We start from the raw sequence: 1153433 nt of genomic DNA, 5'->3' as shown, positions 1-1153433 counted from the left end.
CGTTGCGCAGCGAAAGCAGCAACCCCTCTTGCTGTTCTGGCTTCTGGGATAGCTGCACAGCCTGCATTCGCTCCATAAGATGCACACACATTTCCCCTTACTTTTTAGGAGGGAAAAAGTGAGTCTTATAGAGCAAAAAATACGGTACATTGCAGATGTGTTCTCCAATACTAAACTGGGGTGGTGGAGGCCATTCGCACTCATCAATTGCCATGGAATTTGTTTAGTTTATATTAACTACTGATTGGATCCTCTTTCGTAATGGAGAATTAAATGCAGAGGCTTCTAACCGTGGCTAGAAATATGAGTCTGGACTCCTGGGGCCATATCATCAGATGTCTTAAGTTAAGAAATCTCTATTGGAAGTTAATGGCATTATACTGATACAGGCTGGCTCCTGGATTCTGTTTCTAGGTCAATTTGCTTTCTGACCTCTGGCAAGCCTTTCAGCAAATTAAAATGCACATGTAGTTTAAGTACTGCAATTTGCCTCAATCTACCTGGAAAGGACTGTATTTATTTTATAGGGGTCTTTTTTGAAGTTTAATTAACTAATGCTTTCAGAGTAATCCGAGACTTTCAGATGAACAATAAAAATGTTTTTCTTTTCGCTCCACAGTAGGTTCCCTTATTTACTTTATGAATTTGTGAAGCAACATGTCTCCAGCACCCAGTCAGAAAATCTGTAATTTCTCAAAGAACCAATCGTCCACACATATATTTTTCAAAGCCTTCTGTTTCTAGAATTCAATTTTTTAAGAGAAAGATTTACTTTGGCTAGAAACTAGGCAGGAAATCAGCTGGTGCTAGCTCCTTGCAGGGTACAACAGTGACTCATTTCCACAGATCTCCTGTAGTCTGGAAACAGTGTATGATGCTGGGAAATGGGTAGATCACCTGCAAACCCCCCCCCCCCCGATTAATTTAACAAGGTCCTTCCCCACATTTCAATTGGGTGGCAAAAGGGCTTGTGATTTCACCTACCTTTATTATTACTATTTCTGGCCTCACCTAACTCCAGCACTTCTCCTCTGCCAGATTTTCCTTGAGAGAATGCAGCCCTGGACAAGGGGATGGGGGATGGGTCGGAGATTGCTTTCCTCTGCTTTAGATGCGCTGCTAAATGAAGGTGCAGAATTTGGAGATGAGAACCAACCACCCCATGCTTGGTGCTGGGAAACAGGGGGAAAAAAGAGGTCCGTTGGGCAAGGAAGGGTCAACTGGGATCAAGATGACAGGCAGAAGAGGCAGGGAACCAGGTCCAGTTCAGAATATTGTGCTACCAGAAATCTGTAGCAGCTCTGCCACCTCCCTGCCCTTTCTAAAAAATTAAAAAATTATTTGCTTCTGCGTTGGTGGTGGCAGCGCTGTAGCTTCACCTCCTCCTCCTCTCTGCCTTGCACTGTGAAAGAGCCCTAGTAGTCCTGTAGATCTAGGCATTCTGGACAAATGGCCAGTACGAGTGCCTGGAGGCGGTTGGAGGATGGATGGTGGCTAATGTACAATTCTGTATCCAGGGCAGATGTCTAGCAGCTCCATCTGGTACACAGGCTGAGACCCTACATGCCCGCAGACTGTCTCGCCAGAGTGGTGCATGCTCTAGTTATCTCCCGCTTGGACTACTGCAATGTGCTCTATGTGGGGCTACCTTTGAAGCTGACTCGGAAACTACAACTAATCCAGAATGCGGCAGCTAGACTGGTGGCTGGGGGCAGCCGCTGAGACCACATAACACCTGTCTTGAAAGACCTACATTGGCTCCCAGTACATTTCCGAACACAATTCAAAGTGTTGGTGTTGACCTTTAAAGCCCTAAACGGCCTCGGCCCAAAATACCTGAAGGAGCGTCTCCACCCCTGTCATTCTGCCTGGACGCTGAGGTCCAGTGCCGAGGGCCTTCTGGTGGTTCCCTCACTGCAAGATGCAAAGCTACAGGGAACCAAGCAGAGGGCCTTCTCAGTAGTGGCACCTGCCCTGTGGAACACCCTCCCATCAGATGTCAAAGAGATAAACAACTACAGTGGTACCCCGCAAGACGAACGCCTCGCAAGACGGAAAACCCGCTAGACGAAAGGGTTTTCCGTTTTGCAGGCGCTTCGCAAAACGAATTTCCCTATGGGCTTGCTTCGCAAGACGACAGCCCATAGGGAAATCTCCGGGACAGCGGGGAAGCGCAGCACGTCTTCCCCACTGTCCTCGGACCTCCTCCCGCCGCCCGGCTTCGGAACGAATCTCCGATGCCGGGCGGGGGGGGGGAAACGCCTCCTCCCGCCGCCCGGCATCGGAACGAAGCTCCGATGCTGGGCGGCAGGGCGGGAATGCCTCCTCCCGCCGCCCGGCATCGGAACGAAGCTCCGATGCCGGGCGGGGGGGGGAAACGCCTCCTCCCGCCGCCCGGCATCGGAACGAAGCTCCGATGCCGGGCGGGGGGGGAGGCGGGGACACCTTCTCCCACCGCCCAGCTTCGGATGGCTTTCCTGAAGACTTGGGGTGGGAGGAGGGTTTTCCTTTCCACTGCCAACATTCAGAATGCTGTTCTGAATGTTGGCGGTGGGGAGGAAAAACCCTCCTCCCACGCAAGCCCCGGGAACAGAGGGAAAGCGCTGCGCCCCTTCCCCTCTGTTCCCGTACCTGTCCTGAAGGCTTGCGGTGGGGAGAAAAGCCCTTCTCTGCACCGCCAGCCTGGCAAGCGGTTTCCCTAGGAACGCATTAATTGATTTTCAATGCATTCCTATGGGAAACCGTGCTTCGCAAGACGAAAAACTCGCAAGAAGAAAAAACTTGCGGAACGAATTAATTTCGTCTTGCGAGGCACCACTGTACCTGACATTTAGAAAACATCTGAAGTTCAGGGAAGTTTTTAATGTGTGACATTTTGATGTATTTTTAATCTTTGTTGGAAGCCACCCAGAGTGGTTGGGGAAACCCAGCCAGATGGGCGGGGTACAAATAAATTATTATTATTATTATTATTATTATTATTATTATTATTATTATTATCCCTCTCCTACTGTCCTATCTTGCTGCGGCAGGTAGAAAGGCTTTTGGAAATCAGATTTTTTTAAAAATCTAAGTTTTAAAAACCTTTCCAGCAACTTGTAGTTGCTCTTTAGGCATTATCCTGGGGAACAGCTCTGGCTCTGTTGTAGAGCATGTGATTTTCATGCAGAAAGTCTTGGGTTCAGTCCCCGACATCTTCTTAGTAGGGATGGGAGAGACTCCTGTCTACAATCTTGGAGAGTCTCTGCCTCTTAGTGTAGCCGATAGGGAGCTAGATGGACTCAATATGTGGAAGCATCCAATGTTGTACCTTGGTCCAGAAGAAGGACCTGGTCCAGAAGAAGGACCTCTTCAGGCCTTCCTCAGAGTGAGGCAAAATGAAGCAGGGTGGCGTTTACTCTTCCCAGCCTTTTTCTCCCTTCTCCACATCACAGCATCGAAAGAGACTTCAAAACAGTGCTAGTGTTACATGCCTCCTAACACTGAAGAAAACAGAGCTATTTATTTCCTCACACCGTAATAAACAGTCTTGGTTCAAAAATTCACATAAGTCATTCTTCTAAAAAACAAAAACAAATTCTCAATTTTTTCTTTTTGCTCACCCTGCTACAAAATGAGTGAACTTATTCATTGCATTGAGGTTGTACCCCATGTGTGGACATAGTTCCACTCGTGCAATAAGACTTCCCCTTCCTCAGCTTTCTTCACATGCCCCCCGAATGTGCTCTGGAGGGTCCCTACACAGGGAAGAGAAGAAGAGGGAGAAGTTTCATTGTGCAACTGAGAGTCTGTTGTGGAAGCAGGACGATGGCACTGGATGCAACCCTTTGTATTCTGCTCTTCATCACAAGGCCACAGGGCAGCTTATAACACAATACAAACTACACAATGCCAAAATAAATCTTTGTATAAGCAACACTTCACCCATTTCAAAATATCTCACATATCTGAAAGTAAACAACCTCTTGCTCCATCTAAAGGCCTGCTGGAACCTACTCGGAGTAGGAGCTTGCCAGATCAAAAGGTGGGGGGGGGGGAGTTCCCAAAAGGTGGGATGTCCCTACTAAGAAGGACCTCTTCCAAGTCAACCATAATTCCACCACCAAAGGCACAAATAATAAGTCATCTTCTTTTCTTTTCTTTAGTAGTAGCCACACAAGGAAGACACTAGTTCCACATCCATGTGGAATTTCTGCTCCCCACAAAGAAGCTGGTGAAGGTAGAGAGGCCATTTGCCCACAGCTCCAGACTGATGGTAGTCACTGTGCCCAGCCCTGCTGCTAATTTTGCTCAGTTTTCCTCTTTGTACTTTGTCCTTGCACTGGCCTGTTAAAATTGACAATTACATTTTCTTCCTTTAAGCATTTTTTACTGCAATGTTCAAACACACATTGGTTGTGGTTGCCCTTATTGCAGAAAATCAGCAAATTGTATATATTCTGAGCCAGATTTTGTGGAAAGGCAATTAGGTATACGAACAACATTTTTAAAAAGTCATTCACCAAATCTCCAAGAGAGACAAAAGACTGACAAAGCTGAAGCAGTAATTTATTAGGACTAGGTACCACAATATAGGAACTGTTTCTGCTATACTGAGACAGAAAGTATGGTGCAGTTTGGGGGCTAGGACACAGTTTTTTGAAATAATATGGAGTATATTTCAGGTATAAAGCTCTTCTGACAGGGAGAAAGACTACAAGAGGCATCACTGTGTGAAAGAATGAGAGGAGCATTCTCTGTCTGAGGTTCGATATAGCATTTACTGTAACTTGCTCTACTGCTCAACTGTGTGAATGGGAATATTGCAGCAGCATACACAGGAAAGCAGAGCTCCATAATAAGAGATACCTTGAGAGTGTGGAGACACTTGCCAAAAAATAAAATAAAAATTGCTCTCAGCAATCAAATTCTAAACCTTCCTCAGAACTACTGTACCCAAACACCATTTTATCAGTTCTTGTACCCAGCAGAAATCAATGATACCTCAGTTCACAAGATGACATCCCTTCCCTACTCTTGAAATGTTTCAGTGGGTCTCAAAAACCCACCACGGACTGTGGTTTCTCTTCAGAACATATAAATCTTTCACCTTTTTACCTAAGATTTAGATCCTAAGAGTTAAGGAGCATAGACTGGGAGCTCAAGCTGGGAGAACTTGCCAATTCTTTAAAAATAGACCTCAAGAGTTGCCATCTAACTGTATTCCAGTACAGTGGTACCTCGGGTTAAGAACTTAATTCATTCCGGAGGTCCGTTCTTAACCTGAAACTGTTCTTAACCTGAGGTACCACTTTAGCTAATGGGGCTTCCCGCTGCCACCACTGCATGATTTCTGTTCTCATCCTGAAGTTCTTAACCTGAGGTACTACTTCCGGGTTAGCGGAGTCTGTAACCTGAAGTGCCTGTAACCCGAAGCGTTTGTAACCCAAGGTACCACTGTATAGGAATTTTGTTTGCTTTCCAGAGGCAACATTTGGGGGTGTCTCTTACAGAGATACACTGCTTGATAGATGAACCGCCAGGAAGTAACTCAGCACAACACCAAAGTGTGAGAAAAAATAAGCAGATAGATATCTCCATTTATATGCAAGCTTCTGGGGTTTGTCTGCTGTTGGGGGGGGGGGCAGAAGCACAAATGGGCAGGGCAACAGATGTGGGACTTACATCTGTATACATGCACAGGAGGATACATTTGAAACAGGTAAAAACCAGAGCTTTCTGCACCCTCACCACACATCTCTCCATCCCTCATCCAGGCAAGCAAGTCAACATCACAGTTGAAGGATACATAGAACCAGAGAAGTGTTGATTTGGAAGGGAGCACAAGGGTCATTTAGCCCAACCCCCTGCAATGCAGGAATCCTTGGCTCAACCCAGGGCTTGAATCCATGACCCTGAGATCAAGAGTCTCCTGCTCTACCAACTGAGCTATTCCAGCACTCCAGGCAGAAGCGCTCAAGAAGGCTGCACAGAGTGGGGTTGGTGAGGAGGCCTGAAGATGGAGGACTTGGTCTGGGAAGAGCCTTGAGGGCCAGATTGGGTGGTCTGGAGGGGAACATTCAGCCCTTGGGACTGAGATCCTCCTCTCCTCACATGGCAAAAAGCTAGAAGTCAGGAACAAGATTAATTCTCAGTGACTCAGTGGTACACTTTTGCAGGGAGGAAATCCAGATTGCGCATATGCACATATGTTCAATGCAAATGAGGACCAAACTAGGTACGATGTTAAATAACAGTGTAAATGTAATTAACATGCAAGTTTGTTTAAAAATAATAACGGTAGCTGTGAAAAAGGGCTGAACAGCCGCAGAATTTAAGATTATTGAAGAGTTTAACCCTTTTCACCGCCCCTGCAGCTGCTGTTTATTTTCCTCTGCATTCACACACTTAACATCATGTCTACTTTCACTGTGATGCCCTTGGAAATGCGATGGGGCTGTTATAGGATTCCTTGTGGACCCCAGAAAATGCAAAGAACAGATCCAGATAGGGTATGGTTTTACTAAAACATGTTTGGTATCAACAAGTACTTAGAGTGAGGTTGCCAGAATATTTCATAGATGTCTGACCTGGTCTCATTTGTCCACAGAGAGAAAGCGAGTCCTAAGTAAAGCCTCAGTTAGAGCTGCTCCAGGTTCTGGTATGTTAAAACTGCTAGAACAACATGGGTGGACTTCTGTACATTACAGTTGTGTGGGGTGCCATTGAGTGTGACACTGGTCATTGCTGCACATAATCATTACATTTGTAGGCAGATTTCAATGTCTGAATAAAGCTCAAGTGAATTTATTTGAATTAATACGTCTGAAATAGGTGGGAGGTGTGGGGTCATAACTTCAAGTGATAGGCAGGAGCTAAATGTCTTGTGGATTTTCAGAAGCTGGCAACTATTAGGTACAATGACCCAAGGCCCACAAAATCCCTGGGGAGAAATCTACCTAGCAGGCCCTTTCTGGCACGTATTCCTACCAGCGTCTAAAGATCTAGGATACTTTATGCGGCCTTGCAGTGATTACTATATTATTTAAATAATAAACCATCAAAGCCTTTTCCAATTAGCATTTTATAGTGAGCCTTTTTTTCCCTGGCAGTGAATCCATAAAGGATCATTAGCGTACAGCTGCTGTCCCACTACTGCCATAACTAGCTAGATGAAAATTTCCAGCCTGTTTTTGTGTGCGTGGTCACTGCACCAAGACTGTGCTAAATAGGGCTTGTAATGAGTTATTCCTCCTTGCTGCCTTTGGTTCTCCGATGGTTTAAAGTTTACTTGATCTATTTGCACTATTTGAGTCTATTGATCCTAAGTACTTCTTTACTGTCTGCAAGAGCATATTGTCTCTTCTCTCCCCCCCCCCTCCACTTACTGAACTTAGCCTGCTGTTCTTGCTATTTCCTCCTGCCTTTTTCACTCTTGCCATCCTCAGTATTATCTTCTAACCTGTTATCCATTTTGTAATTCTACAGGGTTTCAAACTTTAAACTGCAATTTTAAAAAAATATCTCTATATGCCTGTCCAAATGTTAAAGCAAGGAAAGTCTGGTCATGGGACCTCATTCTTCGGGTGGAAGACACAGGTGGCAGTGGTTGACTCCAGTCTAGAGAAACACAGCATCTTCATGGATTTGCCAACACATTTCTTCAAATTTCGGCTCTGTGCAATTTGTGATACACACAGTGCAGTGCAACGCATCAGCCATATATTGTAGCTCGCCAGCTAGAAGCAACCTACAGTTCCAAAAGCAGACAGCAAAAACAGGAGATTCATAGACACTTAGAGTTGGAAGGGAGCCCAAGACTCATCTATTCCAACCCCATGCAATGCAGGAATCTCAGTTAAAACATCCATGACAGATGGCCATCCAACCTCTGCTTAAAAATCTCCAAGGAAGGAGAGTCCCAAGGGAGACTGCTCCATTGCCAAACAGCTCTTTCTGTCAGAAATGTTTTCCAAATGTTTAGTTGGAATCTTCTTTCTTGTAACTTGAAACCATTGGTTCGAGTCCTGCCCTCCAGAGCAGGAGAAAACAAGAATTCTCATTGCAAAGCATTGGAAGACACAAGACTTATCCACCCTGGAAGAATGGCAGATGCAACTAATAGACTATATGGAGATGGCGGAAATGACTGGCAGAATCCGAGACCAGGGAGAAGAGTCGGTGGAAGAAGATTGGAGGAAATTTAAAACTTATTTACAGAAATATTGTAAAATTTTTGAATGCTGATGACATTGAAATGAATTGAAGGGGTTCTAGCAACAAGGTAAAATGTAAGATGGGATTGATAATAGATAAACTAATAGGATATGAATTTGCTGAACCAATTCTTAAAAGGGATACAAAAAAGGGAGGCGTGAAGAAGTCAGGAAAATAAGTTAACTAAAGATAAGAAATCAAAAAAGAGGGAGTTTTGTTTTCTTTTATATGTGTTTTTTCTTCTTCCTTTTTGTGTTTAATGTTTGTATTTTTGTATTTTGTAGTTTTGTATTTTTGTGTTTTTGTATTTTTCTGAACTTTTCTATTGATAAAACTTAATAAAATATTAATGAGGAAAAAAAACAGAGCAGGAGAAAACAAGCATGCTCCCTCTTCCATGTGACAGCCCTTAAGATATTTGAAGATCCATTGGCAAACTGTGCACCCCATGTTTAGGGATCCATTCTGGCCTGGTGGTACATACTCTTTACAGCCCTTGCATGTCATACATGATTCCAAATGAGAACCAAGCTCAGCTTTCCTCCACGCATTTGAATGCTTCCGGACTGAGAATTTTCATGCAATAGCCACCCACTGTAAGCTATAACACTACAACAGTTGCACCCCTTATCATTGCTTCATCAGTCTTCAGACACCTTTTTTTACAGGACAAAGTGGAAACATAGTGTGAAAGTCCTTGTTGTTGTTTAAAAGTGGTCAGAAACTACAGCCCAATCAGTGGTCTTCCCAAAACAGGAATGCTGTGGGTTGCATCCAGTACTGTCACAAGAGACCAGGGCCCTGCGGGATTTGACATCTTTCCACAGGGCCTGCAAGACGGAGATGTTCCGCCAGGCCTTTGGTCGGGGTTCAATCTGACTTCCCTTTCCCCCATAAGAACTTGCATGAAAGTGGTCTCCCAGCTTGTTCTCACAGGCTCATATAAAATCAGCATAAACAGCTGGGCCTGGTGAGCATTTAAGGTCCCCAACACTAATCTGCGGGTTGCCATCTGATTAGATTTTACTCTTATTATTATTATTATTATTATTATTATTATTATTATTATACCCCGCCCATCGGGCTGGGTTCCCCCAGCCACTATGGGCGGCTTCCAACAAAATATTAAAATACAGTAGTCCATCAAACATAAAAAGCTTCCCTAAACAGGGCTGCCTTCAGATGTCTTCTAAAAGTCTGGTAGTTGTTGTTCTTTTTGACATCTGGTGGGAGGGCGTTCCACAGGGCAGGTGCCACTTGTTGTTGTTTAGTCATTTAGTCGTGTCTGACTCTTCGTGACCCCATGGACCAGAGCACGCCAGGCACTGCTGTCTTCCACTGCCTCCTGCAGTTTGGTCAAACTCATGCTGGTAGCTTCGAGAACACTGTCCAACCATCTCGTCATCTGTCATCCCCTTCTCCTTGGAGTCTTCTCTTCTCATGAGGTGGCCAAAGTATTGGAGCCTCAGCTTCAGGATCTGTCCTTCCAGTGAGCACTCAGGGCTGATTTCCTTCAGAATGGATAGGTTTGATATTATTGCAGTCCATGGGACTCTCAAGAGTCTCCTCCAGCACCATAATTCAAAAGCATCAATCCTTCGGTGATCAGCCTTCTTTATGGTCCAGCTTTCACTTCCATACATCACTACTGGGAAAACCATAGCTTTAACTATGCGGACCTTTGTCGGCAAGGTGATGTCTCTGCTTTTAAAGATGCTGTCTAGGTTTGTCATTGGTTTTCTCTCAAGAAGCAGGCATCTTTTAATTTCGTGACTGCTGTCACCATCTGCAGTGATCCTGGAGCCCAAGAAAGTAAAATCTCTCACTGCCTCCATTTCTTCCCCTTCTATTTGCCAGGATGTGATGGGACCAGTGGCCATGATCTTAGTTTTTTTGATGTTGAGCTTCAGACCATATTTTGCGTTCTCATATTTTGCGCAGGTGCCACTAGTATGTATTTTAATTGATTGCTTGATTTTATCTTGATGTGCTATATGATTGTTTTTTTATATAATTGATGTTAGCCGCTCTGAGCCCAGTTTTCTGGGGAGGGTGGGGTATAAATAAAAGTTGTTGTTGTTGTTGTTGTTTTTGTTGTTATTACTACTACTACTACTACTATTACTACTACTACTGTTCTGCTCACACAACAGTCTTCCACTCAGTCTACAGAACTTCCATTTTCCCTCTCCCTGACAACTTCCAACACACCCTCAAAATCTGCCCCAGAGGGTTGAGGGATTCTCCAGAGAGCAGATTGGGGTGGCAAGGGTGGGGGAAAACACTATATTATATACAGCTCCCTGAAAGTCACCTTCCCTAGCCCTGCAGTAGGGCTTCTCCTAGTCTTAAAGGAAGAGGAAGGAGATAATTTTGGATTGTCCTTAAAGGAAAACTGCACAGTTATTTCACTGCACCCCTAAATGAAACATACTGATTTCTAATGAAAAGTAGTGCAGACTAGTATAGGGTTTTTGTGTGTTTGTGGCAGTGCCTACTAGTATAGATGATCAGCACCTATTTTTTGTGCTGACACCCGTGGTACTTTATATATGACTTCGGGCACCTCAACCTCCCCCCCCAAAAAAAAATGACTAGGTATTAACTTTTACCCAATGCAAGATTTTTAAACTCTAATTAAGACTTCAACTTAACAAAACTTTCAGTATTTTCTTGAATCTAAACAAAAGTTTTTGCAGACCCATGTGGAATGTACCAGTTTAAATGCAATGCCCCCCCCCCGCCACAATTTGGGGAATTGTAGTTTGGAGAGGGTGTTGAAAATTATTTGTTGTATTGCCCCTAAGCCAGCACCATAGAAGTGCATGTTCCTTGCTGGGAACAATAATTGTTAATTCCGTTTAACTCTGCGCTGTAGTCTGTGTGTCTGTTTCATCATACTTAGCAAAAAACAGATACCATCAAGAAGCAATGAACTGTTCTCTGGTAGACCGTGGCAATCACAATATCCTATTACACTTCAGAGTTATATTGTGATTACATTTGTTTGTTTTAGATTATCCATCCTTTTTATAGCTCTTCGCTGCTTTCCAGGTTTTTATTTATTTATTTAACAGTTTATTTCCTCAGGATTGGCTGATACCTCGGGGGAGAAAAGTCTGAGAAAAACACAATCTCGTTATTGGGGTTTTTACATTAGCAAGACAAAGACACAGGATATACTATTTCATTAAATTACAACAGCCTGTGGAAATCTGCTAAAGCAGTGAAGAAATGTGGCAAGAAAATGACCCTCCCTGACAAACGATGCCCTTCCTGGCACGAATAGCTTTGAAGTGTTGAGAGCCATTAAGGAACACATACTGAGAACACACAGCAGACATTTGGTGTAAGCTCTTAAGTGCGCACCTTAGGAAGAGATTTTCCCCCTGTCCTTTCTCTAAGGAAGGAGGTGCTCTGCAGGTGACCTGTTACAGAATGAAATGTCCGATCAAATGTACTGTTGAAAATCAGTGGGAGCAAGTGTCTGAGGGATGCCGCAGAGCGTTTAAGGCTATCAGCTGATGAAAGGGCAAAGGAAACGACTTTTAAAACGTTGCGGGATTCCTAAGTTTGCTCAGATGTCTTCTACCGTAGCTCACTGTGTAAGAGAAAGCATGCTTGAGGACGGCCAGTTCTGGGGCATGTTACAAAGGACTGGATCCATTTCAAGTGAGCTTTCTTTCCGTATTGAAAGCTGGACATTTACTGACTTTACCAACCAAATAGTTACCCCTGAAAATTCCCAGAAAATCACTGAGAAATTTTTGAAAGGTGGTCGAAGGAAATGTGGTCCTCTTTCCTCCCACATTAAAAATAAATGAATAAATAGAAAATTATTTCCATGAAGAAAATGAATATGCTAACATCACAAAAAAATCTCCAGTAATAAAATAAGGCAGAAATAAAGAAAAGATCTCATGAGAAATGATGTTTAGGGAAGCTTTTAATGTTTGATGCATTACTGTATTTTAATATTTTGTTGGAAGCCGCCCAGAGTGGCTGGGGAGGTCTGGCCAGATGGGTGGGGTATAAGTAATAAATAACAATAATAATAAACTAATAATTATAAATATCGGGGGGAGGGGGAGGGAATCAAATTTACTTTTTTGTGTATGATGCCTCTTAGACACTTTGTGTTACACTCCATAGACAAGCTACAATGGCACATGGAATATCAATGTGCGTCTCAATCCACTGTATTGGGATGAAGGATGTGATATACTATGGTGTAAGGAAATTTCCCACAAACAGAAATCCTAATTCAAGTTTTCTACACAAGAAATAGACAGAAAAGGTGAGGCAGCCCACTCTCCTCTCCTGTACCTCTTAATCCAATTTCTTACCTAAGCAGGTATCCTCTGCCAAAACTTGGTCCATCTGCAAATGAGAGAAGCCCTTTCATTGACAGAGGCACAGCACCAATCTTTCCTTTTTAGGTGGGGCGGGGGGGGGAGGAGAATACAGTGACCTCCCCGCTCACTCTTCCATTCATCGAGTGTGCTAACTTACAGGTTGTGTAAAGGTCAAGTGAACAGAAAAATTAATAAGAACACCAGGAACTAAGTGAGTGAAAAATGGGATTTTTTCCCATAAGGGAAAAAATAGTATTAAGGATACAGTGAACCAGGGAATACGAAAAGATTTAAAGCAAACAAGATAGTTTATGCTGTAACGAAGAAATTAAAATTTGAGATTCTTTTCTCAAAAATTCCATTTTACTCTTGTATTGCGACAACAATAGAAAAAAACAAAACAAAAACAGGTTTAGAAACAGTGTCAAAGCACATTACAGTACAGAAACAGTCAAGCATTTCAGGAGCAGAGAAAAACAACTATCTTGTTGAAATCAATGAAATTGTGTCATTAAATTTGTGAAACATTTACTGCACAATAGACTTTTCTTAAACTTATGAAATGTTTGATAAACATACAAGAAAGCGTTCTGACTGGTAGGCTCACAAAATACCTTTTCAACAATAAGCACCCAGTCCTGCTCTACTAATTGTAATGACTGCAGGATAAACAAACTCTTACCTCTTACAGCAGAGCAAACAAATAGGCTTATTTATTGTTGGCTGTGTAGAGAACACAACAGACACAAAAATGAAGAGCCAAGGAAATGCCAAGAGATGGAGACTGAGGGCTCACCTACACATCCCGCCACTTTCCCCTGGGAAAACCCACAGTTTAGCACTGAATTGGAAGAAGGAGCAAACAGGTTTTCCATGGATACAAAGTTCTAATAGTTAACTCTTCAAGAGTCATGCTGCTAAGCAAGTGATTCTTTTCAGGGCCACTTATATAACTATAGGGTGTTTGTGATCATGAAAACCAACCCTTGGTCAGGAAAGTCTTCAGTAAGCAGACTTCATGGGAATTCTACCAGATGAGACTTTTGCCTTTTTTCGCTCAATTTTTTTTGGAGGCACTTAAGAATACAAGTTGTTCCTGTTATGAAAACAAGCTGTCATTCTTGAAATGGAAGTTGTGATTGCTGGTCATGTCACAATTTATGCTCAATTTTTCCAAAATTTCCAGAAGGGGCGAGGAATCCCATGGGGGAGGGCAACAGCTGTGGAGGCGAAGTACACGTTTGTGCCACAGCCTGGCTATGGGGCTGTTAGGAGCCAAGCCATTGTGTTGACATGAATTAAAATTACATGTTTGATTAAAAATTAATGAATTCAATATATTGAATTTACAGTGCAATCCTATGCTTACTTACTCAGAAATAAATTCCACCTGTTCAGTGGGGCTTGTTAAAGTGCATTTAAGGTAGTAGCCTTAAATATGGGTGCTTTAGTTGGGAATCCTGTAGGGCAGTTTCTGGGGCTTGATGACCCTTCCAACTTCCACAAGTCTATGATATTTGTTTACCCAGTTGTTTCATATTAACTTATATCACATACGCCTGCTTTAGTTATTATATAGCTACCCCACCAGTAAATACTGCATGGATAAGTCAACACCTTCCACATGCGCTGCATTAGGAGGATTTTGGGTATCAAATGGTACGACAGAATTCCAAACAAAATTGTGCTTTCCCAAGCCCACCTTTCCACTCCTGTCTTAGTGATGTCTATGCTAGCTTGAACATGTCCACCGAATGGAAGATGGCAGGATCCCAAGGACATATACTCCAGGGGGAGCTGGCTTCAGGCACCATTGGCAAATGAACTCTGTGTTACAAAGATGTCTGCAAACATGCCTTGAAGGCTGGCAATATCAAGCCCACCATGAGGAAATCCCTTGCAAGCAACCTCAGTGCCTGGAGAAATGTGGGAAAGTCTCGACAGAGAAAACTGTCAGGTTGTAGGTGAAATGACCGCTGGGAAGGCCACAGAGAGAAGAAAAGTCATGGTGCATCTGTCGCAGCACAACCAGACACCTTCATCTGCCCTAGCTGCAACAAACCATGTCTCTCCTGTATCAGTCTCTCCTGTACCTTCCAATATCTTGACCTCACTCCCAAGGCACACTCCTCCATTGTCTCCATAGACAGAGTGATACCAACAAAACTGGCCATTCCACTAAAATACTTCCCACTATGTCATTCCTCTCTTACCCACTTTTGAGTTAGACTACATCCATATATTAAGTTCGTTTATAGCGTGATTCAAGCCTTCCTTCCATAATAAAGGCCTTTCCCACCCTTTTCCTACCCTGAACTGAGCCCTGCACAACTTTTGATGCACCAAATGGGTTGCAGCTTAATAGAGATCTACAGTGGCCCACCATGGATTCCGCTGTCCTCCTGTTTTTGCTGCCTGTCTAGAATGCAAAAACATTGAGGCTGTGAGATGCCTGGCTGGCCACATATGTTTTTTTCTTGGTGGGCCACAAGTTTTGCTGGCCTGCTATAGATCATCAAACTTTTACTGAAGAGCTTAGTATTTTGCTGCTCTTCATCATTATGCATTTTCCATTCAGCCATCCATACTTTTATTTGCCTGCCATAAATATTTCAGAAGATACTCCCCCTTTGCTATAATAATGAATGAATTTGAAAAATCATGCCATTTATATACAGGCATAAATTAAAGTTTGATCCATAAGCTGATACACAATTCTTTTACTTCCCTCCTCCGGTTCAGCTCCAGCTCACTTTTTGTTCCTTTGCCCAAATTCCTCTCTGCTCCCTTCCAAGCATATTAAAGAACGCCAGAGGAGTCGCCCAGATCAGCGCAAGGCTTCCTCACCTTTGACTATGCATTAGCAAATTCTGACAAAACTTCTATTTACCTGATTAAAGAGAACTTCTTTTCCTCTCAATTAAGATTCGCTTAATAAAGATTCATCAACTTGCTTGCTTATTGAGCCAAATCCAATTTTTGGCTGAAGCTGTCCGTCTTATGTCAAAGCCCTTCTTAGGCAGGCCCTGGAAATAGTTATTCATATGTGTTAAATGTTTCAAGAAGACGGGATAATTTCTATTATTAGCTGGCTCCTTGCCCAACAGGGTTTTTCATAAGCTCCAGCTGGTAGGAAATTCTGCTGCCAGCTTGCTCCTGAAAAGTGGAGGGTTCAACAATTTTTACCCTATTGAAAACTTTGCACAGATGGCTGGTTAACCAATGCATTGATTGCTATACGAACTTCTTTAGTGATAGGGTACTTAATATTACATTGATCCACTGCATCAGTATTTCCTTTTAACAGCCGCTAGTCATTCTGCTAAATTCCACTTGACATTGCCCTAACATTGATTTGCTGGTTTTACTGTGACAATGATTTAGAAAGTATTTTTCAGCTGAAAAGTATCAGTGTATGAATGTGAGTCTCTCAGGCCGCAGCTGTGAGTCATGAGCTGAATACACACATGTGGTGTCTTGGAACTGGCCACAAGATCAATGCTCGAATGGGCATTTTGAAAAATTTCTATGGAGTGACATGTTGTCAGGGTTCTTTCATGCGCCCAGAGATTGGGCTGATTTTATTTCCTATGCATATATAACAAACAGATGTTGATATGAGGATCAGGTGTTGGACAGGCTGATAGTTCTGCAACTTGCTGCAGAAATTACCCTCACCCATTCATCATCTTGACAAGTTTGCCCTTTTGACAGTAAATGCACGATGCAGAAATAACTTCCAGAGAAGCTCCATCACCTGATTTTGGCTATTTGGAAATACCTTTATGGTAACTGATGATAATAATTCACATAGAATATGAAGTTCTTTTCAGTCATAAGTCTTAATGACCATTCCATTTATCTTAACATGCAAGTCCCTAAATGATTTGGGACCCAGACACCTGCATTAAGAGATGTACGAGAGTCTGCCCTGATAATCCCACCACTGAGTAATGATTCATGCATAATTATTCAGGAATGGCCCTTTTTGTTACTGATGCCTTGGTTATGCAATGCCTTCCCCACTGATGGCTTGTACCATCCCTGTTTTTCTATGCCATCTGAAACCCCATCTATAGGTTCAGGTTTTTGTGATATCTTTGACATGGCTATATGGCTGTACTGCTGTTGTCTGTTTTAGATATGTTTTCTTATATTTAAATTGTTTTTAGCTGATTTTATTGCTTCTAGGGAAACTTGCCATGGGATTATTGTATGATGAAAAATGCGATATAAATTATCTTAGAAAATGAATTGCATCAGAGTTTTCCATTCTGCATTTATCTCAGGTTTTTTTCCCCTTTGGTCAATTTATCTGTTTTAGGGGGCAAATTGTCAGAATCACTATTTTCTGGAAATTGATATATTCCGCACTTCAGTGTCATGTTTGTCTCTCCGTGCAAGAACCAGGACCTAAGGATGAAATTCTAAATTCATTTGCCCGGGAACTGAAACCCACTGAAATACTTACTGGTGAGCAAACAAGTACAGGCCTTGAAAGGTTTTCCTCTTTCTGCGAGCAAAGATTATCTTATATTGTGATGGGTGACATTGCCTGCCACAAAGAAAAGCAAATTTCAGATGCAACGCTTAGGGACTGTGGTCACTCCCCATACTAGAAAATTGCGATTCAAAAATGTGTAATGCAGATTGTGGTGATGACATCATTGGGCAACTTTAGGAAAGAAAAATCTCCTGTGGAAAGTAAAACTGCCCCAGAGTATTACCAAACTAATATACAGTAATTGAGGCATCTATGAGCAGCATATGGTAAATATGTAAAGAGTTCCTAATCCTTTTAACGTTGCGCTGTACCTCATTTCATATAGTAAAGAACATTTGGTGAAGAAAAACTGTTCCTTAATTTCCTTTTCAGTAAGAAAAGTACAAAAAAACCCACATGTTTGCGTGAAAGAATGGGAGAGTGAGGGCAAGAAAGTAATAAGGGGAAATTTACTTTCAATCCAAATGAAAAATTGCAGTGCTCAATTTGTGGAAGTATAAATGAATTACTAGAGATTATGAATAGTGAATGTGTATGAGCAACAAAACTCTGGCTGCTTAAATAGGTATATGAAAATATTCATTGTTTCTTTCAGTAACAAGGTTAGTTTTTGATAGGAAAGTTCACAGCCATGGATTAATATATGATTAAGATATAGATCTCCAGACTGACCAAGGAGCACAACTGTACCTTATAATTACTCCCAGACATGATTTAGATGAAATGCACAATGAGAATTAGCCTCACAAAGACTTGAATGTATACCACTAGGGTATACATATACATAGGTTCAGGAACATCCCAGAACCTGAGATTTCAGGCCCTAACCTTAGACCAAGGGGCAATGCCATTAAGCACGATGCATTAAGCATTGACCACAGTCACTGAGAGCATGTCAGTCTAATAAAAAACACAAAGTCTAACAAATGAGCAAAATGTGACACTGGTTGGAAATTAAAATATAAACCTTACCTAAAGGAGGTGTTCCTAAGCTTGTTGTGAGCTACTCTTGGGAACAGCTGGTGTTAATGATGCAACTGCTAATCAGTATTGTATGCATTTAATGTGCTTCTGATCTCTACACCCCAGCATCAGCACCAGTGCTTTTGCCATTATACAATTTGTTAGTCTTTAAGGTTTCACAAGACTTTCTTGTTCGTTCAGAAAAAATAAAGACAAAAGACATTTAAGTTCATAGGAACACATAACATCACATACAAGGCCATCTATGGAAGTCTACCTGTTTGACATATGAGGCAACCTGGCAGTCTGAGCAGCACAAAGCAGATGAACTTTCCCAGCTTCTGCTTTAAACAGAAACTTGTAAAATGTTTGCTTTGCTTTTAAAATTGTGAGAAATTAGGAACAGTCCCAGTGATCTTGTCACCTTGATTCAGAGATGCAGTATAAATAGTACATGGGGCAGTTTCTCGATATTTCTCTGTTAAGTGAATGCTAAAACATAACTCAGACCCTCTAAGTGTCCCTATTTTCCAGGGACAGTACCTGATTTGGAGAAGCTGTACCAGTTTCTGATTTGATCCCGGAATGTCCCATTTTTCCTAAGGATGTCCCTATTTTCATTGGAGGGTATGGAGTTATCTGACCCCCGAGCCATCTGAAGTCAATCCTGTATCTGGAAGTGGTTTTTTTATGTTTAATGTTTTATTGTGCTTTGATATACAGTATACAGGAAGCTGCCCAGAGTGGCTGAGGAAACCCAATAAGATGTGTGAGGTATAAATAGTAAAATTATAATTATGTAACGGGATATCCCTATTTTCATCGGAGAAATGTTGGAGGGTATGCAATACCTATATCAGATCATATCCTTATCTCCACAAGCCCTGTGGGCCAGATTTGACAGGTGGACATCCTGACATCAGGTGACAGCAATGTATTTGGAGTAAGTATCCAAATAGTTCAGATAAAAAATGCTTGGAAATGCCATTCAGAGTGCAGTCTCTCAGTAACCACTAGGGAATATTGACTTTAGAGTGCATTTCCAAGCAGTTTCTACTGAATGAGCTTCAAAACACATTTCACTGTGAAGGTCATATTTTTACCTGCCTCCGAATTGAAGTCACATATGACATGGGTGGTTCTGGTTTGGAGAAAGTGTCCTCACGGGCCAAATTAGGACCACTGCCTGGGCTAATTAGGTCCACTAGCACAAGCTTCTCCAACCCCTGAAACAGAGGATGTGTTCAAATAGAGCACAGGACTACACTTATTGGAATGGAATAAAATGGAGAGTCTTGGGAGTTAATATGAAGTCTCATTGATATGAATGTTTCTATGCATGACTAAGTTTAGATCTAATCCAGATTTAGGACAGACATCAAAATTTGCAAAGTCGTGTGTGTGTATTTATCTCTCCCTAAATGAACATGCCTTTCAACAGCCGATCTTCAATATGGCTTGCAACCATACCACTAAGAAAAACAATTTTCAATAAATTTTCATTTTGTTAAATCCAACAGATTAGAATCAGGAGTCAATTTGTGATTTAAAATCCATTAATTTAAAGATTCAGTAAAATAAAAATGTCTGAAAGGCTTCCCTCAATTCACCAAATAGGTCAAGAGTACAGCACCCCCAAACTGTCTTTCAATTGTCGCTTCATCATATGACAAACTTTACTTACACTGCTGGAATATAAAATAATCCAAAGAACATGATAATTGGTTATCTATGCATCATAAATTCATCTTTATTACTGAGGACTTTTATTTTATTTTTTAAATAGAAAAATGTCTTTTGTCTGAAGCTACTGCACTTCAGCAATACGTAATCTGTCAATGTTTTTGCACCCTGCTGTTAACAAAGATGAGTTTTTTCTTTTTGCTTCTTTTCATAAGAGCATTTCACTTTCCATGATTCTCCGCCCAAAGCTTTCACTTTGTAGCTGAAAACCCCCCAGTAAAAAATCATTTTATTTTTGTGTAAACACAATCTTAAAAACTATTCCTAAATCATATTGACCAAGGCAGCAACAAAAGGATTGTAAGGAAATACTTTCATTACTTTGAGGAAAGGCTGCAACATATGATTTAAATGCCCTGTTGTTCAGAGTTTTGTTCAAAATGCATTATTTGCTAGGCAGCATCTTTTAATGGTAGCCTTTCACCTATAAAAGCAGCCATTAGTCTAATTTTAGTGATAATACCATAGAAAAATATGATCAATTTTACGCTCAGGTTTGGGAAGAAACAGGCTTTTACCAAGCACATGACTCTTGCTTCGAATGAATATCCAAAACCGAAATTCTGAAATAAATGAATAGTTTATCGCTCAGCAGAAGCATTAGCAGAATTCTGAGGGAAGCAAAGAAAAAAAGTTGCAGTATGATTTGCAAAATCTCTCAAGTTTCTAATCATCTGGGACCCTAAAAAACATTAATTCAGATTGTGAGTTGTGTTGAGCTGGGTGGAAAGAAATGTGTGTGCATGCGCCATTTGCCTCTCACCAGCATTGCATGTCCAGGATAGATAAAGGAACTCTCCACACAACGGGGAGCTGATAATATTTGGAATAAGAGTTGCCAGTACAGTGGTGCCTCCGGTTATGAACTTAATTCGTTCCGGAGGTCCGTTCTTAACCTGAAACCATTCATAACATGAGGCGTACTTTCACTAATGGAGCCTCCCGCTGCTGCTGCTGCCGCACCGCCGCCTCATGACGTCTGCTCACATCCCAGGGCAAGATTCGCTACCAGGAGCATCTATTAACAAGTGGTTATTCTGAAGTGAAGTTGGAGATAGATGTCATGGACTGGTTAGACACAGAGGAACCAGCTGGGGAACCACCAAGGGAAGAAGGCTCAAAGCCTGGGGAGTGGTGGTGGTGGGACGACAATGAGTGATCACAGGACAAAGAAGGTAAAGTGGGTAGAGGAGATGATGGAAGCTAGAGGTGTAACAGGGCGTAGTGAGCTGGGAGAGTCTGTGGCAGAGAGTCCAGAATCAGAGGCAGAAGCTGAAACAGCTGAGTGGGGGAAAAGGAGGTCCAGAGGCAGAGCTGAGTCAGGCTGGTCACGGGTGTCTTTCTCCCCTGCTGCCCCCCCCCCGACTCCCAGAGCCAGGAGAGGTGTGAAAGGGGAGCAGCAAAGACAGGTTACATGCAGACGCACCCTCTGATTGTTTACAAGAAACCCTGGAGTGGAGGAGACATAGATGGCGATGGGGAAGTGGGGACTTTTAGTCTTGACAACTGATTTGGTGGAGTAGAACCCACAGGACCTAAGCTGCTGTGCTCATTAGGTCTGAAACACAGCCAAGTCTGTGAAGATTGTGTTTCGCTAATAAAGAGTTAACTCCAGATTTGAACTGTGCGATATGCTGACCGGCTTACTATATTGACTGGCAATATCAGCCAAAAATAAAGATAAAATCAATTCAAAGAGGAAGAAAACAAGGAGTTTTGAATGAGCATTGGGGCATCTACCCATCCTTCATATGCACCCAAGAAGAATGTGCGTTACCATCTTTGGCTTTGGGAAGGGGAACATATAGGGAACTAGCCTCGTCCCCCTGGTCCACGGACATGCATGCATAATGGCTGCCTCAAATCCAGTCACACCTCTTGTTGCGTTTGCTTCACATTGCAGCTTTTTGGGTTGCAAACGCGGCAAACCCAGAAGTGTATACTTCCGGGTTTCGCCACACACGCAGAAGCATTCTGCATGCTTCGCACATGTGCAGAAGTGCTCTATCGTGCTCCATGCTTGCACAGAAGTGCCGCTCTAGTTGCAGACTTTTCTGTATCTGTGCCTCAGCTTAACTGAAAAATGAATGTGTCTTAGGTTTTATTTTTGGACTGAAGCTGGTTTGAAGGGAAACACACCAGACAGCAGCATTTCTCAAGGAACTACAAGCTAGCTCTACATCATGGGTAACATTGTGTGTACAGGAATCTAAAAACCAGTGGTGGGAAAGCATAGGAGCCAGAAGAAACGGTAATGTGTACGCAGCCAAAGACTCTGTATTTTCTGACACTGGAAGGCTGCAAACATCGTTCTTTTTGAGGGCTGAAGGGAAACAATGTTTTCTGACACTAGTGAGATGTGCGCTGTGTGCTGGCAAAATGAAATTCTTTCACATGTTCACCAGACAATGGCAAGGAAAGACAAATTGCTGTCTCCTTTTAACTGAAGACATAAAACATCCATAAACTCCACAATGGCACTTTGATGTTTATTATTATACCATCTTCTCCACTTTATACAACATTTCATAATTATGACATCAATTCATATCAAGTGCCAAATCATTCAGGGAACAACATTATGAAAATCAATAGCTTCAGTTCATAACTCTTTTTGTCTAGAAGTATAAACCTTCAAAACCCCATGTTTCAAAAATCACACCATAATTACTGTGCAGTGTGGTATGAGAATAACCACTGAACAGATATTAAATTACAGCTTGCTGCCTCAAAACCCTAATAAAGAGTCTGTAGATCAATAAATGAACTACAGTGCAGATAAGAAAGAAAACATGCTTATTTCCTATTTTGAAAAGAAGGAAATGCTTCCACAACACCATAAATAGTAAATCATAATGTTTAAGTTGGTGTTTGAACTTCAGATAGAGAATTATGTTATAAACATACAATTTTAAGTTGCACTTTGATTTCTCCGTGTTCAAGGGAGAAATTGAACTGTATTGATGGAAACATCCTAAGGATACATTTCTATGATGATTGGTGCATTGATATTAACCCCCCCCCCAAAAAATATTTTACATTTTTCCTGGTCATGTTGCAATGTGTCTTGATGTTTTGCATTACTTCTCTCTCCATCTTGAAAAAAGGTGAGGGGTGGCTTTTCTTTTTCTCCCCCCTCCCTTTTTGGGGGAAAGGGTATAGTAGTGCAAACCCCAAAGGGTTTGGCGTGCTCAGTATAAGTTTGTAAAACTTGGTTTCTGTAATTAGCTTTTTCTTCTTTCCAGTCTGCATTTGAAAGTTCTCTTGTTTTTATCAATGGTTGTGGGATGCAGCATGGCAGATAATTTTGAGACATATACACCCAAACCTCTCTAGTTATGAGGAACTAGTTGCACAGGTTTTTGGGGGAACCTAGCTACTATTTCTATTCTACACCTGGCTCCCAATTACTTTCTGAGCCCCATTCAAAGTGCTGGTTTTGACATATAAAACCTTACATGGCTCAAAGCTGCAATACCTTAAGGACCACCTCTTCCCATATGAACCTAACTGGACCCTGTGTGCCTCCTCCACAAGAGGTCCAGACAGTGGTGGCTCCCCGTTTGTGGAACGCTATCCTCAGGGAGGCTTGCGTGGTGCCTTCATTACATATCTTTAGGTACCAGGCAAAAATGTTTATAACAAGGCCTTTTACTGTAAATGTGTTTGTGGGAGAGGTTATTGGTTTGTTTTTGTTTTATTATGTATTTTGTGTTCTCATTTTGTATATTTATATTGTAAACCACACTGTGATCTCTTTGGACAAAGGATGGTATATTTAATAATAATAATAATAATAATAATAATAACAACTACTACTACTACTACTACTACTACTACTACTACTACTACTACTACTACTACTTCTGCGTAGCTGTGTGGATCACTGTATTGTAGTTAACTAAACAGTGTTTCGTACGTCAGTTACAAAGTGAAAGCAAATAGTGCTGATAACATGGGTCGGCAAACTAAGGCCCGCAGATGGTCCGGGAATCGTCGCGTGGATCAGCGTGGGGATTCTGATCATTCGGGCTGCGCCATTCCTCCCCCCCCCCCAACACACACTGTAGTGGTGCCTCCTCCCTCCCTCCTCCTGGCTTTCCCCCGCTCTGCCTAGAGGAGGAAGGGGGCTGGGCTTTGTTGAGCCATGGTTGGCTGAGCACCATTTTAATCAGCCCCTTTCCGGAGCCAGCCCTTTTGTGCCTCTCATCGTCCCTCCGCCGCAGCCGCCAGCCCCTGCCACTTGCAAGGCACAGGTAAGCAGCCACCAGGGCTCGCCCAGTGCTGTGGAGAAGGGAAAGGAGGGGGGGGGTTTCCTCTCCAAAATATAGTCAACATAGAACAACAGGAAAGAGAAATGCACATAAGGGGAAGGGGAAACAGCAGATCTTTAGCACCCCAGGAATTCTTATAGCCTGGTGTTGGAATTATTTACTCATTTATCACAGTTCTGACCTCCCTCACTGGCTAAAATCCCCTGAAAGGCAGAAGAAAGAAAGAAAGAAAGAAAGAAAGAAAGAAAGAAAGAAAGAAAGAAAGAAAGAAAGAAAAGTTTGGGGCCTGTTGTAGGCATTAGCTTTGGTGCAAATATAAATCCAGACATTAACCATGGTTTTGCCAACCATCATTTGCAAGCACCCTTGAAAAGTGGTTATCTCAAATCCCTTTGGAAGAAACGTTTTGGCCAGTTGTAGACTGCAAATATGTAGCATATAAATCATGGGGATACTAATTTAAGGAATCGGTTTTTCTGTATCCCCCACCAACGAGAGGTTCAAACATTTTCTTCTTTTTGTAAATGGGTTACTGAAGTGCAGGGGGATTTTTAAAAATGTTCAGCTGGACGCTGCATTATTGACTGTTTCTCAACGTGCAATTAAATAATGTATAGGAATATGTCTGAAGTGAAACCAGGTGGTTGTCACCTTGCACTCGACAACCTAATTCCGTATTTGCCTTTAATTGCTCTCTGAAAGCTATTATTTTCAGCGATCTAAACCAGGTCTTTTCTGCCCAAGGTAGCTAATTAAAGAGTATCTAGATACTTGCATGCACACATAGGAGCACTGAATAATACATGAAGATTGACTGAAGTCAATTTCTTTACATTTTTATCTTTTATTCATTAGGGTTTTGAAAAGAAATAAAAGAAAAAGAAACCCATAGTTATTGTTTTCTTTGTTTTTGTTTCTTAAAGGCAAAATAAAGGACCATCATATTTCAAAGTCCTTTGCATCATGCTTTGCATTATGGTGGAGTATTTGGAGCTGCAAGAAATTAAGCCATAAGAAGAGTTGAGTCCAGTATACAAATGAGCAGCACTCTGGGCCTTAGTCGGCTCGCCCTATCACTACACGCTGCAATTTGAGACATTCACAATGTGAATCTCTTGTCAACAAAATTAAATTATAGAGGATACAATGTTGCTGACTTCAGCTACATTTGGAGTGGAGGGGGGGAATGTAGACGGAAGATAACTATCTTGGCTACAGCTATTTTATCTGATTAAGTAGCTCACAAGGAATTTTGCAGCATCAACGGTCCTAAGGCAAAGAGGACTTTCAAGAGGACAATCATGACAGGCAGCTGGAAGTGAAGGCCAAGCTTAATGTATCAGAGGATATGGGCTTTCAGTCAGGCTAAAGCCTTAGCATTGCTATTTTTAAAAAATTAAAGCTCTGTCTCTTGATCTAGTTCACCGGGGCCCATGCTCTGCCCATTCTAGGTATCTTCCAACTATGTGAATCAGGATGCCAATTCAAATCAGTAACTTCATAAAACTTCACCCTACCTAAAGCCTTAATTAGATTTGTCACTGAAAGTTCTTCTAAAGTGGAATTTGAAGTGCATTTGGGAGATCTTCATTCAAAATGCCCAAGAGAAACCTGTTAGTTGTACAAAACCTGATCAGAGTGGCAGCTGAATCTTACTTCAATAGGACACTAAGATAGTATTCTGCACAATGAAGTGAAGGTCATGAGGCAGGAGTTGATAATGCAGGTGAGCTGTGCACAAGCAAGCCGCCAGCTAGCTCTGTTGAGGCTCCTTTTATTGACACAATATGCAAATATCTGTGAGGAGGAGTGTGCTCCGCACCCCAAGGTCACGCATGCAGGCAGATGAGGCTGCCCGCGGGTGGGAAGTGTGCCCCTCAACCCAGCAATCATTCCTACACACTGCACCTGAGAGTAGGAGATTATCTTAGGAGGCACAGAGCAAGTTTCATGTCATTCACAGTTCTGCCTGCTTCCATCCACCCCAGGCCAGTACGGCCACACCAAGGAGGAATTTATTCAGAAGACTGAAAGACCCACAGAGCATGGGAAACAATTCTCAACCTTGAACTTCTGAGCATCTACAGCATGCATTTAATTCAGGGATAGCAGCTCAAGCAAACCCGTAATAATGGGCAAGGGCTAATTATCTGTGCATCTAGGTCTAAAGCCACATGTGCTCAGTAACATTCAAGGCTTCTAAAAGGGATGACCCAATAATTTAGATGAAGGATGATCCAGATTTTGCAGCACGGGGCTCTATTGACTTTCTCAACTGCTTAAAAAAGCTACTTCAGCTTTTCTAGAAAGCATGGCAGTGACAATCTTTTAGCCTGAAGAAGGAAAAGGGTGAAGTTCTATAAACCCCTAGTTCAGCTGTTTATTGTTTTACATGTATTAATGATTGCAGATGACTTTTGGGAGTAATTATTAAACGTGTTGGCATGGCCTTTGTGAAGCTGATGGTTGAAACATGAAAGATAAATAATCATTCAGTTAACTAAAATTCACAGAACGTTGCTGGCCAGATTAATTTACCTATCAGAGCCTAGTCTGAGTGGCAATGGTTTTCAGAGTTTAAATGAAATAAAAACATATTTCCACAGATTATTTATGAGTTCAGTGGGCTTTACCCTTAGGTAGTGGGCACAGGATTGCAGTCTTAGCTACTTCACAACAGTAAAAAGCATATTAATTATTATTGATTTGGAGATCTTCCAATAAAATCTCCATGGAATTTTGAGGCTATCCCAAAGAATATGATTCATGAAATTTATATGTGGTGTGTGTGTACATAATGAGGTTTCCTAAAGCAACATTTGATGCTTCCTCAGAGGAAAAAAATCTGACATTTTTTGGGGTTTTGCACATGCCTAACAATAAAACTTATTTTTCTCCTATCCTATTTTATAACTTGGCAGTGAGATATTGGACCACAAGAAGCAACACGGTTTTTCATTATTGTAAACCACTGTATGTTTTTCTCAGACTCACCCTTTCATGACTTTGATATCATTTGTCCAATCTTAATGAAATCATTACATTCCCATTTCTATCAAATGGTATTTAACATTTTTGTCTAAAGTACATTAAAATTAGCAGAGAGCACTGTGCTGACAGAGGTTAACACTTTTTTTGAAAAAAGAAATACATTTCTATTGTTGGTTTTCCCTGGCTGCTTCAAGTTTGCCTGCAAAGCTGTATTAGCATTTAGCTACAAAGAACTTCCTCCAGTGTTAAGAGAAAAGGTTATTTGGAGGTTCTCAAAACTATTTTCATAACATTGCTGATGCTATAAAAGGAAACAGTCTATTTAGAACCTACCAGCCAACCTGCTGGTTATAAACTATTGTTCCCAACAGCACAATCTCATGATATTTTCCTATATATAGAAGAATCAAAGGACAAGACCTCCATCACATTATTTAGCAATGACATATTTTGTACGATTATTAGAACATGGATGTAAATAGCTGGTCCTATAGGATGATAAATTAAGAAGTGAGTTCACAGGGGCACGCTTGGGTTAAAGATGATTCCCAGATGTGTAAAGGCTGAATATATGTATAATGCTTCTTGTGCCTTTTAACATTTTCCTTAAATGTAGTTCAGAGCATCTGAGGTGAGTTTACAAATTTCTACCTTAGCCAAATATCTGTGAACATTAGAAAGAAATCAGAAGGGCTTTGGTAAACTAGCAATATCTCTCAGTAAGGTTCTCCAAACAATGAGAATAATATTTAAAACATGTTAGTCTTGTGATGTTGGAAGAACCATTTCATGTCCTGAACAGGTAGGATAAAAATCTCATTGATAAATAAATATTTGAGATTTGTTGTTAAATGGCCATAATCCAACACAAAATTAAGCATGCATGGATTTATGCTTTACTCTCTCTTGGACTTGTTTGTGTAAGAAAGGGGAGATATATTCCAGCTAGGACATAGATTGTTTTCAGTGAAGGGCTAGCCATTCAGCATTGTCCCTGGACCTAATTTTGACTATGAATCAGAGTCTCATTATTGGTCAGCTAAACAAATAACCTGCATATTTTCTCTCAAGCAAATAGTCTCTCATTATCTAATGGCACTCCTGGAGTCTGGCCCAAAAGCTGATTTCCGCCCACACGCCTGGATTGGCAAACGAACCATTTCAGTCATCAGTGAAATAGTCCAAAGTCCCTGCCTCCCTCAGACTTTTCAACAAATCTGTGACTGACCATTGACACACACATGCCAATATAATTCTCAGATGAGCTGATATTTATCAGTACATTTACAGAGTACATATTTTTGTGAAAAGGCAGGAGCCAACAGAGATCTCTCAGTGGAAGAGTCAAAGAATGAATTTGATTGTCACCTGCATTCTGACAGCAGGACATGGTGCATCTGCACCAGCAAAACCAGACACCCTCATGTGCCTCAGCTATAAAAATATGGGTCTCTACCAAATCGGCCTCTAGAGCCACAGGAGATGATGTAAACCTAACCCAAACACTAAAGATAAACCCAAACACTAAACCCTAACCCTAAACCCTAATCCTAAACCCTGACCCTAAACCATAAACCCTAACCCTAAACCTTTTTTAAAAAAATAATTTTTATTAACAGACCAATCATATCAAATCAAATCAAATCACATAAATTCTGAATTACAGAGCCTAATTTTAAATTTTGTTGGGGGTACCCATATTTCAAGTTCCGAAAAGGGTCCAAACCTCTCATTGCTACTGCTTTAAAAGTGCACAAATCTGTCCAAATAATGTACAAAATTCTGTCCAATCCTTTCTTGCTGTTTTCCACATCTCTTCTAGTTGTTTTCATATATTTTTCCTCTCTCTTTGTCTTTGTGGCCTCTGATTGTCTCCATAAACAGGTTCAAACAAATTTGTATTCCTGTGTGGGTTTTTCCGTTCGTCCAAGAGTCGTATTTCAGACAGCCGCATTCTTGCTGTCTACTTATTCACTTTTTGCAGGTCTGTCCCTCTTTCCCAGTCCTCGAGGAGGTTCTACCAGGTTCTACCAGGAATCCAGTATGAAAACAAAGCTTCCTCCTCCCAATAAATCTTTCAACAAGACCCGTCAAAATGGCGACTCCCTTTTTGTTGCTGCGCCATCAAAAGCCCTTGTTCATTTTTCCCGATCTCACATGTCAAGCTTTTGGTAGTACATTATTTCCACACAGTTTATAATCATCCTGCTTAGGTCGATTATGCAGTGGTTCTTTTTGAGAAGGGGTTATTCATTAATCACATAGAAGAAAATAAAAAAGTCCCCCCCCATCCAGTCCCGCTCCAGCATACTGAACCTGATGTAATTTCTTCATGTTGCATTCCGTTAAATCCAAACCCATTGCTCTCGTTTCACAGAGGTCACTTCAGTTAGCAGTTTTCACTCCCGTTCTTCACTTGAAATATGTGCATTTGCTTCATTTCCAATTAAATATCTCGAGCTTATGCAAACCAGTGTGCGATCAGAGACAGCATCCGGGAGAGCCGGACTCGACCCGAGGGCTTTATGCCTAGTGCCCTCACCCCCTTCTTTCGAATCTGGGGGTGAATTATGGGCACAGCAGGCAAGGCAGTCCCCCCATTCCCTTGGGGGGGGGGCAAGGGAGGCTGCATACTCCCATCACAGCCTCTTAATTACCTCGTGTGAGTTGGAGAGATGTTATTGTCGGCCATCTTCCAATGCGCCCCTGGTGGCCCCCAACCCCAACCCTAAACCTAAACACTTGACCCTAAACCTAAGCCAAAACCCAAAACCCAAAAGCCTAAAACCTAAACCCAATCCTGAACCCTAACCCTAAGATTGACTCAAACCCTATCCCTAACCCTAAACCTAAACCCTAATCCTAAAACCTTGACCCTAACCCTAACCCTAAACAATAAACCCTAACGCTAACCCTAAACCCTAAGCCTAAACCCTTGACCCTGACCCTATCCCTAAACCTAAACCCTAACCCTAAACCCTAACCCTAAACCATAAATCCTAACCCTAAACCTAACCCTAAACCATAAGCCATAACCCTAACCCCTTGACCCTAAGCCAAAACCCTAAAACCTAAAACCTAAACCCAACCCAGAACACTGAACCCTAACCCTAAGATTGGCCCAAACCCAAACCCTAACACTAACCCAAAACGATAAACCTAAAGCCTAAACCCAACCCTGAACCCTGAACCCTAACCCCTAACCCTGAACCCTGAACCCTGAACCCTAAACCTAACCCTAACACTAAACCCTAACCCTAAACCCTAAAACCCTAATCCTAAACCCTTATCCTAAACCCTAAACCCTAAACCCTTGACCCTAACCCTAATCCTAACCCTAAACAAAACCCTAAAACCTAAAACCTAAACCCTAACCCTAAGGTTGACCCAAACCCAGATCCAAACCCTAAACCCAACCCCAACCCCTAAACTCTAATCCTAAATCATAAATCATAAACCCTAATCCTAACCCTAACCGTAACCCCTAATCCTAACCCTACCCCTACCCCTAACCCTAAACCTAAACCCAAACCCTAACCCTAACCCTAAACCTAAACCCTAACCCTAAACCATAAACCATAACCCTAAAACCCTAAAACCCTAAAAGCCTAAACCCTAATCCTAAACCCTAACCCTAAACCATAAACCATAAACCCTAACCGTAAACACCAAACACTAAACCCTAAACCCTAACCCTAACTCTAACTCTAACCCTAAACCTAAACCTAAACCTAAACCTAACCCTAAAACCTAAAACCTAAAACCTAAACCCAACCCTAAACCCTAAGTTTGACCCAAACCCTAAACCCCAAACCCAAACCCAAACCCTAACTCTAAAACCTAAACCTGAACGCTAAAGCCAAACCCTAAACCCAAACCCGAACATTAACCCTAACCCTAACCACTATACCCTAAACCCTAAACCCTAACAGCTAACCTTAAACTCATACCCTAACCCCAACCCGTACCCTAAATCCTAACACTAAACCCATACTCTAACCCTAGCCTTAAAAAGGTAAAGGGACCCCTGACCGTTAGGTCCAGTTGCGGACGACTCTGGGGTTGCAGCACTCATCTTGCTGTACTGGCCAAGGGAGCTAGCGTACAGCTTCCAGGTCATGTGGCCAGCATGACTAAGCCACTACTGGCAAAACCAGAGCAGCGCACAGAAACGCCATTTACCTTCCCGCTTGCACTTTGATGTGCTTTCGAACTGCTAGGTTGGCAGGAGCAGGGACTGAGCAACGGGAGCTCACCCCGTGGCGGGGATTCAAACTGCCAAACTTCTGATCGGCAAGCCCTAGGCTCCCCAGTAACTTTCATGTGATTGGTTAACTCTGGTCATATAGGATGTATCTTATTACATTCTCCATTTTGTTTTGTGTGAGTGACTTGAGTGTAATGGCTGTATCTCCATGAGCACTGAAGAAGAGACAGTGTTGGATAACTCTCTAAATGCAATAGAGGAGGGGACTGTTGAAGTTGTGGTAGGAATGCATGTGACAGAAAGAAGTACAGAAGTTGATGTTCTCCCAAAGAAGCAGTCAGGAGAAGTCTGCTGGAAGGAGAAAGTGGAAACTTCTCAGAAGGAACTGCATGGCCAAGCTGGGTCATGTGCAGAAGCCTGAGTGCAAGTACTGGAAAGAGAGAAGGACTCAGTTTGTATGAATGTTCCAGGAAGAAGCTGTGATCTTCAACTAAGAAAAACAAAGCCCATGCTTGGAGAAGCATGGAAACGCTTTGCATACATTCTTCTTTAGCTATATGTTCTGCAAGTAAAAGCTTTTTGAATATTTCAACAAGTGTTTGGACTTTGTTCTAATTTCAAGAAAAGAGTCAGTATTGCACATGATGTTGACTTCCTAACTGCGCTTTAGCTACTCTGCTAACAGTCAGGGACTGGCTGTAGTCCAGAGGAAGGCAGTGGTTTGTGGGGACCTGTACCAGGCAGGAGGCAAGAATCAGAAGCAAGGGATGCTTCAGAGCTGGAGGCATAGCTGTCAACTTACAGATTTGAAAATAAGGGACCAGCAGCCTCGAAAATAAGGGATTTTGCTTAGCTTATACAGAAATCTGACACTCATGGAGCCACGCTGCTTTTGCTGCGACTGACTGTGTTTTGCAGGGGACTAGATGATCCTAAGGGTCTACAACTCCAACCAAAGAAGAGTGGCAGACAAAACTGATGAACGACATCGAGATGGCAAAGCTTACAGGCAGAATTAGAAAGCAGGAAGAGGACCTCTTTAATAAAGAATGGGAACCGTTTATAATTTAGTTGAAAAGCTATTGTAAAGAGTTACATACATTGGTAGGATTGACAGAAAACTTGTAGTAAAAATTTGAACTATGGATGGACAAATGATTTATAAAAATAGAGTTATGAAAGGGATGCAGAGGGAGAAATCACTACATTAAGATGCTGCATTGGTCGGAAGGGATGCTAAGCAGCACGTTGGGGCTGCTGTCGTCCTGGCGCGAGCAGTTCCATTGGCCCTTCCCCGCCCGAGATAGAGGGAGGGAGGGAGAGAGACTCTCACCCACGCCATCCACGAGCCCGGCATGAGGCGGTTGCGGCGCCACGACAGCCACTGAAGCGCCGCCCTTCTGTGTCCCTCCCCATCCCTTCCTCTTCCTCCTCCCTCAGGCCGTCTCCTCAGCCACGCGGCAGAAGTCTCGCAAGAGAGGGGCTGCCTGCCTGCCCATCACCACCAGTCTCCTCATGACGTGCCCCTGAGGGGGAAAAGGGAGAGACAGAGACGCGGCAGCTCATGCGCGCGCTCTCTCTCAAGGCGGAGGACCCCGAGCCGCTGCTTCCCTCCCGAGCTGGGCGAGCATGAAACCCGGGAAATTTAAGGGACATCATCAATAAGGGACAGCAGTGGGACACGGCGCTGGGATAAGGGAGTTTTCCGCCAAATAAGGGACAGTTGACAGCTATGGCTGGAGGGTGGAGAGCAGGATAGGGAGGAAGAAGGGGAAGGTCAGGCCAGTGAAGAGCCGCGTGCTTCCCTACCCTCTCCTCCACCTGTGTCTCTCAGAACCAGGAGGGCACTGGAAAGGGATGAACAGAGAAAGTTTATGTGCAGCCCATCAGGTGAAAGGGAGAGTGGTCCCTTGTTGCTACAACTGCTCCATAGAGTGTGGAGCTGCAAATAGCTGCCTAGCTGTTAGATTGGTGTGCACAGATATCCAGAGTTGTAGAAGTGACTCTGTTATCTTTGACAATAAATACTTAACTAGTATTGCGGTTGGGAAAGATTGAGGGCACAAGGAGAAGGGGACTACAGAGGACGCTCAATCCTGCAGCGGTCTGTTTTGCCAGCACTGAAAAGTATGTCTATGAAGCTTTCTGTTGCAGGTGCTAATTTAAGTCTTATTATCAGTTCTGCATCTTTCCCCACTTAGTAGGATGTTAAAAACCCTGGAGGGAAATCCACACAGTTAGGAGAACAGGGGCAAAATGCTGCTAGGTGTTAATATAAGTGCTTATCAGAGATAATGGTATGTTATAACACAGTATGAGAATTATGTAAAATAGTGTTAACAGCTGCAATCTCAGAACAATGGGTTTATGCACCAGTTCAGGGAAAATGATCCTTGCACTATTTGGCTTCATTGATAGATTTTCCCCCTTTCCCCCTCTTTCTAAAATAATATAATTTTCCACTGTAGATAGCTAAATCTACTCAGGTTCTTTTAAATTGTGAACCAGAGGAATTGGCCCCCAAATCCTCTTTCTGTCATATCCTTGTCATCACTTTTTACCTCCTTTCACTATAAAGGCAATATGATTTTTGCTGTTATATATATATATATATATATATATATATATATATATATATATATATATATCTTCTCTAGTTTAAACTAAACAAGAGAGACTCTCAGAACTGGATGGGTAAAGGAATCATAAAATCTCCTGCATCATGAGTAATTCTTGCCATTTTGTTCCCTATTGTATCATTTAACATTCTTATTTGTAAAAAATGTTATGAGAGATTCCATGCATACAACAGAGATTATGCAACATGCAGACTTAGAAAAAGGTTAATAAATTTATGTATTGCCTGTAAATATCTAGTTGATGTGAGGGTTTGATTAGCTGCTTGTGCGTGAAAACGTGCTCCCTCAGAGTTTGTGCGACCCCACAAACCTCCGTGTGTGACGGAGCTCCTCAGACATGTCTGCTCTAGTCACTAGTAGAGTCCGACAGTGGCTGTCTGCGGAAGCGTTTCCAGCAAAGAAGTTCCTTAACGGAAACGCGTCTCCTGGACTCACGGCGTGACAGTTTCCTGCGAGGTGTGGGTCTCCCTATGGGAGACTCCGATACCTCCCCACTGTTCTCGCTGGAAGCCTCCCTGAGCCCTCCCTCCTGCTCGCATTCCCTCAGAGACCCACTCCTCCCCCTGCTGGTCCCTGCTTCAGCAGTTGAGTCTCTTTCATCCTGCCTGAGTCCCTCCACCACCTGATGCTCTGATGGCAGTTCCCTGACATCCACCTCCCCTCCAGGGCCCCCCTCACCCCCTCCCAATTCCTCCCCCCTGGGAGGTGAAGGGCTAAAACCCCGAAACGAATCTTCCTCATCTTCTGACGTCTCGAACAATTCTCTCCATCGATCGTCGTCCTGGCCAGCTGAATCCTCCTCCTCTTCAGAATCTGGGAACCCCTCCAACTCCTCTTCCTCGTCGGTGGTGGCAAAGTATTCCCTTCGGAACCTCGCTACAGGCTGAGGTTTACGTGGGAACCTCTGATGAAAAGTCTCTATTAAAACCTCGTCATTGACATCCTCTGCCCTAACCCAGGTGTTTTCCGACTCCGGTTCCCCTTCCCACATTACCAAATACTCTACTTGATCTCCCTTCCACCTGGAATCGAGGATCTCCGCTACATGGTAGCTGTGTTCCTTCTCCTCCATTGCTGGTCCCCTAGTGACCCTCCCCTCACTGTCTCCTCTATACGGTGACAGCAACGACCTGTGAAAAACTGGGTGCAGCTTCATGTGGTTCGGTAACCGGAGCCTGAAAGCCACTGGATTGACCTGCTGTATGACTTCAAACGGACCCAGCCTTTTGGGTCTTAATTTCTTACAACCTCCTTTGAATGGCAACCCTTGGGTTGACAGCCACACCTGGTCCCCCACCCTGATGCTTTCACCTTCCCTTCTGTTTTTGTCTGCCTGCCTCTTATATTCCTCCTTAGCCCTGTTTAAGTTGAGTTGGAGCTGGCGATGGATCGCTTCCATTTCTTCCACGAACTGTTCTGCAGCTGGAACGCTCCAGTTCTCCCCCTCCCCCCCTGGGAAGGCTCTGGGATGGCACCCGTGATTAGCCAAAAAGGGGCTCATCCCCGTGGACACGTTCTCTGCATTGTTGTAGGCAAATTCTGCCAACGCCAGCTTCTCCACCCAATCATTCTCTCTGTCATTAACATAACACCTCAAATATTGTTGAAGAACCCCATTTGCTCTTTCCGCCTGCCCGTTGGTTTCAGGATGACGGGCCGTCGAGAAATTAACCTCTACATGCAGTAAGCTCATGAGCTTCCTCCAGAACCTGGAAGTAAATTGTTTCCCTCGGTCTGAAACCACCCTCAAGGGGGCGCCATGCAACCTAAACACATTCTCTACAAACAATTTGGCGGTTTCTTCTGCTGTAACCGCATGTGAGCAGGCTATGAAGTGGGCCATTTTGGTTAACAGGTCTACTACAACCATGATGGCTGTTTTCCCTCTAGACCTTGGCAGATCAGTCATGAAATCTATTGCCACTGCTTCCCACGGTCTCTCAGGTGTGGGCAGTGGTTCTAATAAACCAGCCGGCGCCTGCCTCTCCCCCTTGGCTCTTTGGCATTGTTCACACCCTCTCACATACTCCCGCACATCTTCCCTGACCTTGGGCCACCAAAATTCCCTGGTAACCAGCCACATGGTTTTGTGTTGCCCAAAGTGCCCTGCTGTGGGGCTATCGTGCAGCTGCTTGAGTACCTTCTCCCTCAATTCCCCTTCAGGTATATATAACGCTCCCTTATAATACAATGCCCCATTTCTCTCCTCAAAACCACCGGATTTGTCTTCCTCCCCTCTGAGATCCCTGAGTTTCCCCTGGGCGTATGCATCCTGCACCGTACCCTCTACCAATTCCCTATGCCCCACCAAAGTCGCCCCACACACCCAGCGGTCCTCTGGAATGATATGGGTTTCTTCGGGTGCTCCCTCCCCCTCCAAATATTCAGGTTTGCGTGAGAGAGCGTCCGCCCTAACATTCTCTGGGCCTGGCACATAACAAATCTCAAAGTTAAATTTGGAGAACTCTTGGGCCCATCTCAACTGCCTTTGGTTGAGCACTCGCGCCGTTCTCCAGTACTCTAGATTTTTATGGTCCGTGCACACTTGCACTTTATGTTGTGCACCAACTAGCAGATGCCTCCATCTCCGGAACGCCTCATGAATAGCAAGCAGTTCTCGGTCGTACACCGTGTAGTTCCTCTCGGATTTGTTCAGCTTCCGCGAGAAGAAGGCACACGGACGCCACTCTGACTCCTCCTTCCCCGGCTGCAGAAGAAGCACCGCCCCTATGGCTCTGTCAGATGCGTCTGTTTCAACCCTTAGCTTCTTTCGTAAATCCACATGCAGAAGTTGTTCTTCAGAGGCGAAGGCCCTTTTCAGTTCCTCAAACGCTCGCTCCGCCTCCGCCGTCCATACAAACTTCTTTTTACTGCTGAGACAGTCAGTGATGGGCGCCGTCAGATGGGCGAAGTTGCGGATGAACTTACGATAAAAGTTTCCAAACCCTAGGAACCTCTGCACATCCTTCTTGGTTTTGGGTGTTTTCCATTCCAGCACTGCCTGTACCTTGCCGGGATCCATGGCCAATCCCTTGTCTGACAGGCGGTACCCCAGGAATTCCACCTCCTTGGTATGGAACCGACACTTCTCCAGTTTGACCCACAGCCTGTTGGCTTGCAGTCTGCTCAACACTTCTCTGACATCTCTCACATGTTGCTCCTCATTCTCAGAATACACCAACACATCATCTAGAAAGGCAACGCAATTCTTGTAGAGCAAAGGGCCCAGCACGTGGTTCATAAAAGATTGAAAACACGCGGAGCCTGCTTGTAATCCAAATGGCATAACGAGGTATTCAAACGCCCCCAAAGGGGTAAACATGGTGGTTTTCCATTCATCCCCTTTCCTTATGCGTATCAGGTTGTACGCCCCCCTTAGATCCAGCTTTGTGAAAATCTTTCCCTTCCTCACCCTGGTCAAAATATCATCAATTCTGGGCATAGGGAACGCCACCGGTTCAGTCACTGCATTCAGCCGCCTAAAATCACATACAAGTCTCGGCTTGTCCGCATTTTTTTTGTCCACAAAGAACACTGGGCTCCCCCCTGCTGCTTTGGACTCTCTGATGAAGCCTCTCTTCAGGTTCTTGTCAATGAACCCTCGCAACTCCTGCATTTCCCTGTCTGACATGGCATACAACTTGCCCACGGGAAGCTGTGCTCCAGGGAGTAAATTGATCTGACAATCAAAGGGTCTATGAGGTGGTAGTTGGTCAGCTTCCTTCTCGCTGAACACGTCGCTGAGATCTGCATACTGTGGTGGTACCTTCACCTTCCCCATTACTTCAGTCCCTGCTAGGGTGGCTTGGGCCCCTGCTGAACCCTTCTCCCCTTTGCAGTGTTCTAGGCAATGTGCTGAACCAAAGGACACCACTCTTTGATGCCAGCCAACCAGCGGATCATGTAGAGCTAGCCAGCTCATTCCCAAAATAATGGGAGCGCCTCCCAGGGTGGCCACATTAAACGCTATCAGTTCTGTGTGCCTTGCCACCCTCATTATCATTGGGACAGTCTGCAAGCGGACTCCTCCTCCCAACAACTCCCTGCCATCAATCGTGGTCACCTGCAGGGGGTTGCTTAAAGGGATGGTCTGTATCTGGTGTTCAGCAGCAAACTCCTTGCTCATAAAATTGCAGGAGCTGCCTGAGTCCAATAGCGCCTTTATTTTTAGGGGGTGCCCATTCTGCAGCTCTAGCGACACTTCAATCACTAGAGCAGGTCGAGGAGCTTCTGGCACGGGCACTTTCACTGCTCTTTGGCCTGGCTGCAGTGCCCCAATTGTGGCAACCAGGCGTTGGCTTTTACCTGCTCCGCTCCCCCTTCTTCTCCCCCCTCAACAGCTCCCACCATCCCTTGCCATTCCTTCCTCTGGGGGCAGACTCTGGCAAAGTGGCCTGGCTGTTGGCAGAGATAGCATTTCCGGGGGCCCTTTCCCTCCTTCTTAGCTCCCTCGCTGGTTTTTGAAAATGCGCGCGCGCGCGCTGTTCCGATTTCCATCGGCTCTGCCGGCGGGAAAGCTGGCTCAGGAATGTCTGGAATGCGGAACTCCTTCCAACGTTCCCCTCTCCCTTCCCGCCTCTCCAAGGCTCTTGCCTCCTGCCGCGCTCCTATGGTCAGCGCAGATTTGGTCAGCTGATCCATAGACTCCGCCCTGGGGCTCCGTGCCAGCTCGTCTTTCACCCCCGAAGAAAGACCTTCTTCAAATAGCATTTGAACGGGTGCCGCCGATAAATCCCAACTCAGTCTGTGAATCAGCATGGTAAACTCAGTCCAATATTCACGGACAGATCGACTTCCCTGCTTACAAGCCATTAGCTGTCTGCGCACCACCCCTTCCTCAATATCGCTGGAAAACATGATATCCATTGCACGAAAGAACTTCATTGTGTCCTTTAGTATGTCATTGTGCGTTGCCATTAGGGGTCGAACCCAGTCTCTAGCCCCTTTCTCAAGATGCCCAATTACAAAAGCAACTCGCGATTCCTCATCAGGGAACTCATCGAACTGCACATTAAGGGCATATTGCATCTCTGTCCTAAAAGCATGGTAGTCCTTGGGGTCCCCCCCAAATTTCTGCACCAATCCTGGTACCTTTCTGGGGAATTGAGTGGCTCTCCCCTTCTTGTCTGCATCCTGAGCCCTTCTCTCCTCCAGCCTCGCCGTCTGCAGGGCCAGTTGAACCTCCAACGCTCGGTATCTATCTTCCAAGCTTGGACCAGCTCCAGCCCCTGCTCCTCCGGTTCCGGTTGGTTCGCTCATGATGCCTTCTCTTGCACAGGCAGCGTACAAACACTGTCGGACTGCTGTGAGGGTTTGATTAGCTGCTTGTGCGTGAAAACGTGCTCCCTCAGAGTTTGTGCGACCCCACAAACCTCCGTGTGTGACGGAGCTCCTCAGACATGTCTGCTCTAGTCACTAGTAGAGTCCGACAGTGGCTGTCTGCGGAAGCGTTTCCAGCAAAGAAGTTCCTTAACGGAAACGCGTCTCCTGGACTCACGGCGTGACAGTTTCCTGCGAGGTGTGGGTCTCCCTATGGGAGACTCCGATACCTCCCCACTGTTCTCGCTGGAAGCCTCCCTGAGCCCTCCCTCCTGCTCGCATTCCCTCAGAGACCCACTCCTCCCCCTGCTGGTCCCTGCTTCAGCAGTTGAGTCTCTTTCATCCTGCCTGAGTCCCTCCACCACCTGATGCTCTGATGGCAGTTCCCTGACAGTTGATATTGACTGATGAAATTCCAGATGAAAATACGTCTCATCGTTGATTTGGATTTTATGTTTTTGCAACCAATTTAGTAATCAGACACAAATATTTCCAGCTTTCATGGTGTTGCTCTTTGGGAAATTCTGTGGGATGTTTATTGTGGAAAAGCAAAAGTGGAACACGTACTTTAAAAGAAGCCCACACAATGTGTGACTCAGTAAACTGCAAACTGTATGGAGTCTATTGAAAACATTTTGTGGCCTGACATGTCTTTGACAACCCCTTGTTTTGCAATACCAGATAGGGAGCATAAATAGGGATTCAACACCCCTCTAGTGGGCTGTCACACATGATAACTGTTGGGTTTTATTCAACTTGATGGGTCACAACATTTGAAAAAAAACAAAAGAAAAGCAAAATCTCATCCCCCCCCCCTCACAGTTTTTAAAAGGGGCTGCAGTCCTTCCAGCAGCTTCAGCCTCCATAGTCCCTTGGTTGGAGTGGATTGTTCAATTCTGTGCAGGATAAGAAGTAATGTTATGAGAGAGGTAAGGTCTATCTATATGATCTGTGCTGTATTTGTGATGTTTTATTATGTTCTATCATGTTATTGTTAATACAATAATAATAAAACATCACAAAGCTGCCTTGGGATTCGTTTGAATGAAAAGTGGCCTAGAAATATAATAAATATAATCAAATCTATCATGCACATAATTTTGTTGGGCTGAGGGCTTCTTTATTTGTGCCTAAATCTAATCTCATAGTGACAATCTACAGCATGTCTGTTGGGGGGGAAATGTGGTAGCAATATCAGACAAATGAGATATGAGAGTTATTCAGATTTGTAACCTAATGGATCCCTCAAGACTGTCAGTCAAAGCTAGTAACACATTTGTGCTGGATTCATTAGCATTCAAGAGGCCCAGTTAGAAACCCATAATGGAGAAGACTTATCTGTGGCAACCAGTGTTGAGGACATCCTCAGTTTCCCATCTGCTGAGGGCCCTTTCTCATATTTTGTGCAATGTGTGTCTTTGCTCTTTCCTCCACTGCAAAATGTAATGTCAGAACGTTTTCACAACATCAGAAACCTAAGTGTGTGGAGCTGTCCCTGCTCTCAACCTTCATGTCATTTCAGGTTTTCTGCATGCAGTTTTTCCCCAGGATTCTCAGTTATGTGGAGAGAGTTTACATATATTCAAGTTGAACAGGCTGCATGAGCACATAATCCCCTGAAAATGCAAAAGTTAGGAGTGGAACAGCGAGAGTGATCGTCCTTCTATTTTGCCTACATGGTTTTTAAATCTACATCTTCTACACAAATATGAACACACACACACACTTTGACCTGAAGTACTCATTTGAAGATGCTGCTTCATATAGGAATTTTGGTTTTATTCAAAGGCTATTTAAATTCCCAGAAATATTCAAGGTTTGTTGTTTATTGTTTTGCAAAGATTTCTAAAGCCTTCTTAAAATATTACATAAGATCTTGAATGCAGGGGAAATCTTGATCAGATACATGCTTCCAAGTTATGTCATTAAAAAGATAATAAGCCTTCTGAAAAAAGACTTGGAAGGAAAATTAGATTTCAGCATCTGATTCCTCCCCATCTAATGCAAGGTTGTGGTGCCATTTTACCGTGGAGTACATTTCATTGTAGACAATGGTACTCTGTGTACAATGTCAACCACACATTTTTCTTAATATAGTCCATGAAAATTCGCTTATCAGAGAAGGTAAAACAGTTAACAGCAGTCATGCTTTGCAATGTTATTAAATATATAAACACAATTACACGGTAGTCAGAACCGGATTCTAGGCCAAGAATGTTTATGCCACAATAAATATGGAAGCCCTTGCATGGGCTTCTGTCAATGGGGTTTGTTCGGTGAATCCTGCCACAAGATTAACTGTCCACAGTATTTGTGTAAGGGAGGAGGATGGGGAGAAAACCAGAACACATTGACCACAGTTCTGTGACCTCCTAGCATCCCCACCAGGTCTAGTGACCACCAGCCACCACTGTTTTAAGCTTAGTACTGTGGGAAGATAAATCTCTGCCTGCTGCCTCTGAAACACCCTGCCAGCTCAGAATTTACCTAAACCTGCTGCACACCCTAACAGAAAAGCACACCTGGCTAGTGCAATTTTAATAGCAAACAACTAGCATAAACATATCGCTCCTACTACCCAAAACTGGAGTTTTAAAACTTGGAATGTTGGGAAGTTATCAATGCTCGCATTGCTCATGAGAGTAAGAACACATAGAACAAACACAGAAATTGCAAAGAGGCTTGGTGCCCTTAACTTGACTTCTGAAGCTATAAATACATTATTGACATACATTTGCATAAAACACATTTCCATTTTGTAAACAGAACTTTTCTGTGTTTATCTGTTGATGTTGAATTGGTAGTTATTGGAAACATATTTTATGACTCAAATGAGTTTAATTAAATGTATATTTGTAACTGAAAATTTATTTTGGAATGGTTCTTTAACAAGTTATGAACTGTAAAAGAAACACAAATAAAAAGGGGTTTAAATAAGAATCTTCTTGAGAACTGCACGTCCACATAGCACCAGAATTTCAGTGTTTCGGTCAATTTATCCCATAAACCACTGTAGGAATCAATGAAAAGCTATACTGAATGCTATTTGGCTACTTTCCAATATCTAGTAAAAAGAAGGTGTTTGTGAAGAACTGTCTAGTATCACTTGTAACTGATCAGCAATGTTATTATCCAAGTAGTGGAGCATTTGCCAGCATCAACTCCTGTCTTTTATAAGAAGTTTAATGATCAATGTGGTATCTGAAAAAGAACAAAAAACATTCTATTGCCATCCTTAGCATCATCAATCAATACATGAGAAACCCAGACTTGACGGTTCTGTCGAGAGCAGAGAATGCTAACTCACAGCCCACAGACTGCATCCAGAACCTGAGGCAATTTAGTCTGACTCTTGATACCCCCTAAGCAAACTTTGATCAAGAGGGTATGGTAAAACGATTGCCTGTTGTTGCACTTGTGAGGGGAAGTGGGGCGGGGATGTTCTCCAGCTGTAAGAAAGAAAACGTTACCCCACTCTCTTTTGCTACATACAAAATCAAAAGGAAGATGTGTGGTGTGTGAAAAGCATTAAACATCTTCATGTAGTTCTTGTGCTTTGCTGGAGTAGCTGTGCTCCAGAGCTTTTTTGGAATGGAGCCTGTTCTGTCACAAGGGATTCAGTGTGTATGGCAAAACACACATCAAGCACCTGGACTATTTTTTGGAAGGATAGACTGAAAACATCTACCCTTGAGTCTCAGGGCCAAACTGCATGTTAATTTTATTGTGTGGTTAGCAAATGAGTCTGGGATTTTTACAAAATATAATACTAGGCATGGGAAGTGGGACTCCAAGAATGTGACAGAAGGAAAAGTTAAACATCCCTTCCCAGGCACGGTGGTCTCAATGAAAATTTGGAGGGGGAGAGAAGCTGCAACTTCTACATTTTTTCTTTATATAAACCGCACAATAAAAGTAACATCTAACTTGGCCCTCAGTGAGACATTTGTGACCAAGAAATAGAACCCAGGATGGGGCTACATGCAGATAAAAAGGCAGGGCTGTGGTGGGGTTTTGCTTTGTGGCATCCACTGCTACTTTCTTCTGTATAAGTGAACGGTGTCATTCAATCTCATGAGAAGCGACAATAGGGATATATTTGATCTGAGGGCAAAACCTTCCCTCCAATGTTTCTCTAAGCTCCAGACAGCTTTGAAAAAGCAAATCCTCTATGCATATGCACACACACCATGCATCATAAGGACACATCTAGCCATATAAACGCCAGCTGCCAGGCTCATCTCATAGGCTAGCACAAAAGAAAAACAACAACAGTTGGGGCTGCACCTACAGAGCTGGCGTGGAAGATCTCTGGTACTTGCTTGCATTCCTGACACTGACAGTCCAGCCAAGAGAGGGAACAATGGACTAGATTTGTTGTTGTTGTTGTTAGTCGTTTAGTCGTGTCCGACTCTTCGTGACCCCCTGGACCAGAGCACGCCAGGCACTCCTGTCCTCCACTGCCTCCCGCAGCTTGGCCAAACTCATGCTGGTAGCTTCGAGAACACTGTCCCACCATCTCGTCCTCTGTCGTCCCCTTCTCCTTGTGCCCTCCATCTTTCCCAACATCAGGGTCTTTTCCAGGGAGTCTTCTCTTCTCATGAGGTGGCCAAAGTATTGGAGCCTCAGCTTCACGATCTGTCCTTCCAGTGAGCACTCAGGGTTGATTTCCTTAAGAATGGATAGGTTTGATCTTCTTGCAGTCCATGGGACTCTCAAGAGTCTCCTCCAGCACCATAATTCAAAAGCATCAATTCTTCGGCGATCAGCCTTCTTTATGGACTAGATACAAGGAAAGAATTCACCCATTAGCACTGTTCTGAAAAGTGTGCAGAAGCCACTAAGAATCTGGAGCTGTGCATAACAACAGGTCCATACACACAGTTCTGGCAGCTTCCCATTAAAAAGCAAGCCATAGTTGCTGGAGTGCAGATAGTTCACCATTGAAAGGAAGACTTGCTTTAGAATTCAGAGTATAGGATTTGCAGCTGCTGCAAATGCTTTCCAAATAGGAACTACCGGGTACATGTTTTGTGCACTTGGAAGTGATTTAAACTGTAAGTAATTGAAGACATGGACTCCATATGCCCTGTTTTTAAGTTGGAGGCATCCAATCAATCAATCAATCAATCAGTCTCCTTTATTGACATGCAGAGGATACAAAAGTATACATAAGTCAAAGCATAAAACTGGAGTCTGTTTATAAAAGGAAGTGCTTTCACATAAAACTAATACAAACACAGTTGGGTTAAAAAGTGCCTCTCAAGGCTTACAGTGATGTAGTTTCATGACATCTCTGAGAAATTTTGCTACATTCTCCTTGCTATCCTGCCTATGACTGTTCAGTAGAAAGAAAACCCTGGAGCAGTCAGAACAATTTAACCTTTCTTTCAGCATAGGGTTTAAATATTTGTCGCAAATTATTGCATAAAATGGGCAGGGAAATAAAACATGTGTGATGGCTTTGACCTGTTTTATACCACAAGGACAATGCCTTTTCAAATATGGATTTTTTGAGAATCTTCCTTGCAGGATCACAGATGGCATGACATTAAATCTTGCAAGGGAAAATACTCTACATTGGTGGGAATCAAATAGGTGATGTAAATATGGCATGGCCTGGCCAAACAAAAGTAGGATCCTTAACCCCAAACCCCAACGGAGAGCAAAATTTATTGGCAGCACTAAAGAGAGTTTGGAATTGGAGGCATCCTTTTCATTTGTTGAAGGTCACTTTGAATTCAAACCAATGTGTCTTGAGCTGCAGAGTAACCATAAGTGCATTGTGCATTTATATATACCGTATTTTTTGCTCTATAAGACTCACTTTTAGTGAGGGGGAATGCGTGTGCGTCTTATGGAGCGAATGCAGGTTGCGCAGCTATCACAGAAGCCAGAACAGCAAGAGGGATTGCTGCTTTCACTGCGCAGCGATCCCTCTTGCTGTTCTGGCTTCTGAGATTCAGATTTTTTTTTCTTATTTTCCTCCTCCAAAAATTAGGTACGTCTTGTGGTCTGGTGCGTTTTGTAGAGCAAAAAATATGGTAAATATATTAGCCCTCTCTGCACCTCCATGTGTCAGAACTGGTACATTGCAAATTAGGGTTCAGTTGTATCAGCATGCTGCGTAGCAATAGTATGAGAATACATCAAGTTTCTGAAAGCCATCTTTCCTTCAGCAGCTCTCTTACTGAGGGCTACCCAATGGTAAGCATAGAAGAGTCAGATCACAAAAAAGATGTCATGCACAAAGCAACATTCTATGTGGTAATGGCAATGAAAATCAAATTTAAGCTGCTACAGATTGATGTTCTGTCTTGCTCTGGAGATTATTTATCTTAAGTTGATGCTGAAATCATTGGATGATAGAATTATTTGATGCCTGATTATTTTGACATCGTGGTGACCATTGCTTCTTGGCAAATAAATTGGACTGAGTTTTTTTTAAAAAAAGATTTGATTCAAAGAATTGCAGTACAGAACTGCTGGAGATTCAGTAAGCTCTACGGGGAATTATAATGGAACCCATCAGAGTAATATTTAGGCCCACTTTTATTGAAAAAGGCACTTTTAGATTGCAGACGGACCTCTAACTCTGTACTTAGTCTACTGACCAAGAAAGCCATGTTCAGAGAAGCAGAGACTTTTTATATTTCTAAAATAAGTAAATAAACCCTAGCCTGCCAAGTACCTGCTGGATTCAATTCTTATTCAAAATGGAGAACTACACAGAAGCAATCAGAATGCAATAAACTTTGCTGAAGATAGGAGAAATGAACCTAAGAAGAAATATTCTGCAGTATTTCATCAATATATTAAGCCAACATTTTATCCCCACCCTCAAAGATTGCTTTCTCACTGCAATGGCAGCTCAAGGAAACCCGCTTGGCCTGACAGATCAGCCGGGAATGTAGGAGGTAGGAAAATCACTTGTCTTTGGTATTTGGAACTTGACATAAAGAAAAAGTAATTGACCAGTGGAGACTTTTGGAATCCAATTAGTGGCTAGCAGTAGTGCCGTCTCAAATAGAATGAATTCCAATGTGTTAATTATAATACGGAAACTATGTAAGTACAAGTAATTAAAAATTTTGTTGGCACAATGCATTTCAAAGCATTTATTTAGTCATTTGATTTAATCTTCCACAGAAGATCATAGTACTGAAGAAAACCAACAAAGGAAAGGAAAGGATTAATTTTTTGTTGTTGTTGTCAAAAATGGCTGAAGAGCTTTTTTTGTAAATGATGCAGAAGGGAAATTTACGAGCCTCCTGTGTGGAGGAAGCTGGTATAAATATATATATGTATATGTCAGGTGGGCAGGTCTAAAGTTTTGCGCTTACCTTGGCAGACAGACTATGCTGTTCTAATCACATGGAGGAGCCTAAGGGGCAATGAGGCAAAGTGGGTCACAGCACCACGGAGAGCCCCTAGAGAACAACTTTTTCTGAAAGGATTTGAAAGTGAGCTTCTGCCTCCTTTCCACCTCTCTTAGAATCTGCCTCCTGCTGGAGAAGTAGAGTCTCCCATCAGGACTTTCCACTTTCAATGACTTCCTGCCTGGTGCACTCCCTTAGCTTGGGGAATTGAGGGGGGTAGATCCTGGCTTTATGACCCTGGCCCTGTGGCCTATGGTTCAGTGGGCTCATGCCTTCCAGCCTTGATCTCAGGGTCTTCTGATCAGGTTCAGAGCCAGGAGTCCATTGTTGACCCTTAACCAATGACACCGCAGCATCTGACTCAGGGTCACTACTAGACTTGGTGAGAAAGCAGCAGATCTAAGAATCTTTGTATCAGAGAGTGGCACTGGATTGATCCTATTGTGTCAACCCAAGCCAGGATGAGTATGTGCTGTTGTGTGACTGCCGATAGTTCTCCCTTCTGACCAGCACTCCTATTAGTGCAGGCAGCCAATGTCTGATACATGGGGTCCCTCATTTCTAGGAGACTTATAGATTTGTTAGGATACTTTCCCCAGAACAGCTAGTGGTCTTTTGAAACCACTGAAGTTACGTGCTTCTCAGTCTGTCTAGAAGTGTGTGTGTGAGAGAGAGAGGATTGCATATATGTGTCTGCTTAAGCACAGGTTTAATGGGCTGATGTCAGTCTTTCACAGTCTACTCCAGAAGAACCTGTGGCCTGCCAGATGTTGGTGGACTCCCATGATGTTTGGCAATGCTAGGTGGGTTTGATAGGGGCTGGAGTCCTCCAAGTAATTTGGAGGGTTACAGGTTTTCTCCCTCCAGTCTACTCTTTACCTAGAATCTCCATTGTCCATAAAGCAAAGGTGCACACCTGGAACCCAATCTGAACAGTGGTCTACTAACAATCCACATTCTGTTCTCACACTCACAAATGCACATGGCTTGAAATGCCAATGGACTTTCCCCCTTCAAACAGATTTCAGTTGCAGCTGTTGTTTAATAAGTGCAATGAGCTCTATTATGAGCTTAAACATTTTATTAATCATTTTCAAGGGTTTAAAGGTACCCCTGACCATTAGGTCCAGTCGTGGATGACTCTGGGGTTACACGCTCATCTCGCTCTATAGGCTGAGAGAGCTGGCGTTTGTCTGCAGACAGCTTCTGGGTCATGTGGCCAGCATGACTAAGCCACTTCTGGCGAACCAGAGCAGCGTATGGAAATGCCGTTTACCTTCCCGCCGGAGCAGTACCTATTTATCTACTTGCACTTTGACGTGCTTTTGAACTGCTAGGTGGGCAGGAGCTGGGACCGAAGAACGGGAGCTCACCCTGTTGCAGGGATTCGAACTGCCGACCTTCTGTCCGGCAAACCCTAGGCTCTGTGGTTTAGACCACAGCGCCACCCACGTCCCATATTTTTAATGGTTTACTGTTGTTGAATAAGCTGTTGTGGTCAGTTTGCTCACATGCTCCACTTCAGAAATCAGATCAGAATAGACTATGACAGAATAAAGTAACAGAAGACAGAATTGTCACCAACATTTAACAGTGTGTGTGTTTCTGATGTGTGTGCCAGATCCATCGTTTAAGAATAGGAGTGTTGCAAGAGCACAAACATTTCCCCATTTTCATTTGTGAAATGTTGAAGAATATGACGTCTCTCTTAAATTAGATTCATTAAGTAACATCTAATTTCACCAACTGGTACAGTAAGCTATTTTGCAGAGGGAAATCATAGGTTAGCAGAACACTTTTGGTAGACTGCCAAATCTTGTTGGGGGTAGAGAGTATTAGACATGAAAGACATATCCACAAAAAAGGAAGCAATGTACAAACACATTTAGATATTACCAGCATTTCATAACAGAAGCAGCAGTTAATGAATGTCACTGTAGTCAATAAAGAAACATTAAGGTCTATATCTGCTAGAAAATCATTGTAACTTAAAACACATAGCAAGTTTATTGAAATGGGGGTGAGGTAATAATATCACTCAATCTGCATGAAGGAAAACTGAGTGGGAGTCAAGTGATGTGGACCTGTTAAAATCTTAACGGGGGGACGGACGGACCTTAAAACCTTTGAAGAGAGGATGGTTGCCACAGTAATTCTTCTCATTCCCTAACAATTAGCACAAGATGTGAAGTCTGCCCCCACCTTCATAATGCATTCTGAGTGGGAAAGTTTATTTATTAACAACATTTTGTATCCTTCACCAAAAACGAATATACTGTGAGGGGTGAACAACACACACACACATTCACCATCCTCATCACGATTAAAATTATTTTAAGACTAATTTTAAAGCAGGGAAAAATAGAGATAAAACCACCACCAGCAATTTAAAAGTGTGAAAAGAGCTTATGATTTTTTTAAAAAAATAAAAGGTTGATTTGAGAGGTTATGATAAGTAAGACTCACAGGTTTAACTGTTTTATGGGCTGTAATGGTTCTAGGGGTTGCGTAAATCGGCGCCACACCTGGCTGGGTTGCCTGAGTGAACCCTTTCTGTCTGGACAGCCACTCGCCCGTGGCTGTCTCAATCGCTGGCAGAATCCGTTAGTGGGCGTTTCTTGAACTTCTTCCAGCAAAGAAGCTCTTTGACGCCTAGTCTCCGCCTAGTCTCCCTGCGCGGAAGCCTTCTGCGCAGTGAGGGTGTGGGCAGCGGAGGACCCGTGCTCTCCCCGCTGGTCCCCGGCGAGGAGTCATGGAGCCACCTTGCCGATTCCCCCATCTGCCCCCCTTCTCCACTGGTGCTACGCTGATTTCCCTCCCCAGAAGATGTGCTTCTTCTCTTCCTCCTGGGACGCTCTCCAGAACCCCTCTGGAGCCCTCCCTCTCCCTCTGGCTCCGATGGCAGTTCCCTGACATGGGCTGTCCATGTGAAAGATTATTTAGAAGTACATAAATATGTACAGGCAGACTTATTCCTCACTGTTCATAGTATTTCTACCCAAGTTATATTTGGTGGGTGGGAGTGAAGAGTTCCTAAAATTTCATAATGTGTGGCTTGGTTTTGGTTAGCTGTTTGCTTTGCAGGTGCTATTCTGAAATCTGTCTGCTTTATTTGTGACACATTCTGCATCTGGTCAATTGATGAGTGTCTGTTTCTCTGAGACATTTGGTTTTTTGCAGTCTTATTACTGTGACTCTGATTCTTTCAATTGCCACATCCCTTAATTGCACTGCCATAAAATAGACCATTTTTTTTTAAAAAAGCATAGCATATGTCTTGGGCCCGGTCTTATTCAACATCTTTATCAATGACTTGGATGATGGACTCAAGGGCATCCTGATCAAATTTGCAGATGACACCAAACTGGGAGGGGTGGCTAACACCCCAGAGGACAGGATCACACTTCAAAACGACCTTGACAGATTAGAGAACTGGGCAAAAACAAACAAGATGAATTTTAACAGGGAGAAATGTAAAGTATTGCACTTGGGCAAAAAAATTGAGAGGCACAAATACAAGATGGGTGACACCTGGCTTGAGAGCAGTACATGTGAAAAGGATCTAGGAGTCTTGGTTGACCACAAACTTGACATGAGCCAACAGTGTGACGCGGCAGCTAAAAAAGCCAATGCAATTCTGGGCCTCATCAATAGGAGTATAGCATCTAGATCAAGGGAAGTAATAGTGTCACTGTATTCTACTCTGGTCAGACCTCACCTGGAGTACTGTGTCCAGTTCTGGGCACCACAGTTCAAGAAGGACACTGACAAACTGGAACGTGTCCAGAGGAGGGCAACCAAAATGGTCAAAGGCCTGGAAACGATGCCTTATGAGGAACGGCTAAGGGAGCTGGGCATGTTTAGCCTGGAGAAGAGGAGGTTAAGGGGTGATATGATAGCCATGTTCAAATATATAAAAGGATGTCATATAGAGGAGGGAGAAAGGTTGTTTTCTGCTGCTCCAGAGAAGCGGACACGGAGCAATGGATCCAAACTACAAGAAAGAAGATTCCACCTAAACATGAGGAAGAACTTCCTGACAGTAAGAGCTGTTTGACAGTGGAATTTTCTGTCAAGGAGTGTGGTGGAGTCTCCTACTTTGGAGGTCTTTAAGCAGAGGCTTGACAACCATATGTCAGGAGTGCTCTGATGGTGTTTCCTGCTTGGCAGGGGGTTGGACTCGATGGCCCTTGTGGTCTCTTCCAACTCTATGATTCTATGATTCTATATCACAGTCCTTATTTGAACCATGATATTAATGGAATGAGCAAATGACAAAGGTAAACCAAGTCATAGAAAAGGAAAACTCACCTTCAAGTTGTTATAGCTGCTCTTGGCTATACAACACCAAATTGGCCGTCCTTCTGAAACTTCAAAGTAGGACCTTTATAAGTCTATATAGGAATATGAACTTGTCTAACTAAAAAAAAAAAGGTTGCTTCCTATTTGATTGCAAAAATCACTTTTCTTCTGAAAACCCTGCAGGTTATCAAGGAGTGCTGTTATAGGCTTAGTTTATAAGGATCTGAAAGATGGTAGTATCACAACTCAACAAGCCATTCTTCTATGAAATTCTTACCCAGCTACCAGCTTTCTCCCCATTAAAAAAATAAATAAAAAATCACAGCAGGGTTGGACGATAAAAAGCATGCAAGTCCTTTCCTCAGTGCTTTTGTGTACTTGATTTTCTTGATACAGGTTCAGTGCCTGAAATTTAATTTGATTATTCTGTATTGGTTGGTTAAGGTGATTCACCTGTTTGTACTCATCTTGTTTATTTTGTGTCTTGATTTCTGTGTTTGCCTGCATATCTGTCTGTTTTTATCAGCAAGCTGTTTCCTCCTGGAACAAAACTCAGCCCTGATCCATAAAAATGTGCTGTCAATATCAGCAGTGCAATTTAGGACTTCGGTGCATCTTCACTGCCTCTTTGGGAGAAGCCTGTGTAAGGTAGAAGCTGATGTTACTTAGGAGGAAAAAGCCAGGAGTCAGGGATGAATAACAGGATAACTACTCTTTGCAGGTGTAGCTTAAATGTCTCCCCTACATCCCCAACCATTCTCACTTCAATCACCACCTTTGGAAGCAGTTGTTGTTGTTGTTGTTGTTGTTGTTGTTGTTGTTGACAACATACTGAGGCTCTTAGCACCTTCATTTGTGTGTAATGTGTGGTGAGCACCTCAGGCACAAACCGGAGAACAAGATGAATGCAGATAGAAACAGCAAAGCGAACAGAAAACAATAATACATTATACATACTAGCTTCTTCTACATTTACTCTCTAGATGGTTCACGAGTGCTAGCCTTTCCTGGACTGGGATAGTTTGGCTAGAGTTTTCTACACTATGGTAACATCCTGATTTGACCATTGTAATATCCTCTACATAGAGTTGTTCTTGAAGACAGTTCAGAAACTGCAGCTGCTGCACAATGCTGCTGACGGGCAATTTGATGCACTGTCACATAAGACCTGTTTTGTGGGCTCTGCACTGACTGCCTATATTTTATTGGGCCCTATATAAGAGCCCTTATGTATGGATAGAGCACTGAATAACGTGGGATGGATGTATCTGAAACAGCAATGCCAACATCACCATGCCCCAAGATGGAGGAAGCCTTGCTTGTTTTCTCCCCAGCAAGTGTTGCTCATTATATGGGAACATGAGATTGGGCTTTCTTGATAGTGGTGCCATGGCTATTGGACTCCGTTCCCCTAGTGGCACAGGCAGATACATCATTGATGATCTTCTATTGCAAATAGGGATGTAAGTAGGCATCAATTGCCGTTTCAACCCATGCTCATTGAATGCAACACCATTTCCATTCTGCTGCAGTTCAGCTTCTGAAAGGAACTATGTTTTTTGTCTTGTGATCTGCTGTAGCAGAATTTTACATAGTTATGTTATCAGAATACTCCACACCATACATTTCAATGAAAAAGCTGTTCATTTCAATGAAGAAGAAATGCAACACAAATGGTGGGAAGTATACAAACACGTCTCAATTGTGGGCTAAAAACAATAATCACAGCTAATACGGATTGTATTCATTGTTTTGATTTCCATTCCAGACATATTGGCAACTTCTGCTTCCATTTCCATTTCTGCCTGAATTCTCCTATCCTCTTTCCCTAATTGCCAAATCAATACATCTTTATTATCACAGACCTATGTTGGACTTCTGAGTAATTGTGTGCTTTAACATTTTAGGATGTTTTGCTCAGGTTTATGATCATATTTTATTTTTAGTTTTGACTGCTTAATTGTGTTCCTTATATTAGAATGTTAGATTTGTTAATGGATCTGTCAAACCACTTTGCAGTCTTTTCTCAGCGAAAAGCGGTATACCTAAATAAATAAGTGAAAAATAAAGAAATTTCAAAACAACTTCAAAGATGACGAAGTGTGTTGGCTGAGGTAAGGCCAGTGTGGTGGTGTGGTGGCTAATGTCTCAGGCTGCGATGTGGGGAACCAGGATTCAAATCCCCAGTCAACCATGAAGCTCAATGGGTGACCTTGGGCCTGTCTCTGTCACCCAGCCTATGCTACCTCAAAGAGTTTTTGTGAAGATAAAGTGGTGAGGGGGGAAACTATATACTCCACCTTGAGCTCCTTGGAGGAAAGATGAGATATAACAACAACAACAACAACAACAACAACAACAACAACAACAACAACATATTATATCAGCCTGCTTGTCAGTTATGGTCAGATAAGCAGAGCTCCGCTTACTCTCTGCTTCAGAACAGAGCAACGCCAGTGAGAAGCAGGATTTATAGTACTATAGCAACTGAGCTATGGAGTGCATTGTCTGATGAGAAGAAGTTCTTGCCTTCTAACTGGCTTTTAGCTGACTTAGTGACTAATTAGGTTCTGTGTTTGCCTGTTTGTTTGGGCTGGCAGGAGTTGTAGTCCAAAACCTCAGGGGGCTGCAGGGTGGCAAAAACTGGTTTATTCTCCAACTGGGAAGTGACAAAAGCTTCCGCTTAGGTTCTTCAACATTCAGTTTTAATCTTTTGTTGTTGAACCAATATAGAAATTAGACATGAGCAGCAATTAAAGATATATCAATTTCACCATCAAAAACTTATTTTGTTCTAAATTTGTTAGCATGGCATTGTTTCATCACAATTTCACACATTTTTGTCATTCCCAGGTTGCTTTCCTGCTGCCTGAAACTTCAGTGGTTTCTATCCAATTGGCACAAACTTTTTAGGCATCCTTCTAACCCAGGGGTCTGCAACCTTTAAGACAAAAAGAGCCACTTGGACCCGTTTTCGAAGAAAAAAAAAACTGGGAGCCGCAAAACCATTGCGACTTTTAAAACAAATATATCTCTGGAGCCGCGATCTGACAGCGGGCGGGAAGGTGACGTCGGGACGGTGTGTGACTAACGCACGCACCGCCCCATGCGACATCACAGCCAGTACAGCGCCCGCCACAGTGGGGAGTGTCGGGGCGTACAATGCGCCTCCTCCCCTCGCTAGTATCCGCCCCGGAGCCGCGGCAAAGGTGTAAAAGAGCCACATGCGGCTCCGGAGCCGCGGGTTGCAGACCCCTTTCACCCTTCTCTAAGGTAACACATCTGATGTATTTCAGACAAATAGAAATGGGGGAGGGGGTTAAAAGCAATTTTAAAAGGCACACCAGACACAGAGGAAAACTCCTACCTAAGCAAAATGATTCAAGTAGTTCAGTAGAAAGTCTGTGGGGTGGGGGACTGGCATCAAGGGAAGACTGCCTTAGGGGCCTCGCAGGGATATAAAATGGGGTATAGGTATTCTTAATAAATGAATAAAATTAAACCATCACCTTGGGTAAAGCCAGTTTCATTGGTACGAAAAAATGAAATAAACAACAGGTTTTTTTAAAAAAAACCACCAAAAAACATAGATGCTGTTCTAAAGGGGGGGAAACCACATGAAATCTGATAGATTCTATGTCTAGTGTTTTATAATCCCATCTCCTATTCATTGTAGGGGCAAACTGAAAACAATTTCTCACTGCTGAAGCTATGACAGGCACTGTTCTGTGTTCATTTGTAAACTCATACCACATAGAAATGAAGGCAGCAGGCAAACTCGGGCTCATCTTTGCCCATATTATTGAAGGATATGGCCTTTTTGTTTTCATCTCAGCATTGCTTTGCTTTTAAAGACTGTGGGCTAATAGTGACCATGGGGACCTAGGAGAGAAACAGCAGATGTGCGCTTGAACTAGTATTTCCAACTCTCTGTGTCCATGGCTGTTACTGCCAACAGCCGCCTCCAAGAAGAATACTGGCAGCTGCTTATAGCTGCAGAATAGCATTTGCTGGTTGGTTTCACATCAACATTACACAAACATTTAAAAACTGTGATTTTTAAACCATCACAGTGAAAAGAGAATGAGAATGGGAGAAAGACATGGGAAGCTTCCATATACTGAATTCAGATCCTTGGTGCCTCTGGCTCTGTATCATCTACAACAGGCACGTCCAACTCCTAAGAGACTGTGATCTACTCCCACTATAAAAAAAATAGCTGGCAGTGATCTACCCATTGGATCGACCAAAGTTGTTGAGCTTTTTCAGGGGAGGTGTCAGCAAAGTTGTTGAGCTTTTTTTGGGGGGGGGCGATCAATCAGGATCACGCGATCAACCAGTTGGACATGCCTGATCTACAACAGAATTGTTAGACCCTAATAATTTGTCAAGAATGTATAACTTGCTGTTGAAATGGAATACTCAGGATGAAACGGTGAAATCTGCTATGATTAAATGGACACAAGATGTTGGACATAACATTATGATGGCTGACTGGGAACAGTTACGGACCACAGGTATGAAGTTTACGGCATGTAATGCCTTAAAAGAGAATTTAATGAAAATGATTTACAGGTGGTACATAACACCAGTCAAGCTTGCAAAAATTTATCATTTGCCCGATAATAAATGTTGGAAATGTAATGAAACTGAAGGTACATTCTTTCACCTTTGGTGGACGTGCCCAAGGATTAAGGCATTCTGGGAGACGATATATAATGAAATGAAAAAGGTATTTAAATATACCTTTCTAAAGAAACCAGAGGCCTTTCTCCTGGGCATGGTTGGCCAATTGGTGTTAAAGAAGGATAGAACTTTCTTTATGTATGCTACAACAGCAGCAAGAATACTTCTCGCAAAGCACTGGAAGACACAAGATCTACCTACCAGGGAAGAATGGCAGATGAAGCTGATGGATTATATGGAATTGGCGGAAATGACTGGCAGAATCCGAGACCAGGGAGAAGAGTCGGTCGAAGAAGATTGGAAGAAATTTAAAGACTATTTACAGAAATATTGCAAAATTAATGAATGTTAGAAGGATGCTGGAAAGAAGTTATATGACTTTAGTAGAAATATTATAAAGAATTAAGTATGAATAGATTGACATTGGGTAAAGGTGTAAATTTAAGGCTAAATTGCGTTAAGATAAATTATGGAACTAAATTTGAGAAAGAGGGAAAGGACTTGCTGGAACAATTAATTGAACTAGAATACAAAAAAGGAGGTGTGAGGAAGTCGAGGAAATAAGCAAATGAAAGAGATGGATATGAAAATACGGGGTTTCTTTTTTGCTTTTTTCTTATCTTCCCCCCCCCCTTAATGTTTTGATGTTGATGTTTTGTTTTATTGTATTTTCCTTTGTCTTTGAGGCTTTGTAGCTGTTCATTGTACATATTTCTTTTTTTCTCTTCTTTTTGTAATACTTAAACTCTAATAAATATGTGTGTTGTTGTTTTTTTATAAAAAAGAAGATCTACAACTGTCTGAAATCCTGGTAGAGTATCTCCAGGATTTCAGGCAGGGTTTTCTCCTCATCCTACCTGTAGATGGAACTTTGGATCTTCTCCATGCAAAGCAAATGTCCCATGACAGGTCAAAGATAGTGAATCCTGGCACAATCCCTGATGCCTCCATTGCAGTCCTTCCAGTTCCAGTTCAAGTCAATCCAACATCTTTCTTTCGGCTTCTTGGGCTATCATGAATGACAAAGAACCCATGAAGATGACCAAAGTCCTCCAGGATAAGGCACCTGAATCATCCTACCAAGTGGAAGAGAGAATGCTATGGCATATTGAATCCAAAAGTGTGGTAAAATGTGGTACAATTTGTATGATCTGTATGGGCTCAGTGTCACCAGGGGAGGTAGGCAGAGGCAGGCCTCTGACAATCCATCTTGCTGAAGTCACAGGGTCAACGTTGCACAATGAGACTTTCCCTTCCTCCTCCCTCTTTCTGCATCTAATAACAGGGGGTCCCCCAACCAGTGCTAAATGCTTAGCCAGTGCTAAGTGCCCCCAGTCCCTTTAAAGAAGCTGACCCACTGTTTGGCAAGGGTGGGGTGGATCTAGTTATGTGCTCCTTCTTCTGAATGAGACGATAGCTTCTTAGACAGGGTGTCTTGTGTGCAGACCTTGCTGTTGGAATAGAGAGGGAAACTGTATGTGCAACACCCAGATCAGTTTCAGCCTCAGCATAAATTAGGTCAAAGCCTAGGATAAATTAGCCATACGTCACTGGACAATGTGGCACCAGGGATCCTGAAGTAATCAATGGAATGATATGATCTACAACATCCTAAAAAGGAAATCGTATAGCATAGCACTAGATGCTGAAGGGAGAAGGAAGAAAATGTATCATTGTAATATATCCAAATAACTGAGAAACGAAAACAATTTGAGAATCTTGGGAGGCATCCATATATGTCTGGCGGTGTGATAGTTACATGGCCCAGGTTAAATGCTTGTGGCAGACAATTACTTCCCCCCGCCCCCCGCCAAGATAGATTTCCAAAAATAATTGTTCAAAACTCAAGGAAGGCTTTCTTGCTGGTAAGCTCATTGTGCACGTACATGTGTTTTAAATTAAATGCAAGACTCAAAATAATGACTTGTATTGTGCTTATTGGAAAAGCTGTTTGGTGAACAGGATATTAATTACTTCATTCTGAATGTATTCAAACATTTCAGAGATGATATTATGCTTCTGTTTCTTAACATTACGCATGCTGACAGAATAGGCACTTTCAGGGCCTGACTGTAGTTTTCTGTCTTTTCCATTAAATGTTCATTATGTTAGTCGCCAAGTTCATTCTTCTCCAGCAGATTCTGTAATAAATTGCTATTGAAACCATATCTGTTTCAGTATTTGTTAACAGAGACTAATTGTTACGACCCTTTACGGCTCATGATGTTCTCGGTGGAATGGAGCATGTTTTCAGCCTAATGTGCAATTAATTCCTCCTTCCAGTTTACATTTCTCATCCAAGCCAGTCGTTTTAAGGTTTATTGCTATGTCTGAAACAAATAAGTATTTGTTTAGTCCCCTAATGTTAGGGATTACGCTGGCAGTAGGGCAACAGACTGCACAGGGCCTCCCAGAATTGTTTACAAATTACTTTTTACCTACTGCTGTGGTGTCTGTAGTTCAAATCCAATAACTATTATAATATTCCTAATACTAATCTATGGCATGCTTTGTCCTAGAATTTGGAGGCATTTCAGCTGATATGATTATTCCTGTTATGTTGATGTCGTCACCTTTTGTTTCCCATTAAGGATAGAAGGTTTTTCGCCCTCCTCCAAAAGTCCTTATGGCATATAGCAGGGATGGCCAGCATGGTCTCCCCGGATGTCATCAGCAGGGCCATAGCTAGGGGGTGGTGAGGTGGGCCCCCACCATGGGTGCAGGTGAGAGGGGACGCAAAATCAGCTAAAAATATGTCCATAAATATGTCTATAAATAAAAATGTCGATTATTGCCTCATAAGAAAAGGTTTGTAATAGAGAGTGAATTGAATGGGGGGGGGGGTTGGAGAGGTGGAAAGAAGAGCTAATTTGTCCATCTGCAATCTGGATGGGTCTGTCAGGGGTGCAAGATCACCTAGCTACGGTTCTGGTCATCAGCTCCCAACAACACGTCTACCTCTGCTTTGAACTGCTTTATTTAACCCACACTCCTACCCTTGTATCTCAGGTACTTGTCCACTCCCCTCCCCCACTTCTTCTCTTACAGATTTTCTTCATTTCGCCTTCTGAACATTTGACAAACCTCTTCCTCTTCCCTATCTCCCCCCTTCCATCTGTACTAGAAGTCCCTGGAAGTCCACCATAACCTCACCCTTCTGCTTCCCCTCGCTCCTTGCTGTAAACTAAAAACCCCTGTGCAGAATTTTCCTGAGAAATAAGTGAGGTGATTATGAATGCAGTGGATTCCTAAAATATGTAGGGCTCATCCCTTCTTATTCTCAAGTATTACTTCAAATCACAAAGGGATAGGTTTGAACAGCTCTCTCAAATGTAAAAGGTCACAGGTTCATACATTTAAGACTATGGCTTGACTGCCACTTTTCAAATTGAGCGTTCTCCCTAAATGTGACATTCCATGCCTAATTTGGGCTCTTTCTTAATATTTTGCAGCATAGTTATTGGTTTCCAAGTTGTTTCGGAAAGATTAAACAGTCGCTTTTTAAGGAAAACATCACTTTCCTACTGAAGACTGGCTGTTCTCATGGCTCATATTGTTCAGTAGTTTTTGCTAGGGCAAGGATACGATTGGGAGCCCAGGTAGCAAATTAGATTGATGTGTTGTCCTCGATATACTGGCATTTTCATTTCTGGGGCCTACCAAGTCCAAAACAAAACCATTCTTTATAGTTCTACAGAATCCTGAGAGAAATGAGTTCAGGTGGTCTTAGCCCAGCTTCTTGTATACAAGAGGACACATCAAAAAAGCTGTCCTGAGTTGATAGTAATTCATCACTTTCCATTTTGAAAAGCCACCAGATTATAAGCATAGTGGAGGTCGGTGCAGGGGAGGCAGAGGAACACTGCTAACAACATTCCCCCCCCCCAGCTCAATCTCTGTAACATAAGTTACATTTATATATGAGCAGGCATGTCCAAAGAGAAAATGTAGACTGAAGCTGTGCACACATTACCAGCTTAAGACATAGCTAGGTCATTCTTTTTCTCAATTTGGATCGAAGCCGGTGTGAGGGAAAATGCACCAAAATGCAGTACTTCCCTAGAAATGACAGGATAGAAACAGGATAGATGTGTGCTGTTGTGTACAGCGCTTCCCAAATCGGTGGTGGGTGTGCATGGGTGCAAAGTAAAGTGGAATGTTTTCAGAGCCCAAGACCATCAGGCACTGCTTGCAACTGACCTTCCATTCTTTATTCCCTCCATTGTACAGGGCTTTTATAAGAAAGAGAAGTCGTTTGTCCTGCAAGATCAGACTCAATTTGGACCATAGCTGGGATCTGGGGATGGAGTCAAATGCTGATTTCAGGTCCATAAAGGCCACGAAGAGTTTACCCTGTAGGTGTCTGGTATACTTCTCAGCTAGGAAGGACAGCATTAGACAGTGGTCTGATGTTGAATGATTCTCACGGAAAGCTGCCTGGGCTTCAGATAGTATATTATGTTCATTTAGAAAAGTTGTCAATTTGCTACTGAACTTTGGCAGTGGCAAAGTTTTTATCGGTGGTTGAAAGAACAAATGAGCCCTATATTCCAAACAAAGTGCTTGATTAACCTGGGGGTAGGCTGTATGAATTCTGTATTGATTTGTAATGTTTTGTTGGTCTCTGGACCGTAATAAAGATTGTTTGTTTGTTATTCCCTCCAATGACAGATCCTATATATGAGACTGTATAACAGACAAAGCACCGAAACAGGGAAAGAAGGAATACTGTACAAACAAAGCAAACAACAATTGCCAAAAGAGCAGCTATCGGAAATAAATAATAATTTAATCCACTAAAACAATACCCACAGGATGTTCAGACCTAGATGTAAGGCATCCTATATATCACTCAATTTTTGCTTTCAGTCTCCTGAAATGACCTCAGTTAAAAAAAAAAAGTAGGACTCTCAAAAATGTTGAATCCTGAATAAACCAGCTCTCTCCCCCTCTCTCTTTTTCTTCTAAGTAGGAAGGCAGAAAAGAGATTACTGATTTAATTAAATTCACATTAAAAAGATTTCTCAAAGGAACCGCTATATTAAGAAATATGTTCAGGTTTTAACAAAGGTGGAGAGACACTTCAGGAGGCACAATGATGTATGCAATGATGTACAGAAAAACTGTTCATTGCTAACAAATGCCCAACTTCAGAAACGTTCATCCTCAATACAATGGCCCTATGAAGTAAGTCGCCAAGACATTATGAGCCAAAGCTGGGTGTGGGCTCATACTCTGTGCCCATATGTTATGGATTGAGTTTTGGCATTGATGGTTAGTGATACTTCTTTAATAGGGGGGGGGGGTGTTAGTCAATTAAGTTTCCCCCGAAGGATTTGTTGGCAATTCTGAGAATGCTAGCTAGCGTCTCTACAGAAATCCCAACAATTGTGCCCTCTTAGTCTGTTTTCAGGATTCACATGTAGTTGGCCACTTTGGGACACAGTATGCTAGACTAGATAGGCTTCTGTTCTGATCTAGAAGGCTCTTCTTTTGTGCTTATGATGAATTGTAAGAAGAAGAGAGAAAAGAGTTTGGCATAATTAGCAACATTTCTCAGGGGATTTCTGCACACCCTTGGCTGTCATTGGATTTCGCCTGCAACATACTTCAAAGGGCAAGGCAAATCTGAAGGGTCTTCCTCAGGCTGAAAAAGTTGAGGAATTCTGAGAGAACCCAGAAGTCTAGTGAAGGGAACTTCATCAAGGCATTTGCTACGCATAAAAACAAAAATATCTTAAAATGTGTCAAATAGGCAAAACTAGTGAGATTTCTTTGGGGAGCACTGAATATCCCTAGATTGATGTATTTACTGATTTAGGTTGACATTGGATGTTGCTTAAAGTGAATTTCATAGTGAATTTAGAGTCTCTTCCTCAAGCTAAATGCCCAAGGAATTCTGAGGGAAGCCCAGATAATTTTCATAAGACCACTGCATTCCCCCCCCAAGAAGTTCTGTGTGGTGTGGACAGCTGCAGTAAAGGAGGAAATTACTTTCATCCCTCTAAGTAGAAAGAAGTTTGATTCTTTTAACAACAACAACAACATAGGTACATTTATTGGAATTTTTCAGCACAGAAAAAGAGAACATAGATGACAACAGGTCAGCAAAGGTAAAGGGCTATGGGTTACATAAAATATATATGGCACACATAGAAAAGTATTGTGTGTGTGTGTGTAAAACAAAAGAAATACACACACACACACACACACACACACACACACACGGAGCTTTACATACACTTGTAAATACAATAATGCCAAACTGATCATTTGTTTTAGAAAAAAATTAAAAAGAGCATTTTAAAAACTATTTCCATACATTATTATGGATAAACAGGACATGTCACAAACACAGGTACACAGTACAATAAATGCTGTCCACTGCCAGGTCCCTTGGTGTGGCCATGGCCTGGCCGCAACACTGCCCCTCATTGAAGGTGAGTAGACATACCAACTTCAAATATGATTCAGGGATCTCATTCAGCCAGCCCACATTTACAACATATTTAAGCATATGTGTGTAGTCTCTTACAGTTCAAGGATTAAAATATCCTCAGTCAAAACACTTTGAATTAGGACAAGACAAGAAGGGGTTGAGGGAACCAATGTTGCCTTGAGTAGCTCTTCAATTTACCTTCCCGAAGACAGATAATCCAGCTACTTGGCTTAACTACATCATTCATTTGATCAAACTACTATCAGCTTTAAGCATATACATAATAAATTTATAGATGCACATTTTCTCAGTTCAATGAATTTAGAGCTTGCCTTTCAGAACCAATTTTTCATTTCAGATTAGGCACCATGTCAGGATTATTTTTGCATTCTTTTCTCTTTTTTTAAGAAGTTCTAACAGGGCCAGACAAGGTCTGAATTTTTGATTATTGGAATCCAGTTGCACAATGGAGTAGTGAAATCGGATCACATGCAGATAACACTCAGGGGGTTATATTTATTTAACCCACTCTATGCATGTCAAAAGCATTTAATTAATCAGAGAAAGGGATAAAATAGACCATAATTTATAGTTTACAGAAAACAAGAAGATCAGACTATCCATACCATACTCAGGCCTTTGTTGGTCACTGATACCACATCAATGGGAACTGTATGGCTATTGTATTGTTTACTGCATTTGTTGTCTTTCAGTTGATCTTGTTTGTTGTAGACTGCCTTGGACTTTTTAATGAAGGGGGGGTATAAATATGTTCCAAATAAACACATCAGTCAGGAGACTTTTCAAAAATGAAAATAGGGGCATGCTTGGAACATTCCTGTTCCCAAATAGTCAGCCTTGTTGGCCCATTGTGCAAGTCCATCCCACATCACAGTTACATATTGCTAAACCCTCTCTACTGCTTTGTTAATATATTGTTTTGATATATTTATCTGATATATTTTGTACCCCACCATCTCAAGCTCTCAGAGCTGCTTGCATTAAAACAACTGGGAAGATAAAACTCCCTGGCTGAGACAGGTTCCCTCACCCTGGCACCTGGTTCCCAACAGCAAGATGCAGGAGTTACTGTAGGGGAGGGGGAGGGGGAGGGGAAAGTTTAGAAGTCCCCAGGGGTGGGGAACCTTTTCCAGCTGGATTATTGGATCCCGGGTTCCTCCGCCCCCTAGTGGACCACTTTGAAGGAGGGGGAGGGGCCACGAACCTGACCAACATGATATCAGACAAACCCCTTTTTTAAAATTTTGTAGCGCTGCTTGAGTTCACTGTAAAAGATCCAAGCCAATCCACATGGGGCTTGATGTCCCGACCAATCAGCTGATCAGCGCTCACGTCAAGTCCTGCTTTCTGCAGGGAGTGCCTGATCCCAAAAAGCTTGGTTGCCATTTGGCTGTTCGGCACTAACTAAAAGTTCTGTGTTATACCACAAGGGGGGTTCGGTTGTGTCCTCAGAGGACACAACACTAGCTCTGAAATTGCTGCAGGCAATTGTTGCAGTCCCTCACAAGGTGAGACTTCCTGACATGCTACAGTTTGGCAGGGAATGGGTGTCAGATATGTTCATTCATATACGCACACAGGAGGGATTTATGGGGGCCACATTGTCCAGCCCTATCCCTTCTCACTGGTCCAGCTACTGATCATCTCTCCTGCACCAGCCAAGTGTTGGGCAACCGCATGAAGAGGCACTTTGCACGTGCTGACGTATGCCTGTAGAGCACTTCCTTTATGCAAGGGGCAGTGGTGGGTCAAGCACGCACATTGGGGTAGGGGCTAGCCATGGGTCCCAACAAGGCCTTATTCCACGTGTGAGTGACACACACAAATAGTGACCCTGCAGCTACAGTGGTACCTTGAGTTACATATGCTTCGGGTTACAGACTCCGCTAACCCAGAAATAGAACAGAAATCGTGCTCCGGTGGCGTGGCAGCAGCAGGCCCCATTAGCTAAAGTGGTACCTCAGGTTAAGAACAGTTTCAGGTTAAGAACGGACCTCCGGAACGAATTAAGTACTTAACTGGAGGTACCATTGTATTTGAACATCTAGGAAACCTCGGGAAGGAACAGATTCCTGGGAAATGACAGCTGTAACAATATACAGAGAAATTTTAACAAGTTACCCCCTCCACCCCCCAAGGAAAAGCAAATACTTATTTATCAGGGACACTTTGAGCACATGCTTTTGACTACCTCCTTCTGCAAGCACCATCCTTTTCATAACTCAAAGGTGCATGTTGACCTATCTCTTTCAAGGAGTTCTTTGTTGCTTGAAAATATTCAACCGCGGTTGAATTTCTCCCTTTTATTTTGCAATGCGAGCTTGTTTGTTAGCTTATTTAGGTCATCAGAGCTAAATTTTCCATACAATTCCTTTGTGCTCCTGTCTTTGGATGGCATCCAAAGTCTTTTATCTGGTACTAATTCAAGCATCCAGTGCGTTAAGTAATCTCCGCTTCAGAGACTGGCTACATAATTACCTGCAGCACTTTCATTCCAAATGCAGAGATTCACTCTGGATTTCTTCTTCTGGGGGTTACCTTTAGGGTATTAAATATTTGGATGGCTCTTTTAATTATAAAAGTGCAGCAATCTTATATTTACATTGTGAACTACCTGAACAACTTCCCTCATTTTATTTCTTTCTCTCTTCACATCCCCCCCGACAAGCTATGTATGGCGTATACTTCATCAGCAAACAACATGGTGACAAGGGAGTGCACTGGGGACTTAGAAATCCAAAGTAGATGGAAGAGAGAGGGAAATTAGATTTTTAATTTATACCCTTTCCATGTGAATAGCCTTGTAAGATAATAAATAAAAGTTACCCTCCTACACTTCAGATTGTTAAAAAATATGTTATACCCTCCTCACACACCCGCAAGCCTGTGCCATGTTATGCATTCTCTTATAATAAAAGGTTTCATTGTTCTGTAACGTTCAATGCCTCCTCCTCCTCTTCTGCTGTTATTGTTATATAGAGAGAGGGGGGATTTCATTAAAAGGACATGAGTATTGGTACCCAATTAGAGTGAATTGGGTACCAAGAAGTAGAGGGCCTTCTTGGTAGATGTGCCCTCCCTGTGAAATGCCCTCCCATCAGATGTCAAGGAAATAAACAACCATTTGACTTTTAGAAGACATCTGAAGGCTGCCATGTATAGGGAAGTTTTTAATATCTGATGTTTTCTGTGCTTAGTGTGTGCAGAGTGGCTTGGGCAACCCAGTCAGATGAGCGGCATTTATTCTTATTTTTATTCTTAGTAATTGGAACTCTGCCCTGCCAAGTTTTTGGGGTGTCTGTGTGTGTGAATGACCTTAACATACTGAAGAATCTACAAAGGCCCTATTTGTACATGTAGCATTTGCTGGATTGGGAATGGCAAACCTAAACTGCATAACTCATTCAGATGTGCATCCAAACAGGGATACAACCCAAACTGCATTGCTGTGAACCAGATATCCTAGGGATGGAGAACCTGTAAGCTAGGGGTTCCCCATTCCTGGGATATGTATGCCCATTCTCATGCAGTTTGCTCATGCATGGCTGTTAATATTAAGTGGTGGTTTGTTAGTTTTTTTGGAGAGGTTGGATTCCGAATTGGGAGAAGATACAGCTATTTTAGAAATAACAGCAACAAGAACTCACCCACTCTATCCATGGGTTTATTTCGAAATACGTTTTAAACTTGAAAGATCAGACTACCATCCAATATAGATTTCAATCAATTGATTTCAACTGGATAAAGTACACTCAACTCTGTATTGGCTGGTTGGGATTAAACAGTCCAAAACAGTCATATCAAAGGGTAGTGCACTGTGATTTGTCAAGCGCCACAGACATCACATCTGAAATAACGTAACAATAGGACCAATCTCTATAGTGTATCATAACTATAGAGAAGTGCTGGCAGCTGTGATCTAGACAGCTCAGTCATTTCCCCTCCATATCAGAATTTTAAGAAGGCTAGAGATATGGAAAATTTTGCCATATGGGAAAACATGGATTTTGCGGGATTTCAAAGAAATATAGTTTCATTTTATGATGACATTGTAGACAAGATGGAGATTGAATGGCCAATATACTATCATTTCTGACATCTTATTCTTTCTCTGCAGGAAAAGTCTATATTAAGACCCTTAATGGCATTTGAACAGCTTCTCCAAAAAACATTAGCACAAATTTGCTTTCAAGGCCATACACTGTTCTTAAAGACTTATAGCGCAATCCTAGATAGGCCTACTCAGATGTTCATTGGAGCTTATTTCCAAGTTTTTATTATTATTATTGTAGCCTTGATATTCTTAGAATAGAGATGCAATAAATAAATAATTTGGGAACTTGACTTAAATCTCTTCTGTGGTTATCATTTGATTTATCTATACCAGAGGGTCCTCAGAGAGAGGTTCTACAAAATCTTCCCCACCCTCAACCCCTGGGTGTTCCATACTAGTACAATTGAAGATGGTATTCTCCCCCCCCCCCATACCTGTAGATGATGTAGGGAGATTGTTTGTAGGTTATGGGGACATTTTAAAATTCAGAATTTAGAAAGAAACAGTGGTTACCAATAAATAATAATAATAATAATAATAATAATAATAATAATAATAATAATAATAATAAAATAATAATATAGTTATCTTTCTCCAAAGCTCCCAGGGCAGTATACGACATTAAGAACATAGCTAATGCAGCATAATACTAAAAACTACAGCATAATAAAATAATAACAATAATAATAACAGTCCCCCCACATTTTAATTGGCTAGTGTTTCCCAAACTATTAATACCTAGGAAACAGGTGGTTCATTTCCCCCTGTCTCAATTAAATCTGGATGCAGAGTTCAGCCTCACACTGAAAAAGGTTCATGTAAATATTGATCAACTTTCAGAGAATGGGCAGAGAATATTGTTTGCAACTGACAAATAGCTCATTTAACATTTCTCACCAACATGCAACGTTCCTCCCTCCTGTTGACCCAGTCAGAGATGGGGCCTGCTTTATGGTCAATAGTGATGCACCTGGGATTTTCTGCAGCTTTTCATTGCCTGTACCCTTATTACCAAGATGATGTCCTTGTCTTTAAGTACTGCCTGAAGGAGTGTGATCTTTTCTAACTAGAACCTCCACCAGTTTGAAGGATGAAAAGTGTATTGATATGTTTTGATTTTTCTTTTCTTTAATATTAAATCAAATTTAAGTGTTACATTTAGTTCTCCCCTTCATTGTACATCAGTTTCATAGCACACTGAACCGAGATGTAACATAGGGGTGTGCATACCCCCCCAATGTCCCCAAATTTGGCATATTGGAATGGCTGTGACCCAGGAGGATCCAGACTTGGCTCAACCTGACCTCACAGTCCATGGTGAGTGGCAGGGCAGGGGGAAATATTCAGAAATCCTATGGATGAGCACTGGGAAATTAAAAAACAACAACCCATAAGTTGTTGTTTCATGTAGGTGCATGAAATCTGGAGCCATGCTTCCATAAGCCTCTTAAGGAATGTGACTTGCAAAAATGTTATTTAAGTCAAAGTAATTAGTATAAACTAATTCAGATGCTATCCGTATTTTTGGCTGTTGTAAATGAAGTAATATGTAATCTTTGCTTCATGTTATATATATATATATATATATATATATATATATATATATATATATATATATATATATTTGCTTTCGTAGATTTTCACGGGTACAGGAATGCAGGTTTTGGTGTCTTCGGGTGTCTTCCCGTGTAAGAGTTGGGGTGTCTAGGCGACGTTTCGACGAGGTCTCACTCGTCATCTTCAGGCTGGTGCTTTCGGCTTCTTGTTACTGGAACAGAGCAGGATCTCAGTGTTTGAGTTCCTATAAATACTGTTGAGGGGGTGTGGTGTATAGCCTCCAACGTTCTGGGCAGAGAGGAAGTTCCCAGGTTAGTGTGCCTTTTCTTCTTTTGTTTCTTAATTACTTGAGGGATATCTTGAGTGATTTCTTGAGTGATATTCTGAGTACCACTTAGGTGGGTCATTAAGTGTGGATTAGTTGCTAAAGCTTTCGTGTCTTGACCTCTTGAGCTTGTGAAGAGTTTTTCTGAGAAGATGGCTGTACTGCACTTAGTTGTGCTCTGGCTTGGCTTCGTGTATAGGGGCGAGCTGTGGTTTTGTGCCCTGTGCCAGCCAGATCTGTGTAGGGATTGCAGGGGGGTGCAGCATCCGGAGGTGCCACTATGGTTTGGCTACTGGATGGTGTCTGTAATTTATCTGTGGAGAGGGTCTGGGTTTGGGTCTGGTGTGGTTGATTGGTGATGGCGTTCTGTGTGCCTCTGGTTCTGGTGTCGGTTTTTGTGGGGAGGGCTAATTTCCAGATGTCTGGCAGGCGGGACGTGTCGTCACGCTTGTTCATGTTGTGAGGGTGTTTCTCTATCTCGATGGCTTCCATGATTATTCTCTTGTGGTGATGTTCCATGTTAAAGAGCAATTTGGAATCTGCAAAATTAATTTCGTGTCCTGTTTCTTTCATGTGTTGGAAAAGAGAGGAAGTTTTTTCTTCTTTTTTGACGGCATTCTTGTGTTCTGCGATACGTGCATTTATTCGTCTGTTTGTTTGTCCAATGTACGTGGCTGGGCAGACTTTGCAGGGTATTTCATAGACCCCTTGGTTTTCCAACTGGATTTTATCTTTGGGGTTTCTGAGGATATTGGCTATTTTTTGGTTGGTGCAAAAGGCTGTTTTGATATTGTGTTTATGGAGGATTTTGCTAATTTTATCTGTAGTGCCCTTGATATAAGGAAGGAGGGCCATGCCATTGTTTTCTTCTGTGTCTTGGTTTTTGGGGGGTGTTTCTTTTTGGATTAGCTTCGTAACCCTGTTTTGCTGGTATCCATTGGCGATTAACACATGAAATACCCTGCAAAGTCTGCCCAGCCACGTACATTGGACAAACAAACAGACGAATAAATGCACGTATCGCAGAACACAAGAATGCCGTCAAAAAAGAAGAAAAAACTTCCTCTCTTTTCCAACACATGAAAGAAACAGGACACGAAATTAATTTTGCAGATTCCAAATTGCTCTTTAACATGGAACATCACCACAAGAGAATAATCATGGAAGCCATCGAGATAGAGAAACACCCTCACAACATGAACAAGCGTGACGACACGTCCCGCCTGCCAGACATCTGGAAATTAGCCCTCCCCACAAAAACCGACACCAGAACCAGAGGCACACAGAACGCCATCACCAATCAACCACACCAGACCCAAACCCAGACCCTCTCCACAGATAAATTACAGACACCATCCAGTAGCCAAACCATAGTGGCACCTCCGGATGCTGCACCCCCCTGCAATCCCTACACAGATCTGGCTGGCACAGGGCACAAAACCACAGCTCGCCCCTATACACGAAGCCAAGCCAGAGCACAACTAAGTGCAGTACAGCCATCTTCTCAGAAAAACTCTTCACAAGCTCAAGAGGTCAAGACACGAAAGCTTTAGCAACTAATCCACACTTAATGACCCTCCTAAGTGGTACTCAGAATATCACTCAAGAAATCACTCAAGATATCCCTCAAGTAATTAAGGAACAAAAGAAGAAAAGGCACACTAACCTGGGAACTTCCTCTCTGCCCAGAACGTCGGAGGCTATACACCACACCCCTCAACAGTATTTATAGGAACTCAAACACTGAGATCCTGCTCTGTTCCAGTAACAAGAAGCCGAAAGCACCAGCCTGAAGATGACGAGTGAGACCTCGTCGAAACGTCGCCTAGACACCCCAACTCTTACACGGGAAGACACCCGAAGACACCAAAACCTATATATATATATATATATATATATATATATATATATATATATATATATATATTCCTCTTCAGGTACAGCAAAGAAGAATGGAGACGTGGGATGTCTATGTATGTATGTTCTCAAAAATGTAAACTGAGGGATTGGAATTGGTTCTTTACTCTAGAAAGAACTGGCACATACAAATTTCTGAAGGGATTTGGTTTTCTCTCGCTTTGTTCACTTGCTGTTAATAGCAAAGCCATAAAGAGAACTTTCCTCATCACTGTCCTGGAAGAATGCCCCCCATAGCCATGGGAACGTTATTTTCTTTTTCTACTTCAGGTCCTATGAATAATGGCTAGTGGCTTCAGCCCAGCAGCCTTGTCTTTGCTTTGTCTTTTAAAAGCTCCGTGTTTTTCACCCCCTTAACTTGAAGAGACTCCCTGTGACAACTTTTAAAAACACTTGATCCATTACATTTTATATAGAGACCTTTTCAGTGCACTCAAGAAGTGTAAGCTTCTCTTCATCTTGTTAAGGAAAATGGGGACTAAAGCAGATTTGAATAGCAATACACATGCCTTGCTTTTAAATCCTTAATTGCTCCTAAATCAGAAATTCCCAAACTGTCTGCTAGGGATGCTAGTGCGCTGCAAGGGAACATATGTGCGTTTCACAAGAAATGAATGAAGAGATAAAGTCTCCTTCCATGGCATATGACTATTGTAACTAAAATGTGTTGTAGCTGCCTGGTCAGAGAGACTTCCGTAGGGGGTCTAAAAAGTTAAAGAAAAAGATGAGATCATTATGTTGAATAGAGCTGGCTTTCCCCTCAACATGATCTTATCAAGTCTGGGAGCAATGGGGCTACCTGAAAGCATCAAATCAAGTTCTAGCTGAACAGGACCTTAAGAAGAAAAAGCTACCTTGGCAAGCAATGTTTTTTACCCACACACAAGTGAGCAGTCTTCCAGGGGGAGTATGTCATTGGTGGGTGTGTTGTTGTTTAGTCATTTAGTCGTGTCTGACTATTCGTGACCCCATGGACCAGAGCACGCCAAGCACTCCTGTCTTTCACTGCCTCCCGCAGTTTGGTCAAACTCATGCTGGTAGCTTCAAGAACACTATCGAACCATCTCGTCCTCTGTTGTCCCCTTCTCCTTGTGCCCTCCATCTTTCCCAACATTAGGGTCTTTTCCAGGGAGTCTTCTTTTCTCATGAGGTGGCCAAAGTATTGGAGCCTCAGCTTCAGGATCTGTCCTTCCAGTGAGCACTCAGGGCTGATTTCCTTAAGAATGGATAGGTTTGATCTTCTTGCAGACCATGGAACTCTCAAGAGTCTCCTCCAGCACCATAGTTCAAAAGCATCAATTCTTCGGCGATCAGCCTTCTTTATGGTCCAGCTTTCACTTCCATACATCACTACTGGGAAAACCATAGCTTTTACTATACGGACCTTTGTTGGCAAGGTGATTACGTTTTAAGATGCTGTCTAGGTTTGTCATTGCTTTTCTCCCAAGAAGCAGGCGTCTTTTAATTTCGTGGCTGCTGTCACCATCTGCAGTGATCATAGAGCCCAAGAAAGTAAAATCTCTCACTGCCTCCATTTCTTCCCCTTCTATTTGCCAGGAGGTGATGGGCCCAGTGGCCATGATCTTCGTTTTTTTGATGTTGAGCTTCAGACCATATTTTGCGCTCTCCTCTTTCACCCTCAATAAAAGGTTCTTTAATTCCTCCTCACTTTCTGCCATCAAGGTTGTGTCATCTGGTGGGTGTAGCCAGAAGCAAAAGTGGATGGAGCAAGGAATGTGACTCTTAGCTTTGTACAAGCAGCTACATTCCAGCCTTGCAAAAGCAAGAGATACACACACACACACACACACACACACCTCCATACTTCACCCAGACAATCAATTGACATTGGGAGAGTTGGAGGGTCATTTTCCAAGTATAAACACTTGATGGCACAGAGACGGAGTGGCGGAGGATGTGGCTTGGGGAGGGGACATGGCTAGCGTAGAGTCCCAAGATCTGAAAGGAGAGGCTCTGAGGGCTGCATTTAGCCCCAGGGCTTAATGTCCACCACCCCTGAATTACAGCTCCACACACCCCCATTATCCAAAACCTTCGAAACCATCTGCAAATGTTAGCCTGAGATGAAGCCACCAGATGGGCAGTAGAACAAGACTAGAGTGACTAGAGTACACATACGATTGACACACTGCTCTGTAAGCAAGCTTTTAAATGTGCAGGAATGAAAGATTCAGCCAATGTTAATTGGGGAAGGGGAGGGCCTCAGCTACCAGAAATTTGAGGAGCATTGCTCTCTATTATTACAAAACATTATTCCACAGCATTTAACATTTTTTTTTTAAGGAGGAAGGAAACATTTTTTTAAAAAAAATACACATGAACAATTATCCTGAGAACAATGGAGCTGTTTTTTCAAAAATGTTTTTTTAGTAAAACACATTGCAGTAAGGGGAGAAATTGGGCGGGATGGTAGTAGGGGAAACAACAAATACATATCTATCCTACACAAATGATAAGATACAAGAAGAACAGTAGGGCAGGAGAGTAAACAACATTTTAACTGATATCCAGCTGCAGTGGCTTTGAAACATATCATTAGTACTCTCTGAGATAAGACTCTTAAAAGTGTGAGAACCATAGTAAAATCTTTTCCAGTCCAGCCAGGCTATGCACACACATAATTCTTTTGTTGCTTTCACCTAGTCACCATTTTTTGTTACATGAATTCTCAGCTTTTATTTGCTAATGCTGGTTTGTCATATTCTGCAGACCTGCTCTCTGTATTTCACAGAACATTTGGCACATGGAGGGATTCTTAGGGCACAGTCAAAATATGTTGATGTATGACATACAGTTATGTTGATATATTACTAGCTTCCCGAAGGTCATTAAAGAGAGACTGAGCCACAGAAAAAGGTATTCTCCCTGGTCCCAACACACAGGCTCATATAGGAGCAGATGGTACTTCAGACCTCTTGCTCCTAAACTATTTAGGGATTTAAAGGTCATTAGCAGTGCAACTGTTTGGACAATGAAGTTACATCCTTCCGATGTGCTGCCCTTGTTACCAATCTGGCTGCCACGTACTAGACTAACTGGTTTCTGAGTACTTTCAAAGGCAGCCTTATGTAGAGCTTATTGCAACAATATAGATGTGATCTAATAAAGGCATGCATCTGCTTTCTCAGGGAAGAGGTGCAATTGGAATCGAGGATCAAGGGCGTTCCAGAACAACCTCCAAATTACGTTTACCCATACCCAGTTCATTGCATTGGTTTAGGAGCTCCACAGCCTTTTTGGAATGAAATGGAAAGCAGAGATAGGGTTGGGCATTGTCTATATGTTGATGGGACTGAACTCAAAATGCTCTGATATGTTGCCCAGCAATTTCATGTTGATACTAAGCAGCCAGGGTGACAAAATAGGTCACTGCAGGATCCTACAGGCGAAAGACTTAGGTGTCAAGCAGGGACTCCCTAGCACCATCACCTACAGGAAGAAATAGAGCCACCATAACACCACCCCTAAGCTGCTGATGGACTTGTTCTCAATCAATCTCTCTCTCTCTATATATATGTGTGTGTGTGTGTGTGTATTTGTGTGTGTCATTTTTTTTTACATGTGATTACTGCTGTTAGTAGTAGTATTTGTAATATATATAAAAATAGCTCTTGTTCGTAATTTCTATGCTGCTCTCATGCTCAAAGAGATGAATAATTTTCCCTGTGGCAGCTGTGGAGGCAAAACAAAGGCCTTGCCCGATAATGAGAAATGCTTCCTTCTGCTGCTATCCTCTTCCTCACAGTTGTGAGGTTTGGGGAAGAAGGCAGGGAGGCAAGCCATTGCAGGGCATTTTGAGGATTGGCTCAGATGTCTTTGGGTCATCTTACAATGTCTCCATTTTTTGGAGCAAGGGCTGCATATACTATTCAAGCTCCTTTGTCTGTTGGGAATTCATATGCCCAGCTCCACATGTTGAAATGTATTCCAGAGGGGAGTCATACCTGGCTGCTGATGCGCTACACATACATCCTGCCAGCTGTGCATTGGGTCAGCATGTGAAGGAGACCCATGTGTGGACCAATGTGCTTAACCAAATGAAAGAGGAGCCCTGATTGGACCAGGAACTCTCTCTCTCCGCTTGGAGTTCTTCATATGATCATTGGTACGTGTGTAGAGCCCCTTTGCACAGAAACCTGAACCTCCACCTATTTGTGTGGAACACACACAAAAGCCAAGCCCCACTTTTAAGGCAACTAGTGAATTCACTTGGTTTTCCCCAAAGGCCTAGCAAAGGATCCATTGTCTCAGCCGTGCCCTGAAATCCCAAAGCTTGCCCTTCCATCTACTTCTGCAGATGGAACAGGCAACAGCTTTGGAATGCTATTTGTGAGAAGGAGCTGTCTGCAAGTAGGTTCTAGCTGACATGTCGCATAGGCTTGACAATGGCAAGGAAACAAGGATTCCTTATAAATGCAGGGAGAAAACAACAATGAATCCCAGAGCCGTCCCTCGTAGCCAATGCTATTTTCCTGTGTCCATAATCTTCAACCCACTTATTCCAGACAGTCCCATTTGACTTTAATAGGTCTGTTATGAAGTAAATGAACTGCAGACAATATCCTATATATTACAGGATCATATTGCCAAGTCTCTGGGCTTTGGGACTTGTTGCACTTCACTATATTGTGAATTAATAATGATAGCTCTGTATGCCTAATTTCCATATAACCTGTGTTTGGGGAAGTTAAGAGGGGAATTGAGCAGTGTGTAATATTCAGATTATCATATTAACTAGAATTTGAAGTGCAAAGCTGCATATTTTTGGCTGCAAACATCTTCCAAGACACAGTGGCAAACCTGGATTGATTACTGTTTATAATAGCAATAATCCCCCCAAAATCAGTCATTAGCGCAGCTAACAACTAATTTGTCAGAATTTCAACTGCCCTTGGCTTTGCCTCAAGCTGTTTTCAAGCTCGTCATTAAGTGCTGGTTACAATTGATTTCTTGGGGGGCTATTTAACAGAAATTTGATTTCAGCTCAGCACCTACTGAGCCTAATCACCATTCGGTAAACAAAAATCTCTCTTATCCTAGGTCATATATCTATTATTCTTATTCTCTTTTGGCACATCATTCCATTGTACTGGAACAAGAAAAGGCTCCCTCATCCCTCTGGCTAGACTCTTTATAAGCAGTGAAAGGTCCTGCAAATACTTGTGTGAGCAAATTATTGCCACATGCTGCTTCCCTTACTCCTGCTATGATCATTAAGCATTTGAATGGAGGATAAGGTGCCTCAGCAGACTCAAAATGATAATCCTTCCCCATGCATAGAAAGGGCCTGAAAAATAGCAGGGTGGAGGAAGCCGATCATATGGCACAACTGGAGAAGAGGTGGCCCTCCAGATGTTGCTGGACTCCAACTGCCCTTAGCACCAGACAGCATAAGGATGATACAAGTCAGAGTCTAGCAACATCTGGAGGGAAGCAAGTTCCCTCGACCTGGCATATGGGGAAGAAGTGAGCAAAGGAGTGTACTTTCTTCAAGCTACTGTTGCCAAGTGACATGAAAATACCAGACTGATCTGCTCCTGTGACTTTAACAGCAGTTTGGTCTATAGGTAGATTTTTCAGAGCCGCAAGATAAACATTATCAGCTGCTGCTGCTGCTGCTGCTGCCTTCAGATTAAGCTGCTGCTAATGACACAGGCATGAAGGTTGATAAAAACATTGGTAACTTGAAAATGAAGGCTGGGTGGAGTGAGTTTGATGTCAAGGGGGAGAGAATTATATTGTTAGGAATTTGTGGGTGCCAGACACACATAGTTCCTGGATTTAGTAAGTGTTGGACTTCAATTAATAATTGGTGAGTTAAATAGGAAGTCAGACTCTTAATAGATGGACTCAGCTTCTCGTGTTCAGGAGATCACCTAAGAGATGGGACATTAACAGAGAACAAGGACAGGGAGATAGGTGATCAGCAAACCAAAGACTCTGTGCCAGCTGGCAAATGGGTAGAGCCCCCTCCATGAGCTCTGAGATGGTCAACAGAGACAAAGCAAGAGTGGAGAGTTTTGCAGCCGGGGATGATGTGGGCTGGAGGAAAATAGTGGCAGGTTGTAAAATGCGGCAAGCTGGAGAGAGGCTGAGCAATGGCTGGTGTCTTTTTGAATCCTAGGCTGCTGTGGCTATGAGAGAAGCAAGAACCTCTTGGGGCATTAATCCTGTGTGCCCCTCCATCGTAGGCTCCCGTTGTATAGATGTGTAAATAAACCATATATTATAAAGACACCACAGTCTCTGCTGTGTCTCATTTCCAAAGGAAGCACAAACCCTGAGTAATTGCCTGGACTCCATAGAATCCAGCATCACTCGGAGAGTGGGGTGGCATGTAGCAATATTTTCTCTTCCTAAGGAAGATACAGGGAGAAATCAGAGAGCAGAAATGCCATGCTGCACCTGTAGCAGCAAAACCAGACACCTTCATCTGCCCCACCTGAAATAAAACATCTCTCTCCTGTATCATTCTCTACAGACACAGCAGGCAATCAAACTCTCCAACAGTTTAACTTCACTCCTGAAGGCGCACTCTTCCATTGTCTCCCAAGACAGGTGGATGTCAACAACAACGAAGGTTGAAATGCAGTGTTTAGTGGCAGAATTGGTAACATAAAGAGATTCGGGAGTCAGAGAAAGCAGACATAAAGAGAAGTGGAAGACAACAGGGGAATAGAGATAAAGATAAGTAGGAGAATCTCTAAATAAATTTGATACGTTGGAAGCCTGAGGAAGAAGCAGTTCAGAGGAATGAAGTAATCAAAGTGACACTTATCAGTATCACATAAAGAAAATGTACAAACTTTTTGCAGACTCAGAGTACGCTATTGCCCTGGTGTTTTGACAAAGATTACTTGGATGTTGATATTTACAGGACTTGGAGTGAATACAGACGATCATTCATTAAGTGATAATTTATCGCAATGTGCATGTAATCCCCTAGTATTCAAGTTGTCAGGGTCAATTCACACTTGCCTACAGTAACATAAATTGTTTGGGGTTGGTGCTGTGCTAAGCCCCTCTGGAAACCAAAGTATGAAAGAAGCATCCACAGAACCTAGCATCTTTTTTTAGATGCTTTTTACCTGTGCATCTGCTCCAGTGCATGAACTATTAGTATGCTTGCAAGCTACAGTTGAGGGGGAGAAAAAACCCCCACAGTGTTAGTCTATGCAAAGCAGCTGCCACACTGATAAAAGCTTTTAAATGAAATCCTGGGCCAATGGGAACCTTGCTGCACACTTTGTGTTGTTCTTGTGTTAATAACTTGCAGAATCCAGGATGCCCATAAAGGCAAGATTCACTGTATTTACTATTTACAGAATGAGGAGTTTCTGTTAAAGGAAGCCATAGCTTCTCTATTTCTGAACCATTCCACTGTCTGTCTCATTTAATTTTCTTAAGCACAACCCACTTAAAGTTATAGTGGTTCAAGAAAGGAGATCACGGACTCAGCTACATTTGTAAAGATAAAGTGCTTTATATGCGTTATAACACTATGATGAAAGACAGCAATGCGGAGTCCCGTTTTCTGCCAACAGAACTTCCCTGTAGGAAGTTTACAACGCATTTAACTGAATCGCTTCTTCGATGCAGCTAGATCCAGCCTCCGGCTAAACATCAGAAATAACTTTCTGACGGTAAGAGCAGTTTCACAGTGGAACAAACACCCTCAGGAGGTGGTGGACTCTCCTTCACTGGAGATTCTGAAGCAGAGGTTGGATGGTCATCTGTCCTGGGTGCCTTAGTTGAGATTCCTGCACTGCAGGGGGTTGGACTAGATGACCTTTGAGGTCCCTTGTCACTCTACAATTCTGTGATTCTATTATCTCTCAGACTCCTGATCACATACACTAGGATAGTGAAATTCTCCTCACCATTTTGCAGGATTATATAGACCTCCAGCCCTTAAGTAGCTACCCACTTACGACTGAGTTCATGCATCTTCCTTTAACCCTTGTCAAGTGTAATTTTAGTTAGTTTAATTATAACTATTCTCATACTTTTTATTTTTTTAAAAAAAGGTTGCCCTAAGTTCCTTCCTGGAGTGGGTTGCACAACTGTGAACTTCATTTTACAGGCAAGAGTTTTGCCCTAATAACTACCCACAAGTTGATTTATATGGCTGCTTCAGTTTGGTTGCATTTTGGCTCTTTCGAAATTAATGCAGTTAAATATGCCGGTACCATCCAAAATTTCCCATGTGAAAATAGATATTTGTGTAACTTAGCAACCCTATATTCACACCAAGTTCATGCACCCATTATGCACATTTCTTCCCCACCATTGTCTTCATAGTCATTGGTCTAATCTGGATGCATGCATCTCCCATCGATAACCCATAGTTTACTGGACCAAAAGCACACATTGTGCCTGTTCTCCCCTCCATCTTTCTCTTGTGAATTTTTTTTGGTCCATTAATGCACTTTTGCATCCAAGTGCAACCCCCCCTCATGCATGGTCTACATCTATATGGGACAGCAGAGGATCTGTTACTGGTAGTCCTATGTAGTAGTAGTAGTAGTAGTAGTAGTAGTAGTAGTAAACGTTGGCTGCAGGGACCCCCAATTGAGATTAAATTAATGTAAGATTTATTTTTTTAATCTATAAATGTAAACATACTTGAAGGAATTGGTTTGGCTTACTATATTCAACTCAGCCATCTTTGTTGCCTTCTTGGAACATACAAGCATATTGTGGTTTCCCAGGCCTCTGCTTCATAAAGGGGAACTGCCTTTCTTTTCGTCATAAATGTTACAAAGCTGCAAAGAAGTGCAGATACTTCAGAAGATGAATTTGCATAGCCTTAAGAGATACCCATTCTCCTTGATTTAGGCACTAGCTGCAGCTTAATCATTTCCATGCTCATAAGAGCTAAAAAGTCTCTGTCTTTCTTCCCCATCATCCCTTGGCAGAGGAAAAAAAATATTCATCTCTGGGTTATTGTGTTGGAAGATTAAAGCTTAGATCTCAACAGCGGAGTGAAACACTTCACTTCCCATATCAGAGGCCAGTGGAAAGGTAGCAAGAGTTAGGAGTTCCCTATCAAGCATCAAGAAAGCAATAGTCAGATGTCAGACATCAAGAGCCAGCCAGGAAATAAAGCTCTCAAAACTGAAGACAGTTCCATATGGGGAAAAACTGTTCATTTGACAAAATCCTCATAAAACAAGAGTCTAATGTCACCTTAAAGACTAAGAGATTTTTAAGTGGCATAAGCTTTGATGAAGCATGATGAAGTGGTCACCTAAACAGGTAAGTATATAAATCCCAATCACAGAAGCAGATAAACGGATCACCAGTGATGGATAGACAGGCGTGGTCACTTGCACTGTGAGTGGGTCCAGCCAATTCATACAGATTGGACCCTGCATAATTTGGGAAGGGTGTGCGATCCTGGGTTCAACTTCAGGCATTTGAAAAGTTGAAAGAATCTCTCTTTTCAGGGTAGGGAATGACTTCTTTACTTGAGATTATAGTCATTTACTAATCTAGAACTGAATAATAGAATTGAAAGGGATACCAAGGGTCATCTAGTCCAACCCCCTGCAATCCAGGATTCTCAACTAAAGCATCCATGACAGATGGCCACCCAGCCTCTGCTTAAAAACCTCCAGTGAAGGAGAGTCTACCACCTTCCAAGGAAGTACATTCCGCTGTTGAACAGATCAGAAATTTATTCTTGATGTTATTCAAAATCTAATTTATTGTGAATTGAAGTCATTGGTTTGGGTCCTACCCTCCAGAGCAGGAGAAAACAAGCGTGCTCCATTCTCCATTTGACAGCCCATCTGAAGATGGCTATCACATCTCCTCTCAGCCTCCTCTTTTCCAGGCTAAACAGACTTAACTCCCTCAACCATTCCGCATAAGGCTTGGTTTCTAGACCCTTTATCATCTTTGTCACCCTCCTCTGCGCATGTTCCAGCTTGTACTAATGGCAAGCAGGTTTCCCCCAGTTGGTTATTCCTGCTTAAGTGTAGAAGCTTACATTTGTCCCTACTTAAATTAATTTGTTAGCTTGGTCCCAGTTCTCCAATCTGTTAAGGTCGTCTTGAATCCTGATTCTGTCTTCTGTGACATTAACTACTCCTCTTAGCTTGCTATCATCTGCAAATTTGTTGAGCATTCCCTCAATTCCTTCATCCAAGTTGTTAATAAAGACATTGAACAGCAACGAGCCGAGGACAGAACTCTGTGTCACCCCACTTGTCACTTTCCCCCCAGAATGATGAGGAAGCATTAATGAGCATTCTTTGGGTTTGGTCAGTCAACCAGCTACAAATCCACCTATCGGTTACCTTGTCCAGCCCAGATTTTACCACATTGGGGGCTGTCAAAAGCCTTGCCGAAATGAAGCTACACTATGCTCACAATATTCCCCTGATGCACCTAGCTTGTAATTTTCTCATTCTCTCCTCTCCCCACACCCCCTCTCTCTATATGATATTTGTCTGGCAAGACTTGTTCTTCAGAAACCTGTGTGAAGTGAAGTTACAGGGAACCAGGCAGAGGGCCTTCTCAGCAGTGGCACCTCCCTGTGGAACGCCCACCGATCATATGTCAAGGAGATAAATAACTATACAACTTTTAGAAGACATCCAAAGGCAGCCCTATATAGAGAAGTTTTTAATGTTTGATGTTTTATTATGCTTTTATATTTGTTGGAAGCCACCCAGAGTGGCTGGGGCAACCCAGTCAAATGGGCAGGGTTCAAATAATAAAATTACTACTACTGCTGCTGCTACTACTACTACTATTTGCAGTCTTCGTAATCACAGCATATTTTTTCTAAGTGCTCACAGACTGACCATTTAATTATCTGCTCTATGTCCATTCCTGGTATTGATGGTATTGTATTCCTGGGTGTTCTCCCCACCCCCTTTCTTTGAAGATGGGGACAACATTTGTCCACCTCCAGTCTCAGGGACCTCACCTGTTCTCCATGAATTCTCAAAGATTATAGACAGAGGCTCTGAGATTACATCTGCAAGCTCCTTTAGTACCCTTGGATGCAGCTCATCAGGCCCTGGAGATCTGAATTCCTTTGAAGTAGCTAGGTCTTCCCTTCCACCTCTTCCTATATTGGGCTGCAGCTCCCTCTTTCCATCATTTATTCTGTTATATTGCTGAACTGGAGCAGAAGGTTACAGAACAGCAGGCAGTAAGTTCTACTTTGTCAATTGAGCAAGGACAGAAGGCCAGGCTCCTAGAATTATGGCAGGCCAATCTGGGGGCCTCATACTGTCTGTCAATCAGAATGACTGATATTGTAAATGAAGATTCCTTTGTGTGTCTAAAAGGAACCTGTAGCACATGCACACGGTGCGAGAGAGCGTGCATGACCTGCGTAGTTCAGTTGGCTTGTTCCGAGCTATGATCTTCCTGGCTCAAGCAACAGCTTCCTTATCACACACTTAAGATTGCAAGCACAGTCTAAAGACGTTGGAAGTAAGTCCCAGGAACTTTAGCAGAAGTTAGCCTTAGTAAAAAAGAAAAAAATATCTTATTAAGGATGAGACAGACAATGCAGTATGTTATTGCATTAATGTTTAGAGAATAGATGCTATGGTGCATTGCAAAACAGACTGAAGTAGATGAGCACTGAATTGTTGAAAGCCCATCCTCGGTGTGTACTAATAGTGCCCCAAAGTGCTGGATGAGCAGGCTGGATGCTGGTCACGAGGAAGAGCTTGATTGCTCAGCCATATCTTTGTGTCTCTTGCTGAACCAGGTAGAGGTGAAAGGCACGTATCAGAAAGTCAGGAAGACTGATAGCACAAACTCCCTTCTATCTGCATGCAAAACACTTGACACCTAAACTGATAGAAAACAAAGACTGTTTGCCCAGACTGAGTGCTCCAGCAGGTTTCATTTCCATAGCCCATTCAGACAGCAGAAGTGAGATCTAATAGCTCCCAGAGAAATCTGTCCAGGCCATGATAAGAATTCACAGGCACAAACCCAAATAAAAGAAGATTATTAGGTACATTGCAGCAGGCAAACAGCAACGTCTTGGTGTAATCGATACTTGACAAGAGATATGTGACAAATCTCATGTATTGGTCAGACACAGTCCAGGGGTTGTGGGTTCTTCTGGGAGGGGGGATTATTTGTGGGGGTAAAATTGACTGGCTCCTAGACAAGGCACATAAAATGTCACTTTTTATCTTTCTGTTGATATTTTTCTCCAGGAGGGAACAAAACCCTTGCTAGTTGCTTGCCCGAGAGATTTGATCGAAAAGATAGTCACTCCTGATATAAGGTTGAAGGGGGAAAACTGCAATCAAGTGGAAATTTTTGTCAGCGCCTTAATCTCTGATTTGTAGAAGGTTGTGCTTTGGGATATTTGGTATGTCTGAGGATTGCCACCAAAGAGCCCTTCTGTTCTTTAATGGCTGCACTAAATCTTAACAAACGTGAGCATGAAAACTATTGTGCGGCACTTCTGAAGCATATATCAAAGTTATATTTTTCCAAGCTTGGGAAAGCAGTTGAATCATGCATGTTCTTTATGGAGCTCTGATCAGGCTGATAAAGGCAGTTCAGCTTCAATAAATGCTTTTTTAAGTGAATGTTTTGGAAAGCGAAGAGGAAATTCAAAGCTCAGGCTGTTGCCAAACGGCTCCCCTAGCACTTTGATCACCCTGCTACTGACATTTTGTTGAAAATGTCTTGTTTTTATTAAAATGTTGGCATCTCGGGGACAGGGGAAAGTTAACGGGAGTTGCCGAGAATATAATCTATAGTAAAAACTCTGAGTGACACAACTTATTAAGTACTTTGTACACATTTCTTCAAAAGGAAAACTTTTCCCTGTAGGGTCAAACACAGATTTGCACTTCTCTGAAAAAAAGTATATATTGTTAAAAGCAAGACAAGCATAGAAGATAAATCAAACTCAGAGCTCTTTGCCTAGGGCAAAGAAGCCCTGAAGTTGGAAGACTTTGTTACCGACAAAGGGAAGAAAAGGAACCTGCTAATTTAAAAATTAATCAGAATGGAAACCAATCATGTACTGAATAGAGAATGTATATTGCAGCTCTGCATTTCTTAAAAAATACCTTTCCATTCCTATTGAAGGACATGAGGAACATGCTGCTAAAGGAAGCCACTTTTCTTTTCCACAGAGCACGAACAAATTCTATCGCATGAGCCTCCTCCTTCCTGGGTTATCACAGCTTGTTTAACTTTGCAGGCAATTGCCAATTTAGTGTCTGAGCCTGACCTCAGCTGCACAGGCCTAGCCATGTATGTACAAGCACAGCAGGGGAAATTTTTTTTGATAAGGCAAGTGGCAAAGCAGCATCCATGGCTCCAAAGCAATGTCAAACTTCTCTGTATTAAGCTCTCTTAAAATCCTACATTTTACAAAGATCCCAGCATGAAGTGGGTCAGTTCCAAGAAGAAAAAGGGCAGAGTAGGAAAGTATTTGAAATCAGACAAAGAAATCCAGTTGGAAGTTATTTTCCTCTATTAGGGGTGAATTAGTAGCCCTATGGAGTCCTTGGTCTGCCTGACACTGATACCTTGCTCATGTTTTTTATGGGGGGTAGGTGCCTTCCTTTATCCATGTTGAATCAACATTATGCCACATCTGATTGCCACGCTGGCAGAGTCTCACTTCTGGGGAACCCATGAACAGAACTCAAAAGTCAGCTTGGGTTGGAGATACTGGGCAGTAGACAACAAAGTAGTTCCATTGGCACAAGGATTTCCATTTGCACTATAGAACCTCCCCACATGCTCCTCTCCCCTTATGTTCCCCAGATCTGCTCTCGAGGGTTGGACAGATTTGGAAAGGAGAGGGAGGTAAAGTCCTTGTGCTAAGGGAATTACAGTGGTGCCTCACAAGATGAAATTAATTCGTTTCGCAAGTTTTTTCTTCTTGCGAGTTTTTCGTCTTGCGAAGCACGGTTTCCCATAGGAATGCATTGAAAATCAATTAATGCGTTCCTAGGGAAACCGCTTGCCAGGCTGGCGGTGCGGAGAAGGGCTTTTCTCCCCACCGCAAGCCTTCAGGACAGGTACGGGAACAGAGGGGAAGGGGCGCAGCGCTTTCCCTCTGTTCCCGGGGCTTGCGTGGGAGGAGGGTTTTTCCTCCCCACCGCCAACATTCAGAACAGCATTCTGAATGTTGGCGGTGGGAAGGAAAACCCTCCTCCCACCCCAAGTCTTCAGGAAAGCCATCCGAAGCTGGGCGGCGGGAGAAGGTGTCCCCGCCCCCCCCACCCGGCATCGGAACGAAGCTCCGATGCCGGGCGGCGGGAGGAGGCGTTCCCCCCCGCCGCCCGGCATCGGAGATTCGTTCCGATGCCGGGCGGCGGGAGGAGGCGTTTCCCCCCCCCCCGCCCGGCATCGGAGCTTCGTTCCGATGCCGGGCGGCGGGAGGAGGCGTTCCCCCCCCCGCCCGGCATCGGAGATTCGTTCCGATGCCGGGCGGCGGGAGGAGGCGTTCCCCCCCCCCCGCCCGGCATCGGAGATTCGTTCCGAAGCCGGGCGGCGGGAGGAGGTCCGAGGACAGTGGGGAAGACGCGCTGCGCTTCCCCGCTGTCCCGGAGATTTCCCTATGGGCTGTCGTCTTGCGAAGCAAGCCCATAGGGAAATTCGTTTTGCGAAGTGCCTCCAAAATGGAAAACCCTTTCGTCTAGCGGGTTTTCCGTCTTGCGAGGCGTTCGTCTTGCGGGGTACCACTGTACAGTACTTCACTGAATACTACCCACAGATTTGTAAGCAGTTGAGATGCTGCAACCAAACAGTGACATGCTAAATGTACACAATGTTCCTTAACATTCTAATCAAACAGGGCAAAACTGGAATGGCATGTGTTTAATCTTTTGATCTTCCCAATTCATAATTTGTCCATGCAACTTTAAAAAGACTACGCATGTGCCATTATAATGGCTCTGGCTTAATTTCATACATTCCTGGAGAACCATGAGAGGAACATCTCTGAGGCCCAGTCCCACACCCCTCCAATATTGTGTGCAGGGAGGTGTCAGATGAATCTCATCTGTTCTCTGGCTTTCCTCCAAAGAGTGCATGAGGTAAAATCACAAGAGGTAATTGTACTGGGTCAACCACCACTTTGGTGACTTGAACCTCTCAGTGTGTGAACTAGCGCTACTGAAAAGCTTTGTGTTGTAAGATAATTAAACTAATTCTATGATTTGAAACATCTGCCTTTTGAACTAGGCCAATTTGATTCACTCACACATGCAAATTATGGTGGCATGCTGGAGTGAAGGACATAAAGTGATGGTCACAAGTTCACCCAGGAGCCTTCATGGCAGAGAGTTGAAATACCTTCTCCCCAGTTCAAGTCCAACATTTGCAACTAAACAACACTTGGCTGTGAAAGAACCCCAAATGGAATTAATTGTGTGTGTGTGTGTGTGTGTGTGTGTGTGAGAGAGAGAGAGAGAGAGAGAGAGAGAGAGAATTTGCTTAATCCTCTGTATACAGGAAAATGTATTCTATTAAGCAAAACAAGTAATTGTCAATTCCTGTGTTACTTTTTCAGCTAGCAGTTTGCTTCCCGAACATAATTCATGGGTCACTGAAGTATAGAAATATAAAAAGGCAGTGGAGTGAACACATCCTTATTAAGAAGATAACTTTTCTATGCCACTGCTGGGCTTTTCTTCTTCCTTTAGGAGCCTTATCATGACCATCTATTTTCTCCTTTCAGCGCCTCAGTTGAACAGTCTCTTAATCCTTGTTCACACTTTGTTTTACAGCAGCCCCCCAGAGTGTCTGCAAAAATTAATGTAAGCTCTTTCTGCTGAATTCAAGAAGTTAAATAGAAAAGCAGAAGGCTTTTCGAAAAAATAAAACCAATGAAAAACAAAAAAACCCACAACCCTCTTTTTTCTGGTAATTTAATTAGAGATATTATTTAAACGGGAAATGGGGCACACGCACAATATTCACTTATGACTTTCAAACAAGCAAGAAGTCTCTGTATGGAGCAAGTCAAGACTTGGCCCAGGTGGTGACCACAGTATAAAATGAAGGGGCTGATCTTTTGGCCTGGCTCACACTATAAAACCAGTTTCTGCATAGGCATCTCCGAGGGTAGTTGCTAATTTGGCAAGTTAGATGGCACTGTGGGGTTACATATCAAAGGGCAGAATCTCACTGTAAGGGCCAATGCTGCAAAATCCTATTTCACATTTTGTTCTGAAAGGCACTGTCATTCCCCCTCCCCGCTGCTCTGAGGGAGCTTACTGAATAATAGGCGAAATGTCAAGAATAATTAAGAAAAACAGTGGTGTTATACCACAGCACACACAAAAAATACATCTTCTTAGCTGTGATGCTTCCTGCACATGCCTTCTCCTCTACTTTTGAACATATTCCCTGTTCTTGCACTATTTTGGACAACTGCTGAAAAAGGGAAGGATGATTTTAATTTTATATCAAGTCCTCACTTAATTTTGCACTAGAATCTGTGGGAGAGGTGCAAATGTTAATTAAGGCCCTTTCTCCTGGAGATGCAGCTGTCCTTTTTTAAGGTAAGCTTGTCACACAAGCAGTTCCATCACTGCTTTCCCTGGGAAAACCCACTTTTCACTTCTGAATCAGAGTAAAGGTCAATCAGGTTTTCTGTAGATTGATGTTTGCTCTGATTCAGCAGTAAAGAGAGGGTTTTCTGGGGTGGGGGTGGGGAATTGTGGGGCAAATGCAAAACTGCTCAGACCTGTGCCTAGGAAGCACAGGACAAGCCAAAAACATTTTGAACCCATGCTTTCTAGGCACGGGGAAAGCAGAAATGTGGACCAGCCCTGAATGGCTGCCGCATCAAATGATAACTTACAAGTGTACAGTGACATACGCAGGAACTGGCACTAAAGGGAGCTCTTAAATATGTGTGGGGCACAGTATAATGTGGGAAAGTAGCATGCACACCTCTGCAAGTCTTTTATTTCACATGCATATTACATGCCTCTACAGAAGAACTGACATTGCACATATATGTATATTATATGATAATGTAGTGTACCTATAGGTACATCACATAATAATAATAATAATAATAATAATAATAATAATAATAATAATACCTTTATTGTCAATGCACAACCTGTGTACAATGAAAATAACCGAGCCTCCCTTACCCCCCCCCCCACAAACACTCAATCTCATTGCATTCTGTGTGCTTGTTGCACAACACACCAACCCAGAAAGTCAGTTGCACTATGCTATTTTCCATTCAGCAGCCTAACAGCCCATGGATAGAAACTGTTTTTTAGCCTGTTGCTACGACTGATTATATTTCTATATCTATATTTCCTGCCCGAGGGTAGAAGATTAAAGAGGTGCTGGCCGAGATGTGAATCGTCCCTGAGAATTTTTCTCGCTCTCCTAAGGCAACGATCCCTTGCAATGTCATCTAATGGGCTCAGGGGACATTCCATGATATCATGTGCTGTTTCTGTCTGTGGCTGTCAAGCCAACGTACCACACTGTGATACAATATGAGAGGACACTTTCTATTGTGGACTGGTAGAAGGAGGTCATCAATTGTTGTTTAACATTGTTCTTTCGCAAGACCCTGAGGAAATGGAGTCTCTGTTGGGCCTTCCTAAACACCTGAGTTATATTGTTTTTCCAAGTGAGGTCACTAAGGTAAACTCCCAGGAATTTAAAGGAAGAGACTCTCTCCACACACACACACACCCATATAGAACGGGGCTAGTTCCCCTCTCTTCCTCTGAAAGCCCAACACCATCTCCTTTGTCTTGCTAATATTTAGGTGCAAGTTATTCTCTAAACACCATGTAGATACTTTTTGAACCTCCCCCCTGTAAGCTGATTCATCTCCACCTGTAACTAGACCCATTATGGTAGTATCATCTGCAAACTTAATAATTACAGTGGATGGACCAGATGAAATATAGTCATATGTATTTCCCCACAGATGCATTGCCTAAATAAAATCCTCTTACATTAACTCTCAATCCACTCATTTCCTCTATGCCAGTAAGTCTCTCTCTCAAGTTCATGCCATGCACATACGCACATTGCCTTCCCAGATCAGCACCTAAACACACACACACAAAGCTACTCCAATAGCTGGAATAAAGCGTCAGCATATGAGACACATGATGTGGGCATGTCCTGCAAGATCTTCTTTCTGGTCTGAAATTATTGTTTTGTCTTAAATTTGTTCAGAAAGCTATCATTGATATTTGCAGGTGTTCATGCATTTGCTAGAACAACTGGAATCTCTAAAAGACATTGCAAAATGCAGCCTCTGGAATAACCTAATTCTCGGAACTCACTTTCAGAGACAGGTAAAGGATTTAATAAAACAGCATTCGTCAAGTGTACAATGGCAGTATATCCTCACATTATGTTCAACTGTGCCACTCTAGATTCACACCTGTGTAACTGTGAACCAATCTGTCACTGTGCATTTTCCTCTCACTTAACAACTTCATTATCTCACATACAATGTTATTATCCTGCTCCTCATGACTGAAGGGGGTGGGTAGGCGGGAACCAGAAGGCCACATTTGTGCAAACTGCTGGCATCTGGAAACACAGTTGGTGACAAAGAGTACATTGTAAATCACATTAATATTAGAGAAACAGAGAAATGCAATGCCTCACAATTAGCATTAAAAATGAGGGTCATTCAATTTTCTCCGTGTGTGTATGTTTTTTTTTTAAAAAAAATCCTCAAGGAATATATGTGAGATTCCTTGTCAGCAGCATAATGCACAGTCAAACCTTCAAGGAATGGCTAACAGCATTCTGTGATAAGAGGGGACAAAAATGCTTCTGTATAAACTCTCTCCTCCATGAGCATAAACCCTGCCGGATTAGACCAAAGGCCCATCGAGCCTAGAATCCTGTTTCCCACAAGAGGCCAGTCAAATGACTCCAGTGCATAGGAATGGGCAAATGAGTCTATTTCCAATCTGTAATTGCTCTAGTATGCATTCACCTGTAAGTCCATATTGTGCTCCTTCTGCTTTCAATTGCATTTTTGCTGATTTTTTAAAAAAGGACCAAAAAAAAAAATCAATCACATTTAAATACTTAACTTTGTATTTTTAAAATGAATTTTCTTTCAAAACACACATTTCCAAGCGTGCACACCCTCCAACATTTATCTGATGCAAACAGGGACATTCTAAAGAAAAGCGGGACATTCTGGGATCAAATCAGAAACCAGGTTGACTTCTCTAAATCAGGGACATCCCTGGAAAAGAAGGACACTTGGAGGGTCTGGTGTGTGTGTGTAAGCCTCTGCATTAGGCTGAGAGACTGCAGCCACATTCAAACTGTACAGTTAAAGTGCTATGATACCACTTTTAAAGAGTCACAGCTGTGGGTAACTAAGTTCCTATCTGCATTTTAGTTTGGGAGCTGTGGACCAGGTCACTGCTTGTTGGAATTCACCAAGATCACCTTCTTCAAGGACCCACACCAGTGACTGAAACCTGCCAGGCCATTCTGGGCGATAGGATGAAATTATTCTGTTTTACCATCCAGTTCAGAGCTAAAATGTTTTTGCTTTCCCGGAAATTGTCCTCTGCAAATATAGACATGAAATATTCTGCAGATAATCTCAGTGCTTGAATATTTTATATATGTATTTGATATCCAATGACACCTGATATTTGACAGCAGCTGATAGCTGACACGTTGCGAGATTTTGTTTTTGTCGGTATCTGACAGCTGACACGGAATTTCTTATCTGACAGTGTTTTGCTAGTGTGCTTGCTGCAGTATTTACTTTCTGAAAGGGAAAGAGCAGTGTTCTGCTTAGGTCAGAAACACTGCAAGGACAAGGCAGGACCTGTCACTTTTGGGCAGATTTCCAGCCCTGTTTCAGAAATAGGCTGAGAGGTTGCCATAGCCTATGGTGTATGGCACAGGTAGAGTCCTAGAGCCATCACCATGTTGCAGGCTTGTGGACATACAAGGGAAGGACTAGCCGTTCCTGTGTATTAGCATAGTCCTCATGCAGCCACTGCTTCTCCTGAAGACCCTCAGGAACCTGAGGATGTCCCCAAGCCCTGCTCAGCCCTTGCTAGGAGACCTCCTCTGTGGTGACGAGAGAACAATGATGTCACCATCCCACTTATGACAGTAGAGGCCTCAGAACAGGAACATGCTACACTCCTGAAGTATGAAGCAGATAGTAGTGTTCTACCAAAACGGAAAATGTGGGATGAATTTGGAGGTTACAGTTCAGTGTAAAATATGTGAGGGATGGTTGCAAAAGGCCAGCAAGGTCTCCCAGGTTTGAACATCCGTCTTATAACATTGTACAGGCTAGAGGCAAAATATTTCTCAATGGGTTTGAAATGATAACTGCCCATTGTGAGCAGATGAAGCACTGATTCTTATCTATCTGAAACTTCCCCTACCCCAAGGTCTAGCAATCTAATCATAATGTTACTTCCCTCTTTCCGCTCTGTACCATGACTAATGAGCCAGAATCACTTCTTCCTTTTCACAGCTGTTTTGGGGGGGAAATGCCCCTGAAAAGTAACTGTGCCATGATACCAGTCAGGCATTTGTGTCTTTCATTGCTCCTCAGCAAGCACATCAAATAGTCTGGGGATAAATTATTGCTCTTGTGTAGCACATTCCTGTAGTTCGGAGATCTCTAGCAATTCCTCCTGCCGCCTGTTTTTCTCTAGCAGACTGGTGTGAAATCCATGTCTTCAGTCATTTCTCAACAGAAGAGTTTATACAAGGCTTTGAATATTTCACACTCAAGAATCTAAGCAAGAGAAATGGCTGAATAGCAGGGGGCATAAACCAAATTTCTGAGGAGGAACTTAGAAATGTAGCCAATCACACAGCTTGCAGTAGAAATAATAACTACTGCAATATAGACATTGAAATCACACTAGGTAAGTCAGAGAACCCATTTTATCTGGTGACCCCTAACTCCTCCAGGAGAGAAAACAGGGATTTTTCCTTCTGACTAGTTGCTGAGGGTCAAACCAGAGTCAGCTTCTAAACAAAGAAAATGAAAAAGTACTGGTAAAGCCGAAGGGAGAGTTGAAAAGTGCACAAAATTTGCAGGTCTTTAAACACAATTACTAATGCTAAAAATAAGCTATAGACTTGGAATACAACAATATGTGTTCAGTGGCATGAGATTTTCTTTGATTTTGATCTAGTTCAGAACTGTAGTTTGCAATGTATTTTCCAATTACATTTATCTCATGTTTAGAGATGCTGGGATTTGAGAAGAATTTTTAAAAGAAAAGAAATAGAGTCCAGATGGGTGAAGCTTCTGAGTTCTGCTCCTAAAAAGTCTTGGTGGGTCTGGCTTTAGGTAATTTTCATAGAAGCATAGATAGGATGAATTTGGTAGAGAGGAAATGCATATATCAGCTTCCGGGACCATTTGATAATCATTCTGTTAAATCTGAGTGACCTCTGTCATTATTATAATTCGCTGGTTCTGCTGTCAGCTGACATAGATCCTTACTTAATGCAAAACTGAGTTGATGAATAAAGGCTGTATCCAATTGCTGTGTGAGCAAAAGACAGCTTGCACAACTGATCTTTCTCTTCCCATCCTCATTGCCCTGAAATCAGGCGGAGGAACCTTGCAAGAGGGGAACTTCCCTCGTTTCCTTTGCCCAGTTTCAAGTGATTCCTAATCTCACAGCAGTCCCACACAACAGCAAAACACACTGTTTGTGATCCTGCCCCCAAATCCCTGGTGTGACTTTTTGGTGGAATTCAGGAGTGGCAGAAGTTGGAGGAGGGGAGCAGGAAGACTGCTGGTGCAAGTTGCTTTCCTCTTATTATTTCTTTATTTATTAGTGTCATATCCCACCCTAGAAGTCCACATGGATTTCTAGTTACAACTAGGAAAACCCACAAGCTGTTCACCTACCCCTTCAGGGTGAGGGCTGTCCCATCTAGAGCACATCTCCTTCCTAATTTCTGGACCTATGACACCAGTCGCCAGAACCACCGTCTTGCTGGGATTCAGATCAATGGCCCTCATCTAGCCCATTGCTGCTTTGTCCTAGCAACGGTCCAGCACCTCCACAACCTCCCCTGTTTAAGGCAGAATGGAGAGACAAAACTGGGTGGCATCTGTATATGGATTACACTGTCAGAAAACTTTGGATGTCCCTTCCCTGCAGATCATAGAGATGCTGGATAGCATGGGAACACAATGGAACCCTCTGGAACCTCACAACATGGATGCCATGGGCCAAGTAGTTTTCCCATCACGCTCTCTGTGACCTTTGGATACCTAGAAGCCAACCTGGGCTGGGTGAACTGGGACGGTGTGGAGACTTAGAAGACAGAACCTGACAGTTGAACTGTCAGCTAGGGCTGGGTGGTTAAGGATTTGCAAGGCAGGGCAACCTGGATTATTTCCCTGAAGTGAAGGAAAATATCCCAGAAGTGGGTAGGAGTGTTTTACTGCCTTAGTAGGACAAATAGCCTTTCTAGGAGGAATCAGAGAACCACAGACTTGTAGAGTTTGAAAGGACCACAAGGCTCACCTAGTGCAATGTCCTGCTATGCCAGATTCTTTTGTGCAACGTGGGGCTCAGAGTCCCACAACCCTAAGATTAAGAGTCTCATGCTGTACCAACTGAGCTATCTAATCAGTTTAATTAGAAATAGGTTTAAAGTAGAAGTTTTAAGAAAACTTCTTAATTGTTTCTCTAAAGGCATTCTGACTGAAACAAAGTGTTGTGCCTTATCAGAGTAACCATTCAGCTTTAACCCTCATGAAGTGTGTTTAAATAAAATTCCAGTTTTGTTTCTAATGTGTCTCTTCCTTACTTTGGTCGAATAATATGTAGCACCTGTAACGGAGCCAGCCCCACCGTTAATTGTGTCGAGCCATGAATGAATCCAGGAAGGTCAGGATTTCAAACATATTACTGAATAACACTACTGTTTTTTCAAGCTTTGCAAATACAAAACCTAACCTCAGCATATGACAGATAAGGTTAAGCAAAGGATGAATATACATGAATATACAGTAGTAGTGTTATTTTCCCAAGCTTTCATATAAAATGGGAGTAGTTATGACAAGCAAACGTGAGATCATCATGGCAGAGGTAAAACATAAGGTAAATTTAAAGGACCACTGGATGTTTAAGTCTACAAAAGCACCTTCGGCTCAGTGACACATGCTTCCGTTTCGAGGCTGTATGGAAAAGGTTCATTTTCAGGAAAGATATGGCGCTGCAATGGTGATGCTCTGCCAACATATTGTTGGCATAGTTTATGTTTAAAATATTTGACTTTTCCAAATCACCTTCTGAGCTATTAGTGAAGAGATGGAAGAAACATTTTCAATAAATACCTAAGTTTTAAAGAAGTATTGGATATCCTATCAAGCTGCTTTGTGAGCAAGGGGCAAAACCTTAGCCTCACACTCCAACTGCTTCTCAAACTGACCACCTAGCAAAATGGACAAATTCCCTGTTCATTTTCCTCCATGATCCCCTACCGACCCTTCAACTATTATTTTTGAGGTTGTAAAATGGAAAACACTGATTGCACGTAGTATTCTACACTTGGCCTATATTCAGTCAATCAAACTAGATCATCACACCTTTCTTTTCAACCCCCCTAAAAAAATCCATATGAATCATTTTTTTGTCCTCGCACAAACTATCCCTATTTATAAAGCTACCAATATAGCAACCACATTTTTATAACAGCATCATGCTGTGATGCCTGCTTTCCTGTTAACCATCTTGTGTGTTCCTGCTCTCGAACCAGCATTAGCCAATTTTGTACTCCAGCTCAGTATCATATTTCCCTAAGTGTATTATTACCTTGTATTTATCTAAATTAATTTTGGTGCTCTCAGGGCCCTTTCCGTGAAAGGGTGTAATCAATCAATCAAGTGCCAGCTGTAGTTATCCCACACGTCAAGTCAGATTTCTTTCTGCATTTCAGTGTCCACACTGTGAGGGAGTGCATGTGGATTTCTCTCCCCCCCCCCACTCCGGCACCAGAGTGCCAATTTAACACTTGTTAGTCTCAATGCACAGTGACTGAAAATCAAATTCAACATTTTTCTCTCTCCATTGGATAGAGAAAGTGGAGTGAACAGATAAACAACACAGCAACAACAAAAGGAAGGTTTTCAAAAGGCGAAGATATATATTTTAAAAATGAATACCCTGCTTAAACTAGCCCATTGGGCTCTCAAATGGGCTTTACACAACATAAATTCACTTACACAATAAAAACCGCTTGAAAACAATTTCTAAAACTATCTAACACAAAGACCTTAAAACAACTTCCCAAGCCAGCAGCAATTGGTTGATATCAGCTTTATCACTCCCCCTGAGGGGCCAATAGACATTTTCCATATTTCTGGTTTCAGGCCCTAAGGAACTGTGGAGTCTTTGAGCCAGCTAATCCACAAGGAATTTCCTGCACCTTCCATGAGACTACTCTATATGGCCAGATTCCTGGGAGCTCTTATATAATGTCCAAACTTAGCCAAAGGCAGAGGGAGATTTAAGAGAGCGCGACCTGTTTGCCTGCACTGAGCATCCAGTCAAGAGGACGCCACCAAGAGGCACTGCAGCAATGATGAATAACAAAAGGCGAGAGGCAGGGAGCTGTTGAACTTTGGTGTCACACAGGGCGCCACTGAAAGTTTAAAGCCCAATGTCTGCCACTGCCAAAGGGCTTTGGATGAGTTCTCTGAACCTGCTCTGAGCCCACCTTCCTGTGGATGGGGCAGTTTACCTATGGAACCTCAGGGGATCAAGAATCAGTGTGGTGTAGTGGTTAGAGTGCTGGACGAGGAAACTGTCCCCACAGAAAGTGTGTTCTCCCTCATGGAGAGCACAGGTTGTGGGCGGTGCTGACAAGACACCTCACTGTTACTAGGCAAATGGTTTGGCCATCCTTTAAGCAGGGGCGGGCTGTTAATGGGGAAATCTAGATGTTGCCATTTGTTGATTGACAGCCCTATTTGTTAAATACAATGCTTGCAGCAAGGAACTTCCTCTTTTGGCTGTGTGCTTCGGATCAACGCCCTCCCTTCCCTAATTTTAGGCTGTTTGCTTGACCTTGCTATGCCTGTCATGGGGTCATCTGCTTTGGGGCAGGGGCCCGGTAGGAATTTTGTCCATTTGGCTGATTAGTGTGTGCCACTTGGTTTTTGCCTACTGCGTAGCAAATCGTCACAACTTGTAAGGTTTGCGGTTAGGCATTGATCTTGGAATTGGTTGGTGGAGGGGTATGGATTTGGCTGTGCCTGCCCCTCCAAAATGCTCCTGCTGCTGCTTCAAGGGTTTTCCGTTAAAGGAACCCAGGGGCTCCCCATGCTTTTGTCCGAAACCCCCTGGCAAGGGGCTAGGGCCACGCAAGCCCCTGGGAACATGCTGGGGAGAGGTGAGGCATGGTTCCCAGTCCCGTCTCTCTCCCCAGGTGACTTACCCTTGCTGACTTCGCGGGGGGTGTGAATGTCAGAGCTGTCCCCATGCGGGGTCAGTTAGTGCTACCAATGCCTAAGCAACCACTCACATTGCTGTAATTTGAATAAAGTTGTGGCCAAAATTATGCCAAAAAAATTAAACAAAAATTAAGTGTCAATTGTGTTTTTCTTTGGGGGGGTGTCTTGGGGACCTCGACGTGCAATTGCTACTCTTTACAAGGATTTCCTGGTCTGATCGGTGTGCAGGAGCTCAACAGTTTATTCAAAGACAATTGGGCAACAGTGCAGGTGGATGGGCTCAAAATTAATCTCATTAGCACCTGGTTAACCAGAGTTCCAGCTCCTTGAGAGTTACCATGGCTTCTTTAAAGCTCTACGGCAAAAGTACCGTCTCACCTACCCCCTCTGTTATTCTCATTGCTCCTATTATAATTGCAGCACATTAACTTTATAGTATTACTAGTAAAGGATAATTTTTGGGCAAAATCCTAGCATGTGGGAGCTTGATACAACAGCAGATTACAATACCTATCTTTAGAATTTAGGCAGCAATCGTGTGTGTGTATTAAAAGGCACCCAGAATTTCTAAACAGGGGCTGTATGTGTTTAGTGAAAAGCAAGCCCTATTGAGTGCTATAGGAATTATTGTCTAGTAAAGGTGTATAGAACTGAAGCTGTATTTTATTGATTAGATCATGAGGTGCAGAACCACCTTATGAATAACTTCATGAGATGAATTATAAATGAGGAACTTTTAAAATGCTGTGCCTCTCCTCATGACGTGGATAAGGAAGGGCCAGCCAAATCCCCAAATGGGAGGAAGTTAGCAAAATTAAAGGGGCAGTTTGAAGTTTCTTCTCTCCTGTTTTCTTTTTTGCTGCTGCCGCCAACCAAGAAATGAGAGACAGCGTTGATGCAAGAGATAAGTTATTTGGGAGACACATTGGTGATTCTTAGCCCCCAGACCAGGAGTCTGCAACCTTTAAGACAAAAAGAGCCACTTGGACCCGTTTCCGAAGAAAAACAACAACTGGGAGCTGCAAAACCATTGCGACATTTAAAGCATGTGCGCCGCTGCCCTCCGATCTGACAGTGGGTGGGAAGGTGACGTTGGGACGGTGCGTGACTAACACACGCACCGCCCCCATGCAACGTCACAGCCAGTACAGCGCCCGCCACAGTGGGGAGTGTCGGGACGCACAATGCGCCTCCTCCCCTCGCTAGTATCTGCCCTGGAGCCGCAGCAAAGGTGTAAAAGAGCCGCATGTGGCTCCGGAGCCGCGGGTTGCAGACCCCTGCCCCAGACCCACAACTGACTTCAACTCTTTGTGTTGTCCTCTGCTCTGCTAGAGAAATAATAATAATTTAATGGACTTTGCTGATTTCCTGTAGAAAGTATTAACTTTGCAGGACTGCAGGCAGCAGTAGAAATGGAATAGAAACTTTAACAGGAACATAGAAACTACCTGGGGGGGTGGGGCTATGTGTTTTGAGAAGAAATGTGCTAATGTGGAATTTTAATGGCTGCTTTGATGGTAAAACAAGTTGCTAGATAGCCAAATAAAATGTGCCGAAATTAGGGGATGCGTGGATTTAGGTTGTTTGTGCTTTATGGTTGCATATAGCAGCTCAGATTCTAAACCCATAATGTAATATATTTCCCCCATTAGATTCTTTCTTTGATACTCAGACACTTAAGCACTTTGCGAATCTCTTCCACAATGTGAAGTATTAAGCGAGTTAAAGTGACATTAACGGTTCCTGCTCTACCAGGTTCATAATTGCATTAAGAAAGTGATGTAGGTCTCCGTGACACAACTTGTTGTTCAAAAAGTAATAGTCATCAAGTTATTCTCTTCAGAGTGTTTCCTAATTAAGTCAACTGCCTGGTTTGTTTATCTGAGAAAATAGCACAGGAGCTGAAATCTCCTGGAGAAATTAACATCTAGGTTTTCTGCTGTTTTTAAAGACCCTTCAGCAATTCTGCAGCTTACCTTCCTATACTGTGTGGGTTGTGAGTTTATTTTTTTATCCTTGGATTTATTCTATTTTATTTATTGGCTATATTTATTGGCCCTTCACCACAAGGTGAGTTGCAATAAAACCAAACTACAAAACAAGAATGCAGATTACTGTATTAAATCAATACGCCAATTAAAAATTGCAGTGTATCAGTCACTATATGTCAACACAATAATACTTGTTCCTCAAAGGTTTGAAGAAAAAGGAATATTTTTACCTGACATAGGAATCCACCCAGCATCGAAACCTGCCTAATCTCAAGGGGGAGTGTTCCAGAGCTGAGGGGCCACTACCAATAAGACCCCTTTTTTTGATTCCACGCACTCAAACCTCTATTAGTAGTTGCACTTTCAACAGAGTCAGTCTAACACATGGGCAAGACAATATATGGATTGTAGCACAGTCACAAGTTGTTCAGGGCTTTATATGCCAAAGTCAAAACCTTGAATTGGGCTCAGTGATATATAGGCATCTAGTACAGATGCTTCCAAATGGATGTTATATGTTCATGGGTTGCCAATTACCTTGGAACTTTTTCAGTTGCAATCTGCACTAGCTGCAGTTTTTGGACCATCTTTGAGGATAGTCTCATGTAACGTGTGGTACAGTAGTCAATTTATTGGGATGAATATTATTGTGGTAGGACCAGTGTGTGTTTTTTTCTAGAAAAGGAGGTGCTGGAGCTCACCATTAATTTCTCCTTTGTTCTCTTATAATGGCAATGGCGGCCACCTGAGAGGTGCCGGAACTGAGTTCTGGTGAGTTCTGGCTGACAAAAGCCCTGGGTATAATGTGAGTTGGTTCCAGCAATATTTTAGAAGTCTATATTAGCAAAATACAAACCCATACTATATACCTTGCGAGCAGTGGAATGAGCCTACAGCTCATCTTCCATGAACTAGGAAACAACATAGAAATAGGGACCTTGTCGCAGAGTTAGAAATTAAAAAGAGTTAAACTGTGAATAATTTGTGCATCTGTATTTGACTATTTGTTATCCAGACACCCAACCTTCCTACTTTCCTAAGGAGGGGGGGAAATGTATTCTATTGATATCATTGCTTAGGCTTTGCTTCACCCGACCCTCACCAATGCCCAGTATCCTACAGCAGGTCAACATCAATCTCACAGGAAAATTGCCACAGATATGAAATCAAATAATTTGTTAAGCATTTATTTTTAGAGTTGCAAGAAAGTGCCTTTCCTGGTTCCATGCTACATCTTCTACCAAAAGGTAAGAGAAAATTACTCTGCAGATCTCATTCAGTGGAAAAGCTGGGGCAGTGAGGCGCCCATATTATTTGGCTTACCAACCGACCCATTGGGATCCCAGGTGAAGAAGAGGAACCTCAGTGATCTGTAGCCTGCAACAGATTATAGGCATTGCCGTATGTAATCACCTGCTTGGGGTCTGGAGGGTGGTAGAAACCATCCCTTCCTGAACAGATGCTTGACTCAGCAAAATCTGGCAGCCATAAGCCTTTGGTGGGTGCTGGCAGATGGATTGGCCGGGCCGGATACTCCTGAATAGCACTGCAAGGGCAGTCTGCGGCTTTGAATGCCTATCACTGTATCAGATACAAAGATCATTGGATCATAGAATCATAGAATTGTAGAGATGGAAGGGACCATGAGAGTCATTTCGTCTAACCTCCTGCAGTGCAGGAATTTTTTTGCCCAAGCTGCGCTTCAAACCCACAATTAAGAGTCTCATGGATGTAGAATGAAGATTCAGAATACACATCTTCCAGGCTGAACAATATCTTCTACTATTTTAATGTGTTACAGGAAGTATCATTTAAAAAAGTGCTAGGTTCCAGTGAGCAGCCTTTCTGTTTTAGCTTCTTCCCACACAAAAAACTATGTTTAAACACATCCAAAAAATTATTTTAGAATCTTTCAGAGGCAAAACACCAAATAAATATATATCTGTTAGCTATCTGGAGATGTCTTTAATTATTCCACTATTTCTAATTCCAGCCTCTCACTAGACATTTATTTGATGTTCAAGGGTAACCTGTCATTTGAAATATTCATGAATTAGATATTGTGGAGTCTGCATCAGAGATAATGCAGAATACCTTTTTGGTAGGGGCGGGGAGAGAAGAAGGAAGATTCTCTGGGTAAATATTCTGCTACTGATGTGAATAGTGCAAATCAATTTAATGAGGGGGGAATTAAGAAAACACAAGAGCAAGAGCATCACACCTTGGAAACTTCAATGTACTGTCAACATCGTAGGAACAAGAAATTACCTCAGACTGTTTCCACAAGTTCTCATCATTTGGCATGAAAAGCGGCTTTTATTTGCATGCCTTTTTCATGCAGAATCTTTGTGGCTGAAGAAGTGAAAAAAAGATAGCATTTCTGCGGCTTACAGTGGCCACATAACATCTTAAGAATATAAAAATTGCCTTGCTGGATCAGACAAAAGACCCTAAGGATGGGCAAGTCAGCCTATTTGAATGTCACTTTTGCACATCAATCTGCAATTTAAAAGAAGCCTTGACTTTTCTGCATTTAAATACATAGTTTAAATGCATTTTATTTTAAAATATGAATTTCTAACATTGAGCCAAAACCTGCACGGGAACATCTGGAAAGTGCCATAGCTGGTGGACAACTAATGGGAGAATCCAAACTCTGTCAATGCAGTAACATTGCATGGCAGAGCTTCAAAGCCATAGCACCATAGAATTGTAGACTTGGAAAGGTTCCTGGGGTCATCTAGTCCAACCCTCTAAAAGGTAAAGGTACTCCTGACCGCCAGGTCCAGTCACGGACGACTCTGGGGGTTGCACGCTCATCTCTATAGGCCGGGGGAGCCAGCGTTTGTCCGCAGACAGCTTCCAGGTCATGTGGCCAGCATGACTAAGCTGCTTCTGGCGAACCAGAGCAGCACACAGAAATGCTGTTTACCCTCCCGCCGGAGTGGTACCTATTTATCTACTTGCACTTTGACGTGCTTTCGAACTGCTAGGTGGGCAGGAGCAGGGACCGAGCAACGGGAGCTCACCCTGTCACGGGGATTCGAACTGCCGACCTTCTGATCGGCAACTCCTAGGCTCAGTGGTTTAGAACACAGTACCACCTGTGTCCAACCATCTATGAATCACAGCTAAAGCATCCCTGACAGATGGCCATCCAACCTCTGCTTCAAAACCTCTCCGAGGAAGGAGAGTACACCGCTTTCCATCACCGCATTCACACCAGGACACCAACCGGGGCAGAAAGGGAAGCAGACAATGTTCCTAAATGCCAATCTGTATCTTACTCTCAAGGTACAAATCGTGTCACTTCATACTGGAATTTGCAACCATCAGATTCCTCCAGCATCCCTAATCTAGGTCAGTGTTCTGTTTCCAATAGTGGATTGCCAGTTGCTATAGTTAATTAACTGCTTCTTATTTCAATAGAAATCTCAAAGCATGTTACACCTCCAAACAAAAAGGAATCAATGGGAGAAATACAACCTGAATTCCACGTTCAAAACCAAATAATACTAATGTGCTATTGGTGCTGCTAATACTAATATTAATAAGAAGGGGGGAACCACATTTTAAGTAATGTAATTAAACAATATTGTTAATAATTGCACAAGTAAGAATCACAAAAGAAAGTCAGATGCAAAGCAAACACTTCAAGATACGACATCAGAATGAAAAATAATGGTAGTATATATCATGAAAAGCTCATGTTACAAAAGGAAACACATATAATGCAGTCATCAAAATCAATCACACTACACAACCCCCACAGTCACTATCACTCAACAATCACACTCTCCTGAAATCCATCACTCCATCCACTCAATTCTCACTTCAATAAAACACTCCAGTGTTCAGCTGGGAAGCTCATGGGCAGAGCTATGCCCTGTTTCCGCATCCAGCAATCAGAGGTACACTCCCTATAATCACAGAAGCTCCATCTGGCTTGTTACAGCTATCCACTGATAGACCAATCTTGCATGACTCTATCAAATCATTTAAGAAACTTTATAAAGTGGCAATCACCGTATCTTTCATTATGCCTTATGTGAACAGATACTTCCTTTTGTCTATTTTGAATATACACCTAATCAACTTCATTGTGAGAAACAGCCCCACAATGAATTACTGGCTAAAAATTGCAGTGGCCATTATTGTCTTTACAGTGGAAATGGGGGGGGGGGAGAGATCATGTATGGAAAAATCTTACGGCAGTGATCCAAAGAATTTCACCAGATGTACAGAAGAACATACGTATGTGTGCACTAGGATTTAACCTCCCCATTCCCCTTTCAGGCAGCATCTGCTAAGAATCAGCTGGAGATTATGCAATGTTTCAGGAGTGTTGTGCTTGTTCATGAGGGTAGTTTAGGGACAAAAGGGAAATACAAAATCCCATTGTGTGCATGAAGGTTGCACTGGATTTCCTATTGGAGCCTAAGGATTCAATCCAATACTCTCCAGGCAGTATTTCCCAATGGACACGTAGATATGTGTAGCCAATCTCCCATTTATGCATGTTCAACATGTGCCTGACAGCACAAAGGTGCATCATGCCAAACCCAGAAGTGACAAAAAGGGGCAGAGTGGGGTGTGGCATGGCAGAATGTGGCGGGTTGTAGTGGAACGGGGCGTTTGCAGGCTTTTTCCAATAGTGTTTCAAATATATGCAATTTCATTGAAGGGCCTTGGAACAGAACCCCCGCATAAATGGGGGGGTTGCCTGTATAGGTTTGTGCTGAAATTCATATCTGATCATCTACACACATTTCCCAAAGAAAATCTGGAGCTCATCATTAGAACCCTATGATGTCCTGCTTGTGGACCTTCCTGGAAAATCCACATGGATGGCCAACATCAACAGATCTTGTACACTTACAGTCCAGTGGTGATGATCTCAAAATGCATTCTTGGTTACGTTGACATCATTGGATGTTTTGAGTCATGAAATCATAGAATCATATAATTTTGGAGCTGGAAGGAACTCCAACGGTCTTCTAGCTCAACCCCTTGCAATGTAGGAATCACAGCTAGAAAATCCCTGACAGGTGGCCATCCAGTGTCTGCTTAAAAACCTCCAGTGAAGGAGGTTTATATGAACTACTGAAATAGTGGTTTCCTATGTCAGATCGATTCAAGGGGCACACGACTCCTGTAATGCAGAGCAGGTGCGATGCTAAAGGATCATCACTTTCGGGTCTGTTTTAGGGAACAGCATGGGAATGCAAGGGCATCATTTATCAGAAAAGGGGAGTTTTCCCCAGCCTGTACACATGTGATTATTATTTTCTGGTTAATAATTTATGAAGAAGTTACAATAATTTTTGCCTTTAAAAAACCCCAACACAAAACAAAAAAACATTTTAAACTCAAAGATCTCCAAGAAGATACCTTTCCTTGCTGTAAATATTTTCCTGGCCTTTTCATGAAACCTACAATGGTACCCTGGGCAGTTGGCAGTCTGTATCCCTGCCTCCCAGTCTGATCACTGCAGCTATACTTGGGGATCATGGAAGCTGCAATGAAAGACAAGTCAAAATGTTCTCTTTGAAATAGATTGCTGATCAGTCAGATGCAATCCCTCGAACTCTGTTCTTACTGTGCCCGAAATCATGAATACTGTTGATGAGACGATCAAATTTTAGGAGCAGGAGATTTGTGAATATGAAATACTTTGCAATGAATACTTTGCACTTGAAGAGACTCTTCCTACACACCCATTCAAATCTCTCACTTCTTCAAAATACTAATTAGTTATGTTGATTCTATAAAAGTTGGAAGGATTTCAAGGTCAATGTGCCTTTTGAAGAAACTCAAATATCTCTTGCTTTTTTGTTGCCATCCACTTTAATGAATCTGAAAGCGTCGGTTTGATTGAAGTTTGTTTATTCAAAAATGTTGAATGCAACACAATTCTCAAGCATAATTTAGATTCTTGGGGTGAAGTAATTAATATCTTATTGTTGTGTTTGTTGGAGTGGATTTCTTGATGTTCCGGTGCCACCTATCCAACTGAAAAGTATTCCCAAATTGTGCAGTGACCAGAGATGCTAGCTTATTGAATTTATAGATATTCTCAGATGTTCTAGTCTATAAAGCAGTTTGCAGCAACATAATTATGGCAATATCCTTATGAGGCAGTTGTACAAAGTTCATTCAACCCGTTCAGCATTTGTAAGAGCTCAGACTTTTAATGTGGCAGCGTCTACACTTTGGAACTCCCTGCCTATCGATATATGGCATGCGCTTTTCATGGTACTCTTTTTGGTACCTGCTAAATCCATTTTTCTTTAGACAAGCCTGTTATGAAATAATTGTGTGTCGAAACCCCAAAGCCACCCCCTCGTTGATGAATAAGACACAAGGACACGGATATTAGGTGTCAGGGGCTCAGGGACAGAGGCACAGGGGAGAGAGGAGATGGAGAGCGAAGGGGAAGGATCTGAGGGCAGCATAGGGGAGTATGACAGTGACCCGAGAGATTCCATGAGCTTCTCCAGCGAATCAGAAGATTCCCAGAAGGAGGTGCCGATGGTCAGGGCAAGGGGGGCCAGCGGGGACTCCCAAAGCAGCAGCTGGAGATCAGGGCCAGCTTCCCCACCAGAGCGTAGTGGGGGGGAGGAGTCCCAAGTGTCAGGTCCAACGGCTACTCCAGCAGGGAGAGAAGATGAGTCGAGACTGACCATGCCTCTATCGGAGAGTGGGGGAAGCAGTGACAGGAGCAGTGTAACGGTCAGAAGGAAGGTTACCGGCTGGGCGTGCGCGCCAAGTTCAAATGTACAGGTGCGCAGGACAGCAGAAAGCCCGGATCGGGAACCAGGTCCTAAAGCCCGCCGGAAGCAGGGAGAAGACTCAGGGGACTCAGCGTCAGAAGAGTCTAGGAAGGGCGAGACCCCAGCTGACAGGCGGACCCAGAAGAGGAAAGAGCAGAGGAAGAGGTGGAGCAAGGCTAGGGTCTTAAACTGGTGTCTGGGGGGAGGAGACTCAGACGGAGCTTCGGCGGTCTAGAGTTTCAGACGTAGAGCTGCACACTGCGGCTGTGAAAACAAAAATGAACTTCAATAAAGACTTTTGTATATAACAACGGAGTGGCGTTGGTCCTTTGTGAGCTGGGACCTAGGGCAGCTCTGACATTAGGTTAATGGTTATTGGGCAAATTTAGGCCACAACTTTCTTGGTTACAGAATGTGAGCGGTATTGGCGTAGGCATTGGAATTGACCTGACTATATCTGACTCCTGCCCATCATGCAGGGAGTCCTGTAAGGGTCAACCACCGGTAGGGGGAGCCCCGTCGATGCAAACCAACTCCAGCTCCCCCTGGGTTCCCGATGGGGTTGTGGTATGGCCCTAGCCCTGCCCCGAGTTTCAGACAAGATCCACACCCCCGGATTCCTTTAATGGAATACCCTTAAGCTTGGAGGAACAGGTGATGGCTACACCTCACCTCCCCCATCATAAGTTCAGCCAATGCCTAACTGCCAAACCTTACAAAGTTGTGACAATTGCTACGAGGTAGGTGAAAACCAAATGGCCCATTTGCCAAGTGGAAGAATTCCTACCAGGCCCCTCAACGGCAACCAACCAAGGTCCATAGCAAGGCCAATGTTGAAACTTGAAAATAGGGAAGGAGGGTGGTGTTGGCATGCAGAGGGCCGCGAGGCCAGCTGGCTAGCCCCAGCCTAGCCATTCCCTTCCAGTTTTTCTGCTGCGAAGACCATCGGCCTCTGCCTGATGTAAATCAGTGACCCAGGCGTCAAAGCCAGGGCACACTATCAGCAGATTGAACTGCACACACAGAATAGGTGTGAGGCTTGTAGAAGCATACTACATCTACAGATTTATTAATAATAAATCAGGACAAAGAAACATGTCGTCTCTCTCTCATGTCGTCGTCTCAGAGAGAACAGGAAAAGCAAAAGCTATACACAACAGATGTTCCCAGCAAGCTGTGCTGGAATGTAAACAGACATGTGACACGCAAAAATTCCACACGTCTCCTCCTTAAAGTGGAATAGAAATGTCAACAGGTGGGAGATTGAGGAAGCAAGCCAAGAGGAAACTCTCCAGCTCGCGCCTCAGTTTAAATGGGTCCCAGCCACACACCCCCAGCCAGCAGATTGGCTGGCTGGACAGTGATGTGGCCTGGAACCTCCGGGTGATGCGGGACTTCATCCCCCGCCCCCGGAGGGGAGTGGGTGGCCACGCGGTCCACCGCAACTCCTCCCCACTGGGAAGTGGAGCAGATATAAAATAGAATAGAATAGAATCTGTTATATTGCCTGCCCATTGTAACAAGATACAACATATTCTGTCTTGGGCCCGGTCTTATTCAACATCTTTATCAACGACTTGGATGATGGACTCAAGGGCATCCTGATCAAATTTGCAGATGACACCAAACTGGGAGGGGTGGCTAACACCCCAGAGGACAGGATCACACTTCAAAATGACCTTGACAGATTAGAGAACTGGGCCAAAACAAACAAGATGAACTTTAACAGGGAGAAATGTAAAGTATTGCACTTGGGCAAAAAAAATATGAGAGGCACAAATACAAGATGGGGGACACCTGGCTTGAGAGCAGTACATGTGAAAAGGATCTAGGAGTCTTGGTTGACCACAAACTTGACATGAGCCAACAGTGTGACGCGGCAGCTAAAAAAGCTAATGCAATTCTGGGCTGCATCAATAGGAGTATAGCATCTAGATCAAGGGAAGTAATAGTGCCACTGTATTCTGCTCTGGTCAGACCTCACCTGGAGTACTGTGTCCAGTTCTGGGCACCACAGTTCAAGAAGGACACTGACAAACTGGAACGTGTCCAGAGGAGGGCAACCAAAATGGTCAAAGGCCTGGAAACGATGCCTTATGAGGAACGGCTAAGGGAGCTGGGCATGTTTAGCCTGGAGAAGAGGAGGTTAAGGGGTGATATGATAGCCATGTTCAAATATATAAAAGGATGTCATATAGAGGAGGGAGAAAGGTTGTTTTCTGCTGCTCCAGAGAAGCGGACACGGAGCAATGGATCCAAACTACAAGAAAGAAGATTCCACCTAAACATTAGGAAGAACTTCCTGACAGTAAGAGCTGTTCGACAGTGGAATTTGCTGCCAAGGAGTGTGGTGGAGTCTCCTTCTTTGGAGGTCTTTAAGCAGAGGCTTGACAACCATATGTCAGGAGTGCTCTGATGGTGTTTCCTGCTTGGCAGAGGGTTGGACTCGATGGCCCTTGTGGTCTCTTCCAACTCTATGATTCTATGATTCTATATCAACTTTTAATGTTATTCATTACATTCAAATATGGTAAGTCACTTTTCTTTCATGTTGAAACTCAAGGTAAAGTATGCGGGGTTCCCAGGCAGCCTCCCCTGGACCTAGAGCTTCTTGAAGCAACCCAGTGCTCCTGCCAGTGCACTTGCAACTCTCCAAACATGCCCCTCCGTCATCTCACCCCTCCATACCAACCCCAACTGCCTGGCAGCATTCCTAACAGATGGCCAGGGAAGTATATTCCCCCTTTGGGAAGTATTGTGCCATTTAATGAATAGAAATAGTCGAATACCATCACCACTTCCAATATTCAAACTGTAGAAACTTCAACACTTTATTCATGGCACAGAATGCTTAAAATAGCCATGGAGGGAGGCAGCCAAGATAAATTCATATTCTTCTGTTTTTATTAGCAGTGTTTAAACTTCCAGTTCTTTTGCCACTGGGAGGAAGACCAGAGGCACAACTGTCTTTGTCAAAGCCTTACCTAATATTACCACCGAGTGTGTGTTCTTAACGTATCATGGATAGTCGTTTAAGAGGCACCTGCATCAATCAGTAGGCCTGGACCTAGTTTCCAAAAAGCGTGACCTCAAACTCCCTGAACATCCCTTCTCCTTTCCTCTGCTCTCCAATTGCTTAGTTAAATTGTAAAGGTTTGGGGAATTAAAAATAAAAAGGGAGAAAATAATACATTTGGGTCATGAAGCTTTCTTTGTACCTCACTTCACCCCATATATAGCATTTTCTACTCAAAGAAGAATTTTCCACTTGCTTACCAGCTCCTAGGCAGGAAAAGTGAAGCCCCTCTGAATAAGTCTCCCATAGCAGCAAGTTCTCTTCCTTTTCTAATGTAGTTGCTGTTCTTTTGCAGGTGGCTGTGAATGTGCCAGTTCCTTCTCTGGAGTTTCAGCAGGATGCAAATACTCATCTAGCTAAACAAGAGAGTTGGGCTTCACATCCTAGTAGTAGAAATCCACTGATTTCACTTCAAGGCAGCTGTGGCAGGTAGGAAAGACCTGTGTGGCAAACTGTTCTTTCACTTGCAAGTTCCTTTTTTATTACTTTTAAATAAAAGGCTTGCCAGATGGCTAATTAACAATGTAGGTGCATATTTATAAAAACAGCAAACTCCAAGATTGAAAGTTGAATTATTATTATTTAGTGCAACAACATCTGGATGGTCACAGGTTGCCATGCATATTATAAGGTGGGGTAGCCAACTTGGTGCCTTGCAGAGGAAGTTGGACCGGTGGTGGACTTGGGTACTGTGGTGCCCTGTGTGAGGCCAAAATTTGCCCCTCTATCCTCACACTGCCTTCTAAAAGGTGGGTAAGGAGGCGCCCAACTTTGGGAAGGAGTTGCAGGGCTCTGGCAGGGTCCTAGAGCCCTTTCACTGCCTTCCTAAAGCTGATAACAGCACTAACTAGGCTTTGGAAAGGAGGAATGAGGACTCTAGGACCCAGTCAGAGCCTCACACTTCCTTCTGAAAGTCCAGCACCTCCCTTACTGGGCTCAGCGCCTAGTGCATGAACACCACTCACAAAGCCCTAAATCTGCCCCTGGCTGGACTTCATCTCCAGCCAGCATGGGAGCTGGAATCTAGTAACATGTTGAAGACATCACATTGACTAACTCTGTTGGAAGGGTATTTATGAATCCCAAGTGCAATGAAATGTTGCCCATAATAGACAGTTCAGAGGAATTGGGAGAACTACGTTTTTACAGTACATTTTTTCTGCATCTCCATGTATCAATCTGAAGAACGAGCACAATAAAACTAGCAAATGCTGGAACCTGATCACAAGTAGATTTTTTCTTAATGTGTATGCATATTGTTGTTCTTAAAAAAAATCTAAAAATGATTAATGTTAGGGGTGCAGGAATCAGAATACATCATCCCCATATTTGGTGGGGATACCTGTATTTCAAAGACTTTTGGTCTAATATTAGGAATCTAGGCAGAGACATAATTGATATGATATGCAATTCTGTTTGATGCTATAGCTGCCCTTTTCATGGCAATTTAAGAAGGCACCTTTTTAAAAGCTTCATTAAATTGATAGTTATATAGAATAGGTAGCTAATATGTTTGTTTCTGTAAAAATTCTAATTGCCAGCAGTAGGACAAGCAATGTGGTTTCTTTATTTAACAAACTACTGACTCTGGCATGATCCATTCCTTACCAACAGCAAGAGGTGAGCTATTTCCTCTTGGCTTCCACCCATTCTCCTCCAAGTCAGTGCCCAGAGCCTGCATCAGCACCCAGTATCCTTGGACGGTAGTGGGTGAGCCCACTATGGGTGCCTGCCCTAGCCCCCTTTAAGTCTAGCTACCATGTATATTTTTCCCATAATGCCCTCAGCATAGCTTTGCTCTGGGGCATTGTAGAAATGGAAATAACATATTGACCCAACCACTCGACAACTCCTGTGCTGCTGCTGCTGCTGCTGCTGGCAAACATATTATTTCTCTTACATTTTTGTGGGCCTTTAAAATGTGTCCATGATATTTACATCCCACCCTTCATCGCAAGGGCAGTACAAAACAGAAACACACTTCATCTGCTTCACATGATGTGCGTACAGCATGGTACCAAAAATAATAATATAATTTTTCAACTTTGTTAGAGACAACAGGCAGCAGACAGATGTTGGCAGCTGATTTTTCAGAAGCATATTAAAAATCGCACCATGCTCTGAGGTTATTTCTTTATTTAATATACTGGAAGTATTTTTTTTAATCCTGCTGTTCCTTACCTTCAGGCAGCTCAAGGCAATAAAACCAACAAGAATAAATAGTACAATCTCATGTGTGCTTGCTCAGAAGTAAATGCCATTCAAGAAAGCTTTCTCCAGAAAAGCATGCAAAGGATTGCAGCCTAAACCACATGATTGTAAACCCAACATATTCATAATAAAATAAGAAAACACAGAAAAAGAAAAAGAAAACATCACACGCTTAGGAAGTTTACTTTTTATTAGAGAAACAGGGTCTGCACAGGGATGCCAGGCCTAATGAGCACAGCAAGTCTTCTTTGGTAGGTGTGTCCCTATGAGGCAGTTGCAGAGACTGAAGGTCTCCACTACCCCACAGCTGCCTAAATCCCCTCCACTTCAGGGTTTCCCCCAAGCAATCAATGACTGCATCTGCTCCCAAGCAATCTCCCCTCTGCCCTTTACATGCCTCTTCTGGTTCTGGGAGACTAAGGGGGAGGGGAACTTTATTGCTGAAGGAGGGGTAGACACCTGTGACTCTTCAACAGCCTGACTCTTGGCCTCCCTCTTCCCACCCTCCTGCTTCAGTATCTGCCTCAGATTTCAGACTTCTCTCGGCCACAGACTCTCCCAACTCACTACGCCCTGTTACCCCTTCCGACATCTCCTCTTCCCAGTCTTTCCCCTCTTCTCCCTGTGACCACTCATTGTCACCACCATTCCCTGGGCTCTGAGCCTTCTTCCCCTGGGGGCTCCCCACCCTTCCTCTGCATCCAACCAGTCCCTGATACTTTATATGTATATGTGATTATGCCTTCAAAGAGTCTTGAAGTTTAGCTTTATAAATTAGACTCCTATCCCTCATATCAATAGCAGTATTTAAACAAGTGTAAACATTATATGAGAAAGAATACTGGTGAAGTGATGACTGGCTGTGAAAGATTTGCCTTTCCTTGGGCTGAATCCTTGTAACGGTGTAAAATGGCTGTGCTTAAATCAGCCGCCCCAATCAGGACCAGGCACTTAAAGCCTTATAACGCACAGTTCCCCTTTGTACAGTGTTTGAGTATCACAGTGTGATTTAGAGCTACCTGAGGAACACACTGTTTTCCCTTCATCAATAATCTAGCCTCCTTGAAGATGCAAGGATCCAGACAATGTATGCTAATCCAAAGAGGGAAAGTTGTTATTGCTGAGCTAAATGAAGCGTCTCCTCCTATTACCTATTAATATAATACCGGCATAGCCAGAGGTTTATTTTGTCTCTTCCCTCACCCTCCAAATCAATTGCACCATCTCTAAAGGCTAAACATAAAATGAATTTCCATCTGCTTCCTTTATCTACAGCTTTGACCATTGCTGACATGCTGATATCAATTGTCCTCAGACCTCAGTACATTGGTTAAAAGACAGAAAACATATTTCATGTTCATTTAAGTAGTTCTTGGAGTCTTTGGGGGGTTAAAATGATGATGAGACAGTGAAGTGGAAAGGGGGAATAATAGATCTCTGTGGGAAGAAGGTGTGATTATGTTATCACAATCTTTTATTCATCAGAGCATACATTTATTGAAAATTAGAATAAAAGTAGGAAAGGGATTGGTGCAGTGAATTGGTGCACATAAAATAGAAAGGACAGAATGTGCTGCTTTCATTAAAACAGAAGTCTAACTGCAATTATATGCCTTCTCATCTCTCCAGAATCTTGAAATCTATGTCCTTACATTGTGCCTGTCTGGCTTTGGTGGACAATTAGATGTAGGTGAGCTGAATGAAGCTGGATCCATAAAGGTTCGTGAGATACTTCTTGAAATTGTTGACAGTGAGAGAACTGAGGCATATGTGCCACTCACCCCACATCAGTTCATGACATTTTCAAGATAGAAATACATGCTTGCGGACATGCATATTTTATTTTTTGAAAAAGCAAATCTTAAAGATGGCCAGCATAAAAACCCTGGACCTAACTGTCTGCAATTTGGCAGGGTTAATATCCTCTTTTTGGACTACCATGGCTCCAAATACGTGAATTTACATGTAAAAACAACAAAGGTTATGGCCATTTTAGTTTCCCAATGTAAGTCAATGCAGGGAGAACACAGCTTTAATTATTGCTATCATTCTTATATGTTGTTATAATCAGTGCTTTTTCTCTGGGAGGACGCAGGGGTACGCATACCCCTAAACATTTTGTGAATCTAAGTTTGGCCTCATTAAAGAGCAGTATTTCAATATGAGTAGGAAAATGAGAATACCCCTAAACATATATTTTTCCCCAGGAAAAAAGCACTGGTTATAATAATTTTCAATTCCCAAAGCACTTCAGATACATGCCCTTGTAATTCTTACAGCAAACTCGTTCAGTAGGTCAGTATTATATTGCCTGTATAATATATGCAGGACTGAGAACTGAGAAGCAGTAACTGGATACAGACTGTCTGTTGGGTTCCAACTTGAAGCATAGTTATTTCAGCACTTTACAGCTCTACTAACATATGATCATCACTCAGACTAATCATCTCCAGAAGCTCCTCTCCTGAACCTCTCTCTCTCTCTCTCTCTCTCTCACACACACACACACACACGAGTTCTCTGGGGCTGAATATCTCTATCTGGCTTTGGCAGAATGCCAGTAGTACTATATGATCAGCAAGATGCTATCTTCCTGCACGTGCAGGAAATTATAAAAGAGGCTTAATGTATAGTTTTCCCAGGAATGTGTAAACAAGCAACATACAAGCTTTTCTCTAGAAAAATTGTTATGTTGAAAGTTGCTTTTTTTCTACAAACAATTGCTGAGGGTGGGGTAGGGGAAATAGAGAACTGTTTCTAACTAACCGTCAAAAATGGTAAGATTTATGGTAATGTGTAATCATTGATTCTTCCCAATTAATCCGCTCACATCGTCAGAATCAAGTATTCACCAAGAATTCTGCAGATCGATCCGTCCCTCTCTTGCCATCTTGTCTGTCAGAACACAGGTGCATCTGTCAGATTCCACCACCAGACCTTTTCAAGTGCTCCGTACCAGAAGTCCCCCAGGATTATTTACATAGCAACTTAAGGGAGAAATTCTGCTAAGTGCTACGGATATCAAGCATATCCCCCCCCCCCACGGAGCCATGGGGAATGCAGGGGTGTCCAGTGGGAGGTGAGGTGGTGAAAAGCCCCACTGTGGAGGTGGGAGACCTTCTACTGGCTTCTAGCAGTGGGACTCATTAGTTGACTCAGTCCCTAAATTCCCAAAGTACGGTACCTTAAATCAGTATTGGGTTTTTCCTCATAATCAATCTATGAAGTAGGTTACATTTAACAGTTTTAAAAGTATGTCTGAAAGCTTTTTGGTTTGTTTTTTTAAAAAAAATGGAGATGGGAAGAATCCTGATTTAGCTGGAATTTGCGAGAGTGTCCTAAGATGGGGTCGATCGTGGCAGGGAGTGAGAGTGACCTACCACCATGACCTGCTGCTATATCCATTGGTTCACCATACCCATCTAGGAAAAGTGAAGCCTGCTCATACATGCTGGGGCACACAAATATTGCTGCATAGGCTTCCACATGATCAGGAACCCTGATCACACATAGCCAGTCCCAAAGATGACCATACAGATCTGATCTGATTTGATCTTGACAGTGTTAGGGAGTTGCTGGGTTGACTCAGCATCTGGGACATAAGGCCTTCTAGTCATCAACTAACTTTGAAGAAAGCCAGCCAGAAGAAGAACTTTGCACAAGGAATTGTGAATATTCTTCCCATGCTTACAGTTCATAAAAGGCTCACAAAATGGCAGGATGGTGCTCACCTGCTCCCAAGCACGCAGGATCCACCCTGCCCCTCGGAAAGCCTCAGGACGCTGTCAGCAGCAGAAATCTATACTGGACTTTTATGGGACAGGGACTTTTTATGGGACTTACCAACCAGGAATGAAACTGCAAACACAAGGTGCCTGGACGTAAATCAGCTCCTGCCAGATCGACATGTGAGCTCCTTCAACAATTCTGACAGCTCTGGTTTCAGTATGAATCACCAAACTGTGGGGGACAAATTTGATGCTGCCACTGCTAATGAGATGATTCTTTGGTCCATGGACCCAGCTCTTTATGGTGACGTTTTCAATGACCCTGCGCAAGATCAACACCCACAGGCTACAACTATGCCAGCTGGAGGCAAAGAGGCCTTCCACAGCGAACAGTTGAGAGTGGGGCCCTGTAACTGTGGAAGGCTCTACAGAATCATTGTTTTCTATCTTGACACATGCTTGAAGGAATCTTTGGAAGTGTGGCCCTGCTCTGTAAGCAGGTAACAGGCCCCAAGGCCACTACTGAGACCCTAGCGGGGCTTGTTGAAAACGGCATTTTGATTGTCGCTGACCTTCCCAGTCATGAGAACACAGACTCAGGACCTTTAGGTAATATGTTACATAATATCCAGTTGTGGATGAGCACGCGCTGATAGAGGCATTTGATAACACAGGGCTGCAGAGAACCAAGGACCCAAGAGAAGCCAGGTTCCTTGGAACCAGTAACATCATTGCTTGGAATATTGCCCTGGATGACTCATTTAATACCCTGGACTCATTCAGTGTCTTGGACCCCTCTAACCCTGGGCTGATGCTAGTATATGTTAGGAAACATCTTGACAGTATGAGCTGTTGGGCAATGGAACAGACTCCATGACCTCTAGGATTATTTCCAACTCTGACTCGAAAATTCTGTTTTTTTATTATCTGTGGGTAGATACACACCATTTGCCAGACACAGCACACTATGCCATGCAAAGATTTTTCAATCAGGCCACACTTGCTGAACAATTTCATAAAGACATTCTTTCATAACCTGTAGGTGAATGCCATCTGGTCATGGTGTTTGCTCATTTTTATTCCTATTAATCTCTTGACAAGCCATGTCACGTAGACATTAATGACTTTATAATGTCATTCAAGCCTAAACAGTGCTGGGTAGAATTTTGACATGCCTGTTCATTTGACTGGCTTATAGGCAGGTTATTTGCTATCAGCAAATATAGCAGAATGCGATGACTCAAAGAAAGGCAAACTTAAATGAATTGCAGACGACAGAAACTATAACCATGCCATTATTGAAGGAATCATAAAAATACATTATACTACTGCAGGTCACTCCTGTGCTAATATATACTGCCTTAACTATTTATGAGACTCCTTCGGAAACAGTTGGACTGAGCATCTTAAAGATGAAACACGCTGTAGGTCAACTAGGTATGGATGGATCCGTCCACTTCCAGTCTGTGTCAGTTTCATATGTGTTCATTCATCTGTCTCTTCCATCCCATTTCTGCATTTCTCTGATTTCCTTTTTTTTAAAAAAATCTGATACATTAGATTATTCTGTTCTCACAGTAGCCAACCAGATGTTTATGGGAAGACCACAAACAGGACACGAGTGCATAGCTCACAAGAGTAGACATTTCTAAATTATTTTATCAAAAAATACACATTTGAGTGAGTTTAAGTTTTCTTTAGGGGTTTTTTATTTAAGCTAAGCTCTGCATTGCAAAATTTGTGGAAGCACAAAATCAGAAGGATAATTAGGTTCAAATCCTCCCACTAGTTTGGGTAGTGTACAGTAGATCAGGTAACCTTATTTGATTTTATTTAAATATTTAAGGACTGCACTTTCAAAAAAAACACAGCAAGGTGAAATCTGACACACAAAAACAACATAACAATAACATCAATAAATACTGGTTGGTAAAAACAAAGGCCTTTCTGAATAGCACCAATTTCAGATGACATCTAAATGTAGGTAGGGATGATTCCTGCCAATCCCCTACTAGCCAGCAGCTCCATCGGATTGGCTCTGCCACAATAAAGGCTGACAAAGCCACCAAAACTGCTCCATCAGAAGATCTGATGCTACTTGCTTCCTGATAGTGGATTTCCAAAACAGCTCCACACACAAACGTATACTAAGTGTTTAAAGCTGATGGATTTGAGCAGGGATGGAAGGCTCTGTCAATTTCAGCTTGCTAAGTTTCTCACCCCCCCCCATCTTAAATTCAGTCCTCTACATTTCTGCAGCAATTTGTGATTTTTTTAATTTTTAACTTTACATCCTCATGAAAATTCTTTAGCATTTTAGTGGTTGTTGCCCCTAATAAACATATTCTTGTATTCAGTTCTGACTAATGTTCAAATTTTTGCAAGCTATTTCTACTTACTATAATGCACTCCTGCATATTTTCACCAATATATTGATTTTTATGCACACTTCTCTCTGACATATGCAGTTTTGTAAACATTGGGTGGAGCACTGCATCACAAAATTCAGACAAGTGTGAATGTCAACAGATGGCTGGTTTTTATTTTTTTGGTTCACATGTTGTTTCAGAAGGTGCAGGTTTCAGCTTAAAATGCAATCAGAATTCTGAATCAATTTTATCCTCCATCTCTAGATGTGAGGAATCTTCTTTTTAAGCTTTCACTTCAACCTGGTTCAAAGGCAATACTTTGCTACATAGCAGCAGTTTCTGGAGAAGAATCAAAATGGAAACATTATGGTAGTGAAAATAACATACATAAATGTATTATGCTAGGGAAATGTGCTTTGCAAAAAAATGTGTCTATATTGCATAAAACTGTGTCTTTTGTATGTAGAAGGTTCGAGGGTCAGTCTCTGTCATCTTCAGGTAGGGCTGGGAGGGACTGCGTCTGAAACCCTCGAGACCTGCTACCAGTCAATTTAGCCGATACTGAGCTAGATGGTGGCAAATCTTCTGACATAATGTATTCACGAATATTTCTGCACTTCTAAAATCACATGGTAAGAGTCCCACAAACCATCCTAATGGGGCAGGTAGTTATGGCTGCAGTCTTGACACACACCAAGGAAGTAGGTCCCATTGAGCTCAATGGGGCTTGCTTCTGCGCAGACATGCATAGGTTTGCACTGCACATTGTAGTTATTGTTATGCAAGGTGCAATCAGGGGTCCCACAAATGTGCCTTATTTTATAAATAAAACAACGGTGATGACTTGCTCAGATTTTGGTCTGTTTTCAGCTATCCCGATCTAGGCAAATTCAGCAAGGGATTGAGGGAAGGCAGTTTCTATTGCATTTTGCATGGCAGTCATGTTTTATTAAGAATACGAGAAACAATTTAACTAGCACAAAGCTATGCATCATATGTCACTGGTGTGTGATGGGCATGTTTTGATAACTGTATAGAATTGGTAATGAAGAGGCTTAACCCAAGTGGTTAACCTTAGCAGAAGCTTGCAAAGCCCAAAGCAGTACCAATTAACGGGGCTTAAAAAACATGTTTCAGACATAAAGAGCAAAATAGAGGTTCTTCCATACTTTCCCTGTCATCCTGCTTTTCTGCATTTACATACACAGAGAATCAATCCCACCAGTGGATTTATATTAAGGGAAATGCGCTAATTTAACATTCTGGACTAACTCTAAGATATTGATTTAAGCAAAGCAGTTAGGGCTTCCTTTACGTTGTCTGACTTTATATGAGGTGACTAAGTTAACTGCTTACTGAATTTAATGTTACTCTACCCAATTTATAGAGCTAGTGCAACTATTTAGAGAAATAAATGATCTTAACTTCCTTGGTTTCTTTCTAAAGTTTTGCTTTGAAAGAGTTGTAAATGTCTTTTTCTTTTATAACATATTAAATGATAATTTTCATTTTAATTTACAAAATATTCCAATCGCCATTAGCCAAAAGAGGACAAACATAATACATTTTTTCATCCCCACCTGCAGTAACATATCAGAACCAAAACTGCTCATAACTTATGCTCAATGGCTGTGTTGTTTTTAAAGATGGAGCTCCCAGTGGGTTGCTTTATTGTTCTTTATTGTGAAGCTGATATAGTAGTATAATGAGTAGCGTGTTTTACCGTGCAATCCTAACCATGTCTACTCAGAAGGAAATCCAATGTAGTTAAACTGGGCTTTATCCCAGGTAAGTAGGATTAGAACTGTAGCCTTGGTATTTGTTGTGAACCACTTTGGATGCCATGCCAACAGCAGAGAAAGCAATATATATTGCAAGTGATATATGGCAGCACTGACGGTTGTTAATAAATACTGTGATGGTGCAGGCAAAACAAGCAAAGGACAGGATCCCAGAAAAACAGGAAACATGTCCCCAGCAGTTAAAGCATGGGTGAAGAATTGTGGTTCTCCATATGTTGCTGATGTACAACTTCCAGCATCCCTGACCACCGACTATGCTGGCTGGGGTTGATGGGGGTTCTAGTTCAACAACCTATGGAGAACCACAGGTAGGGATGGACAGACTGGTCTTTTTCTGGTCTGTGTCCATTTTCCATGTGTTCCCATTCTGTACTCTGTTCTGTCCCAACTGCTACATTAACTTGTAACTTTAAAAACAAAAAAGGATTCTTTTTGAAACGTATCTTTTTGCAAAATAAACATTTTTATGCACTTTACTCAAATACAAATTGCATGCATTTTATCCTGATGCATACAGTTTCATGCACATTTTAAAGTAAAACACACATTTTATACTGATTTTGGTATGTTTCTTTAGCTAAGAACTGTATTGCAAAGTTCAGAGAAATGCAAAAACCAAGGCATAGCTGAGTCCCAATCCACATATTAGTACAGGAAATGTGAATCAGGGCAGTTTGCTTTAAAATGTGGACCAAATAAAATCCAAATTAAAGCATAACTAGCCACAGGCTGCTTATCCCCTGTGTTAAACATTATTAAACTACAAGTTAAACAGATGGATAAAAATTGCAGTGCTCAAATATAATTCTGACATCCCCTGTAACATGTTTGCATCTTAAAGCAACAAAAAAGCCATATAAGTTTGCTTTCAAACACATAGTCACACCAAGTTAAGACAAGCCAAAATCGGAAAGGATTCCTCCCTGAACGAGAACGACTTTGCTCTGTCCTCTTCTCCAGGTGCCCACTGAGTAAATAACAATGGTTGAAGATGAATTTTCTACCCATACAGAAACATCAAATAGCCTGCCCATTCATCATCCAAATGAAATGTATTCAAAGACAAAGACAGCACCCCAGATGCCACCCTGCTCTCCTTTACCCCTTTCCTCGTCTACATTATCCATGGTATATGAAACAGCAACATGATAACTCTCTTTGCTAACTGTTTCTGTGGGCTGTGATCAATTTTAATCTGGCTCCAGTTCTGTCCTAGGGTGAGATCTACCAAGGTACTTTCAGGGGCAAAGCACACTCTCTTTGACTGTGCAGGTAAGAGTGCTCCAATGTTTCGTTTTTGAATTGAAAACATTCTCAGCGCAGGAGCAGCAAGAGGGAAGCGGGTGCTTAATGATTTCCTTGTCTCTCCCCCCCAAGTTGTTTCCCCTGCCCCACAAAATATTCAAGACACATATGTGGCAAAAACAAAATTGGTCCTTGGTACTGGTAAAACATGTCTTCCCTTTTCCTGTTCCTTAAGTTAATTTCAGCCTCACAAGCCTATTTTTCTGTGTGTCAAACTAACAACATTGTAATTTCACCCACTCATTTGTGGGATATGCATTTGGGTTCTGAGTACAGATGTGTACTCTTACAAATTTTAAACATTGAACTCTGTCCCCTTTTCAAAATCCCAGTCATTGACTGTTTGCCTTTCTCCATTTACCTGTCTGCAGCCTCCACACACTGTTAAATCAAATATCCATTCATTGGATTAATATTTCTTCTGCATAATGGTGTGAATCCATAGGACTTTTGCCATTTAAAATGAGCCGCTCTCCCTCCTTCCCCTCCCGATATTTGTCCAGCCATCAGAAGTGCATGTCTTTCTTTTCTCTTTCCCAGCGACTTAGCTATTTATCTTTCAATATAGTTGGCACATGGCAGGAAGGATTTTTCTTCTTCTTCTTGGAATGGGGCAATTAATTGAGCTGCTGCTCAGGAGTTCCTGGAACTAAGGTGTTCTGCCCCACTTTATTTCTGTAATTATCATTATTAACCTTTCGGCAACCATTATCTCTAACTTTATGTGATTTTTTAGACATTATACATGTTAAACCAAGCAGTAACACGCACTGCATTGTAAAGTATAATGAACTGCTAATTCTATTCCTTTTACTTGTAAGGAATTCTGTTATTGCCATTGGACATATGGATCAACAGCTAATCATTTGTTGTGGAGAAATTTTTCACAGTGTGGGACTAGGATTAGAGAGACCTGCGTTCAAATTTCAACTCAGCCAGGATGATGCTCATTGGGTTGTTGGTCACACTCTCTCAGCCTAGGTTGCCTCAAAGGGTTTTTTAAATTATTATTTAACAGGGGGAAAGAATCACATGGAGAAAAGATAGGATTTTAAGGACTGATAATATCCCATGAGTTAAAACCAGGGCTATGTGCATGCCCCAATTCTGCATAAGTGAAGGCTAATAACACATAAATCCATACCCTTAGGCCACTGAATTCTGCATCTAATACATATTTTTTTCCTTTTTATTAAGTACTTATGGAAATAGCAAAAAAAGCAGCACAGAAATGCTCATCTCTCCCTCCATGTTACACTCACATGCACATTTAGGCCACTTTTATCAGAGTGATGAAATACACACATTTTTAAAATAAATCTTACGCATCCTTATGAAGAATAAAGTATGATTTGTTTAATATTTCATACCCTTTCGCCTCCTTTCCCCAATTACGCTCACCTCTTCCTTAGCTTTCATATGACAGCTGCTATTTTCCCGGTAATAAATTTGCCTCTTTCCCCACTCTCTCCCTTCCATTGAGCCTAAGGAGTCCTTTATCTGCCTTTTCAGACAGCCATCTTTCTACATCAACTGCAGATATGAATGTTAATCTCATCTTAACGCTAAGACAGATGGCTTCAGATAAGAGGGCATCCCTATCTCCAAACTGGTGAAGACACATCATATTCAAACTTATATCCATATTTTTATGTGTAGGTAGATACCCAGACATGCAACACAAATTAAGGCAACTTCCCTGATAGAGGTGGTGGAGCAGCTTGTCTTCCTCAAAGGAAAGCAGGCTTCTTGATAACCTTGAAAAAGATGCTTCATTTAAAGTATTGTAGAAAGACGTTCTCTTTGACCGAGCTTTTCAGGTTGACACATACTGAATAGTTCACATAAATGATGCTAAAAGAAAATAAATTCCTGTGACAGCTGATTTTACTGGAGATATACTCTAGCTCACAAACTAGTGAAAAGACTAATCACCCATTCAGAGGAAAGAGAAATCGGTCACAAATGTTTGTCATAATAATTGTTGGCGATTATTGTAATAGGTAATAAGTGTTTTCACTTTGTTTGATGAAAAGCTCTTGCGCGTGACATTAGTGAAGAAGAGTATTGTTTTGCTTTTTTCAAGTGGCTGGCTACTTAGACTCTGTTCACACATGAATCTGCATCACCTGACTTCCTTATGAACCACACAGGGCTGCACTATACCATTAACCCCTCCAGTTCTTCATTATTTGCCTCAGTGGCTGTCAAACCTTTTCTCTCACAGGCCACCTGAAAATTGCTGAGGCCCTTGGCACACCACTTAGTGTTTTTTTCTGCCTGTGGTGGCAGTTGCATTTATGTTGCTTCTCGTATTTCTTATATATATATACCATGGAATTCAAATGGTAATACAATGAAATGCAGTATCAGAATAGAAGAAGCAATAAAAATACATTCAAAAATCAATATGCATACAATGGATGTGCATAACCTCCAACACCCCACTGATTAAAATTGGGGCGCTAGTTTTTGGTCCCTAGTTCTTGCGGGAGCCAGCCAATGAGCACAAGACCAAAAAACCCAGCATATTATGGTTGGACCTGCTATTGGTCGTGTCCACTCTATCTGCTGGAGCCTGTCTTCATATGTAGGGGAAGTCCCTAACTCACAGGGTTCGAGACCCATCTGCTACCCTCACCTAGTTTAACCAGCTAGTTGAAGCTGTTCCTGGGGTGTGGCTGCTGCCGCATGCTGACAGCATCTAGGAGCCACAGGCGAGGGCTGAGTGCAGGGTGAGCACCAAAGGTGGACAAATTACTCCTCCACTAACACCCCACCACCACCCCTTAAGCATTCAAGTGAGAGGGAAATGGCATAGCTGGCAGCAGCAATGGCCCAGGTCAGGAGCTGGCCATGGGTCCAGGACCTCAGGACTGCTGCATCTCAGGACAGACATTACTGCACCACCACCACCTGGATGTGCAAAAGGGTGGGGCCACTGAGAGATGAGCCAGCCCAAAAGGTTCAAGGATGCCCTTTTGTGGTGCTCTAGTTGCTGGGAAAAGACAGAAGGAACAAGGCACTATATCCTTTCCCCTCTGGCCACATTATGCTTGCCTGGGGCTCTCTTGCTCCACCTGGGAGAAGCTGCTTCCTATAATAATTAGCTGCAAAGCTGTCAGCACAGGATACAGGGCACAAGGTCACGCCAAGATGTAGGCACACATGTGGCACAGAGGCAGTCAGATGCAAGAAGCAAAAGCAGCAGCTGCAAGAAGGAAACCAGCATTCAGCTGCTTGACATTTGGGGCCAAGTTAGTTCCTACATGCAGGTTCATTCCTAGATGACTGCAGCATGAAGCAATGACTTGCTTAGGTGAATGAGCCATCATGAATGGAACAGCACAGATAGAACATTCAATTCACTTCAAACACCAGTTCTTGCATGCATCTGCCCACTGATGATCAAGTATAACCAGCAAGAGCATAGTCTTGTTGGGGTCTTGTCATCTGGGCAGCCCAGGACCTCCATACACACTGCCAAGGCCTGTGCCCCAGGGAGGTCACTTCGGTGCTGCTGATGCAGAAATGTGACTTCACCCCTGGAGTAGCACTCCATTGTCCCTTGAGCTAGATGGATGCCAACAAAATGTTCCAAAAGGATCTGAGTTTCCACCCAACAAGGAGTTCCAGCCCATCTCTCTGTGGTTGTACTTACACACTGACCTTGCATTTTCATGTATACACTAAAAGGTAAAGGTACCCCTGCCCGTACGGGCCAGTCGTGTCCGACTCTAGGGTTGTGCGCCCATCTCACTTAAGAGGCCGGGGGCCAGCGCTGTCCGGAGACACTTCCGGGTCACGTGGCCAGCGTGACGAAGCTGCAGCTGGCGAGCCAGCACCAGCGCAGCACACGGAAACACCGTTTACCTTCCCACTATAAAGCGGTACCTATTTATCTACTTGCACTTAGGAGTGCTTTCGAACTGCTAGGTGGGCAGGAGCTGGGACCGAAAGATGGGAGCTCACTCCGCCGCGGGGATTCAAACCGCCGACCATACGATCGGCAAATCCTAGGCACTGCGGTTTTACCCACAGCGCCACCCGTATCCCTTATGTATACACTAAAACATCTTAAATGCACACCTGAAACTGTAGTGACTTATGTGGTACACATAGGTGACCCAAAGACAATGTCAAAAAAAATAATATTTTGGTGTACAAATAGGTAAATTGCACAGTAACTGCATAGCTTATCTTACAGGTAAATTGGGATATTACATACACATTCAGACTAATTACACATGATTACACCAGTATTCCTATTATTCATCTAGGCATGACTTAATTGCCTCTGTACAATTTCTATAGACTTTCATTGCTCCTGCCCCAAACATTCACAATAAGCCTGTCATTCGGAGGATTTATCTAAATCCATGCCACATATTTAATGAGCCTTGCAGTTTCTTTTGTTATTCGTTGAAACCTTCTGATTATCATAGATTGTGTGGCTGTGGCAAGTGGGAGCTAGAAGTATTTTTAAAGGGAGATTAATTAAAATAAGCAACTGCTTGGACACTTGTTCACACAAACATCTATGAGCACTGTTGCTGTTTCATTGCGGTACAATCCAGTACTGCTACAGCAGTGTGAATACCAGAACCACTGGGGCAGGGCCAGTAATATAGGTCTTTCCTCTACATATTATTTCCTGTGTCAGCACTCAAGCCCATGTGTAGACTTTAACTGGTAACTTGTAGGGAGGGATTGAGTCTGCACATCAACACTCAATGGACAGAAGTGCAACAAAAGCAGCCATGGCAACGAATAAGTTGCCCTCCGGTAATAGCCAAGAGTTTCCTGAGAAGAGAGTTTGATTGTTAAACCACTCTGGGAATTATTGCTCTCTGAAGGGAACAGGGTCTCCTCAGGACTTTCAACACTCTTAAACTCCAGTTCTCAGGATTCTTTGGGGGAAACCATGGCTGTTTAAAAAAGTGATATGATGCTGCTTTAAATGGACAGTGCAGTGGGGGCAGAGATACAATCACACAACATACACATACTCTCACACAGTGCACACATGCACACAATTGACACAGACAAAATGTACCCCATAGCTGTCAACGTTTCCCCTTTTTTAAGGGAAATTCCCTTATTCCGAATAGGATTCCTCACAAGAAAAGGGAAAAGTTGACAGCTATGATGTACACACACATACTCGTTAGCCCCATTTTAGGGGGCACAGGTGGCACTGTGGTCTAAACCACTGAGCCTCTTGAGCTTGTCGATCGTAAGGTCAGCAGTTCGAGTTCACGCGACGGGGTGAGCTCCCGTTGCTCTGTCCCAGCTCCTGCCAACCTAGCAGTTCGAAAGCTTACCAGTGCAAGTAGATAAATAGGTACCACTGCAGCTGGAAGCTAAACGTGTTTCCATGTGCTCTGGCACTCGTCGTGGTGTTATGTGAACCAGAAGCGGTTTAGTGAGCATGACTAATATCCACCAACAGGCCCACCTTCCACGAATGGGTCTAATCCAGCACACCAGGGGCCTTCTAGATGTTCTAGGCTACAATTCCTATCATCCTTGAACTGTGGGTGGTCTAAAGAATCTGGAAGATGTCAGGTTGGGGAAAGCTGGTCTAACATTTAGACTCTAATCTTATGCTTCTCAGGCAGCAGCACTCAGGCCACCTGCCACCTGATTCTGTAAAGTACCAGAGGTTGAAAAAACATTAAGCCTCTGTAACTATCACTACATCTTGTAATAACAAACTCTCCTTGTATGAAGAAGTGAGTGCTTGCTTTTGAGTCTCTACCTACGACCAGTTTCATTGAGTGACCTACAAATAAGATTATTTGGAAAAGAGAGTCCAAGTACTAAACTGCTTTCTTACCAAATCTCCCGGAAGCCGAAAGCCAGCTATAGTGTCAAAAGCATCCTGCAAAATCTTGATTGAAACAAATCCATTTTCCTCCTCCTGCATAGTATTTGCTGTGAATAAATGCAGCCCACAGTGAGGACACTAATAAAACTCAAGGCGAGGGGAAAATTCAATCCCAGGGTGAGACCAAGGTCAAAAACATGGCTCAGCGTCCTTCCATTTATTTAGGGAGAGATGATTCAAAGTAGACAGGCTTTTAAAAAAAACAACACAAAAAACCAAACACATTGAAAACCTGGGAGATTTTATACCTACCTTCCTATCTATTACTTCCAGGCATTTTCTTAAGAATTTGCACACACACACACACACACACACACACACACACACACCACTGAATGTTCACTACTTTTTAAATCTCATATGATGTTCTACAACACTATATTAAATAAAAAAGAAGCCCTGTGTTGTTACATAACAATGCTTTGCATTGTTTAGTTGTGTTTTTCATAAAAACAAAAAAATGTTCCACGTTACTGCAGTCAGCATACGAAAGCCTTGTAAAACATTTCAATAGCATTACATCCAGTAATACCTCCGCCAGTGATTACATCCATGCTGTGCACTGCAGGAAAGAGATTGCCTTGCTAAAGAAAGTTACAGCACAATCCTAAGTATGTCTACTCAAAAGGACACTCCCTGCCAACTTCATTCCTTACTGCCCAAGGTGCATTGCTCTCACCCAAAAAGGAGATGCATCACAAAAAAAGATTATACAGATGTGCATAATATTTGCATGTGATAATTTATTTCTACAGATTTAATTTATAAATAATTGTAACAATTAAAATTGGGGGGGGGGAACCAATATATTTCACCATAGTGGGAATCAGGCATGACCAGGTGACCTATGTCCCTGCTGCATCTACTGTCCTACTCAGGATTGATGGGCAAATTCAAGGTCTCTGATGCCCCTTCTTCTAATTCTTTAAGTTTAGGCTGGACTTAAGGCTAGGTAGCCCTTCCAATAGCAGATGCCCTCAAATATTTTATTCTTCAAAGAGGGGATTCACCTCTGAAAAGTAACAAACATGGCCACCCCACCTACAGGGGAAACAATGTTCCCCATCTTAAATTTGTGCAGCTGGTTATTCTTGCCTAAGTGTAGAACCTTGCGTTTGCCCATATTGAAATTCATTTTCTTGGTTTGGGCCCAGTTCTCCCAATTATCTGTTAAGGTAGATTTGAATCACCATCTTGTGGTGGAGGAGTCTCCTGAAAACCCCCCAAAACTGAACTGAAATACCTCAAGTTACTTAGTCTTCATAATTGAGGGTGATTTGTACATCTGAAAAGGATGTGTGATTAAATGTGAATTCAACCTTTATTCAGGTACACAGCACCCTGAACCCAAACCTCATGTTATGGTGCACATGTGCAGGCTCCCAGACCTCACAGTCACTTTGTTGCTTCCCAGTTCTTTTTCCTGCAGTGACCTGCTAAACTAAGCCAAGATTTGGCTTATCTTGTCATCTGAGCCAAGACTTGTGGTCAAGCTCTTCTCACTGACCATGAGCTAGAACTAAGATTACAGTATGACTGGACAAGAATTCAGAAGCCATTATGCTTACCTAACTATTGAGGCAACTATTAAGAGACTCCCAAAGCTTGTATTTCTGAGCCTGGAAGTAAAAGCTTGATAAACAATACTTAAGAGGTATAACATCTGGAATGAGTAGTAGCCACCTCATAATGTTTTATTCTAACCCATTCTACTGGTTGGAGAAAAGAGACAACCTGGAATTCATATGGCTTAAGATACAAATACTGTTAGGAAAGATATTAAAAAGGGAAATGAAAAGTAAGAGAATAAATAAATGCCTATTGAATTCTACCCCCTTCATGGATCACTGCCTTGCCGTGGCGAAGGGGCTTGAATAACTCAGAGAAGCTATGAACTATGCCGAGGAGGGCACCCAAGATGAACAGGTCATAGTGGAGAGTTTTGACCAAACGTGATCCACCTGAAGGAGGAACTGGCAAGCCACTCCAGTATCCCTGCCAAGAAAACTCCATGGACAAAGACAACAGGCATATAAAAGTTATGACGCTGGAAGATGAGCCCCTCAGGTTGGAAGGCGTCCAACATGCTACTGAGGAAGAGCGGAGGACAAGTACAAGTAGATTCAGAGCTGATGAAGCGGCTGGACGCTCAGTTGCAGATACGCCTGGAAACGAAAGGAAAGTCCAATGCTGCAAAGAAAAATATTGCATAGGAACCTGGAATGTAAGAACCATGAACCTGGGTAAGTTGGATGTGGTCAAAAATGAGATGGCAAGAATAAATATTGACATCCTGCACATCAGTGAACTAAAATGGACGGGAATGGGCGAATTCAGTTCGGATGAGTATCATATCTACTACTGTGGGCAAGAAACCTGTAAAAGAAATGGAGTGGCCCTCATAGTCAACAAAAGAGTGGCAAAAGCTGTACTGGGATGCAATCTCAAAAATGATAGAATGATCTCGATACGAATCCAAGGCAGACCTTTTAACATCACAGTAATCCAAGTTTATGCACCAACTACTGGTGCTGAAGAAACTGAAATTGACCAATTCTATGAAGACTTACAAGACCTTATAGAAGTGACACCAAAGAAGGATGTTCTTCTCATTATAGGGGATTGGAATGCTAAAGTAGGGAATCAAGAGATAAAAGGAACAACTGGCAAGTTTGGCCTTGGAGATCAAAACGAAGCAGGGCAAAGGCTAATAGAGTTCTGTCAAGAGAACAAGCTGGTCATCACAAACACGCTTTTCCAACAACACAAGAGACGACTCTACACATGGACATCACCAGATGGGCAACATCGAAATCAGATTGATTATATTCTCTGCAGCCAAAGATGGAGAAGCTCTATACAGTCAGCAAAAACAAGACCTGGAGCCGACTGTGGCTCAGATCATCAGCTTCTTATAGCAAAATTCAAGCTTAAACTGAAGAAAGTAGGAAAAAGCACTGGGCCGGTAAGATACAATCTAAACCAAATCCCTTATGAATACACAGTGGAAGTGAGGAACAGGTTTAAGGATTTAGATTTGCTGGACAGAGTGCCTGAAGAACTATGGGTGGAGGCTCGCAACATTATACAGGAGGCAGCAACTAAAACCATCCCAATGAAAAAGAAATGCAAGAAAGCAAAGTGGCTGTCCAACGAGGCCTTACAAATAGCGGGGGAGAGAAGGCAAGCAAAATGTGAGGAAGATAGTGAAAGATACAGGATATTGAATGCAGATTTCCAAAGAATAGCAAGGAGAGATAAGAAGGCCTTCTTAAACGAGCAATGCAGAGAAATAGAGGAAAACAACAGAATGGGAAGAACCAGAGATCTGTTCAAGAAAATCGGAAATATGAAAGGAACATTTCGTACAAAGATTACCATAATAAAGGACAAAAGTGGTAAGGACCTAACAGAAGCAGAAGGCATCAAGAAGAGGTGGCAAGAATACACAGAGGAATTATACCAGAAAGATATGGATGTCTCGTACACCCCAGGTAGTGTGGTTGCTGACCTTGAGCAAGACATCCTGGAGAGTGAAGTCAAATAGGCCTTAGAAAGCACTGCAAATAACAAGGCCAGTGGAAGTGATGGTATTCCAGCTGAACTATTTAAAATTTTAAAAGATGATGCCGTTAAGGTGCTACACTCAATATGCCAGCAAGTTTGGAAAACTTAGCAGTGGCCAGAGGATTGGAGAAGATCAGTCTACATCCCAATCCCAAAGAAGGGCAGTGCCAAAGAATGCTCCAACTACCGCACAATTGCACTCATTTCACACGCTAGCAAGGTTATGCTTAAATTTCTACAAGGCACACTTAAGCAGTATATGGACCGAGAACTCCCAGAAGTGCAAGCTGGATTTCGAAGGGGCAGAGGAACCAGAGACCAAATTGCAAACATGCGCTGGATTATGGAGAAAGCTAGAGAGTTCCAGAAAGACATCTACTTCTGCTTCATTGACTATGCAAAAGCCTTTGACTGTGTCGACCACAGCAAACTATGGCAAGTTCTTAAAGAAATGGGAGTGCCTGATCACCTCATCTGTCTCCTGAGAAATCTCTATGTGGGACAAGAAGCTACAGTTAGAACTGGATATGGAAGAACTGATTGGTTCAAAATTGGGAAAGGATTATGGCAAGGCTGTATATTGTCTCCCTGCTTATTTAACTTATATGCAGAATTCATCATGCGAAAGGCTGGGCTGGATGAATCCCAAGCCGGAATTAAGATTGCCGGAAGAAATATCAACAACCTCAGATATGCAGATGACACAACCTTGATGGCAGAAAGTGAGGAGGAATTAAAGAACCTTTTATTGAGGGTGAAAAAGGAGAGCGCAAAATATGGTCTGAAGCTCAACATCAAAAAACGAAGATCATGGCCACTGGGCCCATCACCTTCTGGCAAATAGAAGGGGAAGAAATGGAGGCAGTAAGAGATTTTACTTTCTTGGGCTCCATGATCACTGCAGATGGTGACAGCAGTCACGAAATTAAAAGACGCCTGCTTCTTGGGAGAAAAGCAATGACAAACCTAGACAGCATCTTAAAAAGTAGAGACATCACCTTGCCAACAAAGGTCCGTATAGTAAAAGCTCTGGTTTTCCCAGTAGTGATGTATGGAAGTGAGAGCTGGACCATAAAGAAGGCTGATCACTGAAGAATTGATGCTTTTGAATTATGGTGCTGGAGGAGACTCTTGGGAGTCCCATGGACTGCAAGAAGATCAAACGTATCCATTCTTAAGGAAATCAGCCCTGAGTGCTCACTGGAAGGGCTGATCATGAAGCTGAGGCTCCAATACTTTGGCCACCTCATGAGAAGAGAAGACTCCCTGGAAAAGACCCTGATGTTGGGAAAGATGGAGGGCACAAGGAGAAGGGGACGACAGAGGATGAGATGGTTGGATAGTGTTCTTGAAGCTACCAGCATGAGTTTGATCAAACTGCGGGAGGCAGTGGAGGACAGAAGTGCCTGGCGTGCTCTGCTCCATGGGGTCACGAAGAGTCAGACACGACTAAACAACAAATTGAATTCTACTAACAATACATAAAGAAAATAGTTTAGATATGCCCCAAAACATCCAATTAAGGTGTATTTTGCACTCAATGCAAACATTGCTAAACAGAAGTCTTCAAAATTGGTGGCACCAAAATCGAAGGTATAACAGATTTTTTTATATATATCTTTACTAGATACATCTGATCCCCTCTCATATTTTCCAGTTGAGGAATCACCGTGGCTATTTTCATCATAAGAGTCAGTGCTTTGTAAATTGATGTTTTCAGAATTTTGAAGAAAGAATAAAAAGGAAGCCACACCAGAAGAACACCAGAAAAAAGGGAGGGTAAGTAAGTAAAGAATTGGCAAGAAATTAACCCAAGCCAGCTATGCTGCTTCCCTCCAAACAAGAAATAGCTTTTGGCTGAAAATAATATTCACAGGGATGCTTGTATTTGTCAAATTTAGATGGTTTGGTTGATTTAAAGTTGTCTGCAAAGTCTTTCTACTTGTCTAGGAAGTTCACAACACAGGAAAGAACTTGAAAAAACTGACTTAAATGATCAGTAAGGCACCTCCATGTTCAGAGGAGATATACTGATGATGATAAGTACCAAATGCTGGAGACAAACAGTAGAGGATGGAGCTCACTCTTGTGAAGTCCCCACAGGCATCCAGCTGGCTACTATTGGAACTAGGAGGCTGGGCTAGATGGACCTTCATCTTCTCCATCAATATGCTTCTGATTTGCCTGAAGCAAAATTTGAAGCAGGTTTCAAGTTCTCATATAAAATATCTGAGGGAAGAGGCAGTAGGAGAGCCACTCTCCTGCGGTCAGGTCAATATTATCTACACTGTCTGGCAAGGACTCTGTGGGGACTCAGATTGGGTCTTGGACTCAGCTATGCATGGAGGATTCTGGGGTTGAACTTCAAACCACTTTGGGAAGTACACCTTTGTGCAAATTAATTGAAACAAACAATTTAGTTTATTGTACCAAACTCACATATACGTGTACAAAACTCAAATATACATACATTAGTAACGGATATGACCTCGGCTATTTTTAAGCAGCATTTGCACACAGTTTGGCATGGAGTCTACTAGTTTCGAACAGTCACTGTTGATTTTTGGACCCCTGTACCACACTTGAATCAGCGCCTGAATGAGCTTCTCCATAGTCATACAGTCTATAGAACGGAGGCGACTTTTGCATATAGCCCACAAATTCTCAATGGGGTTTACATCCAGGGAATTCCCTGGCCAATCAAGTACCTGTATTTGCTGCTCTGTCATGAATTTCTTCACCACCTTCGATGTGTGACAAGGGGCTAGGTCCTGCTGCAATATCCCAGTACCATCAGGATACCTCTTTTCCAGCTCTGGAATAACTCTGTTTCATAGTACTTCGACATATTGTGGTGAGCACATCATTCCTTCTATTGGCTGCAGGCTTCCGACACCATAATCATCAACTGACTTTTTGTGTTTGTTTTGAGTACAGGATTACGAGTAAGATAGAAAACATGCTTTGTTTCAATCAATTTGCAAAAGGGTGTAGGATGCTTCTTAATATCAGTTGCTGGAAACCACAGGAGGAGACTGCTATTTTTTTATTTTATTTTATTTATACCCCGCCCTTCCCGGTTTAAAAACTGGGCTCAGAGCAGCTAACAGCAAATATAATTGCTTTTGTTGTTTAGTCATTTAGTCGTGTCCAACTCTTCGTGACCCCCTGGACCAGAGCACGCCAGGCACTCCTGTCCTCCACTGCCTCTCGCAGTTTGGCCAAACTCATGCTGGTAGCTTCAAGAACACTGTCCAACCATCTCATCCTCTGTCGTCCCCTTCTCCTTGTGCCCTCCATCTTTCCCAGCATCAGGGTCTTTTCCAGGGAGTCTTCTCTTCGCATCAGGTGGCCAAAGTATTGGAGCCTCAGCTTCACGATCTGTCCTTCCAGTGAGCACTCAGGGCTGATTTCCTTCAGAATGAAGAGGTTTGATCTTCTTGCAGTCCATGGGACTCTCAAGAGTCTCCTCCAGCACCATAATTCAAAAGCATCAATTCTTCGGCAATCAGCCTTCTTTATGGAGCAAATATAATACATTGATTAAAATGTGACTTAAAAACAGCATAAAATACAACATAAAATGCAGCATCAAGATCAATAAAATTCAAAAATTCAGGGGTCATTTTGGGAAAGGAAAAAAAAACCAGTCAGTAGACATCAAATGATCACCAGGGCTAACCGGCCAAGTTAGCTACCAGGGCCAGCAAGGAGACCAGGAAAGAATTTAAATGTGGGGTCCCAGAAAGGGTTTCTTCATAGAAGAGGAAAAGGAGAAGGGAACAGAGGATCAGGCTAATTCAAATTGAAGGCAAGGCGGAATAGCTCTGTCTTACAGGTTCCATGGAAGGAGATCAAGTCCTGCAGGGCCCTCGTCTCGTGGGAAAGAGCATTCCACCAGGTTGGAGCCATCACTGAAAAAGCCCTGGCCCTGGTGGAAGATAGTCTGGCTTCCTTAGGGCCCGGGACCTTTAAGCTATTATTATTCATGGACCTTAGGGTGCTCTGCGGGGCATACCAGATAGGCATCTGGTTGACTACTGTGAGAACAGGAGACTAGACTAGATGGGTCACTGTCCTGTTTGAGGAAGCTCTTCCCATTTTCTTATGCATGTCACTGCCCTTCCCTTGAAACATTGAAGTCTTCTCTCATCCCTATGGGCAGGAGCTCCAAAGGGATTCGAACTAGCAAGCACAAGATTAAGAACACAAAGCAGCTGACCACACGCCACCAAGGAAGCTAAATTAAATGCCATTTAAAATCAATGATGAACATACACAGTTGAATTGGCTATCTGTAAAATTAAAAGAGAAATAGAGAAACCTCTTCTCTCCCTCACTCCCAGTTCCTCATATTTTCCTTCAAAATGAGGGGTGTGAGTAGGAGTTCTTGGATCACAATATATCCACAGAATCTCAAGGGACATAGTCCTACTCCTAAAGTTATTATTATCAACAAAGCTTTGTACAGTCAGCAACTGTTAAAATGTATATTTCCATGTTGCTGTTATGACTTATGTTAAATAATATATGCATAAAAACTGACGGAATCTAATTATCTATCCATGTACTAAACATGCATAAAGGAACGTGCTTCTTCACCCCCCAATGAATTATGTATAACTTTTTTCCTTTAAATATACTGGAAAAACAAGCTAGATGTGTTGAATTCTAGTGTATATAGGTTGATCCTGTCCAATACAAATCAGTTTTCAGAAATAACACACTATCTATAAAAATAACCAGTCAGCAGCCCCTTGCTGTGAAAGTTATAGGTGATGCATTGTTAAAAGATAACCTATCAAGAAGAGACCGTATCCTATTATTCCAACATACACAAGGTTTAGTATTACTATTGCGGTTTGCAGGTATGGGGGGAGGGGTAGATACAAGGAAAATAATTGCAAATTACATTATTTCACTAGCAAAATAAGGAATGGATGAAAAGACACTGCAAACATAAAAATGTAACATAACACCCAATTGTGTGTGCTTTGCAGTGTTAATTTCTCCCCCCTCCCCATATTGAATATAGTCACAACATTACAGACATTATCCTGTTTTCACTCTCAAAATGTATGAAATGTCTTTATCCCTAAGACAGGCTCACCAACCAACCAACAACCATGGATACCGATGCTTCAGCTACTGCTGGTTCAAAACAATTATTGTAAGGTTCAAAGGAGTGGGATAAAAATTACCCATGAATACTGGAGGGTGGTCTTCAAGATGAGGTGGCTGAGAACCTACGCCCCCTCACCCCCATTCTGCCAATAAAAGCAGAGCCTTGCTAGTCCACAGCAACATGGCTGCCTTTCTGGAACAAGCATTGCAAATACTTTGGGGGCAAGGGAGATGAATGTCCTCTTGACAGCAAGGGGTTTTTTTTGGTTTGTATGTAAAGAAGCCTCATTCCGTGCCCAATAATGAGGTGATGCTGGCCCCAATGCCATGCCAACCCATGCCCTGCCTGCTGCAGTCAAGAAATATTCAGCCTGATTTTATCCCATCAGCATTGTACAGTCTGGTTATTTGCTACTTTCATGGGTCACATAATGTGCCTGCCTGGGCAAAGAAAGAACCATTGGCTACCCCATCCCAAATCTTAGTCTTTGTTTGCTCCCCAGTTTGCTGGATATACGCCTGACGTACCAGGTCACTGCTTGCACAGGCCTGCTTACACTGAATACAAATCTCTCTGCCCTTCACAACCTATTCACTTGGGCCTAGCTCTCGCAAAAAGCAGGTGAAGAGGTAAACCTCTTTCTGGACTTTAGAACTTCAGGCTGCAAGGAGGTGAGGGGCTAGGATCCTCTTCCACATGCAAAACCCCACACAAATGAGAAAACAAGCATATGAGGTACCCTCTTCTGGTATTACCATCAAGCGTGAGGGAAACGAGATGTGGGTGGCACTATGGTGTAAACCACTGAGCCTAGGGCTTGCCGATCTGAAGGTCGGCGGTTCAAATCCCTGCGATGGGGTGAGCTCCCATTGCTCGGTCCCAGCTCCTGCCAACCTAGCAGTTGAAAAGCACATCAAAGTGCAAGTAGATAAATAGGTACCACTCTGGCGGGAAGGTAAACAGCATTTCCATGCACAGCTCTGGCTTTGCCAGAAGCGGCTTAGTCATGCTGGCCACATGACCCTGAAAAACTGTCTGTGGACAAATGTCGGCTCCCTCGGCCAGTAAAGCGAGATGAGCACCACAGAGTCTTTCGCAACTGGACTTAACTGTCAGGGGTCCTTTGCCTTTTTACCTTTACCTGTGAGGGAAATACATGAGGAGAGGAAGCAGGAGTGAGCATGCTAGCACCATCTCCTTTGTCTTGTTTTCTATGATTCACAACTCACTAAGGGCAACTGTGTAAAGCTGGGAGCTTTCACAGATCCCAAATGTTCACCCACCTCACACAATTTTGCTCCATGAGTTAAGGGTGATGGGAATGATGGTGGAAGGCAGCAGAGATAATAGGGTGCTCATCCTCGCCCCCCACCATATTTCCCTTACACTTGATGCTAATGGCTGGATAGGGCGGGGTGGGGGGAAGCCAAGCTAGAACCCTCCTCCATGACATGCCGGTTTTCTTTGTGCAAAGATTTATTTAAAGAGAAACGTTCAGCCATATGAGCTTCCATCTGAATCTGGAGCACTAACGTTCAGGAACAGTTGTTTTTGTGTGTCAGAGAGAAAGGGAGAACTTGGCTTTTAACATAAATCTGAAAATAGGGGGTTTTGAAAGCTACAAGTTAGCATTCAGGGTTTCAAGTTTGCTCCCGTAGTATCTAATTAAATATTTGTACTTTTTCCTCAACCAAAATTAGTTTGTTATGTGGGCACACACATCTTATCCCCTCCCTTTCTTATTCTTCTAATTCTGTAATTAGTTATAATCCTCTTTGCCCACCTAATTTGTCCAAATTTTACTTTCAGGCTGCCTGTAGAGAAGTTACATTTGTATCTAATTGTCATTTGAAGGGCAATACTAACTCCCACACATTCTCTTTCCAGCCTTTTAAGAGGAGGCAAATAATTAGTGGAGGATCACTCCAGGAGGAGGTGGGAAATATCAAATAATGGAGAAAACCAAAAGCAGGGCCAGCCAATGTGCTGCTCTCCAGATGCTATTGGATTTCACCAGGCAGCATGGCCAATGGTCAGGAATGATGGGACTTGTTCACAACAACTGTAGGGAAACTGATAAAAGTGATAAAGCCCCTTCAAGGTCAGAATGGCTACAGAAACTAGTTGAATATTCAGAATTAGCCAAGTTAACTGAAAGAATGGAAGATAAGTTCAAACAAGTATTTATTACAAAATGGGAACCTCTTAAAGCATATCTTAAAAACAACTGTGGAAGTCTAAACTCGGTTGCTGCTCTTGAATAACCTCTGTAGTTAAGAAATAAAGATACAGGAGAAATGATATTTTACTGTAAAATGAATAGATAGGTTTATGCAAAAAGTTAGTAAACTAGAAATGAAGATGGAGAAGACGGGAAGTCAATGAATTACAAGAAGATTTACTGTCAATTATATAAATTTATCTTTTTTGGTTAATGGTGTAATTTGTAACAAATGACGTAAATACTTTCTTTTTTTGCATTTTGTTGGTGCGTAAGCCCAAATAAAGCAAACAACAACAACTGTAGGGAAGCAACTTGTCTATCCCAAGAAACTGCATTTCTACAACCTCTGCAAATGGAGGGCATGTAGTGAGAAAGCAAAGTGCCAAGCCTTGGATTTTGAGTGTTCTTGGCTAGCTTTCTAGCTTTAGAGATGTGTAAATCCTGCCCCTTCATATATATATAGCTATAGATATAAATATAAATATTTACACCTTTCAACATGGGGACATTGTACCCTTTGGATAGCTGCCTAGAAAAAAAATGGTTATGAAATTTTCAGAAAGTGGACCTGAGTCATGCACATCACATGCGTAATCTTCCAAACTCCATGTTGTACTTTCTATTCAAAAGCATATTTAGTCTTTACATGTCATAGAATCATAGAATCATAGAGTTGGAAGAGACCACAAGGGCCATCGAGTCCAACCCCCTGCCAAGCAGGAAACACCATCAGAGCACTCCTGACATATGGTTGCCAAGCCTCTGCTTAAAGACCTCCAAAGTAGGAGACTCCCCCACACTCCTTGGCAGCAAATTCCACTGTCGAACAGCTCTTACTGTCAGGAAGTTCTTCCTAATGTTTAGGTGGAATCTTCTTTCTTGTAATTTGGATCCATTGCTCCGTGTCCGCTTCTCTGGAGCAGCAGAAAACAACCTTTCTCCCTCCTCTATGTGACATCCTTTTATATATTTGAACATGGCTATTATATCACCCCTTAACCTCCTCTTCTCCAGGCTAAACATGCCCAGCTCCCTTAGCCGTTCCTCATAAGGCATCGTTTCCAGGCCTTTGACCATTTTGGTTGCCCTCCTCTGGACACGTTCCAGTTTGTCAGTGTCCTTCTTGAACTGTGGTGCCCAGAACTGGACCCAGTACTCCAGGTGAGGTCTGACCAGAGCAGAATACAGTGGCACTAATACAGAGCAGAATACAGTGGCACTATTACTTCCCTTGATCTAGATGCTATACTCCTATTGATGCAGCCCAGAATTGCAGAATTGCAGCCCAGAATTGCACAAGATGTCACTGCATCTTGGTTGTATTGGTGGCTAGGAAAAATAGGTATATAATAGGAGATTTCCTGGATGCCAAGATCCAGGTTTGGTGAGAGAATTCCAGCAGAGATTTAAAATCACAAAATATGCAGCAAAGTAAAGCATGGAAATATAGGCTCTTAGACTTTTAGAATGAGCCCTTCTAAGTTCCTTCCAAAATTCCCCACTTCCTGCAGCATAGAAAAAGACCACATCTTTGGTAAATTGATTTACTTATAGAATATCCAAAGGTCAGATTCATGCGCTTTCCCATACAGCAGTCAGGGAAGGTTGCACAAGCATTAAAACTTGGCTTAGTTACAATGGTGAAATTTCCTCAATTATTATTATGGGAACATAGCAATGGCTTGTAAGAGCCATTCAATCTGAACTTGGAGCAACCAGCTCAGACCTCTTTACACGCTAAACTTCTCAGATAGAACAAAAGGCTTGACTACCTTCTTCCCAGGGTGACTACCTAGCTGAGCCTGACAGGTCAGCTTACTCTATAGCAATAACCCCTCCATGCACTAATTAGACTTCAGCATATTGAGGCTGATTCTCCCGCAGGTTGCAAAATCATTGGTTTCAATTGTGCATCACAGCCCTCATGCTAAAAGGTGGAGAGAAGTGTAAATTAACTTACATCTGAATCAATATTGCACATCAGATATTGGACAATTGGCTTCATTCTGTACTGTTTGTACACTGAACCTGCAAACCCAGGAAGGTGTTCCAGGAAGTTTCATATCACTCCACCCACCTTGCTCCTGAGTGTGGAGAGAAAAATCTGACCTTGGATGAGGAGATCTGACCTCTGCAGCTTTTGCCCACTGATGTCAGAGCTTATATCAATTACGGCACAAAAGAGGCATGTTGGGCGGCAATTCTCTAACATTCATGCCTAGAATTGGGGAAAACGGACCACAGCCCTGGAGCTGATATATGTGATTTTCCTGCCATCAGAAACAGCAAGAGGGAAAGGAAACATTTTCCTTTTTAAAAAACAAAACAAAATGAAAACCTGAGCAGCTCCTTTATTCTCACTGATCAGACAATAGCACCTACAAGCTTGCTGCCTGTGCAGGACACACACCTGTTCAGTTTTAAAAGTGGGCATTGAAAGTTATGGCTATCTGTGAGACTGCTACCTTACCTATACAACTATCTATCTCCCTTTTTAATTGTAGCTACTTGCCATTAAAGCTGCCTTAACTTTATGATGTCCCACCAAAGGCAAAACATCCAAGGTATTTCAAGGAAAGCCTAACCATTTTTTTCTATAGTACTAGTTGTCACTGTATTTAATTGAAAGCAAAATGAGGTGTACATTTAGGGGGTCCCTTCCTAGGTGAAACATGTAAGGAAATTCTGAACGAAGCACAAAGAGTTTTAATTAGAGATGCTGCGATAATCTAACATGTTTGATTTCCAAAGCAAATATTAGAAGTCCACTGGTGGGACAATTATCCCAACCCCACATTCTATTTGAATTTCTGTGTAAATGTAAATATGCACTAATTGCAATCTTGTTTAATCTTCCCAGTTTCTGCTGCATTTGAGATTTGTTTCATTCCTGCTTCTAATTCAGAGGCAGAGATTCTGAGCTGTTCCAGAAGTCATGTTTTATAATCCTTCCAATCTTTCTAGAGAAGGGGGGGGATTCTGTCGTGCTGTTATGTATTTATTCATAATATTATTTATCTCCAAATGTCTTGGACTACTTTGTCACTTTATAAAGTAACAACATGAGTCTGGAAATGATACCAAGGAATGACATTAATGGAATAATACTGAGAATTAGACAGACGGTAAATAATAGAGTCTTTATCTTTACACACACACACACACACACACACACACACACACACTGACTGATTGCTTCAGATTGGAAAGCAAAGCAGAAGTATTTGAATTTCTCACCCTGACAGAAGCTGCAGCAGGCAGAATTAACATTTTACACTGTTCCCACCCCTCAAAAAAATAGATAGTACAGTTAAGAAGAACAACACAATGTGTTATGAAGCCCTGGAACATCTTACATGCAGTTTGAACACAAAATATTCTTACATCATTTAAAGTTTGATTACACTCTAAGTGCTGACAAGGTACTGCATTTATGAATAATGCAAAGGAGCTGAAAGAATGCGCTTTTTATATTCCATTCTAGCCTCTGGTTTTTTTTCTCCCAAGCCAAAATGATTTAACAATCTAAAATGCATGTCATTGATGGAATATGATTAGAAATACATTGTGCTCTTGACAGATAACAATTATTCCTGGGTGAATATGGAGCTGAAGTCACTGCAGCTACAAAAGCTAAATGTCAGGTAGCTCAGAAGATGAAGACGGTAATCGTTTTAGTAATATATGTAATCACAGCTCTTGGAGAACAATGTTTTGCTATTAATACAAATAATTAGACAGGGACATTAAAATATAGCACTGTAACATTTCTGTTGATCAGTTTAGTAAGCATTAGTAGGAAAGAAGGATCTACTTTATATATTTAAGGGGAAATGGGGAAAAGAAAGATGCATGAAGTTAAATTAATTCAGAAGGCAATGTTTCTAGAACATTTGAACCTTCTCCCCCAATCACAAAAGCTCTGGATTAAAGCTTCGTGACAACTCTGATATTTGTCTGAAATCCTTTCAACGGTGAATCTTGATTTACGAAGAGCCTAACATCTAACCCTTGGGTTGAAAATCTTTTAATCATTTTAAATCATTTGAAAGTCTGCATTGTGGGCAGTTACTTTAGAATTATGGGGCTGAGCTCCAGAGAATACACAAATCTCATACTGACAAGTTACCACATGTTGGGTTCATTGCAAACAATTAAGCCTTTTCATTGCAAAATATTTATGTGCTAAGGGATTATTTGTTTCAAGTAACTTCAACAGTTCCATTAGCTCAGTGTATAACACCACTTTGCTTTTTAAGTGTTTGAAAATCAAATGGTGTTTAAACCTAAGTACTGTGAGGCTACTAAAATACTACTTTTTGAAGTCAACAGAATTTTGAAGAGCCTAAGGGCTGGTGGAGACATCCATGTGCCTCTCTAGTTGTCTACAGTGGTGACTTGCTGTGCAAATCCCACCAGATTTCTAACATGCAGCAAACATTCCATATTGTCACGAGCCCTGTGGAGATGTTATGGAGGGAATGGTCAGATCCTGAGGAGAATTGGGAGGAGTTCAATGAGCTGGATGACCCTGGAGAAAGTCTTAGCAGGTTGGGGAAAGTGTCTGCAGAACCCCAAGAAGTGTCTGGGCCTGGGAAAGGGAGCAGTAACCTGAGTAATGAAGTGCTGGAACTTTATTGAGGGACCCAGCAGAGTGGCCAGATGGGCGGGATATATATCCTTCAAACAGAAAGGACAAGGGGTATGTCGTTTCTTGTGCCTAGCCATGTACCTAATCCTCTTGCACACCTGTTGTGTGCTGCAACCTGTGCCTTGCCTATGTGCCTCTCTGCTTTACACATGAAAGACTTTAGCCCAAACTGAGCTGTTTTGACATATCTCTTAATGTCAATATAAATACAATGTCTGTGGGGTCAAGTCAGTTCCACATTTAACATGCAGTTGCCAAAACTCAACCGATGTTGTTGTTGTTTAGTCAATTAGTCGTGTCTGACTCTTTGTGACCCCATGGACCAGAGCACGCCAGGCACTCCAGCCTTCCACTACTTCCTGGAATTTCATCAAATTCATGTTGGTCGCTTCTATAACACTGTCCAATCATCTCGTCCTCTGTTGTCCCTTCTCCTTGTGCCCTCAATCTTACCCAACATCAGAGTTTTTTTTCCAGGGAGTCTTCTCTTCTCATGAGGTGGCCAAAGTACTGGAGCCTCAGCTTCACAATCTGTCCTTCCAGTGAGCACTCAGGGCTGATTTCCTTCAGAATGGATAGGTTTGATCTTCTTGCAGTCCATGGGACTCTCAAGAGTCTCCTCCAGCACCATAATTCAAAAGCATCAATTCTTCGGCGATCAGCCTTCTTTATGGTCCAGCTCTCACTTCCATACCGATGCGCTTGTACAAACAAGCATCTACATATGAATGGTGTGTATACAGTATTTATGGTGTATATACCTGTTGCAGGTGGGCCTTAAACGCTCAGAGAGTTAGGGACTTCACCTGCATGCAAAGACAGGCTCCAGTGGATTGAGTGTTTCTGCACATGCTGTAAAGGGAACTGGGGAGCACATGAGGCTTGTCAACCTGGGAAGGTAGCCCATCTAGGAGCAGCAGTACCCCTAGAGGCATACTCCATTGTCTCTTGAGAAAGACAGGTGCCAACAATGCAGCACCTGCTACTTGCATGACCATGATGACCATTTTAGTCCTATGGATTGCTTCTCGTGAAAAGAAGCATAATGATACATCTGAGCACTTTTTTTAATATGGATCAGAAGAAGAAGAAGCCAACAGGTCTCTTTAAAACAAAAATGTCATGCAGCCATTACATTACAAGCCATCCGGACTTTTTAGGTAAATTCTAAAGAAACCTTGGACTATGAAATTATTGCTTGTTGTGTGAACATGGAAAATCCATCCGTACTGTAATTTTTATGTAAATGACAATGATAATGTATCATTTCGCCCTCTCTAAGCCTATTCATTGTCCTTGCTTGATTACCTTTGCAAGATTGTTCTCTTTTTTGAATAAAACTGAAGTGCCAGGAGCCCTGAATTCATCGCTTTGTCATCAACATTTTATTAATGATTGTTTTATTAATTTATATTCAGATACTCCCACATATATCACTCCAGAGACAATAAGATTATCAGATTTACCCATGGAAGGAAAAAGTAAAGAGACCACAGAAGTGTCTGTAGATGGAGGAAGTGTGCATTCTACTAAGAACATACAAACAGGGGCAAGTGGAAGAAGAGATGGATGATGTTGCTGGCCTTCTACTTAGAAACATGTTGTTGTTGTTTAGTCGTTTAGTCGTGTCCGACTCTTCGTGACCCCATGGACCAGAGCACGCCAGGCACTTCTGTCCTCCACTGCCTCCCGCAGTTTGATCAAACTCATGCTGGTAGCTTCAAGAACACCATCCAACCATCTCATTCTCTGTCGTCCCCTTCTCCTTGTGCCCTCCATCTTTCCCAACATCAGGGTCTTTTCCAGGGAGTCTTCTCTTCTCATGAGGTGGCCAAAGTATTGGAGCCTCAGCTTCACGATCTGTCCTTCCAGTGAGCGCTCAGGGCTGATTTTTTCCTGAATGGAGAGGTTTGATCTTCTTGCAGTCCATGGGACTCTCAAGAGTCTCCTTCAGCACCATAATTCAAAAGCATCAATTCTTCGGCGATCAGCCTTCTTTATGGTCCAGCTCTCACTTCCATACATCACTACTGGGAAAACCATGGCTTTTACTATACGGACCTTTGTTGGCAACTTAGAAACATACTATTCTGTAAATTACAGGTGGCCACCATTTCATGGGGGGGTTCTGTTCCCGGACCCCATGTGTGTCAGTACAGCATGTTTAAGCATCCCCCTCCCCTCTATGTCCCTCCACCCTCTTCCAGGTCCAAAAGGACCCATGAGTCTGTGGGCCTGGACAGTCTTGTTTTTTAATTATTATTTTATTAGTAGTAGTATATTATGGAGTGCTTAGAAAATTGTAGGTGCTTTATAGGCAGCAGTCGTAGTAAATACCACCACTGCAGAGTGCGAACACACAGCTGCAACTGCATGAAGGACGTGTATATTTGCACACTTCCTTCCATCAAGCAAGTCATGGCTCACAGTGGAAAACAAACCAATGTTATGACCTGTTAGTCAGTCACTGACAAGGCTTGTCATAATAAATAAAAGTTTACAAAAGCAGCAGTCTAAATTTGATACAAGAAGGAAGAGACAGTGGCATTATATCAAGCCAAACTTTTTTTAAAAAAAAATCATTGTAGGAGTCAACTCTATGTGAATAAACAAATGATTAACTTTCCACATTGTAATGTTTTCCACCATTTGGATGCTTCATCATTTGCATTACCAGAAACATGTAATTTTTTCCTGTTTTTTCTTCGCATATGTGAAGCTCAGGTTTCCGGTAGAGTTCCAGGACCTAGGAGAATTGATTAGCCCAGGTGCATTAGAAGCAGGCATGCGATCTGAAACAGATGGAGGCTGAAGCCCATAGCAGAAGGGTCAGAGGCAGGTGCAGATTCAAAACCAGGCAGAGATCAAGGGCCTCTCCACCCTTACCTTCTATGGTGGTATAGTTGCTGCTTGATCTGATGTCTTCAAGAGTGAATTTGTAGCTGCTTGTCTGCATCTTTTCTCACATGTTGTGAGAGCCAGTGTGGTGTAGTGGTTAAGAGCGGTAGTCTTGTAATCTGGGGAACCGTGTTTGCGTCTCCGCTCCTCCACATGCAGCTGCTGGGTGACCTTGGGCCAGTCACACTTCTCTGAAGTCTCTCAGCCCCACTCACCTCACAGAGTGTTTGTTGTGGGGAAGAAGGGAAAGGAGAATGTTAGCCGCTTTGAGACTCCTTAAAAAGGGAGTGAAAGGCGGGATATCAAATCCAAACTCTTCTTATTAGAGAGTGTGTGTAGGGTTTTCCTATCCCCACTAATAGTGAGTTGTGTCCAAACTGAGAAAAGTTGCATGGCTGTAGTCATACCTCTAATGTACCCTGGTGTTTCTCCAGCCAGGAAACATTGCAGTTATGAGCATTCACACAAGGATCGTCCTCTTGATTCTTTTTAGTTATTTATTTAATGTCTAGTATTGTGGAATAATGATCTTGTGCAAGCATAGGAGATTAGAAGATGAATTACATGTTGGCCCGATATATGGTGCACCTGGTTACTGTGATGAAATTTTGTCTGCAGTTAATGATGTTGGAGAGAAAGGTTTGGAAGAGAGATATTTACTCTCTCGTAGCAGAGTTAAGCACAATGGAGATTGCTCAAAGTGCATTAAATCATGGTTAGATTTACATCTGCCCTCATCTACCTTTAAACAAACGTTCTCCACAAAAATACTTAGGTTAGAATAAATCACAGATACTTAGTTTTGTAAATAAGAGAATGTATTACTCATAGTTTCCAGAAGTTAAAGCAAACAAGTATTCATCTGCTGGCAGTAAAACAAAGATGAAAAAAGGTTCCAAATGACTTAAAAAGAAAAGTACTTTGTTTCCTCACAAAAAGGATTGTGAAATATTTAGGTAAGCAAATATGCAAGCTTTCCTTTTGGAGAGATTCAGATCACTTTGTTTTTCTTGCAGCTGAGAGATTGGTCCACATCTGAGCTGGCAAACTGACAGCTCACACTGGCCCCATCTCCAATCTGGAAGCCGCTTTCTGCAGCTTATTCACTAAGTGACACTGAGCATATACCAGGGTCAACACCTGGATTTTGCTCAAGACAAACATGGCCTGCAATTCAAGAACGTTTGTTCACTTTTGCAAAACTTCACTTTTATTGGACAAATCCCTCCACCAGAAAAATCCTATGACACTGCAGAATATCTAATTAAATATTTGATTATAAAACTTTGACTGAAGCTCATTCTTCTCTTTAAAAATAATTACCTCCCTCTGAGTAATGCATTATCGCCTCAGGCCACTGCTCTGATGAAATTAATCAGATAAGCCACCTGTGTGACACTGAAATTGACACTGGGGTGATTCATCATTACTGGTCATCATTAAGCTTGATGCTCTTTTCATAGATTGCTCCAAAAATGACAGAATTCAGAAATAACGAAGCATCTTCTTAAGGGACAGGAATGTGCAACAAAAGCCCATAGTATCTAGATCAGAGGCAACTTCACAGGAAAGGCAATCTGTGACTATGACCGTACTATTCACACACTTTGAGCAATGTATCATGAGTCACTGTCCATTCTGAAACAGTTTCATCTCACCTTTCTTTCCATTGACTCCTGTTTTTGTCCTCTGTTCATTCATACTGATCTCCATCTCCTTAGCTGTGTTGTTCAGGCATTTGCCGCAACATGCAAAAGGTTAAACTGGAGTGGGATAACATCCCCGATGTGCTCTTCAGAACTTTGCATGATTAGCATGAAGGTCTAAAATGTGGGGGGTCAATGCATTCAACTAAACATGCTTAGAAAACTTGTCAGAAGCAAGAATTCTAGTTTATCAGGATATCCAATGGCAGGGAAATTGCTTAAAAACACTCTTCTGATGTGAGCAGAAGTGATGGGGCTTGTGTGCACACCCTTGTTCCCAGTTTAACCTTCCGTGTGTTCAGGCAAACTCCTGAAGACAACTCTTGTCTCTTGCACCTCTTCCCTTCATTCCTATTCTGCTGTATCTGATTCCTAGGCCAGTGGTATTTAGTGGAAATGCAGTGGTTCTGTGACATCAGTCACTTTTATTAATCCCACCATTGGCTCAGTATTTTTGTACATGGAAATACATCAAACATAGGTGTTTGGTCTATTGGCTGCTGCTGTTGCATGCTTCTTATTGGACAGGGCATTTGGAGGGTGTGTCTCCCAGGTGAAAGGTTCCAGGTTCAACTCATAGCTGTAATTGGTTTATTTATATACCACATTTTCCATAGAGACATTTGTGCTCAAAACAGTTAACCCAGTCGTTCTCAAAGGCTGTAGCCCGCCATCCTGGTGTGGAAGGAGAGGATGACAACTGTGGTGGGAAAATTTAAGGGCAATCAAAGAAGCATTTAAACATTTCAGTGTAGTATAGTATAGTACTATTTTTATTTTTATTTTTGAGCTAGAGCATTGGCTGATCTTCTAGTTAGCCCCGACATATTGTTGCGAACAGGGATTTTCAACTTTGACAAATATGGAAGATCAGAAAAGAGAGAGGCTTCTTTGTGTTGATGAGGGGATGAGAGTTTGTTTGTCTCAAATTAGACCCAGTATAAATGAAATTACATAGCAAATGTAAGCTCACGCCTCTCATTGAATGTGTGTACATATTTAAGGTACATACGTAAGAGGCTTATTATAATTATATTTTGGGAATGATTCATGTTCTTAGTTAGCTGCATTATTGTGTAGTTTCTGGATGTCTCATGACCATATTATAAAGTAGTTGTGTTCTATGTTATAAATCAAGCAGTGCTAGTTGTTGTTGTTGTTGTTGTTGTTGTTTTGCTTTCCAGTGTATTTCTTATCAACAAAAAAGTCAGTATGGCACAAGCAAATTTTTGTTCTGAGAGTGGGACTCAGAGAAAAAAGTTTGAGAACCACTGAGTTAACCGAAAATAAACAGAATAGTTCAATAACCATAATACGTAATAAAAATTATCACTATGATGTAGTCCTAACAATTCAATAATTAACTATTCATTTAAAGTTCATCAAAGGAAGATTAAGTGAGCATAAAGCACATCAACAGGTCTTTTAGCAATATCCCTAAGCAGCCCTTCTATACCCAGACTCAAAAGGCTAAAACCCCTTTAAAACTGCCATGTCAGCAGTTGCCTCATGGTGGCTCATTGGGGAGGAAGGCGGGCCATGATAGGTGGGAGGAGCCATCCCCAAATTTCAAGCATAATCTCTCTCTCTTTCTCTCTTCCCTTAGTAGATCACTTCTTCCCCCTCTCCAGTTTTCTAGCAGAACCTCTCCTCCTTACCCAACCTTGCACAGGTAAAGCAGATCAGGAAGAGTGGGATGGGAAGGTAGATAGCCGGCAGGCAGGTGGAACTGTGTGCAAACAGCTAGAACATTATTATAAAAGTTGAATCACACTGTGATGCCTAGTGCCTTGCATTTTAACCCTGTAGTGCCGATTTATTGTTTTGTGCTGTCTGTTATTGCATTTCATGCCACAAAAGAGATGACCTTCAATAGTCCTATGGCAAATCAATCTTCCTGGTTCACTTCCAGAGTGATTCATTATATAGATTCCAGTGTGAAGTAGCAGTGCGGGACTTACGAAGCATTAGTCTTAAAAATAAATAAATATGCGATGATGGGCATATACAGTGAAATAAGTAGATAAGAAATCAATACGCTTGTGTTCTACATACACATCACAGTTTAAGGTGGTGTAATAATTATTCCCCCTCCCAGGGGAACTCTAGAAACTCCAGACTTCTGTGAGGAGTTCAAGAGATGTGCAACTGAAAGTTCTTCGTATTCTCATCATGGGAGATGAGGAAGTGTAGCCATGCAAGATGAATCAAACGTTTAGTGAAGTTTGTGGACTTGATATGCCCCAAGGGCAAGGCTGTGGGGCCTGCATAAATCACATGAATTGAATAGATTGCATAATTTGTACTGTTGTAAATAATTTATTCAAAAGTTTTTACTATTTTTCATATTTGATTCTGAGTTAATCATAGAGCAGCTCAAGGAGTGAAGCAAAGTTATTGCAGTTTCACTTGCTGAAAATGGCTTCTAAGATTTCATTGCATGAGTACTTTCAATCACAAGCATTAAAAACCTTTTTTAAAACAAAAAAACCCAAAAAAACTGAGATGCATAAGACGTTTAATCCTGCGCTCAATGTTATTCTAAATGTTCCCTTGCCTTTACTTCTGCAGAACTGCAACAGTCCTGACTTTAGGGCAGTCTACGCTTTTCAAAAGAAACTTTGAGGGCAAATTTATGGTCAAGAAGATAAAAAGTTTATGTATTTCACTTCCGTTGTCCTAACCACTATCTCATGCCAATAATTAAACATGGTATCTCATTTGAATATACTGTTATCTACTTTCTCATAATGCTAACTTGGGCACACTATGATTCTTTCTCCTCTTTAAGTCACAGCCACATTTCATATTCTCTTATGGTATGAATCATTTGGCTATTATCCGACTTACAGGGCTGCATGTGGCTCTGTAAACAATGTTTATTGGACTCTTTGGGTGAAGAAAAGCCTCCAGTAGCACTAGTATAAAATAATAAGTAATCAAATGGGATGCCTGAGTCATAAGTCATACTGTATCATCTCTTAAAATAACTGTGTGGTAAAAGATAATTGCTAAGGTGTTCTGGAGCTACTGAGCTCAACTCTGACATATGGATAGGGTCATGTTGGCAGCAGGAACACCTTTAGATACAGCAGTTACAGAGTGCATAATTATTTCTGATTTCCATTGCTTGTTAACTGCACTTTTCTCTCTATGGCACTCCTTTTAAAATTAGCAATACAGAGAAGAAGCGGAGAGACATTGTATTATGTAATAAACCCAGAGGACTAAAGATGATCCTAAAAGCCAACTCTGCAAATATTCTTTAAAATACCCAGGAGTCAAAGCTCTGTAGGAGGGTTTTCTCCCCTCTAATATTTCCCTATTTTTAAAAAAAAGATCATAAAAGGTCATGTGCAAAGTATTTGGGAGCAGTACGGCAGAGTAATAATAAGCCTAATAAATGCAGTGTGTAAAAGAAGAAGAAGAAAACAGGCTTTTGTTTGAATAGGGGAAGAAGTTTACGATCAAGTTAAAAATTATTCTCTCTTGCAGGAATATTTGGCATTGTCAAAAAATACCCTCTTTATTATTTTTCAGTGATATTTGCAACAACAATAAAAAGTGCATTCATTTACATTAACTCCCTTGCTCTTAATTTCACTTGGCATCCTTTGCCCCAAGTGGCATTCTTTATTCAAAATCAGATGGGCCATTTAATATAGTAGTGTCATCCTCCTTACTGCGTGATCCATGGTAGGCAGGATCTGACCCAGGAAGAATAAAGAAGCAGTAACCAGAAGCACCAAGCAGGGTTAAAATAAGTTGAATGTTCTTGGAAGCACAAGAGTTGTTGTTGTTTAGTCGTTTAGTTGTGTCCGACTCTTCGTGACCCCATGGACCAGAGCACGCCAGGCACTCCTGTCTTCCACTGCCTCCCGCAGTTTGGTCAAACTCATGCTGGTAGCTTCGAGAACACTGTCCAACCATCTCGTCCTCTGTCGTCCCCGTTCTCTTTCCCAACATCAGGGTCTTTTCCAGGGAGTCTTCTCTTCTCATGAGGTGGCCAAAGTATTGGAGCCTCAACTTTACGATCTGTCCTTCCAATGAGCACTCAGGGCTGATTTCCTTAAGAATGGATAGGTTTGATCTTCTTGCAGTCCATGGGACTCTCAAGAGTCTCCTCCAGCACCATAATTCAAAAGCATCAATTCTTCGGCGATCAGCCTTCTTGATGGTCCAGCTCTCACTTCCATACATCACTACTGGGAAAACCATGGCTTTAACTATATGGACCTTTGTTGGCAAGGTGATGCCTCTGCTTTTTAAGATGGTGTCTAGGTTTGCCATCGCCTTTCTCCCAAGGAGCAGGCGTCTTTTAATTTTGTGACTGCTGTCACCATCTGCAGTGATCATGGAGCCCAAAAAAGTAAAAGTAAAATCTCTCACTGCCTCCATTTCTTCCCCTTCTATTTGCCAGGAAGTGATGGGACCAGTGGCCATGATCTTCGGGTTTTTTTGATGTTAAGCTTCAGACCATATTTTGCGCTCTCCTCTTTCACCCTCAATAAAAGGTTCTTTAATTCCTCCTCACTTTCTGACATCAAGGTTGTGTCATCTGCATATCTGAGGTTGTTGATATTTCTTCTGGCAATCTTAATTCTGGCTTCGGATTCATCCAGCCCAGCCTTTTGCATGATGAATTCTGCATATAAGTTAAATAAGCAGGGAGACAATATACAGCCTTGCCATACTCCTTTCCCAATTTTGAACCAATCAGTTGTTCCATATCCAGTTCTAACTGTAGCTTCTTGTCCCACATAGAGATTTCTCAGGAGACTGATGAGGTGATCAGGCACTCCCATTTCTTTAAGAACTTGCCATAGTTTGCTGTGGTCGACACAGTCAAAGGCTTTTGCATAGTCAATGAAGCAGAAGTAGATGTCTTTCTGGAACTCTCTAGCTTTCTCCATAATCCAGTGCATGTTTGCAATTTGGTCTCTGGTTCCTCTGCCCCTTCGAAATCCAGCTTGCACTTCTGGGAGTTCTCGGTCCACATACTGCTTAAGCCTGCCTTGTAGAAATTTAAGCATAACCTTGCTAGCGTGTGAAATGAGTGCAATTGTGCTGTAGTTGGAGCATTCTTTGGCACTGCCCTTCTTTGGGATTGGGATGTAGACCGATCTTCTCCAATCCTCTGGCCACTGCTGGGTTTTCCAAATTTGCTGGCATATTGAGTGTAGCACCTTGACAGCATCATTGTTTAAAATTTTAAATAGTTCAGCTGGAATACCATCAGTTCCACTGGCCTTGTTATTAGCAGAGCTTTCTAAGCCCCATTTGACTTCACACTCCAGGATGTCTGGCTCAAGGTCAGCAACCACACTACCTGGGGTATACGAGACATCCATTTCTTTCTGGTATAGTTTCTCTGTGTATTCTTGCCACCTCTTCTTGATGTCTTCTGCTTCTGTTAGGACCTTTCCACTTTTGTCTTTTATTATGGTAATCTTTGTACGAAATGTTCCTTTCATATCTCCAATTTTCTTGAACAGATCTCTGGTTTTTCCCATTCTATTGTTTTCATCTATTTCTTTGCATTGCTCGTTTAAGAAGGCCTTCTTGTCTCTCCTTGCTATTTTTTGGAAATCTGCATTCAATTTCCTGTATCTTTCACTATCTCCCTCGCATTTTGCTTGCCTTCTCTCCCCCGCTATTTGTAAGGCCTCGTTGGACAGCCACTTTGCTTTCTTGCATTTCCTTTTCATTGGGATGGTTTTAGTTGCTGCCTCCTGTATAATGTTACGAGCCTCCATCCATAGTTCTTCAGACACTCTGTCTACCAAATCTAAATCCTTAAACCTGTTCCTCACTTCCACTGTGTATTCATAAGGGATTTGACTTATATTGTATCTTACCGGCCCAGTGGTTTTTCCTACTTTCTTCAGTTTAAGCTTGAATTTTGCTATAAGAAGCTGATGATCTGAGCCACAGTCGGCTCCAGGTCTTGTTTTTGCTGACTGTATAGAGCTTCTCCATCTTTGGCTGCAGAGAATATAATCAATATGATTTCAATGCTGCTCATCTGGGGATGTCCATGTGTAGAGTCGTCTCTTGTGTTGTTGGAAAAGCGTGTTTGTGATGACCAGCTTGTTCTCTTGGCAGAACTCTATTAGCCTTTGCCCTGCTTCATTTTGATCTCCAAGGCCAAACTTGCCAGTTGTTCCTTTTATCTCTTGACTCCCTACTTTAGCATTCCAATCCCCTATAATGAGAAGAACATCCTTCTTTGGTGTCATTTCTATAAGGTGTTGTAAGTCTTCATAGAATTGGTCAGTTTCAGTTTCTTCAGCACCAGTGGTTGGTGCATAAACTTGGATTACTGTGATGTTAAGAGGTCTGCCTTGGATTCGTATCGAGATCATTCTATCATTTTTGAGATTGCATCCCAGTACAGCTTTTGCCACTCTTTTGTTGACTATGAGGGCCACTCCATTTCTTTTATGGGATTCTTGCCCACAGTAGTAGATGTGATGGTCATCCGAACTGAATTCGCCCATTCCCGTCCATTTTAGTTCACTGATGCCCAGGATGTCAATATTTATTCTTGCCATCTCATTTTTGACCACATCCAACTTACCCAGGTTCATGGTTCTTACATTCCAGGTTCCTATGCAATATTTTTCTTTACAGCATTGGACTTTCCTTTCGCTTCCAGGCATATCCACAACTGAACATCCTTTCAGCTTTGGCCCAGCCGCTTCATCAGCTCTGAATCTACTTGTACTTGTCCTCCGCTCTTCTTCAGTAGCATGTTGGACGCCTTCCGACCTGAGGGGCTCATCTTCCAGCGTCATAACTTTTATATGCCTGTTGCCTTTGTCCATGGAGTTTTCTTGGCAGGGATACTGGAGTGGCTTGCCAGTTCCTCCTCCAGGTGGATCACGTTTGGTCAAAACTCTCCACTATGACCTGTCCATCTTGGGTGGCCCTGCACGGCATAGCTCATAGCTTCTCTGAGTTATTCAAGCCCCTTCCCCACAGCAAGGCAGTGATCCATAAAGGGGAGCACAAGAGTTAGGGGAAAATATTTGTTTCCCCGAAACAAATTTTTCACACCAAAGTATAAAATATGCAGTGCAGACCTAAAATACAGTGTTCTAAACCTAAATTGAATCATTTTGTTATCTTCTCCAGGTTATATCCCATTGTGTTTTATGTTGAACCTTGAGAATAACCATGATGATAGTCTATTACAGTGAAGTTGAAGGAGCTCCACTGGTTCCAATAAGAAAAGCCTTGCTGGATGAGACCAAGGTCTGATGGGTGGGGTGTAAATAATAAATAATAAACTCCTCCTCCTCCTCATCTAGCACAGCATTCTGTTTCTGACACTGGTCAAGCAGATATCTGCAAATGCTCACAAGCAGCCACAAGGCAACAACCCTGTTGAATTTGCCCTCTGTGGACTTGCATTTTGCAAAAAGAAAAAATAAGAAGAAACTAGTATTGGTAAGGAAATTCAAGAATAAGTTTGGAAAAATGTCAGGTTTAGATATTTTGAACAGCTGTGACACTTGACATAGAATATGGGACCAGAGTGCGGAAGAGTACACAGAGCATGACTTCAGCAAAACTGGAAGGGTAGAATCTTTCTTGTGGCAGAGGACGTAGCAAACTGCAGTAAAGCCCGAGTGCTGAAGATTTACCTAAATCTTACCTAAATTTACCTGTCCATGTTTATCTGTAAGATCATTCTTTCTTGCCTCATGCCCTTGTGGGTAAAATTTTGGGGGCTGTGGGGTCAGAGGTGGCCAGAGGGCAAATGGATGTGGGCAGAGTCAAAAGTGGGCAGAGTGACAGACTTAACAGTAGTCTACAACCAGTCATGCAAAAATCACACATTACTGTACAGCCATGCTCATCTCTCCTAACTATATCAAGGCAAGCAAGAGACGTGATCACAATTCAAAGGCAGTTCGAAAGCACATCAAAGTGCAAGTAGATAAATAGGTACCGCTCCAGCGGGAAGGTAAACGGCGTTTCCATGCGCTGCTCTGGTTCGCCAGAAGAGGCTTAGTCATGCTGGCCACATGACCCGGAAGCTGTCTGCAGACAAACACCGACACCCTCGGCCTATAGAGTGAGATGAGCGCACAACCCCAGAGTCGTCGGCGACTGGACCTCACGGTCAGGGGTATCTTTCCCTTACAGATACTTCAGACCCACAAGCTTGTGCTTTACCCCAGTGTGATTTTCAGCTTAAAAAACAACAACCAAACTTATAAACAGACCACTCAATCACATAATGAATAAATTTTACTGCTCCCTTCATTTTCAAATGTCTTTTTTCTGTGCACCCTGTGAAGAGCGCTATCCTTCTCAAAAGCTACGTACATCCTGGGTGCATGGAATGATTTGGACACTTCTGTAGACATTGGTCTCATTACCAGAAAATAAATAATATGCCTGCAAGTCTCCTTTGAAAAGACCAATTTACTGTTCAGTCCTAGAATAGCTTTGCTCTTCCAATATGCCATTTTGCTCATTAAATGTGTTATCATTCATACAATATTTCTTTTACTACCCTGATTAAAAGCACAGTCATTTCTCATGTATGTCACCATAAATTTCTCCCCCTACTATTTGGTGGGATTTTGGATTTTCCCATGTTCCCTTTACATGGTTTTTTTTTTAAGAAAAGAATGCAGACTAGTTAATTTATCCCCTCCCCTGTTCTTTTTATTCTCCTGCCTTCCATTTTTATTCATTTTGACCAGTCTCCCTCCAGAAACAGGTTCCAGTTTTACATTTTTATTACTGGATTAAAAAAATTCTTAAGCACTCATCCCCTTTCATTCATGTGCGTTGCTTCTGCAGTACAACCCTCCTTGCTAAAAGCACAGGGCCAGAAGATGATCAGCTCAACCTTAATTGAATAACTGAAGAGTGAAATTCACCGCAAACTTTCCTAGACCTTTTTGAAGTTTTGGGATTGCATTCAGAGATGCCCCTCTCCACTCACTCTCAGACTCATGCTGTCTAGGCACAAGACATGTGGAAGTGTGGATGAGGCCTCATTTCATAAGGACAAGGTCACTTAAAAAAAGAACTAGAGCACAATCCAGACAAAGTAAAGATTCTAACAATACAACCCTATATACCGGTATGTTTGCCCACTGGGCAGCAATAATCAGCAGAAAGGAAAGGCTCTGAGCGTGCAAGCCACGTTGGATTTTCAAGTTATCCGGCAATGTTGGCCGGCAGTTTCTTTAGTTTTGTCTGAAATATTGCTGAGAAGAGCTCAGCAGGTTTATTGGAATACCAGGGGGATATAAATAGGGCAAGGAAAAGTGTCAACTGGGAAGTTTGGCTTGCAGTTCAGAGCAAGTGAGCTCAAATAATCTGCCATATTGGTGGATGGGATTGAATGGTATACACCAGATGGAATCCATGTGATGAATGCCAGCAACGACATCTTCCTCCCGACCTGCAGAGGGGGCTGCAAGAGTACCTTGTGGGGATGGGGGGGAAAACCTAAACAGAGATTTGCCCCCTTTCAGTGGCAGTTTAGGTGCAGGAAAAGAAATAGTTTGGTTTAGCTTGGTGATGCCCTTTAGGCACCTTTCAGGAGATGGGTCAGTCCTGAGGCTCACATCTCAGACTCTGTGGTTCAGGGGTGAGATAGGGGTCTTCTTCGAGGCCAAACTCCCTCTTCCACCTGAGGTTCTGCGGTCCTGGAGGGTAGTGAAGAGGCAATGCCTCCCTTCTCACCTTCACGGTGTGGTCCAGGAATTGGGGCAGGCTAGGGAGCCATGCTGCAATTCCTTAGGCAAGGGCAGGTCGCCAAGTGGCTACAGTTATCCAGTTAAGTTAGTTCCTGCCCCATAGTCATCCCCCTCTGCTGGTTTTATGGTGGGGTCTAAATAAAAGTGGCCCAGTTCAGCCCCAGTGTATGTGCCTGCCTCTTTATTTGCCTATCAGGGTGCAACAGGATGAAAATAACTTATTTTATATCTCTATTTTAGTTTCTAAAAGTTAATAAAAGGGGATCAAGACCTTTCAAAGCATACACTATGTTACTTACCTTCTCTCATTTGTGTGTGCTATTTTTAAAGTAAACACCATTTTTAGAAGTTGTACTGTATCTCTTTTTAATTCCAATCTTATTGAGTGAAAAACAATTCACCACAACAAACAGAAGCATGCTAAAGAAGAAATCTGACCTAGTTGATCTGGAACAAACAGTATAAATATTAAATGTCTACTAAAATCAGATTTTGGAATTGTATAAGGATGTCTCATGTTAGCCAGCTTCCTGTAGAATAATGCAAAATGATGAGTCATTGCATTTAAGTTCATTTAATTATTTGCATTTTTAAAACATGTAGAGAAATATCCAAAGATATCTTTTATAATTAAAAGTACAGCAGTACATGAGTTGCACAGGGCCCTTCCTCCATTTTCTGCTCACTTTTATGAACACACAAAAGAAATCCTGGCTTCATCCCTTCATGTCAGTTCCAGTGGGATTTAATTTAGCTAATTATAACCAACTGCTGACAACTATATACTTAGAGTTGCCACTAAAATTTCTCCTAAACCAAACTGGATATTCCTTATTCCTGTGGTGAAACACCTGAGAAACATTAAGGGAATCCAAAATTATATTTTTGTTAAACATTTAAAATAATGTACAGTGGTACCTCGGGTTAAGTACTTAATTCGTTCCAAAATGCTTGTTTACAAAGCCATTGTACTACCAACCTTACTGTATGCTTGTGAAAGATGGACCACTTATAAATGCCATCTCCAGCTCCTCGGAACATTCCATCAACAGTGTCTCCCAAAATTTTTGCACATCACTTGGGAAGACAGGCGAACTAATACCAGTGTACTGGAAGACGCAAAGATCACCAGTGCTGAAGCAATGATTCTTCAAAATCAGCTTCGTTGGACTGGTCATGTTGTGCGGATGCCAGATGATCGTCTTCCAAAGCAACTACTCTATTCCCAACTTAAAAATGGAAATGCTGGTGGTCAACAAAAGAGGTTTAAAGACTGTCTCAAGGCAAATCTAAAAAAAATGTTGTATAAACACTGGCCTGTGAGCGCTCCAGTTGGACAACAGCCTTTACCAAAGGTGTCATGGGCTTTGAAGACACTTGAACTCAGGACACAAGGGAGAAACGTGTGAAGAGGAAGCCATGCTTGACAAATCCGCACCATGATCAACTCCCACCGGGAACCAATGTCCCCACTGTGGAAGGACATGTGGGTCCAGAATTGGCCTCCTCAGTCAGTTACGGGCTCATTGTTAAAACCATGTTTATGGAAGACAATCTTACTCGGCTACAAGTGATCACAAAAGAAGAAGAAGAAGAAGAATCCAAAGACTTTTTCTTATTATGCAATGCCTCATTACAATGGACCCATTTAATGGAGAAGTTACGAAGGCAGGCAGGCAGGCAGGCACTTTCAACTGGGAAGCTACTCTTTAATGGGGAGTTTTTCCCCCAGTAGCAACAAATGCAGCATCTCTGAACTCTTAATCTCTCACGTTCATTCAGTGGCTTTTAATGGTTGTTTGGGATTTTCATTCTGACTGCCTTGATGGTACATAATGCTAGCAAATTACAGCCAACACTAAAAATTCCGGACGGCGGACAAGTCATTTGAATCTTTCTTTACAATCAAGAAGGTGAGAAGAATTCAACACCAGAAATGGGGGGATAAAACAAAATGTCATTTTACAATTATCATATAGAACAAGTGTATATTCAGGAGTATTTGTAGATTTAGAAAAAATAGTTAACTTTTTTTCTCTCATGTTTGTTAAAAAGAGATTTTTTTTCTCTCTGTCCTACTCACGTGCCATCTGGATTGGCCCCACAATAAGACATTGGGCTTCTTGTACCATGTGGCAGACTGGGAAGAGTGACAAAATGAGTGCCATAGAATCATAGAATTGTAGAGATGGAAGGGATCTTGAGGGTCATCTAGTCCAACCCCCTGCAAGGCAGGAATCTCAAAAAGATAAAGAGACCAAAAGTTATATGAAAAACCATGTAAATAATGCATGTATACACACAAAACTGCAGGTTGTGTGCTGTTGTTCTGTAAATTACACATAGATTTCCATGGGGATAATGCAAGGCATTAGGCTGTTTGTGTCATCAACTAAGTTTGGTATAATAATAATACATATAGTCTATTAAACATTAAAAGCTTCCCTAAACAGGGCTGCCTTCAGATGTCTTCTAAAAGTCTGGTGGTAGTTTTCCTCTTTGACATCTGGTGAGAGGGCGTTCCACAGAGTGGGTGCCACTACTGAGAAAGCCCTCTGCCTGGTTCCCTGTAACTTTGCTTCTCGCAATGAGGGAACCGCCAGAAGGCGCTCAGTGCTGGACCTCAGTGTCCGGGCAGAACGATGGGGGTGGAGACGCTCCTTCAGGTATACAGGACTGAAGCCATTTGGGGCTTTAAAGGTCAGCACCAACACATTGAATTGTGCTCGGAAACATACTGGAAGCCAGTGTAAGTCTTTCAAGACCAGTGTTATGTGGTCTCAGCGGCCACTCTCAGTCACCAGTCTAGCTGCCACATTCTGGATTAGTTGTAGTTTCTGGGTCACCTTCAAAGGTAGCCCCACATAGAGCGCATTGCAAGTGAGAGATAACTAGAGCATGCACCACTCTGGCGAGACAGTCTGTGGGCAGGTAGGGTTTCAGCCTGCGTACCAGATGGAGCTGATAAACAGCTGCCCTGGACACAGAATCGACCTGCGCCTCCATGGACTGCTGTGAGTCCAAAATGACTCCCAGACTGTGCACCTGGTCTTTCAGGGGCACAGTTACCCCATTCAAGACCAGGGAGTCCTCCATACCTGCCCACCTCCTGTCCCCCAGAAACAGTACTTCTGTCTTGTCAGGATTCAATCTCAATCTGTTTGCCGCCATCCATCCTCCAACCGCCTCCAGGCACTCACACGGGACCTTCACTGCCTTCACTGGTTCTGATTTGAAAGAGAGGTAGAGCTGGGTATCATCCGCATACTGATGAACACTCAGCCCAAACCCCCTGATTATCTCTCCCAGCGGCTGCATTGGTAATGCAATGAATGCAGAAACAGGGGGTTTCTGAAATGGTCACATCAGTTTCACAGAGAAGTAAATAAACAAAGATGCCCCCCCCATACCAAGCATTATTTTGCATAACTACAGAGTCGAGCCATGGAGGTGTCTGGGTAGATGTAGTTCCAGACTGCAACTCGAGAGTTCCTTGAAGCTGCCTACATGTTGCTCCTAGAACAGGCAGAAATTCTGAACAATCAAATGAGTGAAGACATATTTCTCCATAATAACTCGATGACAATGTTAACAGCATACTGATAAAAGAAGTCACTAGGTAGTTTTTGACAAGTCCCCCCCCAAAAAAAGTACCCTAGACCTCAAAGACATGCTAATTTGGAAATCAAAGAGATAAGTGAATAGCTTTAGTAAGAGGCCAGAATTTAATGGGAACTGGTGCACAACAGGTGAAAATCATGAATTCAATTACTTTGATGGAGAGGCTGCTTTCTTCAATGGGTCCTGCTTTATTCGTAACAGCCTGGTGCTGCCCTGTTAACACGACAGATAAAGAAGCCAGCTTTCCTGATATATTACCCTTCCAGAGGTTCATATCGAAATGGGTTGTTAAAAGGTACTTGAATATCATTAAATCGACATCACTTTGGCAAAATATTGTCTTGCTGCCCTATACCAAAACAACTCTTCTGTATCAAAACGTTCCTTTCTAATGAAAAGTGTGGCTGTTTCCCCACATTTTTATGGCCACTGGATCATAACTTGGTATAATCCGTCTTGGTGTAAATCCACTCTGCCTCTCAAATAAGAGTGTTACACTGAATAAAAAATTGCATTGGGTCAGGTTTTCCCATGAAGAGTTTTAAAAACGATGCTAAAAAAAAATTATACAGAACTCTGCTGTTTAGGCAGTCCTTTAATGAACCCAGATGATTGATAGGGTTTTCTATAAGCAAACAGCTATACAGAAACAGTAAAACGGAAAAGAGGATTCATAGAATAACATTATGCTAATCCCAGGAAACTAATTCTGGTGATGTACTACTGCTACTACCTACATTCTATTCAGCCCCCGAAACAAGAAAATGCACTGCAGAGACAATTCAAAAATTTACTGTCACCTCGTCCAAGTTTACAGTGAATCAATGCTGGATGAGTTACTTGGCGCACCCTCAAAGTTCATGAGTTTCAAAAATTGTGGGGTTGGGGAGGAGAACACGGTCATTTTATTGCCTTTTAATGCAATCTTGTGCATGTTTGTTCAGGGGCGCATTCCTCTGTATTCAATGGCTTTACTGACTGCATAGGATTTCAACCTAATGGCGCAGTCCCATACATGTCTACTTAGAAATAATTGAATGCAGTGGGGCCAAGTTTGATGGAAATGTGGAGGCGGAGCTTTAAGTTGGTACTCAAGAACAGTAATAATATTATTACATATAATTTGTTCAATATGTTTCCGACAGGTATCTTCCTCAAGGTCCATATGAGTTCAGGAGGCAGGTATATTCATGTGCTAGCTTCCTTGGAGCATACTCTCAATTTCATGCTCTCTGTCTGCAAGCTGCTATAAGAGACTTCCTCACACCTCAGAGACCATCTGCAGAATATTTATAGACATATAGAAACCTAATCTCAATGACCCCTTCATTGTGGTCTATGAAGTAGATGTGCATTGCTGTCCACACTTGCAACTAGCCTCCGGGGCCTTGAACCAGGCTGTGATGCAGTTAGGAGAAGACCTTGTGTTCCTTTGCTGTTTAGTCGTTTAGTCGTGTCCGACTCTTCATGACCCCATGGACCAGAGCACACCAGTCACTCCTGTCTTCCACCGCCTCCCGCAGTTTGGTCAGGCTCATGTTTGTAGCTTCGAGAACACTGTCCAACCATCTCGTCCTTTGTCGTCCCCTTCTCCTTGTGCCCTCCATCTTTCCCAACATCAGGGTCTTTTCCAGGGAGTCTTCTCTTCTCATGAGGTGGCCAAAGTATTGGAGTCTCAACTTCACGATCTGTCCTTCCAGTGAGCACTCAGGGCTGATTTCCTTAAGAATGGATACGTTTGATCTTGTGTTCCTAGGGAGGGTTATATCTAGTCACGTGAGCTGCAGGTGGTAGACACTGTTCATGGTTGAATCAAGCCTGTGGCCTTTAGAGAGAACGTACTGGAAGAAGCCATGCCTGGTGGCTTTCCAAAGCTCTTACCCAAGCGGAACTGAGGCCAGGTGTGCTGAGACCACCTGGGGTAATGTGGCCAGATTATGCCAATCCAACCAGTTTCTTTCCTCACCCCCTTTCCCATTACCAGTCCTGATTTCTTTTGCACAGGAGACTCAATATCGCAGCAGAGACACTGGGATGTCTCCTGCTACTTCATTTTATGGCATGGAGGGTGAGCTCTTATGCAAGTCGGTCCCTGAACAGAAGGGAAGGCTTTTTCCTAGTCTTGGTGTTCGTGTCTGTACAAGTGGTTTACTGTTGCTCTCCGGGAGCTCTGAGTGAAATATTTTCCCAGCACCTTGACCCACATTGAGCAGGGCAGATGTGAACGCAACTTTACAGCTACAACATCTGCCTCCACTAATGGGTGCTAACAACAGCATTTGAATTTCAAATGCAGCCTTACTCTATATGTGAGAGATATTTCAAATCAGCCCATCTGGGTTGAAGTGTAACCTGCCATTCTTCTGCGGAATAAAGCCTCCTGTTTTACACTGAACTTTTAAACTGCTCTTCTGCTTGGTGTCCCCCGCCCCGTTTCAGTTCTTGCTGCACGGCAGAGCCTTGTGATTGATGCAAGCAGTAGTGACATATCACAACAGAATGTGTTCGCTCCAAGGGAAACAGAAACAAAAGCTGCCTGTCAGAAGCACATGATCAAAGTACCCAGTGCTTCCTAGAGGTTTGTTCCATGAAAATAAATAGGGGGGAAATATAGACTCAGGAGCCTCCATTTACATAAGCTAGCAGAGGAAAACGCTCCTCCATTTGAACGGTGCCTGTTCTCTATAGCCTTGAGTCACAGAAAAGGAATTGCACATGCGGTACTTTGCTGTACATCATATGGGACATACAAAGCACTAAGTAGTTAATTATGAATGATTCATGTTCTTTCCTGTCTGTATGTGATGCCTGCTGCTGCTTTTTGTTGGCTTAGAAGCTAAGTAAAGAAAACCCAAAAGCACCACTCTTTAAGTGAAAATGTCAAGGACAATATGCTAGAAATTATAGGAAGAACAAGCAACTTCTATTTTTAATGGAACGGAGAAGTCAGTGCCATGTCTGGAAAGTTTGGGCTGCTTTTACATTATCAGAATGGCATGGCTGCCGCTTCCTCAGAGTTGTTCCAGTAACTGGCCCAGTGGCAAAAGGGGCTTTATTTTGACTGGCCTATTGGGCAATATGTGTTTCCTTCCATGTAATGTGTTGCTTTACGTCAACATTGAGATAATGAAATATAATCTGGTACATATGTTTAATACACAATTCTAGGACTCTCACATCCAGATCCTTCTTTCCATAGAATCGTATAATTGTAGAGATGGAAGGTACCCTGAGCATCATCTAGTTCAACCCTCTGCAATTCAGGGATCTCAGCTAGATCATACATGATAGAAGGCCTTCCAACCTCTGCTTACAAACCTCCAGAGGAGGAGAGTCCACAGCCTCCCAAGGGAGTCCATTCCACTGTCAAGCAGAAAGTTCATCCTGATGTTTAGTTGGAATCTCTTTTCTTGTAACTGGAAGCCGTTGGTTCAGTTCCTACCCTCCAGAGTAGGAGAAAACAAGCTTGTTCCATCTTCCATCTGACAGCCCTTGAGATATTTGTAGGTGGCTATCATATCTCCTCTCTATCTCCTCTTTAGCAGACTAAACATACCACATTCATTCCACTGTTTTTCATAAGGCTTGGTGACCAGACCCCTGATCATCTTGGTTGCCCTTCTCTGCACATGTTCCAGCTTGTCAACATCCTTCTTAAATTGTGGTACCCAGAACTGGACACATTACTCCAGGTGTAGGTTGGCCAGGGTAGGGGAGAGCATTTTGTGCTTCACTTCAGGTACCAAAATGTCTTCAGCTGACCCTGCCACCAACCAACATGACAATGACAACAAAGTTTGTAGTAGTTTGTTGTGTGAGCCGCCCTGAGACCTCTGGGTATAAGGTGCTATGTAAATTCAATTAAAAAATAAATAAATACAATAATAGTAGTACGTTTTGTTCTCTTGAAAGGGCCTCCTCCTATAGCAAAACCATCCAGGCATCTTCCATGACTCTGCATTCACACTGTCTCTGCTAACTGAATCCAGAATGGCCGACTTCTGGTTTTCAGCCCATGTCCTCATGTTCTGCTGGTGGCAGAAGTGGTGGCAGCGGCTGGCCAGGCATTGCTGCCACGGCAACGGTAAGCAGGCCTCAGAAGCCTCTCGACAGCCTTGGAGAAGGAGGTGGAGAGAGCCGGCAAAGGTAAGGCGGCGGTCAGCAGGAGGAGCGGCATTGGGGGGGGGAGCTTTGTCCCAGATTGTGGGTAGAAAAAGTTGGAGTATATGGCATTGTGTTGTGATATCTAATGTGAGATCTTTCAAGTGCTGTGGTTTGTTTGTGCAGGAGTCATTTACGTGTGGAGTGTGGAGCAATTGTGTAGCTAGAAAAACACCAGTGATCTTCGTACTCTAGCCTCAAAGAGCGTTTCGTGTTTAACACCTTCCTGGTTCCTTCCTGTGCTATATACAGTACACTCATACCTTATTGGGGCATCATGGGACAAACCACAGGAAAAAGCCCATCATTGCCTTCCCATAGCATAAGGACTGACTCTGCATCATTAAAAACGTCCCAGGGGGAAGACGTTCTGCAGAGTACTGCTGCCTGCCACCCTGCTCTATGCCCCCGTTCTCAGGTTTGCTTTTGTGAATAGACAGAACTGTTCTCCGGTGCAGTGGGAGAGGTTGACAGGTAGCTAATCCAAAATATTTTGCTTCCTGCCCTGCTGCATTGTGTTAAAGTGTTGATAAAGCTAATAATGTGTGATTTAATACCTTGCCAGTAATGGGGTCAGTCGGAGTGCTTCTTATTCTGTTTGCCCACAGGTGAATTTGGGGAGATATAAAAAAGGTGAGTGGCTGGCCTGGAAGAAATTAGATAGAAGCGAATGTAGTTTACCTTGTAGGGCTATGTATATCAAAAGCCTTTGGATGAAGTTTAACCCTTTTCTCCTAGTCACAGTCACTTCCTGTTTTGCAAATGAACACTGATAACCAGCCCTCACCTGGGGGCAGTCAGAAACAGGGCTGATGTCACAACACCACCAGAATCTCATAACCCCAAAGGACTGTGTCTCTTAACACCACTAACCCTCCCTCCTTTTGCTTCCCTGATGGGTCCTGGCAGAAATATGCTTGGTTTATTTATTTATAATCCCACTGCTACCATACAACTTTCTAAAAAGACCTTAGGGCAGCTTACAACAAAATCAGTAAAATGTACAATTACACAATAACATTCTACTATTTTTTAAAAATTGGGGCATCTTGTTGTTGTTTTGCAATCACTAAGCAATTAGTCCCACACTTAATCCTCCCGTGGGGCAAACTTTGTGGCCCTAGGAAGTCCATGAGCCTTAGAAGACCATAATTGCCAGCCATCTCCTTTTGCCATGTCCAGGCATGTGAAAGTTTCCATATACCTCCAGCTCTCATTAAGTATGATGGGGATATATCAATTATCCAGGGACAGTCCCAGAATTACAGAAGCCATCCCGGTTTCTAATTTGATCCCAGTATGTCCCAGGCTGGATCTACACATAGGAAAAAAAACCCTGCTAGAAATACGTCAGAAATGAAATCATTATAACAAAAATCCAAAAACAAAAACAACTCTGTATAAAATCTCATAGACAAAGTTTTGGGCTCTATAGAAGCATCTGGTGTCGCATGTTTATAACAGTTATAGCATTGTATCATGAGTAATGTAGCTGAGTTCCTGGTTCTCCTTTATTCTCCTCTTAGAAAAGAATTAAGAATCTTAGAAAAGAATTAAAAGTGATGTGTGTGAACACGTGTGTGGAGGTGCAAAACCGGAGTCCTGTTTATACTCGAAATAATATTCCTGCACCAAATTAAGGAAATGATGAAGCTGGCATACAAAGCCCTTCCTATAAGGAAAAGGTCACCAATCTGCATTAAATTCTTTCATTGCAACGCTTCAGCAGCCAGCCATTTCTTAGGAAACACGTGGAGTGTTGATTCCCTTCTTGTAAATGGAACTTGAGCCATCTACTGAGAAGTAAATCCCACTGTATTCAATGGAGCTTACTCCCAGGTAACTGGGTACAGACTGGGCAGCCTTTCACTGCAATCCTAAGCATTTTTGCTCAGAACTAAGTCCCACTGAGTTCAATAGGATTTACTCTCTTGTATGTTCCTGATTAGGGATACGGGTGGTGCTGTGGTCCAAACCACAGAGCCTAGGGCTTGCCAATCAGAAGGTCAGCAGTTCGAATCCCCGCGACGGGGTGAACTCCTGTTGCTCATCCCCTGCTCCTGCCAACCTAGCAGTTCGAAAGCACATCAAAGTGCAAGTTGATAAATAGGTACTGCTCCGGCGGGAAGGTAAACGGCATTTCCGTGTGCTGCTCTTAGTCATGCTGGCCACATGACCCGGAAGCTGTCTACGGACAAACACCAGCTCCCTCGGCCTACAGAGCGAGATGAATGCCGCAACCCCAGAGTCATCCGCAACTGGACCTAATGGTCAGGGGTACCTTTACCTTTATGTTCCTAATTATTCTCACTGTTTCCATTATTATTAACTACTACTACTACTATATCCTGCCTCTTTCCCTGACAGGGACTCAATGAAGCTTACCGTGGACATTTTATTTCTTTCCATTTATCTGCGGAAGGTGTTCTCTCATACATTTTCCCCCCTTTACAACACTTCTGCAATGGAGGTTCAGTGGAGAGGTTGTAATTGGCTCAAGGTAATTGATGTAGATGTGCATATGATGCAAATACTTATGACAAGATGAAACACAGGAAAAGCTTTCTGTTGTAGAATAGGAAGTCCCTATTTTCATCTGAGAAATGTTGGATAGTATGCATATATACTGTCTCTGGTATTGGAATACCAGTTTCTCAAGCATATACTTGGGAAGAATGCGGTTCTGCTAAGACCCTGCTTGTGGTCTCCCTATAGTCTGGTTGGCTACTGTGAGAAAAAAATGGCTGCACTAAATGGACCTTTTATATAATCCAGGAGGAATTGTCTTTTGTTCTTACAAGTGTGGTGATGGCAGGGGGCACAGTAACATGGTTTTCCCCACCCTGGTCCAGCCCCCAAGCACATATTAAGTTAATCTATAAATCAGGCACGGAAGGCAGTGAAAGACAGGAGTGCCTGGTGTGCTATGGTCCATGGGGTCACGAAGAGTCGGACACAACTAAACGACTAAACAAATAAATTGGGCATTCGAAAGTTATCAGCATATAGATACAGCAAAAAGATTAGAGTCATAAATATATTAATGACATTAGACAAGTAAATGTCTAATGATAAATATATCAAAAACATCAGACAAATAAATGTCTAACGGAAAGAAATAAACTGAATATCACTTGCGGCCATGAAAGTAATTGCTGTACCTGCAGCTGACAGCATTCACCTGGTAAGAGAGATGTAATGTTTGTTCACACCATGAGCCAAATTATGCAAAATAAAATAAAATAAAAAATATTATGGTAAACCATGAATGTGAAGGAAGCACAGGTAGGGAAACATAATGCATTTTGGTGCTAATGCAAATAATGCTTGAAAGTGTGTCATTAGCCAGCAGATCTGAATAACGTTGTACACTTCTGCTGTCTTCTGTAGCTAATTTAGCAAAGGGGAGAATTTCTAAAGCTACAGTCCCTAATTGGCATCTCTTGCACACAAATCAGATATGCAGCATTGGACACAGTTTGCATGCTGTTGTTGTGTGGAGCTTTTGAAAATTTGAATTAGAGTGTGAGGCAGGGGGCCTGGCCCAGGCAGCCAGTTGCGTCTGAGTTTGGATTAGACAGAGAGAAATCCACGGTGTAATTGTTTTGAATTTACCTACTAGTAGGAATAAGAGAGGCACGTTTATGAAGTGTGCTGCCGAAATCATTCACCTCTCAGCATTCAGACCATGTGAAGCCCAGTCCCCAGTCTAGCTTTCTATCCAATTCTGCATTCGGATCATGTTACGGTAACTCTCCTTTCTGGGGATGGAAGGCTCTGTCCGTTTTGGTTCTCTCAGTTTCTCCTTTTTCCAGTAAATTCAGTTCTCCACATTTCTGCAGCTATTTTCAATTTTAAAAAATCCTCATGAAAATTCCATTGAACCTATAAAGCTTTCCTACCTCTGGTTCCCCATCATAGTCTTTTACCCGCATGTTTCTAGACAACAAGAAATGCCGCGTTGTAAGAGAGTGACTAAGGCCCAAGAAACTTTGGCATCCAACTCTACATTCAGACTCCCAAGAAAGAGTTTCTTCCCTTTCTGAAACTGGCTAATTAGCAGTTATGTTTGAATGTTGGTTAATGTAGCAAAAAAAAATATCAAATATCAAAATTTCAAGTTATAGGGAGGAGTTAGAGGGAAAAAAGGCAAATTCTATTTTTTGATGTTGAAAATGATGATGATTCAAATAAATGCTTACTGGTCATCTTTGATGGTTTTCACCAAAACACTCTATGGAACAACCTATGCTAAGGGCTCACTAACCCATGTAAGACCATGATAAATCACCACAGCATCAAATTATGATTTTCAGGTGTGAGTATGCAATTGGTCCAAGAAGAATTTTCATGTCTCCTCCATCACCACCAGTGCAAGGATTTGCAGAGGAATCCATTTACACACATTCAACTGGTAGCCATTTGAGCTTGGATATGCTTCTCTTTCTCTTTCTCACAAATATGTATGAAACAACCCCCAGTGTAGAGAATTCAGGTGGTGCATGCATTGTTATTACATTTATGTCACATCTTTCTTCAAAGGAGCTCAAGACAGTGTATGTAGTTCTCCTCCCCATTTTATCCTCACAACTGTGTGAAGTATGCTAGACTGTGGGACGGTGCCTAGTCCACGTTCACTCAGGGAACTACATAGGGGATTTGAACACTGGTATTCAAACTACTGCAAGACCTAATGCCAGTGAATCCCTGGCACACTGGCTGCATTCCTGCTCTGTGCAGCAGTGTTGCACGGCTCAACAGATCTCAAGTGAGCATATCCAACACTACCAACAATGGGAGTATTTCACTACTGCAATTCTGTTATGCTAATTGCTAGTCTAAACTTTATGCCACCATTACATGCAGATAAATTATTTAAAGCAAATAACTCAGATCCATGTGAGCTGACACTTCAGATTGCTCCAGGAAAGATATTTACTAAAATTAATTTATACTTTCAGAATCAGACGAACCAATCAGAAAGTATCTTTGTACAAAGCTGTTTTAAAATATTCATATTTATTTTGCGCAAAGTCTACAGTTCAGGCTTTGTGTGACTTTTTTCTGCTTGGATAAAAAGTCTCCAAATGGTACGATCAAAGGAGAAAGATAATTAAAAAAGACAATGCTGATGTTTTATTTAAGCACTTTTCTCTGCTCTTTTCACATCATACAAACCAGCTTAACTGTTTGGATGCCAGAGTGCATTTTCTCTTTTGTCTAAGGCTATTAGATGCCTTAGAAGTTCATCACTGTGTGCATTGGCTTGGACATACTATCCAAAGCAATAATTTAAAACACAAATACAAACAGAGTGAATAATTAAAATAGTCAGCATGTATATTATCAACAACAATGAAAACAAGCAAAGATACATCCATCCCTACAGCTTCAGAATGGAAAAAGTTATGAATATTCACAATCCTCTACGCCCTTTTTTCTAGATCCATTTCAATTGGGGTTTAGGCCTGCTTTTGACACAGAAACTGCTATGGTCACCCTGTATTATGACCTCTGTTGGGAGAGCAGGGAAATGTTAATTCTCCTCAACCTCTCAGTGCTTTCAGTACCATCAACCATGGTATCCTCCTGGGGAGGCTGTCCGAGTTACAAGTGGGTGGTTTTGGTCCTTCTTGGATGGTTGTTTCCAGAGGGTGATGCTTCAGGAGTGCTCTTCAGCTCCCTGGAGCCTTCAAAGTGGGTTTCCTGGCCCAACTACACTGGCTACCAATTAATTTCCTGGCCCAATTCAAAAAGTCTTAAGTGGCTCAGGATCGCAGTACCTCAAGGACCACCTCTCCCTATATGAACCAACCTGGACCCTGCAAACATCATCTGAGCCCCTTCTTCATGAGCCTCCTCCATGAGAGGACTGGAGGGTGGCCACATGAGAACAGGCCTTTTCTGCTGTAGCTCCCCATCTGTGGAATGCTGTCCCCAGGGAGGCTCACCTGGTACCCTCATTACGTATCTTCAGATGCCAAGAAAAACATTCACAGGCATTTGGCTGATTAAACAATCTATGGCCTTTTAAACTAGTGGGGGGGGGGAGTTATTGTTTTTGTTTGTTACTATGATATGCATGTTTGCACTTTTATATTGTAAACCACCCTGTGATCCTCAAATGAAGGGCAGTATAGAAATTTAATAATAATATTTTATATGGAACAAGCTCCATTGAATTCATTATGACTTACATTTGAGTAGACATGAATGGCCCAGTCTACACATTTACTTTGGCTCCCTGGAGACTACATGAAATCATTCAAGTGCAGCAGCAGTTCCTTGCCACAATTGTACGAAGAAAGTCTCAACCACTGGATTGTCCTTATTGTGAACATTTTCATATCCCCGTCAGATGGTGTTGTTTGCACAGTTCATCAGCTGAAAGGTTCTGCATTTGTATTGGCTTTTATTTTAATATTTATTTATTTATTTATTTATTTATTTATTTATTTATTTATTTTTATAACTCATCGTTTGGCACCCTGAGCTCCTTGGGGAGGAAGGGGTGGTGGTGGAATAAAAACTAGATGACTAACTAAACTCCGCAAACTCTCCCCAGACATAGCTCCCCTATGGGCACCCGCGGAAGAGTGGAAATTCATTTGCCACCAAAGCAGAAACATCAAAAAGCATATGGACATCGAAGAGCAGCGTGGTGGCATATTTTACATACATACAAAGCATATGTGGTGCCAGAAGTATAGCCAGATCTTGTTAGGTACAGATTACATTGGCAGCAGCAAAAACATCTGAACAGTTTGTGGCTGTTTGCTAAAGGCTGTTGACAACCTAGACCACAATGAAGTGCTGGGAGTGCATCTGTGCTTTAGAACGAATGACTGTGGCAGCTTTCATATTCATTCCATTGCATTTCTACAGTCGCACCAAGAGAGACCAAATGCAGGCATATTCTCGCCCTCCGCTTGGTCCTAGCCATCAGCCAGAGGGTCAACAGCTGGTGGAAGGCGCAGGGAGAAATCTGCCTCAACTGTCAGCTGTCCTGTCGAGATGCAAGGGAAAGCGCAATCTGCCCCCAAGCACCACCTCTGTACCCTAGCAAAAACACCAGCAGGCAAGCAGATCAACCCCAGGCGAGCTGTTTTGTTTTATTCATTTATTCTTTGTATTTGGTCGTGTTCGGATGTTTTAATATGGCTTATTGCAGGTTGCCCTGGGCCTACTGCAGGAGGAAATTGGCAAATATAATAAAGAAAATAAATGCCCATTTAGTGGGGCGAACCACATATCCTTACTCGGACATTTACAAACCGTTCTCCATTCTCTGCCTTTCTCCCTGTACTCCCCTTTTTGTGCATGTCTTTTAGACAGCAGGGCTTTGGGCTGTGGAATTGTGGCTTTATTTACAGTAATGTACTGCAGCCAGTTACTCTAGAAATAATAACAACAGACAATAGTTTTTAGGAGAGACAAAAGTGATATGACAGAGGCACAGTTACCTTTGATCGCCTCTGGTCAAACAGGTTTTCCAGGCTTCTGAAGCTGTACAAAAATCTGCAAATTGTGTTTCTCAGAGACAATAGTAATTCAACTATCTATACCACAGCATGGGTGTCTCTTGCCTTCCACTTTCTGAAATAAATGTTTTCTGTCTCCAGTCTTAGCTGTCTTTAGCCTATAAAGATCAGACATATTTGATTCAACTTTATTGAGGATTTAGGCTAAAAGTAGCGGGGGACGGGGGGAGAGTGGTAAGTCTGAAATTGAAGGCTTCCAAGAACAAGTCTCACTGGCCGAGTTCATACAAATAATTACATTTCATACTGAAGACTTTAGGTGTGGTAACATGTTTGTTTTAAATTATAGCCACAAGTGAAAAGGGATAACTAATTCACATGTGATAGACAGATCAATTCCTAGCTTACCTTCCATCTTTGGATAACTGCCCAATATTTCAAGAATCAATAAACCAGATGACTAATCGTGTGTGTCATAAAGTAGTTTCAAACATTCCGCTAATTATGCTTTAACTATTGCACTGCACTTCCTTCAAAGCTTCCAGTTTCTCATCTTTGCATAGTCATCTGTTCCACTGTACAGTGGTACCTCGGGTTAAGAACTTAATTTGTTCCGGAGGTCTGTTCTTAACCTGAAACTGTTCTTAACCTGAAGCACCACTTTAGCTAATGGGGCCTCCTGCTACTGCCGCGCCGCCGGAGCACGATTTCTATTCTCATCCTGAAGCAAAGTTCTTAACCTGAAGCACTATTTCTGCGTTAGCAGAGTCTGTAACCTGAACTGTATGTAACCCGAGGTACCACTGTATTGGGCTGCTCTGCTCACCTTTGTTGCTTGGCACGAATGACTTTGTCTTCCTCAATGTGTTCATTTTTAAAATGTCTGCCTTTACTGGGAGGAATGAAGAGGCAGACACCAGCAATTGGGATTATAGACACCACAATTTTTGTGAAGGAACATGGGGTGACATGATTGCATTAAGTAAGACCAGTGTGAAAGGGGTGGTTATAAGCCCTTCTATACAGATGCCCAGGGAGACTTCCCAGTGGCATGGGGACCCAGCCACACAGTGATTCCTCCAGGTTTGAATCAGACTGGGACTGGAAATTAAAGGTGAACATAGGCAAAGTTTGAAAAAATAGCCCCTTTTCCAGAGAGTTCTATACTGAGGAGCTCATTTGTGAGCACCCTTTCCAGATCCCTTACCTGACAGCAGGTAAGCTTGGAACTCCCAGACCCCTAACCTGAAGCAGGTGTTGCTCCAGCAGTCAATCTCTCTCTCTCTCTTTCTCTCTCTCTCTCTCTCTCTCTCTCTCTCCACCCTTTTCCTCCACACTGATAGCAACAGATTATAGCAGCAGCAGCCTCTTCTTCCTGCCTACTGCTTGCAACACAATTACCATCTGTGCATCTGCAACACAACCATCTATGCATCTGCATCCCCGTGGGCCCTAACGCTCATAGTTTGACCCTAATTTCTGAGATCCACACATGGAATAGGACTTCCCCTTCCATTCCTCTCCCCACAGGCCCCCAAAACCTGCCCCAGAGAACCTTGCAACACTCTGGAGAAGGTTTTGAGGGTATGCAGGGGAGAGGAGAGGAGGGAGAATTTCCATTATTCTGGTGAAAGTCTGATACAGCAGTGGGTCAGCAATGTTGGATGGAACCCTGACTGAGAGGCCCCTTGGTATTCTGGGGAGCTGTGGGCTGTGAAATAAGTCAGACAAAGTAGCACAAGTCTCACCCTGAAGCTGACCAAACACTTACTAGGGCACATAATTATGCCTACCATGTGGCATTGTGGGCTACAAAAAAGGCTTCTTTTGTACCTTGCTTTGCATCTTCTAGTAGGTGGCCACTGGAGTTATTTTGGTTGGTCCGAATGTTACTCACTGCCACTGGGGGTGGTGGGGACCTCTGGAGCTGCTATCACCAGCTAACTAGCTACACACTTTGAGGATAAAGTCACTCATCTTTGGAGTGATCTTGACTCTGCACTTGTTGCAGCCCTAGCGTAAGTACTCAGTGCCAGAATTGAGGACGTGTTGTGGGATCTGTTTCTGCTTTGAAGTCAGTTGATGTGTCCAAGGTGCTGGTGTCCATACATACTCTCTTGACTGTCCTTCTTGGCTTACCTAATCTATCAGAGGGGGTCTGAGCAGCTGGGTCCAGAGCTTGGTGAAGGATTCACAGTATGAGGGGAGGGTGCCTGCTGCCTTAAAAGGGAAAATAGTATGACAGCTCCTAGAGAAACAGACCCTGGACTCCTTAAGTTGGAACAACTATTGACCAGTTTCTTGGAGAAATACCTGCTTCTTGGAGAAGGTGGTGGAGAGGGTTGTGGTGAGGCAGCTGCAAGCATTCTTGGAGCACAAGGTTATTTAGATACATTCCAATCTGGGTTCAGTCCTGGTGGGGCAGGGGGAGTGTGATTTTGCTCCTGCTTCTTGATCTGTCTCTGGCTTTTGATACGATTGGCCATGGTATCCCTCTGGGTCTGCTCCAGGGAACACAGATTGGGGGGACATTGTGTTACAGTTGTTCTAATCCTACCTTCAGTTCTGAATCCAGAGAGTAGCATTTGGAGAGTGTTGGTTGCACACTTGTGGCAGTGTTCAAAACTTTTCCGTGTCTGCTATATTGCTGATTTTAATTATTCTTTGCCTGTTTCAAAGAGTTGTTTTTACTGGTTTTATTGCTGTATTATTTTTTGTAAACTGCTTTGAGGTTGTTGTTGTTTTTTACAATCAAGCAGTATATACATTATATGAAATAAACACACATTCATAAAATATTGGGACCAACATTTATGATTATTGTATGTTCCTGTCATTTTTAATTATGACTTTGTTCTTGGTATAATCTCCTTTTTTGTAGAGGTTATATTTTAAAATAGTGACTCATGTGCATACATCTAAAAATACAGTGTTTTTAGAGTAATTTTCAAATGTTCTACAGTTGAAACATATATTTCAGCTGATTGGTCACATGTAGTTGCTTGACATTAAAATGATGCCTTCACAAAAGAAAGCCCATGTATTCTTGCTAATTTACTTGACAGATAAAAATTGCCTTCATACTAGAAATAATCTGGATATTTCTTTAAGAATGAGCAGTAGAATAAGTACAGTAATTTTCCCCTAATCCACATTAGAAAAGAACATCATGTAATGTATAACAGGAAAAATAATCAACACCTGTTATGCAGTAGAATCACCATTATGCAACCTGTACATGTCTTAAGTTATCACATATTTCCCCCTAAGTTTGGAGCGAGTTTACAGGATTCTGTTCTAGAAAAATGTGTGAACCTGGAAAAGCTGGAGCCTGAACCTGAGACCTAAATGCTTTAAAAATGAGCTGTGGCCCTTCTGCGTACACATTAATTGTAAGCAGTGAGCTCCACACAATTTACAAGAAGTAGGACATGCTGCAAGTTCCACAAATACACCCTGCCATGTTTGGCAGCTTCTCTGTCCGCCACTTCTCTGACATTCATGCACTGAGCATGAATGCCCACTACATGCATTGGCATCCATGAAAAATGGAACACTTACAAGTGAAACAATCCAGACTGATACACGGATTGGAACAGCCATTGGATTTTCCATATCTCCAAATTTCACAATGCAGTTCTTGCCTCAAGAAATGCATTAAAATGCATATTTTAAGATAAGATGCATTTACAAATGCATAAAGGTAAAGCTAAGTCCTGACAGTTAAGTCCAGTCGCGGACGCATCTAGGGTTGTGGCACTCATCTCGCTTTACTGGCCGAGGGAGCCGATGTTCGTCTGCAGACAGTTTTTCTGGGTCATGTGGCCATCATGACTAAGCCGCTTTTGGCGAAACCAGAGCAGCACACAGAAACGCTGTTTTATCTTCCCGCCGGAGCGGTACCTATTTATCTACTTGCACTTCATGCAGGTTGGCAGGAGCAGAGACCAAGTAACGGGAGCTCACCCTGTTGCGGGGATTCGAACCGCCGACCTTCTGATCGGCAAGCCCTAGGCTCTGTGGTTTAGACCACAGTGCCACCCATGTCCCCTAATGCATACATTGGGATTAAAATTATTTAAACAGTATTTTGTGATTATCGAAAATACTATCTAAATATGGATTTTCATGCAGAATTTTTTTTAAGAAAGAAAAACACACACCATAGAATCCGTGTGAATATGGGACTGAACATAAGTAACATGGTCCAGAAATAGTCTGATGCTGGTCTATGACTGTAATAAAGATTTGTTGTTATCCCTCTACTCCTAGCTTCCAGCTCACATCAGAAGACTATGCAAGCAGAGCTCTATCCACAAAGGCTTCTTCTTTTTGGACTCCGCGTGGGTAGCAAGTGTGTGAAAACAACACATCAGCCCTGCTTCCCTTTACACGCACAGTACCTCTTTAAATGGTTAACATATGAAGAGGGCTAGAATCAGTGAGACTAATGGCACATGGTCCTGGCACTGAAAAATCATTGGAAATAACATCCCCATTTTGCCTCCCATAAATGGGACAGTGAAATATGTGGGGTGGAGATTTTGGCTCTACTTTAGTAAGAAGCAAAATCCTCTGAACAGTGAGTGCATAGACACTGGGATAAATGACAAACAACAGGCACTTATTTTTTAATTGTTATAGAATGATTTTCTGTTAATGATCACACAAGTAAATAAGCTACTAGGCTGTCCTGATTTATCCCTTTTGCCCACCATGTATCTCAGCACACCATTTCTGACTACAAGTCTGTCGCTTCATTATGAATGTGGCCTTGTGTGCTACTTTTAATGTGTTACACTGGCACATCAGAAGCAACATCAAGGTACTGCCAATACAGCATCAGAATAGTAAGGAGAATTAATTCTTTATACAATCTCTATGGAAACAACATTAGAGCAAAAGCATTTTGTCCCCCATTTTAGCTAGTGCACTTATTTTGGAATTCCTTTTCTGACATCCTTTTAAATCCATACGATGCTTTCAACAGCAATGTGCCCATTGCTATTAGAGTTATTTGTTCAGTCTGCAGCTATCTAAGCAGATCTTGAATTATCTCACATGAACTATACCATCAAGGACATAGCATGGGTTTTATCCCCAGGTGCTACCCCTGTTCAAAAGACATCATTTGGTGTTTCCCCAGCTCATTTCTGTGACAGTTACCCTTGTTTAACTTGTGTAAAACACTACCAAAAGCACAGGTTTAGTTTGTCCTATGATCAGTTCTCTAGTTTTGCCTGAATGTAAAGAATTATAGAGTTTAAGTTATAAAGAGCCACGTGGCATTGCCAGGTCATCCTCCTCCAGAAACGTGTGCCGTACTGTATTGGCCTGAATATAAGCTGCACCTTTCAAATTTGGGGGGGGGGTGAAAAAAAGAAAAAATACCCAAATATAAGCCACTCCATTCCTCGCTGCTCCTGGATGAATACTGGGGGGGGGGCGCACCACGCTGCATTGCCGCTGGCCTTTCCCCTTCCTCGCTCTCTCCCTTCCCGGCCTTGGAGGAGAGGACGGGGGATTACGCATGGGACGGGCGCCACTTTGCCGCACTCCTGCCACTGTTTCCCCATGCTCCTGGCTGCATACCGTAAGGTCTCGAGTATAAGCCACACTTTAACTTTTCATGGTCAGAATTGGGGGGGGGGGGAGTGCGCCTTATATTCAGGCCAATATGGTAATTCTATTTTCCCTTTTTCTTTTTTACCCAACGTTATGTTATACCCTCTCCCAATCTACATTTTTTCCTCTCTGTGCCTCTGTCTCTTTCTGTCTCTCTCACTTAATGCCTATGTACTGTCTTTCCCAATAATGCTTAGAGCTAATGGTCCACACAGATGTCTGAAACCCTCCGAAGGTACTTCATTCATGCTACTGAAATTCAAATTTCCTACATGCCTTCCTCAAGCGACACATTCCAAATGACCTTGAATTCTTCCATGGCAAAATCTGGTGACAGCTCTAGAGGAACTACACTGCCATAAGTGGTTACAACCGGCAACCATAACTGGTGTAATAACTCATAAATTGTTCCAAAGCAACATACATCCTGATGCAATAGCATCTTTGATGCTACTGAGCCAGCCACAGACTGATGACTTTAGACTTTTGAAGAGTGCAGATGTTCTGCACTGAGACAATAGCTGAATTGCTCTCAGAATAAATTAAACTGATCTGGTAGTGTTTACTGTTGCTGGTTAATAGTTTAACTGATGAATGTGGAAGAGAGATGGGTACAGGACAAGGAGAGGCTAGCCTTAGCCTAGGGCCAGACTAGGAGGCCCTTGGCATGGTGCCAATGACACCCCCCATCTGGGGAGAATCTAGCCCTCCTTGTGTAAGGTTACCAGACGTCCCTGTTTCCCAAGGGCCGGTCCCTGGATTTACAAGCCAGTCCCCATACAAAATCCATTGAAGTTGAAAAGTGTCCCCGGATTCATTGAAAAAAATCTGTTAACCTTATCCTTGTGGCCACAACAATCTACAGCCACCACTTGTTTTCTCTTAAGACCAGCACTGCTTTGACAGCCGTACTACTTACTGCCTTCACCAAGAACCCAGACATGCTTCTGTGGTGGACAGTAGTGGAATTTTTGAATGGAAGGTAAGCTGACTTCCATTTGTGGTGATCACCCAGTTACTCAATATGCAATGCATTGGCATACAGATTTTGAAACTGATAGAGTTCATAGTTCTATAGTCAACAAGTTTCATAGATCTATGGGCCACACCATTACATGTTGGCAAACTTAAAATGGCAGACAGCCAAGGTGGATGGAGGCTGAGCTCGGCTCCTGTTCAAAAGCTGCATTATCACCTACTGTAGAAAAGCAGCCTGAATGGAGTTTGGAATAGGGGTAAATTACACCAGCATAAATTACCCTACCATAAATCACGTTGGCTTCCGATAGTTTGGATGGCTTTGCCCATGTATGTTATATATCACAACTATTATGCAGGACAAAGGAAGCTTGTTTCAGCCAGAACAGGCCTATTAATCTGAGCTGCACAAAGGCTGGAAAATACAGATGCAATAAAGAAAACATGTTTATAATATTTGTGATGTAATATAAACAATAAAACAAACCTGGACAATGAAATAGGGGAGGGGGATTGTTGTTGTCTACTGCTATTCACTTCCTTTGCTGCTCTTTGAATCTACTTGCCCTAGATCTCCTGGCCATGACATTTCAAGCCTGTTACATGTATGCTAGGGATAGTGTGGATGGCTTTTGTATCTGGACACTCTAAGAAATCACAAGCCAAATGGGATTTCTAACTACAGTTTACAAGCCAGAGGAGGGATGAAGGAAACTAAGGAGCACCACTAGAGCCACAATAGCAAGGGACACACTCTTACACAACCTCAGGCGCGTGTTTGAGAGCCTCACTGAATCATAGTCCCCAATGGGATTTTTGGAAGACATCATGTCATTTTCTACCCCACTTCAAATCATGCTCTGTTGAACCAGATCTTTGGATCTAGTTCTGGTTTACATCCAAATTACTGTCACATCAGTAACGCACTGGGTATCTCAGATATTCTGTCTAACATTGTGGGGCCAAGGCTGGCAAATCAAGTAAGCATTAGCATATAGACCTTCTGGCAGGGAAGCTTTCCACTTAGCACTGGGCATTCTGATGGATTTCTCAACTCTGAGCTGCCATCCGACTCATTATCCCATTTGTCTTCGTTAGGCTAAATTGGCAGTTATGTCTTCATGGCAAATGTTTGTTTTTTGCAAATGAGCAGTGAGCAAAGAGCAAGAGACCTAAGAGGAGCCATTTCTCCCCCCTACAATTTAATCTGAGGACAGGAGAGCAAGTGGTCAATACAGCTGAGCAGAACACAGGTGCTCCATGTATCCCAACCTTCTTTCCTTTCAACCAGTTACTATGCTGCTACCAGAAGACATCTGAAGGCAGCCCTGTTCAAGGAAGTTTTTAATATGTGACATTTTAGTGTATTTTTCATCTTTGTTGGAAGCCGCCCAGAGTGGCTGGGGAAACCCAGCCAGATGGGCGGGGTACAAATAATAAATTATTATTATTATTATTATTATTATTATTATTATTATTATTAGCCTATTAGAAACTTCTGCAGGACATAGATTGCTGCTACTAGAGGATTTACAGTTATCTGATTGTGTAATCTTTTTTTTAAAAGGACTTTTGGCTTTTTTGGTGAATATGGGTAATAATCAAATTTGGGGGTGCCTCCTTAAACAACAAATCTGAGGATTTGCAAGGAAAGACAGATAACTTGGGGTAAAATTTAGTAATATTTCTTTTGGATGGATGCATCAGATTTTGCCTAAAATGAAATTCAAAGTGAATTTGGACAGTTAGTAAGAAATCTAGCTGAATTTCTCACAGAGCTTCCACACATCCTTTGTGTTACTTCTGGAATTCCACATAAGGAAGAATCAAATCAAGATAAGCACTGTACTGATGGAACTTCTAAGTACTTGGTAAACTGAAGCGAGTGTAACACTGTTTTTGTCTTGCGGTAAAAGTATTTTGGAGTGCCTATTTCCTTTGACCTGATCCAGTTGCATAGTCATCATGATCTGTATGTACCCCCTCCATGCAACAGTAGCAACAAGAACAAGCAGGCAAGAAGGTTATCCGTCTTATTAAATAGCATCATAGATGTTGCACTCTGGGCCACAAAGTGACAATGACAGAATCGTTCAGTTAATCAGTGTGGAAGGTCATTGCACAAAAGAGAGCTATAAATGCAACACAATATGCTATTCTGCTTTGTGTAGTTTGCACTGCAATTTCTCTTCCATTCAGTGACACTTCTAAGAACCATTTTAACTCCTAAGAGCTATTGCCAGGTATCAGTAATGCTCTTCCCTACTGACTCATTTCTTCCAAATGGTCACATTTCAGCTTAGGCTCGGGATAATTAGGGATGAGCAAACAGCCACCTTCTTTCTCAGAGTGATCCCTCTAAGAGCCCCCAAGACCCTTCACCAAAAACTTAAATTTGGCCATAGCTGGAAACAATCTCTCCCATGACTCTCTTTGTGAGTTTCAAAATGTAGGACTAAAATGTTAAAGGAAGGAATTAAATCTAACATTTCAAGGTTGTGAGCCCAGTTGTTCAGCATAAGCTGACTTGATTTTACAAAAGTCCATATTTAAGTTGCACATACGTTGTACATACTTTTTACATAAAATATGTACCTGTTAATGCTTATCAATGCATTTTATAAACATACGTTACATAAAATGTATTTTTGTGCTCCAAAATGTGTTGCTGGTGCTGCTCTTAATCTGAAAACTCGTCTAAATTCTTTGAGCAGCCTTGCCTGGATATACTCCATTCATTTTTGGCTGTGGTGTTGTCTTTTGATACTCCCCAATCCTTTGTATTTTGGGTGATTACTGAGTCTTCCAAGTCTGCCCTAGATGAAGGAACTGTTGAAAAGTTGCTTCCGTTGTGCTATCTCCTTGACTCTTATCTACAAACTGTGAGCCAAATATATTGGTAAAGGGCAGGAGGAAACAATGGAGCATGCCCTTCTTCACTGCCAGTATTTGAGCCAGGTTTATCCAGCCCGTCCTATATAAGTTCCTGGGAGTTCAGCACAACACAACATCTCCCTATTACTACAGGACGAAAGCCCAGAAGGCACATATTCAGTCGTCAGATTTTGTGCTGCCATGATAGATATTCGTCAAAGGATGGTCAAAGGATGGTCTATGCTACAAATCAGTCCTGAATTGAAGGCCCATTTTGTTAGAGCCGCACTTCTTAAGCCCCACCCCACATAGCTGGTTTTTTTTAGCTGGTCTTTTTTATTTTTTCCTTATCATTTTTTACTCATCCATTATTTATGCTTAATCAAGTATTCTATGTATATGTTTTAATTTACATTTGGTTCCTGCTCCCATTTATTTAACTATTATCTGCTTAGATTCATAGGGACCCCTGACCATTAGGTCCAGTCATGGCCAACTCTGGGGTTGCGGCGCTCATCTCGCTTTACTGGCCAAGGGAGCCGGTGTACAGCTTCCGGGTCATGTGGCCAGCATGACTAAGCCACTTCTGGCAAACCAAAGCAGCACACGGAAACGGCTTTTACCTTCCCGCCAGAGCGGTACCTATTTATCTACTTGCACTTTGACGTGCTTTCGAACTGCTAGGTTGGCAGGAGCAGGGACTGAGCAACAGGAGCTTACCCCATCACAGGGATTCGAACCGCCAACCTTCTGATCGGCAAGCCCTAGGCTCTGTGGTTTAACCCACAGCGCCACCCGCATTATGCTATTTATTGAGATATTTTGCTTATGCTGGCCTGTGACCGTAATAAAGTAAATTCAATTCAATTCAATTCAATATTGGTAAAGAGAAATTAACAGATGTTGGGCTACAAGAGTGCTATGGGGTGGCACCTGTATCTCCTCACCACCTCAGCCAGGTTGCTGGGGCTGCCACGTCTTAATTCTGATAATGGGAATATAACAACAGGAGGTCACTTTCAGTGAAAGATCAGCAGATGGGGTGGCCTATGTGGTGGCCCTCAGCCAAGTGAAGCTCATATTCCTACAAGTGCTAGAAAGTATGGGCCTAACTGCTTACTTCGCTTGGGATGCCTGAAATAACTATCCTCTGTCAATGACCTCCAGCTGCTGAACTCCATGACATAAAAATGAACTACTCAAAAATATCCAGAGGCATACAATCCTTTCAGCTTTACTCACCCACCCTTCCCCACAAGTACATTCAGAATATTAAGGTCAAATTGTTGTTTTAGCACCAGCATTTTAAAAAGTAGATTTTGGCTCTTGACGTGACATGAAATGCTAGGCGTGTTTAATATGGAGGGAATTAGAACCTCTGGCCCCAAATATTTCTCCTGGAGGTTACGGGCACACAAGCCATATTTATCAAAACTCTATCCTTATGTTTGTCCTCTTCTCTCTGGATTGTATAAAACACACATATTTTCCCCACTTTCTTTCATGTGTTCATCTTTTTCCCCTTTTCCTTTTTAAGGAGAGCTTAGAAATACTACAAGGCTGGTACTTTCCCAGTGGCCTTTTGAAGCACTTAATCACTATACAAATCTTTTTTCTCATCATTCAAGTGTTAAGTTGTTGTTGTTTTGGATGTCACTCAGCATTTGAAAAGTAGTTTGTCTAATTGTGCTCCTCCGTACCCCGTCGCCAGTCACTGGCGCAGTTACGACATCCCAAGCCACCCTCCCCATCCGCCTTATTAAAGAAATGTGTGGAAGAGTGGAGCCAGCGCTGCTTCATTCCTCCACCCGACCCCTCTCTTTTATTATAAGGATTTACATTACCACAGAACATGGCAATGCTGTTATAAATAAACCAACGTTGTGTGTGACTCATGCTGAAGGACAATAAAACATCTGCATCAGACTCTGAAAGTCACCTTCCCCAAGCATTAAGTTACCATTTCAATTCTCATTTTATTTTGGGTGGATTGTTACAGCCAAAGACTTTGTTATTCTATATCCCTTTCATCCTTTCCCTTCCTTTCACTATGAACTCCCAGTGCACTGGCAGCAATCAGAGGGAGCTCAGATGGAGACTAATGATTCCTCAAGTACGATTGCCCTGATGAAGTCCCAGACATTTTCAATGACTTCCACGCCTGCCGAGGCCAGCTGACTCCGAGGTTGTGACTGTTCCTGCCATTCCTGCGGCTCTGACATGGCAGGCAATGGAAGGAACAATTACAAGGTACTTATTACAGCCCAGTCCTGAGCAAGGTATTTACTTACTGCATAGTAAATGCAGGACTGAGGCCCCATTAAACATTTCCTGACCTCCAACCTGGGTAATTTCCTGGTGAATGTCAATTTTACAGGCAAACTGTACGACCTGAAACTTGAACAACAAATGTGCAATGAACATCTTTCAACTGTAAAATAAATAAATAAGTCCCTAGATTTCACAACCCCACATGTGCCAAATGTTTCCCATTTGCACTAGTATGTTTAATAATGGAAAAGGTCCAAGAGAAAAGGTGCAAAGAAAAAAAAGGTGCAATTTAATAGACAGCTGTAAGCGTTGCAAAATGTCCATATAATTTTATTGCATATAGCAGCTGATCCTCAGATATTTATACACAGATTTAAATTCAGACAAGGGATAGGAAGAAGCCCCCTGAGTATTTTTGGTAATCTTACACAAGCTCTTTATTCTTTCTCCCAGAAGTCCTTCGACATTTTGCCTGAGCAGGAACGTGCAAATTGCCCTTGAAATTCTGTCCTAAGTGGAACCTCGCAGCAACTCACCACCCACCGCCTCTCTTGAAGCCACTCAGATGTTTTGCACAATCAAGAAGTTCCACATCATCTTTATGATTTCACTTCAGGCAAAATCTGGCCCATAAACAAGAATGTGGGGACCTGCCTTATACCAGTCCTGTCCACTTGTCTATTGATCTCAGTTTTGTCTACACTGAAAGGCAGCAGGAGGTCTCCAGGGTTTCAGGCAAGAGAGTCTGTGAGGGCAATGATGAGACCGATGCAATAACTGGATGAAAGTAGGCTACAGATTTCTTCTTAAAACTATTACTATATCAAAACTTGTCTATAAATTTCAAAAGAACTGCAACAACATTTCAGGCCAACAGTGCTGTCCTTATGCCTCTGGGACTGGGCTAGCCTTTCCACCAATTGACTCCAGGGGACACCTCACAGCACTGAGCCAAACCCACCTCCTTCTCATACTGCCCCCCAGCCCTAGGATCTGGAAGCAATGGTAGCTCAGCTAGCTGCCCTAAGCAATCCTACCTGTTCTCAGGTCACACATCCCTTCTGTCTGAACTCTGCCAGGCACTTCCTCTGCTAATGATCCACCTGCCGAGTTGTGAAGAAAGAAATAATAAATAGCCAAATTCAATCAAAGGTTGATCCACCAGTGCTGGATTTATGTATAAGCTTAACAAACTATAGCTAAGGGCCCCACTCTCTTGGGGCCCCCAAAAAAATTAAAGGGAAAAAACTGGATGTTCATTTCCAAAATATCAGATAAAAAACAAATAAAATAAACCTACGTACAGCAACAGTGTTTTGTGTTGTGTAGGCTCCTATGATGTAAGTAATGGGTCTATAAATTACCATATAGCATACATTCAACACAAAAACAGCAACAATTTGTTGTTGACAAAGGACAGCTGGACATATAAAGGGTCCCATCACCTTCAGTAGCTTAGGGCCTCATCAAACCTAAATCCAGCCCTAGTGTGCACCCCTAGCCACAGGAAGGCATAGACAGTGCACCTTACACTGACCAGATACAATTTCCCCCAGCCCCAAATGGTGACTAGCTGTCACTCAGGCAAGAGATCCAATCACAGTGTGTGGCTGTGTGGCTTAAGGAACCTAGCTTCCGTAAGGGACACAGACTCTGGATAGAGCCAGGTTGAAATATCCCAGCTTCTTGTCCTTTCTCTACCAGTCAGGTCAAGGTTCTTTCCACTCTACTGACAAAGCCTCTTCCTATGTTCTAGCCTCAGGTCCAAGCCAGGAGCCTATGCTGCACAAGCAAAAAAGACCCTTCCAGCCTTAGCCAAAGATGCCAGGGCTTGAACCTGAGAACTCTTGCATACACCTTTTCCCAAAGGAGGCTCCTGCAAGTCAGACTAAGTTCAGCATCCCATGCTGATGGAGGTGAATCCCTCTACAGAATGTGTAAAGGTAAAGGTAAAGGGACCCCTGACCATTTGGTCCAGTCGTGGCTGACTCTGGGATTGTGGCGCTCATCTCGCTTTACTGGCCGAGGGAGCCGGCGTACAGCTTCCGGGTCATGTGGCCAGCAGGACTAAGTCGCTTCTGGCGAACCAGAGCAGTGCACGGAAATATCATTTACCTTCCCGCCAGAGCAATACCTATTTATCTACTTGCACTTTGACTTGCTTTTGAACTGCTAGGTTGCCAGGAGCAGGGACCGAGCAGGGACCGAGCAACGGGAGCTCACCCCGTCGAGGGGATTCGAACCGCCAACCTTCTGATCGGCAAGTCCTAGGCTCTGTGGTTTAACCCACAGTGCCACCCGTGTCCCGTACAGAATGTGTACCTCCCCATGAAAGCTTTGCAAGGCTTGTTAAAGTTTTCTTTTGGACTTCTCTTCATGGCATGATCAAGGTGGAATTTCAGTGCAGGCCTTATAACAGAGTCATTTTGCTTCTCAGACCAAGAGCACAACTGACCAGAAGGGAATGTGTGCCAACACCATTAAAATTAAGGGAAAGGTATTGATATGGATCAGGCCTTTTGCTTGGGGATAATCAATGAGCCAGCACACACCAAACAGGTTGCCATTCAAGATGAATGAATGTTAGCATCAGTGGGCAAAACATATTTCTAGTGGCATCAATTTGTTCTACACCCTCCTCAAAGACTTCCAAGTCATGCAGATTTCAAAATGTAAATGGATCAAAAGAGATGGAAGTTCAAATGAATGCAGCTCTAAGATTTTTTTTACAAGTCTTGACAAGTAAGAAAACAAGTGCTTTATGCATATTAAAATGAGGGGATCTCCCCCCCCACCCCGATTGAATATAAGATGCTTTCTAAATTAACCATCTGTGACTTTGATCCACAAAGCCTAAGGCCGTACTGAATAGAAGTATCCTCATCCTTAAACTTGATTGGATGTGTTATATTTTTGAGCACATTTTGATATGATCATTAGTATTTATATAAGCTGTTTGACAAACTGAACATAAAAGACAAAAAGTTTTAATACGGCAGCTAAATACTACAAATACATGGGTAAAACTTTTGAAAAATGTAATAGAATCAGCGACAGCTTATGAGCTTGGACAGGTGAGTGGTCTCTTCATTCGCCAGCAGATTCTCTCAGCCATCTAAAGGAACACTAAGCACTGAGTAAGGGGACAGAAGAGTGCAATAGACGCTGTCCTCACAGTGCACTTGCTCAAGTCAGTTATGCAGCCGTCAAGAGAGGTCCTTAGAACGACTGCCATTGCTGGTTTCCCCAGCACTCAGGTTACTGTGCTGTAGCCATTGTCAAACCGGCCCAGGCCTGCATAGCGTGCAAACTACCCAGCTAAATGAAGCACACTTTCCACACATGGCAAGTCACCAGGACCAGGGCAAATCTGGTTTTGCTGCTTGCTTGGCGCAACAGTCCAGAACCAGATGCTTCTGAGAATCTCATAAGAAAAAGACGGAGACAATAGCCCTCTCCCTGCTGTTGCTCCCTAACAACTGATATTTAGAGGTATGCTAGCAACTGCCATTCAGAAGTTGTCGAATACCTGGCAGAGAGACTTTCTGCCCTTCATCAGGCTTTTCCCACCTGCCTTGCCCCACCCTCCAACCCTGGGAGCCTTTCTCAGTCCATGACTTTGAGAACAGCAGAATCAGCTAGGAAGAGAAGAGTTCGGTGATATATATATATATTTAAAAAGTTGTGTGTCTTTGTTTCTCAATTTGATTCTTTTAGGTGACCCGGAAACTACAACTAATCCAGAATGCGGCAGCTAGACTGGTGACTGGGAGCGGCCGCCGAGACCATATAACACCGGTCTTGAAAGACCTACACTGGCTCCCAGTATGTTTCCGAGCACAATTCAAAGTGTTGGCGCTGACCTTTAAAGCCCTAAATGGCCTCGGTCCAGTATACCTGAAGGAGCGTCTCCACCTCCATTGTTCTGCCCGGACACTGAGGTCCAGCACCAAGGGCCTTCTCTGCGAGAAGCCAAGTTACAGGGAACCAGGCAGAGGGCCTTCTCGGTAGTAGCGCCCGCCCTGTGGAACGCCCTCCCACCAGATGTCAAAGAGAAAAATAACTACCAAACTTTTTACCAAACTGAAGGTAGCCCTGCTTAGGGAAGCTTTTAATGTTTAATAGGTTATTGTATTTTAGTGTTCTGTTGGAAGCCGCCCAGAGTGGCTTGGGAAACCCAGCCAGATGGGTGGGGTATAAATAATAAATTATTATTATTATTATAGAGACAATACTTAAGCAGGATAAAGGATAAAGGATGGTATGCACTTATCATTTAGACTGCTGTGTTCCAGCTTATTTTTAATTTTGTCAAAGTTTGTAATATGCATGTTGCAACTTTATAATTCTTTCTCAAGTGATAGACTTTTGGCTTATACATTTTGACTGGTGAGTGATGTATTTTGGCAAGTTATTAAGAATGACTAAGCTTAAGTGCATGTAACTGAAATTAATCCTGCTGGCACCCCCTCCTTCACTTTTACGTTTCTTCTGCTATTATCCCTGTGTCAAATTTTAGATTGTAAAATTCTTGAGGTGAGGACCTTGGACTCTGTAAATGGCGGGTTGGGGAATAAAACCTAGGCGAAAATGCCATTGTTGAACTCTTCCCATTAATCTAATTTGGTGGAGGAATCGTTCACAAATAAGAAAAAGCCAACTTTTCAGCATTTATTTTATAATACCCTGTACAATTACTAGTGCTGTAATGGATATTGCAAATCTGGATAAACAGACATCAACAGTAGTTATCAGAGATGCTTTCATCATCCTGCCTTCTTCAAAAGTAAGGCAGCCCATACTGTCTGTGGCATTTTATTGTATTGTAAATTAATGCAATTCAGTTTCTGGTTTGTTTCCCCCCTAAATTGCACCATGCTTTGACTTGTATGCAGTTACAACTGACTAACTCCTTGCTATATTTTAATAATATTCCAAGTGCATTTTGAGGATGTGAAACCGACAAAGGAATCAATCCCAGCAATTTAATTAAGCAACATGTAATACAAAGATGCCTTCTCTCTCTTGAACTCCGACTTAAGGCTGAAAGGTTTCGTGCCATGACATCACCTTTCCCTTTCTCAATAACCTAGCTACACGGTGAATCCATCATCAGTGCAATATGGACAATTTTACCATTTTCTCACATTGGTAAGGGCAGTTTTTAAAGTGCCTCCTCTACACTGCCATTACGACTGCACAGCAGATTAAGGTCAGTTTCAACTACTCATCACAGAACTACTTAATCTGAATGTGACCATATATACCAATTGTTCCTAGTAAATCGGGTCCTCCTCACAGAGGGCCCGTGTTGTGGTGAGATCATCAGGACTGTCCTTGTTGTTGTGTGGGTGGGAGCGATTGGATAGCCACAACAACCCGATTGGAGGGCCCTCGGTTGCTGGACAATGGGGGACTTTTGTGATTAACCAAGGGACCTTTATATACCGCTGCACGTTGTGCCAAGCTTCCTCTTAACACCTCGTGCATCAGATCACCCGCCCACCCTCCCTATATTTAGGGTCTTGCTATGACCTTGGTATGCCATCATGGGTTGTCTGCTGTTGGGGGCCCGGTAGGAATTTTCCCATTTGGCTGATTGGCTGGTGCCACTTGGGTTTCACCTGCCGCATAGCAAATTGTATCAACTTTGTAAGGTTTGGCTGTTAGGCATTGGTTAAAGGTGGTCTGGAGGGGAGGTCAGAGAACCTGGCCCCTCCAATGCAAAAGGTATTCCGTTGAAGGAATCCAGGGACTCGCCATGCTTTTGTCGACACCTTTCGAGGGGTAGGGTCTCGCAAGAGTCCCTGGGAGCATGTTGGGGTGAGCTTGAGTCATGTGACCATACCAGTGCTCCCCCACATTGTTTACCTGTACTGACAATATGGTGGGGCCCAGTCGTCAGTGCTGCCCTGCTGAGGTCAGACGCAGCTAATTGTGTGAGAAATCTGGAGCACTGTTGGCGCATGTGCAGGGGTGGTGCTAGCCATGCATTCTCACAGTCATGTTCTGCAGTAATTATTGGGTCCTAGAGTGGACTGCACCACTTCAGGCAGCAAGTGCAGTTGCCATTTTAGAAAGTATGGGAACATTCAAAATGCATTCCTCCTCTTGCACTCTGAAGTGGTACGGTCTATTTGACCACTTCAGAACTCTCCTACCTCATTCGACTGCATGTTTGTATACCCAGCCTGACTCATTTTCAGAAACCACTCCTGCAACTAACGTAGCGCACAAATTCTGAGAATCTTTTTCACCCTGTGAAGAAGTAGAATGGGCCAAATATTTCAATCCTGTCCAACCAATGCATCCTGAATCCTCACTCTTAGTACATAGAAAGATTCATTTAATCCTCTCAGTGCTGGCTTCACCACAGAGGTTTTTCCCCTGCATATATTTAGTATAGCTACCAAGCACAAGAGAGATAGCAAGTACACATACCGAAGAGGAATTGGATTAAAATGTCCTGCTTTAAAACGAAAGGCAGCCCAGTGTTAAGCTAGGATGCAGACTCCAGTAAGTTGAGATGCAACATGCATGTAGAAGTAAAGGCTGGGATGGAGCTTGTGGCCCAAGCAGGGGGACAAAGCCTTATATCTGCACATTTAACACACATTTAAAATACATGGCTTCTCCCAAAGGATTCTAAAAGACTCTAATTTGTTAAGGGAGCTGGGAATTGTAGTTCTGTGAGGGGCAAGTTGCAGTTCCCAGGATTCATTTAAAGCCATGTGTTTCAAATGTGTGTCTAATGTGCTTTAAATGTTTGGCATGGCTGTGGCTGTGGAGGTATCCTGGGACTGACTCCAAGAACATAGGAAGCAGCTTTATAAGCAGACAGATTATTTGTCCATGTAGCCCAGTATTATCAAATCTGACTGAGAGCAGCTCTCCTGGGCATCAGGCAAAGGCCTGCTTTTTCCTTTTGACTACAGCTGCTGGCAAAGGAGCCTGGAACTTTCTGAATGCAAAGCATGTGCTCTGCTTCTGGGAATCCCTCCAGAATCCCCTGAGGCTCAGAATCAAGAAGATTCTGGATGACGGCATTGTTGCCTGCTTTCAAATACTTGCAACTCACTCTGTCTAGCAGAAGTCAAGGGAGATGGGGACTTGGAACCTGGTGCTGAGGAGGACTCCCAGTTCCAGTCCAGTGTCACCAAAAACAAACCTAGCGATAGCACAAACCTGCAAGAAAAGATCACCTTTTGGCAAGGTAGTGATCTGAATCCTGAAAACATAATATCTCTTGATGAATGATGTCATATACTAAAGGTTGCCATATTTCAAAAAGTGAAATATGCTCAAGGTTTTCGAGCTGTTGCTTTTTCCAAAATCTCAAAAAAGAAGAAGTTTTGAGCTTTAAAAAAGATATTCGCCAAAATCTACACTGCCAACATGGGTTGCCATACGTCCGGGTTTTCCCAGACGTTACAGCAATTTCTGCCAAACACTGTTTCTGACAGCTGAATCCCAGCTATGTCCGGGGAATTCCAGACGTATGGCAACCCTACCATATACAACAAACTTTTCATGGTATAACAATATAAAATGCTTGCTGTGATTCCTCGTTTGGGGTTCCCCAAAGCTGCCTTACATAAAGCCAGATCTAGGCTGGGTTCGTATGTAACAGTGGCTACTCAGCCCATATCCTGGATGGGCAATGGTTGCTGCCTTCCCCTCGCTCCTAGCCACCATTGGTTAGAGATCATGTCACTGGCTGTCTATCTGGGAATTCCTGCCTGCTTTCAAGCCTGGCCAGCCAACGGTGCTTTTAAGCCAGCCGTGTTGAATGCCCTCAGCGTGGTTGGGAAAAGAACAGGAAGAATGCAGAAGAAGCAAAAAAAAAAAAAAAAAACACAAAAAAACCGAAGGGGGCGGGTGGCACTGTGACTGGGACCGCAATAAGCCAAACCACAGCTTAGCACAAATATACTGGCTTCCAGGGAGAAGATTGTAGGTATTTTGCTCCTCCCTGGTTAAAACTAGGATTCATTGCTGTTTACCCACGTGCCGCAGTTTTGCACTCAGTTAAAACTACAGTTGTTGACCAACGTAGTTTCAATTCAACAACAATTGTTGCTCGATACAGAAATTCAATTTGTGGTGACTTCACACTGTCAGACTTTGCATGTCTCTGCACCATCTACTGCTGCATGGTTTGCAATTGATATAGACTGCTATGTCCAGGCTGCAGTCTTGCACACTTCCTGGGAATATGACCCATCAAACTCATGAGAAGACACGCGTAGGATTGTGCTGCATTTGGTTCTGTGGCTGTGACTAGGCCCTAAACACAGGAGAAAAGGCTATGATTACGTTGAACCAGGGCAGTGGCTTTCACAAAGTTAGTACGACTTCTTAAAAAAATAAGAACCACATTTTATTATAATTAATCCTAGAAATTTTTATGTCTAGCACAATCCTACAAAAGCTTTGGCCTAATTACTTTAAATAGCTTCCTCATAGCAATGTAAGGATTTCAATTTTACACCTACTGGATTATAAAGTAACCAGAGCAGACTGTGTGGGTGTGATTACATTCTCCACCTGGGTATTAAACCATTTTAATACCGGCTTAATCACTTCTTTAAACATATTAGATACACCTTCAAGCCACTCCGATGACTCCACCCATTTTGCTATGATAAAATTTGAGGTTCAAAATTAAAAATCGCTTAGGGGAGAATGGCATAAAAGCGACATGAAGCAGTAACACAATGCTTTCACCTCCAAAGAAGAAGATATAGGGCCTATAGGTACTTTAGGCTCATATCCAGATGGCTTTAAATGAGTTGGAGGGTAAAGTGGGGTTAAAAGGCACTCACACCTGGATTGTGCTTTTGACTGCTAAGGAGCACATTGACCCTGCCATAATTCAGAATTTGCTCACTGTATTACGAATCCAATGGTATAAACGCCGGTGTGTGTGTGTGTGGATTCAGTTCTTATGAGACTTCAAAGAATTGTTGCTTGCCACCCCAATCTCCTGGCAGTGCAAGATTCCAAGGGTTCCAGGCGCTTACCCAGGGTTTGGCTTCCCTAAAATGAGTGACAACGGAGACGGTGGTGTCTTTATGATACTTCTACATATACAAAATGAGCCTACGAGGGAGGAGCTCAGGGCATCAATGCCATCTCGTGCACTGACTCTGACAGTTGGTGTTGTCCATTCAGCAGGCTCCCATTGCAGATCTAGTCACCCTTTTTTGGTACCACCCTCTTTCAGCACTTGATGCAAACAAAGAAGTCTCAAGGGAGAGAGGTTGCAGCCCCTTCTGCACACCTCCTCTTTACTGGAGGAGCTCAGGGCACTAATGCCACCCATCTTGCCGCCTCCGGGCAAAACGGCACTGCAGCTGTGCCTATTTCCTGTGAGATGCTATGAGATCTTGGCAGAATCTTGTGAGATCTTGCCATAAATCAGCACTGATGGTGACACCACTGTTAGGATTCTTTTCCTGGGCTTGCAGTCATGAGATTGTTTTTCCTCACATGATGGTGTATGTTTTCATTCCACGTAGTGGGAAGTGACGGAGACAGGATGTTTGTATTACTGTCTTCCGCGATGTGGGACTACTGTCCTTTGTTCTCTCTCTTTGCTGTCTAATGCTGAAGAGGAAGGAGCTGAGTTAAAATGCTCCGAGTGTATTATATGTAAATAAAGTAGTTTAGCCAAAATGCTGCGCTGCTGAGTCTGTCACGCGAACTGCCAATACTCTGCAGGATTCCTAAGTGTGCTGATGCCTCTTGGTATCAGTCGCTGTGATGTTTGGGCCGGAGAAAGCTTTAGAAGCTCCTGAACGACCGAGCAGGAGGGAGAGAACATGCCAGTCGGGTATGTGTCTCTGTCGGGTTCCTACTCGTGAGTAGGATGCTCCTGACAATCGCTTCCCCAGCAACAGAGGCAGAGGCTCATCTTATGTCACCCCTGTCTTCGAGAAATAGCAAACCTTTTGGCTTGTGGCTTACTCCCTATTCAGCACTTATGCACGGACTCTGACATTTGGTGTTGCCCATTCAGCAGGCTCCCATTGCAAATCTATTCACCTTTTCCCCCCTTACCACCCGCTTTCAGCACTTAATGCAAACAAAGAAGTCTCAAGGGAGGGAAGTTGGAGCCCCTTCTGCACACCTCTTCTCTACTTCTTGAAGAAGCCAGATGCTGTCAAAGAGAAGGAGTAGTGGACTTGGCTGTGACAGCACTACTGAGAGGGTAGGCAGAGGACTTGCTATCGCAGTCATCACAGCTGGCAGAAGCTCACAAGTAGGTCATCAAACTATCAAATCTACTCCAAGACCCTACCTACCAACCTATAAAAACAGATCCCACCACCTATCTGGAAAAAACCACCAAATCCAAAATAAAAGCCTCTCCTATCAGTGAAGAAATCCAGCTAAGAATCATCCCCAGAGAAAAATCATCCAGATGCCCCAAACTCTACGGTCTCCCCAAGATACACAAAGAAGGAACACCACTCAGACCAATAGTCAGCTCCATAGGCTCACCTCTACAAAATCTCGCTAAATTTCTCGCTAAGCAACTTCAGCCCTATGCAGAATCTATCGCTTCACACGTTACAAACTCCTTCCAGTTCATAGAAACAATAAAGAAGCAAAACCTACATCCCGATGACCTACTTGTGAGCTTCGATGTTGTATCTCTCTTCACACAAGTGCCCATTAATGAAGCCTTGACAGCCATTCAAAACAAATACAATCCCCCCGAATACATCCTGGACCTGACCAACCACTGCCTAACCAACACGTACTTCATCCACAATGGACAAAGATACAAACAGATAGAAGGAGCACCTATGGGATCACCCCTCTCACCGGTCATCGCAAATCTGTACATGGAACACTTTGAAACCAATGCTTTAGACAAGTCAGAACACAAACCCAAACTTTGGCTCAGATATGTTGACGACACCTTTGTAATTTGGCCACACGGGAAGGAAAAACTAGATAGCTTCCTCACACATCTCAACAGCCTACACCCCAAAATACAATTCACTATGGAAATAGAAGCCAACAACCAACTTCCCTTCCTTGACGTCCTAATCTACAAAAAACCTGATGGCTCCCTAGGACACACTATCTACCGGAAAAAAACACACACCAACCGCTACTTACATGCACAATCACACCACCACCCTGCACAAATAAACTCCGTAGCCAAGACTCTCATCTCCAGAACCAAACGCCTGGCTGACAAAGACCACTTGACAACTGAGTTACAGAATCTCTCAAATGTGTTAATCGCCAACGGATAACAGCAAAACAGGGTTACGAAGCTAATCCAAAAAGAAACACCCCCCAAAAACCAAGACACAGAAGAAAACAATGGCATGGCCCTCCTTCCTTATATCAAGGGCACTACAGATAAAATTAGCAAAATCCTCCATAAACACAATATCAAAACAGCCTTTTGCACCAACCAAAAAATAGCCAATATCCTCAGAAACCCCAAAGATAAAATCCAGTTAGAAAACCAAGGGGTCTATGAAATACCCTGCAAAGTCTGCCCAGCCACGTACATTGGACAAACAAACAGACGAATAAATGCACGTATCGCAGAACACAAGAATGCCGTCAAAAAAGAAGAAAAAACTTCCTCTCTTTTCCAACACATGAAAGAAACAGGACACGAAATTAATTTTGCAGATTCCAAATTGCTCTTTAACATGGAACATCACCACAAGAGAATAATCATGGAAGCCATCGAGATAGAGAAACACCCTCACAACATGAACAAGCGTGACGACACGTCCCGCCTGCCAGACATCTGGAAATTAGCCCTCCCCACAAAAACCGACACCAGAACCAGAGGCACACAGAACGCCATCTCCAATCAACCACACCAGACCCAAACCCAGACCCTCTCCACAGATAAATTACAGACACCATCCAGTAACCAAACCATAGTGGCACCTCCGGATGCTGCACCCCCCTGCAATCCCTACACAGATCTGGCTGGCACAGGGCACAAAACCACAGCTCGCCCCTATACACGAAGCCAAGCCAGAGCACAACTAAGTGCAGTACAGCCATCTTCTCAGAAAAACTCTTCACAAGCTCAAGAGGTCAAGACACGAAAGCTTTAGCAACTAATCCACACCTAATGACCCTCCTAAGTGGTACTCAGAATATCACTCAAGAAATCACTCAAGATATCCCTCAAGTAATTAATGAACAAAAGAAGAAAAGGCACACTAACCTGGGAACTTCCTCTCTGCCCAGAACGTTGGAGGCTATACACCACACCCCCTCAACAGTATTTATAGGAACTCAAACACTGAGATCCTGCTCTGTTCCAGTAACAAGAAGCCGAAAGCACCAGCCTGAAGATGACGAGTGAGACCTCGTCGAAACGTCGCCTAGACACCCCAACTCTTACACGGGAAGACACCCGAAGACACCAAAACCTGCATTCCTGTACCCGTGAAAATCTACGAAAGCATATATATATATATATATATATATATATATATATATATATATATTCACAATACAAACACATAGCTGGTAGGGCGTTTCGGAGTAGTATTTTCACAAGACCAGTTTTCTTGCGAGAAGAAACCACAAAACCTCCACAGGTTTTCAGAACGACAGAGTTTACAATGGTTAGTATGAGGTAGGTCACAGGGATGGTTGCCTTGGGCACAAAATTGTTAGGGGACGCAAAATTTCAACACCCGGTGCTGCCTCAGTACAGTTGCATGCTTATGTTGCTGGGCTCTGCTGAAAACGGCTTTTGCATGCAAACCAGGAAGTGACAACAGAATGACTCTTATTTTCTTATCTCTACGGCTGCAATCTCCTGAGTGACATGGACACTGTTAGGCAGTTGAATGCATACTCTGTCCATTTCCCTCCCTCCCATGCAGCCCCGGGCTCTGGTAACCCTTGCTACGCCACTGCCTATTTACAAAAACATACGGTGAACAGTGAAAAGCAGGCAGGCATCCAAACAAGCTGTGCAAACAGGACTGATCCCCCCATAAGCAACATTTTTGCAGCTCCCAATGGCTGCTTTTTGACAGCAGCTTTAAAAAAGATGCAATGTTTTCACTGGCCACATTCAAAACGATTTCCTTCACCAGTACAAGCAGGTGGGGTGTGGCACAAATTCCATTGTTGATTGGGGAAGCTATTAACAGCAGTTCAGGAACCACTTATTGATCAAACTGCACAAAGGAAATATGGCTCTCGTTTCCCCTTCCATAGCAGAACAGAAGGGTTACGATACCAAAGCTTAATTTTCTGGTCTAAAATGTCCCAACACATAGCCAAATGTGCACTGCCTGAAATAACATATTTCATTTGGGATAATAAACCAGCTACAACTAATTTAGATATTGCACAAAATCTAACAGGAGAAGGAGGGCTCCCTGTTCCAAACATGAAGCTGAATTACTATGTGAGTGTAACAGGCTGGCTAATAGACTAGGTTAACCACTCAAATCCTCCAATTTGGAGGAAAATACAATATTATAGCAATGTTGCATTCCAAGTTGTGCTTTAGGTATTTTTTTTAAAGGCTGCTTAGTTAATATTGGGAATATTCTGAATAATTTTATCATCATCAGCTGTCTACTGTATGCTTGGGATTACATATTTATGCCTGATAAATATCCTGCAGCTTTAGTGATATTAACCCTGACTGCAATTTAAATTTAAAAGAAATGACTTAAAGCTGGAATTTCTAAACATGCTTACCAGGAAGTAATCTCCACGGAACATAATGGGGCTTATTTCAGAATAAACACACATAGGATTCTGCTGTAACACTAACACAGAACCTCAGCTCCAAGATTACCAGTTGTAGAGAATTATTATCTACTGTGTGAAGTCATTAGGACTTACATTTTCAAAGTGGAAGGCGGACAGCTTGGAGCTGCCCCAAGACATGTTACTGCCTAAGGCAAAGAAGCAAATGGCTTCCCCTCCAAATCAGTGGAGGAAGAGACTCAATGTTGGCCTGGAGGTAATGGCTTTTCCCACCTGCCCAGCCCTTAAAGCCTTGAGAAGGGAGCTGCTGCCACGGGCGTTATGTGCATGGGTACTTTAAAGAGCTAAATAGAATTAAAGATTATGGGTCATGGAGGTGGGGAGAGTACGTGTATGAACTTAACTGTGCTTAGTTTAGTTTTTGGCTGCCACTTTGCTTATGTTGCTAAAGCGTGTTCTCCTTCATGGAGAGCACGTGTTGCGGTGGGGTCTGCTGAGCCACCCCTCTGTTACCAGGCAGGGTCTCTAAAGATGGCCTGGGGCAGTGATTGGTTCACTGGGTTGCTGGGGTAAAAGTTATGTTGCAATTTTGGTGGGAGGGGTAAAATGTTTAAATACTCTGCACACAGCCTGGAGCTTTCTCTTTGCTGTGTGCAATGGATCACGCGCCCACCCGCCCTAGAGTAAGGGGTTGTTGCATTGACCTTGCTATGCCTGTCATGGGGTCGTCCGCCTTGGAGCGGGGGCCTGGTAGGAATTTGTCCATCTGGCAGATTGGCTGGGCCATTTGGTTTTTGCCTACTGCGTAGCAAATCGTCACAACTTGTAAGGTTGCGGTTAGGCATTGGTTATAAATTGGTGGAGGAGGGGTTAGGATAGGCTGGGCCTGCCGCTCCATGGTTGCTGCGGAAAGGGAATTCCGTTAAAGGAATCCTGGGGCTTGCCATCTTTTCGTCCAATCCCTGGAATGGGACTAGGGCCGGCAAGCCTTCGAGGAGCATGTGGATGAGAAGTGAGGGTCTGTGACTCAGCTCCATTTCTCCCCGAATTGCTTTCCCCCGCACTGTCTTTCGGTGGTGCCCGGAAGTCAGTTCTGTCCCCAGGCGGGGGGGACAGATAGTCTTAACCAATGCCTAAACAACCACTCACGGTTTTGTATTTAAATAAAGTTGTGGCCAAAATTATGCCAAAAACCTTAAACAAAAATTAAGTGTGCATTGTGAGTTATTTGGGGGGTGGCTTGGGGACCTCGACACGCAATATTATTTTATAAATTATAAATGCTATACAGTGGACCTTCTGGATACAAACTTAATTCATTCCTGGGGTCCGTGCACACCCTGAAAAATCCATATCCGGAGGCGCTGCTTTTACGCACGCGCACGGGGCAATAGAGCGCTTCTGAGCATGCGCGAGCGGCGAAACCCAGAAAAATACTTCCGGGTTTGCCGCTTTCGCAACCTGAAGTTTACATTACTCGAGAGTAACATAACCTGAGGGTCTACTGTATTAATTTGTTATGGGCTAGTTAGTAGCGAGTGCTTGTCCCCACCCCATGTCCCAAACCTGAGTTCTTGTATCCTCTGGAAGAATGCAAGACTTGGGGAGTCACCTACAGCATCTTCAGCGGCCTCAAGTGAATGAAGGCTTGCTGGCAGAATGTAGGGTTGAGCAAAACTGAATCCAGTAAAAGGCACACCTTTCCTTTTGACTACAACAGGGTGTTTAAAGAGGAGAAGCCCAGCAATCTGTCTGTAGGTTGGACCGAGGAGAGTTGGCGACTTTGACTCAGAGCCTTTGGAAAAGCAAATGCTTTGGTGCATCCAAGGTCCCCTCCCACCTGGGCTGCAAGAAAGTGTGAAGGTGGCGGCAGCAACCACCAGAGAGTAAGAATCCTTGGCAACACTGCAGGATTGTTGTGTTGGAGTCAGACAATGAAAGGGGTATAGGAGACTCTCCCTTGCGAATACTCCTCCTTCATCACAAGGGATGGCTAACCTGTGTCTAAATGTTGCTGGACTCCCAGCCCCCGTATCCTCTCTCCCCACTGGCTATGCTGGCTGATAGTGTCTGGTAACATCGGGGGAGCACAGGTTAGCTACCTCTGTCCGAGATGAAACTGATGGCCACTTTAAAGAGGCTCCTAGCTGCAGCACAAACAAATCAGAGATTAGCAAGGAGGTTCAAAGAGCAGCAGTGAACCATCAACCCAATACGCCCCACTTTAAATGTAATACAACTATAAAGACAGAAGGAGAATCCATAGATGAGATAATCTTCAGAGAGGTATGTGTGTTACTTTGTTGCAGTAAAAAACAACAATGAGTTTTGTGGCACCATAAAGACAAAAAAGAAATTATTTATAGCATAAGCATTCAAGGACTAGAGTTTCCCCTCATCAGATGCAAGCTATATAGTTTTGCACAAACTTAAGAAAATCGTAATCCAGTTTGCCAGGGACCAGAGGCAAATATTTCCTAAGTCACAGATGTGGCACACAGATGGTATTGCTTTACTCACAAGCAATTATATCAGAGACACAAGATGAGCTGGCTGTAGGCTGGCTGATCTAATAAAATCAAAGGCATTTCTACCTATCAAAAACACATTGGTGCCAAATGTTACTATTTTAAAGTAGTCAATATTATTGGCAAAAAGGCAGGTGAAAAACTGTCTTCACTCATGAGTAACAACCCATTCTCTTTTGATAACCAGTTTATCTCTGAATAATATGGGATGGGGGACTACCTTCATGCTATTTTATGAGGTTCCCATGGTGTCTTGCACTATTTTAAGTTGTATGTGGCTTTTTCAAAGTTAAAAAAGAGCAGGGGGGGAATGCTTGGACAATTTGTAAGCAGCAAACCCTCCTAAATCTCAGATCACATATGTTTGGAGAGAAATAAGTAAGTAAATAATAATATATCCCACCCCCTCCATCACTCACACAGTGATTTTTATTTTATTCTATCAACATCCTGCACAATCTCTCTAGAATCATAATGGATCAGGAAGGCATTGTGCAACCTCCAAAACAGTAAGAATCCGCCCAGGGATTCTAATGGGCTCTTTCACAAGTGGGTCGGCTTATGAGGCCTCAAGCCCTGGTGCTTATCGTGGCAGACTGGGCATCTGCCCTGTGAGCAGATTTATTTGCAAGAAAGCTACCAAGCCAGGGTTGAGCATGTGCAGAACAATAAGAACATAGGAGGAGCCTGCAGGATCAGGCCAATCATCCTGTACTCACAGTGACCTACCAGATGCCTGTGGGAAACCATGAACCCCAAAACCTGCAAACTTCATATGAGGTCCTTCTTCGCATACCTCTTCCCTGAGAGGTCTGGAGAGTGAAAACACAAGAGTGGGCCTTTTCTGTGGTGGCTCCCCACTTGTGGGACGCTTTCCCCAGAGAGACTCACCGCTCACCTTTGTTACATATCTTTAGGTGCAATCTATGGCTTTTTAAACTGGGAGGTAGAGTATTGATTTGTTTGCCATTATGTTGTGTGCTTTTTTGGTTTTGTTTTACTATACACCGCCCTGTGATCCTCAGATGAAGGGTGGGATGTAAACTAAATAAATAAATAAAGCAGGACATAGGCACAAGCACACCGTTCCCTGCAGTTTCATGGGAGTGCAAAAAATATATGCTGATGAGTAAAGAAATAAATGTTCATTTCTTTAACAAACAAAATGTATGTTTCAAATCCTTATGGCTATGAAGACATTAGCCCTATTCAGACTGTCACACGGTTGAGGGTGGGTGGTGCTAGCACACTAACACAATGAAAAGGAATATGTTTGAATGTGTGGGGCCAATATCCGCTGAAAGCCCAGTAGCCAGAGGGGGTGGCAGAGTTAAGTTTCTGGTACTAGAGCTCGGAAGTTTGAGGGCCTGGCACCACTCCTTGCACTTCCACATGACTAGCAAGACTGAAATGAACCGTGCAAAACAGCTTTGAAAATGCAACGGAAACGGTTTTTAAAAGAGACTGTATGCAAATTTATTCAATCTACATAATGTATGCAGGTTGCAGAATCCAGCTTTCCCTGCCCCAGGATTTCTGAGAGGGTTATGCTTTGAGTAGACACAGCCCCGCAAAGTACATGAGAGAGTAAATGCATTTGAACTCAAGAGTACTTAACATGCATAGAGTTGCCCTGTTAACGCAGCAATGTTTTTTGCTTCCTCGTGAGCTGAAAAACACCAGATGCAAACATAGGCATAATTTTAGGAAGGCAGGGAGCGAGCATCCCCATATCTCAGACTCCATGTGCTTCTTTCTCCAGAACACTTGTATCCATTGGCTCAATGCACCATGTGAATATTATTGTAATAAATCATTGAATGGGCCAGGTTTAACTGCTAAAAGGCTCAATATTTTGCTTTCCACCCACCAAAAAACCCAATATTTTACCTTCCCACTGAAATAATCCCTCTTAATATATAGGGTGGGTTATATTGGGATCACAATTTGGTCTGTATCCAAAGCTCCTTGTATAGCCCTATTATAAATTACAAGTCAATAAAATATGCAGGCTAACCATGGACACCTTGTTCATATTTTGCAAGCTTTAATATCCTGAAGACATCCCCTTCCCCTCCAACACATGGACATTTTGAGTATTAGCCTCTTATTTAGATTCCGAATTGCTCCCCTCTAGGGGATTCTTTTGACAGACAATAAAGAGAGAGAAGCTAAGGCAGCGTATTAACTGAAACTCTTATTTGCCTAAGGCTGATTTCAGTTTGTTGTTCCACTCAGTTTGTTTCAGTGAAACAGTTCTAACGTGTAAAATTGTTGTTTTGCGGAAGCTCCAGATTTTGACCTCAGAAAACATAAAGTACTGTCTGTCAATTTGTTTTGCTGCTTCTGGATTTGAAAATATAGCTCATGAATAGTAAAGAGACTCTGCGGGGACATGCCTGTGTGTGTGTGTGTGTGTGTGTGTGTGAAAATGAAGAGCGAAAACGAAGAGCGAAAAAGAGTTGGGGGGGATTAAAGCAGTTGTCCTAGGTTTCTTGATGCTTTGCTAGGGTAAATGACAAATTGACTTTGGTTGGGACATGTTTTCTTTAATATTTTACATTGCTGCACAAGTTATAAAAGAAAAAAGCATGTTTTCCAGAGGGATTCCATTTTCTCTTCCTATGAATGTAATGCTGCTTTCTTTGCAAAAATGAGTATCCAACAATGAAGGATTCATTGCAGTACTTTCAGGGGCAATCTGCTACTCTAGGCCCTCACTGCCCCTTCTGTTTTCAGCCTAACATGCCTTGATCATTGGTGTTGCCCAATTGCTTATTTGGAATCACTGCCTCAAAACCTCAACACTCTCCAGCCTTCTTCAGGTGTTGGAACTCCAGGAAAGTCAACATGTGAGTGGCAAGAATTGGGCAGTGAGGACAAGCGTGCCATCTCCACAGACACCCTCCACCACCATTTTTATCACCTTCCAACTTGCAAAAGGTGACTGCTGTGCTTCCCCGTGCATTCTGGAACCTTTCCTTAGATACACAATGCACCCTTGGCAGACGGTTGCCTTCCAACTTGCTGAGGGCAATGGACTGGAGAGGCAGAACCATGGTGCTCATCTGTCACAGACGGGCTGGATGCCAAAGAGTCGTGGGAGGCACCAACTGGGGAACCCCCAAAGGAGCCCCCTGGGGAAGGAGGCTCACCAGGAGACTGGTGGTGGGACAACAATGTGTTGCCAGAGAGAGGAGAAAGGGTAGACTGGGAGGAGGAGGGGCACAAAGCGGAGAGGCAGCAAGGTTGAGTGAGCAAGAAGCTGGGGCAGAGAGCAGTCTAGCAGAGGACACACATTTAACATTTTCTGGTCAAGCATGAACCAGTAACTTCCTAGTTTGCATTCCTAGGCATTACAGTGGTACCTCAGGTTACATACGCTTCAGGTTACAGACTCCGCTAACCCAGAAATAGTGCTTCAGGTTAAGAACTTTGCTTCAGGGTGAGAACAGAAATCGTGCTCCGGCAGCACGGCGGCAGCAGGAGGCTCCATTAGCTAAAGTGGTGCTTCAGGTTAAGAACAGTTTCAGGTTAAGTACGGAGCTCCGGAATGAATTAAGTACTTAACCTGAGGTACCACTGTATATTGGAACAACTCTTCAGGGTAAAACTCCTTAAGTGTTATCAGGGAACTGAACCCAGGACCTCTCACAATCTACAAGACATCGTTGGACCAGCAAGTCAGAAAACGAACTTAGGTTTGCAATCCTGTGCTTACTTGGGAGTAAGTCCAGCTGAGCACCATGAGACTTACTTCTGAATAGACGTGCATAGGATTGTGAATCTGTGAGCTGTACTTCTGTGAATGGCCTCTTGACAGAGGGGGAGGCAGGGGGTTGGGGGGAGAAGAAACATATGTTGTCTGCTTGCTTAAATTCCTCCCACTACTTTGGTGAAGCATGAGAAAAAAGCTTGTGCTTTGAAGACATTTTTTGTGGATTTTCATACTCTTTTACTCCCTAATCACACTTCTAATTTATTTTGTAAATTTTCTAGTTATGCAGAGAATATTTCACAAGGCAAAACCCCAGAAACTTTCTAATTAAAGTAGCTTTGCACGACAGAGTTCAATCTTTTTCAAGTGAGATTGCTGTTTTCATTGCCCTCACTTTGATCAACTTGACAACATGATGCGAATTTGGGGGGTAAAATCAATGTTTCTCTTGAAATAAAGAAAAACATTGTATTATTCTGTGCCTTAAAAAAACACAGAGAAAATTCCAACTGCCTCTATGAGGCTGGGAGGGGTGTTAAACTTGAATTTATTCAGTAACAGCCAACTTCTCCCCCCCCCCAAAAAAAAGGTTTTAAAAGAACGTAATTCCTCTAAGCTTTAAATGCTGCACATCTACAGTAGTTAATTAGATCCCAATCATCATTTGTTATTGCTGGAATTTTCCTGCCCCCAATTCCAGCACCCACTTTGTGGAACTCCCTCCCTATGGCATTACATCATACAAATATAAAATAAACACAATGGTCAGAATCCTAAGGCAATTAATTTTCAAGGAAGGAAAATTTTCCGTCTCCTCCTGCCACCAGCTGCCCCCTAAAAGCTCCTGTGTTCAGGAGGGCCCTCTGATTCTTCAGTGTGAGATGGGATGGGGGACACTGCCAGGAAAGGGGGCAATTTCTGAATGGAAGTGGGGCAGGAGTTCCAGAAAGGCAAAGTGTGCTTTTCAGCCCCTGCCCTGTGCATGGAAGGGCTCCATGGACTGGTAGCTTTCTGATCCAGCCTCAAGGATACTGGAAAAGAGTCCATGCAATCCTATCCACATTTACTCAGAAGTAGATTCCACTAGACTCAAATGGGCCTTACTCTCTAGGGTAATAGTGTATTTAGGATTATAACATTGGTATTGATTCTTTGTAGACATCTGGAGACCCTAAGAATTATGATAAGATTGTATCTAGTCACTGCAATCCTGAAATGACTTATTCAACAGGAGTTCTGCTGAAAGGCAATATATCAAAGGTGTTTAACATTTTGCCATCCTACCCATATTACGCCTGCTGTTAAAAGCCCCGAGATTAAATGAATGGGCTCATAATAGAAGGAAGTGTGGCACAGTCAAGCCTTTATCCTTGAAGATACTTCCTTAAATATTTTTTAAAACACCATTTAACACACTGTTATCAATCTTAAATATTGCTAATAGCATTTTTGCCTTTTCCGATTAAAAAAAAGTAAATTATGGAAGCTTTTGAATCATCCACTCAGCATGCTCAATTATTTTGTAAATAAAAATTTCATTTTAGCATGCAGACATTAAAGCTAGAATTTAATCTCAGATGGATATGCAACTTGATCACGGCTCAGAAGAAAAAATAAATGCTATTGCACATGTTTGATATTAATCTATTTTCCAGCATGTTGCTAGAGTTTATCAAGTCAAAAAAGCCAGTTTGTCAGATTGCTAAATGACATTGTCCAGTGGGTTGTAAGAGCTCCAATTCTGTGTTGAATAAAATTTAACTCTTAAAGCTCGGAGGAATTTTTTTATCTTATTTTACTGCTTAACAGCTCAGATGTATTTTCTGGCATAATTCACACCAGTTTCTATTGCCTAAGGCCTGTAAGAAAATGATGCAACCAGACTGACGTCTACCTATATTGATAATGAATACAAATGAGCTTTCACCATGTGGCATCCTACAATAATTTGCATGCAGCCATTTGGTAAGCTAGTCGTATGTATCTTCCTGCCAACTGGTGAGGGGAATCTTACCATCCTGCCACACATAATCATCAACCCTAGCCCACTGCTAGCAGCACCAGAGACAATGCAGCTTGTAACGTGACCATGTGGGCAGGGCCTTTCTCATCCAACCAGCAGCAGCCCTCCTAGCAACTACGTGGAGAAAAGACACCCTATTTGCCTTACGCACAAATCCTCATTTATTCACACATGTAGCCCTGCAACATGGGATGCTAGCATGTAGAAGCAACATCCATGAAGGCAACCTGAAGATTATCCCCATTGCTTTGCAAGACAGTGCCAAAAACTCATGCAGACAACCAACAGTTCAGTCCTAAACATGTGTGCTCAGGAATCCCATTAGGTTCAGTGGGCCTTACTCCCCAGTAAATGCACAGAGGATGGCAGCCAAAGCTACTCTGAGATGGAAAAAATGCACCCCAGGTACCTTGGTTCGTTTGTTTGAAAAACCCGAGTGGCACTGTGGACTTTTGTGAGGTAAATGATGAGGCAGATAGAAATCTGTAGGGGAGTGTCCATTATTTTTAAGTGGCAAACCACACTTGAAGCTCCTTATCCATTTTTAATTTGATTAAAGAATTGATTCTAAGTTTTGTCTTGAAATGAAAAAAAGAAAAAGAAGAAGATGCTTGGCTTGCAAGAAAATGGTGCTACCATCTAGAATCATAGCATGACAATGTAGCTCTTGTACTCAGGTCCTTAACCTTTCCGTAACGGCTCTACAGGGTCCTCTTCTAATAATAGTGGAATCTTTTAAGTACTTCAAGTACTAATCGAACTTTAGCTCTTAGAGTCAAGGTCCACAGAGGCATGGTGTGTTATAAAACAAATGTCAGGTTCTAAGAGATATTTTTTAATGGAAGGAAGATATGTTTCAACTAATTCACAAAATACGACAAGGAAACCACTGCTCGGTGCAGTCAAAGCTCAAATTTGAAATTGCTGGGAAGGGGAACAACAGGAATTACAGACTCTGCAAAGTAGACTGGTTGAATTTTCAAGAGTATCCATGACATGTTTGGTCTTGCAACTAGGCGGTTTATCCTTAGCTCTTCTAAGGCTTCATTCTCACATATATGGAACCCATAGTTTTACCCAACGCCACTGACAGGCCAAGTGAACAAGTCATTTCTACCCATTTGTTGCCCTCTCCTATCTACAATGGTAAGGACTCCAGGGAGCAGGACTGCACAACTTATGAACCACCAAAGCTGAACACAGTTCCACCCACTGAGGCCCAAGAAACCTCCCTTTACTGTCTGCCTGTTGGTGATCATTTAGGAGCTCACATTTTGCATTCAGCTCAGCAGGTCACAAGCTGCATCAGCAATGCTATATGAAGATAGCACTGGACTGGAAGATGACAACTTACTCCTCAAGCCAATGCTGTTCCTTTTGCCCATATGCTTCTTCTATACAGTCCCATTTGATTTATGCATAAAGACATTACTGATGGGTAACTCAGGTTGATCCTGTAGTGTGCACACCACATTGCAATGGTAATGTATGATTTGGCCCTAAAACAAAGTGAGCTAAAATGATGACATAGTCCAATTGTTGATAGATAGTAGCAAGATTTAAGGTATGATTATATTTTCCATTTGATATTATTATTATTATATTATTATTATTAAACAAGGTATTCCCATTTATTCAGTTCACCTAATTGTTGGTGGCAATCATAAATGCACTTAAGGTAAAGGTACCCCTGACCTTAGGTCCAGTCACAGACGATTCTGGGCTTGCGGCGCTCATCTCGCTCTATAGGCCGAGGGAGCCGGCGTTTGTCTGCAGACAGCTTCCGGGTCATGTGGCCAGCAGAGCAGCGCACGGAAACGCCGTTTACCTTCCCACCAGACCGGTACCTATTTATAAATGAACTTACTTAGAACCTAATGTGGGACCTTGCTTCCATTTTGACGTGTTTCAAAGTCTTGCTCCTGCTGCTGAGCAGTCCCATCCACTTTTCCAGTCTAAATTCTCTCATCTGAAGATGCTACTCATTTTATAAATTGGTCTCCAAGCGGAACTGAACGCATTTGTGTGTAATATGAGGTGAATCTCTCCCATCAATATTCCTGATTATGAAAACCCAGGTGCAAGTATTTTGCTCTGTGGATTGCACCAAGACTTGGCTACTTTTAGTGTTTTGTTTTCCAATATGGTTGTTCTGTTTACATAAAATACCCAAAGGAAAACAAGATAGGTGGGTTTGGAAGGCCAGATATGCTGCTGAATCTAATCATAAGACTTAGCTGTAAAACAGTTCTTTTCATCTTGAAAGTGCTCTACAAGCATGAGTTAATTAATATATGTATGCAGATGACATGTAGGTGTGATGCCCCTTTGAAAATTACTTTTTCTTCACAAGGTTTGATCATCATGAAAAGAAATTATTATGCACGCATTTGAAATCATTTCCCTTACAGCTGTTGCTTGACTACTATCATTGAGAGCCAGGTACTTATGAAGCTCCCGACATTGCAATATCAATTTATACAAGCACAGGAAGATATTCATCTGCCCACTCATGCTGTTTGTAGATGTATTGTAAATTTTGGTTTTGATCAAGTGGAATTTAACACAATGGGTTATTTTAATGAGAATATTTATCCTTTTATTTTTAACGGCACCAGCCCTCCGAGGCAGGCCTGAACACACAGGGAGAACCTAATTTCTATGTCACTCAACCATTTCATTTTGTAGGAAAATTATTTCTTGATGCAAAGAAGCAGAACGGGCAAATGAGTTCAAACAGATAAAATGAAAGCCAAACCGGAGCTTTGCTCATCCTTTACAATTTAACTGAACATAAGAAGAGGTTCTAAGATGTTCACTAAACTTGATGTACACTGGCGTCATACACACACGCGCGCACACATCATAATTGGGATTGCAGCGTTCATGGTGCACACCATTTTATAAGGCAGCAAGATCGCTTGGTTCTTTTAGAAAAGTTCTCAAAGTTGAAAAACTCTTTTCATCCTCATAAGATGGACTGTAGGTGTTCAAGGTTGTCCTCTGTCCTGGCATCTTTTCCCTGGCACACTGCAAGTGCACCTCAATTCACAGACTTCAGAGCCCAGTTCTCACCAGGGTATTTGGGAGGAGCTGGAGCAGCCACAACAGCTCCAAGTCAGTGCAGCAAGAGGAATGTCTGGCTCCTCACCAGAGAAAGGGGCAGCTGCTCCCATCAGTCACAGACTCATCACTCTTTGTTGCATGGAAACTGGTATTTGAACAGGGGCACTTTCCAAGGCTGAAAAGGCTACTGGGGCATCGGCAAAGCACACACTGCCCTAGCAATTGGCATTTCTCACCTATCATATTTGGATTCTGCCCTTCCTCTGAGAAGCTTGGGCATCCATGGGGCAGGCTCCCAACCCCCATTTTTATCTCCACAATAATCCTGTAAGGTAGGTTAAGTGGATAAACAATAACCAGCCTCAGTGAATGGGGATTTTAACCTGGGTTCTCCCCATAGACCAGCTACCTTCCTGGCACATCATGTTGGCTCTTCAGTATATCATACCTTCTACTGGTACACCCTACCCACAGATAATGCATAAGAATAGACTCTTGCACCTCCTTTTGTAACCTGCTTTCTGCTGCCTTTCCCTCCACCATTGATAAAATTTAGACTGTAGGATTCTTGGGCCAGGAACCAGTCTTTTGCTATTCTGGGAAATGCCATGTGTATTGACTGTATCGCACAAAATAACAATAGTAATAATAATCCAAATCTATGCCTTCAATTAAGGAAGAACAACATAATAGTAACAAGAGAACAGGGTGGGATCAGTTTCTTGGTAAGACCCAGTGCTTTTTCTGGGGGGCACGCAGGGGTTTGCATACCCCTAAACATTTTGTGAATCTTTGTACTTTTGTCCATTTACTGTATCTATTTCCCCCGATTTGAACTATAAAATGGTGATTTTCTTGAGTCAAAATGAGAGTACCCCTAAACATTTTTTTTAGAAAAAAAATCACTGGTAAGATTTAACAATGAACTAATTGATCTGCATGGAATGAAAATGGGAGGTGAAAACCTGGTACCTCTCTGCCCTTCCAGTGGAGAATCAGCATAAAACAAACAGATCAGGGCATCCTACTGTTTCTGCAGCATGGGATTCTAAACAGCAACAAAGAGACTTCTAAAAAAGACATTAGTGAGACTTATTATACGGAGCACTACTGACAATGGTGGCAAAACTGCAGAACTGCAAAGGTAGACAGCTTGTCGTTGTTTTGGTTCTTCTTCAAAAACAAAGCTGCTCTGTAATGTATTTAAAAATAGCCTTTGCAGAGGTGAGCGACTGAATGACTCTGAATAAATGTAGGTTACAAACGGGAAGCTGATAAACACCTTGAGAAATTCTATTAAAAATAGTAAGAAACCTGAATCCAGAGGCACAGTGTCTAGTAATCTATCCAAGGACACTAGGTAGAACTAAGTAGAGCTGGCATGTTCTACTTATGACTTGTTCTAAGTATTCTGGCCGCTATTAATTTAGTGTCATGTCCCCAGCTGTGAGTAACACCAGACTCAAACTCCAGGGAGAGTCAGGAATATCAATAAGACAGTGGTTCTCACGAAGGAGAAGCAGACCACACATTCCCAGGTAGATGATATCTGCAGTCAGATCCTGACTTGCTCAGTGAGCAACCCAAGCAGCAAATCCCCAGGACTCCCTGCCCAGAGACTAAGCAGCACCTTTGGCTCCAGGCCAGAGCATGGCCTGTTTAAACTTTGTCCACTCTCCACTTGGGATTCTGTTGAAGTTCTCTCAAAGCCTGGCTCAGAAATAAGCTTTTGGGGTTCTTAAAAGTCAGCTTGAAAGGAGAGGCAAGTTGTTAACCCACCTATCCAGAACTCTTTCACGATTCAGAGCAAATTCCAGGCTGGAGGAGGAGTCCCAGCTTGCTTCTCAACAACCATGTCAACCCTCTTCACCAGCTCTCTACTGCCCAAACCACCTCCACCACTTTCACCTTAGTTACTGAGAGGTCAGCAATGGTGTCAGAGATTGCCCTGTAGCCAGCCTTCCTTGTTATATGGAGCAGCCACAATTCTAGGTGAGGCACTGAAGGTACATAGTGCCATCCACAATCCTCTTTCACCTGTGGTCTGACTCTCAATGAATTAGCTCTTAGATAGCAGATCTCTGTGGATGATGCCATATGATGTCAGGTGACTAACAGGTAAAGTTAAAGGGAACCCTGACCATTAGGTCCAGTTGTGACCGACTCTGGGGTTGCGGCGCTCATCTTGCCTTATTGGCCAAGGGAGCTGGCGAACAGCTTCCGGGTCATGTGGCCAGCATGACTAAGCCGCTTCTGGCGAACCAGAGCAGCGCACGGAAATGCCATTTACCTTCCCGCCGGAGCGGTACCTATTTATCTACTTGCACTTTGACGTGCTTTCGAACTGCTAGGCAGGAGCAGGAGCTGGGGCCGAACCACAGGAGCTCACCCCGTCCCGGGGATTTGAACCACCAACCTTCCAATCAGCAAGCCCTAGGCCCTGTGGTTTAGACCACAGCGCCACCCGTGACTAACAGGTAGATGTGGCCAAATTCAGAGGCTTGGCAGGTCTAAGATCTGGCAGTTCCCCACCACTGATATTATAGACAAAATGGTGACCTGAGAAACAAGTTGAACATGTGAGGACAGCATATAGGTGGGATGCTGTTGCCTTGTAACAAAGACCATGGTAAACTAAAAAGGTCTTGGTCTAGTATATAAATGATAAGGAAATCTGCTTTGAGAAGGTATTCCAGTGACAGAGTGCCAACACTATGAAGGCCCTGTCTCTGGTAGCATCTTGCAGGACTAAAAAGGAGAACGATCTGATAGAAAGGAACCTTCCTCTTGCCCCATCCTTCTGGTTCATGTATTCCTACACTAATACAGCAGGATGTGAAATAGTCCTGGGGAAGCGGAGCTCATTCCACACTGTTAGCTGTAACGTAAAGAGGGTAAGAAATAGAATTGCCTTGATGGAGTAAAGCAAAGCTCTATGTAGTCCAGTGTCTTGTTTCTAAGACGAACCAGCCTAATGCCTCTTGAAGCATAGAAGCAGAATGCAAAATGATGGCTTTCCCTTCTGTTGTTCCCTAGCATCTGGTGTGATTTAAGTATACTGCCTCCAGACATGAAGACACTATAATGTTATCATGTTTAGAAACGTTACAGAGATATATTCTCTATCCATTTGTGTAGTCCTTAAAAAAAAAAAAAATAGTAATCCAAATCCTTTTAAACTAGTAGCCATCACCACCTCTTATAACAGTGAATTCCATAAAATAATTACACATTGTAAAAAGAAAAAGCTCCTTTTGCCTCTCCTAAGACTTCTGCCAAACTAAGCAGCCCAAGTGGCATATTCAATGGGCCATTTTCTCTGTTTGTTCTCATGCCATATTCTGTAGCCATCGTGTGCCATAATGAGATCCTCATTCCCACTCTTGTTTACCATGGAAAATGAAATGCTTAGTCCAGTGTGCAGACTCCCTAGAAGGTGATCATGACAGAATGTGGACACTTCATAACACGTATTTATAAGAGCCCATTCACTGGGCAATAGAAGCCATTATGGGGCAGGAAGGATGTGTCAGCTTTAAAGTATTACGAAAGGCTTCAGTGTTTGAATTCTCTCCAAATTACCATTATCTATTGTGTGTCAGAATCTATTTTGGTAGCTTTGAGCATCTCAAAGTGTTATTCATTATTTTAGAAAGTGCACTTTGTTTTTTTTAAAAAAGAAAACCTCCTAAATTGTATCTTATTTAACAGGCAGCCTTTGCATGATAGTTTGGGATTTTGCTTTCCATTATTGTGATATTCATAAAGGCTACTTATCCCAGCCATCAGTAAAAGAGTTACAAATCATAAAGATGTTTAAAAGAAAGTAGAATGTGTATCTATGTTCCTTGGCAAAATGATTATCCAGGCACCGTAAAAATATTAGGTACAGACAATGCGAATGCATTTTCTTATTTCAGAATGTTGTCGGATGAAATGTACTATTCACAGACAAGGAAAACATAACTTTGACAACCAGGTTACCTGATATTTGTGTAGTCTACTAACTTCAAATAAAAAAAATTTAAAAAATAGCATTTTGACAATCTATATTATGTGTCCAGAATCCCACAATCATTATCAATTATGCAAATTCAAACTATTTGCATTACTATTTTTATTTTACATATTGTTATTCTATATTTGCTAGTCATAGAACAGGCTAGGAGCTATGCAGGACACTTAGGCCCTACCTTTCACCTGCTGGAAATCTTATTCAGTCATCTTTTGGGCTGAGTGAGGCTTAAGCAACCATTGCCCACATCCATTTCAAGCATGTCTTTGCAGTCAAAAGAGCTAGAAACTTGTTGCTTGCTCTAAAATGAAAGTGAAATGCACATTACTAATGGACAATGACCTCTAGGTTAAACACCTCTAAAAGGGAAATAGACACAGAAGATTGAGGCTGTTAATAGCTGCTAGTCCTGGTGGCTATGTGGAGACAACATAATCATAGCTAGCCTTCCTTTGAATACCAGGCTCTAGAACAATGGGAGAGGGAAGGAAATTTGGTCTGATGCAGGGGGACTTTTCTTATCCTCTTATAGTTAACACCACATTTTGTACTTTGATCTTTGGATTAGACCAAAGGCCCATCTCGTCCACCAGTCTGTTCTCACAGTGGCCAACCAGATGCCTGTGCGTAGTCCACAAATGGGACATGAGTGAAACCGCTCTCTCTGCTTATGATTCTAAGCAACCGGTATTAAGAAGCATACTGCTTTTTGGAAAGAAGAAGAAGTCCCAGCAAAAGAGGAATGAATACCTAAACTTATGGAATATGCAGAAATAGTGAAACTTACCAGAATAATAAGAAATCAAGATAACAAGCTTTTTATAAAAGAATGGAAATGTTTTACTGAATATTTACAAACAAACTGTAAACAGATAAGAACATTGGCAGGATTATTGTAATAACCTGCAGTTTTATAAGAGTATATCTTTAAAGTAGATGAATAAATGAGCAAATTAAGTTAATTTGGATATGTAGAAAATATTAAAAATAAATTTAAGGAACTGCAGAAAGAGGGGGAAGGATGTCAAGTTCTGAAATGTTAAAATGATTGTGAAACTATTGAAACATATAAAACTGAAAATCATTATATGTATAGGCATATAGGCATACTGCTTTTCACAGTGGAAATAATATACAGCCATCATGACAAGCAACTCTTGATAGATAGCTGGTGAAACACTTGGAGAAGTTGAACTCTTGAGAGTTTTCTTCAATCATATTTTTATGTATATTAAAAGGTGCCCCCCCCTTCAGATATACACACGCAAATTACCCTTTTCATTTCTTATTTCTTTTTGCAGCACACCGGAACAAAACTACTCAGGGCATCAAGGGTTTTCAGTGTGACAGTTTAACAATGCTAGAGCACAGCACTACCTCACAAAGCATGGCGCCAAGTAGTATTAGTATCAATGTTAGGACATTCTGCTTGTGGCTGATGGATTCTAAGTGCTGTAAGTTGCTTTAACCTTTTGGAAGGGAGGGATAAATAGCAAAGAGTGTGAAAATGGCTCCCCCCCCCCAAGATACTTGCAAATTACTCCATACTCTAACAGTGCAATTCTATGCAAGTCTAATGGAACCAAAGCCCTGCTGAGTTCAGTGGGGCTTCCTCCCAGGTAAGTGTGTACAGGATTGCAGCCTCAATCTGCTTCCTCCTCCCAACTCTGACTTTATGACCTTTACTAAAATAAGCAGCTATTTGCAGAGTTGGTAATGACCATTGTTCACTCTGCTTATCAGATATGGGGGGAAAGGAAACATTTGCTCACTATGGGTTTGTTCAGCTCTGGCAAAGCACCTTTAAAAGAGAAAATGTCAATGTGAAATGTCTCCAGGTAGCTCTTCTGCAGTTTCTTCTTACAAGAGCCATTCTGAACCCACAGAAATATTAAAGGCAAAGGTCTCACAGTCAAGAGCTTTTAATTTTTTTATATACCTGAATTAAATCAAAGTGAAATAAACAAAAACTCAGGACCAGATATGAATTAGACATGTTCAGGAATGAATAAACTATAAAATCCAACCAATCAAAGAAGTCAAACAAATGCATTTATGAAACAGCAAAATGTAGCCATCTAAAACCACCAAAAGAAATAGAACGGTGTGAACACTCAGTCAGGCCTCAGCCCATTTAGCAGAATCACAGTCCACCAGTTGGAGGCTAATGGGGCAGTCGTCTTTTAGGTGTGCAGAGGAGTGATGCTCAGAACAAAGACTCCTGCAGAAGCACTGGCGGTGTGTAGCTACACTCCTTCACACCCCAAAATAAATCAGGTGTGAAGCATGTCTCCAATTTAAAATCAGAAAAAGTGAGTCTTAGCTATCAAACACTTGTGAAATATAGATCTACAGTAGCTACACCATTAACCATTGTTTAACCTGTTTTTGGCATTGTGTTTTAATTTATTGTGACCCAACCTGGGACCTTAGGGTGAAAGATAGGTGGTAAAATGTAACACCAGCAAGGTTTCTGGAATAAAGAGAAAGATGTATATCCATTAATCTACATGCACATCTTCATTGGTAAATTAGTTACTAGACCAGATGTCCAAATACATATTTTTTAGATACAATAAGATGTCTGTTAAGGTTTATGGGTAGCTGGATAGCAGTACATTTATTTTTAAAAAAATATACTCAGGAATGAATGACTCAGTTCTCATACAAAGAAAGAAAACATAAGTAAATCAAAGGTTTCTTGTAAATCTTCCCCACTTACGTTATATGAAATATTTTAAGCATTCTTAAAAGGTGACTTAGGGAGCAATTCTATAGCAAAATCCACCAATATTACCAGGGTAGGGATCCAGTGGGTCTCTGCCTGCACTAGGAACTTCCTTGCCCAGTTGGGCTGTGCCAGTTTCATTCCCTCATCCTTGACTCAGCTGAAGATAAACCTGTGCAAACCCTGAAAAGGGGTCTTCGGGGGGGGCAGGGTAGGGGCAGGACAAGAGAGGGAGGACATAGGCTGGATCCTAAGCCCATTCAGTTTGGTCACATCACCTGGCAGCCAGGTGTAATTTAAACCAGCAAAAAGGATAGTGTAACTCAAACACTGTTTTAAAGTAAAAAAATTCCTTCCAATAGCACCTTAAAGACCAACTAAGTTAGTTCTTGGTATGAGCTTTCGTGTGCATGCACACTTCTTCAGATACACTGAAACAGAAGTTGCCAGATCCTTCTATATAGTGAGAAGGTGGGGAGGGGTGTTACTCAGAAGGGTGGTGGGAATGGGAGATAGGCAGATAGCTGGGAGAGCCTGTTGACGACTCTTAACGACTGTAATAGGTCTTACAGGAAAAGGCAAGGGGTGAGAAGGTGAGAAATGGTATAGTCATGTATAGTGAGATAAGAATCCAATGTCTTTGTTCAACCCAGGTTTTTCCATTGTTTTGAGTTTGGTAATGAGTTGTAATTCAGCAGCTTCTCTTTCCAGTCTGTTTCTGAAATTCCTTTGTAGTAAAACAGCTACTTTGAGATCTTGTATAGAATGTCCTGGGAGATTGAAGTGTTCTCCTACTGGTTTCTCTGTTTTGTGATTCTTGATGTCAGATTTATGTCCGTTTATTCTTTGGCGTAAGGTTTGGCCTGTTTGTCCAATATAGAGAGCTGAAGGACACTGTTGGCATTTGATGGCATACACAATGTTAGACGATGAGCCAACCCATAAACCCAGATGCCAACTTTGCTGCCACATACACCCGGACAACACCATTACTGGCCCCAACAACATCACACATACCATCTCGGGACTATTTAATTGCTCATCGTCTAACATTGTGTATGCCATCAAATGCCAACAGTGTCCTTCAGCTCTCTATATTGGACAAACAGGCCAAACCTTACGCCAAAGAATAAACGGACATCAAGAATCACAAAACAGAGAAACCAGTAGGAGAACACTTCAATCTCCCAGGACATTCTATACAAGATCTCAAAGTAGCTGTTTTACTACAAAGGAATTTCAGAAACAGACTGGAAAGAGAAGCTGCTGAATTACAACTCATTACCAAACTCAAAACAATGGAAAAACCTGGGTTGAACAAAGACATTGGATTCTTATCTCACTATACATGACTATACCATTTCTCACCTTCTCACCCCTTGCCTTTTCCTGTAAGACCTATTACAGTCGTTAAGAGTCGTCAACAGGCTCTCCCAGCTATCTGCCTATCTCCCATTCCCACCACCCTTCTGAGTAACACCCCTCCCCACCTTCTCACTATATAGAAGGATCTGGCAACTTCTGTTTCAGTGTATCTGAAGAAGTGTGCATGCACACGAAAGCTCATACCAAGAACTAACTTAGTTGGTCTTTAAGGTGCTATTGGAAGGAATTTTTTTATTTTGACTATGGCAGACCAACACGGCTACCTATCTACTACTGTTTTAAAGGTTTGTTTTCCTTCCAAAGGCTTAGGCTGACACAACCAGCAGTAGTCCCATTCCTCAACAGAATTCAGATCCGGTATACTTTACATTGGCTTAACTTGCACTGGGTATGTTTCATATCAGCCTCTTGTGTTCCCTTAACCACAGTTTCAAATGTTCAGGAAAGCAATAACACAATTGCATTTCAACCGGATTAAAACCACCATAATTTTGAGTCAATGAAACAGAATACCCATTGTTAAGAACATAAGAAGTGCCCTGCTGAATCCGACCAAAGGTCAGCCCAACATTTGTCTCCACAGTGGCTAACCAGATGACAAGTAGGACATGAGCAAGATTACAGTCTCCCTCTCATGTTTCCAAGCTAATAATATGCAAGAGCATTTCAAAGAACAGAGTGTCCACATTGGAATGGACAAAACAGAAGATTTAACACATTGTACAAGGAAATGACCCTTAGATAAAATGGTTAAAAGTTGTTGAAATGCATGCAAATTTGAGAGGGGACAAATTAACAGTTGGCCAATGAATGTTTATTAGGTTCAGCTCATATGTTTGCACTTGACCTAGATCAAAAACTTGCAGCTCCTCAAGCCAGATGTCGTCCACCAGCCATGAATTGTGGCCTGGCAAGTGCTTGACAACCCCAGGGTTTTTCTAGTCTCAAGGAAGAAGCAAAACTCCCAGTGGGTTATAAGAATAAGAATTTTTTTATGCCCCGCCCATCTGGTTGCTCCAGCTCCTTCATGGTTGATGGCTGTGTTTCACATTGTAAGCCACAAATTGTGGAGGTCTTGCATTCTGCATGTGCACAGGACAACTCTATAGCTCACCTAGGTATGGTTTTAGCAAATTATTGCATCTTGTAAGTCATGCTATGCAAATGGGTTATGAGCAAATACACATGTAGGCCTGGTACTGTTATTTGTCTGTATGTGCATATCCTCAGGCTCACATTGGATGAAAGCTGTAAATAAAGTGAAAGTCGCATTCAATATTAAGGGCCATGTTCTGTGCCATGTTTCTAAAAATGCACATTTATCTTGCTGCTTATATTACCAGAGATGATGGCATTATAAGGTTGATTTCTATTCTGAGCTCTCAAAATTGCTGATAAATTGCCAAGTTACTTATTACCTGTCATTTCCCTTTTCATCAAAGTGCTATGCCCAGTTCAGAACTTGACAGATAAGAGATCATGCTGACATCTTGCATATATGCACTGTCCTATTTTATTATTTCAGCTGCCAACCAAGGCAACCCTGCATTGGCTTAAGAAATGCAACCCATCTGTGTTCTTTTATTTTAGCGCTTAGCCAAACATAGCAAACTTCACACCAATCAAATGAAGCTTGTAATTCAAACAACCCACATTTGAAAGAAATTTCCTGAATGATTGAAAGATTAACATGGACACTTAAAAAAAAACAACTACTACAACAACAACAACGAAGAACAAACAAAACTGCATTGGCTGGTATTATTGCATGAGCAGAATATATTGCAGTAACAAAATAAATGTATCAGTGAGCATATATTCCTCATCTGCACTAAAAGCAAACTCTTTAAGCGAGAAACCCATCTGCAAAAAAAAGAGAGAAGCAATAGCAGGCTCATGCTGAGGTTTGCAGAAGTGCAAAAAGTTAAGGGGGAGTGGGGAAGCAACTCGAGGAAAACTGAGCATGCTCAGTGGCCACAGAATGCTGGCAGACTGAGAGGGTGGTGGTGATGGTGGAAGAAAACCAAAGGGAGAAAGAGGAATGTAATGGAGTCTCCTGGAAAAGGGAATTAGAGTAATGTTATACAACAAAAATGGATCAAACATAAGTCTCATTCCACAGTGTCCCATGCGAAGCTAGTGCACAGGAGCCATGTTCAATAGACTGCACATTTTTATTTAAATGTGTGCATGTACATGTAGCGCACACTAGACTACTTCCACCCCCCCCCCCCTTTCAGATAATGGACTCCTAGAAAGCTGAAACTTATTACCTTAAATGGCAGCTACACACATAACTTACCAGTGCTTGCTTGTGTGTAGAGACTCGTTAGCGTATCCTCTCTCCAAGAAACACCCAGTGTAGCTGTCCAGAAGGCTGCCCATGTAGTGCTGAAGAGCTTTGAGGGAATTGTTCCTCCCTTAAGCGGAAAAGCAGATTATTTTTTAAAAAGTAAAATGAAACTTTTAACTTTAAAAATCTCTGCAGGCAGCCTCAGTGACAGCCACACATCTTGTGAAGCCCATGAACTTAGAGGAGAATAGAGACATGGAAATATTATTATTATTATTATTATTATTATTAATCAGCTTATCTCTGTTTCTATGGAATGTAAACATGAAGTTAACAAGACTTACTGACTAATAGCATAATATTTACCATGTCTGCTCACTTCTATTGTATTAAATGGGGCTTACTCCCAGGTAAGTGAGGTTAGGATTGGAAGAAAGCCAGTAAAATGAAATAATTTCCATTAAGTTTTGTGTGAACAGTCTATGGAAGAGAAAACTAGCCCACTCCATCAACAAAGAGATTTATGTCTTTTAAAAATATGCACACACAAAAATATCTCTTTGATATGTTTAAGCAGGAGGATGTCTTAGATGTGAGCAGGCTTTAAAAGAGACTAATCAGCTGCATTTCGGATTATTCGTACTGCTTTATAAAGCTTTCTTCAAAACACTTGGGACAAAAGCAAAGCATCATGTAGGTGTGTGAACATTGACTCCATTTTATAATGGCAAATTTTACTTTGAAGTATCTAATTCCCACATCTTCCATGGAATGAGGGACACTACATACATGGGCAGGAAGAGAGAAGCTCCCCTGAATTTATCACAGCTGACTCTGATCCTTCTCTGATTCACTGTCTGCTGTTCACTTGATAACTGGCTGGAAAATGTATAATCTAACATCATTTAAAAGTACTGTCTTTGAGGTCATACAAGGTGTTACGGCTAAAATCTGGGTGCGGGGTTACTCTGCCACCCAGCTCATCGGACTAAGTCCGTGGGTCCCTGCGGAAGAAAATGAGCTCAGCCGGACACAGGAGCAAACTGCAGAAGGTCCAAGTTTATTGCGCAACAGGTTCAAGGCGAGATTGAACCCAGAGAAAGGGGTGACATGAACTTTTGAAATTTCCCTCCATATCCCAGAATACAGTGCAAAACACATCCCAGTTACATCATGAATACATTAAGAAGAGGTTGGGTTACACAGATTAACATATGGAGGAGGGAGGGGTGAATATGCAGAGAGCTGGAGATATGCGCAGATAAGCACATCCTGAGAAGGCAATGGTCCATGTTTGCATAGTCTGTCACCTGGCATCGCCTGGAGGAAGGGTTTGGCAGAGTGATTTTGACTGGATTACTTGAGAGATTATGGAGGACAGGGGAGGGGTGATGGAGTCCTAGAGAAATTGAGCAAATATATTGTAGTGGAGCAAATATATTGTAGTGAAGAAGACATGCCCCCCCCCTTCCGTAACAGTCCCCCATTCGGAGATAGATTTGCATTAAAGTTCTGTAAGAACTTGCAAATCTTTTCTCCGCACCCTAAATCTCGGTGAATGTAGGTTTTCCCTGTGAGTGGGAATACGCTCTAATGGAAAGGAGGTGGGTTGAGCAGGGCAGCAAAAGAGGGAGCAACACGGACGAATACAATGTACACGCGTGTTATATATATGCGCTAAATAATAACTTGGTATCTACCGTACCAGATGTGTGGGTTTATGCAAACCTGAAAGGGACTTGCAAGCCATGCCTCTTACGGTCATTTGCAAGTATAGCAGTGCAGATAGCTGGATATAGGGTATTATATAAAAGAACATCTGTTGTATTTTGTTACTAAATTACTTGTGGCACCCTAGCTCTTGGGAGAAACATTTTCAATAGTGGTTTATGCTTTACATTTAGCAGGAAGGTCTACTACTGACTGAAAAAAAATGCAGTTTGCTTTCCCCCCCGCCATTTTTGTGTTCTCAGGTGTCAAGGTAGCTCTTCTGTGGTCTCACACTGACATAGTGCTACAGCAACACATCCTGTCTGTTGAATCCCCTCAGGGCTTTCATTTAACCATGTTGCCTAGCATTCACCATAGCTGGCACAGGTTTGGGCATCTCGTGAGGGAGAGGTCTTCGCCTTGGCCTTTAGCTATGGGATTTTATTATAGGCTGTGGTCATGAGAAGTTGCTCACTTGCACTTAAAGGACCAAAAGGCTAATTGCAGCCTGGATACACTTGCCCAATTCAAACTGAGTCCAATTTGAATTTATCTTGCCCCATGGTTCTCAACTCTTCAAACCAATCTGTTAAAAGAAAACCATTCTTAACAAGGGCAGTTGTCCAAATAAGTCAATTTAACTCTATAAGGGATCATTCCTGCTAAACCAAAGCATATCCACCTTCATGTACCTGGTGTTTTATGGATCCAGAAGTTTGTCCTTGGCAAAGCGAGGTTTAACACATTTTAAAATGGATAGGGAAGATTGGCATAGTGCCAGGTGGGACAATGTGGTTATAAATTGATCTAAACATTGGACTACACAATAGTGTGAGCTAGTAGAAAGTATAAAATGCATGAGAATTCTCCATTGGTGTGTAAGCAATAAGACATTAAACATAAAAACAGTTACACACAATAAAATTGCCCCCCTTTGTGGAAATCACACTGTCAGACACATTTCAACATTCTTACATAATAACACATAATACAAAACAAAATAATTAAATATCTGTTGCATATCTTGACACAATTGTGATCTTTTACGTATGTATCTTTTGAATCCTGGAGCAGAGGCTTGAGGTTCAAGTGAAAAAATGTCCTTGCAATTCAACTCCTCCCCCCTTTGTCAGCCCCCCCCCCCCCGTCAGTCTATAGCCTTTGAAAGAGATAACTGTGGGCACTTTGAAAACTCTGGTGTTGCAGGTCTTGTGAGTTGAGGGGTTGTTGCTGCTTTTCATCATTGCACATCTGTAGAAGTGATATCCTGTAAGGGGGCAGGGTTTTGGGGAGACTTAAACACACAGTTAGAAGGGGAAGGAAGAGGCAAAAGGCAAAAAGGATGTCCTCCAGTTTCCATGGGAAGCTGCAAATAATAACAATCTTAGTGGATTAAACATTTTATTCATTATCATTATTGGACTATTTTGATTGTTGTTAGCCGCCCTGAGCCCAGCTTCGGCTGGGGAGGGCAGGATAGAAATAAAATTTATTATTTAGTATTATTTATTATCACATTTCCATATAATTACTGTTATTATCTGCTAAGTTTGTTTGCTTTCCTTCACTTAGTTTTTGTTGTTGTTGTTCTTTTCATATTATAAAATAAAATTACTCCACATGTATAGAAAGAGAACTGTAAAAAATACAAAGGTTAAAAAATACAAAAGAAAGCAAAAAATTAGATTACCAGTCAGATGAAAACAAACTTGACACAAGGACATCAGATTTAGAAAAGAATTATTATTAAATATATTATCAAAACCACGTATATTACTACTAGACTGAAAAAAATGGGAAAACAATGGGGAAAAACTTAAAATTCACCATGTGCTATCTGATAAAAGAACTTCATGAAACTGACTTTCAACATGTGATGAACATGTCCCCAAAGTAAAACACAAACACACAAAATGAGCTATGAGGAACCAAAAATAAATAAATGCTAAGACACACAATTAATAAGTAACCTGAAGTAATCTGTTTTGGCATTCTAACATCCCAAATGAAAATAAAAGTGTTTCTTGATGTGACATCAGCTGTAATGTTAATAGTGGAATACTGGGAAATGAGTTAATACCAAGAAAATGAATGGCAATTTAAAGTTGTGCAAGTACCTTGCACTAGCCAAAATGACAGAATTAAGAAATGCTCAGGCAAAAAGGTAAACAAATACCATTCCACAAACAATGTTTGGTTGTGCTTCGATTAATTTCATATATATAATGGAAGAACTGATAAAACGAACTTAATAAAGGAAAACAGATTATTTGTAACCTAAAAAAAATAATGTCAAAGCCACAAAGAGATAGAAGGAAATCAACTAATATAGCAGGGATTCAGACTTGTTTTGCTGAACAGAAAGAAAGTGACTGTTTGGCTTTAAGGAAAGAAAGACAAAAGGAAAACAAATGCAATTACTTTTTATAGAGTATTTAAATCACTGTTTGCATCCCCTCAGAAAGGACACTCTGTAAAAAGGGAAAATTATTTCATGTGAGAGGTCTGTCAGGAAATGCTGTTCCTAAAATGCATAGGCATATACACATACACACACACACAAGAAAACTGTTATAAAATTTAAATCCCATGGGGGGGGGAACTACTCAAGAGAGGAACTCACAGTGGGAGTGCTTTGATATTTACCTGTGAAAAGAATTTGCCATGTCCAGTACTTAACTCTATTGTCTTAAGTAGCCCTGGAGCAAAACACATTAAGGATGATTTCGCTCAATGGTTCCAAGTTTTACATAAGGAAATTTGTATAGGTTTCACCCTCTCCAAACCTTCTCTCTCCCCCCTCCTTTCTCTCGCTCTCTCTCTTTTTTTTTTTTAGCTGATCTAGCCTCTGTGCATGTGCAGAGTTCATGTCTCAGCAAACCTTTTATACCATTGAAAATGTTGCATCTTTTGGCTCAATTAGAATAAGGAAGGGAAAGGTAAGGAGTAGATTTTAAAAATAGGGTTAGATTTTAAAACAACAAAAAAGAGAAACTCAGCAATTTAAGTATTCACCAAAGCTAGCAATTTCAGCCCAAGCAACAGGAGTGCTTCCTTTATGTACAGGAAAGGGCTATCATTATTGGTCATTTTATCTGGTCATTCGCGGAACAATCAGCCGCTCTCTTATTTATGAGTAAAATGGCCAGAGAGTTAGAATTCATAGGATTTTATTTTATTTTATTTTATTTTATTTTATTTTAACATTCTCAGCCTTACCATCTGCAGACAAATTTTACTGCCCTTTATTTACAGGATGGATGGTCAAGGCTAATTCTACTTGATTATATGAATTTTTATGTGCTTAAACTTTTAATGGACTTTTAAGTTTGTTTTTTTTTAAAATAATAGACAAAATGATGAACACTGTAATCACTTAAATGCTTGATATTACCAGCTGGGCTTCACCTCTCACCTTTTAAAACTAAAGAGCAAAGCTAGGTTGAATTTCAACTCCATCACGTCACCAGAATTTAAGAAGTACCCTCCAATGCTTGCAGACACATGTCCTTCCACACAGCCACAAATCGGGAGAGTTGAAAGGGGACCCTGGGGTCATCTAGTCCAACCCTCCAAAATATAGGCTTCACAGCAAGATTTTGCAGCAAGATTTGTACTACCAAAGAGGCATACACATTTAAGTACAGATTTACAGCTGGGAAAGGAAACATCTATGCTCCTATCATGTACTAAGGAAGAGGAAAATAAAAGTACATAACTTTACACAGAACCCTTTTTGCAGATCTTGAGATAGTTTGAGTGAGTTTGAAATGATATTTAAGGAAGATTGAAGTGAACAGTTTTCGTAAGATAGGGAGAGGATCTCTTATAAAGCACAGTTAAAGCAGCCCTAGATTTGATTTTTTTAAAGGGAATACACAAGTGTTGCCCCCCTCCCCTCTTTGCAGTTTCCTTTAAAGGAAGCTTACTCGGGAGTAAATTTACCTGGCACAGAAGTAAGAAGGGAGAAAACAACTGAAAGAGGCAGAGTGAAACAAGGGGGAGGGGGGGCATTTTCTAACAAAAGAGGCCATGAAGTCTTATAGAGACTGATATCAGGAGCCTTACAATAACTCTTCTGTCCAACCAAATCAAAGTTAAAACTGGATTCAAATATTTTTCTTAGAATGAACACCATACTTTTATAGGCATATGCTTAATGAAGTACATACACTGCATTTTAGCTTGAGAGAGCAGTTGGCTCAACTAGGCTTTTGCAGCAGAAACATTAGGTTATCAGCACCTTCCAAAATAAGACTGTAGACTCACAATCTCAAAAGTTGGGGCAAAGCAAGAGGTGGGGTAAACATTTGCACACTTCATTCTCAATTTTTGTCTTATTTAGGACTGCTAAGATCCAGCATGGCTTCCTTAGATTTAAATTTTGAAGCAAGCTTGCAGTTTAAACTATGCACACTTAAGAAAGGCAGTCTGCCAGAGACAGAAGGAACAGACAACACACATAACAGACAACATGTAAACATACATATTCTCATATATGTATTAACAGACAACACACATAACAGACGACATGTAAACATATATATTCTCATCCTTTAGTTGGTTATTGCAAGGAGTTGGGCCACTACCTTTGGCTTCATTAAGTGAAATTAGTAGGAAGGTCCCACATGGTTTTATGAGCCTCCTTGCCTCTTCAAACACACCACCAGTTAATCAAACTGGTAGGGCTCACAACGCTTGGTTGACTGGGTACCCCTTTATAGATGCATGCGTTGCTGTTGTTGCTTTTTTTTGCTTTTTCCTTTTTGGGGGGGGTGTCTGGGATAGAGAAGGGGGAAAGAGAGGGGCTGATTAGGATTGGTATGTCTAGGGGTTTGGTATGCTTAGTACAGGGACGTATAGTAAAGAGGAGAAGGGGCTTCTAGTTGCCTGGCAACTTCCTTAGTGGGTTTTAGAGAGCTCTAGCTATCCGGTTCCTTGCGTTCCCTTTCCTATTTCCTTATTTCCTATTTCCTTATTTCCTATTTCCTTATTTCCTTATTTCCTATAACCTGGGGTCTCTTTCCACTCTGCCGGTCCTGCCCAATTCCTCATGGGCTATCCCTCCTGGCAACCTCCTACCTATCGTCACATCTCAGGAAAAGGGGCCCTACTGGACGCCCACGCCATGCGGTGCCAGCTCGGGTGATCCCTTGATAGAATTTCGAACTGAAAATCCCCCTTGCTTTTGGAAGCGGGCTCACGCACGATACACGTGTTACGTGGCACCGACCAGTGCGGCTGGGATTGGGATAGAAAGCAAGACCACTTCCTGCCCCCTAGCAAGGACGCTCGGGAAGTTCGGAAGAAGAACTCCAGCCCCTTGCTTTCAACTAAGATGCCCGTTGCGGAGAGTCGGCTGTCTTTCCAAGCCGGGTCTCTCCGTCTTACTTTCGGGCTCCCAATTGGTGCGGCTGGCTGGAGATTTTAAGGAAAAGAGATAGAGCTCAGAACCCCCATTTTGGGTTGAGCAGCGGTCCACGGTCTCTCTCACTAACCGGACCAAGAGAAAGGCAAGAAGGAGCGATAGAGAGGAGGGCAGAGAATTCAGTTGCCAGGAGATTCCACCCCCTTCCCACCGGTGCACTGGATTTCTTTTCCTATACTCACGCGTCTTCAATGTTGATCCCGGGATCGATGAATAAGCCGGCTGGATCCCTCTTTTGCTCCCCGGCTGAACTCCTAGGGCTTTCGATTACCGCCCGGAAGATGGCTGGGGGTCCAAAAGGATCTTCCCAGGCAAAATGGCCCGGAGCCGGCTGAAGATTTCGGGGCCCCCAGTCAGCAGCTCGGGAGAACCGCAAGCCCCACGTTGGGCGCCAACTGTTACGGCTAAAATCTGGGTGCGGGGTTACTCTGCCACCCAGCTCATCGGACTAAGTCCGTGGGTCCCTGCGGAAGAAAATGAGCTCAGCCGGACACAGGAGCAAACTGCAGAAGGTCCAAGTTTATTGCGCAACAGGTTCAAGGCGAGATTGAACCCAGAGAAAGGGGTGACATGAACTTTTGAAATTTCCCTCCATATCCCAGAATACAGTGCAAAACACATCCCAGTTACATCATGAATACATTAAGAAGAGGTTGGGTTACACAGATTAACATATGGAGGAGGGAGGGGTGAATATGCAGAGAGCTGGAGATATGCGCAGATAAGCACATCCTGAGAAGGCAATGGTCCATGTTTGCATAGTCTGTCACCTGGCATCGCCTGGAGGAAGGGTTTGGCAGAGTGATTTTGACTGGATTACTTGAGAGATTATGGAGGACAGGGGAGGGGTGATGGAGTCCTAGAGAAATTGAGCAAATATATTGTAGTGGAGCAAATATATTGTAGTGAAGAAGACATGCCCCCCCCTTCCGTAACAAAGGGTATATGAAAGTACTGATTAAGCCTTGTTATTAGCAGTCATGGTATACGAGGGCAGGACCTCTCATAGATTAGTGACAGGAAGCAGAGAGTTGGAATAAACGTACAGTCTCCCAATGCAGAGATGTAAGAAACGGGGTCACCTGTGCATTTTAACTTGTTTGTAAATGACCTGGAGTTAGGGGTGAGCAGCAAAGTGGCCACGTTTGCTGCTGAGATCGTGCTGTGGATGACACCATGTGGGATGTCTTGAAAGATCTGGCTCAGCCCAAAGAGGGCTTGTAGGCTACTTTGTTCAGGGCTTCACAAGACGCAATGAAAAGTCAGTAGCTGGGTCTTGGGGAGCTCTATACATGGGGCTTGACAAGACCCAACTATTAAGCCATGGTGTGGTCCTGCTCAACACTTTGCACAGCACTTTGTGTGCTCTACCACATGATCTTCAGGTCTTCCAAAGTCCCACTCTGCAAGACCAAGCCATCAGGGCTTTGCGAGCTGTGTCTTTGCCCATACAGTGGTACCTCGGGTTAAGTTCTTAATTCATTCCGGAGGTCCGTTCTTAACCTGAAACTGTACTTAGCACTACTTTAGCTAATGGGGCCTCCTGCTGCTGCTGCTGCTGCTGCTGCTGCTGCTGCGCCGCCGGAGCACGATTTCTGTTCTCATCCTGAACCAAAGTTATTAACCCGAGGTACTATTTCTGGGTTAGTGGAGTCTGTAACCTGAAGCGTATGTAACCTGAAGGGTATGTAACCCGAGGTACCACTGTATGGACAAAAATGGCAAAACTGCTATGCTACTAGCATTAAGAAAAACATAGTGGCAGGGAGCAGCATAAAAGCAACAATAAGATTGCCTCCATAAGACAAACCCAAAATATATACCACATCAGGAGATCAAACTAATACATTAACACAGTTGGATCACCCCTCAGGGAAAGCCTGGGTGCGAGCAGGTGAGTTTGAAGCAGACATCTAAATATCAGTACTCTCGGTGCTTGTTTGATATTCACTGGAAGAGCAGCTACCAATAGTAAAGGTCCAGGTCTTAGAGACAGGGCCAGCCCAAGGCATTTTGGCACCTGAGGTAAACCACAAAATGAGACCTCCCTCACCGCCAGGGAAGAAGGGATGAGTGAAGATCTACATTGGGATCTAACCCGGGATCTGCTGCCCCTGTAGATCCTGTAGATCCTGAGAAGTCACCTCACCTTTGCCACTATATTTATGAGTGCACAGGACCTCTTAATCTTAGGATTGTCAGTTTAAGCCCCACCTTGGGCAACAGATTCCTGAATTACAGGGGGTTGGACTAGATGACCCACAGGATCAACTCTACAATTCTATGAATCTATGAGTATTTATAAACCGGCTATCCATTAAAATTATATCATGGTGGTGCACAATAAAATCATTAAAGCATATTGGTTCTTGGTGAGCAACATAGCAACATGCCAGGTGCCAGAAGCAGGGAGGGACCTCACTGCCCTCCTTTCCACTGCCACCAGCCATCAGAAATCTCCCCTGATCTCTATATTACTGGAACACACATGCACACTGATAACAGCAGTGCAAAAAACGTAATCTTGATGTCCCAGGGTAAAGGAGAAGACCTAACTCTCTCCCTTCCTGCTTTCCACCATCCTTACTGAGGAAGCGCTGAGTAGGAAGGAAGAAGGAGGTATTTTTGAGGATCACTGGTGGGTGGGTGGAGGCTTTATGGTCTGCTGGATGAGAAGGGGGAAGGCGTGTAGTCCTGAACAAGTTCTGAACCACTGCTTCCCTGAACCACCACCGACTCATTTCCAAGAGTGTCAGGCAGGCAATAAGAACAGATGCAGAGAGGTCTTAGAGCTCCACCACGCACACTTAGCTGGAGGGCAGCCCGGTGGGTCACAACTGCTGGAGGCCTAGCATAGCTCAATTGCGACATTAACCAACCCCCAAAGCCACATTCCCAAATAATATGAATTATACTAAGTCTTCCTGAAGAACTCTCAGATGTTTGATTAATTTCAGTGCCCTGCAAGAGTTCCTCTCATTAAATCACATTCTTCATCCTCTCATTAAATTATATTCTTCACATTCAAATTACACCCCATTTCTCCAAACATCACTAAAGCTCTGTGATCTAGTGGGAATCTAACTGTCACTGCTGAGAGAAGGGACAGACAATGTCTTGCAACAGATAACTTTGAGGAGAAAATTAAAGCAAAATAACACGGAGAATTAAGACTGCCGAGGGAAACTATGTTTATCTCAGGATGTTGATAAATTCAATTTGCTGCTATCTGATTGATAAAAAAATAAAATAATACCCAGCGTATTGTAAGTAATAAAGTCACAAAAACACAACTTCCAGATCAAAAGAGACATTTTATATCTAATGAAGATCTTCCCTTTTATTTTATCTGTTTTAGAAGCTTAAGGACAGACATGCCTGAATTTCAGGATTAAATTTATATATGAAACTGTATCAAAGCTTCATCAAATTGCAGTCACAATGTAGATGGGTGACAATATTTCTAACCTGTGCATCTGCGCAGAAGTCAAGGGACACAGAAGGTCACATTTGAAAATCTGCCTTGATTTCGTACATAGATAGCTGCTGTGGTCTTAACAGGTAGTAGAGAACATAGCATACAAGACACTGGGGGGATCTTTTTATTTAATTTACTATAATTTCAGCCTCTGAAGGCCACATCAGATGTTGTATCTGTTTTGATCCAGTCCATCACATCCAGCCCTCCATACTTATCTTTCGTTCACTCCCTGCCCTCACCATCTCTGCTACGAATAGAGGAGCAATCCATTTTACATATTGATAAATGACATTTGGTGGTTCCAACCTAATTAAGCTTTGCCTGTATCTGATCCCCTCTTGCCCTGTATGTCTGCTTAGGTCTAAGGTGCTCACGTTGCATAAGGTTAAGTAAAGTATGTGGCAGGCCCTTTGCTCAAAATTCTGGAGAAATTTCTTTTGCCCCATGCTATTTCGGAAAGATTTGTTTCACTCAGTTTTGACATACCTTGAATCTGAGTGCATCCTTACTGCATACAGTCCAATGTATCTGGTTGGAGACTGCAGAGTTACCTGTTTTGAACCCACATAGGCTTACCCAGAAATCATTCCCTAGAAACATTCCCTCATTACTGAACACCTTCCTGGTAACTAAACATGCCTCGCAATCTTCCTTTTATGAGTTAACATTTCATTTTCTAACAGTGCCTCAGCATGCTCAAATGGCAAATATTCTAAGACTTGATGGAACTAATACTTTTGCATTTCCGCTCTGGAGGCAGCTGAGGATATTGTCTGTAGCATTTTGTACCCCTCATTAAAAAAAAGCAGAAAGAGCTTTCTTTCAGGCATTACAGTGGGCATACTGAAATGTCCTGTTTTTGTAAGATATGTTACCTCCTGCCAGACCAAGATAAATATGTAACATACAGGACAGCACTTTCACAGTAGCTGCTTAAAACAACAAACATAAATATGTCCCCAGAATTGTTCCATCAGTGTAAGGTGACTCTTGGTTATAACTGATTCTCATAGAACTGTGAGACAAATTGGACTGTGGGAATCACTTGCAGTAAACAACTACAAACATTAAGGCCTCTGGATTGCAGAGTTTAAGCAATCCGCTGAACATATTATGTTTATGAAATGCAACACATTTTGAAATATTTCTTTTGCAATGACTTTCGGTTTTAAATAAGCATAACTGAGCTGGCAAAACAACAAGAACAACAGAAAAGCCGTTCTTAATATATGCCTCTTCCATACTCTTCTGTGCTCATCCATCATTTCCATTTACTACAGCAATTTGAAAAATGTGCCATAAGAACCAGAGGTTAAACTTTGTGGTCTGCTTAAACTTGGGTTCACGGAATTTAATCTATATCTAAAAAATAAGAATCCCTTTAATATGAGTAGGTATCTATCTGTCTTTGTTTCCTCTGAACTTTAAAGCCACACCAAGGAGCTAGGTAGCATTTCAATAATGACTCACAGCGCTTTGACCTTGCTTTGCTTCCCTGGATCAGGTTAGGCATGTTGATACTAATGGCACTGATATCTTCAGCCCTAGCCATCCTCTAGAGACTAATCAAAGCATCCTGAGATGATCTCAGGGCATTCAGCCTAGAGGTTTGAATGGCTTGCAGCTTGTATGTAGGATTTTGCCAACAGCTCTTATGCTAGAAATGAAATTGAAAAACAGAAAACAGTCTCCAGAAATTTAAAAATTAGAAGACACTCAATGTGCTTAAAATTATATTAATTGATTAGCAAAGGAATGATGCTTACATGGGTGCACAAAAATACTTCAGGTTCAATGTGCTCCCAGGGCAACTCAGCCTTAAATCACACACATTAGATTAAAAGTCTGAAACCCAGCAGTGGCACCCTAATAGACTGCCTCATATGAAACATTTGTTCCTATCAGTCCCAGCAAGTAGTGTCCCCTGGTTTAAAAGAAAGTGGTAAGTGCATGCTTTTGTTTTAAAAGTTGGATGTTTGTTCTACTTCTCACCCTATACCAGTGAATAAGCTTCTCTGTTCTGGCTAGGGTTAACAAACTGAAGGACATCGTCCTCTTTCTATGCTCCTCCCGATGGAAACATGCAGATGGGGACAGATATAGCCCTGCTTTAAGTTGTTTGCATACTGTCTTCTCTTGTATATTATTTTCTACAAACCTTGGTGACTAAGCTCTTTGGTGACAAAATGTCAGATTACTGGAATGACGTCCGAGCGCTGAACCATTGGTATATCACAAGCGGACTCTTTATTTACTGCGTTTGCTATTGTTTAAGATAAAACCTATTTGGGAAAGAAACTACTTTTGCCATTTTTATGGCCATTTAGTTTGTTTACAGATGGTTGCCTTGGTGATATTATCTTGTGTCAATTGCAGTAGTAATTTTATCACCACCCTGTTCCTTGTTTTATGGCTAGGTTGTGGCAGCTTTGCATGTGAATATTAATCCAGAGAACAAACGTCACATGTTGATTTGTGGCACCACTGACAACATGGTTCGGGGAAGTGATCCCACCCACCGTCACGCTGCCGGGGCTGCTGCTTTGCAGGTAAGGCAGAGTAAGATCCACCCACCCAACACTTCAGTTCAACATCCAGTGTTCTCCTTACCGCTCCTTCCAACATCGAGCCTCCCAAGTGCTCTCCATACTGGGAAAGAGTTCAAGGAGTGTATAGTGCTTTGGCAATAGCAGTTTCTTACCTGTTTTGAATTGCTTCTGGAGGTTTGGGGGCTGAGGAGAGTTTGCATGAAGGGTGGATTTTGTAGCACACTTAAAAGCGTCACTTCTTTGCTATGACACTAGATCAGGCTCATAAACTGTTCAACACTCTGTTGAAAGGAGATGGGAGTACAGTGAAGTAGAGAGATAAATCTTCACCGCTGAGGCATTGGGTGGTGGCAGGACCTGAAATATGCAGGATGGTACAGAAATTTGAAGATGGCAGCAGCAGCAGCAAGAAATTCAGAAAATACTTTGAGAGTCTTTTTCACACACAGCCTCAGTCCTAGTCACTGTCATAAATGACATGGAGAATTTTTTTCAGGGAGGAAAGCACCATGGGCACCTGAGGGATTTGCTTGGGGGGGGGGATAATTACTATGAACAAACAAACAAACAAAAACTAGTGCCAGAGAACAAGTCTATCGTTTCTATGGGAGCAGACTAAAGGTAAAGGAGTCCCTGACCATTAGGTCCAATCGTGGACGACTCTAGGGTTGCAGCACTCATCTCACTCTATAGGCTGAGGGAGCCGGCGTTTGTCCGCAGACAGCTTCCGGGTCATGTGGCCAGCATGACTAAGCCGCTTCTGGCGAACCAGAGCAGCACACGGAAACGCCGTTTACCTTCCTGCCAGAGCTGTACCTATTTATCTACTTGAACTTCGTGCTTTCAAACTGCTAGGTTGGCAGGGGCTGGGACCGAACAATGGGAGCTCACTCTGTCATGGGGATTTGAACCGTCGACCTTCCGATCACCAAGCCCTAGTCTCTGTGGTTTAACCCATAGACTACTTTCTCACAAAACAAGTGAGGAGAATAGCACCTGCACATTTTACCTCTTATCTCAGGTTCTCCAAAAGCTAAAAACTTTTTCTAAAGAAGGAATCAGGTTTAAGGTCCATTAGGGTGGGGGTAGGGCTGCCCCCTTGTCCCCCATAGATGCCAATGGACAGTGGTGACTTCCTGACCTTGGATAGCAAGGGCATAATGGGCTACAGTGAAGTGAGCACTGTCAAAAGGTGTGTGCAGATTAGGTCAGGAACAATATCATCTCTTTGCTAAAGAGAGTTTTGTGGAGTGATCCAAACCAGTTACAGAACAAATGGATAAGCACAGGTTGCCACTGCTCTCCAGAAAGAGGGCACCTCAAAGCAGAAGCCCATATGGCAATAATGAAAATGACTCTGTTTTAGACTCTGGATTGTACAACTTCTTGCTGACAACCATGAGTATTAAAATAAGTGGATTCTTAAATAACATAAAATGAAAATGAAAATAAATCAAACACTGGGAGTCACAGGGTGCTTTTAAACACAGCACAACAGCTGATCCAAGAGAAACCCCATCTATTTTAATCTTATCAGACAAAATAAACATATATGTTCATTGTAGTTTTTCCATCCTTTTGCAGACACCTTCCTGAATAAGGGTGGCGAGTGATGTGAAATATGAACAAAGCAACCTACAGCTCTCACTTTAAAATGTTTCCTGTCCTTACATGTACAAAAGGGGGTGGGGTGGGGCTCAGAAGCATGCACAGTGCCTAATGCAGACTCAGGGCCCAGGACAAGAATTTCACTAGAGGAATTCCTCTCCCTGAGCTCCCAGCCTTCATGCTGATTCTTGTTCTCCTGCAGTATTCCAGCTCTTGCAAACACATTTCAAATCATTTGAAAACTCAAGTGTGGAAATCAGAACTATGAAAATATAAAATGTATGCAAATCTATCTAATTTATATCATTCCCTGCTGCTTTTTCAGAGGGATGGGGGATGGGGCCTATACATACATAATGTTGTTATTAAAAATGTAAGAGTTGTAAATGTGATTATGGGATTTTCAGATACAGAGGAAGAAATGATGTCATTATATCATTTTCTCATGGAAAACTGTCTCATACTGAGTCTACTGCCTGGTCCATCTAGCTAAGCATCGACCACACTGGCTGGCCCCCCTTTTCTCCAGTTGCAGACATAAGTCTTCCAAGCCATACATGGAGACAGTAGGGGTTTAACCTAGGAGCTTTTGCATGCAATGCGAAAGATTGAGGGCACAAGGAGAAGGGGACGACAGAGGACGAGATGATTGGACAGTGTTCTCAAAGCTACCAGCATGAGTTTGACCAAATTGCGGGAGGCAGTGGAAAACAGGAGTGCCTGACGTGCTCTGGTCCATGGGGTCATGAAGAGTCGGACACGACTAATTGACTAAACAACAACATACTATCTAGAAAGCTGTAGTTTACCAAGACAAAGCCAAGATACACCAATTAGAAAAGGAAAATATTAATACAAGTAACTGTCAAACTGATAAATGTCATAATGTTTACCTCCAGACTAGATGGAAACCCTATCATTTGTTGTTTGACTGTGGTCAAATAGTGCATAAAGTCAATAACAGCACTGTGTAGATGGCAACTACTTTAAAAAACGAAAACAAAACAAAAAAATTATGGTGTCCTTTGTTGACAAAGGCAAGAGGAGCCAGGCCTGCTTGCCTTGCAGAAATCTAGGACAAATCTTGCAGCACAGGAAGGCTTCTTCTACTGGCTAGCTCATATATAACTACAGGCACCTCCAAAAAGGTACAGCAACACAAGCAAGCATTCACACTGCAACTGGAAAACCTATGACTGTCCATGGCTCCATACTGGTACTTCGGGAACCAGGAAGTACATATGCTCCAACTTTTCTCCAATGAAAATAGGGACGTCCCATTCCATAATGATAATTTTATTATTTATACCCCACACATCTTACTGGGTTTCCCCAGCCACTCTGGGCAGCTTCCAGCATACATAAAAACATAATAAAACATTCAGCATTATAAAAACTTCCCTATACAGGATTGCCTTCGGACGGCTCAGGAGTTGGATAACTCCATACCCTCCAACATTTTCCCAATGAAAATAGGGACATCCTAAGGACACGTGGACATTCCAGGATCAAATCAGAAACTGGGATGGCCTCTCTAAATCAGGGATGTCCCTGGAAAATAGGGACACTTAGAGGGTCTGGAAGTACCCCATCTGTTTGACCTAGTTGTCCACTCTGTAATGTTCCTGTGGGGAATTAAGACTGTCAAAAGTGGTCATCTTTCGTGGCTATATTAACTCTAGTCTACCAGTTGATGGAGATCACAAGAAGTAGAGTGCTATTGTGCTCCTTTTATGCTTGTGGTCTCCCCATAGCTTGACCAGTGTGGGAACAGAATGCTGGACTAAAGAGGCCCTTGGCTTGATCCAGCAGGGCTTTTCTTATGTTCTTGACAGCCCTTTTGCTGGTTGGAACAAAATACATGAGAAACTGCTGCAAATGAGACATTTAATTATGGTGCTTCACAGAAAGCCCATTTTTTCTTGTTAGTCTAATGAAGTGAATACTTTTAACAATGCTTGACCATTACATGAGACTATTCGACAAAATATTTTTGATCTGTCAAATGCCCAGCCCTACTCAGAACAGGGAACAACACTCCCACACAAACGAAGCAAAAACCTAAAGATGGCATGGCATTCTGAGCATTCCATTGCCCCTCCACACATTTGAATCAGCAAGGTATGGAGGTTCTAGTAGCAGCCAGGAATGCGGCAGCTTGCAAATTAACCACTATTGGGGCTCACCGGGACATCTTTATTCCCAGCCGCCATATCTGTGTCCCCTTGACAGCACTTGTTTGTGAGTCAAGAGTGACTAAGTGATTTAATTGCTCTGTTTACATTTTTGATAGGCAGAATTAGTGGAGACCTGCAAACGGCATGCAGTAATCACGGAGCGTTCTCTTCTCACAATGAAATTTCAATATTATTGATTAGGATAACAAGTGAATAAACTGGAGGGGGGGTCTGGGAAGGGGAGACACACAGCCTTATGGGAGACTTCTGCTGGTATGGTAACCCTTCCCCAACAACCACAATATGAGTAATTTGGTTTCTCAGAAACGCAGAATACATGAAAACCTTTCACAGGCTTTTAAAGGCATGGTATTTTAAATTTTTTTCCAGGAAAGCTATTTAGCTTCCCACACACATGTACAACAGGCCGAGGGTTGTTTTGCACTGGGCAGCATCAAAATATAATTGTGCAGTCTGGTAAATATCTGCTGGGGACACATCAGCTCCTGTTCACACACCAATACATCTTTGCTGACTGTCAGTTAAGGTACTACAATTCCACTGGCCTTGGCACATGCTATCATCTATCTATCATCTATCTCCAGCTCACTTTGACTTCTACAGCAAGATGGATCTGACATCCATGTTCAGCTGTTGTTGTTTAGTCATTTAGTTGTGTCCGACTCTTCGTGACCACATGGGACCAGAGCATGCCAGGCACTCCCGTCTTCCACTGCCTCCCGCAGTTTGGTCAAACTCGTGTTTGTAGCTTCAAGAACACTGTCCAACCATCTCGTCCTCTGTTGTCCCCTTCTCCTTGTGCCCTCAATCTTTCCCAACATCAGGGTCTTTTCCAGGGAGTCTTCTCTTCTCATGAGGTGGCCAAAGTATTGGAGCCTCAGCTTCATGATCTGTGCTTCCAGTGACCACTCAGGGCTGATTTACTTCAGAATGGATAGGTTTGATCTTCTTGCAGTCCAGGGGACTCTCAAGAGTCTCCTCCAGCACCATAATTCACACATTTTACTTGTACTGCTTTTCCCCTCTCTGCCCAATTTATGTTCACCTTATGTTCACCTAAGTGTTACATCTTGAGCCTCTGTGCTGGGAAACCAAAAGACATGCCCCAAAGTTCTGATTCAAAGAATAGCCAGGTGTGGTTGGCTGGTGCCAAGTAATTTAAAGTGGTGAGCATCATTTATAACTCTTCCACTGGGTTTTTTAAAAAACCCTTTCTTGTGAGAAAACAGGAAACAACATGGGCCCAGTAACTTTACTGTCCAATTTTCTGCCACGTTCCCAGAGTCAAAAATCAAATCCTTTGCAGCCTCCACATAATCCATTCTAGAGGTGGAAATAAGCCAAAAGAATCCTTAAACACACAGTGAGAAGCAGAGGGAGACTTAGCTTTGGAAGCAAAGGCTGCTGCTCCAGGAAACGTTTCGCTCATTCTCTTAGAGCCATTGGCAAGAGCTCCACCCAACCCAGAAGAGCCTGCTGGCTGGCGAGCTCTAATGGCTAGCCTGGAGCATCAATCAGCCAGCTTTGAAGAGCGGACTCAACTTCTGAGGTGCCTAGCAAGCCAGGCTACACGAGACAAGCAAGTGAGTGCACAATTATTATTTTTTATGACTTCAAAAACAGGACAAAGGGTATCCCAAACAGGACAGGGACTCTGTGCCCCCCCCAAACGGAACAAATCCATATTTTAAAGGATGGGTGGCAACGCTATTCTGACACCATGTCGGAATGGATGCTTTGCCTGGGCAAGAAGAAGCAGACACATAATCTGGGATTGCTGAGCAATAAAGAACACTTTATTACATTTCATGTTGCTCCAGTATCACTAGCGCAAACTAATGGCAGTAACTGTAACTGCACTTACTGTACGATGACCGGAGCCCTTCAGGGGTCAGCAAACTTTTTCAGCAGGGGGCCAATCCACTGTCCCTCAGACTTTGTGGGGGGCCAGACTATTTTTTTGGGGGGGGAATGAACAAATTCCTATGCCCCAAAAATAACCCAGAGATGCATTTTAAATAAAAGGACACATTCTACTCATGTAAAAACACACTGATTCCCAGACCATCCGTGGCCCTGATTGAGAAGGCAATTGGGCCGGCTCCAGCTCCCAGGCCTTAATTTGCCTACCCATGCCTTATATTACAACTTGCTCCCATATGCTTATCTAGACACTGCAGCGCTTAACATTTGTGGCAATATGTTTGAAGCTGGTGCAGTGCCATTTGGGGAGGCTAAGTGCAAGGAACTCCTTCCTCTTCCTCTTCCTCTTCCTCTTCCTCTTCCTCTTCCTCTTCCTATTCCTCCTTCTTAGCACATAGAAGTCGCCCACCAAACTGAACTCCGTGGGCCATCTTTGTGATCACCACTTTTATGTAGTTGCCAGGCAGGCAGCAAAAGCATAAGGCTTACTAAATATACACAGTGACTGCCATATGTGGCTGGTGGGCTCCATATAGCCGAATAAGTCGCATGTGTAGGCTTATTTCCTCTTATTTTCCCCTCCCATCTTTTTCTGGACTCCTCCCTACAGCCTTTTAACTGCCGGTCCTCCACTATACAGTAGCAAGTATGACACACAGCGGCTGAGCAGCATCTAAGTTCATGGCACCTTCCTATCTCTGCCCTGAACTCAATGAGTGACCTTTAGGTGAGCCACACTCTATTTCAGCCTCTCTCATGCACTCCTCCCTCCCTCTGAGTATTACTATGGGTACAATAACATAATGGCCTTTCTTACGACATTGTTGTAGGGATTTCAACAAAATATTGCATAAAAATGCTTGGACACTCCATATACAGTGGTACCTTGGTAGTCAAATGGCTTGGCTCCTGAACAAATCAGCTCCCAAACTCTGCAAACCCAAAAGTGTTCTGGTTTGCAAACATTTTTCGGAAGCTGGACGTCCGCCGTGGCTACCAAGGCTTCCAACTGAGTGCAAGAAGCTCCTGCAGCTAATTGGAAGCCGTGCCTTGGTTTTCGAACCGTTTCGGGAGTCAAATGGACTCCCAGAATGGATTCAGTTCAAGAACCAAGGTACCACTATAAGTCCTATTTATTCCAACTTTCCTCCATCCATTCTTGAAAAACATGCATGCACTAAGATGGTCAGCACTTTCTGTTTGCTTGTATGTCGGCATGTCTTGCTGTAATGCATTCACCTTCTGAAACATTAGGTAGAGTGGGAATCTGTGAATGGTGACCTGGGGGTCAAATGCGGCCCCCCTAAGGAATACCATCTGGCTCCTCAGTTGTTGACCTAGAGACAAGGTGGGTGTTTACAGGAGCAGCAGCTATATATGACAACCCAAGGCATTTTGCTGCCTGAGGCAAGAGCTTACATCAACATTATTATTGTTATTGTTGTTAATAATAATAATATTTTGTATACTGCCCTTTATCTGAAGATCACAGTGCGGTTCACAACATAAAAATACAAACTGAGAACACAAAATACATAATAAAATAAAAACAAGCCAATAACCTCCCTCCCACAAACACATTTAAAAGGTCGCTGGCAACAGAATAGCGTCCTCCAATGCCTGCGAGGGTGACCAGCTAACATAGGAGGATATATGACAGGCTTGGGGCAAACACAGCTCTTATCTCTAATGGAGGGGAATGTCTTTTTCCCTGATCTCCAACATCTGAGCTGACTGCCTCACTCTGCCTAACAGTAGGGCTGTCAATGTGACTTGCCCAGTTTGGGAAACAGAACATACAGGCCAATGTCTCGTTCTCAAAGTGATGTAGGGGTGCTATAGGACTTAAAATTATGTGCCAAGACTAGCCAATCTGGCCTCAGATCAGACTTTTATTGTCCACAAGCATTCACAGTGCAGTTCTTATCTCTTTAAGCAGATAATAATACAAGGTCTCAGTCATAGAAAATGTAAAAAATAAAATAAAATAAAATTGCTGCTGTATCCATCTCTTTTATGTATGAAGCTATACCTTTTTAGATGTAAGGATGTGCTTAACAAAGCAACACATTTTATTATCATTGCAACTGACCAAATCCTCCCCCAAAAGGCAATAATCTTGCGTTGAAGTGCTGGGACTTAAAGCAATATGGCCTTTCAAATGCAAAATGATGTTTCTTTGAGGAGACAAAAAGTGACAAGAAGAAAAAGGTACTGTGGTAGTAGGTAGAAAGTACAGCGCTAGCAGTACATTCAGAGATGAAGAGGACATGGAGCCCAGCAGGGAAGAGGCAAGCAATTACACTCTTGATACCATGAGGTAAACTTCTATGCGATGCTTAAGAAGATTAAGACGGCAAGGAAAATGGAACAGGGTAGTCAATCACACATGAAAATGAAACTAAAAATGCAACAGTCTCCAGACCTCCTGTGAACAAAATACATATTTTGGTGAACTTGGAACTACTTAGGGATTCACAGCAGCAGACCACAGACGAGACTCAGGTGTAAACAAGTGTAAAAAAACACACAACTAAAACCAAAGAAGATGCTTTGGTCATCCCTAAGTCAGACTGGGCAAAATTATCTTGCACAGAATCCAAGAAGCCTTTCAGGCATTCTCCCCTCACAAAATTGGTGTGAAGAAGAGTAGAGCCTCATCCTCACATGTTGGGGCTGTGTCTGGTTAGATGCAGGGAGTCTTCTGTACGCACAACTACACAGCCCATTGGGGCATTTGCTACCTCAGCAAATACTATGCCTTCTGCCTGGTTGCTAAACAACCCATCCCAATCTTGGCTAGCAGACCTAGACACAAACAGGATTAACTCTTAATTTTCAAAATGAATGATCCCCGCTGTTGCACTTCCAACAATAGCAGGTTAGAAAAGTGTTTTTTTATTTTGATGCAGCTTCCTATTTTCTCTTATCTTGAAGCTTAAATAAATATACTTGGATTAAAACTCTGTAGTTTCAATCTTCCACATTTGCTGAAACCAGCCTTTAGCAACCTGGTTCATCTCAGAAGTTTTGTGCTACAACCAGGGCTTTTTTTAACAGCTGGAACTCACCAGAACTCAGTTCCGGCACCTCTCAGGTGGGCACCAATGCCATTGTCAGAGATCATGGGAGAAGTTCATGATGAGCTCCGGAACCTCTTTTTCTAGAGAAATAGCACTGGCTCTACAGCTCCCATCACCCTGAATTAACACTGCTGAGCCATAAGCCATGAGTGAGGAATCTGGGTCCCTCCAGAATTTATTGGACTCCCAATTCCCATAACTCCCTTCAGTACCAGCCAGCATGGCTAGTGGTCAGGGATGATGCAAGATGTGTGCTTCCAGGAGTTGCGAGTTGCTGGACTATAAGTTCCCATCCATGCTGTAATTTTTTAAGTAGAGGTAAATGGAGAAATATGAGTTTCTAACCACAACAGTATTTTCCTACTCTCCCAGTTCATCCTGTAGCTTTGAACCACCTCCAGCTCCAACGGCAAGAAGTATATGGTGGCGGTGGTTGCGAATGGCTGCATATCAGATTCATTATTATTATTACTATTAACATCAATAACATCAATAACTTAACATCAATAACTTGATTTATTATCCACCCTTCACCAGGGAGGGTCAGAACAATATAACATTCTATATTACAAACAGTATAGAACAAATTGCAGATGAGAGTGCTTACTGGTGTGCTACAACCCCAACTTGCATGTGTGTTTGTGTGTGTGTGTGTCTAAATACACACAAAGACACACATTGTAGCATGGCATCTGCTCTACAGAATTATCAGGGATACTTTCCATTTTCTGCACCATCTTTTTGGAACAATATGAAGCATCATTAGCACATTTCAGGCCCCAGCATTATTGTCTCATGTTGTTTTATTGCCATAATAAACTTGTGAATCACAGTAACTAACTTGGCAGGGGGTCCGGGAGTGAATTCATTTTCATAACCTCTTTTTGTTATCATAAATACAATAGCAAAAATGGTGAAGTCAGCAGTTCCGCACAGCCTACTAATAAGGGCACAGTTCAGCCTCAACAGCTGTAACACAGTGAAACACTCACGTTGTAATTACAGTTATGGAAAGCTCTAATAATAATTAGTTCTGTGCTGGAAATTTCTCCTCCATTCCCCGCCACCCCCATTGGCTATTCTCCATCAACTGATAAGAATTTGTGTTCAAAAATAATCAAAGAGAGAAATTTCCAAGAAATTCTCATGGGTAGGCTGAAGGATTTGTTGTTGCATTTAGCTAACTTTCTAGCTAGACAAGCAGTGCTTTTGAGTGTCCATTTTTAAGAGTCTACAAATGTTCTGCACTTTGCAGTCTTCCCAGGTGCCCACACTTAATTACCTTAATTACCCCATGATGTCAGCAGCTGGGCTTTCCTGTAAATGCAAAAGACAGGGATGCTCCCTACATCATGCCTGACCACTGTCATTATATGAATAATAATATAAAATGAATAACAATTGCAACAACAACAGCAATAATAATACCAAGGGAGCGGGTGGCGCTGTGGTCTAAACCACTGAGCCTCTTGGGCTTGCCGATCAGAAGGTCAGCGGTTCAAATCCCCATAATGGAGTGAGCTCCCATTGCTTTGTCCCAGCTCCTGCCAACCTAGCAGTTTGAAAGCATACCAGTGCAAGTAGATAAATAGGTACCACTGTGGTGGGAAGGTAAATGGTGTTTCCTTGCGCTCTGGCACTTGTCACAGTCCCCCATACACTAGAAGCGGTTTAGTCATGCTGGCCACATGACCCAGAAAGCTGTCTGCAGACAGGCCTGAAGCTAGATGAATATCACATCCCATAGTCACCTTTGACTGGACTTAACCATCCAGTGTCTGCAGACAGCTTTCTCCACCTTACCTAATAATAATACCCTTTTACTTTACAAATATCAGTGCAGAAAGTCCCCCCCCCCAAAAAAAGCAAAGGATTTCCCTTAAAAACAAAATCAGTGACAGCACCAACCCTTGGTTTCAATTAATATTGAAAGGAAGACATCATGAAGTAATTCCTCCCATAGACTTTTTGAGATCAGGAAGCACAGACAGCTGGGGAGGCTGCAGTGGACCTGAGAAATTTTGCAGTGCAGGGTGGTGAAGGAAAAAATCTCCAAAATTTTCTCAGAAAAATGTCTATGTGTTCTGACCATTTTTTGCCAGTTCTACAGTAGATACTGTGCTTTTCTTGGAATGCTGTTTGTTTTACAACTGAAGGATTCTATTTCCAAATGAAATTAATCCCAGGGCAAATTAAAGACAAATTGGTAGATGACTTATGAGAACAAACGACTAGTGATGCTTCCAGGAAGGATGGGTTCCTCACATCTCCATCATTCATACACCCTGAACAGGTACAAACTTCCATGGCAGTTGTCTAAAACTGTCGGTGTTAGACCTCCTTAAATCTCCTGCATGCTACAAGGCATGATAGTTAAAGATCAGGGCTCAAATATGTTCCAAAAAGGCATCAAAGTGGAAATATGTTAAAGGTCGCAGTTCTGGAGAGAAAGGGATCTGATCACAGATCAACCAAAGTCATGTCTTAATTGAACAATAAACTGCGTTTGAGGAAAATTGCTTTTTAGGTAGAACCATTTGTGTGTGAAGACCTCCAAAACCACCCCCAAATGAAGACACAATAGACACAGATTTTAGTTTAAGGTTTTTTGGCGTTAAATTTTGGCCACAACTTTATTGATTACAGCATGTGAGCAGTTGCTTAGGCATTTGTTCCAGACTACCTGAACCTGCACGGTGGCAGGAACAGGACTGATACTGGGCACCACCATATGTCAGTAAGGGAGAGCATTCTGGGGGAGCGAGAACTCCTTCAATCTCACAGCTCACCCCAGATGCTCCCAGGGGCTCTGGAATGGCCCTAGCCCCTTGAGAGGGTTCGGACAAAAGCAAGGCAAGCCCCTAGATTCCTTTAACAGAATTTCCTAGCAGCAGCAATGGAGGGGCAGGCACAGCCAACCACGTCCCCTCCCCAAAACATTGAACCAAATGCCTAACCGCTGACCTTACAAAGTTGTGACGATTTGCTACACGGTAGGCAAAAAACACGTGGCACCAGCCAATCAGCCAAATGGCAAAATTCCTACCGGGCTCCTGCTCCATAAGAGACGACCCCTAGACAGGCACAGCAAGGCCATAAGAACAACCCTAAATATAGGGAGAGGAGGGCAGGTGATCCGCTGCACGTTGCAAGAAAGTGAAACTCTCCAGCGATGTGCAGCAGCTATAAGTAGCTCCTCAGCAGCCAATAGCCAACCCAACTGACCAAATTTCTGCCCCAGCAACAGAGGGGCAACCAATGGGGTGTTGTGGCCATCAAAACAGTCCTGCCCCACAACAAGGAGGCAGTTTCTGGTGATCTTACTGCAACATGTGACCTCTATGATGGAGGACCTGACTTACAAGGACAAAGAAGGTAATTGGTTTCCAACAGCATATGATGACTGATGAATTACTTACATGAAATAACTTTAGTGACTCACATACACACATGCTATTCCCCAAGCCATGGCTTCCCTAGCCAGGAGCACAAGAAACTTTGCAAAATATAGGAGCCAACAGGGGAGGCAGACTAGAGGAAGGGAGATCTGAGCATAAGAGAATGAATTCTGCACATATTGGTGCCCTCATCTTGTTTCCCTCTCAGCCCCACCCCAGACACATACTACTGCTTCCTATCGCCTGGCTGAGACTCAAGCCTGCTTGGACATCTAGCCTCTGACCTGCAATGTGCAACTGGTAGCTGCTATTTTTCAGTGGAAAAGCAATCTACATATGCTCCCAGACACTTTTCTTGTCATCTGTTTCTTTTGGTGCTGCGCTCTTGGAAACTCTGGCTCAAATTAAATCCCACTTCTACAGAAGGCTGTGAGAAAAGAGTCAACCAAGTCTAACTGAGCTGCAAAAGAAGAAAATAAGAGGCCAAAGGAGTGCATTGGGCAGTTCCTAAAGACATTAGAGGTTTCTTCCTACTCTGTAGGAAGAGCATAAGAGGTTTCTTCCTACTCTGTAGCCAATACAGAGGGCCATTTTTTTTAGCTGCCCCAGCTATAGAGTTCTTATATGTCTATACCCCTACCCATAGGAAACATCCAATTTTTGGTGTCGTCAAGCACCCCCCCCCCCACCAGACAACCCAAGGGCTATACATAGCCCCTTTCCTGACCAAAATCAATCAACACCCATTTTATATCTGTTCGGACTCAAGATTCATCACCATGAACAATCTGCTCCATTATTCCTACTTCTTCATTTCAATATATAATGGTGTGTGGAATATAAAATATGCTTTTCTCCTCCCTTCACTTGGTAAAATTAAAGTGTCTCAAGGCTACGTAATTAATTCAATCTATTTAAATAAATGTCTTCTGAAAGTAGGAACATCCTATTATTCTAACCTAGCACTGAAGAGGGCTTTCTTGCAAAAGTCTCTGCAAAATAGAGACGAGAATGTAACATATGCTGCATTTAGTCAATGGCTCATCTAGTTAAGTATGGTTTGCATCAGAACAGAGGCATTTATTTCAAAATTGGGGAAAATTTGTTGTTGTTTTTTTAAAAAAACCAACAACAACAACTTGGGCTCCTTAAATTATCATATTCATATACAGTCCTGCTTTATTATCATTTTTCTGTACCTTTCCAGAACATGCTTTGATACCTGTGGGATTCCAAATGTTGTTTTCCCAACAGCTCGAGTGATAATGACCAGGGAAGATGGGAGCTGGAAGACCAAAGGTTCTCCATCCTTTCTCTTCGCTAACTGGAAGAAACTCTCCAGGATCTTAGGGAGATATATTTCCTTAACCTACCTGACAAAGCCAATGAGTGCACCTGGGTCCTTCTGTTTGCAAACCACTTTATCTGTCACTCAGCTATGACCCCCTCCTATGGGAAGGGGAGAGTGGAACAAAGACCATCGCTTGTCATAGCTTGCATACTCTCAGAGTACACAACCCCAGGAGCATCTTGCTGTGTGTCTTCCACTAAGAACATGTTCAGAATAGGCATGTTTATTCCTACTTTAGCATTCAACCTCAGGCTCAGGAAGAAACAAAAAAGCAGTCACCTGAAGCTGTCAGACAAGAGTAGAGTGAAATCGGGTGGGGAGACGGTGCTTAACACATTTGACATATCTCTAGACCAAGCATACCTTTCCCTCCTAACTTTTCCCCCCCATTCAGAATAATCCTACGAATGTATAGCATGGCCCATAAGTCCTATAAGAATATAAGAACTACTGGTTCAGGCCAATGAGCCATCTAGACCAGCATCCTGTTCAGACAGTTGTCAACCAGAAGGCTATGAGAAGTCCTCAAGCAGAACCTGCTACAGTGCCCTTCCAACAGGCAATTCCCAGCAACTGGTGTTCAAGGGCATCTCACATCCAACAGTGAAGACATAAAATAAACATTGTGGCTAGCAGCCATCAATAGCCTGCAGCTGCCTGCACGGGGCCTATACTTCAATACCAAATTGTTCAGGGTGATTAAAGCAAAATGAGAATGTGAAGAGCTCCAAAAGGATCTCTCCAAACTGAATGGCTGAACAGTAAAATGGCATGTGCAGTTCAGTGTAAATAAGTGTAAAGTGATTCATATAGGGGGGTTTCCAATTTCACATATATGCTCATAGGGTCTGAACCAGCTGTGACCCAACATAGTGGATAGCTCAATGAAAATGTTGACATAGTGTGGGGGGAAAAGAATGAGAATCTCATGTTGGGCCTCTGAATGCCACTTGCTGGAAATTACAAGTGAGGAGAGTCATGTTGTGTGTGAAGACCCCCAAAACCACGCCAAAATAAATACACAATGGCACAGAAATTTGGATTAAGGTTTTTGGCAATGATTTTGGCCACAGTTTTATTGATTACAGCATGTGAGCGGTTGCTTAGGCATTGGTTCCCAACTACCTGAACCTGCACTGTGGAAGGAACAGGACTGACAACTGGTCACCACCAGAAGTCAGTAAGGGAAAGCATTCGGGGGGGAGGGCACAAAGCTGGGTTCAGTCTCACAGTTCACCCCAGATGCTCCCAGGGGCTCTGGCATGGCCCTAGCCCCCTGACAGGGTTCAGACAAAAGCAAGGCGAGACCCTGGATTCCTTTAATGGAATTCCCTAGCAGCAGCAATGGAGGGGCAGGCACAGCCAACCACTTCCCCTCCGCAAAATATTGAACCAATGCCTAACCGCCAACCTTACAAAGTTGTGACGATTTGCTACATGGTAGGCAGAAACCAAGTGGCACCAGCCTATCAGCCAAATGGCAAAATTCCTACCAGCCCCCTGTTCCAAAGCAGACAACCCCTAGACAGGCATAGCAAGGCCAAATAACAGCCCTAAATATAGGGTGGGAGGGCGGGTGATCCAATGCATCTCGCAGGAAACAGAAAGCTTCCAGAGACGTGCAGCAGCTTAAATAGCCCCTCCGTAGCCAATAGATGACCCAACAGGCCAAATTTCTGCCCCGGCAACCGAGAGGCAACCAATGGAGTGTTGTAGCTATCCAAACGGTCCCGCCCACAACAAGGAGGCAATTTAGGTGATCTCACCACCATACCATGATGGAGGACACGATTTGCATTCAGGTCCTACTTATGGAATCTCCACAGGAATCTCGTTGACCACTATGAGAATAGGAAGCTGAACCACATGAGTCATTGCACTGATCCATCAGGGTTTTTCTTATGTTCTTATGGGCTCCTGGCTGTGGAAATATTCTATTCAGCTAAATCTGTGAAGATTTCTCCTTCAGATTTTCCTGCTCAGTGCAAGGAGGCTGGGTGATGGAGCCAAGTGGGGACTTGGGAGGCTCAGCGGGAACAGGCTTCTCTTGCCACTCCACCAGTTTATTCCACTAATGTTTTGTGAATTCTTTAATAAAGCTACAAAAGCTTTTATAATTTCAGCTACATACTCCTCTTACGGTTTTAAAACTGAATTTTAAGAAGAAGAACAAAACCTGCTTCATAAGACTAATGACTTGCTTGATCAACTGCAGGGTGTTATGAAAGTTTTATATTATTAATCAGGCCAGTCAGTTTAGGGCTTACAAACTTAGATTTTAACCATATTCCAATTTTAAAGCAATTCCAAATCTAATTCCCATTATGTTCATCCCATGTAATTCCTCCAAAGGCTCTAGTCAGAAAGGGGCAGGGTGGGATTACAGATGGTCATACAAGTCACTTTGAAATGGGGGGAATGACTAAATATAGCAAAATATGCTTGAAATTTTTTAAATCTCAGCCTTTTTGAGCCTTCTCATTGAGCAGCTGGGTAGAAAACTAAATATTTCATATCCTCCAAATAAGGACATTTTGGGGATATACTTTTTCCTCAACCTACCCCCACATTAACAAAAAAGGCAATCACTTTAAATGATCTCATGACATATGCAGTTGTACTTCTTATAGAATTCTGTAGTTACACTTAAAACATAGAGCAACATTTAAAATCTAGCTTGGAAGGTGGTAGTGGAAGGGAACACTAAGTGCAAAACTGGGACAGTAATTCAGTAGAAACAAGTAGCAGAAGAGAGGAAAGTTGCTGGTAAACAGGGGCAGTTGGAGCAAATGTTATCCCCACCCTCTTATTTCTTAGCAAGGCTAAGAAACTACTTTTTTAAAAAAGAAGTATGAAACTTAAAATGTCAAGGAAGAGGCATGGTTACATAGCCCTCCCTATGGCTACAAAAAAACAAATTCAATTCTGTTTTAATGACATTTCTAAATAAATGTGTTTAGGATCAAGGTGGTAGCATTACAAGAACCAGACAAAATTTGTATGTATTTTTTTTAAGTTGAAAGTGTGTATAAAACATTCTATGAATTCTGCCAGTTTATCAATGAGCATTCAAAACTACAAGAGAGGGGATGTTTGTAGTTCATTCTTCTTCTAAAATGCAACCGTAAATCATACATACCCATAATTCTTGCTGTTATGTATTGAAAAGGTTATGTTTATACTATGGGTTATGAATGAGATTAATGAGTAGTCTCAGTGCAGTAAACCTCCTTCACAGAAAGAGGAGCTAAATTGTAATAAATCACAGATTTATGTTCACATATTTATGGGACAGTAAGATTTAGTGGTCCTCTATAGAGAGATGCTATCCCAACACAAGAGGGAAAATTACAGCTTTCAGTGGTGAAACGGTGGGATAAACAGGGGCAAGAAAGCACAAATGGTATACATTTATTCCACTTTCACAATACCAATAATTTCTAAAACAAATTCTTTCAGCAAAGCTCTATACCAATATGTCAGTTGAGTTGATAATGCATTTATTGTTTATAAATACACCAATACACCTGCCACTTTGCAAAGGACTATAAGCCAAGAAATACAGGCCCCTGTCTGAAGGAGCTTACAGTTGTGTTTCTGAAGTGTGAGAGGAAAAGAGGGAGGGCAGGAAGGGAAGGGAGAGGCAAAGGTAAGAAGGGATGAAATACAAGCAGCATCTGATACAGGAGCTCAAGCTCCATTTCAGGTGGAGTGAAGACAAGGAAACAAAAGACCCAATGGGAAAAGTCAAGGTTGCTGGTTGTTTTAAGAGGAAGAGGTATACTACATAGGTATACCAGGACTGTAGGCCTGGGAGGTTGGAAGAGAGAGAATCAAGCTACATCTGTGCTATATATTTAAAGTACTTGTACAAACCAACAGTCAAAGCTTCCCCCAAAGAATCTTCGGGACTATAGTTTGTAAAGGACACTGAATAGGGTTGCCCTACTGAAATGTTGCAATTTAAGATTTTGGTGAATTTCCCCAAAAAGAGCTGCTGCTTCGTTTGAAGATTTTGCAAAGAAAGCTCAACAACTCTGCTCAACTTTTGCGTGTGAATTTTCACTTTTTGAAATAAGGCAACCCTAGCACTGAGAGTTGTTAGTTGTTGTGACCTCCCTTCCCATCACAACTACTATTGCAACTCTACAATTCTATAATCTATTATTCTAATTCCCAGAGTTCCCTCAGAAGAGGAATTGATTGTGAACTCTGTGAGGAGAAATAGAGGTCACCTAATAACTGTCAGCATACCCTCCAACATTTCTCAGATGAAAAGAGGGATGTCCCATTCCATAATAATAATAATTTTACTATTTATCTCTCACACATCTTACTGGGTTGCCCCAGCCACTCTGAGCAGCTTCCAACATATATAAGAAACACAATAAAACATTAAACATTAAAGAAACTTCCCTATACTTGATTGCCTTCAGATGGCTTGGGGATCAGACAACTCCATGCCCTCCAACATTTCTCCAATGAAAATAGGGACATCCTTAAGAAAAGTGGGACATTCTGGGATCAAATCAGAAACCGGGATGGCTTCTCTAAATCATGGACGTCAATGGAAAATAGGGACACTTGGAGGGTCTGTGTCAGCAACCTACAGTTCCTAGGATTATTTTGGGGAAGTCAGGACTGTTTAAAGTGGCAAAGTAGTGTTTTGAATGTAGGGTGCTGGTGCGGCCTGAGCTGTTAAGGGAGGGAGAAGAAACATTTTCAGCATAAAGTCAGATAGAGGGTCCATACAGTTTAATAGTTAAAGGCAAACTTTGAATCAGGAATTCCCCATTCAAATTTTATCTCTGCTATGAACTCATTGGGTGGCCTTAGGCAAGCCACTCAGTTAGCCTCAGCTCTTCCTCTCCACAATGTACAATACTGAGAATAAAGATACTGACTTACCTTCCAAGCTTGTTGTAAAGGATTACAAACCCTTAAAAATGCATATGAAGGGCTCTGAATACTTGAAAAGCAATACCCGGACATTGTGCATATAAAGCTGCCCTGGGATCTTTGGATAAAAGGTGGTACATAAATTGAAATAGCAATAATAATAATATCAAATCAGGCTAGTGATCCATCTGGCGCAGTATTGTTTCTCCACACCAACAGGCAAGTGGCAACAGTTTTTCCAAGGTGTTCATGTGATTTTATGTGATTCTCCTTGCAGACCGAGACAATCTGGTGACAATAAAGTACACAAAATCTTTAGTGGCTGCTATTAAAATAAGGGCCACCGTGGTATTTGGAGTCTTAATTTGTATCCCTTTTAATTTGCAGTTTTTAAAAATGTTTTATGTACACTGTATACAAATTGCAATGGTTCATGGCTGACACAAGTAAGCTTCCATCTCCAGGGTTTCCATCAGGTGTTTTTCCAAACCTACCTGGTGATGTGAGAATTGAGCCAGCACCTTTTTGTATGTGCTATCCCATTGAGTCAGGTACTCAGGTCTCTCCCCAGGCCCCACCTCTCCTACACCCTGCTCTATGCCCTGGCCAAGTGTTTCTGCCCGGCTGGAATGTGCCCTTGAACTCTGATATTGCCTCTGACTTGCCTGGATGGCGAGTGGAGAGACGCGTGTATATAGAAATATCTGGCTCTGATTTGGCTGGGATGAAATCTACCAAGTGTACAAAGGTAAGTGTTGCATCTGTTGCTCACTCCAGTGTTGCTTTTGTTTCCACCTGTCCCTGACATGTGAACCCTAGAATGATGTGTAGCTGTGATTGTGAGCAATGGGTTAAATTACAGAGTACTTGGTCTCATGCCTGGAGTTAACACTTCCCCCATGTCTGGATGTTCCGAGATAAGGGTGTCAGGTGCACTGGGTTACCATAGCAAGACCAGTGAGGTTGAGTGTATGACTTGCTGAGTCGTCATCTTCATCATACTTTATATGCAACCCATCTGACTGGGGTTTTCCGGCCACTGTAGGCAGCTTCCAGTAAATTATAAAACCAAAGTAAAACATCATAAAAAACTTCCCTATATGGGACTGCCTTCAGATGTCTTCTAAAAGTCAGACAGTTGTTTATTTCCTTGATATCTGGTGGGAGGGTGTTCCACAGGGAGGGTGCCACTGCCAAGAAGACCTTCTGCCTGGTTCTCTGTAACTTCACTTCTTGCAATGAGGAAAACACCAGAAGACCCTCGGACCAAAAGGAGAACAAGGTGGCTGCCTGCAGAGGTGTGGAACCTGTGACCTGTTTAATTGTTTGAAACCATGGGTTTTTAAAAAAACAAACAAACCCAAATGTAAATTTGTACCCTATATCCTGCAACAAGAGTTTTATGGTAAATTTCCAGAGATTCCTTCCTACTATAAGACTACTATAAGACTACTTGATGTGAAAATCCTTTCCTACACACACAAAATTTGAAAACACCCTAGATCTTTGCATGTGTAATATATTTGCCTATGGCAACATAAACAGATTCACTGCAGCACATGAAGAGAAACATCAAGCTCCAATTATTTTAACACAATTAAACATCAGATTTGTAAATTCTAGTGATTGTAACAGCCAGGAGCCTCGGAATAAATTCTCTCAAGTGGAATTCCAACCCATTGCTCAGATTCCAGGCTGTTCGTCTTTGGAACATAATGAAAAACTTCCCACACACCGAATTGATTTGGGGGATGAATAGAATTCAATCTAAATTTCAAGAAAGGCTGGCAACTTAATCATACATGGGTCGTTTGCTTCTTCCTGGTAGCCACCAATCTCAGTCAGTTTCACTACCTCAGCAGAAACCTGCAACATGATCTACAGTCTTTCTTGGTATGACTAAGCGCATGCTTAAAGTTCAACACATGAGCAGTCATAAAAGAAGATTGTGATGAGTTCTTTCTAGGATGAAAGCCTCAGCAATCCCCAAGTCATCACAATCTTGTTAGTTTAAGTGTCACATCAGGGCTGACAAAGCCAGCGCTCTTTCCATGGGAACAGCTAAAAGAGCGGACTTTCACAATATAACTTCCAAATGTCAGTATTACCCAGTCATCCTAAAAAGGAGAGATGTTATTAACCCCAAGCTAAGCAGACAAACAATTCTAGAGACAGCAACTCTTTAGAGAAATGGCAGGTGATGCAGTTTTGTAAATATTCAAGCCTTTGCAAGAGTGGAGCAGCCAAGGTGTAGCACTGTTCGGACTGCATGGCATTACTTCGGGCCATCCCCACTATTTCCTAAGCACATTTCTGTGGGAAACTGCAGTCTCATATAACTAAAACATGTGTAATGCTACTTAAGGGGTTAAGACCACAGAACTGTATTGCTAGACTCAGGTCACACCTCCCTCACCTCTGGGGAAGAAGGAAGTGAAGCTTCTTTCATCACTCTCTTTCACCATGTGAACTCACAGAGATAGGACATGCCTGAGCCTGCTCGCTACAAGCTCAGACTGTGTGCTTAGAGCTTTTTCACTGAATTTTGTAAACCCAATAATTTTTGCCTGTGTTTTTAATGTCTGATGTCTTATTCTGCTTTTAATTCTGTTGGAAACTGTCCAGAGTGGCTGGGGAAACCCAGCCAGATGGGTGTGGTATAAATAATAAATAATTACTACTACTACTACTACTACTACTACTACTACTACTACTTGCTGCTGCATGGATAAATGCATGAACCTGACTTTTGGAACTTTGTAAGTAAAGAGATTTGTTCAATGCCATGAGGGGTAGAAAAAGTTTTAGCAGGTTATTATTCCCACACTATACTGATGCTTACTTTTGTAGCTCCTAGATGCTGGAATCCAGCCAATTCTTTTATTAATTACCGTATTTTTTGCTCTATAAGACTCACTTTTTCCCTCCTAAAAAGTAAGGGGAAATGTGTGTGCGTCTTATGGAGCGAATGCAGGCTGTACAGCTATCCCAGAAGCTAGAACAGCAAGAGGGATTGCTGCTTTCCCTGCACAGCGATCCCTCTTGCTGTTCTGGCTTCTGAGATTCAGAATATTTTTTTTCTTGTTTTCCTCCTCCAAAAACTAGGTGCGTCTTGTGGTCTGGTGCGTCTTATAGAGCGAAAAATACGGTACCCCTGTATCTATTACCCCTCACACTTTCCTCCACACATACTTCATCATATGTAGAAATGCAATGCCTGAAACAGAAATAAACTCATTCATGTCAACACAGTAGCTCAATTCAGGCATGAAGCCACCTTCCTTGCACATATGTTTTCCATGACAGAGGCAGAAATCATAGCCAGTTAGGGTTCTTGTCTCTACAACAACATGTGTGATTAAGATGCCACCCCCCCTTCAGCTTCAGCCAATGAAATGTCACCTGAGAGTGTTATTGATGTCTGCATCATTGTGGGAATGAAGTTAACCCCCTATGTGTGTTTAGAACACTTATTTACACTGAACTGCACATGCCATTTTACTGTTCAGCCATTCAGTTTGGAGAGATCCTTTTGGAGCTCTTCACATTCTCATTTTGACCACTTGATTTGTCCTTGGGGAAAATAGGAGAGTTTGATCAAATGTATGGGGTGATCCCACCTTTGAACAAACATAGGATGTTTATAGCCATTATAGCCTTTATAGCCATTATGAGGAGAGATGGGAAGGAATTTGAGAACCCAGAATCTGCTCCCAATCTCACCAAATGAAAATTGGACGAGGACGACCCTTTTCAATTAGTTCCTTCATCTCACGATGGTATGCAACACTTATAGCATGCCAATCCACGAATAGTACACCACCAAGAATGCATGTTGTGACCAAGAGATGCTTTAATACTCCTGTTTTGGCAGCCATGGGGAGGTAGCAAAATTAAGATGCAACACAATCCTAACCATGACTGCTCAGAAATAAGTTCTGCTGAATTCAGTGGAACACTACAGCAAAGTAAGTGGGGTTAGGATTGCAACCTTACTGAGCCCCCGATGTGACCAGTGGATGATGTATTCATCTTGGCATATACAAACCTGGTTATACAGATATTAACTATTACAGGTGAAGAGTTAACAATCTAGAGCCTTTGGTTAATAATTAACTAGCTCATACGCTGAAGAAAATAACTTTGATCAGGATGAACTAATAAAGAGCATCCAAAAAAAAAAAAGAGCAACACGTGATAACTAAATTATTAAAGAAAACTGAAATGAGAGAACAATTTATTGTACTAATTATATCCACTTAATTGGCCTAATTGGTTTATTGCAATTAATTAGAGCAATACTGTTGACCTAACTTGAGGTTTTCTAATGTAAAATAAACTCTAAATAACTTCCTGAAATTGCTAAAAAGGTTTTAGAAGCTAAGAGGGGAACTAAAACTTAGGCAAGCAAACAGAGATCCTCCTAGCGGTGAAGCAATAAAACTGCTAGTACATTTGCAAAGCTAAGCAGGTTCCAATATGGTTTCAAATTGGATGGGACACCATGTGTTGAGATAGGGGGTTGGATTTGGTGGCACTTGGAGTACCTTCCAATTCTATGAACATTTCTTGTGTATAATACATATCAGCACAAAGAAGAAAAGGTATTTAGCACCTTCAGATTATATAACTTTTCACATACAATGGTTTGGATCCAAATGTCGTACTGGCCGAAGATTCATTTAGTCAGAAGAAGGGAGCTTTTGGATCCCACCCTGTATTTTGTATTTGCAATAATTATTCTACATATTTGGCAAACATGGAGCTGAGAATGCCAGAAAGTGGCTTGCCTCTTGGCAGATGCAAGATTCATACAGAGGACCTTCTCAATTGGTCACACACAGTCTCCATCCTCTATACTACACCGTCTCAATGCACATTGCATCCCATAATCACCATGAAAACATGCTGCATGGCAAGTGAAGGGAATAACTGCACAGCAGAGATCTGAGATCTCCCACAAGGGCACTGCCGCATTATCGTATAATTGACCTCTATCTGGGAATTAATCCAATAGTATGAAAAAAAATCAAATTCCCTTTAAAAAAAGTGTATATGCGCCAATTCGCGCTTGCCAGTTTGTAAGATAGTTTGATACCTTTAATATTTGAAAAGCTTATGAACCTTTGTATTGGATGCCTACCAAAATCTGAACATGTACGGGGAAGCCAAGTCTTTTAAAAAACAACACTCAAATTTGGAAGATAAAATTCTATGCTCAACATGTGGATGCAAAGCTAATAAAAATATTGCTGGAGCTCAAGCATTTATAAGATGCCAGCCTTAATAATGCAGTCTGAAGCTACTATACCAAGATAATGGGGGTGGGAGGCGGACTGAAAAAATGGTAGCTTACCTAAGGCAACCCAATGGGTATGTAGCTTAAATCACATTTGAACCAGAAACTTCCCAGAATATTCTTTTAGTAGCACAAACCTATACATGTTTACTCAAAAGGAAATCACACTGATATCAATGGGACAATGCTTACTAAACCAGGCCTGGGGAACTTGTGGCTTTCCAGACTTTGCTGGGCTACAGATCTCATAAGCCCAGGTCCCCATTAAATAATATTTTCTCTTACAGAAACCATTTCTAACAGAGCAACCATGTCTTGGTCCAATTTCCAGGCAAATGCCTCTGAAGAGTTGCAATTCCTACAGCAGTCACAGGGGTTAAGTGTGGCAATCACTTATACACTGTGCAAATTCTGACCCGTGGACCTCTATAATTTTGAGTATTGCCACACCTCTATTATCTGTTGTTGTTGTTGTTGTTGGGCTTTTTTTTAAAAAAAAATCCTTCTGAAATTTGATCCTGCCCCTCATTCCTGACTTTGAAAGCCACTTTGCTTCCAATGAAAATAACTGTTAGCTCCTTTCCTTACTATCATAATAGCTTCTATTAAGGGATGGCAAATATTTTTCTCATTACACCATCTTAATTAATTCTACTTTTTACCATGCCCTGTAGCAGTCAGAAGTTATTGCTAATAATTAGGATACCAATTAATTTATGTTCTAAGAAATTAAAATAATTTTACAAAAATGTGCTATGAAAATCCCCCAGTAGACCTGAACAACCTAGTCTCAGGGTATAGTATTTCAAGGAAACTAATGTTGGCAATTTTTTTTTTAAAAAGTATTTGTTTTAGGCTCTGTAGTTGCACATTACTAACTCTCATAGTGCTAAAAGGAAGAATGAGGAAAAATGTTTCAGACTTCACTTTGGGTGAGCTAAGTAGATTGCATGAGCATGGCCTTAGCTTTATTCATGATTATATTTAAAAAATCCCATTTCCTGAAGAATTGTAAACAGTTCCAAACCATATTTCCATTATTGATTATAATCCTTCAACTAGTAACTCATTCAATTCTTACTGGAACTTAATAGTGCAATCCTGTAAATGTTTATTCTGATTAAACAGATTTTATATATCGCCATAGTTTTAATTCTATTAAAGTTTGTAATGATATTTTTTCTATGCTTTTAGTGACTCTTGTTTTTATCCATAAGCTGCCTTGAGTCCTGTCAGGCAGAAAAGAGGGCTATATTAAATATATTATAATAATATTCAGAAAGTCAGATCCACACAATTCATTTAAAGTACCTTTAATGCACATTGAAAGCACACAACTTCCCTCAAAGAATCCTGGGAACTGTAGTTTCCCCTCACAGAGCTACAATTCCCAGTTCCCAGGATTCTTTGGGGGACGTTGTGTGCTTTAAATGTTAATTGGGTGTGTTTTAAATCTATGACATGGATCTGCACATGGTGTCTTATACCCTAGTGGATAAGATTGCAGCCTAAGTGGCTTTCAGATATTTCACTGGGCACAAGAATTCAGTCATTGCTCAATAGTGCTATCACGATCCAGGTTGTGTTTAAGGAGCTATAAAGCTTAGTTAATGTGGTCCACTGAGGAACCACACACTGGGGAAATTTAGTGTGGTGCTAGTGAAACCTCTTCCCTTGGGGCTGCCAGGCTCCATTCCTGAGAGAAGATGGGCTTTGGTTATTCCTGTAGAGATGAAATGAAACCTTGCATAATTAGCAACAGCTCCATGTTTCAGACCATGCTGAATCAGACCAAAGGTCCATCTATTCCAGCTTCCTAGTCTCACAGTGACTGCCCACCAGAAAAGGGCCAAGATTTGAGACTTGTCCAGAAAGGGGCTTTGTTGGAAGGAAAGACCCAAAAGCTCCTCACTAGCTCTATCAAACAAACAACACCATTCGGTTCAAATTCCTTTCAGGCTATCCTTGACTCTTCAGTTCTTCTTAACCTCTTGGTGTTCCTGCTTTCTGGCTCAGAAAGGCTTTTTTCTTCCTCTGGCTGAGCTCATTTAATGTCATTCACCTGGCCTCTTTAATTAGCTGAGGCAAATTTTGCACCAACAGAGATAAAGCCAAAGATCATCTCTATGGTAAATAAGGGTCATGTCTGCACAGCAGGTTAATTGGCTTCTTTTGAGGCTGCCCCGGCTCAGATCACATTTAAAGCCGCTTGCCTGCTCTTTCCAGTGATCCCACATTATACATCCATCTTCCTGGGTTGTTCTCAAGCAACTAAGTTGCCCTTAGGGATTCACACGCCTGATTTATTTTTCAGACATGACCCTAAGTCCTATGTCTGTTGTTTTTCCTTGTGAAAAAGAATACTGAGGCCGATCAGATGCAAAGGAAGACTGAGCATTGTATTTATATGAAAGAATATAATCTTCCATCTGCATAATAAGGTGCCCCTGACCCCCTTTCCCCTTCTGAGCAACTTGAAAAGATGAAGGAACCCTGTTTATAAAGGGTCTAAAAACATTTATTGAGCTAAAACGTATCAAGAGAGAAAGACCCGCAACCATTAACTAATGAAGAGGGGGTCAGTGGTTGAGCATTTGCTCTGCATGCAGAATCTCTGGTATCTCCAGGTAGAATTGGACAACATTCCCTGCCTGAAACCTTAGAGAGCCATTGCCCATCAGTGAGAGACCATATTGAGCAAGCTAGACCAATGGTCTGACTCACTGTAAGGCAACTTCCTATGTTCCTACTCAAACTAACTTGTTCAAGTTACAGATAGGTAGCCGTGTTGGTCTGCCATAGTCAAAATAAAAAAATTCCTTCCAGTAGCACCTTAAAGACCAACTAAGTTAGTTCTTGGTATGAGCTTTCGTGAGCATGCACACTTCTTCAGACTTGTTCAAGTCTCATACAGTACTAGTGTATTTCAGCATTCCAGGTAATTGTGTTGTGGTCCACTTTGCACATTTCTTACCATGATATCCAAATCATAACAATTCAGAAATGAGATGGCCCCCTGAGGTCAATGGCTTAAATTTAATAGGTCAACACAGTAGTAAGGGTTGCTTAGTACAGCAGACATCTATGCTTTCTGAACCTACAGATAAGAATGCCCTAATCACCACACCTTTTAAAATCCCTTGAAAGAATAGCACAATTGCTTTTTTATGGGAACCAATTACGCCTCCTTTTTAAAATAAGTTTTCTATTGTGAAAGCAATTTGAGCTCCATTGATACTATTGAGACAGAGCACATAATGAAAGGACGGAAACCAAACACACCTCAGTTGGGATCTGGAGAAAATGAAAAAGGAAATAGGCAAGATGTCAAATTAAAATACGCCTGGTTCTAGAGAACAGAACTCTGTGATGGCTAAATGTGCCTCTTTGAAACAAGCATGTTACCCAGACCTGCCACTCCCTGTTTCCATATGTTTCTTTTCTGGATGATGCAGAGATAGAACCATCAGACACCAATCTAGAGAACAACTTCCCCACCCATTGCCTGTAGTAGCGATCAGCTTTGTCCTACTGCAACAGGGCAGGGGAGGCGGGAGGACAGAATGATTGGAAGAGGAAAAGTGAGAAGAGTTAACGTATCTGTGAATTCAAAGGTAATGTGCTTTCCAGTTTGCAACTTAGAATCCCATATGTATGCAAGCATGGAGATAGCAGGTGAGAAATATTGCCACGTATCTTAAATTGACACTGATCAAGAATCTAGTTGTGCCCTTGCAATGAATGCTTCTTAATCCTCTGGTGCATATAAAGTAAATGATCCAATTGTCCATGGTCATACAATATTTATCCATATATATATATATATATAGAGAGAGAGAGAGAGAGAGAGGGAGGCAAATGGGGCTTCTCAACCTGGGAAGGTAGCTAATCTAGGAGAAAGGAAACTGATCCTAAACCTCCACTGCCTTGGGTCAACTGTCTTCATGCTGGGTGACCACATTCCAGTTACAGATAGGTAGCCGTGTTGGTCTGCCATAGTCAAAATAAAAAAATTTCTTCCAGTAGCACCTTAAAAACCAACTGAGTTAGTTCTTGGTATGAGCTTTCGTGTGCATTCCAAGAAGTGTGCATGCACACGAAAGCTCATACCAAGAACTAACTCAGTTGGTTTTTAAGGTGCTACTGGAAGGATTTTTTTTATTTTGGGTGACCACAGTAACACATTATCTTGAGACTGAACTGCTCTATAGTGTTTTACATATGTCTCTGAAATGGACCCAGAAACTTCAGCTAATGCAGAATGTGGCAGCAATGCTGCTGAGAGGGGCTAGTTCTTTGGACCCTATGACTAATTTATTGCTCCAGTTGCGCTGCTAACTAAATGACCTGAGAACAGACTAGACAAAGAATAGTCCTCCTTGCCTGGCTAGAATTTGAAGGTCCTTTTCCAGAGGTCCTTCTGCACATCCCTCCTTTATCTCAGGTACGTCTGGTAGGCATTTCAGAAAAGGCCCTTTGTTCTCCTGGTACCCAGACCCTGGAACTCACTGACCAGGGAGACTTGTCAAGCATCATTATGATTTTAAATTTCTCAGAGAAATACAGTGGTACCTCTGGTTACGAACTTAATTCGTTCCAGAGATCCATTCTTAAGCTGAGGTACCACTTTAGCTAATGCAGCCTCCTGCTGCCGCTGCGCCACCGCTGTGCGATTTCTGTTCTCATCCTGAGGTAAAGTTCTTAACTCGAGGTACTATTTTTGGGTTAGCGGAGTCTGTAACCCAAAGTGTTTGTAACCTGAGGGACCACTGTATAGCAACTACAGATGAAAGGGAGTAGAAAGATTCTTCCTAGAGTATATTTAGGATGCTTACAGAAAAAACTACACTTCTCAGGATTCTTTGGCTGAGATGCTTGAGAATAAAATAGATGTCAACAGTTTAAACGGGTAGTATAGATCTACATAAGGAAAATATAGTTACTATACTTAAAAACAAACACCAGTAGATCCAGAGATGGGGAGGGGAGGGGATGGGGAAACTGGAATAATCTTATTTTTACTCTTTGTGGTGATATATAGAAGACAAGACTTTTTTTTCTATTCTGGAGACATATGTATGTATGTTTATATATATATATATGCATACATACACATCTCTCTGCATCTCTCTCTTTCTTCTAGCTTCTGCTCTTTTATTTCTCCCCTTCGAATGTTGCTTTTAGAGGCAACATTCTGTAAGCTCAAAATGGGGAAAAAATGATTATGTATCTTTAAGTCATTACCACTGACACCTATGCAAGCTGCTAACTAGTGTTCTCTATCCCCTTGATGGTGCTTATGGCCTCTCCTTGACAAGCAGCACCAAATCCACTGGGGAAGAGTCGAACGCAGCCCGAAGTGGGTCTCCGGGCTTATTAAACATTTATATAATAAGGATCCATCAAAGAGTGGACTGAGCCTAATGTGGGGCCGCTGCAGGCAAATTCTGTTTTACAGGTTAGCTTCGAAAGTGTTTTGCTATGAAAATTACATGGGACAAGAGACAGGGAAAGGAAGAAAAATGATTCTATTGCTAGCATTTAAATATAGAGTTATCTAAGAATAGCTGACTTATTGACTTTTACATTTATTATTACAGGCCCTGAGGAGCTAGGAACTTGGAATGCAGACACAGTTATTCACACTTATCTTTGTGTAGGTGTCTGTGAGTTGAATAACTTAAGACACGGTTGGTGCAGCTTCAGCTGAAATTTCATCTCTTTTTTCTACCGAGGCCATTAACAATTTAGATAGGATTATACCAAAGGAGTTTTGATGCTGTTGATTTGCACATAATCTTTCTCTGCTCTTTAATACAGTTCTGTCATTGTATCGGTGATGAAGACAGTTTCCATTCCTGAATGCAAATATGGGAGCAAACTCTAGCCTTGTTCCAAAGGATTAGGCACAAGGCTCTCTGTCTGCATCCCATAAACTGTTATATGTTTGATAAATTAACCTGATAGTCTTTTAAGATGAGGGCTCTTTAGACCCTGAACAAAGACTTGAAATGTTTCCATACATGATGATTCTTTCCTGAAGTGTGAAAAGACCAATTCTGTACATCTTGATGAAAATATTCCTTGAGGACAAATATTTTCTATGCCTTTTTCTTAAAAAGGAACCTCTTTCTTGTGATCTTTCTCTAGAACAGGCCTGCATAAATTGCTGTGTGCCAAGTTGAACACAGGCCTGCAGCCATTTGTTTTGAAAGTTACCATACCTGTTGAAGGTTTTTTCATCCCAATTGGATATGGAATTGTAATTGCTATCAATTTTCTATAACAAACACTCGTGATTGAAGTATATCCTGAAAAAAGACCATCAGGCCTGCTACCTATCAAGGAGTGTGTTTCTGCATGTTGAATTTCAATCAGAAAATTACCAGATGCTTATCTTTCATCCTCTCTGTTAATCAGATTGTTACAACTACCTTGTAATGATAATTTGCCTTTAATGTATGATATACTCGACATCACCATGCAGTATATAGTAACCGTCAAGTGTTTTGGCCTTTTTTCAAGAGACAATCGGGGTCATACTATTAGACCGAGGACCTGCATGGGATAAGGGCAGGATCTAGACACATCAAAGAAGTGTTTCAGTTTAAAGCATTATGATTCTATGATTCTATGAAATGTAAACAGAGAAAACTGGTAGAGGAAAAATGGAACTCCACATCACCATCTGGTGGCACAATGTTATATCGCATAGGTAAAGGTAAAGGTACCCCTGACTGTTAGGTCCAGTCGCAGATGACTCTGGGGTCGCGGCGCTCATCTCGCTTTATTGGCCGAGGGAGTCGGCATACAGCTTCCGGGTCATGTGGCCAGAATGACTAAGCTGCTTCTGGTGAACCAGTGCAGCACACGGAAACACCGTTTACCTTCCTGCCAGAGAGGTACCTATTTATCTACTTGGACTTTGACATGCTTTCGAACTGCTAGGATGGGATATGGGACCGAACAACGGGAGCTCACCCCGTTGCGGGGATTCGAACCGCCTACCTTCCGATCAGCGAGCCCCAGGCTCTGTGGTTTAGACCACAACACCATACAATGCATATAAATCACTTTTTCTCTACCAGTCTAGCTGAGTCCAAGGACAGCATGTCACCTTCCCAATGTGATAAGTTGCAAGATTGTGAAAAGTTATGCTGTCTCCATTAGCAACCAATTAACTGTATTTTGAATAGCTGCCTTCTTTACAAATGGTAGCAATGAAAAATGAAGCAGAAATGGACTGAAGTACAGTATAAGTTTAAATGACCAGTTTAAATTGCCCGAAGGCTATGACTAGACTATACATTGGCACCCCTGTTATTCAACAGCTATATAAACAGAATGGTTCCAAATATGAAACACTGGTTGTTATCCATCATCTTCTGAAGTATAGAAAAATGATGCTATTATATGAAGATGGCACAATAGCGCTGTCTCGTAGTCAAGTTGGTCTTATGATCTCTCTTCCAACAGTGCCGCAGCAGTGAGTGCGCTGCCACAATTGTGGCAACCTCAAAAGTGGCAGGTTATATGGGAAGAGTTAGCAATCCTACTATATCCCACACCAGTGCTGTACCCTCCAAAGTAGCTGTGGAAACACTGACATGGGATGAGACATGACCAACTTTGCTATGGATTTGAGTTGGGGCTTTCAGTGTTAACCAAAGCAGGAAGCAGAGACACCACAGAAGTCAAAAGGGTGTAGCCTTGCATGAACAATTGAGGATGTCATGTGTCATGTGAGGAAGCACCCATCTATGAATTATTGCCTTTGTGTCTTTCTGTGACCAAGTCATTCAGGTTTTGTGCCTCTTGTTTTGCGTTTCAATTCAGTTGATAACAGGACTGATCAGTTTGTAATCAACGGGAGAGTCTTATAAATATAAACACGTTTTTGTCAGAAGATCAGTAACTTCACATCTGAGGTTTTTTAAAGAAGGCTCATACCTTTTAAGCATGGTGATTTATTATTAAGGCAATAAGGGGAGGATTAAAAGGTGTGCTCTTCTGAAGTCAGTTGTGCCTGTATTGGACTTCCTTAGAAATAACCCAGTTACACAAAAAATGAATTTGATGGCACTGTGGTCACTATTTTGCAACTGGTTCAGTGGCACACCTCACTCCAGGTCTTGTACCACAGGGCTTTGTTCCCTCATGATGGGCACACATACCGGTACTTAACCATTGTGTGCAATTGTGTGCAATTTAAATTGACTGTAATTGTTCAAAACCTCTCAGACGGCTGGTGCAGACATTCATTCTGGTGTTTAGCTAGCATTTGGTAATGGGAAATGTGCCCAGACCTCAAGCACTGTTGTCATGTATCTCTTGTTCAGCAAAATTAGCCATGTTTTAAAAGATGCTTCATGTGCTCTTTTTAAAAACCAATCTTGGCTATGTCTTCTTGCCCCCACCCCCAATAATGTTTAATATGTGTTTAATTTGCCAGAGGGTAATTGCTTTGATATGATGCCATTACAATAGTATGGATCAATTATTTATAATACAGTAACTATTGTTATTATTATATATTTCTTTATTTATATCCCACCTTTTTCCCTGGCAGGGTCTCAGGGTGGCTTACAAATAAAATAGGAACAACTAAAAACATGGGGAAGGGGACAATAATTAAAAACCAGTTATAGATTAAGCGAATTAAAACTATATCTATTAAAAACTTGTAGATAATTACAATAGAAACAGCACAGCACCAGCCCTTTCATTAAATCTGTCAGTTCCCAAAAGCCTGTTGGAATAAGAAGGTCTTCACCTGTCAGCAGGAACCATGTAACTTATGAAACCCTTCACAAGTGCCACTGAGGCAACAAAGGGGAAAATTCACAAAGAGCCAAATTGCCTTTTAATTGTGTGCACTATAGGAGCTAACTCTTAGGGGCCAAAGTCCCTTTGCCACCCCCTCAAATTAATGGACATTGCCATTCAAATTGTGTGCATGTGCCATGCCTTGTGATCAATTATGCAGGGAGGGGCTTACCTGCCCCCCCCCCCATATTTTATTCAAGTTGGCACCCTTGGTGTACATACTCCCAGTACATAGCTTACCCTGAATCCAGTTTGCTCTCACCACTGGTTATGGAAGAGGTTAGCCACAACCCATATCCATCCTGTCATTTCCTATGAAAAGCTGCATCCTGGTGAATTTTCCCTCAAACCAGCTTTGATTCTAATGGGAAATAAAAAGAATGACCTAGCTAAGTTTTAAGTCAGTAATGTGAGCACAGCCTTTCTTTTAATGGTGCTTGTGTGGGATGGGAATATTATAAATTGTGCTGAAAGTCCCCTTTCCTTAAAGGATGTTTAAAGCAGGCTCTTAATTCTGTAGATTTGTTACCTTCACAGCTTTTAAATCTTATTGGAACAGTTAAATGGCCTGGAAGGCAGAGGAGTAAATAGGGTTTTGAAAGCAATTACATATATGCTTGTGGTTTTCTTTTCAGCTGGAAAAAACAGCTGCATTTGACTAAATTAGGAAGTCCCAGATTCAAATCTTGCCTCTGCTATGAACTCATTATTTGGCCATTATATCTGAGCCTCAACATTCCCATCTCCTTTTATCTGCAACACGGGGACAATAATACTAGCTTGCTTTCGAGGTTTACGAAGACTTCTTACTTAGGAGCAAGTCCCATTGAATTTGGTTGGGATTACCCCTGAGTAGACTTGAAAAGGGTTGTACTGTGAAATAATGTATGCAAAGGGCTTTGAACATTATGAACCGCTATATGAATACTAAGCATTATTAATAGAAAGGTAAGTGCTCCTCATTTAAATAGCACTGCATTTCATAATTAGTAGAAAGGTTGATCTTTTTATGCACTCTGTGTCATAGTGCTGCGTGGCATATTATTTTCTTTCTTTTTAAAGTATATTGCTTTAAAGTGAATAATGAGCTGTACATAGGTTTGCATTTTAATATTTAATTCAGGGTTCACATTATGGCTGGCCTTTGTGTGGGAGCAACTGGCAATTTTGGTACTTGGGGTCACTGACAATAGTAGTATATGACCCCTTGTGTCTGGGTTCATTAACCGTGAGTCCCCTTAGATATTGTCTTTATAATGTGCAAACAGTGCTGTATTTCTTTGCCTGCCATTACCAGTGATGAGTGCTTAGCTTAACTGCAGCGCAGCGCCTCATCCTAAGCATCACTATCTTGATTTATCATCAGTGAACCACAAATCAGTTTCCACAACTAAGCCACATATAAGCTTGTGCACAGAATGACTTTCTTTGCCAGGAGTAATAATCGTTAAGTTTATTTATTCTTTCAACAAGCAGTCTTATCAGACTAATTATTTCTTCACTCGGCTGCAATATAGATACCAAACTCCAACATAAACAACCCAAGAAACTTTACTTTCCACATTTAAATAACATTTTCCTGCCTCTTTAGGCCTTGTCCAAAAGGAAGCGAGATTGTAGGAGAGAGACAGTTCGCAGTGCCTGTGCTGTGGTTAACAGGAACTGGAAACAAACATTACTTTGGCCTTGGCCTAGATGAACCACAGTTAATTGAAAATGAGAATAGGTAATTAACAGCTTTTCCTTTCTTAGGGGATTACAGGATGCTTTTTGTTCCTGGAGTGGTAAATATAAGCTGACTTAGACAAAACAGAGCATAAAAGCCAGAGTAACTCAGGAGGAGAACAATTGAAAATGCAGCTCTTTCTGCTTAGGCTCACTCTTTGGGAAATAAGAATGCAAGCTAAGGTTTCCAAAGACTGTGTGGGTTCTGTCCTGCAGGGAAGAGGGCTCTGGGAGATTATTACTGATCCGACTGCAAAAAAATAAATAAATAAGGCTTTATTGTAAGGATGCAGAGTGTCTACAAATCTGAGCAAAGCACTGTTGTTGTTGTTGTTTAGTCGTGTCCGGCTCTTTGTGACCCCCTGGACCAGAGCACACCAGGCACTTCTGTCTTCCACTGCCTCCCGCAGTTTGGTCAGACTCATGCTGGTAGCTTCGAGAACACTGTCCAACCATCTCATCCTCTGTTGTCCCCTTCTCCTTGTGCCCTCCATCTTTCCCAACATCAGGGTCTTTTCCAGGGAGTCTTCTCTTCTCATGAGGTGGCCAAAGTAATGGAGCCTCAGCTTCAGGATCTGTCCTTCCAGTGAGCACTCAGGGCTGATTTCCTTCAGAATGGATAGGTTTGATCTTCTTGCATTCCATGGGACTCTCAAGAGTCTCCTCCAGCACCATAATTCAAAAGCATCAATTCTTCGGCGATCAGCCTTCTTTATGGTCCAGCTTTCACTTCCTTACATCACTAGTGGGAAAACCATAGCTTTTAACTATACAGACCTTTGTCGGCAAGGTGATGTCTCTGCTTTTAAAGATGCTGTCTAGGTTTGTCATTGCTTTTCTCCCAAGAAGCAGGCGTCTTTTAATTTTGTGGCTGCTGTCACCATCTGCAGTGATCATGGAACGCAAGAAAGTAAAATCTCTCACTGCCTCCATTTCTTCCCCTTCTATTTGCCAGGAGGTGATCGCACCAGTGGCCATGATCTTAGTTTTAAGTCTTAGAGACTTAACAAATCTCACAGATTCCTAAATGCGCTGCAAGATTTTCCAATGTTAGAACGTGTGATTCTGCTGAGGTCTCACTTTGGAAGAGCAAGACACCCTCAGCAAGATCACTGTGAAGTGCGCACTCTGGCATTAAGATAGGGGAAGCATGGCCCTGCCGAGTCTCCTGATCTTTCCACAGTGCCTGATCCCATTAATGATGGCATTCTAGTGCTTTGGCTCTGAGAGTTGGGAGTGGTGGTATTGGGTTACAGTGATTCTGCTAATTCCAGAGAATAGCCCTGGGTGATTGCTTTTCTGTAAAGTGCCAGAGGGGGCTATTTTGCCCCCAACGCTATCCAACTTCTCTATGAGGCCACTGGGAATGAGAGATTTGGAACACAGTGCCATGCTTATAATGATAACATCTGAATCAGGAGGTGCTCACCAGTGCCTGGACTCTGTAAAGACTGGGGCCCTATGGCTCTTGCGTTGGGAAAATTGGAAAGTTCCTTTTTCTGGATCAGGTGGCATTCCCTATGGAAGAAATCAGGCTCATCGCTTGAGGGTATTCCTTCACCCAGTGTTGTCACCAGAAGCTCAGGTGTCCCTTTGTCATCTTCAACGGATACACCAGGTACAACAATTCCTGGCAGGGGTGCTAGCTCCAGGGGTCGAGCCCTTTTGCCCACCCCATATTTTGGGGGGTAGGAGCCACCCCTCCAAATGTCCAGAAAGCTTGGAAGCAAAGCGTAGAGCTGAGCACAGCATGGTCCCAGTGGCTGGCTCCTCCTCCTGCCATGGAAGGGAAGGAAGGTCAAAGCAGCCAATGGCAGCACCAAAAGGAGGTGTGGTAGTGGTGGAGCCGGCCATTGAAGCCACGCAGCCGCCGAGCTCAGCTGTGCCCGATATCCTGGTATCCTGATATCATGTGCGCATCGTTGCCCCCCCCCCCCCATCACCCTTACAAGCTTGCGCCTCTGATTCCTGGACAGTGATGCTTGGCAACAGTGGTCCTCTAGACTCGATTATGCAATGAACTTTTTATGGAGCTGCCTTCCATTTGGTCCAGAAGTTACTAGTGCAAAACTAAGGCTACTTAGTAAATTCTGTGCTGGCATTTCAAATGGAGACTTCACATATCACATCCCTGTGATAATAATTTCTTTCCACCCGTTGTGTGTTTTTCTTGTATTTCTAGGAAATGGTTATTCTCAAATTTTCAACGTCTAGGTACTGTATTTGGAGTCTGACCATGAGAGCTTTCACATAGCAAGGTATTTTAAATAGGGTAAGAACAGAAATCTGCAGCTCCTTAATGCATCATACCATATGAAGTCTTTACTAATTACTGAGTTTGGGTAACAGGCATGGTCGAAAGTTGTACCGCATCTCTAGATTGGGTCAAAGATTTTAGTTTAGTTTTCTAGTGATGATAACAAGCAGATTTCATTCATGGTCTGAGTCATCTTCGTGTAACTGTATATAAATCACATTTTTGTTACTCATCCTCTACAGCCTCAGGAGCATGAATGGTGAATTATGGGAATAAGAAAATTATAGGCAATTTATGTTGGTTGTAGTCTTGTTTCTATGGTTGTGGGGAGGAAAAGATGGCTATAATTTGTAGCCTTGGAAACTAGGACTCTGAGGGCCAGCCCCACAAAATGCTCAGATTTCAGGGAGAGAGAGAAAAAACACAGAACGTTATATTCCCATCTTATTTGGTAGAGCAGCTCCCCCCCCCCCCCAGTAACAACACCTGCCTATTTGGTCAGTTTATTCACTGTTATTGACTGATAATTGTTGCTGCTGGATTTATTTTTGACAATTTTTCCTACAAGACAAGAATAGGAATATCGTTTTTTAAAGTGGCACCCTACAGTTCAAGTTTAAGCAGTTAAAGATTTGATTGAAGGGAATAAGTGCTATTCAGGTGTTGTTTTCTCCGTGCCATTAGGATTGTGTGATGGGGGGGGGGGAACTCTCTGCATTGCCCCCATCTTCATCACTGTCTGTCCCACATTGTTGGGGGCAGGCCCATCTTAAGCATATTCAGCGCAGTGGTGCAAAGATCCCTCCAGCACCTCCCCCAGCAACTCCAAAACAAGGGAGGGGGCGGTGGAAAATGTCCACCTGCCTCCCCCACCACCCCGATCCCTGGTGTGGTGGCAGCGATCAAGCAGGAAAACGTGCTGGCAGATAAGCTGTCCAGCGTTGGGGCGCCTGGGAAGGCTGCTCACCACCTTTCGCCAGGAAGCAGGAGGAGGACAACAACAACAACAACTGGGAGCAGGGCCGTCATTAGCAGATGCAGAGGCTTGGGAGGGAAGCTGCGTGCAGCCCTAAGCCTCTGTGGGGACTGCTGTCCTCCTGCGGAGGCTTGGGAAGGAAGCTGCATGCCCACCAGCCATATAGTTGTAGGGGCGCAGCTGGTGGGCATGCAGGGAAATGGGAGGCTGCCAGCAAAGCCGCGCAGCTCCCCCACTCGCTATAGGGCACCCCTGAGAGGCCAGTGTCCTGGTTCAATGAACCACTAAGCCCTATGGGAAAGATGGCTCTGGCTGGGGGCTTGTAGAAGGGAAGCCTGCTGAACGTGCATAGACTCTCCTTGTGATAAACACAAAAAGAACCTGGGTGTGTTCAGCAGGCCTCCCCCCGACAGTCAAGCTCCCAACATGGGGACAAAATGGATAGGGCGGCAGGAGGCAATGCAATGGTGGCATGGGGTGAGCACATATGGCTCTGCTCTTTCCCACACATACTTCAGTGCATGGAGAGAATAATGCCAGACATTGACCAGTAGGACTAGACCAGGCATGGGGTGTTACGATATAGAAGCAATGCGGCCGCGAGCTGGTAGCTTGAAAGCAAAACATCAATGGGAATGTTGGGACTGTTCCGTGGGAAACAAAGGGACAGTCTATTCACAGTGTGAAGCACCGGAATTAGCTCAGAGTGTAATATGAGCTGTACAGGAAGTACAGGAGGAGCTTGTCTCTCTGCTGTTGGAGTTTGAAGAGAGCAGACGTGTTTTCTGTAACACTGCAAAAGACAGAAATAAAGACATGTAAATACGTTTTTGTCTATCTCTGTCCCCTCCCTGGGGGGGGGGGGGCAGGAAAGAGTGGTGTGTTCTTCTCACGTTGAGGAGGATCGCCGATCGTGACCTTGCCTGGATCCTGCCGGGAAATGCAGACAGGGAGGTCAACCAGAGATTCAAGCCGGGTGCCTGGAGAGTGGCCAGTTTCTCCTGATAATGGCTTGAATCCCAACATGGGGAACCCCTGACCCGTGCACCGTCAGGCACCCATTTCGATCTGTGAGGCCATTTTAGCCAAAGCATGGGCACCTGCCCTAAACCTAGGCTGCATCGAGACACATCAAAGAACCAGTTCATTTTAACGCATTGCAAACTTCATACAGAGAAATACCGTTGGCGAAAAACCAGACTCCACAGCGCCGTCTAGTATCACGGTGTTATAACGCATATAAAGCACATTATCTTTACAAATGTAGCCGAGTCCCTGATGTCATATAAGAGATCACGTGTGGACTAAGTAAAGACCTGGCTCAGGGGACTATCAGTTGAAAACTCGGTCTGGGGCTTTGCAAAAAGCTATGCAAGTGTGGCGTGCTTTGAAAGGCGCTTTGCACATTTGACCACATAATTTAATTTCAAACCATGCAGTCAAAAAAGAGAGGTTGCCTAATGCCACTGCTGCGTCAGGTGATTAAGAAGTTGGGAGCCCAACCCACCTGTCAAATCTGGCCTGTTCTATAGCATTTATTTATTTTATTGTGTACTTTCTGTTTCTTTCTGTATTTTATGCTGTGATCTTGGATGAACGGAATCTGGGATCTTTGGATGAACGGCAGCGGTATACAAATTTAATATAAAACACTAACCATTTCAGAGAAGGTTTTAAGCATTTGGTGGGCTTTATTTTACCATATGAACCAACCAGGACCCTGCAACCCCATCATTTCGTAGAATCATAGATAGATCCAGAGGGTGGCAACATGAGAACTGGCCTTTTTTGTGGTGGCTTCCTATTTGTGGAATGCTTTTGCCAGAAAGGTTTGCCTGATGCCATCATAATATATCTTTAGGCACCAGGCAAAAACTTCCCTTTATAACCCTTTTAATATAGCCTTGGCCTTTAACTCTCTGTGGCCAGTGGGTGGAATGTTTTTTAATGCATTTATCTTTTCTTTTGCTTTTAATGTGCCTATGTGGGGTTTATCATCTGCTGCTTAGTTGTAAGTTGCAACTGATAATTTTATTAAATAAAATAATAATAATGTCAATGGTGTGTGCTTCGTTGTGAGATGGCCAGGATGGTGTGCATGTTCTTTCAAATAAACATATTTCTCTACCAGTCTGCAGACAACCTGTCTGCCCCCATTTCCCGACTAGGAAAAACCCATGAGAACTCTCCACTGGGATTTAATGGAGAAACAGGCACCTGGGAAAGTTGCAGAGTGCAGACCACCAATGTGAAGATTTGAAGAATTCAAGGAAACCCTGAAACACCATTTTGCCACCTCAAGACTAAGGTAATTTCCAACAAAACCGCTGTACCCAACCAATGATAATTTCACAGAAATTTTCTCTCCCCTTTTGATAATTTCCATGTGCAATTTCTTTTCTCATCAACTGATGGCTAATGGTCAGAAAAAACAAAAGGGAAAGTTTGGGCCCAGCACTAGTAGAATCTGAATAGTGCTGAGCACAACCTATTGCATAAGGTATTCCTCTGGTGAGCTATGTTTCTAGAACCCTGTTCTCTGACACATAAACCAACCTTTTCCTATGAGGAGAATTCATATGAAAATACTATACGAATAAAGTTCGCAATTTTTCCTCACTTTTTTGTGGCCAGAACTGCTCGCAAAGCCCTTTTCTGTCTCTTAAAGCAACAACTACAACATAGTATAGTCTAAAATACCTCAAAGTTCTGGGCTGTACCTATTGGATATGGGGAACAAAGTATTGTGATCTCTGAAATGTGGTGATCACTCAAGTCCTGTACCTTTTACAAACTTCATTGATTTGCTGCAATTGATCTATGGTTTGTTCGAAGCTCCCTCTCTTCATTACCTGCAATTCATTAAAATCTTTGGATTCTTTTTCATATTCTAGTAAGCACCTCTTTGGCCTAGGATGCTTCTGCACAGGAAAATATTACTTCTATGTCTGAATCTATATAATCATATTCCCTCTAGTTCAGTGATGAATTTACAATAGGTCTCCAAAGCCAGTGTCACATTGTGATGCATTATACATCTTTCCTGGACGTCTTAACATGGATGCAGAGTTTGATCTGCAGGTCAAACATGAAATAATATGAACAACAACATCATCTACCCAATATGACTAAACGCAAATGCAGGTGGGCCCTAAAATCGGAAGTGTACACTCTCACTTTCACAATGAAGCACAGTGAAGATGCTAAAAGCACAAGGGGGGACACACACACACAATAATAATGAAAGAAAGGGGAAAACACACAAGCTGCCAAGGAAACAATGCTGTATGGATGTTAAGTAAGTTAAACTTTTTATCTGCTATATTACTATAATATTGGATCTGCTGTTTTTAGTGGGGTGGGGGTTTAGTGTGCTGTATGTTAACTTTGTGCAGGATCTTCCTTGTTGCTGCAAACTGTCCTGCAATTAATTGGGTTGAATGGTGATATGAATACGTTGAACATAAGCAATCCTGCATCCTATGCTTGCTTACTTTTGAATAAGCCCCACTGACTTTAGTTGGATTTACATCTGAGGGAACAAGCACAGGATTTGACTGCCTATCCCAAACTGTGGAAACATGCAGGAAGCCCCAGACCATGTGAACTGGCCCTGAGAACAGAAAGAAAAGAAAATTGGATCAAAGACAGGGGATAAGAGGCACCTAATTGAGCTTATGAAACTCTTGAGTCCAGGTGCCCTTTAATAGCTCCCAGACACTCAAAGAGCCCTTGCTTGGCTCCCAAGGAAGGATAAATTTGTCTATTACCACTGTTCTTAAGGAAAATATATCCTGTTACCTAAGCAACTGTCAATAGAAGGGAAACCCAGCCAGGTGCCAGTTAACCTTTGTACCTACTCCTCCAGGAAAGAAAATGTATGTACCTGTCTATTAATACACAGACATTTCAGAGGCAATTCTCAGGGGTTTCTGGTATACTCGTTTGAGTCCACATTCTCTCCTTCCTGTGGGTATTTGTGAACCAGCATATTAAAATAAGTAGGCAAACTTAAGAGGAAATAGTAAAGTTATGGGTACTTCTTGACGGTGATTACTTAAGTCATCTTATTATTCACACTATTTTCCAGTCTTCCTTGATACCACATCCGTTCACTGCAGTATTCAACAAAATTTAAGTAGAAGCACATCCATTTGAATGGAGCTTGCTTCTAAGTAAGTGTTCACCAGATTTTACCCCGAGCCAGAAGTCATTAATACTTCCTGTTCAAAAATAAAGAAGTAGGAGTGCAACGCAGGTCCACCAAACCCATGGCAATCCCTCTGTGGAATGGGGATTTCATCCTAATATCTCTTTGCTAAATACTAACAATAGACCAAAGAGCCTCCACCCACAAGAGCCTCCTCTCAGGGGTGATCCAGCCTGTTCTGCGCCACACACACACACACACAGAGAGAGAGAGAGAGAGAGAGAGAGAGAGAGAGAGAGAGAGAGAGCACACCATGCTGAAGCCTTGCTTACTGGGGCTACACGACTGCATCGGCGGCTGGGCAATATATATTTTTTATATATAAAAATGTTATTGATTCTTTTCACATATCAAATTATTCCAACAATTATATTTTCCCCCAATTCCCCCCCTCCCATCTCCCCCTCATGCCCCTCCCTCCCCTCTACAACTTCCCTCAGTTCCTCTTTCTGATTTATTAACAAATATTGTTCACTGCATATTATAAAAATGTAAAAATCTCTAAGTTGGCCTTCTATTATATTAACAAATAAATTTGTGTATGTTTATTCAAAACCTGCCAAGGAGTCCAGTTCGTTTTGTTGTTTCTTTAAGTATTTTGTAAAAAGTTCCCATTCTTCTTTATAATCACAGTTGTCCCTCTCACGCAATTTGTACGTTAATTTAGCCAGTTCCGCATAGTCCATCAACTTCTCTTGCCACTGTTCTTTTGTCAGGATTTCTTCATTCTTCCATCCTTGTGCTATTAAGACTCTTGCCGCTGTTGTTGTATACATAAATACGTTCTTCACTTTCCTTGGCAGGTCTTTTCCTACAATCCCTAACAAAAATGCTTCTGGCTTTTTTACAAATGTTAATTTAAACATTTTCTTCAACTCATTATATATAATTTCAAAAAAATATATTATTTCTCTGCAATCCCACCACATATAATAAAAAGTCCCTTCTTTTTCCTTACATTTCCAACATATATTTGAGCCAGTTTTATACATTCTTGCTATCTGTACTGGTGTTATGTACCATCTATACATCATTTTCATGTAATTTTCTTTCAGTAAGGAGCAGTCTGTAAATTTTAAGTCAGTTTTCCACAGTCTTTCCCAATCTTCAAACAATATATTATGACCTATATTAATATTGCTGGGCAGTATTTACCGGTAGCTAATGCAATGATGACAGTGATGTTACATTTCTTTGCTACTCCCATTACTGTGGAGTAGGCTCTGAAATGAGCTCCAAATCATGTTTGGTTAGACTTATCCTGAGTCTTCCTCCACTGTCAGTGTTAGTCTTCATAGATATTTCTTTGCCTTCCACTACTTGGAAAATTAGGAAGCCTTTCCAGACCATCCTAATTGTTCCACTATCCCTGTAGGAATTCCAATAAGGAATTCCAGTAAGCCTGAACCCTCGCAGGAAACGATCCCTCCTCCGGATCACCAACAACCACAACAAAACAGAACAAGAGCATCTTCTGAAACCTAGGTGGGAGCAAAGGTTTAATGGAGGCAGGCCAATGGCTGTGCTGCAGGCCATGACATTCTGAGCCAGAGCAGCCAAGGGGACTTTGGCACAGTTGTTGAAGTCTGCCAGAGGAAGCAAGCTGGGGGCCACCAGCATTACTGTTGGGACCATCTGCCCTAGACCAGCCAAGGAGAATGCTGGGCAGCAGGGTGAATGGTACAAAATCCCAGTCTTCTTTTTTTTTTTTAAATGATATTTATTGAGGTTTTACAAACAATAAAAGGTTACAGAATTTAAACATAAAGAATAAGAACAAAAAATAACCATAATAAAAAATAGATACAAAGATACAAGAACAAAATACATAAACAGCAATAAGTAAAGAATAAAAAGCAGTTAAAAAAGAAAAAAAAGATCAATATTTTCATCTTATATTCCATTTACTTGTTCCCTGCCCTCCTCTCACCTCCCTTTTTTGTATTCCAGTTCACATAGTTAATTCAGCAAATCCTTACCCTCTATCATTTATCTTTACTCAATATCTTAACCTGTTATAAATATGTATTTTCAACCATTATCAATCTGTAATTACATGTTCTTATTAATCTTTTTACCAATACCGCTTATTTTCTATCCAACATCCCTTTAACATTCATTAATTTTACAGTATTTCTGCAGGTAGTCTTTAAAATTTTTCCAGTCTTCTTCCACCACCTCTTCTCCCTGATCTCGGATTCTGCCAGTCATTTCTGCCAATTCCATGTAGTCCATCACCGGTACAAAATCCCAGTCTTGTCTCACTGGGCCACCACCAAATGAACATACTCAAAACTGGGAAACCCCTGAACAGATCACCTTGATAAGGGGGATGGAACCAACCACTGCCATTCTGCTTTCTTGCTTTCCAAACCTCACCTGTTACTACAGCTAGAAACATGATAGCCAGAACTGTGCAAGATACCTCCCAGCCAGGTTTCTGTCACAGAAGTGGTAGTTTAGCTTTCCGTGATTGCAAAGAGGCATTAAAAATGGAATCCCCTCCACCTGCAGTATGAAGCGATACCGTCCCTGCCTCCTTAATTCTGCTGCATATGCAGACTCGATTTATTCATGCTCTCCTGGAGTTATGCTGATATGAACCCTGCTCTCATTGGTCCAAATCCAACTCTCTTTGTTTTGAATCTCCTTGGCTCCACAAAGAATTTCCAATATCATTGACCATGCAGAGTGGGGAAGTCTAATTATTGTGATTGGAGTGGAGTCCTGGCAGAATCCCACTTGATCCACTCAGTGATAAGAATGGATAACTTTAAAAAAGCAGAGTTTAAATCGGCTACATTCTGTTCATTTTGGCAGACCCCACATTCCCGGGCTACAGCTGATTCAGCACTCAATCACATAATGAATTTAGTGCATCACATATTGATTTCTGCACTTTCCCCCCTCTCATTAGGAAGCCATGTGTCACAGCCTGGTAAACCTAGTACAATGTAAAGCATACTTTAAAGATTTCGAATCTTAACAGGCTATGTAGCCAATAGAGCCTGCAGAAGCATGAACGCCAGTCACATATTTTGATTCAGCAACTTTAGGGGGCAGTCCAAGCCCCTGACTAGCATCAGCAGGACTTAATAAAGCAGTGCACCCATTGTTGCATCCACAGCCCTGCTGCTCATGCCACTTTGCTACACCAGCTTCCAGGTGGATCCAGCACCAAGTCCCATATTGGGCCCATTGCCATTGGGTGATGGCAGCAGAGTTAGCTCAGGACCCAGCAGATCCTGGGGCAGCCCAGCCTTACCCCTTCTCAGCTTCTGAAGTCCTTCCACCCAGTCCTGTCTCCCATTGCTCATCTAGTCTGGCCCCAATGGCAAAGAAGACTTCCCAAAAGAGTGCACGAGAGCACAACCCTAGCTGTTCTAGCACACTTTATGCCTGCTGTAGAGTTTATAGCTGCAGCATCTTTTTGCAATATTGGTCTCCATGACTTGTCTAAGGAGAAACTTTCTAGAACCAGTGGGAATGTTACAGTTGGTGTATACCGGTTTTCTATTTCAACAACAGAAGTGTCCTGCAGTCTTTGTTCTGAGCTCTATAGAATGTAAGAAACTGCTAAATGAAAGATACTAAAAACCATATGATAGTAAACTTGCTGGAAAGGATCTAGAGTAGTGGGGACCCATTGCGTGTTCAGACCCAGAGACCTCCCCCCTAAATAAAGACACATTTGACTCAAATTTTAGTTTTGGTTTTTGGTAGAATTTAGGCCACAACTTTATTGATTACAGAAAAGTGAGAAGTTGCAAAGGCTCTGGTTTGACTAATTCCCTACACCCTTGCAGGTAGCGCTGACCCAGAGCTCTATCATAGGTCAGCCAAGGGTGAACACCTGAGGCAGGTGAAAAGCTTGGGAACAGACTCTGTTCACTTCCCAGATGATCCCCTGAACTCAGGCACAGGGATAACCCACTTTCAGGGGTTGACCAAACCAAGTTGAGTCCCGGGATTGCTTTAACGGAATACCCTTCACATAGGGATGGTGAGACCATTCTCCCATCCCTATCACATGAACCAGTGCCTATCCACAACCTTACAAGTTGTGATGATTTGCTATGTGGCAGGTGAAACCCAAATGGCACCAGCCAATCAGCCAAGTGGGGAAAATTCCTGCCGTGCCCCTGTCCTAACAACAGATGACATATGATGGCATAGCAAGGTCAATCGCAATATGCCCCAAAAGTAGGGAGAGGTAGGCAGGTGTTCCGATGCACAAGCTGAAAGAGGAAGCTCTGGGACACATGCATGGGGTTATATAGGTCCCTTGATCCATTTAGACTGTGCCCCATTGGCCAGATTACACCCAGCAACGAAGGACCTACCAATCGGGTGTTGTGACTATCCAATAGACCCACCCACAACCAGGAGGTCAGTCTCCAGGTCTCACTACAACACGCACCCTCTTTGAGGCAGGACACAATTTATCACCTTCCTCAGGAATGAACAATAATGTTGTGCTTCTGGGAGATCGTGGTAGCATGTATTGGAAGGATTGTGGATGCAGATCACTTTGAAGATCCACTTTTCTGTTTTGTAGATGAAACGTGACAATATACTTCATAGAAAGAGTTGGCTTATTTGGGGGGTGAGGGTGGGATGGGAAGCTGCAAGGATGGATGCAACAAGGTTAAGGAATAAATGCAGTGCCTTCCATTGTATTCTAACAGTTCTCTAGCATCTGGTATGTTCTTGCCATGGGGGAAAATACACATCAGATCAGGTTGGAAATCCTGCAGATTTCTTTGACATCTGGTTTCTCAAGTTCCAGAGAACCAGGACATATCTCTGCAGCCTTCATCTAAATATAGCCTAAATCTCAGTAGCATTTCCAACAATGAATATGTATTATTAGATTAATTTTGCCTATATGACTTGTAGCATAACCGTATTTGACAAACCTTTTTATAAGATTTTTTTATGATGTTTGATTCTTATAATTTAAATAAATAGAAACATATATATATACTGCCTTTCACGCAAACATAAAAAGGCAGCGTGGGCAAATGCATTAAAATTATACTGGTTTCAGAATGAGTAAAATAGCAGCCAACACTAGGCCTCAAAACACACAGTAAGTTTCCACAGTCAGCTGGAAACTGTGCAGCAAAAGCCTAAGGGAATGCTTTTGTTTTTAGCAGATGCTGAAGTGCCATCAATGCTGGCACCTTCCTTAATTCAGAAGAGAGGAGAGTCTAAAGGAATGGTGCCACTAGCAAAAAGCTCCTCCATGCTCACTGTCAAACAGACCTTTACTGGTGACGGGGCAGATAGGACAATCTTAGAGGTCAGGCAGGCCAGCAGGGAGAAAGACTTGGCTCCAAGCTGTTTGTGTATTGTTGTTGTTTATTGTGTTATTCCTGTTAAATTAAATTGGTTCATTTAAAAAATAATAATCTTGACAATCTTGAAGTTTTGCCTGCAACATCTCAGAGAATATGTGAAGCCAAAAAACTTTGTGCTTTGGCTCCCTTATCAGTGAGATGGAGTCACAGGATGTTAAACTCTGCCAGGCCATTAAGAGGTATAATTTGCCATAGCTTCATTGCAATCAATGACAGTTGAAATGAGTTTGGGATAACAGCCACATGACCACGTTGATGGGTGGCCTGATATTCTGGCATTTGTGCACAGTGCTCTGTCTTGCGTTTGCCAGATTTAATCCTAGAAAATACTGCTGAATTCTGTGTGTTCTTTTAGTTAATTTTTAAAAAAACAAACCCAAGCAGCAAACTGCTAACTCTCTTCTATACACGCTAGTTTGAAAGGGGCAGTTTTCTCCCTGATGGGCAGGATGAACGGTTTTCAACAGACTGAATGTATCATTTAAAAGATGAGCCTCTTGACTGATATGACTAAAAGCGGAGAAATGGAGAGAGAAATTCAAATAACATGAACAAAAACAACCAGTAATCAGTGGTAAGCACAATTACCAGCACAATGGTCAGCTGTCCCAACCGAATTTGTGGCCAAAACAAGTGAATGGAGCCAAGACTGATGTTCCCCCTATGCTTTGCAAGGCAGACGTGAACATAAACAGTAGGAGAGGAGCATATCTCCAAGTCCACACCTGACACTCTTCACTTTGAACATAAAGGGCTGCCTTTTTCCGTGTCGCTGTTCTTTTCTGCAGTGCTTTTAGGCATCTGTTTTGCTAAGCAACTAATGCACACAGGTTTTAAACCACCCTATTTATGACCTCCTCCCATCATCTTATGATGCTGCTTCTTTGTGTAAAGGCTAGGCTGAAACCACCCAGTAAGCTCAAGTATATATTTAACAGGACAGGGGAGAAAAATGCCTCAGTTTCTTATCAATTTGCTTTTCCTTCCCTGGGCTGAGCAAATTATAAAGGAACAGACCTGAGGAAACTGCCCATCCTGAAACCTGTGCCATCCTGAATGAGCTCTCAAATGAGACTCTCAGATAGTTGTCCCATTTTGGAACAAAGGCCTTGTTCTCACTGAAATGCAGTGCTTTTTTCTGGGGTGGGTACCCCTAAATATTTTGTGAATCTAAGTTTGGCCACATTGAGGGGCAGTATTTCAATATCAGTAGGAAAATAAGAGTACGTATCCCTAAACATTTTTTTTTAATAGAAAAAAGCACTGCTGAAATGTAAACCTGTATCTGGAGCAATGCATACGGCAGGAAATAGTTCAGATGATCAGATGCTCCACTCCAGTTTCCTGTGTGAGATTCCAGGGGTCTTGGCACTTAAGCAGGGTTTGTGTTTCATTTGGAAAATTAAGGCACAATGAAGGCTATAGTGCAGGTATGTCCAAAGTCTGTTCCGGGGGCCTAATTCAGCCCGCCAACTGATTTAACCCGGACCCCTTGGTAGTATAGGTCCTGGGGTAAAATCCTAGAAAAAGCAACTTTGGGGTAAAACTGTAAAAGAAGCTCAATAATCCTTAAAAAAAGGTGAACAACTTGGATCGGCCCTCACGCATGTTCACTTCATCAAATCTGGCCCTCTTTGAAAGATGTTTGGGCACCCCTGCTATAGTGCCTTTATTGCCTTTTGCTAACTGGATGAGAGACACCACTTCTTTTCTCATGTTGAATATCCCACCTTTTGTCATGGTAATGACTCTGCCATCACCTGTTTGGTCCTTTGATGTTACTTCTCTCTGCCAATCTCCTGAGGAAGCTGGCTTGCCTTGGTTTATTCCCACCCCTGCAATAAATTTTAGGGGATCCTTTACAAACCCATAACAGAAAACATTTACAGCGCACAGAAAATTAAGATGTCAGTGGAAAGCGCAGCCTTTTCCCCAATCAGCTATTTTTTCGGTGTCAACGGATTGGTTTCTTTGTTTGTATTGAAGAGCATTCAATCATGCCATGCCCTCACCAGCAATATGAGGCAGCTTGACTCGGAATGAGGCCAAAGGCTTTTGGTGAAGACTCATAATCTGAAGGCCAGGAAGCTTGGGCTTGTCATCAAGATTTCGCATTGTGAAGGCACAAAATGAAGGCACAAACCAAAAACAGCCTTAAAATATCAGTTTTCCTCACCCTTTGATTTGATGAAAGGTTCTATGACCCAAAAAAGGGAATGCTTCAATGAAAAAACAAAACATGCACAAGCATTTGTGTGATACCTATAAATAGCATCATGTTGATTCTATGGCTCGGGTGGGGGGCTGCTATCATATCAAGGGATATATCCTGCCACCAGCAGCATAGCATCAGATGCTGGCCCCACTTGCCTGCATTTTAGCTGGGTCTTGAAAAAAGCATTGATCCTGTAGCAGAATGTTCTGCAGCAGGGAAATTTTCAGGAAATGTGCCAAACTGTTTGATGGACACACCCACCAAAAATGCAATGTATAATAGCAGAGAGACATATCCCCTTCTGGGATAGCCATGGCAAACCCAGCACCTGATCTTGGGGCTTATCCACACTTACCTTTCCTCCATGCTTTTCAGGCAAAGGCCCACAATCACTTTTTTCCCTTTTGGAGCTTTCCCCATGAAAACCTGTTCATTAAAGTTCAATCAGAGCAAACATCAATCCATGGAAACCCAAATGGACATTTGCTCCAGGCTCTTCCACACTTCTGCTTGTCCTGTGCCTAGAAATCATGGGTCCAATGGGTCTTCTGCTTGTCCCATGCTTTCTAGGCACGGGTCCTAATTGCCTTTGCCTCAATGTTTTCAGCCAGAAAGCCTGCTCTTTAGCACTAAATCAGAACAAACAGCAGTCTGCAGAAAACCCAACTGCTGTTTGTTCCAATTAAGAGCTAAACCATGGGTTTTCCCAGGGGAAAGCAGCAGGGCAAATGGAAGTGTGGATGACTGACCCCTCCAATTCAGATTTAAAGAGTTGTTTTTTGCAGACAAAGCTTGGGGGAGAGCACACTCAGACACAGAGCGTTAAAGTGCAGACCTCTGCTTGAAAACAGCGGAACAAAAAGTAAGCGTGGATAAGTCTCTGCAACTTTCTTTCAGATGGAAAACCGCAATATTGGATATAAAACAAAGAAACATAAGAGCCCTGCTGCATCAGACCAAAGAACATATCTCCCCTGCTTGGCAGGGGGTTGGACTTGATGGCCCTTGTGGTCTATTCCAACTCTATGATTCTATGATTCTAACAACTCTTTCCTCAGATGCCTTTCGGAAAGGTCAACATATATATATTTTAAATCAAACAATTATAAATTGGATCCCACCAGCTAAAATTAGCCTCCACTGACTAATCAACTTAGGTTCCATTTCATTAATCTATTGATTAAAGGTTACAAGTCTAGTTACAGCTTATGATAACACAGACCTTGTTATCCAGGATTATCATATGAAAATATGAATTACGGTGTGCTAGGAAGGATGAGCACTGTAGGGAGATGTGTTGGTAAGCATAAAGTGATTTTCTTTGAAATCTGGAACTAGCTCTATACAGCAGTCATCTGAGAATAGTGTGGTTTTTTAGTGGCCACCAAACATGGTTAGGATTTCACTTCTGTGACTCAATGTTTTGCTTATTTTTGTGGGTATCTGATAGCATATTCTATGCCAAGCAACTTGAAATTCTGTCGTATTAAAAATTAATGGAAGCAAATCAGATCAACAAAATCACTTAAGGTTCTTCTGGGAAATGTGTATTGTTCATAAAACATGACAATATAAATTACTTTAACTGAGGACAGAAATGCAGAATTAAGAACAGGGCACATTTGTTGTTTTGAGCAAGTAGCTCTCCATTATATAAAGTCAGCTACAGCTGCATTGTCAAAAAACATTGCTATACCATCCTTAATCTCCATAAGAGGCAGCACAGGAAGGTGTGAACACAGTCTCAAGGGTGACCTGCCTTTTGCAGGGAAATGGGACACAGGATTTGACATCAGCTCCATGTCCCTGTGGTACATTCACACAAACTGGCAGTAGCCAGGGGTGGGCTTTGGTAATATGGCACCCTGAGTGAGGACAAAATTTGCCCCCAAAATTCTTTTTTTCACAATAATTCCTTTTGAAATTATTTATTTGTATAAATATAGGTGGTGGTGGTGGTTTTACTGCTGTAGCCCAGGTCGAACTGTTCAGAGTTACCAAAAACTGATGTGGAAGTCATAATAATAAATTTGCTCATTAGCAAGGCTGTGAAAGCTATCTGTAAATAGAGAGCAATTTCCTCCTCCGTCTCAGCACTGGGAAAGTCACCTCTTCTCCCTCTTGCATGCCATTGTTGCTAGCATGTCAGAGTGCTCCAGAAAGAGGACGACTTGTGAACAATGGTGGTACGTATGCAATGGGGTGTCATAGTCCCATGCTGCCCAGCCACGACAGAGCTCAGTCCTTGCCTGGAGGCAGAGTCCATATGCAAGGTTCAGTCCAGCCTAAGGTCAGGAGTATCTCCGTTCATGTAGTCAGATGGTCCCAAGGTCACGAGAAGCAAGAAGCAGCAAGGTCTGGCCAGGAACAGCAAATGTTGTTTTCAGCAACTGACTGAGGCTAAAAACCCAGCTTAAGAAAGGTGGAGCCAGCAGGTTCATATCAGGAGCAAGAAGGCTGATCAGCAGCAGATAGAGTCACTCTGCCTTCTGCTCCTTCAGGCTCCTGCTCAGCAGGTAAAGCCAATTCCTAGCCCATGACACTGGGAGGAGAGGTGCCTTTCCAAGGCTAGCACAGAAAAAATTGTTTGTGACCACTAAAAACAGCTGAGCAGGCCAGATCCAACAACAGGCCTCAGCTCCAGCACCCCAGCTGGTCCTAGATCATCACCAAATTTCGCATTACAGAAGTTAATAAATGTTGACCAAATGGCCGACAACAAATTCATTTTCATACGTACATTTTCACAACCCCAAATGTGGCCCTCTATTCTCCCTCTCAGGCTGCAGCAATGCTACCCAGGTCATGCCTCCTCCCCAAGCCACCCTCCTCCCTGGTCTCACTAAATGCCAAGAGTGTGTCCTCAGACCGTGATGATGGCTCTTCCTTGCCTGGATAAAGGATGGAGAGATGTGGAGGTGGAATCTAAAATTTTCTGGCTTCTGTGTGGCTGCGATGTAGCCTACCATTCAAAGGAGTGAGTGGCATCCCTCACTCCATCCGTTTTTCTCTCTGGCCACATTCGTCGTTGCCATCAGGGCTCCCCACCCCTTTGCTACACAATGTCTAAGTAATGACCTCCATACAGAATCCCTGCTGCTTCTGGAGAGACATTATTTCTATAATCAGAATTTAACCAGGGAGTTGTTCATTTTCATAAATTTCTTCCTGGGGAGTGTAATTGTAGTCGGGTGATGGGGAATCTGTCAGTCATAGGACTGAGTGCTTTTGATATGCATTGCAGCAGAGTATTGAGGGTAGGGTGTGTGTTTTTTTCTCCTCTCCCCTTCTTCTATTTTTAAAGCTTTCCCAGAGCAGGGAAGAAAAACAGAGACAGTGTCACCGCTTTACTAAGCAACTGATGATTAAAGCAAGGCAAGGAGTCAAAAGGGAGCACTTAATAATTGATTTGCATTGGTGCAACAACTTGGTGTCACTATTAAATGTGTCCAGTTGCTCCGCAGTCTTGCCCCTGGGCTCAAGGGCTATGTACGTTCTTGTCATGCTTATGACCCCCTTTGCCTCCACCCACCCGGAGAAGAGATTGCATTTCTTGTTCAATTTACAGTATATAGCTTTTCCCTAAGATATAAGCTATATAACTGCCTCAAGCCCTGCATAATCATACATTTGTGTTATGAATTTATATGCCTTTTAGGAAGGATATTACTGAAAAACAAAACCACTATTCATGCCATTTTGATGCAGAAAGCAAGACAAGGGCATTGCATCCATCAGTGTTACGTTCACTTTTCTTCTCCTCTTTACCCTCCCCTCCCACTTTGAACTCGTTTTCTATCACTGGATCACAGATTCTAAATGAGAGCATTTGTTTGGAGCTCCCCCCCCCTTTTTACTATATGTTCTGCAGCCCCTTATACAATTGCAGCAGTTTAAATATGCAGCCGCCCGTCCTTTTCTCAATGGAAAGATTTGTAAATATATTCCAGGAGAAAATTTCCTAAGCTGCAAAACCAAAAGGAGCTAGGAAAATAAATGACCTACAAGCACCATCACCGGGGTCAGTTATCAAATCTATAACATTGTGTCTGGAAAGGAAATCATGGGAATGCATACTAAATGCATGACATTATTTTCTCTTTACTCCCAAAGAGGGTATGACTTTCCTGTATTTTATTTTTTTAAAAGAACACCCAACACGTTCACACTGCAGTTTGTGTCCTGGGCTCTCAGCCTTTCCAAATGGCTTGAGACTTTAAAATTTAATCAAGGGATTTCTTAATGGAGGCTAAGGAAGAGCAACATCAGAAATACACTTGACAAAAGGGTAACAAATTTCTACTTAATTATTTACAATGGCCCTCTGCTGCTACTTAGAGACAGACTTGCAAGCATCAAAACTGAGCAGCCTGGAAGGACAAGGGCATCAATTTGTCCTCACACCAAGCAAACAGCTTTCAAGATTGCATCTTGTTGATCTTGATGAAATTACAAGTCTAGGATCTGATGCACTGTGCCAGTAATTTACGATCACAGGTCACTGTCAGTTGAATGTTTTCCATGCACCCTGAGCTTACTTGTCATTTGCATGCAATTCATTTTATCATCTAAATGATATTTTTCCATCAAGCCTCCAGGCAGGCAGCCACAACCTGAAAAGGTCTGTATTTTATAAAACCGACCTTTTTCATACATCACAAAATTGCAGTGTTAAAGCAATTAACCTGTTAACTCCGGAACAGGGATTCTTTTGTTGTTTTACCATTTCTGGCTTGACAGACTATGTCACTCAGTTATGAACCTCAATACTTATGGACATTTGGTCTTTCCAAAACGTTGTTTATATTTACTTTGTTGATAGGAAATATCTTTCTTTCAGGCAACCACAGACTTTTATGTTTTGAAATTTCCAACTGCATTTTCTTTTCGTGGGACGCTGCTTTAAAAAAGAACTATGAGTGTGCAGTTTGGGAAACTGTGAGGGGGATATACACTTTCCTGTCACTTTCCAGGACAACTAACATAATGTCCAAGGGTTTTTCTAGCTGCTAAATCCCAGAAACTTCTGGAGTTCCCAGCAGTAGTCAGAACTGGGAAGAGCACACACTTTTGGCCAGTATAAATAGGATGTTTGTGATAGACCCTTAACCCAACAACTCAAGGCAGCAGGGGGCAGGGAGAGATTTGCCAAGATTATTTACTGACAGGGTGACCAGAATGACATTTGTATTCCAAGCAAGGATGAACCACAGATGTATTTAATGGCATTATAATACTTGCTGCCTTATTTTCAGTTTCTTTCTCAATCATTCCACACACAGAACTAGACTCCCCGCAACGCCCCATGCTGCAGCAGACTGTGATACTGTTTTTAGCCAGTTTCCTATTAAGAAGATTAGAAGCAGATTATGGGCCACAAATTGAGATTTGCTGATGCTAAAAAACCACCCCTGGCAGCAAATAAACCTCTCAAGTGAGACCTTTGCCTTCAGGTTGCAAGACTTCCCTGCTCATTGGCTTCAGTGTTGAGAAGGATGGGTTTGGCATCAATGAAAGAACCCATAGCTGAGTGAAAGAACAACACAGTACAGCACAGACACCTTAGACAGCAAGTTGCGAGTGTCAGCCCCCATGGCTGTTTCCATCCTCCCAAGCTGGTAGGGATACTTGTTTCTTGCTGGTCTTGGATGGATGGCAGGCAGCCCCACCTAGTTGCCTTCTCCCAATGTGTGTGTGAACTTAACTGTTTTTAGTTTACTTTTCTGTTGCTATTTTGTTAATGTTGTTTTATAGATCATACATTTCTCAGCTATTAAACCTTGCTTTGCATGTCTGAAAGCCTCCCATATAGCAATCGTGAAGGCCTTTGGAAAAGCAAAGCAATGACTCAAAGACACTTCTCTTTACAGCACTGGCTGGCTGCACTGTTAAGTAAAATTGCTTAATTGACACTGAAATGGAAAATGTCTGTATGTATGTTGCTAACATTAAGAAATCTCACTGGAGTATACTAAGCTAGAAACAGCCCTCTCTGAGCTCTAGCTGAGTTGATAATTAACTGTTGTTGTTCTCTGTTAGTCCTCATGTGAGTGTTTAACCTTAGATCACGTGAGGGTATTCCATTGCAAATCTCCATCTTGAACGGAGTTGCTTTTCTGGTCTTTCTCAAGAAGCCACAGTGAGAACAAAGGATGTTGCAAATGAGCCTTAGGCTGGAATGTAGGGGTAGTCCTGTCATACCTGGTTACAGCCCTGCTGAGCATGGCAAGTTCAAATAAAATTTATTCTAGTCAGAGCCTTAGGTTCTTGCTCTGATTCTCACTGGCAAAACTCCACCTTACCCCACAAAGAGATGAGAACTTAAGTGATGTGCATGCATGTGCAAATTAGCTCATGCATGCAGCTTCAGAAACCAATGGTAAATTAGCCCATAAGATGCTGAGACGAGTTCAAAAGGTATTATCATAAAGGCACATGTAAATCGCTGGCTTTCCTGCTATGATTTATTATTCAGACAATCCACTTTCTATGAGTGCTTCCTAAATATGTGCTTTACCAGTTATAATTACTTTGACAATGTTTCAAGATGCTGATAGACTCATTTAATTAGCAACAGGAAAGTCAGATGAGTGATTGCATCTGACCCCTGCAGTTCACAATGGCACGAGTTCTGCCACAGCTCTTAGGCAAGCGCCTGGCCACTGGCTGCTTTCTTATCAACTCCTAATTAGAGGGGCTTAAGTACCTGCCTTTTAAAATACAAACTTTCTGTCTGTTATGCTGCAGTGTGCACAATCCTCTTGGGGTAGCTGTGAAATAAAGCAGACCTTATTGACTCAGAAATGAAACAAGTAGAAAACTGCCCCCCCACCCTCCAGCTCATGGCCTCCCAATCCCTGTGTCCTTGGCATATTATTATTATTATTATTATTATTATTATTATTATTATTATTATCATTATTATTATTATTATTTTCTACCCTGCCCACAAGGTTTCATAGAGCTTTCAGGTTCACAATGTATCAAAAATTAGTAAAAAAATTGTACTTAAAGGACAAACTAGGCATATGCAATTGTCACATCATTTGGTGTTATATAGCTGTTTTCATTCTCTGTTTCTTCATTTGTTTTGAAAGTAGCCAGCAAAGGGCAGTGGAGTTGGGAAAGCCAGATTGGGTATGTCATGCAAGGAAAGTTGCGTGTTCAGACCCAGAGACCTCCCCCCTAAATAAAGACACATTTGACTCAAATTTTAGTTTTGGTTTTTGGCAGAATTTAGGCCACAACTTTATTGATTACAGAAAAGTGAGCAGTTGCATAGGCTCTGGTTCGACTAGCTCCCTACACCCTTGCAGGTAGCGCTGACCCAGACCTTTATCATAGGTCAGCCAAGGGTGAACACCTGAGGCGGGTGAAAAGCCTGGGAACAGACCCTGTTCACTCCCCAGATGCTCCCCTGGACTCAGGCACAGGCACAAACCCCTCTCGGGGGTTGACCAAACCAAGTTGAGTCCCTGGATTCCTTTAACGGAATGCCCTTCACATAGGGATGGCGAGACCATTCTCCCATCCCTATCACCTGAACCAGTGCCTATCCGCAACCTTACAAGTTGTGACAAATTGCTACATGGCAGGTGAAACCCAAATGGCAACAGCCAAGTGGGGAAAATTCCTGCCGTGCCCCTGTCCCAATGACAAACAACACATGACGGCATAGCAAGGTCAATCACAAAATGCCCTAAAATTAGGGAGAGGTGGGCAGGTGTTCCGATGCACGAGCCGAAAGAGGAAGCTCTGGGACATGTGCATGGGTTTATATTGGTTCCTCGATCTGTTTAGACTGCACCCCATTGGCCAGATTAAACCCCAAAATGAGGGACCTACCAATCGGGTGTTGTGGCTATCCAATAGACCCACCCACAACCAGGAGGTCAGTCTTCAGGTCTCACCACAACATGTGCCCTCTTTTAGGGAGGACACGATGAGCTTTAATCCAGTAACTGGGAGCCTCTGTCTGTCTGTCTGTCTGTCTGTCTGATATCCACCCACCTACACCACTGATGTTGCTAGCCAACAATCTCATCCTCTTTGAGCATTGGCTGTGTTGACTGGCGCTCAGGATCTTCATCCCTACTTTAACCCTTTGTCCTCTCTGCAGTACCATTTGGAATCTGCTGCCCCATTCCTGCTATTTGAAATAGGTGGATAGCTCCCATTTAGGTCAGTTTCATTTGGTGTGGTGGGGTCACAACTTTTCTAAATGTTGACTTCTCTTGGTGCTGGACTAACACTCACTTCTACCTCAGAGTTCTGGATCCGTCTCACTTTGTTCAGGCTTGCTTTTCCTGAATCAGGTAATCCATCTTCACAATAGTATTGAGCTGAAGGTGTTGGTTTTCTTTTTGAAGCTTTGTGTGTTCTCCGAAAATAAGACTGAACTCTAATACCAGGGAGATTTCATTGGAGAAAGGAGTAAGCTTATGAAGAATGTATTAAGAACTGCCATGGGTTTCGTATTATTTGTTGCACATTTATTAAAACTTCTAATAAAAGCTTTATAGAAACGTTGCCTTTGTAACTGATTTCCCCTCACCTTTGTGGTTCAAAAGAAAATAAAAGACAAGTTTCATTATTAGTAGCCCCATGTGATAGGCTACACTGCTGTATCCTGGAGAGCAAATATTTGAATTGTCATACTAAACAAGCATATGAGAGAGAAGATTCTAACCTGACATTCTAGTTTTGAATATGCAAAAAGATGCAGTTGTTGCATACAAGGCTGATCCTTCAAACATTGTCTTGGTCCATACATAACAATAAACATATAGGCACAAGTCTTCTCAGCATGTGGAGATTGGAAACTTTTGCTTCTGAGTTCAGATAACCATTGTTTAGCAATACACCTGAACCTGACTGTAGTTAATCGTAACTATGAGTTAATTGAAACAAACCAGAGCCACAATCCATGGCTTATCGTTGTTTGTTTGGTTGGTTGGTTGGTTGTTTCAACTAAACATGGCTGGCTGAATGCTAAGCTGTGGTTTATTGTATCTGGAAGTGATTTTTTAAAATCTTTTCCTCACATGGAGAAGGGGGTGCAATGTGGAATTCTGGATTAGAGGGGTAAGATTAGGGTTGTTCTAATAATGATAAACCATTATGTATTGTTAAGTCAAAATGCAGCCCTTGTTTGTTAGTGCAAGCCTATGCATGATTACTCAGAAGTAAGTCCTTCTTTTTCTTACTCGCTAGTAACTGAACTTATGACTGCAGTCTAAGGTTGCAATCCTATATCCACCTACCCTGGGAGTAAGCCTAATTGATATAAGGATAAACTATACAGCCTTCATCTCTAACAAAGTCCTGGAGGCCACTGTGAGGTTGCTATGCAATTCCTAGGCAAGCCTTTGGGCATGGAGTGCAGAGAGTTCTGTCATTTCAGCTTTCAGCTTTTGAACTCTATGCACATGATGTGTTGAGAGCTCTGTTGCTTGCTTTCAATGAAGATGCTAAATTGAGACATCACTGAATCCTTCAAACATAAAGTAAAGCATTTATATATGTGGATTTATTTTTAACCCTCTGCCTATGTCCATTCATTGACTGTAATGGAACAGCAGTAGATGCTTTTCACATGTTTTGCTGTAAAAGGGGGGAAAGGGAGCAAATAAAGGGATAAAGATGACAGGAGAATGAGGTAAGAAAATGGGAGCCTAAGAATGACAATAAAAAACCCTCTCATCCCTAGCACACCACTTTTTCTTTCTTCTCTTATTTTTGGAAACTCAGTAATGATCTAGCTAAAATGACATTCATTTTACAATGTTTTCATTAATTCTTAAATGATTTAACAACAGAAGTGTGGAATGAATAAATTATACATTAAGCATTAGAACATCAATTACAACTTATTTTTACTGTATTACTACAAGGGATGAGAAACTGTCTTCTGATTCTTGAGACAGCTGCAAAATAAACTAGCATCTCTATTGACGGTACACAGATTTATAAAGGATAACTTCAGATTCCTCTCATAGTCAAGTACCATGTTCAAAGCTTATCTGAATCACTTTTCCATATGCACTATGGGTGCTTTCTTCTTCAAGTTCCCATTTTTAAGGGATAAGATGCCGGCAGCCTTATCTTTGCATAAGCCTGTTCCTCCAAAGAAAGAGTACAGGAAGGTCTGAATAGAGAAGGTAGATTTTTACAGTTAGGTTTCTCTACATTGGTGTATTTTTATCTTATCTTATTTTATTACTTTCTTGATCACATCTGTACAAGTCAAGAAAGTTGGTGTGCTGAATAGAGAACTGAGCTTAGACTGCACAAACTGGGTTTCAGATCCTTGCGCAGCCCTTCTGACCACACAAGGTTGTTGTGAAGATTAAACGGGGGGAGGAATGCAGGAAGGTTGTTATAAAAATATAAATCATTTCATTTATACTGGCTGTATTATACCAGCTTCTCAGTCACTCTTAGAAAGGTTGAATGTAGGGCAGTTCTCTAGACCCATAAACAGTGCTCTTCTTCTAGATAAAAAGGTGCCAGTAGTGTGTATCCTTGAGTAACCCCCCCACCCAAAAAAAAAATCTCTGCCCATAAATACAAGACCAAGGTCTTTGGGTTTATATCTGCATTGTGTTTCCTACCATGCTAACTAGCACAGCTTTGTAACATCAGTGTATTGCTATTATTCCATACATGAACCCAAGGCTTTCCATCGATCACTGCAGCCATTATGCCACACTGGTAAAAGTCCTCTGTAAAATAGAGCACAGTGACCAGCCTATCATTGGTTATTTTCCTCTTAGCTTCTCTGCTCCAGCCCTCCTTTCCTAAAACTGTCTGCTCCAACCCACTTCTTCTGACCCTTTTACTCATTCTGTCCTCGGCTTCTGGGACCCCCTCTCACCCCTCTGTCTCCCCTGTTCTCACCAGGATCTAGCAGCCCACTCAGTGGCAACCTCTCCAAGCAGCAACAGTTGTCTTCCTGAGCTGCTTGCATGATTCTCTCAGACTTCTGGTTGGCCACTGTAGGAAACAGGATGCTAGAAAAGATGGAGCATTTCCCTGACCTAGCTAGGCTCTTCTTATTTTCACATGCTCCTCCCCTCTTGGCAACATGATGAGAATCCAGCCAGTCACTACCAAAGCCTTCCTCACTGCCACTTCCAATACACAAAATCTCCTTCTACACTACACTCCATGCATTACTTTAATCAAGGTGCATTGACTTTTATTTACAGTTTTTGGGTTCTCTGCAAATTGTAACTCATACCGTTCTCATCATAGCACCATTTCAATAATAATAATAATAATAATAATAATAATAATAATAATAATAGATGCCCTTTTTACAATCCTGGTTATATACATATTTCAGCAAATATAATGTGTTGCATGATATATGGGAGAAAATTGTTTTAAAATGTTTTTTTAAAAGTGACTTTGAATGGGTTAAATATGTTGCTAAATCAATACAGCATACCTCATTCCAGAGTAACACTTATCTCTCTTCAAACATTCTAATTACCATCTCACATCAAAACATTGACAAAGAAAACTCATTTCAGATCAATTTCTTATGATAGATCCCTTTTAATGATTGCTATCCATGGAGTGCAAGTTTTAATTTGTTAAGCTGACATAAAAATTAGCTCGGGTTTCCACTTACGGTTCTCTCTTCGGCGCATGGAACCAGATGGCAGTGAAAAATCAGATAAGGGAGAAATAAAGTTAGTGGGAGAAATTGGAATTGCTTAAAACTGCACATCATTTGAAAAATATGTTTTAAAAATTGAATCCCTTTCTTTAAGCTGTTCAGCAATAGCCACCAAATATACTTGGGTATTTAATTTACTTTTTGCTCTTCATTAAATTAAGATGAAGAAGCACCCATTTCTGACAATAGGTCAGATAAGCTCCAGTTTTTCTCTTTTCCTGCACACCTTGGATGCGTTAAAGACTTTCCTCTGAAGGGGAGCTCCACTTCCTGTCCTAGGAGAATACCTTTCTTGCCCAGCCTATATAAGCCACTTTAAGGTACCTGTGTAAACAGAGAAGATTGTGGCATTACACTGTGATGCAAATGGAAGTCATGTTGATGGAAAGATACCACCACATGTCAAAACAAAACAAAAAAATCATGTGGGCTCTTTCCCCATAGCTGGCATTTTATGTTCTTCAACAGCTTTAAAGATCCCTAGAATTCAACCTATCCTAGATCACAACTATTAAGATCTCCTGAAGTGTCAAAGATCCTTCTGTTACCTGGATTCAAAATTTAGTGGATTCCATGTTCTATCACAAGCTCTATGACTCATCAGTTTGAATAGAATTAAGAAACAAAATTCCTTAATTCCTTATTACTGGTTTAATAAATCATGTATGGTCTGAAACGGGGAGGATTGGGCGGCTGACTGGCTCTTGAAGAAACTCTGTGCCAAATCCTTGTTTTTGAAATATAAACTGTTGCCTCCTGGGAATAATTGTAGCTCATATTCTTAAGAAGGAAATAATGGAGAGAACCTTAATTGTCTCCTTTGCTTCAAAGTGTGTTTGCTTTTTTTTTATTTCTGTTAAATGTAATTAAGGAGAAACCCAGTTGCCTAGCAAAATGGGAAATGGAGTCATTGTGGACGTACATTTCCTAAGGCCCAAGCAACAGAGCTAATAAATTTGCCTGGGCTGCCCCACTATTTCTAGACAGGCACACACACCAACTGGAGCATTTGTAGGAAAAGGTGAATTCAAAAAGCACTAAATTCAAGTCGGAAAGGAATTCACACTGTGGCTGCAAAAGAAGCAAGGAAGACTAGGGAGTACATTAACACTTAAGAGTGCCAATCTTCCCCCCCCCCCATTCTTCCTTTGCAGCTGTGTCATATAATGTCAGGTGATCAACAGGTGTGCAACCTCAATCCAGCTCCCCATCATTGCCCTAGGCACTCAAAAGTCATCCTTTGGGAGATGGTGCATAGATCCACGATTAAGGTTCAGCATTTAGAAAAATAAATAAACTAAAAGCAGATCCCTTTTGTGCAAGTGCTTAGCCATTCAACAAAAAGGTTCTCCCTCACTGAGCAGCCTTTTGGACATGTACTTGTAAAGCAGATGGATCAGTTTTAAAGTTAACTGCACATGGATAGAAACTCATTTTACATTATTACCAAAAATCTTTCATTTGCCTCAAAGCTCCTCTGATGTTTTCCCTAATCTAACCCACACATTTGCTTATGACCTCTCATCATGCAAAATCTGGTGATGAGTGATGGGTATGCAAAATTACAGTAGTACCTCGGGTTAAGTACTTAATTCGTTCCGGAGGTCTATTCTTAACCTGAAACTGTTCTTAACCTGAAGCACCACTTTAGCTAATGGGGCCTCCAGCTGCTGCCGCCGAGTGATTTCTGTTCTCATACTGAAGCAAAGTTATTAACCTGAAGCACTATTTCTGGGTTAGCAGAGTCTGTAACCTGAAGTGTGTGTAACCTGAAGCGTATGTAACCCGAGGTACCACTGTACATGGAAGTGTTGACAGTCTTTCTGAATTTTCCTCTCGCTGCCTTTAGAATTCTTCAGATGACTGAGCTCAAGGACCTTGCCCACCCAAAACTTGGTGACAACTGTATTTTCAGTTCGGAGTATGTTTATTTTTCTAGGAAGCAGGTGTCACGCAGGTCCCACACATACAAGACAGAGCCTAGGGCTTGCTGATCAGAAGGTCGCGATTCAAATCCCCGCGGCGGGATGAGCTCCTGTTGTTCAGTCCCAGCTCCTGCCAACCTAGCAGTTTGAAAGCACGTCAAAGTGCAAGTAGATAAATAGGTACCGCTCTGGCAGGAAGGTAAACGGCGTTTCCGTTCGCTGCTCTAGTTTGCCAGAAGTGGCTTAGTCATTCTGGCCACATGACCTGGAAGCTGTCTGTGGACAAACACCGGCTCCCTCGGCCAGTAAAGTGAGATGAGTGCCGCAACTCCAGAGTCGTCCACGACTGGACCTAACGGTCAGGGGTCCCTTTACCTTTAACATGTATAAAATAAGAATTCCACCCATCAGCCAATGCTGCTTGAGGAAATTCCACTACAAGCTAACATGAACTGCACCTCCCAGACTGGTACGCAGACCAGGATGTGATCAACCCCTGGATTTCACACTTCTCTGAATTTTGCAATGCTAAACAAAATAAATACCAGAATGCAGCAGAAATGCATATTTTATAATGAAAGGTTTTTAGAAATGCATATTTTGTGAGAAAATGCATGTCTTTAAAAACATAATCACTAATTAGTATGGGCTAGTAATAGACTGATCTGTCCCTAGAGTTGCGGCAAGACAGTAGGCTACTAGATCCAGAAAGCAGTAACACAAATTACTTCATAACATACATCGCAGTTTTTAATGCTCTCAGCACTAATATCAAGCCTGCTCTGCCCCTTTTCTGGCCACTTCCAGGTGACCACAATGTGTGCGTGTGCAGCAATGTACGTATCAAACAGGCATAAATCAATTGTTGCCTATATTCAAACCTGTGAAAAATATTGTACTAGATTTCATCTGGAAGATGAACATATCAGTTAGATCATGTGGATCTCCAAAAAAAAGGGGGGAAGCCACTGTGTCCCATTATATTTAGGGGACCTAGGGCCTTCCAAATGTTGCTGCATTGCAGTGTTATTGGACCTTTTGCCACGCTGGCTTGCCTGATGGAGAGTTGTAGCCCAGCAAGATCTGGAGGTCCACAAGATTCCCCACACCTGCTTTATATAGTTAGTTTTCATGATAGGGAATTAAGAGAGATTAAAAGAAGAAATTGTCTTCACTTCTTTAAGTGAGTAGCTGTTATTAGTATTGCTCTCACTCCCAATCCAGTTTTATCTCTCCTGTGTCTGAAGATGTCCCACATTCTCTTTCAAAAAGAGAGCTCTGATATGCACTCAGCATAGTAACTTTATCTGTGAGAATCTGTCTATGTTGTTCTTAGAGGTCACCCTCACCCTTGGAACAAGCCTGGGCTGAGGTCTTGAAACACTGACTGGAAAGTGTGATTATTTGTGCACACTCCCTCCCTCTCTCTCTCCTGTAATAAAAATAAAAAGTGTCTGCTTCTTGTCAGAGCTTAGTAAACAGCTTACAAAATGAACAGCAAAAATATCAGCAACACCTCTGAGTGCAAGCGCATGTGTCAGTGCCTATGACATTTTCTTTGTGCAGTGGACAATTCATCAGGAATGATCGAAGCCAGGATTAACACTGTTTAACAGCGCTTGTGGCCTTCCGTGAGACCTAGGCCTGCTGACTGAGGTTTATGTCTTCAGTCAAATGCTGAATGCATAAATATCCCTGTGCTTTTCTTCTTAATCACGCTGTTCATCTGCAGCAAGTTGAATTCACTGAAGTGACATTCAGGCCTAGTTCAATTCACACAAACAGTAGGCGAGAGAGTAAAACTCTTCCCAAGCTGTACCCAATTCTGACTGCAACCGTGGCCTCATCTGGCCGAATCCTTCCCCATGAAAGTAATTCCCTGCATACACAAAACTTACATATCTTAGGAAATGGCTAGACTATAACTCTTTGTCCTCATATCTAGCTTTCTAGCTGTGGGGAAGCTTTTGTGTGTGTGTGTGTGTGTGTGTGTGTGTGTGAGAGAGAGAGAGAGAGAGAGAGAGAGAGACATATAGATAGACAGGCAGAGACAGAGAGACACAGAGAGAATATTTTCTTCCCCACCTGCTGCCCAAAGTGGTACAGTCTAGAGACAGTTGTCCCCCGGCAATTAAGCGATATATAAATTAATAAAATCATAGTCATCTATGGTTTGCATAAACTACACCAGGTAGTTGCTGGTAACATAAGAACTGGCACACAGTCAGCCACTCCTTGAAACAGCTGGACTGCATGAAGGAGTTATATGTAGTCATACAGCACCTCCCTGTCTCAGCAGTTTGTGGTGGAGTTCATCCAGGACTAGTCCTCTGCTGCCCCTGCACTTTCAGAGGAACAAAGTTCTTACTCAGCCCCCTCAAAGAAGGCAACTAGTAGAGCCCACACTGCAAAAGGATGGGAGGCTGGGTGTCTCAAGAAAAAGAGGGGAGAGTGTGGGGTGAAGCAGACCTAAAGAGCCTCATCCCCACATCTCCTCTGCAGGGCAAAGCATCCCCATGGGGCTGCCCATATTACTCCTGTGGGAGAGGATGCTGTGGCAAATATGCCCCTCCCATACAGGAAAGGAAGAGAATTGCAAAACTTACTCTCAGTTGTCACCTCTGGTGTTGGCAGCTTTTGGCAACTGAGGGGTTAAGAGAATAAAAGAGTAGTTGGGCAACTGGCACCTTTGCCTTCTAAAAGCATAGTTAATGAATTTGTTCACTTGGGGCAAACTTTTCATCAAAATATTCAGACACAGAGGGAAAGGGAGGTCAAATCTAGACAGATTTACAAAAGAGTTGATCTTCCATTTATCTGACCCATCTAATACATTGGAGGAACCAAGCCAGAGGTGAGACATTGAGTACATCAGAGAACCCATCAATCTGTCACTTAACTTTGAATTTCTTGCCTGTGTGGAAGTCAGATATCTTTGGAAAAATCTGGCCTCTGATGTGCACAAATGTGTGTTCTTGAAATGAATGTGGATTGTCCACCATGCATATATTTTGTAAGGGGGGGAAGCTTTGATGCATTATGCTTTAAAATATTTCTTTTTCCTATGTAATCAGTATGGCACATCTTTTTCAAACCATTTCTATTAATATCAATGTTATCATTATGTATTTCAAATCCCAGTGAAAAGCAGCAGCATTATAGGTACATGCAGACTCTTAATTTCGGTTTACACATCCTGCATTTTAAAGAGCACTCGCTTTAAAACATAATGAATTCCTTTGAAAGATAGACGGTTTGGGGCAAAAGGAAGCATAATGCACAAGGAAACTGTGAATGCCGGAGGTGCCTCTTTCCTTCTTCTAAGCATGAAGAGGGCATTGTGCATTGTCCAAGAAACAGAATTTTGAGCTGCGAGACTTGGGGTCAACTGATGACTTCAGTGTTTGATGACTGGCATTTGGGAAATCAATTTCTGTACAAAAACACCATCTGCAATTTGGAAATAACTATAATCTCATTCAGTTCCTTTTCAGCCTTTTCCCCATGAGTGTGTGATTTCTGTCCCAGTACTGGATGAGAAATTTTGTACTCCCTTTCCTGAGACGACACAACTACATCTGCCCAGCGGCAAAGACTGATCCCAGCCGCCATTACTATCAATGGCTATTCAGTGTTGCTAAATGAAGTCCACACACCCAGGGCGATAGATGCTTAGTGCTGGACTTAGGCAGGGAGAACCGAGTTCAAATCTCTACCTAGCCATGAAGCTCATTCTCTTTGTTGCTGCCATCCTCCAGCACAAGGAGCCTTCATAAAGAAACTCCTGCCAGAACTCTCATGGGTCTTTCTGGCCAGTTGGATCTAGATATAAAAATGAGGATTCCCCCCCACACACTGGGGAGCGGGGAAGTTTGCTAAGCATTAATGCCATCCGTTTGGGGCTACTTTGAGATATGAAGGTGTTGGATATAATGAAGTAAACTTTTGTGCATCTTAAATTTTGCCCACTTTATGCCCACTTTAAATTTTAATATATTATAAATGAATAGTTAATTGTTAGCACTATAATGTAGTGATATTAAAATGTTTATCATGTATTGTGGTTGCTGTACTTATTGGAGGCTGGTGGGGCCTCTCCCTACTGGCAGGTCCAGACAGATGACATGGGAATGTCAGTGGCATCAAGTGATAACAACTGGCTGCTTGGGATGCTCTCTGATGGAGTATGTAAAGGGGGAAGATGTGGGGTAGGGAGAGAGCATGTCATGACCCTAGAGGCCCACAGCAGCAGAGGCTGCATCCAGACAGCACTTTATGCCATTTCATTGATGTTTATTACCTGATAATTTATGTGCTTTATGTCATCTTTCACAATGCAAAAGCTATTTCTGGGAATCTACTGGAATCGAGTGGATGTTTAGCACTCATCTCCATGTTAATTGCTCGCAGGCAAAAATAATAGTAATAATTTGCAACCCTGTTAACCTGGAAAATCACAAGAGTTTTGTGCTGTAATTTACCTGAATCACAAGCACACAGTGAAATTGGGGGTGATGTTACAATATACAGTGCTTTCCCACCATTCTCATGGGTGAATCATGAGGAAACAGCCCCATGAAACAGCCCTCATTTATGCATGAGCATACATGGTAGTGACTACAGTGGTGCCTCGGAAGACGAAAAGAATCCGTTCTGTTATTCTCTTTGTCTAGCGGTTTTTTCGTCTTGCGAAGCAAGCCCATTGACGGATTAGCGGATTAGCGCTATTAGCGCTATTAGCGGCTTTTAGCGGCTTATCTGCTGATCGGATCAGCTGATAAGCGGCTTAGCGGCTTAGAAAAAGGGGGGGAGGGGGAAAAACCAGCAGGAACTCGCAAGACATTGTCGTCTTGCGAAGCAAGCCCATAGGGAAATTCATCTTGCGAAGCACCTCCAAAACGGAAAACTCTTTCGTCTAGCGAGTTTTCCGTCTTGCGAGGCATTCGTCTTGCGGGGCACCACTGTACATTATAACCTCCTGTATCTGTAGAGCCAGAGGCTGGGCCCTCGCAGGCACCTTCCCTTGAGCTTGAGAAGCCAGATGCCTTCCTGAGGACCTCACCTGTCCAGCACCACAGGGTCACACCAGCAGGGAGGCAGGGGAATGGAAGAGGAGGACCCATCTTCAGGCCAGGGAGTTGGTCCTTTAAGGACTGAGAGATGGGTCACAAGGGAGAAAGGCAGTTTGAGAGCAGGAGCTTTGAAAGTCCACTCTCGCTGTTTCTTGAAGTACTGACTCGGAGCTATCCATGGCCCTGCAACGGCTGCTTTACCTCCCCTGTGGGATTGGGCACTCACCAGCAGCAGCACAGCAGGGGGTTGAGATTCTTCTGGCCTCTGCCCGAAGACAGTTCTTGCTATATCTGGAACACTATATTGCATAGGGCTAATGGGAGTTGTGGTACAAAACAAGTGGAGGGCACCAGGTTGAGGAAAGCAGTGTCATGCAAATATGTCAATAAATATATAGGAGCTGGTCTCATGGTTACCTAATGCAGAGCTGATAGGCGACATCATGAGTGGGCTGGGCAGCAGAGGGTAGACCTTGCATGCTCACCCTCTACCCTAAAGGCTAAGGAAGATGGCACTTTGAAGATACACTGAGAGTAAAGTATTCATCTCAATCATTTGAAGACATGTATGTTTGGGGCAATTTTCATCAAATGCACTACATAATTTAAGATATTCATTCAAATGTTTACTACATTCCCACTTTAGATTCATAAATGGAGACCTAAAATACCATGGTGAAGCCCCCCCCCCCCCCGATATGAGGTACTCCAGTCACAGGCCATAGTTTTCTTTGGTTTTGGATCAGATGCAAATTGCATATCCGTTGAATATTTATTAAAATGCATTACTCTGATCTAGGAAGGATTGCATGTAGGTCAAGTGTGGATGGGATTCAAATCTGCATTTGGCTTCCTCTCTCTTTTTCTCATTCCAAAACTGTTTGGAAGGACCAGGCAAAACTCAAGAGAGAAGTGCTCACAATCAGGGGCCAAAAACACAGCTCTGTTACCCCAATGAGAAAACCAATCAGATAACATGCATTTGTGTGCTACAAGATCTGGTATGTTACGAGGACCCTGTATGCAACAAAGATAATTTGGGAAACAGAGTAGCACAAATTGCAAGCGCATTACTCGCAAATTTAATAAAATACAGCAGGAAAATATGGCAGTTGTAGTGCCAAGGTCCACTAATAGCAGCAGGATGATCCAACTATTAGCTGATTTCATAACATCTCAATAATGAGCTAACATGATTAAGAGAGCCAATGGGTGACAAGCATCATCCTGTAGGTCTCCAGCTTACTCAACTACGTTAGAAGACTGGAAAACCTTGAACTTTTTCCAGCACCTGAAATGATTACACTGCTCAAACCAACAACTCAACTTCGAAGTCACCCTCTTCATTAGCCAGTAATGACTGCAGGATTTGCTCAACTGTTGTACCTTGTGTCCATGTAGTTGCTAGGAAATTGGCTTGTTGACCAACCTCCCACTGAGCAATATAATATACCAACTGGATCATCATTCTGTTGTCTGTGGATTGTACAGTTAGAAATGACATATTTACTTGCTGTATTTTATTAGTGTGTAGGTGCTGTCCTTTCAATTTGTGATAATTATTTATAAAGATATTTATAAACTGTCCAATCATATAAAATATCAAATCCATGTACAATGAAATATAAAGGTGCATAAGATGCCATAAAAACAATATGATAATAATTGTCAAAATGATTGTTTCATCTTGGAAAAAATAATAATCTGGATAGAGCCATGAGCATCCTGCCTGATGAATCTCTGCTGGAAAAGTATTCCACAGCATGGAATGGGTAGCACTAAATGCCCTCCTTGCATCTGGAGTCAACATTAGCTTTCTTATATTGTTATACTAGAGTTGGAACAACCACAGTAGTAACAACAAAGAAAACAGGCCTAGGAAGTGGATTTCAAAATTTTGTTTCATTTATATAAGAATGTATACACTGATTATATACCAAAATGCCTTCTTTACCTCAGAGCCCTCATAAATCACCATTGTCTTATCCTGCTCATTTTCACTTATCGTTAACTACTTTAGAAACCAATTGTCAGATGGAAGGGTAGGATATAAATATTTTAAATAAATATTGGGTTGGAGCCATATTTCACTTGAGTGGGCCTATCCCAAGCATGGCTAAGTCTAGATCCAACTCAAAACATTTGACACTGAGTTTGCTTTTAATATACCTGATCTAGTAATCCAACGATATATCCAATTGCTTAACTTTCCATGTTTTCATGTTTAGAGAGTTGCGTTTTTAGTACATTGAGGACTGACCAAAGATAGCACTGCTACACTAAACACAGGCTTAACATATGGAATTCATTACCAGCCAAGGTGGTGGTGGTGACCTTTACTTTACAATGCTTAAAAAAAAAAGGAGTAGCATACCCAGACACAAAAGAGGCAATCTCAAAAGAAACAAGATATGGAAACATTGAACTATTGGGATTAACAAGTCGGCAATGAAAATATACAGCATCATGCTGTAGTTATATATCATTGAATTAAAATAGGCAAAATATACTGGATGAAATACTGTTCTAATTCTGCAGAGCCTTGTGGTGCCTTAAAGTCTTAATACATTATTATGGAATAAAGCTTTTTGTGCACAACAGTCCACATTATTAGAGTTTATCAAGAGGTTCACTGCTATCACTTATGGACTGAATTACCACAGTGGATTTTTACCACACTACTTGTATTTATTTGCTTACCAATGCCAGGATTTACAACGCATTTTCTGCAAGAGGCTAACAAGGATGCCTCGCTAGAAATTGTCCTAATTCTATTACCACTACAGGCAAAGGTTTAGATTGTGAAGAATTCTGAAAGCCCTCATGTGTCAATATACACATGGAAAAACTACATGGACTGAGGGGGTAGCTGGTAATTTAACCTATTTCAAGAAATCTTTATCAAGGACAACTGCCCATGCAGAACTTCAGCAATCCATATAACATACATCATAGATCAATATATGCTGGAACAATAACGGCAATAAAAGTCATGCTGGCAAAAAAGAACAACTTCTCAGAAGCACTGGCAAAAATGAACCACTTCTCAGAAATTCTCACAAAGCACATTCTGTGGTTAAAAGCTTTTTAAATCCTGAGAGCTACAATGCAAACATCTTCACAGGTCTCTCTCCCTGATTTCACCTGAGTGGCCACTGCTGGAGACTGAGTGCTGGGTAGGATGGGCTCTTTGGATAGACATCAGTATTGCAGTGTAGCTATCAGGGACTGGGCAGAGGAGGAATAATGGAGATCACCTCCCCATCCTGACCCTTCCAGGGAGGAGGAAGAGAAAGACAGTATAGATTTACAACAGGGGTTTGAGGGAGGTTGCAGCTCAGAGGCAGATGTGGGGAAAAGTTGGGAAATCATGGGAGAGCCAGAACAACACCCAGCTGACACGTTGTTATTAGAAAGCATTCCAGACCCTCCATCTCCCAGAAACCAGTGAGCCTTAAAAGTAGGAGAGCAAAGAACTCAAGGACAGAGGGCACATAGCACCCGTAGAAGAGACGATGAGAATGACGAAGGAGGAAGTGGGAGAGACATTGGGTGGAGATTCACTTAGGACAACACCATTATCCAAGAGGCTGGGTTCCATAGCCTCTCTCTGTAAATATTGAAATAAAAAAGGACCGTAAGAGACTTTTCCTTGTCTTTATACTTTCCTGGGGCAACCAGATGGGAGCCATTAACAGCATCCTGACAGTAGGTGGGAAAGTGCTTCCCCATCTCCTGTTTCATATCCAGTCCAGAAGTTTTGGACTACAACTCCAACCAGCACTCATCAACTGCAACCAGCAAGGTCACTTTGGTGTTGCTAACAGAGTGGTTTGGTTTCACCCCCTGAGGCACACTCCATTGTCTCTTGAGACAGACGAATGCCAACAAGAACAGGGGACTGCTGTGGACACAGTATTATATTGATTTCAGCACAGCTTTCAGCAAAATCTCCCACGGTATTATTGTTGGCAAGCTGGTAAAAGTGTGCTAGACAATGCTACTGTTAATTGGATTTGTAGCTGGCTAATAGACCATACCCAAAGAGAACTCATCAATGGCTCTTCATGACATTGGAGAAAAATGACAAGTGGAATACTGCAGAGTTCTGTCCTGGGCTCGATGTCTATATAAATGACTTAGACAAAGGAGTGGAAGGAATTATTGTCAAATTTGCAGATGATACCAGAGAACAAAAGAGAATTCTTGACAGAACCTGGGCCAAAACAAAATGAATTTCAACAGAGGTAAATTCAAAATTCTTCTTTATACTGGCTTGGGGCTTGGCTTGGTAGTACATTGGAAAAGAGGGGGGAAGGGTCAGAGCAGCCTCCCACCAATGGCGGTGCCAAGAGGAGATAGAGGAGGAGCCACCGGCCACTGAAGCTGTGTGGCCGCTGTGTTTGGCTTTGCTCCCGGCTCCTCTAATCCTCTTTTAAAGCCATCAAAGATGGTGAATGCCTCCTGTGAGAATGAGTAGCATACTTTAACTATGTCAGCAGTGTGATGTGGCAGCTTAAAAGTCTAATGCAATTCTAGGTTTCATCAACAGAAGTTCAGCTCATAGTAAGTAATGGGACCACTCTATTTTACTGAGGTCAGATCTTCTCACCTGACCAATGTCAGTTCTGGGCAGCATAGAAGGATATTGACAAGCTGGAACATGAAGATGAAGATAAATTTATTGTCATTGTCCGTATATACACAGTATACACAACAACGAAAATCAAACACCCACCCAAAGACCGGGTTCACATATACATTTGCACGTATCTCCGACACTCTCATCCTATTTAGACATAATCTATAAAACATAACATAATCCAGAATATAGCATGACCTATTAAAGGCATAACATAACCTAAAACCTATCCCATTCCTTCCTACTCCCTGCTTACTAAACCTTGCAACTGGCCCTGAGATCATTATTTAGTGCAATCAGAGCTCTTGGATAGAAACTATTTAGAAGGCGTGTGGTTCGTGTTTTCATTGTCCTATATCTTCTGCCCGAAGGCAATAGTTCAAAGAAGTTGTGAGCAGGGTGGGTGGGATCTCTCAGAATATTATGTGACTTCTTCAAGATGCGAGACGTGAAGATCTCATCCAGGGTTGGTAGTCGGAGCCCAATAACATTCTGGGCAATTTTAATTGTTCTCTGTAAAACTTTTTTATCCGTTTCAGAGCTGCTCCCATACCACGATAATATACTATAGGTTAAGACACTCTCGATGGTACTATGATAATAGGACAGAAGTAGGTGCTGGGATAGATTCAGTCCCCTGAGCATTCTCAGGAAATACAACCTCCCCTGCACCTTCCTCACAACCATATTAATATTTGCAGTCCATGAGAGGTCCTCCGAGATATAAATGCCCAGGTATTTAAAACTACCAACCCTCTCCACTTCCTCGCCATTTATGTGCAATGGTAAAAATACACTTTTCTTTCTCCTAAAGTCAATTATGAGTTCTTTGGTTTTTTTGGTGTTAAGCATAAGATTATTTTCTTTACACCATTGAATTAACCCCTGTACTTCTTTCCTATAAGCAGTCTCATCGTTCTCACTGATGAGCCCCACCACTGTTGTATCATCCGCAAATTTGATGATTGTGTTGGACTTATACAGTGGGGTGCAATCAAATGTGTACAGGGAATAGAGAAAGGGACTTAGCACACATCCCTGAGGGGCTCCTGTGCTTAATACTAGAGTAGAAGAATAGTAAGGTCCCATTCTCACTGTCTGCGGCCTATCAGTCAGGAAATTCCTTACCCACAGACAGATCTTCTGATGTATACCCAAATTGGTCATTTTAAGAAATAACCTGTCTGGCAGAATTGTATTGAAGGCAGAACTGTAGTCCACAAACAGCAGCCTTGCGTAGGTTCCCTGTCGTTCTAGATGACTCAATACAGTATGGACGGCAATGGAAATAGCATCATCAGTAGATCTGTTTCTTCTGTATGCAAACTGGAACGGGTCTAAAGTTGATGGAAGACTAGCCTTAATATAATCTAGTACCAATCTCTCAAAACATTTCATAACGACAGATGTTAAGGCTATTGGTCTATAGTCATGTTCATCACTAAAGATGAGGAAGAGTCTGGACAAGTCCTGGAGATAAAGTTTGGAGATATTTGGTGCATTTTAGCCCGGATAAGAGACAATTGCATTTGGGAACTCTCCAAAACCTTTATATCTTTGAAAGGCTCTGACATATTTTATTGAGCAGATTTGTTTTCTGTTGGGCCAGAGGATAGGATCCAAGGATCTAAGACCAAGGACTCTAAACTAAACATTGAAAAGAATTTCCTGATGGTACAATTTGCCTGAATGTGGAACTGAAAGTGGTGGACTTCATAAGAGATTTTTAGCAGAATTTGGATGGCCACCTAGTTCATCAGGGAGCTGTTGCGGTGGATTTTCTCCATTGGCCTAGGAGCTGGACTTGATTACTTTTTAGGTCTCTTTCTAACACTATGATTTTAACTAAGATTATGCATGTCAAAGACTCACATGTTTTTGTTTAAAATTAATGCCTGCCTGGCCTAAGTTGATTAACATTTCTATAACCATTGGGACAGGTTAATTTGTTCTGAAAATCTGCTCCTCTTCAAATCTCTCTGCCCTTCTTTACAGAAATCTGAAATGATGTCCCTGAACTCTGTTTTGAGCCCTGAGACCATGTTTGTACATCTCCATAGGCACCTAACGCTGTATCATTAAGAAGCACAATGTACGCATTACTTTGATTACCACTGTACAGTCAGGGGGCCTCTTTTCTGTTTGAAATGGATACTCTGAACTCAGTTTGGCTGACATCCTCCCTCAGCGATAGCAGCCCTTTAATAGTAAGGTCTTGATCCCCCTCAGCTTGTGCCAGCTGTAACTGGCACAGCCCCTCAGCACTTGCCTTGATTATCACCCTTTCCAGACAGACACAAAAAGAAGACTCTATGGAGCACAAGGTAAGGTCGCAGTTCCTAATGCCAGCAGGAAATAATAGGCTTGCAAGTACCAATAATAGCTAGTGATAATGTATGTTGCTGATAGAATGGCTTTGATACACGTATACAGTGTATGTGAGTGTGCGTACATGCATTATATATATAATAATCTGCTCTATTTCCTTTCAATCCCTATGCAAACTTCAAAGCACATCAGAAGAGTAGCTCTCTCTTCACCCTTTTCAAGTTTACTCACCCTAAACACAGGCAAACAAAACAAAACTGTAAATTAAAAAAAAGATTTATAAAAAAACCTAGGGACTTCCACCCAATTCACACTGTTTGCCAACGCCCCTTGTCAACCCCCCATACCCTCCCAGCTCCATCCTCCACAGCTCCTTCAAGCCCATCTGCTCTCTGCTACTTTACCCAGCCCCCAGCCCCACCTACCCTGCCCCACATTGTCAATCCCCTTCTGCCTACTTCATCCAAAAGTCCCCACTCCCCCAGCCATGTGCCCCAAACTCCACAACTGCAAGCCCATAACTGCTCCCTTCTCCTCCTCTGATTGTCCAAAACACCTCCTCTTCCTCAGCAGCTTGCCCCGGTCCCAACATCCTCCAGACATTGTTACTTACAGGGGTGATTCTATGCCCTGCGCTCCTGCCACCAACAGAAGAAGAGTGCATATCGAAATACTGAAGGGGTAGAAAGACTTCAACCCATGACAATGAACAACAATGATGATGACTGTGTGAAGGTCTCTCTGGGCCACCTGCCCCCTTGCTCAGACCCCAGGCTTGGCTTGCCGTGTTGTGTGTGCATGGGAGTGAGCAAGGAAGGGGGCAGGTGGTTGGTGGCAGCAGCAGTGACAACAGGAGGAACATGGGAAGGCCTGGGCCACCCACCCACCTGCCCACCTACTTGATTTGCCAACCTGCTCACTTGTGCCTCTGCCTGCTTTTGCAATGCTGCAGCTTGACTGGCCATCAGTAGATATCCATGCAAACCTTTTTGTTGCAAAAATATTATATAGCAAGATAAGGTAAAGGTAAAGTGACCCCTGACCGTAAGGTCCAGTCGTGGACGACTCTGGGGTTGCAGTGCTCATCTCGCTTTATTGGCCAAGGGAGCCGGCGTATAGTTTCCGGGTCATGTGGTCAGCATGACTAAGCCACTTCTGGCAAACCAGAGCAGTGCACGGAAACACTGTTTACCTTCCCGCCGGGCAGTACCTATTTATCTACATTCGTGCTTTCGAACTGCTAGGTTCTGCTAGGAGCTGGGACACAGCAACGGAAGCTCACCCTGCCGCAGGGATTTGAACCGCCGACCTTCTGATCGGCAAGCCCTAGGCTCTGTGGTTTAACCCACAGCGCCACCCGCATCCCCATAGCAAGATACGACGCATACCTAAATGTAAAGAAAAATAGAAATTTAAAGAAAAATACTTTGTATGAAGCAAACATATAATTTGGGCCTCAGGCATCAATGAAAAGCACTGCTGGATGTTATGCCATTGAAATTGCCAGAATTGCCAAATTATTTAATTTTTAGGAAATTGCATTTTGGCTGGGCTTGAGGCAGAGCCAGAAATAAGGCTCAGCTGGGGGGTGGGGGTGGGGATAGACAACATGGTCCTTCTAGACATTTTGGACATTCCTGGTTGGGCTTCATGGAATTATAGTCCACAACATCTGCCTGGAGGGCACCACACATTGGCTACCTAAATTGTACTACTTCTCAGCTGAAAACTGTCCTAAAAGCAAAATAAAATGTAACATTTTAAAAATGCCAAGCTATTGGGGGAAGTAAGTGAGTTGACAGTATTGTTTGCAGACAATATTTCAAGAAGTCTCCACATGATGGACCAACCTTTTGATAAACTTTTATGTAAAAGAAGATACATGTACCGGTAATTCCACACGAAGTGCCGACTTCTTTTGAAAAGGCTTTCTTGTTTATTGCTTCATTGTTGCAGCGGAGGGGGAATCAAAGCACTTTTGCTTTAAGGAAAAGAAAAACTGTTGAGCATTATAGATTGGCTACAAAACTATCCATTAATAAAGTTAACCTTCAGCTGTGGACTAATTAATTTGAAAATAATGAACACCCACACATTTTTAAGAAAGGAAAAGGGGGAAAGGGAAAAGAAACCTTGGTTTTAACATGAGTCAGTCACTTAAAACTAAAGAGCAATTTAAGGCTGTGTAAAGCATTCATTAATTCCCAATCAAAGAAAAGGCTAGATATTTCAAACTCCACAGTTCAAATGAAAGCAAGGAGATTAAACCAAATGAAGCAACGTAAATCATTTTAAAGGTTTGAAAATATGATGCAGAAGGAAAAAGCTTTCTGCACTTAAGTGTGAGAATGTGTGCAGAGGGTAATGTTTCTCGGATCCATGAATGCAGACAACAAGGAATGAGAACTGCGATTTTAAAAGCACGACTTTAATCTTAGAGAGTGACTAACCATCTGGTACAAAGCTTTCTCTAATCTGACAGGCCCCAGTGAATTTTGAGTATGTTATCAAATGACTATTGCCTTAATACTCTTCACACATGTCGCATGTAAGGGAATGTTTCCAAATTATGAATTCTCTCTCCCCAGAGAGTGCAAGATTTAAAACACAGACATATCAGGGCATGGGGCACATCCAAGGGATAGAACTAGATATTTAGGAGCAAAAGGATTCTGCTAAACATCAAAAAAGTGGAGAGCGGAGGGTACTTATCCTTTTCCCTACCTGCCAATTCTCTGTGCTTTCCCCATCCTCAAGTGTTTGTTTTTAGCTGAAGTTCCCAATTATAGTTTCTGTTGCTGGGAAAGAAGAAAGGAGATGGTGGAGAGGTCAGCACGGTGTGCTGGGTGGAGCTAATCCAGTGTTTCTGCCAGTGTGTTCGCACTGCGCCAACATCCTTGCTGACTCCCCCCCCCCTGCTTCCTTTTAAACAGTGGCAACTCAGCTGTCCGGAGGTCATCTGAGTGTTGCTATTACGAAACACCAGCATATTTACAGTGACATGAATTTTAGGATCCAGATCTGCCATCAAATGTCCAATCAATAAAATGTAGACTTATGGTTGCAGGATAGCCATGTAAATTAAATCCTACATTTGAGAGCAGCAGTGGAAAGTACTGACAAATGTTTTAGTTAGAACACCCATTAACTGAAAAGGTCGTTTATTCAGGTAGAAGGACAACTCCTCAGAAAGTAACTTTGCTAATTAAACATAAAGCCTTTGCAGGAAAAAACAAAAACTACTAAGCGGTGGAGGCTGGCAGTGCACTGTTATTGAAAGGAACTCAGGAGGCATCACGTTGGAAGAGCCTAATTTGCTCATCTGGTGGTGCGCCAACATATGCTTCATTTTAACTGTTTTAATATGTTAACTAACAAACGGTTTGGGACCATTGTGTCTCCTCCTGCCACCCTCTGTAAGTAGGAAAAATAAGGACTTGTTTCACCCTGAGTACACAGGGCACTGGGAGCACAGAACAGAGACTAAGACTAGAAGCCACTCTCTTCCTGTGTGAACTGAAGATTTAAGAGACAGTTGGTTGCAGGAAGACCCAGGACTCAGCCACACTTATCTTTGTTCTGCATTTCTAGGCACAGATCCATGTCTGAGCATTTCCCACTCCACCCCCCCCCAAGCTTCCCCCAGGAAAACCCTCTATTTACTGCTGAATCCAAGCAAACAACATCCTGTGAAACCCCCAAATTGCTGTTTGCTCCAATCAGGTTTCCTGGGGAAAGCGGGGGGGGGGGCACTTATGGACCAGGAAAGTGCAGACCTGGCGTCTAGAAAGTGTGGGGTGAAAGGTAAGTGTGGGTGAGCTCTCCATTGCAACTAGTTCCATAAGAGCTTGACTGCTGCTATGCTGAATCTTGAAGTGGTGGTTTGCTAGCCTTTGCTGGAGTTCACCAGAGGCACTTTCTTTAGGGCTTCTTTAAACCTGGAGCCAGACCTGGCTTTACAACTTGGTTGTTCAAATGTATGTTACCTATCTTGTTTGGCCAGCTGGAATGAGATTTGTAATTTGTGATAGAAGGTAATAATAAAAAGAAAAAGATAAATACAACACAGTTTTCGAAAGAGAGGTTTGCAGTTGGCTGCAGCAGCACCAGAAGCCTGTTTTGGCATGCACTGCAAGCTGTGGAGGGCTCCCAGTTGCATACTGGGAGAGAATACAAAAAGAATCCTTGGAGCTAGGCTGAAGAGAAGAAAATTGTCTTCTTCCAACAGTTAAGAAATAGTTCCCATTTAGCATCAAACATATTTACCCATGACTGACCATTTTGAATTCAGAACAGATTGGTTAACATCTTCATCTCTTTAAAGTCTCAAATCTTCCACAGAAGGTCTATTTCCACAGGAGTTTTGGTTAATTTCCAGCTATATGCAACTTTAATCTTAATAGTATATTAAAAACAAATTCCAAATCAACTTCCAACACCACATCTTTTAAACAGCCCAATAATAGGATCAAAGGATCCATAGACAAATCACTTCCAGTTATATTTATTAGATGTCTTGACAATTTCCCAAATTCATTGTTTCAGGTCTCTTGGCCCACAGCTCAAACCAGTTGCATCACCTCCACCTACCCTGCAGGTGAATGTTTTGCTGAACATCCAAAATTGCCTAGGTGAGCTACCTCGCCGATGACACTTGAATTAGTATTTATTGTTAGTGAGTGAAGAGCCTGTGCCAATGTTAAAGAGAGGCTCAAAACAGGACAGGACAGCATGGCTCAAAACAGTATGTTCCTGAGGGTTCAAAAACATGTACTGCTGGTAATTCTAAACTTTGAGAGTAATAACCTTGGAAACAGTTGCCAGCCCAGCCGAAGCAATTGGATGCTGTTAAACTACATTTGCTTTTGTGTCCTTGGGTAAGCGATGCCCTTGTAAAATTGCAAAGCAAAAATGAGCCAGTTTCTCTCTAACAAAACAGACATAGTCCTGTGATGTGAAATTACTGGAAAGATGTGATTTGGGGAAATTACAGTTCCTTGTTTAGTATATGCTATGCATGCCCTCCAGCCTTCCCTAACCAGTATCTCCCCATTTCATTTAAATTGTAATGATTTCCTTTAAGGACAATTACGTTGCCCAAAAGCAATGTATGCATAATCATACCACTTTGCCATGGTTGGGAGTAGAAGCAGAGTAAAGCTATTTATTAATGTGATAATTAACTGTTAATGCTGAGCAACCTAATTATATCAGTTTAAAAACAGCTTCCATGTTCGAGGCAGGTTGCTCCAAAAGATTTCTATTCAAGATAATAAAACGCTATGAATATCACAGCAAACCCACAATTACACATTAAAGGACTGTGATCCACCTATTTTTCCAACAAACAAATTCCAACTTCATTAGCATATTTAGAGCCACACTTCCCTCGCTGTAATTATCTGCAGTGTAAGTTAGAAATTTTTGTTTTTCCAAGGGACAGCCATTACAAGCAGGGCCATAATGTATATGGCACCAAAACAGAAAGCAATCCTTTTGAGAGAGTGTGGTTTACTTGCAGTAATTGCAACTGCTGGTTCTGCTGACTTTTAGGGTCAAACTTTTCATGAGGTGCTCCTCTCTTGGGATCCATAAAAGTGCAACCGTTTATGCCAGGCTTAAGCATTGCTTTGAACATATTGAGCTGTTTTCTGCAGAGTTAAGACCACCTCTGTTCTGGTAGCAGCAGTCAGTGATGTGCAAATTCCACTCATTCAGTTAGGGATGGGCTCAGCTGAAACACGCTTTTGGGGTCCCATTTTACTCCCAGTGACACTATCAGAAATGTGATGAGACCCAGATTCCCTGTGATTTAGCCCCTGAGCCCTAACCCACTACCTTCCCTACTCCCCAAATTAGCTGGGTGACTGTGGCATTAGTGACATCCCACAAACCGTGAGCGCTGATTTATATGTCATACTATGACAGCACTATGGTTTGTTTTTCTCCCCCCCCCCAAGGTTGGTATAGGGAAGAGTAGGGCAAGTATAACTTGAGCACAGTTAGCTAGTTCACTGCTTGTTCAAATTAAGCCTTACAGTGGTACCTCAGGTTAAATACACTTCAGGTTACAGATGCTTCAGGTTACAGACTCCGCTTACCCCGAAATAGTGCTTCAGGCTAAGAACTTTGCTTCAGGGTGAGAACAGAAATTGTGCTCCGGCGGCGCAGCAGCAGTAGGAGGCCCCATTAGCTAAAGTGGTGCTTCAGGTTAAGAACAGTTTCAGGTTAAGAACGGACCTCCGGAATAAATTAAGTACTTAACCCGAGGTACCACTGTACTTCATTTTAGACTGGGACTTGCTGGGACATGCAAAGCAGGGCAATTTGTACTTTGAAGGATTTTGCCTTTACTTTGTCCCATATTCCCTTGCAGGAAACATGGGATATGGGTGAATGGTGCATTTGATAAGAATATCCTAAATAAAAATGTTGAGAACAGCAGAAATAGTTGCTGTGAATTCAAGAGATATTTGCACTATCTTCTTCTTCTTCTTCTTCTTCTTCTTCATCGTCCTACCATTCACCGTAAGGTCTCAAGAGGGGTTGCAACAATTAAAACACAATGTTAAAAACAGTTTTAAAAACTTTTAATGCTGGTTTCTCATGGATGCTTGTAACTAGTTGTAAATCACTTTCAACATAAAAATATAATACCTCCAGCCAAGAGTGATCCCCTCTCCGGAAAACCAAAACAGGATTCTGGGCACATTTGCCTTTATACTTCCAGCAGTAATCAGTGGTGAGGTGTAATACTGTACAGTGGTACCTCAGGTTAAGTACTTAATTCGTTCTGGAGGTCCGTTCTTAACCTGAAACTGTTCTTAACCTGAAGCACTACTTAAGCTAATGGGGCCTTCTGCTGCCGCCGCACCGCCAGAGCACAATTTCTGTTCTCATCCTGAAGCAAAGTTCTTAACCCGAGGTACTATTTCTGGGTTAGCGGAGTCTGTAACCTGAAGCGTATGTAACCCGAGGTACCACTCTATTCAGAATTGCTCTCTGTAGCATTTTGGTAATCTAATCTTTGTCTTTATTCCTGATTTTAGAAAATAGGAGCAGGCATACATGGGGCACCAACATGGCTCAGAGCTTTGACAAAACAGCTGAGTCATCGTCGCTGGAAGCCAAAAAATATTTCGCAGGAGTAGCCAAAACAACCACCACCACCTGGGGGTTGGGATGGGTTGTATATTTCTACCTTCTTAGAAGAAGTGCAGGGGAATCTTTTGTCAAGAATCATCTACAAGGTTTGAATTGCAGACAAGAAAAGTGGTGTGAAAAATGCTTCCCCCAAAGCCCAGTCTTACAGCCCCCTGGTAACACCTGACCGGGATGCCCAAATGTTGAGGATTTCTCCCACATTCTGGTGGTCAGTAACGTTGACGTGGGAATGAGACACATCATTCACTTTACTGGTGCATGGTTACTCTATAGAGATATTATTACAGCTGCTCTTGTTATGCCCTTGTAAAGAGAACTAGTAATCAATATAAGAAAGGCTTTGGAGAATCAACCCATCGTCATATTCCTAGAAGTACAGAACATGGCAAGAAAATCCTCATTTTTGCATCATTTTTGCAATTAAATCAAATTGGAGGGGGGAGGAGTGTATAAAATATTACTTTTTACTACCCTGAAAAAACTCACTGCCTCTCAGGGAAAATGTATATTAGTGATAGATTAAAATGGTTAAATGTGGATATCTTGTTTGGGGTGATTCATTTCTTTCACCAAGAATTATTAGCACAAAATTTAAGACCCCTGACTTTCTACTTTTTCCTTATTTTAGAAATAAGAAATTTTGCAGCAGTTGAAGTCAATTAAATCCTAGATTATTGCAGAGCTGATAAAATTCCATTTTATTTCCCCATAACTCCTTCATAGGCCTTGTAGGAAGATTTTATATGGCTCTAGGGAATTAGGCTTCAAGCTGAAAAGGGAGGCCTTCTATCACAATGTCCAAGGCAGGGTACCCAAGGCAGGTGAAAATATATATACATAGAGAATCATAATATGTCTTCCTGAATCCTTCCCGCCTAATTTGTTTCCTCTATACTGAAGTAGAACATAGAACTGTATCATGGGAACAAATATTGTTTATCACGGTCTAAAACAGGGGTGGGAAGCCTTTTTCAGGCTAAAGCCAGATCTAGATCCATGACCATTTTTAGTTGGTGAGCATATGTCATTCACCCGCCACCACAGCAGCAAAGACTTAGATGTTTGAAGCACTTAAACCAGAGTTAAGCCTCTGTTGGCTGCCTTTTAAAGAGCAAGCAGGAGTTTTTCTTTGCTCTTAGCACTGTGGTACTTAGCACTAAGATAAGAGATAAGAGCTTTCTTATCTCCAACCTTAATGCTTAGGTTAATGCATATGACTGGTGGGTGGGTGTGGTTTTTCCAAAATGGCACCATAGGTTAAATTCAGAGGCCTGGGGGAACTAATTAGGCTATGGGTCAGAGATTCCCCCTCCTCTGTCTATATGAAAATAAAACAACAACAACAACAACAACAATTACCTGTGTTTCACAAGCAGATCCCAGGTTGGGTTACAACAATTTAAAACTCAGTATTTAAAACATTTAAAGCAAATTACATTGACAGGAATGGGGTGGATCCTGAAAACACACATTTCACGTGTCAAAAGGCCAGGGTAATGAAGTGCATCTTCAGGATTCATTGAAAGCTGTACAGTGAAATGCCTCCTCTGTTCATGAGGAGGGATTTCCACAACTTAAGGGCTGCCATAGAGAATGTCCTCTTCTAGGCCATCAACTCTTGAGTTCACTGGAACTACCAATAGGGCCCCCTTTGCTTATCATAGCACGCAAGAGGGTTTGTAGGAAAGGAGGCTATCTCTTAGATATTTGGGGCTTAGGACATTTAGGGCTTTAAACATTAGCATAAGCACCTTGAGTTGGGCCCAGAAAGAAACTGACAACCAGAGTGCAGGCATATAGCCTCTATGATATGGGGAATAAGACATGAACACTCAGCTTCTAAAGGATGGCTCATATATGTACATCACAGCATTGCTTGGTGACTGTAACAAGAAGCAATAGTGTGAGTGGAGCATCACTAATATATAACACCACCAATAAAAGGTTTTCTTTCACCCTCAAACACAATGCCTTTCCATGGCAACAGATTTTCAGTCATGTTCAGCATATACACAGCAAAAATTTCATGAGGATGAGGTGGTAGAGCCCTGAGGCACTTGACTGGCTTTTGGTGATTCTCTGACTGAGGGTGCTGGGGTAGGCACATTCTTGTGAAAAACACAAAAATAAAAAATGCCTGCAACAAACTAACTCACTTAGCCAAGAACAGGCTAGTCCTAGACCCTGCTGTGCTGGTTTTCTCCTCGTAAGACAACTTTTTATATGCATAAACACTCAAAGCTGATATCCCCCCACCTGTAGTCTGAAATGGTCAAATCGACTCCGCTATCTCAGCAATACCACTTCACTCTGCCACATATATAGACTAGCACTAGTCTACCAGTCACCAAGTGTAGAATGGCATGTATAGATAAGCCTGAATTTGCTAGTAAAAAAGAAATAAACACTGACAATTTTTAAATTATAGGCTTGATGTGTAAAGTCTGGGGTTGGATGAACCACTTTACATATGTTTGTGTGTGTGCGATAGCTATAGTCGTCATGAGGAAAACAAACTGTGGAAACAAATAAACAGGGAGGACATTATGGGTGGTGGCACCCTGTGTTTTAAGCTTGTGATTTTATTATCTTTAGTTGTTTTTTTTGCTTGGCTATAGTAATGTTTTTCTGCCAATAATTTTATTTGTCTTAGATGTATATAGTGGTTGGTGCTTTATTTTTTAAAATCTTACTGTGAACATTCGACTGGGTGGTGTACAAATATTGTAAGCAAGCAAATAAATAAATTCTCCTCTCTACTGCTACTTCAACACCATCCCTCCTCCCTGGATTAGAAGTTTTTTTCTCCTTCCTAAAGCGATGCTGGCCAATCAGGAATCAAGGACTGGACATGATACTTACATAATATTTACTTAGCCAATGAGATCTGGATATGTTATGGTGCCACTGATGGCAAGCAAAGCCAATTGCAACGGATGCCAATGCTGTCTTGCATCAATCCCCTGAATGATCACTTTGCATGAATGAACACTTTTTTGCTCCTTTTTGGTGTAAACCTAAACATCACCCTAAAGTACCGGGGGTACTTTTTTGATGCTGCCAAAAATATTCACAGAACACACACCCTTTCTGCCACAGTCCCAGAAGTCATGCTGCTTTCTCAGTTAATTAAAAATGGATAAAATTACCATGGCAAGAAATAAACATCTTTTGAAGTGCACTTTAGAGTTTAATGGCATTGTCATTTGTGAATGGTTGGCAAGAGTTCCATAGGTGTTTTGCTGTTTCCTAATTTTTCACACATTTCAAGAGGCCATATCACACATTAGCAGATGCAATGGATGAAAGGTTTTGTGACAAAAACATTAGTTAAATGGTGGCTACTTTCCATCAGGGAGGTCTGTGGCTTGGAAACAATGAGAGGCCATGGTCATTTATATGTCAATCTCATTAAGAAAATGTCGGCCATTTTAATATAAGAAGTAAGCAGCTGCAATGGCTTCATTCCAGTTGCGTGGGGGTAATGTGGCCTGTTATGTCAAGTCAAATTGTGACTCCATCAAGATAAAAAACCAGAATTTTCAACATTATAGCTGCTCTATTACACTCTCTTTACATTTAACAATAATTTACTGTGAGTGTAGGGGAGAGAACCATCTAGCCATTTGTTAGCAACAAGGCTTGGAAAAACCCTTTCCTTGCAGATAAAAGGGAAGCCCTACTGGGCATTCATTTGGTCACAATAAAAACTTTCTGTGAGAATGCATTTACTATATCTCCTATGGGCATCTAGTGAGCAGAGTAGGGACTATGTTCCTCAGTGATCGTTGTTCCCATATGAGGTTCAGAGAACTGTCCTCTTACCTTAGTCTGCACCAATAGGTGGGAGGCAGCTTCCATGCAGCAGTTCCAAAGGGTATTTGGTGACCATTGGTTATCTTCTTTTATTATTTCACTTTCCTATGTTTGGTTTGACATTATCTGGGTTATTAATAGGTTCGTTTACACTAATGTTTGCCTGGTTTTACTTATTTATTAAGTTTGGTGGTGGCTGAGTGGGAATTTGAACCCAGGCCCTAGTCCAACACTCAACCCTCTGCACTGTGCTAGTTCACAATTGTCCATTTGTAGCTATTGCACCCCATGAAAAAACAGGGAAGCCATATTTAGGGTAACAGACAACAAAAAACAGCTTTACCCATACCACCAATGAATGCCAAAGTCAACTAAGAAACATTCCAGTGTGCTTTGTTTTTTGAGGCACACATTTCTCCTTCACATTGTGTGTTCTTTGTGACATAAAGTGTGAGCCAGCCTTTATCAAACTAGACAAATACACACACACACACACACACACACACACACACACACGGACAAACTCATGCATTTTGTCACTGGAGGCAACATGACCCAGACTTCTTAGTCCAAGAGCTCTGTTCAGCAGAGCAATCTGCAGTTGTTAAGCTGCATGAACATGTGAAGGTCACAGATTTGAACTCCACACCTGGCTGAGTTTTTTGTAAAGATGCAGCTGGGCTGTGGAAACCAATTTTGTACAATTCTGAAGGTGCCTCCAGCACGACGCTGCCAGGGACAAGTGATTTCATATGGACCTGTTTCTTATTCCAGCCATTTGACTCCCCCTGATTCAGGAGACCAGCGAAGCAGCAGCAGTAACAACAGCAATGAAAATATAATCTGGTGTTCTGGATTTAATGTCCCTCAAACTTAAATAGCTAGCTGAATACCCTCAACCGCTACCCAGCTTAAATGAATATGGCCTAATTGGCGGAGGGCTCTATATTACCTTAGCAAGGACATGATGACCACAATCAACATTTTATAAATGCCAGACATTAATCTTCCTCTTTGTGCCTGCTGCACTTTAGCTGCCAACCTGTTCCAAGTAGCCCTCTGCCTTCGTGCAAACATTACTCATGCTGTCACTGTTATTTGGGGATGACTCTCCAAAGATGAGAAGTGTAGTGGCTCACGCTAAGTGGATTAATATGCAGATGTAACATCAGTTCATTACCAGTTTCAGCAGCCGATAAAGTAATAAACATATGTGGGAAAGAGCTGGATAAATGCATACACTGTGCAATCCTGTGCAGGCCTACTCAAAGGCAAGTCCCATTGACCTCCATGGGCAGACTCTCAGGTAACTGGGAGCACCACTAAAGCCCCACTGATTTCAGCAAGAAAGCGAGTTCAATATATGCTGAACTCAATGGGACTTAAATATCTATTTAATTCTGGCTGGGTCACGCTTTGTGTGTTTTTACACAAGGTCCTGTGACATTATCTGTGGCTAAAAGAAAAGTCTCCATGCTCTGAGGAGCTTAACAATTAAAAGATAGTTGGAAATAACTTTTCTTTTCTCTCCAGTTATCTAGAATTAATTGTTATGGGCATTGGGACAGTTATTTATTTGTTTGCTTGTTTGCTTCTTCCATTTACAGACTGTTTAATTGCCACACACATATGCATACGTGGAAGACACCTACAAACACCCAATCCACAAAGAAAAGTAACATTACGTAAAACAGTATGTCTATAGTCAAACACTACAGGGGACAGACCATTTTGCAAAAAAATTTGCAAGCAGGACAATGATTAACATTTAAAGGGTTTCTAACTAGCAGTTCTTTGGGTGATACAGCTGCAAAATGAAACAAGCAGTCTGCTGCTATAATTCTATGGGCAACTGGCAGCATTTGGGACAACCCCAGGGGGCGGGGGGGGGGAATAATGGCCACTTACTCGATTCCAGGGTGAGCAGCTGTTGCGACCCACTGCTGCGCCTCCTGAGCCCCACGTAGCCTTGCCCTTTGGTATTCAGTCGTTGCTGCATCCTCCTGGCTGACACAGAGCATCGTGGGCAACTGACAGGCCCACTGTTCAAATTCAGCCTATTCACGGCAGCCTTGAGCACGGAGCTTGGGGAGCTGACCTGAAGGCTGCAGTCTTCACTCAGGTCCACTCCCCACTCATAAAAGGAAGCCAGCGCTGCTCCTAGCACTCCTCCTTGGTTTTTCCATCAAGATTGGGTCAGCTTGGATCGTTCTTTGCAGAGCACGTGGTTTGCCAGGGCCATTTTCACACGCACCATCCCTCCTTGGATTTTCGCAGTGACTCCTCTTCACTTTAGATGGCGGCCACCAGCAATCATCTGCTGAGGCTCCCACTAGGTCCGGACTGTCGTGCCAGCAACACCTCTCAAGCAGTTCTGAGCAAACAATGGCCATGCCTGGGTATATAGCAAGGAGCCTGTCAAAGTCCTCTATGGTGGCCCAAGTCAGGTTGATGCCTTTTTTGTAAGCCTAGGTCTTTCCCTCCCAGTTGAAAGACTGTGGCATCAGGAGGGCCGACTTTGAGGATTCCATGATGGGTACAAATTCTTGACATTTCATGCCCCTCCACACCAAACATGAACTCTGGACATCTGCTGGAAAGCCAAGTTTGTTACATCTTCTGCTGGCCTGGGCTGAGTGGACAATACTGTGCCCATAACTCCAAACCTTCATCACCGTCATACCTGAAACTAAGGATTTAACAAGAATGGGTAAGTTCCTGGAGGCTGCGATGAACATATTTGTATGTAAGCTTTAGATATCCATTGCCCAATAGCTTATATTCTGCCCATGGGCAGACCCCAATATGCTGCCATTGTGGCTGCCCCTGTTCTGAAAGAGTGTGCAGCAAACCCGGATGCCGACAGACTGAATGCCTCCATCGCCTTGCACAGCAGCTGGTAAACGGATGCCTGGCAAGGCACAAATGATCTGCATGAATGAGAAGAGTGTCTGGCCCAGGAGGGTCTAAAATCTAGTTGTCTCCTTAAGTCCGTTACTGGTCATGGGCCTTTATGGTTTGATGTTGCCAATCTAACTAGTGTGCCTTTACCCAAGTCAGTGATTTTGGAGGAGCGGATCCAGATCACCAGTTCCAAGCAAATTAATGTTAAGTCCTGAAGTAATAGCCCTCTCACCACTGCCCTCGTTTACACACTTTGGGGACTCAGAGGACCCAAAGAAGGCCATGGCATACCCTGAGCTAAATGGTCTGCTTTCCTACTTTGACCAGCATCCATTTCTCAGTGCCCTGTGTATACTACAGAGCAGGCCAAATGTCACTGGATTCCGTCCATCCCATAGCCTGCACCAGCCTCCAAGGGACCAAAAATGTCACACAGGGGTGAAATGAATGAATCGGTCCAGAAATAAAGCCAACTGTGGTGTGAGTCATAAGGTGCAGTGTGTGAATGGCAGGTAATTTGGCCCCTCTGCATTAAATTTGACTAGGAGGCCTTCTGTCATAACAGTGGGGCGCACTAGTCTGAAAGAAGAAATGAGGTTTGGCTAAATGATCTAGTTGAGGACATAAGGGGTTGGTTGCAAGCATGAGAGGTTTGGCAGCAAGCCTTGTTTGGCTCGACAGGTGGTTAGTCATTGGATAAGCCTTAGGACTCAGCTATACAGCTGCAAATAAAACGATTTAAGGGTTGTTTTTTTAAAAAAGCATTTTCAGAACGGTTTTTGTATGTCTGTAGATTTTACCTTAGTTTTGGTTGGAAGGGAGGTTGCAGCCTCCGCTTGCCCCTCCTTGGTTAAGGGTATCCCATTAAAGGGATCTGTGAGGAGTTGCTTATGTTTGACTCCCCGATTGGGCCTTCAGCAAAGTACCCCTATTTGATGTAGGTCATAGCCCCCCCCCCAGTTGTGGTTTACCCTTAGATATACTCCCAGCAGACAGGCTAGAGTTAAATGTCTATGCCAAATCTTTCACATCTGTATCCAATAAAGTTATGACCTATTTGAACCCAAAACCTATATTCTGCTGTCTTGTCTGGTTATTTCATTACATAGGGAGTGGCTGGGTCATGGGGCCTTGGCCGAGAAACACACACACACACACACACTCACGGGGGGGGGGGAAGCTTATTATGCTGTTCACCTGGTCACAAAATTTCTCTATATTCATATATACAGTGGTACCTCGGGTTAAGTACTTAATCCGTTCTGGTGCTCCGTTCTTAACCTGAAACTGTTCTTAACCTGAAGCACCACTTTAGCTAATGGGGCCTCTCGCTGCCACTGCGCCGCTGGAGCACAATTTCTGTTCTCATCCTGAAGCAAAGTTCTTAACCCAAGGTACTATTTCTGGGTTAGCGGAGTCTGTAACCTGAAGCGTATGTAACCCGAGGTACCACTGTATATTTCTATTCATGCATTCAGAAGTATGTTGGCATGGGGGGCTGCAACTGGAGGAGGGGAGCAATTACGTATGTGCTTCCCTGGCCTACCCAACTCCACTCTTGCGTTAAGTGGGAAGATATGAAGGGAGGCTTGTAAGTGCATTCAAGCAAACGCACTCCCAAGCCCTCTTCAGACCTTCTCACTCCACATGTTTGAGTCCTCATACGTTATTGTGAATTAATGAATAGAGCTAGCACTCTCCTACTTCACCAGCCTGTGGCAAGCATTACTGAGACAGCATATGCAGACACCTAGGAAACATACTAATTTTGGGAAAGCACAACATGGGCAGACCAGATGGCATACAATGGCCATCAAAGACACCTCTCAGCACTGAAGCAAAGCTCTCCGCAGCTTAGCCAGCTACAACCATGCTACAGACTGCTGTAAACAAAGATTAGGGCAAATGCAGTTGGAGGATGCTGAGAGACTGATTCAGCAACAGTCATGTGGGGACTGTACTGATTTCTCCCTAATAATATTCATCATTTTATTATTTATATGCTGACCATCTTGACTGGGTTGCTCCAGCCACTCTGGGCAGCTCCCAACAAAATATTAAGAACAGACTAAAACCTGAAACATTAAAAAAAACTTCCTTGTACAGGTCTGCCTTCAAATGCCATTGTTTGCCCAAATGAATGGATGAAATGGATTGGTAGTAGATTGGGGACTGGGGGGAAATGGAAATCTCTCTTCACACAAGATGTGACTACATGGAACTGATGCCACAAATAGGGATGACAGCTAAAATGGTCTTTAAAAGGGACTGGACAGATTACTGGATGATGTAGCTATTCATGGCTACTAGCGAAATGGAGGTCATGGAGCTAAATAGCCCCGCCATGTTCAGAGGCAGCTTATCTTTGACTGCCAAATGCTGGATTTGTTCATTCCTCAGGCAAAGGGGGAAGAGAAGTGGGATACAAATCTTTACTGAAATGTTTTAAATGAACAAATATGCAAATGATTTGATTCATTCAGAGCAAATTCCTTTCTGCAAAACAGAAATGAAACTACATCGGCTTGCACATCACCCCATTCCTAAAGCAAATTTCTGGCTGATGTTTTGTTCTGGCATTTCAGTGTTATGCTGTAACTTCCAGCTGCAATAATTCTCTGTTTCATAAAATGCAGAATTTTACAAGCAGTCCAAAGGCTGCCTAAATAAATTGAAATATTCGCCTCTGTGGAGATATTACAATCCTGTCTTGTTCATATTTGGTGATGGATTTGAAACACACTTTTTATGTTATTACTTTGCCTCACTGCTTTGAGGAAGGCTTGGACAACTTATTTTAAGAAAAGAACAACTAGATCAGAGCACATGCATCTGCTCTCATGTTCAAATTCATTTCCTTCTAAGCACTGCTTGATTTCGAAAATTAGAGGATCTGGGGATCAAGTTGCCCTGGAATACAAACAGTGTGAGCTCTTAGAATTTCTCCCATTCCCAGATGCACAGCAGTTGGCTGCAGATGGCCATTTAGTGCAAAGATTTTGCATGTGCCTCCAGTTCATTGTCTCTGCCCATTTATTCCACAAGAAAATCTGTGCTCAAAGCAGATCATGCAAAAAAATGAAGTATAACTACAGTAATGCAATAACAATACAGTGGTACCTCGGGATGCGAACGGGATCCGTTCCGGAGCCCCATTCGCATCCTGAATGGAACGTAAGACGTGATGGCACGTCTGTGCATGCGCGGGTCGCGTTTTCCCGCTTCCGTGCATGCACGTGATGTCATTTTGAGCGTCTGCGCATGCGCGAGCGGCAAAACCTGGAAGTAGCACGCTCCGTTACTTCCGGGTTGCTGTGGAGCGCAACCCGAAAGCACTCAACCTGAAGCACATTCAACACAAGGTATGACTGTACATAAGAAGACATAACACTGCGACATAACACTACAAATTGTGAATCAAGTAAGCATGCAGTTTACCATAGGTCACATCAAGGCAGCCAAGGAGCTGGTGGCTACCACAAGTCTCTCACCCCTCACAGCTGTTCCTCTGGCAGCAACTCCTTTCTGAAGCTTCTTCAGCACAGGTGAAACCAACCACCCAATGAGGGGAAGAACTTTTCCCTCACACCTCTTCCTCTGGAAACAGCTCCCTTGTGGACACCAGTGTTTTCTTAATGTCTGATCTGCTCCGGGCTCCGGGCTCCGGGCTCCTGACAACCAGGCATCTGATGTGTGATAAAGCCATCCGTACAACTTGGTGGGAGAATACAAAGAACCAAACCAGCCCAGAGCTCCTCCTGGTATAGAAGGGATTATCTGTATGGACTGAGAGACACATTAAAAGTTATTGTCTGCATTTCTGCATCATTGGGTGTATTTAGTTTTGCTTTGCGGCATTGCAGTTGTCCCCTATGCTGTACAATCAAATGTCTATGAGACCTTTGCATGAAAACCTCTGTAAATCAAAGGGACCCTTGTGTCTGATTTAAATCAGCTTCACTGGATGGATCCACATATCAGTGTAACTTTTTTAAATGCCACAGTAAATATTTGATTTGGTTCCAATCAGAAGAGACCAGTGCCCTACACACTTGAACTCACAGGTTCCACTAACTTCTAAAAGTCACTTCATGCTTTGCTTTTCAAACTCAGGTCTGAACAACACCCTAGTTTAAATGGAGAAATACATGGTGTGCTATTACAGCATAGGCTTCTGTATAATTAAACAGGGAAGCGCCACTCAAGAAAGACTGAACGCCACTTCTGTTTTGATTACATGGAAGCCTTCCCATTTTAAAGCATGTTCTCCATGCGAAACGGAACATGTACAACACATATGTTTTGTCATTTAAAATCAACTAATCATTCCTGAGTTTTAAAAGGGAAATGTGAAGAAGCCATATGCTGTGTTAATATGGGGAATGTGGAGTTTGGGAGGTATACAGTGTGCTCTTTTTGAGAAATTCATCCACTGGTAATTCAGCTTCCAGAAAAGAGACATCACAGTGGAATATCACCCTAGCTCATTGCCAACTAGTTGTTGAATCTTTGCAGTCATTGTATGTTGTGATTATTTCAGTATACTGATAGATGCAATGCCATGTGTTCAGTGCAATATTGCTGATGATTTCTTTGGCTCTCCTCTGATTATTCTCACTGCCCTGGCAATTTGTACTCACATCAGTGGAAAGTAGGTGATGTCAGGCCTCATAATGGATGGTCACTGTAATTATAAAAAATATGGAAAGAAAATTGCTTTTTAGCCAGTAATATCTTGTCAGAGATTTCATCTTGAACTAGTTAACTTGACAAATTTACTGAAACTCTGGATAATTAAATTCCTGTAGCATGTAGCTGTCTTGTTTGATATTATTTTATACCACTTTTTAAACAGGGAAAATCATTTAATTGGCATTATGGACTCATTAAACACTGCAGTGGGTTTTCAGCCAGGTCATGGCTAAACAAGCTAATGGCATGTTTTATTCAGGTCTCTAAGAGCCATTCTTTGTGGGGGCATCACCAATATCAGGAATTGGTATTTAAGGCATTGTTTGTTTATAACCATTTTGGTGTGGCACAATTGTTTAAGACAGTTCCTAACAGCAAGGTCAAAGATAATAATTAAAACTACTTGAGAGCAGCCTTCCCAGATTACCAATCCACGTTGACTCAGTGGGGGCAGGGGTGCCCTACATGACCAGAAGGGGGAGAATGAAGGGGGAATGAAATGAATCCGACCTCCCACTCAGCTTCTTGAATCCAGCCAAGACCACATGCGCAGCAACTCTCAGCTGGAATGGCTCAGGAGACAGGGCTGCAGTTCCTGAGATTGTGTGCCCTGATGTTATCACAGAAGCCCATGTGTGCATATGTCCACTAAGTGTCATGCAACTGCCCCATGGCACATTAGTAGGCCTCAAGAAATAACAATGGAATTTTTGTAAGCTCCAAATGACCACCTAAGGTCAACAAACTTTTTCAGCAGGGGGCTGGTCCACTCTCCCTCAGACCTTGTGGGGGGCCAGACTATATTTCGGAAAAAAATATAAATGAATGAATTCCTATGCCCCACAAATAACGCAGAGATGCGTTTTAAATAAAAGGACACATTCTACTCATGTAAAAAGCATGCTGATTCCTGGACCGTCCGCGGGCTGGATTGGGAAGACGATTGGGCCGCATCCAGCCCCTGGGCCTTAGTTTGCCTACCCATGACCTAAGGAAAAGTCTAGCCTGCTGTCTCTCTGCATGAATCACCGGCTGCGATTGTCTAGGCCTCTTTCAGATCACACCCAGAGTAGTCCTGCAGTAAAATTATCCTCTCCACCCCCTGCAGAAGCCCGAGAATGTTAACAATCATGACACCACATGATGTCAGGTGATTGACAGATGGGTGGCCCCACTTGTCTGTCAAAGTGGTCTGTAGAAAGTTGGCCACTTTTGGATCTGGGCAAAAATCATTCAGACTGTCTATCTTTGATGTTTTTGGCAGGGGTATAATGGTAGCGGATTTCAGACAGGGTGGAACAGTGGCTTGGGCCAGAGACTGGTTAAAAATCTTCGTAAAGATTCCTGCCAGTTGGTCCGAACAATCTCTTAGCACCCTGCCAGCCACCCCATCTGGGTCCATAGCCTTCCTCGTGTTTACCTCCTTTAATATTCGCCTCACTTCTCCCTCTTCCACCCTGGCAGCATTTCCTGTAAGTAGTGATGCCAATAGCTCTGGCATCCCTGTTGGAGTCACTGTTGGTGTCACCTCAAATCGGGCAAAGAAGGTATTCAACTCTCCCACCAAGGAAGCAGTGAAGGGTTAATCTTCATATTAACTACACATAGTAAGTTTCTGCATAAAACTTACTTCTGCAAATTGTGGTCAAGCCAGCTACCAGACAGGCTATGGGGCCAAGATAAAAAAAGACACATACAAGGGGCTGCTTAGCTAGCAAAAAAGACACGTGTACGAAGGAGAGGGGAGGGACTGCTAAGCAAGCAGAAAGGCACATGTACAGGGGTAAGACGAGGGAGTGCTTAGCAAGCAATATAGATATGCCCTAAAAGGGAATAAGTGAAAACTTGCCAGCTGATTGGGGAAGTTTTGGGGGAGGTCTGAGAGATGGGTAAATGCTTTCAGGTATAAGAAAGTTTGCTGATGTGTATTACTTTGCAGCCAGATTTCAGAAACTATATTCTGCTGGCTGTCTCTGTGCACAGATAAAACCCTTTTCTCCAAAGAAGAAACTTTCCTGGTGTTATTTTACTCTTTCTTTGGTCCTGGGGACGTGGGCAAAACGATTCCCTGGCGAAATAAGGCTTTAGCAGTACTCTCTACCACTGATAAATTCCTTGATTTATAACCAGTCAGATGTTGGACTCCCTGCCACATTTGTCTAGTATCATGATTTCTCAGACGGTCCTCAATTTTTCCTCTGTACTCCGCTTTTGCTTTCCTGATACCCCTCTTCAAGTTCGCTCTTTCTATACCATACAATACCCAGTCCCCAGTTCTAAAAGCAGAGTTTCTGGCCTTCAATAAGCTCCTAACCTCTCCGTTCATCCAGGGCTTCCTATTCAGATACAACTTAACATACTTTTCCCTGGTGACATTTGCTGTGCAGAATCTAGAATCATAGAACTGTAGAGTTGGAAGGGACCACCAGGGTCATCTAGTCCAACTCCCTGCAACGCAGGTATATTTTGCCCAACGTGGGGCTCAAACCCACCACCCTGAGATTAAGAGTCTCGTGCTCTACCAACTGAGCTACTCTCACTCCTAATATAATCCAGGACCGTTGATGTATAAGTTTCTAGATCTTGATGGTTGAAGATATTCCAGTCGGTCTCCTGGAAACAGTCCTGCAGTTGCTGAGAGGCTCCCTCAGGCCACACCGTAACCATCCGTGTTTGTATCTGGCCTTGTTTCCTGAGGGGTGTGTATACTGGTGTCAAAAGCAGTCTCCTTCAGATCCCATCACCATCTGAAGTAAGGCTAAAGTATCTAGAGATATAGCCTTTTCAGTGGTGGCACCCACCCTGTGGAATTCTTTTTCCAGAGAGGCCCACCAAGTGCCAACTTCAAGGGAGGGCAATTTCTGCAAAGGTGTTTTTTGTTTCCCCAAGCTTTCAAATGTAATTAATATACCAATAATTTTAACAAACACATTGTCTGTATTTTATCTTGGTTTTGTAAAGTGCCCTCAAACCTCTGCTGAAGGATGCTGCAGAAATATTTAAAATCAATAAATAAAAATAATTCTGGTGCATTCCTCCACTAGATCATTGAATTACTCCTAATGCAGAGAGAGAACAGAATTTCCAGCCCTTGAGAAAACCATCTGTGGTGCATCTGTGGGAAACTCTCTTGCTCTCTCTGCTTCCTGCCTTCCAATTAGGAAGAATGCCCAGATCAGTGACTCATACACAGGTGTGTTTTTTCCTAGAGCCAAGCAATATATAAATTTTACGAAACAAAAGCAGAATACTAGGAGATAGCCTTCTCTGAAGGCTCCTGCCCTTGCACAGGCTTTTTCAGTGTTAGAGTGAAATTTGCCTCCAGTTTTGAATCTACCTCATCTTCCAGAAATGTAGGGAACAAATCGCTCCTTACAGGAGTCAGTTAGGAACAACTCCTATTTTAGACTTTACAGCATAACTCAGTGGTGGAGAAGCACTTTGGTTTTATGTTGGTTCCATCCCTGGAATCTCCAGTGAAAATAATCTTGTGACAGATCAGAGCTGGCCCAGAACAGTTGGTGGTCTAGAATCATAGAATCTTAGAGTTCTATGGTTCATCTAGTACAAGGATGCTGCAAGTATGTGGAGCTGCAAAAGCTACAAGAAGGCCAGTCAAGTTATTTTGCAAAGACCTCCTCCTTGGCAGCAAAATAAAATAAATAATAATAATAATAGATTAAAGCAGCTGTCCTTTCAAGGTATCCAATATCAGCTGCCTCATCCTACCTAACGGTAGGGCCAGCCTTAAGATTGCCCTGCTTGGCAGTGACTTTGCAGGCTAACAACACCAGTCAAACAGGCTAAACCTGCTGTCCTAACATCTTTACCTGAGACACGTGTTCTCCGAAAGGTTCCTTTATTTATACATGTGTTATGATGAGTCCAAGGTGGGAAAGAAGGCGTAAAATTGGTAGCCTGCCCCAGGCCTGTAAATATCTCATTATGGTCCAGGAAAGGAATAATTGGATAATCAGTTCCAAAGGCTTTTGGACCAAATGACCGCATCAAATCCTCACTGTGTGTGCGAAGCACCTGGAGACACTTAAAGGAGGTGGAACCATTCAACTAAATGCACAATTGCTCCCTGGCAGCAGGTGTTCAAATCACTCAATCAATTAAAATAAATAACAAATTACAGTAAACTGCAGGCATTTAATTGGAATTCCAGAGGAATAGGAGGTGCTGGGAGTGAGCTAGATGGCTCTTTAGGGGAAGGGGGATTGAGGCTGGTGGAGAAGGGGAGGATCAATTATGCCCAGCATGCACAGTGAGCTCTGTTCTTGCATAGGTTCTGCCTAAATCACACAGAGGTGTGAGAGCCACAGCAAGGGCTGAAGTCACGTTCAGGTTTAGGAGCCCTGTTCTTCTGCCTGTAACAGCACAGCAGATGAAGTTTGTCCCATTGCTTATCTCCACGCAAGAAAGCACATCTGCAAAGCTGTCAATGAGGGAGGAACAATCTGATCTAATGGGAGATGGTCCTTGGCAGACAAAGGCTCTTCTGGCAACTTAATAATAATAATAATAATAATAATAATAATAATAATAATAATAATAATAATAATATCTTATCTCGGGGACAACGAAATTACTTGGAGCTTACCTAACTATTAATTAGTTTTCTGAAGAGATGCATGAGAGGTTCTATCAGGATCTATTGACAACTGGGCACAGAGGTCACCAGGAATACTGGAAGTGAATAAGTTACTGCTCCGTGTCTGCCTGTGTGGCACAACCACAACAGATCATGCACCAAATATAGAGCTGATTCGGGGAGCTGATTCACACATGCAAGTTAACCCTGGATCAGCAGGCACCAGCCTTTCTAGGACTTTTTGAGCATTGTGCTCTCAGATCACTTCTCTTTCTGGGATCATACAAGTTAAGTCGTGGGTTGACATAGCAGCCGGCACAGCGATCTCTTCAAGTAGCTCTTTATTAATGTAAGCTGAAATAGAACTGACAGCGAACAGCTCAGCCGGCCTGTATTTATAGGCAGCCGGCTGACAACATTGTAACCACAACAGCCCAGAGTTCCCGCCTAAAATAACTGCCGCGGACCTGAGTGAAAACTATCTACAGACCTGAGTGAAAACTATATACAGTATCCCCCTGTTGGCCCAGGGTGAAACTACACTACATAACACCCCTCCCCACCGAGATAAGGCGTTAGTTACAATCGTAATGGTTTCCTTATATACAGCACTACGCGTAATGGTTCAATTAGGCACAAAAGCATATCGGTTACATTTCCCATACTTAGACCAACAGTGATACCTGTCCAACAACATAGTCCTTTAAATAAGTTGGGCGCTTGGAAACTCTGCCAGACCGCCGGGGACTGGTAGCCAAGTCCGGAGGGCCACACAGTTCTCGCTGAGGCTGTGGTGCGACCCTAGGTGGCGTTGGAACCAACTCCCCTGGATCCGCTGCTGTGGGTGGAGCCTCCGCAAGTGGAGTGGTCTGAGTCTGTTCTGAAACGGCTTGGTTCGGCTCCACGCTGGCAGTTTGCGAGGGAGGTGTAAGTGGGGCCTCGCCATCTGTACGTGTCTCTTCTGGAGCCGCAAGCGCAGTTGGGGGCACCTCGGTAGTGTCCAAGTCCCCAACCCTGCGCCTAAGCTGGTCTATGTGCCGTCGCCACAAGCGTCCGTCTTCGAGTGCCACCTGGTACGAGCGAGGTCCAGTGACTCCCACTACTGTGGCTGGCACCCAAGGAATGTCCCCCACATAGTTCCGGGCAAAGACCTGGTTTCCTGGGACAAATGACCGTGGTGCGTTGGCACAGCCTGGGGGTTCAGCCACGGCAAAGTCTGGGTGTAGCCGGTCGAGCGGTGACCTGAGGCGGCGGCCCATAAGCAGTTCAGCAGGACTCCTCCCTGTGGCCGCATGAGGGGTGATGTGTTGCACAAACAAGTATTCGGCGACCCGCTCATGCCAGTCTCCCCGGTCCAGGCGCGCCAGTGCCTCTTTTGTCGAGCGCACCATTCTTTCCGCTTGCCCGTTGCTGGATGGATGAAAAGGTGCCGTTAGGGCATGGCGGATGCCCAGTCCCAAAAGATACCGCTCAAACGTGCCTGACGTGAACTGCGGTCCGTTGTCAGAGACAAGGACATCAGGACACCCATGCGTTGCAAACAGGCCTCGCAGCACCCGGATGACAGCTTCGGTGGTGGTGGAGGGCATCAGGGCGACCTCCAGCCATTTGGAATAGGCGTCCACCACTACCATAAAGGTCCGGCCGTGAAAAGGGCCAGCCAGATCGATGTGCACCCTCGACCAGGGTGTCTTTGGCGTCTCCCAGGTGTGTCCCTTAGCTGCCGGTGGTGCAGGCCTCGACTCTTGGCACGCTTGACAGGCGGACACCCAGGCAGTGATGGCATCGTCCATATTAGGCCACCAGACGTAACACCGAGCCAACGCCTTCATTTTGACAATTCCCGGGTGGCCAACGTGCAGAGCCTCCAGGACGCGCTGACGGAGCCCCTGGGGAATCACGACGCGGTCTCCCCACAGCAGACAGCCGCGATGAGCTGAGAGTTCATGTTGTCTGGTTGCGAAGGGCTGGAACTCTGATGCAAAAGGCCCTTGTGGCCACCCCCTCCACACCCAGTTGAGCACCCGGCTGATGGTGCGATCCTGGGCAGAGGCGGAGGCCACAGTGGCAGCCGATACAGGCGCTGCCGGAAGATCCTCAATCAGAAGGAGCGATGAAGCTGGAGCCGGGTCTTCCACAAATGCTGGAAGAGGGCAACGGCTGAGGGCGTCGGCATGGCCCATCGATTTCCCCGGGCGATGGATGAGCCGGTAGTGGTAGGCAGCCAGGAAAACAGTCCATCGCAGCATGCGTGGTGAGAGGACCGGTGGAGTTGGACGATCACCGGCGAGGAGGCCCAGGAGTGGCTTGTGGTCAGTGATGAGGTCAAAAGTCCTGCCATAGAGGTATTCATGGAACCTCTTCACTCCAGCCACAAGTGCCAATGCCTCCTTGTCGAGCTGGCTGTAATTCCGTTCCGTCGGAGATAGTGTCCTGGAAAAGTAGGCGAGCGGTGCTTCTCTTCCATCTGGAAAACGGTGACTAAGGACAGCACCGATGCCAAAAGGTGAGGCGTCGCAGGCAAGGACCAGCGGCCTGGATTCACTGTACTGTACCAGCACACTGTCTGAAGAAAGGAGGGCCTTGACCGCGTTGAAGGCCGCCGTCTCTCGATGACCCCAGGCCCAAGGCGTCTTAGTGCTAAGGAGTCGGTGAAGAGGCTCAGCCACTGTGGCTTTGTGGGGCAGGAACATGTTATAAAAGTTCAGCAGCCCCAGGAATGCCTGCAGCTCCGTTTTGTTCTTTGGTGTGGGGGCCTGCTGGATAGCGCGGATCTTGGATGTGGTTGGATGAAGGCCGGAGGCATCGATAAGATAGCCCAGGAACTCTACCTGTGGAACGGCAATCTGGCACTTCTCCCTCTTTACCTTGAGCCCGGCCTCCTGGAACCTGGTCAGCACGGCACGGAGGCGCTCGAACAGCTGCTGGTGTGAGTCTGCAGACACCAAGACGTCATCAAAATATGGTACCACGCCAGGAAGCCCTTGCAGGAGACGCTCCATAAGGCTTTGGAAGATGCCAGGAGCCACACTCACCCCGAACTGCAACCGGCGGCAACGGAATGCCCCCCGGTGGGTGACGATCGTCTGGGCTTCAGCAGTGGCATCATCGACTGGCAGTTGTTGATAGGCTTGGGCAAGGTCCAGCTTAGCGAAGACCTTACCCTCACCCAGGGAATGCAGCAGGTGTTGGACAACAGGAACCGGATAAGCGTGCTGCTGAAGCGCCTTGTTGATCGTGCACTTGTAGTCAGCGCAGATTCTCACCGACCCATCTGGCTTGACAGGCGTGACGATGGGGGTTTCCCACTTTGCGTGGTCAACCGGCTCCAAAACTCCTTGGGCGATCAGTTTGTCCAGTTGTTCGTCCACCCTAGCCTTGAGAGCAAAGGGAACCCGGCGTGGCTTTAGCTTGATGGGGGCGACTTGTGGATCAAGGCTAAAGGAGATGGGCGTACCTGTATATTGGCCCAAGGTGCCGTCAAAAACCTCGGCAAAGTCTTTGACCAGACCCTCAGTCTCTGCGTTAGAGATGCAGTTGATGCCGGAGACTTCCAGGCCGAGGGCATCAAACCAGTCTAGCCCTAGGAGGCTTGGCCGCTGACCTTCGACCACCACCAACCGGAGCAGGCCTGAAAAATCCTTGAAGGCGATCCGGAACCGGCCAACGCCTACCACGGGAATGTCGTTTCCCTGGTAGTCTCTCAGGTGTACGCGGTGAGAGTCAAGTTGCCTTTTGGACACTCTGGGTACCAGTCTTTTGAGGGTGCTCCATGACACGATGGACAGGGCAGACCCGGTGTCGATCTCCATGTCACATGGAGCTCCTTCAATGAGCACCGTGACGTTCAGCTTGCGTCGCGTAGGCGAGTCGGTTTGGCCAATCGTGGTTCCAGACGGGCAGCGGCAGTTGGTGAGAGCGAAACAACTTTCCTTGGCAGACTGGAGTGAAGACTTGGACTTGCGAGTCGATGAAGGGGGGGTGTCAGACGGAGCCGATCGGCAGACCTTAGCGATGTGGCCCCTTCTGGAACACTTCCTACAGATGGCGTCTCTGAATCGACACTTGGCACGGGAATGGTTGCCTCCGCAGCCAGCACATTCCGGTTGGCCCTTGGACTTCTGTTGGAACTTCCTGCGCTCCCGCTTTGTCTGGTGCACGTCATCGTCTTCACTGGAGGATGCCTCATCACTGCTGGCCTCTTCATGATGCACCGGAACTGGCTCCCTAGCAAGACGCGGGCTGCTGGACTTGCGGATCTCCTGGGCGGAGCGTTCAGCAGCTTCTGAGGCCACAGCCTCCTCAATGGCTTTCTGTAGCGTGAGGTCTGGCTTGGCTAGGAGACGCCGTTGCAGATGGATGTCCCGGACCCCGCAGACGATTCGATCCATCAGGGCATCGTCTAAGTCTCGGAACTCACAGTGCATTGCAGCCTGTCGCAGGGCGGTGGTGTAGTTGTTGATTGACTCCCCCTCTGCCTGGTTCCGGTGGTAGAACGCATGGCGGGCAGCAATCTTGGACGGCTTCGGTGCGTAGTGGTTGCGGAGCTTCTCTTGGATCGTGTCCCATGGTGTTGCCTGGACTGCTTCAGGCGCAACCAATGCTCGGGCCGTCTCAAACACCTCAGGCCCACAGAGGCTGAGGAATAGGCCCCGCTTCCGATCCGTTGATACTGCTGTCAGCTCGTTGGCTTGGAGGTAGCAGTCGAACCGAGCGAGGTAGGAGTCCCATGATTCTGAGGCTGGCGCAAACGGCGGTAGAGGCACAAGTGAAGCCATGATCCCGATGCCGGCGTGAAGGGCGATGGATGGAACACAGTGCTCTAGCCAGAACAGTCAGCTCTGAATTGGTTCTGCCCAGTGATTTCGCTCAGTGATTTCGCTCTGTGATTCAGCTCAGTGATTCAGCTCAGTTCAGAGGCTGGCCGCATCTGGCTGTGCTCTGATGTCCATCCATCCCATCCTCGTCGCCAGAGTTAAGTCGTGGGTTGACATAGCAGCCGGCACAGCGATCTCTTCAAGTAGCTCTTTATTAATGTAAGCTGAAATAGAACTGACAGCGAACAGCTCAGCCGGCCTGTATTTATAGGCAGCCGGCTGACAACATTGTAACCACAACAGCCCAGAGTTCCCGCCTAAAATAACTGCCGCGGACCTGAGTGAAAACTATCTACAGACCTGAGTGAAAACTATATACAGTATCCCCCTGTTGGCCCAGGGTGAAACTACACTACATAACAATACATAAACAAACAAACAAACAAACAAACAAACACACGGGTGGGGAGATAGAAAGAGAGAAAGTGTGTGCACATGTGCATCATTTCCCCACAGAATAATCTTAATAAAATTCAGATCCAGTGGAATTAAACTGAGCCTTGAAAAGCATGGAAAGTGCATCACTCTTGCAACTTCAGCTCATTGCACTTTTCAAAGGAGAAAAAAGCAACCGCCCTCAACACCTCAGGCACCCACTAGTGCCATATCGACAACCCCTGTCTCATTCCTCTCTTGCTGGGCTCCTCCATCCTGACAGAAGCCCATTCCACAACAATCTGAGTTGCGAAAGGAGGGAGCCCTGCAAAAGTCAAGAACTTATTCTGTCTCTGTGGCTCCTGTCTGCAAGGAACGTTGTTGCACATGCTTAGAGCCTCTATTGCCAGTGGGGATTTGGGGACTTAGGATGAGTCTTTGACTTTTACCCATCGCCTCTGCTGTCTGCTTCTCCCACACACACCCTTTTGAAACTTGGCAAATAGGATAAATGAGAGGTGGACGAAAAACAGGATTGGGAAAGACTGGCTTTGGGTGAGGACTGGTGTCAAGGCATTGCCAACTGGGCCAGAACTCTCCAAGCAGCAGGCATGATGGGTGACAAAGATGGGCTAAGTCAGCCACTTATTTATTATTATTTATTTAGAAAATGTCTTAATTGCTTTAAATTCAAAATAACCTCCAAGTGATATGCAAAAAACAGGGGGCATGAAACACAACAAGAAGTACCTCTCTGATGAGCACAGTGGTGGTATCTAGTGGTCTGGGGATCCGAAGCTGTTAAGGGCTTTATAGGCCAAGACTAAAATATTAAAGTAACATATTGTTATGAATCTGTGAGTGCAAAGCACCCTGAATTCCAGATTAAGTTAATGCTGGAATTTAATTAAGGTTGGGATGTTAGAACCGGGAAATGTGCATTTAAGATAGACCCGTGTGTGTGGACTCGCTGATAAGCCTTTGTAATCGGCATTTGTGAGAGCTAATTCAGGCAGGCAGACATCTTAAATTGTGAGTCCTGCCTAATTCTGTGAAATTAACACAGTTTCTACCATTGAGAGCATCAGGTTCAGAGGCATAATAGGCCTGGGTTTTTTTGAAATTATTTTTTGTATTATGAACCTCACCACCAGTTTCCAAAGCTCACCAGCACCACTGTTTTATGAAGGGCAATGAATGGGTGTGTGTCTTTGTGTGTCTTTGTGTGTGTGTGTGTGTGTGTGTGTGTGTGTGAGAGAGAGAGAGAGAGAGAGAGAGAGAGAGAGAGAGAGAGAGAATGCAACACAGAGAGAGACCCAGGGACAAACAGAACATAGTTCAAAAGAGACACTTTACACAATGAGCTACCAGTCACCAAGTGATGAATCAGTCCTTAATTGATTGTTAGGACAGAGAATGTTTGTGATAAAACTACAAAGAGAATGCGTGATCAGGGCTCTATAGCAAGTAATTTACTTGTTTCATATGCAAATATGTCTGAAAATCACAGAAGTGGCTGCTTATCCTCATACCACTGAGATTTCAGAAACAAAGATTGTAGTTGAGGTAAAAAATAGAATCTCCAGAACTCTGACTATCACTTATGTCTCTCGTTTATTATAGGAACATATAATTATGTTGTTTAAAATGCTTAATTAATGAATTCCCTCATACACACGGCACTTTACATTTCAGCATGTGAACATTATTAGATTACTGCAAGTCACCAAAGCCAGCTCTTAGGAGACAGTTGTCCTTATTCAGCTCTTGAAGAGTGTGCTTTGGAGAGATCTGAAGGCTCTAGTTGCCTCTGAACATGGATGAGAATGTCCACCCAGTCATATATTTTAATTTACATTCATTTGAGGCCCATGAAGTGCAGGTAGGTAGACCGTATTCAGGACAGAAATGGGAGACGTGCATTTTGATTAGTCTTGGCTTATACGTCTGATCTCAGCCATTGCTCTACCTGACCTAGTGAGACATACTGAGAATTACGCTCCAGTACACAAATATCCTTAGGAAGATTGTGACCACTGTCCTAAAGAACACAAATATTTCAAAACATGCCATGTTGCAATTCTGTTCATTGGTTTCGAATCATTTTTTTTCTCTAATTCCAAAATAATAATAATAATCATATTGCCACTGTTTAAATCCAAGCCATTGTTACTTTGGACAATTTCTAAAATGTCCTTATACTAAAAATAAAAAGAGCAATTAATCCAAGGATGTGCAGAGCCAAGATGAGATTTTCCTCCTAATCTTCATTTAAAACAGTTCGGTCCCCTTGATATTCCTCAGGCATCTTGGCAGAGGAGGGACCCCCCCTTTTTTTTTTTTACTTGAATTTCTCTGTAGGCATAATCCACTTCTTAGAACGATTTCATATTGCACGTCGAATCGTGTGCAGAGATTTTGTCAATGGCTTGCAGTACATGACAATACCCTCTAGATGGCAATGTTTACTGTCCTTAGAAGGCCTGGAAATTTCTGTTTTCTAAAGGAGGATCAGTAGCGAACTGTCACAACCTAATCCTGCCTTAAATTTATGTCAACAAATTCTCAAAGGCTTCTGCAGAAACGGGATGCTGTATTTTCCACTTGCTCTTTGCAACCGTTTTGCTTGTTGTAACAAGAAACTGAAAAATAACTATCAAAATATATAGATATTTCACTATATATAGAGATAGATAGATAGATAGATAGATAGATAGATAGATAGATAGATAGATAGATAGATAGATAGATAGATAGATAGATAGATGATAGATAGATATTTCACAATGTCCACTGGGGATTCAGTTTTTCTGCTAGCTATTATGATTGGCTTAATTGCACAGCAGAGCTACATCCATGTTGCTTTGATGAGTCTGCTTTGCAGCACAGCACACTCAGAGCACTACTCGGGTCTCCTCCCTAGGGAGTAAGGGTGTTTATGACTGCAGCCACAAGAGAGCTTTCGCAAAGCCTAGGACCTTCCCTCATCGGAGGCTTACAATGCAACCTCTATACATGTCCAGCCCAGAAGGAAGTCCCAACTGAGTTCACCTAGCTGGGAGCAAGCAGGAATGTCTAGGATTGCACTCTTTCCAAAGCCATTGGTGCTTCAAGTCGTTTGTGCCGCAAGTGCAAACGCTGCTTTGGACAGAATGCTTGTTTGCTTTACGAACGACTTTCTGCCACATTCATAACTACCCTGTGTTAACCTAAGCAGCGAGAGAAGGGCTCAAAGGTGATTTAAGCCTCATACACGAAAACACTCTGAATGTTTTCATTACATCAATTACTGCTATTTTGTGTTCATTAGATCAATTACAGCTATTTAGATGTAAATGTCTTAAATTAGGATTAACAACTCTGCCACTCTCTCTCTCTCCTTCGCTCCTTCTCCCTTTAGAGAAGGGAAGGATAATGGAGATAAAACTGCAGCCTGCCAGAGCCTGGCTCCAAGTGAACCGCCATAAGTAAAGTGAGCAGAAGGGGACATTCCTCCAGGTGAGGCCCCCGAATGAGCTGTGCAGGACGGGGAATGCTAGCAGGTGTAACTTGTTGGTGAGAAGGGGTTAAAACTTTGCATTGCCTGCATATAAAACTATGATACAGCCACACTTGGAGTACTATGTGCAGTATAGATATCAAAACGGATATTGTAGAGCTGAAAAAGCTGCCAAAGGGACGACCAAAGTGATCAGAGGATACAACATGTAAGGGGGTTACATAACAGAGCTGTGTAAAATTATGCACTGTGTAGAGCCAATGGATTGGGAGGAATCCCCCTCCCCGATAATATTAGGAGATGGGGCCCGTCTAATGAAGGCAAGTGTTGGAAGATTCAGGAGAGACAAAGAGAAGTAGTTATTCAGTCAACATATAATTAAACGATGAGATTCACCTCTGCAAAATCAGGATGATGGCCGCCAACTTAGGCCCTTGTCCTGACCCACCACAGCTCTTCTTACGTTCTTGCATAGTGAGGTCTGCCGTCTGTGATACATCCCCAGGACCAGAAAAGCCTCAATCACACAAACCGTTGACCTTGGACTGATTCACTTCAGATCCCAGGTGAAGAGACCACCTGCCTGCTCCAGTATACTCAAAAATACCTCCCTGCTCACGGAAAACCAGGTGTCATACAGACAATTTATAGACCTCCCTTTACCCAGCTCCTTCCCCAGCAGCTGCCCAAACATCTACTGATCACTCAAACCGTTCCATCATTTCTCTGGGCTTCTCCTTATGCCTGCAACATCAGGGGTAGACTAACTGGTACCTTCTAGAGATTGCTAGACACTGTCTCTCATCATTCCTAGCCGGCATGGCCAATGGTCAGGGCTGAATCAAATTGTAGTTCAGCAATATCTTGAGAACCCTTCAATTCAATTCTCTAGTCCCCATGCCTTGCTATAACTAAGCCTAAATAGATGTCACTGCAATAACCCATATTCCTTCCTTGTTTGTTAGTGAGTAGGTTTTTTGTTTTGTTTTTAAGGTTTGCACCCTTCAAAGCGCTTTATGACGCAGGACAGTTTACTATACAAATGAAAAACAACAAAATATAGGTTTTTTGAATAAGGGCAAATTCAGTGGAAGCACTTTAAATGATAGAGCGAGGTGCACAAAAAAATAGTCAGTCCTAAAATAGTTTCTAAGAAGTTACTTAAGTAGCCTGGGAGAATAGAAATACAGTCGTACCTTGAAAGTCAAACAGAGTCCATTCTGGAAGTCTGTTCAACTTCCAAAATGTTCAGAAACCAAAGTGCGGCTTCTGATTGGCTGCAGGAAGCTCCACGTTCGAGTTCCAAAGAACGTTTGCAAACCGGAACACTCGCTTCCAGGTTTGCAGCATTTGGGAGCCAAAACGTCTGAATACCAAGGCATTCGGGCTCCAAGATACGACAGTACTCTAAAGGCAACAGACATAGCAGAGTAGGTGCCAGATACCCTTCGATGGAAGATGGCTCTTTCTTCCTGGTCAGCTCCCAGCTTACCTCTGCTGGTGGACGTACCTGGGGACCTCAGCAGCTTGCCAAGCTGATGAGGATGCAGAAGTTTAAGGTGCTGGGAATCCAAGCCAAAGGCATTAAAGGTTAGAATCAGCACTTTGAATTGGACTTGGAAATGAACTGATAGCCTGGGAATCGCTTCCATAGCTGGCAAGGCCGGTTCGCAGAAGGCTCTTTATCCCAGTTGCCACTTCCCAGCCCTTCCTCTCTCGTCTCCTTGTGTTGAACTATAGAGCCTAAGCCCCTCTCTGGCCAGGAATCTGTTCTCTTGTACCTGTAAAGCACCATGTGCAATAGTGACACTCTTCTGACAATGATATTCAGGAAGTTGTGTTTCGTTTCACTGCGAAGAACTCAACCAGCTGACCCGCCTCTCCTCAAACTCGCTACCCGCACAACCTTACAGCGTAGAGTAGCACAGTCCAGCAACAGAGGCTTTCTTATCAGAATGGCTGTGGTTTTCTCTGTCTACCTAGATGCTTTCTTGGCTCCAGACTTAGCCATGTTTAGCACAATGTTTGAAACCAAGGGGATATAAGTTAGTTGTTTGTGACTAATATATTCCATTGATTTCAGTGGTTCTAAGCATGACTAAGTCTGGGTCACACCCATTGTTTGCGAAGTTCTTCATCAACGCTACAGGGATCTTTGAATAGCAACCCTCTTTAAGTTCCTCCCGGAAAGTTCCTATATTTGCAATTAAGTTGTTATCTTTTTCTGTTTGGCTGCGACTTATGAAGCGTCACAATTCACTTCAAGATGCCCTCTCTGTTTTGCATTCCTGCTTGTGAGATCTAGAAGTTTGATAGGATGACCAGTTGTTCATCCCACTGTTGCCGCCTGAAGTACTTATGATGCTCCCAGCAGACGATGTTTTATGGCACCCACAAAGCACAAAGGGTACAGGGCAACCTGATAAGAAAAAGGATAAAGTGACTACTTTTTATTGACTGTCTGTTGAAATATCCATTGTCCTTTATAGGCTGGCTCAATGCGTAATCAGTAGACATGGGATACAGCTAAGAAAATCCTTAAACAGACTAAGCTTCCCAGAAACACAAACTATTTGCTCTGTGTCTTTACTGTGGCCTTTGTTAGTCTTGGTCAATAATATCTCTGTTTACCTTGATGATTATCAGAGCCCTTTGGCTAGTTAATGCCTCTTAGGAATTTAGCCAGTAAATTGCTGAATTGGTCCACAGTGCCGGGATTAAGGGTATCTTTGTGGCTGATTTGACATCTGGCTCACCACAGACTCCTCTCCTTGCAAACGTCATGAAAGCCTTGTGCAGGAACCTGAAATGAACAGAACACCATAAGAAGAAGCCAAAAAAACCATCTAGTCCTGCATTTTGTTCTGGGAGTGATCAAACTGACACCCATGGAAAGGCCATAAGCAGGACAGGAGAGCAACTGCGCTTATCTCCCCCGATAATGAAGGGGAAAGCCACCATGCCAAATGATATTCAATGCAGGAGCAAAGAAAGTAAAAACACTTGTGGCATCTTCATGATTAAACAGGAACTGCCACCAATCTGTTAGTCTTTAGGGTGCCACAAGGCTCTTTGTTGCTTTGAATCATCTGCCCCTTTGGAAATTCATGTCCAGAGATGTCATTTGGCAGCTTTTGCTTTCTTCTTTGTTACAAGAGACTTAACGCTGCTCTTGGAACAGGGCTCCAGTTATGGAAAAGTACAAAAATACTGGAAAGAATTCTGCTCTCCATGGTTGACTCCTTCTCACACAACTTTTCCACTGCTTTCCCCACTTTTAATCCATGTGAAGATACTGAGGATAACTGAAATTACTTCAGTTTTTTTAATCAGACATCACTGCCAAATATTTTCTAGTGAGAAATCCTTTTAAGGTGTTTACTGTGTTATGAGGGCCTTCTGGTGGTTCCTTCATTGCGAGAAGTAAGGTTACAGGGAACCAGGCAGAGGGCCTTCTTGGTAGTGGCGCCTGCCCTGTGGAACGCCCTCCCAGCAGATGTCAAGGCAACAAACAACTATTTTACTTTTAAAAGACAACTGAAGGCAGCCCTCTTTAGGGAAGTTTTTAATGTCTAATGCTGTATTGTTTTTAATATTCAGTTGGAAGCTGCCCAGAATGGCTGGGGAAACCCAGTCAGATGGGCGGGGTATAAATAATAAATGATGATGATGATGATGATGACTGGGCATTCATATTTTGGGCCAAATTAAGCTTACAGTTATTAATATTCATCTGTAGTGCTTTGTGGGATATGAAGGTCTGCCCAATGCTTGCCTCGTTTATTGTTGTCGTTGTCATTATTTACATTTGTCAGTCACCTGTATCTTGCCCAGGGCAATCCAAAGCAGCTTACAACCAAATAAATGGAGAATAAACCCTGCATAGGTACGTTAAAACCAAGAGGATAGAGAAATACGGTACATTAAAAACATCCCGCGATTCCCACCCACTTCTAAAAGGCCACAGATAGACAGAGGCCAAAGGCCTGGTTAGAGAGGGAAGTTTCTGCCTGGCACCAAAAGATGAATACAATTATCCTTACAACAGCCCTGTGAGGCAGATTAAGCTGAGAGAATGTGACCTTAGTGGTTGAGAAACTCCGTGCACCTGCTCCTAGGACTGGTTTATCAGATTGGTTAGCTAAGAAATAAACAGATGCCAATTTAAAAACAAGCTTACTGTTTAAATCAGGCATAGGAAAACTCAGCCCTCCATATGTTTTGGGACTACACTTCCCATCATCCCTGACCACTGGTCCTGTTAGCTAGGGATGATGGGAGTTGTAGTCCCAAAACATCTGGGGGGCCGAATTTGCCTATGCCTGATTTAAATATATCTGAGTCCTAAGCAAGAGCAGGACTAAATGTTGAAAATGTCAGTTAGGAAGGTGCTTCCACTTCTGATTCTCCCGGGAAATCGTATTATCATCAGTGAGGGCACAGATCACCTGACACCCACCATCAGCGCAGGCGGGGCCATGCCCTGTCCTGCACTGATTGGTTGCTCATTTAATCACCCTAGTATTAGGTCCAATCGGGTGGGGAGGTGGGAGGTGGCAAAGGGGTAAGATACTGTATCAGCCTCTGAACAATGTAGCTTCTTTTCTTTCGCCTCACGCAGCAGATCACCCTCCCTCCCTTCCTTTATTTGGTAGAATAAAAAATTCCTTCCAGTAGCACCTTAAAGACCAACTAAGTTAGTTCTTGGTATGAGCTTTCGTGTGCATTCACACTTCTTCAGATACACATTTATTTGGTAGGTTGCGTTTGGCCTTGCTATGGACGTTGTTGGTCATCCGCCTTGTGGCAGGGGCCTAGTAGGAATTTTTTTTTCCATTTGGCTGATTGGCATGGGCCATTTGGTTTTTGCCTACCGCATAGCAGTTGTCACAGCGTTGTAAGGTTTGGCGGTTAGGCATTGGATCAGCAAGCAGTGGGGGAGGGGAGGTGTGGCCATCACTTGCCCCTCCATGCGGATAGGGTATTCCATTAAAGGAATCCAGGGGTTGGCCTGGATCTTGTCCGAAGCCCGCGGAGGGTTAGGGCCATGCCAGGACCCCAAGGGAACCACATTCAGGTGAGCTGAAGACAACTGCCATTGTTCGAGTTCCCCCTGCTGGTGGTTCACCCTTAACAGAGGGAGGCAGGAGTCTGGTTTAGTATGGATGCCAATGCCTAAGCCAATACCACTCACATTCTTTATTCAATACAGTTGTGGTCTAAATTTTGCCCATTAACTTAAACTTAGGGACGCGGGTGGTGCTGTGGGTTAAACCACAGAGCCTAGGACTTGCCAATCAGACGGTCGGTGGTTCGAATCCCCGCGACAGGGTGAGCTCCCGTTGCTCGGTCCCTGCTCCTTCCAATCTAGCAGTTTGAAAGCACCTCAAAGTGCAAGTAGATAAATAGGTACCGCTCCAGCGGGAAGGTAAACGGCGTTTCCGTGCGCTGCTCTGGTTTCACCAGAAGCGGCTTAGTCATGCTGGCCACATGACCCAGAAGCTGTACGCCGGCTCCCTTGGCCAATAAAGCGAGATGAGCGCCGCAACCCCAGAGTCGGCCACGACTGGACCTAATGGTCAGGGGTCCCTTTACCTTTAACTTAAACTTAAATTATGTCTCACTGTGTCATTGTTTCAGGAGCTCGACATGCAACACAGGAAGATAGGAAGCTGCCTCATACTGAGTCAGACCATTGGTCCATTTAGCTCAGTATTGTCTACCCGGACTGGCAAGGGGAATCTCTCCCAGCCCTTCCTTGGGATGCTCGAGAGTTGACCCTGAGACCTTCTGCAAGCAAAGCCGATGCTCCACAATCGAGCTGTAGCCCTTCTCCCTTCACTTCTGTTCAGCTGAACTTGGTTCAAACTGCTAAAAGAGAAAGGCTGGTGTTTGTATTGATTGGTTGTGATACATTAGTTGTGCTTTAACTTAGTCCTGATAAGAAGAAAGAAAACCAAATAAATAAAGTTTGCGATTCTAATTTTTGCAAATGTTATTATTTTTGGACTAGCCCTACAAACAATTACGCCAGAAGCAACAAACCATACAGATTTACATCATTCCACTATTTGTCATTCCAAAAAACAACCGATGCCTCTCTTTCTGCAGACCTGGCCATGAGTGAGTTGACTTTGCTACTGTTCAGGCCGATGATAGTTTGGAATCCTACAGCCAATATTCAACTGACCAGTCCTGTGGACTTCAATTATTCATCACTCATTGACTTCATTAGTGCTGCTTATTTAGAAGAGCAGATTAATAACAGAGACTTGAATATTGTTTGTTTAAGTGTGTGTACACCCTCCCTTGCAACCCTGCCGCCAGCACACAGATAGCCATTTAGTAAAACACTGAAAATCAATGTTGAAATGGGAAAAAAACATGCTAATAAGCAAGTTGTATATTTATAATGCAATTATCTGACCTCTTAGAAGGCATATAATTTAATGTGGTTATAGTGCACCATATATCTTGCAGTGACTGGAATGGAAGCTGTCCTTGGTGAGTAAGTGCTTATTGGCCCAAAAGAGAGGGGCAAAAAGGCAAATTTGTAAAGGAACATTGTGCACAACGCTGAACAGGAAACGAAAATGAATGAAGTGGCAGAATCTGGACAAAGATGAAGTTCTCCTTCAGCTGATTGGGTATATATATACTGCAGATACATTTGCTGTAGAATGTCAACTCACAGATGGAGTTGAGCCAGATGATCTATTGGGGATCTTGCTGCTCTATGGTCTGTGAAGAGCTCTAGGGTTGTGAGCAGAAGAAGGGTGCTGTAATCCCAGGCACACTTGCTAGGCAATAAGTGTCATTTAGCTCAAAGGGACTTACTACTGAGCATACAGTCTTGTCACCACAGGCCTAGGATGACTCTACGTCTCGTCACCTATTTTTCAATTCCAGGACTTCGCTCTAAAAGCAACGAAAACCTTAAGGAAGAAATCCCCATTACTATTGTGGTATCGCCAAAAGAATACAGGAAATTTCAGTTACCATAGCAGTGAGAAGCTGCCAAATTAAAATCAGCAGGCTTCCTTAAGAAAAAAAGAGAATTACTATTAAACTACTTTAAGTATATTAATAGAGGTTTTTGGAGACGCTATATGCAGGAAAGAGGAACCTATCGTCCTCCAGATGTGGTTGGGATACAACTCCATCACTGTTGACCACTGGCCATGCTGCTGGTGGCAAAGGTGGATGGAGAAGTCCAAAAGTATTGGGGGGCACAGAATCCCCACCCTTGATATAAAGGGACCAGGGCTTTTTTCAGCCAGAATATACCAGAATTCAGTTCCTGCACCTCTCAGGTGAGTGCCATTGTCAGTACAAGAGAACAAGGGAGGCATTCCTGGTGAGTTATGGCACTTCTTTTTCTAGAGTAAAAACAGTCAATATTTGTTCTGCAATTTCTAATGCTAATGTATAATGTCAATATGTCCATTTTGGTGATGAACCAACCTTGATTTAATAACTTTATTTGTATGTTTGTCATGCATGCTGCCTTGCTCCTGCAATTGAGGGGCCCCAGGCCGCACAATATTAGTGTACCCTGTGGCATGTACACATGTCAGCATGCCCTGTAGCACGCTTGCGGCATGAATGGGCACCCTCTGCAGCATGCTGACATCTCTCACACACGCTGCAGGGGAAGCTGATGTGTCGTGCGGACATCCCACAGATTACACATCTGACGTGAGCTCACCCAGAGGTGTGTGCATGCACAGCTGTTGCAGAACTTGGGGGGGGGCCTTCACTGTATTTTGGGGGGGGGAGAGACAGCCCCTGCCCTCCCCACTCAGCACACATGACATTTGTGGATCTGTTCAGGTTGAATTGGTTTAGAGTCTAAGTGTGCTGAGAAAACAGCTGATACTGAACATAAGTTCTTTGTCTTGGACAGGGGTAGTCAACCTGTTTAATCCTACTGCCCACTAATGCATCTTTCTTGATGGTAAAATTTCCTTACCTCCCACCAGCGCTCGATGGAAGGAGGATTCAGCTTGTGCCATAGAACCCCCTACCGCCCACCAAGAATCCTGAAATGCCCACTAGTGGGTGGGAGGGTCCATGTTGACAACCCCTGGCCTAGGACCTGATTTTAGATGCTAGGTTATATTTTTGTGTGCGTTTATTTATACCTTCTTGTTTATTTATACCTTATTTATACCTTCTTGCCGACCAGTACATATTTAAGCACTTACCAGAAATAGTTGGAAATTGTGCTGCTGTTGTTTTTCAAATTGGATGCAACTGATTGTTGTGCTTGACACGTACGCTTTTATTTGCAATTTATTGAACAACAACCAAACCAATGGAGGCCTGAACCATTGTGGCCCATTGCACACAATGCCTTTGGATCTCTCCAGACTGTGGTGTAAAAAGTTACAGGACTTACAGAGTAATGCACAGATTGGAAGTGAAGCGGTGTGGCCGTTCTGAAATGTTTGTAGGCAGAAACCATATTGAACGTGGGATCACACATGCCTGCCCCAGTAGCAAATCATTATGTGTGACAAACAGGATATCATGCATAAAACACTCCATTCAATAGCACATGCAGCACACACTGCAAGCACAATAACCTGCATAAATAGGATCACGATTCTTTACATGACTGCTCAGAATTCAAGTGGTTAAAGTACTGGATTACAGCCTCCACCATTGCTTTTGGTAGGGAACCAGAAAGACCACTTTACAAACCTGCTGCCTGTTTGGGGCATCTGTTTGTAACCAAGGATTCTTTGGCGATCACTCGTAGCCAAGTAAGATTGTCTGCCATAAACACAGTTTTAACAATGAGTCCGTAAGTGACTATGGAGGCCAATTATGGATCCACACGTCCTTCCACAGTGGGGACATTGGTTTCCGGGTGGGAGTTAATCACAGTGTGGATTTGCCAAGCATGCCTTCTCTTAACACGTTTCTCCCTTGCGTCCTGAGTTCCGAGTGTCTTCAAAGCCCATGACACCTTTGGTAAAGGCTGTTCTCCAATTGGAGCGCTTGCAGGCCAGTGTTTCCCAGTTGTCAGTCTTTATACTACATTTTTTAAGATTTGCCTTGAGACAGTCTTGAAACCTATTTTGTTGACCACCAGCATTACTTACACTTACCATTCTTAAATTGGGAATAGAGTAGTTGCTTTGGAAGAGGATCATCAGGCATCCGCACAACATGACCAGTCCAACAAAGTTGATGTTGAAGAATCATTGCTTCAACACTGGTGATTTTTCTTCTTCCAGTACACTGGTATTAGTTCACCTGTCTTCCCAAGTGATGTGTAGGATTTTTCGGAGACACCGTTGATGGAATCTTTCAAGGAGTTGGAGATGGCGTTTATAAGTGGTCCATGTTTCACAAGCATATATTAAGGTTGGCAGTACAATAGCTTTGTAAATAAGCAGCTGTGGCTACAGAATCAGATGATCAAGGCTACGCGCAGCTTCCTGCCTTGGAGCTGAGGAGTCTCATGTTGTGAATCAATATGGAGCCAGCCAATACAATTCTGTCTTTATAGGCCACTTACCTGCCCTAAACTGTGTGAAAGCATATATATGCACATATATGAATGAATCTTGTTCAGCAGTGGGTATTATTAGATCTGGATAAATCTTTAAGCTGTTCAGGCACAACTCAAACTTATTTTTCTTTCCCTCCTTTTCTCCTAGGCCTCTGAAAAACTGGAAACTGGGCCGTTTTAGCTGTCTGGTTCTAATTGTGAATCTTCATGCCTGCACTGGGATGGTAAGAAATGTCAGCTACTAGCATGTGCAAGACAAAAAGGCCAAGACTGAGCATTGTGAGGACATCTATTAGAAAAGTTCATTCATCAATATATGATCACTGCTACTCAGTTAAAACGTGTTAATAGTCTGTAAAACCATTAAATATTAGGTCTGGGAATAGGTAAGTGGATTCAGGTTGGAATCTAGGGCAGGGAAAGGCTTCAGGCCAAATGAAGCAATTTTATCAGGACCCCTGGCAACCCAGCTGCAATTAAATCAAGGGGCTGCAAAATGTGTGCCCACATTTTCACTCATCAAGTGGGGGGCTATTTCCCAATGTCATAATGAGAGAAACTCCACACTTAAGTTGGGTGCAGACTTCCCATGTGTGGGTCTCCCACTGGCAGAAAGTCAGAAAGTGATTCCTCCTTCCTTTTGCAGTGCTTTGCCCTTTGAAAATCTGCTCTGGAGTTTTGGGGGACCCTCTAAAACAGCCATGGGGAGCTGCAAGGGAGATGGCCTCTCCCCCTTCCACTGGCAGGAGCCTTTTCGGGATCAGGGTCTCTTCTGTGAAAGGAAGGATTTGGTTTGATGCAGTGACACCCTTAATAGCAATTGTCCTCAACTTTATACTGATCTCCCATGAAGGGACTAGTTTGTGTGCCAGTCTATAATTCTCATCTCCAGACCACGATCTAGAGCGGTCGCTGAAAATACATCCGTTATTTCTGATCTGGTGGTTCAATTCTCCACACACGCCGTGTACTCTGCCTCCTGCCCCTGCCAGTTTGAATGTGATGTGCAGGACTGCGCATGGACCTACATCAACATGGCCACTATAAATATTTTACATGCCCCATTGAAAAACCATATGGTGGATCCTTTGATGTGCTGTACATGCATGCACAAGAGTTCATGTTCATGTTGCGAAGGAAGGTGCAAATGGCATGTTTTAGGAGTAGAAGAGGCAAGGTGATATGAATCACAAAACCTCATATGTGAGCAGGTTCAGGAATCCGGTGTAATGACCAGATTGTGACTCCAGCCAAGCCTGGGTATAGATCTGTATTAGGTAAGCTTGGTTCACACCCTCAAATCATTTGTCAGAGACGGATGTCAGCTTAAAACACCTTGCTTCTCAATGGAGACAGTTCACATCTGGGCAAGACTAATCAATCTGTGGGTAAAATGAAGGGCTGAAAGATCTAGTGATATGTAAGTCTATTGTGCCCCATTAAAATACACTGATGGTGCACAGATGATACAATCCCCTATGTGACAATTGTGTGGAGGACCCCCAGTGTGGAAATAGCCACCACAGATTTCATATTACCTAAAACACAATGCTAATTCAGTTCACACATTCAGTTTAAAGTTATTTGCCAATTCCAAAATGTATATTTATCGAGTGATGGTGTGCACATGTAAATGAGTTCTCGGAGATCAGGGCCAGCAAATGAGGCAATTGCCCGAGGTGGTGAGCATGAGCTGCACAGATTTGTGTTCCCCCAGCCCATTTTAGCTGTCTGGCTAGCCCATATAACCATATGGTTATATGGCCATACTTAGAGGGCCATTACCTCACCAGGAAGATAGCCTGGCTATTCCAGGAAGTGAATCCACACTGGATCGAGCCTACCCATCCCCCAAACTCAGATATGAATGTGTGAACCAGTCCCCAAGGTGTGGTAATCAGCTGTAGAGAAGTCACATGTTCTACAGTCATGTGGATGTGACCCAGAATGAGGAATTAATTGTTACACATGCAAGAGTGAATCAGCCCTATACCCAATGCATCTCTGCATGTTTAGCTCCAGTTTCTACTTTCACACTGAGAGCCAGTGTGGTGTAGTGGTTAAGAGCGGTAGCCTCGTAATCTGGGGAACTGGGTTCGCGTCTCCGCTCCTCCACCTGCAGCTGCTGGGTGACCTTGGGCCAGTCACACTTCTCTGAAGTCTCTCAGCCCCATTCACCTCACAGAGTGTTTGTTGTGGGGGAGGAAGGGAAAGGAGAATGTTAGCCGCTTTGAGACTCCTTAAAGGGAGTGAAAGGCGGGATATCAAATCCAAACTCTTCTTCTTCTTCTTAAGAGAGAGGTCAGAGTGATACAAGGTGAGAAATGATGAGTTGATCATAAGGTATTCTGAAGTGATTGATTGATTGATTGATTGATTGATTGATTGATTGATTATAAGTCCTACTGTTCTTCACCCAAAGGTCACAGGGTGGTTTACAGTATAATAAACAACATATATTCATAAGGTAATAGCCATACAATGCAAACATTAAAGAACAGTTATAGCAATAGAATTCATAATAAGCTACAGTGTCAAATTATTCATAAGTTATTTCAGTCACTGATACACTCATCTGAGAGCCTGCTGGAAGAGGTGCAGATTCATCTGTTTCCTTAACAAAAAAACAATACGATCACAATGTTTTATGCTCAAAATTCCATGATTAAAGCATAATATGACTCATTTTCATGTATTATGTATTTATACCATTTGAGCCCGTATGATAAGATGTAAGCAGTTCCCTTTAGTTCTGTTTGACATGTGCTCGGACCGACTAATTAGAGAAAGGAACTTGTTCCATTTTCTGAAGTCCATCAAATATTGTCACATCAAATATTATGTGGGGGTGGAGGATGCTGTGGTAAGAATGACAAGAAACGGAGATATGCAAGACTAGCTAGTATTTCCTACAACTTAGAAGTGGAAGAATAGATTATGGCATCATTAAGCTTTTCAATCTGTGGTATACCAAGAAAAGGCATTAATACAAAGCATCTCTTTGTCCAGACCAGGCCTAAAGAGGGTTCAGTCAAGATTCTTGGAATGTTGTCACTGATTCATTGGTAGGGCTTGCTCTGTGTTTGAACAAGCATACTTTGGAAATTATACAATCTGCTTCCCCTCAGACATTTTAGAGATAAGGCAGCCTTAGACTCATGTGTCCTTTCAAGGGTAATAATCAGAGGTATATTTGAGCTGTCCAGATGCTGGAGCCCTCCTCCTTGAGAGACAAGAATCCTTGATGGGCCCATGTCTTGATGGACTTTCCCCCTTATTCCACTTCTCCCCGCCAGGAACATTCCCTGCCCTTTCATGCCCTTACCTAATTCCCCCTTTGTGTCTATTGACTTTTTCTGTGCAAAAAGAGCACGTCTACCTGCTTTTCATAAGAACATAGGAAGATCCTGCTGGATCAGGCCAATGGCCCATCTAGGCCAGCATCTTGCTCTCACAGTGGCCAACCGGACGCCTGTGGTAAATGAGTACAAGAGCAACTTTCCCCTGCTGTTTCCAGCAACTGGTTTTCAGAAGCCTTAGTTCACGGCACGTGTTCCACGTTCCACCTCGGTTAGTTCCTGCCGTATTGTCATCTCCTTCTTTCCCAGCAGCCTCACTATCAGAATAACCCCATCACCTCTCCATGTCTAGAAGAACTGTCTCCGGAGAACTGACCACAACCTGCTTCTCTGACCACCGTTTCCCTCCCCCCTCTCTGGGTTTGACACTTCAGCCAGAGGGAAACCATGGGACTCCTCCACTCAGGCATGACAGTCCTATTGATCCAGGACAAACCTATTCCCAGTCCCCCATATTGGACTAGTATTAATTTTCCTTCTAGAAAATTAATATAGCCAGCACAAAGCATCTAACCCCTTGGGTGCTACCAGGCATGGTTTAGCAATTTATCGTGTTAGGGCCGTGCAAAGAGCTTAGTCCCAAGCCTGGCTTTTCTGAGAGGTTAACAAAAATGCGGCAAGCATGCAAACATTAACATGATCGATTGCGTTTCAAGCAAACACAGCCTTGCTTCTCTAACGTATGCGGCCTCTATAAAGAGCAAGGACATGTTTTACAGTTCCCTACTTGGGAACGTGTTGAATTTAAGTCCAGCAGCAGTTAGTTTAATCCAATTTGATTATTATTTCTCTCCTCAAACCTCCGTGAGGCTAACCTTGTGTACCTGGAAGAAGCTCATTTGTGAGCATAGGGTAATCAGTTCTGACTACAAGTTAAAGTTATCCTTAAGCAAACAGAAAACTATTCAGCATAGCAATAAAGTTAAATAATTATTACCGAGCTATGTGATGTGACTACAATGTGACTTTGAAATGACTGGGATGTGATTAGAATCAGAATGTGATGCATCTTTGATGATAACAGAAAAGAAGGATGCCAGAGCTCCCTGATATTACCAGTAGCAGGAAAAACGACATTATTAACGCCTAGAAAGACACCATTTCCAAAAGACAGGGCAGGATTGAAAATGGTTGTTAACTGTAATCACCGATAAATACACTTAAGAGTTTGATATAAAGGAGAAGAGTAAGTTGGGGAAAGAGTATAGACCACAATAACCAATATGTGTGCTCCATGTCAGACTCTCATCCTCACTAACCATTGTCCATCTGAAGGGCTACTCATGGGCATCCCATAGACCATTTGGGTTGCATATATCCCTCACTGCCCTCACATTCCTGTACTTCTTTTTTTAGAAGTTGATGTGTTGATCACTCCTACCCTCTACCTATTAATCTACAACTGGGCGATATCTGTTATTGGATTATTTCTGTTGGCATCAGAGTATCCTTCTGTTTACACAGACCTCTAGCAAGCAACGTTTCTTTTTTACAGTGAGAGCTCACACTGATCTACAGAAGCTGATGTAGTTAAAATATCACCTTTCAAATCTCTTAGGCTCCATAGAGAGGTGCCTTCAAAGAGTGGTTGGGTGCATCTGTTCCAGGTTTCTTTCCTTCCTGTTTTCACTCTTCAGCTGCCACACACAGAATTTCTGAACTCAAAGTATCCCTGAACACTCTTATACTTCTGGTAGGGGGTCCACTTTGTTTTTGCTTCCCCCCGCCCCCAGCACACAGCATGTTTAGTACTTCAATTTTAAAGCCCCCCCCCCAATTCATTGGAATCTGCTCTGACAGGGGCATGGCTGAGAAGTGGGGGGGCTGCTTTGTGATGGTCACACAAGGGCTGGCCAATCAGTGCCATGCAAAAAATTCAGGAAACTAGAAGAACTGGTTCCTACGAGATTACTCCTTGGAATTAGGCTGTTGTCAGGAAGGTCGTGCACTTAAACAAAAGGGCTCACTGCTCAAATTATGTACATCTGCACACCTATGCAGCGTGAGATTGCACTGGTGGAAGCAGTATAACATAAAGAGGGGCTTGGTCACACAATGTTAAATGAACATTTGCAGCTGTTGCACGCCTATTTAGTTTTCGGAGTCCGTATGATGCTACCCACAAACAAGGCCAGCCTTTATCCCTTTTGCCTGTAAATGTAGGATAGTCTGATAAATTGAGAAAACCAGGTTCCAAACTTTTCCACTCAAGGTCGCAGACAACTGCATATGAACCACATTAAAAATTTCTACATCAGATAATGTGCAGCAATCTAAAAGAATGTGCTGAGAATTTACAATTGTTTTCATTTCTTTCTTGGCCCTGCTCATAACTATTTCCAACACACTCTTGCATGGAGGAGCGTGTTTATATATATTCTTTTGATCCCTCAGATATGCACAAAACGAGAAAACAGCAAAAGTGTGTGTTGGAAATCTATACCGGCCTGTGTGTTTTTTTAAAAAACCAACAATATGCACCAACAGCTTTCTGCACACATGCCCTGTCGATTCTTAATTGGCATAACAGAAACAGCGAACACAAAAAGCAATGCCTGCTCTATGAATGAGAAAGATAGAAATCCCACCCTTTACAATGGGAAAAGTGATGACTTGCCTAGAGCTGTTCAGATGTCATTCTGAGTTAGCAAGCGGGATCGTGTCCACAAGCCCTGCCCCCATTTATGGTACATATAGTATAAAGTCTGAAAAAGATGGTGTGATTGGAGCATCTATCAATTCAGGGGCTCTAATCATGTGCAAAGAGCTTAAGTACATGCTACTAGTAAGAAAGCATATGTGAATGAGCCAATGACAGAAAGAGCTTAAAAATCACCTCAAACAAAATACATTCTACCGTCAACTCCCGTTTTGTCCATAGAGTTTTAAAAATACAGTGGTACCTTGGGTTAAGTACTTAATTCGTTCCGGAGGTCTGTTCTTAACCTGAAACTGTTCTTAACCTGAAGCACCACTTTAGCTAATGGGGCCTCCTGCTGCTGCGCCGCCGCCGCACAATTTCTGTTCTCATCCTAAAGCAAAGTTCTTAACCTGAGGTACTATTTTTGAGTTAGCGGAGTCTGTAACCTGAAGCATATGTAACCTGAAGCGTATGTAACCCAAGGTACCACTGTATGTAGATTTGTAGGCAGCCCATTGTTTTTCACCTGGCTCCAGGTAACTACTGGGTTCAGGATGAAATATTTCCAGTGGTTAGCTGTAAAGGTTAACAATTTCTTGTCAGTGTATTGACTTTTGAGTTTGACCCTTATCAACGAACTTTTCTTCCTTGTTTATTAGATTTCATTGTATTTTCTACTTGACTTTGATACGTAAGTAAGCTGAATAGGAACTTATTTTTATAACCTTGGTTTATGGGGGTTATAAAAACTTTTGAAACAAATGCTTCCTTGTGTCCCTTCCTTTTCAGTGGTCTGGCTGATTCATAGAATCATAGAATCATAGAGTTGGAAGAGACCACAAGGGCCATCGAGTCCAACCCCCTGCCAAGCAGGAAACACCATCAGAGCACTCCTGACATATGGTTGTCAAGCCTCTACTTAAAGACCTCCAAAGAAGGAGACTCCACCACACTCCTTGGCAGCAAATTCCACTGTCAAACAGCTCTTACTGTCAGGAAGTTCTTCCTAATGTTTAGGTGGAATCTTCTTTCTTGTAGTTTGGATCCATTGCTCCGTGTCCGCTTCTCTGGAGCAGCAGAAAACAACCTTTCTCCCTCCTCTATATGACATCCTTTTATATATTTGAACATGGCTATCATATCACCCCTTAACCTCCTCTTCTCCAGGCTAAACATGCCCAGCTCCCTTAGCCGTTCCTCATAAGGTATCGTTTCCAGGCCTTTCACTTTCCTTACTTACAAGAATAAAAGATGGAGACATTTTAAGGGGGAAAACAAACTGATTCAGTAAGAATTTGAGCTTGGTTCCATGTTTTACCCATCCAAGAATGCTTGAGAATTATGGCCTGCAATGAGTCCAATAACATTTACTTGAATGAACAAAATTCAAGTTAAGTGGCCCTTTAGTTGAATGAAGGACTGCAGCTGAGAAGGTTACATGTTTTGCAGACACAAGGCTCCAGGTCCAATGCTTGATATCTCTCGGCTAGACTAGGAAAGACTTTGGAGAACTTCTGCCACTGTGAGATAGACCATTGGTCTGACTTGGTGCAAGGCAGCTTCCTATGTCCTAATGATCACCCTCCAAGGGGAATGATGTTCTGTAAGTGTCCACTATATATTTGGTATTCTTTAACATCTCCACTGGCAAAAGGGTAGGACATAGAAAGAATTTTTCACACCATGCCTAGCAAAGAGCTCCTTAACACTGCCAAATATAAACTAAAAAGCCAAACTGGTATCAGTAATAATAAGAATTGGGCTAATAAGAACAGGCTCAAATGCCATTCACATGTGCTCTAATCTATAAAGTTTCACATAAGTATGCCTGTGTAAATATGAGACCACAGGGATAAATGATTAGGCCTTGTGCAACAATGGTGGTATAAAATCCTTGCAATTCACATACAAACCATTGCTGCAAATCACTGTAAGGAAATCTCTGTCACAAACAGTGCCATCTCCCATTTCCTTACAATCAGATGTACACTATTATCTGCAAGTTGCTTCATTGCACATTATGTTCCCTATACGAAGGCACAGACTTTCTTAACTTTCTGAACTCACTTCTGAAACACTTCTGAGAGCAAAACACTTGGCCCACAGGTAATATGTGCAGAGATCCTAGTTCATAGCCATATGCACACTGCTACTGTCGCATCCAGAAGATATTTGGATTTAGGGCACAAATCCAACGCAAGGAATAGGAGACTTGACCCTCCTTCCCTGTCCTGCCCCCTCTAATCTGCCTTGTTTTTCTTGCAGTCGGTAAGACTGGAAGCCTATGTTGCATTTAATGTCCGCACAATGTTAAGACCTGAAATTATAATGACAGCAACAATCACACAAACTATAATAATTGGGGCCTCTTCTAAGCCTCTCCACTGAGCACCACAATAAGAACAAAGCAGCAGTAATATCTGTGCTCCCATCTCTCCCGGACCAGAATAGGGTGAGAAAACAGTGCGGAAGGCACTTGACTCCAGGACTGCAGTGAGAGACATTTGCAGTAGTGGATGGTGCTCACTTAGACTGACAGGGTGGAAGGCAGGGCGATCAGCTGACAGATAGAGCCACTTCCTGACTGGTTGTACAGAGGCAGACAGGCTATGTAGCCTATTGGCTCCACTTTTAATTTGTCAGGGGAGCATCACCTGCCTTGGGAATGGGATACCGTCCTTCCCTAGAATTTCATGTCCTCCTGTTGGTGTGCTGCGCACTCTCACCCCGGCATGAGAGCCACTGCTTTAACTCATACAGTGTGAAACCAGCCGCACACCACACAGATATTATCGTCAAGAAAATGGTAATGGGGAGATGCCTTTTCATTGTTAAGAGTCAACGGAGGCAACAATAGATTCTACTTCTCCTATAATTTATTTAAAAATAAAAATTAAGAATAGGCAAGCATCTCCCATACTACTTTCCAACATTTTAATTACCCAGAAGAAGCTCTTGCCATGCCCCACTTTCCCATCAAAGTGTTATTAATAAAACAGACTTGTGGCAGCCTGAATGCAGCCTGTACTCTATGTCTGGGCATTGTTATCCCCTCCGATATTCTAACCTTCTTTGCTTCTTTCACTGAGTACATGGTGGGGAGAATGGGAGCATGGCTGCAAGCCTGCCCCTGATCTCTGCACATCTATTGGAAGGGACAAACTGAATTTCACATGCATACAAGAGTCTGCACATAGTCTCCATACGTATTAGCAGAACCATAGGCGTCGACTCCATGGGGCCCGAGGGGGCCCGAGCCCCCTCAAAAATTCATTTGGGGGGGCTCTGCCCCCCCAATAATTTAAGAAAATTATTAGGCACCTTGCCAAAAACTGCGCAGGGGACTCCGGCGCGCGCCTCCCAAAGTGACCGGGAGCTCCTGAGAAGGGGCGGGCAGGTCGGTCAGTCAGAGGAAGACCCCCAGCGGCGGGACTTTAGAAAGGAATGGAGCCGCGGGGCCGAGGAACGGCGTATTCGTCGCCGGTGAGGGACCGGGGTGAGGGGAGAATGGAGGGGACGGGAGTTCCCGCCGCCGGAGTGGGGCTTTTTTTCTGGGTTCGGCTAAGGTGACGTTGGTAGGAGGGGGTGGCCGCCTCCCGGCGCGAAGCCTGGGGAGGGCAGGCCGGTTCTTGCATGCAAAAGCACCACTGTCATCCTGCCGCCAGTATGGACCCCGGTATGGGCCCCCCCAATATTTTTTATAAGTCGGCGCCCCTGAGCAGAACCCCAGATCCCACAGGATTCCCAGCTGCATGGAAGAGTCTTTTGTATCGCTCATCTTTGTTACACTGGGATCCAGCCTCATGGTAGCTTACATAGCAGTTTCCCCTCTCATCAGTCCTGGGAGGTTTGGCTAAGAATGTCTGGCCCAAGACCACCTAGTGCAGGCATAGGCAAACTCCGGCCCTCCAGATGTTTGGGACTACAATTCCCATCATCCTGAGCTAACAGGACCAGTGGTCAGGGATGATGGGAATTGTAGTCCCAAACATCTGGAGGGCCGGAGTTTGCCTATGCCTGACGCAGTGTTCTCTGTGGATATTTGGGGTTTGTGTGTGTGAAATTTCCAACGCGTCTCATCTCCTTAGTCTAAACTGAACTTTCCATTTGCTACACACACCAGATCTTGATGAATAATATATGGTAAATGAATTTCAACTTATTTACTCCTAGGATATTCATTGAGCTTGTTTTTACCACCACGAGTTCTTACTTACACTGGCATTCCAAATTAATCTTATTGCTTCATATATTAATCTTATTGCTTCATATGTGTGTATATATTATTTTAAATGGGCCAAAGGGGAGGGCAATTTAGTTATGCAATTATTTACATAGTGATACAGTAAAATGTAATTAATGCAAGAGCCACAGATGGCAAAAATAAGCAAAAACTTTCCTTTTGCCCTTTTGTCCTGGATTTGCTACGTTGTCCAAGACCCATAATACAAAGTAGGCCGACTGATCAAATTGCTCAAAGCAAGAGGTGCTGGAGAATGTTGGAATTGGACAATAGGGCTGTTTTGCTGTGTTTTCGTGTCGTTTACAACAGAAACTAATAGAGACACACAGAAATGAATAAAGACAACTTCCTATTCTTAAATAGCCTTTCAATGGAAGTTCCTCATTAGGTTTTAGAACCCTGATTTCCCCTTTTTGGGAAAATTGCAATGCTTGGGCTCTTGCATCATTTTATTCTGATACCACCTTGCGGAAGGCAACTAATTGATCATGTTTTCTGTTGATAAATGAATAATGCACCCGACTCCTCCAGAGAATAAACAGGTATTTAAAAATTCAGAGTAAATGATAGTGTCTCATTCTGTTTCATGTGGTTTTTTAAAGAAACAAACATACAAACCCCAATCCTTTTTTATATATATAGAGAGAATTCTCATCTGACCCTTAAGAGGAAAATGAGAAAGGTGCGCAAGAGTCAATGGGACGCAGACTGAAGCTGGAGTCAGAAAAAGATGAATTATAGATGAAGAGGCATGTATTAAATATAACATTGAAATAAGTTAAAGAGGGCAAGGGAACCATGTTTTATACAGCAGTGGTCAGGATGGAGCCCCTCCAGCAGCGCCTTCAGAGGATATAGGGCAGGGATAGGGAAACTTTGGTCCTTCAGATGTTGTTGGTCTCCAACTCCCAGTAGCTCCAGCCAACATGGCCAATGGACAGAGTTGATGGGAATTGTAGTCCAGAAACATTCAGACTGAGATTGCTACAAGTTCTCCCAAGCACTAATGCTGGGTCTATTACATGGAATTTGCCTGTTTCCTTGGGGATCCTGCAGTGCTGGACCTGCTATCAAAGGCTGCAATGAGGCCAGGCAGAAACAAAAGAACCTCTTGCAAACGAAGAGGAACTATCCCAGAACCACACTGAAAGAAAATCTTAAGTAAAGCCACGTCTGCAAGACAAGATCACAGTCCTCCTACCTTCATCGGAATGAAAATGTCCTGTTTCAAAATTAAAATGAGGACAGAGTTTATTGCATTTTTAGGGGTATTTCTGTGATCCACCTAGGGGCCACCTGAATTGGAAAGAGAATAAAACGAATGAATAAACAAGTAAGTTTAAGTAAGAATAACAGATCCTGGGATCTGGAAGTCATGTGCTTCAGGAATCCCTGAATACTGGCAGCAGTCTCAGGTATTTGCTACCCACCTCTGCCTTTTGGAATGGTTATGGAGTTGTCTTGTAAAAATGGTGCTAGAGTGAGCTTTGAGCCTCTTCCTTGAAATCTCTGCATGGCCAAAAGCTACTGGGGGATGCATTTTGTCTCTACATGCATAGCATAAGGACTCATCCATACTTGCCTTTGCTCTGCACTTTCTAGGCACAGATCTAGGCTCTCCAGGTCTGTGTCCAAGTGGACACAGTGTCGTCGTCCCCCCCGGTGCTTTCCCCAGGGAAACCCAGGTTTTATTGCTGAATCGGAGCAAATGGCAATCCACAGAAAACCTGGTTGCCACTTGCTCTGATTCAGTGGTAACAAATGTGTTTTCCCAGCGAAAGCACCAGAACAAACAAAAACCTACTCCAATTTGGACCTGGAAAACCTGGATCCATGTGGCAAAAAAGGAAGTGCTGATGAGCCGCAATTGTATACACATATAACCACTATCCATGGGACGCGGGTGGCGCTGTGGGTTAAAGCCTCAGTGCCTAGGACTTGCCGATCGAAAGGTCGGCGGTTCACATCCCCGCGGCAGGGTGCGCTCCCGTCGTTCGGTCCCAGCACTTGCCAACCTAGCAGTTCGAAAGCACCTTCGGGTGCAAGTAGATAAATAGGGACCGCTTACCAGCGGGAAGGTAAACGGCCAGATGCCGCTTGTCACGCTGGCCACGTGACCCGGAAGTGTCTGCAGACAGCGCTTGCTCCCGGCCTATAGAGTGAGATGAGCGTACAACCCTAGAGTCGGACACGACTGGCCCGTACGGGCAGGGGTACCTTTACCTTTATAACCACTATGGTATCTTGCAACCACTACCATGAAGTGCATAGCACCACACAAAACAACTGGTGAGGTTCTGAATTGCTGTTTACAGCAGAAAATTAATGTTTTGTTCTTTTTCTCCCAGTATAACTTTAACCTAAGAACCCTTTTCTTTTTTTGAGGACAAAACTGTTCTAAATGAAAATAGTGCATCCAACAATGGAAACGAGCCGCCAACCCTCTTGAAAAGGTAAGAATCAGAGCAGGAGTGTTCAAAGTATGATCCTATTTTTACCTCTGAAACAGTGCAAGATCTGGGGAAAAGCATAGCAGGCAACACGCACGGGGTCATGTAATGCAGCATAACAATTCTTTCATGCCCTTTAACAATTCCATCATGCTTTGGAGCCAGTCTTGCAGACGTGGTGCGCACTCTCCCCACTTCTTCACCCCAGCCATTAAACGGGAGGGGGTGGAATACCGAACACTGCCGGACCCATGACAAACCTCTGTGGAATTTCACTCCTTATCTCCTCCTACCCGGAGAGCAATCCATTAACTGGTACTCCTTGAGTGCTCCTTTTCAGCCATTTGTACACCTAATCTATTCCACCACCTTTTAACCTGCATTTCTCCAGCTGACATATGGGAATGTCATGTTCAGGATATTGCTGTCAAAAGCCAAAAAGCTCACTTGTTTTGCATTTCCATCAACCAGTGGGCCCTATAAATAGCATTATCTTGACCTGCTCTGAGCAAGAACTGGAGAGCCAAGTCGAGAGTAGGCTGGGGAAACAAGAAAGGCTGTCAAGCACTCCTCAGGCTGCAGAATGCAGTTGGAGGCTGCAGCTCGGCTTGGTGGGTCACAGATGTGCCTTAGCAAATGCAGACTGCAACCCTAGCCCTCCAATGCTGGGGTGGGTGGGTGGAAAGCCTACCAGGTTCTGACAGATTATTCAGAGCCCAATATGTGTATTCATAAGAGTTTTAGAATTGGAAGGGACCCCCGAGGGTCAACTAGTCCAACCCCCTCCACAATGCAGGAATCTCAACATGTGGTCCTCCATCCTGTTTCAAACCATACCTGACCATGCTTACCTTTGCAAAGGAGCTAGCTGTTTCATTGCTGCACCACTCAGATGCAAGGCTGGCAGGGTTCAATGGGACTGACAACCTATTTTGTAGCCTAAATAGTAAGCATACTTACTGGGGTAAGCCCATCAACTGACCTTATGCCTGAGTAAATTTGAATTGAATCCAGATGCTAGATATATTTAGCACCATTTTAAAACACACACACGGCAACCAGCCAGTCACTTGAAAAATGCCTCCAGGGCTGGCACACCTAGGCTGCCACACTTTGGGAAGGCCAACTAGGGCTGAAGAATGACTACCTGGAGCAGCTGCCTTCACTTATCTGCCTGTCCTCCCTGCTGGGCAGAGGGCTCTACATTGAGTGAGTAGGCAGGTGAGGGATGGTGGCTATTCCTTGGGTTTGGGAGAGAGTGATGGTGGCAAGGAGCTGCTCTGGCCTCTACTTGCCAAGCTTGCTGGATGTGTGAGGATTTGCTCTACAAACATCTCACTTGCTCAGTCACCAACAGGGACATACATAGGGGTTGGTTAGTTGGCCCCCGCCCAAGGTGCAACGCCAAGAGGGCACAAAAATCACGCTTCTCCACTCTGACTTGGAATGGCTAGGAGAGAAAGTAGCAAATGGAAGGAGGCCAGAGGCAGACAGAGGAACCAATGGGGGAGGAGAAGGGAAGGCAGAGTAGACCCGAACTCCCGACCCCCCGCATAACCATGGAGGAAGTCACTGGTGGAGAGCAAAAAGCGATGAAAATAAAATATTTTGAATTTCTGGTCCATGGTCTCTCCTGGCTTCAGAAGCTCCAAGACAGCTCCTTGCCAAGGGCACAAGGGAGCCTAGGTATGCCTCTGGCACCAACATAGTTGCATCAGCTCTGGGCTTTAAAATTTCAACAGTGCCCTGGGCAACACCAAAATCCCTCCCCCGGCCTTCTTCTGTTTTGAGCTATTGTTGCAGCACCCTCTTGGCTCAGCGTACAACCAACCAGTTGTGCTCTCCTAAATCCACCTCTGCCATTCACAGCAAGCTATGGAAGAGGCTTCAGGACCAGCCTAGTGGGCCCTTTGGGTCGGTGCAGCAGAAAGGATGTGAGGGGCAACCACCCAACACACTCCAGGTGTCAAATGTGGGGGCTCAGACCCCTAACAAATGTGACATGAAGGCTGGCAACATCAACCCTGCTGTGTGGGCATCCCTTGCAGAAAACCGCGGTGCCTGGAGACAGACAGGTTGTGCATCCACAGCAGTGACCAGAGGAGGAATGACCGCTGGGAGGAGCGCAGGGAGAAGAAATGCCATGGTGCGTCTGCAGCAGCACAACTGGACACCTTCATCTGCCCCGGCTGCAATGAAACATCTCTCTCCAGTATCGGTCTCTACAGTCACAGCAGATGTTGTAACTCTCCACCGATTTGACTTCACCCCCAAAGGCACACTCTTCCATGGTCTCCTGAGACAGACAGATGCCAACAACAAAAGACCCCAAACTTTTAGTATCTGAGTCACAGAACTGCAGAGTTGGAAGAGACCCAGGTCATTTGAGTCCCACCCCTGACTCTACCTCCTTGCTGTACTCAAACTATGGAAGAAGTCTGAGCAAAGCAGGGATGGAAGGACACTCGAGAGGCTGTTCTTATGTAAATATAAACCAAACCAGTTTTAACAAGGAGAAGTAGCAGAGGGGGTCCCATACAGCGACTAACACCAACAAGCTAATGCAACAGAGCCTTTCCCAACTCCTTCCTGGCTGCACTCGGGCTTTGTTTTAACCTGCCATTTCCCGCCCCCCATGTCGCCGTCCGAGGCGAAGGGCACTCTGCACGCGCTCAGAGGAGCTGAATGTCCCCCCCCTGTAGGTAGGCAGGTAAGAGTGGGAAACAAACAGGGAGAAGGAAAACAGCGTATGTTAAGGCAAGACTAGAGCTGGCTGAAAACCGCCGCCTGAGCGGGCGCCCGTGCGCCTCCTCCCGCCGCCCGATCAGCCATTCTGCACAGCGGCAGCCTCGCCGCCCGGCCCGCGGAGCCGGAGCCACTGGCCCGCTCGCCCGGCTGCCTGTCGCCGCGCTGGCCCCGCCCTCGGCCCCGCCCCCGCGCCGCCGGCCAATCCGGCTCGGCGGAGGGGGAGGGCGATGCAGGCTTTGCGCCCGCCCTCCCTGTGGGCTTATTGAGAGTTATATCAAGAAACCCAGTTCGGAGCGAGCGAGGAAGGGGAGAGCGAGCGAAGGAGGGAGCGCGCGCCGGAGACGGGAGAAGCAGCCTGCGCCGCCCGCCTTGCCTTGCCTTGCCTCCGCGGCCAAGCAACAGCCCGCTCCGGGTCCGCGCGCCGGGTCAGCCCGCCAGCCAGCCAGGAGGTCCCGGGCAAGGCTAGGACTCTGCGGAAAGAAGTTGCGCGCTCAGTTTGCTGGCGGCGCGGAAGGCGAGCGCAGCGCCAGGCGCGGGCATCATCGGGCGGCCGGGGCGGCCGAGCGGGGCATGCCCTGATCCGGAGGAGAAGCGCGCCGGGCGGGCTGTGCGCTCAGCGCCGGGCTGCGCGGCCGCCTTGGCCGGGGCTGGGGAGCCACCGGCGGTGTCGCCTGCGCCGCCGCGAGAGGGATCGGCATCGCTTTGATCAGCATCCTCCTCGTCATCCTCAGAGTAAGGAGGAAGAGCAAGTAAATAAGGGAGGGGCAGAGCGGGAGACGAGGTGGAGGGAGGACGAGAGAGACGCGCCGAGAGAAGCATGGCGAACCCGGACGGAACTGTGAATTTGTTCTCTGGAGTTGTGAATTTGCCACCGAGGAACAACACCTCTGCTCTGGAGGAGGAAGCGCCCGCCTTGCCGGCTGCTTGCTGATTCCCCTTCCACCTCTCCTCTCCCTCCAAAAAAGACGAATTTGGTGGCTACCTGGGTGCCCGATGCATTGTGCGGGGCTTCCTCTGTGTCTTGGTCCTGGGAGATCGGATCCTTCCTCGGCTGCTGCTGCTGCTGCAGTTCATCGGCACACGAAAAAGCGGCAACGTAAGTGCAAAGTTCCATATGCTTCTCTCTTTTTTGGAAGGGGAGGCATTTTTTAAAAAAATAAAATTGATTTTAATGTATATTCCGACGGGAGGGGGGAATCTCCGCGTTGCTTTGGGCTCGAGTTTGCTGGCTCTGCGGCCCCTACCTGCCTGCATCAGTGTAATGGAAAGGATCACGGATATCAACGCGTAGCTTTTAATGCAGATGTCAGATCAGTGCTTCTGACCAAACTCTCCCCGCCTCCCCCTCCCCCAATCTTATAAGGACGCCTGGAGCTTTATTTGCTCCCATAAGGGCATCTGAACAGAAGTCTCTCTCTCTCTCTCTTTCTTAAGCAGCACTATTAGACTGCAGTATTTATGTGTGGCAGCTGCTGCTAATAACACATCCGGAGGGGCAGCCGAGTGTCACTGACTGCATCACCCCCCCATACAACCCTCGTAACAAAAAACAAACCAACCCCCAACAGCATCTTTCTGCATTTTCTTTGTAAACATCTGGCTTGCTGCTTCTGAGTTGGTTCAAGGCTGCCTCCTCCCCAAATCTTCTGTTTATGTTGAAGTTGAACCTTCTCCGGCAGATGCAAGTCACATACACTGGCACACTGGAACATCTGGAAAAGGTGACATTTTGGTTGGCTCTGGGGAAGAAACTAGAGGTCCTGTTATTGTCTTCCTTAGTTAATAGAGATGGGAAGTAGCCAGAGAGCTACTGCAGAAGCAGCAGCAGTGTGAGCAGTTTGTCTGAATCGTTAAGAGATCCTAGACCATCTTACAGCACTAGCCTAGGATAAAACACACAAGCAAGAGGAAGGGGAGGAAAATGTAGCTGGGTAATTTAATTGGGAGAAGGCAGGATCCATGATGCTTTAAATTGCAGTGGGCATACAATTCATGCTATGCATTTTTTAAAAAGGAACTTCCACTAAATTTTGGCGTGGAAGGAGAAAGCATTGCATGGTATGCTCAGTTCAATGGACTGATTTGAACAAACATGTGTATGTGTGTGTGAAGAAAACGGCTTCTCTCCCATCAATCTTGTAACTAGTTAATTTCATTCTGAATGTGTGGTATACTGGCACATTCATGAAGAGGAACTGCTTGCACACACAAACGAAAGGAAGGAAGAAAAGCAGGTGCCGGGTGTTTGTAAGTGTGTTGCAGAAACGTGGAGCAGGGCTTGGCAGTTGCATCTGGTGTCAGTTAAAACGAGTCAATAACACTTCTTTTTTATTGTTGTTGTTGTTGTGATTGTGTTGACAGTGGCTGTCTGGAAGCAAGAGCTCTGATGTGATGCATCCTGCAGTCCTCCCCTTGCGAACGAGGCAGCAGCATTCCATCGTGGAAACCTTGAAACCCTGAGAAGGAGCTATAAACACATTATCATGGACCTGAGGGATTTTTACCTGTTGGCTGCCCTGATTGCCTGTTTAAGGCTGGATTCTGCTGTGGCTCAAGAACTTATTTACACCATCCGAGAGGAGCTACCGGAAAACGTCCCCATCGGGAACATACCAAAGGATCTGAACATTTCTCACATCAATGCCGCCACAGGAACCAGTGCTAGTCTTGTCTACAGACTGGTCTCCAAAGCAGGGGATGCCCCTTTGGTGAAAGTCTCCAGCACCACAGGGGAGATCTTTACCACCTCCAACAGAATCGACAGAGAGAGACTCTGTGCAGGAGCTGCCTATGCTGAAGAGAATGAGTGCTTCTTTGAGCTGGAGGTGGTGATTCTCCCAAACGACTTCTTTCGGCTGATCAAGATCAAAATAATTGTGAAGGATACCAATGACAATGCCCCCATGTTCCCCTCCCCTGTCATCAACATCTCCATACCTGAAAACACTCTGATCAACAGCCGCTTTCCGATCCCGTCAGCCACAGACCCCGACACTGGTTTCAATGGGGTGCAGCACTATGAACTTTTGAATGGGCAAAGTGTCTTTGGGCTGGATATCGTGGAAACTCCAGAAGGGGAGAAATGGCCTCAGCTGATTGTGCAGCAGAACTTGGACAGGGAGCACAAAGATACCTATGTGATGAAAATCAAAGTCGAGGATGGAGGAACCCCCCAGAAATCCAGCACAGCTATCCTCCAGGTCACAGTAAGTGATGTCAATGACAACAGGCCGGTTTTTAAAGAGAGTCAGGTGGAGGTTCACATACCAGAGAATGCCCCTGTAGGTACCTCGGTCATTCAGCTGCATGCCACAGACGCAGATATAGGAAGCAATGCGGAAATCAGATATATTTTTGGTGCCCAGGTTGCTCCTGCAACTAAAAGACTCTTTGCTTTAAACAACACAACTGGGCTGGTGACAGTTCAGAGGGCCTTAGACCGAGAGGAAACCGCCATCCACAAGGTGACGGTGCTGGCCAGTGATGGTAGCTCTACACCTGCCCGGGCAACTGTTTCCATCAATGTGACTGATGTTAACGATAACCCCCCTAACATAGACCTCAGGTACATTATAAGTCCCATCAATGGCACAGTGTACTTATCTGAGAAAGACCCCATCAATACCAAGATTGCCCTAATTACGGTCTCAGATAAGGATACTGATGTGAATGGCAAAGTGATCTGTTTCATTGAGAGAGAAGTGCCATTCCACTTGAAGGCTGTTTATGACAACCAGTACTTGCTAGAGACCTCTTCCTTGCTGGACTATGAGGGCACCAAAGAATTCAGCTTTAAAATAGTTGCCTCCGATTCTGGCAAGCCCAGTTTGAACCAGACCGCCCTAGTAAGAGTTAAGCTGGAAGATGAAAATGACAACCCTCCAATTTTCAGCCAGCCTGTAATTGAGCTGTCCGTTTCCGAAAACAACCGCCGTGGTCTGTACTTAACAACTATTAGTGCCACAGATGAGGACAGTGGGAAAAATGCAGACATTGTTTATCAGCTTGGCCCCAACGCCTCCTTTTTTGATTTGGATCGAAAGACAGGGGTTTTGACAGCTTCCCGAGTCTTTGACAGAGAAGAGCAGGAGAGGTTCATTTTTACTGTTACAGCCCGAGACAATGGCACCCCTCCCCTGCAAAGTCAAGCTGCTGTAATCGTTACAGTATTGGACGAGAATGACAACAGCCCCAAATTTACTCATAACCATTTTCAGTTTTTTGTGTCGGAGAACTTACCAAAGTATAGCACCGTAGGAGTGATCACAGTGACTGATGCAGATGCCGGAGAAAATAAAGCTGTCACTCTTTCCATCCTGAATGACAATGAGAACTTTGTTCTGGATCCTTACTCTGGAGTTATAAAGTCCAACGTTTCTTTTGACCGAGAGCAGCAGAGTTCCTACACCTTTGACGTCAAGGCCATCGATGGAGGACAACCGCCTCGTTCTTCTACTGCAAAAGTCACTATAAATGTCATGGATGTTAATGACAACAGCCCTGTGGTCATCTACCCACCTTCAAATACTTCTTTTAAGCTGGTGCCTCTCTCTGCTATCCCTGGCTCTGTTGTGGCTGAAGTGTTTGCTGTTGACATTGACACGGGAATGAACGCTGAGCTGAAATATACAATCGTAAGTGGAAACAACAAAGGTTTGTTCCGTATTGATCCGGTGACGGGTAACATTACCCTGGAAGAAAAACCTACTCCTACTGATGTAGGGCTGCATCGATTAGTGGTCAATATCAGTGACCTGGGTTATCCTAAATCTCTGCATACCCTTGTCCTTGTGTTTTTGTACGTCAATGACACGGCTGGAAATGCCTCTTATATTTATGACTTGATCCGCAGGACTATGGAAACACCTTTGGACAGGAACATCGGGGACAGCAGCCAGCCTTATCAAAACGAGGACTACCTTACCATCATGATTGCTATTGTGGCAGGTGCCATGGTGGTCATTGTGGTGATCTTTGTCACTGTTCTGGTCCGCTGCCGCCACGCCTCCCGCTTCAAAGCTGCCCAAAGGAGCAAGCAAGGGGCAGAGTGGATGTCTCCCAATCAGGAGAACAAACAGAACAAGAAAAAGAAGCGGAAGAAAAGGAAGTCTCCCAAGAGTTCCCTGTTGAATTTTGTTACCATTGAGGAATCCAAACCGGAGGATGCCGTTCATGAACCTATCAACGGGACCATTAGCCTTCCAGCTGAGCTGGAGGAGCAAAGTATAGGAAGATTTGACTGGGGCACGGCCCCACCCACCACCTTTAAGCCTAACAGCCCTGATCTTGCTAAGCATTACAAATCTGCCTCTCCACAGTCCGCTTTCCATCTTAAGCCTGACACTCCCATCTCGGTGAAAAAGCACCACGTGATTCAGGAACTCCCTTTGGACAACACCTTTGTTGGGGGTTGTGATACCCTTTCCAAACGCTCTTCCACTAGTTCAGATCACTTCAGTGCCTCAGAGTGCAGTTCCCAAGGAGGCTTCAAGACAAAGGGCCCCTTGCACACCAGACAGGTAAACGAGCACTTTTACTGGTCTATAAGTACTGCATACAAGTGCCCACTCAACCAGTACTAAAGTGCCAGGATATATTTTCTTTCACTGTAATTTTAGCTTAGTTATAATATGCATAGAGCAAAGCGGGGGAAATACCTGTCCCTTTAGTATCTCTCTGGGGCAGGACTATGCATTTTTAGAATGAATATGATGGTCCAAAGTTGTAAGTTGCCAACTTTTTTTGTTTTAGAAAGAATGACATGCACACACTCACGTACAAGTTCATTCATGCATTCACACGGACACCTACCTACCTAGTCAGAGGTTAAAGGCAATTGTGTGAAGTTTGTCAAGAACATCTTAGTATAGAGGTTTACTGAAGAAGAAAACATATTTTTCAGTCTGCCAATTTCAACTCAAAGGGAAAAATATATATCTACAGATATATTGAACGTTTCAGGATTAAATGTGTTAGCTTCTGATAAAAGAAAAGTTGGTTACACACGAGGCTGGCTTAAGTTTATATTGTTTTTGTTTATTTCAAACTGATTTGGAACATTTGTAAGTTATTGTCGTTCAGGGGGTTAATTTTTGCCCTCACAAAGGCTCAAAGATTGTGTTGCACTGTGTTTGTTTGGCAGGCTATAACTAAGCTATCAGGAAGTCTTCCTCTGTTTTGAATTACAACGATTTTTGTTGTACAGTAGTAAAGTTGTGTGTCTGTTAGACAAGAGGATTTTTGTTTTGTTTGTGTGTTTTTTTAAAAAATGGCCAAAGTACACTTTCAGAACGAATGCTTTTTGCTTTGAATAAAACATGAATTATGCAGAGAGAGAAATCACTCCATTGTAAATATGTTCTCATACTATAGTGCATAAGTGATCTGTCATTACTCATTTTTAAGCTGTGAAACATGCCATATGAAAAAAGGATTAGGATGTTAGGAAAATTCGTATTTCAACCAAATCCAGCATTAGGGTTTTTTTGGGGGGTGGGGTGGGGGCATTGTTTCTTAGGTCAAATAATTCCTTGCTAATAAAGATTTAAATGCGGTGCTGTCTAATTCATTTCACTGGTGCTTGTCTTTTGCCACTAAATTAGAATGTCAGGATCGGCCTGTAGATGGCACTAAGGTACTATGTGGCTTGGGGCTGGCTAGCTGCCAGTCCTGCAGCAGATAAGAAATGGGGGAGGGAAGGTTCAAACTGGTACTAAAGCCAAAGAAACCTTTTATTTAATGACAGTCGCACTGAAGCGACCGGTAGTTAAGCTAGCGTGTTTTGCAGTGGCTCCTTAGCGCTTAGTTTTCATTGCATCAATTGTCTAAGGCTTTAGCTGTCAAGCACATATCGCTGTTGGCATTATATTCTCTTGTGTTTTGGTGGATTGTTTGGGCTGATCACAGGGGCCATAGTCAAGAGAACAGGGGAAGATACTTTTTAATAGGTTTGTGCCAGGAGAGGTGAATGGTGACCATTCTTTAGCTTGAGTCATTTCCCCAGCTGTATGTTATGCTTCTCAAAATTGCATCTTGACTTTTGGACGTATCTTGGATAACAAGGCACTGTATTTAAAGCCCACACTTAGGAAGTATCTTGTTGAAGTAATGGTCCCCAGAACAGTCAATAAATCCCTTAAAAGACATTTGAGGGGGAAATCTTCACACAGATATCTCCTTCAGAAGTATTTCACAGCATCTTAGGCTCCTAAAATAACATCCACAGTCATTTATGCACTTCCCTCCAGATAACAACAACAACAACAGAATCATGAAACTCACCAACCGTTAAACCTCTGGATATCAGTAGAATTTGAGATTAGATTGTGCTCCTACCCTCTTTATCATCTTTTATTTTTGTTACTCAGATTTCTCACATTATTTTGATGTTAAGCGCTTCTGTTCCACTTTAGTTTTCATTTCCTGGGCTCTGTTACAAGAATGAGTCTTAACTTCTTTGAGGAGTCAAATGGAGATTAAGATCACAAATCCAAACCGATTTACCTGGCAGAGCATGTAAGCACCACCCAAGAGACTGAAGGATTCAGGGTGAGGGAAAATTAAACACAAAGTGTTCCTCTGTATCTTCTTTATTATTGTAAAAAAAAAAGGAGAGAGGATAAACACTTGACTTTCAGTTTTAATTGCATCACAACTGTAAATGTGGATTTGCTATTTCTAATGATGCATAATTGGATTGTGATGAGGGATGGATAAGATCCAAAGTGATTCAGACAGCACCTTCTTTCACTGGTTAGATCAGCAAGCTTTCAAATGGTACAGAACTCTTGCCTTATCAATAAATACAGTCCAAAATAAGGGTGCTCTCTTAAGCTAGTGGCATCCTGGATGTTCGTTGTCAGCAGCAACTAGGCAACCTTCATTTTAACCAATGGAAAGGTGACCATACGGTTTGAGGTGGCGATACTGCCCAGTGAGTAGTTAAATGGATGTTGGTTTACATGTCAAGGCCTGATATGAACGCTAGATTCTCCGTTTCATAAAAGTTCTGTGCTGATACGCGATTATAACCACCAGTATCGGGCTATAGATCAAAACTGGTACACTGTTGCTGTGGTTTTCATTGAGTGTTGCAATTCATGGTGCAAATCTCAACAGATAGTTTTGTTTTCAAAAGGTTTTGCTCAGGCCATTCATCAGTTTATGGTTAGTAGTCCTAAAATACTGGCAAATAGCACAGTCCTCTTGAAGTGCACAAACCCCATTGAAATGAATGAAGAAGCTATTGCATAGCTCCTGATTTAGTTCAGTGGTGTTTCTGCGAGAGAACCTGGCATGTTTTATACACTGTTATCAGGAGAAGAATGTCTTGGGTTGTTGGAGGGCAGCAGTAAGTGTCTTACTGCTTCATTATTATTCTTGATAAATATGGGGTGTAGCGCCATAGAAGAGTCTCCCAAGCAAACTCTGCAGAAGTGGAAGCTATAGAAGAAAACGGCTGCACTCTTGTGTGGATCAGGTTTATTTCATTCAGACGTGCAGGAGAATTCACCACTATAGATTGTGCTATATCTTTGCACCCACGTTTATGTCAGCTGTATAATAAAAAAATGGAGCAGTCCCAAAATCGGCTGTCATTTTTCAACAGTTGCTCTGTTAGGAATATGCAAGAACACACCCTTTGCCTGGGTTAAGCTCAATAACGTAGCCCTGATTTAAGTAACCAGTCTGAGTATAGCTAAAGACTAGGAGACAATGCCGTTTGTTTTGCTCTGAAGAACCTAACATTTGAAAATCATCCTTATTGTGAAGGGGGAATATTTTTTTAGTACTGTTGGGTTTTATATTTTTTACCCCACATTCCTTTAAAGAAGTCTTGCCTTGAAGCAGGCAATGTTCAGGTTGTTAGTGATTCCACCTGAGCCTTGGTCTATTGGATTGTTGTAAAGGAAAACATTTAAAAGAAAAGAAAAGCCTAGCCTAGAATCCTAGATGACATTGATTAATTTGAGGTAATGGACTGATCCTAAGATTTGCAAGACTAGCAAATAAATACTCAGGATTAAGAATATTTAACAATTATACTTCGTGAGCTGCGATGTTATATTATTATTTATTATTATTTTATTAGAATATTATTCTGAATTCCTTAACAGAAATGTCAACAAAGGTATTTAGAACTGGTATATCAATAATGTTAAATGCAAGTGTGTAAGTTTAAGAGCAGAACCTGTGGGCCTCCAGAGGCATGGGAGCTGTAAAGAATTCTGTTGTCATAAAGGAGAAGATGAATGCTTTGAGTAGAACAGGTCCTGAAGGATAGGAATTGCCGCCTTAGATGAAGCCGCACCAATTGGACACATTGGCTGTGGGGAAGAGATCAGAAGCATTTCCTTCCATTCCCATCTTAAGCACAGTTTGTCAAGAACTGTTGTTAAGTTTTATGTAAATTCTGCAAGCTTTTCAGACTGGATAAGGCTAATCTGAACACTCTGATTTTAGTCCCATGGAAAAGCAAAACCATCTTACAGGGCCTGAGATGGAATATTTCTCTTGATTTACGGCTCATGGGCAGTTGAGTACAAATCCTCGAGGTTGCAAAGCAAGGATTCCAGCACGGAGCGACAATGATTAGGAACTGTATTAATTAGTCTTCATCATGTTTATTGGCACTGGGCCAACTGAGTACTTGAGCAATGTTGTCTCTCATAAAATATGATGGGGTGCATATATATATATATATATATATATATATATATATATGATAGAACCTTAAATAATTGTAGAGGAAACTATAAAATGAATATAGGGCTCCCTTAAGCAATGCAGAAAACTCCTGACAAGAAGCTAGTGCTGTAGTTAACTAAGCTAAGAAGGCACAATCCCCTCCCAGGTGGCTTGTTGTACTGTGATTTATTTCCTTATATTTACTATAAGAGCTGATAAACACCACCAAAACCTCTTTTAAGGATTCTCATAAAACTAAGAGTGTAGGCAGAAAGAAGAGTTGTGGAAAACCACAGTGGAACCGCATTGTGTAAAGAAGAGGGCCCACACGTTCTGTCAATCAAAACATTTTGGTTTCATGATTTTGCCTATTTGCTTATTTTATTTGTTTAGCAACAGTTACATACCACTTGATTGTCGTAAAACCTCTCAAGCAGATTACATGGAATAATAAAACTTACAGTAAAAAAATCCCAAAAAAATTAAAGAATGGATTTTTTTTTTAAAAAAAAGATTAAAGCATTTCAGTGTCTACATGTCTGGATAGATAGGCTTGCCTAAACTAAATTTGTTTAAGTGTGGCCCAAAAATCTTACACTAAAGGCGCCTGCGTGACTCGCATAGGCAGGACGTCCCAAGGTTGTCGGTGTTGCCACACTAAAAGGCTGATTTCTTACAGCCGTGGAACAACCATTATGTGGCAGCCACAACTGTTCCAGTTCCACAGTGTTTAGTGAAGAATGGCAAAAATATGTTCTTGCATTGTGTTGCTGGTGTGTGCGCATAAGACTGGGGCAATGCACTGCATTTTCAGTCTTGCCACAATTTTAAAACCTTACTCATTACTTCCATATATATATATATCTATGTGTGCGTGTGCGCACAAACACAGATATATATATATATATATATATGCAGGTTTTGGTGTCCTCGGGTGTCTTCCCGTGTAAAAGTTGGGGTGTCTAGGCGACGTTTCGACGAGGTCTCACTCGTCATCTTCAGGCTGGTGCTTTCGGCTTCTTGTTACTGGAACAGAGCGAACCACCCAGAAGCAATTTACACAAAGAAGAACAGAAAGCACTCACCAACCTGCTGGCGGGAGGGAGGGCGGGAGGCGATGCGGCGGCGGCGGCGGCGGCGGCCAAAGACAATGGCCGGGGCTGGTCCTGCCTTCGCCCGCCTCCTCCTGGGGCCGAGGGATGCTCAGGAGGAGATGCCCGAGGAGGATGGAGAAGATGCAGGAGAAGATGCAGGAGAAGATGCAGGAGAAGATGCGCGAGGCGGGGATGCAGGAGGGTCCGGGAGCGGCGGCGGCAGCGGCAGCAGCAGCAGCAGCAGCGGAGGCTCCGCCACCTCCTCCCGCCTCGCGCATCTTCTCCTGCATCTTCTCCTGCATCTTCTCCTGCATCTTCTCCATCCTCCTCGGGCATCTCCTCCTGAGCATCCCTCGGCCCCAGGAGGAGGCGGGCGAAGGCAGGACCAGCCCCGGCCATTGTCTTTGGCCGCCGCCGCCGCCGCCGCCGCATCGCCTCCCGCCCTCCCTCCCGCCAGCAGGTTGGTGAGTGCTTTCTGTTCTTCTTTGTGTAAATTGCTTCTGGGTGGTTCGCTCTGTTCCAGTAACAAGAAGCCGAAAGCACCAGCCTGAAGATGACGAGTGAGACCTCGTCGAAACGTCGCCTAGACACCCCAACTTTTACACGGGAAGACACCCGAGGACACCAAAACCTGCATTCCTGTACCCGTGAAAATCTACGAAAACATATATATATATATATATATATGTGCAAGTAAGAAGTAAAGATTTTTAAATTGTGGTAAGACTGAAAATGCTGTACATTGCCCCATTCTTATATAACTTCTTTTTTAAAAAAAGGTAGCAGGTTTTGTTCAGCTGTCTAAAGAAATTCATCTCTGAGCTGAGACCAAGCATGGAAAATGTCGGCTGAAAAGATTTTCTTTTTTTCTTTTTTTTTTAAACGAAGTGAAAAGCATGTGAAAACAGGGGGTTGTAATGGAAATTGGAATATAACCTTAAGCGATAATACCACTTTCAATAGCAGCAGTAGAAATGCTAAGCAAGGCATTCAGTTTAAACTGCAAGAAGCTTCCTACTTCCCTTTTTTTTAATTCACTGGGGATTTTTTTTATGCATGTGGTGGTTTTTCTGTTGTGTGTATGAATCATTAAGGTTTGTTTTTCCATTGAAGTGCAATGTATAACTTTCTTAAATCGCATCACATGTGTGTGTGTCAGGGGGAGGGAGTAAGATGCTAAGAGTTCAGCGCTATCAGAGTTTTGTAATAGAGTTCCTTTGTGTATAGGGACAAGGAAGGATCTTCTAGTTACCATTTCAGATTTTCATTTTCAAAGGATATATTTTTCTGGCACAGCAAAACCATATCAGCCACACTTTATTGACAGCAGTTTTATTGTAGCTGGAGGCTTTACAGTAAGCTGTTTATTGCTGTTCCCTAACTCAGTTGACAGCAATTGAGGAATTAATTTCCTTGCCCCCAGTGTGCTTTCTTGGGTATAAACAACAGATGTTTAAGATATGAAAACAGTGACCCATTTACATTTGACAACTTTTTAAATACACAGTTCTACTTGGCCTAAAATTAAGCGGAAATTTGGTTTGCGGCAGAATGAGATCCAACATGTTCAACATTTTCTGGGACGAACTGTTTTCCTCAACAGCAAAACAGAATTCTAGGATTTAATATTTCTGTGAAAAGTGATGTTCATAGTTGATGTTTATATTTGCTATAGACAGACAGCTATTACCTCCTCTCCCTTTGTTGCCCTATCTTTCCCACAGCCAATTTTAGATCGTAAACACCTTGGGATCAGCGTCTTGATAGGTTTTCATGTTTTGCTTATGTATAATTATTAATAATAGGCAGAGATACACTTAGGTATTTTTCATCTGGGAGTAAACGGCAATAATTCCTGTGTAATCCATTGATCACGTTGTTTCTTGCTCTGCATCTTTCTTTATGTATCAGTTACTTTTCAGCCTGCATAAACTGCAAACCCCAACAGAGTACATAGAGACACCATAGTAATTCATATAAGATGTAGCATCTATTATCCCCCAAAGATCTTTCCACACTGTAGTCAGAAGTATCCTCGTCCTTCAGACTCAAAGATCCCTCTGCTCCTTTGCTCCAGCGCAGTTGTTGATTCAGTCAATTCTCAGTGGGACAGGATAACACTGAGGACTACTTTATATGCTAACATTTCCTACTTAGAAATAATGCCTGTAAGATGAATCTCCACATATAGAAAACATGCATTTTTGTGATGCATGAAGTTTTTTCCTGCTGTTGCAAGCAAATTGATCAGGCAACAACTAAGCGCAATTGCCCAATTTCTACCCTCAAGATGGAAATAGTACTTGAGGTGTATTTTTTTACACTCCTTTATGCATTACAGGACTTGAGCCCAAAGCAGCTAAAGTTAGTACCAACTTACAGCGCAATCTTATGCATGTTTACTTGGAAGTAAGTCTTGCTTTCTTGGAAATGTGTTTAGTATTTCAGCCTAAGGCAATCCTATGCTCCCTTACTTTGGAGTAAGTCCAGCGAACTAACACCAGTTAAACAGGCAGCAGTTTGGGCAGCATCTAAACCAATGGAATGAATTTGTATTGCCTGATGCCCCATTGCTTTGATAGAACAACTATGTTGGGTTGGAGAGCTCATGCATTTTCCTGGGTAAAGGTAAAAGTACCCTTGACCGTTAGGTACTCTAAGGTTATTCTTGATTCATCAGACCAAATGATGTAGCCTAGCAGGCTTGTATTGTTTGTAACCAGGCGCATGACAAGCTTCCTGTTTTTGCAGCAAAATCAATAGCATTTTTGAACCATTGGAGGTCTACCGTCTATGCTTCATGGGCTGCAGTTGGCATGATGAATTTCCTCCTGTATTGAAAGGTATCAAGATGCACCAAAATTGATTCTCATGTTACACTGGGCCATTTTTTGCAAGTATTATGCATATTTCATAGTGTGTATGAACACTATAACTTGAGCTGGTCGCTTAGAAATGTCAGTTTCTGCATCTTGGGTTTTCACTTGGCATTGACAAAGATCAGCACAGTGGACACAGCAAACGACTTCTGGGTCACATTGCACACTGTTCACATTCATTCAAACATGAGGGCAGTCTCTGGATTGGCAGTGCTTTTCTAAAAAGAAAAATAATGTGAAAAATAAGTATTTCTCCTTCAAACAATCTTGATTTCACAAAGTGGGGCATGCGTGAATTACTTTTTAAAATTTATGTGAGATTGTGTGTGTGTCCGGATGTGTGACTGTATTCAGATGTGAGTCACCTGATTAGTAGGCAAGGGATTCCATCTATATTTGAAATGTGAATTGGAATGCATGTCTTGAAGCACTGCGCTGTCTTGCGCTGTGCATGTACTTATGGTACCTTACTATACCTGGTTCAGGCCTAATGCATATACCAAAAAAACAGGGTCCATTGTATTCTTTTAATCGCAACATGCAGTAATGTGTACTGTATAGCAACACCGTCTTGTGAAATATAACTATTGCAACTAAAGTTATTTTGATGTCTAAAAGCTGGTTGCTCTGCAGCTTACCACTGAATTTCTTGAAACTTAAATATTACACTATGCAATTTAATTTCATCACTGTACTTTCAAAGGAACCTAGGCACACCTTTTACTCAGTTGTGCACCATAGTTGAAAGCGGAAGCCAATATTTCTATTCTAGCACCTAGTAACAGAAGGTTTCCTTAGAATCCTAACAATAAAAAGAAAAAAGATTCAGTAGTAAATACAAGTAGCTGTGTTTTCAAGCAGTGACCTCTAATTATAATAGCCCCCCTTTCTGTGTTTCTGCAAGAAGAAAAGCAAAGGAACTTAGTAGTGTTGAATCAGATCTACAAACACTTCCTGTTTATCACATATTTTGGGTTTGTCTGAAATTCCACTGTAGTGTGCCCTGAGATTCAAAAGTTAACTAAAGTAGTGCTGATTTGGAATAATGTTTTATTTGGAATGTGCACGCAGTATTGGCAGAGTGATTAAATAAATCTTTGTTAGGCTGCAATGCAGACAACAATAATAGAGGTTTTGGGGTCAGGACCTCAGCTGAGAAAAGAGCTGACCAGCTCAAGTTCCTCCTATGCGATTATTCCGTCCTACATTCTCCCTTCTCCCTGTAGTACAGCAGTGCATTGTTCAGGTGGCCTGTTTTAGATTTTCTGCATGTACAGCAAGGAGGGAGGCTTTTCCTCACTGGAAGTATTTACTTACGCAGAGCGCAGTCCAGCCAAAGTGCAGCATTCGTAAGTCCCATTAATTTCAATAGGTAAGTTAAGCCCATCTCCCTTCCTGAAATCAATGCAGCTTAAGCTCTTTTCTGCTGCTTTTCTGCCCCCCCACCCCAGAGCGTCATGCTCTGTTTCCATGCTATTCCTTTCTCCTGATTCCCCTTCACACACACATTCTCATTACTCTATTTTCCCCTCTCAGAATTTACCTCCCCTCCCCAATTCCCACAAATGCTTTTCCTCCAAATTTCCCCTGAATGAACTGCTCCTTCCTCAGTTTCTCCCACCATATATTGTATTTTCTCAATCCCCAACGTCAATTGTCATCCCGCCTCCACTTCCCCAGTTAATTGCTTCCTCTACCAGTTCCTATTCCCCCCCCTCAGATTCCCTCCTTGATTAACAAATACCTTTTGAAAAATCATCTTGCTCGATTACAGTGAGTTTTATTAATAGAAGGTGATAATCAAAATTCCAGACAAAAGTGACACACAGTGTGATATGATCACAAGCGGTTGAGGGGTGGGGCTCCCTTTCCCAGAAATGACACAGAGTTCCAGCCCCCAGGAAATCCATTTTCTGAGAGACCCCCAAGATCTTCCATAGAGTCACTGCAATAATTTTGCCAGGGCACGCCAGTACTTATTTTAAGGCAACGAGCAATGTGACAATCCCACCCCACCCACCTGCTATTAATGCATGTGTCAGATACCTGCCTTGGTAGCAGAGGAACCAGAAGATGGGCAAAACCATACATCTACAGCTGAGTGCATTTTCTTGTACGCACAACTGCAGCCAAGGGCAAAGCAGAGAACCGTCAAGGAAAGCTGCCTGTCTGACCTGAACAGTGAATACAGAAGTTGGTCCTTGCATTGCAGCTGCTATAATTTCTTCTAAAAGCAGTGTTTTTGAAGGTGCTGTGAGAACCGTAGAAAGACCTATGGCTGATCAGTCCTTCTCAGCACTGCTGTGCCTGGAAATCTCTCTCTCTCTCTCTCTCTCTCTCTCTCTCTCACACACACACACACACACACACACACACACACACACACACAAAAAGAGCGAGAGAGAAGACAAATGAATATAGCAGGGTTGGGGAAATGCATAACTACTTAGAAGTATAGGTATTCGAACAAATGCCTTAGCATTGTGTGAGTCTCACGGACACCTCATCCGACATTTGTATTTGCGGTGTAATTCCTAAATACGAATTCGCCTTAGAAATCAGAAGCAGGAATGTGCCCCTTCCCCAACCCAACTTCCCTTGTGAAATGTCATTAGACTTACCAACATCTTTCTTTTTAGCTTCCCTCCATGTCATCAAAGGCTCAAACTCTCTCTACATTTTGCTTTGGACAAAAGTGGGGATATAAAATAAGGGATATGTGAGTGGTGCCCTATCCTGACAATTCTGCTAGTCTTCTGAAACTCTCTTAGCTCCCTTTTTGCCCAAGCAGGAATCTGTACAGATTTGCCTTGACATTTTGCTTCAGGCAAGTAGCAACTCTAATATTTTCTTCCAAAATGCACAGGAGGGGGGGGGAAAGATCTTCCTCCAGCGTCAGAGGCAATGTGCCGCCTCCTACCAGTGGCTGGGAATCATATGTTGCACTCAGGTCTGTCTTGCAGGCTTCCCATAGGCATCTTGCTGACCACTGTGATGAACAGGAAAGCTGGAACAGAAGCTGGTCCAGCAGGCTCTTCTCAACTATGCTTGAAATGAAAACCCTACACTTTACACAGGAGCATAGGAAGTGGTCAGACTCTCCATCTAGCCCAGTAGAGCACTAACAAAGGCTCACTCAAGAGCTCCAGCATATAATCTAATACCTCATCCTTCCAAATGGAGGGAATTGAAACATCATGGAACCATAGAATTGTAGAGTTGGAAGGGACCCCAAGGGGCATCTAGTCCAACCCCCATGTAGCCCTCCAACCTCTTCTTAAAAACCTCCAAAGAAGGAGAGTCCACCACAAACAGCTCAGTGGGAGATGGTCCCTCTTCTGGAACAGATGAGTCCGCCTGCCATTATTAACTAACGCAAGAGTTGTGCATTTTGCTCTTGGCTACAAAATCCAAAATGCCACATGAAAACATGTCAGTTAATTTCTCTTCGCTTTTGCTCCAACACTTGATGGCAGATACCTCGACTCGTAAATTGGTTCTACTGAAAAAGCATTGGCCTTGTTGAGTTGGAATAGCTCAGCTGGTAGAGCATGAGGCTCTTAATTTCAAGGGTGTGAGTTTGATTCCCACGTTGGGCAAAAGATTCCTACATTGTAGGGGGTTGGACTAGATGACCCTTGGGATCCCTTCCAACTTGATTCTATGAGGGTATATAACATCTGTACAGCGTAGCAGCAGGTTTATGCCTTGCCCCAACACTGCCCAGGTAATGTTAACATGTGATGCTCCATGAGGAGGCTCATAAACAAAGCTTGTGCTAGTCTCTCCCCTCAGACAGAGGCAGAAGGAGTACAAATCTGCTTTTCATGCATACAGACAGAGCATTCTTTCCCATTGGTCTTAGTGGTTTGTTGCACCAGGGCGTTGTTTCTCAGGGGTGCCCTAGTGAGTGGGGGAGCTGTGTGGCTTTGCCGGCAGCCTCCCCTTTCCCTGAACGCCCACCAGCTGCGCCCTCTGTGGCTTCCCAGGCTGCCTTCTTGGGCAGCTTGATCTCCGCCGCCATGCCAGGGCGGTGGGAGAGGCAGAAGACATTTTCCACTGCCCCCTCCCTTGTTTTGGAGTTGCCGGGGAGGGGGGCGCCAGAGGGATCTTTGCACCACAGCGCCGGAGACGGCCCTGCATACAGACCACTGTGTGGAATGTCCATATATCACATAAAAACCATATATGTGCTGACCTTTGGTTTCTACAGAAGGGCAGGTTTCCAGAACCTGTTCTTAATTTGTTTCAATTTCAAATGCTACTGGTGGCAGGAACAAATTTCAGTGGGTTGGATCCAGATGTAGTTATGTTTAGAACACACCTATTAAAATCAGTGGGATAAATTAGTCATAATTAACTTAAATGGCATTGGTTTTCTATGGGTCTCCTCTAAGGATGTCTATGTCTGGATCCAACCTGGTGCATGGGCAAGATTTGAAATTGCTTTCAGAATGTGACAACAGTAACTTGCAAATGTCTCTCATACTCAAGCTATCAAAATTCACCGTAGCAGGAGGTAGACTAGACATCAGTAAAAAGCTACAGCAGTAGAACCTGTGTGTGTGTGTGTGTGTGTGTGTGTGTGTGTGTGTGTGTGTGTGAAACCAAGTGCCAGGGAAATAAATAAATAAACCCGCATCTGCATCTGTCTAAGGATAGTAAACCTGGCCTGTTGAAATGTAATCTCTCATGTACTGTGGAGACATTTTTTTTTCTATTTGAGATTTCATCAGGTTTTATTTCAAAAAGCTGTTAAGTCTGTCAAACATTTCAGTTTGAAAGAACGCTCCCACAATTTTTTTCTTTTGTTATTTGTATGCTACAAACGAAGCAGAATGTCAGTCACCAGAAATCCAGAATGAGGAGAGTGATATATGGTGCATTTTTAGTTTCATTTTTAACACCCCCCACCTTTTCTCCTGGTAACAGAAATTAATTTAAAAACTGACAAATAATAATATCAGAGTCCCCTTTCAGATGCTAATATAAATGTGTTTTGGGGTAGGATGGGGGAGATTGCATCTGGAGCCTCCATCATGTTCATAATAAGATCTGAAAAGAGAAGGTGTGCACCAAATTTTATGTGGGGAGGTCTTCTCCACGTGACCAGGACCTCTTCTTTTCAGGAAGAAGTGTTCATGAGATGTCTGAAAGGAACTTATGTAACATGGTTAAATATAGATGGTAGAGGAACTCTTTTCTCTACCCTTAGAAATCCTCAGATGTTTTGCCCAAGCAGAAACCTCCAGCTTTAGAACGTTGGACTTTTAATGGGCAACATGTTTGGGGGCTGCAGCAAGAATCCTGCTGCTGCTTAGAAGCTTCTCTGGGTTGCTCAGTGAAAAGATCAATAATGGATAATGTTCTCCAAAAGCCTATTATTTGCCAACGCCTATTTCCCTTCATGCTTAACAGCACACACATAATACAGGGCAGGTGAACTGAGGGTGCCATTGCTACTTATTTGAGGCAATAGTGGGACCCAATAGGAATGGCCAATGCTCTGCGTGAATTGAGAATGTGCTAGAACAGGGGTTAGCAACCTTTTTCAGCCGTGGGGCGGTCCACCGTCCTTCAGACCATGTGGTGGGCCGGACTATATTTTGAAAAAAATATGAACGAATTCCTATGCCCCACAAATAACCCTGAGATGCATTTTAAATAAAAGCACACATTCTACTCATGTAAAAACACACTGATTCCCGGACCATCCACAGGACAGATTTAGAAGGCGATTGGGCCACATCCGGCTCCCAGGCCTTAGGTTGCCTACCCCTGTGCTAGAAGATGTGCCAGAATTTCTGCAACACAGAGAGGTTGTTCACCCAATAAACCAATGTGAATAGGGTTTGTGCAGGCAGAATACTACTCTTCTATTCAATGGCAGCCTAAAAAGCTTGTGTGACTATACTGGACAGGGATGCAACTTATATATTGTCAGTTATTAAATTAATGTTTAATGAAGAAATGTTTCCCTTTCCTTTTGGAAACCCTAGATAAGGTGGTTTGTTTGTTTTTAAAGTCAAAGACAGGCTTTGTAATAGCAGTAGCCTAGGCAGAGTGGCATTGCTTCTGTGTTGTGGTTTCAGAGGGAAAGGAGAAGACTGGTGGCGTGTTCCTTTGGGCAGTAGCAACCAGCAAGAGGTGTTTTGCAGGAAGCCTTAAGGACAAGTCCCTTCTATCTAAGCAGTAAAAACGTAGAATTTCACCAGGTGCTGTTTCCTCTTAAAGGTTCACAAGTGGAAGGATGGTGTGTAGAACTGGGAGCTTAGCCTGGGCGAAGAAATCATATCATTGAATATAGACAAGACTTGAGGAAAGGCCTTCAGAGAAGCTGCATGACTGTCTTTCCCAGTATTTTCCCTAATTCATGTTTTCTATGCTATCATTCCAGATGTCTGCATGCGCTCGGAAACTCAGACAAAATAAATGCATTGCAGAAGATGGTCCACTAACAAACACGTTAACAAACAGAAGTCATTGTCCACTAACAAACACGTACAGCATTGTGTGTCCGTGTTTTCCCAGATGTGTGAGCACAGAACAGTACAATTGGGCATTACCTTGCCATGGCTGTTAACAATGAGCTGTCGCATTGACTAGATTGCAGTGAAATCAAAGCCCCTACAAATTCCACTGTTACCAAGCTTTGCTAATATCTAGGATTTGGCCTTCCTCTCTGCTTTAGCAGTTGATTAAGACATACTTTAATCCCTTGCAGGGCACTGAGAAACTAATGGCTTGTGGAGTATTTGGGTCTTTAAGCTTCCAGTGTGGATGGTATGAAAATGATGTCATTTGGCTGATGTTTAAATATATTTCTCCTTTAAATAGATGTTGCTGCTTCCTCTCTCTCCCTGCCCCCTGCCCCCCTTGCTTCCTTTTATCACCTCCCACTTAATTTCCCCGCGTGTATTTATTCTTGGTAAGAAGTATGTGTGACATGTATCGGAAATCTGGGATTTCCTCCCTAGTAAATATTATCACAGAGCAGAGAGAGACTGAGACAGCTTGTGTGGGATCTGGTCTAGCACAGCTGAGCCCTAGAAATGCAGAGCACCGCAGCAAATCGGTATTGAAACAAAGCAAGTCACTTCTTTATACTTCAAACAGTTGGGAGCACTTGTATTTATAGAAATGGTTTCGGGAAAAGGCTTTCAAAGGCACAGGACAGCAAGTGCCACTTGCAGTTGTTGAATCAGCGATGCTAGCAAAGGAGCAAGGCAAAGGCAGAAGGGTGCATGGTGTGTGTTCAGGTCAAACACACATTGAAGTCAATGGGCTTCACGGGGAGATGAATCCCGGATGAAAGGTTCCAGGTTGTGTTTTTCAGTAAGGAATGAATAATGAGGAGGAGTGTTTTGGAAACTGAGTGCGGGGTTTGCTTCCTAGACAGTATGGCAAAGCATCTCCTGCCTGGAGGCTTTTGGACGAAGCTGTACTGGAGGCCTGAGGCTTGTAGCTTGTCTGTAGCCTGCAGGCCAGAAGAAGGAAAGCCCGGAGGGCTGGAGACAGAGTGCCTCCTTACCAAGCCAATCTCCCTTGCCAGCAGAGAGACCTTGACTTCTTGCAGGCAAGAGCTGTTGCTACCGATGCTGGGTGAGGGGAGGTGGGTAATGTGAAGCCCCTGCTGAGTCCTGGTCTTGTTGTACAGCAGGGGCAGTGATCTCCTTCAGGACACACCTAGAGTGGAGGGACAAATGAAGACATGAATTGGTGTCCGGCGGGTACAGCAAGACTTTTCAAAGTGAAGCGGGTACTACCTGGTCTCTGCTTGAGGAAGCAAACTTGGGCAGGTACTGCCGTTAGGCTGGACTGCCATGCAGTCTGGCTGCTGCCTTCTTCACTCCTGCAGTAGATTTTTCTGGAACATAAAATGCCCCCTCACCCCACTGCATCACATTTCCAAAGTGGAAAGGGGCATTTTCGAAGACTTGGGGTGAGTTGGGATACATTTATTATATTTCTGAAGGTGACCTACTGAATGCCACCAGGCTGCTACTGCTTATTGCAGCTCACCGACATTTGAACCCTTGGCCAGGAGGGCTCTTTTTATATTTTTGCTCAAATCCAGTCTATATTTGTCATATTTATGGAAATATGCAAAAGCCTGCAAAACGATCACTTTGAGAAGTCATTCCTCATGCCACTCTGGCAAAGGACATAATCCATTGGCAATCCATAACAGGTGTGATGTCTCTTTGTGTTTTATGATTGAGGATTGATTGCTGGCAACCTTACAGACAAATCCCTAAGCAGCATCAAAGCAGGACTTTTGAAACCACAGGTCATTATAGCTTATTGGCATTTTACAGGGCGGATTATGATTTCATCAACTCAGCAGCATTATAAGCACAGAAAAGAAACATGAGATGCCGGTGGTTGAATCTGCGGAAAACTGAGGAGGAATCTGGGTGTCCTGCGGGTGTGATAGAACAAGGGTTGAGAGAACCTTTGGCACACAAGGCGTTGCTGTTCTCCAGCTGCCAGCATCCTGGGCCAATGGCCACGCTGGGCCACTGGGAGTTGCAGTTCAGCAGCGTCTAGGAGCCCAAAAGTCCCCCACCACTATCAAGGGATAGGAAATAGCTACTGCCTTGTTCATGTGAGGTCATAATAACAAATCCTGGTGTGTTGAATTGATAGCAGCACACCTCTGACAATAACTTTGCTGAGCCAGCTATCCTGTGATGGCTGCAAAGAAGGATTCAGCTGATGGACAGCGAAGCATGGAAGTCCTAATGCTGTAGCAACCCACAAGCACTGCACCATCAAAGAAACAGAAAACCAGAAATCAGTATGGGGTGTGAGTGGGTGTGTCCATCATGCATTATTTTAAGACCCAAATATTGGGAAAAATTTACTGGAAACAGGTTCCTTAAAAATGTAGTACTTTCCCCTGATGTAGCAAGTTCTTGCTTGAAAAACGTTGGGAATGAGAATATTTTAAGAGCCCGTTTTTAGCACATTTTACATTTAAAACAGCACACACCTTCTTCTGCATCCAGTGTTTTTGTTTCTGACTTCCTGCTTCTAATACAATTGCAGCCAGATTCCAGTAAGAATGTGCAGGACTGACTTGGCACAGTGAGTTGATAAGCAGGCTTGACACCTGTGCAAAGGGAGATCTGAAAACGCTTCAGAGGCGAACTACCATAGTCCCAGTGTCAGAGCCAGGCAAGGGCCACAGGTGACTATACTCAAAATCTAGGTGTGTGGGGTTAGTGGCCTGAGCTGAGCCATGAGCTAGGTCTGGAGCATTGCACTGCAGTGTGCAAACGGTACTTCTCTTTTGTTTGGGAAATGGCAGAAGGCCTGGCTTTTAATGACACAAGATCTTGCCAAACTGCTTGCCCATTGCAGGGATCAGTTACTTGTTTCAGTGACTGAAATGGACTCTGAGGCCATCGTACTGTAGGTGGTAGCTAGACTTAGGCTTTGTTGCAGCTCGATACAATTTATGGTACAAGTATGGCTTCCCCCCACTGTGTTTTTTAACTAACAAATCTAACAAACAACGATAAATAATTATACATTTAAAACTAGCACCTTAGCAGCAGTGACACCGGCTAGTGGTTTCCCCCTTGCCCTGCTGCATTCCAAAGGGCACATGGATCCACATGTGGTGGAACTGTAAAAAGGTCAGACAGTTTTGGGAAATGATTTACAATGAGCTTAAGAAAATGTTGGAATGCTCTTTCCCTAAAAAGCCTGAAGCCTTCCTGCTAGGAATTATGGGTAACGGAATCCCCAAAAAATTCAGGAAAGCCTTTATGTATGTTAACAGTTGCTGCCAGAATTTTAATTGCCAAAGGCTGGAAGGGAGAGGATATCCCATCAAAATCAGACTGGCAAAATAAATTAAGAGAGTATGCTGAACTGGCAAGACTATCAGCAAGGTTACAAGACGTTACAGATGAAAAAATTGTCAAGAGAGTGGGACATATACAGAGTTTATGTAAAAGAACATTGTCAAAATATTAATCCTTTGGCAGGTTTTGATTGAACTTCTATGTCTATGTGTAAATAAGGTAATTTTATAAAAATTTAAAGTAAGCTAAACAACATGGAGAAAATAAAGTTAAGTGCGTATTCAAGGAATCTACTCTGGGAACATAATGGGAAGATTGGAGGTCATGTCAAATTTAATTACAAAATGATGTACAAAGCAAGTACCAATTAAGGAATGAATGACTGTTTATTTTTATTTTGTCTTTAACATCTATTGATCCTTTTTGTTATACAATTTTCAACCAATAAAGCTTTGTAACCCCCCCCCCAAAAAAAAAATCCAAGGGAAAACCCACTCCGTAGCGATAGAGCAGAACAAATGGAGCAGAACTGATGGAGCACTAAGAGCTGTGTTCCCTGGGGAAACTGGACGTGTCAGGTATATATCTCAAACAAAATATCTGTATGGGCTAATTTCTAAACCTGGGGAAACCAAATCTTCATAAATTGTCATCAACATATCTGGTCACTTCATTTTCCTGTTACCTGTTGACCTTTACTGCTGGTAAAGACAAGGAAATTAATGGTAGCAGAATGACGTATTCAGAAATCTCATGTGGCGCATCGATCCTGAGACTGTACCCGCTTTGAAAGCAGACAGGGTGGAGTGTTTAAATATTCTACTATGTTAAAAACAACAACACAACACCCGTCTTGCCATGTAAAGCTCACACGTCAGGGAAAGGGCTAGGGCTGTGTACACATTGCAGTTTAAAGTGGATTTGAGAACTCCCCTGTGTTTTTGTGCCATCTACCTAGAATCATAAAATTGTAGAGTGGGAAAGGACCTCAAGGGTCATCTAGTCCAACCCCCTGAAATGCAGGAATGACAGCAAAAGAATCCCTGGACAGATGACCAGCCAACCTCTGCTTAAAACCTCCAATGGTTTCTCAACCCACCCTTTCTTAGCAAAGAAGCCCATTCCATCTGCTATCGGACAGCCCTTTAGATATTGTATCACCATGATCTCCTCATCCAATGGCAACCCATTTATATCATATTTCCCCCCATTTAGTTAAAAAAATTTCTGATCCCTGGATAAAGTAGTAAGGGAAAAATCCAATACTGAATTGCCTGTTACCCAACTCTGGATGTCCTCAGGGGTGGGCAGTGTTGTTGTTTTTTGTGTGTGTGGTGACGCATTGCAGGGTGCAGTCCATCACTACACCCCCTGCTTCCATTGTGGGAGGTGCTCCATGCCTGGCTGCACAACACACACACACACACACCTTCTTAACCCACTGTTTTGTGCAATTCTGATACACTGGAAAACTTGTATATTAAAAAAGAAAAGGCTGCACAAACATGTAAACAAATACCTGTCTGCATGCCCACAACGACCCTCATGTTTCTAGAAATTTGGGGGAAAGAAGTGATAACTGAGGGGACAGGAAGCAGTGCAAATATACCCCAACAAGTGCCCAGTTGTGGGCGGGAAACATTGAGCTAGTATTCAATTGGAAGCGCTTATGTGGGGACAAATTTGTACCAAAGCACACACAGAAAAACCGAAGCTGTGTATGTACAGTGGAAGCTCGTGTTATGGACGGGATCCGTTCTGGAGGCCCGTCCGTAACACGGAACTGACGCAAGCCGAAGCGCTGTGTCTGCGCACACGTGTGGCGCGATTTAGCGCTTCTGTGTATGTGTGAGCAGCGAAACCCCGAAGTAACCCATTCTGCTACTTCTAGGTTGCCGCAGGCCGCAACACGAAAACACGTAACCTGAAGCAGATGCAACATGAGATATGACTGTACATCAAACCTAAGTGTACATTAGCATTCTGGCATGTACACAGCCTAGCTTTTCAATCCAGCTGGAACTATTTTACCTGGGGAGCATTCAAACATGCAAACTTCACTGGCAACCTTCTGAAGTACTGTGGTCCTACCTTGTGCAAGTTTTTACTGGCAAATTATCAGCTCTTAAGACCAAGGATTAGTTACACTGACTGATGCTGTTAATCATTTCAAATAGTGGCCTACTCACAAAGCTTTTAACAAATAAAATACTTGCCAGCCAGCAGGGGGGTTACCAACAGCTTATGGAGGGAGGGCATTATTGACAGACAGCTTTGGAATCCCTAATAATTATCCTATTATGCCAGTTCTGTGATTATCTCACATTCAAAATGTGACAGCTGCAGCTTGCTAGATTGTTAGGCCCCGATGATTATCATAATTCTTAGCATTTATACAGTGCCTTGGACTGTTCAAAGACCATCATTTATGTTATCTCAGTAATCTTTATAACAGTTCTTTAGAAGGAAGGTTGCAGTTCAGATCCTCCGCTATTAAGCTTACTTAAATCTTAATCAGATTTTGGACGAGGGGTGAGGAACGTCCAGTTGGAGAGCAGCTGCGGCTCTCCAGCTGTCACTGTCTGGCCCTTGACTATCTGTAGGCTGCCCTCCTCCGCAGCCCTCCTCTGCATCCTCTTCGAGTGCTTTTGCCCGTCTGGAATATGTCACTGCCCTGTGACAATGTCTCTTGCTTGCCTGAGCAGAAACCTGCATATAGCTTGCCGTGAGTAGAATCATTGCTCCACCCAATGAGCACCTCTGGCCCTGCCCAACAGTGGCATGTGGCCCCAAAGGGAATGTGATCCTTGTGCTGAAAAACGTTATTTCCTCTTGCTTTAGACTTTCTACACTCAGAATGTTTTGAGAAGGACTGTATAGTTAACATCTTTCTCTCTAGACACAGACAACCAAATTTGGTTATGCTCTGTGTTCCGTTTTTAAGGGGGCCATGGCTGAGTGGTAGAACGTCTGTCTTGCAGAAGCTTCCAGGTTCAATCCCAAGAGACTCCAACCTTTTTATGTTTTCTGGAGAAGAGAGAAATGGTTATTAATAAACCAATATTAAGTCTGTGGTGTGAATTTGTCCATATTCTGTAAGCTCTCTGGTTTAGCCAGGTCATATTCTCAGCTCTACCAAAGGACTTACACCTTTAAGCACATAAACCGCACCAGAAAGTGGCTTTTTAAATTAATGACTTCAGCTTCAGTGTCAATATCCAAAAAAAAATTGGTTTCACACTGCGAGCAAATAATAAGGCTATTTCCACAGTTACATGGTGAAAAAAGCAAGCAGGTTAGACACATTAGTTGTTTTTCTACCTTGTGAAGAGGCTTTTTCTTTCATCTTCCTTTTTACCTCTTTGATAATTTCTTTTATAATACCCTTCTCTTCACTTTTGATCTCTGTCACAGCCATTTTTAACATTGCTTCCCTTTTCCGAACTAATTTGCTTGCCTCTTTATCTGCCAAGGGTGCTCCATCCGGTTGAGGATCTTCTCCTCTAGAACATCTTTTTAAAAACAAAACTGCCTACAAGACAGCAAATCTGATTTGCAGTCAGTACTTACACAGTGGGAGTCATTTCCCCCTCATATCTGATACTGTTGGCTGCTGCTTCCAATTATGCCTTGTACTAGAAGCACAACTGCTGAGGTAACGGTAATCAGACTGCTTCAGTTGCTAAGTGTGTGTCTTAGATTTTCCTCTTGCTTCCCTGTTTCGTTGCCATAAATGGTGGACCCAAAGGCACTCATCCACTTGCTACCATGTAATCCTCAGATGTATTTTAGGGTCTGCATGAGAGGCGATCATGTGTTATTTATTAATCATGAGGTCATAATGATATGGATAAAAAGCAGGACAGAAGACAATGCCCAGGTTCAGACATAACAAAAACCATGTTTTGTTGTTACATGAATGAGCTGGAAGGAGCCTTGGGCTCATGTTCAACTCCTTCTGCTTCTCTTGTGAGGTGGAGAACTTTCATGATTCCTCTCATCATTAGTAACAAAACCTTCTTCTGAACTTAACAAGTGATGGGTTACAATTTGTTAAAAGTGAAAGATAAAAAGCAGGATGGGTTATTAGGGTTGCCACCTTTTATTTACAATGGACCCACTGTCTTGTGCCATGTATTTCCAAGTGTGTTCCTCCAAAGCAGGCATGTTCAAAGCTGGCCCACTGGTCGGTTTAATCCGGCAGTTTATCCACTGGGGTAAAATCCTAAAAAAGAGTTCAACAACTTCAATCCTAAGAGAGAAAAAAGCTCATCATCTCTCTCAGAAGTGTCTAGACTTTGGATCACAATCTGGTAACCTGTAAACTGCAGGCTCCTCTATTGCACATACAATATGTAGGGTCTGTGTACAGAGATTAGGAATGTATGAATGTCAGGGATAGGAACACCAGACCAACTTCCATTTGCTCTTAATGTGCCAGTTCTTTCCTATCCTCATCGGCATTCTTTTAATTTTCCTTGAAGCTCCCACAGATTATACCCTTGAACAGGACCGCCATGTTTGTTCCCAATTTGTCCTTTAGCAAAATTCACTGAAAATTCTACTTCTCCAATTATTTACAGATCAGTGAAGGACCCACAAATGATCCACATTTACTCTAGTGTAACATATGAACCAGCAGAAGAGGGCAGTTAAGTAGCATACTCCTTCATGTTTCATCTTGCCTGGTCCTTTTAATAGTGGATAATGGGGATGTTTTTAAAATTCTCATCCAAATTTTGCCCTGGCCTTTGATGCTCCTGCCCTTGTTTCTTGCTGGTTCTTTTTGGAGGATGGTAAGCACTGTTTTTGTCAGGTTTAGGGAAAGGGTTAGCGGCGGAGCACAATGCATACAAAAGCTCTTAGGGTTGATCCAGTTGGGCATATCCAGATAGGGCTTGGAAACACTCCTTTCCAACCAAAACCCCAGAGAAGCGCTCGTGATCATTGGGGACAGTACTATTGAGCTAGGCAGCCCAATGGTCTCACTCTGCAAAAGGCAATTGCCAGTATAATATGCTTTCTGTTACAACAGTAGGACCTAAACAGAGAGAAAAGCAGAATAATGTTGTTCTTTCCAGAAGTCACTTTGGAAACAGAATATTGGATGGACCTTTGGCCCTTGCTGGCTGCTTGCTTCTTATATTCCTTTGCTGGCCACTGTGGCTTCAGTGCAGGCTGTGATCTCAAGCACAGCAGTTGTGGTGCCAAACATTAAAGGAATTTGCGAGGAATGTTTTTGTTTCTGATTTTTAAATATCACTGTCCCTCCTTGAGGATTACAATAAATGTTCTGATGCATTGGATTTTTTCTATAGCTGAAGGCAGAACGATCCACTCCTTTCCTAGGCTGTACGTTCTCCTGATTTTTAAGGGATATGTCAGAGAAAGAACAACAGTAATAGTTGATAATCTGCAGATTTTATGGACAAGCAATTTTGAGTCTGACTCTCATCCTGTAAAGAACAGCAAACTCCTTCAGCTGGAACATGAAATAAAAGCTGAGCTGCAAAGGAAATGCAGCAATCCCCCCCTTTTTTTTTTACATGGTACTTCATTTGACTCATGCAATGTTATTTAAAGCTTAGGCTGCAATAAGCATTATTTGCAACATTGCCTTCAAAACCAAAACCAAAATCCTGCATAGTAGGTAGATGAGCTAAATAAGAGACCCTAGAGATACACATAAAAATAAGAGTCTCTGCACTGTAGAATCCCACACACTACATTCTTAACTCTCACCAGGAGTAAGTCTACGGAACCAGAAGTGTTGCAGAAGCCAGCTATACAGGGGCTGTGCCTCCCATTTTGCCACTTGAGGTGCCTTGCGACAGTTGCTAACCCCACCTGCTCCATTGACTCCGGCAGAGAAGTAGCACCTGTATCCGTGCCAATTTTTTGCAACTTTGTTCCATTTTCTGGTAAATCTCATGTGCTCTGCAAGAACCTGCACGATTTCGGCAACTTCTTGCCAGAAATCAGCACATTCTCACCTGAAGTCAGTACTGATGCCAGTGCTGCTGCTCCTCCAGCAGCAGAGGTGATAGGGCAGGCTGCTGCTCTGCCTAAGCCTGGAAGATGGAAAACAAGTCTTTAAAATAATGTTTTGTGCTGAATTGTAGTCACACGGCCGAGTTGAATGTGCTTTGGATCTCCCCATGCCCGCCAGGACTTGTCTCAGGATGAGCAAAGTATGCCAGCTTATGCCAACCTATCTTTGGCTGAGCTGGAGTTGGAGACTTTATGCCAGCAGAGAGGTCTTGCCCATGAAGTCTGGATGGCAGCAGTGGCTTTTCCATCCGTAATGTGCAACATGTGTCAGCAACAGATTCTTCAACCAACCTGGAGAGTTGAAGCACAGAATGGAAAAGTGTCATGTGGGGACCATTTACACCTTTGTATGCACAATTAAAGACTGCCAAGCAATGTCTCTAATTATGTTTGTATGGCTGGCTCATACATTATTTATTTTTTTATAGAAAGGATTTGAAGGCCTCAATGATAAGTGGTATATCAATCCTGGTAGGATTTTTTGTTTTTAATATGTTTGTTGGATTGAGTCTATCAGTTGCAACTCTTCATATTGAATTTTTGCTGATCTTACTAGTTTTGGTCCTAGTGCTTTTAAAGTGCATTTGCGCTGTTGTTTTCTGTTGCTGATTTTATTCTGATACTGTTTTAAGGTGTTCTGCCTGTGCTTTATTTTTATACTTTGTGAATGGACAGTATAGAAATGTTGTGAATAAATATGCAAATAAATAACAGCTTCTTTATTTACAAGTTTAAAGCTGTGAGCTTCTTTGAAGGCCTTTAGTTCCAAACAGTGGGTTCTAAAAAAACACCAAGTTAATGTATATGGTGGCACTGGATATCAGCATCTCTGTGGTACACATGCTTGCCATTGATTTGCCTCTTTGAGTCACGAGGCAGAGGGCTGTGTGTAGAGAAACTCCATGCATTTAGTTTATACATGCACAGGCTCTGCATAAGGCTGTTGTTGTTGTTTAGTCGTTTAGTCGTGTCCGACTCTTTGTGACCCCCTGGACCAGAGCACGCCAGGCACTCCTATCTTCCACTGCCTCCCGCAGTTTGGTCAGACTCATGTTTGTGGCTTCGAGAACACTGTCCAACCATCTCATCCTCTGTCGTCCCCTTCTCCTTGTGCCCTCCATCTTTCCCAACATCAGGGTCTTTTCCAGGGAGTCTTCGCTTCTCATGAGGTGGCCAAAGTATTGGAGCCTCAGCTTCAGGATCTGTCCTTCCAGTGACCACTCAGGGCTGATTTCCTTAAGAATGGATGCGTTTGATCTTCTTGCAGTCCATGGGACTCTCAAGAGTCTCCTCCAGCACCAGAATTCAAAAGCATCAATTCTTCGGCGATCAGCCTTCTTTATGGTCCAGCTCTCACTTCCATACATCACTACTGGGAAAACCATGGCTTTAACTATACGGACCTTTGTTGGCAAGGTGATGTCTCTACTTTTTAAGATGCTGTCTAGGTTTGCCATCGCCTTTCTCCCAAGGAGCAGGCGTCTTTTAATTTCGTGACTGCATTCACCATCTGCAGTGATCATGGAGCCCAAGAAAGTAAAATCTCTCACTGCCTCCATTTCTTCCCCTTCTATTTGCCAGGAGGTGATGGGCCCAGTGGCCATGATCTTCGTTTTTTTGATGTTGAGCTTCAGACCATATTTTGTGCTCTCCTCTTTCACCCTCATTAAAAGGTTCTTTAATTCCTCTTCACTTTCTGCCATCAAGGTTGTATCTGCATAAGGCTAGATTAACCCTATGTGGAGGTAAAGAAAGGGGCTAAGTAGACACAGTTCCTCCTTTGCCTTCATGCACTCAGTGACTTGGGATTGACCTAAATACAGAAGCATTCTCTCAAAAAAACGTGCACATGAAAATAGGAACGCTCCTATATACACATGCCACAACAACATTCTTACACCTTGTGAGTGGGTGCTCAAGCTTTGCCTCCCAAGGTTGAAAGTAGAACACAGAAGACAACCTAGATCTTAGGTTGAAGAAGATCCAAAGAATAGGATGTAAAAGTCTTCTCTCCACCCCCAATGTAACTTAACTCAGGTTTGAACCCATGGTGAACAATGTGAAAGTTGTGGTGCCTTTTATCAGATTAGTACTGATAGTTCACAACAATGCCATGGCCCTATAGCAAACAACTGATGTACAAAAATCTGGAATAATTGTGTATTTTCATATTGTCTTAATAGGGTGCTTGGGGGACTTTTCATATACTGTGTGATGGCCAAATCTGTCTACTTCTGTCCCTTGCCACTCATATATTCGGCAATGGGTCTGTGCCATGGAAGGTGGGAGAAGAAGTAACTCTTGAATTTTAACAGAAATGAGTGTCTCTTTGCATTTTCTCTTTCACATGCAGATTGGTGATGAATCATTTACATCCATGGCAATGTATGAGCAGATGCCTCTAACTGTTTTGTAGTAGCAGTTATCATTGGGTACACACTATGGCTCAAAATGCCATGAAACTCAGAGAGAGGATAAAGCAAAATCTATTCAGACTGAAAACAAATAAGCAATGCAAAAGCTAATAGTGCTTCTTAGTTAATGCATATTGATTGCAAACCACATTGCAGTAATCTGATACATGCTTTGGTTTTTATTCTGGTTAGGTAATAAATTATTACTGGTTGCTTGAACACGAAATGATAGGAAACAGATCCAAAATTAGTACAAAATATACAGTCAACAAATGCAATGTTTTGTTTTTAAAATGGAATAGCCGATGCAATAGAGCAGAATTTCTGTGTTTAGGTAGTTCCATAAATCATGAAAAGCAATAGATTGTATGAAAAATGAAAGAGAAAACAATTCATAATTTCATCCTTAATTTGAATTATAGTAAGAGTCTTGAGAGTCACCGATAATCTTTCCTCGCTGATTCTTAAAACATGTGCTTGTTACCTTAGTGGAGAACATGGCATATTATCTATCTATGCGTAGCACAGGTAAAGGTAAAGGTACCCCTGCTCGTACGCGCCAGTCGTGTCCGACTCTAGGGTTGCACGCCCATCTCGCTTCAGAGGCTGGGGGCCAGCGCTGTCCGAGGACACTTCCGGGTCACGTGGCCAGCGTGACGAAGCTGCTCTGGCGAGCCTGCACCAGCGCAGCACATGGAAACGCCGTTTACCTTCCCGCTATAAAGCGGTACCTATTTATCTACTTGCACTTAAGAGTGCTTTCGAACTGCTAGGTGGGCAGGAGCTGGGACCAAACCACGGGAGCTCACCCCGCCACAGGGATTTGAACTGCCGACCATATGATCGGCAAGTCCTAGGCGCTGAGGTTTTACCCACAGCGCCACCCGCGTCCCATGGGTAGCACAGTCTAGTCACAACTCTGCTATGGCACAGAAATGTATGCTAGTAAGTGCTGCGCTTTGGGAAAGAGGCATGAGGCTCTGGCAGTGTCCTAGAGCCCTCCTATCTCCTTCCTGAACGTGGGATAGAACTAACTAGGCTTTGGGAAGGAGACAGGAGGACTCCATGACCCTGTCACAGCTGTCACACTTCCTTCCCAAAGCCCAGCACTTACTAGGCTTTGGGAAGGAGGTGGAAAGGCACCCCCTTGGCCCCGGGGAGGACTGCTCACACTGCCCTATATCTGCCTCTGTAGAAGCTTCACTGCCACAAGCACAATGCAGTACAATATAGATGGAGTTGGCATGGCTATATTTAACACCTGTTGTCACTGAATATGAGAATTACTGTGAATGCTCATCACGGAGCACTCCTTTAATAAGAGGAAGCAGAAAGACAATAGTACAAACTGAGCTGGCAAGTGGTCCTGCCCGGTGTCTGAATCCTGGCAAGATACAGACACTGTGACTGAGTGGTTCCTGGTGAATTGCCTGTCCTGCCCCTCCCTAAAGGAGCAGGCACCCAGTTTGGGGTGCTTTTGCCTCAGTGGCTGGAAACACCTGTTACCAGATGCAACTGGTGCAACAGCTATGGCCATTGATAGACTGGAAGAGTTTGATCACAGTAGATCAGGCACTGGTGACTTCAAGATTGAATTGCTTACTTCTGAGTAGATTGTATTCTAATTGTTTCCAACTGGAGAGTTATGCGCATTAAACCAACTGGCATTAAAAGTGCTTAACTTGTTGTGTATCACAGCCATTAGTGTTGTGATTAGCTGACAACAGAATGCTCATATTTTTAAAGCATAGGATCACGTCCCGAGGTTTCTGAAGCATTTGAGTGTTTTCCCCATACTACTTATCCATCTCAACGGGCTTCCAAAAAAGGGCTGCAACTATTTTTGTCTTTATTTTTCACATAGGGTAGGAGACTAAAGGAATGTTTCATCACAGGGACAGCCCATTTCAGAGCCATGAACACAACACAGATTTATATTAAAATATATGCAGAGTTCGTGCATGCCATGCGGTGCAGAATAATTAATTGAATAAGATATAAAATTGATGTTTTCAAAGGGGGAAATTTAGCAAAGCAAGGGAGATGAGCACGCTAGTGTCGGAAATTGCATCAGTGGTGTTTGCATGGCATTGTCGAGGACAGCGATTAGAGAGAAAAATCAAAGCTGTTTCATTAATCAAATCAATTCTCTATTGTAACAATGCAAAGATGTTATGTCTGCTGGCAGTCTGATTTAAAATCAAATGTCTATGGATTAATGAGTGCAAGATGATTGCTTCCAAGGCTGCTTTTGCAAGCAGAAGATTTTTTGGGGGTGGGGGGGTGGAATTGGAAATGTGGAGCTAGACGTATCTGGCAGCACAGTTTTGTTCTGAGATTCCAGATGGGCTGTCTTTATTATCATAATCACATGAAATTAAACATATTCTTGGGTGTATTCATTGAACGATAGTCCTGGATCTTCATGTGGTTGAAATTGGAAGACCACAAAGTAGAATGAGCCAAAGTACATGAGCAGCAAATTTTTCTAGTGCAGTTGATGGATTGTACCATTTCATATTTCAAGTGGGAGCCTTTATGTTTGAGTATGCCCCATATTTAAAATTTTAAAAATTGTGCATAGAAAAGTAATCTACGGAACCATGCATTTAGGCTAAATGTTTCTCTCTGACATTACTGTTTTCTGTGTACAGAAGTTTAATCTCACCCCACATTCTGGTATAGTCCTGTGAAAGCACAATTAAATGATTCTTCAGATAGTGTAGCTCCCCTCTGAGTCAGATAATCCATAACTATTATTCTGGAATTCCTGCACTTAGTTGTAGTATAATGAAAAAGAAGATCAAACTTTATATTTTACATTTTTCAGAGGTTAAGTGCTATGATACCTTTTAATGTGCCAAACCTATGCTCACTGAAGAATGAATCTCATAAACTACTCTAGCATAAAAGAAAGCCCATCTACTATTAGAGGAAGCTTCCCGGAATTAATTCAGGTACCATTCCACGTTCCCCTTGGTCCCTTTTCCTCCTTGAGAAGTCTGTTTGCTCTGGTTCAAAACTAAATTGATGGTATATAAATGCCCCCTTTTGAGTTGAACAGTTAATTTTGCAGATTAGAAAGAAAAAAGAAATCCTTGTTCTGATGTTTCATCTCATTCCCCATGGTGCTATAGACAAATAAGAAGCATATAGCTCTTACTGAGTCAAGATTATAGTACAGCTTCTCAGGAGAAAATTGGCTGGCTTTCATTCACTACATAAAAAATGGCCAATTAAACATGGAAGCAGCAAGAAGCCAGAGTCCTCCTGTTGTGAGATGTGAAAATTAAATTGCTCTCTGCATTGGCTTGCCCCTTTTTCTGTCTAAGTTTAGCTCAGTGTTATTTCCTAATGTTCATCTTAATGTGCTTAAGGCCGATTGATGCCAAGTCTTGACTTCATGAGCCTTATTTGCTCAGATTAATTTTTATTCAAGGGGTAACCTCACTGGCTTCCACAAAAATGGGACCAGTTTCCGTTCGGAGGGCCAGTTTCCACACTCATATGAATCAGTGGGCGAAATGAAGAATTGTAGGAACTGTAGGTGGTTAAGGGTCTCCTAACAAGGCTCAACAAACTACAATTCCCAGGCTTCTTTGCAGGCTGGAAGCCACCATTTCCCCTGTGGAGGTGTCAGTCTGGGGTATTCCACTGGGGAGGGGAAACAGCAGCTGCCGTTTTAAAAAATGGTGGAATGGCATCCTTCCCACCCACCCCAAATATCCATGAACAAATTGATGTCTGAGGCATTGTGGGGAAAGCTGTCATCTGTCAGTCAGCGGCTGTCAAGAACAGCCCCACTGCCATTTCCATAGCAAGTGGCAAAAATTATTTTTGTTCTCTGTTTTATTATTTTAAATATCCCCAGTTCTCCACCAACAAACAGGATAGAGGGACATTTATGCACAGCGGTTGTTTGAAGGCTCTCCTATGCAAAAATCCCTGCACACAGAAATCTAACCTGCCAAGCTGAGGGGTTTAGTCTACAATTCTCCTTGACATGTTGTGTTTCTCTATGGAGTATTTTTCATTGGGGAGTGTTCCCCACCTTCATCTCCACACCAGCAACTTGAAATGCTACAGTCATGGGAAATCTTGCTACTCAAAAGTTTCAATCTCAGTGAGTTCAGTAGAAATCTCATAGTATTAAATATTCTAGGACTAGAGCCTTAAATTATATGAAGAAGGATTGTGAGACCACTGGCTTCACTTTACTTGCAGTTTTTATATATGATATTTTCAAGCATATACAGAAGTAGATTAGTTTCTTGGGAAGCAAATAACTTAGTTGTGTGAGCAATCTAGTTTCTAGCACTGATATACAGTGGTACCTTGGTTTACGAACTTAATCCGTTCCGGAAGTCTGTTAAGGTGTGCTTTCCCATAACAGCGGAGGACTCAATTTACACTCAACAGGAAGCAGAATATGTTCTGCTTCCAAGGCAAAATTCACAAACCAAAACACCTACTTAATCCAAGTTGTTCATAAACTAAGCTGTTTTTAAACCAAGGTACCACTTAATGAGAACCCACTTTGGAATTCTCCACAGGAAATCTTGTGTGTGTCTGTTGAAATCAAGAGTATTTACAATCCGAGTTCCTTGTCAAAATTCAAATACTTTTTTCAAGGTTAGAATTGGACCAACAAAATCAACGAAAAATGTGGCATGCAATCATATATACTTTCCACTGCAACCATCAGTGTCAGCAACTCAAGCATGAGACAAGTTCTGGATCCAGATAATTTTCTTGAACCTCACTGATAATTTGACAAAACCTGACATCAGAAATAGAGCCAAGTCGGAAGGCTCCATGAGGAATGGAGAATGGGCACTAACGGAGGAAAACAGGAAACAATCTGTTTCTTTTCTCCTGCAGTCCAAATTCTGGGCAGAGTATGGTGTGAGCAGGGAAGGAGTGTGTGGAAAGTGGCCAGATGATTTGACCTTCTTCTCCTACTGCCACAGCAAATCTCTGCAGATCTTTCCTCCAAGCCTTTTTTTCTTGGAAGCTATGTGGAAGCCCATTTTGTCAGGATGTTATTTACACTAATTGCAAAGCAGAGTTTCTCTAAGGTAATGAGTGTTCTGCCATGTTTGTAAATTTTGCAAACTGGCGGAACTGTTGTGTGGCAAACCAGTGCCAAAGATACTGCAGGGTCTGGATTCCCCCCCACCCCCTGTTCTTCTGGAGTTGAAAATATTTTGTGTTTTTGCCTGATTTTGTTGATCCACATAGCGCTGAAATTGAGTGAATGCAGAGTAGTGTAATAGCATAATATTTTGCAATGGTCCAGGGATACAACCATAAACTATTATATCTTAAAGTGCCACAAATGCTTTGTGAATGCTATCTAGGGAGGTGTGGGGCGTATTTAATTTCTAAAGAGACAGTCAAAGCACTTTGACCACGTACATGGGCCCGATTCAGACATAATGGAAAACCATGGCTTCATGCTATGTGACTAAATCACTGTGAGCCAGGGGCTGCCACACTCCCTTTCTCACCTGAAAAGAGATGTTCTAGCTTCTGGTTTTAAATACCCACAGTTCTGTGAGATCCAAATGTGGGGAGCTGTGGTTTATTTAACCTGTGGTTATTGAGAACAAACCAGGATCAAAATGTGGTTCCAGATTTGAGCTCTTCCTTAAACCACTGGTTAAAGAAATGCAGTTTGTGGGGTTTGGGTTTTGTGGGTAACTGGTTAGTTTAAAGTTGGAAAGAAACGCTTGAATACACAAGCCTGAGGCTCGCCAAAGCTTCTTCACATAGCACAAGCCAGGATTCCTCATTTCCTGGCCAGTTTCTTCAAATTTATATATGGTGTTGATTACAGACTCCTTTGTGAAGCTTTGCTTGTATACTTCCATCATTAGTCATTTGCATTCATGTTGTGCCTATTCAAGCATAGCCGTTAACCATTACTACTGACAACTTCATAACCAGCAGAGTCAAACCATAACCCTGTTGAGAACTGTATCATAAAATGAATGCATGGAGCATAGCAGGATTGCATCTGTTGGACCTGCCCACCTTCCCACTAATTCAAAGCGTTTATTTTAATTTATTAAATTTATATACCACCCTTCATCTGAGGATCACTGGAGTGTTGGCAGTATAAAAGCACAAAATATGTGACATAATAATGAAGAAGACATTTTAGCACAGGTCCTGTACAGAAGTTTGATGAGCATGTTGTGTGCTGTGGACACAATCCTTATTCTCCAACCCCCAGGTTCATTCTATACTGAGGTCTGGGGGAATTTGTTGTTGCTGCAAGTATTTCACAGCTCATTATTATTCCACTGTTATGCTTGTCCAAGTATTATAGTTATGTATATGTTAAGGACACATTTTTATGATAAAAAATGATGAGGTCAGTTAGACGCCATATCATATTCTTGCCTGTTTTTGTAACTGTACATTGTGGGATATTAACCTCCATGACTTATGTGCAAGTATGTTGTTTTAATGGAAAATGAAAGTTCTATTGAAGGCTTTTTTAAAACTTGCAAATTGTGTCTTGCTTAATAACCTCCACTGGGTATTTTCTTTGCATGGCTTTGGGTGGGTGGGTGGGTGGGTGGGTGGGAAGTTTGATACTGATACCAAATTGACCCAGTCAAATTTGTATTAACAGAGGGTTAAACATCCAATCTTAACAGTCACAGTTTTCCCCCAAAGATACCTGGATTCTTGTTGTCAGGTAAGGATGTTGAACGTTCTCTTTTAGAGAGCCCATATTCTCTGCCCATGACTTTAAATTCCCAGGGGTTCCCTTGGGAGGGGACTGCATAACTATTGAAGCAATTTCAGTCTGTGATGTAGGCATCCTTTGGGACTGAAGCGGAATATAGCAAAAGAAGGGATAAATTAACTCTGTTGGTTTTAGTTTGGGCTTCTTCTTCCATCCCCCTCCTATTCTTCATTTATTTTGTTTACTTCAGGACCAGGCTTCCTACTGAGTTCTGCTTCATGTGGGGAAAAAGCTTTTTTTGCCTAATTGAAGAGCACTGTCGAGCATGTCACCGACTGTAGACCTTGCTGTAGTTAATTAGCAAACAAGTGTTTTATTTTTAAAGAGTTCACCAGATGATCAATCACAGATTTTAGATAGTTGTCTGAGTTGCAAATTCATCATGCTACTGGAAAGAAACTGGGTTTACAGGCTTAAAGTGGTACGATCTTCCTCCCTTGGGGATGGGGAATAGGGCCGATGATGGATGGGCTGTGCTTGAAATTATTCATTTGCACATTATTCATATTAGAATTCAAGAAATAATTATTTGTATGGCAGGTAGCCTAGCTATCCTTCCTCAGTGGTATGTGTGGGCTTACTATGTATACGAAATAATGTGCTGTGGTGTTTTTGATCTTTGCCTGAAGTCAGATGTGCACTGGAGAGAATGAAGGAGGCCTTGTTTCAAAGCAAAAGCAATGATGTCATCTCTGAATCACCAGGGTTATGGATGGACTGACTCTCCTAGCTCTGGCAAGTGGAATGAGGTGATAACAAGGCTTTCAAGTTTTACCATTTTTGTGACCAATTACCATTGTTTGTGACATAGAAAATCAGAGAATAAGGCCAGTTTACTATTATGTGACTGTCAGCTGATGCTCAGTTTCTGCATTTGTGTGGGGGCTGGGGGAGGGCCTTATGGTGATGAGCTCCTGGACTTCAGCAGATACCACTACTTGATTGATTCTGTTTTGTGGGATAACCTATGGGATAAGCAGGAGTCGCCAACTTTTTTTGGACCTGTGGGTGCAATTGCAAACTGGCTAAATTACTGTGGGTGCCGCACAAACTATACAGCCAAGCACTGATTTTACGGAAGCCCTCTTTAGTGACATGTACTCCTGTGAGCGGGATATGTCTTGCCCTACAGTTGTGTGAATCTTTAAGCATGTTTATACCAATTACAGTGCTTCAAATGGCTTACAGCAGTGATGGCCAAACTTAGCCCTCCAGCTGTTTTGGGACTACAACTCCCATCATCCCTAGCTAACAGGACCAGTGGTCAGGGATGATAGGAACCGAAGTCCCAAAACAGCTGGAGGGCCAAGTTTGACCATCACTGGCTTACAGTAATACAGTATCTACTAATACAGTAGCCTAGAACCCTTGTACCTACAGGACCGCCTCTCCCAATATGCCCCACGGAGGACCTTAAGGTCCATAAATAGCAACACCCTAGAGGTCCCAGACCCTAAGGAAGTTAGATTAGCCTCAACCAGAGCCAGGGCCTTTTCAACACTGGCTCCAGCCTGGTGGAACGCTCTGTCTCATGAGACCAGGGCCCTGCAGGATCTGATTTCTTTCCACAGGGCCTATAAGACAGAGTTGTTCCGCCTGGCCTTTGGCTTAGAATCAATTTAATTCCCTCCCCCTCTTTCTTTTTTCCTTTCTCCTTCTGTGTTGGAACTCCTATTTGGGGACTTCCCTGGTTTTTTCTGGCCCATGTAGGACCAGTCTGGATAGTTAGCCTTGGTGAATACTTGACGTTTTCATCCCCCAAAAAAGTTTTTGATTGAGTTTCCATTGAAATGAGGCTGCATTTTAATGTTTTAATGTTTTAATGTTGTATTTTAATCTTGTTTTTAAACAGTATTTCAACCAATTGTTTTTATATTTAGTGTTAGCCGCCCTGAGCCCAGTCTTGACTGGGGAGGGCGGGGTATAAATTAAATTTATTTATTTATTTATTTATTATTTATTATTATTATTATTATTGTCAGAGCTGCCCTAGGTCCCAGCTCACAAAGGACCAACGCCAGTTCCTTGTTTTATACAAAAGTCTTTATTGAAGTTCAGTTTCATTTCCACAGCCGTAGCGTGCAGCTCTATGTCTGAAACTCTAGACCGCCGAAGCTCCGTCTGAGTCTCCTCCCCCCAGACACCAGTTTAAGACTCTAGCCTTGCTCCACCTCTTCCTTTGCTCTTTCCTCCTCTGGGTCCGCCTGTCCGCTGGGGTCTCCCCCTTCCTAGACTCTTCTGACGCTGAGTCCCCTGAGTCTTCCCCCTGCTTCCGGCGGGCTTTAGGACCTGGTTCCCAATCCGGGTTTTCTGCTGTCCCGCGCGCCTGTACATTCGAACTTGGCGCGCGCGCCCAGCCGGTCACCTTCCTCCTGACCGTTACACTGCTCCTGTCACTGCTCCCCCCTTCGGGGAGGCTAGCTGGATCTTACCTCCCCTCCGTTCCCCCGCTCTCCGATAGAGGCGTGGTCAGCCCTGACTCATCTTCTCTCCCTGCTGGAGAAGACGCTGGCCCCGACACATGGGACCCCTCCCCCCTGCTACGCTCTGGTGGGGAAGCTGGTCCTGATCTCCAGCTGCTGCTTTGGGAGTCCCCGCTGGCCCCTTGCTTCTGGTGCGTCCCCTCTGGGACCCCCCTTGCCCTGACCATCGGCGCCCCCTTCTGGGAATCTTCTGATTCGCTGGAGAGGCTCATGGAATCTCTCGGGTCACTGTCATTCTCCCCTCCGCTGCCTTCAGATTCTTCCCCTTCGCTCTCCATCTCCTCTCTCCCCTGTGCCTCTGCTCCTGAGCCCCTGACAATTATTATTATTATTATTATTATTATTATTATTATTATTATTATCATCATCTGTATGAATCAGGAACACCATTCAGGAGGGTGACTGGGAGGCAACTGTCCACCATAGGTTTCTTGCCTCAAGTGAATATTCTTCTATTTCTAGTTATTAAGAGGTACAATTCCCAAAACCCGAGTTGAGCAATACTTTATTAGGACTAACAAAAGTGATACAATCAGTGAGCTCCTGTACTCTTTATCAGGCGAGGTGCTAAGCAAAGTTGGAGTTGGGGAACAGAAGGGGGGGGAACTAGCTGCTTGTAGAAACCTGAGAGTCTGCATTGGTCACAACATGATGTGTAGGAAGCCAATGTATGAGGTACATAGCAGTAACCTCAACAAATTGCAGATTTATTTTAAGAGCATTTGTTGAGGTTACCAGTGACCAGCGCAGTTCTAAGCCTATCAAAGAACAGACTTTGAACCTTATTATGAATCTCACCTATCCTCGCCTTGAGATCTGTCCCCCTTGAAATGCCACCTCAGCAAGCATTCGCATCCCCTGGTGTGCTTGAAGGACTGTGTGAGCACAAAAAACCTCTGAAAAGTTAATTGCTTTCATGTGAGATACTTGTGAGTTTAGTTTGCGCTCTTAAAGGGATTGAGACAACAAGACCAGACACTCTGGCTGTATTTGTAAGAGAGCCTTATTTGGTGCTTCTTCAATCTTAACTATCTGGGGATAGGCTGCAGTTGCTCTGCAACAAGGGGAAAGCAGTCTTTACATGCTCAGAGGCACTTTTAAGCTATAAAACACAGTCCTTGCCACAAGTCTTCCAATGTTGCACATGCTTAGGCAAACAAGATGGTAAATTGCAGCTACACACAGCAGCATTACTAATTACTCCTTTGAGTGGGCATCCTCTTAAAACTAAAATACTTTTGCAAAGTGCTACAATTTAAAATACGATGAAAAACAACAACAGGAGCAATACACCCTCTATGATGCCAACTATTAATATTCAATGCTACTGAATTTAAAGCAAAGATTTACTAATTTTATTTGTCAAGTTGTTCAAGTGGAAAATCAGTTTTTCCCTGATGGGTTCCAGGTGTGGGCATTGTGCAGGGAACTAGGAAGGCTACATTGGTTTAGAACAGTACTGAAGACTAACAGAGATCAAACTCTGCCTAGCTGGTGAATTTATTGTGTTTGTAAATTTATTGTGTTTGTGAGAGAGACAAGCTACAAAAGGCAGGAAACGGACTTGGTACTTCAGAGGGCTTCAAGAACCCTTGACTGTATAGACAAAGAAGAATTCCATTTTCTGAATGCTGTCCTAGTCCAGCCTTAAAAAGGAGCAACCAAAGTAATCTCTCTTGAACAGACTCAGGTGGAAGAATGCCAACACGTTACATAATAAATTGCATACTGTCATGTGATAGAGGTCCCCAGTAGGACCTGAAACCTGACGTGCACAAAGAATAAAGGCAGTTTTCACGATGCGTTGACTTAATTTCCAAACATCCTTTAAAATACAGCTAGATTTCTGCCATCATCTGGGGACTGAATCAACAAGGCTGTGGGAGGCACCAAATTAATTTTGCATCGGCATTCTGGATGCTGCTGATAATTTGTTCTGACACTGTGGCCATGGGTTATGACTGCAACAAGAGGGAGTGATCTGAGTGGACGTTGCAGGAGCCAAATTTAATAGACTTACTACTGTAATTTTCTGCCTGGAGGACAGCAGAGACTTTCCAGTGTTCCTGCAGCACAACAATTGGGGATTACTACGTAACAAGTCCGCAGGATTGGGAGAGGACTGAGAGGATTAATGGAGTATGACAAAATTGCACCTAAGGGGAAATCTTCTGTAGCAGTAGCTCTATGGTAATGTGGTAGACCAGGCAAATTGGCAATTGCTACTGATCTTTACACATGCATGTCTTCAAATAAAGTGTGTCAAAGTCAACTGGGAAGCAACAGTGGAGCTAAGACTGTCACAGCTGCTTATGTCACCCAACACACAAATCGCTTAATGCTATCATTTTAAGTATTTTAACATCAGAGTACGTTAACCATCGCTAGACCGTGAGCACAGCACTAAGCAATCTTGCACTCTGTCCTGACCTCTCATACCCAGCTCAGTGAGATCTTAAGAAACAAGACTCAAAAATGTGAAGGACTATCACAAGTCTCTTTGGGGATAATCTCTCTCTCAGCCAATTTGGAACATCCTGTTGCATTATAATATGACCAAAGAAACAGAACTTGGGGCAGTATCAGAGAGAACAGGGCAGAGTAAGATCTCAGTAACTTCCAAGTAGCTTTATCTGTGGTAAAGGAAATTTGGAACACAGCTAAGACAGGGCAAAACATGTTCTGAACCCAGATGATGGTTGCCATTAACACTAAATGTTGATTTTGAGGATGATGATAATGAGAACAAATCTTGCCTATTGTACTGTGTATCCCAGGTTCCACTAACAAAGATCAGTTGGCGATGGATACATGTGATCAGTTACCTCAAGGAACCCCTTCCATAGCCATGCACTGGCTCGACACATATATCCCAGATTCCCAGCCATCAGATACCAATTCTCAAAGCACAATTATACTTAAGTATCATTCCAAACCACTTGTTGTTTTTACAGAAGCCACATTTTTATTTAGGCAAGGGACTGTGAATAGGCTCTGCCCATCAGTTTATTCCTGATCCACAGTCAAAGGATGCTTTAATCCTTGCCTGCTTCCAAAGGTAATGAAGGCTGTGGAAGGAATTTCCCGCTTATGAAATTCAGCTATTAACTCCCGTGCATGTGCAAAGAAGCAGCACTGGTGGAGGAAGAGGCGTGCGGGGGGAGCACACTGCCCCCAGCAGAGCGATCCCGGCGGGGTGCCATCACAGCTGCGCCCCTGCCTGTGCTGGGTGCCATGCCCCTATGGGCGGCATGCAACGCCCCCGGGACGTGTGCCAGCCCCGCCCCCACCTGCTCTCTGTGCCCCGGTGCTGGAGCATGAAGCTCCGCCACTGAGAAGCAGGCAAATGGAATGAGGTATCGGATATGACTAATGATACAAGAACCTCTGCCAAACCCTCTATTGCCCATTGCCTGAGACCTGGGAGATAAATAGTGTGCAAAGGCTATTTCTGGCCCTTTTTTTTCTTTTCTTTTTTTTTTTTTTTGCTCGATTTGAATTCAGTGGGCAGAGTGACAAAGAGCCCTTGCCCTGTTGTGTTTCAGTTTATGTGGGGGGGGGGGGAGAAGCTAAACCGCAAATTGGTGGGCTAAAGTGAGCTCATGGGCTACTAATTTCCTTTCCAACTGTTCTGCCACAGACGAGCATAACCATGGAAATGGAACATAAGGCAGATGAAGGAGCAAGGTTGTGCAGATTGAAGGAAACTCTGTGAGCATCCATTAAATTCTATGGGAAATATTAAATGTGCTGTAATCAGCAAGACTGCTGAGGGTCCTCCCTAGAAAGTGTGAATACTTGGAACAGAAAACAGGCTTAGCCACTATACCAGTGGTGCCCTAAAGAGGACATACTTTTACCCCATGCAAATGAATGGCCACCACGCTGTATCCCTAGTGGGGATCTTTTGGCAATAAGGGCAAAATCCACTCACCAGCCCTTAACCTGAGCGCCTCAGTCTCCACAAAGAGAGACCCCATGGGAGGTACACTGTGTTTTTTTCCGTTCAGTGCACAGAGAAGATTCTGTGTTGCGGTGGCTATGGGTCTCCAAAAAGATAGCAAAGGAAGAGGCAAAGCTCCCAAATGGTTCTGAAAAATAAATAAGACTAGTCCTTGCAAAGCAGTAAAAATGGCCAACACATTTTGGTTGATGACAGACAGCCTACCTATCAAGGTAGCATCTCTTTTGCTTTCGGTGCTTTCTCCATACACGCAACCAAATATTTCCCCTTCTCTCCCTCCCTAAGTTCACGACAGCAGACATTGATTTTATTAAGGGAATTATGATCCCCACTCCAAAGCGGTACTCCAGCTTTGAAACATTAAAATCATATGCTAAAATCTATGTGTGATGTCTATATTTACTTTTCACCTTTAGTAAATCAAATCACAGATTTCTTCCAGCCATGCAACAGGGAGACCCATTACAGTACTGCAAAAGGAAACGTAACACTTTATTCCTTTAGTCTCTCTATTAAGATTTACAGCTTGGGGACTATGATGGATATTTTCCTTTTATCCTCAGATAGGGCTCTCTTGTCTCTTCACATCAGTGTGTACCTGGCATGTAGGCATACATTTAGGCAGAATTACATTTTATACTTGGACAGCAGTGCTACTGAATAAAGGCCTGCTTCTTTTGAGAGAGACCTCTCTCATGGACGTACAGTAGTACCTCGGGTTACATATGCTTCAGGTTACATACGCTTGAGGTTACAGACTCCACTAACCCAGAAATAGTGCTTCAGGTTAAGAACTTTGCTTCAGGATGAGAACAGAAATCGTGCTCTGGCGGTGTGGCGACAGCAGGAGGCCCCTTTAGCTAAAGTGGTGCTTCAGGTTAAGAACAGTTTCAGGTTAAGTACGGACCTCCGGAACGAATTAAGTATTTGACCCGAGGTACCATGTACTTTGAGAACGGAGAATCAAGGCCTAACATTTGTTGAGAATAAATCTGAGTAGTGCAGCACTGGGTTTCCCCCGAGCTCACTCCTCAGGAAGCATCATGTGTAGGCAACCTTCTGCCATAAGATTATCTTATGAAGTGTCTGGGAGATAGAACATGTTGCACCAGCGCAGAAGAGCATGAATTGTGACACAATTCAGCTAGCAAAAAGTCACAGGTGTTTCAGTAGTGTTGCAAGCATGATGATATCTCTTTAAAAAAAGATCTGGGTGTTGGGGGCACTACATGAAATATGTGCCAACATCACCTGAAATATAATGCATGGGCTTCCCCTTCCCCCAAATTATGTTTTGCTCAACTTCAACAATATCTTTTAAACAGATGAAAAAGATGAAAAAGATTTAAAAAGATGAAAATAACAATAACAAGCAGATCAGCCATCCTGTTCTTAGCTGTTGTTGTTTGGGTTAAGAAGTGTTCTACAATGCTCTGTTTACATTGTTCTTTTTATGTTTGCTTGAGGGCTAGTGTGCAATTTATAAATCCAATTAGGCTGAAAAATACAGATGTAATTATTAATAATCTCTATCATGTACTTCAACGGTCACAGCTACTCTTATAAATCAGAAAGGAGATGTGGTCTTAAGCTGCATTCCATTTTTAAAAGGATAAGCACTTCACTGTACTAAGAGGAATTACTCAAGTTGATTTCAGCTGTGTTAAAAAAGCAAATACTTTCCTAATTCACATTTACTTAGGGAACAAATGATGTCATGAACAGCCTATAGGCATTATGAGGAATGTGTTAAAATGCATGCCCTTTTCAGATCCTGTTATTGTGGAGCTGTAGGGGGACTGAGGATCTACATCTGATCTACACATATTCATTTCCATGTCCGAAATGAACTTATGATCAATGCTGCTTCTGGGCTTTAGTAGGTTCTTGAGCAAGGTGCCACCTGTGGACCCGTTCCTTCACTTCAGGATGCCAGTGCCTTGCTGCTTGTTCTTATCCACTGGGTCCAGTCCCAACAACCCTCAAGAGGAAGAGCACAAGGATGGGGGGAGTGCGGTTTCGCCTCACTCTTGCCATTGTTTGCATGCTCAGAGGTGTCAGGTAAAGACGAGAAATGGCAGCAAAGAGGCCGAGAAGGACCAGGAGTCTCCAAAGAGTGGCACTGGGCCCTCTGCAGGGATGTGATACCTACCCTTGGTGAAGGCCCTGCCGCACATGGAGCCTTCTCAAGTGGTTGAGAACCCTGCAGAGGCAAGCATATATGTGTTGGCTTATTTTAGTCACAGGAGGCTAAATGTTGTATTTGGGGATGGAATCTGCTCTGTCGATGCTGTGCACCCTCCCTCCCTCCCAAAGATTGAACTTCAGCAGTAAGAACATCTGAAAAGTGCTACCCGCTTTGGAGTATGTTCTCTGCTAACCCAGAAATATTACCTCGGGTTAAGAACTTTGCTTCAGGATGAGAACAGAAATCGTGCTCCGGCGGTGCGGCGGCAGCGGGAGGCCCCATTAGCTAAAGTGGTCTTCAGGTTAAGAACAGTTTCAGGTTAAGAACGGACCTCCGGAACGAATTAAGTACTTGCTGTATTTTTCACTGTATAGGACGCACTTTTTCCCCTCCAGAAATTAAGGGGAAATGTGTGTGCGTCCTATGGAGCGAATGCAGGCTCCTTGGCTTCAGTGATAGCAACGTGAAGCCTCCAAAGCGCAGAGGGAGCGCTCCTTCCGCACTCCGAGGCTTCGCGTTGCTTTCGCTGAAGCCTGGAGAGCGAGAGGGGTCAGTGTGCACCGACCCCTCTCACTCTCCAGGCTTCAGGGATAGCTGCCTGAAGCCTCCAGAGCTCAGTGGGAGCTCCCGCTGCGCTCCGGAGGCTTCACATTCCTTTTGCTGAAGTCGGGAGAGCAAGACTCTCCCGGCTTCAGCAGAGAGGGAGAGCTGTGCAGCGCCCCTTCAGCCAAGCTGGAGGAGAAATGGAAGGGGCTCCGTTTCTCCTGCCACTTCGCTGAAGGGGCGCTGAGCAGAGAGGGGGAGAAATTTTTTTTCTTGTTCTCCCCCTCTAAAACAAGGTGTGTCCTATGGTCGGGTGCGTCCTATAGAGCGAAAAATACGGTAACCCGAGTTACCACTGTATATAAATGAGGGGAGACCTTGGACATAGCAACAGGGTTTTTTGAGCTTTCTACTGAAATAGCTTGAGCTGCTGAAGAAATAAGCTTTTATTCTGATTACTTTACTACTTCAGTGCTTCCTCCTGTTATTTAGCATAGCTCTCTATTATTTTACCTGTGATCCAGGGGGTCATGCTGTTTTCCAGGTTGCAATTTAAGATGATTAAGGTCAGCGTGTTCTGCACAAGTGCATGGTAGTGTTCTTGCACAGTTCCTGTTCATTTCAATTGTGCTTAGAGAGAAGAATTTCTCCACCGAATGCAGCACTATTGTGAAAATATCTGTGATGGGGGTAGCTGAGCTTTTATATCAGATAAGCATAAGCCCTCTAAGGCACAAATAACAGAACTACGGTTTGTCAGCAGTGGATCTCTGGAAAGGTGAACACTGGCATTATCTTTTGAACTGCTCAAAGAGCTTCAGCAGCTGTGCAGTATAGAAATGAGGTGGTTTAAAAATATATATTTAATACATACGTATACCCTGGGGGAATTTCTTCAAATAACCAGTTGTATTTTTGGAAAGTTTTCAAACCAGATGCCTTTTTGGCTGTGATCCACCAACCAAGTAAGACCATTACAACAAGTTGGTTTAGTTAGAAAAACTCTGTACAATAAGTAGTGTGATATGGACTGAACCACTGTTTACATTTTTGAACTAGGAAAGACTCAGTAGAGATGCTTTGCTTTTTGCCCCTGCCATGTAATGCCTGCTTTTCCAACTTGTTTTGGCAATGCACACAGTATGGTTGTGGAGCATGAGTGATATAACCTTACTGTGTGATGTTTGAATCCATGACTCCACTTTTCATTCATTTGCTTCTTAGCTAGGTGAAACAATTGGACTCCTTTGTACAAATCAAAACAGCACATTTTCTCACCCCTGTGTCTGCTTCTGCCGTTCACCCAAAACAGTGAGATAAATATTATTTCCAAGCTATTTAAAGCTGCAATCCTATATTCTACACTCACAGTATGAACTCCCCTTCACCACTTGTTACATTATGGACATACATATAGCAGCAAGTCAAATGCCGGCTCAGCAAATTGCTTTCCCTGACAAGGAGATGTGTCAGCCCTCTTCCATGCCTCTCCCTTGTGCATCAGAGGATGCCATTTATTTTCCCAGTTTTAAAAGAGGATAGATGTGACAATGCATTCATCTTACATCTTACATTTTACATCTTACATAAAATAAACGTTTTAAAAACAGTTGCAGAACTGAATGCATGCACTGTGTTGGTGATATTATTGGTAAAACCAATACAAGTAGTTTTTATCTCATTTACTCTGTACAATGTGAGGAGCTTCAAAGCAGGTCTAACAGAGAACACACCCCAGAGAGTAGCAGCACTAGCAAGCCACCTCCACCTCTCTTCGAAAAGTCATATTTGCCTTCACACAGAGCCAGACACTCAGTAACTTCATTGGTGGTAATTGAATAAGCAACTTGACTCAAAACCAAAACTCTACAGTAAAATTATGCAGTGCAAAGACACACAATATTATTTCAAAGTGCAAGCGTGCAAAATTTTGAATGTTACCCCACAGAAACAAATTCTTTGCAATCGGAGAGGGTGAGGCTACAAACTTTGCTCCCTGGTGTGCTAATTTATAGATTTAGTGAGTTTTGTTCCTTTTTACTTTCCTTTTTAATAAGGTTAAAAAAAATATATCATGAAGGTGCAGTGTTTTCAACCACATTGGATTGCCCCTGTCTTTCAGTCTGAAGTGCATCTTAATTTTGTTAATGTGGCAGAAAAGGAAGAGAACAATTGTTAAATTGAATATACATGCTGTGTCTTTGGAAACACATAAACACAATTTTTAAGATTATTTTGTGAGCTCATCCTTCATCCTTCATTCTAATTTAGTAGGTGAGCACCAAACTGAGAACATGGAGGGCGATTTGATAGAAGGGGCATGGGTGGGAATTAGAATGACAAAGTCTAGAAATGTGCTTCGAAATTGAAGAACCAACATAGGGAAGAAAAAAGTGTGTGGAAAACAGAACCTTGCTCCTGCTGACAATCTAAACAAATAGTCCTGCTCTAGTCTTGCATGCAATAGTTGGTTAATGCCCACATGCACCCAAAGAGGTGTCTAGCCAGTTCAGTGGAGACCCAGTGAGTATTATGATAAAGATGGACCCATCTGCATTAGCTGCATATATCAAAACCTATTTCTGACTGCAGATCTTCATTATGGGATTGGGGCAGATAAGTGGAGGGAAGAACAGGTTATACAAGCAGCTGCTTGACATGGATAGGTGAAACATTGATCTACCTGTTTACCCAATGCCCGTTAAATGGGGGGCGGGGGATAGAAAAGAAACTTAGCAGTGTAATCTTCCTGAGATGTAAGCCCATTGACTCCAATGGAACTTACTCCATTGCACATAGGATTGCCACCTCATTGCCATAGGATTGCCACCTCAGCCTCCCTTGGCCCATGACTTGCATTTTGTATACCATGATGTTAGTTAATGTAAAAAATAATAAGAAGAAGAACACAGTTGTGCTCACTTGGAACATTTCCAATATAATTATTTACTACTCAACAGTTATTATTCCTCAGTATTTAGTAAGCACATATTCCTGCTATGTGTGTATGATGTGGTCACTATGGATTAATAATAATACAGTATGGTTTGAAAGCATTGCATAAATAATAACAGTTCATGGGGGGGGGTGTACTCCTTCCATGTGCCAGTACAGGGTAGGCAATATTTTACAAAAAAGGTATGTACATGTTCACTGGACTGGTGAATGAATACATTTTCTCAATACATTCTTTTACAAGGGGGGGGGGGGGAAGCTGCAAAATTCAGATATTCATTCTATTTCAATCCTGTTGCTATGTATTTATCATGTAAGTAGTTTAGATAAAAAGATTCTATGCATTTATCTGAGATATTTTGTGTACTTTATATCTACCACTCGGCTGGAAATTCACTAAGCACATGTATAGCAAAGTAATGCTTCGGTTTGGATGGTGAAAGCCAGGCTTGCAAATACCGACTTGCCCAGTTGCCTTGATGAATTGGAATTGCTTGCAGGTAGTTGCACAGCAAAACATGACAAACTTTGCTTCTTTTATACCACAAATGTGTGGGTAGGTGGGATGATACAAGACAAAACAAACCCCATATATGTGAATTAGGACATTTCCTGGACTTATTTGCAAGGCTGGTGAAAGCTAATGGCTGCCCTTTATAAAACTGATATTTGTACATTATAATTTAAATATTGACAGAAGAAAAGATATAAGGTTTTAAAAATCACTGTATTTGCAAATTGTACTACATTCCATTTTTTGCTTCATTTTGTTGAACACTTTAAATGTAAAGCAGTATGCCTCTCATGCCTGTCAAATCAAAACCCTATTTATTTACAATATATCTCTATATCTATATATAACCTAATGTAATTGCAATTTTATCTCATTCATATAATTGTATATATTTATATTCTGTGACTTTTAAAGTCTGTACTGAAACTTAACTTTGCTTAAATGTGGACTTCTTTCAACTTATATTTTTTAACTGATGATTTTAAGGCTATGATCATTTACTAAATGTACCTTGGGGAAAAATTCACAATAAAGTTTCAGAAGTTGTTTTGTACAATGTTGAGGCTTTGTCTTGAATTTTTATTTTTTATTTTTTGAGAATTTGAGTTGGTGTGATAACAATGGGCTGGAGAGACCTAGCAGTCTTTTCTGAATTGCATACATAAATAACTTGATATTGAAATGGCATAAATGTGGTGTGTCATACAATGACTGGCTATTCAGTCAAGTGCTGTCTCATTTTACGTATGGAAACCTGGCACCCTCTTGACTCCAACAGCACTTTTTGAGAAAATGCAAAAGGTCATAACCTAAAATTCTTTGTAGCTCAAGGTGCATGGGTTGAGATACACAAGAGTACTCAGTATGAGCACACATGCTTGTACCTCTACGATAGAAATGTTGTCGATGCTCCCAGGGCATCTTCAGAACAAAATCATGCTGGGTTTCTGATGTCGGTCACAATGGATGCAATCCAGAGGACTCCATATCTAAAGACAAACCCCCCACATCCATGTACAGCACTTGATTTCCCTTTACTTGCTTGTTCAACACTTGAGTGAGCTCCTTCAGATAACCTAAAATTCCCCAGGTGGAACAGCCTTGTAGATACAGTCACATGGAGAAAGTAACACATGAGTCTGGCTCAGTTACGTTGATGGCCAGATTTATGCCATTTGTGTGAGCATGTGGATTCACATAGTGAGCCCACACCCATATGTGAGTCATTGATGGGAAGTGGTGCCCTGCCAACAAAATTGCCCTGGTTCACACATTACTTTCTTTAACTACACAAGGGCTGGAAAGTTTCTAGAGCTAGGGCTAGTTCACACATGGACCTGTTATATTTTCCGAAGCAGAATAAGAAGCTGGGGTGTCTAGCGGTCATGGGGTGACTGGGGGATTTGCACACATAAGTTTGACCTGTTACAGAGACTTGGAAATGTGTTCAGCGATGGTGTCTATCACAACACAACACACGTCTGAAGTATTATGGGGAATAGCCACAACAGAGCAGAAATATAGAACAAGTGAGGATAAATAATTGTTGGATATAATCTTACAACCTTTACAGACTCATTGGATGATATCCAGTGTTAGTCATATTCAGAGTATACCCACTGAAATAATAGACCTAAGTAATTGATTGCAGTGGATCTGCTCTGAGTATGTCCTAGTTAGCTATCACCTATTGTTTGATTAAGTGTATAAAGTAAAAAATAGCAGTGATGGTATACACCTACGAAGTGGTACCATTGACCTAGTGAAACTGAGCACCTTCTAACCCAATGGAGGTGGATGAGGTTTGAAGAGTACAAGACATTGTCCATGCCAAGTAAGCACTAAGGAACCAAGAGAAGATGCCTATAGAAGAGACCTCTGCCCCCTGGGGTTCAAAGGGACATCTGGAGTGTGAGGTTATGGCTGAAAGTCCATAGGCATGTCAAGTCCATTCCTGTGGGATGGCAGCTTCCTTAATGGTAAGATTTCTTTCACTAAATGAATAGTTAGAGCTTAACAAGGTACCCGGAGTGAAGGTGACAGGATTGGTGAGCCATGTGCAAGATCGATGTGAGGTTTAAGAATCTGAGGTTAAATTTCATTTTTTAACTGACTAATAAGATTAATTAAAATACGCACTTTAATAGCAAAAGTTATGCCTTCATTGTGTTGACTTCAATATCACTACTATAGTAGCAGAATTTATTATCAAAATTACCACATGGGAAACATTTTTACCATGGGAGCCGTCTCCACTTTCCTGTTAATGTCACCAGTGTTGCCCTGCTACAGATGCTGCACCACACGACCTGCATGGATACAGCAGAGGTAGAGAGGGAGTCCTTTATGCTAGGTGCTGTGGTTCTTTGGAAATATTTTCATAGAAAACCTTGCCATTCCTTGCTTGCTGGAGACCCAGAAAAACGTAAGCTTTTAAGGAGCAGAATGCGACCTAGCCTCGAGTTGCTGCACTGTAGTGCTATCCTGAACGTTGGGAGCTACCTTAGTTTTACAAAGGTGGGAGCAAAATGTTTTCAGCCAATCAGTAATCCTAGTGCTAACACACAAATAGTACCCAAATAAAAATACAGAATAGGAATATTTATCCTTGATACAGAGAAAGGTGCGGCCTGGGAGAGGAATTGAGAACACTGCATTTAAACAGGGCCTGACCTGCTTCTGAGGTAATGCATTGCTACTTACTAGCGTTCACTAGCGTACACTAAGGAAGTGTACTTCCTTAGTACAACAAAAATTACCAATAAAAAAAACCAATTTAGTTTACCATCTTATTATTCACTTCTTGAACAAACGAGCATACAGATTGGTTGCTATAACAATGGAAACCTATTGGGTTGCAACTAAATATGACCTATAATCTCTGACCATGCTATCCACATACACAGTTATGTAATTACCTGATTAGAGAGAAGAGGGGAAACACTGAAATTAGCAGATTCCTTCCTTCTTGACTCTGTATATATGCAAGGATACTGAGCAGGACCGTTTACTTTAAATTTAGTATCCCAGAATTTAGGAATAGTAGTTACTGGGGTAACCATGTGTTTATATGGGACAGAAAGAAAACATATGAGCTGTTTGAGTGATAGTTATACATACTTGGAATATTCAACAATAATACATGACCTATGATGGGCGGATCACCAAATGCTGTTGAACTACAACTCATATCAGTCCCAGCCTGCGCAGACAGAGGTCATGGATGATGGGAGTTGTAGTCCAGCAACATCTGTAGGGCCACAAGATAGTCAGCCTGATCTATAGTGTCATTTAATAAGGCTTGGTTTCAGAAGTTACAGATTTTCCTTGTGGTTCTTCCTTATACATAGAAAAGCTATCTAGGTGTTTGATAAAGGGTTACAGATTCAGTTTTAAAAGACTGAAAGCATATATCTCATCATGTTTGTATTCAGTCAAGATTTCATTTTAAACCATTCTTTTTTTAAAAAAAAAATCTGTAAGTAAGAGTGCGTATAGATAGGGGCTTGATGTCACAAACAGATCATTGAGAAAATGTGAATGAATGGCTTTCTTTTTTTAATGTATCAGATTTTCCATGGGAGGTGTAAACTGTGAATAAATGAAGGGAAAAGCTATGAACTGGCATTTTGACACTGATTATATGGGGATATTGTGAAAAATGTATACTGTATGCTTGACTACCACAGTGATCGCATACAAAACACCCATCTGGAAGCACCCTAAGGCAACAGAAATGTTAGCAAACCTTTTAAAATTCTGATTCAATTTAAAAAAAAAATAATTTCTAGTTTGAACCACTATAGTTAATGTCCATTGACATATTCATGCTACTAATACATTTATTTCTCAAACATGTTGGGATCATGAAAAATGTCTAGCTATTTACAACAATTATAGAATTGTATTCATTCTTTTCATCTGAAGTGGGCTTAGTATTGCCTTAATACATATCAGATTTCTTCCTCAGATCAATTTGACAGATGGGGTAATAAATCAGATGTCACAATCTATGCAAACAAACAAGAGTGTGCTCCACATATTTTACTATTATTTCATCATAGTTTATGTGGAAAGAACTCTTTATCTTGGAGAATAAAATCTAAGATATCTCTTTTCTTTCCTGAGAAAGTTGTAATATGGTTTGGTACCACAACCCCTATTTTTGTGTGTTTGGTGTTTTATGAGAATGAGAAGTTGTGCATGCACCTTTCCGAATCAGGGTCACCACTTGCACGGACTATCTCTAAGTATCTTTGTTAATATACATGTAGCGCATCTTTTATGCAAAGGGAACTCGTGGACAGCAAGGTGGGGCTAGTTGTACAACCCCATGAACCCACCTAATGCAATCATTGAACATGTGGCGGTCTTCTAAAAAGGCCCTCCATGTTTTTATGCACCTTTTGGGTTCTAATTCAAGTGCTTCCTTGATCTTTTAAGCAAAAGTCACTTTGTTAACTTCCGGTCTTTTGATGATGTATATTCATCTACATCAGGAGATGGTTGTTTGTCCCTCAGATTAGAGGTCAACTAAATACTGGTTTGTTAGGCAGTTTCATGTAAATTAATTATTTGTGTTATACTTGATAAGGGGAGAGTCTTCTACCTTTCAGAGTGCTGGAATATCTACAGTATACGCAGCACTGTTTGTGATAAAAGAGTTTGAAAGTCAAGTGAACTCGTCAGCAACTGTTTTCATGACAGAATGTGCTTCATAAGTGGAACTTAAATGTTTTCATCTTTGAAGACTGTTTCTCCTAGATTGAATGCATGGAGAGTATTTGCAGCAGGAGCGCGATCCTCTTCATTCTCGCTTGTTCACTTTCATTTCATAGAGGGGGGAATATTTGTACTTGCAGGCACTGGCAAGCAGACTTTAGTCACAGCGTGGCAATAGGGGAAAACACAGTGTGTTTTGGCAACCCCTGACAAGAAACATACATTACAACTTTTAAATAGAAATTTATGGGGAAATTAGATGTCATCTCACATTATAGAGTTGCCCAACTATAATTGTATTATTATTATTATTATTACTACTACTACTACTACTACTACTATTACTATTATTATTTATTACATTGCTGCAGGCTCCCAGTATTTTCCATTGTTTTCTGCTTTCTGTACATTAATCAATAACTTTATTGTTATGGTTATGACTTGGAAATATGGGGCTAAGTCTGAGGGCCACACATGTATATTACAAAGAGAAGCTTGATTTGTGATCCCAGGGCTTCCCTATAAAACTGTATGCACACACTTGGAATCTGTGGAAAATATTAGTTAGCCTAGTTGACCTAAAAAGGGTCAAACCTGTATTATATTTCAAACTTCGTCAGCCAGATGCACTTGGTAGTGGCCCTTAGTCCAGATTTAGTAATGAATGTAAGTAAGTAATGAATCGGTGGTCTATATCACACACACACACACACACACACACACACACACACACACACACACTATCTCTTGAACTCTCTGGGAGCAGTCTTTTGTCTTTCCAATCTGCCTCCTGAGGGGAACATTTTAGGAAGCACATTCATTCTTCTAAATTGCTGAACCACGCCCATCTTAGTTCATATACGCTGAAGTCATCACTGCTATTATGTCCACTTGATTACAGAGCCAACCATATGTGAGGGGGTTGGGGAATCTTGGCCTTGGGACCAAACAGTACAATCCTTAGGAATATAGAAGTTGCCCATTCCTCTGGGCAGTAGCGACTGGCAGGGTAGCCTTGATCTACTGGTTTCCCAACACCACACGTCATGGTTAGTTACCAAGGCAGTGGGGAGCTTGGCATGGCATAAGCGCAGTTGCGTGGGCTTGACAGCCGCCCCTGCACGGTGCTGAGCTTCCCACTGCCTGCCCACCAGCCCCACTGGTAATTGGAAGTGATGCAGGGTGATGGGGCATCAGTACAGCAATGGATCCCCACCCCCACAGCCCTGCTGGCCACTGCTGTTGTTGGCGTTCGTTTGTCTCAAGAGATAATGGAGTGTGCTTCTGGGGATGAAGTCAAACCGCTGTGTTAGCAGCACCAAAGTGACTTGCACAAGCCTGGGTAGTGTGTATGGAGGTCCTGGGCTGCCCAGGTGACAAGACCCGCCCACCCCCAGTCTCACTGATGGTGCCCACAGGAAAGCAGAGCACCAGCTTGGCTGAAGGAGTTGCTGGAAAGAGGTGTACAAGGAGCCATCCAACCACCTTAGGGTCTCCACTCTGGATCTGTGTAGGGTTTACCCTTTAGCATTTTCTCTCTCTCAGAGATATCCTGCAAGGCAGCAGAGGTTGAGGATCAGAGTTTTCCTTCAGCTAGATGGGCTGTCTTCCCAGGTTGGCAAGCTCCATCTGCACCTCACTTCCCTATTTAGCATGTGTGTAGGAACCTGGTTTAGCTGGTCAGTTGAAGCCATTCTCAGGGTACAGCCACTGTCGCGTGTGGACAGCTTCTAGGGGCCACAGGTGAGAGCAGAGTGGGGACCAAAGGTGGACAAACTACACCAGAAGGAGCATGACGTGTCCACCACCAGAGGTACTACCGCTCCCCTAATACCCCATACACCCTCTGCTCTGGGAGTACACAGGCAAGGCCTGAAGGTGATGGCTATCCCTTACCGTTTGATAAGCTGCCTCTGTGTAAATTCTTCTTAGCAGACATGGAAATACCCCTGTGATGGGCCTATTCTTCATGGTTTTAATATGAAAATGTAGCAGTGGCTCCCACGGAAGTAGCTGCTGCACAAGCCTGGTACAAAATTGCACAGGGATCTCGCTCCTTCCCCATCACGATCTGGCAAGGATGGTACCTCCTTTTTCCTCCCCATAAGAATCAGTGGGTACACATGCACATTATTCCACCTTATAACTGTATCCTTTACATGCAAATAATTTTAAGATTATTTGGTAGTTCATTAATGAAAACAGGAACCAGTAAAGCATGAAAGACATGAGTAATTTGAAACCACCTATTCATGTCTATAAGATCCAGCCATTTAATGTACTTTTCATTTCCTTTTTTGAAAAACCCTTTAAGAAAAACAAAATGTTTCTGTTAATAAGCCATTTAAATTAGTAACCATTACCTAACAATATTTTCAGTGCTAAATTTTTAAAAAATAACATACATCCAAGCTTTTTCCATAATGCTTTTTTCTACCACATTCCCTCCCCCCCCTTTAGGTCACAATTCACCGTCTTATCAAAAAGAGTGGGTGGATTAAGATTCAGTTGCATGAGAAATGCTAAATGGAAACTTCTCTGTGCTGCTTTGACTGCAGCCAGAAATGTGGTAATTAAAAATTGAGAAGAACCTAATCCTTTTTTTCTGAATCCAAGTGGCTCTGCCAGCTTGTAGCGTAAGTAAGTATGGGGTTGATTTTACCCAGTGACAAAGCTGTTTAGATGGATCATAAAATATATTTGAGAAAGATGGTGACAACTGATGGATCCTATTCCAGGCATGCCATGTCTTCCTTTCTTTTTAAAGTCAGGCCATTATATTAATGATGTATTTTAGTCTTTTAATCCTTAATCTTGAATATGTTAACTATAAACCAGCGAGTGATTCTACTCACTACTACCTCTACAAAATGCCCAAAATACCTCTACAAAATGCCCTAAGTATCATAAATAATACTCACATTATGTTTTTGATTGTTTAAGCCAATTCAGGAACATTATCTCATCCTTGCTCCTGCTGCCCTATCAAGTAGGTGTGTCTGACTCTAAAAGAAAGGGGCTTCCTTAAGGCTACCTAGCAATGATGTTTTCTCTGAGTGACTTTTGGCTTACAGAAAGCACCTAAACCTGGCCCTCACACAGGGAGCAGTCCAAACCCAAGATCAGCTGGAATGAGTGGAGTTTGGAGTCCATGACCCTGGGTCAGCCACAGACACACAGGTGTAAGTCTTCCTTAGCTGGGGCTTAGCTAACTGAGCCAAGGCTGGGATAAGTCCTGGGTAAGTTCTGGAGGCAGGGCAGGGGGAGATTTGACCCGCTTTCAAACTCAGTCACATGACCTGACAACCCAGTGTGCTGCAATCCAAACTCTATTTTAAAGACTTGTTTTCCTTTTGACAGGCTCAGCCAGCACAGTGATGGACCTACATTTGGGGGGGGGGGGCTGAAGCTTGAACTGTTATTGGGGTCCCTTCGCAACCAGCAACCAGCTCTGGGTAACCCCTGTCATCTTCTTCAGTGTGGTTGTTTACAATGTCTGTGCTACTGTGCTCTTAAGCTTCGGGATTGTTGTAATATATACAGCAAAAGATTAATCCATTTGATTTGTGCAACTCAAATTTGCAATGTGGACTAAAGTTGCTTCTGGGATCAAGAGCCCTGAAACTTAAGCTTAATTCATAGTTTCATAGTAGAGCAGCCCCTGAGCCAGCAGTACCCCGCTTCTACACGGAGTCTGGGATAGGAATAAGCTGCAGCAACACAATTTACCCTGGCCTTTGAATGTTCCTCCATAAACATGGGCTGCACATGGAAGACTACCATGTCATGTCAGGAGAAGACTAGGCTAGAGAACCTCTCTCTGACTTGATATTCTTTTGTGTGGCAAAGCAGTCAGGGACAAAAGCATACAACTTCAGTGAGAACTAAGCTTTAGTTGCTCTGCTAAACCATCTATCTTAATATTGTACCATCATTGTAAAGGTCGGACCGTGCCACAAAAGGGTTGATGGTACAGAGACATTCCAAGGAAGCATGGGGAAGGAGCAAAAATAGCAAGAAGGGAGTGTGAGAAAATTCCATTACATGATGTATCTAGACTTTGATGTGACATTGAGTGAGGGTAGGGACACACTGAGCAGTCTCTTTCCATTCCATGCTTGTTTCACACATTCAATGATAAGTCTATTCCATCCATTTTTTTTAACACACACATAAAATTGCATTACAATTGTACATATTTTTGTATACAATCTTACCCATAAAATATTGTTTTTGTTTGCTATTCTATAAATCTCCCCCAAAATATGCATTTTGTTTGTATTTCCCCCCAGAAAGAAAACATAGATTTCTGAAATGATACTACAAAGTTAGAGAAGTGTGAAATTTGATTGTTACCTGTCACTTGTATGCAGACCAAACAAAATTCTCCTCCATCCCTTAGCAAGGGTAGCAATTCATGCAGCCCCAGTTGACACAATGAATCAAATTAAAATATATCATTAACACAAGTGAGATACTCAGAGTGGTTAAGTGTAATAATCACGCCAGTTATAATTCTTTATCATGATGCTTTCTATTCAGGATTGAAACATATAGTACTGGAAATCAGGTTACCATAGTGACGGAAAATTCACCACTGGCACCAGGAAATGTTGTCCTGTCTGTCTTTGGTGCCCTTAGATCAAAACAACATTTTTCTCTTGAACTGAGTTCATAATGTATGTGAGAGAGTGGATATCTCTATTCTTCTTTGCTATTCCAGGATCATGGAAGAACAGAAGCATAACCTCTCGGTGAACACTAACAAAGGGGATTATTTATGATAAATAGCTTCTTCTGTGGCTCTGAAAGATGGTTGCATAAAGAAGGACCTGAACCAATAGGTTCAAGTTACAAGAAAGGAGATTCTGACTAAACATCAGGAAGAGTTTTCTGATAGTAAGAGGTAATAATAATAATAATAATAATAATAATAATAATAATAATAATTTATTATTTATACCCCGCCCATCTGGCTGGGCTTCTCCAGCCACTCTGGGCGGCTTCCAAAAGAATATTAAAATACTATAATACATTAAACATTAAAAGCTTCCCTAAACAGGGCTGCCTTCAGATGTCTTCTAAAAGCCTGGTAGTTGTTGTTCTCTTTGACATCTGGTGGGAGGGTGTTCCACAGGGAAGGCGCCACTACCGAGAAGGCCCTCTGCCTGGTTCCCTGTAACTTGGCTTCTCACAGTGAGGGAACTGCCAGAAGGCCCTCGGTGCTGGACCTCAGTGTCCGGGCAGAACGATGGAGGTGGAGACGCTCCTTCAGATATTGACAGTGGGAATGGACTCTCTCTGGAGGTGGTAGACTCTTCTTCCTTGGAGGTTTTTTAAAGCAGAGGTTGGATGTTCATCTGTCATGGATGCTTTAGCTGATATTCCTGCATTGTGGGGGGGGGGTTGGACTAGATGACCCTTGGGGTCTCTTCCAACTCTACGGTTCTATGATTCTAAGGCTGTTGTCTCTCATAACAGTACCAGAACATGGCATGTGAATACAAGATGTGGCTTTTGCAAAACTGTTCAGACAAATAGTTTCATATTGTCTGTATTTAGCACTATAATCTTGCCTCACTAGACCTGTACTCTCTTTATTCCCACCCCCACTGTGACACAATTGCCATCTCATCAGAAATAACAAAGTGACATCATCAGAAATTGCACTCAGAAGTCAAATATATTTTCCTAATTTGTTCCGATTAATGATTGCATTAATCACAATATGGCAGATGACAATGTGGAAGGCAGTTTAAGTAAATGATTGTGAAATGTTTTTGGAGATGTGACAAGGCAGTATATTACAATGTTTGAGCTGCTTACAATTTTAAATCCCCGTACTCAAGAAGAGTGGCCAGAAAGTGGATAAATGTGTGAAAGAGGAGTTGCTGTTATAAGACAGAAAACTCCTGTGAAATTATGGAAGTATTACAGGATACAGAGTGAGCATGGGGGAATGAGAGTGGGATAACATTTCTTTGTGCAAGCAGAAATCCTTGCATAGGCAGCACAATTGCCTTAGCATTATGTTGGATTCTATCTAAAATTGTTGTTGTTGTTTGAATTATATTCCACCTTTCTACAAAAGTACGTAAGGTGGCTCATACAAAATTATAAGAGCATAAGAAATTAAGAACACCCTGTTGAATCAGGCCAGTGGCCCATCTAGTTAGTCCAGCCTCCTCTTAGTCCAGCGTTATTGTTTGGTTTGTATTTTTGTGTTTTCCTATTGTAGACTGCCCTGTGATCCTCGGATGAAGGGCTCTATATTAATAAATCAGATTTGAAGCTCTCTGTCTGGTTAACAGGGAATGTCAATAGTATTAACTGTTGTTATCGTTACTACTGATGTAACATGGAATCAGAGCTAAGTCAGAGTAGGGGAAATCACGTGAAAGGAAAAGGACCAAGGAAATGAGATGCACACACCCCAAATCTAAAGGGAGTGAGCAGGTTACTGCACAGAGGAGAGAAGACTCTAAGCAGAATTTGAAAATAGATAAGCAGTTTTGGATCAGCTCTAATCTGGAGCAGGATTTTTCTACAGAACAATTTCAACATGGGATTTTGCAGTGGTGAGTTTCCCTATACAGTACTAGCACAAATGTTGTCTGCTGCACAAGGTGTAAAGCTGAATGCAATAAATGTGACCTGCAAACTTGACAGAGTGATGGGTGGAACTTTACATTTGCGTGGAAAGAGTATTCCACTGTGTGGATTATCTTCTGTGGTGTTCCAGGCGAGAAACCACACTGCCTACTGAAGAGTTTTATTCTAAGAAAAATTGCAGAGAGAACCAGGTGGGTAGGGAGAATCTAAATTTTGATTCCGAATGAGGAGCCTGTTCTTATATTGCTATTGGAGATGAACTAACTCCATTGTCCTGCACTTCTTAAAACCTCTTCTACAGTTCTTCAGATAAAAAGGCACAAGAGAGTGACTTAGAAAAGAGGGAAAGAAATCGAGATCCAAATATTCCCCTAGGAACCTATCAATGGACAAAAAATCACATTCCCTCCACTCACGGCATGCACTAGATGATCTCCTGGCACTCTTGCAATGTTGAAAAGATGAACAGAAATTTTATATTCTCAGGAAGCTCCTCTGAGTTGCTTCACCATTTTCTCTTAGGTGAGTGGGCAGCTGTGCCATGAGGACTGTATTCTGAATTATAGTTTTGCTGGTATAATAAAGCCCGGAAGAAGAGAAATATATAAAACTACTTCCATTTCCATAGAATAGTAAAAGGTCATTTCCATGGAAACAAGAAGTCTCAAACTATAATTTTGAAAAGAGCCTGCCTTTGAAAAAGCCTTGCTCTTAAACAATGAAATTTGCTCTAAAGTTACAAATCAAATTGGTGTCTGTGAAGTAAACAACACAGAATGTTTGTTATTTTCAAACTGAAGTGATTCTTACTAGAAGGTGTTTGTGTACGTAATAATGAAGCTAGTATTTTGTAAAGTTTGCAGGAGATGGAGCTGTCTAGATACCTGTTTCTTTTTGTATTCATATGCTGCTCAGACTTCCAGAATTTATATATCAAGAGTAAAATCCTAATGTGTTATGACCAGTGAGAGTTTTCCATTGTCTTCTCTAAGGAGTAGGAACACTATGGGTTTTGTGTGAGAGATTTCGTTATTTTCAGTTTCATTTACTGCTTTTACCTTAAATGACAAAAGGGCTATGTACTCTGCTTGTCTGGGCAAAGGGCAGAATTCAGCTTCCAGAGAAACTTACCATTATTTTAAACCAAAGAGATATATCTCCTTCATGCATGAAGAATAAAGTTTACAAGGTGCACAAACGCTGAAAGTCTAGTACCAAAGAGGGAAATGGACTAAGCTTTGTGGAGTCTCCCTGAAACCAATAAGATTTATTTATAAAAAGTGTTATATCAGGGTGCGAGGGAAAAAGCTTCCTCTCACTTTTACCATATTTTGCATGAGCTTTGTGGGGCGTTGGAAAGTTCCTCTGCCACAGACTTCACAACTCCATAGGATAGTTTTAACTCACTGCAATCCTATACCAGTTTACCTGGGTGTAATCTCATTGAATTCCATGGCACCCACTTCTGAGTAGACTGTATATTCAGTATACAGTACTTACTATACATGTAAATTCATATATTCAAATGTGTATTTCAGAGCCCACCCTAATGCAAGTTTTGTGAGTCTGCTGAGAATTTCTTGTTAGAAATCCCTAGCACACCTGGACCCCCTCTTCATTTCCTGTTTCTTGGGGATAAAATATTCAACTACTTTAATTCTGTGGTGTAAATATGCTCTAAAAGAAAGAAAGAAAGAAATTAAGACCTTGGGGCTGCAGTCCTCTTCACACTTACCTGGGAGTGAGTTCTGCCGAACTGTTTCAGGATTTTCTCGAGTTGCCTTTTAAAATATAAACCCCATTCTTGCATAGCGTATGGTAAAATAGAATCTGGATGTGAAGAGGGCCTGATAAACAAATTATGGTTTTCCCTCTGATGTCATCTTCGTACTTCGCTTATATCCCTCATTTCCACTTCAGCATTTCAAAGCTTTGAATCAGAGCTGTTCTTTCCCTGCCTAACTAAAAAGAACAAAGCCGGGTTTCTTTTCACAGACCCTCTACCATGTTCTTTTGTAAAGCTGATATGTTGTTGCTGAGCAACAGGAGCATCTAGAACTGTCCTCATGGATACATATTCAGGTAACAAAATGGAAAAATATGTAACTGGAATACCTTATTATTTCTTTTTTCATCGCAGGTACAGCTTGTTTGGAAATAGGAGTAGATAGGGTAGGTGGCAGCTACCTGCAAACTCTTGCACTTGGGTCTTCTGTCTTCCCTAGAGTCCCCATCCTGCTAATAAATAAGAAAAATATAAAACGAGTCAATGGAAGATAGTCATAAAAAATTTTAAAAGCCTATATCCTCCAAAATCGAACACAGCAGAGATTATGGAGCAGTAAAACAATTAATACAATCACCCCACAAGAGCCTTTTAGAAATCATTGGCATGCTTAATGAAAAGAATGGACCTGGTAGCTTTTATAACCTTTATACAGACCATGCAATTATTCAACTCTTCAAAGTATTTTTATATCAGGTAGACATTGCAGTAATTAAATGCAAGAATCTCACATGATTACCTAATCCTGGGGGATATTTAATCTCTACATTCTATAGGAACAAGACTGGTGTAATAGTCCAAGTTGGCCCTGCATAAGCCACCCCAGAGTTAATTTTGTACCATCTATGTTGGCACCAATAATATTTTACCCAGTTTCAGAGTTCATTTTTCAAGGCTTCCCCGCCCCTCACAGCAAACATGGGCAGCCATTTTGAGGTGTGCGTGGGCTGAACTGGGATGCCTGGTTCAGCCTGTGGGAGTGGAGAAACAGGGCATTGACTGGAGCCACAACCCAGTCTCTATACCTTTAGTTAAACACTATAGGCGACCAGTGGGACAGGAGAAGAATTTCCCTGCCTCTCACATACAGATTGACATTTAATTTTTTTAAAAAAGATAAACAAATAAATAAGCCAAAGCTGATGCTGCAGTAAGTTCCAAAGTTGAAAGAGAAGAATTGGTTCAGCTCCACCCACCCTCATTCATGCCCCTGGAACAGCCACCCAAATTTACCACAAGTGAATTGGGATGTTCAGTTGAGAGACCATTTCAGTTCAACTCCTAATACCTATACAGTAAATGTGATCAGTAATGGTGTGTCAATGAACTGTTGACTGTCTTAGCTTTTCTGTTCACCCACATGAAAATCTCCAAATGGTACCTTCAGTCTGCAGTTCTCACCCATATGTTGCTGTAAGGACAATGGAAAACCTCACAACATCCTTGGAAGTGCTGTGATGTTCATAAACATTGCTAATGTTAAAACAGAAAACGTTTCAAGTGTTTTATATGGTCTCTAGATTTAATTCAGAATAACTCTTAGTAGGAGAGGGTGTTGAGGCATGTCTTTCCAATGGAAGAGCAACAACAAAATATTTCAGGGCATAAGGAAAACATCAAAATATGATTTGTCCATCATTTCATTTTGTGATGACAGGAACTGTGTGTTAAAATGCCAGCAGTATGGTAATCACATCAATCATAATGTTTTCAGGAAGAACATGGGAGCATATTGTAATATTGTGTACAGTATTATTTCCTAGCAGAAGTCGCCATGTGCGTGTGGAGGAAGTTGGGCTTCTAGTGGCTTTCCAGTGCATCTGCATTCACACAGATACTTCAGGGTCTAGGCACTGCAATTCCTACTGTAGTTCTCCCTTGAATAAAAGGTTCTGTCCTGAGCCCATTCATTTTGGGTGAAAATAGTACCTGGCTATTAATCATTATGATCAACACCATTTGTACAGTAGTTTCAAAAGTGCTTCACATACATTATGCAGCTGTAATCCTTACAACTTCGGGAGGTATGTCAGTCTTACTATCCTGAAGCTGATAGTCAAGGTATGGCACCAGCTCTATACTAGCAAAATACCCATCATTATTATGTGTGTGTCATGTGTGAATGTGTGGACGTAGGGCCTTCTTAAGAGTTCCTAGGGACAGTAGACTATCTCCATACTCTCTGAGCGCATTCTGCCTCTTAGGAATCCTGTCATTGGGGACCAAGTTGCCCAGTATCAGGACTGGAAGACAGGCTTTGTTTTTCCTTCAGGTGTGTTCCTCTTGCAGCCCTTTAATTTTCCTTGTAGGGGTGAGTAGCAACTAAGAGGAATATATTTAGCCCTCTGTTAGTGGCTATATACACTCTTTACTATGCCTTGTGGATAGATTCCCCCCCCCCCCCAATACAAGATCTGTTATAAAACATGAGCAGGCTGCTTGCTTGACTTTTATTTGCATTCTTTATATCTATTGCACCTCCGTGGCTTTTCTATCTCATGTGTCATTCATGTATTGTATCAAGCAACCTTGAGACTTGCTTTCTGAATGCCTCGTTCTATTTCATTTTGTTGTTGGCTTTTTAACAAAAACATTTTGAAGTTTTTAATGCAGTTTCTTTTCCGTAAGGGGGAGAGGCAGTTAAAATCTGCTATAATTAGGAGGACATGTTTCCTTTTAAAGTTGTTCATTATATTTTTTTTATCACTGTTTATCCTTCCACGTCCCCCCAACCCAATGTGGATGCTACGGGACATATGGTGTTGCATTGCATGACGGTTGGTCGTTATATATACTTGTACATAACTTCTGCTTGAATACTTTTGTGTCTGTGCATTTAAGATTCATTTTTACTTTTATATACGGACTCAGTTAGTGTCCCTTTGGGGGAATGTCGGGCAACTTACATGTAATAATACATGATTACTATAGTTGATTACTTAAGTATAACAGCTTGGGGCTATATATCACTCTTTCTCTGTTCTTCAATAAGCGATAGATGGTAACCTGGACACACGAAAATCCAATTCACAGACAGATCCAATTCACAGACAGAAAAGGGGACCACACATAAACCCTGCCATGTGAGGCTGCAGGGTGACATCAGCTATCCCTGGCCCTGCCAATGTCTCATGCCGATCGCAGCCTTCACTAGCCATCTGTGAACAAGGATTATCTGCACAAGGAGGAATCCCAGGCCAGTCAAGTTTTCCCTTGTGTGGAGGTGCCTTATATGGCTGTACAGTATGCATGCCTAGTTGGCAGAGGGTGGGGCTCACTGGGGCACCATCCCACAACCTGTCTCTTGCACTTTTAGTACGTGCAGAGATTTGTGTGACACCGCCTCCCTTTCAGGAATACTGAGCGGGGGGGGGGGGGGGACGACCCTGGAAGATGGATGTGTGTGTGTGTGTCTGTGTCAGGGTTAAACAAACATTAGAAGGATTGGAGAAAAGTCACTCTTGCACAACCTCATATCATGGAATAACTGTATATCTTTAGCAACACACATTTGCCTCTTCTTCATTAATGTGTTCAGAGGCCCCCAACTGTCTTGGAAAGCAACATGCTAGTCTAAAAAGCAGGCTACTAGGCCAGGACAAGGGGCAAAGCCAGGCTAGGAAATCTTGAACCACAGCTGAAATAAGTGAGTCACAACTTCTTGGACTTCTAGGATATTATAATTTTGGCAAATGTTGACTATCTTCTGTTGTCCCTGTAGTATCAAGAATGCGTTCCTCTCTACCTCCTCATTTCTTGAGCAGAGCAAACCCAAGGGACTTAAGAGGGAATGTTCCAGCTCGCTTTGCTGAAACATCACTTGGTATCTTCTGCATGAATCCCAGCAATGGCTAGACTACCAAGAACTAAGGCAGAATGTAGCAAGTGGTTTATTATCAAGGGAATGAGGCGCTTGGTTATATTCCAAGCTCCTTGAGTTCTTCTAGCTGCCAACCAAGAAAAGCAGCATAGTTGGCAACTGATCTCGGCCCGTGTGTGTACCCCCACCTACAAGTCACTTTTCTGAGCTGGCCTTTGCATGACCACCACCCCCTGGCTGTACCACCTGTACTTCGGATGATCGTCTCTGTGCATCTCCCTGAAGTCATTTGAACCTCCTGAGTTTCCTCTCCAGAACTGGGATCTGCAAATTGGAAGAAGATTTCTAAAGAATGTGAGATTAGGGTTACAGGTTGTTGTTTTTTACTCAGTTTGTGTATTTTAAGGGAGGCAAGAGTAAATTCCTTTCTTCTTGCCTTGCTTTTTAAATGAATGGGAGTGAGTGATGTGCAAGAATTTTTTTAAAAAAGTGTATGTCCCTTCAAATTGTTTGGGAAGCTTATTACAGTGGTGCCTCGCAAGACGAAAAGAATCCGTTCTGTGATTCTCTTCGTCTAGCGGTTTTTTCGTCTTGCAAAACAAGCCCATTGAAGGATTAGCGGATTAGCGCTATTAGCGGCTTTTAGCGGCTTATCTGCTGATCGGATCAGCTGATAAGCGGCTAAGTGGCTTAGAAAAAGGGGGGAGGGGAAAAACCAGCAGGAACTCGCAAGACATTGTCGTCTTGCGAAGCAAGCCCATAGGAAATTCGTTTTGTGAAGCACCTCCAAAACGGAAAACTCTTTCGTCTAGCGAGTTTTCCGTCTTGCGAGGCATTCGTCTTGCGGGGCACCACTGTATCTTATTTCATTTCTCAGTGACTGTATACTATAGATTTTGGAAAGCACAGACCTGCCTCTTCCCCCCCCCCTTCTCTTCGTGACTGTCTCTGTTAGCTTTTTCTCTTCCCTGAATTGTTAGATTTATTTTTATCAGTATATGCTGACTTCATTGTTCATGAGTAGTAGAGTGAAATGAAACTACTATAGGAATGGGAAAAAGCATGTTACAGTAGTTCCAAACCAGTATAACAAGGAAGAGTATTTTGCAGCATGCTACAACTGACTAAATACTTTGTTGTCCTTGTAAGAGGCTTTTTGTTTCAAGGATGCATTTATGAAGTTCACCCTAAAATCATTTATATCTGCACTTTGATTTATTTCTGCCATCTGATTGCTGAAGTCTGTCAGAATATAAATTTTATTTACTATTCCTTGCAAGACTTGAGCTTATGGAGTATATGGGGTTGACCCATTTCACAAGCACAACAATTGTTGAGGTAGTTTAGGGTTAATAACCGACCCAAGGTCAATCAGTGATCTTCAGCAGCTGGGCAGCAATCTGACTTTCAGGTTCTCTCATCTGTGGCTCCCCTGAGACCATCTGAGGTAATAATGAAACACATGCACTTCCCTAGAGACACTTCTCTTCAGGAATCACTTTTTAAGGCGTTTGCTTTTAAGGAGGAAGTGCTGCAATGTTGTTGTTTTCAATTAAAATTATCAGTCACTTTGGGGGGCACAGCTGTTGAAAGTGGCTCACAGAATAAAAAAATGGAATGTCGGCAACAATCTAAGAACAGCAAAGGCAGCAACAAAACAGAATTGTTGTCCATGAAGAAGGATATTGTTCAATACCAATATATACCCCCTCCCCCCATTTTGCACCAGCTTGTGGTTCACTGCTCTTCACTGCCACCTTACTTTAATTTTGGAACACTCAGCCGAGCATCTTCCATCCTCCAACATCCTGCCACATCAAAAATGATTGCATGGGCTGATTTCTGGATTAGCATGCAAAAGGGGTGGAGTTTCTTGAAGGATTAATGTTAACACCACAATTTGCTTGATAATTTCAACATAATGTGTGTTGCATCGTTTCACATGATACAAGAACCAACAAGTTGTTGAGCACTCTCAACAGCAAGGGGAAAGCAGTATTGAAATTTTTTTCTGGATGCATTAGCACTTTGGAATTTACTGCCAAATACTCGTGGGAGATTTGCTCCATCTGTCTCCGGTACCTAACTTGACATGAAATCATGAAGACGTATGCAAGACAGGGGACAGACAACTGATGTATTAAAAATCCTCAATGATCAGGAGCCCTTTGAAATACAATATCTGGCAGACCAACAAACAAAAAGCTTCCCCCCCCCCAAAAAACACCCTTTTCTCAAGCTAAATGCTTGCCAGGTGTCACCTGGCCTCAACAGAGCTTATGGCACCTGGCAGTATGGATATCAAATCTGTCCAAGGGTGTCTGTGTGTGTGTGCGGAGTTCCACACGCTGCTGTTTCCTGACTCCCAAAGGGTTTACTCAGAGACATAAGGAAAGCCGTTTGTTATTGGCTTCCTTCACTGAAGAGAACAGCTTTTATATTTAGTGGGAGGTTCACAGTGGCACAGTGAAACTCACACGGGTCCCCAAGCTCCCATGTTTCAAATCTCTCCAGCTTGTTTGTTCTTTTGTTCGCCTGTCATTGTGCAGTGAACAGCATGGCCGGTGTCTGCCTTCAGCATCAGACGGAGATGCCAGCTGGGGATAGGTGAAAACCAAAGGCCCAGGGTGGCCGTTGGGAGGAAACATGTTTACACTGATCAGCTGCGCTGCCGAATTCTAGGTGGGAAAGAATGAGGCACTTCTGGGAGGACGGCAGTTCCATGTGGGTTATGTCATCTAATAGCAGCTTCTGCAGTCCCCAGACAATTTCTCTTTGCTTCAGATATCAGTAAACTTTCAGGCCTACTGAAGTTCTTAGAGGATTGTTGTTTTCTTTGAGCCAGGCAGATCAAGCTGCCTTCAAATGTTAAAATGAGCTTAGTTCAGTGGCCAGAATGATGTTATTGTTGTTTTGTTCGCTTGTTCCTGATGGACAATGGCAGTTCACAATCAGGCAGCATAAACACTTTTACAGTTACTAGCGTCACATCAAGATTGATTCGTCATCTGACATTTTGGGAAATGCCAGTTTAAAAAAAAATCCTTCATGTTGAACTACTCCTATTATTTATTTATCTGTTGTGTTTATATCCCACCTTTTTCTCCAAGGAGGTCAAGGGTGCATACATGGTTACTCGCCCCCCCCTTCTCATTTAATCACCACAGTAACCCTATAAAGTAGATCAGGCTGAGAGGCAGTGTCTTGGCTAGGGTCACCCAGGGAACGTCATGGCTGAGGGGGGATTTGAACTCCCAGATCCAAGTCCAGCACTCTAACCATTATACCACACTGCCTCTCACACTGATAACGCAAGAAGACCATTAAATATCCCCCACCACCACTACAGTATTTACTATGGGGTGGAGTTTTTGTTTGAAATTTAATTTTCTTACCAAATTTCATATAATTTTACATCAAAAGTAGTATGTGGGAGCAGTGTCATAACCTTTTGGCAGGTATTTGTAGGTAGCCAAAATTTGCAACTGTTACAACCACTGCACCTCCCCTATTTCAGGAAGGGACCGGTGGGAAATTATCTCAGAGGTTCTGCTGGTCTATGTAGACAGAGGTGCTATATAAATCTGTGTATTTTAGTTTGAATGAAATTTCTGATCTCGGGAAAACCATATATTTATTGACACTGCATTTAGGCTTTATATGTAAATCTTTATTTATGGGTTTTTTCTTGGTACTTCAAAAGAAAGAAAGAAAGAAAGAAAGAAAGAAAGAAAGAAAGAAAGAAAGAAAGAAAGAAAATCCATCTATTGATCTCTTGGGCAAAATATGTCTTTGCCTGCTTTCTTATTCTGACTTCTTTTCCACAGCAAGGAACTAGGAATGGAATACAGTTTATCTTCCTTTGTGTTCTGTTACACTCCTTGAGCAGGAAGATATTTCTATATTCTAGGTTAGGGCATATTTCTGATTAGTTAATCTGACTAGTTTAAGGGATACCCACATTTTCACTGGGCTAGCAGTGGCTGGTAGCAGCATTCAAATCTTTGCTGTGTGGCTGAGCCTAGCTACCATTTTAATTTCCCATAATGCCCTTATGAAGTGTCACTACAGAGCAAGGTGGGAAATTAAAATGGCACATAGATGGCTGTTTGGAGCTTGTGTAGGTTGGAGTCTGTAGTGGCCCTGCTAGCAATCATAAAAAGAAGGTTGCTTTTTCAAATAGATGTTCAGATTCTAATGCAGGGACGTCCAACTACCAATAGACTGTGAACTTCTCACAGTATAAAAAAAAATTGGCAGTGATCTACCCACTGTCATAAAAAGACTGGCTATGATCTACCCAAAGTTGTTGAGATTTTTTTAGGAAGCCAAAGTTGGGGGGGGGGGTTGTTTGTAAGGGGATCACTGAGGGGCCAGAGATCTAACAGGATCTACCAGGAATGCCATGCAATCTACCAGTAGACTGTAATCTACCTGTTGGACATGCCTGTTCTAATGTATATACTGTTACCGAGATATAACTTTAAGTCAGTTTTTATCACAAGGAAACCATTAAGGCCAATGGATTTTCTAAGAGCGGCCAAACCATCCAGAACAGTGAGGTATCCTCCAAACCTGCAATGAGCTGCAGTGATTCCTCTCTGAGATAATAGAAGCTTAGAATAGTTATATTGGTAGAGGTGGCTTCAGTCTAGCAGCATTCCTGAAGAGATAAAAAGCAGCCCTTGAAATGATAGGTCATTAGCCCTGTTCAAAGAGAACAATATGCGATATGCTCTGAAAGAATGGCAGTTGAGAAGCCTGAGTTCCTATCGGAATTCCCTGGATCAGAAGCAAGCGGCTTTACCCTTTTGTGTGCAAAGTGAAGTACGCTTAAACATCCAGCTACCCGGTTTCTGAATCAATAGGACAATTCTGAAGTCAGGTTTCAGAGCATTGATGGAACAGCTGGGGTGGTCAAAATAAGACAAATTCAAACTTTAGGTACTGTATTACCTAGCTCAGGTTTCAGCAAGAAGTTGGGCAGAAGTAAAGGCAAGGAACAGCTCCACGGCAGATTTCTTTTTGTGTACTCCTCTTCATTTATTTACTGAATTTCTACCCTTTGGATTTGACAGCTAATAAGCAGTCAATATAATGATTCTTCTGAATCCTCTGCATGCATGTTTCCAGAGGAGTGGCATTAGTCAAGATATGACATGGGAGTTAGTTCGACCATTGGCTAAGGATATCTGAAATATCCTCTGAGGAATTTATCAGAACTCTCCACTTCCCAAAGAATCCCTCGGATGCTTTCACTTAGGAAAAAATTCAATGACAACTGTGTTTTTGGCTTCACATATTAAGGAGGCCGTTTCAGAAGTTGTAAACAAATTGTGTTCTAGCAGCTGGAACAATTTATTGAAATAAGCTTGATCAGATTGTAAACAATCTTTGACAGGCAGCCAATTTTGAGAGGAAGGACCCTCTTGAAAGAAAGGGGGAATAAACAAATGGATAAATTGCAGAGGAAACAGAGTTTAAGATTTCTTGAAAAGCTCAACCTCCACAAAGAATGGAAAGAACCCTGAGGCCATGAAACTGAATCCCAAAGAACAAAACCAGAAAAGGGAACCTTTGTACCAGTGGAGTAGTTCTGGAGGGCTTCGTTGAGGCACATACCAGGGCTGCCTCTCAGCAGGAGTATCAAAAAATCCTTCTAGTTTTGACAGACACCAGGTTGCAGCTGTGATATAGATGTCATTTCAAAGGACCTGTGATGAAATGAAGTGGGGGAGGGAGGGGTTGAGAAAAAAGGTGGCAAAGTACAGAATTCAAGCCAGTGGCAAGGCCAGATCCTTGCAGTAATGAAATGATGATCAGAGGATCTGACAATCAAAGCAGAGTTCTAGTAGTATCAGACTAGACTGTGCTGCACTATAGAACTTCTCTGTAGAACCTTGCTGATAATGTCAGGAGGTTTCCCATATGAATCCCATTTAACTACGATTCGGAATGAACATTAACACAAACCACTGCATTTCAAGCTGGCAACTCATTTGTGAAGGGCCACAATTCGACACCCACAGTCGTCTGTTGCGAAGCCCTGCTGCTGCAAATGCAACAGATCCACCTTAATCTGGCGTTTTGGGTGGAGGTAATAGGAGGAATGGAGAAAATTTGCTTGTCAGAATACTAGATATAAAACAGTTCTTACCAAGATTGATCAGGGGGAGGGTGCTTGCCAGTGAATGTAGTAAAAACTGGATTCGACTGGATGAATTTTGAGGGAAGACAAAATGTCTTAAGCCCCCTTTGGGCATGGAGGGGCTACACTACCACCCATACATCTCTGCTGGCCCCTCCTCCTGCTAGCCACCCATTGGGAAGAAGATCTGCCCTGTGATTTAGAACCCTTGTCACTCAGCGCTGTGCATGAGCCATGGTGTAATGGTTAAGAGCAGTGGACTCGTAATCTGGTGAACCGGGTTTGCTTCCCTGCTCCTCCACCTGCAGCTGCTGGGTGACCTTGGTCTAGTCACACTTCTCTGAAGTCTCTCAGCCTCACTCACCTCACAGAGTGTTTGTTGTGGGGCAGGAAGGGAAAGGAGATGGTTAGCCGCTTTGAGACTATTTCGGGTAGTGATAAAGCAGGATATCAAGTCGAAACTACTACTACTACTACTACTACTACTACTCTTCTTCTTCTTCTTCTTCTTCTTCTTCTTCTTCTTCTTCTTCTTCTTCTTCTTTGCATCCTGACATAGATTTCTCACCTACCGGGTCAAAGGGGGGCTTCTGTTTCCTCCACCTGCAATCCGTAGGAGAACAACCTCACACCGGGAGAATTGTGACTTCTCCTCTAGGACAGGGGCTACTGGTTTATAGCAACTAGCCCTATCTGGTGATTGTTTTTGCTCCGCTCTTGAGGCTCATCCTCAGTCATGTTCTGTAGGCAGAATTTGGAAAGCAAGCATGAAAGCTGAAATTGATTTTATCAAGTGCTCCCTAACTCACATCTCTTGCCATAGGGAGACTGCTTACACCACAGCAGCTACTACTAAGAATTGTGTTACATCCTCTGGCTTAGGGACTTGCCAAAGATCAGAATACATGAGATCATTCTGTAGTTTATCCATCTGAAAGGACTTAGTAGCCAGTGAAAAGGTAAATGGTTTTTACTTTCATCCTCCAACACCATGGGATGACATCCATTGATCTTCTCCCAGGATGGCCACTTGGGAAAACACCTGAACCGGTTACTTGGCCAGGCTTGAACTATATCTAATGCATCATTTATCTAAATTTCTTCACAGCAATATTTCATATTGAGTCTGATAGTTGTTTGAAATGATTGCATTTAGTAACACATTACAGTATTAAGATTTAATGATTTCTTCACATCTTTGCTTAAGTATGCAGAAGCATCTCTCAAGTCTCTCAAACAGTAGTGTTTCTATCCCAGTTATATTTTACTGGCAAAGTCCAAATGGAGTTTATAATGTTTGCCTGAATTTGAGATTTTGGGAACACAAGAAGCTGGCATAAAGCAAGTCAGTGTAAGAGATGGCAGCATAAAGTTATAACAGATCCAAACTCCATTCAGCAACAAGGCTGCCGCTGGCTGAGCCGGCCTAATCCTGGCAGAGAGAGAAAAAACAAGCCTCTAAAATACTGTTTGAATTACACCACCCTTTTTGCTGTTTTAAATTCTGGTGGATTTCCAGATCAAGTGACCAAGCTAAACAGGCTTAGGATCCAACCTATTTCACACACACACCCCGGTTCCACCACATCACATCCCTGGAACACCCCCCTTTCAGGGTTTACACTAGCTTAAGTTTACACCTAACTTGTCTCATCCACTTGGGGGCTGGCAGAGCTGGGATGGGAGGGATACATCGTGATATGCAGCTCCCCATTTATGTGGGGGTTACGTTCTGAGGCACTGAACGTATTGGAAATACACCACTGAAAAAGCCCGTAAACACTTCGTTCCGCTCTGGCCCCACCCCTTTTTGTGACATTTCTGTGACTTTTTCAGGTCATTCTGGGTTTGGCACGATGTGTCTATGTGCAGTTGCTCACATATTGGATGCACCTAAAATGGCAGCTGCCTGTATATACCAGCTGAGTTGAGGATGAGTGATTTAAGCCGTCATATTCTGGCTATGCCAAGCAGTTTATGGCTTAGTCAGAGATCCACTGGATTCTAACCCACTCATCCTGCTGTAGGATTGCTCCCTAAATTAAGCTGGGTGATATTTACCTAACTAACCTTTACTCAGAGTAAAATGAACATCCCTAAGTTAGGTCAGTGAGTTTACTCTGAATAAAACATAGTTGACTACCACCCACTGGTTTTAACCACATATCTTCATTGCTATTATGTTATGTATTTTTATTTAGTTTATTGTTCTTTCGAGTTTTAATATACTATTTTTTGAGAGTGGCATTTAAAGCTTTTTTATTAGAAAGGTAAGATATGAATTTCTTCAGGTCAAATAGAGACATGTATACATATTTTAAGTTTTTGCTTCGCTGTGCAATTTCTTTGCGAACCCTGGAGTTTTGCATATATAAACAGAGTTTTTGGATTGTTCCTATTGTTTTGGAAACCATGTGGGGAAAAACCTCAGAAAACCTTAGTCAAACCATCGTTACAGTGCCTGCTGTGCTTGTATGATCCTTTTAAGTCTATGAGGACCAATCCTTGTGCTGAGCTTTATTGAAAGTTTAAATTGCTGCCAACACAAAACAAGTACCCAGTATAATACAGTTTTAGAGGGCAGCAAATACGTTAACGTCCTCTCTCTATCGGGTCTTTGGTTATAAATCAAGAAGATTATTAAGGTGCGGTAATTGTAACAAATTTCATGAATCTGTGAGGTTATTTTCCTCTTATAGTTTAATATTTTGCTCTGTTTAATAGCATAATCCTTTCTTGTGCAAATTAAATGTAATAACTCTTCTTTATTCATTTTGCTTTGAAAAAGCACTTGTAAAAGAGAGTGGATATTTAATGACAAGAGCAAAAAATGTTGGTACACAGTCTAGCCAAAGCTGAACACGTGATTTTTATAGAAGAGTTAAGCATTTGTCTAACAGCACACTTTTTGCATATTTATTGAGATGTAAGTCCTTTTGTATTCAATGGGATTTACTCCCATTTCAGTGCTCATATGATTGCAGCCTTTGGGAACAAGCCTATGCACAAAATGCTGGTGTAAGGCAAGCTGGTAATAAAGTTGTAAATGGATATTGCCAAAGGATTTCCTCCTTTAATTCTTGGTTTCCTTCAGATCATGTCCATAGATTTTAGTTCATCACTCAGTTCACAGAACCAGCAAGTTGGCCAAAGAAACAGGCAGTCCTGAAATCCTGTGTGAAGATGATATAGCCGTCCTGTCTTTCATGTATGTTCAATACAATCAGAATCAGGGCTCATAGAAGCCAACAAAATAATAAAGTGATGCTTTGATATACTGTACTTTAAATATAATGAAAATATTTCTAATATTTTTGATGCTTTCTGTTGTTTCTGTGCACAAACCTCTTGGAGTACCTCATACTAGAAAAGTAGGTTATAAAATAAAAAAGTGACACAGTGGTAGGAACAAATCCCACAGTTTGTTTTGTTCTTGTGAACACATCCTTTGCCACAGAAGACAGCAAAGTGTTGATCCCCAGTGGAAACTAGGCAGTTCTATCCAGATTTGCTTTCCTACTATAATGCATCCTAGTTTAGGTATTTTTTTACACAGATTTGACACATTTCTGTTATGAATCAGTTCCCTCCCACATTTAATACCTTTGCCACTGTTCAGTGTTGAGATTTGTTGGGAAAGGGACTCAGCCTTAATTCACAAAGCAGTCAACAGATTTGTAAAAAGAAAACTTGTCTGTGCTTGTCAAAGATGCAGGAATTCATTAAACTGTATTTAAAGAGCACATTTATACTTTAGGGATTTTGATGATAAAAGTCACTTTCCCTTGCCAATGTCATGAAGCAACTGTCATAAAACTGTGGCACTTTTATTGATGCTAAAAATCATATGTAATTTGACTTTTACAGCAGGTAATAGAATCCTTCTGGTTTACTGTTTATGGTTTATTGGATCATTCCAAGGTTCTCTTAATTATTCATCCTCATGAGAATGACAATTATTACAAAGGGGGTTTGGCGAAATCTTGCTTTGGTTCAAATAACCCGACACAAACAATTACCAATTACAATTTTTGGCCACAGCAGTCTATGTCTTGGCCACTTTATTCCAGAGTAGCAAGTAGAAAGTAGAGCCATGGGAGGAAGCCGTAGTTCATCTTTTAAGAGTGTCAGAGCATAACTCTAAGGCAGTGGTGGGGAACCCCAGATTTGGGGGCCAAATGTATCCTAGGCCCCTTCATTGAGCCCTTGGGACTTTCCCTCGGCAACACCTCTTCTCCCGACCAATCTCTGCTCCCAAGGCTTCACTTCTTACTGGCCGTACTCTCGATCATCCTTAAGAGCTTTTGCCTGGAATGTGGCCTTGATAATGCCTCCTGTGTCCTAGATGAACAGTTGTGTGTATTGAAGCCTCTGACTTCCACATGGCTAGATTGCAACCCACTATATCAAGCATCACACCTGCTGCTCCACCCATTTTTGCCTCTGGCCTCTCCTACTACTGGTATGTGGCCCCTGGAAGGTTACTCACGAGATAATGAAAAAGTTTCCTGTCCTATGGCCTGGTTCCCAGTGAAGTGGCAAACCTGTGTGGCAGGAGGTGTGCTCACAAGATCAAGATGGAGCGAGAAAGAGAGAGGAGGGAGACTTCTCCATAGGAACTGGAGAAGTATGGAAGAAATGTGGAGGCATTCTAGCCTCGCTGTGTACATACATGCTAGGTTTCTATGTGCAGGAACTTATTTATTATTTAGGGAGGGTTATTCCACCACCTTCAATGTGAGATATATGCCAGATATGGATTTGGCACCTGAGAAAGAACAAAGGGCAGGAATCACCTAACAGGTCGCTGCACAAGGACTCATGCAGTTGGGCTCTCCCCCGTCCTCTTCCCTCATATACCAAAATTGGTTTTGGGAGGCTGCGAGACCCCTCAGAACAGCATGTGAGGGGCGGGGGATCATTCCTTCTGGCAAGCTGAAATCCTTGCGTTGATGAAATGATGAACTTAGCATGAGGTAGAATTCTTCCCTAGGCCTATATCATGGTGGCCCTTTCTGTGGCATCAGTGGTCAAAATGGCACAGGTAGCAGGTATTTGTGGCATTGGTGGACAGGAGCAGAAGCATCCAAGATATGGCCTAAAATCAGTCCTTCACTTCCATGTACTTGTGTCCTGCTATGCTGTTGCCTGCTGTCCAGATCAGTAGACCAGAGGCAAAACTACATGAAAACATCAGGGGTATCTGAACTACAGAGAGCAGCTGAGTAGCTTAGTCTCATGCTCAGAGCTGATTTGTGGCACACTTGCCCCCAAGGCTAGCTGCTGCTGCTTCATATGATACATTGGCAAACCTTTAGTGCAAAAATACCCATTTTGCTCTCCATACCTTTGATCTCTCTTCACTCAATGGAAATCTCACTGTCTTTCAAAAAGGAGAAAACACTTAGTCCCAGAAAGTGTCTGAATGCCCTTCCTTTGATGAGATGTGACTTCAGCTTGACATGAACATGCCCATTCCAATAGCTGGGTAGTAAGCCCCAGGATAAGCCATAGCTCAGCTGGCAAGACACTGTTATATACACGATAGCTGCTTTGTCATAACTACAATAAAAATTAACCTTTTGGAAGCTGTGTAAAGTTTCAGTCATAAGGGCCAAAATAAGCTGTGAAAACAAGGATTAACTTCCCAGCAACAATCCCACCAGAACAGAAGCCACTTCCTTTTCAAATGAAAATGAAGCACATACACGCGCTTCTGTATACTTAGATGAACATGAGAACATCAGCCTGCTCATTTTTCTTAATCTCTGCGTCCAAACACTAATAATAATAATAATAATAATAATTTTTATTTATATCCCGCCCTCCCCAGCCAAAGCCGGGCTCAGGGCGGCTAACAACAATCAAATAAACAATCAAATAATAACACATTCTAAAAATATTTCATTATAAAATATTAGGACCAACAAAGAATCTCTTGTCGATGCTACAAAGAAAAAGAAAGATGAAAGCCTGCAAACCATGTGTATGTGTTCAAGTGCTGTGTTACCTGTCCTACAAGTTCTCAGAAGTTTCTTCTTCCACAAAAGAGGCTTCTCTTTTTCTTCCTCATTCAAATGGCACAAGAATTTCTTTATAATTTCTTGTGAGTTTGGTGGAGTTGAGCTTATCTAATCATTATCTTACCTTTTGCTGCAGATGATACATGTGTTTTCCTTCACACATGGTTTGCAGGCTTTCATCTCTCTTTTTCTTTGTAGTGTTCAGAAGAGATTCTTTGTTGGTCCTAGTCTTTGCCATGTCTCTGCACCAAGACAAAAGTGTGGCGGATCCTTATCTGAGAGATGTTGTTTCCAGATGATGCAGACTTGAGGAAGCTCTACAGAGACTCAGCTACCATTTTGCTCAAGCCTGCAGGGAGTTGGGCCTTGCCATAAGCCTGATGAAGACCAACATCTTGGGTTAGGATGTCGCCAGCACTCCACACATCAGCATTGGTGACTACATGGTTCAGGTAGTAGAACATTTTGTCTGTCTGAGTTCCACCATAGCCAGCAATCTCTCCATCAACACTGAGCTGGACAAGTCTATCCGCAAGGCAGCTGTGGCAATGGCTCACATCTCCAAAGTGTATGGAAGAATGTGGTGCCAACATCCAATACCAAGGTGAAGAAAGTCTACAAGGCTTATGTGCTGAGCATGCTACTTTATGGAAGTGAGTCATGGACAGCTTCCAACTGTCAGGAGTAATGCCTCAATGCCTTCCATATGTGCTGCATCAGGAGGATTTTGGGTATCACATGGCAGGACAGAACTCCAAACAATGATGTGCTCTCCCAAGCATGTTCACACTCCTGTCTCAGCGACGTCTACACTACCTTGGTCATGTCCGCAGAATGATGTCAGGATCTCCCAAGGATGTGCTCTATGGGGAGCTGGCTTCTGGCACCATGCCCATTAGCAGACCAGCTCTGTGTTATAAAGATGGCTGCAAACATGACATGAAGGCTGGCAACATCAATCCCACTATGTAGGAATCCCTTGCAGAAGACAATGGTGCCTGGAGACAGACAGGTCCTGCATCCGCAGCAGTGACCAGAGGAAGAATGACTGCTGGGAGGAGCGTAGAGACAAGAAACACTGTGGTGCATCTGCAGCAGCACATCCAGATGCCTTCATCTGCCCCAGCTGCAACAAAACATGTCTCTCCTGTATGAGTCTCTAGAACCACAGCAGGCACTGTAACCTTCTACGAGCTTGACCTCATCCCCAAATGTGCACTCCTCCATTGTCTCCTGAGGCAGATGGATGCCAGCCAAACATTTGTGTAGTGCTCAGCGCTCTGTAGCTTCTCCGACTGCCCAAACTTCCTGACCTGAAAAGGCTCAATGAGTTGCCTCAATTAAAGTTGGGTTTTAATTGGGACATGGCAAAGTGGGGCAGCTGGCTAGCAACCCCCTGAGTGTAGGGTGCTAATTTTGTTTTTAAGGGAAGTGTTCCCTTTAACTTTTAAGAAATCTGCATTGTTTTCTTTAGAAGGAACAGGTGTTTAGGCACATGACAGACTTCTCACACCCAATGGCATTTTCAGGAAGTTTGAGCAGGAAGGCTTCACAATGCAGACTACCAGATAGATGATTTGCAAAGTAAGGCACAAATTCTCTCAGCTACTTTTAAATTAAGGAGAATGCAACAACAACAAAATCCCACAAAATAGGTCCCCCCCTCCCCAAAAAGTTTTTCTTTTTTTTATAAAATATTTATTAATTTTATTTGAAATATAACAGTAAAAATGAAAATGAAAAAACAAAAAAACCAAATAAAAACAGTTAAAAACATACATTTTTTCTTTTACTTATTTTCTTTTAGCTTATTTCCCGGGCCTCCTCATACCTCCCTTTTTTGTATTCCACTTCAATTTATTGGTTCAGCAAATCCTTACCATTAGATTTTAACCTATTTATAACCCTTTCTTCATATTCTCTTAAATCATTACAGCTGGAAACCCCTTAGTTGCTATCCAACATCATTCTATTTTTCTTTCCTCCTTTGATAATTTTTGAATACAGTTTCTTTTCTCATTAACTACAGTAATGAAGAGTTGTCAAGGAGTGGAGGGAATGGAAGACATTTTCACCACAGCCCTAATGTGTTTGTGTGTGAGAGAGAAAGTGTGCTGATTATTTCTTTATTTTGTTCTTGTACAGACTGTCCATGACACTGATCATTTAACTTGTGACTTTGCTTTTGCTGTAAAGTCTAAATTATTTTCTGAGTGTTTTCACATACGTTGCTTAAAAAGCTCTTTGAACCTCTCTTTTGCTTTTTATGTGAATTCATGTACATTGTTGACATAGGCTGGAAAGTGCCATATTTAAAAAGCTTGGCTATTCTGTAACTTGACATAGGAAGTGAAAGATGTTGTCTTTAAAAAAATTGCCTTTGCGTAAAGTCAGATGCAACATAATGAGGCTGGTTTAGAAATAGCCAGACTAATTTGCAGATTGGAGCATAACCCTTCTTCAGATTTTGCACGTCTTCGAATTTTGCAATAGTCCTGACTAAAAGTAAAGGACCAAATGCATTTTAGTATAAAACACATCTGTACAGTGGCATAAAATATGTATTTAAATGCATATTTTGCAATAAAATATTGGTAATATATAGATACAAAATTTCATGCTTTTTTTTTAACGCAGATTAAAAAATGGGACAGAAAACACTTCTGAATGAATATGTGGGAAATTGACACAGTACAGAAATAGACTGATCCGTCCATCCTTCACCTCACCATATTCAATTTAAACATACTGTTTCCTCTTCCACGGCAGTCTGTTTTGCAAATGTTGGTTTTTTGTGATTATTTTGAATGGCACAAAAATGGCTGCAAATTGTACTGATTTACTTGCACCCATGAATAGCTTATTCTCCCGTATCACCCTGTCAAATGGTAAAGAGATTTTAAAAAACAATATATCAGATTCTGATGGGTGATAAAATGGTCATCTGCATACACCACTACATGCATGTCATATGGGATTGGGATTTGGTTCCTCAAGCAACCTTTTTATACATAACATAATTTTATGAAAAACACGTATCTAAATTGTGTCTCCTGTAAGCTATTGTTTTAGGAGCAATGAGGGGCCACAATTTGCCTGAAAGTGGGGGCAGTGTCTGTCTCTCTCTGTGTGTGTACACATTTCATCAAGGTGCCTTCAACTCTCCCCCGCCACCCCAGTAATTTGATTATGGTTCTTCTGTTACGCTTTCTTTTGGAGTGGTGTAGGAAGTCATTCCCATACACGGAAACCATCTTGTGACTGTGACGCCCCAGAGAACAAAATGCTGATTTGGGGCTGGGGACATGAGTGTAATCACCTGTTTTTGTAGAGCAGATTTGGAAAAGTATAGGGCTGGTTCACACATTCACACTCAGCACTTGATTTGCATGTGAGAATGAGCCATGGCCTGCGAATCATCACTTGTAGAACTTGCATTTCGTCTCATGTCATCCTGAATGCAATGGATTAGCCTGCTTTGGACACACACGCCTGCTTTGAAGTAAACAACAACAGACACCCCAAAGCAACGCACGAAGGATCCTGACCCTGGGCCTCCCACAGCATGTTTAGTTGGCCCTTCAGCTGCTAGTCACTCAGTGTTGAGTAAAGATGTGCTATGAAATCAAGCACTATATGAGGGGAAAGCCCACAATTTGTCATGCTGTCTTCCATTCCCCTTCTCTGAAAGAAAGCTAATATTGATCTATATATTACAAGACCATTCTAAGGACATGGCGTTGCTCATGCAGAATGTTATGAAGGGTAAGCTGTGCCCCGGGACGTAACAAGGGACTTGGTAGATCAGATCAAAGGTCCAGCACCCTGTTTTCATCTGTGGCCACCCAAAAACTCTGAGGAAGAGCACATCTAGGATATGGATGGAACAGCACTCCCTGTTGGCACTCGGGGGTATAATTCCTCTGAACATGGAGGTTCCCTCTAGATATACTAGCTAATCGCAAATATGTGCAGTCATATCACAAATGTGGCTTTCAATCATAGGATCATAGAGTTGGAAGGGATCCCCAAAGGTCATCGAGTCAGACCCTCTACAATGCAGGAATCAAAGCTGAAGCATTCATGACAGATGGCCATCCAAACTCTGCTTAAAGACTTCCAATGAAGGAGAGTCCCCCAGCACTCGCGGGAGACCGTTCCACTTTTGAACAGCTCTTATTGTCAGAAAGTTCCTCCTAATGTTTACTCAGAATCTCCTTTCTCGTAATGGAGATTTGCTTGTCATGGTGTTACCCCACATTTTCCAGTGGTGCTACTATTGCACCTGGTGCTGCATGCGCTATTTGCACTTCAGTCTGTTTATCTCTTGCATTCTCTGTCTCCTCTTTGTTTCTTTGAATCCCCATAGCTGAGATCAAGGCTGTATCGGCCATCTGAATCTCTTGTTGTTGCACTTGAGCTGTGCCAGATACTGCTATCATTCAGAAGCTTAGCAAGGGGATTATGTATTGAAATGATTCCTAAGATATCTTTAAAAAGAAGGAATCTGTAAGAATAAAGGATTTGTCCTGACTTGTCACAGATGGATTACTGCATGCAATACTATAGGGTGATAAAGTGATGGCGTGCAGTGGTAATCCCCCTCATTGGCTTATCAGTTTGTGTACTGTTAACATACAGTCATATTTTTCTTATTCATGATCTCTTACTGTACCTCAAAGCATATTTGTTAAAACTGAAAGCTGTTATCTCTAACAACATCTAAAATCAAGGATGCATGTTTCTCTATTTGTCTGATACTGTTAGGCGGAATCATATTATCTGTAGTAAATTGGGTTGGCTATACATAGTCATTTCACTTGATATACATTATAATTACCCATCAAGTTACCTGTACAGATTCATCATTATAGACTATTCTTCATCTTCCGGGTAAGGGGCATAGCTCAGTGACAGAACACAAGTTTTACTTGTTTAATGCAAAATAAAAAAATTCCTTCCAGTAGCACCTTAAAGACCAACTAAGTTAGTTCTTGGTATGAGCTTTCGTGTGCATGCACACTTCTTGTTTAATGCAAGTTCAAGTGCAAGCTCACTAATGTTGGGCTGCTGCCAGTCAGAGTATATACGTATTGATCTACTCAAGTGGTTGTTAGTTAGATTAGAATCTGCTTGAGTAGGTGGTAGTTGAATCAATGCACCTTCACGTCTTCATAATAAAGCTCTAGCCTTTTTCCTGATTTTAGTGCTGAACTTGTCTGTAATCAAATAATAATAATAATGATACCTTCACGTCTTCATAATAAAGCTCTAGCCTTTTTCCTGATTTTAGTGCTGAACTTGTCTGTAATCAAATAATAATAATGATGATGATAATGGTAATGATAATAATATTAATAATTTATTTATACCCTGCCCATCTGGCTGGGTTTCCCCAGCCACTCTGGGTGCCTTCCAACAAAATATTAAAATACAGTAGTCCATCAGATATTAAAAGCTTCCCTAAACAGGGCTGCCTTCAGATGTCTCCTAAAAGTCTGGTAGTTGTTTTTTCCTTTGACATCTGGTGAGAGGGTGTTCCACAGGGTGGGTGCCACTACCGAGAAGGCTCGCTGCCTGGTTCACTGTAACCTCACTTCTCACAGTGAGGGAACCACCAGAAGGCTGTTGGCGCTGGACCTCAGTGTCCGGGTAGAATGATGGGGGTGGAGACGCTCCTTCAGGTATACTGGACCGAGGCCGTTTAGGGCTTTAAAGGTCAGCACCAACAGTCTGATTTGTGCTCAGAAACATACTGGGAGCCTATGTAGGTCTTTCAAGACCGGTGTTATGTGGTCTTGGCGGCCGCTCCCAGTCACCAGTCTGGCTGCTGCATTCTGGATTAGTTGTAGTTTCCGAGTCACCTTCAAAGGTAGCCCCACCGTAAAGTGCATTGCAGTAGCCCAAGCGGGAGATAACTAGAGCATGCACCACTCTGGCGAGACAGTCTGTGGGCAGGTAGGGTCTCAGCCTGCATACTAGATGGAGCTGGTAAACAGCTGTCCTGGACACAGAATTGACCTGGCTGACACATGAACAGAGTTCCATGGTATGATAGACTCATAGGATCATAGAAATGTAGAGTTGGAAAGGACCATGAGGGTCATCTAGTCCAAGCCTCCTGCATTGCATGAAACTTTTGCCCAGTGTGGGGTTCAAACCTACAACCCTGAGCTATCTCAGAAAACTAGCTTAGCACTGTAGGAAGAAAACTAAAGAAAAGTGCTGACAGCTGCTGATGTCCTTTTTCTTTACCTCAACATGTACTGCAGATGTTTTGCCCGAGGAGCCGCCTCCCAAAATGCCTCAGATTTTGCTTTAGGTGCAATTAAATGGTAAGTGTATTAAGGGCTAATGAGTGACTTGATTCCATGAATCAGCCCTTCAATTAATCCACAACATATTTGTTTACTCAAGATGGCAAACCAGGTCCTGTGCCAAATGCCTCCTTGTTTCATGGAAATACCAGGCATTTGAGAAAATAACAGATTCTTAATGCATAGTTAGTTGTTGAAAGCGTTGCTGATGACACATTAACAGTATTATTAAGACTATTGAAACAAAAGATGTTAGTGTCAGCAAGTGTGGTGTAGTACCCTATAATTGGGGAATAATGAGAAGAGTTGGGTGTGGAGGGAAGGGAAGGGAGCCAAAACATAACAGATGGCTGGCTCAGGCTTACCTAGGAGAAAGTCCCATCAAACTTAATGAGGTCCCCTTCTGAATGGACATGGAGAAAGTTGCACTATCACAGAATCATGGAGCTAGAGGGGGTCTTGTAAAGCATCTAACTCAGTTCAGTGCTCAGTGAAGAAGACCCAGAGCTGGCGCATTCGCAGCACATGGCTGTTCAGGGATTTGCAGAGTTGACATACCAAGGCAACCATAGAGACAATCCTTCAGCCCACCAACTGCTTACTGCTCTCTTCTGCTAATGCTAAAAACTTGGCAACTGCTTGAGAGATGCATGGGTCATTATCAGTAGATATTTACCATAATTAATGGTAAAGAGCTCGGCAGAGGGTTAATTAGATGTTCACGAATATCATTGTACAAATTGCAAGACGTGAGGCATGTCCCACTGTTTTCACCTGAAGTTCATTACATAGGAGTCCATTGGAATGCTGCACAGTATCTTCCTAGCAGGACTTGGGAAAGCAAAGCATTCATTCTGGCAGACACAAAGGCTTTTTGACATATTAGCACATGCAGGTTGTTAATTTAATATGCTGGATGAAAGTTGTTTTCTCCACCCCTTCATCTAAATCATCAAGAACGCTGAAGATTAACAGCACTCCACCAGAAGCCTCTCTCCAGTTTGACAATGAACATGTGAAACCTCTCACTTTTTAACTCCTCAGATGGATTGTGGTGGCTGCTTCATGAGTGTACTTACCTAGAGCAGAGGGGGAGGAGGTATTCTGCCACTTTGCATTACAGCTCTCCACCTGAAGTGAAAGTTGGTTACTTATTTGCTTGCCATGTTATGCCAAAGTTGATTTTTGTGTATCAGAGATGTTAAGTGTAATGCAAATGCCTACTACATATTCATACATTTGTTCTTAGGCTAAAGTGCTCTGCTTGTAAAGCCATCTAAGCTGGAGATATGTGAGCACCAAAAAGGCAATTACTTCACTCCATCAGTTTGGACTAAAAAAGAATACCATTAAGCTCTTTGCTTTAAATTTATTGTTCTAACAGGGAACAAGGAGAAGATTCTGTTGGGACACAAGTACAAGTATCCAAATTAGGAAGCTTTTATTCAATTATAATATGACAATGCCAGGCAGCTTTGTTTGCACAATCTGTAATTTACTAAATTTATGCACCTATCACAAGCAGTGTGCATATCTCTCTTCATTGATAATTTATCACATGGCGGGCGGGCAGAGTAAAGAAAGCCAAATCTAACACAGAGAAAATATTTCTTTCCTTCTTAAAGACTCATGCAAACTAAAAAGCCTTACAGATGCATGTTCTCCACTTGGTGCCCAAAATATGAAGTGGTGATTCTTGCATTGTGAACAAGTCATCATAGATCACCCACCACTGGCAGAACCTTCACACTACCCAGAGTCACCTCAAATGCAACACATGTCACTGGAGTCACTTCACTGAGTCAGATACCCATCACCAAATGCCAAAAGGCAAAGTGGTGATTAGAAGAGATGTCAGCCAATCCAAAGTTATTTGTTGTCAGAGAGGTTTCAGTAGAACTTTTAATTTGGATCTCAGAAATGCAAGACTAACTGCACAGCAGAGAACCCAAGTCACATTGAGTATGCCCAACAGGGACCTATGGTCACTTACTGACTAGCACATGTGTTTGCAAACAGCTGGCTGTTGAATTCACTTTGTATATGTAGATAGACTCATATCTAAGGTATAAAGTGGCCTGAGTTCACCAATGACAAATTTAAACTAGATTTAAATTGAGTTATTTATTTTGAGGCGGTTGGAGGATGGATGGCGGCTAACAGATTGAGGTTGAACCCTGACAAGACAGAAGTACTGTTTTTGGGGGACAGGAGGCGGGCAGGTGTGGAGGATTCCCTGGTCCTGAATGGGGTAACTGTGCCCCTGAAGGACCAGGTGTGCAGCCTGGGAGTCATTCTGGACTCACAGCTGTTCATGGAGGCACAGGTCAAATCTGTGTCCAGGGCAGCTGTTTACCAGCTCCACCTGGTACGTAGGCTGAGACCCTATCTGCCTGTGGACTGTCTCGCTAGAGTGGTGCATGCTCTGGTTATCTCCCGCTTGGACTACTGCAATGCGCTCTACGTGGGGCTACCTTTGAAGGTGACTCGGAAACTACAACTAATCCAGAATGCGGCAGCTAGACTGGTGACTGGGGGCGGCCGCCAAGACCATATAACACCGGTCTTGAAAGACCTACATTGGCTCCCAGTACGTTTCCGAGCACAATTCAAAGTGTTGGTGCTGACCTTTAAAGCCCTAAACGGCCTCGGTCCAGTATACCTGAAGGAGCGTCTCCACCCCCATCATTCTGCCCGGACGCTGAGGTCCAACGCCGAGGGCCTTCTGGCGGTTCCCTCATTGCGAGAAGCAAAGCTACAGGGAACCAGGCAGAGGGCCTTCTCAGTAGTGGCGCCCGCCCTGTGGAACGCCCTTCCAGCAGATGTCAAAGCGATAAACAACTACCTGACATTCAGAAGACATCTTAAGGCAGCCCTGTTCAGGGAAGTTTTTAACGTGTGATATTTTACTGTATTTCTGTTTTCTATGGAAGCCGCCCAGAGTGGCTGGGGAGGCCCAGCCAGATGGGCGGGGTATAAATAATAAATTATTATTATTATTATTATTATTATTATTTGAAGCCTATAGCTTGTTTCTTTTTTAAATCCCTTAGCAAGACAGTATGAGGATTCCTGGATAGTGATAATAAAGGAAAACAGAAGTGTGATCTACCTACACATGCCCTTTTGTCCCTAGTTGATAGGCCTCCTATTCTGGGAGTTATACATTAGTGCTATCACATTCATGTCTTTCTTGTGGGATTCACATACGTATCTGGTTGACCAGTGTGAGAAGGTAGATGTTTGGTCTGATCCAGTAGGTCTCATCTTAAAGGTAAAGGGTAAAGGGATGCCTGACGATTAGGTCCAGGCGCAGATGACTCTGGGGTTGCGGTGCTCATCTCGCTTTACTGGCTGAGGGAGCTTTCGGATCATGTGGCCAGCATGACTAAGCCACTTCTGGCGAACCAGAGCAGCGCATGGAAATGCCATTCACCTTCCCACCGGAGTGGTACCTATTTATCTACTTGCACTTTGATGTGCTTTCGAACTGCTAGGTTGGCAGGAAGGTCTCGTCTTACTTGCCATCTTATGTGGCTGATGGTGGATCAACCACACACTCTGGTCTCTGCCATTACACAATGCCCATTAACAGCTTGAGATGAATTTGAATGTGAACAACTATTCCTTTTATTGTTGACTCAAATGAATTGCTGGCAGCTGTTGGTAGGAGGATAAATTATCCAGCAATATAACGTGCTCATTTTGCAGAATTACATATTTACTTTCTGAGAAATAGTTAATGAAAACTTATCTGGAAGTTGAATGAATACAGAGAAGGTTGATAGAATGATTCAAAGACTACATGCATTAGGTAATCACAAATAATAATTTTAATAGACTTGAATTATAACCTGAGAGTGTGCATGCAGATGGTTTATTCCTGTAATTGTGGGAATATACACTACAAATGCATTATTTTTTTCAGATATTATGCTGCTGATATACATTTGAATTTATCAGTCTATTATGGAAATGGAATAGCCTACATTTGTTGGCCAGTATGCTGAGTCTACAATCTCCTCCCACTCATCTCTGCCCCCCAAAGTGTGTGTGATGGGGTGGACTATCATAAAAATATTATTCAGAAATAGTAACACATAGGCTAACTTCCCCAGACTTTGTCAATAAAAAGTAATGGTGTATTCAATGGTGACTTTCTTTCTCACTAATTATAAACCATAATACAGTGGTACCTCGGGTTACAAACGCTTCAGGTTACAGACTCTGCTAACCCAGAAACAGTGCTTCAGGTTAAGAACTTTGCTTCAGGATGAGAACAGAAATCATGCACCGGCGGTGCGGCAGCAGCAGGAGGCCCCATTAGCTAAAGTGGTGCTTCAAGTTAAGAACAGTTTCAGGTTAAGAACGGACCTCCAGAACGAATAAAGTACTTAACCTGAGGTACCACTGTATAGCTACTTTCTCTGCTAACAGCAGCAGTTTCTTCTTATTATTAAAATAACCCTACTTTTTCTTTTGTTAGGAGTTTATTATTACACAAACCAATGAAGACAAAAGATTAAGGAAAGCCCCCCCCCCCCCGGTCCACTGCCTTGTCCCTGGCTAAAAAAATATGAAAATATGTTCAAGTTCTATAGTACCTTCTTCACTCACTCTGGCATGCCATTTCTGTCTAGAAAGGCCAATGTCTGTGTTCTGATGCTGACTCCTGTGGACTGAAATCTAGGTCAGGACCTTCCACCCTTTTCTTCTTGCGTGCTTGGGAGCGGTGATGACTGATTGCTGCAAAGTGAGCTCAAAATCTAGCATCTGAAAAAGATGCTTAAGGTATTTGGCCAGTGCTGGGAGACCTGCTGTTTAAAGCAAACCTTGAAAAAAAATAGCACCTGCCAGATACTCTAGGAGTTGGATTGGTGGGGATGGGAAAGATTTCCTAACTATTTCTAGCTTATTTAGTTCAAGTAATGTTTTAAAAGATCATTATCCCAAACTGAACGTTTGGCAGGAGCACTAAGGCATACAGGGAGCTATTGATGAGTACAAACCATCCAGTTCATTCCTAAATTGGAGCAACTCTCCAAATGCAATGAGGTTATGTATAAATAAAGCAAATGAAATGGGGATATACATCCCCATTTGAGAATGTCCATATGGTCATAGGAGCTGCATGTGTACCCTAAAGCTTCAGCAAGGACAGAGAATCAGGGTAATTCTGTATTCAATTGCAGGACAAAAATGGTGTTCGTTGATTTTGCTGACATTATATTTCTACAGAAAGCAGTCCAGAATCCTAAGTTTCAGCTGAGGAGGAACTGATTGTGGAATGGACTTGGAGTCTACTGCAAATAAAAATTCTTAGCTTTCCTAGAAATTGTTCCGATCCTTTGCCCGAGGAGAAAACCTCTAAATTGAATTTTCATTGTAGTGAAATTTTAGTAGTTACTCTAGATGAGATTCACATGTTTTGTACCAGCTGTCTTCTAGTCAGCTCTCTGCAACTCAGTTGTCAAATGCAAATGGCAATATTAGATTGTCATTGCAGTGGCCTGTTTTCAGCTCCCTCACAAAGGGATGTTATACTGATGTTCTCAAGCAATGGAACTAAGCCTAGATGTGTGATAATTCAGTTGCACATGTTTTTAAAGAGGTATGGATGAATCTCAGTTTCTGCATCATTTTGCATTTTTTTTAAGCAGAGAAAAACAGAAGAAAAATCCCTATGAAAATTTATCCTGTCTCAGTTGAAAGGGGCAATTACAGCAGCCCTTTCTACCAGCACAGAGACTTCAGAAGCTGGTGGCAAAGACTGTAGGGCACCTCTCTCTGGGTGCACCAGGAAGGTCTATGTTCACTGCTGGTGGGTGGGGGTGGAGCAAGAAAGCGGATCAGCAATGATGGGAATGATTAAGTGGCAGTTGTTCATCTCAGGAAAATTCAGGTGCAAGAATGCTAAACATGATGCTTATTTAAGGACTTTCTGGGCCAGCGTTGGGAAACATGGAGGACTGTGGTATATACAATTGGGTTAAAATGTGGGGTAAACATTTTCTTTCCCCTAGAGCAGTGAAGTCTGAGAGGGGACATAATAACACTTTTCAGATACCTGAAGGGCTTTCACAGAGATGAGCCAAAGACTGGTTCTCTGCTCCCCTACAGGGCAGGACTATATTCCATTCTTTTAAGGAAATAATTTATTGCTTCAAGCTATCTTGAAAAGTGGTTTGGAAAGACTGTAAGTAAATTAACCTCCTTTTTAAAATGGACCCTTTTGCTGCCTCTGGTTTCTTCACCTGCCTTCCCATTTTCTCACTTCCTTCTGTTACTTTGGTTTACCATGAATATCTACTCAGATACCTCACTAGGCAACTTCTGGTCTTGTAGCAACACACACCTCATTTTCCTTCATTTGCAGCAGCACTTTAAGCTTGTTGTTTTAGCATTAATGTATTTAACTCTCCCATCACTATTTGCTTTTCTCTCGTTCTTTTTCCTCATATTTTCCTGAACTATTCTTGTTCTTATGCAGTGCTAGAAGCCTATGTGAGCTAATGCAAACTGTGATTCTAGGTCTATTGATATGAAAGACCAATTCCCTGAAAATCATGATTTGTAAACTGTGATACAGCCTGAGGAATGCATGCACACACATCTTCCTCCCAGCTCTGGGGCAAATTTTCACCCCTTTTTTCCTTGATAGTTTCAGTTGTGGTTTATGTGTGCACTGATATTAACCATGGTTAATGCAAACCACATTCTTTCATAATAGGGCAGCAGACATGGTTTCATCCATTTTAACCTCTCAACCACCTGCACGAGGAAGGTTATACTCCCTCAACAATCCTGTAACAAGATCCACCAGGAAGAGCAGGGTTAGGATGCCGTGGATCTCTGGCTGAGCTGGAAGGTTCGTAGCGCAGCTGAGCTATAGCAGTGAAATGCTCATCCTTGGCTCAGCTGGAGATATGCTAGCATATCTCCCCCATTCCAGCTCAGCCAGCTCAACCCAACCTGCTGACCTAAGCCTGGTGATTTTAAGCCAGTGTTTAAGCCCTGTAAAAATGCCATCATAGGGGCAGAACCAGAGAGGGGAGACTAAGGCTGGATCCTGAGCTTGATCAGCTCAGTCACATGACCTCAAAACTCGACATAAATGAAGATGGCAGAAATACAGGTGGTGTAACTCAAACTGGATGACGTAATTCTAACTCTATTTTAGATATTCTTTTTTCCTCTGCCTGGCTTAGAACAGCTCAGCCCGTGGTAGCCCCACTGCTGAACGGAATTTGGAGCCAGTTTATTTAACACAGGCTTAACTTATGCTGGGTTCTTCCGCATAGGATTTCTGCCTAAGAGAGAATGGATTGCTCAAGGTCACCAAGTGAGATTTGAACCTGAGTCTGGTCAGTTGCAGTCTATAGCCACCTCTAGAGTCACTGCATCATGCTGGCTGTCTAAAACTAGTACAGTGGCACCTCGGGTTAGGAACTTAATTCATTCCAGAGGTCTGTTCTTAACCTAAAACTGCTCTTACCCTGAAGCACCACTTTAGCTAATGGGGCCTCCTGCTGCCGCCGCGCTGCTGCTGCGTGATTTCTGTTCTCATCCTGAAGCAAAGTTCTTAACCCGAGGTAATATTTCTGGGTTAGCGGAGTCTGTAACCTGAAGCATCTGTAACCTGAAGCGTATGTAACCCAAGGTACCACTGTATATAAATACTGCCATAGCCTGGAACAGGCATAGTTGAAGAAAACAGAAATTTGATTTCAATAGACCTCATTTGCAAAATGAAGTGTTTGAGATCACCACCTGGTGATAAAAGCAACTATGAATGCTGAAACATATAATTTGCTTTTGTTAGTTCCAATATTATTCATTCTCAGACAACAGAGAATATATGTTCTATAACTGAGGGAGGATCCAATAATTTGGATATGTTAGGATGCACTTTCTTTCCACCTAGGTTTGTATAGCACAATCTGTTTAATCACTATATTGAATAAAGCTGTATTATTCTATATGTTATTTTTGTTTTAGAAAAGTGGAGGCTTTTGTTTTTAACATTATAAATTATCCCTTGCTTCCATTACTATTTCCTCAGAGGTGCAAATATTGAGGGTTTAGTGATCCGCAAATCAATTTATTGATTAAAAAGGCAGATGATTTATCTACTACAAATATTTATTATGTGAGTCGAATATTTACTTCCAGAAAAGAAAGAGGAGGCAGTCTTCAAACCTTTTGTCTTTATATGAACTGGAGCTTTAAAACTGTACAGGGACTTGGAATGTTGCGCTAAATCCCAAAGTGGTACATTAGTCACCAAAGGTCAACAGATGCAGCCAAAGATCCATGAGAAATTAATTTTTCATGTGGCTTGGCAATTTGTCACATGCAAGCACAGTTCTTTTATACAGCTATGCATTGGGGGGCACAAAGAGAGAGAGGATGTTGGAAGAATGTATTTTAAGTTGTCAAAAACTGGTTCCATAGATGTTAATTGGATTTTTAGACATACAGCAATTATTAGGAAATCCACCTAACCTATCATTGCAGAACTATCGTTCTCATTATCTCTAATTGAGATTGATTCTAATTAACGGGATGTCTACCTTAATGCCAATGGGATTTTAAATCTTAACTAGCCGTTTTGTGGATACAACTAGCCGTTTTGTGGCACATTGGCTACCCTCCCCTTACAACTGTTAAAAGCTGGGAAAGTCTTGCTGCAAATCCTTCTATTAGGGGATGAGATCAATGACTGGTAGGAGCAAAGCCTGGGCAGGTGCTGCTATCTGAAATAGTTGGTGTATCTTCCTATAAGTTTTGGGACAAAAATGGCGCATGTTTTGAACTCTACCTTGAGTTTAATTTTCTGCCTGCTCCTATTTTTGCTTGTTGATTGTGTTTTTTTCGTCTATTTACTGGGGTTGGATTTTGTTTGCTGACATTAGATGCATTGATTTTATTGTTTATTCATCAGGATTTTGTAAACCATATTGCATATATGGCCTAAGGCGCATATAAGTAAAGGTAAAGGGACCCCTGACCATTTAGGTCCAGTCATGACCGACTCTGGGGTTGCGGCGCTCATCTCGCTTTATTGGCCGAGGGAGCAGGCGTACAGCTTCCGGGTCATGTGGCCAGCATGACTAAGCCGCTTCTGGCAAACCAGAGCAGCGCACGGAAACGCCGTTTACCTTCCTGCCGGAGTGGTACCTATTTATCTACTTGCACTTTGACGTGCTTTTGAACTGCTAGGTGGGCAGGAGCAGGGACCGAGCAACGGGAGCTCACCCCGTCACTGGGATTCGAACCGCCGACCTTCTGATCGGCAAGTCCTAGGCTCTGTGGTTTAACCCACAGCTCCACCCGCGATATATATGTGCTGTAGAGAGGAGGAACCTTTAACCATGTGTGGCTATATGCGCCTTAGGTTATATGCACTATATATACTGTGTGTGTGTGTGTGTGTGTGTGTGTGTGTGTGTGTGTGTATCTATATCTAGATCTAGATCTATATCTAGATCTAGATCTAGATCTAGATCTAGATATATTTATCCCTAAACTTTGAGAAAAGAAAGTGACTTCGCAGATCCTGAACTGATTGCCCATGCTTGTACTAATCTACTGCAACAGTTGCTCAGCAAAAGACAATTGTCTCACCTAATTCTGATGCTCCTCTTCATATTCATTTGATATTTGTTGTGGAATGGGCACTCTGCCATTCTTCCTTTTCTCACTTTCCTGTGGAAGTGTAACAGTGTTAATAAAAGCTATTCTTAACTATCACTTTGCAGTCTTGATTAGTTTCAGTATAATTTCACTTGGTGCCCTTGGAACAAACAAAAAGGCGAATGCTTTTATAGAAGATAAATGCATGTATTTTTAAAGGAAGACTCCCCTCCCTCCCTTCCTTTTCTTTCATGGGTTAAAACTACCTGCAAAGTGCCTGCTTGTTCATTGCATCCTCGTCTCTCCATCCAGCAGGGACCATCAATCATTTTGAAGCTGGTGATATTTTTTCTGCAAGATGCTCAGGTCTTTTCATATTGAAGGAACCTTGATTTAATCAGAGATTTAAAAAACCACCCTTTTAACTGAACACAGAGGACCCCCTTTTTTGAGTGATATCACATTTCCACTGTAAAATTAAATCAGAAATATTGCAGATGTATGGTAGTGAAAGAGACACGCAGCCAATTGCTTTGTTTTCTTGACAGAAGCAAATCTGAATTCTAGCAATGAGCTGTTTTTGCTGACTGTGTGGCACAGGCTGACTTTGGATCTTGGCAGTTTTTCTGTGAGCAGTAGATTGCTAATTTTATAAACTTAAAGAGAATCAGATCAGACATGGAGCTCCGGAAGACACTAATTCATTAGTTCCCTGCTTGGCAGAGAGCTGTTTCCCATCAGGGGCGAGCCAGGCTGGCTTCCTGTGCAGGTGGAAGATTTCACTGCTAGGCTGTTCCTTACATTTTCTTTAGAGCTGATTACCATTAAAGTTAATTAAATATGTTTATTCTTGCTGCAGAGAGTCATAATAAGAACCTGCTTTTAATATTTATTCACTGCTGCTATTTATTTATTTATTTATTTATTTTGTTAATCTCCCAGTTTGTGTGTGGCTATACAGACAAGCACCAAGGCATAAAGTTATCTCTGAAACCCCTGCCCCACACCCTGACAATCCAGTCAACAACCGACTTGATCATTTCACATGAGGGGGTTGCTCAAATATTTTCCTGGCAGTCTACCAGCCTGCAGAAACTCTCTTCCTGCAGCTCCTATTTGACACCATGTCAGTCATGGGCAGTTTGTTTTTATCAGTTCTTGGGGTGTCTTTCAGTATAGTAACTGCCTGAGAAGCATAATAGACTCTGCCAAACAAGCCTTAAATTGCTAGTCATTCCCCCCCCCCAACAAAGCGCTCGAACAACTGGATATAATTCCAGGCATTTGTATGCTGCTTAAGAGTGTTCAAGGTGCTTAAAATACATGTGTGCAGCAGGCAAAGGTTCTGCTATCTTGACCAGGCAAGGCTATAAGGCCAGCTGTTTCCTGATATTTATTCTTCATCTGGCCAACTGGTAGGTTTCAGGCCAATGGGATGCTGCTGCATAGCCCCGTTGTCTTCTGTGAGAAACCTTGGCCAAAACAGTCTGTGGTTGCTTGGTAGGCTAAGTTCCCCAGCTTCAAACCATGAAGTTCCTGTGGATGATTTTCAGGGTGTTCAGGGTCTCATAGTGCTGGTTTTGTGCCAACATCAACTAAGGGTCAAACTAAACATCACATTTAATACATTGCCTGTAGCTATGTATGTGGTTTTTTTCTTACTCAAAAGGAACTGTGTGGGGTTGACTCCACAGTGGGATATAACCTTTCCCTCACCAGCTGTGAGGGAAGTAAGCTCCATTGAATTAGGTAGGACTTCCTCCTAATGAAGTTTGTACAGTGCTACCTCAGGTTACATACGCTTCAGGTTACAGATGCTTCAGGTTACAGACTCCGCTAACCCAGAAATAGTACCTCGGGTTAAGAACTTTGCTTCAGGATGACAACAGTAATCGTGCTCCGGCGGTGCGGCGGCAGCGGGAGGCCCCATTAGCTAAAGTGGTGCTTCAGGTTAAGAACAGTTTCAGGTTAAGAACGGACCTCCGGAAGGAATTAAGTTCTTAACCCGAGGTACCACTGTATAGGATTGCAGCCTCAGTGAGGAATGCCATGTTTCAGAAGCAAAGAATCCAAAAGTGTGACTGGACTCATTTGAGAACAGTAATCTTTACTTCCCAAACTTGATGAGGTCTGACAAGGTCACACTTGTCACATACTGTATATCGTTTCAGAGTCTCAGTGGGAGGTAAGATTGCCAAGCATGACTTCTGAAGGAGGGAACACTTTCACTATCAGCTTGCTTGCCTGAGGGCCCAGAGCTAAGGTAGAATGGAGCTTGTATTAGGAAGGTCCTCTTAGATTACAAAATCTGCATTTTCAGGCCCATTCACTGTGGAAAAGAAATATTGAATAACAAACCATTGCTTTCTGATGCCACAAGGATTCTTTGTAGTGAGCTAGAATGGACACAAACACCTTTGATTGCCTTTCGTTGATGTTGGATCCGCAGCAGGGGCTTGTTATCTTGCAGAGGTACGAAAGCACTTCAGCTGTAAAAATTCAAAGGAGACAAGAAATTTCTCTAATTGGCCTGTAACTGTCTGGGGAAAAGCAAATATATTGCATGTAGCAAATGTCTCTGTTTTAGTAGCTCATGTGCTCCACTGTCCCTATGTTCTAGTACCTGTCTTTGGTAAAACCACCATCCCCGTATTATTTTTATTCTGCTTTTTTGGAAGATGTTGGGGGAAATGCCTTTTAAATACATTTACTTGTAAGCCTGCAACTTATGTCGGGGTTACATTCCTGGGTTTGCAGCTAAAGCCAAAATTGTGTATACAGTGGTACCTTGGGTTACATACGCTTCAGGTTACAGACTCCACTAATCCAGAAATAGTACCTTGGGTTAAGAACTTTGCTTCAGGATGAGAACAGAAATCGTGCTCTGGCGGCGCGGCGGCAGCAGGAGGCCCCATTAGCTAAAGTGGTGCTTCAGGTTAAGAACAGTTTCAGGTTAAGAATGAACCTCCGGAATGAATTAAGTATTCAACCCGAGGTACCACTGTAGTCAAAACACACTGTGTTCAATGGCGAGTGGAACTGCCGAAGTCATTTTTCGCAGAACTTTGCCCCCTTTTTATTGTTTTTGCTATGTGTGTGAAGCTGAATGCACACAGGTTAAATGCACCTAAGTTCCAGGCTTACTGTATATTAGCAAACAAGAGGGTCTTGCAACACAAGTGTTGCAGTATAAAGTGCTGCCTGTTGGGAATTCCATTCCAGCAACTCCCATTTCATTTCTCTTCCCAGCCATTTTCTGCTTCTGCAGCCGCCAGTCAGCATTCCACAGCTACAGAGCATACTCAGTCCTCATTCAGCTGCTTGTGGTTGCTTTTCTTCTGCTGCTTTTAGAGACTTCTTTCCTAAAAATGTGTTTGTGTGTGTACTTCTGCAAATCTTGGAGTTTTCCCAAGCCTGCTGCTACCTCTCTTATGTGAGTGAATAGTGCTGTTTTGGTTGCATGAGCAATGGCATGTGCAGTTTGAAATACAGAGAATGATATGTCTTTATGAAGAGTCTCACCCGCCCCTAGACCTGCATAGAAGCGCTGATCTCAACTTCCCATAAAGTCACTAACAAAGGCTTTCAGTATAAAAGGCCCAGATCAGCAAAACCATTAAGTCATTGCAGCTGTATGCTGTGTTTGGAAAAGACATTTGTTTGAAGGGTGTGTGTGTGTGATATCGTTTTAGAATCTTGCCTCTGAGAAGGAATAAGAGGAGATTGATGTCTTGGTGGTGGTGGCAGTGTCAGAAGCACGATGGTTTTAATGTTCGCTTCAGGTGAAAGGGAGCAAAATTAAGGAGAAGCAAGCAGCTTCATGAAACGGACAAGGTCTCAGCTCAGATGTTGTGCTGTGGCATGCCTAACCCAGTGGCTGTTGTTGTCCTACTGAGCAACCACACATGGTTGCACATGTGGTACAACATGTGTAAATTCCAGTGTGCCCAGGCACCAACTGTGTGATTCACATGTACAGCAGATGTGTGCACCCTATTCAAATTGTACACCCATGTGTGGATGTTCAGTGGCTTCAGAAATAGGGTCAAGTGGACTAGGGAGAAAACCATGCTGTTGTTGCTTCCCCATCACATGCAAGAGGAATCAAGATATCATCCAAACATGTTTGGATGCAAACAAGTTGTGCAGCATTACAGATACTGGGGAAAATTCTATATTTTTGGAACCTGGAATGGGGACTGGTATGGAATCAGGATGTGGGCCTTGGCTAGTCCAATGTATCTACTCCAAGCTTTAGGGTAGATAGTTCACTTTTGTATTTGTAATATTTCAGCCTATTTTTGTATTATTTATAGAGAAAACTTGCATCTCTCTCTCTCTCTCTCTCTCTCTCTCTCTCTGTGTGTGTGTGTGTGTGTGTGTGTGTGTGTGTGTAAGGACTATATGTGGTTCAAAACCAGAGTAACATCTGGCACACAAAACCGAAATACAAAATATGCTATTTATAACTTGACTTCACAGCAGTTTACCATCGTGTTTAGTGAACACCTATTTAAGTAGTCTGATAGGTGATAATTTTCCTCCATTTCCTTTTGGACTGTGTGACTTTCACTTGTGGCACTCCCTCCCGCCCCGTGTCTTCCTAAGTGTTTAAAAACCTCTTCTAGACAGCATGTTCTCAGCTTTCATGGATGGCATAAACATATCCAATGGTACTACATGATGTTAAAAAAATTAGCTAGTATGTCTGCTTTTTTTCCTGAAGAAGCGCTCTTTCTGTTTCCTGTTTGTTTGAGGTTAAATATTCATCATAAACACACTGTTATGTGCAAAAAACTTCATATTTTAAAAATTAAACTGGCTCCTTGAGGATCTAATATTAGTTGTACATTAATAGCCATATATGTAGAAAAGTAACAAAATTGGAATAATTTCTATCTGCCTGTTGCTTACCAGTCATCAATCACTGAATGGCACCTTTAGTTCATTCAAATAAACTTTGTACAGAAGAAGAAATGGAAGATTTTTGTATGAGACTGATCCGTGGCTGCCAAGAGCAACAACCCTGTCTCTCTTGCTCTCCTGTCCTCCCCTTCCCCATGTGATATCTAATAATACAAAAGGTGATGGATGTGACAGCACTCCACTGTATTTTCCTGTCTTCCATAACTGTAGAATATCCAATGAATTGCAGTGGCATCAGAGCATGTCTTCGTCTTCGTCTTCTTCTTTGGCGATCACTCATAGTCGAGTAAGATTGTCTTCCATGAACACGATTTTAACAGTGAGCCCGTAAGTGACTGTGGAGGCTAATTCTGGATCCACACGTCCTTCCACAGTGGGGACATTGGTTTCTGGGCGGGAGTTGATCATGGTGAGGGTTTGCCAAATGTACCTTCCTCTTAGCTCGTTTCTCCCTTTTATCCTGCAAGTGTCTTCAAAGCCCACGACACCTTTGGTAAAGGCTGTTCTCCAATTGGAGCTCGCAGGCCAGTGCTTCCTAGTTGTCGGTGTTTATATTACCTTTCTTTTAAAATTTGCCTTGAGAAAGTATTTAAACCTCTTATGCTGGCCACCAGCATTACGCTTTCCATTTTAAAGTTCAGAATAGAGTAGTTGCTTTGGAAGATGATAGTCAGACATCTGAACAACATGACCAGTCCAACATGATCAGAGCATGTGTTCCCTATATCTCATTCTAGCTGCCTGATATGAGCATGTGAAGGGACTCCAGTGCACAGGCAGGCTAGCCCCAGGCCTGAGGCAGTGACTCACACATCAGTCATGCTTTTAACTGACATGTGATCAGAATCAGTTGAAGGAGGTCCTCTGGTCTTATGCTCCTGATTGACTAAGGATTGTGTCCTGCAGACAGAACCCCATGTGTGCACATTGGCTGTTGATGCAATGTGAGCATTGATATCTAGGAGGCAGGGGTAGCCCACTCATGCTACCCACTCACAAATGTAGCCCACTCACAAATTCATACTTAATACCTGAAGACAGTTTATGACTAGAAGTTATAGAACGGTAAGCGGGGAGGGGGGGCTCAGTACCCTCTCTGTCATGCAGGGAGGGTAAATGGGCTTGTTTCAGGCAGAAATCTGGGGAAGGGAATAGGTGAAGGCAGGAGCTGGTGTCTGAACAGTGTAGGAACACTTTTAAAAATGCTTGTCTTAGCAGGTGGTGTGAGAACCAGCAGAATACATTTGGCTGGCATTGATGGGCCTCCCCCCCCCCCCAGCAGTATGCAATGTTTGGTTCTGGTCTGACAGATTATTTTATATTATGTAATTTCCCCCATTTCCCGGGGCAATAGGGTTTTCCAGGACACCCTGCTTGGCAGGGGGTTGGACTCGATGGCCCTTGTGGTCTCTTCCAACTCTATGATTCTATTCTATGACCTGTATGTGGTGACTTTCCTGATAAGGAGAAAGTTCTCAAAACTCGATTTATTTTCATAATATCTGTGTATTGACAAATATATCGGGAGAGCACATTCCTTGGCTTCCATCCAGGTAAGTAGGGACATGGTTCTCAATGCTCTGTTGTGGTGTGAAATGGTGACTGGTTGTTTTTTAGTTCATGTGTGAGATAGTGAAAATGGCTCTTTAAACTCTTTCCATTACACTTTCTTGATGGTCTGTAGGATCTTGTTCTGTGAAATGAGTTTCCCCTTAAATATGTATAGATAGAATGGGACAAAAGTTAATTCATCTACATCCTCTTTGTATGTGATGGATTGTCAACAGGAAGAGTGAGCTGTCAATAAGATTTCTTTTTTCCTTAGGAAAGGAAGACGTTCTGTACCTTTTTCTACTGGGCTGTTTGCCTGTAAGCGTCAACCATTGACTACCACACAGTGCTTTTTTCTGGGGGAACTCAAAGGTGCCCAGTATCAACACCTTTTCCCCCTAAAATTAAAAATTAAAAAAAGCACTGCTAATACCGATAACCTGTTTATAACATGAGGTCTGTCCTGTGTGGAAAAGTACAATGCTGAGCAATTTTCAAGTGAGCAATGTTCAATGTTGAACTTTGTAGAAAGGGACGCTGCTGAGCACAGATGCTGGTCTTTTGGCAGCAGAACCTAAAGCATGTTCCTTGTCTGATGTTTTTGTAGTGATTACAGTTATTTGCATAAATAGTATATCATTGTTTGTACACTACTAACCACAACTAAGAATACAGGACAGAGAGGATCTGGTTCAAAGACAGTATAATCCTCCATGTGAGTCATTTGCAGAGGGAGTAACTTCTGACTGGTGCAAGCACAGCCTGGTGGCAACTCAGCTTAGCATGGCAGATAAACATGGTTGGTGGCACAGTACAGTAATTGAACAAAGCATTGCTAGGAAGCGGCACCAATTAAAGTGGGTTTTTCAGGCCAGATGCTTCTTCCTCCACACAGTTTCACGACTTCAAAAAAGTGCCATTTGATTGGCTTTTAGTACATTTGAACCGGGCCATTTGACACCTTAAACTTCCATTAGAATTCCCAGCAAATAATGCCACAAGTGACATTTTAGGAGGATCCTGCTCAGAGAGAATATATGTAGGGAAAGTGTGTGGGAAAATTATAATAAGAGTTGTTTCTCAAGGTGGAGTTGCACATCTTGGGGGAAAAAAATCAAAATACTTGTCTCTCATTCCTTGCTATACCTCCCCGCCCCATCACCCACCCTAGAAGGATAATGTCCCCTGATTTATCCCAGATTTGATCTGCCTTTCCCAACATAGAACAGAAGCCTTTGGGTGGAGGAGAAAGGAAAAGGAAAGCAAAGCCGTAAACGTCTGCCCTGCTCTTGTGTGGACAGGCGGAGTCCCCAGATCCCGAGCGGTCCCCCCGTCATGTGGAATAACGACTCAAGACAACGTGCTATGGGATTAAATTGGCCACAACTTTATTAAATTTCCAATGTGGGTAGACCTTGGCTCAGGCATTGGGCGTTCTGCCTCCCCAGTCCCCAGCCGGGGACCTAGGGAGCTTCAGGGTTATCCAGTGTGTGAGTGGGGGATGGGCCGGATCTGGAGAACATATGTTCAAGCAGAGATAGCCGCCCCCGTTACGCCGCCGCCGCAGGGGAGAGCAATGATGACCTTTCAGCGTATGGTCAAAGCCTCCCTTCAGAAACCCCTTTAACGGGGAACCCTGGTATCGCCGCCGCAAAGAGGAAGATGGACTAAAGGATTCCGCCCAAGGCCTGATACCGCCAAAGTTGTGACGTTTTGCTATGGGAAAGGCGAAACCTGCCAATGCAGGGAAATTCCTTTCCAGCCCTTTAACAGCGACCTTAACGTAGCAGCGCCCGCATACCTGTGAAGAAAAGTTAACCAGCAAAACCTGTGAAGAAAAGTTAACCTGCAAAATAAGACATTAACTGAGGGTGGGTAGGGTGGGAGAAGCTCTGGAGCCAAGTGAGGATTCCTAGGTAAGATCCTCCCTCTATTCTGTGGGCAGGTAATCCCTCCCCCTACCTGGCCTGGTCTCCTTGGCAACGCTTCCCCCAGGTGGGATTGGACGACTGACTGAGGTAGGCGGGGACCTCAAGGTATCCCACCTGAGGGAAGGCAAAGCCAAGCCTATGCTGATGCGGCTGCTCCAGATCTAGGGCTGCGCGCGTCCACGCAAAGGGTGCCCCCCCCTGTTTTAAGCGGGGAGCGGTCATTCTGAGCTTGCTTTGAAAGTGTTTAAAGTACACTGCCTTGTTGGAAAGGTGTACAGGGTCACTGCGGAAGAGCACAGGCGTATTTGGCAATGGAGTTTTGAATTCTCAGAGCACTGTTAAATGAGGGCCGCTGCAGCTGTGATAAAACTGATGTAATGCTACGGCATTGTGCCATCTATTGTATTAGAGCTTCATGGTCAACACGCACTGGATTTATGCCTCTACAGCGTGCAGGAGAAATTTTATTTGGGTTGTTAGAGAAGTCCATCAGGTCCACGTCAAAGTCATTTGGAAGGTTGTTGGTGAGGCACCAGATTCTACGTGTCTGAGTCTCATTTGCATTAGAAAGTATGAGACTCTGTTCTTATTAAGGATGACAGTTCATTGCTAGCTGTTAAGGTACTTAAAGTGTTTTGTCTTAATTAAAAGTCTTCAGCTTTTACCACCTTAATTGATGAGCACTAAAATCCTTTATCATCCCCATCATGCTTCTGAACCCATAAAAGAACTAACCACACTCCATCATTTCTCCCCCCTTTTCTTTTTTTAATCATTAAAAAGAGGAAGGCAAGATAACATGAGGAATAACTGTGTTTATAACCTTCATGAGAATCTTGATGCAAAGTGCCTTCTGCACCTTATTTTTTCCTGCAGTGCTCTCTGAGCACAAATGGAAAAGAGGAAATGTGTAGGATTATTCTAAGAATGATGGCTAGTACTCATCAGAGAACAGCGGCATGAAAATTCACTCAATGGCATGGACTGACAGAATTAAGCAACTTTAGGTGGTAGAGGTAAGTATATGCTTAACCTGTAAGCGAGGCTTAAAGGGATCCCACCATTTATTCAAGGAGCTTTCCCTACACACAGGGCCGGCCCTTCCATGAGGCAGAGTAAGGTAGCTGCCTCAGGCATCAAATTCTGAGGGGCATAAAGTGGCTAGGAAGCTGTGTCACAAGGTCTGCCCTCTCTAGATTGCTGCTCTGCCATCTCCAGTGTTAAAGTAAGTAAGGTTTTCCCAGACATGTCCTCTTTTTTCAGAGGTAAAATCACCACCCGGGCAGATTTTTTAAAAAGTTTACCAAATGTCCAGGTTTTTATTTTTGTACCATTTGTTTGTGACACAGCTGGTGGAGTGAGTGATGCAGGGCAGACTGGGGCAACCCGCCAGGGGCCACTCTAGGCCTCGTGTTGTTTCTGGTGACCCCCAGGTCTGACGCAGCCTTCCTGGGGCTCTAGGTCCTGTGTTTTCTCCGGCCGCCTGCTTGCACAGCCTTCCTGGGGTCGCTCAGCCTCACATCGCCTGGAGATGCAGCGTCTCGTGAGCAGGAGGCCGGAAGAAAACAAAGGTAAGAGAGGGGAGGGAAGGAGGGGGCGGGCGAGGAAGGGGTCAGTGACAGATATGAGGGGTGGTAGGGGGTTGCCCTGAATTTTTCTCTCAAAATGTGGGAGGGTATGTGATTTTCATTTTTAATTACCATTATTAAATATTTGACTACAACTTCTATCTTTTACTGCGCGCACGCACACACACACACACAATTTCAGAAAGAGAAAGGTGAAGGAGTCAAACATATTATTTTTATAAAATATACCTGCTCAGATAAGTGGTCTAGAATTACATTGTTAGTGTTTTGCTGTTTCTCAATCAGGTTTGTGAATATTTTATAGTTTATGTAATTTTGCTGGGATCAATGCCGTCAGAAACTCAACTCTAACTTACAAGAGTAATATATTAAATAATGATTCTTTTAGTCTGTGTCTGGCTGGATTTACTTTTGAGTTTCATTTCATTGGCGTCTGCTTAATCAAGCAAGGATGCAGCATACATTTGTATGCCCCAATCTGTCACTTGTTGCTTCTGTTCAGTATTAATGGCTGACAAGTCAGCAATCAAAATATGTTTGATAGGCAGTATTCTGGACGAGTACTTTGGTAGGGGATATTCTAGATGTATTGTGAATATTTGATCATTAACATTTACATTTGATACAACGATTTATTTATTTTTGTTGCCAACAATATTTCTTTATGTGTTTGAGTGGGGGTGCCATTCTGGATGGTATCTGTGGCTCCCTTCACTGTACCAGTCAGACAAGTTTCTTTGGCAGATAATGGCTTTGGCTGGCCAGTTAAGTACTGTGATTTAACATTAGAGAGAGGCTGCTCTGTTGCCATAGAGACACATGGCTGGGCCTTTCCCCATCATCCTAGAGAGGAGAATGAAAGGTTAAGTGGGCTGTGTTATGTGAGCTGTGTGAGAGAGTTGGGGTGATGCTGGAAGCTGGAGGACACAAAGACATGTTTTCTCTCTGCTGCATCCAAAGCTGAGTTTAGGCTTCTCTGTTAACCTAATGGAGAAGCATGATCTGTCGGGCTGTTCATGTTGCGAGCCTTTCCATCCAGTGGTCAGGTGTAAATAAAAGCATATCCCCTACCCCATTTTTATTTTCATTTTTCTTCAGTCTTGTAGAAACGATCCAGAAATTTGTACTGTCACATGTTGTTAATCTGCTTTTGTTTTTTGGGTATTCCAGTGCTTATCTAATAGCTTAACAAAAAAATCCCGAAAAGGTCTCTAAGACTTATATGCCTCCTGGCAATGCCTGCAGCCAAGCTGGTGCCAAACGTACTGCTCTGCTCTCCTTTGGACAAAATAAGTGAGACAGAGAGCGGGGTCTTGTCATCTGGACAGCCCAGGACTAGGCCTGGGCAATATATCAAAGAATGAGCTGCATCAGCCCTGGCCCTACGAGGTGCCAGAGTGAAACCACTGCCGTTCCCGTTGGGGGAGCTGAGGTGGTTTCACTCTGGAGCCTCACTGGGCCAGGGCTGATGCAACGCGTTCCTCCCTCTGCTTTTCAACATCACAATGTATCACTTTGTGTATTCAGACCCAGAGACCTCCCCCTTAAATAAAGACACATTTGACTCAAATTTTAGTTTTGGTTTTTGGCAGAATTTAGGCCACAGCTTCATTGATTACAGAAAAGTGAGTGGTTGCATAGGCTCTGGTTCGACTAGCTCCCTACACCCTTGCAGGTAGCACTGACCCAGAGCTCTATCATAGGTCAGCCAAGGGTGAACACCTGAGGCAGGTGAAAAGCCTGGGAACAGACTCTGTTCACTCCCCAGATGCTCCCCTGGACTCAGGCAGGGGCACAACCCCCTTTCAGGCGTTGACCAAACCAAGTTGAGTCCCTGGATTCCTTTAACGGAATACCCTTCACATAGGGATGGCGAGACCGTTCTCCCATCCCTATCACATGAACCAGTGCCTTTCTGGAACCTTACAAGTTGTGACAAATTGCTACGTGGTAGGCGAAACCTAAATGGCAACAGCCAATCAGCCAAGTGGGAAAATTCCTGCCGTGCTCCTGTCCCAACTACAGACGATACACGATGACATATCAAGGTCAATCGCAAAATGCCCTAAAATTAGGGAGAGGTGGGCGGGTGTTCCGAATGCAAGAGCCGAAAGAGGAAGCTCTGGGACACATGCATGGGTTTATATAGGTCCCTCAATCCTTTTACACTGTACCCATTGGCCAGATTACACCCAGCAATGAGGGGCCTACCAATCAGGTGTTGTGGCCCACAAACCGGAGGTCAGTCTCCAGGTCTCACCGCAACACGTGCCCTCTTTTAGGGAGGACACAATATATCACAATGCTTGGCTGGTGATACACTGCAATGTTGAAAAGCTGATATCACTCAGGACCTCCATATACACTGCCCAGGCTTGTTCCCTGGTGAGATCACTTTAGTGCTGCTAACACAGAGGTTTGACTTCATCCTCAGAGGCTCACTCAATTGTCTCTCAAGGCAGACAGATGCCAACACCAATATGACATGGCACATCAAGCCAGGTACTGCACAACAGTGGCAAAACAAACAGGTCATCAGAGAAATCAGAATTGTAGAATCATATAATTGTAGAGTTGGAAGTCACCCCAGGGGTCACATAGTCCAAGACTGGATTCGCAATATTGAACATATAAATTAACAACAACAAAACTTCAAGTTTAACATGTTGAGCTTTCCATGTTAACTCAAATTCCAAAGTGCTGGGAAATTACAGTTGGGTGCTTGTAACATGGTTGCCTCGGTTGCATGATAGACTCAGTTACATAAACTCCATGGGTCTATTTTAGTGAACATACAGATCTGGGATTTGGGTCCACCACTCTCGCACTAGCAGCCATCCAGCTGAAACAAAACCGCGGGATAAGATACTATAGCATAATAGTATTCCCTAAATAATACATCTGTTAAGGGATTGACCATTAATAGCTGTAGTTTCCTGGCATTTTTTAGTTTGAATGAATATGGAAAGCCCTTAACACAACATGTTAAATTGAGACATTGTTTGCTAATTGAATTTGATTACTTTTGAGAAGGCTATGCTGACAACTCCCAGGCAAACTAGAAATTTAAAAAGAAAAGCTCAATGGAAAACTCAGTGGGAGAAATGAGAAACAGGGTTCATTTCATCAGCTTTCCAGAAAGGCCAGCTCCACTGGGGGTCCTCTCCTTCATCTATAGTCTAATAGCAGCCATTCTCACAATTCTCCTTCCTACACTGCCAAGTTTCAAATCAGTCCATTAAACCATTTTCTACCTATAAGACATAGGGCCTACTCCTGCCCCCTATCTTCAATTGTCATTATAATGGTGGAATGCAATTCAGCAAACTCACCCTTAACTTAGAGTCATAGTTGTGGCCTTATAACAAAACTGCCTTATGCAAAGTCAGCACATTGGCCCTGTCTAACATAGGCATCTACTCTGACAGCAGTTGTTTTTGAGCCCTGCTACCTGAGACCAATTTAATTCCAGTGTGAGAAACCTTTGCTCCTCCAAATGGTGCTGCACTACAAATTAGTGCCAGCAAGCATGGCCATTGGCCAGGGATGTTGGGAGTTGTAGTTCAGAAAGATCTGGAGGGCCAAAGGTTCCCACATCTGAATTCAGTGCAATCTTTTGCATACAAAGTAGAGTGTATGCTCCTAACGCTGAGCTATTGCCCCCTCCTCACGGTGCAATCAAGGATTCCTAGTGATATACATACAGAGACTCCAAGATGGACAGCCTTAGTTTTTATTGACACTTGAAAACTTCAAGGCCACCCCCACCCCACATTTTTTACTTAAATTCACAGAGTATGGGAAGCTTCCTTATTTGACAGCATTGTGTCAAAATGGCATGAGTTCAATGGCCATGCAGATAGCACTATTCACCGATAGAGGATTTATCCGTCAGTTCAGTCTGTCAAAGCAATTCATGTGACAGTCACTGTTGTTCATTTATTTGCCTTATTTATTGTTGTTGTCCATGGAAGTTTTGTTTCTTAAGTGAAAGAATGCCATGCGAATAAGAAAATAAGACAAACAATACCCATACCCTGTTTGCTCATATTTTTGCAGCTCTCGATAACAATCTCAAGACATTCAAAATGAGGAGCAAGCTTGCATGCTAGTTAGCCCTGTGTTACTACTAGTAGTATTCTAGAAATTGCTGATAGCATTAACGTTATCTTCTATTCATTGACAGTCCAAGGAGACTATCTTGTAATAAACATTTTACATGAATTGTTTCTTGCTGAAAGTATTCTTCAATCAATGGCTTATCAGACAAATAAAAAGGGTACTGATGTATTTCTGGACCAATTAAGTCTTTTGGGGGCAGTTATTAAGGCTTTAATTGAATACAATTTAATTAAGATGCAAGGCTATGCATCTGAAGTATTTAGTAGGCTTTTGAGCACAGAAATAATCAATAATCAGAGGAAACAATAAAAGAAACCTTGATGTCTGTCTTTATCTGTATCTTTTCTCATTTTCATGATGCATATGGAAATCATACTGCCAGATATAGCCTTCTAATCTATGCTTTTCCATAGAATTTAGAACACCTGCACTTAGTAACTAGACTGTTTTTATAAGACAATAAAATTAAATGCAAAACTGAGACAGATTACAGAAAATCAAAGTCGGAAAAACGTTAGACTTCCACTTTAATAAAGCAAGGGCAAATGACCAAATTCTGACCTCTCCAGTTTCTGCCTGAGTATGTCCTGTGAAACCCAAAAATTCATTGGAAACGTAGGACTGGTCTCCATATTGGAAGGTCCATCAAGGCAGACAAGTCTCCCTGAATGTTAGCCCATGACCATCTTCTGACCCTCCAAAATCTGCTGGACTCCAGCTTCTATCAGCTCTGACCATTAGTTATGCTGGCTGGGACTGGTGGTAGCTGGAGTCTACAATAGCTGGAGGGCCACATTTTTCCTATTCCTGATCTACAGTGAAAGCAGAAAGAGAACTTTTATTTGCAACATTGAACTATTTTATTAAAAGTTTTTAGAAAAAGGTTGTCCACTCTAACCAGTCTTGTCTTACTATGCACAACTATAGGGGGATATTTATTTATTCATCATTTATTTCTTCAGCCAAACTGCTCATGGGGCAGCTGACAGTAAAATACAAACAACAGTAAAATCCTGGCAATACAAGCGGTGCAGCAAATAAAAACATCGTGGATCAAATCAATCATAATAAAAACCTTAATAAAGCAATACTTGAAATAGGTTAAAACATAGCATTTAAAAATCCTGACATACCTTTTTTGTTATCTCAAGCAAACAGTGTGTGTGCCAGGCAGCCCTTCTTAAGGAAGAAGTTTCAGTCTAAGGTTGTGTACACACTACAGTTTAGTGTACATTTAATGCACTGTGTGTGCTGCAATTACTTTTTTTGTCTTGTACAGTGGTGCCCCGCAAGACGAATGCCTCGCAAGATGAAAAACTCACTAGACGAAAGAGTTTTCTGTTTTTTGAGTCGTTTCCGCAAGACGAATTTCCCTATGGGCTTGCTTCGCAAGACGAAACGTCTTGTGAGTTTTTGCGAGTTTGTTTCCTTTTTCTTAAAGTCGCTAAGCCGCTAAGCCGTTAATAGCCGCTAAGCCGTTAATAGCCGTGCTTCGCAAGACGAAAAAACCGCAAGACAAAGAGACTCACGGAACGGATTAATTTCGTCTTGCGAGGCACCACTGTACAAAGTGTCAACCCTGATCCACAAACATACCCCTATCTTGCAATGAGTTAATGTGTTTTTTTCACTTTTATCAAACCACATAAATTCATACTTCAGTCTCATGTGTACAAAAGGAGGTGCAAATAATAACGTTCTTGGGGTGTTTCCCCACAATGGTGACATTGCAGTGGAGCATTTCCCTTCCTTTCTGCCCCTTGGGACTGTCACTTGGTTCCTAGTGGTTCATTAATTTCAACAACATCTTAGTTTCTGCTTTACCAGTAGACTGCTGGTGGCACTGGGCACCGCACACATATTTTATTTTGTGACGGTAGGATATATCAGTAATCTTGTATCTCAGAAACAAACAAACAAAAATGGCCACATTCACAGGAAGGCATATCTGCAGGTTTCCAGATTGGGCTTCTGAGGGGCAGGGTGACATGTGCACCCTTAAATACAAATTTTCACCCATTATTCTGTGAAATTATGGTATACTAGAAAACTTACATCTAAAAAAGTTACAATTGGACCCATGCACAGGTAAACAGATGCCTGTTGGCATGGAATCCCCAACTGAGGGAACGTTGATGTGCACTACCTGCAAAATACACACCCACCTGGATGTACATATAGCAATGATGGAGCTGCTCCTTCAAGTGTATTGCGCAGGTATGGACAACTGCAAAGTGATGGGTATAGAAGCCCTCGGAGAGTGAGGGGGAAGAAGCCCTGTGTGTTTCAAGCACTTGGTGTGTGCATGGCCTGAGCATTCCACGTAGGTTTGTCTTGTGCCCCCCCCCCCCCCCCGGATCTTCTGCAGTGTGGAAGTAGCTCAAAGCAGACACATTACAGCAAGTTAAATAATTTTCTGATGGTAGAAAGCTTGGCGAAGCACTGGCAGTGATACAACAGCATGTCATGGCTACAGCTCTGGTTCACATGCTGAATGTTGTTTCATTCGCTTGAAAGCTGTAGCTGAGCAAACGCAGCCAGGGACCTCGTCACCCACACATTTCCTTGACTTCAGGAGGCCAGCCATTTCTTCTGCTCCGTGGCAATAATAACAAACCTTGCTTGGGATTTCTTCTTTCTATTTCTTTTAATTGAGAAAGCAAGTAACGATAATTGCCACGCTATGGCAATCTAATTTTCTAAACTGTGTGCATTTACTTGTGTCCTGGAGAGCCCTTACAATTAAACTATGTTTTTGTTTGTTTGTTTTTTGTTTGCTGTGTCTGCAATCCAGCAGCTTTGTTCACCCTTGCACAGCCTTTATCCCACAAAGATCCCATCTTTAAAGAAAATACAGATGGGAAAGTGGGTGAGAGGGAAAACCTTCAAACTGTGTGCTGTCCTTGGAAATCCACCCCACGGGGGCTTTTGCCACCCTTTACCCCCTCTCACCAAACCTCCGAAATTCAGCTAGGCCACAGCATTCAGCCCCACCCTCAATGTAAAGCAATTGGAGCAAGGATTAAAGGGTTGTTTCTGTTTTGTGAATTCTATTTCCATATGAGGGTGCAGAGGGCAAAAGGTGGTCTGAAAAGTAGCATCTTAAAAAGCCCCACCACCCCCCCAGCATCAGCAGGCAATGGGCTCCTCAGATATTGACTGTTGTGCAGCTCTTGGTACACATAGATTGAGATGCTTAGAACTCATTTGAATGCATAGTATTTAAAGGGTGTGATGTCCCTATTAGAGCCCCTCAGGATTGCTGAGATTTCATGCAATTATGCTCTATGTCTCAGGGTTTATAGAGACATATATATGAATTATATTGTCTTCATATTTGAGCTCTCTCATGGCCACAAATTTTGCTATAATATCCTGTGCTTTTGATGTTGCTAAGGTGCTGTGGGGACCTTGGTCTGTGTGCCAGATAAGTAGGCAAAGGATGAGGTAGAAGGTCTGAAAAGATATCCAGCCATTTCTAGGAAAATGTCTGCATCCTGTCTACCAACTGCTTGTGAGTTTTGCAGCCTGAAACCTGGTTGCTAGTAGCAGGATTATTTACTGTCTCCTTACTCCCTTAATATGTTCAGATGCTGTGCCCACTTTGGCTGTGATAGGAGAGAGTTGCATCTTTATCTCAGTTCTTGCATCAATTCTCGGCAGTCAGGGTCTCAATCATATGGGCCAAATTTCAACCTGACCTTTACCTGGCTCTAGTGTTGTCATATTCTGTGTCTCAAGATGGCAGGAGAGGGAGCTGTGTAACTGCTAACGGTTCAAGGCAGGAACCTTGTACAGTGGTACCTCGGGTTAAGAACTTATTTCGTTCTGGAGGTCCGTTCTTAACCTGAAAGTGTTCTTCACCTGAAGCACCACTTTAGCTAATGGGGCCTCCTGCTACTGCCATGCCGCCGCTGTGCATTTTCTTGATATGGACTTTGTTGGCTGCCATATTTGGGGCTGGCAATAATTTTTCCACTTGGGAAATTGACACAAGCCATTTGGTTTTTACCTTCTTCATAGCCACCATAACAACTTTGTGAGGTTAGGCATCTGAAGGCATCCTTGTTCAGGGAAGTTTTTAATGGTTGTTGTTTTAATGTGTTTTTAATATTTTGTTGGGAGCCGCCCAGAGTGGCCATAGAACTCCTCCAATAGGGATCCCTCGGGGTGTACCCCTATCTGGTGTAAGTCATGGGGCTCCCAAGATGTGGTTTATCCTTAAATGCACTCCCAGCAGATAGGCTGGGGTGGAATAATGGCTATACCTAATGACTCTGCGGGAAAAATTCACATCTGTAATAAATAAAGTTGTAGCCTATTTGAGCCCTTTCCCCCCCTTGTCTGGTTATTCCTCATTTAGGGAGTGACAGGTTCATGGAGCCTTGGGATGCAATGAGGTATTTGAGACAGAGACCTATATTTTTGTTGCGATTCCTTAAAACACCATGCAAACCAATAGTCCTATGTTAGTAGTTCTTTGCACCCAAACAATTGCCTTCTTTCAATTCTGAGAGTTCACTTTTCCAAGATCACAGTTCCTCAGATGTTTGCTTTTTCAGTTTCACTTGGCTTTCAGCAAACGACTGTCTCTTTTTTAAAAAGGCTCAGCTGTTTTATTTACTCCTGAACATTGAAGTACAGCTTCAATGAATTGTCAGCAGTACAGTTCTGGACTTGTTTTCTGAGTTGTTGCAGTTAATTTAAGACCCATGATTGTGTATGAGTGTTTCAAATTGTTTGCTCCAGTGTGCAATTATGCTGCACTTTTCCACATTAAATTTCACCTACCATTGCCTCCCTTGGTCACATCACATTTTTTGTTCTGAGATTACCTTCTGCAGCTTTTTGGTTTTGCATTTGAGTCTTGTATGTGCCATAAAGATTCTCTCTATATTTAACTTTCCCCTTTCCTTCCCCTGATTTAGGTTTCCCCTGGTAGCATCATGCTCCTTTCAAAATTATTTTATTGCAGAGGGGCTTTGGGTAGAAAGAGAAATAAAGTGAAAAACACTCTCTTCATAATAAAGGAATGTGGAGTCAAATAGATAGTTGAGTTTTTAATATTTAATCATATGCATTATAAAACACACTCTTCTCTACCTTTTGAATGTATAAATTGACAGAATTAAACATTGTGCCATAGCTTTCCATTAACAGGGGACGTGAGAAGAAATCCATATACGTAGCATATTGTAGACAAAGGACATTTCTCTAAAATGAGTTGAGTAGGGTAGGAATTTGAACCAAAGTTTCCCAGACCCAAAGAGTCCCAGCAAGGGTGGAGCTTGGTAATATGTTGCCCTGTGCAAGGCCATTTGATGCCCTCCCCTGAGCCCTCACAGTGCTAGCTTAAGCCAGGCTTTAGGAAGGAGGCATGAGGCTCTGGCAGGGTCCTGGAACCTTCTGGCCTCCTTCCCAAAGCCTGGCAAACACTTGCCTGGCTTTAGAAAGGAGGAAAGAGGACTCTAGGACCCTGTCAGAGCCCCCACGCTCCCTTCCCAAAGCTGAGCAAGTCCTTACTGGGCTTTGAGAAGGCGCCCTCCTCGGCTGTGTAACCACACTGCTTGCACAGTCCTAAATTTGCTCTGGCCCTAGTTCTCTATGACAGGAGAAGTGAACATGGTGTGCCTGCCATGTTATTGGATACAATTCTCACAGTACTTGACCACTGGCTATAGTTGTTGTGGCTGTTGGATATTGAAGTTCAGCAGCACCTGGAGGGCATAATCCCTGGTCTGTTGTGCAAAACTGGCCCTGAAACATGATACTGAGTGGTGCAGCTTAGTGGTCTTATGGCAAGCCCTTTAAACATCCATGTGCATTGTTCCAGTTGTGAACCACAAAATTATCACCCCTTCCTTCCCCCGCCATTTCTTGCTTTACAACTACTTCTACACTCCTGATATATTAGAACAAAAATTAAAAAGTTGGCCAACCTGGAGAAAAAGGGAAATACTCTGAACACATGCAGTTTCACATCTTAAACTCACTTAAAAATGGCACCACAATGACTGCAGAAATAAAACCGAGATTGCTTCTGCTATCTTGAGAATGCTAAACTTGAAAATAATCACCATTTTGTTGTAGAAACGGGTAACACATATTTAAAGTAAAAGTAATACAACGAGCAGGGACGTGGGTGGCACTGTGGTCTAAACCACAGAGCCTAGGGCTTGCTGATCAAAAGGTCAGCAGTTCGAATCCCCACAACAGGGTGAGCTCCTGTTGCTCGGTCCCAGCTCCTGCCCACCTAGCAGTTTGACAGCACGTCAAAGTGCAAGTAGATAAATAGGTAAATTTAGGTGGGAAGGTAAACATCGTTTCCATGCACTGCTCTGGTTCACCAGAAGTGTCTTAGTCATGCTGGCCACATGACCTGGAAGCTGTCTGCGGACAAACACCAGCTCCCTTGGCCTATAGAGCAAGATGAGCGCCGCAACTCCAGAGTCGTCCACGACTGGACCTAATGGTCAGGGGTACCTTTATCTTTACCTTTAATACAACGAGCATTTGTAAGCATGTATACTAGCTGCCCTTGCTGTAAAAGATTTTTGTTTAAAAAGTGGGGGGAGAGAGAAAGAGGAGGAAAGTATGCAATCATTTGTCCAGGTGAGCCCTGGCATGCCTATCCTAGCCCAGGTGCTGATGTGAGGCCTTTTTGCTCCTGCCAGGGCAGTATCATATCACCTTCTAGTGGGGCATGTTTGCATGTGGAAATATTCCTGGCAAGCTCTCATTTTCTTTGCAACCTTTGCAAATTTTCCCATGGTAGATCGTATCTACCGACCCCTCCTCCTCCACCCCTGGCAAACTGTAGCCAAGGAACAAGTTGACAACAACAATACAAGTGTGAGAAGTAAATGCCAGTGGAAGGGGAAAAGGAGATTATGGAGTGACGGGAATAAGAAAATTCAATCTTAAGGAGGTCTTAGAGGCTCCCCACTGCAATAACTTTGATTAACCTTGCAGTGTTTCAGCACGGGGTCATGGTATTCTGTTGACACCCTTCTTTTGAGATGTCAGTCACATTTCAATAACTTTTCGGCATGGGCTTGTAAGTCCTGTCTCTTCATTGACTTTGAAAGAGGCAGGTTGCTTATGAATGCAGCTTGAACTGTCACTCAGATATTCCTGTATTGTCTTTTCTTTGATTGACAACTTTGAAGTGGTGGAAAAGTTTCAGGGTAACCAACTGTCCCCTCTCTTCCCTTGTTTCCATTTTTAAATCTTTACTTCTTCTCATCCCCTTATGATAGTACGGTGTTGCTTCGTTTCACTATTTAAAAGAAGTATCAAAAGAAAGCCTTTGGGCAAGTGATGCTTCTGTTGTTTCTTTGGAGCTGGGTGGGAAAGAGTTAAAATCAAATAAAAAAACAGCATGTATGTCACATGACAAACTTGTACTGCCTGCTAATCAATGAAATCCCAGTTCCAATATGATCTGGTTTTTTCCACTATTGCCAACATAACCAATTTCATACACTGTTGTAAGGGGTCCCAAGGGTCATCTATTCCAACCCCTTGCAATACAGGAATTTTAACTAACGCATCCATGACAGATGGCCACCCAACATCTGGTTTAAAACCTCAAAGGAAGGCGAGTCCACCACTTTCCAAGGGAGTCTGTTCTACTGTATAACAGCTCTTACTGTCAGAAAGCTCTTCCTGATGTTTAGGAAGCACCTCCTTTCTTGTAACTTGAATCCATTGGTTCGAGACCTTCCCTCCAGAGCAGGAGAAAACAAGCTTGTTCCATCTTCCATGTGACAGCCCTTGAAAGATGGCTATCATATCGGCTCTCAGTCTCCTCTTATCCAAGCTAAGCATGCCCAGTTCCCTCAACTGTTCCTCAGAAGCCTTGGTTTACAGACCCTTGATAATCTTGGTTGCCCTCCTCTGCACATGTTCACTCCAACACAAACCCTCCAACATCCCGGAGATAAAAATTGGGATGCAAGCCCAACCTCCCCCCACTCATTAAATCTCCGCCCCCCCCCCAGGGGCAGATTCACGTTTTTATCCCTCCAACTATCCCAGCCCTTCCAGTTGCCCTTACCCCTGGGAGACGTTTGCCCTTCTCAGCAAGAGCATTGCATGCATCCGCTGTCTCCACTCCAGTGCGGACATGACTCCCCACACACTGAGGTTCCAACTTCAGGAGGGTTCCACTGAAAAGCTCAAGAGACAGCTGCAAGCACTGGCTCATCTTCCTCCTGTGCTCAGAGGTGGCACTGGGGTGGGGGTGGGGACAGGACATTCCTGGGTGAAATCAGAAGCCAGGAATGCTTATGTAAAGCCATTGATGGGTATGTTTAATGTGGAACAGTTTGGCCTATAAATCCAAGATCAAGCTTTCAGAACACCTTTGTTTTTCAAAACATGAACGTCTGTATCTGACCATTTTGCTGTTTCTTTTCAATGTGTGACATAGCTAGGGAACTTGTAAAGGGAAAGGCTTGGGATCTTTGGCTGCATAGTAATGACGATATATAAATACAAAGAGAGTAGCCCATCTGCTTAAGCGGTCATAAAGCCAGCGGAAAAGACTAGAAAAAAAGAACCTCCCACTTCCCCTTTCATAGATTTTTGTTAGTTTTAGGAACAGATGCAAAAATTATTAAGGGATATTTCAGGAAAAAGTTTCATTATGTAATAAATGCTGCGCTCAACAGTGATGTTTCTGCATCGCACAGTAAGCTGATCTCTAATCCAAGTGTTCTGCTTATTTTAAGGAAAAGAAATACTGCCACAGATAATTGAGGTTTATTGTTTTATTTTTCAGAAATGCCCCAGTTCTCAGCATTACCAGAGTTGATGGATAAGAAGCTCACGCTTGCATAATGTACAAATACGTTCTATCATGCATAGACAGTAGAAACTAATAAATTAGGGCTACAGATAACAGAATCAAGCAGAGAGAATGTTCCTCCAGTTAAAAAATGAAACTGCTGGTAATCAGGCAAAGTTTTTGTGGGAAACTAATATGGAATTCCAGTATGTGTACATATGTGCTTGTGCCAATACATTTATTTATTTACTTTGCATTTGTTAGTACATAGGACAGAACTTTGTGGCGAGCCAAATGAAGTCAATCATCCCTGGGTATAGGTTAGCTTGAGGCTCCATAACCCTGTGTTTTTTGTTTGTTTCTTTTTTGGCTGTCAGGCCGGACCTACGAAAACAGGGAGCTGGTAGGGCGTGTGATGGACAACAATTCATGGCTGGTGTGGTGCATAAAATGTGATGTGCCACAGGCTGTCAAGACCTAATGTCGGGATTCAGGCCTGCATACATGAGTGGAGGGCTTCCTTCAAGGCAATGCTTCACACGTTTTGCAGGCTTTCTTTGTAAATCTCTCTCTCTTCCTCACACTTATCTCCTAACAAGTTATGATGGAGGCACCAGTAATCTCCGCTTTGCAATATGCTGACATCCATATGAATCTCAAGTCGTTGCACAGTGACCCTATATAACACCATGTCACAACTTTCTGTCTTCTACTCATAGATGCCCACAGGGGAGTGCACATTTTCTTCTTACATCTCTGCTATTTTTAAGTGCAGGTGAAAGAAGAATGAGGTCAGTATCACACTGGATTGCAGCACCTTTATCAAAAAACACATCTTCTCCCCAAGGTCTCCAGTTGCCACAATTCTAACAAAGCTAACAGAGCTTTTCTAAAACTGCAAATGCTCCATTTTATTCCATTATATAAATAATGCAATTATTACAGCATACAGGCCTGTAAAAGGCTTAAGGCACAGTCCTGCTGTGTTGGTCCCACTGACGTAAGTGGAGGAGAGAAATGCGTGACCTATTGTGCATGAGTGGGATTTCTCTGTTTGTAGCACCCGAGTTGTTGAATGCCCTTCTTTTTGGCATATGGTTGTCACAGGCCCCCCCACCCCCATTTTAGCACTAGGTTAAAACACGGTTGCTTACTCAGATTTCTGGAAATGATTAGTGCATAAGGTGTCTTTGTTTGTTTACAGCGAGGCTCTTCAGTTTTATACCGATTTGTAATTCTGCCAACTGGTATGTTTGGTATAATGCACTTGTTTGTTTAATATATGTTTTGTTGCACCCCATCCCAAGTTCATATGATGAAGGACAAGGTATAAATATTGTAAACCAATGAAGTCTCCTCCTGAAATTACTGGGACCTACAGCTCTCAGATGTAGATGTCATTGACTTCAATGCAACTTTCCCCCAGGTTAGTGTGCATACTAGACACTGTGCGGCAGGAATGGAGAACCTGTGGCACTCCAGAGGTTGAACTCCACTTCCCATCAACCCCAAGGCTGGTTGTGAATTTTCCTTGAATTTGCTGTTTTATCTTTTGTTAGTTGCTTTGAGGTGTTTTTTGTTTGTTTGTTTGTTTGTTTACAGCCAAGTGGTGTATAAATTTTATGAACCGGATATAAGCAACAAAACCAAAAAGTCATTGGCAGAAATTTCTTATTTTTCCATATTGCTTACATGCAAAAATTATATTACCACTCCCAATTATTCAGAATAATTACCCTACATAACCAAAATAGGTGCAAAATGTGACACCTAAATATTCAGAAATAAATTGTATGTGTTCACTTTTATTTAGATTGTCTGTATTGCTGAACTTATTAGATCTAGCATATTTTTTTCATTGTTACAAAATGTGCAATCCATTCTAGAAACAGAATGAAATTTACTTCATCAGTGTGGGATTGAACGCTGAAAAAAACAAATACTTCTAAGCTATATTGATACCCAAATGGCCCTTTTCATCTATTAATTTTCATTTTTAAAGACAATATTTATAGGAAAAGTAGCAAGAAGCAATACTCATTAATCTGTAAAACCCACTTGTCATGTCTGCATTCTGCCATTTGTGAGTCTGGGAGTTTTTTGGCTTAACATTTTTATTGTACATTGCTTTTTGCACATAGTTAAGTATGGAATTCAACTATTGATAGTAGTGTGTTTAGCATTCTTCCACACCTTTCATGTATACTTAGAGAAGAATTTGCAGTGGCTGCCCCACAATTCTGGAACTCTACATTCCTATGAACCTGAACTGCTAATTAAATATATATAAATATATATTTATAGTTAGAATTCAAGAACTAGAACAGAACTTAAACACATAGTGTCTTCATTTCAGTCCTTTACTGAGTACGTTCTGAAATGATTGTAGGTGTTGTGTATTGAGTCAAAGGATTTTATATCTGTATTATTATTGTCTGTATTTGCATTAGGGTAAAGTAACTGCCTTTTGGTTTCAAAGGGTACAGCTACTATTGCTTCATTTAAGCTGCTGTATTTGGATCCTCTGTCTTATTGGTTTCCTCCAAAAGGCAGGACTGTGATTGCCTGATATTGTTCCCTCCAAAATGTATCCTTTCTAGCTAGTTTCCTGTCCCTATAAATGTAGCTTTCCCCTCCTCAGGCTTCAGTCCTGTTTGCTTTAATAAAGAAGTGTTACTAGAGAATTGTCTCCAGCATATTATGTCAAGAGAGCTGAAATCAGAAACCCCACGTCACAACACTAGGAAGAGGGCAGTGAGTAGTCTGAAGTCTTCTGCCAGTTTTACTGAAGGTAGGATCTGGGATGGACAGACCCTTAAAGAGACAAAAATGTGTTGAGATAAGTTCATATCAGCATGAACCACCCTTTACAATGCTCACTCACAGATAGCATTAACATGTGTCATCCCACCACAGTTTGCAGAAATGCTTGCTTATATTGTTGCTTCCAAATAAGATTTCCTCCTTGTAGTCCAGAGTCTATGATGAATTTACAAATGTAATTTATTTTTGTTGCATGCATGCTTAGACAGCATTCCATGTAGGTTTGCTTTGAACCCATTAAAACGATGCTTTCTGATGCCGTTACCGTTGCTGAAGAAACTTTAAATGTGTGTTCATTGATGCCTATGAAATTCAAAAGCCGTTGCCAAAAAAATCAGACATGAGATTCTCCCCTTTCCTCCACCTCACTTTCACTTGGGTATGCAGCGTGATTTCACAATTAAGTTGGCAGAGAACCTGGAGGCGTAAAAGGGAAGCCTACAGCAAAGACAATGGGGGCTTTTCTTTGGCAGTACGAAAAGATGCAAGGAAACAAAATTAAGCTCCTTGTTTCATCACTGAATGGCTTAATTCAACAAGGCTTGTTCACCGGTATTTCACTCCTCTGCCTGTGATTGGCATGGAAAGGAATACAGAAAAATGAGCTCTTCTTCGCAAAGACAACTCACTTATCTATAACTTGTCAAATTTCCCACCAATTAGTGTCAGTATAATAAGCCTTCCACAAATTTTGTCCAGTCGCTTTGCTCTTCAAATGAGTTCTGTTATCGGAATGCATCCTTTTCTAATTTGCTCTTGTGATCGCATAATGTAAAGGAAGCCAGATAATGTGAAGCTTGGGAGCAAGATTTTGGTCGAGCTTGTGTTGAGGTAGAATTTTGCCGAGAGGCAGCATTAATAATGGGTTGGCATAACATGTTTGCTAGAGTGGGGTTGATACTTTGATTGCGTTTTCTTGGTGCGTTTGTTGTTGCTTGGGGGGAATCGTGTATATTGGGTTCAACAAACCATGGAATGTTGAATTAACCCCCTTCCCCATTATGAATACAGTGCTTTTCACTAATGGCTGTAGGTTTTTTTTCCTGCATCAAAGGGGAAAAGGAAGATCAGAGCAACAGTCTTCCCCACACCTTTCAAATTTCTACCATTTTAAAATATCTGTTGATATAGTAAACCTTTATATTAATCTCTTTGCCCCCACCCCCCATTTTCACCATATTATTAAGAAAGATCCACTGTAGACATAAAACAGCACCATGGTTTGCAGTGTTCCTCCTGTTCTGGAGTAACCCTCCTCCCCTGTTCCTTTCCTGCGGCCAATCATTTTACATTTCAGAGAAGTCACGGTAGAACTTAAAAGCCTGTAACTCAGTCCTAGTCTCTTAAACATAGGATATTGCCAGTGTTAAATCTGCTCAAGTTATTTTTAAAAATCCATTGAAGTCTTTGAGTGTGAATAATGACAATATCTAATGGCATATTGTTGTCATCTAGCCCATTAAATAACGTTGTAAGCCCCCATTTATAGTAAGCACTTACAGTTATTGGGATTTACGATTGTATATTATTATTGGCAAGCTAAACATTAATACATAGCCTTCCTTGTTTTTGATTTTTCCTGCTATCTTCCAAGTTGTGTTCAGTCTGTAAAGAAGACGACAAAATCTTGTAATGACCCTGTACGCAACGGCATAGTCCTTCTCTCAGATACTTTGGGAGGGTTTTCCACACACGGCCATCGTTCCTCAGAAGGAATTTGGTAAATCAGTAATGGCTTGTTCACACATGCGAATGTGATGATGCTAGAAACAATGAGTGATGAACAGATGGAAAATATCCTGTATTTCTATCGTCCTGGAGAGAATATATTTGGACTGATAGTAAAAGTGAATGTTCCAATACTAGAGGTGCAGTGAGAAGGGTATTTAGGAGATGGCTGCTTATGCATAGTTGTAGTACTGCATGCCATATTACTATTTGCCTTTGGTGAGCAGAATGCACATGGCACAAAATCCTTCGGTGAAATATTTATTGTCTGATTAGTGGACCTTGCCAATTTAAATCAAGTGGTTTGGGCAGTTAGGAAATAATTTCTGCCATAGGAGACCATCCTTAGTCAATTGCTGGGTGCTGAACTTTTGATGACTGATTGGGAAAAGACATTTGTGTTTATAATTTGGGTTGGTTTTTTTTAGAAAAATAAAGATAGCAGGTCGAGTATCAGAAGATCAAACTGTTTGGCTACATGCAAGCAAATAGAAGGCACTCAGCTTGTCACCATATGGAACAAAAGTAATTACTGAGTCTGAAAGGCAAGGCAATTAGAATGCTTGCTGTTTATCCGGAGTAACTTTCAATATCATAAAATGTTGCAGTTCAAGTTTCATGCTGACTGTTGTGGGAATATTGGGATCTGAAAGATCTATTATTTTTAATTTATTGTGGTGACAAATGCAATGGAAAACTGTTCATAGACTTGCTGCATACTCAATTGCTTCTTTTAACAGAATCATTTTTCAGGTATCTGACTAGGAGGAACACAGCCTGGTGCTATATTGATGTAAATCGCCTACAAAACAGAATAAATTCATTTGCTAGCCTCGCACATGCAGGAGGCCTGGCTGTCACTATATTTCATGTAGCGGGCATTAATTTGATGGGCTTTGGCACATGGGAGAACCGGTTCGGGTGACAAATGTGTTTTGTCATTATGCTAGAGCAATTTATAATGCTAAATGTAATGATGGTGTGACGCACAGGGAGCGCTGAAAGAGAAGTTAGTCTCCATTCTGTGGGTCTTGCCTCAGAGTGTGAGTTATCATCCCAAAAGGCCTCTCGTGACACATGGTCATGCTTCTGATGAAAATCGTTTCACAAGATGTTTTTGTAAAGAGCTTAGTTTGGCTACAGCTAATGTGTGAGCACACTAGTTTCTTGTGTATACTAGAGAAATAATATAAACACAACTGTTGGCCATTTTCTTCTCACGCAATCTCAGCCATGGGGACTGTACCATGCAAGCTGCCAATTGGGGAGTTTCCTTGCCTAACTGAGGTCCGAAGCAAAGGCCCAGAACTCAGCCATAGCTGTGACTTTTCAGGATTATGTCAATAATGTGATCTTTGGATGAAGGACGGTATGCAAATTTAATAAATATAATAATAATGCCATGGTTCTGTTATGATATGAGTACTAAGCAGCTGCGAACAAGCTCGATGTTTACATCACATGATGGGTCTAAGCATGGGACAGGAAGTTCCAATCTGTTCTCAGAGTAACATGAAACCTTCCTGTTGTTTGTGTCCAGGAGGAGTTAGTCAGTTGCTCGGAGGATTCTGAGAGAGAAGTCATGCTTTTGTACAGTGTACAGTTCAGGAATAAAAATTAGAATGAAATAGACTACTTTTCCAGACTGTTTTCTTTCTCCTGCTGCTATGCAAGGGGGAAGGGAGTGTGCACCTTTCCGGAGGGAGGTGTCGCTTATCCAAGACCTCTCTGGTCTGTCCGGATGCCAGCCAGGGTAGGTCACCGGCAGGCCCCGAGTGCCTGGGAAGAGGAGCCAGCCTTTCCCAAGGGGGCCAGTTTCCAACAGGTTCGTGTGACCAGCAGAAGCAGTTACCTTTATTCCAGTGGGTAAAGAAGATAATGAGCAAACAGAGGCCCCTGGTTTCCGGTTTACCTACAAAGTAACCTGATAGTGGGAGGAGATAGCAGGCTGAGCGTGTAGGAAAGGAGAAACAGAGATTTGCAAGACTGGTTGTAAGAAAGAAGGCATGTGGGCTGGAAGGAATCAGGACTGAGGTTTGGCGAGGCAGTGCTCCATTTGCCCTAATGAATCAACCTTCACTACCCTGGGGAGGGGGGTGGTATTAAGATTAGGCCTTGAAGTCTACAACCTCCATATCAAAAACTGGGTCTTCCCAGCTATCCACACTTCATCCAGTGTGCAATGGTGGTTTGGATGAACGAATTCAAAATGAAAACAACTGGTTTGCCATATCTCAGAATTACACTTGGCATTTGGGGACTTCCGTTTTCTGGGAAAACAGAACCCAAGGGCAGAAATATTTGTGGCTTGGTTTAAAAAATTTGCTATTACACCCTAAGCCACCAGACACTACCAGGCTCTGGCCCACCAGATGCCACTCAACTTCCCAGGCAGGCTGCATGTCTTCAGTGAAATTGCAAGCAGGTGAATTACCAAGTTAAGTTGAACAGTGAGGCAATTTTCATGGTCAGGTGAGTGGAACTGGAGGCTGTGGTAGAAAACGGCAGCTCTATTGATGACAAACAGCTAGAAAAGGAGCTGGAGCTATATTAAAGAGATTAAGAGACTGCTGACATAAGATCTGGTACTGTATTTGACATGGACTCAAAATATGTCAGAAGGCTGGGCTGGGGGACAGTTGTGACATAGGTAATTTCGCAAAGATTGGAAGAAGCATTGAAAATACACAGCTTCATAGGCTGGCCAGCTGGTTGAATAAGAGGGCCAAATGATGTGGATGATGTTAGCTTCACAGGTGTCAACTCGTGATAAAAATACATATTTTAGAGGGAAAGGGCTTTCTTTTATAACAGTGGTGATACCCCACTTCCATTAAATGAAAGAAGTATTTTTTGTTCCATGGCAGATGTACAGTGGTACCTCGGGTTACATACGCTTCAGGTTACAGACACTTCAGGTTACAGACTCCGCAAACCCAGAAATAGTGCTTCAGGTTAAGAACTTTGCTTCAGGATGAGAACAGAAATCTTGCTCAGGCGGTGCGGCAGCAGCAGGAGGCCCCATTAGCTAAAGTGGTGATTCAGGTTAAGAACAGTTTCAGGTAAAGAACAGACCTCCCAAACAAATTAAGTACTTAACCCGAGGTACCACTGTAGTTGCCCCCTACTTCTGATATTGAAAGACCCTTTGGGTAGGGATATTTATTTGTTTAAAAAACTTTATGTGTTGTGCACATTGATATTGTAATCATTGACACCTTGATCATAAGTTTCTGCTGCATTTACAGAAGCTTTCGTGCACGAAAGGAGAGTTATACCAATGAAAATGAGGTTCCTTTGCTCAAGTGAGTGCAAATTTCCTTTCATGAGCAGAAGCAAATGGATCTAACCATTAGAATAAGAATGATATGATGGCAGCTATGCAGGTAGCCCACAGTTTTTACACAGCTGCTATGCATAGCTAGGCTAGGGGTATCCAACATGGTCCTCTCCAGATATTGAAGGCTACACCTCCCATCATCCCTAAGTGGGTGGCTGGGTTGTAGTCCATAACATCTGGAGAACACCACATTGGCTAGCCTTGAGCTCAGCAGTATGCAAGCAAAATACAATGCGTTTGTCTTCACATGTTTGTAATGTCAGGGAGAGAAGACACAGGAGGAAAAGAGATAGAACAGATGAAACAGAAGAGAGGATCACTCAGGAAAGCCATCAAAAAAGAAAAACCCCTGCACTTTCAGTAGCAGAAATGGAAGAGGCAGGAATATGTGATAGGAGGCAGCAAAGGGAAAGGAACACAGGGAAAGTAGAGTCGCACCGGGGCTTTGTGTGAAGATTAATCCCAGAGGAGCAAAGAGATGGAGAAAGTGTAGATAGAAGGGTTGGGAGAAGAGGGAGAGACATAAGAGTGACAAGGAAGAAGAGGAGACAAGGAAATATTTCAAAGTGAGCAAAAGAGTTTCAACTGAAAAGTGAAAGTGAGCCATTGAGGAGAGAAGCCACCAAAGTACTACCTGTAGGATACTAAATGGTTAACAGAGTGTAAGAAAAAGAGTTTGAAGCAAAGCCACCAGCCAAAAGAATGTTACAGTGATTCCTAAGTGAAATAATAAGAATCATATTATGGGGGTTTGCATGATATTTTCTGCCATTAAAACATTAGCAGTTTCAATTTGTGTCTTTCTAACCATGGCATGAGTAAACAACTGTTTACTCCTTAAGGCCTGTCCCATCCCCCCGTCCCCGAAATACATGAAAAGAAAATGAATTTCTGTGCTCATGGTATGGAAATGATTTGGGTATGTCTGTAAGTCCATTGCAGAAGTCTAAAATTAGAATGAGAAGTCTAAAATAAATTAAAAATTGAGAGTTTATTTACACCTTACAACTGTGTGTAGGTGTGTAGTGCAATCCTAAGTGTATTTACTCAGAAGTAAGACCCACTTTTTCCAAGGTAAATTTGCATACCAACTGCAACCTTCATGTGAAAAAAACGAAAGGATTTTCACTCAGCAGTACCTACAGAGCATGACGTTACAGCCAGCAGTTTTGAGTAATTTCTTCATTTAATTCATTTAATTTTGGATTAATCCCCACAAAGAGCACACAACTGCTTGGTCAGGTGCTGTCAGAAGCCATCTTGCCGGAGGCAACAGACTGAGCTGAATGCTGTTGCAACCTCAGGCAGCTAACAGTTGTTAGCTTCACATGGGTAAATTTCATATGCATCTGATACTAATTCATCACAGCACTGTGTTTTACAAGGCAGTGACATGAATCTCCCAAAGATAATCCCAACAGTAGCCGAGAAAGGTAGAGCTGCACAATGGCTGTGTTTCAGATTTCATCAAATGCCTATGTATTTATCAAGTCAGATCAAAATGTTGCTTTGAATACCATTAGTGAAATTGGAAAATGAAATGAAGTAGTTAAAACAATCGGATAATTATCCAAGCAGGTGCAATTGCAACATGCAGAATCTACCTATTTTCCTACCCTTTTTCAAAATATGTTGGGCTTCCTTTGACTGTTGACTGCTTTTAATTAGGGGCTGGTGCTGTGCTGTGATATATATAAAATGATAGGGTTTTCAGCTGTTCTTATTTTATCTGTAAGTGCATTGCAGGGGGAAATGCAGTGTTTTGCTTTGTTTTGGTGTGAAGAGGAAGCTCACTCACATTTTCCTTTAAGCAAAAGTTAATGGCAACAACTATATTCTTGGCTTTTGCTAAAGGTCTCTTGAAAATCAGGTTATTTGTGATTTTAGATTTCATGTTGCATTAAACTTTTTCCTTTACTGCCTAAGATGTATTCATTTGATATAGCAACTTGCAAAATAGATGTACGGTAACTATTCCTGCAGTCCTGTGGAATAAGTCCCTTTGGACTTAGTGGTAAACATGCTTAGGCTCATGATCTAAGATTCAGTTCATGCAGCTATAGATCAGGACCACCGTGTTTGGACAGGCGCAGTTCCATATAGTGGCTAGTAGAGGAGAGCCCATAGAATAGTTAATTGTTTTCCTTCAGGAGCTGTGAAATTGAAGACATTCATTTTGGCTGATACTGATTCAGTGTGCCAATTAAACCTTATGCCAAGGACTTTATCCTTCACCATTAAGTTCCATAGGCAGCTGGCCATTTATTATACTGGGAACTGACCTTAAATGGTATTATCACCCCCACCTTGGGGCACGCTCACTGATTTCCTATAAATGGAGAACACGTATTAAACATCCTGTGGAATCAAAGTAAAAGAAGTGGTGAGCCTATCCAAATGATGAGCAAAGGCACGAAGTCATTTGCTTTACGTTCTTTGCTCTTCATATAATTTTCACAGCATTAATAATCTGTAGTGCTATGTCACTCACATTACTCTGGTTCAATATTCAGTACATCTTAATGAGCAAGCAGAGTGAAATATTTGCTCACAGAGCTCTTGATCCCATAACTAGTCACAGTCTCGGATCTCCCACTTAATACCTATTTGAAGAACAAGATATATAACATCCATTGTTCAGAGTAGTAGCTATATTGGGTTTGGGTCTCGTGCTTACTTGGCCAAATGACCTTTCTTTGTTGTGGAAGAGCAAACATGTATGCCCCCCCCCCAAATAATAATGTAATATTTGATGCTGGTACTTCATACAGAGGCTTGATTTGGACAATATTTTTCTCCTGTTTTGAGAGGCAAAGATCCTGCAAAGAGAGCATCCATGCCTTTTGGGCTCTGCATCATGCACCCATGACATATATTGTTATGTGCATATCCTACTGTAATTTGCCGTTACGTAATTATGAAAGGCACACAAATGCACATTTTTCATCCTATGAAAATAAATATTGAGCCAGGAAAGCATGTAAATCAGCCATGAATTGGTTGTAGCAAAAACAACAGATGTCTTATAAACTAAAATCTTACAACCTATTTCAAGACCAGCTATAATTCAGAGCTGCATCTTAGAAATCATGCAACCATATCTAGACTACTTCAGTATTTCCTAGAATGAGAAATCTAGTCAGCATTTTTCCCCCCAATATCACTGTGACAATCTCTAAATTCCACCAAGCAATGGAAATTCATTATTGATTTATGACTGAGATTCATCCAACAACAAATATTATTAAGAATTAATATAATTCTTATTTTTAAATATTTCTAAGCAGGTATTTTCATTGATGGGAATCTACACATCAGGAGCATCAGGACCAGCTTAAATAATTATATCATAAAATTGAAAAGTTAAATCTGTTCTTATATTATTTAGCTGACAAAAAATGCCCAGCTTAGAAGAAACTCTAAAGATAAATACTACTACTCAATATGGCAACCTATCTTAAAATATGTCGAGAGCAGCTTGTCTTAAAATATGTTGAGTAGCACTTTGAGAATTTGCTGCATTTACCATGTTGTTTGTTCCTGGACCTGGATAATTAACTTATTCTTGAAAATGGCAGGATGAATACCTTTTATTATATTTTTATAGCAGTACTGTAACTATTTATATTTGAAAAGCCAATAAACTCCCTCCCTCTCTCCCCCCCCCCACCCCGGCCTGCCTCATATATATTACTGTGCAGCATTCTGTTTCTTTCCTGATTCAGCAAGTCTTGGATTTTGGTTCACACACGATGCTGCTGCGATAATTTTGGCCGTATTAAAAGCTGAAGTTGTTCACAAGAATTTACAGCATAACAGCAGTGATAATCATCTCAGAGTTCTCAGCCATGCCACTGTTGGCAATTAGCAATAATGGGAGCCAAACTAAGATGGATTGGCTGCCATTTATGAGCTGGTTGCTGTCATTGGATTGAATGTGTGAATTCGTCTTAGGCTAGAAACACAATTAGCAGGTCATGTGGCAAAACGGCTCCTGGATTACTATGGACTTAAGAATGGAGAACCTGAATCAAAACAGTCCCTAAACATACAAAATAAGCATATTGAGGAGAGAGCTGGATAGAATCCCCTGCCCCCCGCCCTGGTAATCTAGCTTACCATGTGGAATTTTAATTTAAAGTATCATCCAGTTATGTCTAGGAATACTTTTACTGTGTGTTTGCTGTTGTGTAGATCAGCACTACAGTGATACCTCTAGATATGAACAGGATCCGTTCCAGAACCCCGTTCGCATCTAGAGGTAAACGTATCTAGTGATGGCATGTCAGCGCACGCGCATGCCGCTTTTCATCGCTTCTGCGCATGACGTCATTTTGAGCTTCTGCGCATGCGCAAGCAGCAAAACCCGGAGGTAATGTGCTCCGTTACTTCCGGGATTCCGCGGAGCACAACTCGAATGCACTCAACCTGAAGCAAATTTAACCCGAGGTATGACTGTAATTCAAACTTACATATTCAGTCTTGTGGCAGAAAACCAGCTCATAGGTGACGGCATCCAGCCCATCTTAGTTTGGCGTCTATTATTTCTAATTGCCAAACTGCTATTCATGCGGGTTCTCATTGACTTGCTGTTCTAGTACAGCAGGGCTCCAGGTAGGTTGTACCAGTCTAGGACTGCAATTAGTGATATTATGTCCATTTCAGTCTCCCATTTTTTCAGTTATCCACAGTTTGTGATTTATTTATTTTTAGAGATGTTCTCAGGAAAGTTCACCAACATTTTAGTGTGAATACACGTGTCTGCACTTTTGCTTAATAAACACATATTTACAAAGCAATTCCCCTTAATATAATGCATGTTGTTAATATATGCATTTTTGCGAATTCTACCTCAGTATCTGCATTCTTGTACATGTTCCTTGCCTTGAAAACTACACTACATTGCAAAATCCGGAAAAGTGTGAGTTGAGAAGGGTGACTGTGTTTTGGTTCTTATATTGTTTTAGAGAGTGTGAGTTACGTATGCCCACATTTATATGCAAACTGAATCAAATTTCTTCCTCACCCATTCTTTGGATTAATGAAAAAATGTTGCATTACAAAGTTTGTACACAATATAAAACCATGCTGTTTAATGCCGTTATATGCTACCATCTTGATTTACTTAGGCCTTTTTAAAAAAGAACTTGAAAGAGCCTGTCTTTTAGAGATTGCTTCTTTTCTTTACAGCCTTAACCTGTAAATTATTTTTAAACATTTTATGCACATAAAATTACTTTAAAAACAAATGTATAAGAGCATAAATATGGACAGAAACAATAACAATAACTGGAGCCTACAAATAAAATAAGCAGGAAGCAGAATGTACAGCCCAGACAATGAAATCAGTGCCAAGCATGTGCCTAAACAAGCTATGGACCAATGTTGAATAAAACATGGCCTGGTGAACACTTCTGATAGTGAAGGTAAACTATAACATTACTGAAGAGGACTAATCTGCTCTCAGACTTGAAGCGAGTAAAAATGAAGTGCATTTCTAAGTGCATCGTGCTCTGTTAAGAACGAAAGTTTGTACACCCTGAAAGCTAACGAGAAAACCAGGAGTTACTGATTTATTAGAGTTGAGATTGGTGGGAGAAGATGCTGGTTACACACTTGATTTTCGGATGCTTGCTTTCCCCCCTCCAATGCAATATTTATGTTTATGATTTATTTATTCAAATGCATAGACTACCCAAATTCAAAGGCTCAAGCTGAACAATCATGATAATGTCTGTAAATTATAGCAAGTTGCTTTCCGGTATGTTCCTCATTTCAAAATGGAGTGCAAAATATTTCAAAAAGTTGTCATTAGCTTATTCAAACAAACATCTAAGTTGATAATCCAATGTTAGTCAGAGACCCACTGAAATCAATAGGCTTACGTAACATCACACTGGGAAAAGCGGAAAAAGGGACAAGGAGAACAGATTCAGTGTTGTAACAGAAACAGATCAAACAATTTATTGATAGTGTTCAGTGAATAACAGAGTATTAATTCTGTAGTCCTAAATGAATATACAATATACAATAGCATAAGCAAAATATCCACCCATAACAATATAGTGGAAGAGGAGGAAAAAATTGAAGATCGAGTATAGTGAGTGGAGCCATCTTTATCATGATCAGAGATGGGATCAGACCTGGCTCATCTGTGGCAGCCATTTCGCCAGAAACTACGATGGGAGGAAGGGGGAGAGACTGTACAATGAAGAGAGCATTAGTTCCTTCCTTCCTTGCCCTTTGCAAGGTTCCAGAGGGTTTCCCCATTATTGCGGGGTCAAAATTCCATGGTAGGGAATGCATTTGAAATTCCCCATAGGGATCAATAGAAATTGTTGACTCATTTTGCGAACGCTTGCACATTAGTGTTTGGATAGCAGGACTTGCACGTATGTTATGCCTGACAATGTCTTCACGACTTTTACATCATGTGCAATATTTTCCTCATCCTTATCAACAGCACAGCTGCTCAATTTTCACCACTGAACTTTTCTGTAGCTGTCATCCATTTTGGGCCTTCATGCTCACTCTGCTGTTTGCTGAATTCAGTGGTTCCTTGAGCCTAGCGGGGCCAGATTAACAGCATGTAGTGTTGCTGTTGTTGTTTTCAGTCTAATGGGCATGGCTAGGCATTCACTGGCACCTTGGGGCATGAAAAAGCATGGGCTGAACTTTTAAAGCTATTTTCAGGAGAATGCTCATTTTCCAAGTGATGGCTTTTCTTCCCCAATAGTATTTTTGAATACAACAGCATAATACTGTACATGCGACCCCAAAAGATAAGACAACCTTTGACTGTTCTGCTTGTTAGCGATGTCCTAGTGCACCCAAACATTTTTCTAGAGACATGCAGCTGTTGCCCAGCTAAACAGGTTTAGAGGGAATGGAAAGCTTAGAGCAATTTGTAGGCAACCAAGCAAAAAGAGAAATCCACAAAGAAGCAGCTGATGTTAGCAACTCTTAAAAGGACAGCAAAAGAAGAATAAGCAAGCAAAGAGAAGGAGGGGGTGCAGAGAGAAAACAAGGAACTGCAGAGAATGTTAATAGCTGTCTCTAAACCAAAAAAGAAATTGCTTATGTAATTTACATATTGCGTACTTCATTTTGATTAGGTTAACTTCTAAGCATATATATCACCTAAAGTCAGCAAGGTTTTTTATTTTATTTTGATCATATTTTCTAGCACAAATATTTCCCACTGGGAATGTTCCCTGTCCCATGTAAATGAGATGCAAAATGCCAACTTATCACAGTACAGTACAGTACAGCGTAATATTCTATTCTATTCCTTTTTTGCACAGAGGTAAATAAGTACAGATGATGGATGTCTGATGAGAACTAGCAGCAGGGGTCAAAGGAAAAAGTGTCAGCTTCTGCTATGATGGTACCTAGGATATGTGCTTTTTCATTTTCTAGAATTAATGTTATAGATGTGTTTGGTAAGATCGCTATTGAGATATTTTTAAGGGAAAAATGGTTCACATGCATCAGGATATTCCCTTCAAATTGGACATTTAGATGATTTCCACCTGGACACTGCTTCCAACCAGGTATGTCAGGGAGATCACGGACGTATGGCAACCCTAATGTATGTAGTACAGCTTGCTCTATTTTTGGTCCATGTCGCTTTGGCACATACGGTATTTACCGTATTTTTTGCACCATAACACTCACTTTTTTCCTCCTAAAAAGTAAGGGGAAATGTCTGTGCGTGTTATGGAGGGAATGCCTACGGGTGGCATGCCTACGGATTTTCCTCCTCTAAAAACTACGTGCGTGTTATGGTCGGGTGCGTGTTATAGAGCGAAAAATACGGTACTTCTTCTGCCCTCTAAGGTCAGTGCCTTTGGGTTTGGGGCTGCAGAGATTTAGTCTACAGGACAATCTACAAGGTGTTCTTGGCCCTCAGGGGAGTCTGTAATCAATTTCTTAAAGTCCATAGGCAAAGGTAGATCCTTGGAGTTCAGGGGCTAGATGTGGAAACTCATTCTAGTGCATCTAACTAGGATGGACCAGAGAGTGTCCTCATCTCAGCTACTACTGCTCAGAGACTCTGAGCCTGGGCCTGTGTCACTTACCTCTGTAAACTGCGAGCCTTGGAGGTGTGCCACATAGCTGGGATAGCTCACTAGAGCATGAAACTCTTCATCTCAGGGCTGTGGGTTCGAGTCCCACATTTGGCAAAAGACTCCTGCATTGCAGGGAGTTGGACTAGATGATTTTTGTGGTCCCTTCCAACGCTACAATTTTATGATTCTATGGCATCTGTTATTCTACTGGCATCTATTACAGTGTTACTTCGGGTTAAGTACTTAATTCGTTCCGGAGGTCTGTACTTAACCTGAAACTGTTCTTAACCTGAAGCACCACTTTAGCTAATGGGGACTCCTGGTGCTGCCGTGCCGCCGGAGCACGATTTCTGTTCTCATCCTGAAGCAAAGTTCTTCTGAAGCACTATTTCTGAAGCACTATTTCTGGGTTAGCGGAGTCTGTAACCTGAAGTGTATGTAACCTGAGGTACCACTGTATTCTACATAAGAACATTAGAAGAGGCTGCTGGATCAGGCCAGTGCTCCATCTAGTGCAGCATCCTGATCTCACAACAGCCAACCAGATGCCTATGAAAGTGCAGGACAAGGACCCGAGGGCAAGAATACTCTCTTGTGATTTCGAGTAAGTGGCATTCAGAGGCATACTGCATATGGCTGTGGAGAGAGAGCGTAGCCATCATGACTAACACCCATTGATAGCTTCATTCTCCATGACATATAGTCCATCCAAATTCACCCAGAGATGGGAAGGCCTGGAAAACCCCCAGAAAAGAATGGAAAAAACCAGTCCTCCCCATTCCCCCCCCCCAATTTTTTTTTCTGTCCCCCCCCCCCCCAGGCCTTCCCATCTCTATCATGGCCATCTCTACTTTTTGTGAGCAAATTCCGCAGCTTGACACCCGGATCGTCCAACATTCAGCTCTATTGGATGTGTTATAAGAGAGGGATATTATACATCGCTACCATGTCTCTTCTTATTTGCTTTTACTCTAAACTGAACACCCCAAAGGCTGCAACCTCTCCTCATAGGGGAGTCACTCCATCCCCTTGATCATGTTGGTTGCCCTTTTCTGAGCCGTTTGCAGCTCTACAATATCCCTTGCAAAGTAACACAACTAAAACAGGATTCCAAGTGTATTTGCACCATAGATTTGTATAGCGGCATAATTTTATTAGAAGACTTATTTCCAATTCCTTTCCCTAATGATGCCTAGCATAGTATTCACCTTTTCCTCGGCTGGCACACACATGAAGTAAAATGTGTGTAAACTGCTAAGACATGTAACTGGAATAAGCGCATTCATGCTGATCAAAAGTATAAACTTGAAAAACAACAGACTGGCTGACACACATGTCCGTATCAACTGATGAGTGAAGAACCAAGGAATGATTTGCCTTTGTGAATGGGTCATCACAGGTAAAATGCAACAGGCAGAAGGTTTAGCTCTCAAGATGGCGCCCAAACACAAGGCTTTTCATTTTGCACATTCAACATGCAAGTTCAGGGACACCAAGGGATGACCTATATGCCCAGGTGAAGACTTTTGCTTCTGTAGAATTGCAGTTTATCATGAGGGCAATGGTCAGGATATCAAACAGTTAAATGCCTGCTGCCTCCAACTATTCTTAAGAGATGTTTCTCTAAATTTTCTCAATGTGTGAAGACAGAGCATCAACCCAACCAATCTGATCCTGTACATTAGAGGAACCACTTAGAGCGGGAGCCAGGGGAGTGGTGCAGACCGTTTTGCAGCGCATATGAAAAGAAGCCAGCGTTGCATTATTTCTCCCTGCTGAATGAGCCGTCAGAGATTTTATGTGAACTACCAAAGGAAGACTTAAATTGAAGTTCCAAAAATCTGCCGAAAAATGTTGTTTCCCTGAGAGTGCTTTCCGGAATATTCCTCATTTTAAAATGGATTGGAAACCTATCTCATTTTAAATGTTTGCAGTTATGAAACCTCTAGGCTGTCCTTTCCCGCTTTTTTGAGGATGCGTGGGCTAAGGGTACAATGGTTCCTCAGTGCAAAATACTAAAAACATACATACAGGTAGTCTACAATGTTTCAGTGGAAGGTATATGAAGGTATATATTACATTGGTTTAATAGACAAGCCCATATACTCAGAACAGCTCCCCATGTATTTATTTTACTACTTGTCATTGTTAAATGACTGCCCTTATTTTGGCTCCACTTCGGGTGGGGCAGCAAGACTTTCTTTATGTCTTGCATGCACACAGATGTTGATGCTGCAATCCTACGTACGTGCACTTAACTGCTGAACACAATGAGTAAACATGGAAAATTCATATGCCCCATCACTTTTAAGAACCTTTAAAAAGTGTCTTCATCCATTATGTGTTTGCCTGATGGTTTTATGTTGGTTTCATGTTGTTTGAGTTCTTAACTTATTGTTCCTATTTCAATGTGTTTTTTTCCTTTGATAAACTTATTTTACTGAGTTTTGTTAAGATGCCTTGGAAAGGTTTTACCTGAAAAGGAGGGATACAAATACAGTGAATAAATAAGGATGATGAAGGTTTACTTCTTACTGGGCACTTAGGTAGAATAGTGCCTGGACATTGTGATCCCCACCCCCGCTTGGTGTATCTCTGTAAGTAAGAAGGCATGAGAGCTGAAAATTCAAGGGCAGACTCTGGATTATCCCTGGAGGGCGAGGTCATCTCAGCCCCATGCATGACCGGTGTGCCTGATTGGTGGACATTGTGACATCTCATTTTCACAGTGGTTGCCCTCAGCATTTAATATCAGTATGCAGCTCTACCAAGAATGCGACTTTAAGGAAAATGTGTTAAAATGTTTATTCTTGTCTTAAATTGTAGGAACAGTTTATTTTCAGGATAATGGAAACTGTATTTGAGTTTCCCTTACTAGGTTGCTCACTAATCAACATTTTGACACTGGATTGCTTCAGCTTGGGAAACAAATATATAAATGAACGTCAACCGAATAGTAGTATGGGTGGCATGCCATTGGAGTGGTTAATATTTTACTTGGAAAAATCCAGGTTCAACATAGAAGGAAGGCATTATAAATCCTGGGATGACTCAGTTGGTAAAGCATAGACCCTTAATATTGGGGTTATGGGTTCAAGCCTCACGTTGGGCAATAGATCCCTGCACTGTGGTCCCTTCCAACTCTCTGATTCTCTGAACATGCAAGAGCAATACTTGCATTGTTTTCTTTTGCAATTGTTTATGTACAACAAGTTAGCAGTATGGGTATATGTTACCCAGCAGGCTGGTGAAATAGGCTAATGATGCTTGTGGAGCTGATGCTTGTGAATGTCTCAGGAAACTCAAGAGCAACAGTAATGGAGCAGAATTTGGCAGGAGATGCTGAAGTGAAAGTCATGGACTGGAAATTTAAGATTACATCAGCAGACAGGAGTGAGCCAAATGCAGGTCAATAGTGATTCAAAATCAGAGCCAGAAAGGAAATACTCAGGTCCATGGCAGGCTTGTCGTCCTTTCTATTGTTTTATGGACTTCTGTACGCAGTCTTATTTTTCTAGAAAAAGAGGTGCCAGAACTCCCTTGTTCTCTTGTAATGGCACCCACCTGAGAGATGCTGGAACTGAGTTCTGGCTGTGGGGGGGACGGGGGACGACTCCGTCTGTATGTCAGAGCAGTGGCCACAATATTACAAAGTTGGCATTTCTTTCTCTCACTACCTCATTCTTTCTCATAAAGGCAACATTCTGTGTCTGAACCAATATACTGATTGCAACCAATTCAAAATGTATGCTTGAGAATAGGGGTAGAATAAAAGGCTTCTAGAAATAGCAAGTGCAGGGGCACAGTGTGGGTAGGGGAGAGGAGCACAGAATATCGTAAGGTGTGTGTGTGGGGGGGGGGTTTAAAGTGGAAATTTGTCCTGTCTTCCTGATGAAAGTGCTAGACAGTGCAACTTTTAAGCCTATTTCCTGGGACCAGATGTTGGCACAAAGCCTTTCATCATGACAAGCAGGCTGCCTTATAGGATGAGAAGGGTAATCCAGAAATCAAAATTGTGTTCTTTAAAAAAGGGAGAGGTCCATCTAAAAATGGATTTCGTCCCCACATGTTGCTACTTACTTCCCCGCAGACCTAGGATAGTTTACATGTGTGCAAAGTTGGAGCAGTGGGCATTCTGTCATACTTATCTTTACCTACATACAGATCAGACTGTTATGCATCAAGATGAACACAGCCCCACAGACACACATGGAGGACCACCAGGGCCTAGAGAAGCCTGTTGATTTTACTGCCTACCTGGAAGAATTGCTTTGCTGAACTTTTCCAGCCTTTCCAAGGAATGCTAGGGCAAATATCACTTCAAAAAGGACAGATATTGGGCAATGTATCTCAATGAAAAATTAAAGTTTGAAGGACCCTGTGGGGTAGGAGCAAATTTACATTTTAAGCTTGAGAAGGTAGCCAAAAGATTGTTCTTCAATCCTGAAAGCATTTAGGGAAAGCCCTGTGCTCCCAACGCCATGGACCGGCTTTCTACGACTGGCTTCCAGCCAGGTGGGTTTCACAGAAATGTGATGTTGCACACAGTTCCAACCAGTTCACCAACAATAGGGAGCATGGCTGCCAAGAGGGGAGGCTAGCCTGTATGGCCTTGCATGGACTTCTCCTTTCAATGTGTGAGTGTGTGGTCTTATGAACCCCCTGTAAAGAACTCTCAAACTCATCCTCTGCTGCAGGTAAACACAACTGGATTTTTCTTTAAAGCATTATCATCCTTAAAGGAACAATAAAGGGACACTTGTCAGCACTGGTAGAGCTAAACACAAAACAAAAGAAAAACATGCCCAGCAATCCTGACAGTGTTCCCCCGGGAAGGTTTTACCTTTCTGCTGTTTTCAATGTAGTTTGTGGGGTTTTTTTTAGAACACTTGTTAAAAATGTGGCAGGGAAAACACCAAACCCAAAAAAATAAATAAAAATAAAAGGTGTTTGTGACATTTAGACTCATAGTAAACATAAACCACTCCTTATCTTCCCTCTCAGCTCCTCTCTCCTGCCCTTTTCTTCTGTCTCCATTTACAACTTCACTATCCTTCTTGTCTCCAGAGACTATAACCTTGGCGTAATCTTTGACTGCTCTCTCCCTCCGTCTGCATATACAGGCTCCTGCAAAGACAAACTGCTTCTTTCTTTCTTTTTTAAACAAGTCAAAAATCCATGTTTTACTCAAGGTCTCTGCTGCCAAAAACCCTTGTTCATGTGCTGGCCACCTCTTGCTTTTATTGCCGTAAATCTTTCTCTCTTTTTTCCCTCTCCCCTTTTTGGTCTGGCATCCTCAGAGTCCCTTTGATAAACCACTGGGAAATGCTGCTGTTGAAATCTCCCCAGCAATTCTTGCAGAAGGGTGCAAACCATGTTATCCCTCCTTATAAATGATCAACTGAAAACTGTCTTTGTACACTGAAGTTGCTAAAAGTGGTCAGACAGTGGTCACTTGATATAAGGATGTGTATGACACTCACTACAAAATTATATAAGCACATTTTCCCTCCAACTGTGGCGATTCACCTGGTGTTTCACCTGAGTGCCAACCCCCAAATTAACATTGAAATGTTGCATTGCACAAAATGAATTGGCAACTCACAGCATTAATCCTGATCTTGTTGAGGGCATATGGATCCACTTAGGTGAGTGAATCAGTATAAAAATGTTTCTTGCTTCTTGCGCTGAGATGTGGGGCTGTGCAAGCTGAACATAGTTCTGGTACACTAGGGCTGATAATTCTGGTGCGGTTCCTACACATGGCAGTGATTGGACCATAGCACCAATGCAAGTGAATAAATCTCATCTTCTGCCAGCAGTAAACATGGAATCCTGTACTCAGAGACATAGAATGGGTATATAATAGACCTCAATAACTTGTGCTTTTGTGTATATCATAGCAGCAGCGGCAGCACAAGAGGGACTTCTCTATTATGTGAAACCAATAGCACCAAGTAAATGATGCAGGTTCCCTTTGATTGAAATATCACATTACTCCCAGATAGGGTGATCCTGACATGGAGAAGAAGTGCATTTTTCAACTTGCCCATATGGTCCCTCCATCCAGAGCTAAAAGGGTCTGGCACATAGGGTACTAGTTCCCACAGTAGGATGAAAAAATGGCACATGGATCAGGCCAATGTTTTATGGACAACTGATTTTCTGCTGTTATTGGTGAGAGCAGGTGGTGAAGCTGTGTTTCCACAGTGCTTCTACAATATATTCCATGGAGGAAATATGTAGAGGCATGCAATGCCACCCATTTCCTAACAAGGGTGGGAAATGTCTTTATGATGAAGGCATGGGGTTAAACTTAACATCCAAGAGCTGTTTAAAAAACAACAGGCAAATACTTTGATGTAGATGTCCTAACCTAAAGTATGCTAAATAAGTCTTTATCTTCAAAAGAATAGTTGGTGGGATTTTTATTTTTAAAATAGGCTTTTCAAACTTGAAGGAAAGTTAAACTGCAGCTTTGGGACTTGTGTTTCTGCACCCAGCCAGATATGTTGTCGTAAATTTCACTGCCAAATATGGCTTACTCAAATTATAAGAGTATTTTTTATAGAAAAGGTGAAAAGTAATAAGGAGGAAAGGCCAGATAATGACATCTGCTTGATAATTCTCCCCCGCCCCCCCAAAGGCAGTAATAATATGTTTTTGTAAGAGGTTATTGAAGTGTATAAAATACAGAAGCTTATACAAAACCAGCCCCTTTTAAGCACACTTTCCATAAAGTGCTCACGGCTTGTCCCATTGTATTAAATATCTGTTCCTTTAAGAAGATTAGAATGTTTAAACCGTCAGCAGGTATTAATCTTCGAAAGGTTCTCTGGCACACAGCATTGATATAATGGATTCTAAACAGATTTATTTATATACCTCAGACATTACTCAGATTTTAAAAATCATTTATCAGATAAACCTGGGGTAAAATCTGGAATACATGGCCTCAGCCTTAAACAGAGACACACTTTAAATCGTTTGTGCCTCTTTCCCAATTTTGGAGGTTATTCTTCATCCAGGTATGTATGTTTACAGCTTCAATCCTCACCATACATACTTCAAGATAAGTCTTATTGAAATGACAAGGACTTACTTCTGAGTAGCCCCTAGTGTTCCCATAGTTAATTTATGAAATGATGCAAAACAAATGTATTAAGTTCAAATGTTTAACGTTCCATAACATTTGCAAGAAAACCTCTGCTGAAGTGAATCCTAAAAATTATTGCACATTGCTTGGAAATATTTTTCTGCATTACAGATAACAAACAGACTTAATAGTTATTTTCCTGGCCTATGAAGCACTGGAAATTGTCGCGTTCCGAGAGGTGAGGCTCATGCTAGGGATTGCTGGCAGTGAATTACACAAAACTGGAATTTACTGGATTCTTGGGGAAACTGAGTGGTACAAAGTTAACCCTCCCCAATATACAGTATATATGCTGTAGACCAGGGGTAGGCAACCTAAGGCCTGTGGGCCGGATCCGGCCCAATCACCTTCTCAATCCGGCCTATATATATATATATATACACAAGTCCAGCCCACCACATGGTCTGGGGGATGGTGGACTGGCCCATGGCTGAAAAAGGTTGCTGACCCCTGCTGTAGACTAAAAAAAAATGTTATAAGCATTTGACAAATCTCATCTGGCATAGAGAGGCCATTCATTCCCAATATAGTGCAATAAATAAATAAATAATCAATACTAAGATCTATCCATAGCATAATAATGTTGACTCATTATTCCATTATAAGAAATCACAGTATGAACAGCAGTGTGTTAAGCAGTCCTGAAGGCCAACTGCAGGTGTAGGAAGGCTTGGAGTGAGGACTGTTGAAAATTATTGTCTGGGCAGTACTGGTTAGGGATTTCAGACAGGGATTCTAGGCTAAAGTTACCATATTTTTTTCAATGAATCCAGGGACACTTCATTGAAATGAGTCAGAACGATAGGATTTTGTCAGGGGACTGATTTGTAAATCTGGGGACTGTCCCCGGGGAACGGGGATGTCTGGTAACCTTATTCTAGGCCCCTGAAAGAAGATTGCATTCACAGTAATGCAGCAGGTGCATCAAACATTACCAGAGGCCGCTTACTTCAAACTGTGCTAGGCAATTTCTTCTGATCTCTCTCCCCCCCCCCCTTTATTTCACTGCTGCCTGTGCTGCTGTCGCTGGTGGTAGCAGCAGCAGCAATGCAACTCTGCTCTCAGTGGCTCTGCTGCCACTTTTAAAATCTCCAAATAATCTGAACCCACCACCTTTCTATGCCAGCGGAGGGAAGGGATGGGAGTTGCCATAAAAAGATGGCAGCCCCTGTGATTTTCTGAGGACTTTTCTCCCCCAATACCATTGAAGAATGCCTCACATAGCTCACTCTGTGGGTTAGGAAAATGGTGGTACCCTTGTTTCTTGTCCAAAAAAAAGAAAGGGAAGCTCCTTTCCACCACAACTTAAGGTGAGGTAGGATCTTTGCTGCATGTTTCCTTCCCCAAAATTAGAGAAATGGCCTACTAATTTTCAGCTCCAAATGGGCTGTGATATTTGGGAGCTGTTTCAGTACAACCCTAAGTATAGGCTTTGTCTTGTCCTTTCAAAAGTTGAGAGCATACCAACTTTTTTTAGTATTTTCTGCTCTCTAAAATGAAAACAAGCAACTGATCTTGGGGCTCTTCCTTTTTGCTAGTGCCAAGTTCGGAATACATTCGGTGTCCTCCATCCTTTTCCACTGCCATTTCAGCTGCTCATTTGTCTAATGCTGTAACTTTTACTTTTGGTGACCTAAACCGTTTAGCAGAAATAAAAGGCCTGGCATATCTGAGGGTTGGTTCAAATGTGCACAGTGATGACTGCATCACTAAGGGTCAGGGTTAGGGTTGCAAGTGTGAATGGGACATCCATTTCAGACCTTTACTTTACAGATCTCACCTCTTAAATACAATGTTTTTTGGTGGAGCTGGTTCATATGTTCAGCTATAGGCCATAAACTTATGAGTACAGTCATACCTCGGATTCAAGACGCTTCAGGTTAAATCTTTTCAGGTTGCGTTCCATGACGACCTGGAAGTAATGGAACGGGTTACTTCTGGGTTTCGCCACTTGTGCATGCGCAGACGCTCAAAATGATGTCACACACATGCGCAGAAGTGGCAAATCGCAACCTGCGCACGTGCAGACGCAGGTTGCGTTCTGCTCAGGTTGCGAACGGGACTCCAGAACGGATCCCGTTCGCATCCAGAGGTACCACTGTAATAAGATATTGTGCATGCATGTATACGCCAGGTCCAAGATACCCACCGGGCTTTATGACTAATAGTAACTGAAATCCTCCATTCTCTTTTTTCTCCTCCTGAGCACAAGTGAGCACATAAATATTCAAGCAGTGACTTGCATGTGTGAATGACCCTTTACCGATCAAACACTTCAAGAGAGGATTTGCATGCCACCTCATCACATCTCAAATGCAGTTCACACATTCAGCTGCAAGTCATCGTGGGATAGGTCATCCGGTGGTATCAAGCAACTTTATATGCCTGTGTGAATCTCCTATTTATCATCAGCATAGCAGGCACAAAATGTCTTCCCTCAACTGTGCCCATGACAGCGTTTGCAATCTATCTCTCTGCTCATTGATAATGTATATAGAAATGGTTCCCACTAGACAGTGTCGGCAGTACATAAGCCAGTTATGCAGGGCCTTTGTGACTGCTGCCGTTGTGAAAACAAGATAAAGAAAGCCCATTAATTATGCATCCAGCTAAATAACTAGCTACAGAAGAGGAAATAAGAGCACTTTAATAATATATAAGTTATTAATCGGTATACTTGTCATCCGAATAAGACACAGACTACTATGCTTTTCCATTCATGGTGCGGGTAGTGAGAGGGCTAATCCAATGAAATTTCTTACCCTAAATAGAACAAACTTGGTTGTCAAAGGCACTGTGTGTTAAAATATGTGTTCTTTGTTGTATAGCTAAAATAAATGGCATGACTTTACCCTAGTAGTATTGTACTTAGGATGGGTTTACCTAATTTATTAATTGGGTGGGTTGTTTTTTTTGGCCAAGCTATTATAGTTTATATTGCATTCAGCTATCATGGGGCCTACAATATCTGACAGTTCTATTCTGGCGAAAGAAGAGCAGAAGGGGCTACCACCAGGTCAGGTCGCAGTTTATCTCCCCACCCCACCCCTGGACCAGGACCAGCCACCGCTGATGGTCCAGCTGGGCCTGCTGCCCAGGAGAGGTCCACCCAAGGCCTGCTGGTTTGGCCAATCACTGGCAGGAGGTCAGCCAAGCCGCGGCCCCTTCACCAGATCACCGCAGAGCCTGTGGTCTGGCCACAACACCGCCCACCAGATAAAGTGAGCAGACTTGCCAGAAACCGGGAGGGAGGGAGGGAGGGAGAATAGATGCTTCCCTCCTCACCCAGCAAGATGGTGCTGTAGCAGCATCTGAAAACTAGCTAGTGGTATCCACAGGCAAGAAAGTTGCATACTCTCCAACATTTGTCCGATGAAAATAGATATGTCCTATTTCATTATTATTACCCTAGCCAATCTGGGCAGCTTTCAACATACATAAAAACAAAAGAAAATATTAAACATTAAAAAAACTTCCCTGTACAGGAATGCATTCAGGTGTCCTCTAAAGGTTGTAGCTTTTTATCTCTCTGGCTCGAGGGTTGAATAACTCCACACTCTCCAACATTTCTCCCATGAAAACACGGATGTCCTAAGGAAAAGCAGGACATTCCAGGATCAAATCAGAAACCAGGACGGCTTCTGTAAATCCGGGACTGTCCCTGGAAAATAGGGACACTTGGAGGGGCTGAAGTTGCATAGACCCAAATCATGCAGGTTTTAGGAGAAATTTCTAGTATGAGGCAGCAGTGTTATTGGCCCCCAATAACACTGAAGGACAGAAGCAGGCAGGACTGGGTGGCACCAATGGTATATTGTGCTGCTGCTTCCCTTTCCTGTGAAAACCATTCCTCCATAACTGGAGTCCAGTTATGAATCCTGCTTAAACTGATGAGTGTTTTATTATCAGCTACCTAGAATAGAAGACTGTTAGGTGCTGGCATGTTCCTCAAGTAATTAGATTGCCTTTGAAAAACACTAATAAATCTGAAATGAGCTAGTTTTAATTGTGTCCTTAAACTGTATATTGATGCATCTATGATCTAGGCGTGATGAGAGATGTTATTTCTTGTTTTATTTCATCATCATCATACAGACCAAGATGTGTATTAGAAGCTTGCAGGTTAGAGGCAAGTATAATTTTAAGTTTTATGTTCTCCTAATAAGATCACACGTGTTTCCAGTTCCATCATATAATCTCCCCATGCAAGAAAGATCCATGTGCAAGTGGAACTCAAAGAAAGCCCTTGGGAAGCCATGCTGCCTTATCGGCATAATGTTACATTGGTTGGCACTTCTGACCAGACATGGGACCAAAAAACCAGAGGTGTATTCATGACTAAAAAGAAAAGAAAAAAGGTGCTTTCATAATTGCTCAGTTTTTGGATCATGAAGGTGGTTTTGTTGCAGAGTGATGTTGCAAAATTTTATACTCACTGTTTGCTTTCTGATATCAGAGCTTGGAGAGATTTTTCGTCAAGAGGAAATGAAATGATCCAGCTGACTGCTGTATGTTTGGTGCTCTAGGGCACTTCATTCAAAAAGCAGTTTTATGGCTGGTGTTGGGTTAAAAAAAAAGAAATTCTTTCAGTGTCACCATCTATAAACAACAACAGTAAGAAGATGGGTTTCTGGCAGTTTCTTCCTAAGGATTTGGGACCTTATTAACCCTACTGAGCGGTATTCATCATGGGTTAAGCACTGATGTTTCCATAGAATTAAATGCAAATGTCCTAGTGTAAAATCCCTAGTTATGTATAACAACTCCAACCCCTGCGTACTTGTGCTGTAATCTGCAAAGCACAGATAATCATGTGGGTTTCTTTCTGTAATAGCAAAGGGCCCACCTTTTTAAATCCTGCGCTGTCTCATTGACGTTAGCATGGAAAATTGATTCACAGTTTGCTTTCTCCATTCTGGCTTGGGAGGTGTTCGCAATTACAGTGCTTTACAGGCTGGTTTTTACCCAGATTATAGGTTAATAGTAACACAGGGTTGGTTTGTTTATTTATTCCATTTTCATCTCACCATTCCTCTAAGGACTTCGGGACAGTGTACATGAATTTCTACCCCTATCATCCTCACAACCACCCTGTGAAGCAGATTAGGCTGAGAGATACTAGGGCCTGATCCAAGGTCACTGAGAGGGCTTTATGTCTGAGTAGGGCTTTGAACCTGAATCTCCCTAGTTCTATGCTTCTGTTCCTACTAACCATTACACCCCACGGGCTCATTAAATATGGTTTCACAGAAGGAGGACAAAACTCTTCTTCTTCTGCAATCCATATCACTCTGCCCTGCCTGTATCATTATGGTCATGCCAGCAGATCATTGTTTTCTTCTTTTGAAAAGGTAATAGTTCCTTTGCATGGTTTTGGCAGGCATTGGGGTTTGTCTCGGAGCATCTTGCTTTGGGCTGTTTGCCAAGCCATTAAAGTTTATGAGCTATGCTAAAGTGGCGGTAAAGTCTGGAGATACCTAGCGATTTTGTTCCTTGTGGTGGAGTCTTGTACTGAGGAGCTACTGTGGGATAGCAGATAGAGTATTAGGTGTTCACTGTGGAGCATTACCTTCAAATCCTGTCTTGGCCTTAAGAGTTGGTTGGAGAGCTTATGCAAAACACCATGATTCAGATTCCATGCTAGCAGAGCCACACAGTTTTGACCGGACAGTTTTGCAGTTAACCAGCCATGTTTTGTGGCATGCCAGGCCCTTGGTGGGTCCACTTATCTAATGTAGAACTATTTCTGGATTGTGCTATTTTAGGTGAGAGATATGATTGCTGAAATCTCTGTGATGAAAAAGAGCTATATCCATACTAAAGAAGTGTGTCAGCGAGAAGGGCTAAACTAGCATCTATCTTCGTAGCATCTGTTTTTTTTTTTTAAAAAATGTGCAGACCATATTTTTACATGGTGGAGTATTCTGTAGTGCAGTAGCCCACAAGCAGGCTGAAGTGGTGCAACGTAAGAGCTCATCCACACATTCAATTGTGCTTGCCTAGAAACCATGGGTGCAAGCGGCTTCCCCCTTACTCCACTCCTTTCCAATGGAAAACCACTCTTTAGCAACAGATAGGAACAAATGGCAATTCAGGGAAACCCCAAATTGCTGTTTGCTTTTATTGAGTGCTAAAGAGCGGTTTCCCATGAGGGAAAGCAGTGGAACAAGAGGAAGTGTGGACAAGCCCTTTGAGCAGATTTACCACAGAACATTTTTTGGCCAGAGTCGCCCCTTGGGAGCTCATGGCATTGTACACACAACAAAGACATAACAGCAAAATTTGGAAAGAGAAGCTGCTTTGAGAGAGGTGAAGTGGAGGGGAGAAGCAGGTAGAGACAGTGCTTTTTTTCTAGGGGGACACATACCCCTAAACATTTTGTGAATGTTTGTCCTTTTGTCCATTTACTGTATTTATATTGCCCGATTTGAACTATAAAATGGTGATTTTCTTGAGTCAAAATGAGAGTACCCCTAAACATTTTTTTTAAAAGAAAACAAAGTACTGGGTAGAGGGATAGTTAATGCTTTACCTGCCAACTAGTTGTGTGTAATATTTTGTTTATCCCTAAGTAGAGCCAGTAAGGTTGCCCAGTATTGTTAACCCTCATTGCAGATGCTGGAAGATAGTGATTTACTCTGAAGCCACCCAGAGAGTTTGTAGAACTTAACTTGGGGTGTATCACTCTTGGTTCATGCTTTTACTCACTATTGTTCGCCTTCTTTCTCATTTTCTGTATTGAAAGTGACTTTAGCTCATGTCAGGGAACTGCCATCGGAGCATCAGGTGGTGGAGGGGCTCAGGGAGGAAGAAAGAGACTCAACAGCTGAAGCAGGGACCAGCAGGGGGAGGAGTGGATCTCTGAGGGAAGGCGAGCAGGAGGGAGGGCTCAGGGACGCTTCCAGCGAGAACAGTGGGGAGGTATCTGAGTCTCCCATAGGGAGACCCACACCTCGCCGGAAACTGTCACGCCGTGAGTCCAGGAGACGCGTTTCCGTTAAGGAGCTCCTTTGCTGGAAACGCTTCCGCAGACAGCCACTGTCGGACTCTACTAGTGACTAGAGCAGACATGTCTGAGGAGCTCCGTCACACACGGAGGTTTGTGGGGTCGCACAAACTCTGAGGGAGCACGTTTTACGCACAAGCAGCTAATCAATCCCTCACAGCAGTCCGACAGTCTCTGTACGCTGCCTGTGCAAGAGAAAGCATCATGAGCGAACCAACCGGAACCGGAGGAGCGGGGGCTGGGGCTGGTCCAAGCTTGGAAGATAGATACCGAGCGTTGGAGGTCCAACTGGCGCTGCAGACGGCGAGGCTGGAGGAGAGAAGGGCTCAGGATGCAGACAAGAAGGGGAGAGCCACTCAGTTCCCCAGAAAGGTACCAGGATTGGTGCAGAAATTTGGGGGGGACCCCAAGGATTACCATGCCTTTAGGACAGAGATGCAATATGCCATTAATGTGCAGTTCGATGAGTTCCCTGATGAGGAATCGCGAGTTGCTTTCGTAATTGGGCATCTTGAGAAAGGGGCGAGAGACTGGGTTCGACCCCTAATGGCAACGCACAATGACGTACTAAAGGACACGATGAAGTTCTTTCGTGCAATGGATATCATGTTTTCCAGCGATATTGAGGAAGGGGTGGTGCGCAGACAGCTAATGGCTTGCAAGCAGGGAAGTCGATCTGTCCGTGAGTACTGGACTGAGTTTACCATGCTGATTCACAGACTGGGTTGGGATTTATCGGCGCCACCCATTCAGATGCTATTTGAAGAAGGTCTTTCTTCGGCGGTGAAAGACGAGCTGTCACGGAGCCCCAGGGCGGGGTCTATGGATCAGCTGACCAAATCTGCGCTGACCATAGGAGCGCGGCAGGAGGCAAGAGCCTTGGAGAGGCGGGAAGGGGGAGGGGAACGTTGGAAGGAGTTCCGCATTCCAGACATTCCTGAGCCAGCTTTCCCGCCGGCAGAGCCGATGGAAATCGGAACAGCGCGCGCGCGCGCATTTTCAAAACCCAGCGAGGGGGCTAAGAAGGAGGGAAAGGGCGCCCGGAAATGCTATCTCTGCCAACAGCCAGGCCACTTTGCCAGAGTCTGCCCCCAGAGGAAGGAATGGCAAGGGATGGTGGGAGCTGTTGAGGGGGGAGAACAGGGGGGAACGGAGCAGGTAAAAGCCAACGCCTGGTTGCCACAATCGGGGCACTGCAGCCAGGCCAAAGAGCAGTGAAAGTGCCCGTGCCAGAAGCTCCTCGACCTGCTCTAGTGATTGAAGTGTCGCTAGAGCTGCAAAATGGGCACCCCCTAAAAATAAAGGCGCTATTGGACTCAGGCAGCTCCTGCAATTTTATGAGCAAGGAGTTTGCTGCTGAACACCAGATACAGACTATCCCTTTAAGCAACCCCCTGCAGGTGACCACGATTGATGGCAGGGAGTTGTTGGGAGGAGGAGTCAGCTTGCAGACTGTCCCAATGATAATGAGGGTGGCAAGGCACACAGAACTGATAGCGTTTAATGTGGCCACCCTGGGAGGCGCTCCCATTATTTTGGGAATGAGCTGGCTAGCTCTACATGATCCGCTGGTTGGCTGGCATCAAAGAGTGGTGTCCTTTGGTTCAGCACATTGCTTAGAACACTGCAAAGGGGAAAAGGGTTCAGCAGGGGCCCAAGCCACCCTAGCAGGGACTGAAGTAATGGAGAAGGTGAAGGTACCACCACAGTATGCAGATCTCAGCGACGTGTTCAGCGAGAAGGAAGCTGACCAACTACCACCTCATAGGCCCTTTGATTGCCAGATCAATTTACTCCCTGGAGCACAGCTTCCCGTGGGCAAGTTGTATGCCATGTCAGACAGAGAAATGCAGGAGTTGCGAGGGTTTATTGACAAGAACCTGAAGAGAGGCTTCATCAGAGAGTCCAAAGCAGCAGGGGGTAGCCCAGTGTTTTTTGTGGACAAAAAAAACGCGGACAAGCCGAGACTTGTATGTGATTTTAGGAGGTTAAATGCAGTGACTGAACCAGTGGCTTTCCCTATGCCCAGGATTGATGATATTTTGACCAGGGTGAGGAAGGGAAAGATTTTTACAAAGCTGGATCTAAGGGGGGCGTACAACCTGATACGCATAAGGAAAGGGGATGAATGGAAAACCACCATGTTTACCCCTTTGGGGGCATTTGAATACCTCGTTATGCCATTTGGATTACAAGCAGGCTCAGCGTGTTTTCAATCTTTTATGAACCACGTACTGGGCCCTTTGCTCTACAAGAATTGCGTTGCTTTCCTAGATGATGTGTTGGTGTATTCGGAGAATGAGGAGCAACATGTGAGAGACGTCAGAGAAGTGTTGAGCAGACTGCAAGCCAACAGGCTGTGGGTGAAACTGGAGAAGTGTCGGTTCCATACCAAGGAGGTGGAATTCCTGGGGTACCGCCTGTCAGTCAAGGGATTGGCCATGGATCCCGGCAAGGTACAGGCAGTGCTGGAATGGAAAACACCCAAAACCAAGAAGGATGTGCAGAGGTTCCTAGGGTTTGGAAACTTTTAGCGTAAGTTCATCCGCAACTTCGCCCATCTGACGGCGCCCATCACTGACTGTCTCAGCAGTAAAAAGAAGTTTGTATGGACGGCGGAGGCGGAGCGAGCGTTTGAGGAGCTGAAAAGGGCCTTCGCCTCTGAAGAACAACTTCTGCATGTGGATTTACGAAAGAAGCTAAGGGTTGAAACAGACGCATCTGACAGAGCCATAGGGGCGGTGCTTCTTCTGCAGCCGGGGAAGGAGGAGTCAGAGTGGCGACCGTGTGCCTTCTTTTCGCGAAAGCTGAACAAATCCGAGAGGAACTACACGGTGTACGACCGAGAACTTCTTGCTATTCATGAGGCGTTCCGGAGATGGAGGCATTTGCTAGTTGGTGCACAACATAAGGTGCAAGTGTGCACGGACCATAAAAATCTAGAGTACTGGAGAACTGCGCGAGTGCTCAACCAAAGGCAGTTGAGATGGGCCCAGGAGTTCTCCAAATTTAACTTTGAGATTTGTTACGTGCCAGGCCCAGAGAATGTTAGGGCGGACGCTCTCTCACGCAAACCTGAATATTTGGAGGGGGAGGGAGCACCCGAAGAAACCCATATCATTCCAGAGGACCGCTGGGTGTGTGGGGCGACTTTGGTGGGGCAAAGGGAATTGGTAGAGGGTACGGTGCATGATGCATACGCCCAGGACAAACTCAGGGGTCTCAGGAGGGAGGAAGACAAATCCGGTGGTTTTGAGGAGAGAAACGGGGCATTGTATTATAAGGGAGCGTTATATATACCTGAAGGGGAATTGAGGGAGAAGGTACTCAAGCAGCTGCACGATAGCCCCACAGCAGGGCATTTTGGGCAACACAAGACCATGTGGCTGGTTACCAGGGAATTTTGGTGGCCCAAGGTCAGGGAAGATGTGCGGGAGTATGTGAGAGGGTGTGAACAATGCCAAAGAGCCAAGGGGGAGAGGCGGGCGCCGGCTGGTTTATTAGAACCACTGCCCACACCTGAAAGACCGTGGGAAGCAGTGGCAATAGATTTCATGACTGATCTGCCAAGGTCTAGAGGGAAAACAGCCATCATGGTTGTAGTAGACCTGTTAACTAAAATGGCCCACTTTATAGCCTGCTCACATGCGGTCACAGCAGAAGAAACAGCCAAATTGTTTGTAGAGAATGTGTTTCAGTTGCATGGCGCCCCCTTGAGGGTGGTTTCAGACCAAGGGAAACAATTTACTTCCAGGTTCTGGAGGAAGCTCATGAGCTTACTGCATGTATAGGTTAATTTTTCAACGGCCCGTCATCCAGAAACCAACGGGCAGACGGAAAGAGCAAATGGGGTTCTCCAACAATATTTGCGGTGTTATGTTAATGACAGAGAGAATGATTGGGTGGAGAAGCTGGCGTTGGCAGAATTTGCCTACAACAATGCAGAGAACGTGTCCACGGGGATGAGCCCCTTTTTGGCTAATCACGGGTGCCATCCCAGAGCCTTCCCGGGGGGGAGGGGGAGAACTGGAGCGTTCCAGCTGCAGAACAGTTCGTTGAAGAAATGGAAGCGATCCATCGCCAGCTCCAACTCAACTTAAACAGGGCTAAGGAGGAATATAAGAGGCAGGCGGACAAAAACAGAAGGGAAGGTGAAAGCATCAGGGTGGGGGACCAGGTGTGGCTGTCAACCCAAGGGTTGCCGTTCAAAGGAGGTTGTAAGAAATTAAGACCCAAAAGGCTGGGTCCGTTTGAAGTCATGCAGCAGGTCAATCCAGTGGCTTTCAGGCTCCGGTTACCGAACCACATGAAGCTGCACCCAGTTTTTCACAGGTCGTTGCTGTCACCGTATAGAGGAGACAGTGAAGGGAGGGTCACTAGGGGACCAGCAATGGAGGAGAAGGAACACAGCTACCATGTAGCGGAGATCCTCGATTCCAGGTGGAAGGGAGATCAAGTAGAGTATTTGGTAATGTGGGAAGGGGAACCGGAGTCGGAAAACACCTGGGTTAGGGCAGAGGATGTCAATGACGAAGTTTTAATAGAGACTTTTCATCAGAGGTTCCCACGTAAACCTCAGCCTGTAGCGAGGTTCCGAAGGGAATACTTTGCCACCACCGACGAGGAAGAGGAGTTGGAGGGGTTCCCAGATTCTGAAGAGGAAGAGGATTCAGCGAGCCAGGACGACGATCGATGGAGGGAATTGTTCGAGACGTCGGAAGATGAGGAAGATTCTTTTCGGGGTTTTAGCCCTTCACCTCCCAGGGGAGAGGAAATGGGAGGGGGTGAGGGGGGCCCTGGAGGGGAGGTGGATGTCAGGGAACTGCCATCGGAGCATCAGGTGGTGGAGGGGCTCAGGGAGGAAGAAAGAGACTCAACAGCTGAAGCAGGGACCAGCAGGGGGAGGAGTGGATCTCTGAGGGAAGGCGAGCAGGAGGGAGGGCTCAGGGACGCTTCCAGCGAGAACAGTGGGGAGGTATCTGAGTCTCCCATAGGGAGACCCACACCTCGCCGGAAACTGTCACGCCGTGAGTCCAGGAGACGCGTTTCCGTTAAGGAGCTCCTTTGCTGGAAACGCTTCCGCAGACAGCCACTGTCGGACTCTACTAGTGACTAGAGCAGACATGTCTGAGGAGCTCCGTCACACACGGAGGTTTGTGGGGTCGCACAAACTCTGAGGGAGCACGTTTTACGCACAAGCAGCTAATCAATCCCTCACAGCTCACAATTCAACAAAGTCCCCCCTCCCCAATATTTTCCCTTGAATTATGCCTTTGTCTTATTGTCTCTTGAATTATATTTGTGTGACTCCAAAAATCTGGGGTCACTTGTAAAGATAAGGGATTAATAGTGAATATTATTCTGAGGAGCATCTTGATTTAGTGCTGGAGGCTGAACAAGGTGATGTTTCGTGAGGCAGAATTTCAGCTAGTTTCCAAGCTCTCCCTACATAAATTTGACAGATGCATCACATGGACTTTGTGGTCTGTGGCTGGGTGAGCAGGAATAGATGAAGAACATGATAGTGTGGGAAGTGTTCTTTTTGTTAGGTTTTCATTTTCCTCCTGCTGTTGACCAACTTTCTCTTTCATTCACATCTGTGGTCTTCTGGGTTTTAATGTCTCCTGGAAGGCATTGGGTATTTTTGGCAGAATCAAGCCTTTCAATTGTACACTCCCCCTCCCCTCACTCTTGTTCTTTCTCAGTCTCCCTAGCAACTGCTGAATGGAATCCATCCAGTCTGCCTAACCGTAAAATTAAAATTGCAATGCAAAGTGAAGTGTCCTGGACGCTACTGCTGTGTGGTTTTGCTGTACAAATGTGTTGACTGTTAGGTCCCAGCTTGAGCCAGGAACACAAACCCAAGTCTGAAATGACGAACTTTAATGAATCATTAAGCAGACAAGAGTATTCGTTGTATAGAAGGGTGGGTAAGAGGTGCTTCCCTAAAAATTAAAAAAGCAATAAACCTCCACAACTTTAACCTCCCTTTTGTTTTCTCTTGGCATTATGTTGTCTCTTCGTTGTTTTCCTATCTTTGCAATTTAAATCTTAATAGGATAACCCCTCCCCTTTGTCATTACTGTAAAAGGTGACTAGTAGGGTTGCTTTGTGGCAACCAGGCTATTTGTGCTGCGGTTAACATGTGCCAGTAGCAGCCATTTTTGTGCTGCCTGCTCTTTCCACCCTACATTTGGCTGCCTCTCCTCTCCAACCAGCTCCATCGCAACTATGGAGCTTTCCTTGTTACTGTGTGTGAGGGAGGGGCAGGCCAAAGCCTGAGGTGGGGGGAGGATAGGTGGAAGAAGCTGCAGCTGTTTTGCCTTCTGCTTAATTGGCGGTCCTAATGATACAGAATGAATCTCTGGGTTGCAGCTTGGGGAGTCCTAACGATAAGCCTCTTTCTCGGGACTATTATGTGTGTTGTCCTCCCCTGAGTTGTCTCAACTTTTTCATCCAGGGTAATGAGTTGGTGCAGCTTATAAAGTCCTCCTCTAGACTCTGTTCCTGGGTTTCCCACTGCCAAATCTAACACTCTACCCTGTACACTCTAGGTTTGAGTCAATGCTGGCATAGTGAGTCAATGCTGGCATAGTGCTCCAATTATCCTCTTCCTTTCTTCCTTTTTTGGAGATGATGAAAACCAAATCTCCCCATGTCCCCTTCCCTGTTCCCTTTTCTTTCTGCATACCAATATACCTACATTCCTTTCTCTCAGATGGTTTATCCACTTGCTTCTCAGTCTTTTCTCCAGCCAATATCTGCTCCCAAGCATTTTGCTTTCGGACAAGGCTGTCTTTTTGTATCAGATGCCAGCTCCACTCCATGGGATTGTAAACAGAAAGTACCCATGACAACTGATTCATTCCTCCATAGAGACCACACATGGTACCTACAAAATGCCTTTGCTTTCAAACAGCAAATTCTGCTTCCGAGTCAGGTTCACAGCACAGGGCCAGAGCAGGTGCCAGGAGAATTCTCTTGGCTTGAGCTGTGTGAATCAAGCAAGGCACATTCAAGACCCCCAGTCTCTCAGTCAGCAGGACATTTCTGAATTTCCCTCTTCTGGGCAGAGATCAGCATTCAGTCCACATTCTCTGGCAAATGAAATACAATGATTCATACTTAGGTAGAGACCATCGTTTTCATTATTGTGATAACATCTAATGAATGAAGAACCCATTTCCCCTGTGAGCTTCACATTGTTAGACACTTCTTACAGGTAGGTAAATTTGGTATGGAGAAGGCCAATGCTAAAGTCACACGGAGACAGGAGGGGAAGTGACAACTTTGATGCCAGCTTTCAGGCAGTTTCAGAGTCATCTGACTCAGGCTGCCTTTCCCTCAGCATGCATGGGAAGAATTGTTGCAGGAGCTTTTAAAGATTTGAAGTCTTGGCAATGATTTAATATTAATCCTGCAATCTCAGAATGGTTGGACATAGGCTAAAGGATTATTCTGTGTCCTTAGGGCTACTGTGTTGACAGTGTGAAAACAAATAAAGCAAACGTCTGGGCAGTGATAAGGTTTATAAATGTTCTAGGACACCTCTGCAACCACAGAAAGAGCTAAGAAGCCTCATTTTAGTATATGAAAGATACTCTGAGCCATCGCTGTGTGTGGAGTGGGAGAGCAGACAAAATTGCCTTTTTTCTGGGTTTGGGGGAGATTGATTGTTTATCTAGGTTTTTTCCTGTGTGTTTGCAAAACCGCTTTCCTTCAAATCTAAGCACTTGGTGCTTTAACCACATACATTTGTGTCTCTATAACCATAACAAGCAGCATGAAAGATTGTTCCAAACTGACTTTGTATTTGAAAATAGTTTATTGCGGATAATTTTCACCCAAGAAGGCTCCGCTACATATTGTGTCTGACTCTTTAGCCAGGATTAATTTAGAGGTGCCTAATTGCCTTGAGATCTTTCACTAATTCTATTGGAATTATATTAGCTTCCCTCAGAATTCCTACAGGTGTTTTACCTCTGAAAAGGTCCCTCTAATGTAATCTAAAAATTCACAAGAGAATTCAATAACAATTCCACATACACAGTCTTACCACCATTTTTTCTTCTTCTCAAAACAACACACAATGTATTAATGCAAGATTTGTCACATCCTAGGAATCGAACACAGAATCCAGCACAGTTAGAAAATCTAATGGTGCTCTGCTTCAGGGGGGAGAAATCCCTTTCAAATCCCAATCTTGCAGAATGAAATAACTTCAGTATATATATTTTTGTCTTCTTTTTTTCATGAGAAAGCATCAGTGTACCAAACTGAACTTTTCCTGAGGCACCAAGAAGTTGTTGCTAAGAAGAAAAGAGAGCGAGAGGGGAAAGAGTAAATTGATTCCAATAAGAGAGGGTTTCACCACTAAAGGCTAGAAGAAAATGAAATGTTGGCTTTTAAATCATAAGGTGAAAGCAGTTTGCACTGGGAATGTATGTTGAAATGTTCCTTTATTCTTTTTTACCCCTCCCCGTACTGGCATCTGTACAATCTGTTGTCTCTTTGAAAATCCCAGAAAGGAAGTAAACTGAATAAGTTGAAGGAAACATTATTGTAAAGTTATCTACTCTTAAAGTACACATTTGCCTGGGGTACCAAATATGATGAGCCCCATTATCACCCTTTCTGGGTTGGAAACATGATGCAGAGTTGGGTGGGGGCAGTTCCTGAGCTCCAGAAACAAACCGCTGGGACTGCATTCTGATTTTTGCATTTTGTATGCCACAAGCAACTGAAGAGATCTCTGACTGACCTCGAAAGCTTATGGTGGGGCTGATGAGTTACAGTCAGTCCTATTTTTCTAGAAAAAGGGGTGTTGGAACTCACTTATAATGGCAATGGCACCTACCTGAGAGGTGCTGGAACTGAGTTCTGGCAAGTTCTGGTTGAGAGAAAAAAATCACTGGTTACCTTAACATGCAGTGGTTGCTGCCTTGTGGACTATCTTCAGGAGAAGAAAAGGTTTAAAAGTAAACCCCACACAAATCTGCAGTGCTTGGATGGCATCTTGTATGCTTCCTTCCAGCAACTCTTAAAGCCAAGATGGTGCCAAACGTATTGCTCTGCTTTCCTTTGGACTACATCAGCAAGGCCAAGAGAGGGTACCTCTTGTCTGGGTTGCCCATGGCCTCCATACGCACTGCCTAGGCTTGCGCCCCTGTATTGCTAACATAGCAAAATCAACTTGGGAAGCAGCAGTTATGAGTTACCAGCCTCTGCAGCCACAGCCGGTGCTTTGATTCTCCAGTGGTTTGATTTTGCGCAGGGGTGGTCAGAAAGTCTTCTGGAGCTTTGTAGCATTGTTTTAAAGATAGCAATATATATGTGTGTAACTTTATTGTGGTCCATAGACCCACAAAACAGTTTCAAAACAAGATATAGTTAAGACAACCAAACAACAGGCGAAAGAGACCAAGGTAGTCATTTTGTTATGTCTAGAGCATGATGGTCTTAGTTTCTTGCGACCTCCAAAAGAAACTTTGCCATGGTCAGTGTAATATCATTTGACCTATCCTCCAGAAGGTATTTAATATGGGAGGCTTCAGATTTTCCTGGCAAATTTGCTAGTAAGGGTTTGATCAGTTCATCCCTTGCTTGCTCATACTGCCCACAATGCAGTAGGATATGGTTCATGCAATTGACGTCCTGAGAACATAAACAAAGCCTATTCTGATAGGGGATGCCTTTCAGTCTACGCCTTAGTCTAGGTGGATGGGGCATTGGGAGCCCTCCCTTCCGCTCCAAGGAACCAGGGTATCCCATTAAAGGGATCCAGGGGGAGGTGCTTCTGTCTGGATGCCCAGATGGAGGCTGATGGGCCATAGAGCCCCCAAATAGTGATCTCAGAGGGGAGTTTGCCCTGATTTGATTTATGTCATAGGGCAATCCTTAAGCTTGGCCAAGGATCAACCAGCCGAATAATCAACCAGAAGATGGGTTGCTTGATTCAGGATACATACCCAGTGCCTGCACCAAAACTATCTGACATCTGTAATCAGTAAAGTGCTGGCCTGTTTAAATCCAGTGGTTGCCCTGTTGTTATTGCAACTTCACTGTTCACCCTCCATTCCCCATTGTTAGAACCCTTGTTTAACACACACCAACAAAAACATTCATCCAAAGCATATGCACAGTTGTTTACAGCCATCTTTTTGTACTCTTGTGTCTTCCATTTCTCCATGTCATTCTCTCTGTGTGTGTTTTGACACTTCAGGTCCCTGGCCCAAGAACCCGCCCTTTTGCATATACTATAAAGCAGTACATATATTGGTTCTCCTGTAAGCAGGAATGCAACAAATTGGTATTTCTGTGTTTTCAGTGTGAAATAGTGTCAGGCTTTGTATTAACATGTGAAATAACACACTCAATTTTGCACCAAGTGCCCAAATGTGATGCAAAAAATATTAATGAATTTTGCATGTTCTTACACTTACGTTCTATGGTAACAACAACAGCTCAGAGGAATATATTATATACTGTATAAAGAAAGTAGTCATGTTCTAATGTACTTCCAGTACACCATGCTCTTTTCAATATCACCTCTTTATAAGGCTATTTCTAAATAGAAATTGGGAGAAAGCTACCAATTAGTGTAGTTAACCTCTACCTGTTGCTAGCGGCTGCTGTGCAGATAGTACCACACATCCATTTAACTGAGAGACCTACTTCACTTCAAAGTGAATCATTCATGCTGCCCAAAAGCCCCTATTTTAATCAGCTGCTAACAGTTGTGATTAGGCTCTTGAAATTGTTAACCCTGCCACTGACATAGACATACAGCAGTAGCCTTTTATTTTGAGGTGTGTGTGGCTTCACTCATTGAATAATGGATGAAAGGCAGTCCTTCCAGTGCCCAGTGTAATCTTGTCATGGAAAATGTTTTGCAAACTGTAATCTGGCTTTATATGTGGGACCCTCAGCTATTGAGTTTTTCAGATCTATCGAAAAACATTGAATTGGCTCCCGAAGGCCTGCATTCTGGATTGTTCTGAGGTTTTGTCTTCCAATACAAAGCTCAGTCCAGGGACAATCTGTGCATGAAGAAGCTCCTCACCGCACACCATGAATTGCTCTTGATGATCAGTTGGCCAACTCAAGCAGTGCATTCTTTGGGTTGGAGCAAGAGACTCACTTTCATGTTTCTTCAAAATGGTCATTTTTATGTGAAGGCTTTTTTCTGGTTTTATATGATGACCTATAGAATCCCAAGCAGCCTGGGTAACCGAGACTGCTTCAGCCTCTATGTCCCATCAGAATCAATATGCTGCCATTCATTTAAGTGGCTATGGTATGACTATTTGGACACCCAGAGAGGTTTCTTCTGCAGCTTCGCCTCCTTCAATTCCTGGGATTTAGAAGTTTGGGATCAAATCTCTGTTCAGCTACAAAGATACATGACCTTTGGTGGTAATAATAATAATATATTATTATTATTATTATTATTATTATTATTATTATTATTATTATTATTACCCCACCCATCTGGCTGGGTTTTCCCAGCCTCTCTGGGCGGCTTCCAATCAAATATTAAAAACGCAATACAGCATCAAGCATTAAAAACTTCCCTAAACAGGGCTGCCTTTAGATATCTTTTAAAAGTAAGGTAGTTGTTTATTTCCTTGACATCTGATGGGTGTTCCACAGGGCAGGTGCCACTACTGAGAAGGCCCTCTGCCTGGTTCCCTGTAACCTCACTTCTCACAGCCAGAAGGCCCTCGGCGTTGGACCTCAGTGTCTGGGCAGAACGATGGGGGTGGAGACGCTCCTTCAGGTATACAGGACCAAGGCCATTTACCTAGTAGTAGTTTGACTTGCAGGGTACTTGCAAGGACAGAATGGTATAATGCTATGAACACTGCTTGAACAACCTTGGAGGAAGAATGAGATACAAATGTCATTAAAAGTCTGACAGGAGCCTTTGGCGCAATCCACCAGGATGTGCACCTGCACAAGTCATTTTAAATGAGCTCCCATTCATTTCAGATGGCCTTACGTTGGAGTGTGCCATTTGCTTTTATTTTGTCAGGAACGGCTTGTCATTTTGTACCATTTCAATTCTTGCAAACAGATTAGACCATTAGACTGATCCTCTAAGGCAGGCTTCCTCAAACTCGGCCCTCCAGATGTTTTTGGCTTACAGCTCCCATGATCCCTAGCTAGCAGGACCAGTGGTCAGGGATGATGGGAATTGTAGTCTCAAAACATCTGGAGGGCTGAGTTTGAGGAAGCCTGCTCTAAGGAACAAAGGAATTTGATCTTGATCTGACAGTGCCCTGGCCAGCAACAGCTAACTAAATTGGAGATTTTGCAATTTGGGAGGACGTAAACTGCCAACCTAGCAGTTGAAAGCATGTCAAAGTGCAAGTAGATAAATAGGTACCGCTCCGGCGGGAAGGTAAACAGCGTTTCTGTGCGCTGCTCTGGTTCGCCAGAAGCAGCTTAGTCATGCTGGCCACATGATCCGGAAGCTGTCTGCGGACAACCGCCAGCTCCCTTGGCCAGTAAAGCGAGATGAGCACCGCAACCCCAGAGTCTTCCGTGACTGGACCTAATGGTCAGGGGTCCCTTTACCTTTAAGACACTGAAATCATATTTAAAGTCAAAACCTTCTGTTTCTTCTGTCACGGATCCAGCATAATGGAATCTGAATTGACTAAAGATTAAACAAATGACCTGTGAAAGATAATTTGAGATTGACATTTGTTGTTGCATTGGTTTCAGAGAACAAGATACAAACTAGGTGTATAGATATATTTTATTGGACCTGTATATGGCATAGAAGTACAAAAAAGGGACAGGAAAGGCTCTCTATTCTGACTGAATATGGTGTGTTTTGCTAGACTCTACAGAAGGAAGGGGCAAAACTAATGCATGCAAGAGCTGGCGGTGTGATAGATAGAGCATTTGGCTCTATTATTATTATTATTATTATTATTATTATTATCCTAACAGAATAATAAAAACATCAAACATTAAAAAGTTCCCTAAACAGGAATTGCAGACTTGTGTTAACATCTTCACTACAATATGCAGTGGGATTTGTTTGCTTGCTTTTCCCACCTTTCACCGTACAGTTTTTGCAAAATACAACTGTTATAATTATACAATGTGTAACAACTATAGGTAAAAAAAAGTAAAGGACCCCTGGACAGTTAAGTCCATTCAAAGTCTGACTGTGGGGTGCATCACTCATCTCCACTTTTAGGCTGAGGGAGCTGGAGTCTGTCCACAAAAAGCTTTCTGGGTCATGTTGCCAGCATGACTAAACTTCTTCTAGCACAACAGGACACCATGACGGAAGCCAGAGCGCACAGAAACACTGTTTACCTTCCTGCCGCAGTGGTACCTATTTATCTACTTGCACTGGTGTGCTTTTGAACTGCTGGGTTGGCATATACGTGAGTATATGTGCTATAACACTCACCTGGCCATCACAAATCATTGTTGTTTGTAAAATGTGGTGACCAAAACCAGCTTCAAGATTTGTGTCATGTGTGTTTGTGTCCATATGAGAAAGGGAAATGTTGTGTTTCAGATCTACCACATTCCCGGGTGAGAGCTGCATATTCATTGTTGTTGATAAGCATTCCAGTTAGGTAGTGGTTTTGAGAATATTATCATCTGTAGGGCGGGACAGGGAGAGGAAAGGAAAGGAAAGGGAAAGAAAGAATGACTGGATGTCTACGATGATACATGGTTCAAATCAGTTTCCATATGATACCCAAGAGTGATTCAGTTGCTTTATTCCTTAGCACCATGTTTGGACCTTTGAATGGGGAACATAATGCACAGCTTAGTCTTTTGCTGATAATAACATGCATGTGATATACTAAAAGTTGGATCGTCGTTGAAAGAACCTGATTTCCACTTGTGCAAAGAATTGTCAAAATATGTGTTGCCACTTGCATGGGAAAGTGAAACTATCCATAGCAAATGCAGGAGTAGGTCCCACAAATCTTTAATAAGAGAAAGAGAGAAAGATTATATTTACCAGTTTAAATGTATGTATGCAATTAGGTTGAGGGGAGGGGAAATCTAAATATATTCAACACACATGCACTCATATTCCTAATCTTCTGTAAACTTCTTTCTCTTTTTGCAAGACAGTCAAAAATTGTTCATACTGAAAGTATCGTGGACAATGTTCTTTTCTCATTGGTTGGGGAAGTCTGGAAAAGCTTCTCCAAAAAGTACCCTTCCTTAGCCCATATACATGCAGAAGCACCTTTTGTTCATACATGGAGGAGTAATTTCCTGGCCATTAAAACTGTCACTCTGTTTTGCCATTTGTGCACAGCATATTGTGTAATTTTTCTTTGCAAGGAACTGTGAACAGAATTGGAAGCTGCTCCATTTAAAGGGGAAAGGAAGAAACAGCAAGGAACAACAATCTTTCTGAAGATCAACCTTTGTTTGTTTTGTTTTTGCTCTGCTTTGTAAACAGCCAAGATGCAAAACGAAAACATTGTCAGAAAATGATTAGCAGGACTTTGAAAGTGCAATTCTAAAAATCAGAATCAAATTAGCTACCAGCTAACAGGATTATATGCCTTCCAAAGCAAGTGTGAAGTGTGAAAGGAACAGCTTTTTACCATGCATGATCATAAAAAGACAACATCAAAGACACTCAACTTGTAACATTCTAACAAAGCATTTGGAAAATTAACTGCAGATTGTTACTGTAGGTGATCAGAATTTATTTAGAGATTTTTTTTAAAAAAATATGTACTTAAGAACACATATCACCTTTCCAACAACAGGGAAGTAGTTAGTGTAGTTTTCAGTCTGAAAATCAGCCCCTGGGCTTCTGGACCTCAGCAGCAGGTGTCTGAATCTGGGAACATTTCTCATAATGCCCTGAAGTGTCTGACACAGCCCCGTTTAGGGGCGATGCTGGACATCAGGGCCAATAACAAGGTTAGAAATCTGTTATCTGAAATCAGATGTTCTACATGTGAGGCCTGTTTTGTCTAGAAGAGTCACATAGTGCTCAACTTGCCATTTGAAATGTCATTCTGCTGCGGGTTGAGGCTCTCTGCCTTTTGCTACGGCCTGTCGCACTAGACTTGCAATTCACCAGCAGAAAAACACAGTCACTGCCATCAGCTGCATTTCTGCAAATCAAAACTAAGGGCAGGCGGGTGGGACCTTGCTGCTGCTAGTGTTATATGAATTGCATAATTGTCCCTTTCCCCACAACAAACCATCTAGCCTTCCATAAAAAATGTTGAAATGCCCTCCTCCCCCATTTGCCACCAACAAATGTGGTAAATTGAGGCCAGGGTGTGTCAGCTCAGCCCGACATAATATTGACTTGTTGATGGCATCACTTTCTTATTAGGTATTGTGGGAAAGGACATCAAAAGAAAGGATTGTAAAATCTTCCAGTATGCGGTAACGGCAGCTAGAATTGTGGTAGCGCAGAAGTGGAAGCAGGAAGAAATTCCAACGATAGCAGAGTGGAGATTAAAATTGACTGAATATGCCGAGCTGGACAAATTAACAGGGAAAATTAGATATATTAAGGATCAAAAGTTTATTGAAGACTGGGGGAAATTTGCGGGTTATCTGGAGAACAAATGTTTTGTAAATACAACGCTAGTGGGATTTAAAGAGGCACTGTAAAGCACTAATAAGTATTGCTTAATGGAAATAATGTACGAAGGGAGGTAAGAATGGCAATATGAACGATCGGAATGCGTTATAAAGAAACAAATACGAATGAATGTCAATGACGTTGAAGGAAGTCCAAAATGTATGAGATGTACTAAATACGGATATAATGTATATATAATGGGAAATTAATAAAATTTTAAAATGCAAAAAAAAAACACACACAAAAAAACTAAGGGCAGGCGGGTGGGACCTTGCTGCTGCTAGTGTTATATGAATTGCATAATTGTCCCTTTCCCCACAACAAACCATCTAGCCTTCCATAAAAAATGTTGAAATGCCCTCCTCCCCCATTTGCCACCAACAAATGTGGTAAATTGAGGCCAGGGTGTTTCAGCTCAGCCCCACATAATATTGACTTGTTGATGGCATCACTAATGGCAAATGATGCCCATATTCAGCACAATGCTTTTGTATCCAGCTCACCTGGATGATCGTACTTCATCAGGTGTCACTCTAACACACTGAATTTATCTGCCGTTTCACTAAGGTTCCCTGAGAAATGTCTGAAACAGAAGACTCTCCTTCAGTTGTGTGGAAGTGAAACAAATATGAGCTAACTGTGGGGCAGTTGGGAGGGCTTCCCCAGGTGGTCAGAAAGGTTTGGCTGCTGTATAAGGGACAAGGCGGTCCTTCAGGTAACCTCTGGCCTACGCCATTTGGGGCTTCATACACTAGCAAGAATACTTTGAATTTTGCCAGGTTTTAATTCTGGGATAATATGCTGGTGTGCTGCTCCTCTGGCCAAAAGCTAGGCCCAAGCATCCTGCACTAGCAGATTAAAAGGATATGCTCCTCTGGCCAAAAGCTAGGCCCAAGCATCCTGCACTAGCAGATTAAAAGGATACAGAATACCAATCTGTTCCAGCTAAAATATCTCTTTCTTTTGAATACTTGGGTTTGTTTTTTTCCCTTTTGAAGAACCAATGATTTTCGTCTCTGAGGTGTATGATTTTATTGTGGTTGAAGAAATGTCTGCATTTCCAGTAGTTACAACAACAAGAAAACTCATTAGCATGTTTATTTGAATTCCAGGGTGCAGAATCAGTGGCAGAAGCTGCCCCTTTCTGTTTGTGGAAGCAAATATTTACAACCAGCATTAACAATGAACTTTCATCTCTGTGTTAGTTAAACATGCTACACATTCCATTGCCATTTTTCTTTCTTCTTTTGTGAGAGCAAAAAGTTATGCAGAGAGTGCTTAGCGTTCATAATGCATTTGTTCAGGCAGATGTGCTCATAAAATTACTGAGACATTCAAAGCAAACAAAGCTTTCTTCATCCATAGGAAAAGGAACAGATTGTGCAGACATTTTTTCAAGAGGAAAACAATTTCTGCAGGTTCTCAATGTGATGGACAGTTTGTGTTGGGCTCATTGACTCATCTTGTATGGCAAGGATGGGCCGAGGATACATCTCACTCTACAGTGGACGCTCAGGTTGCAAACGTGATCCGTGTGGGAGGCACGTCTACAACCTGCAGCGTCTGCAACCCGCAGCTTCGCATCTGTGCACACGCGGGTTGCGATTCGGCACTTCTGCACATGCACATAGCGTGATTTAGTGCTTCTGCACTTGCACGACCACCAAAACCCAGAAGAAACCTGTTCCGGTACTTCTGGGTTTCGACGCATCTGTAACCCGAAAAAACGCAAGCTGAAGCGTCTGTAACCCGAGGTACGACTGTACTTGCAGATCTGTGGGCAATCTTTGCTGGATTGGCCAGGATGGCTGACTCCCAATTGTTGAACAATAGTTGCTCCAGAAGGATTTCTCCCCACCCCAACATATACTGTTTGAATGAAGAAAACTTGGGTAAGCATGAATAGATCTTTTATGTAGAAGGACAGTGAACTGTGTTCTGGTACTTAAAAAAAAGTTCTTGGGGTTGTATGCAATGCTAGCTCTACTCAGAGTAGTCTCATTGAAGTTAATGTAGGTTCATTAATTTCAATGGGTTTACTCTGAGTAGAACTTAGTTATATGCGATCCTTGAGCTCAGCATTGCTCTGGTGTGTGGAATGCTGCTGACTCATGGTTCACACATAGAGCTGGCCTAGGCTCAGGGAATCATCCTGAAATGTCATTACATTTTCTGACCAGGAAGAATACTGAAATCTGCCACTCTGTTCTAAAAAGCATCTTGTCATCTCCTAAATGCTAAATGAGTTGTGAATTGTGGCAGCGGCACCCAGGGTGTGTGGTGGTATTGCATAGCTCAAACACCCAGTTTTTCACCTCCTAATTCAGATCCTCCTCTGTCCCTGACTGAAACATGAATTGAATGGCAGCATGCCCAGGATGTCTTGTGCTGATGCATCATACAATTGTGATGACAAGAAAGGCTTGCCAAGCATAGTGGCAAGCTGAGGAAGTTCAGGTTTTCACTACAGACATCATAATTTCAGCCTAAGGCACCCATCTGGGAAATTGGATATGAGGCATTCAGGTGTAAATCCCATTCAGCTAGGGTGGCCTCTTTCTTCTGGGGTTTTGGGGACAATACACCGTGCCATGCAAGTGACTTGCTTCTTGGCTTCAAATCTAATGCACCGCATGGAACTCTTTTTTTGTTTCTTCCCCACTACAGTGAGATGTGTAAGCTGTTCCCATTTTGAGATCTTGCACAACTCAACATGTGTGGAAATGTGAATGCTTCACTTCAGAGGTTACAAAGCAGTGTGAAGAACTGGAAGCATGGGTCATTCACGCTTCCCAGGTCTCATGTTATTCAGAGCCTGAAGTCAACCTCACCCCAGACAAGCTCACAGGGTTGTTGTGTAGCAAATGTGCCGTTTTGAATTACGTGGAGGAAGGGCAGGATGCAGATGCAGCAAATGCAAAATTTGAAAAAGTGCAGTGCAGTGTAATTAATAATATTATTGAGCAATAATCCCCCCAGCCCCCTCACTACTGCCATGCTGCCTTTATATGAGATAGTGATTGAGGTTGCTTAATATCAGTCACTTTTTATTTACTTATATCATACAGAGCCTTGGGATCAGGGGCACCTAGAATTTCTTCCTAAAAGAATTAAAAAATGCCCTTCCACGCCCAGGTAAAATTTTAACTACTCCAGTTTCCAGAGTAGCTCTTCTTCTTTGCCCAGTGTCCTTCAAACCTTAGCCAGCTGTAAACAGACCAACTCACAGGGCAGCAAAGCTACTGCAGGGAGGTTTCAGGGTTGAGATTTCAGTGCACTAAAGAGTACATTCCTCATGCAGAAGTGTTAAGGTGCAGCCACATAAATGGAATCAACATAGCAGCCTGGTCTGCTTCATCTTTTACTCTGCATAGTTTCTGTGTGACCTTTTAAGTCTTTATGAAATACATATTGCCAACTATATGGGTGACAGAGAAGTGGAGGAATCCTGCCAATTTGCAGCTGTAAGGTGAAAACGACCACCAAGTGAAGGACATATATCAAACTTGGTTTTGATACCACAAAATCTCTTGTTGCTTTATTGGCTATTTCTATAAGCAGGAGTTAGCTTTAGATTCCCTGACCACAGATCCCACTCACCAGTCCCCATCTGTCACAGCACCAGACATTATGACGTAATATTCATTTGCCACAGTGTGGTATTTCACCTTATGACAATGATCATCATCATAATAATAATTTATTATTTATACCCCGCCCATCTGGCTGGGCTTCCCCAGCCACTCTGGGCGGCTTCCAAAAAAAAATTAAAATACTGTAATACATCAAACATTAAAAGCTTCCCTAAACATGGCTGCCTTCAGATGTCTTCTAAAAGTCTGGTAGTTGTTGTTCTCTTTGACATCTGGTGGGAGGGCGTTCCACAGGGAGGGTGCCACTACCGAGAAGGCCCTCTGCCTGGTTCCCTGTAATTTGGCTTCTCGTAGTGAGGGAACCGCCAGAAGGCCCTCGGTGCTGGACCTCAGTGTCCGGGTAGAATGATGGGGGTGGAGACGCTCCTTCAGATATACTGGACTGAGGCCATTTAGTGCTTTAAAGGTCAGCACCAACACTTTGAATTGTGCTCAGAAACGTACCGGGAGAAATAAAAGAAGAAACCCTTATTAAGATATGCACTACACAGTACACGTAACTGGAAGTTCTGGTCCAAGTTACATCTGTGTCGGCATTCAACTGAACCAGTGCATATGCAAGTTTGAATGGGGACAGGGGGTCACACAGAAGTCCCTGCCATAGTCCCAGTCCTGTACCTTCCCTGGGTTATGCAAAGAAGGTTGGTGCTGAGTTTGTACTCACTTTATCAGGGCTCCTGATCATCTGGGGGGAGACGGGGCTTGCAGTCTTATTCAAGGAAACACAAGCAGAAATTCCATGCAGACCTTATATGTGCAACATATGGAGGTTGGGACCTGACTGGGCAGGAAGGCTCAGGGATGGGGCTTGTGAGTTGAGTGTTTACATGTTCAGATCAATACCGGAACACACATTGGATATTGCTTTAATGGCATAAGAGGCAGCTATGTCTTTGATTTTTGTTTGATTGCTGGAGTGTGTGTAGGTGATTGTTTTTGCAGGTATATAGAGAGGTTGTCTGTCACCAGGACTGCAGCATTCACTGACAAAGAGGTTTATTCCTTATTCTTATCTGAATAACAATCACATGCCAACTCAGAGCTATGAAAAAAGTTTCCATTGGAGCCAATGTGAGCCATACTTCTACCCCCACACCATATATATATATGGTAGGCAGAGCTGCATGCATGCAATGAGAAAAATGTGTTGTTCAGCGTTCTGATAATGGTGCTTGTTTGCTTTCTGTGTGTAGCTTCTTTCTCAAAGGAGCTATATTTCTATCACCATAATGGGGGAAGAAAGAGGAGAGCTGACATTTCCAGACCTGTATCCAAGAATGATCTGGAGGATTAACCCTTCATCCAATATGCCTTCTTAAGAACCTACATTCCATTATCTAGTAATTCTGGCTAAAGAAGATTGTATTAGACCTGAGAGCCATAGGATTGAATGAATATTTTGTGTTTGTTTTTGTGAGTGTTAAAATGGTCTTTTCTATTTACAACAATGTCTGCTTTATCAAATTATCACAGTGTGTGTGTGTACACACACACACACACACACACTGCTTATTGATTTAAGACTGTTTAAACAGTCTGTTTGCCATTTCAATCAAAATTTAACACCTGATTATTATTAAGTTTAGTTAATTTTAGACAATGAGTCGGATTGCTTGTCTTCTTTGCATGGTTTGCTTGGGAAACAGCAGCAATGTTAGCAATATTCACTAGCCTGCTTGCCCATTCACAGTACGTCATCGTTTGGCTTACCGCAAGGGACCATATTTACAGTACATACTGATTTTACATATTGTATGGATACTTTAAAAATATGGCAATTTTCTGTAGAACATTTGGATGTGCTTATCTTACATCATTTTATTTTAGATATTGACTGCTAATCAGCATTTTACAGCAGACAGCAAATTCACTGATCTTGTACCAGGTTCCCAGAGAGAGCCTCTGTACCTTATTCACCATTCTCTGTGTCTATGATTCTCTCCAAATGCCAGCTGCCATCTCATCCACAGCTGTCTTTGTGATGTTCCCACAAAGTTCTGGATGTCACATGGATGTTAATAGTGCTTAGCTTATTTTTTGTAGTTGCTGTTTTGTTAATGTTGTTAATATTATTTAATAGATTATAAATGCCATGTTGATTTATTAATCATATAATATTACCTTTGCTATAATTGTGGTATTCAGCTTATTTTTACTTGCTGCTCTGTTAATAATGCTTTATAGACTGAAATTTTGATAATTATTTTGCATGATTTATGCTGCATTTGTGATATTCTAGTCTATTTTATTTTATTATGTTGTTGTTATTTTTTGTTTGTAAGCCGCTTTGAGTTTCCTTCAAATGAAGAGGCACAGAAATACAATCAGTCAGTCAGTCAGTCAGTCAGTCAAACATTATGAATGCTCAGGGCCATCAAGGAACATGGCATTTCTTTTATCCAGTACTTAGGAATAAAAAAATCACTTGGACTACATTTTAAACCAAATTGACTTAATTTGCTAGTTCCCAGGCTTCCATGCCAGTCCAACAACAACTATCAACTGGATTACACGTTTACCAAATTTTGCAAGACAGTTTCAGTTTTTCAAAAATACATATATTTACAGAAAAATATGTGTTGTAAAAATGTATACAAAATGGGAAAATGCATAGAATTTAAATTCAAAATTCCAATGCAGCATTTTTTAATAAGCAAAACGTAATCAAGGACACGCAAAACTAGCATGGATCAGAAATAGTCTAATTCAACTATCCAATACCCAATACCTGACCCCCTCATTCATTGTAACCAAGGCTACCCAATCACATAACACCACTCAGGTTTGTTACAACTTTTTTTCCACCAACCCCTTCAATCCCTCCCCCCTGTGTTGTTTTCTACCTTTTGGCGTACTTACAGTAAGGAATGATTGAATATGTGATTAACATTCTGTAAGACCCCTTTTTGCCCAATTTATTTCCTGACGAGAGAACAAACCAGTCCAAATCCTCTGACTTTTATGCGCGAGGTAATCCCATGATCCAATGTCAGCATAATCCCCCCCAAGACAGCTTAAATATTTGTAGTTCTTTCTTAAATCAAGAAATCCCTTGAGGTTTATACCAATCTGATTTTTTTTTTAAAAAAAACGACTTGACCTGAAAATCCCCAGAGGGATTCTTAAATAAGTTTCTCTCTCCTTCAGCTCCTTAGCCAAGTTTCTGTAATAAGATATGAATAAGGTATACAAGGTCATAATTCATAATGCGGTCTGAAAATTAAACATTCAGTAAAAGACTAAAGACAAAAAAAAAACATATAAAAGAGGTGCAGTGGGCAAAGGAAGCCTTTATCGTTATTATTAGAATGGGACCTCAGTGGGCTCAGATTATTGTACTTTAAGTGAAATTGATTTTGTACATGATTTGATTTTAATCTATACTAGATTAATCAAATTCTACAAGAAGCAGATATTTAATTTAGTGCATTAGGATGAAAAGGACATCAGCTGAGAGAGAGAAGTTTAATGCAGTTGATGCAATAAAACCACTATCTGATTATGAGGGTGGGGGTCTCTTACTAACTACCTACTGTATTGTTCCTTGGGTAGTTTCCTCTAGGATCTCCTGATATGATTACTTCCAGGATATTCTCCTCTATTTGTCGCTTTCTTCTAGGAAAGAAAATAAAGAAACAAGGCCACTGTTTTCACTGCTGACTACAAGAGGAAAATGTAATGGCTTTGGAAGGAAGGCGGGGGGGGGGGGCGTCTGTGCGTGGAAGTTTGAGTCTTGTCTTGCTCCTGCGGATATGCAGCCAGCTAAGCAGGGCTTCGTCCCTCCTCTCTTGCCACAGGCAAGGCTGGTCGTAGCTGTCTTCTTACAGGCTACCTCTGTAAACAGAGTCTATGGGAAGCAGTCTCTTGCAATTTTCCACTCTACTGTTTTCTAATTTAGAGGAGTTAAAGCACTTTGCAATTTTGAAGGAGAGATGGCTGAAAGGAGGCCTTTAACAGTTGGGACAAGATGAATCTGCTTTCTGAGTTTAATGCTACGCAGGGAACACTGGGCATGAGGAGAAGAGAGGCAAAGCTGAGTCGGTGCATGCACTTATATCGTGTTCTTTTTTGGGGGGGTATGAAAGCCTTTCTCTTTTTGTATTTCCCCTCTTCCAGTGCTTGACTACTGGAGGCCTCCTTTGGGCAACAGCAAATGCCGTCAATTGGCTGAGTACCCTAAAGCCTCCGACTCCGTTTAGTTCTACTCTCTGGGTTATTGCAGATGAATCGCGAGTGCCAGCTCCTCTTTTCGCCAAGGGATGTTTTCTCTTCTGATGCTTAATGAATGACACTTTTTCTGTGCGCAAAGAACAGGCTGGAAAAGAACTTTTATAGTCCCGTCTAGCATTACTGTGATCTGTAGGAGCCATAAAGGTTTGCAATGAAGCATCGTGAAGAGAATTGATGAGAGAATGCGTGCGTGCAAAGAAGCAAGGCCAGGGTTGCAAGGGAAGTATTGTGCTGCATCCGTCAAGGAACGTGTGATTGTTGTGCCTTTGTTGAATAATAAGGTTTTTGTTCATTTTGTGCTGAAAATAGAAATTTGAAGGCATGGGGGGCTGAGGTGCCAAACTGCTCTAGTAGGATCAGTTTCACACAAGGAACTTAAATGGGCTCCATGCTTTGGTCACTTGGGAATGTGAATGTGGAGCTCACATTGGCCAGCAGGCCTATTTGCATACCAAGTGCCCCTGTTTCCTGTTTGCCCCCCCCCCCAATAGCAAGAGAAACCAAACCCCAAGTGAGAAATCTCTCCCACATTTCAAACCTGTGATTGGGCCTCAGAGACCAATTTCTAGAGTCTAGGTTTCTAGAGGTGGGTTTTGGGTTTTGTTTTGTTGCTTTTTTTACTGGCCTTTTCTCTTGTCCATCAACAGAGGTATGGCATGCTGAAATGAAACAGATAAAGCTTCCCCCATCACTTTTATCTCCTGGCCTGCAAAAAAGCCTCATTTGCTTTATTTTAGTATAGAACCATAGAGTTGAAACATACCATGAAGGTTATCTAGTCCAATCCCCAGCAGTGCAGGAATATTTTGCCCAGTGTAGGGCTTGAACCCACAACCTTGAGATTAATAAGAGGACTCAGCTACATTAGCCGTGTCATAAGCCTATACCCACATTATAAATATGGAACACCAGATGGCGATGTAGAACACAAAACTTTGTCTACATTGTTACATTGTTATAACAAAGGGGGGTGGGACTATTTAATTTATGATTTATTTATAGAGATTTTTTCCTGTGTGTAGATCCAGCCAAAGTCTCATGCTCTACCAACTGAGCTATCCCATCAAATCAGTTCATTCCCCCATTCATTTCCACCAGCCTGGGAAGGCTGAGTTTGGAAGCCTAAAGGTTCTTATTTCAGCAGTTAAACCAGCTCTCAGTCTGAAAGCTTATATATGGGAGCTGAGGACTGCTTTTAAAAGGAACAGAAGCATAAGGGTGATCACAAAAAAGATGTTCTTAACTGCACACTGTAGTGGCTGGTGAAGAGAAATAGCCAGTGGCCTCTGCCTGTTTGTAGAGTGGGAAAGGGAGCTCTCTGGCCTTACCTTTTGGGCCCAGGTGGAAGCAGTGGTGCTGAGAGGCGCTACTGGATACAACCATGTGCTTGCAGGGTGCTGAGGGAACAGTTGCTGAGACATGGGGGTAGGCAGCTGACCTTCGGCTGATGGTCCACTGAGGGACTGTGCTGACGACGGTCACTCCTGTCTCCACCATTGCCTTCTGATGCCAAAAAGTAAGGAAGCCCCTCCCCCTTATCGCCCCTCAACAGCCAGCAGCAGTTTTGCCTAGTGGGCTCACTATCTGCTGTTGATTAGGCATCATAGCAATTAAATATATAAGAAATACCCCACCTGTAAATGTCTGGAACTTGGTATAGAACAAAACAGGCTAGATTTTTAAGCTAGGCAACAGGAGAGGGTTGACACCAAACTAACCTTGGTTAAATAGCGATCTTTGTACCAGGGGACATAAGATTATTGGCTCATTGTCCTCTCCTGCATCTTCTAGTACTAATGGGGCCTCCCACTGCCGTGCCGCCAGAGCACGATTTCTGTTGTCGTCCTGAAGCAAAGCTCTTAACCCGAGGTACTATTTCTGGGTTAGCGGAGTCTGTAACCTGAAGTATCTGTAACCTGAAGCGTCTGTAACCCAAGGTACCACTGTATTCAGAAAGCTTTACAGCAATAAGAACGCTCCTGCTTTGTAGAAAGTTATCCCTTTCTCGGAGGCTTTGTAAAACATTACAAAAGAGACATGCCCACTTTCTGGTTTAGAAGGAAGGTGGCACAGTGGTGCCTGGCGGAATTTTTTTTCACGGGCCCCAAACCGTGATGGTGCCAAACCCAAGCAGTTTTCACTGGCAACCACCCTGGTGGCACAGATGGTGTCGTCCTGAATTACTCAGCAGAGATTACCTCACCCCCTTGCATTTAATCATTTATTGCACTTCCGTCCTCCTCTGGCCCCCGCCCAGGCTGGCACTCACCAGGCTGCAGACCTGGTTTAACAATGCATCAGCATTCTGGGCTCTCAGACGTTGTCATAAATCAGACTTACTTAGCTCCTGGTCACATGGGATCCAGAGCTTCAGTACCTTTAGGCAGAACTGTGCTTGAAACAACACTGCATTCATTCATTCATTCATTCATTCATTCATTCAATGCCGTTAACACTCTCTGTGACCTGGTTTGCATATAATGCAGAGCCAAAGCATGGCTGCCTTAGGACAAATGTGTGAGTGTGAGAAGAGGTTGTGACTGCTGTGTTCCTCCTCCCATCTGCTGCTGTTGTGAGCTAGTAAGTCAACCTCGTTTTTGAAAGTTTGTTTTCCCTTTGCCAGGCTTAGGCCAGCTCAGTCTGCAGTAGCCCCACTCCTCAGCATAGTTTGAAATAGGAGCAAATTACATTTGCATCATTTATCCCAGTATGAATTACTCTGGCTTCCTATAGTTTAGATTGCTCTACCCAAGAATTTTGCAAAGTGTGGCTTGTCATGGAAGAGCGAAAAAAGAGCTACATGACTATTAACAGTACAGTGGTACCTCGGGTTAAGAACTAAATTTGTTCTGGAGGTCCGTTCTTAACCTGAGGTACCACTTTAGCTAATGGGGCCTCTCACTGCTGCCACGCCACTGCTGCACGATTTCTCTTCTCATCCTGAAGCAAACTTCTTAACCCGAGGTACTATTTCTGGGTTAGCGGAGTCTGTAACCTAAAGCGTCTGTAACCCGAGGTACCACTCTACAAGGTCCTGTCTTACTTTCCTTCTGCTTACGCAGCTTGCAAATGGAAATGTCCCTCTTATTTTCTGACTGAATAAAATAGAAACAGTGTAAACACACTGTGATTGAGTAATTCTTCAAATTCAGTGTTAATCATATGAAGGTATAGCTTTTCAGATGTGCTCAGTGTGTTGAAATATCTGTTATTTTATAACAGCCTAACACTGGACAGAGAGAAAGACAGAACTGCTTATGGAAGTGCAGATTCTTTTAGTCACTATTTATTAGTCTATCTTAGCCCTCAGTCTTTTTCCGGCTCAAGCAGCTTAGTGAAGAATGACTTCTCTGGTAGTGGAATGGAAACAGGCAAGTAGATTGGGTTTAAATCTACAGCTGGGATTTGAACATTTGGCACAGTTGAGATGAGGGTCATTGCAGGGAGAGAGAGAGACCATTCACTCATGGGCCTAAAATAACCTCGTCATTGGCAGTCCCATTTCATTCTGTTGCTCTACGCTTGCAATATTGCCTGTCTTGAGAAGCTAAAGACTTGCCTTTTTCACAAGGGTGTGAAGGAGGATTTCATCCAAGTATTGAAGGTACAGTAACGCTGTCCTTTGTATTTGGTCACTGTCTTCCTAAACTGCAGGCTTTGCTACCACAAGCTGTGGTGATGGCACAAACACCCATCCGGGTAAACGTTTGCCCCATTTACCACAAAACCAGTTGCATTGAACTCTGTAGGCTTTATTTATTATCTTATAGCTCTCTCATACGGAACTGTAGCATGTTCACAAACTCTGCCATTTGAAACAGTTTGACACAGTAGCTGGAGAGGGTCTCTTTGAGGTTTTCAGCATGATGATGATGATGATGATTTCATTATTGATACCCCGCCCATGCTTTCTTGACCATGTACACATCTGGATTCATAGGAATGGCCACTAGACCCAATATGCATTGCATTCCATAGAGATTTAACTTATAGAAAACTTTTGGTGGGGTGTGGAGGGGTCAGAAACTTGCGCCTGGAAAATGATAGCCCTAGCAACTTACATGGAAAAAATATGAATATGGCACCAACAAAAGATAAAATAGGGACAGATACCAGAAAATAAAAACTAATCTAGGCAAACCGTGTCGGTTGAAAGTATTGAGGGCAGCAGGAAGAGAACTTTACAGTGCAGAGTTGTAATGATGCTTCTCCATTCAGTAGAGAAAAAGCCTCCACCTGGAAGCTAATCAGGCATCCACGCTCACCTTTCCTCATCTCTTTGCAAATAAAGGGCCGCACTGAGTGCCCTTTCTTTTACCCTGGAACTTTCCCCTTGAAAACCCTCTCTTTAAAGCTCAGTTGGAGCAAATGGCAATTCGCAGAAAACCTGAACTGACATTGAACGCTAAAGAGTGGGTTTTCACGAGGAAAGTTCTGGAGTAAAAGAAGACACAGAGCTATGTGTGGACATGTGCCTGGTAAGAGAGGGGCAAAGGGGAAGCACAGTGTGAGCAGAGCCAACTTGGTCAGGGACTTTGGGTATGAAAATACTGTAGTGGTTTTTAGTGTATTTTCAAAACCACTATTTTTATACCATATGTTTCCCCCCAACACTGAGACTATCGAGAATAAACATACAGTACAGATTTAAAGAGCTCCAACTGTCATTGTTGAAACTGTCATTGTTTTGGACCACAGTACCCATCAGCTCCAGCCAGCATGGCCAATGGTCAGAGATGATGATAGCTGTAGTGCAGGAAGTGTAACATCAAGTGTCATCAATATGGAGGTGGCACCCGGCTTCATCTGCCTGTTCTATCTGAATCAGGAGAGGTGGTTGAGGTGTTCGACTAGTGCTTGGAAGCAGTGGTGGGCTGTATGTGGGCTGAAGCTGATTCCTGAAAAGACAGGATTGTTTTGTGCCCGGAGTTCTCATGTCCAGAAGCTGGGGAAGGTGGCCTGCTCTGGATGGGACTACACTTCCCTGGAAGGAGCAGGTTTGCAGGTTCGTATGAGTGGATGACAGTCCACACTGTGCTGGATCTCACCCTTGCACTTTTCCTTTTTCCTTTGGACAGTCTATTAAACGTTGTGGAATTAGTATTTGTACAACTTCAGACAGTTTGATATTGAAACTTGTAATGGAGATCAAAGGCCTATATCTTATTCTTTTATTTTCGTTTGCTTTCCAGTCATATATATTAACCACAACATTTTCACTCATTCTGATTTATTTTTATTGTACTTTCCCAGCAGAGATGAAGCATTGCTACCTTTTGTGGTTTCTGTGTGTAAAAACATTAGTTCTGTGTGGTGATTCAGGGTTTTTGGGGGCTTTGTTTTTGCTCCTTCATAAGAACTGGCAGATAGTTTTACAGTGGAAGGCTAAAAGAGGCTTTCGTGTTGTCTTCTTTTCAAGTAATGTTATATGCTGAACATTATGCATTATCCAAGACTTATGCAAGAATTTGTCACATGACTGGACCGTTAGCAAATGCTTTCTAGGTTTGCCCACCTTTTTATGCCACTGTGCAACCTCCCATGTTCAAGGGCAGTGGACCTCTGACAACAGGGCTATTTGTGAGTTTTAGAAGAAAATGGCTTTCCACTTTTGGAAGCAAAATGCTGGATCTAAGCCTGCTGCAAATTATTGCGGCACCTTCAATCCTCCTGTCCTCCTAGTGGTGCAGCAATACATGCTGGCACATTTGCTAAGCAAGGCCTGGTATGGTTTCAGATTGGATGGGGGACTGTGTGTTGAGATTCCTGCATCACAGAGGGGTTGGACTAGATGACCCTTGGGGTTCCTTCCAACTCTACAGTTCTACAATTCCTCTTACCCACTCCTCTGCTCCCGACCCCTTCCTCTTCTTCTGGCACTGCTTACTTTTTTGTTCATGTTTTGCTGTTTCCCCACCTCCCTCTGAAGAAGGGCCAAGTTGGTGGAGTTTTCCTTCCTCAGAGTGAGGCATTCAGGGTAAGAATGCTTGTTCTGCCACTGCTTATCAGGGGCTACAAATGCTGTTTGAACATCAAAAATACTTTCGATTTTAAAAAGCCAAAAACTTTAAACAGCATTTCTAGCTGCTGCGGCAAACTGTGGTACTGGCTGCTTCTCCCAGGATGCTGTGCTTTGAAGAACATCCCACTTGACCACCTTCAGAGCGAAGCAGGAGGTGGAAGGCAACCTTGTCAGGTGGCTGGACAGCAAAAATGAGAATCAGAAAATACTGTAATGAGGAACATGATCATAGAGTCCAGGGCACTGATTCATCATTCTACCGTATCCACTGCCTAAGTCAATTTTCCTAATTTGCCACACTATAGCACCTGACTTGACTACATGTCTGCTGCTCTGATCCAGTACAATAATTTGTTTCATGAGGAGCTTAAAAAGACACACACCTGCTTCTCCACAACCTCCTTCCTTTTCGGTGAGATTTTCACAGTGGGATTTGCTGTTTCCTTAGGTTGGACAGGCAAGAGCCAGAAGTTGTTGCTGTTAATAGATGCAAAACTTTATTCTTTCTGGATCTCAATATGCCGTGAATGATAAACTTATTAACACCATTTGTGGTCTGCTAACTTGCCGTGACGGCTGTGCTGTGCCTCCACAGATTGAGCCAGCAATGCTTCTGAACACCAGTTGCTGGGAACTACCGGAGGGGAGAGTACCCTTGCCCTTGAATCCTGCTTGCGGGTTTCCCACGGGCATCTGGTCAGCAACTGTGAGATCAGGATGCTGGACTAAATGGGCCTTGGGCCTGATCCAGCAACCAGCTCTTCTTATGTTCTTAAGAATTCATCTGCAAGGAATTTGAGCATGGCACATGTTCTAACTGTCCGTTTTCCAAATGGTCTTCATTTTTTGGTACTTGCCTATGGTAATTCCCCCCCCCACACAATTTTGTCTTTTGTGGAGTTGCAGATGCCTTTTGTTAGTATGCAGCTACTTCAGTTGCCATGCTTAGTACAGTGGTACCTCAGGTTTACATACGCTTCAGGTTACAGACTCCGCTAAACCAGAAATAGTACCTCGGGTTAAGAACTTTGCTTCAGGATGAGAACAGAAATCGTGCTCTGGTGGCACGGCAGCAGTGGGAGGTCCCATTAGCTAAAGTGGTGCTTCAGGTTAAGAACAGTTTCAGGTTAAGAACGGACCTCCAGAACGAATTAAGTACGTAACCAGAGGTACCACTGTAGTTCTAACCACCCTCTCCAAATGTCTACAGATGCCTGAATTGTATGTGGACACAACTACAGTGGTACCTCAGGTTACAGACGCTTCAGGTTACAGATTCCACTAACCCAGAAATAGTACCTTAGGTTAAGAACTTTGCTTCAGGATGAGAACATAAATTGCACAGCAGCGGCACAGTGGTAGCGGGAGGCCCCATTAGCTAAAGTGTTACCTCAGGTTAAAAACAGTTTCAGGTTAAGAACGGACCTCCGGAACAAATTAAGTACTTAACCCGAGGTACCACTGTACTGTACGTGCATAAAAGTACAAAGTGCCTGTCACCTTCCCTTCTATTTCCCAATCTGCCACCTCTCTAAGTCCATGCAGAAAGTGTTGTTGAATAATTTTAGCTGCAATTCTTCTACATCATTGCAAGCAGATCCATTGTGACATTATAAGTTCTGTTAAACATCTTTGCATTTTTGCAAAGCAAAAGCAAACGTGGTCAGTTTGTTCACGCACACACACACGCACAGCCTCAGAAGTCAGTACAAGACAGGCTGTTTCCACAGTAAATGAACATTGGGTAGAAAAGAGCCTTTGGCGGTGTGATAATAGTGAGGAAGGTGGGACATAGACAGGGATCCAAGACAGAAGTGTTCCAAGTACAGAAGTGTCCTTATTTGATGTGGGGAAAGGGGAAGAGAGAATACTGAACACGTTTGTGATCCCCTCTGTGAAAAGTGCTCCCTCCTCGCCTGTCATGGAAGCTTGGTTTTACAAGCAGATCGTTTGCTATCTCAAAGGAGACAACTCGCCGGCTTCATTACTTCTGTGTCTTCCTCTAGATACGGTACTTCAAATCATTAAAGTTCCTGTCCTGAGCTTTCATTAAGTGTGAGCCAAAATGTCACAATTTCCAAGGAATAGTTCTTTAAGATGAGGATCTGTAGCTGCCTTTTGCTTGCTCGCAGGTAAACTCAATAACTTCAGTCTTGATTACATGTTTCCTCGCTCTCTCTTTGCCCCTTCCTGCATACACAACATCTTCATTTTTATTTTGTTTTTGTTTTTTTAAGGATTAATACCCACCAGCTTGACACGGACTTGACTACAGAAACTGCATCTAATTCCTAGTGGAGGTGACAGGAAAAAAAGAGGGAGAGCCCCCCCCCTTCCTAGACTGTGTGCAAGTTTGCAAACATAAAGCAAAGGCTCTGCAGAACTGCATTTATGTGGGATAGATGACTGGTGCTCCACTGGGGGAGGTTTCATTCAAGAGGAAAAAATGCGCAAATTAGAACTAGGCCATAATAAATTGCTTGCACATCTCTAATGAGTAGCTACGGTTACCTGCATTGGAATCTTGATACAGCTGCCTAAGCTTGAATTAAAGCAGTCTCCTCTTATGTGGAGGAACAATATGTTTACATTGCGAAACCTGGAAATCTGTTTGAACTGTGACAAGCAGAGCATACCTCATTGGCTCAGCAAATTAAAACTATATATACACATAGCATTAAGCTGATATATAAAGGGAAATCCCCACCCCCCTCAAAACCTACCTGCTTGGTTCAATCCCATAATTAAACTACCACATGGTCAAGAGCAACTTAAATGAACAAAACCAATTATTTTGTTCTGGGTAGAAAAGAGAGGAGTGAAAAATCTACCAGGGGAAAAGAAAATGCCCACTTTCCAGGTCTAGGATTCAAAGCTGCACACTGGCAAAATGTGGATTTTGTGCAAGTGTTTTGCAAAGGACTCAACCCCTTTTTGGCAGTTTCCTAAATTTTGCACTGCTTTGTGAAACACACACACCAGTGTAGATGTGATTAGTCTGCAATGCAAAACTTTCAGTGCAAGGATCATTGCTGCAGTTTTGATTCTTGTCAGTGTATATGTATCTGTATCCCCTTGTCTTCATCACTCCAAGACTATCAGCTTGAGAGAACATCAGCAGTGGACAGGCATACACGTTGTTCAAGGGGAAAGTGGAAGGTTGGTGGGCATTTTTGTTTTTCTCTTCAGGTATTATTGCACTCTTCTCCCAACATGCCCCCTTCCAAATTCAATCCAGACTTAACTCAATGAGCTACCCATCACACAACCAGCAGTTTGACCATGTCTTGTAGCATTTTACTCCCTGCCTCTCTTCAACAGCTGATCCCTTTGTCAACGTTCACTGGAATAAAGTAGTCCCATTCTTAGAAGCAATTTTCCATGCATTGTGTTTAGGTTGATGGCGGAAGAGATGCTTTTCGAGAGACTCTCGCAAATTGCCTTTAGTGCATGGAGGTAGTCAATCTAACCCACTTGTCCTATCCAGTGTGCTTAAGGACAAGGCTGGTTTAATCCTATTTTTAAATTAAGATTCCAACTAATGCTGACAGCTAGTAAACCTTTTAAAATCAGATAAGTCTGGAAGAAAGTTAAAGGGATCGAGGCAACCCAATAGGTTCATTGTCAGTATTTCAAATATATATTGTCACACTCCACACATAAGTAATTGATTGTGAATTGGGTATAGTTCCATTGGCATAAAATCATATGCTTGTTTACTTTGGAAGTCCCACTGCCACACTTACATAATTTTTTCATTAATGAAGAAGAAGAAGAAAAACCACACACCAGAGTATTGCTTTAGTCACGAAATGCACAATGCCTCTGCCTGATTTACAAATTAGGCAATACCTAAATGCTCTCACCTAATTATGAAATCAGCAATGTATTTCCCTCAGTTATGAAACAGACAAATTGTTCTATTAGGCAGAAGCATTCAATCACCATGATGGGCAAGGGTAATGAATTAGACAGAAACATTGCCAGTTTCTTGCGTCAGAGCCACTTGCGGACTATAATTCTGCATCCGGAATATAGTATTTATTAATTACATTTATATCTCACCAAGGGATATATTTTCTTGGGAGCGCAAGACTGCATACATCAGTGGTGGCCAAACTCGGCCCTCCAGATGTTTTGGGACTACAATTCTCATCATCCCTGACCACTGGTTCTGTTAGCTAGGCCAAGTTTGGCCATCACTGGCATGCATTATTCTCCATCCCTCATTCTCACAACAACCAGGTGAGGCATGCTAGGCTGAAAGTTTCATGGCCTTCCCAAGGTTGCTCCATGAGCTTCATGACTGAGAGGAGATTTTAACTTGAGGTCTCCCTCGACCCAGTCCAGCACTCTAACTCATACACCAAAAATACTTCTGGAAATTATTATTAGCATTGCTGTTTTTATTATAGTGGGTTGGGAGTTGGAGACACTGATAGGGTATTTTCCTGCCAACGGGACTGGTCTCAGAGAGTAGAACCGGGGGCTTGTTCTTTGGCCCCCAGGCCGGCATGCTGTGGGGTGCTGCAGGGCAACACCTGCTAGTTAACATAGGTATGAAGCCATTGAGAGAGATAATGAGGGGTTTTTGACCACAGTGTCTTTCAGTATTCTGATGATAACCAGCTCCATGTCCTTTCCGCACCAGGGGACATTCCCCTCCCTCCGCCCTCAAAATGTTGACCAATGGTATTTCATTTTTCATGTTTGCTGTGATTCTTTAAAATCTTTAGCTGTTGACAGCTGTGCTGTTGAGCATTGCTTTGCAGGTAGATGGCCCACTGTAAACGACTCAATACATTTTATATGGAAGAGGTGGTACAAAAATGGAGTGTGTAAATATGTCTTGTTGGCATCCATCTGTCTCGAGAGACAATGGACGAGATGACCATTGAGGAGAAAGTAAAACAATTGGAGAGTTACAGTGACTGCTGTGGCTGTAGAGACCAATATGGGAGAGATGTGTTTTGTTGCATCTAGGGCAGATGAAGGCGCCTGGTTTTGTTGGTGCAAATGCACCACAGCATTTCTTCTCTCTGTGCTCCTCTCACCAGTCATTTCTCTTCCGGTCATGGCTGTGGATACACAACCTGTCTGTCTGCCTCCAGATAGCCCAGTAATGTCATGTAACGGGAACCAGATATCTGGGTTTCATGAATGAACTACCAGTTGGCTAATGTAATAAACCAAGCAGTTCCACAAATATGTAATGCACTATTGGCATGAAAGCAATGCTAACATTGAATGTGCAGAGGATAAAGGCTTTTTGGGACCTTTTGTGCCAAAATTGTGCCATGAAAAGTTATACTGACCCATTGTCTTTGTCATAACCTCTGCTACATCTGCACCTGTCTTCTATGACAGCATGTTTTTAGTTTGATGCATTTTCAGATTAGTTAAGAATGCAAACCCTCAAGAACTTGAAAGCTCCTCAACGGGCTGGTGCTGGTTTAAGTAATGCTATTCATGATTTGCATTTTATGTTGTCATTACTGTGTGCTCCTTAGCTGTCACCTAACCATCATTATATATATATATATATATATATATCTATATATGCGCAGTCAGATTTATCTCAGCAATGTGCCTGGGTCAAGAGCAAAATGAAATGATGGCTTTGTAAAGGCGAGGAAGCTGTCCTCCCTCTTTGATCCTTCCAGCTGTTGCACATTCAATTCATGTTGCCCCATGTGCAAACACGAGGGAATCTTTCCATTACTTTCAGCTGAGATCGCCTGAGGGTACATTAGAGGGATGCTGACAGGTGGATAGACATATTTTTTCAACACATCCGAATAAACGGGGGACGCTGGGGCTATTTGATAGGGGAATGGTTCGATGGTCTCCTTTCATCCCTGCTGGTTTTTCTCATTTTAAATATATCCTACATCCTACCCCCTCTCTCTGTCAAATCCTCAATGACATTTAACAGTGATTTCTCTTTACATCTGCCATAGCTCTGATGTCTCTCTGCATGTACAAAACCCCAGGTGCTCCTGGGAAATTATCCTGGGGGTTTCGTTCAAAAAAAGCAAAAAAGGTAAAGGCAGACTATAGTTTCAGCGTAATGACACCCAGGTTGCGCATGATGATAGCGACTGGGTGAAACAATAAACATTTCTCATCCCTAAATGCTAATTTATTTAAGTGCATGCAAATTAAAAAGGATTCCCACCAGGCTGCACAAAAAAACTGCTTGCAGAGTGATAGTCCAAATCCTATCTGCTGACTGGGAAGACAAACACTTAGATACTGGGGGAAGGCTGGTGTCATTCTTAACTTTGCAGAAGTATGCATGTATCCTTTGATTAGTATTAACCCTGGCAAGACTCCTGGCACAAAATATGGTTCTTTCATATTAAAACAAAAGCAGCATGCTTCTAGTCCTCAGAGTTACTATAAATGGAGCAAACGCTTTAAAGCAAGGTTTATGAAAAAGAGAGAAGGTTTGGCTAAATGTGACAATGTCTCTTATAGGACATGGTGCTGCCCGTCTATACATTAAGATGTGACTGTAAGATATTGTGGTTCCTTCCTTATACGCAGCTCTTTTTATGTACCCTTACTTCAAAGACTTACTATCCCAATGTTTTATGTGTCCCTCCAAAAATTGCGACAAATATAAATGATGTAAGTCAACTCTATGCAGAGATTTATTTGGGAAGATACCCTCTTGACTTCAGCGGGGCATCATTCTGAATGTATAGTCTCAGATCACACTGAAAATATTTTTTATCAGGGGACCAAAATACTAGGATTGATTTCCACTTGAAAATCCCCCTCCCTTTCTGTGGAAAGGGGAGAGTTTTCATCTCTGCTTACACTGAGATTTAAAATTAATAAACAAGACCAAAGCTTTAAATATTTCAGGTAGCATCTGTTTTCACGAGTTAAGAGTTACAGTAACTTTACAGAAATTTAGAAAGCTGCTCCTGTAATTCCTCAAGGGTACCTCCTGTTGCTTTCCAAAGAAGTGATAATCAGCAGCTTTATGGTGATGTGGTCTTAATGTACAACGCACAACACAAGTGGGGGAGAGATGTAACTGTTGGGTCACAATATGTGAAGTGGCTGCCTATGAGCCACTGCCATGCCATAAGGCCTCTGCAAAGGCTTTCTGGGTGGCATTCATGGTGCACCTCCTGGCCCTTCCTCCTGCAGTCTCCCTGAAGAGTGACAGGGTGATGCCCGTACACACACGCGGCAAAAAGAAAAGCTGTAGCTGTCCCTGGGGCGGTCCAGAACAAGTGATGGCAAATGGGTTTCATTGGGAAACTGACTCACATTAAAATGAGAGGGAGAAAAAGAAGATAATTCAGGAGAGGTCTTCCTCAGCCTTTCCAGAGACATGCATGAACTGGCAGCTTTGGTCACTTTGAATAGCCATCTCACAGAATATGTTCTTTTGGGCAAGCAGAATTTGTCACACCACGTATCAGAGACATGACATTGCAACATACAACCGCTCTCCACGCAGAGGACTCATTTCACAATGAATGGGCATCAGCATGTGACCCTGCTCTCATAGAAATCTGATCACGCTCCATTTCTCCTCTCATGTTGACACTTGGAGTCTTCATGCCATAGTTGATTAATTCTCTCTCCTGTCCACAGTACATTTTCCCTCAGCAGTACCAGAGCTAGGAGAGAGAGAAAGAGAGAGCAGAAAAAGGTTATTTACTTTATTATGAATATACAAAATGTGTGCGAAGTACTCTAACTTGTGGAAACAATTAATTGATGTCAGGGCTGGTTCAGAAATCCTTTTTTATCTTCCCTTTTGAGAGCAGCTGCCATATGTGAATGAGTCATCATGGATTCTATATGGAGTCTATGATTCTATATGTTGAATTCTCCCTGTCATAGGTAACTAGTTGCTTTTGCTCAACAGCTTTACCTGTTCTCATTGGCTGTTCAATATGCTTACCACTCCTTCCCAGAACACTTAGGTCAGGGGAAGGCAACCTGTGATCTTCTAAAATCTTGTTGGGCTACAACTCCCATCATCCCTGACCATTGGCCAGGCCAGGCTGCCTGGGATTGATAGAAACTGAAGTCCAGCAACATCTGGAGGGCCACAGATTGCCACCGCGACCTATGTAGAGCCACCATGCTGTTTTTGGAGCCTTGTGAGCTCAGATAAACAAAAGTGTTTGTGGAAAGGGGGTAACAAAACCCCATTTTCCCATTAAACACTTGGCTTAGTTGAATCGAAAAGCAACTGTATTTGCACACACTCCTTCAGTGTTACTTCCTCCCACCCCTCCGCTCAGTCCCTGCTGCCAAAAACTAGATTGTCACCTCTTTGGAAGATGGATGTTGTCTTTATTTCCTTATTCTTATACAAGATCATACATATTTGTGAATGTGTACATAAAAATTAATAATGATAATAATAACTTACAATCTCTGCAACCCATCTGGAATGGGAGTAGTAAGCTTATGTTCTGGGATAAAATTAAGTTTAAAATGTGTGTTTACATGCAAATTTTCATGCAGATTTTTTATAAATGCAGATTAATATGAAAATTGATTTATGGGTATCCATATAGTGGCATGGCTTGGAGATGGAGTGAGTTGTTCATTATTAGTCAAAGTGAACTAGAGGAAGAAAAGTTCTTTGCAAACTTTCTCCTGAAGAATAAAATAGGCTATAAGTGCATTTCTAAAAAAAGAAAGAAAAAAGAAATTAGACTTCATGTTTTGCCCAGTTCCAGCCTTGTGGAAGAATCCAAATATTTGCTTGCTATACTCTGTCAGTCGAGAAAGCTGTGTACATACCATTTGAGTCAGAGGTGCTCTCCTCCCTTAATGTTCCCACATCGACATTATTCATATTTTGTCTGACCCTCAAAAGTGGAATGCTGACACTTGTTCAAATGGAAAATTTCTTAGTGCACAAGACATTTTGAAATGTTTTCAGACCCTGTCCTACAACAATTTGTTGTACAGTTGAGCAGCTTCTGTGCAGTTCTGTGCAAGACCTCTCTCTTCAACTGCATAGCTATCAGTGGATGCAAATGAGTTGCCACAAGCCTCAGCTTTTTCTTCCCCTTGAAGCAGTAGGCAGGAGATTTGGGGTAGGATTAAAAGACACAAGCAGCAACAAAGTAATTGGATGTGAAGAAAAAAAAAACATTCTTACCGATACATGTAGCAGCTGAATAATTTAACCTTTAAGAGTTGTTTATTCTCTTATGATCAAGAGGGGGGGAAATGTCAAAGCCTTTCGTTTGCTGATATTGTTTACATGGCACTTCTTGAAATGTGTACACTGCAAAGTACCCCTGTATAAGCAACCTCAGCAACAGTAATGAGAAATTAAAATAGAATTTCAAGAAGCACACACAAACGTCACTTGCCATCATTTAACTTGTAGAGTTTTGGTTTTAAGGAGAGTGGAAGGTGTAACTGCTGTCGTTGAACTCATAGGCAATGCATTATCTGGAGAGAAAAATGGATTGCACAGAATCTGTGTTCTCTCTCCAGGTGTTCTATAGCCAATTAAAGTGGAGCACATTTAAAGGTGAACCACCCTGATTTGCATTTTCCAAAACAAGGCATGAACCAAAGCAAAGCTGTCATTTGAAATCCACACTTCTTCAGATTTTGGATTCTAGTTCTCCAGCCAAGCAATGTGCACAAAAATGCATATACTGGGGTAAAATGTGCATTTTAAAAATGCACATATTTGTGGACAATAGCATACATAATATTAGGGAAAATGCTGTTGTGTACATAAGGAGAGTTTCACGCTAAAATGCTGATAAATTTTCATGAGGATTTTAAAATTAATAAGTAGTTGCAGAATGAGATGGAACCGTGGAGAGCTAAACCTAAGAGTGGAAAAAGGAAAAACTGAGAGAAATCAAAATCAACAGATCCGCTATGTTTTCTAGAAACCTGGAAAACCAGAGTTGTAAAACACACAGGGAGCCTCCACAAATAGAGGAGCCCCCATACTTCAGATGTCTGCCCTCCAACACATAATGGTGACTGGTTCCCATTTAAGTGCCTGCCTCAGGTTTACTTAACTTGGATACACAACACCAGAAGAGGGCTAAAATTCCAAGGAAGTCTGTCACTTAAATGTGGGTGTGCAATTATAGCTCTAGGATTTCTTCCACTGTTGCTGGTTTCACCCCTTCCTGACTTAAAATGGTTGTCGTCTATTGAAAGTGCTTGTTCTTACTAGAGGTCAAACAGTGTGCATAGTGATAGCCCTTATAATGGTCGTTCCATGTAGCTCTGTACTTAATACAAGCATATGGTTAGCCAAACAATTGTTAAAGGATTACAATTGGAGACAGAGTGTAAAAGAACTGAGTGGGAAAGGTTTGTGGAATATAGCCAAATATCTTGAGAGAGTTGTTGCTAACACTGCTTGAGATAGGCAGGTTCAAAGGTTATCTCTCCTCTTCACATGTCTCTCCCTCTCAGCAGTATAATAGGCTGCTGGGCGCAAGCCACTATGGAGAGAGGAAGGAATATCATTGCCATAAAGAACTTTATTCACTAACACAAAGTAACACAGGCTTTCTCAGTACTGATGGGGAAAATGATACTCTGTAGGGTAGTTTTTTCTCCTTTGCACACTCCTAACAAAACTGAATTCAATAGAAGAAAAACAGGCATGGCCTCTCAACAGAGCAAAAATGACTTTTAGCATGCTTAAAAAAGAAAGCAAGCAACCCTCACTTCCAGATAGAATCCAGAATGCAGTTTTTGATGTTTAAGACCTAAGCAGTTTGGGTCTAGAGAACTTTAAGGGGACCACCTTTTTCTGTATACTCTGCCTGTGAGTTCAAGTCATCTCATGACCCCCTACTATGTGTGGAATGGTCTTCTACATTTTGGCTTTTGACTGCAAAAAAGTAGGGCTTTTTCTCTGGTGCAACAGCTACTGGTCTGGAAAGCCTGCAGTCTGGCTAGTGGAGGGGAGGCATTGAATGGGCAGACATGTGGCAGTGAGTCATTGGCAGCAATTGACGCTGTGCTATGAAAGCCCTGTGCCCAGCAGTTATGCAATCACCCTCCCATTTTACTTTAACTTTGAAGACTTCCCCAGAGTGGACTGAGAGTGGCAGCAAGCTCAGCTACTTGGATACCATCATTTGAGTTTGAGGGGCCAATGGGGGCACCAGAACAATGAAAAGTTGGCTAAGCTAGTTGTCTAGACTTCTAGAAGATTAGGCCTGAAAATGCAGTGGGTGGAGCATGTGGCAAGAATGCTGGGTAGGGAGTGCACATCACATTAGTGGCAGACAGAAGAATGGCTTCACTGCAGTGCCCAAAGGTTAAAAAAATAGGGTGGTGATGCCATGGTAGAAGGTGGAGTGTCTTCAAGGTATGTTGTGCAGGGCCCCGTCAAACCAGGAAGCACCTCTGGGAATAATTATTACATGAGAATTGAGGGTCTTTTACATCCTTGTACACAAATGTATAAGAATTCAAGGGTGCTCAGTGTGGTACAATAGTGTGGCCAAGCAAGCGTGTGAATGAAATAATTTGTTGAATGACTAGACATGAGAACAGGGAGGAGGCTTTGTGAGTCTCACCTCCTTTAAGATTGGAATTCCTGATCTTGGGCATTTAAAAGGGAAGAGGGAGGAGGCTTGCAAAAGCGTTTGTGAGTCTCCCCGACTTTTCTTTTGAATCTCCAATCTCACACTCAAGTTTTCATCTCTGCTAATGGGAACAGGGTGGCATGGCCAAATCAGGATTAAGCCCTGTCCTCTCACCAGAGACATCAGCTGATGAGTGGGTGGGTGTGGTTTGAGGAAAACAGCCTGGAGGGCCACATTGGACCCCCTGAAGGGCCAAGATGGAGGCTCCTCGCCCATGGACTAGAGGGGTGGGCAGGGTGCACTGATAAAAATCATGGAACAATTTAATCAGAACCAAAGATGATACAGTAAAGGGTAAGCTATTATCGTTACCCATTGTCTTTAGGACCCTATTGTCAAAGTGTAGCCTTTTCATTTGTAGACTGAATATTAGTATGGTAGATCTATTAGTATCAGCTCTGCCAGCCCCTTCTCCAATGCCAGTGGTTTTCAAACCACATCAGGAGGCTTGTGGGGAGCTTGTTGGGGTGTACAAGAACATGCATGGTAGACAAACCTCCCAGAAAGACAGCTTGCCCAAGGTAAATTATCCTTTTGTCCAATGTTCAGCTGCAGGACATGGTTGGGTCTAAGGCTCAGTGAAATGTCTTCTTGTTTTGGACTCCAATGTGTTGTGGAATGGGAGGCATTTCAGTTATTTTCAGGGTACAAGTTTCAGGGGTGGAGCAGAGCTCTTCTAAACTCTGTTGGCCTTGTGATGTTTCCATGTTATGGTTTCCCTGAATGCTTCATTCTGAGGTGAGAATGGTGCACACAGCAGGGGGACATTATTCCCCTCTGGGAGTGATGTCCAGTAGGGCTGACCTGTACCTCTCGTGAATTGACGGTGTATGCTAAAAATGCCCCAAGATTCTTCCCTCATTGAGAGTTTCTGTACAAGATATACAGGGATACACAGTCAAATCTGTGTGGACAAGTTCTTTGCAAGTGGACAGCTTATATGATCCACCATGAGTTTTAGAATCATATGCAAGTGCCCGTTTGGCTATACTGTTTGTCTGCAGAATTGATTGTATGAAGGTAGCATCTCTGGTGGCTTTCTTCCCACTGCCCTGTTCCCATTTCATAGCACCGCTTGCCAAAACTGGAGCTTGAACTGTGGTAACATGGTCATAATAAAAAAATTCCTTCCAGTAGCACCTTAAAGACCAACTAAGTTAGTTCTTGGTATGAGCATGTGGTAACACGGTATGAGCACGGTATGAACATGGTATGAGCATGTGGTAACATGGGCTTGCTTTCAACATCTGGGGTTAATCAGAGCAGGATTAGTATTAATTCAGTACCATACTTCAATACACTAATGAGGGGCTTATTTAGTAGTTGTCCTGGATTGTTGTCTTGTGCGTTTTAGGCTGCAAATCCTGGGCACACTTTCCTGGGAACAAACCTTGTTCAGCACCGTGAGATTTACTTCTGAGTAAATAAGCATGCTCTGCTAGTGTTGCTAACTTCCCAGAGTAAATGAGATGGGACTGGAAATAATTATCCAGACAAGTTTAAGATTTTTAAATAATGTTCAGATTTGGCTGGACGATGCCCAAATATTATGCAAAAAATAAATGAAGTAGTTCTCAGGGAGAGAAGTAACAACACAATCTCTTTCTTGTTCCTTTGTGCTGGATTCCAAACATGGCTCGCTGGTATTGGTTGTTTTGCTAGTTTAGGAATAGCAGGAGCGATACAAAGCACCTCAGCTATCAGAACAGTCCGAAGATACCTTTGCTTAGAGAGAACCTGCTTGGCTCCATATGGACCATTTTGTAGTTGTCTAAAGTGTAAATTTGCTGCTTCTTTTCAATGTTGAAGTAGGTAGGGGCAGCCAAGCAGAAACTCATTTATCTCTTTAGGCCCCTGAAGTGCCGTGCCCAAAGGCATGCCAGAGGCCTTACCTCACCAGCTGAGGCCAGTGTTTCCAGCAAAGCATTTGAAGTGCAGCATTGCGTAGCAGAGCACTGCTTAGGGCCTGGGAAGTGATACATATGTGGCAATAATTAAGAGGCCTGCGCTGTGTCTGGAGGACATGGCTCACATGCAAATGAAGGCGGGAGCAGAATCCAAGCCTGTCGCTTAACCAGCTTTCTGAAAATGACAACTGCAAATTTTAATATGCAAGATGCAAGTGAGAAACACAATGCGTGGTTCTAATGTTATCTTGAAAATGATATATACCCTCTGTTTCGTACTGCTAAAATAATAATAATCAGATGTTTCAGCTCAGTTTTCTTACATTCCTCAGATGGTGTGGTAGTCTCCACAAAACCTGCTTCCCAGTAACTCAGCCTCATGTTGCCTTGGTAACAAATTAAGCTTTGGTCACATGGAACTATGCAGATTGTATTGTTCTTTCCCATGGCAGGGCCAGCTCCTCCCCCCCCTGCCCCAGCCACATCAAGGAATGATGAGTGTTCCCCTTCCCCATTAGTGCTACATACATTATATAATGACTTGTGCAAATAGCATTCTCTCTACCCCATCACACGACAGTGACATTGTGTTCACTGGATTTCCCACAATGTACTGGGGGTTAGGCTAGGGAGCTAGCAAGATCCTTTCCTCTTCTGAGTTTCTATGACTTAACTCAAACATTGAATATGCAAGAAAACAGTGGTTAGTGTTTGCTCCACTAGTTAATGCATGTTTATTAATTTGCTAACTGTGGTGTTCTTCTTCTCTATCCACTGGCATCAAAAGCCAGTGTGTGTGGAGAGGGGGAACTTGCACAGTTTTTAGAAGATGAACAGGATCAGGCTAAGAAGAGAATTCCAGACTTGTTGAATAATTCCTTCATTTCAGATGTAAAAACATTTACATTGAGAGCCACATAGTTGATAGAGTACAGCGGTACCTCTGGTTATGTACTTAATTCGTTCCGGAGGTCCGTTCTTAAGCTGAAACTGTTCTTAACCTGAAGCAACACTTTAGCTAATGGGGCCTCCCGCTGCCACTGTGCCACCAGACCATAATTTCTGTTCTCATCCTGAAGCAAAGTTCTTAACCCGAGGTACTATTTCTGGGTTAGCGGAGTCTGTAACCTGAAGCATACGTAACCTGAAGTGTATGTAACCTGAGGGACCACTGTACTCTGTTTCCTGTTCAGCCATGGTGAAGCTCGCTCTGAAGGCTAGGATCTGGTCTGGCAGCAAAGAAATGAAAATACATACTTACACCAGCAGTGAAAGAGTAGTTAAGCAGAACTTGGGGAGTTTGTGTAAATAACCCAATGAATAACTGAGATTTTAGAGTGATGTGGGCTATATATAGCATGTCTGTGCATTTTTTTGGTTCATATGTGTGTGTTGACTTTGTTTTCTTCATATACTGGAACTGATCCTTATGTTAACAGTTCTATGATAGGGTGCAAGTCTTCAAAGCTCCAGGATTTGGGGGGATTCTCAGGCTTGGCACACTGTAATCCGGAAGAGGCGTGGATTTTCTTCTATTATACAGCTCTGCAACGTAGACATGGTAACAGTGTTAGTCTGGTGGGCCCTCGGCTGGTATTGGGGCCCTAGCAAACAGTCCACCTTGTGACTTTCTGGAGCTAGCCCTACTAAAAGCAAAGGCATGTATTGGCTAGTTTAGTGTAAGACAGTCCTGATCATACACATGCCCATTTCAATGTCGAGCTTCTTATTTTTTTTAACTTGGATTCTCCTATTCCACCCCCACCCCCCGAAAAAGCAAGTTGTCTGAATCTGTGGCTGTGATAGGGGAGGATTCAGGCTCTTTTGAAACAGAATAGGGTAATCTGGGACCAGGCCTCTCCAACATGTAGTTTGGTATGAGTTAAGCCCCTATTTTTAATTTAAAGCCCATAATATAGTTTCCTTGGCAGGGAGATTCATAAATCTCCATTTCATCCATACAACAGCTGCATGATAATGGAGCTTTCACCGGCGCTGCCACTATCTCCACTAAGCTTGCCTCTCAGGACTTGTAGGATTCTGTTATAGGAATATCACCCGGTGCCAGTCTTCACAGACGTGGGAGCATTATTGAAAATATTCTGGTGCCTCACATTGATATGCAGGTCCATGGTCATTAAAATTTTATCATATAAACCCTGCCGTCTGCACCGAAGAGGAATTGAGAGCCTTGGCAGAGAGTGATCACATATTTTATCAGAATCTTCTGCCGGCAGGCGAAGGGGGAGGATGAGACCCAGCAGGTTCTGAGCAAGGGAAGGACTCAAAATAATGTCCCCTTATAACTTAAATGTAACGTTGAAACTCACCCACATAACACACACATGAGGAATTGACATTTATCTACTCTGGTTGATTTTAGCCTTCCCACCCCCACCCCAGGTAGTTCAGTGCCCCGTATTATCGTGGCAGTTCAAGCTATTTACGCATGATATCATTTTCATATCCTTCTCCTGGAAGGCAGATATTAATCAGAAGGTGCCACTAAGAGCCAAAGCAAAAAAGGCAGCAAGCTATTGATTATAAAGTTGACTTATCAGGGGTCAGACTATCCGATTAGCAGGTTCATAAACTGCATGGCTTTGGCTGGCTGGAAAACAAATGGAAATTTATTTAGCTGAATGCAGCTGACTCGGATGTTTTTACATTGTGCTAAAAGTAGAGTGCCACATACTAGCTATTCCCCAACTGTGTGGCAGCGCACATGAGCCAGCTGCAAGAGAAATGCTTGTGTGTGGCAAGAAGGAAATTAGTTGCATAATTAATAGCCTCTGTGTGCCCAAAGAAACCATGCACAGAGGAGAGGCTGCCTGCTCTGACTCTGTGTGATGCATGGCTCTGGAGTTTATTAACTGCAAATAAACCTCCATGACTTGCATATAATTTTGCTCTGTCTCTCAAGAGTCCAGATCCAGGGGCAGCGGTGGTGTGAGACCTGGTGGTATGTGAGGTGGGGTAGACTACCCACTCAGTCGCTTAAACGAATAGCAGCAGCAGTTAATAGTCACTTATAAAGCTAGCCACACTGACCTGCCTGGCCATCACTGCATTCACCTTCTTTCTTTCTTCTTATTTGAGGGAAACGTTACAATATCAGTGCCCATTCAACAAATGGTGTTCTTTTGAGTGACTAGTCAGAACCATTTATGTGCAAATGTTTCATCTTATATGGCAGAGATAAGCCATGCATGCAAATTGTGCATCAAAGCCATGAAATGGGCTACACATGCAGTCAAAATAGGACATTCAGAAGCCGAACAAGTGGAGAATGGGTGCTGAAAATGCACCTTGTCTGGGATGTCATTTGGTCTAGGATCAGCCCTGGTTATACGCTCCAAGGCTTACACAGAGGATTGCATGGCAGGATTGCATGGCACCAGAGGAAGGATCCAAGCTCTCACAAAGCCTTTTTCAGATTCCCCATAAGAGTGAATGTGTAACACAGAACTTGGTTTTGTTCAGAGTGCCTTGGAACACAAATCACACCCTGAAGCCGAGGGACTACAGAGCAACTTAGAAACAGATTGGTTTTTTGAAAAGTACAGATAGCAGGCAAATATTGGAGCTTGTGCACACACCAGCTGTGCAGTGCTGTGGCCGCATAGGAGCCAACTCCTGGGGGCTGAGGTGGCTTTGGTCCCCTCAATAAAATATTTGAGGGGACTGGCCCCCCAAAATGAGTGGCATTGGCATTCAAATGGTGTGCATGTGCTGCGTCATGTCATCAATTATGCAGGGTGGGGCTCCCCCCCCCCAATATTCAGGTTGGCACCCCTGTGTGGCACAATGTCTGTCCAGCTGAATCCAGTTGCAGGGGTAGGAGCATACTAGGCTGCATGATGCTTGACCTGTGCTGTAATCCTTACGGAGAGAAGAGAAGCCATGCACACTGCCTTGAAATGTGAGGCTTAAATTGATCTGTGCCTTAAAATGGTTGTCGTGTGACCATGATGCCTCGCAAGGTGATGTAATGTAGTAGTTAAGAAAGTGAGATTTGAGGTGGGAAAGTTGCAGGTTTAAGTCTTGCTATATCCATAAACTATTTGGGGAGCTTTAAGCAAGCCACTGGTCTGTTTCACATGGGAAGATAATAGCACTTGCAGAGATGTTGCAAGGATTACTGAGCTGTATAGTGAGATACCGCAAATGCTTGAAATATGCATTTAATAAAAATGCAATTATTATCATGATATAGCTTCTGTTGTATGGCCAGTCCTAAATGATGTATAGAATCCAAGCGGTCTGTATATTGGCAGTGTATATTTAATACCAGTATTGATATATACTCAGAGTCGCAAAGTGATTTCATGCTCTTTATTCAGCTCATAGTGGTGAGGAGGAATGAATGAAAGTCCCCTCAAAGTATCTGCTTTATGTACATTATTTACACAATGGGCTGCACATGATTGGCTAATTCTGGAATTCTACTGTAAGCCAATCAGGTTGTGGATTCACTTATATCTGGAGCATGATTGGGTGGTTCCTGCCAACCAATCATACTGCTGCATTGTTCTAGGACCAATCAGACTGCTGCATTCTGAATCCTATTGTTCTAGGACCAATCAGACTGCTGCATTTTGGATCCTATTCAACTCAGTACATAACAAGTATACTACTGAAAACCCGTTTCTGTGGGAGAAGCAATGGGGGTGGCTCTTGCTTTTATATCCTGCTCCTTGGCTTCCTGGAAGCACTGGCTTGATGCTCTAGGGAGACACATGTGCCTCTGAATGCCTGTTGCTGCCTGGGCTCCCCACAGGCTTCAGGTTGTGTCACTGTGGGAACCGAGGTTGAACTAGATGGGCCTTTGGCCGAGCTCTCCTCACGTCCTTATTTAAATGTGACCGTTAGAAAAGCTGACTAATTTAAGATCAGTGTGAAAAAGTTTGGTTTTAAAATGAGCTTCTGGCACGTAGGCTCTGTGTTACTAATGCCAGCGAGTACCTGTTTCTCAAATATAAAATAGAACATGAACAGCTGCCCCAATCCCATGTGTGAAAAGGAAGGGGATGTTGTGACATTACGAGGAAGGGAGCAGGTTTTATTGGATTATTCGCACACCAATACCTCTGAGGAGTTGTGAAAATACAACTTTACAAAGTATCAGTGCGCAGAGCCAAAAGCATTCTAAAGTCATTGATGTACATGCATGCAAAAAAAGTCATACAAATGTAATTTTAGGTGCCAAAACCATTTACTTTTGCTTAGCAAGAACTAACATTTGCCCCTGAAATTAACAGCTTTGAAGATCACTGGTATGTTTCTTCTCAGATTTTCTCACCTCTTGTTTTAATAGCTTAGATTTTACAAGACTGGTGGCTAATTAGAAAAGCTTTCTGAATACATGTGCTTAAGATTTCTCTGTAAGCCTTGTGCAGTTGTGCATTAGAAGCCTTTGTACTTGCTTCAGTTGTTGCATTTTCTTCCTCTTCGTCCTCCTCTTCTTCTTTTGATAGATTAAACCCTGCAGCCTTTTGCCCTTTAAAGAGTGTGTCAGTCCAGCTATGCCAATTCTAAATAGAATTACTTTTCTCCAGCAGTTTGTCCTGAGGTCTATAATAACTTAAGCAATCATTTTAATCACTTGAAGTGACTGACATCATGCTGACGGAACCCTAAGGAACTGTGGGGAAGCAAAGGAAAGTTCAGTTCTTGAATATACTTCAGAGAGAAAGAAAGATGGGTCAAATGGTATACAGAATTATGTTTCTAAACTTCCACCCCACCCCACGGCCAGGCTTGTTAACACTAAAGAGCTAAGGTCAGAGTCCTGCACCCTGGTTTCCCAATAAGGAAAGGCGCGTGGGAGAGCTGCTATTGCACTCATATCCTTCCTGGTGGGCTTCCTATGGGCATTAATTGTGGGGAAAATAAAATGCAGGACTTGATAGGCCTTTCATTTGATCCAGCAAGGCTTGAGGTTGAAATTTGGGAGAGAAAACTGTTGGCATGACCATTACACTAGGCTCTCCATTTTCTTAGTGTTGCCTTATATAGGGCACATCTGGGCCTAGGCCCTGCAGCTCTCCTATCTTACAAATTTCCCCATTCTATGGAGCTTCCACTTTTCCATTAGACTATGAAATCTCAGTCCTCCAGACTAAGGGTCGTCCATCTTTTTGGACTAGTGGGGTACATTTCAGAGTGCTGTGGGCACCAGCCACAAAATGGCTGCCATGGAGGCGGTAACACAAATTTAGTGTCAGCCACTGTGACAAGCTTATTCTTACTATGGGTCATCAGCTACATCCTGCTGGTCCTGATTATGTAAATCACACACGTATGCACAAATGCCTGGGAGGCACATTTTGCCCCATAACTGTCTTTTTAGGAGGGCTAGAGATTTGCTTTCTTAAAACAAAAGCTCAGAGACTTCACGGGCACCATGGCACATGAGTTGAGTGATCCCTTCTCTAAGCTGTTATGGTCCCACACAACCTCACCAGTTTTACTTTCTATATTAGGGTAGCCATGTGCAAAAGAGGAGATGGCTCTTTAATAGTTGTACAGACAAGAGAATTCTAACAAGTGCAACTGTTGAAATTCCTCCTTCTACACAAGTATTAAAAGCTCAAGGGCCCTGCCGTCTTTTGCAACTGGCCACCTTAATCCGCTTAGGTATGTCAGATTCGCTGGCCTATAAGAGTATATATCCATATTGGTCAAGTATCTTGCTACAGCCAAGAAATGCTGCTGAAATTTGCCCCTTCAGCTCCGGTTGCGCATCAAATCTGTCTCCACCCACAACATACACATGTCCACCCAGAGGTAAGAAAACTGCATGCAACTGGCTACACAAACAATGACTTTGTCTTTTTTGGATCCCCCAATTAACTGGAGAGAGCCTATTGTGTAAAACACTTACATGTGGAGGCTGTTTGTACATGACTACCTCTAGATAAATGTAATGAGGTCAGGAAATGGGACCATCAAGACAATCCCTCTTTCCTTTTACACACACTGTTGTGTGAACAAGGGTCTAGTTTCAGGTTAATGTTGTGTGTATTATCTATATACTTTAGAAACTCATTTGAGTCCATTGGATATGCAAGAATGTAGTTGCTTCAGAAAAAAAGAGAGAGAGAATTCTATTCTAATACCTGTAGTGAATGTCATCAGTAAGAAATGCTGAGACAATCTTAAGTCTGCTACTAAGTCCTGCCTCGTTTTCCCCTTCCAGTCAGCATTTTTTCCTATGACGTGTGTAGAATCTATATCTCTCCATCTCTGTCTCTGTCTGTCTCTCCCCATAGGAATATATTATTATAAGGGAAGAAGCAGTGAATGGGAACTTAGCTAATTTCTGTTTGACTGATAATCTAATTTAAGTTTATTGCTAACATGCAAATGTACGCAAATACAAGTCCCTGCCTCAATGCAGTTACAATCTGATGAAAGGCAGCAAAGGTTGGGTGCACAGGTATAGATACTTAACGTGCAACCTTTCACGCTTCCTCTGAGTTAACTCTCCCTGCGTTCAATACAGCTTTTTTCTTAGTACTGTAAGTATGTTTAAGATTGTAGTATTTAGCTGGGTATAAAGATGGTTTGTGTGTGCGTGTGGCTTTAGTTTTGAGAAACCTGTGTGCACACAAGCTTCCCTACTGTTACCAGTTAACTATTACATCTGTATCTTCCCTTTACTGAGTTCGTTTTATCCTCTGAGAAAACCGGTAAGTGGGGTTGAGCTAAGGAGTTTTGACTATCCTGGCTGAACCAGGACTTCAATTCTTGGATCTTTGCAACACGTTATCCACTCCTTCATGTTGGGTGTCTAGCAAGAGCCTTTTGGGCTACATTGCCAAATGTGTCATTTGAATGGGCTGTTATACATTCTGTATTCTCCTTTTTCTTTATGCTCCATTACATTGTGCTTCTCACATAAAGGCACGTATGTTTTCTTACTGTGTTTCACTTCAAAGCTTACTGTGTTTCACTTCCTTCAGATTCACTTGTGCAAACTTGTACTTCCATCCAGCATTGATGGCAATTTTGAACAGTTTACTGTATTCATCTGTGTATAAGACTAGGTTCCCCCCCTAAAAAATAATGTCCAAAAATTGGGGGCATCTTATACACAGATAGATCTCCCCCCGTTTTCTTAAACTGGAGTCCCTCAAAATAGTCTTATACAGTGGTACCTCGCAAGACGAATGCCTTGCAAGACAAAAAACTCGCTAGACGAAAGGTTTTTCCGTTTTCGATTTGCCTCGCAAGACCAATTTCCCTGTGGGCTTGCTTCGCAAGACGAAAACGTCTCGCGACTTTGTTTCCTTTGTCTAAAAACAAAGACATGTTTTGTTTATAAAGTTAATTTATTTTCCCTTCAATTTTTGAACTGCTCTTTACAGTATGTGTGACTTTAAAGAGCAGTTAATAAACTGTTGTTGTACAAAATTTGGCTTTGTTTGGACTTTCTTTGACCATAGGAACGCATTAATTGAATTTCAATGCATTCCTATGGGATTTCGTGATTCGCAAGACGAAAAATTCGCTAGACAACAAAACTTGCGGAACAAATTAATTTCGTCTTGCGGGGCACCACTGTACATGAGGGTGTCTTATCGACAGAATAAATACAGTACATGGGGGCCTAGGTGGAGCACAATGGAAATGTGACACACATTGGAACTGTGCGTCCCACAGAAAGCAGTGCAATGTTTTGAGTGGATACCCATGCTGAGAAGTACATTGAATAAAACCTGATTTACAGCCGCGATTCCTGATTCAGCAAGCGATGTGCATGTAAATTGTTTCAGCTGGATAGGGATACTGGGTGGAAAATCCCGTGTCAGTTTTCAGACATCAGGCTGACCTTCCTTCTTTTTCTCTTGCTAATGCTGGCTGTTAGTATTTACTGGAGTGAATGATGACAACTCCTTTCTCACCAGAAGGATATGCACTACACTGTAGGGAGAAAAGTACAGCCCAGCACTTTTTGCGTTTCCCCACTCCCACCCCCAAGCTCAGTTCTTCATTTTTATCTCTTCCTGCCAGTGCTCTAGCAAGAGTGTGTTGGGGGTGGTGGTGGGGAGGATGAGGCGCTGTGATAAGATAATATGGAACACACACTGATTCCTAAACAACATACAGAGAGACCCCTTGCACTTCATAGCATCCCATTCCGATAGCACAGCGGGTAAACAGCAATAATCATCATTACTCTTGCATACATGTCTGACACTATCTCTCTAGGACAGGGCCACACGAAACCCTTTCTTCCTTGCCCTGCTGCTCAGTTGGGCATAGATGCCACAATGCACGAACTACCAATATACAAATCTAACCAGCCAGTTAAACATTTGCTCTTGAGCAGAGACCGTCAGTATGCATCTGTCGTTCTTTCAAGAATAAATAAAATTTAAACATTTTAAAAGCTGATTTTCCCATGTCGTTTATGCATCTTTATTGGCTAAAGAACATGGTAATTCCCCATCTGCTTGTTAGAAGAGGATAAAGGCATGGGCACCTACTGGGTGGGGGCAGCGGGGCAGCTGACCCCCAGATCCCCATCTTTCATTTTTTAAAAAACGGATTTGTAGAACCTAAAATAGAAGGCAAAATATACAGAAACCCTTATTTATCATTTATGAGAAACTAGCCTACTTTCCCCTTTCTTTGTGCTATCTTGCTCTCTCCCCTGACCCACTGCAAGAATTCCTGTGACAGCAAGGTGGTGAAGGGCAAGTTTTTATATAGTTAGGCAACAGCGACACCCAAAGACATTTATTATTATTATTATTATTATTATTATTATTATTATTATTATTATTATTATTATTACTGTGCTATACAGGCCTCACTTCCTGCTTATGTCTATTGATCTAACTCTGATGTGGGTGCTTGTGGCTCAACTCTGACTTCCATAGGCCAACCTTGCTAGGGCTGATGGAAGCTGTACTTCCGCTCTAAATTCCACTCCCTGGAGTGACCTACTCCACTTTGCTGCCTGGTAGGGCCAGCCTCGCCAACCAAAATCAAGTGGCAAAGCCTTTTATTTTATTTTTCTGCTTGTTCAACTTCAATATGCTGCTTGCTCCCTGCCTCCATCCAACGCATTGCCTATACAAACAACTTTGGGCAAGTAGAAGAGATCAGCCTAATGTTCTCCCTGATTCTCCCTGATATTTCCCCCAGCAATATATTAGATGTGAAGGGACACTAAACATACAAATCACCTACCTGCAGCTGAAGTGGAACCACCTAGCAAATGGGAGTGCCCCTTGATTTAGAGCTATTGTGCCATTATTCTCTGGGATATTTCTGACCAATTAATTCGTTCTCCTGGTTTGTTAATTGTTATTGTTATGCACTGGACATATCAAAGGCACAAATCCCTTTCATTCAAAAAAGAAAAGAAAAAAGGATGGTATTGTAGTTATTTAAAGAATTTATAAGACCTACAAAGAAAACTACGGATACTGGATATATTGTCAATCTATAGCTTTCTTCCATTTTAATCATTCTACTTTGCCATTCTTTAAACTTTGCTATAACTCCCCCAACCCCCCAAAAAGAAACATATAATGGCACCCCTGATATAAAGCTTTACTACCCATCCACCCCCAACCTTTTGCCAGCTTTTTTGTTCTTCGGGGTTTTTTATTTAGTTTTTATTAAAGATTTCCTTTGTGATACAAACCAAAAAAATAAACTAGGAAAAGTACATATGGTGTCTTCACTTCCAATTCATAGAGTCTTTTTTTCACAGTTTGTTTACATTTGGTATGATACACCATTGTCATAGACTTGAGGGGGAAAGAGAAGGGGGAGTAAGAGGGTTGGTTTTCATTTTATTGCATAGTTTTTGCGCAGGTTTTTTTTGTCCGTGTTTCACAGGTAGGTCCCTTATTTATATAATTATTTGTTTTTATTGGCATTGTGAGAGATTGGAGGGTCCAGGGATTGATTCGGATGTGTGCAGTATGGTGTGTTTGTTCTTTGGTGATTTAAAGCAAGGCAGTGGAAGCCCACAATTCAGATGAGTCAAGATGAGTCAAAGGTCCGTGCAGCTTCCTAGTGGTTGACTGTTGCGCTGGAATTGCCTAGTCACTGGAAAAATGGCACATCAGTGGCTGGGGGGTAGTTTCCTTCAGTATGAGAACATGCACACATAGCTCTTTAGCCATATACCTGAGAATTAATAGTATCATTACTCAACTTCCCGGATGATTTTCTTGCTGCTTTGCCAGAAGTCCTCGGGGAATGAAGTCCACATGTGTGCTTGCAAACTTTAAAGCACCTTTATTTCTACCCACCTCTTTTCTTAAATCATTTTCTTGCGGGCTACCTGTCACCATATTGAAGTAACCATAGCAACCAACTCAGGTAGCAAGAAGACTGGGATGCCCAGCAGGAACATCCTTATATTTGATCCATGACAAGGTGAGCTATTAATCCACCACTGTATACTAGCACAGCACAGTAGAGCACCTCAGATCTCTTCCTTCTGGAGGTTGCCAAGCTGCTGCCTTCCTTGACATGGTAGGTTTTTCTCCCCCCATGTTCATTTGTGACGGTCAGCCCAGGTCCCTTTTCAGTTTTCTAATTCCCAATTTGGCACTAGTTATTTTTGGGAAGTGCTTCATTAAAGTCATACAGGCACAAACAAAACATAAACATGGAGTGGCGCAAGAGAGAGTAAAGTTTAAAGATTGCTTTGTGAAGCTGGCATTAGCCACATCTACGCAGCATGGCGAATATTTATATATTTTATTTTAATATATTTAGATCCCATCCTTCCTCCCAAAGGAGTACAGAACGGCAAACACATCCATAAAAGAATATAGTTTAAAAAACTAGTTTTAAAAAAATCTTCTAAAAGCAGTTAACATTTTCTTTAAAAGTTAAGAACTTAAAGGAAAAAAACTACACATATACAACCACCGACTCTCACAGTTAATAATATCACAGTGGGCAAATCTTTCAGTCACCATATGCCTAGGGAATGTTTTTAGATTCTTCCTGAAGCTTAAGAATGAGCAAGACCAGAGAGGGCATTCCACAGAGTGAGAACCACCACCAAGAAGGCCCTGTCATGGGTAACTGCCAACAGGGCAACCTATACAGGACCAACCTTGCTACCTGTAGGGTCTAAGATGGTAGATACTGGGAAAGGTGCTGTTTTAGGTACTTTTGCAGGCCCATTTTAGAGGGAGGTTATAAAAAATTACAATACTATATGTGCAGAGTATATAAATGCCAAGTACTGTTTGTAGAATTCAGAGTAAATGTATAATACAGCCAAAATCCACCATCACCTTTCCAGAAAACATTCTCCCCCTGTAAAAATAGGGAGTGATATTCTCCTGCTTTCTCGATGGTGGTCATAACTTTCCCCAAAAATTTCAGGAGAGAATTTCTGCTTGCCTCAGAGCCCTTTGCCAGGAATTGCAGCTAGCGGGGAGTTCCAGAGAGAGCCCTTGTGCCACTGGCCAGACTTCCCAGAATGCCTTGGGAGTGATGTGTTTTTCTAGTAATCTGAAGGTTTTCTGTGTACAATCAGCTACCCTAAACGCCTTTTGATTTCTGACCGGTGTGTGTGAAGAGGAAATTAATTAAACTGAAAGTGAGAAGTCGAGCCATTGGGTAATTAGGGGCTCTCGAACAGAACTGCGCATCCTCCCTATGCATCTGGCTCTGTGTGCACTACTATGACATTTAGCATCTTATTATCTATATAGAATCATCAAGTGCATGGCATTTTGCAGAGTACAAGAGGACAGGTTTCTGGCTGCAAGGAGTTTACTATCTATGATCTGACACAGCAACACAGAGGAATGCAGGAAAGTGGAGGTAAAGGATAACTTGGGGGGGGGAAATATGAATTATTACAGTGACATATACAGTACTTAGATGTATGTAGAGTAGGGCATGAGGCCTAGGAGGTTGTGCACAGGCTGCTTTTGAGGAGGCAGTTCAGGGGCGAAGGCACAGCAAAGGTGAAGTCTTTTGAACCTCCAGTCAGTGTTCTTGTTCCAACAACCTTAGTGAAACCTAGTGAATCTCAAAAATTAGGAAATGCTCAAATGATATAACTATAAAGTTCACCTCACAATGGCCACCACAGTCCACTCCAAACCCACACCTCAAATAAATTCCAAATCCTGTGAGTCTGACTTTAAAACAGATTTCCTATTAATTTCAGCGGGTGCTTCCATTGGTTGGGATGAAGGTGGGCATTTCACAACCATATACCCTGTGCTTTTTACCCCAATTTCACCTTTTCATTATTACTGTCTGCAACACATCCATGGTTACATCTACATGCTAGTAAAACGTATGACTTGTGAATGAAGAATGGTTGCGCTCAGTGCTTTTTTTCTAAAAAAATATGTTTGGGGTACTCTCATTTTGACTCAAGAAAATCACCATTTTATAGTTCAAATTGGGAAAAACAAATACAGTAAATAGACAAAAGTACAAAGATTCACAAAATGTTTAGGGGTCTGTGGCCCCCCAGAAAAATAAGCACTGGTTGCACTTATTCTCTGTTAGAGATCTCCAGCCCTATCCACTACAGAACCACAGTTTTCAGGGTCACATACAGAGAATAAAGTCTTAATAGGTATTTGCTATCCCTGGAGAAGTCTGGGAACTGCAGTTCTATAGATGATGGGGCTAATGATTTCTGACAAAGAATTCACCGGCTCCTTCATCAAACTATGGCTTCTTGGATACTTTTGATAAGTTCAAAGGCAATAAGTGAAACTGGCATAAAAGTATTGCCTCCATGTTCTGCTTTTAAAAATATTTAAGCTTCTTTGCCTGAATGCATGAAGCAACCTGGTGTGTTTCAATGTGGCAATGCAAGTTGGAATTTTGTGGGTATGAATTTGTTTCACTAGAAACCATTTGCAAAACCTCCTCCACTTCCAAGTCCACCATCCTTCCCTCCACAGCCTTGGCAGCCAACAAAAAGTGTATTGTGGAGCCAAACGCAGTAGAGTGCTTAAGAATAGTGAGCTGGGAAATGAGAGCTGAAAGAGGAGAACTGTGGTGCAGCGATTGGTTTGATTTGGTGAATAAATTGCTATTTTCAGATTCAATTTGTATCAATAGGCAAAGCACTGTACACCTTCAGATTCTGTCACACTCAGTATCCACAACCCTGATGCAGCCAGTCTTAAACAATCTTCCTATTATTGACAATAATTATAACTGCAAAAAGTTATTATTTTTAAAATCTTATGGTATTTCTTTGCTCCAATAGTAGTAGTAGTAGTAGTAGTAACAAAAACCACTTAAAATAGTAGGGAAGGATTTTTGTTTTGTTTTATTTTGCCTGCTTGCTTCTGGGAAAGAACTGCAAACATTTACTAATTCAGAGAATGCTACAGCTGTTCACTATTGGCTATTTTTGAAAGAGTCCATAGCCGGCTGCTCATGCACCAAAAGGACTTAAGCTTTATTAAACATGACTGGAAGCTGGAACTACAGAGTGCTCTTTTCCCAGTACGTTGAAAATTATACTCTGCTAATTTAGAACATATGATGTAACAGTGCAGAAGGGGAACAGGTTGGATGTGTGATTATGTCAGTGCATAATTAAAGCTCATGCTTATTTTGGGAACCTATGCTGTTTGTCAGGGTGAATAGTGTTGGCCTTCCAGGTAAGCCCTCTGCCACACTTTCTGCAGATGCTGCAGGGTTTGTTTTGCAGTGTGTTGTGTTTTGTGTGTGTGTTTGCAGCCTTTGTGTTATTCGTAGCATGGAAGAAAATCGGTGTCCACAGTTCTAGTTGGCAGTTGAAGCACATGCTGCAGCAATAAGGGCAGGAGGAGACACTGCTGGGATTCGTTGGAGGGCATCTGGGCAGCCCATTGTGCTTCCACTTTTGTGAACTTTCTAACACTGATATTGTAGATAGAAATATGTCTTCACAAAGGCTTGGAGCAAATACATTTCAAAGCGCTGCTCTGAGATCTTGTTGTGTTGTGTCAAGCAGAGATTAGCATCTTCTGTGTAGCCTGATTCCTTGTTAGTGAGACCCTGATAGCAAGAGATGTTCCTCAAACCAGCCAAAGATACTCAATGATTTTCACATGGTTGGTGGCGTCAAGGTGGGGTGCTCCCCACATGCCAGGGTAGGGGCTGGAGAGAAACAGCTGGAAGTTCCATTACAGCAAGTGAAAGTCTGAAATCCAAACTGATGTAATGTAAAAATAAGGCCCACAGCAATGGCAGCTTGCTTGTCAGGAGAACTGTGAGCGTGCTTTCACAGCTGAACCATCAGACAAGCATACCAGCTAATCCAGCGCTGGTTCAGATGCTTCAGTCTTGCCCTCCCAGCTCTTCCCTCCCTACTGCTTCCCCTTGGGCAAAGTTAGCAAAGTGCCCTCCCACTGTTGGTCTGGAGCAGGAGTGGGGCACACTCCTCCCAAATCAAGCACCTGCCGATGTGGTCCGCCATTAACTTATCCCAGCCCGAGGTGGAGGAGGCGGTGATGTGAGCAAAGGCAAAGCTGACAGGTTGATCCACCATTATTTATTTGTCTGACAGCTCGGTTGTGAAGACAGGCTCTCAGGGTGACTGGGAAATGTCTTTTAAGGCCTCTTTTTGTGCCGTGTCTGTTTTCAGCCTGCGTTTTGCAGTTGGGTTTCAGGATGTTCAGAGAGTCATAATATTGCGTGGTTTGGAGCAGACAGTGTTCCCTTTGGGAAACCGATGCTGCTTCAAAGAGTAGCACTGTCTGCTCTTCCATAATCGATAGAACAGAAATGCCTTAAGCCTCAGATAGTTACTCATCTGAAAGAACCTGACCATGTAGTGTAGGACTGGTGCCAAGTTTAGCATGGCCCGGTGGAGAGGGTGGCAGACACAGAGCTGGTGAAGCCCGCTTCCTGGTGGTGAAATTGAAAGCAGCATCACCTTCCCTTGAGAGAGGGAGGTGTGTGGCGGGGCCTTGCTTGATAGCACTTGCCATTTTAATCCCCCAGTGCCTTTGGGGTTCCAGAAAAGCATGGAACCATCTGGAGTGTGGCCCTATCAGGACCCCAGATACAGTATAAGTAAATTAAAATGGCATGTTCCAGCAACACCACTTGCCAGCTATACCACCTTGAGTTAGCAAGTATTGAGGCATGTCTGCCTCATGGTAAGAGATTTATCTCCTGCCTTAGCTGCCTTTCCTTGCTGGAGGCTGAATGACTATGTATTATACTGAACTGCAGCATTTGGGGTTGAGAGAAGCTTCATTGATTTGTTGGCTTATTCTGTGGTGGCATTTGGTTCTGGACCTGATTCCCATTGCCTTCAGGCTTGTCACTGGAATCTGCCATTATCTTCTGGAATTCCTGGCAGAAGAAAACTTATTGCTGGGGTGCTAGTAAAAGAGGTGATAGCAGCTGCAGAAGTGCCTGATATTTTTATACTAATTCCAACTATTATTGATCCAGTGTATTAATTGCCTTTTAAAATCAAAAAATCAATTCTCAATGAGACTTAGGAAACAGCCAAACCCTAATAACGACATGGAACCTTAAACATCAGAACAGTAAAATACCAAAGTCTAGCGTCTGAGCCACATACAAAAATGAAGATTCACATTGACCAGTAGCTGGGAATTACTGAAAGAAAGGGTTTTTCATCTGCTGGTGAAAGGAAGCCAAATATTGTTTTGTGGTGGGTTTTCCAGGGCCATAGGTGCTGCTACCTTTGCGGAGGTTCTGGGTGACGTATCTTCTGGCTGGGGAGGGGAGAGGAAGTTGCTGCCTTTGCTGCCCATTCCGCCTCTTAGCTTCTTTGGAGTTTCCATTGGCCTCATAAACCCTAAGGTAGAATTGGATAGGCTGGGTTCATGGCCACCCTAGTCACTTTGAGGAAAGCTTGGTTAATTGTATGGTGAAAGATTATCCCACATTTTGCACCTGCTGGCCAATGGCCACCACCACACATCTGGTAGTGTTAGGTGCCATCTGGACCTATGCCCCCAAATCTGGTGCTAATGGTGCCACTGCGCTGGGCGTCGTATTCCATAAGGTGGGCCTCTCTACAAACAGCAACAGCAACAATAATGTTCTCTACTGAGTGGCCCCATCAATCTCACCTCTGTAAAATGGGGAAAAAATGGAGAAAGGAAGCATCACAATATTTGTTTGTTTATTTGTTTGTTTTTAAAATGTTTGTTGCCTTTCTTTCTAGGGACACTGAAAGTGATTTAAAACAGATATACAGTGGTACCTCAGTTTAAGAACAGTCCTGTTTAAGAACGATTCGGTTTACGAACTCCGCAAAACCGGAAGTAGTTTGCGAACTTTACCTCTATTCTGAGAACGGAATCTGAACGGTGGAAGGGCACTGGCAGCGTAAGGCCTCATTAGGGAGAGTGCACCTCGGTTTAAGAATGGACTTCCGGAATGGATTAGGTTCATAAACCGAGGTACCACTGTAACAATAAAAACAAACATGTAAAACTAACAGCAACAAAGAAATAAAACAGCAGAATTAAACACTTGTCCCCCCCCAAAAAAATAAGTATGTGTGATTCCATTGACAATTAAAGAACCAAAGTTGCACTACAGATTGCACTCTTTAAGACTGATGACAATTTTTTGTTTTGCTGCCTGTCTCAGTTTCTAAACATGGCACATTGCTTGAAATATTCTGGATAAGTTTCTTTCTATCATCCTCTGGATTCAATGCGCTTTTATAGAAATCTATCACCATTTTACCCGTTGAAATTGGTAGAACAATTGAATCTCTTTATGTTGTTGTTGGTGTTACGTATTTTATTAATAAAGGTAATGGTTGCTTAATTTCACGTCTTGACCGACTCACCCCCTGCTTGCTCTGCAAAGGTTTTTCATGTGCCCCTTACTGTAAGTTGCTGAAGAAAGAAAGTATTGTTTTCTGTAGCGCTCCTGTTGCTGTTCCTTAAAGAGCTATTTTGCAACAATAAGCAGCTGATGCAGTTCCATGCAGGAAGAAACTTCACCTGCTGATTTATTTATTTTTTAAAAATCACATCTAAGTCAGGATCACGCCAAGTACCCAGTATTTGTATTTCAAGCTGAAGGCACTCCATGCTTGACCCTCCCCACATTTTTATATAGAAAAATATCTTTGTATACCACTATATCATAAAAAAAATCAAGGCCATTTGCAGCAATAAAAACATAAACGCATACAGTAAAAGCATAAAAAGTTAAAAAGCAGTAAAAAGCAAAAAGTTAAAAACAAACATCAGTAAGCCGTTGAGGAAGGATGTTATGAAAGAAAGGGACTTAGGAGCATGAACAGAACATTTTCCCTTTACCATTCCTGAGCCACAGCTAAGATTCTAGGAACGGTTTATCCACAGAACCTGTCGCTTTATAAACTGAACTTTCATCCTGTCAACCTTCATCCTAATCAAGCCTTTCTGACCTACAACCCATTATTCCAATATTTATGTTGGAGCCTTGTTTATTTCCTGTGGAGCCATATCTCAGAAGGTTGATCTTTCTAGATTCAGATTTTAGTGCGTTCAACAATTATAAAGGTTTCGGGTGGATCACACCTCCTCACAAAGTCAAGTACAGGTCATCAACTTTATATGATGAAACATTAGTGGATAGATAAACCCCCTATTTTGCCAATTGCCTTAAAACTATGTTTTATATCATATATGTATTTGAAGTCTTGGGTGTATGTCTGGCATGCTCTTATTTTGCACACTTTGTGCAATTCCTTGCATATTTCTCACCACTGCTTCCGAGTTGCAGCATATTGTGAATCTGAGTTGTGCAAATGTGAATGGGCAGACTTGAATCTTTGGGATTTCCCCGCCCCCCCCCATCTCTTGTCAGTATTTTTCATGAATGCCTAGCTATCCCTAGCTAATGCCTAGCTGAGAGGAAACAGAACTTGCAGGGGTGGAGAGCAGCTGTTCCAAATACTGTAATGTAGGAGGAAAGTGCATGCACTGTGTGTTTAAGAGGATGGGCAAATGTGTGATGCAAAGACATTTTAAAATGCTTCTCATACACTATCTCAGTAAACCTTAAAACAACCTATAAGGTCTGTCACTGCTATATGTGTTCTCCATATTGAAGATGGGAATCATGATTTGAGACTGAGAAATACTGGTTTGCCTGTGGTTTGCCTGTGGCCACCTGGTAAGCTTGTGAATCAAGTTCCTCTCAGAACACACATAGTATAGTGTAATATTGTAGAGTGTGATATATATTCTATGCTATGCAGACAATGCATGTGAAGCAATCCGGGAAGTTTGAGAAGCAGCGCTGTATAACTGCAAGGTGTTAGTCCTGTCATGATTCAGGAGAAGACTAAAAGCAGCAATCCAACCTGCTGTGCAGGGGAGATCAAAACATTTCCACCTGCCTCCACCCACCACACTGAAAGAGCAGGTGAACACAAGTACCACCACAGGGTTCCCACAGTGGAAGCCCACATAAAGCCCCCAAGCGGTGCATTGTGGGGGACAAGCTGAGCTGGCCTAGAACCACTGAAAACTGAGTCAGTCCCACTATCATCGCTTGATCACACAGAGCACGCTTCTGCCTCTCTCCTGGTTTGGTTTGTGTGGCTGTGGATTTGGTGGTGGCCACACTGACACTTCTCCCTGTAAGGTAAGGATGAGAACCTGCAATGTTTTGTACATGAAGGGAAAATTTTAATATGTTTAAAAATAACAAAAACAAAACAACAACATCTGGAAACTACTAGTGCACTTTTTCATAAAGCACTGAAGGTTGTGTTAGGTGTAGGGCTGTACAATCATGAACAAGCATATATTTCTGCTTACAAAGTCTGCTATGTGCAACAGCAAGGAAATGTGACTTTTTGGGTGGTAAACTTTCGATTCTGAAAATCTCTTCTGAAAATGTCAAGCAGCTTGTCACTTTTGGAATTCTAACTCTGACTCCATCTGTTGCAATCAATTGTGCTTTTTAATGAGAATCAATGAAGTTTGGGAACTCCACTGGCAAGTGTTTAGTTTTTCTTTTTCTTTAACGTTTTGAACCGTCTCCAGTAAGTGCAAGATCAGGTCAGGGCACTTATGAAGAAGCAAAACAGGTGAGCAAAGCCAGGTGGTAGGGAGGGCGGAGCGTTAAGTAGGGATTGTGGGCAGGAAATGAGAATGGCTGATTTGGAGGAAGGTAGTCTGAATGGGGGAATATTCTCCCCATTGCTCTTTCTGCTCATCTGTGCTTTGTGCCCTTAGATGAAAACTAAGGGCTTCATCATTTGCTGGCATTCACCTGTCTTGGGAGACAATGGAAGAGTGTGCCTTCGGGGGTGAAGTCAAACCATTGGAGATTTACAGCACCTGCTGTGGCTGTAGAGACCAACAGGGGAGAGGCATGTTGCAGCTGCAGCAGATGAAAGTATCCAGTTGTGCTGCTGCAGGTTCACCATGGCTTTTTTTCTCTGTGTGCCCCTCCTAGCACTCATCACTCCTATGGTCACTGCTGTAGATGCATGACCTGACTGCCTGTCTCCAGGTGCTGCAGCTGTCTGCAAGGGATTCCCAACTGGTGGGGTTAATCTTGCCAGCCTTCATAGCATGTGTGCAGACATCTTGACTGTAACACAGAGTTGGTCTGCCAACAGGCCTGGTTCCTGAAGCCAGCTACCCATAGAGCACATCCTTGGGGATCCTGCCATCTTCCATTGTATGGGCATGGCCAAGGCAGCATGGACATCTCCCTTCTCCATTCCATCCCTCTCCCAGATCAGACTAGCTGCTCAAAGCATGAAACTTCTACCTGATCTTGGGGAGAGGTGTGCATGGTCAACCTATTTCTAAGGTGCATGTGTATGTGATGGATTCAAGAGGACTCACAGTTGACTTTTGTTTACTCACATTGCAATTAAAGAAAGTGTGATTATATATAGGAAAGCAATATTAAGCCAGAAGTTGAAAATACTGTGACTTGGCTCACAATACCAAGGTAGGTTCTGTCAAGACAGAAGGGTAACTTGGTTGTCTGTCAAAATCCTAATAAATGGCAAAGAGAATCGCACTGCACCCGAGACACAAATTTGTTGTGAAACAGTTATCTGTGAACATCCTCTGTCACAAAGAGAATGTCGGCTTGTTTGCCAGCAGTCTTGATTTATAATGAATTTGGATATTGCAAACTTCCATACATAGGAACATGGTGCAAAGATGAAAATGGGACGTTGTGGTTACAGTATGCTACACTATAGTGTTAATATTTCTCCAGACTGGCTAGAGCCACCTAGGTAATATTTCATCAAGCATTATTTTCCCCTTCATTCAACTCTGATGTGCTTACCCTTTGCTTTGGAGCTATAAAAGTATGTGCAGAGGTGAGGAGGGTTTTCACTGAAATGTCACCTTCAGTAAAATATGCAGGCATGTTTGCATGTTAGTGTGTGGTGGGGAGAGAGTAGGTTCGGTGCCGCTGAATGTAACATGTGAAAATGTCATATAATTAAATAAATTAGTGCCATTTCATTTAATAAAAGTCCTCAATATGTATGTATTTTTTAAAGCCTCTCTGAAAAAAGAAAGCAAAATGATGTGTGGTTGTGTTTCAACCTGTGCATGGACGGACACACATACACACGGATTTCTGATGGCCAGACACTTTGGGGAGTTTGCCTTTTCTGATGTATGTGTTTCATTAGCTTTTTCAATGCTTGGAGTTTTGTTTTTTTCCCCTTCTCCCCAGCAGTTTTGTAGAGCCTTTAGAAGTTGTGTTAGTTAATTTATCCTTCCTAGTATGCTAAGGGGAATCCTTAAGGTAATAAATAGAGGCATAAAGCTCTTCAGGCTATGAGGCACATGGTAGGAAGCATGAAAATGAAATGTGGAAAGACAAACCCTAAGGTAAAGATGCTGGTAGTTTACACCCAGCAAGGGGATTATTTTTTCTTCCTTATAAAGTCAGCACTTATGATCAAATCAGCGGACTGCTGATCTATGTGAGGCCTGGTTCCTTGAGAGCAACTTTGCTGCAAAATTAAGTAGGGAAGAGCCAATAAGAATCACTGTTGCTTACCCCTGCTTATTCTGTAGCAGGAGCTTAAAGGCTAATATGCAGGACAGGACAGGCGTTAGAGGATGGAGGAGACTATAACTACTGAAATGAATGGATGGTCCTACTACTACATCTGGTCTCTGGTATTTTGTTTAATACTGTAATGCTCTTAATGCAAAAACCAAAACACCTTACATCCTTTAATTTTTTACAGAATTTCCAGTGAAAACCTATTTTATGAAAAATGAGCTGAACAACGTAAATGGCTAAATGTTTGCCAAAATAACCTTGTACATATATCTCTGCAGAAAACTTGCAAAGTCAGAACATGTTAGAGGCAAAGCTTCATGGTCAACATGACCAAAAATTGGGCCCCAGCTCTAAGCACTCTTGGGGCGGGGGTGTAAAGTATCTATCATTCTCTCCTTTCTCGTGGCAAAGGACTGAATTTGCCCCCCCCCCCTCAAAAGCCAAACCCTGGCTGTTTGGTTTAAGAAATCATCATTTTGGGGGGGGGGGTATGGTGAAATGGGAGGGATGATTCCTAGAAAGATATCTTCTGAGGCGCTTTTTGAATTGTGAGATCTGAAGCTACAACTTCCACTTTAGAGTAACCACAAAATGGTAGGGCTGAATGCTAAACTGTGATTAATCTTAACTATGGTTTGAAGGTGACTTGTTTCTACTAACAGAAGATAAGACTAGCTGGAGTTTGTCCAGGTTCAGATATCATGACAACTGAAATGGAAGTGAATCTTCCAGATTTGTGCAGATGCAGCCAGTGTTCTTAAGACTGGAATACCAGGTTAGTTGTCCATATGCTTTTATGGCTGGGGAAACCCAGCCAGTTGGGCAGGGTATAGATTTATAGAACTGTTGGAAGGGACCACAAGGGCCATCTAGTCCAACCCCCTGCAATGCAGGAAATTTTCACCCAACATGGGGCTCAAACCCATGACCCTGAGATTAAGAGTCTCATGCTCTACCAACTGAGCTATGAATTATTATACACAAACACACAACATAGCTGCGTACCAAACATATTGTGCTCCGAGCCCCAAAACCCATCCTTCGTGGAAATAAAGACACAGTGGAGACAGAATTTAGTTTAAATGTTAATGGGCAAATTTTGGCCACAATTTTATTAAATACAGAAATGTGACTGGTATTGACTTAGGCATTGGTATCAAAACTATAACTGGCTCCTGCCCACCCTGCGGGAAGCCTGGAAGGGTAAACAACCAGCAGGGGGAGCTCCATCAGTGTGTATTGACTGGTGCTCACCCCTGGGGGTCCTGGCGTGGCCCTAGCCCCTCTCTGGGCTTCAGATGAGATCCAGACCCCCGGATTCCTTTAATGGAATACCCTATTCATTGGAGGAGCAGGTGATGGCCGCACCTCACCTCCCCACATTTCCCTAAACCAAAGCCTAACCGCCAAGCCTTAGAAAGTTGTGACGATTGCTAAGAGGTAGGCAAAAACCGAGTGGCCACAGCCAATCTGCCACATTGGGAAAAATTCCTACCCAGCCCCCGTTCCAAAACAGGTGACCAACCGAAGTCCAAAGCAAGGCCAAACATGACCTAATTAACGGGTGGGTGGGCGGGTGTTTGGCAGTGCGAAGCAAAAGGAGGTCCCTATGTCACGCTGCCAAATAAATACCCCCAACCTTGCCATGCTGCTGATTGGCTAAGGCCATTGGCATAACTGTGGCACCACCGGCTTGGAGTGGGGCAAGCCCCGCCCATAAGCCGGTTAGGGAAGCGTTCCAGGGCCAAGCACAACATGGATCCTCTGTTAGGAGGATCCAACTTGCTGAAATAAAAACTTGGAAGAGATCTAAATGAAAGGCTGTTTGGATGTTTCCTTCACATTATTTTCCCTTACTCAAGATAGTTTCGGCAACTTCATTTGCAGGCCACATGCTGGTGTTGATCTTTAAAGCTCTAGATGGCTTGGGCCATCTGCTTTGCCTTCACAGGTTAGACGGGTGGTTATTCAGCCCTAGCACCTCAGATCTGAAACTCCTTCCCTATAATTTTGGTGCTGCTGGAGCTTCTGTAACAACATTAGAGTCCACTTAACTATAAAATCTGTAGACATTTTGTTTTGTTTTACAGCTTCAGAAACAGTTGTTATCTTTCTTGGGTATTGTGGAAAAGAGTAGAATATAATTTTGTGAAGTATTTCGGGGAAAAAGAAAGATGAGGTGTGCTGGGGATTGGTTTTAATCCTATTTGGTGCCACAGGTTTCACTTTAGCATGCTTTAATTGTTGTTGTTGTTGTTATTTTATTTTATTTTAAATGCTTCTTAGCACAATACAACAATAAAAATATTCATTTTGTTGGCAAATTTTGAAATGTTGTAACCCATCCTAGGCAGTTAGAATATACATTTATATAAACGAGTATATATGACATATGATAGACCTGCACAATTTGTGGTACACCAAATCAAAAGCAGCCAACATGTCTTGCAATGTGGAATGCTGCATGCTGTAAATCCCCTGGTCTACTGTTTTAGGCAGGCATGAAAAGCTGGAACTTTCTTCAGCCCCTGAAGTGCTGCCATGCATGGCTGGTGGACTGAGTTTTATGTGGTAGGTCATACATTGTGCAGCCCTGACATATGATACCGATATAGTCAATTATGCAGCTAGGGAAAAATGGGGAATCTATATTTAGGTTGTAAATGTCCTGAAGTCCCCCAGGTCTGCTTATCTCTTTGGTCTCTCTCTCTCTCTTTCTGTCTCTCTCTCTCTCTTTCTCTCAAGTGCTCCCCACCCTCTCCCTGAGAGAATCAATGCCTGCTTCACCATCTCTGACTACCGGGAGGCAACATCCAATGTGATACACAGCACTGCTTTCTCTGAAGACGTTTCTTCCTTCCTTCTCTGCTGAGAAGGGTGCGGGCATCCAAGAAGATGTCTTGGGATGCAGAGCCAAAGACTATACACAGAAAGTCTCCACGTTTCCTCTCTTTGAATTGGTCTTCTTTGTTGTGAAGAACTTGAACATATTGAAAGAGATGGGACCCCACTTCTTGGTAGCCAGGCCTAAAGGCCCGTCCAAAATTTTTAGATGGAAAATGAAGACCAAAACAAACATTTCTTTGGCTGGCATCTGAAAAAGGCATTAAAAAATCCCAATCTTACCACCCAAGACACATTTCTCAAGAGCCTAATGGCTTTGCACATTTAGGTAACATAATACTCCTTCCTTTAAAAGACGCGGTTATGGAGTAGTTGGCATCTGTTTGCTGATGATGTTCTATACTCTCTTTAGACAGGGATACCCCATCCCCAATAATATATAAACATTTGTGCTGATGAATGCACGTTTTTTGTCTTTAAAATATTGGGGAATGCATATATTTGTACTGCAATGCCAATTTTGAAAGTTTTAAAATAGTCTTCCATGAGTGCTTCACAATACAGATCACATCAGTTTTATTGGTGGTAAATAAAATAAAGGCAAATACCTTTCCTCACTCGATGGAAAAGATCTGATATTACTTGATCAATATTAATCACCTTGCTTTATATTCACTTTTTGGAGGCACATAAAAACAGCAGTAGACATCCTCTATATATACGCCAGAATGTATTAGAATAGGGACACAATCCAGTTCTTTAATGTGGAGGTTTAATATTGCGAATGTACACCAGAGCACTGGTCCCCGTGCTAAAATAAATCATGGGAGAAAGAACGCTCTCCCCCCCCCCCCGCCCCATCCCCAGGAGAGGAAGTTTCCCAGCACTTGTTAGTCTGGTCCTGCAGAGCTGGAAGCAAAGAGTGAAAAAGTTGTCCAGACTGGCATGTTATGTCCATCCTTTATTCTGCCATCATAGGGCTGTGGGTGAGCGCATTACTTCAGCTCCCACCCCTTCTGTTCTAAGTGCCAGTTCATGGGATCCAGGATGGGGTTTTGAATACCTTCCAGCAGGAAATACACTCCCTGTCACCACAGGCTTTCTGTGGCCAGACACTCCTGCCTGACAACATGCATGTGTTCAGTGGCACAACTATTCTGGGGTGGCAGTAGGTTTTGCACATGATTAGGCCCTCACACAGAATTGGGCAGAAACACTTTTCTGCAGCTTGTCCCCTGTGCATGCACTCAGGGAGCCGGATATTGCTCCAAGCCCTTAGGTAGCCTTAGATTAGTTTGTTCTGTAAGAGACCAAAAGCATTTCACTGTTTGGTTCAAATTGTTCAGCACAAAATAGATTCCAAATATCTACTTGCAATAAAGAGCAAAGCAGTGGGTTATCAACAGGCACTTGTCAAGTGATCAAATTCATTTAAAAATATTTCTGTTTGAATTGTAATAACTAGTCCATGCACCTGGGAAAAAGAAAATAATTCATAGTCAGCCAAATGACAGCTTAATCTTGCAACCACTTTTCACTTGGGAAGCCACCCAAGAACCAATGGTAAAACTTTGCCTGGAGTTGTTGCTGGCTTGGGCTGAAAATTGGTATATACCTGTGGCTTGATTAGATCTTGTGAGAAATATTTGTAATAAAGTGGCACAGAGTATGAATATACTTTATGTAGTGCATTTTTCTGAGGGGGGGGGAGTAATCACATAGTATTTATCAGCATTTCTAGAAAGCTGTCAACCATTAAGTGGTGCTTGTAACCCCTTTTTAAAAATGTAAATCCACTGTGGTGTAATATATCAAAGAAATAAAAGCTAGAAAGTTGTCTGAGGCTGATTCTCATTCATGGAATAAATCCACATTTTTATACCACAAAATAAAGAAATTGGTGCATTTTTCTCTTATCCATTGTGCAATGAGCATTCATCAGAACCGACATAGTCATGTCAAAGATTTATTGGAGTCTCTCAGGCATGTTTAGGTAGTTCTTCCTTGCACTCAGGAACAGCGACCCCTCTATTTGCCTACCTGGCAGTTTAGCAACATATGAAAACCTGTAACTCTGATTTGTGCATCTATTAGCCTGTGGTAATTATTGAGACAATGCATGTGAAGTGGTTAGAAAAACACAAAAAGCACTTTTATAAAGGAATCCTTCCCTAAGTATAATTGGTGCTGCTGAATTGTATAGACAGGTTCCATAGCCCTTTTTTTAAGCTGGCCAGTGAAATAGACTGGCCAGTAGGCTTAGGGCAGATGATACAACAGGCAGTTAATTTATGGAATTCACAATACATGGTTTAGATGGCTTTAAAGATAGGGATGGGATGAGAATTAGAGCAAGGGTGGCCCACTAGGCAGCGGCGTAGCGTGGGTTGTCAGCACCCGGGGCAAGGCAAGTAATTTGCACCCCCTAACCCGGGGCAAGGCAAGTAATTTGCGCCCCCTAACCCGGGGCAAGGCAAGTAATTTGCGCCCCCTAACCCCTAACCTGCCGCCGCTGCCAGCTTCTTCTTGCTGCTGCCTGGTCTGGTCTGGTGTGGTTCTCTCCCGCGCTCAGCGCTGCGCTGGGCGGCCGATGCACTGTCCCTCTCCCAGATAGTCCCTCGCTCTCTCTCCGCACCGCACGCCTGGCACCCACCCCCTCCACAGTGGGCGGCGACCCAGCGGCTCGGATCGGATTCGCACAGCCAGCACTGCAGTGAGAGAGAGAGTGAGCCAGGTAGGGGCAGAGAGCTGCGAGTGCGAGCGCCCCCCCCAGATGTTGCGCCCGGTGCGGCCAGCCCCCCTGCACCCCCCACACTACGCCACTGCCACTAGGCAAGCACTCTTTTACCTGAATAGTGAGCAGAACTGGGTGGGGGATGAGGAGTGCAGAGCCTTGAGGGCATATCTTGAGCAGGTCTCTGCTTGGATTCTATTTGCCTTTTTAAAATGTCAACACTTTCCCAAAGGAAGCAGGAAGAAGTAGCAGCCACCCAGTAGAATGCTCCAATGAAGGCAAAAGGTTTGCGTGGGCTGCTTGCCTTGCAGACAGTAATTCACAGAGCTGGATTGCAAACCCCATGATTCCTTGGCAGAAGATATACCATTTCTGACCAGAAAGATGGTCTGCTGGGGTAGACCTCTCTACCAGTCCATCCTTCATTTCCTCCTTCCATGGCTTTCTGTTTCTTTTCGCTCTGGAGAGCAGGATGGGTAGCAGCTGAAGGATGGCTGATGCTTTCTGCATCAAGTTGAACGCTCAGAGAGCATTCTAAGGACTTTCTCAGGATAAGCCCTTAATATTTGAGGGGCACAACTGCTCCTCAGGATGAGCCCAAGGTGGCCCATTTCTATTTTAAAATATTGGACAGACTCAAGGAGGATAGTTCTCTCGACTGCTATTAGGGATGACATTGAAATGGTATGTCCAAGTACTAGCTGGTGGGAACAAGAGACAACTTGCGGGGGCTGCTGCATTAGCCTTACTTGTCAGATTCCCAGGAGCACATGGCAAGTCACTGTGCTGGCAGCAGAACAAGATGCAACTTTCATCCAATCCAGTTTTGAGCACCCTAAATGGCTGCAACCCAACATCACATAGGAAAACTCTTAATGTCTTTAGTCAGTCTTTGGATTACATAACCACTTTAAACTAAAAATGTTTGTGAAGTTCCTTCCTAAATACATTGCCCAGTTTATTCTCCATGGACCACACACCACAACCCTTAAGTCAGGCTAAGTTATGGTGGTTTGCTGAAAGCCAGCAACTAAACCAAGATCTCCTGGCTTCAGATCCAACTTTCTAATTGACAGAGCACCTCTCATACATACTAGGTTATGCCAGTTTTGGTAATCAAAATTATTAATGTTTCCAATTGTTACTAAGTGTATTTTTCCTGCTAAGTTTAGAGAAGCTCAGGAATGGACTCGTTTCACAATTAAATAAACAACAAGAAACATAACACAAAGTTATGGAAGCATTGAGTTAGCCTTATACTGAATTATTTGGCACCCCAGTATGGCTTCTGGAATGGTTCTGTTTGCTCATGTAAGAACACTTTCTTCATATGGGTCACACAACCCACTGAAATAAAATACCACAAATTACAACTGTATGAGGAATCTAGCTCTGAGCAAACAGAGTTGATGCAAATGTTACCTTAAAAACCAGGGATATTCAAACATGACTATGAATACACATTCCTAGAGAGAATATTTACTTGTCCTATCCACACTCTCTTGGTTTTCCACAGTGCATGAGGATAAAAATAAGATTTGCTTGAAATTTTACTTCAGTCTGATGAACAGTTTAGGACTGACTGTGTGAGGCCTGTCTGGGATAATCTGAAAACTGCATCACAACATTTACCTTGCAGTCTTTCAGATTTTCATTTTTAAGAGCAACCCATAGTTTTATATTCTGTCTCGGCAAATTTTAAATGAACATCTAATACTGGCCTCGTGTTCTGTGTACATACTGAAATGGTGGTTATCTGGATTGTGGCTTATTTTATAACTAAATATAGGTATTTACTTGTGGTGGGGTTTTTTGTTTTTTTTTTTGAGAGGCAGGGTAAAAAATCTGATGTCACAAAAGAACATTTTGGAAACATGATCTGCAAAGTGCTTAGTCATGAATCTTATCTGAAGCAAAAAAAGAGCACATTTAATTATGCAATTTTGTAGCTGTGAAATAAACTCTCCTATTTGAGGAAAAGTGGCTATATTATAATTGCTATAAATGGATAACACAATTTCCTCTGTTGTTTCTTTGGGATGGAATGTTGTTTGTCAAATATGCCAGGGAGCCATGGGTTATTTTCCAATTAAAATTGCTCTTCGGTCTGGCTGTGATAGCATATGGTTGTGTTAAAAAAAGAAGAAAAAGAGTCAATTTAAATCCATTTAAAATTATTACCTAATTCTAAATAAAATTGGTGTATATATGTGCCAATGTGAATCCACTTGAAATGTACCCACTCAAGTACTCCAAATGCATGGTATGCATTTGTTTGCTAATATATAAGATAATAATCATGCAAATATAACCTTCAAAGGAAGCTTATGAATCACTCTTTAAAGCATTATCGAGAATTGCATTTAGGACCCACCACCAAAAGCCAACAATATTACAGCCTTTGCCAGTCTTCTGATGATCTCAAATGGATGCATGTAATATGTAGCTTCAGGGGAAATGGTCCAGACCAACACAGACAATCAGAAATTAATTGTACTCTGCTGCTTGAATAGAAGAGCTGGATTCAGCATTCTGGTTCATTATTGTAGCTTACAGTGGCTCATCCTTCCACAATCTGCCTGAGATGGGACAGGGCAGGAACTCTGAGCCAGGTGGATTCATATCAAGACTGCCTCTGAACGCCAGGTTCTGCTTCTGCCTCCCTCTCAAGCACCTGCAAAGCATACAGAGGAGCAAGAGGCTGAGTTCCATTCCCAGTGTGGTCCCCATTTCAGCTCACTTGACTTTGCCCCCACTAATGGCTGTACAGAGGCCTTCTGTAGTAATGATTAATTCCTAGTGGTGATCGCCCTTGTGTGCTTCTGCAAAGCTCTTGAGGCAGGCAGGCAGTTCTCCAGCAGATATTTCATGTTTCAGGAACAGCAAGGGGAAGGAAGAAATGGTGAACTGGTGTCTACCCCATTGCAGCCAACATACATTATATGGGGGAAAGGGATAGGAGAGTATATGTGTTTGAGGGTGTGCATTTGAGACTGTGTGGGACACAGCAGAAGTGTGTGCAAGGGCTAAAAGGTTGTCAACATGTTTGTGAAGTGGAGGGAGCTTTTTTCCTACTGCAAATGGCAGATGTGGATTCTGACTGGGCTTATGGTGCAGACAACAGGTTTAAATCTTCCTCCTATTCCATGGTCCCAATATGCCTACCCCACCCCACCCAGCTGTTTCTGAAAGAAAGAAAAAATCAACTGCACAAAGTATCTGCTGTTTTTTGTCAAGTGGTTGCAAGGAGAGAAAGACAGTGAGAAATTCAGTGCTGCACTTCAGGTGTAAAGTGTACCCTCTCTTGAGATACTAAAGAAGGTGATGCCTCTTGAGTCAATGGGGTTGAGGTACACGGGAAGACTCTTATGTAGGGATAACCAGCACTGGGGGGTGTTTCACATTGAGAGTATGAAAACAATGTGAAAAAATAAAAGGAATAAGAGTGGTAGACAAGAGGGTGAAGAAAGGGGAGAAGGAAAAAAGAAGAAGAAATGTCCATTAAGAAGGCTGAGGTGATTCTCTGGTGAACTCTGAAAACAACAGAAGCAGCATTACCCTTCCTCCTCAAATGAATAGTGAGTTGTTTAATAAGACAGATAACAATTATAGGTTTTCGTTCCAGCACCATTGGTATAATATTTTTCACAAGAACACTTAAGTGCGTGTGTGTATGTACTATATCAGGTCTAGGAGACCCCATTATGTTAGCTATTCCATGAATAATGCATAGTAAGATGAACTCCTTCCCAGCAGGTCTTCCAAGAAGTAGAAGAAGTGGGGGGGACGGGGGACATAAAGTGAATGAAACACAGAGGAAGCTGGAGTGGGCTGTCCAAAATATTTTACACTTTAGTTTCAGATTATTATTTTTTAAAGACCTTGTAAGAGTATGTCGGCTGCTCAAGGGTGGTACAGTGGTGGGAAGTTATTCAAGGGGCTGAAGTCTCACTGCAGCTGTGACCTTCCTACATAGCCCTAGGCAAGCCATGCGCTATCGGCCTCTGCTTCTGACCTGCAGTAAAGGAGATAGTAATAATACTGACCTACCTTGCAAGAGTGTTCTGAGGATCCTTGAAAATGTACGGGATGGGATGGGCTTTAAAAGTACTATGCACAGGCTAAGCATTGTTTATTAATAAAGCCAATTGTCTCCAATGCCCACCATTTCACTTTCTCGCCTCTTGTAATCAAGTTCGTTCTCCTTTTAGGTGAGCAATTGGCCACCCATATTTCAAAATTAGTTCCGTTAACAATACTTATGTGTCGTCTTATGTTTATAATTAGAACAATTCCTTTTCATTAGATTCCTTTAAAAAAATAAATCAGGAATTCTGAAATCGACTTTGTGTGAATGTATAGGATCATTACTCACTGTACAAGCAGATAGCAAATCACAATTTTTCATCTTCTGGACTAAAGGTTACAAAAAGCACAGAAGGGCTACACTCCACAGCCTGATGATTTTCAAGTTCAACTGTTTTAAGAATATCTGAATAGTAAGCAGCAGTGAATGGGAAGTGTGTTTAGCTTGACTTTTCACTACTTTTCACTGATTGTGAACATTACATTGTTGAGTAAGAGGTGTGGATAGGAAAATGCTGCAGATTGTGTACCCTGCCCAAACACATTTGCACCAACCCATTTTTACACAATCATTTGCCAAATGTGTAAACCAGGCATCAGCAACCTTTTCCAGCAGGGGGCCAGTCCACTGTCCCTCAAGACATTGTGGGCTGTGTGTGTGGGCTATATTTTTTTTGGGGGGGGAAACTGATTCCTATGCTCCACAAATAACCCAGAGATGTGTTTTAAATAAAAGCACACATTCTACTCATGTAAAAACACCAGGCAGGCCCCAGAAATAACCCAGAGATGCATTTTAAATAGAAGGACACATTTTACTCATGTAAAAACACGCTGATTCCCGGACCGACTGTGAGCCGGATTGTGAAGGAGATTGGGCCGCATCCAGCCCCTGGGCCTTAGTTTGCCTACCCATGGTGTACACTATACAGCTTTTCCTAGACTGCACCACTTCAGGCTACGGGTGGAGAGATGGTTCACATTTGAATAAGCCCCCCATGAAAAACAAAACAAAATTCTCTGAATGTGGAAAGTTATCATGCCATAGAAAGTTATCAAGCTGAACTGTTAATTTGTACAGGATGTCTTTCTACATGCAGGGGACATTTATTTCATTTGCACGGAGTGGCATTCAAACATGCAGAGTTTATCACCAGCAGTGTTTAGTGAGGCAGTCCCGGAAAAGGTTTATCAATAATCAGCGCTATTTTTCTAGAAAAGGAGGTGCTGGAACTCACCATGAACACCTCCCTTGTTCTCTTATAATGGCAATGGCACCCACCTGAGAGGTGCCAGAACTGAGTTCTGGCTGAAAAAAGCCTTGTCAATATCAAATTACTTTGTTGACTGTATAAATGGACGCCTTTGCGGAACTGGACTGCCACAAATAATATACATAAGCCTACTGAAGTTATCAAAGCTTGATGTGTACAAGTGTTTGAGGATTGGTCACTGTCATTGCTGCTTACAGTAAGTTCTGAAAATGCCCATTTTTACTTAAAAATTAGTAATTATTTAAGCTACATGGTTTATGTTAACCAACAGAGTTCATTCCATTTCTCTCTCTCTCATAAGAGAAGTGCTGTGCCATGTAAGCTAGTAATAACTGATAATAGGCAAAGAGTTCATTATCCCCTGTGCAATAGAAAATAAGATTTTTTTATTTTTTACGAACTCAGAATCTCCTACAGGTAAGATTTTGTTTTTATACCTCCTTATCTTACTGCTGTATACATACAGAGAGCTGGTCCACATGTATGGCTAAGAATGTATTGGTTTCCAAGTGCATTGGTTTCCAGGAAGGAGACCACAATCTCTGCACTCTCCCCATGATTTGGCTTAGCATGTCATCTGTGCCCCCCCTCATGATTTGTCTCCTCCAGAGAAACCACAAACCGTAAACCCAAAAACAAACCTAGGTTAAAATTCATGGTTGGTCTGGAGTGAAACAAACCATGAATCCCATTTTGGATAACATACTACGGCAAACCAAGACTTAGCTCAAAGCAGCAGGAGGACCAGAAGAGAAGTAGCCAAACAATCTCCTCCTTTCCTTCATACTTGTGCAATTGCGCTACGGCGCTCTTATGTGCAAAGCAGCGCACTGCATAGTGTCTCTATGTGTGTTGAAAGTTTAAATACTATAGAATCATTGGAGGTGGGGATTTTTTTTATTTTGAAAAAAACTTTAAAATATAAATCTCCGGCTATGCCCCTGGAAGCATATGAGCATTAAATGTATAGCAGTCCTGAAAATGGCAATTATGATTCAAAACAGCTGTAAAAAAAACAAAAACCACAGAGTACCTATAAGAGTTGATAACCAAAGGCAAGGGACATTTAATGCTGACCTTTCTGTGGTTGCCAATGTCTCTCTATTTAGATAATTCAAAATTACTCTATCTCATTTGTTAGTGGCACTCAGGGATGCACTGAATATCCACAAATTTTCTTTATTTATATATTTTCTATTATGCAAAGCTGAAAGGATAATTACAGGTGGACAGAGGGGTTTACTGAGTGCAAATAATACTTAACCTGTAAATTTTTCACAGTTTTTCAAGATGTTGTAAAATAAAGTAAGTGAACAGAAATGTAAATAATGTGCAATATTTTAAATAGCAAACATGGTTAGCATTAAGTTAGACTTGAAGAAAACAATCAGAAGCCATGCAAAATTAAGCCACAGTGGACCAATGTGTGAAATAACAAGTCAGAAAGCCCTTCTCAGTGAAAGTTTGATAGCTGCTTTAGCAGACATGTGTCTCATGCATATGAAGCCCTATGTCATTTGTGCAATGCATTTGTGGAAATATTAGGAAAGGCATACATTTCCCCCATATGTGCTATTCATCAACTGACCTCCCCAAAGATAAAGGAGACTTAAAAATAACCCACCCAGGACTTGATCACATTAATAATAATAATAATAATAACAATAATAATAATAATACTTTTTTCTCTATTCATGTATTTTATATTTTCAGCATGGTAACAGTTCATCTTGTATCTTCATCTACAAGATGCAGCTAGGTTTAAGGAAACATTGAAACATTCCCCCTCCTACTGTTGCTTGAAAAAGACGTGTTTTTCTTCTAGAGGTAGTGAGGAAACTAACCAAGGACATGTAATCTGCTAAATAAAAAAGGAGGGGGGGGGAGAGAATCCCTAAAGCAGTAGGAATGTGCTCATGATTTGTTGGAAACCTTGTCCTCCTCTCCATCAGTACAACAAACCCCACAGGTTTTCTGGCAGAGATTCTTGCTGGAATTTTTCGAAAATTTTGGAACTTCCCTGAGCCTCACTGTGGAGACTGCAGCTGCATGTCTTCACTAAACAGCATCCTGATATTGGCAACCATTCTCCAGGGAGAGTACGGGGAGGGCGAGCAGATACTGGATGAGAACACAGAGGAGGGAGGCGACGTTGCAGTGTGTTGTCTGTCTGACTCCGGCTTTGGAAAATTAAAGCACAAAAGTGAAATAAATTATGGATGGTGCCCATGAATTTTTAAACGTACAAACACATCCTGAAATATAGTAGCAGCAGGGTGATAAACCTACTACTCCCTTTGCTGGCTTTCTCAAATAGTGGCCACTTTTCACGCAACAGCACTCAAGCACAGCCTCTTGCGGCAGCTACTAGGATTCCCAGTTTGGGAGCGTGCTGCCCTTGTTTTGTCAGCCTCAGCATCTAGGAAGTGTCGGCTCACCCACAGCAGTGCTTTAGAATATATTGCCACCCAATGTGGGCACCTCTTGCCTTTTGTATTTACTGGTGTCTTATGCTTCAGTGTTTCTGATGCCCTTGAGGAAACGCTAACCATTATTTATATACAAGGAGAGCACCAACTATTTATTAAGACAGCGTCTGAGGAGCCTGTTCGTTGGGAGGGAGGTGGAAAGGAGTATTCCACCTAATATAGAACAGACTTTAAATTACGGATGTAAATTACTCTGTGACATGTTCAGTATCACCCTTTGGAGCTTTAAAATTGAGAGCTTCAGGCCTTCTGTTCACACAGATACTGGACCTGAGTGGCAAGGCCTCTGGATACTGATCCGAATTAACTGCTTAACATCCAACCCCCTCCCCACTGGCATGTTTAACAAACAAATTGACATTTATGCCTAGTCTGATAAGTACAGAAAGTAAATAAGCCATTCCAGTGCGGTGTAGTGGTTAAGAGCTGTAGACTCATAATCTGGTGAACCGGGTTCGCTTCCCCGCTCCTCCACATGCAGCTGCTAGGTGACCTTGGGCCAGTCACACTTCTCTGAAGTCTCTCAGCCCCACTCACCTCACAGAGTGTTTGTTGTGGGGGAGGAAGGGAAAGGAGAATGTGAGCCGCTATGAGACTCCTTAAGGGGAGTGAAAGGCGGGATATTAAATCCAAACTCTTCTTCTTCTTCCTAACATGGGAGGGAAGGAAGACCATAGAACACTTACTACAGTGGTACCTTGGGTTAAGAACTTAATTCGTTCCGGAGGTCCATTCTTAACCTGAAACTGTTCTTAACCTGAGGTACCAGTTTAGCTAATGGGGCCTCCCGCTGCTGCCATGCCGCCGCCACGCAATTTCTGTTCTCATCCTGAAGCAAAGTTCTTGACCCAAGGCCCTATTTCTGGGTTAGAGGAGTCTGTAGCCTGAAGCGTCTGTAACCTGAAGTGTCTGTAACCTGAGGTACCACTGTGCTTGTAAACAAGAGAGGCGGAATCCCTTTGTGCCAAACAGTTCCCAGATATGGGAATCACCACTCTTTGGCTCACTGGCTTCTTATGGTGCTATCATGGTTCTACAACCATGGAAGAGCAGTGCAGTCTCCACAAGAGTAGGCAGCCACAGTGCTCCTCAGACATTTGTGCTTTGGCATGGGCTCTGTCATATCAGGAAGGTGAATTTGCCATCACTTCACAACACCTCTTTCCCTGTCTTTTATTCCAGCAGACAGCGCCTCCTGTCCACTTGGTGCTTTTGCTCATGCGGATAGGGAGGAAAAACACTCCACTGCCCATATTGGCTTGCGCTTTCCTGCAAGGCAATCCCCATGCCAGCTGAGAGGCGCCAACTTGTGAGCGAGATTTGGAGGGTGCAATGTCACACCTGTGTGACATGACACGTGGGATGTCGGGTGGAGCCAGGAGGTGGAGCCAAACATGGTGGCAGTGCAGCTTCCATGGCCATAGCTCTTCTCTCTGGTGCGCAGCCTCCTTGTCCTTTTCCTCCTCCTGCTGCCGCCACCACCAGCCGGGAGCTGCTTCCCTCTACTTCCCCTCTGTGGCAGGAGGAGGAAGAGATGGAGATGGGCACTGAAGCAACGCCACACTTGGCTCTGTGCTCGGACTCTTCTGCCTCTTCTTTTTTTGACATGAGGGGGTGGCCCCAAAAAGAAAATTAGTTGGGAGGGGGGCTCAAAAGTGCCGGGCCCCCAGAAACTGGCACCCCTGCCCCAGCCCCATTTGAAGAGCAGTGGTGTACTTTGAGGTCAGAATTCATTAATTCTGGAGATACTGGATGTGGAGTTCCACTCTCACCTTCTTTTCTCTGACTGGTTTGTTCAGCTGGTAAACATAAGCATCTTTTAAAACATATTTGTTTCTATCATAAGAGTTTAAGTTTAATATCCACAGTAGAAAAATACAGGGCTGATCAGCTGTGGCGTAGCGTGGGTTGTCAGCACCCGGGGCAAGGCAAGTAATTTGCGTCCCCTAACCCGTGGATTTGCGCCCCCTAACCCTAACCCCCAGATGTTGTGCCCGGTGCGGCCGCCCCCCCTGCACCCCCCACGCTACGCCACTGCTGGTCAGAGACATTTAGGCGAACCACAAAATGGTGCCTCCCCACATCCTGGCCAGGAAAGAAGGCGTGAGTCAGGAACGAGAGGGGAATAAAGATCTACATTGGGATATGCTGCCCCTATGAATCCTGCCACCAGAGGCAGTTGCCTCACCTGGCCTTATGGATGGGCCAGCCTTGTTGCCCCCAGGTAACTGGTGAGCTTGGTGTTTTAGTAGAATAAGAGCTGTTTATTTATTTATTTTGCTATATTTTAATACCGCCCTTCAACCTGACAGCTCCCTGAGCAGACCACTGTAAAGCAGAAACAACAACAATAAAATCCATACGATAAAATCAATGCAAGTGAATAAAAGATAGCAGAGCAAATCAATCATTATATAGCCAGCATTAAAACAGTTGCTAAAATAAGTTAAACCACTTTAAAAGCCTGGGAGAACAAGCCATGAAACAAAAACCAAAGTATTTTCCTGGTGCTAAAAAGTTAAGAGCAGGCACCCGGTGAAACTCCCTAGGGAGGGAGATCTCTAAGTGGGGCATCCCTACCAAAAAGGCTCGTCCAGTTCACCTCAGATGCTGGGGCACTCAATACACAGGCAGGCTGATACGGGCAGAAGTGCTGGTTAATGCACACAGCTCACGTGCCACGTGGGTTGTTGCTTTTTAATGTTCCAAGTAGAACTGTAAAATTAAAAGCTCGGGGGAAAGAACCTGCTCCTGAGGAAATTGCGCTACTCTTTTGCCATTTCCACAAAAAGGGGGAATTTATTAAGGCAGAGTTTAATCCCCCAGCACTACTTTATGTGGACCATTTGTTCCTCGCAAATTCAAGCGTGTGTGTGGAGGGTGACTCTCCAAGGGGTTACTTACATTCACTGAGGTGGCCAAGTGTTTCTTTTTCTTTCTTTCTTTTAACCTACAAAAAGATCAGCTCCTGTTCCAAGTCTTTGCCTTCACGGCCCATCCGCCATGTTGAGTGCAGCCATGCTGCCGCTTGGAGTAGTGACTTAGTTTTGTTTTAATAAAGGAAGTGGAGGAGAAACACTCTCCGTTAACTCATCAAATATAAGTAAGCACCTGCAGAACAAAGTCAAATGATTCCCTCAATGAAAATTCGACAATGTTCAGAGGATGCTTCTCTCTCACACACTCAAACACACACACACACAAAACAGCTGGCTAAATGTGCCAAAATTAGCTGAGTGAAACACTTCGGCTTAGCATCAGATTTTCTGAGCTCTGGAAAGTAGGTACCTCATCTGAGCAAAGGTAGGTCACTCATCAGGTCAGACTGCAGGTGGAGAGCTGCAGCGTGGTTTAAATGCCTCTCCATGCAAAAACAAGCACCGGACATAGAAAGCTTGCTTTGTAGCCAAGCCTTACCTGTGACATCCAGTTTTTATTTGTGGAAGTAGAATTCCTTTTAATGGGCGAGCATTCAACCGTGTGAGTCGCCCACCTGCAATCTGAATTCTGCATTCTGAGTGAATACTAGGGTTTTGACAGTGAACTGTACTACGTCTATTCTAATATTTTATTTTCTTTAAAATAATAATAGTAGTACCTTCTATGGGTGTGACCAGTAGGCGTATCAGATGATTTCTCGCATTTCTGCTGGGGCTTCTCTTGTCGAATTAATTTAAATCTATAATCTGCAGATATGACAAGCATATCAAGTGGCATGTTAAATCGTAATTATGTCACAGCTGTTGTCGCTTGAAGCAGCTACTGTTATGTTGGGAAATGAAATAAGAGGAACAATAAAGAAACAGAATTGCATTTTGATCTTTCTGCATTGCATGCATCACAGAGCTGTTTTCCTTTTCCTCCTGTTAAGACAAAGCTGTGTAGAATGTTTTCTCACAATGGCAGAAATACTGCATGTTAAGGGGGAGAAAATATAGGAATTGCATCAGTCCAGTTATGCTCATGACAATATCATAGAATTGTAGAGTTGGAAAGACCCTGAGGGTCATCTAGTCCAGCCCCCCTGCAACGCAGGAATCTCAGCTAAAGTATCCCTGACAGATGGCCATCCATCCTTTGCTTTAAAATCTCCAATAAAGGAGAGTCCACCACCTACAGAGGGAGTTCATTCCACTGTCAAACAGCTCTTACCACCATAAAGTTCTTCCCGATGCTTAATTTAATTGAGTTGTACTTCCAAGAAAGTGTTGACCCAGTCATAAAATGGGGTCTGTGCAGGCTGTAACAACTCCATCTGTGCAGATGTAAAACCAGGTTAAAATATCTTTGTATGTAAGGAAAAAGACTTTGAGCTCAGTTTTCTTCCTGACATGCTAAAGAACTAGTATGTTCCTAGACATTTTAGCATTGCGGTAGCGGCAGAACATTCACAAGTGCAAAATGGAGGCGTTCCAGTTGCTATGAGAACTGTACCATGTTGTGATAGGGCCTTTTACATAGCACAAAATTGGGAGGGCACATGCTTATAATTCTCTGCAGGCAAGCTGAGACATGGTCCACATAGATGCATCAAAGGACAAAGAGGCAGGGAGACAGGGAGAGGCAGGGCAGAGCAAGGCAAAGAAAGCAGAAGAGAAAGCACGCAGGTTCAAGTCCCAGGCATGGGTCTCTAGACAGCAGATGCTGACCAGCACACACATAGCCTTTTCCAGCTTCATTTTGCTGACAAAGAGAGCTGGAAGCCCAAAAGAGCTCAGGTGGCCTCAAGTGAACTTGTGTTCCATGGCAAAGACAAAAAGCAATGATACTTTACAGTAATCCATGTGTACTCCCCATAGTATATGTGGACCATATAAATTATCCATATTAATTTACCCTTCTTGCACACTAAGGGTACATAGGACAATGTATACACGTTTCAGGGCAGATCATGATTATCTGCAGCTTGAACATGCAATCAAGAAAAATAAATATGGCTTGGTCTTGTATGTTACAGGAAGCATGTGGACTGTATGTTTCTGTAAAATGCATAGCAGCCCTATGTGTGCATTAGATTGTATCCCAAGCTTAAAATAAAAGGGACAGCGGAAACTCTCAGATTTCATTCATATTAGTGAAACTGCACTAAGACCATGTGGACTGGGGTGGGAAACTTAGGCTTGGGAATCAAATGAACCCCTCCAGGAGTCCCTGTCTGTCCCTGGGCAATCAATGTCTGGGTCCCATGCTGAGGCCACACATCTTCCCAATCTGCTCCCCTCCTTCCTTGAAATGGATGAAGGCTGGAGAAATATTCACATATATAGAAAACTCTGGTGTGTGTGGTGGAAATGCAGCTTATTGTCCAAAGGAAAAAGTCATATCCATTTCTCTGGCCACTGTTCATGTGGCCCCTGGAAAGTTACTCATGAGAAAATGTGGCCCTCAGGCTGAGAAAGGTTTCCCCGCCCCTGACCTAGAGGCAAACTCATGTCTGTAGCAGATGTACCCATTGCACTAACTAAGCACAGAACAACCTTAGATGTGCTCTTTCCAAGAGACAGCAGCATTGTGGTTACGGAAGGCTTCCGATAAGAGAGAGCCCACCCTCAGCACAATATTAAATTTCATCCTTGACATGCAGAAAATGACAACACTGAACCTATTAACCTTCTGCTCTTTAACAGTAAATATGAGCATTCAGCAACTCTTCCCTCCGCCAGAAGCTAAGACAACTTTATTAAAAGTTGGATCTCACGATGACAAGATGACATCAAGATAAATGGGAATGCATACAGATGCAGTTAGCTTCCTCCTTTATTACTGGTTTATCTCGAGAATGAACACAGGTACACAAATGTGGGCAGGCATCTCTGCGAGTCTGCCCTTTGGATTCTCTCTTCTGCTGCTTTTACACTATTATTTTAAAAGAGTGAGTTGTTATTTTCCATGACAGGGCATAAGATCACATGTAGGATAAGAACAATTTTAGAGTGAAAAATGGGAGGTAAGAAACTAGTGTGTTCTTTCTAAAGCAAAGCAGAATTGCACACACACACACACACACACACACACACACACACACACACAAAAGCAAGCACTGCATTTTAAAAAGGAGGTTTTTAAAACAAACAAAAAATGCCATCTAATTGATGATTCTCCCTTGATAGCTACAAATAGGTGATATCTTTTGAACAGACAAGTAGTAACTTTGTTACCCATGCATCTCCCTTACCTTTGCTCCCTTCCATTGTTGGCCATACTGTCAAAGTTTAGTTAATAAGCTCCCTTGGGTAAGTACATGACATTCTTGCTCATGCTCTGTAAATCACAGTGCACATTAATGGCATGATCACCATCACCCTGGCAGCAGTACTAGGGTGGTAAAAAACAAAATGAAACCCACCCTTCTCTGGTGTAGTATAGCAGGAAAAAGACGCCTACATTTTGTGCTGCCTTTTGCTGGGGGTTGGCGGTGGGTGCAAGGAGGTGTTTCCAGATTTTTCAAATGATCCCTTAAAAATAAAATAAAAGACACCTACTGTATGTGGTAAGCTTTCAGAAAACATGACTCTTTGTATTTTTATGTGCTGCAGCCCAGAATTCTACTACTTTATTCTGTGTACTGAGTAGACATCATTGCAATTAATTTTTAGATTTCCCTTTAACACTAATAAATGCCATACGAAATCAGTTCTTGTACACTGCTCCTCAAGGCTGGTGGTTCATATATATGGGCTATGCAGCGCCAGGAATTTTCCCATTCTTGGAAGTGTTGTGGAGTCCTTGCCCACATGCATCTCCACTGCACTCAATTTTCATTTATTGAATTTATATATCACCCTGTACCTGGAGGTCTCAGGGCGGCTCACAGAATAAAATCACAATATAGAACCGCAAAATACACAATCAAAACAACAGCAACAATCCAATAACACCCCCCCCCCAAAAAAAACCCCACCACATTTTAAAAGGGCATGGGATGTCGTGAAGGACCCTCAACCACTGAAGTGATTAGGGAAACTGTGGTAGAATTCCAAGAGTACAAGAACCGTGTGTGCCCTGAATCAGAGTGACAATGTTCGCATTTCTCTCAATTTCACTGTCTTTAGCATCATGTTTCAATTCTGTGCCTCTGTATGCATGTTGGTCTGGCAGTGCTTTTCCCAGTCTAAATTAATTTTACCAAAAGGCAGCGTGCCTTTATGTTCCCAATGTTTTATGTGAACTTGCTTTCTAGAAATAAAGCAATATCCTTTCTGCATTATGTACAGTAATTCTTCTTATATTTGTAAGGGGGCAAGGTGAAGGGGGCAGAGAGAGAATCACACTGATAAGAGGATGCCAGTGTCCGCTGGTGAGCACTCATCTTCATTCAGCCGCAAACAGGGCCATAGATGCCATTTTGGTGCTGACAGATGTGACTGAATGCTTTCCTTCTGCAAGAGAACTGTTCCTTGTCCTCTGGAATGGGAAAAATGGGCTTCATCCTCTTGGCTCCATTAATAGTGTTCAGATACTAATGGATCCGTCTTGCAATATTGAATTTACACCTGCTGATAGCTACCAGCTCAGGCTTGATTCAAGTCAGATATATAGATCATTTAGGGGCCATGGACAGATTCAGGGCAATAGCTTTTTGGGGAAATGAATAAGAAAGTGTGATATGACACTAGTCCATATAAAAAAATGGATGGATAGGTGGAAAGACACTTTTACATTTCAAATATTGACTTAGATTGTTAATCTTTGTAACAGTGGGAAATGGCTAAACCATTGTGCTGGAAAATTTATATAAAAACCTTTAACATTTTTAAAGCCACAATGAAACTACTGATTTGCAGTATTAATTTTAATTTTGGAAAAATACAAAAGAAAGGATCAGATGTGTCTTCAGGATTTGTGCTAGCAAGTCTTTTACGTAGTTTCAGATACTTTTTTAAAAAGCGGGCATTTATGTTTTCAGATTGTGTAGGTATGTGACATCACATTATATAGAAATAGGTCTGAGTTGTATGAAAACTATCTAAGAAATTTTCTTGTTCTATCAAAACTCTGCTCACCCCACCCCTATCTCCTAGAAATTAGCTTTCATATGTGTCTAACTTCAGCCCCACATAAACTCCAGTGGCAGAACCTATGTGGAAACACTGCTTCTAGGAAACATTATTTTATTTCCTGGCCACCTTTTGAGGGATTTTACCTTAAAATAGCATCAAAATACAGGGGAAATAATCAGATCTGAGTTCTAGAATGGAAAGCAAAATGTATATTATGTACATTATGATTATATACAGGCTGCATAGGTGAAAAAGAAGGAAGACAGAAGTTTAAGAGATTTGCACAGAACTAGAGTTATTGATTGCTGGAATGGTTTAGAATTAGATAAGACTATAATATTTGACATAATTTGATATAATAGCATAATTGTAAAGTGATGTTTTTGTAAAAAATATATATATATTAACATATAGTATGACGTTGAGCACTGTGAAATATCATTTCACCTTTTAAAAATGCAAGATAGATTTCTTAAATTTGGATAGTCAGAAGGGTTTAATTTCCTCATGTTCTTCTTTTGAACACATCTTTTCTGCATATTATCCTTGTTCCTCTCTGCAACCAAGCAATATAATTTCCCACTATCTATTTTAGGTTGCAAAAATCCCCGAGAACAGGGAATTTTCTATGTTGCTTCTGGAGCACTGTAAGGTGCCATGTGCACCAATATGCACACACAATTCTCAGCATCATCGTTATGCAAACTAAGAAACATCCTAAACATCATTGTGCATACTCATTGCATTGTTTTAAATCATTTAAATCAGAAACAGTGTTTGTTTTTTGGGTGGTGCCAGATAGTTTGGCTTCTGAGGTTTGATTTACACATTGCCCAGCCACCTATTCTCAGGTGTTTGGCTACTCGAAGCCATAAAATATGAGACACATGGCCCCAAAATCATGGGAACACAATGAGAACATGCTCTAAAAAGCTCCTATGGAACACCTCTGCTTCACACACCCATACAGGTAGCAAAACACACTTGTATAAATTAGTTCTGAGTTGCTTACTAAGTGCCATTTAAGAAGATACTATACATGGTATTTTGCCCTATAAGTGCTTCCAGTGTTTTACTTCACGCGGTGGACCGTTCTGCTTATTCCAGTTAGGAAAAAGCATTTTATATTCAGCACATGGTAGAATTTTTTTGTTTCCATCTCCTTGATAGTTCAGGAATGCTACTGTTCTGGGAATATATGTTTTCCCTCTCTCCACCCCTTCCACATATTGCATATTCTCTGTGGGTGATGGGAAAACACCACAGTGCTAAATCCTGTGTTTCAGAGGTAAATTAGTTGCAGTGCTAAGTCCTGTGCAGCAGAGGTAAATCTGGACATTGAACAAAAGCAAATTCAAATAAAAATTAGGCATTCAAATTGCTTCTTGAATGTTACAGGCTTTTAGCTCATTATGGCTGAGTACTGTGGCTTAGAGTGGAGAGTTAAGAGATGAAAATACCTCATGAAGTGGCAGCATGAATGAGGCTTCAGAGATACACAAAGTAGTTTTCTAAAGTGCTACTTCCAGGCTATCAGAAGGTTGCATTCAATTACTAGCTAAAATTAGTTTAGACGAGGAGGGTGGAGGCGTTGTATATCATTTCCATTCATGCAAACATGATCTAGTGCAGCCTCATTCAACCCAATGGCTGAGAATGTCTCAAATATGTGTGAGAAGTACAACCTGTGTTCTCGTTGTGTTCTTAACTTTTGTGAAGTGCTTTAGATAATAAGTAAAAATAATTTACATAGGGTTAGCTTGACATGGAGTTGTTTTAGAGGGCAGGCAAAAGGCTGAATTAAAATAACTAATGGCTGCATCTTATGTTATAGACTAGAGACATGGGATGACTTGAAAGCAAGGCAGATGTCTTGTCAGAATGGATAGTGTATATGTCTGGCTCCCAGACAGTCTGTAGAGCTTCCAAATTCCATTAAAGGGTTTGGCAGTTCACAAGTCTGGCGAAGACCCAAGCGTGTATTACCCATACTGACAAGGGCCTTGAAATCCTTCCCAAAGACATGAAACGTCATCCTCAGTCTTGAGGCTAAAATGTGAGAAGTAATCCCAAGAGTCCCTGATTACAGAGGTTTTGCTACAGGGACTTTTCTTGTTTCCTTGATAAGCCACACGATGCATTATTATGTTTTACAGCATTGTTTGTGGCACAATAATTTAAACAAAATGAAATTCTTAATAGGCTGTTTTGAAAATGCCTCAGGGAAAACGGTGACATATTCAGTGCAAAGTCAAGGAAATGTACAAGCTAACTGTAGATTATCGTTATTGCATAGTGAAGATTCTGGACATAAATTGATGGTGATACATTCACAGCACACAGCCAAATATACTAGAGAGTTCCTGTGACTGTCTTCACCATTGTTTATAGAGGTCTGAAGTTTCAGAAAAGCAGAAAGGGGGAAGATGAAATTATAAAACTCTGAAGATGGTGGGAAGTCAATGAGTACCTTCCTGATTTTGTTTAAAGGTTAAGACTTCAGTCCTCAAAAGAATTGCATCAGGAGAGAAAACCTGCCCCAGAATGCTTAGAACTAGCCATGATAGGAGGGAAAGTTTGAGTAACTGTCAACCCTATTCCCCTGTTTATTTAAAATGTTTGTGGACATGGAGACTGCCCACCTTTCATGATATGAGTTATGAAGGAAGTATATTTGGAGTAATGAGGAACTGAGATGAGACAGGTTTCTGACTGAACCAGCAGAGAGTGCAGGGCACTTTCTGGAAATTTGTATAAACCAAAACATATTGTATTTTTAATACCGATAGTGCTTTTTTGTAAATTTGGACCCATCACACCAGGAATTGGTTCAAGTTTTGATCACCATCTTGATTCAAAATGGCACCCAGCACCCAAACATCAGTGAAGACTGCTGCCCCCACCTCATGTCAGGGACTGCGCAGATGAGGAGTGGTGGAGACCGCCACTCCAAGGGGCTTCTGGGGGAGGGGGAGAGAGTATGGAACCAGAATCATGGTGGTTTGAGACAAGACACACCCAGAAAAAGAAAGGAGCTGGGAAATAATGGGTGATGAAGAACAGGAGCAGGACAGCAGGTTCACCAGCCCTGAATGGAGTCAGGAGTCAGATGTGTTAGAAACAGTGCAGCGGCCAAGTGACACAGTGTCTCTGGAGAGTATGCCAGAGCCCCCTCCTTCCCCGAGAACCAGGCATGCCCTTCGTGTCTCAGAGCAAAAAGCCAAACAGAGACAGAGGGATTTCCTTAGCAGCCACCGAGGATAGCAGGAGGGGTCTGAGGGCTAGGAAGTAACTGCTGTGTGTGTGTGTCTGTGTGTGTGTGTGTGTGTGTGTGCGTGTGTGTGTGTGCATGTGGAGCAGCACTCTGAGTAACGTTGGTTCACGCTTGAGGGTGTACATTCCATGTCTCCCTGTGTTTCTGTGGATTAAAATAAAAGAACTGAAAGAAGCTCTGTACACCTCTGATTTCACTAAACAAATAGCCAGTGAGGTGTTGATGGCGCCTCCTGACACCTCAGTTACCCTCATGCCTAGTTTGGTAATAACGTCCTGAGAGATGTCCGAAGCTAAAGAAGACAGACAGACAAACCACATTCCAATATATATTAGATGTATGTGAAAGTGACACAAACCAGAAATAGACTGGCCAATCATGATGATGATGGAAACTTTGAAACTCCTTCTTAACTACCACCTGTTGTCTTGGTAATAATAAAGTGAGCAACAACTCCCATTCACCTGTACTACTGTATTACTGGCCATACTGACGGCTGTCCTGCTAATATTTGTTGTCCTGTTAAAACAGCAGCATGCATAGTGTTCACAACTGAAGAAACACTTTTTTTCTTAGGATTTTCCCTTTAATTAAATCTATTTTCAAATGCTAGTCCATTGAGACATTGTACATCCATTTGCATTTAAAATCTTGCCAGGTGTAACAATTGCTCCCTCCCTCCTTTCTTTATAATGATTCCTCAGTGATGACATTTGCCCCGAGGTAGAATGAAAAAGTCAAGTCCTCCTTTTAAAATTCAATATCATGACAATAGAGCAAGAGTTCTGTGATTTCAATGAAAGGTAATAATTTAATCAGCTTTCCCCCCATTTTATGTCGTTGTGAAGCAGGTGCTTGTTTCAAATGACTGAAGAGCAACCTCTTACTTGTTGAAGTTTACACAGGGGTCATCTTTTTGAATGTGAATGTGAATGTGTAATATGCTATCGGTATAGAAGAGCAGAATTCCTTGATGGTGGAATTATGCAGTGATTTATGTGGATGGTATATACTTTAGTGTTTCCCAAACACAATCACTTGGGCATGTGATTCACTGGATATAGAGATCATACTCCAGTAACACTTAGGATGATTTTTAAAATCCCATTGAAATCATATGGGTTTAGGGAGCCTTACTTCCAAGTTAAAAAATGTTTTGAACTATCCTATAATGTCACTTTGCCAAAAAAGGTCCGTATAGTTAAAGCTATGGTTTTCCCCAGTAGTGATGTATGGAAGTGAGAGCTGGACCATAAAGAAGGCTGATTGCCAAAGAATAGATGCTTTTGAATTCTGGTGCTGGAGGAGACTCTTGAGAGTCCCATGGACTGCAAAAAGATCAAACCTCTCCATTCTGAAGGAAATCAGCCCTGGGTGGAAGGACAGATCCTGAAGCTGAAGCTCCAATACTTTGGCCACCTCATGAGAAGAGAAGACTCCCTGGAAAAGACCCTGATGTTGGGAAAGATGGAGGGCACAAGGAGAAGGGGACAACAGAGGACAAGATGGTTGGACAGTGTTCTTGAAGCAACCAGCATGAGTTTGACCAAACTGCAGGAGGCAGTGGAAGACAGAAGTGCCTGGCGTGCTCTGGTCCATGGGGTCATGAAGAGTCGGACACAACTAAACAACAACAATGTCACTGTTACTTCTGGGTTTTCGGTGTTCAGGAGCCGAAAGGTTAAAAAACGGACCCATTCGAGAACTGAAGTTTAACTGTATTCTGATATTCATACATACCTACTGCTCAATGAGCCTGAATTCTCCTTCCTCCTACAGTGCAGCCTGTTTCTGTTTTTTAACTGCAGCTTACTACACTTTCTGAAGCCAGGCAAATGTGATTACTTTAAATACTGGTAACATAGTTTATGAAGCTGGTTTATTTTCACTAACCATGGTTATGATTAACTGCATTAAGAGTTCCGATTACATGCAACTTCCTATACAATAATGACTACCAGCTTAGTTTTATTCTTCTTTAATTGACAAGTTCATGAAGGATAGATCTATCAACAGCCAAATGGATTTACTACTAGATGCAGGACAAACAAAAAACAGAGGACATCTTTATGAATTGTTTTTAAGCTTCCAGAAGCACTGGCTGCTAAGGAACTAGATGGATTCTAGTCTGATGAGGACAACCAGTTCAACAGTTGACTGTGGAGGAAAAGAAAGGCGCTTCTGATCATTTCCTTGAGCAATATAACATTTGACTGAATACTTGGCCATAGTGGCAGCTACTTTATGGTTGCAGGTTTTCACTTCTCTCTGTACTGGAACTTAGGTGGGGAATTATCAGGTGCCTATCATTCAAAGCAAGTGATAGCAAGTGACAATTTTCATTTTTTTCAAAATAGCATTCTTTGTGTCACACACACTGAACACACCCTGTAGATTTCTCCCCCTCTTAGTAACCTGAAGAGCTTCAAGTATCATTAACAAGCCAGGCAGGCTTTTGTCCAGGAACAGAGCCGTTACAAATAAGTGCCTTAACACTCTGTGCACGTTAATGCAACAGAACAAGGCTTAGCATCAATTTGAAGGCACTAAAATCCTTTAGAATGCTGCTCCCCCACCATAGGGCAAATCACTTGATAACACACTAATTGTCAGCCACACTCTTCTGAAAGATTGTGGGTCGATGCCAAGTGTTAATATGCTTTTCAGTGAGTTTGGACTGAAAAATCCAACCAGTAGCCATACTGTATTCCATTTTCCCTTCCTTTAAACTTTAACTTCGAAAGGGGAAAAAAAAAGAAGAGAAGTGTCTTTGAAAATTGACAAAGTCTTGTATTAGTTACGGTTATTCTGAAGCTGGTTCACTGAAGGGGGCCTTATTTGCTTTCAGTAGCCAAAGTTAAGGTCACTAAAATTCTTCGCTCTCCCTGCATTTTGGACAGCTATTGTGGCCCCCACCAAATGAGGAATAGCTCTTGCAGGCACTAGTAGATGGGAGTGGAAATGTTTGTGCTATTGTTATACCATATGCACCATGATCTGCCTGTGGGGGAGCTTTTCCTTGAAAAATAGACCATGGGTGAATTTACACCTCTCTCAGATCATTTTCAAAGCTAAGGCAGTGAGTATAGTGGTTATTGATCAGCTGAGGATTTATGGCTGGTCCAACTATCATTGTTCTATACTCACATATTGTTTCTCACACATATAATAAGTAAGGTGCAGTGTTTCATTCAAACTGATGAGCACAAACAGGGGTTTTTACCTGATGTAGGAAGCATCTTGTCAGCTGTGTGCCTTGTTTCCTATGCAAGACCTCAAGGAGAAGAGCACTATGAATTATGGTGGTGTTGTCATTTTGTGTGCTGCTCCTTGGAGATGGCATGTGGCACAGGCTGGCACTGATGTTTGTTTGCTTTGAGCCAAAGGCTGATGTACCATGCGCTCATTCTTTCATAACACAATCTCTCTATTGTTATACTGGAAGTCCCTGCTTCAAAACTAGCTCCACCCTCACACCCACTTGGTGGCCAAGCCAAGCTGTTATCCCTGCCCTTCCTCCTAATCTGCCCTATCTGCAATATGAAGATAATGATACCAATCTATCTTACAGAGTTGTGGGAAGGATTAGTGAGATAACGTGAAGCACTCCATTGCAAAACAGAAATGCCAAGTATCATTGATAAAGTGCTTAGGAGTAACACACACACACACACACACACACACACACACACACACTAAATGCTTCCGCACCTTTCACTTTCTGTATCCAGGAAACATTTCCTACCTTGACTTCTTACATGTAGCAGAGGAACGCGGGGAAGCTGAGTAAGGGTGCTCACTTGGCTCTTGCAGAGCGCTGACCAGGCCCGCTGAGCTTACCCTTTGCCCAACACTCAGTCCAGGGTGACTGGAGGGGAAGGTGGCTAACAGCAGGCAAATATCTTTCAGAGAAGCTTGTTGGCCATTACAATCCTCTAATGGAGGAATTCCTGATCCGCTTCTAAGGAGCCCCAGAACCTTCAGCACTGTGTTCTTTTTAAAAACTTATTAGGCCTAGAACAATGCATCATCTTATTACAGAAAGAGATCAAGGTAAGAGAGAAATACATGCTAAGTAAATGTTTGCCAGTGGAAGCTGGATGCCTAGCAGAAATAATGTTATTACTAGGAAGATCTGAGATTGTGTGTGAGAGGGACCTTCCGCTTAGCTGCAGTTCACGCTGGGGCCTGTTTTGGAGAGTTGTCAGGGGTGGCCGTTTTGCTTTCTCCCACTTGCACTCCATTTAGAGTAAAAAACTTCAAAAGAATACTTGCTGAGGAAATCGGAGATGAATCACCACAGGGTCCTGGCAAGCAGATGGCATCAAAAGCATCCTTTCCGCTACTTCTGAGTAATAATTCAGTGAAATCTTAGAGACCACGTTATTGAAGTAGTCATACTTCATGTTTTCAGTGAAAGAGACAGGTGCAGGTCCTGAACGACTCAGATTCACATGGCATGCAAGCTGTGATCTAGGCACTGTTTCCTCACCCCGCTGGTTTGGTTTCCTCTCTTCATATGCTGCAGTAAAATGCATGGTCTATAACGCAGGATGGTGGATGTTTTAAAGCTGGCAAATAGCCTGTCAGCTCCCCAAATGATGCTTGCCTTTTAACTTTGGAAATAAGAGAGACATTAGAATACATTAAATCTAAACATCTGTGCAGTCTTGAGGAGGAGGCATGCATTATTGCTGAAGTATTACCCAGAGGAAGATGTGGGAATCTGTTTTACAGAGTGACAGAGGAAAGAGCGAGGAGGAACCAGTATGGAAGGGGGAAAGCTGCTGAAGTGTCAGACTCACTCATGGCTGCAGATGGCCTGAGCTAAGCAGCCTCTTTGCAGAGCAGCCTCCTATTTACCATTTCCACTACACAAAAGAAGGGTGCAGTTTCCTTCCATCCTCTGAACTACCGTATTTTTTGCTCTATAAGACTCACTTTCCCCCTCCTAAAAAGTAAGGGGAAATGTGTGTGCGTCTTATGGAGCGAATGCAGGCTGCGCAGCTATCCCAGAAGCCAGAACAGCAAGAGGGATTACTGCTTTCACTGCGCAGCGATCCCTCTTGCTGTTCTGGCTTCTGAGATTCAGAATATTTTTTTTCTTGTTTTCCTCCTCCAAAAACTAGGTGCGTCTCGTGGTCTGGTGCGTCTTATAGAGCGAAAAATATGGTAGCTAATGGCTGTGTTTGAAAAACATAAGCCAGGGGTCAGCAACCTTTTTCAGCAGGGGGCCGGTCCACCATCCCTCAGACCATGTGGGGGCCGAACTATATTTTTTGGGGGGGAGGGGGAATAAACGAATTCCTATGCCCCACAAATAACCCAGAGATGCATTTTAAATAAAAGGACACATTCTACTCATGTAAAAACATGCTGATTCCCGGACCGTCCACGGGCCAGATTGAGAAGGCGGTTGGGCCGCATCTGGCCCATGGACCTTAGGTTGCCTACCCCTGACATAAGCCTTGCCTCGCTAGATCAACTTAAGGTCCCTCTACCCTAGCATCATGCTCCCCACAGTGGCTAGCCAAAGGCATTCATCATAAGCAGGGCATGAAACTGATGTCCCAACATCCAGCACACTGTCGTTGAATGTAAAGATTCTCTTTGATTATCATCACCACAATTCTTAATTAAGCACTGTGTAGAAAAGTTGTTCTTTTTGTCTGCCTTGAAGTCGTTGTCCATCATTGATCAGATTGATCTGAGAGATGGAGGGGAAAGGGACACATTCTGTGTTGCATGCATAACTTGTATACTCCCTTTCAGATTCAGCCAGACTATTGGCAATATGTTTGGGAGCTGATGGCCTAAGTTCCCTGCCCTGGCCTTCTGTTCTTTTTCTTTTGCGGGATGGGGTGGGAGAATTGAACACTGTCTGTTGGCCCTGAATGCAGCTAAAACAAGTGTTCCTGTCAAGGGGATTCAGTTGAAGAGAAAATCTGCTGGTCAGCTCATTTGATTGTGGATGAAGTGCGGAGTCTTGTAATAAATCTCAGGCTTAGACACTGAGGCTTTATGATCCAATACATTTTCTGGAATCTCCTGGGTCATACAGATCAGCATTCATGTGATATTTACTCCTGTCTTCAGAATGATTCAGTCCTCGTTCACTTTCAGATAAGTGCCTGCACTTGGAACGGGGGTGGGGGGTATTGTGAAAAGGAAATGGAACATGCACTGAAAATGCAGCTCATGTTGTCTGTCATGCGCGTGTCTGCACAGATGGTGGTTTCATACACAAATGGCCATGCATGTATGTGTGCAATCCTACCGTGTGCTTATATTTGGCTGTGCAATTGTTTATACCATGACAAGTTAGATATTTTACATACTGTATTGCGTTTTGGAGTGTTCTCAGTGAAAGCATGCAGTGAAAGCTGGCTCTGTGGGTGGAGAGTCCTCCACGGGACTGGGGCCCCTGTGTGACCAGTTTTCCCAATCAAGTGGAAGAATCTCCATTATTACAGTTGCCCAACCCCTTCTTACATTTATTCGGGGCACAGAAATCGGGGTGGAGCCAGCCGAGTGGGCACAAGGTTGAGGGCAAGAGCAGTTCTGCAACTACTCTTTAATCACATGGAGCTCATGTGAAAATGACAGTTTGCCCCATCCCCCGACATTTACTTGCAAAGGTAGGATGTGACTATTAATTCTAAATCATTAATTTATTTAAGGCAGGGAGCTTTTATGCTTGTATATGTTGCTCTTGTACATATCCATACGCTTAACTGTCAATGGCTGTGTTGTCTGTATTAATACAAACCATACAAAAATATTATTTTTAAAAATGTTTTAAATTATGTTTTACAGTTTTATATTCAACACAAACATCATTATCATGCACATATATAAATCCCAATCCCCCCACCCCACTCTCCTCTCATGACTTCCCTCAACTTCATCTTCTGGTTCTTTAAATATTTGCTTCTGCTGCCTATCTTAATCTACCTTAATTTTGTAATATTTTAATTAACTATTATTGTATTCTTATCATTTTTATACCCTGTTTTCCAAATTACATATTTCACTTTATTATTTTCATCATTTTTACCTCTTAACTTTTATATTTATTTTCTTAATTGTGTTTACTCAAACCCTGCTAGTGAGTCCAACAACATAAACGCTTCCCAATCATTTTTGAAATCTCTATTGTTTTTATCTCTTTGTTTCCCAGTTAACTTCGCCATTTCAGCATATTCCATCAATTTTTCTGTACAAAATTGTACAAAAATTAGACTTGATGCTTAGTTGCCTTCTGTGTTGAATAATCAATTCTAGCACAGGCAGTAATCTGCAAACAACTTAAGCTGGTATATTTATAGCTGGATTCATCCTGACCTGCCTCTAGTATGTATTTATTGTAAAATGCAAGTGGATATTAATTTGTGAAACTCAAAGGTGGCCTGCAGCTGCCCACTTTTAAAGCTAGGGCACTGGTGTCAATTCAAAGGTGAATCGTTCATGTTAGATTATTAGTGTGGTTGCATATAATTATATCTCAGAAAATAGCAATGTTGAGTTGGTAAAATTTCAGATAGTTTACACATGACAAAATGGAAACTTACATTTCAGTTTTGTTGTTGTTGTTTTTAATTGAAATTCATTCTTCTCTCCCATGGCATTATACCGCCATTTTGAGAAGCAAAAAAGCACGCAGATAACTTGTAGATAAGGTTACCCACTCAGTTCTGCTGCCTTTTAAAGAGTTAATACTACTATGTGGATACATAAGTATGCACCTGCTGTTTCACCAAAAAGCTCAGGGCAGTGTATATGCATTTTTCCTAGAGCTGAGCTGAAAATTCCCATAAATCTTTTTTCTATTTATAAATTTTCAAAAAGTTCCTCTCTCACACTGCTGCCCCTAGAAAAAGGCCACATTTACAGAATTTTCTCAGAATATATTCTACCATGTTTCTGCGGAGGGCCACCATTCATTCCCACACCCACCTGCACAAAATGCCCTGGAATGATAGTAGATCCTAAAGATTGGGGAAGGATACAAAATGGAGGGCAGTCTGCCAGCATACTTGTGGCTGTTGCCACCTGCAGTTGCAGCCAAAACAAAGAAACAAAAAGCACCAGCCAACCAAAAACACTTTAGGAAATAAGAAAGAAGCTGTGCCTTTGCAATTGTGAACACCCACTCCCAATAAATTATTGCAAAGACTTTCTCAAAATGGTGAAAATTACATAAAGTGGTATTGGCAGCTTCTCTGTGGAGAATTTTGAGAGGCCATTTGCACACAGTCTTCCCCACCCCCAATGCTATCTTCTCAACAGCCATCACAAGAAGGTGCTCTACACAAGTAAAGAATCAGTTGGGCTGTTTCACTGGCACTGTGCATTGAGTGTGAACATCTTTTGAAGGGGTATTAATGTGTATTAATGATGTTAAGTGTTCCTTTGTACCACCCAAGCTTTCGTAGTGTTAGCAATATAGAATGCACCGTTGGCGTTTTTCTCTAGAGGCCGTTTTGCCACAAATATTAATTGCACATGTAATAAACATATGCCAAGATGTTGTAGGATAAGTGTTAGATAATGCATTTACTTCCTTATAGGAGGACGTCAGGTTTTGGTACAAGGATGGGAAACCTATGGCTTTCCTGCTGCTGTTTGACTCCAGCTCTGTCAGCATGGGTTGTGTCAGATGCAATGGGGAGAGCCACAGATTCCCTATCCCTGACATGGCAGATTGTGGGTGGAATCTGCCATATGCTGATGAACTGTGGACAGAATCTGGCACTTCCTGCCTATTCAGAGTCCCATATTGGTTCCTTGACAGGATGCTATTAATTGCTGTTTGGTTGGCATCTATATCTTTCAACTGCATATTCAGGACCACTGATATTCAGGACTACTGATTTAAAGCGTGACTAAATTTCTTAGTCCATACATGCAAAATGTAACATCTCAGGCGTGGCAAAATTTATATGCAGTCATCAAATGTTTGCGTTTAGCATTGATTTTGCCCAAAGGTAAAATTTTGCAATGCAGATGCAACCAAGCTGTCATGAGAACTTGAAAGATAAGGGCAGAAGGATCCCTGGGAGCTGCGATTTTCAACCCCCATGTTAGTTTGTTTTTATTCATTCTCTTGATGATGGCTGTCTTCATCAGAAGAAACCAGTTGTTCAAGGTCACAACAAAAGTATCTCTCTGGGTGTGCATGTGCACATAGGCACATGCAAGTGTCTTTTAAATCCCTTGTGGATTCGTTTAGACAATTAGACAGTTATCGCATTATCTTTACTACACTGGAAGAGAGTAATTCCAGAGTGGTGATATATATGGAATAGTACGTCTATTTCTAAAAAGCCACATTTTCAAAAGGAAATAAATAGGGAGAGACATTTGGTTCACCAATGCATTCAAGTCACATTCTTCAACCTAATAGATGTGTATGAAGAACAGCAAGCAGGAGGAGGGAGGGAACTCTTTGCAAAGTGGTTATATAAGGCATTAGATCTTAACTGCTAAAAGGAGCCGGTATTATTCTGGTGTCTGTGTATTACTTTGCATAATGTAAAATGTTAGCATAATAAGAACACTGTTATTTTAAGTTTCTTCATGGATGGTTACACACATCACACATCTCCATCTTTTTTTTGGTTGTTCCATTTGGATGTTTGCAGTTGCTCTGGCAGCAACCCAACATGTGCGCACATGCGTATAAAAGTGGCTGCATTATGTTTAGAACATGGGAGATATATGGAGCCTTTCATATGTTGATTTGATGTGATTCCACAGGGCTATGTGTGAAAAATGTAGCCAGATAATATGTGCTAACCTGCATGACCTCCTCTATTCATCAGCACTCTTCCCAGGTGGTGAATCAGGGGCACAATTTTATAGTTTTTCAGAGTGGATGATCTAAACTTTATGAACTGTTCTCAGGTTGAGAGAAGGTTTAGGAAGATTGGCAGATTCCTTCTCCTACCACCACCTTTTAGGGGGAGGGGGGGTGGACTTTAAAAAAACTCCCCCTGTTTAGTTACAGCAGGAACAGTAGCTCTTCCTGGTGATATAAGTTCACAGCATGGTTTGTACAATTGCATCTAGTGTTCTTCTCTGCCATCTTCATCAAACTGTCCAACAGAGCTGCTTCAGGTGGTAAATAGGCTGGTTAGGCTCAGCCCACTAACGGGGGCATCTTGCCAATCTAAAGCATGCTGTGACAAATCTGCTTTTCACTTTGAGAGCAATATTGCTTGTATTCACTCCAAATGACCCCCACTATTAATCAGATCTTGGTAATATCCCAAGAGCACTGTCAAGTAATGGGTCAAGTTCAAGGTGTTGTTATTGCTATATAAGGCCCTTAATAAATTGGGACCAGTTTACCTAGAGATTACCCACATGTGCCCACCTGACTGCTTTGATTGGCAGAATTGGCACTACGACAGGTGATCCCTGCTCCATATTTGTACAAACTTGTAAGTACTGTTAGATGCAGGCAGGACAAAGCCCTTGCAAAGGGGTTTTTCCTTATTTAAAAGTTCAGCACAATTGCAAAGTGTGCATAGCCCTGCACCATCAGGAGGTCAGTGACCTTTCCAGTTTTGTGTTGCTGGTCCAACAATTTTTACTGAACTATAAATCAACAAGACAGACGGAGGGCTAGAAGGGAAAGGCAAGAGAGAGGTACTTGAAATTGCAACAGAAGGGCAGGAAAGGAGCAGAAAGTAAAATCCAAATCTCACCAAATTCTGTTTGGATGAAATTTAACAATTCCTTCATCAGATTCCAGTAATAAAATCACATTCTCCTCATCTCCAGTGCCAGTTTTTTGAGAAGTGCGCTGTGCTATCAATAATCTCTCTCTCTCTCTCTCTCTCTCTCTCTCTCTCTCTCTCTCTCTCTCTCTCTCTCTCCCCACCCCCCCTCTCCCTGCCCCACTTCTCAAATTAATTTTCAGAAAGCTCTTAGTTATTTAAACAGTAGTTAGAGACAAACTGCGTAGAATTTTTCAGATATACAGAGTATTCATCTGGGATTGTGAATTCCAGAGTAGGCAGGTGCATTTCAGCCCAATAGTCAATATTTAGAGCAGATGCCTATTCTGTAACTGGTGGTGTATATTTTATTAGAGCTGTAGCACTGTAGAGCTGTGATCAGCAGGAAAATATAACCCTGATGGATACAGCTGATGAAAGCATTGATATTTACATATGTGTTGCTTTGTAAGGTGGACACTTCTCATAGTCCGCATCTCCCTCCCTCCCTCTCCTCTGAAAGTGCTTTCAGACTGGAAAGTGTGCAAAAAAAAACAAAACAAAAACCTGTGCTGACAGCATTGTTTCATGCATTTAATCCTATTCATCAAATCTGCTTGACACTTAAAGAAGGTAAGAGCACAGGCATTTGAGATCAGTATATCCTTCCAGCTGACGGGATATTGACACAGCTCTGCAGGCTACAAGGGAGGGAACAAGAAACTTACAGTGCAAGTGTATGTTTACTCCCAGGTAAAATGCATAGGATTGCAGCCTGAGTGATGATGAACACTTTTCTTTTAAAGCCCTCTTTATTAATCTTTATTGATAATCATAGGTGTTTTATATTATGCAAGACAAATATAACCATTATCATGCCTGTAAAGATAAAGGTAAAGGTACCACTGCCTGTGTGGGCCAGTCGTGTCCGACTCTAGGGTTGTGCGCTCATCTCACTTAAGAGGCCGGGGGCCAGCGCTGTCTGGAGACACTTCTGGGTCACGTGGCCAGTGTGACATCGCTGCTCTGGCGAGCCTGCACCAGCACAGCACAGGGAACGCCGTTTACCTTCCCGCTATAAAGCGGTACCTATTTATCTACTTGCACCCGGGGGTGCTTTCGAACTGCTAGGTGGGCAGGAGCTGGGACCGAAAGACGGGAGCTCACCCCGCCACGGGGATTCGAACCGCCGACCATGCGATCGGCAAGTCCTAGGCACTGAGGTTTTACCCACAGCGCCACCCGCGTCCTACATCATACCTCTGTAGTAGCACAGTATTAGTCTTATTGACAAATAAGGAAAGGGAAAGGGAAAGGGAAATGGGTTGCAAGTCTATATTCTGGGATAGCTCATTCAGTAGCGCATGAGACTCTTAATCTCAGGGCTGTGGGTTTGAGCCCCAGTTGGGTGAAAGATTCCTGCATTGCAAAGGGTTAAAGCAAAAGCCCCTTCCAGTTCTAAGAGTCTTCTGGTGAAAGCCTTGTGGGGTTAATGTCTGTGTTTCATTAATAGGGTTGCATGTGACTAAATCATAGACTGAAATCCGTAAACTTAAGTTATACGCCATTTCACTTGGTGTCAAAGTACTCAAGGCAAGTTACTATTCAAAACATTATCTTAATGTAATGTTGCCTCAAATTCCATTGCGAAGGACCTCTTTCAGAAGGGCACCAAAGCAGCAGATTAGTAAAACAAACAATGATTGTAGGCTGGTGTGGAAGGTGGGTGGTGTGTCAGAAACCCATTCACACCATTTGAAATAGCAGCTCATGGCAGAACTATTGGATGTCCTTCCTGGATAAGATTCAAGGTCATCCCAACTGAATAGTATGTGGCCATGTTGTCGTTTTCATCACCTCTATCTGTTGTGGTAAGGTTCTGATTAATTTAGTTAATTGCAAATTTAATTCTTAATGCAATGGATATTTTAGGCATTCTTTATCTGCTCGAGTGCCTTTTAAAAAGCAACCCATTTCTTAAAAAAATATATCAAATATGCAATGTGTGAAGGAAAGTACACTTCTGGAACCACCTTAATACAGTTGGTCTCCCTGTTGTACAAAACTAGTGGAAGTGAAGCAGAACTAAGAAGATTCAGATTATTTTGTGCACAGTCATACTTACCTGTAAAATGGTGGGGGAGAAACTTAATCTGAGGAACGAGAAGCCTTTAGTTTGACCTCTAATCCTTTCTGTATTCAGAAATTAGGTCTAGATATGCATCACAGCTTGTATATGTATGAATTCGCTATTGCCTTGATCCACCAATCCCTCCTTCTGCTATTTTCCCTTTGTCAAAATTCGGACAACAAAATCCTGAGTGCAGGGACCTATCCTTTCCTTTAATTTCTCAGTGAAGCACATGAATTAGAGTTGACACTAGGTCCTAGTACCCTAGCAGCCCTGACCTGGGCCTTCCTTAAAAATGAAGTCAGTGTCCCCCTATGCCTACTCCAGGTGGCTATCATTTTTGACCATGCATTGGCGGCGAGTTGACTTTGGGGGTGGGGGCATTGTGGTTAAAAAAACAAAACAAAAAGCCACAACAAAGACGTGGCGGCTATTGTACATGTTTCATGTCTGACCCCACTTTCGCCTCCCCCAAGTGCCCTGGAAGCTGACTCGGTTTCCATGATGAAAAAATATAGCACCTAGATCTGCAGTGCTACAGGTCTGTTGGTGCCATGAAGACAAGCCCCTTCAGGAAATCCCCTGGACTGCATGGGAGGCCACCATTGTTTGGAAAACCCACCAAATAAATGAAATTTTGCTGAGGGCCCCCTGAGTCATTGCTCCGGCCCTGGCATCAATTATGTTATGCAGTAGCAATGTATATCGCTAACGACTAAATCATCCTCAGTATAAACTATCTTGTTGATTTCTACGCAGCATTTTAGGGTGTATCTTTTCAGTTGTATTCTACAGGCCTCCGTTTGTGTTTCTGGCAGTACATAAGTCAGGGATGACATGCCATGTATTGCTGTGCCTTGTTTCATTTGTCATTTTGAGGCAATCTCCAGACAGTGAGGTCAGACAAAGTGTGTGCACTGAATGGGTCCCAACAAAAAGCAGCCAGTCAGATGAATTAGGACACAATAAGGAGATAAACAAATATTCTAAAGGAGAACGACTGTAAGGTGAATATATATGCAATGGTCTTTTGCTCTTTTTGCATAGTTTTCTTGTCACAAAGACATGACATTCTTCTCCAGAAAGAAGACAGAAACAAGAGAGGCTACTAAATCATTCTCTTGAAAGATAGCAAGAAATTAAAACCGCATTTTTAAACATATCCTTATATACTGAGTCAGTTACTATGCTTAGTTTTATGAAGTTGAGAAATAAAAGCAAGGATGGACAGTGTTTTCTTTAAACACAAAAAAGTAAATGTTCTGCTTTTTCCACAATATAGATTTTATTTGAAACCTATGTTCAAACACTGTGGTGAAAACACATCAATATTATACGTATTACCTTACTTAATGTATTGATGGTGGTGGTGCCAGGACTACAGATGAAGTGGGATTTCTCAAATTTTGAAGCCAAATTGCTCTTGGGATATGAAGGCAGAAGAAAACAGGAGTAGAGCATTGGGGGAGGGGGGCAAACATTTCCTTATCTACTTCCCTTAGTTCTTTTTCTGCCATTCACTTCTCTTAGTGGCAACTACTGATCCAGGGATGGGAAATCTGTAGCCCTCTGATATTGTTGGACTCTAGCTCTCATCAGCCCCGATGTCATGGACTGGTTGGGTGCAAAGGAGTGGTGGGAATCATAGAATCATAGAGTTGGAAGAGACCACAAGGGCCATCGAGTCCAACCCCCTGCCAAGAAGAGGGAAGAAGGCTCAGAGCCAGGGGGTTGGTGTGGGAAGACGATGAGTGGCCAGAGGGAGAAGGGGGAGAAGACTGGGAGGAGAAGGTGTCTGAAGCTAGAGAGGTAACAGGGCTTAGCCAGCAGGAAAAGTCTGTGGAAGAGAAAGTCCAGAATTCAAACCAGAAGCAGAGGCTGGAGAGAAGGTGGGGGCAAGAGGCAGAGATGAGTCAGGCTGGTGAAGAAGGCAGGATGTGTCCTTGCTCAAATAAGCTCCCCTATCCCCTTATCTCCAAGAACCAAAAGAGGCATGAAAAGGGTGGAACAAAGACAGGCAAGATGACAGAGCCTTGGATTGCTTGTGAAGGACCCAGGGATTAAGGCAATTGCGAAAAGGCAGGGACCTTCAGTCCCCACAACTGCCTCATGGGGTAAGAGCAACTGAGATGAGTTGCTATGCTCCTGAGTTGACCATGTTTCCTTGAATAAAGAGTTAACTTTACCAAAGCCATACAATTTATTGCTGACACCCACTTTATTCCTTACACCCACTTCTGACACTCAGCATGTTGGGCTAATGTTGAGGTGCTGTATATCAACGACATCTGAAGGGGTGCAGATTCCCCATTCTTGTCTTGAGCCATTCCTCATCTTCCCAGTTGGTTGGCCAAGAGGTACTAGAATAGGGACATATGCACAAATGCCTGCCTTGCATCTGCACTGCACAACAGAACTTGGAAGGATAGCAGAACTGAAAACAGTTTGGGTTGTGCACTGTATATTGTTTGTATGATTCTATGGGAAAACCTGGCTCATCCCTCCTTTCAGAAATGGATTTTCTTATGATGAATAAAACCTTTAATCACCTGGAACACAATCTAATATGAAAGTAGTGCTTCCTGGGTGAAATGGAATCTTGTTCTGAAAGCTTAGCTACTTCCCATGTAGTTAGATGGCAGAAGTAATCAACTCAGGACTGGCTGAGGCAGGGGTCACCAACAATGGCCACATTTTGGAGGTTGAGAGATTGCTGTGGGCACCAGTCACAATATGACTGCCATGGGGCATAGCATAACACAAAATGGCTGCCATGTGAAGCACGACATAACAGAAAATGGATTGCTGCTCCCTTCCCCACCCTCAGATAATTTCAAGTTTACTGCAGGAAGTCAGCTATGTGGTGCTGCTCCTGATTATTGAGAAACAGTTGTCAAAAGCACAGAAACCCTGTTTTCTTCAATGCCAATCCTAAATCAAAGACTAAATGGCCACCTTGTACCCACTCACCTGGGAGTTACCTGCACATTTTGTTTAATAACTCTAGAAAAAGCTAAAGACTTACCTTTTTTGTGAAAAATAAAATATTGGAGTCTGGAGTCCCTGCAGGGCACTGCCAGTGAAGATCTTCATAGGTGCCGTGGTGCCAATGGGACCATATTGGCAGGCCCTGGGTGGAGACAATAATTATTGTGGCAGTAATCCTATATATTCAGAAGCTCAGGATCCTACATGCTCACAGCACTGCAATGCAGCATGTAAGTCAGATGCTCAAAGAAAGTAGGAAAGTACATTGCTGGCACACAAGCACATCAGGTAGCCTCAAAGTAAGTAATTGGATATAATTGGTATTTGCAGTAGTAATCTTCTTAAAAACATCTTGCATTTCTGAAGAAAAAGGAGAAGAAATAAAACTGTATCAGTTATATCATGGAAAGGTTATGTCAGAGGCCTTTAATAATGGGTTGCATTATATTACAATGTCACGCAACTATCGCACTACCCATAAAGGTAAATCCTGAGATGCCTCATGCCTGCAGTTAGTTTTGTAGGTGTATAATTAGCTTTTGGCCTCTTGGTGACACCAGTGGCTTTTATAAAGCTGTTGGGGGGATTGAACTCTGAAATTTCAAAGCATCAGTACTTTCCATTCTGCTTACAAAAGCAAAGAAACCTGATGTACATTCTTCATCTTCTTGGTTGTAAATCATTAGAAAACTCAGAAGAATTCTCCTTTTAAAGTGTATCAACTTTCCCCAGTAATTAAAGGAACATTCATGTTCATTGTTTGCGCCTGGTTATGACATTGAGAAACCTTTGACCTTTATTACAACTGTGATTGGATTTGTATTTTTGCCAACAGTATGCTAGGTGCTAAGCCTGCAAAACTCACTTGTAATTTAACAGGAGAAGATGATCACTTTCCCATTTCAACTTGATTCTGTGTCAAACACGTGCTCAGTGTACAAATTGTGACCCACCAAGCTGAACCCAGTTCCTGACTCATAGACAGTAGTTCACCAGGGTCTGGATGAGCATCTTGCTTTTTTCTGTTTTCGTGGAGCTCTCAAACAGGAAGGGGTTTCTTGTTGAGAACCTGACATTCCACAGCACATGACTAGTGCATTTGGCATAGTAGGTTGCAAATAGTGCGAGCTTGGTTTGCACGGCTAGCTGAATATGTGAATAGGTCTCAAAACTGCTCTCAGTCACCAGCTCATTCATCTGGCAATGCTTCTTTGTAATGTCCAAGCTGTTGTAAGGCTCAAGCAAGCAGCAATTCATTGGAACAGCTTAAAAAACAACAACAACAAACCTCTGCAGGTTCATATTTAGCTCAACATGAAAAAATAGTGAATCAGCCAATGCATGAAGTGTTAAGGCAATCTGTTCCTCCCTTCATACATGAGCAGAAGCCTTGGAGGGATATTACTATGAGTGATAAGGTATGGCAACAGTGCAGAACACTGGGAAAATGTCACTGTTCAGCTTTGATTACACACTGTAATCTATTTTGCAAGTTTCAGGACAGTAGAACTCAAAAGTACTTTTATTTTACACCGACATGAAGGCCTGGTCAAGCTGAATCATCATTACCAGGAATTTCATTCTGCTAGTGATGAGTAAGCATATGGCAGTGCAGCGAAACACTGAACAGCTGCATTTGGTTTTATTGGGGGGGTGTGTGTTAAAAGATGCTTTATTCCCAAACAGTACATAGAAGGTACTCCATGAACTGCCTACTTAATGTCATTCAGATCGTTGCTGCATCACAGTAAAGTTCATATAGCGCCATATGATCTGCAAACCTGTTATTTTATGAACTTTCTTGGGAACATAACAGATTTTCAAGGTAATATGTAAGTTTTAAAAAAGAAACAAGATATTTCTTTAGTACATTTCAACCCTGAAAGCTATCCCAAAGCAGCTTTGACAAATTACATAATAAAAAGAGCACTAGATGAAGTCGTATACAAGGGGTCAGCAAAACAAAACAAAATTAGCATGGAGGAATTAAAAAAGTTGTAAGGTCAACTTAAAGGGCACAAGAGAGAGGCCAAGTGGAGATCTCAGGGGAAAGAATTCCACAAGAGTGGGGCAACTACTGAAAAGGCTCTGTCTCTGGTACCTGCCAACCTGGTTTTCCTCTTACATCCCTAGTTGGGATAACCTGGATGCTATTGCAAGCAGGAGACCCTCTTGGGTGCTCAGATCTGGAGAAGCCGCCTTCTTGGTAGTTCCTCTGCCTTCAGAACCTGGGATGGGGCGTAGCAGTCATTGAAAGCACAATCTCTTTGGCAGCTCCTAAATTGCAGAAGTCCCTCCCCATAGAGCTGCCTCTGGCACTTCCATTTCACAACCTCTGGAAAACGTGGAAGAGGCACCCCTTTTGCTTTTGACACTTGAGCTGTATATTTTCAGGTCCCACCTTATTTCTATAATTCTATGTTGTTTTTAGTATTGTGCGTAAATGCTGTAACCTGCCTTGGGACCTTAGGATGAAGAGTGGGAAAGTAATGACAGAGCCGGCTCTACCATTTGGCAGACTGAGATGATTGAAGCCTCCAGATCTTGTGAGATCTTGCCTGCAATTGGCACAGGTGCAGGGATTGCAGGGCAGGTGGGAAAGCAGCACCAGGGGCAGCAGGTATGGCGGCACCAGCAGGAGCAACAAGGCAGGGCAAGGCAGCACTTCCTGGTTCGCCTCAAGTTGCAGAACAGGAGATGCCATCTGAGATTAATGAGGATGGTGATCAGTGCGTCTTTTTCATCCAGGACGCACCGGAGTGCAGCTCCAGTACCTCCATTGTGGGCTGGCATCCCCCCCACCCGCTTCTTGCCTTTATGTAATTCTGAGAAGCCCAAAATGAATATCTCAAGTCAAAACAGAAGCTGGCCAGAAGCTGGAGCATGACTCCAGCCAGCTCCTAGCTGCAATTGTTCAAGATACAGGATGGGGCCAATTCGCATTTCCCCTTTGTTAGGCTAAATATTTTGCTGCCACTAGGGATATGTCCAAACCCCAAAACGAACATAGGATTTTGACTAAAACCCACTCTTTCCAACCATACGTACAAATTTGGCCAGATTTCTTAAGGCACAGACAGGGACCAGTCATACAACTGTAGGAAGAGTTTTTCTGAACCAGACCAAAGATCTACCAGGTCCAGCCTTCTGTTCTCACAGTGGCCAGCCAGATGCTGGGCATGGTGCAATACTGCCTCTCCTGCTGGAGGCATGACTACAAACCACTGATGTCCTTATCCATGCAATTATAGCATTTCTACGCTGGCGTAATTCTCCCCTCCCCTTCCATCCCCCCCTCCCCTCCCCAACTAGTGTTGCTTTGTGCTCTGTTGCCACAGGGGTGGGGATAAAGGCAGAGCCATCCCGTCCTGCTCAGCACATGCAGTGAGGGTAGGATTGTTGTGAAAATCAATGCATTCATTCTTCTTCATATTGGTATGCAAACTTTGAAAATACTTTTGACACACACACACAAAGTTGCAAGACGCACATGAGGTTTGGTGATGTGAAGTAAACATATTTTGATGACAGATTTAGATTGCGGTACCGAGCTTATCAAGGCAGGCAGGTGGTGGGAAGACACAGCATACTAAAGGAATGCTGCTGTTCAGAATAGCATGCCGATGTAGGACACAGAGATAAGAACTCTGCATTCATTTTTATCCAGTCAGTCTGAGGATTGGTGGTCTGCAAATATCCGTGTGCACTGGCTTGTTTCGAAACTCAAGAGGGTCAGGGTTAACCAGTTGTTTGGGCAGAGCTTTGTTGAAAACTTTGCAAAGCTGAAGCTACTGCTCATTTTGAATCTGAACTGAACTAATATTGCAGCACAGTATTCAGTTGGCAATGTGAAGGCAGCAAAGGGTTTTTGCGAAGGCAAAGAACCTCCAGATGCTGCTGAACTAAAACTGCTGCCACGCCTGACATTGGCTCTGCTGGCTGGGGCTGTTGGGAATTGGACTCCAGTGGCATCTGGAAGGCCACAAGTTCCCCACCACTGCAGTCTGGCTGGCTGGTCCACAAGCCACACACAAAAATGAACTTCTGCTTAGAATGGCTAAGTCATTTTGACTTCAGTACAGTCATACCTCGCGTTGTGTTTGCTTCAGGTTGAGCATTTTTAGGTTGCGCCCTGCGGCGACCCGGAAGTACCAGAAAGGGTTACTTCCAGGTTTTGCTGCTTGCTCATGTGCAGACGCTCAAAATAACATCACGTGCATGTGCAGAAGTGGCGAATCGTGACCTGTGCATGCGCAGACGCGGGTTGCGTTCTGCTCAGGTTGCAAACGGGGCTCCAGAACAGATCCCATTCACAACCAGAGGTACCACTGTATTACTAAGATAACTAAGTGCAAGCCCACCTTCCTGATGCAGCTAGTAATAGCTATGCTGTCTGTTTTCCCAGTTGTTGTAAAGTTGCTGGTAAGTCTGATAGAGTGGCAGAAACTGGATTTCTCAACTCTATGTGTTAAATTTTAAGATTCCCAGACATTTACCGTTGTCTGGCTGTGATACTGCATCAGAATCACAACTAGATGGTTGACATCTTACTGCATGCCAAACATGCAAGACAAAGAATGATTGGGGTGAGTGATATAGAAAGGTGATAAGCAAGATACGTACATAAAAAGACATTCCGAATTTGGCTTTGATTGAAGCTACAGGGAGCTTGGCATATGAATACTCTGCAGGATTGGACCAAATGCACACTGACAACCTAACTGCATTTTTTTTTTTTTTGAATTTACGTATTTATTTATTAGCAAAATTTATATAGCCACTCCACAATGTAAGATCTTCAAGTGACTCATAAAACAAATACAACAATTAGCATGCAATATAAAGAAGTAAAAGCTATTAAAAATGGGGGGCAGGGCATAATTAAGCACAGGTTTTAAAAACGACATGGACCATACTGTAAGACATAACATATTTGAAAATTCTGGGTGAGGGAAAAAGATAGTCACTTGATGTTGAAAAGACCACAAAAATATGATGCCAGGAAAATCTCTCTAGGAAAGGTCTCTTGGCACCATTTAGGACTGAGGTGCCACTACCCAAACCACCCTGGTGGGTTCCCACCTTACTTCATTTGGCAGCAGCACTCAGAGCAGGGTCTCTGAAGAGGATTTTGAAGTTGAGTAGGAATATATGGGAGAAGACTTTTTTCGGGAAGTCTGGCTCCAGAGGCGGAGCAACCTGCTCCAGTACCCGGAGCGGTGCTTGTCCCAGGGAGAGTGGCGTATGTCCCGTGGGTGTGGCGTGCCACCCACGAGGATGTGGCACGCACCCCGGGGGGGCGCCGATCTGGGGTTGGCATTTTGTCATCCCCCCCCCTTTGGAATGGTACCCGGGGCGAACCACCACCACCCGCCCCCACCTCGGTACGCCCCTATCTGGCTCCAAGCCATTTAGGGCTTCTAAAGTTGTTTCTTCTTTTTTCAAAAGCACTTTAAATTGGGCCTGGAAATGTACTGGGATCCAGTACATGTGTCAAAGTACAGGCATAATATGGTCAAACTGCCCTGTCCCAGGTAATCATCCTGTGATCCTGCTTTGGACCAAGTGACTGTTCCAAACTGTTTTTAAAAGCAGCCCCACTGTGTAGGACGGTGGTCAGACTGGAACAAGTTATTCTGGCCACTTTTCCCCCACCGGAGCTGTGTGTATTGAAGTTATGTCAAGGACTTCGATGGTGGTTAACTCTTTAAGTCAACACTGTAGCTTTCAATTAGCAGTTTATTGCAGTTTGTGCGACAGGACAGTCTCTGATATATTCAAACTGGGTCCTGGCAGCTGCACTATAAGCACCAGCTGGTTTGACAGACTTAGTATTGCCAGCTTCCAATTTTTGTGTGTGCCTGCAGGCTCTGTGTTCTCAAGCTTCCCCCCACTATTTTGAAAGGTTAGAAACATTTTTAAAAAAGAGAACCGAAATTGGCATGATTTCATCAGGAGTCTCCAGGCTAAATAAATTGCTTAAGGGCGTGGATGAAGTCTAAATGCTGCTAGCTGCCCACTCTTACACTAAGTTATAAAGTTAGGGCTTGATTACCTGGCTTTCTTGCAAAAAGCCTTGATCTGTCTGGAAAAATTGCTAGAGATTTAATAGAAATCCAAAGTGAATGTTCCTCTTAAATGAAAATCCCCATTGACCTTGCTTTGATTCTTGAAGACCTCTTGGAGTAGAAGTCAAGAACAGCGGAAGTTTCATTACAGTGCATAGTTGGAGAATGAGCGTCTGAAAGCTGGCTAAATAATGACCAAAGAATGGACACCAAATTGTCAGAGGCCACTCTGGTGTGCTAGAACAGTTGCTTATGTAGGACTATGGCAGCATGATCCAGTTAAGCCATAATGCTTAGATTACACTTGATATTGAACTTATAGATATTAAAGAGCTTTTTAGTGTGAAATGAGTTTACACCTATCCAGTTGTTCAAATTTTTGATGTACTGTTGATTTGTGAATCTGTTTTTACAATATCGTTGTTTTGCTATATGTTTGGGCCAAATGCATTTTACATGCTCAAATCTTTCCCCACTCAAATTCACCAGGAGAACCTAGGAGTTGGTCAATGAGAGTCAGTGCCGACCCAGGATTAATAACAGACATGGGAATCCATCTGAAGAAGTTTGGCTGCGGATACAGGCTAGCTAGAATAAAAAAAGGCAGGAGGGAGGCATTCATAGAAAAGGCTAGAACAACACGAGAAAAGCCAGAATCTAGCTGTTGCCCAGTCCAATGATTGACTTGGAACAACTATAGTGGGCTAAAGGGGGGGGGGGTTATCCTAAAACACACAAGGCCCAGGAAGCCAACTCTTAAAAGAATGTGTAAAGAATAATGTGAAATACCTTTTCCATACTAAAATCACGGAAGTGGATCCCTTCCTTACCAATATCTTCCCCGTTTTCTTGATCCGAATGTTATTTTGTATACTTTTTTATTTTTGCTTGCAGCTAAAGTTGTTCAAGGTGAATTTTTCTTTTTTAAAAAATCAATGCAAGACCTGTATGCTACATTTTCTAGAGAGCTCAGCATCCACAACTAGGTCAATAGTTTCAAAAGAATTCTGCTCTGACTTACCCAGCATGCTGTGCTCTTGTGAAAATACAGGGACTGCCTGCCTGGATCTTGGCATGTTTGAGAATCTAACTTGTTTTCAGCTTGAGCAGGAAAGCAGTTAAACCACAGTGCATGAGTTTAAGATAGTTTCAGATGCGACTAGAGGTGCCAGGGGAATCTTATCAGGTTCAAATTCCAACATGGATATTGTTGCTTCATTGGCGTGGCTATGATCAGAATATATTTTTATGTTTAATTGTATCTGATTTACTCTGGGTCAAAGGGAAAACAATGGACAACTTTATATGCAAAGTTTTCCAGAGACTGGGGGTGGGCAGAAGCTGAACACTCCTATAATTAGGGGAACAGGTCTGCATCCACAAGTCCCACTCCCACCATTGCACCCCTGATGCCCTGACCCTTCTGTCAATGCATGAGGGGAAACATCTAAAGAGGGGAGTGGTTTCAGAAATCTCTTAGAGTTGTGCTGTGTGTGTGTGTAAGAGAAAGTGTAAGTACGAGGTGTGAAGGCAAGCTTTCTGGATGTAGCTCCCTCTCCCATTCACAAACTACCGTATTTTTCGCCCTATAGGACGCACTTTTCCCCCTCCAAAAATGAAGGGGAAATGTGTGTGCGTCCTATGGGGCGAATGCAGGCTTTCGCTGAAGCCTGGAGAGCGAGAGGGGTCGGTGCGCACCGACCCCTCTCGCTCTCCAGGCTTCAGGAAGCTATCCGCAAGTCTTGCAAGCCCAGCAGGATGTCCCGCGGGCTCGCAAGGCTTGAGGGCAGCAGCCTGCAGCCCAAAAGCTCGGGGGACAGCGGGGAGGCGCAGTGCCGCCACCCCGCTATTCCCCGACCTGATCTGGAGGCTGGCGGGGGGAAGAAGCAAGCTTGCTTCTCCCCCCGCCAGCCCCACAAACTCGGGGGACAGCGGGGCAAGCTGTCCCTGAAGGCAGAAGAGGGAGACGGAGCGCTCCGTCTCCCTCTTCTAGCTTGGGGATGGCTGCGCAAAGCCTCTGCAGGGCAGCGGAGTGCGCTGCCCCACAGATGCTAGGGAGGCTGTCCCTGAAGGCAGAAGAGGAAGACGGAGCACTCCGTCTCCCTCTTCTAGCTTGGGGGTGGCTGCGCAAACCTGGGGGGGAAATAAAAATTTTCTCCTTGATTTCCCCCCCTCAAAAACTAGGTGCGTCCTATGGGCCGGTGCGTCCTATAGGGCGAAAAATACGGTACATGAAGATTTGTCTCACCAGAGGGCAAAGCTGGATGGTGTCGTGACTTTTCAGATTAAACATTATATGGGTTTTGTAGTGAAAGTAAACCTTAGAAATATCTGCTTTCTTTATTTCCCTTGTTTTCACTTTTTGATGAATCTAGCTGAACTTAAACTATTCTCAAACAAGAAGTGTGATTCTTGGAACAAACATAAATCTGTTTTCCATCAACACATTTGGAAGGGGGTAATTTAAGTTGTCACAATATGAATGACTTGTCTGGGAATGTCATGTTTTCACTGCAGTGTTACTCATTTGAAGTATACATGGTGGTGGGTGGAAATTTTTTGGTTAAAAAACTATTACTTTGCCAGCTGACATTCAATTACATTTAAATCAACAATACAGTTGGCCCATTATGGCCATCTAGTTTAATTTTGGGGAGTCAATATTTTTATTGAAATATGGCTATAATAAATTATTCTCACTCCTGTGTTATAGTTTGCAGAAAGTTAGCAGTGTAAATTTAGCATTTAGTGTATGAAACATTGTTGAAAACGGTAACTTTTAATAGGAGTGGCACTGTGAGAAAGCAAGTAATATTTTCTTACTGCTTTCTTTTGATCCAAAACTTTCTTTGAACTGTTAAGTACTTTTCAGACTCTTCTATGTGCTCATTCTATCACATCAGTATTGCACAAAATGGCCTTCATGTGGAAGGAAACAAAAGTCACATGGCATTTGCTGCATGCAAGAAGTTGTTCGTGTGGAACAATGTGCCTTTTACACATTCTGTATCCACACCACCATAAACATTCTCATGGCTGGTCTGTATTGGTGTGAAGAAAAATGAGTGGCAGCTGAATCAAATTGCATATGTGTTGCATATATAGGGATAGTCCATGTGTGCCAGCTGCCAAATGATCACAAAAGCTCAAACCATCTCTACATGGCAGCTACTTTGTATGAATTAGGTCTACTTCTGAGTAGACGTGCAAGGGCTTGTATTGTAAGACTCAATTACAATAAAGGACTAAACCAGGCTTCCTCAACCTCGGCCCTCCAGATGTTTTTGGCCTACAACTCCCATGATCCCTAGCTAGCAGGACCAGTGGTCAGGGATGATGGGAACTGTAGTCTCAAAACTACAGGAAGCCTGGTCTAAACACTCCATGAGTTTCCTCATAAAGAAATGCTGGCTGCTGAGCCACTGCAATTAAAGAATTTAAAGTGGATTGGAGGGGGAAGTCTGATCACCACTTTTAATAGATCTCTGAGATGTAGAGGGGAGAAAAAGAAGGCGGAGGAGAAGATAAATGATATTCCCAAATATCCCCTCCCAAATAGCCCTTTGGGGTTTTATAGCTAGAGGCAGGAGTGGCATGTCCTGTTTCATCGCTTGAGATGAAATTAGGAAGTTCTGCAGTACCGCTTGTTCTACCCACAATGTGACAGTGGCAACTCATGGACTAATTCAGGATAAAGCCAACAAGAAACTGCAGTCCCTAAACACAAATAGTTGAGTAGGTTTTAATTTAACTTATTTATTTATTTTTTAAATCCACCCTTTGTTCTCAAGCCTGGATAAGCATTGTTTAGTGTGCATCGGGAATAAACACAATGCAACCATGGTGAACTGAAGGGGGCTGGAATCATGAATATAATTGTGAATAGAAGATAGCATACAAATTCCGACCCCTTCTCCCTTCATTTGTCAATATATGCAATGAAGCATGGCATTCCTGCTTCCCTTGTTTGTCAGTCATCTAGGGATGTTTACAAAATCCTCTTCCGCTGAACCTCTTCTGAGATTTTGGTGTTCTGTATAACCAGGAGGGTTTACCAGAACAAATTTCATAACGGCTGCATCTGGAGTTCTTTCCAAATTGTCTTTCCAGAATGCACACAATAAAAAATATTTTTTTTTGTAAAAACCGAAAACATAGCCCTTTCCAGCCCAGAGTGCTTATTTTTGAAGCATTTCCTGTTGCTGATTATGGTGATTTTATGTTATGCAGGAGCACTGATGTGCACTTCTGAAAGGTCTTTTTTCTTCTGGTAGGAGCACAGCAACTTTGCAATACAATGCCAAAGCATTCTAATGCAACAATTTTAAGCTGCTTTTTAGGGCAAAGCCCTTGAAAGGACGTTTGCAGAAGCCAATCATAAAATGCAAGTCACATTTCAGTAAAAACAGCCAGTTTCAACAACCTATACCCAACGAATAATACCCAGGCCAGCATTTACACCATTCCAAATTAGCTAAAACAATTCTCAAAGCTTTTCTAAAAGTAAGGCATTTGAGACAAAGTGGCCCAGAAGTGTGATCTAAGAGACTGTTTAGAAGCTGTTATTGATGGTGCCATAACTTGGGAAGGCATGCCATAGTAATGGGGGCCACCACCCAAAAAGCCCTATTTCTCATACCATAAGAAACATTTCATTACATGTGCTGTTATTTTAAAATGAGAATCCTTTAAAATAGCTCAGTAGGTAAAACAGGAGACTCTTAATCTCAGGGTTGTGAATTCAAGCCCCACGTTGGGCAAAAGATCCCTGAAATGCAGCGGGTGGAGTACATGACTCCTCGGGGGCCTTTCAATTATATGATTCTATTATTCTAATTTTATGACAAAGTGGCTATTTTTGAAGTGGGCTGTTTTTTGTTGATGTTTTTTATATTGTGCAGGAACACTGCTAGGAAGCGGGAGGGGGCATGTTTGAAAGTTTTTCAGCACAACCCCCGCCCCGGTGGGATATAAAGCTGTCAGTCAAGTCGAACATTTCAAGAGGACTAGCTGCCTCTATGTGGCAGGCAGTTTTGTTGGAGGTCGGTTGCTGCAAGGAGTGTTAACTGGTAACTGCTCAGATGCAGTCTTCTCATGATTCACTACTATATACAGGTAGTATATAGTTTATCTATTACGTAACCTAAGCCTGCCTTCAGGAACAACTCTGTAAACCTGAATGAATCCGATAGTAAAGTAGTTTATGTTAATATGATTCAGATGCATGTACCGTATTTTTTGCACCATAACACTCACTTTTTTCCTCCTAAAAAGTAAGGGGAAATGTCTGTGCGTGTTATGGAGGGAATGCCTACGGATGGCATGCCTACGGATTTTCCTCCTCTAAAAACTATGTGCGTGTTATGGTCGGGTGCGTGTTATAGAGCGAAAAATACGGTATGTTTTCTTTAAGAGGGACAGAAAGGGATTATCAACCAGGAAGGTATAATTATTGATAGGACTCAAACGAGTTAGCAACCCGCTTGTCACTGCATAAACTGAAACGGGATCATTTAAACTCTGCTACATTATATAAACGTTCCCACAGCCCCGCCTCCCCCATTTCCCTTCCCCTCAAAGTTGAGTCTTCCTTCCAGGAGATAATTGGAGCAGAACTCAAATCACAATGAAACAACAGTGGAATGATGATAAGGAGGAACTGAAGGAATATGCTCATTCCCACAATTATCCTGGTTTCTTCCACCCATTGCCACAGGAAGGCAGGAGAAGTCTTTTCTTCTGATTGAGTGGTTAGAAGGGAAGGAGACTCAATTATCACAGGAGGCTTATCCACTCCCTGCCCACACAGTGCCATGGCTACTGTCCTTATTTTATGTTGCTCGTGGGAGTGTAAGTTGGTTATTTAGCTGCCTAAAAAAGCCACATAATTGATGCATATGTCCCGGTGTCTGTTGGATCGTCCCCGCTCACCCCACAAACAGGCACATTTCATTTCCTTCAAAGAACTTTCATTGAAGCTAGACATAGAGAAGGTTCCTGGGCCTTTAGCCGTAAATTGTTGTATAGCGCCACAAAGGAGATTCAGAGGAGAAATCCTCTCCAATGGAAAGTGTCAGGAAATAAACAGTGCTTTGAGTCTCCAGAGGACAGAGGACAAAGAGTGCTGAGGTTTCTGAGGCTCATGACAGATTCTGGTCAGGGGTGCCAATGGGTTTTGATGCCTTGTCACAGAACAGCAGCAAACCGATGTACCAGACAGTGGAGCTAAGGCTCTTATTGATGGCTGATATGGTACAAAATGATCAGAATAAATACATTATAATAGTGCCCCTTCTGGGAATGCCAAACCCTCAGGGGATTTAATAATAAGGGTGTGTTTATTGGCTGATGCAACGGCCACATGGCATGCATGCTAATGACTGGCCTGCATAAGGAGGCAGGGACCCATTTGTATTGACTGTCCCTCTCACAAAAAAGTGTGAACAAATGACATCTCTTGAGAGACTTGAAGGTAGTATTGTAGTACTGTTTCTGGCTTTTCTACACATTTTTTTTCTTTTATTTCTCTGGTTCAAATGGTTTCACAGGTTTTTGGTTTTCAACTTTTTTGATTCCCCAGCTCCCTTGACCAACTACCTTCTTTCCGTCACACCCCTGTGGGGCTCAGGAGCCCAGTTAGGTCACCCCTTGCCTGAAGAGCTGGCAGCTTCTCGCCCTTTTTTGAACCCCCTTGTGGAGTATTCCCTCAGCCTCTTCTCCTCTCCCCTCTCCTTGTGAGTCCTCTGGGCAGCCGCCACCACTGCCTCTGGTCTCTGAGCTGCCCCCCCCCACTCCAAAGAGGGGTGCCTCTTCACACTGCCCCACAGGGGCCTGGGAAGAGGATATCCTCAGCCTTAGTGGCCCAATGGAGACTGGTCAAATGTGAATGTGAGGCCAGCATCTTACCTTGGGAGGCAGCAATGGCAGCAGGGGGCACTCAGCTCTCTGGCAGGCCTTGCACACAGCAAGCACAAGAAAGGTCAGAGCAGAGCCTGACTTCCCGGCCTCCCCCTAGTCCAGGGGTCAGCAAAGTTTTTGTGGCTAGGGCCGGTTCACAGTCTTGCAAACGCTGCGGTGGGCCGGAGTGCGTGCGCACACATGCGCAAATGTGCAGACGCTATTTCTAGCGCTCCTTCCGGCACGGAAGAGGCGTGTGCAGCTTCCCATTGGCTGCAGGAGCTTCCTGCAGCCAATGGGAAGACGGCTAGTGTTGCGGAAGGCAGTCCCCGCTCTGCTCTGTGCCAGTTTAGCGTGGCGCACAGGAGCCGACTAAGTGGGCAGTGGGGGTCCCTGAGCGCTCTGAGGCAGGGGTCCATGGGCTGGTTAAAAGACCCCCATGGGCCGCTTTTGGCCCATGGGCCTTAGGTTGCTGACCCCTGCCCTAGTCTGTCCATTCTTAACAGCAACGGCTGGTGGACTGGCTGGCTGGGCTACCTTGGCCACTTGCTTGCTGACAGCAAGGCCACCTCAGATCCTGTCAACCAGCACCCCCTGGCCAGCCCCAGATGCACCATTTACCTGGGGAGCTTGTAGCCAGGGCTGCTGCAACAAACAGATGCAGAAGCATTTGGGATGCTGAGATGCAAGAGGGAACTAGAGGAGGAAAGAAGGACAGAGGTCACTCTTGCCCGCAGCACCCCTGACCATCATTCAATGCACCCCAGGATGCACATTGGTTGAAAACCACTGTTTCATTATATTGAGGGGCAGTGGGGCTATGCAGTGTTTAGAGTGTTGGACTATGACCTTGGAGACCACTCAGCCATGAAGTTTGGGTTAGTCACTCCTTGTCCGCCAACCTCCCTCACAGGGTTGCCGGGTGGAAAACATTGGGGAAGAGAACTATGTTGGAAATATACAGTATATTGTTTCTAGGGGAGAGGGTTACTAGTGCTGGTGTGTTCAAATTTTTGTGTGGTTATTGTAGGGTTAATAGTGCCCATGATGAATAACACCCACAGCTACACAGTAATCATAGAGCCACTTCTTTTTTTAAAGATACCTATCTAAAAGTGTTGCTGTGTGTAAAAGGATGGATGCGCATGCACCTCCACATAAATCAAAGGCCATCTCAGTATCCCTGTATATGTATGTGTTCCTTAGGAGTGGTATCGACTAGTTCAGTAGCTAGTTTATGACTCAACTTGCATGGGGCTGGGAGATGCTTTGGGGAATTAATAAAATGGAACAAGAAGCCTTTCTTCCAACAAAGAGTTTCATCTCTTCAGCTTCACCCCTTTCCCCCGCAAAATATCACACTTGAACAGTTATCAAGCCTCTCTTGCTAGTTTGGGGCTAATGTTCTAGTACTGATAAGGAGGAAGTTGTTACCGTTGCTCGAGAGGAATAATTGCCATGTTTGCTGCTGAAAATCTTTAAAATGATTTAAGTAAATTATAACCCCCCCCAGCCCCCAGTTCTTCCTTAAATGCAATATGCAATCTAGAGAAAATGGCTTGTTCTTACATGGTTACAGAATATAAACACTTCAAAGGGTAATGTCAAGAGTTCTTCTCATTTTACACCCGTTTCAGAGAGCCCATTAGCCAGAACATGCAATTATTATTATTCTGAATATCTAGTGGGGCGTGTGCGTGCACACACACACACACACACACACACACACACAAACACTGAAGTGTGCTCCCTCCTACAATTGGCAGCTGGACAGTTGTCCTTGTCCTTGGTAGGGTCATGTTGGCTCCCTGCGTCACCATGCAGTGGCTTCCAGCAATTTCCCCTAGCAGATGTCTGCACTGGTCACCAACGTTATAGGTTAACATAGACTCATAGAACAGTAGAGTTGGAAGGGATCCCTAGGGTCATCTAGCCCAACCCCTGCAAGGCATGAATCTTTTTGGCCAACATGGGGCTTGAACCCATGACTCTGAGATTGAGAGTCTCGTGCTGTACTGACTGAGCTATCCCTCAGGCTTCATCCATCAGGCCTGGCTATAGAAAGGCAGGAAGCAGGACTATAGGTTAACGAGGGCTAATGTAACCTTCTTGCGCTTATAAGACACCTGTCACTTGGCCAGCATGCCAAATTTTACCAATTGTTTTTGAAACATATATTTTCTGTTCAATGGATTTTCCCCTTCAGTTGTCTATTCCATGTTGTGGGTGTTCTGTTTGTGTTCTTTCCATGATATGGCACAGTATCATGAGTGACAGAGTGTTTCTACTCCATTGTGATTTCTCTACACTTAGAAGACAGGTGAGGTTGTCGTTCAATAGAATAGGCTTTTAGACTGAACGTAAAGCACTCGTGTGTCCACGTATTTCTGTGTATAATACAACTGAGGTCTGTGCTCCTTCTGCCTCCACTCACACACTTCCATTCCTCCCACATCCATGCCCCAAAGCTCCCATTCCCACCACATGCAGCTAAGGCCACTTTTTAGCTCTGAAGCCACTTCTCTCTTCTATTCTGCAGCCCTGATGTGACCCCTTTTCCTCTTCACCCCATCCCTGTGCCTCTTCCATGCAATCCCACTTGTACACAAATTACTCCCTTGGGAAACATCTACATATTTCCCCTCCTACACATAGCAACTACTATGCACCCTTTCCACCTCCCACCCAATTATTAATCCTTTCATGCCTCTGCTTTCATCTTCACCCACATTTTCATGCCATCTACTCTTTTTGCGCCCTGCTTTTCACCTTCACTCCCTTTTTACTTTTCCTACTGCTCCTTACTTTTCTTACATCTCCATTGCACACAAACCACCGTCATTTTCATGCCTCATCCTCCCCTTTACTTGAACCTTGTTTTAAACAGACACTTTCCCCCTCAGTGTCTTCCTCTGTCCACTCTACACAAACTTCTAACATATTTTTTTAAAATCACCACTTTCCCCCTCTCAGTGTCTCTCCCTTCTCATTTTCATGCCATGGCCACTGCTGCTGTGCAGTCTGCCTTCATTTTTGCTCTCCTACCCCTTGCTGACTTGATGCAAACCCAGGATTGTGACGTGGCACTGCAAATCCTTTAATGGGGGCTATGTGATTACATTCTTACATTTCTGTTATCTAGAGAAAAATCTGTATGTGCATGCACACACTGTTATGGTAAAAACCCCAAAAAACCTAAGCATTGTTGCATATGAATTAGAAAATGCAGTAAATCAGTAGCTGTTTCTCTGAAATATTGGCTTGTGCAAAATATAGCTTCAGTTGTTTTCAGAATTCAATACATCATATAATATAGCAGGCTTCCCAAATTCTTTCTCTTTGTCACACGCTTCAAACCTTTTACCACACTTCCTCAGTCACGCTCTAGCAGAGTTCTTTAGACAAGAACTCAGTTCTCAGTGGCTCTCATTTGGCTCTCTTTTAGTTCTATGGGACAAATCAAATGAACTTCTCTGAGTGGGGCTGGAGATGTTGAAGAAAGGGCTGGATAGCCTTTCAGTTGGTTAGAGCATGGTGCTGAGGTTGCAGGTTGCTGTAAGGGACAGTTGCATATAAATAATAAATTATTATTATTACCTCCCACCAGATGTCAGAGAAAAACAACTACAGTCATAACTTGGGATGAATACGCTTCAGCTTAAATATTTTTGGGTTGCGCTCTGCGGAGACCCAGAAGTAACGGAGCGCGTCACTTCTGGGCTTTGCCACTCGCGCATGCACAGATGCTCAAAATGACGTCACGTGCATGCACGGAGGTGGTGAAACGCAACCCACGCACGTGCAGTCGCGTCTTACGTTCGCTTCAGGATGTTTGATGGACTATTGTTTTTTAATATTTTGTTGGAAGCCTCCCAGAGTGGCTGGGGAAACCTAGCCAGATGGGCGGGGTATAAATAAATTATTATTATTATTATTATTATTGCTGCACTGCAGGTGTTTGGACTAGATGATCCTCAGGGTCCCTTCCAACTTTATGATTCTATGATTCTATAGCTCTCCTCAGTCTCTCAAATCTTTGTCTCATTAACATTTCGCTGTTGTCGCTGCTGAATAGTCTGTGACCTTCCCTTGCTTATGGAAAGAAGCACTGTTTAATGCCTTCCTAACCCTACTTTTTCCTCAGTCCTAGATCTTCATGCCTTTTTTCATTTGAAGATAAATTTGCTCTACCTTTAGGGGCTTGGATATTCGATGTGCTACTCTTTCAAAACAGACAGACTATGCTTTCAAAGCTCACTGCTTCTTTCCTCCTGGTTCGGCAGCTCCATTCATTATCTCTGGAAGACAGTCTGTGTAGAAGTGCATAGGATGAGCTGCATGCAACATGCTGATGACTAGGTAGGAGACAAAGTAGGTTAGTAGACCAGCCTCCACTGATGAGAACGAACACACTGGCTTTATAGCTCCTAGTGCAATAATGAAAAGGTTGGATCTGAACTTCAACAGAAGATGTTTGAGGATGATAGAATGCAGTCAAGGTTAATAGGTAACAAGCTATTAACACATCAAGCGCTTGCATACCAGGAGGTTATATGGACCATTTTAATGGCTTGTGAAGCAAAGTCTTGTTTAATGCCCTCTTTTAGAATCCAGAATACCTTCGTGTGCGGTTTTCCCCTGATCTACATTTTTAAATGTTCCTTTCCGCCCCCCTTGGTAAAGTGCTTGCAGACATGATATGCTGAAGTCATGTTGGCAGAAGGCTGCAGTGCCCTTTCCCATAATTGTCTGTGTTTTGTGCTCTTTTAAACTCTGTTTTAGCTTCAGTCAGTTTGCAGCCCACTGAGTTTGTTTTGCTTTTTTCTCCCCTGCTCACAAACAACCGCAGTAGGGCTACAGGTTTCTTCAACGGGGTTAATCAATGAATGTTTGAATGCTCAAGTTCATGGACTGCCAACACAGTGATCACAGGCACCCTGGCACCCACAGAGGCTTGCATGGGCACCCACAGTGTCCCATCCTCTGAAACTGGGCTTGAAACAAGCCTTCAAATGTAGCCAAGGGCAGACTTCTTTGAAGCGATCTGTTTACAACAGAGGAGAACAGATTGTGAGCAGGGTATCACGCTTCAACCCAGGTGTGATTCCACACACGCCCCCAACTCCCACTGCAATTAGGTTTGAAAAAAGGCTTCTGTTGTAGTCAATACAATGCAATTTGTCTTAAGCCTACTTGCAGCTAGGGAAGGGGAAATATTGGGGGTTTCAGCTGAGGAGGTAGAGATTAATCTCTTTTCAAGCCTAATGGTTTGATCTTCCTGGAGATTTCACCTGGGGAGGAGAGGTTAATTCCTGCCACCATAGCTGTACCCCCTAAGAAATTAGAATCTTAAAAAGCAAAAGCACTTGTCCCAAGCCTAAATGCTGGTGGAATAGGGGGAGAGGGAGTGTGCAAGTGCTGTTGCAGGATTTGTGTGTTGCTCGTGACAGTTTCTCTAGTTTTCAAATCTGCCCATGGACTCAAAAAGGCTGGCAACACTTGCACTAGTTGACTAATCAGTGGGTGCTAATTTTAATGGGGTATGAAATAAGGGCAAAATGTTTGTGTATTATTGAAATAAGAAACAGAAAAGGAAAAAGAAGTGAAAAGTGGGCATTCCTTTTCCTATTAAGTGGGTAAGGTAAAGGTAAAGGGTCCAGTCGTGACCATTAGGGGTCCATTAGGTCCAGTCATGACCGACTCTGGGGTTGTTCGCTCATCTCGCTTTATTGGCCGAGGGAGCCGGCTTACAGTTTCTGGGTCATGTGGCCAGCAGGACTAAGCCGCTTCTGGCGAACCAGAGCAGCGCACGGAAACGCCGTTTACCTTCCCGCCAGAGCGGTGCCTATTTATCTACTTGCACTTTGTGCTTTTGAACTGCTAGGTTGGCAGGAGGTGGGACCGAACAATGGGAGCTTACCCTGTCGTGGGGATTCGAACCGCCGACCTTCTGATCGGCAAGTCCTAGGCTCTGTGGTTTAACCCACAGCACCACCCGCGTCCCAGTGGGTAGCACCCCACAATACCTGTTCTGCTGGACGTTGGTAATCATTACCAAGGCATGGCAGAACCAACGGATGAGCCGCTCTCAGTAAACCCTGCAGGTTGAGTGGGTCCACTTTGGGGGAGCTGGAAGTGAAGGTGAAAGGTCATCTCTCCCACTATTGTTGCTGCAAATGTGGGGCATATTTACTCTTAGTAGATACCATGCTTCTGTTTCCGCGTTGGGTACAGTGGTTGTCCATACACAGACATGTCGCTATGCTATTCCAGGCCGTGAAGGATGCACACAAACAAACCACTCACTGATCTTAGCCTCTTAAGGAAAGGCTTAAATAGTGAAGAAACAGCCTCATGCACTACTAGGAAGCTTGCTGAGCCAAGATGTGGATTAAGGGTAGAATTTTCTGTATGGTGAAAGTTTGGCTGTAGAAACTGAAGTATGCACTGATGAGCTATATTGTGGTAGGCAACCATGTTCCTCTGTTCCATTAATGTATTCAAAATACTGGGTACTGTTTTGTTTCCTTTGAATGTTTCCTTCAAACCAGAGCAATAGTTTCCCAAATATATATATATATATATATATATAGAGAGAGAGAGAGAGAGAGAGAGAGAGAGAGTTTTGCCTGCAGCTGACTGTGACTGGGAATGAAGCTGACTCCCTGTCTCATCTGTCACGCTGAATTCTAGAACTGGCTGTTAAGAAGGCTTTTGAATGAGTAGCTTCAAATTGATCCAGTTTGCTGGAGAAGCTGGGACCCAATGAATTGAAAAATAACACTGGGATTAACAAAATAGAGAGAGAGGCAGAGAAGAGAGAAAGAATTGAATCTTCTATGTTGTAGCTTTCTATCATGCACAAGTTTCCAATTCAGTTTTCCTATAGAGCTATATTTCTGCTGTGTTTTCTATTTGTTTCATAATGATCTTACTGTAATTATTTCTTCAATGCTTTTTTGAAAGTGTAAACATGCCCAGCATTTTTTCAAGTGTGAGAAAAATATGAATAGTTGTCAGAAACGTAGTGAATATTGACATTTACAATAATTCTTAAGATTTTAGGAGCCAGTAGGAAAGATCTGATTGTTTGTTTTCTGACATTTGTATCCCACCTTTCTTGTTGTCATGGAACGTAAGGTGGCATACATGTGGTTCCCAGGTGATCATTCATCCAGATGCTAACCAGACCTATCCCTGCTTAGCTTCAACAAGGTGGTGGCTTCATATGCCTTCAAACCAGATCCTGGGACTTAATGTCTTAGGTACATGACTGAACTTCATCTTCATTTCCATCATTTATAGGAAAAACAATGATATCTGCCATGACACAATTGTGTGTAACTAGGGACGTACAGTATCCAAACTTGCCTTTTGTCCTGCTCTTTCCAGGCACAGTTGGAGCTTAAAAGCTCCATGGCCAAGCATTTTGTTTTTGTTTTGCCCACAAAAACTCACTCTTTAGTGCTCAATTGGAACAAACATCAGTTCAGGTTTACCATGGATTGCTGTTTGTACTGATTGAGCTTTATAGAACGGGTTTTCACAGGGAAAGCTCCAGGGCAAAAAGCAAATGACTGCTCCGACAGATGAATGTGGAGCTTTTAAGTGTGGAGCCTGCGTGGAAAGAGCACAGAGGTAATTGGAATGGGGCTTAGAAAAATTCCTGGTGGGCAGGGTCTGTCAAAAGTTCAGAGCAGTGTACCTCTGAATTCCAGTTGCTGGAAGAATACCAGGGAAGTTGCCTTTCCATTTGGCTTTTGGACTTTTCTGTGGCATCTAGTTAGCCCAAGGGTAGGGAAACATTTTCAGCCTGGGGGCAGCATATTCACTTCTGCACAATCTTCTGGAGACCACATGACAGTGGTGGACAGGTCAGAAGCAAAAGTGAGTAGAGGAATAAATATATATTTTACCTTGGTATAGTTTGCTAGTTTCCTTGCACTCAGACAACCCTCTCTATTTTCCATTCAGGCAGAGCTCTATGATTAAGGGTAAAAAAGAACTCACAGCTTTACTTTTAATTGCGCTTCATATCTTCCAAAAATGACAATCACCTGGCTTCAAATTCAGGCCCAACAGTTGAGTTCCCCCAAATGTCACTTTTTTTCATTTATTCCCCTGTACCTTCTCAGGAGTTATTTCAAGTAGAAAATTCTTCCTCAAAGAACACAGACTTGCTGAAAAGAAAATCATGTAACTTCTCTGTGCCAAGAATAAGAATAATTTGATGGGGTCAAAACAGTTTAGCATCTGAACAGAAAATTCATACCTTTGTAGACTGTTCTACTTTTTGAGCAGTTTCATAAAAATGCATCTGGAGGTATCCTTGACCTGGCTTTTTAGAAAGCTCTGGATAAAGTACCCACCAGAATCCATTAAATGGGGAAAAAAATAAACAAACTCATGTGAGGAAATTGAGTGAAGCTATGAAAGCAGGTAAGAATTCCCCCTCCCAAAATATACAAATAAACATGCAAACCCCATAGCTGTAGTCTCTGAGGACAGAAAGAAGTCCGTGAGATCATTTGAGCTCCCCTTCTTTGAAAGTTGAATTGGGTTTTACTTCATTTTATTAATATCATGTAGAGAAATATTTCCTCCCTAAACATACAAGTTTCTGTAAGTGCAAGCAAAGGGTTAGACTTAGTTCCCATTGAAAACAATTGGACTTAAGTTGTGTCTAGCTTGTCATGGTCCTCTAGTCGTTATAGCAGCTCATTTACCAGAAGTAATATATTTCGCATTATCTCTGGAAGTGTATACTCCAATTCTGACCAAACTAAGCCTCCTAGAGGGCCGTGAAAATTTATGTCCAGGGCTTTGAAGACTCATAATACTCATCATCATCATCATCATCATCATAATTTATTATTTATACCCCGCCCATCTGGCTGGGCTTCCCCAGCCACTTTGGGTGGCTTCCAAAAAAATATTAAAATACTGTAATACATCATCTACCCATGTAGGAGCAAATTGGTTGTGACCCCCCCCCAGCTCTCCTACCCCGCTATCAACTGTTCTCATAAGACTTGGTTTTCAGACCATTCATCATCTTTGTCACCCTTTTCTGAACACATTGTTAAATTGTGGCACCCAGAACTGGACAGAGCTGGTCTTAATTACACTTTGCACATGGCAGCAAACACAAGGTTTCATATATCTCATATAGCTGTATCATCACTAACACCAAACAGTGACATTAACTTTAACTGCACTTACTCTACAGCTAGCAGATCCCACATATTACACTGACAAAGTGGTGCAAAAGCAAATGGTGTGGTGAATTGTAGGGTGGAAATCAACAGGTAGAGAAAGGGCAGCAGCAGTTAGTATCTGACAGTATGTGGTAACATTTTATTCTTCATGTACTTTCATTTATTTCTGACCAATCAGGAAATAATGCCCTTGGAATGGGGGGAAAACCTCACCTCAACTTGTGTGTCCTTTTTTTATTATTAAAAAAAGGTGTCCCATTACTATTCTGAAATGTGAATGTAAAATTTTGATGCCCAGTTTTTGAAAATGAAATTCAAATAGTAAGAAAAGAAGTGTTTGGGTTTTTTTAATGACATGTCAGTTCAAGCTTTTATTAATGGACCCAAGCTCACGACTAAATTAGGGCTGGAGCCCTGTTCCTCCCACACATTTTAGATTTGATGATGGTTGCTTTTCAAATAGTTTCTCATTTACCCTGGGAGAGGGGAAATGCACTGAGCAGCCTTATGTAAACAGGGTCAATATATTTTCACAATAAAGAACATAACTTTCAAAAACAAGAGAAATCAAATGCACTACAAGCACTATTGCAACGGCCACCCTAAGTTTGGATCTAGCTGAACTTTCCTATATGCTGGCTCTTACATCATCATGCCTTGTTGTATAATAGCCAACTTCTTGTAGAAGACTGCAAATACCAGGCTGCCAATCACTTGTCCATCACACTAACAGGTGCACTGCCATTGTCATTGTCAAGCTGAATGCTGGGGATCAGTGAGACAGGTGGAGTAATTTGCTCATCTCATGGTGGCAGGAGGGGACAGCTTATCAAAAGAGAAATTGTGGCTTCACCTGGCACGTTTGGCGCTTGATTGTATAACCTGGAGTTTGAAGTATCTTTGCAGAAACCGAATGAGACCAGATATTGTCTGGATCCAAATGTGTACTTGTTTCATCTGCCTGAAAATCAATATCTTATACTTTTTATCTCCATCTGTTCCCAATCTCTTAAAATCCGCTCTCTCATCTTTCCTCCGCCAAACCAGTTGCAGCATGCTTTGGCTTGCATAGTTCTCAGAAAGCTTCACTGCAACCTATTTATTGCAGAACAATGCTGTTAAAATGAATGGGACCACTGCAAAGTAATTGCATAGTAAAACGAAGTGATAAAGCACCGACTGCATCAGCTTGGTTCTGCTGGAACTCTGTGCATGCCCTTGAACTGTAAGCGTGATTTGGCTTTGCTGTGAGCGGTAAGAGTATCACTGGGGAAATCAGGGAAAGTCCATATGGTGTAAATCAGGGGTTGGCAACGTGTGGCCCATGGGCCGGATGTAGCCCATGAAGACTGTTTTACTGGCCCACGAGCCACCCCCGAACAGAGCAGCCTGCTCAGTGAGTTCCCCCCCCCCCATGCTGCGCTAAACTGGCGTGGCACGGGGACTCGCTGAGCGGCACCAAAAATCACATCTGTGCAAGCGCAGATACCGGAAATCATGTCTGTGCATGTCCAGACACCGAAAATCGCTTCTGCACAGGCACAATTTTCGGCATCTGGGCATGCACAGAAGTTATTTCTGGCACCGTGGACATGCGCAGATGCGATTTCCAGCATCGCACTGCGCCAGTCTGGCCCACGGACGATCTCTGTGGGAGTGATCCAGCCCATAGCTGATAAACCTTGCCAACCCCTGGGGTAAATCATGGTTTTCAAATGTGCCATCCACAGGAGTGCCCCACCATAGTTGAACTGTGTACCCTTTTTGCACTTCCCCAAAGATCCAAGTACCAAGTACAAAGGTCACCTTATATCCTATAAATAATAACATTATTATTATTATTTAAACTAGATTTGAATGGAGTTGGCTTTAGCCATGCGAAATGGCACTTAATTGACTCAGCATGAGCTAGTCTGTCCCAGAAAACTCTCTCCCCGCATCTTTTGCTATGTAATGACAATTACGTTGAAGTCTGGATTCCTTGTGAGGAAAAACTTTTCCACATTCAGGGCAAAAGAATTCCTGTAACTGAGTTCACATTGCATCTGGAGTTTATTCACTTCTTTGGGATCATGCCCGGGAGTCTGCTTCACACAACTCGTTTTCAGCTAATCTGCCCTCAGTGACAGCTGCAGGGACTGGTTCTTCCACATCTCCTCTTCTTAAACTTTAGCTAGACTACTGACCTGGCCTCTGAACAGTGTTTGTTACTTTGCTTCAGGAGTATTTGTGACTCCTCAACGGAAAGGCACCCATCAAAACCCTTTTTATTTCCAATTTCTCTCTGTCACCAGACAGATACTGTAAATACTAGCGTCTCAGCTTTTTCCTACTACTTCCCTTTTCATTATTGCCATAATCACAGCCTTCTGTGACTCTCACAAGATAGAAAAAAACTACTACTTTGCATGCAACTTTCCCCTTCTTAATTCTTTCAGTTTCTCTTATAGCAAAAATGAGTCGGGAAGACTGCTTCACAACTCCATATTTGACAATTATTTGCATCTAGACTCTCCTCCCCCCCCCCCACATAGTTATTAAACATATGGTCAAATAATGTATTACACAGGTCAGGTATCCTGCGTAATGCATCATTAAACCTTTTAATTCATCAAGTTTCTGTAGTGGCATTTCAAGCCACAAACCTGTTTTGTTGCTTTTAAATCATTGTGTATTGACATGTTCTTGCATTTTAATCTTTATTTTTTAATAAATAAATAATGCCTTTGCAAGTACAGTTTGGTTATTTCCAGTTCTCTGGAGCAAGGAGCCTAATATTGATTGTTTTTAATTTCCTAAAATAAGCAAGGTAATAACAGCCAGTGCAAGCGTGTCTGTAAGCACAATTGTCTGCAGTAAAGATCCCCAGAACAGTGTTGCTAATTATCCACTATCAGCTTTTCTGTGAATGCATATGTAAGATACATGTTCATACACACATGTTTGCAGTCACCATAAAAGGGACCCCTGACCGTTAGGTCCAGTCACAGACGACTCTGGGGTTGTGGCGCTCATCTCACTTTACTGGCCGAGGGAACCGGCTTACAGCTTCCGGGTCATGTGGCCAACATTACTAAGCCACTTCTGGTGAACCAGAGCAGTGCATGGAAATGCCGTTTACCTTCCCACTGAAGCGTTACCTATTTATCTACTTGCACTTTGATGTGCTTTCGAACTGCTATGTTGGCAGGAGCAGGGACCGAGGAACGGGAGCTCACCCCGTCATGGGGATTCGAACCACCAACCTTCTGATCGGCAAGTCTTAGGCTCTGTGTTTTAACCCACAACGCCACCCTGCAGTCATCGTAACATATTCCAAATGAAGGGTGCTAGAAAATATGTTGCAAATCTCTCCTTATACGTGTCTGACTGTGATTATCTATCTATCTAACACAAACCTATACTATTCCTGTTCTCATTTCTGTTCCTTTGGTTACAGCCAGTAGACCAGTAAATCTAGATAGTATGTTTTAATGACCATCCCAGTCTTGTGAGTCCAGCTAAGATGTGCAAGCTAGACTGATTCAAGCTAGTTAAAATAAAAAAATTCCTTCCAGTAGCACCTTAAAGACCAACTAAGTTAGTTCTTGGTATGAGCTTTCGTGTGCATGCACACTTCTTCAGATACACTTCTTCAAGCTAGTTAGTTACCTATGTTCAGCCAACACTGATATGTAAAACAAAATCCAAATTCAACACCTTGTGGGAGTCCACAGTCTCAACTCATTCACAAATTGTGTTGTTGTACTACTACTACTAATAATAATAAACTGTACTCACACAGTTCTAGCAATTAAGCAAGGAATGCACCATTCATCATCAGCAGATCCATTCCCACTCCCACTCTTTCAAGGTCCTGACAGCATCTGTTGCAGAAAAAAGGGACGCCAACCCCTTTGACATCAGCTTTGATGAGGGATTTGTGAAACTCCCCTAAGAAATTCTGTGAGTCTTGCCAAATCCCCTTGGACTTCCATTAGAAGTTCTCAGATTCTCCACCTGAGAAGGTATCTGCACTTTCACTTTGAATTTCTCTATCAAGTGACACCATGTGACAAGCTAGGGAAGTATGTGTCCCATCTTTAGAAATGTTGTTAGACATATCTAAAATTTTCACTTCCAAACAATATCTCAAATGTTTTGTCTAAAGGGCTACCCACAGTACTATTTTTTTTGGGGGGGGGGGGAGGTGCCAGTAATCACCATGAAGTTGTTAAAGTAAATCCCACACTTTTAACATGGGGGGAGGGGAGCCAGCACTGTGTACCCTTCAATACCCTCAGAAAAAAATGCACTGGCTATCCCCAAAGTGGCTTCAATTTTCACTTCTTATGAAATTTTGGTGGCAATTGTAGCTTTGACACTGTTTGGCGCAGCCATGGAATGGGAGATATGACTTAAGGTCTGTTCCCAGCACACATTATATGATTCCCCTTCCTAGTTTAACAGCAATCTTTGTTCAGTATAAGATATAAATTACTTGTGTGGTTAATTTACATTGTTTAATGATTGTAAACAGAAAAATGTGGTGGTGGTAATAGAAAAGCCTAGTAAATTCAGTGGGATTAGAGTAGATCAATAGGTGCAGAGTGAATAAATCCCATGTGTCCAATTCAAGAAGGGAGTCCATAACCACTGATCAGCAGAAGTAGAGTGCTCCTTGTAACTTCTTGCATGACTGCTGTGCATTCATCGTTACCTAGATCTTATATTCCTTATATAACCATTGGCTCTTTCCAAGTGACTGCTGGATTCACATGCACATCCAAGCAATGTGGGGTTACTGTATATCAAATGGAATGTGACCCTCATTGTCACTCACTGTTTATGTGACAAACACCATAGCTCAGTGAGAAAGTACAAGAAAGCTCAAGGTCCTTATTTCGGACTCTGATTAAGTGTACCTTCAAGCGGTCTTTGCCAAAGATGCTAAAGAGCTGCACAGTAAGAAGAAGTACTAAACAAAGATTTAAAATAGCTCTTCTGTGGACTTGGCCACCCACACAGTACAGTTGTCTTACATAGTCAGGGCCTTAGTCAATCTGCTGTTTGAATTGCATAAACCATAAGCTGATAATATATACTGCTAATGATATGATTTTATTAGTCCTGGATTTGCTTCCATGTATTTCTGGATGGGCTGGAGAATAAATTCTGAAAAGCTGTTCAATTCTGGGTCAATTCTGGAATTGCATCTGCCCATTATGGATTTCATGGTCCCAGCCTGGCTCCCAGTTGGGGCAGAATTCTGTCCTCTATCAAATTAATACTAGATAGTATGGCTGTTTTTATGATTGGAATGACACCCAAAGGGCCCATATTGCTACAGTGTTCTCAGAGATTGCATCAGATTAGGAATGGACTGAATGGCCTACTTAAATTAAACAATGGTCCTTGGAAGACTGATAAGCATCCATTTTACATATCTAAAGAGCTGGTAAAATGGATGTATGTGTTGCCACAGAAACATCTAGCTAGGGGTGCTTTATAATACAATTGTATTAGTGCGACATTGAATTTGACCCAATATTATTATTGGGAGGAATTCAGCATCACATCATATAACACTGCTGTGTTGACTGGCTGCTACCACTTTATTGTCATACACATATGAAAGCAGGCACAACACAGGAACACAAATGCACAGAGTGAATTTATCATATATATGTAATATTTTCAACCTTATATTACCTACACTCTGTGCTTATCATCTCTCTCTCTCTCTCTCTCTCTCTCTGTGTGTGTGTGTGTGTGTGCAGATACTTTCTGCTTTTGCCATTATTTGCTGAGTTGTACCATGTGCATTTTGGTTGTGTAACTCTGGTAGTTACCTTGGTCTCTGAAGGATGCAAAGGAATTAAGAAAAATACACTAATTTAACATGCAAAAGTGATTCAATTTTAACATAAAGGCAGTGCATCTTGGGAATGGCTTCATGTCAGGTTTAATGGCTTCACAAAATTTGCAGACAAGCACAAGAGTTTTTAGCCTTGGTTTTTTATGCTTTCAATATTCCTTTGCAATTTGCTTTCACCTCACATGCATATGATTCTAATAGAATCCATATCGGTGAAGAAAGCAGACTAGCCAGGTATCCAGAATCAATCTATAGCTATACATTAGAGAGTTCAGGCAAATCAATATGAATTTTTGCATTCACTTTGACTACCTCTTGCAAATGGGATTCTGTAGTGACCCCCAAATGCTTTCATATGAGTAGAAGTGTTGCATTGAGTGATAGGATTCTATTATTTTTCTCTTAAAAAGTTAATATCCAGTGGTGACTTGAGGCTGTAAGCCTATGAAAACCAACCTAGAAGCAAGTGGGACTTACTTCTGAGTAGGTGTGGGTAGGTCTGTGTTGTTACTTGAGACTTGAGATGTGTAAGATTGCTCTGGAAATTCTAAATAGCAGCTGTAGAGAAATGACTCCAAAGAGACAACTGGTACACACACACACACACACACACACACACACACACACAGTGGTGTGTCTTTTTAGAGTACAATTCAGCATTTCACAAAACAACCCACCTTGCTCCAAAGTGCTTCGTAGGCTGCCCAAATAGGCCAGGAGACCTTTGAAATCGACTTCCCTGCCCCTTCTTCTATTGGGTGGGCAAGAATGGCTGAATACTATGTAATAATTTGATATACCAATTTGCAATAAATAATGCAATTTTTTATGGGTATATGTTGCTGTTGGTTTTATGCTGTTTGTTAGCATATTTTTCTTAATGTTTGCAGTGTATACTTTTTTTGCAATTAAAATTATTAAAAGATCACTAATAAATAGGTCCTGGGGCTTTTGTGCCGAGTAGCTTCAAATTTATATATATTTTTAAATCAATTCCTTTTTTATTTTTGGCACAATGGAATTAAATATGGCAGAATGGGGTGATATTTGCCTTCTGGGGGCATGGATTCTGCCTTTTTTAACAATAGCTGCAATGGTTTTCCTATAAAGGCACAGCTGTAGCAATTTGGCAAGCCCAAAATGCCCCACTTCACCCTACAATTCATGATTCATTCAAATACGATGTGCATAAACACACACACTATTCAGTCACAATGACCTGTGAATAAAAACTGAAGATTCAACAGCCCCTTTCTAAACACGTGGATTCTGAGTGTGATAATCGGTATCCAAAACCATGGAGACTAACATGCTATTCTCCTATGTGCTCTGTGTTCTTCATATGGGGAGGATTCCAATATGTCTTCTCTTGCCTGCAGCCCAAAGTGGTGCAATACAGCAGGAGTTGCACTGTGAGACTCTGCCTGACTGTCCTGCACCATTTTTTAACATTTGATTTCAGGTTTATTGTTTCAAATTGCTTTCATAACCACTTTGTATCCCCTTAAGACCATGATAGGCAACTTGGGCATTTAACTCACGACCGTAGCATTAATTTTAAGTACTAACCACTGCAGAAAAAACAAAGCATGGCCTGCATTTATGAAGTTTGTAGCTGATCCCTCCTGGAAGAGTTCAGGGGCCACCTTCCATGCATCTAAGGATTTACAAGGGTCACAAAGCAAATTAGAAGAGCAGAAAACTATTGAAACTCACGCTGGTTTAAATATATGCTAGTTACTGCTGATGTCTCGGTTTGTATCTGCCACCACTATCACTGCCTACTGTTTTGTTTATGAGCAGAGCTGCCTTTTATAGCTTGCCTAATCTGCTGAAACCTGTTCAAGGTAATCCTTACTCAAAAACAGGTTCCTACTGGGGGAAGTAAGCTGGCACTGATGCTGACATCCCAGCCTGAAAATGCAGCCTCAGCAGAAGATAGGCTTCCTCCTCAAATACGTAAGGAGAGGAGAAAAATTAGTTGTACAAAATGCCACACACACACACACACACACACACACACACACACACACACAATGCTGCTGCCAAGGTGGCACCAGGCATTTAAAGTGATGATATTGAAGTGGCAAGTTGTGAATTGTTGGAAAGTGAAGCCTTGCAACACAAATGTGACAGCCTTGCCGAAGGCACCCACTGGGACTGCACTGCAATATGATGACTACTTCTGTTTTAACGTACTGTTTTAGCTCTGAAAATTTCGGGGGAGATATATTTCATTTCATTTGTTGTTGTTTTTTAATCAGTTTCATTTTTCAGATATTAGTTATCAGTGTCTGGGCCATTGTCAAACTGGTACATTCTGTGCCTTTCCCCCATTTGAACGCAGTTAAAGGTAAAGGTGGGGACGCAGGTGGCGCTGTGGGTTAAACCACAGAGCCTAGGGCTTGCTGATCAGAAGGTCGGCAGTTCGAATCCCCGCGACGGGGTGAGCTCCCGTTGCTCGGTCCCTGCTCCTGCCCACCTAGCAGTTCAAAAGCACGTCAAAGTGCAAGTAGATAAATAGGTACCACTCCGGCGGGAAAGTAAACGGCGTTTCCGTGCGCTGCTCTCGTTCGCCAGAAGCGGCTTAGTCATGCTGGCCACATGTACACCGGCTCCCTCGGCCAGTAAAGCAAGATGAGCGCCGCAACCCCAGAGTCATCCGCGACTAGACCTAACGGCCAGGGGTCCCTTTACCTTTACCTCAGTGGTTTAGACCACAGCACCACCCGCGTCCCTGAACGCAAGTAGGGATGGGCTAATGGCAGAGCAGTCCTAAATATGGGGGCAGGGGGACAGGGAGAAGAGATCCATATTGGAGCTTTTGCCTGGAGCACAGTCTTGCCAGTTTACAGTGACCTGAGTGGGAGGTGTGGGTGCCCCCTCCCCCCGCTGTGTCAGTGGATCTCTGGCTGAGCTGGGAGATTCCCAGCACAGGCTCCCACATCCACAGCCCTGTTGACTATATGGTGACATATCTCTTCTAGCTGATAAAACTGTTAGCACGTTTGCAAAGCTAAGCAGGATTTGGTATACAAGTAGTTTCAAATCAGATGGGGTGGGGGATTGTGTATTGAAATTCCTGCATTGCAGGAGATTGGACTGGATGACCCTTCGGAATCCCTCCCAATTCTATGTTTCTATGAGTGTGAGTTGAAACTGGCTGATCTTAACGCAGTGAAAGCGCTGAAGAAGAGTCACCAGAGAGTGGATATTCAGATTGGATCCTCAGCTTATTCAGCTTAGCATCCTGGCCTAAGTAAACAGGGTGGTGCAACTCAAACATTATTTTAAAGGCTTGTTTTCTGTCTGCCAGGCTTAGTGGACAAAGTTTGGATTTGGATATAACTTTACACTGGCTTAACTTACGCTGGCTTGCTTTACACCAGCATCTTGTGTAAAGGTAGGGTTGCCACTTGTCCTCTTTTTCCAGGACATGTCCTCTTTTTCGGGCGGGGGGATTTCTGTCTGGGTGGATTTTTTGAATTTGCCAAAATGTCTGTGGGTGCGGGAGTGGGTGACTTTTCAGTGTTGCAGATGCAATACTAGACAACCAAGTGCAAAACATACACATGCTGAATTTTGCACGATGCAGGAAAGGACCAAGTCCTTGTTTTTGTATAGTGTGTGTGTCCCCCCCATGTGTCCTCTTTTTTGCTCTTCAAAATATGGCAACCCTAGAAGGATTACTCCTTCTGTCACTGAACACAAGCAAGTGTAGAAATTTAGATATGATTTTGCCCCACTTGTTTTTTGGAAGATGGGTAGAAAATAATGGAAAATAGCTTTTATGTGTCCCATTAACCTGAATAAAAGCCCAACTGGAAAATTGAGTGTGATTGTCAACTTCATAATATCTAATACAATAGAAGCAAATTAGAGTTATCTCCAGCAGCAGACATAGCAGCAGATTGCTTTATAAATCATCATATCACTGACAGTCAATTACATTCAAAACTTTTCAAGCATGAGACTGCGTTGGTGTTTATCTACCAACAAATTTGTCCAAACCAGAAAATACAGTAAGTTTGGGTAGCTTAAAGAATAATTTTCTATTAAGAGTATGGAAAATCCTCCATATTTTATAGTTGCTAGTTTTAGTCTATTTATTCTCCCCCCACACCACCCCATTTCGGGGGAAATAGAGTTACATTGACGATATCTTATTTTTTAATACAGGAAGTTAATCAATAAACGGTATTGCAGTTTTGCATGTCATTTATATCCAGCCTTCCTCAAAGGAGTTCAGGAAGTTCTACATGGTTCTCAGCCTCCTCACAGCATCTTTGTGAAGTAGATTAGGAGGAGAAATAGTGACTGGTCTGAAGTTACCTAGTGAGCTTAATACTGAGAGAGGATTTGAGTCCTGGTCTCTCCAACTCTTGTCCAACACAAACCATTATGTTACATATATTATATTCCAATTATATTCACCACCACAATTATATTCACAACTGTTAAATATATTTAAATTTTAGCATGAGGAAAATATTCCAAGGCTCTGCCATGTGCTCAGATCCAGCTGCACCATCACACATGCTTCTAAAACACTCAAGTAATTTGATTTAATGTAACACAGCAAAGCCAAGAAAAGATATGCTCGTATAATTTGTGTGTGTGTGTGTATGTGTGTGTGGGCTGATTGTGGTGGTAAATAAAGCAAAAACGAGAGGGAGAGAAGGGTTGTTAATATGTGAAACCAGCCTGAGAATATTCGCCAACATCTTATCAAAACATTTTTTTGTTTCTCTTAACATTCCTCCACATTTGTCTCACTTTTGTGTAAAGATGCATAAAAGTGAAGATGATAGTTGCCATTGAATTCCACCAAATTGTAACAATGACATCAATTCAATTTCCAATTTCCAGAACATCTATGGAATTTCAGGAGAAACTAAGGGTCTATAAAACTAGTGAAATTCATGGAGACACTTTTGCATATCCTTTGATGATCATCTGCTTACCCCATTAGGCACCTTTGCCCCCATCCCAGAAGCTGTTGGGCTCCAACTTCCATCAGCTCCAGCCAACATGGCCAATGGTGAAGGATGATGGGAGCTATAGTCCAATATGGAGGGCCAGAAGTAAGATCCTCTGCTTGCACGCTTACAGGCAGGAGCCATGGCAATACCATCTATTTTTTATTCTTGTGCTGATTTCTGGGTAAATGTGCATTTATCTAAACATAAATTTGCATTTTGTTTGTTTGTTTGTTTTGTTCATTAAATTTCTCTCTCCCCCCCCTTCATCTAAGGATCAAAGAGCAGTTTACAATATAAAAACGCAAAAATACATAAGCTAGTAACAAACAAAAACAATACCCCCAGTTTAAAAGGCCATAGATTGCTTAGTTAACCAACGGCTAATTGTCCAGCCTTACATCAATAAGTGCAAATGTTTGCTCTCTCTGGTACATTTCTCATTCTATGCATTTACTTCTTTAAATTTTTCATTTTAAGCCTAAATAATTTCTCCTAGAATTTGATATTGTTAGCATTCATCTTGCTTTCCCTGGCCTTGCTTTCTACTCTTTAGAGACATGAGGTCGTATTTCTACCAGTTGGTAGAAAAAATTACAAAGCTGCAATTCCTAAGGGACTTGATCTTAATTCGCAAGGTGAGCATCTTCAAAATAACAATAAAAGAAATGGAATGCAAACTAGGACTAGTTATTAGATGCCTTCCCTTTGATCTGTGTGTAGGATGGCGCCACATATTTATGCTAGGCATGTACCTCAGTGGTCAGTAGCCAGTAAAGGTGCGTATTTTGAAAAAGCTTTTCAAAATACCCCCTGAGTTGGAATAAAAGAAGACTCGGTGAATAAGTGCTGAAGTTTTTAATTCTTGCATAGCCTTCGCAGCTGAAAAATAACCAGCCAAGGAAAATATTCTTTGGCTTGACAGTTACAAATCAATGGCACATGGAACTCGAGAGCAATAGTTACAGGAAGAAAGAGAAACCAATGACATCTGTGGCCTCTTGTGTTCTAATTATGCTGCTACTGGGCGGCCCAGGAAAATGATTTTTGTAGCAATGCAAAGGGAAGCGGGCAATGGCGTTTCTTCATCTACAGACCGTTTGGGAACATGACAGTTAATGTTTCTGATAAGATTTGCATATTTCCAATCATCTGCCTCTGGCAGGTATGGAGAAAAGTTTTCAGCTGCCAGTTTTGACAGTCGCAAAGTCTGGCAGCTGCTAGTAATGGGAAAGCAAAGCAAAACAAGATAGAGAAGGGAGGGAGGAGTACCGGAAAAATCCCACACTACTATTGATATTTGTATAGCACTCTTATGACATCTGCCCTCTCCACCCTCAGTAAATACATGCATCAATAATAGAAAAGAATTGTGTAGTGGGGAGTGATTACTACACATTTCGGCAGGTGAAGATAATCAGTAATTTTAAAGCAAAAATTGTGACTTCTCAACACTTTGAACGTGCTTGAAAATTGCATCTGGCTCAGTTGAAAATAGAACTGAGAAATTACAAACTTGGGCATCCAATGGAATAGTGAAAAACATCTGTAGGTGCTGACAAAACGGTAACCTCTTGGGAAATAGCGATTGTGCCAGAACAATATTTCCCCCCCTTATAATGCTCACAGGAGAACATCTATTTACTAAGTGGTTCACAGAGTGCAGGCTGTTATCATGCAGCAACATCAGTGAAGAGTATTATTAGGGTTTTTATTTCTTTATGCTGCAACTCTGTGCACACTTACACAGGAATAAGCCTCCCTGAACTTAGTGATGCTTACTCCTTAGTAAATATACATACGATTGCACACTTAGTCATGTTCCAGTATCTTACCAGACTTTACCTTTGCAAGTTTTTGATGTTTCTAAAGGCAATGCTAAGATTACCAAAGTTTTGTGTTTGTAGCCACACTTTTTTTTAATAATGATAATCTGCAGTGTTTACTTAACACTTAGAATGCTAATAGTGTATCGCATAGTTACTAGAGCAATCCTTGTAACATACATGTACGATGAGTTGCTATTATTACCTCCATACTGTAGCTGGGAAATTGAGGCTGAAGGACTAATGATGTGCCTAAGACCATCTTTTGAGTTCATTTAAATTTAAATCTACTGAGTTCATTTAAATCATTAAAATCTGGGGGTTCCTCTAAATTTAGAGGTTGGGGAAAATTACACTAGGGTTGGGCAGGAAAGTTCCATTGTGCAGCTAAAAGTGCTTGTACTAGTGGAACTCTTTAGCTGGATCCTGCCCTGGGTATCTGAGTTAAACTCACACATTAGCTCGGGAAGTGAAGAACAGGTCAATTCCTTGTGGAATCTGCAAAGGCTGAGTTCTTCAAGCATCCTTGGTGTGCAAAAAGGTCTGTATGCAAACAAAACTTCCACTGAGTGTTGAGAACCCAGAATATGTCCGACTGAATATGTCTGATTGTACTGAAGTCAGAAATATAGGGGCAAATTTCTTGCTGCATTATTCTCCTGTCAGTTGTTTGGTTCAGTTGTTGTTATGAAGCAGATCAGCTGGTTTGGGTATGTTTTATTATTAGGAAAATTTGCAGATTAAAAATCCTCCTGTGCTGGGGCAAAACTCTACATTTAATTTGGCAATGTTCTTCTTCTTCCTTTTCTGCATCCAAAGAGCAGAGCTGCTGGTGGTGGTAATTTCCTTTTTTAAGTTGGAGACCTGTACATAATATTTGCGACATTTGCCTGCCTTTGTTTTCTTCTACCCATCACTGGGAAGCATCGCCATCATAATAAATGGGCTGTCAACACATTTACTGGACCAGAGCTCTCATGGGATAATCACTGAATTTTCATCAAGACTGCAGTGATTAGATTTTCTGATTATCATAATCAAATAACTAATTAACTATCATGTTTCAGAAAAGACATAAGATTAGAAAGGTTTCCAGAATGGCTTCAGTCTCTCTGAAATTATGACTGCTGAGGGATGGAGGGAACGGTGGGTTGACAGAAAAGACAATAATAAGGCAATATTATCCATTGGTTTACAGAGCCCTGCACTCTTATTGGACACTTCTAGTATTTAACCTTTCAGTTTCTTACATTTTCTAATAGGCATTGTTTCTTCTTGTTGGTTCCAGAACCCTGAAGTCAGAATGGGATCCATACAGTTACTTAGTATTGCCCTACATCAGGCATTAAATAAAATCCATGCACGTTGGTTTGTTATGATGTTTAGTATATAGTTCAGCTTGAAACCCTAAATTTGGGTTTGTTTGCAAGGAGTGGCATGAAGACAGGAGTAGAGTCCCATTTGGATTAGTAGAGGTCTAAGTGTGTGCTTCACTTTGCAACTGAAATCACTGAACCTTCAAATGTGCCTATCTTTGGATGTACCTGTACAAAATCCATTTATTTAACTCACTTAAACATTTGGACTTATATAAATGTCTTCTCCTTGAGGCCTGGAGACTTTTAAAAAGAAAGAATGCAGCCTGTGCCAGAGTCCAGATCCAGCGCACCCTTTGTGATGCATACTTGCAGACATGTTATCAGATGCTACTGACAGTGAAGAGTATTTTGTGGGGAAGAACAGAAAGCAATTTCACTCCCTTTGAAAATGAACTAAGTTCTAGCCCTGTGTAACCTGGGATTTCAAGGATAAACTGTGAAGTTGCTGTACAGAGGTTTCTCTTCTACCAACAAAGAAATAAGTTTGAAATATTTTACTTAGCTACAACCAAATCCATAGGTGCCTTTTCAAACACTCTTTGACTTTCAAAGTTTTCCCAGCCATCTTTATAAAAAGATCAGATTAGTTTAGTGGTTTTGAAAAGGCAGGTGCTCCCACACGTGTTTAGGATCTGCTGTATCTCAAGAGATACAGAGCTTTTAAGGGGGGATTATATTCAAAGGCTTTCTGAACATCATAGTTTAATAAGAGTTTACTTGCAGCCAAAGGTAGTCTCTGTCTGACGCTAGATAAGGATCTTGCCTCAAAGATCATGCTGTCTTGTTCCTTAGGCAATCGTAACACAAAAGATATTGAACAACTGTCTACAAAAGGGTTCAAGAAGAATGCGTAAGCACACCTTGAATTCTAGGTTGCTGTAATAAACACACAACTGGCAAAAACATTAACGGCTCCATTGAATCCATTAGTGCACTTTTGAAAGAGGTTTGGCTATATGGGAAGAGCCTGTAATTGTGAAGGTAAACTTTCAGTCCATGTCTGTGTATACAAGACCTCTGGCCTTGATGGGAATTTTGAAGTGCAAGAATAAATAACTTTAAACTGAGACTTTGTTGAGGAACATATTTCTCCTAACTTTTATTCTTGTAGTTACATTTCAGCAATTTGGGAAGGTGATATTAATATTCGATGTATGAATTTGTTGGGCTCTTTCCCTATGATTGCAGAAGCAAAAATAAACCCACACTATGCATAGTATCACACTATGCATTCAACTGTGTGAATGTGAAACTCCCACAGGAATATCCATTCCACCTTTGATTCATTTTGTTCTGTACTGGATGGATGTGCACTGCTATGATGCACAATTCAGGCCATGGGCTCTGGAGATGGAGTAAACATGTCCTGTCTTCTAGTAAGCAGAGTGCATTGGCATTCAAGCGTACTAAAATTTAGCTTTTGCCCTGTTGGGTAAAGTATTGTAATGATTGCAGTACCCCCACACCCTGCTGCCCATATAAATAGTGGAGGAGTGAGTTACAAAAATTGACACACAGCATAATTTAGGATTATGCTTCCTAAAGTAGTAGCGCCACATTTATTGACAAAGGTTCTCTCAAGATAGAGATTTTCATATACATCTGCAAAAGGAAGGTTTGTGGAAGAACTGTCTTATCCCCCCCCCGCCTGACCCCCCCCCCGAAAGAATAAAGTGCACTACTTCACAGAAACTCTTCTTTTTTCCTGACTTCCTTGTTCAGTATCCTAGATGTTGCATCTGCTGGATTTCCAGTCCAGGTTTTTTCCAGTTGCCTGTGGTGATCCAATCTGGCAAGTTCCCTTTCCCCTAATGGTCTGTGCCAAAATGAATAAATGTTTTAAAGCCAGTAATCAGTAATTCTCAAGCTGAGGCTAGATGAATTGATAGACATTTGCATTTTATCCCTCTCTTAGGTGCACCTTTAGTGTAACATTAGAGTACACCTTTACATTCTTGAAATGAAGTTCATGTTTTGTTAGGAAAAGGATGCAATGCTGAAAAGTCTGCCCACTGACCGATTAGCCAGACACAGATATCAGGCAAATAGAACAGGGAAACTTAAAACTTAATCAATAAAGCTTTAACAGAAGGAATGTAATTAATGCCAGTCTCAGCAGGATATTATAGAAAAAATGTCATGTCAAATCTGATCTCATATTTTTAATGAGCAGAATTGAAAAATGTATTTTTGATGGTTTAGCTTATCTGGATGACTAAGGGCTACCCTAGATATTATTTTACGTGCCATTGAGTTACTTCCTTGTGGCCCATTTCCACTTCTGCACTATAGAGTCTATATTAACAGTCACCATTAATACTCCTACTTCTTTAAGATGCAGCCAGTGTTGTCCAATGGTTGGGGATGAATGCACTAAAGGCGACACATTTTTCATTCCTGATCTAAAGTGGTATTCCCTGTCCCTTCTCCACCTCAGCAGTGGACAATGGTGGTGACACAGCATCATGTGATGAGCATTTGTAGACATTAGACTAGATTCTCTCAGCACACTATGAGGAAGTAACAGGGGTTCAGATAAGGACACCTGTATAGGACATCATTGTATGATCAGAGAGTATCCCTTATTGGTACATCAATAAAGCTACCAGGTGATTACTTCTTGGAAGGGGAATCTACCACACCTCCCAGCATATAATTAAAAAAAAAATTAAAACGTAATAATAGTAGCAGGACATGATATAAATAAAGCACTTATTTAAATCTGTAAGTACATCTCAGCAAGTAATTCTAATGAGCAATCACTTTCTGTGAAAGATAGGATACCCGAAGGAACTGATGCAGGTCTGCTGCAAGACAACCTTTTCATCGGTATTCTGGAAAAAGATAAAACATGTACAATTAATGCTGATTAAATATGTTTATGATTCAGAGGTTGAATGTGGTCAGAGAAAAAGAAATGCAGCAATCTCTCAGTGAGACAAAGTCAATAAACATTATATTTCAGCAGTATGTCTAGCATAGCTATTCAGCATTTTTTGGTAGATTGTTACTCTGGGGGAAGTAGGGATCTGATGAGGAAAAGCTGTAGTATGAGAAGTAGATATGGCCCCTCCCCTGACTTCCCATGTTGTGGCTCTTTCTCTCTTCTATGGAACGCTAGACTTGGTTGCCATATTGCATGGCTGGGGTACTAGCTGAAGAATGATACTTGCAGTGCTGAACCTTGGGGTCTCAAATTTCAACAGCAGCCTGTGCAACGCCAAAAATTTGTACCCCCTGCTTCTCACCTTCCATTCTATGTCAGGCTCCACACCCAGTGCAACTGAACCTGTTGTGCTTCCTTATAGCCAACTCTGATACAAGCAGCAATATTAAAGGTAAAGGGACCCCTGACTATTAGGTCCAGCCGCGGATGACTCTGGGGTTGCGGCGCTCATCTCGCTTTACTGGTCGAGGAACCGGCGTACAGCTTCCGGGTCATGTGGCCAGCATGTCTAATCCGCTTGTGACGAACCAGAGCAGCGCACGGAAACACCATTTACCTTCCCGCCGGAGCGGTACCTATTTATCTACTTGTACTTTTTGGTGTGCTTTCGAACTGCTAGGTTGGCAGGAGCAGGGACCGAGCAATGGAAGCTCACCCCATTGTGGGGATTTGAACCATCAACCTTCTGATCGGCAAGCCCTAGGCTCTGTGGTTTAACCCACAGCACCACCTGCGTCCCAAATGCCAAATGGCTATACTGTATATACTTTTCTTTGGTGGGAACGGCATCTGCAGTATTAGCTTCCCACCAGGAATTCCAGGACTGGTCTTTATGAGTCCCATTCTCCAGCAGAAAAAGATGTAAGTTTCTTTGCCTTTGGGAAGGGGAAAGAGGAGGTGTGGCAGCAGGAACGGATTTTCTTGAGCTCCCTCAAGGGCTTTACATGCATATGCAGAAAAAACATGACCACTTTTGGAGTGATCATGGACAACAATGCATCCTTAAACTCTGTACCCAACATATAAGCATATTTGCATCACCAGACTTGGTAACTTATAGAGAAGAAGTACTACATGCTCCATCTTTCCCCACTTTGCTGGACTGTATCCAGCTGGAATTAGTGAAATGCCCCCAAATCCTCCAGATGTTTAGTTCAGGCTCAAACCTCCATATTTTTCTCAGATGCGATTATAGGTATAATCAGAGGCAGCCTAACATGTGTGTAGGCGTGGCAGCCCCATGGCCGTGGACCTTTGCCTGCTCTCAGTCAGAACCTAGCTTCAGTTGCAGTTACAAAGTCAGACAGAAAATGAAATATGGTAGTCTGCAGATTCAGCAACCCTGTACACGCAGAGGAACTGATTGATAAATCCCTGTAATGACTGCAGTAAGTAGAGGAAGGGAGAGACAGAAAGAGAGAGAGAAGCAGGGAGGAACTAGGGAGGAGAGGAGGAGGAAAAGGGCATAGAAACGTAGGAATCTGATCCATACCAGGTCAGATTATTCATCTATCTTGTCCAATAGTTTCTACATTGAGACAGGAGCAGCTGACTTCAAGGATGGCACCTTGCTGCCACTCACCAGGATGGTGTGGGAGTGGCAGTGGGGTTGGGGCTGCACGAGTGCACCAAGGAAGCCTGCCTGGTGCTCCTGCAGGTGCAGTTTTGCAGCAGCCAGTTCACCAGCAGCAGCCCTCTTCCATTTCAGAAAGTGGTACTCCCTGCTCTACAGCCGCCACTCCTGTTGGGTGAGCACCAGCTCTGTGGCAGAGAAACACTGATCTGGTTTATCTAACAGAACTGAAATCAGTGAGGACAGTCATTCTGAGTGGGACATTTTTTAAAAATAGGGTATTTTATTTGAAATACTTTAAGGAATATTACAGTTTCTGTAGACATGCATAATGTATAAATAATCAAAAGAATAAGCTCATTTACAAAGATATGAAAAAGTGTAGCTGAGTTATTAAGAGTAATGATAGTCACCGTAAGTTTTAAATTTGAGCATTTAGTTTTAGTTTGCTTTTCCCCAGTGACATTATAATGTACCCAGATCATGACATGAGGACATCGTCACAGTCACTATATGGGCAGCAAGAGGAAACAAATGTGGTGAATAGCTCTGAAGACAGATATAAACCTATGGCTTTTTCAGATAACATTTTACTGGCTTCATATACACATCCATCCAACACTTCCCCAAAAATGTAATTTTTGCTAGTCTTACTGAAACTCTTTTTAGCCTCTGTTGAAATTCTTCAAAGGCTTTGTCTAAGAAATAACCTCAGATTTTCGCACGTAAAAATTGTTTTCAGCTGTAGTTTGAAAAGCTCAGACTGCAATGAATCAATGCAGTTGAATGTGGGGGAAACTCCAGATTGTAAAATAAAAGGGCAGTTATACATAAGCATCACTTGCAGTACTTGAATTCTTTAGCAGAGGCCATCCAGCTAGCGCCAAACGAATTCCTTTATCTGCTAATGAAAATGTCTTATGTATTCTTCCTTGGGCAGTCTCTGGCCCAAAATGGCATTTGTATTCAGCTGGTTGTGAGTTACAAATGCTTATATATTTCCTGCATCAATTTATTTAAACATAATGTTAACGTGAAAGCTGGAAAACCACAGTGACCTGTGATGCAGATTCAGAGAGCCTATCCAGCGCATTCTCCTTTTTATAATTTAAAACCTTTCAGCATTTCCATCCCCTCCCCCCCCCACCGCCCTGAAATGGATTTTCGGCAAGGCAATAACAGTGGGGAACTGGGCACAGGGACAAACGGAGAAATATCAAGGTATTTCCCATTGTTAAGGGGATACTTTGAAAGGAATTTTGTTTAAATGCAATTAGGTCAGCACAGGTGAATAAAATTCAAATTTAACAACCATGAACCATTTAGGCTCAGCAAGAGTAATGTGCCCCAAACTACTGAAAATGTGTGGTCCCCCATCAAAAATGGGTTTCTAGCCTTCCTGCTGTGAGTAATAGCTTGAAATTGCATCTGGCACAAATATATTACGCTAGAATAGAGGCGTGGGATTGAATATGAATGGGCTGAGCAGTTGGACTTGTGAAACAAATGGCATGTCCTTTTAAGAGGAGCTGCTTTTCATTTTGCCCAGCTTCCACCTGCTCCTCCTCGCTCACTTCCTTGGCTCAGTCTTTGTTGCAATGTCGCCAGCAGAATGCACTTGTACATTGCAGCACATTCAGAGCAGGCCTGCTGCGTTGAGTTTCACACATGGGGCCTGTTGCTCAATTCTTAATTAAATTATCAAGAATACTATTATGCGGTGTTTCGGAATGTAACTAGCAAAATCATGCTGGATTACTGGAGGTTGAAAGACTCTTCTTCGGGAACGGGAAGCTTAAACACATTCTTATAACCGTATATGAGATATAACCAACCGGTAGGCCACTTGGTGGGGCTCTTAAAGGAACTTCGTTATATTCCTGAAATTTGTACCAAATTTTAATGAAAATGCAGTTGTTGGTTTTTTAAAAAAGTCCCCAAATCCTGCAATTTATGGAATCTGACCCTTTGGTGGATCTTTCACAGAGTACAGTGAATCTGCAATGCACACACATGATTTATGCAGAAGGGGTGGCCTCAAGCTGGCATCCAATTCCCATTATCCCACACCACTGGCCATGCTGTCTGGGGTATATGAGAGTTGTAGTCCCAATAATATCTGGAGGACCACGGGTGGTAGAGTCTGACCATCTGTCGGGTAGTTGGAGAGTTTCAGTCCCCAAGTTAGTATCTAGAGAATCACCCTGCTGGAGATTTTGGTTGCTGATTATGTAGGATAGTTGGTAGAGATAAGTTTGTGGTATTCTGCAGATATTTATTTCCAGTAAAACTACCAGAAATCTACATTTCTGCCTTACAATGTAAATGGGGCAGCCTTTTTGTACAATTGCGGCAGCTTGAAAACACAGAAATTACAGTGAAGGTGTCTGTTCCAGTGGCTTTTGTGTAGCCCAAATGGAAGCCTGCTAATGGCTCCATAAGCAAATGATCTTGTGGAAACAAAAAGCATCTACACTAGGCACCATTGCCCTATTTTGCCCATCATTGCCCCATAATATAATCACTGAACTTAAAGTTACTTTGACTTTTGAGGTTTTAGGGGAGGTTAATGGGATCTGGCCAGGTTTTCTGGAGTCTTTAGCCTTATTTGACTATTATGGTCATGCTTCAAACCTACACACAAGCAGCAAGAGCAATAGTGGAAGCTCCGTGTACTTCTCCCTGTAGGTTTTACACACAGCAGAATGTCTAAGTAGGTTTGTTGGGCTGTCCAGTTCTCTGATAGGTATTGTGATGTGAGAATGGAATAAAGTTGGTACATGCCAACTTTAGCCTCCACAGCCCCTTTCTGCTGCACCTAGAGAACAGCAGTCTGTTGGAGAAGCTTGAAGGTTTGGCAGCCAGCCATGCCCATGAAGAGCAAGAACGTTGCCTCATCTGTGGCTGGTTTCTAGGGGCAGAGCATCCATATTTGCAGGCCAACCTCAAATGGAGTGACACCAAAGGGATGGTCACTCCTTCGGGGTGAGACAAGGGCAAGGCCACCCCACCCCACCCCGTATTTTTTGTGGATTGGGCTTTCCTTAGGTGATTGATTGTACTAGCCAGAGGGTGGTAGATGTTACTTAATTTGGCTTCCAGTGAGAGGGGAAAAACAGGAGAACTGCACTTGTACTGAGAACACGAATGCAGCTCAAAAACACGTATCCAGTGTGGTTGGTGGGGGTTTTCTGATTTTGCTGTTTTATATATTGTTTGATGGATTTATTGTGTTTATCGTACTTTAGTTATATCTTTCTTTTTTATTAATATGCTGCTTACCAGTTTCAGGGCCAAAAAGCAGTATATCAACAAACCATAATATTTCTACCAATAACTGCAGAGCAGTTTCCTGAAAGAAACAAATTATGGAAAAAAGTCATCGTTCTAATATATTATCTTTCCAACATATTAGATGGACATTTCTCAACTTGTCGGCCAGAGAGCGTTTCTTTGTAACCCTTTTAGTTGTTTCTTTCACAGAATACTGAAAGCTGGGAAAAAATTACATTCTATGCTGCTTTGGTACCCGATATAGAATTTTTAGGAGCCCCTTCCCTTTTCTTTTTTCTTTTTTCGTTTCCAGTTTCCAACTAAATAAACCACAGTCCCCTGGCATTCTGCATAGCTGATTTGTATAGCCATTCTTGCAGGATGATTCTTTGGAATAAGCCCAACTCTGGTAATATTTTCATCTGACAACAGAATTGTTAAAACACACAGGGGACTGAAATAAGGCCGCAAAGCAACCTAAAGAGATTAGAGTTGTGAGGGCTGGGCTACATGCAACACTGATAGATTCAATATTAATAAATGTAAAGTTGCAGAGTCACAGGGAAAGGAAATAAAAGCAGCATAGATACCATACCGAAAGAAGTAACCAAGCAACCAGCAGCGCAGCATCAGTGCAATTTTCTCCTTCTTTTATACAGTCCAAATGTCTCTATCAAATATCTGTGTAAATCCAGAGCTGCACCACAAATGCTTTCCATCAGAGAGAGAGAAGGGCTGGATTTCCCAAGTCCTGAGGAGTTATCCTCAATTTGAAAACTCGTCGTTGTTCATATTGCTGTTCTTTTATACAGCACCATTAATGGGGAAGGGCTGTCACTCAAGTTTTTCAATGCACATGGTCCAAGGTTCAGTTCCTGGCTAGAAAAAGAACACCCTCTGTCTGAAAACCCAGCCAATTAGTGGGGACAGCATTGAGCTTAGGGAACCAATGGTCTGATTTGGGTAGAGGCATTCCTAACATGGAGGACACTCTTAACATATCATAAGCAAAGGAAATATTCCCAGCCACACAGTTAGGTTCAATATTTTGACCAGCTATGATGGGGGGGGGGGGGGAGAGGTGTTGGGAAGCAGCTGATTCGAAGCATCAAAAAAGAAGATGGCTTGTTAAAGGGAGGAGGAAACTTTTGATAACTGAGGAAGGAGCTGCAATAGCAGGCCGTGAAATAAGGGCAACTGAGAAGCCAATTGCAACAATCTTAAAATAATTTCTTGCAGAGTTTTGTTGCAGTAGGATTCTAGCAGTGAAAGCAGTGAAATTCTAGCTACTTAGAAGAAAGCTCCATTGAGCTCAGTCACACTTACTCCTAGTTAAGAATGCCCAGTCTTTATACAGATAATTCACTGCCTCCAACATTGAATAAAATAGTATGAAATACAGTGGTGCCTCGCAAGACGAAATTAATTCGTTCCGCGAGTTTTGTCGTCTTGCGATTTTTTTCGTCTTGCGAAGTGCGGTGTCGGGAAAGTTTTGGAAAAGCTTCAAAAATCACCAAAGTCTTTAAAAACCTCAAAAAAGGCTACCACACCGCGTTCTATGAGTTGCTCCTCGAAGTCAAGTCGCAACTGTATTAACGGTGTTAAGAAAAAGGGAAAAAACTTGCAAGACGTTTCCATCTTGCGAAGCAAGCCCATAGGGAAAATCGTCTTGCGAAGCAGCTCAAAAAACAAAAAAACCCTTTCGTCTAGCGAGTTTTTTGTCTTGCGAGGCATTCGTCTTGCGAGGTACCACTGTATAGCATTTATCTTGTATAGACTGTGCATTGTCTACAGTAGCCTTTTGCATACCCTCCAACATTTCTCTGATGAAAATAGAGACGTCCCATGCCATAATGATAATTTTACTATTTATACCCCACACATCTTATTGGGTTGCCCCAGCCACTATGGGCAGCTACCATCATATGCAGAAACATAATATAACATTAAACATTACAGAAAACTTCCCTATACAGGATTGCCTTCAGACGGCTTGGGGGTTGGATGACTCCATACCCTTTCTTCAGTAAAAATAGGGATATCCTAAGGAAAATCAGGACATTTTTTGATCAAATCTAAATCGGAGACATCCCTGGAAAATAGGAACACTTGGACGGTTTGCTTTTGTAATGGATCTTTGCAATCTCTGGCTTCTGAAATGGATAAGGTGCTAATAACAACCTGATTCTTATCTTATGTAGCTCCATTAGCCACCTGTGTGGATCACGTATGACATATATGTGAGGCGTATTGAAGTTGAGGGGCAAATATATATTACAGCTGTCAATAGTGCACATTCACCAAACATCAAAGAGATGTCCGTGAAGAGGGAACCATGCACTCTATCTATCTATCTATCTATCTATCTATCTATCTATCTATCTATCTATCTACAGTGGTACCTCGGGTTAAGTACTTAATTCGTTCCAGAGGTCCGTTCTTAACCTGAAGCACCACTTTAGCTAGTGGGGCCTCCTGCTGCCACTGCGCCGTTGGAGCACGATTTCTCTTCTTATCCTGAAGCAAAGTTCTTAACCTGAAGCACTATTTCTGGGTTAGTGGAGTCTGTAACCTGAAGTGTATGTAACGTGAAGCATATGTAACCCGAGGTATCTATCTAATCTATCTATCTATCTATCTATCTATCTATCTATCTATCTATCTATCTATCATCTCCCCTCTACCACTCTGTTGGCAGACTCATGCCCATCATTATTCTGTAAAATACTAGGAGCTCCAAAGTAGTAAAAATCTCCACAAGATTGTCTGCAACTTCTTTTGCACCTTTGCTTGATAAGACTCTGAGGATGACAGACTTGGTTAAGTGGTCGTGATATACAAGAATAATTTGATATTCTCCATCCTGCTGACTTTGCATGTCTATTAACTCAACCTAGCAATGTGAATTCATTTCTGAGGACAGGGCTAGTTCCCCTGCTAGGCCTGTCTAGGGAGCTGAAGATTTTTGTTGACATGGTGAGCAGAGGTTTAAATAGATCACGGCAGTTTTAGCATTTTGTTTTTAATGCTACCTTGGCCAGTACTTAAATGAGCTTCATGAATACTGTCATATAAGTGCTCATTACAAACAAAGTGGATGATGTCTGTAGCCCCAGAAGATACAGGGGATATAAAATTTCCTCTTTTCCAATAGGCAAAATGCCTCTTCAGGCTCCTGTAGGCCACAGCACTCTTCCTGAGACATTTCAATTTGACTTCTTTTATAGAAGCAGTTTGTTGTATTGAACTTTTAGAATAAATCCATTGCTGTGGTGTTTCCTCACCATTAACTGGTTTAGTTTCTTGCTAAACTTTTCCATATTCTAATGCCATTGTTTTCTGAAATAGTGTACTTAGTCAGAGAAACAAGAGCCGCCAGTTGCCCCTGCTTTCCACCTCTTGAGAGTGAGCCAGCAGTAAATCACACTATCTACATTGGAGTTAACTCTTTATTAGCAAGAACGCAATCTGCACAGACTTGGTGGAATGCCAGGCCTAATGAGCACAACTACTCCTTGCCCCATGGATCAGTTGCTGAGATGAAAGGTCCCCACATCCTCACAGCCATCTATGTCCCCCCCCCACACACACTGGGCTTTCCCCAAGCAATCAGAGTCTGTGTCTGTCCTTTTCATGCCTCTTCTGGTTTTGGGATACCAGAGGGGAGGGGATACTGTTGCAGCAGGAGCAGAAGACACCTATGGCCGACTCATCTCTGCCTAATGGCCTCCCTCTTCCCACACCCCTGCTTCAGCTTTTGTCTCTGATTCTGGTCTTCTCTCCGCCACAGACTCTCTGCGCTCACTAAGCCTTGCTACCTCTTCAGCTTCCACCACTGCTCCCCAGGCTCTGAATCTTCTTCCCTTGGAAGTTCCCCAGCTGTTTCCTCCCACTATTCCTCTGCATCCAGCCAGCCCATGACAGCTGTGCTATCCTTTGCAATAGGCTTTGTTCTGGAAATATCTCAAGAGGGGCACCTCAGTCCTATCTGCGGACCTGGAGCCTTGAAATGGCTGCAGCATCTAGATCATAGGTCTTCAGCCAGTGGATTGGCCATATGGCCCAGTTTTCTATAGCTATGCCTGCAGCAAGGGAGCTCTCTATGGAATAGGGAAACTTACTAGTCTATTTGGATGGCTCTTCTTCCAGAATGGAAGTATGCTGGTAGCTATAAGGGAACATACTGTGGTGGGTAGCTTGGTTGCCCAGTGGTTGCTGTCATGGCAGCAGCTGGGGGCCCAGGAAGTAACAAGAGCAGTGATGCCAGAGCATCATCCTCACTCCACACCCTGGAACCTGAAAATGCAGGAGTTTATACTAGGCATTGGGAAATGTGCATATCCGAATACAGTGGTGCCTCGCAAGACGAAAAGAATCCGTTCTGTGATTCTCTTCGTCTAGCGGTTTTTTCGTCTTGCGAAGCAAGCCCATTGACGGATTAGCGCTATTAGCGGCTTTTAGCGGCTTATCGGCTTAGAAAAGGGGGGGGAGGGGAAAAAACCCGCAGGAACTCGCAAGACATTTTCGTCTTGCGAAGCAAGCCCATAGGAGATTCGTTTTGCGAAGCACCTCCAAAACGGAAAACTCTTTTGTCTAGCGAGTTTTCCGTCTTGCAAGGCATTCGTCTTGCGGGGCACCACTGTAATAGGTCAAGGTGCCAGGCATATGCCAGACCATTGGGTTACCTATAGTACTTGGACTAGCAGGAGCTCTCCAAAAGCCGTGACAGAGGCCTTTCTACTCAAGATCCATTTCACTGAGATGCCAATGACAGGACTTGGTAGGGCACACTCTTAGTTTATAGGAGGCAATGGTGAGACCAAACAGATCTTTGCCTGTACTCCAGGTGAACCGACCTCATCACCAGTCAGAGGAGAACATGTCTTTGTCATATCTCGACTGGAGCATTTATTTATTAACATCTTTATATACCACTTTTCAGGTAGACCTTGCAAAGTGGTTTACATAGAAATATTCAAATAAGAGCCCTGCTGGATCAGGCCAAAGGCTCATCTAGACCAGCATTTGGCACTCACAGCGGCCAACCAGATGCCACTCATCTGAGAGCAGGACCTGGCTGCAATAGCAGTCTCCACACATGCTGTTCCTAGAAGCTGGTATGAAGAGGAATACGTCCAACATTGTTGCCAGTAGCTGTTGATAACAATAAGAAAAATAAATTTTATTATATTATAAATTGCAAATATAAATAAAGCAGCCAAGACAAGCTACTAGCAAGACAAGCGAAAGAAAAAGCCTGCTGTGATTCTCTCTATCGAGGATTGTGTTTAAATATTCCACATTTTGTTTCTACATTTCATGTGAGCTGCCTTGACTGATGTTTTTCAGCATAAACAGATTGTGAGCTCCAATATATGCCACAACATTCTGTACAACACATAGGAATTCTGTGGAGACCATCAGACAGACCAATGTTGGAAAGTGCTTCTGGAGTTAGAAAATCTGGTAACCACTCTGATGTAGTTATTAGATTAGACCACCAGAAGTTAAAATAAAAATACATCGCTTCATTTGCACTTCTCATGTTGTTTTAAATGTCAGTACTGGGTGCTGTAAAATGTTTGACATATTTCCTCACCTCTTATGTGTGCTGTTCTGCTGTATAATATCAGCATAATACAGGGAGTTAACATTTGTAAACCTCTCACTTTGAAAACCGCTGTTAACCTAAAATATATTCAATGAGTTCAACAAATGTTTGAATTTTTCTCAGTTGTGGTGTTCGCTCAGCCTGCCATGACATCTTTGTAGTGTTTTCTCTCAATAATTGAATGCTTAGTTAAATTTGGCTTGGATGTGTTCCAAGTAAATTCAACATGAGCCAAACCTGAGTGGGCATACATAAATCATAATTAATGTCCGTCTTGTAAAGAAGCTTTATCTAAAATATCCTGAAAACTTATTATTATTTAGCATGGTATTGTTTTTGGCACTGAATTGCTGAATGAAAGCATAAGTCTTAACTTTGCAAGTCTGAAATCTAACAGTATGGTTCAAAGCAGTTTTACACATGAGCTGTTTACAAATTAACTGAAGCATATATTAAAAAGCATTTGCTACATAAACAATCAGGTTACATAATATGTATTTCACTTGTCTTATGTGTAGCATATATAAGACAAGCTAAATAAAGATGTTTATAATGCTTTCTTGTCTGTGCTTCTACAGTGAAACTAAATGCTGGAAACAAATGAAAAGTATAAGTGCAAAACCCATACAAAATGGGTATTATCCATATATACTAACTAAAGATATGTTGCAGCTCCACATACAGTATATACTTGATGGCAAATGAATGTTTATTACGCATAAAGCATGAATGGCCCGCTGGGGAATTATGTTATTTACCAGTAGTTCTTATGATTTTTTGAGCTCACTGGAAAATGTCAGAATATTTTGATAATTTCTACATTTCAAATGTCTAAGAAACACATTTTTCCACTTGTCTATCATTTACCAAGAAATGTCAATATTTGCCAAGAGATATTGGCAAATGCATGGCAAAATAATTGTTGTTGACAATTCCTGCTGAATGTCAAGGCCCACTAAATGCTTCTGATTAATTACCCTGTAATATCCCTATTATTTCTGCCATTTATGATGACACTTATCAAGCTTTATTGGTAAATGCTGGAAGTAAGAATTGGTAAGGCAATGATTTGCAACATTTATTTATCTGTACAATTTCTTACCCACCTTTGATCATATGGTCCCAGGGCAGGTTACAACAATATAATCATTTTTAAAGGGATTATAAACATCCTTATTACAGTATTATAAAAGCAAGCAAAACCATTTCAGCTGAATCAAAACGCTATACATACAATAAAATAGTTGACTTCCACAAAACAAAACACACTAGCTGTCAAATATCAGGGTAAAATGGAAGCTATACAACTAAGATCCTGGACACACCTAAGGGAGTTCTATGACTAAAGGGCTGCCACAGAGTAAACTCTCTCCTGAGGTGTCATTCCCCACATTTTGGAGGGTGGCGGAACAACCAAAGAGTCCCCACTGCTGATCTTAAAACCCCAAAGGTAAAGGTAAAGGGACCCCTGACCATTAGGTCAAGTCACGAACGACTCTGTTTTTTTTAAAATAATATTTATTAAAAGTTTAAGAATTACAGAAAGAAGTAAAAAAGAAAGAGAAAAAGTAAACAGTACAAATCAATACATTACAGTACATATAAAAAACAAAAGACACAATACATCAAAACAAAAACAAAAGCAAAAACAATTAAAAACACATCCAATATTTCCATATCTTTATCTTTCATTAACTTGTTTCATCGACCTCCTCACACCTCCCTTTTTTGTGTTCTAGTTATTAATTATTTCAGCAAATCCTTTCCATCTTTCACTGTTTTCTGTCATTTAATTGTCTTATTTTATTTTAACCTTATATTTCCATTAAAACCCTAAAACTTATTTATACTTAACTCCTTATAACATTTCTACTAAAGCCGTATAATTTCATTCCAACATTTTTCTAACACTCATTAATTTTACAATATTTCTCTAAATAATTTTTAAAAACTTTTTCCCAATCTTCTTCCACCGTCTCTTCTCCCTGGTATCGGATTCTGTCAGTCCTTTCTATCAATTCCATATGGTCCATCAACCTGGTGATCTTCTGTCCGAGGCTCTTAACTCTTTTCCATGTCCCTTCTGCAGATCTTCTTCATATTTATACATGCACTTTACTTTATTTTCTGCTGATCTTGTTCTTAATTTCCTTCCTTTGGCACTGAGGAGTAGATCTCGGGGAAACTCCAACCTAACAATGTCTTTATTCCTTCTCGACAGGTCAGCCCATTCTCCATGGTCAGAACTAAAGTCCAAAAGATATTTCAGAGCGTATTTCAAAATCCCTCCAAAGCTAAAGGCCCCCACAACTCCAATCTCCCCCTGACCCAAATCCAGATCCCAAAAGCCAGAACATCCCTGCATAAGGGGTCTCAGTCACGAACGACTCTGGGGTTGCAGCACTCATCTTGCTTTACTGGCTGAGGGAGCCGGTGTACAGCTTCCGGGTCATGTGGCCAGCATGACTAAGCCACTTCTGGTGAACCAGAGCAGCGCATGGAAACGCCGTTTACCTTCCCGCTGGAGCGGTACCTATTTATCTACTTGCACTTTGATGTGCTTTTGAACTGCTAGGCAGGAGCAGGAGCTGGGACCAAACAACGGGAACTCACTCTGTCGCGGGGATTCGAACCGCCGCCCTTCTGATCAGCAAGCCCAAGAGCCAAGAGCCTCAGTGGTTTAGACCAGAGTGCCACCCGCATCCCTTAGCCTCCAACATTTCTCCGATGAAAATAGGGATATCCTCTTCCACAATAGTAGTAATAATTCTATTATTTATACCCCGCCCATCTGACTGGGTTGCCCCAGCCACTCTTGGCGGCTTCCGACATATATACAAACTTAAGAAAATATTAAACATTTAAAAACTTCCGTGTATGGGTCTGCCTTCAGATGTCTTCTATAGGTTGTATAGTTACTTATCTACTTTGCTCAGGAGAGTTGCGTAACTCCATAAAACTCCAACATTTCTCTGATGAAAACAGGGGAAAGTGGGACATTCCAGGATCGAATCAGAAACTGTGATGGCTTCTGTAAATTCAGGACTGTACCTGGAAAATAGGGAAACTGGAAGGGTCTGATACCTAAGAGTAATTAGCTACTTATAGGCACAGTGGTGGCTTTTTTGTGGTTGGTGTGATAGTGCTTGTCTTGCCTCTGTTTGGTCATTTATAAGCAAATATCCATTATTTCTAAGTTACATCGGCTAATGTCCTATTTTCATCCCCATTTCCATCATTTACCAGTACATTTCAACATCTGTTGAAAGAAATGTGTCACGGAAATTGCAATTAATTGACAAAGCTTTCCTAGCCAGCCGGCCGAGTCCTTCCTCCCTCCAACCCCCGTGGGCTGTTTTGACAGATGAGCGCAGACACTCACCGGTCAGTCACCTCATGTCACCGTGATGTCAGGTGAAGTATTCTCCTTTCCCTGTGTAGTTTGAATTAAAGCTAGCAGGCAAAGCAGTAGAGGCTTGCAGATGATCTGCGGTCCCTTCAAACCCAGATTTTGGCAGGGAGCCACGTTTTTACCCAGCCCATACCTGATGTCATATATGCCGTCTGGTATAAGGTAGCTGGGCATGGCTGCCTTGGAGCGCTCACACCATAGCCTTTCCCTTAGACCACTTTCCCTTCTGGCAAGTGGCAACAACACACCTGCCAGGCAGTTAGTGCTAGTGAGCTGCTTTTATGTATAACTTTTTTATTTTCAGTTTTTACTTGTAGTTTATTGCTTACACACTCAGACAGAGAGAGAGAAGGAGAACCCAGCAGCAACAAAATACCCTCATCTTACCATTCTAAAACTTTCCCTAAGAGCTAATGGGAAACTTCTAACAATGAGAGGAATCAAAGAAAGGAAAGAACAAAATCAATATTAGAAAGGGGGGAGGAGAGAGGGGAGGAGAGAAGGAGAAAGAGAGAGAGAGAGAGAGAATGAGAATGAGATAGAGATAGATAGAGAGAGGCCAACTCAAAACTAATAAAGTGCATGTGCTTCTGTATTTAAATAAATGGTGGGGATTTTAGAACGCTAATTAGTCATTGTGTAGGATCATATTTTAACATTATCAGCAGCATAAAAATAAGAACTTGGTTACAGCAAACACATTTTATAACAGTCCCATTGATTCACTGAAAACAATGGTAATTATGTTGGGGAAAGGAAAGAAGTCAGTGGAAGAACAGCCCAAGCTTTTTACGATTCAACAAGAAGGTTGCCTTAGAAAACTTTGCATTGCAAGGATCTACTAGTTATTTATTACCAACCGGCACGGCATATACTCTCGATATTGGCTCTGTGGCTTAGATGCCTTATCAGCACCTATGATTCAGGGGAATTTTTGTCCAAAATATATATCTGTATCTCAATAGATAGATAACACAGCTGATTTCGGAAGCTGTTAAGATGAGGTAATGCTGTGTATGCAGGACAGATTGTCCCTGGAATACTGATGAGAACATTTGGAGGAACTTCAGCCAAAAATTAAAAATAGTGGCACCATGTTACAAGGACAGAAAATTCTTGAAAGGTTGAGTTAGAGCTTGATGAAAGAGGAGAGAAAAGAGCTCTGTGATATCGAACTGTACAGCCAAACTAGGCACTTGGCAGCATTCTTGGGTGTAGGGACTGGGGGCTCTCCCTGTCTGTCTCTCTCTCTTTCTGTGGACAAGTGGACAAGCAGCAAAGTGTGTGACAGAGAAGTGTTGGGTATCAGGAAGGTGCTTAGTCCCTCCCTTATTGCTTTTCTCTGTAATGTATCTGGCATCCCTGTTGGGTAGGGTGGGAACGTTGCGTGGTAGGAGGGGAAATAAGTAAGCAGGGAAAGCATTAATCACTTCTCTTTCTGCGTCTCTGCTGTTTTGCAGCTGTCTACCAGTTGTCCAAGCAACATGGCTTGGGGTGCCTGTGATTAACATAACAAATAGCCATCTTGCTGTTGTCTTTGCTTCATAGTTTGTTCCTCTAAGCCAGGCACAGGCAAACTCAGCCCTCCAGGTGTTTTGAGACTACAATTCCCATCATCCCTAATGACTGGTCCTGTTAGCTAGGGATGATGGGAGTTGTAGTCCCAAAATATCTGGAGTGCCGAGTCTGCCTATGCCTGCTCTAAGCCTTTGACTATCTTCATTCTAATTCCAAAGCCATCCAAAGCAAAAAAACAAAAAACCTAAGTTGTCACCAACTTAGTGATTATAGAGTCTTTATCTATCTACACCAGCATGCCCCAAAATAAGACAATGTTTGACTTGTCATTAGGCGAAGTTCCAGGGCACAGTTGTGATATGACTGAGGCAATTGCTTTTATTTATGAATCATTCTAAAGAGAGGAACCATTCCCCCCAAAGGGAATATTCTGTTTCTGCCTATATGTTTAGCAGCAAAAGAAGAAGACTATCCCTCTACTTTTGATTACTGGATGTGCAGTTGTATATCCTTTTTGTATTTTAGAATGCAATTTCACAGCTAAATATGAAGTCGTTGGGTGTTCCCCTAACTGTGATCTGAAGATTTTCAGAGTATTCTCCCCGCCCTACCCTCCATATCTGTGGTTGGCCAGGGAGTAAAAGGAAACAAAAATTGCTGCTCTGTTTCACCAAGAAGGGGAAACATTTTAAGAAGTGTTTGAGGATGGGGACATTCCGGAAGCTGCAACAGGACTAGCTCTTTCTTTTGTTCTAGTGATGCTTTCAAGTGACAACAGTGCCCCCAAACAATGCATCTCTAGAACAAAGTGTGATGATTTAGTGTCATTCAAAGAGCATTGCTGGAGAAGAAAGATGGCAGCTTCCACTGGTGTCGACCCTTGCCCTTTTTATTCACATTTAAAAAATGATAATAATAAGAGCCTGGCAGTTTCAACAGCTGGGAAGCCCTTTTACTTACACAGCCATAGACACACACTCCTTAATGTCCCCAAGTCCCGTCCCCCTCCTCCCATATCATATAAATAATTTCAGATCAAGCTCTAGAAATGGCTACTTTGCCAATGTCATGATTTATAGGCAGGAGGGGTGGGGAATATAGCCTATCCCTGATCAGGAGTGACATTTAGAAGTACTTACTGTGTAGAGCAAGTACTTACTGTGTAGAGAAGTACTTACTGTGCAAAGCGGGAGGGACGTGAGTGGCGCTATGGGTTAAACCACAGAGCCTAGGACTTGCCGATCAGAAGGTTGGCGGTTCGAATCCCTGCAACGGGGTGAGCTCCCGTTGCTTGGTCCCTGCGCCTGCCCACCTAGCAGTTCGAAAGCACATCAAAGTGCAAGTAGATAAATAGGTACCGCTCCAGCGGGAAGGGAAACGGCGTTTCTGTGCGCTGCTCTGGTTCACTAGAAGCGGCTTAGTCATGCTGGCCACATGACCCGGAAGCTGTACGCCGGCTCCCTCGGCCAATAAAGCGAGATGAGCGCCGCAACCCCAGAGTCGGTCACGACTGGGCCTAATGGTCAGGGGTCCCTTTACCTTTTACTGTGTAGAGCAGGCTTGCCCAATTTCTGGCCCATCGAGCTGCATTCAAATCACTGCCATGCATCACCACCTGTCAGGTGCTTGACACCCCAAGGCTTGCATTTCTTGAATTCACAGCCAGGAAACAGAAGCAGAAGACTTCTCAAGCCCCTAGTTTGCCATCACAGAAACCCACCGTGGGTTGTAATCATCTTGATAGGTTACAAGCTGTGCATGTCTGGCTGAATGACAGATGGATGACCATCTGTCATGGATGCTTTAGTTGATCTTCCTGCACCATAGGGGGTCAGACTAGATGGTTCTTGGGGTCCCTTCCAACTCTACAAGTCTCTGATTCTGTAAAGAGATGCCCATTACCTTGTGGATCCTCATGTCCTAATTCACAATTCTGGTAGGCACGAGGGAAGCAGCGTTGGGTGACAACAGCATATCAGTGACATTTTACTGTGAATCTCCAAGCAGCCTCCCATAACAGTTTAAACAGAGCCCCTTTACGTAATGACATCTACATTTTAGTAGGAGTAGAATCGCTGGAGTGTGGTTGTGCAGAAGACCCAACCAGACAATTCCTAACCCAGAAGAATAGCATGTCCTGTGTTGTTGAAAGCTGATGAGACGTCCAGGAAAATTGGATAGGATTATACTCTCCCTGTTTTTCTCCTGAAATAGTTTTGCCACCAGCACAGGAAAGGCAGTTTTAGTTCTTAAATGGGACTGAAAAGTGTTATGTGGAAACAATACATCCGAATTCCTTCAAGGTTATGGTCATGAGCTTACTATATAGTGCAGCCTAGTGTGGAACTTGTGACTCATCAAGCATCCCCCTAGCTCACCAGCCAAGCGCTTAACATCTCTTCCCCATGTTTGCAGTCCCAGGGTAGTAGCAACAGGATGTGTATTGAGCCACTTTCGAACTGCAGTCAGCTTCATGCAGCGCAAGAGGTGTGGGCCTGTTTGAGAGAGAAAGTGGGGTCACAAATTTGTATGTGAGTCCCTTAGCTCTCGACAGCAAGCTCATTGATTTACATGAGAACAGTTCCTTTGTGTAACATAACTAGGTTTGACTGAGTTAATATGTCGTGGAAATTGCCTTTTGTAGACTTCACAATGTGCGGTGAAATATGTACTAGGTAATACCTATCATGAGGGAGTAAAAACCATGTAGAAACTGACAAATTAAAGAAAATTTGGCATTTTTACTGCATATTTTATTGTGACTTTTAAGCTTTCCCATTTGTTAGCATTTAACAGTTCCTTCAGATGAAAGAAAGCACATAGTTTTTCAAGAAAATAACTCTTTGTATCAAATGGATGTTCATGTGTACTGCTCTCAGGTCTGTTGATGTGCATGTATAGATAGATAGATAGATAGATAGATAGATAGATAGATAGATCACAGCAGAACGTTGCAAAATGACCTTTACCAATACAATTGTGCTTTGGGGAAATATAGGCAATATATTTTGTGGAAATAATGTTAGGGGTGGGAGGTGCATAGGGAAAGGAGAACACTTTCTGATTCAAAAAACATTTTATGATGAGGCTGTATGCCCCCACAGTTTGTTTGCTGATCAGATCAGATTCATTTTCGCTTGCTTGCTGCAGCAGTAGGCACTGTGATGCTCTCCAGATGTTGCTGGAATGCAAGTCCCTTCAGTCCCAGCTAGCATGGCCAGTGGCTAGGAATAAAGAGAGCTCTGGTCCAACTCCCATGACTCCTAGCTAGCAGGACCAGTGGTCAGGGATGATGGGAACTGTAGTCTCAAAACATCTGGAGGGCCGAGGTTGAAGAAGCCTGACCTAGAAGGAACCCCCTTAGTGGAACTAGCTTACTGCATTTTTTAGGTTGTTTCCAGGCAAGGGCTTTATATCACAATCATGTCATTCTGATCCATATCCACCTGCCATGGGCACATTAGCTTCAACACATTTCATTTTTCCAGCATGGGTATTTGTCACTGTTCTGTTGTTTCTGCTATTTCCATGTCAAGTGAGCGGAACCTGACATCTCCCCACCCTCTACCACCTTCTGAGCGTGCACGCAGTTATTTCTGTACCTGTGTACATGCATCCTTCAAAAACAAAAATCAGTTGGAATTGGGTAAGATCCCAAGAGCAGTGGTTCTCTGCCATTAGTTACCATTTTTCACAAAGGACAAAATAGAGCCTTGAGCATTTTGGGGGGGGGGAGTGGGAGAACTTCAGAGTGTAATAGTGTCATCCCATGTGGTTCTTATTGCCAGACACTAGTAGGGGGAGGAAAGGTTTTTTGCAGGAAGCCCTGTACAGGAATGTATTGAAGTCAAGCCGATCTTCAAATGAAAACTCCATCTGACATCATAGTTGCATGAGGTCACACTGGCAGGTGGGAAAGTGTCAAAGGCAGTTTGTTCCCGCTCCAGACGTGTCACCCTGGGACAAGGCTGGAGATGTCTTTGTTTATATATTTCCTGGAGCATGCTCAGTTGCATAAGCCCTGTGCTCACATTTGCCCCAGAGCAAAACCAAATAAGATAGCTTTCCCCCCATTTCAGCAGTTTTCAGATGTTTTTGTCCATTGTCTATTAAAGATGTCGGTACTCTATACATACCTTTACTGCATCATTTTCTTAACTCGGATGCTGTTTTCCATCACAGCACCTTTCTAATCTTGCCTGGGAAGGTTTAAATCGGGGATTCATACCAAACTTGGCTGTGCATTGGAGCCCACCATTGTAAAATACTGCAAAATAGTTCTTAGAAATGAGAATCAGTGGACAAATTCCAGTGACTGCCTTTTGATTTATTGGGGCCATAGAAGAGCTGTTCTCATAAATGATGGCAGCTGTCACGGTACTGCTATTCTCTTGCTGTTCTTTGTACCCAGTACTGTTGTCCTTGTGCCTCTGTTTGTCTTAGAGAACACAGAAAGTCTCACAGAGCTGAGGAATAATGGAAATATTTGTGATGTGAATAGACAAAGATGGCTCATTAAAGCCCAAGAAATCATATTCAGTAGAATGGCATTATCCAGACACAAACTAGGTACACACACACAATTCTGCTGTTGTTGGTCAGGTTCACACTACTTATGTTCGCTAGCGCTGAAAATGTCAATTAAGGAACTTCACTTTTTGGGCTGGGAATTTGGTTGGAGAAGGAACCCATTTATACTTGGGGTTTGGCAGTTCGGATACAATTGAACCTTTTCCACATTGGGTCAGCTCTTGCATTGCATATCCGCTTATGTTCAAGTTTCTAATGCATTGTCTTTTTTTAAAAAAAAAAGCCTGTCTAATTATATGCAAAAATGTGTACATTATATGTATGCATACTACATATAAAAGAGTCAAGCCTATGCTGTGCTATATTTCTGCAGCATGATTTTGTAAGTACATTAAAATCTATGTATTTTTATAGAGTTTTATGTACGGTTTCATATATCATTTTATATGCTTGTTGCTTTAAGAAACTTGGAGAGTATGTACTTAAAATATGCATATGATTATGATTATTAAATTTGTTAGCCTGCTTCATCTTGCTGAAGGCAAACCAAAGCAACTTAAAAACAATATGGAAATAATAATGCATATAACATGTGAGAATTGTTAATAATAATAATAATAATAATAATAATAATTTATTATTTATACCCCCCCATCTGGCTGGGCCTCCCCAGCCACTCTGGGCGGCCTCCATAGAAACCAAAAATACAGTAAAATATCACACGTTAAAAACTTCCCTGAATTGTTCTTATTTTTAGTGGAGCTAGGGGGAGGGGAACTCACATTAAAGGGATTGGAATTATTATTTTTTCCCGGGGGGAGGGGGAATCCCAGGCAGATCAGTTTGACAGAGGGATAGAATTTTCTGAAAATCTCAGTGTGGGAATTCCTACAGTGACCAGTACATGGAGTAAAAAGCTGCTTTTCTTTTTGGGCAGATGCTCTGTCATTACAGACTCATCACAGTGGCTGATTTGGTTTCTCTGACTGTGCAGATTGATCTGATTGTGAGCAGACAAATACCAGTTGGTGTAAGAGTAGGCGCTACCAACCCCAGCTCAGTAGTTAATAGGTATGAACATATTATGAACATATCTCTTGCCCATGGACCACACATATCTGGAAGCCAGCCCTGGGTGACTTCAAGACATTCCTTTGGAAACCAGCTACTGAGAGTGGGAGATGTGTGATATTTAATTAAGACGCAAATGTTGAACTGGTGGTTAGTTTACAGATGCCATTATGAGTAGTTATTGTTGCATGCCATCCCAATCTCTGAGTGGTGCCAGATTCTAGGGGTTCCAGGTGCTAACCCGGGGTTTGGTTTCCTCAGAACAAGGGACAGCAGAGACTCTGGTGTCTTTATGGTATGTTGTTTATTTACACATATATACAACATAAGACTATGGTGGAAGGGTTCATTGCATTAATACCCCAAAAGGCACAGCCTCGAGTTCAAACAGAAATCAGGCATCATTCTGACGCTCTGGCTTTGCAGCCTGTTGCTTCCAGCTTTGTAGCTCACATCACTGAAGTCTCCACTCTGGTCTTTGTCTTTCCAGTGAGTTGAGGGAGTCCACCAATTTGTCATCTGGCACAGAGCCACTTCCTTTGTTCCCTTAATGGCCCGTTACCTAGGCTATCACCTCACTAAGAAACTAAGGGGGCCGAGGCATTAGAAGGGTCTTGGCATACAGCCTTCTCCCCAACTCATAACATTATATTGATTCCCCTTCCCACTCCACCACCATCAAAGACGGGAAAACTTCCAAATTTAGCTCAGTGGAAGGCAGACTATCAAACGCAAACATCCTTTTTAATGGCAGTTTGCATTCTTTTTGATCAGGTCATCTAAATTGCCACTCTGTGTTTGTTCTTTTAAAACTTCCCAATCAATGTTATTGGCTATTGGGAAAAGGAAGATGAACTTTGCAAGAGCTGCTAGATCAAACTAGAACTGTCTACAAAAGAATAGATCCTCTTTAAGTTAATTACAAAAAACAACTTTAGCTTCAAATAGCTTAGAAAAATATCCTGGACATCAGATAAGACAAGCATTTTAAGAAGTCCAACACGCCATGGATATGCACACTAATTTTCTTGAAATGTTTTGTGTCTCCATTTTTATAAAACATTTAGGAATGTGATTTGATGAATGTAAACATACTCAACAGGCAAGTATTCATGGAACTCCTAAGAAATTTTGCTAGATTGCTTTCCTTTTAAACTCTTAAGCTGATTCTCCCATGTACAAACTTTGCCCAGTGCACCAACGTTTCTTCTTCTGAACTCCCAGCAGAATATTCAGTGTCGATGGGCAACTGATGATGACCCACCTACAAGTTAGCTAGCAATTTGTATTATTACTTCCTGCTCCCATGCTGTGGGTGGGTTCCCTGTGTAATGTTTCTATTTCATTAAAATATTTGTTGCTTCACATGTTTTATCTGGTGCAGAACCTCAAAATCCTCAGTAAAATGATGCCTAAGAGCTTTCCTTTAAACAAAAGCCAGCATCTGGAACATCTTGAGTCAGAATAAAAAAATTCCTTCCAGTAGCACCTTAAAGACCAACTGGGTTAGTTCTTGGTATGAGCTTTCGTGTGCATGCACACTTCTTCAGATACACTGAAACAGAAGTTGCCAGATCCTTCTATATAGTGAGAAGGTGGGGAGGGGTATTACTCAGAAGGGTGGTGGGAATGGGTGATTGGCAGATAGCTGAGATGAGCCTGTTGACGACTCTTAACGACTGCAATAGGTCTTGCAGGAAAAGGCAAGGGGTGAGAAGGTGAAAAATGGCTTAGTCATGTATAATGAGATAAGAATCCAATGTCTTTGTTCAGACCAGGTCTCTTGAGATACCCACTGTATCTTGAGTCAGAATACTGCTGTCATTAGAAACTCCGCAGCGCATCCTGGTAAATTCCTTGTTGCCCTGGATGCTTAGGTTGAAATTGTTTTTTACAAAGTGTGTATGAATTTGTGTGATAAGATTCCTTAATCCTAAAATCAACACCAGATGGAAATCTAAGCTCCTAAAATTTCTGGAATTGGTAGGCATCTTTCAAAATGACCGTGAATTTTAGACATTGCTTTTAGAACACTGGAAGATAGAAGATTTCATGGGCACAGGTGGCAGGGAAAGATATATCAAAGTTAGTGAAGTAGAAAAGAAAGCCCCAAATCAAAACAAGGTAGCGTTCTGAGGAATGAGAAATATTCTCCCTCCCCAAATCCCCATCTCTTCACCTGGATTTATAGGAGAAGCTTTGCTGGCAAAGAGAAGTAAAGGAAATTAAGTTCTTGCCTGCACCTTTGTGAAACTGGATGATAACTGCATTCCAATTACTTCTCAGTTAAAGAAGCATCAGGCTTAATTGCTTCTATTCAAGTAACTATGTCTTTTAACATGAACCATAAAAATGTGGATCTTAGGGCACTGAATAAGCTACTAAAAGCAAACTTCTTTCTCCCATTTTAGAAATCCCTGGGAATTTTTTTCAAAAGTGACCTGCAGTGATTGCTCTGGAATTTAATGATTTAGAATTCTGTTGATGCAAACAGCAATCTTTAAGTGCATGCTTATAAGCTGAGACTGGGGCTTTTAAAGACTAATAACCAAACTTTAAGTGGGAACATTTCTTTTCAGTTTCAACAAAAGTATGGTTACGTGTGTAGGGAGTGATTAGCTGCTCATATGGTGGGAAAGTATTAAAGCATGATATTCCTGAAGGACAGAGCTGGCCTTCTGTTTTTAGTTACTTCCATTTGAAATGCCCAGCTCTCCAGCAGAAACAGTAAATCTTCCCATACTTTAAATTACTAGGTTTGAAAACCAAATGAAAATCAAAGTCAGGAGAACTCTACATGCCAGAGTAAGCTCAAGTCAGGGGTTCTGGAAAGGGAGCAGATTCTGCTTTAACTAGATTTGAGGCTTGTTGGTTTTGTGATGGTGAGCTAGGCTTGCAGACTAGAAAACTAAACCTGTAACACAGCCACTTCTACTCTAGTGTGTGAAGACACTGTGAGTCTTAAGATATTGCTACACACACCGTCCTCCCAGCCTCCCAAGATGGTTCTGCCCTTCGGCCCCCAAATGGAGTTCTGTCTACTTCATGGGTAGGCAAACTAAGGCCTGCGGGCCAGATCCAGCCCAATGGCCTTCTAAATCCGGCCCACAGACAGTCTGGGAATCAGCGTGGTTTGCTTAGGCAGAAATGTATAATACTGAAAGACAGCAGCATTATCAGTTTAATGCGCATGCAGGGTAGAGCTTTGGTTTTTCACCACTGATGGGCAAATGTCACGAATATGTCACTATTGTCATAATAATGTTGCTTGTATACCTCATTAAACATTGAGATTATCCAGGCTGGCTCATATGGAAGCATTTAATCCATGGGTAGGCAAACTAAGGCCTGGGGGCCGGATCCAGCTCAATCACCTTCTCAGTCCGGCCCATGGACAGTCCAGGAATCAGCGTGTATTTACTTGAGCGGAATGTGTCCTTTTATTTAAAATGCATCTCTGGGTTATTTGTGGGGCATAGGAATTCGTTCATATATTTTTTCAAAATATAGTCTGCCCCCCGACAAGGTCTGAGGGACAGCAGACTGGTCCCCTGCTGAAAAAGTTTGCTGACCCCTGGTCTACTTCCTTTCTTCTTCCTAGAAAACTCTGCGCAAACCTCCTTCCCGTCACTTCACACCCAGCCCCTTCACCTTGGTAACTTCCGCTTTGCACAGACCTGGGAGATTCCTCTTGAAGTGATGATGACTGTCTATGCTTTCATAATTACTTACATTCAGCTAGTCCGGCCAGGCTAGTTTGCATGGGCTATGCTCGGGAGAATTGTTGCAGCTTGTATTTTTCCCTTCAATATCACAAATATTAGCTACACTCTGACATTCATTACTTTTCTGGGTTTAGTGGGAGTTCCCTCCCCCCCCAAAAAAACTTATAACAATATAATAAGGAACTAATTGTTACAAGACCACCTTATTTTTTAAAATGTGAGGCTCAGCACTCTTAAAATGTAACTACTTGGTTTTAGCAACAAAACAGGTCTTTTCCTAGGTTGTGTCTTCATATTATTATTAGTAGTAGTAGTAGTAATAAATCCATTCCCATGCGTGTCAGGGAAAGGTAGTTTGCCGTCTGCTCTTGTCTTCAGTGATGTTATTTTTTTTGCCACACTTGGGTGCCATCATCTTCCCGCAGTCCCCCAAACCTTCACCTGTTGCCTCATGTGAGGAGCGAAACACGACAGTTCAGTTGACGGTGTCTGTGTTGGCAGCCAACTTGAAGGACAGCATTGAACCTTGTAGTGGCCTATCTCCTGCTAATTAGCTGTTGGGAGGAACTCTCTGTGCCACAGGCAGAGTCTTATCAGTAAAGGACATCTCTCCCATTCACACTGACAGCTGAGATGCAACTGTTCATGAAGAGAATGGCATATTGAGAAGGGAGGAGGGGAGAGGCGGAGGAGGATTGTGAACTAGTGACAGTTCCAGTGTCTTGAACTGAAGCAGTCCTGAGCGATCACAAACAACCAGAGTGGAAAATAGAAAAGGTAGGAATCAAAATTTATGGAATCAGAATGGAGACACAAAACGAGTGTAAAGGAGAGAGCCGCAGAAATGGAAGGGAACCTTCCCTCTTGAGAATTTTGTACAAAAGTTAGGGCTATATACACTTGTGATTACTGTAGGCCCAGGGATTTCCTTACAGGTTTTCAGCATGTCTTGTTCATGCCCACATATTTTATTTTATTTTAAGAGAGGAAGTATGCCAGGAAGTAGACACATATTATTACAAGATATGAATCACACCAGAATAATACAAGATGCTCCAGATCTGATTCTTTGGAGACCAGGTGAGAAGGCAGTTGATTGTGTGTGTTTTTTAAAGCATACTGAAGGAAACAATGGAATGTACTCAGTTAGGAAACACCTGCAATGATTATGGACTTAGAGAGGCAGGGATTGTGCCAGAGAAAGGGAATGCTGCTTTCTGTCAGAACTCTCTCTCATATAACATGTGCTACTTTATTATCTTTTATGGCACTGCTAGTCTAGGACAGCATGGTCACATAGGGATACTTTTTCCAACCAGCAAGTTTATTTGAAAGCATTAGCTCTACATTCTGCTTCTGTTCTGTCCCATTGTTATTTGACACCAGAGATGAGAAAATCTGTCAGTTTGGGCTCCTCTCAAATTTCCAATCTTAAATTCAGTTCTCTAGATTTCTACATCACTTTGTGAATGCCCCACCCCGCAAGAAAAAATACAAATGGGAGGGTGGGCAGGGTATAAATAATAAAATTATTATTATTAATTCTTAGTTTTCATCATATACCATTTCTGTACGCCTTTTTGTTTTTGTAATAAGTATTTGGGGGGGGGGTTAATGAAAGGTATACAAAAGAGTACCCAGAACAAAGCAAAATCAAACAACAAAGAACCAAATAGGATCAAAATCTGGAGGAATGCAAATTTTGAAGAATGGCTGTGTTTCAGTTCATGTGATGTTTCTGAAAGTAAGAATTAGGTTGGTTGGCCCATCAGTGTAAACTGAATTGAGTTTCTTCCCTATCCATATCTGACACACTTTGAAGATGCCACTATTTTAAAATAAATACACAGAAAATGCCCCCCTTGCCTCCCCTTCAAACACCTTTGTACATAATAGTTTGACTGTTTGTTTTTAACTGAGAAATAGTTAATTGACGGAGGGGTGGGGCAGACGTATGTGTTGCATATTTATTAGTGCAACCCATGCAACATCAAGGAAGAGTCTACTTCTGCTCTCCCCAAGGCTTTGTTTTGTTTTAATCTATGATCTTTTATTGAAGATAATATGATAATCCACAGCTCCCTCGCATTGGCTGCAGCCAGCAGCTATCGGATCTATCCTTTCTGTGAAATTAAAAGACTGCCTCTGGATGTAGGAGATGCAATCTGTTTGTCTGGCATACCTATCTGTTTATTGAGTCTGTTAACAGACGAACAATAAGTTGTTTGGAACAGCATAAGTTTTAATCTAATGTTCCTGAAAGATGCTGCCTGCAATCAAGTGCAGGCCTGCAAAATTTGTGACCCACCAAGTCAAATCCACCAGCTGTGTATTATCAACTGCTAGGTGCTTGTTGTAGACCTTGCTGTTGTAGTCCTGAACAGGCAGCAAAACGAGGAGATCTGTCAAGCCCCAGGTGGGCTACCATACATGGCTGGTGGACTTGATGGTCAAAATGTCAATGTGTGGTCAGATTAGTCATGTTGAGCTCCATAAAGGGAAATGATACTGTTATGTATTGAAGTTCTCACCCTGGGCCAGCAGGGGGATACTGTAGATAGTTCAGGTCCACATATGCAAATAAGGGATCGAAAGTGATGTTCAGTGATTGGATAGTTACAGAAAATGGTTACAATTACGTTGTTCTGGAGCTCTATATAAGCAGGCTGGCTGAACCCTTCAGTTCAGTTCTGTTCTGGCCTGTGAATAAACAAGAGCTGTTTGAAGAATCGCTGTGTCGTCTGATATGTTTGCCCACAACTTAACAGATACAACTTTAAAATAAGTTGAAGGAGCCCAGAGAGTTCTGTAGTTTGAACATCACTGAATTTGTCAAATTTGTAGATTTGAGCACTGCATGGATAGGAGGTCAGTAGAAATCCCTATTTAAGCCCAGAAATGCCACACGTGACAGTATATTATCCGTTCTATTCCTTACACCCTTGCCATTTTGAATTCCTGTACAAATAGGCTTTTCCTCATAATCAGGTCTGATGATCAAGCAGATGCTCAGTTTCACTAATACCTATTCATGCAAAGAATATATCCTTGTGAACATTGTAACCTTGGAGCAGTGTGTTACCGCATGTTGGACCTTCTGATTTGTGAACTGGAAAGCTAGATTGTAATTTTTGTGGTTCTTAAGGGAGCTTGCAGCTCCACTATGTTAGACATGTGGACATGTGTCATGTGGAGAACAGGGTAAATTGATTCCTAGATTGCCACCCCAAAGAAAGGAACAATTCTCAAGACCACCTACTGACCTGCCTCTTTGTCTGTGGTTCTTCAGACTGCAGCCATACACTTACTCTACGTCTAGCACAAGACATTTTGCTGCATGAGGTGGAATAACAAATGGCATCATCAAGGCGCATAGTACCGAAAGCGGACCATGTGATTTGGGGAGGGGGGTTATGGGTTTGTTTTGTTTTCATTCTTTTTTATTCTGTATTTTGTCTTTTTATGCTGAGAACCGCCATGAGAGCTTAGGGCAGGATACAAATTTAATAAATAATAATAATACTATCAACAACAACAATTTTGGTACCGAAGGCAAAAAAAAATAATAAAAAATCTCCAAACTTTCTTTCTCTAGGAGTAAAAATGCAATGAATACTAAATTAAACAAATAATAATTTGTTGCTCTTTCACAACACCCAAAATTAGCTGTCTGAGAATTAGAAGTGGGCCAGAAGGCCAGGAAAGATAGACCTGTAGGTCTCAGAGGTGAGGGCAGGAAACAGAGGAAAAGAAAAACACACGTATGCTTGGGAAGCTCATGGGTTACCCCAAACAACATCTAAGTCCATTTCCCCAGATCAAAGGCAGAAGAAGGATGTCAGAGAAAATGAGACCAGATGCAGAAACAGGCCAAAAATGGGTGGCCTGTTTAATGGGTACCAGCAGGCTTTTAGATGCACACAGCTGAATGTTTCTCGCTGTCTTGTTCTCAGCTATGGTTATCTTTGTTATTGGTTAAACTGATGTATATATTTTCCATTGCTGAGAACAAAAGAAAAAAGTAGTATCGGGGAAACAGGTTATTGGGGGGGGGGGAGAGAGGAAGAGCCCATCAGAAAAGAGTTAAGCGAGTGTCACTTCTTGCTTAAACACTCACCATTGCAAATTTAATCAGCATGTCAGTGAAAAACAAAATGCCATGAGATTCTCCTTGGAACTCTCATAGCATGTTTAGTTTGGTCTAATGGGGATGTAAATGCAGCTTTATTGTAAGGTAGTGTATGTGAAGCCCTTTGGACTCTGTGAAGTGCTATTGATAAACAGCAAGTACTATTATTTATGTTTTGGCATAGTAGGTCTTAGAATATTTATAATCTCAATTTCTGTGCTTTTTATGGGTGTTGGTAAGTGGAATCACAATACTGGTTTCTGTTCATCCTTGCCTCCCCCACCCCCCACATCACTTCGTTGCTTAAAAAACAACAACACAAAAGCAAATCCGAGAGCACATTTAGCTGCCAGGCAGCAGCCCTGAGCACAGGAAGACCAATCAGTCAATACTAATATGTCCATAGTGTGGCTCCCCTGTGACCTTGAAGAGCTTGACAAATGACTTCGGAGATGGAACAGACAGAAGTTTGGTGATAAACCCCCCAAAATTATGGGCTGGCCAGTGATGAAGAAAAATAAAAATGGAAGAGTAAGGCAAGGTATATGTTTGGTTTAAACAAGAGTCGATAAATCCTGTAACTAACTCGCGCTGCGTTGGGCCAGGCTTGGAAGTCACTCAGCTTCATGGTAATCAAGACTTTCTCAATAAAGCTCAGCACAGTATTTACTGTACTCGCTTGCCCAACACTTCTGTGCTTTATGGCTATCAACACTCGATTATGGCTGGAGGCTGCGGCGGTTATTGATAACCATTCCAGAGGCAGCATAGCTCATCAAATGCAAGTGGAAGGAAGGCAATCAGGAACATGAATCATTTAGCCTGGATTTCCTTCTCACAGTTCAGAATCCTTCTCCTGGTAGTTCACTCTCAGGGATGCAGATGAATCGCCATCAGCAGGAGTGGGAGTCTTCACAAATGGGGCAATTTTTTTGGGGGGGGAGGGGAATGCAAAGTGCTTCTAATTTTTAAAATCTCCCTTGAGACTAACTTGGAACACATCTCATGGGCACATGAGCTGCAGTCTTTTTGAAACTGAGCTTTGTTATTTGTATACCACAGTTATTCTTTATGGACAGTGCACCTGTACCCCATTATTGGCAGAGATGCTTCTTTAATTCATAATGCTATTAAATGATGTACTAAGGCTAGCACTGAAAGTAGCATTGCTCTCTCTACCTGTGGCTTCATTCATACACATATCTAAGCTGTGAATCCTTTTGGCATGGTACAGTAGTGGATATCCCCTGCTCCTCCATGCACACAGCCCGGTACTGCTGATGCAATGACTCTACACCTTAGGGTTGCATAAGAGGGGAGAGATTGCACATCTTGAGACCTCAGTGTTACAGACCAAGCAAGCCTTTAGCTTGACATGCCAGGTTTGCATTGTGTGGAGCCAGAGTGTGATGGAGGTTTCACAGATTCAGTCTTCACATTAGCAGTGTGACGTGATACTGGCCAGGTGCATCATGTGAGTCCTCTGATATTCAGCTGTTTGTAGTAAAGTAACAACCAGCTGTCATGCTGAATCTGGCCAGTGCACAGACGCACACTGGGTGGCTGTGCTGGATAGAGCTGATATAAGTTGTAGCTCCAGACATATGGAGGGCAACAGGTTGGGGAAGGTAGGCATATAGGGTGTCAGAGAATGTAGAAAACTATCAAGTACAGGTTGGGTATTTCTGATCTTTTCTTTGATGGGTTTTCTACTTTATGCTAGCAGTTTAAAATGTAATATTTGAAATATTGTTTGCATCTATAGTTGAAAGGTAATGGTTGCATTTCTGGTTATCTTTTGTTAAATCCCTGTGTGTTTTAGAAGTTGAAAAAGCATTCAGAAGTAAGCATCACTTAATTTAATTGAGTTTACTCCCAAGAAACCACTCATGGGATTACAGCCACACTGATCCCAATAAATAGGTTGTGATGATTTCGTGCACTGTAGTTTGTGTGTTTGGGAGTATTTTATGAGGGACAGTCTTCAGAGGCCTATGGAAGTTGCCACAATTAACTTTTGCAATTCAAAATTTACTAGGACAGTGTTGGGCAATCAGGAGCCCCAGGGAAACTGAACAAGTACAAGATGAAGATAGCCATCATCTAACTTTGATATAATATTTTTTATTTGATGGTAATACTGCAACATAAGCTTCACTTAAAATCATAGAAATGTAGAGTTGGAAGGGATGCTGAGAGTAATCTCGCCCAAGCCCCTGCAATGCATCAGACTGATGTGGAGTAGTGGCTAAGATACTGAGTGGCAAATCAGAAAGCCCGGCTCGACTTTTGCTATAAACTCACCAGTTGGCTTTGGATGAAGCCCTTGCTTTGTGTTTCACTGTGCATGCAAATAGGGACTTGATCTTTTCACACCCAAAACTTCTAAATACTTTTTATGGAAATGGGAATGCTTTGTACATGCACACACCCTTCATAATGTGTATTTTGTATTTGAGCATTAATTTATCATTTAAAGGTCCATCCATATTTGTGAGAAGCAGCACTGGCATACTAGAATAGAAAATGAGAAGCAAATTATTAAATATTGTGCTATAGATATTAAAAAAAAAGTAGCTACGTCTGCCCCGAAAGGATGCCGGTTCTTTCTGCAGCAGCTCCAAAAGGTTTCTGTTGAATTTACCAACAAGAGATGTGCTATCACAGGACAGCAGGTGACTACTGGCGAAAAATCCAGAGGGTTGTTTGCCACTGGGTTTTTTAATGAGGTCACTAACCCTGTCCTGTAGAACAATTAATTTCCACAACACCTTTTGCTGAATGTGCTTCTATTTTTGAAAGTGTTAAGGATTCTTCCTCCCTTCCTCCCCCCCCGCAAGAAATTCAGCCGTGCTTTGCATTCACACAAAGCCAAATTGGCTGTGTTTAACTTTTTGCCTTCAACCTTCCTCCAGCGTTCAATCTAATGAGAGCCTCATATAATGGATTTGACCGTAGAAAATGACAGGCAGATGGAATTAGAGAGGGGCAGGTTTTAAAGGAAATGGTTTATTAAACTTTCTGATTCTGCTGCAGCATTAACTTTTTGCTTCTGTTTCATTGGTAGGCCAGAAGTACTTAACAACAACAACAAATATCATATTGCAGTTAAAATGCATGCTCTGAGGTTGATATGACACAGGTTGCCCAAAACTATCTGGTGAGTTGGGCAGAGGAAGACGTACATTCTAAAGTGTATGGGATTTCAACTAGGGCTCTGTCAAAAGTGCTCTCCCCCATTTTCAGGGGGCTTAATTTAGAGGTGCAATAGTGATTTTTCAGAGGGATAGCATTTTTTTTTTAAAAGAGAGCTTATGGAGTTGCTGTTGCTAGGTACCAGCAGTCATGTGAGTGTTTTTATTAACTCTTTCTTAATTACTGACAGAAATCCCTAATGCCATCTGGTGGCAACCATGTTCATTCCCAGAATGCCCTAGATATAGCACAAAATAATGGTGGTCTTTGGTGGGAATTGACAAGAGAATGTATTAATGATATTTAATCCTCTAGAGACCCACATGCGTGGGTTAACAACTGGTCCCTGTTTTTAAAATGTGGGGCTTTGCAATCACTTTGGTGGGAGAAGGCCCTTTTAGAGGAGTTGAAACTCACAAGTTTATCCAGCATTTTGTCATCATAAATATAGGCTATTAAACCTTACTTATTTTATTCAACTGTGTGAAACAGATGAACTCCTTTTACCCACTGTTCAGTAAATAAGACCGCAGGCTGTAAAGTAAGATTAAAATTATAGTTTCTAGGACTCAGGCGTGCATTTTCTTGATGCAGCAGCAATAAAACAATGCAGGTAAAATACTCTTAAGTATAAATACAGTAAAGCTGCCTCAGACATGAGTCTGAGCTAAGTTGAAGCACTTTACCCCATGGCTTACAGAGTGGGGGGGGGGGCAGGAATAGGAACAGGAAGCAGGCTTTACTTCTTCTCAGGAAAAGAGGGGATGTGAGCTCACAACCTACTCTAGCAACTAGAACTGCTTGGTCCTTAACCTCTTTATATACTAACTAACAAATATGCATTGTTATGTTTGACTGCTAAAATCTCCCACAGTCTCCACTCCACCCTCTGTCCCCAGTGTAAAGTCTTAGGAAATGCTACTTGCTCCTCCCAAAACACCCTCCTGGTTTTCATACAGATTTGCTCCTCCCGAGCTTTCATGGAGAATGTTCAGCGTTTTTGAGAGTGTTCCTATCTGAACATGAATTCACTACACTTTGAGTGAGGTGTTTCCATTTAGGGCAGCAAATATTTCAGAGCAATGAAAGTGTGTATCTTTCTTTACCCTTCATGGCAGGGGCAACTTTTGAACTGGGAACTTTCCAACGCTCTCACTTGTCCATTAAACTAACCACATCCATTCATTTGTAGGGTAGTTTTTGTCTATATGCAAACACAATAGTAATTTGTGCTATGTGCTATGTGTTGGGGGATGGTCTTGTCTGCCCTTATTATAGGGCACTCCTATATCATTCTGAGATGTAGGCAAACCAGCGAGACATAGGACCTTCTGACAGAGCCTTTACACCAGGGAGGAAAAGTATCAAGGACCCTTGGCCCACGTCTTCCCTCCGTAGCATATTCTGTGTTTCAGAGCCCATGGAACTACTCCTCCAGAATACCTAGATCTCTGTTGTGTCTATGCCTCTTTGCACGTTGCTGATAATGCTGCTATTTATACTGTGAAGTACTTTTTAAAGCCACAACGCATGCACCTACGATACATTTCCCTTAGATAATATCTATGAGTAATACTCTGAGCCTTTCTATCCCTCTCTGCCGCCGCCACCCAAAATGTTTCGTTTTGCTGCTGAAATCAGAAACGGTGCTGCTGCCCAACTTCCGTGGGAAGAACGTGGCTGACACGTTCAGGGCCAGCCTTGATATTGTGAATTACGTGGGGGCTCAGGCTGAGCCCTTTGGCTGCCTTTTCCTCTTCTAGTTCCTTCCTTCCGATACTAGAATATCTCTTCACATGACACAGAAAATTAGGGCTTAAAAAAAAAATTCTGTAAAGGCTGATGATCTTTATGTCTCCAGGCCTTGTGTCTAAGAATAAAAGAAAGAAAAACCTTGGAAGAACGGTAATGAAATGAATTTTATTTTTCAGGCACGGAGCCCATGCTATTTCATTTCATTACCAGGACACATTGAGCAGGCTGAGATCAGCAAGTACTCCAGGCAACACAGCGAGCTGATAAGCATTTCATCATGGTTCTAAACATATTAAATTTTTAGCTGCAAAGTTTATCAATGGCATCTATGGGTGCGTCTGTGTGCATGTTGCCATGTCATCCTCCCCACTGTGGAGAACTCCCCCCCCCCCCGTCTGATTTTTTCTGCAAAAATATCAACTGACTATGTATTCCTAAAAATAAATGTGAACTATCAGCCAGGCTGTTACCTGTTATTCAGAAAGAAAATGGGAAGAAAATATTCCAACATGAGTAATGGTAACAAGAGAAAAATATTCTCTTAGGATCTGAGGGTTCCTTCTTTCTACTTGTTTGCTTTATTATTCTCCTATTTCATGTTTAAGGGTTTTTTCCCATTTGAAACTCAAAACACTACTCATTTGTACTTAGATTTAGGCAGCAATCCTCTACATAACCCTATTGAATTCAGGGGGACTTAATTCTAAATGTGATCTGATTTCACAGATAATTCAGTCTTGTTGCTTTCATTTCACTATTCTTGTTGTTTGTCCAGTTTTGCAACGCATTCTATGTGACAAGATGTTACTGCACTCACCATCTTTCCATCTTCCAGCAGGCTGGTTTGGCTTTCTTACAATAAACTGGAATAAAAGCTCATCAATGAAAATATATTGTCATTTTCATTGGTGTCAAACATTTTAGAAGCTCACTGATAATGCACATTTTGACGTCCACTTCTTCCTCCCAAATTGTGATTGCTTAATTCATTCTGGAGGTCTGTTCTTAACCTGAAACTGTTCTTAACCTGAGGTACTACTTTAGCTAATGAGGCCTCCCGCTGCTGCTGCGCCGCCGGAGCACGATTTCTGTTCTCATCCTGAAGCAAAGTTCTTAACCCGAGGTACTACTTCCAGGTTAGCGGAGTCTATAACCTGAAGCATCTGTAACCTGAAGCGTATGTAAGGACTTTGTTCAGTATGTGAAGGACTTCGTTCAATCCATTGCCACTGCCTTGGGAATCTTGCCTCCTCCTGCTCCTCCATAGTGCTGCAACCAGGGGTTGCCACGTGTGTGTGGTGGCAGTGGATGGTTCTGCAGCTGCCCCCTTGCCGTTGGTTGCCCTCTGCTTCCTCCTGCTGGCTGGCAGAGGGTGCCAACCTCCCAACTGCCCTGGCTTTGGCTTTCTTGGGCTGCTCAGCCCTGCACAGCTGGTGGGGGCCACAGCCAATTCAAGCCACCACCAGAAGAGTGCCTGTCTGGTGGGCCCGGCCAGTCCTGAGAAGATGCTGCAGCAGTGGCAGCAGTGATCTCACAATTGTTTTATAAATGTGTGTTTTGTGAGAAAACTAAAAGCACAAATTAGACTTGGCTTGAAGCGTGTGAGGAGGAAAGGAAATAGGATGGATTAATCTTAAACGTAAAGGGCCACAATACCTCAAGGACCACCTCTTGCCATGTGAACCCTGAGGTCATCCTCTGAGTTCCTTCACTGGGTGCTTCCTCCATGGCGCCCTTCTAAATGTGTTGTGGATTACAGTGGTGCCTCGCAAGACGAAATTAATTCGTTCCGCAAGTCTCTTCGTCTTGCGAGTTTTTCGTCTTGCGATGCACGGTTTCCCATAGGAATGCATTGAAAATCAATTAATGCGTTCCTAGGGAAACCGCCTTCAGACCAGGTCCAGGGACAGTCTGTCCCCGGACCTCTTCTGAAGGCTGGGGGGGGGGGGACAAGGGCTTTTCTTCCCACCCCCAGCATTTTAAAAAACCCCGGGACAGCGGAGGACTTCTCCGCTGTCCGGGCAATCTTAAAATGCTGGCGGGCGGCATTTTAAAATCGCCCCGGGACAGCGGAGGACTTCTCCGCTGTCCGGGGCGATTTAAAAGCCCCTGGGAAGGCAGGCAGGGGGGACAAAGACTTTCGCCCCCCGCCCGCCTTCAGAAGGTGTTCCCGCCCCGCTGCCCGGCTTCGGAGGAGGTCCGAGGACAGTGGGGAAGACGCGCTGCGCTTCCCCGCTGTCCCGGATATTTCCCTATGGGCTGTCGTCTTGCGAAGCAAGCCCATAGGGAAATTCGTCTTGCGAAGCGCCTCCAAAACGGAAAACCCTTTCGTCTAGCGGGTTTTCCGTCTTGCGAGGCATTCGTCTTGCGAGGTACCACTGTAGTTTTTGTTCTTATTTTTATGATGTATTTGTGCTTTTTATATTGTAATTTTATTGCAATTTTATGTTGTGAACTGCCCTGGAATCTACTGATGAAGGGCGATATACAGATTTAACAAATAAGCAAGCAAACAAACTGAAGACATAGTCCCCAATTAATTCCTGCACAGCTACTGTCAGAGACATAAAAGGACACATCCAGTTCAGTTGGCCTAGAAGAGCCCGGCACTGAAGACTGGATACATATCCAGCTGTGAATGTGTATCTATATCAATTGCACACATAGAAGTCTGCATCTTCGCATAGATACTTTGGGCTGAAGATTCTTTAGCGGAGTTGAATGTAAAAAGAAGCCATTTTTAATTTAAGTCCCTTTCCACTTGTCATCCCTTTACGTGTTACATTCCTGTGCAAATGGAGGGGTGTGGATGTGTTGCACGCATGCATAACACAGAGTGGGTCACAGCATAAATAAATTCGGAGGCAAGCGACTTATTTGTGCTCAAGAAGCCAGAGGGTGTTCATTCACAATTCTGTTCTGCCCTCTTTTGCATCAATAGGTGATAAAGCTTTCTTTTAAATAATTTGTCTTCCCCACCCCCAAAATGAATACATTGCTAAATGTGTTCCATCCTAAAATACACAATGCAACATATTTTGGCAGTTTTTGTTATTTGGCAAGTATTATTTCATTGAAATGTGAAATCCAAAGGAAAATTGCATTCCAGTGCAGGTGCAACTTAGCTGTGCCTGCTTAAAAATGCAGGCTGAACAAAATTCTATCACTACCACACACACACACACACACACACAGACGACACACACACACACTCAAGACAGATAATGTTGCTTGATTTTGGATAAAGGGTAGAAGAAGGGAAGACATACCTGTATGAATCTCCATCTACCTACCTGCTTATGATCTCCCTGCATGTGATTTAACAAAAGCCGCTGTTTCTAAAATAAAATTGTTTTGCCCATATGTTGTAACTATTGCCATCCGATAAAACAATAAAGGATCCCAATAAATAGGAAAGTCCGCCGTTTGTCATCTTCTTCCCATTTCAAATGCAAAGGCAGGGAATTCTTTCTGATGTGGTTGTGTTTATGAGGGAAAATATATTTTGTGCAGATAGAGGAAATAAATGAAATCAGCATTCATGAGTTTGATACAAACGTTGTTGGAAGTCTCCAAGGAATTTGATGAACTCTCTCTCCCCCTCCCCCACTGCGGTGTGATATGTTGTGGCCAATAGTGTAAGAAAATAATAGGACTAAAAAAAATAATTGTGTAGGGCAGAAAGATGGGGCCATTCAATGTGCAACACTTCTTTGCAAATCATCTCTAGAAACGTTGCCATTGCAAAACAGTATGCAAGGGCTGGAGGAGAAAGACATTTAAAGGAACTGGAAAATGAAGGCTCAACGTAAACATACATTAAATGTCCCAGTATTAAATAACTTATTACTGCACTTGGGCATGTAAAACTGCACTCCATGTTCCACAGGAATTTTTTAGGCTTTAAAAAAAATCCAGGTGTTTGACTAAGGAGAAATAGCCAAATGAATCTGGTGTCTGGTGTCAAGACAGGGATATAAGGGACCCCACTTTTCCTAAATTTCTAAATATATTAATTGAAATGTTCCTTAATTTCTCTCCCATCCTTACTGGAAATACATTTTCATTTTCATTTCCCAAACTACTGTGCAAACCAAAAGACAGCTATTTTTCAAAATCCACACTTTTTTGAATTTGCATATCTCCAACTAATACAAAAAGCATATTTTAAGGGAAAGTATGTACAAAATTTTGTATTGAGTGAACTGTGGACTTTTAAAAAATAATCTAAAAATTATGTAGGAATGGGAATAACTGAATTTAAAAAGAGATTCTGAGAAACTGACAGAAGCCAAAATTAACACTAATTTGCACACAGTAACCATGCTGGAATCGCCTGATTGAGGTGTTTATCTGCAAAACTGGGCATGCAGCTTTTGTGTTACAGGTCAAATTGGTTTTTGTTACTATATGTATAATATTTTATACAAAACACCTAATTGTGCATTACTTTCCCATATTCAAAAGTACAGTTATCTCTCTAAGCAGTGTAGTGAAGATCTGAATCATTGTGACATATTGTATGAAATTGCCCACAGTCTACCTTATTGTGCAGCTTCCGGCATGTCTAGTTATTGGTTTTCAACACTCTGGATCTATCACTGGTATTCTTCAAATTACCATTTTGTCTGCAACCAGGAGCAGCGAGCTGCTGGATAATGAGATGAGGAGCAGGTTGAGGCAGTTTAGGCACCTAAGCAGAGCCAATCCAGTGCTCCCACTGTAGTGTTGAACCACCCTAACCTTACCACCACCCTGCCATGACCCCTTGCCAGCCTAGTATGCAGATGCGGCGCTGCTGTTTCAGGGAGGCCAAGCCTGTGGCAGTACCCCTCCCTGCTCCTGTGCAACAACATGCATGCATTTTTCTCACTGTAAATGAAAAAGTCAAAGATATTCACAGAATCTGTAAACTCTCCAGTTACCATAACTGAGGCCAGGCATTTGAAAATAATAATATTGCACAAGGGTAGTTATTACACACACTGCTGTTGTTCCATTAGCTTCAGCGTGAGCAAAGCTACCATTCAGACAATCCTGATGTAAATACCTAGTCTCCCTTAAAATGCAAGACCATTCTATGCCTTTCTCTAATGAATGAGACAGGGAGGAAAATTAATCTTAAACTGATTCAGATAATTATTTGCCGGTCTTATTATGCCAAGTACATTTTTGCAGAAATGCCAACTCGGCAACACGCCCCAGGCAGATCTGGAAACTTTCACTATGGAGCATGCCAATGTTTGCTACTGAATGAGGTGGGAAAGGAACTAGTGCCTGTAAGAGAAATAATCGGTTTCTAGAACTGGTATATATGGCAAGGGGGCATAGCTCATTGCATAGATCATGCAGAAACCTCAGGTGTGATTACTGGCACCTGCAGTTAAAGGGTTCCAATCTGCAGGACTAGGAAAGACCTCTGCCTGACACCATGGAGAGCCACAGATAAGACAACAACATATGTTTGCGAGGAATTTGATATTGCTGCTATTTGGGCTATGAACCAACCAAAATTTAATACTTTTTAAGTTCCATTCATTTGAAAGGTCAGGTAAAATGCTCAAGTCTGCCCTATGTAAATAAGTGGGATTTGAAAGTGATTAACTTTGACTGGCTCATATTCACTTTCTGCATCCGAACTTGAGCTAAATTCTTCCTTTTAAGAAAGCTTCATAAGTCCCCAGACTAGTCCAAGTAGATATTGCACGGTATTGTAGAGTGCAAGCAATACTGATTTTCTCCAGCAGATAAAATATAGGAGGAAATGTAAGTATGGTTTAGGGGGGGAAAGTGATTAGACACCCACCCTCTTTTTCAGAGCACTGTGGAAGGCTCTACCTCCAAAATTGCTATTTAGCTGTTGTGGTTCAGTTTAGCCCATAACAAAACTGAAATGTCCAAGAATTTGCTATGTATGCATTACTGCAGCTTATCTCCCACACAGCAGTTTATCCTAAAAGTTCATTTTTCACACACACAGAGGAAAACCAATAAAACTAGACCTCTGTCAAGACATTTAAACAGCTTGGGGGATAAACTTTCAAGGGCTTTTCTCCTGAAAGTTAGGATTATGGTTGTGAATTCACCTGCTATTCTTGAGCCGTAAAGCTTTGCAAAGAGCTTTCTCAAACTCTTACTTCCTCAGTAAGAGGTAAGTTTGAAACAATGAGTTTGGGGCATTGTTTATATTTTATTTTCTGGTTTTGTTGGGACCAGATAAGGTCTGAGACACATTTTGGTGGAATGGTCATTCGATAAGGTTGAATGTTTCCATGAAGTAGGCAGATGAATGAGGTTAGTTTATGGAGAGTAGTCTCCCATTCATGGAGCTGTGAGCTCCTTAAGAATTCTTAAATAGAAATGAATACGGCAACTTCCAAGATTTGATAAAAAATCAGAAATGTGGCTTATCCCACTGGGCAACCTGGGGCGAGGAGGGCGCCAGGTGGATCTTTGCACCCCAGTGCAAAACATCCCTTCCATGGACCCTGCCACAACTGGCATGTGGCCCTGGAAGGCTGCCCAGAAGGAAATGTGGTCCTCAGGCCAGAAAAGGTTCCCCACCCCTATCAGAGACATGGTGAGGCCCCACATATCTGGTCAATGTCTTGCAGGAACAGAGAATCTTTCCAAAAACACGTCCCAGAATCCTTTTGAATGTGTATGGGTTTTTCAGCAGATAGTCAAGGGTTCCCAGAGAAGAATCTGCTGTATAAAGTGTTTCTTGAACACAGGGTGTTTGAAAACCACTTCTCCCAAGAAACAGAGCGTGACTCTTATAGCTCATCAAGTTAGAAACACTGAACCCTCTTTTTAAGGGAATCCAAACAGTTCCCCCATTCATTCAGTGACACAGGAAAGGTGAGAGATATGAAACAGTTGTCAAAAATCGGTTTAATCTATTTTATGGTTACAGACCCTTAAAAGTTTTAATTGCGACAATATGGCTGCTCCTGGATTCCAGGAATTGCAAAGAACATTGCTGGGACAGATTTAATGCATATGCTTTATATAGCTAAAAAGTGCCATATAAATAAAACATGCTGTCTGAGTTAAAAGTGGAAAAGAACTTTGGGAAAGGCATGCCAAGTGCTTTCTTACAGATAGACTCTCAGGTACCGACATCTGCTTTTGAGAACTAGCATCCAGTAATTCCAGAAAAAATACTATCTTTGCACCATAACGTCTGCTATAAGGAGGGGTTCCTTCAGCAATTCCTAGGCTGCTTAAGTAAGTGCTATAGAAATTATAAAGAGGTTTCCCTCTTGGTAACAGCAAACCAAATCTTACTGGCTACACTGTAAAGTAACCTGAATTGCTTGAACATGTAAAAAAGATTGTACTGGGGCTAGTATCGGCACTAAGCGTGGAAGGGGAATAATAATTGAAATTATCCCTGATTACTCTGCTGGTTATTTTCTTTGAAGATTGAGCTAGGGCTGCAGTAGATTGTTCATCATGTATTAGAACTGAGGTGGCCAAAAGGCATATTGGGCTCTACTTGTAGATATCTGGGTGTTAAAGATTTAGCAAGGATTTCTTATTTCCATTTGTTTAACAATTGCATCAACAAAAAGGGTGCTGCCTCTAACTAAGCTACTGAAATGAAGACATTTGGGGCGAGGGTAACCAGGAGAGCATTTTTCTGTGGAAGGAATGTGAGCTCCATCCAGTTCTGATGCGCAAAGCAAACAGAATGCAGGTGGGGGAACCTGCGGCCCTGTTGTTGGACTCCAGTTCCCATCATCACTGACCATCAATCATGCTGGCTGGGGCTGATGGGACTTGGAGTCCAACAGCATGAGAAGGGCTACCAGTTGCCTATCCTTGGTATAGAACAAGACTGGTAACCTCATGTAGACTACAAAGATTAAAAAAACTACCAAACATATGTTCAACTGGCCCACAATCATGATTTGACGCTCCAAATTTTGGGCTTATCCCAGGGGCCAAACGTGTCTGGCTCTCAAAACTTTCCTGAGAACGATGCCACTTACTGGCCCCTCCTTCACATCTCAAGTGCTTTTGTCTGGCTGGACTATATCCCTGAATTCTGACCATACTTCTTGTCTGCATGGAGGATAGAAAGGAGTGGGGGAGTGTTTGTGGAAAGTAACTTACTACAGGACAAATGCAACATTTTCATTTTGCTCTGTTCCCTTTTGCCTCTGGACCCACCCACTCCTGGCATGTGGCCCTTGTAAGGTAATGCCCAGAAGGTAATGTGGCCCTTGGGCAGGAAAAGGTTCTCCATCCATGCCCTAAACTATTGGAATGTTGAAAATATGTCTTTTAAAGGATAACCGTATGTGAGGAAAATTGCACCTTCTTTTGCTGAGGCTGTCAAGAGTCTGCATTGATCTGTGATGGCATATCAACAGCATACCTATTAGCCTAATTTAAAGGCATCAGAGCAGGGCTGTTCCTACCACTTGCAGGAATGTTGCCATTATTAATTGCATTAGATTCTTTATACTCACTGATAGGACTCAAAAGCCAGAAAACATCAACATTAGTTTGTGACAGCAAAGGTATCTTGATTATATGCTTCATATAGTGTTCAACTCTTTTGTGCCTAATTGTAAACTGGAAAAAATGGCTTAGATATCTAAAATGGTAAAAAAATGGGTTTATTCTTGCTTCATGTATTCCTCTTTTTCATTACAACGAAGGGCAGAATTTTCAAGACATTACACATATTATGAAAACAACAAAAGGCCTCTTCAGGGATTCAGGAAATTAATTTACTCTTTCTCTCTCTCTTTCTTTCTTTCTTTCTTTCTTTCTTTCTTTCTTTCTTTCTTTCTTTCTTCCACCTTTCCTCCATGGAGTTCAAGGTGACATACAACCTCACACACACACCCTCCATTTTATCCACGGAATAACCTTGTGAAATGAGTTAGGCTGAGATATAGTGACAAGCTATAGCTTAGGGCCCACTCTCTTGGGGCCCCCCCAAAAAATTAGAGGGGGAAAAAACCACTGGATGTACATTTCCAAAATATAAGATAAAAAACAAATAAAATAAAACCTACGTACAGCAACAGTGTGTTGTGTTGTGTAGGGTCCTATGATGTAAGTCATGGGCCCCGCCTGCTATATAAAGGGCCCCATTACCTTCAGTAGCTTAGGGCCTCATCAAACCTAAATCTGGCCCTGTCTCCCAGGTGTCATTCTGATACTCTAACCACCACACCACAGGTGTGGGGATGGAGCAGAGGAACAAGTGTGCTGGCTCCACCTCCCAACCCTGTCCCAGTTGCCTTCTCTAAGTTGCAGGATGATTGTCTGAAACTAGGGGCCCCCTAGAAGAGCCTTTTTTCCTACTCTCACACACAGGAGAGAAAGGTTTCTTCTGAAATAGTGTTTGTTTTCTGCAGTTTTTGTAAGTATATACTTATGAAAGATGATCTTAACCCCCCCCCAAAAAAAAATAATCTGCTGACTGATTAATCAGAGGCATGTTTTTAGTCAATTAAAGTGTTGTTTTTAAAAAATAAATTGATATTACCAATTAATTAACAAAATGTTGCAACCCAATTTATGCCACAGTTAAGGTGGAATTCAACAGAGCATTGAGATTTTTCCATCAGGATAAACATTTCAGTTTGTCAGGCAGAACAATCTCCTTTTTTGTTCCCCAGTGCGCTGTTCTCAGGGTTCTCCTAGCCTGCCCTGAGCCAATATGGGGGCATGTGGCGGGGGGTGGGGAGGGAGGGAGGGAGGGAAGGAGAAAAAAGGCCCATGGTGCTAGCAAGCCACTTGCTGGCTTCCAATAGAGGAAATCATTAGGTAAATTAAGTCCTACTGGAAGTCTTTTAATATTTCAAAAGACTATGTGTGTGTGCAGCTAGAACAGATCAACATGGCTACTAACTGGAACTGGAATTGGTTTCCTGGACATTGTCTCTGTACCCCCTGTTCCTTCACGCCATTTCTTCCTCCTCCATCCCTCTCTTTGTGTTTCCTAGATGTCTCTGGTCCTTCATAGGTCTTCACCTTCTTCTCCCTAGCTCTCCTTTCTGTTTCCTTTTCCCCTCTCACTGTTGCCACTCCCCATAGCTTATTCTAAAGCAGCCTCTTCTGATGGGTCCAGTTCTGCCACATTCTCCAGTTTTTGGAGAGCTGTGATTCCCTTTTCACTGGATGCAAACATGTGACCACATCATGACCTGTGCACTGCATCTGACACGGTTAATTATAGGTCATTTGGCAGGGGCATCATTCAAGCTCAAGAATCCTATTAAAACAGACTATTGCACCCTTAGTCTGATCTGAGTTCCTTTTGAATTCCAAGCAAAACTGAACACTTTCTTCCGCAACTGCCAGGGAAGCAGTCACAATCTCCTTAAACAGGTGTAGATATAAAACTTTAATAGCTTGACATATATGAGAGAGGATGATTATGCAGTGGTGTTTACATGAAGTGTGGAGAGCTTTTTCTCTATGTATAATAGTAGAAGAAAGAGGGAAGTATAGTATTCAGAAAATAGCATAGGGCTTATCTATATTATAGGCCTGCAGATAACGCTTCTTTGCCAATGGACAATTATGAAAAAGGTCCAGTTTGGAAGGTGTTAACTGTCCCTTCCATCTACTTTACGGGGTCAGAAATAATGGCTAAATCACGTTTAATGGTGTCTTCATAGCTGACCTACGGCACTTTAACATCCACTATGGAAAGCATTTGACTGATTAAGTGGGTCAGCTTTATTGACTGTATTATTAAATGTAGAGCCTATAAAACTTATGCACAACCCTTCCCCAACTCCTATTCAAACAGTACCATCATTACAAGTACCAGGGCAGAATGTGAGGCATTTAGAAAGAACAAAGAAGAAGATATACCAGAGAGCAAATACAGAAGAATTTTTGACTAGGATAGTTTCTAGCAATTGCAACTTCCTTAAATAAAACTTGATTGGGGGAAATCCCTATTTCATATTAAGAAAGTACAATATACAGAGTGAAGCTCCAAAGTTCTTTAGAACTGAAGGGTAGTTGAAACCCACCTAAGACAATTTGCTCATCTTTAGTGAGTCTGCCTTAGCTTCCCTCAAAATTCTCAAATGGTTTGTTGAAAGTCTCTTTACAGTTGATATACATGTTGTATATTTCACTGCAGACAAAATCTAGTAATAACATATGTATGAGAAGAATGCACTGGGCAAATTGTAAAAAAACCCAACACTTTTGGATTCCTTTTAAATCCAAGGTGTTTCACCTGTGTTAGATTTGCTTTAAATTAAATTTCAAGGGCAACTCTGCTTGGCACCCAAAGATTCTTTGTATGCTTGCTTTGATACTAAACTGTGTTTTCCAACTACATGTTTTGGACACATACAACTGGGTCAGAAGTTTAGTTGAGTAGAGTTGAAGACAGCGGAAGCTGAGCTACTCGTACTAAGCACTCATGCTTTCCTGTGACTCAGAATATGGCATAAAGACATCCATATGCAATAATCACCTGGAAGTCATATTGCCCTGATAAAGCAGTTTAAATATCTTTCTGGCTCAACATTCTGACCACAACAGATGCCTCTAGGAAGTTCACAAATAGGAACTGAAGGCAACAGCCTTTTCTTCCTGTTCTGTCTCTCAGTACAGGATCAAGTACTCAGAACTATTCTGCCTGTAAGCATGGAAAGTCCATTGAGTTCTGGCTATTATCTAACAGCAGAATAATGATAACGATAGTGATAATTTTATTACTTATATGCCACCTGTCTGGCTGTGTTGCCCCAGACACTGTGGCTGGTTCCCAACAAAATATAAAAAACCACAATAAAACATCAACAATTGAAAACTTCCCTGTAACAGGGCTGCCTTCAGATGTCTTCTAAAAGTCTTATGGTTATTGATCTGTTTCATAATACTACAATTACATTTTGTATGAACTATTTAGGCCAATCTCCTAGCATTTAAATCTAATATATTATCATTTATTTACCCTCTGTCTCTTTCACTATCTCTTGCCTGTCCTTCAGGTGGTCTGACAGGGTCACCCCGTTTTGTCCTCATGGTTACCCTGCGAGCTTGACTAGGCTGAGGGAGTGCTTGGGCCAAGGTCTCCAGTGAGCTTCATGGCTGAGTAGGGAGTTCAGCCCAGGCTTTCCCAGGTCCAACACTTTGTCTACTGCACCATTATGGCTTTGTGTTTTTTACATGGCAGGTGATCATTTCATCCTAGCAATCCCATGTTGTTTTCATCAGGGGAAGATTGCTCTCTCGTGGCTGTGGAGTCCCATTTGCCATAGATATATTTGAATGCTCCTAGGAAGTTCCCCCTCTTGCTCTTTCCTCTGTTGGGATTTGCTATCACATTGGTAGACAGAGGCCATGTGTTAAAGTGGTTCAAATGAACTGTTGAATCATACAACCAGCAAAACTATTGAATCATAAGCTTCCTTAGAGACATGGAGAAACCTACTTTTTATGTCTGACAGACTTCCTTAACACTTCAGGCCTGTTCGGCTTGACCTTTTCTCTCCATTGTGGCAAACTTTCTGTTCATTTTGAAGAGGAAGAGTTTCCTGCTTCTTTGAAAGGGGAGCCTTTTCTCTGTTGCATGAGCAAAACACTTCTGGGGGTGAGAAGGATTGCATGGTCTCCCTTTCATTTGAAGGCATTAGGATTTGGTTGAAAGTGAACCTGCCCGAATACCTATATTTCTAGACTTTCAAACCTTCAGTGGCTTCTGTTACTTCTATTTTAAAAGCAATGTTATGCTAGTGAAAGGTGACAGATGGACAAGCCTTGTGGCTGAGCTTCTCTGATTATGGATGTAATATAACAGGAAGCAAGACAGGCTTCTTATCTTAAGACCTAGCTAGGAGCTAATCACTGGGGATTGAAAGAAGCACAGATTTTGGCTGCGTGCACTGGCAAGTACAGTACATCATTTTGCGAATTCTAGCTACTGGTATGTGAGGTACATTGCCTTGGATTTTGATTGAGCTGCCAGTTTGTTCTGTCTGGAAGGTATAGTGGCTTGTGCAAAACCACACTTTGTCTCTATTTGTCAGGAAACGTAACACCTTCTTTAATTAGGTACACAGCTTGGGGGTGCTCCTGGATCTATTACTACACTCCCTGTCCAGACAGGGCAAACTAACTTCTGTCATCTGTGCTCTGGTAACCTCCAGGTTAGACTACTGTGATGCATTATTCAGTGGGCTACCTTTGAAGATAGTTCAGAAACTGCAAGTGGCACAGAATTTGGCAGCCAGATTGTTGACTGGTCTGAATGTATAAAACTAATTCTGGCTACCAATTATTTTGCAGGCTCAGTTAAAAACAATGATTTTGGCCTATAAGTACCTCAAGGACCGCCACTCCCAACATGAAATGACCCAGACCCTGTGGTCATCATCTGAGGCCCTTCCCTCAAGTGCCCATGAGAGGTTTGGAAGGGTGGCAAGATGAGAACAGACCTCTTCAGTGCTGGTTTTCCTGCTTGTGAAATGCCCTCCCCAGGGAGGCTTGCCTGGCACCATCTTTATCTATTTTTAGGCAAATACTTTTCTCTTTATTCAGACTTTTGACTCTTGATTTGAAAGTTGGAATTCAGCTGGGCAGGATTTATAAGTGCTGCCTTTTATCAGTATAGCTGTGTTTTGGGGTTTTTACTTAATTGCTTCTAATGTAAGTTGCTTTGGATCACTGTGAGAAAAAGTGACTAGCAAATAATAATGAAATAATAAATAGTAATTAAGGAGTTATGGGAGCTGGCAGATAAAATTATATATATGTGGTCATTTGGCTGTTGTGCTGCATTTTGTCAGTGGTCTTTTACAAGGTGTGCAGTCCACACTATTAGGTGGTGCGTGTGTGTGTGTGTGTGTAATCAGGCATATATTTCTAATTTCAAGCTTGTAATGCTTTTAATTACTTTTGAAACAACTGGTTTCCAGTTCAGTCTCTGGCTCTTAACTCTTCCAGAAATAAGGGCAAACTGGAGGCAAGAGCACCATGAAGCCAAACAGGCTGTGCCAAGTGGCAAAAGTCTTATCTAGGGCTCTTTTCTAAGTTGAGATCTAATTGTGTGGGGGGGGGGTCTTTCCCCCATGCATGTGTAATTTAAACTGCCATTGTGAAACTAAAACAGGTTTCTTGGTTTACTACAGTGTCTATTGGGAGTGGCAGGGAAAAGAAAGGGAGACCCACTGTGCAGGGAGCCAGGAGCCATAAAATGCCTTTAGCTCATTCAAGCTCCTCCTTCTGCCAGCTGAGATTTGCAAGGGCATCACTGAGGCCAAGGAGGAGGAAGCGAAGGAGCAATGCTGCCCTCTGGACGGGCTGCCAGTATGAAGGCAGGATGTTGGGTGTTGCCTTGGAGCAGACTGAGGCTGGTGGAGCATTGTCCCATTTGCCCAAATGAACCACGACAGGAATCAGCCAGGACGGCAGGTAGTTGGCCTCCTTTCTTTAAGGAGCTTGTCCACATCTTCAGGAGGCATCCGTCAGTAACTCTGGGTGAGTGTTATAGTAATGACTTCTAAATTTGCATCCACACTCCCCCCCTTTTTGTTTTTTTGGTAATCTGTGTCCCTTGACCTCTTATTTGGCAAGGCATTTCCATGTCATTTAAGGGGCCACCTGAGGCCAGCCCCCAGGAGCTGTGTGGCTTTCGTCTCAAGTGAGGAGAAGAGGGCTGTGCAGTGTTGGCCTCTGTACAAAGCTTAGGTCTAAATAAATATTGCCTCAAGTAAGTAGTTTGGCCCCTGCTCGTTCACTAGAGCCATACACTTTATTTGCCAGACATTAAGCCTCCAGGTTTCAGGTGAAGCTACTGACCTCTGGGGTGCTACAGTGGGGCGGCCCTGACAGAGCCGTGGGAAGCAGACTCCGTTCTTTCTAAAGGAAGCAGCTCTACACAGGCCTGGGGGAAAGCCTGCCAAAGCATCTTCATGAAATGTTTTCACAGACATGGTTTCAAGAGGCAAATGCTTCAACATTGCTCCTTGCTGCCAACAACAAAGGGCCCTTCCAGTGTTCCCATCGGCAGCCAGGAAGCCTTTCTCAGCCACTCTGGGAATGTCAGAATATTTAGGCCCTCAGCAGGCAATGCTACTATGCTGGTTTTCTCGGAAGAGGCAAAATGCTTGTGGAGTAGCATAGGGTATGTCATTTTAGGGGCTGAAACATAATTCTTGTATTTTTTTCCTGTGGGTTGGGGTCTTGACAATATATTTTTGGGTGTGAGGAATTCAAACCTGCTATTTTTTTACGACTGGGTAACATTGAGCTTGGGACGTCTACGTTTGATGAAGCAGCACAAACTTTTTAAATTTTACCCTCTGAAAATGTCAGGTAATGCTAAATAAATAATAACATATAACATAATTGCAAGTACTTGACAGTCATTTTTAAATATTTCTGTGTAATTTAACACACATCTTATTTAACAAGTAAGACTAAATTATATTAATTTAACCAAAATATATTTTGAATTCCCAAAGTTGTTACAACTTTTTAGTACCCCTCATTTTTCAACACATCTTAATGGTAGAGATCCACATTGTAGGCTTCTCCCTCTTGACCTAGATCTTCCATTGTTACCATAGTGATACAGGAAGTTAACTGGGATCAGGTAAGATTAGTTTTCGAATGCAGCTATACCTGATGTTACTTCATACTGTCACTGTGGTGCTCTTCCAAGTCTCATCATGATATCTATGCCCTGATCCAGCAAAAGAGCTTTCATGCAGTTTTCTTGGTTCCATTATGTGAAAGGCTATTCGTATCCTTCCTTCCTTCCACATAGCTTATGCATGAAATGGGGAGCAGGACCGGACTTGTGCTTTGTACCCAATCCTTGATGTCTTTGGGTTCTCTGCAGTATGTGAAAAGGGGAGTGTACGTGCCTATGACTGTTGCACATGCAGACTCTCCACACAGTTGGGAATCTTGTGTGACCTATTGCATAGAGACCCTGCACATGCACAGCTGTATGTGTAGAGACATCCTTTTCCTGCAACCTACCAAATGCACAGATGTTGGGAAGGAGGTTGGCAGACACGATCCATTTCTACTTTCACACTATACTGTACTAAAAGGGGATGGGGATGTAATAACAGCTGCTGAAGGTGGATGCAAACAATGACAGCCCAAGACATGGTCAGAATGAGGGTGTGCATTTTCATCAGTATTGCAACCACTGCATTGGGAAACGTGCCAGAAGATTATGTCTCTATCAGCGCACTGGTCTTTGTGAGCGTAGACTGGAGTACTATTAAGGGTCACTGCTGCTGTTCTTGGGAATAAGACCACCGCAGGGTGGCTGCATCTTACCATGTGTGTCTAGGACAGTGTTTTTCAACCTTTTTTGGGCAAAGGCACACTTGTTTCATGGAAAAAAATCACGAGGCACACCACCATTAGAAAATGTTAAAAAATTTAACTCTGTGCCTATATTGACTATATATAAAGTAATTCTCTTGAATAGGAATCAAATAAACACAAAGAAAGTATTTTATAATTACTTTATTATGAAATAGTAAGTAAACAGAAATGTGAAAAATTATAAAATACTTTATTTTTAAATCTTTCGAATTTTTCAATTTTTCCCACGGCACACCAGGCAACATCTCGCGGCACACTAGTGTGCCGCGGAACAGTGGTTGAAAAACACTGGTCTAGGATATAAATGGGGAGTCTTTTTCTTTAGCCTTAACCAGCACTTTTATTTTTGGTCTCTTCGGTAAAACTCATGTGTGTGCCAGCACAAAATGTCTGCCATGGGCAGCAAATAAAGAGGTGGCAGTACTCTGTATCAGTGAGTACTGTAAGTTAAACAACTCTGTCCTTAACTGAGCCCCATCTGAAGGATGGCTGTTTTCTCACTTGGAATCCTATGCTTGGGCATTACTTCTATAGAGAACCTCTTGCCAAGGTTACTTGTTTTCAGTATGAATATATTCAGGTGAAACAATACATTTAAATCAGTGGTTTAATTTTGTACTTATTTCAATTGACTGCAAGATTATCTTTCCGTGACACGATTGGCAGAGGCTGCTGGCAGCCCCAATAGCAGACCAATGCCTGCGATGCACTGGGTCTCTGCACTGAAAAGCACGTGCAAACTTCGGCTGCTTTGGCAAATAAGGATAACAGATAGGAATGCTTGAGAAATTCGATCTTTGTGCACCCCTGGAAGTCTTTCAGACTGTGGCACTGTAAATGTGGATCGAGTTGTGAATTAAGCATGTAGTAAAGCAATTCCCTGACGACTTCATCTTCTGTGGAGCGCCTTAATGAATTCTATCACCAGCATGCCAGTTGGATTGTGTTAATTGGCTCTCACTAGCTTCCTGCCACATTTGAGACAATGGTAGAGTTGAGTCTCTCACAGTGCAATCCTATACACATCAGCTTAGAAGTAAGGTCCATTGCACTCAATGGGACTTACATTTGCTTTGGTTTCTTGGTGGTCCAGTATGATGGTGGTGGGGTTTGGCGGGAGCAGGGAGGGACTATCGTTCTCCTGGTTATGTGAAATATGGCATAGCCAGATCTGGTATTGCAGCTTGCAGCAAAGCAAGAGGAACAGTTGGCAAATGAAATATTAATTTAAAAGGTTTATTTTTGTTCCTGTCATAAACGTAGGTTGGCATTGGTGTACCTACCAGATGCTTCCTTTAACAAATAATCAGCATATTATTTGCCATGTTGGACCTTACTAACATATAATCCAAAAGAATAGAGCTGTGATACAATAAAACAAAGATTAAATTGGCAAAAATGTAAACAGTCCCTAGCAAAATATATGTGTAAACAATGTGTTATTTTTGAATTCTTAGAAACACCCAGGAATAAAACATTGCAGCAAAACAAACCGAAAACCAAGCAGATGAACACAGCAAGGTGCCAAATCTCCATTTTCCACTTTAATGTGCAGTACCTGTGACTAGCAGGCCAGGCTACCAAGCACTTTAAGTAGGGGTTTGAAGATACGGAAGAGCAGTGCAAGAGGAAAAGGAAAGCACAGAGAGAGGGAGAGAGAGAAGAAAGAAATGTGGATTTCGTATAAACAGCTAGGACCCTAGGGTGAAGGGCAGGTAATACAGATCATGATCATAATCATAATCCCGTTATATATTTTCATTTTTCAACTGAGGGTGCCCAAAGCGATGGCTAAGGCTAGGTGCTCTGTGCAGAAGACTCCATCAAGATTTGGAGACAGGGAGCAGGGCCAGTGCGTACAATTCCGCTCTGCCCTTGATGTGCTGTAAGTTATTTAGTTTTGTGTGCAACATTCATGTCAGGCAGAACACCAGCACAGATCTAGAAAGCACACTTGGCAGCACACTTTCTGATACCTGCCTGCAGGAGATGTGTTATCTCTATCTCCACACCTTATATTTTAAGGTGTCCACTTTGCCCCCTTAATGCAATGTGTGAATCCGCTCAGTGGCTACCACATCCATACATGGTAAATGAATATTTAAAATGCTTCAGAGTGTGTGTTTGTGTGGAATCATTATGGTTCTCATTATTTTGCTAGTTTCTGAGCTGCAGGAACAAGGTATTGCATGTTTGTTAAAGAATACATATTAATTAAATGCACAGAAAATCTTTTCAATATATTGCACTAGTCAGCTGAAAAAGGAATAAAAGAAAACTCTCAAATAGTATGGGGGCTGCAAGTTGACCTTCCTTTTGCTTTTCTCCAGGAACCAGCAACACGGTAGACCATTTCCATTACTGTGTGTAGGTCGGTAGTTCAATCTGCTTTTATTTTATTGGGGAAGAGAGCAATCGTCTACATTCCCAGTTGTTATCTCTCTTGCTGCTGGATTGCAATATATCACCAAACCTGCTGATTTTATGTTGCTCTCCCTCCCTCCTTCCCTCTGCTTCCCTAGTGTATCTCTGTTGAGGAATTTCCACCTGGCCCCCTCTGTTTCTTGATGGAGAGCACTAGATGAAATGAATTGCCCAGCTCTGTTTCTGCAGGACCGTTTTGGTGGTGTCAGTGCATGAGACAGAAACACAAGCAGAGGTGGAGAGAAAGATTAGCAAACTGAACTCTAGTTTACAGGGAACCAACTTTACAGTATCTTAAATTATGTTGACTTTTAGACCCCTGCTGGGAAAGGAACTGCAGATATTTGTCTCTTTCTTCAGTGACTAGTTTTGAGGCAGGTATGTGTCGGCTGGCTACCATATCCCTTTCAGGATTTTACATTTATTTTAACCCAAGTGTCAACAGCAGCAATTCTTTTCTCTCGGAATTGCCACCAGATTTTGCTTAAAGGAAAACAATGAGGTGAATTTGGAGTTTCTTGCTTTGGAAAAGCATTTGAAGAATTTTAAGTGGGTCTAAAAGAGTTGCAGTAGGACCAGCAACTTGTCTCACAAAGGGTATTTTCCCTAGCTTGCAACACTTACAATAATCACTTCAGCCGTTCAAGGATTTGGTTTTTTTTGTCTGTTTCATTTCTCATCTGTCACAGAGGGATGAAGGAGAATAAAAGTGAAAACATGCAAGCCCCATGTGGCGTTGATGGTTGGATAAAGAAACAGGGCAGTGAATGAATTTTCCCTATACAATTCAGACTGTTAGGAAGAATGCTAGTCTTTTCCATAACATGCTAATTTTGTATGAGTAAGGAGTATTTTGTGCAAGAGATGTTCAATCACCCACTAGGTACAGCCTAGCCGTAGGTTTTTCTGCTCTTTGTTTTAAGTCTCAAGTATAATTAGTAGGGTTGTGCTGTGGGTTAAAGCACAGAGCCTAGGACTTGCCGATCAGAAGGTCGGCGGTTCGAATCCCCGCGACGGGGTGAGCTCCCGTTGCTTGGTCCCTGCTCCTGCCCACCTAGCAGTTCGAAAGCAAGTGCAAGTAGATAAAGAGTTACCACTCCGGCGGGAAGGTAAACGGCGTTTCCGTGCGCTGCTTTGGTTCGTCAGAAGCGGCTTAGTCATGCTGGTCACATGACCTGGGAGCTGTCTGCGGACAAACGCCGGCTCCCTCTGCCAATAAAGCAAGATGAGCGGCGCAACCCCAGAGTCGGTCACGACTGGACCTAATGGTCAGGGGTCCCTTTACCTTTATAATTAGTAGAGCAGAGCCTTTAGAAATACCACCAAGCAATCAGGTCCTAAAGTATGGATAGCAAGTACACAGGGAAGACCTATATTTGTCTATCTTCCTAAATAATAGTGGATTCAACATGTATACTTGCCTTATGAAGAACCTTTTTGGAATGCATGGTGCTCCTGGAGATGCATATAGATTCACCTGTGAAGCTTTTGATTCCACTAAAGTGGTAATTCGTCAAGTAGCCGCTGTCATCAAGAGTGTTACCAGAAGTAAAAGCTTCATGCTTGAGGTAGATATAGAACACTACATGTGCCAAAACACACTGCATTTGATGCATCTGCTCTCTGAAGGGTGAGAAGGGGAACCCTGACACAAATTGTGGTGTCACAAGTCTTCTGTGACTCAAAATATGTAGGATTCCATCCATGTAAGTATGGTGATGAATTTCAGGGCCAATTTGTCCCATCTGTGGGATAGCACCTGAAAGTGCAGCACTTGGTTGCATGCACAATAACTCAACCTAACCTGCCCATGGGCAATTCCATGCCAAATTATTATTAAGAAAAAATAAATCCTGATTTGACTTGCAAGTTGCAGAGATGACGGTTTGGGGTAATCATTTTCATGTATATGTATTTCACAGACCATCAGCGGTGTGAAACCTGATTAAATCTCAATAGTCTTAGCTTTTGTAAAAGAAGTCCAGAGTGATGTTGGCCCTGCAGACTGAGAACAAGGGCTGCTTCACACAAAGCCCAGGCATGTAGATGAAGGGCATTCAGGGGCCAAGCCTAAAGCCAGTATCTCCTCTCTGCATCATGCGTAGAGCTTTCAACAAAACTGGGTGATTAGAGCACAGAAATGGGACTTACACTGTCTCCTCCAATTGTTACTAGTTAATATTTACATTTCTGTTCCATCCTTTATCAATCCCAATGGGGAGTTACAGAAAGCAAAAAAACCCCAAAAAACTACATAAAAGTGGTAAAACCATGCAGCAATTTAAAGTACAATACTACAGTAAGCACAGCAGATTTACACTAACCGTTTTGCAATTCAACTCAAGAGAAAGCCTGGCTGGATAGATATGTTTGTAATTGGCACTGTAAGATGTGCAATGATGATGCCAATCATACCCCAGGAAGGTGGAATTCTGCAACTTGAATGCTCTATCCTCATTCATAGTATAATGAACACCAGTTGGAGGGACGGTGAGAAGGGCCTCTCTTGCAGATTTTAATGCACACCAAGCAATCTACACTGAATAATCAATTATGGTGACAAAGCCACCTCCAGGGTGAGTGGAAGTGGGTATGGGCCAAACCCAGAGCCCACCCCATGTCTAGCAGTACTGCTATGCTTCCTTTTCACAGAGCACCCAACTAGGTCAGCAGCAGCCCAAGAGAACTCTTAATATGCAGGCCCTACTGCTTTTTCAACTAATGGGGTTTGTTTGTAGGCCACCAATGTCTAGGAGCTGGCACTGCACAGTGGGGAGGGCACACAAGTTCAAGGATCACTCCTGCATGCCAGTGTAAAATTTCTGTACTTGGGCTGTAAGCTAAGCCAAGCAAGTATTTCTTATTGGGTTAACTTTCTGCTGAGAAAAATGGCAAAGCAAAGAACAAACAAAAACCAGGTACCTGTGTTTTAGCGAGTAAGATTCAACCACAGAGGAATTATCTGAATCTTCAGTTGTGCATCTTCTTCATTATATATGGGTAACAGTAACTGTGATGGGGGGGTGTCCTCTCTTCCTTAGCTTCAACATCAATGCTGCAAGATGTGTTGGGTGCATATAAAAATATCCTTAAGATACAGGTAGGGTGGTCTTAATACGTCTGTGAATCAGCTTACTGTATTCTTTCTTTTTGTGTGGCGTTGCATTTGCTAATACCCTTGGAGGTTTGATTCAAAAGTAAGGAAGAATCGAAAACCAGGTTTCTGTTGTTTTGAGGTGTGCTTCTCTTTGAAATAAGGTATCGGCTGGCAAACAAAGGAATTCTTCCAAGTCAATTGGAAGCTTCTGACTTGATATCAGAGGAGAATGTTTGCAGTGAATATAAATAGTAAGAAGCTCCTTTCAAGACCAATCCTTAGGTAAAAAGAACTGTGATGTAACTCTGTAAGCATACAGGATGTGTATAAGATATCAGAAGCGTCTGATGGGAGAACTGTGGAACAGACATGTGTTTTTCCATAGGGGTTGACATCATAGTTTGATGTAAACATTTTTGATGTTTCCACCTTTGCTCACCAAATCATGATAAAAGAGGGGGCAAATAATTCTGAGCAGAATGCTAATTTCGTCTCACTAGGCAAAAGTATCCCACACAGATTTTGCTTCTTTATTAGTATTGCCAACTTTTGTGTTGGGGGGGGGGCGTTCCTGACCCTTTAAAACCTGTCATAATTGGGAACAGGATGCAATCTGGCAAGAAAGTGGAGTAGCTGAGTGGGATGGGGTTAAATATTCTGACAGAGCTTGGCAGATCATGAATGGAACCTGGGGAAATCTGGCGTTTACTGGCATTTCAGACCTCCGGGTTTGTTTCTTCAAACAATATACTTGTGCTGATCAAACCATTTAAATACAGAGTGACTGGGAGCTCAGTTACTTGATATCAACCAATGAAAGTCACTTGAAATGTGCTATACAAAATTTAGCAGGCCTGGCTAGAAGCCTTTCTTCCTCATGTGCTTTTTGCAGGATGTTTTTATATTCATTAAAAAAAGGTATCCATACAAATATTGTGCTTTATTGCTTGCACAGATCCAGTTTGTATGTTAGGTTTCATTCCATGTGGCTGTTGCCAATATAAGAATGCATGAATGAGAAAGTCACTTGGAAGAGGCCAACCATATGTTATGACCCCATGCCGGTACTGCTGATGAGGATCTTGACTGATGGACAGGAGATGCTAGGCTGTGAGTTTAGCATGTGATTCAGCCCTGTCCTATGACCTCTTCACTACATTACTAGAGCAACAAGGGACACAACCACAGGGAAGCAGCATCTGCTATGGCAACCTTTTGGTTCCCTTGTTTTTTAATGCAACTCCCATCATCCCTGGCTGAGTTGGTTGAGGAGTTGTGGTCCAGCAACATACGGGGACCCAAGGCTGAAGAACTCTGTGCTATGGTCAGCTAATGTCTGATATGGGTTTTATCTCATGTGCTACAAAAAAAAGTATTCAAAGAAATCCATACTTTGATTTGTTCCTCATTAGATTGTCCCCTCAAACATGAATGAAATTAGGACTAAAGCAAGTGAAGCACTTCAGGTGGTTTATGTAGAGTCTTCATTGACCTGATTCATGTATTGCTTATGTCTCTTCTGTCTACCGCATATTCCCACAGCACATTGCACGAGGGATTTGAGTGTACAACAGTAGCTTAGTTTGTGTGATTCTTCTTCAAGGCGAAAAAGGGGCAAGAAAAGATAATGTAAAACAGGCCATCATGTATAGACAGTGACTGTTTTTTGGTGCAACTGTGTGCGTCACAATAATGGGTGGGGCTGGAATGTTTTCAGGCTTTTTCAATGGTGTTTCAAATATATGTGATTCCACTTAAATACGCAGTGCCTTGGAACGTAACCACCATGTAAATTGGGAGTTCTCTGTATTGCAAAAGAGGTCTTGTGGAGGGGGAGGGACACACAGCCTCTTATAGATCACATGAAGGGACTCAGAAGCCCAGTAACAGCATGTGAGTTGATCTTTAATTTGGGCTGTGCCAGAGACTGTGAGGGCGGGGGTTATCTTAAGGTGCAGTAAAAGTGACAAATCTTTTTATTCAACTATTACTTGCTTTTTAGGCACTGAATTTTGGAGATATGCCGAAGTACTTGTGGGAGATTTGGGTACCTGACAAACCATGGGTGGTAAGATATCAGAACTGTTCAACAGCAAAAGAACCAGTTTGTTTGTTTTCTTCAAAATCAAGTATTGTGGGTCCAGCTTCCCATTGAAACCAGTGCTCAGGCTCCCTTAGGGAGCTCCATTCACCAACATGTTTCACCAACATAGTATATTGGGAGGGGGCTTAAAGAGATCATTATAGGGCTTAGTATAAGAGGAACTGTATATACTATATGATGCCACTGTTCAGTAGGACCCCAGGGGTAGGGCCAGGTCATGGTCACTGAGGTCAGTAGTTTTAACTGGAAACTAGAGAGGAGTAAAGCAACAAACAGAACGTGGTACTTCTTGGGTGTCTAGATTTACATGGAAGACCAGGCCTAACCAATCTATAGGCTTCATAGTGTCCAATCCTGGGCACAGTCCTTGGTAACTCACTAGGCTGGGCCACAGTCTCAGAACCTGAACTTTCTGGTTCAATCTGAGGAATTCCTACCACTCTCATGGAGTGAAATGTTTTGAAATTTGTAAACAATAATTTGTTTCAATGGAATGAGGGTGCTCTATAATTCCAAGAGATTTGGAGAGAAAATAAAAGTTTTCTTATAACTGTCTTGGAGTTGACCATATGCATTGCCAAAAATACGAAAAATAAATAAATGAGATGTATCACAAAAAAGGGCATAAGAAGACACAAGTTTGCAGAGAAATAGCATTTTCTAATTTCTATGTATGGATGCAATTTTAGAAATAATTACAAAAAATTAAGTAGAAGCACAGTTCACCTTACCGTAGTATGGGAAAACGCTCTACTACATGCATGCAAGCAGACACACACACACACACACACACACACACACACTCCTCTCTTGTTTTAAGGTTCTCTATCTTTAGAGAACCTTGGACCAGGTAGCATTTCAAAAAAGGACTCCCTCAAATAGAGTCTTCTGTGAAGTAGGAAACACAGACCCTGTAACCGACATGGCAAATGTATTTTTTTCCACTGTAAAATATTTGCATTAAAGGCAAATTCACACAAAATACTCATTTGACATTTGTTGCTTAACAAAAAATAAATTTGAAAAATGACTTGTAGGTGCAGGCAAGGGAAGCATTTTTAAGTCCCAGTGATTTTGATGGGAGAGATTTAAGCAGATGCTTCAGTCTTCCATTGAAACCAATGGGACTTAAACTACTCAGCTTTGGTTGAATAGTGTCATATTTTTTTCCCATATTATCACTCAATAGGAAAAGAAATTGCTCTGATTTTGTTACTAGGAAATTGAGCATGCAAAAGCAGCTTCCAATTATATCTCATTGGAAGCTTGTATTTCATGCAAGTCTTTTACAATTCTGTCATTATACTTTATTGCTTACGTTTGAAATCATAATGTTTTATTGCAGAGCTTTGTAGATTACACTTTTCAATTCAGACTATTTCTTTCGGGAGTTTTGTTGGCTACTAATAAATATATTAAGCTTTTGATAATTTGCTTATCAATGTTTATGCAACGCACTTTAATGGGGCACTTAAGCACATTGAAGTACTAGTGAAATGTGTGTTGTCCACTTGACTGTGTTTGGGATCATGGTCTTCGTGTGTATTCTTGTTATTTATCATGTATGGGACACTAAGGGCTTGATCCAGAACAGGACATCTCTACATGCAAAAGTGCCTCCACAGCTAATGTGGATGCCAATGACATTATGATGAGCATGTTCAACTCTATCACAGTATCACTGGTTTTCATTGTGCAGGGCCTATTGAACTGTGTGTGTTTTGGGGGTTGGTTTTTAGCCACAATAATGTGTGAGAATGTAAAGCTGGATATGTATGTAGACCTTGGTATTTTTTAACTGTGGCTTTTGCTTATAAATGTCACTAAAAAGTAGTAACTCTTTCAAACAACTCAACAGAACTAGTCTGGAAGTTTCTCCCATTTAGCCAAGCTACATCATTAGCTATAAAGTATTTTCCCCCAGCTTCTGTTTCGTTTTGACTCATGCTTGCCCTCAAAGCAGCTGTTTAATTTGAATGTAATTTAGGCAACTAGAAAGGCACTAATTTCCTTTTTTGTTACTTTTTAAAAGTTAGGCCAGTTGTTAAAGCTACAAATGAGGTAGCAATTATAGGGAGATTCAAATAGATTCAGTCCAACTAGGTGCTATTCTGTTTCGTCCTGACACCGTCTCAGTAAAGGAAAGCAGAGCAACAAGATGTGTTTTATATCTTGAGTTCATCTCTCCCTAATTAGTACTGTTTAATGAACCGTTCACCCCCTTGGTTCTCGTGCCTCCCCTTGGGGATTTCCCAGCTGTTTTGCTCTCCTGTTGTAATTGAAATCCAACTTGTTCCAACCTGTAATTGATAGTGAATTCAACCATTTTATGTTTGCCATGAGACAGACGTATGGCGTATGCATGCAAAGCAGCATATGGACAAAAGAATGGCCTACCACCATGAAAGGAAATTTGATTTTGCATCACCATTGTTTATACAAGGAGGTGATATTACACAGATAAGATGAGAGTATATGCAGCTGTGCATATCTACACAGTCATCCTGCAGGCTTCATCACCTGTAAGTAGGCTTCAGCCTCAAAGGAAGGAAGGAGCTAGGGAGGAAAGTACAGGACTGGGCCAGCAAGCCTCCTTGTATTGCTTGCCTACTTCAGTAGCTGAAGCCCCCAGATACCTGCCTCCTACAGCAAGTCTGGGGCTCCCAGTATCCACCATGTCAGGACCGCGCACATCCCAGTGGGAGCCTGTTCTGAATGCCAGAATGTCTGCATTCAGGGGTTGCCTTACCTCCAGGTCTACAGCTGTTAATTTTTATTATTTGCTAATTCCTCTATTCATTAATTGCATACCCTGCCTGTCTTTCCCAGTGGATACTCAAAGTCACCCTAAAGTTCCCATTAGCCACCCTGGTTCAGCCTGCGCAGCAGCGCTGCGTCACTTCCTCTTCATGACAGACTGATGCAGCCTCCATTGTCCTTGAAATATTCAGAAGGTATATACAGAATGAGGAAATGTGCATGTGTGACAGAGCGGTGGGAAGTTGGATTGTGGCAGCAGGCCCCACCCCCAATCTACATGCAAAGGCTGCATGTGTATTTTCAGCTGCATGTGTGAAGTAGCCCTTGCCCTAAGTGCATTCAGTTACCCTGGACACGTTGGCTGAATAACACTTCTATATATGTTTTATCCATGGCCCCTGTTTTCCTTAGCCTCCACTTCCCTCAAGTCCTTGTAATCTCTCTCCTGTTTATCCTCCGGGCTCTGTCTCCTCTTACCTGCCTTTTCCCCAGGTTCTTTCATCCCTTACCCTGCCCTCTGCCTGTAGCCATAAAGCCTTTCAGAAGCTTTAATCCCAGCTGAATTGAAAGTTTTCACTTCTATCACAAGACAGGCTATGAATATTGTGTTGGGCCACTTGCTTCACGAGCAGCTGGAATACTTATAGATGTCCCCTTCCCTTTCAGCAGTGCAACCAATCACTGCCAGAAGTCTCAGAGAAAGCGGTTTAGGAGAGAAAGCATAGCTCAGTGGAAGAGGATGTGCTTTGCATGCAGAAAGTCCCAGGTTCCATTCCTGACAGCTCCAGTTAAACAGATCAGGTAGTGGGTGATGTGAAAGATCTGTGCCTGAGCCCCACAAGAAGTCCTACCAGTTAGGGCAGGCAGTACTAGACTAGATGGGGGAGATGATTTGATGTGGTATGAGGCACTTTCCTACGCAGTGCACATCACATAACAGCACAGACTAGCTGAGCACCATGCGAAAGTGCTGCAAGATCTGTCTGTTGTTTCAGTTGGCCACCGGGGTCAAACTAGCAAAGGGTGAGAGCCCTTCAGTGACGACTACAACAAAACAAAACTTTTAAGATGCTTTACTGTGGTGGAGGATTGTTGGTTTTTACTGCCTACTTAAAGTGTTCAGGATGGGGCAGGATATAACTCTAAATTATGCCTGCTGCAGAATTTGTGAGTCACAAAGCCATAACATAGCCTTCTGGGCTCAAGAGGCCCTCTTGTTTTGCTTCCTGCCTGGACAGCAGAAACGGGCTGGGAGGTTTGATCTTGAAATAAACTAAACATAACAAAAAATATAAGGTAGCAGTATATTTTATGCATGCAGAAATCATGTATTAATTGACCACAAAAATGACCAAGCTTATACTTAGTAATGTTGTGGGTGTATTCTGCTTCCGCCCTCCTTTCCTTCAGGAAAATATTCATTCTTAACAAAATATGCTGCCTTAGAGACTATTATTTTGTTTTGGGTCATATTTCCTATGTCATTCAAGCCAACATATAAATCAATGGATTGATGGGCTTGCGGGGGGGACGGGGACATTTAGGTAATTGAAGCAGTTCCCCACCCCTTTCATAATGCTTGGACATTCCATGCGTTAGTCCACATTACTAGATTAATTTGGGATTTTGCCATTCACTGAATACATTCATAGTTTTATCTCAGTCAGTGAAGCTTCACAGACCTTTCTTGTATGCAGACAAGACAGATGCAAAACAATGTTATCTGTTTAAAAGGAAGAATCTGTTTAATTCTTATGAGTGGGTAAAATCCCCCCCCCCATTTAAAAATCATTTCTATTACTTGGTATTTTGATTGGGATCAGTTTGACACCTGTCATCTCTAAAATAAGCCTCCACTGGCAAGGGAAAGAGTCAGTGTTCACATAGAACTTTTTCTATCTTTGACTTCTGTGATCGGCAATAATATATGTACATTTTTAATGCTATCTCATGTTATATGTTTAAAGGCCCAGATTATTTGTAGTCTTGATCCTTTTTTAAAAAAGAGCACATAAGACATAAATCAGAGATGTCAAAGAGAAGCTGTCAGCAGAGTATCACAGCAAAGGCTCTTGTGCACTCTTAAATTTCTGCTTGAAAGGAGCTCTGCACACTGTTCCCTTATGAGTCAGCTTCGTCAGATACTGGCAACAACTCAGGGTGGTAAAATCAAGCTATTTGCCCCTTGGGCCCTGAGGTGTAATTCAGGACATTAACTATCATTCAAAGATATACGTGTTTTCCCTTTTCTTGTCTCCAGAGACAAGGGGACTGGGAGGCCACTTGAAAAACGTGTACAGGCAGAGCAACCCCAGCATCCAAATCTATCTATCTATCTATTTATTTTTACAAATACTATTAAATATATTGCATGCGCAAGGAAAATGTACGTAGCGATTTCTATTATGATTCATCTTCTTGTGCTCCTGAAAATACAGAAAGAAACTAGCATAGATCAGGACTGACCTACCAAAAGTGTAAGAACAGGGACAGCCCAAGATAAGATTTAAAGGTTACCAGATCTACATGGATTCACTAAAAATTCTGTCCCAGTTTTGCTTATTTGTAAAATGGGCAAATGGTCCCCCCCCCTTCTAATGCCATCTCAGGCTGTACATCCTTAACAATATGTGTATGTGTTTTTTTTGGGGGGGGGGTTATTGGATTGTTCTTGTTTTTATTTTGATTATGTATTTTGTGTTTTTATATTGTGATTTTATCCTGTGAACCTCCCTGAGACCTGAGGGTATAGGGTGGCAAACAATCATTAATCATTAATCATTTAATTAATTTAATGATGATGATGATGATGCATTTGTGTGTTGCACACATGACTTGACCTTTAGTCTGTTCATGGGGTCACTCGCTTTGAGTTATTTGCTCTGCGTTCATGTTTTGTGTTTGCGTGTTGAGTCTCACAATGCCACCCCCCAAAAAAATTCACACTTCACACATCAATTATTGTTTAAGGTTTTTGGCATAATTTTGGCCACAACTTTATTCAAAATACAAAAAATGTGAGTGGTTGCTTAGGCATTGGTTATGACTATCTGTCCTTGCCCTCAGGGACAGAGCTGGCCTTCCGGACACCAACGGAAGCCAGCGTGGGAAACAAGTATTGGGTGAGAAAATTAAGCTGGGTATCAGTCCCTCACTTCTCACCCTCATGTTCCTGTGGGGCTTGCACGGCCCAAGTCCGATGCCAGGGACAAGGACGAAAAGAATGGCAAGCCCCTGGATTCCTTTAACGGAATTCCCTTTCCGCATCATTTGGAGGGGTAGGCACTTACCCCTCCAAGCACCAATTTAACCAATGCTTAACCGCCAACCTTACAAGTTGTGAAGATTTGCTACGCAGTAGGCAAAAACCAAATGGCACCAGCCAATCAGTCAAATGGCAAAATTCCTACCAGGCCCCCGCTCCAAGGCGGACGACCCCATGACAGGCATAGCAAGGTATAGCGATCAAGAAAAAACCACCCTATTAAAGGGAGGGAGGGTGGGTGATCCGGTGCAAAACGGCCAAGATGACGTCCAACGTCTTTAAACGTCTTTAAACATCTTATGTATTTAAAGACTCTGACCCCTCCTCCAAATTGGCAACAATCAAAACTCCCCAGCAACCCAATTTTAACCACTTAAAGGCTTGGGTTCCTCACCAAATCTGCCCAGTAACGGCAGGGTGGCTTGTTCTCCCAACCGCAACACGTGCTCTCTGTTAGGGAGAACACGCTTTGCCCAGTTGCAGTCTGGATCTGTGTTGGCAAAGGACTCGTAAGCATAAGCGATAGATTTACACCTTTTGGAGGCAGTTGTAGCAGCCGCCTCCCCAGCAGGCAACCAGCAGGTGCAGCAGCAGCCGGTTCTGCTTCTGCCACTCCTGCAGCCTGAGGCAATGGCCTGAGGGCGTGTTGTCATAACTCCAGCCCTGGTTGCAAAGAAGTGGCTTTCCTACGCAGGAACAAAATCTGTGTTTCCAGTGCAGGGATTCATTGTACGTGAAGCAGTCCCCAGTGGCGTACAATTAATCCAATCTTGTAATTTCCCCCCATTAGTCATAAAATCAAAGGTATTTATTTTTTTGGCCTGGTATAAACATTAGGCTTGAGATGTAACCTCATATATTAAAATTAATGGTATTTTAATAATTCAAAGTAAATGAAATGCCATGAAGGAACCCTGATGCTGATGTATTGTAGGAACCGGGCTAGGCTCAGAAAATTGCAGTATTAGCCACTCAGTTTTAATGAAGTAGAACAAAAAAAAGCAGTAAAATGTATTGAGTATATTAAAGCTAAGTAGCTCTAATAATTGCAAGGCGTGTTCCTTACAACCTATGAGCAGCAATGATGAACTGTGTCTTTGCATGTATGTAATTATGAATGATTCATATACATTGAATATTTGAGTATATATAATAAATTATCAGAGTGGGGGTATATGCATAGCCCCATGGCTGTGTATACATAATATATTTTTCATATTTCTAATTTACATGTTTGTTTTTAATTCAAACAGCAAGTAAATGAATAAAAATGAACTGGCTCCCATTGGTTCCCAGTCCCAGTTCACAATGTTAGGCATGAACTTGCCTGGGAGTTACATTAATCTAAAATGTCCTTGTACTGCCTCCCACCTCCAGGGGAAGCATGTTTAGCAAGGAAGTGGAATAGGACCTTTTAAGTTGTGGCACCCCAACTGTGGAACTCTCTCAAGAGAGAGATTAGAGCTGAAAAACCTTCCTTAATGGGTCAAGGTGCACTCATTCTGCCAGGCCTCTGTTGTGTATCGGAGGGAACAAACCAACTTAGACCATGAACTGCTTTGGTTCAGGGGTCAGCAAACATTTTCAGCAGGGGGCCGGTCCACTGTCCCCCAGACCTTGTCAGGGGCCGGACTATATTTTGGTGAAAAAAATGAACGAATTCCTATGCCCCACAAATAACCCAGAGGTGCATTTTAGATAAAAACACACATTCTACTCATGTAGAAACACACTGATTCCTGGACCATCCGTGGGCTGGATCTAGAAGGCGATTGGGCCGGATACGGCCCCCAGGGCTTAGTTTGCCTACCCATGCTTTAGTCCCTCTCCAACACTCCAAATCAGTAATGGGGACATTCCCTAAGAAGGGTTCTACATGCAAGCGCCCTTGCTGGAAGGTGATTAATTCATGCAAAAGAGTGGTGTAATCAGTAGGGGGGGGGGAATCCATATCCATAATTCCAGGACTAGTACACAGTAAAACCTGTAGGGTCACGAGACTGCATGTGCAACCTGCTAAATGTGGGTTGGCAGTAGCCTTTTACTCATGTGAAGATAGCCAGCACAGGGAGAGGAGTTGGGGATGGTGTCACATATTTAGCCCTATCTGCAACATTTCACAGCTCCTCTCACCCCCAAAATCTCTGCCACTGTGTTACAGCGTAACTACCGCAGTGGGGTACATTATGGGTTCCTGTGTCACTTAGAACTCTGGGCAGGATTGTAAATTGCAGAAATTTTGTCCCAGGATGCCAATGGCAAGAGGAGCCGATGGAGTTTGTTGATGGGGCTAAATGAATGCAGCCCCGCCCATGCCGCCAGCCTTACCTTCCTTAGGCGAGTCATGTTTGAAGAGGGCTGCTGTCGTATTGAGCACAGTCTGTGGCTTGTTTTCTGGTTGCGGTAGTGAGACTTACAGGAAGCCAAAGGAATGTCAAATTAGCACCACCATTTTGTGGAGTTGTAGAGGTTTGCTCGTTGTTGTTGTTGTTGTTGTTGAAGTTGTTGTTGTTGTTGAATTTATATACAGCTGTGTAAACACTGGAACTAATTTAAGTATAACTTTTAAAATCTAGCTCAGAAGTGGCTAACTCACTTTTGTTGCTGAATACTACTGTTGGATTGTATTTTCCTGTGGCTTTAGGTATGTGGCATTTAAGACATTTAATTTTATGTAACTCATCCTGCAAACCTTTAGCTGAAGGACAGAAAATAACTTCTTGTCCTCCAGATTGTGTTGGACTGCAATTCCCATCAATTCCACCCAGCATGACCAGTGTTCAGGACTGATAGAAGTTATAGTCCAGTAGCATTTGAAGGGACACAGATTCACCAGCCCTGGTCTAGACAATCCTTCACTGTATGATTCATGTAATGTGTTGGGCACCTACTGAACATTATAGGAAAGCATTTTTGATGCATATTAAAATTTTCATTTCATTTTTTATCGTGTTTGGGGGGTTTGATAGTATTGGAAAGATGTTAAATATTTGTTTGCTTATCCTATTAACAGATTTGCTTATACCTTGGCCTTTTACTATGGCCCAAACCAGAGCTACAGCTATTACACATGAAAGCAAAAATGCTAAAACAAACAAAACCACTCAGGAATCAGTATCAGAATAAATAATGAAAAATACCCTACCCACTTTTTAAAATGAGTTTAACTTTCATCTGCCAAAAAGCTAGCCGTAAGAAAGCAGGAGGAGGCTCTTTGGGGAGAGAATTCAGGGTGGGGGCCACTCCTGAAGAAGAGCCCCTTCCTTGGGACCTCTGGCTGAGCTTCTGGTGGCTGTTGCACTTGCAGAAGTTGATCTGAACACACTGGGGATGTGCTTGCATGTGAGCGAGGAGGGCATCAACAATTTCAGTTAAAGAGAGCTATAAAGCACAAAGAGGAAAGCAGAAATAGACTGTGTTTCCTTACCAACAGCAGATGCTAATGCCTCCAGTATTCTTGCTGCTCCATGACAATCCGTTTATGCGCTACTATCATTATAAAACAATCCCAAGCAAAGCGTACACAGATGCTCAATTTCTTCGAGATTTGTCTTCCTCCATAAGCACCCAGCTTTCTCCTTGCCAAACATTTCAACCGCATATATGAATCAACGCCACCTCTCCCCACTCATTACTGCAACAAATAATCAACACTTTTGCCTGTTATCTTTCACAAAACATTAAGGTCAAGCAGCAGCCTAATTTCGGCCCCCCACCCTCCTGCCATTAAAATCACAAACATTCAAACTGTTTGAAACGATTAGGCTCAACAAACCGCTACCCACTCCTCGCACTGCATTATCACAATGTCTCTGAGGGTTCTTAATCTAGAATTAAAATACAATTCCAAATGGATCACCATTTAATTAATAGCTATGTGCCCTGCTTTCGGGAGTAGGGTCCTCTGTTTGAAAGAGTCATCTTCCAGTCCAAGTCAGGTTTCAAGTTAATTAGTCATCTTTAGGGAAGGACTGCAGCTGCATGAGAGAGCTTCTGTCTTGCGAACAGAAGGTCCCAGATTCAACCCCTTGGAAGTGCCCCCTGTATGAAGCCCTGGAGAGCCACTGCCAGTTGTTGTCAACAGCGGTGAGGGAGACAGACTCACTATAATGCAGTTTCCTGTGTTCCTGCAGATGAGAAGGGTGAGCAGGAGCTTTGACATCGCGGCTCAGTGGCTAGCATCAAGAGACAGCAGACTGAGCAGCCACACAGATCACCTGGTCACAGCCTTCTGCACAATGATGAAAAGTATTGCACCCCTACTTGTTATAGTAATTATTCCCAAATTTGCCTACATGAATACAAATTATCACATGCAAATTTTATGCAAATCTCTGACTGCTTTTGGTTCTCTTTTTGGTGATGCATTTCCTTTCTTGGCAATGCATAAATGGCATTTAAAGCTGTCTCACAATTGCAAAGTAAGGCCTGAAATGGTGTTCAAGGCAAACCATTTGTTTCATGCCACCGTGCATTTCTGAAAATGGCACCCAACGTTGTTAAAAGAGGTTATGATTAGAACAGAAGAGTGACTGGAAGGATGTTGGAGAGCAGGGGCATACGATGGGATGTTGTGTGGACTTAGAATGAGCAGCAGTTAGAGAATAACAGTTGAAGAGCTGCAAGTCAAGTGCAAGACAAGTACCGTCAAGTGTTTGTTATTTTGTTTATTTTGGTTTGAAGAGACAGCAGAGTAGGGAATGGAATGGTTTATAAAGAAGATGCCCAAGTTAAAGGAAGCTGACAAAAAAAATAAATACAGCCTGTAGTTTTGGAATATAAAAGACAGGCTGGAGATGATCTGTCTTGAAAGAGAGTAGAAGAAGAAAAAATTGGTTCTGAAGAAGACAGTGCAGCAGAAGCATGAAGTACAGCTGCTCCCAAAAGCAACGAAGCAGGGACAAGTGGTCCAGGTGTTGGTTGTAGCTAGAAGGCAAACGAGTCCAGCTGAGGACTTGACCCACTGGCGGGAAGGATAAGCAGATCCTGGGATGCACTGAGGTGACCAGGCTGCTCAAAGCCATGCCATGGAAGCCAGTTCAAGTGTTAGAGCTATATATCTGAATGAGGAACCGCAGGACTAATCACTGCAAAGGTAGATTATCAATTAAGCATGGATGAGCTTAGGACATCAGTACAATATTATGAGCAAAGGTTGGGGGAAGGAAAGGAATTGTTTCAGAATCAAAACACTTGGTTGACTACAGAATTGAAGCCCCATGGCTATGAACACCTGGCCCTTGCTCAGGAAAAAGGAAATGAGATTTGGAGCTTGTGAGAACAAGAAAGAGGAGGTTTCCTAGGATGAAAGGGTAAGTCAGTGGAAAAGGTACAGGGACATGTGGTAGTTCTTTTAGAGTGGAACAAATAGAGGCAAAAGAGAAGCAAGCTGGTTGGGGAGAGAGATTCTGCAATGAACTAAAAATCCATACCAAGTTATCTAATTTATACAGCACCAGTGCCAATGAATTGGAGGCAAAAAGTAAGGAAGGTTTGTAGAAAGCAGGTGATGCTAACAAAAAAACTCAGGGTCATTTGGCGGAAGTGGAACAAAAACTGCGACTGGGAAAGAACTGAAAGGAAAGATGGGGGGGGGGTTATTGGGCTGTTCTTGTTTTTATTTTGATTATGTATTCTGTGTTTTTATATAATGATTTTATCATGTGAAATGCCCTGAGACCTGCAGGTATAGGGCGGTAAGCAAATTAAAATATTATTATTATTATTATTATTATTATTATTATTATTAAGATTAGCAGGCTTGAGAAATAGTTGAGCGATGCATACTATTTGGTTTTGGTCATGGAGTACAAAGGGACTAGTCTTCTAGAGGAGGAGGAGCAATTTATTTTGCAAGCATCTTTGTTTGCAAACATCTTTGACTGTTGACAATTTATTTGAAGGCTTTTGCCACTGAAGGCTTTTCACTTAACTGGAGAAATAAGTTGAAAATGGACTATTAAGCAGATTTCTGTCCACCCATCATGGTGCACACTCTTGCTTTTAGAGGGTTTTTCTATTAGTTTTCCACAATGAAAGAGTTCTTGGTTGATTTATGTACACAGGTATGTTAAAGGTAGTCCATAGGCAAGAAGACTGCAATCCTAACTTTGTTTACTCAGAAGTAAGTCCCACTGAAATTAATGTGTCTTATGCCTCGGTAAATGGGGTTGCAGCTTACTTTGCTTCCTACTATGGATATTACAAACCAGTGAGTTGTTCATTGCTGTTCTAAAGGATTTTTCAAAGAAGAAGAAGAAGAAGAAGAAGAAGAAGAAGAAGAAGAAGAAGAAGAAGAAGAAGAAGAAGAAGAAGAAGAAGAAAGATTCGGCCTGCAAATGGGATAAAATGGAAAAGGTTTTGTACATGCCTGAAACTGGCATGTGATAGAAATAGGCTGATCTGTCCATCCCTACAAAACTGTCTTCTGTTTGTTGTTGTGGGACATCACATATGGATGATGGTTTGAAAGAGAAGCTTGTAACAGAAGAGTGAGTGGAAGAATGCTGGACAGCAGGGGAGTGTGATGGAATGTTGGGTAGAATTCAAGTGAGTGACAGGTGGAGAGATTCTGGAAAGACAAAGTGAATGGGATGGAAGCACAGGTATAGAGTTAGGATAGCTGTTAAGGAAGAATCATAGCATAGTAGAGTTGGAAGGGACACAAAGGGTCATCTAGTTCAACCCCCTGCAATGCAGAAATCACAAGTAAAGCATCCATGACAGATGGCCATCCAAACTGCTCAAAGACCTCCAAGGAAGAAGAGTCCACTGCCTCTCATGGGAGTCTGTTCCACTGTCAAACAGCTCTTACTGCCAGAAAGTTCTTCCTGATGTTTAGTCACAATCTCCTTTCTAGTAACTTGAAGCCATTGGTCCAGGTCCTAGCCTCCAGAGCACAAGGAAACAAGCTTGTTCCATCTTCTGTGTGACAGCCCTTTAGGTATTTGAAGATGGCCATCATAACTCAATCTCAGGCTCCTCTTATCCAGATTAAACATACCTAACTCCCTCAACTGTTCCTCCTAAGGCTAGGTTTCCAGACCCTTGACCATCTTGGTTGCCCTCCTCTGCACACATTCCAGCTTGTCAGTATCCTCCTTAAATTGTGGCACCCAGAACAGGACACAATACTTTCATACACTGCAGCATAATGGAACAATCCTATCATTAGGAATCATGTGAAGCAGCCTGCATCAGGAGGCAAATTTTGGAGCAATAATTTTCAATTACTGGATCAGAAGGGGCACCATTTTGATTCTGAATTCTTGACCCAACTCTGACATGATATAGTTCGTATTATCAGGTAACATAAACATTACTGAGTGATATTGCAAAGCGCCATACGCCTGGTTTGGGGGCAGCCCTTCTGTCATGGAAATTGCTTTGTATTCATTAAATACTTTGCCTTCCCTTGGAAATACACAAAGCGTTGTGATGTTTTGTTCCTTGTTTTGCTTTAAAAGCGGAGGAATGAGCTAAACAAAATGCCTCTTTTGCAAGGGCTGATCTATTTTGTCCAGCACCCATATTGAGTCTTAATTTCTTATCAGCCTCTAGAAGCCATTTAGTGATTTATGGGTGCAGGGAACAGTCACAGCAAAGACCAGCAGTTGGTGAACTTTAAGGGAGGGGGAGATGGGAGAAAGAGTTTTATGCCCTGAATTGTGTCATCAGGGCCCAATTAAAACAATCAATCTTTTGTCAACCAGCTACATTGACCACCCTGTTTGTGCCAATCTGCAATGTTTCTTACACACAGAGTTGCCTTGTTAGGAATGGTATTAGATGATTTCCTCTTTAACTCCTTGAGAACTTGGGAATATATACTGCCCAGGCATGCATGCAGTTGACAATGAAGGCCAGAATGATCTGGTTGTGCTCTGAGCCCCAAAACCCATCCCCCATGGAAATAAAGACACAGTGGAGACAGAATTTTTCGTTTAAATGTTAATGGGCAAATTTTGGCAACAACTTTATTAAATACACAAGTGTGACTGGTATTGACTTAGGCATTGGTATCAAAACTATAACTGGCTCCTGCCCACCCTGCGGGAAGCCTGGAAGGGTAAACAACCAGCAGGGGGAGCTCCATCAGTGTGTATTGACTGGTGCTCACCCCTGGGGTTCCTGGGGGTCCTGGCATGGCCCTAGCCCCTCTCCAGACGAGATTCAGACCCCCGGATTCCTTTAACGGAATACCCTATTCATTGGAGGGGCAGGTGATGGCCGCACCTCACCTCCCCACATTCCCCTAAACCAAAGCCTAACCGCCAAGCCTTAGAAAGTTGTGACGATTGCTAAGAGGTAGGCAAAAACCGAGTGGCCACAGCCAATCTGCCACATTGGGAAAAATTCCTACCCAGCCCCCATTCCAAAACAGGTGACCAACCAAAGTCCAAAGCAAGGGCAGACATGACCTAACTAATAGGTGGGTGTTTGGCAGTGCAAAGCAAAAGGAGGTCCCTACGTCACGCTGCCAAATAAATACCCCCAACCTTGCCACGCTGCCGATTGGCTAAAAGCCAGTGGCATAACTGTGGCACCACCGGCATGGAGTGGGGCAAGCCCCACCCATAAGCCGGTTAGGGAAGAGTTCCAGGGCTGAAAACAACATGGACCCTCTGTTAGGAGGATGCAACTTACAATTGTATTCTGTTATGATAGGGTGTTGCAAAATAAAGGGACAAAGGCTTCTGGGATTATGCATTCAGTTTGTGGAAGGGCACCCACCTCATCCTGCTGAGCATGGCAGAAAGCAGTGCCATAGCCATCTGAGGTAGGCACAGGCACCTACCTAGTCATGGTGCCAATGCTTAACTTTATTAGGAAAGAGATTGTGGGGCTCGAATCTGTCTGGTGTCAAATCCTCAGATCTGTAAATTCTTCCTCTAATCCTTCACATTTAAGGTCTTACTGTAGCTACTCAGTGGCAAACAGCATGCGCTCTGTACCTACTTGGAGAAATGTTAATCTATTCTTACTTTATAAATTCCAAGGTTGAGCTTTGGAATTGAAAACAGATGCCAGGGCCCTGGCACAAATTAAGCCCTGGAGGGTGCCAAACAAACAAAGCAAGCAAGCAGGGATTGAGAAAAGGACCCAGCACCACACAGAAGCATGTTTAGATAATTACAGCACAACAGGGACACTGCTCTGGCTGGAGCCCTGCTCTCTAGCATGCGGCATGGCCTAATCCTGACGGACTCTGTGTGATCTCGCCTGTATATTGTTCTGCTTAGCTGAGGAATAGGGAACCATTTAGCTGTGTCTTTCCAAGTACGCTGGTGTAGAATACTTTTCATAGTTTGAAATTAATAATAGTAATAATATGTTTACCTTATTAAGACTACAGCCCTAGGCACACTTGTGCCCCACAGTGGGACTTAATTTTGAGTGAACATGCGTAAGATTGTACTGTCAGGCACCTCCCCCAGCCACAAACTTCAATCTAATACTAGGGATTCAGATCATATGCTTAAAACTGCTGAAAGCTGCCAAGGGCATTTGCCAGCAATTCATTTTTACACTTTTCAATTTGCAGAACCAGCTCTCAGTCGTGTTTTTGTGTGTTTGGGTTTTTTTATTTTTATTTGGTGCTTTAGATGAAATCCTATTTGGGAAGATCAATGAGAGGTTAACCAAAGCCTAGACAGCTGCATTGGTAAAAAGTCGACAGCTTTGATTTGATGCCAAATTGACACCCTTCCTCCCCCTTTTCGTTTTTGTTATGTTGTTTTCCACTGCTCTTATTTTCCCTGCCTGTAGTCAGATCACATAGTGCCAAGCTATCCAGCACTAGCTACAGAGGTTATTAGTATGCTTATCACACCATCATGAATTACCATACATTATCATTTTACAATCCCACAAATATCAAACAAGGAGAGGTGGTGTCTCTGAAAAGGATATTAAGAACAGTCAAATTTCTGAAAACACTCTGAATTTCTCAATAAGGTGCCCATTGCTTCGATACCCTTTCCTGCCCCCAATTTAAATTGAATAAGTGATTAAATCACACCATTGTTGGAACACAAAAGGCCACAGATGTATTTAAACAACACGGTGATACATAACAACAAAAATTAATCAGTGTGCTTGATGCATAGGAAACTAATCCATGCTGGGAAAAGAGATCTGCCCAACCATTTTACATGTCACCTTGAAAAACAAAAGTTCAACACCGTGTGGTCCTTGTTGCTAAAACATTCCCAACTTTCTTCCTGAGATGAGGCCACATTTTCCATGTAATGAGAACTATATGTCTAATACTCAGCCTTGACTGGTTTGTGAAAGCAGTATGATGTTGTTCTTTTAATACTAAGGGCTGATTCACACTTTCACTTGACTTATATTTTGATTGCATTGTGTACCAAATTAATTCCCAAGGGTCCGAGAGCTTTGCTTGTTCAGCAGCTGTGCATTGAGGAAATCTGATCTTACCCACTGAATTGGATCTTATCAGATGCATGGAAAATCCAAAGAGAGATTTTGCTTAACAAAGCTTCTAGACAGTAAGATCAGATTTTTGCAAGCCACAGTCACAGAACAAGAAAAGCTCTTGGACCCATGGGAATTTATCGGTGCACAATATGATCAAAATACAGGTCAAGAGAAAGTGTGGTTGAGCCCTAAGAATGGTTCCAACATGTAGAAACCAAAATTAAACCAAACAGTGGTACCCTAAGGCAAGTGTGGGGAAGCTTTTACCCTCCAGATGTTGCTGAACTACAGTGGTGCCTCGCAAGACGAAAAGAATCCGTTCTGTGATTCTCTTCGTCTAGCGAGTTTTCCATCTTGCGAGGCATTCGTCTTGCGGGGCACCACTGTACAACTCCCAGGGATGATCGCCTCATTTTCTGTAAGGTTTGGGGGCACAAGTGTCTTGAAGCAGTGCTGCTGGCAGTCAGACACTTTTGTGGCACTCACAGCAGGAGAGTGGCAGACTGTTTGCAAAGCCAAAGTTGTTCATCCGCTTTTGGAATCAAATTTCAAACCTTAATAAGCCAAAGGATGATCTTAACATTCTTCCTAAAGGGCTGGAAAGTGTCAGATAATCAGGGAGCCTTAAACAATTCAATCTTTTCAAATTCCTATATAAAATTATCTGATCCACACTTATTGATCAGATCTTGGCCATCTACCAGATTTTCCTGAATGTGGCAACTATTCTTAGCAGTTTCAGTAAATCTAAATATGCATTTTGGCTGCCCTTTTCTGCAGCTTTTATTTATTATTCATTTAAACATAAATTTCTATGTGTTAAACCAAGAAAAATATCTCCTCAAAGCAAGGTACATGAAATCAAAAATTTTAAAAAAGCCATAAAAAGGAAAAGCTTAGAACACAAAACTTGTGTAAGGAAGGAAGGAAGGAAGTAAATAAGTAAACACCGTATTTTTCCGTGCATAAGACCAGGACTCCCCCTAAAAAATAATGTCAAAAATTAGGGGGCATCTTATACACGGATACATCTCCCATTTTCTTAAATATGAGTCCCCCAAAATACATGGGGGGGCATCTTATAGACGGAAAAATACGGTAAATAAATAATGCTTTAAGCTGGTGTCTAAAGGTAAACACAGAGGCAATTAATTTACCAGCTCTATTGTATCCTCCTTGAGGTTTGGAGACCAACTGTATGCAATATATGAAGCATGATTGCATTATATATTAGTATAAATGCATTATGATATTGGCAGTTTTAGTTTTTATCCCCAACACGGTATTTACCTTTTCCACAGCTTCTGCACCCCAGACTGGTATTTCCATTGAGCTTTCCACCATAACCCTGATATGTTTTTACTGCCTGCTTAGATCCCATTACAACATAAAATCTGCCCCAGTGTGCATTGTTTTACATTTATTTACAGTCAACCAAATATACCATTTTAGTGCCTATCCATGCACTTTATGGGATCATTTTAGAGCTCTTCGAAATCCCTTTTTGTGCCCCCCCCCTGAATAATTTGGTATGATCCGCAAGTTGACCACCTCACCACTCACCTCAACTACATATAATTTAAAAACAAATTTAAAAGCCCTTGTCCCAATACAAATTCTCACTTTTTGCATTGTGGAAACTGTCCCTTTATTCCTACTCTCTGCTTAAATCTCAGAATAATTGTGTTAAGTCTACTGAGGTTTTACAAGGATTTTTTATGAAATGTCAAATTATGCCTCAAGAAAGATAGACAGCTGTAACTCATAAGCACTGTAGGCTCACAGATGATTTGCAAGGTCAAGTTTCAAACTGGAAAACAGCAACTGAATTCAAGATTGATTTTGTTTTTATCTGTACCTGCAGGAACGTATATATAATTAGTTCCAAATGCTTGTGCATCGGTGTCGGGAGAAAATACTCAAGATTAAAATAAATACTTTATGTCTGGTGATGTGAACTGAGTACATTATTTGAAGGACAACAAATATATCTTAAGAAACTATTGTTTCTTAATTTTAATTTTGACCTGTCATGTGAAAACTTGTCAACAGTTGCAGGAAATCCAAAGTAATAGTAAAGAGAAATTTGAAGGTAAAAATGTGCTGGGAATGTGATATCTGGTTATGTGCTCACCTAAATGCAGCTGTTCCATAGGAAATTGCGAACACTTGCATGTCCCAGCCATGCTAAGAATGCTTAAAAAAAATTATTCTTGAGTATTTGAAAATAAACTAAACTGAATCTGCATGCCTTGGACTAATGAGCAGATTGTAATTTGGCTACCTGCTGGCTTTCACACTTGCAGTGCAATTTTCTCAGCTCATAAGGATTGAAGCACATTTTAAAATGGGTGGGGTGGTGATAAGACAACACCTGTTTAAGTACTATTTAAATTGTGGCCGCCTCCCAATGCATATGGATGTGAAAATAGGACAGAGTGGGTGTACAAGGGAGTACATGCAAATGTGGCACGGACCCCTGCCTGTGATCTGGTTATATCTACAGGTACCGGTATTTCACTGTATGCCTGATTATACCCATGTTGCTTCTTCGGGTCATAAGAGACGAGAGGACTATTGCTGATATGCTGAATGAGGTGTGTTGCTGACATTCTAAATGAAAGGATATCATGTCTACATAGGCCTGTTCTTTAGAGGGTCTTCTTTGGTGTGTGAACTTTTTCTGATAGGCGTATGTGCCCCACTCTTAGATATCAAACTTTGATTGTGAGATGGTGATTAACTAGATTTATTGGGCACTATTTAAAAAGAAAGTAACTCAAAGCAAATTACTACAACAACCATCTTTACAGCTTCTGGCTATTGCCAGTCGATCTGCCACTGCTATTTTAAAAAGCATTTATAAAGCATTTAAAGCCCATTTTGGTTCAGATACATCAATGAAAGCAAATTTGTGTGTATAGTGCAAAGTTCTGCACTTTCTTTGTGCCCCGCCAGAAGGACCTTATTTATATTGCACTGTACTTCCTTCCCTGCTGCTTCTGCAGGGATGCTGAGCAGAAAACAAAACAAAAAAAAATGAGGTGATCCAGAGGAGCTGGTAATCTCAACCTGGCTCGCATCTAAATAATATCTGAACGTTGGCAGGGTCGGCCTATGTGGAAAGTGGGTTCATTCTGCCTTCTTGTTTTGCAACTGGTCCAGCTTAGAGGGGGGATGACTAAGAGCAAATAACAGCAGACAGGCAAACAGCAAACTAAGCTTATCTCCCTTAGTCAGACCTTTTTTGCAAATCAGAAAACAAAACAGTGAAAAATGTGTTGATGGATGTGACTCTGTAGCACCATGAAGACTAACCAATTTATTGCGGCACAAGTATTTGTGGACCGCAGTCTAATTCATCAGATGCATGAGCGTTATCCTGAGTGGTAGAGGTACCGTATTTTTCGCCCCATAGGACGCACTTTTCCCCCTCCAAAAATGAAGGGGAAATGTGTGTGCGTCCTATGGGGCAAATGCAGGCTTTCGCTGAAGCCTGGAGAGCGAGAGGCATCGGTGCGCACCGACCCCTCTCGCTCTCCAGGCTATCCGCAAGCCTTGCAAGCCCGGCGGGAGTTCCCGCGGGCTCACAAGGCTTGCGGGCAGCAGCCTGCAGCCCCGGTGAGTGTCTGCAAGGCTTGCACGCCCGGCAGGAGGTCCCGCCGGGCGCGCGAGGCTTAGGGCGGCAGCCTGTCGCCCGAAAGCCTTGCGCGCCCGGCAGGAGGTCCCGCTGAGCACGCGAGGCTTGGGGCGGCAGCCTGTCACCCGAAGCATGGGGAGCCCTCTGGAGGGTGCCCCGTGCTTTGGGCAGGTGTGCGCAAGGCTTGGGGCGGCAGCCGCGGCGGGGGGGGGGGGAATAAATTTTTTTATTCATTCCCCCCCCCCCAAAAAAACGAGGTGCGTCCTATGGGCCGGTGCGCCCTATAGGACGAAAAATACGGTATATGTGCACAGAATATTGTGGGGTGGAATTGTAAACAATGAGGTATTCACTTTCATTTTGGTGCTTACAGTATCCCTCCCATTCCCAAACCAAAGACATCAGTATAACGCTCATACACATATTGTGAAGCGGAGAGAATGTGGTCCAGAAAAACTTACGTCGTCATAAACGTGTTTGTTTTGTCACAATGCTCTTTGTTCTTTGAGTTTCCATTCAAATAAATGAGACGGGGGGGGGGGGGCTGAGGAGCCCAGCTGTGAGATTTTGTTTCAAACCAGAAACACAGACATCATTAGCTGAAGCACCCAAAGGGCCCTTTCCTTGCTCTGGCAGGCGAATGAGAAGGTAATGAGACTTTCAAGCCTGTTTGTGACAGATTAGGTTTTATAATTATAGAATCATATAGGATCATAGAGTTGGAAAGGACCCTGAGGGTCATCTAGTCTAACCCCCTGCAATGCTGGAATCTTTCTGCCCAACATGGGGCTTGAATCCACGACCCTGACATTAAGAGCCTCATCAGAAAAAGAGAAAAGTTGTAAGGGACCAGGCATCCAGGACAGATGGCCATCCATCCTCTGTTTCAAAACCTCCAGTGAAGGAGAGTCCGCCATCTCCTGAGGGAGTCCGGTCCACTGTCAAACAGCTTTTACTGTCAGAAAGCTCTTCTTGATGTTTAGTTGGAATCTCCTTTCTTCTAACATGATAGCCCTTTAGATATTTGAAGATGGTTTCCTAGATCTTCTCTCTCCTCTTCTCCAGGCTAAACATACCCAACTCCCTAAACTTTCCCTCACAAGGCCTGGTTTCCAGATCCCTGATGTCTCCCTCCTCTGCACACATCCTAGCTTGTCAACATCCTTCTTAAACTGTGACTCCCAAAATTGGACACAGCATTCCAGATGTGATCTGACCAAGGCAGAATAGAGTGCTAATATTAGTTGCTCTCGAAGCTACCAGCATGAGTCTGACCAAACTGCGGGAGGCAGTGGAAGACAGGAGTGCCTGGCGTGCTCTGGTCCATGGGGTCACGAAGAGTCGGACATGACTAAACGACTAAACAACAACAATTAGTTGCCTTGATCAGGACACTATACTTCTGTTGATGCAGCCTAGAAGAGCGTTAGCCCTTTTTGCTGCTGCATCACACTGTTAACTCACATTAAGCTTGTCGTCTACTAAGACCCCTAGATCCATTTCACATGTACTACTGGCAAGCCAGGCGCAGCTCTCTGAGGAAGGGTGTAATATGATGACAGGGTTTTACTCCTTGTTAGCCATCATGCTACAGTCCACTGCATTCACTGCAGTTTTCAGACCAAGCACCAGGAAGTTCCATCTTAGATGGGTTCAGATTTCAGCCTAGCTTATCACCTTGTCTGTATAAAAAAATTCCTTCCAGTAGCACCTTAAAGACCAACTAAGTTAGTTCTTGGTATGAGCTTTCGTGTGCATGCACACTACTGGAAGGAATTTTTTTGTTTTGACTATGGCAGACCAACACGGCTACCTATCTGTAACTGGAACCTTGTCTGTGGGCATTTTGCAATGTAATTGTGATGGGGCTTCAATATACATGTTGGCCCTTAAATGATATGTATGCTATATGAGCTCTTGCTGTACATTATCTTAAAAAAAAAGGTCAAGGAATTGTGTTCAAAGAATTGCATTCCCCTGTGTTTTTTTACTTATTTATCACACTCAATTTCACCCAGTTTAATATAATGGTGTGAGGGTGGCAAGGTGTGGTGGTGAATAGAAAATGGACAAAGAGTGGCTAAATGAATCATTAATTCATGTATTGATTTATTTATTTTTTTAAATTCAGATTCCAAATGCATTTGCTTGATTCTGCTTATGGTACCTCATATTAGAGTTTCACAATTATTTGTCAATTTTCTAGTATGTCAATATTTTTTTTTTAAAGTCCCACTTATGGGAGTGACCAGAAAATGTAAACATCCAAAATTAGAAAAGCATCTCTCTCTCTCTCTCTCTCTCTCTCTCTCTCTCTCTCTCTCTCTCTCTCCCTCCCTCCCTCCCTCCCTCTCCCTCTCTCTCTCCCTCTCTCTCTCTCTCTGTGTGTGTGTGTGTGTGTATTTGTGTATTTGTGTGTGTGTGTGTGTGTGTGATAATCCCTTAGAAGTAATCAATCCTCCTATTTGTATTTGTAGCCTTCCTTGTCTCAGGGACTAAGAGAGTGTAACAGTATCACAGGAATATGGAATACATGTCTTCCTGTCCACCCCCTGCTGTGCTCTCAAACAGGCACTGCACCCACCATGGCAAAGGAGCAGGAGTGTAGAGAAAGGCAGATTTCTACTTGCCAATTAAGTTTCCTTACAAGTAAACATGTGGCATGGGTTTATTTTACCAACTCCTGGATATTTTAAAGTTAATAGTATTGATGTTTTATAGCTGCATTCCATAGTCTAGTAGTATTCTTCTTCTTGTTCTGTTCTGTTTTTAGACATCTCCCCCACTCACCAATTTGTTGGCATATTGTTCATTTTTTATACTTGGTTTCATTTAGCTGCTTTGGACAGTTCTGTTTCAGACATAAAATTTATTAACAAACAAACACTCTTACCCCACCAATACCTGCTAATGCATAGTAAACTTTCCTTGATATGGTTTTTTCTGTATGTGTGTGGAGGAGTTTATTTTTTTGTGGGGGAGCATTCCAGTTTTTAAACTGCCCCCATCTCTGCTTCAGACTGAACTATTGGTTTATTAAATTTGTATATTGCCGTTCACCCAAGAATCTCAGGTATTTCACAGCATAAAATACAAGATAAAAACACAAAATACATAACGAAAACAAGAACAAACCAAACCAATAATGCTCCCTCCCGCAGACGAATTTAAGAGAATAGAAATATCCAAGTTTGCTGTGGCCAAAAATCCCTGTTTGGTAGCAGTTTGCCACTTCTCCCAGATAATGAGTACCACTTTGAGTCCTATCTCCCAGATAATGAGTAGGCATGGCATATCTCTGGGGACCAGCATTTATGGCTGTCCTTCAGCCTAGTCACTGCTTAATGACTTGTCAAATAATTGTGACCCTATCCAGCTGAATGCAGTTAGAAGCTGAAAAAATTGTGGGAAGAGCAAGACCAGCTGCAGGCGAGACAGGCCTCCAAGCAAAGTGCCCTCCAATGTAACTGGGCTTACTTGGTGGTGAAATAGGCAATGTAATATCCACAATCCGTGAGCCACCTCCCACCCTGACACTCCCCGGAAGCCCTCGTATAGCATCACTGTGGCATTGTGGAAACATCAAAATTGTAGCTTCCTAACCTCCCACCAATAGCGCTTGGTAAATTTGAACTGGAGGAGAAGGGCAGGAAGAAGGGCCCAACCGGGGAAGACAAGTTAGTCTACATAAGAGCAGCAAATTTATTTGGTGGAGGGGAAATTCTATATGTTTCAAGAGTTATTGCTTCAGCAGACTCTGTGGTGGAAGCCATTTTGCATGTGGCTTTTATCTAATGTTGAGTTCTACTCACTGAAGTTAATAGGCATGATTAACTCAGGTGCTGTGATTTTCAGTGGGTATTCTCTGAGTAATACTTAGCAGGATACAACCCTATGTGATTATGTCTGTCAGGCCATTCCCTAAGATACAGAACAGTCAAACGCTTTACACTAAACAAGGATTAAATCAGGGGTCAGCAAACTTTTTTCAGCAGGGGGCCGGTCCACTGTCCCTCAGACCTTGTCAGGGGCCAGACTATATTTGGGGGGGTGGGGGAAATGAACAAATTCCTATGCTCCACAAATAACCCAGAGATGCATTTTAAATAAAAGGACATATTCTACTCATGTAAAAACATGCTGATTCCCGGACCGTCTGTGGACTGGATGGAGAAGGTGATTGAGCTGGATCCGGCCCCCAGGCCTTAGTTTGCTTACCCATGGATTAAATGCTTCCATATGAGCCAGCCTGGAAAATCTCAATGTTTAATGAGATATACAAGCAACATTATTGTGACAATAGTGACATATTTGTGACATTTGCCCATCAGTGGTGGAAAACCAAAGCTCTACCCTGCATGCGCATTAAACTGATAATGCTGCTGTCTTTCAGTATTATACATTTCTGCCTAAGCAAACCATGTTGCTAGAGAGGCTGGCAGCATCATGTTCATAATTACAAGCATAGCTGTGTAATGGAATATTATGCATTGCAAAACTAGGATGAGTTTAATAATGAAGGTTAAATGACTATAATGTACCCAAATCAAGCAAACAAGTCCCCCCCCCCCTTGTGTGTGTGTGTTTGTGTGGGAGGGGAGTTTTGTCAGTATTTTCCCCAATGACAACAAAATATTGAGAGAGAAAGAAATTGACAAATGTAGCATGTAATGGTCCTTCTTGAAGCACTTCTACAGGGGCCTCATTAGTAGATATTTTAGTACAATCATTTTTACCCCTGTGGCAGTCACTCCAGCCAACTCAGAAAAGGTGCCTCTAGGAGCCGATCAGAGGAATGCCTTTCTTAATTTCTTCCCTTTAAAAAAAACGAGGCACAGGGGAACTAGTAGGCTCTAATTGAAATCAGAATTATTGTTGCCATAAATTCAAGCTGTGCCCATAGGCTATAGTGTTAGCACTGGATAAACTTATGGAAACTTTTTTTCTGTTTAATTATCCCTGATTTATAATGCTATTATTCATATTTAGACTTTGCTCAAGGTTGGGGGGGGGCTGGCAGTTTATTTTTTCACATTTTTTTTAAAATAATGCTTTGAAAATATGAGTGCATATTTTGACATTAAAACTTGCAAAATATTATTATAATATTTCTTTGTTCTGCACCTTTTTCCAGTGACAGGGACTCAAGGAGGCTTACAGATAAAATAGGAACAGCTAAAAACATCGTGGAGAAGGAAACAATAATTAAAAAACAAGCATTAATAGAATTTAAATGATATAGAAATGTAAAAGATCTATTAAAAACATACAGATAACTTCCATAAAAATAGCAGGGCACTGTAGTGGTTGGGAGTTACTCGTGCGTAATCCTGCTCCGTTTGAGCATCGGATTGCCTGGTTAAACCCTCCAGACTGCGCAGCCCATCTTAGCGTGGCTGCTCTTAGTCACTCGTAGAATCTGTCTGTGGGCGTTTCTTAAAGCGTTGCCAACATAAGAGTTGTTTGACGCCCAATCGTTTCCGCCTCTCACTGTGCGGGAGTCTCCTGCGCAGGGTGGGCGTGGGCAGTGGGGTGCTTGGGCTCTCCTCGCTAACTTCCAACGAAGAGTGCTGGAGCCCCTGCACCTCCCTGTCCCGTTGCTCTCCCTGATCCCTGGTGTTACACTCATTCTCTTCCCCTTCTTCCCGGCTGAGTCTCCCTCTAGCGCTTGGACCTTCCCCTGCAGAATCAGAGACCCTCTCCTTCTCCCGTGCCTCTGATGGTAGTTCCCTGACAGGCACCCTCTCTTTCATTAAAAGCAGTCAGTTTCCAAAAGCCAGTAGGAACAAGATGGTTTTCAGCTGCCAGAGGAAGGAAAACAAAGAGGGAGCCAGTCTAACTTCTCTAGGGAGGGAGTTCTAAAGTTTGAGAGAAGGCCCTCTCCCATGCCCCTGCCAAGTGAGCCTGTGAGGGTGGCAGCACTGAGAGAAGAGAACTCAAAACCCAACCGGGTTCATAGATTAATAGGATTTTAGAGTTGGAAAGGACCCAAGTCCAACCCCCTGTGATGCTAGAATCAATTCAAGAATCCCTGACAAGGTGGCAATCGAATCTCTAGTTACAAACCTCCAATCATATGAGGAAATAGTTTCAGATAGTTTGAACCTAAGTCATATATGTTATTTGTCTTGCCGTGTTGTGAACTACCCTGGTATTATTGATGAAGGGCTGAATAGAAGTTGTGTTTTTTAAAAAAAAACAGATGAAAACTTTTAATAACTATTTCTTAAATAGGACAAACGCTTTACAGAAAACAGCCAGTCTAACTTGTTTTAGGTGTCTGCTTTTAATTTTCTATTGTACTATTGTATGAACTAGAAAAATGAACCCAGGATGAGACTACACTGGTGGGCAGGGATTATGCAATTGAACAAAGTTTGACTAAATAAAAAAGTTCCTTCCAGTAGCACCTCAAAGACCAACTAAGTTAGTTCTTGGTATGAGCTTTCGTGTGCATGCACACTTCTTCAGATACCTGAAGCATGCATACAAAAGTTCATACCAAGAACTAACTTAGTTGGTCTTTAAGGTGCTACTGGAAGGAACTTTTTTATTTTGACTATGGCAGACCAACACGGCTACTTATCTGTAACTGAAAGTTTGACTAGCAATGGATGGGTGCCTACAGGCAGAGGGCAGGTTTAGTTCCCATACAATGGTGCTCTTCTATGCAATTTGAGGTTCCCCCAAGTCTGGCTTGGAAGAAAGCTTGGAAAGGTGATGTTTTAAACTTCCACAGACTCTTCTCTGTCTTAAAATCACCATCTTTCCACGTCCTCAAAAGCCCTGCATGCCAGCTTCCTCCATCCTCATTGAAGTAGTTGATGCTTTAAGCAAAACTGACAGGCTCCTCCAAATCAGTGTATTTTCAGCCCATATCACTTTCACAAGTTTACATTTGTAAGTCTGTTCTGTCCCATTTATGCGCTAATCTGAGATTTTTGTTTAAAAACTCTAAATCTTGCACTTAAATCATATTTACCGGTAAATACAGTCCTTAAATATATTTTCTTTCACAGTTCACATTTCTAAACAAATTTTATCTCCAGGTATTCATTTTAAAATGCATTTTGATACTTTTTTTAAAGTGAAAAACTGTGTCACAACATTAGCAGAAATGCAAAATCCTATGGACAGCTAGGCTCCAAGTTGCCCATTAGCCCAGACCAGTATCAACACAGACCAGAAAAAGGCTATGCATTCGTCTTCTGTTCTATTGCAGGTAGCTTACAATGCAATCCATGTCTACTCAGAAGTAAGTACTATGGAATTTATTTGGGCTTGTTCTCAGATAAATGGGGCTAGGATAACAGTCTTAGTCTCACTTTCATTTGGTGAACAGGACAAAGGGTTCCCCTATGTGGTGCCTGCAATTTGCCATAAAGACCTTCTCTGGTTCTCACCAGATCCTTCCCCCCTGTTTGAAAGCAACAGTCTACTGTGACCATCATAACAGATGGGTATGAGTGTATTGTTACTTAAATAATTTCTATACCGTGTTATATTTTGAAAAATAAATCTCAAAGTGGTTTATAACTTAGCTTAAAACATCCAAATACAGTGGTACCTTGCAAGACGAATGCCTCGCAAGACGAAAAACGTGCAAGACGAAAGAGTTTTCCGTTTTTTGAGTCGTTCCGCAAGACGAATTTCCCTATGGGCTTGCTTCGCAAGACGAAACGTCTTGCGAGTTCTTGTGAGTTTGTTTCCTTTTTCTTAAAGCCGCTAAGCCGTTAATAGCCGCTAAGCCGCTAATAGCCGTGCTTCGCAAGACGAAAAAACCGCAAGTCGAAGAGACTCGCGGAACGTCTTGCGAGGCACCACTGTAAGCCTTTGCAGTAATACCTAAATAAAACTTTACAGATAAAGGTCAAACAAAAAAAATATGTTTAAAGCAGCATGATTAATAGGGGGGGGGGAATACTCTCTCAAACATGAAAGATAAACACTGCAGGTAAAAAATGAAACTCAAAAATGCAAGAGAACTCTGCAAAAACTCTCATTAGCGACTACGCAAAGTAACTGAAATTGAAACAGTCACCATTCTCAAATACTCCCCATGCAAAGCTCTCATGTATTTCCACCAACCCTATGGATAACACAGTTATTCCTCTGCCAACCATTTATTTCAAAGCAAGCATCTGGTCTACAAAACCCCATAGCAGTATTAAGCATAATTTACAAGCAGCTCATGCACCCACCTCCATCCAGAGTAATCTAGTATAATAAAAGCAGCAACAGAACTACTTCCTCCTTAGGGCTGCTCTCTATACCCGTTCCGTCTCTCTCACTGATTCATATTAAGCAACTTTAAAACACAGAAATACATTACAACCCAGTCTCAGTAAAAACATGATTTTTACTGAAAAATCTGATTCCAGTTACCAACCAATAATACATTGCTCCCTTTCTCCTACTGGATAATACATCCAACAGAACAAAATTAAAGGGGTGATTACCTCAGGTGACCCCAGAAACAAAGATGGAAGGATTTACCCATTTCCGTTTCCTCAGTTTCTTGTTTTTCCAATCTTAAATTAGTTCTCGGCATTTGGCAGCAATTTGTGGTATATTTATAATAATTTAATAATAATTGTATTATTGTATTATTTATGGCGCTGTGGGTAAAACCTCAGTGCCTAGGGCTTGCCGATCGTATGGTCGGCGGTTCGAATCCCCGCGGCGGGGTGAGCTCCCGTCTTTCGGTCCCAGCTCCTGCCCACCTAGCAGTTCGAAAGCACCCCTAAGTGCAAGTAGATAAATAGGTACCGCTCCGGCGGGAAGGTAAACAGCGTTTCCGTGTGCTGCGCTGGTGCTGGCTCGCCAGAAAAGCTTTGTCACACTGGCCACGTGACCCGGAAGTGTCTCTGGACAGCGCTGGCCCCCGGCCTCTTAAGTGAGATGGGCGCACAACCCTAGAGTTGGACACGACTGTCCCGTACAGGCAGGGGTACCTTTACCTTATTATTTATACCCCACCCATTTAAAAAATCCTTATGGAAATTCATTGGGCATTTTAGTGCTAATTTCATTTCACAACCATATTTTGAAGTGCAGTTTTGTACATGTTTTTGCATGCAGATTTCCACAACAAAATGCATTTTTGTATGCTGTTTTCAACAATATCTTGATGTTTATGCATTTGTATTTTTGTAAACATTGGTTGGAGAACAGCATTGGCAGAATTCTGATAAGTGCAAATTTTGAAGGAGAGCTGTGTTTTGCTCCACATATAGTTCTGGAAAGTGTGAATTTGATGAAGTTAAGTTTTATAGAATTGTAGAATTATATGTCGGAAGAGATCCCAAGGGTCATCTAGTTCAACCCCCTGTAATGCAGGAATCTCAACTGAAGCAACCATGACAGATGGCTGCCCAACAAGTCAATTAGCTGCAGCTGTTTCCACTTGCCTGCTCCTCTGGAATCAGCAACAGGATCTTGGCTGGCAGGACAACCAGGAACAGGGTGGGCAGAAGGATGGACCTGCCTCTGTCCTGCCACAGGATCCCTCAGCAGCTGCTGCCACAAGGGAAACTGAAATATATTTCATGCTCTTTATTTCAGCTCATGGTCATCAGTGAGTGAGTGAGTTCCCCCTCCCCAAACCTCTGGCTATATATGCATTATTTACACAATGGGTCCCATGTGACTGGCTGATTCAACTCTCCTCCTGGAGCCTGATTGGGCTGCTCCTGCAGGCCAATCAGGTTGCTGATTCACTTCCTCCTAGAGCTGGATTGGGTGGCTCCTGCAGACCAATCAAGTTGCAGCCTTCTAGGATCCTAGAGCAGGTCAGTGAAGTGACAAAAAAAGTTTATTCAGTTTGCTTATGTGCCCCCCAAAAGTTGACTACTGCTAGTAAAGGGATTTGCGAAGGGGCTTGAAAGAGACATCATCGTAGTTATGGTTTAGTAATCTGATCTTTATATGAACAGACCTAATCCCCACTTGCCAGACAAATATGCAAAATGGAACTTAGTTTCCCTGAATGTTCTGACGCAATTCTTGGCTCAGGAAACACATCAGAATGTACTTTAAAATGCATGTTTTGAGACAGCATATGTTTAGGAATGCATATGTTGAGGGGGTAAACCCATTTAGAAATATTAATTTAATGTGAATATCTGTATCTATCTATAGAGATATAGGTAAATGTATATGAAACAAGAACAGACATATGAGTGAACATATGTGAAAGTTATATCGATTATAAGGATCATAAACAAACTGCTTGCCTATGCCTAGTGAGACGCTAGTGAACAGGAGAAAGAGGCAGCCTGGGTTTACCAAATGAAACCACCTTGGTTATTTTAAGCTAGTAAGTGAGACAAAGTTTGACTCACAGTCTGAGAGGAATACTTTGTTGTTTGGGGAAGAGATATTGACTGAAGACTAGTATGACCTGAGTATTTGGCTGCATGCATCCCTGCTACTCAACTTGTATATCGGTATATAAACAGACATAGCATTTATAATGAGTCTCACGTAGCTTCACAAGAAAGCTGATCCTATAAAAGGCTGCCCTGAAACTTCCTGCAGCTTGGAGGAAGTGGATAATTCCTAGAAATGCATGCCTTGTTTTTAAAACATCTTCATGTAGGTACTTAAGGATGCAAAGGACACAGCAGTCTTTCAAGGGGCATAAGAGTAGACAGCAACCATTTGTGCTGGGCTACCTCATCTGTCCTGCCTAAGGCGCGCCAACATTTATCTCCATTTAGTGAAGATTGATTAAAGTTCTGACTTGCAGCCACTGTTCCATGTGACATGAGACAGATCTAGGGACAAAGGGTGAGAGACCTGGATTTCCCTTCCTTAAATCTTTCTTACTTATAAAGATCAAATGTTGCTGTGCACTCAGAGGTATTGGGTGACACCTATATTTTGGACCAAAAGGTCTGGGACTGACTGTGGGCAGTGCAAATCCCCACTCAATGGCAGACTTTGGGCCAGTAATGGTTACTTCTCAGGGTTGTAGAGAGGATGGAAACAGTAAAGCCTACTCAACTTGCCATGATGGATGCAAAGGTGCCATCAGACTCTTATTTATTACTTGTCTCTTTTATTTCTTGAATTTATATACCACAGAACAAAATAAAAATACAAAACCACATAATATATAATAAAAACAAAAACAACAACTCCACCCCCCCCAAAAAACCCCATCTACATTTTAAAAGGGCATAGGATGTCAATCAAATCAACCATAGCTCTGGTTAAAAAGGAACATTTTAGCCTGGCACCTAAAGGTGTGTAATGAATGCTCCAGGCGAACTCCCCTGGGGAGAGCATTCCACAGATGGGGAGTCACTGCAGAGAAGGCCCCTTCTCGTGTTGTCATTCTCCAGACTTCTCAAGGAGGAGGCAAACGAAGAAGGGCCTCAGCAAATGATCTCAGGGTCCAGGGAGGTTCATATAGAGAGAGGCAGTCCTTAAGGTATTTCAGTCCTGGGCCTTTTAAAGCTTTATAAGACAAAACCAGCACTTTTAATTGGGTCCAGAAACTAATTGGTAGCCAGTGCAGTCAGACCAGGATTGGTGTAATATGTTAAAACCATCTTGCTCCAGTGAGCAACCTGGCCGCTGTATTCTGCACCAGCTGAAGTTTCCAAACCATCTTCAGAGGCAGCCCTACATATAACACATTGCAGTAATCTAACCTTGAGGTTACCAGAGCATAGACAACAGTAGTTAGGCTATTCCTGTCCAGATAGGGGCATAGCTGACAAAGCTGATGGAAGCCACTGAGGCCACCTGAGCCTCAAGTTACAGCAAGGATCCAGGAGTACCCCCAAGCTATGAACCTGCTCCTTCAAAGGAAGTGTGACCTCATCAAAAGCAGGCGATCTCCTATCCATCTGGTCTAGGGAACCACCTGCTAACAGTGCCTCAGTCTTATCTGGATTGAGCTTCAGTTTCTTGGCTCTCATCCAGTCCATTACCGAGGCAAGACACGGGTCCAGCACTTCCACTGCCTCACCTGCAGATGTAAAGGAGAAATAGAGCTGAGCGTCATCAGCATACTGCTGACAATGAACTCCAAACCTTCGGATAAGCCCAGCCAGCAGTTTCATGTAGATATTAAACAACATGGGGGATAGGATTGAGCCCTGCAGAACCCCACATGGAAGATTCCACAGGGCTGAAAAGCACTCCCCAAGTAACACCCTCTGGGAACAACCACCCAAGTAGGACTGGAACCACTGCAAGGCATTGCCACCCACCCCTAGTTCAGAGAGTCGCTCCAGAAGGATACCATGGTCAATGGTATCGAAAGCCACTGAGAGGTTGAGGAGAATTAACAGGGACATGTTTCCCTGGTCTCTGTCTCTCGACAGAGGTCATCATACAAGGTTACCAAAGCAGTTTCTGTGCCTAAATCGGGCCTAAACCCTGATTGAAATGGATCCTGAAAATCAGTGCTGCCAAAAGCACCTGGATCTGGTCTGCGACCACTAGCTCCAGTACCTTGGCCAGGAAAGGGAGATTAGCAAGTGGTCGGTAGTTAGTTAGATTTCTCGAATCCAGGGAAGGCTTCTTAAAGAGACTCTTGATTTCCTTAATCTCCCCACATTGGGCAAAAGATCCCTGTATTGCAGGGGGTTGGACTAGACTAGGACAATCCAACTTTTCATACCAAGCGGGCAGCAACTTGGAACCTGTGAGCCGCATACTGCCTTGCCATGTGGGGAGGGAGGAGAAAGTCAAAAATCTGACACCCCCAGCCCTCTCATGGCCTTCCCAGTGCTGGCTAAGTGAGGTGGCAGGCTTTGCGAAGGAGGTGCAAAGCTCTGGGAAGGTCCCAGAGCCTTCCCACCTCCTTCCCTAAATGGGCAAGCGCTAACTCTAGGTCCCTTTCAGAGCCCTCACGCCTCTCTCCCCAAGCCCAGCACCTCCTTACCCAGCTTTGGGAAGGCAGTGTGAGCGCTCCAGGGGTGCAGCATCATGTGTTGCTGAGGGCTGTCAAAAAAGGCCTTGGGGGCCACATGTTGGACCGCCCTGGACTAGATAATCCCTGTGGTCCCTTCCAACTCTGCAGTTCTATGATTCTATACCCTTTATATCAGGGGTAGGCAAACTAAGGCCCGGGGGCCGGATGCGGCCCAATCGCCTTCTAAATCTGGCCCAGGGATGGTCTGGGAATCGGCGTGTTTTTACATGAGTAGAATGTGTCCTTTTAAAACAAAGAAATAAATAATAAGAACTTTACCATTTAGTGTGGTCAAGACAGCAGCCTCACTGTGGTTTTTTCATGCCTGCTAAAAACCTTCTTGTTTCGATAAGCCTAAATGCTTAGAAAATTAAACTTTACTATGTTTCAAAAGTATGGTTGTGATTTTTTCTTGATTTTCTTGTTTTATCTTTTTGTAAACCGCTTTGAGATTTTGTTTTCTTTTATTACAATCAAGTAATGTAAATATCTTATTAAAGAAATAAGAAAATAGTTGCAAAAATGACATATATTTTCAAGAGCTTCTCAGCATTATTAACATTTGAAAAAGGTAAAGCCAGTATTTAATAAACATATTTTTCTCTTACAGTTTATGCTTTAGATGTAAAGTATTCAAGATAATGGGAGGGAAAAAATAAACAAATGTGTCAATCAAATATGGTATGTGTTCAACATTATGACAGAAGTTTTTAAAAAGCTTGCTGGAGCTGTTGACACAAAGCAATTGGGCAGGCAGGATTTCAGTCACTTGAGAAGATAGGATTAGAATCAAGGATTAGAATCCAGAAGCAATAATATAGGATTTATCAAAGACAGATGTAAAGTGTTGTGTGAAATAGAGCTGGGTGTCATTCACATGCTGGTGATAGTGAGCACTGAAACCCCGGGTGGCTGCCTGCAAGGGTTACCATCGTAGGGGTGTTAAATAGCAAGGTGGGGCAGAATAGAATTCCGCAGCACAATTTCCAAGGGCTCTCCAAGGGAAGTCGTCTCCCATTCCTACAGACAGAAGCAGAACTACATAATGCCTCCAGCTCCCAACTCACAAGGTGGGGATCATGGCTAAAAGAGGTAAAAGAGAATAAACAACACTGGGTCCCCTGGTCCACCTTCAGATACAGATCATCCAGCAGAGTCCAAAACCAGGGCTAAAGCAGCTTGAAATGATTCAAGAGGAAAGTCACTTGAAGAGGGTTAGACAGACACAGGCCTCCCTATGTGATGTTCTCTCAAGCTCCCAGAGTACCTTAGTTTCTGCTGCCATTTCCTGTGGTAGGACAGGCAGGGTCTGGCAGCGGGAAGGAGGGATGCACATCAAAATTATCAGGACATTTTTGGTCCCAGGGAAAGGGGGAACCAGTGATACAGGTTCTTGGGCCTGAAGATCATCTCACCAGCACTGCTTTTTGCTTCTCCTGGGACTACAAGCAGCCTGATTATTATGGTGAGCATGTCTCCAGAGCACATAAAAGATCTGACACCAAGAGCAGAGTCTAAAGGGCATTTGTCACTAAATGTCATACTGCCAGAAGCATAAGGAGCTTAAACAAAGGGAACTCAAAGAACTCAGAGACACCAATGAATCCTCTATTTAAAAAAAAAAAACAGAAATGGGATCATGAGCTTTGGGGAGGGAATAAGCATGATTCAACTTTGTTCCAGCCCCAGAGAAGTTACTGTGTACAGATCACAGTACTAATTTTTGTTCTGAGCATCTTAGCAAGAAAATATCAAATGAATGACCCAAACTTTCTGTAGGTTGCAGGGCTAAATGGGGAAAAAATAGTTACGGGGAAAATGACTTTCCTTATTTCTGTGAGTGTCAAAAAGTCTCTTGCATTTTTAGTTAATTTAAGCGGTTGAAGACATCCATGTATTGTTGTTTTTTGGTGCTGTTCCGTATTGTTGTTTTTTGGTGCTGTTCCTCTTATTTTCCCTCATTATCTGTAATTTAATCCAGCCGGTCATGGAAGCCCCTGTGAATCTATTGACATTACAGTGCCATGATATTACAGAAACAGAAATAAGACCACACCACAACCAGATTAAAGCACAGTGCAAACAAATGAAGCTGGAAAAACTAGAATCAACACAAATGTTCCCATGTATATATATGCATTAAATGTGCTGATTGCTAAGGGAGTATCAAAATTTATAGACTATTCAATGTGGCCAGATTCAAATTTCCAGCAGGTGAGCTCTAGATGATAGTTGCAGAGGTGTTTTTGCCAAAAGATGCTATTGCAACAGGAGTCTGTTGATTTAAATTGAGCAAAAGTGGTAATTTTGTGAGATATTTTTGTGGCTCCTCAGCTGACTGTATGAGGCCAAGAGGCATAGATTTTAAAAAGAAGTTTCTGGCACCCAGTGAGCCAGAGACAACTGGTTATTATCCCAGGTAAATTGCTCAAATCACTGAATAGTATGCTCACTCCAGTCAGATGGAAAGTGAATTCACATTTGTGTGGAATTATACTGTGAGCCAGTGCAACTGAAAGATTAGACATCAAAATTTTCCAGGTAGTGTTTAAAAATCTCTCTTCGTCCATCCTTACCCAGCTGGCATAAGGAAGTATTCCTTGAGTGAAATTAATCTCTAACATCTGCATGAAGCAGTCACTGTAGCCCTTTGCAATATGCACATGAAGAAACCATTGCAGTAATCATATTTTAAATACAGGAGGAGGAGGTCAAGCGGCAAAGGAAGCTTAATATGAAACCACCTCCTTCTGCTTGCTAGTGAATGGGGAATATGCAGGATTGGCTGTGATGGTTTTTTGTTGGTTTTTTAAAGTTAATTTATGGTTTGTATATGTACCTTGTTTTCATCATCCACAGTCCCCCAAGGGGCTATTAACATGTTCAAAACAAATACAATTTAAAAAATTAAAACAACAATAAAACCAGAAAATCAAATAGTTTAAGAACAGGGGGTAGCAATAGTTCTTAACACAAAAGCCTGACAGAAAAGGGGGGGATTACTGTGGAGCAGATCAGGCTGATCTCTCTAAGCATGGAATTCCACCCACCCATCGCATTGTGCTCAGAATAAACATCTCTTGATATTGGCAAAGGTTTCCAGTGTGGGATTAGCTGTAGAAGAGCACATTACCTGGCTCTGTGTGCACAAATGAGAGCAGTGGAGAGGTTTCAGGTGTGCTCCACTGCCATTGAGAGATGCCAGTTCTGTGGGAGAAATTGAGGTCGTTGGCTCACTCACATGTTGTGTTAGGCACACATAGGGACGGGCAAATCTGTCAATAGTAGTTTCTCTCAGCTTCAGTCTTAAATTCAGTTCTTCGCATTCCTACATCAGTATGTGATCTTTTAAAAAATAGTTTTAAATTCTCCCTGAAAATTAGGGGTGAATTGCCCCTGTAAACATGTTTGTATGCTATTTTGCCCAATATAACATTTTTTACAAAGCTATTTCCCCTAAAATATTGCATCCTTAAATATTATTTCCACCAAGACATGCATTTTTTATGGAAACTTTACCCCTGCGTGTGTGTTTCTGTATACCTTACTTGTCTGCAGAATTGCATTGCAAAATTCAGGGTACAGGTTTGGGTGTGCTTCAGTTTTCATGTTCTTTGGAAAAGTGTGACTTGGGTGGGTTCCCCATGAAATGCAAAATAAGTTGGATTTCTCCCCTGTCCCTCATCACACCTGGGATTGTACCATGCTCAAGGAGCTTCCACACTGCTAAGTGCATGCTTGGAAAGCACCCCAGAATCTTAAGGTACAGGAATGGGAAAAGGTAGAGGAAATCCTTTGTACACAATCTACCTCACCAATGAGGTGTGAGTGAGTGTACAATGGCAGGGTGTATTAGTTCCATTGTGGGAAATTAACTGGGGAAGGGGCATAGTTCAATGCCTGTGGAAGTCTGGTTTGGTATAAGGCTGCTTCATAGCTGTGTGTGTGTGTGTGTGTGTGTGTGCTGCTTTTGATGGCTTTTTAAATAAGCGATTTATTATTTCTGCTGTTGACTGCATGGGTCATCGCACACTTACATGAAAGGTGAGAATTTAAAAGGAAAACAATTTCAGTTATTGTTGAAAATGAGAGAGAAACAACCCACTGTGCATCTGTACCTCTGTTGGCAATGTACTCTGCTCTAGAGAAGTTGACACCATAATTAATTATATCCATTTGTTTAGTAGAAGTAAAATTCAATCTTGGCTTCCCTGTGAGCTCAGAGTTGATCCCATTTGTAAAACTACATAGCTCACCTTAATAACACTTGAACACCAGAAGTGTACCATGAGATTAGGAACAGATTCTATACTGTGTGAGTGTCTTGATACATTAACTAATTCTCTGTGTCCCTGGACAGAAGAGTGGTTTTAAAATATGAATATTTGACCTGCATGCCACCCTCTCTGATCCAAAATAAAAGGTGTAGGAAAGAGAGATAAAATACTGCTGTAGAAATAAAAGGGTTTCATGCTGATAATTTGGTGGCCTAATCTGGATTTCAGTTTGTGCTTTTGTAAACCATTGGGTCAGTGATAAATGAAGTAGACTCTCTGGGGGGGGGGGAGTGGGAAGTGGGGGGGGGAGATCTCAGAGCCTCACTGCCAGGCAGTCTCAACATCTGCATGCTGAGCTGTGTCAAGAAGTTCCCTTTTTCATACGAATATACATGCATAGAGTTCCATATTGTGAGGGATGACTCTGGATAGACCAGTGTGGACCAGTGTATCAGCAGACCTCCTTCTCTTGTACTTTGAACATGGAGGTGCATGTCAGTAGCATATGGGGGGGGGAGAGAGAGACATGCCACATTCAGCTCTCCTAGACCAGGGGTCTGCAACCCGCGGCTCCGGAGCCACATGTGGCTCTTTTACACCTTTCCCGCGGCTCCGGGGCAGATACTAGCAAGGGGAGGAGGCGCATTGTGCGCCCCGACACTCCCCACTGTGGCGGGCGCTGTACTGACTGTGACGTCGCATGGGGGCGGTGCGTGCGTTAGTCACGCACCGTCCCGACGTTACCTTCCCACCCGCTGTCAGATCGCGGCTCTGGAGATATATTTGTTTTAAATGTCGCAATGGTTTTGCAGCTCCCAGGTTTTTTTTTTCTTCGGAAATGGGTCCAAGTGGCTCTTTTTGTCTTAAAGGTTGCAGACCCCTGCCCTAGACCCTTATGGGGCATCTAACTCCTATTTTGAAGATGCTATGGTAAACCCTGCCTCCTGGTAATTACATACGGTGATCATTGTCCCTTCTTACACAATGTAAGTTTCATCGTGTACTTTTAATGCAAAAATATTTTTGTGTCCGGTTTACTGAGTGTCTTCTGGCAAAATGTTTTTCCAATCCCCTATGCAATTAAATTGAAGCATTTGGGCTTAAGTTGATCGATGCGTTGGCTTAAGGGAGGATGGTTTCAGACAACAGTTTGATAGTGGTGTTATAAATTCACCTGTAAGATTTATATACTGCTTACTTTTGAAAGAAATATCCAAATGATGCGCATAAAATATAATTGGGTGTGGAGGGGGAATCAATGTAAATTCATAAAGCACAGCAAGCCAATAAAATGTTTTAAAAGCTGAATAAACTTTATATCACAGATAAAAGTGAGCTGTGCACAGAAATAACAAGAAAAGTTTACATATTAGGAATCAGAGTCCAGGTAGTTTGCTGGTAGTGGATGTTCAGAAGGAAGTCCTTGGAAGTTCATAATGTTTGGCTTCATTTATTCTCAAGGAGGTGGCCTGCTATGTACTCTGCTACCTGGTTGCTTAGGGCTTAAAATAAATGTCAGCAACAAATAAACCTAATAAACCTATCAACAACATATGAACATAACACATCTAAACAATATTATGCTGGGTTTCTATGCACCATTGCATGTGAAATGAACATATAAAACCACCCTAAGTTGTAGATATCCAGTCAAGGCATGCAGAATCCACCATTGATTAATTGTGGCCCAGCAGGTGCTTGATTGTCACCTTTTGATTGTCACCCTGGCAGGCAGCTAGACCAAGAAGTTTACCCAATCTGTGATGGGCTGTTATAAATCACATTCCAACTTTAGATCAGATCAGCTTGTGAGCAGACCTGCCATTCGTGCCTGATTGGCTTGTGAAGTCACAAGTTGCTCATATCTCATTTTTAATACAATACAATTATTGCCTAGGCTTCTTTGAAGTGGATCAGATAAATCACAGGCTTGCTATTTTATCTGATGCATTAAAACCCCCTCAGTTTAAGACATTTTATCTCTCTTGGTTAGCTGGCATGTTTAAAGGAACATATTGAATCAGACTACTCACCCAAATTAAGAGGCAAAACATACTTTTTATTTTAACCTGTCTCATTAACTAGGAGTAGCATTTCACATAAAAGCATTTCCACTTAAATGAAGAGGATCAGAGAAATATCAGCTTAACCCCAAGTAAGTCTGTTTGTATCAGTAAACAGGGTTGTATCCAGACCTAGTCATGTTTTGAGTAAACCTACTGCAATCCATGTGACTTAAGCTGCTCATGTTTAAATTAGGTCCCCTTGATTTCATTGGGTCTGTTCTATGCAGGGGTAAGTCTGGACCCACAGATTTTAAATGTTAGATGCTCAGCTTCAATAATTCAGGCTGCTTTTGTACAGCAAGTTTGCCAAACTGGATCATGTGATTGTCTGGGTCACTGCTGGTCTTACCATCAAGCAGTCTGGCTCAGACAGCTAATTCCAATGGGGATACAATTTTCCCTTCCTCTACCTGTTTCTCCGTGTGTCGTTTTAAAAAGGAAAAACAAACGAACAAACTTGAGCTCTAGCCCCTCGTGTGTTTGATTTTTGCTTCAGGTGAGACAATATGTACAGCTTGCACTGTCATGGGAACATGGTGTAGAGCTGTTGTAGTACAGTAGCTACCAGTGTGAGCTGTGAGGCAAGAAGTCCCAAATCTCACCGCAGTTATGAACTGTCTGGGTGGCATGAGGGAAGCTGTGATTCTCTCATCCTGAGCCCCTGAACCACAAAGGGGAATAATAATACTGACCATGTAAGACTAATTATGCAGTAGTTTCAGGGATTATTGAGAGGATACATGCAAAGTGCCTTGTGAACATTAAGAAAAAATGCATCCGTTTTAAGTCTCGCATGAGGCATGAGAGCAAGCCAAAAGATGTTGCTAATGCCTGCTCTTTGTTCAGAACCGTGAAGCTGACTGAAAATATGCGGATAAGAAGGGCAGTGAAGTAGTTGTGATGTGTACTGTACCTGCTTTATAACAGCGATGAAACATATTAACATTTTACTTCTTGGGTTTTATATCCTGCCTATAATAACTAACACTGAAAAGTAAAGGCAATGTCATTTTCAAAAGCAAGGGCTATGGCCGCACTGCATTCTGGGTGGCTGTTTGGGCTTCGCTACTTGGGAGCATGTGGGGGTTCTGTTGAACTCCGTGTGCATGAGGAGCAGACTGAAGAAGGACTTCTCAAAGACTCAGGTGTATTGTTGGGCAAACTCCCATCAGTTGTGTCCAGAGCTGGGCCCGCAGTTCTGACAGCTCTGTTTAGGTTGGCGAGCTTACCGGTGCAGTATGAGAAGGGCAGGAATTGCACAGTTCATCAAATCTCCCTTTTGGTTGTAGCAGTTTTCAGAGAGGTTGGGGCTCATCCACAGTTCCGTGCTTCCCTGGTCCATGTCCAAGGGCTTTTCTTTTTCTGCCTCACTGCTTTCCCCAGGGAAAAACTTCTTTAATGCCGAATCAGAACAAATGGCAATTTGGCAATTCTTCCACAGATTGGAGGTTTTCAAGGGGGAGGCACTTGTGAGGCGGAGGAAACGCTCACACACAGCACTTCAAAGCATGGACCTGTGTCCTGAAATGTGGCACAAAAGGAAGTCAGGATGAGCTCTTAGCCTGTGGCAGCAAAAACCACAAAGGGAATTCTGGCAACACAAAGACTAACTACTTTATTACGACATAAGCTTTCATCGACCAGCGTTTACTTCATCAGATGCATGAAGTGTTGTCCTGAGTTACAGGTTGATATGCGCGTGGTTTTGTGGTGGGGTGGGAAGGAGGGCTATGGACAATGAAGCCATATGCTCAAAGGTGAGGCACAGGCTCACCTTCACTGAGACACAGGGGCAGCATGGTGAGAGCATTTCCACAGTAGCCTTATGGGTTCTCCTATTCATTGGGTTCTCATATGTAGCACAGAGTAGGGTCTTATCACAACATGTGGGAACTCCTGCCCCAAGAAGTTTGTAGGGGATCCCTTACTCTTAATGTGAGGTGATGTCTCCTCATCCTGTATTAATGAAATGCATAGAGAAGTTAACAGGTTTTAATGAGAAATTGATTTGCACTGATTAGATACACATAACGATGTTTATCCAAATTTAAAAACTAAAGAAGCAGATGAGGCCTATAATGTGAAAATAGCTGGAATCCCCATACTTTTAAAATATATTGCCTTTTCTTTTGTTTTGTTATTAAGACTATAAATACCAGCGCCATCTCACTGTGCAAAATCAGAATGGAAATCACTAATTTAATAATTGTAAACTGTGCGCTCAACTCAGTTGATTAATTTGCTCTGTTGTGGGAGTCTTATTTTGTTTTTAATTTGAAATGTTCATGTATTTTATCTTCAGCTAAATATTATTATAAATTCTGACACAAGAGCAATTTGCATAACAATTGGTCACAAGGAGTAATTCATTAATATGCAACTAAGTGCTAATCTGCGCAGTGCCTGGAGCTATTGTAAACTTCATTTTGCTTTTAGATGGAAATTTGTTACAGTGCAAATATAACTATGTATAATTGTACTAATCAGTCCCAAAGAGTATTTGAGCTAAACATCTATAAAATTCCTTTCTTTCTGGCCTGTAGCCTCACCTGAGTTGTCCAGTATCAAAGGATTTAGTGCTGCCTTTAATCATACTTTCAATATTCTTGTAATCACTTTCTCTTTGTGGAGTAAGAAGATCCGGGGGAATCTGTGATTAGGCTTTGATTCTAAACATACTTGCTTGGAAGTTCCATTGGGATAAACAGGATCACACTTCCAAGTGAATCTGGTTACAGTGAGAAAGTAGACAGGGAACACTATTAAAAACTGAAGGGGGCTCTCTTCATTAAATCTAGCTAGCATCATCCAGCCTCCAGGCTTGAGGTACGCCACCCCTGCTGCAGCGATTTCGGCTGGCTTGATCCAGCAGAGGGGCTTCAGTGGGTCACTCATAGGAGTGTGTGGTCACTTGAAGGAAGTGTGTCACTTCCTCATTCTGGCCTAAGGAAGAAACGTCAGCACACCAGCTAAGGAAAACTCCTCGCACCAGGGTATGGGATTCTAATTTCAAATAAGAGGAGATTTTTTTTACAGGTGTGCTTTACTATATAGGGATGAGAAAAGCTGCATGTCATGAAATTCCCTCTGCTGCACAATTTGCCAACAAGTGGTGGGTCATATGGGTGTCTTCAATTCAATGTTGGTCACACTAGGAGTCACATTATGATATTCTTTTGGGAAGGGGTGGCTGACAGGATTAGCAAGAGAAAAAGCACGTACACACACAGGGACCAGATGTAAAAAATATCAGAACTGCAGTAGAATTTTATAACTTGTTCTCAACCCTGCATCCAGAATTGGCCATGCCAAAATTCCCAGTTCTGTGAAAAAAATAAAAAACGAGGTTTTGTTCAGGAGCCAAGTGTTTTATTTGCCACCCACAGGTCACCTTGGTTCTCGGAGAGAAAGAGGAATGGGGTATACAACTGGGGGGGATCAGCAGTGGGTTCTGTGTTGTCATCTTGGGTTAAAGTGAGCCCTGCATCTGGAAAAGGTCGAGGGGCTGTGTCCTTTTGCAAAAGTGCCTCTTGGAACCCCAGCGTCTGAAAACCAGACCTTACAGTCTCACAGATTGTCTCGAACTGTGCGTGGCTGAGAGACGTTGCTTTAGCAAAGCTGCTTGATGGCAGGGCTGTCAGCTAATAGGAATCAAAACCCAATGGTTGAAAATGTCAGGCTGTCAGGCTCCCCGCTACAACGCCATGCTGGGCAATTTGAACGCACCAGAGCAGAGGCTTCACTTTATTTCAAGTCAGAAGTGTTTGGAGTGGCAGCGTTATTAAATGAAGGGTTGGTCCTGATTATTTCCTTTCCACCAAAGGAGCCTCCTGTTATTAGGTGGATGGGAGACAATTGGCGGTGGGGGTGGGTGGGTGGAGAGGAGATTAAGAAGCAGCTAGAAATTCTACATGGCTGCGTTGTCCATCCTACAACACTACCAAGCAACTATTTGGGAAGTCAGCAAACAGCGAGGCCTGCAGTTCCCAGCAAGCCCTCCTGAAAGATTACTACCTGCTGAGAAAAGGAAATGCTTGCTTCGCCATAGGTGGACATGGTTGAAGTAGGTCAGATGCCCACAGGTGGCCTCGAAAGCTGCAGAGTTTGTTAATACCTGCATGCTGCTAATGTGTTGTTTTTCAAAGCACCTCCAGCCACGAACTCCCTTTAGCTTGACAACCATCTGTCATTTAGCAAAAGGCTTCTTGTTTACCCTGTGCTGACCAGTCTTCATAAGCCATTCAGTTGATAAACAATTGCCTGTCTCCTTTGGCTGAGAATAGCACCTACAGGAACAACACCGCAAAAGCAGAAAGGAAATAAAAATTTTAGATGTAGCAATAAGGGTTTTGCAGCATGGGCCTTCACTTCAACTAGAAACAAACTTTGAAAAGGTCACATGTCCCAGTGGACCCTTAGATTTTCCTTTAATTGGTGTTTGCAGAGAGATTTTAAAGGAAAACCTATTGTTAGTCATGTATGTGATTAGCGCCAGCCCAAAACATTTTGATTCCATGTGCAGAAGCTGAGTGTACTGGCAGATCTTACTTCAACCTGGTGATAGGGCAGCACCCTCCACTGCACCCAAGGAGAGCAGGCTAACTTAAGGGAATGTAGGTCATAGCACAAAGACTCACAGCTCTGTCCTCCTGCTTCCGGACACAGCTGCCTTTCTTTACCCAATGGTATGGCTGGTTCTGTCCGCAATTGGATTTTAGCAGCCCTATCAGTTTGCATGTTGTTTCACACAGAAATAAATCCCACATGTCTCCACTGGATTTACTTACAAGAGATTGTAGTAAGTCCTCAGAGATTGATTGAGCATGAAATGGTTTGTTTATGGTGCATGTTTGTAAAAGGAAGGGCTGTGGCTCAGTGTTGGAGGATGTGCTTTGCAGCAGAAGGTCCCAGGTCCAATTCCTAGCACCTCCAGGTAGGGTTGGGAAGAAGAATTCCTGCCTGAAGCCCTGGAGAGCTACTGCCTGTCCATGGAGATAATACTGAGCTATATGGACCAATGGTCTGACTCAGTATAAGGCAACTTTTTATGTTCCTGCCTCTGTGCTGCAGCATTGAATGTGGTTGCCTGCAATTTCACATGAAGTATTACCATGTTCTGAGTGTGTACCTTAACATATTGAAGTGGTGATGCAAGAAATTCATTAGCAAATATCTGCATCATACAAGGATGTTTCATAACTTTGATTGGTTGCATTTGTCTGATTGGTGTTCTGGACTCGCTTGGGAAGTTGTGGACTCTCCTTCACTGGAGTTTTTTGTTGCCACCTGTCATGGTGGCTTTAGTTGAGATTTGTGCATTGGACTGACACACCCCCCCCCCCGGGTCCCTTCCAACTCTGCAATTCTCTTATTCTAAGACCAGCTGGTGAACTGTGCATTCTCTGCAGATACATCCTGAACAGCACGTAGTTCCTGTTCTGTTTGTTAGACCTGTATCACAAGTGTGTTATTAGCAGGTGATGCGGTGGAAAGCTGCACATGCTGGTTTCTGCATATCACATTGTTAAAGCTACAAGAGCAGGTCAGGCCATTTGCTTACCCCTCCGCCCCAGTCAGTTGGCAACCTTACTCAGTGTACATTCTGTGGCAGAGGCATGATGTGTGAAACGGCGGTGCCTGTCCGTAGGAGAGTTGGTCTGGCTGTGTGGGATGGCAGCCAGAGCCAATTAGTCTAAAACAAGCAAGCTGATTAGGAGTTTCAGTGAAAATGAGAAAAAGAAACAGGGAATTTAAAAGGTTGTTCCTTCAGAGTAACTAGGAACCGCACAAGGAGCAGGGAATGGAAAAGAAGTAAATTTCTGAAGAAAGAATGACTGACGTTGTGAATGAAGACATTTAGGTAGGGTTTTCATAAAAATAGCAATAGTGATAGACACAATCTATTCTCCTCGATCACTAGAATATTTGTATTGAGATGGGGTTTTAATGTTTATCGCCTTTTTCAGCAGTCATGTGCTCTGTTAATTAGGCCAGAATCAAAAGTACATGTTAGAACAGCCTAGCAGGCTTATTTACTATTTCCCCAGAGTGGCAGGTAGAACAATTCTGTGCATGCTTACTCAAATAAAACATCCCACTTTGTTTAACGGGGCTTATGCTCTCTCTCTAGTAAAAGGTAAAGGTACCCCTGCCCGTACGAGCCAGTCGTGTCCGACTCTAGGGTTGCGCGCTCATCTCGCTCAAGAGGCTGGGAGCCAGCGCCGTCCAAAGACACTTCCGGGCCATGTGGCCAGCGTGACGAAGCTGCTCTGGCGAGCCAGCACCAGCGCAGCACACGGAAACACCGTTTACCTTCCCGCTATAAAGCGGTCCCTATTTATCTACTTGCACCTGGGGGTGCTTTCGAACTGCTAGGTGGGCAGGAGCTGGGACCGAACAACGGGAGCTCACCCCGCCACAGAGATTCAAACCGCTGACCATACGATCAGCAAGTCCTAGGCACTGAGGTTTTACCCACAGCGCCACCCGCGTCCCTCTCTCTCTAGTAGGAACACAGTATTTAGGTTTGCAGCATTGGACACAGTTTAGATACAACATAACTAATTTAACCATTTTGTTGCTGAACAGGAAAATGGCCAGTCAATTTGGTATTGTGCAAAGCACTTCATCTTTGATTGAACACAGCTTGGTATGTTCGCTTTTGCTCATATCACCCCCACCAAAATAAGATGGAGTTAGTGTGTGTGTGTGTGTGTGTGTGTGTGTGTGTGTGTACAGATTGATTTAGACATACATGCCTCTTCAGCTTGCAGTTAAATGCACATTCACAAGCATGAACATGGCTGTTCTTGGAGCATCCCTGGCCAGAAACCAGGTTTATTAATCTTATGGTTTGGGTTTGTGTTGTTGGCATTTGGGAATTTTTGGGGTTTTCCCCCCCGAAATACAGTTGCATGGTGAGTTGGTGCAGTGATATGCTTACCTGACTTCCCACTACAGTGGTTGCTGCTGGTGACCTGGAAAAGGAGGGACAAGGCAGCAGGGAGATTAGTGCAGTGTGGACGCAGCAGCAGAGTGAATCTGAATTAATAATCATTACTGTATTATTGTTCCTGGTATTATTTACCTTCCCTTCACCCTAAAGGTCCCAGGTTGTGTTGCAGCATTAAAACACAACATTTCAACAGACCATGCTGACCTCCTCACCATTTTGCCCCAGCCCCTCTTGGTTACCAGCAGCGACCGGCCGCTGCATTGGAAACGGCACGGGGGTGCAAAGCAATTGCTTTAGTTTAGTTTAACTTTCCTCTCTCTGTGTTAGCAATTGTTGCCTTAGCTCTAGGCCCCGTACTACTGAGTGAAGGTGGAATTGTTTCAATTACCAATTTAGGTCTTTGTACCAGTTCACGTAGTTGAGTTCCACAGCTATAAATAGCAGCATGGAGAATGGGTAGTAGTATGAACCAGGCTGTACACACAGGGGAATCCTTTCCATGATTCAGGTTGTGCTGTTTTCAGCAGCTGTGATCAGAGATGACTGCTGAAATCCCATGAGTACAGCTGTCCTCCTACTAGCTTTTCTCCACGCAGCTGTGAACCCACATACATAATTACATGGAATCTGACAATATGAATGAGCCTTTGGTTTGCATTAAAGCTGGGGATTGATTTGTCCTCTCATGCCTCTAGAAGGCCACATGTTGATCTATAAATTACTCGCTATCAAGCAGCAACTTCCCACTGCATTAGAAATTGCCAAAAAGTTCTAGCTAATAAGGTTTCCAGCCACCTATAGTGGCCCATCTTAATTCATTTGCCACTAATCGTAGAGAGTATAGTTATGGCTGCAGGTATTATTTCTGCATAGGGGGACAACTGCATTGGTGTTACCTTTCTGTTCACTGACACCTCTGGCAAAAATACATTTTCAGCTTCCCCCAGTCAAAAACAGCAGAAATACTCTAATGGCACATACAAGCTGACTTGGCAGAGATATTGGGATATCCTTCCATGCCCATTCAAATTGGGAGTGAATTGGGCCAGGGGGGAAATTGCTGGCTAACTGCAGCTGGGAGTTCTGCTCAACCATGTAGCCTTAACTAACAAGATGCCCTCATATAGGCACTAGTAATTTCAGAGTAATAGGAAAATGCTACATTAACTTGCCTTTGCAAAAATACCTATAAACACGCTAGGGATTTTGTGGTGGTGATTAAAGAAGTTACAATGCAGTCTGCCTTAATGTCACGAGAGGTGGCCAGGCCTGCTATTACTTTGATTCCCCCTAGCATGGGGGGTTGATGCAGGCAGGCAGGACTTTAGAAAGGACACAAACAGTAGCAAGAGGCTAGAAAGAAAGCAATGGCTTGTCTAGTCAGTGGGTGAAGAGAGAATGTTGGTAATGATAGTGGGTCCGGGACCAAGGTTATGTTTCCGGGAGGCTGAAATTCATTTCCTGATTTAACTTAGCTAGTTCAATCCTTTGGTTGTAGGCTTTTGGTCTTCCTTTATAGGTTTAATGACAGCAAAAGCAAGCAAAAATACTGGACAGCAGCCTCCATCTCTTGTAGGAAAACAAAGCATTTTGCATTTGGAGGTGTTCCAGAGACGCTCCTGCATAAGACTGTGTGTGTAGAACATATACATCAGTTTACCTTCCACTGTCTGTTTGTGACGTATTTTAAGTCCAGTCCCTTGGGCAACTTTGAAGGTTGGGTTTACAAATGTTTTTGAAATGTGATTGGAAAGCTTTCATTTGAGAGTTGGAGGCAAGTAGGCTAGCAGCTGTGGATTTTCATCTCGTTTCTAAGGGGCATTGGGGACTATAAAGCAGACACACATTGCAGCCGCAGGGCCATCTGAACTATTGCTCTCCAGGAGGTACAGATGCCCTGGCATGCCTCTCCCTCTCCCCTCCTCCTCTGCCGTATGCCAGGCTGATACTGGTTTCTTCTCATAGAGACAAAACCAGACAAATAGGAAACACACAACAGCTCTCAGCAGTGACAGTGGCCCAAAACTCAAATCCCATAGCTCTCCAGGATCTTTTCTGAAGCCAAGGGATCTGTTAGTGAAATCCCCTTTCCTTATTTGAGAAGGAAAAAGAATGCAAATTGTTAATGATGCCATCTGCTTGATGGGCGGGGTCTCCTCTGCTTCTTTACCACAGGAAGACTGTTCCACTACTAGACCATGTTATCATTTGCTCATATGCATGGCAATTTGCAACCTCAACCACAATCCACCTTCTCTTCCATCCCTCTGTTCAACTGCAGTGGAATGCAGAAGGAGTGAGGCATGTCTTTGGATATCTTTAATGTTGCCTTCCATATATTAGGAAATCTGGTGACACACAAAGAAAATATCTCTTCACCCACATGCCCCTTTTATTATTAAAAGTACACTGTTCACACACAGACACACAAACCATTTTAAATATGACTTGGGCATGCATGTGGAGAGCAAAAGTGTTCATTATTGTTACATCTACCGTATTTTTCGCACCATAGGTCGCACTTTTTCTCTCCTAAAAAGCAAGGGAAAATGTGTGTGCGTCCTATGGAGCGAATGCAGGGGGGAGGCAGTCGGGAAAAGCCCCCAAGAGCCGCACACAAGCTCCGTGCGCTCTTGCAGGCTTTTCCCCAGGAGGGAGAAGGGACTGACTGGCTGCATCAGTTGCTTCTCCCACCTCCCAGAAAAGCCAGGAGAAGCCACAATCTATTTAAAGGGGTTGTGCGGTTTCTGCGGGCTTTTGTGAGAGGTGAGGGAATCCCCCCCACCTCCCAGAAAAGTCAGGAAAGCCCTGCGCAGCGTCTCCCGGCAACGGAGAGGCTGCACGGGGCTATGGATTCTTAAGCCCCACGCAGCCTCTCCCGGGAGGGAGGATGCACGAAGCTAAAGGGGAAGCCAAAACAGCGAGCGGGATCCATCCTGCTTGCTGCCTTGGCTTGTGCCATAGCCGCGTGCAACCCCTCCGGCAGGGAGAGGTTGTGTGCAGCCTGTACGCTGCTCTTTGGGGCTGGGGGGGTATTTTTTTTCTTGATTCCCCCCTCCCCTACAAACTGGGTGCGCCCTATGGTCCGGTGCGCCCTATGGTGCGAAAAATACGGTATTTTTACCCTAGTAGATATCAGTAAAACTCTCTTGATCACTAATAGATAACCCCCCCCCACACACACACACCAGTCATTTTCAATGTAACCCATTTGCAACACTATCTAATTAACAGCCAACCTTAGCAGTGGAATTTAAATTAAATGAATGGCTGCCTTGCTCCTTATCTGCTAAAGGTATTGTTCCCAACAGCTGGTGTTGTAGACTTTAAACACAGAGCAGATGCTCCTGTGTAAAATAATACTTTATAAAAATATAAGGCTACATTGACAGTTCTAATGGTGTCACCTGCTTAATGTCAGGCCTCAGTTGATATATTTAGATTGATTTGAAAAAGTCCATACAGTAACAGGTATGTTAGAAATAAGGTCAGATTACCCTTGAATTGCCAAGAGGGATGTTGTTAGCATTTCCCTTCTCTCAATCCAAACCATAATCCATGACATTTTGATAGCCTCTGGTGGAAGTTTGGTGATAGAAAAGACAGTTGTCTAGTGGAACAGATGGTGCACTGAGAGACACTTGTAACTGTGTAAGTCGTGTTTGCGTTGGTGGCAAGATACTGAGATCTACTGGAGGACAGGTGTTTCTAACACGTGTGCACTTGGATGCACAAAAACATTCTCTTTATTATGGAAAAAAGGAGTCAATTATTCAGTTATCTGTTATTCTTAATAATTTGTAGAATGAGAAAGGGATAGCTTCTAGACCCTATTCAAGGTGCTGGTGGTGAGAGTCCTTCACTGCTTATGATCTGCAGTCATCAGAGTTTTCCCGATGCAAAGTACGTGCCAATTAAGATGGGTAGGGAGGACTCTGCTACAGGTTTCCTCATCTAGGACAGGGACAACAAAGCCTTCTCAGAAGTCATCCTGATGTTCCAGCATAAGCTCTTAGGAAGGGGAAGGAAATGTCATTGTACCTCCTTGCCCATTTCAGAAAACTCCTCACGGCCCACTATATTAGGCAAGCTTAACATTTTATGATGTTTGCAAGGTACGTCAAATACTTAGAGAGGCTGGGTAAAAACATTTAAAACATGTAAATGGGGTGATCTGTCATACTTTTCTGTTAACTCTAGAATTGTTAGCTTAGTATACGTTATGGAGTCTCATGTTCAAGGGCTGCAGAGGCTGTTGCTATGAATAATAATAATAATAATTTATTATTTGTACCCCGCCCATCTGGCTGGGTTTCCCCAGCCACTCTGGGCGGCTTCCACAGAAACCAAAAAACACTAAAATATCATACATTAAAAGCTTCCCTGAATAGGGCCACCTTAAGATGTCTTCTGAATGTCAGGTAGTTGTCCATCACCTTGACATCCGATGGGAGGGCATACCACAGGGCGGGCGCCACCACCGAAAAGGCCCTCTGCCTGGTTCCCTGTAGCTTCGCTTCTCGCAATGAGGGAACCGCCAGAAGGCCCTCGGCGCTGGACCTCAGTGTCCGGGCAGAACGATGGGGGTGGAGACGCTCCTTCAGGTATACAGGGCCGAAGCCGTTTAGGGCTTTAAAGGTCAACACCAGGACTTTGAATTGTGCTCGGAAACGTACTGGGAGCCAGTGTAGGTCTTTCAAGACCGGTGTTATGTGGTCTCGGCGGCCGCCCCCAGTCACCAGTCTAGCTGCCGCATTCTGGATTAGCTGTAGTTTCCGAGTCACCTTCAAAGGTAGCCCCACGTAGAGAGCATTGCAGTAGTCCAAGCGGGAGATAACTAGAGCATGCACCACTCTGGCCAGACAGTCAGCGGGCAGGTAGGGTCTCAGCCTGCGTACCAGGTGGAGTTGGTAGACAGCTGCCCTGGATACAGAATTGACCTGCGCCTCCATGGACAGCTGTGAGTCCAAAATGACTCCCAGGCTACGCACCTGGTCCTTCAGGGGCACAGTTACCCTATTCAGGACCAGGGAGTCCTCCACACCTGCCCGCCCCCTGTCCCCCAAAAACAGTACTTCTGTCTTGTCAGGATTCAACTTCAATCCATTAGCCGCCATCCATCCTCCAACCGCCTCCAGGCACTCACACAGGACCTTCACCGCCTTCACTGGTTCTGATTTGAAAGAAAGGTAGAGCTGGGTATCATCTGCATATTGATGGACACCCAGTCCAAACCCCCTGATGATCTCTCCCAGCGGCTGCATGTAAATGTTGAAAAGCATGGGGGAGAGGACGGAACCCTGAGGCACCCCACAAGTGAGGGCCCAAGGGTCTGAACACTCATCCCCCACCACCACTTTCTGAACACGGCCCAGGAGAAAGGAGCGAAACCACTGTATAACAGTGCCCCCAGCTCCCAACCCCTCTAGACGGTCCAGAAGGATGTTATGGTCGATTGTATCAAAGGCCGCTGAGAGATCCAGCAGAACTAGGAAACAACTATGAAATCACAAGTTGCATATTGGCTTCGTTCACATGTAACACTAAGCCAAACTTGTATGAACTCAGAGCAAAAATCTTGACTGCTTCCCTCCTTCCCTAGTCCTCCTCCTACTGTACCTGGCGCTAAGCCATAATTTGACAATGTGTAATATACAGTGGTACCTTGGGTTAAGAACTTAATTCGTTCTGGAGGTCTGTTCTTAACCTAAAACTGTTCTTAACCTGAAGCACCACTTTAGCTAATGGGGCCTCCTGCTGCTGCTGTGCTGCCACGGCACAATTTCTGTTCTCATCCTGAAGCAAAGTTCTTAACCCGAGGTACTATTTCTGGGTTAGCGGAGTCTGTATCCTGAAGTGTATGTCACCTGAAGCGTATGTAACCCGAGGTACCACTGTATAACCACAATTTCTACTCCTGAGTCCTTGCATGCTGAATCATAGTTTGCCTTAGCATTACATGTGAACTGGACCATTGTATGTCACAACTCTACTTCTTTGCATCTGCAGGCATGGCAGTGGAAGTGCTTGCCCCAGTAATGGACTGGATGAGAGCCAACAAACTGAAGCTAAATCCCAATAAGACTGAGGCACTGTTAGAGGGTGGTTCCCTAGACCAGATGGATGGGAGGTAGCCCACTCTTGATGGGGTCATACTCCCTCTGAAGGAGCGGGTATGCAGCTTGCGGGTAATTCTGGATCCATTGCTGTCACTTGAGGCTCAGTGGTGCAGAGTGCGTTCCATCAGCTTTGGCTGGTAGCCTAGCTGCACCCCTATCTGGACAGGGATAACCTAATGCCTGTCCTCTATGCTCTTGTAACATCTAGATTAGATAACTGCAAGATGTTATATGTAGGGCAGCCTCTAAATACATTTCAGAAACTTCAGCTAGTGCAGAATTCAGTGGCCAGGTTGCTCACTGGGGCAAGACAGATTTGTTTCTGGGCCCGATTCAAAGTGCTGGTTCTGACCAATAAAGCCTTAAACAGCTCAGGACCGCAATACCTCAAGGACCGCCTCTCCTCATATGAACTGACCTGGACTCCGCAATTATCATATGAGCCCCTTCTTCATGTGCCTCCTCCATCAGAGGTCCAGAGGGCCTTTTCTGTGGTGGCTCCCCATTTATGGAATGCCCTCCCCAGGGAGGCTCGCCTGGCACCTTCATTACATATCATAGGGACCAGGCAAAAATGTTTCTCTTCAACCAGGTGTTTGGCTGATTAACAATCTTTCAATTTGTAAATGTGTTTGTGAGGGGGGTGTTATTGTTTTATTTTTGTTTTATTATATATTTTGTGTTATCATTTTGTATTTTTTGTGAACTGCCCTAGAATCTTTGGATGAAGGGCAATATACAAATTTTAATAATAATAATAATGCAGCTAATTGCCCAAAATTTGGTGAATGTTGACATTCACATGTGAACACTGACAATCCCAGATGACTTTTGTGCATCAACATGCACCAGATAGTCACAGCAGTATAAACGATTCTTTCACAATTCACATTGCATTTGATCACAATCGTCTGCTGCCTTGGGCATTGCATGAAGTTAATCAGGTGCACTTAATGCATATTACAAGTGCAATTAGCAGTGTCAAATTTAGAGATTCACGGGGCCGAAAAGAGAAACCACAATGGTGTTAAAATGAATTTAATGAATATACGTTAACATGTACTACCACTTTCAACAATCTACTTTGCTTAAAACAGTATTAAAGATGATAACATTTTATCTACTTGCTTGACCATGGTTGCACATTTCAGAAGCCGTCAAAAATAGACCTTCAATAATCGGACACCACCAGATGGTAAAATTTTGCTGTGCAATTCTTTCCAAACGAAATTGAGTTCCTATCTTATTTTTTTCCTGCCCACTTTTAAATTATGAAATACCTATTTATTTTTAGAAGTTATGAAGCCATAAAAGCTGCTTCATATGATCCACCCAAACAAAACCTGTTCACTCTGACCTAAAAATGATGAAGGGGGAAAACACTATCAAGAAGGTAAACAATAAATGGGCTACATAGCTATTTCTCTGAAATGAGGTCATGCCCCCAGATTGTGTTAGTTTGGGTAAACTGATAGCCTTTTTTGTTAGGATAGTAGAATGTCTGGGTGAGGGAGGGAAGCCAGCAGGGTGATGCTTAATTTACAAAGATATGTACATTTATAGGTAGCAGTCCGTGAGTCATGTCTTTTATTTAATGATAGTCACAGCTGGAATAATTAAGACTTATAGAAATATAGCGATCACTTCTGTGTAGTGAGATCAGACCTAGGGTCGTGATCCTAGCACAGTACAAATAACAACACTTGAAGCATTTCCCTCATGCGCTGTTACAAGTGCTGTCGTGTGTACATGTTTGTGGGACCCACATTGGGCCTTAAACTGGCAAAGCTCATTAACCCCAGCGCTTTGGGCTGGTTGGAGAACCAGGTTTTTGACAGGTTGGAGGAGGATCGACAAACGTGCTTCTTCCCCTTTTCCTCACAACATCTTAGTACTTTCTCTAGTCCTGCAATGCTCCAGCTTCACAGCCATCTCTCAGCATACTTGCTCCTACCAGTTGTTGTTGTTGTTTAGTCGTTTAATCGTGTCCGACTCTTCGTGACCCCATGGACCAGAGCATGCCAGGCACTCCTGTCTTCCACTGCCTCCCGCAGTTTGGTCAAACTCATGCTGGTAGCTTCAAGAACACTATCCAACCATCTCGTCCTCTGCCATCCCCTTCTCCAACAGCCCAGCCACTGATATGCACCCACAGCCATGGAACCAAGAAGCACTTAGCATTTGTGTCCAATATGATAACATTGACAATACACACAAAATTCTGTGACATTATCAGGATGTAGGAAGCTGCCATGTGAAAGGCAGGCCATTGATCCATCTAGCTCAGAATTTTCTGCACTGAGAGCTGGGTTTCCAGCTCTCCAGGCTCCCACGTCCACCCGGAGATGCCTGAGACTGAACCCGAGATCTTCCTCATATGCAAAACAGTTGCTCTGCCCCTGATCTGCAGCTTGTCCTCATTGTATTAGAATGAGTTTATTGCTAAAGCCAAGAAATAGTTAATAAATGTGGATACCCAAAAGAAAATTGTCCAACACACCAGAACGTCCTATTATTTAGGCACAAACATTTGGGGATTTCAGATGCAGTTGCTGAAGGATAGAAGGTTATCGGCTTTAAGCTGCGTGCTTGAGATCGTGCTCCATTCTTTTAATGAGCACCTTCAGTATTTATACCTGTAAATTAACCTCAGCTAATCCTTCCTTTTCAAATCCCCTCAGAAAACGCTGCAATTTGTTCTGCGATTGGATGGCTGAATTTATTGTATCATGCTTTTGGCTGGTTTCAGAGGGAATTGTATCAAGTATCATAATGAGTTAGATACTTGCAAGATTGCATATGCTCTTGAGGGACTCCCAACCAGTTTTCATACTTAATCTGATATGTGCTTTCCTTTCCTTTCCTTTCTTAGCAAACTGTTTTGTGCACACCAATGACAAAATTTAAGTTCTGAACTAATAAACCCTTAAGAGACCAAGTCCCTGCTAATTATAATTTTCCACTGCTTCCTTTTTGTTCCTTTGTAATCTCAGTAACAGTTTTACACCTTGTCATGCATTCAGGAACCTCCATCTGTGCAGCCTAGTGCATTTGTGAAATAAACCCATCTGTACAGCTGATTAAAAATTGGATGTAATCCATGTTTTGCCTTTGCCCTGAAAGAAACACAAAAAGCTGAAGCAGTTGTTCATATAAGGGCTGGATGTGGAATGGAATGCACAAGCTAATGTTAACAGGATGCCTTTTTTAATGTATTCATTTGAATTTAATAATAGTCTGAAATGAAATCAGGGGAAAATTAAGTGTGACAAGCAGGACCAATTAAAAAGGCTCCACGTTTGTGTTTATGGTTGTTTTTCCTGCTGTACTTCTTGTGTTGATACGGTTTCAAGTATGAACACAACAGCCAAGGTGAATATATTCCTGATTGCCTTTTAATGTCCTGTCTTTGTTTACCGGAATTTTGCTTGCTTCTTCACTTTCTTTCCCCACTGGTAATATAATAGCTTACACATACATGCATCTGCTTTGCTTGATGGTTTTAAGGATGACCTGCATGCGTAAGTGAAGGATCATCGATAAGTGACCTTAGACAAAGCTTTGATTTTGCCCAGGGAGACATTGGCAACTCAGACACACATTTCCCTCTGTGTAATGAATGCACACTTCAGCTGTGAGTCATCAAAGGTGCTGTATAAATTGTAATAAATCCTACACTGTGCATGTATTAAAATAAACATGCTTCATCAGTATTCTATTCTGTTAAATGAAATATGTTTAGATTTCGCTCCTTTAGCGTTAGTCAGAATGTTTAAAGTCTAACTCATAAATAAAATGAGATACCAAGATTATTTGAGTGGCAACTATGTGAAGGCATCTGGCAAACAAGCAGGAACATCAGTCCTATGGGCATTCTGACCTAGGAAACATGGAGGGAAAGCTGTGGAGAGCCTTGCATTTAATGTTTAAAGGGGACAAGAAACCTTTGCCCATCACATCTAAACCACTGTCCACCGGCTCTAATCATCATCATCATCACCATCATCATCGCCAGAGTAATTTTCCACCACTTTTGGCAGGGTATGGTTGAAGGTATTCAGCCCAGAATTATGTGAAACAGCTTAAACTGCAGATGTAATCCACAACACACCTAAACTGCACGGGAAGCCTCTTCACAAAAATAGTTTTTCCACTGCTCCATGAGGTTAATTTTCATACAGACACTCCCCCCCCCCCCGTAACAATGTGCACATATGAATTTCATAGCCTACTGGAAGCAAAGTGGCATTGGAGTCCATTATGCCATTCAGTTCAGTTGCGATCATATGAACATTGCAAACATCAACATGCGATGGGGGGAATACATTGTCAGAATCTACCATATATCACTGGAAAAGAAAAAAAGGCTTCCTGGTTCTGAGGGTGAGAAGAACCCTCTGCCAGCAAGAATGGAATACAGTGCTACCTTGGTTCATCGAACTTAATCCATTCTGGAAGTCCATTCTTAAACTGAGGTGCATTTTTCTTAATGAGGCCTCCTGCCACCGGTACCCTTTCACCGTTCGGATTCTGTTCTTAGACCAAGGTAAAGTTCGCAAACCAGGATACTACTTCCGGTTTTGCAGAGTTCGTAAACCGAACCTAATAGGCTGATTAACTTCCTCCTGGAGCCTGATTGGTCTTTTCCTGCAAGCCAATCAGTTGTTGCATTCTAGGATCCTACTTGCCTATTGTTCTAGGATCCAAGCTTAGTACATAACACACAGGTTCATGTGTTCCCAGTGCACCGCTCAGGAGCCATTGCACAATCTATTACCTGCCATTGCTGTAGGGAGGGAGGGGGGCAGGGGGCAGAGAATCTGTGTTTGCATACCTAGGCCTTTGTGCAAACAGATACTTGGAACAAATGAATACTGGAAGTGGTACCAGTGCCACCACCCACTACATCATTAGCTACCCTGAATAACTATCTGCACATAATTAAAGGAAACACTTCTGGTGTAGTGTTTACAACTGTTGTTTACAGCTGTACAGTGGTACCTCGGGTTACAGACGCTTCAGGTTACAGACTCCGCTAACCCAGAAATAGTACCTCAGGTTAAGAACTTTGCTTCAGGATGAGAACAGAAAGTGAAGGAAAAGAATAAGGGAAAATTTGATAAAATCAAGGGGCAGGATTTGCTGAAACAAATTTGGAAATTGGGATGCAGAAAGGGGAGGTATGGGGAAGTCGGTGAAGTAAGGTTTAAGAAAAAAGGATTTGAAATTATACATGTTTGTTTATGTGTTTGTTTGTTTCTATTGTGTAATGTTTGTGTTTGTAAAAATTGTGAAAAACCAATAAAAATTCTATATATAAAAAAAAGAACAGAAAGTGTGCTCCGGCGGCAGCGAGAGGCCCCATTAGCTAAAGTGGTACCTCAGGTTAAGAACAGTTTCAGGTTAAGAATGGACCTCCAGAACGAATCTTAAGCCGATGTACCACTGTATAGGGCTGTCCAGTTCCCTGAGCTGGCCTTATGGTTCCAACTATACCCCCAAACAAGTAATTTAAATGCCCCTTTAAAATTAGTTAAATGTTTTTGCCCAAAGATAAATGGCAAAATTAGCCTCAAACTTTGCTTTAGGTGAAACCAAGTGGCAGCTCCAGCTTCAGGCTAATATGGGAGGACAACAGACAAAAAGCCATCTGTTTATTTACATGGAGTTAATTTAGGGTCCAGCTGGAAAATCATCTCTGTGTCGTTAAACAAAGTGCCATAGATGAGACTTTGTCAATGTGAACACAATATTAGGACGGGGAAAGATGCTGGTAATTATACACAACAGAATTGGGGCCCACTGAGTAAAGTACAGCTGAATATGGTTAATTTTAAGTGCTTGCGGTAATAACAACAGTGCGTCACTTGGTGCATTGGGGCAACTTCTCAAGGGATTTGTTCTGTAACCCCAGAGTTGAGCAATGCCCAGGGGCTTGGAGTTTGGCTTAGCATGATGGATGCACCTGTTTCCTACATTAAGCATGTGACTATGTTTGCATTACTTCTGTCCAGCTGTGTACATTTCTTGGTACAGTTTTGTCCGGAACATATATTAGAATGTGCTCCTAATCCCCCATTCCTAGGGTTTAAATTCAGCAATCAGTTCCTTGTCTTAAGGCACTGTCACCAGTCATCGGCTTAAAGCCACGCCATCTTCATCTTGTCTCAGTCACAGACAGTGAGTCATACAGGGAGAGCCCAGGTGAAGGTTCAGTGATTCATAGGCTGGCTGTGGCTTCTATAATAGATTTAATATACAGAGAGCTTTCATTCCACAAGAGGTGGATGACTCAAATGCTCTGGGGAAGAGCTATACAGAAGACAATTGAAAGGATTAATTTCCAGGAATTTTGTACATAAATCCCTATTGCTTCTTTGTTTCCAAATTATCACCCTAGTTATTTTCATAGCATATTACTTTTTATTATTGCTGGAGACTGTCACAGCCTTAACGGAGGATGTAAAACTGTGGTGTGGAAGAGATGATCGGTGCTAGTTTTGAATCACATTGACATAAAATGTTTGAGACAAATTTACTCATCATTTGCAGTACAGTCTAATGACGTCAATAATATTGTATAGGCATAGCTGAAAAGGGGAAAATACAAACTCGCTTCTTTCCTGCAGAGAAGAGGAAGCAAGGCAGGCTTACCATCAAAAATTGAAAGGGATGACAAACAAGGTGGTACAGTATTTTTCTTTCTCCCAATCCATAACAAAACTCAGGCAGACAATTCTGTTAGTAACCAGTTTGTGTGTCTGATCTAAGCTCATTAATGCAGCAGTATATCGGCAGAAGCCCTGCTGATAGTTATTGATTCATTGGTTACTGCCTCCAGAATGTAGCCTGAAGTGCTTATAAGCTTCTGACAACCCCTGTCTTCTAAAGCAAGATACCTATAAATAGTTTCACAATTTGTTTTGCCAGGTGGAGGGGGAGATTGGCAATAATTCTAGGCATATTTTGAAGATGTAAATAGAAGTTAGGGTTTTCAACAAAGCCAGCCTGTGAATTTTTACTACTGAGTTCAGCCTGTAGTAGGTGTACTCCATGATGAACCGCCTTAGATATTTGGACAGCAGACATTCCTGGTGTATATATCTCTATTGGCCACACTACTTTAGTTGCACACAATAGTACTCATTTAGATGAGAGGAAGAATTTGAAGTGTGATATAGAGTGGTGCCCCGCAAGACGAATGCCTCGCAAGACGGAAAACCCGCTAGACGAAAGGGTTTTCTGTTTTTGAGCTGCTTCGCAAGATGATTTTCCCTATGGGCTTGCTTTGCAAGACGAAAACGTCTTGCGAGTGTTCCGATTTTTTTTCACTCCCCCCCCTTTTTCTAAGCCGCTAAGCCGCTAAGCCGCTAATAGCCTTTTAGCCGCTAATCTGCTAAGCCTTTAATAGCCGCTAAACCGCTAATAGCCACTAAACCGCTAATAGCGCTAATCCGCTAAGCTGCTAATAGGGTTGCTTCGCAAGACGAAAAACCGCTAGACGAAGAGACTCGCGGAACGGATTAATTTCGCCTTGCGAGGCACCACTGTACATTTCCAAAAGAGCAATTCATAGGAGTCAAATTATGCTTCTGGACCTTTTCTCCTCTCCACAAACTAAGAGAGTAATCTTATGCTCAAGAATCTGACATAAAGTTACACCAGCTGCAAAAGCTGTTCAGAGGTGGGACTGCAGTTGTGGCTCTGCCCTTTTTCAAAGGATAAAAGCCTTTGAAATAGTGTTATGTGATGGTTTGCTAGGTCAGGGGACTGAGCTGAGCAGGCTTAGAATCCCGCCTAAGTTCCTATTCTCTGGTACTGTCCCAGCCATGCCCCATGTCACCCCTTTTGGGGGACTCACACCAGCCTTAGCTCAGCCAACTTTGACTTTGCCTAGGGCTTGCCGACCAGAAGGTCGGCGGTTCGAATCCCTGTGATGGGGTGAGCTCCCATTGCTTGGTCCCTGCTCCTGTCAACCTAGCAGTTTGAAAGCACGTCAAAGTGCAAGCAGATAAATAGGTACCGCTCTGGTGGGAAGGTAAATGGCTTTTCCGTGCACTGCTCTGGTTCACCAGAAGTGGCTTAGTCATGCTGGCCACATGACCCGGAAGCTGTACACCGGCTCCCTTGGCCAGTAAGGCGAGATGAGTGCCACAACCCCAGAGTCATCCGCAACTGGACCTAATGGTCAGGGGTCCCTTTACCTTTACCTTTGGCAGAGCTGGGATTAGAGACTTGGTGATTGCATCCAAAACTCTCCATACAAATGTAGATTCCCCCCCCCCCCGCCAAGGGTCTAACGAAAAATGATAATGAATAATGAATAATGTTAATGGCATGATAGACAATGGAGCAATCTTGTTTTCTCCTGCTGCAGAGGGTAGGACCCACAACAATGGGTTCAAGTTACAAGGCAAGAGATTCTGACCAGAAGGCATAGGAGCCATCTCCTAGGGGCTGGGGTCCCTTTGCACACCCCCCCATGAAATATTTGAAGGGGTCGGAGCCCCCCCCAAGTTGATGGGTTTTGCCATTCAAATGGTGTGCATGTGCTGCACCTGCGGCTCCCAATATGTGATTCAAGCTGGCTATTCTACCAGAAGGATATTAACAAGCTGGAACATGCAAAGAGGGTGGCCAAGATGCCCAAGGGTCTGGAAGCCAAGCCTTATGAGGGAGCTGGCTATGTAGAAGAGGAGATCTGATAGACATCAATGGGGCTGTCACATGGAAGAGGGAACAAGCTTATTTTCTCCTGCTCTGGAGGGTAGGACTCAAACCAAGGGCTTCAAGTTACAAGAAAGGAGATTGTTACTAAATATCAGGAAAAACATTCTGACAGGAAGAGCTGTTCAACAGTGGAATGATCGCCCACGGGAGGTTGTGGACTCTTCTTCCTTGGAGGTTTTTAAGCAGAGGTTGGGTGGCCATCTGTCTTGGATGCTTTAGCTGAGATTCCTGCATTGCAGGGGGTTGGACTAGATGACCCTCAGGGTCCCTTCTAACTCCACAATTCTATGAATCTATGAATTGCACCATAGACTTTAAAAATTAAATACCAAGCTCAGGCAGGATGAGGGGGAAGCTGACCGGAGAGCATGTGGGACACAAAGGTTCCCTTTCCTCCTCAAAGGGGAACTTGATAAAAAATCACTCCAACCCACCCAGCAATTACACTACAGTTATAAAAGAGGCCTTTCACTGTTGCCAGTGGGAGGTGTTCCCTGATGCTGCTACTGTAGATTAGCAGGGTACAGCATTTGAGAGGCCAGGCCCCCCTCCCCTAGGGCATCATCCTTTTTTCAGCTCACTGGCAAGGTATTTTACAAAGGGCAAAGTTGGCGTCCCTGGGTCCTACCTACAGCGTGAACACAACTTGGCAGCATTTTAAGTTGTTTACCAACCTATGGTTATCCACTATACTTCCAATATATTAGCATTCTCAAAATACATATTATTTGTTTTTACCACTCTAAAATATAATATCCTGATATATGTATGCAGCAAAGGACAAGGTGGCTTGCTTAAGATTCTCTTCATTTTAACCCTAATTTGCAAGTACACTTGAACTCCTAATGTGTAGAATAAACTATAGCAGGCATATAGGTCAAGCTGTGTCTGTGTAAGGTTAGTAGCATAATTTGCATCCAAACCATAGTTGAGAATGGACTTGGAAACCATTAATCTGTATGTATTCCTTATAGAGTTGGCACTGGGTATTGAATATTGAAATTTAAAGGTGATTTTGGAAGTTTGCTCAGGCAAAATATCTGAGAAATTTTGGAGGTGACTTAAATAGCATCAATAGCTAGAAAAAGATTATCAGGGAGGGCTTTGCAGGTCCCTAAGCCCAGTCCTCAAACTGGCTAGCAGCTAACTAAGAGGTGCATTTTAAGGCTGGTGATGGGTTGTCTGGTATAGCAGTAGGAAAGTTTTTCATGATTTCAGAATTCACTGTCGCTAGTAATTTCAGGAACTTGTAATAGGAAGTTGGTATAATTTTTAAAGTGTACGTCTCCATGCAGTTTGACTCCAAAATCAAAGCATTGTGCACATAACCTGTACTTGAGAATAAAATTGGTTTGTGTTGGGCGTAATCTTATTCCCCAAGGTCTAATTTTCTCAGCTGGTTCCCAATTAATCCATAGAGTTGTTAAGTCCTGTTTTAATTAGACCTCTTCCTCCAGAAGAGGAGGCTTATTCTTCATATTTCACTTTATTATTTCCTTTACTGGAACCCTGCAGGTTGGGGAATGATACTTTAAGATCTTCTTGTTTATTTGATTGCCAATTGATGCTTAATGAAGATGTTGCTCATTACCCGGCACAATGCAATAGAAGTTCTGGCTGGGGAGGGGAACACAGACCCTCGAAGAATGAAGATTAAATGTAAACAATGCTGTTGCTGATGAATTTGGTTCAAAACAGAATGCAATGATGGAGCTGAGATTTCCTTTGATTGGAACATGCTGTACAGTAACTAAAGATAACCATTGCACCATTCTAAAGATGATATAGGGAGAATTCAAGCACTTTGATGGAACAAAAGAAAAGACAGAATACAAAGTATGTAAACACCATGGGTGGTATCCAGCATTAATCATACTCAGAGTAGGCCCAGGAAAATCAATAGGCTTAAGTAACTGGATGGGGGTCACTTGCTGTTCTGCGCCCAGTAAGTGCAGGTGGCTGTGAGTTGCGCTGGCGGTAGCCGAGGACATTCTTGCAGTTGAGTCAGTCCAGCCCCACTGCTGTTGCTTACTGCCATTGGACAAAAAATGAGCCAACTCCATCATGCCCCATGCTGCCTGGCTGGCTGGAGTTTGGATTGTTCTGCAATACAGTAAAGTTTTAATTTGATGGTAGAAACCCATTGGAGTGTTTGCTGCCTGAGCATCCAGGAGGATGTTCCACCATCACAGAGTCACAACAGAGGAAGTCTACTAGTGGGACAGTAAGAAGAACTTCCACCCCCACTCCACAGGGTCCAGGATCAATCATATCCAGGGGTGGGGGGTGGCATTTCAATATGACAGCAGCAATTCAAAACAAAAATGAGCTGAAGCCAATTTACGGTAAATCAATAAATTTATGGGCTTAAGCCAATTAACTCTGTGGTTGAAGTGTGTGTGCTACTGAAACATTTGGAAATATTTTCATCATCATCATCATCGCCCCACATCCTTGTGCAAAATTTGATAGTGTGCAAGCTTTGGAGTTTTCCAGAATTCTTTGTCAAGCTATATGGTAAACAAAACAAGGGTGAAGAGGATGAAAATAGTTGGCTGGTGTGGTAGGCTTGGATCCATGGTATATGTTCCTTGAAAGTTTCATATTGCACTTGAGTCGGTTAGTAGTTGAGGAAATGTTCACTCAAAGAAACAAATCCGATTTTCAAATAGTATAAGATTTTCTTCCTCTAGTTTATCATCCCACAGTTGAAAGGCTAGGTATTCTCCCCCCCCAAAAAAGCTGTGTTATTAATCAGAACATGTAAAATACCCCAAAGAAATTGCATTGGCCTTATTGAAATTCCTTGAGCTTCCTTGAAATTCCTCAAAGATTTCGCCTGAACAAAAACATCACTGGGGAGGTATTGTCACTTAGAGGAATGGGTTGGAGTTAATGCATATTTTGTGGCACATTTTCAGTGCTGAACACTTCCAACTAAAAAAACCCCTCAATCTGTATGGTTAGGAGAAGCCTCTGTTTAGGATCATGCAAAGTCATTGCCTCTCGGTGTGTATGATACTGGACTCTGCCAATGGTCTTTCTGAATATAGATTAGATTTATTTAACAGCTGCATCATCCTAAGGCTGCATCAGGCTTGATGTAATACAACTTCATATGTTCAAAGTCCCCTTAAGCTTTTGCTTTAGGAGTTAATTAGTGGTAATCCAACAAAGGAAGTACATATGTTTGGAGGTGGTCCCTAAAGCATGCAGGCTCTAGACCGTTTAGGTCATTATTACCAGTGCTTTGAATTGGGCACTGAATCTAGCAGGCAGCAATGCAGATGAGCTGGAATAGGAACAATGTGCTCCCTGTGGCTGGTCTCTCTAAGGAGACTAGCCTTAGCATTTTGCACTAGCTACAAATGATATTACCAGCTATGACTGATATCATTGCCAGAAGAATAGCAAAAACTTTAAAAGTCTCATATAGACAGTAATTCTAGTTCACCAATTTGTTGTTGCCTTTACTCATGAATGGAACCCTGTGTGCATATTTGCTAGTAAATGGTACAGCCGTTACTCTTTTCATCCGGTAAATGAAGGTAGAAAACCAGTTATGTTCAACCCTAGAGAGGTGATCCATGAAAGTTAAGTACACTTTGGGGGATTGTATGAGTAGCTGAGTTTGCAGCTGCATGTGGCTAAATTAAGTAAGAAAAACCAACTCCTTAAAAAAAAAACCCACAAGTAAAAGTACAGTTATATAATAAAATATATTTAGATTGCATATATATATTGTTTCGGTTACATTCCTTGTGCATGATTGTAGTGATTTTTGTCGAATTAAATATAAAGAGAATTACTAATGATGGCGCCTAACCTCTGAAATTGCTCTGTCAGACCTTTGTACATTATGCAGTAATTAGAAAGGGACCATTAGCATGTATGCCGTGAACTTTTCAATGTAGTTCTGGACACAGAGTAGCACAGCCAATTAAAACAAAGCCATTTAAGTGGGAAATAGGACCATTAAAGCCAATTCATTAGATCTGCATCTTTTGGAGTTGTTGGCACAGAGCATGCACATCAAAGCAGAAAGAGTGAGCTGCTGATCTGTGCCCCCAAAGCACTGAAGGGAGCAGTCAATTGTGGACTGTGAATCTTCAGTCGCAGAGGTACTGATTGTACTGTAATGACTTAAGCAGATGTCGAGCACCAAATTAACTTGGATATGAAGGGGAGGAACCTGAAGCTTTAAGATCTATCTATTCTAGATGACTAATATAGACCACAGCATTGATGAGATGACCCCTCCAGTGCTTAACAGTGGGCTGCTATTACTGTGCTCATTAAAAGTCAGCATTGCTAGGACATCAGAATACTGATCTGTGAACTTACAGCGACATTAATACTTGTATTGCATTTCAGACACACACACACACACACACACACACACACACACACACACACACCACAGAGTATGTGGCATGGTCCAGTTCACACAGCAGACTTCAAACTAGTTGCTGTAAGTTCAGAGGCCTCCAGGTAACATTAATAGGAGCTATCATAGCTAATGATTATCAGCCTCTATGGAAAGTCTTCTTCCAGCCCTCTTGGTGCTTCAGCCTGCTATTGCTGCCACTCATGCATCCTCAGAGTATGGCTTCTGCTGACAACATAGAGGCAAAAGGTAGATAGTCTTCCTTTTGCTGTGACTACGTCCCCTCTGCTCTCAGAAGAAGCCAAGTCCTGCTGGAGGTTGGAGTGAGTGAGCAAGCAAGTGCAAAATGGCAGTCTGTAGTCTGCATAGCTGTTCATTCTGATAGCTGATAGTCAACTGGAAACCTCTGATCACATGGTGGGTTACTCAAATGCTCCTAGTGGAATCATAATATGATACTTTCCAAGACTGTGTGTTTCCATTGTAGGCCTAAGACAGAAGTAGAAGGCTTCATTGTAATATTTTTTTGGGATCTGGTCTTGATAGGGTCTGAATTGACAGGAAATAGATATTGGGGTCATAGTGGATCACTCATTGAAAAAGTTGATCCAGTATGCAGCAGCTGTGAAAAATGTGGTTTCCTTGTTAGGGATCATTTAATAATGGCCTGAAAATAAAACTGCCAATATCATAATGCTGTTCTACAAATCTATGGTGAGATCACACTTGGAATACTGCGAACAGTTCTGGTCCCCTTGCCTCAAAAAGATCGGTCACTTTGAGATCAGAATGTTGGACTTGATGGACTTTTGATCCGATCCAGAAGGGCTTTATTCTTTCTTCCTCTTTTTTCTTACAATATACTCAATAACATCAGAAGTAGCTTCCTAGATTCTTATACTGGCTAAACAATCTGTGCATGCACAGAGGAACTGAACAGCTGACTGCTATTCATTAATATGATTAATCATTGTTAATATAAGAATATTGTAGACAGAATGTCTGTGTGAACTGCTTGATCCTAATGCATCTGTCTGGGAAGCGATGGCAGAGTGTCTTTGTGCTTGACTGAAAGAATCCTGCTGGTCCCAACAGCTGCTGAAATCAAGCCTGTTTCATTCCTATTAATTCAGCTTAAAATGGTGAGTGTTGCACTGAGATGGTGGACTCGTGTCATTCCTGCTTGGTTGTATCCAAAAGTCAAAACTGGAAGCCTCTTTCATGTAAAAGTTGTTAAGATTTTACTCAGTAAATAGTGTTGTTCCAATCACAGTCGTTTGGTGCTGTTTGCCTTGCAACCTAATAGAGTGAGGTATCACAGCTGAGGGATAAAAAATATAAACTTTTAATGCCCCTTTTGTATTGTATATGTGAATTGCATTTGAGTGCAGATGAACAGTTTATTTATTACACTTACCTACTACTTCCACCAGGATTCTCAGAGCAGTTCATACGGATATTCAGAACACCAACCTATCCAGGCAGGGAAGAGTTTGAGAACATGCCTTTTGAAATGCAAATGCATCATATTCCCAACTATCATTTGTGGGGAAATGTGGACGGGCTATTTCTTGCTGAGATAGTAAAACTGTCTGGGATTACCTGAGTGGTGAACCTGTAACCCTTCATATAGTGTTCAACTTGAACTCCCATAAATCCCAACCAGCATAGCAAACTGTCAGGGATTATGGGAAGTGTAGTCCACCAAGATCTGGAGAGCCACAAGTTCTTCCACTTGGGGCATTCGAATGCCTTCTCTCTCTGGAGGACAACTAGTTTTCCATGTGTATGGAATTTTATTTATGACTAGTTGGTGAAAGTCTATTTGGAAAGCCGATTAATATAACTCAGTTGGAAATAATGCTTGGATTGAAGGAAAATTAAAAGTGAAACTTAAAATGGATTTCAAATAGAAGTCTGAGTGATGCTGGAACTGTATATTTTGTTACCAAGTTCTGAAAAATGTGCAGTTCCCTAAGAAATGTTACTGGTCTTATCAAGACCCACCTGGCTTCCCCCATGATTCCTCAGATGCTTATCCAATTCATTTTATGTACCATGAAAGCTTGTGTAAAATGGATATTTAGAGGGAGGTTTTTCAATGTAAAAATAATATATTTTGCATTATTGTTTTTGGGGTGGCCCAATTACAGTGGTGCCTCGCAAGACGAAAAGAATCCGTTCTGTGATTCTCTTCGTCTAGCGGTTTTTTCGTCTTGCGAAGCAAGCCCATTGACGGATTAGCGGAGTAGCGCTATTAGCGGCTATTAGCGGCTTTTAGCGGCTTATCAGCTGATAAGCGGCTTAGCGGCTTAGAAAAAGGGGGGGAGGGAAAAAACCCACAGGAACTCACAAGACATTTTCGTCTTGCGAAGCAAGCCCATAGGAAATTTGTTTTGCGAAGCACCTCCAAAACGGAAAACCCTTTCGTCTAGCGAGTTTTCCGTCTTGCAAGGCTTGTGGGGCACCACTGTAGATATGGTCATTGCAAGTCATCACCCACTAATTTACAAGCACCCACCAAGTTGAACTCAGTCTTTCAGCTACAGAAATGTATAATAGGGTGAAGTGGGGTGATTTGGGATAACTGCTTCTCCCCAATTCAAAGTGCAATGGTAGTAGTGTCCTGTGGAATCAGGGCCTACCACAAAGCCTTGCCGTGCTCTGTCATTCCACCCCCAAAACTTTCTGTCTGTTATAGCTTTATATTCTCCTTTTTCTCAGAGTATGTGCTTTTTAAGAAGTGAAATGGTCTAAATGTTGCCTGCGGAGCACTCTAGAGTGCCGGTTTCTTTTTTTGTTAAAACACAGCAGCAGAACATTTTTATTTTTTTTAAGTTAAAAGCTCTACTTAAAAAATCCTGCGTTGCTTTTACAAACAAACAGAGCTATATAGAATTCCATAGGCAGCATTCTATACAGCCTCATGTGTTGGCCTATTGGAGGATGCAAAGGGGCACCAGAAAGGCCACAGGGATTGTATCTATTAAATTTATATACCACCCTTTCATCCAGGGATCACAGGGTGGTTTAGTGTAAAAACACAAAAATACATAAAATAACCACAGAGGAAATAACCACAGAGATACAGATACAAGGTGGATCTTGGGGTTGGTTCATACCCATGTCATGCATAAATGTCATATTTGCAGGCATATTTGCAGCTCTCCTTTGCGCACTCCTTGAGTGTTTCAGTCTGGCTGGAATGTGGTGCAGACCTCTGATCATGCTGCTTGCTTGCTTGCCTGGTTGGAGGATTCACATGATGTGTGAGTGTGTGGAAACCAGCCTAGTGTAGAAAGGTAAAATTCACATATATTGCCCCCCACACCACTGCTGTGTGTCATGTTCCTGCACTGAAGATTGCCCAGAAAGGATTGCTGAAAAACTTTCCCCATCCTTCACCTCGGTCCCAGACCCTCAGATATCTTATAGTTGTTGTAATGGTGTCACAATGCTACATAGCCAACTGACTGATGTTACTAATGGCAGATTAAATGAACGTCGACCAATGACAGTGCTAGTCACATTGGGGAATCTAACTAATCAGGGATCACTAAGGTTAAGTGAAGCGTCTTTAGATCGGGAACAATACTTTCTGAATAAGTAAAATCTCATCTCATTTTCCTACTGCTAAATAACTGCCAAGGAGTGCACCTTCTAACACTGATGAAAATGTATACTAAATTTTCCGTCTCTTTCCCAGCGTAGCCCTAGTAAAAATGTCTCTGTTTCATAATGTTAATTTCTGATATATCACCCACCACTTCGTTCTAAACTAACAAGATACCAAATGTTTTAGCCTTTCCACACAGAGATTCTGTTCCAGTCCCTTGATAATTTTCGTTGCCCTTTTCTGTCCCCTTTTCATTCAGGCTCGCCATATGCAAAATGGTGACAGTGCCAAAATTTAGTGTATTGCATTAAAGGGTGGCGGGAAAGCAGGACAAATAATCTATTGCTCTGAATCTGACTGGAAAGTTGAAAGAAGCAAGTAAAATGGAGGCTGACGTTCTTTGAATTTTAAAAGGCAATTTGGCTTTCATTGCTCTTCCAGAGGAAAGAAAATAGAACAAAGCCCTCTGGACATAATGTCCTTTTAACTCTTGGAGTGCCTCTGGCCAGAAAGTGTAGAGAGGAAGGCTGTCCTCATCTTAGTTGGAAATAAAGTATGACATTAAGAGTGCCCAGGAACATTTTTCCTCACTTCATTTATGTTTGTTGACCTAATTTAATGGTGTTCTAATTTCCAGTGGCACACCAATATTTTTAACATACCACAAAGGAAATGAAAGTTGTTGTTGTTTTTTAAAAAAGATGTAGGAAGAAGTGTATTTTAAGCTCCTCTTACTGTTAATAGGTTTGTCAGTACACAGCATGCTTCTTATGAATGCTTGAAGGGTTTTCCAGATCCCAGGTTGGCTGATGCGATTCTCTTGATGGGATGTGTTTGCTTTACCTCAAGAACACTAGGATTTGTCCTTCTTTTTCAGACGAAAATGTTGTGTAACTTAAGTTTACTGAAGGGCTCCCTATCTCATATTTTGAGGCTCATGGAGCCATTTTGAAGCCCAAAGGAATAATTAATATGAAGAAGCAAGAGCTTTATCAAGACATTGATTAACCAGAAGTAATTTGTGGGGGTGGGGTGCCTAGCAGGTGCCCTGGATATGAAATTTATGGTATGCTAATGAAGTCATGCTGAAAATTAAGAATAATGCTGGACTGGGAGCTGTAAAAATATCAGGTTGGTCTTCAAAATTTGGTGGAATGTTTGACAGAGCTCAGAACATGCATTTCTGTTTGGAACTGAAAACTCCTGAGATTTCTCATCACCATTAATTTTATTTCAGGGAGCTGTAGTGAGCTGTAGAGTCTCCACATAAATTTATGCAAAGGTGAAGTTAGAGGAGACTCTTAAGGCAAAAATATAATCATGGTCATGAGGATTTTGATGAAAACCGAACTATTTTTGCTAAGATTATAATATTTGCTTGTTATAATTAGTTATAAAAATAGAAAAAAATCTTAATAATTATTCATAAAGGAAACAGTTTATAAGAGGTAAATAAGGAGGTCAGATACAGGATAAAGGAAGTTTTTTATTTGGTTGTATTGCTGTATGTTAGAGGGACGCGGGTGGCGCTGTGGGTAAAACCTCAGCACCTAGGACTTGCCGATCGCATGGTCGGCGGTTCGAATCCCCGCGGCGGGGTGAGCTTCCGTCATTCGGTCCCTGCTCCTGCCCACCTAGCAGTTCGAAAGCACCCCTAAGTGCAAGTAGATAAATAGGTACCGCTTTATAGCGGGAAGGTAAACGGCGTCTCCGTGTACTGCGCTGGTGGCACAGAGCAAGCTGGTGAAAGTTAAGCCAGCACAACGTGACCTCAGCTTAAGACCCCGTTCAGCAGCAGGGCTGCTGCTGCTGCTGTGCCAAAATCTGGTAGAGAGAAATCATGTATCTCTATAGAAAAAGAGAGAAAGGAAATTTTGGTAATTCATTTTTCAGTGGTGGTAATCCCATATCATGCAGAATTTGTATTTTACAAATTAAGACATCCTTCTGTGGCTTAAAAAAACAACAACACCATAGTTCCCTAGTGCAATTATAGTATCTCAGTGATTGGGGATGAACAAATTATTACCTTGGCAATGTAAGTTAAGGAGCAAAGGGCTTTCATCAAGGCTATTCTGTGCTACAAATCATGTACTTTTATCCAGGAAATAGGCAGGTGCTTAACAACCAAGACATTCATTATCTAACTTCACTGCCACTTTTGATTTTTTAACATATATATACAAGCCAGAAAGGAGTATAATTTTGATTTTCTGAAGCTGCTTACAATTTTTCACAATGCTCTCATGCTTTGCTTTTCAGTTGAGTGCATTTGTCATCAGGGATGTTAACCAAAACTGACTGACAACTTATCATTTTGATGTCCTCATCTTCACTAAATGACCCCCGGATTTGGGTGGGCTTATCATGTAACAAATGCCGGAAAAAGGCAAGAATGGCTTCAAATAGGATATTTTTTAAAATATAAAAATCTGTACAAAATGTTTCTGGGAAGATATTTTTACCCAACCAAAATTGCTATTTTCAACTGAAAATGGAAATGGAAGCATAGGGCACAGCTTGAGCGATCTCAGTACATAATCTAGACTTGAGTGTCTCTTCTGTTAGAAGTGCAGTGATCAAAAGAGGTTGTAGGTAGTAATGGGAGCTTCATTCCGTCCCACTTATATTATTCATCGAAGTGAAACATAGCCACAAAACAAGAGTTCACTTATGTTTCTGAAGTGGCATAGTTGCATGTCGAGGTCCCCAATCCACCCCCAAAATAACTCACAACGGACACGTAATTTTTGTTTAAGATTTTTGGCATGATTTTGGCCACAACTTTATTAAAATACAAACCGTGAGTGGTTGTTTAGGCATTGGTTAAGACTATCTGTCCCCCCGCCTGGGGACAGAACTGACTTCCGGGCACCACCGAAAGACAGTGCGGGGGAAAGCAAGTCGGAGAGAAATGGAGCTGAGTCACAGACCCTCAATTCTCACCCGCCTGCTCCCCGAAGGCTTGCCGGCCCTAGTCCCATTCCAGGGATTGGACGAAAAGATGGCAAGCCCCAGGATTCCTTTAATGGAATTCCCTTTCCGCAGCAACCATGGAGGGGCAGGCCCAGCCTATCCTAACCCCTCCTCCACCAATTTATAACCAATGCCTAACCGCAACCTTACAAGTTGTGACGATTTGCTACGCAGTAGGCAAAAACCAAATGGCCCAGCCAATCAGCCAGATGGACAAAATTCCTACCAGGCCCCTGCTCAAAGGCAGACGACCCCATGACAGGCATAGCAAGGTCAATGCAACAACCCCTTACTCTAGGGCGGGTGGGCGGGTGATCCGTTGCACGCAGCAAAGAGAAAGCACAAGGCTGTGTGCAGAGTATTTAAACCTTTTACCCCTCCCACCAAAATTGCAACATAACTTTTGCCCCAGCAACTCAGCAATCCAATCACTGCCCCCTGGCCATCTTGGAGAACTTACCCAGCAACAAAGGGGTGGCTCAGTAGACCCCACCGCAACACGTGCTCTCCATGAAGGAGAACACGCTTTGCCTGGTGACGTCTCATTACATCACTCAGGCAATCCCTGAATTCAATATGCATATGGGAGAAAGGGATCACTCAGACCATCACCATGAGGGGAGGAGATGCCAGTGCCCCCCTCTCTTGTACTGTCTGACCAGCTTTCAATGCAGGTTGCGTTGCAGGGAGACTCACCTGACCCCTTCACTGCATATCTTTAGGTGCCAGGTGAAAACATTTCTCTATCACCAGACCTTGGGCTGATTAACATTCTGTAGCCTTTTGAAATGAGTTTGTGGGAGAGGGGTTATTGCTTTGTTTTTGTTTTATTATGTATTTTGTGCTCCCGTTTTGTATTCTTATGCTGTAAACCAGGGGTCAGCAAACTTTCAGCAGGGGGCCAGTCCACTGTCCCTCAGACCTTATGGGGGGCCAGACTATTTTTTTTGGGGGGGGATGATGCAAGAGCACCACGAGCCCCAGTGGCTGCTTACCATAGCTATCAACTTTTCCCTTTTCTTGCGAGGGATCCTATTCGGAATAAGGGAATTTCCCTTAAAAAAAGGGAAAAGCTTACCTGTGTATTGTGAGCAGCAGGGGCTGGCGGTGGGATGATGAGTGGTGCGTGAAAGGGCTCTGGAGAGGGACTGCTTAAAATGGTGGCACTCAAGTGCTGCTGTTGCTGCAGGCACCAACAAAGCCCAGCCCCCTTCCTCCTCTAGGCAGGGCAGGGAGAAGCCAGGAGGAGGGAGGGAGGAGGCGCCATGTGAGGGAGAGGGAAAGAACGTGCATGCTGGCGATCCACGCGGTGATTCCCGGACCATCTGCGGGCCAGATCCAGAAGGCCCGGGGGGTCTTAGTTTGCTGACCCATGCTGTGAACTGTCCTGTGATCTTCGGATGAAGAGTCGAATACAGATTTAAATACATAAATTGCACATGACAGAACATATCACTGTGTGGGTTGCAGACAAGGATGGAATTTCCTGCAAATCTCAATATTAAGCTTAGCAACGTATCTTCTTTTGCTCTTAAGATATTGATATTGGTAAAGATATTGATGAAGATATTGCTACTTTTTAGTTTTACTGAGTCTGCCAAAAAGACAAACAATTATATGCACTGTGTTGCATATATTATTATCGTAATGCATATAATATTATACATATATCACACACATATACTTGCATACAATTTAGGAGCCTACTTTGGTATTAAATAATATACACTCCAGATTTCTTACAGCAACTAGCACATAAACAGACACATACAGCAATTCATATAGCTGTATAGAAATGCTTATGTATTAGTACTTATAAAATTATGCTGTAGAAATATACTGCTGCATGGGGCTTGTTGTATAATATATTTACTGATTGTATAATATAGTTACTATTTGCACATATTTTTGCATGCAATAAATCACACTTTTTAAATAAATAAATAAATAAATATTTAAAAAACCCAATAGTGTGGAAGCAGCTCAGATATAAGCAGGCAGTTGATGCAAGAGGCAGTCTGATGTGGTCAAAGTTGTTCACGTCAGAACCTTTAGATCCCATGTATAAAACTGTTTAAAACAGATTATTCTTCTATCCCTAGTTGTGAAACAAACTGTGACTCTTTTAATCATTTTTCACAACATGCAATTTCTGTTTGCTTAGCCGGAATTTCTCATAGCACTTTACCATACCTCCTTTTCTAGTTAAGAGCCATCACCATTTGTACTTCTTCATAATGCCACTTTTTGGCTATAACTTACTTATGCCTGTATCGGTTGATAGAATCTGATCAAGCCCAGAGAAGATTTATTTACATATTTAGTTAATTATACTGTGAAGTGTTTTACAACCATAAAAAGTGATAGAAATAATAAAAATAACATAAATTAAAAGCTAGCACTGTGTAGGCTTGTTATGCAGTCCCAGTCAGCAGCAGGTAATATTTACGAGATGGAGGGTTGATTATAAAATCAAATGTGGGTTAGATATATTGATAAATGAAATCTTATACCCAATACATTTTCACCTGGAATAAACAAATCACAAAAGTACCCTCAGTTGCTGGCTTAGTGTGTGTTTGCAGTTCAAAAACACTTTATTACAAGCACTGCAAACACACTATGGCGTGTTTACAAGGCCGGGGCAACCCAAAACTGGAACAGTGGCCTTGGTCTCAGACAGGGTTTTGCATAGCACACCTGATAACTCCCCAAAACTACCAGCAAGGGACTATAGCAATCTTCATCCATATTCCCTGTAGAGCTCTCCAAGATGCTTCTAACCTTCAGGAAATTGGTTTTCCACACACCACTCTGTCATTGCTGTGTGATGAAATATTATCATCCAGCTTGTTTGCTTCAGCTGCACTTATGACAAGGTCCTACTGCTCAAGTGCAAGAGGTACAAGATACTTGATGGCAGGGGCACACTTAAGATGTCCTCAGATGACTTGAAAGCACAGGGGCATATTTGAAGGAAAACTTCCCGTGTAGTCACTATCTCAGGTACAGCTAACCAAAAGGCGCTATCTGAAGTACTGCTTACATGGGTACACACTGCTTTAAAGGTCAAAACTTGGAGCTAGGCCAGCAAACAAGCAAGTACCCAGATCTTAGTATTTAGGACATGATAGTCATCTCATAGGGACAATGGACCGTGTAAAAAATAATACATGAACCAAATATCCAAAGAAGTGAGAACTCTCTTCGCTGTTTGTAGGATAGAAGGTGATCAGAGCTGCTTTGCTCCATTCCTGCTAATAGTTCACATTGAAGTGAAACTTTAAAAAAACTAAAATAACAGAGCTGTTTTCTAATTAAAGTTTTGGCAGGTCATTATTTTCATACAGCTGCTTCTTTGGCAGAAGGTCACACTTTATGAAAATCTGTTGCTATAAATGGAAGTAAAGTAGGCATGGCAAAAGCCTTTTTTCCTCTTTATTTTCCCTCATTATATGAGACTTCAATGTGTATTAATTAAGTGTACCCCCAGGGTAGCTGCAGACACAAGGTGAAAACTTAGGCAGGCTGTTTCTACCCTGCAACAGCACACCCTGTTGTTTTATTGCTAATTTTTGCATTTTCACTACAGTTCCTCCTTTCTTCAGTAAACTATAGAAAGATTCTTGACTGATTAAAAAACCCTATATGGCTTAGTTAGTTAAAACGGAGCTCTTTTTACATTTCTGACCCCAAAAGCAATGTGCTTTATTTTTCTAAAATATATGTAAATTTCAATTTTTAAAGAATGAAAGCGTGAAAAAGCTGCTTAGTAATCAAATTGCAGGTGATGGGGCAGAGAGGTCCCAGCACTCTTCCCTTTTGTGACAAATTCCTTAGCTACTATTCAAGAGATGTTCAAAGAGGGGCATGTTAATAAAAATGTGGGGAGGATCAAGACTTGGGCATTGCGGGTTTCCTCCCTGGCCCCCAGCATCACAGAGTGGACTTTCTTCTGATATCAATATCTTTATTTGATTTTTATGCAGTCTCCATAAAAATGGTGTTACTGGACCATTCAACCCAAAGTTCATCATCATTTTAAAACACTAATCATTATAGTTCGCACATGAGGAAGACTATCTGAACACCAAATGCCCAACGCAATGGTTAGGTGTGTTTTCAGCTTACGACCCAAACAGGTGTAGTTTTCTGAAATAGTTCATGAATAAAATATAGGCCAAGAAGTGGTTACTTGACCTCTTTCCCCCGTGTTTGAAAATTCCTAGGGGACCCTCATCAGTATGTGACACTCAGTAAGTGGAAGGGATCAGCCTTATAGAGCATCTGCAAGCAGTCAAGCTGATAAGCATTGGAGAAGGAATAAAAAATTAGCTCAGTACTCCCCCAAGGGCAGAATATTTACCAGCTCTTTTGTCACCATAGCCACACAAGTAGAAAACGCCTCAATATTTCTTTACTGTGTTTCCAATTTGTATTTTCAGTTTCCGATTTTCAGAGCAGAAGATGACCAGAGGCAAACACAGATTTTTGGATACCCCTCCCCTCCCCCCCTGCCCCAGTTCCATTCCATCGCTGAGCACATATACCGTACATAGACCTGATAATTCACAGTCCTTACCCAGCAAAATCAAAGGACAAAGGACTATATTTTATTGAACCTATGCACACCGGACTTTGCACATATTTCTGCCACTTACATATTTCATCCAATGCCATAAAGTCAAACATTTCACAGATTAAAAGAAGAATACTATAATTCAATACAGTGGTACCTCAGGTTACATACGCTTCAGGTTACATATGCTTCGGGTTACAGACTCCGTTAACCCATAAATATTGCTTCAGGTTAAGAACTTTGCTTCAGGATGAGAACAGAAATCGTGCTCCGGCGGCGCGGCAGCAGCAGGGGGCCCCATTAGCTAAAGTGGTGCTTCAGGTTAAGAACAGTTTCAGGTTAAGAACAGACCTCCGGAACGAATTAAATTTTTTTTTTAAATAAATTTTTATTCAGATTTTCACAGATTTATACATAACACAAATAACAAAGAAAACAAGATAATAAAACAATATAAAAGAAAAATACAGACAAAAAACACGTATAAATTCTAATTTTTCTTTCTTGTAACTTACTTTCCCGACTTCCTCATACCTCCCCTTTCTGTATTCTAATTTCTTATAAGATTGTCAGCAAATTCTTCCCTTACTCTTAGCTTAATTTTAATATTATTTAGTTTCTTTAAATTTTCCCTTGCCGCAATTAACCCCTTAATTTTAATCCATCGTCTCTCTAACATTCATTAATTTTACAATATTTCTTTATATATTCTTTAAATTTTCCCCAATCCTCTTCCGCCGGAACGAATTAAGTACTTAACCCGAGGTACCACTGTAAATAAAATAAATCAAGATCTTTTTTAACAACCCTGTTATTGTACTTTCTGAACCCCACTCTGTCTGTTACTATGTGTCGTTGAAGTCTCTTCATGCCATCTGGCTGTGTGCTGTACTTTTATCTCTCAATGACTCTATTCTCCACTGGTTTACATGCCAAAGCATGATTGCTCTTTTGCTTAAATTTATACCAGAAAAACCATGATTGTCCTGCAAAATGTTATTGACAGTTATTGACAGAAATGGCAGGCTGTGAACTGCATGGCACTTCAGCATCCATGCATATACACCCACACTAAAGCCAAAATGCATTTATGCACATGTTCGGAGATTTACAGTTAAATCTAATGCATGTTTACACAGAAATGATCCCACTGTTTTCCTTGGGCTTTTCTCACTAGGGAGTGTGTTTAGGACTGCTGCCATTACTTCTCTAGGGAAGAAGCTGAATCCTAAAGAATGACTTCCACAAACCAATTCAAGAGGCAAAAAATAGGTATAAATAGAGACAGGTGCTTTCACAAGGGACAGAAACCAGTAAAGAGGGCACCAGTTGGAAACTGCATACCAGTAAATTGGAAACCAGTTGGAAACTGCATATAGGAGAACAACCTAAATGGCTGGACTGGTATGATTCCACAATTCCACCCAAGCCCATTTTACAGATAGCTTTGCCTGGAACTGGAATAAATAGAACTTCAGCCTCCACTGCAGTTTAACCAAAATGGCAATACCTCAGAATTTAGAGACAGAATGCCAGTCCTACATTTTTTGTGGAGGGGGGGTGTTTGGAGGCAGGAGACACCTTGGACTCTCAGTGGGCCCTGCTTCTAAAATAGACTCGCCTTTTTTACCACTTTATCATCACCCACTTCCTTGCCTCTCCCTCTGGCCCCAGCCCACACTTCTCAGTGGTGGAAGCAAAGCATACAGATGTTGCTTCTCCTTTTCTTCCCTTCTCTCACCGCTTGCTTATTTATTTATTTCACCTGTTTGTCACTTACTATAGAGAGGCCACTAAACGACTTCCAAGAATTAAGAGCCAAAAATGCATAGCAAGAAATCAAAGACAAGGCATTCCAATAAAACAGTTTCAATACTACTATATCTAAAAACAAATAAACCATAAAAGAAGAATCAGCAGCAATAAAATTCCCATCAAATAGGTCATCCGCCAACTTATCGCACTCCATCCTCGAGGATAGCAAATGAACAGTCAACAACAGCAAGGAATAGGAGTAGCAAAATGGTCAGGAGTTCTTCTGCCACTTGTCCTATTTTACAGAGGGCAGTCCTCTATTTGAAAGTGTCTTCTGTTTGAGATGTGCCCAGCCCAAACCTGGTTTAAAGACAAAAAGCCATTAAAAAGGGGTCTTGAAGTTACCCATCAACAGTTAGCAGCAGCTAATCAGCAGGCTGAACAGGCACACAAGTCATCTGGTGAGAGGTATCTAAATCTGTGTCTGTACATATAATTTACCATGTGGGGAAAGTGGTGGCCATCCCAGCTGGGAGCCTCAAACCCCAGCGAGTGTACTCTGCTGATGCCAGCCTTATTGAAGACATAAGAACACATAGTACTGATGTTTAAAGTAAAGTAGCTTGGTTTTTTTCCAGCAAAAGTTAAAGTTTAATATCTTCTGCACAGTGATATAATGATCTTGAATGCAAAAGTTAAGAAAAATCAAGGGAATTTGTCCTCCCCCCCCCCAGATCTATAGTTGTCTGAAAGCAAGGTTAAACTAAGTGTGCGTTTATCTATGACATAACACTTCTTGCTCACCATTTGTGCTGTTAACATTCATGACAGTGCACCCTGAAGATACAAATCTTTTTTCTAGATGGCTTTTGTCAAGATTCTTAACGCAAGTAATAAGATGATTAGGTCTGTTAATAATATCATTAGAGATAAAGTCTTAAAGAGGATTTAGGCTTTGATGGCATGGAAAACCTTTAAAGCTTAAAACATCTCTACATGTTTGCAAGGCCTTGCAATTAAGGCATGTGCCTGTGTGATTCAACTCTATAATCATTATAAAAGGATAAACTGGATTTAAATGGTGATAAGTGGACAACTCTCAGTCCCTGTCCCCGTCCCCCGACTACATGATCTGTGGAAAAAAGTTTTGTTTAAATAGCCAGATGGATTGAAAGACACATGGAATAGGAGAACAAAAACATTTATCTGTCTTTGGCCCTTCCTTGTTTAAGCCTCTGTTTGAAATTGAATTGGATAATTAAAAAATAATTCAAAACCATTTGTGGTTGATTGGATAATACTCCTGATGAATCTTATTCCTAATAAAATATTTTTCCATTATACAATCTCCATGTCAGGGAAGTGTCACCTGTTTAATTTCTGCAGTCTAGGCTTCCATTAAAGACACAGGCATTTACTGCTTGGGCCGTAAAACAGCTGTGAATTTTTTTTGGGACTGGAGATAACCTCACCTCGTCAAAGTCGGCTGTCTCATTGCTACTTTTCAGCCCTGAGCCTGGAAAGCTTATCCAAATTATTAGATCCCCACAATGCGCCACTCAGAGAAGTTGCCACTCCAGCTTGCACTACTCTGTTGGAAGCATAAACACTAAAGGAAAAATGTGAGCTGGAAAAAGATCATGAAATGTATTGAAGGTGGGAGTTGGGAGAAAGACATGCTGAAAGGCAATGTGTCTTTTTTTAAGCCTGGATGAAATCTTTGCTGGACTGTTAGGGAGAATTACTCACAAGCTGAGAACAAATGCCAATGCAAACTGCTCCACTAATCAATAGTAGATACTGCACTCAACTTCACTTAATACTGCATATCAGTCTGTCACTCTTGCATCTATTTGTGTTCTCTCTTTCTGTTTATATATATATATATTCCTTTGGATGTCTGCGTTGTAACTGCAGCCCCAGTCATGCTGGGAGCAAAGAACTGGAGACCTTTTATTGCATGGACAGGCAAACTAAGGCCCAGGGGCCGGATCCGGCCCAATCACCTTCTAAATCCAGCCCACAGACGGCCCGGGAATCAGTGTGTTTTTACATGAGTAGAATATATACTTTTATTTTAAATGCATCTCTGGGTTATTTGTGGGGCATAGGAATTCGTTCTTGTTCTTTCAAAATATAGTCCGGCCCCCACATGGTCTGAGGGATGGTGGACTGGCCCCCTGCTGAAAAAGTTTGCTGACCCGTTTTATTGCATTGTTAAGCAGCTTCCCCAGACAGTGGTCTGACAACCAGATAAGCGCATTGCCTCACCAATGACCCAACTTTGTAAACACAAAAAATGGTGTCACCTAGCTGTAAGGGCTATACATTTATTAAACATATGTTCACTGGTATAGCTGGGCTTCTATGTGCAACATCTACCTCTTGTTCCACCTACTTTTTGCCTCTGTCCCAAAACCATTTCTTCCATGCGGCTCCAGCCAGCACTGACACATGTTTTGGGAATGTGTAGAATTGAGTTTCGCCATTACATAGTAATCTGTGGATGTTATTCCTGCACGACTAAAGAACATATTGTGAGTGACAAAGGTAAACTACTATCAACATGCTTGAAATAGTTATTAAGACAAGGTTACCGGACGTCCCCATTCCCAGGGGACAGTCCCCGGGTTTACAGATCAGTCCCCTGACAAAATCCACTGAATTTGACCGAAGTTGAAAAGTGTCCCCAGATTCATTGAAAAAAATCTGGTAACCTTATTTAAGGCCTAACATTCCCTCCATTCCTATATCTGTGCTCTAGAGTTCAGCCATTTTTCTGTCAGATCTTTTCATCTTTCCTCATTAAGTCATCTCTTTAGCACCCTGGTTTCCAATGGTTGTTACCTAAAGCTTCCATTGTATTAATAGTACATTTTAATTCTGTGCCAAAAACTGCACTGACGATGTTATGAGACACTCCATCAATTATTTGGGTCTTTGGTCATTTAGGGTTTTTTTACATTAAAGACAACACTTCACACTGGGCCAGTAGCAAATGGGACAGCTGGTGTATGATGATTGTTCTCTGTTGCACAAACAAATCACAACATGTGCTGCTGTGCACTAGCTTCAGTTTCTGCACCATTCTAAAGGGTAGCCCACATTGCAGCGATCACATTGGAAGGTCATGAGTGCATGGGTCTCTGCATGCAAGAGTTCCATGATTGTGCCCTTCTGAGGATCCATACTTTAGTGTACTTGACCCAGTATTTGTTATGCATTCATTAACTGTCAGGATATTTCATCTTTTGTGATGTATATTTTATCGGCCATTGTTAATATGGTAAGTAATTGAAAGTGCTTTTTTGTATACAGACACACGAGTGCTTCCTTTTGTTTGGTAAATGTGTTTCATCTCACTGATGGCAACTTGTGTTGTGAAGTATTTCCCCTCTAGATGTGACAAGGTGCATTTTTTAAAAAAACAAAAACAAAAAAACAAATCTCATTATGTTGTTCTGCTCACATTTCTAGACTGACTGTGCCCCTTGCTGCTATTTTATCACCTTCTAATTTGAGTGTCGTCTGTGAATTTCATTAACATGCCACAAAGTTCCTGTGAGCAGGTGGTATTCACACCTGCTCTTAACAGAGGAGCCACATGATAAATTTAGTCCAAACCTTCCTTTTCATGTGTATCCTTTGTGAATATCAATATTTCCACAACATAATCATCTGTTTTGTTTTAATACTTGGCAATTATTAGGTGCTTTGTAATAGAACAACGTTGGTCCCTCCAGTGGGCACTAACTGTCCCTGGGCCAACACTGACATTATCTTTTAGTAGGGTATGGCATGGACTCCTCACACAGGACCTCAGATTTCTGAAATATCAAGTAGAGTGAGAACAAGCTATGTCAAAAGAAAACCTCAGCTTCCTCGCAGCCCACATATTTGAAATACTGTGAAATAAAAACTAATATCTTCAAATGTGAAGCAGAAAACCCCCAACAATTTTTACATACTGTCAACATGATCTGGCAAATGTCTCGTTATGTGTTGGGTATCACTGCAGACTCAATATAGTAAAAGTTAATTGTAAGTGTGGAAATAAATGGTACAGTCATATTGGGATTATACCACAGCAAAAAGCAGGTGGAGAATTGGATGCTTGGATAGGCCCTATGCCAAGAAATGGACATCAGAGAAAGTGTTAGGCTCGTACATTTCTCAATTACATGCTTGCTTTCCAAGTGTATGGAAATGTTTATATGGAGAAGTTGTGGGTTCAAGCCCCACATTGGGCAAAATATTCCTGCATTGCAGGAAGTTGGACTAGATGACCCAAATGACCCCTTACAGCTCTACAATTCTGTGATTCTATGATCATATGCTTCACCAGTTTGAAACCTGAGTTTCATTTGTTCAGGCTGTTTCTTTGGGACTAGAAGAGAAGTTGATCCACTTTCCCCTCAGGTTGCATAAATGTTCTTAGTGGACAGCAGTTGTTTAGATTCTCCATCCTTTTTCTGAAACAACTTCCTCAGCCTTCCATAAAGCTAAATTTACCACAGGCAGGTTTCCACAGTAATCATGACTTTTTATACAGTTGTCTAGCTAGAATTATTTTTTTGAGAATAACTTTTACTATTGACTTGAATGTCAATCATATTTTTATTGTTTGCTTTAAAACACACCCCAAACCGGATAATAGAGGAGCCAGAAGCATGAAGTGTTGCTGTCTGTTACCTCTTTACAAAGCGAACAGCAAGAGATAGATTTTTGTCTTTGCAGATGGATAACACTTATCTGTCTTGTGCTGAGAGCATAACTTTGTACTTGACAAATACAACATCCTTCTCATGTTGCTTCGTGTTTTGCTACAAAAAATGGGTCCAAGGTCAAATACTACTCTCCTTTTATCCCCTTCAGAGAATGAGGATAGCTAGCTTCCTTTTCCCGTATGTCAAAAACTGAAAACAAAGAGTCAAGGCAGCAATGCTGAAAAGTGGCAAAACTTTAGAATTCAGGTTTAATAATTGGCCTTTTTTTGCATGGGGGTGAGGCGGAAACAAATCTTTTGGCTTCCTTTAAAATTCTCCACAATTGATTATATAATAAATGATGATGTAGTCAGTTCAACCATCAGTACTTTTAACTTACCCACTTTTTATTGTAGGTTGTACTGATCAGTTCGGTTCTCCATTTGTTTCATTTAAAAAAACTTATAGCCACTTAATTTGGCTTAACTGTCTGTACATGAGATACATCTCTAGCTGTTGTAGAAGCATCCATATATAAAAATCGGGATTGTGCTTACCTTTTTTGTGTGTGTGTGGCCTGCAAAAGAAATTCAGTGATGTGTCCTGAATCTCTGTCGTAATAAAGACTGCACAGTATCTATCTATATATACACACAGTGTGCAGTATTTTGCTATTATGGGTTTAGCTGCCAGGCAGATCTTTCTGTGTGCAGGAGAAAGTCTGCATTCATTCCACTTGATGGATATCATGCCTAAAGCTTAAATCTAATTTGATCTTGTCACCCTAAGAGCAATGCCTGTAGGTATAACCACATATTTATACTTTAAACATATTTATTTGTATTCTCTCCATATCACAGAATGAATTCTGTGCCTGACAGGTAGAATATAATAGGCAGCATCCACCTGGAATCCCTTCTGAACAAGCTGCATTGAAACGAATGAATCTGCCCCCAAACCTAGCATTGCTCCTGCGCATCTTACACAGTCTTGAACAGACCAGGGTAGTGTTCTCAAGCGTGTTCTTCTTTGAAGTAAGTTCAATGTATGAAAATCAATGGGGCCAACTTCCAAGTAGTCAGAATTAAGTTAGGTTTCTAAGGAGACACATCAGGAACTGTCTGAATTTGTTTTTATTTTGTTCTGTTAGGAATGCGCAAAACTCTCCTGGGGGCTGTTGCTGCTCTGACGGCTTCCCTTGACATTTTTTGAGAGCTTTTATGGAAGCAAAACTCCTCAAATCCATCTCAGAATTTGCTTCTGGTGGAAGTTGGTGGCAATGTAAAGATGAATGAAAGTCTCGGGAGAAATGTTGCTGGCCAGGTAAAAGCTGGCTTCTCTTGACATTCCATGGAGATTTCTCTCAGGAATCTCCAGATTGCCTTCAGATTTTGATTTAGGTGACATTTGGCAGCAAATCTACCATCTGCTCTCTTGGAAATGTCCTTTTGCATTATGTGCAACTCTGTCCTCAATGTCTATGATGAAAACACTTATAAGTAAGGATTGGAAAAATAGCTCCTTTTTGTCAGGGAACAATATGATAATAAATATTCAAAGTATTTGGCAGCACTAACTTTGAATTGGATCAGTTCTGCTTTTGAAAAAGTTAAGGCTAAATAAACTATACAAATTAAACACATATAACAGGCTATTTTAAAATGTGTGTATATTCAAGTCTACCAATTCTTAGTCCTTTATTAAAATAAAAACAAAAAACCAGTCTTCTTCAAACTGTGTTTTTTTTTTTGCACATGCCATTTAATTATTCTCTCTCTCCCATGCACCCTGTTGTCCCTGAACCCCCACAAAGAGGACTTAAGAATAGTTTCTGATATTTAAATAAGCAACAAAATTTATTGAAACCCACATGCCCAACCTTGAAGTACTGAGTTGGATGAGCTGGCCAGACCTCAAGGGGGTCACCTGTTTGCACCTTTGGGCCATGAGGCACTGATGGTTAGGTATCAGAAAACCCCTGTTGTTGTTATATATTTGTCCACGTGCCCCCCTGCCTTATCCCTGCAGTGTATCTGCCAAAATTACAAACCTAGCACTGTAAGGTAAACCAGTGTGATATAAGGTGATATAAGGCAACAAATATCTGGCCCAAAGCCAATTAGGAGCAAAAAATATATTTGTGGCTCTAAATGAAAATGGCAACCAGGATAACCCACACTGTGCCAGGGGCAGATGTGTGCATGCCAATATGAACAAAACTGAGTGGGAAGCCTGGACATATATAGGCAGCTCCCCAAACCCCTGCCCACCGGCCATAGGAGGTTTCGCAGGAAGCCCTTGAATACTATTTCCTACATGTTAGGGCCAAGAGCAAAAGCCGCTCTTTTGCTAGATGAGGGGAGTGAGCATGATGATTTTAAGTATCTAATTATTTCACTGTTATGTTGTATTTGCCTGCTTTGGGGGGAAGCCAAATGATTTACTCCCCTCTCAGATTCCTAATATTAAGAACATTCACTCCTTCTCTGCTCTATTTGTTCAAGTGGTTTCCTCCAGCCTACCCCGAAACCTAGCCCTGCTTCAGCACTGTTTTCTCATGTTTACTGGATGGTCTTCCTGTGAAAACAGTGCAAATCAGATGGCATCACAAAGACTTGATGTACAGTAGCTAGTTTCATATGATTGCCAAATTGAGCCTCACTCTCAGTCGGCAATGATTTTCAACACCTTTGTAAAAAATGAAATGAAACCACACTTTTTGATGCTACAAAAACTGTTCTCAAAAGCAACTCCTTTTGTCTCAGCTTTCATTATCAATTCTTTGGTATTTTCTAGTAGAAGTAGTAGTAACAACAACAATAAAACAACAACTTTATTATTTATACACCTCAAATCTAGCTGGGTTTCCCCAGCTACTCTGGGTGGCTTATAGCATATCTAAAACATAAAGCATTAAAAACCTCCCGATGCAGGCTTTCTTCAGATGTCTTCTAAAAGATGTCTTTATCTGCTTGACATCTGAAGGGAGGGCGTTCCATAGGGAGGGTGCCACTACTGAGAAGGCCCCCACCACTACCTGGTGCCCTGTAACTTCACTTCTCGCAGTGAGGGAACCAGCAGAAGACCCTTAGAGAAGGACCTCAGTCTCTGGGCTGAGCGATAGGGGTGGATACACTCCTTCAGGTACTCTGGGCCGAGGCCATTTAGGGCTTCAAAGTTCAGCACCAACACTTTGAATTGTGCTCAGAAACGTACTGGGAGCCAGAGAAGATTCTTTAGGACTGGTGTTATATGGTCCAGTCTAGCTGTCGCATTCTGGATTAGTTTTAGTTTCCAAGTCACCTTCAAAGTGTTTGTCAAGGATAATCAGGAAGCATTCAAGAAGATGCCCAAACCAGATTTAAGCAAGCATGGAAAGATGCAACCATGGTACTTCAGTACAGGTTTTCCACAAATGACATTTTTTCCACAGTTAAACATATGAAGAACTTATAAGATCACTGCACATGATGGAGTTGCAGTAGCACTTCCTCAAAGCATCATGCTTCTTGTGTCCATTCTTCTCCATAATGCCATTAGGTGAGGCACATGAGATTGCACATCTCACTGTCAGGGGTTAATGTGGAAATTGCACTTTTGATGTTATGAGTAAGTACGGCAAGAGAAAGCCATTTCCTCTTTCCCTATTATACCTGTCCAAGTCTCAGAAATAAAAGACTGTGAACAGCGTTGCACTTCTCCACAGCACATCTCAGCAGTAGGGTAGGATATAAGCCAAAATAAGTTCTGAACCAATTCTGGGACTCAGAAACAAAATTAATGGCCTAACGGAGGGTTAATTTAGAAAAGAGTTACTCTTCTTTTTGCAGTGTTAACTAATAGATATTGAGGTGGAATATTTCCTGCACTGCCCTCTTTTCCCTTTATCCCAGGTAATAATAATGGTTCAGATCAAAGGTTTGGCTGATATTCTGTAACAAAAGCATGAGGAAAACTTCAGGGAACTCATTTAACATCTGAAAGGCAGATATTTATTGGCAAGGTGACAAATTCAGAACACTCAGCAGCTTGAACAAAAGGCATAACTACTAAGGACAGCACACTTCAAGAGAAACAAGAAGTACTGGAAAATTCTGCACTCGGGAACTAAAATGTGTATTGCAGAGCTTATTTAACTTTTGGAATCAGCAGGTAATACACATATTTAGTAGCAGCAAACTTTCTCTTATACTGACAGAAGGAAGTCTGGGTTCTTAAGCAGCTCTAGTCTTCCATGTTTCGACTTTCTAAGACTCCCATACTTGCAGGACAAGAAACATGTTCAGGAGCTAGTTTTCTGTTCCATGCTCTTTTGGAGAGGAAAGGAGATTACTGCTGTACCTTCCTCGGCTCTTTTAAACAAAGCTGTTTCCAATTTGTTCCTAAACAAGGTGTCTGTTATGGGTGCAAATGAGGAATCACATATTTCAGAACAGCCTTTTCCAAACTGATATCCTCCAAATGTTTTGTTGGACTACTGCTGCCATAATCCCTGACCACTGGTCATACAGGCCAGAGCTTGAGGGCACCAGGTTGGGCAGAGAAGTTTTGAAACTTGACCACAACTTTTGAGACAGACATGTTGATGTGGCGTAGTGATTTTGTCTCCACCTTTGGGGAATATGAGAGAGCCAGTTCTTACACATAATACATTTCCTCAGAATTCCAAACAACCAAAAAGAAAACTCTTGACCAAACACTGAAAAGAACATATGAACAGAACTTCATTTCATTTTCTGTTACAGCTGAAAAATATACTTGGTATTTCAGTTACTCTTTCAGTGAGTGAGTGAAAATGTAGCCTTCATATAACTATGGCCAAAATGATATCTTGTTAATTGGTAATTTCTCATGAACTTCCTTGAAGCTGCTGCTTTTCATTTGGTGACCTTAGACAGAACTGCCCATAATTACTATTAGGGATGGGTAGCTCCTCTCCAGAGCCCTGACAGAGAATGAATGCATTAAACTTTTCAGAGTGCTAGAATAGCTTCTAGCTTCACCACGGACATGTTCAAATAGGCTTAGCATTGAGAAGCTTCCCTTGGCATGCTCAACTCAATAAAGTGCAGGGACAATGTACATGTCAATGCTTTGTTACATTACATACCTTATAGGTGGAAATGAAACCTTATATGCAGTGAGAAGTTGGCCAAAATCCCCGCCCCCCTTGCTATACTGCCAGGCTTCTGGGATGTGCTACACACACATCTAGTGCTGCCCTTTGGGCCATTTTCGACTTCAGCCTCACTTGCCCTAAGGCCTCTGAATCATTGAAGCAGTTTCGCTGCACTGGAAGCCTCCAGTCATTCCCAGATTGGGGGCAGAAACTACTGAAATGCAGCCATGGTAGCCAAGGAATTTTCTGCTACCTGTATCTCATCTCTACTAATTACATTTTAAGAAGTGCTGGAAGAGCAAGGAAAGGAGAGACAGGTGTTTTGTGGGACTTCTTGCCAGGTGTGCTCTTGTTATTTTACCAATCTGCCAGGAGAGCAGTGTCAGATGTGGAGAGTAGGCTAGATTGAATTTCTTTTGAAGGCCCTTCTACCCAGCCTAATTATTGGATTACAAATGGTGATTCTTTCACCCTTCTGAAGGAGTGCTTTGATGAGTGTCTACAGTGCAGGTGCCAGGCCCTGATATGGTCAAATAGCTTCCGTCATAGTACTGTCAAACTGTATCAAAGAGCCATTGCTTAAGAAGAGAGCTATCCACTGTTTTATGGTAATTACACACACTTAGCATTGGTACTGGTAGAACAATTGTGGGTGTTGTCATTCTGTTTCCCATTCTTTTGTCTAAATGCTTCTATTTTTTGCAGCAGGAACTGGAGGGATGGATGGGAAACATGAATAAAATTCTTTCTGGCATTACGTAACTAAACAATTTTAAATGAATCCCATATAGGCCCTCATGTTCAGAGATGGCATGCATACTATCAGATGCCTGAATTCCTATCAGATTCTGAGGACAAAAGTGGCATGGTTGTTGCCTTTATGTGCATGCCCTTTCCAGAGGTATCTCGTGGGTCATGGTTAGAGGCAGACTGATGGGCTAAATATCCCTTTAGTCCAACCCAGCAGGCCTGCTCTTTTAATTCTTATAGTGGGATGGTTTTGCTAGTTTTATTAATTTGTGAATCGGCTTTTACATTCATTGGGGGACATTGACATCAGGCCCTTGTCATGGTCAGATCACTTCCTGTTGAGATTTAGGATTTCGGCACCTTTTCCTCTCCACAAAGGCAGGGGACCTGGTAGGGTGGTCCATGCTCAGAGGCTGTTGCTGCTGATTTAATTTCTATACTGCTTAATATATTTAAAATATGTCTAAGTGGTGTATGGAAAACTGATGAATCCAGTGGACTTCCAGATGGTTTTGGGGGGGGGGTTCTGGCTGATATGACTGGCGCCCCTGTTGAAGCTTTGGCCAACCTTTGGAACATTCAAATGGCTCAGGCCATTGACATGATCACCTTGACAGTCTAGCCCAAAGAAGGCAATGGAACCAATGGTAGTTTGCTGTGAGTTGTTTGCAAAGCATTTTGAGGCTAAAGTATCTTGCATCCACAGAGATCTTGACTATGCTGTTATATCAGTTGAATATATCATGGGGTGTTCAGAGCACTGTCTAATCATGTTGCGTTGGATGAGTTTCTGTTGGTAAGGCTTGAGGGTGTGGACAAGGTACTTGCATCGGTACGGGAACCACTTGTGCTCTAAAGTCTTGTCCTTCTAGCCAGCAGGCTGGGCCGGGAGGTAGTTAACGTCTCTTTACAGAAGATGGTGGTTCTTGCCTGCTTGAAGGAGGCTGTGGTAAAACCACTCTTTAAGAAACCCTCCCTGGATTCAGAAAATATAACTACCAGCCACTCTCCCTTTCTTGAGCAAGGTTCTAGAGCAGGTGGTTGTGGACCAGATCCAGGCATTATTGGAGGAAACAGATCCAGGCATTATTGGAGGAAATTTCCGGCAGGAAGGTAAACGGTGTTTCCGTGCGCTGCTCTGGTTCGCCAGAAGCGGCTTAGTCATGCTGGCCACATGACCTGTATGCCGGCTCCCTCAGCCAATAAAGCGAGATGAGCGCCGCAACCCCAGAGTCGGCCACAACTGGACCTAATGGTCAGGGGTACCTTTACCTTTTTATCATAGGTAATGACACCCATCAGGTGCTGCTACCTTTAAGGAATGAGTGGCCAAGATCTGGAAAACTACCAAGATGCCCAAACTATATACAACAAGAGAGGAAGGACAAACAGGAGACATTTTTTAGCCAATTGGTGTTTGAATATTACATTTGTGGAAGAAGTACAAAATGGGCATTGATGCAATTAGTGATCTCTCCCTGATGTGATTGTCAGCCTATGCTTGCTTGTTTTCAAATACTATGTTCTTAAACGGAGTCCAGTCTGAAGAGATGATCTCCAAGCTCCAAGCAAGCAACTATTTCAGACCTACCAGTAGATGAATTGACCATATCAGCAACCTTATTTCTAGTAGACAGTGATAATTGTCCAACAAGAGAAATTGGTGCTACTTCAAGGTGAATAAGTTGGCCTACAGGATAAAATTAAGCAAAGACAGGCTCTCTTGTCTGTACAAAGACAAGCTTTCTAATGGCAAGATCTATTAAAATGTGGAATAGCCTGCCAAGAGAAGTAGCAGAGATCCCAGAGCTGAACTCATTAAAAATAGACTAGATAAACTACTGGGAAATCTTCGAAGAAAAATTGAGGATTTTTAGAAAATAAAATAGAATACTTGAATCAGGCTTTTCCATTTCTGATACACCTGTGAACATATAAAACATTGTATTTAAGCCAATATGTGGATGTTCTTCCATGCACGGCAAGGCTAATTGTACACCTTTGTGAAGCAAGTTCAAATGGCAGTTTAAATCCAGAGCCAATCTGTAATTAATGTTCGTCAGTGTCCACCCCCTCTTAGACAGAAAGATGTCAAATTCTGTCACCAAAAATATAAGAGCAATTGTTTGTGATTCATAATGAAACAAGCACTGTGACATGTCACCCACACTTGTGTAGATTTAAACCAAAGCACATGCCTTACATACTAAGGTCCCAGGTTCAGACTCTGGGCCTCCAGTTACAATGAGCTGAGGTAGCTGGGAATGATAAAACTACCAAATGGCACATGGGAGAGCTGCGGCTGGTCAAAGCAGACAGTATTAGACTAGAACAGGCGTCAGCAAACTTTTTCAGCAGGGACCCAGTCCACTGTCCCTCAGACCTTGTGGGGGGCCGGAGTATATTGGGGGCGGGGAATGAACGAATTCCTATGCCCCACAAATAACCCAGAGATGTATTTTAAATAAAATAAATAAAAGGACACATTCTACTCATGTAAAAACACGCTGATTCCCGGACCATCCCCGGGCTGGATTTTTGGAAGGCGATTGGGCCGGGACTTAGTTTGCCTACCCATGAACTAGAAGATAAACCACTAAATCTGACAGCCTGATCCATGAATGCAGACAATGTCTTTAGTGGAATTTCTTCCCAGGTAAGTCTGACTCCACATAAGACAGTTTCATATGCTCATGTAATGAATAATAAGGGGCAAAATCATTCATTCCTTAAAAGCTAAAGAGAAGCCATTGCATTGTTTTAGTTTTTGCTTGACAGCAAAGAGCTGGTTTTCATCTCAAAGTGATATTCTCTATGAATGAAAGTGAGGCATTGATTAATTGTGAACAACTGCCTGTCTCTTGGACACATCCTGCTAATCTGCTCTTTTAAGACTCGGCCCTTATGACGAGGAACACTTGAGCAAGTAGGCTTTGCAATGGGCTGTGTCTTTTTCGATTACTTCATTCAGAGTACAGCATTCTATTCATTTATGTTTGAGATTCTTTGAGTTGCTAAACAATAAGCCCTTTCTATCTTATTGATGTCATTTTGTGAACATAGCAAACAATTGTACAAATTGATGCCTTTTGTGCCTATCTGAATAGGCAACTATGGCATGCTCTCATGTAAAGTGGCCATACGTGCTTTTTCTTATTCCTATTCTTATTTTATTGTTGTTGTTGCTTGCTTACTGCACGTTCTTTGCTGCACTTATTGAGGCATCCAGATTGTGAACACAATCTGTCGTTCCGTCTTATGACTAAACTGATTAATAAACGACATGTATAGTTTTGAGAAGGGTAGCACTGTGAAGGTAGCACTGTGGTCTAAACCACAGAGTCTAGGGCTTGCCGATCAGAAGGTCGGCGGTTTGAATCCTCGCGATGGGGTGAGCTCCCATTGCTCGGTCCCAGCTCCTGCCAATCTAGCAGTTCGAAAGCACGTAAAAGTGCAAGTAGATAAATAGGTACCGCTCTGGTGGGAAGGTAAATGGTGTTTCCATGCGCTGCTCTGGTTCGCCAGAAGCGGCTTAGTCATGCTGGCCACATGACCAGGATGCTGTAAGCCGGCTCCCTCGGCAAGTAAAACGAGATGAGCACCGCAGCCCCAGAGTCATCCACGACTGGACTTAATGGTCAGGGGTTCCTTTACCTTTACAGTTTTGATATTTGCTCATGGGCACCTCAGTTTCTCCAGCCTGCAATGTGTAGAAGATTGAGTCTATGTGCTGTTGCTATAAAAGGGACTCCATGTTTGGAAGCTGCTGGCCCAACCCCCACCATCACACTGACCTCCAATAGTTGTCATTACATATGGATGTTTGCACTGAGGAAGTCTATCCGTGTAAAGTTCTATATGCCCAGGCCTCCACATGTTCTGAAATGCCAATCACAGGCCTGCTGCCCCTTCTAGATATTTATATATTTGTACAGATATGGCTGATATCAGGGCACTCCAAACTGACCACCTGGAGAGTAGCAGTTGATGGCAGCAGTAGCACAGTGATGCTGCTATGCTACAGGGGCTGACCCTGATTACAGCATCCTATATTTTGCCTTAGACATTCAACAGTGCGGGAGGTTCAGCCTGTCATTTTATTATCTTTACTTCAATAATATGCTTCACAGCAGCAGAAGCAAGCTCCACTTCGTTCATTTGGTCATGATAGTGCACTAATTTAAGCAAAATAATTAACTGCACCAGCTCAGGGTATTTATTTTGGGCAGACAAACACCTTTTTATATTTTTGTCCTGCCCTAAACTGTCAGGAATGCAGAAACATGAACAGTGGATTGGGGGGAGGCAATGGGGCAGTAGTGTTAAATATGTGTTTCATAAGGGAAGCTGTATAATACAGTAGTATGTTCTACTATGCAATTATTTATTGTATGTAATCCACTTTGTGACTCATAGAAATATAGTAAATGAAATAAATGAAATGTAGCCCACCACACACACACACACACACACACACACACACACAGATGAAAATGTATAGTAAAGTTGCACTGCTGTGAAATATATTGCGTAAAATAATATTTTTCATTATATTAACTAGATAATCTCACAGAGATAAGTGATAACTACCATTTGTACAGGCATGATTATAAAATCTCCTAAAATAATCATTTTATTTCAAATTTACTATGTACTGCCTCTAATTTAGTGGGTCAAATTGTTTTCCCCATTCTAATAGTCATATTCAATTGTGTGTGTGTGCGTGTGTGCTACATTTTCTACAGATACGTTTGTGCTACTTAAAATAAATTCTAAATGCAATCATACAATAATCCAGACTAAAAAAATAAAATAATTACGGTATATCACTAACAATTTACCGTATTTTTTGCTCTATAAGACTCATTTTTCCCTCCTAAAAAGTAAGGGGAAATGTGTGTGCGTCTTATGGAGCGAATGCAGGCTGCGCAACTATCACAGAATCCAGAACAGCAAGAGGGATTGCTGCTTTCACTGCGCAGTGATCCCTCTTGCTGTTCTGGCTTCTGAGATTCAGAATATTTTTTTCCTTGTTTTCCTCCTCCAAAAACTAGGTGCGTCTTGTGGTCTGGCGCGTCTTATAGAGCGAAAAATATGGTAAATGACATTTTATGAAATATATGATTCCAGGTTCTTTCCCCGGGTTTGCGTTTCCTTTGGAATGTGGGACAGTGGGTGTCTTTATGACGTATGGTTTATTTACACAATAAGAAGTCACAGCAATGAAGGGGCTCACAGCATTAGCACCCCAAGAGGGTTTTGCTTCTCCCATAGCTATGGAATTGGATTCAAAAAGAAATCAGGCATGGCTCTATCTCAACTGCCCAGCCTACAGCCTGGCTTCTAGCTTCCAGCTCACATAATACAATTCTGAGCTCTGTCCTTTGTCTTTCTAAAGCACCAGCAAGTTGAGGAAAGGAGGCTCACCTGTTTGCCCTCTGATGCTGAGCCACTTCCTTTGTTACTTTGAGCTATTACCGTACCTCACCAGGAAGCTAGCCTGCCTGCTCCATTTGAATCTTTGCTTAGACTTTGCACCATTATTGTATTCTAATAAATGGTAAGAGAACGCTCTATCCATGTGCATATTCCAGAATCTGCAAAGACAAGAAAATCCTGGACTTGTTAATAATGGCATGTACATCATTCAATTTTCATCCCTTTTGCCCGGTTCAAATGTGATGCTACATGTATAATCAGCATTTACCTGTGCAGAATTATTCTCAATGGACATCGCATTTAAATTGGAGTGAATTACCTATGCTTGCATAGTTAACATGCCGCAGGTTGTGGCCTGGGCAGGTTCTAAGTTGGCATGCTAACTAACATTGCACACATAGTACTTAATGCTGCAGTTTAAATGAGACACCAGCTGCACTGAATGCTAAAGAGAGGAGTTTTCCTTACATACCTACAATCACATTTTAATTGGGGACTGTTTAGTCAGCAATGGATGTGGCTGAATTTGTGAACTGACACGGCTGGAAAGTATTGTTTTGAAGTAACAGAGGCCTTGAAACTTGAGGCGTTTGAACTGAGATGGTTCATCTGTACTTAGTAGCATTTAATTGAAGTTGCATCTGATAACTGATGAACAGGCATGTGTGAACCAGTCTCCTTCCTGTCCCTACATTCTGGGTGTAGAAATGAAAAGGGGGAAAAATGAGGAAGTGCTAATTATACCATGGCTGGCACACAACTGGCAAAATCTGAATGTTGTCCAAAGAAATTCCTATGGTCTAAATGTATGCCTTGCCAAATAATGTTAATATAGTTCAGTTGCATAGACTAGAATTATTTGTTCATATATGCAGTCTTAAAGCCCACTAAAGCCCAGTCCTAGACAAGCATTGAAAATAAATTAGTTAATAATATTTACCAATGAAAAAACCACAATTATGTAGCTCCTTTAGGACCGGTGTTATATGGTCCTGGCAGCCACTCCCTGTCTAGCTGCCGCATTCTGGATTAGTTATAGTTTCCAAGTCACCTTCAAAGGTTAATTCCACATAGAGCTCATTGCAGTAATACAAGCAGGAGATAAGCAGACCATGCTCCACTCTGGCAGGTAGGGTTTCATACCAGATGGAGCTGGTAAATAGCCACCCTTAAAAAGCATGGGGGAGAGGTGGAGCCCCACAAGTAAATATCCAGGGATCCAAACACTCATCTTCCAACACCACTTTCTGGTACAGCCCAGGAGGAAGGAGTGGAACCAGTGTCCCCAGCTCACAACCCCAGAAGGATACCATGGTCAATTTGATCTAAAGCCACTGAAAGCTCCAGGAGAAACATCTCTGTCCCTAACCCACTGGAGATCATTGACCAGCATGACCAAGGTGATTTCAGTCCCATGATGGGGCCTAAATCCCGATTGGAAGTGATCCGGATGTGCCTGGAGATGTTCAGCGACCACCTTGCCCAGGAATGGAAGATTTGAGACTGGGTGATAATTGGCCATAACAGCTGGGTCCAAATACGGTTTTTAAGGGGGTCCAGGAGGATTCCACAAACAAGCTTTAATCTGTTCTTGTATTCTTTCCCTGCTACCAATTTGCCCTGAGTATTCCTGTAATCCCCACAGTATGTGGAATTGTATTCATTCATTTTGCAGGTAAAAAGCCCAATGTCATAATACCATTTTTCTTCTTGTCCAACATATTGGGAAACCCTTCTCTGTCCCTCTTGAGCAGAACTCTTTTAGTAGGTCTTGGTTATATTTGACCTTATCTTTAATTTGTCCATTTTGCTTTTATGTTAGCCTTGACCCCTGCCCTTTAGAAATCTGCTACTAGTTTTCTGTGGGAAAATGCCATGGGATAAGGGAACTAGGGATGCTTGGAAACAGATTATCGGGCGTTCTGTCCACCCATTGGACTTCCACTGTGGCACAGATTCTTGCTGTGAAAGCTATTTGCAACAAACTTTCTTAAAACATGCACACATATGTAAATAGATATGAAAACCACTTTGCAGTAATGCTAGTAACATAGTTATTAATGTAGAGAAGTGCATTTATTGTTGCTGCAGTATTGTTTGTCACCAAAAGCTTCATATGTGCCTACAATGGTAACCATGTCTATTCAGAAGTAAATGCCATCAAATTGAGTTAATTTTCTTCCAGGAAAGCAGGGTTTGGATTCCAGCCTTTATGTGCTTCCTTATTGTGATTTCTCCCCCAAAAAGCATTGAATGCATTGCTCATTATTGCTGTGTTCACATGGAAATAAATGATCTCTAGTGTTACTTGTGAAACTGATCTCTGCTATTCTGTTAAATTTGCACTTTTCTGTAATGTGGGGAGAACACCTGGATTTGACTTCCCATTTTTGACCACCCTGAGCTTTCATTTTGAGGTTCTGTCTGGTCTGGGGATCTATGAGACTTTGCTCAGGACTGAGCCTTTAGCGTGGCAGGCTCTGTCCTGTGGAACTCCCTGCCAGTAGGCGATCAGCAGGAATCTGGAATAAACCCTACCTAATGTTAGATGTCTCCTGGAAATTATGTTTTTTTCAGATGGGCCTTTGAAATGTTATTTCCTTTTTCCTCACTGGTGTATAATGATTTTTTTTATTGCTCTTATTGCAATTTTGTTTGTTATACACCACCTTGCTGTGTCTTTTTTTATGAAAAGTGTGGCATTTAAATAAAAATATATCCTCTGTATATGCACAGGGACACACTTTCTTGTAACTTTTGGAAGACATTGCACCAGAGGTAGGGGGCGTTGCTCCTTATCTGATGCTGCTCTGAGCATCTGTGGCTTCCTTTTGCCACAGCCCAGATGTACCAAGAGAAAATGAACAGGTCAATGGAAAGGTGCTTCATACTACCGAGGAAGGGATTATTAAGCTTTGATTCCTGAATTTCAGGGGGTTAGACTAGATGGCCCTTGGGGTCCCTTCCAGCTCTTCAATTCTATGATTCTATACATGGCCTTGTTATCCTTTCTTTAGATCAGGGGCAGAGAACCTGTGGTCCTCCAAGTGTTGCTGGATTGCAGCTCTCATCACCCCTGAACACTGGTGAACTGGTTTGTGGTTGAGGGAAGTTGTAGTCCAACAACATTTGGAAGACCACTGGTTCTCCACTCCTGCCATGAACGGATTCTGCTTAGGTTTTAGCTCAGTGCATTTGCGACACATCAGGGGCCCCACAACTGCCTTGCTCCCAAGGGCTGGGGGCTTTTGTGGACTCTACCCTATGCTAGTAGTTCAGTTATCTGGTCATTGATTTCAGGGGACCTTAAGCCTGGATAACTGTTTGGGGCTTGTTGCCCTAAAATTTACCGTATTTTTCGCTCTATAACACGCACCCGACCATAACACGCACGTAGTTTTTAGAGGAGGAAAATCCGTAGGCATGCCACCCGTAGGCATTCCCTCCATAACACGCACAGACATTTCCCCTTACTTTCTAGGAGGAGAAAAGTGAGTGTTATGGTGCAAAAAATACGGTAGATTTTGTTTGTGATCAGAACAGCGGCACATACTTCCCTAGCTGTGTCTTTTTATGTTGGTCCCCCCCATTAGAAACAATGGAGATTTCAGTACTCTCACTTTGCAATTATATATGTAACTTCATACAATCTGAGAAATGCAAAATCCAAGTGTTTCATATCCTGTGGTAATCTGTTGTTGTTGTTGTTCCTCTGTTTGCGTGGCTAATCCCTCCCCCCCACTGTGGAATAAATAAAGACAACGGACACAGAATTTAGGTTAATGGGCGTAAATGGCCACAACTTTATTGATTACAGGTAAGAAGGGTATTGGCTTAGGCATTGGCCCCTAACCGACTATCCGGTCTGACCGGGAAGGGTTAAACACCAACAGGGGGAGCCACCCGAGATGCGTATCCCTAGGCGCTCCCCGAGGGGTTACCGCTCGGGGGCGCGCTTTAGGCCCTAGCCTCCGTAGGTTTCGGACGAGGCGTCGCCCCTCGGAGTCCTTTAACGAACTACCCTTCAAGCATTGGGGGAGGTGATGGCGTTCCTCCCCCACCCAACCTCATTTGCATGACAATATACTACCATACCCCGGCCAATGCCTACCGCCAAAACCAAGGGAGTTGTGACGATTTGCTACGAGGTAGGCGAAAAAACCAAGTGGCACCAAAACCAGCCAATTCGCCAAATGGAAAAACTCCTACCAGGCCCCTTGCGGCGACCAGCCGAAGCCCATAGCAAAGTCAGTGGCTAAACCTAACGGGCGGGTGGGTGGGAAACCGCGTCAGCTGCTATGGAGAAAAGGGGCGAGCCGAGGGCTGCCCCGACCTTAAGTGGCCTTTGAGAGGCCCCGCCCCTGCCGCCAGCCGATTGGCTGGCGCCGCGGGGGGATGCAAATTAAGGGAATTCCCTGACACCGCGAGGCTGACGCCAGCCTCGCGGGAGTGAGAGTGGGCGGGGTCGTTTGCCCGCAACCCCCTCTCCTCCTGAAGTTCGGAACGGGCATTGCGTGGCTAATCCCTCCCCCCCACTGTGGAATAAATAAAGACAACGGACACAGAATTTAGGTTAATGGGCGTAAATGGCCACAACTTTATTGATTACAGGTAAGAAGGGTATTGGCTTAGGCATTGGCCCCTAACCGACTATCCGGTCTGACCGGGAAGGGTTAAACACCAACAGGGGGAGCCACCCGAGATGCGTATCCCTAGGCGCTCCCCGAGGGGTTACCGCTCGGGGGCGCGCTTTAGGCCCTAGCCTCCGTAGGTTTCGGACGAGGCGTCGCCCCTCGGAGTCCTTTAACGAACTACCCTTCAAGCATTGGGGGAGGTGATGGCGTTCCTCCCCCACCCAACCTCATTTGCATGACAATATACTACCATACCCCGGCCAATGCCTACCGCCACCCGAGCCGTAAGCCGGCTCGCCGCCAATACCCTCAAGCCTGTAACCAATCCCTAATGCCTTGAAAAATATCCGCCAACCAAGTATCATTGCCAGCATCAGATAGATGCACGCCATCCCAGCGATAAAGCATTTCCTTGTCAAATCGTATGCATGGGTGTTGGATGACCCGTCCTCCCAACGCGACCACCCTACGCGCTACCGCGCGCTCCACCAGCCTCCTTGCCTTATTCACGGCACCAGGTTTCTCCGCGTCCCGCCAACATCGCCTTTCCAGCAAGGAAGACCAAATTATTGCAATGTTTCCATGAGATGCCCTCAACAATTCTAGGTCATTGATAATGTTCCACATCAAGTTCACCCCTTTCCTATAAGGCAGATCATTCTCGCCCAGCTGGATGACCAAGGCCGTAGGAGGACCCTCAGCAGCGATTTTCCTGGATACAGCTGGGAGAAACTCCTCCCAACGCATACCCCTCCTAGAAATCCATGACACTTGCACCTTGCTGGGTAATTGTAGCTCAGCATCCCAGCCCCTATGCTCAGCACGGCGTTTTGCCCAATATACGATGCTGTGGCCGACAACCCACAGTCGAACCACCTCAGAACCTGAAATGAGAAATTGAAGAACCGGATCAGGAGGAGTGTCGGGGGTGGGGAGGGTTGAGGGTACTTTACAAGGGCTTCCTGATATAAGCCCGGTATGCATTAGATTTCCAACGCCCCATATCCATAATTCTCTCTGCTGGTAAACCCATATGGGCGGCAGTGGTCGCCGCCCCAATGCGAAAGGAGTGCGCGGCGTACTCCTCCTGCGGAAGACCGATGGCGGCGATTGCTTTACGCAAGACCCTCGTGAACTGTTGTTTTGATAAGGGGGAACCATCCGAGTGCAAGAAAAAGGGGCCATTAGAATTTGGTCTTACACGCAGGTATTTCCTGGCATCCTTAACGGGGCAAGGGCCCGCATTCTGAGCCGCCTGAAGGCGGACCAAGGCTCCCTTACCGAGTTGGTCCGTCTTAGAGCTCCGGATTCTTATTAACACATGTGAGCTGGCCACGGTTACGTCCTCCAGCAATAGCCCCTTAGGGTCTGAACAGTCCCCACAGACCACCTCGCCTATACGCAGGGCGCCAAAGAAAGCAAAGGAAAACGCTGCAGAGAATAATCCGGCTTCAAATCTTGACCAGCACAGGGCCCTCAGCTTCCTACGAATTTGGGTGAGTATGTCTAGAGTTATGGGTCTCCTCCTGTCCTGGCCGTGGGGCCTGGACCTACGCCAGCCCTCAAGCATCTTCCGTACCACAAAGTGCGAACAGGGATCCACGGAAAACAGGGTTTTGGAAAAGAAGGATATCGCTGCTGAGTGAATATTAAGAGTTTTGGGGGCCCGACCAAGATCACTAAGATGAACCAAATACTCTATGACTTCCGACTTGGACGGTGGCCTGCCTGGCTTGAACCGCTCCTTTTTAATGCGGAAGGATGTAAAGTCTAGCCATGCCTTATTATAGGATCTCAGGGTGGAGGGCGCTAGCGCAGACAATACTCCCTTTATTGCTTCTCGTTGCCAATATTCCAGAGGTGCTCCGGGAATGGTTGCGGCTGCTGCTGCGCATCCGGCGCCAATGAGCGAAAGCGTTCCATCTGGAAACGAGATAGAGCATCCGCAATGTTATTGTCAATACCGGGGACGAACTTGGCTGAAGCGTGAAGGTTCAGCCGCAGGCAGGAAAGGACGAAGTACCGTAAAAGGGAAGCCACCCTAGGAGAGTGTGATGACTGTTTATTCAGGACTGAAACGACCGCTAGGTTGTCCGTCCAGAAACAGACCCTATGGTCCTTGAACTGGTCCTCCCACAAGTGGATTGCCACTACAATGGGGAAGAATTCTAGGAAGGTCAAGTCTCGTAGAATTGGTTTACCTTGCCAGGAGGGAGGCCAACGCTGTGCACACCACTGGCCCCTGAAGTAAACTCCAAAGCCCAAGGACCCAGCCGCATCTGAATGTACCTGGAAATCCGACTGAAGGGCCAAGGTATCTTGCCACAGCGATATACCGTTGAACCCATCCAGGAATTGCAACCAGACGAGGAGGTCTGCCTTTACTGCCTTGGAAAGGCGTACCCTATGATGGGGTGACCGCAAACCCGTGGACAGTTTAGCTAAGCGGCCACAGAAGGGACGGCCGGGGGAAACTACACGGCAGGCGAAGTTGAGGTGCCCCAGGAGGGATTGAATTTGCCTCAAGGTGACCTTCTTTAAAGGCAGCATTTGGCCGATAAGCTCCCTAAGGGCAACCAATTTGTCAGCTGGTAAGCGCGAGGTTTGGGCTACGGTATCGAGTTCTATCCCCAGGTAGGTCATGGTCGTGACCGGACCCTCCGTTTTCTCGCTTGCCAGAGGGACCCCCAGCTCCTTGGCTAAGGACTCAAAAGCCATGAGGAGAGACCTGCATTCCCCAGCGTCACTTGCCACCAAAATAAAATCATCAAGATAATGACCCACCCCTAGAGAGCCAGTTCTAAACTTTAGGGCCCATTCCAAAAACGTGCTGAAGGACTCGAAAGCAGCACAAGCAATAGAACAACCCATGGGCATAGCTTTGTCAATGAAGTACGCTCCCTGGAATTTAAAACCCAACCAGCGGTGGTCTTCCGGATGAACCGGGAGTAAGCGAAACGCTGACTCGATGTCGCATTTTGCCAAGAAGGCGCCCCTGCCAAAGCTCCTCACCAGCCGCACAGCTTGGTCGAATGAAGAGTACTTAACCGTGCACATTTCTTGGGGAATGGCGTCATTAACTGAAGTTCCTTTGGGATAGGACAGGTTGTGTATCATTCTAAATTCACCGGGGGCCTTCTTTGGGACAATCCCCAGCGGGGAGATATGAAGCCCCTCAATAGGCGGAGTTGCAAATGGACCGGCTACCCTGCCAGCTGAAATTTCCTTCTGTATCTTTTTAAGCGCAATGTCAGGCCTTTCTAACACTGATTTCTGGTTAGGGGGGCAACTGGAATTGGGTGTAAAAGCAATCGGAATTCTAAAACCTTCAGAAAACCCTTCCTCAAGTAGTTGAGCTGCCCGTCTATTTGGATAGAACTTCAAGAGTGCTCTCAAGGGCTCCAATTTTATCGGAGAGCACGCAAGGCCTAGGGAGATGTTAGTAGCGAGCCCCAGCTGGCCCTTGGGCGGGGGCTGCGGGTCCAGCGGAGCCACCCCTGTTTCCCCGGGAGAGGTGACCCCTGGCCCCCCGAAAGGGCTGCTGCCTACCTTTGAAGCAGTTGACTGCAGAGTGGCTGCCTAAGCACCTCTCGCATTCGTGCAGGTACTTACAGGTAAGGCGCTGACAGGTACCCTTGTTGAAGTCCCAGCACTGCCTACGGCGTTGGGTCTCCACCTTACCAGTTTTTGGCTGTTGAGCGGTTTTCTTCTCGATATTGGGCCCCACGTGTTCAAACCAGCAGTTGTTGTCCTTTTGGTCCCAGCGCGTTGAAGACAGTAGCGAGGCATTCCTCCGAAAGTCTTCATCATACGCCAAAGCGGCTTCATCACCTGCCTGCTCCCGAGCCCTCCTGACATGAGCCAGGTAGGACACGAGGTGCGCGCCCCTCTTAGGATAACAACTTGACACGACAGCCATAAATACCTGATAGCCATTAAGCCAATTCTCAAAAGATCGCTCAACCCGGGGTACCCTGTACCTCCTTTTCCCATAGTACTTAATTTTCTCCCCTTTTCCCTTTACCTGGGCTGGTGGCAGCAAGGAAAACATATCAACGTAATTGCCATTCAATATCTTGTTCCTCTTCCTCTTAGAGAGGTGGTTCCCCAGAATAAAGTCAGTGGCAGCGTTGGTCGAGACTTTAACGTCTGGGACCAGAGCCCCATCCTTCCAATCGAGTGTGCCATTAAATGCCTTCCTGTGCGAGTTGGCTCTACGTTCATGCACCCATTGAGGAGCACCAACTTCCTCCCCCTCCCCCCAATAAGTCTCCATGGGGGCGTCACTATCACCATCTGAAGATGAGGTACCTGTTTCCTCCTCGGAGTCCGAAGTGTCCCTCCTCTTGCTTTTCTTCGACCGATGCTTCTTCTTCGCCTTCCGCTTTCCGCCCCGTGGTGCGTCGTCACGGGGGGCCGGGTCGGAGGCAGTGGCCGCCTGCTGAGGGGGCAGCTCCTCCTCGGAAGATGACTCCTCCGACGTGCTAGGTTGTCTAGGGTTATCCTGGAAAACACTGGGAACGTCAATCACCTCCTGGCGCGGGGCCGATGTAGAGGCCACCGCTGGCCTGGCCTTTTGTGCGTTTGACCTAGGTTTTTTAGCTGGTGCCTTGCCTTTCAATGGACCCGACTTTGACTTTTGAGTTTTGGCAGCTTGTAAGCGCGTCCGTGGCCTGCTGGGGGCCTGCTCAACCACGTTAGCTGCACTAGTGGAAGGACCATCCTGACCCTGCTGGCTGGGGGGGGTATCTGGTATGCAATCTTGTGTCAACTCAACGATGTTCGGGGATGGGGTGATGGGAGCTCTGCACTGCGCGTAGAATGCTTGCAGCGCGGAAAAGAGCTGAGCCACTACCTGCGGGTTACCTGTGCCTGTTGGCATTAGTGCATTGCCAAGCTGAGGTTGCTGGGGGTTGCCGTTGCCCTCCATGCGCAAGCCGGAAGCCGCGCCTCAGGGAGTGACTGTTCTATTTATATTTATCTATATGCTTCTTCAAATTTTTTTTTCTTTTTTTTTTGTATTTATTTATTTATTTATTTACTATTTATTTATTAATTTATTTGTTTTATTTATTTATCTGTACTGCACTTATATATTTATAGCTATATTATCGACTCAGGCGTAGTTGCCCGCTGCCCAGCTACTTATATGAAAGCACCACCAATCAACTGCTACGATATATGTGTATACACCACGTTTGTATTTCTAATTATTTATTTATTGTCCAAGTAAATATAATTGTCTCAATAAAGTTTCCAAATTCTAATTATTAATATTGTACCACACTAAAATCAAAGTATCATCAATCAATTTTAGTCCGTATCCTGTACTAATTGTTTGGCGTCAATAGGTCAGACCCACTACCGCGGGATTCCCAAGTTACTTGATGAACAAGCTAGCAACCAGTAGGTAGGAACAAAAGCAGCTAGGTACAGAAGGTACTAATCAGCAACGCAAAAGAGACCAGGAATTATCTGGCTACAGAGGGGGAAATAAGGCCTAGATGCCGCCGAAACTGAGGAAGTAACTGCGAAGGCTAATGAGGGAATAACGCTAAAAAGGGGGGTGAAGCGATCCCAAAATGACCCACTAAGTAAAACTGCAAAGACTAATGAAGGGATAAGGCAAACCCTGAATTACCAACCAAGTAAACAGCGAAGGTCAATGAAGTAAAAGAGCTAGAGGAATAAACGGTCAAATAAACAATAAGGCTAATAAGGGGCTGAATTACCACCAGCAAGGGAATGGTAAGGTATTATGAGCCGTGAGAACTGCTGAAATAAGGAACCAGATAAGGAGCTGCTGAGATAATGACCAAAACCGCTGAAATCAAGAACCAGATAAAGAACTGCTGAAATATAAGGAACTGCTGCAATAAAGAACCAAAAGCGCTGAAATAACTGCTGAAATAAAGAACCAGGGGATGCGCTGTAACCCTATGGGACCCGGGCTAGAATTGCCTCACCCAAGATGGCCGCCGCTGGGACCACGTGGTGCACTCAAAATGGCCGTCCCTACAAGCCACGTGGTGCCTGCAAGATGGCTGGGAGCTGGGTCGTTGCCCAGGCAACCAGGACGCCGGAAAAGATTTTTAAAAGGCGGACCGCAGCGGGAATTAACAACGGGGAAGCCCCCAGAGTAGAGTAAGCGAGGAAGAGGCGAATGAGCACCACAACGCAGGGATTCTACCAGGGGACCAACGGACGTCACGACGACACCAGCGCTTACTGCCGAGAGCCCGCTCCTCCCCCCAAAGCTCCCCGCGTTGCTATCCCCGACTCCGCTTAGAAAAGAAACCTCCCGTGAGCGCTGCAGCGGCTCACGATCGAAGATCCCTCGGCGAAGCGCTGAGCTCCTTCGTTGGGGCGCTGCGAGGCTCAAGAGTAAGACCGCGATTGGAAAACCCAGTGGAACGCGTAGCTCCGTAAGCGGCGCGGTCGGACCCGGTCGTGGGCCGAGGGCTGAAGATCCGTACGGCAGAGAACTAGCTGGCAGAGGCTCGCTACCAAAGATCCGTTCGGCCAGCCACACGCGGAAAACAAAAGGTAAGGGAAATAAAAAAAACAGCGGCGCGACGAGAGGGATCCGATCCGAACCGCGTCAGCTGCTATGGAGAAAAGGGGCGAGCCGAGGGCTGCCCCGACCTTAAGTGGCCTTTGAGAGGCCCCGCCCCTGCCGCCAGCCGATTGGCTGGCGCCGCGGGGGGATGCAAATTAAGGGAATTCCCTGACACCGCGAGGCTGACGCCAGCCTCGCGGGAGTGAGAGTGGGCGGGGTCGTTTGCCCGCAACCCCCTCTCCTCCTGAAGTTCGGAACGGGCATAATCACACCCACTCATTATGTCCTATCTGAAAAGTTAGGGCAGAATCTCCTAGGGTCTGAGACATTGTCTTGCGTGTTGTTGCCGAGCAAATAGCTTTCCTTTGGGTACCATAAAAGAAATTCATAATATCAATAAACAGCTAGTGGTGTTCTGACTTATTCTTAACATAACAGCACTTGGACTTCCTAAAATTTACACAAGCTTTTAAAAATCTAAGTACTAACCACAAATACTTAATGCACCAATTTCTGCTTTTTTTCTGTTTGCCTGAAACAGGAGGTTTCAAGCACCAGTTTTTATTATCATTATTATCTAAAACCAGTGGTAGGCAACTTGTGTGTGTGTTTGCTTGTGTGGGGAGAGAGCTTGTTTTCCCTCAGAGGTTATCTGTTGAGGCTCATATACTAGTGATGGCTCCCTTTTCTGTCTTTCTGCCTTCCTCCATTTCCACTATTAGACCCCGGCCCAAAGATTGCTTAGTGCAAATTTAGAAACATTATTTGAAAATGAAGGTTTGGACAAAAATTCCACCAGTTGGTTTAGGCTCTGAGACCCCTTCCCCTCACACATGATTTATTCTCATGCTGGTTTTGGTTAGAACAATGGCAACTTTTTGTGACAAGGGTGTGGCCGTGGAACATAGAGGAGCCTGAAGTCTAGTCAAATGTTTCAGCAAGGAAGGTCACCACACACAAAAAAAAAGAATAAGGAAATGCATGGACAGGCTCCAGCATATACCTATTATTGGTGCAGATCACATTAATATTGCTACACCTTGTGTTGCCGCCCTTACCTAGCTTTGCAATTTATTAAACCTGATAACTCTAGTAGAATTGTCCAGAGGAAGCGCAATGAGCCTCCTCACTAGTAAATATAACAGCTGGCCTTCTGTTAGCTCCCTGTAGAGATCCCCCAGGCAACAGTTATCAGAAATTTCAAGTGCAAAATAAACTGTTGTGCTTCGGCAGTCAGACAGCGCAGCAATGGTTCTGCGGCTGCACTAAGTGGTAATGTATACAAGCACACATGGCAAGCCTTCGATCCAGTTGTAATACTGCTAATGGGTGCTTTAAGAAATGCCAGAGATTTGGGGTGGGAAATGGCTTATAGTTATTTCATTTACCTAAAACTGTTCTGTAACTGAAGGGCAAACAGCACATTTTGCTGCAAGCCATGTGAAACAAAGTTTTGATGGAAGAAGTGATTTCCCCCAGACAAGGAATCGGAAGAAAGGAAGTGCTTAATCTTTTACCTATTACCATCTTCCCCACCTCCACAAACTCTTCCCTGCTCTCCCTATCAGCCTTTACTCCTCCTAGTGTTCCAGGTTCCTGGCCATTGGGACTTTGCAATGTAATGATTGCAATGCAATGTGCAGCTCACATTTTCTTCCAGATAAGTGGGGTTAGGATTTAGCCTCAATCTGTTTCCTATTGTGAGTTTTTAAATAAAAACAATGGAATACATTGTTCATTATTGTGGTGGTCACATGGAAATAAATGATCTCTTTTGTTACCTGTGGACTTGATCTTTCCTATTCTGTTCAATAAGCAGTTTTTGTGGGGAGAACCATTTGGATTTGACTTCCCCTTTTTGTTCACCCTAAACTTTAATTTTCAAAGGACTCTGTTGTGGTTTTGTTCCAGTGATAATTTGAGAAAGGAAATTTTGATTTATGCTTGGTTTCTTACACCTGGGTTTGTGCAGTTAGTTGGTTGTTTGGCAGCCCTTACAGCCCTAAAAACTACTTATGTGGTGGCAATCTCCTTAAATCACATCTTCTTTAATGCAGAGTCCTCTGTGTGTCTCCCCTCCCCCTGTCTGCTAATTGCTGGTTTTGATCTTCATTTCTCTAATTGTGTATACCGTATTTTTCACTCTATAAGACGCACCAGACCACAAGACGCACCTAGTTTTTGGAGGAGGAAAACAAGAAGAAAAATATTCTGAATCTCAGAAGCCAGAACAGCAAGAGGGATCGCTGCGCAGTGAAAGCAGCAATCCCTCTTGCTGTTCTGGATTCTGTGATAGTTGCACAGCCTGCATTCTCTCCATAAGATGCACACACGTTTTCCCTTACTTTTTAGGTGGGAAAAAGTGAGTCTTATAGAGCAAAAAATATGGTATGTTACTACCACCCTGTTGGGGCATTTGTTCTCCTTGTGTGCACCAGGGCACACTGCCAAGCCCTACCCCCTCAGTTGTGTCGCTGCCACCCACTTTACATATTCATATAAATTTGAGGGTGAAGGTTTGCTGTGGGAGGTCTGTTCTACTCATCAATGCTCCCATGTGATTTACAATTCTGAAATCCCACAAAGGAGCTTCATGGAGCCTAACTTCAGACCTTCGTTCTCAAACCTACAGAGGGTTGTAAACCCCATAAAGGTGACAAGGCAGAAAGGGTAGGTCTTGGCAGCAGACCCCACTCTCGTTGGCCCAGTTGTTTACACGTGAGGAATTCCCAAACAGGACAAAAGATTTTGGTGCATGATTCGACTAACACCGTCACACGTGAACACTGATAGCAGCAGATGACCTTGTAGGTCTCTGAAAATATTTTTCTGCACTGTGCATTCACCCAGTTATAAATATTGTCAGTGACGTTTTTGTGACTGTGAATCACTGACATGTGATTCTTTGTTCAAAATGGGGATTGCTGTCAACATTCTCATGTGAATGCTCATACTTGCTGATTTCTGGGCATTAGTAAATTATGCATGCCTGTTTCTTTGGTCCTAAGTCAATGCTCAGACTGCTGATGCTCTTTTATGTTTGCTAGATGGCATGAAGGAAGCATAGCTGCAGAACACTTGGCCTGCACATTTGTTTATTTTCATTATTTTAGTTAGGCATCATTCCAGTTCCCTGTTTTGTTTCTGAAAGGGTAGGAGATACTTGCTATTCATAGATACCTCCCATCCTTCCTCCCATTTGAGATCTTAGAATGTCCACAATCTTTAAAAGCAGACTTTTGATAGACATTGCTTTGACAGTATATAGCACATTTCACATTAACCTCCATGCAATGGCAGACATGTATGAGTCCTGGAGGTGCCAAAGGCATTTCACGTGAAGGCAAAAAAGAAAACAAAAGATTCTTATGAACTGGTATTTTAAATATAACTTTTTCATTTCAATATTTTGATCTGATTTGATTCCTAGCCTCTTCCTAGCCTGGGGTGGGTAATGAAATGTTAATCACAAAACTTAGTCACTATGGTTAAACCTTCATGATTCCTCCAAGGAGGAAACGTTATTTTAAATTTTTTGGTAGGGTATGCTAATTCCATAAACTGAAGAGATTTGCATTTGAACATGTTGCATGATCCTATTCTTTGTTCTTCTCTTAGGTCACACCAACTGTAGATTTTATTTATTAATTTTATTTAAAGCATTTATTACAGTTTATTTACAGTAAAGATGTACTAAAATCAGTTTACAATATTAGGTAGGTAAAAAACTGTTCTTAGATTGTACCACCTTAGACTAGACATGTAAGATTTGTAATTGAATGCACTCCCATATAAAAAAGCTCCTTTCGCATATTCAAGGAGGTGTCAAGGAGAACCATTCTTGCCTTGCTTGCTGCATGATTTCCAGTGTTCTGGGTGAACAGTTTTATTTGTTCCCTTTCTTGAGAACCATCCAGACATGAGGCGCTCAACATGCTGTCTAAAGGGGAAGAGGCCAAGAACAACCTCATCTTCTCTTTGTGTTGACTGACTGTTGTATGCTGTGCCCAAGGCCTCATTGCTGACCAACCCTGTGCAAGGAGAGCTAGTGGCTCTTTCCAACCTGTAAGCACAGGGGGATCGAACTGCCTTTCCCTTCTGTCTTGCTAGTCCAGGGTCCTACAGACCAGGGAGCTCTCAATTGTCAACGGTGCCAAACAGACCTTGTGGCAGCACCTTTGCCAACACAGGCGTGTCAAGACTGGCTGCCATGGCATCCTTTCTCCCTTCTTTTTTTAAAAAAATGGGTTTGTGATTGTATAATACAATGTAATTTGATTCTGATTAGGAAGCATAGGAACCTGAGCTATATTAAGTCAGACCCTTGGTCCTTCCAGCTCAGCATTGTCTACGCTGCTTGGCAGATGCTTTTTAGGGTTTCAGGCGGTGTGACTCACAGCTCTACCTTGAGATGCTGAATACTGAACCTAAATCCTCTACAGACCTTCTTACATCTATTTTCAAAAATTAAAAATTAAAAATCATAGTCAGAGGATGGTCTGCTGGGCATTCCCTAGTTGTTGATGCTCCTTTTGTTATGCTTACTTTAAATATATATGTTTCTTTTCTGTAACAAATTGACACTTATTTCTGAAGTAAATATGTTTAGTATCAAGGCAGCAGAAGCAAATCAAAGGTCCGGTCCAGTCTGATGGAAGTCATAAAACATCTTGAGGATGCCAGGTTAGCTTTGGCCAGTTTAGAGTCTGTCAACAGAAAATACCTGGGAAAGAAAGAGAGAAAGAGATGATGGGGAGATGAAGTTCCTGAAGAATGATATGGAGGAGTTTTCCCCACTCCCACATTTTCTACATTTCCTTCAGGGTGCTATCTATGAATAATATTCCCAACTAGCCTGTAGGGTGGCACAGAGATTTCAGAAGTCTCTAGGGTTGTGCAGACACCCTGGGAACTTTGATCTGAAACTTCACTCAGACATCCTCCAGGCATTTCTCCCAAGCAGAGGATTCCAAATTTCACTAGTAAAACTTGGTGGAAACTCAATACAAATGCACAGAAATTTGCTACTCTTGCAAAAACTCCCTTTATTGTTTTAGTCAAAATATGCTGTCAACCTGACCTAGAATTGAAGCAATTGTGTGCCTTAGGCATCCATTCAGAAATCTGAATTGCTTGTGGCACTGTTTCCATCGTATGCAAACACAACTTCTGAATCAACAGAGTTTCTCTCTCTCAAATTCCCGTTTAGCTGGTTATCATTGTCAGAGATGTTCATTTTAGACAAGGGTGTGGAACAAGAGAGGAAATCTCAGCTGCAAATAGCAGAATCATTTCCTGATGCTTTTAGTTGGGGTCTTTGGTTTTAGAACACTAGAGGGCTGTAGAAGTCTGTAACAGAGCAAGGGTTTATTTTGTGCTGCAAACATACTCAGAAGGTTAGCTATAGAAAGATGCATGTTATGGTATAGAACAGTTTTATCATCTGTTGTTTTTGTCATATACGTTTGCAGCCTTGAATAATATATTTTGTAGCTCTAATTGCTGGAATGCTTTTGCAAGCAATAACTTCTCCTTTCCCCCATCCTGCGCCACCCTTTCTTAAAGGAGCGGTTCTAAGTCAGCATTTCTTTTTGCTGTGCACGGACATTGCTAATACATGTCTTAGTAGTTTGTTTCATCATATATGGTCTAAAATCCAGGGCTCTCCTTGTCTCAGTCATTTATGTTACTCTGTCATTGATGAGCATTAATGATTGCTCAAGTACCTCTCTCTCTCTTTTTGTGTGCATATATTTAATTTATTTCACATGGCATGCCACCAATTCTCCTATGACACACCAGTGTACACTAGTCCTCATTTTGGGAATTAATGGCATACATTGAGAAATCTACTGTGCCATGAGAATTAAATAAAATACTTAAATTGAGTCTAATAGCACAAGCCTATACATGTTTATTCAGAAACAACACCCTCTCAGAATTAAGTCCTGATGGGAGCCATTCCCTAGTGTCTGTTTAGGATTGCTGTGTAACTCCCAGCCATAGAGGATGCTGCTTACTGAATCTTAGCATGATCCTCTGTTCCGCATTTTTGGCCCTGACTCTGAAAATTGCCCCCCGTGTACCTTAGAGTGTGTGTGTGTGTAATATTTGACAACTTGGGGGTGACACTTCATGTATCTGATGGAAACGTTTATTCTGCAATAAGGCTGTAATCCTATGCTCAGACTTTCTACTGAGTTGGCATGGCATGTATATGTTTGTGCTGTCCATCCGCTAATTTTATTTTTTTAAAAAAATAATATTTATTGAAGTTTCATAAACAATCAGAGGGTTCAAAATTTAGACATAGAATACAAAAGCCAAAAAAACCTACAAAAATAAAAAGTACAAAACAAAACACATAAAAAATACACAATAAAAAACAGTTAACAAAATAGAAGGAAAAAGAATAAAAAACGCCAATAAGCAAAACAGAAAAAAGATTAGTATTTTCATATCTTATATTTCATTCACTAGTTTCTTGACCTCCTCACACCTCCCTTTTTGTATTCCAATTCAGATATTAAGTTCAGCAAATCCTTACCCTCTATCATTTAACCTTACTCAGCATCTTAACCTATAGTAAATATATATTTTCTACCATTATCAATCCATATTTACATATTCTTATTAATCTTTTTACCAACACCGCTTGTTTTCAATCCAACATCCCTTTAACATTCATTAATTTTACAGTATTTCTGTAGATAGTCTTTAATTTTTTTCCAATCTTCTTCCACCGACTCTTCTCCCTGGTCTCGGATTCTTCCAGTCATTTCTGCCAATTCCATGTACTCTATCACCTTCATCTGCCATTCTTCCAGGGTGGGTAGATCTTGTGTCTTCCAATACTTTGTGATGAGTATTCTTGCTGCTGTTGTAGCGTACATAAAAAAAGTTCTATCCTTCTTTGGCACCAATTGGCCGACCATGCCCAGGAGAAAGGCCTCTGGTTTCTTCAAGAAGGTATATTTAAATACCTTTTTCAGTTCATTATATATCATTTCCCAGAAAGCCTTAATCTTTGGGCACGTCCACCAAAGGTGAAAGAATGTACCTTCGATTTCTTTACATTTCCAACATTTATTATCGGGCAAATGATAGATTTTTGCTAGCTTGACTGGTGTCATGTACCACCTGTAAATCATTTTCATAATATTCTCTCTTACAGCATTACATGCCGTAAATTTCATACCTGTGGTCTACAACTGTTCCCAGTCAGCAAACATAATGTTATGACCAACATCCTGTGCCCATTTGATCATTGCAGATTTAACCGTTTCATCCTGAGTATTCCATTTCAACAGCAAGTTATACATCTTTGACAAAATCTTAGTTTTGGGTTCTAACAGTTCTGTTTCCAACTTTGATTTTTGCACCTGGAAGCCATTTTTTTTTGGTTCAAATTATATACTTCTCTTATCTGATAGTAATGTAGCCAGTCTCGCACTTTATCTTTTAATTTCTCAAAGCTCTGCAATTTCAATTTGTCTCCTTCTTGTTCCAAAATTTCCCAATATTTTGGCCATTTAGCCTCCATATTAAGTTTTTTCTGAGCCTTCACCTCCATTGGTGACAGCCACCTTGGGGTTTTGTTTTCAAGTAATTCCTTATACCTTGTCCAAACATTAAACAGTTCTCTCCTGACAATATGGTTTTTAAATGCTTTATGCGCTTTAACCTTGCCGTACCACAAGTATGCATGCCACCCAAACACATTATTGAAACCTTCCAGATCCGCTAATTTTAAAATGGCTCAAGGGTCTCTTGGATGTGGTTTTTAGATTAGCCTTTGTTCAATTCTGCCATATCTCTGCATCATCCCAGTCAGGACTCAGAACAGTGACTCATGCAGGAACAAACAGGGTAGAATTATTTTTACTCAAAACAGGTTTAGAGTGGTGAAAGTGTAACAGGGTGCCTTCTGTTTTCCTCCAGAACAGTTTGCTTTGGCTATAAGCACTCTGCCAAAAATTGCTGTGCACAGATCCAGTCAAGTTCGAACAACAAACAGCTCCCAAAAACATTTGACTGGGTTTACTTAGAGTGCAGGGACGCAGGTGGCGGTTCTAATCCCTGCAACAGAGTGAGTTCCCGTTGCTCGGTCCCGGCTCCTGCCAACCTAGCAGTTCGAAAGCACGTCAAAGTGCAAGTAGATAAATAGGTACCACTCCAGCGGGAAGGTAAACAGCGTTTCTGTGCGTTTCTGTGCGCTGCTCTGGTTTGCCAGAAGCAGCTTAGTCATGCTGGCCACATGACCTGGAAGCTGTCTGCGGACTAACGATGGCTCCCTCGGCCTTTAGAGCGAGATGAGCGCGCAACCCCAGAGTCGTCCTCGACTGGACCTAATGGTCAAGGGTACCTTTACGTTTACTTAGAGTGCCTGATTATTGCACACTCACTACGTATGGAGAACAGCATGAGGGTTGAAGGCTGGAAACCAACTTGGATAGATGGACACACTGTTTTTTCTTGCATTTATCTGAAGACAGGAAATCCTGCATTGGGAGGCGGTAACATAGGAGCCAACAACAAGGGGCAGAGGGGTCTTTGGGACCCCCAGTAAAATATTTGAGGGGGCCATGACCCCCCCAAAGTTGATGGGCAGTTCCATTCAAATGCACTGCATCATGTGACTGATTATGCAGGGTAAGCCCCACCCCAGATACTTCATTCAAGTTGCATTCAAATATGCTAATGTTGCATATTACAGGTTGTCCTCCTTCCCTACATGCTCATAGGAATAGACATCAACAGTTGGATACTCCTGAAAACCTTTTGCTTGTTTATCCAGGGTTATCAGAAATATCTGTGGGGAAAGATTACAAATTTTCTGCATCATTAATTACTTTATTAAGCAAAATCTAAAACGAGTCCTGCAGTGCAGCCTGTAAGATAACCGCTCAACAATCTGGCAAACCTGGATCAAGAAAAGCTTCCAGCAGCTTTTCCTGTGTTTTTCTGTAACTGGCAAAGAACAGACTGCTACATGCTTCCTACTTCCCCTAAGGCAGCACTATCAGAGCTGCTGTTATCCATAGAAGCGAAAATGTGTGAGCTTAATTTTTCAACCTGCAATTTCTCCCCTTCATGGCTAATGGTAACTTTAGGGGTTGCCTTGTAGACCTGCAGGGGTTTGACTAGATGACCCTTGTGGTCCCTTCCACCTCTACAATTCTATGATTCTTTGTGCCCTACTCCACCCACCTGATTTCACAATTACTGTACATAGAGAGCTCTCCGTCATTCACAAGTACAATATTTTGGCTCTCCGAAGGCTATATGGTTGGAGGTCCTCTGTAACAAAACAAACTGCTAATTCTGTATCACAAAAGCCTGAAGCTAATGTAATTGTCCAGGTCTGCACAGAGTTGCACATTTTGTGCAACTTGTTTGTTCTAGAACACTTGAGTTGTTTCAGAATATGATTTTTTCCACAAGAGGCAAAGAAGGAAAAGAGGACATAGGATGTCTGTATATTCTCTACATCACACTAAGTGGCCAGAAAGTTCAAGGTGCAGTGTTGCCTTCCAGGCTTCAAGAGATTATGCCCAAATATTTTTCAAATGTTTCTATTGGCAATCATGAAAGCCAGTATCTATTTAATTATTTAAAAATGTCCTCCTACTCCCAGATACCAGATTTCATATTGTTTATCACCAGTGCTGAAACATGGATCACTTAGGTTCATTGTTGGTATTTAGACTACATGGCCATCTGCTGTCTGTGAACTTAATCATTCTATGACTGTTCCAGCCTTGAGGTCTCCTTGTCAAATAATTATTGTCAGATAGTTGAAATGCAATTCACAATGGGCAATGAAATGAATTTTTCCTGCTACTCTCTTTTCCCTCTTCAGCTTTTGGTGTGTGTAGGGATACGTACCTTTGCAACGGCAGTAAATTTACAATTCCTAGTATTAACACACTTCTGTGCTTCTCTATGTTTTCCACCCTTGAAAAAACATGTTTTTCCGTATTCCTTCATATTGAATTATGGGGGTATGAATGACACACAGTTCTAAAGAAGAAACTTGCAGGCAGATGACAGAAATATTTTCATTTAAACTTTTTCTTTTAAGCTGTTCTGGGGTGGGGGGCAGGGTAGATCAATAAAAAACTGGTGGTTCCTCCTTCTGCAGTGTTTTAACATCATACTATCACTTTTCAAATACAAAGACTTCAGTGCCTCTTAGGATTTCCAGCAGTAAACGTGGCTGTCAGCATTGGTAAACAAAGTCGTGTGGACAGGACACAGACAAGAACCGTAGGCCAACATTTTCAGGGTACCCCTGAAACTGTTTCCCAGGAAGTCAAAGCTTCATAAAAAAGGATAGTCCAAAACAAGTTTGTTGTTGAAGCTGAACTGTATATCCAAGGTGTCTGGAAGTGGCATGAAAAGGATATCAGACATGGAAACACAGGCTGGAGTCAAACTGCAGCTAGAGGAGAAGAAACCAATAAAGCCACGACCAAGCTAGCTATTTCCAAGGCAAAGACTCAGGGCCTGTGGAGGATATTTCTGCTTTGCTCCCTTTCCACACTTAGGATTAACTCATCACCACAGCTGCTGTGGTCTACAGGCCCCTTTCGGCTTGGCAGAGGTTGCATTCTAAAATCAAGCGTCCCTCAAGAGTTCATCTAATTGACATCCATTTCTTCTCCTGTGTGTTGAGAGGTTTTATGCTTAAGTACAGTGGTCCCTCGGGTTACAGACACTTCAGGTTACAGATGCTTCAAGTTATAGACTCCTCAAACCCAGAAATAGTACCTCGGGTAAAGAACTTTACTTCAGGATGAGAACAGAAATGGTGCGGCAGCGGCATGGCTGCAGTGGGAGGCCCCATTAGCTAAAGTGGTACTTCAGGTTAAGAACAGTTTCAGGTTAAGAATGGACCTCCAGAACAAGTTTTTAACCCAAGGTACCACTGTACTTCTGATGATCTCACTGACAGCACTGATGCTACAAATTAGCAAAAGCCATTCTCTATACTGGTGGGTCTTGAATAGGGAAGTTAAGAACAGCTTTCAAAGCTGTTTCATACATTACCCTTTTGCATGAACACTGCACGATTACATAGCAAGTTCTGTTTCTAATAACTAGTAATAAAGGGAAGCTAGATATGTACTCAGATGCAGGAGAGAGTTGCATGTTTGTTGCAGTTGTTGCCTGCTTAAAACTCAGATAAACCTAGCCATGCTACAGATGTGGATGGTGCTGACAACCTTTGGGTGGTATTGCCGCTGCAGTTTTCTTTCTCCAGCACCTACAAGACCCTGTACCTGGAGCAATGGCCCTGAGGGCAGGCCAAATGAAGCCATACAACATTCTAGACTAGGAGCCGAAAGCAGTTCAAAGATGCAAGGCAGGAAACGCTTCCGAGACACAAAGCCTCCTTTTGATCTCCCTGGCCCTTGATAGAGATACTGTGATTCTTACAAAATTTTGATAGAAGTAGTGTTTCATTTATTTATGTGCTACTTTTGTGGTCAAAGACCTGCCTTCCATACATAAGAGCAAAGCACGGCAGCGACCTTGAAGAAGGGATCAGTAGACCAGAAGCTAGGTACATCCTACATGCTTGGAGCAGGCTATTTGAGCAGACAGATGAATGTGCTGAGGCCATCTTCCTTCAATGATAAGTTTACTGCGAGGGCAGGATTGTGACCGAACCCTGGCTTTAACTCTGAATATCTCTAGAATTGTCTCTTGCTCTTGTGCTAGTCAGGCACATCAAATGCCTGTATATTGCAAGGGCAGCCTTGAAACCTGTACGTTAGCATCATCTGTGTTTGTGTCCAGTTAGCTCCAGTCCCTAAACAGAGCACCCATATTTCCAGGTGATTCTGAAAATAGAATCAAAGACTGAGAAAGCCAATAATCAGTATCAGCATCAAACTTTATTTCAGTCACATACCAGCATATACTCTGGTTTCTCTTCAGATCATATAAAAAACCTATAAAATCTTACTTGTGAGTACACTTAAAAGAGTTTTATGTGACTTGTTAGAGCATAATACAGTGAGGTTTCTTCACATGGTTTGTACAAGACTTACCACAAGGATGAATGGTTGAGCCTGTCTGGTTGTGGAGAAATGAATGAGATACTGTATTAAAGTATAGAACACAGAGATTTGCACAGAAAAAAGTAGGTTTCTCAAGTTATACTAAAAACAGATAATGAAAGAGAAAAGCCCTGAGGTTAAGAGGCTGTAATTTTTGAAACTCGCCTGCCTATTGGCTCAGTGTAACATCCCTTCCTACCAGCTTCTGATATGTTTATTGAGGAATGTTTATGAGCATGCCACGTCCTCTGAGGTTTGGAATATGTCAGCACGCTAGCTTAATTGAGAGGAAGTAAGCTGCACTGTTAAGTCAACGTTTGTTTTTGTGTTGATATATGTGTATGTTTATGAATGATATGTAGGTATTGTGCATATTAATACTGTGTATAAAAAGTGAGACTATTCTGTGAGTCACGTTATGCTGATAAAGATATTTGCTTGAGGTTTCCTACACATACTAAAGTAGTATATGTTGATGTGCTTTAACCTAAGCCATCTCTCAAACTTACTAGTCTTGTACGTATGCCTGTGTGTTTGGAGGGGGTCATACAGATCTGCAATGCTGTGATCTGCCCCCCCCCATGAAAATGATAGATGCCCTCTCACAAGCTACACCATGTGGCTGTTTTGATTGTGTGCTTAGTCTTGTAAGAGAGGGGAAAAGAAAACTATAGCAAGTCGCCAATAAAGAGTTGGATTCAGCAGCTTTCCAACAGCTCTTTGGTTTTCCAGATGTCAGCAATGATAACGCAGAGCATAAAACAAGCAGCTTAGGAAAAAAAGAGAGAGAGAACATCCAAAAGGGTTTGCCTTTCTAAATACACTTTGTTGAATAAAGCAAGCACAGAAAAGACAGGTGGAAAATGCGACAAATTTGTGCTACCATCAAAAATAAAAGGAAACAAAATAGTACTGCAACGTAAGGGGAGGGGGGGGAGAGAAGCTGCATTATCTTTCCAGAATGTAGGTCACATTTGCAAAGTTGGTTGTACTACAATTGTATATTTTGAAGGATGTCACATTAATGCTAGTTTTGTAATATAATAGAGCAGTCATCCTCCTCCCCCTTTTGAATTAATTGTTGTCTGGATTTATCTAAAAAGGAGAACTTCCACATAAGGGTTAAACTCAGCAGGACGCTTCAGCGGTTATTTACTAGGGAAGGGGTGGAGATATTGATGGGAGGACCCCAGGTCCCTCATCCCAGTGGGGACTTTTTTGTCAGAAGGGTTTGCGTTACACTGAGTCAGTGCCATGCCCAATGGTACTTTGGGATGTATTCCATTCTATACATTTTATCCAAAGCTGGTTTGTTTATTTGTTTGTTTGTTTTTTAAAAAAACTCCCTAGCTTTGGCTTTCCAAGATTGGTCAAATACATATCTGGGGCCAGCAACAAAATTTGCAGTGTTTCCTCGCCTCCTAACAGAAATTCTTTTGGCCATTGTTTTCTTATCCAGGATACCCCACTTTATGCCTCATAGTCCAGTTTTCCGTGTTTTGTGTGTTTCTTCACCTAATCAGGCTACATAATATTGATAGTTGTTGGGCTCTGCAAAAACTCTGTGGTGTGTGAAAAATTACTTGCTTTTTCTGTCCTGAAAATTCCAACATTCAGTTTCATTGGATGCCCATGACTTCTAGTGTTGCGAGAGTGGAGGAAAAAGCTTTACTCTGTTCCCTTACTCCATAGGGGAGTTGCGCTGTCTCCTTGGGTCATTTTGGTTGCCCTTTTCAAAAAGAAGCTTTTCCCACTCCTTTTTGAGGTGAGGCAACCAGAACTGTACAAAATATTTGAAATGTGATTACACCATAGATTTGTACAGTACAATGGCATTATGATATCAGCAGTTTTATTTCCCGTTCATTTCTTAATGATCCCTAGCATAGAACCTGTCTTTTTTATAACTGCTGCACACTGCTTTTGACATCTTCTTTGAGCTATCTACTATGACCCCAACATTAGCACAGAGGCAGCAAGCCAGTAGTCATACTGGCGTTATCTCACTGTAGATCCTTGGGGGAAAATAACAGTCTACCAAATATGAGGCATGAAGAGTACCTCAACTCTAAAACCACCTCATTCACAAGGTCCATTAGTGTCTGGGAGCTGTAGATCGCTAACAGATAATCAAAGTCCCAAAATACATTTTGCATTTGCAAAACCTTGTTTCACTTTTACAATAAATAACCCTAGTTTTGAGGGATACCTATACTAAGGTTTGATTCAACAGAGTGCTTTTAAAAAGTAGTTATATTTAATAACATACAGCAAAATTGACATCCTGAAATTAATTGCTACTCATCTTACAGTGATTTTGAGGTTTCTAGATGGAAAATAAAAGTAGCATTTTGCAAACTGCCAATTCTCCACCACCTTGCACTTTGCACAGGTGAATAAATAACTGCACAAAGTTGGAGAAAATCATTTACCTGTCAGTCAGAGTGATGAGGTGTGTCACTTCCTTTCCCTGCAAAAGGCAGTAGAGGACATCATTTCTCCTGCCCTTTCTCATCCTCAGACTACAAACATTAATGATGCTGAGGTTTCATCACTGAAAATCATTATCATATATATTAAAGCAAATTCTTTGCCTCACACACCTTATTCTTTAACACAAGCCTGCACAACTCTAGTAATCTAACAATGGTTGTGAGTTGTGTGGCCTGCCATGTGTTTTGCCATTACTGAGTAGAAAAATTGAGGCTTACTGAGCCTCTGCTGAGCTCTCCCAGTCAGGCCTTGTGTAGACCTCCCTAGTATGGCCAACAGCATACTAAACGGATAGAGGTGTCCTGATTCTTAATAGCCCCCCATTAAGCTAAAAGGGACAAAACAAGATTCAGTGGGCATGACAGCTGGAAGAGCAGGCCCCCCATCTTGGGGGGGACCCCCAAAAAAATCCATCAGTGGGCCGAGTCCCCTTAAAATTCTGTGGTGGCTGTGCACACATGCTGCAGAGCATGCTCGCAACACACACACAAACCAGGGGGCGTCTGCACGACACAATCAGTGTGCCCTGCAGCATGCTTGAGTGATGTCAGGGGCCTGCTGATGTCATGCGTGCACGCTGCGGGGCATGTGTGCAAATTTTGCTGATGTTGCACAGCATGGCCCCCTCAGTCACAGGGGCAATGCGACACATGTGTGGGAAAGGATCAAAGTTTGTTTCCCCAAGAAACTGAAGAGCCTGAGGCAGGCTTAGTAGGTGTCCCATAGAACACGTCTTTATTTTTTCCCATGCAAGTAATTGACTGCAATATATTGCTAAGGAAATAAGTGCTGGGGAAAGCATACCACCACCACCAAAAGTGCCCCTTGAGTGTGTGTGTGTGTGTGTGTGTCTGTGTGCACAATGTGATTTAAAACTGCTCTGCAGTATACATGCTGTTCTCCTTATCTTTCTGATCATCTGGAATGAATGTCTCTGTCACTCTTACACTTTCTTGCTTCGCGTATCCAACGGGGTATTGTGTAGTGCTGCAGAGAACAGGAGCTAATGACTGGTGACAAGCATGACTTGTCAGTTTAACCATGTAAATTGACATTGTGTCTGGACTAAACTGGTTTCAGGCTGGTGGAGTGAGAGTGCCTGGTGGGCCCGACGTAGTTCTCAACAAATTGGAAGTGTCTTGTAGAGTCATCATCATAGCTGATACAATTCCTCTGGAAGCATGTTGGGTACTAGATCATCAGACACACCCCTGTTATGTAGCATTGCATAGCGGGTTGTTAAGTTGATTATTGAGCTGGCGAAAGCTTTCTCTCCATCTGCTTATTTACACTGGAGTGTTCCTGCATTACATCCAAGTCTCTCTCCCCCGCCCCCCATTCCTAGCCAGCTAGAGATACTGCTGCTAAATGTAGTTTCTCTCTAAAACACCTTGTTAAGCTCACACTGTGAACTTTAAACAAAAGTAAAGTAGAGCCAGGTCTTTGGGCCTCTTACTCTCTAATGTAGCTTATTTCCCCCATGAAGAAAGTGTGGGGCAGATCATTCCTCATATCTATCCTGTTGAGGGCTGCACAGCTTGGGACTGGCCACAAAATGCAACCTAGTGCCAGCCATCAGGGGTCCCCTCTTCCTGCCTCAACCCTCCATTCCCAAATTCAGCAGGGTCTCCCTCCCAACTACAGGGGGAGGATTTCCAGGAGGCTGGTGGCTACTGGGAAGATGAGGGAATGGGAACATTCCCTCATCTTGGCCCTGCTCTGTGGGCTTTTCTCTTGATCCAGCACATCTTTAATTCCTGTTGACCAAAGGCCTGCTCATTTGTGCCTTGCAACTCCCAAGAAAGAGCCTTATAGAATGCACTTGTGGGGACATGATAACTGCTGTTAGTGTCTGTTGAGTCTTTAGACTTTAGCAAGCCACTTCAAATAGACTTTTATCCTGCCCCCAAACATATATCTTTGTTTTACGGACTATGTGAGTTGAGGGTCATCCTGTCATCAGTTTTATCACCCAAAATCCATGCAGGAAAGAACGTCATGAAGTGATTGTTCTTCCATAAGTAATGGAGGCAGTGGAAGACAGGAGTGCCTGGCGTGCTCTGGTCCAGGGGGTCACGAAGAGTCGGACACGACTAAACGACTAAATGACAACAAGTACTAAACAAAACAGTGGACAAAAGGGGGTTGGTGGAGTTCCTATGGGGATACCAGTCCCTATGGGTAGAGTAACATCTAGCCTGGGTCCTCAAGAGTCAATTATGCATACCAGCAACAATCTCACAATATTCAGGGGATGGTTCTGTACATTTTTTAAAAAATGTACCACCAGCTTATAGTAACTAAGCACACACTGAAGTAACACATGAACAAGTGTGTTCATGGCAGGTTTGTTTGGTTCCATGTACATCAAAAATCGATTAAAAATGCAAAACAATGTGTAAGCCATCATGGCAGTAATCAGCTCTCTTCCTTCCAAAACATTTGGAATAACAGTGAACATTTCTGTTCTGTTTAGCGCTTTCAATGTATAAAATGTAAACAAACAAACAAAAAGCAGTGCATTGTTCCCAGCGTGATTAGACATAACTACCATACATTTTTATTAAAAAGAAAAAAAGTAGTATGAATCCAAAAATTCTACATAACCATAATAATCATGGTGTGTGTGCATAATTAGGAAGCCATAAGCTGCTACTAAAGCTTTATGTAAACAGTTTGCCTTTTAATGCTTCAAGTACCCTATAGTTTGTCCATTATAAACCACAGTAATTAAATTCCATATCAGCCCATTTCATGTGGTGTCATTTTTGTTGCTTGAGCTCTGGGGAGATGTGTTGAATTGTGCTGTCATTATGAATGCTGCCTCTGCTTCTGTTTGCTGCCTTTGTTGATTGACACTTGCCCAGAAGAGTCCTTAAGAAACAATGTAATTAGGGTATTTGCATTGCCTGGGATTAGGTGACCTTTGGTGTGCCAGTAATTAGAGTCTCCCTGCTGTACACTGTTAGTAGCTGGTAGGCACTAACCAGGCAGAAGAGGTGATAGAGTGATTCATTTAGTAAGCTGCAAAGAGCTTTTCAATTGGTGGTACAATTAACAGGCGATTATTATTAACAATGCAGTATCATTTCATGATTGTAGCCTGCAGACCAAGCTCTTAACAGACTTAACTTGCTTAGCGGGAAACAAAGGGCACTTAACTTTGGGAGACCTGTTCACATGATGGAAGGAATATGTATGATAAGAATCAACCCACCAATGTATGTATGCAGACTTGATACTTCTCTCTCTCTGATAAACCTGCACAGTTTTTGACCCACTAAACCAGATTAACCCCACCAATGACGGTTTGTGCCTTGACAACCCTTTCATTTTCTCAATCACAGACATACACAGAAAAATGAAAGTTGATCGGTCACTTTGGTAGCCTTGCTTTATATGTCTAGAATGCCTTTGAGTTCATGAGCTGTGAGTTGTACATGTCTGGAAGATAGATGCAGCATAAAGATTGGAATATGTTCCTTTCTTCTGCCCCCCATGCTTTCTGAAACTATAACTGGATATATTTACTCCAGGTTAGGGATTCTTGAGAATCTTTGTGAATCCCAGCATCAAATCACCAAATCCACACCTCCAGAATAAGTGCTGATAGAAATTTAGCTATTCACCAGGTGCACCAATGTACAATGTTTTGCAGCCAGGTATAGCCATAACTGGCACATCAGGCTAAGCTGGTGAAAGTGCTCAGTGCAACAAAGGTGACCTGCATCTCCAGGGGCAAAGGTGCATTTGAAATTATGCATTTGGTTCTTTAGATGTAATATGACCTGCTCCAAAAGTGGCTGGACACATCATTCGCCTGGGCAGACAAAGCACACTTGGTGTGGCAGTGCCTCTGTTTTGTCTGGACTAAGCTTCCATTTGTTGGCCCTCATCTCATCCCTTCCAACACATGGGCAATGGTTTAGCATTTCCTCTGTCTTCTCCAAATTCGATGGAAATGAGAAAGTTAGGTATCATCTGCATGTTGATGACACCTTGCCCCTGAACTCTGGATGACCTAATATAGATGTTAAAAATAGTGAATATAGATGTTAAAAATATAGATGGATTATTGAAAAATATAGATGTTAAAAATAGTAAATTACAGCCCAGTGGCTATATAGCCCCAAACAAGAGCAGAATCAGTGCCCCACTTTCCAACTGAAACAGCCTGTTGTGTGACAGATAGTTTATGCAGTCCCACAGAATTCCACCAGAGGGCTGGAGCCTCTCTCTGATTGGCTACCAGTCGGGGGGGTGGAGCCAGCAGTTTGGGAGAGAAAAATAAAAGGAGCTGTTTCTTGAGAGGGGGATGGTTTAAGAGAGAGCAGGAGGGAGTGAGAGTTGGTTCGGATCTATGCGTGTAAAATCCACTCTGAGGAAAATATCTGTAGCCAGAGAAGGAAGTCTCTAAGCTTAGATAGAAAGACAGGAGTGAACTGGAGGGCTGAGTTTGACCCGGGAGAAGTAGAAACTGTGAGGACACTGTCTCCTTGGGTACCATCTCCAGTCAGGAGGGGAGAGATCTTCTAGGAAGAGAAGACTCCCAAGCCAGTTAAGAGGGGTGTGGTGACCCCCCTGGATCTGTTGTACTATTTGGAAATACCCCAGGAGTGAGAATGTCAAAAGGCTGGGTAACAGACAGAAATACACCTTGTTTAAGAACCCAAGGATTAAGCTGTAACACCTATGCAACACCTAAGCTAAGGAACTGAAGCAGAATAACTGGAGATAAGCTAAGCATTCACCATCTAGTCTAGAAACCTGTAACATCTAACTGCAGAGTAATAACTGAATTAAGCAACCAACATTTAAAAGAAGCTGTGTGTTTACTACCTTGTTTAGAAGCCTGTAACGGCCACTAGATTTAGTACAGTTAATAATAAGTTAACTGTTTTCCGAAAGAACATTATCTCCTGACACATCCTTTGTTTTATCAGCTTCGTTCTGTTAAATAAATATGGCTTATTTGTTCAACTTCTGCCTGAGTCTCCGTCACACAAAAACCATAAGATAACCCGTGGTGGTTATATAGAGTATATATAGGTGGGAACTGCTGCAATTGGTAGCCAGGGTGGAGGGAGGGGGATCTCTACATTTTGGTGGAAGTGGTGGGATCCACATCACCTGTCAAGAATGATACCATGGTCAATAGTTTCAAAACCTTAATGCAAAAATGAAATGGAACTGAATTATGGGTAAAAACATGCAATAGTGACATGGGCCAGAAATATTTGCTCATCCCTGCTGCAGGAACTGATTACTAGAATTCTTAGAAGAAGAAGAAAATAATAATAATAACTGGGTACCATAATTTTATTTATGATCTTCTTGGATGAAAGTGTGGCCATTGGGCAACATTCTGGATATGGAAGAAGAAGGAAATGGTAGGTAGCATGTACCTGCAAGCTGTGCTGACTAATTGTTTTTGACAAATTATAAGGGAATGAGAATTTAGGCTGCAATCCCAACCCCACATACCTAGGAGCAAACATATTTACTTCTGAGTAGGCATGTTAATATTTCTATCACAACAGATACATCAGTATGCTGTGTGTGTGTGTGTGTGTGTGTGTGTGTGTGTGTTTCTCAATTAGCTGTTTGAAGCTTTTCCCACTTAAGCATTTGTAAATAAAAATCTGTGAGAAGAAGAGAAATATTTACCCGCTAAATGTGCTTTTGATGAAACTAGTGCTTGGATAATTGGGTTATGATTCTAGTTTGCTCAGGATTAGATTCTGAAATGAGGCAATGGAATTATTTTGGAGAGTTGCAATTCCAAGGAATCGTATTATTTCATATGTAATGAGAACAATGAATGAATTAGTTTGGCTCTGATCCTCCAAGCATGCAATTGCTGTGTGAGAGCACATTTAAACTGACAAATCTTGTGAGTGGGCTTTTTCTGCCCCTCCTTTCCATTAACTTGAACCATAGTGCTGAAAGTGCTCCAACCAACCAACAACGTTTATTTAATAGTAGCAGCAATTTGCTTACTAAATAAATATACCTAGTTTTGGCTTAACACTAAAGCATATTTTTTTAAAAAAATGTGCATATTAGACTTAGAGAATATATGCTTTCCTGCATTGTCAATATATCTAACAACTTGACAAGTTTATACTTGGCTCAGAAATGCCAATAATCAAAGTAGAGAAAAGGGCAGCTAATACTTGAAGATTTTATGTTCAGATTTGAGGATTGTTTACTTGAACTTTTGGAAGGTAAATTGTCTTGTTATTTTGCCTTGTCGAGTTGATCTGTCTGCTGCTGATTATTTAACTGCGGCTTTTATTGTTCCTGATTGTGTACAAAGGCATAAATGATTTTAATAGATTTTGTTAAGCCATCCTATGGCAGAAAGGGGGCACACACAAAATTCCCTAGACCCATGCCACACACAACTCCCTCTCTTCCAGAATCCTCCCTTTGAGTCTCAGGTTTGTTTGTTTGTTTGTTTGTTTGTTTGTTTAACCACTTGATTGGAACCCTCCCCTCAACCTCAGAGTGGTTTACAAAAAGATAAAACAATAAAATAGAGCAGGGGAATCCTTTAAAGCAGGCACCCCCAAACTCGGCTCTCCAGATGTTTTGGCACTACAACTCCCATCATCCCTAGCTAACAGGACCAGTGGTCAGGGATGATGGGAATTGTAGTCCCAAAACATCTGGAGGGCTGAGTTTGGGCATGCCTGCTTTAAAGCATACAAAAGTTAAGCTACTTAAATAGATTAAAATTACCTCAACTTTCTAAGCATCTGGGTAAAGGTAAAGGGATTCCTCACCATTAGGTCCAGTTGTGAACTACTCTGGGGTTGTGGCGCTCATCTCGCTTTACTGGCTGAGGGAGCCGGCATACAGCTTCCGGGTCATGTGGACAGCATGACTTCTGGTGAAACCAGAGCAGCGCATGGAAACGCCGTTTACCTTCCCGCCGGAGCGGTACCTATTTATCTACTTGCACTTAGGGGTGCTTTCGAACTGCTAGGTTGGCAGGAGCAGGGACCCAATAATGGGAGCTCACCCCATTCGAACCACTGACCTTCTGATCGGCAAGACCTAGGCAACCCCCAGAGGAAGAAGTCTGAGAGCCAGGGTGATTGGTGGTGGGATGACAATGAGTTGTCAGAGGGAGAAGCCTGGGAGGAGGAGGTGTCGGAAGCAGTAGAGGCAACAGGCTTTAGGGAGCATGAAGAGGTGCTGGCAGAGAGCAGTTTAGAATCAGAGGCAGAAGCAGAGGCTGGAGAGGAGGGGAGTCAAGAGGCAGAGTTGAACATGCAGAGAAATCAAAAGAGCAGAACAGAGATTGGTTGTGTGCAGACACATTTTGCAATTGCTTGGAAAAGACCCTAGATAGGAAGAGACTCATATGCTGGGATGAGGGGATCCTTCAGTCCTCACAACTGCCTCATTAGGGCAAGACCTATTGAGAAGAGTAGCTGTGATGACTAGACCGTGTTTTTTATTGCTGACCTACACTTGACTTTGGCTCCTGACCCTTGTGACCTGCAATATACTTGCCATCCTTCAGTTTTTGCAGCTCCAGACTGACATCAAAACCAGTGAGTTCATCTTGCTACTGGTGCACTGTGGTGGACTTGCAATACAGATTGCGGAAGCCTAGGATTGTGCAATCAATGCCACATTTACTATTTTAAAACAACAACACCTCAGTTGTTAGTATTTCAAATATAGAATTTTAGGCTTTCTGGCATCTTTGCCCTCTTTAATATTTAACTGGAGAGGAAATGCCACCTAGTCAAAGAGACAGAATCTGGAAGGTGCAACCACTTCGATCTGTTTCTGCATATATCAGAGAGAATATATTAAAAACAATCCAAAGATTGTGTATTCAACTTTAGCAAGATTGATACATGAGTTGGATACAATGTCCCCAGACCGTTGGCGTCAATAAGGTATTTATATTCATATGTGATGGGAATAGCTGAAGGCCGTGAGTTTGGGGGGAAAGGTATTCAAGGAAATCCATGTCATAACTGGGAATACTATTGTTGAAACACCCAAACTAATGTTGCATTCAATGTTTGTTGTAGAAAAGGGGGAATACAGTATGGCGGGGCTTGATTTGATTTGTGTGTTTTTTCTACTGGACCTGTGATAACACAACTATGAAAGAACAATAGGATGCTTATGTTAATATCTGGAACAAGAAACTTTGGAAAACAGTTATTACCGTATTTTTCGCACTATAGGACACACTTTTTCCCCTCCAAAAATGAAGGGGAAATGTGTGTGCGTCCTATGGGGCGAATGCAGGCTTTCGCTGAAGCCTGGAGAGTGAGAGGGGTCGGTGCGCACCGACCCCTCTCGCTCTCCAGGCTTCAGGAAGCTATCCACAAGCTGTGGGAGAGCTGCGCGACTTCCCGCCGGGCTCCCTAGGCTTGTGGATAGCAGCTTGTTCTGAGGGCTGGGGTCGGGGGAAGCTCGGGCTTCCCCCGTGCCAGCCCCGCGCCTGGGGTGGAAAATAAAATTTCTTTTCTTTATTCTCCCCCCCCCAAAAAACCCTAGGTGCGCCCTATGGGCTGGTGTGCCCTATGGGGCGAAAAATACGGTATGCAGAAACCTATGTGGGGCTGGTCCACCCATGAGGCATGATGAGGTGATTACCTCAGGTAGCAGGATCCACAGGGGCAGCAAATAACGATGTGATCTCTCTGCCCACCCCTGTCTTTCCACACCCCTTCTTCCCTGATGGAGAGAGCAGCATCATTTTGGGGTCTGCCACAGGTGCCAAAATGTCTTGGCCAGCCCTGAACCTGCGCATTACATCCATGTTGATGTCATCAAGGGGCTAGCAAAGCAGGACAGGGTTTTTTGCAGAACAGGTTAATTTTCCCTACGAATAAGCCTGACAGAACAAGGACACTTCCAGTCCAATATGTGACAATTTGGAAAAATATTTAATTGATTGATATTGCCTATGTTGGCTTAAGTCCCTCTGTTTAGCAAATACAATAGTGGTTATTGTCTTGCTCTATATAAGACACACAATGTTAAAAAATATTATGCTAGTTAGTTGCCGTGCTATTGTAGTTGTTGGACTTTTTCTCTGGCCTGGAGTTTTATTTGTTTGTTGATGTATTTTGTGATATATAATAATAATAATAATAATAATAATAATAATAATAATAATAGGAATATCAATACCACTTTTTGAAGAACGGGCGCTGACCTTGATAGGAAAAGTAGCTATATTTATCTTCTTCCTTCAGATTAATGGTCTTGGAAGCATGTTTACCTTTTCACAGAAAAACATAAATTGTATTCACTGGTGGGTAAAAGTGCTAGGAACTAATTTTGCCAGTTCACTTCAAACCTTTTCATTAAACTGGCAGAAGGGAATTATAGTGCTATAGTTTGTTCATCCATAATTTCACACTCCTGCACCCTTGGAAACAGGAGGTAAATCTCAAGGGATTTCTCTGTGCTAAAACAGTTTTAATTAGTAAATAATCCTAGAGCTTTACATTCAGAACAAATCCTTCTTAAGCATGTCACAGTGGAACTTCCATTCATAGGGCTTTCTGATTTCTTAATGACTGTGCTGAAGTATTTCTTTTCCAGAATGATTTTGTTTTCCTTCTTCAGTAAGGATTAGTAGGTCTAGAATGGGCCTCCACAACTTTGTGACTCTCCAAGTCCAACAGTGCAGTCCACATGCCATGCCTTGTAGCTGCAACTCACCCCTATTTTGCAGTCCCAGTTATTCAGCAAAGCAGGAGTCTTACCTAAGCAATGTCGCCTTGATGGACCACAGTACATGGCTGATGGACGATAATTCATGGACTACAAATGATGCAGACATTAGAAATTCTCGAAGATTTAAATTTGTGCAAATTCCTGTATAAAATGACTTGATCTGTGTTTCTAAAATTAACTTGAGGGTCAAAACTTAGCTCTGCACTGGAATTTGACCCTGGAATGTCCCAATTTTTATTTTTATTTCCCTCCACATATCAGAGAACAATTAAAAGTGGTGTGTTCCTTTGTGTAGGTGCTAAAACAGAGTTCTGTTTATACTGAAAATAAAATACCTGCATCAAATGAAGAAAATGGTGAAGCTGGTATACAGAGCCCTTCCTATAATTTTGAAGGAAAATGTCACCAATCCACCTCAAATTGCAATGCCTCAGCAGCTAGATTTTTCAAATGAAACATGTGGAGTGTTGATTCCTTTATTGTAAATAGAGCCTTACACTGTCTGCTCAGAAGTCCCAATGTATTCAATGGAGCTTACTCCCAGGTAACTGGGTGAAGACTGGGCAGCCTTACACTGCAGTCTTAAGCATTTTTACTCAGAACTACAGTAGGTCCCCCCACTGAGTTCAATAGGATTTGCTCTCTGGCATGTTCATTATTCTCACAGTTCCTATGTTATTCTGCCTTTTTCCCTGACAGAGACACAAGGCAGCTTCCCACCAAAATTTATTTCATTCCCTTTATCTGTAGAAGGTGTTGTGCATGATCCCTTCACTCACACATTTTTTTCCTTTACAAGAATCCTGTGTGGTAGGTGAGGCAGAGTGGTTGCAGTTGGCTCAAGGTGACAAATGTTGATGCGTCTATGTGTGCAGGAGATAAAACATATGGGGAGCTTCCTGGTGTAGAACAGAACATCCCTATTTTAATCAGAGAAATGTTGGAGGATATGAATTCGGTGCTTTTGATTATTCCATTGGTTCTGATAGCCAGGGTACATAAGCACTAAGGTGAAACAGGGTGATGCCCTGCAATGGTTATGATACAGGAAGCCACAAAAAGCTTCAGTATATTTATCTCCAAATACATTTTGTTTAGAATGTCTCTTGGCTCCCCCTCCCCTTTTCTGAAAGGGTAGCAGCAAATGGATTTCTGAGACCTTTGAAGATCAGCAGTGTGGTCCAAACTGATTTCAGTGTTTTGGCATCAGAGTATACCAGCTGTCTATTCAGACGGCTCCATTGGAATCTTACATGTGAAGAAACATGTGCTTGCCATCCTAGCCTTTTGGTCAAATTTTGCCCAGTGCAGAGGGAAAATATTTTAGAGTTCTATTAAGTGTCTAAAAGAGAGCATGCCTGTTTTGTCTGGTGAAAGCTATCTCAGCAAATGGGATTGTTTGCCTCCCAAGAAATTCTTAGCTGCCGACATGGTCATTGCGTGGCTATTCCCTCCCCCCCACAGGTGGAATAAATAAAGACAACGGACACAGCATTTTAGGTTAATGGGCGAAAATGGCCACAACTTTATTGATTACAGGAAAGAAGGGTATTGGCTTTAGGCATTGGCCCCTAACCGACTATCCGGTCTAACCGGGAAGGGTTAAACACCAACAGGGGGAGCCACCCGAGATGCGTATCCCTAGGCGCTCCCCGAGGGGTTACCGCTCGGGGGCGCGCTTTAGGCCCTAGCCTCCGTAGGTTTCAGACGAGGCGTCGCCCCTCGGAGTCCTTTAACGAACTACCCTTCAAGCATTGGGGGAGGTGATGGCGTTCCTCCCCCCCAACCTCATCTGCATGACAATACCCCGGCCAATGCCTACCGCCAAAACCGAGGGAGTTGTGACGATTTGCTACGAGGTAGGCGAAAAAACCAAGTGGCTCAAAAAACCAGCCAATTAGCCAAATGGAAAAACTCCTACCAGGCCCCTTGCGGCGACCAGCCGAAGCCCATAGCAAGGTCAGTGGCAAAACCTAAAGGGCAGGTGGGTGGGAAACTGCGTCGTCTCCCGGGTGAAAAGGGGCGAGCCGAGGGCTGCCCCGACCTTAAGTGGCCTTTCTAAGGCCCGCCCCTGCCGCCAGCCGATTGGATGGCGCCGCAGGGGATGCTAATTGGGGGAATCCCGGCCTCCTGCGAGGCTGGCGCCAGCCTCGCGAGAGCGAGTGTGGGCGGGGTCGTGATCCCGCAACCCCCCCTCCTCCTGACGATCGGAAGGGGCATTCTCCACCCTTTTGGCATCATTCCTCAATTGTTGCTCCCAGGTCAGAGAGCTTTGGAAGTGCCAGATGATTAAGTTGTGAATATGAGAGCACATGTGTGTGCTCATATACATGTCATTCACATTTCTTTACTTGTATGATGTCCCTTTGGCTAGGTGACAGATAAAGGGTGACTGAGATTGGTGGTTTTAGGCAAAGGACAGAGCGGGAACACTGAGCTGAATACATGATGGGCAGGTGCACAGAAATTAGACTGTTATTTGTTGCTGTCCTCGAGTTGTCATCGGTTATCACATCTTATATCCCTTCGGCTTAGAAATGGCGTGAAAACCTTGGGTGGACCAGGCAGTTCGCTTTAATTAAAGTCTCACAGTCAGAACAAATCGAGAGTTTGGCTTGTGATGTAACTGGAACTTTGTGCCGTTGAAACTATTCTGATTTTTTAAAGGAAAAGAATGCATTATCACATTGCATTATTTTTTTCTAGATATAAACAAATGCAAAAAAGGAAAATCAGTAACCAGCCTTAAGCTAAAAAGCAAGTAAGCCTTCTGTTCTGCCAGTTCCAGGAGAAATAGGATTCAGATATAAGCTTTCAAACTCTGAAGTTAAAGTCTTCAAATTTCATTGTGTGAAGTCAAATACTGTAAGTGTAACTCTTGCAAATGGGTCATTTGTTCCATGTGGGATGAACTGCAGTTGAAACATCCTGAGTACTTGTCTACTTTGAACATGTCTACCAAGCCCTGCTGGTTTGTGTATTCCAATTGCATATGGAAATCTCACCTCTTCTTCCTTTAATTAAGTTGATTCACTCTTGTGTTACAGTTATGTTTTAAATCATTATTGGTCTGTGTGTTTTGTGCTTTTTTTTTTAAGTACTCTCAACACAGAACAGTAGAGAGTACTTTCTGTGGCAACAAAAGCTGATTCCTTTGACCTGAATAAATTAACCAAATTATATATGTGTATTACAGTGGTACTTCGGGTTACATACGCTTCAGGTTACAGACTCTGCTAACCCAGAAATAGTACCTTGGGTTAAGAACTTTGCTTCAGGATGAGAACAGAAATTGTGCAGTGGCGGCATGGCAGCAGTGGGAGACCCCATTAGCTAAAGTGGTGCTTTGGGTTAAGAACAGTTTCCGGTTAAGAACAGACCTCCAGAAGGAATTAAGTACCCGAGATATCACTGTATATATGTGCATCTGATCCACACTTATCACTGAAGCTCTGCTCAGCCCCTTCTGGCACAAGATGGCTAATCTGTAATCAGTGGTTGTCCTACGCTTTATGGCTCATGGTTTGTCTAGAAGAGCTAAAGCATGAGATTCGGTTCAGATGGCATGCTAAGCCAAACCATGCCTGAGCTTATCATCGTGTAGCAGCAACACAACTAGGGAGGTCTGAAGCAGCTGTGATGTTCACACACACACATGCTTTTGTGTTAATTCATGGTTTAGCTTGGCATGATGTGTGAACCATGTGAAAGACCCCTCACTCTTTTTCCAATCCCTAGGAGGCAGCCAACTATATTTACCTTGATGGGCTATGCAAGGACTAGAAATGTGGTGGTGGTAGGCTTGTTTGTTTTCTAAATGGAAATTGTGGGTTTTCTGGATGCAGATTTCTGCACACAGCTCAAATTTACACATTTGCATGTGCAGTCTCACACTCTGCAATAGCCTGGCTACAAATTGGTTTAATCAGCTGTAGTCAGAGCTTAGACAGCGGATTCCTGATGAGAATGTTCTCTGGTTTCTGCTTCTTTTCCCCTTCAGAGTCTTAATTTGTTTTGCCAACATGTCTGCTTTTCTGGCACACCTGCCTTCTTCCTCCAAGTGTTAGTTCCTCTCTGAGAATCATTCGTGAGCAGCTTGCAACCAAATGCCTGATTACAAAGTTAGCAGAGCTTGAGCGCAATTACTTCAGCTCTATAGCCCTTGCACATTAAACCCAGTGTTAATTGTTTCCCATTTTTGCAACAATCCTTATAATAGGATAAAAACTGAAGCGATCATTTCTTGTAGTTAAAACAGCAGAAAATAAAGACATTTGCTCTGATTAATCACTGCAATACGAAATTAAAGGCAATCGCAAGGAAACACACTCAGAATGTTTGTTTGATGCCAGCAAAACTTGCCATTTGTACAGTGGTGAAGAATTGATATTGGAGGAATGGCTCAGCACAAACATTTGTCACATCTGCTTTTGCGACTGACGAGGATGTGATGAGTCAGTTTTCTTGCTGGGGGATAGGATGTTGATTCCCTTTGTCTTTACTGTGATGTTTTCTGCATTTACTGCTTTTTAGAAGATGCAAAAGTATAGTCTAGATTCTTCGGTACCTGATTTTGAGGCCTTGTTTACTAAAGACAGTAGAGCAGTACAGATGTTCAAAGCACATTCAGCTGAACGTGTCACATGTGTATGTCTGTGGCGGAGTGAAGTTCAATAGCCAATGCTCTGGCACAAGGGTACAGTGGTACTTTGGGTTACAGACGCTTCAGGTTACAGACTCTGCTATCCCAGGAATAGTACCTCGGGTTAAGAACTTTGCTTCAGGATGAGAACAGAAATTGCATGGTGGCGGGGTGGCGGCAGTGGGAGGCCCCAGTAGCTAAGGTGGTACCTCAGGTTAAGAACAGTTTCAGGTTAAGAACAGACCTCCAGAACGAATTAAGTTCTTAACCCAAGGTACCACTGTATATGCATATCAATTTCATTCATGCATGTTGAGTCCATTCAGTCTGTACCCTGAAAAATGGAGGGCATATCTTGAACATAAAGCCAGGTATATTCAGAATCTACAGTTGTAGAAGCCCATGCAGATGAAATCTTAAAGGCGTGGCTCCAGATATTTATCAGTGCACAATTTGTTTGAACATATCTGCACAGGTTTATGGTTTCAGTTCATAATGCATATTTTTAAAAGTTTATATAGTTGGTAAACTGAGCAATTGAAGTATGGACCACGGAGATTATACTAAATTAAGAATTCATTTAAAATATTAATGTGAAAGTAGCTTCTGAAATCTATTCTAGTGTTCTGGAGGGAAAGGGGAAGGAGAAAAGCGAGAGGGGGAGAGAGATTGGTGGTAGGGATAACCAATAACCAACCCAGAGAGGTGATCCAGAAGGATATTGTGGTGTATGGTATCAAAAGCTACAGTGAAGCCTAGAAAAATAAGTAGGCAATTTTTAATATTTTTTTTTAAAGTAAACCAGTTTATCAGCAGCTTTTTTAAAAAAATCTGTGTTTCAAGACAGCAGGCCAGGGACTGTTTACTTCCACAGGCAGAAATCAGCTTGGCCACAGTAACTGCAATATGTGAATTAGTTCCTACTGAGGTAGTTTAAATTAATGGCAGACAACTGGTTGTCGCTAGCAGAAACAGAAGAAGGAGCCTTAGCAAGAACGCAGGTATCAAAAGAAGATTTTGTTTTGTTTTTGTTACAGTCCTTGTTTAATGTTGGGCTCCAATATTGCACATTGCAATAGTCTAAGGGGTCCAAAGTCCAGGGGTGGTTTTATCTCCTCCTCAACTTGAATTAAGTCATGGTTTGTCTTTAACTGAAGCTTACTTAATGTCACCCAATACATTTCTAATGAAGCCAGAGCTCTAACCGCTTGGCCACAATTCTCTGACTTGAGCTTTAATCACACAGCCACCTTTACCTCTGCAGGGGAAAGAAGCTGGACCGACTTGTATTCTTCTGTCTTTGTTAACTCATCTGTCATTTTTGGTTTAGCTTAGAAACTCAGCATCATAAATTTTTGAAAAGTGCTGCTTGTCTGACCTGGCCCTTGATTTCCATGGCTAAGATTCAGGCTAGCATTCCCATATGGCTCTGCTTAGTTCAAGGGATATACATGCTGGACCTGGCTGGTGTTCCACGGTTCCCTTGCAGAGCGCCAGCTGTTGGGCATTTGACTTGTTCCTGAGTTCCATGTCAAACTGCACTAGTGAGTAAAATTCTGAGTGGGGGCATAAAAATCTGCATTATTGCTCTGGTGTATAACTTCAGACAGTGATGCCAAGCAAGCAGTTTAATCTGTGCACGCTAGTCATCTTTCAAAAAATCAAGAAATTAGAGCACATCTGCCTTCCTCTTTCCTTCCATCTGTCAATTCAGGCCATACACTTGATCATATTTTCCCCTTATTACATGCAAGCGTTTGGATCCTTCATAATGAAATTAACTATGTGGTGTTTGCATCTCAATTGCTGCTATTTTCCCGTTTTCTTTTATAATCCTGCAGCACATAGGGGGGAAGTAATATTGCTCATTTGAATTATCACTAAATATGTTTTGTGTTTTCTCAGTGCAGCTCAGTGGTAGAGCACATATTCTATGCAGGTGTCCCCTGGTTCATAGGAAGGTAGTAGGAACCTGCGTTATCATGAGTCCATCATGACTCATGTTATTATACAGGTCCATCTAATAATACATATGAAAGTGTCTTCTCTAGACTGCTGGCTCATTAGCCCAGTATTGTCCACATTGACCAGGTGTCTCACCCTGTGATTAGAGTTATCTGCAATAAAGTGTTCATGTTTTGACCAACAGGTACAGATCTTGATGGAGTTGAGAAATTGAAGTGTTCATACAGTTCCTATTGAAGGTGTCTTCTCTGAAATGCATCAAGCTAAATTAAAATAGTTAATTACCAGAATCACCAGAAATTGCCTCCATTTTGTTTCTGATTCCTTGGTACTTATTCCGTCTTTCTTCTTGCTGCGCTGACTGGCAAGACCTTCCAAGGGTATCGGCCAGGAGTCTTTTGTACCCCTACCTGTAGGTGCCAAGAGTTAACCTTGGACCTTCTGTAGATGAAACATGTTCTCTACAGATAAACAGTCTCTTAACATCTTCGTCCACAGTCTCTAACATCTTAGACACAAAATAATCTAGATCTGGAAAACTGCTACCACTCAAAGTAGAGACCGTATTGGGCTCATGAGCCCAATGACCAAGACTAGAGATTCAGAAGAAGACACCTTTTGTATTTGGAACTAAATTTTGAAACATATAGATTTCTAAATGCAGAGTACTGCTAATAAAAAATCCTGTATTAAACGGCTGGGCCTCTTCAATTTTAAATGTAGTTTTAAGTTGTTTTCATTTTCTTCATGCACTTCCAAGTTGATTTTTTGGATCGGTATTGTGGACCAATGTTGAGGTCCCTGCTGGGCAGAACAGTAGGGTAAACTGGAAATAGATCATGTACAGTTTGGAAGATTTTTACTGCACTTAATTGTTAACAGAGAAAGTGTCCCCCCCTCATTTCTTTTTTTTTGTTTTGGTTTAGAAATAGTTGGGACTACAGTGGTGCCCCGCAAGACGAAATTAATTCGTTCCGCAATTTTTGTCGTCTAGCGAATTTTTCGTCTTGCGAAGCACGAAATCCCATAGGAATGCATTGAAAATCAATTAATGCGTTCCTATGGTCAAAAAAAGTCCAAACAAAGCCAAATTTGGTACAACAACAGTTTATTAACTGCTCTTTAAAGTCACACATACTGTAAAGAGCAGTTCAAAAATTGAAGGGAAAATAAATAAACTTTATAAACATGACAGAAATACATTTAAAAATCAACAAAGTACAGTATACAGACATTTTCTAAGACTCTGGGGGAGCACTTGAAGAAGGCTCCTCTTCCACTCTTTGCTTCTTGGTCAAGAACCTGTCCATTGTCTGCTGCTTCATCCGCCTTTTCAGCAGCTCCCTGAAATACGACATGACCCTCGTATCATAAAAGTTCCCAGCGTCATGTGCCACGTGCTTCTCATGGTGGTGTAGATCTGCAAAAGTCTGCACCTCCTTCCACCTCTGGCAAATGTCCCTCAGTCTTTCGGAGGACAGCCGTTCCCCAGTTGCTTCCTCCTCTTCCAGTGAGGCCTGCTCCAGCGCAGCCTCTGCCTGCAGTTCGACCAGCTCCTGGGTGGTCAGCTCGTCGTCGTGCCCCTCTACCAGCTCGCAGACGTCCTCCTCCGTGACCTCCAGGCCCATGGTCCTCCCCAAGGCAACAATGTCCTGCACCACTGTTGACTCTGGTGCATCAGAGTCACTTGGTGCCACACAGTCCGGCCACAGGTTGCGCCAAGCGCAATTCAAATTTCTCTGGCTGATCCCTTTCCAGGCCGTGTTGACCATCTTCAAGCAGGTGGCAATGTCGAAGTGGTCCTTCCAGAATTCCCGCAGGGTGATGGTGGTGCAGTCAGTCACCTCGAAGCATCGCCTGAAAAGCTCCTTGGTGTAGAGTTTTTTGAAATTGGCGATGACCTGCTGATCCATCGGCTGGAGCAGTGGCGTGGTGTTAGGCGGCAGGAACATGATGTTGATGAAGCTGAACTCCTCCAACAAGTCCACCTCAAGGCCTTTAGGATGGGCAGGAGCATTGTCCATCAGAAGCAAAGCCTTCAGCGGCAGGTCGTTGTCCAGCAGGTACTGCTTGACAGCAGGGCCAAAAGCAAGATTGACCCAGTCCACAAACAGCACACGTGTGACCCAAGCCTTGCTGTTGGATCGCCACATGACACTCAGCCGCTCCTTGTCGATCTTGTGTCTCTTGAAGGCCCGTGGGTTCTCCGAGTGGTACACCAGCAGGGGCTTGATCTTCAGGTCGCCGCTGGCGTTGGCACAGAAGAGCAGGGTCAGACGGTCCTTCATGGGCTTGTGGCCAGGCAGCCTGGACTCCTCCTGAGTGATGAAAGTCCTTTTGGGCATCCTCTTCCAAAACAGCCCGGTCTCGTCGCAGTTGAAGACCTGCTGCGGAACGTAGCCCTCCGTCTTCACAAGCTCCAGGAACTCCGCTGCAAAGTCTTCAGCCGCAGGAACATCAGAACTGGCAGCCTCTCCATGCCTGACCACGCTGTGGATGCCAGATCTCGTCTTGAACCGGTCAAACCAACCTCTGCTAGCCTTGAAGACTTCTGGCTCGGCTGAGGTTCCTGGCTGATCCCGGATGAGGTCAGCATGCAAGGCCTTGGCCTTCTCACAAATGACGGCCTCAGACACTGTGTCCCCTGCACGCTGCTTCTCTTCTATCCAGATGAGCAGCAACTTCTCGACCTCCTCCAGGACAGCTGGGCGGTTCCTCACGATCCTGGTGACTCCCTTGGCTGCATCAGTCGCCATGATCTTCTCCCTCATCTTCAGGATGGTCCCGATGGTCGATGGGTTCCTGCCGTACTCCCTGGCGATGTCCGTCACACGCATTCCGCCGTCGTGCTTCCGAATGATGTCCTTCTTCATCTCCAGCGTCACCTTCTCCTTCTTCCTCTCGCCGGCCACCGCAGGAGCAGTCTTCTTGGGTCCCATGGCAGCACAGGTCCTACCTTTGTAAACTCAGAAACAGAAAAAAAAATCAGTGATGTGCTTCAAACCCAAAAAATACAAAAGCACCCAGCCACCCACCACACAGAAATTAAAACCCAGAACCAAGGCCTTGAATCCCAAGCACCCCAACCCCAAATCCAAAATCCCAAAACCCCCCAAAAAAGTTTTAAAAGTTGAGCTTACCAAATGGATGAAAGAGAAGTTCTGGAAAAGCTTCAGCAATCAACCACCGAAGTCCTCAGGAACCTCAAATGGCTGTAAAAAAAGTTTAGGAAAAGCTTCAAAAATCACCAATGTCTTCAAAAACCTCAACTGCTCCCACAGACACGCACCAACCCACCCATAACACAGAAATTGCAAACCCCTCCTCAACTGCTCCCCCAGCCCCTCCCCTACTGCTGCAAACCCCTCCTCAACTGCTCCCCCAGCCCCTCCCCTACTGCTGCAAACCCCTCCTCAACTGCTCCCCCAGCCCCTCCCCTACTGCTGCAAACCCCTCCCCAACTGCTTCCCCACCCAGACAAAAAAAAATTCAAAAAATAACAACAAAATTTCAAAAAAAAACAGCCATGCCTAGTGGTCACAGAAAATCATAAAAAATCCCAAAAAACCCCCACAAGCCCCCAGATTTCTGCAGAAACCTCCCCCACTGTTCCCCCAGCCAGCCAGCACTCAGAAATTCAAACTCAGAAAAAATTTTTTGAAAAAAAACAGCCATGCCTAGTGGTCACAGAAAATCATAAAAAATCCCAAAAAACCCCCACAAGCCCCCAGATTTCTGCAGAAACCTCCCCCACTGTTCCCCCAGCCAGCCAGCACTCAGAAATTCAAACTCAGAAAAAAAAATTCGAAAAAAACAGCCATGCCTAGTGGTCACAGAAAATCATAAAAATTCCCAAAAAACCCCCACATGGTCCCAGATTTCTGCAGAAACCTCCCCCACTGTTCCCCTAGCCAGCCAGCACTCAGAAATTCAAACTCAGAAAAAAAATTTTCAAAAAAAAACAGCCATGCCTAGTGGTCACAGAAAATCATAAAAATTCCCAAAAAACCCCCACATGGTCCCAGATTTCTGCAGAAACCTCCCCCACTGTTCCCCTAGCCAGCCAGCACTCAGAAATTCAAACTCAGAAAAATTTTCAAAAATAAGCAACCTGGCACAATGGTCACAGAAAATCATAAAAATTCCCCAAAAAGGCCCACAAGCCCCCAGATTATCGCAAACCCCTTCCCAACACCAAGTCCTTGAATCCCAAACACCCCAACCCAAAATCCAAAACCCCCCCAAAAAGTTTTAAAAGTTTAACTTACCAAATGGATGAAAGAGAAGTTCTGGAAAAGTTTTGGAAAATCTTCAAAAGTGAGCAAAGTCTGATAAAAGGCTACCAAACCACGTGCTAACAGTTGCTCCTCGAAGCCAAGTCGCAACTGCAGCTGCTCAAGCTAAGCACCCTTGGTTTTAACGGTTTTTACACAAAGGAAACAAAGTCGCGAGACGTTTTCGTTTTGCGAAGCAAGCCCATAGGGGAATTCGTCTTGCGAGGCAAATCGCGGACAAAAAAACCTTTCGTCTAGCGAGTTTTTTGTCTTGCGAGGCATTCGTCTTGCGGGGCACTACTGTATATAGAAAGGATATATATATATATATATATATATATATATATTCACTGGTGTATAAATGGTCCTGATGACATCCCTAGGTGAGCTCAGAAGGAACAAAGTTGGAGGGGGAAACTACCTCCAAAGGTAAACAAAACAGCCCTAACTCTTTTATAAGTCCATGTAAGCTTGCAGCCTGGCTGTGGCTGTGAACATGGCAGAAACTGAATGGGGTTCTTGATGGTGAAAGTAAGTGATCTTCAAAAGCTAGACACTGTAAACCCACACTGCACTATGAAGCAAACCAAGGGACCCCTCTCTAGTTCTCTCTCAGCAGCAAAATGTCAGGCAGAGAAGGAATGAGTGAACTTACTGTGTGTTTGTGTGTGAGAAAGAAAGTGATATGCATCATGTAAAGAAGTGACTTCCTATAAAAATTGATCTAGATATAATTAAATCTATTCAATCCATCCTAGGACCAACCTGCTGCTGTGTCACCAGGGAGTGATACATAAGCCAGTAGTTATCCAGTGCAGATAATGCAATGGGGAGCTTTTGACACAAATTACTGCGTTGTCAAAGCAATTAATTTGGATCGAATTAATTGTAACTGAAGGTTTGGAGCCACAAAAGGCTGTTTTAAAAGAATGAGGATTTATTGGACCGAAGAATGCACTGGGATCATTTTTGAAGACCTCCCCAACTGAAATTTCCAATGTAAATTTCTCCTCCGTTTCCCTGCTTTTTATTCTATATATCCGATTTAAGTGGTTTGTATTATATATTGTAGGATTACCATGTTTTTCAACTAGGCAAATCATGGGCTGTCCAATTGTTCAATGTCAGTAGAACAAAAGAAGTAAGATCAAAGCAATGATAGGTAGTTTTCTTGTTGCAACATTTTAATTATTTCAGATATTAAATAGGACAACAAGCAACGTGTACAGTTAAAATAATGTTTTCTTATGCATTTCTTCAGTAACTAAGTTAAAAAAGGAATAGTACCTTTGTGTCCTTAAGTACCAGTGTGATTGAGAGCCCTGATTGGCTCTGGCTTACTGAAACCGGAGAAGTAAAGAAGGACCCAGCACCTGTCATTCATACTTGATATCTTTGCTGCAGGAAGCAGTGGTGTAATGCTCTTGTACCTGTGCACATGCAATTGTGGTGTATGAAGCCAGTCTTAGAGAAGAAGAAATGTGATGGCCTCAGTGAACAGTGTTCAGAGCAGAGTCCTCAAATTAACTGATACCAAGAGGATGCTAGTTTTATTGCCATACAATCACTTCACTCACACAGAGACAGCAACCTTGTTGTAATCAAGTAAAGCCACATCATGCAGAGTAACTTTGTCTCTCATGCTGTTCATGCTTCAAAGTATTCTAAAGTATTTAAACATTCTAGCGGCCTTTAAAATGGAAGCTGGTAAATGTGCAGTTGTGCACTTCTCTCTCTCTCCAATAGCAAAGTTAGACATCGTTGTCTAAATCTTGATTATGCAGTTGAGGCAGGCAGTGTCTGTTTATGCTTCCTGTGCAGAAAAAGGAGTTCTCCTGTTGGGCTACTTCTGAAGCTGATTATGGATACCTGCTCCTTTTCATCATCAGTTATCAACCTGCCTACAGGCCCCATGGAAAATTGCTAAGATTTTCATATCTGTGATCTGTCAAAGTCAAGGATCAAACCAGGAGTCTGACTGCATTTTCTGTGTACTTTGTCAGCCTGTGAAGTCTGAGATAAGATGACTTCTACAAACATTAAGTTCTATGATATATTCCATGGAGAGATAACACCTTAAATCCCAAAGTACTGCCATTTTTATTTGCTTCCATCGTTCAGCCTAAGACATGTTTCAGATCAGAAATCTTTGTGATATGAAAAATATTTGATTTCATCATATTGTAGTTAAGTTGGCGCAAATTTGCTTTAAAATGTTTTGGCATTCCTGCAGACAAAATATAATATTGAAAGGTGGGAGGGGTGTGTGTTTGAGGGTTGGGGGGGAAGTATTGTTTCTTTATTAAAGAAACTACATACACCAATCAATTCTGAATCAATCAAAATTCACTTATATTGGTAGTGTCAGACACAAAATTAATAGCAAGCAAGTATAGCTGGCAGGTCAAAGTCTAGCAGAAATCAGATCCAAGGGAGGCCAGAGAATTGGAGAATAGCTGTGGAGGGAACAACCTGGTGGTCTCAATCAGCAACATGTTGGAAGGCAGAGGATCTGGAACATTTTATGACACTGTGGCTCCAGTTTGTCCCTCTGGTGCTCCCTAATTTCCCAGCTCAGAAGGTTTCTAGCATGTTGTGTGAGAGTCTCCTTTCCTCTGTGGCAGCAAATTTAAAGAAGATCTCTTTGTTTAAGCCCTGATAGGACATTTTAAGACAGCCATTGAGAACCTTGAGGCCAGAGGGCAAATGAGGTCCTACAAGACTCTCTTCTTGGAACTCCCCCCCAAAAAACACACTCTTCTGATGACATGCCCCTCACTGACCCTGCTTTACACCCTGAGGGTTGTGGTTTGCCTTGCTACAATGTATCCTTAAATTCAGATAGTGCCTCTTTGCATGGCTAGATGTAAGGTAGAGATGTGGGTGTCTGCAGAAGCTGGCCTCCTGTGCAAAGATAACATTTGCAGATATTGCAGTGCCTCTGATCCCACCCACCAGACTGTTTTGCCCCTTAGATCATGAGTAGGCAAACTAAGGCCCAGGGGCCGGATCCGACCCAATCACCTTCTAAATCCGGCCTGCAGGTGGTCCGGGAATCAGCATGTTTTTACATGAGTAGAATGTGTCCTTTTATTTAAAATGCATCTCTGGGTTATTTGTGGGACATAGGAATTTGTTCATCCCCCCCAAAAAAATATAGTCTGCCCCCCCACAAGGTCTGAGGGGCAGTGGACTGGCCCCCTGCTGAAAAAGTTTGCTGACCCCTGCCTTAGATGGTTTTCCAGAAGGGAATGTGGCCCTTGAGCCAAAAAGGTTTCCCCATCCTTGCATTAGAACACGTTGACACCTGATGCCTTTCTGTTTGTTATCTATTTACCCATATGCCTTTCCATTTATTTGTTTGCTTGCCTTCTCTCCAGTCTTCATTCAAAATGTCTGTCATTGTAAGAGGTGTTGGCTGGAGAGAGGTCCGCTGCATGGCTGTGTCTTTCAGTGGATACCCTTCCATTGCATGCACATGTGTGCTCAGACACATAGGCAGATCCCTATTAGTGAAGGAGGAGGTGAAGTGTGGTTTCTGCCCTTACTGCAGTGACATTGGTTTGCAGCACTATATTCCCTCCCCCCAAATCATCATCATCCCTCACACTTTACATTGTGGGTGCCCTTTGTGGGATCGTGTGTGGTGCTACAGTTCCCAGGGAGCTTACTGGCAAATGGGCTGGCTTGTCTCTCGGTGTTAATTTTTGGTGGTTCACACCCAGCCTCAGTAATCAAGTTTCTTGCTGGGAGGTGGGGCCAGCCCCATTTAAAAATAGGGGGTGGAGCCGACAATAGCCAGGCAGTCAGCTCTGGAGATTCACCTTCCCCTTTTTAAATGTTTCTTGTTTGCAGGTTAACTTTTTCTTCCTGTTTAGCAGGCACTGCTAAATCTTTGACTGATTGCTATTGAAGGACCAGGAATAAATTTTATGGCCTTGGGTGGAATCCTTTAGTCTTTTCTTCCCTATATGGGGGGGGGGCGTGAAGTGGTGACTCACCCCCCTGTGGTGGCGATTCCAAGGTCCCCCTCTTAAAGGGGTTATATATATGGGTGTCACTGGTCATACATTGAAGGGTTGTCAGTGAACCACCCTGTGTGAGGGGGTATGGGCTGGGCTGCCTGCTACACTTACGTCTCACAGAGCACCCCCAGCTGGGGGGCTGGGAGGGATACACGCCCAAGGCCTAAGCCAAGGTCTTCCTACATTTGGAAGTTTAATAAAGTTGTGGCCTAATTTTAATTCCATATAACATTGCCAGAGTCTTTATTCCTTCCTTATGATCCCTGGGGGCTGGGGCTGTCGCTGCCTGGTCACGTAATAATAATAGTAATAATAGAATAGTTGCAATTAATCCCTAAATGAAAAGTAAAGGGGAGACCATTGGGATAGGATATAACCTTGCTCTCTGCACCAGCAATCCCTGGGATAAACTCAATCATCCAACTGAAGATCAAAATGCATCCCATCTGTTTCTTGGTACAATGGGATGGAAAATTGAGAACTGGCTTTTATACAAACCCTATTCAGGCCTGAGCAGGTGATGGGGGAGAAGGTCCTCCCATAAGGTGCTAAGCCCACCCCCACCCACAAGTTGGAGACTCCCCGTATGATCTGGAACCTACATTTCTGAGGATTCTTTGTTGTTGCTGCGACACAAGGAATGGAGCTTAGCACACGGATCTTTGCTTTCCTTGCTCACACATAACATTTGCATACAAGCAGCATTCCCAAATAGAGCTGTAGACTGTTCTTCAGTCTCTGTTGAACCCTGTCTCCTTGGCATTGAATCTTGCAACTTGGGTCCCACAGCAGAAAAGGCCATGCTCCTTGAGAGCAGCAATAAGGCATGGATGGCTTGAATGATCTGTGGAATTTATCTAAAAATAATACTTTTTTCAACCGGAACACACCGGAACTCAGTTCCAGCTCCTCTCAGGTGGGCACCATTGCTATTATGAGAGAACGAGGGAGGTGTTCATGGTGAATTCTGGCACCTCTCTGTCTAGAGAAATAGCACTAACTGTATCTAAATAGATGCATCTTCTATTTAGGTGCCCCTTGAAGCCAACAAACCAATTTAAATGACGCTTTTGAAATCACTGGTTTCAATACTAGAGTCAATAGTTTGAGGTAGTTCGGAGTAATGGACTTAAAATATTTGAATTAAGCACTGGGATAAGTCACATGTAGCACATGATGTACTAAGTTAGCCATATTATCTTTGACAATCCATGTCCACTTTCTGCTTTTCAGCACAGGCTCCATTTATCTAAGCTGACAGCTGTGGTGTCTGTGGCTTTAGTAGATGTATGGCTGCCTTCTAGAATCCTAGCATGTTACAAAAGCTTATCCTCAAAGGGCAATCCTGATGCTGCCTCTACTTTTTTGTGCTCTCAGGAGAAGGCATGACTGATGACTCAGAATTAATTGTAACCCAGCGAGGTGTCAGTGACAGATATCCATTACACGCACTAGTACTTGTGTGCGGGAGGCAATTTTCTAATGTGCTATTCCCCCTCCAGCAGCCCTCTATTGAGACTCTGCTTTTTAAAAAGCACACCCTTTTGCACAGGAATGTGTCCGCGCCTCTTATAATATTGTTAAATGTATGCTTAATTAAGGGCTGTGCATAGGAATTTGTACTTGTGCGATTGCTCTTTCTGCATTCTTGCTGCCCCTTGTTCCCCATATGTTCATCTGTTTATTAGACTCTTATTATATAAGTAATCTTGTGCAACCAAGTCTTGGAGTGAGGAGTGAGGAGACTGAAGATGCAACAAACAAAAAGGGAGATTTTAGCCTAAAGGGTGTAGCAAATAAAGAGTCAAGATATTAAAGAGTGAAGAGTGAAGAAAATATAGAGTGAAGATATTCCCAGGGAAATATGAGAAGATAAAGTCAATACCTCCACCATTCTTATTCTCATTCTTATTCTTATGATAAGATCAACAAAATCAGAAACACTCAAATCAACATATGCACTTCATAAAATCCACGGTTGACACATCAGCTGTTTCTACCGATCTTCAAGATGCCCCCCCCCCCCAAGTATCAATCCCAATAACTTTAATGTTCTAAACATCTTGTTTAGACTCTTCCCCCACTTCAGCATTATGGGGTTTTGTGGGTGCGTATACACACACATAAATATTCATCCATCCTGGCAAATTATTTGATAGTTAAGCAATTTACAGCAGAATTTTAAGCATGTCTTCGCAGAAAGTCCAATTGAATTCAGTATGGGCTTACTTCCAGGTAAATGGGGTTATAAACAACAGTTTTCTTATTTGTTTCATTACGATTGAAATAATACTTTTTAACTCTTTCCCTTCATAGTGTGTTTCAGGTAAAATATAGTCATAAAACAGGAGAGTTAGGTATCAGACTTTCCTCAAACCTTCATTGGAATTGTTTTTACACTATTATAGTGCTGACCAGAATGTCATAGAGATGCTTATTTGAATCGGATTACCTTACCTAGTTTTGAGTTGCAAAGCAACCTCAGGCAACAAACAGGTGGGAATTGGTGCAAGGTTGGCTCACTTAGTACATGTTTAGTGTATAAATGGACACAAGATGGGAGCAGGGCAGGGGAGAAACTGCCTGATGAGGAACAATTTGGGATAACCCTTTTCACAAGGCCCTGGGTTCCTTTCATGAACTACAAGCTATCAATGTGATAGGCAGATAATAGCCAATCAAGTACAGCATATTTGGATATTCAACCATGCCACATACCTTATCTCCGTAATTCTTGCAATTCTCACCTGGAAGGTGAGCCTCTGTTACTGCAGGTTGGGAGATGAAGCTAATGGAATATGGCTCGCTTATGGTGAATTTTTGGCTGAAGCAAGATTTTAACCAACAGCTTCTGGCTCACTGCTCATCCTCTAACTGTGCAGTGCTATACATGTCTACTCAGAAGTAAGGCCCACTGGGTTCAAGTGAGACTTGCTGCCAGGTCACTGGGTTTAGGATTGCAGCCTTAGCACTATGCTAAGGTATTAGTGTATCTCAAAGGGTTTGGAACTAGTAAAATGCTGCAGGGTTTACTAAAGCTTTTCTTATGAAACCTATGCAGTCAAACAGTTTTGTTTGGCAATTAGTTAATTTTTTAAAAAAAGAAGTACTATGTGGGCTAGCTCTGGTCTTGCTCTGTTAAGCTAGTCTGCTTCAAAAGTTTCAAATGCTTTAAAAAAAGAATACCCAACAAGAAAACCCACAACTCTCTTTAAGTGAACAATTTTGTAAGTCAAGTGTTTGAAACCTGAGGTTAATCATAACGTACAGGGAGGGCCACGTCCCATTAGATAAAAGCTTGCTACTTTTACACAAGGGCCGTGGCCTCCTAGATTGCCAAGGTCATACGCTGTGCTAAAGAAAGCTAACAGAATGGAATACTAAAGGGATTTTCACTGGCTCTTAAAAAAAAGAATCCCTTAAAGATCAATTGGAAGGTTCCTACCTTCTTATCCCCACATGAACTTTAATCTCAGCTTGTGTGAGTGACACTAAGCAAAGCATAAGTGCAGCCTGTTTTCCAAGTGAATAATTATTTGAAGGAATGCTCCATCAAGCCCCATCCCTGACATGAGACCGCAGAAGACCTCCGTGTATCTCCTGCATACAAAAGCCACTTCTGAACATTCTGTCACATTTTCAAGGGGCAGCAAAACACAACTCAGGATGGGGCTGTGTAGGCAGGAGGTGGCTTTATGCCCACCCCGGTCACTCCTGAATGCTGCCCCATCCTGCTTAAGGTTTTTTTTTCCCCTACACAAGTGGATGCTGTCATTCTTATTGGAAAACAGAAAGCACAGCCCTTGGGCAGTGGAGGGGAGAGAAAGACAGGGGGGTGAAAGCAGAGTAGCATTGGGGAAAGGGAGTGTTAGGATCGTCCTACTCTTGTGTAGGACCGGGGCAGAGACACATGCCCAACTGGCAGGTTCTCTCCCTCCTGGTCTGTCGTTCAGGAGCTTCAAAAACTTTCTTCAACCCGAACATCACAGCGACTGATACCAAAAGGCATTAGCACGCTTAGGGATCTGCAGAGTATTCACAGTTTGTGTAACAGAACTCAGTAGCACAGCATTTTGGCTAATCTACTTTTATTTACATATAGTACACTCGGAGCATTCTGATTTATCTCCTTCCTCTTTCTCATGAGACAGCAAAGAAAGAAAAAACAAAGGACAATAGTCCCACTTCACGGAACACAGTAATAGAAAACGCCCTGTCTCTGTCACTTCCCACACTGTGGAATGAAAACATACACCGTCATGTGATAGACAACAATCTCATGACTGCAAACACAGAGCAGGAATCTTAACAGGGAGGAGAAGGCCTGGCAAGGCAGAGTGAGGGGCCTGCCTTAGGAAGCTGATTTTGGGCATCATGAAGCAACACTAAAATCTTAAGCAGCAGTAGTAAATGTAGACACTTTTACTGCCAGAGTGACAGGAACTTCTGGGATTTTCTGTCTCGGATGCTGGCCTGGTCTTGGGTGCTGTGTATCTTGACTTTGGAGTGGGTGGGTACAGGAGGAATGGCGCAATGGCTATATTTTCAGCTGTCCCAGTTCAGTTTACATAGGGCCTTTTGGCAAGAAAACCTCCAGGCTCCCCTCCCTCCATGAATCTACCTCCTGACCACCATTATCACTGGCTGATCTTGTTCCGCCTCTTCTTCTTCATCACTGCTGTCACCTGCCAGGCAGGGAACCTGTGAGCATCCGTGAGCAGCGGCATCTCCTGTCCCTCCTTCTCACGACTCTTGTTATTTGAAGCATAGCAAGAGGCAGGTGACGAAGCATGCAATGGAGGAACAGGTCCAGGGGCTTCAGTGCTGAGGTGGGGACCCTTGACAGCTGTCCCACCATGCCAACCCTTGCCGTTGGCCCTGTAGGCCAGTCATAAATTGGCCTGGGGGATATTGGAGAGAATGGTGAAAGAACAAGCCAGGCATTGAGAGGAGGAAGCCAGAATGAAATGGCAACAGAGGGGGGAGGAGAAAGAGAGTAAAGGAAATATTTCCAGTGAGGGGATGTAGAAGAACATAGGTAAGTGGAAAAGTCCTCCCTCTCCTCCCTCCTGCTTAGGCAATTTCATGGACCTTTCTCTAGTATTTAATATAATTAGCAAACTCCCATTGGCAGGATTTGTAATTTTGCACTGTGACTAATTAAATCGCTATGACCACAATTTGTATTGATAAATATGACTCTCATTACAAATAATGCTACTTTCTACATTTTTTCCATATTGTGACATTTAGAGGCACATAATAAGTTGTTTATAAAACAACATCCAGATTATGAATGTCCCACAGATGGCAAGAAGCAATGGTTGCTCTGAATCTTATCCTCTTGACCTATAAAGACTATTCACTATGGGAAAAATGAATCCCATTTCTTAAAAAAAGTAAGTTTCATTTTAGTATCCAACCATACCAGAAAAGCTTATTTTTAACTGACCAGTTAAGTCAAATTATTAGCACAGTTGCTATGGGGGTTTATTTGGCACTGGTGCCCTCGTTATGAAATGCCCTTTCCAAAGAAGCTTGCCTTCTGCCCGTGTGAGGACCTTTTTGTTTTCCCAGGCATTTAAAATGCTTAAGCTATTTTTGATATTTTATCTATGGCTTATTGGTGGTGCCTTTATCTCTTCTATTTTTTATTGTGCCTGTCTCTGCGCCTTTATGTGTTTGCTTTTGCTTGATTTTTTAAAAAAAGACTTTTGTATTATACACTACCCAGAGGACTTACAGTAAGTTTCAAATTCATATATGAGCTCTTGTTGGCTATCAGTAGACATGGAAGGCTCTGTGGAATTTAAATAGGTATCAGTGGTAGCTTTGAGACTTTCTGCTGGGAAATTCCTGGACTGTTTTAATAAGTGGTTGATTGTGAAAGGATGATCAAACCTGAGGCAGAGGTAGGGCACAGTCCAGCCGAAGGGAAGGGTGTTTAATCCTACTGACTCCTTAAGCATACTCCTTAATTCTTTCTCGCTAAAACTGGTGGGACTTAAAAGTCATTAACTTAAGCTGTGCTGTGCTTCAAGTGCCTCACGCCAACAAGGTCAATGCAATAGAAGTATCACTGTTAGCCAGCGACATTTCGCTGCTTGAAGTGGAGTCTAAGTGGTGCTTTCCCTACAGGGCAAATACTATTGAGACATCAGTTCCTGTCTACATCTGTCCCTCTTCATGCTGTCACCTAAATCAATCCTGTGAAGTATTGTTTGTAAGACTACTTACAGAGCCCCAGCTTCACCTAGCAGGCTTCCCCTGGCTGTTCTCCTGCTAGTGATAAAGGTAAAGGGTAAAGGGACCCCTGACCATTAGGTCCAGTCGTGGCCGGCTCTGGGGTTGCAGCGCTCATCTCGCTTTATTGGCCGAGGCAGCCGGCGTACAGCTTCCGGGTCATGTGGCCAGCATGACTAAGCCGCTTCTGGTGAACCAGAGCAGCGCACGGAAACGCCATTTACCTTCCCGCCAGAGTGGTACCTATTTATCTACCTGAACTTTGATGTGCTTTCAAACTGCTAGGTTGGCAGGAGCAGGAGCGAGCAACAGGAGCTCACCCCGTTGCACCCCGCCAACCTTCTGATCGGCAAGTCCTAGGCTCTGTGGTTTAACCCACAGCACCACCCGCGTCCCTCCTGCTAGTAGTAACCAGTTCTAAACTCCCAAATGTGGGTGTTTTAAGAAAAACCAAAGCATTTTGAGAATGTCCTAGTTACAGATAGGTAGCTGTGTTGGTCTGCCATAGTCAAAATAAAAAAATTCCTTCCAGTAGCACCTTAAAGACCAACTAAGTTAGTTCTTGCTATGAGCTTTCGTGTGCATGCACACTTTTTCAGATACACTGAAACAGAAGTTGCCAGATCCTTCTATATAGTGAGAAGGTGGGGAGGGGTATTACTCAGAAGGGTGGTGGGAATGGGTGATTGGCAGATAGCTGAATGAGCCTGTTGACGACTCTTAAACGACTGCAATAGGTCTTACAGGAAAAGGCAAGGGGTGATAAGGTGAAAATGTCTTAGTCATGTATAATGAGATAAGAATCCAATGTCTCTGTTCAGACCAGGTTTCTCCATGGTTTTAAGTTTGGTAATGAGTTGCAATTCAGCAGCTTCTCTTTCCAGTCTATTTCTGAAATTCCTTTGTAGTAAAACAGCTACTTTGAGATCTTGTATAGAATGTCCTGGGAGATTGAAGTGTTCTCCTACTGGTTTCTCTGTTTTGTGATTCTTGATGTCTGATTTATGTCCGTTTATTCTTTGGCGTAAGGTTTGGCCTGTTTGTCCAATATAGAGAGCTGAAGGACACTGTTGGCATTTGATGGCATACACAATGTTAGACGATGAGCAATGGTATGTGTGATGTTGTTGGGGCCAGTAATGGAGAGATGCTCCTGACCTTAGGTCTCGACTGAACCTTGCATATGGACTCTGCCTCCAGGCAATGACCCCCCTGAGCCGTGGCTGGTTGGCTGGCCTTTCCTGCCACTGAGCTCTGCCGTGGCTGGGCAGCATGGGACTATGACATCAAATTACTTCTGCATACTACCACGCTGTGACAGACATTGTACTATGTCACTATGTGTCGTAGACCAAGCTAAGTCATTCTATTGTTAGGATGCCCCGTGGGTTGTTTGTGCATGTATGAAGGCATGTGATTGCAGAGGTGAATTAGCTTGCCTAGTTTGGAGATCATGGAACTCATATTCTGGGAGAGAGTGAAACCTATATAAAATGGGACAATCCTAAGCAAGGATGCACTGTGTTATACCTGGTTTGGTTCTAAGGTATTAAATTTGAGGGATAACATTGTAGTATAGACCAAAACGCAGTTCCTAACAGCTGGTGGCTGAACCTCCACCTTCAGGGACTCAGGTGTGTGTATGTGTGTGTGAGATGCAGGGTGGCGGGGGCTGCAATAAATAGTTCCTCCCACTATGTGTAATTTGGTGGACATTTTTCAGCAAATAGGAATGTTTGCATGCTATTGTAATGGCTTCTTAGAACATTCATGAATCCTTAGATAAAAACCCAAAACAATTAGGGTACCTCAAGCATCAGAGGTAGGGAATGAAATATCTCAGGTACCAGAGGACATGAACCTAATTTCCAGCTATGCTGCATTGTGGGTAATAGGAACAGGATCCCATTGAATTGTGTTTTATCAAAAGTTATCAGTTATGTTAGACTCCTTCAAAATAATCAGCCAGTTAGCTCAAACAAATCTCATACGAATGAAAGAATGAAAACCAGGGTGTTCTATTGCATCCTCACTTTTTCTTCATATGGCACAAGTGGTCAGGATCTTTCCCATCACTACCTAATGCTAATTTAACCTAAGCATAAGACTGGAATTGATTTCCTAAGCTTCAGACACATTAATTCTTGTTTTAAAAGGCTAAAATGAGGAAATTATTAGCATTAGCTGGCTCCCAGTTGAGTAAGATAAAGCAAGGCGTTAGATTAGATTAAATTGTACCACTTTATTTGCTTGTTAAAGGGAAATTTATTTCACTTTGCAGTTGAGACAAGTGTAGATAGATACTGGGTGTTTTATTAAGGAAGAAAAAAAGATGATTTTCTGCTAATTGAATAGCTGGAATAAAATATAAAATATTACTCTCCCTGTCAGTAGCTGAAGTGTCACCTTTTGATTGGGAATTGTAACACAGTTCAGAGAAGTTTGACGCAAAGAACAAAACTTTTCTCTCTCACACACACAGACAGAAAATGATATCCATTGTTTCTTAATTGTTTAATACATACCTTTCTCAACTATTTTGGTTTGTGAATGAAACTCAAAGTTTTAATGCTTTATTGTTCATGACTACTTTTGTTATGCAGTAGTTATGGATTTTCCATGTTGTAAGCAGCCTTGAGCAAGGTTTGAACTGTGGAAAGGCAGCATACAAGTAAAATTATGTATGTAAGGAGACAAGTAGATGTTTGGCTAAAATGCAGGCAACCCCATGGTCAAGATGCATAAGAAGATAAAATCCCACCTCCCAGTGTCCTTTCTTCCTAAAAGGATACACCCCCCCTCTCCCCCCCTCCAATACAGTGCAGAACTAGTGGTTCACTGTTTAATGGAATGTATCGGAGTGGAGGGAGGTTAGGAAATATTAAAATAAGTTGCATAGGTGAGCACCTCAAGGCATCATGTGTTGGCGAAAGGCTTCTTTCTAGACCAGACCCTTGGGGGGTATTTGGCTCTGGAGAATATGGAAATGTAAACCTTCGAGGTCCAACCTCACCTTCTCTGGGTTTATTGCTTTAAGTGTGTATGTAAGAGAGAGTGTGTGTGTTTGGCTTGGTCTGGCATCTATCTGTGTGTGAATTGTAGGGAACCAGGAATTCTAATCACTCAGAAATGACACAGATGGTGGATTATATCTCATCCCAGGACAATAGTTACCAACATTGAGGGTATAGCAAATAGACATCATTTCCTATGGTGTACACATACATTTTTGTTCTGCTGACACTATAATCTCCAACCCAACAAGCTTTATGTGATTATGTGCAGCAACAAACACAAGTTTACCCATGGGTGCTTAGTTCGGAATCTGTGGCCAAACACTCTGACCTCTACATATGTATGCTTGCAAATGTGTGTTTGTCGCAGGCCCACATCATATCTCTAGTTGCAATCTAAAAAATATACAAGATGTGAAGTGATATGAGATAATGGCACATACAAAACTTCATGGCCCCTCTTTTTGGGGGAAAATGGTATGTGAAACTTTTTATAAATTTGAAAGGTTTACATAGAAACCACAATGCTTTCTTCATACTGTCCTAACTTTTTCGAACAATAATACTCAAACTAACAATTGCTTGTCTCTCTCCAGTCTGAGAGCGGATTTTGGTTTGGTCTGCCACTTTTCATGATTCCAAGTATAGCGAAGAAGATTGCATAGACAATTTGTAAGAAGAGAGAGAGAGAGAGATTTTATTAATTCTGTGTGTGCAACCAATAAGTGTGACATAACTTGAAGAAGATAAGTTAAGGAGCATCTTTTTAAATATTCACAATAGCTAATAACAAAAACCAGTCTTTTCATGAAATCTAATATGCTCTGACAAGTAGAGCATAATAACTCCCTATTCAAACAATGTTAGCAATATTTTCCGAGAAAAGAGCACACATACACACAATACTATATTAAAAAATGTACATTTAGACATTTAAGGGAGAAATCCTACTTGTAAACATTTAAGAGAGCAATCTAGTGCACAGGAAGCTGGTGTAAGGAAGCCCAGCATAAGATAATTTGGTGAAATGTACACCAGATACAAACTGAATCCAGGAGCAGACCAATGATGCCTGAAGTGACCTAACTCTAGCAGAAGGAAAACATGCTTTTAAAATAACGTTGGGGGGCTTTTTCACACTTCTGCTTGCCCCATGCCTAGAAATTACAGGTATGGGCAGTTTCCCACTGCTTCTTCCCAGGGAAAGTCTGAAAAAACCCCAAATTGCTGTTTGCTCCAATTGAACTCTGAACAGTAGTCTTTGCCTGCTGTAAGCAGCAGGGCAAGGGGAGGTGTGGATAAGCCTGGAGTGATATCACCCCTTTTGCCATCTCAATTTATGTCAGGTTTCCAGGTCACAAGACTTGGCTGAACAGGATTAGGATCCAGCCTGTGTCCTCACCCCAAACATGTCTGCTGAGAATTAAGCCCAACTGAGTTCCATTAGGTTTACTCATGAGTAAGAAGGTATAGAATTGTTGATCAAATTTCTTTATCTGCCTGATCTCAATGGCGCATAATCTATAATTATGTTCTTACTTTATGCCTTTTTCCTCAGCCCAATGCAAATAAAAAGTGACTTACATGGCTTCTGGGAGATGCTTGGACTCTGACTTTGGTGAATCTCCAGAGGAAGGATAATCTATTATTGAAGTCCAGCCAAAAAACCACATTTCTGATTTGTCCAATAGATAGCAAAATAAAGGAGCATTTTTTTATTTATTGTTATAGCTGTTTTTAATGTGCACAATGCACTTTCACATACATAATCCCAGTTAATCCTTACCATTGTTCCTGTAAGGCTGGTTAATATACTTATCCCCATAGTGCAGATGTGATAAGGCTGGGTTCCTACTTTAGGTGAGATTTGAACCAGGGTGCTCCAAGTTCATGGCTCGCACACTGACATGTGATGCTGGGTTTACCACATTTCTAATAGAAAAGCAAGGCAAGAGACTTCAAGGGGTTGAGAGCCATTAAGCACATTAAGCACTTCGTCTTATTTCATAAACTCTGTCCAGTCCTACAGTGCACACAATCTTTCTGCAAAGTGCAGGACTGGGGGGGGGGGGGCTGGTTTGTGGTGTGTGGGCAGATGGCTCAAGGTTCCCCATATTCCACGCCAGAGTCTCAGTCTAGATTGGAGACCTGCGCTGTTTCTGAAAGAAAAAGAAAGCACTCAAGAACAAACAACACAGTTAATGTCACATGACACCTGGCCCTTGGTTCAGCAGGTAGACTAAAAATATTGTCCTGCATACACATGGAATATAAAGTTGGTATTTTTTTAAAAAAGGAAAGGGCAGGGAAAGCATCTTAACAGGGTTATCCAACACCCACCCACTCCAATCCAATCCACCATATTGGAATGGGTTTAGATGGCCAACTCTTGCCAACCTCTGCAACCAGAAGCCCTGCTGGTGAGGGGCAACCAAACATGTCTGCCCAAATGGTGGATAGGCAGAAGGTACGACCAGTATTAGGCTGGGGGAACACCCCAAATGGGCATTTGGGGTGCTAACAGTGGCACATAGTGGCACATGGCACAGTATCCATTGGACCCTGAGCTGTTGCCCTTGTCTGAGTCCTGGCACAGTGAATGGATCCCCCACCCACCCCCAGTCACCTTCCACCCTGACTAGCACAAGTGGCAAGACAGTAAGACAGTAGCTGTGGCAGTTTCCACACCAATCCATTAAGCCCTGCTAATGCTGACCAGGGGTTAGGGTTGCAGCCTTCAGGAGTTGGGAAGCCAAAAAGTGACACAAGTCAGTGTTCATAATATGGATATTGCTTCTCTGTACAAAAAAGTAAGCCAAAGCTTGCTGCGTTTGTGCTGTTTCTTTGCCCCTTGTGATAAGTAAGTTAAATTTGATGCCATATATGTAAGTTTTTCTGACTAAGACTGAAATCCTTGATATTAAGGCCCACTGGGAGTTTCTTTCTTTTTCTTTTTAAAGCTGCCTTTCTGAACTACTAGAATATATCCCAGCAATGACACAATTTATTCTACATATCCTTTAATCCTTCCCATAGTGCCTGAAAAAACCCAAAACCTAATTTATTCTATGTAATGCTAGTAGAGAATAAGAGGAGCACTTTTATTTGGTTTTTCAAGTAATCTGATCTATTTTGCGTTATACATCGCAAAGTGGTTTACGTAGTTCTGTCTAGATAGATATCTCCTCTCCTCCAGCAGATTGCAGGCAAATTGTTGTTACATGTGTCTGTTGCTAAGAGTTTTTGAAATATTATGTATTGATGAGATGTTAACTACAAACTAATACTTCCTAGAAGCACATTTTCATGTTTAGATAACCCACATGCATACCTTTTGCCTTGCTACGTCACATTTCATCTTGCTACCCTAAACTACTAACAATTTCAGAATTTTATTATTGTTGTTCAAAAATAAGGATACACTAGCAAAGTTGTGAGATATGGTTCTCAAATAAGTTGCACAGGAAGGCCTGGACTAAATGTTCCCTCCTTCTGACCCATTCCTATCTGCCCAGGCCATTTCCTTTGGTAGAACATGCCATGCAATTCAAGCTATCCCGTTGTAAGAGGCTGGGAAGCTCACTACCAGATGACGTGCCACTGAAAGAACGTGGCCAAAAAATCAGGAGGTTTTCCACAGGGATGCCAGTTCCCATGATAAATCTGTATACAACCCAGACAGGTGTAGCTGGCAAGTAAAGTTGAATCGGCTTCAGATCCCATACGCTCGAATCTGTCTCATGTGGAGTCAGTCCATTCACCTTTTTTTGCAAAGCCCGGTCTCCATTGACTGGTACTGACTCCACAGGCTTTGTGGAAGGAGTCTTTCCACTACCAGGTGTTTTCTGGGGTCAAACAAGTTGCCCCCATGGATTGGGATCCATTATGTAGGTTGTCTCCACCCAGGAAGTTAAAAAAATCTTTTGAGGGGCAAACCTGCCCCACTTCCATTTCCTGCCTTAGCCACTGGTAGGAGGTTTCTTGGGAGGGATTTCCACCCTCCTTTTGGTCCCCCCCCAGTTGTGTTTGTTTCCTGGATCCCCTTTACGCTCCCTCCTGCCATCCGTAGCAGGTTTTCCTGGTCTGCCTCCCTCCCTCCCTCTCGGACATAGCTGTCAATTTTTCCCTTTTCTTGCGAGGAATCCTATTCGGAATAAGGGAATTTCCCTTTAAAAAAGGAAAATGTTGACAGCTATGCTCTTGGAGCTGTTTTTCTAGGCCTCTTTTTCTGACCTGCAGCCCTTGGGAGGTCTCTGGGCTTCTGGACTTGGGAGGGGAGCCTATGGAAGGGCTCTGTTCCTTCCGCACTGGCTGCATATGAGCAGGTACTGTCAAAACCAGGTGGAGTCAATAAGTGCAGTAAATAAGTGAAGTTGCCCATGACAACATGCTTTCTTTTCTTTCCTGGTTTGCAGCAAAGAGGTGATGGTTGGGGGCGGGGGGATGACAAAAAGGCAATAAGATACTTTTAAAAAGAGAGTTCCGGTAGGTAAAAGAAGAGCACTAATCCAGCGTGTCCTGTGCTCTTCTTTGTAGTCCCAGCGCCGTGTTACGTTTCACCTCCCCGATGGCTCCCAGGAAAGCTGCAGTGACAGTGGTCTAGGAGATCATGAGCCTGTGGGTAGTGGTACCCTGATCTCACACCCTCTCCCTCTGGTTCAGCCGCAGGACGAATTCTACGACCAGGCCTCACCGGACAAGAGGACCGAAGCGGACGGCAACTCCGATCCCAACTCTGGTGAGTTGCATTTTCAAGCCTTCCCTGCCCACCCATCCCGACATGGCTTTTTTGTTTTGCTTCTTCTATATAGGTAGGCCTGTATTGTTTTGTGTGTGCGTCCTCCACATCTGTGGCGCCATATAAAATGGCACGGAGCATCAGGTGTAACGATGATGGCTTGTGCTTCTCAGCGAAATAGGTGGAGTCGCTGCCAAACAAGCAGACATCCAGGAAAGGCAGAGGGAAAGGTGCAGCAACCGTATTTTCATTATTATTGTATTCAGACACAATTATTTTCTGTGGTGTGGTTACTGAAGATCCTTTCACTAGCAATGGTGACACGTACATTTTCTCTCTTTTTAGATTTTCCCCAGCCTATGAATATGACACGTGGTTCATAATATAGGAAGCAGACTAATTTTAAAGCAAATAGTTTTTCTGACTCCAATCAAAAGCTATGTACTTTGATTAGAAGTATAAAAAATATAAGTAACTAAAGGGCAATCACTTTACAGTGATGTTTCCTAAAGGCATTGAAATTATTATTGTTACAATTAATTTGCTAATTGCCTTTTAAGACACAATATCCAGGTGATTTACATAAAGCAATTAAAACAATTAAAAATACAAAGACAACCAATAGATTTAAAACAAATGGAAAAGACCCATCTATCCAGCTGGGAAAGCCTGTTGTAACAAAAATGTCTTCAGCCATTTCCAGAAAGTGCAGTCTTGGATCTCGGCAGGACTGCTATTCCACAGAACAGGGGCAGCCACACTAAAAGCCCTGCTGTCAGTTACTGCAGAGCAGGCTTAGATATCTTCGGAATTTGCAGGAGAGACTCCTGCAGACCGCAGCTGGGTGTAGAAGGGATAAAGCGCTCTCTAAAGAAACCTAGCCTTGAGCTTTATAGGGACATATATGTTAGTATCAACACCTTGAGCTTGGCCTGGTAACATTGGCCTTGATAATATAGAATTGCACATAGCCTGGAATGTGAAGAAATAAAAAATGCATGTACAGGAGCTCGTATGTGTACTCACTATACTTTACTTATTTCCTACATGGCTTCACCTTCTCCTGCTGTTGCACTAGGGAAGAGTTTACAAGTTTCCAAAGTAGCATGTTGTGTGGCACGGGGGTGGGGGGGGGCTACTGTTGTGAGAAGCTGCTTCTTTACTGCAGACATAAAAGCTCCAAAGCTCTTTGATGTTATAGATTTGGCTATCGATTTCAAATGCTCTGGCAGACGTGGAGGTCTGGTTCCTGAGAACAACTGTGGTTTTTGAAACTGTGAAATAATGCACCTAGACACATGGTGAGCATATGGAGAATTGAGATCAATAAGGTGAAAACCTAAGTCTGCAGTCCTAAGCAGACTTACTAAGGAGTAACTGTTGTTCAACTCAGTGGGATTTACATACAATAAACATGTTAATATCCTGCTCTTGAATTCTTGTAGTGTTGTTAAATGGCTTGATAAGACAATTGTTCCTGCAGAATTAGGGCTGGGTTTACCATAGGTTTGATGAGGCCCTGAACTATTGAAGGTAATGGGACCCTTTATACGTCCAGCTGTCCTCTGTCAACAACAAATTTCCGCTGTTTTTTGTGTTGAATATATGCTATATGCAGGGCCCATTAATTACACCATAGGAACCTACACAAGACAAAAACACTGTTGCTGTATGTAGGTTTTATTTTATTTTATTTGTTTTTTATCTTATATTTTGGAAATGTACATCCACTTTTTTTCCTTTAGTTTTTTTTTGGGGGGGGGGCCAAGAGAGTGAGGCCCTAAGCTATAGCTTGCTTAGCTTATACGTAAATCCGCCACTGTGCAGAATGTGGTCCAGAGTGGGGGACATCCTCAGGATGTTGTCAGACTACAATTCCCAACCTCCCTGTCCACTGGGGCTTATAGGAGCCGGGGTCCAACCTGGAGGGGCATAGGTTTCCCACCCTTTGCGTGGACAGGCAATGGAGTCCCCCCAACCCCAGGCGATCCCCGAGTGGAATAATGACTCAAGACAACATGCTATGGGGTTAAAATTGGCCACAACTTTATTAAGTTTCAGATGTAGGGAGAACTTGGCTCAGGTATTGGGCGTTTATTCTTCCCTGTCCCCAGCTGGGGATCTGGGAGACTTCAGGGGTATCCAGAATGTTGGGCTCGGCTGGCTCTGGAGAACATATGTTCAAGTAGACAGCCCGCCCCCCATTTTGGCACCGTTGGAGGGGAGAGCAATGACAACCTCTCAGCGTATGGCCAATGCCTCCCCTCAAGACCCCTTTAACAGGGAACCCTGGGATCACAACCGCAAGGGGGGGCGTGGGTCACCACTTCAAACCCCCCCATTTAGGAAGATAGACTAAAGGATTCTGCCCAAGGCCTGAAACTGCCAAAGTTGTGACATTTGGTACGGGAAAGGCAAAACCTGCCAATGCAGGAAAATTCCTTTCCGGCCCTTCAACAGCGACCCTGACGTAGCAGCGCCTGCCTACCTGTGGAGAAGAGGTTAACCTGCAAAAGAAGACTTAACTGAGGGAGGGGAGGGTGGGAGAAGCTGTGGACCCGACTGCCTCTTCGCAGGTAAGATTCACCTTCTGTTGTGTGGGCAGGACCGTCCCTCCCCTTACCTGGCTGTTCCCCTGGTAACACCTCCCCAGGGGGGATTGGGCGATTGGCTGAGGTAGGCGGAGACCTCCAGGTATCCAGCCTGGGGAGGATGAAGCCAACCTGAACTACCAGGAGTCACACTGAGATCCGGGGGGCTGCACGCAAAAGGCGCCCCCATTTGATGTGGGGAGCGGTCATTGTGCAAATTGGCACACGGTATACAAAAAGGGGCAGCAGCCTTGTGCTAGCAGAAATAAAATATCTCTTCCCAGCGCCTACCCCCCAGATGCTTCAAGGAAGGGAAAGCTCCGGGTTTTGCAGCTAAAATAAGAGGGCTTCCGTTTCAGGTTGAGAGAGAAGAGGATAAGTTGGAGTATGATATGGCAAGAACACGTTGGGAAATCTAATGTCTAAACTAGGGTGGAACTCGAGGGGGTGTATAGTTATTAATATTTTATGTGTATTAATTACCAGAAAACAGCGTAAATGTTTAGAATTTAAAAAATTATTTTTATCAAAAGATTGTATGTATACACACCATCGCTGCAGCAGACTCCAGAATGGCTCCTTCATTCATTCATTCATTTTGGCCATATGTTTGCTTGGCCTCTGACCAAGGTGGTAAAAGCTGGATAATGGCCCACACGCAATTTCTTTCTTTCTGAGTTACAATCCCACCCTTGGTCTAAACCACCTCTGGATGTTATTAGAATAATAACCCAAGAAAGTGGAAGCAACACTTTCTAAATGGTGGTAACCTTATTTAAATGCAAGTAATTAAATTGCCAGAATGTCAATAAAGTCTATGGATTCCCAGGCAAACCCTATTATCTCTTTAAGCAACTTAGATGGAACAATCCAGTATTTGTGTTTTTATGTACTAGAGGTGACGGTTTAAGCGACAAAAAGACAGTCTTTTTGTTACCTGTGTAGACTTTCCCTTTAGCCTTGATGGCACAGAGTTGAGTACTGGCTTTAACACTGTGTGACAAATCCAGAAATAAATTTGAGTCCTCAGCAAGGAATGGTCCCAATTGCTGTAGTCCTTTTTTGAAGATGCTGCATGTGAGTACTTCTGCATTAGAGAAAAAATTCCAAATGTGTCATGTAAAATGAATTAGAACATGTAATATTAATCACAAATGATGGACTCTTTGCTAATATAGTTTTGCTAAAAGACTAATCTGAACAGACAGATGCTTTTGACTCACATAAGGATTAGGGAATGGGAGACGTCTAGGTTTTAGGTGTGCTATCTTACTACACAGTGACATCTCAGAAGCAGTACCCACAGGGTGGGGAAGGGCACTATGAATTGTGGATTTTAATGTATTTTTAATCTTTGTTGGAAGCCGCCCAGAGTGGGTGGGGTACAAATACATTATTATTATTATTATTATTATTATTATTATTATTATTATTATTATTATTATTATTATTCCTACCATGTCAGCCCTCTAATCTATGTTGACTTCACCATTTTTTCACAATCTGCCACTCAAACTATCTAGAGATTACAGATCACATATTTTACATCAACACATCCATGATGCCTCAATAATTTCCATGCCACCATGTCCTTAAAATAAGGTGAAAATTAGTGTAGCTGTACTCACATTGGTGCTAATATCAGCACAGAAAAAATGTATGCTGAAGAACTGGAATAAATTTGAAATTCTGAAATTTCAAATAATTGAATGCAATGTGCTCTTGAAGCTGGACGACAATTGAAGTTTCATGAATATGCAAGAGGGAGATACTGATTTCACTCATTCATTTATTTTTAAATAGCTGAAATTTGGCTCGTTCTTTTCAATTTCTGAAATGGCCTTAGCAAGTCCCCAGCTTGCTGTAAAGGTTCTCCACTCTGTCTTGAACTCATTTGTGTCAGGAAACTGAGTTTCTTTCAGCTGACAAAATGGATTCTGGTCCACCAAAATGTATGTCTTTGTGTTGCCCTGATACAGTGATGTTGTTATCTGATGGTGTAACCCCTCTGGAATATAATCCAAAGGTCAAAGACCTGCCCCCTTGCTCCCCCCCCCTTTACTCTATTAAATGCTACTTATACATTTAAGTGGCATTTAACGAAGTACAATGGTTTGTTCTTCAGTATATGGAACAATATTTTAATGCTATGAACTGAGAAGCTTTAAATGGGAAAAGCTATCCAACTTCCACCCTTTCTCTTTTGGTTATTTTCTTGTGCACTCATTTTTTTGTTTGTTATAGGCAAATTCTATTCCCCCCCTATCTAACAAGCAATCACTCTGCACATTTTCTGTGGCAGATGCTTCAAGGTTTATGTAGGTGTGAGTGTATGTTTTAAGTTGGTATGGAAAAAATTGTTTTCATTTCGGAAACAAAGAACAGGGGCATTACTTTTTATATAAATTTGTTTGTAGCTTTGCAAACATTAAATGCGCAGCCGAACTAGCCGTGCTGCCTGCCATTGAAATGCCAATTCTGATACAATCTCACTTTCATGTATTGTGCTGCTGATGTTCTCCCTTGATTTGAGTGTTTTGCCCCATGGTGAGAACAATTTGGGCCATTTGTTTCCAGGTTCACATGAATCATTGGTTAATAGCTGCGTAGCATCTAGTAGTCGATGCCTCCTGATATTGGTATTTTGCTGCTGATACCAAGTTTGGTATTTAGGTTTCAAAAGCCTACTGTGTTCTAGAATGAGTTAAATGTTCTCCAGGCTTAATGAACCAGTGCGCCAGAGATACATTCTTATATTTTCCAAGTGTTGCCAGCCTGCAAAGAGACAAGAGAGTTATACAATTACCCTAGCCTAATGAAAAGCCATGCACAGTGAGAGAAAATTCATCCAGCTAATCTTAAAGCCAGCAATCATTCATGCTGGGTGAGAGTGCGAGAGAGATTTTCAGCATTAGCTTTATTATTCACACACCGCTATCCTGTTTATTAAGATACAGTTCATACTTACCTCAGTTTCTGGAATAATTACATATGACTGTACTCTTGTGATAACATCCTTGGTGGTAACTACTTGGCATCTGCTTTGACCATGCATAGTACTTAATCCTAATGTTATTGATGTGCAGGGAATCCTGATGGGAGTATAATTTATGCAATTCATGACATGAACTCTGCTGGAGCAGAACCACAGGTGAGATGGATGGGCCAAACAGAGCCCCCAGATGCATATGATGTAGTGGTTAAGAGCGGTGGACTCGTAATCTGGTGAACTGGGTTCGCTTCCCCGCTCCTCCACATGCAGCTGCTGGGTGACCTTGGGCCAGTCACACTTCTCTGAAGTCTCTCAGCCCCACTCACCTCACAAAGTGTTTGTTGTGGGGGAGGAAGGGAAAGGAGATTGTTAGCCACTTTGAGACTCCTTTGGGTAGTGATAAAGTGAGATATCAAATCCAAACTCTTCTCTTCTTTCGCTTAAAAGATCAAAGATCACAAAAACCAGGGCATCATACATACAGGCCTCCTGATGGCTGTACTTGAAAAGCTGTTGTTTATATTTTTATTGTTTAATTTTATTAATTTATGTGGTAGGGTGACACACACACACAGAGAGAGAGAGAGAGGGGGGGGTTGACTCTCTTTCATCCCACTGAGTTTGCAACTAGGTGGGTTTGCCTTGAGACACCTCTATGGTTGTGTGTTAGATGCTTTCATGCACTGCATCCCTTGACCTTCCCTCAACAGATGAAAAATGTTGAAAAGCTTAACCCTAACTCTGCAGTGGGCAATGATCACAAAAACAGCAGCAATTATCCTTTTATAAGTTGCTTGCAGTAAACACTGGAGTTTTTCTTTCTTTTGTGTTTTTTCATGCAGTTGTGTATCCAAATATACAGTATGGGGCAGAGGGGTGGTTGACTTCATTTCAGTTTAGGCCAGGCTCCATTTAGCCTCTGGTCCATTCACCATCATAATCACAGCATAAACTATTTGCTAACGAGCTTGATATTTTTTATTTTTTGCATTTACACTTTGAATTAATTGCGGTCAGTTATCAATCATTACCATGAAAATGACAGAGTTGCTATAAATGAAATCGTCTCCATTAATGAATGCGGCCTAATATCTGATGTGGCAAAAGTTTCCCAATGTTTTGGTTGTGTACTTTTGTGAACTTCTTCACTGTATGAACAAGGCAAGAAGTGCAGCCAGCATGACAATATTCATTTCCCAGCTATTGTTTTCCTAATTTTCTGGCTTAAAATGTGTAGTTGAGGGCCAACCAAGCTGATGAAAATCAGGCTGGATATTGTTTTTAGTAAAGTGGAGTTTCTTATTAAAGAGATCCTTGACCCTGGTCTTTGACGTCTGAAATTGCTTTTTAAGGGCTCGTCCTATTCCTGTAACTGTAATCTGTTTTAACCGTTCTCAATTCTGAATTTTAATTTCTTGCATTTTCCCCCTGAACATTCTGGTGAAGGCTGGGTAAATAATATTATTATTACTCCCCCCCTGGGCGAGAGAGAGAGAGAGAGAGAGAGAGAGAGAGAGAGAGAGAGACCATTGTGTCCAGCTTCTAGGTGTACAGCTTATCACTTCTGATCAGGAAGATTTCCTCTTCTTCTGCTGTTGCTGTTTCATTTCCTTTGTATCTCTGCATTCTTCTATCTAGTCACTTAACTACTGTTTGCCCCTCAGTCTTTATTGGTCTCAACTTCCCTACAGCTTTGCATTAAGAACTAAAGTTGTGCCAGATTTTGCAGTGAATTAAATTTGGCCATTTGAGGGAGTTGCAGTGAAGCACAGATGCCTCCAAAAAGGGTGCGTGCAGAACTTTCTTAGAAATGTTGTGGGACTGGGCAGCAGCAGTGGGTGGCACTGACCATAGGAACTTAATAAGGTGACGAAGGGGACTTCCAATTCAAGCATTTTAAAGAAGAATTGCACTTATGCAATGTTCTTTGCAATGAGAGCCAGCGTGGTGTAGTGGTTAAGAGCGTTAGTCTCGTAATCTGGGAAACCGGGTTCACGTCTCCGCTCCTCCACCTGCAGCTGCTGGGTGACCTTGGGCCAGTCACACTTCTCTGAAGTCTCTCAGCTCCACTCACCTCACAGAGTGTTTGTTGTGGGGGAGGAAGGGAAAGGAGAATGTGTGCTGCTTTGAGACTCCTTAAAGGGACTGAAAGGCGGGATATCAAATCCAACCTCCTCCTCCTCCTCCTCCTCCTCCTCCTCCTCCTCTTCTTCTTCTTCTTCTTCTTCTTCTTCTTCTTCTTCTTCTTTGAAATAGGGTTTCCAGCCTGACGTCACAGCTTATGTTTTACAACTGGGTGCTGCTTCTTTTTGTGAATCAATCTTTTGAGATGCTTTCTGTGTGTAGCTGATGTCCAGCACTAGGTTACTTTAAGTATGAGGTAGGAAAGAAGGGCTTTGATTGCAGACTTATTTGTAGTACAGTGGTACCATGGTTTACAACCATAATCCATTCCAGAGGTCTGTTTGTAAACCAAAACAGGTTGTAACCCAAGGTGTGCTTTCATCAATGGGGCCTCCCCCCCAAAACAAATTGTCCCCAAAAGGGGTTGTAATCCAAAAAAAGGTTGCAAACCGGGACATGCACTTCTGGGTTTGACGTGTTTGTAATCCAAAACGTATGCAAACCAAGGTACTACTGTATTAGGAACACCACACTGACTAAGAACTGTTATCACCACCAGAAGTATATGTGTAGAGTCAGGGGTGCCCAAACTTTTTTCACAGAGGGCTGGATTTGATGAAGTGAACATGTGTGAGGGCCGACCAAAGTTGTTGACCTTTTTTTTAGGATTTTTCCCAATGTAGACTGCCACAGGGGCCGGATTAAACTGACCAGCGGGCCAGAGTAGGCCCCTGAAACAGACTTTGGACATTCATGGTGTAGACCAATACAGTTAATTTGGGTATAGGAAATTGCTACACCCAGTCCTTGGTGTCTTTCATCTGGCTTGTGGCCTCTCCTGTTAGGCACCACCCCTTTCTCTGAGTACAGTGGTACCTTGGGTTAAGAACTTAATTCGTTCCGGAGGTCCGTTCTTAACCTGAAACTGTTCTTAACCTGAAGCACCACTTTAGCTAATGGGGCCTCCTGCCGCCACCACTGCACGATTTCTGTTCTCATCCTGAAGCAAAGTTCTTAACCCGAGGTACTATTTCTCGGTTAGCAGAGTTTGTAACCTGAAGCATCTGTAACCCGAGGTACCACTGTAACTGCCTCCCCGGGGGTGGCGCATCCCATTTTCCTACAGCCTGCCACCTCCCCCTTGCTGTCATCCCCTTTTGGTGCTGCCATGCTGCCAGTGCCACACCTCTTTCCCTTTTGTTCTGCGGCTCTGTGTTCTGCGTTCTCACAAGATCTCATGAAATCTCGTGCAGTCTGTGAGATCTTGAAAGATTTCACCAGACACTGGTGCCACTGCTGGCACTGGATGCAGTGGAGCAGGCAGTGGAGGCAAGGCAGGCACCCTTCTTGGGCTTCTGCCGCTCAAGGTGGGAGCCTCCCCTGACCTGCTCCCTCATCAGTAACTCCATTCACAGCAAACAACCTATCTCTCATTCTCTCTCTCTCTTTCTTCTCTGCAAAAGTGGTGGCTGCCATTAGGAGAATGACAGATTTGGAGGTAAGCAGGCATGGAGAGCAACTCAAAGGCCAACCTGTTATTAAGGATCTGAGAGGGAAGGAGTGTATAATTGGTGAGAGACCAGAAATGGAGCACGTGGCCCCTAACTGTTTAGCCCTACATGAATGTGGCCCTCAACATCAACAATTTCTCCACTCCTGACTTAAAGAGCTGTAATCTTATTGAAGTCAAGGTTCTTCTGTTTAGCTAAGTTATGATCAGATTTTAGAAATATTATTCCTGATTGTATTTTCTGTTCAGATCTTAATGGGGGAAATGTTCACAGAAGTTTGACTAATGTTGTGCATTACGTTTCACTATCTCAAATTTGCATGTTCAAAATTGCATAAAATATTAACTGCCTTAGCAAATAGCATGACACCCCATGATTAATTGCTTACTGACAATATGACTTTATTGCATCTGTTCTGCAATTTGTAGCTTCACATTGTGTTTATGATCTAATGTGCAGAAGACAGAATTATTTTGTTTTACTGCCAAAACATGTTGGAAATATATACAATTTATTTTGAAGAAGGGCATTCCATATGTATTTGAATAATAAGAAAACTTTCCAGTGGAAATGTTTTCATAGTTACATAGTTAAATTTTCAGGAAAACATTCTAAATTTTTGATATACTTATTTTGCTGGTTAACAGTAATAATAAAAATATGGTCAGAGTGATGTGATATTTGGAATCATCTCAATTTTCCCTGCCCCCAAATTAAATAGTTGTGTCAAATTAATTTGAAATTTAATAGCTGTGCACGACAGTGATATTGCCCCTATCCATCTTACTCACTGGATGGAATTCTCCTTCCTCTGGGTGTTCCAGCTGAATATGAGTGGTTGTAAAATTTGGCCTGGGCTAGAGCCAGACTTGCCATGCTTGTATTGGGTTCACTGAAATTAAGGGGATTTAAGTTAAACTTAAATTAATGCTTTTGATGCTGAAGAATTGATGCTTTTGAATTCTGGTGCTGGAGGAGACTCTTGAGAGTCCCATGGACTGCAAGAAGATCAAACATCTCCATTCTGAAGGAAATCAGTCCTGAGTGCTCACTGGAAGGACAGATTGTGAAGCTGAGGCTCCAAGACTTTGGCCCCCTCATGAGAAGAGAAGACTCCCTGGAAAAGACCCTGATGTTGGGAAAGATGGAGGGCGCAAGGAGAAGGGGACGACAGAGGATGAGATGGTTGGACAGTGTTCTTGAAGCTACCAGCATGAGTTTGACCAAACTGCGGGAGGCAGTGGAAGACAGGAGTGCCTGGCGTGCTCTGGTCCATGGGGTCATGAAGAGTCGGACACGACTAAACAACTAAACAACAACAACAACGAAGTTAGACTTAACCAACATGTGTAGGCCTGAAAGTCATGGTCAATTATCAGGTTGCATATTGGATACTGATCATGCCACTCCAGCCACTCCTCTCCAGTATTTTGAAATAATAATGTGGGCTGGCCCTATGCAAAATTGCATGCACATTGGGCATCAAGTGAGCCTAGAAGCAGAATGGGTACTGCCAGGCAATAGACATGCGTCTTTCCTAGACGGCCTGAGCCCTGTGTACCTGAAGGAGCATCTCCACCCCCATCATTCAGCCTGGACACCGAGGGCCTTCTGGTAGCTCCCTCACTGTGAGAAGTGAAGTTACAGGGAACCTTCTCGATAGTGGCTCCCACCCTGTGGAACACCCTCCCATCAGTTGCCAAGAAGATGAAGGGATGTTTTTATATATGTTAGAAGCTACCCAGAGTGGCTGGGGCAACTCAGTCAGATGGGCGAGGGTACTACTACTACTACTACTACTACTAATAATAATAATAATAATTACTAGCCAGATGGGTGGGGTACAAATAAATTATTATTATTATTATTATTATTATTATTATTATTATTATTATTAATTCACACATAACTTTTGTTCACTGAAATGGCCATTTGAAACAATCCAGTGTTATGATTTTACATATCTGGTAATCAAATTAGTGAGGGGAAATCATGTTGAGACCATTACGTGAATAACTTTGGAAATACGCTATTTTCATATCTGTAACCACTTCTAAATCAACATTAGGCTCTCAGTACAGTATCAGAAGCCCGTGTGAAGGATTTCAGCCTAACATTGGTATGTGTGTTGCTTTTTCTTAACTGTGATGTAAGGAAACTGTCTGACAATGGCGGTAAGCTGCAAAACATCTTTTGGTTACACACAATTCAGCTAAGAGTGAAGCAGGCTGGTGTGTGGGGAAAACTTGCCTCCTAGTGTAGAGCTGTGGAAATGTGTACATTCCTGAGCCTGCTTGATGAAATTACGTTTTGATAGCTGCGAGCAGCAGATGTGATTCATTCTTCTTCAAAGAGATAAATAGGAATAGCATATATTTAAAGGAGTGTAGGAACTGCTTTAGGGAGAGAGCCTCCTATCCATGGCAGATGAATATGCACAATAATTCCATTGATGTAAGAGCCAGAAAGGGGGGGGGATAGAATTATATTTATGTCCATCAGCGTTTGGATATGAAGCTAAGTAAAGGTTTATCTAACTTCTACTGAGAGTAGTAAGCAACATAAATAATGGCTGCCATGTTGATGATCAGGCTTGGGAGAAAATCCCAGTTGTCCTTAGAAGTTTGTATCTGAACATCACATTTAAAATGTAGCCTTATTATTCCTTGGTATTGATTTTTAAAACTAAGGAATTTACTGTTGTTACAAATTGTCTTTAATAGTTGTCTAAAATAGCCACCTTCAGGCTAGACTGCCCCCCCAACTACACTACAGATTATTTGAATAAATGTAGCTGCTAAATATCCCACATTTTAATAAACCTAATGCTGTAGTGGTTTAGTGAAATGATGTCAGGGGAGTTAAATCATAATACAATTTCCAGTAATAAGTAGAAATATCTTTGTGGCAGTGGTTTAATTATGATTAAAGTTCGAGTGTGTCTTCTATTACATTGGTCATATGACCTAGCCCCAAAGGGGGAAGTTAATCCTTCCATGCGAAGAACTTTGGTTTATATTGTCACTGTCACTAAGCCCAGTGGGTAATGGTGCTTTAACCTTGCTTGCAATTCCCACAGCATGATCATTTATTGCATTTACTGCTCAGAAAACTCTTGAAGGAGCAAGGTCATAACGTTACAGAAAAACTTGGGAAACAGATGCACAAACATTTTCTGCAAGGTCCACTGCGCAGCTCATGCAGCTCAGCTGTGGTGGCATCTATGAGTCCAGGAGGTCATCTGAAGTTCCCAGGCCCACACTGATGTTTAGGAAAGGTAGGAAGAGAACAAATGTGTGATCTTCCTCCAAAGGCATGTTGCAATGTCGACAAGTTCAGTCCATGCTACTCTAGTAGCATCTGCAGAGGGGAACTCTATGGTTCAGCTGGTCCTTCCATGTTAGAATCCACGTGAAGCTGATGGACTTAGCACATTGGTCAGTCTGTAGTTTCTATCTTGCATAATCGGGAGGCCAGCAACAACTAACAAATAAAATAAAAGGTAAAAGTAAAGGATGAACACTTTCAGTGTTGCGCCCTCTCCTCTTTAGTCATCCTCACTGAATGTAAATGGCTGGAACTAACAGGATTTGGAGTTGAGCAGCATCTGGAGGCTGCAGGCTCCCCAACCCTGGTATACATTTAGTTGTTGTTGTTTAGTCGTTTAGTCGTGTCCGACTCTTTGTGACCCCATGGACCAGAGCACGCCAGGCACTCCTGTCTTCCACTGCCTCCCGCAGTTTGGTCAAGCTCATGTTAGTAGCTTTGAGAACACTATCCAACCATCTCGTCCTCTGTCGTCCCCTTCTCCTTGTGCCCTCCATCTTTCCCAACATCAGGGTCTTTCCCAGGGAGTCTTCTCTTCTCATGAGGTGACCCAAGTATTGGAGCCTCAGCATCAGGATCTGTCATTGAGCACTCAGGGCTGATTTCCTTAAGAATGGATACGTTTGATCTTCTTGCAGTCCATGGGACTCTCAAGAGTCTCCTCCAGCACCAGAATTCAAAAGCATCAATTCTTCGGTGATCAGCCTTCTTTAAGGTCCAGCTCTCACTTCCATACATCACTACTGGGAAAACCATGGCTTTAACTATACAGACCTTTGTCGGCAAGGTGATGTCTCTGCTTTTTAAGATGCTGTCTTGGTTTGTCATCACTATTCTCCCAAGAAGCAGGCATCTTTTAATTTCGTGACTGCTGTCACCATCTGCAGTGATCATGGAGCCCAAGAAAGTAAAATCTCTCACTGCCTCCATTTCTTCCCCTTCTATTTGCCAGGAGGTGATGGGACCAGTGGTCATGATCTTCGGTTTTTTGATGTTGAGCTTCAGACCATATTTTGTACTCTCCTCTTTCACCCTCATTAAGGGGTTCTTTAATTCCTCCTCACTTTCTGCCATCAAAGTTGTGTCATCTGCATATCTGAGGTTGTTGATATTTCTTCCGGCAATCTTAATTCCGGTTTGGGATTCATCCAGTCCAGCCTTTCGCATGATGAATTCTGCATGTAAGTTAAATAAGCAGGGAGAGAATATACAGCCTTGTCGAACTCCTTTCCCAATTTTGAACCAATCAGTTAAGTAAATTATATAATGCTGTTTTAACTACTCATTCTGGAAATGGTTTATTGCTGTTGGTCTTTTGTGCTAATATAGAGGTTGTACGACTGTTGTTAGGTATGGTGTGTTTGGGGTAGGGGTGTGCTTTGGATGCTTTTCTTTCACACTGGGACATTCCAGGGGAATGACAGGGGTGGGACGGGAGATAGAGATCCATATGCCTATTCCAGACTCAATTCTGCTCAGTAATGTGACCTAGCAAAATGCCAGAAGTTACACTGGCAAAAAGTGTAGCATTATAAAGGCTTGCTTTTCCTCTGCCAGGCTGAGGCCAGCTCAGCCAATAGTAGCCACTGCTGAGTGGAATTTGGAATACAGGCAAATTGCATCCAGTGTGCATTTTACCCCAGTGTAAATTACACCGGCTTTCTTGCAATTTGGATTTAAAGTTTATTTTACTCACGTGGTCTATAGCTTTCATAGCAGTCTTGTGTGTTTTTTTTTAATAGCCATCATCAAACAACTCCTCCTGTAAGCAGATATTTTTAATCATAAAGAAATCAACAGCACGCCAGTATTTTTAAATAGTGTGACATATTCTTATATTTATGGCTATATATGTGACACTCCTAGAGAAAGCTTGTAGAACAAACTTGCAAATAAATTTCCCTGCTTATCTGAAGTAAAATAAATGGTATCAATCAGTGTTTAAAGCTCTTGGCACTTTTTTTGTTTTAGTTCAGAGGGTTTATTCGAGATTGGAAGAAAAAAAAATGGAGACCAGTACAGATAATGATGATGATGGTGGTGGTGGTAGTAGTAGTATTTTTTTAATGCAACACTAATAATACCAATAAACATGTATTATCTTCTTCAGCTGGGGGTGTAGAGAAAAGGAAGGTGGGAATTTCCTCACAAAAACAGTTTGTGGAATGGATGAAATGATTTGGATGAATCTGTCTTTTCAGAAGAGTATTTGGTTGCCATACACCGAGATGTTCTCGCTGTAAGGGAAGGGCCATAGCTGAGTCTCAGAGTGTTTGTCTTTCCAGAAAAAGGTCCCAGGTGACATGGCAACCCATAAATTAAGATGGCAAAAACTCTGGTGTAATTCCAAAATAATTGCAAAATAGACTCCCTGCCACCCCTCCAGACTCAGGCTGGCTCAAGCAGCAGTGACCTTGCTCCTGAACAGAGTTTGGATCTGGTATACTTCGTGCTACTTTAACTTTCACCAGGCTTGCTTTACGCCTGCTTCTTGTCTATCAGATTGCTCCCTAAACCAGTGGTTGTAATTTTGTGGATTATGACCCACAAGAGTGGGTCTAAAATGGGATTTACCATTAGCATCTGTGCATTTGTTATTTTTGAACTGACGACAGATGCCCAACTATAAAGTTAGTGGTGCCTAATTTTCATTGAAATTGGTTGTGACAAACCTGTCTCACTGATTTCAGTGAGATGTAAACACAATGATAATTTTATCTAAATGAAGGCCAGAGTTTGCAGGAGAAAAATAAATCCAAAACAGATACTTACAAGATACAAAGAGAGGAAAGAGAGCTCTTTTATCTTGGATTAGTTTTTGTGGAAGAGGTAATTTCAAGAGCATACACGTTTTCTCACTGTTGCTTGACAAGGTGAACTTGCCTCAATCCCCACTGCTACACAGTTCACATTGGTTGAATCGGGCAGTGCCAGCCCTACAGGATAAGGCAGCTTCCCCCAGACAGCAAAAGGTTCATAAAGGCAGCAAATTTTCAATATTTGGTTTCTTACTATCCTATTTTAGAACCACCATTGACTGCAAAATGTCTCAGGTCATCCCCTGGGAGTGGTTTGTTTCTGTGCTCTGAGATTCCATGGTGATGGAATGTGTTTATTTTTATGGGGCTGTCAATCTGCATGACGCTTTGCAGCACTAAATGTCAGGTTCCTGCCCCAAGGAGCATACAGTCTATAATTCAGCGAATATATATATTTATTTCATTTGTTCATACTTAAGTTTAGTTACGGGACACGGGTGGTGCTGTGGGTTAAACCACAGAACCTAGGACTTGCCGATCAGAAGGTCAGCGTTTCGAATCCCCGCGATGGGGTGAGCTCCCGTTGCTCGGTCCCTGCTCCTGCCAACCTAGCAGTTTGAAAGCACGTCAAAGTGCAAGTAGATAAATAGGTAGTGCACTGGCGGGATAGTAAACGGCGTTTCCGTGTGCTGCTCTGGTTCGCCAGAAGAGGCTTAGTCATGCTGGCCACATGACCCGGAAGCTGTACGCCGGCTCCCTTGGCCAATAAAGCAAGATGAGCGCCACAACCCCAGAGTCGGTCATGACTGGACCTAATAGTCAGGGGTCCCTTTACCTTTAAGTTTAGTTACAGTAGGATATGGGGGTTTGTGGTTTCTGAAGTAAGAATCATTGCTTATTGTTTTCTATCACTGTCTTGTGGTATATCTCCCCCCCCCCCCCGCACGCAAAGCTACACTTGGCAACGAGACATCGCCATCACTGCCACAGTAACTTGGGCTAATTGACTAGTTTTGACATTTAAGCTTTAACTGAGTAATAGTTGTTTCTACCATGCTGCTGGTATATCTCTGATTGATTTTTATCTTGAACAAATCTTGAAGTTAGGAGCTCTACCTAGGTTAAAGCCTTGTTTGAGGAGGGAGAGTTGAACATAATATGCACAATGCAGTTCAGGAGAAGAAAATAAATTTACTGTGACAAAGCAATGGCCTTAGAAGATAAGGCTTGCATTTTCAATAGAGAAGCCAATAAAATTCGAGTGTTGTTTTTTAAGCATATTGGTTTTGCAAACACTGAACAAAAGGAGGTTGGCTCGATCATTACTGACTGCAAAGCCCTTGAAAATCCGGCCACTTTCCAGTCCTTGGGAGCGTGAATGTGATCTGGCAAGTGCAGCTTAGTCATTAACTAATGGATTATAGCTGCAGCCTTTCAATAAAAATGTGTTGGTGGGTGGCTAGTAGAAGAGTCTCAGTGTAACCAGCAATTTTAAAGTCAGTTGAAGGTTAGCTTATGAAATTAAAAGTTTGGGTCTTAAGTTTCACCCATCAGTATGTGCTATGTACTGCAGTCTGTATTTTTTTTTCTATGACAGTGACAACGACAACAACAAATAAATAATTCAAAATCAATGATTCAGCACTCCTCTAATAACATTCAGATTAAGATAAATCAGCATATGATGGTTCAGTTTTATTGAATGTATCTTTAGATTTTGACATTTAAAAGCTTCTCAGATTAAAAGATAGACTGAGCTTGTTATCTTGGTACCTTTTTTAAAAAGTCTATATATAATCCTACTTCCTCAACCAATTCTGATGTGAGGGAGCTATGGGAACAGAAGCTGAAGTGGTATTGTATTATACTTGCTTAGAGAAACAAACTTCATTACATGGCATGCAAATTACTCTCATATCACAGGCGTCTGGCACAGCTTTGCACTTTCACAGGAACTTTCCCAACACAAAACCTGGGAATGATACTGAACCTTAGCTAAGTGGTAAGGACAAAGAACAGCATCACCTAATGGTTGAAGGCATTGCTTACATTGGGGGTCGGCAACATTTTTTTGGCTCCAAAGGCTGCATTTGGTGGGTGGCAGTGGGCCTGCAAACTTGCAGGCATACCCAAACACACCAAAACTGAAAAAAATCTACTGAAATAAACATTCCGACCCCACTTCAGACAAACACACATACTTATCACACAGACCTTCCCCTCCTCTCTCACACACAAACATGTAGCCTCTCCCTCCCTGTCTTTGCTGGGCTCTGGCGCCTGAGTGATGCTCCGCTGTGCTAAAGAGAGCCCCACAGCTTTCTGTATTTTTGCCCTCAGTGATGTCACTGCCCTGGGACTCAGAGCTTCTAGCATCGCCATCCGCGCACAACATGATTTTGAAAGAAAGCTTGAATAGTTGCCACTTGACAGAAGGCATAGGATGAAGGAAGATGTTGACTTCTAGGGTGTAACATCTACATGCAGAAACCCACTCCTGGCGGGTCGTGTTTGTAGTCTGCCGTAATGATATAAATGTCAGAAAGGTAGACTATATAGATTGGTTAAATAAATAAAATGAAGGGAAGATCGTTTCCCTATATTTGCATTTGTAGATTAACCTCTTTAGTTGGAGAGGTATGTTAGATTGTGCATCTCAGTTTTCTTTTTGGGTGGCATTTGGTGAATAGAAGTTCTTTTGATGTCTGGGAGACATTTTCCTATATGGAAAACCAAGTTAGCTAAGTAATGAAAGTCTTCAATAAATAATAAGGGGTACTGTAACTGCCAAAGTACCTTACCGTTATTATGTTTTATTTACTCTTTGGCTGAAGGGCAAGCAGCTGGCCCCACAATAACTAACATAAATAAATTAAAGCAGTTTATTAAGGCAAGTCACAACATAATACTTACAGGTCTGCAATCCTGGCTTATTTTTAGATGAGCTGTTTTTTGTTTTTTAACCAGAATCCTCTTAATGGATATTTTCCACTGTCCAAGTCTCTGTTCTTTCTTTTTTTTAAAAAAAACCCCCACTGTAGGTGGAGTAATGATTATCAAACTGGCATGCCCTATGCATTTTCTAACCTTGAAAACTCATGCAAAAACTTGAGAGACTGGGCACATCAGCAGTACCACTACAAAATTGTTCTTGTTCAGGGCTACATGGTCAGCCCTTATGGAAGCAGAACAGAAAGTAATTGTTTAAATAAAAACTTATGTAGCTTGGGATTCCACACATTTTTAATGCAAGCAAGTACTTCTCAAAATTGTTTCAGACTTTTAACCCCAATCTGCAAACATTTCAGCCTTTCTTTCATTAGTACTGCATTGTGTCCAGTTTTCACCAAATGTCCTTGCGTCACCCAATAGTACCTTTCACTCCACCATTTTGCATTCACTGGTCTGGTGTTCTCATTACTTACGATACTGTGTAGAACTGGGCTCCTGTTTCGCCTTGATACATTAGACCAGCGTTTCTCAGCCTTGGGTCCCCAGATGTTGTTGGACTACAACTCCCATCATCCCTGATTACTGGTCCGACCAGTTGTAGTCCAGCAACATCTGGGGACCCAAGGTTGAGAAATGCTGTGTTAGACTGAAGGGGTACAAGAGAAATTAAGAGAGCCACCAAAATATTCTTGATACATGACATACAAGATCCAAGCTTGGTAAAATGGTTGCAAGTTGGATATATGCAAAATTTAATAGAACGACTTGCCAAAAATCACAGCGCTAAAAGAGCCTATTGGCTGAGAGAGGTGACTCCTTTGGTTTAGCGCACCCATTTGGAATTCAACATGCACATTTGTAGCAAAATTACTTGATATGAGATAATGACTGGCATAATGGAATGAAATTTGATATTAATGGGCAGCAGCAGCAGATAGCATGGTAGGTTGCACATCTCACCTGATTTTCTGGCTGTTTTTCTGCAACCTAGCAGGGTGGAAAGGGGGATGGGCACAACAGTGAGGAGGTTGATGCGATGGAAGCACCCACATGGGCCAATTCAGCACTCCGACAAACACATTTGCACCACACCAACCTTGCTGCCACATCCCTCCCCCCTCTGCTCCAGTGCACTGCAGTGACTAAGCCAAGCTAAGGTCAGGTGTGCGTTGCAGGGACAACCCCCCTCCCCACTGTCAGCTGATGATGAGCAAGGCCAAAATCTACATTTCTAGTTCAAATAGAAGCTTGGCCTCTGCACTCTTTCTGAAGTAGAGAGGGAAATGTGTAATGCAATGCAAGATTTGAATATCAAAATGAAAGTTCATGTGTGCATTCAGGACGCTCTTGTGTGTTTTGAGCACAATTTCTTCTGGGGCACCCCACCCCAAAGGTATTTTTTAGGAGGAGCAGAAAAGGATGTAAAACAGAATGCAATGTAGTACGACAGCAGTGTGAGGCAGCACAGCCTCAGTACGTTTTCCACAGCAGGATTGGCAAGGTCATCTATCAAACTTCCTCCACTGTCTCCTGAGACAGACAGATGCCAAGAACTTCTACAGGAGTGCTACTTGCCAGTGCTTTAAGCTTGGAGAGTTGGTATACAGGACATGCTGCATTCTTTCATTTTCTGGCAAGGATTTCCTGCAGAATTTCAAAATTCACTAAGGTGTCTGTTGTTTACATTAAACCCATGTTAGTAGGTAAGACAATTGTCCTTATAACACAATGAGCCTCGCTGGCATGGAAATGGCAGGCTGTGTGCTACATGCTACTTCCATGCTTCCGCCATTTGCATCCCATTGTTCTTCCATCTATCTGTGGAAGACGTGGCTGTGGGTTACCCCATTTTATCCTCTTAATTACCTTGTGAGGCAGGCTAGGCTCAGATTTCAAAATTCACCGAAACACTGCCAGCTGGCTACTGTTTATAACTGAGCTGCTGGAATGAAAGTTGGTTCATGCATTCAAAGGAGCGTTCTACATTTCCAAAACGAACTCCTCCTCCTCCACCCCTGCATTGTTTCCACAGGGTCCATGTAGAACGTAATTTGTTTGTTTATTGAGTTTATAATCCACCCTTTCTCTCAAAGGAGCTCATCTACCCTGCACTCTGCAGTGTAACATCTCCACTTCTTTTTTTCCTTTTTTTAAAAAAAATAAATACATTTTATTAGTATTTTCCACACAACAACAACACGAAAGATATCAAAAAATAACAATACACAACACACAAAAATCAACATTCAAAAACTTTTTAAAAATCAACAACAAAAAACAAAAAAAACACAAATCCATATCTTACAAGTTAATATTATAAACACTAAAACAACAACAAGAAGACATCTCACTGAAGTACCTGTATTCGCTGTATACATATGATTGCATTTCATCTGACCCTTCTACTGCAATTATTAAGTTTGCTGATGACACAAACATAATGGGTTTAATTACAGGCAGAGACGAATCTGCGTACGGGGGGAGGTTCAAAAGGTATCCACATGGTGCTCAGAGAACAATCTGTACCTAAACATTGGCAAGACAAAGGAGATGGTGTTGGACTTTCAGAAGAAGGAACTAGCCCTGTTGTATATTGGGGGGGGGCGCTGTGTGGAGAGAGTCTCTTTCTTTAAATTCCTGGGAGTCCATCTTAGTGAAGACCTTACGTAGAAGGTCAATACAGCCCAGGTGGTTAGGAAGGCCCAACAGAGACTTCATTTCCTTAGGGTCTTGTGAAAGAACAATGTTAGACACAGTGGCGTAGCGTGGGTTGTCAGCACCCGGGGCAAGGCAAGTAATTTGCGCCCCCTAACCCGTGGATTTTAGCACTCGAGTTTCTTCTTCGCGCCCCCCCCCAGATGTTGCGGCCGGTGTGGCCGGCCCCCCCTGCACCCCCCACGCTACACCACTGGTTAGACAGCAACTGATGATTTCCTTCTATTGGTCCACAATCGAAAGTGTTCTTTCATACTGTATTATGATGTGGTACGCTGGTTTGACAGCCATGGACAGAAAGTCCCTACAGAGGGTGGTGAAGACAGCACACGATATCATGGGCACGATATCATGGGCTGTCCCCTGAGTCCGCTAGATGTCATCACAGGAGACCATTGCCTCAGAAGAGCGAGGAACATTCTCAGGGATGACTCACACCCTGGCAGCACCTTTTCAATATCCTGCCCTTGGGCAGGAGATATAAAAGCATGATAAGCCAGACCAACAGGTTAAAGAACAGTTTCTACCCGTGGGTCATGAGGCTGCTGAATGGAAGACAGCAATATTGCAGATGATGTTTGGGGTTGGTGGTCGTACGACAGCACACAGAGTGTAACAAGGACTGAGAGATTGGGGGGAGGGGGGCTTGTTTAATCTCACTGTAAACAAGTGGTACAGTGACAACAAAGGATTTCTGTTTCTATTCTCTTTCTATTTCTATTCTATTTACAGCTCTCTGTTTGAAGTTTGAATGACTGGTTTATCCACACTGGACTACCAATAGAAATAGAACGCAAAATACCGTATTTTTCGCTCTATAACACGCACCCGACCATAACACGCATGTAGTTTTTAGAGGAGGAAAATCCGTAGGCATGCCACCCGTAGCCATTTCCTCCATAACATGCACAGACATTTCCCCTTACTTTCTAGGAGGAAAAAAGTGAGTGTTATGGTGCAAAAAATACGGTACATCTCTTAGATGAGAGATTGCTAACCCGTGGCCCTCCATACAGCTTCCATCAGGGGTCCCATCTCCTAGGAGCTGAGCCCTTTATGCCCCGCCCAATACTTTTTGGGATTGGGCCAGCCCCCACAATGTTCAAAAGCAACAGAGGAGGCTTCAATGGCTGCCACCACCACCTCCTCCTCCTCCTCTTCCTCCTGCCGCAGAGGAGAAGGAGCACAAAAGCATCCCCTGGCTGGTGGTGGCGGCAGGAAGAGGAGGAGCTGCCAGCCATTGAAACCACTCAGCTCCTGTGCAGCCGCTGTGCTGCCACTGTATTCGGCTCCACCAATATCCAGATGTCATGCACGCAATGCCACACACTGCACAATGTTGCCCCCTCCCCTTCTCCTGGCGCCTCTAGCTTCCGTTATCCCTGACTACTGGCCATGCTGGCTGGAGCTGATGGAAGCTGGAGTCTCAACAACAGCTAAAGAACCACAGGGTACCTACTGTGCCACAGATACTGAGAGTGAAATCTGACGTATCCATCTAAGAAACAGTGATAAATGCACCTTCCAACTCAAGCTTGATCTTTACACCAAGAGCAAGGAGCTAACAAAGCTTCTTTAACACTGCCCTTTACTAGTTTTTATTCTAGTCTGTATAGTTTTTGTCTCTCAGTGGAATGTGCAGAGCAGCTCTCTGGCATTTAACAGTACAGTCCTATGCAGACCTATATAGAGGTAGGCCCCATTGATTTGAATGGGTCTTACTGTGACCTAAGTGTGCATAGGATTATGTTTTATTCATTATCAAGTTAAGGTTTAATAATAATAATCTGATGATGCATAGCACTTGATATGTACATTTTCTCAGTAATTCATACCACAGCTTGCAGGGTTATTACTATTGTTATTACTTTCTTGGAGTTGGACCCTCTTCTGCAATTTCTCATCTTCTGTAGTCTCTCCACCGGCTGGCTGCTAACTCTAGAATGCTTCATAAGCTTCTTGCCTTTACTCTTTAAGCTCTTCACAGTCAGTCTCCTTCCTATCTTTCAGCCTTGGGGTCATGCCAAAGGCCTGGTCTCTCTCCTCCTCATCCTAGGGTTTTTTGTTCTTTATTGCATCTTTGTCCTCCTTCTCTTACTGCTCCAAATGCTTGGAATTGTCTTCTGGAACATTTGTGGACTGCCCCCTCTCTCCATATATTATTATTTTTTTCTTGAAAACTTAGCTTTTTCTGAAGCCTTGGTTAGCTGGTTTTATTATGCCTGATGGAATGACTTTTGAAGTGTATATGTTAAACTATTAATTTTTATTGTATTTTCTATATCCATTGATTTAGATTGGGTCCCCTTGGTTTAGCACTTCTTATATTAATTGTGTACAGAACCATGTGCATAGATAGCACCATATCAATAAATGTTAATCATAACACTATCCTAAATTATATTATTGTTCTCAATTGGAGCTTGAGGCTGGGAAAATGGCTTGCCTAAGGCTGCCTGGTGAAGTGAGTGCTTAAATAGGAGACTTATTTGTTGACTGTGAAACATTGTCTCACAAGTACCGCACCTGACAGGAGACTTTGCTTTTGAAGGCATAAATTGAAGGTGGCTGTATGGAACAGCAAAAGAGGCATCTGATTTTCAAGTGTGAAACCTGTGGAAGGAATGAGTTAACCAGAGAAACTGCATCTCTGAGGGACTTGGCAGCTGTCTGGGCAATTCTTGCTTCTCCGGTGAAAAATTGTAGTGCAGCTTGAAAGTCAGAAAGTTATTTTATTTATGGCTCAAATATGTCCATGAATCTTTCTGCCAACTGTATGAGTTTGAAAGGAACAGTTGTCCTTAGAAGGCTTCAAAATCTCCATGTTACATGCTGGGGAAGGCTGCAACACAGCCTTGACTGGAAGAAGGGGGAGTTCTGGAAGTCCAACTGCCAGGTTGCTGATGGCATCGCCCTTCCATTAAGCTTTTATCAACCTGTTGCCTGTCAAAAGGTGCCTGCACGTTAAATGCAGTTTTTTGTGTGCTTTACATAAGTTTTGGCTTTAGACTTGTCAGTTCTTTGATAACTCCACTCTACTAATTCTACCTTAATGTCAGAACATTTCGGTAAAGTAAAAGCATTTCAGTATTGCTTTGTCCATAAGCTGAGCTGTAACTCAATTGTGAGGTGTTTGTACATATTTCTGTAGGCATGTATGCAGGAGTGTCTGGAAGTGGTTGGAGGATGGATGGTGGCTAACAGATTGAGGTTGAATCCTGACAAGACAGAAATACTGTTTGGGGGGGACAGGAGACGGGCAGGTGTGGAGGACTCTCTGGTCCTGAATGGGGTAACTGTGCCCCTGAAGGACCGGGTGCGCAGCCTGGAAGTCATTCTGGACTCACAGCTGTCCATGGAGGCGCGGGAAAATGCTGTGTCCAGGGCAGCTGTTTACCAGCTCCATCTGGTACGCAGGCTGAGACCCTCCCTGCCCACAGACTGTCTCGCCAGAGTGGTGCATGCACTACTTATCTCCCACTTGGACGACCCGGAAACTACAACTAATCCAGAATGCGGCAGCTAGACTGGGACTGGGAGCGGCTGCGGAGACTACAGAACACCGGTCTTGAAAGACCTACACTGGCTCCCAGTACATTTCTGAGCACAATTCAAAGTGTTGGTGCTGACCTTTAAAGCCCTAAATGGCCTCTGTCCTGTATACCTGAAGGAGCGTCTCCACCCCCATCGTTCAGCCCAAACACTGAGGTCCAGTGCCAAGGGCCTTATAAGTGGTTCCCTCGCTGTGAGAAGCCAAGTTACAGGGAACCAGGCAGAGGGCCTTCTCGGTATGGCACCCGCCCTGTGGAACGCCCTCCCACCAGGTGTCAAAAACAAAAGCAACTACCAGACTTTTAGAAGACATCTGAAGGCAGCCCTGTTTAGGGAAGCTTTTAATATTTAATAGACTATTGTATTTTAATATTCTGTTGAAAGCCGCCCAGAGTGGCTGGGGAAACCCAGCCAGATTGGCGGGGTATAAATAATAAATTATTATTGTTATTATTACTGGAGCTATGCAACAATCTCAGTTTCAGTGCAACCCTAAAATACCTACCCACAGCTGCCATCCACCTTTTGATGGAGAGCTGGTCAGTATAAAGACCTGTATTTAATTTCTAAGACTATTGTAAAGAAACCCGATCGTTCCACATTTTGCCTGCCAAAGTCTCTTCAGCACAGCCACTGATCCTAGTCACCAGCTCCCCACATCTGGTCCTGGACAGTATTACAATAACTCTCACACACCAACTGCTCATCATTCTAGCTGGGCTTACCATTTGCTCATCCTTGCTGGACAAAATCCTGTCATCAAAAATCTCCTCATCCTTCCTCTCTGCTGCCCAAAGAAGGCAGTCACTACGAAGATGGAGAGTGGTGGAAGCAGAGGGATTGAGCAGGAAGACTCCCCAGGTGCCAGCAGCAACTCTAGAATGCATAGCTATTACAGCTAGCCAGAGGCTTCTGTACATGTGGGGTCTGGTTCACAGACTCCAGTGTGAACTTGTCTGTAATGGAATTCAAGGCATTTCAGTTCACTTGATAAATTAGGAGAGATGTTAACCTTGGAGCAAAAGGCTGCTGCTGGCTAAGGCATCTGCTCCCTCCCTGTATCTACAGATACAGTGGTATGACCCTGCACACTTTGCAAGCAGTGCTGCAGCAATTTGCAGAAAGCAAACAAAGATATGTAAGGAAGCCTTTTAAAAACAACATTTGTCTAAGCTATTGGGAGCAGGTCAGGTTCTGCAGTAAAATACACCGCCAGTCTCTGGGCCACTCTCAGGAGCCTAAAATAGTCTCAAAGTATATGGAAGTTGCCCACCTCTGCTATAATTCAGGAAAATATTGTATAATTTGGGGGGGGGGGACATTGTTCAGTTACAAGTTTCAACTTCCCACCCCTTTGACAGGCACATGATGTAAAAATATCCCTGGGCTCATTCAGTCCTTTATAGCTTTTTGTACACTTTCCAAATTTTTAGAGTGATATAGTCACAAGTAGAAATGTCTACTTTCCCCATAGTGCTGGATTATTTATTCACGAACCCCCCTTTAAGTAATATATTTCCTAGGATTTTTATTTTATTTTTAGTTCTTGTCAAACAATGTTTTTATAGGAGGGCAAAAAGTCTGTTATATGGTCATAAAATGAAATAAAAATATTAGCATGTCAAAAGCTACATGAAGAGTGTGGCAGCATGTAATTTTCTGGCTTGCTGGGGTGGCACTTGACAGTGGCATTATTTTAAGTGCATAACTGTAGGAGAAGAAGACTTACTATCTGCTTATTTCAGACAAGGAGTGGATGAAGGATTAAATTAAATATCCCTCTTTGTTGATGGAAAGGCGGCGAAACTTGTAGATTTACCATGTACGAGTCTATAATAAATTACCATTCTAAGCAGTTTATCTGAATATATACACACACACACATGCAGATTCATTTTGAATATTGAGTGCTGGTGTATTGCTAAACCTGTAAAGTGCATTTGAACAAAAATCAGTGTAAGGTTTCATTACCTTGGAGTGCACATTTTTAACAAAACAACTGCTCTCAATGCAGCTTTAATATATTTTTCAAGAGAGCATAATATTTTCCTCTGAAATCCTGCATGGGAAACAGCTTCAGGAAAGAAATAAAATAAAGATGCATTACCCCCCTGAAATGCAGCTGTGTGCATCTTCTAAGAAAAAGCTCTAAACAGCTGTTGCTGAATAGTTTAATGTTTCACTAGTCTTTGCTTGCATGCCATCATTTTCCATAAGTACCATAGGAAATGTTGCTTCTGTTGCCTTTTATACAGAACCTCATTCTCTGCTAAATAGTGTGTGGATCTGTTGTCCCAGGAGTTTTATTATTTCATCCGCTGGATCTATTTTTCGCTTCGCTGAATAGTCAACTATTTAACATGCTTTCAGATAACCTTTGAAAATGGGTTTTCCTCCTGTTTACTATGCAACACGTGTGTTCAGATACAAGATCTGGCAGTCCTGGTAATTTTTATTCATCCCTTTCCCTTTTGCTCATCTAACTCCAGCTCGCATTCTAATGATGAGAAGAGGGAGGGGTTCAGATCATGGTCGGAGGTCATGTGATGCTTTTACATCTTATGCAGTTTCCTTCAATGCTTTGTTGCAACTGAATGCAGGGGAGGGGCAGGGGTGGTGAGCTGCTGAAGTGTTTCCTTTCCTGCTACTCGTTTCCTCAGATTTTCCCTCCCTCCTCAGCCGCTTTTTTCATTTATGGAAGGAGAGGAACATTATGTGTTTCCTATAGTTTTTCCCTAATGGAAGAAAAGCAGCTGGGTGAATGATTTTGAGTGAATAAGCAGCATGGAGGGAAAGGGTTAAGCAGCTTTCCATAGAGTAGTGCAAGGGCTAAATAAGAGCCCCCCCTTACCAGTACTATCATGGCCTCATCTACCATTGTGACACCACAGTTCCATTTTAGTGTTGACTACAATAGCTATCAAGTCTGTGAAACTATTGCTGTGTTCAGAAATACAGAGACTGAAATGCTTGCACCAATGAAACAACTGGAAGAGCATGATCTTGAATTCCACCATAACTTTGTTTTGAATGCTGAATATACTGTATTAGTAATTAGTGGATGTTTTGGAGATCAGGAAAATAATTGCATGAGTACTATGGGGATAATATTTGAGAGCATAATAATCTAATGTCTGCAGATGCCTTTTACAGTATGTCCTTCTGCATTTCATTTTAAGCATATATGTTTGTGTTACAATAACCCCCTTCATGCCTTCATCACGTGAAGGGTACTTCATGTGGGTACTGCAACATGGGGCCATGTGGTGGTTCACCCATATCCTTCCTTGGATCTGATGTTCACACTACCAAGTGGGCATTCAGGGCAAGGGCAAGCAGGGAAGCCCCACTCTTGACAATCAGTTAATACAAGAGAGGGGCTAATTTGTAACCTGCAATTGAAAGGAAGACACTCCAATAAATGTTAGGTGTGTGGGTTGTGGGGAGGGGACCTCACCCCTTGCAATCTTGGAGCTCCCAGTTTCATGCCTGTTTAGGCAACAGTATGACTCCTAAAAAAAGCAAGCATCTTTCAAATCTAGCCTGAGAAATGACCTTGCATTCATCTGCCTTCTCAAGCCATCCAGGCTGGTGTCCATTGCTGCTTCCTGGAACAAGGAGTTCCATAGATTGACCATGTGCCACGTGAAGAAGTATTTTCTTTTATCTCTCCTAAATCTTCCTAAATGGAAATGCAGCTGAGTGAAGGAGTGCTTTCCATACCATGGAGATTTGTAGCCTTTTTTAGTCAAGCAAATGTTTGGTTTTTTATTGTCTATCGTTTTATTACAAGGTTTTGCCAGCTGCCAAGTCTTCTCCATTAAAACCAAATCCTTCCTAAAGGTAGATGGAGGAGTCAGCTAGATTGTGTTGTTTGCATCAGATTAGGAAAGTGAAACCTTTTAACAAGTTGCAAGCATAATATTATGGTACATGCCATTGATACGACATTGATACGTTTTGTGATTGTGGTGGAATGCTGATGTTAAAAGACAACTGCAGATGAGGAAAAGAGATTATAATGCAGAGTACATATTTGGCAAGGTGTCAGAACATAGGTTATTGAGGAGAAAATGGGTCACAGGTTTCCTTCAGCCCAGGTTTCAAATTTTGTCCTCTTGTGTTTTTTTCAGCATATATATATTCCTGAGGTTTGGCCCTTTGAGTGCAAAATAAAATAAAAAGTAATAACGTTGAAAAGCCGATGGGCAAAAATTGATTCATAAATGAGAAGGTGGCATTCATCTCAACGCTCTTATTGGAAACCTAAATCTCAGTAAATTTGTAGCCTAAGGATACAATGGGCTTAAAGGATTTCTGTCTCTGAAGAAAAATTAGAAGGCCTTTGAGGTACGGTAAATGGAAAAAGGTTGTTTGGGCAAACGTGGTGCTCCAGCACTCTTAAATGTTAAGCACCGTCAGGGGGTACCTCCGTCATTAAGGAGACTGGCATGTTAGAGATTGTTTCAAGCAGGAGAAGAGTTATGGATGACTTTGTGGAGGTGGCACAATGCCACAGGGAAATTATGTCAAGCATGAAAATGACTTTTTTTGTCACTGCTTATTTGACATGGAGTTGCAGTTTGTGTGTGTGTGTGTGAGAGAGAGAGAGAGATGGAGAGAGAGAGAGAGAGAGAGACACACAGAGAGAGACAGAGAGAGAGAGAGATGGAGAGAGAGAGACAGAGACAGAGAGAGACAGAGACAGAGAAGGACATAAATAGTATTCTCATCTGTACAGCTTCAGCATCTTCTCCCTTTCTCCCAGCATTTAAGTAATCCCTAGTTGTTGTTTTTTATCAACATATGAGGATAATAAATTTAGCTTCGCAGTCCAGTGCACTCAACTTGGTTCCATCCATGTTGCATGCTTTCTGTGTGCAGGCAATTTAGTGGTGAGCATGCTTTCTTCAAATCTGAGTCACTCCTTTTGTTGATTGTCTTGGCAGTGGTTTATAGGCTCTCTCTGTTATTTTTATATATAATTAAAAAGGATCTCTGGGGTTCTGTTAAAAGCCTATAAGTTAAGCTACCTGGTGTCAATGTAATGTGTTGTTGTCTATGGAGGAGAAATTTCAACGGCAGCTTTGGACTCTCATTTCTATTCACTGGCACCTGACAAAAGGCAAATATGTGAAATGTTGCTTCTCTAGTCTCTGCTTGCCACTTCCTTATTATACCATCATATCCTTCTGGCTCCTGTTTCAAAGAGCCCTGAGACAGAGAGTTGCAAAAAGCCATATGCATGCTCACAGCTGGAAGTACCTTTCTTTGCTGACCTGTTACATGGATAGTGGGCATTAAATACCCTGCTGTGTTGCAAATGTGCACCTGCCTTACCTTATTGCCTCTGGGAAAGAACAAGGGTGATTCATAATCTAATTTGAGTTTGATACTTCTCTGCTGTTACCAGTGGTGCATAGTGTCATAATACATGGTTTTGTGGAAGTATTCTGAAATTGGTGTGGGCCTTAATTCCTTTTGGGGGACTAGACCCCGTTTCCATCACAGTGATCAGGTGCTGCTACAAATAGGCAGACATTGCACTGAGCAACACTTTCAGAGGCTTCTCACACTGATAGGTTTGCATCAATTTGTTTAGACTAAGAAGGTTTCACTTGTTCTTTCCTGCCTGCCATTACCAAACCATTAGCTGCAATCTGATTTTACATTACAGTTACAAATTCTAGAGGAGTTGCCATATTAGTCTGTTGCAGCATAAGCAGCTAAGATTCCCATGGCACTATAAAGTCTAGCAAATGTATTGTCACAAGAAATGTGTTATAATTTAAGATATGCTAGGACTCTTGCTTTTGCCATATGGCAGTTATATATAATATAGATTTTACTCAAGTGGGCATTTTTATAAGTACATAAACATAATAGTAGGCAGCACCAAGTACAGAAACTGAGTTTACAATGCTGGGGTTAAGTCTCACCAAAGTCATGCCCATTAAAGTCCCACTGAGTTCAATGTACTTAAGATCATGCTTAATATTTCCACTAATAATTGCCACTAATGGATCTTTCACTAGGTCTTCCCACTAAGATGCTCAGCTTTGGCAGGACAGTTTAGTATATGATAGCCCTTACTTAGCATGGTAAAATGGATCAGGATTAAATCTAGGGGGCATTTATAAGTTGGCCTAGGTGTGTGGGAGCTGGTCTTCCACCAATGACTCTCATAAAGCTTAGATAAATATGACACATTCACATGGGCCGGGGCTGATTGTGCAGGTATCCATCTGTTGACTGCCCATGTCACTGCTCCCTGCCACATTAAAATGAAAAACCTTACCCCAGCATTGTGAGAACTACACACAGAAAACTGACTCTCAATAAGCTAGGGCCATACTGTAATTTACTCAAGTAAAGGTGGTGTTCTTAGTCCTGAATGCTGTCTTGTCTTGCTTTGACACATTATTTCCCAGAATTAGGATTAATTTCTGCTGACTTTCTCTCTAACATCATTACGTCTGATTTTGTTTCAGTGGTAGCTGCTGTGGTTCTGTTAACATCAGCATGTTGTGTTATTTCTGATACAATTACTCCCACTTGCCTTGTTTCTATCCTTCCCTCGCTTTCATGAGGGGATGGGAATGACTATCTTATGCTCCCTTGCAGTAGATAATAGAGTATAGAGAATGCTGCATTTGCGAAGATTGCACTGGCTAGCCAACTGTTTCAGTCTAGGAGTAACAGAAAGAGTTATCCCAAATCTTGGGACCATCTGTACTGCCGGCTTAATGATAGTTTCTCAGGGATGCTTGGAACTTCTGTTAGATTTTCTAATGATAATTAAATGCAATTTAACACTGATAAGGGAAGTCCAAGTCTTTGATTTTAGGGGAACCTCTGCTGACAGTCCCAGCAATAAAGAATTAATGAGAATGCACCAGACAGAGCAGAGAACCAATGTGCCAGGGCATATATGGAGCCAAAACTCACCAGTATTAATGGGTTTAGCAAAACTTGAGAGAAAAATGATTTGTGCTTTTGGTACATATTTTATTTTCGGCACTTATACATCACCCACTCAGCAAAGTTATCTGGGCAGTTTACAAAACAATCTAAAATACAATCAAATCACATTACAGATTAAAAACACATTGAAAAGTAGTAACTAAGATGCCAGTGAAAATAAAAAAGGTATTCTTCACCTGGCACCTGGAATTCTGGGCACCACAATTTAAGAAGGATGTTGACAAGCTGGCATGTGTGCAGAGGAGGGCAACCAAGATGACCAAGGGTCTGGAAACCTAGCCTTATGAGGGACGGTTGAAGAAGCTGGGTATATTTAGCCTGGAAAAGAGGAGAGTGGGAGGAGATATGATAGCTATCTTCAAATATCTCAAGGGCTGTCACATGGAAGATGGAGCAAGCTTGTTTTCTCCTACTCTGGAGGGTAAGACTCAAACCAAGGGCTTCAAGTTACAAGAAAGGAGATTCCAACTAAATATCAGGAAAAGCTTTCTGAAAGTTAGAGTTGTTTGATAGTGGAATGATCTCCCTTGGGAGGTTGTGGATTGTCCTTCCTTGGAGGTTTTTAAGCAGAGGTTGGATGGTCATCTCCCATGGATGCTTTAGCTGAGATTCCTGCATTGCAGGGGATTGGACTAGATGTTTGGGTTCCCTTCCAACTCTACAATTCTTTGCTCCTCAAAGCATTGCTGCTTGGTTTCTCCATGCCCGGGGGGGGGGGGGAGCAGCAGCCTGGTGCACAGGAACGCCCCAGCTCTTACTGAACATGGTGAGAGCCAGGGCACTCCTCAAAGCATTGTCGCCATGCATCTCCCTCTTGGCATCAGAAGTGGTGGGGTGGGCAGAGCACTGGCTCTTGCACTTCCACCACTTAAGGTGAGCTATTCACCCCATTTCATGGACTCTGCAGTCTAGTACATAAATATTATAAGCTGTATCCAGTTGTGCTGCACTCCTGGTGGACAGAGGGAAGTTTTCATTCTGTGGAATGGGGGGGGAAGGTAATTTTGCAAATTCTCCTCCCCTCTTGAAGCCCCCCAGAACCCCCCAATTCTGTTCCAAAGCATTGGGGAGGTATTTGGAACAGCGTGGGAGGTGGTGACTAGGTTACCCAGCGTCTCACTTTATGAGCTCATGTACTGTATTAGCACTTAGTATTTAAGAGGTGGTGGGGAGGTCCAAATACTGTGGAGCAATTTGAGGAGGTGGGAAGGATTACTTTTAAGAACATGTGTTAACTCAGCAAGCCCTCGAGGAGGCTGTGGGGCAGTATGGAGCTGGGACATCATTTGTACTTAAACAGTTATTCTGCATGAAGAATGAAAGATAAAAGAAGCAATGAAGGCTTCATTCATAGGCTTGCAGGCTGAGGCTCTAGATGTAATTTGTAGTTTCAGAAAATGTTTAACATCAAACATATTAAGGCTACTTAATTCTGATTGAACTGTGGGAGTTCTGGAGGCTTGCAACGAACAAAGTAATGCTCAAGAGGTGACCATTCCCTTGCTATTAAAAGGAGCAATCACTCAAAATGATATCTGCCAAAGATAAAAGCTGTTCAGTGAAGGCTAACATCCTGTCCCAGGCTGGTATTGCTGTGAAACTTTGCATTAAGCATATAGTACATTATCCCATTAATCTGGGTAGCAGCAAGCCAAATATCATCAAGAGGCACGTCCGTGCTGACGTTGAAATAAGTGAAAATGTTTGACATCAGCATCGGTAGGGGGGAAAATGTCACTAGGTTGCAGTTATTGATAATAAATAGCAATATAAATGCTATACCACTAATAATGATACACCGAGTTTAATCTGTGCCCCCACCCCTCAAAATGTCTTATATTGATTTAAAACTAATTGCTTTAGAACAGGCTTTCATTTACAGTATTTACTACACATGCCAGTATATAAATTGTGATTAATTACTCTATGGCTGACTACATTCTTTCTATCCATTTTTTCTCATACCCTTATTTTTAGGTTCTGTCACTAGTATGAAATTCAAAGGCAACACACATGCTATGTAACCATGGCAAATTTTAGTCTACAATTATGAAACATTAGCAACTTTGGGATAGATCTGATTTCTGAAATAGTCATCCATGTTAGTAATATATGCAATGTGGTAAAACTGGGGAAAGATGTTTTTCTGGTTCTTATGAACTATGGTCCTTTTAGCACCACCCTACATATCTGTGGTGACTGCTTTTCACAAGAGAAGATATGAAGTAATGTTATCAATAAAAGTGGCTGTGATAATATATATCAGGGTGGAATCCCAGGCAGTCGGGGGTCTACATCTAGTATGCTGAAAGGTAACTATCTAGGACCCCGCCCCCATGCATGGGTGCATGCACGCGCGTGCACTCACATAGGCTGGGAGCCTCAATGGCACCCCTCTGGAGGCTTCATCCGGGGCAGAAAACCTGGCTAGCCCTGCCCTGCCCCCCATAGTGATGGCTGTGACTTACCACTGCCATTCTTTCATTGAAGGGTACGTGGGCTATAGAATAGAGAAGCAAGAGGGGGCATTCATAAAATTGAAGTCCGCTCTGAAGTCCTTTGAACCTTATACCTGTGGAAGCAGAGAAATTCCTGTATTCAATACAATATTCACAATCTGCACAGAAAAATATCCTGGCATGGACACAGAAAAGCCAGGGCATTGAATAGATGTTGCTGCATGGAGGGGACTTTTTTCCCAGGGGGTGGGGTGTGTGCATGCTACTGCTAGCATTTGGAAATTAAGAAGCATGACTACTATTCAAGCCGATATCCTATGCTTATCAAGAAGCAACATTCAAGAAAAAGTATACAGTAGACTTTCATAGGCCCTATAGCAACTCTGCTGAAATTGTTCAGTTGTGATATTGCCCAGGGACAATTACTGTGCTAGTGACTATGCATGAAAAAAATTCAATCAGCAGACAGTAATTTTTGACAATAGGAGTTGTGACTTAGTTGTATCAAGATGGTGTGGGTGTGGGTGTGGGTGTGTGGGTGTGTGGGTGTGAGAGAGAGAGAGAGAGAGAGAGAGAGAGAGAGAGAGAGAGAGAGAGATTTATATATGTGTGATTTATATATGTGTGAAATATATGTAGTATTCCTATGACCAACGGCAATAGGTAGAGTTGTTGGCATCTGTCTGTCTCGAGAGACATTGGAGTGCGCCTCTGGGGATGAAGTCAAACCACTGCATTAGCGGCACTGAAGTGACCTTGGGGCACAAGCTTGGGCAGTGTGAATGGGCTGCCCAGAAGACAAGGTCCCCCTCTCTCGGTCTTAGTGATTTGTTTCAAAGGAAAGTAGAGCAATACGTTTGGTGCCAGCTTGGCTGCAGGAGTTGCCAGAAGTGGGCAAACAAGGCACCATCCAATCGTCTTAGGAACTTCACAAGGCAGGCGAGGTTTAGGATCAGAGCTTTCCTTCACCTAGATGGGCTACTTTCCTAGGTTGACAAGCCCCATCTGTCTCCCACTTCTATCCTACAGAAACTGCCTTCTTGACCACTGGACCCACTGTTGGTCTCGCCTGCTCATAGAATTAGGGGCCACAAGGCCCATCTATTCTAGCCCCCTGCAATGCAGGAGTCTCAGCTAACGCATCTAGGACAAATGGCCATCCAACCTCTGCTTAAAAACCTCCAGTGAAGGAGAGTCCACAACCACCCAAGGGGCTCTGTTCCACTGTCAAGCAGCTCTTACTGTCAGAAAGTTCTTCTGATGATTGAAATCTCCTTTTTTTGTAATTTGAAGCACTTGGTTTGAGTCCTACCCCCCAGAGCAGGAGAAAACAATCTTGCTCCATCTTCCATGTGGCAGCCCTTAAGATGGTATCATATCTTAATAGCTCAATCTACCAGAGCCTGTCTTTGCATGCAAGGGAAGTCCCTAACTCACTGAGGGTTTGAGACCCATCAGCTACCAATGGTTTAGCTGGCCAGTCTAAACCATTCGTGGGGTGGGACCACTCTTGCATGCTGACAGCTTCTAGGAGCCACAGCTGAGAGCTGAGTTCAGGGTGGGGACCAAAGGTGGACAAACTACTGCAGAAAGAGCACATTATGTCTCCCTCCAGAGGCACTATGCCTCCCCTAACACTTTTAACCACTATCAAGTTTTAGGAGCCTTGAGGTGAGATGCATATTAGTCTTGTGTTGCCAATGGAACAGGAAAGTCGGTTGGGGTCATGGAGAATTCAATGTGTAAGTAAGGCCTTGCTTTACAGTTCTCTTAAAGTTTTGCAACAATTTTGCAGAATGCAAAATGTGAGATGTCGATGTTAGGAGGGGGAAATGGTAAAATCTTAATCTTCTGTATACCCTTTCCCACATTAAAAACCAGTACCTCACTCTGTAAAACTCAAGTGGAACAGTCAGAAGTAATAAATACAGAAGTAATTCTATCTCTTCTATTTCAGTTGCTATGGAGAAGCACCAGGAAGTTGCAGGTATTAACTCTTACATACTGTGCCTTGTGGGTTCTATAGGTAGACACCGTGAACCTCCAAATCAATGAAACCTAGCTGAGGCTTTTATTCACCCTAGACTTTTCAAATCTTAAAAAACATGAAGCTATTAAAATTTAAGTCACCTTGAAATCGCACACTAGTAATGAATTGCAAGTGTCAATACATGAAAGAACGGTTTATGCTGATCAAGGAAATTTTGCATCAGTGTATTAGAGAGAGGAGGGAGGGAGGGAAAGACTACTCAAGGTGCTACTAAAATTCATGTGCAAAGAGCCAAGGCTGCAGTTCTGCTCAGCTATTCATATGTAAGAACCATTAGGTGCAGCACATTTTGTACATAGGCAACTTTATGTAAGATTTAATTCAAACTATTCTCTTTGCTTAGTGTCTTTCAGGGACATGCAAAACCTTCTCCTTTATTTTCATTATTATTTCTGCCTTCCTGCACACTGGCATCATATTTTTGGGGTGCTTATAGTGCAAGAGTATTTGTGCCATTCTCACTGCGTTCAGTGGGCTTATTCCTGTAAGCATCCCAACCATGCGACACTTGTGTGCAGGAAGTTGTTCATTGCTTACTTATTAGTAAACACAGTCGGTTTTCTTGTGTATCATGCTGCCCATTCTAAACAGTTGTGCATTACACATGTATTGATATTTACCTTTGAATTGAATTGCTATACAACAGTCTCTTCATCCAGTTGTCCCCCAGACTCACTTATAGGCTGCTGATGGTTCCGATTCAGAACACTTATTCATAATACTGAATATGTGGTTTCCACACAGGAAGTGGAAAAACAGATATTCATGAAAGGCCTTGTACAGATAGATTTTAAATACAGTTGTTTAACTAGAATAAAATTAATAATCAAACCCAACATGTTTACATTGGACATGGTGAAAAGTATTGTGGGCAAAGTATATTTTACTTCCTTTTAGTGAATAAAATTGCTCTTCATGCACACAAGGATTTCCCTTTGCATTTGCACAATTACCAGTAATATTTGCTTGTAAAGAACAAAAGAAATAAATCCAAGGGCTAAATTAAAGCCAGATAAAGCCAATGACATTTTAAAATGTTAAAACACAACCCTAGAACAGCTGAAATGCAGGTTTTGGCTTGAGCAAATCTTCCCTAATTTATGGCCAGCTGTTCGATAGAGCTAAATAGCTACTTCAGGTAGCAGATTCTGAGGGGCAAAGAGTGGCAGTTAGATGTTAAATAACAGAGGGCACCTGTGCTGCCCTCAGGCATGGTGGAATATGCTGTCACTAGTGTTGCAGAAAATCCACCTCTCATCTCGCTTCTGCATGTGTAATGGAAGGGAGGCACCGTCTTGTCCTTTGCCTCAAGAGGAACACATATTGGGCTGGCCCTCCTTTCCTTTACCCAGATTGTTAGTTCATGCTTGCTTTGCAAATTTCTTGCTACATTATATCACCGAACCATTCATGAGATAGAGAAATTATACGGAGAAGTGACTTCTGTGAGCTTCTATTTTAAAGGATACATTCCTGCTATACTTTTCACAATTCTGGTGACACATTGTGGTGCCACGTTGAGCTTAGAAATCTGTGAGAGCCTTCTCCAACATGACCCACATGATTATGTGAAAGTCATTCATTAATCTGCAGGAACCAGCCCCACCAAACCGCAAATGGTTTACATACCTTAGCACAGGGGGGAGATCTTCCAACAGTGCAATCCTAAAGTATGTTTCTTTGGAAGGAAGAATTTTGTGGAACTTACTTGCTAGTCAACATGCTTCAAGTGGCAGCCTAGATCAGAAAGTGTGGTTTTCAGGCAGACATGGCCCTCTCATTTTAGGAACCAAACGTTACGGAAGCTTCAGCATGTTTGTGCTTAACCTAGTGTTCAGGGGCTCCTGGCCTCTGGCCCTTATCTTTTTAAGTCTTTTTTACTTTACACTAATTTATGTCCTTGGTAAAATTCCAAGACCACCTGCTCAGTTTTCTTCCCTACCTCACTGCTTCCTTGAATTTGTTTGGAAATACTATTGATTTAGCTTTGCTTAGCTCAAGGATATGGAGAAAGAAAGATAATTCAAGAATTCTGGTAATGGCATCAAATCTTATGTATATAACAATTCATCTTCCCCATCCTCTTCTGTATAAAAACAGATTAACAGAGCGATCCAAAGAAGTGTGATGTGGGTGAGAAGGATAAATGAATCTCTGCCAGGTGGGCATGATTATTTTGTCATGGTTTTTTCCCATTCTGTTTTTAAAAAGAAAAGAAAAAAGTCCCCCTACTTTGAGCCTCTGAAATGCCATCACTTTGCTCTGGCCAACATCAGAGACAAACTAGCTGCAGATCGTTTTACAGCTGCAGTGAGAAGGCATCTGATATAGGGTCTCTGTCTCCTAAGGCAGCCCTCTATCTCTTCCATTGAGGATGGAGAGGTGATGGTCCCTATGGCCTTTGGGATTCCTTCCCTGGGACTGTAGGATGGCAGCCCAAGTCTTTTATAATGTTTGCTCATGCAAATGTTTGAGGATTTTCAATGTAATTCTAAGGTACACATTTCATGTCTATCTTTAATTATTTTTGTCTTTTTAGCATGTAGAATAGGTTAAATGAAAGTCTTGTGGAGGAAAGGAAGATTATCCCTTTCCTTCCAACCATTTGTCTGTCTGCACTTTGCCCCCGCCCCAACTGCTTTTCTCCCTGAGAGATGAAAAATGTGGGGGTGGTCTGAAGACACTTGAGGACACCATGCTCTTGACGCTAAGCAATCTGGGTTGTATGAGTATGGATGTCCACCTAGGAGTCACAGGTAGAATGCCTTGGATTGCATTATGGAAGAAAGACAGGATATAAACATAATTTTAAAAAACAGGAAGGGGAAAGAGGGGGCAATTTAAATGGACAAATGGGTGAGAAGGAAAGGTTAATAGCCCCCTTTCTACCCAGTGGTTCTTTGCTTAAACTTAAACCACCTGCAATTGCGTGGCACAACAAAAGCAAACCACCTGAGGAGAAACTGAGGTAGGCTGCCATCCCAACGTCACTTGCCTACTGAATTCAGTAGCAGGCACTTCTGAATAGATGCAAGGACGGTTGTGCTGTTAGTTTCCTGAATTTGTTTCAGGAGTCTGAGCAAGAAGAATGCCACAACTGGTATGCCAAAGCCACTAAGCAATGGAGAAACTGAAACAGTTGAAAAGTCTGAAACAAAATTGAAATAAAGTGTGGGGGTGGGGAACCTAGGTAAGATCATGTGTACTGTTCATATACAGTGGTACCTCGGGTTACATATGCTTCAGGTTACATACGCTTCAGGTTACACACTCCGCTAACCCAGAAATAGTGCTTCAGGTTAAGAACTTTGCTTCAGGATGGGAACAGAAATCGGGCTCCGGCGGCGCGGCGGCAGCAGGAGGCCCCATTAGCTAAAGTGGTGCTTCAGGTTAAGAACAGTTTCAGGCTCCGGAACGAATTAAGTACTTAACCTGAGGTACCACTGTATATGGTAAGGTGTTTTCACTGTTATTCCTCATCAGCACAACGATGGAGGCACATGTCTCTAAAGTCATAGGAGTAAGCATCCATTGACAGACATATCAGCTAGTAGAGTGATCAAGATGGTTGTCCTATATTCTCAGGGTATGAAAGAATACTATAAAACATTCTTAGCATGTGGTGATTATTACCAGGAGAAGCTGTGATACGCTCTCCCTTAGATAGTTTCACCTGGAAATGAGAATTTACAGTCAACTTGAAGTCTGCAATGCAATGTCTATGTTTAGGTGCAGTTTACACCTGAATCCTGGATGCTAGGGAGCAACCTGAGGCAACACATATTACCGCCATGCCCTGCTTGTGAGCTCTCAAAGGCATCTGATTGACTATTGTTGGAGATAAAGTGCTGTATGAGATGTATACACGGTCTGGCCCAGCATAGGCATTTCTTATGGTCTTAAGTAAAACATCACATTCAAATTCAAATGAAATGTAAAACTTTTGGAATGATTCCACTGATCCCTGCAAATTGCCCCTTGCACCATTTTTCTGCACTGCAGGGAGCTGGACTAGATGATTCTTAGGATCCCTTCCCAGTCTATGATTCTGTGAAAATGTATGGAAACATTTCACTGAAGATTCATGTGGACTTTTAAGGAAAGGTTTTCCAGCAGGAATGCCTGGGATCCAGTCTGCTCACATATACTTCCTGGAAAAAAATCTATGTGAATTATCCACTTCAATGCGACATTTCAGCAACAAGGGAAATGATTTCAGAAGCGTTCGCCTGGAAGAAAATATTACATCAGAACTGATCCTCGGTGACAGTTGAGCCGTGTTAAATTGATTCATTAATAAAGATCCCATTGCACCATGTATGCTTGAGGAAATGGATGTATGACGACCTATTATTTGCAAGCAATTTCTCAAGTCAATCATTTTCTGCTATTTGTTCTTATCTTTGGCTGCAGTTCTAGCCACTGCCACGTATGGGTAAGCCTGACTGAAGCCAGTGAGCTTTACCCATGCAAGGACGGCACTTACACACAACAAATCATAATCTTAAAGTGCATTCAGAACCAACATTAACAAGAAATGTAAGATGGGTTATTTTAACAGTTAAAATAACTTTTGAGTCTCATATTTAGGCTGGTTAGGCCCCATGATAGGACACTGATGGTCAATCATAATGGTAAGTTGGCAAGTTATGGAGAAACTGTTGAAAGAGAGACAGAGGATCTGCTATATCTTGGGCAAGCGGACAAAGCACTCTGGTGAACACAGAACCCAAAAATGAAAGCTCCCCCCACCCCCAAGTGAAGGCCCTGTTCCAAACAGTGTTCCACAGTGGAGAATGGCTGCACTCCGGTACAGACTTGCTTTCATTGGCACTCTTCTTGGCATACCTGGCAAAGAGATGGATCAGAAAGGACTGATATGTTATGGGTGTTTGTGTGCAGACTCCCCTGGGGACTTAAGATACTTCCTCAGTTGGTCTGCATTCCTAAGACCAGTCTTCCATCTAAAAGTACACAATCTGCTTCTTCTCCATGAGACCAACTCTCTCCCTCTGTCTCTGAACATTCAGGACTGCTGACATTGCTTCCCTGAGTGAGCATTTTCTCTTGAGAAAATTTAATCTGTCTTCATTTAATAGTTCAAAATGATCTGTGGATATTTAGATTTCTGTCACTAAATTCTACTCATCTCCTAAACCTACAGAACAAAAGTGAGTTATGTGAGCAATGACACTATAAATTCATATTTTGTATTTCCAGAATATCTTTTCTCCCAGGATCTCATGTCATAGAACAATGGGAAATTGAAAAAGAGTGTGAGCTTCTGACAAAATAATGGATGTCCCTTTAGCTTTCCCCCTGGGAATATTCACATTATGGCCTAAATCCTCTTGATTTCAGTCTCACAGCTTAACTTGTCAATATGTAATTATGATTCCAAAACAGAACAGATTACTTTGCAGTTTTGGTCTAGCTGCCTCTGTGCAGACATGTATGATGGAAAGCAAGAGCCTATTAGTGTTTTCAGTTAATGAGTCGCAGATGCTCTGACTGTAACTGTGAATTCTTTTCTAATTCTAAACAAGATTTCCATGGTGTTTCTGTAAACATTCTTAATTTGGATTGTCACTGATATATATAGATATAGATACACACAGACACACATCCTAGCCGTCTCACAAGGAATATTGACCCTCCTATTTGACCTTCTACATCTTTCTTTTTCTTTAGTTTTTGCTGTCCCTCTAAACATAGGATTGGATTCAGCATAGTGAAAAGGAGATTCTTCCACCAGTGCAAGCATTTCTGCTTGTCCAGTGGATCAGTCTCTCTTGTCCTCCTCCTGAACGGTGTTCTAGGGGTTCTTCCAACCCTCTGGAGCAGATTTGGGAAAGGTGTTGAGGGGGCAAGCCCTGTTGTGCTAGTGGGAATCCTTGCACTGGCATCTGCTACCATAAGTTCGTTGAATATAGTCTGTACTTTTTTTTTTTTTTGCAAATATTTTTTATTACATTTTCTATAAAAACTTCCATCTTTCCATTTTCCACATCACATATTTTAGTTTGTTGAACCTCCCTCCACTCCTCTGACAGTCATCCATAATAATTCTCCTATTTACACATTTCTTAATATATAGTATCACCTTTAAGTAATTTCTTTATATCCTTATTTACATTTTTGCGATATTCCTCACTTTTCACAAAGCCTCTTTAAAACACACTAGCGTTGTATTCTCCTCACATATAGTTTTCAAATACTCTCTAAATTTTCCCCAATCCTCCAAAAACTTATGGTCTCTTTGAAGTCTAATTTTCCCCGTTAGTTTGTCTAATTCCGCATAATCAATTAGTTTATTTCTCCATTCGTCCAGAGTCGGTACATGTTCTTGTTTCCACCTTTGAGCTATCAGCGTCCTCGCGGCAGTTATTGCATATTGGAAAAGTTTGAAATCCTTCCTTTTAATTTCCCTTCTGGTTATCCCTAGTAGAAAGGTCTCTGGTTTCTTAACAAAGCTATATTGTAGCATTTTCCTTACTTCATCATATATTTTCCCCCAGAAACCCTTCACTTTCTCACATTCCCACCACATATGCATAAACGTGCCCTCTTTCTCTCTACACCTCCAGCATTTATTACAGATCTTATACATTTTGGCCAATTTAACCGGTGTGTACTTTACATCTGTTGAGCCCTTATGCCAATTTGTACATACTCAGATTCAGGTAGGTCACCGTGTTGGTCTGACGCAGTCAAAATAAAAATATAAAATATAAAAAATTGTCTAGTAGCACCTTATAGACCAACTAAGTTTGTTCTGGTATAAGCTTTTGTGCGCATGCACACTTCTTCAACTGCCTCAGACCAAGGCGGCTACCTACCTTAATCTAGAATCATGGAAGGCACCACACTGAGACACATGAAATGGAAGTCCATCAACCGGTGTATCTGAAGAAGTGTGCATGCGCACAAAAGCTTATAACAGAACAAACTTAGTTGGTCTCTAAGGTGCTACTAGACAGTTATTTATTTATTATTTTTATTTGTACATACTCAGGTCTCCTTTCTGCTCCAGGGAAAACCTTCCCATAATATCCTGTCGGCTGAGGAAATTCTGCATGCTCCCTTTCCCTGAAATTGTCTGTGTGTGGTACAGAGCCCAGGCAGAGACTTCCCACAGTTGCATGTACTAGGCCTAAGGTACCAGCGCAATGGAAACCCCATATGTGTGTGTTCCTTGCATTCCCCACCCCCCTTCCTATGTTTTAACATATATTGGTCTCTGGAGAACCTAGTGGTCAAATACTCCTATTTCACTACATTGCCCCAATTGTCAGCCAACTTATCCTGGCTCCTAAGTTTATAGTAGTATTTCCTCATATTGCACGGTCGAGAAGTGAAGAGATTAGATGGTGACCATTACTATTCCTGTGTGATTTCAGGAAATTCACTTCCTTTCTTCTCATCAATTCTGAGGTGGTTAAGGAGTAAGTAGAAACTTTCCAAAGCATGTGTGTAGGCTGTTTCTGGGCTATGTGTGACACTGGGAACACTTCCTAATTTTGCTGCTTCTCAGTGGCTATTCTGCTTTTCAAAGAAAAAACACCTTTTTTTGTATTCCCTTTAGGATGTTATTTTCCCTCTGACTTTGGCCAGTAATCCTGGGATGTCTACAATAGTCACAGCTGCGCTAATCTATACAGCTTTGCATCTCCTCTTTTTAAGCAAATCATCTATCTGGGAGTATGCACCTTTAAAATGAATAGACTTCTGACAGGATTGCCCTGTAATTTGATCTTGAAAACAAATCGTTCCATTCTTTCATTAATAGCTTTTAATACTCAATAAGGTCTAGAATCTTTTTGAAAAGCTTTATTTTGGTTGAATAGCAACTGCCAAGTAATTAGTGTTATTCATGCAGCAGAGTGTGTGGAAGAAACGTAGCCAAAATGTTCTTGAAAAATATTACATTTCAGATGATTAAGGATGCTATTTTTTACTCAGTCTATATAAGGAAGATGTTCGCTTATGAATATTCTATAAGCAGAGTATTCTATAAGTATACATGCCTTTTCCCAAGATATATATAATATGTGTGTGTACACACACACACACACACACACACACACACAACAACAAGAAAACAAGTGCTGAAACTAAAGGTTGAGAGTTAGATGAGTGTCTTGTTCCTCCTCTTTCCCCATCAAATAATAGACTGCTGAATTTTGTCATTTTATATATATAAAAGGAGCATTCTAAACAACACATTTACTCCCTGTGATTACCTTGGCAATTACTTGGTTTCAATTAAATACTAGAACATTTACTGCAGTTGTTTGGAGTATTTGCTAAGAAAATATGTTGTTATGAAGATAGGCTTGCCGTGTTAACACTTTACTATTCAGCAATGGCTGATTGCCTTGTCATCTATGCAGTTTGTCATGTGACATTTTTCCTTTCCAGCTGCTATCCTATACATACTGTCTTGAATTCAGTGGGGCTTACTTCTGAGTAGACATGTGTACGATTATGTGCTTCTCCTTCCTCCACCCCCACATTTCTCTCATTCAGTAGCTGGAAGATGAGGTTTTCTGGACGGAAACCTCTATGTTGGCATTTAAACCTAACAGCTGGAATCCCATCTAATACTTATATCTCTTAAAGAATATAAGAACGTAAGTCACCAGTTGCTAGGGGCAACCCTGGGTCTTTGGTATGAAAAGGGATGTTAGGTAAGCTTCCAGATAACGCGTTGTTCACATCTATGACTGTAAATATTACCACTTTCACTCAGGATTCTATGAAGTCCACAGACTGAGAGATCATTGTCATAAACACATTTGGAGCACAGCTTCCGTAGGCACACTAGAAATAGACTATCTGAACTGGACCAGTCTAGTTGGTGTTAGAATCCTTCTCATGGTAGAAGCCTGGGCCATGCCTTGGAGACCCTGCACGCAAAATGTTTTAATTGTTTAATTCTATCAATGTTTAATTTTTTTATAATTGTTTTTTCATCATGTTTTTAGCTGTTCTTATTTTTATCTGTAAGCTGCCTTGAGTCCCTGTCAGGAAAAAGGCAGGACATAAATCAATAAATCATAGAATCATAGAGTTGGAAGAGACCACAAGGGCCATCGAGTCCAACCCCCTGCCAAGCAGGAAACACCATCAGAGCACTCCTGACATATGGTTGTCAAGCCTCTGCTTAAAGACCTCCAAAGAAGGAGACCCCACCACACTCCTTGGCAGCAAATTCCACTGTCGAACAGCTCTTACTGTCAGGAAGTTCTTCCGAATGTTTAGGTGGAATCTTCTTTCTTGTAGTTTGGATCCATTGCTCCGTGTCTGCTTCTCTGGAGCAGCAGAAAACAACCTTTCTCCCTCCTCTATGTGACATCCTTTTATATATTTGAACATGGCTATCATATCACCCCTTAACCTCCTCTTCTCCAGGCTAAACATGCCCAGCTCCCTTAGCCGTTCCTCATAAGGCATCGTTTCCAAGCCTTTGACCATCGTTTCCAGGCCTTTGACCAATAAACAATGCCACACAAATTAAGTGTGAGCTGGGCAAATTTTGCCTACAATCATATGCTTGCCTGATATGTGTGACCCTTCCCTTCTAAACAGAAGCATCACTCTGATCGGGCAACTAATATACATGTTGGTAGCCTGGGTCACACGTGTTATTAGTTTAGTTCCCAGCATATGCCCTCCCAAATTTCTATGGGTGATGTTACAGGAGGCTGAAGGTCTGAAAGTGGCACAGTGAAGCTGCGTTGCTGTCAGCTGAATGTGGTACTGGAGGGTTTTTGTTGTTTTTTTAAATGATCATTACTGGATTTCTTTTTTTAATGGCCATGTTATTTGCCTTAAGCTTTTGGATGACAGAATGAAGACCATAAGATAGGATGCACATTTCAAGCTGGTATTTGGCTAATAGATCCAAATTCTAACTAGATTAGTAGATGATCCTTTGACTTCTGTCAGTTAGGAACCTTCCCCCCTCCCCCCATATCAGAAGAATATGCATATAGGGATTCTTCAGGGATTGAATAACTGTGAATTCTACAATAAGCTGACATGACCCAGACTATCTGGACTAATGTGCAGTTGAAAACATAGTTATCCAGCAGCATTCACACTTTGGCTCAAGAAACATATTATAAAGCTTTTAAAATTGTGTATCTTGAGAAAAAAAGAGCCTAGAAAGCAAATTTTCATGTTGCTTTTTAAAACACAAATTAATTCAGAAATGGTAAAGAAATCACATTTCTGAAAATGCCTTTTTGCATTCAGACTTGTTGAAAAGTTTTCTGCAGTGCTGAATCAAAACCTGCCTGCCAATTTCTTGCAACTTTCCTTCCATTGTGAAATAGGCTTCTGTTTTTCTGGCTCATACGTGGGTCATTATAGAATTTATTTATGACTTTGGTGGATGCAGGGTTGAGCGCAATTATTACCATTATTACAAGTGGTAAGGGTGGTGTGTGTTTTGCTTTCTATTAAATATTTCCCCAGCACTCTGCAGCCCTCCCAGATGCTTATGACTGGTGATCTGAAAATGCTCCACAGAAGTATTTTAAGTAAAATAATTATTTTTATTTAAAACAACAACAGCAACAACAATGACAGCAACAGATACCTGCTGGGTGTAGAGTAAACAGTCTCCCTGGTTTGCTGAGCTTAGAAGAATGCCCAGCTGAGGAGGCTGGTGGGGTGGGTGTGTCAGGAAATGAATGCCCTCTGGAAGGCTGTAGAGTTCAGAGAGACCACAAGTGAGATGATTTGTAGAATAAAATAAAGGGCACTCACAAAGGCCCTCAACCACCTCAGTAGTCAGGTAAGGGCACCCAAATCCCTCCCTTGAAAATATCACTATTAAATTATCCTTTGATAATTCTCAAATGCACTTTCTTTTCTCATTTATAGATGGAGAATGGTTAAAAAAAAATGACAAAAAAACCACTAGTTCTAATTTCCACTTAGATGCTTTATGTGCTTGTCTTAGTGAAAGTTTTATCTCTAATAACAAGTACAAAATTAAAGCACGGGCAACAGCAGTGCCAAGCACTCAATTCACTAACTGTTCTCCTCTTATCTTAGCTATAAATTAATATGGATCTTCCTTAATTATTACAGTAAAATTACAATCTCCCCAACAGCAAACAACAATTTCTGTACAATTGATCTGTTAAATGAGAATCAGGAAATAGCTGCATTGCTCATTGGCGATATATATGAGAATTTGTGAAGCCTCCTTGATCCTATGGAAGACGGAAATTGATTTCCATCATAAATATAGTAGATTGGGTGCAGATTGTGACTGTTAAAGAAAGTAATAAACCAAGTGTTGATCAAGAGCCACATAAAAGTGCAACTATCTCCTACATCAGGGGGCAGCAAGGTTTATCTTGCCTGGGCTGGATCGGTCCCGCGGAGATCCCTCCATGAGCTGGATCACATGTGTGCCCGTGATTTTCAGCATCTGCATAGACATGATTTTCGGTGCTGCGGAAGTGATTCCCTGCACCACACTGCGCCAGTTTAGCGCAGTGTCAGCTAGTGGTTTCACTCAAGAGCTCTCTGGCCAGCAGTTTCTTGTCTGGAAACCTTATCTCTGCCTTCTCTGGCACCAGCAAGGAGAAGGAAAACCTCTTACTCTCCCCTTCCAGGATAGCCCTACCTCCTTGGGGGCTGAGGCAAAGAAGTCCACTGAAGGAGGTCTGCGTCAGTGCTTGCCTGCTTCAGGAACTCAGGAGGGCTGCCATCTTGTAGGAAACCTTGGCTTAGGCAGTGGGCGTGTATCCCTCTCAGCCCCTCGCTGGGCGTCTGAGGCAAGACAGGGTCAATTGAGACTATGGGGACACTGCAAAATGTGTGTTTGCTGGCCCCCTTCCTGTTGCTGAGGGGAGCTGTGTGGCCCACTGCTGTGCATTTGTGGTCAGAGACTCCCCTCAGGACCCCTCTAACGTGGAACCCTGATATCGCCACTGCAAAAGGGGTGAGTCACCACACCAGCCCTTCTTCGATTGCTGGACTGAAGGATTCTAAAGGCCTAAAACCACCACCCAAGTATCATGATTTGAATGCATGCAGCATACGTAACATACAATACACACGTGTACATGTGTATGCCTGTATACAAACAGCGCACATAATGTTTAGAATATCTGTCTCCTTCCATAATATTAAAGAGTTGAAAGGGGAGCCCAGGTCATCTAGCCCATCCCCAATATACACAGATATCTGTATATTAAGTTCGCATCCATACACATATATAGAACACTATACATACACACACGCAAACATGTATAAGCTCATGCATACCTAGAGTGTTGAGACTATCTGTGTCCCTTCTTAAAACTATAGCAAGAGTTAGATGGGGCCCCTCGATAATCTAGCCCAACCCCCCAGCACACCTTAAATTGGAAGGGACCCTGAGGATAATCTAGTCTAACCTACTGCAATGCAGGAAATATGCAGCTGGACCCACACAGGGATTGAACCTGCAGCCTAGGCATTATCAGCACCACCCTCTAGCCAACCGCTCAAGCCAGGCAGCGTTAAGCTATTTCTGCCTGTAGCGCCAGAAATGATACGTTATCCTATGTGGGTATCAGTAATACCCTGTGTATGGTATAATTAGTACCATGCTCCTACTGTTGAGCTATCCTGCCTGCAATGTCGGGTGTGCGATTGTTCCATATGGGGAACCACACACCCGTGTTTTGCAAAGGATCATAAAATTGTAGAGTTGGAAGGGACCACAATGGTCGTCTGGTGGCCTAACCCCTTGCAATGCAGGAACCATTTTGACCAGAGTGGGTCCTGAAGCCACAACTCTGAGATTAAGAGACTCATAATGCCCAGACTGAGCTATCCAAGTGCACATGCTAACACCATACAGGTATGCAAGGAGCAGATCAGCACATCTGTCTTTGACCATTGATCTGTGCTGCTAAATGGAGCGCTTTCTATACCAGCGAAATTCACCCATAAACCTCTTGCTAATAACAACATGCAAACCCCACTCTCGCAGAAAAGCAAGCATTTCCCAACCATATGAGTATGCAGTGAGGGTACTGCTCTGAAAGAAAACTACTACTAATTATAACTAATGCTGTAAAAATGCTTATTATAATGTGCCAGCCAGGTGCGAGCAGCACTGATAATTAGCTGGGGCAACTCTGGCGATCGCGCCCCTTGCCCAGCACTCCTCCGAAATGTATCTGCTGCAGCCAAAGCGCTAGACACTTTCAACCCTTTCGAGCGTTGAACGATCCTGAAGTGGCTAACTCCAGCACTTGGCTCGGGTGAGCTGTGCCTTGCCGCTGGTACTCTGCCCTTCTGAGGCCACGCTGCCTACTTGTCCCACGACACACCTCTCTCTGGGTCTTCCTCAATGTCCTTCTCCGATGCGTCTCTGGGACTGACTGCGCTGTGGGGACTTCTTCTTTCCATTGTTGGGCTAGCAATATCCGGGCGGCCTGTCATTTCACAACCCTGACCCTTATTTGTCTCATGAAGAACAAATACATAGCCATAATTTGTTTGATCAAGTATGGCTTTGCAGAAATATATTCCAGCTTCTGTTATATGAATGATTCTATTCCATAACTAGCATAATTGGCATTACTTTGAAATATTTTATTCAGAGCTCTTCTGTTTCAGAGACTCATTATGTCTTATTTCCCCCCTCTAATTAATACGTCTTATTCTTCAAGCATTCCCATATGGTGACATATTGTGATAAATGACAAATGAATTTCTAAAATATCATTGCAAAAAAATAATACATATTTAATTTCCAATGTGTTAGAATATGTGAAGTAAGACAAAGAACTCAAAAAAACCATCTTTAGTACTGGTACTCTAAACATCCACCATGTTCTCACCAGCCAAATGCTATACAAAGCATAACAAAACTGAAAGCCAGGTTGCTTGCAAAACAGCTTCTGTGTTGATTGCTCATCGATGTGATCTTTATACCCTAAACCTAAATATTTGAGCTGGCATGTTTATGTGGCGCACCCCTGCCATGCTAGCATAAATACCAAAGACCCTGATATTTGTTCTTGGCTAGGAATCCCTTCTCTCTGACTCAGCTGGGTTCACCTGCTGGTACTATTGTTGATGTCATGTTGAGGTTGTTCTTGAATAACCAAGACCAGTGGTAGTTATAGTTTGAACTGAGACACTAAGACCATTTTCACAGCTTAGCCATAACTACTTGAAATTTCCCAGGAGCACTCCTGGCAGTTCTAAAAACTACCATCTGTTTTGGTTATTCTTCAGCACTTTTTGTCCCTTTTCCAGGGACAGTCTTGGGATTATGAAAGACGTCCAAACTCCTGGTTTGATCCCAGAATGTCCCTATTTCCCACGCCAGTGCTGCTGCCACCGAGCTCAGGGTGGAGGATGGGCCGACGGTTGTCCTGAGCAGCAGCAGCATCCCATGACCTCTCCTTGGACTCTCAATGGCCACTGATTCTGGCCTCCTACCCTGGGCAGTTCATAGCAGCTTCTGGAGAGCAAGTGAGGAGGAGGAGAGGCTGTGGCCGCGAAGGCCCAACCCCTGTGATGTGCCAGCTCCGAGGGGCAGGCAGAGGGCAGGGCTACCTAGAGAGGGAACAAAGGGGGAGCGGAGCAGAGCAGAGCACAATGAGCCTTTATTTAAAAAAAAAAAAAAGTTTTGTGCATCTGCATCTAATCTTGTCCTTTCTAAAATGTATTTATTGGTGTGTGTTTTTCTTTTTGTAAATACACCAAAAAATAAAATAAAATCAGGATTAAGGGGTTTTCTCAGGGCTGTTTGAGAGTTTGCTGAGTCCCATTCATGTGATGATGGTGGCACTTGCCCTTCTTCTGATAGGAAATGCTCTGTGGGGGAGGGGGATCACAAAAACATGTGGGCTTGAGGAGGGTCAGTTGGAGAAGGAGTGAGAAATGTCCGTATTTTCACCTGAATAATGTGTTTACTAGTTCATTGCTGTTGACTTCACTGGTTTCAGCAGGTAACCAAATTTGATTGATTATGAAACTCTGTGATGTCATCTTGTTTGTGAAATGTTCCCTGACCGGGTGTGACTAATCCAGGAATGAAGCAGCAGCAGCAGCCAGGAGAAGCAATGGTAGCGTACCCAATTTTGAATATTTGTTCAAGTTTTGAAGAGAGATTTCTACCCCTTTTGGAACAAGTAGATTATTATTTTTTACCTAACAGTAAAAACATGTCTAGTTTATGCATGTTGAATCTTCACTAGCATAGTTAGTGCCTTCTCATTCAGAAGCCCCAGCCTTACTGTTGAGATTGGGGGCAAATAGGGGACACACTATATAGTCTTCCTTTCACAGTAACTTGAAAAGTATTGGAAGAGACATTCTTGTATTACGGCTTACGTTGTGTCCTCATGAAGGACTGACTTTCCTTTTACAGCATGCTCTGTTTCAGAAGGATAATACACTCAAGGGGTTAACTAAATCTTGTTTCTATGGTGAAGAAAATAATTGCTATTGATTAGCAGTTAGTGCAACTTCACTAGAAAGGTTATGAAGGCCCTAAAGTACAGCTCAATGTGGGAACAAACACACTGTGCACTTCCTCCTCTGTCCTACACTATCTGCTCCTGAGCTGGAAATGTCCTCTTGACTTTGCTTACTACTAATCTCTGGAGTTTTGCTACGCTTAGCGAATAGAAAACCTTAAAAATCACTTTCCTACTTAAATTTTGAGAGGAGAGTATGGGGATTGCCAAGAAGGGCAATTTAGAAAGACGTTTCTTTCTGTATGTAGGTGTGTGTCTGTATCCGTCTGCCTACCTGCCTGTCTAAAATCTGACAATCTTTTATGCAGCATTATTAACATGTGTAGTTATTAAAGGATGAGAAGAACTGGGCTTCCTGGTACTCTGGAAAGCTGCAGGCAATGAAACAGGAGGGTGGAATGTAAGTTGGTGCAAATCTTGATGTGAATCTGGCTGAGTGATGGAGTGATGTGGCAATGCTGGCACCAAAGAGGATGTACACCTCTCCCACCATTGTGTCCTCTGCTAGTCATCCAGCAAGACTTTTGCAAGCAATGAATGGGCTGGAAGATGGAGGTTACAGAATCATCAATGACAAATTTGAAAAGCCCAGATTCACACGGAATTGGATACCACAGATGGAGCTCATCCTATGGATGTTTCCACAGCACAATCTATTCAGATTATTTTGGATCAGCTTAAGTTAATTGAGGCAAGAGGGTGTGGGTGCTGCTACTGCCACCTGCCTTGGGACTGGTTTCTTTTTCCTTTTGTGTGGATGGTATTTTCACTCAGTGGATAATTTATCATGTAGCTGATGAAGTGGGCTTGAGCCCACAAAAGCTTATGCCATAATAAATTTGTCAGTCTTTAAAGTGCTAGGATGTTTTCAATGAAAGGAGACCTCAGTAGTTTGCATTGACACAAATATGAGTCAGAAATGACAATGACAATGGCATGTGGGCCACATGAGTAATGCGGAAATATTTAAGACTTTGATGGTTAGATTGAATACAACAGAGCTGGCCTAGGCAGTTCTACTGTCAGTATTTTGAAAGTGGTTTCATTGTTAGTACACATGCCATAGATCAAGCATAGGCCAACTTGGCCCTCCAGATGTTTTGGAACTACAACTCCCATTATCCCTAGCTAACAGGACCAGTGGTCAGGGATGATGGGAGTTGTAGTCCCAAAACATATGGAGGGCCGAGTTGGCCTATGCCTGCCATAGATTCATTGTGAAACTTAGTTCATGAAGGGCACATTGAAAGTCTGACACAGTGTCATCTTTTGCAACCTGGTTCCTCTGTTCCACAGTAGCTGATCATGGAAAAATATTGTTCTACGCTTACTGGAACTGGTTGGTTGTGGCTGATAGTGAATTCAACAAAGGCGATGCCATGTCCGTTCAACTGAGCTTTGAGTAGTGAGGCTATGGATTATGACCAATGGTGGTTTGTGGGATACCTAGTAAGAAAGTAAAGTCTCAAAAAGTTTTACCAGATGGCCATTTAGCAAGGAGTGGAGTTTTTTCCCAAGGTCACCCAAAGTGTACATTTTCTCATTTATGTAATTGAGATGTTTGCTTGTTTCTGGCTTTTTCTGAGGTTAATTTTGATGGGACTATATATGCATTTATGAGAACAGAATGAAACACAATCTGTTTTCAGAATTCTGTCTCTTGTTTCTTTAAACACCTGCTGAAAACAAAATCAATGCATGTGAGTAGTGGGGAAACAGCAGGGAGCTGGAAATTATGAAGTAGTGCAAGATCATATTAGCTGTAGTAAACATACTGTGCCCAAGCAAGGTGTATATGTAAAATGTGGGTTATTCAATTTCTGGACAAATTATGTGGAATTGATTTTTTAAAATCACAATGCAATTATTACTTTGAAACAAAGCTGTTGCAAAGAAATAGGACATCCAAAACTCAGCTTAATTAGTGTTTTCCTTTTAAGTTCCCTTTGGCCAGTGCTTCCTGTCTTTTCCCAGCATTTTCCTCATCTTGTACAATTAAGTCAGTTGTGATACAAACATTCAGATCGGCATTATACTGCTTTGGTCTGTGCTTTAGAATTGGGAATGGCTTATAATTAAGCCAGAGCATAATTAAACCAGAAGCCAATGCTTCTGAATGAGTAACATTGAGCAGTTAAGCCAGAAGTCTGTGCTCATGAATGGGTAACAATAAGCATTTAAGCAGAATGGAGAATGATGCATGATTAAGCTGATTGCTCATGCACAATGTTTTGGGAATTGCAAGATTCATATATCTGTATATCCAGCTTACCATGAAAAGTGTCCCAAACATGTGATGCCAGTATTCTGGAAGGCAGAAGCAGCTGCAAAAAAATAAAAAGAAAGAAAGATGGCCAGGTTTCACAGATCTTTGCTTGCTAATGATGCAGTGTTTGAATTCCTGAAAAAAGCATTTACCATATACCCAGGTGAAAGCTGTAAATTAACTATGGAATTCCAGTGCTCTGACTTGAGGTGGGAGCAATGTCTCAATGATTATTTATTCATTTAACTTAGCTTGAATTTGTTATTCAATGATAACATATTTAGCAAATAAGCAGAGGCAAGTTCCATTCCATCCCAGGTAGCTGCCTACTACAACCACACAATGTTGCTGGCCACTGTCACAGCCGCCGCTGCTGCTTCACTTCCCTCCCATTCACCCACTGCCAAGAAAGTGGGGGTGATGCAGGCACTCCTTGCCTCTTTCTGTGGAAGAGGTCCTTCATCCACAGTGTGAGGCATTGTGCGTGAGGTTAACCAGAAAGTGCCTGCAGTGCTGCCGTTCGCTACAAGGAAAGAGTCATTTGCTGCCGTCGCATCAGATGGTGGCAGCAGGGGTGCTCTCTGATGACTTCCCCTACAATGCCTCATTCTGAGGAGAGACCACGTCCTCAGAACGAGGCATGGGTTGTCTGTGCTGCCGCTGCTTTGTTCAGGATGATGGGTGCAACAGTATGGCGAGGAAGGAGGAGGCTGCTGCAAGAAGACTGTGGGGTGTAGTGGCATGGAAGTGGCAGGGGAGGAGCTGTCTGCCTGTCTTGGATGCGTTAGCTGAGATCCCTGCGTTGCAGGGGGTTGGATTAGATGACTCGGGGTCCCTTCCAACTCTATACTTCTGTAGCCTTATTGGAGTTCACTGATTGGGTCTGCGTTGCTCCGGGACAGGAGGAAGGAAGTCAAAATGACACCGAGTTGGTTCAAAGAAAGAGTTTATTCTGCTCTCCGGATAGCAGAAGGCACTTGCGTGATTAGTCCACAGCAAGTCCAAAGAAATGACAAGTTTCATGCAATATTTATATCCTCCAGGCACCCTCTCCCTCCTTCCAACCACGTCAGCCTATGTATGCAGGTTGACATCACATATGTTCCTGCTCTGGTACTCTCAACCATAAAAGGGATTTCCTTCCTGCACTCCTGACCATAAAAGGATATTCCTGTTCCTACTCCTATCTTGGAGCAAAAGGTCACTACTTCTGAGAACATGCTCTGGTGTTAGTCCCAGACTTGGGTCTCCCCGTCATTTGTGGTCAGAACATAAGATATGTCTGTATCTGTTCTACCGGTAAAGTCAAGGCCAGTCTTGCCGTCAAACTGATAAGGGAGAGAGCTGTGTTCTTGTTTTGCATTTGCTCAACGGCTAAAGTTTATGCATTTTAGCTAAGGAGAAATGGGGATTTTGGTGCAGTTTAAAAATGCCTGCACAGTCAGTTTTGGGTTTGGGAAACCCATTCCTTCACTTCTGTGTGAGGCTATGATTCTATGACCTGTTAATGTGTAAAACTGCTGGTTCAGGGTAAGTCTACATTTACAAAGAACACTGGTATTTTCAGCTCATAACCCATTGCACATATTTATTTATTATTAAATATATATCCCACCTTCAAAAATGCATCACAGTTGTAATATAAATAAAGACAATATTCTAGCACTTAATCTAGCTTGTGGATCCAATTTGTTTTATGTCTTAATCCCAGCACATAATTGTAATAATATGGGTAAAAATTCACAAACTAATATTAATGCCCTCCCCCCACCTCACTGTACACGCATACCTGTCCACCTACCTGATCACTGCTTATATCTATATGAAATGTCTCATATTTTGGGAGGAGGAAAGGATGAAAATATAAGCAAGCAGCAAGAAGTTACACAATTCATTTTCTTTTGGATGGCCAAGTGTTCAGGAAACTGTTTTGTTTTGTTTTGTTTCTTCTTGATTTACAAATATACAAGCAAAGACTGCTGGAAGTAAGGAGACTCCTAAGGGTTGGTGAGGAGAGATCCCTAGAGAGCAATTCCTCGAACACCACCCTCCAAGGCTGTTCTCCCTGCTCAGTAACTCCACCTCAAAATTCTGCCTCTCCTTATTCCTTCGCTCATGTTCTGAATGTCTGCATGCTAAATTTCTGTGGGATGGAGCAGGATTGCGTATGCTATCATCAGTCTTGGTCTGCCTGCCAACTGTGTATCAACTCATGGAGGTTGAGAATGGGAGCCGCGCTGTAATCCCACTCCCCCCCAACATGTGACCAGCACACTTTCCATAAATGTGTAAAAGGCTTGCGGTTTCTAAAAGCTACTTAAAGTCCATCTCTTTCTCCCCAGAACAAGCACAAACACTGACCTGCTGTAAGACCCTGTCTCTCCAGGTTAATTGTCCAATCAGGAGACCATCCACAGTTCTTAAGAAACAATAAAATTATTTTGTCAAGGCCCTGACCACTCATTCACAGTGACCCAGATGGTCAAATTCACTACAGTATTCCTTGATCAACTGTGGTTTAATTATGTAAGTTGCCATAAGGATCACAACCTTTACAATTCATATATTATTTTTTAGTTTTCCAAATAAGCAGACATCCTTGTAGAACACAAATACCTTTTGTTGTAGACGACTGTTTTTCCGCATGCATGTACATTAGTTTGCAATTGATTGCTAGATATTTATTTATTTATTTACCATTTAATTCCAATTATAACTAAGCGGCACACAAGAAACTCAGTACAATAAAATATGAGTTAGAACTATAAAATCAGAATTCAATTAAAATGCCTGCTGAAATAAAAACATCTTCAGTAGGTGCCAGAAGTTCAGCAGAGGGGGAGCTAGTCTGCTCCCACTGGAAGGCAGTTCCATAAAATTGGACCACTAACAGTCACTCTCCCAAAGAGCTCAGTGATAGGGCAAGGATATACAGTAATAAGAGATCAGGTGGTTCCTATGGTATCCTGAACTCATCATTACAGATCTTATAAATTAATATGGGAGCCTTGAACCAAGCCCAGGAGCTCTGGTGATAGTGTGGTCTTACCAATGATCTAACCACAGCGTTTTGCAACAGCTGGAGCCTCCAAAACAAGATCAAGGGTAACTTCACATAAACTGCATTGCAATAATTGGGCCTAGAAGTTAATTTTACCAAATATATACTCTTGGTCAGCATTCTGGAAGACCATTCTGGTAAAATGCTCTGTGTTGCTTTGCGGAATGTGACAGTTCATCAGGTTTCACCCTCTCAAAATTAAATCCTCAGTAGACTGACCACCCTATTCCAGCTGCATAGACCCTTCACTGGTACTTTGGTTTCTGCATACTGAAGTACTGTTCCAATACAATGACAACTGAGTGATAAATGAACCTGCTACTGACACGCAAGTGCTGAGTATATTTTGAGCTCCATATTGCAATGAGTTGTCCTTATTCCAACTATTCCTGGCACATATGCCCTTGTCCTTCACTTTCAGGAAGATGACAGATATGGTTATTTACTTGGTGATTATTGTCTTCCAGCTGTCTCCCTCCTTCCATTCTCTGGCATATGGTATAATGGCTATTTTCAATTCGAAATGATTACTATCCACCATATTGTACAATAAATCACATACTTAATACCATGGAATTGTAAGGCTGATTTGGTTGCTAGCGGGGGGGGGGGCACAAATACAAGAATCATGTGCTCCTCTGATTCACTGCAATTAAAGCCGAGAGAAGGAGAGTGTTCAGAGTTGGACCCATGCATTGCTGAGACTCTGCCTCCTAAAGCAGCTGTTTCATTATAGCCTTACCTCGCCCTGCAGTGGAGATGGGGTTGTGGCAAAGAGGATGGGTTGAATTATTTTCTGCTTTTCCAACCTTCTGTGGATCTAGTTGAACTTGATACTCTACACAGGTGGAAATAATCTTTTTGTGGCATTTGAAGATGCTGACAGCAGCTGAGAACTGCAAAGGCTGGAGAATTGTTCCAACTAGCCGAGAATAGCTGAGAATTGTCGAAAGCTGAGATGCCCTCCTGTCTTTCAGTTTTGAGACTCTCTGCTGCATTCTCAGGATCTTTCAGAGCACTTAGATTGGCACACCAAGCACACTTCCCTGGGGACTTCTCTGCTAGCAATCCATTCATGTTGAGGTACTGAAGAGGCCTAGAGGACCAAAGTGTTTACTAGATATATGTCTGTCCAACCAAGGAGATGGCAAAGTTTTGTCTGCGGTAGCCACAATGAATGGGAAATGTACACATTTTTAGTGAGGAGGAGGTGCTCTCACACCAGAATCAATTCATTTCAATTGTCCCTGACCCTTGCTATCTACTGTAATGTTTCAACCCACCCTGGGACCTTAGGGTGAAGGTGGGTAGTTAGAGACTACTATTTATAATAATGTCACTAAAATGCTGAGATGCAGTGCACTAGAATCATGGTGTATTTCATGTATGTTTATTTACATATATGGAAGCAGAGAATCACAACATGCCTTGGCTAGAACTAGGAACTGTTGGATATCTGCACTTCTGCCTTGTGTCACTGTAAAATAATAGAGCCATGTTTTTGCTTTTGTCTTAACCGAAATATTCTGGGGCATTCTCAGCAGGATGATGGTGGCCAATGGCCATTGAGAAAAGTAGTGACTAAACGTCAAATTGTTTATCAACCTATCAGTATATCTATCTAGTGACCATTGCTGCCACCAAGGTTAAGCCCCTGTACTTCCAAAAATAAAAATGTGGATAATGTTTTCCCCAGTGTCCTCTGAATTTCACCTACCCCTGAATTTTCTGCTGACTGGGAGGAATGATAAAGGTTTCTTTGTTGGGTAGTAGCAATCAGCAGAGGGATCAGCAACCCGAGCATGCATCTTGTGGCTGGGTGACCATTACTCTGATTTGGAGCATTGATAATCCAACAATATGATACAGTGCCCGTCATCCCAGTGAAATAATTGAACTTCAGGGATGCTTAACGTCATTCAGGAGTGAAAAGTTAGCTACACGAACCACTCTTAGAGCTCAATGTGTTACTATGCAAATTGAGCTATCCTCCTTATTTTGCACGTGACTTTCCAGTATAAATGTTGTGGCTTTTCCCTGAGCTAGTAGGACAAATACTGCTGCATTTGATAGTCTGAAACAGGAACCTATAATTGTGTGTGTGTCCCCCCCCCCCAAGAAAAAACACTGATTGGGGAGAGGATCCCTACAAAACTCCTTGTTTCAACCATAGCAGTGGTTTGTCTGCAAATGTATGCATTATAGCACCACCTAAGGTGTTCTGTAATTGCGCCGAAACCGCGCTGCCTGTTGTGCTTAATGCATAATTAATGCACATATGGATTCTTTAAAGGCTTCTATTTTTGCTGCTGTTATTTTGCTTCTCTTTCCATCTCCTAGCTAAATGTTCTTCATTTCGTTATTGCAAATGATTTTTCCAGCAAACTCACGGTCCCATACCGGCAACTGTGACATGTTGGAACTAGTTCACTCAACGTATCTTATGGGTATTATTAAGGTTAGGCAATGGCTAGAAGAACTTGGCAGTAACTTTAGTATGAAAAGTGGCCCGCTTCTCATTATGAGGTGACAAATGAAGAGTCATACAGACACAGCTAATGATTAAGTAATCAAACACATTTGAGCCTGATTGTCATTCAGACTGCCTTAACAATGAAAGAGCTGTCAAGTAAACCTGACTATTTTTAGACGAAAATAACTCAGTGCAATATGTACAAATTATACCTGATAGCTTTGCCAACAACTTATTTCTCCTGTAAAGACATACATAGATATATATTAAATCAGACAGGTATCAATCTTGACCTTGCTGAGTTTTGATAGATATTCCTGATGAATGTTACTCTTAAGAGGAATCTTCTTTATATCACAGCTACAGGTCAGAACGAAACAATGCTAAAAGAGAGACAGTGTAGTGTGCTATGTAGATTATTGCACTTGGTCTGTGAGGCCATGTATTAATACCTACTGCTCAGCCATAAAGCTCATTGAGTGGCTGTGGCCATGGATAGGGTTGCTCTGAGGATAAAATGGTATCTAAGCGCCTCTTAAAACTTTTGAGCAGAGAACATGTTGCCCTTCAGATGTTGTTGGGTTCCAGCTCCCAGTTGCCTCAGCCACTGTAGCCAGTGGTCAAGAATGATGAAGGTTGTTGCTGGCATCCATGTGTCTCTAGGGAAATGAAGTGCACCTCAGGGATGGTTTGAAGTCAAACCACTGTGTTAGCAGCACCAACGTGGTCTCTGCAGGGCACTAGCTTGAAGTGTGTACAGAGGTCCTGGGCTACCCAGACAACAAGACTCCCCTCTTGGCCAAATGATGTGGTCCAAAGAAAAGCAGAGCAATACGTTTGGCACCAGCTTGGCTGTAGAAGTGGCTAGAAGGAGGCATATAAGGTACCATCCAACCATCTTAGGGACTCCACTCTGGATTTGTGGAGGGTTTCTTCTTCTGAAGATATCCCACAAAGTAGTGGAGGTTTAGGATCAGAGTTTTCCTTCTCTTAGATGGGCTGCCTTCCCAGGTTGACAAGCCCCATCTGCCCCCACTTCCTTCTACAGCATGTGTGGAGCCCACCTTCTTGACCATTGGACCTACTCTTGGTTTCATCCACTCAAATCCACCGGAGCCTTCTTCACATTCAAGGGAAGTCCCTAACTCACTGAGAGTTTAGGACCCATCGGTTACCCTCATCTGGTTTAGCAGGTCACTTGAAGCCGAGGTGCAGCCTGTGCCACATGCTGACAGCTTCTAGGAGCCACAGGCGAGAGCTGAGTGCAGGGTGTGGAAATCAAAGGTCGATGAACTGCCCCAGAAGGAACACAACGTGTTCCCCACCAGAAGTACTTCCCCTCCCCTAACACCCCATACACCCTAGGGGGGTTGCAGCACAACAGCATCTGGAGGGTACAGGTTCCACCTCCCTGCCCTAGAGGAAGAGCAATGAATCAGTTCAATAAATAAAACATTTTTTCCTGGCTCAATATGTTATTATCTTCCTAACTTTTTAAAGGAATTGTTTCTACTTTGACAGAGATGAAAGCAGAGTCGCTCACTGCTATTAGGACATTTCAGTGAAATTATAAGTGTTTAGGCCACTGGTTTACCAGATATTTTACTAGGAATGCTGGTAACCTTAACAATCCAGTAATATGAGCAATTTTGAAAAATGGCAGCATTTTATTCATGTAGAAATATTTCTTTCTGGGGTATTTTCTCAAATCATGTAGCAGAGTGCACTTTCCACCACGTTCTGCATCAGACTACATAAACTATTTATATATATAATTGAGTAAGTGCGAAGCACTTCCTCAAAAGAAGGAAGCTTTGCAGTCCATGTGGTATTGATTTATTTGATTTATGTCCTGGCTTCCCTCCAAGAAGCTCAAGGTGGTGTACATGGTTTCTACTCTTCTCGTTCAATCCTCGCAACAACCCTGTGAGGTAGGTTAGGCTGAGAGATGGTCAATGGCCGAAAGTCACCCAGTGAGTTTCATAGCTGAGTGGGAATTTGAACCCTGCTCTCCCAGGTCCTAATTCTACACACTAACTGCTAGCTATACACAGAAATACCACTATATATTCTGGGGTATCTTTTGAGAGGCTTGCATAATTGTGATTAGGCTCTGATAATTATAGAAAACAATGAGTGAATCCAAGATAAGCCCTGGCACCAGGTGTTTGTAGATAATTTCAGAATGAACTTAATTCATTTCCCCCAACATAGATTGCAAGCTGTTGTAGTTAAGGACGGAGTGCTGCATTTTGAATATGTTCTCAAGGGGATGTGCACAGCTAATTGTCCTGGATTATTTGGGTGTTAATGAAAGGTAATAATGGATGAGCCTTTGCAAAAATGCCACCTAAGATTCATGGGTATAATAATGCTATTTCCCTACAGTGATGCTTCAACAGACACAAACCACCACCACAAAAAAGGGGAGGAAAAGTGAAAGAGACTAGGCTAGAGAGCGATTAGGCAAAGCTGCGTAACAAATAAGGTTTTATCTCATTTAAGCAACAGGAATAGGAAAAAAAATCTGTGAAGAGATGAAAGGTCCCTGCAAAAAGAGATGGGTTTACATTGATGTACAACTTTGTGTGCAAAAAAGCAAAAGCAAATACAGTTTACACCTTAATTGAATATCAAATCTCTTCTTGTCTGAACAGTTTTGTTCTAGACAAACAAGGTCATTATGTCTTCTCTGAATGTTCATGTAAAGTAAGAATTGATGTAAAACTGATGTAGTGAAAAGTGTTGGTCTTGCACCTTTTTCATACAAGTTGGTGCAAGGCCCAGGAAAGACTTCAAAGCATTGGCAGAAGAACAAGACAGGTGGCTAAAAATATATCATTGCCTTTGTTTTATTTAAGGTATTTATATATACCACTTAATTACCAAACTCTTTAATCAGTGGACATAAAAAAAAATCAATTCAGATTAATCATAAAAACAGAAAAAGCCCCCTAAAATGCCTCCTGAAAACGAAAAGGCTTTGTTAGGGGCCTGAGGTTCAATGGGAAGCAGATATGCTTAATCTCAGGTGGAAAGAAAGTGTAATATGGTAATGGGAGGTAGAGGATATGGGAATGTGAGGCCCCAAATCACAGTAGTAGGAAAAAAACATGGTGGGCTGAGAAGTAAGGATCATAAGGCATCATAAGTGGAGGAAGCAGATGGCTAAGAGCAAGAAGAGTGTGGAATGAAGTTGAAGAACCACGGAGAAAGAGGCCTAAGGGCAGAAAATACTAGTGTTCTTCAGGTGGGAAGTTGGACTGTGCCTCCTGGTTGCATTCCTGTTGCACATTTAGCACAATATTTGCCGAGAGGAAGCCTATGTGCATTGGGTTCCCCAGTCACATAAGGGTTCCAATCACATTAAAGCCAACACATGTTAAGCTGTTCACCCATAAGCTTCATTCCCACACATGTTGTGCTCAAGCTGTGACAGCCAGGAGATGGAGCCATGGTCTTGCTCAATATCATCACACAATAAAGGTAAAGGACCCCTGACAATTAAGTCCAGTCACGAATGACTCTGGGGTTGCGGCACTCATCTCGCTTTGCTGGCCGAGGGAGCCGATGTTTGTCCTCAGACAGTTTTTCCAGGTCATGTGGCCAGCATGACTAGGCCGCTTCTGGAGAACCAGAGCAGCGCATGGAAATGCCGTTTACCTTCCTGCCAGAGCGATACCTATTTATCTACTTGCACTTTGCTGTGCTTTCAAACTGCTAGGTTGGCAGGAGCAGGGACCAAGCAACGGGAGCTCACCCCGTTGCAGGGACTCGAACCGCCGACCTTCTGATCGGCAAGCCCTAGGCTCAGCGGTTTATACCACACAAGATCTGAAGGGGTCTAGTATATTCTGCTGCTGATAAGGAGTGAATAAGAAAAGAGAGGTAACAAGTATTATGGATGCATTGGGGCTGAAATGAATCAATAAAGGAAATATTTGGCTGTGGTTCTCTAATGCAGGGCTTTATCCAGGAAAGAGAGTGCCCTAGACAGAAGGCCTTTTCTCCATAGGAGCTGTTTCCTAGGTGTCGAGGTTGCTCCCCCCCCCCCAAGTTAATGAGCATTGCCATTCAAATGGGTGTGTGTGTCATGTCATGTGATTGATTATGCAGCCTGCCTCCCAATATTTGGCACCGCTGCCTTTCTCTGTAGACAGTCGGGTTGGGCTTACCTGGCAGTGATGAGTAGTGTATCTTTATTTCAAGCTAAGTGTAGCCACCATTTTAATGCTCGTTTTATTATGGGAAATTAAAATACCCATTCTCTGGGCAGCTGAGGACTGGCACCAGTTTTAGGCTTTGCCAGGGTCCCTGCACCATGGGAAATGCCCAAGGATACCGGGTGCTGATGCTGGCTCTGCTCTCATGCTATAATATGCCTGCTTTGTGGATATTAAACACTGTGGGGGTTTGTAATTGCTTTATGACTGAATGGGAGTTATAACAACGAACAAAACACGCAGCAAAAATGCATCATGGCATCGCATAGCAATCAGAGCAACATCTAATCAAGCCTTTTGGCCAGCATGTGGTTATCAATTAAAAAAACATCAGGAGAAAATAGGGCTTGGTTCCAGTGCTGTGTTGGGGAATGAGCCATGGAATTCCCATTACTGGTAATAGAAGCTTCATAGCTAATTCCCAGGGCTGTATACTTTAAACTTTGTGCATCTTTGTGGTAGGTTTAGTTTGTCTCCAAGGGGGGAAAGTAGAAACAAGCACTCCTAGCTATATCTTATGGTCCATTGTATCAACAAGTTTCAGTAATGGGACGCTGAGTGTGTGAGGATAAGAGAGGAGAAAGGAGAAGCTCTCACACAATAACAGGTTCTCCTAATTTAGCAAATAGTTTGAGTCTAAATTAAAATTACCAGATTTGGTCAGTATTGCAAGCTGCCACAGTTTGAGATGGTCGTTGCTTGATAGATTCTAGAAAGAAAGAAAGAAAGAAAGAAAGAAAGAAAGAAAGAAAGAAAGAAAGAAGGATGGAAGGAAGGAAGGAAGGAAGGAAGGAAGGAAGGAAGGAAGGAAGGAAGGATTATGTCATAAGTATTCTTATGAAGTTTCTAATCTCATGAATATATAACTGTTCTCTGAAATTCTGATGTCTTAGACCTCCAGTAATGAAATGGGGAACCAGATTGATACACTTATTTGAAACTCATCATTTTGTCTTTAATAAGTTAGTTTTCAAAGCAGTGTTAAAAACACTGAGAAATACTGACAAGCTAAGGTATTGATATTTTGATTCTGAGATTTCAATATGAGATAAACTGTTCTATAATTTATTACTTATATATTATACATCAAGTAGGATATATCTATATTTTAATAACTGAAGTGACATGAGTTACTTGCTTGTCTCCAGCAATGATTTTAAAGGAATGTAGATTTTCAGAAATGAAATACAAAAGAATGAGACTGGAAGAACTTCCATGAAAAGGAGGATGTAAATCAAAATTAAAGACCCCCTAAATACTAAAGATCCAAAGGTTCCAAACTAATTCTAGATGTACTTTGTTGCATAACTATTGGTTGTAGATTAGACATGTAAATCTGTGCCAAATGCTTTCCTAAGAAGTCATATGAGGGTTTTTTGTCTTGTGTTGTATATTGTGTTAGATCCAGCACATCTCTGAAAGAATTGCCCTGTTTGATTTTAATCTCTTTGTACATGTTTCAACATTTGCTGAAAGCATTTGGGTAGCCTGTTAAAGATTTAACAGGGGATGCTATAATCAACAGCATGGAAAGCCTTTATTTAGCTCTTGATTTCATTTTGTGCTTTTGCCTAGCCAGGACTGACCCCCAAACACTAGACGTACTTAGAAGCCACTCTTAGTAGCATTGAATGAAGACATTTCCAGGCAGAACGTGTTCTGAGATTTAGACAGACATTCTGATTCTCCATTTAGCATCTTGAAGGAGCCTGTCTTGATCAAAGGTATAATTAGCTGACTAAGTACAAAGCAACAGGATCACTGAGACCGGATCCAACCTGGGATGGGGTGTAACATTTCCCCCTGTACCATTTTCCCAATGCAAATCTGTTCTAGCAAGCTGCTGTTTGCCATCTTAGGGAAAACTCTTGTGGACATAGCCTGTACGTTAAGTTTTGCCTAGTACGTTAAGTTTTGCCCCAGCAGCTTTGGGGAATGCTTTCCGTCAGGAAAATGGCACAAGCACAAAGGGTTAAATCCTCCTCTTTCAGGACTGTGAGTCCAGTAAGGTTATCAATGGCTATGAGCTGTCATGGCTATATTATCCTTAATATAAGAAATAGTATGTTTCTGGGGAGCATGAGCAGGAGAGGTCCATTGTGCTCACGCTGTGGTCTTCCTGTTGGCAACTGGTTGGTCTTGGACTGCTTAGGCCTTTCATCTTCTTTTGCACATCAGCCCCCTACCCTGCCTTGCTGATTGTCAAAATTTAGAGAGAAATGAAACCTGATTATTTCTCTTTTATCTTCTTTATCTCATTTAGTTTTGACCCAAGTCTACCAGACTATTTTCCAAGGGATTGTATTTTAGCAGGGTCGGAGAACCATTTCTTTAAAAAACAAACAAACAAGGTATACAGATCTGTCACACCTTTTCTATTATATATCAAAATATATTGAATTATCTTGCACGGCTATTGAAGGAATGTATTTGGTACTGAATATTTTCAAGATCTGAAATGGACAATTGATTTCTCTACGTGCCAGTTTTTCTCTCTACACCTGCCATGTTGCTTCTGCTCCCTATTCTCTGTTGTGCTCTCTGCATTCTTTGTCGAACCAAAGCCAGCCAACGAGAGCCTCGTCTTGGTTAATATTCCAATGACCCAGACATCAATAACCAAAGACTCATTAAAGCAAGCTAATTAAATAAAAACAATAAGCCAAACAATTAAGGCTAAAGTCATGACCTTTAATGATCCCAAGCCCTGTCTTTTGACAAAGAATTAATCTTTAATCACCCCTAATGGCCTTTTGCATTTTTAATGTGTGCTGCAGTTATTTTGCCCCCTTCCCCCAAAGGGAGTCCTGCGTTCCTTTTTCTCCTCTTAGTTGCTCCTGTGGGAATAGAGATTAATTGCTCTTACGAAGGTGAAATGTAGTTAAAGTTTTCAGGCTCTCTCGCTGCTTCCTTTGACAACTGTCATCAATGCAGCAGCCGCACATATACTTTTAAGCGATGTCCTTCGTGGCTTTCCATATAAGATTAGCCTCAAGAGTTTTCTGAAAGTGCTTTAGTGACTGTGTAAGAAATGCCTAATAACTAATTTGCTGATTTTCATTGTTCCGGCAGCGTAGGTTACATTTAATTTAGGTGAATGGAACTGACAGCTTGATATGTGGTTCAGGTCAAATTTAATTTCCAGCTGAAATTACCAACTTTGCAAACACAGCCTTGCCAGGAATTTTGCCCCTAACCTGCCAGTGTTCTTGACATTAACTGTTGGACCTGTTGACTGCATTTATGTTTTTTTTAGTTGGTGAATTTATCATGATATTTATCCTCACTGTTTCCAGGAATAGTATATTGGAGCGTGTTTTCAAATTGCATTTGTGCTTATATTGAGAATATAAGAAGCCCTTACCAAAAGTCTATTTAGCTCAGCATAATTTTTCTATTGCCTCTGCCTTCTTGCAAATGGCAAGTGATATTCTGCCTCTTGAGCTTCCATTTGACTATGGTGGCTAATAAGTGTTGAGTTTTATCTAATCCTTTTATGAAACCTGTCTAAACTCCTGGCTGTGGCCAGACTGTGTTTTAGTTCTTTCTCCAAAGATTCAAGGGAAGATGGTAGTATGATCTGACGTCTACCAAAGAGCACTTTTCATGTAGCAAAATCAGCCCATAATAAATGCAAGAGCTCTAGAGTTCAATTTTATAATGAATAACAGAAATAAGAGGGAAGCAGAGAAGCAAACTGTTGGTCTGTGTTCACACTGATTCCTCCATTTAACTCTCTGGCAACTGTGTGTGTTCAATCTTTTTGTAGAGTTATAGAATTGTAGAGTTTGAAGGCACCACAATGGTCATCTAGTCCAACTGCATTGTGATAATGCAATTATCATATATCAACTGTTTTTGCATATCTTGCTCCATGGGTACATGTTGAACCAGTTCTGGATCAGTTTTTGTCCTGAGATAGGGCCTAAAGGAACACCAGTAGTTTTTGATGGACCAACCCTACATCAATGTGTCCAATGTTTTTAAAACCCATCCAACCTACTGATATCCATAAGTTATTGTTTGCAGAAGTACCATTGGGGAATCCACGTATAAAGGGCATATTTAAAGGGCATAAAATCTGGTTTAAATAAAAAAACAAAACTTTAAAGGGGAGAAAAGGAGCTTTGATGTTCTCCAGTAATAATTAGCACCTGGATAGCAGTAGACCATAGTGGAGTGGGGCACAACTGCCCTCTCGACACTGGTATTGCTGCTGCTTCTTACCAGGGTGGGGCTGAGGAGGGCAGCAGCACAGGTGGAGGTGCCTTGTGGATGCACTGGATTGGCAGCACTGTTCCCACTGGTGCATCCATGCAAATCAAACTCACCAGAGCCCCATCCAGGTAAGCAGCCACAATGCCAGTGTCAGGGAGGTGACTCTACATCACCACACATTCCAGTCCTGGCAGCAGACTAGATACACTCGGTGTCAGTAGCTAACCCTTTAGTGGGCGTTATAGGCTTATAGCTCTTGGGATGGTGAACACGGGAAAAGAAAGAATGCTACAGCAAGTAGCTGTGCCCTGGTGTCACAGGCTCCTGTCCAGCTCCTCCCCGATGTCCATGTGTACAGAATGAATGACTGTAAAGAGTAGTTATACAAACAAAGGCTTCTGTGGAATCTGGAACCCTGGTTTGTATTTCCAGATCCTGTGGAAGCCTTCCCATGGACAGCTATAGGAACAAGAGCCCCCGCTCCCTAAAATAGTTCACACTGCATGTACCAAAGTCTGGAAATGAGTAGGAGATGCTGTGGGTGGTTCATGGCCTGACTCCTTGCTCCTGTATTCATCAACTCAGCAGATACATAGAGTGGCTGGGGCAACCTAGCCAGATGGCTGGGGTATAAATAATAAAATTATTGCTGCTATTATTATTGTTAACAGAGAAATCTGAGGGCTCCCTTGGACAAAAATCAAGGACACCAGCCAGGAATACCAGAGCAAAACAGCAGCCAGTAGGCTTGGTCTTTATTGAAGACTGTCGCGACAGGACTCCCACCTGCCACAAGGTGGAACAAGATGGAAGCCCCGAACAAAAGAGCCCCCAAACTTTTATTAGCTGCTAATCCCCATGTTACATCCCCCCCCCAAACTACATCACTCATACATCACGGTTACATCATGAAAGGGGAGGTCTGGTGGCCGTAATCTGAGCATCCTGGACTCTGCCCCATGGTTCTCCTTGCCCTCCACTAAACACCCATCAAGTGTAACAAAAAAAATATTTACATTTCCCTGTTTCCCAGCCAAGTTAATCACACCCTTTTGTCTTCATCTGGGTTTGTTATTTCTGGAATGGCTACCTGTCTGGCACTCAATTTCTGAAGTTTTTCCAGTGAGCCAGTACATAGATACATTGATCAGTGAATTCTTACATTTGGTATCGTGCAGCAAAGGCCCTTTGAATAGACAGGAAGCAACTGTGATGAAGTGTTTTGTGGGGACAAATCACAAAAGTTACAAAAGCTATTGTGCTGATTTTGGTAGTGGGCTGCATGTGCATGATATCTGCTGGAGGGGCACCCCCCCAACCTATACATAAATTCCTGCAACATTATATAGCACTTAAACCGTGCGAAAGTGGAGCAGACTCCCTCACTATAGTGTCGTGCTTTCCCCCCTCATCTATACATATAAAATGGCATGTGCAAATCTGTGTCCTCTTTTGTGGCAATGCAGAAGTGACCTTGCAAAGTACAAGCCTCTGTCTGTCTTGAATCTGCTACAAATGAACTTCACGTGGGTAACCTTCAGTTTTTCTACTATGAGAAAGGGGAGGGGGAAACACGTCTCTCTATCTGCACTTCCCACATTTTTATGAATTTATATACCAGTATCATGGTCTTATTTGCCTTTCTTTCTAAATGGAAAAACCCTTCGTTAAAGAAGTGTGTGCCTTAATTGATCAGCAGCGATTTCTGCTGTCGCCTGCACTGTACTCCTGAATCTACATCTAGCTGAAAGCACAGTTCACTGAACTCCATGTGAGGAAAAAACATTATAAAGAACTTGTCCTGTGATCTCAAGATGTCGCTAGGAAAATGTAAGCATCTCCAAGTACAGAACGCAAAGCTCACAGGGACAGAAGAAATAAACAACCCTTAACAAAATGTTGCTTTTATGAGTAGGCCGTTGTTTGCCTCTGTCTCCTTCTATATAGTCTTTCTTTTTAAAGAGGGAACAGCAAGTAAGTGGCGAAGCTGATAAAAGGCAAATTTCTGTAGAGTGTTCTTGTGTCATTAGGATAGTAATGCTCCTGCTCACACACCTTTGTCCCTCACCTAGACAAGCACCGTGACGCTAATGAGCGAGAGCAACCAACTCATTTTGTTGCACCTTTCCTCGCACAATGCTGCTCTGTCCCCTTGTCAGGAAGGGAAAAAATAAGGATAAAAAGGAAAGCAGATTAGCCTTTGACAGTAACAAAGGACTTAAAAAGGTGTTGATGCTGTTTAATGTGAAACTGCACTGGATAACATTTACGTTTAAGATAAAACCCGAGTACAAAAAAACAACAGCAGAAACAAAAAGAAGGAAAAAAGAGGCATCGGATTAGTGGTTCTTTAGCTATAGTTTGGACATTGCTAGCTGCACAAATCCCAGTAGGTTTTGCATTTCAAAGACTTCATTGTTATTCAGTTTGTTAACAAGGCAATGATCAAAGAGATCCAGGCTAAAGCATTCATTTATTTTAATTAAAATAACTGCTCCTGTCTCTCATAGGTTAATCTTTACAGTATTCATATCTAGTAAGAGAATAATTGGTAACCTTAAAATGTAAGCAAGGACGACAGAGTACACTTGGTCTCCAATAGCCCTATGGATGAAGGTAAAAGAAGTCCAGATTTTCAAGCATACAGTCTGGTAATTGCTTGATCTCATTTGCAATAAAGCTAGAGTTTCTACCCACTGAGGGCTTTGGCCAAGCAGACTCCATCGCGTTTGTTGTTATGCTAATGAGATAGATACTGGGTAAAACTGTGTGGCTTTTGCCATGCATGGATCTGTATCAGCTTGCCATACTTCATTTGCTACAATATAAGCTGCCTGCCTGTTATCAGCGCTCCTAAAAGGAATTCTGGCCAGCACGTTATTTCTTACTTGTGACTGTATATATTGCAACTCCTGTGCTGAACAGCGGCATAAACCTTTACTCCCACAAGGCACCAGCAGAACAACTGATACCAGAGGAAACCAGATGGTCCTGCATAACCCCTGAACCTCCACACCAGGGAGCCCAAGCAGCTAAATGCCTGTGCACCAGCAATGAGACTGGAAGAAACTAACTGAAGGTCTTCCAGTCCTTGGGAAAGGTGGTCCGGCTGTGCTGGAACAAAAGGTCTCAATTGAGCTCCGCACCTCATTGGAGCAAGTTGCTCAATGGAGCTCTCTGCAATTCTCTCTCTCTCTCTCTCTCTCTCTCTCTCACACACACACACACACACACACACAAACATACACTGTTTATATCACTGAAGAACACTGATTTTATCTGCTTGTATTTGACATGAATTCCAGAATGGTCCATCTAATTTAAAAGTATTGTTTCAAGTACATCATGATGATGGAGTCAGATCTGCATCAGGTGAAAGGACTGTTTTTGTATGCTGCCTACAGTTGTACATTTACTACAGTAGTAGTAGTAGTAATTCCCAGTAGTGTTGGTGGTTCCCCCACACAGGGTGCCAAGCAGAGGGAGATAACAACAACAAGCATATATTTATATGGGTACCTACTCAAATTTGCCGGGAGGGGGGGTTGGTCTGTGCTCAGGGCGCAAGGTTACCAAAGTCTGGTGCTTTAAGGCCTAACATGATTGTTTTATGAAGGCTTCTAGACCTTACAGCTCAATTTACAATCCTATTTTATTTATTTATTCATGTATTTACATATAAAGCATATATACTTTAATCTAGAGCCAGGTTTGGAAGGCAGCTTACAAGCACCCAAAAATAATGAAACCAGTTAAAGCCAGGACAAAAGATGTCTATGATTTGTCCCTCATTACATACACAAATTGATTACTGTAACCTGGGTCAGAATGTGCCTTATCATTAATATGCAATCACATTTCTGGGATGTAAGTAGTCCACCGTGCATTCAGGTCAGTGTTCTGCAGGTGGAACATAGATTGCGGGTACCCAGTGAACCATTCATATTTGCTAATTATAGAAAGGCAACTTGTCATGTGATGATGGACCATTGTCTTGGGAATCTGTGAAATAAGCCTACAGTTGTGCATGGAATTCAAGACTGTGATCATTGCAAAGGAGCTGATTTGCATCCCTCCACTCATCCAAAAGCCTCTAAATCTTTCCATTAAACAATGTTCAGAAACAACTATTGCAGCAATGTTTTTACAGGAGGGCACATTGATACCATGTTGTCATAGGAGGTTCAGAACTTTTAACCTAAAAGCAAACAGACACTTAAAAGTCAAATATTCTTAGTGGAGCAGGTTTTCTAACCTCATTTGCCAAGGCCAGGTAAAGTTAACAAGGTTTTTTCTCCCCTTTTTTTCTAAAAAAAACCCACAGCAAAACCCATTGCCCCAGAAAACACTGATTAATTATTGATCCAATGAATATTTTTCTTTTCAAAGCCATCCAATAGCTTGGAGCCAGTACTTAGAATATCTGACAAACTTCTCCTAGAGGATTAACAAAATGAACTCTTCAGCAGTTCGCAGAAAGGATTTTCATAGCAGCAGGTTAAATAAAACAGACAACGTGTTGAGCATATTAAGTCTACAACGAAAAATACTAATAAATGGGTCAATCTCTGACCAGCTGATGAAGCTGCCTCATCTGTCCGCTGTAACTCCTGGTAGATAGCTGTGCTGCCAGCCTGAGATTCTTTTAATTGGCGCTATCAGAGAATGGAACCAACGCCTTTTGTATGTAAAACATGCACACCTATGCTGAGCTACAGTTCCTTCTCAGTATGATATGTTCATAAATGAAAAATGTGCCGAAATATCTTGCTTAAGCTATTTGGAAACTAAGATAATCTGTGTGTAGTTGTGAAAGGCAAAAGAATGTGACTCATGCCCCTTATGATACTGTGCAGTTGCACCCAAAGGGACTTCACCTCTGCAACTGAAAGTCACAGTTGATCCTGAGCAACAGGTGTCATATCAGTGGTTCATGAGCCGAACAACTAACTGACAAAAGCCCTTAGCACACTTGAAAGGGAGAGATCACTTGACTCTTAACTCGCCTCCATTGGCATCACTCATTGGGGCTCGAAACCTATGCCTGCTTGCCTAGAAGTGAGCCCCATGGAACTTACTCTTGAGTAGACACATGTGGGGTTGTGCTGTAAAAGTATTTAATTCTGAGAATGTTCCTCTGGTTTATCATAATCGTTAAAAATTGAAGGTTGCTGTGTTGCTCCATTGGAAAGGAATCCGAAAGAACCAATAGGGGGATACCTTTGTTAGCCCAACTAAAATGTCTCCAAAATTGTGAGCAGGCTTCTGAGAAGAACAGAGCTCATTTCCAGGCTGGACATTAGACAAAACTACAGAAAGGACCCAGGAAGAGACAAAGTTTGGATTGACAGAAAAGCCTCAAGGTCTGTATTTTGTAACAACCCTAAAATGATTGTTGCCATCCAACCACTAGCTAATATCACCCAGATCTGGCTTGTGTTGACTCTTAGTGTACTCCCTGAAATTAATCTCCAGCTTTGGAGTCTATCACATTTCTCTTTATTGTCTGCCTTACAAGGGATAAATGTATTCCATTTATCACTTTCTTTTATAATTTCAATGTGGGGACAGCCATTATTGTTTGTTTGTCTTCTTATTATCAGTGGTTCAGGAGGATGGTGTAATCTTCCACTTTTGTATCTGTCGTGTTTGGCACCTTCTGTTTTGCATCAGTTTATCGCATCCTGCACTTCATGGATTCACAGAATTGTAGAGTTGGAAGGGACCATGAGGGTCATCTAGTCCAACCCCCTGCAATGCAGGAATCTTTTGCCCAATGTGGGGCTCAAACCCACAACCCTGAGATTATGAGTCTCATGCTCTACTGCCTGAGCCATCCCAGTCATGGGATATTCTTAAGAATGTTGCAAACTGCTGACTTTGTGGTTTTCCCATCATGTCCAGCTCCCACCCTTTAATATCCAGGGTGATAAAGACTTGTGGAGAACTCAAAACCCCAGTTCTTTGTGACAATTTGGTTGTTCTTAATAAAGGTATTACCGTACCCTGTTGCTGCATTTGAATACATTCATAGTAAAGTATTGGAGGATTTTATCCTTAGTCTGTTTGCTTTCTAGTACTGCAGAATCAGTTCAGGTTACATCCAATGTGAGGATTTAAAATTGGTTGCCTGTAGAATATATAATAGTACCCCAAATCCACAAGAGCAGTGCTATGTTGAAATCTATTCAAATCAGCTGTAGCATAAAATTCCTGCTATTTCTATAGTAGCCTGGAAGCTGAGTTATCACTTATTGAAGAATTCTGCATGCAACTGCAGGTTACCCCCATGCCATTCACTGCAGGCTACTCCCGTGTCACAGAACAGTTGCAAACACAAAACCATTGAGAGGGAGAGTCTGTCATAAAATAACACAGAGAGCAGTATAGTTATGAGGAAAATGAGCAGTTGGTTGGTTTTGACTGGGGGCAACATTGTCCTAGGGCCCAGGTGCAAGTTATGGACAAAAGAACTGAGACATTCTGAGGAGACTGGCAAGGCTATTTGAAAAGGTTTACAGCTAAAAATTTGGGGTCCCACTTTATATTATACAGACAACCAATTTATCAATCTCCGGGACAGCAGAGGGGTTGAAAGAAGACACTGAGACTACAGTGGTACTTCAGGTTAAGTACTTAATTCATTCCGGAGGTCCGTTCTTAACCTGAAACTGTTCTTAACCTGAAGCACCACTTTAGCTAATGGGGCCTCATCCTGAAGCAGAGTTCTTAACCCGAGGTAATATTTCTGGGTTAGCAGAGTCTGTAACCTGAAGAAGTATGTAACCCGGGGTACCACTGTAATGTTCAAGACTGGAGTGGGTTTCCTTTTGCCAGGGTTTGGGATTTGCTCCAGAAACCTGGTATGCTCCCTCCAAAACACACACACAGGGATTGGGGCCAAAGCATTCTTTCTGATTCGGAGAGTTCTCACCAGAATACAGGGTGGTGGAGCTTCCTTCTCCCCACCACCTACCAATTTGAAATCTGTTTTAAAAGCTGTCACCTCCTGGGGGCAGCAGTAAGCTTTGACTCCTTCAGATTTAAAAGTATTGTGCCTGGAGCAAAATATTCTAGTGGCACGTTGGGAATCCAGTGGCATGTTGGTTTTACTTATGAATTGGCGTGTGTGTGTGTGTGTGTGGAGAGGAGGACTGCTCTGACAGGGTTTTTTAAATAGTTTTTTTTTTAGTTTAGTTTTTATTGTTGTTTTTGTTGTTTAGAAAGATTTAAAATGGAGAAAAGTTATGAAGCCTCCCTGCCCCAATATGCTAAGGCCCCTCCAGACCAGACAAACCCTCCCAAAAGCTGAAACAGCTGCCCGGTTTCCCCATCTATGTGGCTGTGGTGATTATGAATAGCCATTTCAGATCAGTTACCGTATTTTTTGCTCTATAAGACTCAATTTTTCCCTCCCAAAAAGTAAGGGGAAATGTGTGTGCGTCTTATGGAGCGAATGCAGGCTGCGCAGCTATCCCAGAAGCCAGAACAGCAAGAGGGATTGTTGCTTTCACTGCGCAGCGATCCCTCTTGCTGTTCTGGCTTCTGAGATTCAGAATTTTTTTTCTTGTTTTCCTCTTCCAAAAACTAGGTGCGTCTTGTGGTCTGGTGCGTCTTATAGAGCGAAAAATACGGTATTTCAACTGAAGTATTCTGTGTCTGCAAACTCACCCCATTATGGAACTTCAGTGTAGAAGTTATGTGTTCATGCAGAATCGGATGTAAAGAGGATAGAGACACCAAGCTCATTTCTGTTAGTAAGTTTCATAAGCAAAATTTGCCAAGTGGCCCACTTCATGATGTGCACATGAAACAGGAGTTGCTTCCTTATGTTGTATGTATTAGGAAAACAAATATTTCCCTAAACGAGGCTTCATAGTCCCACTTCTTATGGTAGTTTAAAGTGATCTGAATTAAGCAGCATGATCCGCCGCCCCCCATCCCATAGATGGATTCATTTTGGTCTGGTACATTTACTCGGGACTCTGGAGAATTGCTAACTGATTTGTAGCTGTGCTAGTTTTTTGAAGGGGTAGGAAGAATAAAGGAGTTGGATTAACAATGGTCTGTCTCAGAGGGAGCCTGCTGTCAGAGAAGGTAAAGGCAACTGAAAGGTGAAGAGGATTTCTTCTCATGATACAAAGTCTGGTTTTCAGAACCCTCTCCAGGCATCAACCCCATAAAAGGGTCATTTGAGAGAGCTCTGAACCCCATAGCCATAGTCACTTTATTCAACAATGGTTTGGAGCCAGTTTTTACTCAGAAATAAGGAGGAAAGACATCATATATCTTCCCATTTTCTAGAAAAGCATCCTTCCTAGTCTAGTGGGTATAATTTTTTCCCCTTCAGGCAACTTTTTCTGCATCAGTCTAACCCTGGCCAATATTATTAGCCAGTCCAGTGGACTCACACCAACAGCCCATCTTTTGTTTAATTGTTAATTGTGTAGAGTTTACACTCGGATAAGTCTCATGTAGCAAGGACCTTTAAAACTGAGGGGAAATGTAAAAAACAGTTTGTGAGGTGTTGTGGCAATCTGCTATTTTAAAGAGTCAAAAATACCTTCAAATTCTTGGGCTAACCTGAAGCACCTTTGTTGATCCAACCGACATTTGGAAGGGAAGACAGGCCTGACCAGTATATAGATCAGTCATAAAAACAAAAACCAAAAAAACACAGTCTAATTGATATCAGTTACTTGTTCAGTACTTTCAAACATTTTATATTCAATATTAGTCATAGGGAAGACCCCTTGATATGACCCAAATGATCAGGAAAGAACATGCATTCATGTTCTAAAATGAGGGTTGCCTATTACTTTTGTTTTATTTTATTTTTTTGCAATTTTGATTCATACATGTTCCCCTTATGTAAGCAGGGGAACTCTCACATTACTAGCTAGAGTGGAGTGTGTGTGTGTGTGTGTGAGTGTGTGTGTGTGTGTATGGGCATTTCTTGACCTTTGCATGATAAATATCTGATAATTTCAAAACTTGACAGCTCACTGCCCTTTTTGTTCGTTTCCCCTCCTTCTATTCTTGGTGATGTTTCATCCTTATTGTGTGCTGATATCTGGTTGCAAACAACAATGACTAATCGGCTTATTTCAGGTTTTCCATATATAACTTTTAAAGAGCTTAAGAAAGTCACCCATTGAGATAAGGATGCTTGTTTTGAGGTGTCTGACAGCGAGATGGAAATTCACCCTCTGTCCCTCTCAAAGGATGCAGAAGTAGAACAGCTCTCTATCAGCAATTTCAATTTATCCTTTGTGGGTCAGACTCGGTGTGTTATCGTCTCTTGAACTCAGTGTCTTATTACCACCTGAGCCTAAAACCAGAGATATGCTAGGAATTCAAGGCAAAGGGGGTTCAAAGGGTGCAGAGCTGTGCTTAAGACAAGGTCGAGTTTTTCATATCAGCATCTCAAGTGATTTAAAGATGTCCTTTATAAGGGAGCACAGGACATTGCTTACATGTTAATAAGTAGAGACAAAGTAAATTAAAAGAAGAAGCAGTACTCCAGGGCCTGAAGGGCAAGGTAGAAGAAAGCAATTCTAAATCTTTGTTTTCACACAAATGCTTCAAAAGGCAACCAGTTAGTGATGTCGTTTAGAAGGTTGTGTTTCATACTTTCCCCAGTGTGTAAACTACAATGCAGCTAAATCACAATTTCAATTATGATACCCTACTCAGCATACAAAGTCATCTTTGTTATTAGGGTGTTTCTAGGCTAAGAGCTAGGAAGAAAGGAGTGCTTTATAACACACACACACACACACACACACACACACACACACAGACAGACAGTTATTCTGATCAGGCCCACACATCACCTTTGGGAAATACAACATGGTGGCAGAGAAAAGAGACAACTTAATCAGTTTTTCTATTTCATTTTCAGCTGAACCAAATTGAATTTCCCCTTTATTACGAGTACACACACAAACACACAAGCACACAAACACACGCAGACATGTAACAAATATGCCTGTAAAAATATAATATAATTTGGTTTAAATGGCCAGCGTGTTTCAAGTCCCTCAGCTTCTTCCTTGGAGAATTCTACAACTGCACTAAAAAGCATTCAGAGAATTGAGAGAGAGAAGCTGTCCTTGTAGCAAGTTTTAGAATTCCCTGAGGCATAGCCTGTGGGAGCCCTGGTTGTGCTGGACATTTAAAGATAAACTGTATGAATGTCATTTGCAAGCACTTTTTGACGCTCTCTTTTATCGGCAACAATTAAATAGTTCCATAATCAAAAGTAGTTTCCACTGATTCATGTAAAACAACACACACAGCCTTCAGTCAATAAGGATAATGTTTCAATAAGAATCAGAGAGTAAGCTGGTGGATTTCAGTTGGCTGTTTTAACAACCTTTGTGTTAAATTGCAAGGTTATTCACTTTATAATAGAATATTAATTTGATTTTTACGTATGTTATCCATAAATGTTCTCTTACTATAGAGGGCAGGCTTTTTCCTGTTTTCCCTCATGCTTCAGCAAGACACCCAATGGGATTGCTTTATAATACTCCACAGAAGTGAATGCCAACCATTCACTTTTATGGGAGAATATTAACCTACACATTCAAGGGCACCACTGGAATAACAGCAATGCCTTGGTGACCCCAGACACTATGGAGAATCCAGAAGGTTCCCATTAGCTCCACCTGCTCATTTGCATAGTTAGTGTGATCCTATTTTTTCTTTCTTTACTCACCATTAGAATATGAGATATAAATGTCTTGCCATTTCTTGTTGCTCCTTATGATGACATAATAAATAACAAATACTGAATATTTATCTTACCATTGTGAATTGCTTTAAACACCTTGGAACACACCTTGGGGTCATGTGATGAAGGGCATGCAAAAAAATAGACTAAATAAGCAAGTCATATTCCCTCTCTGTTTAGTGCTATGAATTTGGTGGACTAGCAGGAAGTGAGTGGAATCCGTTTGCGACAATAAATGGTGTGTTTTCTCAGAGCCTTTTCAAACTGTCACCATTTTAAGGCGTTATTAACTTCATTATACCCTTTCCAGCTATTTTGAAATCTGACAAGAGATTTGTCCCATATCTCCCAGAGGTTCTGGAGTGCAATTAGCCATTGAATTCACTGAGTAATTACTTCATTTTTCATGTAAAAAAAGCGCTTGATTTATTATATACTTGGGAAGGGATGGCAGCAATAGGTCAACAGCAGTTAGAGGAGATTAGCGGCAGCATTCCTCGCTAGCATGGTAGTGATCTTTCCCCACAGGAACCCGATTTAGCTGAAGCAGGAATGATGCCACTCAAGCCTTGGCAGTGCCATGCCAGCTGAGTTTGCCACTTCTCTGTGGAATTAATATGAGTGACTGCAGGGTAGCTTTGAATCCCTACCTTGCTGAGAGAGTTAGGAGACTGTGGAACTGATGGAGCTGCCAGAAGAAATTCTGTCAGAATAAAGAGCCCATTTCAGAAACCTCAAGAGGAGCTACAAAAGCTTGGCACAGATAAATTAAAGTGTTACTGGAGCAGGGGGGGGGCAGGGGAAGAGACACAGAAGGAAACAGCATTAATGGGTGTTTGGGGGACAGTCTGCATTTGCAATTACTGGCCTTGGTTAATGGATTCCTAAATGCCTCTTTCAGAATAGTTAAGAGAAGCTAAATAAATATTTACAAATTAATCAGATGCAAATTTCTTTTTCTCATCAAGAGAAAAAAAGATGTTCTTAGGAGGTTTTCAGTGGTGTGCAGTAATAATGATAGGTGGAAATGCATGAGAGTTTTGAGCAATGTCCTGAATTCACGTTTGATGAGCGCAGAAAAGGAGGTTCTTTGGTCATTTTGAGAGCATAGATATATGAGTCTAGTGCTTTGACTAGAAGCCATGCAATGCACCTTCCGTTGGTTTCTGCAAGTTCCCATTTTGGGGTACATCCCGATTGTATCCATGTTTGGCAGAAAACACAAAACACGGGATTCCCAATCCCACTTTCGTCCTCCGCACTCCTAGTTCCTTTTCCCACAGCAAGGATTCTGGTTAAGTGGCGAAATGGAGTAGGTGGGAGAAGAATTAAGCATCCCCATTCCTGCTTGCTGTTTCTCCCTCTGCAAGTTTTATTCTCATTCTCTTACAACAGCAAATACTTGAGATGTTTCGGGGGTGCCAATCTGAATAAAATATTGTGGGGGGTGAGGTAAGCCCTGTCCCACATAATTGATCGCATAATGCAGTGTACGCACACTATTTGAATGGCAATGGCCATCAACTTTGGGGAGACCCAGCCTCCTCAAATATTTTATGGGGCGGGGGCAGAAGGGACCTCAGCCCCTAGGAGTTGGTTCCTATGAGATGTTCTAATCATGGATAATCAGTGTGTACAGAAAGTAGGTAGCATGCAAATGGGTGCCTTCAGACGGTCACCATTTTCTGGGAGCGAGTGAAGCACATACCACAACTTTAGGGTTGACTGTTTAAAGCAGATTAAAGGGCTCCGTTGCCATAGTGCAACCAGTCCACTTTTTAAAAAAGAACCAGACTTTATATGTTTGGGAAATGGATGCATTGAAAAGTACTGGATGAGCGAATGACTAATGGGAAGACACAGATATACCTTGCAAGCAAATCAGAATGAATATGAATAAATACCAGATATATTCTAACCTCTGTTTAAGCTTTGTGCAAGCAAATCAGTATGAAAGGTCAATAAACAGGTTGTCTGGAGGGGCCAGGTGGCAGGCTGCATGCCTGACCTATAATATTTTAATTTCTATGACTGAAAGAAGTCCACACATGGAAATAGGTCAGGAGTATAGGGTTTGTTGGGGGGTTGTGTGTATTTTTTATGTTAGTCATGAAACTTACTTGAATCCACCTACTTATGAAAATTTTGGAAAGCTCTGTTTTATTGGCAGCCCTTTACTCCAAGACTCTGGAAGAAAGGCCCCTTTGGAAGTTGTTTCGATAGGGTGGGAGTGTATGTGAGGGTGCAGGCTCAATAAGCACTCCCAGCCCTCCCACCTACTGGATTTTAGCTGGGGGGCTAGAGAAACAAGGCCAGGTTGATCATGTCCAACTTACCAGATTTTCCCTAGCCCTCCTGGTACCTCTTAATTCCAGATTCATTATTTAACTCGCTGAAGTTGGGGATTAATTGTTCTTCCTGCGTTTGTGAAATGAAAAATGAATGCGTTTGTAAGCTCTCGTGCTCTCTCAAGCTGCATTGTCTTCATCTCTTTTTATTGCTCAAAAATATATAGTTATTTGTTCAGCCCCTCATCCTGGTGATGTCACAGCAATTAGGGGCTAATGTGTTAGTGTGTCCCTAGATATTTTTTTTTTTTTTTTTTGTCTAAGCAACAAGACGCAAGATAGCCATTTTACAGCCTTTGAACAATTTCAGATAAAACGAGTTAATGCATTGTTAAGGAGGGGAGAGCATGCTAAGCAGTCGGCACTCTGGCTCCCAAGTTTCATTTTAAGAGGATTTTATCTCTTGATTTAATTCAGTTTGGGTCTATATTTCTGCATTTCCACAGATTCATTTGGCTCAAAGTCTCAGTTTTGGCTGATATGAAGGGGTGACTTCGTTTTCAAGCCATGCATGATGAAATGCCATGGTAATGGGTAGAGAATGTGTCACAGTGAACATTGTTTTAAGGGGTGGAAAGATTAATACACTCCATGTATATGCAAAATTACTGCAGCTATGGGCTCTCCAGCAAGTAGTGATATAGCTGTGAGCAAGTCTGCAAATTTGTGTCCCCCCCCCCCCAAGCCAAATGCAGCCCACAAGGTCAGCATGACTGACCAGGGACTTCTGCTTGGGACTGTTCAAAACCATGAGTGGGCGGGATCAAACCTCTTTCCAGAAATAACATGTGGCTGGTAGGTTGCCTGCTATTTTAGATACACAATTCAATGCTATACATCCAAGTTTGTTCTGTAGCCATTTCTTACTTATTTTGGTTCTCACTATTTTTTTGCTTTGGATTTTCACATTGTCTTGTACTTTCACTGGAGGCATTATGCCTCTAAATACCAATTGCCAGGAATTGCAAGTGGGGAGAGTGCTGACCCACTCAGATCCTGCCTAGAGGCATCTGGTTTGATGCCTTGCAAAACGTTTCTGGAAGTATTTGCACACCACTAGTTGTATTCGTTCACAGGCTTTGCACCTTTCTGTAGTGCTTGAAAAACCTGCAAAAGCAGTTTGGTGTTTGTCTCATAGGCAATGGTGTTGCTATCATGTTATTCTCACGCTGTCAACGGTCTAATAAGCTATTCCCTCTCTAAAGGCATGGAGGGATGGCAATGGATTGTTGTTTTTTGTCTGTTTGCAAACTAAGACTGGTGTTCTTAATAAGAGCCAATACTGGTGATATAATAGTTGCTTTAGAACCATGCCACATTCAGTTACAGATGCTTGTGAATCATAGAATTTTAGAGTTTGAAGAGACCATGAGGATAATATAGTCCAACCCTCTGTGATGCATAACCCAAAATCTTTTCCTTGAACCCATGACTCTGAGATTAAGAATCTCATGCTCTGCTGACTGAGCATGAAATGAAGAATATAAGATCCTCAGTATGATGCCTGCCACTGAAAAAGGTGTCTACATCCAACCAAGGAAATTAATAAACAATGTGCAACATCGGTATTTATTAAACTCCTAAGAGGTGTCATGGGTGTTTTGCCTCCTTTTTCATTTTCCATTACTTTTCATTTATTTGAATTTAACAGACTAATCTCACTAACAAGATGGTGATAAAATAAGACGAGCATTCATCCTGGCAAAGGCATTGAGAACTCGCTTATGATGTGCTCCTCATTTCCACTTCATTTTTCTTGTTTATACACCCAAGTGCTGAATTATAATGGAGTAAATTATTTGCTAGTATCACATCACAAAGGGAATCTTGACTTGTAATAACAAAATGTGCCATTAGAACAATCAACAGTCATTCTTCCTTGAAGGCAATTGTTAACATTTTATTGAACAAAACATTGTTTGAGTCCTAGGAGCACGTCTGTGGTGATGGGGAAGAGGAAGGGGAGGCACTGTCCTGGGCAGCCCCACAGTCTACCTCACAGATTCTTCCAATGCATGGAAGGGTTGCCCTGAGTATCTCCTAAAGTCAAATGAATGAAGTCACTTAAATATAGAGGGAAATGCATTGGCATTTTTGCTTAATACAGTTAGCTCAAATAAGACTTTACAGACCTCCTTTTAACTGTAAGGTTCAGTAGGCAACCAGCAGACCAATTTGCATAAGATTCTTAGCCGTTGGCCAATAAGGAGTGAAATTTTCAATTTGGGTGACAGCTGAAGTGGCAATTTAATGGGGGTGGGCTGTGCGACAAACTCGACATGACTTTATTCATGCAGTTCCTAATTACATGGATTTTTAAAAGGTAAATAGGAGTCCTGCCCTGGCTTTAACTCTCTCGTGTCACTATAGCCCGAATCTAGAAGGAAACGTTCGTCCCAATGCATAAAATAACTGTGAAAGAGAGGGGCAATCCAGACAGGAACTATAGTGGAGGAAAGTGTTAAAGCCAACACACCGGTCTCACCTTAATATACTTCCAATCTGAATAACCCTTTCCCATAGCTATTTATTTTAAAAACCCTTCTATCCACTAGCCATTGTGCCAATAGCATCACCTCCAGCTTGCCCCTATGTGTAGAAGTTTTACCTGAGTATATCTGAAGTCACCTTCCCATCCACACACACCCTTTGTTGTTAAAAATGGAGACCCGCCCTTCCCTTTTTACGTATTTGAGGGTGAAACATGTTTAAGCACATGGCCTAACTACCACATCTAGTTCTGTCATGACAACTGATAAAAGTTTCTAACATCAGTCTGTCCCGACATCAGAAAGGAGAGTGAAGTATCTGTATCAAGAACCAGCAGACATATTCAGCATACTGTCTCAGAAACTGCAAAGCTCATCATGGCCCATTTCCCTTCAAATTGCTCAAGAAAACAAATGACGGGAAAAATGTGAAGGAAATGTTTCAGAAGCAATTTTTCTCATGGCTAATAGCATTCCTCAGCAAGTGAAAAGCCTACTACTGTGCTTCATGTCTGAGTGGTGTAACTCATATCCAGTGTACCAAAGTCATATCCGAAGGGAAAGAGATTTTCGATGGAGGTTCTTGGTTTAATTTAGAACTGATTGCTCATTAATCTCTGGAATCATTACTGCAGCTGCCTTCCAAATGTAGGGGAGGTAATTGGCTGCAAACCTCAAAGCTTGCTGTGCTCCTCTAAATTCGTTTCATACAATATTTAGCCTTTGGTACAGTGTTTACACACACAGAATTATTGGAGATCATATTTCATAGAAAACTTGAAATGGCTAGAAAGTAGCCCTTTAGGTAGGCTAAGTGTTAAGTGTGGTGTGTTCATCGGGTGTGGTGGTTGGGGCCTTAGGTCAGTAGCAGAGCACATGCTATACATACAGAAAATCATTGGTTCAATACCTGGTAGCTCCTGTTATAGGATCCCAGGTAGCTGGGCTGAGAATGACTGTTGCCTGGGAAGAACCACTGTGTTCTGTCCCAGGCAATGATCCAAGTTGGAGGACTGCGTTCTAGCTGGGGGCACCAGGCCATCTACTGCTAGCACCATATTAAGGAAGCAACATCAGGTCAAGCCAAGCAACACCAGGTCAAGTTCCAGCAAAACAAAGGTCAGCCAAAGTAGAAGGTAAATCTGAATAAGCAGGGTCAAGCAAAGAGAGGTCAGAGTCCCAAAGGCAAAGCAGAGTGGGCAGAACTTTGGATAGCTCCAAGTGGAACCAAAGGAGCCTAGAACCAGCAAACCTGGACTACGCCTTAAATACGACTGCAGCTTCCTCTGCAGTGAAGCCTCTGTTTTAAAAGGGGTCCTGCCTGTTTTAGGAGCCATGTGGCAGCTGTGGCTCTACTGTGGCCTAAGAACTGGAGTGCTTGCTGTCAGAATACCTCCAAGTGGAGAAGCTTTAGTCATGGGAGCTGCAGGGGAAGAGGAATGGAAAGCCTTGACTAAGGGGCAAGTGTGCAGCCTTATGTGCTGGGGCTATGCCTTTGGGGACTTTGGGCTATGTCTGTGTCCTGCTGGAGAGCAGCCAGTTGGTGAAGGTGTGAAACAATGCGTGTCCTTGCATCTTAAAAATACAGCAGCAGCCCCTGCTGCAAATATCAGAGGCATTCTTCACTTTTCAGTTAAGATGAGTGTTATTATGCTTATGATGCAAAAGATCGTGAACGTCCCAAAGTCTCAGGAGCAGCTGAGCAATACAGCACGACTGCCTACATATCCTGAAGGAGCCTGGGGACCAGGAGCTTCCAACCTAATGTGTTCTGTTTGTATTACTGTTTTGGCAGCAAAGGACAAACTGAGTAATGGGAAACTCATGTCAGTCAAAAGCATTTTATTTAATGTAATCCCTTGTCAGGATAATGTGGAAGCATATCTCTTGTTTTAATGGGGCTGCCACAGATCAGTCACATTACGAAAAGTTATTTCTGTCTTATAAAAGACACCTTAATACGTACGGCTGAGGCTCCTTGAAGCCACATCAGCAAAGTGTCCAATGGAGTTTACATAAATTGGAATAGGTGATGTATCAGGCAGCCAGCCTGTTTTAGATGAATCTTAGCTGATTGAGATCTCTTTCCATGGGAAAAGGCAGAGAGGATGAAAGGCAGCAGCAGGGCAGGTGTGAATTTACATGATTTGTATGCTCTTGAGTTGCCACTGATTTTGCCTAAAGTGATATCCAAGGAAAAATTGGATTTAAGAGGATGCAATTCTGAGTAAACATGGTTAGAGTTGTGCTGCAAATCCTTTAAAAATATTGCAGGTGTATTGTTAACATTGCAGTTGGAGTAGAAGGAACCTCTGAGCAAACGTGGAATTCTGACTAAGCTTCGCCTCTCCCCCAGCCATGCCTCCAGTACGACCCACTTTTGCACTTAGCACTTGTATGTCACGCCACTTTAAGAGTTATGCCGGCATAATGCAATAGTTTATGCTGCTACGAGGGTGCAACTGTCAGCACAGGAGCTTTTAATAGCAATCATTTCCTTTTTCAGCTGGGGTAACCTAAGGATAAGTTATAGTGAAGTATATTACAGAGGTCCCTCAACTCTCCTTCATGGGACACAAGAATCATAAATATAAGTGCCTCAGTTAGAGGTTCTGATGTTCAGTGTAACTACTGTGTACCATATGTTCTCTCTTGTCATCAGCAAGGCAACATTAATGCAAATGTTCTGAACGCATATCTATTGAATTGTACTACTTTAGGGATGTATAAATTAATCTGAATTATTGCAAACTTCCTCAAGTTAGCAGTACTTGAGGAACAAGAGGGAGTTCAGCTGTTTGATGCTAATCATTCTATTTAAACAAAGGAAGTTTCATTTGCTAGAAAGATACTTTGAAGATTCCTATAGGATACAGACTCTAATCCAGCACAGTCTTATATATATTGATGGATTATTGCAGTCTTGGGGGCGTAGTCAAATTAGAGAAATTGACTTTGGGGTTCAACATAGTAATAATAAATTTGTATGCAGTTCACAGCATAAAAGTGCAAGATAAAAATACAAAATACATAATAGAAAACAAGAATAAAACAAGCCAATTCACCCCATGCATCCAAACTGTCCTATTTGTAATGTGCGCATTCAGTTAAAATGAGCTACATTCATACAAGATATGTTCAAATCAGCCTCGGTTCATGACATGTTCTTAGATAATGACTCCATAAGCATGAAGAGGGCTAGGCTACATACTATACACAACCACTCCTAATGTAAGTATAGCACAGGGATCAGCAAACTTTTTCAGCAGGGGGCCAGTCCACAGTCCCTCAGACCTTGTTGGGGCCAGACTATATTTTGAAGGGGGGGGGGGGAATGAACAAATTCCTACACCTCATAAATAACCCAGAGATGCATTTTAAATAAAAGGACACATTCTACTCATGTAAAAACACGCTGATTCCCGGACCATCCGTGGGCCGGATTGAGAAGGTTACTGGGCCGGATCCAGACCCCAGGCCTTAGTTTGCCTACCCATGGTATAGCATTTCCTTACTGTTGCAAAGTACACTCAAGAGGGAGTGCAAAATGCCTGCTAAATCCTTCCTATGCCAGTGCAACTATTCAAGGTAGGAGTTTTGCAATAATGATAATCTCTTTTGTCTGGGACCTTGCAAATGGGTTGAATCACTCAGCAACCTCCATGGCTAAGTGTAGTTGGGCTGCCAAACAACAATTGTTTCATATGAAAATTCCCATTGGATGATGCTTTACAGTTAGGTTTTCTTCTTTGGGTTGAATTCCTCAACTCTTCAGAATGTATTGTAGCTGCAACAGGTAGAACACCTGGCACCATTTTAAAAATTCTGTATCTCACATGGAAGAATGAATAGTCTGTTGAATCCCTTGTTTTCAATGATCATGTTACGATGTCAGTATTCAGCAGGCATAGATAAGGGTTTTCCTTTCCTTTCCATTTCTTTGTCTTTTGCTTCATTCCAGCATTTCATATATGGAGCTGGGATAGCTCAGTCAGTAGAGCATGAAGACTATTAATCTCAGGGTTGTGGGCAAAAGAGTCTTGTATTTCAAGGGGTTGGACTAGATGTCCCTTGTGCTCCCTTCCAACTCTACAATCCTATGGTTCTATGGATTCTGGCGTATGGATGCAGATACATCAACAAGGTGTTGAAGGAAAAAAATAGTAAGGTGGGCTATAGTTTGTCAGTTACAATTACTATTATTACAAGTAGGCAATATTTCAGTGTTAAAGGTGTAAGCTTTTTCTATTAAAACTACCTTTGTTCAGAACGTTACATATAATCATTGAATGCCAATCAAATGCTATTCTAGATCTGTCATACAGAGGATAGATCTACCAGGTTCTCAGCTATGACAGCTATTTAGTGATGACAGCGAACCAAATCTTATCTAGCATGCCTCTTCTTACATTCTTAGGACCTTTTGTCATTGTGTGTGTGTGTGTGTGTGTGTGTGTGTGTGTGTGTGTGTATCTGATAATGCCACCTTATTTCAAGGGCACAGTGAGTTGTAATCTCCCCTTTGTAGAATATTTTTAATACAAAAGGGGTTTCATTTGTATGCTGACACGCTTTCTATTGTTTTCATTAAAAGGAAGAAGAATGAACAACCAAGAAATCATCAGCTTTTTGTGATAACCATAAGGTCTTTTTAAAAAATGACCTGCGACCTGTGGGAAATGATTTATGAAAATGTGGGTTTCATTATTAGGCTTAGTGCTGACTTCAGTGTTTTTGATTGATATGCCTTGAGTTTGTAGGGTTTCCCCTCCCTTTTGTCTAAAGCAAAGAGCAAGGGCATTGGAATGCTTATTGCAGAACCAATTTATGTAAAAGACAGGGAGATTTAAGAACAGATAGAGTAGGATAGGGAATGGCAATGCTGTAAAAACCTTTTATCATTGCTGTTTAATGTATGCATTTGGAGTCATGTGGAAACTTTAAGCAAAGCTTTATGATATGTTTCTAACAAGAAGAAATATTTGCTTATTTATAGAGAGTCAATTAACATAAAGTACTTCAGTTGGTTGAACCCCATCTGTACATCTGTTATTGCAAACGGGGAAGAAAGTATAAAGAATACAATAATGAATGTGTTTTCTCATATGAACATATGCATTTATCTTAATTGACAATGTTGTATACATATCCCGTTGCCAGGCTACAAAACATATTTTTTCCATTTAAGATACAGAAGACCTATAAATGGCGCTGATGACAATCTTGTATTAATGAGTTTTTAGAAACAGAGCCTGTGCCATGATTATTATTCAAAGGAACAACAATCTAAACTATGTGGTGAGTCCCAGAACATGTTAGCTGAAAGCTCCCATTGAAATAAGTGAAACTTAAGATATGACAACCTTATCCCTTGATTTTACTAGCGCTCAATTTGCAATGCAAACCTGCGCATGTCTACTCAGAGGTACATTCCATTGACTCCAGTGGGGCCTACTCCCAGGTAAATGGGTATGGGACTGTTGCTATAGTCCAGATTCAATCCTACATGATGTCTGCTTCTCAATTACTCTGGTGAGCAAATGGCTCCTTGGACATTATTGTAGGCCCTAATAGCATCACTGAATGTTTGCAACTTAAAGACCAAAGTGATGTCCGGCAACAATTCACAGGTATATATATATATTTGTTAGAAATCTCTTCACATCCTCACATTTGCACATATGCACCATGTACTCTGACTCTATTCCACGTTCTATGTATTATCTCTCTCTCACACACACAATTATTCATATCTATCTTCACCCACTACATCCATTCAAACCAATTAACACTTTATTGATTTTTCAGAATAAATTCTAGACAGCTAACAATAAAATATGACAGTTCTAAAACAACAACAAAACAGCAACACTAGTTTTTACGGTATTTTACATTTTACTGCAGAGGTGGGCCCCCCCCCCTTGAAATTTAAAACTTTCTATGACGGATCCTTGCAGCACAAATTTGAACACCTGCCGTTTTCAAGTGAGGTTTAGCATGTAGCACAAGTAGCTGCAGTTCAAGAGACATGTTCAGACCTTCCTTTGCGTCTTGGAACTTATCACATGGCTTATTGATTTCTGTGGGATTTAAAGCATGGTAAAATTCTCTGGATTGGGACTAGGGATTGTAATGTTTTCTACTTCACAGAGAATGGGTTACTGAGGTAACATATGTGAATCTCTATATAAGTGTCAAGTATTATTGTCTACATGATGAATACCTGTATATTTCTAACTTTTTTTTAGCATTATGTGTTCCTTTTTTACACATGAATTGAATAACTTAAGATATACTTTTTGGAGAGACTAATAAAATAGATTCCAGGTTTTTTATATAATGCTAATTTCTCTCTTGCGGCAAATTTATAATAAAGGAATCTGATTGATAGTAATGGGACCATGGAGTACAACATCCTGACCACGACCCCTTTTTACTACAAACTCTAAATGTGTTTCTAAATTGAAATGCTGAATTTTGCAGAGAGCAGCCATTACAGCAGCAGTCATAATTGGTTATAGATGTTCCTTATGTGTGTCTTGAATGTAGTGATTTAAGGCCAAAAAAGTTTGAGGACTCCTAAAGCACAGAACACGTTGGCCACAATCCAGAACATACTCATCCACACTTAATCCTAGGAAAGTCAGTGACTCCCGTCCATCCATGGCATAGAAACACATGGAAAGGGGTTGTGCATCCACAGCCAGGGATATTTGAACATGTTTTTTCTTGAATAGGTGTTCTGCTCAGGTTTATGATATGACATGAGGTTCTGCTGTATCAACAGTTTACTGTGGCATGGGGCTGGGTGAGTAAGTGTGGATAGAAATAGATGCCGTGCCCATGGTTCCTATCTTGAAACCTTTGTGTAGGCTGGGCACACCAATGTCACCATGAGTGTCATTACTATTACTATATGCCTCACATTTTGTATATGTTGGGCAAAGATTTTAAATCACCAACTCAGCCCCTGCTCACAGGCATATGATCTAACAGGGAAAGATCAGAAAAACAAGCACATTCATTGCCACTGTGGGAGACCACTGTGGGAGAGCTACTTCCAGCTGAGCCGGTGGAGCAGGCCTTCTTGCCTCTTCTCTGCCAGGTGGAATAGATTTTACAATCCTGGGACAAAAGGAGCCAAACGGCAGCTGATCCTGAATGGCTGCCATGGTGGGAGGGCTTGCTTACACGTCCAGAAATTTCATTAAGAGAAGATAGCAGTCTCATGCAGTGATAGTCTTCTCCCAAAGTCATAGGCCAGACACATAAAAGGAAAAAATAAAAAGTCCTCTCTAGACCCTGTGGCATGCTTTAAGAAAGAATGTGGAGGCAGCCTTAGGAAACTTCCCAGAGTCATTAGGCAGTATAAGGGAGAGTATACAGTCCACCAGCATTTAACGGATTAGAGGGAGGTGGAAAGGAGAAAATTGTACACATACAGCTTGGCAGAGAAAATAATGAAGGGACACATCCTTCCCTCCCCTACCAGCTACATGATTTCCTGAGAGAGGTCTTCCTGCCTTACATTTTGATAGTCCTGGTCTCCAAGAGACACTTAGAGTCTTAAAAGAACACCATGGTTTGTCATGGTTTGATCTGCTTATTTGTCAGTTTATAAGATAAACATTGCTTCTGACAGTGGCTTTTTATTTTTACAAAGCAGAGAATATTGTTTCCATAAAACTTTCTAAAATTTCTCTGCCTAGCAGTTTACAGCCAAATTATTTTCAGAGTTGTACAATAAATCTTATTAAATGCCTAGGAAGCTACTGCAAAACCCCATACATCTTGAATCTGCACAGCCATTAGTATGCTGCAGAGACTCTGGTGTAAGGTTAGGTACTTGCCTTGGAATCTTGGCAATTTGAAATTTCTTTAAGAGCTACTAGTCCTTATGATTAGAGAGAAAAATATTGAAAATTTGCATAAGCACAATTTACAGTAAATATCATTGTCTGTTATTCAGACCATCATGTTTTTGCAGAATCTCCTGCACATTCTCTATTCCCACAGTATTTAGGTTTTGAACTCTTGCAAATCAAACTATTTCCTGTATTCTTGTTGTTCCCTAATAAATGTTGTATTCCTGTGGCCATTTCAGTGCCTCTGCAGAAGGATGGCTAAATTGCCCAATCTATCTAGCGTTTAAATGCACACATGAAGTTTCTACATGGTGACAGTTCCTATGAGGAATGATCTAAAGTGGCCTCCACTTGTAGCTATTATAACTCCTAAAGTGCATATGAAACTATGACCAGGCTTGAAGGCTGCATTTAGATTTCCCTAGCCTTTTCAGGACTACAATTCACCATGAGCCTGAAGCAGGATGGCAGAAATCAATCTCAACTCATATTCAGTCAATAGAACTCTCTGCCTTAATTGACATGCATAACTTTTTAGAATCATCAATAAGCACCCCAGTTGCTTGTAGAAATTGGTCTGCTAGCAATTATCACCTGTCAGATTATACTTTAGTGCTCAATTGGCAGGAATATGTGAAGATAAGGAAATTCTGTTGAAGAAGCTACTGTGAAGCGTTGCCCCTTTCACTTACCCATCACTGCTATCCCCAGCTGATGAGAAATATATTTATGACCAGGGCAGCATATCTGACATAATATCTCATTTTCAGAATAACCCCATGTCTCCTTTGTCAGTATTAATGTTTAAACTGAGGTTGTAGGGCCTGTTGAGCAGAAAGAGCTGGAAGAATAGGCATTAATGTTCTTAGAAAAGTCTTCCTGCTTCTCCACCATCAGGATTTAAGCCATTTTAGCAGACTAGTTTCTAGGTGCCCACATTGGAGGAGCCCTGTGGATCAGGCCAAAGTCTCTCCTTGTCCAGCATTCTGTTCTCACAGTGGCCAACCAGATTACTCCGAGAAGCCTGCATGCTGGACCAGAGTGCAGCCAGCCTCTCTTCAGCTGTGATTCCCAGCAACAGGCATCCTGAGGCAAAAAACCCCCAAACTTCCAATGCTGGAGGTAGCTAGTGGTCACTTATAGCCTTATCAATGAATTTGCCCAGTTCCCTTTTAAAACTATCCAGTTTGTTGGCTACGGCTGTTTCTTGCAGGAGCATATTCCTATGCTGCCTGAAGAAGCCTGTCCTGCCTCTTCCAACATTCAACTTCCCTCAGTTTTGTTTTATGAGAGACAGAGGAAAAACGTCTCTCTAAGCCTTTCCTCCACACCATGCAAAGGTTTGTATGCCTTTAACGTGGCATATGCCTTTGTATGTACCCTTACTCACCTTTTCTCTAAGCTAAAAAGCCCCAAACTAAGCAGCACATTTCCTCACAGGACAGTCACTCTATTTACTTACTGCATTTCTAACCCCACCCCAATTTCTCCCAGAAGCTCAAGGTGATGTACATGGTTCTTCCACCTCCTCATTTAATCCTCACACCAACCCTCTGAGGTAGGTTTGACTGAGAGGCAGTGACTGGTCCAGCGTCACCCAGCGAGCTTCGTGGCCAAGTCTCCCAGGGCCTTTGTTGTTGTTGTTGTTTAGTCGTTTAGTCGTGTCTGACTCTTTGTGACCCCATGGACCAGAGCACGCCAGGCACTTCTGTCTTCCACTGCCTCCCGCAGTTTGGTCAAACTCATGCTGGTAGCTTCGAAGACACTATCCAACCATCTCGTCCTCTGTCGTCCCCTTCTCCTTGTGCCCTCCATCTTTCCCAACATTAGGGTCTTTTCCAGGGAGTCTTCTCTTCTCATGAGGTGGCCAAAGTATTGGAGCCTCAGCTTCAGGATCTGTCCTTCCAGTGAGCACTCAGGGCTGATTTCCTTCTCCCAGGCCCTAGTCTGACACTAACTGCTATGCCACATGGCTCTCTCTGCCCCCACTCATCACATGGGAACCTCAGAACATGCGAGGCAGCATCACAGCGGGAGCTGGAGAGCTTCCTGGACATGTTAAGATACTGCCTCACACACTTTATGCTTCACAGTGTACTCCATAGCACTGGCAGATCAAAACAGAACTTTTGGGGCTGACAACTTAAGAGCTGTGGTGTAGATTAGCCTCCAAAGTCAGGGGCATTTTTCTGACCACAATGAGCAGAAATTCTTTAATAAGACAGAAGTGCAAAGCAAGTTGAGATTGCATTAATTATCTTTTGGGAATTGCTTTCCAAAGTGAAAGGCAATTTAGAAGTCTACAAAGACAGCTGTGCATCTCTCCATTATTATTCTTGAAGAGGCCCTACTGATTTCAGCAAAGTTTCGTACTCAGAAGTTCAAAGGTTAATCTAGCATTGTTCCAGATGGTAGAATTATGGATTAATTTCATGAAAACCTAATCAGTTGTGTGCCCCTTTTCTGTCAGAATATCTGGTTAGTCAACTTTTTCCCTACTAACATGAAGGTGTGAAAAAACTTCTCCCAAGTATCCAAGCTGGCCATTTAGCAGAAAGAAAGCATTAATTGCAGTTCAGCCAACAGGATGGTGAGGATGGTCATAAATTAATCCTTGTACACATGGATTTTGTAGACAGTTTATTACTCCTGGCCAAATTTCAACATATCTCACTGTAGTAAAATGCTCCCCCCCCAAAAAAAATCATGTTTTTGGTTTCAGCAGAAGGGCACTGAGCAAAGTAATCCTAATGAGGGGGCAAGGAGTTGTAGAGCATGAGATCCTTTGCTGCATCTGAAGCCCTTCCTGCTCATGGGTGAAAGGTCCTTCCTTCCTTCCTTCCTTCCTTCCTTCCTTCCTTCCTTCCTTCCTTCCTTCTATATCATGGGTAGGCAATCTAAGCCCTGGGGGCCGACAGTGTGGGCTGTCCTAGCTCTATCAGCACTAGAGGATGAGGATTACAGTTGAAGTCTGCTTCCCCAAATCAATATTTTGTTTGCAGAGAAACCAACCAACCATGGGACATATATTTTTACCACAACACTTTGCATTGGCTGGGGAAAACAGCAATATCAATTTTTTTTAAAAAGGATTTAGAGGCAATACCATATGGGCATTTATATCTGCTTTCCGGAAGAATGTTTTGTTTTGTTTGTTAAACATGTAACTAGCTGAAATTTGGGGACACTGATTTTTTCTGTGTAGATGGGAACATCCTCAAAGGACTACATTGTAGGTTGACTTTAAAAAGTGCATTGATTAAGGGATTTTTGCCCTTCCTGGTAGAATATTTTAAAATTGTTGCTTTAAGGCAGGGGTCACTAGGTTTCTCTGACTGCTGGGCAAATTTGGATTTTGAGATAGTGCCATGGGCTCCAGTCACAAAATGGTTGCTGTGGGGGTGGGGCAGGGCATGACAATAATACAAAATAGGTGCTGTGGGAACACGCTATAACACAAAATGGCTTCCATATCTGAAAGAGCAGAAAAGGACAGGACCACCAACTAGTGTGGGCATATCCCCTTCCCACTTTCATCAGCTGCCACCTCACTCCCTCAGTCGCTCCCAGAGAGGCTCTTTGACCTTCTCCTCTGTTCAGAACAGAAGGGAGGAAAGGTGTCCATTCCTGGCAAACAATTAAATGTGGGCATATTCAAGAGGGTGTTGCAAACATGAATTGAGCAGAGGGAAAAACAGTCTCTTGTGCATTATGGATTTTTACTGAGACCTTTCACATGAACCATGGGAGGCATTGGTGGGCCTCTTTGTGCCTGCGGGAACCACGGTCTCTATTTTATGAAAAGTAATTTGCTAAGTCGTTTTATATTTAAAACAGCAAGTGGCTATGTACTCAATAAGTAATTTAGATGCTATTTTGATATGTAGGTTAAAACCCACAGTTAAAACATGTTAGACCTGAAGTGCAAAACAATCCTCAGCCTTTTTGGATTGCATATTACTTCAACACTGCCTTCCTTGAAAGTGAATGAACTGAAGGGTTTCTGCATAGTAAGATACACTTGTACAATGGAATGAGGGTTTCTTGGTTTCAGATATATGCAATTGCTAAGTAACTCCACAGGTGAAATTCACAAGGACATCAAGAGATTGATTGATTTTCAGTTATGTAGAGTGCCCAGATTTGAGACAGGGAATGTAAATCTCAGATATGTTAAATATAGTGACCCTAAACTTGACCTGTTCTTCATCTCATCAGTGTGCTGGTGGGCATATAAAGGACAAATGGACATCAAAAGACTTGTTACCATCCAAGATGACATGAAAATACGAGAAATACTTCCTGCTGAACTAAAGTTACCATCAAATTTCTTCAAAGCAGAAAGCCCTCGTCTTTTACTTTTGAATGACTTTCTAGGACAAATCACTTCTATAAATTGTGAAGAAATGTACAAAATTATCTGATTATTTATGTGGGAAGGGGTTTTCTCAGACCTCTGCATTAGCACCAAATTCCACCCAATGCCAAATTTTGAGGTTCCTACTCCAATTTATTAAGATTTTAAAGAAGGTTAACAGAATGTCAATAAGACAGTGAAGTTTCTTGCAGAAGTTTCATACATCTTTGATTAGAACCATCTGCATGCTGAATCAAAAGTCCATCAGTTTGGTTCCGAGTACATCCAACATATGCTTACGCAGATGTACGTACGACTATCTGCTTTTTATTACTGCCTTTTACATACGTCTCAAGGAAATTTGCAAACATACCACAAAACAGCTAAAAAATAGTTACAATAACAGTACAAAAAACCTTTGAAGGTTTTAAAGAATGTGTAGTCTTTTTAAACTGTTGGGGGCAGGGTTATTATTTTTGTTTGCCAGTATGGTATTTTTTGTCTTTTTATATTGTAAGCTGCCCTGTGATATTCAGATGAAGCGTGGTATAGAAATTTAATAAATAATAAGAGTAAGAAATTAAATTTGGGGCTTGGAATGCAAATGAATTGGAAAGCATCTGGTTCAGTTCTAATAGAGTTCTGTGAAACTGGGCCACGGTCCAGTACGCAGCTGAGGAGGCAAATAATTCTTGTTATAGCAGGCTTTGGGGTTACCAGGGTGAAATATACTCGGAGTCCTGCAGTGATTTCATGCTCTTTATTGCAGCTTGTAAAACAGTGATTGAATTGCCCCCCCCCAAACCTCAGGCTGTTATATACATTATTTACACAATGAGTCCCATCTGATTGGCTGATTCTGCTTCCTTCCTGGAGCCTGATTGGTCCTTTCCTGCAGGCCAATCGGCTGTTGCATCCTACGATCCTACCAGCCTAATAGGCTGATTAACTTCCTCCTGGAGCCTGATTGGTCTTCTCCTGCAAGCCAATCAGTTGTTGCATTCTAGGATCCTACCTGCCTATTGTTCTAGGATCCAAGCTTACTGCATAACACAGGGTTAGTGCTTTTCTCAAGAGTCTTCTGGAATATATCCTACATGACAAATGGTGACTATTCCCTTATATGGGAGAAAAAAGAAGCTACATTTCTGGCCCTTTTTGCAGTGCTAGGAGCAATAACAACTGCCCTGTCCAACATGCCTCAGAGTTTCAATGTATCTCTTTTTGCAGAATATTTATACATTGCATCTCTCAGGGACCCTTGCAATACAGTCATACCTCGGGTTGAAGTTGCTTCAGGTTGAGCGTTTTCAGGTTGCGCTCCACGGTGACCCGGAAGTAACGGAACACATTACTTCTGGGTTTCGCCGCTCGTGCATGCGCAGAATCTCAAAATGAAGTCACGCGCATGCACAGAAGCGGCGAATCACGACCCACGCAGACGCGGGTTGGGTTCGCTTCAGGATGCGAACAGGGCTCCGGAATGTATCCCATTCCTATCCAGAGGTACCACTGTCCTTCCCTCCTTCACAGTGATGGGGATTTTGTCAGTAGCACACAGATGGTGTGAAAAGAAAGTGCTCCTCTTTCTCCAGAGGCCCACAAGTCATGACCATAATGTTCAATTTCTTCTCATGTTGTTCTTATGAAGCCAGGGAGAAAAGAACTGTGCTGCCCATTGTGTGTGTAGCTCATTTTCCTGTCTGACTTACAATACAAGAGGCTTGATCAATGAGGAACAATTATTGATTGCTATTGTAATTAATAGCAACAGATTAAAAGGGGGGTTGGATTCCCCCCCCCAAAGACAGATTGGCATTAGCTTTTCGTGATTTGTATTCTCTGAATCAATCAGTTAATACCAGGATGTATCCTTGGTAGAAGATAGTTTTCTTCTGTGTTTTGGTAAACATAAATTAACAATAATTATTTCTTGCTGGGCTTATCATTGGAAATAAATGGAGATAAAAGAATGTTTGTTCTGTAATTAGTTTCCTAAGTCCTGGTTTCATGATTCAGGTATGACACTGATCTAGCCAGAAGCCAAGTTTAATCAGCAAGTAATTTTACAGCACAACCACATTTAGTACTAGGTGGTGACTTAAGCTTTCAAGTAGAAAGAAAGGTGAGAGAGAAGAAAATGGGGTTTTTTTTAACCCCTTGAAAAAATTCACAAGTGTGGAAATATGCCTGGTATTTTAACAGCTTAGACAAATGCATCTTGCACGGAAAATGTGAAAAGCAGATCTGAAGATTTATAGAAGTCAAAACTATAACTAAATTTGCTTATGATTGAACTGAAAAAGCAAAATGATCACTTGATAAGTAACTTTTTCTTGCTTCATTTAGGATGCTTCTTTACCTTTACCTTTACCTTTATAGGTAGGATTTTCTGTATGAGACATGTTCTGAATTCAGGGTTCCCAGCACCATCAATTCAACCTATTTCCTCTGATAGTCCCACTAGTTCAAATATATATATATATATATATATATATATATATATATATATATATATATATATATATAATGTTTTGTTGGTAGGAGAGAAGGCTATTAATTGTAAGTAAGAGTATTTATTTGCAGGTGACCTTTTTTGCCAACCATTTCCTGCAGTGTTTTGAAATGGGCTTCTGGCTAATTTTCAGAAACCCCATTCATTCTTCCCCTATGCCTTGAAAGGGCTTTGCAGGTACCCTTTGGGCAAACTACCTTATCACTACACCCCACTCTTATCTGCTATGCTGGTTCTGCTTCAGCAAAACTTACTCTTCCATATGCTTGGTAATTCTATATTTAATAATGTTTTCTAGTTAAGATAAAGGGTTTGTAATTTACCAGATTCTCCCTGGATCCATTCTCAAATTGGGTGCTATATTGTTCATCTTCTAGTTTTAAGGTGTTGACCCTGATCTTAGGTACAAATTACATATTTTTCTTAGAAGATCAGCAGTCTTTACATTTTAGCTCTTTATGTACTCACAGGTAGATGCTATCCAGACCCAGTGATCTGTCCTTTTTTCAAACTTGCCAACAAGGCCTAGAGCTTCATCTCTTGCCACCACTATAGTATTGATTTTCCCCAGATCACTACTATGAGCATTTGTGAAAAATCTGTCTTAAAGGAGTTGCATTAAGGGCCAAACTAGATGGCAATCAAATTGGCATTAATAACCATGTCACTTTTGTATATAAAAGAACCTTAAATAGCAGGTTAGTTAGCATTGTGCTGGGCAGGAAAGCTCCCATGGTCATCAATGGTTTTGCCCCAGTCTAATATTAATGTATATAGGATGGTAACCACTAGGGTGATAGCTGCTGAGGTAATAGTTAATCCTCCTTCCCAATACCATTTGATTCAAATAAAAATTGGGCCCTGTCACACCTTCTATTAACTTTTTAAAAACTTTTTTTAAAAAAGTAGGGTAGCTGAGAAGGAGCTAAAAAGCTGCATTGTGCATATTGGGTCGCAAGTTATCCAGGTTTGTTGCAGATTAATACTCCCATATTTACAATTAAAACAGTTGTGTACATCTAATAGCAGAGATGAACATCCAATTCGGAAGCTGAAGCAGGCTTGTTTCTGGCTATGCATTGTGATTAATCAAAACTGGTTTCTAAATTGCTGCTGCTTTAACATGTCCTGCATGTTTGAAGCCATAGTTAACAGTGCCAAGCAAAATCTTGCTTGACAGAGGAAATATTCTATTCTGATGCTCAGAATAAATGCATCTTGCAACTGTTTGCTCAGTCCTAATAAATAGACCTGGAGAATTTTAAAAATTATTCCTTTTAAAAAAGGGGGGGAGTTCAGCTGCAACTTAAATATATTTCTGCCTTAAGGAGCATCAGTCAGTTTGAACTTGAAATGCAGTCCTTGAATGAATATTTAATTTCACTTTCCTTAAAAGTGTAGCTGAATCACTTCTGCAAGGGGTGACAGTTTTAAATTTCAGCTCAAGCAAGTGATCAACAGAGAATAATATTACGGCAAAGCAAAAAGTTGGGATTCAGTAATGACATTTTAATATTACACAGCAGTGGCAAGGAGACCTGCAGGCCCGAGTGATAACTTTCTATTGACTTAGTAGTCAACACCAATCATAACAGGCACCGTATGTAAAATGACTGTGACTGAGGCACCATCAATAGCTATTGACAATAATGAAATGCATTATCCATAGTCTCTGGAAATCTCTGTATGACTCTCCTATTATTATTGCCCCCTCCCTCCCTTTTTGGGCTCATTTCTCTTTCAACCTTCACCCCTGTGAATGGCCAAAATCAGATTGGCCAAAAATAATGGCATGGCACTAATCTAACTATATCAATTAATCAACTTGATTTGACTCAGAATAGCCAGGTCTGAGCCTTCAGCTTTCTACTGGTCAATGGAATCAACATGCATCATGATCAAGATAGAAGTGAAGAAACTTTTGCCATTGACAGCCATTGGTAAAATGGCTTCTGGTATTTACTGTATACTAAAATGGGCCAATCCAGAGTCATCTGAATGTCTGCCTGTTTCAGGGTCTGATGTTCAACACCCCCAGACCTGAAGTGGCTGAGAAGTGGTAGAAACCGAGGTAACTCTTCACACTTGTTTGCAGCTTCAAGCCATGATTAGGTTTCTACTTTGCGTACTGAAATCCCTGCAAATAGGTGTGCTTGCAGTGTAATGTGGGGAGGGGAATTAAACTGTTATGTTTACTTATGTGGTTTGATTCAACTTAATATTTACTCACACTGAGGTATGGATGAGAAGAGGACAGAATGTTGCATTCAGGCATGAGAGAAAAATGAGTTCAAATCCTTGCTCAGCATAAAGTTCAGTGGACAATATTGAGTGAGCATTATCTCTCAACCTAACCTAAAATGTGGGACTGCTGGTGTAGATAAGATGATGACCATGGACACCTAATTGCCTGCACTTCTTGGAGCAGAGTCAGAGTAAAACATACTTTAAAAAAAGCTTTAAAATGTGGGTATTTGAAGAGTATTTTTCCAATTTAGAGTGGATTATAATATGGAAAAATAAAGGCAGAGGGCAGATGACATCTACTGTCAACACCCACAGTTTTTTCACCTGGTGCTGAAATGTCCTGCACTGGCTGGATGCAGAGGTGTGCTGGGGGGACATCAGCCGGGAAACACGCTAGGGAAGCCCCAGGGGTAGAAAGCCCAGCGTCCTGGGGGTGGGAGGATGAGTGGTCAGAGGGAGAAGGAGCAAAGCAGGAGAAGGAGGTGTCAGAAGCAGAAGTAATGAAAGCGTTTGGTGAATAGGAAGAGGCTACGGATGAGCGCAGTTCAGACTCCAAGGCAGAAAGAGAAGTCAGGGAGTTTCCCCCTCTTGTGCGACTGGCTTCCCTCCCCCTTGGTCTCCTTGAACATGCAGAGAAATGAAACAGGCAGAGCAAAAGGTGGTTGTGCACAGACACAGCCTGGGAAAGAGAGGAGCAGTCCTAGTGGACACTGGGGAAAGCAGCGCCCTTTAGTCCTCACAGCTGCTTCATCAGGGCAGGACATCCTAGAAAAAGTTGCTGAGGCACTAGGCCAGAGCTGTTCCCCCCCTTGAATAAAGAGTTACCGTATTTTTCGCTCTATAACACGCACCCACCATAACACGCACATAGTTTTTAGAGGAGGAAAACAAGAAAAAAAATATTCTAAACGAAACAGTGGGTGTATGATTTTTGTAGTTCATGCTGTGGCCACAGACATGTGATCTGACAGTGAGTTTGAAGTAGCCCAATGCAAAAATCCTGAGGATCCATGTGGATCCATGCTTTGTAACCACGTTTTAAGTGGGGAGGGAAGGAAAAGCACTCAAGAGACAAGAAGAAGGATGCTGCTAATAATGCAGAAGAGGTGTTTAAGGGGAGAAGGCTCCTCTCCTCTCCCGCTTTGCTCCTTTAAAGCAAGCAAGCTCTGCTTTTCTTCCTCCTCCCCGCTTATCCCTGGCTTAGCGAGCTGAAAAACTTTGCTGCTATGTAGCGAGCTGAGTGGGGAGGAGAGGGGGACAGAGAGCCTGCTTGCTTTAAAGGAGCCAACCGGACAGGAGCCGCTTACACTCGTGTAAGCGGCTCCTCTCCTCTCCTGCTTTGCTCCTTTAAAGAAGCAGGCTCTCTGTCCCTCTCTCCTCCCCACTCAGCGGCTCTTCTCCCGCTTTGCTGTTTCAAAGCGAGCCACGGAGGAGGGAAGGAAGGGGAACCATGGATCCTCTGCTCACGAATGCAGCAGATCCACCCGCCACCCGTAGGCATTCCCTCCATAACACGCACAGACATTTCCCCTTACTTTCTAGGAGGAAAAAAGTGAGTGTTATGGTGCAAAAAATACGGTAATTTCATGGGCCTAACATGACTTATTTGCTGCTGACCTATGCCTGACTCCAGCCTTGATGTGAAATAGCTCTTTGCTGAAACTGTTTATATATAAAAAAATAGTATTGCAATTAAGATAATTTTCATCCACATTAAAATGGGTATACTAAAAGCTCTGGCACCCATGCTCTAAGCATATTCACCAATTGAGCATCTAGCAAAACAGCAGCTTGCCATAACTACAGCACTGACTTAAGAAATGTCTTCATTTGACGAATAAGGTTGTCTTTCATAGAATCATAGAATTGTAGAGTTGGAAGGACCATGCTTTCTATTTCATCCCACATTCTAGAAAACCTCAAAAAATAAACACGTCCCTAACCTGCAACCCTAGATTAAAATATAAATATAGATAATTAACTGTGTTCCTAATTTGTTAGTCAGATAAAACTGTAGTTGATTAACCTGCTTTTTAAGCTTATTAAGACTGTATTCCTATGCACACTTACTTGGGAGTAAGCCTTACTGAATGAAATTAGACTTACTTTCAGTTAAATATGCATAGGTTGGCATTGTGAAGTTCCCAGCCTTGAACAAGGTTTAGATTCCTGTTTATAAAATAAGAGATCTGGGTTCTGATACTATTTGTATTAGTGTTGTGAAGAGTGTTAAGGGATCTTTGACTTGGCAACTGGTAATGTTTCTGATTAGGATACTGTATGCACATGACAGCTCCAGCAAAATTCTTCTTGCACATTTTTACAAGGTGGGTAAAGACATGTAATCCAAAAGGAAAACAGAGAGCAGAGCTTTGAATAATGCAAGAATTAGTGGTGATACGTTTTAATAACCTTTGAGGAAAGTAATCTCCAGAATATAGGAACGATGGATTTTTGTCTTCTGTTTAGGAATAAAACCTTTCAGCATAGCTTTAGAGCTAATCCACGAGTAGCTGAATATATATAATGCATTGTTAATGGGTTTTAAAGATCATCATCAAATTTATGTATGTTTTCTGCCATATTTTGCACCACATTTCAATTGCTGCATCATTTTTTTTGAAACTGAGATGTTATATCTGTTAAAGGCTGTGTGTTCTAAACTAAATAATGATGTTTGCCTCTGGATGGAGGGATGAATCCAGAGCCCAAATGGTGTGTTGGAAAGAGCAGGAAATGCCAGGAAATAATGGCTGATATGCTGTGGAAAATAACTTTACATTACACTACATTATCAGAAGCTATGGGCTATGTCCATGCAGGCTTGATCACATACACACTGTTGGATCAGAAAGTGTGCTAAAATCTTTCCCTTTTAAATTAATGGGACTTAAACCTGGCTGAATTCCACACAGTGTATAAAAGGGAAGAGGACACGAATCCTCTGAAAGTTGAAGCGCTTTTATACTCCACCCTCCTCAACATTTAGGTTGGAAAAAGAAAAGCCCCAAAGCATTCTGCTAACAAATTGAGGCAATTTAGTATTTTATTTTATTAAAAAATAAAACTACTATTTCTTTATCAGCATGCACCCTGGAGGTGTAGCTACAGCAATTTCTATGCATTCCCTCAGATATTTTGTATCGCACATGCAGTACCCAAATTCCCTATGGTAGGCATGCCATTACGTTGAATATGATCACTAACCCAGCATGTCTAGATATAGCTAACAAGCGGTGCGTTAATAAAAAGCTTTAATGAAATCGAATGTTCCCCCTAGGATATGCAAAAATCCATTTCTTACCATATGCTTTCCCGTATCAAAATGGTATGTCATAAGCCTTACCAGAAATCTTTTCTTAAATATATAAAAAAATTACTGTGAAGCTCAAAACGAAGACAAAAACAGCCATGAAGTATACTGTCAAGTGGCAAGTACTTGTTCTTGCATAAAATATTGTGAAATTAAGTTTCACATTGCACACAAACCTCTAACAATAAACCTGTGGCTAAAAGAGCCAGTGAACTATGTAACTGCTGGTTATTTGCATGAGATTTCAGAAAAAGTTGGTTGTAAAAATGCAGGTATGCCATGGACCTAGTTGGATCGGATTGGATTGATCTTTATTACGGCCATTGGCCCGTCACACGACAGTTTCCCATACCAACATAATTTACTTGAACCTCCAAATTTAAAACCGTCAAAACTTACAAAAAACAGACAAGAACCAAAGCAGAACAAAAACAAAAGACCAACATCATACATTGCAATAAATTTGTAACATAACCATCACCCTCTGCTCACAAATCAATAGAAGACATCAATGGCGATTCACCTAGTTACATCCTAAAACATAGATCATGGTTTAAAGGGATTTTCCGAGCCACACAGGAGTCCGAGGACCTAGTTGCTATTTAAAAAAAAAAAATTAAATGAAATTTATCAGGGTGGGTTCCACACATCTCTAGCTTTGACACCCCCAAACAGCCTCTACCTCTGAAACAGCCTTGTCTATTATATCATGATCTTTTACCATCAACTGAAAGTGCATTCTTTACCATCCATGCATCAATTTCAAGAAACAAGAGAATGCACGGAGTATTCCTGGTGTTTGGACATTTGTCAAGGCCTGAGCTCAGGCATTTTCTTGTAGTGTTGTAAGACCACAGTGATTGGGCTTGCTTTTAACAGCCTCAGTGAAAACAAAAGCTGACATGCATCAGATCTGTTACCTACCACTACCTATCCTGACCGACTCGCAAAAGTTTAAAATAACTTCATGGATGAGGGAGAGATACAAGCTGAGAAAAAAATCTGATATTCTGCACGACAGGAGGTGGACAGCTCATTTGCATAATCTTTCCATTTTAAAACCAGCTATGCAAGCTTTGGCCTCGTAGCTGCTATTTAAGAACGAGTAAGCTTGCATAGTTGGTCTCCTGTGGTGACTGAGTCTACCATACGTATGGATGCTTTCAGCAGGAATGAATCCTAATTCTGACAAGCAAGCAGTGACATTATGATGTAAAAATATTTACATAGTTAAAGCTATTAAGGAGTATTGGCACATATATCCTGTAGTTCACTCAGCATCTGACAGCGCAGTAATCACAAAAGGAAGAGTTAGTTTGGATTGAGGTCACCCTAGACTGCAGTGGCTGTGGGTGGAAGAAGACAGATTGGTTTGGTGGCCCATCTTCTACTAAATGTTAAAATGAGTATAAAGATTGCAAACTTGACAGCTTCTTGGTGGTATTTCTCTGTAATTGCTGTTAAAGAGGCAGCTTGAGGATTTAATATTTGTTGCTGGTAAAGAACTCGGCTGATTTCTTGAAAAATTCATTGTGGAGGCTCATACTTTATACTCCTGTTAAAGGAAATGAATGTAAACTGACAGCTTTTCTTTTCTTTGCTCATGGAGGCCTGCTGGGTTTTCTCCTTTTGAGCAACAGCCAATTCCCAGCCATTATTAAATGCAAGATATCTAAAGGAGGCCCGTTGTCACTAGACCTCAAGAATATTTGGGATTTAGCCTCCAGCAACCTTTGAAGCTCAGGCAGGATTGGAAAAGGTCATAGCTCAATGGCAGAACACATGCTCTGTATGCAAAAGTTTCCGTGTCCAGTTCCTAGCATTTCTGGGTATGGGTAGGAAAGACTCCTGTCTGTCTGAAACCTTGGAGACCCACTGTCAGTGTTGACAATAATGGTGCAGTATAAGGCAGCTTCCTAAACTGGTCTATAAAAGATGCGGCAACCCTAATTGGCCCGAGTAGGCTGTCAGAGGGTTTGGAGTGTGGTTACTGGGCCTTTCAGTGCATGCTGCACCAGAGGAGGAATATGGATGTCTTTTCGAACTTTGCTTTTCCAACAGAATGCACTGCCATGTCACAGTTGATTTCCTAAACTCGCTTAAGTGTCAACCAGAAAATCACTGCCATTTTGGATCCCATCCCTGGGATTTGTTCAGTGCCAAGATTACTTTTTGAGCTCAGTGCATGGTAGGCATTGAATGGCCGTCTGTCGTGGATGCTTTAGTTGAGATCCCGCATTTCAGGAGATTGGACAAGATGACTGGGGAGGCTGAATAGATTATAAGTGCTTCACCTGAGATACTGGGTGGCTTTAGAGTTGTGCTGTATGTAAAACTCATGCTTGGACTTCTGGCTCTCCCAGCTTTTAAAGGTGATTATCAGATTATCTCAGAGTTGAACCTTAGACCCTTCTTTAATTAAAACATGCCCCTGCAATTCATAACTCAGTGTGTGAAGCATAACCTTTTACAGTGGTGCCTTGCAAGACGAAATTAATCCGTTCCGCGAGTCTCTTCGTCTTGCGGTTTTTTCGTCTTGCAAAGCACAGCTTTTAGCGGCTTAGCGGCTTAGTGGCTTAGCGGCTATTAACGGCTTAGTGGCTTTAAGAAAAAGGAAACAAACTCGCAAGAACTCGCAAGACGTTTCGTCTTGTGAAGCAAGCCCATAGGGAAATTCGTCTTGCGGAATGACTCAAAAAACGGAAAACTCTTTCGTCTTGCGCGTTTTTCGTCTTGCGAGGCATTCGTCTTGCGAGGTACCACTGTATCCTTTTGGAATGTCTTTGAGCTCTGGTTCTCATCAGTGACCATCATCCATAATGAGGCTTCTGTCCTCTGTGAATGGCACCTGATGGTAATTTAGAGCATCACCTTCCCATCTCATTTCTCTTGAGAGACACCATGCAGTCATTCCCAATCTGCAGCCATAGTGCCACCTGCCTTCAGTCACCAAGCTGATGTCTCAGATGACACAGCCATGAAATCAAAACCAGCACCCCATGTATACATTTTGTGTGTGAAAAAGAGTCCCTGTTCCTTTGGAGTTTGGTTTTGAGGGGTGTGTGTGTGTGTGTGTGTGTGTGTGTGTGTGTGTGTGTGTGTATCCTACACAGTTCTATTTTGACTCTGCCCTAAGGGGAATCTTTCTTGTTTTGTACAAGTGAGCAGTTCTGCTTCTGACTTTTGAGACAATGAAGCAAAACTGAATGGTTCTATCTCAGATGAACTGTAAAAGAAGCAACCTTTTATATAAATAGCAAACCTACGGTCAGCATAAAAATTCACTGTAAGCATTACCTGAAAATGCCATACAAAACATTATCTTTTAGCACAATAAAGTATATTTCATGGTTGATAAATATGTACACATTTTAAAAGTTCAGGATATTTTCTCTTTTCTGTGAGTGGTTTCTAAATATATATCTAGCTAGATATATATGTGTGTGTGTATATAAATGTTTAAATAGATAAAATTTCATTTTGAAATCCTCATCCCACCTGCAATCCAATGTACAGTATATGCAATCAGTCTATTTCTAGAGTATGAGACAGTGTTGTCAATGCAAAACTGACGAGTGACAGAAAACACTTTCATGTTGCAAACATTTTACTTACTTAGCCTCTCAGGTATCAGCCTGGAATAATGTTGAAAATGTTCAGATTAATATTTCAAATAATCTGGAGGCCCCTTGTGTGGGAAAGGACGATTACCATGAATAAGTAAATGATTAACAGCCAATAAATTTGACTTATGAATGAAAATCACTTCACATTAGGGATGGGGGAAAGATTCGATTCAGTTCTCTGTTAGAGCCAAATTTATCTAATTTACACTTTCTGAAACAATCTGATAACTGAGGCACTGCCATCCTTCAACATTTGCAGATATTTAAAATCTGCTATGCAGTTCTCCAACTAGTGTTTAGAAAAATGCACATATTAGGAGAAAGTGTGCATAAAAATGAATATAGTAGTGAAAAGAACATACAAAAATGCATCCTGATGGCAAATAGCTTGCAAAAATGTGTATATTGAGCAAAGCTGTGTACAAAAAAAGGTATTTGTTCAGATAATTTTTAATATTTTTTTTAAAAAAAGAAAATTAGCAATTTGCTGAAGACATATGAAGGAGCGAATCTGAGATGGGAAAAAAGGAGAAAAGAAATTGACAGATCCTTCCACCCCAACTTGATATTTGGGCTGCAACCTGAAAACAACCTGAAAACAGTGGCCTCTTTTGTTCTCTCCATCTCTTCTGCCAGTGTTCACTGTGGCTTACCTCATGTCCTGACCTTACCCACAACAGTGTGCATTCTCTGCCAATGGAAATCAGTGAAGTGACAGTGGGGATAGCCAGGCAAACGTACACGGTGGGGATGTGGACACATGAGGTACATCGCATGAATTGCTCTTGCTGTTTTTGCTAGCACCAATATGGGTTTTCTACTTCATTTGTAGTGCCAGCACAGTGAAAAGATGCTTGCTAGCTAAATTCATTTATGTTACTGCAACTACTACTACGAATAATTTTATTATTTATACCCTGCCCATCTTACTGAGTTTCCCCAGCCACTTTGGGTGGCTCACAGCATATATCAGTATATACTAAAACATCAAACATTAAAAACTTCCCGATAGAGGGTTGCCTTCAGATGTCTTCTAAAAGTCAGATAGTTGTTTATTTCCTTGACATCAAGTGGGAGGGTGTTCCACAGGGGAGGATGCCACTGCCTGGTTCCCTGTAACATCCTGAAACCTTTTGTTTCTCCTTCTGTAGAACTCTTGTGCAAATGAGGCTCTAGCTATAACAGTCCTCTAATTGTTGTGACACTCATATTACTTGCAATTTAGTGTGCTTTAAAGGACCCTTGAATGACATTTTGGGTTTGAGAAAACAAATAATTTGTGTAGAGTATCCTAGAAAATGCAGGGTAATGTGGCACATTAAAAAAAACAGGAACGACATTCTGTCCAATTCTAATCATGTTAGCTTGGAAGTAATTCCAATTAAATTCGGTGGAATTTGTTTCCGAGTTACTATGCTTAGAAATTTAGCTTCTAGTTACTCTAAGCTAAGCTTGAGAAAGACTGTTATATGGATACAGTCCCAAGCTAGGGAGGAAATTGCACTGAACACAGTGGAATTTACTTCTGAGTAAACATGCATAGGCTTGTTCTGTTAGGATGCATCTAGGCAACCCATGGACTCAATGGGACTTCCTTCTGCACAGACATGTGAAAGTCTGCCCTATTGATCACTGGTTCGTGAGTTGACTAAAGCTTAATCAGGGTAGACAAGTCTCAACTGGCAAGACTGTGATGCCTTCAAGGTTTTGTTTTGTTTTTTGAGGGTATTCTGGTTCTGTTGTTGGCATCCGTCTGCCTCAGAAGACAATGGAAGAGTGTGCCTTTGGAGGTAAAGTCAAACCGCGGGAGAGTTACAGAGACTAATACAGGAGAGACCTGTTTTATTGCAAGTGGGGCAGACAAAGGACATTAACAGTACAATCCTCTGCAGTGAGCCAGTTTGGCACAGTGGTTAAGAGTGCTGGACTAGGACCTGGGAGACAGGATTAAAATCCTCACTCATCCATTAAATTCACTGTATGACCATAATGTTGCAAGAATAAAATGGAGTGGGCGAGAACCAGCTACACCAGCATGAGCTTCGTGGAGAGAGAGAAAGGGCTATAAATGTAGTAAGCATATAAATATCTATTCAGAAATAAGTCCCAGGTAAGCTGGTATAGATTTGCATTCTCAATTAAACCTTTTTCTGAGAGATGCACCTATATTAAGATGTTGATAATTTGCCAGTTATTTAAATTTGTTCCATGAATTGCACAGTCACTTAAAAGAGAGTTAAACAGCTACGATGTGTTTGTTGATTGGCTATTTCAGTTTTATTCATTTAAAACATTTTATCTCCCCCTCTCCACACATTTGCAGTGGCTTTGAACTGTTAAAAAAGAAGAAGATTTAAAACAGAAATAAAAAAATTACACAAGTGATTTCTGAATCCCAAATAAAACACTAAACATGAGCCCGATTTTATTTACTCGAAGTGGTTGGTTTGAGTGGCTTAACCCCACCTTGCAGGAAGCAACAGAATCCTGCTTAATTTTTTTGGACTAGGTATGCTAGTTCTTGCATTCAGTAAATATGGCAGTACTTAAAATTTCTTATGTGATGAACTGCAGCTATCACAAGACTGCTTGTAGTGAAGCCATTATCACATAACTTTTATCATGGATATTTCATTATTACTGTGTCATAGCCTGCGTAGTCTTCTTATCTGCTGTGATAAGAATGATCAATGAGAACAGATCCCTGAAAATGCCTTCTCACAAGCAAGTAATCCATGCAATGATATGAGGATTTTTCATGCAGAAAGCTGTAGGTACTAGGATGAGAGTATGCATCAAGAGTTTTGGGGAAACCAATGTATTTTTTTGCCAAAGTAGATGCAAAAGAAACAATTAGGAAATTGTGTCTGTGGCAGGCAACAGAACTTTCTAACAATCCCTTTTTGGAGTTGGGGTTGAGTTACTGGTCCACAAACCCTCACCTCACAAGATGGCACTTCAAGAAAACTAGTTGCTGATCAGGGATGCGTCTGCTGCAGTAGAAAACCATAATCACTACCATGATTAGACCAAGCCTATTAGGATACAGTATTTCACAACTATCTTGATATACACATCTGTAGACACAAGGATTATTCTTACATTTCTATGGTCTGAATGAGAATCTTTGTAGTGCTCTGGTATGATTTCAGTTTGTTCTTTAAAATATTCATTTGTAGAAGGAACTTTTTTTTCTTTGTGTTGTGACCTGCTCCTGATACCTCAGTTATAGTATTAAAGGAAAGCTTGTACAAGCAAATATAGATCTTCTTTGCAAAAGGGAAGAAGGAGCCCCAAAGTCCTGTCTTTGTGGATAATATATGGATCAAAGCGTGCTTTTATTTTGGCAGCTCTATGAAAAGGAGCGTTAGCATTACTGCTCTCCAGAGAAAAGTTAAGATCTGCATTTTAGTATAGTTAAAAAATAATAACTGGAGCGAAGTCTTCTTTTTATAAGGATATTACACATTGTAAGTTGTTTGGTGTAGGACTGTATGTGCAATGAATTCCTAATGATCTCCAGGAGGCATATGAAGGACTCGGTGTTTATCATTTAGCACATCTTAAGCAGTAAATTACCAGTTACATTATAGGATGAAAACTAATACCAGGTTGGTGGTTTTTTCAGGATATTGGTTGAATTCTAAAATACCAGTTTTAACATTTTCAGAGCAAATATTTAGTGAATTACAGCATACATTCCTTAAAAAGTTGTCAGTATTTGGCAATTCCTGCAGCCACACTGGTGCCACCCGTCTTGCTCTGCTTTCCTTTGAACCACATCAGGGAGGCCAAGAGGGGGTCTTGTTGGCTGGAACATGCCCTGGAATCGATGGCAGTGCTTACAAAGTCCAGGGCAGATGTTCAGGGGTGGCCTGCCATTCTGCAGTTGGGAAACAACACTCCTTGTGTCCATTTTTGATTATGAAGACAAGCAATACTTTGTAACAGTTTAGAGTTTTCTTTATCGTGACCCTTATGGTGGTAGCTCCAAATTGGAAATTAGTAGCAGCTAATTTGATACTTGTCAGTTGAGGGAAATGAAGGGTCCGGGGGGGATGTTTAATGTGAAATGGTTTTGTTTTATTAAACATGCTTCCCTCCATCAACTCATATGACTTTATGAGATAATACTGTAGACTGAGTTGATTTTTTTCTTTTTGTTATGCTTGGGTAGTTGATTACTTACAATATGGCTCCCTGGTTGTTATTCTTAAGTGTTATGGGTTGTATATTTGTGGGAGATTTTCTGTTGTCTATTATGCTTTATGTAACCAAATGTATAAGTATATATGCTCCAAGGTTTTATTGTTTCTTTGCTTGTTTTTCTTTGCTATGTATAGTCGTAATAAGCTGTTATTTTTTAAAAAATACACTTCTAGTAATGTGTATATACTATACCCATGCAGATAAATTGGATTACATGGTGAGTGTCACTAAGTAGCGCACTGCACATCCCTTTAGGAGGTGCTGCTGTTTTGGAACGGAATGTTACTGTTGTGCCTTTTCCAAAAGGCTTGATCTAGCTGTTGTATGTTTCTAATCGGATTGTATGTTGTCTAGAATAGTTGGGGAAGTGGACAAAACTATTTAAAATGTTTTTTAAACCACAGTGCATCAGATAAGCCAGGTGTACCCTGCAGATGTTGTCAGCAGGGCTGGGCAATATCTGGTTTTCAACATTGTGATATATCACCATTAATCATTGCAATATATCAATATATCACAATATCTGAAATAAAGATGGAACTATGTAGAGGCAAACAGTAGGGCTGGGCAATATCTGGTTTTCAACATCGGGGTATATCACTAGCTAAACATCACAATATACTAATATATCACGAGGTCTGATATAAGGATGGAGCTCTGTCGAGTCATCGGCTGGCTTCACGGTTTTCCCCACAATGTGATTTTTTTCTTAGCACACACACACATCATGATTCATGTTATATTGCCGGGTCAAAAATTATGAAACCAATATCACGATATGGACTTCAGATCGGTTTGGAATGATATATCGATATATCGTCCAGCCCTAGTCAGCACTTTGTTTACTCCTGTGGCAAGTTATTAAATCTGCACTCCTGTGAACAAGCCCCGCTGAGCTCAGTGAAACATACCTCTTAGTATATATGCACAGGATTGTACTATAGGTGGGCCATAATTATGGGTAAGGAACAGCACCTTAAAATGTATACAAATCATTTCAGAAACACAGGGAAAATTTTAGGCGAGACTGAGAAGAATTGAACAAAAGTACATAATCAGTGCTATTCTTTTTCTGAAATAATTGATCTGCCGTAATAACTGCCTTCTTGATTCTGCACTTACAATCACTTATGTAGATTAGAGCTGCCATTCCACACCTTCTGATGCATTGAATAAGTGGGGAAAATCCATTCTCTAAGTACCCTAAATGGTAATTAAAGTGTGTCAAGGGAAAACTAAAGGCCAAACTCAGAGTCAGGCATGCTTAAGTCCATTGATTTCAATGTGTCTCACTTTGTTAGATTGTGGCCAGTGTGCATTAAGTTTGGGTTGTAGGAGCTCCCTTTCACAGGATGCAGTTTTGCATACTGTTGGGCTGCCTAAGTCACCTTCATTTCCAACAATATTTAAGCTGCTCGTGTTCATATTATTTAACGAAGGCCCTCTGAATGCACACCCCTTGAATGATGATAGTCCAGAGTAGGAAGGAATAATTATCTAATAAAATCCATTTACATTTTGCTTTTCCTATCAGATGAGAGCTCATAGCTGATTTTCTTCAGAATGCAAATACAATAAAATCAATAAAGCCTCCAAATAATGCGATGTTAAAACCAAACACTAGATTTTTTTAAAAATAAAAAATGTCTGATACTAAAACTGAAATCAGAGTTTGTTATGTTTGGCCAGTCACAACCTAAAAGTTATGGAAAATGCAGGAAGGAAACTCAAGATGTTAGTTGACTCTTTTTCTTCAGTGAGAAAATTGTGGTAAAAACTTTTTTCAGCCTCTTTCTGATTACCTGTATCCCCCCCCCTTTATTTCACTTGTGAACAAAAGGTTCAGGAGTAAAAATACTTGGTTTTCAAAAATGTGACTCCATAGCTCCTTGCAGTTAGTATCCCTCACCCTGTAGTCCCCTGATGAATATACTATAACAGAAAATTATTAATTTACAATGTAGTTGTAAAATAAGTTGTCTTCTTGTTTTATTTTATTTTTTTATTTCCACTTAGTCAGTAGAGGTGCCAGCTCCTGAAATATATAATAAGAGTAATAAAACAAAACAAACAGCACCAGCATAATGCCTAGGAACAGAGCCCAGGGTGGAGCCACATGGATGTGCTAAGTGGTCTTCTGGTAGGGATGCAGGTAATGGAAGGTCCAAAATCAGGGAGGTGGGGAGAGTTTTGGTGGGTACAGTTGAAAAAAAAATTGCTGAGGGAACAGTAACAATATCTTCAACAACCCCCACCCAACTCTTTCCTGCTCACCCCCAAAAGAAATTCATTGGTCAGGCTTTTTTGGGGTGAGGTGGAGCAATCTGCTTAGCTGGCAACACAGGATCAGGGCCCGGTCAGAACTCTGTGAAGTTATTCATGAATCCAGGCTAGGCGACAGTGCTCCCCTACTAAAGGTTTTTGATAAGGTCTGCTGCTGGAAACAAAACACTGAGGGGCCTGGCAGCTGGGAAAACTGGAGGCTGAAATATACCAGGCAGTTGGCTAGCAACTGCATTCCCTCCAAGTGTCCAACTTTCCCAGGAATTATGAAACTCATCCCGGCTTCTGATTTGATCCTGGAATGTCCCTATTTTTCCCGCCAGTATATCTGCTGCTGAGCTCAGGGAGGAGGATGAGCTGGTACTTGTCCCAAGTGGTGTCTGTGATGGTGACGACTGGCATAGCATGGGGAGTCGGTTGCCCCAGGCACAAAATTTGTGAGGGGGTGAAAAAATTCAGCACCTGTTGCTGCCTCAATACAGCTACACACTTCCATTCCTGGGCTCTGTTGAAATTGGCTTCTCTGTGCAAACCTGAAAGTCACTTGCCGTTGTCTCCCAATGGCCTCTCCATGACTTCTTCCCTTGGGCAGCTCTTAATGGCTTCTAGAGAGCAGGTGAGGAGCTGAGGCTGAGGCCCAACTCTGCAATAAGTGCCAGCTCTGAGGGATGGGCAGGGGGCCACCTTGGGTGGGAAGAAAGAGGGAGCCAAGAGCAAGCAGTCTTGAATATTATTTTTTAAAGGCTTTGTGCATCCGTGTGTAGTCTTGCCCCTTTCTAAAATTTATTTATTGGTGTGTGGTTTTCTTTTTGTAAATTCACCAAAGAATCAAGTCAGATCAAATTGGGGTTGAGGGTTTTTCTCAGAATGGTGGTGGGGCCTGTGTGCTGTGTTCCATTGCAGTAGTGGCGGCACTTGTCCTTCTTCTGATAGAAAATGCCCTGCGGGGGGGGGGGAGCTGAAAAGGGGTTTGAGGAGGGTTAGTTTGGAGGGTGTGGGAAATTTGTCTATTTTCATCTGAGGAATGTTGGAGGGTATGCAATTGTTTCCCTTGAGCCTTATATATTTCTTCATTATTGTCAGTGAAAAGGATTAGGGTCTGCTCAGTGGTGAAGCAGACTGGGAGCAGGACAGCCACAGCTAATCAGCATTGTCAGAATTCAGCTCCTTGCATGTGCTGAAAGAAGGCAGGCTGGAGAAGTTTCAGTCCATGGAAGCCATGTTATTTGGGGGGGGGCAGCCCCAAGAGCGGTATGCTTTGAGGATCTTGATCTCTGCTAATTCTGATATGTTGTATACTGGTATTTGAAAATTAGGGTGTTCTGCTGAGAGGTGTGTCCAGGGGTCTCCAAAACCCCTAAAAGGGTATTTAACTTACTACTTGTTATCTGGAAGGACAAATGAAGAGGTTGAGTAGAATTCTTATTCTGGGACCACTCTCTTCAGTCGTGAAAGCTCCTGAGTCTCAGGGGGTGGGGAAGCCTTCTAAACAGGCTTAGACAGATTAGAAAAATCATTAATTTGAGCTTCTTTATACTCATCTTCTGGTTTTAGCCTCCTTAGCATATATTACTGCCACATAGTTATATTTGTCTTTTCAAAATATGAGATCTAGAACCATTTTTAAAAAAAAATTATGACAACAGTATTTCTCAGAATTCTAACAAGAATTCACATATTACTGCTGAGAGAGAGAGAGGGAGAGACTATTATGCAGTCTCGGTTGCTCCATTTTTGCTTTATAGCTGTTTGTTCTCTGCCTGGTCTGTTCAGATGTACTGAGAGATCACAGTTTACTCTGCTACAAGCCTTGGCGAGCTTAGATTTATGTGTTTCTCTTCTCACTTTTTAGTGCATCAGAAGAGGAAACCAACAGCTTGTGCTTTCAGTATTCAACTAACCACAGTTTCCCATGATGTCAAAACACACAGAAGTGTGTTGTGTTTCAGACTACATCTCACATGAACTCTGTGCATCAAGCACAGAAATGAACACATAGAGATGGGGATCACAATGGTTCCTTTGAGTCTTTCCCCAATCTTCACATTCAATATCCCTATTTGCATAGGGGGCAGGGTGGTGGGGGCCCCTGCACACAATGTGAGGTTCCTGTGCAAGTGAGTCCTTGAATGCATGGCAGCTGTGACAGCTTTATGAGCTCCCACATGGCTCTCATTCACTGATACACTTCATGGCAGACTACTATAGTGTTTGAGGGGTATTGGCCAAGAGTATTATTCAAGCTATTATTTGCCAACAGGCAGCTCACTTCCCACTTGTTGCAGGTACGCACCAATTTATATATGTATGTATTCACTCCTTACTGACCTTCATAGTCAGCGCAAGGTTTATGAACAATCAATATCCCTTGTGGAAAATATGAAATGGAACCTCTCTTTTGCTCAGCCAGCAGCAAGTGTGCTAAACATGTCTCCCTTAGAGGCACTGTTTCAGCATCCTCTATCTGTACCCAATCGGTTTAATCCTTTAGGTCAAATTGTGTCCTGGTTTATACTCTCTGCATTAACTGTGCAGATTTCGAACTCTGTCAAATTTGGCCTTGCGTCAGTTGCCTAGGCAACCATCACAGATAATGTAGAAACAAACTGCGTATGGCAATTTACACCGTTCTGCTATTTGCAACGAGTAAAACTGTGTCAAAAATATGGTTGTGTGTGTGTGTTTTTAAAAGTACTGGTGTTTAAGCAGTCAGAATAATAGCTAGAAAGGGATTAGGTCTTCATTCTTCACACATAGGAGAAAGAACTGCAGAACATTGGGAGTATTTTTCTCCCTTCCACGTTATGATAATTCCCTTTTGTGAACGGGTAAAAAAATAAATGTGTTGTGCCCCCAGCAACCTCTTCAGCTTCATGCACACAAATATAATGACACTTGGAAATGATCTTTGCCATGTTTTCAATTTCTATTGTTCCTCTTTCAATGATTGTCCTTCCTCTTCTTCCTTTGTGAGACAACATTATGTGGGTTTTGTCAAAGCACAATGTTCCTTTGTGTTGAAAACAGGTATATTACGGTCCTCATTAAAACAAATTAAACTGTCAGCCACGAGTGTATATCTAATTATTTAATTTGCCAGCATTTTTCAAAAGAGTTCTAGCGCCTGGAAAATTATTTCTTAAGTCTTAGTGGATGCAGACGAAGCAGTGAGCTTGTGACTGCTCAAAAGAAAAGGTTCGGGAGAAGGAAAATTTATTATATCTCCCTGGTTCCTCAGCATTTGATATAATGAAAAGGCTTGGTTTAAGACAAGGCTGGAAAAGTTTAAGACTATTTTAGAGTGGTTTTGCACAGTTTAATCTATCACTCTGCAGATGATCATGCAAAACAGTCAGCTGCATGCGCTGTGCATGGGATGGGTGAAGATTACTTTCACTGGACCTGCCCATTCATCATGGTCAACCTATGCATGTTAGATTTCCCATTTGCTGAAGGGGCTACAGATGATCTTTCCATGAACATCAGGAAAGAGTTAGTCTATATGTAAATGTCTGGTTACAGGGCTGCCAGCCAGCTTGCATTGTACGGGTTAAAACAGGAAGGGGGGGGGGAGTATTTTGCCAGGTTCATTTCAGTAATGTAATGTATGTACCTGAACTCTGAAAAGCCAGGTTCCTCTGTGTTGCCAGTTTCTGCCTTGATCAACTCCACAAGCTGGCCCCAGCCAGTTTTTGAATATAGATGCATGGGCCCTATCTACACATTGATTTCATTCAGATGAACCACTAAACCAGGGGTCAGCAATCTTTTTCAGACATGGGCTGGTCCACCGTCCCTCAGACCATGTGGTGGGCCAGACTATATTTGGGGCGGGGTGTGTGTGTGTGAACGAATTCCTATGCCCTACAAATAACCCAGAGATGCATTTTAAATAAAAACACACATTCTACTCATGTAAAAACACGCTGATTCCCGCACCGTCTGTGGGACAGATTGAGAAGGCGATTGGGCCGCATCTGGCCCCCAGGCCTTAGGTTGCCTACCCCTGCGCTAAACCATAGTTGTTTGCTGTGGGAATGATCCTTGATAACCTTTGTGTTCACACACTTCCCCATTGCCTTTTTTCTGCAGTTACTGCCAGACTGCTCCTCGCAGCCATGGTAGAGAAGGAGAGGGAGCGCTCCAGCACAAGGCCTGAACATACTTGATATGTACCATTAAACCAGGGCTGGGGAACCCTGGCCTGAGGTGGTTGGACTCCAAATCCCACCAGCCCCAGTCAGCATGGCCAGTAGTTGGGGATTGTAGCAGTTATAGTCCAACAACATCTGGTAGGCCATCTCTTCACCTAAGTGTGGTTCGGCATTATGCCTAAAATGAAATATTATGTCACAATTGGACCCATGCATTTGAAGGAGGAAGGAGCAATTGGTCATGCACAGTCCAGCTTATAATAGTTCTTGTATTGTTTAAAAATATAGTAATATAGTCTGGATCTTTTCTGTTGTATATACCGTCTGATAGGTTAAAACATGGGTAGGCAAACTAAGGCCCGGGGGCCGGATCCGGCCCAATCGCCTTCTTAATCCAGCCTGCGGACAGTCTGGGAATCAGCATGTTTTTACATGAGTAGAATGTGTCCTTTTATATAAAATGCATCTCTGGGTTATTTGTGGAGCCTGCCTGGTGTTTTTACCTGAGTAGAATGTGTGCTTTTATTTATAATGCATCTCTGGGTTATTTGTGGGGCATAGGAATTCGTTCATTCCCCCCCCCCAATATATAGTCCGGGCCCCCACATGGTCTGAGGGACAGTGGACTGGCCCCCTGCTGAAAAAGTTTGCTGACCCCTGGGTTAAAACAATTATAAAGGGAAATATGCCCCACAATCTTCCAGTAATAATAGGTGCCTGCTAATATAAACATATGTCAAGAGTGATTATATTTCTCAGTCCTTTGAAATTTTGTGTTTCTGGGTACAATATGAAATGTACCCTGCCTTGCTTGCTACTACAGTTACAAAGCATTTTCTTTTAAATGCAAATTGTTCCCCATTACATTATTTTCTGTAGCTTGTTTCCTTCTGATGCGCCACGTGTTTATTTTTAAACAGATTGCTACATATGTTAACAATTACGACGACACTGTGAATAACAATGCAAAAAAATAAATCCCAAAACACCAAATCAAATCTCTACAAGAAATAATTCAGAAGAAGTCTCTAAATTAGTATCAAAAATGTACAGCTAGATGATGGTGAATAAACATTGTAATCTGGAATACAATGTGAAAGGCAGAAACAAATCCTTTGGTCTCTTCAAATAGCAAATAGCTCCATTCACATAAATGCAAGCAGGATTAGCAGAGGTGGGGCAGAGACGGGAGGGCAGGCAGTGTTTCCTCCTCGGTATTAACAGACCACAGTGTGTGACAAGTCATTGGGAAGAGGGAATTCAAAGGCAAATATGCTACTTAGATATGTAAGAGCAGACAAGCATTTCCCCTGGGGTTGATGATTCAGTCTGCTTGTGGTTAGGCCTTAGAAATGGGTCAGGGAGCTTGGCTCTTTGTGGGAAACCTGCAAAGTAGTTTGGTGAGGGGTAGAGAAGAAGTGGGAAAGAGGGAGTGTTTAATCCTTTACCCATTCACCACTATATCTTTATTTAGAAAAGTATTTGTATGCTGCCTTTCACAAACAACAGGGCTGTGTACGATAACCTAAAACCATTTGAAATTAATATCAAACAGTCATAAAAAATGACTGGCTAGTCTTTCCCCTCCTCTGTTACCCCAGAAGGACTTTCAAAGGCATATTTTCTCTGTCATGGAGGAAAGCAGCTGAGAGGTGGGGGTTGGAAGGGAAAGCAAGAGCCTATTTCCTATGGAGCAGGTTTTTGCACACTGTGTTCCAGGGAACCTTGTCCTTGGTCTTATCTGGGGTTCCTCAGGTGGTCGGTATGGGGTACAAGACGAAAAACTCGCTAGACGAAAGGGTTTTGCGGTTTTTGAGCTGCTTCGCAAGACGAATTTCCCTATGGGCTTGCTTCGCAAGACGAAAACGTCTTGCTTTTTTGCAAGTTTGTTTCCTTTTTCTTAACACCGTTAATACAGTTGCGACTTGACTTCAAGGAGCAACTCATAGAACGCGGTGTGGTAGCCTTTTTTGAGGTTTTTGGTGATTTTTGAAGCTTTTCCAAAACTTTTCCGACACCGTGCTTCGCAAGACGAAAAATTCGCTAGACGAAAAAACTCGCAGAATGAATTAATTTCGTCTTGCGAGGCACCACTGTATACCAATCAAAACCTATCATAGAGAGACACACAAATCTCTCTCTCTCTCTCTCTCTCTCTCTCTCTCTCTCACACACACACACACACACACACACACACCCGATCCAATGATAATCATCCATATCATGGATAGAGGCAATTCCTACCAATTCTGTCACATCTATACACAGTGGTGATACCTCTCAATTACATACTACATACTACATACTACATAACTACATACATAGTTAAAGTTACCTCGGGATCAAATGCAATAAAAGTTAGTTCTCCTGCAAATTTATAGTAGTCTCTTGGCAAACACATTTGTTGAAAGGATTTCCCAAGCATGGAAAGTTTGAAAACTACTGCTTTGGAGTATACTTCATATCCAAAAATCAGTTTTGGAGATAACACTTTTTCCCCAACACAGAAGTAGCCTGCATGAGTGACTGCAGTAGGAGAATAATGTGTATTTTTACTTCTAAGTTGCAATGATTTATATACTTTTTTTTCCTTGAAGAAGGACTGAATGGAGTATCAGTGCAATTTCTGTTACAGAGGGCTATAAGGAATAGTAATAGCTTGTTTACTCCCAAAGAGGCTTCCTTGAGTCCCACATATGGGATTTTAATAAAATAATTGTGCTTTGGGATTCAAGTCCCTTTGAAATTACCAAATTGGCTGGATTTTTAATTCAAGTGCACCTTTATAAAAAGATTGTTCTAATAGCTTAACTCCAGCTCAACAGCTGAAGAGCCACAGCTATCAAAGAGCTAAAGGGAACAATCTGTCCATAAATTTCCTATTGTAGAAGCACCTTGGAAATGACTGGGACTTGGGCAGGAGAGCTTGTCACTAGATTGGGACAATGGTGTTTTTTTCTACTTGGATACTGCTCCACAGAAAGGATGTACACAATCTCCTTTATTTCCACAGTTATTTGTGCCTATACACCCAATCTGAATAATATATTTGGAACTCTTATCTGCAAAATGAGGTTTTCGCAGTGCAGTTCCAAATAATTGTTGCTATTCACATTATTATCTAGAGAGTGTTTAATTGCACATCATGTTCCCTATCGAAAAGAATGGTGACACCATGATGTGCTTCTGTATGCAGTTAGCTCAATTGAGCAACAGTTTGCACGTAGTTATCTGAAATACACGGCATCCCTGGCATCCCTAGACATTATATTAAATATTACAGTGGTATACAAAAGTTACCCACAAAGAGATGCTTTTCCAGCTTGCTTAGATATTACAACTGCAACTGTGGACTGGTTTTGTAAGCTATAAATCCAAATCTAGTGACAGATTTTTAATAGCATCATCAGAGGGATCCTGCAACAGAATGGGGATCCCTGGTGTTTTTCTTTATTTTCTTTCATTGTGGAGGAAGAAGGGAACCAAAGCATCTCCCATCACAGAGCGAGAGTATCAAGGGATTTGAGAGAAGCAACTAAATTGAATGTGTCCTCTCTTGTCGCTGTCAGAACATCTGTTCTTAATGGAGGGTGGGACTGCAATATCACCATCCATCTGGTTAAAAACAACAACACCATAGATGGCAGATTTTAGTCACCATCCTTTGCCATAATGATATATTAATCTTTGCACCACTTCCTCTGTATTTTCTGATGTTACCCAAAGAATCAGGAAGTAGCACCCAGGAACAGCATTGCAGATGATGTTAAATTTCAAGGCTAATCTGAGAGTTCTTACTCAGGTAAAGCATGGAACAAATTTTGTGGGGCACTTTTGATAAGGCTTGTAAAGTTCCTCAGGGATGGTGAGTGTTATTCCTGTCTAAGTTGGCACCAAGTTCCCCATAAGTAAACATTCAATTCTAATTTGGGAGCTAACATAAAGCTTGCTGGATCAGACCAGTGGCCCGTTTGCTTGTTTGTTTGTTTGTTTGTTTGTTTGTTTGTTTGTTTGTTTGATTATTGAATTTGTATACATTATAAAGGTAAAGGAAAAGGACCCCTGACAGTTAAGTCCAGTTGCATATGACTCTGGGGTTGCGGTGCTCATCTCGATTAACTGGCCGAGGGAGCCGACATTTGTCCGCAGACAGTTTTTCCAGGTCATGTGGCCAGCAGGACTAAGCCGCTTCTGGCGAAACCAGAGCAGCGCATGGAAACGCCGTTTACCTTCCCGCCGGAGCAATACCTATTTATCTACTTGCACTTTTTGGCATGCTTTCGAACTGCTAGGTTGGCAGGAGCAGGGTCCGAGCAACAGGAGCTCACCCCGTCACAGGGATTCGAACCGCTGACCTTCTGATCGGCAAGCCCTATGCTCTGTGGTTTAGACCACAGCCACCTGCGTCCCTTGTATACAATATACAATTGCAATATATATATATATATATATATATATATATATATATATATATATATATACACACACACACACACACACACACACACACACACACACATAAAAACAAAGACAACCTAACAATCCCCATCCTGTTCTTACAGAGGCCAAGCAGATGTGTATGGGAAGCCCACAAATAAGCAGCACAGCACTCATTCTGCAGTTTCCAACAACTAGTATTCAGAAGCCATCTGCCTCTGACTGTTGAGGTTTGCTCCTTGGGCAAAACATCTAAAAGACCTTTATTTTTTGAGATACACTTACTTTTATTAAAAACACTGGAAGTTTATTTGTCTTCTGTTAGATTTTTTTCTGTATTGTGAAATATTCATTATTGATTTTGTATTTAAAAACTGTTATGAGCTGACCTGAGCACTATAGCTACAGTGGAATGGTGGAATATTAAATACATATAGGAGGAAATTTGGTTTTATCAGAATTAACTTGTTCCTATTTCAACCTCACGATCTCTGCAGAAATTACATATAAGGTAGAATCTTAGAGTGGGGAGGTACCCCTGGGGGTCATCTAGTCCAGCCCCCTGCAATGCAGGAATTTCAGCTAAAACATCCAGGACAGATGGCTATCCAACCTCTGCTTAAAAACCTCCAAGGAAGGAGAGTCCACCACCTCTTGTGGACATCCATTCCACTGCCAAGCAGCTCTTATTGTCAGAATTTATTTCCGAATATTTATTCAGAATTTCTTTTTTTGTAACGTGATGCCATTGGTTCAAATCCTACATACCCAACTTCTTCAAGCACTCCTCATAAGGCTTTGTTTCCAGACCCTTGGGGTTTATTGTGGGGGTTTTTTGCAGAAGGAAAAATTGTTCTTTTTCATACATGTCTTGCTTCTTTCCCCCTTTCTTTCACTGCATTTCTCCCAAGAAATTTGATGTGATAATTTGAGTTTGAGATTTCAGCCAGACTGAGGTAATAGATGCTCATAAATAGGATGGAGGTGAATGTGTTCTTGCTGATTTAAAATGCACAGTAAGTGCAATGTCCCTTTCCTGCTTATCTCAGAAAGATTTTATCAAAATCTAAGTAGTGTAATTGCAACTGAGCGAACAATGCATGGCGGCTAAACAGAAGAAAGCAGAGACCCCCACACACCCAATTAAGATTTGAGCTCCAAAACCCTTGGGCCTGTGCGCAACAACTGAAAACTAGGTAGAAATTCATCTATTGGGTATTTTGAAAATCTACAAGGAAAATAAGACTTAGAATTTGCACCACAGAGTATCAATCCAGGTTTCTTTCCATTTCTGTTTAACATAATTTTTTGCCTTGGTATAAGCAGGGCTTTTTTTCCAGCCGGAACTTGCCGGAACTTGCCGGAACTCAGTTCTGGCACCTCTCAGGTGAGCACCATTTCCATTATAAGGAAATAAGAGAGGCATTCATGGTGAGTTCCGGCACCTCTTTTTTCTAGAAAAATAGCACTGGATATAAGCCCACTAGAGATGTAAAAATGCACTTGTGAATTGCTTTAGCAGCACTGTCCTGCTACAGAAAAGGTGAGAAAACCTCAGGGTCAAGGCTGAACATGAGAACGCTCTTCTCACTCTCCTCAGACCCTTGATTTGTGAGAATGCCTCTTGCTTGCCTGGATTGGGGAGGGAAATACATATTTGTGTGTATGTGTGTGTAGGAAACTCTGGCTTTGAATGGCTTGAAAGCAGCTTTCAGGACAAAGTTCCATCTCTTTTGACTTTAATCTCCACTCCTAGCCCCTTTCATATTGGCACATGGTCCCTGCACAGTCGCCCATGAATGAACGAGGCTCTCTGGATGAAAAGGTTCCCCACTGTTCACTTACTGGAGAGGAAAGACATTGCTCAGAATTCATTTGTATTCTGAAATATTCTCATATGGTCCTTGCATTGGTTTAGCAGCAACAAGAAAGACTGTAGCTTGTCACTGAAAGGAAACAGGGAGCACCACCACCCAAAACTAAGTGGCATGAAAAGATCTTGGACATTTCCCAAATATAAAACTTAGGTTGCCTGAAAATAATAAGTTCTTGGAAGTTTGGTGTCCTTTGAATTCTGATCTAGAACGCTTGGCTGAATCCAGACCATTGTGATTCAAGTCCCTAGTTTTAGATTAGTGTAAACGCACATTTGGACCACAGATCAAGAAGGGGAGCTCCTGACCCATGGGCAAGATCCAGCCCTGGGGTGGATTCCCATCTGGCTTGCGATGCCTCTTTTCCTTGGGCTCACCCCTGCTCCTCATTTTCTATACTTCCTGTGGAAGGACCTCTCTTTCTTTGCAGCCAGCGTAGAAACGCAGCAACCAAATCTGGTTTGGGGCCTGGCTTGGGACTAAGACCAAAGCTGCAGTCCTTACCTGGAAAAAAGACTCATTTGTTTTTCCCAGTGGAGCTTGAGGTCAAATATAATGGAAGCAAAAGGTTTAAGCCTCCCTATAGCCCACATTCAGGTACCCATGTCATGGTGCAAGCTTGGGTGGTTGTTTATTGGTAGGTGGTGTTAGTGACTGGGTGTGGGTGGAAGACCGTTTGGGCTCTGCTCCCCCCACTGGCATTTAGCTCCTGACACATTACTGCCAAGGGAAAGGAAGTGTGTGAAATATATTTTCCCCTGGATGAAGGATAGTACTGAATATTTAATAAATATGTTGTGGAATCTTGCACTTTAGGCTTATTAGTATTTTTTCCCTGTTAAAAGTTTGATACTTGCAATGACTGCATAGTCCAAAGCTGTTCCTTGCTCCAAGACACTTGATCTTGATTTCTGAGTTTTAAAAATTCCTCAAAAGTTTATACAAACAAACAAACAAAAAGAAGCAGCTGAATTTTCTCTTTAACTATTGTGCAAATGATGTCACTGTTTTTCCATGTTTTGCACCATTTACTCACTTTTGCTAATCTTGAGGAGTCACAAGGAGCTGAAGCGCTGCCTGCTGCCCTGGAAATGTTAAGCAACTCTTTTGGCTGTGGATGTACCAGGCAGGGCTTTTTTCAGCTGGAACTCAGTTCTGGCACTTCTTAGGTGGGCACCACTGTCATTATAAGAGAACAAGGGAGGCATTCATGGTGAGTTTTGGCACCTCTTTTTCTAGAAAAAATAGTACTTGTACTGGGTATTGCCCATGCAACGTACCCTCACACCCACAAGGACACGATACATGCCTTTAAATAAAAGAATGTTTTGATTCTGAAAAAGTGTGCTGTCCTGACCTTAACCAAAAATCCCGGAGTCAGGCAGTGAGGCAGGCCAGAGCAGAAGTACTTTGGAGAGCTCTACGAAAGTAATTTGCTCTGATCCCTGTTTTGGGTCCCTGGCCCAAAGGCCTCAGACCCACAGCTTAGGCTCTGGTTGAGGCTTGGCCTTGGAGATGAGGCCTGGGTCTGTGGCCAGCATCTCTGCCTTTGATGTCACTGGCTGATCTAGCTAGTCTTGCCTCTTCTGGCTGGGACTCAGCAGCTGCTCAGAGTGAGAAGACGAAGAAGAGTTTGGACTTTGAGACTCTTAAGGAGTCTCAAAGTGGCTAACGATCTCCTTTCCCTTCCTCCCCCAGAAGAAACACTCAGTGAGGTGAGTGAGGCTGAGGGACTTCAAAGAAGTGTGACTGGCCCAAGGTCACCCAGCAGCTGCATGTGGAGGAGCGGGGAAGCGAACCTGGTTCACCAGATTATGAGTCCACCGCTCTTAACCACTACACCATGCGCTACGGTCATGACATGGATTCCACAGCCACATTCTGTAATGGGTGGAGAAGCTCTTTAGGCCTGAGTGCTAGATTCAGACATGGCCAACCTGAGGGCCACACCCCAATGATGGGTGGGGCAAAAGCAATATTCTCTTGGGGCAGGGCAGGCCAATCCTCTTTTTGCTTTGGAAAGTGGACGCAATGATATCTGCTTACAAACTGCTCAGAGACTTCAAATTGTTTCTCCTCCATACTGCACCACAATGCCAGCACGTGTAGCCAGCTGTGGCCTTCTCCAGAGGCAATTCCTGGCATACCCAAGCATCACCTTCCCTTTGTCTCTGTATTTGCCACTGGAACTTCACCAACTGTCTTTGTGCAGGGGCTCCAACTTCCTTTTAACCGCAGTGTGTGGCACGTAACTTTACCATGTCGGACACCTTATGACATCAAGTGGTTGGCAGGTAGGCATAGTTTGCCTAAAATGGTTGGCCAAATGGAGAGGTTGAGACTTAATCAAGCCTGCAGCTATTTCAGTGAGCAAAGATGTTAAGTTATGCTTCAGCTGACTTTGAACTCTGAATTGCCAGCTCTGGTCACTAGGCCATTTTCTCTAGGTCTTGCTCCTTCTATAAGAACAATATGTCACTCCCACCTTGGTTTAGGCAAGAAAGAAATATGTATTTGGAGTTCTGAATCAACACGCTTTCTAAGCAATCCTATTTTGTTGGCTTCAGAATTGTGTCACTGGACATTTTCAATCACCATGAATCAATTTCAGTGGGGGAGGGAGGGAGGGAGGAGGTTGGAGGCTACAGCATTTTATCTAGGTAATATTATTCAGACTTTTACACCCAGAGGCATCTTATTTCTTTTAATGGGAATTTTGGTACTTAAGAGAGTAATGACAGATATACAGCTGCTGAGATTGAAGGCCTCTGTCTTTCAGCAAGGCACTGGAGCTGCAGATTTTTGCACAGCATCCAGACAGCGTGCAACAATATTTGGCTGCAAATGAGGAACCGTTTCACAATTTCTCACCTGAGCTAAGTGAGACCTTAGGCTTAGCTTCACTGTTCGGCACTTTTTGTATGTTGCATGGGACGAGAGAATGAAATTTGGACACAGTGCTACATTTCATGTTCATCTACCTGCTCATCCCACACAATCATTTTCAAGAAAACAGAAAATCTGGTGATGTCTTCACCAGAAAATAAGCATGTATTGTTCTGTTTGTTTGCTTGGATTATTTTGCCCAAATTCTGATCATTCTGAGGTGAAACTGAAATCAATAACTTGAATTTTATGCAGTGCATTAAGAGACAACCCCCCTGCCCTGCAAAGCAGTTAGTTCAGTGTTTCTGTTATGACATTTGATGTCCTCTGCCACTACTTGTTATGTGACATAAGAACTGAAAGACTGCAAAACAGAGGGATGTGCATGTATGCAGTTGGAGACGGACACAGAAGACGTCAGAGCAGCAGCTTCTCCTTTCTGCTCCTTCTCAGCCCTGTCACCTGCTTTTCTTCTCTATGCCCTGCAGGGCATGCCCAGGATCCTGCTTATTATTGCAGAAAGGAGATGTGGATAAGTAAGAAACCACAGCTGTCTTGTCTCCTGCTTCCTTGTGGAATTTAAAGCTACAGTCGTTTGGCATGGGCTGGTGCGACCTGGCAGCGTTACTCACAACAGCCCCAGCAGGACCATTATTAAGAAGGGCCATTATCAAACTAGTGTCATCTTTAGTCTCCGAACCCTTCACTCTCCTATTAAAAACAAAAACAAAAACTTCTAGGTGTGGAACAGTAAGCATTAGGTACTCTCTCTTGTGATTCTGCACAAATCTTTCTCCTATGTGTGCCACTTCAGTGCAAGGTGGTAAGCCCAGAGCAGTGACTCATAAATTTGCAATGGGCATCCTGTCTCTCTCCGTCAGTACTCTGCTGTTCCTCTGCATCAGGTGTGGTTGGATAATTCAGTCCCATGTGATGCAGATAGACACCAGAATTAGTCACCCTTAGAGGAGGTTTCCTGCTGTGGCTGAGTGCTTTTGACTCACGCAAGCCTTTGATTATTGGATGAATTTATCTCTCTTAACAGCATACTTCCTCTTGTGGCACATTAAGGTGCCTTGGTGCACAATGTGGGAAAAACTGAGGGATGTCGAGGTGGTTTGTTTGTTTTTTAATGCTGCTCTGTGTTTTTAATCTGTTTCATTTGTTTTAATTATGTTTTTAATTGACTGTCATGTGGGGTTTTTTGTTTTCTGTTTTAATCTGCTCTTATTTTTATAGAGTTTTATTGTGATGTATTGTTAGCTGCCATGGACATTTTTTAATGAAAAGTTGGGATATATAAGTGTAACAAACAAACAAAACAAAACAATGTTAGTCTTGATAATATTTACCAAAGGCTTTTTAACACCCTGCTTCCATTCTACGGTAGCAGGAGGACCACAAGGGCAGAGGGTTTATCATTCCACTTTCCTTCCTTAGTTCTGCTCAGCAGGAATATCTATTACCAGGGTGGGGGTGGGAAGAGAGACTCTACCTTTTAAGAAAAACCCGACCGGATAACATTTTGAGGCTTTCCATTTTCTGAGTTTGATAGGCATTCTAGTTAAGCAGAGACGGGAAGGTGAATATCATTGATCACACTATGAAACTACAGCAGGTGCTCTCTTCCTTTGTTCTTTTGGCTTCATAACACTGTGACTGCCTCTGTCTTAATAGGCTGATTTGCATTGCAAAGCAAGGGACTCCCTGACTTTTCTGAATTTGCTTACTGGCCTGTGCAAACACATTCCAGCAACTAGAGAATCTTATATTTACAGCAGAAAAAGTGAAGCATAACCTGAGTAATTGATCTCTTCCTATTAAACAGGTCGCTATCTGTGTAAATTGTAGCAATGTGCTCTGCATTTCTAATACAGGGAATTGTTGGTGTGGATTTACACATGAAAATATTTTTTCTATTTATACTCTAGCCTTGTCCAGTCTAGCAGTCAGAATTGGACACATTATTCAAGACTCTAGTTGAATTATTGGTTTCTATTGGGTCATTATTTAGGCTGCTCATTGCAATTTGTCTATTCTCTTTGCCTTCTAACGCATTCTACAACACTGAGCTGAAATTTTTGAGGAGCCGGTTAGTCCTACGAACTGTTCATATTCTGTTTCCTGACTGGTCAAACCTAATTTAGATTTTGACCTATAAGGAAGGATTTTTAACACTCTGGTGTTTTGTTTTGTTTTTAAGTCTTGTATCCACATTATTTGAGTTGTGTGAATACTACCAATGTATTATTCATTCATACACAGGTATTGTTAGCATGCATATATTCATACATGTGAAATGATATACATTCATTATTCAATGCTTCAGATTTCTGTTCCGAATAAAGAGGGAATGGAAAACGGTGAAATATTTTTCACCTGTCCTATCCTAGAGGTTCACTGAACTCTGATATATCCCCCTCTGGTGTTATTTTCAGGAGAATTAAGCTTTGTGAGATGAGCTGGGCTAAGATACAGTCCCTTAGCCAAGGTTCCTCAGTAAGCATTGTAGCTAAGAAAGTATTTAAACTAGAATTTCTCTTGTGAACAAATCCCACCAATTCTCGAAACAAAAAAAAAAATTAAAAAATTCCTTCCAGTAGCACCCTAGAGACCAACTAAAATCTCATACCAATAACAAACTTCATTGGTCTCTAAGGTGCTACTGGAAGGAATTTTTTTATTTTGTTTGGACTACGGCAGACCAACACGGCTACCTACCTGAAACCCACCAATTCTGTTGGTGTTATATTGGTGAAATCAGTCCAGACAAGAGCAGGTCTAGGTAATTGGCCCATATAGCCTATACTGTATTATAGGTTTTTAAATGACAGCAATTATATTTTTATCAGCAATGTCAATAGGACTGCTGCACACTACAGCTATAAGATCGCTCACAAACTGTGCACGGCAATAAAGCTTAAGTCAAAATAGGGCATGTGCGTGTTTCAGTCCCTCTCTTCCTTTGACAATGTCTTTCACCAATTTGGGGTTGGGCTGTGAAAGAGGATTAAACCTTTGCCTATTTAGAAAGACAGTGTAAACCATTGTCTCCACTTTGATTCGACTTTGTGTCAAAATTACACAGCCAATAATATTATCTCAGCATGATCCCTGATTGGCAGGGATCATTTAAGGAAGGAACTTTTTTATCATTTCAGGGGGAAATCAATTTTTAAAAATGTCTTGAAAGTGGCAGATCAGATAAAGCAGAAGTTGGGATAAGGCCACCAATATCACACACAAATCACAAGCAAGACTTTTGTCTTTTTGTTGATGTAATGAAGCTCTTCATAGCCAAAGACCTTTGAAATTTGCTATGGGTGAAAACTAGCCACAGCCATAGGACAAAATAGCTATCTCCCGGGGGGGGGGGGTGTTTCAGCAAAAGATTTTGAAGGTAGGCTTGAGGAATGAGTCATTCATTCACTGACTCATACAAACAGCTTTCTCTTTCCATATAGCAGAATTATTTACAAATAAGTCATCTTTGTTATGTTATTATTGGTGCTTACATACCAAGGATGCTAATAAACTTTTTGAAAAGATTAGTGAATTGCACATTGTTCTCTTGAACAAACTGGGGGCAGCACTGGAAGTTGAAGCAAGTGCTAGTATAAGGAGGTAAATGAAGGGGCAAGCACAGAAAATATCTTGCCGGTGGAACGAAACATATGTATAGGTTCTGTGTATAGTGAGATAGGACTGTAAATCTTGGGCTTATGGTCCCTTCTTCAACATGCACATACCATTTAAAGTGGACCTCCATTTTTGTGGTGGACGGATTTTGTGAGGGCCGCTCCCATCCATGAATAGCTGGAACACTCAGACGGTGTGCGAACCTGTGGGCAGCGGTGGAACAAGCCGATCGGGCGCCTGGAGCGACGTGCGTGCCCTGCACCCAGGGGCGGGGCCAGCCACCCGTGGGGCAGAGCAAGCCGGTGCAGGACACTCTGGGGCCTCTGAGGTTTTTGCCTGTCTCCTCCCCCTCAGCTGCCCTACAGCTGAGGGGGAGGCAGCAGGCGGACTGTTTGGGGCAGCGTGGAGCCTGCGGGTGCCCAAGCCACTGTGTCACTCCCCGGTGAGTGCCGCCCAGCATTTTGTCATCCCCCTCAGTGGTGACACCTGGGGCGACCCGCCCCCACTGCACCCCCTTCCTCCGCCCCTGCCTGTTGGTGGGAGGGCTCTTCATGCCATGATTCAGTTTTGGGTGAACTATCCTATATTTGGTGTCTGCTACTATGCCTCACATAACACCAGAACATTGCCAGGTAGGGCCATAATGTAGTGATGGAGCACTTGCTTGGCATGCAAGTTCGATGCCTAGCATCTCTGTGTGGGACTGCAAAAGACTCCCGAGAGCCATTCTAGTTAGTGCAGACAATGCTGAGGCAGATGGGCCACTGGCCTGCAAAGGCATAAGGCAGTTTGCTCTGTTTTCCTAGCACTCAACTTGCCCTGCTGGATCATGCCAAAGATCTATCTAGCTCTACATCCTGTTTCCAAGGATGACCAGCTAGATGCTTCCAGTGAGGCCACAAGTGGACCATGAAGGCAACACTGTCTGTCCTCCGGCAATGGATACACCAGCTATGAACATGTAGCTCTCAAGACTAATAGCCATTTATTGCATTGGGAGAAAAATCTAAAGTCCAGCGATGGCAGTGAAATGCATTGTCAGAAATAATAGCCAAGCTTCTCTGGCATGAAATTTCTTCACTGCACTTTATAGCATCTAGTGTAAAATATGAGAAAACCACTTCTACTGAGTTCCCCTCTGTGGTGTCAGTCATAAACTTTACTCTGGGATCACCCCAAACACCTGGTGATTTCTCATTGCTTGTACATGTATTACCAGTGAATTATACTTTGTTTGTGAAACTGCCCTCCTCACAGCAGTACGGCTAATACCAACATTGCAATCATTCTGGCACCAGGTCAAGACGTATTTATTTGACCAAGCATTTTAACATTTTAATTGGTGATTTCCTTATAGCCTATTCTGCTGGTTTTGGATGCCTCTTTGATGGTGTCATGATATTGTTCCATTTTACTGCATCATTTGGCATGACTGGTTGTATTTTCTGTATTACTCTGGCCTAAGTGTAGCAGAAGGGTGGGCTACAAGTAACTAAAATGGCATATCTCTCGCTCTGTGTATATGTGTAGCCATGGGCTGGCTTTTCATAGAGTCACATGTTGTAGGTTGCAGTTGGGTATTCCTTTAAATGACCAGCGTTGTTGGGAATTGCTTGAGCAGTGAGGCCCAAGAATCTGATTTCTTCCTTGTGAACTCTGACTCAGCTTCTGCCGTTGCAATTCCCTTTCCTAATAGCCATAGTTGTTGTGGTAGCGCTGTTAACCGTCACACTTGACACCATTGTGTCACTGCTGTTAAAGAAGTCCCCTGGCTGTTCAATTCTTACTGGAAAGAACAGCAGATTAGACTTCTCTGCAACATGCTTCTGCTGGAATTGCTGCCAGCTGACAAAACCTCTCAGCTATTCCCAGAAATTAGAAAATGCAGCAGCTCCGCAGTGGGCCCTGCCATTAATTTTTATAAGTTATCCAACAGTTTGCCTCTCTATGCCTCTTTCCATCTTCCTCTCACCTCTCATATTTAGGTTTATGGTTTAATCCAGTTTTAGCAAGTTCATCTATTGATTTCTTTTTTTAAAAAAAAAAAGTATATATGTGACTCCCTATAAAAGATGCTGCTTAAAATATGTATATGCAAGGGTTGTAATTTTAGACTAGACTAGTTGCAGCACATAGTTCACTAAATCTCTGAGGATATAAAGTGGAGAGCTATAAAAAAGTGCAGTGAGTTAGATTTAGGAGTCCTCAAAATACGTAATTTAGGATCTTAGTGCTCTTTTAGACTTCAGTTATTCATTTCAAGACACATCATAAATGCTTCTGTAACTAGCACACTTTAAGGTCATTTGAAGTCAAGTTCCAATAAATGGGCATATTTCATAAATAGGTTTGTTTTGGATTGGTTGCCAAGGCTCCCTATTGTTCTTGATTTTTCTCTCAGGTTGTGCAACGATGGGTATTTCCCAAGTAAACATCTCAGTTAGGATAGTTAATGTGTACCAGTTAACTCTGAAAACTCTACTGCTAATAAGTGTTATGATTATTGTATACAGCCATACCTCCGGTTGCGAATGTGATCTGTGCAGGAGGGACGTTCGCAACCCGCAGTGTTCGTAGCCTGAAGTGCTGGGTCTGTGCATGCGTGTGATGTGATTTGGCGCTTCTGCACATGCACCTGATGTCATTTTGTGCTTCTGTCCATGCAAAAGTGCCGAAACCCAGAAGCAACCCATTTGGGTACTTCCAGGTTTGGTGCGGTCCGCAACCCAAAAACACGCAACCCGCAGTGTTCGTAACCCGAGGTATGACTGTACTAGTATATAAGCAGACAATCAGCCTTGTGTGGTTCTCCAGCAAGTGGCAGATCTCCTGAGCCTCAGTGTGTATGAGCAAGCAAAGTTGTCCTTGTCCCTCTGGCTGCCATTGGCTTACCTGCTCAGGTGCCATCAAGGAGCAGGATGATCCTGGTCTACGTTTTGTAAAAGCATTTCTCTTAAAAATAGGTGAGTGAGGCTGCCCTTTAAAATGGTTCAAAAACTGCAGCAGATCCAAAGTAAGGCAGTAGGAATATTCTTGGGAACTGCTAGATATTATAGATTGTACCAACAGTTATCTGCACTGACTTTCAGTTCCTCGATGGGCCCTTTTCAAATTTCTGGTATTAACCTTTACAGCTTAAAACAGCTTAAGGCCAGACTATGGGAAGGAATGCCTCCTTCTGTGTACAGTATATGTGCCCAGTCCTTAAGATTGGAACCAAATGCCCTTCTCCAGAAGTTTGCCGAACGACCTAGCTGAAGTGCCAGCTATTGGAAGGCGCAGGATGGGACAGTCTTCTTCTGCTCAAATCCTGCTTGGGTTTCCCACAAACATCAGCTTGGCCCCTGTGAGAACAGGGTGCTGGAACTGACTGGCCTGATCCAGCAGCTGCTTCTTCTGTTCATATGAGGCGAGGCCCTTGGTCACTGGAGAGAAGCCCTTTTCAGTGGTGGCACCCTGGATATGGAGTGCTCTCCCCAAACAGGCTTTCCTGGAACTTGCATTTCTCTCTTTTATTTTCTGAGATTTTTTTAGTTATTTGCTTTTCCATGTTATTTGCTCTCTGTCAGGATTCAAAGAATGCATGAAGGCGCAAACTGGAACTGGAATATCGGTCCCCCATGTGGCTGTATATATGAGTGGTGAGTGATCAGAAGAAGAAAAATACTGTGCAGTTGTGGCCTGGGCTTCATGTTTTGCGCCTGCCCCCTGGAACCTAGTGCCAGCCCTGTCACTAAGGTTTATACCTTAGTTTATACCTTAGCTTTCCACTCCTAAATGGAGGTGCTCTAGAGAGTTCACAAATAAACAAACAAGTAAATAAACAGAAAAATTAATAAATAAGAATAATATTTAAAGTTATATTAAAAACATCAAATAAAAATCAGTAAAGAATCTAGGCCTCTAAAGCCATACACAAACTGAGGGAGCCTGACAAATATATTTGTTGTTCTTACATCTTTTCCCCCCTCTTCATCTGGCTTGCTTGCCTTATCTGACTCAAGAGCCCACAAATTAGATCTGCAAATGTGTGCAGCCACAGAGACTTGTCTTGGGGTCATGCCGCATGTCATTAATGATTTTCCTTCACCCCATACCCTTCCTTCCTTGCTGTTAATGTATTTGCTGACAGCTGTGGTTAGTGGCATGACGCAGAACCATCCCTTGAGCTGAGTCCTGGGAGCGTGTGCATTATTGTGGTACTCAGCTGGATGGAATGTATTGCTCCAGGTCAGTCCTTCTGGAAAGGCAGCCACTTAGAAGAAACTAACTCACTTCTGTGCAATATGCGAAAGCTCTGAATTTTGTGCTGCTACACTGTGTGTGTGTGTGTGTGTGTGTGTGTGTGTGTGTGTGTTTTAAGGTGAGTGCTATACAGCAGAAGCACAGGAGATTCAACTCTTGAATGTGGAATACTTTTAGCTTCAGGTAGTAGGCATGTTGGAAAACGTGAATGGTTTTGCACCAAGAGAGATCAAAATAGGGTAGCTGCAGAACAACCGTCCCCTGAGTTTCACTCGTGGGCTCCAGCCTTATGAGACACTGAATGGTCTCCCTGAAATGGAAAATGGAAAATGCCTATAAGTTAGTAAAGTCCCTATCACTGAAAGAGGCAGGAAAATGTGTGAAAATATGCATTCCTTCCCCACCCCCATCCCCCGATTGAAACTAAATGGTAGGTTTTTTCAGGGACTTTGGAATATTCTCTATCCCTCTGTGTGTGACTTTCCTGAGATTGTATTGCATGTGTTATTTTTTTAAAAGGTCTGGAACTGAGAAGTGGATCTTCTTTGAAAAAGGGTTGCAGGGTGAAAAATTAGCTCTTGCAGATGCCTAATTGCCTTATCCCTTCAACAATCAAAATGAAAGCTGTGGACTTGGAAGCGATACTTTAAAAAGTTAGACATTCAAAACCTGTAAGCGACTTCCCTTGCTGCACATGTTCAAAGGAGTCACCTGTTCCAAAATCTCACATGTTAGAGAGAAGAGAAGGTTCCTCTATGGGCAGATTTTGTTTAAGAAATAGGGAAGCACCATGAAATCTCAAGGGGTTGCTCCCACATGCATTCATATACAGCACTAGATTGCTCAGTTGATGAAAGTCAACGAATGTACGGATGCCCTCAATTGAAAACCACCATGTGTGATGTGAAAATAAAGTTCTTATATATGCTGTACTGAGTCATCCATACATGTAAGATATCCCTCATATCACTGCAAAATAAATGGGAATGAGGACCAGGATATCAAGAGAAGCACTGCATGTTTCTGTTCTCAGCATGAATTCAAGGAGACACCTGAATTTGAGATCTGAGAAAAGCTCTTCATCCCCAGCTACAGCCATTAAAGGGGGATGGCATTAGTTTCATGTTTAATGCTCCCTGCGCAGAACTTTTGACAGTTACGGTATATTTTAGATGACAGCAAGCGTAAGTAGCATTAATGTAACTTTAGATCATCCATGACTTCTTCACTATTAATTTGTAGCATTTGATGCTGTTTAAATCACAGGTTAGTTAATTGATCAGTCATTTTCATTACTGTGATCTAAGAGATACTGTCAGTCTGGTAGATGTGGACTGCGGAGCAAGTCTGAAAAGGTTGTGTCGGTTGTGTTCACCTAAGCTAGGCATGTGTAATGCACTCCTTGAACGTCACAACTCATCTTCCATGCAGCAATAGAGGCTCTCTAGAATAACAGTTTAGATAGGATCAAAGCCGCGTCCCATACTCCTGCTGATGTGGCTATATGGTGATGTGCTGAATTTTCAATTACATTAAAAAATGTACAACACTTACTCTGTTTGAAAAGCAAAGAGAAAGCAGTGGAGGAGGAACTGCTAACAAACTGTAACCAATAAAGAGATGAAGCAGTGAGCTCATAGATGAAAGAAAGATTTAGGAATAATAATAATAATAATGGAGAACAAGGACCCACGTAGGGCTGGCCCATTCATGAGGCAAGGTGAGGCTACCGCCTTGGGTGGCAGGATCCACAGGGGCCGCAGATCTTTCATTCCTCCCACCCTCATTCTTGGTGTAGATATTCATTCACCCCTTCTTCCCTGGTGGGAAGAGGGGTGTCATTTTGTGAATCGCCTCAGGTGCCAAAATGTCTGGGGCTGGCCCTGGACTCAAGACAGGGTATTCTTGGTGGCTGCACCCTTCTTATGGACCTCCCGGGGGAAATCAGGCAGTCTCTCTCTTTAGCTCCTTCCAAAAGGTTTTTATGCATCTAGGCTTTGGGAGGCTTTGAAGGAATGCTTTGCACTATTGCCTTTTAGTGTGGTTGAAATTATGTTTGAATTGTTTTTGCTATGCTTAGAAGCATTGCTCAATGTCCCATATGACACCCATATGGTGGCCAGTTGGAATGAATAATTTAATTCCTGCATTGCAGGGGGTTGAACTGGATGACCATTGGGGTCCCTTCCAACTCTACAATCCTATGATTCTATAATGCAGCAGTACCTATATTGCATCATTCATTGCCTCCCTGTGTTAGAAAAGCATCCACGGTGTTCAGTTTTAGACAACAACTTAAAATGTTTATTTACACAAGCCACGGGTGGCGCTGTGGGTTAAACCACAGAGCCTAGGACTTGCCGATCAGAAGGTCGGCGGTTCGAATCCCCGTGATGGGGTGAGCTCCCATTGCTCGGTCCCTCTCCTGCCAACCTAGCAGTTCGAAAGCACGTCAAGTGCAAGTAGATAAATAGGTACCGCTCCAGTGGGAAGGTAAACGGCGTTTCAGTTTGCTGCTCTGGTTCACCAGAAGCGGCTTAGTCATGCTGGCCACATGACCCGGAAGCTGTACGCTGGCTCCCTCGGCCAATAAAGCGAGATGAGCGCCGCAACCCCAGAGTCAGTCACGACTGGACCTAATGGTCAGGGGTCCCTTTACCTTTACCTTTACCCTTATATATTTTACCTTCATTAATGTTTAATATTTTAAAATTGTTGTTTGCCTCCTCTATACTTTTAGTTGTTTCTCTTTAATTTTAATGAATAATAAAAATAATTATAATTATAATAATATACTGTCACCTACCCTTTTATGTTCTTCTGATTTATATTGTTTTAAGTTTTTACTTTTTATTTTTTATTATTTATGTACACTGCTTTGACAAAAAAAACCCAGTTTAGTGGTATAGGAATTAATGTATAAAATAAATAAACAAATCCATATGTACAGTAGTTCCTGTTGTAATCTACTCTGGGCTCCCTTTGGAGAAGCAGAGCCAGTTCTAAATAACAAATAAATAAATCTCAAATTATCATAAACTTGAAGGTGGTTTTTGCCTTATTCCCTGTGGGTTGCTGGGATTGTGGCAGAATCACACCTGGTACTCCAGGTTGTGGCTTATGTATCACAGCCAAAGTCAGCTGAGAATCAGATAATTAAAACTGATGTGGAAGGGAACAATTGCATGTACTCTAGTCTTTTAATATAATAGGTATAACAATATGCAAGCTTGTTTCTAGCTTTGTGGATCTTTAGAAGATCAAGATGTGCTAAAATTTTAATCCTTAATTCCTCAAGATCCCAAAACTGCTACAAAAATATTTTCTTGCAACATTATTGTCAATATATAATAAAAACAGGGGGGCCCATAGCAATCATTAACCTACAAGAAAACATATATAATGCCATCAGTTTCCACATCTAGTACTAATCAATATTTGCAGTAGGGATGTCAAATGAATAGACAGGGTTATATTGGTTCTCCTATCACCTTGTTGGATGATAACGCCAAGGCCTGATGCCTCCCCACAACTCAGTGTCGCCCGGGATTCATCACTCTGGTCTCCCATCACGCTGATGTGGCCCATATTCAAGGACATGAGCACACGACAAGCAGAGCTCAAAACAGAAGCTCAGCCTTGAGGAGTAACATCTAAGCTTAATTTATTGCAAATTAAATCAAACGTAACAGAACAAAGAAAACATGGCTCCTCTCTCTCTGTCTTTCTTCCTCGGAGAAAGAGCTGTAGAAGCAAAAGCTATACAGAACAGAAACAGCGTGTCTCCCTTTGAGTTCACAAGACTCCAATAATCAGTGCTGGAATGTAAACGGACACGTGACATGTAACAATCCCACACACAACTGCAGCACAGGAGGAAAGGAATTCTCAACACACCTTTCGTTTCCCTGTTAAAGGGGGAAGGGGAGCCAATGCCTGCACTTCGAAATGTATTCAGTTAGTGGACTGGCTACCTTGACTTTCTGCACCTGCCAATTTGCATTGGCTTTAAATCTCCGTGATGTGCAGGAAAGTGGTTTTGCTGGAACAGCCCGGCAGCTTGCAAGGATTTTCCTTGAAAATTATTGTGGCTGGTTCACACACATGCAAAAGACTACTGAAGGAACCTGCTGTTTTTCCTGGATGAGGATGGCTGCACTGAAGTCTTCCCCAATCACTGTTGATTAGTAAATATGGCAAAACTGACTATGCTCCATTAGCCAAGGAACTACAGACTGCACATGTCTCCATCATCAATGTTATTTCACTTCTTCAAGCTAAATTGCAAGACCTGCTGAAGTGGCACTTGCCAGGCTACATAAGACCTCCTCCTTTTGATGAGCATCCATAGAATTGCATAGGTCTCTTTGGCATGCCAGGACTTTGAGAACTGTTTCCATCTACATTATATTATATTATCCAGGCCCGTCTTACCCATAGAGGCTAGTGGTGCGGGGCGCCGGGGCTCCAAGTTCTGGAGGGCGCCAGGTGAGAGTCCAGGAAACACTAAATGAGTGCACTGAGTGAGCGAAGGTGTGTGCGCCGCTCCTGCCGAGCATCATTGGCTCGGTTATTTTCCCTTTTAGCCTGCAGGTGCCAAATTCTGTGTGGCGCCAGAAGGCTTAAAAGGAAAAAAAACTGAGCCAACGCTCGGTGGGAGCGGCGCACACACCCTCGCTCACTCAGTGCAGGCACACTTGCTCGGTGTGCTGCCTGCTGTGGCCACCATGGCACAAAGCGGCCAACTGAGCCGGGAGGTGCCGTCTCCAGCCTCTGCCTCTTCCCTGCTGGAGGAGCCGCCCTCCAGCCGCTGCCCGCCTCCTCCAGCCCTTAAAAAAAGGTCGACAACTCTGGGATATGCTTAAGACGGCCCTGATATTATATACAGCTAGAACCAACTGGTTGTGTGGGAACTGGAAGCAGCACAAGAAGGGGAAGTTTTGATGGCATACCTCAACAGGAGCAGGAGAACTATGGACCAACCTATGTGGTCTTGGGCTCAGTTTCAGGGTAGGAATAGTTTTGGTTGTCCCAGTACTGTATTTATCCTGAGAACTGGACTGGAACAACGCATCCTTGCTGGTTTCGCTGGTCCTCTCAGCTACAGGGTATTGCATTGACCATGGTACCCTTGCAGATGGATTCAGTGGCGCACAGTGTTATGCTGGTACAGGTCCTTTCTGGAGGTGTGGTCTCAGGAGGTGTTGCTGGAGGGCTGTTTGATATCTTAGCCATTGTTCTGTGGATTCTTGCAAAGTTCCATCTTGCCCTCCATGTTGTTTAATGTCTATACAGTTACCGTATTGGCCTGAATATAAGCCTCACTTTTTCTCCAAATTCCGACCGTGAAAAGTTAAAGTGCGGCTTAAATTCGCGACCTTACAAAAATTGGCTTTTACGATATAGCTGCTGAAACAGACATACAGTAAAACGGAACGGGTGTGAGTGCCTGCGGAATTTTAAGAGAGCAGCTTATATTCGGATATTGTCTTTTTTTCTTTTCTTGAATTTTAAAGGTGAAGCTTATATTTGGGTGTGGCTTATATTCAGGCCAATATGGTACTAGTTAATCTGGGTATTTGGCATTCGGTGCCATCAATATGCAGATGACACCCTATTTCTCTTTTCGTTCTTACTCTAGAGATAGTTGACCGCATGTGGGTTTAATCTAGATGAATTTTTTTTTTGTCTGTAGGGCTGAAGTAGAGATTGGCATTCAATCTGCATTATATTGGGTAGCATGAAAATGCAGGTTTATTTTTTCAGAGTTATGCTGGACCCAGCTTTGACTTTTAATTCCCAAATGTCAGTTATGTCCAGGAGTTCCTAACTGTAACCCAGAGGCTGGTGGGTAACTATCTCCAATTCTGGAAACTGCGAATCTGAGACCGGGTTACTGTAATACACACTATAAATGGTTGCCTATGAAAAGTGTCCATAAACTACAATTGGCCCAGCTGTTAATAGGGACTGCATAGAGGTAACAACTATCTTACTGAAAAAACTGTACTGAGCTCTAACCTGTTCCCAGAACCAATTCCAAGTACAGGCATTTCCCCACTTACATGTGACCAATTTGCAATGAACCTCATATAAGCATGGCACCAGAAAATAAATAAATAAATAGGATCATGCCAGGAAATTGAGGGAAAGAGCTGGAGAATCCTTGTGGCTCATGAGGATGTGAGGAAGCCCAAAGAGACCAGAGGCACAGCAGGGATAATAATAATAATAATAATAATAATAATAATAATAATAATAATAATATAATAATAATAATAATAATAATAATAATTTATATCCTGCCCTCCCCGACCAAAGCCAGGCTCAGAGCAGCTAAAAACAAGTAAAAATAGCACAGTGTACATAAAATCACACAGTCAATTAATTAAAATACATTCTAAAATCAATTCATAATCAAATTAATGGCAACCATTACTGCAACAACTTCTGCATTAATGTGCAATCGTACCTTGGTTCTCGAACAGAATGCATTCTGGGGGTTCGTTCGACTCCCAGAACCCTTCAAAAACCAAGGCGTGGCTTCCAATTAGCTTCAGGAGCATTTTGCAGCCAATTGGAAGCTGCGGAAGCCGTGCCAGATGTTCGGCTTCCGAAAATCATTCGAAAACCAGAACAGTCACTTCTGGGTTTTGATCGTTCGGGAGCTGATTTGTTCAGGAGCTAAGGTGTTTGAGATCCAAGGTACAACTGTAGTGTTATAAAGGTTTGATTAGTTTAATTTTTTAATCTAGCACTAGGTATATCTTTGGAGAACTGAAAACTTGCTTCTGTGATATGGTCTACTTGTTTAAAAATGGAATTAAATGGAGTTGCACTCTTCCATTTCAATTGTGTTATTTCATTTGAGAAGGAAAATAGAATAAATAGAACAATTTAACATTCTCATTAACTGTGGTTTTGAGAAAAGTATTGAAAAGTGCTTGTCTTATGTTCACTTCTGACTCCTTGCTGCTAAAAGACCAAATCCTATGTATAAGAAGCCAGAATAAAGCAAGCCAGTGTAAACTAAGCCAGTGTAAAGTCCAAATCCCATTCAGCAGTGGGGAGAACGCATTTTTAAAGGATAATTAATTGAATAATATTTTGGAAGAGAGAATCTTGTGGATGGAATGAAGTTGAATCTTTTGAAAAAGCATGCTATCCTGTGGAGTAGTAATAGAAAATGTTGCACTGTGTAGTGGTTCACGAAAATACAGCGTGTCTACTAAAAACAACCACGTATGATTTAAAACAAAAATAATTCTGATAAGCCATGGATGAGATAGTAAGCATGTGTCTGGATTGTACTACTTTATACTGAATTTAGGAATGCTACCCTTTTTGGGGTGGAGGAAAGAATACCAACACATGAAAAACTGGCATGTAAGGGAGATGGCTGAGCTACAGGGTGTGCCTTTTGAATGGAGCAGCATTAAATTACGTACATCCCACCTGAAGTTTAAAGCAGTGCAGTCCAGCCGCAGGTTTGCCACCTTATCCGTTGTTTGTGATAACCAGGCCATAATGTAATCAAGCAAAGGTGAAGGGAAAACACATTATAATGCTTTATTATAATTGCAATTATTTATCTTACCATCCCAACAGTTTCCATGCTGATATTTAATGAAAATTGCCTCCCCACTCCTACAATTGCTTTTACGTAGGCTTTTAATCTTGTTTCTGTGTTTGCTGTTACACTATTATGTATCATCGGCTTACTATCTTATGCAAGTATAAGTTATAGAAATTAATACTGCAGTGATATCCAGTGACACTAATTAGCTTACATTATTTTCAGTGATAAACTGTAGTGTTGAAAATCTGTTTTAGAGGCCGCCTGGGAGAAGTTACCATTGTGCTTTCAAATCTTATTAAACTTTCTTGCTGGGTCCTGTTCCTATTGGTAAAAAGGATTCTTAACAGGATCTTCCAACCATTGCAGCTACTTCTTCCTGCGCCTACGCCAGTTATTATGTAGCTTGAAGCGGGAACACTGGAGCCCAAGGAGAAGAGCTAGCCTGTGGACAATGTGCGCTCAGACCTCAGAATGATTTTCAACCACAGAAAGGACTAGTGATGTGAGGCGTAAAATTATAAACATGTTCAGAAATCTAACATAAATACTAAGGTAATGATTCACAGATTGATGAAGTAAGTCCAAAGGGACAGTTTTCACTTTGACCACAAGAGCAATGGTTCAAACTGGCTTTTAAACCGAGGCTCATCACTTTGAAATATCTGTTATTCTTCGTAAACAAGTTGTAAAACATCTTTTCTAACTGACTTCGTAAAGATTCACTAGTTATGTATAAATGTGTCTTTTTTCTTGCACAGTGCAGGGTTCATGTGGTATGGTATTGTGCAGTTAGACTTTGCCTCTCTGGTGTTGTACCAACAGGTAGGCCAACTGAATCACAGATGGCTTGCAAAGTGCCAGAAAAAGGACCAGGTTAGGCAGTATACTTATCCAATTGCGCAGGGCACTTATCCAGGTCTGCATCCCCAGGCACTGTGGAGACGGAGAGTATCTCATCTTTCCTGATCGCCTTGGTGTGCATGCATTTCCTTCACCCATATAGGCCTATCCATAGAAGCACCGAATCTTAGAATTGGAATGCAGGAATCTCAGCTAAAGCATTCGTGACAGATGGCCATCCAACCTCTGTTTAAAAACCTCCAAGGAAGGAGAGTCCACAAACCTCCCAAGGGAGACCATTCCAATATTGAAGAGCTCTTACTGTCAGAAAGCTTTCCCTAATGTTTAGTCAGACTCTTGTAACTTGAAGCCATTCCTCCAGAGCAGGAGATAACAAGCTTGCTCCATCTTCCATGTAATATCCCTTGAGATATTTGAAGTTGGCTATCATATCTCCTCTCAGTCTCCTGTTTTCCAGGCTAAACATACTCAGCCCCTGCAACTGTTCCTCATAAGGCTTGGTTTCCAGACCTTTGATCATCTTGGTTGCCCTCCTCTGCACACATGCCAGCTTGTCACACATCCTTCTTCAATTGCGGTGCCCAGAATTCCAGCTGTAGTCTGACCAAGGCAGAATAGAGTGGTACTATTACATCTCTTGATCTGGACACTAGACTTCTGTAGATGCAGCCTAGAATAGCATGAGGTGTTTTGTTTTGTTTTTGCAGCGGCATCACACTGTTGACTCATGTTCAGCTTCTGGTCCACCAAGACCCCAAGATCCTTTTCACATGTACTGCCAGTAAGCCAGGTGTCCCCCATCCTATATTTGTGCATCTGGTTCTTCCTGTCTAAGTGTAGAATCCTACACTTTGTCACTATTGAAGTTCATTTTGTTAGCTTGGGCCCAGTTCTCCAAACTTCCAAGGTCATTTTGAATTCTGTATATGTATTCTACAGCAGTAGATAAACCTCCCAGTTTGGTGTCATGTGCAAATTTATGAGCATCCCCTCGGTTCCTTCATCCAAGTAGTCTTCATCATTACAGCATCCTTATGTCAGTGCATGAATTCATATGTCAGTGCATCCTTATGTCAATGCAATAATGCCCAATACTGAGGTGGGTTGGTGAGGCAGGTGGCACAGCGTCACACATTTGAGAAAGTGTATTATCCAGTGTGTCCCAAACATAGAGATGACATTATTTAAATTTGTAAACAAACACAGAAGTGACTTAAACATAAGAGAAGTCGGTAGTCTATAGCCGTAGTCCTCAAATTTTCTACCTTCAGGGAACTACCATATTTCCTCCTTGACTTGCCTGATGAAGACCCTTCCCTCCCTCCCTCCCCCCCCCCAGATGCTGCCGCAGAAGTCTTGTTCATTGTAAATAACTATTGAGACACAAATCTGTGGCAGCTTATATATTGCATGGAACAACCGAGACTGAACTGCTTACTGAGGGGGTGGGAGAGAGAATTTGGTTTGGCTTTAGTCTTTTTTTCTTTTTTTAAACAGATACATTGGTAGATGTTAGATGCACACAGTATACCAAAGGAGACAAAACAGTTTGTAAAGGGGGGGGAGGGTTACTTTTCAAATATATGTTTGTAGATATATTTTAAAATCTCTTTCTATCCGGGGGCCCTTTTCCAGGAGAATGGCTCTGTTTTCTTCTCTACTGAAGCTTCATTAATGTTGAAGGCAGAGGGTGGGTGGAAACGAAGCCGGAATGAGAAGGGGGGAACATCTCCCTGCCCTTTTTGAGCTTGCTTCTTTCAGGTAACAAATATTCCGAGTCAGAATTCTCATCCTGCTCTGCTCCAATTACTTGGAAATAGTAAGTATTTGCTACAAAATGATTCAATTTCGTGTTTAAGTCTTTATGACCCAATCACATTCCTTTATTATCAGACGCAGCAACAGAGTTAGTGGCCAAAGCTCATTCTGTTTCAGCTTTATGCCTGAGCCTCGGAGAAACTATTGCCTGCTCCTGTATCCACTTCACTGCACAGCCCTTAGGAAACCCACGTAAGAATAAAGATAGAGGGGCTTTGGAGTAAACCAGAAATCACAAAACCAGATTAACCTCCTGTGACTCCTGCGCCTCAGGGGACAGGGTCACAAAAGAGGCAAACCTATTAGAATCCAATGGAATTGCATAGTATTTACGGTAGAGTTTTATGTGGATAAATGAATGGACCGCTGTAGGAAAATACAGTTTGTGCTAGACCTTTGTAGAGGCTAAAGGGTGGCGTTCCCAATAAATATAAGCTTCCTCCTTCCTGTATTTGAGTGAAGCAATTAAAGCCACTCAGGTTGCAGTGAAAATAGTATTTCACACTTTTGGGGGCCACTGAATCCTCATTTGGTTCAACATTTTGATTCTTTATGTGTGAAATAGGATGCAAATTCCAGCTGTTCCTTTCTAAATGTCACCACCCCAACCAGAAATACCAATACAGTAAATGTCTCTGAATCAGAAGCCTCAACTATCCTCTGTTCAGTGCAACAAATGGAATGAAAGCACCCTGGGAAGGCACTATACTGTCTGTGCAGGGATACTGTTGCAGAGCATCACTTCTCTTTTATTTATCAATTCCACACTGTGGAGCTGGAAATGCTGCTCATATAAATGCAAGTTTTTATCAGAGCTGACAATAGAATATGACCTTAAATGGCTCAGGACTGCAATACCTCAAGGACGGTCTCTCCCCATATGAATCGACCCAGACCCTACAAGCATCATCACTATATCAGGCCCATGTGCCGTCTCCACGAGAGGTCAGGAGAGTGGCAAGACGAGAACGGGCCTTTTCTGCAGTGGCTCCCCATTTGTGGAATGCTCTCCCCAACGAGACTCACTTGGCACCTCCATTACATATCCTTAGGTGCCAGGCAAAAACATCCCTCTTCTTCCAGGCCTTTGGCTAATTAAACAATCAATGTCCTTTTAAATTTGGGGGGGGGGGATAGTTTTGTTTGTTACTATGCTATTTGTTTTTGTGCTGGGCAACCTAGTCAGATGGGCATGGTACAATTAATAATAATAATAATAATAATAATGAATTTAAAACCACCCTGTGATCCTTAGATGAAGGGCAGTATATTAAACAAACAAACATTATTTTGTACTCTAAAAAACATTTATCTTTTATGCTACGGCTTTCATACTGAGAGAATGAACATGAGCCTTTATTCCATCCAGTGAACAAGACCTATTTGCAATATAAATATCTCATTTAAGACCATTTTGCAAACGTTATGTCAACGAGGCTGGAAGATTCAGGGAAGATGCTTTTTGTGTCTGCTCATGATTTGCCAACTGAGTGAGCAGATGGAGTCTGTTTTCCCCAGCAGCAAGCTCAGCCCATGGACTTCCTTTGCTGCCCAGGAAACAGCCCAAGGGGGTTCCCCTTGATAATGCAATCAGCAAAGGAGTGCTGGCTCTCAGCGGCGCCCACCAAGTGCGGTGAGTGGACTCCTGCACCGGCTGCAGTTTCAAAACCATCTTCAGAGGCAGCCCCACATACAACACACTGCAGCAATCTAACCTAGATTACAGTAGGGCATGGATTCATTTAACATGAAATGGGGGGGGGGCAAATATTTCATTGGATTTAACAAGTTAAAATGAATCAGAAATAATTCTGAAGGTTTTTCTGCTAAGTTTCTGCAGAAATGGCAAAACTTACAGGAAGACTTAGAGACAATGACAATAGAGATTTTAAAAAAGACTGGGAACCATTTATGTTGTATCTACAGAAACAGTGGAAATAATTGGACTCACTAGTAAGGTTTGAGTGAACGCTTACAATTAAGAAAATAAGTGCACAGTTAAGAAACAACAATATGGAAATTAATTAAGTGTAAGGTGTAATTTGAAAGAAAATTTGGTATAAAAATGGTAAGAATATAAGAGCATTCAGTAAAAAAAAAAGAATCGTAGAAAGTAAGATAAAATTAAGCAGAAATAGCATATATTTAAAGAACCAGAAGAGGAAGTTAAGGGAAGTCATGGGGTGGGGAGAACTTTTTGTATTTTTCTTCTTTTATGTGTCAAATGTGTTGAATATTAAATTGTAAAACCTGATAAAAAATTATATAAAAAAGAAATAATTCTGAAGGTGTTTTTTTCCAGTTGTATTTCCCTTTCATTCTTAAAAATAAAATCTGAATTATTTTGCTTGAATCTGGGGAGAAATAGGTACAGCCCCAGAAGCAGCTGTTGCCAGAAAGAAGGGCCAGCAGTTCTTGGTGAGGATGGGATTCCCTTCCCCAAACAGCTCCTTTGGAACTGCCTCCTTTCCCTTTTTTTAAAAAATACACCTGAGCAGTGGCGTAGCGTGGGTTGTTAGCACCCGGGGCAAGGCAAGTAATTTGCGCCCCCTAACCCCTAACCTGCCGCCGCTGCCAGCTTCTTCTTGGTGCTGCCTGGTCTGGTCTGGTGTGGTTCTCTCCCACGCTCAACGCTGCGCTGGGCGGCCGCTGCACTGTCCCTCCCCCAGATAGTCCCTTGCTCTCTCTCTGCACCGCACGCCTGGCACCCCCCCTCCACAGTGGGCAGTGACCCAGCGGCTAGGATTGGATTCGCACAGCCAGCACTGCAGTGAGAGAGAGTGAGTGAGCCAGGTAGGGGCAGAGAGCTGCGAGTGCGAGCACCCCCCCCCAGATGTTGTGCCCGGTGCGGCCGGGGCCCCCCTGCACCCCCCACGCTACGCCACTGCACCTGAGCAAGTACAGTGTGGACAGAAATCTGATTTGGACATGCAAAATAAAATAAAGTTCTAAACTTGGCTGTGGGAGGACATGCCCAGTCCCAGCAGAGACCTCATGTCTCCCAGGGTCCCTGAGCAGGTGGGCTTCCCTCTCTGCTGATTTAAGGTTGCAGCAGCCCACTCTCCCAGGCATGAAAGCAGGAACTGGGTATATAGGGGCAGCTGTCACCTGCCCTGCTGTGCCCTCAGACCCCAGCCCAGCTCTTATTTTCCCAAGAGAACAACATACAATTCAAATACATAGGATCCAGCGCCCAGTTCACTAAGTGCGAATGGAAATTGCGTGAATGAGGGAGGAAATACAAAAATCATGTAAATTTGATGCATGAATAGGGAAGAAATTGAATCTGTTGTGTAAAATGAAAGTATGTGAGAGAGTTTTTTTAAAAGAAAGAAAGAAAAATAAAGATAACAGCCAGGCAGAGAGTGATGTATGCAACATAGGACTGGTTCGTTTTAATTCTCCTCCCCCCTTCCTTTTTAAAAAGGCTTCTCACTTCTTTGATTCAGCTGAAAATATCGGTGAAAGTTTTAAAGATATATACCTGTATGATGTTAGGGTAAGGATTCCCGTGGTCAGTTGAAATAGGTAAGCTGAATTCTGTGGCAAAATCTGCTGGGATGAGCAGTTTAGGATGCAGCAAATCTCTGGCTCAAGCAGCTGATTTGTGTTAAATCCCCACTCCCAGCTCAGCCAAAGATAGGTTGACATAACTTGCTCATCCTGTCTTAGCAGAGGCCGCTATAAATTCAGCCCCGCTGCTGAACAGCCTATGGATCCGGTGTAACTTTACACAGGCTTAATTTACACCGGCTTGTTTTATGCTAGCTGCTTGTGCATGGGGTTGCTCCCTTAAAAATAGCACACACGAAAAACAATGAGAAATACCTCCTTCAAGCTGAGGTGTGTTTATTCTGGACAGATTGGTGGTCAAGGTATTTGCAATGGATCTTTGCAATGGATGACTGCTTTGAAATAAAGTCATATTGGAACTCATGCTTCATAATATCTTTTCTGTCTCCACAAATAGGACTTCCTGTGTACCTCTTTCTTTCTTAAATAACTTCATATCCCTCACAACAATGCTATTGCCAAACATTTATTTCCCCTTTGGCTAAAATACTAGATATGCGTCTTTAAATTTACTTCAATTTACGGTTCCTCTGGAACGGCTTCATCCATGCTATATATAAACCTGTACACATAAATGAGCCCTGGTCATAGATGGAATTTTAAAGCTGCTTTTTTTGTTGTTGCTCTTTTTTACTGTCAGTGGTTTTAACCTGTCATCTTAACTCATTCTCCTTAATCTCTGGACAAATGCAGGTGCAGTCAATATTACAGTCTCTGCTCCTGCCGGTTATGAAAAAAGCAATGGCTTTAAGTTAGGCTTTTATATTTCCAAAACTGCACGAAATTACGCCTCCCCCCCCCCATTTTTATAACATCCCACCCCCTGCATCCCCGCTCTCTGCCAACGACACCTGTATTTCTGGTTATCCCATCTGGTATCAATAAGCCAGTGAATAGAAAATTGCAGACTAGGTGATTTGAGGGAACCTTCCATGGCTCAACAAATTTTCTCATGGGATTTCTGGATCAGGAGAAACTTATACTGTTCAAATGAACAATTTATCAGGCACTTTCTTACAAAGTCTGGGCCTATAAGAGATTTTCCTAATATGTCTTCCCATAAACAATTTATAAGGCATTTCCCTCAATTAAGTACATAAATTCTTAAGTTACTGGATTTGCTGAAATAGATCAAGGGTTTATCTTATAGCCACATGCTGTAAGGGCCATTCTATATATTGTCCTGGAATTAGCTGTACAATCTGTTCTAGGAGGGGTTGCACTGCCCCACAGAAACAGGAGACTCAGCACATGGCGGGGGGGGGGAGAGTTTTATATGTGTTATAACACTGTGACACCGTCTTTCACCAATGTGCTTTCCTGCTTTGAGGTTTACAACGTGTTTTCTTGAAACACTTTTTTGATGTGTCTAGCTCTAGCCAGGGTTGTATTCTGCGAGTACTTTTGTCCAGCTTAAGCTGGTCTGCAACCTATGGCGGAATACCCTGGCCTCAGTTGTCCATGCTGTAGTGACCTCCTGCTTTAGATAATATGTTCTATACCATGGTTAGGCAAACTAAGGCTTGGGGGCCGGATACGGCCCAACTGCCTTCTGAATCTGGCCCGCGGACAGTCCGGGAATCAGTGTGTTTTTACATGAGAAGAATGTGTCCTTTTATTTAAAATGCATCTCTGGGTTATTTGAAGGGCATAGGAATTTGTTCATTTTTTTCCTTCAAAATATAGTCCGGCTGACCACAAGGTCTGAGGGACAGTGGGCCGGACCCCTGCTGAAAAAGTTTGCTGACCCCTGTACCCTTGAAGACAGTATTATCATATGTTTTAAATATGTCTTTATGTAATTTTAAATTGTATTGTTTTAATATTTTGAAGTTTGCTGCCCTGTGCTCCTTTGGAGGAAAGGTGGGACACAAACTTAATATTTTTTTGTTTTCATAAGGATCACATGGGCGGTTTTTGGGGACTGCACCACTCCAGGCTGCAGGTGGGCATCTTGTACTTGAATGTTTCCCCAAGAGAATGAAAGAAAACTCCCTACTCATAGGAAACCAGCATGCCAAGGAAAAGTCAGGTCTGACTTGGGGTCCTCCCACCCCTATATGGGACTATTTGAACTTGAGAGCTTCCATCCTAAATCCACTTCAAACAATCTGTAGATGTGGGAGAAGAGAAATTGCACACTTCCTCTTTCCGTGATATGCCGAAAATTGCTCACCCGCCGGAACGAAGCCCAAGCCCGATATTTTAAGCGGCATTTGTAAGCGACGCAAGCAGCTGTGTGCTGCGTTCTGGTGGGTGAGTGATTTTTGGCATTCCCCCCAAATAAACCTCCCCCAAAGCTCAATTCCCCCTATTTTCTAAATTTTGAGGCCCCAAAATAGGGGTCGTCTTATACATGGCGGCGTCCTATAGATGGAAAATTGTGGTAATAATGGCTGAGCAGGACTCTTGATTGGGGACAGGCTTCCAAGAGCATTGAGTTCAACATGCTTGGAATCTCCCTCCAGACCTTCAGATATGGAGGACATGGCCTCTGTTCTCCTGTCACCGTTTTAATGCATTCATGGCAGACACCTGATGAAGGCTCTTCACATCGTGTAGATTCCAGAAACAATTTTAGAAAGAACTTGGCAAAATTAAACTCCAAAAGGATTTTTATTTCAACATTGTTTTCTTGCTACAGCATCTAAGCACTGAATTTCAAAGAGATTTCCCTCAGCTTCTATATATTTCAGAATAACATCAGCTATTTTTCTCTTAAGGCCCTATCTTGAACCAGTCAACATTAATGATAATTTTGCCAGTGACATAATGGGTTCAAAGCTGGATCCTTCTTTTTCATGCTCTAATGTGATTATAATTGTGGCACTTTCATCCTTCTTCACTGCTTTCCTTTGCAGCATTAAATGTAATTTGTTAATTATGTAGCTTTTAAAAATTACAAGGCAACTCTGGAATTTGTTTCCTGTGAAGCTTCCTTTCTATTATTTCTGTTAAAAAGATGGAATGATGAGCATCAGTTTATATTAGACTTCTTCCCAGAATTAGGCCTCTTCAACATTTACAAAAACAAAAAAGGAAACCAGTGATCTCTTAGATATAAGGGGAAATGTGCAGGGAGTATATTTTGGTATTTGATCAGTAGGCTGTTGTGGACAGGTCCTCAAATTCTGGCTGCTTTTGTCAGGTGGAACTACTGATATTTGTATGGTCTGTTGACTTTCTTATCTATCCTGTTTTATTAATATACTGTAAAATATACAGTGGACCCTCGAGTTATGTACTCCGGATATGTAACTTTCAGGTTGCAAACACAGCAAACCTGGAAGTGTATGCAGAAGCGCTCTATTGCTCTGCGCACATGCGCAGAAGCGGTGCCTCCAGTTACGGACTTTTCAGGTTAAGTACGGACCCCCGGAATAATTAAATTTGTATCCGGAGGGTCCACTGTATTGTTAATTTAAAGATATAAAAGCCCACAACATATTTGCCCAACCAATAGTCTGTTATACAGCCAGTTCGCTGTGGTCACCTTCTCATCCCTGGGATGAGACCTTTTTGGTCACCTTCTCATCCCTGGGAAATTTGAGGCCAGTAACACTGGTAGCCTCCCATGTACTAGAGAAAAGTCTTTCACTCAGGTAGGAGATCCTGGTTTCTGAGACAGAATTCCTCCAGGCCGTTGTTCAAGACAAGATTGTTTGCTGGAGAACTTTTCATCTCAGCTCTAGATTTTGTTGCCTTCTTCCTTTAGAAAACAACAGTGAGCATTTTTCTAAAACGTCTTATGTTATTAAAATTATTTTTGTTTGTCTTCATAAAGCAACTTGATAACTTAAATAACTTTGAGAACATTACATTGTAGTTATTTATTCGCTCTTTAGCGTTAACCTACAATGGCCCCTCCTTTAGTGCTGCTTGATCTGTTTCGCCACGAAATATAGGCTCTGGGACTGAATTTAGCTCCTTTGCATCAGTAATGGGGCATACAGTGGTACCTTGGTTTACAAACTTAATCCGTTGCGGAAGTCCGTTCTTAAACCAAAGCGTTCTTAAACCAAGGCGTGCTTTCCCATAGCAGCGGAGGACTCAATTTACAAATGGAACACACTCAACAGGAAGTGGAACATGTTCTGCTTCCAAGGCAAAGTTCACAAACCAAAACACCTACGTCCGGGTTTGCAGCGTTCATAATCCAAGTTGTTCATAAAGTAAGCTGTTCTTAAACCAAGGTACCACTGTATATACTTTTAAACCAATGCACTTTTTGTGGTACCAAGATCAATCTGTGGTAAGAACTGCCAGGATGGGCAGCTGAGGATGCAGTGGATATCTGGCTCAGCCAGGCATTAGGTCCCCACCCCCAGCTCAGCTGAAGGTATGTTGGGGTAACTTGCTCATCTTGGCTTAGCCCGGGGCTCAACCGACTTGAGAGAACCCTGGGTGAGCTGAGGCCTAAGAAGTTGGTGTGGTAGGAGCATGACCTGGCAACCCAGCATAAGAACACTGTCTTAAAGGCCTGGTTTTCCTCTGTCAGGCTCAGGCAGAGCAGCAGCTCTGCTGCTGAATGGGGTTTGGATCCGGTGTAACTTTATACCGGTGTAACTTACACCAACGTGCTTTACTCCCACTTCTTGTGCATCGGACAAGAGTTTATTTTCCACACCCTTTGTGTGGGAAACAATTTTTTTGGTGTCATCGGAAACGGCTCAGCTGGAGAAATATCAACATGGAGGACTGGTGTTAGAGAGCTCCATGAATGAATTTTAGAGCTATCCATTAAGTATCTCCCTCTTTCTAACAAAACAAAACCGGATAGTATTTTAATATCCCATTGTGGTCTACACACTAACTTCCAGACACTGCCAACATTGCCAGAACATTTATTTATACAGTATTAGCTGTGTAAATGATGAGGCCAGTAAGAACTGATACTTGTCTGAGATGAACTGAACAGAAGCCACAAAATCAATTTCTGTATGCCTGTAAACATCCATTGGATCATTATGACTTTTGATTGCTAATGAATTGGGTTTGAAAAGTTTAATACTTGCATTACAGATGCACAAACTCTTTTCAACCTTTAGAGATTTTTCCTATTTTTGCGTGAATGCCGCACTACAGGTTTTCTGTTCTGTTCTGTTCTTTTAATTTCCAAGGAAGCTGTCTTCAGATGAAGCCAGTGTCATTATTCCCCCCACTGTAGAATCATAGAATTGTAGACTTAGAAGAGACCCCAAGGGTCATCTAGTCCAACTCCCTGCAATGCAGGAATATTTTGCCCAATGTGGGGCTTGAACCCATGACCCTGAGATTAAGAGTCTCATGTTCTACTAACTGACCTATCCAAGCAATCAATGCAAGAAGTCCTCCCCTCCAGTCCCCCCCCCCCAAATACCTCTAGTCAGTGAATGGACATCATGCAAGAGTCATATAGGTCTGTCCTTGGGGCTGCAAAAAAAAAATGACTACTGTATATTTCAATCTTACCGTCTTCTTCCTTTTTTGTTTGCCCGTGTAATACCTATAGCATTTCTCCATGCACACAGGATTTTGCTGATTTCTGCTAACTGTTTTGTGATATGTCTAATGCTGGTCTGGAGAGTCTTCCAAACCTCAGGAGCAGTGGTTGGGATGCACAAGTAGGGCGAGATGAAGCCCTAGAATTAAGTTAGCATTTTGCAGCATTGAAGCATCTTAGTGAATTGGGAGTCCTAATATTCCGACCTCAGATGGCAGGCCTTTGGTTACATAAAGCACCATTTTGCATCTAGCCTCAGATATAAGGGATACCAAATGTGAAATTGTCAAAAGTGAGAGGGATAGCAATGACTTCCCCACAGAGTATGGTGAACGATATTATTCCCTGAAGTTCACTTCTTTGTCTTTTGAGGAGAGAAGAAAAAGACCCTGCAGTTCTACTGGAGACTGTGGAAATTCTGGGAGTGCCTTTGTCATGTGAAACTCCATTTTCCTCTGACAGAGTTTTCTTAAGATGTGGCTTCTACATCTATTTAAAGGGTGAGGAAAACCTCCATATTTAGACTGGGACTTGATAAGAGTTTCAGTGGGTTTGGGGTAAGATAATTTGGGAGGATGAGATTCACAGCTGAGTTTGAAGACCTGTTGCATAATAAATTCAAGATTAAAGTGCAGAAGTGTATATTTTAAGATTATTTATTTTGGTTATTTTAAAATTTATTAATTACAAATGTAAGTTGTCTTCAGATAGGGTTGTCATACGTCCAGATTTGCCAAACGTGCTATTTTTTCTCAACAACTTTTCTGTCCAGATTTTCACTGTTTGAAATATGGCAACCCTATCTTCAGAAATAATCAAATAGGCTATGAAGCTCTGATAGAGACATGCCTCATTTCCTAACTGGTGGCATTTATCCTATCCATTAATCCACCTGGTTTATATTGCCATTTAGAATAGTGGGAATGTGAGAAATAAGGGTGGGATCATGTACCATTGATGGGCAATGAAATGTCAATTTTTTGTTGTCAGATATTTAAAATGATTTTAGAAACATGGAAAATTCCAGTTGGATTTCCCTCTCTCTCTCTCTCTCTCTCTATCACAAACGCCCAAATGTATTGGGTTGTCTCTGATGTGCAGGGACAGAACACCTGTCTTTTCACTTTATAATATCTTTTTTCCTTCCAAAAAGCAGAAATCAGTTGTACAGCAGCTGTCAGGGAGGACAATATGCACACTGCTACTCCAGCTCACGAACAGCTGATTATTAGGCATCCGGCTTTTTTGAAGCAATAATGTGTGGCTTCTATTGGGGGACTGTGTGCTTGCCTTCCATTTACACATGCGATTCCTCATCAAGCTCTGTATATGAAAGCCTGTGCACTTATAGCCATTAGACACCATTATGATGTTTCAATTATTAATAATTCCTTTCTTTCTGAATCTCGCCAATCTCCACAATTGCAAACTAAAATGAGAGCACAGTGACGCAAAGGACAACTGAAGACCTGGAACTGACTGCATGCCTTCAGGTTTTAGCAATACCATTTTCTCAGTTTTTATTATTCTTTTCTGCCAGCTGATTCATTGCACAAAAGCTGGAGAAGTGGCCATTACTGATTCTCATGAACCACCTGGGGAAATATGAATAACAACAAATGGAAGAAAATGTGCAACTTGGTTCGAAAACTGGATTGAGTTTAGCCAACTGTTTGGCTCCTGTTTTGGATTGGTCCCCAAAAGTCTATTAACTCCCTTTTTAAATTTATGTTTGTTTCCTGAATTACAAAGAAATCCAGGATCCCAATATCTGGGCTGTAGCCACCATCTTTTTGTTTTGTTTTGCTTCTCCCCTAGGGAAGAAAAAGAAGAACTGTAGAGATTGCTTCTTGTTAATACATCACCATATTTGAAATACAGCCTGTCTCAGTGAAATGTCTTTTATATAATTATTTACAGCTGCTTTCTTTTTTGTGAGCATAATTTGTATTTTAAACAGGCAGCAGCCAACACTTGAATTTGCCATTAAAATAAGGATTAAGTGCTGATTTGGCATGCACATCATATGTTGGCCACCGCTATGCTTGAGAACCAGCTGGGCACTGCAATGAAGCTCTCTTAATGGATGTTTCTCATAATTTTTTTCTTTCTAAAGAAAATAAAAAGCACTTGAGATGTTGACAGCACAAATTTGCGAAAATAGTTCCTGCTGCTGTTGAATCACCTGTTGGCTGTAGCATCAGAGTTGCCACTTAAATTTTACCTAAAAGCAACATTCGAAGTGAATTTGGGAGGAGGTTTGTCTTAGGTGTGTCATAGGGGCAGCCAAGCAGCATTTGATAAGACTAATTCTGGGCACACTAGTGATGGAGAAGACAGTACCTGTACTTCTCATCTCTAAAAGTTATTGGCGCTGTTGGGTTTTAATTCAAGGCTAGGGAAATATTTCCATCCTGCAGTTCTCAGCCAGCATGCCACAAACCCCACTTCCACACATCAACCCAGCTATCGTCTTCGCACTCACCAGCAAATTAATAAGCAGAGCCTTCCAAGCTATAGGAAGCCAGTGGAAGTTGCACTGGGGTAAATTATGCTCCTATTCCAAACTGCGTTCAGTAGCAGGGCTACTGCCAACTGAGCCCGCCAAGCCTGCCAGAGGGAAAACAGGCCTTTAAAATAGAGTTGCTACATCATGTGACCAAACTGAATGTAGTTTTGAATAGGGGTAAGTCTGATCCCCTTTCTATCCCCACCACTCCCCTAGAGAACATTGTTTTGGGACCTAACCTGGCCTTGGCTGAGCCAGTGTGGAAGAGTCACACACTGTGTGTCTGACTGAGCTGGGATAAGGGCTTTGGCCAGCATAGCCCAAAATGAGCACAGGTTCAGCTGGCAACCCCCCTACTACAAACCTCCCTTGTGCTGGTAGATCTACGTAATAGGTTTGCCAGTAGGTTTTGGGCTGAGTGGGTGAGTAGGTAGGATGAGATTTGAGGTCCTATCTGGGTGAGATCCAGATTGAAACCAGATTTGGAGCAGATCTGAAATAAGTGGTCCTATTTTCCCATTCACTGGAAAATTGCTTGGCTAATTTTTGAGGCAATCTGATTCAAACACAGGAGTTGTTGTTTACTGCTTCTAATTAATATTTATTTTACTGTGCACTGAAACAAAGCAACCTCTCCGGATCCATACCGATGGCAAGTGGGCTATGTCAGAGATCCCGGGGCAGAGATCACCCAGAAATAAGCACTAGGAGAAGGAAATTAATCTGTCTTTATGAGCAGATTTCTGTATCAAGGGCATACTTTAACCTTTGCCCATTTGACCCCATTAGCATGTTGTTGGGCTGTATTTTCTAGTTTGTTCTGAATCCCAAAATCTCGAACCATCAAATTTTCTTGTATGTTTTCCCCTAATTGCAAAAATGAATATGAGGCTATAAGACGTTTGTAGCAACAAGCAAACTTATTCACTGAAACTTGGATATATCCTAGAGATGTATGCAGATGTTTCTCCTGTGTCAGGAAACTTTGTTAGTCTTCTAGAAATCCTTTTGGCTTCCTTCAAAATCCCCTAGATGTTTTGCCTGAGGAGGAATCTCCCAAGTTCATATTGAGTTTTTCCTAAGGTGAAATTTTTGTGGCAAGCTCTAATTTGTATGACTCTGAGACTCTTGGCTGGCTCTTTCATCTTCCTGTTTGTATGTGTTCAGCTTTGAGTGATGGTGTGTGAGAAGACATTTTAGAAAAGAGTACCTTCTTGAACTTGGTCTCATTAGATCTGTTACTTAAGATCAAAGGAGCCAAGGAAGGTGGCTACTGAGTGAGCAAGGTTATCTAGGACTGGTATTTCACTTCCCTAATCAACCTGAGATTGTCAGGACAGATGTAAGAGCTCTGGGTGGGAGTATGATATCTTTCAGAAGGCAAATGATTTTGTATTAAGAGTGTGTGTGTGTAATTATTACCACAGAAAGATCTATTTGCTTTATAGTAGCTGTTTCTCAGCTGTGGTCCATATGAAATCCTTTGGCAAAAATCCCCTAATTTACAAATATTCCTAGCTTAGAAAAAGGAAAGAAAGAAAGAAAGAAAGAAAGAAAGAAAGAAAGAAAGAAAGAAAGAGAAAAAGTTAGTTGTCTTGTTTGATTAGAAGGGGGAAACTCTAATTTCTCTCCTGGTGGACGCTTTCCGGCTGAAAACTGTCTGTTTGTGTGCCTCTTAGCTACAGTATGTAAAAGCCAGCCCTACAAGTCATAATTAGAAGTGCAGGACAATTCTAATGATGTCTTACAACTGATGAAATCTGCTTTTCCACCTGATTACCATGGAAACCACCGTTAGCTAACTGAATTCATTCTGATCAAAATGAATTATTATTAATCTTTCCAGGCAAGGGTGCTTGGGGATTTGGACTGCTTTTGTTAACGTTTCTGCTAAGCAACCAAAAGGTCCAGGAAGGGTAAATATTAATTCTTAATGCGGTAGTGAGTGAGTATGGGTGAGTCTCTCTGGGACCCAACTAGTTATCGTCAAATCAGATACTAGTAATTTGCAGGAGCATTATGCACTATATATGGAAGCAAGATAAATAGCAGAAACTTTGGAGTTTGACATTATAATACGGTCCAGATCAAGGTTTGTCTGTTCTATTGCTGGAACCCGCACAGGGACCTTTTGGTGAAGGTTGGGTAAGAAATCTCTCTGCCCATTTGGGTGGCATTGGATCCTATAGTGCAACAGGGATTAAATAATGCAGACCTAAAAAGTAATCATAACAGAGGTAGATTATGAATTCCCATTGTAGCTGTACTAGATATTCAGAATCATACTAATAAGCAGATTATTGTCTTCTCTGTAGTGAAAAGTGGACCTCAGTTTATAGAATTTTGCTCAAAGAATGCAACATTAACATATTCCACTTTGAAATGATCTAAGATTTAGATTTTACATAGTATATTCATGTGCAGGACTGGTGAGTTTTTGTGGTTCAGTGGTAAGGAACAGGCGAAAGTCCCAGTTGAAGTCCCTGACACTTCTAGTGTCGGGAAAGACTTTTCCTAGAGGCCCTGCAAAAACACTTCCAGTCAGAGGAAACAATGCTTTATTCTCATCCACCCTTCTGTAGAGTCTTCTAGTAGAACCCACTGACTCAGTGAGGGCCACCTCACTGCGCCTTTCTCCAGCCCTTACCACAAACAGGGAAATTCATTACATGATGTCTTCACTCCTGTAGCGAATCCTACTGGACAAAATGGTCTGGCAAGAGGAAAATATTAGGGATGCAACTTGTAATGGAATGTATGAAAACACTGTATTTCAGGTTACATACAGTGATACAAAATTCTATCTGTGTTGTTTGGTGTGCAATTATGACACAGTCATACATGCAAGTCAGCACTTGGAAGTCATTAATATGCACATGCGAGCAAACCTCTGTTTTGCAAATTTGGTGGGCCGTCTTAACGATAGCAAGACCTAAATGGAGAGCCAAATAGTTCCTGGAGAAAAATTATGCAGATCAAACAAGTACATATTCAGTGACTACTAGAACATGGGTTTGTCATGTTAAGAAGCATCATGTGATTAAAAGGGCTATGGAGCTGTGTTTCAGCCCCTGATGACCCATTAGTATGGATGCTTGCAGTGAGGAAGCATATGCTCTGTATGTTGGCTTCCCCAGAACTTGGAAACCTACAGACATAACAGGCATCTAAATCTCAGTCATCTATGTGTCATAGGGAGTGCTGCCAGAGAGCCCTACAGCCTTTTGATGACTAACATACTCAGGGGACTTTCAGCCTCTCTGTTTCTATAATATGAAATGTGCTACCAGGCAGAACTTAGTCGCAAAGGAGTATAGGATTGTGTCTGGTGCTATCAATTTTCTTCCGTCGGATTATTTTTTATTTATTTGTTTTCCCTTGGAAGAAGCCACTCTGAATCAGTCAGAATTCTAATATTGGCTGTCACTGAAAAGTTAATTCAGTCATGTATTTAATTTAGAGCGAGAGCTTTGTGATCAAAGTTTGTGGGGGGGAGCATTCTTTGTTATGGTGAAGCCTCTGATTTTTCAGAAATGACTTAAAGGATGAGAACATGTATACCAAATTTGGATCTGCCTTTTGTTTTGATGAATTTCACAATCGGCTAATATGTGATGAAAGGTATTTGACTACATATGGCCTAAGAGCATTAATATCTTTGTTGAAATGGGGGAGGGAGACCCCACTGATCACTTGAAGGATGCAAATAAGCCTTTAAACGTTTTAGCCTATTATTGGCTTTCACATGGTATTAGTAAGAGGGGAGTTGGCTAATATGATAAAAAGGCAATTAATGTAATTCAAAAGCATGTAATATGATAAGACCTTTGTACTGCATTGCCAGCTTTGATAAGAGCCAGTGGCAAAATCTTATTCCATCACTTTCTGAGTGTCTGTACTTGTGATGGGGACCACTTGGAATGAGTCATACCAGGTTTATCTTTTCTGCTGTGGTTCAGGGTCCTAAAGTCTCCTAAACATAGTAAGTAAATTTATTTTATTTATTGGGAACATTTAAGCCCAATCGATCCATGCTATAAAGATTAGTTTGTGAAAAAATGATGTCCTTTTGCATACCATATTGCCAGCTAATATTTTGTTTGACAGTTCAGTATCTTGCAAGAAGAATTCTGTTACAAAATGGTTTCACTGGAAACTTTTGGGTGGGCTGCGTTCGATGGGGCAGATAGTAAGATGTACAGACCTGGCCTTTTGTGAAGAAGTCATGCTGGTATTTTACTTCCATATAAACTCATACAACTGGGCACTTCAGCATTAGTTCAAATTGTTTTGTAATATGTGTTCTTCATTTGTTAGGTCAGATTTAAACATGACTGACCTCATAATAGCTTGAAATCTATGCATGTGTGTTGTAGCCGATATGTAGAACGTTGAACTGTTTGGTGTGGTTTTTTTCTCATTCTAGGAAAAAAAATATTTCTATATGCAAAGGGAGAGAGACAGGCTATGGGAGACAAAGGCTGTTAATATACAAGTATTTTGTGACCAATTTATTAATTCCAGGTCAGGACATTTTGTTCTGAATTATTCTTCTATTGTTCATTTTTCTTGGCAGAAAACTCTGGTATAAAGAATAGATGAACTGCTGCCCATCCATAAGGCACTCAATAACTTTTTTTACTACTTAAAATATGATATAGAGTGTTATATTGCAGATGGAACTCTCTGATAATTAGAATGTCAATGATACCATCATACTTAACATAAGGAACATGGGGAGAAGTTAATTTGAGAGGAATCTTTTTGTCTAGCTCTCACAGCGACTCTTAGTCCGTAAATCTATTGATGCCTGATTACTCTGCAGTTCCTGGAAGACAGATAAATTATATCTATCTGCTAATTTCATAAGAACATACTGTGCTAATGTGCCTATAAATGTCAAAAAAAAAGAAAGAAAGTAAAGTAAAAGATATTCAAAGTATACTCCCAAACTTTCCCAAAACATTTTCTACCTTGCATTTCTAGGTTAATACCATGTAATTGATAAATCACCACCAGCATCATAATCACCCTATTTTTTTTAAGTGGCTACCATAATGTATGCCCTTACAAGTCACCATGCAAACATTTAGCGTTGATTTTAATTGGTATTACTATTCTTAATTATCATTATCATTATTATATATTTCCTCCAAGGAGGTCAGAGTGGTATATATGGTTTTCTCCCTCCACATTTCTCACAGCTGGAGGTGAGATGAACTTCATACCTGAGTCTAGATTTTCATCCTGGCCATCAGTGTTCAGGTTCAACTTTCTAACCACTATATCATACTGTGTTTCTTATTATTGGCTGGTTCCAACGTGCAGATTCTGCAAGATCATGGATGTGTTTGCGTTGTCTCATGTTGGATGGTGTAAAATCTGGGCATGGTTGAAGTGTGGGAGAACTTTGGGCCCTTGTGGAGCACCATCACATTTGAAGTTGCAGGGAGAGTCAGTGCTACTTTTGAGACCAAACATCAACATGCAGAGAATAATTGTTGGGCCTCTCAAGTACACCACAACCATCTCTATGATATAAATTCATTTATTCAGTGCCAATTTGCATTGAGTAAATTAAAATGAATTGATTCTTATTAACTTTGGTGAAAGCAAGATCAAAATAGGATCTTGTTTGGTGTGCATTAGACATAACAGCAGAGTGACCTTTACTACTGAAGAATGAGATTTCATTATTTAAATAAAGTACTCAGTTTGCTGTTTCCTAATAATATCACAAGGGAAAATCTGCAAGTGATATCTTCTTTAAATTCCAATTCAGTAACTCATAGCAAATTCAAGATAAGTTGCTCAATTAATTACCATTTATTTATTTATTGCAAGTGTGCTGAATCAGCATACTTTGCATGAACAAACTGCATTCCACCTGCAGAAGCAGGGTTCCTCACAGCTGGTATGAAAACAGAAGCATGGATTGACATAGTTTCAACCAAAATGTCAGTTACAGTGAAATTCAAGGTTATTCTGGACACTCTTCAGATGAAGCATCTTAGGAATTGTAAGGGGAGCCAAAAGACTTCCAAGAAGAACAGGCACAGTCCTAATTTCACATTCATATTCAAGCCCATTGTAGTTAGATATAACTAGTTCTCTGCAAGTGCCTTCTGCTATGATTATGGCTGTTTCAGGATCATTGTATTCAAACTCTTATGTTTAGTTAGATAAATTGGCTTGGTGTTGTGGACTCTTGACAGTGTCAGTTGCCTGTTTGCTTGCATTATTCCAGATACCTCCTTTCCTGTGTTCCCTGATCAGCATTGTCAAAGCTGAAAAAACCAACCATCTGTTAGATGGAGAAATCATCACATTCAGCAGCTGCTCCCAGGGACCTGTGGGTTGGGGCAAGCTAATTAGTTTATGGTGGAATAAAATATATTTTGCTATACCAAAAGCAAATGCGTATTACACAAACTGTTCTTCTGCAAAGTTTCCCAAGTTTGAAGAAACTACACGAAATTTTGTATCTCAGTTCCAGGAAAAGTTGCTTTTCATATATCACCAGATTGCAAAAACTAGGTATGTGTCAGGGCCTCAGGAACAGAGGCACAGGGGAGAGAGGAAATGGAGAGCGAAGGGGAAGAATCGGAGGGCAGCATAGGGCGGTATAGCAGTGACCCGGGAGATTCCATGAGCCTCTCCAGTGAATCAGAAGATTCCCAGAAGGAGGCGCCGATGGTCAGGGCAAGGGGGGCCAGCGGGGACTCCCAAAGCAGCAGCTGGAGATCAGGACCAGCTTCCCCACTAGAGCGTAGTGGGGGGGGAGAGTCCCATGTGTCAGGGCCAGCGTCTCCTCCAGCAGGGAGAGAAGATGAGTCGAGACTGACCACGCCTCTATCGGAGAGTGGGGGAACGGAGGGGAGGTCAAGTCCAGCTAGCCTCCCCGAAGGGGGAAGCAGTGACAGGAGCAGTGTAACGGTCAGGAGGAAGGTTGGTGGCTGGGCGCGCGCGCCAAGTTCAAATGTACAGGCGCGCGGGACAGCAGAAAGCCCGGATTGGGAACCAGGTCCTAAAGCCCGCTGGAGGCAGGGGGAAGACTCAGGGGACTCAGCGTCAGAAGAGTCTAGGAAGGGCGAGACCCCAGCTGACAGGCGGACCCAGAGGAGGAAAGAGCGGAGGAAGAGGTGGAGCAAGGCTAGGGTCTTAAACTGGTGTCTGGGGGGAGGAGACTCAGACGGAGCTTCAGCGGTCTAGAGTTTCAGACGTAGAGCTGCACGCTGCGGCTGTAAAAACGAAAATGAACTTCAATAAAGACTTTTGTATATAACAACGAACTGGCGTTGGTCCTTTGTGAGCTGGGACCTTGGGCAGCTCTGACAGTATGTCATGAAACATAGAATTGTGGAGATGGAAGGAACCCCAAACCTCATCTAGTCCAACGCCCTGCAATGAGGGAATCTCAACCCAAGAATCTATGACAGATGGCCATTCAACCTCTGCTTCAAAACCTCCAAGGAAGGAGAGTCCATAACCTTCTGGGGGAGTCCATTCCACTGAGAAACCGCTCTTACTACCGGAAAGTTTTTCCTGATGTTTTGTCACAATCACCTTACTTGTAACTTGGATCCATTGCTTTTGCTCCTACCGTTTGGAACAAGAGAAAACAAGCTCGCTCCAACTTCCATGTGACAGTGCTTTAGATATTTGAAGATGGCTATGAACTGGTGGGACGCAGGTGGCGCTGTGGGTTAAACCACAGAGCCTAGGACTTGCCGATCAGAAGGCCGTCGGTTCGAATCCCTGCGACGGAGTGAGCTCCCGTTGTTCTGTCCCAGCTACTGCCAACCTAGCAGTTCAAAAGCACAAAGTGCAAGTAGATAAATAGGTACCGCTCCAGCGGGAAGGTAAACGGCGTTTCCGTGTGCTGCTCTGGTTCGCCAGAAGCAGTAGTCATGCTGGCCACATGACCCAGAAACTGTACGCCGGCTCCCTCGGCCAGTAAAGCGAGATGAGCGCCGCAACCCCAGAGTCGGACACGACTGAACCTAATGGTCAGGGGTCCCTTTACCTTTACCTTTATGAACTGGTAGCTGCAGCAAATCCCTACTACTGGATACTTATAGGCAACCCTGTTTTGCACGCGTTCAAAGCATGTGCAACCGTGAACATGCGGGCCATTTTCAGACTCAGAAGAAGGTGGGGCAGGCTTATGTGCGCTCCACCAACACAAGTGATGACCAGGAATGCAACCTCCTTGCAAATCAGGCATTGCCTGTATATCTATCAGTATATTAATCAATCTATATTGTGCCATCTCACATTGACCCAGTATGTTCCACATGCAACTATAACATGGGTTTATTGTATACCTAAAAATATATTGCAAGAAGTGCCCTCCCGAAGCAAAAAAGTAAAGTCAGTAAAGAAATACAACATACTTGTATATATACATAATTATACATAGGACATGACTGCATTTCTCCTTCAGACTCATCAACAGGAACCCAGAGAACAGTGGCAAAACAGTTGTGTATGCTCAGGGTTCAAGGGCCATAAATGGTGAAGAGAAAATTAAAAAGAGAATTGCGGTCCACAGTAGTGAGCAGCTGTCCAAACTTGACACGAGGCAGCAAAATTCTATCACTCAAAAACTAACTGGATATCACATGTACAATTAAATAATATTTCAGGTTTACAGATTCTTTTTAATGAAGATTTAACACTACAGGAGTTGTGCCTTCTGTTTTCTCCCTCACAAATATTAACTTCATAGACATTATACCTTGTTTGCAGCTGTTAGGCAGGTGTCTTCTCTTAATTCAATGAAAGTCTTGGATAGTTTTAGTCAGGCACCAGTGTTGTAAAGATTGGAGCTAAATACTAATTAATAGCCTGATGTTGGTTCACTGGCTCCAAGTTAGTCAGATATCACAGTGAAGAGCCCATACTTTTAAACACAGGTTATTGACGATGAGGTTAAATAATCTAGGACAGCTCATTTTCTACTCTTATTGACTATTTTTTTATCAGAGTTATAGCTCGGCTCTATCAGCTAATGGTAATCACTGGGGACACACATAGCCCTGTCCAGTGAAATAACTGCTATTTCATGATAATAATTACATGTATTACCCACCTTTCACCAGCAGGTCCCAGGGTGGGTTTCAGCAATTTAAAATTCAGTATTACAAACAGCTAAAGCAAATTGCAATCACGGGACTATCTAGCAGGGATACGTTATATCCTCTTTTCCTCTACTACGCCAACCCAGCACTAGATAAACTAGTCCAACAAGAATGCACCATTGGTGCCCATTGCACTTTAAAGCACAGTGGGACTGCAATTTACGCAGATTTTACTTATGTGATCACAGCTTTACACAGATCACCAATAAACAAACATACAAATAAAAAGGGGTGGGAGGGCCTTGCTTATGTGGCTCTGGAGGCTCTCGCAATATTTTGCAGGAGCCTCCAGAGGCCTTGTGTGACCACCCCAGAGCCCTGGAACAAGACGGAGGGTTGAAAAGCTCTTTCTGCAAAGGGTTTCCATGTTGTATAGATTATTTTTAAGCCCTCCGCCTTGCTTACCTGGCTGTGGGAGGCTCCTGCAAGATACTGGACTGCCCCAGTCACACGAGATCTTGGACGGTGTGGGTGCTTCTAGGGGCCATTCTAACCTTGTGCAATTTTGCCTTTGCACTCAACCTCCAGCAACATGACCCCCACATAAGTTGTGGTCCTACTGCATAGCATAAGGCACAGGACAAGCAGAAAGCTCCATGGACATGTGCTTTCTAGACATGGAGGAAGCAGAAGTGTGGATGAGCCCAAATACCTGGCAACTTAAGCCCCATGTAAAAATTTGTATATGTAGACAAAACCTGCTCACTTCCCCTGGCAAGGAATTGCCACGATACAGTAGTACCTTGGTTCTCAAATGCCTTGGTTCTCAAACGCTTTGGTTCTCAAACGCCAAAAAACCAGAAGTAAGTGTTCAAGTTTTTGAACGTTTTTCGGAAGCCGAACATCCGATATGGCTGTTGGCTATTTTTTCCGGGGCATCTGCACCAATCAGATGATGCACATTGGTTTTTTAACATTTTGGAAGTCAAATGGACTTCCGGAATGGATTAAGTTTGGCACTTTTGTTTTTGCTATTTGTTTTGTATTTTTGTTTTTGAGGGTTTTCCGGTTAATTTGTTTTTGTGACTGTGTGAAACCCAGTTCAGCTATAGATAGATAGATAGATAGATAGATAGATAGATAGATAGATTGTGTGACTGTGGAAATGGATAAAAGCTATCATCAGTGCAAGTAAGGGGGGGAAATAATTTTAATTTTTATCATCTACAATGCTATCTTATTTATTTTATAGTACAGTACATTGATTATTGCTTTAATTTGATGGATCAATGGTCTCGTTAGATATTAAAATTAATGTTAAATTGCTGTTTTAGGGGTTGTTTTTAAAAGTCTAGAACGGATTAATCTGTTTTGCATTACTTTGGGAAAGCATGCCTTGGTTTTGGAATGCTTTGGAATGGACTTCCAGAACGGATTAGGTTTGAGAATCAAGGAACCACTGTATCAAGATTAGGGATGCCATGAGCAAAAGTGGGGTCTTTCCTAAGAGCAGCTCCAGTACTGTGGGTAAGAAGCAATATGTGTCTTTCCCTTTCCCCACATTTGCCTCAAACCACAGTTCTTGCATCAGGAGGGAAGAAAAAGTTCAGCTTGGGAGAACTAAGAGCAGAGCTAGGAATCGGGCTTGAAGGGCATGCCTTGTTCCAGCATTTGGTTTATTTGAAGAAATGGCCATAGTGAGGAATAAAATATACTAATTTAGCGAGCAATCCTATGGCAATCCTATGGCAAGACCCATTGGGATGAGCAGCTTAGGTTGCAGCAGATCTCCAGCTCAGCAAGGAGCTTCCTGGCGTTACGTTCCCAGTCCTGACTCAGTTGCTGATACAACAGCATCATTGACTTATCCCAGCTCAGCTGGAGCTGTGCAGCAGAGCAGAGGCCGGTGTAAGTCCCCCAAAAGGTGGGGGCAGAACCAGAGAGGGGAGACCGATATTAGATCCTGAGCCCATTCAGCTTGGTCATGTGACCTGGCAACCCAGCATAAAATACTGTCTTAAAGACTTGTTTTGCCTGTACCAGGTGTAGGCAGAGCAGCAGCAGCAGCAGCAGCAGGCACTTGGATGAATAGGGTTTGGAAATGGTGTGACACCATTGCAGGTTAACTTACACTGGTCTGCTTTGCGTGTCGAGGTCCCCAAGCCACCCCCTAAATAAATCACAATTCACACAGAATTTTTGTTTAAGGTTTTTGGCATAATTTCGGCCACAACTTTATTCAAATACACACATGTAAGTGGTTGCTTAGGCATTGGTTCCGACTATCTGTCCCCGCCCCGGGACAGAACTGACTTCCAGATTCCAGCGAAAGCCAGTAAGGGAAAACAATATTGGGGAGAAAATGGAGCTGGGCACCAGACCCTCACCTCTCCCTGCATGCTCCCAGGGGCTTGCGTGGCCCAAGCCCCATGCCAGGGATTCAGACGAAAGCATGGCAAGCCCCTGGGTTCCTTTAATGGAATTCCCTTGCAGCACCAGCATTGGAGGGACAGGCACTGCCAACCACATCCCCTCCACCAACCAAAAATTAACCAATGCCTAACCACAACCTTACAAGTTGTGACGATTTGCTACGCAGTAGGCAAAAACCAAATGGCACCAGCCAATCAGCCAAATGGACAAAATTCCCACCAGGCCCCTGCCCCAAAAGCAGATGACCCCATGACAGGCATAGCAAGGTCAACACAATAGCCCTAGATTAGGGAGGGTGGATGGGTGATCCGGTGCACACAGCAAAAGAGAACGCTCAATGCTGCGTGCCCTATGTATAAAACCTTTGGTCCATCCCACAAATTGGCAACATCAAAACTTGCCCAGTAACCCAAACAGCCCAATCACTGCCAATGGCCATCTAAACGATCCCACCCAGCAACAGCGGGGTGGCCTGCCAGACCCCACCGCAACACATGCTCTCCATGAAGGAGAACATCTTTTATGCCAGCTTCTTGTGCATAAGATTTCTCCCTCAGAAACATTTGCATGAGGACTTCCACGTAAGCAAGCAACTTCTCCAATTGAATGTGTCGAGTTGGTTTCTTATTGTGCAATGTAGAAAAAGTGGAAGGCGGCATACCAGCTGAAAAAGAGAAGTGGTCCTTCGAATGTAGGCCAGCTCCATTATTTACATTAAATACATGATTCTCTCCCAAGCTGTGCTAAGTTATCCCAATTAGGCTTGGGTACAGAACATTAACGTTCAAGTACAGATCATTAACTGTGGGTACTGAAGATTAACTGCTTGTGTCAAGATCACTGAGGTTTTCTTTTTGAAAGCAGGGTCTTGATATTCAGTAGTTTTCTTTTCTGTAGGATTCAAGAATGCTATAATTCTTCCATTAATTTTTTTTTCCTTTTTAAAAAAGAATCCATTGGAAATTATAATTCTCAACCTTCTGTGACATGGCTGATGTTAATGGAAAGGCACACATTGATTCCAGTGAGTGCTGGCTCCAATTTTATGACATATGCACTGTTCCAACAATAATTAGTCATTGTTCTCAATTTCCTGTTCATAAGTAGGCATTTGAAATCATTTACTGTAAAGTAATTTCAAATCCTACCAAACTATAACCAACAAACAGAAGAAATATGGCATTTACCCACCAAGTGGCACAATAATCAGTATTCCTTTTCCACTAGAATTATTGTTTTTAAGGGTTCTCCATCTTTTCTCCCTGCACTCTTAACTGTAGTTTGACAAAGAAATTAAGTAGGCAAAGTTTTTCTAGCACTTTTCTAGCTGCGCCAGAAAAAGCCTCACATTCTAAATATCATTATTCCCACCCATCCCCTACAGACATTACTTGAAACCACAGAGCATTGCTCTAGTCACATTTGTTTCTCCATTATGTGTTTAGGATCAGAGTTCTACAGTGCCAGATGCCACACCAACGATGCGTCACTAAGCTGACTCTCTTCCCTCCAATTTCTTCCCACAAATCCATTTTGCAAACAAGCTAACAGCTTGAACCTAAGACTTGCTGTGCCAGGAAATAATAAGTGCTCAGGATGAGGGAAAGCACAAAACGTGACATTATGTTGCCATTTTAGCAATGTCATATTGGCACTGCAGATGGATTAATCAGCCCAGTGTTTGGGATCAGGATGCTATACAGCTGTTGTAGTCATACTGCATTGCAAAATGTTTGCTGGGAGGGTAGAGTTTACTAAAAGGAGCTGATACGATGAACATAAGGTACACTGCCCTGAGTTACAGTATTTTTTGTGGCAGGATAAAAAAACAGGCATAGGTGCAGTAAATTGGAAGAAAGGGTTTCGTGCATGTTATAATGAGGTCACATTGGAGAAGCTTGGGTCATAGATATGTAACATGCTAGGGCATGATTCGTCTGCAATATACCAGTCACACACACACACATGCACACAAAAATAAGCAGAGAAATTTGTAGAACAATTTCAGCCTCATTTATTAAGTAGTCAATAGTCTGGGAGATGGGAAACACACAAAGGTTTCATTGGATAAAAAATCTAAAAGAAGACCTTCTCACCAGTGTGATATCAATCAAACAGCCAATCAGTGACTGAGTAAGCCCCTGCAGACTTTTGATCAATAGAACAAGGATGCAAATAAAACAAGGATCAATAGAGGCTAGGATGCAAAGCAAACTTTCATGTCCCTGCCACTGTATGGACAGACACAGAGGTTTTTTTTGTGATACCAAACAGTGACCATATTGGCTGAGAACCCAGCAATGGTGTTTCTATCTGTCATTCTGTCTCATATGGCAGATTGGAGGCTCATGCAGGATGGTTCTTAAAATCATATTATACCAACATTCAGGAGATGCCACTGAAATTTCACCAAAAGCTAATGTGACTTGGGAACAGGGGTCTTTAGGTTACCATATGAATAATTCTGAAGAAAACAAAACAGTGCTAGCAAGACTTCTTGGATAGTCCCAAACATACCTACTTATATTCAGATTTTGCTCGAAGCAAAACTGAAAGCAAAGTTAGAGGTTTCTCCCCAAATGAAAGAGCAAACAAATTATGAGGGAAGCCATGGGTTCTGATAAGAGTAGCAATGTAGAGATGGTTATATCCCTGCAAAATTCTGAAAGTTGCACATTTGAGAATCAGATGGATGAATTCCGTAGGAGTCCTTGGCTATATGTTATCTTTGATATAAATCTGAGTTCAGTTCAGGTGTGTCACCATTAAGTAAGAACCTATTACAATGGAAATATTAACCTTAACAACATGTTAAGTGATGCTACTCAAAGGCAAAATAATAATCAGCCTTAAATTTTACTCAGTGATTATCAGGTTCTGATTTAACAGGAGATAATGAAAGGTTTTGAGTCCCTATTAATTATACTGACTGAAGTGTATTCCAGAGTATTTAATGGCCTCAATCTTGCTACCATTAGTCATAACTAAATACTATTGAAACTAATGCCACAAATTAATTGAGATTAATTCAAGAGACATTACTCTTGGTGTGCATCACAATGATCTAGGTTTGTGCAAGTGGCATGTATGAAATAAAGGTTTTTGGACATCAGTTACCAATGGTATCTGAAACCATATACATTACTAACAAAACCATATTATTTTTAGTGATGTTGCAATGTTTTAAGTCTAGTTCAACCAGCAGCTTTCGCTTCTTTCATAAAAACCTGGGCTGTAAATAGCTTTGTTCCCCAAGCAGATAGAATGTTTGTGAACATTTTGTACTACCAGATGAGTTCAGCAAATTGGTCTCAGAGTTTTCTGAACACAACTACAATAGAGGAAAAATGGATTTGAGAAACTGGTCAGATATCATTTTTAGTGGCTTCTGGTTCAGCTAGTTTGCCACCTAAGTGCTACGTGGCTAAATATGTGTGTATGCACCCAAGTTTTCGCATACATAAACTTTAAAATGGCATTTTACATTCAAAACCTTTACAACCAAAAGTTATTTGTGCATTTGTTGTGTATTTGTGTGGAAGTCTGTTCATCATGGGCACTATCCAATAATGACCCTGGAACAGTCACATCTGTCGCAGCCATGCTTATTCTGTTGTGCCATGCCTTCAGCATCCTTCTGTGACTTATGCTTTATGCTTCTTAAAACAATGCTGCAATTTATTTACAAGGTGATACCATTTTGAGGCTGTAGTAGCAGGCCACAGCATTTGTTTCTCTTGCTGACAGTAGATTTCCCCTGAAATTATGTACTTGTGTTACATGATTTCATCAGGATACTGCTTCTTTGGTTTCTGCCATTACACACATAAGCATGGTATTTGCCTTATCAGTCACTCTTGTCTGTCACATTCCTACTGGGAAGATATAACTAAAAGTGTTTGTTTTCCATTTTACTGCAAGAGCAGCGGTGAATATGAACTGCAAAGCAATCACGCTTTCCTGAATGTTACTTGTTTTCTCTTTGTTTATTGTGCCTACACCTGACAATACCCACCTCCTTGTACTGCAGCATATTTGATTGGATTTCTCTAGCCCAGTGTTTCCCAACCGGTGTTCCGCGGCACACTACTGTGCCGTGAGACATTGGCTGGTGTGCCGTGGGAGGGAGGCGGGCGAGTCGGGCGGTGAGAGGCGGCGGCGGCGAGGATCCGCGTCGAGCCGGGGGCGGCTCCGCGGTGGTGGTGCCGAGCGGCGGGGCAGCGCGTGCAAAAGGGAGGAGCGCGAGACAGCGGAGGAGGAGGAGGCCGGCATGTCCGGGCAGCAGCAGCAACAACAGCAGCAGCAACTCCCGGCGACGGCTCCTCAAGCCCCACCGCCGCCCCCTCCTCCGCCCGCTATCGCCGCCACCACCACAACAGCCGCCGCCGCCTCAGTTGCCGCCGTCCCTCAGTCCCTCGCTCTGCTGCCTCCTCCCACCCCCAAAGCTTGGAGGTTCCCCAGCAAGGGGGAGGGAAAAAACTTTCACTTTCGTGCGTCCCTCCCGGCGTGACGCTGCGCGCTGACGTCACGGGGCGGGGCTTTAATGGTGGTGTGCCGCGAGATTTTTTTCAGTAAACAGGTGTGCCGTTGCCCAAAAAAGTTTGGGAAACACTGCTCTAGCCAAAGAAAAATATTGTGCTTGTAATATGGGGCAGACCAGTCTAGCTCTGGATTATGTCCACAGTGGCTTATGCATAAAAGGAATGATATTTTCTTTGTGGTAAAGAGTTTCATAGCTCAGCTTTCCTTGCACTAACTACAGACTTGCTGGAGGCAAACTACAGAAATTGTGGAGGCACGGCTGTATGTGCAGGTAGTTTTCCATACATTTCTCCCCATTACTCACCACTCAGCTTTGGTATCTGAAGGTACTGTACCAGCAAACACTGAAGATCAACAGCCTGTGTAAGAAACTTTATTATTTTTTTCCCTTCTACTATTAAATTCCCACTTAGTTTTTAGCAGGGAGTTGAATGTGCAAATAATGCAGGATTCATCTGCTTCCTCTTTTTTTGTTGAAATTGCTGTTTGGCCCTCCCCACTCAGTGAGATGAACAGTGAAGTGCAGTTTTATGTATTTCCTTAGGCTGTCCATTTACATTAGGTTTTTTCCCCTTAAAAAAAGGAATGGAAACGTAATCCTTTCAAAAATGTTCTGCTGTAGAACAGTGTTATCTCTGTTTCTATGGAAGCAAGCCAAGCTGTGGAGCATAATGATGTATCTAAGGATTCACTGTGCTTATAGTATACAAGAGAACACATCCTGATCAATATGAAAGGAAAGTTGAAGCAGATAAAAAAAAATACAAGGATGTAAGTTCAGTACTGTGTGGAAGGGAGATTTATCCCTCTTCCTGGTTGAACCATTTGATCCTATGTGTGCAATCCTATACACACTTACCTGGGAACAGGCCTCATGTAGTCAATGGAGTGCACTTTTGAGGAGACATTTATAGGGTCACACTTTTATTTGTTTATCTGTTGGCTGTTGGGTTGAATAATCATTCCATATTCCCAGGTACTCTGGGAAATACAGGTCAGTTGGATCAAATCTGTGACTGCCAGAAAAGTGTAAATATCTCATCAGAAGTTCTGGACACGATAGAATACATGCAGATTTCATTATCTTTTGCTTTGTTTTCAATTTATAATCTGCCCTATGCACAGAAGCTGAGGGGAAATGAGGCCAACAAGGAAAAGGGACACTGTCATGGATTGCTCCAAAGAATCCTAAGAACAGTAGCTTGCTGAAAGTCCCCATAATCCTTCATTAGAGATTGCTTCAAAAAGATGACTATTCCTTGAGGAAATGACTATTGTGTCTTGCATGTTGTAACTTGAGATGGCCACCAACTTGGATGGATTTAAAAGAGGCTTAGACATATTCATGGAGGAGAAGGCAATCAATGCCTACTAGCCATAATGGCTGTGCTTTGACTCCACCATTGGGGGTAGTAAGAAGACTCTTGTGGTTGAATCCTGCTTGCCGGTTTTCCACTGGTTGGCACTGTGAGAACAGGATGTTGGATTAGATGGGTCGTTGGCCTAATCCAGCAGGTTCTTCTTATACTCTTATGAGGTTTGTACGGTGGGCTTAAGATGGCACTCATGGTTGATTTAACAGATTGTAAGGGGTATAAGAGAACATAGTATTTAATATATGTAGGTTCTATGCCACCTAAAGGGACACGGATGGCGCTGTGGGTTAAACCACAGAGCCTAGGACTTGCTGATCAGAAGGTTGGCGGTTCGAATCCCCGCAACGGGGTGAACTCCCATTGCTTGGTCCCTGCTCTTGCCAACCTAGCAGTTCGAAAGCACGTCAAAGTGCAAGTAGATAAATAGGTACCGCTCCAGCGGGAAGGTAAACGGTGTTTCCGTGCGCTGCTCTGGTTCTCCAGAAGCGGCTTAGTCATGCTGGCCACATGACCTGGAAGCTGTATGCCGGCTCCCTCAGCCAATAAAGCGAGATGAGCACCGCAACCCCAGAGTTGGCCACGACTGGACCTAATGGTCAGGGGTCCCTTTACCTTTACCTATGCCACCTAAAGCCTTGCAAGCTCTTTTGGTCATATAACATCTGGACTAATAGATTCCGTGATTATTGCTTGACCTAAACTCTGATCAGGCATTCTACTAATCTGGGAAAACAACACACCATTGCCATCTTCTTGTGAGCTGAAGGCAGCTCTCTGAAGCAGTCAGACTGGTTTTCTACTGGTGACTTCTCACTTCATACACTGCTGTTTATACACTGGAGGTTGATGAGTATGGAAGTATAAGACAGGACCCCTTTGAAATTAAAAGCCCCAGATTAGAAGAAAGCTTGAAGAGGGCTTGACCTTGAAATCCAACAGATCTCAGGAGAACCTACTTCTGTAAGGAGGGTCATTTAAGTAATGGTGCCCAGCTTTGGAATAAACTCCCTAGCTTCAGTTGTGTAGTAAGAATTCATCTCTAAGTGTTACAATCCTTTGATGCCAGATGATGATGATGCGTTTATGAGACTTATTAACTGTTTGTTCCCAAAGAATCTCCAAGTGACCTAAATTGGGGGGAAATGCATGTATAGATTATAAAAATCATTCACATCCACCCAGTGTGTTTGTTTGTTTTTAATCTCTTCACCCCAGCCAGAAGTCCGGGCCAGCTGCTGTAAATCAGTGGTGGGCATATTTTCCAGGGATGATCCAGACTCTCTCCTCTCCTTTCAGGGGAAGCAGCAGCAAAAATAGAGCAGGAAAATGGGACAAGTCTTATCTGCTCTGCAGTTGTGCTGACTGCTGCCCCCTGCCTCCTCCTGATCCTGGCTGGGGTGCACAAAAGCAGACACCATGGCCTGGGAATTTATCCTCCTCCCCAGAAGTCCAGCATCAAGGCCAACGGCTGTATATCAGTCCTCTAGGGATGGTCTGGCATCTCTCCTCTCACAGGACTTTCTTATTTATCCAGATTTTTTAAAAGGGGGTTACATTTATTTGTGGTATTGTTTGTTTGTTTGTTTGTTTGTTTGTTTGTTTGTTTTGGCACATGCTTTTTAGTTTCCATTGTCTTTGGGTGGATTTCATTGTTGTTGATTATTGGAGACTGCCACTGGATCAGGGGAACAGAGGTTTAGAAATGTTTAAATAAATAAATAGCAACATAGCTAGGCTCAAGCTCTTGGAAACCCTTTATATGCGCTTGACACAATATGTTTGCTTTCTCCTCTGTCTTTGCTACTGACTCACTCCAGGAACGTATAGAGGTTCCATTTCTGTAGGTCAGCTTTATAGCCTGTGTATATAGCACTCATGTTATCCACCTCTCAGGAGGGCAGTATCACTTGTATGCTATGTAAATCTGAATCAAGGGGCAACTATGCAGGAAGTCTTGACTTCAGCACTCTAGGTTAGGGCTGGGCTAATGTGTCTTGCTCCAGTGCGTGTCACTTTTTGTGGTTTTTACTTCATTCATCACATTTCTGCCTTTACAAGCCATCTCAAAATATGTATTTAAATACCGTATTTTTTGCACCATAGCCCTCACTTTTTTCCTCCTAGAAAGTAAGGGGAAATGTCTGTGCGTGTTATGGAGGGAATACCTACAGGTGGCATGCCTACGGATTTTCCTCCTCTAAAAACTACGTGCGTGTTATGGTCGGGTGCGTGTTATAGAGCGAAAAATACGGTACATATTTGAACACTTAGCAATTTATATGTTTCGATAATGTATCTAAGAGCTGCACTTTGGCGTCCAGAGAAATTGGTCGGCCAGCTAAAGTTCTGATCTGCACATAAATCCAAGAGCTTTTAGATTGGGGCATTTCCTATCGGAATTTTCTCAAAGCTCGTATTCATCAAGCATCCCTTCACTGGCAGCACATGGAAAGGGGGTGAAGGGAGAAGTTTTCCTTTGGTTCATTTTTCAGAAGTGCAAGTTGAAACAAAACTCACTGAATTACTGCAATACCTTTGAAGTCTGTCATAGGCCTGGTTTGTATCTCGGCCCTTGGAGACCCTAATGGAGACACCCATTAGACTTCTGGAAGCAAAGACACCTCATATTTCTCTCTTAATCGCTTTAGCACATTTTAAATTGCAGTGATTTATCGTTTCTTCAGCATCTGCCTTCATCTTCAGCAACGACACCATCCTCAAGGAGCTGCCCTCCTCACCAAGCAGTGGAGAGAAAATTGTAGCACCTGGCTGATTATACAGTGGTGCCCCGCAAGAAGAATGCCTCGCAAGACAAAAAACTCGCTAGACGAAAGGTTTTTCCGTTCACGATTTGCCTCGCAAGACGAATTTCCCCTATGGGCTTGCTTCGCAAGACGAAAACGTCTCGCGACTTTTTTTCTTTGACTAAAAACAAAGACATGTTTTGTTTATAAAGTTAATTTATTTTCCCTTAAATTTTCGAACTGCTCTTTACAGTATGTGTGACTTTAAAGAGCAGTTAATAAACTGTTGTTGTACCAAATTTGGCTTTGTTTGGACTTTTTTTGACCATAGGAACGCATTAATTGATTTTCAATGCATTCCTATGGGATTTCGTGCTTCGCAAGACGAAAAATTCGTTAGACAACAAAAATTGCGGAACGAATTAATTTCGTCTTGCGGGGCACCACTGTAGCGTTCCTATGGAAGGCCATTATTTTGCAACAATGGGACCAATTCATTCTGAACTGAGGCGTTTGGCCCTACAAGCCAGACTCATAGCAAAACCAAGCAATTGGGAAAGAAATTGTGTGAGAGAGAGGTGAGGAGGGAGAAAGAGAGCCCTGAGTGGTGAGAGGCTGAAAGCACTGTGCTGTTGGATTTAGTTTCCTTTGAAAGAGGATACATTTAGTTTCTTTGTAATAATTGGAATTGTAATAGTTGCTTTATTTATAATAAAAAGCAGACTTCCTTGGTGGGCAAGCTAGCCTGCCTCCCTCCTTAAAGACCTTGTTCCATCAGATTTTGGGGAGTTGACTGCTTTTAATGAAAGGGCTGGTGTTTCGCTGTTTTTATTGTAATTACTTGTATGTTTTAAACATGTTTATATAAATAGTTTTAATTTTAATCGGTTTTTTAAAATAAAAAAACCAAGTTTTTAGAAATTTGAGTTTTTAGCTGTAAGCTGCCTTGAATACTGTCAGGGGGAAAAGTGGGGAGTAATAATAATAATAATAATAATAATAATAATAATAATAATAATACTCGGGAGCCACACAGGCATTCCTACAATAGGCAGTAGATTTCCAGACACCTACTTGGGCAGCACTTCCAAAGCTGCCCTCTGTCCCCTAGTTCTGCCTAATGCCAGCTTGACATTTCATGTGGAACTGTCTGCCCTCTTTTCAAAGTTGCAAATTGTGTTATCCCCATACATAAACTCAATCACCATATAGGGCACTTGTCTGAGGCTGCATCCCTGCAGAGAATTGCCCATTCAGCATAACATTGATCAATAGCGCAATCCTGTGCATGTCTACTCAAACAGAAGCTCCAGTGAATTTAGTAACACTTAAAGGTAAAGTAAAGGTAAAGGACCTGACAGTTAAGTCCAGTCACAGATGACTCTGGGGTTACAGTGCTCATCTTGCTTTACTGGCCAAGGGAGTTGACATTTGTTCCGGGTCATGTGGCCAGCATGACTAAGCCGCTTCTGGCAAACCAGAGCAGCACACGGAAATGCTGTTTACCTTCCTGCCGGAGTGGTACCTATTTATCTACTTGCACTTTGACATGCTTTTGAACTGCTAGGTTGGCAGGAGCAGGGACTAAGCAACAGGAACTCACTCTGTCGCAGGGATTCGAACTGCTGACCTTCTGATGGGCAAGACCAAGAGGCTCAGTGGTTTAGACCACAGCACCACCCGCGTCCCTCGAGTAAGACCTAATCCCAGCCTAATATTCAGGCTGCAGTCCTGTGCAAACGTAGCTGGGATACCTGCTTCCAAGACACCAGGACTATGCTGCAAAAGAGGCTTGGAAGATCCACGCTGTTTAACACATATAAGTTTACTCCCATATTGTTTCATAGCTATTGCTTTCACATTGTTTCTGAAAGCATTTTGCAGCATTTTGCTGTGTTTAAATGTGTGGGTTTTTCTTTTGTTTTGCTTTTTAAAAATATTATTATTTAAAAAGATTATTTCCATCTCTGATAAGCTTCCTTAAAAATCTGGGTAGGTCAAAAGGTCAGTTACTTCCAATTGATTACCGTACTGAAAGGTTTTAACTTTTCTTCTCTAGGCACTTTCAGGAATATTGCATTTGGGGCAGTGCTCTGTGTATGCATTGATGCCACAGAATTGACGTTTGGAGGGGAGCGCAGCTTCTGGCTCTGGGTGAAAATTTTGAATTTCTGAGAGCCCCTCATGGTCAAATGTTATAAATGAATGCACAAGGCCTGCTGAAATCCCAAGAGCCAGAGTGTGACAGCTACAAGACTGAATAGATCCTCAGCCCTCACAGGGACTAGTAGAATAAGAACAAATTACATAAAATACCTAGTATGGTAAATTATTCAAAACAAACAAATTTACAAACTGTAATTAATTTACACAATTTATATAAATTGCAGGGTACAGTGGTGCCCCGCAAGACGAAATTAATTTGTTCCGCAATTTTTGTCGTCTAACGAATTTTTCGTCTTGCGAAGCACGAAATCCCATAGGAATGCATTGAAAATCAATTAATGCGTTCCTATGGTCAAAAAAAGTCCAAACAAAGCCAAATTTGGTACAACAACAGTTTATTAACTGCTCTTTAAAGTCACACATACTGTAAAGAGCAGTTCGAAAATTTAAGGGAAAATAAATTAACTTTATAAACAAAACATGTCTTTGTTTTTAGTCAAAGAAAAAAAGTCACGAGACGTTTTCGTCTTGCGAAACAAGCCCATAGGGGAAATTCGTCTTGCGAGGCAAATCGCGAACGGAAAAACCTTTCGTCTAGCGAGTTTTTTTTCTTGCGAGGCATTCGTCTTGCGGGGCACCACTGTATAAGATTTTCTTGCTGCAAAATTGGAATTGCCTTAGTGCAGAATTTTTTTATTATTTTAATATTTTATATTAAATTGCCTTAGTGCAGAATTTTTTTATTATTTTAATATTTTAGTCACAAAGTAAACATGGGGAGCACTTCAAAGAAAGTTGTCCTGTGAACAAAACACTTAAGGTTTTACATGCTAGAAAACACAGCCTTTGAGGACTTTTGATTTGCGTGTGCTAGAGAGAAAGAGCGCTAAAATGCTTATTGATGATGTCAGGGAAAAAAGGAAGGTAGGAGGAGAAATTGCTTTTTTTCCTGAGGCTTTGCTGTTGCAGTTTATTTTCTGAGGCCTGAGTGGAAATCTAAAACTGATTTCCCGTGTGTGCAGAGTTTAACCAGCCATCTGTTGAGGGAAGAGAATGTAGCACACAAAAACCTATTCTTTACTGCTTCTGCATTACACTACTGAATTCCCAAATACTGTAGCACCAGTTCATTTCCTGGAGGGAACCAGTAGCTCCAGTGGCAATAATGTATGTGGATTTATTCCTTTAAAAAACACACACCACAAAATCCCTTCTTCATCTGGAATCACAGACACCGGTGTGAATAATATATGGACACTTCCTGGCTTTTGGGACATGTTACACCAGAAGCAGATATGCCATGACTGCTGTTGAGGAACAGAAAGTACCTCAGTACCTTCTCTTATTTTATCCACTCCTGTGTGGAGACAATTAACCATTTTATTAATTTTGATCCTCACTGTTTGACCATTGGGCTCAGATACTTCATGATTTGGTTTGCCTGTTTGTTTTAAATAGTCTAGTCCAAATTCTAATTTGTCCCTGGAAAGAAATGAGCACTTCTATTTTATTCTTAGTTTTAAAAAGCTTATAGTCCACCTTTCCGTCCTTAGGGTGCACAAGTGGTTTGCATTTTTAAAAACGCATTTTGTGTTTGTCAAATCTCACATGTGTCTGCTGAGATACACCATTTAGGGTCTCAGGTTTTCTGGATGGGAGCAGCCGCTCCCTCCCCCACAAAGCGTGTTCTCTTTCATGGAGAGCACGTGTTGCGGTGGGGGTTAACAAGACTGGGCAGGAAAAGAATGATGGCCACCATTACAAATGGGTTCTGCCTGTTACTGGGGAGATTTATATGTTGCCATTTTGTGATTGACAGCCATAGCCTATATATGCCCTGCATGCAGTGTTGAGCTTCCTCTTTTCGCTGTGCGCATCGGATCACCCGCCCTCCCTATGTTTAGGATTGTTCGCTTGACCTTGCTATGCCTGTCATGGGGTCATCAGCTTTGGGGGCAGGGGCCTGGTAGGAATTTTGTCCATTTGGCTGATTGGCTGTTGCCATTTGGTTTTTGCCTACTGCCTAGCAAATCGTCACAACTTGTAAGGTTGCGGTTAGGCATTGGTTTATGAATTGGTTGATGGAGGGGCATCGATTGGCTGTGCCTGCCCCTCCAATGCTGCTATTCTGCACCAAACCAGCCCCTCATTGTGGGTTTTCTAAAAAAATTGGGACAGATAGTAAAAAAAATGTATGGTAACTGCAAGAAAGAATTGCTCTGCTTGCTTTGTTTCAGTGCAGATGGTGTATGAAGATGCATCTTTTCTGTAGCTTAATAAAAAGACAAGTTTAGCTTTATGACAGGCTCTTTTCCCCCTTAAAGACAGCATTGTGAGCAATATCTGTGCTGTGGGAAAATGTTGAAGACTGTGTTATCATTCTACTGTTTTATACCCTTATCTGCATTTAACTCTTTCTCTCTTTTAGCTGCTGAATTTTATGAATATCCTGTGCTTTTCTTTTTCTTTTTTTATCCAGTGCTTTTCAGGGCATGGGGTGGTTGTGTACAACCCTAGATTAAACTTAATTAGGGGGGGGGGGAGAGAGAAATGCAGTCAACTGAATCAGCCAATTCAATTAACCACCTAGCCTTAATAAAGGATAAAGTGCCAGGAATTCTAAAACACTGTATTACCTCCTTAAAGGATCAGTGTCAATCTTGTGAAGGTTTCAAGCAAAACTGATTGCTGGAGAAGATTGAAGCTGTTTTGTGCTAGAAATCAGTTACAACCGCAGGGAGTTGACTTTATTATTTTGGAACTTGAACAGGCATTAAAATTAGCATTTCCCCCCTTTTATGAAATCTATAAGTGTCATAATAAATGATTTAGCCAGTGATGTGTGGCAAAGCCAATCCCTTAGATTGGGATCACATACAAGGAAGCAAGAATAGTGGAAGGTTTCTCTCCAGGCTGTTTGCATTCATTGAATATCACTCAAGGGCACAGCAATGGGACTGGACTGGCTTCTACCTCTTGAAGAGTTATATAAGCAATCTGGAACGAAGCAGGATGGCATGCCATTAGTGAATACAAATATATTGTCCCCTGTTGAACCTAATACTTTGTATGCAAGTGAGAAATTGGAGAAAGGATGAGGAAAGCAGGGACAGATTGAGAAAATGGTTCCCACTAAGAATGAGTTGAATTTTTGTGAGATTCTGTTTTCATTTTTTTGTGGGGAGGGTGCTAACTCCTGTACGGGGACAACACTGAGATTAAGGTGGAGAAAGATGACAGCCAGGATCACCCCCTGCAGGAAAGCAGGCAAATGGGGGCTGGCTTATGATTGAGGTTGTCAGGCGGCGCCCCTTTCCCTAAAGGATCAGCTTCCATAGCTTGGGGCAATATTTCTTCTTGCTCTAGGTAAAATATGGATCTCACTTCTGAGCTGAATGCAAGCACTTGTCAGACCCTTTCAAGGGGATAGTGACTTTGCAGAATGAGAGGAATTTATTTTATTTTAACTGGAGGCACATTAATGAAGCTAAGCATGGTGAGTGCCAGGTTTTCATTTGGAAGCCAGTGCAATCCAAAAACAACATTTTTTAAAGGAGCCCATGTGCCTGGCTCCAGCTGCTGGAAGAAGCTGCGAATTGTATGTATAATGTAGCATCAATTAGTGCACGTGTTTACTGACCTGCTAGGGATACCCATATCAAAGCCTGATTCAGAACATGGATTTGTACGTTTGCTCGCACAAATTGATTACAATGTGATGTACCATTAAGAATAGCAGATCGTACTTTTAGTATTTTTGTCACACATTGACTGCTCACTTTAAAGCACTTGGGAGCAATACATTGTGTTGCAGGTAGATTTTAACTTGCTCCATGTTGCGCAGCATGTCATTATGAGTAAGAACCCTACTTTATAATGGTATTAATAGTGACATCTGTGTTGCATCTACTAACTAGGTTTAATAAATCAAAAATTCAGGTAATCAGCAGCAATTTTGCCAATGATTGTGACTCTCAAATGCCTACATTTCTGGGATGAATATTAATGATAATTTTAAATTGCACTGGCATGTCTGTTACTTCAGCCTAAGCTTTGTCAGCACACAGTTATCAAATCCTGTATACGGTGCAGATTGAGGGCACATTTCCTGGTTCAGGTGAGGTCAGATATACCAAAGCTATTTAAATTCATTGAAGACTGAACACTTTCCTAATACAGTACTACTTCCACAAATGTCCGTCTTGTCTAGCGTCCATTCTGGCGAACGTCCGCAGCAAACCTGGAAGTACCAGAATGGGTTACTTCCGGTTTTGCCGCTCGCACATTCGCAGAAGCGCTAAATCGTGCTTCACGCATGCACAGAGGCGCAAACTGCTCCGTGCAAGTGCACAGACACTGCGCTTTGCCCTGTGTCCTTCTTGGCTAGTGGCCAGGGCTCCGGAACGGATCCCAGCCGCAAAACGAGGTACGACAGTATTTGAGATTACAGTATTTTGGTAGATTGTTATTTTGCTATAATATATCCCAGAGGTGAACTTGATTCCATTGCAATATGGGGGGCCCTCCATGCCATTCTGTGGGTGCACTTATAGGCAGCATGAAGATACATTGGTAGGACAGGCCAGTGGCGTAGCGTGGGGGGTGCAGGGGGGGCCGGCCGCACCAGGCGCAACATCGGGGGGGGGGGGCGCTCGCACTCGCAGCTCTCTGCCCCTACCTGGCTCACTCACTCTCTCTCGCTGCAGTGCTGGCTGTGCGAATCCGAGCCGAGCCGCTGGGTCGCCGCCCACTGTGGAGGGGGTGGGTGCCAGGCGTGCGGTGCGGAGAGAGAGCGAGGGACTATCTGGGGGAGGGACAGTGCAGCGGCCGCCCAGCGCAGTGATGAGCGTGGGAGAGAACCAGACCAGCCCAGGCAGCAGCAAGAAGAAGCTGGCAGCGGCGGCAGGTTAGGGGTTAGGGGGTGCAAATTACTTGCCTTGCCCCGGGTTAGGGGGCGCAAATTACTTGCCTTGCCCTGGGTGCTGACAACCCACGCTACGCCGCTGGGACAGGCTGCCAGGCACCCATTCTATCTTATTCCAGTGTAGTGCTGACACCATCCATGTTAACAAGCACACAGGCAATTCAGACTTACAGAAGTTTACATTTAAGGAGAAGGACAGGCCTTATTACAGGACTTTGTTTCAAAACTGTGGAACTTTGCTACTGTAACAATATAGTAAAAACTGAATGATAAAAACAGCCTAGGCTGTGCAAAGTTGCAGGAGTCTCCCTCCGTTCAGGGTATTCTGAAATATATTTCTTGAAAAAGTGGAGAAGTTCTTCATATTCACATCACACATACACACATTAACGGCTATTCTGACCTTGTTAATAAATTCTAATTGTGATTTTCTTGTTGCTATAAGTGTTTCCATTATGTTGCTGCACTGAATGGGCTTTGTCTGGTGGCTGATTTTAATGCTGCAATTGCCCATCAGTTGTGCAGTTGGTGGTTTCATTAAAATGACAATTAACTTTTTTAATCAACACAATTATGAATTAATTAATTCCCAACCACTCTCTCTAAAACAACATAAAACAGAAATGGAGATTCCATTTGCATGCAAAAATCGAGAGAGCGAAGCTGCCTGGTACTGTTTTCTGTCAGTTGCCGGTGATAAAATATATGTGCATATGAAATATATAACCATTTTAATAAAAACAAATAATGTTATGCCTTCATTTTACATATAGGTGCTTCTCTTATATCAGTATAATATATTATAATAGCATTGAATTATTTTCTCATAAGTAACTTCGTCAGATCAAAACACTCATTGTGCTTTAAGAACTATAAATTGGTAGGTGCTTATTTTAGGATTGGACCCACCACTGTAAATCAATAGAGTTCTATCATACGCAGCTGAGGCGCTTCTGAGCAACTGATAATCTCGTAGTGCTTGGTTGATGATGTTAATATACCAATCATAAATGGGTATGAAAGAAACCCTACATTAGTTATTTATCTGTATCCTGACCTTCCTGTAATCAAAGCAGCTAACTAACAAATTATGCTAAAATAAAGAACGAAATGTAAAAACAAGCATAATTAACACCCCTTCCAATCAAATAAACACTCAAATGCAGCATAGATTTAGCTAAAGAGACCTCGGTGTTCAAAACCTTGATGTAATAAAAATGGCTTCTAGCTTTTTCTAGTTACAAGCAATTGTTTACAATTTTGAATGTTCCCCTTGAACAAAAAACCTCACTAGATAGCATAGTGGTGAGAAAACTGAGCTGAGCTCTTCTCCTAAGTCATGTTAGCTTTCTAAATGCAGGCAGTTTTATTCATGGAGAACTTTCTAATCTCTCCACCTGGAGGCTAAAGTGATGTAAGCCAGAGAGCACTTGATACCATCAAACATATAAATGGATGCTTTCCTTCAAATAGCAGATCTAAAACAGCTCAGCAGCTGCTTTCCTTAGGGTAAAAAGCAGTTTCAGATGGGAGTGATCTGGAGCCATCATGGGCCTTGTTCTAAAACAGCTATGTGAAAGAGGCTAGGGAATATTTAAAACTGGAATTTTAAGATCTATAAGCAGCTCTTTTGAATTAGGCCATGCCCTATTGTACCAGGATGTATAGGCATACCTTACTGGTATGGATCAATCAAACGTTCCCAAAGAAGGACAGATATCACCTGTTCCTCATGCATGCAGTGCTGATCAATACAACGACTAGGAGAGTGCAGAATATGGTCTGAAGCTCAACATCAAAAAAATGAAGATCATGGCCACTGGTCCCATCACCTCCTGGCAAATAGAAGGGGAAGAAATGGACGTAGTGAGAGATTTTACTTTCTTAGGCTCCATGATCACTGCAGATGGTGACAGCAGTCACAAAATTAAAAGACGCCTGCTTCTTGGGAGAAAAGCAATGACAAACCTAGACAGCATCTTAAAAAGCAGAGACATCACCTTGCCGACAAAGGTCTGCATAGTTAAAGCTATGGTTTTCCCAGTAGTGATATATGGAAGTGGGAGCTGGACCATAAAGAAGGCTGATCACCAAAGAATTGATGCTTTTGAATTATGGTGCTGGAGGAGACTCTTGAGAGTCCCATGGACTGCAAGAAGATCAAATGTATCCATTCTTAAGGAAATCAGCCTTGAGTGCTCACTGGAAGGACAGATCCTGAAGCTGAGGCTCCAATACTTTGGCCACCTCATGAGAAGAGAAGACTCCCTGGAAAAGACCCTGATGCTGGGAAAGATGGAGGGCACAAGGAGAAGGGGACAACAGAGGACAAGATGGTGGGACAGTGTTCTCGAAGCCACAAACATGAGTCTGACCAAGCTGTGGAAGGCAGTGGAAGACAGGAGTGCCTGGCCTGCTCTGGTCCATGGGGTCACGAAGAGTCGGACACAACTAAACAACAACAACAAATAGTGTAGTGATTCAAGCAATTATCTCTGAGCCAGGAAACCTCCAATTCAAATCTTGTCTAAGGTGGCTTTAGACAAGACTCCCCCTTTCCATCTAGTGCCAACTCGACATTTTGCTGTCTGAAGTGGAGCCAAAAGTCTCATTCTCCCTCTGCTGCTGAGGCCAAGATGTTTCAAACCCTTACTTCATCCTCCAGATTGCCAGTTCTTACTTTTGTGGCATCACCTGCTTCACCCTACAGTCTGTTTCAGACCCCACCTACTCCATCACCCACAGTATCAATAGTCACTTGTATATGAATTACAGAGCTCATGGTTTGAATGTTCTGAAGCATCAAGCATTGTTAGCTGCCATTGCCCTGTATTCGTGGCGGCAGCCCTGCTGGACTCCCCTCTTCTCAGCCTCATTCCAAGGAAGGGGATTCTTCTTCAGAGTGAGGCTGTTTGTGTGAGGTAGTCCCAAGAGTGTCTGCACCACTGGGGCTATGGGTTCTGTTTTAAAACTAGGACTGCCTTCGTCTGAACAAGGTAAAAGGGAGGGGAAAGGCAAAAGATCCAGATACAGCCTCACAGGGTGGTGAGTGATGGTGAGGCAAGGAAGTGGGGCCCTGAGTGCCGTAATCTCTCTCTCTCTCTCCCCCCCCCACCCTTAAGCATCCTAAGGCAATTGCCACAATTTGCTTTCCTCTTTTTAAAAAAATAAATAAATAAAAATCTTATTTTTGTTGAATGTGAATTTTATTTGTCTTCTCCTTGGAGACCTGTTGTTTGGTAGACAGTTAGATTGTAAATATTAACTCATTGATTGACTACACATCTTTTTTGCTTACAACAAAAGCCATTCAGCTATGTCCAAACGTGGATGACTGAAAACTACCAGTTGCTCTACATATGTATTTCTTTTATCGGCAGAGTAACTCTGCATGTATGATGAATTAGTTACTTGGTACATAACACTGCACTACTTAAATCGTCTAACTAAATGACTCCATTAGGAAGGGAGCATGGCTCTAAAAGCATTCTCTTTCCAATTAATGCTTTGCACAAATTTAACTGCCTGTCCACCAAAGACTCTTGCTTCATATGATTTCTCAGCAGAAGGCTGACATCTTATTCCCCAATGTATGAAAATCTGATGTTGATTTCTATTAAAGCCTGCTGGATGGACAGAATAATATTTGAAACAAGGCTGTTTGAACTAAAATGTAATTGGACTCATTTAAAGCTTTATTACAACGAAATCTGACTTCCTCCTTGTAAATTCAGTCACAGGCTCCTCTCAGAAACCATTACCTTTTGCCACCGGCTGCAAATTTAAATTCTCCTTTAGGTAAGCATAATGAGAGGAGAACGTTCTGACGTGGCCAGAGATCATATCAGATGGAGCCTGATTAATTATTTCCACAAGATCAATCAACACCTTATTTAGATAACCAGAGGCATTCACTAGTTAATTTGTTAGAAAAGAACCTATTGAGGGCAAGCATTTATCTGGCCAGTCAATAGACAGATTAGTACTAGAAAGTCAAATGCCGAGTTTGAAAACTGCTTGTGAAGGGGGAAAGCGGTGGGCAGATACGAAAGGCCTGCTGCAAACAGAGAACTATAAAATGTCAAGCAGGCATTTTTTTCCAGTTTTGCCTCGTGTCAGAAAAGACAGTGTCTGCTCTCTTGTTTTGATTACAATAGCTGCTGGAGGCAAGAGCCTATTTTGGTGTCTCTTGCACAAAGTTGCTTTAAAAAATATCCATGATCTGGAGAAGGCAGGGACAGGCATGAACCACAGCTGGAGCAGCAACCATACGCAGAGGATTTCTGTTACGTAGAGCTCTGTCTTCCTCCCCACCTGCCACAGGCATTTTTGCACTGCACACTGACAGGGCAACAGGGTCTTCAAGGCAGTGGGAGGACTGTGTGAGCTCTCTTGAACCCTGTGGGAATCCTCTGAAGGGAGGCATGGCACCCTTCATGCCTCCCTTCAGAAACTGGATTACGTATGTCCATAACAATCCAGTTAAAACAAATCTCCAGGTTAGACTGCTGCAATGAATTGTAAATGGTTCTACCTTGGAAGATGGTCTAGAACAGGCTTCCTCAACTTCGGCCCTCCAGATATTTTGAGACTACAATTCCCTTCATCCCTGACCACTGGTCTTGCTAGCTAGGGATCACGGGAGTTGTAGGCCAAAAACATCTGGAGGGCCAAGATTGAGGAAGCCTGGTCTAGAAACTACAGGAAAGGCAGAGGGCAGTGGCTAGTTGGTTACTTGGGACAAGAAGGGATGGACATAAGACCAGTTCTGGCCTGACTACACTGGTTTGTAATTTGTTGCTGGGTTTGGCATTTAAAGCCTTATATGCCTTGTACACTTAAAGGCTGCCTTTCCCTACATGGATTTTGTTGGACCCTGAAATCAGCATTTGTTTTCCTGGCCATTTGGGATTGCCATCTGCGGTCCTCCTCTGTGTGCCACCTCTGATGTTGATCCAGAGAACAGATCTCTTCTCCCTTTCTATTCAGTGCTCTCCCCGGGAATGTTCTTGTTTCAGTACCAGGAAAATACAATTTTGTTTTCCCAGACTTTTGGCAAGCACCAACTATTGGAATTTTATTATGGGATTTTCACTCTCATTGTAAAGCACTTGGGCACTGTTTTTAGAGGGAAGCAAACTGGAGAGGAACCTTCCAGTTTTTCTGTAAGCAACATTATAAGTCTACTTACTCATACGTTAGTCCCATTCAGTCAGTTTGCAGTACTTCGTAGTAAGCAATAATTGGTAAAATGGGACGCGGGTGGCACTGTGGGTAAAACCTCAGCGCCTAGGACTTGCCGATCGTCAGGTAGGTGGTTTGAATCCCCGCAGCGGGGTGCGCTCCTGTTGCTCGGTCCCAGCGCCTGCCAACCTAGCAGTTCGAAAGCACCCCCGGGTGCAAGTAGATAAGTAGGGACCGCTTACTAGCGGGAAGGTAAACGCCATTTCCGTGTGCTGCGCTGGCTTGCCAGATGCAGCTTGTCACACTGGCCATGTGACCCGGAAGTGTCTTCGGACAGCGCTGGCCCCCGGCCTCTTAAGCGAGTTGGACGCGCAACCCCAGAGTCGGTCATGACTGGCCCGTACGGGCAGGGGTACCTTTACCTTTACTCATACGTTAGTCCCATTCAGTCAGTTTGCAGTACTTCTTAGTAAGCAATAATTGGTAAAACGAGTAAAAAAAAATTAGGACTGGAGTATATGCAATACAAATCTGATGAGCTTTTGTCAGTAGTATGCTAGCTTCCACCTCAGTCTTGTCAAGTAAGGAAGCAATGTGGACCATCACCCAACATGTTATTAAATGCTCACAAAAAACACTGTTGTGTCCCTATCTGTATTACGCAACAGCTTCAAGATGGGTGCATATGTTGTACCCCTGACAACTAAGACAAGAACCACTTTCGGATTGTCCACTTATCTTTCCCCCTTCATAGTAACTGCATGTTTAGCAATGTTCTATGCTTTTCCATTTCCTGATGATCTCCTGAAAATTTCCAGTATTTTTCAAGCATCCAAGTGCTTCATCATATGATGGTCTATCAGGAATGAATCAGATACCCATTCTTGTTTTCACTGTTAACCTGAGCACCTTTTGATACATACCAAAGTGCTAATGCGTGCTCTTTACAATGGGATATAGCCAAGTGGCAAGGATTTGATATAATTCTCTCCTTCTCCATCCTTTACTTAACATGTAGTTTGTCCTTGGAATGGGCACCATCTTTTTAACCGAGGATTCAATTATACCCATTTAGTGACAATTTAAGAACTCTTGTATAATTTACTGCAGTTTTAAAGTGGAATCTGCACAAGGGTTCTAAAGTTTGAAAATACTGATGGAGAGATACTTGGAGGAAGGCTTGTATAGTGTAAATTTATTCTCAAGGAGAAGTGAGAGGAATAAGAGCTCTCAGCATAATTAAAATCAAATGAACAGACCCACCCTGGAATCCCTATAGATTTATCGTTTCTGACTGCTGGGTCTTGATATGACTACAGCAGGAGAAGTGGCGGGGTGTGTGGAGAGAGAGAGAGAGAGAGAGAGAAAGAAAGAGAAAGAGAGAGAAAGAGAGAGAGCCACATTAGCTCTATCAAGATTAGCTGCACATGCCTTTTGGGTTTTAACATAGCCATCTACTGCAAGGGTAGGAAATGTGTTCTGTTGTGGGCTGCATCACCTTGGCAGATAAGCCTTTGGGAGTTGCCTGCCAGTGATGGACAGGTCCAGAACAAAAAATTGTCATAATATTTTATCTCTCTCTTTCTGCCAACCCTTTTCTCTTGCTCAGACACCCCCCCCTTCTCCCCCTACCCATCAGTCTATCAGGGAAGAGACTCCTGCCTGAAACCTTGGAGAGCCTTTGCCAATCAGTGTGGAGAATACTGAGCCAAATGGACCAATGGTCGGACTCAATATAAGGCAGCTTCCAGTTTCTGTGTAACCCTTAGGTGTCAGGTTGCTCACACCTAATCTAATAGTTTTTCTATGAATGTGTCAATGGTGATGACGACCATTTACCAAAAAGTAATGTATCACAGTGTGCAAATAACAACTAATTTGGTTGGCACTCTGAGCCCATAGAGACAATTGTTTTACCATATTTGAACTTTGCACTTGTCAACTTATCTCCAAGTGAACCAGCTCTTTCCTAACAACTTTGGAAATCTATATGGGCCAGGCAACCAGTTCTGAGAATTCTACTTTTTTCATGTATTTCTCATAAAGTATGGAAATGTGGCAAAATGCTGTTCTCCATTTAGCAGGATGGTGCAGATTACATTATCTACTTTCCCAGCAAAGGTGCCCATTATTCCCTTTGAGTACCACCCCACCCCACCCCTTGATATTGTTAGCAGCAACTGAAGTCATTGAGGATGACAGATTCCTTCTGATACTGAATGTCGAGTAACCCCCCAGGGCCAGCCACTTCCTTGCTGAGAGCAAAGGCAGAGGGACTTGTTTTCCATACAATGTTTGTTGCCTTTCCAAGGAAATGCTCAGGGCAACATAAAAGACAAAGGCATTAAAAAAACCTATAATAAATAACAAGGGAAATGTAAAAAAAGAAACTCATAGGAGCAGACACACACACACACACACACACACACAGATCCATCTGAAAGCAGCACCAGAATGGTAAATTTCTTTGTAAGGCTCTACTTTTGGCTAAATTGTGACAGTGATGAGGTTTGTCAGGCATCCCGGGGACATGATGAAATTTTTTTTAACCTAAAAATTTGTCAGATGTTTTCACCCAATGAGAACTCTCAAAATAATGTTGAAGTTTGCAAAAAAAAGGGGTGGGGTAGGGGTTGAATGTAAGAAACTGGAAAGCCTTCCTATGTTGTTGAATTGCCACTCCCACCAGCCTCAGCTAGGCTGGGTAAGTGTCAGTGGGAACGAGAGTTGTAGTCCAGCTGCAGTTGACTACAGGTTCCCCATTCCAGTTCTAGAGTAATGAAACAACAACTATCCACCAGAGAAATTCTGGATCTTGTATTTAAATTCTATTCATTTTGCCTGCAATGGTGATAAGCCTGAAGCAGAGCACCATATTTCTGCATCTACTTGCTGAGCGCTGTTAAACAGAACAGATATGGATTGTTTCTTTAGAAGAAGGCTGCACTATAAATCCTCTGTGGAATATTACTTTTAAAAAATGTGAATAACAATTTCAGCATTTCATATGTTCAAATCCATTTTCATTTAAATACACAGTTTTGTTCTCTGCTTCTTTCTTGGGGTTTTTCAAGTCATATCATTTCCATAATCAGTCCTATAAAGAGGAGTTTAAAATACAAAATGGGTACATGTACTCACAATTTTTGGATAATTTAGCTTTGTTCAGAAATATATTTCAATATCTGCTACCTGTGTTATTCATTAGCCAATTATTTCTTACTAATGAACGAAATATATGAATAGCCGTGACTGGAAGGCTCATTATTATTATTACTATTTTCATTGAGTAGATATATTTGTTATTTTCATACTGTTGTGAAATATGAGGCACTGAAAAAAATTCATGAAAGCTGGGTTTTGTCACCTTACAGTGTGTAGGCTTAAATTACTGCTATGGATATATGTATTATCAGTTTTTTGGGAATATTATTTTTGTGACTGAATAATTCACCAGCTATTAGCATTAGTAATCTATCTTTGGTCTGTTGTAGGCAGACCAAAGGCCTGGCCACCAAGGGGCAGAGTGCTAGTAGTACAGAGGGGATAGCAATCTGCATTAAAGCGTGGTGGTGATAACACAAAGGTTGCAGGCAGTCACGCCAGCTTGCCCCCCCCCCCAAAAAAAAAAAATTGAGGGGACCTGACATTGTGTGATATCAAGGACATGACATCCTGCATCCCTCACACGTCCCACTCCTGAGTGCTCACCTGTTGGTGGGAGGTGGTGGGGGATGGTGGCCCCCTCAATATTGGAGACTTACACATTATGAGGGGGCTTCTGCCCCCTATAGGTGGTGCCCCTGGTTGCAGGTTGTATCCCTATATGAGACAGCTGCATTGCTACGGATTGGACTAGATGATCGTGAGGGTCCCTTCCAACTCTATGATTCTATGTTGTATAAGAAACCTATTGTCACAAGGAAAATGTGTTAAGAAAGTGTTCATCTACATCAGGCATGAGGAACTTTTGGCCCACCAACTCCCACCAGCCCCATAAAGCATGGCCATAGGTGGTGAGAGAGCAACATCTGGAGGGACAGAGATTCCCCACAACAGATCTATAAAGTAAAACCCAATAAATGAGACGTGATGGTGGTCTTTAATAAAAAGACACTCTAAAAACGGGCCTCTGCTCTTGTAAAGATACACAACTATTCAGAACATGCTTGCCAGGCCAGAAGTGGAGGATTTCACAGCAGCCCTTTCAATCATATTCACTGCCTCCAGCTTATATGTACATCTCATATGGTTGCAATTAAAATATGTCAAAAGAGTGAGAGTGAGAGAGCCTCTTCATTCTTGTGAGCTGGGCAACTTGGGCTCTTCAGAGGGCTCTTTGAATTTTTTGTCATTTATGTCCTGCTAGGATGGGAAGCCACAAAATTTCACAGTTAGTAAGCCTCACCCGTCTAGATATGTTGGTTGACAGAGTGCCAGTTAAAACATCTTTCCAGAGCCGTTGACAAGTGTCTGAAGGGAGAGAGCCAACTGTTTCAAATAAACGAAGATGACTGGGGATTTTTTTCTTTCCTCCAGAGGTGGCACATCAATCAGCCAGACTATGTGTGGCATTAAGTGGTATATTGCTGTGGGGGAACCTGCAGTGCTACAACTTTGGCAATAGGAACTGCCACTCATGCTGCCATAGATGAGTCAGAAATACAGCCAATGTACATGGGAAAGGAAATAGGAGGCTTATATATCATTATTCTGTTCTATGAGATGGAGAAAATTGGACTTGTGACATCCCTTGCACATTCCAGAGGGGGCTAAAAAATGAACAGGTAAGCCAAAGCTGAAAGAATATGCTGAATTAATGAGACACATTCATGCATTTTGTCTGTATTTTATTTTAAAAAATATAGACTAGAATAACTACCTGTAGGGCTGTGCTGTTGTTGCTAACAATCCTTCCTGGAGCATCATGATAAATGCTTCTCTTCCTGTATGTGTGTTTGGCATTTTCAGAAAACGTTAGCTTCTGCCTTTACATTGTCCTCTTGTCCTTCGCTCTCAGTTGACCTACCTCACCTGTGATGACATCATGATATAGCAAAAGCTGATTTGCTGTCATGATTCCGTTCATTATGTGACCCCTGACTGGGTGGGAATCCCGTGTCATTAAATCAAGGAGGACTAATTAACCAGCACTGAGGGCCCATTGAAACAAGATAATGCTCACCAACTTCCACATGGGTTGATGATGAAGGGCTAGGTGAAGGCCCAAATTCCAGAATCAGTGTGCTGCAACCAAGATGGGCCTATTCCAGGCTTCCTCAACCTCAGCCCTCCAGATGTTTTGAGACTACAATTCCCATCATCCCTGACCACTGGTCCTGCCAGCTAGGGATCGTGGGAGTTGTAGGCCAAAAACATCTGGAGGGCTGAGGTTGAGGAAGCTTGGCCTATTCTGTGTTATGACTTGTCACACTTTAATTGACAGGCAAGCAAGATCCTTTCAAGCTGGCTTCAGTAATCTATTCTACAGAGAGCAATTAGGAAACAGAAGTCTATTGTGCGACACAATTGGAATGTCTCACAGGAAATGGGGAGGGGGACATCTTCTTACAACACCCAGATTTGAATTTGGCATGCATGATATTATAAGCAATACTTTGCAGAACTCCTACTTGATTTTAAAAGTGCTAAAATGTAGTTGCAGTTTGACCTAAGCCCTCAGTTCATTTTGGAAGATGTACAATTATATTCTCCTGATATAAAGAGCAAGAATAGAATCCTAAGAAGGGAAAATGTTTCTGGTTAGTCGTGTGAAAGGAAATTCAAATTATATTCTATAAAAATATTTATTATTATTATTATTATTATTATTATTATTATTATTATTATTATTTATTTTTGCTTCCCGTTAGCAGTCATTGTGTGCTGGCACCTATGGCATGTTTACCAATGTTTGAGTAGTGGGCCTCATTTTAACCTTACGTCCCGCAAGCTACTGTATTTCCTTCCATGGAAGGGTGGGGAGAAGGATCTATCATCCACCAAATCTGTCAAAAGTCAACCATCAAAGTAAATAATAATAATAAGAAGAAGAACAACAACAACAATTATTATTATTATTATTATTATTATTATTATTATTATTATTATTATTATTATTATTATTATTATTTTATACCCTGCCCATCTGGCTGAGTCTCCCCAGCCACTCTGGGCAGCTCCCAATCAAATGTTAAAAACAGTACAACATTAAATATTAAAAACTTCCCTAAACAGGGCTGCCTTCAGATGTCTTTTAAAAATAGGGTAAGAGCCTGTGTCCATAGGTGACTCTTCAACCATCTCTGGCTTTGTACTGAATGGAAACATGGCATGGCTGGAAATTGCCAGGTGTGGTGACAGCACAAGCAGCTCTGTCAATGGAGTATGAGAATCTTAATCTCAGGGTTATAGGTTCAAACCCCACACTGGGCAATAAGGTTTCTGCATTGCAGGGGGTTGGACTAGATGACCCTTGTGATCCCTTCCAATTCTACTATCTGGGAAGGTCACTAACCTACGAAAACAAGCTGGTGGAAGCCATGGGAGGAAAGCTAAACAAATATATAAGCATTCAGGAATTTGAGGAGGAAGTCAGACTGAGACGGTGAGTGACAGAACTTCACAGCTGGGTGTGAGGCAGCGGAAAGAGAAAGAAATGAAACGTAGAGAATATGTAAGTCTTAATGAAATGAGGTGGTCAGACTGTGAAATTTGTGCTCCCAAGAATGAGGAGAGTATGTGACTATCTGACGGGAGGAACAACAGACACACCAGGTCTCCTCTAAAATCTAAATGTAGCCTAGGGACTCCAAAGGAGCCTATGCTGCTGCAATTAGTTGTATACTTCTTAAAAGAGAAAGTAAACTCTAGCAGAGTCCTTCAACTGACAGATATTTTAAACGAACACAGGGCTGTCCGAAATGTGCACTCGGCCATGGGGCAAATCCCAGTTGGTGTTCAAGTTAATAAGCAAATTAAAGTGAGTTATAAAACAGTGTGTCGCAATCCCATTCATGTTTATACAGAAGCAAGTCCCACTTTGTTTGGACTTTATTCCGAGTTAAATGTATAGGTGGCAGTTTTAGATGTGGCACCTCTAGCTGTGGAGCTTCATCTCCAGAGATGCCCACCCAAAGCGAACTCTGTTTTTAGGCATTGCCAGGAAAAACACTTTTATTCGCTCAGGCCTTTTAAGTATATGGATCCTTTTAATTAGTGGTTTGTCCTGTTTCCTTTTATGATGATTGTATTTTTACTTAAACTCTTACTGAAACCACCTGGGATCTCTTTGATGGATGGCACTGTATAGATTCCTGAAAAGAAACAAGCAAATTCAGAAATAGAAATATTGCCCAAATGAAGGGCAAGAAAGGAACACGAACCTTGATAAAAGAAATGCAGGCAGACATTAAGGCATCTGGAAAAATAAATTCAAGTGTATATAATTTAAAATAATAATAATAATAATAATAATAATAATAATAATAATAATATCCATGAGAATCAGGAAACTGTCTAAGAATTAGTTGGATGACAGTGGAGTAAAAGTTATCAAGGTGAGTGCAGAGAAAATGAATGAATTCTTTTCATCCATCTTCACTGTGAAAAATGTATGACAGGTTCCTGTAACAGAAGTTCTAGGGCAGATCAATATTTTTTTAAAATATAAATTTACCTGGTCCAGATGGCATCTACCTCAAAGTTCTTAAAGATCTCAGATAGCACCCCCCATCCAAGTGCAGTAGGAATCACAGCATGGGCAAAAGGTTAAGGTTCTTGTCTCTGATGCACCATCTCCAAGACAGCTATTTATTTCTTCTATAAAATCAAGTATTTATATCCTGCGCTTCACCTGAATGTTGCAAGGTGGGTCGTGACACAATAACATAATCCTATAAAAAGAGGATCAGGCCAAAGGCACATCTAATTCTTTCCCAGTGGCTGAGAAGATGCCTCTGGGACACTCACAAGCAAGACTCTTGTGCTGTATACAATAAAGAGTACCAAATACCTCACTTAATAACAGTGCCACAACTGCCTCCCGCATGCCTTTAGCACTTGAGAAGGTTCATCTCAGCCCCCTATTGCTTTACAGAGGAGTTGGCACATACATACAAATAATCTGGTGATGTACGTGCTTCTTTGAAGCAGATTCCAAAGGGTTCCCATGTGAGCAGGGGGTGAGTCGGGTTGCAAAGAAACATTTCTTTCTTATTCATCACCTTTAAATTGTCTCCAAGACGTTCAGTGTGGTGCATATTTTATTGGGTGCCCAAAGACACCTCGGCCCCTAGGAGTTCACTCCTATGGTAAGAACTGTTTGACAATGGAATGGTCTTCCTCAGAAAGTTGTGGATTCTTGGAGGTTTTATAAGTTGGGGGGTTTTTTAAGCAGAGGTTGGATGGTCATCTGTCATGGATGCTTTATCTGAGATTCCTGCATTGCAGGGGGCTGGACTAGATGACCCTCAGGGTCCCTTCCAACTCTACAATTTTGTGATTCTATTCTCTCTCAAAAGTCACAATAGCCCTGGGAGGTAGGTTTGGCTGAGAGGAAGTGAGTTTCATGACTGAGTGGGGATTTGAACTACCGGCTCCCAGGTCATACTTACTCCAGCATAGTAACCACTGCACCATGGTGGCTCTTAAGAGTCAGTCCTAAATATTTTTTAAAGGACTTTAACGCTGTGCTTAAAACACTTGAAGGATGCAGAAAATCATATCATAAGCATGTTGCTTGACTGGGAATTCTTCCTCTGCTTCCATTGAAGCCAAGCTATATTTATTGGAAAAATCTGTTCTGTAATTATTCTTAAAAGATACACTTGGAAAATCCCTACCTACTTTGCCATCCTGTAGATAATATTCCTCTGCTGCCCACTGCAGATTTGTCTTTTAGTGGTTCTAACAGTTGAAGATTCAATTCATTCATCAATGCAAGCTGAATAGGAAGATCCATGTGCAAGGTTTTTCAAGCTCTCACTAATATCTCTCCAGAACAGGTGTGGTGTATATGTCAGGATAGGGTTTTTTTATTTTAAAAAAACACAAACTCAAAAGGAAATCAGCAGTTCTTATTACTGAGAAGTCATTTTATTTTACCTTATCCCCCTATTAAAAGTAAGTAATTACATCCCGATGCAGTGTGTATAATTTTAATACAGAAAAAGGGTGCTTAGCATTGGGCATATTTTACTTCTAACAGGCAAAATTTGGAATGAATGGAGGAGTCTAGCAGTATAATTATGAGATTACTGCTCAAGCTTTTGTTATGAAGGAGAAAGCCATTGTGGGCTTGTAGTAGTTTCTGTTCTCCTGAATGCAGTCTGGTACTATTTTCCAACTAAATCAGTATGCCACTGACTTAGCAAAAATACACAATAGGGGCTTGTTATTATGTAGATTATCTCCTCCTACTGGCAAGGTTAAGATAGAGGAGATCTTCACGGGAAATGGAGTGAAAGTGCTATTTGAAGAAACTGCTTTTTAGCTCTTGATCATGATAGCGTGTTGCTATCAGTGAGATTGCATCACAGTTTTAGGAGATATTTGTCTAAATGTGCAGACAAATTGTGAAATTAGATAATTGGCTGGGGATCTTTTAACTGGCTTTGTGATATCAAGAAGCCATATGGTATCCATTGGAGACCCCCTCCCCCGCCCCAGGCTGCATTAATTGTTGGGCTAAGAGTGAACTCCTACAGGGCATTACATTATAGATGTGATAATTGAAGGTTATCATTTGGTATCTGCCATAGTTAGTTATCATGCATCATCATCATCATCTGTTATTATGCCTGGAAATTATCTAACAGCAAGAGCCAAGCTGGGAGGCCATAAGCCTATTGTGTGTTGCCTATAGGCTATTCTTCATGTGTTCCTTTGTGAAAAGAAGGCCTCTGGTGAGTTTTCCTGAGTTCATTGAAAATGTGTGAACAGGCTAAGACAAGAGTTAATCCAACTGTAGCATATCTAGCTGTGCTAAGGAATAAATAAGGATTTGCCCTCCCAGACCAAACATACATATTATCTCATTCTCGTAATCTGAAGCAGAGGGGAAGCAAGGAGGTAAGGAGGAGAAAAACATTATTTTGCCTTGCTAGGTAGGAAATAGAAGAGGAAGAATGGGAGTTGTTAACTTTTCTGGGAAGATGTCCAACAGTTCTGGAGAATGAATTGATCTATGCTTAATGGCAATAGGGAGAAGGAGAATTATGTGACATCACTGGGAGAAGAAGAGTCATGTTTGAGGCAGGTGAAGGGAGCAAAGCTGAAAGAGGGGAGAGGAAGAGCTGAGAGGTCAGTAAGTGAAATCAGAGAGGCGGGGGCTGAAAACAAACATGATAATAAATTACTCTTTATTCCCATAATCTCTTGCTAGGAGTTAGAGCCATAGCTATCAAGTGTCCCTTATTTGAAGGGACATTCCCTTATTCCAGCGCCATGTCCCGCTGCTGTCCCTTATTGATGGATGTCCCTTAAATGTCCCTTAAATGATGTCCCTTAAATTTCAAAGGAAGCAGCTCCTCTCCCTCCCTCCCTGCCGGCCAGAGAAGAGGGAGGCTCCAACTGTGTTGCTTGGCTGTGTTGCTCACCCAATAAGAAGTCTAAGAACGACTGGGGAGGTGGAGCTTGCATGCCTTGTGTGTGGCTAGTTAATGCAAGCTGAGGGGGATTTTGAATGCTGGGCGCCATTTTGTTGCACGTGCTGCTACAAACTTTGCAGTGCAAAGCCAGACCGGGGAGCCATCTTAAGTTGAGGCTGCATAGGCCTTGTGGTGCATGTGATTCAGATTCTATTCAGTTGAACCTCTGGCTACAAAGTTGGTTGGACAGTGTTCTCGAAGCTACCAGCATGAGTTTGACCAGACTGCAGGAGGACAGGAAGACTGGAGTGCCTGGAACAGGTGAGGCTGCAGGTCCCTTATTTTGGCTGCTGGTCCCTTATTTTCAAATCTGTAAATTGACAGCTATGGTTAGAGCGACCACTTGGTCATCACAAAAAAGGAAAGAAATGCATCACCAAAAAGGAAGACAAAAGAGGGCACCACTTTTGTATGTCACTTGGAAGACTTATTGGCCGTAAGCTCCTGTTCAGATCTATTGGCAAATTCACCTTTTTGGCAAACACCGCTGCAATCTATCTTAAAACAAAAGGACCTAATTTTAAAGCCAACAGTTACATTATCAACAACTATAATAAAATTCCAAGTTAAATTTCTCTTAATGTCACATTTAACTTTGAATTTCAAATTCAAATTAAGTAGATGAAGAGTTTGACAGGCAGCAGAAAGGCAGGTCTGTCCCTCTGAGGATCTGTACTTCTGGCTTTAATAAACACTCTCCTGGATCCAGCATCTGGAGTGAGAGAGCCATTTTGCATATGACCTTGATGGAGGCAGCGCATTAGAAGTGTAGTTTTGAATTAGCAACTTGCCATTAAAATAATCTTCCTACAAAACACCCCCCTCCAGCCCCTCAGCTCCTTTGTTCCAGTATCAATATTACTTTGCTGCTTCTGCACCTGAAGCAAGGACATATGTAAAACAGCCATTTCTGATTTCTGATGCATCCTTGTGTCAGGCACAGAAAGAGCCTTCTGGATAAAAATAGTGTCCTTCTCACAAATGGAAATCCTTTCTTTGATGATGTCCACTAATAATCTTGGGGCACAAGTTACCTACAAACACAATGCAGTTTTATATCAGTTTTACTCGTATATCAATGGTTTGCAAAATGCCTGCACTTTGAGAAACGTTTCCAAATGTATCTACCTACTGGGAAGAAGAAACTAACCAAGATGGGGCAGAGAGTTTATAGTTCAGACAGTGGCAGATGAGTTTTGCTATGACCTTATTCAAAATGTGGGTGTACCCAAGAATGTGTCCAAGAAACATATAGTTGCACTTTTATTTTCTGAACAGCTAAGCCTTCGCTATCAATCTTCTCATGAATAACACTTAATAAAGTTCTCACAAACTTCAGTGGACATAGGAACAATTCCAAAATGATTTTATTATTGATATTATTTTCCCTGGATTTAGTTCTGTGTTTTTTGTGTAGACTTCAGTCCCATATGCACTTACGAGGAAGTAAAGCCATTAAACTTAATTGTGCTTACTTCTGAATAGAATTGCACCGTTTATTCCAACAAATGAAGGAGGAGCATGCACAAATGAATATTAATAACACACTATATATATGTGGAATATGTATAAGAGACACAAAAATGCAAAATGGAATTAGACAATAAGGGGTGTATTGCAAGAATGTATTTATATATAGGCAACTCCCAAATTATGTGGAGGCTATGTTCCAAGGCACTGCACATTTAAGTGAAATCACTTATATTTGGAACACCATTGAAAAAGCCTGCAAACACCCAGTTCCACTGCCGCCCTGCCCCGTTCTGTCCCTTTTTGTGACTTTTCATGATGCTTTGGGGTCACTTTTGGGTTTGGTGTGATGTGCTTATGTTGTGCACATATTGGACGGGCCTAAAATGGTTGCTGCTTTTATTGCTAAGTACAAAATAGTAAAAAGAAAAAAACCCTATACAATTTGCAGAATTGAAGAATATTTTTCAGATTCATACGAATATTTTAATTTGAAATGCATTCAATCCTTGTGTTGTGCCTTATTGTTAAAGCACCAGTGAGAAACTCAGCTTTTCTAGTATGTTTTGTGTGTGTGTGTGTGTGTGTGTGTGTGTGTGTGTGTGTGTCTATATCCAGTCAGCTTACTAGTTCTGCAGCATCTTGTTACAGGTCACCATTGCATGCGCTTTATTATGCTGCATTGACTTCCTTTTAATGTACTGATTCTTAATAGAAGAGAGTAGCAACAGCAACAACAACGATAATAATGATAATCATTTCTTAGTTATATGTCACCCATCTGACGGGGTTTCCCCAGACACCGTGGGCAGCTTCCAGCAAATTATAAAACTACAGTAAAATACCAAACATTTAAAACTTCCCTAAACAGGGCTGCCTTCAGATGTTTTCTAAAAGTCATATAGTTGTTTATTTCTTTGACATCTGATGGGAGGGCGTTCCACAGGGTAGGCGCCACTACCGAGAAGGCCCTCTGCCTGGTTCCCTGTAACTTCACTTCTTGCAGGGAGGGAACCGCCAGAAGGCCCTCGGCACTGGACCTCAGTGTCTGGGCTGAATGACAGGGGTGGAGACGCTCCTTCTGATATACAGTGGTACCTCGGGTTACAGACGCTTCAGGTTACAGACTCCGCTAACCCAGAAATAGTACCTTGGGTTAAGAACTTTGCTTCAGGATGAGAACAGAAATCGTGCTCTGGCGGCGCAGTGGCAGCAGGAGGCCTCATTAGCTAAAGTGGCGCTTCAGGTTAAGAACAGTTTCAGGTTAAGAACAGACCTCCAGAACAAATTAAGTACTTAACCTGAGGTACCACTGTACTGGGTCAAAGCCATGTATTACTGCTGTGTAAAGACTCTCTTTTTGACCTATGCCATTAAAGGCACGAGGATCTGACTCTCTTTTATGATTGAATATCGTACAGAGATTTAATGCTGCACTGTTTTGCAGACTGTTTAAGCAGGATTCATTATTTATTAATCTGACAAAGGTCAAGTCATTTCTCAAAATCTAATATTGGATAACAAGCAGTTTTGTACATTTTTAGGTATTTGGTCTCTGCCACAAGTTTGAGGTGTGATAAATGGTTAAATTACTCAGATCTAATGGAGCCAAAATACAGATTGAATTGGAATAATTCAGTGGCTCTGAAGGTTTTTCGTCACAGTTTTTTTTATTGATTTACAAAAAGCATGATAAACTTACATGATAAATAAAAATGTCCTCCCCATAAGAAAGGTTTGCTCTAAGAACATACAAATAGCTTTGCTGAATGGTACCTGCTATAGTACCTCTGAATGTTGTTCTTTTGCCATATTCCTTGTTAGCATCTTGGTTTCCCACAAACAAAACATCCGTAGGAAAAGCTACCGTATTGGCCTGAATATAAGCCGCACCCGAATATAAGCTGCACCTTTAAAATTCAAGGGGGGGGGGAGAGAAAAAGACAATACTCGAATATAAGCCACTCCCTTAAAATTCCATATGTCTGTTTCAGCAGTGATATCATATAAGCCAAATTTTGTAAGGTCGCAAATTTAAGCCACACTTTAACTTTTTTTTTAAAAAAAAATTAAATATTTTTATTAAGTACAAATTAGAAAACATACATATTCACAACAAAAGAAAATACAAAAGAAAAAGAAAATACATCTAACCAAGCGGAAAAAATTAGAGAATATTTTGTCTCTTTTCATGTTTACAGTTATTTATACCTCTATAAAATGCTATTCACAATAAAGCAATGAAATGAAAGATATCAGAAAAAAGAAAAAAAAGAACAAAGAAAAAATAAAGAAGTAAAAGAAAAAGATCACACTTTAACTTTTCATGGTCTGAATTTGGGAAAAAAGTGAGACTTATATTCAGGCCCAAACGGTAATACTGTAAGTACCTTCCCTGCTTGGTTACGTATAGTCATAAGTGCTATATAACAGAACGATGTCTCATGGCATAAGGCAGAATCAGCCTCTTTAGCGGTTTACAAAAAAAGAAGAAGAATTTGGCAAAACATGAACTGAAAGCAGGAATGAACCTCTCCATCGCTCAGGTAAGGGCATGGAGATTTCAAATATATGGCCATAAATCTGATAAAAGCATGCATGACCCTGTGTAAAAATAACCAGTGCATTACATGTCGTGTTGTGTTATGCAGTGCTTTTTTCTAAAAGAAAATGTTTAGGGGTACTCTCATTTTGACTCAAGAAAATCACCATTTTATAGTTCAAATCGGGGAAAAGAAATACAGTAAATGGACAAAAGTACAAAGATTCACAAAATGTTTAGGGTTATGTGTACCCCTGCGTCCCCCCAGAAAAAAACACTGGTGTTATGTATGTGATAGAAGAGAGAACATGCAGAATCTATGTGATTCTATGTGCTAGCTCTGAAAGAAAGCCACTTATTACATTCTTGAACATGTCACAGTTAGAAGGTTTTCTAATACAGAAGAGTTTGGATTTGATATCGCGCCTTTCACTCCCCTTCAGGAGTCTCAAAGCGGCTAACATTCTCCTTTCCCTTCCTCCCCCACAACAAACACTCTGTGAGGTGAGTGGGGCTGAGAGACTTCACAGAAGTGTGACTGGCCCAAGGTCACCCAGCAGCTGCATGTGGAGGAGCGGGGAAGCGAACCCGGTTCACCAGATTACGAGTCTACAGCTCTTAACCAACATTAAGAGCTATCAGGGGGTAATGCAAGTGAGAAACCACTGCTAATTTTTCATATTTCATTTTCTTTCTGAGCCAGTGTCAAGACTTCATAAGTTTAGTTGGTAGAAGAAAAATGCCTGCTTCATGGAGGCTCCAGCAGTTTGCCCCGACTGCAGGTCTTCTGAATGTATCTCTCTGACGGCAATTCATCTTCATTCCTCCCAAGCTGACAGGATAGAGCCTTCTTACAAATTTTACAGCAAGCAATATTTTTATTGTTGTTCAGGAAAGACACCTAAGGGGGTTTCTATTTTATTTTTAGGGACATTTCTGGATGTTTTCACTATTATGAATGATGACCTCTCTATCCCACAGAAAAAAGTGTAACTGTCATGTGTTTTTATGGATTGCTCAAATAGTTTGATTTATTATAGCACCATCCAACCATACAATGCTGAAACTGCTCCTCATAAAGAATTAAATGTTGCCCCTCTCCCTATATTCCTACATGGATTGTGTTTCCTTCCAGATTCATAGTACCACCAAAGGAGGATTGTTAAGACATAGGAACCAGATTGTAGAAAAAGCAACTTGAGCTGAATGTGTAGTTGAATTTTATTTATTTTATATAAATATGGAACATGTATAATGTATTTACTCAACAGTATGAGTCAATGTGGTTCAAATATGCAGCAAGGTGAAGTGGAAGAATCCTGAGGAGGCAAAATGTACTATTTCATGCTGCAAAGTGGGGGAATGCTGTACAAATAAACTCCCTGCTTTTCAAATTTTTGACTTGTAATGTATTTGCAATGCATCACAGGAGAGTAAGGAGTATAAAATACAACTTTAACATGCAACTGTTTGAATCGGTCAGCAGCAGCCCCAAACATTCCTCTAAGAACTGATGGGACCTGAGGGCACATTCAGAAACCACTATTTTCTTAATATGGTTGACATATAAGGGAATGTATCTGAATGATAAATTATCAGCATGCCATTAGTTCCAATGTGTTTTTGCATAATTTCAAAAATGTGTCCTCCCACATGCAATGTCAAGTGGTTAACTCCATTTTACAGTGAGAGGACTCCAACATTGCACTTTGCTGAATGCCTGCTGAAATCAGAGGTGACATTGATTGGGAAATCAAGTTTGTGAAGTGGCAAAGGGTACTTACCAGCATTCTTGCCAACCCATCAAGGTTTTGTGAGTGCTTGCAAAGAATGACTTACAAGGCGGCAGATTAATAGCCACCCACCCCTAGTTTCTAGTCTTTGTGGTTGTGCTGATGCACTTGAAAGCGCATAGGCAAAATGCTCAGTGATATCTCAGAGAAATGACTAAATAAAGTTTCCTGTGGATGGGGCAGGGTTTTAGTGCCCCATGTACACCACTGACTTTCTCATTACTAAGATAGACAGAAGAAAGCTCAGAGTGAATTTTGGAATAGTGTAAAAACTGCAGAAAAAAATATGTAAGACTCAGACATGGGAAATTATCCACAATTAAGCATTTTGTCTCAATTTGCATCATTTCAACAGATTAAAAAATTCAGATTTTTTTGGATGCAGAATTTCGATTGTCCCATTGCAGAATTTTCATTAATATTGTTATTAGTCCTACTCCTTTATTGTGATGAATTATTAAACATGCAAATGTGTTAAACTGTTGAATTGATAACCTGTAACATTAACCTCCCAGCTTCAGTTTTGCTCTTAATGTTTTGGAGCTGCTGGTATAAAAAATACAGGAATTAACCAAAACTGGAAGCACAAGGCATTGTTTTTAGCTCTAAAGCTCTACTTCTGCTCTAAAGCTAAACTGGTTTCCCATTTTTAATTCCATGCAAAGTATGTAAGAGAGAATCATGGCCAATGACAGCTTTACATGTTTACGAACAGTTCAGACTGTGTTCCATTCTAGTCCTTATCGTTCTCTATGGTTAAAAACAAACAAAATCATTTGCTCCCTGAAACTCATGTGATTCTGTCTCCTTTTGATACTGTAAAATGCATCAAGCGTATTTCTGTGCTTGAATAAACATAAAGGTAGATGTGTAGGTTATAATTCTAGTATCCTTTGCATCAGTGAAGTAAGAAATAACTGTTGGATTCAATTAAATCTGAGCAGAATATGACTCTGGGTTGACATTTTACTTAAATTCAGTACATGTTTCTGGTTTCAAATACTTGCAGGTTTTGTTTTAGAATATGCTCTGCTGTTGCAATTTACACACAGGCATGATCCAGCTCACATTTACGCATGGTAAAACACCAGCAAAATAAATGGAACTTCAAGGCAGTTAATTGCATGCTCGATTGTGGCACTGCTCGCATTCAGGGCATTGCTTTCATGCAGCATATTCTGAATTAAAACATGGGCAGTGATTATAACTTTTCCAATTAATTTAAACAGTAGTTTTTCTTTAATCAGCAGTTTGCCCACATGAATGTTCTTATGCTACCCTCACACTGAAAACGGTCGTGTTGAAAATTAACATGGTCTATTGTCACTCTTTAATGTTAAAATTAAACTTTAAATTTTCGTAAGCAATTTAATTATGTTGCCTATATTAGGTTGCATTTTAATTTTAATTAGAATTACAATTAATTATGAACCACTCTCAGTGCACTGCTGATTAATGTGAGGAGCTGTGTGTTTTTTTTGTATGGGTTATGCATCCAATAGGCTTTCTTTCCTCTGTCCTCTGAAGACAATGTAATTATAGACCTCCTGAGCTTTGCAGGTCAAGTATTCCAATAAATAGTATCTGGTGAAAATAGAAGGTTCAGGTACTATAGATATGTGAAATGTACTTCAACAAAGAAGTGGAAGCACTGAGACTACTATTAATTGCCATCCTTCACCCAAATCTGTATTATGACATCACATGATAGTGGCTATTTCAGGATTACATCACTTGTGAGTCATCAAGCCAAACACAGCCCACCTTTTATCTCAACCCACCAGGGGGTTCAACAAATCTCATGTTTTTGCTGCCTGGCTGAAACTGAAAAAAGGGGCCTTGAGGGAAACATTTTCATTTTTCTCTGCTAATCTGATACTCTTCTATATAGTACTTGTACTTGGCACACACTTGTATTTGCTGATTGTTTCACTAGTACAATCTGTTTCTGTTACCGCAATCCCCCTTTAGTGATCTGGGGGGATGATGAGCCAGAAAATGGTCTACCTCTAGTGATCATGTGTAAAGTAAACTCTGATGATACGGTCTCTGCAATTCACATGTTTACAGAAGACTCAAGGAAGCTTTGTGCCTAAGTTGTGTTGACAAGGTGGATGTGTCCCCATTATGAAAGTGGTGTTGCAGAGTAATGATGTATTACTTTATTATTACAAATGGGACGGAGGTAAACTGAGGTGTGTAATATTTCTAAATCAGTGTTTCCCAACCTTTTTTGGGCAAAGGCACACTTGTTTCATGAAAAAAATCTCGAGGCACACCACCATTACAGCCCCGTGACGTCAGCGCGCAGCGTCACGCCGGGAGGGACATGAATTGCTAGCAAATTACATAATCACCTCCTTGAGGGCTGGCTCATCTTCTCCGAAGGCAGAACCCCATTAATTAACAGCACAGACTCACACCATAGCCAAGACGAGGGGGGAAAACCTCAGTCATGCACAGTCATGCACATGTGGGGGCTAAATGAGGACGAAGACCGGGCAGAGAGCAGGGTTCAAATCACCCCACCTGGCCAGGACAATCCCTGGGTGCTCCCTTGGGCCACTCGCCTGACCCACCTCGCAGGGCTGTTGTTGCGAGGATAACACGGGGAGAACCACGCGCGCCCCCGGGAGCTCCTTGGAGGAGAAAGCGGGCGATGAATGCAATGCACGAAATATATGAGAGGCGACCAGGTTTTGCAGGTGAGGGGCCCCCGCCAGCCTCCGCTTCCAACACCCGGCGCAACGACGCCGAAGTTTCCCCCCGGGCTCGGCTCGGGGAGCAGCGCTGCTCCCCCCCGGCTCCCCTTCGCCCTCCCGGCTCTCTCTGCCGCCCACTGGGGACCCCCCTCACCTGCCAAGTCCGGAGCGCTGGTGGAAGTTGCATGCATGCATGCAGGGCGCCGCGTTGCCATTGCATTGCACTGCACTCCATGCAACGCCTGCACACATGCATTGCCTTGCACGCCCGCCAAGGGGTCTCCCCGCGGTCTGATGCGTCTCCTCCGGCGCGGATGCAGCATTGCAAAAATAAACCCCCCCTCCGACGCAGCCCTACCTGGGGGGCAGCCTCTGCCTCCGCGGGGATCCCCGGGCTCCATCCTGCCGCCCAATCTCCGCGGGGGTGCAGGCAGGCTGCGCGGGGTCTGCGCGGAAGAGCCCCTGCCTGCCCGGCTGCCGCCGCTGCGCTCATTCCATGGCCAGGAGAAGAGCGCTTCAAACAAAACGCCCGGCCCGCCAGGCCACGCTGGGAAACGTAGTTCGCGCACCCCGCGCGGGCGCGGAGCCCAAGGGCAAGGGGACTACGGATCCCGGCAGCCCCCGCGCCGGGGACGGAGGGGGAGAGGCCGGGTGCAGGGATGGAGGGACGGGTGGGCGAGCGAGTGAGTGAGTGGCAGCCGCCAAGCCTTGGCCGAGAGCCAGGAAGGGCCTCCCCGGAGGAGGAGGAGGAGGAGGGAGGCGCAGAGCGGGAGGGAGGGAGGGAACCCCAGGGGTCATCTAGTGACGGCGCCCCAATCGAAAATTTGACTTAAAAAAAAAAATCTTTCGAATTTTTTAATTTTTCCCGCGGCACACCAGGCAACATCTCGCGGCACACTAGTGTGCCGCGGAACAGTGGTTGGGAAACACTGTTCTAAATGGGTTCCTTGTGCATCTATTCACATGGTTGCACACTTTCCTCATAGTCATGCAACACAGCAGGCTGCAGGAGAACAGCAGAATGGTTGCTTTATTGAACAGGTGATAAACAGGACTACCTCTGAGGCCACTTTACAAAGCACTAAACTTTTGTGTGTTTCCGCTCTACAATATAAATTCCATCCACTGAGGTTGTCAGGTGTCAGGGATTGGCTAGATGAAGAAGATTGGTGGGCATCACCTGCCCAAGAGCCCTCCCCCAGGAAAGACACAGAAGAATAAGACTTAGACCCTAGATCATGGTGGTGGGACATGGGGGGAGCAGTCTGGGGAAGTGGCAAGCTGGGAGGTGCTTGAAGCAAGGGGTTTAAGTGATCAAGGGGGTCATGAGGCCCTTCCAGGGCTGGAGGCTGAGAGTCTCAGTGTGAGACAAAGAAGAGTCAGAGGTTTCCATTACTACCCAGCAGCAAGACAGTTCCAGTTCTGCTAGTGTTCCTCACCACTGACACCCCACTCAAGGAGAATGCTGCATGTTTCTGAGCCAGGCAAGCCCAGAGGAGGGGCCCACCCCCTCACCACAGTCTCCATTTGCTTGGGAGGGATCCAGAGGTGGAGCCAGTGGTCAGTTTTAGCAACGTCTCCAGTTAGATGAGATGAGCCAGAGAAACTCTGCTGTGATGTTACTTTCTGTGAATAAAAACAACTCAAGTAAGAACTGCCCTGTGGATTACCTGTGCTCACCTGACAGCTCCTTGACACCGGGTGGAGTGTAGCTGCCATGTTAGCTTCCTGGCAGGTGGGCTGGTGTTGCTTATTAGGAGGGAGAGGCAGCCATTCCAGCAGACCTGCTTGTGCATTTTCACCATGCCAACTTCCCTGCTACCTCACCACTCTCCCCCTCTCCTGGTAAGCAACAGGAGCTCGCCTGCCCAAAAGCTAGTGTAGGGAAGCCATTACTGCGAAAGACCTTCACTCATTGGCAGAAGGAAATGGCATCTTTTAATTTTCTTTTTTTCATTCCTAGTCTTTTTGGCAATCACTCATAGCCAAGTAAGATTGTCTTCCTTGAATATGGATAGTGTGTCCGTAAGTGACTGTGGAGGCTAATTCTGGATCCGTACATCCTTCCACAGTGGGGACATATGTTTCCAGGTGGGATTTGCCAAACATGCCTTCCTCTTAGTTCGTTTCTCCCTTTTGTCCTGAGTTCGTGCTTCTTCAAAGTTCATGACGCCTTTTGTAGAGGCTATTCCCCAACTGGAGTGCTCACAGGCCAGCAATTCCCAGTTGTCAGTGTTTATATTACATTTTTTTAGATTTGCTGTGAGAGCATTTTTAAAGCTCTTTTGTTTTCCATGGCATTACACTTACCATTCTTAAGTTGGGGATAGAGTAGTTGCTTTGGAAGACGATCACAGGCATCCGCACAACATGACCAGTCCAAAGAATCAATGCTTTGATTGGAAGACAATAATCAGGCATCTGAACAACATGACCAGTCCAAAGAATCAATGCTTTGACACTGGTGATCTTTGTTTCTTCCAGTACTGTGACATTAATTCGCTTGCCTTCCCAAGTGATATGTAAAATTTTTGGGAGACACCATTGATGGAATACTTCAAGGAGTTGGAGATGGCGTTCGTAAGTGGTCCATGTTTCACAAGTGTACAGTAAAGTTGGTAGTACAATAGCTTTGTCAACAAGCATTTTGGTTTCCATGCAAATGTCCTGGTCATCAAACACTACACTCCAGTTGGGAGAAAGCTGCACTTACAGAGCTCAGGCAGTGCTGGATAACTGCCTAAGTAGGAAAAATGATTGACATCTTCCAATGTTACACCAAGTTGGATTCGTAGCATTGCAGAGGGATAGTTTTGTGCTTGTTGATGCAGCACTTCGGGTTTTTTATATTTATTGAGTGATAGGCCAAGCTTTCTGTAAGCTTCTGAGAAGGTATTTAGGATGGTTTGGTTTCATTCCTAGTACAGTAACAAGCCAGAACAAAAATAGCTTCAAAAAAAACAACACAGGTGTGTTCTTCATATTACTCTTATGGTTCACTCTTATAGACGTCTACTCAAAAGTCAGTACTAGGAAAGAAGAGAACAGTCAGCTCACTGGGCCCTACTGATCAGTTAATTACGATTTTACTTGCTTTATAATGGTGATTAAATATTGCAGCCTAGTCGTCATTCATACATCTTTACGAAAACTCTCATAACTGTGAAACAAATTGCTTTAAAGTGCTAATTAATTATCTGTTTCTGCTATTGTATGTCTGAATACTTTCTACCAGTCATTATGAGGCTTGGAACATCAAAGAAAGGCATAAATGCAGCTCTGCAGAAGAACAGAGTGAAAATGTGTGTGCTCTCATTCTTATTAAGACATGAGTACTGGGACTGCATTCTTTAATGCCTCAGGATAGGTGGGAATGAACTGACTGGCTCACAGCGAGGTTGGGATTGGCATAAAGATCAGGGCAACCTTGGTTAAGAATGCATTGCTCTTGAACAGCTATGCTCCTAACAGCTATAATTGCATATCATGGAAGATGCTCTTGCTGGATCCCCATTGAAAAAATAATGCATCACAGTAGGCGCTGCAATGATGATACTAATGATAGTATCAAAGGAGGAGGAACAGCTTTTGCAACTACAGAATGTGGTGTCTTAATATGCACATGATTATAGTGATAGCCCATAGTGAATAATTGAATGAAACAGAATTCCTTTCATTACACGACCTTTTCTTCAATTACTGCAATTCTTCCCACTGGTAGCTGTTCCTACCATAGCTCTCTTTCCTGACAACTCAACATATTGCAAGGCAGTCTCTTACTGATCTATTCTAGTATGTTAGATGTACACTGTGCTGATTGATTCCAAAAAGGATGGCTTTTGCTAAGGAGAGATTCAGACAAGCAGTTGGGGTGATAACAGAATTGGTGAGCTAGGTATGCAACTGTTTTGAGTCTGAATATTGTATCTCCAGAGAGAGAGAGAGAGAAGGACATACTATATAGCATGTATTGGGATCATATGTAGCAAGTGTATAAATATAAGCATAAAATTGCATAATAATGTGGCTCTTTTATTTATTAATAAGGAATTTTAGTTTTGGTAATGCGAGTTGGTAGCTCGAAGCCAAATATATAGGGTTTTATTTTGCATGGTTTTATATTTTTAGTGAGTTCTAGGCATGCTTTTTGAGATAAAATCTTTGTAATTAATTGCTTTTAAATATATCCAGACTTCTGAAATTTAAGGTAGCTGTAGGTGGGCAGGAAGTACTTAGCACAAATTTCAGATACTCATGCCAATCTGTGAGTTAGAATAAGAGAGAAATGGCAAGCAATCTTGACATTTATTAAGCAAGATAAATATTTTGTTTCCCTTTCCTTTGTGACAGTCAGATGTGCCACTGGATTTGAATAAGCAGATTTTCCTTCTTGCCAGGTTTTCTCCTTCCTATTCACCACATTGAGCTACCTAGCTATTAAATTTGAGCCAGGTGACATTTTGCCAGAAGCTTGGTATTTCAATTTATATGCTTCCTTACTTTCTGGAGACAGATAGGAATTTGACAGCCAATCATCTCTCTGCAGTTTGTGTTTACTGCAGATGGGATACGAGGTTAGAACCTAAACAATCTCCTCTGTTGTGAAGTAGAAGCCCAAATGGGACTACTGAAAATGGGGCTGTGGGGAGATGAGAGAGAAACTAAGGGAGTATTTGGATATCCTGGTCTGCTAAAAGGAAATCCTGTATACTTTGTTGTAAGACCTGAGGCCAAGATACAGCATACAAAACCCCCCCAGAATCCTTGTTTGCTTCCTCCACAAGTTGGAAATTGGAACTGTAAAGGATGAAGCATGTAAGGTACTCTAGTACAGTATATTTTACACCTTGTATTTTGTGGGTGTGGGCGTCCCAATTGTATCTGTTAAAATAAAACATCAACCATGGTAACTCTGTCAAGGCTGGTTCAGCTGCAGGTCAGCACAGAGGCTCAGATACGAGCAGTAAGGTGGATTCTTTCTTCAAGGAAACAGAATACAAACAGAGAAACCTATGGCAGGGGTCTGCAACCCACGGCTCCGGAGCCGCATGTGGCTCTTTTACACCTTTGCCGCGGCTCCGGGGTGGATACTAGCGAGGGGAGGGGGCGCATTGTGCGCCCCGACACTCCCCACTGTGGCGGGCGCTGTACTGGCTGTGACGTCGCATGGGGGCGGTGTGTGCGTTAGTCACGCACCATCCAGACGTCACCTTCCCGCCTGCCCGCTACATTGTAAGGGGCATGTATGCTGGTCACTGCACTGAAAGGGGCATGTACGCTGGTCACTTTTTTGAAGGGGAGTGAAGAACACACACACACAAAAAGGTAACTTGTTAATTTAATGTTTATTTCTATGAGGAGGAGTAATTCTGAAGGGTCAAACAAAGAAATAATAAAAAAGTGACAAAAAAGTTATTTTTATAATGATGAGTTTTGCGGCTCCCAGTTTTTTTTTCTTTGGAAACGGGTCCAAGTGGCTCTTTTTGTCTTAAAGGTTGCAGACCCCTGACCTATGGCATAAGAGGCCCCAGTAAAGCAGCTGGCAGAACTGACGATCTGGGCTTCTCCTCGGCTTCCTCTTCTTCATCTCTCTCACTCAAGCCTGTTGCCTGTTCAGCATCCAACCAATCTGCTCCCTGCCCCCGTCTTCATCCTCTGTCCTGTCTTCAGTGTCCTGCTACCACTCCCCTGGCCCTGAGCCTTCCTCTTCTGAGGCTTCCCTAGGGAGTTTGCTGGCTGGAGCCTCACCATCCAGTCAGTCCCTGACACTCTTTGAGACAGGGCTGGGAATAAACATAACAGCAAATTACTTTTCCTACTGAAAACCTCCAACCAATAGCACACAACCCCAATCTGTCCTTAAGGTGACAAATTGTTGTTGTTGTTGTTGCGTTAAAAAACACACTTCTGAACAGTTGGAACATTTATATACATTCCTTACCTCCCCATTCAATTGAAACCAGAGCCTTTTCAGTCAATTGCAATGGAGAATTCAAACACTGCTGCCTTTAGATCTATTCATTGAGCCATCTAGTTATTAAATTTTTCCATATGGCTTTTTCCCAAGAGCTTGGCATTTCCATGTGTATGCTTACTTATTTTCTGGAGACAGACAGATAAAAAAAATTGACAGCAAATCATCTACATGCAGGTAAAGAGCCAGGCATCTGAAACTAATTACTAGTACTCAGAAGTGTGCTGGAAAGTAAATTGTATATTAGTGTTCTTAAGGAAAACCAAAGAAAGCCAGAGTGCTGGTTGTGGAGTTAGACAAAGGCAAACTAGCAATAAATTATTTGGCAAAGCCTAAGCATGCATTTGAATAAGAAAAAAAAATACAAAACAAAAATAGGATTTGTAGCAAGAGTGAGAGGTCCATAACACAGCATAGTGTGTAATTTGAGAAGTGAGATAGTTATATTGCCAGTGGCTTTTGTGTGATTTTACTGAGTGGTTTTAGAGTACTTTCACAGTAGCTCATGAGCAGCCAAGAAGAAAGATGCATGTGTGAGACTGTGTGCATGCAGACTGACGTATTCTGTAAAGGAGACGTCCAGGACCAGTTGGTCCCATTCAGGCTGGTGAACTGATCGTCTTTTCCCTCCCTTCTGACAGCTGCCAGTGAAAGTAGGTTCTGAAATAACAGTTTAATCTGGCTCAACACCATGACAAAAATCTGTGTACACTAGTGGTGTGGTACAACAATAAGTCATCACAATTCAGGAATAAACTGTGAAAATATTCTAATTTATGTACCCAGTGTCAATGTCAAATTGTTGATGTAGCCTTGCCACACCAGTCCTTGTACCCAATTTTATGCACTCTTTTCCCCACATAGTGTCTCGTTTGAGAGAGCTTCAAGACATTAGCTACACCCTGGTGTATGACAGGCTCATGCATAAAAAAAATATGGATATAATATGATTTGCAAGGAGAATGCATACAAGTTCTCTTCCTCAGCTTTCAGTATTGATAAAGGAGTAGTCTACAGAAACATGCACATCACTTGACCAGCTATATGATGCTGTCTGTGCGCACTGCTTACGCTAAAAAGTATATGAGGTGAAGCGAGTTGATATTAAAGCTCTCACTGTGCTATATCTGTGATGACCCATTGACTATCACATGCATCAAATCACGGGTATGGATGTGCAGGTGTAAGCTGACTCAGGTGTAAGCATACCATTGCCACGTGCAAAACTGGCACTCCTCTCGTGGATCTGTAGACATATGAGCTTTAGCAAATGCCTATTAAGAGTTGCATCTGAAAAATTCTATTGGAGTTTAACCATAAATAGGTTCATTCCCTTTCCCCTCTTCTTTTCTGGCTCCAAGGTTTTATAGTTGTATTGATCTTTATGCCAATGAATCATTATGTTGTTGCAAGACCACTCATATTCTACTGCAGTATTTGTTCTGCCCCTAGAAATAAAAAAAAAAGTGTTTTAAGGAAAGCATAGCCCAATTATAGGGGGTGGGTTGGAAGAAAAGAAAAGCAACACAAGAGATTTCATTGAATCTGCAGTCAATAAAATTTGACCTCACCCACTGTTTAATTGGTTAGTTCTTTCAGACTGCAAAATGGTGAATTATCCTCCCAGGTTAGAAAAGCTGCTTTACAGCAGGTATGTACATTTGTATTGATCTGGACAGGACACTAGGTCATAATTGCTATTTAATGGATAGTCAGTTATTTAAGAGTCCAGGCCATTTTGATCTAATAATAAATTATAAGGTGTTCATAGGGAACAGAAAACAAGAGCTACAGGTGATTAGTCAGAAATGTTATGATACAAAATATATTAACTGTAAATATTAGAGGTTTTGCCAATGAGCTAAGAAATGTCAAGAACTGACCACTGGGTGCCACTAACCAGTATTTCAGTTAACCACTAACTTTAATAGTTCCATCATAGTTATTGCCTCTTGGCAAGACAACTCGGGAATTGCAGTTTTTCATCTGCCAGAGAGAGTTTCCAGAAATTGCTCCATAATTTTGACATCTGGTTAATTCCACCCTGTTTCAGGTCTAGTCAGAAATTCAAGTTCTGACATGTAGCTTGGTGGAATTGTTCACAACTGTCCATAGTTTCTTACTTTCTTTTTTAAAGTCAGTATTATTACTACTGAGATTTTGTCATAGTTTTGTGAAAGAGGGGAGACATTCTTCGGTGGGCCTGACTCTTCAAGAAAGTGATGTGGTTATCATTTACCTGTTTCTAGGGAAAATAGGAAGGGAGGATAGGAAGACTAGAGATATCATGAGCGTTTGAGCAGGAAAACTTGCAAAGGGAGCGCCCCACCATGAATAGGTGGACAAGGCTGTGTGTTTTCCTTAATCTTTTCAGCTACCTCTACTACTCCTTCCCCTTCCTCCCCACCCCACTCCCAAATTCAAGAACTTGCCTTCTCCTGGAGGGAAATTACAGAGGTAGGGCTGTGTTCACGCTATACAAAACAGAAACCCTAGAAGTCTTCACAGCCACCTTCCCCTTCTCTAAGGATACATTCTTAGGCAGGTGTCAGCAACCTTTTTCAGCCGTGGGCTGGTCCACTGTCCCTCAGACCTTGTGGGGGCGGCGGACTATTTTTTTTGGGGGGGGGGAGAAATGAATGAATTCCTATGCCCCACAAATAACCCAGAAATGCATTGTAAATAAAAGCACACATTCTACTCATGTAAAAACACCAGGCAGGCCCCACAAATATCCAAGAGATGCATTTTAAATAAAAGCACACATTATACTCAAGTAAAAACATGCTGATTCCCGGACCATCCTTGGGCCAGATTGAGAAGGTGAGTGGGCCGCATCCGGCCCGCGGGCCTTAGGTTGCCTACCCCTGTTCTTAGGCTTAGGGAAAGGGGAAGCAACACTGGGTGGGGCTTTTGCCCCTTTTATAAATGTTAAATTAGAACACTCACAAAAGCTCAACTCTTTTCAAGATGAACACAATAGATCTATGAATCTGTTCAGTTTAGTTTCTCGTTTTTCTAGTTGCCGCATTTTTGCATCAGCTGATGATTATTTTTTTAAAATGTCCTAACCAAAAAAAAAAAAAATCACCAGCATTTTAGTGTGCATTTTTCTCCCAATTCATTCCCAATTTAGTATGGAATTTTGCCTCATATGCACATTTTGCAAGCAATTTCCACTATTATCACATATAATAGAACTGCACTGGAAATTCAGAGAACTGCACTGGAAATTCAGAGAACTTTTATGAATCTCTGGTTCATGTATTATTTTGGGAAGTTCAGATAACGGTAAATGGCCTGTGAAAGCTGAACTGAATTTATCCTCCATCCCTAGTCAACATATGGATGCTCATACATTCCTAGTGTTATGTCAGCTAAGAGAGCAGGGAGATGTATAAATGAACTGTGGAATGCTGTTTGAGCCCAGAACTATATTGCAGAATTTAGAGAAGTGTGAAAAACTTAAGGATATCTACATTCGAATCCACATATCAGCTACAAATCAGATTGGTTCAGTTAAAAGTGTGGACCAAATAAAATCCTTGAGCATCTATATATGGAACATGCCTTTATTTCTGTCTCTTTTTCTTCCTGCTGGATCGCCAGGGGAAATACACTATTGGTTGTGTGTGTGTTTTCAAACTTGCTTTTTCATTATCATTAAGGTTTAGGATGTGTTTGACCTTTGAACAACTCTGGAAAATATAATAATGATTTGAACATCTTTTTAATTCATCTCCATGCACAGTTTGTTCAAATGTCTTCTCTGGGATAAGGTATTAATCCCTCAGCACAATCCTCCAAAGTAATTCTCTTCCATTAAATCCAGTGCATACGACCACCGCCTTGCCTTTGTGGCAAATACCAGCCTCATATTCTCAAGGCAGGGCCCAGAAGTAACAGGGCGCCTTTCAACAAAATTATCTTTAACAGCTCATGATCTATAGAAGCCTGATGAGACACTGGGGAAGCAGAGAAAGAGAAATCTGGAGAGCAGGCCACAAAGGTAGGGAAAAGAGAGAGAAAAGAACAGAGGCAGTTTCAAAACACAGTCTAATTCCACAAGGCTTTGTTTTCAGAGCTAATAAATTAACGTGTTATACGTCCCTATCCTCAAAAGGTTGTGCTTTTGCAAACCCCCTTCTAATAACAGACCTGTGTTTTAGGAAACCAATAGACTACAACTGAGTGAGATTTAACTAGAAGCAGCTTGTGTGTGCAAACAGTTGAGGGTGGAAATGACTAGAAGTTTAATGCTGAAATATATCATTTTGAGACTGGTATAAACGTATGGACAAAAATCCTGGTCAGGTTTCTTTAATCTCTCTCTGTTTAAGTAACAGATTGTAGATAATAGGCGACCTGTGACCAATTCTCTGCATTGAAGTTGTAGAGTGATTCCCCACCCCTACCCCCATGGCAAAAATATAGGTAACATTAACTCATTTGTTGTCACAGTATCTTCTGAGGGAAAGAAGAGTCACAGTTTTTGGAGGAGCTGAACATTAAATGGCTTTCCTGGGGCACTGGTGTCAATTTTAACCAGTCCAATATCTAACGGGGGGGGGGGGCGGACTCAACACAGAACAAATGACTGGAAGTAGTGCTAAAAGCACCATTGTTCTCATGTGCAACTCCCATTTATTCCAACAACAAGACTTACTCAAAAGGACATAAGAAATGTCCTGGCTCAGGCAGATCAGGCAACATTCTGGCAGGCCATTTGCTGGCCATGACAGCGATTTTGGCCCCGGTGGGGATGATGATGGTACTCTCCTGCCCTTTCCCTTCAGCACTTGGCATCCTGAGATAATTAGGAGTGTTCAATACTAGCCCCCCCCCCTTATTTCAGTCAATATTTATTAGAATTCTGTAACAAATAGCATTTGGATCAAAACAGCAATGATAAAAGCATAAGAAACAAGATCAAATTCATATTTTATCATTAAGACAACAGGATTTGTGAGATATTCTTAGATTCATGTTTGTGGAGATGGGAGTGAAGAGATGTTGTTGTCATCTTATATAAATGGTATTATTTCAACAAATTTATTTTAAGTTCTGGGGACATTATTTTCCCCTCTGGATGACTTTCTGATTACCTAGCACCAGTCTAATGAGTTATCTTCAGTCATCACTTTTCTTTATTCTTAGCAGGTGTTCCTGTCAAGGCATTTTCTTACATTGCTTTATCTTAGAAACCATCCATAAACAAGAACAAATGATTTAATGGTTTAGAAGTTATTGTATGGCTTTATTCTCATGTAACACCAATAAATAGAAATTGTACCATGACATGTTAAAGTTCATAATGCTATCATAGAATTGTAGAATTGTAGAGTTGGAAGGGACCCTGAGGGTCATCTAGTCCAACCCCCTGCTATGCAGGAATCTTTCGCACAATATGGGCCTCAGACTCATGACACTGAGATTACCAGCATGTGAGAACTGGTACTGAAGTCATCATAAAAAGGCACCAGGTGAGCTTTTCTTGGAAGGCCATTCATGCTACTGCTGGGGTGCCACCACCAAGTAGGCCCTCTGCCTGGCAATCTTCTTACTTCAATTGACAGTGTCACCCAGAATATGGCATCTCACCTGGTTCCCAGGGTCTGAATGTGGGTAAAGGTAATTTTCAGGCATCTTTATGCCAAAACACTAATTTGATTTTAAAAATCAAAGCTAGCAATTTGAATTGGGCCTGGAAACAATCTAGAAGCTAGTGTAGCCGATAAAGCACTGTTGCGATACGATTAAATCGCCCAGTTGGATTGCCCATTCACGGTTAGCAACCTTGCCATCCCACTATGAACCAGATGCATTTTCGTGGACTATTTTCAAAGGCTGCCCAGAGAGGAAACACGTGGTAAAGGTTTACAAAATTATGCATGTGTTGATATGGTGAACAGAAAGACATTTTTCTCCCTCTCATGCTCCTGAATGATGGAAGATTCAGGAAAGAAATTATTATTATTTTTTGAAATTATTTATTTATTTACGGCTATTAGCCCATAAAATATGTACAAACATAAAAACACAGAGGCATAAGGACCGATATATTCGACAGCAAAGGGTGAACATCACGGTACTAGGGTGGGTCAATGAGCAGAACCAAATAACAGCTTGGGGCCCAGAGAGCTCCAAGGGACGGATCACAGAAAAAGAAACTGAAGACGAGGTCCGACATGCACTCTCATCGTAACTGTCCGATTAGTTTTGGTGTTGTTGTTGTTTTTTAGTTGTTTTTGTGTGTGAGATAACCGCGTTCAGGAATCTCGCCACCTGCAGAGTTACCGAGGGATCTGTATCCTGCAAAAGTAGTGCGGCGTGTGACTCAACAGGCCGGCCCACCAAGCACAGTAGAGCAGGACCTAGGAATTTAGTCCTGGCTATGCTATGTAGGGGGCAGTTGAACATTATATGTGGAAGAGATTCAACAGTTTTCCCGTCACACACGCATAACGGAGACACCAAACCCTTAGAAAATCTGTGGCTCAGCAGGTTCGATGGAAGGACATTGAACCTTGCACGAATAAATGCAAGTCGGTGTGGAACAGATGAAAGAGATGACATGTATGATGGAAGGCCAAGTGGTGGGGTTATTCCGTGATACCTGGGGGAGCAAACACCCCCACCCCAAGCCAGGTTGTGTTGATATTCAATGTCTGCTAATCTTTGCTCTATAAGGCTTTTGGCTGAGCATAAGTTCATCTTTAGGGAGTCCGCTGGAGAAATTCCGATGCTCAGGAGTTTGGCATGGATTTTTCCTACCCACGGATTGACAAAGTCGTCTCGCCAGAGGCACTGAAAAAGGTAATGGTCGGGAAGCCTATGCCAGCTGGACAGCCAGTAGCCAAAGACTCGCTTCCAGATGACGGTCTCCAATGATGCAATCCTTAACTCCAAACGTATGGCTGCGTTGCTCACACACATGGGGAGTTCAGGAAAGAAAAAGTGCATAGTTAAATAATGGGATCTTGGACCATAAGACGTGGTGATAGTCCCAACCCAGTTGGCTTTAAAAGGACATTAGACAGATTCACGGAGGATAAGGCTGTCAGTGGATATTAGTCATGATGTCTATACAGTGGTGCCCCGCAAGACGAATGCCTCGCAAGATGGAAAACCCGCTAGACGAAAGGGTTTTCCGTTTTTGAGCTGCTTCGCAAGACGATTTTCCCTATGGGCTTGCTTTGCAAGACGAAAACGTATTGCGAGTGTTCCGATTTCCCCCCTTTTTTCTAAGCCGCTAATAGCCTTTTAGCCGCTAATCCGCTAAGCCTTTAATAGCCGCTAAACCGCTAATAGCGCTAATCCGCTAAGCCGCTGATAGGGTTGCTTCGCAAGACGAAGAAACCGCTAGACGAAGAGACTCGCGGAACGGATTAATTTCGTCTTGCGAGGCACCACTGTATACTGCATCCAGCTTCACTGCCACCATGCCTCTGAACACTAGTTGCTTAGGAACAACAATGCACAGAGACCTATTGCCCTTATGCCTTGTTGATAGCCTTCCCATAGGTATGTGGTTTGCAAGTAGAAACAAAATGCTGGACTACATAGGCCTCTGGTCTGATCCAGCAAGGCCCTTACATCTCCAGAATCTGTGATACAGGGGGTGGGGGGACATTAATGGAGGAGATTTATAAATCTGGCTCTCATAGCATAGTCATACACACACAACTTGCTGTGTTATTGCTGTGCTGTGATGGATGGATTTATATAATAGTGTCAAAAACTCATATTGATTCATGAACGTTTTGCTACTTTTGCAATAACCAACCTCCACCTCACTTGCAACTGGAAAAAAGTTTGTCATAGATTTTTATTTATATAAAATAGCATGCACAGAAACACAATCACACATCAGATTTGGGTGGTGGTATTTGAAGAATGAATGGGTATTCAAAGAACACATTCTCCGATGCTTTTCATAGCAACATAATATGAACACTGGCTGTTTCTATGATTTACAACGGGGGAGATTCAGTTTGCCTGAAAAACTGTTGTCTGGAATAAATATTATACTGGCTGTATACGCCGCATAGAAGATAACCCAAAGTGAATAATGACCAGTGGAGTGTGATACAAGTTAAGTAGTGTAGCCCTTGTTTCTTTGCTTTCTTTTTGAAACTAGCCTCCATCCTTTTTGTAGCACAAAATTTAGTATAACTATCTTTCCTGGGAATTTTATATGGCTCAAATTTTTATGTCCCTTCTTAAAAAAAGAGAGAGGGAAATATTTTTTATCAGTATTAATTGAATACCATTAGCGTTAGCTGTCCAAGTGTGGCAAATAGAGATATGCCAAAAGTTGGGGAAAATAATTCAGGCCGTCAGCAAATCACAGTGACTGCCAGTTTGCAGTTTGCAGACAATTTCTGGTACTGTCACATCTCTCTCTTCCGCTTGCTATTCACCATCTGAATGGTGTGCAACCTTAGCCATAAATTAAAGGAGTGTTTGTGTGACAGGTCCTGTGAGGGGGACTTGTGTTCGACTGCACCACATGTCATAAAGCAACCTGTACCTTCCATAAAAGAACAAATTGCAAAGAGGTGTATTTGAGAAAGGAATATAACCAAAGTGCTATTGGAAGTGATAGAATGCTATTAATGAGCAGACTATTTTCCGGCTGAATTTTCTTCTCCACTTTAATTACCATTTGTTTGGTTTGTCCTCCTCAGGGCACCTGAGAAGTGTACATATGACCATACACACAAGGCCCTCTTTGCGAATGCAATTGCCAATAACTGTCTAAACATTTGCCAAAGCAACTTTTCACCTCTTGGCAGATGGGGAATGCAAGGTAACCTTGTTAGAAAGCCGAGAACCATTGCTGAAGCTCTAGAATAAGAAACACGCCTTCGCTCCTGAAGATCTTTAGCTGCCTCAGTATTCTGAATGTTTGGAAGATTGGCATTGCGTGAATAGAACCCAGTTCACACATTACTATTGTTATTTCTGAGTGTTATTATTTTATTTTAATGCCAAAATAGGCTTCTAAGCGGTTTACAAAATAAGAACAATCCAAGTTGCACAAACATTAAAATTTCAGTATCCATAATTAAAACAAACAGTAAAACAATACCATTAGAATTATACAGCAATTAAAAACAGAAGACCCTTAAAGGTCACGCTGCTGTACAGGTTGCTTTCTCTCCCCCCCCCTATAATCACTTAAGTAATTAGAGGGTGATTATGATAATGAAAAATCTACCCTTAGTCAGGGAGAGTTTTGAGTGAGCAGAGGGGGGGGGAGCTTTTCCAGGTGAGGCTATTCTTGTGACTTCACACTGCCTTTTCACTTACTTTTTCAGACGGTCCTATTCTTAAATTGCTTCTGTCAATAATAATAATAATAATAATAATAATAATAATAATAATAATTATTATTATTACTACTCTGGGCGACCTCCAATTGAGTATTAAAAACAATACAGTATTAAATATTAAAAACTTGCCTAAACAGGGCTGCCTTCAGATGTCTTTTAAAGATAAGATAGCTGCTTATTTCCTTCAAATCTGTTCCACAGGGCAGGCGCCACTACCGAGAAGGCCCTCTGCCTGGTTCCCTGTAACTTGGCTTCTCGCAGTGAGGGAACCGCCAGAAGGCCCTTGGCACTGGATCTCAGTGTCCGGGCAGAATGATGGGGGTGGAGAAGCTCCTTCAGGTATACTGGACTGAGGCCGTTTAGGGCTTTAAAGGTCATCACCAACACTTTGAATTGTGCTCAGAAACGTACCGGGAGCCAATGCAGATCTCTCAGGACCGGTGTTATGTGGTCTCTGCAGCCACTCCCAGTCACCAGTCTAGCTGCCGCATTCTGGATTAATTGCAGTTTCCGGGTCACCTTCAAAGGTAGCCCCACGTACAGCACATTGCAGTAATGCAAGCGGGAGATAACTAGAGCATGCACCACTCTGGCGAGACAGTCCGCAGGCAAGTAGGGTCTCAGCCTGCGTACCAGGTGGAGCTGGTAGACAGCTGCCCTGGATACAGAATTGACCTGCGCCTCCATGGACAGCTGTGAGTCCAAAATGACTCCCAGGCTGCGCACCTGGTCCTTCAGGGGCACAGTTACCCCATTCAGGACTAGGGAGTCCTCCACAGGGAGACTCCTTAAAACACAGAGAGTCCTTAAAACAAGATATCATTCTTGAAATGGAGGCTGTCACAAATTAAAAAGACAATTTCCTCCCCCCAAAATCCTGAGGCTCAGCTTGGGGGGGTGGGTAGCAGTGCACTCATTTGCCACACACCGACTACTGAGCTGCTGGTACTATGCAATATTAAGAAAGCAGAAATAGATCTGAGTTGTTCCTAAGCTTGTTGTGCTTAAGGTTGTACTGTTGTGCTTAAGGTTGTACTCTGACAGAGAGATGGAGGAAAAGAAGGACCTCTGTCCTCAACCATGGCAACAACAGCAGCTCTTAACATGGTGGGTGGGTGCGTACACACACACACACATACACACACACACTGCTCAATTGTAAGTAGTACTCTAAGAACATAATTGAGTTTACTTAGCCTACCAGAGGATAAAAACAGTTGCCTGCTGAAGTGGTGTACTGTACTAATATTCCAACTAGAAGTTACTGCGGCTGCTACTTCTGCTGAGGATGAGGGTACGACTCTTTCTCTTCCTGCTTGCTGGTTGCAGAAGACAAGGAAAGAAATGGGAGATTAAAATACAGTCGTACCTTGGTTGCCTAACACCCTGGAAATTGTTTTGGCTCCAGAACGCCGCAAACCCAGAAGTGATTGTTCTGGTTTGCAAACTTTCTTTTGAACCCGAACATCCGATGGGGTTTGCACGGCTTCTGATAGGCTGCAGGAAGTTCCTGCAGCCAATCAGAAGTCACGATTTGGTTTTCAGATGTTTTGGAAGTAGAATGGATTTCTGGAACGGATTCCGTTTGACTTCCAAGGTACGACTGTACAAGTGTTCCATCATTAGGAGTCTAGTCCTGCATAATGTCTGCTAGAGAAAGGGACTAGTTTTCTCCCTCTCTGTGGCATGAGGACTTGAGCAGTATTTTTAGATCACATTTCGGAATAAAGTCTAGATAATACATCTGAGCCACAATTTTTCAGAAAATAATTTTCTGGCCAATTTTTGATAGTTTTTCTTTCTCAAGCTCCTCCTTGGACAGTTGGACTGAATTTGGTGAAATCTGAAATGGCCTCATCCATTTCACCATCAGTGAATGTTTTGGTACTACTGTGGATCCAGTTTTAATATTGCTTTATATCCTTTAAACATTTTTGAAGGAAACGGTGGGCTTGATCTCTTGTGCTGCTACTTCCTTTTTTTCTCTGCTGCTTCCTTCATCCACCAATAGAAACTAACAGTAGGGTTTCATCCAACATCCAGTGAGCCCAATAAAACTCTATAGAAAATTTAGCTCTCCCACAATATTTGGCGAAATGCCTCTACACTAATTTAGCTACCCACAAAAAGTGTGGAGGTGTTTTTGGTGGGGCGGGGGCTAGCTCAGACTATAGCTGAATCTACACAGATATAAATAATGCTATGAAAGTGTTATGAAAAAAACGTTATAAAAAGATATGTGCAATTTGCCATTGAGCTCTTCATCGCCACCTGGTGTCACATTTAATAACACACTTATAATGTCATAATTGCAACTATGTACAGTAGATCAACTTGTTTTTATATTTCACATGATCAAATTTATTTTCTGACTCCAAAATGTTTAATTCAGAACTGTTTAATTGGCTCTCTTTTTTATAAAATTTTTTATTGGTTTTTCACAATTTATATAAACACAAACATTACACAATACAAACAAACAAACACATAAACAAACATGTATAATTTCAAATCCTTATTTCTTCAACCTTACTTCACCGACTTCCCCATACATCCCCTTTCTGCATCCCAATTTCCAAATTTGTTTCAGCAAATCCTCCCCCTTAAGTTTATCTAATTTTCCCTTGTTCTTTTCTTTTACTTAATCTTTTACAGCTGTATTCCCCTTTTTTTCTATACCCTCAACATTTTAGCACTCATTGATTTTACAATATTTCTTAAGATAAATTTTAAATTTCTTCCAATCTTCTTCCACCGTCTCTTTCCCTTGGTCTCGGATTCTGCCAGTCATTTCAGCCAATTGGCTCTTTTGATTATATTGTGATTTGGCATTGTATTGATATTAATGAAAAATTAATTAAAAAATATTTACAGGAAAAAAATATTTTCTGAGAATTTGCAGTGTCTATCAATTGTCAGCAGACATATAATGGGGGGCGTTTGTACTCCTGGGGCATAGCTTGTGCTCATGTGTCTGAATTTGCTTTCTGAGAAATTCCAGCACTTCTCAATTGTGGGATTGAAGGTAGTGAGAGAAAGAAATGCATCCCTAAATAGGCTTGGGAAATCCTGGCATCTGCTAAAGAAACACAAATTGGGAAGAGTGCCCTCATAGTTGAACAACCCCTAAATTATGCAGCTGTTCATTACCAGAATTATATATCTCCTGCTGCCCTTTTGCAAGGGAAGGGAGCAGTGCATGGAGTGAACAATTGCTGAATTATAGTGCGATAAGGCAGACCTCCTAAAGTGTCACATGCATGCAGAGGAAGATAAGAAAGGGCAGCTTAAGTTCTTGGCATTTTAAAGAAGGCAATCAAGAGCCCCTTTGAATTCTCTGCTTCACTTCTCTGCACTTCATCTACATTTTGTGCCAGACTGACAAAGCACCCCATTCATGTGTCAGCAATCTCCTCTGTAGACGCAGTGGTGTTAATAGCAAGCTGACTCGGCAGATGCTGCTGTTTGAAAACACAAATGCAGTGAGTTGCATGACCTTAATATTTGAGTAACGATTTGATGCTTCTTCTGGGCTAATGAAATACCGAGTCTGTGATGGTGGTGTGTGAGCAGGTCTTGTTGCTTGCACTGATTCTGAAAAAATATTAATAAGGAATCAGCTTCAGCCTTAGGTAGGCTGTTTAACCGGAGTTTCCTTTTCTGATGGCTGCTTCCCAGAACTGCAGAAGAGAAATATAAATATTTTACAAATTTTTGGGCCCAGTACATTATTCTAAGATTAATTAGGTATATTATGAGGGCAGGGAAAGGGCGAGAAGAAAGCTGTTGCCTGGAATGTGCTGCTGCTTCTTTTCTTGAAATGGAATTGCCCAACCGCAAGGGCATGATCCAGTCTTTCATGCATGTGCAGAGGTATGCACAACATCTGTTTCCTGTGAAGCCTTTCCATATCCCCAGTGGTGGTTTGCAGGGTGTACTGCCAATAGGCTGTGTATGCTACAAGATACCCAGGCATGATCAATAGCCCTTCTGCACCTCATTGAGGCATGCAGCAGCTTTGTATGCTCCCAACCTCTGTCAGCAGAAGGACATCAAAGAGGGAGCCAAAGGGGGGGGGGCTTTCCAGAGTGGGAGCAGCCACCCAAAAGCATTAGCACTAGAGCAGGGATCGACAAGGTTTACCTCGCCTGGGCTGGTTCACTCCAGCGGAGATCTCTCCGTGGGCCGGATTGTGCCCGCATGCATGCAATTTTCAGTGTCAGTGTCTGTGCAGATGCAATTTTCAGTCTCTGTGTCTGCGCACAGATTTCTGGTGCTGCGGAAGTGAGTCCTCGTTCCGCGCCGGTTTAGCACAGTGCGTGGGGACTCGCCGAGCAGGCGGCTTGCTTCGGGGGCAGCTCATGGGCCAGTTAAACAACCTCCGTGGGCTGCTTGTGGCCCATGGGCCTTAGGTTGCCGACCCCTGCACTAGAGCAAGGGGACTTCCCTGCATTTCCCTTCCATCCCTATTCCCATGTCATCCCCAAATCTCCTCTGGGTGGTTTTGGAACTCCCAGAATAGAGTTGCGGAGTTCATGGGGGAAATTGTGCATGAAAAATCCTTTCTCCAACAGAGTGTTCCCATTTGCGCTATGTTGAATACAACCCTTCTGGCCTTCCTTCTTGCATGCACAGTATTGGATTTGGTGGCCATTCTGCTGGGGAAGCAGTGCTGCCTTTTCCTCTTTCTGCAACGAATAACTAGAGTATAGGACAGCTTTGCATTCTCCTCCTCCTTCCTGTAATAACTGGTGTCTGGTGCTCCCCACCTCCTCTGACCCCCCCCTTTTATATTAATATGTAAGCTGCTCAGAGAGCCTTTTCAGCTGAAGAATGGGGTAAAAATTCTTTAAATAAATATATGCTGCCCCTGAGCTTTAATTTCAAAGCATGGATTATAACCTAAAAGGAAACAATGCCTATTTCACCCACACTTATTCAGCAACCCTCTTCCCAGTACTCTACTCGATTTCCTGTTTTATATAATGTAACAAAGGTCTGTCTACTGGATAGCTTGACTAGATGCGCACTTCAATGTAGTTGCCCCAGGAAACAGCCCAATGTGATATTTTGGAAGGATTCTGTGTCGAGGCGCAGATGATGAAATGAGGAACATGTAGGGGGAGCTTTCTCAACATGTCTCAAAGAAAGTCACCGACTACTGCGATTTTGAGTAGCCATAGTCACTCCCCTGTCTCAGGGAAAATACATATTTTCTATCTGCGCAGTCATGGGAAGAGCAACTATTGAATTTGTTCCTTCCTGAGCCCCATGATCTACCTGTTGTTGGAGTATTTTTCTCAAAGTTTGAAAAGAGCCCAATATATATTTTGAGGCTGTTGTCAGAATAAGCATGCGGCGGATAAATGTGAATGCAGGCACAGTATGAATTCCTTAAATACTTGTTTGAAATCCAAGGCTTGCTGGAAAACAGAATTGACTCTATGGCTGCTGCTTTCTTTTAAATACAGCAAACGTGTTTAACATCTCTCCACAAATACACACCTAGACAAACGAGATCTGCTGTTCCCTTTGTAGGTGGACACAGACCTTAAGCTATTTCAAAGCGGGATATTAGGCATCATCCTCGGATTTACCTGCATAAAGGGTGGCTGAGAAATTTCCTAGGGTAAACTGGAAGGGCTTACTAACAATTTAGTAGTGTCTGAGAGATTGATCCCCTGTGCCTGCCCCACTTAGGGCTAGTTCTCATTTTGCATTGCTCCCTTAGGTGTTCAAACCCAAGAACACAACAGGGGTTGTGTGCAAATGCCTCCAGAGAAGTGAGATATCCCTAGCCAATCTCTTTGGACTCCTCTTACATTATTTGAGGGTTCTGCCTAAGGAGGAACTAAAAAATTATATTTGAATTTTGGTTTAGGTTGCAACTGCATTGTATAATAATAATAATAATAATAATAATAATAATAATATCTCACTGGTTTCCCCAGCCACTCTGCAACCTTCTTCTCAAAAAAGGCATGTGTGTGTGTGGTAATATTTGGTACATAAACCTTTTAAATCCCCACAAGTGGCAATTGGGGCCCTTTGAAGGGATGCCTCCAGATTTTATATGAACGTCTTCTTTCAAATGACAAAAGCAGCACGTATTGGCTCACTCTCTGCTTAAAAATGATTAAGTAGCTTATAATTCTGGACTATTCACTGTTTATTGTGACAAAACTTCCTCTCCCCACCCCCCAGTCCCATCTCTTTTATCATTTCAGAGTTTTGTTCAGGCAATGAGAACAAAATAGAGTATCTTCACTGTGCATGGTACTTTTTGTGAAAACTGCCTGATCCCCCAGGAGCCTGGGATGCCTGGGGGCTCCCAGCCCAAAATTTCTAACACACTTATCTCTGTATTTGCTTTATGTGGCGTAAGATGAGTCAAAGTCAGGCCTGTGTGCTATAGATAACTCCTTTTTAAATACCAGAGAAGGGAAAACCTCTGATTTGGCCTCAAATTGTCAACTGCAAATAGAGAGCTATGTTTATACTCCTCTTATTGGACATCAGCTTCCTCTGTCTCTTGCTACGTCTTCAGTTTCATAGCTCAAACTTCAGCATTGCCTGACAGCTGAGGTTTCGTTAAGCAGATTTTAAAGCTCACTTAGTATTGTTTTGCTTGGCCATAGTCTTCTTTTACATAAACAAAGCTAATGATTAATGTCAAATAGCTAAAAGTGAAAATACCTGAAAGGCATCAGCTTCCCACCCCCACCCCCTGCCATCATAAATTAGTTTTCTGTAGCAGCTGTTTTTGCTGCAGTTCCTCTCTCTCTCTCTCTCTCTCTCTCTCTCTCTCTCTCTCTCTCTCTCTCTGTGTGTGTGTGTGTGTCTTGGCCCTTTGCCTTGTTTGTAAATATCCAATATGTTCAAGCATCTCTGGTGGGCAGTGCCCTCTGCTGCAGGACCCGCTGAGCAGGCGCTTGTGCTGGCTGATGCCTCCAGCTTCTTTAATCAGTTATGGCGTTTGAGCAGCATGAAGCCACCAGCGCTTCCCACATCCGTCTTTCCCCCCCTGTACTGAATCTGAAATCCCACAAGCAGCTGCCGCTATTTCCAAAGCCACAACAGTGTCTTTCTCAAGTATTAACCTTCTTACTATATTGCAATTAACTGTTGACTGAATACTAGGTGCAGAAACGAGGACACAGAACTTAAACATTTGGGCAAGGAACTATTGTAAGAAGGTTCACAGTGGAACCCCTTATGATCAAAACTTTATAAATCTATTTTACTTGGCTTTAGACACATAGTGAGATGCCCACAACTGTTGGGAATCATAATTAATGGCTTTGAAATAATGCTTTCTGAGTTTCCAAAGCACACCATATTCCTTATCTCCTTCGTGCTTTCTCCTCTGCAAAGTGGGACAATATTATTATACCCATAATTCAGATGGAGACATCACAGAGACGGACAGATCTTGATTTGCCTAAGGCAAGCTAGTGAATTTTTGGGAGAAACAGGACTTGGAGGTTTCTCTTAGTTATGTAGGATGTAAGCTGAATAGCAAGGTCACACCTTGATTTTCCAGGGACAGTCTCAGAATTACAAAAGTCACCCTGGCTTCTGATTTGAGACAAGAATGTCCCTGTTTGCCCTGCCAGTGCCAACCTTGGGGAGGAGGATGAACTGGCGCTTGTCCCAAGCAGCTGCAGTGGTGGCTACTAGGGAGCACCCCATGTTCATGATGGCCGCTGCCAGCCTCCTCCCTTGGGCAGCTGGTGGTAGCTGCTGGAGAATGGGCAAGGAGGAGGAGGGGCTGCTGCCATTGAAGTCCACATGACACGTCGGCTCTAGGGGAAGGCAGAGGGCATGGCTGCTCTGTGCAGGAAAAAGGGGGAGTGGAATGCATGGAGTCATGAGGTTTCTTTTTTTAAAAAAAAAAGATGCTTTGTGCATCCATGTCTAATTTTGCCCCTTTCTTAGATTCATTTATTGGTGTGTGTTTTTCATTTTGCAAACCTACCAAAGAATCAAATCAAATCAGATCTGGATGAAGGGATTTTCTCAGGAGAGTGGGGTGCATGTGTGTTGTGTCCTATTAGTTCAGACACTCCACATGTCTCTATTTTCCAGGGACATCACAGATTTATAGAAGCCATCCCGGTTTCTGATTTGATACCAGAATCTAGTGGATGTGCCTATTTTCATGGGAGAAATGTTGGAGGGTATGGAGTTATCCGACTCCTGAGCCATCTGAAGGCAGCCCTGTGTAGGGAAGTTTTGAATGCTTAATATTTTAGTATGTTTTTATATATGTTGGAAGCTGCCCAGAGTGGCAACCCAGTCAGATGGGTGAGGTATAAATAGTAAAATTCTTATTCTTATTATGGAATAGGATGTCCCTATTTTCAGCAGAGAAATGTTGGAGGGTATGTTGGTGTCGTGATGGTGGGACTTGCCCTTCCTCTGATAGGGCAAGTGGGGAGGCCATTTTGCTGAACATTTTCCAGGGCCTACAATTCCCTAACAGTTCAAGAGCTGCTCAAAAAAGAAAAATTCCTCTCAAAATTGACAGGAATTTTTTCCCCTAGAGAAATTTCAGCTCAGTTGGATGTTCCCTGCTGGATTTCCCCTAACATTTTTTACTCAAGTCCTTCTTTCCCCTAATTGTCTTCTCTGACTCATTGCATGAGGAACCAGGCAGCAGTTCCATCATATCCTTTCTGCAGGAGTCTTTTTAAAAAATGCTATCTTCTTACAAAAGCAATGATAATGGGGGTTGCTTTCAAACCCACTCTTGAAAGGCCTATGTGATTTCCTTGAGCTTTCTTATTCATATGTGAGCTAAAGGAATTCAGGTTTTCTTTGACATCTTGCTGCCAAATACTTACTAAGTTTGTTGTTTGTTTGTTTGTTTGCCCCTAATTGTTTCAGAAATGTTTAATTAGCACTGAAAATAATGTACATTTAATGTGTGGAAGGAATGTGTTTCTTTGTTCAGAATGCCATTTAATATTTCCAACTGCAAGTGCTTTCAAGAAAGCCTTTCTTATGGCCTTTAATCTTTCAGTCACCACCCATCTTCCAATGTCGGCAAATGGGTTAGAAAAAGAACCTGACTGCTGCTTTGTTTTTCTCTTAGTAGAGGGCAAACAGTGATATTTCTATCCAGTGCATTCATCTCTGAGCAGCTGAAAATATACAGGGTTTTTATTGATTAGAACATACAGGTTGAACCGAGACATTGAAACCTGAAAGGAAATCAAGTATAATGCTGCCTCTTCCTTCCAGTTTTAAGGTTGAAATTCCACTCTACACCTTCCAAACATCAAAGGACTCCTCCATCTCATCAACCTCTGAATCCAAATTAGGAATTTCAATTTGGGGGGGGGGATGACTGACAGTGGAATGAGATTACATAAAATGGTGCTATTGTATTTGCCTTCAGAACTGCAATGTCTTCCCAAGACTGATTACTCTACAGGGCTCTATCCTGCTTGAAAAAAATTGGCATGTTGTCCAAACTGTTTCAACTTCCTTGAAATTCTCAAGTATTTCTCCTATGTGGAAACTGCAGATTTGCTTCCCATGACACATCAGGCAAATACAGTGGTACCTCTGGTTAAGAACTTAATTCGTTCTGGAGGTCCGTTGTTAACCTGAAACTGTTCTGAACCTGAAGCACCACTTTAGCTAATGGGGCCTCCTGCTGCCGCTGCGCCGCCAGAGCACGATTTCTGTTTTACTTACTGGGTGCACCTGAGATATTTCTATCCTCTTAAGAGTTTTTAGGGTCAGAATCAGGAATGTCTGTTCTTACAGTAATTTTATATACACTGTGATATAAAGAACTTCATTATATACGTAAAAAGAGAGTTAGATTAGGGGGTGTTGAGGTACATATAATTTATGGGAGCCCTTTAAAAAAAAATCAAACTCTTACTGTTATTGCAGGCCAAATGCCATGCTGTTTTATAGCTGGAAAGAAATACTGAGCTAAAATAACAAGAAATAAAAGTCTAAGTGTATAGAGACTGACTCCAGCTCATAATAATAGGAATTTCTAAATTTAACTCTATAATGGTCCCTTAACAATGATGTCCAACAGATCATTTTAGTGTATTCATCACTGATTGCGTATGATTAGGTCTAAATCATTTTGAGGCTCTGGAAGTTGATGATTAATCCATTAATTCAGCCAGTGAATGGATAATCATCAGTTTAAATTTGGCAATTAAATTTTTCACAACTTAACTTTTAGATTAGTCTGTCTCTTAAGGGTGACATTGTTGGCATAAGACAAAAAACTATTTGAAGGGGGCACAAGTTTGGAATTAAAAATTATTATTATTATTTTAAAGATTTGTATAATCACACTATTGTGAACAGTAGGCAGCGGGAAATATCTGTAAACCATAACTAGCATCTTGATTTTTTAAATATAACATGGAGCTTGTATGAAACATAAATTACTGCTTAAAATCCATAGAAAGTATCTCCTGTTTTCCCAAATTGCATTTCCAAACGTTTTTCTCAACTGTTTCTTTCTTTGTAGTCATCTGGAAAACAGGTTTCATCAAGTTAAAATTGGTTTAGTTCATGGTTTCTGAGGTTTTACGTATGCTATCCATTGTTGTTTTTTCAAGGTAAATATATATGAGAACAGTGTAATAGGAAATGCTGACACACTGCTTATGGGGAAATCTCAATATGATTTTTAAAAAGTAGCAGGTCTGGCTGATGCTTCAATTGCCAACTTATTGCAGTTGAAACAGCTTGACCTATGGAGCTCTTTGAGGACCTAAATATTGGGTGGTATTCAACTAACATTTATGCAGAGTAGATGCATTGAAATCAATGGACCTAACATAGCGGGCAATCCTACGGCAAGATCCACTGGGGTGAGCAGTTTAGGATTCAGGAGATCTCCAGTTGAGCCAGCTGTGATCTGATAAATGTAGCAATAAATCCAGGTTTGCCCCATCTTGTACATTCATGGTTTCCTTTACGAATCTTATTTAAAAACCTCCCAATCCTTTTGGGTTAGGTAAGAATGTGCCTTTGGTTCTCATTCTAATCACATTTCATTGGAAGCAAGTCCCATTAAAATCTATGAGATATTTTCTTTGGCATTTGTTTGCCTTCATTGGCAGTAGGTGCAAATGAAGTCATTCACACAAGTGTTCACCTCAAATTAATTACCAGATGCTTCATGTGTAATTTAAACTGATGCTTGGTAGCTACCCTATGGCTGCTAAGAACCTGCAGTGCACTTCATCCACTGAGCACTGTGACCAAATCGAAAATATGAAGGGTGAAAAATAAAGATAGTCAGAGAACATCAAAGGGGTTCTTAAGGCATGTTTCACGGTTGGAAAAAGAGAGAGTTCAACCAGAAGATCCATGGTTCTCTGCACATCAGGACTGAAAATGTGAAGATAAAAGAGTGTTCATCAGGACAGCAGTAGGAAACTGTTAGTTTTCAAGGTGGGAAAATATGTGTACTAATATAGAAGTTTTTGCAAGTAACTTTTTAAAGGTATGAGTAGTCCTGTTCTAGTCAGTGGAACTATTCATAATCATAAAGCCACTGAGGTGCACAGGTGTTTGAGGGAATTAGAGATGCTGATGAACTCAGTGGAGGTAGCACTGCCTTCCTTGACATTGATGTAATGTCATCCATTCAGCAGGACTGGATTTTAGCTCCCTTGAAGCATTTTAAAATAGAAAATAGCTGAAGTATATCCAATGTCTCAATAAAACTCCTGAAATGCAATTTAGGCTGGAAAGAAAGAGACAATCCTTTTTGGTTTTTTTTTAAGAAAAGAGAGTTGAAAGTGATACGACTAAAGCATTGTTGCCCTTGGTTTAGTCACACATTCCTTTGTCTCACTGTCATCTTTGGTAAAACAGGTTTAGCAGGTTTTTAAAATTATTCACTGAAGGGAACTGTGCATGTAGAACACTATGTTTATTGCCCTCATTACACTCTATTTTGGATCTTGTCTTTGTGACAATTTCCCTGCCCTTTTCCTAATCTTACTTTCACTACATTTCTGTGAGATAGACTAGTTTGAGAAGGAGTGGCTCGCCCACGGCCACACAGCCAGTTTTATTAGCTAAGTGGGGATCTGAATTTGAACTTGGGCCTGTCCAGTCCTTGTCTAGCACTCTTAAATAGTATATTACATTGGCACTTGCCAGAGTCAACTTAAGTGAAGTTGCTGCCTGGTGAGCCTACAATAAGAACTGTGGTTGGTGTGAGGCAAGGAAGACCAGAACATTCTGTGTCCGTTTTTTGATCTTGGTATTGCAGTCTGGGAATTTCCTGCGGGTACTACTTGCATAGGTCAGGTGTCAAGTTCATTTCTTGAAGTTTGAACTACAATACAACTACTATGTAGAGTCCATCTTTCTTTCTTTCTTTCTTTCTTTCTTTCTTTCTTTCTTTCTTTCTTCCTTCCTTTTCCTTTTCCTTTTCCTTTTCCTTTTCCTTTTCCTTTTCCTTTTCCTTTTGGGATGATTAACCTTTTACAGCCTGAGGGCCACATTGCCCTTCAAGGTTCCCTCCAAAGGATTTTTGCCAACCAAAAACTGTAGGTGCTGAATTACAGTGGTACCTCAGGTTACATACACTTCAGGTTACCGACGCTTCAGGTTACAGATTCTGCTAACCCAGAAATAGTACCTTGGGTTAAGAACTTTGCTTCAGGATGAGAACAGAAATCGTGCTCCGGTGGCGCGGCAGCAGCGGGAGGCCCCCATTAGCTAAAGTGGTGCTTCAGGTTAAGAACAGTTTCAGGTTAAGAACGGACCTCCGGAACGAATTAAGTACTTAACCCGAGGTACCACTGTATTGTACGCTCTCTCTCTCTCTCTCTCTCTCTCTCTCTCTCTCTCTCACACACACACACACAGAGAGAGAGAGAGAGAGCGTGCAATGACAGCAACAAGGGAGTGGGATTTAAACCCATGAGCCCAGTTGGCAATCACAGAACAATTTCCCATGACTTAAATCCTTTCTTCACCTCACTCCCTTGAAGCAGAAATGTATGCTGTCCACCATATAACAGCAGAGTACCCAACATAGTTGGGGGGGGGGAAAGAGATTTTATGTTGGGGTCTCTGAAGGCCAGGGAAAATCACCTGGCTGGACCAGGGATTAGCCAACCTGCCTTAAAGAATGATTCCGAGATGTGGGGGAGCAGAATACTATGCTAATCTTATGGGCCTAGAAAGTGTTGGATCCCTAGATAGCATCTTAAAATGCAGAGACATCACCTTGCCAACAAAGGTCTGTATAGTCAAAGCCATGGTTTTCCCAGTAGTGATGTATGAAAGTGAGAGCTGGACCATAAAGAAGGCTGATCGCTGAAGAATTGATGCTTTTGAATTATGGTGCTGGAGGAGACTCTTGAGACTCTTCCTGCAGTTCCCATGGACTGCAGGAAGATCAAACCTATCCATTCTGACGGAAATCAGCACTGAGTGCTCACTGGAAGGACAGATCCTGAAGCTGAGGCTCCAATACTTTGGCCACCTCATGAGAAGAGAAAACTCCCTGGAACCCTGATGTTGGGAAAGATGGAGGGCACAAGGAGAAGGGGACGACAGAGGACAAGATGGTTGCACAGTGTTCTCGAAGCTACCAGCATGAGTTTGACCAAACTGCAGTGGAAGACAGGACGGCCTGGCATGCTCTGGTCCATGGGGTCACGAAGAGTCAGACATGACTAAATGACTAAACAACAACAACAGAAAGTGATGCATCTCTTCCTCTATGGATCAGAGAGAGATCCGATGTTGGATTTCTGCTGCTGTGACAACTTCTGCAGCTCTTGTCGTACTGATGTTGAAATCTGTATACATACTGCAGGAAATTGGCTTTAACAAATTGATATACTTTAAATATATGTGAAATAACATGGAAATTTACACAACAGGTGATTGTTGCTTTTTAGAACATCTTAGGACAAATGAATGTCTAAGCAACATATGCAACAAAATCTATCATACTTATTTTATAATTTAAGAAAATAGCAAAGATCACTTAGTCTATCCCAGATGCAGTGCTTTTTTTCTAGAAAAATAGGTGTCGGTACTCACCATGAAATTGCTACAGCAAGCACCACCCTTTTTAACAGCAACAAAAAAAAAAGGGTGCAGGTATTGCATACCCATGGGTACCTGCTGAAAAAAAGCACTGCCCAGATGTAAGGTGATCAGTTCTGTCCTGTTGATCAGCTTAAAGCTGCAGGCATCCACAGTAGCATTCAGGGCAAATGCAATTGAGACGTGCAAGGTGTTCACACCATGGCAGTCCAGGGGTGCAAAGTGGTAGTGATTCAAATACTTGTGTAGTGTGGAAGGTATGGTTAGGCAACAACTGGACTATAGTAGTTTCTGCAGACACTGACACCTGCATGTCTATTACCCAAAAGCTTCTAGATCAGGTCCACCGTCCCTCAGAACTACGTTTTGAAAAAAAGATGAACAAATTCCTATGCCCCACAAATAACCCAGAGATGCATTTTAAAGAAAAGCACACATTCTACTCATGTAAAAACACGCTGATTCCTGGACCACCCGCGGGCTCGATTGAGAAGGAAATTGGGCCGCATCCAGCCCCCGGGCCTTAGGTTGCCTTCTTCCTCTTTGGCGATCACTTGTAGCTGAGTATGTTTGTCATCCATAATCACGGTTTTAACAAGGAGTCTGTAAGTGACTGCCCTGTTCTAGAGAGTGAACAGGGATCCACCATCCTGCCCCCTTAACCTTTCCAGTCAGTGAAGGAAGTATGGCACCACTTCCATCTGCAGCCTTCAGAAATATTCAGTACGTCTATTGGATGACCAAATAGTTCTCAGTGTTTAGTCTAGATTGTTCTGCATTTCTCTCAGCAAAAAGCATAAGCAAACTCAATAAATTTCTATTCATTTTATCTCCCTAGCAGCTGGCTAAAACATCTCAACTAAATAACAGAAAATATGTGTTAATAAAGTGGATATTAATCCAGTGCTGTGGGTGCTCTGCTTTTATTAGCAAATATGTCAAATGCAGAAGGTTCATTTCAATCCCTTGCATAAATTTTTTAAAAATTTATTTGGAAAAGACGGGGAATGCGACAAAAATGCTAATTTGGAAAAGACAGAATTAGTTGTGGTAATGTTCTCCTCAGCAGTAGTTTCAGCAGTTAAAAAGATGGATGAGGTCCACGCCGTGAAATAGAAGGTACGGATTTACAAAGATGTGCTGGTATCTGTTCTTTTTGAGCTATAAAGTCTGTCTAAATAACCATGTTCTCCCGGGGAGAGAATCTGCTGCTTTGGCTGCCTGTGTGTTGTATTTGGACCATCTCCATCTCCAAATGTTGACGTTTCGTCTGTGACCAAAGAATAAAATCTGTGGGAGAGATGTGTAAAACTGTAATCCCCATTTATTTGCTAACAAAAGGTTTTGCAGAATCCTGCTTGGTGTCTCCTCCGCCACTTTTTTCAAGGTGACTGCCTGCTTCTAGAACATGACACTGATATTCCGCCCGTGAACTAAACTTCTTTTTATAGTGGTATTTTTAATTTGGAGTATGGAAAAAGTGCTAGTGGATTTGCCCTCAGCCTTTGCCTCTCATGCATATTAATCATGCATATTGACATAGGATGGGACCTAGAATAAATATTAATAATAGCAATGAAGTTGAAGAATAGGTGGCAGGATTAGACTCAGAGGCCTCCCCTCCCTAAATTCTGCTGAGTCAAGCTGCCACAACTTGTGACCCTCCAAGTTGCATTAAACCCACCAGTCATTTACTAGGAATTACGCACACCCCCCATGATTTTCTGCAGATCTTGGGCTTTCCTGGACCTCAGCCAACATAAATGCCTCACCCCGGCTCAGTTGGTGGAACTTAAACAAATGGAATTAAAGGCAGCATAAGTCCCGAAAAGGAGGCCTGGTGGGGGCAGGACAGGGATAAACTGCCACATATTCTAATCTCCATTCATTTTGGCCACGTGACCCAGGGCCCAATCCTCAAAGCACAGGTCGACACTCATCTGCCAGCTCAGCCAGCAGCCACCTCTCTCAAAAGCTTCCAAACAGAGTTTGGAATACAGGCAAACTCTCAGCTTAAGATGGGCTTACATTCTGGGGATAGCACATAAAGCTAAAAACGTGTCTAGTCAAAACACACTGGGTTCAATGGCAGGTGGGATTGCCAAAGTCTTTTTCCCTCAGATGCCTGTCCCCTTTCATATGCCAAGTGCATAAAGCTGAATGTGTAGCCATCCAGTCATTTGAACCCTGGGGCAAGTAGGCGGAGCTTGAGAGGGGAGGGGAGGGGAGCAGGCTTTACTCTAGTCCAGGGGTCGGCAAGGTTTACCTTGCCTGGGCCGATTCACTCCCATGGAGATTGCTCTGTAGGCCAGATTGCATCTGTGCAGACACGATTTTCGGCATCTGCGCATGTGCGATTTCCAGTGCCGCGGAAGCAAGTCCATGTTTCATGGTGCTCCGGTTTAGTGCAGCACGTAGGGACTCACCAAGTGGGTTGCTCGATTTGGGGGTGGATCGTGGGCCATTTAAACGACCCCTGTGGGCCGCTTGTGGCCCATGGGCCCCAGGTTGCCAACCCCTGCTCTAGTCCGCCCTCAGCCTATAAAAGCTGGCTGTGCCCAACAGCAGTCAGCCAAAGAACATCCTTCCCACCCTATTTAGTTATGCTATGATTATGTCTTCCAACCTTTTCCTTCCTAGGTTTATGTGTTATTGGCTTTGCTGTGGTTCTATACTGGTTCCCATATTTGGAGCTGGGAAGGAATATGTCTGCTAACAGACTGGCCCTGTTTGAGGTTTTGCCTTCCGCATAGCAATAGTCACAACTTTGGCAGATAAAGGCAATGGACTCCTTAGTCTAACATCTCATGGGGGTGAAGTGGTGCCTAACCCCCACCTCAGAGCAAGGTACCCTATTAGAGGGGTCTAGTTGGAGGTCTGTGTCCAAAATCCAAGGCATGCAGGTGGACTTAGGAGGGCCCTACATGCAGACGTGCATCTCGCAGAGGAGCCATGTCATGCTTCAGCCATCCACCCGCGGGTCTCAAAGGGATTTACACCCAAAGCCTGAGCCAACCAAGATCTGGACTCAATAAAGTTGTGGCCAGTTTTTAAATCCCAGCATGTTGTCCTTGTCCAGTTTGCTAACCTTTTCAGACTAGGTGTTGCTTCAGGTCACTGCCAGTGGGTCCCCAATATCCACCATCACACCACTTCCACTTTTAATTTGAATATCACCTTCCTATATTGCTGAACACAAAGTGGCTTAGAAGCTAAAGGAACGACAAAGTATACAGTTATGTTCACATACAGTATCTTATAACAATCTAATCCAATACAAATAGGTCATAATAAAAAAAAATGACTTTTGCTACCTTCCGGTCACAGCTGTATGGAATTATACGGCTGTTTGTATCCAGGATGTGCTTCCTCATACCTAGCAGCAAATATATATATATATATATATATATATATATATATATATATATATATATATATATATATATATCTTTGAGTGGGATTTATTTGGGGGTAGTAGAGAGCTGGTAATGTTGAGGTCTTGACTCTTCCTGAGTCAAAGGATAATTATCCAGCCTTTGAGCAAAAGGCCTTTGAAGCAGGAGGTGGAAATGCGGTCGGTCAGCTTGCCAGAAGCTACTCACTAATTGCGGCAGTGAGTTAATCAATGGAATAAGAGTTTAGCTTCTGGGTATAATAAAATGAGATAAAAGACCACTCAGAATTTCCACCATTAGGAAAGAGCAGGCACTTGACTGGCACAGATTATTCTCTTGTCTTCCACCTGCCTGCTTTTGAGGCAACATGAATGTGAGGCTGCCTGACAGCTATTAACAGAATAAAAACAGAACAACAAAAGGCATTATTTTTGAGCACAATCAGATATAAATATTTACAAAGGCAATTTTAAGGAGTTCTTGCTTATGTTCGACTGTGTTTGCCTTCAAAATATTTAAATTTGGAGACAGATGGCTTGTACAGTTTTATCAGCACTTGCGTCATTATATATTCAAGAAGCCAAGACTGATAACCAGATTTATTCTGGATTGTTTGGAGAACAAATAATTTGGGGGTGGGTGGGGGAAGGATGATGTTGGGAGGGGAGGAGAATTCAATGAAATACTTCAGCGTGTGGGAGGAAAAAAAACTCGATACAGAGATCTCAGTGACGTTTTTATGAAGAAAAGGGAAACAAATTAATGTAATTATAAAATTAAAAGCAGCAGGAACAGCTTTAAAGTGGTGTCATTGTATGTGGTGATGAAACAACTTCAGAAAATTGGGAGAAAGCCATTGTTTGGTGACAGTGCAGGGAAGAGATAATTACCATTAAGTCAACATTATGCTTTCTTCTTTGTGCAAAGGAATTAAAAAAACAAAGCCAAAAAACCAAGGCTGTGTGCATTCCAGAAAGCATCCGTTCTCATCTTACTTAGTCCACTCATGATCATAATTTCTCACTTCATCTTACAGTGCCGACCAGGAACAGATTTGAGATGGAAGGGGCAGTGTAATTAGAGCAGAAAGGATGAACTCATCCTGGATGGGAAGATGCCAGTTGCAGAGTGTGTCCTTTTGCACCAAGGAGGTTTTAGCTTTTGGTCTCTGGTATCACTAGTTAAAAAGTCTTTGGTACAGTAGAAACACTGGGAAAACTCTTGCTTGAGACTGCCAGCTGGAGTAGGTTGCAACGGGCAAGACTGACCAGTTCTCTGCCTTAGTCCATGGCAGGTTCATATGTGCATGGCTTTGCTCTTTCCTCCAACGAGGCTTGTGTCTGAGTAACTGTGAAACAAGTTTGGTTCCCAAAAGGCCCTTGCAGTCTTGCTGATGGCTCGTTGTTATGTTCCAGGGTAGAGTGCGTGCGTGTGTGTGTGTGTGTGTGTGTGTGTGTGTGTGAGACAACCTGTTTCTCTTGGCTATAGCTCCTAGAAATTTATGAAATAAAGCCTAGAACAGGCATGCCCAAACTTGGCCCTCCAGCTATTTTGGGACTACAATTCCCATCATCCCTAGCTAACAGGACCAGTGGTCAGGGATGATGGGAATTGTAGTCCCAAAACAGCTGGAGGGCCAAGTTTGGCCATGCCTGGCCTAGATAACATAACCAACACATTCTGTATCCTGTGGATCTGTATTGTAACGTGGGCAGAATCAATACTCGTTTGGAAACCAGGATAAACTTGATGATTCACAGCTTAATGTATGACTTGACTCTATTTGGAAGACTGAAATGATTTTTTAAAGAAAATCTGTAGTGGTTTATTCAGATGGACAAGTTATCACTTTATGGATACTTGAGTGCTTAGCCTTTAGTGCTGCGTGCTCTGGCAGCCTCCTTTGTAACAGTCTGTCTCTCACACACTAAAAAGCGTCCTCCTCACCCCCTCAGAAAAGCAGCAGGGCATGGGGTGGATAGGGAGCCATCAGTCCTCTATTTGATGGTGTCCTTGATTTGAAACAGTTGCTGGGTCCAGTCAGGTTTAAGGCTGAAGAGGGACCTGGAAATTGTGCGATGGGTCAGCGTGTCTGGCTGTTAACCAGAATGTTGGTAATTCAACTCCTCCCCCCCCCCCCAGGGAAGGTTGTGGGCAGGATTCCTGCATCACAGGCCATGGGACTCAATGGCTCTTCCAACTCTACAATTCTGTGATTCTATTATTCTGTGAAATTCAGCATCTGGACAGTAGATCAAACAAGTACACAGGCCAGTCTTTCCCACTATGGCAAGATATACTAATTTCTTTTGAAATTACAGTCATTGTTTCTCAATATGCATCTATAGATAGAAATTATCTCATGCAAACATGTGTCAGACCCTCAAAGTGTCCCTATTTTCCAGGGACATCCCTGATTTAGAGAAATCATCCCGGTTTCTGATTTGATCCTGGAATGTCCCACTTTCCTTTAGGATGGCCCTGATTTCATTGGAGAAATGTTGGAGGGTATGGAGTTATCTGCCTCCAGAGCCATCTGAAGGCAATCCTGTATAGGAAGGGTGGTTTTTTTATGTTTAATGTTTTATTATGTTTTTATATATGTTGGAAGCTGCCCCGAGTGGCTGGGGCAACCCAGTAAGTATGGGGTATACATAGCAAAATTATCATTATGGAATGGGATGTCCCTATTTTAATTGGAGAAATCTTGGAGGATATGTCTTTGTGATATGTGTCACCTCCAAAAGGAAGAGATACAAGTGGCAACCTTAGGCTGGAGAATGGTGCTTTACTTTCTAATGGGACTCATATAAGCAATTATACCCCCTTATTATACCAAGTGCTTCAATTTTCAACTAAAATATTACTATATTTCACCCACCCACCCCATTCCAGAGATGATGCACACACAATATTTTGAAGGTTTCCCCTTCCCTCAATAACTGTAGCAATGGGGGGTGGGGACTGAAAATTCCCCATCTGCCACTAGAGAGGGTTGCTGCTGTGAAACATTTCCGTTGCATGAGCGCAGGCAATGCACAGTTAGCACTAACCAGAGTTAACACTGATGCAGCGTTAGCAAAAGAAATGTTTCTGATATTGGCTGGATGTCCCCAGTATTATAATTGACGGGGGAGCAGGGAGTGAAGAAAAATATACATCTACTTAAAATGGGTTGCTCCAGGCACATCCCTGAGAATATGTGCAGATAATGCATTTCATCACCAAGAATATGCATTTAAATCGCTCTTCTGACAAACAGTTCCAAAGCCCCATATAAACTTTACCAACTTATCAGCTAGCAAAGCTTGCATAAACCCTACACCAAAATTAAGTGCCTTAGATCTCGGGAGCTGTTACTGAGGAAAGCAAACTAAATGAGAAATAAATCTCTCAAGAGACTAATTTGACATGGCTTAAAGGGCCACAAGCATATTTTCATTCTGACTTAAAAATGGCTTATTACTCATTTAAAGCCCAAACGAAAATAGATGTTAGTTGTGTTTGAACTTGAGTTTAGTTTGTTTAGCTTCTGGATGAGGTCATGAAACATGCAAGTTTGGTGCTGAGGATTTCCATTCATTCCACTGAAAGCTTCAAAATGGAGCCGTGTCTATTTCACGAAATGTGTCAGTTTATCATGAACGAGGGCGATGGGCTTTCTTCCTCCTCCTCCTCCTCCTCCTCTTCTTCCCTCTTTATTGTGCATTGAAAGATTTAATCCCTGCCAAACTATTCCCTTTTGGGTCAGCAAGATAGGATTGTATTATTGTTCAGGCAGAAAAAAATGAGAAAACCTAATTAAAAGCAAATTGCTGTTGTCAGCAGAAAAGAAAATAATCAGCGTTTAACCTATAGATTAACCTTTCGAAATGTTAACAATATGCTGGAAATACTCCCTTTTACTAGCTGCTTCCCCCCTCCCTCTGTGAAATACCTGTGTCAGATTATAGCAGGGAGGACTCAAAGACACAAGAAAAGGCCAGGAAGGAGTTATAACATAAAGAATTTTTTTTTCATTAAAATTCAGGGATTCAAATGTAAAGCTCAGGATTTTAGACCTTCTTTTAAAAAATAAGTGAAACTTCCAGACCCAAATTATTGTATGTTTTTAATGCCATTTCCTTTAATTTGTTTTTGTGGGAGGCAGGTGATTAGGTTGTTTTTGTTTTACTATGCATTTTGTATTTTTGTCTTGTGAATTGCCCTGGGGTCTTTGGATGAAGGCTGGTATACAAATTTAAGAAATAATAGTGATAATTATAATAATTTATTTCAGGCTATACCCACTTGTCTTCTTGGGTTTAACACAAGTGAATTTAATAAAAAAAATAAATTTATTCTACCTCCCTTATTTGATTAGGTTGCTTCTGCCATTCTGGGCAGCTTTTAAAACTAAACATCACACATTAAAGGCTTCCCAAAACAGGGCTGCCTTCAGATGAAAAGTCGTCATTGTTTATTTCCTTGACATCTGATAGAGGGCGTTCCACAGGGTGGGTGCCACTGCCAAGAAGGCCCTCTGCCTGGTTCCTTGTAACCTCACTTCTCACAGTGAGGGAACCACTAAAAGGCCTTCAGAGCTGGACCTCAGTGTTTGGGCTGAATGATGGGGGTGGGGTGGGGTGTGGAAATGCTCCTTCAGGAATACAAGGCTGAGGTCAGCACCGACACTTTGAGCTGTGCTCGGAAGCGCAAAACGAGGCACATGAAGCCAGGACTCTTTTCCCCCCTTAAACATGCTTGGTGCTGTCGGATTACCCTCAGCCGAACATCTGTTGATATGCTCATTGTGTAATGCTGTACAGAAGGTTCTGCAAACCAGAATCACCAAGGAATGCATCTGTATGCAAATCCCCAGGGACTTTTTGCCAGTCTTTAGTGAAGAAGCTCATTTGAAGTTGTACCTAAGTCATACTTGAGAGCAGACTCAATGTTGTCTTAACTAACTTAAGTGCATTGTTTTTAATGGGGCTATTCTTAGTATGATTAGGTCAAATACGACTGCTGGCTTCCCTTGAAATTACTTGTCTGTTTCCCTCAATAAAAAGGCCAAATTTGCTCTAGTATAAAACTGGTAGCAGCTTACAGAATGTAGGGACTCTCTCCCCTCCCCCCGCCCAATTTCTGCCAGCCCCTCCTCCTGGTTTCCATACTTGGGATTCCATAAAGTCATTTCCCCCCTCTTTTTTTGCTGATGTGACAGTGATCAGATCCTCTTTCTGAGCTTTCATCTTCTCTGCTTTGGGTTGCCCTTTAAAACACTTTTGACTACAGCCTTCCTGACTATCAGTTAACTTTGTGCTCCAAATAAATCAGTAATTTCCTTCCTATCACCTTCCTGTCACTTGATTTTAATCAAGAAACAATTGACTGTCTGTACACACGGTAATGAAAGCAACTCTGTTTCTTTAGGAACAAGAGAAAGAATAGCCTTAAAGAAATTGCCTTTGCTGTTGGTAATTTGCAACTGAAATATATATATATTTAGAATCTTGTGAGTGAGTTGATTGATAACATTGAAAAATACAGAGCTAAGTCAGTTTCGATGGTGCCTATTTGCAATCCTTGGTTTCTCACCATATCCACACTGGTCAGATCAATAACTCATCCGCGGTTTGACTCCACTGAGAAACATGTAGAGAAAAGGCGTGGGTCTGCACTGGTGGTAATGTGTGTCAGAACTCATTATGTGAATTTGTTGGCTGGCTGGCATTTCCTGCTTGAGTTTGAAAAAAATGCAACAAGGCTTTTACATTATGTTCCCACTTGAGAGGCTTTGAATTTATTTATTTATTTTAAAAGGTAGAGTACCTATTATGTGTACCCCTTGCACACATGTAGGCTTGGCACAGAATGTGTGGAGGTTGGGGGAGCTTGTAGCTTTGATATTAAAAAAAAAGTCTGTAGCTGAAACACATTATCTGTCAGATCTACTTACATTAGATTCGCGCTTTGAACATACAGGCCACAGCCATTCTGGACACGTCCAATTGACACGTGATCGTTGACATGTGGGTCCTTTTGACAGAATATGGTTCTATCTAGCAGTCCTAAGCAAGAAATTCAGGATGGGTTGGGATGTGGGAGAAACTGTGTTCTGCTCGCATTTTCATGCAAATCTACACAATTCACGCTTTCTAAAACAACGCTCACACCAATATGCAGCTATTATTCAAAAACGGACTTGTACAGTGACCTCTCTAACTAATAAAAAGAAATGCATTTTTTAAATAAAAAAAGACTTCTCTGTTTTCATGCTTCCAGAAAATCTGTCCATTAAGTAGGTCAGATAAATGGACTGAGACACTGTTAGTGGGCGGTTCCCTAGACTGGGTGGATGGCAGGTTGCCTGATCTTGATGTGGTTACACTCCCTCTGAAGCCGCAAATGTGTAGCTTAAGGGTAAGCCAGGAACCCTTGCTGTCATGACTGCCTGACCTGCCAATGCAGAGTGTTGCTGCTAGTTCCCGAAAGGGGGAGAAGTGATAGACAGGGAGCCCAGGAAAGTGAGGGCACCTTGGCAGGCAGATCGGATTGGCTCCGCCTGCCATGCCTGTGCTACATTGAGCTCCTCGCCCTCTCAGGAACTGGCAAGAGCCTTCAGCATTGGAAAGCAGGGTGCGGAACTTCACCCTCCCTGTTTTGTCTCACATGGTTTAGTTGGTGTTTTGAGGGCCTTCATGGTTTATTGTTGAAGAACTGGACAAAGCATAGTATAAAAAATTTCATATGGATTTTGTGTGTGTGTGCAGCTGTTATAATTGTAAGTTGCTTGCACAGCTTATGAATTGTTGTTGTTGGTGTTAATTACCCACCTTATACCCCTATGGTCCTAGTCAGGTGAATAGATTAGTCAGGCAGGCAATATATGTATATATTTAAATGAATAAGTAACACTTTTTATTAAAAGAAAGAAAAAAATCTAACCACCCCTTTTCTCTCTTTCTTCTACTCCCTACCCCTTCTGTCTGCTGCCTGTGCCCACATGGATCTCACCACAGATGGACCTCTTGGCCCTCGAGGATTAGCTGAAGCTACTGAGATGTGCACTCAAGAATGCCTGGTCCTGGGCCACTCAGACAACTGTTGGATGCCTCCCTCTTTGGGTTCGTACCAGCAGCCAAAGTCTCCACTCTCCACCTTTGCACCTCAGAAGGAATGGGTTAAGAAAGACAAACTGGTGAATGGCCACACGTTGACCAGAACCTGGAAAGAAGACAGCAACAGAAACCAGTTCAGTGACCGAAAGCAGTTTGGCTCGGGGGAAGGCCATTTCAACCCTGGCAATCCCATGGCTGACATTCCTTTGGCTAACTTGAAATCCTATAAACAAGCATCAGGACCAGTGGAGAGTCCGAAGGAGAACCAGCTATAAGGAAAGGCTTCTTTGGAACAGTGACTTTAGCCTAGTTAGACTTGCTAATACTGTGTGTGTGTGTGTGTGTGTGTGTGTGTGTGTGTGTGTGTGTGTGTGTCAGAGCTTTATGTACTGAGTAGACCTCTAGAACTATGCGTCACATAGCAGAGATATGCATAACTTTGTGGTAGCTCCATGGAACTGCAACACAAAAGAGCATTTCTACTAGTTGTGTGGTTTTGTTAAATAGAAATAATCAAACTCTTACAGAGAATCTCTCCAGTTTGCAAAATATCTTAATTTTTTCAATTTGCTTGGGATAACGGGTGGGGGTTTGTTTATGTTCCTTTGTTTTTTTGACCCTGGACTTGCTGCTGCAAATAGTAGAAGATTCACATGGAGAGAGCGAAAAAGAAAGAGAGAATGTGTGAGAGAGAGACGGTGGATTGCAATTCTTAGAAAGCATATCCAATTAGAAAATTGTGTTATTGTTACCATTGATCTTGTGCTGGGACTGCTATACTTGACATCTTTACTGAAACAAAACAACTAAAATTGCAAACATTAAACCTACTGTGCTATTAACAACGTTAGTGGACACTTGTTAAGTCAATCAGTGTTCAAGTACTTGTAAATAGAATCAATTATTATTAATAACTTTTGTGTACTTATAACGGTCACCTAAAAAAAATACTGTAGCATAATTCTGTGTTTCACAGTTGCTTTTTTCTACTTTATTTCATTTGCTTCCTGTTGTTTTTTATTATTATTTTGTTTCTTTTGGTGATGGTGTTTCTGTGTTGGTAGTCTGTCTGACACACAATGTTCCAAGGAGCTCAAAACACTTGTGTTAAAAACTGAGGAAAAGAGGGAGGGGAGGGAAATATTTTATATTACTATTAATATGACAAAAATTTGCCAATAAAATTATTGCCAATTCTGAAATAACACTTGAAGTAAGGGCTTTGAGATTTCAGCCACTATTTTTTTTGTTGTTTTTCTGATTTGCAAAGCAAAGGGGAGAAAAAGAGAACACAAACCATGACAGCAGCTGAATGGACATTATTGGCTGCAATCATGCTAGAGAGTGATACTAGTCAAAATTAGGTGGAGGGTAAGGGGAACAATCTGCTGAGTGGTTCCAATATACAAGCCCCATCGAACTGAATGGGAGATCCCTAAGTGCCCATTCATATCAATGGAGCTTGTGCGGGAACATTTCCTGAGTTATTTTGTACCCAGTAAATCCATATCTAACAATTGCTTTTTAAAACAATTGGGCTGTGTGTGTCTATACCTAAGACAGTTTGTATTGCTCAAATGGCAGCGGTTGTGTTGATCTTCATCTGCATTGATGTTGTAGTAACACAAGTGTTTTTAGATCATAGCCACAAAATATTTAATGTGTCGTGCCTTCATGATGTAACCAAGCATTCTCCTGGTAGGCTAGTTGGGGGAAATGAAAGGGTTCAATCTCTAATTCTTGCTGTTTAACTGTTTGTTACCATAGTTGGTCAATGCCTGGCAGGTACCAGTGTTGTGTCACTTGAATCAAACCAGCAAAGTGACTCCTAATGTTAATAAGATCTCAGTTGCACGTCTAATAAATCCTAATCTGAACATTCTTAGGCGTTTTTTTCTTAAGGCATGACAGACAATTTAAACAAATAGCATGCAACATGGGCGGGGGGGAGTCCTTAAAGTACAAAAGAAAAATTTATCTTATTCCACAGTTAAACATCAGTCTTAAAATAAACACACAGAAAAATAAAGGTAGCTAATATTGATGGTTAATTTGTTCTTACCAAAACTAACCGAAGTTATTTTGTATATAGCAGTTCACATTTTATTTCCTCCACAATATACAAGCATAAAATGGGTTAGGGGTGCATTGCTTATTGCAGTACTTATGTCAGTTTGTGAGGGGTGTTTGATGACTTTGACCGAATAAATATCTAAACAGTTATCCTTGTTACTGCTTTGCCAGTTCAACGTTATTTACAGTTATTCAGCTCTTGCAATAAATGTTCTGAATTCCTGATTGTCTTGTGGGAGTTCTTGGCCTGATGCCTTCTTAAGATTTTCCTTATTAAAGGAAAGGGGGAGGGGAATCACTGTGGCACAGCCAGAGGAAACAAGCAGGAAGGGGAGAAATCTTGACCTTAAGTGTGGCAGCTAAAGAAAATGATGGCAATGGCTCAAGCTATAGGGGAAGGCAATATTTAAAAAGATGTAACAGGCAGAAGTTGCTGACCAGGATGAACTGAGCCTGTTTGGCTTTGCCAGAACATTGTGGGTGTCAAAGGGCAGTAATGGGTACTGTGGACTTGCCTGCCTTCTCAGTCCTCCCTTCGTTCCCAATCTTCTTTTTCCATTTGAACTTTCTGCCTGCCTCTCTTTTGATGTGCCTGGAGGCGTTACTGCAGGCAACCTGAGAGTGTTGGTGAGGGGGAAATCAGAGATGGTGCTCCATTCATCCATTTCTAAATCCCTCCTCCCAACAAATTATGGGTCACTTTATCCATAGTCGAATTGCATGGTAGGGAGGTGTGAAACATTTCCGCTCCCTGTCAGAATTTTCATGAACTTTATAAATATTATGTTAACTTTCTAGAAATTTCCACAGATGTCTCCCCTGGTCCATTTCTGGTATAAAATTGATGGCAATTTTGAGACACATTACGCACCACCCACCTGCCCCCTATCACAACAGAAATCCCTTTAGCTTCTCTTGAAATTCATACACATATTTTGCCTGAGCAGAGCCTTCAAATTACTATTTTTGTTAGGTTTTCCACCCTCTTTATTACCTTTCTACAGCTGCCAGGCTTCTGAAACAATATTGGGGCTAATGCCACACTACTGACTAAAGGATGCTTTTGTTATCTGACATGAATTATTATCTGATTCTTGGCAATCTGTTATTAAATTGTTTTCCTTCTACATATCATGTTCATTTGATTGTCCCTTACGCTCAGAAGTGGAATACTTTGAGACCCTAGTACCATATGCTGAGGAACATCAATAAGCCAGGAGAAAAATATAAAAATTTGATCATAGTTTGGTTGTCTATTATATGTGAGCACACACGGGCACAAAAAATCAAACACATGGTGACAATTAATGTTGGTAGAACAAAGTCATGTGGCAGTGTATACTCTGGTGATTTCTCCCATGTTTTCCCTTGACAGCATCTAAGAGTAGGAACAATGTTACCCATATTAGTACATGCATTTGTATGATGATTGTACTGATCACTCGGTCACATAATACCATCAACTGATCATGAAAAAAGAATGGGCATACCTGACACCGATGGAACGGGATGACAAATAGAAAGTACTCTTCAATGCAATGGCTTTTCAAATCCTAAGTCATTTTTGCAGCTGGATACACACACACAACTGTTGTGGGAACTTGGCTGGCTGACAAGACTTGGAGCTAGAACACAATAATGTCTATTAATAAGCATCATCACTATCACTGAGTGAATACAGTTGCATATGTGTGGAATTTATTGTGAATAAAGACTCAGGTATGTGTATTCATGGGGGAAATTGGTTTAAAGAAGGATTTGAAGGGAGAGACACCTGGTTCTGTACAGGATTTTGGGAAAGCAGTTGTTGGGAGTTGGTGTTGTTGTTTGAGAATGAGTCTACACAAACAGCAGAACATGTGGAAGACTAATTCTGAGTGCAGGGACAACTGCATACCCACAATTTCCTGCACATAGAAATCTAGCTATCAGGGAGACATCTAACTTAGGTCTTCCTTCATATCAGGTGTTATCTACACTTAGCCAGCTTTCTTTGTACTATATACTTTGTTCTTTGTACTATATCAGCATTCAAACTCTGAAGTCCAGGAACAGTTTCATCTATGATTTTGGCCCCCTGAAACCACACTTTTTCTCCATTCAGGCCCAAGAATCACTCAAGAGAATCAGGATGAGTAATGTTGCAAACCAACTCACATACTGAATGGAAGATGAAAGAGAATATTTTCTTCTTTTAAATAAACCATTCAGTTTACTTGGAAGGTTGTTTGCTGGTAATCTTAAACCTTGAGAAGAGCTTCTGAATAAATTCTGTTCATTAAGAAAAATCATTTAGAGATCAGCTTTAATATGGGAGGACGCCAAGAACTTGATCTAAATCCAATTAAAGGCAGTGGGAATTGTGCCACGGACTTCAACAGGATCTGCAGTTGGCCCTCTATACGTGCTCGGTGAATACTCCTTCATTTCCAGCCAGTCCCTCTGGCATCCTGACACTGCTGGGTAAATCCTATATATCTCTAAATAAGCCCTTAGTTTACATCCTGACAGGAATTCAACAATGTGGCAGAGAAAGGGCAGTGTTCCTCCCCCGGCAGAGGATGAACATGCAGATCAGCCCAAGGGACCATTCAAATGCTTGTTAGGATCACATGAACCAGAGCCAGGCATTAAGGGGTGATTAACAGTGAGCCTGCTTGGCTGTATCTGGAGGCTTTGCTCCTGTCACTTCCAGGAGCTGCCTCTCAGCAGGGGGACACAAGGGCCTTTTCCTCCCCTCAGAAGTCTGGAGAATTTTGCAAACTGATAGGAAAATAGAAACCGTAATAGACTTTTTTTTGTGGTTAGGGAAGCCCAGTCAGATGGGTGGGGTATTATATTATTATTATTATTATTATTATTATTATTATTATTTACTTTCTCCTACTGAAAAAGATAACAGTAACATAAATCAATAAATAACAAGTCAACTCCATTTTATTTTGTCAAGAGTATAAGTTTTTACTTCTCCCTCATGTATGCAAACTGATAAAGTATGCAAGTATGCATACTTTACTTTTCCCTCAAGTATGCAAACTCTGACAAAGCCATTTCCTGTTCCCGGGGAGATGACATTGCAGGCTAGGCACAAGCCAGACCCACGCGCAAGGAGGGGGTAGCCCTGGCGCCACTGGAGTCCTCAGCCGTATCATCCCTTGGACTGACCAATGCAGTTGGTCCAGGGGCATGGCTTGGGCTATTTAAATTGCCCGCGGTCGAGGACTTGCCCCCTTTTGCTTCCTGCTTGTGCAGTCCTCACTTTGCTCCACCCACTGGGTGCCATTGCTCCACCCTCCACTGGTATGTTGCCCCAGAAGGTTGCCCATGTAGAAATGTCACCCTCAGGCTGAGGGAAGGCAGAGAAGTCAGGAGGAGGCAAAGTCAGAGTAAATGACCGACAGAGCCAATGAAGAATAGCTTTGTCCTCATCTTCCTCCCTACTGAGGGCAACACTGAGACTAAGCAGGAGGAAGCCAACAGGCAGGGCCACCACCTGGGTTGGTTGTAGAAGGAGGCAGGCAGCCTGAGGTTGGTGGAGCAGCCCTTATCTTTGCTGAAAAGCGCCCCACAGTGCAACTACGAAGGTATCCGTCTCTAAGTGGCTGTTCTCCTCCTCACATTACAATTGCTGTCTGAGCAGCTTTCCTCCACGAGGGAATCCAGAGCCACCATCGCAAGGTAAATCTAGATCTGGCATGGGAGGAAGAAGAACTGCTACAGTGAATTTCTGTGTGGAAACTTCTGGCAAGGAAGGGACAGTACCCTCACCCCTTGTCCCCCTCCACCTTCTCTTCTCCAAAACACCCTCCCCATTGCAAACCTTACATTCAGCTACACTGTGATGTGGACTTGCCTGGATGCCACAGGAAACAAGGAATCCTGTGCAGAAAAGTGAACTGAGGAGCTGCACTTCACTTGGTCCTTTCTTCACCAGCCCGCTTGATTTCCATGCTGACCATGGAGGAAGTTAAGCCCCTTCTTCCACATTCAGAAGGGAAAGGCAGAGGAACTTAAGAATGGAAGAGTCCTGGATCAAGCCAATGGCCATCTACTCCAACATCCCATTTCCACAGTGACTAAGCAGATGCCCATGGGAAGCCTTCAAGCAAGAGAAGTCTCCTCACCTATAATCCTCCTTCCTGCTTCAGTGTAGTAGCCACTGATAGCTTTGTCCTCCATGAGTTTGTCCAATCATCTTTTAAAGGCATCCAAAGAGAAACAAAGAGATCCACCTTACCTCTTCTTTCCCACTGCATTTCCATGCTGGCCACAGAGGAAGGCTAGACTGTTTCACTGTATACGGGAGGGAAACCAAGTGGGGCAATAGATGCTTCATCTGCTGGCATGTTTGGTAGAAACTTTTTTTAAAAAAGAAGAAGAAAAAAACACATTGCATGGAATTTTTTCCTAATCTTTTATACAAGTTGTGTGGTTCTTCATTTGCAAGTGATCCAGCTCATATCGCAACTCACCGCTAATATTTTGCTGTGTCATTGTAATGATTTTATTGAAATGTGTTCTTTTTCATTTTACGGCATGCCTTTGGCTGTTAATTTTTGTAAGGGGCTTTTTTGCAGTGAAGAACTCTGACAGAATAACAACTACTACAACTTAAGGGCATGAATGACTTGTGACCCAGCACACATAAAGGGCAAATGTTACATTCAAATCTAGCGTAACGTATTGCTCACCCCTCAAAGGTGAAACACAAATGAGCAGAACTTTGTGTGGTATACAGGCGACTCCCCATTTGAGCACGTTCAGCACACTGGTTTTTGGCATTGCAAGGGGCGGGGCTGTGGCAGAATGGGGTGGGCACATGGATGTACCGCCGATGCACGTTTGGAATGCGAAACCTGCATAAATTGGGAGTTGCCTATATGCATTCCTTTGATTTGGTACATCTAAAATATTGTCTGAGTACAATTAACATTGTATGCATTTAGCATTAGAACATTTTTCAGTTTAAGAAAGAATGGGGAACCTGGGCTTCTCTTGATGTTGCTGGACTCCCAACTTCTATCACTCCAGCCGACACAACCAATTTTATTTAATTAAGTTTGTATCCTGCCTTTCCTCCCCAAAGAGCCCGGGGTGCCAAGCATCAATATGCTTTAAAATAAAATAAAAACCTATCTAAAACATTTTTTAAAAAATTAAAAACCATCCTAAAATATTTGAAAGCAACACACACCCTAACAGAGCTACTAATTTCAAGGTTGCCGTGGCCAAGATGTATCAGGAACATCTTTAGATTTCTCCAGAAAGTCAGTAACAAGGGAGACAGACATATCTCAGCAGGGAGAGCATTTCACAAATGGGAATTCACCAATGAACAGGCCTTGTCACAAGTCCACACCCACCAAGCAGCAACCAGAGGCAGCACCACCACCAAGACCTCCCCTGCCAACTCTGGCAATCAGTCATGGAATTTGAAGTCCATTGACATGTGGAGGCAGACTCCTCATCATTGCCTCCACCTCCCAATTTTCAAAGGACATTTTACATTGTTAAATACCAGTTTTATTCCCTAATGTTTGTGTTAACTGCGCAGTCCTTCATCTTCAAAGAACTTCAAGTACAGTTTTGTGAAACATTTTTCTGACCTGTGGATTTAAATTTTAAAAGAGCGTGGTTTATTTTGCTTTGTATAGGTTGGCTTCTTTTTGGACAGGTTGTATAGATTGGATTCTTTTTATAGTATAAAGTTCTTAGTATGTGCGTTCTTTCTAAAGGGAATATTCCAGGCCTGAGATTTTGAATGCTTAATCTTGGGATCCTAGGACAGTTCTCCTATCTGTATTTGAGGTTATCACTATATTATTGATGGGGACCATGCATAATTAACGGACCACTGTGTGGCATTATATTCCCAAGAGCCAAATGAAAAGGGACAGGAGACAGCAGCAGAGAGACAATTGTTTTATCCCCAGAACAAAACTTGCACAGTGGCAGAAAAGCAAACGGCATGCCTGTTTTGTCAGCCCCAGACTCTATAATGAGGCTGACTGCAGTTCAGCAACACTCTGCATCTGTGGCTCTTTGAAATTTAATTTGTAAGGCTCTTTCAAGCCCAGAGTAACTTCACCTGGTCACAGGACTACAGTGATCCTTGTCTGATGAACCTAGATGTGGAAGCAAGTCACTTTAAGGATATTTGAATCTGCCTTAAGGTCAAAAACCCTATCAACTTTCTCCCAAATCCCACAAGCAGGAACCCCAGTCCTACCATGACTTTCACCTTGGGAAAATGTGGGAACTAAAGTTTTGCTTAAACTACTTTATCAGAAGATTTTCATAATAATATACAACATTACAAATCTGTATCACCCTTCCCAAACTATTTTAAACAGTGAAACCCTATATAGTTAGGGTTGCCTTTTTAAAAACAAAACAAAACAAAACAAAACAAAAACAAAGCCAAGCCAAACTTTTCTTCTTTTTGCAAGCTGCTAGACATGGCAAATCCGGCAGGCAGGCAGGCAGGGCGTAGAAGCAACGCTGAGCACTTCGCACCTTGGGGAGTGCAAGCTTAAGAGCTGGGGGGGGGATGATAATCAATTGGAGAAAATGGAGAGAGAGAGAGAGAGAGAGAGAGAGAGAGAGAGAGAGAGAGACTCGTTCTAAAGGGCATAGCTGTCAACCTTCCCTTTTTTGCGGGAAATTCCCTTATTCCAGTGCCGTTTCCCGCTGCTTCCTGCTGCTATCCTGGATTATTAGATATCCCATACTGTCCCCGGGGCAGGTGAGGCTGCTGATCCCTTATTTTCAAGGCTGATCCCTTACAGTTGTACCTCCGGTTAAGTACTTAATTCGTTCAGGAGGTCCATTCTTAACCTGAAACTGTTATTAACCTGAAGCACCACTTTAGCTAAGGGGGCCTCCTGCTGCTGCTGTGCTGCCACTGCACGATGTCTGTTCTCATCCTGAAGCAAAGTTCCTAACCCGAGGTACTATTTCTGGGTTAGCGGAGTCTGTAACCTGAAGGGTCTGTAACCCGAGGTACCACTGTATTTTCCAATCTGAAAGTTGACAGCTATGTCTAAAGGGGCAGGGGAGGATTTCTCACCACCTTCCCACCATCCTGAAGCGCTGCCTCCAAAACAGCTGCAGAATCTTTTCCTGCCCCAAAGGCAACTCACAAGGGAAACTGTTACCGTACGTTGTGGGTGAACATATCAGACGACACAGCGATTCTTCAAACAGCTCTTGTTTATTCAGAGCCAGAACAGAACTGAACTGAAGGGCTCAGTCAGCCTGCTTATATAGAGCTCCAGTACAACGTTACTGTAGCAACGTTCTAAAACTATCCAATCACTGAACGTCACTTTCGATCCCTTATTTGCATAACTATCTACAGTAGCCCCCTGCTGGCCCAGGGTGAGAACTTCAGTACATAACAGAAACATCCCGCCTTTCCTCTACCTTGAAATCTTGCAATGGCCAAAGGAATGAAAGAGAACCAGAAAGGGGGGGGGGCTTTCCCTGACCTTACAGGAGAGCCAGGCCTCAGCTGATCTGCCCCATCTCAGCATGCACCATAGAGAAAGGAAAAGGGTTAGAGCGATCCTTGCATGCACACTTTGTGGTTCTGCTTGCCAAGCAAGTCTTTGTCCAGAGAGCAGGTGCGTCCATGTTGTTGTTGAGTCGTTTAGTCATGTCTGACTCTTTGTCACCCCATGGACCAGAGCATGCCAGGCACTCCTGTCTTCTACTGCCTCCCACAGTCCATAGGTGCGTCCATAGATATAGGGAAAAGGGAAAAGTGATACCTGCGCACCCGCACTTCCTGGTTCAGTTTGCAAAAACTGAGACATTTTGCCTATTTTTTAAAAAAATCCTCCCAGATGGTGATTTCACCCTTGGAATCCCGGACACGTCCAGGATAAACTGGACATAAGGAAACCCTAAAAGTACTTGAACAGGGAGCTTCCTATAGAGGTGAGTGGGAGGAGGAAGCCACGGCAGGCCTGATGGAGTAAGCCTGGCTCTTTGCTCTAAAGCTCTTCCTGTTTGAGTTCACCTGAAGTACCTAAGTTTCACAATATAAGGTTGAATCCTGTTATGTACCAAGCTTGGGTCCTAGAACAATAGGCAGGTAGGGTCCTTTCACACAACCTTTTTTTACGGCCAAACATACCAGAAGTGGGAACCATTTCTCTAAAAAGCCATTAATGAAATTGGTGGGAAAAGCAGACCTGTTTTGAATATATATTCCCATGTGCCTGCTCATAACACCAACATTTACTGCCTGGAGGAACATGAGGACTTTAGCCGTGGAACTCTTCTCATTTTGGGTACAACTCACCATTGGTGTGGAAAGCTAAACCTCCCTCTTTCTCTAGCAATAATAATATGGAAGACTTGTGCAAATGAGAATGAAGAGGAACACAAACTTTGGCAAAAGGAATGCAGACTGACAGCAAGTGATGCAGAACCTGAGGGGCATTTGAGGAGCACGTTGCTAAAACATAAAGCCCAACAACAACAAAAATGCTTAAATAAAGATGATCCTAGCAGCGGGAAAAGTGCTGTTGCACTCGGGTCCTGCAAGCAGGTTTCCCTTGAGCATCTGGGTTGGCCATTGTGAGAAAAGACTTCTGAACTAGATGGGCCACTGGCCTGATCCAGGAGACTCTTCTTATGTTCTTATTAAGGCAGCCAGAGGCAAAGGAGGACAGGTTTAATAACTCTGTAGAATATACAAGACACACCTGCTGAAATCCCCCCTACTGCACAACTATTTGAGGTGTGCTGGCCTGTTTAGCATCTGACTATCTTTTTGTGCGGCCCTGCACTGCAGAACGCTTAAGCCAGCCAATCTTCAGAGCCCAGTCATTTCAACATCTTACTTACCAGAATCTTGAGATTATTTGTTGCTTAACTACCCATTCATAAAATATTATCTGACCATTACTGAGGCTGAAATTGGCAAGCTTACAAATCATATGCATGCATGAACACTGATTTAATTGGTATATGTTTCCTTAAAAAACCCCCAAAGTAAATGAATTTGTCTGCATTCTTAATATGTCAAGTGTCTATGGAGAGTTCTAAGCTTGCTGTTCCAGAGGGGGAGCATCCAGGACAAAACATCTCTTTGTTCCTGAACAACTGTGCAATTAACCATTCAGTCTGACACTGACACTCAAGTAGGACAATCATTTCAACAGGAACATTGGCAACAGCATAAAGCCTCCAAGAATTCCCTTTCAGAGTAAAAGCTCTTAAGCCTGCTTTGATATTCTGGACCAACAAACCAGCAAAGCATCGAAATGAAGTGAGCTTGGCTGTGGGCTGATGTGTTGGTGTTAATTCTCCGAAAGACAGGGAGGGGGAGACACCATTTGTTTTCAGTTTCTGCAACTGCTAAGACTTTGAAAGTGCAATTATGCCATCATGGTAGAGGCAGTTACTGAGGGAAGTGGTACTTCCCAGCAAGATGGCTATATTTCCAAATGTTGGATGGGGCCAAAGGCAAAAAAATGGACATAGCTAAATTATCTCTCTCAGTAACTCAAACACCCATTCCTGCTTTCTCTTACCCTCCCCACCCTTTGTTTCTTCGATATTTTCTCATTTTCTCTTCCTTTTTTGGTCTCCCCAGCTGTCTGCTGTCCTCAGCCATTGGATTTTTATGATTAGTTCATATTGGTGCCAACAGAATTTTTTCCTAAGCTTAATTGCCTCTTGTGGGGCAATTGGAGGGGGGGGGGGAGGCACAGGGCACATGAAGAGGAAGTTTAACTCTTTCCTCCCCAACTGAAACCCCACCACTAATTGCCGCCACTCAGCAATTAGGCTTTGAAGAAAAGGCTCCCATTAGCAGCAATAAAACATTTTTTTTCAAAGGTTCATTGCCAAACAAGGGCTGTTTGTTTGTTTGTTTTTGTGGAGGTGGGGGGTAATGCAGTGCATAGAAAAGTAAAGCTTCTCAGCTACCACTCCCTGAAAATCCTTGACAAGCAGCAATTGGGCTTGTGATGGGGATGGATGAGGCTTTTTCATGTCTCCTAAATCTAATTGCAGATGGGGCAATTTGCAGAGGGAGACTGCAGTCTGAAGGAAGGAGAGGCTTAACCATTCCCTCCCACTCTCTTAAAAATGATCCTTAGGCTTAGAAAATTACTGCCAACACCATCATTTTGATTTTTTATCATCAGCATACAACAATTTAAAATACAATATTAAAATCAGTTACAACAAGCTACAATCAAGAGAATAGGGTAGGTTTAAAATATCTCAGGTGTCAAAAGCCAAGGTGAGTTTTCTTCAGCATATGACAAAAACTACATAATTTAAGTGTCAAACACATAGCTAAGGGGCTGGCACAGAGAATGTCCACTGCAGAAGGTAGCCTACTAAGAGCTACCCTCCCCCGCTCTTAACACCTGAAAGGTTTAGTAGGGAAGGAGGCAGTATTTCAGATATTTGGGGCCTCTTATGTACTGAAGTTCTCACCCTGGGCCAGCAGGGGGATACTGTAGATAGTTATGCAATGAAGGATCGAAAAGTGACGTTCAGTGATTGGATAGTTTTGTATGCAAATGAAGGATCGAAAAGTGACGTTCAGTGATTGGATAGTTTTAGAAAATGGCAACAGTTGCATTGTTCTGGAGCTCTATATAAGCAGGCTGACTGAGCTCCTCAGCCTAGTTCTGTTCTGGCATCTGAATAAAGAAGAGCTGTTTAAAGAATCGCTGTGTCGTCTGACATGTTCGCCCACAACTTAACAGGGCCCATGCCCCAACACTAGTGTGAGCAGCTTAAATTGGGCCAAGAAATGAGCGAGCATCCAGAATGGGACCTATGCAAAGCATCAGGCTCAGGAGCAATCACCCTTCTTCCGATATTGGAAGCCTGTAAAAAGGCCTGCATAACTCCAAGATGAACATAGTCATGTATGGGAGACCACCCCAGGTGCTCATAAAGTCCCCTTTTCTGTGGCCTGCCTGCCTGGTGTTCAAAAATGGGGATGTTGTCATGTACGCGGCAGGCCTCTGAACATGCCTCCACTGGTAAGGTAACAAAATTGTGGGTGGCATGCTGTATGGTGAATCATGTGGAAAAAGAAGGGCGCATGTGCGGAAAGGGTGGGAGAGTGCAATACATTCCTTGTTGTGTCACACCATGCGTCCTGTTGTGGATGAAATTTAGCACAACATGATCAGAAAGGCACAGGGGGATGTCACAAGAGGTGCTGCAGTGTACGGAAGTGCTAGTAAAACTCATGCAATAAGCCCCATGTCTGAATGTAGCCTGAGAGTTGATTGTAGGATGTTATTTTTATTTACGGTATATATTTTACTGATAATACCATCACCCTTTGGTTTCAATACTATTTAATACACGGCCACCTTCCTCTGAATTTAGGACATGATCTAGCACCTCTTCAAATACAGGTCAGGCCAAGCATAGAGGTTACTGGTGTACTGGGGGGTGGGGTGGGGACTGCCTCATGACATCTCCTGGGCTTTAACTGAAAAAAAGTTCTCTTTTAAAAATGAACATCTGTCAAGGGCCCAGTAGAGTAACACCCCCAACTTCTTATCCACACAGGAAGGTTTAGCCAGGGACATCATTTAAAGAAATGCAGGCACCCAGGAATGGTGCAGAATGAAGTAAAGGGCGTTCACAAAATCTCTCAGCTGCCTCAAAAGTAAAGCACAACAGAAGTAAAAACCACCCAGAATAATGTCATTGAAATTTTCTTGCCCCTTTGATGATTTTCAAATGCAACACCCTGCCCCCACTAATTAATGGATGGTCGGGAAAAATAGAGTGATTCTGGTGTGTGTGTGTGTGTGTGTGTGTGTGTGTGCGCGCATCAGCAACACAGAGAGATGGGCTTCATTCTCCCTCATCTGCTTTTAATGAACTTGATTTTGCACATCAAGGCTATTTTTATAATTGTTTTGATTTACAATTCTTTTTCAAGGAAGTTGTTTGTGCAGCTTGCCTGCCTGAGGTTGCTTTTGATATGGTTCTTCCCCCCACCCCACCCCACCCCCAATGAGTTGTTTGATTTATTTCATGGTGGGCTTTATTCCCTATGTAACATTTTGACATTGAGTCTTGCAAAGAGGAGATTGACACTGGATAGGTTTAAAACATTTTTGAACACTTCAAGGAAGCAACATTTCAGATGTTCGGTTGAATCACTTTTGTTTTGAGTGCTGGAAGGCGTTTTAAAAAGCAGGGGGCATAACACATTTGAGTTTAATTTTTACAACTCAGTTTTCAGAGTATTTTATTAACTTTGTTCATATTCACAGATTTGGAAGGCTTCCTCCCTAAACCTATATATACTGAGAATGTTCTGGCCAAGACTACATACTTCACAGGCTCCATTTCAACAATGTGGTTGTTCCTATGCCTGTTCTGCTATGGAGGTGAGCCATGCAGATATGGCTTGTCCAAGAGTATCTACAACACAGTTGGGTAGCACTGATATAATCCAGCTTTTGGGGGCTGGGCTCTCAACTCATGGCTTATCATTGGAATAATTGCTGATTTTCCTCAGAAAGGGCCATGATTGATAGGGCAATTAAAACATTAGTCTAGCCATCCTGGAACTGCCCATAAACAAAGCAGGTCTCAGGAATCTCAGTGGGTGCTTATGTCAGATGATGTGGTTAAATTCAAGGTGATGCCCACTTCCTTTGTGGGTGCATTAACATTATGGTTGCTAGCCATGCAACCAGCAGTGTCTGAGCACTCACTTGTGCATAAGTCCTTCTTCCCAAGTGTGACTTGTTTAGTCGTGTCCGACTCTTCGTGACCCCATGGACCAGAGCACGCCAGGCACTCCTGTCTTCCACTGCCTCCCATACTTTGGTCAAACTCAGGCTGGTAGCTTCGAGAACACTGTCCAACCATCTCGTCCTCTGTCGCCCCTTCTCCTTGTGCCCTCAATCTTTCCCAACATCAGGGTCTTTTCCAGGGAGTCTTCTCTTCTCATGAGGTGGCCAAAGTATCGGAGCCTCAGCTTCAGGAGCTGTCCTTCCAGTGAGCACTCAGGGCTGATTTCCTTCAGAATGGAGAGGTTTGATCTTCTTGCAGTCCATGGGACTCTCAAGAGTCTCCTCCAGCACTATAATTCAAAAGCATCAATTCTTCAGCAATCAGCCTTCTTTATTGTCCAGCTCTCACTTCCATACATCACTACTGGGGAAACCATAGATTTAACTATACAGACCCTTGTCAGCAAGTGTGACTACTATCACTTTATCAAAATTTCTCTATGTTGTGGTCACAGTCACAGTGCTGCCCTTCCCTGTGCAGAGGCTAAGGTGTTTGCTAAGGAGCAAACTTGACAAGACCTTGCTCTGGGATAAAAATGCCCACAACTTTATTGATTTCAGATGTAAGTGGGATTTGTTTTGCCCCCTCAGGTGCCCAGGATTGGGCAGTTTGAATTAGTGTATTTGGTGGGCAATCCCACCCTGCAATGTGGCCAGTCAGGTGGTCTGCAATGGTTGGCTGCATACTTGAGTTCTGGCATCTGGGAATGGTGGTCATCCCACAAGGGGCTGCTACCACTACCCACCCAGAATAGGGTAAGCAGCCACTATGAGCTTACTAGGTGGTCAAGCCATTGCCCTTCAGCAATGGCTTGATCACCTAGTAACTATTCTGTCAATTTTGGCTATCTCAGTTTCTCGTTTTTCCATTCATAAATTCAGTTCTCTACATTTCTGCACCAATTCATGATGTTTTTAAAGTAAAAAACTCTTGAAACTCCACCAGCAGATTTACAAGCATATTTATTTCCTAAGGGAAATAAGCATTCATATGCACACTTCAAAATGCATGCAGATCTATGCACTCTTGAACACATTACTTGGGCTGGAGAACTGCACTGCAAAGAAATGCAGTTTTTGAACCACAGTGGCATTTTGCTTGGTTGGTTGTTTTAGGAAGTGCAGCTTGGATAAGTTAATATTTGAATATGAACGGAATTTCTCCTAAATTCCTGCTTTCAGCCTCAACCATACATCTGCAATATGGGCATAACAACAGCCTACATCACTGGACCTATGTAAGGATTCTTTTGAAAACTTGTGTTGAGGTAGGAAACCTTTAAATGTTGTTGGACTGCAATTCCCATTACCCCTAGGCAGGAGGGCTAATGGTCAGGAACCTTTGCAGGGCTATATTTTTCCCACCCATGATTTATATTAAGTGGCTGGAATAGTCTAAAATGCTAAGTATTGTTATACATCTTTGGTTACTGTTATGTAGTGTAGTTTCACCCTGGGCCAACAGGGGGATACTGTATATAGTTTTCACTCAGGTCTGTAGATAGTTTTCACTCAGGTCCGCGCCAGTTATTTTAGGCGGGAACTCTGGGCTGTTGTGGTTACAATGTTGACAGCCGGCTGTCTATAAATACAGGCCGGCTGAGCTGTTCGCAGTCAGTTCTACTCCAGCTTACCAAATAAAGAGCTACTTGAAGAAATCGCTGTGCCGGCTGCTATGTCAACCCACGACTTAACACTGGCGACGAGGATGGGATGGATGGACATCAGAGCACAGCCAGATGCGGCCAGCCTCTGAACTGAGCTGAATCACTGAGCTGAATCACAGAGCGAAATCACTGAGCGAAATCACTGGGCAGAACCAATTCAGAGCTGACTGTTCTGGCTAGAGCACTGTGTTCCATCCATCGCCCTTCACGCCGGCATCGGAATCATGGCTTCACTTGTGCCTCTACCGCCGTTTGCGCCAGCCTCTGAATCATGGGACTCCTACCTCGCTCGGTTCGACTGCTACCTCCAAGCCAACGAGCTGACAGCAGTATCAAAGGATCGGAAGCGGGGCCTATTCCTCAGCCTCTGTGGGCCTGAGGTGTTTGAGACGGCCCGAGCGTTGGTTGCGCCTGAAGCAGTCCAGGCAACACCATGGGACACGATCCAAGAGAAGCTCCGCAACCACTACGCACCAAAGCCGTCCAAGATTGCTGCCCGCCATGCGTTCTACCACCGGAACCAGGCAGAGGGGGAGTCAATCAACAACTACACCACCGCCCTGCGACAGGGTGCAATGCACTGTGAGTTCCGAGACTTAGACGATGCCCTGATGGATCGAATCGTCTGCGGGGTCCGGGACATCCATCTGCAACGGCGTCTCCTAGCCAAGCCAGACCTCACGCTACAGAAAGCCATTGAGGAGGCTGTGGCCTCAGAAGCTGCTGAACGCTCCGCCCAGGAGATCCGCAAGTCCAGCAGCCCGCGTCTTGCTAGGGAGCCAGTTCCGGTGCATCATGAAGAGGCCAGCAGTGAGGAGGCATCCTCCAGTGAAGACGATGACGTGCACCAGACAAAGCGGGAGCGCAGGAAGTTCCAACAGAAGTCCAAGGGCCAACCGGAATGTGCTGGCTGCGGAGGCAACCATTCCCGTGCCAAGTGTCGATTCAGAGACGCCATCTGTAGGAAGTGTTCCAGAAGGGGCCACATCGCTAAGGTCTGCCGATCGGCTCCGTCTGACACCCCCCCTTCATCGACTCGCAAGTCCAAGTCTTCACTCCAGTCTGCCAAGGAAAGTTGTTTCGCTCTCACCAACTGCCGCTGCCCGTCTGGAACCACGATTGGCCAAACCGACTCGCCTACGCGACGCAAGCTGAACGTCACGGTACTCATTGAAGGAGCTCCATGTGACATGGAGATCGACACCGGGTCTGCCCTGTCCATCGTGTCATGGAGCACCATCAAAAGACTGGTACCCAGAGTGTCCAAAAGGCAACTCGACTCTCACCGCGTACACCTGAGAGACTACCAGGGAAACGACATTCCCGTGGTAGGCGTTGGCCGGTTCCGGATCGCCTTCAAGGATTTTTCGGGCCTGCTCCGGTTGGTGGTGGTCGAAGGTCAGCGGCCAAGCCTCCTAGGGCTAGACTGGTTTGATGCCCTCGGCCTGGAAGTCACCGGCATCAACTGCATCTCTAACGCAGAGACTGAGGGTCTGGTCAAAGACTTTGCCGAGGTTTTTGACGGCACCTTGGGCCAATATACAGGTACGCCCATCTCCTTTAGCCTTGATCCACAAGTAGCCCCCATCAAGCTAAAGCCACGCCGGGTTCCCTTTGCTCTCAAGGCTAAGGTGGATGAACAACTGGACAAACTGATCGCCCAAGGAGTTTTGGAGCCGGTTGACCATGCAAAGTGGGAAACCCCCATCGTCACGCCTGTCAAGCCAGATGGGTCGGTGAGAATCTGCGCTGACTACAAGTGCACGATCAACAAGGCACTTCAGCAGCACGCTTATCCGGTTCCTGTTGTCCAACACCTGCTGCATTCCCTGGGTGAGGGTAAGGTCTTCGCTAAGCTGGACCTTGCCCAAGCCTATCAACAACTGCCAGTCGATGATGCCACTGCTGAAGCCCAGACGATCGTCACCCACCGGGGGGCTTTCCGTTGCCGCCGGTTGCAGTTCGGGGTGAGTGTGGCTCCTGGCATCTTCCAAAGCCTTATGGAGCGTCTCCTGCAAGGGCTTCCGGGCGTGGTACCATATTTTGATGACGTCTTGGTGTCTGCAGACTCACACCAGCAGCTGTTCGAGCGCCTCCGTGCCGTGCTGACCAGGTTCCAGGAGGCCGGGCTCAAGGTAAAGAGGGAGAAGTGCCAGATCGCCGTTCCACAGGTAGAGTTCCTGGGCTATCTTATCGATGCCTCCGGTCTTCATCCAACCACATCCAAGATCCGCGCTATCCAGCAGGCCCCCACCCCAAAGAACAAAACGGAGTTGCAGGCATTCCTGGGGCTGCTGAACTTTTATAACATGTTCCTGCCCCACAAAGCCACAGTGGCTGAGCCTCTTCACCGACTCCTTAGCACTAAGACGCCTTGGGCCTGGGGTCATCGGGAGACGGCGGCCTTCAACACGGTCAAGGCTCTCCTTTCTTCAGACAGTGTGCTGGTACAGTACAGTGAATCCAGGCCGCTGGTCCTTGCCTGCGACGCCTCACCTTTTGGCATCGGTGCTGTCCTTAGTCACCGTTTTCCAGATGGAAGAGAAGCACCGCTCGCCTACTTTTCCAGGACACTATCTCCGACGGAACGGAATTACAGCCAGCTCGACAAGGAGGCATTGGCACTTGTGGCTGGAGTGAAGAGGTTCCATGAATACCTCTATGGCAGGACTTTTGACCTCATCACTGACCACAAGCCACTCCTGGGCCTCCTCGCCGGTGATCGTCCAACTCCACCGGTCCTCTCACCACGCATGCTGCGATGGACTGTTTTCCTGGCTGCCTACCACTACCGGCTCATCCATCGCCCGGGAAAATCGATGGGCCATGCCGACGCCCTCAGCCGTTGCCCTCTTCCAGCATTTGTGGAAGACCCGGCTCCAGCTTCATCGCTCCTTCTGATTGAGGATCTTCTGGCAGCGCCTGTATCGGCTGCCACTGTGGCCTCCGCATCTGCCCAGGATCGCACCATCAGCCGGGTGCTCAACTGGGTGTGGAGGGGGTGGCCACAAGGGCCTTTTGCATCGGAGTTCCAGCCCTTCGCAACCAGACAACATGAACTCTCAGCTCATCGCGGCTGTCTGCTGTGGGGAGACCGCGTTGTGATTCCCCAGGGACTCCGTCAGCGCGTCCTGGAGGCTCTGCACGTTGGCCACCCGGGAATTGTCAAAATGAAGGCGTTGGCTCGGTGTTACGTCTGGTGGCCTAATATGGACGATGCCATCACTGCCTGGGTGTCCGCCTGTCAAGCGTGCCAGGAGTCGAGGCCTGCACCACCGGCAGCTAAGGGACACACCTGGGAGACGCCAAAGACACCCTGGTCGAGGGTGCACATCGATCTGGCTGGCCCCTTTCACGGCCGGACCTTTATGGTAGTGGTGGACGCCTATTCCAAATGGCTGGAGGTCGCCCTGATGCCCTCCACCACTACCGAAGCTGTCATCCGGGTGCTGCGAGGCCTGTTTGCAACGCATGGGTGTCCTGATGTCCTTGTCTCTGACAACGGACCGCAGTTCACGTCAGGCACGTTTGAGCGGTATCTTTTGGGACTGGGCATCCGCCATGCCCTAACGGCACCCTTTCATCCATCCAGCAACGGGCAAGCGGAAAGAATGGTGCGCTCGACAAAAGAGGCACTGGCGCGCCTGGACCGGGGAGACTGGCATGAGCGGGTCGCCGAATACTTGTTCGTGCAACACATCACCCCTCATGCGGCCACAGGGAGGAGTCCTGCTGAACTGCTTATGGGCCGCCGCCTCAGGTCACCGCTCGACCGGCTACACCCAGACTTTGCCGTGGCTGAACCCCCAGGCTGTGCCAACGCACCACGGTCATTTGTCCCAGGAAACCAGGTCTTTGCCCGGAACTATGTGGGGGACATCCCTTGGGTGCCAGCCACAGTAGTGGGAGTCACTGGACCTCGCTCGTACCAGGTGGCACTCGAAGACGGACGCTTGTGGCGGCGGCACATAGACCAGCTTAGGCGCAGGGTTGGGGACTTGGACACTACCGAGGTGCCCCCAACTGCGCTTGCGGCTCCAGAAGAGACACGTACAGATGGCGAGGCCCCACCTACACCTCCCTCGCAAACTGCCAGCGTGGAGCCGAACCAAGCCGTTTCAGAACAGACTCAGACCACTCCACTTGCGGAGGCTCCACCAACAGCAGCGGATCCAGGGGAGTTGGTTCCAACGCCACCTAGGGTCGCACCACAGCCTCCGCGAGAACTGTGTGGCCCTCCGGACTTGGCTACCAGTCCCCGGCGGTCTGGCAGAGTTTCCAAGCGCCCAACTTATTTAAAGGACTATGTTGTTGGACAGGTATCACTGTTGGTCTAAGTATGGGAAATGTAACCGATATGCTTTTGTGCCTAATTGAACCATTACGCGTAGTGCTGTATATAAGGAAACCATTACGATTGTAACTAACGCCTTATCTCGGTGGGGAGGGGTGTTATGTAGTGTAGTTTCACCCTGGGCCAACAGGGGGATACTGTATATAGTTTTCACTCAGGTCTGTAGATAGTTTTCACTCAGGTCCGCGCCAGTTATTTTAGGCGGGAACTCTGGGCTGTTGTGGTTACAATGTTGACAGCCGGCTGCCTATAAATACAGGCCGGCTGAGCTGTTCGCAGTCAGTTCTACTCCAGCTTACCAAATAAAGAGCTACTTGAAGAAATCGCTGTGCCGGCTGCTATGTCAACCCACGACTTAACAGTTACCATATAGCAGAGACCTTCATCCTTAAACTTTCTGCTGTGATGGCTTGTGAACCATCAGGTATGCTTATGATTTAGTATTTTAATGGCATTTAAAATGGAGTGGTATTTTAAAATGAATTGTATTGTTGTTGTTGTTGTTGTTGTTGTTATATTTTATGTATTTGAAAGTCTTTTCATACTTATGAGAACAATTTAAATAAATAATTATGTATTTCACCCTAATTGGCTTTTACTGGTTCTTTCTGCCATTTTAGATGCTATGATATCTATTATTTTCCTTTACTTCATATCCCACCTTCCTTGTGCTTACCTGTTCCAACCGTGAGTAACTGTAGAAAACATGACAGTAAATGAAAACACCCTGCACTTAAAATGATTGATTCTTTTCTATTGAATTATCACAGAATATTTGCGTCACTCAAGCAAACAGAACACCTCAGCTCATTTTCTGGCGATTACAATTCAATTTAACTGCTATTATTATACACAGGGTAGTAGCTTTACCTCAGATATATTGTGCAATCTATTTAGAAAAGCATGTAATATGCATGTTCTCTCTTAGCAGAGTTAGTATGTTTAATTTAAATCAGTCAAGAAGGACTGGAAAGGTGAAAGAGAAGAAAAAGTATCTCAACTATATAAATTTAGAAGAGAAGTAAATAATACATCTTGTCATTTAAAGGTAAAGGTAAAGGTAAAGGGACCCCTGACCATTAGGTCCAGTCGTGGCTGACTCTGGGGTTGCGGTGCTCATCTCGCTTTATTGGCCGAGGGAGCTGGCGTTTGTCCGCAGACAGCTTCCGGGTCATGTGGCCAGCATGACTAAGCCGCTTCTGGCAAACAAGAACAGCGCACGGAAACGCCGTTTACTTTCCCGCTGGAGTGATACCTATTTATCTACTTGCACTTTGACGTGCTTTCGATCTGCTAGGTTGGCAGGAGCTGGGACCGAGCAACGGGAGCTCACCCTGTCGCGGGGATTCGAACCCCCGACCTTCTGATCAGCAAGTCCTAGGCTCTGTGGTTTAACCCACAGCGCCACCCTTTATCTTGTCATTTAGTGAGACTCAAATGTGTATATACCCCATCGCTGAGTATGATGTAAAATCAGTTGTGTAGGGTGGAACACCCACAATTTGCCACCTACCGGTAATTTGTAAGTAGCAAATTGGGATCATTGTTTCAGGGAATGCAATTTTACCCTGACATGATTTCAGAGGCTTACAATGAGATTTCCTTCCTTCCTTCCTTCCTTCCTTCCTTCCTTCCTTCCTTCCTTCTTCTGTAGCATGGCATCAGAGCAGTGTTCTGACAGCATCTTTCCCAAAGGCATTGTGGGAAGGATGGTGGTGGCCAGAGAAATGAAGGAAGAGAGAAAATTGAACTATAGATAAATATAGAGGAACGTTTCACAAGGATTTCATCCAAGGGTGTGCATAAAACCACTGTATAGTAAACAGTAAAATGCCTTCATTATTCACTTATACCAACACATTTCCCCCCTGCAAATGCCCAAGGACAATGCACATTGTCTCCCCATCAGACTGCCATTCCTCTTTTATTTTAGTCAGCTGTATTCAGATAAACACTACATTAGGAGTCATGTAGCAGCTTTTTCCAGCCCGTGCAATATTCTCATGTGCTCTGAGAATAAGGAATCCATATTGTTTGTGTCTTTTTCGAGGAAGGAATAGGTTTTGATGTCATAAGCCAATATTCCTGCTAACCCAAATGGAAGCTGCCACTGTGCAAACCACAGTGTGGCTGCCGTTATCTGAAATCAGCTTGCAGGGTCGGGGGTGTGGGGGTGTGAGACAGCAATAGTGTTCATGCAGAAGTTAAGGAAACCTATCTTGTCCCTTTAGATTCCTCACAAAAGGCTCTTGAAAATAAAAACAACGGCTGAAGGAGGGGCAGGGGTGGTGAGGGGCGGAGGCAGAGGCTGCCTCCTCATGGATGAGGCTTATTATCTGTATTTGAAATGGCACCAGGATTTGAAGTCAGTCTCCTTGTCAGGTCAAGAGCTGTGTGAGTCTTTCTGCATCTCAGTCATTTCAACTTTATGGCATCGCAGAGAAAAGAAGCAGGAAGGCCAGTCTCCTGGCAGTCACGCAGAGAGGCTCCGCAGGCAGACTTCTGGAGTTCCTCCAGTCATTACACACTTGGAAAGGGCTCTCCACAAAGGTATTTTGTGCATGGATAGTCTGGAGGAATAGCTTTCTGGACCAACTGGTGTGTAGCTAATTCTAAAAAGTCAGTTTACCATAACAATTATTTTATGGGCTGAGGAGCAGATCTCATTAAAGTGCGAAGGGAATCGTAAATTAGAACAGAGGCAAACACATTAATATGTTGAATGCAACCTCCTCATAACAGGAATGTTACAAATGGCAACAAGAAAACACATTCATCTTATTCCTGTAGGCGCCCCTCCCCCATTATTAAAATTAATGGCTAATGCCAATTTTGGGGGGCTTGTTTTCAGTTTGATTGCGTGTGAGGCCACATAGCAATTATTAAGAGGCTGTACTACAGTTGCTACTTTTGCATTCTGTGTCTTGGCCTCTGTTCATCTCACAAGAAAGCCGTTGACCTAAGGTCCTTCCCTCGCACTGCTTGTTCCTGATTCCGTGCATTTTAGCATGTGAACACAGGCCACAAGCTCTGGAACTGTATCTATTTACTCCAACTGGCTCCTAAAATTCCTATAGCTACGTCTAAATTGGGACTTAAAGCTTTTCTCTTTTATTTCTCCATTAGCTGTGATTCCTTATAAATTGCTTCCTTTTAGTAAATTCACACCACACGACTAGCTTACAACTGCATTAAAATCTCTTTGATCCCCACATTTGGATTGTTGAAATAATGCTACCACTTGCGAGAAGACTATAGACTATTTTCATTTGCTAAAATGAATAGGTTGTTGTTAACTGCTTAGAGGTTCTATTTGCAATTAAGAGGTATACCAATAAAATAAAATAAAATAAAATAAACATAACTTTTAAAACAATTATTGGAAGATGGATGTCTCTAGGCTGTTGGGCTTGGGCCAGGGAAATCTGAATTCTGTGCTCAGAAAGACTATTAGAGAGATGGAATAGGTACCAAAAATGGCAAATAAGCTGAACAAGGGTTTCCTAGGAGGAAACTGTGAAATGTATTGAGCTTATCTATTTATTTACACTTAGACAAAAAGTTGACTAAAGAGAGGGTGCAATCAATGTCCATAAAATTACAACTAGCAGAAACTAGCAAGGGGCATATCTCGCCTCTCCCCAATGAAATTAATTGTCAGAAGTTCAGGACAGAGAAAATGTGAAGTGCATTATTAATTTATGAATTTCTATACAAAATATGTGGTGATGGCCTGTAGGTTAGGTGGCTTTCAACAGAAAAAGAAAAAAGATGAGAGCTCTTTCAAAGGCTATTAGCCTTTATGGGTTGAGTGAAACCTTCACATCCATAGGTAGCATACCTGAGATTAGCAGATGCTGTAAACAAATAACATGCAAGGGTTTTAGCTCTGCTTCTGCACTCTTCCTGTTGAAAACAGAATGTAGGAGTCAATGGACTTTGATTTGACCCAACAAAGTCACTCTTTTCTTATTTGTTTCCGCCTGGATGCAAAAAGAACCTGGTTGACTTTTCAAAGTATTGAGGTATTCTGCTGTTATTCATGCTTAGAATATATTTGATAACTTTTAGTGCATGTTCAAAATAACAAAATATTGCGTGGCAATCATTTCCAACACAGTTAAAAAAACAAAGTCTCTTTCAACCAGTCCTCCCCTCCTTCCCTCTCCATGTAACATGTTATCTCTAGCTTTTTCTTCTTCTGGAAGAGTATTTTCTTTTCTTAATTGTAAGAAGCAAATGAAGCCTGACTTCTATTTTGCTTCCTTCCTCAACAGTGATCATGCTTGCTGACCCCGGTTACCAGCAGAGACACTGCTGAGCGAGGCTGTCACTGCTTTCCGAATGGTGTGCTGGCACTGGAGTTATTGTCTTAGCAGCAGGGGGGTTCCCCTGACTTGGGGGAAGATCACAAGCCAGCCCCTTCATCTGGCAGATTTGAAGGAAGCAACTAAAAACTACTGCTGTGATTTTGTACCACAGCTGATTCAGACAGCAGAATGCAAATTTACAGGGCTTCAACGATCACTTTTTGTTCCAGCCAAATGCTTGCAACAATCGGTTCTCCTCTTTTTCACTGCGCTCTCTGATGCCCTAGCATTTAGTTTTCTATTCTCCTTTGTATGCAAATATGTTGATTCAATAAATTTATAATGCAGGTGTCACACAAAGCATTAGGAGATGCATAAAAACAAGCCCGTTTGCTTTCTAATGACATTTTTGCTTTCAAGGCAAGGTATTCCCTGAACATCTAATGCAGAGTTTCAAAGATCCTTTATTGAGTTTCAAAGATCCTTTATTGGATCCCACTCCACCATTTGGGGGTCTTCAAGTTCTGGGCCCCAATCATTAAAGATCACCTCTTCCCATATGCACCTGTCTGGACACTGTGTTTGCCATACAAGGCTATCTGTTCCTGTTGACCCATCTCCAAAAAAGCATGGAGGGTGAAGATCAGAGAACGGGCATTCTCTTTAACAGCATCCAGTCTTTGGAATGGCAGTACAAATCTTGCTATCATTTTGGCACAGGTGTCATGAACTGGCTGGACACAGAGGAATGGTGGGAAGCACCAGCTGGGGACCCTGGAAGGGAAGAAGGCTCAGAGCCCAAGAATTCGTGGTAGGATGATGATGAGAGGTCAGAGGGAGAAGCCTGGGGGGAGGTGGCCTTGGAAGCTGAAGAGGTAACAGGTTTTAGTGAGCAGTGAGAGTCTGTGGCAGAGAGAAGTCCAGAATCAAAGACAGAAGCAGAGGAGAAGGGCGACCAAAAGGCAGGGGTGAGTCAGGCTGGTGAAGAAGACTGGGTGTCTTCCCTTTCTGCTGTGACAAGCTCCCCTCCCCCTGATCTCGAAGGACTAGGAGAGGTATAAAACAAGAGAAACAAAGACAGGTTCACTGGCATAGTCTCAGTTTGCTAGGCAAGGCTCTGCAGCAGGAGGAGACTGAGGGAGCTGTGGAAGGTGGGGACCTTCAGCTCCACAACTGCCTCATAGGGGCAAGACCTACTAAGGAGATTTGTTGTGCTCATTAGGCTTGGCACTCCTAAGCAGACCTTGTTTCTTCAAATAAAAAGTTAACTTCACATACTCTGTGTGATTTATTGTCGATCCACTTCTGACACCAGGAAAAAATGTTTTCTCTTCTCCACGGAATATGGGTAGCTTAAATATATTGTAACTGTTACTCAATCTGGACTTTAGGGTGTGTGTTTTATAACTGGTAATATTCAGTGGGCTCGCAAGTTCTACTAACTTTACATCCATGATTGCAACCTTATGCAGATGGTGGGCGGGGCAGGGGGAGAGAGAATGAATGAATGAATGAATGGAGGAGGGGAGAGATCTGCTGTTCTTCAATCTCCATTTATTTATTTCCTACCTACCCCCACACCCAGCAGGTTTTCCTCGCTTAGCATCTCAGAGGCCACAAGGAAGGTCACAGTTCCTGGGTCCTCCCGTGACCGTCTCAGAGCCCAGTAAGCAGCCCCCCACCACACGGAATGTGTGAGTCCTGATTTTGTGTGATTTTGTCTTTGCTCCCAGACCCAAAGTAGCAGTCCAACTGTACTAACATTGTGCATTGCTTGATGTGCTTTTTAAAAATTAAGTTTTATTGTATCATATTAAGATGCTATAGCCATTTGGAGTCTCCAAGAAATGAACCTATTTAGGCTTGCCATTAGGCCCACCAAGCCAGGTCCATCTGCCCTGTATGATGTCAGTTGGAGGCCAGGTAAAAACCTGGCTCAGTCTGATAGCAGCCAGAGGATTCTCAGTGCCTACAAAGTCATCTGCAAAGCACTGTGCAAGACAGTGACTAGAAAGGCTTATCTTCCACAGAGTTTTGAAAAGACAAGAAAGGTTATCAGCTATCATAGTACCATCAGATGACTGACAGGTGGGTGACTCCACCCACCTGTCAAAGGTCACTCACAAGGGCTGAGAGAGATATCTGTCTGGTGCAGTGGCCCGACCCGGTTTCCTATAACAGTGTAGCACACCAACCAGCTAAAGGATGCCCTACACATTTCCACCTCCTTATCCCCTTTCCTATTTCTTTTCTTTGGCTTCTTCCTCCTCTCCTTGTCCCTCCCCAGAGCAGGGAAAAGACATCCACAAAATAGCAGGATGTGCTCTCTGATCTTTTAGCGAAGGTGGTAACAGCAACGGCAGGGCCTGGGCCTAGACCTGCCTCCAGGAACCAACTGGGCCCTTTGATTGGCTCCCATGGTGGAGCCCAGTTCCTCCTGCCCCTCATGTGAATCTTGCTGTGCAGTGGCAGTGCGCACTTTATAACCATGTACATCACAAAACATAGCCCTAGCCATAAACAAAATTAACCCATAAACAGCAAAGCTTTACATAACATAAAAATAAGCAGAAAAGCCCCCCAGGAAAAAAAAAACCCCATCCGTGTCATCTCTTTGTCTCACAGAAGAGCATGGCTACCCAATAATCATCACAACATAGAACTTAATAACTGGGCAGAAGATGAAAGGTCAGAGAGAAGGACATGGTAAACGTGCAGGCAGACTTTTATTACTGAACATTCTAGAATGATTTATAGTTTGCATTGTATCCAGCCTTGAGCCCACTTTGCTTATTTACGCTGCAGGGATAACTGTGGAACACTACGGCTTTGCGGCATTTCTTATAGTCTACATGCCATCAGCCAGACATTTTTTTTTGGCAAATATTCATATAACAACCGCAATGTAAAGAACTCATCTACTGTTGCCTGACCGCTAAAAATTAGAGATGTCTCAAATATCTGTGAGTTCACAATCATAATGCAAAAGTGGTTTGAGAAATGCTATCATTAATGTTTCTGTAAGTTGCTTCAGGTCACTTTTTGTGAAAAGGATTACTACTAATATGAAAAAGGAGTGTTTGGATGCACAAGAGGATGCACACTTAAGCCAATAGCATATGTGATGCACAACAACAGTTCCGCTTTGATTTAAAAAGATGCTATGCTTCGAATGGGAGCATCATACACAATTAAGCCAACTATTACTACTACTGTAGGGTTGCCATATTTTGAAGAGCAAAAAAGCAGATAGCTAATGCACGGACCACCCCACTCCCATCCCCACCATGAAATAACACAGTCTGTTATTTCACAGTACATAAACATATACGAGAAAGTAAAGAAGGATACTTGCGCGCGCACACACACTTCCTGGTTCTGTTTGCAAAACCTCAGACATGTTGCCGGTTTTTAAAAATCCTCCCAGATGGTGATTTTGCCCTTGGAAGCCCATACATGTCCAAGATAAACTGGACATAAGGCAACCCTATAAAACTACTGCTATTTCAAAAAAATAATAATTCAAAGCTGCATTGTAAAAATAGACTAAATTCATTGAAGTGTTTCAAACATGACAGATGACAACTCTACATGCAAAAATGCATTTTGCTGTATTTTTGTGCCACAAGAATAAATGATGATGATGATTATGATGATGATGATGATGATGATATTTATACCCCACCCATCTGGCTGGGTTTACCCAGCCACTTTGGGCAGCTTCCAGCACATATGAAATCACAATAAAACATGAAACATTAAAAACTTCCTGATACACAGCTACCTTCAGATGTCTTCAAAAAGTTGTGTAGTTCTTTACCCCCTTGGCATCTGAAGGGAGGGTGTTCCACAGGGAGGGAGCCAGCACCAAGAAGGCTCTCTGCCTGGTTCCCTGTAATTTTGCTTCTCGCAAGGAGGAAACCAGCAGAAAACCTTCTGAGCTGGACCTCAGCTGGCTGAATGTTACATTTGGGACTGCAAATTGAATAAACTATACATAGTTTTTTTTGATTGGAATTCATTTAGAGGGCATTAGTCACAAATGCCTTCCTGGTCAACTAGTGTAACTGCCAAGTGCCCTTTAAGAATATATTTTGGTATTGACATGATACACACACAAAAAAAGTCCTGTGGAATTTCTCCTCAGCCCCCAGGCCTTGCTCTGCTGGAGAACAGAGATGTCTGCCTCCCACCCCAAGCCAGGCTGCCACTAGGGGTGAAGTGGGATTCAATTGCCTGTCTGTTCAGCCCCTGTACAGGAAACAGAGAAAGGCGCCATCTTGTCCTTTGCCTCAGGCAGCAAAATATATTGGTCTGGCCCTGTTTCATGTCAGAAACCCCACGGCTCTCATCATTTACGTTCTTGTTATTGTGTCATCCTTTTTTTGCTGATGCCAACGTTACCATGGGCACCTAGCAACATATTAATTTGCTGTCGTCTGATTAATAATTCACTTCATTGTGAGTTCAATAACGAGTTCAGAAGAACATGGTCAATAAATAATAGATGGCATTCTTTCTCTCCCCAACTTGGCTTTAATTAAATTACATTCATTATAACAATACAATAACAAGAGAGCGAGTTCAATAACCCATTTTAACAGTTTCTCCTAGAAAGAAAGATTTGCTAAATCGTATAGTCTATGGTTTAAACAGTTGATGCGGTAACAAGCTGGCTTTTTTGAAAAAAGAAAGAATAAAACTCAGGCCAGCTGATATTCTTTTATAATAAGAGGTAACAGGTGTTCCCTGTAACATTGCTGTGTTGCTGCAGGATAAAGTTTACCTTATTCAAACACTCCAGAGAGGCATGTTCTTCATTTATCTGCAATCATATTTTTGTATCACCCTTTCTCCAAGGAGTTCACAGTTATCCCATTTTATGCTCACAAACATCCCTTGGGGTTTAGCCCGCCTGACAGAAATAGGGACATCAAGGCCATCCAGATAGTTCCTTGACTAGGGCTGCAATCTTAACTCCCGCTTACCCAGGAGTAAGCCCTGTTTATGTCAAAGGACTTATTTCTGAATAGACATGGTTTGAGTAGAGATTTGAGTAGCGATTTAAACCCCAGTGTCCCCAAGTCAAGGTCCAGCGATCTCTTCATTACACCACAAGTCGAAAAAGCTTTAGATGCTCACAAAGACTTTCAGCATAACGCAAATCTTAGACTCTGTCCCTCACTCTGTAGTCTTTAACATACTGTTCACTCTTAGGCTGGATCAGGATTTGCTGTACTCTCTCACTATCTTCAAGATCTTCCCATAGCCCCTTAAGTACAGAATTCATATTATTTTTTGAGACAACTATTGGATGCTCAGTTTATTATTATTCTAATAAGTCTGAATTGTTTTCCTACTGGTCCAAATGCCCAACCCTTGTTTAGCCTCCCCCTGCCCTGGTTTGCTGAATTCAGACATGCTCCCACACCCATGTACTGCATTTTAGAGATTGCCATAATACACAGGTGTCTTATCCTAGGGTCTCATCCTTTCCCTGGCATGTTGAGTCGATGATGAGGGAACATGATCCCTCCCAATCTTCAATGTATTATGTTTGTGCAGGTTGATACAACTTGTGCCAGGTCATATCAAATTCATCCCACAAGGGGTCGAATAATCCTCCAGCTTTTTGCTGCCAGCATGGGGTTGCAAAAATCGAGGTGGCATCAGTATGTATCTTATGGTCTGCATTCAGTTGTAGTACACAAGTTGTGCAGGCCTGTCATATGCATAGATGGCCAAATGGTTGAGCAATAAAGATTCTGATGTCCCTCTTCAGCAGTTGTCCAATAAATGCAAGGAGGCGGACCCCAAAATTCACTGCTGGATTGCAAATATTGTCATAATCCTGCACCAACCCTAGCAGAACTAAAACATGTCAAAAAACGATGTGATACACAAGTACGCCCTGAGTATACAGGCACAGCCTTCATGAGTGGATTCCTCTAATTCCAAATTGCAAAGTCCTGAGAGTTAGAAGGCATCTTTCTTAAAATCGTAGGCAAATGGAAAAACACATTGCTATTGAGATCAGTGTGTTTCCACATAATAAAACACATGCTGCAATTTGATCCCCTTTAGGCAAACAGCACAGGAAAGCAAAGGCAAGCTTTTTCTTGCATCACTGCTATACTTTATTGCTGTGGTAAAATACCTCAGGGAGGTATTAAATGTTGATGTCATTCTCTTTCTAATTTCAGTGTGAGAAATACCCTGAGAAAAACTGTGTTTATACAGGGTGCAGAATGTAGACAAGAGTTTATTTTTAAAAGCCCACAAGGAGATATGAGTGTATGCATCTTATTTCTCTCTATCAGCTGGGTTCTTCCCTTTAGCTTACATATACTGGCAGAAAATGAGTTGTGAAATGCAAGGTGTTATAGTTTGAGATGCCATTATCCCCTGCCCTCTGGTGTAGAAAGTGCCAGCTTAACCTCTGCATATCAACATGCTCCGCCATTGTCTGGTTTTAGAACTTTATGCCTTTTTGCTTATTCTTATAGAATACCTCAACTAGGGGAAATGTGAAATGCCTGCATAGGCAGAATTTGTAAGTTTTGTTTGTTTGTTTTAAATAACCTTGCTTTTCAAGGGACAGAAAAATAAACTGGTTATGACTGATGGTGAGTTTTAACATTTAACTTTACAGACATCCTTCCTATTATTTGATCTCAGGTTAATTGTTTGGGCTTTTTAAAACAATAATCATTAAAATAATAAAATACAGCTGCAAAATTCACCAAATAACAAAGTTAACAAAACAGCAGTAAGGAACAGCAATGCAGGAGGAGGGAATACAACCCCCAACCAAAACTCTGGGGTAAATTTGTGTGTCACAACTGGGAGATCATTCCTCTACCTGAGAATCACAATCTCACCCAGGGAGCCACCCCTTAAGCCACAGAAGGGGTGGCAATGCCCAAGGGATCTCTCTTGCTGACCTTAATACCAGACAGTTTGCCGTGTGGGATGAGGTGCTCCTTCAGTTAATTTGGACCCAATTTTCCCCCCAAGACTGTATATCTTCTCATTGGAGTCAGCTCATACATTCAGCTATAAATCGGCAGTTACCTGAAATTCATGTAATTAACTCAGATGAAACAGCATAAACTTATATGACAGCATCACAAGGGTGCATGAGAACT

The 1153433-nt window shown here is 42.5% G+C and overlaps 2 protein-coding genes and 2 long non-coding RNA genes across 13 annotated transcripts; 3 read left to right on the top strand and 1 right to left on the bottom strand.

Moving 5' to 3' along the window:
- Window positions 1–63944: 63944 nt before the first annotated feature.
- LOC310706136 lies at window positions 63945–306099 on the top strand. Its single transcript, XR_014525715.1, has 3 exons — window positions 63945–64028; window positions 116533–116548; window positions 306049–306099. It is a non-coding gene; the product is annotated as an uncharacterized lncRNA (long non-coding RNA).
- Window positions 306100–362201: 56102 nt separating this feature from the next.
- PCDH9 (protocadherin 9) lies at window positions 362202–1123374 on the top strand. Of its 10 annotated transcripts, XM_083501076.1 has the most exons (7): window positions 362202–362328; window positions 362366–363012; window positions 364278–367435; window positions 713788–713853; window positions 872579–872780; window positions 1007096–1007167; window positions 1120980–1123374. In XM_083501076.1, the coding sequence occupies exons 3-7, from the start codon at window positions 364400–364402 to the stop codon at window positions 1121351–1121353; spliced, it is 3750 nt and encodes a 1249-aa protein (XP_083357202.1). In that variant the 5' UTR covers window positions 362202–362328; window positions 362366–363012; window positions 364278–364399; the 3' UTR covers window positions 1121354–1123374. The 10 variants fall into 10 exon arrangements, with proteins under 10 accessions (XP_083357202.1, XP_083357204.1, XP_083357205.1 ...); XM_083501078.1 differs by lacking the exon at window positions 1007096–1007167; XM_083501079.1 differs by having other exon boundaries at window positions 362202–363012; window positions 872705–872780.
- Window positions 391568–397902, top strand: LOC310706125. Its single transcript, XR_014525704.1, has 2 exons — window positions 391568–395498; window positions 395531–397902. It is a non-coding gene; the product is annotated as an uncharacterized lncRNA (long non-coding RNA).
- LOC310705765 (uncharacterized protein) lies at window positions 812824–817966 on the bottom strand (the record flags this gene model as incomplete). The annotated part of the gene is made up of 2 exons (XM_083500588.1): window positions 812824–814959; window positions 817348–817966. The coding sequence occupies 2 exons, from the start codon at window positions 817964–817966 to the stop codon at window positions 813986–813988; spliced, it is 1593 nt and encodes a 530-aa protein (XP_083356714.1). The 3' UTR covers window positions 812824–813985.
- Window positions 1123375–1153433: the final 30059 nt, after the last annotated feature.

The sequence above is a fragment of the Podarcis liolepis genome (genome assembly GCF_965112155.1).
Source record: "Podarcis liolepis genome assembly, chromosome: 4".
NCBI classification, from domain to species: Eukaryota; Metazoa; Chordata; class Lepidosauria; order Squamata; family Lacertidae; genus Podarcis; species Podarcis liolepis.
The sequence above is the reverse complement of the archived record's forward strand: the minus strand, read 5'-3'. Positions and strand labels throughout refer to the sequence as shown.

Bases quoted from the DNA above. Each gene is read 5' to 3' on its own strand.
- PCDH9 (XM_083501076.1), top strand. From the start codon at position 364,400: ATGGACCTGAGGGATTTTTACCTGTTGGCTGCCCTGATTGCCTGTTTA. The intron at 872,781-1,007,095 runs GTGAGTTGCATT...GCTCTCTGTCAG, and splicing joins CAACTCCGATCCCAACTCTG to GATTCAAAGAATGCATGAAG. The intron at 1,007,168-1,120,979 runs GTGAGTGATCAG...ATCTCACCACAG, and splicing joins TGTGGCTGTATATATGAGTG to ATGGACCTCTTGGCCCTCGA.